Raw genomic sequence first — 1,024,780 nt, 5'->3', positions numbered from 1 at the left:
AAGCAAATGTAATTTTGCTAGATCCCCACAGTTATGTCAGCAAAGCAAGTTGCCCAATTCCAGACACCTATTGGATAGGTGATAGGTAGGTACCAATATAGCTATAATCATTTAATTTATCAGAAACAAGACTGAGAAGCCTGTGCGCGAAGGAATATAAACAATTGAACGAGGCACCAAGATCATTTCTAAGTTAGGAACCCAGAAGCACACAGCTCAAAAATCAAAAACAAACCGGTAGTCACTAAAACAAAGTGAACATTCACCACTGCCATTTCTTCTGTGGCAGAGAATGGTTCTGCACACTTGAGAGTCCTCTAGGCTTGGGTGTGGAATCTGGATTATTGCTGGTTGTTAGTTAGGGGAAGAGACACCACGACCAAGCAATTCTTATAAAGGACAGCACTTCATTGGGGATGGATTACAAGTTCTGAGATTCCATCCATTATCATCATGGCAGGAAGCATGACAGCATCCAGGCAGGCATGGCACTGGAGGAGCTGAGGGTTCTACACCTTGATCTGAAGGCCAACAGGAGAAGATTGTCCCCCAGGCAACTAGGAGAAAGGTCTCAAAGCCCATCCCCACAATGACACACTTCCTTCAACAAGACCACACCTCCTAATAGTGCCACTCCCTGGACCAAGCATATACAAAACATCACACTGGTAAAACAAGTGCACTATCTGCAAATTCAATTGAAGAAAATTTTCTTGGTCAATCGATGCTAGCAAGTAAGAGAGCGTCACTCAGGAGCTCTGTGTACACCTGATAGATTCTTGTTTGAGATTTCACTTTGAGGGTCATTGGATCTTCATTGTGGAGTTCTGTCTGGAGTTCTCAGAGAACCATGGCATGAAGGATTTAGGTGTTAAGCTAATTAAAAACAAAACAATATGCTGCCTTGTCTCTCTGATTTCCCAGAGGACCTGGGATCAGCCTCCTCTGTTCACATCCAGCATTCCAATAGACAGAATAAGAGAGTCTGGGGGCTGGGGATTTAGCTCAGTGGTAGAGCGCTTACCTAGGAAGCGCAAGGCCCTGGGTTCAGTCCCCAGCTCCGAAAAAAAGAACCAGAAAAAAAAAAAAAGAGAGAGAGAGTCTGGCAGCTACCAGAACAGTAATATACACTGGGCCCTTGGCTTAGAACTAGGCTAAATTTAAAAAAATCAGACAAAAGTCTAACTTCCCTTAAAGATCACAGCATTTAAAAATTCACCCAGAACAAGTTTAGGAATTCTGGATCTTTTGAAAGAATAGCCAAGACCAGTTCTGAAAGCCTAGACAGAAGACACAGTGCCTGGTCATGTAATGTGTGTTGCTTTAAACACACCTGGAGGTGCACAAGATCCCTGTACTGGCCTCATGAACAGATGAGCACTTGTGTATATGGCACATAAAATCCTGTGGTGCTTAACACTGTCCATGTGCTTGATGTCAAGGGCCTCTTTGATACAATGAAAATCAATCTAGTTTTGTGTGTCAACTTGACACAAGCTGGAGTTACCACAGAAAAGGAGCCTCAGTTGTGGAAATGCCTTCATGAGATCCAGCTGTAAGGCATTTTCTCAATTAGTGATCAAGGTGGGAGGACGAAGCCCATCGTGAGTGGTGCCATCCCTGGGCTGGTGGTCTTGGGTTCTATAAGAAAGCAAGCTGAGCAAGCCAGGGGAAGCAAGTCAGTAAGTAACATCCCTCCATGGCCTCTGCATCAGCTCCCGATTCCTGACCTGCCTGAGTTCCAGTCCTGACTTCCTTTGGTGATGAACAGCAATGTGGAAGTAAGCTGAATAAACCTTTTCCTCCCCAACTTGCTTCTTGGTCATGATGTTTGTGCAGGAATAGAAACCTTGAATAAGACAAATTGGTACCAGAACAGTGGGGTATTTCTGTGACAAACTGACCATGTTTTGGGGAGGACTGTGGAGGGACTTTGAAACTTTGACCTAGAAGAGCTAATGGGATGTTAAGAGATTCTGTAGGAGCTTGGAAAATAATGTTGAGTACAGTGCAGAAGATGGAGGCCTGGCTTGTGAAATTTCAGAGGGAAGATTAAAGACCATTATCAGGGCCATGTTGTTTTGATTGTGAAGATTCTGTGGTTTTGGTTGGCTGGGGCTAAAGAATCAGCTATGATTAACAAGATACCAGAACTACCAATCAAATCCTTTGCATTACTAGGACTATTGGTGCTGGTCAGCTGGAGCTAAGAAATTAATGGTGATTAAGAAGAGACCAGCATCGTTGAGGTGAAATCTTCTCGGAAGTGTTTTTGAGAGCACAGAGAGGCTGTGTTCCAGAGATGCCAAGGTTGTACCTTGTGCTGTGGCTGGATTTGGTAATGTGTAAGAGTCACCCAGGTGGTACTGGTTTTGAAGGCATGAAGGGGTCATGAAGAACAGCTGAGGCTGGGCACTGTGAGAGGCCATGGAAGGCCATTGGTGAAGGTGCACCCTCAGTTGCAATCGATGGCTCAGGACTGAAGGGATGATGCAAAGGAGTTGAGGCTTGACACCATGAAGAGAGCCTGTGAGAGGCTATTGGTGAAGCCTAGCTGCAATGGAAGACAGCAGTGTTTTGGAGATGCCAGTGCCATGAGATGACCACCAAGAACAGCAGCAGCAGTGGAGAACAGGCATCTGGAGCCCAGAAGACAAGGTGTGTGCCACAAAGGGCAGAGCTGGAGAAGTGACCAAAGCCCTTGGAGGAGCCTAGAAAATCATGGGTGGATCCCAGACATTGGACAGTTTGATTTCAATTTTGTTGTGACTGTGCCCCGATATTTTTCCCTCTACAAGAAAGTATTTTAGTGAAGTCCACAGTTAAGATACTTTGAAATTTAAAAGATATTGGATATTTTAAATGGATTGAACTTTTAATATGTAAAGACTATATGACTCTTAAAGTTATTTAGATCTTGGGGATGAATAGGAAAGTAAGGGTTGAGGCTTAATAATGATGTATTTGTGTGTCAAGTTGACAAGGGGTCAATTGTACTGAATAGAAACCTTGGGCTGCATTCAGAGCCTGCCCCACATGTGGCCCATACATATACAGCCATCCAATTAGACAAGATGGATGAAGCAAAGAAGTGCAGGCCGACAGGAGCCAGATGTAGATCTCTCCCGAGAGACACAGCCAGAATACAGCAAATACAGAGGCGAATGCCAGCAGCAAACCACTGAACTGAGAATAGGACCCCCGTTGAAGGAATCAGAGAAAGAACTGGAAGAGCTTGAAGGGGCTCGAGACCCCATATTTACAACAATGCCAAGCAACCAGAGCTTCCAGGGACTAAGCCACTACCTAAAGACTATACATGGACTGACCCTGGACTCTGACCTCATAGGTAGCAATGAATATCCTAATAAGAGCACCAGTGGAAGGGGAAGCCCTGGTTCCTGCTAAGACTGAACCCGCAGTGAACTAGAGTGTTGGGGGGAGGGCGGCAATGGGGGGAGGATGGGGAGGGGAACACCCATAGAGGAGGGGAGGGGGAGGGATTAGGGGGATGTTTGCCCGGAAACCAGGAAAGGGAATAACACTCGAAATGTAAATAAGAAATACTCAAGTTAATAAAAAAGAAAGAAAGAAAGAAAGAAAGAAAGAAAGAAAGAAAGAAAGAAAGAAAGAAAGAAAAAAAAAAAGAAACCTTGGGCTGGTGAGATGGCTCAGTGGTTAAGAGCACTGATTGCTCTTCCAGAGGTCCTAAGTTCAATTCCCAGCAATCACATGGTGGCTTGCAACCATCTATAATGAGATCTGATGCCCTCTTCTGGTGTGTCTGAAAACAGCAACAGTGTACTCATTAATAAAATTTTTAAAAAAGAAAGAAATCCTGACTAAGACACTAACATACCAACACCTAGTTGAACTCAGTAGGAATCTCAGTGCCTTTATTTGCAAGAAAAGTTCAAAACCACTTCTTTTCTAAAGGTCCTGCATTTTCAGCAGCTGCTGGACAATGCCTAGATTTTGAACAAGGTCCTCTTTTTCCCCTCCCACTGGGTACCAGAGGTTTGGCAAAGAATAACCTAGTTGTCCAAACATGCTTCGGATTCTGTGTTGATGAATGAGGGGAAAGTAAGGACCTCTGCAACTTCTAGAACTGGAAGATTCTATCAGGATGAATTATACTGTAGACATAAAGTTGGTAGGACAGTCCTTTCTTACTCAGGGGACGGATGTGGTCATTATAACCAAGTCTCTATCTGCTTCCTGATTTGTAATATAAATTTATTTTGTTACTCCTCTTCCCCTAGAGAATCCTGACTAATGCAGACTGTGCTGTCATTGGCATTTCTTCTTCTTGATTCCTGGACCTATGAATCCTGACTATGGGAGGAAAAGTACCATATATTGGATGCTGACTTGGTGTATACACAGCCTTCTAGATAATACTGCCCCCTCTGCTCTCAGGCTACTGCTATCACATAGTCACTGTAACTGTGTTTTTAAAAGGCCATTCCATCACTCTATCAAGCCAGTTGCTTCAGGACGGTGGAGTACAAGGTAACAACAGTGAATTTGATGGGTACACTGCTATACCTCTTTGTCAAGTGAAATCCTTGGTAAGAAATAATTCTAGGTGGAATACTATGGCGATGAGTGAAGAACTCTGCATGGTCATGGATGGGAGGTTTGGCAGCAGCATTGCGTCCAGAAAAGGTAAATTCATACCTAGAATAAGTATCCATTCCAATATCTTAGATTTTCATGCTTGTACCATGAACACTTTACCCACTGATCCATCTACCCATTCTCCAAGCCTTTAAAAAACTTAGTTATGGTCAAGGAGGTGTCTTTCTACTCAAGAAATATATCTACCTTTGTTATTCTATTTGTACACTTCCATTATTTATATTCCAAATACATTTGATGTTGTAGGATATAATAACCTAGCCTTAGTATGTCAATGTGAGGCCTCTAACAGGTTCATTACAACCTGTTGTGTAACAGTTTCCTCCAGGATTGAAAAAAATCCCATCCTGCAGAGAAGCTCCATAAGCAGGAAGGTAAACAACTCAACATAGCTTAAGGAAGTCCCTGAAACTGACTAGATTCACCAGGGCCTTCATTGCCAGAGGAAGGGAAAAAGCTGAGAGTTCTGCTCAGACTGAAGAATACAGAACTGCAAAGAAGACCCTTAGATGAGTCTAGCTGCCAAGAAAACTTAGACAAGCTAAGTTGCAAAGAAGACTCTCAGAGGAGAAAAGCTATAAAGAAGTGCTCCAAACCAAACCAGCTGTCTGGAAGCAGCATAAATCAACCTAGTTGCCTGGAAAAGGTTTAGATCATTGAGGCACCTAGAAAAGAATACTTTCCAACTTGTTGATCTGCCTGTAAGTTATGTAGTATGCTCTAGGTTCCCAAATTTATGAGCTATCACTCATGCACTATACACTGGAGTAGATCTTGGTGGTGCAGCTGTTGTTTCTGTTCCTGTAAGTATCCCCTTACCCCTGTTCTTTAAGTAATTCCAGTAAAATCCATTAGTTCACCAAGTTGGACTTTGGTGGTAACCATACTATGGTCTGTTGTGGGTTCTCTGTCTAGGGTGATTAGATAACATGTGTTACAGCTCCCCAGGAAAAGTTTTGTTACACAACACAACCTCAGAACTTCCAATAGGAATTTGCTGGGGATTGAAACCAGGGCTCATGTATGCACGATGAGCATTTTAAAAATTGAGTTATGGGGCTGGGGATTTAGCTCAGTGGTAGAGCGCTTACCTAGGAAGCGCAAGGCCCTGGGTTCGGTCCCCAGCTCCGAAAAAAAGAACCAAAAAAAAAATGAGTTATATTCCCAACTTCTACAAATAACTCTTTACTCAGAAAGTTGTAAGGAGTGAAATATCGACATATAGGTAGGAAAACTGGAGTTAGAATAAAGCATTTGCTTGATACCATGAAGTTAGCACCAGGACAAAGACCTTCTGTTTCTCCATCATAGAGATCTATGTGTTATTATAACAAAATAGTTAAGACTAGATACTTCATAAAGCACAGTTTGTTGATCTCATTCTGGTGATTGGAATGTCCAAACAAAATAGCATCTCAGTTGGAAAACCACACCCCATCTTCTAAATAATATTATAATACATCACAATGGCAAAAAAGGAGATGGCTTACATGCATAGGGTACCAATTACTGAGGACAAAGAACCCTGAGGAATATTTTAAGTGCTGACAACCATACTTTCCCCTATCACTGAGACCAGATATGGGCTCCCTACTACATATTTCCTTAATGCTAATCCTGTACATCAGTCTCAGTTGTACTGATATTGTAATTAAACAACCATGTAATGTGTGGTTTAATTTTATAATGTCTATTTCCTCAGGAATGAAGATTTGACAAAGCAAAAAGAGTCTCGTGGGTCTTGTTTACAACTAAACCTTGGGTTCTATGTATTTTATATATGGCAAATAGGATGCTATTTCTAATTGAAAGTCTAATAGTTAAACTCATTGGCCCCTAGAATATTGTTTATTGCCTCGGTCTCATACAGTATAAAACCAATCTTAAGTATATTGTCAACTAGAAATTCAGGATCCCCTAAGATGAAGATTTAGTGGGACTGTAGGAATTCTATAATAATTGGAAATGTCAGGTTTTCCATGTACTTGTTTTTAGGTATAGCTTGATAGATCTTGACATAATTATGAAGAGCTGATTCACATTAAACTCCTCCCTTTAAAAAAGAAACAGAGTAGTTGAAGCACAAGCCAGATTACAGTAGACAGTAGGTTAAGAATGAATCAATGGGTTGATAAAAATAGGCAATATCACTTTTACCCTGGTTATAGGCTTAAAAGCCCATCTTTAGTCATTACCAGTCCTTAATGTTTTTATAACGCCCTTGTTATTGAGATGTATAGTGATAAAGAATTAAAATCATAACTCATATTTTGGAAGAACCTGAGTCGCTTTGACGATGACTTTTAGACAATCCACACAAAAGAAACCTGAGAGGTGCACGTATAAGATGCCATTTCAGGGGGTTGGGGATTTAGCTCAGTGGTAGAGCGCTTGCCTAGCAAACGCAAGGCCCTGGGTTCAGTCCCCAGCTCCGAAAAAAAGAAAAGAAAAAAAAAAGAAAGAAAAGGAAAAAAAATATGCCATTTCAATGGATCTAAATCATTTTATAACCATCAGATTGGAAAAATATTGAAGTTGAAAGTACCAATAATATAGACCAGCAAGAATCCTTGAACCATTCTGGAGGAAGACACAACATAATTGTGGCCAGATTCTAGAACCATTGTACGTGGCATCAAGTCGTGGCTCTAACCCTTACATGCTATGCCCTTTGCCCTTTTGCAGGTTACATAATGCTTTGGTACCAACTGGAATGGTACTATCTGAAATATAATGCTTTGGTACCACCACTTGGAAAAATGGTAATAAATCCTTCTTCAATAGGAGAGACGTTAGAACTGAAAAACTAATACACAATGTTATATATTAAGTATTTGATAATAAATGGAATATCCATTGCTGTTACTAGTATACATATTACTTATATATCACAGGTACATATGCAGAAAAAAACTGGCCCAAAAGACAAAGTTTATCATAGAACTAGAATTTGCTTGCTTTCTAAATATATTGTAAAAATCAGTTGGACTAATAGTACTACTAGTCCTGGGAAACGCTCAGCGAAAGGAGCAGCTACTTCCGGAGCCACACCGGAACCACTTGCCGGAACGTGTGCAGTTCCATGGGAAGGATTTAGTGATAGGACCACTTCCTGCTTCTGGATGGGGGGGTGGGGGGCGGGTATAGGGAAAGGAAATAGCTGCGGGAGCCGCATCCTGCCTGCGCTATCGGCTCCTGAGGTGGAGGCAGAGAGGGTGGAGAAGGCAGAGAAGGGTGCCGCAGAGAAAAAAGTGTCAAAGCCAGTAAGTGAGAGCCTTAGAGCAGGGGATGGAGAACAGAGTCCCAGGTCTCGCTTTGCAGATCTATGATCTCAACTTGCCGAACTGCCCAGTGGGGTCAGTGCTTTCTAGATTGCCTGTCAGTGAGCGCCTCAGAGGGACTGTGGGGCTCCTTGGTCGGGCCTTGCAGGGCTCCAGACTGCGCTACTGCCGTCCGTCAAGGTGTCTTGAAGCCAGGGGAAGCCTGTGCCATGCTTTCTGGGGACGCTAGGGCTCCACATCCTGGACAGCTTCACTTGGAATTCCAAGGGAGCGAGCACTAAGCCTCCCATTTTACCTTTGGAAGCCAGTAGGATCCTGATGGTGAACAGTATTTCTGCGACTAAGACGAGAGCTTGTGAGAGTTGTAGTCTAGAAGTACTTTCCCCGCCCTTGTTCAAGCTGCCCGGGCTAGTCGGAAGTGGAGTTGTTTTTAAAGGCAAATGCCTTGGCCTGGCTGTCACTTCAGAATCAGTTAACAACCTTCAGATCCAGTGCTAAAACAATGCGTTTCCTATCCGAGTCATTAAATTAGTACTGCTGTGGGTGAGAAGTGATTACTCTGCAAATATACTTGATGGTGAAGTTAAACAAAAAAAAAAAAAAAAAAAAAAAAAAACCAAAAAAACTCCAAGTGCATCTTGAACAGACAACACCGACTAGCGATCATGACTACTATGATCCTGACTGCTTTTCCACTTACCCTCACATTCACATATAATCTATCACCTTAGCATCTTTAGTTAGCGATAGCCATCTTAAAGGCATTACATTATGATTGTGCATCCATGCAAAAATTATATTAGGATGTGAGATTCTTGATTACAGACGAAATGAGTGAAACAATTTATATAAGTTGCTGGAGAATTCGAACAGTTTTTAGTAAGCTACTACTTTTCTCTTGTTGAAGGTACGGCTTTAGAATACGGTGAAGGATACTTTTCATGGTGCATGGAAGGAAAGCCAATGCGCAGGTAAGCCTTTTAGGAATAAGATACATTAATGTCAGTGGTTGGAATTTAGCGTCTACCGACAGTGCGTCATTTAACGTTAGTCACAAATCCTGCTTGGAATTTATCATTCTCGTTTCAAGTAAATCAAAACTAGTGATGTCAGAAATTAGCAACTTTGGTTGGTTGGTGTTGTATCGTTTTTGTTTTGGGGGGATTGTTTGCTTGTTTGTTTTGAAACAAGAACTTATTGTGTGGTCTCAGCTGTTTTGGAGCATGCTCTGTAAACCAAGTTGTCCTCGAACTCACAGAGATCCACCTGCCTCTATCTTTCAAATGCTGAGTTAAAGGTGTACGCCACCATATTCCACAGCTTGATAATGGAATGTAGGAGTTAGATTTCTAAAGAGTTTGGGTTTTCTAGTTCTTAATATTTAAATCTAACCTTTTGCGTAGCAATTTTTGTTACACTTAACCGTCAAGTGTACTATAATACTTTGTGAGCTTACCATAAATTTAGTACCTTGTGCAATATAGAAGATTCTGTTGCCAAGTAAAAGTAAATATTGTAAGACGCTGTGCTGCATTCCTAGTTATGGTTTGATTATTTTTACTGGTGTTCAATAATATGTTTACTAAAATAGCTGCGTTACAGTGAAGATTAAGGACTAAAATAGATGTAGAAAAATAGAAGTGTGAAAAAGTATGTAGGCTCTCTTGCCTCTAGAACTTACTAACGCCTTTTCTCAATCTGTCTGAGAAATTGTACTAGAATCTTTATTGAAACAAGTCAATTCTATTCAGTCAGTGTTTAAACTTGTATTATGGTTATCAAACTCTGTTTTGTCGTATGTTACTTAACATGGGAGATAAAGAACACAGAGACCCTATAGAAAGAGGCATGCAGTCCACCATAAGGACAGGACTGAGAACTGGGAATGGAGCTGCTATGACCAGCAAACCTGCAAATCCCCAGCACCTTAAGGCAGAGGCAGCAGGATCCCAAGATCAAGGTCACAAGCGAGAATCTGAGGATCCTTTTTCAGATTTGTTATTGATACATCACCCGGCTTTGAACTCTTCCTCTCTCTCTTGTCCTGTTAACTTTGCCAGTGTATGTGTCCATGATACAGCATTAGTACGTGTTCAGTGATGCTTTAAGATGTCCACGTGAGAAGACGTCACAGAGGTGACGCATTCTGTCATCTTACTTCTGTCTTACCCCATAGCAGAAAGTATTAGACTGTAACATACTACAAGAAACTAACCACACATTTATTAAGTGCTTCACCACTTCATTCTCTAAAATGATTATAAAAGCCACGGATTTTGTCTCATCCTTGGTTGCCATAAATGCCATGTCTTATGTAATTGCTAAAATAAGAACTTAATTTTTTTAAATTAAATTTTATTTTAATTTTATAATAGAGTGATCATGTTCTTTCCTTCCACCCAACTCCTCCCAGCTCCTCCCTACTTCTCACTCATTCGAGTTCCTGTTCTTTCTTCCTCTTAAACACACCCCCACACACCCACACGACAACAAAAACATGGAGTATATTTTGTATTGGCTGGCCACTCTTGGGCCTGGGGCCTGCCCTAGACTGTGGTTGATATACTCAGTGAAACCCGAATTCTCCTCTCTCAGCAACTCTCGGTTGCAAATAAGTTCTTGGTTGGAGTGAGACTTTGTGCCTAGTTCCCCTTCTCGGTACTGGGATTTTATAAAGGAAAGTCGGATTGTGGCAGTGTTTTTATTTATTGGTAATTTCTATATAAAATATGCACTCAACCACTCAATCCAAGGAGCTTTTTTTCTTTATTTTTATTACATAATGGTGTCAGCTTTTTAAAATGATGTTGATAATTCTAATGCCATCAGTTGTTGAGTTATAGTTTCTTATTATCATACTTGGCCAGAGGTCAGCCTACCCACTGTTCTTTGGTCCTCCTTTGTCTTAATGCTGCTTACACTAATATGGTCACATTTCCCTATCCATTCCTTCTGCTGCTAAAACCCAGGAAGTAAACTCTCCAAGGCAATGCTGGATCTATCCTCAGCTGCTGCTGAAGAAACTTTGAGTGAAAGTATGTCTTTATTGTGGCTTTTTGGATGCATGCTCATTCTCTCTCACAGATGTAAGTTCACCCATAGCACCTAATGCATAGCACCATAACAGCGTAGCACCTGATGACTACTGAATAATTGTCTGAATGAGCAGCTCCTCCAGATTTTTCCCTTGGTCAGGGGTGCAGGCTCTATAGACAAGAAAAGATTGAAAGCTTTCATTAAAGGCATTCCTTTGTAATTTTAATGTTTTTGTTTTTAAAGAGAGAATTGATTGTTTATTCTTTTTTGAAATGATTTTATTTTAGTATTATTATTACTATGTGCATCAGTGTTTTGTCTGCATTTGTGTCTGGGTGAGGGTGTTATATGTGTTGGAACTAGAGTTTCAGAAGTTGTGAGCTGCCATGTGGGTCCTTCAGAAGAGCAGCCAGTGTTCTTAGCTATTGAGCCATCTCTCCAACCCTTAACATTATTTTTAATTGTATGTATTTATGCAGTAAGGTGTGATAATTCAATATATGTGTATAGTATGTAATGATCAAATCAAAGTAATTAATCTACTCACTCATCTTTTAATACAAGGGTTTCTTTTTTTAACCCATTATGGAAAATACTAAAAAATTCCTAAAAACGAAACAAAGTCTATCACTTGACTGCTAACCCATTACTGCATTGACATGTGTGTGTGTGTGTGTGTATCATCATTGTATCAGAGAGATCCTGTCCTTCCATGTTTATTGCAGCACACAGACATGATATATAATCACCTGAAGTATCCATTGAATACAGGAAGTAGAAGAATACACACACACTCCAATATTTAGCCATTCAAAAAAACTAAGATAAGTTGCAGCAACCTAGATTAAAGTATGTTATCATTATGTTAAGTGAAATAAGCCAGATTTAAAAAGACAAAGCTAGACCCTGTCCCTCACCAGCTGTTCCACTTGGAACAACAAGCCTGCACCTCACCTGGGCAACACAGCAGAGTTGATGTACTACACCTAGTAGTAGTGGTGTGTGCAGTAGAGAATGGACTCGGACTGACTCTGGGGCAGGTGAGCCAGTCCTGAGGCTGTAGTCAAAGGAGAGCTAGCTCCACCATTCATCTGCCATGAGGTAGACAGAATGGGAGCAGGGATGATGTTCTTTGCCCCCTTGTCCTTTGCCCCTGCTGCTGTAGAGAGAGCTAGACCTCAGGTCATGAGAAGAGGAGAGCTCATCCTGCCCCTCACTGGCTGCAGCACTTGGGGGAGCATCAGCTAGGCAAGGGTGAGCCAGTCCTGAGGGTGTGAGAGCAGGAGAGCTGTGTCAGCCTCTTGCCTGCTGCAGCACCTCAGGAGAGTGGACTCCTCACCGTGACTAGGTAACACAGAGCTGGGCCTGGGAGGGACTCAGGGGAGCCAGCCCTGAGGGCAGGAGAGCAGGAGAGCTGACCTGCCCCTGGCCACCTGAGGCGTTGGGTGAACTAGCAGGATATCCTGATGAGGTATTGATGATGTAGCAGAAGCTAGATGCTTCAAACCAGAGCAGTGACTCATTGCAATGAACATTTACAAATAAAGATGTATGGACAAAAGGGTGTACTGTGGGACACACCACAGCTTCCATGAAGTTTGGTTTGGGGTGGGGTAGTTTGCAAGTGCAAAGGCAGATACACAGGGACAGGGAGAGGAGTCAAATGATGTGAAAGTCACAAAGAACCAATAAAAAGTTTAAAAACAAACAAAACTACATATTCTCAGATATAGAAACGAAATGAAACTGATTTCAGATAAATAGAAAATAGAATATTGACTAGGAAAAGCAAGACGATGGTGTATAAGAAGACTGAATAATAGGTTGCCAAATATAGTTAGATAGGAAAAATAAGATCTAATGTTTTACAGCACAATAGGTTAACTAAAGTTTATACAGTTATCAAATATTTTATAAAAACCAGAAAAAAGGAATTCAAAGCTTTCCAGCACAAAGAAATGATAAATATAAATATTTAAGGTATTATAATGCATAATTCAGTTTTATAAAATCAACTGGTACTTTATTAGCAAAAGTTTTACCTGTGTGTATTTATGTGTATATGACATAACATTAAAAATAAACAATAGCATATTCAAATTTGACATAGCAGTGCATGCCTGCAATCTCAGCATGTGAGAAGTGGAGGTAGAATAATCAGAAAGTCAAGGTCCATCCTGTGCTACAGAACAAGACTAGCCTGGGCTAGACAAGATCTTGTCTCAAAACAACAAAAGCAATGAAAAATAAGTCTCCCAGGAGGGATCCCAGGCCCCAGTGGTTTTCCCAAGGCATATGTAGTTTCTTCTGCATTATTTGTAAGGCCTTGCAATTGATGTACAAGCATATGTACAGTACATTCTCTTAAAAATATATATAATATTATGTAAAATAATAGTTACATATAATACAATATTATATATGTGTGTATATATATATATATATATATATATATATATATATATAGTTACAGACATTAGGGCTGAGATATTGGCTCAGTTGGTAGAATTCTTACCTATCACGCTTGATAGGTAAGCCCTGTTTAATCCAACACACTGAATAAGCCAGTTCGGGTGGCACGTGATTATAAAGTGACTGAACTATATAGGAAATTTGAAGCCTGTGCTATATGAGATGCTGCCTCAAAAAAACAACAAACAACAACAAATATCTGAGCTTCCTCCTCCTTTAGCTGCGGAGCAAACAAACAAAATGGTAGGAATCAAGACTGTAATCATGAAATGGTTTGGCCTTTATTATCCCCTTAGGAGTACAGGGTATATGGAACAGACTCTGAGAGCTTGATGTGCAGCACTGACTAGAGATGATGTTGGATTCTGAATGGTTCTGAAAGGAAGAATTTGGTTTTAAAAAAGGTCAACATATCATGCATACTTATAATTCTTTGCCACTTTACAAATTAACCTGTGAGCCACTATGATAACAACACATTCTGTAATCCTTAAAATCAGAAGCCGAGGCAAGAAGAGTCTGAGTTTGAGGCTAACCTGGGCTATACAGCAAGACCTTGTTTCTATTTCTTTTTAGGTGAGCAGTACATATAAACCTCTCTTATTTTATATAGTTCACATACATTCATGCATACCATTTAAATAAATTCTATAGTGAACATACATGTGAGTAATCTTTGCTCAAATCTATGAGCATAACATATATTTCTTCCACTTTTACATGGGTTCCCAGGATCAAACTCAAGTTTCTGGACCTATACAAAAGAACTCTTTCCAGTGAACCAGGTTGGCTGGCACATGCTGAACCATCTGCCTGCCCCAAGAACTCTAAAGAGGGGATTGGGGACAGGCAGGATGGTCAGTGGGTAAAAGTGCTCACTCTGTACATCCTGACATCTGGATTTAATCCTCAGAACCCACAAAAAGCTAGATGCTATGACACACATCTTTAACTCCAGATTCCTACTGAGGTGGTAAGCAGATGGGAGAGTCCTGATAGCTTCTCGTGTGCAGCAAAGCAGAGACTAGAGACCCTTCCTTGAGGTGGAAGGCAAAAACAAACCCCAAAAGTTATCCTCTGACTTCTACAGATGCACTATGGCACCACAAGTACAATTTTACATTTTAAAAAGAGAGCGCTAAAACTGGAGACGTAGCTCCACTCCGCGGTGCAGCATGTGCCTTGCACATGTTGGGTCCTTGGTTCAGTCCAGCTTTGCAGACAAAGGGGTGGGGTGCAAATGGTGGCATGGAGGTGAGCAGGGGTAATTAAGGACACTAATGAGGGAGGGATGCAGAAGGAAAGGCTTGTAGGGAGGAGATAGTAAGAATTAGGGTCTGAGTTACATGCATGGTAAGTACATCTTCAACTTAAGTGTGTGGTATATGAAGAAAGACAAACAAAAACTATGGAAACTGAGACTTCATTTTGTTACTTGAGGAGCCAGCTCTAGCCTACAGATGAGATTTGTTTGTGCTGATTTTTTAGGCATGTGGTAGTTAGGCAGGAAAAAGGAGAAAATAGTAGTAAAGAAATGAACATGAAAGAGTTCTGGTAGTTTATCTGAAAGATTCACTGGGGGAGATCTATGCTGAGGAGAACCATCAGCTCCAAAGGTTTCAGCTTAGAAAGTTGAGTGCCGCCCTGATAGGAAAGAATACAGAGATAGATGAGCGGTTTCATAAGCCTCCAGCAGGGTCCTGTACACTTTAGGAGTTTGTGTCAAAGAAGGAGCCAAGTAGAGATAGCTGGCTTGTGAGTGGAGAGAAAAGAGATTTATGCTGGGACATAAACACAAGTCAGCCAGGATGCAGGAGGTTCTTCAAGCTGTGGGTACGCATGAGGAATGGAAAGGAGTATCGGCAAGGGCGGAACCCTGGGTGCCATGGGGTTAAGTGGGACTTAAAGGGAAAACACGGAAACACTCTAAAACAGATAGATCTTTAGCTGCAATTTCATGTGTATTCTAGCACGTCTGCTTAAAAGGGGGCTTATGGACAGGAAACCGGGAAAGGGAATACCATTTGAAATGTAAATAAAGAATTATATCCAATTAAAAAAAACAGATAAAATAAAATAGATCCTTGAGACCCACCCCCCAAAAAAGTTTCTGGTGGCTAAGGTGTATAGATCAGAGCGCTAAAAGTAAAATTTGCTATACTAGAAAAAACAAGCAGTAGCAGACAGATGTACTTTAATTAGACTGGTCCCGGGGTGGCATGCACGGACTGCACAGTATCGTGCTCACAGACACCTCTTCTTCCCTTTCTGGAGCACAGGAAAGGTGGATATTGTGTGTATTTCTTAGTCTTATTTCATCTGCAGATTGCTGTTTCCCAGGTTTCTTCTAATGAGGGTTAGGACAAAGGGTTGAGGGGCCCTAGAGCTGACTTACAGGGAGGGCCGTTTGCTTGCCCAGCTCCTGTCATCCAGTAAGTAGTGATAAGATGTCTTGGAGTTAAAACATTCACAACCTAGTTCTAATTTGAAAGACAGGCCGGGGCTGGAGAGGTGGCTTAGCAGTTCATTCTGCTCTGTGTGTAGAGGACTGTAGAGAGCCCAGGTGTGGGTCCCGGCACCCAGGTCAAGCAGCTCACACCCACCTGTAACTCCAGCACCAAGAGAATCAGATGGCATGGCCTCTGCAGGCACCTGCATGCATGCACATACACAACACACACCAGTAGGCCTAATTAAACATAATAAAAACAAATCTTTTTAAAACAGGAAGCCAGGCTTCCTGAAATTAGATATGAAACCTAGTGTTTAGTAAGTGTCCTGTTATGCAGAACGAGCACTGTGAGATATTATTTATGCTGCGAGAATTTGTTTATTCAAATCTCTGTTCAGATGTGTTTTTAAGTGTATTTAAAAACTGTAAGTGAGTGTTAGCTCAAATAAATCTTAAAATACAGGTTGTTTCCAAGTTTAAAAATAAAAATGAAGTCTTGGGGATTGAACTCAGGGCTTTACACTGCTAAGCAATGGCATAAAAGAAGAGGTATACATGTCTAAGAAAACATTTCACTCCACAGATCTTTGATTATAAGTGTTTTAGAATAAAAAGATATTTTTCCTAACATTTTTATTGTAATTATTTTTAAAATTAGCCATTTACAGAAAATGATTACTTAATTGATATTGTTGTTAGTGTAGTCATGTTTTTCCCAACTCTAGATTAATCCAGGAATTTGTATTCTCTGATCTAGGGTAGTGGGTATTGTCAAATAAAACCAGCCACAGAGAGCCCATGCTACTCTGTTGATGATATATAATGTCAGTTAGCTGACAGTGTTATCCAACAATAGTTCTGTAAATCCTTTGTCATTGCTTCATCATTCTACACAGCAAATATTTCACTCCTTATCTATTCCTCCCATGATCTGTTACCTCTCCTCCTGACTGCCCACAAGTGACACAAATTAATCTCCAAGGAAAGTTCTTCCCTCTGCCTAAGACCCATTTCTTCTGTATTTTAACTCTATACCTTATTACTCTCCAGTGAGCCACCTTACCTCTCAGATGTTTACAACACTTATCCCACCACACAAAGAAGCCATGGGCATAGGTGAGCAAGGTATAAACACGATCTGTTTCCAGGTCTCTTCTAATTTCTCATCACAGGTACCTAAGAAAACATTAAAATATACAGGGAAAAAGTGCTTTCTTCCATAAAACTCTTTGGAGAAAATGAAACTAAGGAAGGATATTGGATTTCTAAATACATTTACAAAAATAAATAGCAGAGACAGGAGAAACAGATCTACTATATAAAACTAAAATCAGGGGTTGGGGATTTAGCTCAGTGGTAGAGCGCTTGCCTAGCAAACGCAAGGCCGTGGGTTCGGTCCCCAGCTCCGAAAAAAAGAAAAAGAAAAAAAACAAAACAAAACAATTCAGTTTCTAGAGCTAAATACTTGTAGAGTTAAGTACAACTTTCCAGAATATTTAAACGTAATAGCTCAGCTGACCAGTGAGCCCTGTTCTTATGCTCTCCTATTCTAGAAGGGATTATCAAAGAGATAATACAGTCATGTAGCTATATGTTTGCTTCAGACAGATTTCAATGCCATCAGTCTTTATGAAGTAAGCACAGTTGTCCCATTCACATATGATGAACATAGAGATGAGACATCCACTAGCTACTTTTATGTCAACTTGATAGAAGCTACAGTCATCTGAGAGAAAGGAACCCTAGTTAACAAATTGCCTTCATAAAGTCAGGCTGTAGACAAGCCTGTAGGGCATTTTCTTAATTAGTGATTGATGGGGGTGGGGGGATATCAGCCCATTTTGGGTAATGCCATCCCTGGGCTGGTGGTCCTAGAGTCTCTAAGAAAGCAGGCTGAGGAAGCCATGGGGAGCAAACCAGTAGGCAGCACCCCTCCATGGCCTGTGCATCAGCTCCTGCCTCCAGGTTCTTGTTCTGTTTGAGTCCTGTCCTGGCTTCCTTCAATGATGGACTACAACGTTGAAGTGTGAGCCAGTTAACCCTTTCCTTCCCAAGTCACTTAGGTTATGGGGTTTCATCACAGCCACAGAAACTTTCACCAAGAAAGGACAGGTTAAGTAATTTTTCAAGCCTAGTAAGTGAAGAGCCTCGTTTTGACTAGTGTTTGCCTAATTACAAACCCGGCGTTCTTGGGTGAGAACTAGATGAGAATGTTTGGAGGATATGCTTTATTTTGACAAGAAAGGTTCATTTATTAGCAGCTCTTTAATGGACCCTTGATCAAAGAGATGGGGTGTAGCGCATGCAGATGAGAACAGGGGCACTTGCTCTCTACAAGCTTTTATCTAGTTGCAGGAGAGGGCCAATATACTATGTAGTTATGAAGAAACATTAAACAAGGTGAATGGTTCTGAGTAATAAAAATATGAATTTTTCCATATATGATGGTCTGAGAAGCTGGTGATCAAGCAAATGCATAAAAGGAGTGAGGGAATGAGCTCTACATATACTTGGGGAAAGAACTTTCAGGAAGAATGAATAATGGTCTAAAGCAAAAGAAGCCTTGACTTGTCCCCAAACCAGCAAGAAATTCTGTGGCTGGAGAACAAGGAGAAATTAGGAGATAGGTTCCAAGAATTAGTGGAGAAAGGTTCCAGAAAGCTTGCTGAACTTTGTTTCCCCTCTGTTGAACATTTCTAAAAGGATTTTGAGTGCAGGAGTGGCTCTAAAGATGTGATTTACTTTCCCAAAGGAACCTTTGATTGTTGTTTGGTAAAGGGAACATAATCCACAAAAGGAGTATCCAGGCCAGCACTCATGAGGATGTTGTAATAGTCTAGTTGAGAAGACAATGGGGAGAGCCAACCATATGGTGAAAGCCAGGCCAGGAAGAGTGAGGGAAACTGTGGGTTCCCATTTGAAGGTATGTTAGTGGGATTTGCTGATGGTTGGGTTTGAGGGTGTGACAGGAAGAGACTAGGAATTTTGGATGGAGCAACTGGAAGAATGAAAATTTTCTCTGTTAATCTGGGGAAGTTTAAAGGGGGGAATCAAGGAATTGATTTTAGTAATAGTGGGATATTACCTAGGTAGGAAATAGGAGCCCTTTAGACATTTGTTTGTGGGTGATAAGAAAGAACTATTATGTTAGATTAATTCCCCAAAAGATGTTTATCTAAAATAGAGATTTAAGGAATAGGACTTTGGAGAATGACTTCATTCAGGAGTTTCTTTCACTCAGGTATGGTGGTGCATGTCTTTGATTTTGTAGTAGAAGGCTAAAGCAAGAGGATTATAAGGTGGAGGTCAGCCTGGGCTACACAGCAAAACATGTTTCAAAAAATAAAACAAAGAATTACTTTCTAAATTTGAAAAGCATTTAAACTGTAGAAAAAAGTACTGTTATGCAGTACTCAGAACACAAAGTGTATGTGTGGATATATGACACCATTATAGACTATAACAAGTGTTATGTATTTTGTTGATTGGGCCTTGCTATGTACATCAGGCAGCAATTACAGGTGTGCACCACCACACCTTAATGCTATACTTTTAATAGAACAAAGTAGTTATGCAAAAATTAGCTTATCCACATTATGCCTAGATGAAATAAAAATATACTTACTTGTTCAACAAAACTATCTTATTTAATTAATTTAATCCTAATTTTACATAATTAAAATTGGGACAGTAACACTTCGGTTTTAACATTTAATATCAGTGGTATGGGAAATTCCAGTTAGTCTTCCTTCTTTAACGTTGATTTGGTTTTTCTTTTAGAAGCTTGCTTTGTACCAATGTAACTATGTCATTTATCCTCCCCATCACCTCCTACACACAAGACCGTTGAGGACTTGGGATACTCAGTGGTTACGAGCACTGGCTGCTCTTTCTAGGTCCAGAGTTTGCTTCTCAGTAACCACATGGCAGCTCAGAACTTCCAATTTCTTCAGTCCCAGGGGATCTGATTCCTTCTGGTCTCTGCAGGAAATAGGCATACACATGGTACACAGACATACATGTAGGCCAAACACCCATATACATTAAATAAATTAATATTTTAGAAGCTTCTTTGATGGTTTATATGGGTGATGAGATTATCCTTTTTTTTAAGTGATGCAAAAAACTAGGTCTTTATTTTCTTCATTTATTTTCCTTGGGCTTTTGACTTATACATTCTTTACTAATATTTTTGAGATTATAATATAATATTTTTCCTTCCCTTTTCTCCAAACCCTCCCATGTTGTTCTCCCTGCTTTTCTTCAGGTTCGTGGCCTTTTTTTACTAATTGTTATTGTATGCACACATGTATATGTACATGTATATGCATATGTATTCCTAAATATAATCTGTTTACTCTGTATGCTACTTGACATACAGTTTAGGTTGATCGTATTCTTTCTCTTCTCTCAACTCTTCTCTGACCCTCCCTAGTGTTTTATGATAAACAAGATTGACAAACTTTTTTTTCTTTTTTTACATTTCTACCACACTTTCCTCTCCCTTCTCTCCTCCTAGCCCCTCTCCTACCTCCCCTCTGTATCCCCCTCCATTTCACTTCAGGAAAGGGCATGCCTTTCAGGGATATCAACCAACCATGGCATATCAAGTTGGCAGTAAGACTGGGCACCTCTCCTCATATTGAGGCTGGACAGGGTGACCCAGTAGGAAGAAAAGAGTCCCCAAAGCAGGCAGAAGAGTCAGAGACAGCCCCTATTCACACTATTAGGATTCTCACAAGAAGACTAAGCTACAGAACTGTAGCATATATGTAGAGAGCCTAGGTCAGTCCCATTGAGGCTCCCTGGTTGTTGGTTCAGTCTCAGTGAGATCTGCGAGTCCTGCATAGTTGGTTCTGTGGGCATGTTCTTGTGGTATCCTTGACCCTAGACCCTTGACCTTTGTAGCTTCCCTTTTCCACAGGATTCCACAGAGCTAAGGCTCTGGCTGTTGTTTGGCTGTGAGTCTCTGCATCTGTTTCTATCAAGTGCTTTATAAAGCCTCTCTGATGACAATTGGGCTATGCATCAATCTATAGTTAGAGCAGAGTATCATTAGGAATCATTTGATATCCTAGGGAGATTGACAAACCAATCTTAATTAATAAACCAATTTAAAGAAGCAAATAGAAGACCCAAATTAGTATAATTAGAAACACAAAGGAGATACTACAACATGTAAAAATGAAATTTAAAAAAATCATAAGGACCTATTTTAAAGTCTCTGCTTATTAACCATACATTTTTGATTTTAGGGCATGGAGATGGACTATATGATGTTTCAGTCCATCTGATAAAACACATTTTCTAGATTTTAATAAAAGAAGAGTTAATACAAAATATTAATGGCATATACTATATACAGATAGAAAAGAGTTCATATATTATAATGATATAACTGCCAACTGTTTGGGATCACGAGAATCACTTGACTCAGTTCATCCTAGAATATAGCCACGTGGTATATAATGTCTGGCCTTGGAGTATCAGGGTACTATGTAATTAAAATTTGATTTGTTTTCAGGAGAACAGATTTGAAATTCTGAATCTACTGCTATGTTGCCATGTTATCCTTTTTATTATTAAATTGTTTGTTTGTTTGTTTGTTTATATCCCAAATGCTGTCCCCCTCCTGGTCCCCCCCTCACAGAGTCCCTCTCCCATTCCCTTCCTCTCTGAGAGGGCAGTCTCCTCCCAAGCCTCCCTTCCCCACCCCACCCCCACTCTGGTGCATCAAGATTCTCCTTTAACCACTCAGCTTTAAGTATCAGTTTTTAAGTTGTCAGGCATATACAATGTTGCTTCTACCGGGGGTTGGAAATTATGAAAGGTTTCTCTTTATGAACAGCTTGTATTGAATCACCTATGGACTGAGGCCAACCAAAAATATTAAGATCCAGCTGAAAAGTTACTTAATTTTAACAATCATTGCTAGTGGAGAAAGAAAGAAGCGTGTTCTATGCTCTCAGTATCTTGCCTTTGTCATGGACTGCAGCTTATGCTTCCTAGAGTGCCCTGTTTGTCTCCTCTCCTTCCTGGAGACTCTTGTGACCCTCTGCTTTATTTAACTAGAGCTGTAGCAGCACTGTAGCTTTGTGGGAAAGAAACTGATAGCTAGACTATCTTTTTCAGACCAGATAATAGACTCTCTCAGTATAGTCACAGATAATTGGTGTCTGTGACTTAAATAGGGCTGACCCAGTGAACAGAATGCTCAAGTTACTTATCCCCCTTTTTAAAATTTGTGGCCCATGAATATACAGCCATCCAATCAGACAAGATGGATGAAGCAAAGAAGTGCAGGCCGACAGGAGCCGGATGTAGATCTCTCCCGAGAGACACAGCCAGAATACAGCAAATACAGAGGCGTATGCCAGCAGCAAACCACTGAATTGAGAATAGGACCCCCGTTGAAGGAATCAGAGAAAGAACTGGAAGAGCTTGAAGGGGCTCGAGACCCCGTAGGTACAACAATGCCAAGCAACCAGAGCTTCCAGGGACTAAGCCACTACCTAAAGACTAAACATGGACTGATCCTGGACTCTGACCTCATAGGTAGCAATAAATAAATATCCTAGTAAGAGCACCAGTGGAAGGGGAAGCCCTAGGTCCTGCTAAGACTGAACCCCCAGTGAACTAGATTGTTGGGGGGAGGGCGGCAAGGGGGGGAGGATGGGGAGGGGAACACCCATAGAGGAGGGGAGGGGGAGGGATTAGGGGGATGTTTGCCCGGAAACCGGGAAAGGGAATAACACTCGAAATGTAAATAAGAAATACTCAAGTTAATAAAAAAAAAAAATTCAGTATTTGTTTGTGTCTGTATGTGGGTATGTGCACATTAATGAGGGCGCCCTCAGAAGTCAGAGGTATGAATTTCCTGGAGCTGGAGTTACTGGTAGTTGTGAACTTCATGGTATGGGTACTGTGAACATTACTCATGTCCTCTGGAAGAGTAATACATGCTCTTAACTGCTGAGCCATCTCTCTGGTTCCCATCCCCCTTTTAAGTAGCACAATACCTTTGGAATACCAAAGAATGGCTGAATGCATATAGTGTCAGAAAAGAAATGCAGTGATCTAATTCACTTAAATTATGGGAAACCCCAATGTAATATCCCTATTATGCAGCAAAACAAATCCTTAATTAGTTTATATCTATCACATCCAAACTGCTAAGGGTGATGTGAAACAAATACTTCAATATTATGCCTTTGCAAACTATAAGATTTACTGATGTATAATATACAGACATTCCACATTTATTTAATGTATACATTTTGATGGGTCTGGACATATAAACACACCCATTGTATTAGCTTCTTCACAGGTATGACAAAATCCCTGCAAACACAACTAAGGGGGTTATTTGGCTCATAGTTGAAAGTAAGTTTATCAGTCACATTGCATTCAATCAAGCATAGAGTGAAGAACGCTGACTCTCAGGTTGCTTTCTCCTTATAATTTAGCCCAGGACCCCAGCCCAGGGGCTGGCATTGCCTACCTTAGTTACCCTCTTCTAGATAATTGTTCACAGATGGGGCTGAGTCTCCTAGGTAAGTCGAGATTTTAGCCACCACACCCATGGTTACCATCAACACATTACCTATGTCCCATCACCTCCAAAAGGTACTTTGTTTTAAATGTAGTTCATGGTAGAGCATTTGCCTTATCCCCCAGAAAACAAATAATAAAATAATAGTTTATTAAGCTAAAGTGCTTTTGTGTGGGCCTCATTTTTATCTGGGTTTATTCCTTCCCTTTCCCTTCTTGCTGGGGTTATGTTTGTTTTGTTGATGGCTGTTAAATGTTTTGGGTTGGAGTTTCTGTCTGCTTGGTTTGGGTTGTTTGTTTTAAAATCAGAACTATGTCACTGAGTTGCCCTCAAACTCAGTTTGCTACCTTAGCCTTCCAAGTGCTAGGAAACAGCGCAAACCTACCAACCCCGGTTCTTTGCCCTCTTTCTGGTTATTCATGCATTTCCACCCTAAATAATTCAGTTGCTTCTTGATACACATTTGAATTTTCTTTAGTTCACACAAAAAGCTTTGTGTATTATATAACGAATAGACAGTTTCTGTTTCTCTGTGTGTTCACAGTATAATGATTGTGAAACCCAAATTTTTAATTCTATTTATTTGCTAGTTATTTAAACTACTGTTTATCTACCAGACTCATACCTCTATTTCTAGGTCATAAGATGTAATTTGCTGGGGCTGGAGAGTTGGCTCAGTGGTTAAGAGCACTGACTGCTCTTCCAGACGTCCTGAGTTCAATCCCCAGCAACCACATGGTGGCTCACAACTATGTGTAATGGGATCTGATGCCCTCTTCTGGTGTGTCTGAAGACAGCTACAGTGTACCCACATACATAAAATAAAGAAATAATTCTTCAAAAAAAAAAAGATGTAATTTGCTTCTCATATATTAACTGAAGTAACATTTTTAAAGATAATAAAACCTTAACAATGTTTCAGAAACTAAGAGATAATATTGAAATGTGGGGGCTGGCAAGATGGCTTAGCTTACCAGCATTTGACACTTAAGCCTGATGAACTAAGTTTATTCCCCAGAATCCACTGTGGAAGGAGAAAACCAGCTTCAGAAAGTTATTCCCTGATCTCCAAACATAAATGTTCAGTTCATGTGCACGTGTGCACCCAGATAACACTAATGATAAAAAAAATTTTTTTTTAAATCATCTTACATCATCTCCCTCACTTTTAGCTGGAAAGGAGGAGCTTAAGCTCAGTTTGTTAGGCAGAGTCTAAAATCCGTCTGTAGGACTCTTTCTCCAGCTTTCTTGACTCTTCCCATATTTACTAGTGCAGGTCTTCTTGACTGAATCAAAACAATCTGGCTGTGGTACAGTTTCCTGGGCTTTTAAAGAGAGTGATGCCAAACTCTGCATAACAAATAACTATTCCTTTATTTTGAATTGCAAAATAAGCCTACAGACTTTGCCCTTCAGGTGGCACTCTCTTGAACTGACTTGAGAAGGAAACTAGGCTTTATTCCAAAGTAGCAGGAGACCTGCTCTGATGGAAAGTCACCAGTAATCAAAGTGGCTTCTTTATCTGTAGAAGGAGGGTATTATTCTAGATGAGCCTGTGGTGTGTTTTATTTCAAATGGTGGAAATGTGAGCCATTCCACTTAGGTTGTAGGATTTGGGGTTGGCTTTTGTTGGTTTTGTTTTTGCTTTTTTAGATCTTAAAGAAAGTAATTTTGTAGTCTTGAGTTTGTCTTTTTGTTTTAAAGGTTTATTTATTTTATTTTCTGTGTATGGGTATTTTGCTTGTATGTACACCATGTGTGCAGTGTCCTCAAGGATAGAAGAGCATGTCAGATGTCCTTGAATTACAGCTTGGACCACATACTTAATATACAGGAAATGCCCAGCTTATAGACTTCAACAGTAGTTATTTATATACAAGTACTGTTCCCAAGTCCCAGCTGTCACCCCATCCTAACATATTTACTTGACCAGAACCAATAGCAACCAAGTTGTGGAATAACTTTTTAAAAGAGGTTTCCTTTCTCTTCTCTTTTTACACACATTCTTGAGAAACAGAATAGATATAACTCTTTACTTGTCTGTTGTTTTGTTTTTTAGCTGCTTGTGAGGCACTCTGCATTGTTCCATTAAATCTAATCCTCTGTATAACACTCCTGTTATAGAAAATTCCAGACCTCCAAATAGCTGATGTAAAATTAAACTTTCAGAAGATTATGTATAAAGTAAAGAATGCCTGCGGACCAATACATTTTCTTCTATAACCATGGTAAAGCCTGGCTGAGTCAAACTGATCTCACACATGTGGTGCTTTTAAATAAGGCTTGTTATATTTAGAATTCCTGGACCAAAGTAATCTAATGTAATGATAGTCTAGACACTTTCAAGAGAGACTCCATTCTTAGCACCCACATTTGGGCAGATCACAACCACCTGCAACTCCAGTTCCAGAGGATCTGATGCCCTCTTACAGATTTCATAAATACCCATTAATATGTGGTTCATATGCAGACACTCAGGCACACATATATACATGTAAAATAACAACAAGTAAATCGTTTTTGAAAATTTGAGTCTTTTTTTTTTTTTTTTTGAGAGAGAGAGAGAGAAGTTGGTATTTTTTGAGACAAGATCTTGAACTTCTGATCCTCTTGCTTCCATGTTCCTAGTGCTAGGATTAGCCCTGCTCATGATGCCCAACTTTTTATGTAATCTGATTACTGGGGAGGGCTTTGCTGGGAAATCGAACCCAGAACTTTGCATATCCTAGGCAAATTGTCACCATTAATCTACATGGTGACATACAGATAGACACGGTTCTGGAGAGGTAGCTGAGAGTTCTACATCTGGGTCAGCAGGCAGCAGGAAGAGACATTGCTACACTGGGCCTGGCTTGAGCATATGAGACCTCAAAGCCCATCTCCAGTGGACAAACTCTCCAACAAGGCCACACCTACTCAACAAGGCCACACCTCCTAATAGTGCCACTCCCTATTGGCGAGTGGGGACCATTTTATTCAAATCACCACAGCCAACTAGAAATTTAATTTTTAATATGAATTAGTATAACTAACTTATTTAAAAGAAACTTAGCTGGTTCTATTGCGTCCTATTTCTAATTTAAACCTGCAAGTATGTAGCATATTAGAGAAGGCTTTTGTGTGTGTCATCGCACTGTCCTTGTGAAGTGGACCCATTTTACAGTCAAAGAAGTGAGAAGCCAGGCATGCTGCCCCGTGTCCCTAAGCCCTGGACTTGGGGGGTTGGAGTAAGAGGATTACCTGGACTTTGAGGCTAGCTTGGACTATATCATCAATATATCCAGCCTGAGTTATAGAGTAACTTCCAGACCAATCCTGGATATAGAAACCCAGTTTCAATAACCCAGTTTTAAGACAGAACAGAATGGCTAAAATGATTAACTACAGCTAACACGTTTAGATAAATAAATAGGAAATTTATAGCAGAATAGCTTTAGTGCTCAAGTATTAGACATGATAAGGAGAGAAAAGAAATCTTTACTTAATTCTTCTTTTATTGGATTTTTTATTTAAATTTCAAATGTTATCCCCTTTCCCAGTTTCCTGTCCATAAACCCCCATCCCATACCCGCTTATGCCTTTATTTTGTGATTTTGGGTGTGTATGTGGTCAGATATGTGCTTATTTTTTTTTAAGTTCTTTAGAACCATTATAGTTGACTGTATATTTTAGATACATACTTTATTAGATTAAATAAAACCATCTTTGAGACAAGAGTTTGCTGTGTAGCCAAGACTGTCCTTGATCCACTTAATTCAGCCTCTTAAGAACTAGGATTACAAGCAGTCCTTGCCATGCCTGACTAATAACACTTCTTAAAATGAATGTCATCCCTTGAAAGTTAGAATCAAAGAAACTGAGTATTAAATGTCAGTTTAATTTTGGAAGTTGTTACCTATCCCTCTCTATTCATGTAGCTAAACTCTGTGTTATAGACTTTATGCCAAAATATTAAAGCAGCACCCAAATGCAAAGGAGAAATAAACACCAGGTACTTTAGGAAAGTCACAAGAATCAAGATTGGAATCAAACTGAGCTTAAGAATTAAAATTTGGGGCCAGGCAAGATGATACATGCCTCTAATCCCAGCACTCGGAGGGAGAGAAGGGCAGATCTTTGTGAGTTAAGAGACCAGCCTGGTCTACATAGTGAGTTCTAGGACAGCCAGGGCTATGTAGAGGAATTTTTGTTTTAAAAAAAGGTCGTGTGTGTGTGTGTGTGTGTGTGTGTGTGTGTGTGTGTGTGTGTGTGTGTAAATTTGGGCCCAGCAGAATTGAATGGCTCAGTGCATAAAGGCTCTTGCCCCCAAGCCTGATGTGAGTTTAATTCCCAGGACCCACATGGTGAGAGAGCCACCTCCCACAAGTTGTTCTCTGACCTCCAAACATGTGTCATGGCATATATGTGCATCTACACGTGCATGCCTACACAAATACACATGCACTGAACAAATAAATGTAAATAATTAAAAAAGAAATAAATATAATTAAAGTTTTAAAATAGTTTTATAGGTCTAATTTGTCTTGTTGGGAGGAGTGTTTGATTTTGTTTTTTTTTGTACAGAGAATAATTTTAAATGCTTTTTGTGAATTTTAAATTTTATTTATTTTATATTCAAAACTTACTTTTAAAAATTACCTGTTAGAATTTTATAAGTTTGAGAACAGTTCTCTTATTTATCATTATTATTACTTTTAATTTTTTATAGTCCAGTCATTATTACCCTCGCATTCTGCCCTCCCACAGTTCCTCATCCCACCCCCACCCCCATCTCCAACAGGATTCCCCCCCCCCCCCCCGCCAGGCCTCCCCACTCCCTGGAGCCTCAAATCTCTTGAGGGTTAGGTACATCTTCTCCCACTGAGGCCAGACCAGGTAATCCTCTGCTGTATATATGTCAGGGGCCTCAGACCAGCTTGTGTATGCTGCCTGGTTGGTGGCTCAGTGTCTCAGAGATCTCAGGGGTCCAGGTTAGTTGAGACTGCTGATCTTTCTATGAGGTCTCCTTCCTCCTCAGCTTCTTCTAGCCTTTCCCTAATTCAACCACAGGGATCCCTGACTTCAGTCCAATGGTTAGGGGTAAGTATCTGTGTCTGTCTCAGCTGCTTGATGGGCCTTTCAGATGACAACCATGCTAGGCTCCTGTCTGTAAGCACAATATAGCATTAGCAATAATGTCAGGCCTTGGAGCCTCCCATTGAGATGGATTCCAAGTAGGGCTGGTCACTGGACCTCCTTTCCCTCAGTCTTCTCCATTTTTGTCTCTGCAGTTCTTTTAGACAGGATCAATTCTGAGTCAGAATTTTTGACTGTGGAATGGCAATCCACTTGATACCCTGTCTTTCTCCTTTCTCCTTTCTTTTTTTCTTTTTTTTCTTTTTTCTTTTTTTTTCGGAACTGGGGACCGAACCCAGGGCCTTGTGCTTGCTAGGCAAGCGCTCTACCGCTGAGCTAAATCCCCAACCCCTCCTGTCTTTCTTCTTAAAGTGGACTCTTTAGTTCCCTCTCCCCACTGTTGGGCATTTCATCTAGGGTCCCTCCCTTTGAGTCCTAAGGGTCTCTTACCTCCCAGGTCTCCAGTACTTCTACAGAGTCCTCCCATCTCCTACCCCCTGAGCTTGCATATTTCCATTCATTCTGCTGGCCCTCAGGGTTTCTCTCCTGTCTCTCTCTATCCCATACCCAATCATGTTCTCTCTTTTTTTTTTTTTTTTTTTTTCGGAGCTGGGGACCAAACCCAGGGCCTAGCACTTGCTAGGCAAGCACTCTACCACTGAGCCAAATCCCCAACCCCCAATCATGTTCTCCTTTTCCTCTCCCCCTTCCCTCTCCCACTGAGGTCCCTCCCGTGATTATTTTCTTCTCCCTACCACATAGGATTGAAGCATCCTCACTTGGGCCCTTCGGCTTGTTAACTTTCTTGGTTTCTGTGGATTATATCCTAGGTATTCTGTACTTTTTTTTGGCTAATATCCATTAATTAGTGAATAGGAACCACACATGTCCTTTTTAAACACACATACAGAGTTAGTAAACAAATACAGAAGAACAAACTTATTTTAAAACATGAAAAACAGGCTGGTGGTAGTGCACACCTTTAATCTCAGTACTTGGGAGACAGAGGCAGGTAGATCTCTGCATTCAAGGCCAGACTGATCTACAGAGTGAGTTCTAGGACAGCCAGGGCTACACAGAGAAACCTTGTCTTGGGAAAATAAAGCGCATAGAAATGGTAAAAGATAGTCCCAATGGCAGCTATTCAGCTTCAGCACAGCAGTGTCATTCACCCTCATGTAGCTGGTATCAAAGTTGTTAAGGCACCCAAATTACTCAGATCTATAGCTTCATTCTTCCACTTAGGACCAAAGAAGAAACAAGTGTTCCCAGTCAACATCTCAGAAATTAGCGCTTGAGATGATATTGAGTTTTTATTGCTAGTGGTCCTCAGATTGTTTCCCACATGAACCTCTGTCATTCACTACCACTTTTGCTATAAAAGTAAATCTAAACTTTCTTCAAAAATAACACAATATTTGGAAATAAGCTCTGACATTTAAAGTCATGGGTTCTTATGAGAGAGAACTCTCTGTGAGAGTGCCCCATGGAAGAAACTGTCCTGATAACAAGAGGTAAGAGGCTAAATGAACTCAAAGTCAGACAGGACTCTGCTCACAGATGGGCTGGCTAGACACAACTCAAAACTGGGGCAGCATCTCATCCACATAAGGTCTTCCTTTGTACATGGAGCCAGAATTCCCAGCATTCTATAAAGAAATTTCCATCCCCATAAATGAGGCCACAGAGCACCAGGAGCCCTCCCAGAACCTCCAGTAATTTCGTGTGTTCTTACCTCTTAAGAGCTCTTTAGAGCAAGAAGAGAATAGTAACATTTCCATCTCTCTTCATCCTCTCATTCCTGCAGGTGTACCAACATTCGACCGGGAGAGACTGGAATGGATGTAACAAGCCGCTGTACCCTTGGAGACCCCAACAAACTCCCAGAAGGGGTTCCCCAACCTGCTCGCATGCCCTATATCTCAGACAAGCACCCTCGGCAAACCTTGGAAGTGATCAACCTCCTGAGAAAGCACCGAGAGCTATGTGATGTGGTGCTAGTTGTGGGCGCTAAGAAGATATATGCCCACCGAGTCATTCTGTCAGCCTGCAGCCCCTACTTCCGAGCAATGTTTACAGGAGAGCTAGCAGAGAGCCGGCAGACAGAAGTCGTGATCCGAGACATAGATGAGAGGGCTATGGAGCTACTGATTGACTTTGCATATACCTCCCAGATAACTGTGGAAGAGGGCAATGTTCAGACCCTCTTGCCTGCCGCTTGCCTCCTCCAGCTGGCTGAAATACAAGAAGCCTGCTGTGAATTCTTAAAGAGACAATTAGATCCTTCTAATTGTCTGGGCATTCGGGCTTTCGCTGACACACATTCTTGCCGCGAGTTGCTAAGGATTGCAGACAAGTTCACCCAACATAACTTTCAAGAGGTGAGTCGTGGGCTAGGGAGATAGCTCATTGGGTAAAATACTTGTCATTCAAACCCAGGGACCTGAGTTCAGCTCCTGACAACCAATTATAGGAGCCTGGCATAGCAGGAGGTATCTGAATCCCCAGCAAAGACAGAAAGATCCTGGGGCTTGCTGACCAGCCAGCCAGTCTACCTGAAACAGTTTCAGGCTCAATAAAAAAACTTATCTGTCTTTAAAAAAAAAAAAAAAAGATAAAGAATGATAGAAAAAGAAACTTAACATTGACCTTTGGCCTCTACACAAACATGCATGGGAAAAATGTACCACATACATGTGTGTGCATGCACACATGCACACATACATATAACACACATACACACAAGTTGTACTAAGTGGTTTGAATATATTCATGTTATTTGGTAAAAAACAGTAGGGGACTAGTGAGGGAGTTCAGTTGATTAACCTGAGTTCCGTCCCCAGAACATTTTTCTCTGACCTCCAAACTCATACTGTGCACACACACAGGAATAGTAGTAAGGAGGAGTAGAGGTAGGAGTGAGTAGTCATGTCATAAATGCTTTTTAATTTAAGAGAATCATAGGATTTATAGTCCCCTAACATTTGCCTTATACCAAATTATAAGATTGCTATAAATTCTAAATCTGTTTGTGAGTTTTAAAGGCTAGTTTTATAGCTACCAGCAAAAGTTGTTTTTTGTAATCATCTTCATGAAGAACTGATAATTAAGCCAAAACATGGTTTATTTAGGCATGATAGGATGTGTGTACCATAGAAGTGATTTCCTACATCATTTCCCTCCTGATTAGATGGATTATTTAACAGGATAAGTTATGCACTATGCATACTACTTGGTAAATTAATAGTTTTTCTTTTAAAAGACACATTTTAGAACCAAAAGAATTTTCACTAAACTCACTATTTTTCATGAGACACTAACAGTAAACAATTCCTTTATGAACTTGAAATTAAGAAGCATTTCTAAATGACTAATCTAGAAAGGCTAAACATTAAAATCTATTAATCTTATCACATACAGAATTGAGGGAAATACTTGGAATTTGTATCCCCATCAAAAGGTTAAGGTACTCACTACATCAGGAGTACCAGTAGATCCTACTCTTGAGTAGCAGAAAAGTTGACAATACACACATAGAAAAATTCAAATTGCCCTTCAATATCTGAAAGTCTGCTTTTTGTTCAAAATAAGAGATAGACAAATTAAAACTACACTAAAGTACTGTTTCCCTCCAGCTTTGTTTTTTGAGAGAGTGTCTTACTTTTTAGCCCAGGCTGGTCTTGAACTCAACACCATCGATCCGCAGCCTCTTAAGTGCCAGGATTATATGAACATGTGCACCATATCTGGTCAAAGAACTACTTTCAGGTTACAGATATGCTTAAATGTAATCATATACCCTCTTAGTGAGGCTATGGGCACATAGTACATTAAATGTAATCATATACCCTCTTAGTGAGGCTATGGGCACATAGTACATTGAATGTAATCATATACCCTCTTAGTGAGGCTATGGGCACATAGTACATTGCTGGCGTGGATAGCATGGAGAAATTTAACAGACCCAAAATTACTTGTTTTTGTTTTTTGGTGACTTCAAACTCATAAAGGTCCCCCCACCTCTTCCTCCTAAGTGCTGGGATTAAAGGCATGTGCCATCACCACCTGGCTTCAAAATTACTCCTTGCACCCACTTTTAAACTCAGCATTCTCTGGAATTTATATTACACATACTGGAGAGTAGAAGATTTTGAGAACATGTGTTGGAGTTCTGTGTTTAGTATTGAACAGGCAACTCTGGATCTCTGCCCCTTGAGGTTAGGCTGAGATTAAACTAGTCCCTTTTAAAGGAAAAAAACTAGTAGATTCATCTTCTTAAATATTTGAAACTTTTTTTTTCTTTTTTTTTTTTTTCTTTTTTTTTTTTTCGGAGCTGGGGACTGAACCCAGGGCCTTGCACGTGCTAGGCAAGCGCTCTACCACTGAGCTAAATCCCCAACCCAAATATTTGAAACTTTAATATTTAAAACAGCTTATTAAATATGGTTAAATAATCTGTACCAGTGAGAGCCCCTGCAGTGAAAAGGGAGAGAGAGCCTTGCAGCTGTCCCTGTATTGAAGGGTGGTTAGCAAAGGAATGACCAGCAAAGGGCCTTGGGTCAGAAGTACAAAGAGTTTCCTTTAACTTTCAGAGAGCTGGAGCATTGGGTCACACCTAAGAGCACCAGTTGCTCTGGTAGAAGGATTGGGTACAATTCCCAGCACCTACATGGCATCTCCCAACTATTTATAACCACCCCAGTCACCCCCTGACCTCTGTGGACCCCAGACATGCATGTGATATACACACTCATGCAGGCAAATCACATCCTACACTTCAAAAGAAGGCTTAACATACATTGCGTGTATTTCCTACCTATATGTATATCATATGACCAGGAAGTTTCTAAAAATTAATATTAAGGTCATTGGCCTTAAGTTAATAGAAGTATTTTGGAACTAGGAAAGAATCAGATTAGTAGTGCTAAGGAACCCAAGTTGAGAGTGAACGAACAGCAGTCCTGCTTCAGCCTCCAAAGTGCTGAGTTTCCTGGCAAACGCCACTATGAGCAGCTAATTTTATACTTTATAATGAAAAATATTCCATTGTGTATGCCATATTCTCTTCGCTTGTCCATGGATGGACACCTAGACTGAGTCACCAACTCGGCTGCTGTGAGCAGTGCTGCGGTGGAGATGAGTGTGTAGGCGCTGCTGTCCCTGACTGTGACCCCTTGATTATGTATCTACGTCATGCAGCACAGCGTTCTCTTTATTTCTGAGAACTTGCATACCAGTTAATGTGCATTCTTAGGAGCCATGCACAAGAGGTCTGTCCTAGCCTTGTTTTCTTCATTATAGCCATTCTGACTATGGCAAGAGAAAACCTCAGTGTAGACTTTGTGGTGGTTTGTAGTGCAAATGATAAACAGGCCCTTTACCACTGGGCTATGTCCCCCAGCCTGTTAACATTTGGTTTTTAATCAATGTGTTAGAGGGGAAAAAGTTCTCTTCTGATGAAATTTTGAAAGAATGTTAAGACCTTCTTAAAGATACACAATATCAAAATTGTACTTAGTGATGAAACTGGGAGCTTATAAGCAGACAATCAACCACTAGGCGTGAATGTTGCTTCTGGACATTGTAGAACCACAGTACCCAAATAAAATCCATTGCTCCCAGTTACATATAAACTCTACAGCACAGTTATTTGATGTGTAGATAGGTCCTGGTTTATAGGGTACCCCCTTAAATCTGGCAACTCTGCCACAGAAAGTAAAATGCAACCATGTTCATTACTAGTTATCTGGCTAACTAGTTACTAAGCTGAAGTGTAAAAGTTACCTTTTGACTATACTGGACCCTAGAAAGTTAGATAATTTAAATCTATGTTATGAAAATGTAGTAAATAACTACAGCCTCTGACTGCATAATTTTGTCATTTGTATTTTCCTAATGTTTTTAAAGAAAACATTTTAATCAAATATTAAAAATATTATTAAAGCCTATCATATCCTGCTCTTTGATGAACAAGAAATATAGCCCTCTCCCAAACCAATCCATCCTGTTCACTAAAGGCAATGCAGAGTCTAACCTTTAACAGCATCCTGCCTGTGCTATCAGACATCACATGTAGTGTAGTAGAGAAACCACCACAGTAGAGGGTAGCAGTAGCTTTTCCCTTCCTCGTGTTTCACCCTGCCTGTCATGACAAACAGACTTACAAGACCTGAACTTCCATGGCCAGCCTGTGTAAGGAAATCGCCTGGTTGCCATGTCTTCTCCATTCTGACAGTTCTCTAGACTTGGGTAAAAGTAAGCATGGATATATTTGTGATTCCTTACTAGAATATTATCCTAGTGATTTGGTCCTTAAAAGTTGCACTTGGCCTAATTCTTTCTTCATTATATTCATGCTTGCAGAATTGACGTCTCTTCATTCTTTTTGGAAGCTAAGGTCAAGATGTTTCTTCCCTTTCAGCAGCTTAACCTTCTTCTGGAATCTTTTCCTGGAATTTTCTATGTCTCTTATCATTCTGAAACTTTAATTTAGTGTGGTTACTCAACTTATTTTGAATATGAATTTTTATTTTATTCATTAATTTCTTAAAGAGAAAAACATTTAAACTAAATAACAGTTTTGGAACTGTACTTTCTATCCTTTGTTCCCCTTTGAAACTGTTCTTTTCCTCCTTGTTTTAAGTGCCAATTCCATTGTAGTGCATAATAGCATAATATTGCCCTGTGACACGTGTGTGTGTGTGTGTGTGTGTGTGTGTGTGTGTAGAGGGGGGTCAAAAATTGTACTTAATAGGCTTGTCTCCTTTTTTCTTACCTAAATCTGAGCAGGTAATGGAGAGTGAAGAATTCATGTTACTTCCAGCCAACCAACTCATCGATATAATATCTAGTGATGAGCTCAATGTTCGGAGTGAAGAACAAGTGTTTAATGCAGTGATGGCCTGGGTCAAATACAGTATTCAGGAAAGACGTCCTCAGTTACCCCAGGTAAGAGGCAAAATGCTTCTCTAAGAAATTGTTTTCTACTGGAAGAAAAATTATGCAATTGTCTTACAGAAACAAAGCAGTTCGTGACTCTCCTTATAAGCCTTTGAGTTATATGTGATTACTTATTATTGTGAATGTATTGCTCCTTTGCCTCCTGTCTGTTTTGGATTCATTCTGTTTGAAAAGCAAGAATGCCTCTGCTGCCATAGCTAAGAGGTCCTACCACACTTTGAACAGGAAGTGGATGAACTGAGGCTGAGTGGTCACTAAATGACATGTTTGAGATTCATTCTGGTCATGACTATAAACCGTCTCCTTATCCAGAGGAGAAGCATTCCAAGACACTTAAGAGATACCTAAAACCTTCAAACCCTCCATGTACTATGTTTTTTTCAGTATATATTTTCTATGATAAAGTTTTATTTACAAATTAGGTCCAGAAAAGATTAACAGTAATTAATAATAAACAGAGTATTTATGGTAGTATACTGTAGTAATTGTTACTTAAAACTTACTTGCTTTATTTCTGAAAACTTTCATTTATTATTGTCTGATTCAAGTTGATGATTAATAAGTGACAGCACAGAAAGCAAAATTGAAGATAAGGGGGAAGTATTTTGTTTATATTTATTTATTTTATTATTTCCTATGTATGAATTTTTGCCTGCATGTATGTATGTACATCACGTGTGTGACTGGTGTGCACAAAGGTCAGAATAGGGCTTTGGATTCCCTAGGATTGTACTTACAGGCAGTTGTGGGTGTCACATGGATGCTGGGAGTTATGACCAGGTCCTCTGCATGACCAACAAGTACTTTTAACTGCTAACCCATCTCTTTAGCCCTGATCTAACAGGATATACTAGTTAATGAACTTGAGTCATTATAGAAGAGCTCATAGCGTTGTAAACTAAAAGCAGCATTTTAGAGTGATAGGCCCATGCTTTAGTTTTGTAACAAGTCTCCGTTATGAATTGATAGACACATTTTACATTTACTCTTTCTGCTTTCCACCTTTCTTTACTTATTATGTCCAGTTAGATCCTAAGACATTTGGCTCCACAAGTCAGTAAGCATGAGTCGTTACTCTCCCAACACGCTGTAATGGGAGCTCATGCCATGATTGTATTTCTCCTAGGTGCTGCAGCACGTCCGCCTGCCTTTGCTTAGTCCCAAGTTCCTGGTGGGCACCGTAGGCTCTGACCCCCTCATTAAAAGTGATGAAGAATGCAGGTATGAGAGGGTGAAAACCAGCAACTAAGCGTTCCTGAGGTCCACTTCTCTGCTCACTGGTATTGCTTCTAAAATACTGTATTGCTTATGCCAAAACCAGGGCTTGTGGGCTAGGACCAGGAGGAGAGAGAGAGAACTGGATTCCTGGTGTTTTTGTTCTGTTAGTTTTCCTGGTTATTTTTTAATGTGTGGTAGTTACTGGAGTCGAAGTGGCATAAAGTAGAGTTCTAAGTTTTGATGCAAGTTCCCCTTTGCAGAGTCAATCCTCCATGATTATTTTTCCTGAAATAAATAATGCAGTGTGTCTGTCCATGAGCCTTTCTCACTGACACACGGTGTCTCACTGAGGAATAGTATAGTTTTACTTTGAAGACTGTAGATAGAGGTAAAACCCTGCCCCTCCCACAGGAGCTTTGGGAAAGTCACTGATAGGGCTAAATGAAAGCATTGCTAATAGTCTTAAGAAGAAAAGCAGGCTGATTTACTTTTTTCTTGCTGAGACTAAAGGTGAATGCACCACTGCTCAGCTAAGACTTGTTTTCAGATCTGCACCTTTCGTCATGTGAGGGACCTTCCCATCAACTAGTACATTCCAAATATACTGTAAGTAAATATGTAAGTTAGAGTCAGTCCAGTCAGTACTCAGAGCTACTCAATTACACCGTTCTTCCTGCCTCCCCTTGACATAGAAAAATCGGAATTATCCCACATTCTAGTATATAGGCAGGCAGGGGTATAAACCCACTGCATTTTCTTCTGTGACCTCAAGCTTGCCATTAATGAGAAATGCAACATTTGAGATTATGTTTGTCTTTTAAATGTGAAAAGGTATGTGTTCGGGTAGGGAGTGGTAGCAAGATGGCTCAGTGGGTGAAGTAGCTTGCCCCATGCCTGGCGTCTTGCATTCAATCCAAAAACCCACATGGTAGAAGGGAGCTGACTCCTGCAGATCCCTGCTGTGACACTCGAATCTTACACACACATAGTAAGTGTTAAATACAAAACAAACACACTTCTAAACTGCTAAGTCTAAAAGCAGGACAGAATAGACACTAGCAATCAATTCTCCTGTGTGAATACTGGAAGGGAAAACATGTAAATTATACAGGCTAAAATAAGAAGAAATAATATGTAATTAGGAGAGGCTGCCCCTCTCCTAATTAAGCATAAATCAAATTATATTGATGATTCTGACATGGAAAGTAAACTACTTATGAAGTCACTTTTGAACAAATTTGACTCCTGGTACCGTACCTCAGCCCTTGGCAAAGTGCTTCCTGCGCGCTCCCCTTCCTTCATCTGTACAGTGGAGGTAAGATCAGTACCTGTTCAGCAGGGCTACTGATGACATAAATGTATAATTAAGAACTTAAAACAGATGCCAGAGGTAGTAGTACCGTTGCTAATCTGTGTTGGGTGCTGAGTGTTACCTGTGCTACAGTCTGCCGAGGCACCCTTGATGGAGTAGAAGCTGGCTGGTGGGAAACCCGTCTGTCAAGTTTGGGGAACCAGAAAAAACCCTTGATCTTTAGTTTGCCTTTTTTTTTTTAAACTAATTTCTTTTTGTTTTCTGTTTATGTTGTTAGTAGGATAAATAAATTAGGAGAAAAATACATTTTTGGGGTTATGCTTAGCATATGAGTAAATTACTCAGTGTAGTATAGTGAGAAATTAGAACAGTCGAGTGCACATTTGCAATTGAAATGTAACAGTTATAAAAGGTACATTAATCAGGCACTGACTCACCAAAAAGACTCATATGCAAAGTACTGTACCATGTATAATCTCTAGGCTATTCTCTTAAAGGAACACTGGGACATTTTCTGTTCAAGTCAGTAGTCTAGTTACAGTAAGCCATTCATATGATACTAGGTAGTACCTTAGTATCAGCAACCTCAAGTGTTAGTCGGCCCAGTTACCTACAGCCCTTTCTGATGTGGTCCTTTTCTGACACTGTAGAACCTAACAAAATTCATTAGGAAATCGTGACTGTGCAAGCTGGTAATCACTCTGGGGGTGCGGGTTAAGATAGTGTCTGGGCTAAGATTGTTGACCTTAAAATTTGCACTCAGATATGAAGTTAGGGTGAAGTTAGGGTAGAAGTGCCAATCAACTCAGAATTCATAGTGTGATTTGTGTCATGGTTTCCGTGCTTGTGTCACTTTTTGTGCTGACTGGCATCAAGGATTTGGTTTGATTTGGGCTTGTTTCCTTTTGCCAACATTGTTTTCTTATACCATCTAGGGACTTGCAGTGTTTTTCAGCCATTTGGTATATTAAGTACAACACTTCTTTCCTGCAGAGACTTGGTAGATGAGGCTAAAAACTACCTCCTGTTGCCTCAAGAGCGACCTCTAATGCAAGGGCCTCGGACAAGGCCACGGAAACCCATCCGATGCGGAGAAGTGCTCTTTGCAGGTTCCAACCTTTCTTACTGGCTTTACTTAGGTGGTTGGTTGGTTGGTTGGTTGATTGGTTGGTTGGTTGGTTGGTTGTTGGTTTCGTTTTTTGTTTTTTAGTCGTCGTTTTGGTTTCGTTTTTTGAGATAGAATTTCATTGTGTAGCCCAAACTGCCCTGGAATTTTCTATGTAGTGTAGGCTGGCCTCAAACTCAAAAGCCTCCCACTTGAGCCTCCTAGCACTAAGTATAATATACCACATGTCCTATATAGGCTTAGATTTTAGTTATACTGGGATTAAACCAAATGTCTTCTTAATATTTAAATAATCATTTGGCTAGCTTTGATACTTGCTGTCATAAGAGTCACATAGTAACTCAACAGTGCTATTCTTCAAAATAGTATTCTGAAAATCCCATCTAAAACCATCACACAATGTGTGTTTGCAGCATGCATTAACCTATATAGTAGTCACTGCATAGGTTGTATAAACCTATGTAACTAGTCACCACATAAATTTATAAATCTATATAGCTAGTCACTGTATAGGTTATATAAAACAATGTAGCAAAGTCACTTCAGAATTACATGGAGTTGCCAAAAGCATTAAAAGACTTGGCTGGCTCTTTTGAAGTCGGTTGAGCTCAGGACAACCTGACATATTGTTTCACTGCAACTGCTGCCCTAGCCTAGGGCCATGTTAGAATTTAAGGTGTTTTCTCTGTTATTGAAATTCCTTATATATGCCCAATTATGGAATTCACACTTAAGCAAATTACTGTACACACATTTGCTGTGCTCTAGTACCACGTGACTTACGATTTAAATGAAACAATAATAAGGTGAAATTATATCACATTGAGATTGGAAATAAAGAAAGTGAATGTTTAGGTTTGTCTAGAAGATGATTAATATTAGTCTGCTTTTAATGTGGCTCAGGAACCATTTAACACCATGTAGAAACTAGTAGTTTCAATGTGTTTTAAGTTTTAAATAATCTTGGTTATTTTTTGTTGTTGTTGTTTTAAGCTTTAGAGTCACTCTTATTTATATTGAAGTGGACATGGTTGGAAAGAAAAACAAATTTAGCATTATCTGCTATTACCACATATTTTCCTCCAGTGGTCATTTAGGAAAGGACGATGGAACTTGGTTTGGCAGTTATTCTGAATCTTACTCTATTAGCCTACTTAGGCTGGCATAACAGAATACCGTAGACTGGGTAGTTCAGACAAAAGAAATGCATGTTCTCCTAGTTCTGGAGACTAGGATCCATGATCCAGGCACAGCTCAGGGACTGTTGCTGACTTTTGGTGACTATAACTTGTCCTTGGCTTGCTTCTGCATGCGCTTGGTTAGTCAGAGCAGGAAGTCATAGTGAGGCTAGCAGTCTGCCTCAGGACAGGCGTTCTCTTAACCATTTCGGTTTCTCCTAGTTGGTGGTTGGTGCAGTGGAGATGCCATTTCCAGTGTTGAACGCTATGATCCCCAGACCAATGAGTGGCGAATGGTGGCTTCAATGAGTAAAAGGCGATGTGGAGTCGGGGTCAGTGTTCTTGATGACCTGTTATATGCAGTAGGTGGCCATGATGGATCCTCATATCTCAATAGTGTTGAAAGGTAAGGTTAATTTGAAAAAATTCCTATTGTTCCTATGATTTTGTTTGAGGTATTAAGAAATGTGTGACTTACTAATTTAGTGGTACATTTGTGACACCAATTAACAGTCTAGACTCCTTAGCATGACTTATAAGACCTTTATGAGATGAGCTTTACCGATTTTTCTGGTCTCTTCCTCACTGGACACAGTCATTCTCTAAGCATGCTGCTGCAGATACAGCAAACCGCCTGCAGCTTCTCGGGCACACTGTCTTCTTTCTTCCTCCTGCCCCTGCATGTACACATACTGTTCTTCCCACCCGGATATCTGTGCCCCTTTAAGGCTACAAGATTTCAGATGTTACTTCCTGTGTAAAACCTTCTCACAGATGAGTTACTTGTTCTCTGCTCTTCCATAAGTATTTTAAGCGTGCTATAAACACTATAGGACTGTTGAGGTACCTGACACACTGGAAGTTACAGTGAGTGACTTTTTTCTTTTAAGTTTCTTGTTGCCACACAATCTCTTTCATTAAGCTGTGCTGATCTGTAGTGATTGTCATAGTTCCATAGCATATCTATGTTGTGTATCCAGTTCTGGACATTGGTTCTAGATGTGGCATAGGTGAAAAACAAAAGCAGACAAACAACAACAGAAGGGTTGGCTCTATAGATTGTGGAAGGAGGAATGGCAGGGAGAATGGCACCTAGACGTAAATCAGCATGCTAAATAAATCAGAGGACAAATGACTAAATATTTGTAGCTTAACAATGAAGTCAATATATATCAAAATATCTAAAATGTAACTAAGGTATAGGTCTTAGTTAGGGCTTTACTGCTGTGAACAGACACCATGACCAAGGCAAGTCTTATAAAGGACAACATTTGATTGGGGCTGGCTTACAGGTTCAGAGGTTCAGTCCAGTATCATCAGAGTGGGAGCATGGCAGAATCTAGGCAGGCATGGTGCAGGAGGAGCTGAGAGTTCTACATCTTCATCTGAAGGCTGCTAGTGGAAGACTGACGTCCAGGCACCTAGAAAGTGGGTCTGATAGCCCATGCCCACAGTGACACACCTACTCCAACAAGACCATACTTCCTAATAGTGCCACTCTCTCAGCGGAGCATATGTAAACCATCAGTGTACATAGAGGCAAAAGTTTGCACAAACAGCGTTAGACACATTTGAAAGTAAGAAAGGAGAAAGAAAGATGAGTAGGGTGCACACACCTATGATCCCAGCACTTGGGAGGCTGAAGTCAGAGAGCAGAGGGTCACAAGGTTAAGACTATTCCAAGCTACATAGTGAGACCATGTCTCAAAGGGGAAAAAAAAGAACATTGTGCTTTTAAATCAAGAAGTTATACAGAGCAACAAAAATCTAGGGGGGGAAAAAACAGGAAAAAACGAGGAGGAAAGAAAAGTAATGAAAATTTAAGTAAAAATGGATATAGCTACAAAGTGAGGGCGATTTGGTTGTCTTTGGATTCTTAGGGTTAAGGGGTCTTGTACATGCTAGATAAGCACTCTACTGTTGAGCTTATGCTCAGCCTTGCAATTCCTGTTTACAATTATTAAAGTACCAGAAACAACCTAAGAATATTTCCATAAGAGTGTGGTAAGGAACTGGAAAGATGTATAGCTCAGTGTTTAAGAACAAACGCTGTTGCCCTGCCAGAGGAACTGAGTTCAGTTATATACACAAATAAATGCATATATACATGCAGATATCTGTATATATACATACACATGAAAATAAATCATTAAAAAATAAGATCGAACGGTGCATGATACATTACAATTTAACAAAATAACTCAAAGGGAAAAAAAATCTACAATTTTATTAAACGAAAAGAGATCTCAAAATACATCCAAGGAGAAAACGTCATATTGTGTGGTATTATTTATATAAATAAAACATTTTGCATTCAAATGCAGATGTGAATAACATTTTATTGCAAAGGCTTAAGGGATGCATGCCAAACCAAAGGGAAAAATATATTCAAAAAGAAGGTTAAAAAATCAATGTAAAAGGATAAATCAGGCAGGGATGTAGATCTGTAGCAGCAGTTGCTAGCCTACGGCCCCTCAGTTCAATCTCCATTCAGAGGCTTTGATTGTTAATCAACCCACGATTGAGGGAAGGAACAGTCCTTCTGTAGAAATGTATGCTGATATGTTTAAATATCAGAAGCACAGCCAAGCTCTACCATGTAACATGAACTCTGCATGTGTTCTTTGCAGATATGACCCCAAAACAAACCAGTGGAGCAGTGATGTGGCCCCTACAAGCACCTGTAGGACAAGCGTTGGTGTGGCAGTCCTCGGAGGTTTTCTCTATGCTGTGGGTGGACAGGACGGTGTCTCTTGCCTCAATATAGTTGAGAGGTGATTTCTTTTTAATTAAAGTAATTTTCAGTTCTGTGTAATGGACATACATAGTTCTTTTTGCCTTTTTAGCTTTTTTGCCATTTAGGCTCTAAATGGCCTAGAACTTACAATGAGAGAGAGAGGGAGGGGTCAGAAGATGACTTTGTGGAATTGGTTCTCTCCTTCTACTATTTTATAGCCCCCCAATCTGTTCTTTGTTAAAAAATACATTTATGGTAAACATGATATATTTAACTATTTAAATCACATAGAATGGCTAAGGCAAACCAATTAGCTGATGTATTATTACCCTACATACTTCAGGAGTTTTGGTGAAAACAGTTTTCACCAAATTTTCAAATGCAAGACGTAATAACTACTCACTGAGTTGTACTTTAGATTTCCTGAACATATTTTTGACCAGCATCTCTCTGATCCTGCCAACCCCTCACCCAGTCCACTGAGAGTGGAATTCTCTACCGTTTGCTTCTGTAAATTAGACTAATTTTAGATTCCATCTTTAAGATCAAATGGTGTTTTTCTTCATGTGTCTCATTTATTTCACTTAACAAAATGTCCCCCCACATTCATCCTATTGTCTCAAATGACAAATTTGTAGCTTTTTAAAAAGCTGAATAGTAGGGTTGGGGATTTAGCTCAGTGGTAGAGCGCTTGAGGCCCTGGGTTCGGTCCCCAGCTCAAAAAAAAAAAAAAAAGAAGAAAGAAAGAAAGAAGGAAAGAAAGAAAGGGAGAAAGAAAGACAGAAAGAAAAAAATCGGAATAGTAAATGTGTATGACTGTGTGTGTTACTCTGTGTGTGTACTTTTTTTTTTAAGCATTGGCAAATGTGTGTATCCATTTGATCTCTTGTGATTTCAGAATTTAGGAACTGCTTGGGCAATAGGAGTGTGTTTCCCTCTCTGCAGGTATGATCCAAAGGAGAACAAGTGGACTCGGGTGGCTTCGATGAGCACTCGAAGGCTGGGCGTTGCTGTGGCTGTTTTGGGAGGGTTCCTGTATGCTGTAGGTGGCTCTGATGGGACATCCCCACTCAACACAGGTCAGTCCCTCAAAGGCAGTCTGAGCTCCAAACACAGCACATTTTCCTGGGGGGAATCCCTCTATAGTAAGTATTAAAAGCTCGGGTTAGTCTATAACTTTCAATATAACATCCTTATTAATTCTTGAAGAATTAATTGTATTTCATGCAGTACATTTTTATTATATTCATCCTCCCACTCCTCTCAGGTCCACTCCCAGCTTCATTTTGTCTTTTTCTTTCTTTCTTTTTTAGTAACCCACTGAATCTAATTTGTGCTGTTCATATACTCATAAGTTATTCTGTATCTTTTTAAAGAAAATGTTTTAATTTTCTCTCTAGGAAATTGTAACTCAAACTTCTAATATGTTCCCCACAGTTTTCTTTCTCTACATACTTTACAAGCTGCTAAAAACTTAAAGTGAGTTTTTAAAAATTCTGGGGCTGCAGAGAAGACTTGGTAGTTAAAAAAACTTGGTTGAGAACACTTCTTACAGAGGACCCGGGTTTAGTTCCTAGTACCCACATGGGGACTTACAACCATCTGTAACTCCAGTCCCAGGGGTTTCATTGAAGTCCTCAGGCATGCACATAGTGCATATACATACAGGAGGGCAAGACACTTAGACATAAAATAAATAGATAATAAATAGGGCCACAATTTAAAAAGCAAAACAAAATTCTACTTTCTACATAGACTGAGTTCCCTACCTCCTATAATCACCACCTCCCCTAGTAAAAGAGAATTCTTTTAATATAAGAATAAATAAAACCTTAGAACTACAAGCTTCTTTGCCTTTTTATCTAGACCAGTAGTTCTCACCCTTCCTACTGCAGCAATCATTTAATGCTCAGGTTGTGGTGACCCCAACCATTAAAGTTAATTAATTACTACATCATACCTGTTATGATTTCTACTGTCTATATCTGATAGGTGACCCCTCCCCCTCAAAAGGGGTTGTGCTCCACAGGTTGAGAGTCCCTGGTCTAGACATATTAGGTATTTTATCTAAGGATATTGTCAGCAGCACACCATGAGACTCGTTGTCACGTATTCAGTGGCTCAGAAGACACTAGGCACACTGGGCATGGGAGAGCATGCCAGTAATCCCAGCACTTGGGAGACAGGGACATAAGGATTGTGAGTTTGTGGCTGTGCTACATAATGAGTTCCAGGCTAGCACCACAGAGCAAGACTCCATCTAAAAAAAGAGCAAAACATGAATAAATAATTAAGTAAATTATATGAGGACTGTAAGAGTACAAAAGCTGTTTAATATAACAATAAATCTTAGTACTAAACTGTTAAGTCCTAATCAGGTTCCACCCTATTAGAAGACTCAGAAAGTACATGTAATTAGTTATATAGAAGTCAACACATACGCTTTCCTCAGAAGACGACTGTAAGAAGCTGGGTCCTGATCAGATTATTTATGGATAATAAGTGTCATTGCAGTTTTAGTGGCTATGAAGGAGGAAACAGGTATGCGTCACTTACTGATCTTTCTTTTCACTGCAGTGGAGCGCTACAATCCTCAGGAAAACAGGTGGCATACCATAGCGCCTATGGGGACCCGAAGGAAACACCTAGGTTGTGCAGTGTACCAGGACATGATCTATGCTGTGGGAGGGAGAGACGACACTACAGAGCTTAGCAGTGCTGAGAGATACAACCCCAGAACTAACCAGTGGTCTCCCGTGGTGGCCATGACATCCCGCAGGAGTGGAGTAAGTGCCAGCTACTGAGAGCTTTGAGCTTTGCAAGCAAGCACTGAGAGGGACCGTGTAAAAGAAGTTCTCTAAACTGTAAGCTGCGCTAGGACACTGAAGTGAGGTGCTGATGTCTGTGTATAGTATTTTCAGTGTCTCAGCTGTCAAGACGCTTTTAGAAAAAACAGGAGAAAAAAAACTCAAAAAGCTTGTATTTCTTTTGATTGCTTTTAACTCCAGGAGCTAAATATTTTCTATGCATATATATTATATATATACATACATACATATATACAACTATAAAAACTATTTGTCTTATTTATCTTTTACCAGCTATTTCTCTACATGATCTCTTTTCTATTTCGTCCCCTATTTAGTTTCTGTATAATAGTACTAACTATTCCTGTGATTTTTTTTTTTTAGCTAATTTTTTCAAGACAACTTTGTATACCAATACAAACAGTAAAGCATATCTGGCCCTTCTACAAGTCTTCCAAAGGTGGTTTGAGTCTGCCCCATCTATAACGTAGACCACCTCTGGCTGATCTGTTGTCATGGTCCCAACTACAAATAAATGACCAGTCACTAAGAGATGTCCAAAATGGAACATAAAATTGACCTTTGGGAACGTTCGTCTCAATGAACCCTAGACCATTAAGCATTGATTGTGGCAGGAGTCCATCACTGTAGGACACATACTCAACAGGAAAAGAAGCAAACTGCACCCAGAGACTCCCTAATCTGAGGATAAAAAGGAGCAAATTCTGGTTTGCGTGCATCAAGGGTCTCATTGAATGGCACCATCGAGTGGAAGAGTCGTTTGTGTGTCTCAGTTTATTACTCAGGCGTTTAGATTATTCCTGTTGTTCTCACTGTCCATTGTGATTGCATTTTCACTCTTGTAGAAGGCACAGTGTCTACAGGAGTCTTCTCAGGGAACTGCCTGTCTGGTGAAGGAGCCTGAAATGTTTGAGTGTCTAGAGTAAGGGTGTGCTGTAGCAGTGCTGTACGTGATGGAAGGACGTGGGAGAGTGGGCTTAGTGCATATGGCTTACTCAGCCCCGTATAGTGTTTCAGAGACTACAGTTACTCCAGTATTACAAGAGCATAGAATACATTAGGAGAGAAGCAGATGTAGGAGGAAGGCCAAACGTGGTGGCCAGACTTCTGAAAACCTGAGTAACATTACAGACCTAAAACCTGTCGTAGGCAGAAGGAAGCTTAGAAGTTTCTGAACAGAGTGATGTGCTACATTTGTGTTTTTAATAATATTTTAGTAGCAGTGTAGAAAGTGGATTAGAGAGGGCAAACCAGAAGTGAGAGCAGTTTGGAAATTCTTGTTCATACCAAGTGAATGGTTTTCTACATTTTACAAATGCATCTGACTCTTCTTGTGTACATATAACACATAACTTAATGGTTTCTATCATTTCCTAGATTACTGCTACTTTTTCTCCCTGAAGTCATGTAAACTAGAATATAAGAGATTTGAGCAGTCTACCTAGAAACAGTGTGAATTTCCCAATGGTTTTCTCAGTTCTCCAGCTGCACTGTGCTTTGTTCCTGCAGGTTGGCCTAGCCGTGGTCAATGGACAGCTCATGGCAGTTGGGGGTTTTGATGGTACAACATACTTGAAGACCATTGAAGTTTTTGACCCAGATGCCAATACATGGAGGTAACCTTTAGACTTTCTAAGTTTTCTAAGTCTTTTCATTCCTAACTTAAAGTGATGGGCTTGAGAAAGATCATGACCACCCAAAGTGGGATAGCCAATGTACTGACCTCTTCATGTGGTTTCCTGAAGGGAGCTGAAGTAACCCAGATATGACGATGCATTTTAAGTTGGCTGTTCTACAGTAGCTATAAAATATCCCTAAATTCTAAAAATCATTTCATTTTATATAAGTAGAGGTGAGAAAAACTGTGAAGAATATCCTTTCTGTCCCCGTCATATCCTGCCGGGAAACCAACGTACCAAGAAAGTAAAAGCATGCGTAAATAAGCTAGTGCCATTATTAGACTCAGAGCCCATACCTTCAGTTCTCAGTCTGGGCACACAGGTCTTGTTTTTTTGAGAAGCCTTTCTAGGGAGTAAAATGTAGTTAACTTTCAAAACACCATTTTGAAACCTAGTCCTCCTTTAGCTTTTAAAAGTATAATGATACAGATTCTCCAGGTTTGAAATCTGCCCTGTTTTAAAGGTCATTTTTAGATAGGAAGCTGTATCTTATTTTTGAGAGGTTAACTATGTTAAACTTCATTTTATAGGTTTAATTTGATGGTTTTTTAAAATCCTCAGGGATGGGGTTGGGCATAGTGGTAGAGCCCACGCCTATCTGGTGGGAGCAGGCTCACCCTCTAGCAATCTCCACATCCCAACCCAGTACATCGGATGCTAGTCAAGCACTCCCTACAGTTGCTCCTACAGAGACTGAGACAACTGTCGTGGTCACAGTACTGAAGTCAGTTAACGGAGTGCTTTTTGCTCCAACATTACATTTTTCATGACAATGTTTATCTGATTTACTAAGAGTTCTGAGGAAACAAAAGTAAAGGCAGATCCCCTGCAGTCCCAGTGTTGGCACTGTAGTATCATACTAAGTGCACGTGCTATGTGATTAGCAAACAAAGTCTGTCTGTCTGTAGTGTGGCCATAGAAGCCTTGCTAAATCACTAACTGGGTAAAGCACAGAGAGGAGCAGGTTTGCACAAAGAGAGCCTCCCACTCATGGAGTGTTTACTTCTTCATACAATTTGGTTTGGTTTGGTTTGGTTTGGTTTGGTTTGGTTTGGTTTGGTTTGGTTTGGTTTGGTTAGGTTTGTAGGAATGTAGAGTAAGCATAATTAAAGAAGTAGCTACAACTACTTCTATTTCATAATCACTATAATTTATATATGGACTTCTCTCAGTAACCATTATTAAAATTAGTAATGTGTGGTGAATGATGTTAATGAAGGTCTTAAAAATCATCTATAGATTATATAATGTAATCTGTGATGTATATGTACATCTATAATCTAAAAACATTTTTTTTTGTTGGTTTGGGTTTTTTTGTTTATTTTGCTTCAGTTTTTGAGACGGGGTTTATCTGTGCAGCCCTGGCTGTCTTGGAACTCACTCTGTAGATCAAGCTGGCCTCAAACTCAAGAGATCCACTGCCTCTGCCTCCTCAGTGCTGGGTTAACGGTGTGTATTCTATGCCCAGCCCAAACTTATTACTTTTGGTTTTGTTGTTGGCTTTTTGAAACAGGCTTTTACTCTAGACCAAACTAACCTTGAACTGACTGCAGCCGAGGCTGCCTTCGAACTCACAGCAGTCCTCCTCCTCAGTCTCCTGAGGGCTGGGATTATAAGCATGGGTCACCATGCTTGGTTGGTTCATTGTTGTTTTGATTCTTGTTTGGTTTTTGGTTGTTTGTTTTGGTTTTTTAAGAAAGTAGCCCTCGGGTTGGGGATTTAGCTCAGTGGTAGAGCGCTTGCCTAGCAATCGCAAAGCCCTGGGTTCGGTCCCCAGCTCCGAAAAAAAGAAAAAAAAAAAAAAAAAAAAAAAAAAGAAAGAAAGAAAGTAGTCCTCTCTAGCCCAGTTTGGCTTAGAACTCTGTAGGTCAAGGCTGGTTTTAAGCTGAGGTAATCATCTTGCCTCATCCTTCCATGTCTGGTGATTATAGTATGTATTACCATACCTGGTGCATTTCCAAAATCAGTTTTATTTCTTTGCTGAATGAGAAGTTAGTTCTTTTTCCCTGGGTCTTTAACTTTGGAGATGATCTTGTACACATATCACACACTAAATGCTACTTTATAGATGATACTGTATAAATGATATTATATAGACAAGGGAATAAAAGCAAATAACTGATGAGCTGGGAATAAAGAGCAGCTGGAAAAGTGCTTGCTGCTTTCTGCAAGCATAAGACTTGATTTTAATCCACAGACGCAACATAAAAAGCCAAGCATGATGGCTATAACAGCAAAGCTGGGGAGGCCGAGACAAAGCAGATCCCTGTGCTGCCTGACAAGTCAGCCACCAAAAGACCCTGTCTCAAAAAATAAATAAAACGGATGTCTTCTGAACAATGACATCCATCTAAGGTGACCTCTGGTCTCCAGTCATATGTACACCTGCACACAGCACATGATACACAAAGAAAGGAAAGGAAGGAGGGAGGGGAGGGGAGGGGAGGGGAAGGGAGATGAATGGAAGGCGAAATTAATTGAGCAGCTTGGCTTGGTGCTCATATCTATAATCCCAGCCCTTTGGAAGCTAAGGCAGGAGGATTGCCATGAATTTTGAAGCAACCAGAGCTGGAGTAAGAATAGCTCAAAAATCAAATAGAAAAATCAAATTAAAATAATGAAGGCAAGTACAGTGGCGCATACCTCTAACACCAGCACTTCCACAGCTGTGGGCCTAGGATGATCATAGCAAGAGAAAGAAGACATTAATTAATTAACAATAGAGAAAGTTTTACGCAAGGAGAAAGTACATCTGGGGAAAGAGTCAGGCAAAAAATTAGACACAGCAATGTGGGACACAGTGTTTTGTGTTTTGGAATCCAGTCTAGGAGCAAAGCTCTAGTGCAAGAGGCAGGCCAGCCTCACCCACCCAGGAGCTTTTCACTCATAGTCTGACTTCCCTCTGCTACTTGCCTGTGTTCAGTTTGCTTCTGACTGTGGCAGAGTTACATGAAGCTGAAAATGCTGTGACTGGTGTCTTTGTTTAGAAGGAGCAGTGCTTTTTCAGTTAGTAAGTGTGCCTTTGTCTTTCTCCTTGCAGGTTGTATGGAGGGATGAATTACCGTCGGCTAGGAGGTGGTGTAGGAGTTATTAAAATGACACATTGTGAATCCCATATATGGTGAACACAGAAAAATATCTTGCATACACTCCTTTATATTTGGAAGAGCCTTGACTTCAAAGCTTTCTACAGCTCGAGAAACAATAGAACAAATTTTATTCTTTGCCGGTGCCTCAACATTCAGAAATACCAGTCTAACGATGGAACTCACCTGCAAAATGCCACCTTTGCACAATGCCTTTCCGCTCTGTGCAGAAGAGTATTTATTTTTGGCTTTAATTTATCATGGAGTTTTGATGGGATTTTGTTTGTGTTTTGTTGGTTTGGGTCCGGTCCTTTGGGTTTTTGTTATTGTTGTTATGTTGTTTTTAAGCTTTTTTTTTTACTTATCCTTCCTACCATGAAAAAAGAAAAAGAAAAAAAAAAAGCCAAAAGTTCCAAGCTGCAAAATTTACTTTGCTTTCTAGGTTTTGTGTTGATTTTAAAAATACCGATAAGAGCAGAAGGGCTATGTGTGACCTGACGTTATTCCTAGTAGACACTGTCCATCTACTGAGATTGCCAGTGATGAAGGTAAGATCCTAGTATATGCGCTAGCTCCCATTCTGCACTAAATACTGGAGCACTCCAAATGTAAAGGGGGCTGGAGATGGTTAGTAAGAGTGCATGCTACACGCAGAGGACCCGAATTCAGTTCCCAGCACTTATATCTGGCAGCTCACAACTGTGTGTAACAGTGGTTCTCAACCGTCCTGATGCTGCAACCCTTTAATACAGTTCCTCATGTTGTGGTGACCCCCGAACCATAAAATTATTTTTGTTGCTACTTCATAACTGTAATTTTGCTACTGTTATAAATCATGAGGTGAACATCTGATTGCAGGATATCTGATGTTCGAGCTATGTGAGAGGGTCCTTCCATCACACACACAACACACACACAAAGAGGTCACAACCCACAGGTTGAAAACTACTGAGCTGGCTTATCCAGGGCTCTTTTATCCTCTGTAGGTACCTGTATTCCTGTATATTCACATACATACAAACAAACATATACCCATCAAATATAAGTAATTAAAAATGAAATTTCTTTTAAATGTAAAAGAGAAACAGAATAAGAAGACATCTCACTCAATAGGACAATTAGGAAGGAATATTAAATCTATGAAAGCAGGACTCAGATGCTACGATCTGCATTCACTGGTGGGTGTTTACATCTGTCTAGCTGAACTTTCTACCCCACTTCCCTCTTTTGTCCTGTAATATTTTCATAGTGTCTATCACATGTACCTGTACCTAGGTCTCTGCTCAGTACCTCTTATAAAAACAGTGTAAGGCTCATTGCTTGTCGCCTTGAGAATTCCAGTGAAGGCAAGTGCAGCTGTGTAGGAGTTGCGCTGACTGTCTCCACCTGCAGCTTTCTTTCCTGTCTCCTCTTTGCAACCAAGCAGCGGTGACCTTTCTCCAGCAGTGACTTCTGTTTTTCACTTTACACCGGACGTTCTGACCTGGTGACTCTGAGGTGACCCTTAGTAACAGCAAAGGAATGATTTTCATGTTAGCAGCTTGTGTGAAGGAACTCCAAGCCAGCCAAGCATGTGAGCAGAGCTGGGGTCCTAACACTATCACTTTGATCTCATACGGCCACTGCTACTTGGTCTCTTAAGTTGCACTTTCTGATGAAAGGTTGAAAATTTTAAGGAAAGAAATGAGAACTTTAGTGCCTAAGGTTCTCCCCCATAATAGTCATAGACTGATTTTTTCCTTTCAATGTATTTTGCAGGAAAACCTTTGAATGAGACTTTAGCCACAACCAAAAGGAATAACCTTTACCTTCTCCCTCTCCCCGGCACCTTCTGTGTTTACATTTAAACATCATTTGCACCTTTTTCAAGGAAAAAATAAGTATTTGGTGAACAGTTGTTTACATGTATCATTTATGCTTTTTCTAGCATGTATAACTTTTTAAAATAAAGGTAGTATTTACCATAAAAATGGTTTAATTTTTAAAGTTTTTGTGTGTTTTTTTCTACGGTGTGCGTGTGTGCGTGCGTGCGTGCGTGCATGTGCACGCATGTCCATGTTGGGGGGAGGGAGTGGAACATGCCACAGCACCAGAGGAAACTTGCAGAAGTCGGTCCTCTCCTTCCATCGTGTGGACTCAAACCCACTTCAGGCTTAGCAGCAAGTGCCTTTACCTCTAAACCATCTCTCCAGTCCTAGGTACTGCTACTTAGTACTTCTAACTCTACTGAGTATGTGGAGCTTTTTGTTGTTGTATATTACTTATATATAAAGTTAAAGTGCTTCATCCTGACAGTGATACAATTAAGACTTCTCACTATGTATCTGTAACCCAATCTGCAAACGTATTTTCTCATGTGTAAGAGTCCTAACAGTTTTGGATTGAAAGGACTAATCAAATCATCCAAACCCATTAGCACAATCACTTACGTATAAATACCAAGGAAGTCTGCCTACATATTTAATAATAGAAATGGTATTGCATATCATTTTACCAAAGCCCTACTCTGTCTGTCTTTATGCCAGACTACCACACGAGTTATCTGAAACACAGCCTACAATAAATACAGTAAGGCTGATACAATTTGAATCAGGAATATCTCTCAAAGGCCCTTCTCAAAACCAAAGGATGTTTCTGTAAGCCCGAATTCATAGGAAAAGAGGACACATTTGTGGAAGGAGTGAGATGAGGCCTTGTGCATGCTGCTATGAGTTCACATGAGCTTTGATCATGTTGATTTAGGTGGTGATCTTCAACCTTCCTGATGCTGCGACCCTTTAATACAGTTCCTCATGTTGTGGTGACCCCAACCATAAAATTATTTTTGTTGCTTCTTTGTAACTATAACCTTGCTACTGTTATGAATTGTAATATCTCTGTTTTTCTGATGGTCTTAGGCAACCCCTGTTAAAGGATCCTTCAAACCCAAAAAGGATCCAAACCCACAGGTTAAGGACCACTGATTTAGAGGGTCTTCTGTTCTTAGACCCTCCATCCCCGCTGGCTGTTACACTCTTCTCTTCAACAGCATTCCTGAGCCTTAAGGGTGGAGGTAGGAATGAACCTTGATGGAGAGAACATTTAGAGCTAAGTGTTCAAGGTCTCTCATTCTTTGTGTAATGTCTAGCTGTGGGTTTCTGTATTTGTTGTCATGTGCTACAGGAGGAAGCTTCTCCTTTGTGAACTCTCCTGATGATGACTGAGCAAAGACACTCACCTATGACTATAGCAGAATGTCATTAGGAGTCATTTTATTGCTACTTTTTTTAAAACGAACAGTCATATTTGGTTTTACCCTAGGACCCTGGGCTAGCTACTCTTAGGTTTTTGTTATCCAAGCAGTGTCAGGTATTGTTTACCATCTGGATCAGGCCTAAAGTCAAATCTGTCACTGGCCAGTTACTACCACAAGCTCTCTGCCACTATCACACTATAGCATATCTTGCAGGCAGGACACCACTGTTGCTTCAAGGATTTGTGGCTAGGTTTGGGTTTCTCTTTTAGAAGCATGCAGAGTACTGCCCTGTACCAAAACATTAGGATGTAGGGGTAAAGGCTCTTTGTTGGCACCAGACCAATTTCTCCATATTCAATGAAATTGTGTAGGTGTCATCTTCAGCAATAGGCCTTGCCATCATTTTGTGGAGAGTAACCTATAGTCTTAGCAACAGCCTGGATCTGGGATGATTCCAAGGGTCCCCTTTGGTCAACAACTCAATTAGATGTAACCCAATCCTGAGACTGGCAGCTTCATCTGGTAACAGGATGGTCAACTGGGGTTCTGTCTCCCCCATTATTTTGCAATTTCAGCTAGATTGCTGTCATGTATGTACATGTTTTAAAAAGCTTTTACTGTGTTGTTTCCATATTGTACCTTAAATGAACCTTAATTTTAGCTGTCTCTCTTTGTATTCCGTTCCTTCTCTCACCTTTTCCTCTCCATGACCACTTGGACGCCCATTCCAGGCTCCCCACAATTCAGCCTAGTCCCTTACTACTTGTCCCCCTAGTCACTTACTAACCTAACTTTTGTGGTTCTACAGATGACAGTATTGTTAAAATTGGCTTAATAGCTAATATTCGCATGCTATATTTGTCTTTCTATTTTCTAGTTCAGTCTATTGCTTACAAATTTCATTATGTCAGTTTTTAGTGGCTTGGTAATACTCTAGTGTGTAAATGTACCACATTTTCTTTATTCACTCTTCTGCTGAGAGACATCTAGGTTGTCTCCAACTTCTGGCTATTACAAATAGAGCAGCAATGAACATGGTTGATCAAGTGTCTTTGTAGTAGGATGAAGTCTCCTTTGGGTATATGCCCAAGAGTAATATACTCTTGGATCTTGAGGTAGATCAATTCCAATCTTCCTGGGGACTGCCACATTATTTTCATAGTGGCTGTGCACGTTTGTACTCCCACCAGCAATGGAGGACTGTTCCCCTTGCTCCACATCCTTGCCAGCATGATTCATCGACTTGCAGCTGTCCAGTCTGGCCAGTGCCATTTGTTGATGCAGTTTCTTCAGTGTGTGTTTCTGACGTCTTTGTAAATCATTTTGATCTTAGCCATTCTGACAGGCGTAAGGTGAAATAGTCTTACTTCGTACTTTCTTGGTGCTAAAGATGTTGAACACTTTTTAAGTGTTAGTCATTTGAGCTTCCTCTTTTGAGAATTCTCTATATAGATCTTTCCCCACTATATGGGGTTGCTTTCTTGATATGTACACTTTTGAATTCCTTAGATATTTTGGATTTTACTCCTCCATCAGATGTGTAGTTGGTAAAAGTCTTTTTCCATTCTGTAGCCTGCCACTTTGTCCAAATGTAACATGCAGCTTTTCAGTTTCATGTTTGTTGATCTTAGTGCCTGAGCTAAGGTTAATGGTATTCTGTTCAGAAAGTTATCTCCTGTGTCAATGTGCTCAAGGCTATTTCCCCTCTTCTATCCAGTTCAGTATATCTGGTCTTACGTTGAGGTTTTGGAGTTGAATTTTGTGCAGGATGATAAGGATGGATCTGTCTGATTCTTCTGCATGCAGCTGTCCAGTTTGACCAGCACCATTTGTTGAAGATGCTGTCTATTTTTAGTGTGTTATTTCTGACTTCTTTATTTAATCAGATGCCTATAGGTGTGCGGATTTATGTCTGGGTCTCCAATTTGATTCCATTGATAAACATGCCGGGTTTTGTGCCAATATTATGGTGTTCTTATTACAGTTGCTCTGTAGTACAAGTTGAAATAGAAGATGGATTTACCTCCCGCAGTTCTTTTATTATTCAGGATTATTTTAGCTGTCCTGGGCTTGCTTCCATATGAGGCTGAAATTTTTCCTTCCAAGATCTATAAAGAATTGTGTTAAAATCTTGATGGGATTGCATTGAGTCTGTTGATTGCTTTAGATAGGGCGGTCATTTTTCTGTTAGTCCTACCCATCCGTGAGCGTGGGAGAGCCTCGTCGCCATCTTACGGTATCTTCTTCAGTTTCTTTCTTCAATGTCTTAAAATTTTTATCATACAAATCTTTTACTTGCTTAGAGTTGCAGCAAGATATTTTATATTGTTTGAGGCTATTGTGAAAGCTGTTATCTCCTTGATATTTTTCAGTCCATTTGTCATTTGGATGTAAGAGGGCTATTGATTTTTGTGAGTTAATTTTATATCCAACTACTTTGCTGAAAGTGTTTATCAGGTATAGGAGTTTTCACAGTGGAACTTTAGGATTATGTATATATACTGTCATATCATCAGTCAGAGACAGCAAGGGCAGGTAGCATAAGAGATAACCAGATGGTGAGAGGCAAGCGCAAGAACATAAGCAACAGAAACCAAGGCTACTAGGCATCATCAGAACCCAGTTCTCCCACCACAGCAAGTCCTGGACACCCCATAACACTGCAAAAGCAAGATTTGGATTTAAGATTACATCTCATGATGATGATAGAGGATCTTAGGAAGGACATAGATAACTCCCTTAAAGAAGTACAAGAGAGGGCTGGAGAGATGGCTCAGTGGTTAAGAGCACTGGTTGCTCTTTCAGAGGTCCTGAGTTCAATTCCCAGCAACCACATGGTGGCTCACAACCCTCTGTAATGAGATCTGATGCCATCTTTCTAGTATGCCTAAAAATAGCTACAATATATTAATATAAAATAAATGAATCTTTAGCTTTCGAGCCTCCGCCTCGGACCTTGCAGCCACCCCGATGTTGATGCCTAAGAAGAATTGAACTCCTTTTTAAGGAAGGGGTGATGGTTGCCAAAAAAGATGTCCACATCCCCAAACACCCCAAGCTGGCAGACAAGAACATGCCCAACCTTCATATTATGAAGGCCACGCAGTCTCTCAAGTCTAGAGGATACGTGAAGGAGCAGTTTGCTTGGAGACATTTCTACTGGTACCTTACAAATGAGTGCATCCAATATCTCCCAAGAGTACCTGCACCTACCTCCAGAGATCATGCTGCAATCTTCCGAGACTGGGAGGCCTCGGCCCAAAGGTCCAGAGGGTTAGCAGCCTGCAAGATTCACAAGAGGGGAGGTAGACAGAGACACCTACAGAAGGAGTGCTGTGCCCCTTGGAGCTGACAAGAAAGCTGAGGCTAGGATTGGCTCAGCAACGGGATTCCAGTTTTGAGGGGGCTTCAGTCAGCCACCTCAGTCAAGTTGGAGATTATGTTGTATTGAATAAACTTTAAAGGAAAAAACAGATAAACAAGGTAAACAACAGGTAAACAAGTAAGACCTCTTAAAGAGAAAACAGAAAAATTCCTTAAAGATTTACAGGAAAACACAACCAAGCAGGTGATGGAATTGAACAAAACCATCCAGAATCTAAGAAACAATAAGGAAATCACACAGGAAGACAACCCTAGAGATAGAAAACCTAGGAAAGAGATCAGGAGCATCACCAACAGAATACAAGAGATAGAAGAGAGAATCTCAAGTGCAGAAGATACCTTAGAAAACATTGACACAGCAGTCAAAGAAAATGCAAAATGCAAAAAACTCCTAATCCAAAACATCCAGGATTTCCAGGACACAATGAAAAGACCAAACCTAAGGATAATAGATATAGAAGAGAGCAACAATTCCCAACCTAAAGAGCCAGTAATATCTTCAACAAAATTATAGAAGAAAACTTCCCTAACCTAAAAAAAGATGCCCATGAACATACAGGAAGCCCACAAAACTCCAAATAGACTGGACCAGAAAAGAAACTCCTTCCGTCACATAATAATCAAAACGCCAAATGCACAAAACAAAGAATATTGAAAGTTGTAAGGGAAAAAGGTCAAGTAACATATAAAGGCATAGGTCTAATTGTACCAGACATCTCAACAGAGACTGTGAAAGCCAGAAGATCCTGGACTGATGTCATACAGACCCTAAAAGAAGGCAAATGCCAGCCCAGGCTACTATATCCAGCAAAACTCTCAACATAGATGGAGAAACCAAGATATTCCATGACAAAACCAAATTTATACAATATCTTTCTACAAATCCAGCCCTACAAAGGATAATAGATGGAAAACTCCAACACAACACAAGGAGGAAACTATACCCTAGAAAATGGAAGAAAGTTGTCTTTCAACAAGCCCAAAAGAAGATAGCAACACAAACATAATTCTACTTCTAACAACAAAAATAACAGGAAGCAACAATCCCTTTTCCTTAATATCCCTTAACATCAATGGACTCAATTCCCCAATAAAAAGACATAGACTAACTGGATACATAAACAGGACCCTGCATTTTGCTGCATACAGGAAATGTGCCTTAGTGAAAAAGATACTACCTCAGAGTAAAAGGCTGGAAATTTTTCCAAGCAAATGGTCCCAAGAAACAAGCTGGAGTAGCCATTTTAATATCAAATAAAATAGAGTTTTAACCAAAAGTTATCAAAAGATAAAGAAGGACACTTTATACTCATTAAAGAAAAAAATTTACCAAGACAAACTTTCAATTCTGAACATCTATATTCCAAATGCAAGGACGCCCACATTCATAAAAGAAACTTTACTACAGCTCAAAACACACACTGCACCTCACACAATAATAGTGGGAGACTTCAACAACCCACTCTCATCAATGGACAGACCATGGAAACAAACTAAACAGACAAGAGAATCTATCAGAAGTTATGAACCAAATGAATTTAACAGATATCTATAAAACATTCCATCCTAAAAAAGAAAATACCTTCTTCTCAGCACCTCATGGTACCTTCTCCAAAACTGACCATATAATCAGTCACAAAACAAGCCTCAACAGATACAAGAAGATTGAAATCATCCCATGCATCCTATCAGATCACCATGGACTAAAACTGGTCTCCAATAACAACAAAAATGACAGAAAGCCCACATACACATGGAAGTTAACAACACTCTACTCAATGATAACTCGGTCAAGGAAGAAATAAAGAAATGAAAGACTTTTTAGAATTTAATGAAAATGAAGGCACAACATACCAAAACTTATGGAACACAATGAAAGCAGTGCTAAGAAAAACTCATAGCTTTGAGTGCCTCCAAAAAGAAACTGGAGAGAGCATACACTAGTACCTTGACAGCATACCTGAAAGCTCTAGAACAAAAAGAAGCAAATACACCCAAGGGGAGTAGATGGCAGGAAATAATCAAACTCAGGGCTGAAAACAACCAAGTAGAAACAAAAAGAACTATACAAAGAATCAACAAAACCAGGAACTGGTTCTTTGAGAAAAATTAGCAAGACAGACAAGCTCTTAGCCAGACTAACCAGAAGGCACAGAGACAGCATCCAAATGAACAAAATCAGAAATGAAAAGGGAGATATAACAACAGAAACTAGGAAAGTAAAAAAATTATCAGATCCTACTCCAAAAGCCTATACTCAAGAAAACTGGAAAATCTGGAGGAAATGGACAATTTTCTAGACAGATAGAGGCACCTAAGTTAAATCAGAATCAGATAAAGCATCTAAACAGCCCCATAATCCCTAAAGAAATAGAAGCAGTTATTAAAAGTCTCCCAACCAAACAAAGCTCAGGACCAGGTGGGTTTAGTGCAGAATTCTATCAGATCTTCAAAGAAGGCCTAATACCAATACTCTTCAAACTCTTCCACAAAATATACCTAATTCAGAGAGAATACTACACCTAATTCATTTTACGAAGCCACAATTATGCTTATACCTAAACCACACAAAGACCCAACAACAAAAAAAAGAACTTCAGACCAACTTCCCTTATGAATATCAATGTAAAAATACTGAATAAAATTCTTGCAAACTGAATCTAAGAACACATCAAAATGATCATCCATCATGACTAAGTAGGCTTCATCCCAGGAATGCAGGGATGGTTCAATATATGTAAATCCATCAACATAATCCACTATATAAACAAACTCAAAAAAAAAAACCCCACATGATTATCTAATTAAATGCTGAGAAAGCATTTGACAAAATTCAACACCCCTTCATAATAAAAGTCTTAGAAAGATCAGAAATTCAAGGCCCATACCTAAACATAGTAAAAGCAACATACAGCAAACCAGTGGCCAACATCAAACTAAATGGAGAGAAACTTGAAGCAATCCCACTAAAATCAGGGACAAGGCTGCCCACTCTCTTCAATATAGTACTCAAAGTCATAGCCAGAGCAATCAGACAACGAAAGGAAGTCAAAGGGATACAAATAGGAAGAGAAGAAATCAAAATATCACTATTTGTAGATGATATGATAGTATACTTAAGGGACCCCAAAAATTCCACCAGAGAACTCATAAACCTGACAGACAACTTCAGCAAAGTGGCTGGATATAAAATTAACTCAAACAAATCAGTAGCCTTCCTCTACTCAAAGGATAAACAAACTGAGAAAGAAATGAAGGAAACAATGCCCTTCAAAATAGTCACAAGTGACTCTAATCAAGCAAGTGAAAGAGCTGTATGACAAGAACTTCAAATCTCTGAAGAAAGAAATTGAAGATCTCAGAAGATGGAAAGATCTCCCATGCTCATGGATTGGCAGGATTAATAATGTCAAAATGGCCATCTTGCCAAAAGGAATCTACAGATTCAATGCAATCCCTATCAAACTTCCAACTCAATTATTCATAGAATTAGAGGAATTTACAAACTCATTTGGAATAACAAAAAATTCATGATGTCAAAAACTGTTCTCAACAATAAAAGAACCTCTGGGGGAATCACCATCCCTGACCTCAAGCAGTATTACAGAGCAATAGTGATAAAAACTGCATGGTATTGCTACAGAGACAGGCAGGTAGATCAATGGAATAGAACTGAAGACCCAGAAATGAATCCATGTACCTATGGTCACTTGATCTTTGACAAAGGAGCTAAAACCATCCAATGAAAAAAAGATAACATTTTAAACAAATGGTGCTGGTTCAACTGGAGGTCAGCATGTAGAAGAATGCAAAGCGATCTATTCTTATCACCCTGTACAAAGCTCAAGTCTAAGTGGATCAAGGACCTCCACATAAAACCAGATACACTGAAACTAATAGAAGAGAAAAGTGGGAAAGAGCCTCGAACACATGGGCACAGGGAGAAATTTCCTAAACAGAACACCAATGGCTTATGTTCCAAGATCAAGAATCGACAAACGGGACCTTATAAAATTGTAAAGCTTCTGTTAAGTCAAAGGGCACTGTCATTATGACAAAATGGCAACCAACAGCTTGAGAAAAGATCTTTACCAATCCTACATCTGATAGAAGGCTAATATCCAATATATACAAAGAATTCAAGAAGTTAAGACTCCAGAGAATCAAATAACCCTATTAAAAATTGGAGTACAGAGCTAAACAAAGAATTCTCAACTGAGGAATATCGAATGGCCCTGAATCACCTGAAGAAATGTTCAACATCCTTACTCATCAGGGAAATGCAAATCAAAACAACCCTGAGATTCTACCTCACACCAGTCAGAATGGCTAAGATCAAAAACTCAGCTAACAACAGATTCTGGCAAGGATGTGGAGAAAGACGAACACTCCTCCATTGTTGGTGGGATTGTAAGCTGGTACAACACTCTGGAAATCAGTCTGGAGGTTCCTCAGAAAATTGGACATAGTATTACCTGAGGACCCAGCTATACCATTCCTGGACATATACCCAAAAAGATGCTCCAACATATAACAAAGACACATGCTCCACTATGTTTATAGCAGCCTTATTTATAATAGCCAGAAACTGGAAAGAACCCAGATGTCCTTCAACAGAGGAATGGATACAGAAAATGTGGTACATCTATACAATGGAATATTACTCAGCTAATAAAAACAAAGACTTCATGAAATTCTTAGGCAAATGGATCGAACTAGGAAAATATCATCCTGAGTGAGGTAACCCGATCACAAAAGAACACCCATGGTATGCACTCAATGACAATTGGATATTAGACCAAAAGCTTGGAATACCCAAGATACAATTTACAGACTGCATGAAGCTCAAGAAGAAGGAAGATTAAAGTGTGGATGCTTCAGTACTTAGAAGGGGGAACAAAATACTCACAAGAGGATATGTGGAGACAAACTGTAAAGCAGAGACTGAAGGAAAGGCCATCCAGAGACTGCCACACATGGAGATCCATCCCACATGCAGTCACCAAACTCAGTCACTATTGGGGATGCCAAGAGGTGCATGCTGACAGGAGCCTGATATAGCTGTCTCCTGAGAGGCTCTGCCAGAACCTGACAAATACAGAGGCAGATGCTAGCAGCCAACCACTGGACTGAAAAAAGGGTCCCCTGTGGAGAAGGAGGTAGAGAAAGGACTGAGGTAGCTGAGGTGAATTGCAACCCCATAGGAAGAACAACAATATCAACCAACCAGACAACCCAGAACTCTCAGGGACTAAACCAACCACAGAGTACACATGGAGTGACCCATGACTCCAGCTGCATATGTCAGAGGGGATGGCCTTGTTGGGCATCAGTGGGAGGGTCCTTGGTCCTGTGAAAGCTTGATGCTCCAGTATTGGGGAATGCCAGGGAGGGAGGCAGGAAGGAGTAGATGGGTGGGTTAGGGAGCACCCTCATGGGGGGATGGGATGGAGAATTTCCAGAGGGGAAACCAGAAAGGGGGATAATATGAAATATAGATAGAAAAATTTTCCAATAAAAAATGAATTATGTATGTATATGAGTACCCTGTAGCTGTCTTCAGACAAATCAGAAGAGGGCATCAGATCCCATTATTGATGGTTGTGAACCACCATGTGGATGCTGGGAATTGAACTCAGGATGTCTGGTCAGCTATTAACCACTGAGCTGTCTCTCTGGCCCTGTTATAAGCCTGTTTAAATTGCTTATCTGATCTTAACTCTGGTAAGTGGTATATATCAAGAAAATTATCTGTTTCTTTTAGACTTTACAATTTGGTGAGAAAAGATTTTTAGAGTATGTCCTTTTAACTCTGGATTTTTGTTAATTTGGATGTATTTTTTTGTCTCTTTGCCTTTTAGTTAATTTGGATAGGGATTTGTCAATCTTACTGATTTTTTTCAAGAACCAGCTCTTTATTTCATTAATTATCTATGTTGTTTTGTTTCTATTTTGTTGATTTCAGCCTTGAGTTTGATTATTTCTTGCTGTCTACTTTTTTTGGGTGGAACAATACTTATTTTTCTAGAGTTTTCAGGTGTGTTAAGTTGCTAGTATGAGATCCCCCAAAACCTCTCTTTTAATATATGAACTCAGTACTATAAACTTGTCTCTTAGAACCACCTTCACTGGGTCCCATAAGTTGGGGTATGTTGTGTATTCATTACCTGGCGCTCACAGTGGCCACACCTATCAGGATTCTAGATTTTCCTACTATGCCCTACCACTCTCTCTTAAAAACCAGAGAGGGCAACAGAAACAAAGGCACAAAACATCCACCAAACAAAGACAAGACCAGCATTATGAATATCAACATCATGAATCATAATCTTCCCAAACCCAGATGCCATCATAAAAATATAATCAGTAGCAATCAGGACAGTATGTCTCCATTAGAGCCCAGCAACCTACCATAGTAGGCCCTGAAAGTTATAACACAGTTGAAGCACACGACAGAGACCTTAAAGTTGCCTTTATCAGTACAGCAGAGGTCTTTAAAAAGGGAATTAATAAATCTGTAAAGAAATCTATGAAAAGCACAAACAAACAGGAGAAGAAAATGAATAAAACATTTCAAGACATGAGAGTGGAAAGAGAATCCAAAAACCAAACTGAGGGAAATCTGGAGGTGAAAAATCCAGGAACTCAAACAGGAACCTCCGAGGCAAGGCTCACCAACAGAATACATCACCTAAATCAGAATCAGAGTTTAGATAAGTTTATTTGACTAAATTGGATCCTTTTATATTAACAATTCACCATCTTTTATAACATGACACAGCCACAGTGACATGATGGGTACACAAGCCCAGGAATGCAGCTCACCCACTACCACTACTGGGTTCCAGATCCACCTGGGCAACTCCGAAGGCATCCTGAGAAAACAAGTGCTCCATTTCTTCTACTGTCCCACTCAGCATAGCAATTCAGCAAATGATCAAAAGGGTTTACAATGCATCAATTAGTCCATACAAGAATTCATTCAATTTGAAAAATAGCCAGTTCCGTCATATATGCCAACACACCAATAAGGTATTTATGACACAGGATCTGTAAAAGAAAAAAATTGTGAATAGTATCATGATGACAAACAATTTGATATTTATGGGGTTTGCCATGTTTTTTGTTGATTTTACTTCATTTATTTTTAATTCTGTAGTTGTGTATGTACATATATACACATGCATGTAGGTACCCAAAGGGGCCAGAGACATCTGCACTTGGAGCTAGAATTACGGGGAGTTGTGAACTGCCTGATGTGGGTGCTGGGAACCCAAATCAGATCCCCTGCAAGAGCAATGCAGTTCTCAACCAACTAAGCCTGTTTAAACCAAATTGTAAAAGGCCAGAAGAGAGTGCTGATCCTCTGGAGCTGATGTCACAGTGGTTGTGACCTGCCCAGTATGGGTACTCGGAACTGGATCCTCAGGTTCTCTGCAAGAACAGTAAGTGCATTAATCACTAAGCCACTGTCTCTCTCCAGCTCTTGTTTTGTCTGAGACAGCATTTCACATAGCCCATGCTGGCTTTAAACTCCCTATGTTGCCAGAGATGACTTTGGACTATTGATCCTCTTGCTTCCACCCCGCAAGTGCCTTTTGTCTTTTAATGTTTAGTGCTTCCCATCAAAATTATGCTCCAGCCTACTGTCTCATTTTGACCTCCAGTTTGAAAACGTGTTTTAAGCAGTACTCATGGAACCTGACACGAGAAGTTCAAATACTGACTCCTCTTTTTATAAAAGAGTGATTTACTTTGTATCTTTATGCATGTATGTGCATGCCACAGCACATGTATGGAAGTCAGAGGATAACTTTCAGGAGTTAGTTCTCTTCTTGCACCATGTGGGATCCAGGGATCAAACTCAGGTCATCCTGCTTGGCAGCAAGTGCCTTTGCCCGCTGAGCCATCTTGGCAGCCCTTTAGATCCTTTTCTTCATAAGCTATCTTCAATGTATCACTTAAATTTATTCTGGCCTTGATTTTCTAAAATAAAATATAGATAAAAGTAAAGTGTTGTTCTAAAAATTAGAATTAATATCTACTAGGCCCAGAAAGGCAAATATGGCATATGCTCACTCATTTGTGAAAGCTAAAAACATCAATCTCAGTGAGTAATGGTACACACTTACGTCTCACTACTTTGGAAGGGAGGCAAGAGGGTTGGAAATGCAACATCATCTTCAGCTACATAATGAGTTCAAGGCCAGCCTGAGCTACATGAGACCCTTCCTCAAAACAAGACAAACCTCATAGAAGAAAATAAAGGTCACCAACAGCTAAGAGATAGAAAAAGTTTACATAATGGGTAATAAAAAACAACCAGGGGTTGGGGATTTAGCTCAGTGGTAGAGCGCTTGCCTAGGAAGCGCAAGGCCCTGGGTTCGATCCCCAGCTCTGAAAAAAAGAACCAAAAAAAAAAAAAAAAAAACAACCAGATAGGGGGTTGGGGATTTAGCTCAGTGGTAGAGCACTTGTCTAGCAAGAGTAAGGCCCTGGGTTTGGTCCCCAGCTCTGAAAAAAAGAAAACAAAAACCAGATAGAAGAAATTAATTCTAATGCTTTTATAGCACAATTGTGTGACTACAGTCTACAATTTATTATCTGAATCTGAAGGATTCAGGAGAATATGAAGACTCAAAAAAAGATAGATGGAAATGGAAATACTAATTACTGTAATTTTGCCTTTCTTGAGTCATACTATGCCCATAAGTATACACAAATAAGACAGAAAAAGTATAGCTCAGTGGCTGAGTACTTGTGTGTAAGAGGCCCTATGTTGAATTCCCACCACACAAACAGAAAAGGACAAATACACAGAAAATTTTAATAGAAAAAGTAAAATTAATCTCTTTAAGAGTCTTAATAATGGCAAAATAATAAGCATTTACTCAATATATATCGGGATATATATTTAAATATACCATAAGGGGACTAGAGAGATGGCTTAGTGGCTAAGAGCACTGGCTGCTCTTCCAGAGGACCCAGGTTCAATTCCCAGTACCCAAATGACATCTCACAAACAAATTCCAGTTTCAGTGGATCCAAAGTTTCCCTCTTCTGGCTTTCATGAATACCAGACATAGTACACACACGGTGCATGGATATATATGCAGACAAATACACCCATACACATAAATAAAAAATTAAAATAAATAATGTCTTAGGAGCCAACCACTTGTTTCTTCATAGAACATAAAAACCATGTCTCTGTGTCTTCTTTTCTAATGGCAACAGAAAAGTACTTATGGGCAAAAGTGACATCTTATTCTGTGGCTGGCTATAATTTTACCCCACACAAAAATGCTGTTTTTTAATAATTATTTCAAAATTTGGCAATTTTGAAAATTTCAATTGCTAGGAAGTAATTCATATTACTCAGCTCTACAGTGCACAATACATAGTGGCCTTCCACTGTAAGAGCAGCTCTAGGTGGCTAAAGACATTGTTAGGTCATTTATAAAGCATAAAATAAGTCTTTCTCTTGTCTTGGACTACTATGCATTCAAGTATGTTTCTCCATGTAAAAATATAATTACCACACATCTGGAAAACATGACAAGAAAAAAAATTTAATTAGATATATTTAAACTAACCTTTATTTTCCCATCCGTGTGTGCCGAAGCTACAGACGTTGAGACGCGAACCAATCTTGTGGCTGATAAGTGAATTCTGAAATGCCTATGGAAATGTGAATAAAGGCAGTTCATAAATAAGTCGACCTCCTCCTGGGTAACTTCCCCAGGTGTTTTGTGGACACTGTCCCATAAAGCTTTTGCATCCTCTGGATGTATGGCATAAGAAATATCTAAGCTCTGTGGGCTACAGGGCACAGACCAAAAGAATTCAGTAGTAGCCATGTAATGGTCCATTTTGCATGCAGTCCACATAGCAGCCATCCAGGAAAGATTAAATGCACTGATTGCTAAAGGACTAAAGCAACAGTCAAAAGTTTTCTGAAACCAGCCTCCGATTAGGGATGTGTTGGATTCCGCTCCATGTGCAAGGAATAAGGGTAGACAGGTGAAATCTTCTGAGACAGTCTCCTGAAGGTTCTCTCCAAATACACAACAGAACCAACCGGTCCACAACACTTTATCTTGTCTGTGTTCACGTGATGACTGGGATTCTGAACGAATCTACAAGGAAAAGTAAAAACATGTTCATTAAACTTGAAAGACCATTTACTTTTAAATTTTATCTTCTCAAAATTAATGAGTATATTAAAAGGCCGAGCATGGTGGCACATACTCAAAATCTCAGGCTGAATCAGGAAGTCAAGGAGTCCAAGGTAAGCCTTGGCTACATAGCAAGTTTGAAGCTGGGTGGTCTATGAGATACCACCTCAAATAATAAATGGATGGATGGACAGACAGACAGACAGATGGGCAGACAAATAGATGAATGTGCTACAATGGTGGCATAACCATTTTCTTATCAGATTTGAGGCTTGCTATACAGGAAGGAATTCTTGCCTAGAACTATACACCTAGGTTCTAGTGGGCAAGGTACTGACTGCTGTTTTATTGCTAAGTGGACATAAGGTCCCTTTCAAATTGCTTTCTAGAAATATCATGTTGTGCTCATGGATGAATACTGCTATCAGCTTTGGTCAGGAAAGTTCCTTTTGCTGTAGGCCACATAAACCTACAACTGGCCAGTGCTGAGAGTTAAGTGGTGGTTAAACAGATCCATACTACTCTCTCCAATGCTTGGAATTGCATTCATGGAAGAGTAGATGGGAAGAAGAGAGCCAGAGAAGAGCTGCAAGTATTATGGGATACTGTCTTCTAGCATGACCTGGCACTTGTACTCTTCAACTCTCTTCAGTTAATTCCTGCAGAAGATTGGGCTCATCAACATTCTCACTTGAAAGAGGGAGAAACTCAGCCCCATCCATCCCTAAGGATATACCAGCAGTTAATGACTACTACAGGAGAATATTTTAAGTTGCTTATATACCTGAAAATAACCCTCACCCATGCTCCTATAAACAGCACTAATTAAACTCATCGAGTCACCAAAAAAAAAAAAAAAAAAAAAAAAAAGCCAGGAAAGCATAAGGGATGAGGAGGAGATCAGCAAGAGTGGGAGGGGCATGGGAAATAATGATCAAAATGCATCATGTACAGGTATGAAATCCCCTTTTACAAGCAATTTATATATGCTTATAAAAACATTTTTAAAAAAGAACACAAAACAAAAGCCCAAAATAAAGTGCTAGCTTATGTGTGTAAGCCACCATGACCACCTTCATTTGTTTGTTTGTTTTTAAGTACTGTCCTTTTCTTACACCTCACTCTCCACTAATATCTCACTATGAACATGTAAGACAGATAAGATCTAATCGCTCTCCCACAGGAAAGCTCTGAAACCTGCTGATCCATAACACACCCCCCCACCAACCTCAGCTTCTCCAGTGTCTTCAAACCATTCCTCCTACGACAGGCACTCACAGCTTCAGAAAAAGGTTAATGACAAAGGCCTAAGAATCTAACTCAGTGGCAAAGTACAGAGTGTGCACAAGACTCTAGGTTAGAAAGAAACATCTAACTAGCTCATCTTTGACCTGGCGTGTACCATTAGTATGCTATCATATTACAGACCCTTGATTTTTAGTTAACAGCTTTATATATTTAAAAAACAAACAATCAAAAACAAAAAACCACCTGGAACTGAAAGGATGGCTCAGAGCAAAGAGCACTTGTTGCTCTTACAGAGGATGTGGGTTCAATTCCCAGCAGCCATATGATGGTTCAGAACCATCCATAATTCCAGTTCCAGATGATCTGATGTCCTCTTCTGACCTCCAAGGACACCAAGCACATATGTAGGAAGACATACATTCAGGCAAAACACACATAAAATAAAATGAACAAATCTAATTTTAAAAAAAGACAAAAAGCCTAATACATTCATCTTTGCTATTGTATGTAAGATGTAAATCTCCCCTCAACCTAGATCAAGGCAGTAAACTTACTTCTACTAAACTTTAAAGGTGTTTCAATTTGTCCCATTGTGCTCCTCTGTTCAAGATGTCTTAAAATCTTAATCATAGTCCCACAACCAACCCCTCAAATTTCCCATTGTGACTTACAAAGTAAACACACCTTCAAAACACTCAGAATAGTTTTTGTTAAAGCACTGACCAGGGTAACATTTATCATTGCCCCATATTTCTTAATAAAGGATCATTTAAACAGTTCCTTATATCATATCTTCTTACTCAAGAGATTATGGAGGACTGAAACATCTCCAAGACCAAATACTATATACATGTATCACACTGTCATGACCCAAGAGTCCTGTAAGCCTCTCAAGAAATGGCATTTTGAAACCCATTCCTTTCCAAAGTTCTGAAATTTCATGTTCCCACCAGCAATGCACAAAGGTTCCAAGTTCTTCAGACTTTCAGCCACATTTATTACTGTTATTTTGTTTTGTTTTTAAAGACAAGGTCTCCCTACCTAGCCATGGCTGTCCCAGAAGTCACTATGTAGACCATGCTGGCCTCTTAACTCACAGATTCATCAGCTTGACTCTGCCACTCAGGTGCAGGGACTGAAGGCAGCACCACCGTGTCCAGCTGTATTATTACATTTTAAACTTATATTGTGGTGGTCATGCTAGTGAAAAGCTTCGATTTGCAGTAATGGGAAAAATAATTTTTTCATGTACTCACTAGGACTTTGTGAGGATGGCTTGTGCTATGCTTATAAGCGAAATTCAGCAAAACAAATGGAGATTTGAAAACTCTCAGAAAAATGCTCTGGTTAAAATTTTGTTCTGTGTTTTCCTTCTAACTCCTTGAGCTGCATACTGCCTTGGGTAATCATTCTCTTCATCTTCATGGTACTTTAACTTTTTAAAAAAAATTCTTCTCTTGGCAGTCTCTCAGGTATTTAGGGTCAGAATCATTTGTAACTTGTCTAATAATTTGAAAAATACTTGAGCTATATGGCATTACCATCTGGAGGTAACAGTGAAGCAGCAATGTCCACCAAATTGGACATCCCTCTAGAGCCCTCTCCTGCACAAAGTGGACTTTTCATAACCAGCCAAATAGTGCCAGGTATGGTGGTGTACTGTAATCCTAGAATCTGAGAGGGGAAGAAGGATTAAGGTCAACTCAGCATGGCTTAAAACCATTGTGAGTCCAGGGTCAGCCCAAGGCTCCAGGAGACCCTATCTCAAAAGCCAAAACCGAACGAAGAGCAGGTAGAAGAGGGCAGATTTTAAATAGTTTTACTCTTGCAGGATATATGCTCTCTGTGACAACCAACAACTTAACTCCCTGTCCAACCCAAAGGTGGCCATAGGCAGTGGTGAGGCAAATGACAGGCTGTGTTCCAAGAAAAATGTTATTTCTAAAAGTAAGAACAAAAGTTGAAACAGGAATGCCCAAGTCTGAGTATCAGGTCAGCCAGGGCTATACAACACGACTGTTTTTAGGAGAAGGGGGAGAGAAAGAGATCATCAACTTACACATTAGTTTGCTGGCCTCTAAGTTATACAAATTAATCCAGTCTTTTTCTACAGCTTCAGAATTTAATTTCCTTTTTCAAAGATTAAGACTAGCTAACCTGGGGGTTGGGGATTTAGCTCAGTGGTAGAGCGCTTGCCTAGCAAGCTCAAGGCCCTGGGCTCGGTCCTCAGCTCTGGAAAAAAGAAAAAGACTAGCTAACCTGAACTGGGCACAGTCACACAAGCTTTTAATCCCAGCAACTGGAGGGCAGAGGAAGTCAGATCTCTGTGAGTTCTAGGCCATCCAGGGCTACATAGTAAGACCCTGTATCTAGAAAAGAAAAAAAGGGGCTGGAGAGATGGCTCAGTGGTTAAGAGCACTGGCTGCTCTTCCACAGGTCCTGAGCTCAATTCCCAGCACCCACATGGTGGCTCACAACCATCTGTAATGGGATCTGACGCCCTCTTCTGAAGAAAGCAACAGTGTACTCACATACATAATAATATTAAATTCTGATTTTTAAAAAATTCTATTTGTGTGTATGTGAGTGCATGCCAGAGTGGAGTGTAACGCCAGAAAATGCCTCTGTGGAATCAGTTCTTTCCTTCGACCTTTGGTTCCAGGCATCAAATTCAGACCACCAGGCTTGCCCAAGTGTCTTGACCTACTGAGCCATCTTGCCAGCACAAATTTCTTTTTTTTTTTTTTTGGTTCTTTTTTTTGGAGCTGGGGACCGAACCCAGGGCCTTGCGCTTCCTAGGCAAGCGCTCTACCACTGAGCTAAATCCCCAACCCCAGCACAAATTTCTTAAACTTCATTCATACTTCTGTATGCTTTCTAAAATCAGCAAAAGAATGTCCTACACATGTAGGAAATAAAAATTAAGTTGACCATAAACATTATAATATATTTTAATATATTTATCATTTATTATATAAAATTAACTATATTGTATAATTATATTATATTATATATTATAATATTACATTATAATATTATATGTATTATAAGAGTCGGGTGTTGGTGATGCATGCTTTTAATCACAGTACTTGGGAGGCAGAGGCAAGAAGATCTCTGTGAGTTTATGGCCTGTCTGGTCTACAGAGTAAGTTTCAGGATAGCAAGAACTACACAGAGAAATCCTGTCTTGACAAAAAACAAACAAACAAATAGTAAAAAACAAAACAAAACAAAACCCCACAAGCTTTGAGCCAGCAAGATGGGTCAGCAAATTAAAGCATTTGGTGTCATGCCTAAGAACATGACTTTGATCCCCAGGATCCTACATTAGAGAGAAGCAATTCTAGTAGGTTCTCCAAATTCCACAAGGGTACTGTGGCACGCACACACACACACACACACACACACACACACACACACACACACACACACTTAAATAAACAAATACATAAATGTAATCAAAGATGTTTTTAAGTTAAAAAAAGCAAATAAGAAAATACTACAATTTCCATTCCAAACCAACAAAACAGATTTCCCCCTGTAGGAAGCGAAGGCTGCATTTATGCTACTATACCTGGACAAGAAATGCTTCAGGGTCCCTTTGCGTCCCTTTCACTCCAAGAAGAGTAGAGAAAATCACTTTGATATTGAAGTCTTCTCCCACTTCCACAGCAAGTCCTTTTTGCTTTTCGGCAGCAATAAATGCACTTAGAAGTCTAGAATAGTCTTTGAGATTAGAATAGGAGAATTTATACAGGGGAGTTAAACTATATACAGTCCACTGTTTGTGGAGGAGAAATGCAACCTTCTGAGGATCGATATCTTCCTAAAACACACAAAAAAATCAAGACAAAGGTTTTAAAAGTAAAAAGCATATATAAGAACGTAATCATAGCAATTTATGTATTTAATATAAATCTACTACTTGGTACATGATCTTGTGTTCCTAAGTTTAACATCAAATGGAGTTTATAGGTCCTTCAAAGGTCCTCTGTTGTTGCCCTCCCTTCCCAAGTAGGAAGCTTTTCCCCTGGATGTTCATACAAGGCAGTTGTTTTATTCAGATCTGTTCTTAGTTCTTCTCTAAGAGAGTGTATCACTCCCAAGTCTGTCACTATCTCCTAAACCTTTTATGTTTCTTCACAGCACTTACTATGATCTGAATATATATGTCTTACTTTTCTTGTCTCCCTTTCCAATCAGAGTACAAGCCTGCTGGGGAAGGGTTTTGTCTATTCTGTTTACTCTACCTGTCAAAACATAAAACAATGCCATTTCACTGGATTTCAGTAAGCATTTCATAGGTGGACATCTATGTTTTACTCTCTATATATCTTGCAAATAGTGGTGCTGGCACTTAATGGCAGAGTAGTTGCCTAGCAGGGGCACAGCCCTGGGCTTACACTACACAAAGTATTTTTGAAGGATCTAGCTTGATTAGCCTTAAGTAATTTAACAAGTCCATTTTATGCAACAAAGCTGTAATGGTTTGAATATGCTTGGCCCAGAGTGTGGCACTATTTGGAGGTGTGGCCTTGTTAGAGAAAGTGTGTCACTGTGGGCATGGGCTTTAAGACCCTCATCCTAACCGTGAGAGTCTTCAGTGGCCTTCAAATGAAGTTGAAGTTGCACACCATGAACTCAGTGCGGAGGGTCCTTAGAACACTAAAAATATGACCCCACAAGACCACTCTTATCCACAGGACTCTGAAACATACCATAAAGATACAAGCTCAACTCATGTGCATATTAAATGAAGAAAATGGGCCCACTTTTAATTCTAGCACTCAGGAGGCAGAGGCTGGTGGATTTCTATGAGTTCAAGGTCAGTCTGGTCTACATAGTGAGTTCTAAGACAGCCAATGCTCTATAAAGAGACCCTGTCTCTAAAGAAGAAAGAGAGAGAGAGAGAGAAATGGAAGGAAGAAAGAAATTATGACAAGCATCCACAATAAAATTAAGCTGTAAAGAAAAATGAAACCGTGAGATTTGCAAGAAAATGGATAAGAGTCTTAGATGTTAGGTAAAGTAAGCCAGACAGGGAAAGACAAACACCTCATGTTTTCTCTAATATTCAGAATGTGGATGTGTGTATTTGTGTGTGGTCATGAGCAGAAGGAAGAGCCTGTAAGGGTAGGGACAGTAAGATGAAAGCAGAAAGGAAAACCACTTGGGAGGAGGAATAGGATCAGGTCGGAGAAGAAAACAAGGAAGTATAACATGCATGTGAACATGCCAGAGGGAAACCAGTCATTTTTATGTTCACTTAAAAAATGAACTTAAAAGACAAACGTGAGTGGGGTGGGTGGGTATGTGACTGTGACCCCAGCTCTCCTGAGGCAGGGGGAGACCGCCCACAAGTGCAAGGCCGAACTCTATGAGTAATCAGTGAACAGTCACTAAACATATAAGAAAATTATAACAATAAAAACCACTAAATTAGACATTTTCTATCTTTATATAAAATGTCTCAGAGGGCTTGGAGAAATGGCAGAGGACCAGTGTCTGGTTCTCAGCATCCACATGATGGTTCACAATCAATTCTAGGGAATCCATGCTCTCATCTGACTTCCTCAGGCACACATGTGGTACACATACATATATGCAGGCAAAGCACTATATATATATATATATATGGAAATCATATAGGTGTACATATGTCATCTCGGCTCTCAGAAAAAAGAAAGAATGACTAAGGAAATAAAGTCTCCCAGGTTGGGAGCATAGTTCAGCGGTAGATCTAAGCTTAACATATGCAAGGTATTAAACCCCCAATAGCTTTCTGGCCAAGAATATTACTTTCAGTACCAACATGAGCAATTCTTCATAAAAAGCAAACTTGTCTCCTATCCTAAAAGGCTCTAGATACACAGCACAAACAAGAGAAGGCTACATTGAAGGTACCAAAGAACACAACAGAACCTCTGTAACCTGCTAGACAATTCAAAGTTCAAGCATTGAGAAACATCATACAAATAAAAAAATGAGAAATATTCTAGCCAAACAGGGGAAAGCATGAGTCTGTATTCCTCAAAAATGCCAATGTCATAAGCCAAAAATATTGAAGAAATGATGTGGATTAAAGGAAAGTAGGAAAATAAAAGATATTGTGGTTAAAGTTAATTATTACTTAGCTATTCCTCATTTATCTATTAACTGAGAGATTAAGATACTAAAAGTATTAGTTATCTAAATTGATATATTCTTATTCATATATTCTCCAACACTGTCTAGCTCAAAGGTGTTGCAGGATATCTGATCACACTGTGAATCCTGAGATTGTGTTGTTTACTGGAAAAAACTGTTTCTAGTTGTGGTATGGGCTCAGCCCTAGCATACACCTTTGACCCAAGAGCTTTCTGGTTATTGTAAACAGGATTAAAATAAGAGTCAACCATTGGTCAAGAGGCAGAACAAACATTCAGTTGACCAGGAGTGAACATCAGAAAGAACCAGAGAATAAGAGGCAGTGAGAAGACAGACAGCAAGACACACAGGAATTAGAAGGGAGGCACATTAAGTCTGAGGAGTTTTTGAGACAGCATAGTCGAAGAGAACTTGCTTTGGGGACGCTAGCTGTGAGGGAAGGTCAACTGGGGGCTTTCTCTGCCTCTCTGAGCTAGCTGTCACCCCAGCACTGGCTCCCCCGTCTTCACTGATTAAAATCAAATGATTGAGATTTTGTTAAAAATAACACAAAGGGAGACAAATCATACCTGCAACTGTGAACACTGGGGAATTTTCCTTCGAGATGGACTGGGAAAAACTGAACTCTGTCTCCTGGCCAACTTCAGTCGTTTCTGCAGAGGGGTGGCACTCACAAAGTAGTCCTTAAGATTTGAGGTCCTTCGTCTAGAAGTTGGTCCTTGAGAATCATAAGTATCCATGGTCTGCATTTAAAAAAAAGTAGAACTCTAATCACTAAAAAGTAAAAAGTTAACCCATGCACAGTGCTCTCTTACATGCATTCTTACTCTCCTCCCTTTCCACTCCCCACCTTTTCCACATCCTCGGTTCTTGTCTTAGCCACTGTTCTATTACTGTGAAGAGAAATATCAAAACAAGAGATCTTTCAGTAGGAACTCAAGAATAAGTCAAATAACGTGATATACATGTTACAAAGGAGACGTGCAGAGCACAACAGGCTCTTCGCAATGACCCTAAAAAGCTGCCTCTAATTTGGCTCACAAATTTCAAAACCTGAGGAAAGACATGAGATGACTTTACGTGAGCACAAGGAAAGACAGACATTTACGACAACTGGCATGGTGGGTGGATGGCTCTCTTCCAAGGTCCCTGGAGGTTGGAAGACTCTATCAAGGGAGCAAAGGCACATCACAGTCTCTCTCTCTCTCTCTCTCTCTCTCTCTCTCTCACTCTCTCTCTCTCTCTCTCTCTCTCTCACACACACACACACACACACACACACACACACACACACACACACACACACGTGGAGAATGTGGAGAATGTGGAGATAAACCTGGTAGAGGAAGAAGTGGGAAGGAGAGCAAGGCACCACAAGCTCCTGCAACTCCTTGAAGAGTCCTGATCCACTGTACACAGTGTATGGTCTGACAAGGTTCCACAAAGGACCAGAGGCCAGGGCAGTGGCTGCTTCCTCTGTCTTCACAGACATCTCCCCGGGGATGTGGGGAAGGGGGAGAACTGGCCCCTCCCCTACAGACTCATGGACAGGCTCATGGACAGGGTAGTCAGACTTGGCCAAACAACACAGGTTGCACCCCAATTTGCCCTCGAATACATAAACACCCTAATTAGCTAAAAAGCGACACATAAGCTTATGTAATAAACAATAAAGTTAGGTCTGCACTCTGATGCTGGTCTCCCGAGTCTGAATCCGGAGCATCTTCGTGGGCTCCATCTCCACCTTCCTCCCACTTCCCGGTCCCTGTTCCCACACCCCCTTTCCTGAAGGAAGCTGCAAAGCAATGACCAGTCTCAGACTGGCCTCAGACCACCATTGAAAAAGAAAACCATGCTCCCAGGCTGGAGCACGCTCACTCCTGCTGGCTTTGCCATTTAACAATCCCAGGAGCCAGAAAGATATGAGATTTCTACTCTGAAAACCAGAGGGCATCTTTATAGACACAACCAGACCAACAATCTGCTGTAAGAGATACACACACACACACACACACACACACACACACACACACACACACACACGTACCTCAGGGGGCATGGCCATTTCCTCCTCCACAGAAGTGGTGTGCCAGAGGAGTGTGGTGACAACATTCTCTATGGAGGGTAAGTCACCTGGAAGAACCAGTTGTCTATATTAGGGAGCAGTGATCTCCTGCCATTAATTCTTCCTCAGTGGGCTTTGGCACCTTCTTATTCTTAGCTTTACCTGGATTCTCAAAACTCCAGAACTGGTGAGATGGCTCAGCCACTAAAGGAACTTGTAGCCAAGTTAGACAACCTGAGTTCCAATCCTGGAATCCGTACAGGAGGGAAGAACTGACTCCTGCAACTTGTCCTCTGACCACTGTACCCACCCCACAATACATGATCACACAGAGATAGAAGTATTAAAAAATAAAATAAAGGGCACCGCAGACAGGGATGCAACATTTAAAAAAGCATTTTTCATTTTCCCAAAGGCATAAAGTATTTCCATGATGTGAGCCTTGGCCACACTCCTGGTGAGTCTCCCATTAATGTGCACTTCACTGGATTTAGATTCGTGGCTCTGTCTTGTCCTTTCTCGTTGCTTTCTGCCTGCTTCCAGGACTTACAGAGAGACCTTCAGTGGGGCTCAGGAAAAGCTGCAGCTCCTTTGACTTGTGCCTGTGGAGGTCCCAGGCCAACTTTCTGGAAGGCTTCTTTATCTTTAGGGACACCTTGGCCTTCTCATCAGAGCAGTCTCGGGTTTGGTAGAAGAACTCCTAGTCGTTTTATTATTTTTGACTCTTTACATGTTCTTTTTGTCTGTAGCAGCCATGTAGGTCCACCCCACTTACCTGAACCCCTCTGTTAAAAATTGAACTTCCATCAATTGAACTTTACTTCAGAAAGCAGCATCTTCCTGCTGCCGCCACCTCTTCCCACTCTCCTCCCCACTTGTTTACTATTTAGATAGGAGTCTTCATCAGTTCTGTTTATACAGAATTTCCCTTAAAGTATGCTAACCGGGACAATAATTGCTAAGTATACATTACTTTCCAGGCGTGTTTGTCCGCACTTGACAAATATTAAGCCTTTGTTTGGGGGTGTTTTGTTTACATCGAGTGATAGTCTCTCTGTCTAGCCCAGGTTAGCCTAAAACTCACGGCAATCCTCTTGTCTCAACCTCTCTAGTGCTGGGACACATCTGATACTACTGTTCACGCCTCAAACGACCCCATTAAATAAGCTACTACGTTGCCAGCTGACTGGAGGGAAAGGTTCTAAGTATTTCTCAAGTCTGCACCTCCTTTGAATCTTATGCCTGCGGCAAACGATCCCTATCAGCAACTTTCTAGTATCCACAGAACTACATCTCTCGTCAAATTCTCTTGTACTCAGTTCCTAACACACAACTGAAACTCGGTAGTTTTCCTTGTGGTTAGTCCCTGAAGAAAGTCCCTGAGTTAATCACTGCAATATTGCCACAAAAGTCAGTCAACCCACTGCCCCCATACCAACGCTCACTGGAACGTTAACTTCCGTCTGTACCCATCTAAACACACAAAAGCATTGCAAAGACAACAGCACAAAACCTCTTACCAAAATTATGTCGTAATGACACTGTCGTCCATTCCGGATTCACGAATCATTCTTCAAGTTTGGCTCCAAGACCACGTCGAGACGAAAGGTTTTGGCTTTTTAAGAAGAAGAAAGAAAGCGGCCGAAATGACGGCTAAGAGAGAGCCGAAGCAATGCCAGGTGGGTTCAGAAGAGACATAAGGATCCCTGAAGGGAACCTAGCTTCCCTCGGGCGCGAGCAGCACCAGCAACTTCACCCTGGGAGAGACAGGTTCGCTTCCCAAGCAGCCCGGCTCTGCGACCTTCAGTCTTCGGAGGCTGGCGTCGGCCCACGAAAGACCGGGAGTCCCCAAGACCCTTCTCCGGAGCTCTCCTGAGACCATAAGTAGGCTTGAAACCTCCGTTCGCAAAGGCGCAACTCCACACTCGCCACGCCCTCCAGTTTAAAATCATTTCCCGACTTGCCCTGCGGCTGACCCGGAAAGCCTCTCCCGTAGCCCGCCGATTTCACGTAAATTAGCAACTGAAGTCGCCATTTTAACTGAGGGCAAGGCTTGGAGACTTTAACCTATAGCCTCAAATTCCCTATTGCGCCGCGTAGTTCTTCCGTTTTCCAACCGGTACGAAACTTTCTCGCAAACTTCCGCCCACAATAAACAAGGCGGAGGAACCCTCGCTCTGATTGGCCGAAATCCTTGCATAACTTTGGCGCTCGCAAGGCGTCAGAGGGACGGGCTTCTGGATGTGATTTGTGCCTGGGTTCGAACCTCAGAGTTCTTTGGATTTGCTCGCTTTCACCTTTCAGAAAAATTCAAGATGGGCCGCCAGGTTTGGGAGAGTTGAAACACGAGGCTGTACCTCCTTATGATTCTGCTTATGCCCCGGTCACCTTCGAGGAACGTGGGAATAAAGGGAGGACGTGCGCCTGGTGACTGGCCTTCCGGCTGGGGTCGCTCTGATGCTGGCGCTGCTGTTTGGGATCTTTTGGTATCTTCGGGGCGCAGCCTTGTTTAATTAAAGTGGGAACTGATGCACTGAAGGAAGGCTTGCCCTACCCACTCATCCACGGGATCTAGAGACCTTGCAGATCAATCTATTTGTAGATACTTGAACGTTGTGCGGAGGAGGGCCTGGATGCATTTGCGTGGGAAGTAGAATTTTAAGGGTTCCCTGGTATTCCAAAGCCGAGTTTTGAGCACCACCACACCTGCAGCGCGGATTCCGGGACTTCAACATGTATCTTGGTTCTTGGTTAAATCGTCTAGGCAGGGGTTTATCCAGACCCATCGGAAAGACCAAGCAGCCAATCTGGGGTTCTCTTTCCAGAAGTCTGACGTTGAGTTCACAGAGAGTTCCAGGTGAAGGCAGCTACAAGCTGTTTTTGACAGCTTGTTTTCCCCATCCTAACTGCATTTTAATAGCAAGTCATTCATTCTCTTGATTACTTATAATCAAGTTTTTCCCCCTCTTGATTATGAAAAAAGATAGATAGTCTGTTTAATGTACACTATTAATAGAAAAACTAAAATAATTTAAATAAAATCTTCCTGACATCCAAATGATTGTTATAAACTATATTTATATTGAAGCTAACTAATTACTGCACTGTCAAACAGGTAATTTCTAAAATTGTACTTCACTTAACAAAGCGGATAATTAACAATTTTATGTCCATTCAAGTGCTAGGTCATGTAAAAGGTTTATATTTCTAAACAGAATATAAAATTTTACTTTGGGGCAGTTATTTGCTTGGGCCTTGACACTTTTGCAGGTAAACACAATAGGGATATTTTATAATCTGGGCTGTTTCATAAACTTCACCAGGCCAGCAAGATGCCTCAATGGCTTCAGGCCTGAGTACCAGAGTTCACTCCCAAGACCCACATTGTGAATGGAGAACAGAATCCCACAAGTTGTCTTCTGATTTCCTGTGGGTACACACACATAAACGCACACATAATTTAAAATTTTTATTAACTTGGGTTGGGGATTTGGCTCAGTGGTAGAGCGCTTGCCTAGCAAGCACAAGGCCCTGGGTCCCCAGCTCTGAAAAAAAAGAAAAAAAAAATTTATTAACTTTACCCATTGACCCGAAACAGCTAATATTTTATGAATGAAAATTATTTTTAAAGAAACTACGAATATCCTTACGTTGACATTTAAATTGCTTTTTTCTTCTCTTTAAAGAATTCAGTAGCTTTGTTGCTCGGACCAACACATGTGGAGAACTTCGTTCTTCCCACTTAGGCCAAGAAGTCACTCTGTGTGGATGGATTCAGTACCGAAGGTAAACTGAAGAAAATAGTTTAGGAATACATGGAGGTTGTTTTCCCGAGTATTACTTGGAAAAGTTTTACTAGTTTTTATCCATTCAGAAAATTACATTTGCCACTTTTGTAGTTTCTCAAAAAAAAGTTCTGATAGTGTCATTCTCAATAAATACTAATATCATTGGTTAAAGAGTATAATGATAAAACCTGACCCACTGAAATAATCCTGACCTCACTTTAAAAAGCTCTTCTAACCAGTAAGTGGGAGTAGCTGAGAATTCTGTAAGCCAGCTGTGAAGCAGCAGTAGCATAGGAGAGCAAGCTTACTTTACTCCAAATGTAAGTAAAGAAAAAGCCTAAAATCTCGAGCAGTGGTTTGCTGTGTTTGTTGTTCCTCTCTTACGTTCTGAAGCATGTTAGCACAGTAACTCTTCCAGGAAGTTCAAAATGTGGGTAGATGTTTGTCACATAAAAGAAGTTACCTTGGCTCCTAGAGTATTCAGCATGCTCAGTACAAACATTGACTGTCTCAGCAAGAATCTTGTTCTTAGCCTGCTTGTATGTCACTGCCGTCACTGTGCTGAGTGACAGTGTAGACTCTTTTTTTTTTTTTTTTGGTCCTTTTTTTTCAGAGCTGGGGACTGAACCCAGGGCCTTGCGCTTCCTAGGCAAGCGCTCTACCACTGAGCTAAATCCCCAACCCCGACAGTGTAGACTCTTACAGCTTTGCCATAGTAACATTCTGGAAGCATTTTTTTTAAACTGTATTCTTTCCCTTGATGTCTGCAATATCCTTGTAGAGTCACATGCATGTGGCCAAGGGAATACCTCCTTGTTCCCCAGAAGGCCTAGAGAACAAACAGTGGGTGTCGCTTCTCTTTCCCCTCGTGTTTACTTGCTCTGATGAATTACTGGAAGATGGCAGTTCCATTGCCTTGCCTTCCTTTTTTTTTTTTTTTTCCTTTTTTTTTTCCGGAGCTGGGGACCAGACCCAGGGCCTTGCGCTTCCTAGGCAAGCGCTCTACCACTGAGCTAAATCCCCAACCCCCTTGCCTTCCTTTCTTTTCTGAGATTTTATTTGTTTTTATTTTATGTATATGAGTATTTTACCTGTATATATATTTGGATGTGTGCTTATCTGATGCCCATGGAGGCCTGAAAAGGGTGTGTAATTCCAAAGTTACAGACAGTTGTGAGCTGCCATCTAGGTGCTGGGGATTAAACCTGGGACCTCTGGAAGAGCAAGAAACACTCTGAGCCTCTGAGCCACGTTTCTAGCCCTTTTTTCCCCTTTATAAATAAACTATTTAAAATAAAGAAGGAAAATGCATCTTATCTCTTTCAGTTTAGGGGGGAATATGCCCAATCAAATGTTTCTAATTTTCAAAAATATTTTCTTTGGATTTTAATATATGAAGGACAAGTTTACGAAGTTAATAAAATTTTCTTGTGAGGACTTAAGCCAGTGGAAAAAAATTTATTTTCTTAAATAATAATATCTTACTAATAGAATGTATTCCATTTTTGTGATTAGAGACATAGGAAAGGATAGGCAAATAAAAGCTTGCTCCCACTCAGCCCGATACAGCTTTTGCTCTTTTTTAAGATTTATTTATTTTATGTATATGAATATAGTAGTGTCTCAGTCTTCAGACACACCAGAAGAGGGCATCAGATCCCATCACACATGGTTGTGGGCCACCATGTGGTTGCTGGGAATTGAACTCAGGACCTCTGGAAGAGCAGTCAGTGCTCTTAACCACTGAGCCGTCTCTCCAGCCCTGGATTTGTTCTTTTTTTTATGATTAACTGATTAATGTAGCTCACTGACTTGTGTTGAAACTGGTAATCTAGACTCTTCCTCCACAAGTATTCCACATACACCATATAAAGGCAGCCTTTTGTATTGTTTTGTGACAGAGTCTTACAGTGTTTGGCCTGAAACTTACTATGTAGACCAGGGTGGCCTGGAATCTACAGAAATCTACCTGCCTTTGCTGCCTGAGTGCTGGGATTAAAGACCTGTGTCTACATGCCTAGTTTCCAGCAATTTAACTGTTAATTATGATACAGAAATAAAACCATACTCCTAAGTTGACTAAAACTGTTGTGCCCAGATTCCTTCTTGGAACATTAGTTCCCTCGGAGAAAAACCTTCATAGCCAACTGTTTTCAAGAGCAGTGACCCCAGGACAGTGGAGCCAATGTCCTTTGCAGCAAAAAATTAAGAAGTGAAGGGGTTGGAGATTTAGCTCAGTGGTAGAGCGCTTGCCTAGCAAGCGCAAGGCCCTGGGTTTGGTCCCCAGCTCCAAAAAAAAAAAAAAAAAAAAAAGAAGTGAGGCAGCCCTAGCCATCATAATTAATCATTGTTTACACACAAGGTATAATTAAAGCTGATTCCAGACCATATATTACAACTGTAATCCCAAGAGTTATTTGATTCTAGCACATTGAGTTCCTGAAATATACTGTAGCAAATGAAAAAGATAGTTTATCTTCTTCTACAAATAGGAAGAAAGGCATCAGGAAGAAATAAAACTCTTCTGCAGAACCCGTCAGATCTCATGAGTGTTTCACAGCCTTGGTTGGCAGAATCCATAGTCTTCAGTTCCCTTTTCTGAGGAACTGAGGGTGGCAGACAAGATCAAGAGATGTTCTCAGGGGCTGAGAGAGATGGCTCGGGAGTTAAAGATAAGAACTCCTCTTGCAGAGGACCCAGAATTGGGTCCCCCGCATCTACAGCAAGCTCACCTGTGACTGCAGCTCCTGGGGCATTTCATGCCACCGGCCTTCCAAGAACCCTGCATTCACATGCACATACCCACACACAGACGCATACTTGGAATTAGAATGACTCTTTAAAGATAAGTAAGTAGTCTCTGGGCTTTTCTTTGTCATGACTCCAACTTCTAGTTCAATAGAGACCTTTCCTGCTTTCTCAACATGCTACTGAGTGCTTTAAGAGCCTGGAGCGTGGGTCTGAGCGGCTCCTTTAGGAATTTCTCTGCAAACAAGTGGTTGCACGCTTCCCTGGCACCTCAAAAGGATGTTGGCAACGACCACATTGAAAAACTTTAGGGGTGGAGAGACGGCTCAGTGGTTAAGAGCACTGACTGCTTTTCCAGAGGTCCTGAGTTCAAATCCCAGCAACCACATGGTGGCTCACAACCAACACTGAAACCTTGTCTCAAAAAAAGAAAGAAAAGTGTAAATCTACTTTGTCATTTATGAGTCACGTGTAACAAATCAGTAGCTATATGAATAATTAATAGAAATCCAAATGAAAAGAATTTGGCCAGGCGTGGCAACATACCTATAATCTCTATAAGCTGAACAAGGTGTCAGGTTTATGGATAACCTGGACAACAAGGCCAGACCTCGTCTCAAAGGAAAAAAAAAATGCATGAATGCAGTTTATAAAAGTACATAATCATAAAAATAGAGAAATTACATGGATTTTCTTATTACTGGTTTTGTCTTTAATTTTGAGCTGAGAGACATTATCCTAAAATATTCCTTTTTTTTCTCCCATTATCCAGGCAAAACACCTTCTTAGTCCTAAGAGATTGCCACGGTCTCGTTCAAATCCTCATTCCCCAGGATGAGGTAATGCAAGGTTTCCTCCCATTATCCAAAAGCTGCTTTGGTAAAATGGTAGTGTAAGCTAAGTAGTTTGATCAAAGTGTTTGAAGTTTTAATTTCAGGAATAGCTATTAATAAAAACTGAAAACTACTATCTACAACTTTAACACGTGATAAACCAGTGAGATGGCTAGAGCAGTTAAGAGCACTTGCTGCTCTCATTAAGGACCAGGGTTCAAGTCCCAGCACTCACATGGACGCTCACAGCCACCTGTAACTCCAGCGTTCTCACTGGCTTCCAAGGGTACCAGCCGTGTATTCCTTACACCCATATACATTCAGGCAAACGCTAATACCAAGGACAAAGAGCTAATTTATGTAATACGTAACATGTAAAGAACTACACAAAAGGGGGCTGTGGAGCCAGAGGGTTTACTAAAGGTGCAAGCCTGACAACCTGAGTTCAAAACCAACATGGTCGAAGGAGAAAGACAGCTCCCACAAGTTGTCTTCTGACCTCCACATATGCACTCAAGTTAGTTGCCTGTGTGTGCACACACATACAATATAAATGTAATAAATAAATTAGCTACTAAAGAAATCAATAAAGACGCAGAATGTGAAGATGAAATTTATAAAAAGCAACCTAAGGCTAATCTTTCAAAAGAAATAAAAGACAGGCATGGAAGCATACACCTATAATCACATCAGTGGGCAGCAAATGCAAGAATGTCAAGAATTCAGGATCAGCTCAGCATTATAGCCAAGGCCAGCCTGGACTGTGTGAGGCCTTATCACTCACATTATACCAAAGGCAGAGATATGATTAGGGCTGAGGTGCTGGCACAGTGGATAAAGGTTCTGCCACCAAGATGACAACCCTGGGACCCATGTGGTGGAAGGAGAGAACTCCACAAGTTGTCCTCTCACCTCCACATGCAGGCTACGGCATGTGCACAGATACATGTACACACACACACACACACACACACACACACACACACACAGCCAACCTGGCAATTTAGAATCTGTCTCAAAAGGTAGTAACAAGCTGGGCATAATGGCACACACCTTAAACTCAGCATTTAGGCGGAAGCAGGTGGGTCTCTGAGCTTGAGGCTAGACAGAGTGCTCTATATACTGAGTTCCAGGACAGCCAGACCTACATAGTGAAACCCTGTCTCAGTAATTAATTAATTAAAATTAAAAATGGCTGGTGGACATGGTGGTGCATACCTACAATCCCAGTACTTGGGAAGCTGAGGCAGGAAGGCTGAGTTCATGGCTGGTATGGACTCTGTAGAGAGGCCCTATCAAAAGAAAGGAGGGAGGGAGGGAGGGTTCTTGGTGGTCTTACTGGCTGTATTATGTGGAGCTAAAATGACAATAGGATTTACCAACTCTTGTAATAACATCAATACAGCTCATTCACAGCACATAAGCTGTGAATATCATTTTTATACACTGTAGACTTCCTGAAGATTTCTGTAAGTCCGTTTATTCTTTGAACTGCCCCACTCCGACCCCTTATTTTGCAGTCGGCTGCATCTGTGAGGAGGACTTTGTGTGAAGCCCCTGTGGAGTCTGTGGTGAGAGTATCTGGGACGGTCATCGCCCGACCCCTGGGACAGGAGAATCCGGTTAGTAGTCTAGGGAATAAATGTTTCCTTTGTGCATTTACAGTGTCTGCACATACACCAACAACATTATGATTGAGTCCCTTGTGGACACTTAGCATTGAAGTTCCTCAGTTCCACAAATGAACTCACAGATATCACCACACCCATTTAAGTGTGCACAAAAAGCATGTCAAGGTGTCAACCTTGACAAATATATAATGATATTTGTTGATATAAGATCTTATTATAAACAATAATGTAAAGATTATATAGATTTTTATTATTTATAATCTACAATATAGTTTGACCTATTTTACATATGTATGCAAATGCATGTGTTATACAAATGTTTATCGCATACCTGTCCTGAAAAACGACTCTCTAAAATAGATCTTTTCTTTTCTTTCTTCTAAGAAAATGCCAACAGGTGAGATTGAAATCAAAGCTAAAACAGCTGAGCTCCTGAATGCCTGCAAAAAGCTGCCCTTTGAAATTAAAGACTTTGTGAAGGTGAGAGCGTCTTGTTTACAAAATCCAGTATCTAGAAAGTGATCGAAAGTTACCAGAATGTTTAAAGTAAAAGTATATGCTCTCTAAAATGGGTATTTTCAATCAGTTATTCTATAGTGCTGACGGCTTATTATGTTCTTGAGGTGCAGACAGATTGAAATGTGAGTCTGCCTTTCAGATTTGAAGTACGCTATTGTTCAGGTTTTCCCATTGCTGTTGTTTAAACTGTTGGAAGGAAATTTATATTGAAAATAGCAAAGTTGCATAGGGTAATCTTTTTCCTATTAAGTTGAAACTTCTCACTGTAATAAAATGTGTGCTTAGTGCAATTCTTAACTTACCAACCATAGAATTATGGATTTTAGGATGATCTTAGCCACAAGTCTCAGAGCTTGATAGAAGTAGCCAGTACTGATTAAGTATAACCAGACTTAAAGATAAATAAAAGGAAAGATCTATCCCCAGATAATTTTTAGCTTTGTCACAATTACAGACTTGTATATACCTAAGTTTTTAATCTGTTTTGTTAAGATAGAGCCTCATTTCGTAGCTCTGTCTGTCCTGGAATTTACTCTGTAGACCAGGCTGACCTCAAACTCAGAGTTCTGCCAATCTCTGCCTCCCAAGTGCTGGGATTAAAGGCATGCACCACTATGCCCAGAATATACACTTAATTTTTAATCTATTAAGGTGTTTGTGTGTGCTCACGTGTGCAGGTAGAAGCAAGAGGAAAACCTTGAATGTGACCATCAGGCACTGTCCACTGTTTATTGGAACAGTGTCTCTCCCTGTTCTGGAGCCCACTAAGTAGAAAGTCTGGGCGGTCAGAAAGCCCCAGGGCTCTGCCTATCTGGTCTACCCTGTGCTAGAATTACAGTGTGCGCAACCACCCCCAGCTTTCTGCCAGGGACCTGAGGATTGAACTCAGGTGGCTGGGCTCACAGGACAAGTACTTTACTAACTGCGATGGTTGTTTTGAAGCCACCTTGGCCCAACCTGGAATCACATGGTAAAGGGGTCTCAGTGAGGGGTTGTCTAGATTAGACTGGCTTGTGGGCATACATCCAGTGACTTTTCTTGTGGGTCTGGAGTGTTTGTTTTCGGTTTGTTTGATTTGGTTTGGTTTGGTTTGGTTTGCTTGGCTTTGGTTTGGTTTGATTTCCAGACAGGATCTCTCCGTGTAGCCTTGGCTGTCCTAGAACTCGATCTGTAGACCAGGCTGACCTTGAACTCACAGAGATTCACCTGCCTCTGCCTCCCAAGTGCTGGGACTAAAGGCATGTGCTGCCACCACCTGGTGAGGGGAATTTTCTTAATTAAATTAGTTGTGAGAAAACAAACCCTGAATGTAGGAGGCAACATTTCATGGCCTGGGCTCTGGGCTAAGTGAGAAGGAGTAAGCTAAGCGCTGGCGTGCAGCATTAATTCCATGCTCTCCGCTCTCGACTGTGAGTGTAATGTTCCTGCTGCCTTCACTTCCTGCAGCGAGGGCTACAGTGGTGGGCTCTAACCTAGAATTGGGAGTCAAATTTGCCCTTTCTCCCTTAAATTGCTTTTGTCAGCGTATTTTACTAAAGCGACAGGAAGTGGAACTAAACACCAAGTGAGTGATTTCTCCAGCACTAATAGATTTTTAATTACATGACCACTATGGCCTATATCTAAGTTCATTGATTGCAAAAATCAATATAATTACAAAGTTGACCTTATTATAGAAAAGAAAATAAATTTCCTAAGGTAAACATTTCAGAAAAAGAAATAATAGACATTTCTTACTATTTCTATTTCTGCTATAAAAATGAGCAACTCACATTAAAGGACTTTTTTCTTAAGTTCTAAGCACAAAAAAGAATACAAGGATTTACAGCCTTGAAAATAACAAAGCTGGGCTGGAGAGATGGAGTTAAGAGCACTGATTACTTATTCCAGAGGTCCTGAGTTCAAATCCCAGCAACCACATGGTAGCTCACAACCACCTGTAATGGGATCTGATGCCCTCTTCTGGTGTGTCTGAAGAGAGTAACATTGGACTTCATAAAATAAATAAGTAAACCTTTTTAAAAAAGGAAATAAGCAGAACTGAGCTGGAGAGATGGCTCAGTAGTAAGAATGTGCACAGCTCTTAGGAAGGACCTGAGTTTGTTACCTGTAACATGTATGTACCAGGAGGCTCACAGTTGTCTGTAACATGTATGTACCAGGAGGCTCACAGTTGTCTGTAACATGTATGTACCAGGAGGCTCACAATTGCCTGTAACATGTATGTACCAGGAGGCCCACAGTTGCCTGTAACATGTATGTACCAGGAGGCCCACAGTTGCCTGTAACATGTATGTACCAGGAGGCCCACAGTTGCCTGTAACATGTATGTACCAGGAGGCCCACAGTTGCTTGTAACATGTATGTACCAGGAGGCTCACAATTGCCTGTAACTCTTGCTCCTGAGGACGCCTCTGGCTTCAGGGGCCCAAGGGCATCTGCACTCATGTAGACAGACACAAACGTACACATACCCCACCACTACCAAGAAATAAATGTAAATTAAGGAAAAAAAGGTAACTACCTTTTTAGTGTTCAAAATATTGAAGCATGAAAGCTTTCCTTTGTGTAGAAGACGGAAGCCCTTCGTCTGCAGTATCGGTACTTAGACCTGCGCAGCTCCCAAATGCAGCACAACCTGCGGCTCAGGTCACAGATGGTCATGAAAATGCGGGAATATCTCTGTACTCTGCACGGTAAGGGACGCCTGAGTGTTCACTGAGCTGTCACTCCCTTCTCACTGGGTCACGTGTTCCCAAGGCCCGTAATCAGTCACCGTGATGACTGCTGGCTTACGGGGCCACAGACACATTCTTTTAAAGGTAATGATGTCTATTACAGTACTTAGGATTTCTCACCACTACTGAGGACACTCTTTGGTTTCTCTCCCCTGCACCCTTGAATTCTGGGGTTACGGGAGTAGATACAATGCCTACCCAAATTTGCATAATTCTTTATCATTCCTATACAGCATTTGTTGAGAGGCCTAGAATTTCCCATGAGTCCCACAGAGCACTCCATGGTGCTTGCTTGCTCTCCTTCCACTCTTGCTATGCTGGCCGAACATTTCTAAGACCGAGCATTGCAGTAGACCGGAATCCATCAGCTATTCCGGATCAGTTCCTGTCATGAATGTCACCTTTATGAGCAGAGTTATATTTTATAAAAGTCTTAGCTTTCTTGGGTTTGTAGAAACCACGTTGCATCTGTCTTCTTACCTCTGATGTCTTCCTAATTAAAGGGAGCCTCTGATTTGTATTCACTATTGACATCATACTTGGCAAATTCCTAATTACTAACTGATTTTTCTCTCGTTTTAGGATTTGTGGATATAGAAACCCCAACATTGTTTAAGAGGACTCCTGGAGTATGTATATTACTTATCACTTTACTGTTGATAGCCTCTTCCTTATAAAAGCAATCACTTTGCTTTTAAATTCACTTGGCCCATTTTGATTTACTTTTATTAGTAAAAGGGTCTTATTTTAACAACTGAGAAAATTGTGTGAGTCAACATTTTGAATCAGAATGTTTTTATTCTGTATGAGTTTTCTTTCCCATGAGTTTTCTAGATGCAAATCATTAATGTTTTATTAAAACTTTGTTCATTAAGAACTATCTGAACTGGATGAGGTGATGGCTCAGCAGTTAAAAGCATGTACTAAAATCAGACACCTTTTTTTTTTTTTTTTGGTTCTTTTTTTCGGAGCTGGGGACCGAACCCAGGGCCTTGTGCTTCCTACCACTGAGCTAAATCCCCAGCCCCCAGACACCTTTTTCTGACCTGTAAACACTGCATTCATAAAACACATACCCATATACCGACAGAAACATATGCACACAATTAAAATAAAATCCTTGGCTGCAGAGAGAGCTCAGCCATTAAAAGCTAAGGCTCACAACCAAAGAGATGAAAATAAAATCATTAAAAAAAATGGTGTCAACTAAAAAGTATAAAAATGTTAAAGAGGCAGTTTCTGTGTGTGCTAAGAGCAACTGCCGTGTTATAATCCCTTCCATTTTAAAACCTAAACCTGCCCCAAGTTCACTTCCACCCTCTCTCTGAATGACCAGGGACACTTATGGTGTCTCATAGCCTATGCTGGCTCCATACTCCCTCACCTCATTTGTCCCTAGCCACAGCTTTCTAGCCAGCACCTGTTCCAGGAATATTGTCGCTGCAGCTATATTTATTGAGGCTAGGATTGCCATGGTTGGTGGCTGGCTCAAGGGATGGCATTGCCACTGTGGGAGCCTCATTGCTTACAACAGTTGGCTTTGGTCCCCTTGCAGCCGAAGGGCCTTTTGCCCAAGAATGGATCAGTCTCACTCTCTCCATCAGGAAAGGATCTGTCTCCACTGTGATTCTTCCCCAGATATTCTTTTTCCTGTACTTTTTCAGGAAATCAGCAAAAAATGGTTGGCTCGGGGTTTGAGACAAGGAAAACAAATGCTATATTAATAAGAAAAAAGAACCAGGTGAGGTGATGCATGCCTATAAGACCAGGAATTGGGAAACTGAGGCAGGAGGATCACAACTTTCAGAGCAACTCTGTCTACACAGTAAGATCCTGTTAAAAAGAGAACTGAGACTTTTAAAAACAAAACAGCCCTGATATTTAATAACTCTTTATTCAATCTGTAGACTTAAGAAACAAACAGTTTAAGGACTACATGTATATCTCAGTGGCAGTGTTTGTATAGCATGTTTGAGGGCATCAGATCAAAACTCCCTACAGTTTACTACAGAAGAGCAGTTAAGAGTGACCTCATAGCAAATGATGTGCAAACTTTGTCATGCTAATAATAAAGACTTTGTTTACACACACTTCTCAACTGTTACATACAACCAGGATTTAAGACGTATTTTAGAGCTACAGAGTTAGCTCAGCAGTTAACTTTCAGAGAACCGTGTTCAGTGTTCAGCACCTAAGACGCTCTCAACAGCCTCTAGCTTTAGAGGTTCTGATGGCCTCTTCTAGAATGTGTGTGTACCCCCCCACACACACACACACTTAAAAAATATAAACTGTATCGTCTTGAACATGGCACATGTCTAAATTCCAGTTCTCAAGAGATGGGGCAGGCGGATGTCTGCGTGTCAGTGCAGAGCTTCACAGTGAGACTCTGTCTCTAAATACATTTTATTGTCCGCAAATTGTTTGGGGGACTGTAAGATAAACAAGAGCTGAGAGTCATTGGGAACTTTGCTCTGTAAGTCCCTTGGTGTGCTAAAGCATTAACTAGAACTGGTCACTTACACCTTGAGTCGTTTTGTTGTTGTTCATTTTATTTCAGGATTTTTGTTTCGTTTTATGGAGACAGAGCCTTCCATGTGGGTCAGTGCACCTGAACTTACTATTCCTCCTTGTCAGCCTCCTGAGTGCTGCTGGAATTGCAGGCGTTTGCCATACCTGGCCTGGGTTTTTGTTTGTTTGTTTTTCAGTACTGTCTCTCTTTCCCCCTCTGCCACCTCTCTCTCTCTCTCTTAAAGGGTGCCAAGGAGTTTTTAGTACCGTCCAGGGAACCTGGAAGGTTTTATTCTCTCCCTCAGAGTCCTCAACAGTTTAAGCAGCTTCTGATGGTTGGTGGTTTAGACAGGTAAACAGGCTTTTTTGTTTATTGGCAATGCTATATTATTCCTCAAAAAAAGGAAGGGGAGCGACCAAGGGGGAGGGAAGGTGAACATGAGAGCTGGCATGGCACGGGGAGGCTCAGAGCATCCCTAAAGCAGTACCTGAGCCTGTAAACGTCCATATTAAAGAAACATGGACTGGTTTGCATGCCCACCTACCACCTAAGTGTCCAAAGGTGTTGTATTTGGAAAGCCATCTATAAAATACTAGCCTCTGATGGGTCAGCTGTAATTCTGATTAGACTTGAGCAAAATAAAGTTTGCGAGGCTAGGAAATGGCTTCATGGTGAGTTCTTGCCTGCACAAGGGCCTGGGTTTGAGCGTTAGCACCACAAATAAACTGAAAAATTCCAGTCTCTCTTAAGGATCATTATTAATTTGTTTCAGAGCCAACACTTGGGGAAATTGGATCATTTAAGATGAAGACTGGGTTAACTCTACTTTTTTATAACAGGTACTTTCAGGTTGCCCGGTGTTATCGAGATGAAGGCTCAAGACCGGATAGGCAGCCAGAGTTTACTCAGGTACCTGAGTGTTACATTACTCGACTCTCACAAATTCATGTTGCTGTAACCCAGAATGTTTCAATACCGGGACAGTAATTTTACACGTTTTTAGAAATGAACATAAAAGGGGGTGGGTCTCCACGTCTCATTTTCAGACACTCTTCATTTGTCTGATACCCTCACTCCTTTCCATCCCCCTGCCTCTGCACAGGTCTGCTTCCTCCCATTGCCCTCCTTCCGCTTTTATATCACATGCTTCCTACCTTGCTCTTTATTCCTTTCCCTTAAGGTCTGTTCTTTCCCCTCTTAGAGTTCCCTGACCTATACCTAAACATGTATATGCACATATAAAAATTAAAATCTAGAATCTTCCGTATGAGAGGAAGCGTGGCGTACTTGTCTCTCTGTACCTGTGATACTTCACCGAGCATAATTTCTAGTTCCATTTTTCTATAAATGTCATAATCTTATTTCTCTTCATAGCTCAATAAAATTTCATTGTGTGTATATAACACATTTTCTTTGTCCACTCGTGGATTAGTGACTATCTAGGATGTTTCTGTTCCTTAGTTGTTGTGAATGGCACAGCAATAAACATAGATGTGTGAGGATCTCTGGGCTAAGACTTGAGCTTTTGAGTATTTATCTAAAGGTGGCAAAGCCAGATCATATAATAGTTATTTTTAGCTTTTTGAAAAACCTCAGTCCTGAGCTCCATAATCGCCACCCCAGTTTAGATTCTCACCAGCAGTGAATAAGGGTCCCTTGTTCTCCTGTCTCTGCCAAGCACTGACTATCATTTGTGTTCTTTTTCATTTTTTAAGTTTTTTGTTGTTTTGGTTTGGTTTGGTTTTTTTTGTTGTTGTTGTTTTTTGTTTTTTGTTTTGTTTTGTTTTGTTTTTTGCAGGAGTGGGGCAATTAGTCAAAGTCTGGGTCTCTCTATGTAGGCCTTAAACTCCCTAAGTAGACCAGGCTGGCCTCACATTCATCAAGATCTGCCTGCCTCTGTCTCCTGAGTACTAACATTAAAGGGTGCCCCACCATGCTCAGCGAGATTTTATTTTATGCGTATGGGTATTTTGCCTGCAAGTACATGCCTGATGCTCATGGAAACTCTAGAACTGGAGTTTCAGGTGCTGTCTGTCATGTCAGTGCCTAGAAACTGAACCCAGGTCTTCTGCAAGAACAGAAAGTGCTTCTGACCACTGGACTATCTCTCCATCCCCATCCTTTGTTTCCTTGACATTCTGCCTGGGAGAGGTGAAATTTCAAAGTAGCTTTAATCTGTGCATTAGTCCTTCTCAGAAGGGTTGTGGTCATCAACTAAGATGTGCCAGATATCCCCAGTTTATGATGTGATAAAGTCCTTAAAACAAATCTTATCCATCAAAAATCAGTGTTGCAGGGGCCCCGACACAGCTCAGCGGTAAAGGCTCTTGCTGCACAAACCTGAAGCTTGAGTTTGCATCCCAGAACCCATGCAAGGTGAAGGAGAGAACTGACTCCAGTGATCTTTTGACCTCCACATGTGTGCTGTGCAACACTTGTACCCACACCTACATTAAACACATGTGACTGAATAACAAAACAAAGTTAAACCTGGGTGTGGTGGTGCATGTCTTTAATCCCAGCACTCAAAAGGCAGAGGCAGGTGGATCTCTGAGTTTAAGGTCACCTGGTCTATAAAGGACATCCAGGACTACACAGAGAAACATTGTCTCAAAAAGCAAACAAGCAACCAAAATCAACAAAAAATAAGGTTAATAGAAGACTCATTATTCCAGAAACAGGCCAGAGTGGGGCTGAAGAGATGGCTCCGCAGTTAAGAGCACAGACTGCTCTTCCAGGGGGCTGGCGTCAGTTTCCATGTTGCAGCTCACAGTCAGCTGTAACTTCAGTCCCAGGGCACCAGATTCTGTCTTCTGGCCTTCGTGAGCACCAAGTATATGTGTACATGCAGGCAAAACACTCATACATACAAAATTTTTTTTTTTTTGGTTCTTTTTTTTTTTTTTTTTTTTCGGAGCTGGGGACCGAACCCAGGGCCTTGTGCTTCCTAGGTAAGCACTCTACCACTGAGCTAAATCCCCAGCCCCCCAAAATATTTTTTTAAAAGGACAAACTAGCTTTAGAGAAAAATAAGTCTATATACTGATATATTTATTTAATTTACAGATTTATCCAAACCCTTATTTGCTTTGGTAAGGTAGGATTAATCAATGTGATTAAATGGCAAAATCACAAGTTCGGAGTCATAAAGACCAGCGTCAGATGTAGCCTAACTACAGTAGTAATTGTTAGCAAGCAATTCACTTACTCCTCTGAGCCTTCAGCCACGAGGTAGTTACAGCATACGTAAGTTGGCATATGTTAGGCAATAGCAGTCATCGACATAAAAGCCAAGTATAATAATATTTGTACTTTTAACCACGTACTGTCTTTGGGCAGAGTTATTTATATGGTAACTAAAAGCCAAGAAATCCGTAACGTGACTGTTCATGTTAGTTTCCGTGCTGTTTTGTTTCAGATTGACATAGAGATGTCCTTTGTAGACCAGACTGGCATTCAGCATTTAGTTGAGGGTTTGCTGCATTATTCCTGGCCTGAAGATAAAGACCCTCTAGTGGCTCCTTTTCCTTCCATGACTTTTGCTGAGGCATTGGCTACCTACGGAACTGATAAGCCAGATACTCGCTTTGGGATGAAGGTACTTTTTTCTTGTTCCCAGGATCACTCCCACGTCATTCAGATATCTTTTCAAGCATTCTGAAGAAATTTACAGACGTTACATACCCGTTGGATAATGTTTTCAATATTCCTTTACCTTGTTACCTTGGTTGTTTCCAAACTACAGCAGATGATGATGATGATGATGATGATGATGGTGGTGGTGGTGGTGGTGGTGGTGGTGGTGGTGGTGGGTGGTGGTGATGATGATGATAACATGTTAGCATTGCACTACTTATTCTTTCAAATTCCATTTCTAAAAGCAAGACGTGTGCACACGCGTGTGTGTGCGTGTGTGTGTGTGTGTGCGCGCGCGCATGTGTGTTTTAAGATGGGGGGAGGTCCTTGAAGCTTGCTATGCAGCAGAAGCTAACTTGAGATCCTTGTGCCTCAGCCTCACAGGCAGTGGGGTTACCAGTGTGTGCTGTCACACTCAGTACGAGCAAGATTAAGGCGTCAGGTGGTAGTGGTGGTGGTGCAGGCCTTAGTCCCAGGACTTGGGAGGCAGAGGCAGTGGATATCTGAGTTCAAGGCCAGCCTGGGTTACACAGAGAAACCGTGTCTTGAGAAAACAAAAACAAAACAAACAAAACAAAAAAGTAAAATTAAGATACTTGCTTATGTCAAGCCTAACATTATTTACTTCCCAGAACCAGTAGAGAGAAAGAACTGACTCCTGAAAGCACGCACACACACACACACACACACACACACACACACACTAAATAAGTGAATAAATAAATAATAAATGTAAAAAAATTAAGAGCAAGATTTCTACTCTAATATTTCATTACAGTACTTACCAGTTACTGATTTTATGGACATGAGTAGTTATTTGAGAGAAAAAAATAAAACTAATCTTCATTTTTAGTTTTTCTATGTCAGTGTGGCTCTCGGAAGGGAAATAATCGATTGAGTTACCAATTTTCCTTGTTCTGTAAAAAGCTTAAATACGTGAGCACATTGAGATTATCACCACTCTCTGAAATGCAGGAGTTTTACTGCCAAGTCTCCACAGTTGTCCTTACAGAGCACCATCCCCTGATCTCTGGTGCTGTGCCATTTCTCAATCTCGCTTCTCACTGCAAAGTCCTTACATGGAACTCCGCCTGGTCATAGTAATCACTCTGTTTTTGTTTTAAATCAGGCTTCTACTCTGTAGCCCGGGTGGGCCTCGAACTCACAGTGCTTCTCCTGGGTTTGCCAGCCAGGTACTGAGAATACTGCGTGAACTACCACACCCAGCTCAGGTCTTAGAAGTAAAAACTGTCCGCACAAGATCAGAAGTACATTCCTTTTGTTTTGTTTTCATTCAGCTTTTGAGTTTTGGTTTTTCAAGGGTTTTGGGGTTTGGTTTTTCTCTGTGTAGCCCTGGGTGTGCTGTAATTCACTCTGTAGACCAGGCTGGCCTCACACTCAGACCTGCCTCTGCCTCCCGAGTGCTGGGATTACAGGTGTGCACCACCATTATTCCCATTACCATAAGTACATTCTTCTTATCTACAACCATTCCTCATTTGCTTATTTATAATACAGACTATGGGTTGAGACTGCTTAGAGTCAATCCTGGGCTACCGTCGCAAAATTTTAGGCCAATGCTGAACCGGCAGTAACCCTCTATGAATACATTTTTTAAATGATAAATTACTAAATGTAGTTCTTTTTTCTTTTTAAAGCAAGCTCCAAAGATCCCCTTGTCTCTGCCTCCCAAAGGTTGGTTTACAGCGTTGCATGGGTGCTGGGGATCTAACTCTGGTCATCTTACTTGCATAGCAAGCACTTTAACCCACTGAAACACTTCTCTAGCCCTAGTTGTTTCTTTAAAATCCTATTTCTGGGATGGCAACGTGGCTGAGGAGATAAGAGGTGATTGCTGGCAAACCTGATGACCTGACTTTGATCCCAAGGTTCCAAAAGGTAGAATGAGAGAACTAACTCCCTCAAGTTGTCCTCTGGTCTGCACACACCCCCTGCCCACAACATACACACACACTTTTTCCTCTACCTCTGTGATGACCTGAGTTCAATCCCTGGAACCTATGTAAAGATGAAAGGAAAAAACTCACTTCATAACTTGTCCTCTGACCTTCACAAAGCATTATTTCACTCACCTGTATACACATAGCATACATCCCTCTCACAATAATAAGTATATAATATTATAAAAAAATCTTACCTGTAGAATAAAGAAATGTCTCATTGGGTAAGTGTTTGCCACACAAGTATAAGGACCTGATTTCAGATCCCCAGAGTCTATGTAAATACTGGGTAATCATGACACCTGCCTGTAATTCCAGTCCCTAAGGGAGAGAGAGCAAGTGGGCTAGCAAGATTAGCTATATCAAGAGCTCTGGGTTTGCTTGAGAGACCCTGTCTCAATAGATACAGTGGAAGAGCATTGGAGCCTGATCCCTAACATCAAGCTCCAGCCTCTCTATGTACATGTGTGCATGTGCACCCATACATGTACATATGTATATATAATGTGACCGTAATACAACACAACATACATGTGAAAAATATAAAGAAGCAAAAAGAATAAAATAAAAAAGGCTTATTTGTAAAATGTTTTGAAGTAAAAATGACTTTGTTTAGTCATTCCTTCTTGTTTTCCATTTTATAGATTGTGGATATCAGTGATGTGTTCAGAAACACAGAGATCAGGTTTCTTCAGGATGCACTGGCTAAGCCCCAAGGAACTGTCAAAGCAATATGTGTTCATGAAGGAGCAGTAAGTGAAGCACAATTCTGTGTTTTCTCTAGAATGTGTATTCTGGAAGAAAATATACTTAATACTGGTGCCTGAACATTTGAGAAAGGATAATATAACAATCTAACAATCATGGTGGGACACACTATGATCACAGCACTTGAGAGGCAGAGGCAGGTGAATTTTTGTGAACTTGAGGCCAGTCTGGTTTACAGAGGAGTTCCTGGCCAGCCAGAGTTACATAGTAAGACACGGTCTCCAAAAACAGTGATTTTTGTAGAAAGTCTAATTAGTGCCTCTAAACTTATTATATAAATAATGATAAAATCTTACTTGACACTGTGAACCTGTTCACAAAGCTCGGTGCCATATGAATTGATTGACTTTGATTTCCTTTCATCAGAAGTACTTAAGGAAAGAAGACATTGAGTTCATTCGAAAGTTTGCAGCTCACCATTTCAGTCAGGTAAGGAGCAGTGTCTTGTGGGAGTCTATTCCACTGTCAATTGCACGGACTCTAGTTTTGGTTTGGCTTTGGCTTTTTTAGATTTATTTTTATGTTCTATGTGTGTTTTGCCTGCATGTGTGTGTGTGGATGGATGGATGGATGGATGGATGGATGGATGGATGGATGGATGGATGGATGGATGAAGTGCATACGTGGTACATGGACCCAGAGAGGCATTGGATCCACTGGAACTGGAGTTACAGGAGGATGATTGGAACTGCAAGAGCAGTGGGTGCCCCTAACTGGTGAACTCTTAGGTTGAGGGTCAGTGTTTCAGATCCCATTTTTCTGTCCATCTATTTTTACTGAAGGACTTCAATTTAGACAGTTGAATTTACTTTCATACTGCAAGTTCAGCCATACTGTTTTTACATGAACAAAACAATTTTAATCCAATTTTAAGAATTAAATACATGAATGTATTTATTGGTGGTCAAGGTTTGGCAGTGGCATGACAAGGGTGAAAAGGCTCTCCTGGTTCTTCACCAGTACACCTTTGAACTGTGAGGACACCTTTGACCAACACATTTTTGTGCTCTGATCTTAGAGGATGGTATCACTAAAATGAGGGGCAGGATCGGGGATTCTCATGTCCCTGAATATGTAAATTGCCTTGGCCATTTTCCCAGAATCATGGCAGCAGGCATGATGTCACACTCCTGTAATCCCAGCATTTACGTGGAGGTAGGGGGATCAGGAGCTCAAGGGCAGCTTGGATATCTTGAGATTCCAGACAGTAAGATGACGAGTCTTGCTGTTAGTGTCAGCATCTTCTGTGACATGCTTTAGATGAAGCGTCCCAACATAAGGACACATTATGCTCATCACAGTTCTGTTTATACCAGGAACAGAATGAGGACAGGCAGGAATGCGCATGTTTATGGTACAAAGAAATTAATATTTAAGTTTCTTTTGAATTTTGGTTTGTTTGTTATTTGGCTTTTTTAAAGCAGGGTCTCATGTAGCCAAGGCGTCCTTGAGCTTTTGACTGTCAAGACTTCATCTTGAATTATAGGTATGCACTATAACATCCAGCTCTCAATTTTTTTAAGATTTTATTTATTTTACGTCTGTGAGTACACTGTAGCTGTCTTCAAACACACCAGAAGAGGGCATTGAATCCCATTACAGATTGTTGTGAGCCACCATGTGGTTGCTGGGGTTTGAACTCAGGACCTCTGGAAAAGCAGTCAGTGCTCTTAACCACTGAGCCATGTCTCCAGCCCTCAAGTTTCTTTTTAAATGGACTACTTGCCTCACTTGCCTCATAGCTCAGGCTCAAAGAGAGACAAAGCTATTTCAATAAGAAGGAAGCAGGATGCTGGGGCAAGGAGGTCACACAGAGACCCTGTCTCAGCTTTTTAATTTTTTTAATTGATTTTTCAAGGCAGGGTTTCTCTGGGTAGCCCTGGCTGTCCTGGAACTCCCTCTATAGACTAGACTGGACTTGAACTCAGAGATCTGCCTGCCTCTGCCTCCTACGTGCTAGGACTAATGGTACGTGCCACCACTGCCCAGCTCTGCCTCAACCCTTTAAAGAGAGACGGCGACTGACCAGGGATGATGCTCCGTGGGGAGTGCTTGCTAAGCAAGAACAAGGCCCTGGGTTCAGTCATCAGTACAGGGTGGAAAGAAAGAGGGAAGGAATTTTCAAAATGAATCAAAGCACATTTTTAGAAAATAAAAGACTGAAAAAATATTCATAAAGTTTTATTAAAGAACCATCTCGCCTACTTTTCTCTATTGCAATGTTCTTTCAGATTGGGCATAGTGGCACACACCTAGTATTCAGAAAACTAAGGCACATTATTACATTTTTAAATTTTTACTTAATATCAGTGTGTGTGTGTGTGTGTGTGTGTGTGTGTGTGTGTGTGTGTGCGCGTGCGCGTGTGTGTGTGTGTGTGCGCGCGCGCGCGTGTGTGTGTGTGTGTGTGTGTGTGTGTGTGTGTGTGTGTGTGTGTGTGTGTGTGTGTGTTGGGGACACATGCAGAGGTCACAAACCTTTACCATGGAGCCAGCTCACTGACCTCATCCCAGTCATTCTTATTCCATTTACTTGCAGTCTGCCAGAAGTAAAAACAAAGTAAAGGCCACAGACGTTTCTAGGGCCTCCCTCAAGTGGGCAAGTGCTCAGGCACTGATAATTATGTCCTCTGCCCTCCTTTTAGACAGGGTCTCATGTACATGTGGGCTAGCCTTGAACTCACTCTGCAGCTCAGGCACGTCTCAGGAAAGTGCAAGCATCCTGTCCTCCCGCTGTAGTCGTTTGAGTAGCTGGGCTTACAGACCTACACCCCAGGACTAACTTTAAAAGAATTATACTTTGTATCACTTTGAAAGGATTCGTGATGAAAAAGAGAAAGAATCATTGAACTGGTGCTTTTATGTCAACTTGACACAAGCTGGAAGTCGTCAGAGAAGAAGTAGCCTCAGTTCCTCAAGGAAATGCCTCCTTGAGATCCAGCTTTTAAGATATTTTTGCAATTAATGATCAGTGAGGGAGAGCCTAACACGTAGTGGGTAGGGATACCTCATTTCTACAAGAAAGCAGGTTGAGCAAGCCACAAGGAACAAGCCAGTAGACAACATCAGCTCCTGCCTCCAGGTTCCTGCTGTATTCGAGGTTCTGTCCTGACTTCCCTGTGATAACTAACATGGGATGTAGCAGTTAACCCTTTCCTCCCCGACTGTGTTGTGGTCATGGTGTTTCATCATAGCGATAGGAACCGAACTAAGACAATCATGTAAGTTGTCTTCTGCTTGGAACAAGAAATCTTTGTACTGTGGGAAAACAAATCTGTCTCACTTTTGAGAAAAATATCAATAAGCCTTTTTCTTTATCTAGGAAGTCCTTCCTATATTCCTGAATGCCAGGAAGAACTGGAGTTCACCATTTGCTAAATTCATAACGGAGGAGGAAAGATTGGAGTTAACCAGATTGATGGAGATACAAGAAGACGACATGGTGCTGCTGACTGCTGGGCAACATGAGAAAGCAGTGAGTGAAACTGTGCGACCTGGGCCTGTGCTGAAGGCTGCCTCTTCGCCATTTTATTTACATATTTAAGATGGACCGTTGGCTTCGTAAAGCACTGCTGTTCCGCGTCAGTTGCATCAGTCCCATCAGTCATCATGTAAAGTCTTTTTCAGTGCTTTGTAAAGCACTGTATAAGCACTAGAGCCATTCTGTGCTCAGTGGTGTGGGATGCAGCAGACCTCAAGTTCGAGACCAACCTACACTCCATAGTGAGATCCTGTCTCAGTAAAGCCAAATCAACAAACCAAAACTAGAGCCTCGGGGCAGTGAGGTGATTCAGTGGCTAATGCCTGAGTTTGATTCCTAGGAACCCTCATGACAAGAAGGAACTGACTTCTAAAAGTTGTCTCCTCTGTGTGTGTGTGTGTCTGTCTGTCTGTCTGTCTGTCTCTGTCTCTGTCTCTGTCTCTGTCTCTCTCTCTCTCTTCCCCAACTCTCCCATTTTCTCACACAAAATGAAAATTTTAAACCTGGGGTCTTTTCATTAGGTACTAACCTCACTATCCTTATTCACGTCAGAATTGACTCATTAGGAATTCAGTACAACTATGAAAACAATATTTTGAAGGTTTGCAAAGGAAAGAAATTTAGTAGTTACAAACTTTTGTACAGAATGCATTCCTAAAACTATGGAGGGACAGTTCAGAGTACTGGAGGGGAGGACTGCTGGACTGCTACCCCTCAACTGGTACAGTCAAGGCAGGACTTTTTCAGTTACAAGTGCTAAGTGCAGCTGTGAACTAACTGAGTCACTTTGTCAGGGAATAGACAGGAAAGTGGATGTAGTTTGAAAGGTCCTTGTGAAATATAGAAAACATTACAAGTGAAACACGAATATTAAATTTCATAGAACTGGGCATAGAACAGGGCTCATACCTGCAATCCCAGCATTCAAGAGGCCTAGGAAGGAGGAAAAGCTACCTAGGTCACATAGCTGAAACCATGTCTCAAGAGAGATTCAGGGAGAAGAAAGAAAATGGGTGGAGGAGGAAGGCGAAAGAAAAGTAAGGTGCAGAAGTTAAGTCTCTTTGTAGTAGCATAGCTAGTGAGTGAAGAAATAAGATCTAGGCCATTACCATTTCCTAAATTACCGTTCTGTGTGTGTGATGAGTGTGTGGTGTATGTGTGGGTGTGTGCACGTGAGTGCCCGTGTGAAGGCCAGAGGTTAATATTGAGTGGTCTTCCTCAATCTCTACCTTAAATTCTAACTGGAGTTCTGATCAGTAGACTAGCTGCTCAGCGGGCTCCAGGGATCTACTGTCTCTGCCCCACAAAGGCGTCAGTCACAGACACCTCTGCCTTTTACATGGGTGCTGAGGAGCCAGGCTTACATGCCCACGTTTCCATGACAAGCATTTTACCTCTCAGCCCTCATTCCACCATATTCGTTCCAGCCAACATTTTCTAATGCATGTCAGACATTCATCAGATCCTCGCCATAGCCCTTCAGGAATGGCGCCCCCATACTGTGTTGGGTTCTGTATCTTATGTGCTTGGTCTCACTTGCAGTTTTATTCGGGACATAGCCACATGCACCTGTGGTCCCAGCTTCTCATGAGTTTGAGGCAGGATTGAGTTCAGTAGTTGAGGAACAACCTGGGAAGTAAAGCAACATCTCATCTCAATAAATAATGAACCAGGTGGTGGTGGTGGTGGTGGTACATTGCCTTTAATCCCAGCACTTGGGAGGCAGAGGCAGGTGAACCTCTGAGTTCAAGGCCATTCTGGTCTACAGAGCAAGTTCCAGGAAGGACAGCCGGGGCTACACAGAGAAACCTTGCTTCAAGAAAAAGTTAATTAGTGAGTAAATAAATAACTACTCAGTGTTGGAGTAGGTATTTTATCTCCATTTACTTATGATGGAATGTAGGGAGATTAGTAAGTCAACAAACAGGCTCCAAGCTTGGTCTGTCAGGCTCTGGAGCTGTTTTCCTGGTCACTGGGGTATGAGGTGCTCGCACAGGTAGCTCAGGCTGATGGTCGAGTGTAGTTATCTATCTGGCAATCAGATTATCCTCGTATCTCCATCTCTGGAGAAAAGTGTCTTATCTGCTAACTGGCCAGTCTTCGGAATTTAGGTTGTGTCGTCTGACACCCACTCTGACAAGAAGCTAACAACGCCTGTGTCCTTTGTTTGCAGTGCTCTTTGTTGGGGAAGTTACGACTAGAGTGTGCAGACCTTTTGGAAACGAGAGGACTGGCGCTCAGGGACCCAGCATTGTTCTCTTTTCTCTGGGTACTTGACTTCCCACTCTTCCTCGCCAAGGAAGAGAGTCCCACAGAGCTGGAGTCAGCCCACCACCCATTTACTGCTCCTCACCCCGGCGACATTCACCTCCTCTACACTGAGCCGGAAAAGGTACTGACCTCTTCTCCCAGATAAAAGGGAAGTGACTAAAGACCTTCCAGATTTACTCAGGAGAACCAAAGATAAAGGCCAAGCCTACTGTTAATAAATTGTGTTTTAGTACAGTGTCTTGATCCTATAGAATTGAAACCCAGTAATTTTCTGTTAGATAAAAGTTCTGTGACCTTGTAGGTTCGTGGCCAACACTACGACTTGGTTTTAAATGGCAATGAGATAGGAGGAGGCTCTATCCGCATTCATGATGCACAGCTACAGAGGTACATCCTGGAAACATTGCTAAAGGTATGGGATGCCCTCGAACCTTTCCTTTTATCCACATCTTTATTTTAGGAAACATTTATTTTAAATAGAGAGTTTACTAGACACAAAATGTCAGCTTCTCTTCATGTTTTATGTGGCACTAGGGAGAGCAAATGGTAATAATAGTTGCTCATTAATGCTTACTGTGTGCCAGGGGCTATATGCTACACAGCCAAATGTAGTGGTTCACGCATATGATTCAACAGTTAGAAAGCTGAGATTTGAGGATGGCCTTGAGTTCCAGGCCATCCTGTGGTACATAGCAAGACCCTGACTCAACAAACACAAAAAAACAAGAAAAACCACACCCACAGATACACTGGCGTATTATTTAACCTTCACAGTAATTTCTGTAAGTAGGTACTCATTCTCATTTTAAAGATGAGAAACTTAGGCAGCAGGTATATGGCCAAGTCACGAAGCTCAGAGCCAGACATGGTGGCATAAGCCTGAAATCTCACCTTTCAGGAGGCTGAGGTAGTTATAGATTTGAGTCAGGCTTGGACTACCAAAACCCTGTCTCCTGTAGTACAGGAACTGAAGGACGGCTCTGGAGACCAAACTCCTAAAATGCCATTCCCAGTGAGTGATAGTATTTATTGAGAGGAAGAAATAAGTAGGCCTTTGTGTGTGTTTGGTTTTTGTGGTATTGCTTTATAACTTAGGCTAGACAGATACTCACCATCCTCCTGCCTTCTCCAGAGCACTGGAAAACAGGGGAGTGACTTGTCTTATTCTGTTGAACTTCAGCCCTCTTAAGTTTTGTTGTTCTTTTATAGAACATCTCCCCATGTGTTATCACTAGTTAGGTCCTGTCATTTTTAACCTTTCTCCTTAGTACTTACTGTTACATTATGACAGAAGACTTTCAGTTTCTGTTTAAATAAATAAAATGTGTTTTACATTTCAGGAAGATGTGAAATTGCTTTCCCATCTGCTTCAGGCTTTAGACTATGGGGCACCCCCACATGGAGGAATTGCCTTAGGTAAACAATCTGTCTTTTTGTACACTAAATTTCATTCCATGGCACTGTATCTCAAACTCAGATTCTCAGTTCTGAAGGGGAAAGGATTGGGAGGCAGAAGCAGGCAGATGTCTGTGAATTCAGGGCTAGCCTGATCAACATAGCAAATTCTCCAGGGTCAGCCAAGACTACAGTGAGAGCTACACCAGCCCCACCCTTAAGTCAAAACAACAACCAGAAAGTGCCTATTACTCCTGCAGAACCTGAATAATAATAATAATATGTTGTTGTTGTTGTTGTCATCGTTTTTTAAATTGGAAAAAAAAAAATTTAGGGACCAAAGATATGGCTCAGCAGTTAAGAGCACTGGCTGTTTTTCCAAAAAAACCCAGGTTCAATTCCCAACATCCACATGGCAGTTTATAACTGTCAATAACTCCAGTCCCAGAGTATTTGACACCCTCAGACAAATACATAATCAGGCAAAACCTAATGCACATAAAATATTAAATTGTTTTTTAAATATTTTCGAAAATAGGAAAAAAAATCATACCATTTATTCTGCAGCTTTTCCTTTCCAAACTGCTGCCAGATCCTTCCAGCCTTCCCACCCACCTACCCACTTCCACACCCTTTCTCTCTTCTTAGAATAGATAAAAAGAAAAACCTGTAAATACACACACACACACACACACACACACACACACACACACACACACACACACACAAAGAACATAAAAACACAAAATCAGAAACTATAATATACAAGCAAAAGACCAGCAAGGCAAAGAATGTTAAACAAAGCAAAAGTCTACAAAATTGGGTTTGGGGATTTAGCTCAGTGGTAGAGCGCTTGCCTAGCAAGCACAAGGCCCTGGGTTCGGTCCCCAGCTGGGGGGGGGGGGGGGGGGGAGTCTACAAAATTACCATTGTAATTTGTGTTTGCCATCTACTGCTGGGTATGGGGCCTACCATTAAGTGTAGTTAATTTACCCAGACTCAATTAGAGAAAACTAGCTTTTCCTCTGCAAGCGAGTACCAGTTACAAATAGCTTCTTGGTTTGGGGTGGAAGCTCATGTCCACTTCCCCATTGGAACCCCCATCAGATCTGAGTCTGTGTGTGCATGCTGCCATAGTCAAGAAATTTCTTATGTGCATCCGATATGACCTGAATTTAAATTCAAACATCCATAACAGGCAGCTCACAATTGTAATTCCAGTGCTGTGGGAGCTTGTGTGGGAACCTGCATAGACAGACCAGCCTAGATTACATGAAATTCTATCTCAAAAACAAAACAGATAAACAAAAATTAAAGTAAATTCTCTACAGGCCTGAGGATATAGCTCAGTGGTAGAGTACTTGTCTAGAATGCATGAAGCCAGAGCCAAACAAGGACAAAAGTCTCTGCATCTTTTAAAGACTTAGGCCAGTAGTGGCGGTGCATGTTTTAATCCCAGCCTTCAGGCATATCTCTTAAAAGTTCTAGGCCAGCCACAGCTCCATTGTCTCAAAAAAAAAAAAAATGTCCATTAGTAATGGTGGTGGTACAGGCCTTTGTCCCAGGACTCAGGAGGCAGAGGCAAGTAGATCTCTGAGTTCCAGGCCAACCTGGTCTACAGAGTGAGTTCCAGAACACTCAGGACTACACAGAGAAACCCTTTCTTGACAACTCCCTGCAAAAACACAATTTTCAGAGCTAAGTAGCTATACATTTCTCATGTTCACTTTGTATTTTGCATCACAGGGTTAGACAGACTGGTGTGTCTTGTCACGGGAGCACCCAGCATCAGAGATGTCATAGCCTTCCCTAAATCCTACCGAGGACATGACCTTATGAGCAATGCTCCAGACACTGTGTCTCCTGAAGATCTGAAGCCTTACCATATCCACGTCTCATGGCCAACAGACTCAGAAGAGAGAGCATCCGCCACACCTTCCAAATACTTGAGCTCTTGACTTGTCTTCTTTGCTTTACTAAACCTAAAAAGAAGATCCAGACTTGCCACAGACTTTAGAATCAAGTTTCTGTGTAGAAGCAATCATTACCGAGTAAGAAACAGAAGCTACACAATTGTGGTCATATGTACCATTAGGACTTTCTGTAGTTGGGAGTTCTGTGGAAGTTTTTTAATTGGAGAATTGTAAAGTGAAACAAAAAAAGCTTTTTATTGGAGTATTTAGAGTCTTCTTGTTTTCCAAGACATGTTTCTATACCAAGTTATTTAGGACGAGGATATGAATACAAGAGAATGATTGCCTCTGTAGACTGGCCAGTTAATGCAGCAAGGTTTCAGTTCATCCAGCCTCATCAGAACCATAAATTGACCTTTTTGGCAACCTTTCAGCTGTCAACATGTTCTAAAAAGTAGTATAGTAGAATCAAAAAAAAAAAAAAAATACAAGGAGCAGAATTCTATTGTGTTGCACCTCAAGCAAGTTACAAATGTCTCTTGGCTGCTCCTTATAGGTTGTGAATGACACTTGTCCTGGCTATCTCACAGTACTCTTTAACATTTGTGGGAGAGATGTGATTTGAATGACTGTAAAGCAGGACTGAAAACACAGCTGTCTAGTCACTGTCCTATTTCTGTGAGGAGGCACCATGACCAAAGCATGTAATTGGTGCTGGCTTAGTTTCAGCTGGAGCTTACATTACCAGCATGGTGGCATACACACAGACACGGTGCCGAAGTAGCTGAAGAGTTCTGTACCCTGACATGTGGGCAGCATTAAGACTAGGCCTGGTACGGGCTTGTTTATAGTTAAGAGGTTTCTCTGTAGCTGGAATGTCCTGGAACTCTACTATAGCCCAAGCTGGCCTCAAACTTTTACCAATCTATTTGTCCCTGACTCCTAAGTGCTGGGATTAAAGGCATGCACCACTAACCTAGCTAGGGCTCACCCCCCCCCCACTGACAAACATAATCAGCACCCCTCACATCTATTAACTTTTCTGAAAATTGGGCGCCCTCCCAACAGTCACTATGCATCCTGAGGCCAGAGATTGCAGCTATGGGGGCCATTCTTACTGAAACTAGTACAGCAGGTCAGTGGGGTACAACCATCATACCCACACACAAAATCTAAAGGCCTAACGGGGCGCAGTGCTCTGAGTGTTTTAAGTACTAAAGGAGGCAAACTTCCTGTTTGGAAGCTATCTCTACCCCTTTGGATCCTATAAAAGTAGGTTAGGCAGGCTGTGGTGGTACACCTCTTAAAGGCGGATGTGGTCTAGACTTGATTCTAGTTCTGCAACTGCTTTTAGCTTATCTTGTGTTCTGAAGTAAATTAAACCACGGGTGTCTTAATATGGTCCAAAATCTTGGAGGCAGAAGTGGGCAGATCTCTGGGTTTGAGATCAATAAACAGCTTGCAGGAAGCCATGACTAGACCTAGATTTGGTAGCTGGATTCTATACAGCTTGCTAGCTGTCCTGCTGTCCTGCTCTCTATACAGACATCACACAAATGAGAAAAATCTTCTGGGGATTTCATCCCAGTTTTTTTTTTTTTGGTTCTTTTTTTCGGAGCTGGGGACCGAACCCAGGGCCTTGCGCTTCCTAGGCAAGCGCTCTACCACTGAGCTAAATCCCCAACCCCTTCCATCCCAGTTTTTAAGTGTTCCAAATACCCACTACAAATCTTGCCTAGAGCCAATGCCCACATGAGGATCAGTGTTAAAGGGAGTAACTGAAATTTAAAGTGTTTCAGCTCAATTCCCTTTGGGACCACAACACCCAGTGTGGTTTCTCATGCATCCCAAACTTGCCTTGTCACAAAATTAAGTCATCTCAGGAACTGCACCCAACAGACCATAGAATGAGCAACATCCCCAAGAAACTGTAACCTTCTAAAAGGGCAAGCATACCCACCACCTTCAGCTGACAGATTTAAGCCTATGTCTCTAATGTGAAGAAGTCCCCACAATATGCTCATCAGAACAAAATGCACAAATCACACTTCAGATGCTACAATAATGCACTTTTAATGGTAAAATTCTTGACAGCACAATGTCTATTTGGCAAATCTTCTGTTCAAGCATCCATCCAGTCACCTGCAACAGAGGTAGCAGTTAGGCACATTTCTATTTAACTTAAATAGATGGTAATTGTTAATTAAAATACAGAACATCAGATCTTTTACTTTCATCAAGTAATCAGTGAGAGAGTTCAAGTTGGAGTGAGATCATCATGTATTCTGTAGTACGTCATGGTTAAAAGCAGTCTTAGTTTCTCACCTCTGGAAAAGGTGCACCCACTGCACTGTCCACTTGTCAGAGGAGCCCTAAGAAAACAAAAACTTACTCATCTGGCTTAGAATGGTTCAAGCTAACATGTTACCAGAGTAACCTCAGAAATAAAATGGAACGGTTGTAAAGGTGATATCACTTTGTATCATTTGGCAGAATCATCACATCACTGGTTACAAGCCATATTACAATCTAGAAAAACAAGATGACTTACCTTGAAATTCAGAAATGAAGGACCTGTTTGGAAATTTAAAAACTTCATTAGTGCAATCATTCACCCTCCATTACATTTAAACTATTCTTTGGGTCTTCCGTTCACTAGTCTCTATGGGGCTCATCTCAATTCCCTTGCTAAGAGGCCTAAGAAAAACTGGTTGCTCACCATACCCAGGGAACTGTATTTTTTCACTAAGTGGCACAGGACATGAAACCGTGGATTTGGCCTCAATCACTAGGACCAGCTTTCCATATGCTTCCTAATACTATACAATTCATGGAACACATAACAGCCAGATACATCAGATAGGAGCGAAAGACATGATTGTTCACCAGAGTCACGTCTGCTGAACTATGTTATCATCACAGTATCGGCTTACTGGCAAACTGTTCCAAGTACCTTCAACACATGCACACCTCAGACTCACCTTGTGTGGAGCTTGCCATGCCTTCAGTTAAAGGGACCCACATGTGGTACCTGCAGGAATATGCTGTTTAGAAACATGTATTTATAACGTGTTATTTACCCATGTTCTTAAATACTGTTTCAGCTTAACAATCAATCTCCAATGTTGTTCAGAGAGATTCCCATCTGTTTTAACTTAATTGATCATCACTAACAGTACCCTTTTTCACATCATAAACACCAAGTTTACAATGCTTACCTTTATACGAAATCATTTGTACCTGAAAAAAAATTGAAGGCACCATTTAGTACCCATGGTAGCACATGCATGTTCAAAAGTTAAATGTTATACAGGAATACTGCAAATGACTACTGGATAGAATACATCTTGAATTCAAGACCCCCAATGGCTTCTTACCCAAGCAAGCCATCCCAATGAAAGCATGCAACCACAGTAGCTAGAATTAAAAGAAAATACCTCTTACAAATATGCTGCATGTGACCCAACTATGCTTAGTAGCCTGCCACAGGGTTCTTCAGTGTTAAAAATTGTCTACAAGTTATTTTCAGCTCAGACATTTGATCAACATCATTACAAAAACCCCGTTTAAGTGTTGTCAAGAATACAACTAATTCAAGCATCAGAAGACAATACATGCTGGACTCTGAATTTAAAAATTTCTTCATGCCACTTTGTACTGACCTACAGCAACTGTTTTTCACTACTTACTTTTAGAACTGTCCACCTGATTCAAACTCCACCTGAAAGAATTACAACTGTTAGTGCAGTCAAAAAATTCAACTCTCCCCACAAAAGCCAGGTGGAGCCCAACATCAGATAGAGCTAATTAAGATCTTCACATTAGTCAGCATTTGTTTGTCATCATGTAGGCTGTGTTCACAAAGATATGGCTAGGACACTGCATGTGGCCCAAGCACTTTTCAAAAAGTGTAATGCCAAGCCATATTTGGCCTCTATTACTACAATCCTTTAGATTCACTTACCATCCCATTTTCTGGCTTCCCATTCTTGTACCTGCAACAGCAAATAAAGCTGCCCTGTTGCATCCATGGCGGACTCGGCCATGTGGGGGACATCAAATCTGGCCTAAGATCACAATCATGGCACCAGCTAAGACCTGTGGGGGATCACTAGCTCCCACGGATATAGAGAACCCACCTCCTCAGGCAGCTACAAAGCTCTTTAGTTTCACATCCCCCACCCATTCTCTGCAATTGCTTGTGAATGGCAGTGTGCATTTGCTATTTATTGGGTATTCCTTGTAATGGGACCACATGCATACCAAAAAGCCTGCTTACATGGCTTTGTTCAGTTATCCAGCTTCCTCATGAGTCCTGGGGAAGAAAGTCTTTATGTAAATACTGCTTACTCTGTAAGTGCCCCCCAATCATCTTTCTTTGTGCCTCAGTTATGATTAATGGTGGTCTATAGCTATCGTCACCCCAACTGTCAAGAGTAGCAAATGATGTCATCATTGTGGCACTATCTTTTTCATCGAACTTCTCTCACTAGGGCCATTTTCATACTAACCTTAGCTTTCATCCATCTTTGCCACAGAACTAGAAAGAAAAGATGTGAAGAGTCAGTCCCCTCCTTCACTGAACTTACTTTCCCCCAGCACTTTATATTAAAGCCTCAGAACAGTGTTTTTCAGAAATCCCTTCTGTCCACTACTCTCATACCATCATGGGCTTTTAATTCATTATGTTTCGGAGATTCATTATTGACTTACCTGCCTGTGAGATTCCACCAGATGTCCCATCACAGAGGTCCACAGGGCCATTCCTACGAATGGATTTATCACTTAATGTCTTTTTCTTAAGTTCTACCCCGGTAAAAATGTGTCATACGAGCTTCCTTCACAAAGGCACTGTAAGATGCGTTTGTCTAGCAATCACACTTAATTCTCCATACCAGGCCCTTCCCAAGTGGAAACTTATTCCCTTTTCTACTAAGGTCTACATTGTGGCAGTTTCTAGCAAACGCCTTCGACGTCACGGTTATCTAATACCGCAGGACTTTGCATTCAACCCTAGCCGTACGGTGCACCGAAAAATAGCACGTGAGTACAAAAGGCAGCTCGACCTGACTCAGCATGCTCTGCCATCAGAATTGTTGGTATTCATCAACAAGGTCAGTTGTCCCTACCAACATAACCTTCATCATTGCAAGAGTCACTTGCTGAGTCACTATTGTATTGTATTGTTTCCAGGTTAAAAATCCAATGCTATTTTATGTCACATACGCAGAAAGCAAATCTTCCAAAGCGTCCAGCTCGTGCCTTAAACTAAGCTCTCCTTTTGGCACCGGAATTCCACCAGCTTAGGGAGCTTCATTCCCACAAGGCCTAAAACCGTAACGGACAGATATCGCATACCTGCTCAGCTTCGCCTCACAGCTCCGAAAGGCCGATATGGTGGCTGAGTCGAGTATATAAGGTCTCCGTGACGTCAAGACGCACGACCGCCCATTGCGTCCATCCAAGCCCCGCCCTTTGCACGCCCTCAGACTCCTCCTCAAGACCCACCTCCTTCCCGCCCTCATATTTTTCAGCTGGCCACGCCCCTGAGAGCCTGAAGGGCGGAGTTGCCTCAGGCACGTCAGGCCCGCCCCCTGCCTCCCTGAGGAGTGAAGGCTGAGAGGAAGGGGCTCCTGCAAGGAAAGAGCTGGGGGAGGGGCGGTGTGAGGGTGACTGATTTCCTTCCGGCACGTCGCCCGCTCCGGAGGAGGGGGCGGGGGGTTTCACTTCCGGGACGGTGTTCCGGCCCATTCCGGCCCATTTCCACCCCCGGAGGTAGGTGCTGCTCCTCGACTGAGCTCGGGTCCCGCACCCCCGCCCCATTAGCCCATACCAGACGCTCCTTGGCCGCGTCTTGGTTGCAGCCAGCTCCTGGAGCGCTCAGTCGCCGCCCCACCTCCCTCCAAGCACTCGGCGACCTTCCACTCCTTTGGCTCTGGGCTGCAGAGCTCGTGGGCCCGCCCCCTTCGCGAGCCCCTCCCTCAGGACCCCGCGCGGCGGGGACACACCCAGACACACCCCCACCCCCGCAGCCTCCGCCGCCCTCTACCGAGGTCCGGGGCACCGCCCCCTTTCCCCTCCCGAGCCTCACCTGTGCGCCCGAAACTCCCTTGCCGAGGGCTCTGCTCCTCTCTCTTCCTGGCATCCGTGCCACCTCCTTGCATAGCCCCTTTTTCCCATGCTTCCTGATACTAATGGAGGCTGCCCCAGTACCTGACTGGCCAACCCCAAGCGTTCCCGATTCTCCCTTTTACAGCTCTCGCCCCTTCAGCGCCGACGCTAGAGAAAGACTTTACTCCAGGGGCTTCCTCCTCACTGGGGAATTGCTGGAAAGAGCAAACAAAAAGGTGCTGGTGTAGGCTCCAAAATAAACATCTGAATTCGTGATGGCATCGACCGAGGCTCTTAATGGATTAAAAGTTTCAAAACAAACAATAACGCTTTGGAAAAAGGTCAGATTGGTTAAAGTTGCTTCTTGAAAGCCGTGTTTGCACTTCCCTGTTTACTCAATAAGTGTGTTGTAAATGCGAGGTGATAATGTGAGCTTGTTAGAACAACTTCCTAGTGTGCTGTGTAGTCTCATAAACTTAGAGATAAATTGGGTGCACGGTGAGCCTAAATCCGTAAGTCATTGTGGTATATTCAAACTACCCTCAACTAAGATTACCTGATGCAGTTGCAGTCGGTTAGTGTGAAATTTCAGGCTTTACATTTGTCAGCTGTGGGAAACCAACTTTCCCAATCAAAATAACATCACCACTTTGGAATACCCAAGTTCGTGTTTGTTGGGGAGAAAAAGATTTAACTTAGTTTTTGCCAGCTCTGGAGACTAGGCCCCAAATTCTCACATGTTAATTGAATGCTGACAGGCCTGGGGAACGTTTCCTAACCTACAGTTTACCTCAGAGCCCATATTCAAAAAGTGGGAGCGCAAACTGGTAAAGCTTAAAAGTATGGGTCTAATCTGGCATGGTGGTCAAACACCCCTGGCACCAGCATTCTTTAACCTCGGCAGAGGCAGTCAGATCTCTGAGTTAGAAACCAGATGATCTACATAGTGAGTTTCAGGAAGAGCCAGGGATACACAGACCCCATCTCAAACAAATACCTAGTGTGGTGGCTTCATTCTTGCATTCCTAGAGGCAGAGGCAGGTAGATCTCAGTTCCAGGCTAGCCTGGTCTACAGAGCAAGTTAGAGCATCCAGAGCTACACGGAGAAACACTGTCTCGGGGAAAAAGTGATAATAGTGGCCGTTCACGTAGGATATTAATCACTTCATAAACACCTTGTGCCACATGTAAATTACAGTCAACCTGTATGTGTTTGATGCCCCTTCTTAATGAACTCCTATCTTTGTTATATAGCTTATAAATAAAGTATGGGCATAGCTTGAATTTTTCTCAGTGTAGCAATCACTTTTTTTGTGTGTGTTATTTTACTGTGAAATCTAAAACACCTTGTGCCGGGCTTAGCAGCTTACAGTAATCCTAGTACTTAGACGTAGGATCAGGAGGTTGAGGCCAGCCTTAGTCTAAGACCTTGTCATTAACAAAACACCTGCTGGCAATTCTGTTTCTACATCCAAACACGAGGGGAATTCCTTTTTTCTTCCTGAGACAAGATTTCACCTATGTAGCCCAGACTCATGATTCTCTTGCCTCAGTGTCCCATGTGCTAAAATTATGTATGTGTGTACCTAGCCCTGGTGGGAAGATGTTAAACTTTTAGGGATGTTTGCACTAGAAAGCACAAAGGGAGTCAAACTAGCACTAAGACTATGGTTTGCTCTTTCAGCAGGGTTGAACGTCTGCCTGTACTTTCAGGCATGACCATGGAGAAAAGTGGAAACATACAACTGGAGATCCCTGACTTCAGCAACTCTGTTCTGAGCCATCTCAACCAGCTACGAATGCAAGGCCGTCTCTGTGATATTGTGGTCAATGTGCAAGGACAGGCTTTCCGGGCTCACAAAGTAGTGCTGGCTGCCAGCTCCCCTTATTTCCGGGATCACATGTCCTTGAATGAAATGAGTACTGTGTCCATTTCTGTCATCAAGAACCCTACTGTTTTTGAACAGCTTCTTTCTTTCTGTTACACAGGGCGGATATGCCTGCAACTAGCAGATATCATCAGCTACCTAACAGCTGCTAGTTTTCTGCAGATGCAGCATATTATAGACAAATGCACACAGATCCTAGAGGGCATTCACTTTAAAATTAATGTGGCTGAGGTTGAAGCAGAATTAAGTCAAACAAGGACAAAGCATCCAGAGAGACCTCCAGAGTCTCACAGGGTAACACCGAATCTAACCCGCTCACTTAGTCCACGCCATAATGCCTCAAAGGGAAACTGGAGAGGACAAGTCAGTGCCGTGCTGGATATCAGAGAGCTCAGTCCTCCCGAGGAGTCCACCAGTCCTCAGATAATTGAACAGAGTTCTGATGTAGAGGGCCGGGAGCCCATTCTCCGAATTAACAGAGCAGGACAGTGGTATGTGGAAACAGGGATAGCAGACCAGGGGCCCCAGAGTGGTGATGAAGTCAGGGTTCTTGGAGCAGTGCACATCAAAACTGAAAATCTGGAGGAGTGGCTTGGGCCGGAGAACCAGCCTTCTGGAGAAGATGGCAGTAGTGCCGAGGAGGTCGCTGCCATGGTGATTGACACCACAGGCCATGGGTCTGTAGGGCAAGAAAGCTACACTTTAGGGTCTTCGGGAGCCAAGGTAGCTCGGCCAACCAGCAGTGAGGTCGACAGGTAAGGTTGGTTTCCCCTTTAAAGCTGTTGTACAGGCACCAGAGCCCTCTGTGTTACAGAGGACATCTTTCTAACCTGATGTTCTTATCAGCTTTCTTTGGGAGACTGCAAGTTTGTCAAAAGACTTGCATCATTTTCAAAGCAGGAGGCTCCTGCTTCTGAAATATTGACGATGTGAGAACTATGGTAAAATTAGCTACACCAGTGAATCGGAGTAGCATCTGCAGCCACTCTAGGATCAGTAATTGTCAGGGAGTGGATTGGCAGGGGTCTGGTGACACTGCTGTTTCTCACACAGGTAGGTGACCTTGTGGAATTTGACTTTCCTCATAGCACTGTGTATTTCTCTTTGTCCTTAGCTACCAAAGTAGAGAAAGTTTGGTAACATCAATAATTGTTCTTTTTCAAATTACAGTAATTACAGTACAGTAATTCTAGAGAAAAACTTTTTGAATGTTTTTCAAGTGTCACCTGGTGATGTGTCCTTTGCAACTGCTACTGCCCAGGCCCCAGAGTCCTCACGAGCGCTGCTATGGTCTATGGTCTACACTGTTTTCATATACTGAGTCTGTTAGAAGAGGTCTTTGTGATGGAAATAGCACTGGTTTCATCTAGTCAATTGAAAAAAAAGTTACTAGTTTAGATTGATAATATTTTGTGTGTGTATTTACTTATTTATTTATTATTTATTGAGAAAAGGTTTCTGTAGCTCAGGCCATCCTAGAACTCAGGGCAGTTCTCTTGCCTCAGCCTCCTGAGTACTAGGATTACTGGCATGAGTCACCATATTTGTATTTTTTTGTTGTTATTTTGGGGTGGTTTTGTTTTTGTTTTTCTAGACAGGTTTCTTTGTGTGACCTGGGTTGTCCTAGAACAAGCCGGCATGGAACTCAACTCACAGAGATCTAATTGCCTCTGTTTCCTGAGTGCTAGGATTAAATGGGTGTGCTACCCGCCCCCCCAGCTCACATTTGGCTTTGAATTTTTGTTGTTGTTGTTGTTGTTGTTGTTTTGAGATAGGTAATTCAAGATGGCCTATACTATGTAGCCTAGGCTAACCTCCAACTCAAACATTCTTCCTACCTCAGGCTACCAAGCACTTAAGACGATAGGCTAGCTGGTTCTTTTCCCTGCTTAAAATAGATTGAAATGAATAAAGGCACTGAAAGTCAAGTCTGACTGTCTGGGCTCACCCACGGCATGCACATGGTAGGAGGAGAGAATGAACTCTAGTAAGTTATCATCTCATCTCTACACACGTCTCTCATAAATAAATAAGCAAATAAAACTGATCTTGGGAGTAATTAAAACTAACTCATTTCTTTATAGCTGACAATGTAGACAGACAGGATTTTTTAGCCACTTAGGTGGTCTTCATTTGAAAACTTTCTATCATGTGACCTTGATAAGCTAAATAATCTTCAGCACAGAATATTCATCTCCAGGGTTGGTAGTTGTTGACCTCCTGCACTAGAACTATATTAGAATGTATCGTACATTTTAAAAAAAGCTTTAATCTATATGAACTGTAAACAAATTACCGTAAGAGAAGGAGCAGCCCAAACCCAAATAGTCAAATGAGCCAGAGTTTCCACGCTTGGGATCTTAGCCCTTGGGAGGTTGAAGCAGAAGGATTGCTGTGAGTTGAGGAACATGTACACTTGGAGCCTAGCCTGTACAGTGAGTGCCAGGCCACCCAAGGCTTCCTAGCAAGACCATAGCTCATAGAACTACAGACTTGTCAGTACTTACTAGAGTAGAAAGCTTGTCTTCTATGCTCTGCTTGCTTTGCCGCTTTGAGAATATGTGTCTGACGTAGTGCATTCTTCAGTGATAAGCTAGAACAGAAACAGTATCAAGTCTGTGACACTACTTGTCTATTGGTGCCCTTTATGCTCCTTTTCCAACAGATTTAGTCCCTCCGGCAGTGTTGTTTCCATGACAGAGAGACACAGAGCCAGAAGTGAGTCTCCTGGGAGAATGGATGAGCCTAAGCAGCTTAGCTCCCAGGTATGTAGTTGTGGACTTAAGGGTGCTGTGTTGGTTGAAGAACTTGTCACTGAATGGACGAATAAAAGAAAGATGGAGGAGAAACAACAGTGGCCCTGTTAACTACTGGACTTGATATATATTAATTTTCTCTTATCTTCCTTGGGAGCATGCTAGAATAGATTTTGAGATATAGAAAGAAAACCTTAACAATGTGAGGGTGGGACAATGGGTCAGCAGTTAGAGCTGCTCTTTGTGAAAACTCTGGTCTGGTTCCCAGTGCAAAACCATCTCTAACTCCAGGTCCAGGGCTCCAGTGCCATTCTGACCTCTGCAGACACTAGGCACTCGTGTGTTCCATATATGTACATGTAGGCAAAGCACTCTACACATAAAATTAAGGGTTTTTTTTTTATTATGGAACTTTTTCCGAATTATAGAACTATGCCTGTAAACCTGAGAGTAAAATTAACTCCTGAACATTATACCTTTGGGTCATTTAGAACCTGGATTAAAATAATTTCATTTAGGGTAGGTAGGGAGAGTGTGTGTGTGTGTGTGTGTGTGTGTGTGTGTGTGTGTGTGTGTAGTAGTAGTAGTAGTAGTAGTAGTAGCAGCAGCTTATATAATATCTAAACAAATATTAAAAACATAAGCAAATTGCTTATACATTTCTGTGTATTTTGTATGAATTTATCTTTGTGTGTATGGGTTTCATTCATATATATACACACACACACACATATATATGTATATATATATATATGATTTATTGCCTTTTTTTATGTGCATTGGTGTTTTGCCTGCATGTATGTCTGACTGTCTGTGTGAGGGTATCAGATCCCCTGGAACTGAAGCTAACAGTCATAAGCTGCCATGTAAGTACTGGAAATTAAACCCAGGTTCTCTGGAAGAGCAGCCAGTGCTCTTAACCTGAGCTATCTCTGCAGCTCTGTATTTTTTTTTTTTTAATTTGCTTCCTAAGTCATACCACATCATACTACAAAGCTCTAAAGGCTAGATGTGGTGGTGCAAATCTGTAATCCTAGCATTTGGGCAATAGAGGTAGGATTGCTACAAATCTGAAACCAGTCTGAGCTACTTAATGAATTCCAGGCCAGCCAGGGCATAGAGGAATAACCCATCTTTAGAAACAAAAACTCACAAGAATGCTACATACTTCCCAACTCTCCTTAGCTAGAGTAAGTGGATGGTTGACTTTTTTTTTTTTTTTACTTTTACAGATCTTAATCATTGGGTATTGCTTTTCAAAGCTATAAACTTATAGATCTCAATAAATTAGACACTTTAGTCCTTAAAAAGGAAATACAAGTAGTGAAGATCATTTGGCTTGCCAGACATAATAATGTGTAACTTTAATGCCTGCACTGGGGAGTGGATGCAGGTGGATGGATCTCAGTCATTTAAATCCAACTGGTCTATATAGCAAATTCCAGGCCAGCGAAGGCTACATGTTAAGATTCTGTCTTTAAAACAAAAAAAAACAAACAAAAAAAAAGATAAATTTTTTAACCTCTGTTATAATTTCTTATTATCCAAACCACTGGACATTTGTTATATGTATTGGTATACTAAAGCAGTTAAGGTATTGTTACAAAATTTTTGTTTTGGGGGTTTTTATTGTTTTGAGGCAGGGTCTCCATAGCCCAGGCTGACCTCAAACATGCTCCTTCTGACTTTACCTCCCTGGGTCTGGGATTACAGATAGCATTCCAGTACACTGCTATTTTGCTTTTTAGTTTAGTTTTGTCTTTTTGTTTATGTGGTAGAGAAAATGTTAAGAGCTAAGAGGGAAAGTAATTAAAATGTCTTTTCCCCCCATCTGTCAAATTTGGTATAATACACAAAGGCAACTAGTTATGCAAATAGAAGTGGTGATTAGGGCAGATCTTAACAGCCTTGTAGATTAATCGCACACAGGAAGAATATAAGTACTTACAGACATTTACTAGACTTAATGTCCACATAATGTAAGTACACTTAAACAGATTTCTGTACTTGTGCGTGAAGGTAATTTTTTTGTGTATATACGTGTATATATGACAGATAGAAGTAAACCTTGTGCCTGACAGTGTTGACATATGCCTTTAATCCCAGCACTTGGAAGCCAGAGGCAGGCTCTGGTCTTTGAGTTTGAGACCAGCCTGGTCTACAGAGTGAGTTCCAAGACAGCCATGGGGATTGGGGATTTAGCTCAGTAATAGAGCGCTTGCCTAACAAGCTCAAGGCCCTGGGTTCGGTCCGGTCCTCAGCTCTGGGGGAAAAAAGAAAAAAAAAAAGCTGAACACCAAGACAGCCATGGCTACACAGTGAGACCCTGTCTTGGGAAAAAGAGAAAAAGAAAAACAGGAAGGAAGAGGAGAAGTAAACCTCAGATGTTGCACTTTTTACCTTAATTTCTCTTGAGAAAGGGTCTCTAACTGGCCTCACACTCAAAGACTCAGCTAGGCTGGGCAGGATCCCTATTTGTCTCTGCCTTCATAGTGCTGGAATTAAAAACTTAGTGCAGCCACACGAAGCTGCTTTCATAGAGGTTCTGGGGATTACACATAGGCCTACCACATGCATGGCATGACGAGAGCTTTGCTGACTGAACCGTCTCCCCAGCGGTGGACTTTTTCCTTCTAACTAAGCAGATTTTAAACGCAGTTTCCATCTTCCTTCCCTTTTCTTCCTCTTCCTTAGGAAGGAAGGAAGGAGGGGGTTCAGTTTTAATTATTGATATATCTGTCATTTTGTACACATGAGTACAAGTGTCTATAGAAGCTAGAAGAGGGGCGTGGTGCCTGCAGTGCTTTGAATGAGAATGGCCCCCATAGGCTCTCTGTTTGAACTCGTGGTCCCTGGTTGTGGAATGATTAGGAGGTATGGCCTTGTTGGAGGAAGTGTGTTACTGAGGGTGGCCTTTGAAGTTTCAAAAGCCAAACCAGGCTATCTGGCTCTCTGCTTCCTGCCTGAGGATCAGATCAGATGTAAATTCTCAGCTACTACTCCAACACCATGCCTGCCTGCTTGCCTGCCTCTGCCATCCCCACCATGATGATTCTGGGCTAGCCTCTGAAATTGTAAGCAAGCCCCCAGTTCAGTGCTTTATTGTATATATTGCTTTGTCAAAACAAGTACAACCCTAAGACAGGTCCAGGAATCCCAGGAGGGTACGGGTACTGTGAACAGAACTCAGGTCCTCTAGAAGAGCAACAGATGCTTTTAACTACTGAGCCATCCCTCAAGCTCCATCGTCCCCTATGTGACATAAAAGAGTGTTATCCAGGCTGTTCTTAAACTCTTCGGGTTAAAGGTCTGCCTGCCTTAGTCTCCCAAGTAATGGGGCTTTCTGTTTTGTACCACTCTGCAAGGATTTAAAATTTTTTGTTTTTTGCTTCAAGGCTCACAAATGCTGGAATTTCAAGAATATAACACCATGCCTTGCTTAAATACAGTTTTTAGTTGTAATTAGGATAGAGATTATATTAGAAATACATAAGGGTATTTACCTTGCTAAAGGACAAGATAAAATCTATAAAGAAATAGGATATAAATAATACTGTCTAAGGCTGGTGAGATGGGTCATCCAGAAAAGGCAGCTACTGCTAAGCCTGACAACCGAGGACCACATGTCTAAAGGGCAAAACTGATTTCTGTAAGTCGTCCTCTGATTTCCATACACACCACACACATTCTTTCTTTCTCTCCTGTCTCTCACTTGTGTGTGTGTGTGTGTGTGTGTACCTGAGAAGTCTGCCTAATGTAGAACTGTACTCAGGTCCCCTGGAAGAACAGCAAATGCTGTTAACCAACCACTGAGCTATCTCTCCAGCCCTGATAAATGTAATGTTTAAAAAAAAAAAAAAAAACTTTAAAAAATACTGTCCAGAAATGATAAGAAAGAATAAGTGTGTCTAATTTATTATGGTAAATCCATTTACTAGTTACTTTCTTATGCCACAGAAGACCAAAGCAAGGCAAATTTTTATATATTTTATTACAGTTATCTGCTTCTGTGTAAGAATATGCATGTGGCCATCAGAGGACAACTTGGAGGAGTTGGTTCTCTCCCATCTTGTGGGTCACTTAGGTCGTCAGGCTTAGAGGCAGGATTTCTGTCCACAGGAATACCTCAGTGGCTAACTTACATTAGTATGACCCAAAAAAGAGGAAAGAGAGAAATCTGATAGACTGAACATACTGAAGGTGTAGCTTAGTGATAGAATACCTTGAAGACATGAAACCTTGGCTCGGTGCCCAGCACTTCAAAAAACCGTTTAAATAAAGAAACTGACTTTCTGACTATAAAGGGTGAATCTGGAACAGACTGCCAAAGTTACTTCTGAAAATCGTTTTCTTTTTTCTACCACTAGAAAGTTAAAAATACTTGGCCTAATTTTCCAAGTAAGTTGCAATCTTTCCAGCTCAGCTTCCCCGATACTCATCAGCATCCAGTGTCTGTTTTGACTTGTCGACTTCTCCGTGCGCTCTAGCTCCATCAGATTCTTTCTGAGTCTGAGATTCCTCATTCTTCTGGGTCCACTTAAACCCCCTTTTCCAAGTTTTCTCTGCCCTAACTAGTACAGTGTTCTTCAATCTTTTTTTCTTAAACCACTATTACAGCATTTTACACACTGCATTATTTTTCTTCTTTTGCGGGAGGGAGGGGAGAAATGGAAGACAAGCACTGTACACCAAAGAAAACCCCCAGCATCTTAGCTTTCTTCACGTCTACTAACTCATGGAAACTACTCCTTGCCTGTTTGTTGGATTTTGTGGTTCTTACTAAATTGAAGCCTCCTTGAGAGCAGACTGTTTCTAACCTTACGTGTATCTCTGACATTGTCTTGTCAGTTTTACTTCTAAGAATAGTAATGGTTGATTTATTTAGTAGCTTTTGAAATCTCCAGTTTAAGGGGAAAGCTAAAATTTTCAGCTTTGAAGATGTTTAAGTAACATTAGTGATTTTTTTTATTCCTGTTCAGTTCCTTGAGTATCTGGTAGCAATTACAGAGTGACGTGATGGGGAACTTTGAGGTCTATATCAGGTACATGGGATACCTGTTTTAGAAACTGTAGAAATGTTCACGTGTGGTAGTTTACCCTGTAATCCCAGCACTTGGGAAACTGAGGCAGCAGAATCACGTCAAGTCTGGAGCCAGCCTGAGCTATGTACAAGTTCTAAGCCTAGGCTGATGTGTATCAAACTGACAGAAAGTACAAGAAATCGCTTTGGTGGTGTTTGCTTTTGGTTTTGATCTTCCATTTTTTGAGGCAGCCTTTGCTGTCCTGGAATTCTCTCTGTAGACCAGACTGGCCTTGAACTCAGAAATCTGCCTGCCTGCCTCTGCCTCCCAAGTGCTGGTGAGATAAATAATTCTTAAAATGTTTTTTGAAACAAGTATTGATTGAGTTCATAGCTATTTGGCAATGCAGAATATCCATGTATGTATATATTATAGGAAATTGCCAAGTGGGATGGCAAAAACCAAGAGGCACCCATTTTATGGTCTTGTTTCATTTACTTTTTAAGATCACATTTTAAAAAGTTATGTTTGTGTGTATGCATTGTGTGTTTATATATGTGTATCATTCACGTGTGTCTATGTGTAGCATAGCCATAGTGTGTATGGAGGTCAAAGGTCAAAGGTCAACTTGTATGAATCAGTTCTCTTCGTTCACCATGGGGGTCTCAGGGATTGAACTCAGATTGTCAGACTTTTCTTTTTGGGGGACAGCAGTATGTATGTGGTGGTGCCGTTGTTTTGAGAACAGAGTGTCTCTATGCAGCCTTGGCTGTTGTAGAACCCCTCAGTGCTGGGATTTAAAGGCCATAGTTGACTTTTCAAGTGTTTTCACACACTGAGCCATCTCACCAGCCCTCTTCTGTTTTCAGAGTTCAAAACAAAAAACTATAAGAGTTCCAGTGCTTCCTTTGTTGTTTGCTCTTCAGCTGCAGCTTACCACAGTCATTTTAAATGAGATGAATCACAGTGCATGATTTTTGTAAACATAGCTCAATATTTATTAGAATGCAGCGTTTTCCGTGTGTGCACAGAACTGGTGTGGGGTGACTTTCCTCAAAGTCTCAAGATGTTTTTTAGAAAATTATACCCTCAAGATTATAAGTAAAACTGAAATTGACTTGGCACCTGAGAGCAGGAAGGAAACTGGATGCAAAATATATGTACATGTATATACATGAGTTTATAATACTTAATATATACACACACATACTTGAATTTTAATGTTTAATTATCAGGAAACAGTTACCAAACTAGAGTGCTCAACTCAGCTCTGAAGAAATGATCTCGAAAACTAAGTGGAACTCACATTTGAACCCAGGGCACTCTTAATTATTGTCTAATGATACCATGCATTCAAATTTTTTACAAAATGCCTAAGTTTGATGATACTGACTGTAGTGCTAGCCACATAGGAGACTAAGCAGGAGAATCTCTTGAGCTAGCTTGGCAATACAGTGAAGTCTGTCACTAAGAATAAGGTTTTGGTTTGACACAAGGTCTCACTGTACCCCTGGCTGACCTTGAGCTGTGGGTGCTCTCCTTCCGTCTTCTCTGCTGGAATTCCAGATTACAAATGTGAGCCATCGCGTCCGTACAGAGCCTTTCTTTTTTAAAAAGAGTTATTTATTAAATATAAGTACACCACTGTAGCTGTCTTCAGACACACCAGAAGAGGGCATCAGATCTCATTACAGATGGTTGTGAGCCACCATGTGTTGCTGGGATTTGAACTCAGGACCTCTGGAAGAGCAGTCAGTGCTCTTAACCACTGAGCCATCTGTCCAGCCTCCAGTTCAGATTCTTACCAATATATCTCAAGGTGTTATTACCAATATCTAACCTCATGAGAACCCCACAAAGCTGGATCAATGTGTGATGACATTGTTAGGAGCCTCAGGAATGTCTCTGTGTTTTGTCTTTGGTCACTTGGGATTTCTTAGTAAGGTGCTTCCTTATACTTTCTGTGAGTTCTGTTTTGATGACTTAGGGAATTGAATAAAAATTCCATAGGAGGGGGCTGGAGAGATGGCTCAGTGGTTAAGAGCACTGACTGCTCTTCCAAAGTCCTGAGTTCAAATCCCAGCAACCACATGGTGGCTCACAACCATCTGTAATGAGATCTGATGCCCTCTTCTGGTGTGTCTGAAGACAGCTACAGTGTACTCACATATAAAATAAAAAAAAACATTAAAAAAATTCCATAGGAAACAAATCAAAAGCTAGATGCTGTGGGTACTCCTCACTTGGGAAGTTGAGACAGGAGGATTGCCAAGAGTTTGAGGCTAGTCTGGGCTACATGGTGAGACCCTGTCTAAAATACCATAAACCTCAGTGTACACTTCAACTTTTGATGTCATAACCTGGTTTCTCGGTGTGCTGATGAACTGCCTCTTTTGGGAATGCTGAAGAGAGCACTGTCAGGCTTGCACATGAAAAAGAGACAAAAGATTGCTTTAGAAGCTAACACATACAGAAAGTTAACTAGGTGAATCATCAGTAAATTTTTTTTGCATTAATATCTTGACTTCCGCTAAAAATTGTAATTATTTCCCGCATGACTTTGTTTAGAAAACTGATCTCAATGACTTTAGTAGTCAACAGGCCAAAAAAGAAAAAGAAAATTAGTAATTTCTGATTTTAACTAATAGAACTTTGAGCTAAAAGTGTTAATCACTTCAAAACGTTTTTAAAGACTTTTTATTGTTCCATTTTACATTATTATATTTTTTTTTAATAAATCTGACTAAGTGATACTGGTGGCTTTATACTCACTGTGTAGACCTAGCTGGCCTGGAACTCCAGAACTCCACCTGCCTCTGCCTCTCAAGTTTTGGGATTAAAGACATGCACCACTATGCCCTGCTTAATTATTTTCCAAATCATGCATGTGTTTCTGGTGGGGAAGTATGTGCACATATGTGCAGATGCCTGTAGAAGCCAAAGGCATCGATGTGGAGCTGCAGGCACTTGTGAGCAAGTAAACATGAGTGCTAGGAACTAAACTGGTCATCTGCAAGAGCTGTGCACACACTTAATGCTGAGCCACGTGCTTATCCTTCCAGTCGTCAGCTGGAAACACTCCATGCCCTCAGCCAATTTACTATGAAGTCACTTAAAGATTTTTAGTGTTCAGGGGGTAGAGAGGTAGCCCAGTGGGTAAGAGCACTGGCTACAGGGGTTGGGGATTTAGCTCAGTGGTAGAGCGCTTGCCTAGCAAGCGCAAGGCCCTGGGTTCGGTCCCCAGCTCTGGGGGGAAAAAAAAACTGGCTGCTCTTCCAGAGGACCCAGGTTCAATTCCTAGCGTCCACATGGGCTCACAGCTGTTTGTAACTCTAGCTCTAGGTGACCTCCCACCCACTTCTGGTCTCTAAGAGCACTAAGCACACATGATGCATAGACACACATGCAGGCAAAACACCCATATACATCAAATAAAAGTTTAAAGAATTTTGTTTTAGTTTTTAGAATGATAAGGATATGCTGGTGTGTGTGTGTGTGTGTGTGTGTGTGTGTGTGTGTGTGTGTGTGTGTACCTACATACACAGGTTTATGTATTTATAAAGCTTACTACTTCTGGTTAACATGGGAACAATAGTGTCATAATGAAAGTTCGTTATATTTACCTTTATATGCTCTATACTTTCATATGTAGTACATAAACCACACTTGAATTTTTGTTTTAATTAGTTAAAAGCAATTGAAGAATTTTTCTCCAGTTATATTAGGTATATGACAAATGCTAGCCATGTCATTACTACATTAAACAGTTCAAATTATAGAACATTTTCACCACAGAAAGTTCTATATACGCTACAGTCAGTTGTCTAGAAAATAGCTGTGAGGATAGACTCAGGAATAGTGTTGTGGGCTCATGTTCTCCTGGTACTGTAAAATAGTACTAAAGCTGAGGTTTGGGCTTTTGCTTTTGGGTTTGGGCTTGGTGTTTTGAGGCATGTCTCATGTAGTCCAGGCTGGGCTTCAACTCCCTAGTAGCCAAAGGTAATCCTAAACTCCTAGTCCTGATGTTTCCACCTCCCCAAGTATAGCAGAGACTTAGTAAGTATCCAGCCAGAACTTTCTTTGCATTACACTTTTTATAGCAATGAAATAATACTCTCAGAATTCTTTTTTACATTATTATGTTAATAGCTTTACCTTTTGGTAGTATTAACTTCCCTCTCGGCTCTCCATTACAAGTAAGTGAATATGGGCAAGGATGTCACTAAGTCTCAGAGCATTTTACAAGGCCCTGTGTCTGTGTTCTATTCTTTACATCACTCAGACACAGAAACATACACTTCTTAGTAATAGGCACAAGTGCTTAACATTATGTAATATTCACTTACATTCTTCTTCTGACTCAGGTAGAAGAGTCAGCGATGATGGGAGTAAGCGCCTATGTGGAGTATCTCCGAGAACAAGAAGTATCTGAACGATGGTTCCGGTATAATCCCCGCCTCACCTGCATCTACTGTGCCAAATCTTTCAACCAAAAGGGAAGTCTGGACCGCCACATGCGCCTGCATATGGGAATCACACCATTTGTCTGCCGCATGTGTGGGAAAAAGTATACCCGGAAAGATCAGCTGGAATATCACATCCGCAAGCACACAGGCAACAAGCCCTTTCACTGTCATGTTTGTGGCAAAAGTTTCCCCTTCCAGGCCATCTTGAATCAACACTTTCGAAAAAACCACCCTGGTTGTATACCTCTGGAAGGGCCTCATAGCATTTCTCCTGAGACTACTGTCACATCTCGGCAAGCTGAAGAAGGGTCACCTTCACACGAAGAAACAGTTGCTCCTGGAGAATCTGCTCAGGGCTCAGTTTCTACTACTGGGCCAGATTGAAACATTGAGGGGGAGGGGGTAGACCCTCTTCCCCTTTGGGCTGTAACCAGCCCCTATCAGGACCATGGGTTGGTACTTAGATTCACAAAATGCCACGTCACTCAACAAGAAAATGTTCCCATGGTTTTGCCAAATTAGAAGACCAACATGTGGAAAGCACTAAAGGCTCTTCTCCTCGTTCCCACCTCACACTTTGGAAAATAATCAAGCAAATCACCTTCTAATTCAGGGATCAACAGCCTTGGTTTGTTAACTTTATAAGAAAAATGTTTTTAAACAAACTGATCAACGGATAATCATTTATCTACCAGTCATAATTGAACACCATACTTAGGTCCATATCATCTTGATGGGTGAAGTCCCAGAGCTAATAAAACAGCAGCAGGAGCTTTGGTCAACTGAAGCAGCCCATCAGAAGAGGGGAATCCCGGTAGTCACAACGGTGAGAAAGGGGAATCTTTCTTTCCTCTTCCCTGCAGAGCATGCATTTCCATGTTTAAGGGAAAAAATACAAATACTGGTGACTCTTAACAGTCTGAAAGGTTAGATTGAGTTTATCCTGGTGAGGCATCTAATACTTTGCCTAGTTGTTTCATGTGATGATGAGGGTAGCTCGAGGTAGCTAGCTACCTTGGAGCAGTGGTCCAGCAGGCAGACTCACCTGAAGCACTTGGGGCGTGGAGAAGTAAAGTGAGCCCCTAAGCGTTTACAGTGGGCACTCATATGAGAGCTTGAGAAAGAGGAGCAGGGGAGGAAGTACTTCTGTGCTTTGCAGATCTGCACAGCATGGAGCTGAACTACAACTTCCTGTTTGGTATTTGTAAACCATAGCACTTGCATACATCCTTGGGTGTTACAAAAATGTTTCTAGTTATGTGATTTAACTTGTTAGGCTGACTACCAAAAGTTCATCCTCTTGAGCTCCTAGTTTCATATAACAGCAATATTATACATCAAAAATGTCACTTTTCAGTGAAATGAGCCTGGATTGTATTTTTAAGTCCACAGACCTCCACATTTGATAACTTTTATATGAGGTTTTTAAACAGTTTTTTTCTGCAATGCTGTAGTTGAAGAGAGATTCAACACTATTGTTCTTATTGCAACCACAGTTTCATTTCCTTCGACATGTTTTATACTTCGTATTTTCAGTCCAATGAAGAACCTCACTTAAATCTGTGTCTTGGGTCTGTAAATCTATATATAATTCATAAACAATTAGCAAATTGCTGGTGACTCCAAGAGCTCTATTTTTTGTTTTTTGCTTTTTTAAATAATACACTACAGGGCACTTCACTTACAAGAAAGTATCATGCACAATCATGTTGCAATAAATGATCAAGGGATCAATTCTTATCAGGTGTGGCTACACTATCATTCCTAAGATTTTTAAAACTTCAAGGGGCTTTTTTAGTGATCTTGATTTTTTTTCTGAGATTCTTAATCCAGCTCTGAAAGAATTTATCAAATACTCAGAGCTTTATATGCCCATCTTGCATGTGGAGAGAGAGAGGAGAAATATTAAATGATACAGGCAAGTGGATACCTGCACTCTACCGTGCAAATAGAAGTCTCTAGCTTGAGTGATTTAAAGAGAATATTTAAATGTATAATTGCTTTGGTACAGGGATGTGGATGATTCTAAGACATTTGGGGGATAGGCTAGTCCTCTCTGCACTAGTGAGCCATTTCTGAGAATGTGAAGCCCACGTGCTCCTTGTGAGCACTCTGTGGTAAAGGTAGAGGAAAGCTGTTTTTCAATAAGAAACTGGAATGCAGAGGGTGGCCTTGAGCAGTCTGAGAATCGGATATACTGTATCACTAGAGAAAGATTATCTCTTCTGAAGAAGTATAGAAATTCATCCTTTAAAGGAGTATTTGGTACTTCACTTGAAGAGCCTGCCCTTAAAAGCAGCACAGCCCCGGAGAGTAGTATCTCATCTCTGATAATCACAGGCAGGCTTCTTGCTACTTAGTTGGACAGCAGTGTGATAAAGTGACTCTGCCTCCTAGAGTCACTTAGGGATGCCTGCTCAGGGGCAGAAAAACGTAGAGCTGGAGTTCTAGGGAAACTGTAGCTGTACTCAAGGCCTTCAGCGGACACATCTTGTCATTACTGATCAGGCAGGTAGCTTGGGAAGTACAGAAGATGCTGCTTCAGATGGATTTTTTTAAGCCAACCAAAAATATTTTAAGTCTGCCCTACTTTTGAAAAGTTAAGTTGTATGCTGAAAAGTTGTTTTTTTGCATTAATAGCTTTTTAGGTTATATGTGAAAAAGTTGAGCTTTTAACTATTACCAAATTATAGTGGTAAAGTGCAGTCATTTCTGTAAAAAGAAACGGGAACACTTATCAACACTCCATTCAAGGTCAGGCACAAGCAGCTTGAATGGGGTAGAGACTGTCGAATTCATGTGGAAATGTTAGGCATGCTTGGTGGGTTCCCTTCCGTTCTCACTCATTTCTAATAGGGTTTGACTGTACTGATACTGTGAACAGAGTGCTTCCCGTCCTAGGACCACATCAGCACAATCTTCTTTGCTGGTTCTCTCCTCTAATTGGCCTAGCCAGAGCCATGAAATTCATGAGACTTCTAGCCAGGCTACCTTTGAAACAAAGTTTGCAAAAGTAATCTTGTGTTTTAGTTAGAAGTGATACCAATCTAAATATCCAGGATTCTTATCCACATTCACTGTGACATTGTCCTACTTATTTGCTAACGTCACTGTAGGGTCATAAGGGTTAGTAGTATACATGTGTATTAATGAATATTGGTGTATGTATGCTCATTAAGGGTGTACTGAATGGACTTCAGCTGATGCTGAAACTTACTACCAAATCTTGGCTTGCACACGTCACCTTGTGAGGGGAACCACATTAGCAGTGAGAGCCCAGTCAGCAGTAGTAATGGAATGCCATGAGATTGCAGTGTTAGGGCTGCTTCCGTTCAGTGGCACTTAGCAGCACAGGGGCTGTCCAGTGTTCTGAGAGAGAGCAGAGAGTTGGCCACGTGTGTATGTATGTTTTCACATAGACTCTATTCTCTCTGAATTCTGACACTGGCATAAACTATGGCATTCACACGGCAGTATCACTGTATTTACACAGAAAGGCTCTTCCTAATGAATTCTTCTCTTTTTTACTCAGAACCATAATTACCTCTAAACTGAGTTGAGTTTTATTTTATATAAATTCCAAGTGACTCCATAGTTTGGGTTTGTTTTGTTTTTTGTTTTGTTTTGTTTTGGGTATTTGAGGCAGGGTCTTGCTATATATATATATATATATATATATATATATATATATATATATATATATATATATATATATATATATATATATATATATATAAAAGCCCCTTGCTATCCTGGCCCTCGATGTATAACCCAGAGGGCTTTGACCTCATAAGTACTGAGATTACAGAAATGTACCGCCACACTTGGCCCCCATTCCATTTTATTATAAAACCGAATTAGTCTGTAAAGTTCAAAGAAGGAAGAAAGCAGTTAAGAAAAGTTTTCTTGTATTTTTCCATGGGATTTTTGTTTGTTTGTTTCCAGTTCCCTTCCCATCATTGAAACAATTTTCCAAAGACAGTATGAAGTAAATGTAGACTGTCCATCATCTTCATAGTGGAAATCCAGCTTCCACTGGATTCGTCTGGTGGAAGAGTGACATTTGCAACTTCATTTTAATAGTTGAGTAGTCCTTTGTACAAGAAATAGCTTTTACATAGTCTCACTACTAACTCACACTAGTTTCTTTCTTTTTAACCTGTATAAATTACTTTTTGTTTAACAAGAAGGTCTAATTTAAAGAAACGGAAGCAGTGGCAGTGGAAAGACTTTAACTATAGTAGAAAGCACTTCATCAGAAAGACTTGAACTCCTAGCAGATATGTAAGCAGGTGTCATTTCTTCCTCTTCTGAATATGCTTTCTTATTTGTATACTTATTTATTCAAGAAATACTGACTGGGTCGTTGCTGAGCAGGCTTTGGAAGTGGAGCTGTTTACATGGGCCCCAATGAAAAGAAACTAAGATACTAGAACATTTTCATGCCTGACAGTTAGGAAAGAACAGCAAGTGGTTGCCGGGTAAACCACTGAGCTTGGGTGTAGCTCTCAGCAAAGCAGATCCCTAGGGCTTGAGTTAGAACAGGGTTCAGCAAACCATGACCTTCAAGTGAAAAACAAGGGGACCTGCTTATGTGAACAAATGTATATCAAACACTTAAGGACTTAGGCATTGTTTATGGCCTCTTTATATAATAATAAAGTTGAGTCCATGGCCAACAAAGCCTAAAAGTACTCCACATCTAGAAGGTCAGAGAAGGTCTGCCATCTTCTCGCTGCTTCCTTTCAAAGATTAACTACAAATTGTTTCTCCAGACATTTGCCCTTAGCATAGTTTGGCCGAGGCTTTAATTTCACAGTCTTACCTGCCTCTGGTACTTAAGAGTGTGCCATTCTTTTTTGGATCCCCATAAGCCCTCTTGGTATTTCTTGTGCTTGGTTGCTATTCCAAAGGGTATTAGAATGAATTATAAGCCAGAAGGAAGCAGGGTTATGATTTCTTTTCTAAAAGGTTCAAGTAGATTAAGTTAGAAGAGTTGTTTGTAACAGGATATTTCTTATTTTAAAAAATTCCCACTTACAACAGTGTGGAGCTGAACGGTTACTCTGCTCAAAGCTTTATGTTTGTATAAGTAAGCTTTGCCATTTTTTTTCTTTTTTCTTTTTTTGGAGCTGGGGACCGAACCCAGGGCCTTGCGCTTGCTAGGCAAGTGCTCTACCGCTGAGCTAAATCCCCAACCCCAGCTTTGCCATTTTTTGATCTGGCTTTAACTGATTTGCATAATAACTTAACCTCTCTAGAAGTAAAGGACAATTTCTGTTACAGATAGGTATTACTGCTTGCGGTAGCCCTTGCCTGCCATCCCAGCGCTTGGGAGGGAAGACGCAGGTGAGGATCAGGAGTTCAGAGTTACCCCCGGCTACATAGAGTTTGAGAGTAACAGGGCTATGTGAGAACTCTGTCTCAAAAAAACAAAACAAAAGATGTTTTGATCTTATCAGATGTACTGTTTTTCTAGATTAGACACCCATACTTTTTCCTTCACTTTAATTTCCGTAAGCAAATTCACTCTGTCCTCCTGTAGACTAATAAAAAAATTCAAAATCTTTATCTTTTTCTTTTGGATGTTTTAAAACATAGTAAAACATCAGATTTCAAATTTTCTTAGGCCCATTCTTCTATACCTACTATTGTCTAACTTGTTAAAATACATATTGGACCATTACGTATTTGCTTTACGAACATTCATCCTTAGTGTTATATAAGATGTGGAGAAAAGTAAAATTTTAACTGTGGCCATAGAAATTCTTGCAAGAGAATATGACTTTTTCCCATTGGAAATAAGACAAGGGCTTCAGCATTCTATGTGGGCAAAGTTTTCTAAGCTATGATAATTGAGTATGGTGAATTTGATTTGTTGTTATAAATCCTATCATTGTAGATAAAAGTGGGAGGAGTCATTAATCTCAATGCACAACATGTCTTTGGTTCTTTTAGTTTGGTTTGGTTTGGCTGTTTCATTTTGTAACAGGGTCTGACTCTTTATCTCTGACTGGCCTGGAACTTCTATGTGGTTAGACTAGCTTAGAACTCACAGAGATCCTTCTGCCTCCCAAGTGCTGGCACTAAAGGCATGTGTCACCATGGTTGGCCACTTCTTTGTTCTTAAAGTTGCCTTCTAATAAAATATTGCTCTGCGATATAGTATCCTCTGAAGAATAGATAATTCTCATTGTAAAGTTTCAGACTGTTCATCTAAGTTAAATCTATCCTATTTCAGAGCACATTACACTTAGTAATAATGGGGTTTTCTGGTTGACCTGGAACATGTTTCTTGGAAAAGAACTTGCTGTAGATAACTGAACATCCAACCATATTCTTTGAGGTCTTGCTAGTAGATGTCATTTAAATAGGAATTGATTAAAAGCATTGACATTTGCTAAGTGTTACAACTAATCCTCCATATTTTTGCTTCTTTGCTTTCCAGTATTTTCCTGGTGTTTAGATCAGGATTTTTAAATGGTGCTTTTCCCCATGCTTAGATAGTAAGTAGGCTTTCTTCCTCAGGACAGTCCAAAGTTAAATAGTGTGAGTACGTTGGAACACCTGAGCTTGTTACATTACAAAGAGAGTAATTATTGCTAGGGACAGTGACCTCAAACCCCGGATCATCTACTTTTGTTGTGTTGAAAGACCATTTTTTTTCTCAAAGACACTTAACAACAATGCTGGAAAGACAATTATTACAATTATTATCTGAAATCCACATTATCTTTATAGAAGGTACAAAAATAACTTTTTATAAATAATCCTAACCTCACAACCTTCCCCTTATATATCAAAAATATTTAACTTCTTAACACAGTTAAAAGGACCCCAGTAATAGCTCAACTAGAGGAAGCTTTAAACAGCAAGGCTAACTTATAAAGGCAGGGTGTGGTGGGGGTGAGGAGGGAACTTGTCTAATGCTTGCTACTTTGTGTTTCCTCAGTAGGTCCTGTGGAAGAATCTCAAGTGTCCCACCCAGTTAAGGTAGCCTTGCATTGAGCATCCCAGGTGACCAACACTATAATTTAATGCCCTGACTTTTAGGATGTGAATTTTCCTTAATGCTGTGGGTATCTCATGGAAACATGCAATTACTTGCCTTCACTGGTATGTAGGAAGCTATGTTCCAGTCAAGAAATGTTAAGTACTTTTTGATACCAGACAGTATGCTTAAGACAAAATGAGCTTTAACTGGTTGTGGCTTACCCATTCTTTTGTCTTGTTTTTCTCTCTAGGTAGCCCTGGTTGCCCTAGAACTCACTACATATACCAAGCTGGAACTCACAGAGTTCTGCCTTGCCTTTGTCTCCTGAGTGTTGGGATTAAAGGCAAGCTCTACCATGCCCACCAGGGCTTCCCATTCTTGAGAGTCAAGTAGGTTTTACTGATGGGAGTCTGATATATGAATTTTTAGGAAGCTTGCACTTTTTACTATAGAGAAGTTCTAAAAACAGAGTCCTTAACTGCACTGCATGCTCTACTGCATAACTGCAGTTATGTCAACATAGTCCTAAGATGATAATAGTAATACTAAAAACAGCCAACTTTTTTGAATGTTTATGTACAAGACACAGTTCTATTAATTTACCTGATCCTCGTGTCGGTCTGTTTTGATTGTTATTATCTTCATCTTAGAATGGCACACTTGGTCTTTCATAGGCAATCTAACACCTAACAGCCTCTCGTGCCTTTAGTGAGTGTGATTGTGGCACATCTTATAGAGGAAACCACTGACAACCCTGAGGGTACCTAAGTTGAAGATCTGATATTTACCAATCCAATTCCAAAGGCCAGACTACCTCCATTATAGTGCATTTACTCCCCCTACAGTACCCACTAATGTTCCTACCCTTAGTGAACTTGTAACCTGAGTATGGATCCTAGCACATGACAGCTCTCAACTGTCTTGTTATTCCTGTCCCATGGGATCCAAAGCCCTCCTCAGGTAACAGGCATTGTCACTATGCAAAGACACATTCAAGCAAAACACCCATAGATCTATAAATAAGTAAAATTTTGTATATTATTAGCAGATTCCTTCAAAGGCTGATGCAGTTGGTCTCTGCAGATTTGAATAGGAATATTGCCAACTTATTCAGAACAATGGCCCAATTTGGCAGGTCTAATCGTGAGTTAATTGAGTAAGTCACTATTTAAAAATAAAACTGTTTTCTGGTCACTTGTTGCTGTGTAACAAACTACTCTAAAGTTTAAAGGGGCTTACAAGATCTTGACTTTGTAGAAAGTTAGAAGTTAAGGAAGAGGGAGACGGTTGAACTGGTCTAAAAAGTTCAAGATTATATCGTGAGTGCCTGGTGTACGGAGACCTGAAAAGCTAGGTCTAGCCTTGTCATTGAGTTTCAGGGATTCTCCCGGATAGTTGGACTTCTTTTTGTTTGTTTGTTTTTGTTTTCTGTTTTTTTGAGGAAGAATTTCTTTATGTAGCCCTGGAACTCAATCTGTAGATTACGCTGGCCTCTCAAATTCTAGGATCAAAGGTGTGGGCCGCCCAGCAGGTAGTCGGACTTTAAAATGGCAACTCAGGCTGGGCAAGAATGCCAGTCTTCTCAGAGGCCAGGCATGGAGTCGCTGCCATGCTTTGTAAAGTGGTGAGCCCAGGTCTTAGGGGAGAGGGCCCACCCTAAACTTTATGAAAGGCATGCAGAGATTTGAGAGCATGTTTACTTGTTTACAGGTAATGTTCGGCTTTTCTTCTTTCCTAAACCTTTTGCAGTCGGTTATTAATACCAGTGAAGCTGTATATTACATCTGCCCTGTGACAGTGAAAGATCTAGAAGAATGAGACGGATACTCGAGGCTCGTTTTATTACTTATAGCCTTCTTTCAAGTCCACCCTTAAAGCAGTTGTCCTTTTCATTCTATACGTTGTTAATGGGATTCTGCTGTGGTTGCTGTGAAGCCACAATAGCTGTGCGTGCTGAGCCAAACGCTCCCTAAGAAGTAAAAGACTATTGCTGTTTGAGATTTTGATGTATTGGAGATAGCTGTATTTAAGTTTATAAATAGGCGGGAAATTCCTATGATAGGAAAATGTATGGCTACTGAGTCATTTCAGAAATTCCTCTTGTGTGGCTTGCTATCCTGTTGTTGAGACCATCAGAGGCTCTTGTTGTACTGTTGTCTCATACATGCTAGGCAAGTGCTCTAACCACTGAGTGACATCTGCTCACCACAGTCAGTTTTGCCTACTTGTCTTATCCCATCTCTATCTCTACCACTTCTCCTCTCATAATTTTATGCTTAAAGATGAATTGGCTGATCCTATTCTTACAGCTTTTCTTTCTTTCTTCCTTTCTTTCTTTCTTCCTTTCTTTTTAAAAAGATGTATTTATTATGTATGTGAGTACACTGTATCTGTTCTCAAACACACCAGAAAAGGGCATCAGATCCCCATTATAGATAGTTGTGAGCCACCATGTGGTTGCTGGGAATTGAACTCAGGACCTCTGGAAGAGCAGTCAGTGCTCTTAACCACTGAGCCATCTCTCCAGCCCCCTTACTGCTTTTCTTACAGTACAATCAGTTTCCCAATTTTGTGTATTAGCTTCTCTAATTCAGAGTCACCAATCTTTGATTTTTTTTTTTTTTGAGGCTGGAGTTGTCAGAATTATAATGCTTTACTTAAACCTCTGCTGACGTAAGATAATGAGACTGGAAAACATAACTAGTCCTGCATTGAGAGTAACTAGTCCTGCATTGAGAAGAAGATGGTAGAGAATGAGTTGTACTCTACTAAGTATCCCCAAATCAATTCACTTACAAGAGAAAAAAGGTTTGAGATACCAAGTGAGTAGCTTCCCAGAGAAGTAGCTTTTGGCCCATCATTTCTAGTTCTCATGTACTCCAGTGATCTCTGTTGCTAAATGAGGCCTGGAGAAATAGAGGAGTAGTAGGAGCCAAAGGCTTAATTTAGGACTCTATAAAATGCTAGGAACTGGGGGGGTGGGGGGGAACATAGTATAGTTAGGTGTCCAAGGATAGAGTGAAGATTAATTAGGTTTTATCGTGTAAAGAAGAGGGGACATTTTTAATGAAAAAAAAGAATAAAACTTAATTTAAAACTTTTTAAAATATTCATTTCCACCCTAATATAATCCAGTTACCTCTGTCTTTCTTTACAGAGAAGCTTTGAAATTACAGTCCTAGGAAATGACAATTTTAATGTGATAACCTATGTCTTACCTGGCATGTTGTATTCATTGAGGACTTCTCTGGAATCGCGTGGTCTCCAGTTTGTAGACCTTGGATGGTTACATAGAAAGAGAGCAAGGCAAGCAAAGGAGAGTCCTATAGACTGACAATCTTCTTTTCCTTTCAGTGGACAGTCACACCAGCTGGAGTGAGTAGCCACTACCTGAGGGTTAAGTTCTGCCTGTAGCCTCATCTTGAAGCAGATGCTAATGGCCTTTGAGAATGACGTGTTTCCTGTAAGTCATAGAAATGCAGCTGTAGTGGTTAAGAACCACTCAAAACAGAGATGCTGTGCAGGGAACAAAGCTAAAATGTGTTTCCTCTGGAAGCCAAATTACTAAAGAGGTCACAAAAAGTGTACTGAAAGTCCACCTGTGAAATGCTCTCGGGTGGCAGACATATTTAGAATTTATACGGAGTTTCTAGTATTTTTACAAAAATGACTTTAAATCTGGTAATAAGTTTTGTTGTTTTTTAATGAGCCTGTTTTCTTTTTGGAAAAATGGCTCAATAAAAATATCACTAAAGAATTCAATTGTATATGCATGTGCATTAAACACAATGATATACTGAAGATAGTTCACGCAAATAATTTTATGGGAAGGTTAGCTATTTTCTTAATGTCTTTTTCATAATGTATGTTTATAAATATATTTACTCACGCATCATGGTCTTGGTAGCATAGAAGCATTTTGTTAGCTGTGTTGTACTAAAAATTAAATACTCGGCGTAGTAAGCTATGAGAGCTTTTGTTCACTTTGCATTTGGACTGAAAAAAATTACTTCTTGCACTTTCTATTTATAAAGATGTTATAACACATCTAACAGTTAGTGCATCATTTTTTTTGTTTTGTTTTGTTTTGTTTTGTTTTTTTAAAAGCTAGCAGATGTAGGTATTAAAGTGAAATATATGCTTACAGCCCTGACAAAAGACAAGAAAAATATGCTTATAGCTGCCTGAGAAAGTCTAGGGATCAGTACACAGCAGACAGCCTGAGAGCAGCTGTTGGGATAAGCGTCCTGTGGCTGTGAATGGCAGTGTTGCTGGGAGCTGTTAGGGGGGTGTGGGTGTGTGTGTGTGTGTGTGTGTGTGTGTGTGTGTGTGTGTGTGTGTAAGGAAAGGGTGTCTAATGAAGGCAGATGAGTCTATGTAGAGCATCCTACCTCCCACTGAGTACTGAGCACATTCAAGATCTCCCTGTAGCCCTGTCACAGGAGCTTGATTCCTCAGCCCATCTACCCCGTTCTTTTCTATGTACGTTTCAGCTCCTCTACCTCTGAGCATTTGCTGAAGAAATAGGTGTAGCTTTCTATTGCAATAGAAGAAAGCTAGACTCAAATACAGAGGCTGCCATGCAGATGTTAATGTTTGATCCTTGATGTCCAAGTCTTGCACTTGTCTGGTAGGAGTATCTAGTAGATGTGGAGGCTTTGTTCTGTGTGTGTGCCCATGCACATGTGCTGTGCTTTATTATGCTGCCCAAGCTGGCCTCAAACTCTCCATCCTCCTGACTCACCCTCCGTTTTTGCTGTCTCTTTGTGATGTTCCCAAGGCAGAACCTCAGGCCTTGCTTTGTAGCTCAGGCTGGCCTTCAACTCTCACTGTCCTGCCTTGGCCCCTTGAATGCTGACACTACCAGCATGTGCCAGCACACCCTCTTTTGTGTGTTTGTTCTCACAGATGCCCCAGTTACATTGGATGACGTGAAGCAGCGCTGTTCTTTCATTGCCTGCCACTTGCAGTTCATTTGTAGGGACTGGAGTGTTAACCACATGTTCCTGATAACAAGGCTACTATCAGTATCTTACATGACAAGGATTCTTGGATGATCTCTTTGCTTTTACTTTGAAAATATATGTTTTTTAAAATGCCAATTAACTGTCATGATAGTCAAAATTTGAATTTTGTACATGGCAGAAACGTTCATTTCAATAGTAAAATGAATGCCACCTTGTCAAAATCGGTTTCTGCTTGAGATGCTAGTTCCCAGTGCAAGTCAGTACCTCCCTTTGTTAACAGCTGAGGAGCGACTGTTGGCTCCGACAGGAGAGAGGAGGTCCGCAGTGTTCTCGCCTTTTCCTCTCCTGTCCCATGTGGGCAGCGATGTCGAAAACCAGCAGTTCTCTGGTCAGAAATGGAAATTAGAGAATTACTCATTTTCAGATCTTTAGGTGTTTCCACCTTTCCTTGTGACACTAGGTAGGGCAAGTAGGGAATACAGACCATGTGAAGTTCCCAAAAGGGAGAAAAGCACTCCACATACGTGACCGTGAGCAGCTTGTGAATAAATCCAGCATGAGTCGTCCAGGGAGAAGGATGAATAAAATATGTGAGTCTGTTCACCACAACCGTTCAGTGCCACGCTGTAGAGTCGTTCTCAGTCTGCAGGCCATGCTAGCATGTCAGGCTCAGGAATTAAGTTGTGCTTAAGAAAGTTCTCCCTCCAGCTTACAATTTGTATGCAGTCTTATTCTAGGCCTACCCTGATGTCTTGTTATAAATCATTCTTTAAAACACTATTTAATTAAGTCTTACTTAATAATACTTTATTGTCAGTGTGGTTGCTTATTTGGTTAAACTAATATTTGGAGAAAAAAGTAAATACCCAGGTAATTTTTTTGAGTTACATTAAACTCATGAATGTTGGAGGAAACTGCTTCTTACGCTCTTCCTCTGTTTTAGATGAGCATTGGGCCTTTGTGACACCACTTCCAGACATTCCCATTTGCCCGGTCTGTTGTGCAACCTGGGCTTTAGAAAGATCCCTAGGGATGGAGTGGGAGTGCAGGGGCTGCTTCAGTATAGCACTCCTGTTTAGCGTGCACAGAACCCTGTATGCAGTCCCGTGAGCAACTACAGAAACCTGCCTGATGATTCTGATGTCCAGCCAGGGTTGGAATTCACTTAGTGAGTACTCATTTGTGTCTTAGACAGGATAACCTCCAACTAGAACTATCTCATTCTCTCTCCCCCACTCCCCAAGTGAAATGAAGATGTTTGGTTTTGTTTTAGAGGGCAGGGTTGGGGTTGGAGTTGGTTTGGGGGGTGTTTTGTTTTATTTGAAAGAGAAAGAATGCCTTGGAGTCAAAGGGACTCCAGTAGAGAAATGGCTAGAAGCTAGTTTTCTTGACACTGGTACCTTTATTCCTATCCCAAGTAGGGTTCTGGGCGTAAAGCTGACAGGGGGCCAGAGCGCAGGCTTGTCTACTTCTCAGAGTAGGTCTGAAGAAAACTATTAGATCTATCAAGTACCCTGTGTGCCAAATACAAAGTGTGCGTATGTACACAAAAGCAGTCTTCACGCCTGATCTCCAGAGTCCTTTTCCTCTGCATGTGTGATTTGAGTTATGATTGCCCAACTCTGACAACCAAACTAGAGTAGCACTTCGGTGTCCTGAAGCCACACTCCACCTGCCTTTGGGCCTCTATTTTTTGTGAAACAAACAGGTAGTGTTGTTACTTATGGAGAAAAGAATATCCCTGTCTTGGGTGATCAGGACACTTGTGATTATTTATCTCTTAACCTGGTAGGATTGTCAAGTGACTCTTGACTTCTTAGCTGTTTCTTTCTGAATGAAATGGACTAGCTAAGGCCTAAATATTTCTGACTGGTGTGTGGAATGAGTCACCTTAACATCTTTCAGTCTAGGATGTTAAAAGACCTGACCCAGTCATTCCCAAAGGAAATTCCACGGCTTCCATTCTCACCCTGAGTAGAAAAGCTGTGTAACAGTTGACAGCCTGCTGTGGCAATGGGGAGGCAAGAGTTGTTCCATCCACATAAAAATGAAAACCACCTTTCAGAGTAACCACTGGGCAGCTTCTCGCTGCTGAATGAAGTGTGCCTTTAAGTAATTGATCATTTCAGAAATAGGTGGTGTCAACAGGGAGAGAAGGTAGGTAAAGGAAAAGGTTGATTAGAGCAGAGGGCTAATTAGAGTCAGAATATGAACAATTCTAAGTAGCATCTAAGGCCTTGGCTACTTAGCTGTAAATGCAGCATCAGAGAGAACTGCCTCCCTGCCTTAGGATGACTTGCTGAGAACTTCTGACCCTGAGTAGGATAGGAAAGCAGTTACTATAAGGGGTTTTCATCCTGGAGAATATGGTACAATACTGTGAAACTTGATGACATTTATGCAAATTATACCACACTGGACTTTAAGCTTTTTGAAGGGACAAAAGAGGAAGGTGGGGAAGTGGTAGGAAAAGCTAAGTGTGTCAGCATTTGATATTTTGAGCAAGAGTAAAAATATTATCACAAATGTAAAGTCAGATCATCATCCACCCTAATGTGCTGTCTTAGTCACTCAGTCATTCAGTCATTCAGTCATTCCCCTCCTTTGCCCCACCTCTCTCCTTGTCCTTTTAGTACTGGGTGTGGAGCCTGAGAATCTGGGGTGTGCTCGGCAAGCACTCGCCACTGTGCTGTCATCACTGTCATTCCAGACCCAAATCTTTCTGAGACAGCCAAGCAGTGCTGGTCTGGTCACAGTGTGACTCCCTTGCTCCGTCTCCTAGTCCCAGTGAAAGCAGGTGTCATCAGAACTGTGGGCCAAGGACGTGTGCTCTCGGAGTCCGTTAGCTTTTCACTTGCTGTGGTCTGTTCACAGCTTCAGCCTAGTCACTGTTTCGTATCCTAATGGATCTATTACTCAGGACCCAGTGGCTTCCTTTTCCTTTAAGACATCTTAGGAACAGCACTCTGGACCGAGGGTTCTAGTCTACCTAAGCGAGGGAAAGTACATTGGCAGAGCACTTAGATTTCCTGGTTCCTGTCATTTAGGATGGGCTACTCAGGCTCTGCCTGTGAAGGCAGAGAAGGCGGAGGGCGAAAGAGGAACAGCAATGCAGCAGACCTTTGGTTTCCTTCAGATGGACCTACTCTGAAGGAACTGTATCCAACTCCTCTCTTATGTATGGTGCTTATCTAACGGGTGACAGCTGTCTCCCGGCTACCTGTCCCTGGCACTGTGCCTTCCCACTGGTCACTGTGAAAAATAGATCACACTGGACTCAGAGGCCAGAATCCAGGACAAGATCCCTCTTCGTATCTTGAGCCCATTGCTTCTTCTCACAGCTTATAATGTAGCATTAACTTCTCTTTGAGAACTTTGGGAGTTTTCATCCCAAGAAACCGCCGGAAAACATAAGGAAACATAATTAGATTTTGGTTATACATTTGTCACATTACGAAATGACAGAAAGATTTCACGTGAGCTGCTACTGAGTGACAGCGAGAGTCGAACTGCAACCTCTTCTTGTTCCTGAGGCTGACACAGTAGCATCTGTAAGCAGCAGGTATCTGACTAGTTCCTACTAGTTCATCAAGGAGACTTCATATTGAAACAGACAATCACTTTCTAAAGCATTGATCCTGGATGGGAATGGATAGATTATTTTTAACTACCAGTCTGTTTTCTCCCTATGAAAGGGACACTTGAGATTCGTGTCTTTCATCTACAGCAGTTATGCCGTTAACAGTAAAGATGCCTGAGAGAGCGCAGCAGTGCAACACTCCCACACCCGAGAACGCAGGGTTGCCTCTGTGCATCTTTCCTCCCAAAACTTTGTCTTTCCCTCATGACCTTAACTATAAATACCTATATTAGAAGTAGGATTTTCTCTCCCCAGTCTCCTTTAATCATCATATAAGTGTAAACCCTCCATTCCCCTTTACTAAGAAAAAACAAAAACAAGAAGTATGCACTTTAATTCCTAAGGAGTGTGGCTGTTCCTGGCCCCGAAGCCAGATCGCTCAGGAGGAGAGTTGAAGAGGGAAAACTCTTGCCAGACCCTGTAAGGTTTAACCACATTTCCTTGTCCCTTACCCCCATAGTGCTGGGGATTGAGCCCAGAGCCTTACACATGCTCGGCAACTGCTGCCCCAGTAACAAATACCTTAATGTGAACACAAATGCCACATTTTTTAAGCTGCCCCCAAGCATTCCCTGCCAAAGGGAAAAAGAACCACTAAATAAGAGTTCAAAATACTTACCCTGATTTTGGATTTTTTTTTTTCTGGGGGAAATTTTATTCTCATTGAATTATTTTTTAACTGCCAAATTATATCTTTAAAAAAATCATGTTTTGTGGTAGTTTTTTTCTGTTTTTGATTTTAAAAGATTTTTTGATTTGTTTTCAAGCGAAAACAATGGCACTAAAATATTATCCAGAACTGTGTCACAGCTAAGTACTGAGCTTGGGTCCCCTGTGTGACAGGGGACCCTGACTCTCCTCCTGTAGAATCTGTCTTTCCCTGGACAAGCCAATAGTTCTTGGAGGGGTAGCATGTCTCCTAGAGCCCCTGGAGCCCATTGTGTCGGGGAGGGGGGAGGGCACGAGGGTCAAGGGAGGGAGAGATTCAAAGAAGAGTTAAGATGTGGGTTTCTATAAACATATTTAAAGCAGTTAGCAAAAGCTTTCTCGTTGAACAGCTTTAAGAACAATGTGAATGAAATCTTAGCAACTTGGCTAGTAATCTGAGAAGTCTGTTAATGTATACTTGAAATTGTATAAAAATGCATTTTCTCTTTATTTTGACACTGTGTATAAGAACATTATGCATGTGAGTGGTTTGAGAAATAAAACGTTTAATACTCATATTTGAATCTCTGTCTTTCCTATATAGAGGTAAGTTGATTTGTGTGTGTTTGTTTTGTTTTGTTAGTTTGTAGTATGGCAGAAGAATGAGAATTTAAGGCACCTCTACCTTTTCAAGATGCCTGCTGTCCTCCAAAATGAAATAATAATATACTTACCTCTTGTTTTTACAGTTTTCTTTTCTACTTTTGGGAGGAGAAAAGACAACTTGAGACAGGGTCTTTCACCACACCCCAGCCTCAGCTCGCCTTACCTCCTGATTGCCCAGCTTCTCCCTTCAAAAGTACTAGGATATAGGTATATGCCACCATGGCTGGCTTCTTCCCTTTCATTTACCCAAAAGTGATTACTGGGTAGAGAGAAACTGAAAATTGTCATTTTCCTGAGTACCCCAGTAGCGTCTGTACTTGAGTCTCTTGTCTTCCAGTGGTCAAGTCCATTCTCGTGAGGTGGCAGTCATATTTATTTTTACTTCCATTAACAAACACCGAGATAGGAAAAGGTGCAAAGATTAAGAATATTTTAGTTCACACAAGGATTAGACACTCTCCCCATGAATATAATAGTGTTCAGTGCGACTTCCCTTATAAGAACCAGGAAGGGCCTGTTGGCCTTGAAGGTCACCCTACTGGGGTTCAGTGACCGGCCAGTAATCACGACAGAAGTACTCGCTGCTGCTTCACTGCCTTCCTCATTTACCTGCAGGTTACATAGGAAACAAACATTAGCTACCCTACAGACCATCCTAGACACAGTCACACACAGACCCAGCAGCTCACCCTAGTAACACTTGGACACAATGGTTCCCTCCAGAAACCTACTCATTCTTAACATCCAGTGTATGTAATGCACTGCGCTCATCCAGAGCCTTGCAAGAGTTCCACAAGTGTAATCTCTGAACTAGAAGTCACATTCTGGTAGTGTCTTTGAACACTATCACAGAGCATTGTTTTGAACAACTGCTAAGAGAAATTCAGACTCAAAATCAAAGATCTGCAATTTAAATAGATTCACTGTTAAAGCATAAGGAAATCCTAACTATAACTACCCAAAAAAGTCACTAAGAACCTGTGGCTTAGGAAAAGACGGTTCTCCAGTTACGTGGGGTGTTTTTCTTATGAAAAGACAGTTCTCCAGTTACGTGAAGTGTTTTTCTTATGAAAAGACAGTTCTCCAGTTACGTGAGGTGTTTTTCTTATGAAAAGACAGTTCTCCAGTTACGTGAGCTGTTTTTCTTATGAAAAGACAGTTCTCCAGTTGTGTGAGGTGTTTTTCTTGGAGTAATAACCAGAAAAAAACAGTATTTGAACAATGACACATATGAAGGGATGCCTTCAGAAAACGACAACTGTTGACATTACTGACTTCTCCGGGATGGGATCTTGCTGGGCACTCTGGGACAGGCTAGCCTGCCATTCAAGAGCCTCCTGTGTCAGGTGTCTATTCCTGGTTCCTGTGTGTGTGTCTGTGCGTACACACCTTGCTAACCTTTAACTTTCTGTATAGACCAGGCTGGCCAGGAATTGTGGCAATTCTGTCCCTGACTATAAATAAAGTACGTGGCACTCTCTGTGCTTTGAGGGGCTGGTTAATGCTTTGGGTTTTGTTTGTTTCCTTCCCTTTGGTGTCCGGTATCTATTTCATGTTTGTTCTAGGATTCAATTCTAAGTGGTGCGATCAGCAAGTTCTGACCTCCTGTCCCTCGTCTTTCTGCTTCCCTTAGTTTCCACTAAGCTTGCTTTGATCCTAGAATTAGTTCTCTCGCTCTATACTCTGAACATTTCTCTGATTGCAACCTTTCTTTGCAAACCCAAGTCCTGTAAGCTTTGGCCCATCTCCTGCTCACAATCTTCCATGAAGAACAGCCTACACCATTGGGCCTCAAACCTAATTGTGAAAATCTCCGAAGGATCTGTCTAGAGACAAGATTCTCCAACAAGTTTCGGGAGGGCCAGGGCTACAGGGAGAAACCCTGTCTCAAAAAACAAATCAACAAAAAGAAACAAGTTCTCAGGCTCCACCCTTCAGTCTCCAGGATGACTCTAAGGATCCCCATCTAAAGCTATGGGTTCACACTTCAGTACCTAAGAACTAGGACAACTACAAGCTGCCACAACTTAGCTAGCGCACGATTCTATGCACACCTCAGCTGGGGGAAGCCGGGCTGAGCAGTCAATACTCTACTCATTTCCTCCCTGGAGCTTCTCAGGCCCAGCACACCACTGTGTGTGGTTAATCCCTCAAGATCAACGTGTGCCAGCTGTCTCCTGAAATGCTATGTATTGAGATAGTTGTAGAACACATGATGCTGAGGTGACCCGTACTCATCAGTAACCCTCTTCCTTGTGTTCAGTTGCCCTTCACCCTCTTCACTTGTGAACGTCCCTCCCACTCTGTCCAGGATCCGTTTCAGTCTTACTCCATGCTTGTCACATCCCTGAAGCATCTTAGGGTTCTCTCTCTCCTTCGTGGCCTTTGCTGACTCCTTTTCCTTGGGCTACCCTCTAAATATGCCTCTCTGACAGGAGAGAAGCTTGAGGGTTCACTTGAAGTGCCATACTGAGGCAGACGTCATGGAGAAGACTGCAAGCTTCTCCGTGTGTATATGATGGACTGCAGAGGTGACTCTGCCACAGTCCTCTGCTGCGGGTAGAAGGCTGTCTCCACCAGAAGAGCAGCGGGAGACTCCCGAAGTGCAGATTGATAAAATGCAAAAAAGGCAGAGGGTGGAGGAAGCTGAACTCACCTCAAGAAACGCTTTGTGGAATGCATCGGAGACAAAGAGGTCGTCCCTGCCTTCAGCAATGATCCCTGGAAGGAAGAACAGGGAGGGGGACTGTGGTTTGAGAAGCAGATGCTGAGCTTCCCTAATAATCCCCTCACTCCTTCAGTGGATACCTTTTAAAAACAGCAAGTTATTTTGTGAATTTAATCTGATGTCAACTTTTTTGGGAAGGTGGAAGGGTGGTACCCCATTCTTTTTTTTTTTTAATTTTTTAAAATGTATTTTATGTATGTGAGTACATTGTCAGACACACCAGAAGAGGGCATTGAATCCCATCACAGAAGGTTGCGAGCCACCATGTGGTTGCTGGGAATTGAACTCAAGATCTCTGGAAGAGCAGTCAGTGCTCTTAACCACTGAGCCATCTCTCCAGCCTCGTGGGACCCCATTTTAAAGAAAAACTTTACTCTGTCTAGCAAAAATATGTCTTTCTAGTCTGATAACATTTTTTTTAAACGTTTGGCTTTCAAAGCTAAAGATAGCCCAATAAAGTTAAATCTAATTACCTGATCTAAGTCATTTTTAGATAAAATCTTTGTGTAATCTGAGCTGGCCTTTTTTAAAAATTTATTTTAAAGGATTACTTATTTATTTTATGCATATGAGTGCACTGTAGCTGTCTTCAAACACATAAGAAAGAGGACATCAGATCCCAATTACAGATGGTTGTGAGCCACCATGTGGTTGCTGGGAATTGAACTCAGGACTTCTGGAAGAACAGTCAGTGCTCCCAACCACTGAGCCATCTCTCCAGCCCTAAAATTATTTCTTTATTTACGTATTTATTTTGTTTTTTTCAGGACAGGGTTTCTCTGTGCAGCCTTAACTATCCAGGCACTCACTCTGTTGATCAGGCTGACCTCAGTCTCAGAGATCTGCCTGCCTCTGCCTCTCAAGTGCAGGTATCAAAGGCATGCACCTCTTCCAGCTAAGGTTCATTTTTAATTTTAATTTACTATCACATTTTATTTTTATCAAGATTGTGTGAGTGTGTGTGTGTGAGAGAGAGACATTGTATGAGAGTGTGTGTGAGTGTGTGTGTGTGTGTCTTGTGTGTCTGTATGTCTGTGTGTGTGTACATGAGTGCAGGAGTGAAGGTGCCTATGGAGTCAGATCCCCTGGAACTGGAGTAACAGAAAATTGTGAGCTGTCTACCATGGGTTCTGGAAACTGATCCTGGATCTTCTGCAATAATGTATTATTAAATTAGTTATTGTTATTAATATATTAATAATGTGTTAAGTTAATATTATAATACACGCTCTTAACTGCTAAGATGTCTCTCTAGGCCCTATTTTATTTACTTTTGGGACAAGATCTTGTTATATAGCCTAGGCTGGCCTGGAACACTCTAATGTTCTACCCTACCTCCCAATGCTGGAATTATAGGTCTCAACATGGCCTGGATTTTCATGCCTGTCTCTTTGAATTCCAATGCTTTTTCAAATTCTTCCCCACCTGGTTTGACTCCCATTAGATACAGAATCATGGAGTGACAGACATGCTGGTTGCACTCCTGGAAGCAAGAGCACACACTCTCTCACAGGGAGGCTAAGAAGGGCAAGGCATCACCCCAAGCTTAGCACAGAGCCACAATCAGAATCCTGATACTCTGGCTTGGCACTCTTCACTGTACTTTCCTTGATTCTCTCACTTTTGGTTAAACCACCTTGGAGTGGAAAGGAGGCAGTTCTCCCCTCTACCAACCTGGGAGTTGGGACTTCTCAGGGCTGAAGAGATCAACAAGGCCCATGTCTTGCAGCTGCTCCTTCAGACTGAAGCTGTCCTCGATGCGGAAGCGGGGCACGTGGACCACAAGCATGACCTCCGACAGCTCATCCAGCCACTCCTGCAGCAGCTCCGGGGTGAGTTCCTGCTCCACCTTAGCCAGGCTCTTCTCAGGCTTGGGCAGGATGAGCACCATGGTGATGTCGTCCCCCTTGAAGGGCATCTCTAGCACCTGGGTACCCTCTCCCACACGCCTGTATTTGAATTTGCCTTCCTGGTACATCATGGGCACCAGGCATGACTGCCCATCAACTTTGTGGAATGGTTCCTTCCTTGTGTTCTCAGGGCTGAACTTTGACTTCCACAGGCCCTGAAAGAGGTCAAGTAGGAGAATAATAAAGCAAGAACAAAAATATCCTAGCAGGATACTTACTGCTCTGGGACATAATCGTTATTATCTGATTGTATCAACATATAAATGTAGTTATTGGAAAAGAAGTAAAAATGCATTGCAAAGCTAATAACTATGCCTGCGTGATGCAGTTATTTCTGTGTTTTGTTCTGTTTTTTCTATAGTTTTTTATATTTCCACCAATATTTCCTTTTTTTTTTAAACATTTGAGAGGAGGGCCATGCCTCTGTGAGTATGTGGACATCAGAGGACAATTTATCATTGTTCAGGAAATGGTTCTTTCCTCCCACCATGTGGGCTCCATGTTGAAACTCAGGCTGCCAGATGTGGGACGAGCCCCTTTACCAACTGAGCCATCTTGCCAACCCGGCATTGCGTTTTTGTTGTTGTCTGTTTTGTTGTTGTTGTTGTTGTTGTTGTTGTTGTTGTTGTTCTTGTTCTTGTTCTTGTTCTTGTTCTTGTTCTTGTTTTGTTCTTGTTCTTGTTGTTTTTAAGTCAGGAAAGTCTAACCCCTAGAATAACCTACTGTCCCTCGCAAGTTCATTCCATCTCATGTTGTCTGCTGTCCACCAGCCTTTCCCAGTGCCGACCTCCAGAACTCTGTGCTCTGTGCCTGCTGAGTTAGAGGCCAGACTCAGACAGCAATCCCAGCGATTTGTCTGGAAGTCCCACCAGTCAGGGAATGGCCCCGGCTGGGCTTCCTGCCTTGTTCCTTATCTTTCTCTGCTCTTTGCTCTTGAAATTAGTCAATTAACTCTTCTGAGAGGTAGTTTCTCACCCACAAGTTAGGCACTAGAAAGAGTCAACGACTTTACAATGTTAACTGTGTGCTCTAAGCGTGTATAACACCCAAGTTCTTCACCTGTGTTACCTTCTCTATCCTTTTGGTAAGCCTATAAAAGAGATGAGTCCTCATTACCATAGGCCATAGGAAAGTTCCCAGTAACTCCCCAGTAACTCGCGAGAATTCATACACTTAGAAACAAGGAGTCAAGCTTTAAAACAAAGAAATAATACTGCACAAATGGTCCAGGGTCTCACTTCGGTGGTTCGAGGATCTAGAGTATCAATAAATAGCAAGTTATTCCATAAACAGTAAGGGGTAACAGCACGCTGTGGAAATGCAGTCTACTCCGTTCCTGAGGAGAGGGAAGCTCCAAGAGGCAGAGTGATTGACAGTAGCAGTGGCAGGCTAAGTCTTCAGGCCACGTGGAGAAAGAAGGACTGCCTGAGGATAAACAACACATGTCACACTTCCAGCTGCTCTGCAGGGACGGTCCCCCAGAGTGTTGGCGGTGTTCATTCCCACTGTCCTCCCCTGTTCCACATCATTGGAATCAAATAGGAGCAGTCCTCAGAACCCTGGCCTCTGTGAGGAAAACAAGCCATATACAGAACAGTCCCTCTCTTCCTCCGGTGAGCCCAACACCTGGACCGTCCAAGGAACCAGTTAAATAGGAGTTGTTCTCGGCAGTGGGGACTCCATCACTGACGATTGTCAGTAAAATCATTTTGTTTCTGATTTTAAACACAGTAAAAGAGCTGGGCTTGATAGCATGCACACCTTTAATCCCAGCACTCGGGAGACAGAAGCAGGTGGATCTCTGTGAGCTCAAGGCCAGCCTGGTCTACTTAGCAAGTTCCAGGACAACCGGAGCTACATAATGCCCTGTCTCAAAATTTAAAAAAGAAAAGAAAACATTAATTGGATGGCAGAAATTGTCACACAAGTGTGCAATTTTGTCATATCTTGAAGAGTGCTCTGTTAGTAAATTCACACAGTCTGCCCCAACCTGGGGATGCTACTAAGCCTCTGGACCTCTGAGCTCTCAGCAAATCCATATGGTTGCCTAGGCCAGGCATGGGCCACTTCAGGAGGGATTTGACTACACATGCTTAGTAGAGGAATAGTGAGAGGAAGTCCCTGGGATCTCCTCAGGAGCAGCTGAAATACCTTGAAGTAAATGGTGTTAACCAGCACCAGGGCAGTGAGCTCATCAATGGCTCCTTGGGGGATGACGTCTTTGATGCGGCCTTCAGTCTTATTAGCTACCCAGTTGTTGATGGTCACTCTGGATTGCTCCGGATTCTCCTAAGGAAAACAGGAAATAATCCTACCCACCTGTTCCACTCATTAGCTCTGTCTTTCAGTTCCCCCGCGCAGAATTTCCTTTGCCCCTCATTTCCCGCTCTTTTCCGATGATTGGTTAAGAAGCCATCACTTTAGCCCGCACCGAGGAACTCTCAGTCGTCATACAGTCACTGACTTTTTCATGGAGTTAATCATTTGTTATAACAGGGTCACACTCAGAGCCCAGCCTGTCCATAAATGTTATAAGCAGAAAAGGAAAGAGGAGGAGACACAGGATCAGGACAGACGAAAGGGAAAGTCAGGCTAAGGGCAGAAGGAGGTATGATGTCCATGTTACCTACCGTGACTCTGAAAACCCTAAACTCATAGAAGCATAATCTCCAAACAGTCTGCGGGAGGAAATGCCTAATGATACAGTTCAGAGGATGGGAGGGGAGTGTGCCCTGTAGTCAAAGGAATGTAGACAATACTGACCAGTGAGCGGTGGCTCACACCTCTAATTCCAGCACTAGGAAGGCGTATCTCTGAGAGTTCTGTAGCCTGGTCTACAGAGTGAGTTCCCAATCAGTCAGGGCTACATAGTGAAACCCTATCTGGGGGTCGGAAGGAGTAGAAAGAAAGGAAGAGAAAATGCTAACAGAAAGATGCCGTGGAGGTTAGAATGGAAATAGCCCCAGAGGCTCATAGATTCGCACGCTTAGTCCCCCGCTGATTAAGGATTTTTGAAAAGGATTAAGATGAGGAGATGCGTAACTGGGAATGGGCTTTGCCATCTCTCTCTTTCTCTGTCTTCCCTGTCAGGATGTAAGTTTTCAGCCCCATGCCTGCCTGTCTGCCACCGCGCTTTCTGCCATAAAGGAAATGGACTAACATTATGAAATTGTAAGTAAGCCCTCAACGAAATGTTTTCTTTTATGGAGTTTTGTTGGTCATGCTGTCTCTTCACAGCAATGAGACAGTAACTACAACAGAAATCAAGGCATCTCTTTGCTGAGTTACTTCCTCAAAACATTAGGCTTGTGTGCTTCAAGAATCTCTGAGGGAGCATGTAACACACATCGTGCACCAATTTCATTTACCACGACGTATTTGAACTTGGTAGATGAAATGAAAAGCTATTGCTTGTACACCTTAAGAGGAGCCTCTATAACTGAAGGCTTGAGGACCATTGCTCTGTGAAGCCTTAAGGAAGGGTTTGTTCTGTGGGTTCTGATTTGTCCTCGGGCTCCACCAGCCATTGTCAAGGACTGTGGTGTTTGTTTGGATTCTGTTTCTCTCCCTCCTCAGTCTGTGTGGCAGGGACTCTGACCTCAACAACTCACCTTGAAGTCCAGGGGCTGAAGCTTGGCTCCATAGACAATCTCACTAACGTCTTGATAGCTCTCATTGAAGGTAAGGGATTTGTCTCCAAAAAGGCGGTTGGCTGACACCAAGTTAGAGGACTTGTTGGCTTTTCGATAGAGTCGGCAGTTCAGTTTGGCAAAGAAGAAGTGGATCTGGTCGGATGTCTTCTCGGAGATGGTATCAAATTTAAAAACCTATAGATAACAAAAGAAGATGGCAGTGGTATGGTTGGGCAGTCAGTTACCATGGGTGCAGAGTACAGTGCTGGACTCAGAGCCATCTGAGCTGTTAGTTCCCTCCAGCACAGTGCCTGGCACAGCATAAACACTCACTCAGCTCTTATTTTTTTTTTTTTTTTTTTTTCGGAGCTGGGGACCGAACCCAGGGCCTTGCGCTTCCTAGGTTATTTTTTTAAACAAATAAACAAGAAAAAAATAAAGGGCAGGAAACATAATTAGGAAAGATTAAGAGACAGGAACACCACCAGGTCTTCAAGGGACTGTAGTCTAATGCATGGTGCTTTCTCACTGCTAAGGGAGATGTCCTCTTGGTAATTACGGACACCTAAAGGACCCAAGATAGTGCATCTCCTTGTAACAAGCATTCTCACAGCATTTGCTTGGGTCAGCACTCTTGAGGGCTCTGGAATACTGGTTATAGAAGGTCTGAGAGAGGAAAAGATTTGTGTCAGAAGGAAATAAATGAATCACAGTGTTAGATCTAAAAGGGACTTAAGAGCCACACATGTGTCAGTCAGAGCTGTGGAAGCTGCCATAGACCCACATGACCACCTTCTTCATTGACAGCACAAAATGGTAAGGCTGCTTCCCCACCTCTCCGTGCTCGTTCCTCAGGTGGGATATGCTGTGTGTGAGCACACAGGCGTGTATGCACATGGCCGGAGAGGTCAGATGACAACCTCGAATATTGTTACTCGGTGCCATACACCTTCTTCTCCTTTTTTGAAAAAAGTTGTGTTTATTTTGGGGGTGGTGAATATGTGCCTCATATATGTGGGTGCCTCAAGAGGCCAGGAGAAGACGCTGGGTTTTGTGTAGCTGGAGTTACAGGAGGTTACGAACTGCCAAACATGGTGCTGAACATCTAACGTGGGTCCTCTGGAAGAAAGGGAAGCTCTTTAAACCTCTGAGCTGTCTCTCCACACCTACCTTTCCCCTGATGTAAGTCAGGGTCTCTCACTGCTCTGGAGCTGGCTCATTAGGGTAAGATGGCTGGCCGGCAAGGGATCTGTCTTCTATCTCTACCTCCCTGGTGCTGGCATTAACAAGCATGTGCACCATGCCCGTGTACATGGGTTCTGTGCACCATGCCCGTGTACATGGGTTCTGTGCACCATGCCGTGTACATGGGTTCTGGAGCTCAAACTCAGGACTTGGTACATGCAAGGCAAAGCACTTTACTAATTGAGCCCTCTCCCCAGGTCCCTTTTTATCACTTGTGGACTAAAAGTGCCATAGGTTTCTAAAGAGAATCATACCCCATTTTTCTATGTTTGATAACGTACACCGTAAGATATGTAGAAGGGACTTGGAGGACATGTGTGGATTAACAGTGTTGTTCTGCCTCTGGTGGGTTTTTCTTCCTGGTTTTATTTTGCACCGATAGAGTAAGCCCTGAATTCTGCATATGACTAGCCATGTACTCCATCACTGAGCTGCATCTCCAGCTCTCGTTTATTTTTATAGGAAAGGTCTTGTTTACACTCGCATGCAGGGAACAGAGACAGAATATAAGGAAGTGCTTGAGACTGGGGCCTGAACGCCCCAAGAGGAGTTCTAATGTGCTGCCAGCCCCCATTCATTCACAAGAGCATCAGTGCTGCCAGCCCCCATTCATTCACAAGAGCATCAGTGCTGCCAGCCCCCATTCATTCACAAGAGTATCAGGAACACACAACGGGGCAAGGACAGTCTCTTGTATGCTCGGGACAGAGAAGCAGAATACGGAGCCTCTGAAAGTTAGGCCTTCTGTGGAGCGGAGGTGTGGAGAACCGCATGCCTGAGTCTGAACGCATCAGTGCTGTTCAGTGGGAAACAGCTGTCTGGGGAGAGGGAAGTAAACCCTTTTATCTCCCAGACCTCCATGTCTCGTGTTCAGAGGACAGTGTATGCCATGCTGGAGGGCCTCCCTGTCATTGAGCTTTTTTCCAGAGTGAGACCTGAAGAAAGCCAGCTGGGCACTCAAGCCAAGGGTGGAGTAGGGCTCTCATGCTTCCAGCCATGGCTTGGGGTGACACCAGGGCCTGCCTCAGTCATGACATCTCTTGTTATCTCGCTCCACTTTATCCCCCTTCTTCCCTGACCTGCCGAGAAGGGGTGGAGGAACCACTGAGCTGAAGTGCTCAGTACTGCCCCTAGCTCTAAAACAGCCTGCCTCTTTGAGTGACCTAGAGTCTCCGCCAAGAGCCACACTGCTCGAGCTCACTGCATGGCAAACTGTCTTTCCCTACCAGGGCAGGGAATGGAGTCTCCACCCAGCATATGGTCCAGCACAGAGGTAGTGCCGGATTAAAAAAAAAAACATACAAATGATCAAATGAAAGAATATACAAATAACTGGACAGAGTACACACCTGTAACCCCAGCACTTGGGAAGTAGAAGCAGGAGGACCTCCAGTTCAAGAGCAACGTGAGTGAAACATTGTGAGACACTGTCTCGAAAATGAATGGGGGAGGAGGGAGAGAAAGACAGAGGAGAAAGAGAGACTGTGACAGAGATGGAGAAGGAAAGGGGGCAGAACACACACACACACACACACACACACACACACACACACAGAGAGAGAGAGAGAGAGAGAGAGACAGACAGACAGACAGACAGACAGAGAGACAGACAGACAGACAGACAGACAGACAGAGAATGACTGAAAAGAAAAGTGATACCAATCTTCTCCTCTATGAATAGCATAGAGTATGAGCTGGCGAGATGAGTCAGCAGAAAAGCATTACCCATCAAGCTTGATGATCTGCATTTGGTCCCTAGAACCCACAAGAAGCCACCCGCAGTGACTTGCATCTAGAATCCCAGCACCCCTATAGCAGTATGGGAAGTACAGGTAACCAGGGGGCTTGCAGGGAGTAGCCTGGCCTATGTGGTGTGTGGAAATGAGAGAGCTTCCTTCAACAAGGTAGGAGGAGGGAATCAGCTCTCGGAAGTTGTCCTCTGATCTCCACACACATGCCATGGCACAGGTGTGCTCCCCTCAAACAATAATAAGTAAAATAATTTTGAGAAGGGAGAGACTAGGAAACATTTATGAGGAAAACATCCAGGTAATAACTCCTTGCCTAATTAAAATAATTAGTCACATGGTAGCTAACACTTGTAATTCTTCTACTCATGAAGCTGAGGCCAGGTGATCATCACAAGGTCACAACCAACTAGAGCTACATATAGTAAGTTTGGGGTCATGCTGGGCTACACAGAAAAAAAAAACCTTCAAAACTCTCAAAAAGGGGCTGGAGAGATGGCTCAGTGGTTAAGAGCACCGACTGCTCTTCCAGAGGTCCTGAGTTCAATTCCCAGCAACCACATGGTGGCTCACAACCATCTGTAATGAGATCTGATGCCCTCCTCTGGTGTGTCTGAAGACAGCGACAGTGTACTCATATATAATGAATAAATAAATTTTTAAAAAAAGAAAAAAAAAAGAAAAATTATCCTAACACGTGAAGTAGTGATTCAAAGAAAATGGTCGCCCACAGTGAGATCCCCTACACAACCTGCTGTGTGGTCAGACATAAGGAAGTCCAAGAGATGCTCCCTGGCAAGGAAAGAGGAAGGGGCTTTACGCTCTACCTCCATCAGCTGCTTGAGGGTGTTATTACAAGCACCCAGCTTGGTCATAGCAAACGCCGTGGAGATGCTCAAGGGTGACAGGAAAATGTTGTCGTTGTCGTTCTTGGAGTCTGCCAGGTGCTGATAGAAGTTAGTGGCAAATCGAGAATTGGCCTTGGACAGTTCCCAGACCCGCCGGTTGGTGGCTTCCGGAACCTTCTGCTCTAGGACATCCTCCTCCGTGGCCTTCTTCGCAGGGGAGCGGTAAATGCACATGGGGTTCACGGGGATGTCTCGGGGCTTCGCTATGCAGATGTCGTCCACAGGGTTTCCATGACAGACAGCACAGCCCAAGGCACCAATGAGTAGCAGAGAGAGGAGACAAAGCTTCCTACAAGGGACAGAACCGTGACTCTCCATCCCCACCGACCACCACAGTCTTATTCCTGAGAAGCGTAGGATTCTGGCCTTCTTGGCGTTTGAGCAAAGTGTGTGTGTGTGTGTGTGTGTGTGTGTGTGTGTGTGTGTGTGTGTGTGTGTGTGTCCATGCTAGGCTAAGGAAGAATGTCTCGGGGCTTCGCTATGCAGATGTCGTCCACAGGGTTTCTGTGACAGACAGCGCAGCCCAAGGCACCAAGTAGAGAGTCGAGAGAGTGAAGAGAGCACCTGAAGGGTTCAGGGAAACCCCAGACAGGGATGGACATTAGCCTGAATCTTAAAGGACAGGCTTTGGCGAAGAGGGGTAATACAACAAAAGGGCAGCTGGATAGGAAAGGCTCCAGATGCGCAGCCCCAGCCTGCACTCAGACGGCCAAACTTACTACTGGCCGGGCAGTTTGGTCTTGAAGACCCACCTACTTCCATAGTGAGGTGGGACCTGCTGGGCTGTCACCTCCAACACACACCTGCTCTTCTACCCTTCAACCCAGTGGATTCTGACACCAGTCCAGCTACCTGGAAGTCATGCAGCTCCCTCCCCTCCCCTCCCCCTCCTTGTTGAGTCAGACCCTAGAGTCAATGACTACTACAACCTTGCCCTCTGACCTTTACTGCCCCAGCCTTACTTCTGCCCTCATTATTTTCTGTCCCCTGAATTTTTTAATAGCTTCTAACTGAGTCATTAAAAGTAAAGATAATCTCATTTGAGGGTGCCGTGGATTAATAGGGTCTCAGTAGCCCAGGGTGCCTCGTTCTTAATATGTAGCTGAGGATGACCTTGAACTTCTGATTTTCCTTCCTCCAGATCTCAAACGCTGGGATTATAGGCATGCACTACCATGCCCAGCTTGATATCTCTTCCTAAAATATGAGCTAGTAGCCAGGTTGGTGATGTATATACCATTAATCTCAACATTCGGGAGGCTGAGGCAAGAGGACCATGATCATGAGGGCAGCCTGGGCTACCCAATAGCTCAATTAAAGAAAGTGAAGTAGTGAGACTGGTAGGAGAATGTGGATACTCAATAATGTAATAACCAAGAAGTAAATTCTCTACCTCTATGTGCTCTGGGGTGCCTGAGTCTAGAGGAAAGAGTCTGTATCTGAATACTGAGTCTTTCCAGTCCCTTCTGGAAGAAACAGTCAGGCACAGAGTGCCGAAGAGCCTGGCTGAGGTAGCCTGCCCACTGGGAGATGGGCTAACTGGAGGGTGAGGGCAGCCAAAGGATTTTGGTGTGGTCTGACACCAACAGGTAGAGTGACAGGAGGGGAGAGGATGAGGGAGGGGAGAGGGGTAAGGGGAGGGAGAGAAAAGGGTGAGAGGTGGGGGAGAGAGAGGGGATAGGGGGAGGAGGGAGAGGAGAGAGGGGAAGGAGGGAGAGGAGAGAGAGGGAAGAGGGAGAGGAAAGAGGGAGGAGGGAGATGAGAGAGAGGGAGGAGGGAGAGGAGAGAGAGGGAGGAGGGAGATGAGAGAGGGGAAGTGGGGAGAGGAGAGAGAGGGAGGAGGGAGAGGAGAGAGAACCATCTCTGTCATCTTGTCTTTCCCATTTTGTTCTTGGGTGCATTTGGAAATGTGAGTAGAAGCTGAGGGAGCCCTAAGCTCTGCTGGGTATAAACAGGAACCATAGTGGTCAGGCTACCTCCTCCCTTCCAGCTTCCTCCAACAACCTATATCAAGAAAGGAGTCACGAAAGGGGAATAAGGCTTTGGGAGGAAGTCAGGGGTCACAGACACAGGCTGGGGGCAGTTGACCAGGAAGAGGAGCGGAAAGCAAATTAGGACGCTGTCCTAGAGGAAGTGTCCTCTGGTTTGCCCATCTCTTCTCAAGGGAGGTGCCCCTTGCTTCTGAAGGAGCTAAGAACCTTAGGTGTGGCTTAGGTGAAGTGACATCTTCCAAAAAGGTCTTTGAGTAACTACCAGGGAGACGGCCTGGTCGTCTCAAAAATGTCATAGGCCATCCTTGTGAGTCCCTCAGAGGTCAGAAAACCAAGCAAGAGCTCACAGAGGGAAAGCCCACCACTTACCTCTCTCCAGCAACCGCACTTCCTATTCCCGGGGAATACATGGTGGACGCTTCTGCAGAGAAGCCGTGGAGACAGTGCTGAGCAATCCCTCCGGTTCTTTCCTCTGAATCTGAGAGGTCCAGAGGCCAGGTGGGGGAGGGAGCCAGTCAGGAGAGGAGGGCCGAGGTCAAAGGCTGATGACCAGTTCCCAGGGTTAAGCAAAGCACCGTGTTGTTTAATTATTAGAACGTTAAAGTTCAGTGAGGCCTAGGGAAAGTGTGGCCCCTCTTCTTGCCCACAGCCCTTCATTCCTCTCATCTCTGGGAGGTAAAGGGGTGAACATGGAGAATTCAAACCGGCTTGGGAGATTCCTGACTCAGGAGGGCTCTGTGGGAAAAGGCTCTGGTGCCTCAAGTCAGGAGAGAGCTGTGATTGGGAACAGCAGCTTCTACCGCTCCCCACCCTAGTGGGTTTGTTATGTAGCTAAAGTTGGCCTTGAACTCCTGCTCTCCCTGTCTCTACCTTCTGACGGCTGGGATTACAGATGTGAGCCTCTGCCTCTGTTTCCCCTACTGTGCGCAAGAGCAGCAACTAGTGAAATATTTTTCCTTTTCTCTTTCTTTTTCTTCTTTTCTTTTGGAGTATCACAGAAGTTTATTTAGAAACAAGTTTCTTATGAAAATGTTCACGACCCAGTTCTACACCACAGTCAGACGGGCCCCCTGGGGAGGGATGTGCACTCCCTGCTGAAGGGCCATGTTAACCTCTTTCCAAGGCTACTGAAATGATGATGCCGTTTCCTCAGACCATTGCAAGGCTGCTCTGTTGCTCTCTAGCTGCTTTCTCTCTACACTTGTCATTCCCGATTCAATCCTTTGACATGTCTGCCACCATTTTACTTCAGTGATAACTCCTTGTCCATAAACTTCTTCAGTTCAGGAGGGAGGGCCATTGTCGAGGGGACTTCTCAGTGACTCCACACGACTCAAAACACCTTTCTCTCTCTCTCTTTTTTTAAAGGTTTTTTTTTTTTTTTTTTTTTTTTTTTTTTTTTTTTTTTTTTTGAGGCAGGGTTTCTTTATAGCCCTGGCTGTCCTGACACTCACTCTGTAGTCCAGGCTGACCTTGAACTTAGAGACCTACCTGCAGGACTGCTGAGATCAAAGGTGCTTACCCCCACCTCCCAGCTCGAATTATTTCTTAAAGAGTAAACAAGCCAAATTATGTCCAGGTATATTGTTATTAATATTTTTAGTAGTTCTAGGGGGGAGATTAAGTAAATTCAAGCTTAGAATTAAAAGGCTCATTTATTTTTGTTTTCCTCTTCTAAATAGCCAAAAATACTATCACTAGGATTGCTCTGATGTGTTCAGCATTCTGTGTGACTTGAGTTTGAAATAAGAGGAATTGGGATGCTTCACTCTCCAAACGGGAACTCATTAGGACTGAAGCCATGGCGAAGGTCTTGCCAGTCTGAGCAGGACACCTGAAGGACAGATGCTAGAGTTTGCTCAAAGGCCCACCATCACCCTTGTCCAAAGATAACGGAAAAGTCCCCTGTTTAGCCAGTAGAGAATGTGACCTGTGTGTAGCATGCACTAGGAACCAGGGGAGGTTCTCCTCAGGGTGAGGGAGCAGCCGTGCACATAGTCAGCATACAGAAAGTGGGCGCTGCGGCAGCAAGGTGCTTCAGTGGGGGGCTGGAGAGATGGCTCAGTGGTTAAGAGCACTGACTGCTCTTCCAGAGGTCCTGAGTTCAGTTCCCAGCAACCACATGGCGGCTCACAACCATCTGTAATGAGATCTGATGCCCTCTTCTGGTGTGTCTGAAGACAGCTACAGTGTACTCATATACATAAAATAAACAAATAACTCTTTTTAAAAAATATGTTTGTCATTAGCGTGTGTATGATACGTGTGTGTGATTACAGATACACATGGGCAATGGCATGTATGAAGATCAGAGGACAACTGTGGAGTTGGTTCTCTTTTCACCTTTATGTGGCCACTAAGAATTAAACCCAGGTCACCAGGCTTTATCCACTGAGCCATCTCCCTCACCTTCCAGCTCTCTCTGTCTATCATGATTGGCATTTTTGAAGTGCATAGGCCAGTTAATTTGAGAAAATCTGGCCTTCATTATTAGGTTGAGACTGTTGCCAGCAAACTAGTTTTCTCCTTTTTATTAAATGACATTTTGAAAGTTTATAAGTAGCATACAAAACATTATTAGATTTCTATATACATTAATACTATTTTCATCTGATTTTCACCTGGTAATTTAAGCAACTTTCAAGGTCTCTGTCTCTCTGTCTCTCTGTCTCTGTCTCTCTGTCTGTCTCTCTGTCTCTCTGTCTCTCTGTCTCTCTCTCTCTCTCTCTCTCTCTCTCTCACACACACACACACACACACACACACACACACACACACACACACACAGAAAAGGTAGTGCCTCAGAAAACTGAAGCAGGATTTGAGGGTTGGGAGGCCTACCTGGGCTGCACAATGAATTTGTGGTCATCCTGTCTTCAAGAGAGAAAGGAAAGAGTCCAGAGAGTTGAGCTAGAGCACATGTTGTTACTAAAGCCATGGGGAAGCAGCCCCTTCTACCTTTGCTCTGGGGAATGCAAATGCCTGAACTCCCTGTTGGGAAAGTTGCTCCTTGGGCTGCCACTCCACTTCAGGAATCCAAGCTGTGGTCTGCTCGCACAAACTCACCAATAACAGCTCTGTGAAAGCATGGTCCTCTCTCTGGACTGATGGAAGGCTCCCTAGGCATCTAAGTGGGAAGAAGCTGACCGCTGAGTATTGTGGTTCTTTTGTAATAGGAGGATGTATATGGATGGGCAGAAAAGGGTGTAAGGTCCAACAGTATATAAACACCCCCTATTTTTTGAGACTGGGTCTGTCCTTTCTCAGACTGGCCTTAGTGTGTAACCAAGGCTCCTGCCTCCGCCATATCTAGTGCTGAGGATCCACACCAGGGTTTCCTGCTGCTGTGGAAGCACTCTCCCAACTAGGTCTTCTTCTCTTCTCTTCTCTTCCTTTTTTCTTTCCTTTCTTTTTTCTTTTTCTCTTTTTTAGACAGGGTTTCTCTGTGTAGTCTTGACCGTCCAGAAACTCACTTTGTAAACCAGGCTGGTCTCAAACTCAGAGATCTGCCTCCCTCTTCCTAAGTGCTGGCATTAAAGACATGTGTCACCACTGCCAAGGTTCTATTTTTGTTGATATTTATCTTAGTTAGGGTCTAGTTCTGTGATAAAATACCATAAAAACATCTTGAGGAGGAAAGGGTTAATTTCCTCTCACGTGTTCCAATTATAGTCCTTCATCCAGGGAAGTCAGGGTTAAGAACTCACAGTAGGAACCTGGACCAGAAACTAAGGCAGGGGCCATAGAGGGGTGCTGCTTATTGGCTTGTTCCTCCTGGCTTGCTCAGCCTGCTACCTTACAGCAACTGCGACCACCAGCTCAGAGGTGGCTACTTCCTGCAGTGAGGTGGGCCCTCCCACATCAACCACCAGTCAAGAAAATGTACCACAGGCTTGCCCACAGGGCAATCTAACAGGGACATCTTCTAAATTTTGATTCCCTTTTCCAAAATGGTAGTTTGTGTTGTTGATATAAAAGAGGCCCACACAATATCCATTTGTTTTCGAGACAGAATCTGTAATACGGTTCAGTCTAGGCTTGGCTTTAGCCTCTTGAGTGCTGGAATGACAGCCTACCCCACCATCCCTGACTTAGTTTTTCTAATTTTTCTTAGCCCATTAATATGTCACTTATGCAAAAGGTCGGGGAGGGGCTGACTGATCCCCTGAGAGGGAAGAGCAGAGGAAGCCCACTTCCGTGTCCGCTGGTAGAAGAGCACTGTTAGGGTTGGCTAAGAATGTTCCACTGTCTCTAATTTAACCATTATCTTGGTGTTAGCTGTTGGATTGTATCAAACTCCAAATACCCAGGTTTGAGATGCAGTTTCAAAATAGTCTACACCAGGATCTATACTGGCTGCTTTCCAGGCGTTGCCTCATCTGCCCTTCCAGGATGTTACTGTGCCATACCACGCTCACAGATGGGAAGGACAAGCGGCTGTTTACTCGGCTTGAGTACTTGCCCCCATCACAAAGTTAGGGGAGATGAGGTTCACGCCCCTTCCTCGATACCTGTTTCACAGGTCTTAACCTGAGCTCTTAACCACTGTGCTGTCTCTCCAGTTCCGTTTCCCAGCTCTTCTGTGTGTTACTAAAGAACTGTCCATGTCTTCTCTGGCTACAACTCAGTGTCCGCTTGGTTTTTTCCCTCCCGACCTGTGTTTTGAGACCAGGTGCTTCTTACTATGTAGCCCAGACTGGCATCAAGTCTCTAAATCCTTTTGCTTCAGCTGATTGTTCCCCCCATGCAAAGCTCGTAACTTTCTCCCACCGTCTGCTTCTTTTCCTCTGGAGTCACGGATTTGTTCATAATGCCCTCAAAAATCCAGGTCCCAGAAATGACCGCAGAGGCTTGTATTAGAGTGTACGTGTGTTTGAAATGCATCTCAGTTGAGCACAGCCACCACACAGCCTCTGGTCATGTGGCGGTTCCTTTTAGAAGCTCGGTTTCCATGTTACATGATGAAGTTGTAACTGCTCCAAAGGCCTGGAGGTTACCATTTCCAGCCCAAACATTTCCTGACTCTCAGCTGTTGAACCCAACGTTTTTGGGATTCGCTACTGGGATTCCATGACCTGATTCTTGGCCAAGAAGCAAACACCTGTCTTTACGTCATCCAGCATTGCTGTCAGAAAGACAACAGGGTCGAAAGACAGTCTTACTGCACTCAGCTGCATCGACCCTGGCTGCTTCCCTCAACGACTGTGCTGCAGATCCCCTTAAGAGCCCTCACCACCAGCCTGGCCCCAGCTTCTCACTCATTCAGCACCCCTTGGCTTTCACTGGTTTGGATGATCCCAAATCTCTTTTCTTTTGATTCATTTTAGATTGGTTCAAAAAAAAGGGGGGGCTATTTCCAGGCAAACTAATTTGTGACTGTACTCCCATTCTCATACTCCATTAAGTATTTTATTAATTATATAAAATATAAGAAAAGCATTCTAATTTTTTGGGAAACTTTAGTCATATCCAGAACAGGAGGCAAACTATTTATAAGGGGCCAGGATGTAGTGCAGAGGTACAGAGCATGCTCTGTAAAAGTAAGACCCAGGGGTTGATTGCCCAGCACTAAAAGTGAAGCTTTAAAAGCATTCTTTTTATTAGTGCCTGTGTGTGTGCACGCGTGCATGTGCATGCGTGATGTGATGTGTGCAGCTGTGTATAGACCACGGCACATGTTTGGCCCGAGGACAACTTTCAGAGAGTTGGTTCTCCCCTTGGTCTTCCATATCCTCCCCATGCTGTACACACCAGGCTAGCTGGCCCTCGGGGTTCTGGGTAGTTCTGTCTCTGCTCCCCATCTTGCTATTGGAGTTCTGGTGTCTCAGACAGGTGCCACTGCAGTTGACTTTTTATGAGGTTCCAGAAATGAATGCAAGTTGTCAGGTGTGCCCGGCGAGCTGACCTACTGAATCACCTCACTGCCTTCCAAAATACTTGTGTCAGGCAAAGATTTGAGGGGGATTCCCTACTTCTATGTGGAACCATTTTCTCCATTCTGAGTGGAAACAAGATTGGAAAGCACACATGGGGTCTGCCAGTGCTTTGCTCTTACGGGTTGTTGGTTTAATGAGCATTGAGAGAAAAGAACATTACATTTGATTCCCCTCTAGTTTGTGTGACCTCCTTCAGGTCAGTAATTCCTTTCTACACCAGCCTCCAGTCTACATAAATTACTATGAGCAGGTAATTTATCTGGCCTTTGCCTGTTGCCTCATGTCCTGGGCTATGGTGTTCTTGTCTTTGGACCCCAGAGTAAGACCTTGGCAAGGAGCAAACAGTAGCTCAGATCCTCCTGTGGTTACTGAGTAACTCCCTTCCACGCAGCTTTGGCAAAACACAGAACCCCAGAGCAAGGGCATGCCCAGCTCCTCTGCACTGTCAAAAAGGGATCTTAGGGTGAAGACAGCATCTTAGGATGATGACTAAGGTGGGATGAAGCTTGTGAAGAGCAAGCCGGGGACTATCATGTTGGCTGCTTTTCACAGGGTCTTGAAGCGTCTCACTGGAGTTTGCCCTGGTCCGCAGAACAGCTAGAAAGTTCAGTTTGGGTTTCAGGGAAATCAAACCACAAGAGCAAATATTTATTGAACTTGCTCAGTGCACACAGTTGTGGGCTCCGAATGGGATAGGACTCAATAAATATTTCTGTTTGAAGAGGTGCAGATTGATTTTTTCTGATTTAGCAGTTGATACTTTCTTAATGGAGAGATTCTTGAGACTTTTAAAACAGGCACCACTGCTTCTTAAGAACAGGAACTCCCCCTGGCGATGGCGAAGACACACCTGGGTAGTGCCGTTCTTATGCCAGTCAGGGACAGTGCAGATGGCGCCTGCCCATCCTACACTGAGGGCTGGCTCGATGGCCAAGGCTGTTTCATGCCTAGGGCACATAACTAACTAACTAACTAACTAACTAACTAACTAACTAATAAGAAATATCAATCAAGGTTGGGAAGTGACATAATTGCTGAATGGGGACAAAGCTCACTGCGTGCACATTAGCTCAGAAGTTGTAGGAGGTAGGAGAAAACCACAGAAGAGAAACAGCCTGGGAGAGTGGGAGAATCTCCAGACACTGGGATGACATAGTCGATGTGGAAGCATCAGGAAAAAACATGGTTAAAGCTGGGGCAAGTGTGTGCTGTGGTGACTGCAGCTCAGTGACAGGACAGACTACTGCATCTTTCGCACATCTTCCAACCCTTGCTTTAGAAAAACCTTACAAGTTCATTTAAGAGACAAGGAGAACATGAGGGCATGGGAACAAATGTATGGTGACACCCATCAGGACTCAGTTACAGATCTGAGCCTGGACTAGAGGCGGCTCCGCAGTAGAGATGTGAGCGGGACCACTGACAACTCTTCCAAAGGTTCCAGGTTCAATTCCCAGCACCCACATGGCAGCTCCCAGCTCTCTAACTTCACTTCCAGAAGATCTGATGCCTTCTTCTGGCATCACTAGGTACTGCATAAATGTGCTCCAGACACATGTATTAAAAAACGAAATCAAACCAAACCCAACAACAACAAAACAAACAACAAAAACTAATACAGATTCAAAATTAAAGAGCACAAAAGAGGCCCTCCCACCGTGGGGAAATAGGCACGCTGCCATGCCTTGAATCTAGGTGCATCCTAACTATCTATCGAGTGAAAGGTTTAGTTTAGATGTATGTCAGAGCATGTGTAGAGACAAAGAGGTACAAGAGAGCACCTTTAGGTCCTAACTGGACTTGGGAGTTTATATGTGCAAGACTAAAATAACTGTACGCGTTTTCCTTGCAACTATTTCCAAGGGCTTTGATGGCATGAAAAGGATGTCCAAAGAGATCTACTGCTGGGTAGAGGGGACTAAGGAACACTGTCATCTGCCTTCTCCTACTTCATCCCTCTGGGCTGGTTCAGGCCCTAATTTTTTGTAGGCTGATTGCAATTGGAAACCCAACCTCACTATAGATTCAGCACGTTAGTGTCCAGCTTGACATCTATCTGTATCGGTATTTAAATGCTAAAGGATAAAGCCCAAATGACTCAGGGGTTTTAGTCCACCTTCTTAGACTATGCTCAGCTCTGGACTGGAGAGCCGGTTCATTTTTCTTGCAGGGACTCCAGGTTTGATTTCTAGCACCCACATGCTGACTACAACCATTCATAACTCCATTTTCAGGAGATTCAACATTTGACTTTCACAGACACCAGGCACACACACATGGTTCATACACATACACATACAATAAATCTTCAAAAAGAAATAAAAAAGACCCAAAACAAACAGAAAGCACCCTGAACTCCTGAAAGCCTCATTGAGACTCATTACTTTTGTACCCTCTCATGCTCCACAGAGACCCTGGCCCTTCCACTGCTGCTTCTGATGTAAACCCAGCTAATAAGAGTCACTCCGCTCACCTCTCCCCTTAAAGTCTTCAGGTAGATATAATCTTCTGATTATGTCTTACGTCTCACCATTTCACTTCATTTGTCTCAGTTACAAATCGGATCTATTTCTAAAATGATCTATTATGGTGAGTCTTGCTCAAGTGTGCCTCGGCCACATTGAACACTGGCACCATCTGAGATCATGTGCCTCCTTGCCCCACCTCAGATCAGATGAAATAGACTGCACCTTTCCAAGGAACCAGAGAACACCACGCACATGTGAGAGGCATGTGTAAATTTTTCGGTAATTGTGAGTTACATATCTCACATATCTAGATTTTGTATTTCCCTGCGTGCTACTTTCTGCTTACACTTTCTTTACTATTAGGACAAGGCCATTTTTATTTCTAGTTTTCAGACAGGCCTCACGTAGCTCAGGGTCTTGAACTTGCCAGTGTAGCTGGAGCTGGCTGGCCTTGAACTTCATCTAACCTGGAATTAGAGACTCAGCCACCACACTTTGGCATGGTCTGCAGCCCTTGCTATCTGACCCTACCTCCTCTCTCTCTCTCTCTCTCTCTTTTTTTTTTTTTTTGGTTCTTTTTTTTCCGGAGCTGGGGACCGAACCCAGGGCCTTGCACTTCCTAGGCAGGCGCTCTACCACTGAGCTAAATCCCCAACCCCCCCCCCCCCTCTCTTAACCTGGGATTCCAGGGAAGCTGGGTGGCCTGTTCCTGGAGCTTTGGCAGGGTAAGGGAAGCTACTAGCAACACCTCTCTAGCTGTTTCTCTATCGTAGTTGTCATGAAGGTCCCCATCTCAATTCACTCTCTTCCCTCAGAATTCATATACCTTCTCTTACTAGGAATCTCAATCTCTAACATCCCATTCCCCTCTCCATACTTCAACATGCTCATGTCTTACCTTCATTGCAGTTTCCTCGGGAGATCTTCACCAGCCAAGCAAAGTTATATGTCACACACACACACACACACACACACACACACACACACTCACTCACACACGCAACACTCACACACACACACTCACACACACTCACGCACGCGCACACACACATGCACACACTCACACTCACACACACTCACGCACGCAACACTCACACACACACTCACACTCACACACACTCACGCACGCACACACACACGCACACACTCACGCACGCAACACTCACACACACACGCACACACTCACACACACACTCACACACACACTCACTCACACACACACTCACACACACTTACTCTCATACACACACTCACACACACACTTACTCTCACACACACACACACTTACTCTCACACACACACACACACACACACACACACACACACACACACACACACTCTCTTTTGGGATGCCGCGCTAGGGATCAGACTTAGGATCTTGTAGGATGAAGCTAAGTCTTGTTCAGTCTCACAGCTTCTTGTTCTGAAGACGATTACAATTCTCTGATAATTCTGTTTAATGTTGTCATCATCTTATTGAGCCAAAGGCTCACTATGTAACCCTGACTGGCCTGGCATTGAACTCTTTATACCAGGCTAGCCTTGAGCCTCCCCTGCCCCTTTCTCCTAACCTCTGGGAATAAAGGTGTGCTACCATACCCAACAAGATTAAGGTGTTTGAAAAGCCTGTGCCAAGTTCCACAATTAGAGCTCATGGACGGCAGAAGGCACTTTTCTTGCTTTCCGTTTTGTTAAGCATATGGAAGTTTAGTAGTTGAGACAGTTGAGTTTTGGTGTAGCCCAGCCCGGCCTGGAATTTACTATGTAAGGTGGCTTCCAACTCTTGTTCACTGGGGTCTGCAGCCCTTGCCATTGCATTAATATAAATGCTGACATTTGTGGGTGGTGCCGTCATCTCCAGCCTACTTTTTTGAGGTGCAGGGGTGTTATGTAGGTGAGACACGATCTCTCTGTGTATCTACCCTTGGCTGTCCTATCAGGCTTGACCTTGAGCTCACAGAGGTCAATTTGCCTCTGCCTCTAAGTACTGGAATTAAAGGTGTGTTATCATGCCCAACCTTTCTTTCGAATGCTTTTTTAATTAATTTACTTACATTTTGACCAAAGTTTTCTTTCCACCTCCCTCCCACCAAATCACCCCTCCCTTTCTCTTCAGAAAAGGGGAGGCTTCCCACAGATGTCAACCAGCTTTGGCAGATCAAGCTGCAGTAAACCTAGGTGCATCTTCTAGACAGCTCGGTAAGGGGAAAGGGTCCCAAAGGCAGGCAACAAGAGTCAGAGACTGTCCTTGCTGTTAGGAGCCCACATGAAGACCAAACTACACAACTGTTACATATGTGGAGAGGGTCAGTCCCCGGTGTTCTCCCTGGTTCAGTCTCTGTGAGGCCCTCTAGGCTCAGGTTAGTCCATTCTGGTTTTGGTGCTGCCCTGGACCCCTCTGGCTCCTACAACCTCCCCCCACTCCTCCACCTAGCCTTTCAAGGTTAGGTGTTCAAAGCAGAGGGAGGTAGGCTTTTCTTCTTTAATACCCAAACTGGTTAGACAGCATGATTTAACTAGCTGATCATTTCAGATTAGCTGATCCCTGGGATAAAACATTTATGCACATATAACAAATTCACTTTAGTCTACTTAAGTCTCAGCCTAACAGGTCAGATAGTTCCTTCCTGCTTATGTTCTATGCAGGGCAAGCTTAGTTTAAGTGGCAGGCAGCTTAGGTTTTGGAATCTCCTCTCTAGATTTCATCATTTTTCAAGGATGGCTACAGGCACTTAACTAACTCATACTTTCATATTACTGTGAACTGAACATCCCCTCAGTCTTACCATTTAATATCCAATATTCCTAATTATGTGAAAGTATGTTACTGTTACAACATGCTACATCTGAGTTTATTTCACGAGCGTTTTGTACTGTGTAACAACTCATCTTCCCCTTTAAGACCTTAAGTGTGTGAATGTACCTGAGGACAGAAAGCAGTGGTTGGATCCCTGGAGCTGGAGTTATTTGTGGTCCTGAGCTGTCGACAGGGTGTGGTGCTGGGAACTAAACTCTGGTCCCTTGGGAAAGAAGACAGCACTTTCAACTACTCAGCCATCTGGCCCAGCCAGTCTCCTCCCTTCATGCCACTGAACTGTTAACCAAAGCATGGTCTATAAGAGACAATATATATAAAGTTACTTTATATTATATTCAGTGACTTTATATTTAAAAGACTTTAGGATAACTGGAGCCAGTTGGTAAATAAAAAGACAAGTATTTTGTCTGAGGAAGGAAGACCATTTTGCTTGGGCAGAAAGATGCTCTTGGCTTGGTGAGAAGTCATAAAATAAAGCTGTGATGCTGACCATGGTGCTCACAGCCTCTGAACCAGGCCTGCCTCTCCACTGCAGATACTCAAGTCTACACCAATTCCGTTAGAGCGAACTGATGCCCAGTGTGCTTACTTGCATAAGTTAGCTTTTAAAATTTTCATCAACAATCCCAAGACGAGAATGAGATGACAGACTCATTTACAAGAAAAAGACTACACACTGTTCCTCCTCATTAATTTATCATTTAATATAAATGCTGACAGAAAGCAGATAAAGACCTTTAGACACTTTCATATATTTACAATCCAAAAGGTGAATCACCTCCTTCTATTTGTTAAATGAATCCTTTTATCTGCAACTTACAAGAGCCTTAAACCCTACTTAGGAGCAACGAGAGGCTGAGTCAGTTTCCAAGGTAAGAAAGGAAATAGCATTTTAACAAAATGTGCCATCTTTAATATAAACAACATGCACACAAATAATACAAAATTAAGAGAGAAGGCCTTAATCTTCTCAAGAATATGCAACAAGAGGTACATATACGCATTCAGATCCAGACTTCGGGAGCCCTAAACACACTCCTAGTTCTTTTTCCCCACCTCATTTGTTCTGAAAGCTGTTTAAACATGGAAATACTAAGCAGATTAAACAAGAAAGGGAATGTTCCATTTCAAGCAAGGTTCTTTTTCTCCTATACAAAAACAACTTTCAGAAGATAATGCCTTCAGACAAAACCTCACTGTCAAGGAGACTGTTGGCCAGAGAGTAGGGAGTTGGTCACAGGCTGGTGAAGTTCGACCCATCATTTGTTCTCAACTGGAAACATTTGGAAAATGTAAAAATCTCACAAAGTCCATTCACTTAAAAGTCAGCTCAATTTAAAAAACCTCATGGTTTAAAATTTTTCTACCCAGGTGGGTAGAAAATGTCAGAAAACAATAGGGAGCTGAGGCAATGGGAAAATACAGGAATGTAGGAAAACCTTTTAAAATGGCATTTTCCGTAGCACTGATTCTGAGAAGGGAATTCACACTACCCATAAAGCTATCTCTATTCTGACTCAAATCTCACGGCTCCTTAACTAACTTAAGATTACTCGTGTTAAGTATACCTCTGCAGGGCACAATCACATACAATCAATACGATTGGTAAATTACATAAGCTCTATCCCAAGCAAATATGAATCAATGTTAAAGTTATTTTTTAAAAACAAAACAAAAACCTAAGAAAAATCCACCCAAAAAGGTGATAATGAGTGCAGAATGTCTCAGGCGACTGGTATGAGTCGTGAGACCAATTGACCATAGGCAAGGAAGGGTTGCAGGGGTAAAGGGAAAAGACCACACACCAAGAGGAACCTCACAACTGGAAATCGTTTAGGTGGGTGAAAGGTTTGCTGAGAACCCTAGTTCATTTTTTGCATTACTCCTGAAAAGTCAGATTCAATAGAGGTACTGAGGCGTATGACTGATGAAGTTTTTTTTTTTTTTTTTCTTTTAACAGAAAGGTGGGAAGACAAAGGATAAGAGAGGATAAGTGAAAGTTAGGGGAAAAAAGTCTCTCAGGGCTGTCTCTGTATTTATGGGGTGGTTTGGATATACTGTGAAATGCCAGCCAACAAACAAAGAGAGGCTACACCAATAAATTATAAAAATGGCAACTGTTAAAAGGAGACCAAAACCAAACACAAACCCCAGAGCACTATCCACAGTCTTGCATCCTTTCCTCACCTTTCCTGCTCACTGGAGCTTCGACCACCTGACAGTTTCCAGTTATAAGATGACTCTGAGTGTACAACCCAACACAGGAGCCAAAGACTTGTGAGCTCTGTCTACATATGTAGCATTAAAGACAGAAACAAAACAAAACAAAACAAAACACCAAACAAAAACAAATGAACTAACCAGAATGAGTCTTCAATACAAAAGAAAAGTCGCTTATCTACTATATAATATACACTAGGACAACAAACTCCACAGGATTTCACTTTTCTAAATACACGTTTTTCTGACACAGTATTGTCTTAAAGTTAAGTTTTCCACCTTGGGTTACAATGCCTTACTTTCTTGTGAAAATGAAGGCTATTTTGCTCAAGGATAAGTTCAGGGAAATTCAGTGTTTGTCTGAAATCCAGAGGCTCTAAGAACAATTCCAGTGCTAAGGGAAGTCCCTTTCTCACAATGGGATTCCAAGGGTTCTTTGCCCACTTATTCAGTGTAGTACTGAAACCTACTTACTGAGAATACTTGAAGGTGTCACTTGCTCCTGGGGTGGCAGTTTCCTATTCTTTATTAATGTAACTAGAATTACTAATCAATTAAAATCTGTTACTTATAAAAACACTTTTAGCAATTACAGAAATAGAATCGTAAAATTTCAAATAATGTTACTTCTTATACCTTTTGAAAAAATAAAACCAAACCAGCTCTTTGAAGTGGCTCAGAAAAGCTGATTGAGAACACTAAAAAAATATGTTAGCACAATTTACCAAAAACTCCCAGCAAGTCATTTCAGCAGGAATATGTAAAAAGCTGAGCTATTAAAAAAAAAAAAAAAAGCCATAGCTGTCTAAGGTAGACTTCGATGTGTTTCGTCTGCAAAACAAGCATGCAGGTAAAATGGTGTCAGTAGTTGACAGCTTGTTGTCTCAGTGAGGTTGTCCAATCTGAGTTCTATTTTCAGGGATGAGATCCCTTTGCAACACTATCAGCATATATTAACAATTAAGATTTTGACACTATCCAACCTTTTATAGTGCAAGAGTGTGATCGTGAAATACTTGCAGTTAATTTGCAAGGTCATTAACTCCTCTTGAAAACTAATTAGGCATATCTTTTAATAAATCATCATAGATGGTTTTTACACAAAGATTTTACATATTGAACTCTTTACTTGATTCTTTAAAAGCCCAAGTGAAAAATATAGTGAAATTTCATTCTACCTCCATTTGTACATAAAAGTAATAGCAAATGAATCCCATGTAGTGAAACTAAGCTGTCCCTGAACATAAGCCGAGAGGGTACTAAGTAACTAGTTAATTGTTTCTCACAAGCGTCAAGCTCAGGAGGGATCCCCAGACCCAGGACTTGACATAGTGAAAGTCCATTGTCCTGTAGGCACGAGTGAAAGGACAGAAAGACACAGAAGATAGTATCACATCAAGAGATCCCCAAAGGGAGAGTGAGTTGCTTAAACAAATATTGTCAAGGATGATATTTACTGGTTTAGAGAAACTGATAAATTTTCATTCCTTTTACATTTTATAAGGCCAGCTAACCCTTAACAGCTAACTTTAGACATTTACACAGTACAATCAACTTACAAATACTACCAGATTTCATAATCAAAATGGCTACTATTTCCCCTAAAACCAAAACAGAGTAAAGCACAAGTCTTTGGCGCTCCTTAAAGAAATAGCAGGTTATCATTCTTTGCCAGACCTTTGCTTGCCTGCCAGTAGGGCAAATACCACATCTGTGCATCACTGAGTAATAACGCCATTAGAAAAGGCAACTTCACAGAAGTCATTGGCTAAGCGAATTCATTTGAATGCTCTGTTTAGAAGCAGCAAACTGTCACTGTTACAGATTGGGTAAGTCAAGGGGAAACTGCAGAATGGCAAGGGGTCAGGAAGAAAAGAAAAAAGACAATCATAAGAAATTTAGGAACTAAATTTCAAGCTCCCACACTGAAGCTCATGAGAGTCTAAGGGGACCATGTATCCAAGTAGCATGGGAGAATTGTATCCATCTTCTGCTGTTAGGCAAAATAAATACATGGGAAAAAACACAAGGGGAGGAAGATGAGAGAAGGAATGACCCACATTAATGCCGTACGTGCCAAACAAGTTCTCATACATTCTGAGTTGTTGAATATTTGTAATTACTAATAATAGTGTCTTGAACATTGATGCCATTTGAACATCACTACTAGAAACCTATGGTCCAAGTTCTGTTTAACTAGAAAAGTAGTAAGGAGTGGTTCTTTGGTCACATTCAGGCTCTGACTCTAAGCAGGAGACTGAGTCTAGATATCCCATTCTCCTTTCCTTTATCATTTTCTAGAGACTCACTGAAAACAGAATGAGCCAAAGTACCTCTTAACTCACTACAGTTAACTTACTATTCTGGCCTCGTTTCTGAACAAGATGCATGAAATGCTGTGTAGCCCTTCCAGAATTGTCCTTGTTCATCTGAGATGATTCTTATTCTTGGATACAATAAAAAGTAATCATCTTCAAAAGAAACCATTTCAGCGAAAAGCCACACATACTGCAGATGGTGGTGAGCATGGTGTCATCTGCCTGAAATCCCAGCGCTCACAAGGCTGAAGCAGAAGGATCGTGAGTTCAGAACCAGCGTGGGCTATTTGGTAAGACTGTCCTAAAAAGGGTAGGGCTGGTGGCTGTGCACAAGCTTTACTTCCTATTTGACGGGCTTCATTTTTTAAATGTCTCTACAGACACAAATAAAAACCAATGCTTTTCAGATTTTAACAGAAACAGTAATTAAGAGTCATGAAGTCAGACTTCAGTTTATTGTTGCTTCATAACACCGAGTTGTCAAAGGGACAAAAACCCTCAAACTTGTGAGTTTTTATTGAATCCCTAAACCTGCCAGTGGGCACAGACAATACTGACAATCCCCCCCCCCCCAAAAAAAACACCTAAAAATTGGTAAGGGAAAATGACCAAATAGTAAAATTGTAGGCACAGTCTTCCACTTTCTACCCAACCCAGATTGGCTATAGAGACAGGGGCTTGGGGAACTTATACTACCATTTAAGACTAATTGTCTCCCTAAATAAAAATACACCTAAAAGGATACTAGTGCACCGCAGCGGAGTGTACATTGGGGTTCCAGACACACTATGATGGAAATTTACTTTTATTCTTAACTCCAAGAAAACCAATATGCAGATTTCCCCCTAGTTATTCCAATGTCAAAACAACAACAAAAACCCATCTGCTTCTAAGACTTAGGAATTATCTGACTGTCCAAAGGAGATAAGATCTACCCAAATCTGTCTTTTGAAGGCAAGAGGCCAATAATGTGGTGTTTTATAGATATGCAGAAAAATAAAAATCCTGTCAGACATTTCTTTCCTTATCTCAATAAATAATGAGCAAAGTATAAATGTAAGAGACATTTTATCTTAAAAAAAAAAAGGCCAAAAAACCAAATGTACAAATGTGTACTTAAAATTAAAAGGAAAATGTATGCATCAACTGAGAAATGCCTCACCGTCATCGGTGCCTCTACCTCCCAATCAGTCATCTTATTGCAACAGCTGCGCTCATGCGAAGAAATCTTTAAAACATACCCGATATATATACAGATATAGCCATGTATATATGTATATATATAATATATATATAAATTTTTATTTAAATAAAAAAGAAAGCTCGAATCCCAAGCCAATATGTGTATATCAAATCCTTGACCAGCCAGGTCTGTAGGGCATAATCAAATTCAATGTGAAATAGTATATAAACACGGTGCCTTGACTGGGCAAATTAAATACTCGCTACTCAAATGAGTGTTCTGTTTGGATTTCCTACTGGTAGGCAATGGCAGGACTATTTTCCCTTCCCACCCATCCCATTCCTATCCCACCCCCACCCACTTGTTTCAGTTAACAAGATGATGGACACAGAGCTTAGACTGAGATGGCTCTGACCTCAGCAAGAGTTAAGGGTTAAGAATATGAGAAATAAGAAAAATATAAACTTTTGCTTTACCCAACCAAAGCAATGCAGTAACTTATTACATAACCAGTGCTTTCTTGTTTAGTAGAATCATCGAGAAAGGGAAACTGACATCAATAAATCAGAGGGATGGAGTGATTCTATGAAATGGTGCCCCGCTGAATTCATTTTATAGGGGCTTTGTAAATTAAGCATACAGTGGTAGCATTAGAATATGTGCAGCAGAACTAAATAAAAATTCTCACTCTTCAACATTTTCATAAATGTTTTTAGTGTCAGAAAGCCACATCTATAAAAGCCCACTTCGTTACTCAGTTATGCTAATAATTCTGAATACTGACAAGTGATCAGTGCATGAACTGCCCTGAAGACTCAGTGTCTATCTGCCAAATCTGAGCTTTTGAAAAGAAAAGAAAAATTCCATTGAAATAATGTGCCCTTGTTTACTCAAGTTGAAATCAAGTGTTAAGTTTTATTTTAAAAGTTTTCTTCATGTGTGTTTTGCCATGTGTGTCTGGTGTCCACAAGGGCCAGAAAAGAGTATCCATTCCCTTAGAAGCGGAGTTACCAGCAATTGTGAGCCACCTTGCCGGTGCTGGGAAGAACCTGGGAGAGTAGCTAGTGCTTTTCTGCTGAGCCATCTCCAAGTTTTAGAATATGGTTCATTGTCCTGGTTCTCCCATTCTAGGGTTTCAAGAGAAGTTTAATTTGTAAGCACAGCTTCAGTTTTCCAATATGAGCTCAACATAGACTAGGAATCAGGTATTTGCACTATTAACAAGTTGAAGCTCCTTTGTTTTTTTCTTATTCCAGTTTTCTCTTGCCTCAACGTCTTGAGTCCGGGGAATACAGGAATGAGCCATTATGTCCAATTTAGAGTTCATTCTTAAAATAAAATAATCTTCACTTAAAACTAAACATTGTAAACACTAAATAGGCTTTCAGATCTTATGGCGAGAATGCAAGGAATCCTTACCATGAAAATGTGTGGCCCAAACAATCAACTGCATGTTGATATCTCTGAAAAGTTGAAACTAAAACCTTACCCTACTCAAATAAAGTTTTAATGTTGTAAAAAACAAGTATCTACCCACAAAGCTAGTGACCCAGGACAGGGCTGCTGTGGGGTGGGTTAAAGAATAGCTCTAGGAAAATTAGTTTGCTGCACAGTTTCTAATAATCCAATCTATTACCACAGAATTCTTGGAAACGGTGCATTTTGCCTATTTTGGTTTACAGGGTTGTGAGAATTGGAAAGGACTGGGAAAAAGGAATTATACACTGGGTATGTAATAATACCAAAATACAAGAAAAACCTACTTCATTAAGATCATACAATTAATCAAACAGAGTGTATATATAATATCTTCTTTTGTTTTAAAGCCCCGGATCCAAGGCGTCCAAAGTTATTAAAATAAAGTTCATTCACAGAACAAAAACAAATTTAATCTGAATTGCTTGCAGATACTGCTAATTTTCTTTTTCTTAAAATTAAAAAATGCGTCAATGTGAACTATGTGCAGGTTTGCTTAGTAGTGGTGTTGGTGCACATTGCCTCCGGTGCTTTCCCTGGACCTCACTGACCACTCAGAGAAAAAGGTTAGACGTTATCCATTTTTCTATCCCTGTGCCCCACCAACTGATTAGGAGCAGAAGGTAGAAGCAGGCGCCATATTCTAGGGAGCAGAACTGGAAACCACTCCTGATCTCTGGGAGTCGCTGTCATCTCCTCCTCCCTCAGGGTCCTCTGACAGGTGCAAAGAGCTGGTCTTGTTTGACAGGAGGCTGAGATTCTCTTGTGTCAAGGCTGATCCATTTGGTACATCACTGTAAATTACATGAAAAAAGTCACATTTTTTTTAGAAAGAAAAAAAGCAGTTGTTCTAAATAAATTCCAGTCAATAGGGCTTACTCTTTAGCCTGTAGAGAAATGGGAGGCAGGAGTGGTAACACATGCCCTTAGTCCAGGCAGAGAGAGAGCAGAGACAGGCTGGCCTTTATCAGTTTCAGGTTAGCTTGGTTCCAGGCCGACCAAGGCCAGCTACACAATGAGACTGTCTCAAAAAGCCAAAACAAAAATAACTATATAACTCGCTTCCAAATATTGATTATAACTCCTCATCCACATTATGACATATAGTTGACAAACTAAAACTGACACATTCTAGTCACATAGGCTTTGTCAGCACAACCTGCATATTTGCTTATGTATCTACTGCCACTTACATATTAGAAAACTGAACTAAAAGTTACAACAAACAGGCATGGTAATGGCAAGCACTTGGGAAGCAGGGACAGGTGGTGAGCTCACCCCCCACCTCCACAACCCCCATATCCCAAAAGACCCATCCCTGAAAATATTTGCTGTCTGGCATCTAAGAAAAAGTGCTAACCTCCTATTTACCAAGTTTATTTTGAACCTAGGCCAGCATATAGATTTAAACTAGCCAAAAGCCAAGAAGACATCAACAAGACAATTAGAAATTCTTTGTTTGACTTTTTTGTTTTTGAGATAGGTTATTTCTACATAGTCCTGGTTATCCTGAAACTTACAATGTAGACCAGGCTGACTTCAAACACACAGTGAGTGCTAGGATTAGAGGCATGTGCCACCATGTCCACCTCCATTATAAATTTTTGATAGGTAATGAGGAGGTCAGCACAGGATTATAGATTCAAGTCTTCAAATATGCCAAAGAAAAATGAATTAAATACTATATTATGGGAGAGATCAAATAAAAACGTGGCTGGAGATGGCCTAATCCCACCATCTCAAAAGACCAACAAATCCTAATGTAACCCTACAACAGTAGCCAGGCTAAGTGTTTGTATATATGTGAAATAGGGGTGTGTGTGGGCCCTGGACTACAGCTCAGTGGTAAAATATGTGCTTATTTGTGAGGTCTAAGTTCAATAGACAGCATGAAAACAAAATAAAAACAGTAAATAAAATGGGGGGTGGTGGTGGTAGTAGGTTGGCTTTTAATCATTGTCTAAATTTTAATTTTTATAGTAAGCATATGTTATGTTTTATAATTCAAAAGCACCAGACTATACTTAAAGCAATGAGAAAAAGAAAATGTAACCAGGAAATATATTTACTAGGAATTAACAGATAATAGAGCCCCAATAAAGTGCTAATTTCTGTATAGATGTATTTTTTTTTTAAATTTTTTTTTTTCGGAGCTGGGGACCAAACCCAGGGCCTTGCACTTGGCGCTCTACCACTGAGCTAAATCCCCAACCCCTAGATGTATGTTTTGATAGTCTCATTTTGTAGCCCAGACTGACCTCAAATTCCTCTGTTCCTACCTCAGCCTCTCCAGTGCTCATGACTCCACCTCTAGGTTTAGTACAAACATTCTTTTCTCCTGCTCAGCAGTCATGACATATGCCTTGAGTTAAAGGCCAGTCTGGTCTACAGAGCGAGAGTTCCAAGGGCCCAGGGCCAGACAGAGAAACCCTGCCTTGAAAAACCAATGTATATATTCATATTCTCTTCTCTTTAGGAAAAATAGGTCTTTTAAGAATCAAAACATGGGCTGGAGAGATGGCTCAGCGGTTAAGAGCACTGACTGCTCTTCCAGAGGTCCTGAGTTCAAATCCCAGCAACCACATGGTGGTTCACAACCATCTGTAATGAGATCTGATGCCCTCTTCTGGTGTGTCTGAAGACAGCACCAATGTACTCATATACATAAAATAAATACATTTTAAAAGAAAAAAAAAGAATAAGAATTAAAACATTCATACTTTGCATATGGTCAGATAATAAAATTATTTCTCTCTGGTTAAACTATAGCAACTCTAGACGTGTTGCTTTCTTTACCTGAATGTCAACGTAAGATCCTCAGTAGGGACCTTGTTTTGTGGCTCTGGCTGTCCATTCTCTGCCTGTTTACTTGTACCCAGTTTGCTTTTCATGTCTACAGAACACTGGTTCTCCTTAAAAGAAGAGGAAATAAAGTTAGAAATCAGTGATGTAATGGGTTAGACCAAATTCACCCGACACGGACTGATGATAAATCATTCCTACTTCACTAAGAATTAAGAAAAAAACAGGTAGATAAGAGTATACACAAAAGGATAACATTACAACCCACCTTCTCACTACCTTTTGAAAACGCTGCAAACTAGCATCAAAAACCAGCACAGAGAAGAGTGTACAGACTATATCTTCTTTATAAAAGACCATGAAAAGTAACGTTTTATTGTTTAAACATCTTAATATTATAGAGTCCAAAAGAGTAAACACTATTCCATCTGCTTCCCTAATGAGTACATTAAACAGAAACTTAGAAATTTCCAATTAATTGCCTTGTTTTCCCCAAAATCTATGACAAAAGACAGACCAAAAAAAAAAAAAAAAAAAAGAAAGAACTAAGAGAGGAATGATACCACCAGATGATAATTTATCTTTATTAGAATTACGCTAAATATTAGTCATCCCTCAAGGTACCCAGAGCCAGTTCTGGATGATTCTAAACTCTAGAGTCAGAGTTCATTTCACCTTCCTCCCATCCCTACCATCAGCACTCACCATACTCAATTCCCGGGTCCTCTTCCCAATTTCCCTTTCCACCTGATGCAGTTCCAAGCTTAGCTGCTCACTTGAGATCATTCCAGGCCATTTTGGAGGCAGCGGAGGGGGCTGTGGCTGGCTTGCCAGGGTGTTCACCTCCCTCTGTAACACCAGCCGGTTACTAACAGCCTAGTGCACAAACCCAAGCACACACATAACTCAGCATACTCATGCCATATAGAAAACACTTACCTAAAGTATTTTAGTCACAAATTTGCAGTAAAAACAATTCAACTACAAACACATTCTGTTTTAGTAGCACATGAGAAAAAATGGTTTTATTTTTATTTTTCTTTTTTCTTTTTTTCGGAGCTGGGGACCGAACCCAGGGCCTTGCACTTGCTAGGCAAGTGCTCTACCACTGAGCTAAATCCCCAACCCCGGTTTTATTTTTAAAAGATGTATTTTATTTTTTAAGGGAGAGAAAGTTTTAAAAGATGAATTTCTTAAGAGCAAGAGAGACAGAGACAGAGAGACGGAGTGTGTATGTTGGCATGTACACATTACTCCTAAGTGCAGATGCCTATGGATGCCAGAAGAGACTGCTGGATGCCCAGGAGCTGGAGGTACAGGTAGTTGTGAAACAGGAACCAAACTTGGATCCTCTGCAAGAATAGTAGCCATATTTCCAGAACCAAAAATATTTTAATCTCTTTTCCTATTTCAAAGAGAAACTATTATAAATGTGTATCTTTCTAATTGCTATTTTCCATGATGCAAATCCTGTATTTTTTTCTATAAAAACTCAATGTTCTTCTTGAGACAGGATTTTTCCTTTTCTCCCCAGTACTATTCTCAGAGAATATTCTTTTTCTATTAGTCAAGAACTAAATCTAGTTCTGAGTTCTCTGAAGAATGGCTATCTATACTAACACATAGGCAAAGGCTTTAAAATTCTGTGCTTACTGTATTTCAAAAGTTACTATTTAAGGAGCCTGGAGAGGTTTTGATGGTTAAGATCAGACACTGCTCTTGTTAAGGCCCTGGGTTCTGTTCTTGGCACACATGCAGGAGGCTTACACTAATCACTGGAACTCCAACTCCAGGCAGATCCTCCAACACCTGTATTCATGTGCACTTACCACCCCACAAAATACATATACATGATGAAAGAAAATAAAATTCAATTTAACATCCTAGGGAACCCTTCACAGCTGGGACACAAAATAGTTGCAGTGTTGAATACCTGTAATCTCAGTGTAAGTACCAACACAGGAGGATCATGAGTTTGAAGCCAGGTGGGCTACACAGTTATCATAGTCAGGGTTTCTATTCCTGCACAAACATCATGACCAAGAAGCTAGATGGGGAGAAAAGGGCTTACTCAGCTTATTTATTTGCTGTTTATCACCAAAGGAAGTCAGGACTGGAACTCAAGCAGGTCAGGAGGCAGGAGCTGATGCAGAGGCCATGGAGGGATGTTACTGGCTTGCTTCCCCTGGCTTGCTCAGCTTACTCTCTTATAGAACCCAACACTACTAGCCCAGGGATGGCACCACCCACAGTGGGCCCTCCCCTCTTGATCACTAATTGAGAAATGCCTTACAGTTGGATCTCATAGAGGCATTTCCTCAAAGGAGACTCCTTTCTCTATGGTAACTTCAGCTTGTGTCAAATTGACTCATAAAACCAGTCTGTGCAACAGTGGTATATTCTACATCAAAATTCCTGACACAACGAAAAAGCCTGTGTTGGTCTGTACCTCTAGTCCACGTAGCTGGGTCTGCTGGCTGATCTGATGGTTCAGTTGCTGCAATTCTAGCCGTAATTGTTCTCTTTCAGCAGACAGAAGGGGTTTTCCATGACTGGCCACTTCTGCCATGCACATTTTCTCCCTAAGGTAAGAAAGAAACCATGAGGTAAACGTGGTGTAAAGTTTTATTTTGTGAACTCTCTACTGACTAGAATACAAAACAAGGAGAGCTAAATGCTTCGAATACATATAACAAGTGAAAGGACAGCTGTACCTCTCTATGAGGTGTCCCTGAGGAGGTAGGTTTGGATGAGGCGAGTATGGAGAGTCTCCCCAGCCACCATGAGCTCCATATGCACTGTAATCTGAAAAGGAACAGTTTATGTGCTTTATTATGATGTAATTTACTAGTTTGATTCACCTAAGGTACTATAATCGAAAAGGCAAAGGCACACTGTATATGTAGAAAGCTATCTGCTAAATGACAATGCTATCTGCTTCTTCCCCACTGAACCTTCAGTTTTTACATACTCTCTTTTTACTGTGTGCACATGAGTGTTAGAACGTAGAGGCGAGGGTTGGTGTCAGATTATCTTCCTAAAGCACCGGGACTTCACACACACACACACACACACACCCCTAAATTTTATATGGGTACTGGGGATCCAAATTCAGATCCTCTTCATCCAACCAGTCACCTCTTCAGACTCCAAGAATCTTATATTAAAAAAAAACAGTGAAGTCATTTAAGATAAAAGCCACAAGCAATCTTTTCTTTTCTTTTCTTTCTCTCTCTCTCTCTCTTTCTTTCTTTCTTTCTTTCTCTTTTTTTAAACACAGGATCTTTAGCCCAGGATAGCCTTGAAATCACTATGTACCCAAAGCTGGACTTGAACATTCTGATCCTCCTACTTCTATTTCTCCAGTACTAGGATTACTGGCATGTGACATGATATCTGGTTTATGTGGTTTGGGGTATTGAATCCAGAGTTTCATATATATTAGGCATACACTCTATCAACTGAACTATACCCTAGCCCCTCAAGCAATCTTAATATATAAAGACTTCATTTTAGTTTATACTCCCAAAATTGCCCAAGGTGCAATTACTTTCTTACAGGGAAAAGTTTAAAAATCATTGCCTTTAAGAGTCTTAAAAGCAGTAATAGAATTACACTGAGAATCATAATTACCACTCTAGGATTCTTACCAGAAATGTTAATAGATTTTGTGGGTGCTCCCTGAGGTGCCAGAGCTTGCATTGGGCCAGCACCCTGATACAGTGTTTTGGATGTTCGAGAGATGGCACCAAATCGAGATACCGTTGGTCGGTCGCCAAATGGGATAAGGTCATCATCACTAGTTTCCACTGCTCTTCTCTGAAGATCCAACCTCTGGTCTCTCATTCCTTTACTTTCTACATTCTGACAAAAAGCAGAAGTGACATGTTGTTTAGCATAATTTCCACTAGCTCTGTAAAGGAGTTAATAAGAGCATGATGCTCTTATTAGTAAGAATAACTCTTTAGTTATCTTTGGATGTCATATAAAACATTGGTTTTAGATCACAGTAAGAATATGACCTACTTTAAGTACAGACAGATGATAGTAGATGATAGATCAACCCATTCCTAAGTAGTATGTACCAACATTAACTTGTCAGGCAAGCACTTTACCACTGACCTCTATGTCTAGCTCAAATATCAATGCTTGAGAGGCACTGGGTTAAGGCTTCTTTCACGTATCTAGAAAAATTTTTAATGGCATGTAATTTTGTTATTTTTTTCCAATTTAAGGAAATTAATTTTACTTTGCTAATGTTACTTCAGTGTGACAACCCTTTTGAAAGCACCTTACATTACTATTCTATTTCAACTTAGTCTAGTGAAAGACTTCCTGTGTTATAGAGGCATCCTTGCTCAAGAAGGACATTGCAAGTTTTGTTTCAACTTAATTTCACCTTATTTGATGCTGGGAACTGAGCCCAGGACCTTGTTCTGTCACAGTCCCCTTGCAGGTTTGCTTTTTTATTTAACTATTCTTTCTTACTGGCCTGTCACCTACTTGAACTGGTTTTATCTTGAACAAGCTAGGTAAACATTATCTATGAAAACCTACACAAATCAGCAGGGAACCTTCTTGGGATTCACAGGGAAAATGATGTCAAGTGATCCCTGTCAAACCAGTAATACCACTGTCTGTCTTTCTTTTTACTTTCCTTCTTTTTTCTTTTCTTTTCTTCCTTCCTTTCCCTCCCTCCCTCCCTTCCTTAGGAGACAGAGCCTCACTATATCCCCCACCATCTCTGCACCCCGCCACCTCCCCACCTCCTCTCCCATCCTGAGACTAAAGGTATGCACCACTACATCCAGCTTTTTTTTTTTAAAATATATTTCAAGCTGGCTTTTGGCCAGGAATACATGTCTAAGCATAACTTTCATGGATATGCACAAAGTCTAGAAAGTGTCCATTTAATACTCTACGTAGGGGCTAGAGAGATAACTCAGCAGTTAAAAGAGCTTGTTCTTCTTGCAAAGGACCGGGTTTGAATCCCAGCACCCACATGGTAGCTCATAACCATCCCTAATTCTAATTCCAGGACATCAATCTAATGCTCTTTGGACAACAGACGCTCATGAAACACTAACATATATGTGAGCAAAACACTCATACACATAAATATAAGCAAATCTAAAAAAAAGTCTTTAAAAAAATGAAGTGAAAAATTATACATAATGTTAAAAGATCAGTAACAGTGACCTGTAACTGTAGCTACTAGCCAGGCTAAGGCAAGTCTACCACAAGCCTGAGATTAGCGTGTGCTATGCACAGTGATTTCAAAGCCAACCCAAAACTTAATGAGGTGCTTTCTCCAAAAGGAAAGAGTAGCAGCTGAGTACAGTGGCACTTGCCTAGAGCCTCAGCTACCTACCCCGTGGATGAGACAAGAGGGAGACTTTATGCAAGGTCATCCTGGACAACACAGGAAAACCCAGTAGGGTTTTTGCTAAAAAACAAAACAAAACACAACATTGTGCAGTGTGTGTGTGTGTGTGTGTGTGTGTGTGTGTGTGTGTGTGTGTGTGTGTCTAAGCAATAAAAATTAAACTCAGGGAAGAGGTTACTTATTGACAGGGAGGAGTGAGGGACAAAAATAAGATTAGGGAGATTAACTACTTTTACAAAGTTTTATTGCTATAGGGGGCAATTAATATGTAAAATACTGATACATAAATACGGAAACACACACACATATCCCCAGCTGTCCAAAACTCACTATGTAGACCAGGTTGACCTTGAACTCACAAAGCTCCAGCTGCTTCTGGCCCCAGGTGCTTGTATTAAAGTCTATTAAAGTACCACTGATGGGCAAGTTATTTTAATTATGTGACTTTGTAGTACATCTATGTGGGTATATGCACTGAGTAGGTGCCCACGGAGACCAGAAGAGCAGTGGATCATCTGGAGCCAGAGTTACGGGTGGTTGTGAACTGCCCAACATGAGAGCTGGGAACAAAACTCAGGTCCTCTGCAACAGCAATATGCTCTCTTCAACACCGAGCCATCTCTCCAATCCTCAAACCTTGGATTACATACTGAAAGTGATTTAACTTGGGTTCTGAACAACTCTTGGGAATTACTACCTAAAATAATATATAATATTCTTTGTCAAGAAAATAATATACTTTATACTTAAATGAAACAAAAGCAAAGCTTTCTTAGTTGTCCCTATAATTTAATAGATGAGAATTTATGTATCTAGGTTTTATTAATTATGCTTAGCCATTACACATACCATCATTTCCACACTCCCTGCTGCCACAACATCTTTGGGTTTTGCATCTTTGGTTCCAATGTAGGAGCCGATGGTATCACATGACCAAGGAGAATATTGGCTATAATCATTTGCTTTGTATTTTCCAGCTACCTTCAAGTCTTCATCCAAAAACTATAGATAGAGGGGGAAAAACAGGAAATGGGTCTATGAGTTAACAAAACAGAAAAAGTGGGGAATGTCTAGAACATCAAATTAAAGCAATATAGTGATAGTTACTTGATTATTAAGTGTCAGAACATATTTTTATAGACTGAAAAATGTGAAGATTATTTTAGCCTTCATATGTTATTGGCAGCTAAAAAAAAAAGAGAGAAAGAAATAACTTCAACCTCCTTTCATAATTCAAGCTAGGATCTTAAGAAGTTTGTTCACTCTTTCTTCCACTGCCTTAGGTAAAGTCAAGTCAGCACGAGAGTAAATATGCAGCACGCCGTATGTACACTGGCGGGGCTATCCTCAATAGGCTCCAGTAACTCCTCCAGTACACGAGAGCACTCTCCGTACCTCGTGCTTTATGAGGTAGGTATAATGCAACAATTCTTTGCTGGTGCTTCTTCGACAGCAGTATTTCCTGTCTTGAATACATTCTGGGCCAAGACTGATTCAATTAAGTAAAAGAACAAAATGCCTTATTTTTATCTTCTTGACTAAAGTTCTGTGTTATACAATAACAATATTCCATTCTGAGGACAATGTGTTTTAACATTTTAAAGTTCTAGCTCATGTAGAACAGCTAACTTTTAGAATATATTGATACCTAGCAAGTAAGCTCTTCCACTGAATATTATATATTATGCAGCTACAAAAAAGAATAAATTAACACCAACATAGATATCCCCAAAACAAAACTAATAAACAACTCTGCTCTACTCCAACAAACATGTTCATACACATAAAAATGTTGAAATACAACAAAACTGTTAGTTGGTATAGGAAATGGGAATTTGAAGAAAGTATTATTTCTATGTCATGGACTCCTGTAATGTATGAATTATATATGAGAATTCAGAATAGAAGCTTAAATATGGAGCTAGCCAGGTGTGGTGGTGAAAGCCGTTAACCCCAGCACTGAGAGACAGAGACACTATGATTACCTTCATACAGTAAACGAGCTACTATTTACTGTGTATAGTAATCTTCACTTCACTCTATTTTTGAAATGGTGCTCAGGGTGTCACCACCTCACCTAGCTTTCACTTTCCAGTTTTCAGTGTTTATCATATATAGTTTGTTAGTTGGCAATGTTGTTCAGGCTAATAATTTTACATATAAAGAATGTAAAACATGCCCCCGCAACTCCTACCTCAACATAGGGTTTCTCTGTATAGCCCTGGCTGTCCTAGAATTCACTCTATAGACCAGACTGGCCTTGAACTCACAGAGATTTACCTACCTGCCCTTGCCTCTCAAGTGCTGGGGTTAAAGGCATGCGCCACCACTGCCCAGCTGTTTGTTACACGTATTCTTACACCGTATTATTTGAGAAAAACAAAAACCAAAAAAGCCCAACAAAACTCTATACTCCAATTAGATTCATTATGTATAACAGATGAATAAAGTATGGCCTCAAACTTGTTACGTAGCCAAGGATGACCTAGAATTTTTGATCCTCTTGCCTCCTTGCCCAATTTACAAGACATTATGGATTGAGCCTAGAGACTTGTGCATGCCAGGCAAATACTTTACCAGCTGAGCTACGGTCTCAGCTCAGGCTGTCTAATTAAAAGACAAATATAATTGATAAATCCCTAGGAAAACTATCCAATGAAAACCATTAGTGTCAGAAATGAAAAACAAGGACAGCACACATTCACAACGGCTGTAAGCAATGCTTTGCTGGGCGCACTTGTCCACAGCTGTAATCCAAGCACATGGAAGGCTAAGGAGGAGACACGGAATTTGAGGACAGCTTGAGTGAATTCAAAGTGAACCTGTCTAGAATATGAGATTCTGTTTCACAAAACCCCAAACCAAAACAGGTCTATTAGCACTATTTTATACAAACATAAACATAATGCTCGAAATTATGGCACTATGGTACATAAACAAAACACCTCCTGTAATTTTTATCATCTATCCATATTTGTCCTACTTTTTTTAAAACTACACTATTGGTTTCTTCATTGCTAAATTAAAAATATATACAACTTAAGTTTGGATCCTTGAAACCAAAGAACTGACTCCTATCCTAGAAGCCATCCTCTCACCTCTTAGACACACAAAATGAATAACTAAATAAATGCGGTACTGGTATAAAGACAGAAATAGACTGATGAAACAAGAAATTTTATAATCATAGTTGGTTATCATTTTTCAAGACAGGGTCTCTCTGTATGTAGTGAAGGCTGGTTTCTGCTTCAGTGTCCTACTGTGCTAGAATTAGGCCATCACACCCACTCTAATGAACTAATTGTAAGAAAGCTGACTGCGGGACACTGAAAAAGGATGCTCAAATCAGTGTATAAGGTCAATGAGCTATTCCTATAGAGGAAAAAATGGACCTTGATTCTAACAGTTCATTTAATAACTCAATTTTAAATGGGCTATGAATCTAAATGTATATAAAACAATGAATCTCTGGAAGAAAACCAGAAAATGGCCTTATAACTTTGAAACTTGATAAATATCTCCTTGGGAACAGATTCTCTCTCTCTCTCTCTCTCTCTGTGTGTGTGTGTGTGTGTGTGTGTGTGTGTGTGTGTGTTTCAAAACAGGGTTTCTCTGTGGAGGCCTGGCTGTTCCGAACTCTGTAAACCAGGCAGGCCTCAAACTCAGAGATCTATATGCCTCTGCTTCCCGGGACTAAAAGGAGTGAGCTACCACTGCCTGGCTCTCACAATTTATGAAACAGGCTACAAAAAGTGATAACGGTAAACTAACAAGCAGGATTAAAAATTATATGCTTACTTCCTCTTGATGGAACGCAGGAGGCAATGTTGGTGAAGGTGCAAAAGGAGGCGGAGAGATAACCTTTCTTTCTTCTAGTTGGGCCATTATTTCCTTCCGCCTTCTATGTAGCTCATCCAGACTAGGATGGGGTTGAGGAGGAGGAAGTCGACTATAAGGAGGATCCTGGTAATTGAAAGATTATTTAGAATTGGACAAGAATTCCAAAGCACATTAATTAAAACACACACACGCACAGACAAATATTCCCATCATAACATCTAGAAATATCAACACTAAAGAGAGTAAAGAAAGACAAAAGAAAGCCAACCCAAACTCTTTCAAGATCTTCCAAATTTCCTAATTGATCTAGTCTTAGTACACAAATGAAGAATGTTTAGATTTATATTTTTGTTTTTTAAAATAATAACTTTGAGTTTCAGGACTAGGAAGATGGTGCATCAGGTACAGGCGATGTCTTGGCTCTGCAAGCCTGACATCCCAAGACTGATCTCTTGAAACCATGAGGCATACACATCATCCCAGGATGGTTATAGTGATACAGGAGGAATAAACACAAGCAAGAATCTTGCAGACAAGCTGACCTGCAGTATTCTGAGCAGCAGCAACAAGAAAAATCCCACCTAGCAACATGGAAAGTAAGAACTTATCCTCAAGAGTTACCCTCTGACCTAAGTGTACTGTGGCACACATGTACCTGTGCTCTCTCCCTCTTTCTCACACACCAATTATACATACATATACAAACGTAAATTAAGTCTATGTAAGGAAAAAACCCACAGCATACCCTGGGGTATGAAGGTCTGATCTGAGCTGGATGAGGAGCCACTGGGTAGTAGCCCTCCACCTGTTGGTATCGCTCTCTGGACTCAGGTACATAGGACGGCACTGCTGCAGATGGAATGTCGATGGGTAGAGGGCTTTCCCGGAACAGCTCTTCTCTTGTATAAGACTGAGCAGGGTATACGCGGCGGCCATCATAGTGAGGTGGGTACATAGGTGGGTACTGTTGTGGCTGTGTGCCATACTGAGAGTTTATGACACGATCTTGGAGGTAGGGTGAATAATGATCCATGTATGGAGGAGCAGATTCAGGAGCAGATGGTGGAGGTCGGACAAAGCGGGACACACATGTTGGCTGGGTATAGTACACACCTGTACAATACAAAAGAAGAACCCAAACTCATCTGTTTTTCTACATAAGCTTTTTTTTTTCCTTTTAAAACATTAAAACACAGCTGGGTGATGGTGGTATACATCTTTAATCCCAGCACTTGGGAGGCAGAGGCAGGCAGTTATCAGAGTTTGAGGCGAACCTGGTCTACAGAGCAAGTTCTAGATCAGCCAGGCTACATAAAGAAACTAAAAACCAAAACCATTAAAACATTTAAGTACTAATAGTCTATTTATTTTTGATAAACTTTCATACTACTTGTATAGTTACAGTGGCTTTATGACAATTAGGGCCAGGAGCACAGCTCAGTGGTGGAGCGTTTGCCTGGAATGGACAAGATCCTGAAATCCAATCCCAGAGAAACCTCATTTTCTTCTAAATAACAAATAATTATTGAACGTAAATGGAAAAGATCAATCTACATACAGCCTTTCTTCTAGTTTGTCTTAATACAATGCAGTTACTGAAAATTAAAAATTAAATTTCACAAGCACCCTTGAAACTCAGGTTCTATTTTAGTTTTAACTAGATTTTCATATCCAAGATGGCATGCATACTAGACAAGTACTCTACCACTGAGCTACATTCTTAGCCCCTTTTTAAATAGTTCATTTTGAGATAGGATCTTCTGAAGACTACTAGCCTTGAACTCACTCTGTAGCCTAGGCATGTCTCGAACTTGAGATCCTCCTGCTTCAGGTTCCTCAGTAGCTGGAATTATAGACGGATTTTTTTTCCAGGCTGTGCTACTATAGAGTTTCAACTTCAAAATGATTATGAACTAGAAGGTATGATATGTCAAAGATCCATTTTGCATAGTAATTATGACAGTATGCACCAGTTCCAGCCAGGAAAAACAAATCCCAGCAGAGAGGAGGAAAAGCGGACATGCAATCCTACCACTAGCTGAGGACCTATTAACATTTGACCCCTTTTGGCTGACTACTCTCAGAGCAGGTCCCACTCCCAAGATTAGCTGGGCACCATAAACTGGACTCGATGGAGAAAAAGAAACAGCAGCCCTCAGCCTCCAACTTGTGTAGAAAGGGATGGAGGTGGTAAGGGGAGGCCCTGACAGAAATGTGTTCATGTACACTGCAGAAAACACTCAGCACTTTGCCGTACACATCTAGTGGCTTCTCCGGCTCTAGAGTTCTTGAGACAAGCTCTAGGAGTCCTGGGATTCCAAATAAGGTAGGTTTTATGTCTGCTCTTTACAGCTAATAAAGTGGTGTTTTTCTAGGTCACAATTTCTAAAGACTTAAGTCTGCTTCCCTAGTACTTCCATCAACACGGAAGGAACCCATTCCTCCACTACATCTTTTTATGTTTTACATAGTTATAAAGATTTCTGCTCTCTCTAACCATACACTTCCTCATAGAGTATAAAGTAGCTATATACTGGATGCCTGAACAAAAACATATACATTATTTCAAGAGATTAAAAATCCAAGTCAGATTCTTTGATAACCATTATCAGTAATGTTATATCAATCAAAATCTATTCTTATGCTAGATGCCTGTAATCCCAGCACTCCGGGGAGGTGAGGCAGGAGGATCATCTTCATTCAAGGCCACTCTGAGCTACTCTGATATCAAGACATGCCTGGTATATATACTACAAGCAATTCTAGCTCAGAAAACCAACCAACAAATAAGCAGTATCAAAACGATAAAAATGAACTACTTTTGAATCAGAGACGACATATGTGACCTAAAGGTACTGGGGGGAAAAGTAAATTTCTTACGAGATTCAATACTTTAGTTGAAATAAATATTAGTATTCCTTTAATCTTTTGTTTTGTCTTATTTGACTGCAAGACAGAGTCTCACTAAGTAGCCCTGGCTATCCTGGAACTATGTAGACCAGGCTGGCTTCTGCCTCTGCCTCCTGAGTGCTGGGATCGAAGGCATGCACCAACATATCCACTTTACCACTAAGCTGACCCTACACTACAGAACTGCTAAAGCAGTAGTTCTCACCCTTCCCAATGCGGCAACCTTTTAATGCAGTTCCTCGTGTTGTGGTGCCCGTCAACCATGAAATTATTTTTGTTGGTACTTCATAACTATTTAATTTGCTGGTCATGAATTGTGATGTAAATATTTTGAGACAGAGCTTTGCCAAAGAGGTCACAACAAACAGGTTGAGAATCACTGCTCAAGACTTGTATGCAGTACCTTTTCAAATATTATTAAAGGCCAATATCAATTGAATGGAAATCATTCTGCAAATTTAGTTTGCATCCACTACTTTTTTTTTTTCATTCTTGAAAAAAAAAATTTGGTCAGTTTTACTCAGTATAATTGCTTAGTAAATGTTAATTCCCTCTATAAAATTTATATTTTATCATTTTTTATCTATATGATAAATTTGAGTGACTAAAATATATGAATATATTTATTGTACAACTTTAAGCAGGCAAAGAAATTTAGTTGATCATAAAAACCTCAGTTTTCCAAGTATGAAAAATACTTGGAAGTCACTATGTAAATAATCACTCATAGCAGACTGAGGAAATGTATAACATAAATGAACGATCATTACCCTGCTGATAAGGTGCTGTCTCAAAAGCTGGAGCACTTCCTCGGGGATCCTGGTAGTAAACGTCTGCTTGCTGCGCTGGATATAACTGCGAACCTCGAGGCACCATCTGAATTGGTTTGGGGACGGGCATGGGAGGCAGATCTGTCGGCGCCCTTGGAGGTACAGGATGCGGATTCACAGGTAAGGCAGGGATACTCTTAGGGGCACATTCCAGCCTAAGGGAGCAAAATTATGTAAGACAAATTCAAAGTCTCTAAAATATTTCACATAATACAAAATGTTTCACATAAAAATACTGCTAGTACTTAGAAAACTGATATATTTGAATGCTAATCTCTTCTACAAACTTAAACGAATTAATCTTTCTTTAAAAAAATGAGTGCAGAAAAAAAATAAGTAAAAGCCAATAAAAAAATAGGCAAAAATTTTATTTTCTGGGCCAGGATGTAGCTCAGTTTGTGGGTTCAATCCCTAGCACAACATAGCTGGGCACAGTGCTGCTGGCCTGCAGTTCCAGTGCCTGAAGGTCAGCAGAAGGCGCAGATGTTCAAGGCCGTCTGTGGCTATGAAGTGAGTCAAAGGACAGACTCTGACTCAGACAGAAGAATGAACAGCAGCACCAACTACTGGGGTTAGAGCCAAACTCTTCTTTTCCTTCTACTCAGTTTACAAGGAAGAAACTTGAAGACGTACAGGTCGGGAGGGGACCCTGGAGCACTGCTGCTCAGGTGGTCTAGCTTTACTGGTTTCAGAGTGGAATCAAAGCCGGGGTCTGTCCCACGAGGAATCAGCTGTGTCACTGTGTTCCCTGCCGATACAATTCCATTTGGGAGTGCAGGAGGTTTTCTGCTGGGCAAATCCACTGTGCTTTCATCGGGAAGTATGGGCGCTGAAGGCAGGCCCACCTCATTAAGTTGACCCAAAGAGGCACTCAAAGGTCTTCTGGGAACCAGACGTTTGTTCATTTTACGAAATCTGTATGAAAAGCAGATGTTTCAACTACAAATACACCACACAATTGGTAAAAATCAGTTAAAATTATTAAAAAGTACTAGTACATTGTTTTGTGTGTGGAAATGACTCATTTTGACATCTAGTTGAGAAAATATAGCTTCCCATTTATAGGAACAATAAAATGAAAAGTAAAAGAAAAATTTTAAAGAAATGTACTAATTCATAAATATTTCCTAAGTGTTGAATTCAGTTATTCTTTTTATATATTTTTTTAAAAGATTTATTTTATATATGTGAGTTCTCTGTTACTGTTGCTGTCTTCAGACACACCAGAAGAGCGCATCAAATCCCAATTCAGATGGTTGTAAGTCACTATGCGGTTGTTGGGAGTTGAACCCGATTTGTGGAAGAGCAGCCAATGCTCTTAACCACTGAGTCAACTCTCCATTTGTTAAAGCTAACAAATCATTCCTTATTCCAAAGACTGTGTTTCATGGTTTTCATACTTACTTTTCCAGTTCTTCCTGCGAATGTGCAAACGTACAGCTGGCCCCACGAGGGCATCCTCCCCTTTGCTTCATATCTCGACACATGTATGTTTTGTATTTGCTATGCTGTGGAGGCTAAGGCCAAGATCCAAACACCAGACATAAAACAAAACACATAATAACAAATGTAAATTTTGATTTCAGTTTAGGATTCTTACAGCATAGAAGAATTTAAGCTAATTTCCATATTTATCTAAACTACTTAGAACAACTATTGAGGGCAGAAATCAGAGTTAAAAATTAAATTTTAATTATTTATTTTTACGTGTGTGTGTGTGAGAGAGAGAGAGAGAGGAGGGGCTCAGAGTACAATTTTGTGGAGCTGGTTCTTTCCTTATACTTTTACCTAGGTTCTAGGTATTGAACATAGGGTGCCTTAGCTTGCATAAAGCTTCTGCCTACTGAGAGACCTTTCCAGGTCCAAAATTAAAATTTAAAGGGAGTTGTAACAGGAGCTCAAGGTTAAGAGCACTGCTGCTCTTCCAGAGAACCTGGGTTCAATTCCCAGGGCCCATATGGCAGCTCACAACCATCTAGAATTCCAGTTCTAGAAACAAGACACCCTCTGCTGGCTTCCCAGGCACCAAGCACATGTATGCACATGAAGACATGTACCCATACACACTGTGTAGCACATGTATGCACATGCAGACATGTACCCATACACACTGTATAGCGACACACTGTGTAGCTTTCAGACCACATCAGAGAAGTTTCTCAGTGCAGTGCTCAGTCACAAACTGGACATCTCTATGTCACATGCACACACACACTTTCACAAAGGCTTAGAGACCAGACCAGCATGGAGGAGAGGTCTGGCAGAAAGAATGTAGAAGCCAGACATAGGGAGGACCAGGGCACAATAATAGTGTCTTCTAGACATGACAAGACAGAACACTCATAAACTCAGCCACAGTTCAATACCCTAGACTTTGATCTCTATGAGATGTTCTTTCTGCCAAGTTCCTACATAACCAAAAATCCTTGAAAATCCCTTAGCCTTGCAATTTTGGGGCTAATATAAACCCCAAATAATAAAATTTTCTGTGTTTGATGCTATTTTCTCAAAACCTGCTTTAGAAAGCTAGCCCTGTCGGATAGAAAAATAATACATAATTTGATCAAAGAACTTGGGTACTGGTCTTTATGCTCATTCAGTGGGATTACAGTATATTATGTGAGATCTTGTCTCTCACAAAAAATAAAACCAAAAAGACTTTAAAATGTTTATGCTTCTAATATTTGGTTAGTGGTCATAGAACATAAAGCTGACTCCTATCAAAAACCACAATATCTGTTCCAACAAGATGGCTCAGTGGGTGATGCTGCCAAGCCTCCAGGACCTACAAGGCTAAACTCTCACCTCCACATATATACACAAATTAGTGGAAAACAAGACTTTTTAAAATTAGAAGATGGTTTGGCACACTAGTAAAATAAACATTATTAATGAAACTTTTTAAAATACTAACAAAAAAATCTACGAATATTTGAAAAGTACTAGTGATTCAGCATTGGTATCAAAAAGTGACATTATCAAACTGAAATGTAACATTAAATTACTTAAGAAAAATTAAAATATTAACTGTTAACTATGTTAACTTATAGTTTCTATACTCAGAATCTTTTTTTAAGCAAAGCAATTTAAAAAATTATTTTATATGAATGCGTGTTTTGCCTGCATGTATGTCTGTGCACCAGTGCATGCCTGGTACTCACAGAGGCCAGAACAGGGCATCTGATTCTTGGAACTGGCAGGAGGTTGTGAATCACTTAAGTGGGTGCTTGGACTTGAACTGAGTTCTCTCAAAAAGCAGACAGTTCTCTTAACCATGGAGCCTCTCTCCAACCCCTATAGTCAGAGTCTGAAAATATTTGTATCATTAGTTCTTGCTTTGTATCTGTACCTACAATGGTCAGTTTCTAAGTATACCCAAAGTTGCTTATCTGAAGATTTCAAATAGCACTTTACCTGTTGTTGATCTGCTCCTTTTTTGCTGTGGTTCTGGATATAATCAACCAGTCCATGGACTACTGTACGTACAGCAACCAGTCCATTTTCTAGCTGTTCCCATGTTGGAGGAGGAGCATCTATAAAATTAAAAATTAAACAAAACCTATACTGTAATGCAGTGTTTTCTCCAATATTAAGCTAGTGTAATCAAGTTAATTGTTTTGCAGCTTTCAGACACTTGTCCATCTATGACAACTTAAAAGACCCTAGAATCAGCAGAGAGACGGGTCTCTGGGTACGCCTGTGGTGGATTATCTTGATTATGTTAACTTCTACAGAAATACCAATCTTACCTGTGTTATTCATTCCTCTTTGTTTCCTGGTTGTGGGTGTGATATGTAAGCTGCTTCAAGCTCCTGCTGCCTTGACATACTGGTCTGTACTGTGAGCTGAAATAACCCTTCTCTCTTAAACTGCCTCCAAACACACACACACACACACACACACACACACACAGGGGAGGCGAGTATGACAAGAACTGTGAATTCAGCTGATAGTGGAACTAGTAACCTTGACAAAATAGGTTTGGCTGGAATGGTGGAGACAGATGACTGATCAGACTGAATTTAAAACAGTGCTATATAACTGGAGACATGACCCAGGATCAGATCGTTTGTCGACAGTCTATCTACTGTTATGTAAGAAGAGGATATAACAGACAACTGTAGGAGATACACTAATATGTGGCAAGAACTGTAGCATTTCTTTTTTAATTGGTCAGAATGCTAATTAACAAAAATGGGGAAAATAATTGCTACACACACACTCACACAAATGAAGATCTGATTTGATTAAGCCATTTTGGTACTAGATCTGTAAACAAGGGGGTGATGAAAATTTAAGAGAGTCTGAAAGCCACCAACTCATTCTACAAGCAATGGCACATTACTAAATATGTGGAGATGATTTACTCTGCATCGATAAGTAATCTGAACTGACAGCATCAGATGTAGAGAAACTTGAAAGCATTAAGTTTCAGAGGAAAGGACTAAAGCTATCATTAAGGAATAAACAGGAAGTGTGGGTCACAGGAAATTGTGAAAGAAAAACACATAAATGCCATGTCTCAAAAGGTATGTAGAACAAGTGAAAGAACATGCAAACAAGACAAAAGAAACACAGCTAGAAGAGCAGGCATCACAGATGAACTCACGTTGAAACACAGACAGATGATTATGTACTAGGAAGCACTGGCTGCTTCCTGGGTGGTCCTGCAGACACACCCAGAACCCTTGATGCCCAGGTCCCTTTATATAGAGTGAGCACTTGATGCTAAGAATCCAAAGGCACAGACAGCACTACTGTGGATGGAGTGGGGTGGAGTGATGCAAATAAAAACAAAGCAGAAGTTTCTATGTATCAAAGAAGAAACATCCAGTATTAGTAACTGGATTAGAGACACATAAAGTAGTTTACGGACCCAGAAGTCATGTCTGGAAGGAGTGACTAGGAAACTACAGTAAGCAGTATGTAGCTTTAGCTCCATAGGAGGAGTGAACTCTGGAGGACAGCAGTGGAGCACTGTTCAAGTAACAGGTCATTAGGTCATTTTCAGGTCAAGGAGGGGTAAGAAAAAAATGCCCAAGTAAAGGTTAAGAAAGCATATAATGAATAGAATAAGGCCTTATGAGAAGATGGAATATTGAAAACGCAGCCAAAGAAAAGCTGAGAAAGCTACTTTGGGAAACTTTAGAGGGAGGTAACAAAAGAAAACTGAAGAACCACCAAGCAGTACCGAGGGACACGTAAGGTCCACTGACTTCTTACCTGGACTAGGGTCAATGTTTGCTAGTAGCTCCAAATGGGGTCTTAGTCGGTTCAAATTCGCTGGATCTCCAGTTCGCTGGAGAGCAATTGTTAGCTCCTGAACACTCTGTGCAAAAGAGGCAGGGGTCTGCAACTTAAAAGAAAAAAGTAAACATTAATTTTCCAAAAGATCAGATAACCCTTTTAAAGCACAGTTTATTTACACCGTCATTTTTTCAGTTTATTAAATTTACTTTGTATCTATCTACCTAACCTATGCTGTGGTTGGACTGAAACACCTGCTGTCTAAAGATCCTTCTTTCTATCCACAGCTTGGATACTATGTACAATACCATGTTCCCTACTCTTTGACTAGGAGGCTTTCTCCCCATATCACTGTATTGGTTGGGTTAAGAAGTATAATCTAGGGGTTGGGGATTTAGCTCAGTGGTAGAGCGCTTGCCTAGCAAGTGCAAGGCCCTGGGTTCAGTCCCCAGCTCCGGAAAAAAAAAGTATAATCTAGAAATAATGTCAGATAACAGTAAGAATAATGCCACTGAGTAGTCATATTGAATGAGTTCAAATCACGACATTAAATATATAAACTGTACAAACTAAATTTCATATATTTAATAGTCTAAATAATTTCAAATGTCTAACAGCTGAAAAAACAATGTTACAATTTGACCGCAGGACATAGAGAGATCAAACTGGAAAAGACGTGAAACCTTCCTCCTTCTTGGCTAGCTTTTATAGTTCTATGCAGGGTGCTGGGGGAGATTAAGTCAATAATGGTCTCACCCACCAGCTAACCTGCCCAGGCAAGAGGTGCCCATAAATATATTCATTTTATAAGTTCTGTTATTCTAGAGAACTGTGGCTAATATGAAGGTATTCAATGAAGAGTTACAAACAGTAAAAAGCAGAAAAAAATAAAACGAATTCCTTAATTCTCAGTCAATCTGTTATTCAAAAACTGTCATGTTTTGGGATATCTACTATAGTGGTCTTTATATCAAATCAGTTGATAAAATAAAAACAGGGTTACTAAAATTTTTATCAAGCTCACCATGGGAGGTAATATTTAGTATATATAAAATTATTCTGAGTGGGAATCATAAAGTCGCAAGGCATATATCTGAAAGATCATTCACTAAAAGACTCCTATATAAAATTAAAAGGCATTTGGGAGCAGGGTTGAGGGGCTGGAGAGATGGCTCAGTGGTTCAGAGCGCTGGCTGCTCTCCCAGATATATTTGATTCCCAGCACCTATATGGTAGCTTGCAAGTATCTGTAACTCTAGTTCCAGGAAATATAAAGCTCTCTGGATTCTTTGGTCAATAAAGAAAGAAAGGTGATGACAAGGACCGAGGGAGAGCACTGGTTGAAGCACTGTAACACTACTGTCATTTTGATAGGACTAGCTATGACAGAATATCTGGACACAATGAATCTCATTTACAGAAGCCTAACATAAGCTATTTCCAATAATATTCATTTGTTAAATAAAGTAATTACAAAATAATGATTGTCAAGACTCCAGTAAGGGACAGTAAAGACACTACCTTGTCAATAATAGACTGCATATGAGATTTATGAGACTGGTCCCCATAAAGCAGAGAGGACCACTGGTCTGGTGCAATCCTTAAGCCAGCTTCCATAGCAATTTGCACTATCTGGGAGTCATGTTCTCGCCTCAGAGCTTCATAAGTCCTAAATTCTTCTTTCAGCTGCATCAAAGAAGAGTCTTCATCACGTTTGGTGACCTAAAAAGACACACAGACACACACACAAATCTAATAACAGACAAAAACCTCATACTTTATATAAACACATATAAACAAAAAAAAATTGTGATTTAAAAAAAATCCAATTTATTTTGGGTGTTTTGATGTGTACCATAAGCGGCAGGCATACACAGAGGAGAACTCCCAGGAAGCAGTTCTCTTCTTTCACCATGTGGGTTCCAAGACCACCACTGAGCCATCTCACCAGCCCAGAAAAAGGAAAAAAAAAAAAAAAAAGGAAAAAAAAAATCAAAATAACAGCTTTCTTTTAGCAGAAAATAGCCAGATAAAAATGGGATCCACCATCCTGCCTGCAACATCTCCCATTATAGATGTCAAAATCTTGCCTTTTAAAAAAAAGTTTTAGTATTAATTTATTCTTTTCTTGATCTTTAGTCACATTTTTTATTGGATATTTTTTATTTACATTTCAAAGGTTATCCCCTTTCCCGTTTCCCTTCCATAAATCCCCACCCCTATCCCATTACCCTTCCCCCTTCTTTTATAAGGATGTTCCCTCATCCTCCCTCCCCTTTCTGCCTCCCAGCTCTGACATTCCTCTACACTGGCCCAGCCTTGGCAGGATCAAGGGCTTCTCCTCCCATTGGTGCCCAACAAGGCTGTCGTCTATTACATATGCAGTCAGAGCCATAGGTCTGTTCATGTGTACTCTCTGGATGGTGGTTTAGTCCCTGGGAGATCTGGTTGGTTGGTACTGTTGTTCTTATGGGGTTGCAAGCCCCTTCATTTCCTTCAACCCTTTCTCTAACTCCTCTGATCGGGACCCCATTCTCAGATCAATGGTTTGCTGCTAACATTCGTCTCTATATTTGTCATGCTCTGGCTGAGCCTACAGGAAACAGCTATATCAGGCTCCTGTTAACATGCACTTCTTGACATCAGCAATATTGTATGGGGTTTGGTTGGCTGTATATGGGCTGGATCCACAGGTGGAGCAGTCTCTGGATGGCCTTTCCTTCAGTCTCTGATCCAAACTTTGTCTCCATATCTCCTCCTATGAAAATTTTTGTACCTTTTTTTAAAGACAGGGCTCTCATTACATAGCTCTGGCTGGCCTGGAACTCACAGAGATCTGCCTGCTTCTGCCTCCCCACCCCCACCCTCAAGTGATGGAGTTAAAGGTATGCAACATCATCATAGCTGCCATAGATGTCTGAATCTTCTTAAAGAAAGAATGACCATGTGGGTAAAATATTCACAGTATAGAATTTAAAAGATACTAGTGTATATACAAGCATTTTTAAATTTAAAATATTTAATGAGTATAATTATTTTAAAAAGCAGTATGTTTCTTCTTCATAAATACAGATCACAACTCTAGGGTTTGCCTAGCATTACGTTATCTGACACTAATAACTAAAGAGCTTCCAATATGACTAATTGGATTTATCTTAATTTTTCCATGGAGTTTTGTGAAATGGGCCATAGCAAAAAGTGTAGAGCACGAGATGCGGGACTGTAATAATAATAATGATAATATTTTAATAATAAAGCTTGCAGCTGGATGTGGTAGTACTTACTTGCAATCTTAATATTCAGGGGGTAGAGGCAGGACCACCAGAAACTCAAGGCCAGCCTTACCTATCTAACAAGTTCAAGATCTTGAGGGCTATAAAACTATTTCAAATACAAACAACAAAACCAACCCCGTGTTTTGTTTTTTTTTTAATTTTAAAAGAAGAAATGCAGGGAGGGAGATGGAGAGATGTTCAGAGAGTAAAGCACTTGCTGTACAAGCATGAGAATCTCATGAGCTCACCATCCCCAGTTCCAACCAAATGGAGGTGGGCAAGCAGGACACAACCTCAGTCCCATGTCTAGAAGGAGCATAAACAGAACTTTTTAAACTTGTACTCAGCTACCTGAATCAGGAAGCCCTCAGGCTCAGTGTGATGTCAATAAAAATTAAAAAGTGCCACTGGAGAAGACACCTGATGATGACTCCAGCTTCCATGTGTGTCTGTATGCTACATGCATATTTAAAAAAAAAACATAAAAAACCCAACTACCTTATTTAACACTTGCTCTGTGTTAACTAAACCATTGTATTACTATATAAACTCACTTTAATTTTTATAGCACATCTGATGTATGTGTTATTGTTATCTCAGTAACTTATACTTTGAGTGAGGCTGGATTTAGACTAAAGGTTTAAAAATTTAAAGTAATTCTCGCCTAGACTCACAAATTCCCTATGACATTTTAAAACACATTTGGAGGCTGGAGTTGTAGGTCATGGCAGAGTGGGTAATTCCCACATTGCCAAAAATACAATTGTATTTTGTTAACTTTTTAGTCCCATAAGGACCTATATCAATCATTATAGTAGAAAATTCCCCCCTTTTAACTTTCTTCCTAAAAATACCTCATACTATTACAGTCAGAAATTATACATCACACTTAAATTTTTTTAAATGTACTCCTTTTTATTTTTTCTAAAACAATACTGGATTTTATTAAGCAAGAAGTATACAATCTCAGAGAAAGAATCATGTATGGGTATTAAAAAGACCCTACCACTTTATCCTTATAACAAAGTAAGGTCCAACTAAACCTTTCTAGGAAATCAGATAAACACAAAAAAACTTAACTACTTTGCTATTTTCCAAAGATAAATTAAAAGTACAAATAAACATGTGTGTGTATGTATGTATGTATGTATGTATGTATGTATGTATGTATGAAATATGTATGAAAATACTTCCTCAACATAGGCTAGCCCTCTTTAAAAGGTAGAGTATGCTTTCTACACGATACATCGGCTCCCAGAATGTAGTATTAGTTTGAGTTGTGGATGCTGTGGATTGAACCCAGAGCTTTGGACACATTATAAGCACTCTGTCACTGAGCTATATCCCCAACACCTTCATTACTCTGAAAACAACACAGGAATTTTAAGAGCTATCACATCAAAAACACCAGAGCTGTAATGTATTGAAAAGGTCAAATAGGCTAGCCAGATGGCTCAGCAGGTAAAGGCACGAGCTGCAGAAGCCTGACAGGCCAAATTCAACCCCAAGAACACAAAAGTGGAAGGAGAAAAGCAAGTCTACAAAATTGTGTTGTATCTGCTGTAGCACGCACAAAACTAACTAACTCTCTCTCTCTCTCTCTCTCTCTCTCTCTCTCTCTCTCTCTCTCTCTCGGTTAGAGGCTCGAGAGATGGCTCAGAGGTTAAAAGCAGTTGCTAGTCTTTTAGAGAACCCAAGTTAGGTTCCCAGCATCCTCGTCAGGCGGCTTACGAACACCTGTAACTTCAGCTTCAGAGAATAGGACACACATATACTCGAATATATACATAAAGTAATAATTAAACAAAATGACTAGTGAATGACTTAAATAACATCAGAATTTACATTTTTTTCTAGAGCCATCAACATGGGTCAGTGGTAAAGATACCCGCTGCCAAACCTGATGACTCAAGTTCAATTCCTGGGATCTATCTGGTGAAAGGAGAGAACCAACACCCATAAGCCACCTCCTTACCTCCATATGCACAGTGACACATGCATACCCATGTATCACTGATCCCCCACATTATACAAAATAAATCAAATTTTATAGCATATTTATTGTAAAATAAAATTTAGTAAAAAAATTTATTTATGAGATATTCGACTATAACTGAGGCAGAAAGATTATTATCTAGGTCAGAAAAACTACATAGTGAGTCTGCCTCAAATAATAGCAACAACAAAGTTCCATTTCAAAACTTGCTCATGCTTTATTGGTTGACTGTGATACTAGGAACTCAGGGTATTACACACTAGGAAAAGAAAGACTCCACCTAGGAAAGCTTCTTATAATTTATATCTGTTTCTGTTAGTAGAGAGCACAAAACATAGAAAGCATACAGACATTCTGAAATATATCCTAAATTATATTCAGTGAAGAATTACTTTATTCTTTCTAACCATTACAATAAATGTGAAAAATACTATATTTAGAAAAACTCAGAACTGGAGACAGTAATTTTCGTTGTAAGTCAATACAAAAGACTGAGACCCATTTCAGTACAGTATCAGCTGAGGAGCTACAGTGACTGCAGGAACGGATGGCTTTAAAGTTAGCAGGGTCAGAAAGTTGGTTACAGGATATATCAGAAGGAAATTTTATTTTAAGGAGACAGGAAAATAAGGCAGGATGAACAGTAAGTGACACCTGATGGGTATCAATGTTTAAGGCAGTGCAGATTCAAACTGGAATGAATATGTCCAGTATTATCATCTACATTGAACCAGACAGTGAACTGGTATCTCGGACTGTACCATCGCATAAGGAACAAACTCTTAAAAACCTTATTACTGACTCTGGACTAATTTTGCTTACAGTCTTGGATGATATGCTGGCTAGTTTTGTGTGAAAATGCTTCCACTAGACTGGTGTGTAAGCAAGCCTGTGGTGCATTCTCTTGATCAGTAACTGATATGGGAGGGCCCAGCTCATTGTGGGCAGTGTCACCCCTGGGCTGGTGGTCATGGCACTAAGACAGCAGGCTGAGTAAGCAGCTCTCTTCTATGGAGTGTTTCAGTTTCTGCCTTGAATTCTGCCAATGACGGACTGTGGACATGGATGCAAAATAAACTCTTCCCCAAATTGCTTTTGGTCATGGTGTTTTTGTCACAGTAATAGAAACCCTAACTAAGTAGAAATCCCAAGACAGAAGGAATAACAAGATGATTAATCTCTTTATATAAATTTAAGAGGTGAGACTATATTTCAGCAATATAGTACTTGTCTAACATGTGCAAGTCTCTGGGTTCAATCCCTACCAGTTGTAAACAGAGAGGTCTAAAACAAAACTGAACAAGACAAACCCAGGATTTAACTAGAGCATTATATTTTCTGAAAAGTACAGGCAATTTTACTAAGGTCCAAGTTTAATGTTTAGGTTCATACCTTGAAGCAGGAGGCTCTGTAGAGGAGCTGAACAACATGTCCAATGCTGGTTTTAGAGGCTTGAGGAAAACGTGGCTCCAGTCTTTGTACCACAAAGAGAACCAACACTTTCCGTGATAATGCAGAACCATCTTCCAAGGCCAGCAAGACCAGCTTCAGAGCTTCCTCCTGCATCGCTAGAGAAAATGGTACAAACAAAATGTACTGTGAGCAAAGATGATCTAAATCCATTACCCGAAGAGCAATATAATACCATGCCATTAACAAGCAATACAGTGAGCCCAGCATGGTATTCCCAGTGCAGGTAATCCCAGTACTCTGAATTAGAAGCCAACCTGATGTACAGATTGAGTTCCAGGATAGTCAGGGCTACATGACAAAACCCTGTCTCAAAAATAGACAGACAGACAGACCAAAACCAAACCACCACCACTAACAACAAAACCCCCAAACAATAAAATATATTTACAACTACATTTTAAAGCCACATTTGTGGGCAATTCTGTCATTTTCTATTAAGTAGATAAGTGAAACAGAATTTAACAAAAGATGAGGGTCTGTAAATTTCTTAAGGGTTTTTACTCTATACTTTTAGAATACCTTAGTAAGGGTAAGTAAGCAGCCAGAGCAACAGACAATCTTTAATTACATACCTGGTCCAAGGAACTGGCAGCCCCGAGCTCTGACTGCTGCCCAAAGGTTAGAAGAGAGTTGCTGAGGATTCTGGTGCTGGAGAATGAGCTCTGTAACTGTGCGTTCACCTAAAGATCGAGCAGCCCTCATAGCACGGATCCTGCCTTCTTCTTCCACTAGCTGGCAATGGACCAGAGTTACAAGTTTTCTCTGCATTGGGCGACTCAGAACACTCTGAGTAGTGCTATTCAAGCCCACTCCTGGAGAGGAGAAGAGAAAAGCTATTTCTAGGTTTACAATGCAATTTTAAGATCTAGGAGCACTTCCTCAGGAGTGGCTCAACTGTGGGCTAGTTCTTGGTCTTATTAGCATACTTAAAGTAAACAATAAACCAACAGTTTGGGTAACCACACCTTTAGTCTTTGAGAGGCGAGGGTAATTAGATCTCTGAGTTCAAGGACAGCCTTGTCTACTGAGTGAGTTCCAGGGCAGCCAGAGCTACAAAGAAACCCTGTCTTAAAACATCGAAATAAAACAAGTAAACCAGTAATTAAGTAAATAAAACCATACAACACTAACATTTAAAAAGTAAAGCAAATATAGTAGACAGATCTCACTATGGCATTCAAAACACCATTACTCATTTTAATCATAGAAGAAAAACTGACAGAAAACAGCAATTAATCCAAGACCCAAATACTGTTGTTCTAATAGTTCTGGTATATTATTACTGGTGTATCTTACTAATAGTTAACAGCAGACCCTTTCTGGAAGGTAACGACAACTTCCATTTTCTACAAATGGAAACTAAACTAGACAACATTCAGAGTTTATCACATAAAAGCTAGGGATATAGCTGCTAGAATGCATAACCCCTGGGCTTAATTTGCAGCATCCCCCAAACAAGTTATCTTTGCCCTTGGGAGGTAGAGACAGGATGATCAGAAGTTCAAAGCCAACCTGGGCTAAATGAGACCCTGTCTTCAAAGGAAAAAACAAAACAAAACAAAACAAACAAAAAACCCCCAAAGCTGTCAAAAAATGAAAAGCTCTTCTAAATCATGCTGTATGTATTTCTACAGCCACTCGTAGTTCCAACATCATACAAACTCTGGATTTAGTACTACTTTATATGATGTGGTTTATAATACTATCTAGCATGAAGTCGGCTTGGCTTATAATGAATAAATAAGTTTTATTAGCACTCACTAGGGCTAGTTATATGGACAGTTCAATAGTAGAATGCTTGTCTAACACTGAAAACTAAGTAGGGGAAAAGTAGAAATGGAAGGAGGGGGGTTAAGAAAGGGAAGAGACAGAGAAAGAAAAGGTTTCATACATTTGTATTTTATACATTTGTGGCTCAAATTTTGTGGTAAAGAAGTATCCATAACAGATATTTGGCCAAGTGTGATAGGGAACACCTTTAATCCTAGCGCTTGAAAGAAGAGGCAGGTAGCTCTCTATGTGGCCAGCCTGGTCTACATAGCGTTCTGGGTCAACCAGGGCTACATAGTAAAACTCTGTCTCAAAAAACAAACAAATGAACAAACAGTTGTTTGTTTAAAATGGGATTTTAAAATTCCATTTACCTCTCGCACTGCTGAGTGGTTTCAGGTACAATGCTAATTCTTCTACACATTTCTTGGCTTCCTCATAATGCTTTGTATCTTCAACCCCACTACACAAAGTAATGGGTTGTTGCTCAGGGATCTGGAGATAAAAGGAAAAGTTTTGAGTGTTTTATTAATTTATATTAAATGTTTTACTGAGTACAATTTAGCCACTGATAGTCCAGGTGCTTACAACATTAAAACTACTAAATTTGCTAAATGCTTTCAAACTTCTTACCTGCATATACTCATCCACATCCCCCCCCCCCCAAAAGAGGAAAGAGAAATGTTTTAAGATAGGCTAAGTGTAGGTGCACGTAATCCTTTGACAACCCAACCTGATCTTACAGATGGCACACAGGACGAATGGGTTAGAATCAGCCATGACACAGAATACAGACACTCAAACTAAGGCATGCAGTTGGCAAAAGCAAGGCTGAAAACACTTGATATTGTAAACCATACCAAAGCTAAGTATTTTGGATTAAACTGTATGTAATTTAAACTTTTAAAGCTAAAGAACTTGCAAACAGCATTACACACTGAAATTAACAAGTTAATTTTTTAAAGACTTAAATTTTGTTTTTCCTTATGTGTGTGTGACTGCATGTGAGTATGCATGCCACATGAGGGAACTGGATCCCTTGCAGCTAGAGTTACTGGTGACTGTGAAAAGAGCTGCCTGGTGTAGGAGCTAGGAAATCAGTTCAGCAGCAAGCACTTACTCTATATTACTAAACTATTTCTCCATTCCCTAATCTGTAAAACCTAATGGATTGCCTGCAAGTCTTTGTTTTGCAAGAAGCACGTGCATGCGTGTGTGTGTGTGTATGTGTGTGTGTGTGTGTGTGCGCGCGCGCGCGCGCGTTACCAAGTAGAAGAAAGGAATTTACTAATTTAAGGGGTAGGGATTCTTTTGTACCACTAGAGGGAGCATGAACATAGAAATGGAACAGCCAACAGAACCTCAATCTGTCAACTAAATCAGGATTTTTCTAAGGAAAACCTTGTTTTCAGAGGCTAATATATTATTAAAATATAAAGGTAAACTCAAGATTCAGTAGCTTGAGTTACAGTGTTTACACCTAAAAAGATATTTTTAGAAAAGGTGGAGGCCTAGGAAATGTGCTCCTCCACAACTACAATGCCCTGTGGGAGGACGTTCTAATGAAAACACATCAGTATGAACTTACAATATTTTCATATAAAAGATTCAGCAGCTTTGGTGGAAGGATGTCATTTTGTCTATGTGGTTTTTTTTTTCTTTTTTTCTTTTTTTTGGAGCTGGGGACCAAACCCAGGACCTTGCGCTTGCCTACTGAGCTAAATCCCCAACCCCTGTCTATGTGTTTCTTGCTAAGTGGTTTCTTTTTTTTTTTTTTTTTTTGGTTCTTTTTTTCGGAGCTGGGGACGGAACCCCGGGCCTTGCGCTTCCTAGGTAAGCGCTCTACCACTGAGCTAAATCCCCAGACCCAAGCTAAGTGGTTTCTTGATGTGATACTGTGAGTTCCCCTTGATTCTTCCCATTTCCTGTATACATATTAACATTTCCTTGAATATTCAATCGTGTGTGTTAATTTACAGAAATTACTGGTACGATAGACTTTTGTCACTGGATTTTTTTTTAGTTATTTTGATTTGATTTTGAGACAAAGTTTCACTATGTAATTCTGGTTGTTTTGGAACTATGTAGACCATGCTAGCCTCAAGCAAACAGACTCTGCCTCCCAAATTGTCATTGGCTGGGATGGATGGCTCAGTTGAGAGTGTTTTCCTCATATGCACAAAGACACAGATTTAATTCTTAGCACCACATAAACCAGGTATGGTGGCACATGCCTATAACCAAGAGGTAAAAGCAAGAGGATCAGAAGTTCAGGGTCCTCCTCAGTACACGGTGAGTTTGAGACTGGCTTGAAATACATGCGATAATGTTTTCTTTGTTATTGCAATACATTTGTGCAGATTTAGGAAACTTCTGTAAATGTAACCCTGTAACTCTGTGGTATAGACTACACAGTGAATCAGTTCTGATGGCTAGGCTATTTTTAACTTGTTTTTATAGACTGTAGTGACCTCTGCAGGTCTCCTTTGTATGTATGTGTTAAAAGCACCTGGTTTGGTAATCTGTAAGTGAAGCTCATCACAGGGCTGCATTTTCCATTTTATATTTTCCACAGCCTGACAGTTTGCACTCTCCCTAGCACATGCAAGAGCTCTGCATTTCCACATGGGACCACCACCATTCAACCACTGGTTTATAGGAAGAGCTAAACAAAAACAAACCCTGCTATTAGCTAAACCTGCATTTTCCTGATTAGCAGTAAGATTAACCATTTTTTCCTGGTTAAAAACAAAATAAACAAACAAAGAAAGAAACAAAGGAAGGAAGGAAGGAAGGAAGGAAAGAAGGAAGGAAGCAGTTTTATAAAAGCACTTTAAATTTACAGAAAAATGGACAGTTCAGAGAATTCCTATCACCCCACACCTCATTCCCATAATGTTCTCTTGATAGGATACATTTACTGATATTAATATGCCAATATGACTATAATGATAATTTAGCTCCTTATGGCTAGAAATTGTGATTTTACTCAGAACTCCTTACTTTTGCCTAACAGCCTTCCTGTGTTCCAAAATCTCATCCAGAATACTTGATTTATGTATTACTTTTTGCAAGATTCTTCCTGTGTTTTGATGGTTTGCAGTTTTAAGGAAAACTGGTGATACATGTTGTATACTGACTTTTGATGGAATCTCAATTTTCTCACAAGGAGACCTGAGTTGGATATTTTTGGCAGTAAGTCCAGAGAGAAAAAAAATGCCCTTTTCATCACAGCATGCGAAAGATTCACCATCAACATGACTTATTTCTGCTTACATTAATCCAGTTCACCTGGCTAAGGTAACATTTCCTGAATTTCTCTAACATAAATATGTGTATTTGGTGTAGGGTTATCCATCAAAACCACTCTTCAATCGTATAAATGAACACATGTGGTACTTAAATGAACAAGTGATGAAGCCAGAGATTATATATTTTTTCAGACGATACTGAAAGTTCAAAGATATAATCTGAAAGGGACCAGTGGGATGGCCCAAAGGGTGAAAGTGCTTGCCACCCATCAAGTCTGAAGACCTGAGCACAATTCCCACGATCTACATGGTGGAAGGAAGAAGCCATTCTTTGCCTGTCCTCTATGTGTCCCCCTCACCCACAATCAATCAATAAACAAACAAAAATATAATAGTAAGAAGAGAGGTATAATCAGAAAGAAAACACACTCATAACAAAACAACACAACCACAAGAATCATTCCCCACAGTATCACACAGGTAAAAAACATAACTCCAGAGTTTAATTCAACAGTAGTTAATTGAAAATCTTACGGCGTGCGTGCGTGCGTGCGTGCATGTAATTTTACACTTGCAGAAAACCTGAAGAGTCTTAAATTTATTCTTCCTTCTTTTATGATTAGTTTTCTTTCCTTTTCTTTTTTATTATTTTTTTCCAGGTTTAAAATTTAATGCTTGTTCAGGCCTGGGTCCCTCATTCCCGCCGCTGTCGGGTCCACTGCTCTGGGGTCAGAGTTTTCTGCTCAAAGGCATGGATGTGCGGGAACTCTTCAGCTAAACACTCGTTCACCAGCCGGTGTCCCTGGAGCAGTGGCTTCCCCTCGAACTTAGCGGACACCACCAGGACTCGGAAGCTGGTCGTGCAAGGGTTCAGAGTCGTGTCCTCCACCTCCACATGCTCTGCTTCCAGGTCCTGCCGCAGCTTCTCTCGGAGGTAGTCGGTGCTGGGTTCCATGACCACAGCCCGGCGGGGCCACAGCCCAGCGTGCACAGAACCTTGCCTTTTTTCTTTCCTTTTCTTAATTTAAAATATATGATTTAAAATTTCTATTTTAGAATTCTATTGGTTATGGCTATTCCTTGAGGGTCTGGTTTTGAGTCTTTATCACGGCCTGAGTCTTGTGTACATGCAGTTGGGAGAAAGTTGTTGATGTTGTTCTTCTTCTTCCTCTTCTCTTCTTTTCTCTTCCTTCTCCTCCTCTTCTCTTCTTCCTTCTTTGTTCTCCTTCATCAACTATTACCATGTTTTATTTCCTGTTTCCTTCCCCTTTTTTTCAAACATCACTATACGTGTGAACATGTTATGCAGCCCTTATCTCTACATAAGGGTTACTGTAGTTATATCGAAATAGTGGTTACTTGGGCATCCACTTCCCAAATACATTAAGATGTATCTAATAACTTCTTAAAGGGTTAGGGAGATGGTTCAGCAGTTAAGAGCACTTGCTGCTCTTCTGGAAGACACAAGTTCAATTCCCCTGCACCCACATCAAGTAGCTCACAACTGCATGTAACTCTAACTTCAGATGATCCAATACCCTCTTTGGCTTCCAAGGATACCCTGACATATGGGGCACACAGTTACATTAAAAACAAATGCCCTGGGGTTGGGGATTTAGCTCAGTGATAGAGCGCTTGCCTACCAAGTGCAAGGCTCTGGGTTCAGTCCCCAGCTCCGAAAAAAAAAAAAGAAAAAAAAAAACCAAAAACCAAAAAACAAACAAAAAAACAAATGCCCTTTTTTTCTTTTCTTTCTTTTTGAGACCAAGTCTCACTATTGTAACATTGCAGGCTTCCAACTCAAGGGGTTTGCCTGCCTGTCTTCTACCCCGTGCTGTAATAAAGGCAAACAACACAACACCAGTGAAAATAAAACCTTTTAAAAGCCAGGAAAGGGAAAAAAAAATCAGTAAGTAACGACTCTCCTCAGATAAAACAAAGTGTTCTTCACCTTTCTTTTTCTATATGCTGTGCAAACTGACTCAAACTTAGAAAAGACCTGGGTTCAAAGACTAGCATAAACATCAAGTGTTCTAAGACAATGACTTTAAATTTTCTAAATTAAATAAAATCAGAGGCACAAGAAATAAAATAGAACTATGAAAACTTAAAACCTACAGCTGTATCTTTGTTATTGTTCTCCATTTCCATTTTATCTGCATAGAGCCTTTGACTTTTTCTACTGTTATAATTCAATACATACCTATTTATTTTGCTCAAACCCTCCCAGCTTTGCCCACTGGGAGCTCTTTCAAGCAGCTCTGGTATGCCTTTGACATAGTTCCACTTTGTTTGAATGCTTGCACAAGATACTCCATGCTCATTTTAAGGACTTGTTGTCCTAGCACTTGATTTGACCATCCCTCCCCAGAGTTCTGGTTCCTTTATTGGAATATTGTATTATCTAAACAAATCTAAACAATATCTAAACAAAAGGCATGTACACTCACTCCTATTGGGACTATGATGTCCTTAAGATTATCTTGGCTAATGAGGCAAGGAAATATGCAAATATAATAACCCAAGTATATACATATTTATAAATATTGCTATCTGTGCAACAACCATCTGTATCTATACTCAAATAAACATGCCCACACAAAGACACACATAACTAAAGCAGTCAATTAGAGACAATGACCAGGATTAAGTTACTGTATTACCTGAGCACCCACTAGCTGCAGTAATGCTGAGTTCACAGGAAGGAGCTCAATGTCCGTATTGATAGTGGTCTGGTCAAATGGGCAAGCCTTACGGTGGAGTTTATTCAGGCACATTTTGCAGACAGTATGGCCACAGCCCAAACTGATGGGCTTTCGAATTGTTTCGTCGAAAGTCTGAGTGCAAATTGGGCAGGAAAGGAAATCCGTCCATTGTGGAGCTTGTACAGGCATTGCTTCTGGAGTTACAATTCACTAACACGCACACACACACACAAATCTAAAGCAAAGATTCCACTGGAATCAAAATCTTGGAAAAAAGTTTATCTTTTTTTAAATATCTTCTGTAGATACAGTCAGCACATAGTGTGAAATATAACCTGAAAAACAGAGAAAGAAAAAAATTAGAATAATCTGTTTTTAATTTCAGTTAAACTGTTGAAAAGAAATTAAGTCCAATCTTGACTCTGCAATCTTTCATAGCACTTTAATGTTACAACATTCAATTTTTATACATTTTATAAAATCAAAGCTATGATAAAATAACCAGTTCCATCTTCTATTTTAAAGGGGGTCATATTTCCCAGAAGGATGAATTAGCTTGTCTAAAGGTGTGACCTTTGAAGTCTGTAGGAGGTTGGAACAGACAGACACAGACACAGACACAGACACAGACAGACAGACACAGACAGACAGACAGACACACACACACACACACACACACACACACACAAATTAAGAGATAGAGATTAAGCCATCTCTCTAGCCCCCTACCTCAAATCTTAATTCCTTACCATCTTATCTCCACCATCACAGACACAGAGAGATTAAAGGAACAGGGAGCTCCTACTTGCAACTCCATTCAAAAGCTGTGTAACAGTAAAGATGGAGATACAGCACCCCAGTCTGTAATCTCGGAAAGCTGTAAACCTCACAGCTACTTTGTGTTAACAAATTGAACTACCAGGCCTAAGTTCTGATTTAAAGAGTAGAAATTTATATTCTTTTAATCTTACCTCCTCCACCATAGTATGTAATTCAGGATGGTATTAAAGTAACTATTCTGACAGTAACGAGGCCCAACTCAAGAACAAACATCAGTTTTTCTGTGTATGGTCTGGAGAGAGAACCCAGAACCTGTGTATGCTAGGCAAGTATGCCACCAATGTGTTAACACCACCATCTCAACACTAATTTTACCTTCACTTTGGAGGGGATTAAAGGTATATACTAAGGGAATGTCTACATTCCAGGCAAAGGGATTAAACATTGTATCTTAAGAGCTGAGCCACACAACTAGAAACAGGTATTCTTAGCAAATAACACAGTCTCTGGGTTCACAGTGTGATCAAATATCCTGCAACAGCGACACAAGGGCTGGTAAGATGATTCAGTAAGTACTGGTGCTTGCCACCAAGATTTGGGAGTCTGGTTCAACCCCTCGAGCCCACACAGTGGAAGGAGAAAATTTCTAAAAGTTGTTCTCTTGCCTTTTCAGTGCATGGCATGTACTCTACATGTCAAAAGATGGGGAGGGGGGCTGCAGAAACTCCTGAGAGCACCTGCTGTTCTTCTAGAAGACCACACCCACATGGTAGCTCACAGGCTGTGATTCTAGATCCAGGGAATTCAATGACCTCTTTTGGTCTCCACCAGCACCAGGCGTGTACATGGGGCACAGCCATAAATGAAGGCAAAACACCTACAAATATAAAATTTTTTTTTTGGTCTTTTTTTTTTTTTCAGAGCTGGGGACCGAACCCTTGTGCTTCCTAGGCAAGCGCTCTACCACTGAGCTAAATCCCCAGCCCCTAAAATGTTTTTTTAATTCAAAAAAAGTGGTCACTCTAAATAATTAGAGACCAAATAACACAAGACCTAAACTCAGGGTATTTGCTCGTGTGGTGAGGAGTGGAAGGAGTTCATGAATCTACAGCCAATTGACTTTTGACAAATAACAGTTAAAAATACAACTGGAAGAAAGGACAATCTTCTCAATAAATGGTACTGAGAAAACTGAACATCCACATGAAGAATGAAAATAGATCCCTCTTCTCACCAGTTCTTGCAACCAAACAAAATGTAATGGACTTATGTAAGATCTGAAACTGCCAGAAGAAAGCAAAGAGGAAACATGTCAGGGTGTTGAAATAGGCTTGTTTCTTGTTTATGGACATACTAAAAGGCTCAGGAAACAAAAATAAAAAGATATTGGATTACATGAATTAAAAAGTTCTGAGGGTGTGCCTGGGAAGATAGCTCAATAGTTCAGAGCACTTGCTGTTCTTCCACAGGACCTGAATCTGATTCTCAGTACTCAAGAAGGGAGGCTCACAGCAAACATAATTCCAATTTCAGGGACCTGACACCCTCTTCTGGTCTCTCTGAACAACTCTACACATATGTGCTCACACACATACACACGCATAAATAAGGTGGAGACAGAGAATAGATAGTGCTTGCTGGTAACCAGCCTAGCTCCAGGCTCAACAAGAGACCCTACCTCAAAAGACCAAGTCAGCAAGTAATAGAGCAGGTTACCTTAAGTCTTCCTGTGGTCTCAAAGCTCAAATGCACATATACCCATACTCATAAGCCATTATTCACTCTCCCTGATTAAATTAAAAATTAATTTAAAAATCCTTTAAATCACTCTTAAATATTGTATTTCAAAAACTACAAAGCACACATTTCTTTGGAGACTCAAAGTTTGACTTAACCATAGAAACGGATCCAAAAATTTTTACTACTTCATTCTTTTAAGTTTCTTTCTCCAACTTCATTTTCAAATATTCAAAATTATCAAATACTGTTGTTTACATCGTGTTTAACACACACACACACACACACACACACACACACACACACACACACACACACACACACACACCAGGATATATGGTTTAATGAATGTAACATTCTTCTACTTGGGTTAAGTTAGGAGTAAACACATGAAATACAATTATTAAAATACCAACATCCTGATTCTCAGACAAAGGGATGACTCATCTCTCAGATGGCACAAGACTTCATCGTGTTACTCAGAATAGAGTATAATTTAAATTTTATGACTTATTTCTGGAATTCTTGTTCAATATATTTTGAACCACTGCTGATTTATATTGCATATGTCACCTGTTTGGCCACCTTGGTTGTCAGATCCCTAATTCAGAGAAAGATCCAATTTAAAATTTATCAAATACCTGTTCTAAATTAGTTCTTCTTCTGAGGCATCATTTTAGCTATGTATAGATGATAAACTTTAATGTTGAGACACAGGGTCTGACCTACCTAGTCCTCGCTGGCCTAGAATGTATTATATACTCATTTGTGTTGAGTACCCTTTCAATAAATGGCTCTAAGGTACAAAATCAGTTATGCAAAAGAGAGATCAGGACATGAACCACATAGGACAGACTGTGTACTCTGCTCCACCTATGATTTAAGGTATTTGCTGGAGGTCTTGAAAAGTATCCCCTAAGGATTAGGATTGTGATGAAATGCTATCAGCGCTGTAATACAGTAGGTTCAAAGTAAATGGCAGGACTATGACTCAGGCAGACCAAATGCTTAAGTTGCTACTTTTAAACCTATTATTTATGTCACTTTACAGATGGTAGTTAACAGTGGTTGATATTAGAAAATTTTTGTTAAGTGACAGGAAATCTAAAATCAGATAATTGACAGTTGAATAGGTCTATAAATTAAATTAGGCAAATTCTACACTTAAGTGAACTGTACTGTTTGTAAATTTTCCATCAGTAAAGGGGTTGGGGATTTAGCTCAGTGGTAGAGCACTTGCCTAGCATGCGCAAGGCCCTGGGTTCAGTCCCCAGCTCCGGAAAAAAAAAATTTTTTTTCCATCAGTAAACCTGCTAAAATCATTAAAGGCCTATCTTTTTATATCTTTGTTTCTCAAATGTTTATTTATAATTTTAAAATGTCCACTGGTCAGATTTTTCTATAAGCACAGCAAGAGCTGTACTGAACAGCTAAATTATACTACTGTGAGATGTTAGTTTATCACAACCATCTCTTACCATAAAATTACAGGTTTATTTTATATGTCCCTGATTCAGAGAAAAACAGAAACTAAAATTCACTGTTACTGTTATAAGCAAGTTCTTCTCCTGGCAGAAGTATACTTGTTTATAGATTATAAACCCTTGATGGCAGGAAGCGCTTTTCAGTCAAAGGCTAATTAATTGTTGAACTGGACTAAAACAAAGGTTTTAGTTAAGGTTAGGTTTAGGCTGCCTTTTAGAAAACTACTAAATCAAACAAAACATTATATGTAAGGAAAAAAATTCTTGGATCACTTCTCACTCTATCCCACATGGTACTTTTTAAGAATCATTATTCTTGACCTTAACCTAGTTTGCCACTTCTCTGGAAGATTTCTATGGCAATCAGCATGAAGGGACCACATCAGAGAAGAAAAAATTTGTAACTATCCTGAAAACGGAAGCTAAGTAAGCAATAACACAAAGAAAAAACAAAGGCTTATTATTACACTTGTGTTGTACTTCCCAGTGAGGCATCAGTAATTTACAGTTTAGTAATGACACCCCTTTGAGGAAAGACAATTTTTATTGTCTTTATAAAATACTTGGATTGAGTTCTAACCTTACAGCACACAACACACTAGATATATGTTAGTGTATATATAACTAAACCTAAGACACAAAGAGAAAGGCCACTGAGTTAGAGATTAAAAGCCCAAAACTGGAACTTCATTTATCATACCCTTTAGAGGGAAAAGATAAAGGGGCAGATTAAAATCGGTTTTGGTTTTGGTTTTGGTTTTAATGTATGAGTGCTGTCTGCATGTCAGAAGAGTGCAGCAATCCCTTTAATAGAAAGTCCTGAACTACCATGTGGTTTCTAGGAATTGAACTCAGGACCTCTGGAAAAGCAGTCAGTGTCCATGGTTAAGTGGGCCATCTTACCAGCCCCCAAGTTTTTGTCTTTGAGGCCGGGTTTCTATATGTGCCTTGGCTAGCCCAGAATTCCCTGTGTCAGCAGTTCTCAACCTGGGGTGGTGATTCCTTTGCCAGTGGTGTCAATGACCTTTTTACAGCGGTCACATATTAGATATCCTGCATTATCATATACTTACATTATGATTCCTAACAATAGCAAAATTACAATTATAAAGTAGTAACGAAAATAATTTTATGTTTGGGAGTTACCACAACATGAGGAACTAGAAGATTAAAGAGTTTCAACATTAGGAAGGCTGAGAATCACTGCCCTAAGTAAAATTGGCTAGCCTTGAACTCAGACCTGCCTATCTCTGCCTCCAGGTGACTAAGTGATTTACTTTTACTGTGTTCAGAGGCAGAGTCCTTTTGTTTCCAATATAGTGTCAAACAAGGAAGAAATGCAGTCATGAGGAGTAAAAACCTGAGAAAGATGACAAACAAGAGACTGAATAATGGTACCCAAGAAAGGGTCCACAGCAGCATCTAACTTTGTTTTCATAGGTTCAAGTCATAATACACTATGTAAAATGTGGCACAATGAAAAACATAACAGCAGACACTACAGAAAGTGATAGAATGAAACAACCAGATTCAAAAACATCATCTTAAAAGGAATTTACACTTATATCAAAACTGCAGTTTTATTATTTTTTAAGCTGTCAATGTTAATACTCTATTAAAATTTACCTATACCAGACTAACACATAAAAGCTATGTTCTCTACATTTAATGTTAAACCAGTGAGAACTAATTATTAAAATGAGTAATATTTTAATACACATTCACTATACATTTTAATGTATTCATAATCTTTTTAACCGTTTTTGAATAAAACAAATTCTTTATTAGATATTTTTATTTACGTTTCAAATGTTATCCCCTTTCAGTTTTCCATCCACAAACTCCTATACCATCCCCCTTCTTCTATGAGCATGCTACTCCACCCAACCACATACCCCTTCCCTACTCTCGGCCCTGACATTCCTCTACATTGGGGGATCCAGCCTTGGCAGGACCAAGGGCTTCTTATCCCATTGGTGCCCAACAAGGCCATCCTCTGCTACATATGGAGCTGGAGCCATGGGTTTGTCCACGTGTATTCTTTGGATGGTGGTTTAGTCCCTGGGAGCTCTGGTTGGTTGGTGGTTATTGTTCTTAAGGGATTGCAAACCCCTTCAGCTCCTTCAATCCTTTCTCTAATTCCTCCAATAAGGACCCCATTCTCAGTTGAATGGTTGACTGCAAGTACTCACATCTGTATTGATCATGCTCTGGAAGAGCCTCTCAGGAGACAGCTGTATTAGGGTTCCTGTAAAAATGTACTTCTTGGCATCAGCAATATTGTCTGGGTTTGTTGGCTATATGTATATGGGCTGGATCCCGAGGTGGGACAGACTCTGAATGGTCGTCATTCCTTCAGTCTCTGTTCTAAACTCTGACTCCGTATCTCCTTCTATGAATATTTTTATTTCCCCTTTTAATAAGACTAAAGCATCCACACTTTGGTCGTCATTCTCCTTGAGCTTCATGTGGTTTGTAGATTGTATCTTGTATAATTTGAGTTTGGGGGCTAATATACATTTGTTAGTGAGTGCATACCATGTGTGTTTTTCTGCAATTGCTTTATCTCACTCAGGATATTTTCCAGTTCCCTCCATTTGCCTATGAATTTCAGGGAGTCATTGTTTTTAATAGCTCAGTAATACTCCATTGTGTAGATGTACCACATTTTCTGTATCCATTACTCTGTTGAAGGACATCTGGGTTCTTTCAAGCTTCTGGCTATTATAAATAAGGCTGCTATGAACATTGTAGAGTATGTGTCCTTGTTATATGTTGGAGCATCTTTTGAGTATAAGTTCAGGAATGGTATAGCTGGGTCCTCAGGAGTACTATGTCCAATATTCTGAGGAACCTCCAGACTGATTTCCAGAGTAGGTTGTACCAGCTTGCAATCCCACCAATAATGGAGGAGTGTTTCTCTTTGTCCACATCCTTGCCACCATCTGTTGTTACCTGAGTTTTTGATCTTAGCCATTCTGACTGGTGTGAGGTGGAATCTCAGGGTTGTTTTGATTTCCATTTCCCTGATGACTAAGGTTGTTAAACATTTCTTTATGTGCTTCTGAGCCATTCCATATTCCGCAGTTGACAAATCTTTATTTAGTTTTTATACACCATTTTTAAAAATAGGGTTATTTGATTTTGTGGACTCTAACTTTTTCAGTTCTTTGTATATATTGGATATTAGACCTCTATTGGATATAGGATTGGTAAAGATCTTTTCCCAATCTGTTGGTTGCCGTTTTGCTCTAATAACAATGCCCTTGGCCATACAGAAGCTTTGCAATTTTATGAGGTCCCACTTGTTGATTCTTGATCTTAGAGCATAAGCCATTGGTGTTCTGTTTAAGAAATTTTCCCCAGTGCCCATGTGTTCGAGATGCTTCCCCACTTTTTCTTCTATTAGTTTGAGTATATCTAGCTTTATGTGGAGATCCTTGATCTACTTTGACTTGGGCTTTGTAAAATGGATTGATTTGCATTCTTCTACATGCTGACCTCCAGTTGACCAGCACCATTTGTTGAAAATGCTCTTTTTTCCCCATTGGATGGTTTTAGCTCCCTTGTCAAAGATCAAGTGACCATAGGTGTGTGGGTTCATTTTTGCATCTTCAATTCTATTCTATGGATCTACCTGCCTGTTTCTGTACCAATACCATACAGTTTTTTCTCTATCGCTCTGTAATACAGCTTGAGGTCAGGGATGGTGATTCCCCAGAAGTTCTTTTATTGTTGAGTTTTCACTATACTATGTTTTTTGTTTGTTTGTTTGTTATTCTAAATGAATTTGCAAATTGCTTTTTAACTCTATGAAAAATTGAGTTGGAATTTTGATGGGGATTGCATTGAATTTGTAGATCGCTTTTGGCAAAATGGTCATTTTTACTATATTAATTCTGCCAATATATGAACATGGGAGATCTTTCCATCTTCTGAGATCTTCAATTTCTTTCTTCAGAGATTTCAAGTTCTTGTCATTGAGATCTTTCATTTGCTTGGTTAGAGTCAAACCGAGGTATTTTATATTATTTGTGACTATTGTGAAGGTTATCATTTCCCTCATTTTCTTTGTCAGCCTGCTTATCCTTTGAGTAGAGGAAGGCTACTGATTTGAGTTAATTTTATATCCAGACACTTTGCTGAAGTTGTTTATCAGGCTTAGTAGTTCTCTGGTGGACCTTTTGGGTTCACTTAAGTATACTATATCATTTGCAAATAGTGATATTTTGACTTCTTCCTTTCCAATCTGTATCCCTTTAACCTCCTTTTGTTGTCTGATTGCTCTGGCTAAGACTTCAAGTACTATATTGAATAAGGGAGAGAGTGGGCATCCTTGTCTAGTCCCTGATTTTAGTGGGATTGCTTCAAGTTTCTCTCCATTTAGTTTGATGCTGGCTACTGGTTTGCTGAATATTGCTTTTACAATGTTTAGGTATGGGCCTTGAATTCTTGATCTTTCCAAGACTTTTAACATGAAGGGGTGTTGAATTTTGTAATGCTTTCTCAGCATCTAATGAGATGTCCATGTGGCTTTTTATCTTTGAGTTTGTTTATATAGTGGATTACATTGATGGATTTTCATATCTTGAAACATCCCTGCTTCCCCGGGATGAAGCCTACTTGACCATGATGAGTGATTGTTTTGATATGTTCTTGGATTCAGTTTGTGAGAAGTTTATTGACTATTTTTCCATTGATACTCATAAGGGAAATTGGTCTGAAGTTTTCTTTCTTTGTTGGGTCTTTGTGTGGTTTAGGTATAAGTGTAATTATGGCTTAATAGAAAGAATTGGGCAGTGTTCCTTCTGTTTCTATTTTGTGGAATAGTTTGGACAGTATTGGTATTAGGTCTTCTTTGAAGGTCTGATAGATTTCACCACTAAACTCAACTGGTCCTGGGCTATTTTTGATTGGTAGACTTTTCCTAAGTGCTTCTATTTCTTTAGGAGTTATGGTACTGTTTAGATGATTTATCTGATCCTGATTTAACTTTAGTACCTGGGATCTGTCTAGAACATTGCCCATTTCGTCCCGATTTTTGTTTTGTTGAATATAAGTTTTTCTAGTAGGCTCTGGTGATTTTTTAAAAATTTTCTTAGATTCTGTTATGTCTCCCTTTTCATTCCTGATTTTGTTAATTTGGATACTCTCTCTGTGCCCTCTGGTTAGTATAGCTAAGGGTTTATCTATCTTGTTCATTTTTTCAAAGAACCAGCTCCTTGTTTTGCAGATTCTTCGTATAACTCCTCTTTGGTGTATTTGCTTCTTTTTGTTCTAGAGCTTTTAGGTATGCCGTCAAGCTGCTAGTATATGCTCTCTCCAATTTCTTTTTGGAGGCACTCAAGAGTTATGAGTTGTCCTTTTAGCACTGCTTTCTTTTCTTTTTTTTCTTGGAAGTTGTGTGTGTGTGTGTGTGTGTGTGTGTGTGTGTGTGTGTGTGTGTGTGTGTAGCTTTCTGCCTGCAGGCCAGAAGAGGGCACCAGATCTTACCACAGATGGTTGTGAACCACCCACCATGTGGTTGCTGGGAATTTAACTCAGGACCTCTGGAAGAGCAGACAGTGCTCTTAACCTCTGAGCCATCTTTCCAGCTTAGCACTGCTTTCATTGTGTTCTATAAATGTTGATGTGCTGTGCCTTCATTTTCATTAAATTCTAAAAAGTCTTTATTTATTTCTTCCTTGACCAAGTTATCATTGAGTAGAGTGTTGTTCCGCTTCCATGTGTATGTGGTCTTTCTGTTGGTTTTGTTGTTATTGAAGATCAGCATTGGTCTGTGGTGATCTGATAGGATGCATGGGATTATTTTAATCTTCTTCTATCTGTTGGGGCCTGTTTTGTGACCTATTATATGTTCAATTTTGGAGAAGGTATCATGAAGTGCTGAAAAGAAGGTATATTCTTTTGTTTTAGAATGAAATGTTCTATAGATACCTGTTAAATCCATGTGGTTCATAACCTGTTAGTTTCTCCATGTCTCTCTGTAGTTTCTGTTTCTATGATCTGTGCATTGATGAGAGTGGGGTGTTGAAGTCTCCCATTATTACTGTTTGAGGTACAATGTGTGCTTTGAGCTTTAGTAAGGTTTCTTTTATGAATGTAGATGCCCTTGTATTTGAAGCATCGATATTTAAGATTGAGAGTTCATCGTAGTGGATTTTTCCTTTGATGTACATGAAGTGTCCGTCCTTATCTTTTCTGATAACTTTTGGTTGAAAGTCAATTTTATTGGATATTAGAATGGTGACTCCAGCTTGTTTCTTGGGACCATTTGCTTGGAAAATTGTTTTCCTCCCTTTTACTCTTTGGTCATGCCTGTCTTTGTCATTGAGGTTTGTGCTGGGTCCTCTTTACATATCCAATCTGTAAGTCTATATCTTTTTATTGGGGAATTGAGTCCAGTGATATTAAGAGATATTAAGGAATAGTGATTGTTGTTTCCTGTTATTTTTGTTGTTAGAGGTGGAATTATGTTTGTGCGGTTCTCTTCTTTTGGATTTGTTGCAAGAAGATTACTTTCTTGTTTTTTCTAGGGTGTAGTTTCCCTCCTCGTGTTGGAATTTTCCATTTATTATCCTTTATAGGGCTGGATTTGTGGAAAAATGTTGTGTAAATTTGGTTTTGGCATGGAATATCTTGGTTTCTCCATCTCTGTTAATTGATAGTTTTGCTGGATATAGTAGCCCGGGCTGGCATTTGTGTTCTCTTAGAGTCTGTATGACGTCTGTCCAGGTTCTTCTGGCTTTCATCATCTCTGGTGAGAAGTCTGGTGTAATTCTGATAGGTCTGCCTTTATATGTCATTTGACCTTTTACCCTTACTGCTTTTAATAGTCTTTGTTTTGTGCATTTAGTGTTTTGACTATTATGTGACAGCAGGAATTACTTCACTGGTTCAATTCATTTCAAGTTCTGTAGGCTTCATGTCTGTTTAGGGGCATCTCTTTCTTTTGGTTAGGGAAGTTTTCTTCCATAATTTTGTTGAAGATATTTACTGGCCCTTTAAGTTGGGAATCTTCGCTCTCTTCTATATTGATTATCATTAGGTTTGATCGTCTCATTGTGTCCTGGATTTCTTGGATGTTTTGGGCTAGGAGCTTTTTGTGTTTTACATTATCTTTGATGGTTGTATCAATGATTTTTATGGTATCTTCTGCACCTGAAATTCTCTCTTCTATCTCTTGTATTCTGTTGTTGATGCTTGAGTGTATGACTCCTGATCTCTTTCTTAGGTTTTTCTATCTCCAGGTTTGTCTCCCATTGTGCTTTCTTTATTGTTTCTATTTCCATTTTTAGATCCCGAATAGTTGTGTTCAATTCCTTCACCTGTTTGGTTGTGCTTTCCTGTGACTCTTTAAGGGATTTTTGTGTTTCCTCTTTAAGGGCTTCTACTTGTTTACCTCTGTTGTCCTGTATTTCTTTAAGGTTGCTATTTATGTCCTTCTAGCACCATCATGAGATGTGATTTTTAAATCCAAATTTTACTTTTCTGGTGTGTGGAATATCCAGTATTTGCTTTGGTGGGAGAACTGGGCTCTGATGATACCAAGTAGTCTTAGTTTCTGTTGCTTAAGTTCCTGGAATTTCCTCTTGTCTTGCTGTCTCTGACAGTGACTTGACCCTCCTGTAAGCCTGTGTATCAGCACTCCTGGAGACCAGCTCCCTCCCAGAGTCAGCTCCAGGCGCAGGCAGAAACCGGAAGGATCCTGTCCCAGACTGTTCCTGGGTTCCTGTGTCCTGAGGGCTCCAGGTGGGTCCCTTGGAACAGAAGTGGTGGTCTTACCTCTGCTCTCAGGTGTGTCAGAGTTCCTGGAGATTGGCTTTCAGCTCTGTGCAAGGCAGAGACTAGAAGGATCCTATCCCTGACTGCTTCTAGGTTCCTGTGTCCAGAGGGCTCCAGGTGGGTTCCTTTTGTGCCAGGAAGATGAGCAGAACTGGTGGTCTCCCCTGAGCTCTCAGGATTGTTTGAAGTTCTGAGAGAGCTGTGGGGTCAGGTCAGCTCTGGGAGCAGGCAGAAACCCAAAGGATCCTGTCCCAAAGGACTTTAGGTGGATTCCTCTTGGGCCAGGGATGCGAACAGAAATGGTGGTCTCCCCTGAGCTTTCAGGATTGCCTGTACTTCTGAGTCCAGCTCTCTACCCCACAGGATTTGGGTACAGAGAGCTGTGGGACCAGGTCAGCTAAAACATGCATTCTTAAAATTGGTTTTCTTTGTGATAGCTGTTGCCACCTTTTTAATTTTGAAAGAAATTCATTTTTAAGTTATGTTTTGTGAGTCTGTTAGGGTATGTATATGTGAGCTGCAAGTGCCCATTGAAGTCAGAAGAGGGTGCTGGAACCCCAGGTGGCCATGAACTGCCAGACACAGATGCTAGAAACTGAACTTGAGTCCTATGCAAAGCAAGATAAACTGCTTGTTTATTAATTTATTTATGGGTCTTCAAGATAAGGCTTTTCTGTGTAGCCCTGACTATCCTGGAACTCACTTTGTAGACCAGGCTGCCTAGTTAACTTTTAATAGTTAACAAATCTCTCTAGAACCTTGATACTTCTTAATTACACAACTTTTCTAAGTCATAATATTCTCAAGTAAAAGCTTTGTGAACAAAGCTTAGAGATTTAACAATCAGTTCAAGTTATCTTTTAAAATCAGCCCTTCTCTGCAAAATTTATTTTATTTTTCTTAGGCAGGGTCTCACTGTGTAGTTCAGGCTAAGGTAAGATCTTGACATTATGCCATCATGCCTGGCTGTAAAATGGTAGATTGATGGTTTGTCATCCAGTCCCCAAAGTTATTTTAATCACAATGACAAGTCTGATTGGCAAATAATAACAATGAATGGAGTGACAAATGTTCACAATGAAAAGAAAATCTAATTACACACAGTTCATTTTTCAGATTGATAAACAGTTCTTAATTCTGTAGTTTCTTCAATTTGTCCCCCTTTACTAATTCTTGTCAATAATATGTATAAAAAAGTATAACTTTCTGGTTACACTGGGAAAATGTCTCCAACCTTCGTTTCTTATTTTAAAAAAGAAAAGAAAAATCTCCTTGGGCACAGGCCTTTTGTCCCTGCCTTGGGAAGACAGAGGCAGGCAGATGCCTTTGACTTCCAGACAAACCAGCACTGCATAATGCAACTCTGCCTCAAACTAAGCGAAGCCTTCCTGCAATCTCTGCCAGCCTTCTAGGCTCTACCATTCCATTTGCCTTCTCATTGTTCATGTTCAAACTATCACTCCACCATGCTAGCCACCAATTTGTAACAACTCTTAAACATACAAAGGGCTTTTTCCTGAAAAACAATTATTACCACTCAATTCTTATTTTAACTCTTTCTATATTTCTCAAATGCTGCCCAATTTGTCTTTTATTTAAAATTCTGTCCAAGTAGTTACTAAATGTCAAACCACTGCATTCTTCTCTTCTCCTCATTGGATTAATTATTGGTGGTTCCTCAGAAATTCTTCAATTCTCTTTTCTAAGTTCTCTACAATGGTTTAGTCCATTTTTATGGTTTCTACTACCAACTAGGTCCAGCTAACTTTGAAAATAGCATTGCAGATATCTCTTTTGAATGATAGGACTGTGTGTCTAGCTAGGGCCTCAATCTCCCTATGCCTAAAACCACCTCATCTCTAATAAATCTTTCTTTTTTTGTTTGCATTTTTGTTGCTGTTATTTTGTCTTGTTTTTGTTTTTTGAGGCAGGGTTTCACTGTGTTGCCCTGGAACTCTCTCTCTCTGTAGACCAGGCTGGCCTGAACTCAGAGATCTGCCTACCTCTGCCTCCTGAGTACTGGAACTAAAGGCATCCACCATCACTGTCCATCTATCTTCTGCTTTTGTTGTCAACAGCATGCAGACTACCTGTGACAGAAGTATGAAGAATCATCTCTGACTACTTTTCCTCTTATCTCCTGATGGCAAATTACAACAAAACTACTGTATCTTACCCCTTTCCTTCCTCCTTTTTTAGTACTGGATATTGAATACAGAGCTGTAAAAATAACTTTCACACACTTGTTGTATTACACCACAGCAACAGAATAACCAAACCAAATAAATAAATAAATAACTCTACAATTGTTTTAATAAATATAGAACATATAGTTGATAAAACTCAGTGATCTTTTAATATAAAACATTCCAAAGAACTTATAAGGGAATTCCCTCTATTTTTATTTTTAAACTTCATACTTAATAGGGAAAAAGTAAAGAATCCATCCCCTTTAAGATTATGAACCAGGGACTGGAGAGATGATTCAGCTGCTGATAAGAGTACTGACTGCTTTCGTAAAGGACCTAGGTTCAAGTCCCAGAAGTCACATGATGACGAACAGTCATCTATACCTGAAGCCTTAGAACATCCGAGACCTTCCTCTTGGGCACTGCATGTACTGAAAGAGTCAGAGTTGGGGTCAATCTAAGGCCAGTGGGAAAATCCCACCACAAACCTCCTAGCACTAAGGCCCTTCCCTTCCAGGAAGAGTAGACCCAGCTTAGTTTCTGGAACAACTACGAGCCAACTATCAGACAAAGCCACCTGTGATTCCCAGCTGACCCCTGTGGAAAGTCTCAAACAGTTCACTGACCACCAGTCAGCCTGAAGGTTGCTTTGCCCCACCAATAGTACCCTGTCTAGCTACGATTGCTTGAATTCTGCCCTTATTATTTGAAATCTGCCCTTATCAAAGGTATATAACTCCCTGTTAGAGTCTGCTCAGGGTCGTCTCCCTCTCGAAGGGGGCGACCCCAACGTGCTGGAATAATAAGCCTCTTGCTTTTGCATTGATCACTGCCTTCATGAGTCTCATTCAAGGGGTTCCAGTAGAGGTCCAACTCGAACCTCACAGTACATGGTATACAGTCATACAGCCAGGCAAAACATCCAAACACATAAAAATAAACATTTTAAAAACATTAAGAACCAGATAAACATATGTATGGATAGCTCAGTTGATAGAGCATCAGATTTTTAATCTGAGGGTCCAAGGTTCAAGTCTTTGTTCAGAAGCTATTTTGAGCTCCTAAATAAATTTGAGTCCAAGCATGATAAAGGTAGAAACCTCCCACCTAAGTAAGACCCAAGGAGTTAGCAAAAAAACGAACAAAAACAAAACAAAAAAAGAAATCAGTTTCTATTCAAGCCAGGTCAAATCATCTCCTAGACAATTCCTAACATTTTCAGGGAGGGGGAAACTAACAGTAGTTAGGGGGAAGAATTGGTAATGGGTGGAGGTAAGTAGAATCAAAGTGTATTATATGAACAATAAAACAAACAAACAAACCAAAAACACCACACAGTAAAAAGAAATAAAAGGCACCAAAGAGAATAGAGAACTAAAGCTGTCTGCTCACAGATGTCCTGATATTCTAGATAGAACCAAAAAGTTAATGAAGTACAAAGTACAAGATCAATTCTCAAAAAGAATTTGCTTCTATACAACAATGAACAATCTAAAAAGTAAATACCAAAATCAAGCTGGGAGGTGGAGATGCAAGTCTTTTCTGAGTGTGAAACCAGCCTGGTCTACATAGTGAGTTCCAGGACAGACAAGTGTACACAGAGAAACTCTGCCTCAAACAGACAGACAGACAGACAGACCGACCGACCGACCGACCGACCGACCGACCGAGAGGGGGGCAGGGAGAGAGAGAGAGAGAGAGAGAGAGAGAGACAGAGAGACAGAGACAGAGAGACAGAGACAGAGAGACAGAGACAGAGACAGACTGACTCCAAATTCATTCTGGGCTGGTACACACCTTTAATTTCAGCACTGGGGAAGTAGACACAGGAAGAACTCCATGAGTAGAAGGCAAGCCAGGGCAATTTCCAATTTTTTGCTTTTGTACTACCAGGAAACTAAAACTCTTAAAACACAACAAAACAACACCCCAATATTCTAGTGACTGTGAGTATAGATTAATAGTAGACTATTTACATACATGATACCCTATGTTCAATCCCCAACATCTTCTGAAATATAATAGAAAATAAATATTCTCACCTCAATCCCCTTCTCACTGCTAGTCCACTTTCATACAAGCCACCACATTCCACAAGTTACAACATCAAACACCCTGTTTTACTTATACAAATAATCACCACCACTAAAACTTAAATTTGATAAATATAGAGGCTCTTCAACAAGAATGGTGAGACTTGCCTATAATTTAAGCAGTTGTAGTAGCTATATACTGAATTCAAGGCCAACCTGAGTTACAAGAGACCCTGTTTTGAAACAGGAATAAAAGATAGATGAGTACATTTTCTGTATAAAGAATAATTCTAAGGCTGGGTGGTAGTGCACATCTTTATTCCCAACACTCAAGAGGCAGAGGTGGCAGATCTCTTAACTTTAAGGCCAGTATGGTCTACAGATTGAGTTTCAGGACAGCCAGGGATACACAGAGAAATCATATCTTGAAAGCAAAACAAAAAACCACTACCACAACCACCAACAAAAACAAGAAAAGAGGAAGAAAGAGACTAAATGTATTATATGTACCATCTAATTTAATCCTCAAAATGATGCTAAAAGCACTATTATTTTTATAGATAAGGAAACTGGAGCAAAGGTAATATGCTGTGACACTAATATTTAAAAGCTCCATGACAATTAAACATACATTCTTTTGTTTATTTGGCTTTTTGAGACAGGGTCTCTTGCACCCCTGGCTGATCTTGAATTCCTGATCCTTCTGCCTCTGCCTCCCTGGGATCTTATCCTGCTGAGAAAACAGGCTATGCAGTCTCTTTTTTCTGAACAAGAAATTCCTTCTTTTCTGATAACACTAGACAGGCTATTATGTACACAATCTGGTAATCATTCCTCTCCTATCACTTAAAACATTCTTTTTGTTAGATAAGAGGAGATACTTTATCTTTTATATCAACATCCTTTCCCATAACAACTACTTTTTTAAATTAAACCCTAAGCGCTGTTCCCTTCTTGTGCTCCCCTCATTAAGACCCTCCTCTCATCCCTCCTCCCCTTCTCTGAGAGGGTGTCCCCCCTCCATATCCCCCCAACTGGCAGTCTCTGCCAGATTAGATACATCCTTTCACACTGAGGCCAGACAAGGCAGCCCTGTTGGGGACGGAATACTACAGTCAAGCTACAGTTGTAGAGAGAGGCTCTGCTCCAGTTGTTGGGAGATTGAGCTACACATCTGCTACATATGTGCTGGGGCCTCATTCCAGTCCCTGTGTGTCTTTGGTTGGTGGTTCAGTTTCTGGGAGCTAGATCCCAGAGGTTCAGGTTCATACTACTTTTTGATCGATACTCTTAGCCATTAAAAAAACAAAACCAAAAAAAAAACCTTGAATATTTACTATGCCCAGACATGTTCCTGGAACTGATTACATTATGGAAATTCTCTGCCCTGAATTTTGCAAACTATTAATTAACCCATCATCAACGTTAAGGAAAAAAAGCAAAATTTTCAAACAATTAAAATATAATATATATTTATAATTCCAGGCCCTCAAAAGCAATCATAGTTCAGAACAGAGCTCTGAGTCATTGACAGATGCCAACTTGAGGAGCATCTCTAGTGAGATGAAATTCAGGAACCCCACAGAGCTATGTGAAGAACACCCTCAAAGCATTACATTATTTTTCACATGCAGGAAGCAGGAAGCAGGAAGCAGGAAGCAGGAAGCAGGCTGGCATGTCCCTCTAGCACAGAGGAGTGACCTCCTCATGGTTAGGAGGGCACCTCCCCAGGGCTGCATCCCATCTTCCCTCCTATTTTCTTGGGCTGCCACCTGTTTGGCCTCCCAGGGCTATGGTCAGTACAATTCTGTCTGTTCCAAACATCTGTTCATCACTAAAAAAGAAATCAATGCAACTTGGTTTAAATATCAGTTTTTCCAAGAATCTGGTATTTCAAATACAAATCATTGAGACTTTTCAAAATTCAGCTTCTTCTCAATCAACCTTTTAATGTGAAAAAGGCATTGTTACAATGGCTCAAAACCGATCTTGAATATATGTGACCAATTCAGTCCAGCTTCTAAGGAGCTGGTCATCCTTCCCTTTGTAACTCCCCTTTCTGTGTTAATCGTGTGCATTGTTTGCCTCTCCGCTGTGATACAGAAAAGCATGATGAAGACTCAAACCTTAGCCACAAGAATGCCTTTTGTAGCTGCATGTCAAAACTTTAATTCTGGAAGCTTTCAAATGAAGGAACTAAACTCCTCATTAGTTGGTTGGTAATGAAAGGTTGCTATTTGAGTCTACCATCAAGGAAGGATATATTTTTCGAGAAAAAACATTATGAAAGGGTTTAGGTAGTAAGTTCCCAAGGAATAGGTCATAAAGTACGAATCCTGTAACAGGTAAACTCCATGTAGACAAAACTCGGGCTCAGTGTCCCAACCCACCAGATAACTGTGTAAGAGTAGAACTGCCCAGCCAGGACTGATAAATCTGTTCAAGCCATGGAAAAATCTGTCCACCATTGATGGCTTCCCGTGGGCAGAATCTCCAACACTGTCCCCTTCAAACATTGTGTAACTCACAGATGCAGCCCAGCTGTGGTCTCCCATATGACTGTAGAAGGAAAATGGTAGAACGGGTGGCCATTCATCAAGATTGTATTTAGTTATTTTTATATGTAAGAAGGTTTTGCCTATATGTACCTATGTATACCACTGTGTGCCTAGAACCAAAGAGGCCAAAATAAAGTGTAAGATCATGACGTAAGTTACAGATGGTTTGAGCCTCCAAGTGGATGCTGGGAATTGAACTCAGGTATTCTAGAACAGCCAGCCAGCCTCTTAACTGCCAATAATGCTCTAACTGCAACTCTTAGTTTTCTGAGACAGGGTCTCTCTGTAGCCTGCTACTTGCTTTGTAGACTGTGCTGGCCTCAGACTTGTGATCCTCCTACCTCTGTCCAACCTAAGCTCCAAAATGAGTCCCAGAGCCAAGCACAATGGCTCATCAAAATAAAAACACTTGTCTTCAAGTTTGACAACCTGAGTTTAACCTGGAACCCACAGGAAACAGAGAACCAACTCTTCAAGTTGTCCTATGAACTTCATGAATACTCCACAATACACATGCAAACACACATGCCAAATTTAAGTATTTGAGAATATATCTAATCAAAGAAGTGAAAGCAAAACAAACTTCAAGACAGAAAAATTACAAGAAGAGAGAAAAATTACAGAAGATTAACAGACAACAGAAAGAGTTCATTCTCCTAGTTTGGCAGAATTAATATTATGGGAAGGCTATACTACCAAAACTAATTTAAAGTTAATACAAAACCTATCAAAATTCTGTTCTATTTCACAGATTTAGCAAAAACAAAAAAACAAAAAAACAAAAATACATATAGAACCACAAAAGACCATGAATAACCAAAGAAGTAACAAGAATGCTAGAGCCATTACAACACTCAACCTCAAATTATGCTAAAGGGCTATTATAGTCAGTCATAAAGAGAACCTGGTGAGAGTATAAAATCAGGAAGATTAATGGAGTACAACGGACTACTCTGAAATAAAACAACAAAGCTATGCCCACTTAATTTTTGACAAAAGAGGAAATACATACACTGGAAAAGACAGTCTGTTCAACAAACGGTGCTGGCAAAACTGGATCCTGCCTTCAGAAGAGTGTCTTTCATCTAGTACAAAAAATTCAACTTAAAATTTGCCAGGCATCATGGTGTACACCTTTAATTCCAGCACTAGAGAGGCAGAGGCAGGAGATCAATGAACCTTGGTCTACAGAGCCAGCTCCAGAAGAGCAGAGCTTTGTTGAGAAGTTTTCTCGAAATCAAAGTTTCTATTCAGAAAAGGAAACAATTAGCAGAGCAAACCAGCCTATGGGAGAAATCTTTACCAGCTACACTTTAGACCAGGGACTAAATATGCAGCTTTACAAAGAGTTCCAGAAATTCAATACCAAGGAAACAAAATTGTCAACTAGCAAAGGGGCAAATAAACCGGGACAGACACACACACACACAAAAAAAATAAAATAAAATAAAATAAAAAAGAAAGAAAAGGAAAGAAAATATAAATAGCCAATAACTATTTTTTTAAAAATGTTCAAAATCCTTAGCCATCAGGGGAAAGGAAATTAAATTACTTTGCAATAACGACCTCACCTCAATCAGAATGGCTGTCACCAATACACTTGGCATATGTTGGAGAGGATGTGGTGAGGAAGGGTTGATTATTCACCATTGGTGGAAATACATATTAGTACAGCCATTGTGGAAATTTGCTTGGAATTTCTGAAATAATTAAAAATAGAACTACCATATGACCCTGCTATTTTGCTCTTAGGCACAAACTCAGAAAACTATATTCTACCATAGAAATATCTGCATCCCCACGTGTATTACTTTATTTACTAAAGTAAAGAATTAGAATGAACCTACTTGTCTACCAACACATGAACGGACAATAAAAATTTTATATAAATATACAATGGAATACCATTCAGCTCTAAAGAAAAATGTAATTACAAAAATTTCAGGAAAAGCCAGACAATAAAGCATACCTTTAATCCCAGCACTTGGAGGGCAGAGAGATAAGTGGGTCTCTTGTGAGTTTGAGGACAGTCTGGTCTACAGAGTGAGTTCTAAGACAGCCAGGGCTACACAGAGAAATCCTGTCTCAACCTTCCCCAAACTGAAGGAAAAATGGATAGACTTAGGATATTTAATATTAAACAAGACCACATAATCTCAGAAAGAAAAATAACTCATGTTCTCCTTCATGTAGAATCTAGCCAATAATATATGTATACTATGCATTAACATATTATTAAATTATATATGTAAATAAATATACATGTGGGTACAGTACAACATGTAGAAAAGAGAACAAGAAAGACTAAATATTAAGTAATAAGGAAGATTTAATATAGGTAATGAACATGAATTATGAAAGAAGATACAAAGTTAGTTGTTTTTCTAGTTCTCTGTCATGGATATTGTTTGTTTTGCTGGTAGATAAGCACATAAAATATATTCACTAGCTAAAGAATAAAATTCAATGTGAAGTTCCAGTTTCCTTTCTAAATGGTCACTCTGTGTAGAAATTCAGAGTTTTATAGTCTTTGGGTCTAGTCAATTTTGGTGTGTGATTTTTATTTGCTATTATAATAAAGTTTAAAATAAATAAATGTATATGCATGTGTGCATGTCTATATACACAAACAGAAAGTATAACCTATTCTAGGCTCTATTGACATTGAAAGTTGTTCTTATATGTTTTTAAGAAGATTTAAACACAGCATTATTGACTTTCATATACCAAAATGTATCAAATTTTATTTCTACCAGCAGAAAGTGATTTGGAAAGTTTTTTGGTGCTCTTATAAGCAAGTTGATTTTTTTTTCAAGATTCATTTTTATTTTTAAAAATCATCTGTGTGTATCCCATATATGTGCAGATGCTCAAGGAGGGTAGGAGGTGTATCAGAACCTCTGGAATTGTAATTACAGCAGGTAATTGGGCACCAAATTGGGGTCCTCTGAAAAAGCAGTACTCATTTTTAACCACTAAGCCATCTTTCTAGGCCCCATGAGCAGATTTTTATGAATAGGAGACCTACAAAATAAAATGACATTTCCTAAAATACTCTAAGAACCCTTAACCTTTTAGTTTTGAGGACAGTCTCACTATGTGGTCCTAGTTGGCCTGAACTTTCCATATAGACTAGACTGGTCTTGAACTCACATGTCTGCTGTGACATATGCTCTGGAGTGCTGGGACTAAAGATATGTACTAGCTATCTATGACTACTAGTATTCTGAAATATGCTGGTACAATTGAACTAAATTTTAAATTTTATTTAACCAAAACTTAATTAAATAAACATATAAAATATTTTTTAAAAATAAAATCTATTGCCAGGTGTAATGGCACACACCTTTATTCCAAGAGTAGGCAGGCAGAAGAGAAGCAGGTGGATCTCTCTGAGTTTGAGGCCAACCTGGTCTACAGAGTGAGCTCTAGGACAGCCAGAGCTACATGGTGAGATCCTGTCTCAAAAAAATTTTAATTAAAATCTACTTAAAAAGCTTAAATTCAAGGTGCTGGAGAGATGGTTTAGTGGATATGAATGAACATTTTGCTGTGACACCGAGTACTTGAGTTTAAATCCCCAGTTCCAACATTAAAAAACAACAAACAAAAAACAAAACAAAACAAAAAAACCCAAAAAAACTGAGCATTGCCTATACCTGTCTATAAGCCCAGCATTCCCAGGTACAAACTGGAGGTTCTTAGAAGCCTGCTTGTTGGCCAGCTAACCAGCACAAAAGCAGCCAGCTGGGTTCTCTGAGAGACACTCTCTCAATATCATAAAATGCCCAACATTCTCTTCTGGCTGAACATTCTGTAGGGCACATACATCACAGACATTGCATACCTTGTACCAGCACCTCCAAATTTCATATAGCTAACAGCTGATATCAAACAACAAATTCCAAAATAAAACTCAAAAGATTGGGAGGGAGCTGGAGAGATGTCACAACCTTCTATAACTCTAGCTCCAAAGAATCTAACATCTTCTTAATAGCACCCAAGGGCACTAAGCAAGTAGTTCTTACACATTAAAACAAAAAAAGAAAAGCCAGTACTGGTGGCTCATGCCTTTAATCCCAGCAAAGGATCTCAGGAGGCAGAGGCAGGTGGATCTCTGTAAGTTCAAGACCAGTATAGTCTACAGAGTGAATGCCAAGACCGCCAAGGTTACAACAGAGAAACTCTGTCTCAAAAACAAAAAACCGAACTAACCAACAAAACTGAAACAACGAACTGAAAATGGGAAAAAAATGACAATGGCAATATTAAAAATTACTTCATTTCTGATTAATTTCTGACCATCACTCACCCAGTTAATTCTAAACTGTACAAAGTTTTTTTTAATTTAATTTTTGAAGACTATGTGTATATGTGTATCTATGTGATGTGTATACATGAGTGGATGGGCCTATGGCGATCAGAAGAGGATCAGAACCCCTGGAGTTACAATTTCAGGCAGTTGTAAGTCACAGTATGAGCACTAGAGAACTCATGCTCTTTGCAACAGTATGCATTTTATTTGTTTGATTTTTGAGACAGGGCCTAAGTAGTGCCTGATGCTATTTCACCAGGCTGGCCTCATCCAGATCTGTCTCTGCCTCCCAGTATTCTTAACCACTCACTAAGCCATCTCTTTAGCCCCTTATACAATGACTTTTAAAATGCAGTTTGAGCATTAATGTTTAAAGAACTTTCTCAAATAGTCTAGATGAGTATATCTAGACTATTATTCTGTTGTCAGAATGAAGAGGGGAATATGACATTTATGGAGTGGGATTTATTATCAGGTATGTTCTAAAGACATACTTATGTCGTCTAAACTTCTAAATAATCTTAAGAAGTTGTATTACTATTTCTACTTAAGGATGAGAAATGATAAAATGTTAAGTTAAAGGATGATTAATGGAGCTAGAGTGATGATTCAGGGGTTAAGAGTATTTGCTTCTCTTGCAGAAAACCCAGGTTTAGTTCCAAGAACGCAAACCCCAGTTTTCATTAACTTCAGCTCCAGGGGATCCAATGGCTTCCTGTGGACTCCACTTGTACCCATTTAGTCTTCATTCATACACTCAGGCGCGCGCGCACATACACACACACACACACACACACACACACACACACACACACACACACGCAAATTAAAAAAATAATTGGAAAAAAAAAAGCAGTTGGGTAGTTTTTATTTGAAAGTGTATGCTCTAACAGTTTCTGTCTACTTATGCTGGGGGAATGTGGCTAATGGTAGCATGCTTCCCTACCATGCATAAAGCCTGGGACTTTAGAACTAGCATAAAAACTAGGTGTGGTAGAGCACACCCGCAATTCCAGGACTTGGGAGGTGGAGGCAGAAGGATCAGATAAAGGTAGGAGGATAAGAAGTTGGCTACAAAGCAGATTTTGAAGCCAGCCTTGACTACAGGAGACTATCTCAAACAAAACAAAGCAAACTACTATTCTCTGTTCTGCTATACATTTTATAATTTTTTATGATTTTTCAAAATTACAAAAATATTTTAATAGTTTCCACATTGAATTCATCATCAGGACTGATATATGGCATACTATAATATTTAATGATATTCTTAAGAGTCTACAGGTACTAGGCAGTGAGCTGCTGCTCTAAGATAAACATGTGTGGTTGTTGTGGGTAATTTATTTTACTACTCTCCTTGTTAAATATCTTACTTATAGTTCTTCTACTCTCACATTTAATTACCAACTTTTTCCTACTATAGAACTACACAAAAAGTAATCAAATTTCACATAATTATGAATAAGACATTTTTCAAAGAGACTCACTAAGTCCTTTGGTCCGAACTAGCCTAGCACTCTCCATGTTCCCTAGACTGACCTTGAGCTTGTCATCCTTCTGACTCATGCTCTCCAATGCTGGGATTATGGACTATACCGTCAGGTCTGGCTCCTCTGTTCACATCTCAAGATTTCTGTATGCATTAAGAAACAATGGAAGGGGCTGCAGAGATGGCTCAGTTCTTCCAGATGATCTGAGTTTAGTTCCCAGTACCCCTCCATACTGGACAACTCCAACTCCAGAGGGTCTGAAACCCTCTTCTGGACTCTGTGAGCACCTGCATTTTATACACACACACACACACACACACACACACACACACACACACACACACACACACACACGAGGGAGAGACAGAGATATACAGAGAGATGCTTTATCTTTAAAAAAAAAAGTATGTAGGCAAGCAGGCAGACAGACAGACTGATAGACTAGGGGCTTGATTTGAGGAAATGTCTCAGTGTCATGTAAGCATGAGAACCTGAGTTCAGATCTCTAGAACCTGAAGACACAGTGGCATGTGGCACATACATGTGCTGGTGGCATGAGACAGGAAGAACTATTCTTATACTCTAACCTCCAAAGAGAGCTTAGAGATTCCAGCCTTAACCAGGTATTAAATCACATCCTAGGAAGCATGCTGATTTTAAAATCCGAATCTTCTGGTGTAGGCCAATCTGAGAAGTCTTTCTGAACTCAATCCTGAAGAATACCTAACCCCTGAGCATAAATATAGTCAGAGCCAAAGCTAAACTAGGTCAGAAAACCCTGCCAAGGAACATCCTGACCTGAGACAGTCACCAAACAGGGATCAGTTAACAGTTTATCCTTCACTTTGTAAGAGACTGACCACTTTAAAGATATATGAAAAATAGACTTATTAGATCCCATCAAATTCCATAATATTAAGTCCGTAAGTTCTTGAAGACATCATAGACTTCTAAATTATCTTTGGCATTAAGGGGGTGGGGAGACTTATCAATGAAGAAGCTCAAGTATCAGATGACCTAGCTTTAACAACATTAAACATTATTAAAGTTATTTTTAATTTTTCATTAAGTAATCTAAAGGTATAATGTAGTAATTATATAGCAAGCTGTAACAATGCCAAAAATATGTCTTGCTAAAAATATGAATTTCTAGGGGTTGAAGAGATGGCTCAGAGGTTAAGAAGAGCACCTGTTGGTCTTGCAGAGAACCTGAGTCTGGCTCCTAGTATCCTTATGGCAGCTTACAACCATCCGGAGGATCTGATAGCCTTTTCTGATAGCTGAGAAACCAGAATGGTGTACATACATACACTCATTCATATACATAAAATAAAAACTGAAGATAAAAATATTAATACTCCTATTTTATAGCATTTGGACCGGCTAAAAAAATAAGCATGTCTTTAAGGGTTCAAATTTATACCTTCTTGATCATATAAGTATTGACAATGTACAAGTTAACAGAAAGTTAGGGATCAAGTACAACATTATAAAACATGCACAGTGGGAAAAGAAATCTGTCAATACAGAAGATATTTTCAGGTTTAATAATGACACATGTAATGGCTGTAAAGCAGCTACTTTGTGTCAGAAGACTTAGGTTTGAGCATACTCTTATCTATTAAGTATATGACCTTTTCGCTATTTACTTAGCTGCTTCTAACCGTGATTCTGTATGTGAAGTAAGGATAACAATGCAATCATTAATGCAACATAAGTAGGAGTAAATGGTTTTAATGAATATGCTCTCAAACATCATACATACATACATACATACATACATACATACATACATACATACATACATACATACAGGTTTTTGTTTGTTTTCTTGAGGCAGGGCCACATTCTAGTCCAGACTCAGACTCATCTGGAACTTACTCTGTATCCCATATTAGCCTCAAATTTGTAATGATCCTTCTGCTTCTACCTCTACAGTGCAAAGAGCCACTACCCACAGCTTTGTTTTGTTGTTGTTTTTTTTTTTGTTGTTGTTGTTGATAATGGTTTATGTGCTAGGGATAGAACCCAGGCCCTCATGAATGCTAGGCAAGCACTTTACCAGAGTCATATACTCCCTAACCCCGTAATTTTTTTAATGATATACAATAGTCCCCCTTTCAATCTCTTCACAGGAACCAAACATTTTAACTTTTTTTTTTTTTAGTAATTTCAGTTACTAAAAGCACTTTAAAATTCATTTATCTCATGTATATGTGATCTATCTGCACATATACCTGTGTACCAGAAAAAGGCATCAAATCTCATTGTAGATGGTTCCAAGCCACCATATGGTTGCTGGGAATTGAACTCAGGACCTCTTGAAGAACAGACAGTGGTCTTAACCACTAAGCTATCTCTCCAACCCATATTTTAACTCTTTTTTTTTTTTTTCCCGGAGCTGGGGACCGAACCCAGGGCCTTGCGCTTGCTAGGCAAGCGCTCTACCACTGAGCCAAATCCCCAACCCCTTAACTCTTATATTACTAAGAAAATGCAAATTTGAAGGCTGGACTGGGTGGCACAACCTTTAATTCCAGCAATCAGGAGGCAGAGGCAGATGGCTTTCTAAGAGTTCGAAACCAGCTTGGCCTACAGAGTAAGTTCCAGAACAACCAAGGCTACACAAAGAATCCCTATATTGGACAACCCCCTGCCCCCAAAAAGATTTTAGTGCATGTAGTTAGTGTATGTGTGTGCCCGTGTGTGTGTGTGTGTGTGTGTGTGTGTGTGCGCGCGCGCGCGCACGCGCATGTGTGTCTTACTGAAACCTGGAGCTAGGAAAGCTCCAGTGATTCTCCTGTCTCTTGCCCACCACAGTCCTGAGGTCACAGTACACACAACCACACCCCCTTTACATGAGTGCCTGAAATCTGAACTCAAATTCTCCCATCTACTGAGCAAGCACTCTTATCCCACTGACTGCACCATCTCTCCCTGGTCTCTTAGTTGAAGGCCTTTACTTTCAGAAAAGTTGTATCAAATAACATTAACAAGTCATTGATGAAACAATGAGAGTTTTTTCCATAACTGAAAACTTATAAACTCATAAACTAGCATTATGTAATTTTTCTAATATGTTTAGGCCCACAAATAAATTTAAGTATCATTACAATACACATGATACTTTGTGTCTAATAAAATTCACTATGAAAAGAAAACCTACCAGTCTAAGTTCTTCAAAAACAAAAACAAAGTGTTCTGAAATTCTTGGCCACACCTCCCCCCAATCACATTAGCAGGAGCCATATTCTACAAAAATTGTTTCTCCATGATTCAAAAGATCAAAGCATCTATGACAATATTATGCTAGGCATAAAATAAGTTTACAGATATTAATACAAGATCACTCAATTTGCGTTTTATATAATTATTCACTATCAACTCCTCAATAGAACTAGAAACCAGTACTGCTAATTAAATTTCATATTACTAAACAATACTTTTAACAGTCAGAGATAAATTTTAATTAGGAAATTACCCTAGAAATTGGCAAGCGCTGTCAACCAATATCTTCTTTGTACAAGTCAACCTTCCTTTTAAGAATATTAACTCAGTGCCACATTCAGGATGCTAGGACAGGAAGACTGTTAATTCCTGCCCAACCTGGCCTACCCCAACACTGTGTCTCCAAAACAATAAAAGGAAAGGAAGAAACACAAAGCCCCTATATAGATCCTGCAAGCTAATATTAAGCAGTCTTCTTGAATGTTTTTAAGCTTTTAAAAACAATTTTCTGCATCTGCAGGTAGACACTGGAATAAAATTTACCTCTTTCCCCCTCCATTCGAAAACGTATGTAGTAAATGCTTTGAAAAATTACATTTAGGAGAAATAGTTAACTTTTAAGTTTAAAGATATTATGCAGTATAACATACTAATATAATATAAAAGGAGGTGCCTCACCCTAAGACTAGCCACTTAAAACAGAAGCACAACTGTTTTTGTTTTCGAAAACTACCAGTAAAAGTTTCTATTGTCTGGTGTTTCGTTGGCCCACTTAGTTTTTTGATACTAGTCTTTTCAGTCTTGAAATCAGGATCCTCTGTCTCAGCCTCCCGAGTACCAGGATTCACAAGCAAGCATCATAACGCCAGGCTAAAAGTGTCTGAAATCTTAGAAAGTAGGCTTTAAATATGAAATTTCAAACAGAAAGAAAAGGATCTTCTCCAATTTTAGGACAAATTGGCAAAAAAAAAAAATTATTAGAACATGAGACAGACACAAGAAATCCTAAGGGGACAGATGAACCACTTCTCTCTCCTGAGTAAGCGCTTCCAGAAGATACACACTTTACCAAAGAGGTTAATGGTATTTCCTCTGTTGTACACGATTCAAAACGGCTAGTTGGAAAAGTTCTGCTCAAACCTTAACAATCTGTCTCCGTGTTGCCAGTAAGTGGCTTTGTTTCCAGTTTCACAGACTATTCTGGGATGTCAAGAGTTACATTATTGCTGCTTCAAAAGAGCCCTTGTTTCAGCTCGCTCCCTCTGACCAGGGATGTGAGTACAGTGGTGTTTACAGAGACCTGATGTCTAGAATGATGTTAGGAAAGGTCCACCCCTTACTACTCCATCCTTTACCAGCCACCACATTTTGTATGTTTTTGTTGTTGGTTGTTGTACACATAAGTCTTTTTGAAAAAGGCACCTGCACATGGTTTCGCCTTGGCCAATAGGGTTTATCTTCAGGAACTCCAGGGAAACCGACACCCTAAAACCCACTTGGCCAAGGGAGGAAGGGGGCTGGGGAGGGAGCAGCCACGCCTGGCAGCTAGGCAAGAGCGGCGGCTGTTTACAGGCACCTACTCCCTCCCCCACCGCACAGACAGGGGTCCAAACAACATTTCCTGCGAGCAAACTCTCCGCCCGCCGGCTGTCCTCCGAGGGACCGCGGAACCGGCCAGCCTCGGACACCCCCCTCCTCCCGCCCCAGCCTCCCCAGCCTCCCCAGCCTTCCCCGCGTCCAGGGCGGCGTCCGCACCGCCCCTCGGCCTACCTACCCCGGCAGGCCCTCCGAGAGGCACGCGGAGGCCTGAGGCCTAAAGGACGCTGGCCACTGACAAGCCCTGGGGCCGGTCCCGAGCTCAGGGCGGGTGAGGACAGCCCCATCCCCGCAGCCGCTGCCTATTGTTCTCGGCCGCGGCCGCCCCACTTCCCACACTGCCGTCCGCCACTTGCTCACCGCGCTGGTCCGAGCAGCAGCTCCTCTCAGCTCCGAGTCCCTGCGGCCGTCGCCACCGTCGCGGCAGCCGCCGCTGCCGCCGCTGCCACCATCGATTCTGAATCTGTCCCAGGCCGCCGGACCACGGCCGTAGCCGCCACCGCCAGCGCCGCCTCCAGCCCCCCACCTGCTGCTGCTGAGGCTGCTCCTGCAGCAGGGGCCATCTTGTTGGTCGGCCTCCCCTTCCTCCTCCGCGTCCTCCGCCGCCCGTCGCTCGTTGTCCTCGTCCCCTTCCTCTTCCTCAGACTCCGGCCCGCCCCGAGACTGGGGCGGAGATAAGGGCGAGGCTCCGCCTCATGGGGTGGGGCCAACGAAGTGGGGGCGTGGCTAACGAGGGTGGGGCGTGGTCGGCTCAGGGCGGGGCCCGAAAGAAAGCTCTGAGTCACCGGCCCCAACGCCCTGCCTGGAGCGGGCGACGCGCCTCGCCCTTGTCCCGAGCGCTGTCGCGCCCCGAGTGGAGAAACTTGTCCCACCTCCTCCCGGGCTACCGGGCCACAGTGTCTTTAGTCCCGGCAGGCAAGAGGCCAGGAGGTGCTTGTAAGCTCGCTCCTGTGGAGTCTCGCACTGCCTCTGAGCTTGTCACTTTGTCAGGTCTGGACTTTTCCTCTACTAGCATCTTTTTTACTTATCCGCCCAGCGGTGCGCGCTTGTGTGTGTGTGTGTGTGTGTGTGTGTGTGTGTGTGTGTGTGTGTGTGTGTGTGTGTGTGTGTGTGTGTGTGTGTGTGTGGTGCGCGCTTGTGTGTGTGTGTGTATCATTTTAATTTACATACTCCCTTTCCCCTACTGAGAGGAGAGAGAGAGAGAGAGAGAGAGAGAGAGAGAGAGAGAGAGAGAGAGAGAGAGAGATTAGTTAGGGGGTTACTCTTAAGCTCTGGACTCTTCTATTCTTGTATCTGTTTTGCATCCCATCCCTTTCCAGTACCCTGTGTTGTGGTGTGTGTGTGTGTGTACACATCTTCGACAGAATTCAGTTTAGCCAAACTCTGGAGAAACAAAAGAAATGGAATTCTAATACTATGTAGTATTAAATTTATATACTAATTTTCACATTAAAACTGTGCTCAGATCAACACCATCTAATGCTCCCCACTCTCTTTCTGCTTCCTGCTTTGGCTGTGAAAGCAGAGGATTTATTGTTCTGTCCTTTCTTTTTTGTTTTGTTTTTGAGACAGGGTCTCTCTATTATGTAGCCTTGGCATCCTGGAACTTCCTCTGTCGACCAGGCTGGCTTTGAACTCACAGAGTTCCATCTGTCTCTGCAGGAATTAAAGGTGTGAGCCCTATTCCCAGCCTGTCCTTTCTTCACTGTAAACTCACCAACATCGATAAAAAAACAAAACAAAACAACAACAACAAAAAAAACAAAACTATTTCTACCTCTCACAATAAACAATAACAGGGTGGCTGTTGGGCTTTGTTGTTGTTTGGGCTTTGTTTTGGTTTGGGATTTTTCGTATTTGTTGTTTTTGGTTTGGCTGTGTTTGTTTTATTCTTGGAACAAAGCATCCTGGAGCCTAAACTGACCTGATCCCCTGCCTCCTGAGAGTGGAGATTATAGGTATATGCCGCCTAGCCATACCTGGCTAGCTTTTGGTTCTTGAGACAGGCTCTTGTCCTGTAGCCCAGGCTGGCCTACAGCATACAACGTAACTCGTGGGGCTAGCCTCCCACCTCTTTTTTAATTTTTTTTTAAATTTTTTTATTTTTTGGTTTTTCAAGACAGGGTTTCTCTGTATAGACCTGGCTGCCCTGGAACTCACTCTGTAGACCAGGCTGGCCTTAATCTCAGAGATCTGCCTGCCTCTGCTTCCTGAGTGCTGGCATTAAAGGCCTGTGTTCCCACTGCCTGCCCCACAGGCCTTTCTACTTCTTAACTGCAGAATTATAGGTATAAGTCAGCACATCCAACTCAGGTAGTATTTCTATTATTGCTAAAATATTATACTTTTTCCTAAACTTGCCAGATTATAACTTCATGGCAGTGAGATGTCAGCTTATTTTTAGACTCACTCATGTCTTTATTGATTATGCTTACTGCTTTGAAGTAAGCTAAATCTGTAATCTTTTAAACTACTAAATAACAGCTGTCCCCACTTATCTGAAATTTCTATGATTTCAGTTACTTCTGGAGAACCGTAAACCAAAAAGTATTAACTGAAAATTTCCAGAAATAATTCATGAGTTTCCAATGAATTCCTATCATACGTTGTTATAATTGTTCTGTTGATTATTAGTTATTAATTTGCCTAACTTATAAATTAAACCTAGTTTTTCTTATGTATAAAGTGAACACACTGTACTATACTGTTCTCCTTCGGTTCAGTCATCTGCTGAACATCTGGGAACCTACCCTAGTCAGATAAGAGCCTGGCTCTTGCGGTGAACCCCAGACCTAATTTCCAGCAGCTCTTAAGTGTAGGCTGACATGAATTAATCTAAACGTTATCTCTTGGAAAGCTTTTTCCTCCTCAAACAACCAGGGCTCAGATCCCTACCAGGAAAAAACAGGCAATCTGTTCCTCCCGCTATTCCTCCCTGCTCACTCCTAGGGAACCTTCCACAACAGAAGGTTTTAGCTGCTGTTGCTAGGCACACGTGCCAACCTCCCTGTTTAGGTGAAGGCAAGTAGCTCAGCTTCCATCACAAACAACCTAATGCACGTTCCTTAAAATAGCAATAGCGATGCTGGCTATTTCAACTCGAAATAGGTTAAACACAGAGGTCCCTCTAAGTTCATTCTGACTATATAATTGAGCAAATACTTGTTGGAAAAGAAAGAGCAACTCTGTAGAAACAAGTGTTTATAATGAAACGAACCTGTGAGGAGTCATTTAGGCTTTGAATTCTGCAATTAGACTAGACAGGAGATACAGAAGACAATGTGTCCCTTGAGACCAAGTCTATTTAAAAGAGATTTGGTAATCCACCAAGGGAAAGAAGAGAAAGGGTGAATTTTATTCCAAAATTAATAACTGTACATTTTAGTCAGTGAATCGATCTCTCCCTAATTTTTCTAAGTTTTAGCATTACTAGGGACTTGAAATTAGGAATTAATGAAAAGGTTAAATTAGTATGTCGAAGTTTATATGCATATATAATTTAAATTTCAAAACTTTAGAAAGTAAAGCACCAAATGGTGGTACATACCTTCAGTCCAGCAATCAAGAGGCAGGGACAAGGGTATCTGTGAGTTAGAGACCATCTTGGTCTATACAGTGAGCTTCAGGCCAGCAAAGGCTACCTAGTAAGGCCCTGACTCATAAATGAATAATGAATCAACACAATCAATCAAAACTTTTTTTTTCAATCAAAACTTTTAAAATTAAATAAAAAAAATGTATGGATGAAGATGGTTGGCTATGGTGGCATAGGTCTTTGGTTCCAGTACTTTGGAAGCTGAAGCAAGACAACTAGAATTTCAAGTCCTCCTATGTAGAGTGCAAGGTCCTAGCCTACGTTTAAAACCTATCAAAATACACCAGTCCCTAAGCACAAAATCCCACCAGTCCCTGGGCTTCCCTTGAAACCTCCCCAATCCCCAGTCTGAAAATCCCTGGAAAACCTAGCCCCCAAGAAACCCTACAAAAAGCCTGCCTCCAGCCCAGTTACCAGCTGCCTCCTGCCAGAGCAGAGGCAGCCACCCACATGTCTTTCCCAAGAAATGTTTTGTGTGAGGTTTGTTGTTTGGTGTGACTTTGTGGTATTCACTGGCTTCCAGCTGCCAGGATACCTTTCCTTCAGATTGCAACACTTGTACTGCTTTCCCCTCAGGCAGAACTATAACACTTCCATTGGGGAAATTGTCCCTCTCAGAACTGCAACACCTGCATTAGGAAAAACTATTCCCTCAGAACTGTAACACGGCCACTGGGGAAGCCCTTCCCCTCAGAGATGCAACACTTACAGCCTGGGTTGTAGAGTGAGATTATATCAAAAGTTAGCTTTTTTTTTTTTTTTAAATCTGTTACTGCTGGGTGGAAGTAATCTTAGCACTTTAATCTTAGCACTCGGGAGCCAGAGGCAGGTGGATCTGTGAGTTTGAAAGGTCAGCCTGGTCTACAGAGCCAGTTCTGGGACAGGTAGGGATACACAGAGAAACCCTGTCTCAAAAAAAAAAGAAAATAAATAAATAAATGAATAAATAAATAAAATAAAACATATTACTAAACTGGGTATGGTGGTACATGCTTTTAAGCACAGCACTCAGGAGGCAGAGGCAGGCAGTTGGAGGCCAGCCTGGTCATGTAACAAGTTTTAGGCTACATAGTCAGACTGTGTCAACATTTACTTAAGACAATTCACATGTTTTATAGTCACATTGTGCTTAGAAATCTAAGCCATTTAGATTTATTTACTACTTTATGTAACTTTAATGTGGAACACGCAAAAATTTAGATTCTACCCTCTTCTCTACCACCACTATACTACTACTAAACAAATCACTTTGTGTAAAGCCCTTGGTTCGAAGCGTACAGTAAATGCTCAGGAAATCCCTTGGCCTCTCTTTTTCTCTGTAATTTTTGTGCTTTGAGTTTGGGTCTTTCTATGCATCCCTGGCTGGCCTGGAACTTTCTTCATAGACCCAGCTAACTGCTAATTTGCAACAATCTTACTGCGCATAGCTCCTTAATTTTAGAAATGCAGGTGTTTTCCACCATATGCAGTACAAGAAACAGTTTTAAAAACTCATCTTCTGTGTGTCGTCAAAATCATTATTTTATTGATTGAAACAGCAGCAAAGAGACTTGCCAGGCAGGATGAATAAATAACACCTTTGATTCCAGTATTTCAAAAAATTGAGGCAAGAGAATTGGCCCAAGTTTGAGGCCAGCCTAGGCTGTAGATAATGTTTCAAAAAAAAAAAAAACAAAACAAAAAAAAAAAAAAAACGCAAGTAACTAGGATAAGCTGAGTGGTAGCAATCCTACAATCCAAGGACAGAAGGCAGAGGCTGGAGGATCTCTAGTTGAAGACTGGCCCAGGAAAATAAAACGAAATATAATGGCAAGGCATCACTCACAGTTAGTTCTTATTGTTCTTGACAGGGTCTTGTATAACCAAGGCTGGCCTAAAGCTTACCATGTAGCTGAGAAGACCTTCCGCTCCTGAGTCCCCTGCAGGTGTCAGCCCTATCCTAAGGACAGTTTCATTCTTGAACTCTAAAAAGGAATCAATGCTATGTTTCGATGTATGCAAATCTGTTAATGCCTTGTGAAATTGTCAGCGAACCTGTGCTATACTGTGCTTCTTCTCTGGTTTAAAGACTAAAAAAGAGGTCAGGCAATGGTGATGTGTACCATTAATCCCAGCACTTGGAAGGCAGAGGCAGGCAGATCTGCCTGGGTTCAAGGCCAGCCTGGTCTACAGAGTGAGTTCCAGGACAGCCAGGGCTATTATATGGAGAAACTTAGTCTTCGAAAGGGAAACCCAAAAACAAAAGGAAAGAAAAAGACTAAAAGAGTAAAATTAATTTTAGGCTTCTAGTGGGGAATGTACTTTTCTGGAAGTACAGAGCTGTCATGGTTTGAATGGGAAATACCCCCATAGGGTGGTACTTCAACACTTCGCCCTCAGGTGCTCTTTGGAGAAGGGTAAATCTCAGAAGTGGGACTTTCCCGGAGCCCAAACCGGGTCATGGTGCATTAGCACAACAGCAGGATGCAAAACATTATAGAAGGTTCCAAAACAAACAAATTAGCTAACTAACTAACCAATTAAAATAGAACCATTTGTATGATCCAGTTTAATAACCTAGTTAGAGAAACACAAGATACACATTTGAAACAACCAAAGTATGAGATGTTGGGGCTGGGGCTGGGGATTTGGCTCAGTGGCAGAGCGCTTGCCTAGGAAGCGCAAGGCCCTGGGTTCAGTCCCCAGCTCCAAAAAAAAAAAAAAAAAAAAAAAAAAAAGAACCAAAGTATGAGATGTAATAGAAATATGGGTGGTCATCTAGAAGGGGTACCAAACTCACTCCCTGAAACAAGAATTGAATGTCGGGGGAGAGAGCTGGATTCTCAGAAGTGTGGACAATCCTGAGAGCTTAGGGAGACCTCCACTTCTGCTCATGTTCCTGGACCAAGACGAACCCGCCTAGAGCCCTCTGGACAAAGGAACCTAGGAGCAGTCAGGGACAGGATCCTTCTAATCTCTGACTGTGTCCAAAGCTGAAAGTCAATCTCCAGGAGCTCTGACACACCTGAGAGCAGAGGTAAGACCACCACTTCTGCTCTGAGGGACCCGCCTGGAACCCTCGGGACACAAGAATCTAGGAGTAGTCTGGGACGGGTTACCACCTGTGCCCGGAGCTGCTCTGGTCCCACAGCTCTCTGTACCCAAATCCCCTGGGGAGAGAGCAGGACTTTAAGAAATGCAGACAATCCTGAGAGCACAGGGAAGACCACTATTTCTGCTCACTTTCCTGGCCCAAGAGGAACTCGCCTAGAGCCCTCTGGACACAGGAACCAAGGCGCAGTCAGGGAAAGGATCCTTCTGGTTTCTACCTGCACCCAGAGCTGACCCTGTGATAAAGCTCTCTGTACTCAGATCACACTGGGAGAAAACTGGTCTCTAGGAGTGCTGACACACAGGCTTACAGGAGGGTCAAGTCACTGTCAGAGACAGCAAGACCAGCTAACACCAGAGACAACCAGATGGCAAGAGGAAATCCCAGGAACTTAAGCAATGGAAACCAAGACTACTTGTCATCATCAGAGCCCAGTTCCCACAACAAATCAAATACTAGATATCCCAACACACTAAAAAAGCAGGATTTGGATGTAAAATCACATCTCATGATAGAGGATTTTAAGAAGGACATAAATAACACCCTTAAAGAAATACAGGACAGCACAGGTAAACAAGTAGAAGCCCTTAAAGGGGAAACACAAAAATCCCTTAATAAATTACAGGGAAACACAAACAAACAGGTGAAGGAATTGAACACAACTATTCAGGATCAAAAAATGGAAATAGAAACAATAAAGAAAGCACAAAGGGAGACAACCCTGGAGATAGAAAACCTAGAGAAGAGATCAGGAGTCATGGATGCAAGCATAGCCAACAGAATACAAGAGATAGAAGAGAGAATCTCAGAAGCAGAAGATAACATAGAAAACATTGACACAACCATCAAAGAAAATGTAAAACACAAAAAGGTCCTAACCCAAAACATCCAAGAAATCCAGGACACAATGAGAAGATCAAACCTAAGGATAAAAGGTATAGAAGAGAGTGAAGACTCCCAACTTAAAGGGCCAGTAAATATCTTCAATAAAATCATAGAAGAAAACTTCCCTAACCTAAAGAAAGAGATGCCCATAAACATACATGAAGCCTACAGAACTCCAAATAGATTGGACCAGAAAAGAAATTCCTCCTGTCACATAATAGTCAAAACACCAAATGCACAAAACAAAGAATTTTAAAAGCAGTAAGGTAAAAAGGTCAAGTATAAAGGCAGACCTATCAGAATTACACCAGACTTCTCGCCGGAGACTATAGAAGCCAGAATATCTTGGACAGATGTCATATAGACCCTAAGAGAACACGCATGCCAGCCCGGGCTACTATATCCAGTAAACCTCTCAATTAACATAGATGGAGAAACCAAGATATTCCATGACAAAACCAAATTTACACAATATCTTTCCACAAATCCAGTCCTACAAAGGATAATAGGTGGAAAACTCTAACACAAGGAGGGAAATTACACCATAGGAAAAGTAATCTTCTTGCAACAAACCCATAAGAAGAGAGCAACACAAAAATAATTCCACCTCTAATGACAAAAATAACAAGAAATAACAATCACTATTTCTTAATATCTCTCAACATCAACGGACTCAATTCCCCAATAAAAAGACATAGACTAACAGCCTGGATATATAAAGAGGACCCAGCATTTTGCTGCATACAGGAAACACACCTCAGTGACAAAGACAGGCACTACCAAAGAGTAGGCAGGAAAACAATTTTCTAAGCAAATGATCTCAAGAAGCAAGCTGGAGTAGCCATTCTAATATCCAATAAAATCGACTTTCAACCAAAAGTTATCAAAAAAAGATAAGGACACGTCATACTCATCAAAGGAAAAATCTACCAAGATGAACTCTCAAACCTGAACATCTATCCTCCAAATGCAAGGGCACCTACATTCACAAAAGAAACCTTACTAAAGCTCAAAGCACACATTGCACCTCACACAATAATAGTGAGAGACTTCAATCAACCCACCCACAGATCATGGAAACAGAAATTAAACAGAGACATAGAGAATCTAACAGAACTTATGAGCCAAATGGACTTAACAGATATATAGAACATTTCATCCTAAAACAAAGGAATATACCTTTTTCTCAGCACCTCATGGTACCTTCTCCAAAATTGACCGTATAATTGGTGTGACGGTTTGCATATGCTTGGGCCAGGGAGTGGCACTATTAGAGGGTGTGGCCTTGTTGGAGGAAGTGTGTCACTGTGTGGGTGGGCTTGGAGACCCTCCTCCTAGCTGCCCGAGGATGCTCAGTCTGTTCCTGGCTTCCTTCGGGTGAAGATGTAGAATTCAGCTCCTCCTGCACCATGCCTGCCTGGATGCTGCCATGCTCCTGCCTTGATGATAATGGACTGAACCTCTGAACCTGTAAGCCAGCCCCAATGAAATGTTGTTCTTTGTTAAACTTACATTGGTCATGGTATCTGTTCACAGCAATAAGACCTGAACTAAGACAAATTGGTCACAAAACAGGCCTCAACAAACACAAGAAGATTGAAATAATCTCGTGCATCCTATCAGATCACCATGGACAATATACAGCAAACCAGTAACTAACATTAAACTAAATGGAGAGAAACTCAAAGCAATCCCACTAAAACCAGGGACTAGACAAGGCTGCCCACTCTCTCCCTACTTATTCAATATAGTACCCAAAATTCTAGACCGAGCAATCAAACAACAAAAGGAGGTCAAAGGGATACAAATTTTAAAGGAAGAAGTAAAAATATCATTATTTGTAGCTGATATGATAATATAATTAAGTGAGCCTAAAAGGTCCACCAGAGTACTAATAAACCTGATAAACAACTTCAGCAAAGTGGCTGGATTTAAAATTAACTCAAACAAATCAATAGCCTTCCTCTATTCGAAGGATAAGCAAGCTGAGAAACAAATGAAGGAAATAACACCCTTCACAATAGTCACAAATAATATAAAATACCTTGGTGTGACTCTAAACAAGCAAGATCTGTATGACAAGAACTTCAAGTCTCTGAAGAAAGAAATTGAAGATCTCAAAAGACAGAAAGATCTCCCATGCTCATAGATTGGCAAGATTAATATAGTAAAAATGGCAATCTTGCCAAAAGCAATCTACAAATTCAATGCAATTCCCATCAAAATTCCAACTCAATTCTTCATAGAGTTAGAAAGAGCAATTTGCAAATTCATTTGGAATAACAAAAAACCCAAGATAGCAAAAACTATCCTGCACAATAAAAAAAAAACTTTTGGGAGAAAAAGATAGCATTTTCAACAAATGGTGCTGGTTCAACTGGAGGTCAGCATGTAGAAGAATACAAATGAATCCATTCTTATCCCCCTGTACAAAGCTCAAGTCCAAGTGGATCAAGGACCTCCACATCAAACCAGATACACTTAAACTAATAGAAGAAAAAGTGGGGAAGAACCTCAAACACATGGGCACTGGGGAAAATTTCCTGAACAAAACACCAATGGCTCATGCTCTAAGATCAAGAATAGACAAATGGGATCTCATAAAACTGCAAAGCTTCTGTAAGGCAAAGGACACTGTCATTAGGACAAAATGGCAACCAACAGATTGGGAAAAGATCTTTACCAATCCTACATTTGATAGAGGGCTAATATTCAGTATATACAAAGAACTCAAGAAGTTAGACTCCACAGAATCAAATAGCCCTATTAAAAATATGGAGCTAAATAAAGGATTCTCAGCTGAAGAATATGGAATGACTGAGAAGCACCTAAAGAAATGTTCAGCATCCTTAGTCATTAGGAAAATGCAAATCAAAACAACCTTGAGATTCCACCTCACACTAGTCTCAATGGCTAAGATCAAAAACTCAGGTGACAACAGATGGTGGCAAGGATATGGAGAAAAAGGAACATTCCTCCATTGTTGGGATTGCAAGCTGGTACAACCGCTCTGGAAATCAGTCTAGAGGTTCCTCAGAAAATTAGACATTCTACTACCTGAGGACCCAGCTATACCACTCCTAGGCATAATATAAAGATGCTCCAACATATAACAAGGATACATGCTCCACTATGCTCATAGAAGTCTTATTTATAATAGCAAGAAGCTGGAAAGAACCCAGATGCCTTTCAACAGAGGAATGGATACAGAAAATGTGGTACATCTACACAATGGATTATTACTCAGCTATTAAAAACAAAGACTTCATGAAATTCATAGGCAAATAGATGAAACTAGAAAATATCATCCTGAGTGAGGTAACCCAATCACAAAAACACACACATGGTATGCACTCACTGATAAGTGGATATTAGTCCAAAAGCCCAGATTACCCAAGATACAATCCACAGACCACATGAAGTTCAAGAAGAAGGGTGACCAAAGTGTGGATGCTTCAGTCCTTCTTAAAAGGAGGAACAAAAATATTCATAGGAGGAGATATGGAGACAAAGTTTGGAGCAGAGACTGAAGGAATGGCCATTCAGAGCCTGCCCACCTGGGGATCCAGCCCATATACATACAACTACCAAACCCAGACAATACTGCTGATGCCAAGAAGTGCATGCTAACAGGAGCCTGATATAGCTGTCTCCTTAGAGGCTCTGCCAGAGCATGACAAACACAGAGGCAAATGCTCACAGGCAACCATTGACCTGAGAATGGAGTCCCCATTGGAGAAGTTTGAAAAATGATTGAAGGAGCTCAATGGGGTTTGTAACCCCATAAAACAATACTAACCAACCAGAGCTCCCAGGGACTAAACCACCATCCAAAGAGTACACATGGACAGACCCATGGCTCCAGCTGCATATGTAGCAGAGGATGGCCTTGTTGGTACCAAAGGGAGGAGAGGCCCTGGTCCTGACAAGGTTGGACCCCCCAGCGTAGGGGAATGTCAGGGTGGGAAGGTAAGAAGGGTGGGTGGGGGAAAGGGGATAACATTTGAAATGAAATTAAAAAAAAACAGTAAAAAAATTGAATGTCTGGGAAAAATTTGGAAATGGGAAGATAATCGATTTTTTTTTCACTTTTTAGTAGATAGTTTGAGTCCCTAAGGTTGGGACTCAAACTGATATTCTATATACATCCTCCTTCCTCCAGGTCCTCTCATTTTCCCTATTGGTCTAATTTAAATACTGGCCCTGTGCCTTTCCACTTTTTCTCCTCAAAATATCTTCTGGGAACAAGAGACTATCATCTCAGGAGCCCCACTTTAACTTTGTCTACTTTGTCTCCCTAACTCTCCTTTATAAAGTGTAAGGAAACCATAAAATTTTGCAGGAGTTAAAAATCTTCTCTATGATGTTTTAGAGTTTCTGACATGTGACAATACTTGGATATTGTCCTGAAGATCTGTTTGAGGCATCAATAGGATGAAAGAGGACCAAAGAAGACAAACTAGTATTCATTGAAACAGTGTTCCAGGGAGATACTCCAAGCAATACACTAGATGTATGAAGCCAATAGTGTCTGTCATGCCCTGAAGTCCAGAGCAAAACCAAGCACAAATCAAATGTGTAAGTAGGGCCTAGAGGGCTACCTTAGGTTCAGCATAGCAATCTTCAACAGATGTGGCCCAAGTGGAATTTCTAGAGTTATATTCTTATAGACATGATTTCAAAAGACCTTTTTATTTATTTTTATTTATTTTTATTTATTTATTTTTAAAAAAAGGTTTCTACTGAGCCATACATAAAACTATTCCAACACTGCTGGACCTTCCTTGAGTGCCTCCAGCCCCACACTGAGCAGTCTGACCTTCAACTGACCTCTAGGAGAGTTATTCCAGGGTGACAGTAAATAGACAGCCTTAATAAAAGAGCATTAGTCAAGGTCAGCGTTCTAGACATTTCCCCAAACAGTGTCAAAGAGAAAGCACTGCCACTTTTCCTCAGACCAAATGTACTGGAATGTCCTGGCATTTTCCTTATACTAGTTTGCTAGGGCAGCACAGACTCTATGGCTTAGAAAATGTAAGCAGTTTTCCTTTCTTTTCTTTCTTTTTTTTTATAGATTTATTTATTTATTATATGTAAATACATTGTAACTATCTTCTGACACACACCAGAAGAGGGCATCAGATCTCATTACAGATGGTTGTGAGCCCCCATGTGGTTGCTAGGAGTTGAACTCAGGAGCACTGGAAGTGCCGTCAGTGCTCTTAACCACTGAGCATCTCTCCAGCCCGTAAGCAGTTTTCTTATGTGCTGAAGGCTAGACTTCCAAAACCAAGGTCAGCAGATTGGATCTTCAGAGGACATTCTCCTTGGCTTGCAGATAGATTCTTCATGTTCCTACTCTTGGATCTGTTGAAGTCTTTTCTTTTGAAGTAAGACCCAACCACACAAACTCATTTTACCTTAATTATGTATTTTTGTATTTATTTATTTGTCTCTTTATTTTGAGGTTCCAAGACTGGGTTTCTATGCCTAGACAGGCTTTCTCTGTACAGCCCAGGGTGTCCTGGAACTTGCTCTGTAGACCGGGCTGGCCACGAACTCAGAGATCTGTCTGCCTCTGCCTCGCTGGCGCTGGGATCAAAAGTGTGTGCTGCTGCCACCACTGTCGCTGCTGCTGCTGCTGCTGCTGCCACCTGGCCCAAATGATACTCTCTAGTAGTAATGCATTTCAATATATTTTGGTCAATGTTCAGTTTAATTTGTTATAGATAGCCATTTCTTTTTAACAAATGAACAGCCATTTGGGAAACAATTTGAAAGAACCTGTGGCTTGAATATAATTTAACTGTATCTCCCCTCACTGCATTGCAAGTTTGGTGTGAGTAGAGGAGCCCCGTAAGAAGTCAGACCTGGCGTGAAGTACAGTCACCGGGTCACTGACTTGGAAAGGGGTCAGTGCTGTCGCTGCCAGAGACTGAGCTGTTGAGTTGCTATTAAGAGGTAAGCCTGGCTTTGGACCCTCAGCTTCTTATCCTGCACATGATGTCTTCCTGTGACATGTACTCACCAAGACGCCTTCCGTCATGTTGTACCTACTGAGGGCATCCTCAGGAGATCTGAATAGATATTGATACTATTCTCCCATATCTCCAAAACTATGAGATACTTTTTTTTCTTACTCAAAAATTCTTTTCTTTCTGCTTACCCAATTTCTGGTATTTTGTTATAAAGGAACGGGAAATAGATTAATCCAAAATATGTCTTCACAAATTGGAGAGAAAACTTTTCCTCGCTTAATGCCTTACTTTTTAGGTTCTGAACTTAGCGGGAGCCTTTGAGTTCTTCTTTTCCTCCTCCTCTTCTTCTAAAAGATTTTATTTTTGTTTTATGTATATATGTATATCTGTGTGAATGTATATCTGGGGGCCCATGAGGCCAGAAAAGGGAGCTAGAATTACAGGCCATGGATGGGAACCATATTTTTGTAGGGTAGTATTTTTTTTTGATCTGCTCCATGATCTCATTAGTTATTAATGTGATTAAATGTTAGCTTTAGAAAAGTTGAATTCAAGAGCTGAAGGGGCTTGAGACCCCTTATGAACAACAATGCCAACCAACCAGAGCTCCCAGGGACTAAGCCACTACCTAAAGACTATACATGGACTGACCCTGGACTCCAACTTCGTAGGTAGCAATGAATAGCTTAGTAAGAGCACCAGTGGAAGGGGAAGCCCTTGGTCCTGCCAAGGCTGGACCCCCAGTGAACAGGATCATTGGGGGGAAGGCAGTAATGGGGGGAGGATGGGGAGGGGAACACCCACATAGAAGGAGAGGGGGAGAGGTTAGGGGGGTGTTGGCCTGGAAACCGGGAAAGGGAATAACATTTGAAATGTAAATGAGAAATACCCAATTTAATAAAGATGAAGGAAAAAACAAAAGGCTACATAGCCTTTTCAACTCAAAAAAATAAAAATAAAAACATGCCATTATGTGTTTGTAAAGTAAATTTTGTATTCAGAAATATGTTGCATTAGAAATTCTCAAGTCTAGACAATGAAAAAGTGAATGCCCCATTCCTGGAGTGTACCTTCAGGAGGATAGAATCTATAGGGAAAAAGTGGCCTGTCTTTCCATCTCTTTATTAATGGAAACCAGTTCTTTGGATGAAAACCAATTATAATCCTCAGTTATAATATTGTAAAAGTTTTTCTCATAATGAACAGAAAATGTTTTGCTGGAACTTATAACCACTGTCCCTAATTCTGCCCTTTAAAGTTAAGGAAACCATCTAATCCTCTTCCACATGTTCTAATAAAAGTATTTGTTAAAAAGTAAAAGATAATATTGCTATTGGTCGGTTTTGCAGAAATTCAGTGTGTCGTCTTACAAAAAAACTCTCAGAAATTAATTACAGCATAAATTTAAAATAAAAATGTGATGCATATGTTCTGACATGTAAAATAAAACAGTATTGTTTGTTTTCTTTAAAAAAAGTTGAATTCTTTTAAATAATAAAATAAGTATTATAGGGCTGGAGAGATGTCTCAGTGATTAGGATCACTGACTGCTCTTCCAGAAATCCTGAGTTCAAATCCCAGCAACCACATGGTAGCTTGCAACCATCTGTAGTGGGATCTGATGACCTCTTCTGGTGTATCTGAAGACAGATTCAGTGTATCTATACATAATAAATAATTCTCTTAAAAAATAAATAAAATAAATATTATAATATGTGTTTTGTGGATATTAAAATTGGAACATACATGTAATACATTGCCTGACGATGTAGTACATCTTCTTACTGATGAGCCATCTCCCTGGCCCCTGGACTTCTTTATCATGGTCTATGCCTCTTCAAGGCAGGTCATTAGCTAGGTGGGAAGACATGGCCACAGTAGAAGCCTTGTTGAAATGAGTACTCGGATTCATGTTTACCGTATACATGCACTCCTTTCTGTTTCCCTTGGAGTTTGAATCAAGTTTTCATCAACTGTTCCCATCTTCTATCATCTGTGCTTTCTCTTCTGCCAACCTACTAGACCAGTCATTGTCCCACAGGCCAGAGGAGCAATGGTGACAGGTAATGTTTCTGGCACCCTCAGAGGTGCAAATCTCACAGAAGACTCAGAGTCCATTTAAATAAACCTTGTCCTCTAACCTACTAGCTATGTGGATATGTGATTTCTTCTTCTTCTTCTTCTTCTTCTTCTTCTTCTTCTTCTTCTTCTTCTTCTTCTTCTTCTTCTTCTTCTTCTTCTTCTTCTTTTTTCTTCTTTTTTCTTTTTTTCGGAGCTGGGGCCCGAACCCAGGGCCTTGCACTTGCTTGGCAAGTGCTCTACCGCTGAGCTAAACCCCCAACCCTTGTGATTTCTTTTTATTTAGGTTTCTTTTACATTTGTGTGTGCATGTAGGGGAGGAATATGTACATGTGTGTGCATGTCCTTAGAAGCCAAAAGAGAGTGTGAGATCCCCATGAATCTGCTACTGTCTCATGTAGGTGCTGAAAACAGAACCCTTTGCCTCTGCAATAGCAATAAATAATCTTTACTGCTGAGTCATCTCTCCAGCCCTGCTATGTGATCTCATTAATTATTAATGCGATTAAAAGTTAGCTTTAGAGAAGTTGAAATCTTTTATAATAAAATAAGTATTATAATGTGTTCTATGGATATTAAAGTTAGAATATAAATGCTGTTCATTGCCTGACATTTGTTAGGTATTCGATGGGGACTTATTAAGATAATAGAGTATCTTTACAGTTTTTAGATTTTTATGGGTGATTTCATCTGATTTTCTTAGATAAGAGGCACTGTCACAGTGTTCAGCAATCCTTTGTGCTAAATGACCAGAAAGTAAATATGGTCTTTATCAGAGCTACTCAATTCTCATCACAGTACTAACGAGAATGACCGTTTCCAATAAAACTTTATTGGTAAAAATAGTGGTGGGCTGTATTTGGACTTCAGATCCCTGTTTGTCCATCTTTTGTGAAGAAAGATTTTATTTGCAATAGTTGGGGAAAGTATATTTTGTTACATTTAATAACATTAAAAGTCTTACACATAATGATGAACATTGGGTGCTAAATCCAGCCAATTAAGCAGACATGACATGCCTCTTACCTTCCAAAGAATCAGTAATTTAAAACAATAATAAGGGGCTGGGGATTTAGCTCAGTGGTAGAGCGCTTGCCTAGGAAGCGCAAGGCCCTGGGTTCGGTCCCCAGCTCCGAAAAAAAGAACCAAAAATAAAATAAAATAAAATAAAATTATCATATTAATGGATGGTATATTAGTCAGGGTTCTCTAGAGTCACAGAACTTATGGAATGTCTCTACATATTAAGGGAAATTATTGGAATGTCTGCAGTCTAACTAACCCGACAATGGGCAGCTGTGAATGGGAAGACCAAGAATCTAATAGTTGTTCAGTCCCATGAGGCTAGGTATTTCAGCTGTGTTTTGTTTTGTTTTGTTTTGTTTTGTTTTGTTTTGTTTTGTTTAAGCTGGAATCCCGAAGAAATAGGTTCCAACAGATGTGCTAGCAAATGCAAGCAAAATGAGAAAGAAATACTTCCATTTTCCATTGTGTAGGCCTCCAGCAGAAGGGATAGCCCAGAACAAAGGCATGAACCACCATGCCTGGATTTGGAACTTGCTGTGTCCCAGGCTGGCCTTGAACTCAGAGAGATCTGCTTGTGAGATCTACCTTGCCTGGGCCTAAGATTTTTATATCCACTATGCCTCAAGATCTGGATCATAGATGTACCCTCTATTTCTGGATTACAGTTCATTCCAGATGTAGTCAAGTTGACAACCAGGAATAGACATCATAGATGGCTATGTAAGACTAAAGGTGAAATTGTGTTCTCAGGTAGACAGATTTTTCTAATGCTCTTGGCTTACAAATAGTACGTTATATAAAAAGAGGCTATGAAATGCCCAACAGTGGGGATATGGGACCTGAAGAGACCACTTCCAGTAGTCGGACAGGATGGAGCAAAGACTGAAGGAAAGGCCACCCAGTGACCAACCCATTTTGAGACCCATCCCATGGCCAGGCACCAATCCCTGACACTATTAATGATGCTACGTTGTGCTTGCATACAGGAGCCTAGCATAGCAGCCCTCTGAGATGCTTTACCCAGCAGCTGACTGAGACAGATGCAGATACCCACAGACAAACACTGGGGACCCCTATGGAAGAGTTAGAGGAAGGATTGAAGGCCCCCAAGGAGACGACAACCCCATAGGAAGACCAACAATATCACCTAAGCTAGACCATGGGAGCTCCCAGAGGCTGAGCTACCAACCAAAGAATAAACATAGGCGTTTCCCCTAGCACACATGTAGCAGGAGTCTGCCTATCTGGCCTCAGCAGGAGAGGATGCACCTAATCCTGTAGAGACTTGATGCCCTAGGGTAGGGAGATAGGGGGCTGCCCTCTCGGAGGCAAAGGGGAGGGAGGGAGGATGGGAGGAGGAACTCTAAGAAGGAAAGGGAGCAGCATTTGGGATATAAATAAACAAATAAGTAGATGGATAGATCAATCAATTAATCAATCAATAAAAGAGTCTGTGAGACTCCAACCATCCAGGATTGTATGTGAAGAACCAAATAAATCCTTAGCTTAAAAAAAATTTTTTTTAAGTGTCTTTAGGGAGCATCTCACAACAGCTTGATACTGAGGTTCCCTCACTTTTTGACTTTCAGAAAAAGGACTGAATTTGCCTTCTCTAAACCTTAATTCCTGCTCATACACTTAGTATTAGATTTCTCCTCTTGAGTTTAGGAACTGTGTTATGGTTGACTTCAAGGATGCCAGTAACATCGGCTTCTTTGGTCTGGAACAAAAAAGTGCTTCCGTTTTACAACAGGGATAGGAGAATTAGAAGAAAAGTTAGTGAATCTGCTAGTGTAGCTGCATGTATACACATGTACGGTTCTGTCTGAATTTCTACAAACTAGCAATTTAGTGACCTATGACCTACTGTTGTAGAAATGAAGCACCGTTTCTCCGTTGAAGAGGGCAAGATTCTCACATATTCTTGAAAGATGGGAAAATGTGGCATTAGTAAGTTAGGAACTACCTTGATTCTGGCCCTTTTCCCTCCATCCACTGAAAGCTCTTCGCTTGGGAAACACAAGGAGTAGTAAGATGTTTTCTTCTACTACACGGGTTAGAAAGTCCAGACACTTGCCTGGCTTCTCCCAGTCCTCTATTCAACACCCAATATGCTCAGCTGGCATACGGGAAAACGACCTGAGGCTGGGAAACTATAGGTCCTCGCTTTGAACTTTGGATCTGCAGTAAAACAGGAAAGCAGTAGAAGTCACCCACAGCAGATAGATACCCAGAGACTAGCAGGAAAGACGTCATAGGCCAATGGTTCCAATGCCCGGGGGTCATGCCCTGCATTGATGACACCAGACCATTTCAAGCCCAACCTTGGCTTCCTCACTTCTACACTTTCAAAACCACTAGTTGCTCAATCTTTTTCCAGTAAATTCCCCTTCTGCTTAAGTTAGACACTGGGATGGTTTAAAATATATAAGGAAAAGGGCAAAAGTCAAGGGACTACAGAAATAATGAGTTTTTTTCCATTTCTTATACAGTTACTTTTTCCTCAACTTAATGGAATTGTCTATATTTCCCTATCTGTGCTTTGATTTTTACAACCTTAGTCATCACCCTTAAAACTTAAAGCTCTGTCTGGATTCATTTCACTGTAACTGAAAGCAAGGTATTCCAAATTATGTTTCCTCCAGTAAACTTAGCTGATTGATTATCTCCAAATATAATAAGCACTTTTCTCACAACTCGATTTGAATTTTTAATTCATCAGCCAAGACTATTTAGTCTCTAACTTAAAAACCAATATTGCAGATTTCTCACAGGGAAAAGTGCCTACTCAACCTCTCTCTGCTGAAGATCATTACAAACACAATGTGCTTCTTATTCCTTTTGCCAACAAGAAATTTCTTAATCAGGCACTTCATCTAAGGCAATCAAATGTTCCTCATTAAAATTACATGAAAAAAGATTCGTTTTTAAGTTACTGCAAAAATATTTAAATTACCAAATTGAAATGTTTGTCTATAGTTCTTTTGTGCAGAGATTCTTAACCTTGTTTCTGTAGCATCTAATCAAAGTCACAGTTGTTCTCTAGTGAGTGCATTAAAAAAAAATCCTAGAAATTGATTTTAAGACATGGCCTGGCTGTGTTACCTAAGCTGGTCCAAAACTCCTACCTCAAACTCCAAAGTGCTGCGATTACAGGCTTATGTCACCATATGTCTTAGTTTTCTCCTGCCCTGACAAAGCACCATGACCAAGGCCACTTAGTAAAGAGAGCATTTGCTTTGGGGATCACAGCTCCAGACGGTGAAGGTCCATGACTATCATGACCATCAGGGCAGCAGACAGACAGGAATGGCACTAAGCAGTAGCTGATCTCATGTTTTGATCCTCAAGCACAGAGTAGAGAAAGCTTACCTTTGAAGAAGGTAGAGAAACTCCAAAGCCCACTTCTAAGGACACATCTCCTCCGACAAGGCCACACCTCCTAATCCTTCCCAAACAGCCTTGTGAGGTAGGAAAGGCAGAGGAGGGACATGCGGAGATTCGCTTGCTGAGAAAGTTACTTTGTAATTAAAGAGTGGGAAATGTACTGGAGGCAAACGAGTGTGTGAGAAGACCTTTATCACTGCGTTTCTTGGAAACCTGTCTTCCTTTGACTTGGGAAATTGAGTCTCGTTTTTCTCCTACCTCTTGGCCAACTCCTTTTCTTTAAGGGATTTATCTCAAGTAGATACTTAAATGTTGGTGTTCTAAGAATGGCCACATTGAACTTGCAGAGGTACAGGGAAACTAGCTTCCTTAGGAATTATTACTGGGGAGGTGAAATGCTTTGAAAAAGAGTATTGTAGCCGGACTTTGTTTGGTTTTGAGTTTTGACTTTGAGTTTTTGTTTCTGTTTGGAGACAGGATCTTGCTATATAGGCAAGGCTGGCTTGGAACTCTTAAGCTTTAGATTATAGCAGTGCACGGTTCCATCCAGCTCATCTGTCTGTCTCTACCCATCCATCATCCATCTATCTATCATCTATCTATCTCCTTAAAGATTTAAATTTTAAAAAATTATTTCATTTTATTTTTGTCTACAGGTGGCTTTGCCTGTATGTAAGTCTATGCACTATGCGAGTGCCTGGTGTTCTTGGAGGCTGAAAGATGGCTTCAGATCCCCTAGATCTGGAGTTACAGCTGATTGTGAGCCTTCTTGTAGGGGCCGGAAATCAAACCTGGGTCAGTGGGAAGAGCAGCCAGTGCTACTGAGGCATTTCTCCAGCCTTTATCCTAATCCCTTCTAAAGGAAATTTTTTTCAAAGTCTGCTTAAGAGTATGACTGGGACAGAGGAGTCACTGAGTGTGTCTGTACCTTCTGACTCATCGTGGCTACCAGAGAAGCACTTCTGACTCAGGAACAGACAAATATCTGCTGTCTTGTTTACCTCTGACTGAATCTGGAGTGGGAGCTTTGCTATCAGGTCCTTAGCAACAATCTATCTGATGTTTAAGCTATAGATTTAGAAGACCAATTAGATAGCAGTTTGAGCAAGGGTAGTCAGTCTGAGAGAAATTGATACAGTGAGAAGGCACCATGTCAGTATCTCAGTATTCAAGAAAATATAGGCAAATACTTAGAGAAGGGTTTATGTGTGCTGAACCCCAAAGAAACATTTAGATCAGAACCACATTACAGACTATTTGATTGGCTGCAATCACGTTTGCTTGTTTGCTTATCTGAACTGTTTTATTTTATTATTTTATGTGTATAGGTGTTTTGTCTGCCTGTATGTGTGAGCACCACATATATGTCTGGTGCCTATGGAGGCCAGATGAGGACATCAGATGTCCTGAATCTGCATGTACAGAGGGCTGTGAGCTGCCAAGTGGGTGCTGGGAATTGAACCTGGGTCCCCTGAAGAGCAGCCAGTGCTCTTAACCATTGAGTCACCTTTCCAGTCCCAGTGCTCAGGATTCTCTCCCAGGATCCCATGACCTTGCTGTTTCCTGTTTTCCTGAGGCTAAGGCTTTTTTCTTTTCTCTATGAAAATTTCCATGTAGCTAAATAACTTTCACAAAGTCACTGACTCTACGATCTGCTGGAAGTCAGAAACTGCCATGCAAATGACAACACTGAAATTGCCCACAGAGATAATGCTGTCCTCCAGAAGATATCTCAAACCAGGGCACAAAGCAATTCAATATACGTTCAAAGGGCCAGAGATTAGCATTCCTCTCCCCTCACCTAAACCTAAACAATTTGCCTCATACATAAAATTTTATAGCTTATATATATAGGAAAATATATATCCTCTCCCCACATAATACACACTGTTAGTATTTCAAAGCTTAATTGTAAAACACTGCTGAACATTTAATTATTTATTTAGGGTTTTTTTGTTTGTCTGTTTGTTTTGTTTTTGAGATAAGGTCTCTCTATGTAACCCTGTGTGTCCTAGAACTCTCTATATAGACGAAGCTGGTCTTGAACTTACAGCTCACAGACAGCTATCTACTTCTGCCTCCCTAATGCTGGGAATAAAAGTGTGTGTCAGTACCCTTGGCTTTTCTTTTTTTTTTTTTTTAAAGATTTATTTATTTTTATTATATGAGTACACTGCGGCTGTGTTCAGACACACACCAGAAGAGTGGGAATTGAACTCAGGACCTCTGGAAGACCCGTCAGTGCTGTTAACCACTGAGCCATCACTCTAACCCAGCTTTTCATTTTTTTTTAAAGATTTATTTATTTTATTTATAGATGGTTGTGAGCCACCATGTGGTTGCTGGGAATTGAACTCAGGACCTCTGGAAGAGCAGTCAGTGCTCTTAATCACTGAGCCATCTCTCCAGCCCCACTTTACATTTTTTTAATTAAATTTTTTTTCATACAATATATTTTGATCAGATTCTTTCCCCTCCCCCAACTTCTTAATTTTAAAGCCTTGTTGTAAATGACATCCTCTGAACAATCGAGTAATGTTGCATAAAAAGCCACAGAAATGTGTGTGTGTGTGCACATATGTATGTGTGTGTGTGTGTGTGTGTGTGTGTGCACATATGTGTATGTGTGTGTATATCCACTGTGGAGATACCTAAGGGTGTATGTGTGTATCTTTTGTAAAGACACCTAGGTGCACATCATTCTTTAAATGCCCAAATTTATTCCTATCTAAAATATCTCTACTTAATTAACTTGTAAGCTTTGCTTCATTCTGACTCATACTGAATTTATTTTCTTCAAGGTGGTCATGGATCTGGCTTTACCTGAATGAAGGCCCCCTAAAGGCAGAACACTCCTCAAGCTTTAGGGGGTAGTGCTAGGCTGTGTCTTCCTGTTGTTTTGACAGAACTACAGTCGGGATGTTCTGCTCTTGGTCTGTGATTCCCATGAGCATACAAGCGTATACTACCATCTGTGGTTTGTATAGTAGGAAAATAGATTTCAGTTATACTAAGTATCTGATGTTCACTATTGAGTGGTCAAATATCTTTTGAAGCCTTGGCAAATTTACATTTCTAGACATCTTTTATATAGTGACTTTCCTGTTGTTGAGCAAGAGAAAGATCAAGTTGAGGTAGATACTCTACAAGTGGACCACATGCATCTACTGAATCTATTTCAGAAATGTTAAGCGGAAAAATGCTCTGTGATAAGAATTTATTAAGTGTTGAGGATTTAGAGATGAATAAAACATCCTTGTCACAAGAATTTTTATCCTAAAACAGGACACAGAGAGAGGAAGTAAACAAATATTAGGATATCATAAAAAGGGAACAGAATCATAGACAAAGCACAGATTTACACAGACTCGATGAAGGTGTAACTCTGTGAGGACCGGTGTCAAGAAAGACTTTCTTGGGGAAATAATATTTGACATAGATTATGAGTGAAATGTAGAATGTCTCACAAAGTCTGCATCAAATGCTTGGTCACTGTGGTGCTATTTGGAAGGCTGTGGAACCCTGAGGAGGTGGGAGCCTGACTAGTGGAAGCACATAATGTCACTGGAGTCAGGCCTCTTAAGACAGTTCACTCATCATCCCCACTTATAATTCTGCTTCCTGGTTCATGCTATGTGAGCTGCTGCCTGAAGTCACTCTGTCATATTTTCTCCACTATGATAGTGTGGTGGCTTGCATGAGAATGGCCTCCAGTGGGTTCATATATTTGAATGCTTGGTCCCCAGTTGGTGGAACTGTTTACGAAGTATTAGGAAGTGTGGTTTTGTTGGAGGAGGGTTTCACTGTAGGTGGGCTTTGAGCTTCCATTCCCAGTTAGCTCTCTCTCTCTTTCTGCCTCATGCTTGTAGATCAGAGACACATAAGATCTCAACTTTGTTCCAGTACTGTGTCTGCCTGCCTGCTGCCATGGACCTGGTCTAATGGCCATAGACTCTAACCATCTGAAACTATGAGCCCCAAATTAAATGCCCTCTTTAATACATTGCCTTGGTCATGGTGTTTTGTCATGGCAATAGAAAAGTAAATAAGACAGATGGATGGAATTCCTGTGGAATCATCATCATCATCATCAATAATCCCCCTCAAATAGCAACAATAAAAAAACAAAAAACAGACAAAAAAGCAGAGAGATGATGATATACAATGAGGGGAGGTTTTTTTTTTTTTTTTTTTTTTTTTTTTTGCAAAACTAAGTAATATGTAGATATTTATTAATGCAAAATGGTAAACACTGGGACACTCAGGACAGTCCTTAAGGCTGTGGAAAAGAACTCTAAAAACATGAGTTTAAAAATATATAATTTCTCAACTATGTGAAAGAATATAAGGATACAATGTGAATTATATGAAGAGCTGCATGAATCTAAAGGAACAAAGGCAGCTGCATTAATGAGGCAGCTTGTTGGAAAGATACAGGCAGGCGGATTCCTGAGTTCAAGGTCAGCCTGAGACACATTGAATCCAGGCCCAGGTGTGGTGGAAATGGTAATTTCAGGACCGGATTCCACCAAGCTAGCTTAACATCTGGGCTAACAGAGGCAGCGAGATCTCAGAATTCGTTTCGCAATGTTGAAAGAAAATGTATGCTTGCTCTTTCCTAAGAATTAAGGGCCTGGGGTCACTGGGTTGTGATTCATAGGATAATCAAAAGGAAACATGGAGTAAATGACTGGATTGATATGTAAAATATAAGACTAGGCTTATGGTCTGCAAGAGATGAGCTACTTAAAGAATTGTTTAGAATAGGGAGAGAGAAATGCTTGGAGAACTGTCTCTAACAGAGAATCGCAAAAGAAAACTGTCCAGAAAGAGAGCTGTCTGGAAATCTCCAGAGGAAGAAAGCAGATCAGAGAGAAAGCACTCTAGAAAGCTGTCTTGAGTAGAAAGAAGTTAGGCCACCAGCTTTGACCCATGATTTAACTTAGAGTCATTTGTTTTTGCCCAGACACCCCTTTCTCAGAATCCCTCTCCAGGCTGAGGCTGGTTCTTGGCAGGCCTGGTCTACAGAGTGAGTTCCAGGACAGCCAGGGATGCACAGAGAAACTCTGTCTCAAAAAACAAAAAACAAAAAACAAAAAACAAAACAAAACAAAAAAGTTAGGACTAATTGACAGAGCAAATAGGAGATTCTTTTTTTTTTTTCTTTTTTTTCGGAGCTGGGGACCGAACCCAGGGCCTTGCGCTTGCTAGGCAAGCGCTCTACCACTGAGCTAAATCCCCAACCCCCAAATAGGAGATTCTTAATAAACTGAAAGGCATTCTCAAAACAAGGAAGGAGAACCAATAACCAAGAACACCATGGGATTCCAACTAAAGAGGACAGTATAGCAGAAGGGAACTATATGAGAACTGTGTTCCAGGAATCGCAAAAATGATGGAAATGTACCAGGACCCTTTTCTAAAGTTTGTAAGTGCTCAGAGAATGTAAAGACGTTACAGGGAGAGTGAGCGACATTTGAGAGACAAGAAACCAATGTACATGTGGTGGTTTGTATGTGCTTGGCCCAGGGAGTGGCACTGTTGGGAAGTGTGACCTTGTTGGTGTAGGTGTGGTCTTGTGGGTGTGGTTCTTTAATACTCTTTTCCTTGCTGCCTGGGAGCCAGTTTTCCACTAGCAGCCTTCAGATGAAGATGTAGAACTCTCAGTTCCTCCTGCAACATGTCTGCATGCTGCCATGTTCCTGCCTTGATGATAATGAACTGAACCTCTGAACCTGTAAGGCAGCCCCAATTAAATGTTGTCCTTATAAGACTTGCCTCAGTCATGGTGTCTGTTTACAGCAGTAAAACCCTAATGAAGATAGGACACTGGAGAACCTTTAATTGTTACTGCTTTCCAATATGCATGTTCTTTAATAGACAGGACTACATTGGCCTATTTGTCTTCTTCTTTTCCCTACCCTCAAATGAGTACACACTTAATACATGAGTGGCTTCCTATCTTATTCTTAGTGTAAACTAAGGACGGTGTATAAAAAGAGAAAATGTCTCATACAAACTGTAAAGATCTAAGGAAGTGATCTGAGGTACAAAAAATGTTTTGGGTTTCTTTCCCTTTCTGTGCCATTATTATACTAGGACTTGAAAAGTTCAGAGTTTTAACATTAATTTAAATTAATGGGGTTCTGATAAGCTATTAATCTAGCCCTGGCAAATTCCTGCTACTCTTGCCATAGTGACTGCTCCTAGGTATGGGTTGAGGAGAAGGTTTATTGCAGAAATGAGGGAGAGAACAGCCAGAGGCATCTGGAAAGGTCCAGACTGAACAGGATCCTGAGTGGAGATGGTGGAGGAGAGGAAAAGGGGAAGAGAACAAAGAAAGTCCTGGAACTCAGAGTCCAAGAGGTAGAAAACAGACCAATATGGTTGAGGTTTTGTGGGGATCAGAGGTTGGGGAAGGGCAGCCCAGGCTGCTCTCTGGACTGAACAATTTAGGGAAGGGGGTGGGATATGTCAGCCAGGATGATCCTGAAACCCTAGGGACAGAGGGTGATTGGCAGCCAGAGTCCACTTTGATATGTTATTGCTCACATCAGTTAGCCATTTTTTTCTGAGTGTTAGACCTAGCAGAGTGTAATTTCTACCACCATCTGTAACCAATGACCACTTGACAGATGGCTAGGGACAGAAAGAACAGACTTTGGATTGTGACTGTCTTGTTTCCAATCCTGTCTCCACCTGTGTGATCTTGCACAAATGACACAGCCTCAGCTTTCCACTTTCTCACCTACAGACCAAGGACAGTACAGTATCACCTACTGTTATGGTCAGTCTTCATTTTCAACCTGCTTAATTTTAGAATCACCATGGAAACACATCTTGGCGTGTGTGTGCACTGAAGTGTTTTCAAGAAAATTTAACTAAGTAAGGAAGAGCCACTCTGAATGTTGGCAGCACCATCCAATGGGCTGGAGCTTCAGACTGAATAAAAAGGAGGAAGAGACTTGAACACCAGCTCTCATCTCTCTCTGCTTCTGGACTGTAGATGCACAGTGCCCAGCGGTCTCATGCGCTAGCTGCCATGTCTTCCCCACCATGATGGGCTGTATCCCTTCTTTTTTTTTTTTTTTTTTCTTTTCTTTTTTTCGGAGCTGGGGACTGAACCCAGGGCCTTGCGCTTGCTAGGCAAGTGCTCTACCACTGAGCTAAATCCCCAACCCCGCTGTATCCCTTCTTAACCTAAACCAAAATAAACCCATTCTCTCTTGAGTTATTTAATTGGATTTTTTTTCCTATTAGATATTTGCTCACAGCAATGAAAAAAGTAATGACTGTACCCCCATTTTAGGGTTGTTATGACACTGAAGGTGCTTAAAACAGCGCCTTCCTGGCACATGATACACATGATAGTTATAAGTACGGACATTATTTCCAGGAACAGTAAAACAGCATATTTTAAATTGGAATTATATTGGGAAGTCCAGGACTAGATTTCCTTTTTTCTTGTTGTGACTGGTTTAAGTGAAAGAACGAATGTCTCAGCACATGCCGGATTAGAGGTGGAGATTGTTCTCTCTGAGGTTGATGCCATCATTTCCTTTGATAATAAAATAGAGAGGCCTAATATGCCTGTCAGTCCCAGACTTAAATGATTATAGCTCATAATTCAAGAGCAAGAGTGTCTCACCTTTCCCACCCTATCCTCAGCACAGCAAGCAAGAAAGGAAGTCATTGGCCTCAGCTGTGTCATGTGTCCATCCCGAGAGCTCGAGGAATGGGGACCTTATTAGTAATTGCACCAAGACCCCAGAAAGGCAAATGGACCAAAAACAGATAAATCTTTGATTTTTGTCACTGGGACTTTTAAAGATCATGCACTCCATAAGCTTTGTTTTTATGTAAAATGTATTAAAATGTATCTTTAGCAAGCTCTACAAAACAATAATAAATATCAAAAGTAACTAATCTTTTTTCCTTTTCTTGGTATTGTGGATTGAATCTAGAACCTGGTACATGTTAAGCAATTGCTTCACTACTGAACTATATCCCCACTTCAAAGCTGTTTTTCTCACCTTTTGTTTAGAGACAGGGTCACACTAAATTGTCCATAGTGGCCTTGAATTTGTTCTGTAGCCCGGGTGTCATTGCACTGTAAAAGTCTTGGCTCTCCACCTCCCACATAGCTGAGATTACAGGCCTACTCCAGTGTTTGCAGGACTCTTTATTGAGATGTTACTATGTATCACATATGGGTATATTTTTGTTTGTTTGGTTGGTTTTTCAAGACAGAGTTTCTCTGTGCAGCCCTGGCTGTCCTGGGATTTGTTCTGTAGACCAGGCTAGCCTAGAATTCATTGAAATGTGCCTGCCTCTGCCTCCCAAGTACTGGGACTAAAGGTATACCTCACCACTGCCCAGCCACATATAGTTCTCAATTTAAGAGAGTTAGTACTCTCTTATATTCTTTTTTCTTTTTTAAAAGGCTTATTTGTTTTTATTTTATAAGTATGAGTTTTTGCCTGCGTGTGTGTCTGGATACCATGTATTCCTTGCGTCTCCAGAGGCTAGAAGACAATTTCAGACTCCCTCTGGAGCTGGAAATTACAGACAGTTGCAGCCAGTGCTCTCCAGCCCTTAATGAAAATTTCACAACAGCATTATACATGGGGAACATAATTGTCTTAGTTTGGTTTTCTGTGGCTTCTGATAAAACTCTATGGCCAAAAGCAACTTGGGGAGGAAAGGGTTTATTTGGCTTACACTTCTAGGTCACAGCTGGTCACTGAGGGAAGTCACATCTGGAGCTTGGGCAGAACCTATAGGGGGCTGCTTGCTGGCTTGCTCTCTAGCTCACTCTCGGGTTCACTCAGATAGCTTTTCTTTTCTGTTGAAAAATAAGTTTATTAATGCTTTGAGAACTTTACATAATATATTTTGATCCTATTACCCCACTTCCCCTTAACTCTTCTCAGATCCACATCACCTCCCTATTCTAACTCCAGCCTCACATCATTGTTATTGTTATTGTTATTGTTATTGTTATTAGTAGTAGTAGTCATCTACCCCAATTTGTTCTGCCCATATACTTCTGGGTTTTGGGCCATCCACTGGAGTGTGGTTGACTTACCAGGAACTGTAGCCTTAAAACAAACAAACAAACAAACAAACAAACCAACAAACAAACCTCCCAAAATTTTCCAGTCCCCAGAAACGATAAACTGTCCATAACTTCTTCCTTCAGCATGGGGGCTTATAAACTCCTTCGCACTTTGTGCTGGAATGTTAATTGGCTTGATGTTGTGCAGGTCATACACAGGCAACTTTATCTGTGACTTCCTGAATGTGGGAGTCACTGTTTTGCTCTGATGCTCTCTGAACTCTGGCTCTTACGTTCTTTCTACTCAGGGAGGGGTTTTGATACAGATTTGTGGCTGAGCACCCTACACTCACTAATCCTCTGCACTCTGACTAGTTGTAAGTTTCAACACTAACAACACTTCTCAGATGAGGTCTGAGAGCTGCATTAATCCTGGCTCAGAACTGTCTGCCCCCTCCCTCTGTGTACAGAAATTAATGGACTGCCGGGAGATAGGGAACTTCCTGAGTGCTTACGGGTCTAAATGAGAGCCACATCCAGGCCTCACCCTGGTTGGCAACACCTACCTTTCTTTTATAGCTTGGGCCCACTTGTCTAGGGATGGTGCCACCCACAGTGGGCTGCGCCTTCCCACATCAAATCATTAATCAAAACAATCTCTGGGTGTTAGAGAGTTGGCTCAGAGGCTAACAGGACAGGTCGTTCTTCTGGAAGACCCAGGATTTATTAACAACATCCGTATGGCAACCCACAACCATTTGTAACTCTAGTTCCAGGATATTCAACGTCCTCTTCTGGCTTCAGTAGGCACCATACACTAATGGCTAGACGTACATGCAGATAAAACACCCATACATATAAGATAGTTTTTTTTCAAATGTTCTTTAAAACAAGCAAACAAAAGGTCTCCCACAGCAAGGCCACAGGCCAAATTGATGAGGGCCATTCTTCAACTGAAAGGCTTCCTCTTGCTTGGTCCCTGTAGGTTGTGTCAAGTTGACAAAACCTAGCCAGCACCATTATTATCAGCAGATTAAAAACCAGGAGGTTCAGGAAATAGAAAGGCTGTTACTTGCCCAGAGGTTATACATAAGAAAAAAAAAGTGGCAGGACTAGTAATCAAGTTTTGTTAATAGCATTCAGAATCCAGACTCTCCAGGGGTCCAAAGTGTAAGAGCAAAGTACCTAATGTTGCTGGATATGTAAACAAACAAACAAACAAATAAATAAATAAAAGAAATCAGACTTAATAGGGATTTTGAAGCTAAACCAACAGATCAATTTGATTTTGTATGTTCAGAAGATGTCAAAGACTTAGAAATGTTTGTTGTTGGTCAGAGTGCATTAGACAAACATCTACCAGAGTTCTAAATCACCCAGAGAACGCATTGGACATGATGTATTTCAACTCAGTACCTGAGGGAAGTGTTCATAAAAAGCATTCTTGGGTATTAATCAAGACTTCACAGCTGGGGTTGGGGGAGTGGTAGTGGTGATGCATGCTTCTAATCCCAGCATTTGGGAGGTAGAATCGAGTGTACCTCTGAGTTCAAGGTTAGCCTGGTTTACAGAGCGAGTTCCAGGACAGCCAGGGCTACACAAAGAAATCCAGTCTTGGGGTGGGGGAAGCTCACTTGAATTATAAATAATTTTATAAACTAAAGATTCAGAAACTCTAAACGCAGAGCTGAGAATGAGGGCAAGCTTTGGGTCCAACTTTATTTAAAATAGAAGTTCTTGTTCATAAGGATGCTGTGATGTATTTCTGAAGGTTCAGTGAGCCCTCTGGACACCTGGGTGCTTCTCTCTTCTCTGAGGTTTGTGACAGTCATCCTGTGGTCCTCATAGTTGCATTACGCCTGCCTATGCATCTCCTAGCAAGGCTAGCCGATGAACATCACTCTAACCTTCTCTAGTTGTCCTTAATGACTCAGAAAGAAAGCCCAGAGACCTTATTCTTTTAAGGAATTACTTTTAGTTCTTGGGAACACACATTTATGGTCAAAAGAGACTGTTGAAACATGAGGAAGTAATGCTTCACCCACTCTTTTTAAACAAGTTCCACAAAGCTACCCCACAGGCTGGGGCTAAGTTTTATTATCATAATCATTTTGGAGTGTGCCTTTTACACAACTGAATGGATCAGTCACTTTACATATACATGCTCGTTAGGCTCCTGTTTCACATGAGGAACAGATACAGAAGGATTGGCTACTGGCTCAGTGCGGTTGCTGATGTTTATATCTTATCACCCCCAAAAGGCCCATGCTTCTGGAAGGTATGAGTGAGATCTTGTGCAAACTTGGGTGGTGAAAGCCTTCAGGTCACCTTCAGGATTCCCTGAATGGAACTGTTGGAGTGGAGCCCCCTTCCCTCTCTCTCCCTTTGTTCCCTAGCACGGGATGACATGACTGTTTCTGTTTTGATGTGCATTCTAGCCATATGCCACTGCCTTGCCACAGGCCCTCAAAACAGTAGGACCAACCAGTCATGAACTGAAAGCTCTACAAATGGGAGCCAGAAGTAATCTTTTCTCTTCCTAAGTCATTTATCTCAGGCACTTGCTTTGATGACGGAAACCTGACTAACACCATGACCTAATAAATCATGGGATCGGTGACTCACGGTTTGTGAGGCTGCCTGGCTCTTAAAGCCTGCGGCCTATCTGGAGTAGCCCACGCCAGGACAAATGTTTTGACAAGCAGAACTGTGGGGCAGGTTTGCTCGATCGCTGTCTGTCTTGGTGGAGGTGGTTGCTGCTGTGGGAAGGGAGCTGTAAATGCTGATTGCTCTGGCAACCTCTTGGCAAGGTCACCATTGCTTTGGTGACCGCTTCTCTGCTTTAGAGATTCATAAACTGGATTTCTCAATTAACCAGAAATAATGTGTATCTCAAAGGAAGTCCACTCTGACAAGATTCACAGAGCTATAGTCTCACAAATGCATATTCTTTTTATTCTGAATGAAAAATACTTTGTATCTGGGACTCAATCTTTTTGCCAGGGAATCTGGAAAAACCTGGTCTCTCTCTCTCTCTCTCGCTCTCTCTCTCTCTCTTCCTTCCTTCCTTCCTTCCTTTCTTTTTTCTACCTATCATCCATCCATCCATCCATCTATCTATCTATCTATCTATCTATCTATCTATCTATCTATCTATCTATCTATCTATCTAAAACAGGGTTTCTCTTTGTTGCTCTGGTTGTTCTGGAACTCGCTATATAGACCAGACTGACCTCTAGCTCAGAGATTGGCCCGCGTCTGCCTCCCATCATTTGGCTGCCTGGGAGTTTATTAACGAGCGTAGAACTGGCAAGAGAAATAAAGAATATAGGGGTAATATTTCCCTTAGGCATCAGGCACAATGAATAAAATATTCCTTCTGTGACAGAAAGCACAGCCAATGGCTTATATTCTCAGGTATAAAGTCTTTCTTCAGAAGTCAGAAACTGAAGTAGACACGGCCCAATATTTGTCAAAATTTTTTGTTCAGTTTTTGAAAATAAAGGCCTTAACCACAATGATGATACTCTAAGTCAATAAATTGCAGGGCATGCTACCATGTGCATAAAGAGTGGTCACTGCATACAAGAAGTTATCGCCTCACCACTTAGGTAAAAGTAACAAACAGGAAAACCTGTGGTACAAACCCTAGGTGTCCAGAAGCCAACTAGGACAGAACAGAAAGATCATGGAGAGCTGGACTAGTCATGGGAAGCTGGAAACTGAGGAATGAGTTAAAGTTAGACTAGTGAAGGAGAAGTGTGGGTCACCATGGTGATATCAGAGTGATGAAGGAGGACATTCTTCCCAGGAGAGCAATGTCAGTGAATAGAAACTCATTGCAGATGGGTGGAATGGGCTTGCTAACAGTAGGCCTTCTAAGGCAGAAAGGGATTTAGACATGATTAGCTGGGAATGCAGGCTTCGCATTAGTTGAGGTATGTAGCCATGGAACTGCTGTAGTAATCCAGACCTGAGATGCTGAGGGACCCAACTGAGCCAGGTGGGGTTGGATGTACAGATGAGCAGATCCTCAGAAAATCTTATCACCGAGGAGTGTGGGGCTGGAGAGATGGCTCAGCAAACAGCTAAGATTGTTCTGTTTGCTGTCCTGTGGGTTCCCAGCGTCCAAACTGGGTGACTCATAGTGGCCTGTGACTCTAGCTTTAGGGAATCTACCCTTCCTCCACGTGACATACACATACTACACACAGGGATACATACACACACACAAAAATAAAAATTAAAAATAAATCTTAAAAAGGATGGGTTAAAAAAAACACAACTGCTTTCTCTCTGTATGGTGGTAGTGCACACTTTTAATCTCAGCACTTGGGAGGTGGAGGCAGGGGAATCTCTCTGAGTTGGAGGCTAGCCTGGTCTACATAGTCAGTTCCAGAATAACTAGGGCTACACAGAGAAACCCTGTCTTGAAAAACTAAACCAACCAACCAACAACAACAAAAAACAACTGATTTCTCCTGTGCTCACTGGAATTTATGTTTATCCAGAGTTCCTCCTTTCTTCCTCTCATTTCTTTAAAACCTTTCCTCATGTACATGCAAAGCTATGAGGAATAAGGATTCTGATAAATTCATCCTAGACAGCTTATAAATGTTTATCTCAATGACAAGAGTCAGCTTTTGTTTTGTTTAATTTTCTTTTTTGAGGCAAGGTTGCAAGTAGCTCAAAGGTGTCTTTGAGTCCACTCTAGCTGAGGGAGTTGTTGATCCGTCTCCATTCCCCAAGGGCTGGGATTCCAGGTGCGAGCTCTGACTCCGGGTGAAGAGCTTCATTATTGCTCATAAGCTGTCTTCCTTCATCAGCACCCATTCGCACTCCCCCTCCCCATCTAATTTCTTTTCTCTTCTTTTTTCATATTTATTATACAAAAGCTAAGGTCTATAATACCTTTTATATCAATTGTATATGCAGCTGACAAACCTCTGGAGTTTCATGGCGTTCTTTTAAATACTGTCGTATTCAATTTTAAACAATGAGAAAGAAATGTACTGAGTACCCAGTATAATCTTTTGTTCAGAAAGACTCCTCACATTCTTTACAACGTGTCCCAGTCGTATTCTTCTGTGTAGACACTCTGCATTTCATCTTGTGCCTTTCATCTGAAGATCATAAAGCATGCAGCAAACATTAATTAATTCTTACAGCAACCTTCTGAACCATAATTTGTATGCATGCACGGTACATGAATCACCCAAAAGACCAGCAAAACATAGCCTTTATGGGGAAGAATAGGCTTGGCCCAACTCATTGTATAAGCAGCCTAGTCAAATCCTTTAGGGCAATGAGGGAGACATTATTTCTTAATTTAAAATAAAAAAGCGTCCGGGTTTGGTGAGGGACTAAGGTGAGAGAATTTTGAATTCTGGGCCAGCCTGGGCTACATGATAGGGAGTAAGAGGGAAGGAACACAGGAAGGAATGGAAAAGAAAAAAGAAAAAAAAGAAAACCAATGTTTAAATAAGGAAATATCTAAATAATAAATCTCTGAAGCTTCCACAAACAACAACTGGACTTTTGCAACAAATACCATGAGTAAAACAAAGAAGTGTTAAGGCCATTAATGTCTACCCATTCGATCTTGTCATCCCCAAGACAAGCTCTTTAGAAACAAAGAAAGCCTTGTCAATAACTGAAGCTTTGACTTAGGACCACACAGAGAAGGTGCCGTGGGCTGACTCATCAACACTTGCTTCCAGCATAAATTTCTCTGGGGTGTCTCTCATATGGGTATAGCAGCAGGCACAGGCCAAAGCCAGTTTAGCTGAAGAGAGGAAAAAAATTTCTTTACTGTTTTTAGGCTACTCTCTTTAAAAAAACAAAAAAACAAAAAAACAAAAACACCGTTAATAGAAGACTGGAGAGATGACTCAGTGGTTAAAAACACTTACTGCTTTTTCTAACAACCTGAATTCAGTTTCCAGCACTCAAGTCAGGTGGCTCAAAGACGCCCAGAGCTGCAGCTCTAGGACCTGGTGTCCCTTCTGGCATCTTCCAGCATAGACACATGTGGTACAGACAAACATAAATAGAAAGAAATCTTAAAACAAAAGAAAACCGTCAATCCCTGTGTGGTGGTGCATGTCTTTAATTCTGTAACTTGAGGGAGAGAGGGCAGATCTCAGTGAGTTTGAGGCCAGCCTGACCTATACAGCAAGGACCAGGACAATCAAAGCTATATGTAGAGAGACCCCTGTGTCAAAAACAAAGACAAAAACCAACAAAAAACTAATGATATAATCTATTTTATCTTGTAAAAGATTTCTTTTTAAGTAAATGTGTGTCTGCGTCATATATGCTCATGAACATAAGTACTCCCGGAGGCCAGAGGATAAGTTACAGGCACCTGTGAACCATCTGATGTGGGTTCAGGGGACTGAACTTAGGTCTTCTGAGAGAGCACCATATAATCATAACCATTGAGCATTTTCCCAGCTCAGTAATAGAATTTATAAAGAAAACTGTTTACAAGGAAAATAGGCTCTCAGTTCCTGAGTCATTGAACAGTCGAGACAATACACTTTAGTCTGTGGGGTGGGGGGAGCTCATCTTCATTCTAGCTTTCTAATATGGAAAATCTTAAATATATTAAAATATGTAGAGAATATCACAGAACTCTGAATACTATCCCCTAAGTATAATGACTATCTCCTTGGCCCCTTAGTTAAGCATAATGGATAAGAAGTGAGCAGTTTGCAGAAACTTCCAAATCCTTGCTTTGCCAACAACTAACACCCTGAATGCTAGAGGCATGTGTCACACCATACAGAGCCTCAAGTGGGAAACTTGAAAGCCAAACTTAATTTATTGAAACTGAGTTTATAAAACAAATAAATGTACATATACATTCCATTGTTTGTTTGTTTGTTTGTTTGTTTGTTTGTTTCAAGACAGGGTTCTGTGTTCAGCCCTGGCTGCCCTGGAATTCACTCTGTAGACCTGGCTGGTCTCGAACTCAAAATCCGCCTGTCTCTGCCTCCTGAGTACTGGGAATTAAAGGTGTAGGCCAGCAACAATCTGCAGTCGTAGTCAATTTAGAAGATGAAAACATGTGCCATACACTGAGCAAAAGGCCCAACTCTAAGTAGTAAAGTTACTTTATTATTTGCCATTAGTTAAATCAGGTGTCAGATATTTTACTAGGCTTTTACTTGTATTTTATTTAGCTTTTTTCAACAATATTATATGATAAATATTAATTTCCCTGTGTAAAAGGCGAGGACTCAGAGGTTTGGAGAAATCACGTGATGTATAGTTAAAAAGCTAATAATAAGTAGAATTCACAGCCCAAGTATCTAATTCCCAAGTTTCTTCTTTGTTTTACAAACTAAAGAAGATAGATCTACTGGGCAGGATCAAAACAAAAAAAGTTACTGTTAAAAGGACAAAGTTGTTAACACTGGGGGAGGGGTGAGAAATTCATAAAAGCTGTCATAATATATCACTAAAGGTAAGGAATGAATGGAGTCTCCCTTACACCATGAAAATCAAAACTATTTAGCTTAACATGAATGCATAGGTCACTCATTAATAATTTAAAATGTCCATATCTGCACAATAAAGTACAATTTAACCTTGCACCATGCTAAGTCAGAAGTTTTGTAAAATAAATTAATGAGTTCATTCTCTAAACCCCTCTGCTTATGCCGTTCTAGCCCAGTGCTTTGGAACTTGAGTTTGATTGTCTGAGTCATTATCTTTCCTAAAGATAAACTGCCCAGGTTCCAGTAAGTAGGATTTTGTTTGCTGCGTTCCCCCCTTTTTTTTTTTCAATTTAATATTTGAGAACTTCATACATGAGAACCACATTCGTTTCAATCCTCCCTTTCCCCTCCCCCTTCCATCTCCGTCTCCACCCTTGCCTCCCAGCTCATGTCCCCTGTTTAATATTACTGCTGTATGTAAATGCATATATACACATGCACATATAACCTACTAGATACATTTAGCTTTGCTCATATGCACATGTGTCCGGGGTTGTCCACTTTGGACTGGACAACCCACGTGGCAGCTCATCCCTGGAGGAGAATGATCTTCCCTTGCTCAGCAGGCATTGTCCCCCTGTAGTTCTTTATCCAGGGGTCAGACTACGTAGAACTCCCCTTGTCCACACTGATGTGTCACGTGGTACTGTCATTTTGCTGATCTTGTTCAGACAACCATATTGTTGAGAGATTCATGGTGCAGCTTTCCTGTCATGTTTAGAAGAAGGTATCTCTCAGCAGACATTCTGGGTTTCTGGCTCTTACAATCTTTCTATTCTCTCTCTCTCTCTCTCTCTCTCTCTCTCTCTCTCTCTCTCTCTCTCTTTCTCTGAGGATACTGTGTACACGCAATGCTCTGGGCGTGTAGCTTGTGTTGCACTTCTATCAGTCGGAGTTGGATGCTGTGCTAGTTATTTATTTATTCGTTTATTTTGTCAACTTGACACAAATGAGAGTCACTTGGAAAGAGTGGCCTCAGTCAGGAAAATGCCTCCAACAGATTGGTTTACAGGAAAGTCTGTGGGAGCATATTCTCTTCTTTTTTTTTAGCCAAGGTCTTTTTTCTTTTTTTTTCTTTTTTCTTTTTTTTTTTTCGGAGCTGGGGACCGAACCCAGGACCTTGCACTTGCTAGGCAAGCGCTCTACCACTGAGCTAAATCCCCAACCCCTTCTTCTTCTTCTTCTTCTTCTTCTTCTTCTTCTTCTTCTTCTTCTTCTTCTTCTTCTTCTTCTTCTTCTTCTTCTTCTTCTTCTTCTTCTTTTTAAAATTAGTTTTGCTTGTTTTTCCAAGGCAGGACTTTTCTATGTAGCCCTGGCTGTCTTGGAACTTGCTCTGTAGACTCGGCTGGCCTCAAACCTAGAGATCTACCTGCCTCTGCCTCCCAAGTGCTGGGATTAAAAGTATGTGCCACTAGGCTGGGCTTTGGAGGTATATTCTTGATTAACGGTAGATATTGATATGGGTGGGCCAACTGCACTGTGGGCAATGTCACTCCTGCACTGGTGGTCCTGGGTTATATAATACATGAAGCTGAGGGGCAGCACAGAAGACTCAGTGATTAAGGACAGTGGCTGCTCTTCAGAGCTCTGGGTTTCATTCCTAGTGTGTATCTCCTGCCTCACAGCCACCTATAATTCCAGGCCCAGGGGACCCATGCCCTCTTCTGGACTCTACTTGGGTCCTGCACAAACATGGTGCACACACATACATACAGGCAAAACACCCATACACATAAGTAAAAATAAAGAAAGGAAGGAAGGAAGGAAGAAAAAAGAATGTTTAAGTAAAAATGAATGAATGAATGAATGAATGAATGAATGAATGAATGAATCAATCAATCAATGTAGCTGAGCCAGCAAGCCATGGGGAGCAAGTCAAAAGCAGCTTTCCTCCGTGGTCTGTTTCTGTTCCTGATTTTTTTTTTTTTTTTGGTTCTCTTTTTCGGAGCTGGGGACCGAACCCAGGGCCTTGCGCTTCCTAGGTAAGCGCTCTACCACTGAGCTAAATCTCCAGCCCCTGTTCCTGATTTCATATTCCCACCTTGAGTGCCTGCTCTGACTTTCTTTTATGATGGACTCCAAGCTGAAAGGCGGAATAAGCCCCTGCCTCCCCAAGTTGCTTTCAGTCGTGGTGTTTATCACAGCCATAGAAAGCCAGGTAATTTGTGTTTTCTGCTTTGACCAATGGTGGTTCTCTGTAATAGTCTCCATCTATTGCAAAATGAAGTTCCCTTGATGAGGGGTGAGAGCTACATTTATTTGTAGGCATAAAGGTAAGTACTTGGAATACAGTTAGAAACATGTTGGTTTACAAAATTGTAGTAGCGGGCTTAGGCTCTCCTCTTAGGACCTCACTCACATTTTTCTTAATAAAGGATCCACTACCATTTTGTGTAGTTTCTATTGCTAGGAATTTATATTGTTAGAGTGAAATGTTTTTTATTTTTAAAACGTTCTTTGCGTTTGACTTAATCTCATGTTGTTTTACTCATCATGTGGCCCTAGAACCAATAGGCACACTCATGCATATATGGCATAGCCCAGGTTTGTGTAAGTACACTAAACACAATGCTCACACAGTGACATAGTCTGATGGACCTCTCAGCATATAGCCCATGGCTATGTGGCACATTGTTGTAAAATAACTTCTAGTTAAACGTCTCATCCAACTAGACCTATATACTCATTACCCCCTACAGCATTTCAGATTATTCTATAAATTGCAGTTCTTTTTTCCTCCAACTCTTGAATTTTTTTTATTTTTTTTAATTTATTTATTTTGTAATTTTGAAGTTCTTAGGGCATTTGCGGTGTTCTGACAAAGCATGCCAGACTGAGGAGCTGTAAACAATGAAAATTTATCTTCCCACTTCTGGAGACTGGAAACTCTAAGATCGGGTCACTGATGTCGATCATCTGGTGAAGGCCTATGCCCGCTGTCTCCTCACACAGCTGAAGGAGGAGGCAGAAAGGGCTCGATTCTGTGAAGCTGTTTTCTCTTTCCCGAGAGACAGTTTTTATACTCTGTGTTCCAGGCTTGTCCAGAACTCAAACTTGGAAATCACAGACATCCCTTTGTCTCAGCCTCCTGAGTGTTCGGATGACAGTGGTGCCACTGAACTAGGCTATCTATACAGGTGATGGCTCTGTTTACCAGGGAGGTGTCATCACGACCTAACCACTCCCTACAGGCACCGCCACTTAATACTAAATACTCTCGCATTTGGGAGTTGTCTTGTTAGGGTTTCTACTGCTGTGAAAAGACATCAGGACCATGGCAACTCTTTAAAAAAATAATCGATTCACACATACATCCTAAATGCTGCCCTCTCCTGGTCCCCTCCCCATCGAGACCCTCTCTATCCCCTCTCTGTCTTCCGAGAGGGTGGGGACCCCCCTGGGTATCCCCTCAACCTGGCAATCAAGTCTCTATCTGATTAGGCACATCCTCTCCCAATGAGGCTAGAAAAGGCAGCCCCGTTGGGGAATTGATTCCACGGTTAGGCTATGCTTTAGGGAGGGCCTTGGTTCCAGTTGTTGGGTGAACCACATGGAGACCGAGCGGCCTGAACATCTGCTGCGTATGTGCTGGGGGCCTCACTCCAGTGCGTGTATGTTTTCTGGTTGGTGGTTCAGTTTCTGCTTAGTTGACTCTGTTGATTCTCCTGTGGGTGTCTCATCCCTTTCAGAGCCTTCAATCCCTCCCCATCTCTTCCATGAGAGTCTCCGACCTCTGTCTAATGTTTGGCTGGACCACAGCAACTCTTATAAAGGCAAACATTTAATTGAGTCTGGCTTACAGGTTCAGAGGTTCAGCCCATTATCATCACGGTGGGAAGCCTGGCAGTGTGCAGGTAGACATGGTGCTATAGGAGCAGAGAGTTTTACATCTTGCTCTAAAGGCAGCCAGGAGGAGACTGGATGTGTTTCTTACTGGTCAGAGCTCGAGCGTTTAAGACCTCAATGCCCTTCCTCCACAGTGGCACACTTCCTCCAACAAGGCCGCAAGTGCCACTCCCTATGGACCAAGCATTCACACACAGTTATAGGGCCCATTCCTATCTAAACCCCCCAAAGAGTAAACTCAACATGAGTCCGGGGACACATTCTGACCATAGCACGGGGTCCACTGCTCAGTGTCATTCGCAATCCCCAGCTCCTTCTGATTCCCTGTTTCCATGGAGATGCACGCGGAGCCACTGCTGTTTCTTTGGGTGCAGCTGGCTCTCTGGGCCTGCCTTTTCAGTGTTGTAATAACCCTGCTCCTTGACTTCATGTCCTCTTGTTTGTGTCCCTTTCTTGTTGGAATACATACACCCTTAGGAAAATCTAGAGAAGGGGAGACATAAAACAAGTTTCCTAAGTCCTTGAATACAAGACAAAGCCTTTATCTTTGGATTTGAGAGATATCATCTCCCCGCCCTCCCCAGATTTCCCAAGCATTATTGCCTCACTATATTTGGCATCTAGTATTGATAATATAATCCTGGTGATTTTTTTAAAAAAATTATTTCAAGTGTGACTCATTTTTTCCCCAATGGAAGTTTCTAGAACCTTCCCTTATTTTTCATGTTTTTGAGTGTTGAAAAAACACAATGATAGCTGGGGGTGGCAATGATGCCCTCTTCTGGTGTGTCTGAAGATAGCTCTGGAGGCCAAAGAAGGCAGATCTCTTTGAGTTCCAGGCCAGCCTAGTCTATGTCCAGAGTTTCAGGATAGCCATGGCACATAGTGAGATTGTGTCCCAAATAAGGGTATGAGTGGGCAGCTCAAGAGATGTCTCCCATGTTAAGAGTGTTGGCTGCTCTTCCAGAGGACTCTGATTCAATTCTATCAACTACATGGTGCCTTACGATCTTTTGTAACTCCAGTTCCAGGGTATCTGATACCTTGTTCTGGCCTCCATGGGTACAGACATACATGCAGGCAAAATACACGGATCTTTAAGAAATTCATGAGCTGGAATACTGGTTCTTTCTTTCTTTCTTTTTTCCTAGATATCTGTGAGGATAAAATGAGCCATTCAGTGGTAGAAGTGAAAAGTACATCTAAACTGAAGAGGAAAAAGAATCAGGGGGATAATGAATGGAATAAACATTATAGAGTTTGCCTATTTTATTCCATATTATCTTTATTTTGTAATTGTGGGTATTCTTAGTTTGATTAGTTCTCCCCCAATCTTTTATTCTAATATAGGGTCTTATGTAGCCTAGGCTGGCCTTGACTCACTTTGTAGATGAGGATGACTTTGAACTCCCAATGCTCCTAGCTCTAGGCTACAAAGTGCTGAAATTTCAGTGAATGCCACTATGCCTAGCTTCTAAGAACTTTTTTTAATTAATTAATTTATTTTATGTATGTGAGTACACTGTAGCTATCTTCGGACACACCAGAAGAGGGCATCAGATCCCCATTACAGATGGTTGTGAGCCACCATGTGGTTGCTGGGAATTGAACTCAGGACCTCTGGAAGAGCAGTCAGTGCTCTTAACCACTGAGCCATCTTGTCAGCCCTTCTAAGAACTTCTTAAGGTTGGTTAGGCCAATCCTATTTAAGAGTCAATAGCGAGCCAGGTATGGCGGCACGCATCTTTAACCCCAGCTCTTGAGAGGCAGAAGGAGATATATCTCTGAGTTCAAGGATAACTTGGTATACACAGCAAATTCCAGGACAGCCAGGGCTGTACAGAGGAAACCTGCTTAGGTTAGAAGAAGGCATCAGATCCCCTAGAAGTAGAGTTACAGCAAACAAACAAATAAACAACAGCAACAAACCCCCCAGAGTCAGCTGTGCTGAGATCATGTAGTCATCACTGCGACGAATTATAACACATTCAGAGTGCTTCTGTCGGAGACGAAGCATTGGTTGGGCCACCTTAGTATTCTGCCTACTGCAGAAGTGTAGAGAGCTTATAATTTGTGATCTGTGTTACACCTCCTATTTTAACCTCTGAAGCTTATAAAAATTTCCACTGCCCTCAGGTTTCTGAAATTTCATGACATGACTTTGTATGAGTCTATTTTTATCGATCTCACTGCGTACTATATGAGCCATTCCAATATGGAAATTCACATCTTTCAATTTGAAATTTTCCACTTAGTCTTTCATTTTCTCTGTTGGTCTCTGGAGCCATGAGTATTTGGTCTGTTAGTGCTCTGATTCTGGCCACCTCTTCTGTATGTTTTCTGTCTCCGTTTTTTTTTTTTTTTGTTTTTGTTTTTTTTGTTTTACTAATTTTTCCCAACATCATTTTCTGCATATTGAGCCTCTCCATGGGATCCTGAAGATGTTAATTTACAAGACTTGATTTTTTAAAAAATTATTTTGCTATTTTTGTGTACATGTGTGTTGCACCCATGCTTATCAGATCCAGAACAGGGTGTTGATACTGTGGGTGTGGAGATGGGTGCTGGGAACTGAACTCAGATCATCTGGGAGAGCAGTACAAATTCCCACCTGCCTAGCCCATAAGAATGGTTTTTCTTGGTTCTGTTTTATTGGTTTAAATCAGGAATATTTTAATGATGCAAGATCATTTTTTTAAAAAGATTTATTTTATTTATATGAGTACATTTTACCTGTCTTCAGACACACCAGTAGAGGGCACTGGATCCCATTACAGATGATGTTGAGCCACACCATATGGTTGCTAGAAAATGAACTCAGGACCTCTGAAAGAGCAGTCAGTGCTCTTAATGGGTGAGCCATCTCTCCAGCCCATGAAATCATTTTTAATGGATGGAAGGTGTAAAAGTATCTTTTATTTGACTTATGTAATTGCTGTCTCAGAGACATACTGCCTCCATCTGCAAGCCTAGGCTTAGTCCTGGGAGCTTCCAACCTCCATACAATCTAAACTAGGCCTAGAATGTTTTCAACCTCTGAGACTTAAACTCACATTTTCTAGTTCTGAGCTCTGGCTGGCTGGTTCAACTCAGCTATTTTGGATCAAACTCCTCTACAAACTGTCTGATTCAATCTCCCTTCCTCTCCCCCTCTTCCCTCCTCTTCTCCCTCTCCTCCTCTCCCTCTCCCCCATTTCTCTCTCTCTCTCTCTCTCTCTCTCTCTCTCTCTCTCTCTCTCTGTGTATGTGTGTGTGTGTGTGTGTGTGTGTGTGTGTGTGTGTGTGTTTCTCTTTCTGTCTCTGTCTCTCCTGAATTGTTGTTCTTGGCTTCATAACTTTGACAATCTATTCTAATCTTCTGTCTCCTCATTTTCTGGCTTGTTCTGTCTTCACCTGTGTCTAGCTTGTTTTCTCTTCAACTTCTCTCTGTATACAAAGGTCCTGATAAAAACTGCACTCTGCCTTTCTGCACTGCTCTCTCTTAAATAGCTTCCCCTTTCTCTCTTGGGCATAGCCTATTCTGTCAAATCTTTCTCCAATTTGTCACTTTGTCTGCTACTCAATCAGACATCACTTTCAAACATGGGTGCTTCCTTCTACAGATTAACTTTACCTTTGTTGTTTGGGCTTAAATGTGTGTCTGTATTCTAGCGAGAGGGTGTAGGCTAAAGACTGAGTCCCACAACTAGAAACAGGTATTTTCAGCAAATAACACAGTCTCTGAGTTCAATGTGATCAAATATCCTGAAACAGGAATGTTTCCTCATGTTTCTCTGAGGGCGTTAATAAAGACATTGTTTGTTTGATTCTCCCTCCTATATACTCTGCTTCCTCTCAGTTTTGTTTTTGATGCAGGGTCTCATTCTGTATCAGTGTTGTTTGGAAGACACTGTGGTTTGATTGGCATCTGACATGTGGAGATCCTTCCGCTTCAGCCTCTTAACTGCTGAGAGTACAGACATGAACCACTGCACCCAGCTTAATTTATTAAAAAAAATGTTTTTTGTTTGTTTGTTTGTTTTCTGTGGTGCCGGGGATTGAAGACACAGCCTTGTGCAGGTCAAGCTTCTTGTTGTGTAGAGGATAATATATTACAGTGCTACAAACCATATTTCTTTTTTTAAAAAATTCATTTATTATATATAAGTACACTGTAGCTGTCTTCAGACACACCAGAAGAGGGCATCGGATCTCTTTACAGATGGTTGTGAGCCACCATGTGGTTGCTGGGAATTGAACTCAGGACCTCTGGAAGAGTAGTCGGGTGTTCTTAACCGTTGAGCCATCTCTCCAGCCCACGAACAATATTTCAAGCAATTGCAAAGATGGAAAGGATTAGTTCTAAGCAGATCAAATTCAGTGAACTGTTCTGGGCGTGGTGGCACATGTCTACAATGCCCATCGCTTGGGACACTGGGGAAGGACAATTCTAAGTGTGAGTCCAATCTGGACTGCACAGCAAGACCCTGCCTCTTCCCTCCCAATAATAGTAACGAAAAGATCAGAAGACAGAAAGCATTCCAAGTTCTTTACCAGGTGTGGAAATAGAAAATCAGGGCTGGAGAGAAACTGCTCCAAACAATAGTAAAGATTTCAAATATGCAGATAATATATGCTTTTCCACTTCCATTGATAGATCACTGGTCTTTTATAATGTCAGGTATTTAATTTAAAAAATTGCTATACATATAATTTATATATGATATATAATATAATACTATAATATCTTATACATATCTGAATATATATATATATATATAATTGGGAAAAGTCTGAAGTTCAAAAGCTCTGGTTCATCAACAACATTGATATACCTTGTGGTTTTTCCTTTGTTTGTTTGTTTGTTTCTTTCTTTCTTTGTTTCTTTTGATTTTGAGATAGAGTTTCTTTATGTAGCCCTGGCTGTCCTGGAATTTGCTCTGTAGACAGACCTTGAACTCATAGCAATCCACCTGCCTCTGCCTCCCAAGTGCTACGATTAGAGGTGTACGTAACTAGTTTCCAGCTTCTTTTGTACTTTTTTGTTAAAAAATTATTTTGTTTAATGGTCTGGGGAGATGCCTCAGTGGTTAAGATCAGTTCCTGTTCTCCACATGAGTTCACTGTCTGGCACCCACTTTGGGTGGCTCACACTGCCTGAAAGTCCAGCTCCACGGGATATGACGCAGTCAGTCTTCTACCCACATACACATGACATATATTCACACACATAAATAAAAACATATAAATAAAGATTGAATAAGTTATAAATGTTCTTATGTGTGTGAGTAGCTTGTCTGCATGTATGTCTGTGTACCATGTGTGTACCTAGTGCCTGAGGAAGCCAGAGGGGGACACATAATCCCCTGGGACTGAAGTTCCAGATGACTGTGAGCCTCTATGTGGGTGCTGGGACTGGGGCTGGAGTCTCTGGAAGAGCAGCCAGCGGTCTTAACTGTTGGGCAATCTCCAGCAGCTAACTCCCCAGCTCCAGTTTTCTATTTCTACACCTGGTAAAGAACTTGGAATGCTTTCTCAGCTTCTCTCTGTCTACTCATCTTTTCATTACTGTTATCGGGAGGGTAGAGGCAGGGTCTTGCTGTACAGTCCAGATTGGGCTCACACTTAGAATCTTCCTACCCCAGTGTCCCAAGCGATGGCATTATAGACATGTGCCACCACGCCCAGAACAGTCTCTTGAATTTGATTCGCTTAGAACTAATCCTTTCCACCTTTGCAATTGCTTGAAATATGATTCCTAGCAGTATAATCATAACCTGCCTCGAATGACAGAGATTTATCTTTTTACTGGACGGACTCTTAGAGCCTCAACCGTTTCTTCATGGTGGCCTTTCCCAACGTTCTGTACTGTAACTCAGGCTATAGGAAATGCCTGTGGTAGGAATGTCAGAGCAGACAGCTATTACAAACATTACATTGATATTCTCTAAGGCATTTTTTTCTGGATTCCTATAGATTTCTGGAGAAATGCTGTCAATTTTTTCAAGTGGCCTAGTCAGGAAGAATCCATTTCAGAAAAGTGCATTATGCGATTAGAAGTGCATCAGGAAGGGAGACATACAATGGCCTACCATCTTCTTGGGCCAAGAGCTCCTCCACCCCCGATACGCAATAGTACAGCTTTCAGATGTACAGATATCATGGTATGTTTGACCATTTCCTTTTGTGCACCATTGGCAGATGACCAATCTTCCATACTGGCAGGCATTATCAATTCTCAAAATGACTGATGGTTGGTTCTGACAATGCACATGAGATAAATGCCTAGATATTTCCTTCTTCACTCTCTGTCATTTACACAGAGCCACCTAACACTTTTATTTAACAAAGAAATTCTCCAAAACTTTTTCAGTTTTAATCATAGAAATAACTTTTTCCCCCAATAATGACATTATAACAAGTGGCCAGAGTATCTGAGTGTCTGTCTGTCTGTCTGTCTGTCTGTTTCTCTGTCTCTCTGTGTCTCTGTATCTCTCTGTCTCTCTGTCTCTCTGTCTGTCTGTCTGTCTGTCTCTCTCTCTCTCTCTCTCTCTCTCTCTCTCTCTCTCTCTCTCTGTGTGTGTGTATAGTATGGCATGCATGTGCCATGACATACATGTGGATGCCAGAGGACAACTTTCTGGTGTTGGTTTCTTCCCTCCACCTTGCCAACCTAATGTCTTCTTTGTCTGCTACTGCACACTCCAGACTGGCTGTCCTGAAAACTCCCTGGAAATTTAGGAAAGAATAATAGACTGTGTTCCAAAGAGAGGAAGGAAGAGCCATGACTTCAGTGTCTAGGAGCAGGGTGCTTTGGGAAGGGATTAGAATTAGGTCGGCACCTTACGGCAGAGTCCTCCCGATAACTTTATAAAAAACGGGAAAGAGATCAGAAGAGGCGCACAGGTTCTCCTGTCTCCAACTTTGTGATGTCTTGTATCTGTATGTGTGTAAAGACTGTGCTAGCAATAAAGATTTCCCAAAATCTGGTCCCGATGACCTTACCCCTTCAGGACCGTGGAATAAAAATTAAACTGAAATAAACTGTTTGTCTGAGATGAGGGAGCAGTCAGTGTCTGAGAGGCTGAAGTCAATGTGTACCAGCCCCAGGTGGGGAGGCGGTCACGGACGTCAAGGGAGATCAGAAACACCTTAAGGTAGAGTGGCAGAAGGCTTGGCTCAGGCAGTAATGTCTACAGCGAAGAAGTATCCCTGCTCTTGGTGTTGGGGAGCTAAACTCATCACCTGAGAATAAATGTGGAGTATGACAAATTTGCTAGCTCTGAGCCTGGAGTCAGCTAGTAGATCACTTCCACAGAGACCTGTGTGCCAGGAGGCCGACCCCTGCACAGACTGAAAGGTCTGAAGGTCTAAAGGGCTCACTTCAGGTTTTTTCCTTCCTTCCTTGCTCCCTCCCTCCCTCCCTCCCTCCCTCCCTTGCTCCCTCCCTCCCTTGCTCCCTCCCTCCCTTGCTCCCTCCCTCTCTCCCTCCCTCCCTTCCTCTCTCCCTCCCCCGCCCCTGTGTGTGTGTGTGTGTGTGTGTGTGTGTGTGTGTGTGTGTGTGTGTGTGTGTTTCAGGAAGGTAAGAGAATCTGCCTGGCACCGGGACTGCAGACTGCAGCGTTGTCAGCAGAGGGAAGTCGACTCTAACTAAGGAAGCAACCCTGAAGTCCAGCCCTTACTTAGTACAGACATCCGGCGTAACCGAGGAAAGGCAAGGGCGCCAAATGGAACAAATGACCCCACCACCCCACACATCTGACCCACTCTGCTTTTACAGGGTCCAGAGGAAAATGTCTCTAACACAGTTTGCAGTTTGCCTCGCCCCTCGGATTGTAATTCCTTTTCTCTTTCTTTTCTTTACTTTTTCTTTCTTTCTACTTTTTTCCTTTTTGGTTTTTCAAGACAGGGTTTCTCTGTGTAGCTCCCCTGGCTGTCCCGGAACTCACTCTGTAGACCAAACTGGCTGTGGTGATTATTTTTCTTTTTGCTCTACATTTAACAGCATTTTTAATCTTACTGAAAATTGAACACACTTATGGTTTTTTGGGGGGTTTTGTTTTCATTTTCTATTGTTATTCCTCTTCACTCACGTAATTTTGTTTATTTATTTTTACTTATTTGTTTCATTTTGTTTATTTATATTTTGTTTATTCCTGTCATTACTGAGTAATTAACATTTTTTTCTCCTGCTTTGGTCTCCTATATTTCATCCTTTTTTTTTTCTTCTTTCTTTTCTTTTTTCTTTTCTTTTTTTTTTTTTTTTTTTTTTTGCAGTCCAGGTCCTTTCTTTCCTTTGTATACATTAGGCCGTGAATTCGTATGGCATGGGCTCCAGCAGTTAGTTAGTCCTCACAAAGTGCGCTTCTCTGGGTGGTGCAGGCTGGCGCTTCAGCTGAACCCAGGTGCCCTTCTCTTTGGCTTCCTTTTTCTTCTGATCGTTCTCCTTCACCCGCGTCAGGAAGCTGTCTCTGCTCTTTGAGTGCTTTTGTGCTCAATCCGCACATTGATCCTCTTGGCCAGAATCTTGCCTTTAACTTGCTTGTTTACAATGATGCCCACGGCATGCTGGGTGACATTGTAGACTCTTCCGGTTTTGCCGTGGTTAACACTTATGGGGCATTCCTTTTTGAACAGTGCCCATTCCCTTGATGTCTACAATATCACCCTTCTTGTAGATTCGCATGTATGTGGCCAAAGGAACGACTCCATGTTTCCTAAAAGGTCTAGAGAACATATACCGAGTACCTCTCCTCTTTCCTTTTGTGTTCGTCATTTTGGCAAGTTACTGGAAGATGGCTGCCCCGTGGAAAGCCTGTATTTCATCCTTATTCCTTCTTCTCTACATTTAGTAAGAGTTTGACTTGACTTTTTTTTTTTTCTTTTCTTTTTTTCGGAGCTGGGGACCGAACCCAGTGCCTTGCGCTTGCTAGGCAAGCGCTCTATCACTGAGCTAAATCCCCAACCCTTTTTTTTTTTTAAGAATAGTTGTTCCTTCGTGTTCCCTTACATTTGTCTAATTTCCTTTTTGGACTTTTTCATTGTTGAGTTTTCTTTCGTTCTTTCTTCTTATGAATGTGCACATGTGTGCATGCAGGTAAAGGCCATACACTGAGGCTGAGGGTCTTTCCTGGATCACTATACAGCTTTACATGTGTAGTGGCCCACTATCTTAGCTACTTTTCTATTACTGTGAAGAGACACTGTAATCAAGGCACCTTATAGAAGAAATAATTTAATTGGGGCTTGCTTACAATTTTGGCCAGTTGGTCTGTCATCATCATGGTGGGAAACTGGCAGATGTGATGCTAGAAAAGTAGCTGAGAGCTTTACATCCCGACCCAAAGGCAGGAGGCAGACAGACAGACAGTAGGCCTGGTATGCACATCTCTTTTCATAAACCCACACCTCCTCTAATAAGTCCATACCTCCTAATTTTTTGCATTGCAACGTTTTCCAATTAGGGAGTAAACATTCAAATATATGAGTCTGTGGCGGCCATTTTCATTCCAACCACCACATCTACACATGGAGCTGAAAGGACAGTTTTTTTCTTATACCATGTTGGGTTCCAGGGAGAGACCTCAGGTCATCAGGCTTGATGGCAAGTGTTCTTACCTGCTGAATCATTTCATAGACCTGAGAAATCTTTTCTTTTTTTCTTTTTTTTTCTTTTTTTTAAAGAGTAGAGGCTGGAGAGATGATTCAGGGGCTAAGAATACTTGTTACTCTTGCAGAAGACCTGGATTCAGTTCCCAGTGTCCACATGGTGGCCACTATTACCTGTGTTAACTCGAGTCCCAGGTGATCTGATGTCCTTTTCTGGCCTCTGTGAACATCAGGCATGCGTATGGTACATAAAGGCAAAACAGCCATGCACATAAAATTTTTAAAAAAAAGACTCAAAATAAAAAAAAAAGAAGTAGATAGGTTAAGACAAGAGGTATTTAGAACATTAGACGTGACCAGAGAAGACGCTCTCCCTGACTTAGTGTAGATGTTGAAAATACAAAACAAAGAAACAATGCATAAACTGTAAGAAAGGTGCATGCCTACAATCCCAACTGCAGGAAGCTGAGGCGAGAGAATTGTGTGTGCAAGGCAGGACTTGGTTACATCGTGAGTTCAAGGCCAGCTGGCCTTGGTTTCAAAATGAACGAATGAACAAACGAACGAACGAACGAATGAATGCCAACTCACCTTCAAAGCAGAAATGTCAAAATAATACCAGGCTATTCACCAGCAACTCTAAAAGATATAAGAAAAAAAATTGCCTTTGCAACAGCTTCAAAATAAAACATACAGAAATAAACCAAAGAGATGAAAAGAGCTTTACAAATTAAAACTTTAAAACCCCCAAAAGAGAAACTGGAAAGACCTCCCACACTCATGGATTTGTAGATTTGATAGTTTAGAATGACTATAGACATAGGATTGGAATCCATCTACATACTCAGTGCAACCACCATAAAAATATTACGTGTTTTCTTTCATCTGTGGAGTGCTGATTTAACTGTACACAAATACACATGGCATGGAAGTGAAAGAACTCTGAGCATGAAGGAGGGGCCAGCAAGGTGTAAGGGGGAGGGTTGGAGTAGTTGATGTTCCTCCTGATTTGTGTCTATATAACACATCCCCAAGTTCTGGGATTCCAGGCATGTGCCTTTTTTTTTTTTTTTTTTTTTGGAGCTGGGGACCGAACCCAGGGCCTTGCGCTTGCTAGGCAAGTGCTCTACTACTGAGCTAAATCCCCATCCCAGCATGTGCCTTTTTAAAGGATCTTTGTGGTCCCAGAATTAGACAGCCTTCTTGAGCTTTTGAAGAGATAGATAGAAGCAAGTCAGAAGTTCAGTGTCACCCTCACTGAGTTAAGTACCAACCTGGCTATGAGACCTTGTCCCCACAATACCTGCCACTATAGGCTACTTGTTGGTAGCCCTAATTTTTTTTAAAAGATTTATTTATTCATTTATATATATAAGTACGCTGTAGCTGTCTTCAGATACACCAGAAGAGGGCATCGGATCTCTTTACAGATGGTTGTGAGCCACCATGTGGTTGCTGGGAATTGAACTCAGGACCTCTGGAAGAGCAGTCGGGTGCTCTTAACCGCTGAGCCATCTCTCCATCCCGGTAGCCCTAATTTTTATCATATACTTTCCCCCTGTCCTTAATAAAAATTATTTTCTGCCTTACACAATTTATATTACATTAGTACACTAAAAAGTAGGTTATTTTCAAGTTGCTACTATTCAGGAAGAATTTTTTTTTCCCAAATGGGTTTGCATTTTAAAGAAGAGGGCCACTTCTCAAGTTTCAATGAAATATGACTTTACTTTTAACTATTTTTAATTACGTGTATGTGTATGTCTGTGGAGGTGTCAGATCCCCTGGAGCAGGAATCGTGGGTGATTGTGAGCGGCTGATGTGGATGCTGAGAACAGAACCCAGATCTTCTGGAAAAGCTGTGAGTGGTTCTTAACCCCTGAGCCGTCTTTCCTGCCCTCAGGTTTCATTTCTATAGACTTAGAGTGTCATTCAATTAGTCTATAATGAATTGATTAAAATGTGATTTTTATATGTATCTATTTATTTTGTGAGTGTATGTATGTTGGCAGGCACGGGTAACAGGGCATGTGTGCAGGTATGCCATGGACAGTGGACAGTTCATGAAATAAGTCTTAAAATCTGGAACGTGCATTTTCAGCAGGGGAGGCTGGGTATCCGTAGAGCATGGGAGAAGCTCTAAGGATCCAGCTGAGCTTTTATCAGGACGAAGAACACGCCAAGATCCTATACAGCCATTAATCTTCGTTTACAAGGAATCGAAGATTTTGCTTAATAGATCACCAAGAAGCACAAAAACAAAGAATGGACAAGAAATACGTGCGGATGTAAGAAGCCTTCATGTCCTAAGAGACTAGCACATTCCAGCCTCGTGAGCTGGAAAGCCACTGGGCACACTTTCCTTCTGTCCCTGGTGTGCCAAAGGTCAAAATACTCTCAAACACAGGATGCATTTCTTTCTCAGGCAAGGGTGTTGGCAACAGAGGTCAGAGGACAACTTTCAGGAGCTGGTTCTCTTTTCACCATGTGGACTCCAGGAACTGAACTTAAGTCCTCAGGCTTGCTAAGATACCCTTACCTGCTGGGCTGTAATGCGGGTCCCTTCACTTTAGCGTTGGAAAATGGGTCTCTCCTGAACCTGGACATTGGTCGTCTAGACTGGGTGACCTGAGAGCTCCAGAGATCTGAAGAACCAGCTTGCCTTCATCCTGACTTTAAAAGCCATTTTATAGTAAAGACAAACTAGGTTCATTCCTGTTTATGATTAACCTCTGCTTCTCAAGGATTGGGCTATGCCTCCCCCCTCCCCTTACCTACAAATGCTCTGTGCTACCTGTTCCACGAATGGCACTCATATCTTTGCTTCAAAAAGTTGTTTATAACCATCTTGCAACCCTACCTTAGTTTCAAAAGGACTGTTAGGACTACCTTGTTATGAACACCTTGTTATGCCTACCATGAAACTGTCTCTTTGTTTCAGGAGGGATTGACTTGCTTTGCTTATTTACTGCTCCTGTAACTCTTGCCTCTATTGCTTGCCAATTCACCCATTAGGAAACTGTCTCCTGAGAGGCTCTGCCAGAGCATTATAAATACAGAGGCAAATGCTAGCAGCCAACCATTGTGCTGAGAATGGGGTCCCCCTTGGAGGAGTTAGAGAAAGGATTGAAGGAGCTCAAGGGTTTTGCAATCCCACAAGGACAACAACACCAACCAACCAGAGCTCCCAGGGACTAAACCACCACCCAAAGAGTACATACACATGGACAGACCCATGGCTCCAGCTGCATATGTAGCAGAGGATGGCCTTGTTGGGCAACAATGGGAGGAGAGGCCCTTAGTCCTGCCAAGGCTGGACTCCCCCGGGTAGGGAAATATCAGGGCGGGGGAGGCAGGAAGGGGTAGGTGGTTGGGTGGGGGAACACCCTCATAGAAAAAGGGGAAGGGGGGGTGGGATAAGGGGTTTATGGATGGGAAACTGGTAAAGGGGATAACATTTGAAATGTAAATAAAAAATTATCCAATAAAAAAGAAAAAAAAAAGGACACCTCCTAACCATGAACTATAAAGGCCTTGCCTTCCTTATATCCAATGCTGACCACGGGGGAGACAGGGCATGCACATGAATTTTAAAAACTTGCTTTAACCAAGTGCTTGCTTTAAGTAACTCGGCCATGATGGTTTGGGTTGGTGGTCTTTCTCCTCCCACCTTTGGGGTGAACAGATGCTCTGATTTCTGCTGCATTCAGTTCCTGAGCCTGCTTTTACAAGAGCCAGATGTGGTTCTTATGCTTACTCAGGAAGCCCTTTCCCATTGACCCACAGCTCCCTGTGCTTTACACAGAATAAATTTTGAGCATTTACTGTAGCCTACAAAACCCACTTTGAAATCAGGTGTGGCAGTACAGTCCTGTAACTTCCGCCCTTGGGAGGCTAAGGCAAGAGGATTGCAAGTTCAAGACCAGCCTTGCATGAATAGTGATATGGTAGTAATACTAGTAAGCCCATCACAAACAACAGTAACACTCCACGGGGATGTGATTTCAACTGTACCACTCAACCCTGCAAGTCGTTTCAAGTCGTTCCTCTGCATGCCGTGCATGCTCTACTTTTCTTTTTCTTTTTTTTTTTTTTGCTTTTCTTTTTTTTCGGCGCTGGGGACCGAACCCAGGGCCTTGCGCTTGCTAGGTAAGCGCCCTACCACTGAGCTAAATCCCCAACCCCACACTCTACTTTTCTTTCAGTGCCCCTAAAACGCTGTATTTCTCAGGGCGGAGGAAATGACAGCATCCATTTTAGACTCCACTTCCTAAGCACCCTAAGAAAGTTTTCTTCTGTTCCTTATTATTTAGTTGCACGTTTATTTCCTTTATAAACTCACTATTCACAATTCTTTTTCCAGACATACGTAATCCGTCTGCGTCACACCCCGTATTCCCTCTACAAGCTCTGTGACAGGTTGGGGACTGTGTTTGATTTCTCTCACCGCCTCTGCCCGCCATACACAAAGTATCTCTATCGTTTCCCGTAGGTCCTGTAGTCTCTATTCAGAATAAGATTGATCTCGTTAACGGAAGAGTAGGAGAATACACGGAAAGCCCGCTTCCCAGCTTTCTGCGGTTCTACGACTATTCAAAGGCAGATTTTTCCCCGAGCGACAATAATCATTTTAGGACAATCATTTGATTGCGTTCTTTATTCTGGTGCATGTGAATAAAACAGTCATGCCCTTTGGCTTCTGGAAACATCGCTCACGAAGGCAATGTGAGTGTGCCGCTGCTGAGTGTTCCTGTGAACAGTCAGGCTTGCAAGCGATCACGGGTGTCGCTTAAGGAAGTGAAAATATGCCAACCAGATGCACTTCCTGCAGACCGCAGAATCTCTCCATGCAAACAGACGGGAACAGCCAATGGTCACGTGACCCAGGGGCTCTTCAGAAAATAGTCATCAAACTGATTTATGTTTCTTTTTTAATGTGGAGAAGGGACATGCAGAATATTACCAGGGACCTGGGCTTGGTGGCTCGTTCCTATAGTTACAACACCCAGGAAGCTGAACCAAGAGAATTCCCATGAATTTCAGCCTAGCCTGGGCTTACGTAATGAGTTCCAGACCAATCTGGGTGGTGGAGTGACACCACCGTCCCCAAGCAACATAAACAGCAGCTGTGGTGCCCAATGGCAACAACAAAGTAAGAAGGAACCGGAGAAGGCACCCTGGAATTGGTACATAGATTTTTCTGGGTCTTCCCTCAATCAGTATGATACACATGACTGCTGATGTAAACAATCAACTGCCTGGGGATTCTTTTGCTCTCTCCAGGTCAGGGCTGTGGATGGGAGACAAGGCCCTACCTAGGCCCTTGAGTGTTCAACGTCTAGGTGTCAGGCTGAAAGAACCAGAGATTTATAGTTCCAAGCTCTGAGATCCAGTGGTCTATTGTTCTAGCTTTTAGAAGCTAGAGACTTATGGCCCTAAATGCTTGGTTTGGAAGCTTATTACACTGACTTTTAATAACTAATAGGCCTAGAACTTGTTAACCTCTCAGAGTCCTCAAGTCCCAAGAACAATGCACTCGTTGCAAAAGCCGGGTGGCAGCATTGGTGGCAGGTGGTTGTGCCTTCTAATATTACAGCACTCCTGTGAGCCTTGGCTGCTAGAGTCCTCAGAGTTGCAAGAGTTACAACTCTCGCGCCTAGGATATCACAATCCCCAACTGCAGCCAGTAACCAGAGCCATAGTTCTTTATCTTTAGGTCTCACAGCCAGTATAAACACCTCTACCCCAGTAGACTGAGTTGCCCATTAACATATCAAAGATGATGCTGTCCCCAGGTTCTCCCAGCATCCCTCAGTCCCTACTAAGTACAAAATCCTTCTGGTTGGCGGTCCCCCCCACCCCCTAAACTTTTCTGGCCCAGGGACTGGGCTGAGTCCCACCCCCACCCCAATGCCCACCCCCACTTCTCTAATCACTATATAGCTGAGCCATTTTGGTTACCTGCTCCCGTTTGGTCTTTTAGCCAGTCTTTTGGCCTAGGCGTCTCCTCTTGGTCAGGGAATCATCTCTTGGTCTCCCTTCCCATCTCTCATCACTTGGCCCCCCTCATTCTGGTCATTTTCACTCTGGACTGTGCCAGATACCTAACCTTCCTCTGTCCATACCTGTGGCAATGCTGTCCCTTATATCTATAATAAACCTTACCTAGAAGCAGTTTTTCATTCAATGACCTGTCAAGCTATGCTTTTTACTTTTTATTTTTTTTGGAATTTAGAGATTTCTTTTTTATTGCTTTAAGACTATGTACTGGGGCTGGAGAGATGGCTTACCAGTTAAGAGCACTGACTGCTCTTCCAGAGGTCCTGAGTTCAATTCCCAGCAACCACGTGGTGGCTCACAACCATCTGTAATGAGATCTGATGCCCTCTTCTGGTGTGTCTGAAGACAGCTACAGTGTACTCATATAAATAAAATAAATAAATCTTAAGAAAAAAAAAGACTATACACTGGTATATGTGTCTGCAAGTGGATATGTTCACTGAGTTCAGATGCCCAAGGAAGCCAGAAGTACAGATCCCCTAGAGCTGGAGTTACAGATCGACATGACTTGCCTAATGTGGGTGCTAGGAACCCAACTCCAGGGCTTGAAGGTGCAGAAAGTCTCTCAACTGCTGAGACAGCTCTCCAGGAGCAGGCTAAGCTGTTTATTGGGTCTGGTGCTGCCATCCTGGAGGGTAGAATGGGAGAGTATCCTCTGGTTTGCTCAGAAAGCATCTGGCCAGCCTGCTTAGAGAGCCAGAGGTATGTGTGGCCAGGACATCTGCACCAATCACAACAAAGGAAGACTGTGTAAGCCTCAGCCACCACACAGTCCCTGACACTGTCAAATCACAACAGTCCCTCCCTCATATCAGTTTCAGGCCTTTCGTTGGGCCACCAAGTGAAGTCCTCCAGCTGGAGTCTGGGTGAAAACGCTCTATGGTGAGCGGGATCATCTAGAATTCACGGTGGCGTGGCATGGTAAACAGTCTGGTCTGAGCAGTTTGAAACAGTTGTGGCCGGCACAACCTTGGTGCCTTCTGAGGTTGGAGCTGGCCTTCAAGAGGAAGCAGCTCTGACTGTGATGAAGGCATCTGTCCTGAAGTCGTCTGGGCAGTGTTCAAAGCAGCTGCTGTTGGCATGACCGCAGTCCAGCTGGCTGTTGGATAACAGTGCTTTGTTCAATGCGGCCAGGAAACAAGGGGATGGGAGAAGGTTCTAACAGCTATCATTTAGAAAGCCAGATCACTCAGCTGCCAGCATCTTATCTACAATAAATACTAAGAGGGCTGTTTACAATAAAAACTTTATCACTAGCATTAGAAGTGCTTTGACAGAATGTAACAGTGTTTAGTTCCTGCCCCATATCACCAGAAGATTAGAAAATTACAAGATTCCAAAGCCAACCTCCCAGTCTGGCATCAAAAGATCCTACGTAAAATCCTCATTTTGTTTCTGGGGAATTCTCCTTTTGTTCTTTTACGTTTATTTAGTTAGCATGGGTGTGCGCATGTGTGTGCACAGTCATGTGATAGGTCATAGGACAACTTGCAGAGTTTGTTCTTTTCTTTCTACCATGGGGGTCCTGGGGATCAAACAAGGGTGTTGGGCTAAGTGTAAAGCATCTTGTCTTCCAATTCATCTTGCCCACCCTGGGATTTCTTTCTCTAAATGTATGACGTTTCATGGTTTTAATAATATCTCAAGGGCTGGAGAGGTGGCTCAGAGGTTAATAGCATTGAGTGCTCTTCCAGAGGTCCTGAGTTCAAATCCCAGCAACCTCATGGTGGCTCACAACGATCTGTAATGAGATCTGATGCCCTTCCTGGTGTGTCTGAAGACAGCTACAGTGTACTTATATATAATAAATAAATAAGTCTTTAAAAAATAATATCTTAGGGGAACAGGTATGGTAGACTATATCTGTAATCCAAGCTCTCAGGAGATAGAGGCAGGAGAATTATTAATTCAGTGCTAACCTTAACTAGAGCTTAACTAGATACTGAGTTCAAGGCCGATATGCGCTATATGAGATATTGTATCAAAGGAAACACACATGTGCACACATACACACCAAAACCAACAACAACAAACCCAGTATTATGTATACTTACCACATTTGACAATACATCTTCACACTAATAAGCAAGAGAGAAATGGGCATCCCTTTTTACTTTTGGTTTTTTGAGATAGGGTCTCCCTGTGCAGCTCTGGTTATCCTGAGCTTCATGCTCACTGTGTAGTAGAGGCTGGCCTCAAACCCATGAGGCAATGCCTGCCTCTGCCTCCAGAGTGCTGGGTGAAAGGTGTGGCACCATGCCTGGCTTGGCATTACTTTTTAGATATAGAAAAGGAGAGTAACTAACTTTCCACAGCTTTTATCACTAATAAATGGCAAAGACAAGGAGGAGAGGGGAAAGTGCTCTCAAACTCTCCTGCCTACTTTGAGCTCTAGTCCAGGGTTAACTCCAGCAGCTAAGCCATCACTTTTTTAAGTACTAGTTGCTGTCTTGACACTTTCTGTTTGTCCGAGTAGAAGCCTGCAGGAGAACAGCAAAGCATTTCATAAGTGGAGTAGCTTGAAATGCCCACATTTATGAGACATCTAGAACATTAACACGAATGATCTCGCCATTGTTCGTGTTTCAAATATCCTCTCTTTTGTTCACGGGTCATTCAAGCTTTGGAACATTTAATGTTTTTGAACCTCATGGCTGTGCAGTTTACAAAGATGATTCTCTTAACTCTGTTGCCACTCGGAGTTAGAAATGATCTAGATCACCTAGTGCCCCCTGCTGTAGCAAGCACGGAAAAGCAAATGACTAACTACTCCAGCATCTAATTTCTACTAAGAGACAGATATTACTGGTACTGCATATTGGGATGGCAAAGGAATCAATCAGTCAATTTTATAGGAATTCTTCATTTATAGGTGTCTGATATGACTAATGAAATTTTTATTATTAATAATTCAGTGGCCAATCAAGAGGACATTAAAATATATTTAACTTATTTGTGCTTTGGTTTATTCTAGTAGTACTCTTATGAAATCTATTGTATCATTCTATGGCACTTTTAGTTGGCTCTCTGTCGTAGTCTTTTTTTCTAAAGCAGTAGTTCTCAACTGTCCTAATGCTGTGACCCTTTAATACAGTTCCTCCTGTTGTGGTGATCCCTGAACCATAAAATTATTTTCATTGCCAACTCTTAACTGTAATTTTGCTTTCACCCCGAGACCGCATGGTTGAGAACCACTGCTCTGGAGCCTTTCCTCAGTATTTGGAGTACAATAATCTATCTGCTCACTCCAGATTGCTATTCAGACTCAAACTACACGGGAAAGTTTATAGGAGCTTAGATGTTTCAGTAAGATACAAGTTTAAATCCAGGCTCTGTCTGTACTCCAGTTACTTTAAAAAAAATTTTTTTTTGAGACGGGTTATCTCTATGTAGTCTGGCTGTCCTGGATTCACAGAGATCCAATGGCCTCTGCCTCCCAACACTGGGTAAGTTATTCATTCTTTAAAAGCTTTTGTCTTAGTGTTTCTATTGCTGTAATGAATGCCATCACCAAAGCAGCTTGGGAAAGAAAGGGTTTATTCAGCTTAGGCTTCCGCACCATAGTCCATCATCAAAAGAAGTCAGGACAGGAATTCAAACAGGGCAGGAACCTGGAGGCAGGGGCCATGGATGGGTGCTGCTTACTGGCTTGTTCCTCATGGCTTGCTCAGCCTGCTCTCTTTAGAACCCAGGACCACCAGGCCAGAGGTGGCACCACCCACAATGTGCTGGGCCCTCTCCCATCGCCGCTAACCAAGAAAGTGCACTACAGCTTGGCCTACAACCGGGTCTTATGGAAGCGCCTTCTCAACTGAAGCTCCTTCCTCTCTGTTGACTCCAGCCTGTATTAAGCTGACACAAAACTAGCCAGGACAAGGTTACTTATCTGTAGAATGAGGAAAAGAATGTAGCCTAATGCATAGAATCATTGTGGGGCTTTAAACGGCATAACATCAAAGGCACAGCACAGTATTTATGACGAATTGCTCTGTTGTTATTAGCTTTACTGTTTTTAGCGTATGTTGACTTAGATAGGCTCTGTCTTGAGTATTATTATTTGTCAACTGACTGAACACTTTGGAACCAATCTGATGGTTGCTGTACTTGATAGACTTTGCAAATTGTATTCTTAACATAAAAATCTGTCTCCAAAGGGCTGTGAAATCTGTGTTGTGGTTATGGCACAGTCAGTGGAATCTTGATTTTGTAGTTGCTGTGACTGCCTGCTATGAGCCTACACACACACACACACACACACACACACACACACACACGCACGCACGCACGCACGCACGCATGCACGCACACATGCACTCATGCACGCACACAATGGGTCTGTCAGCAGTCAGGCATCCATCAGGTAGGATTCCACACTCTCTGATAACATACTGGCTACTGATGGACTCTGGGGGAGGGTAGTCATTGTCTTCAACTTTGTACCAAATAAGGAACCCACCGGGCTCCAGTAGGTTTTTAAACTATGCTCATACAGAGTATCCTGGTTAAACCAGTAGTTCTAGAAACAAACCAATAAGATGTGAGTGAAGCAAAGGGCCTTCTAGGGAGGGAAGACTTAATTGCAGTGGGAGGGAGATCATTGTGGGTGTGTGTTGGGGGAGGTTATAATAAACCAGAATGGACTTTATATATGTATGAAATTGTAAAAGAATAAATTCAATGAAAGTTACTTAAAAAAGATTTGTGGATATAAAAAAAAATCTATCTTCAAGAAGGAAATTTCTGAATTAAATCCCTACATTCTATAATTCTTTTTCGTGACTCATGGCCTAATAATTTTCAGCTAAAAGCTGTGCCCCAGATCGCTCTTCGTGTCAGGACTCTCTATGTTTATCAATCATTTTTTATTAGTTCTTCCTCCTTAGTTGTGAAGATCATAAAATAATCTCCATTTAATTAAGTCTGAGGGACCTGAAACAGAGAGAGGAACTGGAACAAGACAGGAACAAACAAGTTTTACTGCTCATTTCCCTGTACTGATATGAAGGGGTTGCCTACGATTTAACTTATTCCTTTAACAAAAGGGGAAGCTTCAATTCGTTGTGGTGTTTGTTTAATTTTACAACGTTATCCAGTTGTAGTGGTACCTGCCTGAAATCCCAGCACTTGGGAGGTAGAGGCAGGAAGATCAAGAGTTCAAGGTCATCTTGGGCTAGCCAGCCTGGACTACACGAAACCCTCTCTTAAAACACCTTACCTCCAAAAATTAACATTAACGCTATGTAGTTTAAAATAGTATTATCAAATTGATTATGAAAAATATGATCTTTAATTCTGTCCATAATTCTTCCATCAAATTGCTTCTTCATTCAAGGGTGGGTACTTCATGTCTTATATATTTGGGCAAGATATCTCTATATACCCATAGTATCCGTCTATAAACACACATATGTCTATGTACAGAGGTTTGCTGTAAGGAGTTGACTCGTGTAACTACGAAAACAAAGACCCACAACAAGCGAAGCAAGATGGAGTCCCAGGATTGCTGGTAATGGTCAGCAGTCGTCAATGTTAATTCAACTCTCGCCCTCATCAGATCAGACGCTGCCCATAGGCTCGGGGTGAGGCTACATTTTATAGAGTCTACCAATACGAATACTTACTCTCTCTTACAGAGACACCATCAAAAGCACACCCGGAAGATAGGTGTAGCTAATAGCCCGACACATTGAGACCCAGTCAAGTTGATGCAAAACTGACCACTGCAGCTTTTACACTGTATTTGCAGGTAACGTGCTCACACTGCTGTTTCTCGTTATTTTTGTTTTAAATATTCCCCGTTTGCTGCCATTTAGGGACCCCACATCTGTCGTTATACATTCACTCTCGACATCTCACTAGCACGTTATTGGACAGTATTTGTTATGATTTTTTTAAAAAAAGAGATTTTTTTTAAAATTTGTATTTTACGTGTATTGGTGCTTTGTCTGCTCGTATGTCTGTGTACCATAGACATGCCTGATGTCCATGGAGGCCAAAAGGTATTGGAGTCCCCGGAGCTGGGGTGGCAGAGGTTGTGAGCTACCATGTGGGTGTTGTAAATCGAACCCAAATCCTTTAGAAGAGCAACCAGTGCTCTTAACCACCAACCCACTTCTTCAGACTCTTGTTATCATTTTTATTTCCACATTACTAGTTAAATGAAATTTGTAGACTTACTTTTTTTCCTGTCTGGTGCTAGTTTTGTTTCAACTAATAGTTTCCTTCCGCCTCAGCTCTGTTGGTGCTACCTCTATATGGTTAATTATTCTTCGAATGCTGAGAAAGAACTGTGCAATTCTTCCAGAGCGTTAAATATATCATGAACCAATTGGCTCCCTTTTACTTTTTCAAATTTTAAGTTAGTCATTACGTAACTCTGCAATGCCTTGTTCCAATTTGTATTCTACTACCCAACAGTCATCCAGGCTTCAGGTGGAGAAACGGCTTTGCTTCCGCAGATTTAGACGCCTCTGAACTAGATTCCACTCGTCCCTTTTCCATATCCTCTCTGGGTTCTTCTTCATTCTGAATATAAGTCTCCTGACAGCCTCAGGTGAACAATTTCTTTGGTCTTTCACCAGATAAGTTAGCAGAAAGAACAGTAGCGAATTTGGGGAAAAAAGAAGATAAAGATGAGAAATTGGAAGGTGTGTCTGTGTGTGTCTGTGTCTGTGTGTGTGTTTCTGTGTGTATAAATGTGATGTGTGTGTGTATCTGTGTGGTATGTGCGTTTGTGTGTATGTGTGTGTGTGTGTGTGTTGTATATATGTGCCTCTGTGTATATATGTGGTGTGTGTGTGTGTGTATGTGGTGTTTGTGTGTCTCTGTGTATATACGTGGTGTGTGTCTCTGTGTATATATGTGGTGTGTATGTGTGTGTGTGTGGTGTATGTATGTGTCTCTGTGTGCATATGTGGTGTGTGTGTCTGTGTTGTACATGTGGTGTGTTTCTGGGTGTATATATGTGGTGTGTGTATGTGTTTTTGTGGGGTATGGGTTTGTGTGTATGGTATGTGTGTGTACATGTGGTGTATGTATGTGTCTCTGTGTATATATGTGGTGTACGTGTGTGTTTGTGGTATGGGTATGTATGTATTGTTTGTATGTGTATGTGTATTGTAGTGAATGTGTGTCTGTGTGGTTTGTTTTTGAGGTGGGGTCTCACCATGTAACCCAGGCTAGCCTCAAACATAGAGATCAGCCTGTTTCTGCCTTCTGTGTGCTGGAATTTAAGGAGTGCAGCTCTATGCGTGGCTTGTTTGGCTTTTTTTTTTTCTTTTTTTTCGGAGCTGGGGACCGAACCCAGGACCTTGTGCTTGCTAGGCAAGTGCTCTACCACTGAGCTAAATCCCCAACCCCTTGTTTGGCTTTTTGAGACAAAGTTTGAATCTGAAACCCAGGCTTGCTTTCAACTCTCAGTTCCCTTTCCTAAATGCTGGGTTTAGAGATGTGTGCCACCATGCCCAGCAAGATAAGGTATTGATGCCCCCGACTGTCTCAGTTGGTGAAAGTCACGGTTCCTGTCAGCTTATTCTCCTCATGTACTGCTGTTTCAGGTTTTTAGTAACATATTCTTTCCCTTTACCCCTTCAAGCCTTGTTTGTTAATATGCCCAGAAAGCTCCCTACCTCTGGTTGCTTTTCCAAAAACCATATAATCAGTATAAATCTTTGTAAAATTCTCATTCTCAAATTCCTTTCGATTACATGGTTTGAATATGCTGTTCTCTTCAACTTTTTCCTTACAGTGATGCCCACTTTCAAGTGCTTTCTGAAGAAGAATACATAGCAAGGGCTGGAAAGATGACTTGGTGCTTAAGAGCCCTTGCCCTTGCGGAGGACCTGGGTTCAATTCCCAGCATCTACATGGTGGCGTATAGCCATCCATAGAACCAATTCCAGAGGATCCGGCACCCTCTTCTGACCTCCGTGGGCACCAAGCACACAGGTGGTAAACAGGCATGCAGGTAAAACACTTACAAACACAAAATAAAATAAAATTTAAAATACTAAAATAAAACCCATGCATAGGAAGTAATGCTTTTCTGTTTGGTTTCCTGAGGCAAAGTCCAACTCTGACGCTAGGTTGGCTTGGAATTCACTATGTGGTCTACGGTGACCCACACTCATGACGATCGACTCCTCTCAGCCTCCTACATGCTGGGACCACAGGAACGTGTCACCACACAGGTAAGTTTTTAACCATGTGACCGTGTCTCAGAAGCCTGCAACAAACACGTAGATAAACATAACAGATGTTGCGCATCTAAGGGAGCAGTGACCGTAGATCACAAGTGGAAAAGGGAATCAATGGGACAGAAAGGGTTAAGTGGGGTATGAGGGTGGCGGACAGGGTGGAAAGGGTGGGTATGCGGATGGATCAATAACTCTAAAAACGTTTGAAAAGGCCACAGAGAACCCCACTGTTCCAGAAGAATGTATATATAAAATAGAAATTACTCTCCCTAGAGGGTAGTGCCTCTTCCTGATGCTATAGGCTATTGAACAAAATCCCGGTGACAAGAACACGTTACCTCCACTCAGATTGTTGGTCAGTGAGGTCCCATAGATTTCAGAACAACACAGCTTATTGTCATTCTCTTCGTTATCCTCCAGAACTTGATGGTAAGACCCTGTTTGCTGATTTATTGATTTATAGGACACGGGAGAATTAAGGTGGTATTGACCTGGAAGCTTTATTCCTACTGGCTAACTTCCATGATGCTGTGCATGCTACAGAGGGAGAAGAGTAATCAAAGACTTACCCAGCTATGAACCGGGCAAGCTACAATAATAGCCTGGAAGACTCATCCATTGGTGCAACAGTGATGGGAATGTTTTGAGAGTCACCAAGTCTTTCCATTGGAGTAAGGCCCTCACCGTAAGACAGAACTCAGACTTAGTACTGGTAAGGGGGCCAAGAATCTGTGACTGGGTAGGTCTCAGGCCTCAGGAGAGAATATGCTACTCTTCTGCTAACTAGACGTAGTGTCAAGCTGTAACCCCACATTTGTTTTTATAACCATGGATTTGTGCGACTCTTACCTCTGATCAAAGAAGCTTCTTCTTGTAGAGCTAGTGATTAAGTCACAGACTTACAATTGCGAAAGTACACAGAATAAGAGACTGAAGTGCTCAGCCATAAATGGGATGTCTTTGTCATACCCCTCCTCCCAAGGCTCAGGAATTATTACAAAAGGAATTATTACAGAAGTGGGTGGAGGCTTGCTGTGGAAGGACCTGACTGGATTGTTTTACACATGAACAGCCACCACTACCTGGCCCTTTTTCTTATTTTGATTCTCTCATAGTTTTTGTGATGTGTGTGTGTGTGTGTGTGTGTGTGTGTGTGTGTGTGTGTGTGTGTGCACAAGACCACTCCAACCAAACTTTCCCATGGGTAGGAAAAGGGCTTGTGACTTCTACCCCAGCTAAGGAACTCTTGGCAACTGACAGCTGTTGCAGGAGGGATAAGGAATTTTCTTTAGTGGTGGCCCCTGAGAAACTGCCCATGTTCCAGTAGATGGCCCCAGTCCTGCACATATGGCAACACTAAGTGGACTCAGTGGGTTTAAAAAGAGTTCATCAAGTTGGGAGCAAAAGTGGGGTGTGGGGTTAAGAGGAGTTGATGAGAAGGGAGTGGGAGAAGACTTGATAAAAACACATCATCGTCATCACCATCACCATCACCATCGCCATCACTATCACCACCACCATCATCATCACCATCACCATCAACATCATCATCATCATCACCACCACCACCATCAACATCAACATCATCATCATCACCACCACCACCACCACCACCATCAACATCAACATCATCATCATCATCATCATTTTTTCTGAGAGGGTTTCTTTGTGTAACCCTGACTGTCTTGGAACTCACTTTTTTGACCAGGCTGGTCCCAAACTCACAGAGATCTTCCTGCTGCTGCCTACTAAGTGTGGAATTATAAAGGCGTGTACCACTACTGTCTGGTGACAAAAACACATTATTTTCAAGTATAAAATTACCAGTAATTAAGAAAACTTTAAATGTATAAAAATTAAATGTTTGACTAAACATGTCTACTTATTTCTTTTAAAATGTTTTGTGTGTATGTGCACACAAATTATCCACTGGTGACCTCACCTGTGTGTTGCTTGCGCGGAGGCCTCTTCTCTGATTACTCTGCACCTCATTTTTTGAGACGGGGTCTCTCACTGACCCCGAAGCCTGTCATTTTGGCTACACTAGCTGAACAGCACCCTTCAGGATCTGTCTGTTCCTGTCTCAGTTCTCCAGCCCTGAGTTACAGATGCATGCTTCAACCTGTGTCCAGAGAGTAGACTGGATTCAAACCATAGACAGCAACAGGGAAGGCATTCTAGGCTAGATAGTATTTCCTCCTCTGTTGGTTTTTCATTATTTTATAACTTAATTACTACTACTGAGAAGACCAAAGATATTCTGGTTATTAACCTTTCCCATGTAACTTTTCTTTTGCATGAAACTTTTTTCCCATTCTACAAGCCCTTAAAATCTTCCTAGTATCAGGTCTGAAATTAATAATAATGTGTCATTTATTGTGCTTTCTACTTGCTAGATTTTATTTGGTCTGAAAACTTGTCTTTCAGCAACCAGCAACTTACTTGCATAAGTTTTCAGTTATTTTCTCTGTGTATTTTCCCCTCCAAATTTTGGCATTGGAGTCAACTCATCCTTGATTTTTTTCCTTCCTGACTTCCTTTCTTTTCTTCTCATCTCTCTTCTCTTCTCTTCTCTTCTCTTCTCTTCTCTTCTCTTCTCTTCTCTTCTCTTCTCTTCTCTCCTCTCCTCTCCTCTCCTCTCCTCTCCTCTCCTCTTCGTTCCCTTCCCTTCCCTTCCCCTCCCCTTCTCTCCCCTCCCCTCCCTACCCCTGTCCTCCCCTCTCCTCTCCTCTCCTCTCCGGTCCCCCTCACCCCCTCTCCTGAGATAAGGTTGCTGTCCTGGAACTCTCTATGTAGTCTAAGTGGTCTACAACTCATAGGGATCTGCATGCCTCTGCCTCCCAAGTTCTTGGTGGTGCTGGTACCACCACTTGGCCCTTTTTCTTATTTTTAATCTCTCATATTTTTTGTGGTGTGTGTGTGTGTGTGTGTGTGTGTGTGTGCTTATATATGTATGTGTGTATTTATATGCATGTATTTATGTGTGTCTATGTGTGTATTTACGTGTGTGTATTTGTGTGTTTTTGTGCATGTATTTATGTGTGTTTTTGTGTGTGTGTCTATATGTGTATCTGTGTGTATTTGTGTGTGTGTTTATGTGTGTGTCTACATGTATGGGTGTTTATATGTTGCTTTCAGGGAGGTTCCTCAAACCTATCTTTTAATTCTTCTACTTGATTAAACATTTTGGCTGCCTTTTCCATTTTCAAAATAACTTTTTAATTCTCTAAATGTAACGATTTTTATGTAATTTAAAATATTTATTTATTAAAATTATTTATTTTATGTGTATGTGTTTCGAATGTCTGTGTACCACATTTGTGTTTGTACCCAAAGGGGCCAGAAGAGGGCATCATAACTCCTGGAACTAGAGTTAGAGTTGATTGTGAGCCACCACAGGGACCCTAGAAATGGACTCTAGAAGATTAGCTGGCGCTCTTCATCTTTGAGTCATTTATCTAGTCTCAAGATTTATTTTATTTTTATGGGTATAAGAAGTGTTTTGTCTGCATGTATGTACATGTACCATGTACATGCTTGGTCTTAGTGGAGGTCTGAGAGGGTGTCAGGTCCTATAGGGCTGGAGTTACACATGATTCTAAGCCACCATGTGGGTAGGAATCAAAGCCACGTCCTCTGCAAGAGCAGCTGGTGCTCTTAATGGCTGAGCCATCTCTCCAGCCCTTGTCTTTTTATTTTTAAACATTATTTATCCAGTGCTGGCATAGAACTTAGCCCAGGGCTTCAAAATCAGGGCCAGGGACTCAGCTCTTCACATATCCCTGGCAAATCGCCAGCACAGTACACCGGACTATCCCTTCAAAACCTAGTGCGTTAAGCTGTGTGTGGCTGTGTAGGCCTAGAGTTTCCTCACTCAAGAGGCTGAGGCAGACAAGTCAAAAATTCAAGAGCCTGTGCTATGTAGTGAGACCTTGCCTCCTTTTCCCTGAACCACAAATAAACTACCAAACCAGATTTCTTATTTTACCTCACAGATGCTGTTCTTTTATCTCTTAGATGGTGTTAAGTTACACACACACACACACACACACACACAGACACACACACACACACACTACCTAGATGAACAGATTCCTTAAGTCCATTTTAACTGTGTCTTTTGGCCCTCATCATGAAGAGAATTCCTTAAAGGCCTTACAGCTTTTGTTCTTTCCTTTACATTTAGGTGTTAGCAGTAGGGTTGTTCACCAGATCTTGCCCTGTGTGGAGCTGGTCAAACTGGGATGCTTCCTGGAAAGGACGTTTAGGTGACTAGTTAAGTTCCTCAGTGCTTAGTCTTCTAGTACAGTTTGACCCAAAGAACTGTCCACACTGAGATGAGATGTTCATATTCAAATGTAAACCAATGTATCATTGGGTCCATACTTGCTTCCTTTATTTAGAAGTCTTGCTATGGAAACCAAACAAACACCAAACAAAATAAAACCAAACCAAATCCAAAGCTGAACCACGCAAGCAGGACATTTTGTGGTGCTGTGGTTTGTGTGTGGAACGTTTGGGAAGGCTGTGGAACGTCTGGAAGTAGAGCCGCTGCTGGAGGATGTGGGTTACTCCGGCAAGGGCTCGAGACTGTATAAGGTAGCCTCACCTCATGCCTACACTCCGCTCCCTGAATGTGAGCTAAACTTACCACGCTGTGAAGTTGTTGTGGTGCTGGTCGTGGTGTTGTGGTGTTGTTGTTGTTTGTTTGTTTGAGACAAGGTTTCTCTTCATAACCTTGGCTATGATAGAACTCACTCTGTAGACAGGCTGGCCTCAAACTTACAGAGCTGCCTGCTTTTGCTTCCAGGGTGCTGGGATCAAAGGCATGCAGCATCCTGCCCAGCAAGAAGTTTTATTTCTACTGCTAGCGAGCTAAGGTATTTTAAAAATATGAATGGATATTAGATTCTTTCTTTACCTATTGAAGTGCACATACATGTACCCACATAAACACACTCCCATACACACATACATATACAACAAAACAAATATGGTAGAGGGATATACATTTATAAAATACTTACTTATAAATAAGTTAATATAGTTCTGTTAATATAGCATACTACATCGATTTTCAGATGTTGAACCAGTCTTACATTTCCGGGAGAAAATGCACTTGGACATTATTATTACATAATACTGTCTTTCTCATGTTTCTGGTACAGTTTTGTCTGGAATGTTTACATTTGAGATGTTGGTGTGTGTTTTTGTTAGTGTGTTGTAACAATTTTCCGGATGTGGCATGTGGGTATCGTTAGCCTCAGAATAAGTTGGTGAGTAATTCATTCTTTTAAGTTTTGGAAGGATTTGCATAATGCAAATATTATTTCTTTTGTAAATGGCATACTTTCCAAAAGAATTTATGTAGATTCTAGAGTAGTTTTATTTAAATGGAGAAACTTTTAGCTACAAATGAGATTTAATAGAAGTAGTGTTATTGAATGTCTAATTCTTTCTGTTTCTGTTTTCTTTTCTTCTTCTTTTTTTTTTGTGAACCCTTAGCCTATGCCTCTATTAGTGAACTTTTAAAAAAATTTTAAATAATTGTTTTGCTTAGTTTTTAAGTTGTTTTATTATGGCAAAAATCATGTTAATTGTTCAATTTTGGTTAAAACCAAAATTATTTCTAGTCTACATATTGTACTCTATATAACGTGATAATATATTATTTTCTATCAAATACATATTTAGCAGGCTATGAATCATATTACAGTGCCATTGTAGGTCACTATGTCTTCAACAATCTTTTATAGTGATTATATTCAGGCTGCACATGCAGCTTTATTTCCTGGTTTTGATGTTTCTCTTTCTCTCATTGGTCTAGAACACACTGAATAGGTTAGGCTCGCTGGCGAGCCAGCTCCATGGGTCCACCTATATTTCCCTCCTCCTCACTGAGATTACAATAAATACAACCATACCTGGATTTGTATTGGATATGTGGATTCTTGGAATCAAATTCAGATCCTCACACTTGTGCAGTGTATTAGTTTATTGGTGTTTGTTTCAAAGCACCCAATAAAATCAATCAATCAATCTATCTATCTATCTATCTATCTGGAAGGGTTTACTTTGGCTCACAGTTTGAGGGTATAATGCAGAGTCCAGGGCAGGGAGTCACGGCAGCAGGAGTCTGGGGTGCTGGTCACATGGACCCACAGTCAGGAAGCAGAGGGTGTTACATGCTTGTTCTCAGCTCACCATTGTTTTTCTTCAGTCCTGGATCCCAGCCCTGGGAATGGCACTGCCCACCTCTGGTGAACCTTCCCATCTCAGTTAACCCAGTCTAGATAATCCCTCACAGATATGCCCAGAGATTTGCTTTCATGGGGATTCCCAATCCCTGCAAGTTGATAATGAAAATGAATTGCAATATAAGGACACTACTTTACCAACTGAACTACTTCCCTACCTCCCATCTTTAAATATCCAAAGCAGTACAAGTTTTTAAACTAAAAATCTTTAAAATATTTAAAAATTCACGATACTATACCCAATCAATACAAGTTTGGCAAAATGTTTACAGATGCATATTTTTAAAATGATTACATAAATCGTATTCTCTCCAGACATAGACATTTTTCTATAGCAAAATTTTGATAAGTTGCCCATTAATCTAGCTCTTTGCCAGGGATCTTGTAACTGTTAATTACTACTGGAAATCTCTTGAGTGAAGACACTTGATTAACGTTGCTCAGTGAGGTTTAATGTGGTAATTGCCTCTTGTCTCTAATGATTAAACTGCCTCCATTTGGCCTCTTTTTCTTGGAGCTTATTATTCTAAAATCAAGGATGTCCAACTTCATGGCAAACTTTCCCACCATGATTACTGCCTACAAAGGAATGCTGTCACAGAGGTTTTTCAAGATCATTCCCCAATAAACAAGCCATACTGTTAGCCTTGTAGTATTTTTTCTTATTTTTAATTTAGTAATGGCTTAATGAGGGGAGCCTGTAAGGCACTAGGAAGAGTTCTTTATGTAGCTGAACACTGCTGCTCTAGCACGGCCATTCTCTCCTGTATATTTCATTCCTATACCAAAGAAGTCTTGGCATTTTAGTTTCATTAATTATAGGCCAAGATTGTAGTCAGACTCACTAACAAAAAACAAACAAACAAAAACAAACAAACGAACAAAAAACCCAAGAAATTTGTTAAAAGTCAGGCCAAAAAAAAAAAAACAAAAAAAACCCCCAAACCATTAAATCTCCATATTTGTATTGATGAAGTTTGTCATATTCAAACTCACAAGTTTTTCTCCTTGGAGTGATTCCTTTAGAACATAATATCAACGTGCTTTCTGTATCCACATTCTCTGTGTATATAGTATTTTCTCCCTTCTGTAGACCCTGCAGTTTTCTCTCCGAGCTACTTTTCTGTTGCTGTGATAAAACGCCACGATCAAAACTCACTTATGGAAGAAAGAGTTTATTGATTTGCTATTCCAGGGGTGCAAGAGTCTGTCATCTGTCAGGGTGGGAAGGTGTGACAGAGGCGGGAAGCTGAGATCACATCTTCAGCTACAAACATAAAACAGAGAAAGCAAACTGAATGTGAGTTGATGCTATGAACTCAATCCAGACATCCATACCACCCTCAGGGACATGTATACCATCTCCCCCAAACAGCACCACCAACGGGGACCAAAAGTTCGAATACCTGAGTCTGTCGGGAACATTCTACCTACTGTACCATTATCTATTTCTGCAAGGTTAAATGTTTTTTACATTCTTTTAAAACTTATTTATTTGTGTGTGTGTGTGTGTGTGTGTGTGTGTGTGTGTGTGTGTGTGTGTGTGTGTTTAGGCCCAAGGATACCTTGTGAAACTCAGTTCTTTCCTCCTGCTGTTTGGTTATTGTTGTCTTGAGACAGTATCTTAATATGCAGCCTTGGCTGGTCAGGAACTGACCTTGACTTCATAGAAATCTGCTGATCTTGCGTCCCAGTGCTGGTATTAAAGGCATATGCATTATCAGGATTCATAAGGTAGGTCTTGAAGAGATAGATATTTTTAGCATAGAGATTATATTTGAACTGGAAGGTTAAGTTGTAACCACAGGGAGAGTAAGATAAGAAAGGAGGTGCAGGAGGCAGACCCAACGTTTTAAGATCAGGTTGAGCAAGGTGACCTAGGAAGGACAAGCAGCCTCTGAGGTCAGGAGAAATCCGATTACTGGCTGCAAAAGGCAAAAAAGAGAGATCAGTGGATTGAGAGTCAGCCATTGGCTGTGGCCACAGAGAGATTATTGGTGACCTTAACTGGTAGTTTGAGATGAGTGATGGGGCGAAACCATGCCTGGAGCATATTTAAGAGAGAACATGGGTAGGGTTTGGAGAGAGAGAGAAAGAGAGAGAGAGAGAGGAGGAAGGGAAGGAGGGAGGGATGGAGGGAGGGAGGGAGGGAGAGAGAGAGAGAATATAAGTGAAATTTGTGAGGAATTCTGTCAAAAAAAAAAAAGGAAGAAATAGAGCAGAAGTTGGAGGAGGGTGTTAGCCAGCGGGAAAGAATCTGGCATCTAGAGGCACAGACAGCTTATTTTTATAAATATAAGGGAAGATGGTGTTTGGCACACACATGGGGGAAGAATAGATGTGACTAAGGGAGCCCCTCTCCTGAGTGGTTTTATTTTCCTGGTTAGTTAGTAAGGAGTTTTTATTTACGTTGTCTCAGATTTACTGTTACTCCTGTCCAGTTCCTTCTAGATTGTTCAGATGCACCCATGACTCCCAGCTTGGGTTTTGTATTGTCTTTCCTTTTGTTTCATTTCATGTCTGATTTAACTTCGTGTTTTCCTATGGAGAATGCCAACTTTAAGTAAATCTTAATGGTTTGGACTGTATTCCTCCTCCTTTTTAATACTATTTTTTATTCATTTCTTGGGATAAGAAGAGGGCTTGGTATATATTATGGTTCTAAGGAACTGTTATATGCACATAAGTGGGCTGCCCAGCAGCTACAGATCGGACACAAAGGGAATTCAACTCTCAGCACCTTGCCAAGAATCCCCGAGAGAGACGCAAACAATCATCAAAAGCAAGAAGTCTGTGTGTTGTGATCAGTTTAAGGAACGGGTCTTTGGCAAAGGTTGCCAGGCATGACTGGCCTTAGGCAGTCAGTTGGAGTTAGAGACAGCATTAGGAATGTTAACTTGAAGAGATAAACCACGACCATCTATGATCATTTTTAGTGTTAAGTATGAAGGGATTATTAAGATTTAAGGTAGTTTGGGCTATCTAGACCTCCTCCTCCTCCTCCTCCTCCTCCTCCTCCTTTTAAATCCAATTTGGAATTTTTAATTCCAATGTAGGAGATGTAAACGAGCTGTCACATATCCAAATAGGAAATGTATGTCTCCTTTGCCTCCATTTTTAGATCTCTGACGACTGGACAGATTAATATGCCCAAATCAGAAGACTCTCAGTGTCTTCTGTTTCCTAACTCTGATACCCTATTACAGGACACTGCCATTGTAATGTCGCAGTCTGAACAGGAACTAATACTCTCTAACATTAAAACCAACCACAAACTATTGTCACCCTCGAGGCACGTCATGAGCATTCAGTGTGGGGAAAGTCACAGGACCAAGTTTTGTGAGGGCAAACGGAAAACGCTATCTCTCCGTCTAGCCCATCCATCCCCACTGAAGTTTGGAAGTTCCGTCTCTAAGTATACAGAAAGATGGCCGATGTTGCTGTCTGTGCTGTACTGTCCCCATGTTTCAAAGCAGAATTTCAGGATTTGGAGTCAAAAGAGGTTTACCGTAAAGCAGGGTGGGGCTGAGCCACCAGTTTGGTTCTCTAAATCCAACTTCGTTAACGTGATGATTTACGGTAACTCGAACAATGAGCAGCTTTGTCAGCTTCGTACTCTTCATCGGCACAAATTTTCTCATTTCTTTCCAATCTTTTTATGTGTTTCAGGCAGCGTTTGAGACAGGCTGAGTCAGAGGTGTTTGCCAAAAGCCATTTCCAACTAGAAATGTCTGACTGAGTTTTACTGTGATTCTATGAGATGACTTTCATCTCTTTAGTCCTGGGATTTCCCGTGTGTAGCCTTTGGCTGGATGTTCAGTCTGCACTCTTCTTCAGAGCAGTAACTAAAATCCCACAAATTTCCAGAAATTAAAAAAAAAGATCTCTTACAAAGTAAGGATCAGAATGGCTTTGGTCTTTACAATAGCAATATCAGAATGTAGAGAGCAAGGGAGAAATGGCCTAGGACTGCTGAAGAAACATTATTTCCAACTTGTATCATGAAGTACAGGTGAGACAAGGTGTTGATGTGCCCCCTCCCAAAAAAGCCGCAGTTACACAAAGCAGACGGGATGTATTTTCAGACAAAGCATGGTCTTAGAAACAAATGTCTTATGTATCCTTTTTGAGGAAGTGATTGAAGGTCAAAAGACCATCCAAACAGGAGATCCCCACTAGACAGAAGTGAAAGAATTCTCTAAACATTTGTCAGGGAGGATCTAGGAAAACAGCTGTGCAACAAGTCAAAATTGGGACTCTGGGACAGAAATACTTAGAGATGAAATTCATAGAAGGCATAATGTATCTGGTACAGAGTTCGAATGCGTTAGGAATGATAGAAATAAATGCATAGCTATACACATTACCGACTCTACGAAAAGGGAATTATTTTGAAGGAAATGAAGTTACCCACAGTTGGCATTGCCTTGTCCTGAAAACATATATGCAATGCCTGCAACAAAGGAATATGAACTAGCAATGCGAGCTTGCTGCCTAGAGCAAGCCAGTGTGAATGAAGAGAAACATGGAGAGTTCAAAACAGTTATCTTTGGAGCCAGGAAAGTGATGGGTGAAATGACGGAGCATTATTTTTTTTCATCTTTATTAACTTGAGTATTCCTTATTTACATTTCAATTGTTATTCCCTTTCCCGGTTTCCAGGCCAACATCCCCCTAACCCCTCCCATTCCCCTTCTATATGGGTGTTCCCCTCCCCATCCTCCCCCCATTACCACCCTCCCCCCAACAACCATGTTCACTGGGGGTTCAGTCTTGACAGGACCAAGGGCTTCCCCTTCCACTAGTTGAGCATTATTTTTTATTTTAACATATTCCTTAAAAGTTACTAACCTCCATAAAAATTGCTGGCATAGAACCTGGAGAAAGTTAATTTATAATCACACTAATTCAGAGGCATTGCATAAGGTCTTGCAATTAGATAGTTATTTTTTTCTTCTTGTACCACATTTTGTACATTGCAAGGACTTAATGGCTTTGTGGATTGATTTAAAAGATGTGGCATACCTTTAATCCAAGCACTCAGGAGGGAGAGGAGGGTGGAATTTGATTCCAGCCTGGTCTACTGAGTGAGTGCTAGAATAGCCAGGACTACACAGAGAAACCCTGTTTTGAAAAACCAAAACCCAAATGAAATGAAACAAAAAACCCAAACAAATCCAAGACAAAACCTCAAAACAAATGAAACAAGATGTCGGAAGTCATGAAGTGTCACCAGTCACCAGGTCCTTGAGATCAAGGGTTATTTCATCTTTATATTTATACTTACAGAATTATATACTTTTTTTGTTCCTAAGATTGTCACTGTTACTCATGTGTCTGTGTGGGTGTATGCTGTATGAACGTGGGTGAGTAAGGATGCCAGAAGTAGGACCCCCTGGAGTTAGGGACATAGGTGCTTGTGAGCCTCTGACACGGGTGCTAGAGACTGGACTTAGGTCTTGAAGAGCAGCAAGCCTGAGCCTTCATTCCACCCCTATTATTTTTCCTAATACTGATATCTGGAATTCTGTGTGTATAGCTCTCAAGGAGAATCAAGTGAAGCTCTTTTCTTATTACTAGTTAATACATAAATAATATTGAGTGGAATGAACATTTTACCTTATTAGTGAGATCTGCTCCCTTTGGTGCCAAAAGTCCAAGCTCTGCCCCAAACCCCTATCAAAAACAAAGTAGACTAATTGGGCGAGATGGCTGGTGCAGGCCTGTAATCCCTGTCCCTGGGAGGTAGAAGCAGGAGGAGCAACAAAAGTTCAAGGTTGTCCACAAAGCAAGCTCCTGGTCATTCTGGGCCCTGTGGTAAACCTTTGTCTCAACAAACAAAAGTAATAAACAAACAAACGAGGCCAGCAGGCAACAGCTATTGAAGAAGAAAGAAGGAAAAGGATGAAAGAAAGAAAGAAAACTCAAAGAAAGGAACACATCAATTACGCTACAGTTTAAAGCAACACTTCCCAAATTCAGAGAAAGTCCAAGTGGAGCTGGGAGGGGGTGCCTGCTTTTATATGGTGATCACATCACAAAACATTTCTCTCTCTTTAGGGACTGGGTATTCCTGCAAAAGGGTTTGACAGAAGGAGGTGTTCCTTTGGCCTCCCACCTTTCACCATATGAAGATATTTTGTTCTCCCTTGGAAGAGTCAGCATTCATATAAGAGGCAGCAAAGCTACCACTTTGCAAGCAGAGACTGGATCCTTATCACACAATGAGCCTGGCAGTTCCTTGATTTGTACTTTCAGTCTTCAGTAAGAAACATTTATTGTTCATAAATTATGTAGTCTGTGCTATACTATCATAGCAGCTCAGACAGACTAAGGCAAACAAACTATTTTTGAGAACTTATTTTGGGCAAGATAGGTCACATAGTTCTTATTTACTATATTGCATAGTATTCTGTGATAACTATATGTGGTGGTTTGAATATGTTTGGCCCATGGGAAGTGACACTATTAGGAGGTGTGGCCTTGTTGGAGTATGTGTAACCTTACTGGAGGATGTGAGTCACTGGTGGGGTTGGGTTACACTTAAGCTCCACCCAGGGCAGAAGAGACCCTCCTGCTAGCTGCCTGTAGAAGCCAATCTCCTCGTGGTTGCCTTAGGATCAAGATGTAGAACTCTTGGCTCCTCCAGCACCATGTCTGCTTGCATGCTGCCATGCTTCCTGTCATGATGATAACGGACTGAACTTCTGAAACTGTAAGCCAGCCTCAATTAAATGCTTCCCTTTATAAGAGTTGCCTAGGGGGCTGGAGAGATGACTCAGTGGTTAAGAGCACTGACTGCTCTTCCAGAGGTCCTGAGTTGAAATCCCAGCAACCATATGGTAGCTCACAACCATCTGTAATGGGATCTGATGCCCTCTTCTGGTGTGTCTGAAGACAGCTACAATGTACTTATATATAAAATAATAAATAAATAAATAAATAAATAAATAAGTCTTTAAAAAAAGAGTTGGGCTGGAGAGATGGCTCAGCGGTTAAGAGCACCCGACTGCTCTTCCAGAGGTCATGAGTTCAATTCCCAGCAACCACATGGTGGCTCACAACCATCTGTAAAGAGATCCGATGCCCTCTTCTGGTGTATCTGAAGACAGCTACAGTGTACTCATATATAATAAATAATAAATAAAAAAAACATTTCATAAAAAAAAAGAGTTGCCAGGTTGGGGATTTAGCTCAGTGGTAGAGCGCTTGCCTAGGAGGCGCAAGGCCCTGGGTTCAGTCCCCAGCTCCGAAAAAAAGAAAAAGAAAAAAAAAGAGTTGCCTAGGGATGGTGCATTGGGGGGCATCTCTGGGATGTGACAGAGAACTGGGATAAGGGAGGTGCCCAAGAACCAGTGGGGGTGACCTTAGCTGTAATGCACAGCATTGGGGATATGGAACCTGAAGAGGTTACCTTCTGTAGTCAGGCGGGAACCCTCATAGAGCTATAGGGACACAACTCATCCACAGAAACAAACTTTATCCTGTCTACCACAAATGGCAGGGATGGGGGATGGAGCAGAGATTGAGGGAATGGCTAACCAATAACCGGCCCAACTTGAGACCCATCCCATGGGCAAGCACCAATCCCTGATATTATTATTATTATTATTATTATTATTATTATTATTATTATTTTCATTTATTTATTTATTATGTATATATACATCATACAGCTTTCTGCCTGCGTGTATGCGCCTGCAGGCCAGAAGAGAGCATCAGACCTGATTATAGATGGTTGTAAGCCACCATGTGGTTGCTGGGAATTGAACTCAGGACCTCTGGAAGAGCAGACAGTGCTCTTAACCGCTGAGCCATTTCTCCAGCCCCCAATCCCTGATATTATTAATGATGCTCTGTTATGCTTGCAGACAGGAGTCTAGCATGCTGTTCTCTGAGAGGCTCACCCAGCAGCTGACTCAGACAGATGCAGACACCCACAGCCAAACAGTGGATGCAGCTTGAGAATGCCTACAGAAGAGTAAGGGAAAAGAACTCCACAGAAGACCAGCAGAGTCAACTAACTTGGACCCTTGGGGCTCTCAGAGACTGAACCATAAACCAAAGAGCACACATGGGCTGGACCTAGGTCTCTCTGTACATATATAGCAGATGCGTATCTTGGTCTTCATGTGGGTTCTGAACTACTAGAACAGGGGCTGTCCCAAAAGCTGTCGTCTGTTCGTGAGATATGTTGTTCTAGCTGGGCTGCCTTGTCTGGCAGAGGATATGCCTAGCCATGCAGAGACTTGATGTGCCAGGGTGGGGTGGTACCCAGGGGGACATCTACCCTCTCAGAGGAGAAGGGGAGGGAGGATGGGAGGAAGGATTGTGGGAGGGGGTGGCCATGAGGGGGGTCAGTGAGCAGGATGTAACGTAAACTAACAAAAGGAAAGAAAGAAAGAGTTGCCTTGGTCATGCTGTCTCTTCACAGCAATGGAAACCTAACTAAGACATCATATTGCCGTGTTTATTAGCTAGATTACATCCTCTAGGGAAAGAATGCAAGAGAGTGTCAAGGTCAGCCAGAGTCAGGCGCCACCACTTGCTCAGATCATTTGCTCTAATCCCAGCTCCTGTGATACACACATAGGGAAGGGGTGTGAGGGAGTCAAGAGGCTTCATCAGCCAGCAGTGTAGTCTGTCTGCAACCAAAGTGTTCATGGATAAAAGGCAAAGACTGGTTGCTGTGTAAATTCAGCTTTCGCCTTGTTGAGGGAGGTTTAAAAAATAGAAAGGCAAATTCTATTTAGGTTTAGACAGTTAGAGTTGAGAAATAGAATTTCTGTAAAAGAGTAGGCTTGAGATTTTTATTTCCTACGCTGAGCTCATATTATGGAGCTGCCAAAATAAATACCTGCTTGTCTGATATCACGATTCATCACAAGGCTGCCCTGCATCAGCAGTTTTAAATCTATAAATTCACAGCTCCGCGGACACTAGAGCGTAGAGGGGACAATACAAGAGAACTTCTTGGTGGGCATCAGTACTTTTCTAGTCCACAGGCTTCCAGCAGGGGAAGCAGTTGTTTTAAGAAGAATGACTCTCAGGGTTGGGGATTGAGCTCAGTGGTAGAGCTCTTGCCTATGCGCTGGGTTCAGTCCTCAGTTCCGGGAAAAAAAAAAAAAAGAAAAAAGAAGAATGACTCTCTCTTGCTCTCAGTGTCTTCAGACACACCAGAAGAGGGCATTGGATCCCATTACAGATGGTTGGGAACCACCATGTGGTTGCTGAGAGTCCTGGGAACAGTTACTGCAAGAAAACATTAATAATTTCTGTGAAAAAATCATCCCAGGGACTGGAGAGAGAGCCGAGGTAGAGTGCGCATGGCTCTTGTGAGGACTAGCATTCAGTTCTCAGGACAAACTGGGTGGCAAAGTACACTGCAACTCCAGTTTAGGAGACGAGCCCTTCATCTGGTCTCTGAGGGCACTTGCACTTATACACAGACACAGACACACAGACACACACACACACACACACTCACACACTCACACTCACACACACATTCACACAAATAAAAATAAAATAAATCTTTAAGAAAATCTACCATGTGGGGGCTGGGGATTTAGCTCAGTGGTAGAGCGCTTGCCTAGCAAGCACAAGGTCCTGGGTTTGGTCCCCAGCTCCGAAAAAAAAAAGAAAAAAGAAAAAAAAAAAGAAAAAAGAAATCTACCATGTGGAGAATAACTATGAAATTAAAAGAACCTATTTATTAACTTTTATGAATTTAGACTGGTCTTTTGAGATTTATTTTCTAGATAAAAATCAAAGGAGGCAGTCTATATTTTTAATATTAAATGGTATAAGGCATCACCTAATCATATTTCTCATTTACTGTTTTATAATTTTTTAAAATTTTATTTATTTTCTGTAATGACTATGTCATTGCTGTCTTCAGACATTGCAGAAAAGAGCATCAGATCCCATTACGGATGGTTGCGAGCCGCCACGTGGGTGCTGGGAATTGAACTCAGGACCTGTGGAAAAGCAGCCAGTGTTCTTAACCCCTGAGCCCTCTCTCCAGCTCCCTGTTTTATAATTTTAAAAGCATTTGCACATACATCTTTTGAGGTACTTAGTGCAGGCATTGAAGCTATTTACAACTGAGGAAACTGAGCTGTGAGATTGTTCCGTGTCATGGCCAAGGCCTGATACTACATCCTGAAAGGGGAAACCAGAATCCTTATTTTTTTGGTTTCTTTTTTTTTTGGTTTTTTTTTTTCGGAGCTGGGGACGGAACCCAGGGCCTTGAGCTTCCTAGGTAAGCGCTCTACCACTGAGCTAAATCCCCAACCCCTCAGAATCCTTATTTCAATGGGTTTTTGTTTGTTTGTTGTTGATCCTTCATTAGAAAAAACTGTATCTTTTGTTCATTATCTGCATTCTTGTTTTAAAAATCAACGTATCATGACAAAATTAAAAAAAAACTTAACATGTTTGTCCAAGAACATTGTGCAAGAGAAAGAAGAGTGAAGAAAAATAATTGAAACCCCAACTTGACATCCTCTGCTCACAAATCACTTAACCACAACAAATGTGGGTAAGGCTGTAGATGTGGACATCCAGAGCACACTATCCATTACTGCTCCTATTAAAGTCCATCCGACTTAAAAGGTTTCCATTAAAATCCATTTCCTCTTGGCAAACACCGGAGCCTTTGTATAATTAGTCTTCTCCTCGAGAAATATTACAAGCAACCGAAAACACTCTAGGTAAAGAAAAGAAATAGAACATGTTTTAAAATGGTGACAGAGCCAGAAAGACTAAAATTGTAATGCATAGGTAGAGGAGTATTTCCATCCCAGAGTTGTGTAGTTTAGAACCATTCAGTGGCCAATCATTATGGTAACGTTATAGAGTATTTTGTTAGGGTCACACAATTCCATAGTTTTTCTGTCTCCCTTGCAGGGAGGGACTTGGACATTTCAAGCAGATATATGTTCTAGAATTTTGATTCACAGAGACAACAAATGTCCTCTGTATGTCTGTCTCTGTAGTTTCAGCTTTTTCTTTCTCTTCTGTCTCCCTTCTTGCTTCCTCTTTTTCTCCTAATAGTGGTCTTGTTGCAGCAAACTTGAGTTCCAGGTGTAGATGTGGTCAAAGGCAGCACTCTGTACTTTCCCTAGTTCCTTTCTTGGTACTTGGCATCTGTGAAGCCAGCTGTAACCAACCACTTCCCAAGACACTTTCCATGTTTTAGCCAGTAATTCTTCAAATACTCGGAAACCACTCAGACCTAGGAAAACCAGACTGGTTGCTACCATTACTCAACTTTTTTCATCACATGAGCTCTGTGGCTCTGTGGCTAGTTTATTCTTATAATTTAGCTTCAGTCCTGTGAATTGGTGATGAATCCTTTGGTACCAGTCATTTCAAGTGTTCTCAATACCTTAAAAAAAAGGTGTATTACCCAGTCTCTGCGACGGGCAGAATGCTTGTGAATTTGTCCTTTCTCCAGCCCTCAATTCCTAAGTTGAAACATAATCAACAGCATGAGGGTGTCAGGAGGTGGCATCATGAGAGGAATCGTTGCCCTTATGTAAGAGGGCCCAGACCCTTATATACCATGCTCTACCGTGTGAGGACATAGTGTTAAGACCGTCTCTATGAACCAGGTCATTTTCCTGGACTAGGTGCTAAACCACTGGTACTTTGATCTTCAAGTGAGAGATTTTTTCTAACTTATCTGCTCTATAGTACTTTGCTATAGCAGTTCAAATAACATTTTTCTTTTTTTTTCTTTTCTATTTTTCGGAGCTGGGGACCGAACCCAGGGCCTTGTGCTTGCTAGGCAAGCGCTCTACCACTGAGCTAAATCCCCAACCCCCAAATAACATTTTTCTATCTTCCCTCTCTCTTTCCCTCCATCCCTTACTCCTTTCCTCCCATCCTTTCTTTCCTTCCTCCTGCCTTCAAATTTGTACCCAAGGTTCACCCTACCTTGGCCTCCAAACGCTGGGGTGACAGCTGTAAGGTGTCGTGATTGCCTCAACAATATCCTGTATTCATCTAACGTTCTACTGAAATCGGGGAGCTGATCTCTATTCTTCCTGCCAATAACCCGGACGACAACAGACACCTTGGGTTTGGGAACCTGTGCCTCACCATGGTTCCATGAGCAGTAAGGACACAAATCAGCAAACACAGTCATTACAGACTGCCTTTTAACACAGTGGACATTTTGGCATTTTGAAAGTTCTGAGAAAACATCAATAATAGCTATTCTTGTTTTCGAGATCCTGAGATCCTGCTAAGGTTGAGGCTATTTCCGCCCATCTGTGTTACTTTGGTATGACTGTGACCTCTTCCCGCCCCCTTTTAACCTAGCCATCTCTAAACTCACAATCCTCCTGCCTCAGCCTCTTGAATGCTGGCACAACAGATACCACCACTATACTGGCTCGCTGTCACCTTTGTGACATCTGTGCTTTTAAGTTTCTGTTCTTCAGAGAGAAAGCTTTCAATAAGATGCAGTTACATCTGTAACTATATAATTTATAAACATCACAGCTCAATTTGTTATATTGTTTCAGAGTCTGCTTGAGTAGCAGCATTTCTTTTAGATACATGCCATTTTACATGACTTGCACACTTGTATAGTGCGGAGAGGCATCAGCAATAGATTTTGCTGTGTATTTTAGGTTCTTTTTCTGTTTCTCTTTTTGAGACAGGGTTTTTCTGTGAAGCCCTGGCTGCACTGGAATTCACTCTGTAGACCATGCTGTTCTCGAAGTCAGAGATCCACCTGCCTCTGCCTCTGCCTCCTGAGTGTTGGGATTAAAGGTGTGAGCCACCACTGATGGGCTTGAATATTTTAGTTTTAATAGATGTCTTAGGATCTCTATTGCTATGACGAAACACCAGGACCAAAAAGCAAGTTGGGGAGGAAAGTGTTTATTTGGTGTATACTTCCAGATCACTGTTCATCAAAGTAAGTCAGGACAGGAACTCAAAAAGGGCAAGAACCTGGAGGCAGGAGCTGATGCAGAGGCCGTGGAGGGGTTTCTTACTAGCTTTCTTTCCTTGGCTTACTCAGTCTGCTTTCTTTTTCTTTTTTCAACATAATATTTTTATTGACCCTTTGAGAATTTCACATCATGTACCTGATCACACGTATTTCCCAGTCCATTTCTTTCTCCCACTCTTAAAAAGCACTAAAATTAAAATTAAAAAAAAACAAGTCTAATTTGCATTATCCATGTACTCACTGGAGCATGGTCAAACTGTCAATGGCTTGCTTCTTAAATAGAATCGAGTCTTTCCCCTCCCACACTCTGCCTGACCGAAGGCATCAGTTGTGGAGAGCTAACTTCAGCATCCTTATCACGCTGTGTAAGAGGTCTCTTCGATGGCTTCCTGTTTGGGCTGCTACTTCTTGGGGTGGGGTGTAGGGGTTGTCACAGAAACCTGCCATAGCCCACTCTCTCAACTCTATGACTGTAACCATCAGTGTCTCTGCAAAAGTAGCTTCCTTGCTCTTCAGTCAGCGGAAGCACGGATCATGGGTTTCTACATGGTTTCTAGCAACAGCACTGACCACGAAGGCGGCCCCCAGCTGCAGCAGCACCATGGACCCAGACAAGGCCCTCGGAGGCAGCTTGGGCCAAGAACGTCACTATAGCCTCAGGTCGCAGTGCATCAGCTGGCTTTCTTATAGAAACCCAGGCCACCATCCCAGAGATGGAATTACCCACAATGGACTGGGCTCTCTCACCAATCACTAATTAAGAAAAGCCTTACAGTCAGATCTTATGGAGGTATTTTCTCAATTGATGTCCCCTCCTTTCAGCTAACGTGTTCGTGTGTCAAGTAGGCCTACGACTAGTCAGCACAATAGACAATTCTGTTTGAAAGTGAATCTTTAATCATGGAATACTTCTGATTATTTCTCAAAAGTAAATATTAGAGATGGAGTTTTTGAAACAGAAGATATGTTTATTTTCAAGCCTTTCTGATATTTCCTTCCATCTTGTTTTCCAACTGCTGCCTACGAGACCATCTACCCCTCTCCTCGAGTTCTTGTCAATCTTCGTTGGCAGCAAATGGGATATCCCTTTTATTGGCTGCTAATGAAGTTACAGGTTTTAAATTTGTCTTTGGCTCTGCGTTCTTCTTTTGTGAGTCCCTTGCTCCTGGAAGTGCTCATTTTCCTTTCCTGCGGATATGACTTTAAACACTTGCATGCTGAAATGCAAAGAAGCAAACTTAAATTCTGAAAGCAATTATCACCTCCCGCCTCCCCCACAATTGTCATCATTTGGCTTGCTGTCCTCATCGGGCTATTTGGATTTTTACAAAATACTTCCTTTCTCCAGTAGCTTTCTGGGTGATAATTAGTCCTTTATTCCATTCGCAAGAAAATTTGAGATTTTTAAGACATAGTTTGGCATTTTTCTCTTTTCTTTATTTTGCCAAGATAGACTTTACTGAGTTATTTATTTTAAATATGGAAACCTGGAAATATATACCAATACAGGAAAAATTAAGCAAGCAGTACCAAAATATAGCCTATCTTACCAGCTTTCCCCTTGGGTTAAAGATATTATACCTTTTAGAAGTTGCATTGCAGGATAGTTTCTATTTAAAGACCATGTAGCAGAACATGGAGTAAAACAGTTAAGACGCTGACTGCCACTTGTCATAAAGTAGGAATTTAGAGGAAGTAGAATTGGTGTTATTGCATGGGTGCTCACTGCCTGTCTTCTATATGCTTTGCTGCTTTCTTGTTTGTTTTGCTGTTTTCTTATTAGAAAAGGCCTCCCTACGTATCCTACCCAGACTGGAGCTTGCTATGTTGACCACTCTGGGCTCCAACTTGCCTTCATCTTCCTACTTCTGCCTTTGGAGAGCTGGGGTTACAGGCGTGTGCCACCACAGCGGTCTGGGTAGCTGTTAAGGTTGCTGTCTCACTGCTGACCGTAAAGTCTGACATTATTGCATGTCCATCACCACCCACTCCAACAGCCCACTCAGTGGGTGTTGCTGGAGACTGTTGATATCCGGCACACCGAGAAGGCACTCTTAGGGGTTTGTTGGCTCCTATCTCCCCTTTATTTTTAGGACTCTCCAGCACTGCTAAGGACGTTAGACATTCCTTTACTTGCAGTGTTTCAGTGACTCAGTCACTCCTTCCTTGGCTCTTCCCTCTAGCATCTTAGAACCTTTCACCCAGATATTACCTGTACCTCTCCTGACCATATGTTCTCTGTTTTGTTTAGACAGTCCTAATTTCGGGCATCCTGTCCAGTTGCCAAATCCAATGCCAGGCCATATGCTCCACATTTATTTAGGGGAAATGTATTCATTTACCTATTCTTCAGTTCCCCAAACTCTGCTTATTAAGATTTCCATCGGGCTTGTTAGACACTTGGCAACATTTTTCTTCTAAAATGCAGTGTCGATGCCTTCTTCCCCGGGAAGCCATCCTCCACAGCCTTCCTCTCTTAAATGCTGCTCTTACCTTGTGTGATTGACTTCCCAAGTGTATTTGGGGAAAGCAGAAAATGAAAGGGGACTATGCTACACATGGGTTTGTCCACCTCTGCTCTGTGGTTCAGGAAGGCCTTCTCTGCCTAGGTAGAAAACACTTTTATTTTTGCTGCTGAGTCAGTCCTTCTCCCTCTTAGTAGTCTGTGGATCTGAACATTCTCAACAGCACATTTCCCATCTTTCATGTCTTAATCGAGGATGCGGCAGGGAAGATGGGGTTCCAGGTGGTCTTTCCATTATTCAGTTCAGACGCACAGGTTAGGAGCTTAATGGTGCATGCATGCGCACACGAGAGTGTGTGTGTGTGTGTGTGTGTGTGTGTGTGTGTGTGTGTGTGTAACTTTGGCATTCTAAGAATCTGAGAGACAATCAGTGCATTTAGGCACATATACACACAGGAAACTTCTGCGAACGAACATCAGTTTCCAAAGTGTTACCAGTTATAAGGAAGAGAAATCTTTTCTAGACTATCTTATGTAAAATAAACCCTGGCACACAATGAACTTCAGACATTATAGTACAGGAGCCTGTGAGAAATGGTTCGGTGGTTAAGAGTTTTGATTGCTGCTGCTCTTCCAGAGGACCTGAATTGGATTCTTAGCACCTACCTGGCAGCTTGCTCTATCTGTCTCTGTCTCTGTCTCTGTCTCTGTCTCTCTCTGTCTCTCTCTCTCTCACACACACACACACAAACACACACATGCACACACACACAAACACACACACGCACACACACACAATCACATACACACAGATCAACACACACAGACACACACAGATACACACAACACCCACACGCAATTGCTTTTTAAAAAAGTTTCCTTCCCATTAATATGTTCTCTTTTTAAAAAAATTATTTAGTTTCATTTTATATGCATTAGTGTGAGGGTGTCAGGTGCCTTGGAACTGGAGTTACAGACAGTTGTGAGCTGCCATGTGGGTGCTGGGAATTGAACCCATGTTGTTTGGAATAGCAGACAGTGCTCTTAACCACTGAGATATCTCTCTAGCGTTCACTATGTTCTTTTAAAAAACTCTTTAATTCAGTGATTATGTCTGTGGGTGGGAATATGCACATCAAGCACAGGTGCCCATGCAACCCAGAAGAAGGTGCTGCAGTTACAGATAGTTGTGAGCCTTTCAGTGTGGGAGAGGAGAAACCATTCCAGTTCTCTGTCAGAGCAGTATGCTCTCCTAACCACTGAGCCAGCTACTAATTTATTATTATGCCTGGGTATTATATAACATATTTTTTCTTTGTTGAATTATTCTAAAATTACACATGTGAAACATGGACTTTCAAAGTCTTTAAGTTGGAAACAGTGCACACTGGCTACCACGGCATGGCGGATAGAGAGTATAATGTTGGGTGAGACAGTCATCTGGTGCTGTCAGAAGTGTCACTGTGGCCCAATGGCTCAGTAAGTAAAGATTCTTGTAGCCAAGTCTGATGATCCAGTTTGATCCCCAAGATGCACATGGTGGAAGGGGAAAACCAGCTACCAAAGGGTGTTCTCTGACCTCCACACTCACGCCGTAATACGTGTGTATGCACATATCAAATTGACAAAAATATTTCCATATTCCCATCTACCACGCAGCTCACATAAAACTCACTCTGGTGGCTAGTTATGGTTTAAAAGTACTATTTCAATATTTTAAATCTTTCTTTCATAGGCGTCTCAAATGTAAGAGTACAGCTTTCTTTCTGGAAGATCATTAGTTAATGAGTGTAGTACACCTCATTTGCAGGCATTTACCCAGACTCTGGAAGATTATCTTAAGCAAGTTTGAGTGGGTTTGTTTAAGATCACTTCAAAATTGCTTTTCTATCCACTTTCTTAGTACCTTAATTTCAGTAACTTCTGTGCTAACTCTATTACTGCGATTACTGCTGCTCTGTTACTTTCACAGCCTCTCATCCTCACTGTGAGTTTACACCACATCTTCCCAAATGACGATTTCTATAGTCACTTTTATTTGAATCCATGCTCTTTGTAATAAGGCGCCATGCACTGTACTGCTGGAAACAAGCACACAAGCTGGACAGTGATGGCACATGTCTTTAATCCCAGCACCCAGGAGGCAGAGGTGAGGTCAGTCTGACCTACGGAGCAAGTTCCAGGGCAGTCAGAGTTATGTAGAGAAACCCTGTTTTGAAAAACCAACAAAAAACAAAAACAAAAACAAAAACACAAAAAACCTCCAAAAAACAAAAAAACCCCAAACCAAACAAAAACAAAAAACCCTAAATCAAACCAACCAAACAAACAAAAAGACCAAACCAACCAACCAACCCAAGCCCCTCTACCTCTCCTAAAAGCATAAAAACCACATACACAACAAATATTTTTATGTAAATACAAAACAAATACATTTTATGTATACAATACAAATATGTACCATTCAGTAGGTTTTGCATATATATTTTCATATAGTGAGCTTATATGCTACAATAATAAAGAAGTCATGAATTTTAAAGGGACTAAGATATAGGAGGAGGATTTGAGGGAAAGGCTGAGGGTACAAATTATGTAAATGCATTACTCATGTATGACAGTCTCAAGAAATAAAGTTTTAAATTAAAATTCTCAAAAGAAAAATACAGATGATATTATTATCCCTAAACTAAATTATAAAATATAGTCTTATGTATAAGTCATGTATTTAAACAACATTAAACCTGGGCCTAGAATTCAGTTATTGCCGATGTCTTTTTTTTTTAATCTTTATTAACTTGAGTATTTCTTATTTACATTTCGATTGTTATTCCCTTTCCCGGTTTCCGGGCCAACATCCCTCTAACTCCTCCCCCTCCCCTTCTATATGGGCTTCCCCTCACCATCCTCCCCCCATTACCACCCTCCCCCCAACAATCACATTCACTGGGGGTTCAGTCTTGGCAGGACCCAGGGCTTCCCCTTCCACTGGTGCTCTTACTAGGATATTCATTGCTACCTATGAGGTCAGAGTCCAGGGTCAGTCCATGTATAGTCTTTGGGTAGTGGCTTAGTCCCTGGAAGCTCTGGTTGCTTGGCATTGTTGTTCATATGGGGTCTCGAGCCCCTTCAAACTCTTCCAGTCCTTTCTCTGATTCCTTCAACAGGGGTCCCGTTCTCAGTTCAGTGGTTTGCTGCTAGCATTTGTCTATGTATTTGCTGTATTCTGGCTGTGTCTCTCCGGATGTAGAGAGATCTACATCCGGTTCCTGTCGGCCTGCACTTCTTTGCTTCATCCATCTTGTCTAGTTGGGTGGCTGTATATGTATGGGCCACATGTGGGGCAGGCTCTGAATGGGTGTTCCTTCTGCCTCTGTTCTAAACTTTATTGCCGATGTTTTAAACTCAGTGTCTGCCTAGTAGGCTATGTATGTATAAAAGAATACCTATAGGAAGAATAAATTGGTAAAGTCACAAGATTTTGATAAAAATCTGATTTATAAAACAAAGAAAAACAAAAAACCCAATAAAACTTAAACCTGGTTTGCCAGATTTATACCATCTACTCCACATTTTATAAGACTATAATTTTCAGGTTTCAATTTTTAAGTGTATATTTATGTATACATACACACAAACATATACCTTTACCTATACCTTTACATATACCTATATCTATATTATATCTATATCTACATATATTGTGGGTTTTTGAGACAGGGTTTCTGTGTGTAGTCCTGACTATCCTGGAACTGGCTGGCCTTGAACTCTAAGACCTACCTGCCTCTGCCTCTTGACTACCATTGCTTGCACTTTCCAGATGAGACAATAGCATATACAAAGAGTATGGCAGCATTTCCACGGAAAGTCACACAGGAGAGCAGGGACTCGGGCTCTTACTACAACCTGAATCTGTTTTGAAAGTCTACTCTCCTTACCAGCCCTCTCTTCATCTTCTTAATGAGCTACATCACTCTCAGCTCTTCTGACACATTGAGTTAGATTTCTACAGGAATACTTATATAGTAGGTCATGCATCCTAGAAATAGTCACTTTGACTGAGTGTTAATATTACAGCCAAAATGGGCCAAACTCTACCATTCAGGTATTTTGAAATAGATCAGAGAGACTCTGATAATTTGTTAGGATCTGAGGAAGGACACCAAGATTCCATATACAACTATATGCATGTGTACACACATAACATAAGGACTTGGGGTGCTGTTCAGTGAATGGATTTTTTTGCTATTGCCACCAAACGATTTTTAAATGTTTTATTCTTGTCACCCACTTCCCCTTTTGTCTCCACTATTTTTGCTCCTGTTCCTTCTGCCAAGTATATCTTACTCTAATCTTTATCTTTCAAAAGTCTGCTGTTTTAAACGTGAATGCCTTCTATGCATAACAGAATTCCATTCTGTGTAACTATAGCATTCATTTGTATTAACAATAATTCTCCTGTATACTTCATTATAGAGCTCTTTGTATGGAGGCCTCATCCAGCCAACTGTTCAGGAAACTTACGAGGACAAAAAGTTTAGTGTACCAATGTTCATGTTTGTCCACTGAGATAACACATGGCCTTTGTTTGTGTAGTGAATATATAAAAGCCATGGTCAGCTTAGTGAATAGACTGAGACCTTAAGGACACCTAGGTGTCAAAAGTGGAGTCATCTGTGATCTGCCTGTAGCCATTCTCACAGTCTGTATTTATTCCCCCATTGACTTAGTTATACTGTGTGACAGTGAGGTCATAAAATTGATGAACTATAATGGTATCTAAGAATGGAAGAGAGAGTGAGTGGAAAAATTTAAGTTAATGGTGGTTTGAATATCCTTGGGAGTAGCACTATTAGGAGGTATGGCCTTGTTAGAGTAGGTGTGGCCTTGGAGAAAGTGTGTCACTGTGGGGTGGGCTTTGAGACCCTCCTCCTAGTTGCTTGGAAGACAGTCTTCTCCTGGCTGCATTTGAATCAAGATGTAGAACCCTCAGCTTCTTCTCCAGTACCATGTCTGCCTGGATGCTTCTATGCATCTTGCCATGATGATAATGGACTAAACATCTGAAATTGTCAGACGGCCCCAATTAAGTTAAACTCCTTATAAGAGTTGCCTTGGTCATGGTGTCTCTTCATAGCAATAAAAACCCAAACTAAGGACCCCAGATGCAAAGGGGAAAAGTTCAGTCCAGAAATTGCTAGGTTGCATTGTGTGCGGTAAGAATGGCACTCACCGGGGTTGGGGATTTAGCTCAGTGGTACAGCGCTTGCCTGGCAAGCGCAAGGCCCTGGGTTCGGTCCTCAGCTCCGGAAAAAAAAAAAAAAAGAATGGCACTCACCAGAGCCAACGATAGTATTGTATAATAACAATATTGATAGTATTGTATAATAACAATATTGATGGCGATGAAGCCCAGGCAGGCAAAGTACCCCTGAGATCACGCCAACTAGGGCCAGGAAGGCAGACTATGCCCAAGATGATCCCTAGCCTGGCACCATGTGGCAAGGGCTGTCAGGTTACGCTAAGGTGTCGTCTACCCAGTATCCACTATGCAGGTGGGCCACAGCACTCCTGAGATGACCCCAGACACCCAGAGGCCCAGGGCACCACTAAGATAAGCGGGTGTTGAAGAGATGGATGAGAAAGAGAAGCATAAGGATGTGTGCACAATGAAGACAAGCAGAACTGGAGATTTGAGGGAAGCGAGGACCAGCCTGATATGAATAGCTGGCAATACCACCTAAGGTCATTGTACTGGCTGGTTTTGTGTGTCAACTTGATGTAAGCGGGAATTATCTCAGAGAAAGGAGACTCCCTTGAGGAAATGCCTCCATGAGATCCAGCTGTAAGGCATTTTCTCTATTAATGATCAAGGGGGGAGGGCCTAGCTCATTGTGGGTGCTGCCACCCTGGACTGGTAGTTTTAGATTCTGTAAGAAAGCAAACTGAGCAAGCCAGGTTAAGCAAGCCAGTAAGAAACATCCCTCCATGGCCTCTGCATCAGCTCCTGCTTCCTGACCTGCTTGAGCTCCAGTCTTGACTTCCTTTGGTGATGAACAGCAATGTGGAAGTGTAGGCTGAATAAATCCTTTCCTCACCAACTGGCTTCTTGGTCAAGATGTTTTTCCAGGAATAGAAACTCTGACTAAGACAATCATGCTGAGGTCTTCGTCCATGTTGCCACCAAGGGTCATGTCTGGGTCTGTGATCCTGCAGCAAAGAAAGGCCAGGCATTTCTGTTCTAGGCTGCTGCCTAGGGCCATGGTGATGTTTTTGCAGAGCTGGCCCCATCACTCACCTGTGTGTCATGGGGAAAGCTGGCTTAAAAGTTGTAAGAGTATGAGAGCTGTCCCTACAGCACTTATGAGAGTGGGCCCAGCACCTCAACAAAGAAGCAAGTAGAGCTAACTCTGGTTGTGGGTAAGCTGCCCTGAGCATGGCCCTGATACTCATCTGCCGCATGGTATCATGGATAAGGGAGAGATGCCTTCCCACCACCCCTCACTATCTATGGCAGGCAGGAGAGCTGGTCCTGCCCCTCACTGGCTCTAATACTCTGGAGAGTGGGCCTTACAACTCTCTTGGGCAGCATAATAGATCTGGACCTGCTAGCATGGGTGCAGGTGAGCCTTCCCTGAGGGCAGGAGAGCTAGATCTGCCCCTTGCTGCCTGAAGCACTGGGTGAGCTAGCCAGGGAAGTGCAGAGAGCTTGCCCTGGTGGTGTGAGTTTCTGAGATCTGGTAGGTTGTAGCTCAACTACAACCTAGGCCCATATCCAGGGCTTTGAGTTGGCCCATCCCAACATCTACACTGTCTCTGAACTGTGGGAGCATGTGAAGGGGCCAATCCTGCAGATCCAAAGCAGGAGGGTCTTCAGGATACCCAACAGGATATCTGAGAGGAGTCCTGGGGAAGATCCAGTATTGATGGTGTAGCAGGAACCAGAAGCCTCAAACAAGACCAATGGCTCATTGTAATGAACATTTACAAGCAAAGATATGTGATCCAAAGGGAATACTGTGGGACACACTGTGACTTGCTCAGTTTCCACTATTAGATATTTTTTTTTCTTTTGGGAGGTAGAGGATGAGTACAAGGGGAGGAGAAGATGAGTGGGATTGGGGTGCATGATGTGAAATTCATAAATATCCAATAAAAGGTTTAAAAAGTAATAATAATATGATGATGACATTCAAAACAATTAATTCTTGTTTAACATGAACATTATTATTTAAATCTGGTTGAAAATTGTAGTTAAGAAGATATTTAACTTATGTAGTTTCCTCCTTTTCACATATCTTTATATATACACATATCATAATGATTAATCTACAATTATTCTGTTGTTTTTTGAGACCCGGTCTCATTATGCATTCCTAGCAAGCCTGAACTCACTATGTCATCCATGCTGGCCTCGAAATCACTGAGATCTCACTGCCTCTGCCATCCAAGTGCTGAGATTGCAAGTGTGTGCTACCACATCGGGCTAAATTTTTGTTTAAATGTATGAAACCTAATCTAATTAACACTTACAAACTATTTCATGAAAGTCAGACCCTGTGGTGGTTTGAACATGCTTGGCCCATAGGAAGTTAGGAGGTGTGGCCTTGTTGGATGGAGTATGTGACTGTGAGGTGGGCTTTGGAGGTCTCTGTATGCTGAGTCTCGGGTCCGGTGGGGTGAGGGGTAGGAATTTATCCTAGCTGACTGAGGATGCCAGTTTCCCCTGGTTGCCTTTGAATCAAGATGCAGAATTCCCATCTCCCTCTCCAACATCATGTCTGCACAATGACATCTTTCCTGCTATGATGATGTACTAAACCTCTGAAAATGTAAGCCAGACCCAGTTAAATGTTTGCCTTTATGAGACTTGCCTTGGTCATGGTGTCTTTTCACAGCAGTAAAACCATGACTAACAGACATCTTCAATACACTTGCTTTTTTTCTCTTTTGGTACTTGCCTGGCAAAATCCCCAGCTGGGGAAACACAGCTTCCTAAACTGTGCCTAAACTGGAGAAAACAAATTACCATGCTGACTGAACTAAATTTTAAATTACAACTTCAAGCCTCAACTGCTACTCAGCGTGGTCCAGTAATTCCTTGCATGTCCTTAGGTCCTTTGCTTCTCCCATTCCCCCAGATAGCACTGCTAAACGTTCAAGCCTCTTTGTTGGTGTTTCTTCTCAGCTGTTGACCTTGCTTCTTATTTCAATGAGAAAGAAGAGAAAAAATTCCATCCTCTCACCACTTCTGCTCCACCTACTTACGTCTTATCTGCCCTTATGTTATGAAAGCTGAACTGTTCCTGTTTCTCATGAGACATAGACAGACGTAGCTGCCTTCCTGTGCTGGGGGCCTTAGTTATTTTTCCTCTGGTTATTATCCCATATCTTTCCTTGTTCAATTTGCTTGGTGTTCTGTAGGGTGATTAATAGATAAATACAATTAATGTCTCTTATTTAATGAAGAAGTCTTTTAAACACATCCTCTATAGCTACTGCTTCATTTCTTCACTCCTTTTAATAGGAAAAGTCACAAGAATTCTCTGTATTTATCATCCCCGTGCCAGTGCCACATGGCTACCGCTACTCCAGTGAGGCCATTGATATCCATTGTTCTGCTGGTGAGGCAGCAAGCGTACTGTTAACCTGCATATCACTAAACCCAGTGCTGACCTCTGCCTTTATCTCACAGAGTAGCTAAGGCGAGTGATCTTCTTGGAACACATCGGCTTCCAAGAAACTTCTTTTGGTTTTCCCCCTATGTTTTTGGCCTCTTCACAGTTTAACTTTGCTGGTTCCTCCTTATGACTCTGAGAAATGTCAAAGCATGGAGTGTCATGAGGTTCTGAACTTGGTTCTCTTTTCTTTCTTTCTTTATCTCCCTGGAGCTCTCAGTCAACATAACACACACACACACACACACACACACACACACACACACACACACACACACACAGATGCGCACACACACACACACACATGAATTTTCTTAAATCATATGTATGTTTTGTTTGTGTGCATGTATGTGTGTGTATGCATGGAGTTTACACTCTCTTTATCTTTCTTCTGTTCCCTTAATCCCTCCTCTGGGATTTGATCTAGAAGTCATCAGGTATTCAGACCTAATGTGGGGACTGTGACAGAAGCTCAGAGTAGGGTTTTGGAGCCCATTGTGGGAAAGGACAGAATTTACAAAAGATGTCCCCTAGCACATAGCCATAGCCTGAGTGGAGAGAACCTGGCATAGCCTTCTCAGTATCCACAGGGAAAAGTTGCTGTGTATGAGACTCAAAGCTTAGGCAGGGCCAGACATAATGGCAAATGCTTGGAATCCCAGCATTTGATTTTAAGACTAGTCTGTGCTACAAAGTGAGACCTTGTTGCAGAACAAGCATACATACATATATACATACAGACAGACAGACAAGTTAAATAGACTGAAGGTGGCGTCCACACAGGAGGGGCCAGACAAACAGACAGACAAGTTAAGTAGACCAAAGAGGGCATTCACACAGGAGGGACAGGCACGACCGGTGTCAAAGGCTGAGTGGGGTGAGGAAGGCATCTGTTCAAGGAGGGGAGCAAAGGTGACAATGAATAATCCATTGCTTAAAAAGGAGTTACTTATTTGCACAATTGTATTGAAAAGTTAGAGCCAGGTTCCCCACCGTTAGATGGGAAAGAAGATAAGTAGAATAGTCCTTGTGATGCTAGATTAGAAGGTATTAGTGTGACTCCTCTTTAGTATCATAGAGATATAAACAGTGACACTGATGTATTACATGCATGTATCTTGTATTCTATCTTGATATTCCTTAGCTTCAACCACTGAGAGGCCACAGGAGCAAGGCAGCAACATCTTAGTGACAAACGAGCACATCATTTGTCGGCTTATCATGTGATCCTCCCCCAAAGCAGCATTCAGGCAGCAAAAGTGAAAGATGAGCTTAGAATAACCAAAAGAAAACTGCCTTAAGAATAGGGGGCTATGTAAAGTCAACCAACCTGTTAGCATTCTGTGTAAGCCCCACCCCCACAGTTACCTGGCAATAACCAGGTATGCCCGACACTATAAAAGGGGCTGCTTGCCCCCTGCTCACTCTCTTGCTCTTACCTTCTACCCCCTTTGTCCCTTCTCTCCCCATTCCCCTCCACACTTCTCTCCACGTGCTCTTCTACTCTTCTCTTTCTCTACTTCTCTCTCTGTGTCTCTCTCTGCCCTACTACCCTCTTAACTCCCCTCCCCATACCCCGAATAAACTCTATTCTATACTATACCATCGTGTGGCTGGTCCCTCAGTGGGAAGGGATATCTCAGCACGGGCCTGCTGAGGCACCCTTTCCCCCCAGACCTCCATAGAACATATCCCCTTCTCTTTATCCTTTTATTAACACAACATTTGTGCCGAAACCAGGACATATCTTTTCTTTATCCTTTTATCAACACATTGATGCTGAAACATGTGACATCTCCTCTCTTTATCTTTTTATAAACACATCACAACCAACCAACCAATACCCAAAAAATCACCCTGCAGGAGTTTCCAGTGGTCAAAATCTTTGGACAATTTGAGCATTAAATTAAATGACTAGAGGAGCAGAATAGAGCCAGGCATGGTGCACGTGCCCATCAAAAGGCTGAGGCTTTGAGCCAGGTTTGAGGCTAACCTGGGCTACATAGTGAGATCCTATTTAAAAGAAGAAACAACAACAACAAACAAATTTGAAGCTACTAAGTAAATAATCATTCATGAGTCAATACAGACAAAAACTTGAGTTGGAGTGTGATCATATAGAGTTTCAAAAGGCCTTTACACAAAATGCTTACCACAAAGGAGAAAATGAAAAAAGCTTCAAAGTGCAGAAGCTTGTAAGATATCACTTCAATCGAAGGATTCAAATAAATATCAGTGAGACTGAAACAATTTTTAAGGTGCACACCTACCCCCTGATAGGAGAGAATAGCATGGGAACAGAATCTGTGTGGGATATCCCCAGTAGAAGTTCTTAATATGTATCTAATTATAGTGAAATTTGCAGAAGTACAAATTGCTAGATGTATCTTAAGATAAAAGGCTTGTGAGTGTCTCAAGAGTCAAGGTAATGAGTATCTGAGACAGTGTATGAAATATTTCTTGGGTGAAGGAGACTGGAGAGATGTGATGGGTGAAGGAAGTATGTGATTCCTAACTGAATCATTTATATATAAAGGGGACTCTAAATAAACACACAAACAAACAAATGGCACTCTAACGTCAAGAAAGCCCAAGGACTGGATGGTGGTAATATATACTTTTTTTTTTCAGCCTAGTTTTGGTTGCTTGTATTTTTTTTTTTTAAAGTAGGATGTTGAAATGAGATCTCACTATACAGGGAGGGAGAAACAGAATGTAGAGAAAAAAAAAGGTCAACAGGATGTTGGGGTGGGTAATGCCATTTGAGGCTTAAAATATTCTTGGTAGAAAGTCTTGGTAGAAATCTTCAAGGCTCCAGAGGAAGGGGAGAGGTCCGCTCAGCAGGAGTGTGCAGAAGGGGAGAGGGGAGTCCTGCCTGCTCTTTCCTGATCACAGACTTCCTCGTGTAGGTGAGAGTGCTGCAGGGCTCGGAAGGTGGGTTAAAAGTCAGCACTTGTGTGCTCTAGATTCCTCTCCCTCGGTTGCTACGGTCTGCTCTGGCAGAAGTCTCTGAGGGAAAACAGTCCTGGGGGTAGTGATGAATCATCAGGCCGGTTTTTCTGTAGGCGGTCCTAGCACATAGGTTCTCCTCAAATGGTCAGCTTCAGAATTAGTTAGCTTGACTGCCCCACCTCTAATCACCAGAATGTTCGCAGGTTTCAGGTGCAGAGAACAGTGTGGTTCTCATGAAGGAGAGGTTAGGTTTTTTAGAAACAGGGGCATCAGATCCTTGATGGCCTCGGCTACTAGGGCCACCTTGATCTTTCTTTGGTTCAGAAAGTGGAACAGACAGCCTTCAGACGATATGGAGATGTTCAAATGCCTCCGGACTCCTCAGTGGGGTCACTTCGGGAGTTGGGCTGGTTGGAAGGTCCGGACTAGCTTCTCTTCCACTGGGAAGTCACAAACCCTTGAGGGTCATAAAATGGCCACTGTGTGTACAGGAGCTTTGTACACTTATCCCCTAGGCACCTACACCAATTCCAGCCACAGGCGCATTTCGATTGGCAGCTTTTCTCCAATCAGGGGGCACTTTACTGGGGGCTAAGAGCTGGGAGGACTGCTGGTTATTGCCACCCACAGCTGGTTCCTGACGTATGGCCATGTTCCCGGGCTTGGTCCCAGGCAGCTAGATTCTACAGGCCAGACAAAGCTTAGACCAGGCTAGAGAAGCCCTCTTAAACACACCCTCAGTACATGGCCATCTCTCAAGGATGCGCTTGGAATCACCCGGTGTATGCTCCATGATCCTTACACAGTATCTCTACCCAGGCACAGAGGAGCAGTCCCCCTCCCTTACCTTTGAGAACTTTTCTCCGGTATTCTAGAGAAGTTTCAAATTCTCTATAACCTTGAATTTGTGATTCTTTCTCTGCTTTTCAAGAGCTGAAATTAAAGGCCTGTATATTAGGCACGCACTCTACGGCCTGTGGTAAATCTCCAGACTCTAAAATTCTGTATTTTGACGCTATTTGAGCATGTAAAATTGTTTGTTTGTATGTGAGAGTGTGTGTGTGTGTGTGTGTGTGTGTTTATAAAGGAAAATGCTATTCTTTATTTGCATAATGACTACTACACTGGTAGGACATTGGGTCAACATTCTTATTTTGTCATTATTGTGTTTATCTTGGTTATTATTTTAATTATTATCATTAATTAATTAATTATTATTTTACTTTTGGGGAGAGTTTAGAAACAGGGTTTCTCTGTGTAACAGAGCCCTGGCTGTCCAAGACTTGACCTTGAACTCACAGAGATCTGCCTACCCCTGCCTCCCCAGTGATGGGATCAAAGTCATGCACCACCACACTGGATTATCTTCAAAAATAATTGGGCTGGAGAGATGGCTGGTCTTCCAGAGGTCTTGAGTTCAATTTCCAGCAAACACATGGTGGCTCACAACCATCTGTAATGGGATTTGATGTCCTATTCTGGTGTGTCTGAGACAGTGTACTCACATACTTTAAATAAATAAATAAATAAATAAATCAATCAATCAATCAATCTTTAGAAAAAGAATGTGTGGATGTTTCGCTTCCATGTGTGTGTACACGTGTGCATAGCTGGTACTCCCCAATGTCAGAGTGGGTGGTACATTCCCTGGAATTAGAGTTACAAATGGTTGTAAGCAGGCATGTGGATGCTGGGATTTGAACCCAGGTCCTCTAGAAGAGCAGCCAGAGCTCTTAACTGCTGAGCTACCTCCCCAGCATTTGCTCATTATTCTTCAATGACTAAGGGGGGAATTTTTGTTTTTACAACTTTCCTATAATCTTTAAGATTTATTTACTTATTTGGTTTTGATTTCTGGAGGCAGGGTTTCTCTGTATACCTGTTCTGGAACTCTGTAGAGACCAGGCTGGCCTTAAACTCAGAGATCTGCCCGTCGCTGCCTCTAGGGTGTACAGGCTCACACCACCGCGCCTTGCTGCTGTAAGTTGCCATTGTGTTTTCTCTAGTCATTTGAGCTTTCTAACTCATGTCCTTGGTTCCAGCCTTGCTTCTGCACTGTTACCCCTCAACACTGCAGAAACATTACCAAAGCACAGAACTAATCTTATTACTCCTCTACTCAATATGACCTCCCATCAACTCAGATTAAAATACGAGCTCTTTTTATGGTCTTCCAACCCTCTGTCATCTTGGCTTTCAACTATTCCCCCAAACTTGCTTCCTAGCACTTTCCGTTTCCTTCTGGTCTCCATACAGAGCTTCCCGCTGTTTTTCAAGAGCATCAACAGCTGTCACCCCAGAGTGTTTCTTTCTTTTTTTTTGGTTCTTTTTTTCGGAGCTGGGGACCGAACCCAGGGCCTTGCGCTTGCTAGGTAAGCGCTCTACCACTGAGCTAAATCCCCAACCCCCCCAGAGTGTTTCTTGTCAACCAGTCCTCACCTGATTAGGATCTGCACAGATTGCTTCCCAAGAGAGGTCTTTCCTGACGACTCTATCTTCATGACACTTTCTCTTGCCCTACTTCTTGTCATTGCATTGACTATGGCCCAGCACTATAAGCTCTGATTCTTAATTGTTTATTGATGATGTTTGCCTGAGAGCCCAGACTTTTTTCTGTCAAATTTATTGTTGCGTTCCTAATACTTAGATGATATCACTTAACTAAGAAGTACTTAATAAGTAAGTGTTTGTCGCGCGCCCAACGTCTCGCCAGCAAGAACGACGCGCGGACACCAGGATCCTTCTGTAGCAAAGCGTTTATTGCATCTTGAAGAGGAGAGAGCGAGCCCCAGAATGGCGCTGCTTATAAAACCCTAGCACGGTGCGTCCATGCCTGATTGGTCGCTTACCCATGATCTCACTGGCACGCCCCGGGGTGGGCAAAGACTTGGCGCGAACACACTCTTGCACATGCGCACACAGCTAGTTTCCTGAAAGGAAGTCGGGCTGGCGCAGCGGAAGCCAGCGCCATCTTGTAATGGCGAATGCTATCGCGGCTTTCCACAAGTGTTCAATTTAACCACTGTGACCAGATAAAAATTACATGATAGGCTTTGACCAGGAAGGGAGAGCAGGACCTTGCATAAATATCATTCAAAAGGCAGAATTTTGATGAGTAAGAAAAGAGAAGTAGAGTTGATATATATGTTTATATATAGCCTTCTAGTAGGTGCATATGTATGTGTGTGAGTCATGTATGCATGTGCTCATGTGAGTATGTGCACTCATTTTAATGTGTTTATTAGTGTGGGAAAAGACACAGGCACACTGTGCCACTTTTATGTGGGTCCCAGGAATCAAATTCATCCAGCTTCCACAGGAAACATCATCTCACCAGACCCTTCCTTCAACTTATATTTTGAGAAAAGTTCGCTCACTGAACTAGGAGGTCACTTGTTTGATTTGGTCAACAAGCCCAAAGATCTCCCTATCTCTGAACTCATGTCTTTACGTAGCAAGCTCTTTAACCACTGAGCCGTCTCCCCAGGCCCAGGGTTGCTTTACTTTGATAGGAGGGAAAGTAAGAAGAAAATCATGGCAGGGGTATGAGTGTATTACATACCTGTATTTCCTATTCTTTCCCTCTGCTTAGCTATTTTGAAGGAAACCAAAGCCTTCGGAGCCAAAGTATTCAAAAGTTGACATTCGTAGTAAGCGGCATAAAATATTTAGTGCAATTATTCAACAAAAGCAAAGGAGCTAGTCATGTATCTAGAGGGACACTTGATTTTTAACAAAATGATTTTAAAGAGGACAGTCAAATATACATTCTGAAAAAAATAGATTTTATTTTAAGACAGAATTGAGACAGAGTCTGTTAGAGGAATGTTTCGTGTAGCTGCAGCAATTTGAGGTAGAGTGGAAGAGAGAGTGTAGGAATGAGTTAAAGACACAGTTGATAACTGTAGGTCAGAGGATTTTTTTTCCCTTAAAAATCATCTTTTAATACTTAGAAAAACTTGCTTTAAATTCTGAGGAAGCCTGAAATGGAAGTCTTGGCTCAGCTCATCCAGGGCCTCTCACAGAGCAGGCAAGCATTCCCAACACTACAGTGCTCCCTAACTTAGTAAGATCCAGGATTTATGTCCCAGAACGTTAAATAGCTGTGACTGTTCCTCCAAGACTGCAATGCATTTTTGGTCACCTCATTTCCCAATGCCCTATAATGGTTAACACTGATATCTGGAAGGTTTTCTCTGGAACCACTAACCTTGTAATTGGTTCTGAGGCACTGTTGTATAGTCCAAAGTGGCACTGAACTCAGAGATCCACCCACCTCTGTAATGCAACGCTGTGACTACAGGTGAGCCATCACCATGCCTGGCACTGTCAGATATGGGACTCAGCTTCACAGCTGAGTTCTGAAGCCAAGGTTACAGGCAAGCCCAAGGGAAGCATGTGTTAAGAATGTGGACTCCTCATGTGGGTTTTAAGGAAAGACAAGCAGAAATCCTTAAGCCAAGGGTGAAGTTTAGTGGCAATTTCTTGGGTACATGTGGTTTAGGAAACAACAGTTTATCAATGCATTGGGTTTTGTCTTTAACATTTTCTCTATGTGTAGTCCTGGGTATCCTGGAACTCTGTAGGGCAGGTTTGCCTGGCCTTGAACTAAGGAGATCTGCCTGCATGTGCCTCCCAAGTGCTGTGGCTAAAGGCATGTACCACCAGGCCCAGCCAAACACTAGTTCTTAGTAGAAAACAAGTGGTTAAACTTCAGTCCCCTCCCGTAGCACAGAATGAGACTAGCTTTATAGACCAATGTGCGTAGAAAAGCAGGCTGTCCTCACAAAAGACTTCCAGGTGCCAAGAGGGGGTGTGTGTCACCATCATGGAGTTCCAAGCACAATGTATGGATGTATGTGTGTGTTTTTCTAGAATAGGGATCCCCCCCCATCCTAAATCCTGAGCTACAGGAAAGGACTGTCATTGCAGGTCAGGGTACAAATGCTGTTACACTGGCCCAGGGCAGCAAGCCTGAGAGGTCCCAACTCGGACAGTGTGGTTGCACCATGGCCTCACACCACAAGACCACACATGGTCTTTGTCACCTTTCTAGGTGCCTTTTCTGTCTGAGGAACAAGCCCACAAGCTTATACACCAGCAGCTAGGCGGGGGCAGGGCTGCTGTGGAGTTTAGGGCCAGCCAGGGCTACACATCCTGTCTTGAACAAACCAAACTAAACACAAGGCCACCTACCCTGACAAAAATAAAAAGTAAAACCAAGACCTTCTTCATCCAGATTCAAGGGTGCCCCCTGGTCTGCCCCACTGCTTTAAGAGTCTTAGAGGGGGTGGGAGGGATATTTGGGCTAGTTGCCCACCCAACATTAAACACCAAGATAGAAGGAAGGCAAGGTAATTCTTTCCTCCATAGTTTGCATTGATTTCAGAGACGTGGAGAACAATTGTTCCTTCCATGGAACTGGGCTGTGTTAAATGTCTCTGATGCTCTCACACCCTTATTATGGTTCTCCTGGCCCCCTTCCTTTAGTTTTTGAAGGTAGAAAATAATCTTCTCTGAAGACACTTGGTAATTTTAAACAACAAAAACACTTCCAATGCATGCTTTTGGAAAACCTGCTCCTGCTCTAGTTGAGCTGCCGGGTAAGCTGACTGATGCGGTCACCCCAGTAGCCAGGTGAGCCCATCTCCTTGGGGAAGCCCACCATTCTTGGTAGCATGATGGGCCACAGAGAGGTAGAAATGGCAGAAGAATGAAGAGAACTCCAGGAAATGCTTCCCAGGGAAGGCGATTTCATGGATGAAGTCTTCCAGGCAAATGACACCAAATCTCCCCAGGACCTCCCCAGGTTCCCCCCAGGTGCTCCCCAGGTCCTCCCCAGGTGCTCCCCAGGTCCTCCCCAGGACCTCCCCAGGTTCCCCCCAGGTGCTCCCCAGGTCCTCCCCAGGTGCTCCCCAATCAATGTGTTGTCTGTTGGAGGGACAATCTCATCGTTAATCTTTGCTTGTCCACATTTCCAAGATGAGTTCTCAGACAGACTTCAGATTTGGAAATCCCCAGGTCACAAAAGGCTCCACTGTGCACAGCATTTTTGCACTCTGAAGGGTGACCTTGACAAAGACGCCACTGAACAATTTCTTCAGGCCAAGATTCATGATGGTGCTCTTTACCAATAAACTCACTCCTTCAATCCTTTCTGTGCGTATAACGAAGGTCAAGGATTATTTACCAGTCACCTCCAAAGCACCTCGTCACGTTGCTGCCGCCGCCAAGAATCGTGTACAAAAGATTCTAGTCGTCTAAACCTGAATTCTTTCCCTTTTCTCTCTCTCTCTCTCTTTGCCAAAAGAACCTGCTTTGCCTGAGTGGCTTTGAGGGCTTGATAAGCCTTGCTCTTTTTCAGGAGATTTACTGGAACCAAAGGGATCCTTTTTCTTTCCCCTTCCTCCTTCATCTTCCCTGTGCTCTGGGTCAGAGGATCTTAAAGCTTTAAGAAATGTTAACAGAAGGCTGACTAGGAAATTCTGACCTAAGCAGGTTGCAGGAGGTGTGAAATTCAGAGCAAAGCGCCAGACCACCAAGCAGAAATTCAAAACAAGTTTCCTTTGGCTAGATGGTTCTTAAAAACCACAAAGGTCAATCAGGGGAAATTGTGTGTGTGTGTGTGTGTGTGTGTGTGTGTGTGTGTGTGTGTGTGTGTGTGTGTATGCGCGCGCGTGCGTATGACATATAGTCTTTAGAGAGTCTTGCTATGCATTCCTTTGCTTCTCTCAGTAGGATGAAGAACTGGCCTTTGTTCTTTCAATTGAGGCCTTCTTACTGAATCCCAGAGAACTGTAGTTGGAAGACTTCTTGTGACAATTTTGAAGGTCAGAAAGTGAATGCCTACCAACCTTCTTCTTACTGGGGAAGATCTACCCAACTATATTAGGAACAGCCATCCCCTTCAGTTGGTCAAGAGAAAGGATGCTTAATACTTGTGATGGACCAGATATAGGTTACATGGGAGAGAAAGTCAATATGGGAATCCCTTATACTTTTGCCCCAAAACACTGCCTGGCAAGTCAATTGAGTTGTAAAAAACAATATGGCGGAGATGAGAAGCAAGCAAGCAAGCATCCCCTCCAGACAAAACAAACAAGTTCTCATGGTAATAGAGAAGTAGCAGCAGGAAAAATAAAATATATAGTCCATATCACAGAAAGTAAAGGAGTTGTACTTTTCAGAGCTCAAGCACTGAGAAACCCACATAAACGCCCACAAGAGTCAGTACCAATACCTATCAATCCCAGAGAGTTCAGAGTCATGATACTGCAGTCCACTCAATTAGGATCTGTCTACTCCCTTTTCCTTTTTCCCTCTTCCTGACCTCCAATCCCGAATCCCTAACATCAGGTGCAGAGAAGGAAAGAACTAGGAAAGAAAAAAAGAAAAAGAAAGAAAACTGCTCTCACTCCTTTTCTCTAAAGCAGTGGTGCTCAACCTTCCTAACACTGCAACCTGTTAACACAGTTCCTCGTGTTGTGCTGACCCCAACCATAAAATTACTTTGTTGCTACTTCATAGCTCTAATTTCGATCCTGCTATGAACTGTTAACATGAATGTCTGATGCTCAGGATATACAATTGCTGTGGAGGTGGAGACCCACAGGTTGAGAACCACTGCTCTAACGCTTTCTTTTCTAAGCCTCAATTGAAGTCACATTTTTGTGATTTAAAGGTGAAAGTGAAGAATCAGCCTGCCTCCATTTTAGGCTCTTCTAGTAAGGCCATCTCATAATAAAGAGAAACTAGACTCACTCCTGTTTATGATTACCCTCTGTTTCTCAAGGATTGGGCGATGCCCCACTATAACCTTAACTACGAATGTTTCCGGACTTCTTGTTCCAGGAGTGGCAATCATGTCTTTGTTTCAAAAAATTGTTTATGACCATCTTGCAACCCTACCTTAGTTTCAGAAGGTGATATGACTATCCATTGTTTTGATTACCTTGCAACTATGTCCTTGTTTCCACTCCTGTAATCCTGCCTATTTTGCCTGCCAGATCTCCATTTGGAAACCCCCTACCCCTGAGCTTTAAAAGCCTTGTGTTTGTCACATACAATGCTGACCTCCTAAACCGTGCCTTACGGGGAGGCAACTCCTATGTGTGAATAAAAATTTTGCTTTAATTAATCGCTTGCTTTAATTGTTTTGGCCATGGTGATGATTTGGGTCAGTGGATTTTTCTCCTCTAATCTTTCTATTTTTCCTAAGTGGTGGGGTCACACACCTTTAATCTTAGCACTTGGGAGAGAGAGGCAGGAGGATCTTCGAGTTCCAAGGCCAGCCTGGTCTAACGAGCGAGTTCTAGTACAGGCAGGGTTGTTACACAGAGAAATTTTGTCTTGAAAAAACACCTAAAAAAAGTTTTTCTATTTTCCATAGGCAAACAGGAAAGTCATGAGATTTGCTGGAATTTATACCAGAGTGCGGGAGGACATTTCCACCCACTGAGATAATTCAAGAATACATTTATGTATGGTCTCCCAAGTCACACTGGCCCTCATGTAATAAACAGAGAGACTTCTCCACTGGAAGGTGGAGACCTCTCAGAACCTTGAACGCAGCATCCCACATTTATGAAACGAAATCTTACGGTTCTGGTACCAGTGCTATTCACCAGCACTGCTGTAGAATCCTGGAATAATGCAAAGCAGTGTCTGTAGGAGAAGCAAACCTTTGATTCCCAGTGTCGTTAAAACAAACAAACAAACAAACAAACAAACAAACACCATAAAAATAAAACAAAAAAACCCTCTCTCTAAAAAATTTACATCTTACATTTTACATGAAAAAGTCATAGCAGAACCCATTAATCTTCACGATTAGTATGTGCTGATAAAGAGAAAGATTCTGATGAGGAAGCTCAATCAAAAGGCACGGGCAATGGAAGGCAAGCACAGGTAATCAAAAGCGTATCAAGTCAGCCACTCTTTTACTTCTCGAATTTTATTTATTTAAAAAGTGTTTTTTTTTTGTTTGTTTGATGGTGTATGTGTGTGTGTGTGTGTGTGTGTGTGTGTGTGTGTGTGTGTGTGTGTGTGTGTGTGTGTGTGTGCAGGACCTGAGGAGGTGAGAAGACAGTGCTGGGTTCTCTGGGATTGGAGTTACGAATGGTGAGGTGCTATGCGGGTGCTGGGAGCTGAATGAAGTTCTCTGCAAGAGCAGTAATAGCTTTTAACTGCTGAGCCATCTCTCCAGCCTCTCATGCAAAGTTCTCACATCAGCTATTGTTCCAGAGAGGCTGGATCTAAATGGAGAATTTCAACTTTAAAGGGACTGTATTATTACGAAACTCTTTTAATAAACTCTTAGGGTGGCGCCTATGCTTTAGTTCAAGATGGCTGTTAGATAATAGCATTACATTTATTTTCTAGAAAGTAGGAGAGGAGAGAGAGGGAGAGGGAGAGGGAGAGGGAGAGGGAGAGGGAGAGGGAGAGGGAGAGAGAGAGGGAGAGGGAGAGGGAGAGGGAGAGGGAGAGGGAGAGCCCACTTCTCTTTGAAGGAAAGTTCACCCAGTTGCTCGGTTCATGGTGATAAAGGAGGCCAAACGCCATCCATAGTCTTTGTTCCTTTAGTCTTGAATAACTCTGGGGTTCTGTTACGTAAGTGGAAGGAGAACACAGATACTGAAGCAAGTGTTTAGGAACCTCTTGAAACAAAAGAAAGACAAATGTTTAGTGACATATAAGAAAGCACTTGTTTAGGCTCCATTTCACTGAGAAGAGAACCAGCTTAGAAATTTCTAGCATAGCTTTGTGGATGTCTTTAATCATTCTATCATTCACACAATAATAACTCAGGAGCACCTAGAAAAAAGACACGATCCATACTTTTGCCAGTGAGCTCATCATCTAGGGGAGAAAAACAGGCATGAGCAATGTAAAATATAGAAGGTGTCATAGGTGGACAAAACTGGATGTCTTAGTTCTTGTGGGACACAGAAGGAAAATGCCAATTATATTGGGGGGGGGAAGGGCATGTATTCAAGGTGAGGCACAAATTGGTGATGAGATTCAATTAAAAATGATTGCACAGTTTAACATATAACAAAAGGTATGAAGAGTAGGGAATGTAGGTCGGTTGGCGGAATACGTGCCTGGCATGTACAAAGCCTTGGGTTCTATTCTCAGTGCTGTAGAGAGCAGGCATGGTGGTTTATCTGTGGTGGTCAGAATTCTCAGCACTCAGGAGGTAGAGGCAGAGGGGTTGGAAGTTCACGTTCATTCTTGGCTACACAGGGAGTTTGGGGCTAGCCTGGGATACTCATAATCCTGTCTCAGAAACCAAACAATAATGTCATTGAGAATGAGCTATAAAGCTTCCATTCAGTTGTCATGAACTTGGTAGCATAATACATTTCCACTATAACTGTACCATACCGTCCTAGTAACAAGGAATCCTAAAACCTGAATTTTCATGGGAAGTTTGAAATGATTAACGAAAATGTATGTAGATATTACTATAATGGTTTTCTATAGAGGTTATTGACAATAAATCAGAGAAACATATCATAGCAGTAAGAATCATCCTAAAATGGGAGAAGTGTCAGATACAGTGTTAAGAATCTTTTAAGACATTCTAAAGCATTTGTTGTTTAATTATCACAACATTCCAATGTGGCAAAAGGTGAAAAGATTTTTTTTAAAAGATTTATTTATTTATTATATATAAGCACACTGTAGTTGTCTTCAGGCACACCAGAAGAGGTCATCCAATCTCATTACAGATGTTTGTGAGCCACCATGTGGTTGCTGGGGTTTGAACTCAGGACCAGTGGAAGAGCAGTCAGTGCTTTTAGCCACTGAACCATCTCTCCAGCCCCAAGGTGAAAAGATTTAAGAAATGTCTTGTGAGAGGGTCAGAGAGGAGTGTGGAGGAGGTATATTTCCCTTGATGTAGAAGAAAAAAGTGGTTATTTTCCTCTTTTTACTGTGAAAACATAAATTTTAAAGTTACTTTTCTTTAAAACATACATATTTAAGGAAGATATGTATACGTGCGCACGCACGCACACACACGTATTTAAATGTCATAACCCTAGAATTTACTAGGTCTGTTGCAAACACTTCAAAGGATTTTGGATTTTACTGCCAAAGCTGTGCTTGGACAAACTGATGTAGGGAAACCACCAGGGAGGAAATTACCCTGCTGAGATGGCTCGCACCACATCACACCACATCCACACAGACGCAGGCTACCTCTCTGATTATACAGCTTCTCCCTGTAATGAAGACAGAGAGCTCCTCCTTACTCAGTGCTGGTGGGAGTGTAAACTGATGCAGACGTTATGGAAATCAGTATGGAGGTTTCTTAGAAAACTAAAATTAAAACTGCCATGTGACCCAGCTACGTCACTCCTGGGCAGTTTCCCAAAGGATTCTAAGTCATACCACAGAGATGCTGTCCATCCATGCTGTGTGCTGCTCATGCTAGCCAAGGAGTAGAGATATCCATTGATGGATGAATGGTTGAAATGGGTTACATGTGAGCACACGGACCCGGACACAGACACAGACACAGACCCAGATCCAGACAGACAGACCGACCGACCAACAGACAGACAGACAGACACACAGACACACACAGCAAAGTACACAAAACTGTAAATCACTAAGTGAAGTAACCCAGACTTAAAAGATAACTACTGAATGCTTTTTTCCATATATGGATTCTAGTTTTAATTTTTTAACGTGTGTGTGCATGTGTGTGTGTATCTGTGTGTGTGTATGTGTGTCTCTGTGTGTCTGTCTGTGTGTGTATCTGTGTGTGCGTGTATCTGTGTGTGTTTTGGTATAGGGCATGAATCTAGAAAGGGGACTGTAGAGAGCAAATGAAGTCCTGAGATGGTGGCACTAAGCTTGTGGGAGTGACCGACCAATCTCTGATTTGTTTTAAGGCCCACTCCACAAGATAAAACCCCAACCCAACACTACTTAGGTGACCAAGAACCTGGGACTAGATAGCTCAGAGACCTAGGGTAAGCTGAATGATACTAGTCTTAAAAGAAAAACAAAGTCATGATAAAACGACTCCTACTGATATTCTGCTCTGCTCAGTGATCGGTGCCCTGCTCAGCCATCATCAGAGAAGCTTCCTCCTGCAGCAGGTGGGAACAAATACAGAGGCTACACCCAGACATTATACAGAGAAGGAGAACTTGGAACACAGAGGTCTACATTGAAGATCTCCATCAAATCCCTCCCCTCAGAGCTCTGGGAACCCTGTGGAAGAGGAGGCTTGAAAGAGTGTAAGAGTCAGAGGGGAGAAGAACAAGGCCCAACGGAAAAGAGCTCACACGAGCTTACACACAGCGAAGCAACAGGCACAGGGCCCAGACAGGCACGCAAAGGTCCTCTGTGTACATATTAGAGTTTTCAGCTCCATATTTTTATGGGACTCCTGAGTATGTGAACAAGTGAATCTCTGATTTCTTGTTCCTTCTCTTGGGGCTCTTTTTCTGCTGATGGTTTACCTCATCCAACTTTAATGTGATGGTTTTGTTTTATCTAATTATATTCATTTTGTTAAAAAAGATTTCTTTTCAATAGAATTTCTTTATACTGTTAAAAATTAATCTAATTCAGATAAATATGTTAAACTTGACTGGCAGGAGAAGACCCTGTACTTTTTCCAAAGATATATGAATGCCAGGTCCTTTAAAAGTTGAAACAATACTTTGCCAAACTTGAAAAAAAAAGGGGGGGGTGCTATTTCCACATCCCAGATAAGAGAAACCAGAAGAGGAACATGCCACGGAACTGAATTTAAATGTGTACTAAAGCCCAGTGGCTAACACAAAGAATTAAACACATGCTGTGAGAATGAGAGACTAAATGAAAATACATAAGAATATCATGGATGAATTTTTAAATTACAGTAAACACAATAGTCACGAGTAGAAAAAGCAACATAAATATGTTGTATAACTCCATTTATGGAAAATTATATATTTTTGAGGTAGGGTTTCATCCCAGGGTGACTTCAAATTCTCTCTGTAGCTGAAGATGATCTTGAATTTCTTGTATCATTTGCCCGTCTAGCCTTGAACTCCAGATGCCAAATATACAGGTATGGAATATACCTCTTTGGGATGGTAGCTATGCTTGCTGTCTTGATTGTGGTGATGTTCTTAGATAAGTATATATGTCAAAACATGTTCAGCTTTACATTTCAAAACTGTACAGCTAATCCTATGACAATTATACTTTATAAAACTTCTAAAAGAAATGAAAAGAATAGAAAAAGCAAAATCAATATCTAAGCAAACCTAACATCTCCTCCTTCCTACTTATCTTTATATAACTTTTTTTTTAAAGGAACTTGCTTATCTAGCCTGTAAATTGTAGGTTTTATTGATGGCAATAAAAGATCCCTTAGCTTTTAGGGCTAGACACGGAAGTGTTTGTGAGTGAAATTTGTGTGTGGGATGGGGGTAGGGAGATTAGGCATATTTTGGTGATTGTTCAAGTTAATGGGAACCATAGGACTTACACTATTTCTCTACTTTTATATACTGAAACATTTTATGATACAAAAGAAGCCCCAGGCACTATCTCAGAGATTGGTCATCTCTTAGTGACTGAGTAGACATAACTCCCTCAGACCCCCTTCCTTCCAGGATGATTCTGTTATTCACTAAAGCTGGCAGGCAGGGAAAAGCAGTCTGATAGTGAGATGAATTTCAGACATCTCTATCAGGCATTGGTAGCTATCATCTTTATTTATTAAGTTACAGAAATACTAAGTCAGATAGTCTTCAAGAAATGTTCACACTCTGCCTGACTCTCCTGAAGGAGAACACTTTCTGAGTTCCATGAACATGTTGCTTGACCGAGTCAGGTTGTCATTATTATAGTGGTGGTATTGTCTTCCTCCTCATTTTCTCTCCCTCCCTCCTTCCCTCCCTCTCCTCTCCCTCCCTCCCTCCCTCATTCCCTCCCTCATCTCTCTTTCTCCCTCCCTCCTTTCCTTTCTTCCTTTTTTGAGACAGATTCTCACATAGTAGGCCAAGGTGTCCTGGAAGTCACTTTGTATCCCAGGCTAGTCATGAACTTGTGATCTTCCTGCCACCTCTCCCCTGTAGCCAATGCGCTCTCTCTCTCTCTCTCTCTCTCTCTCTCTCTCTCTCTCTCTTTCTCTCTCTCTCTCTCTCTCTCTCTCTCTCTCGTGTGTATGTGTGTGTGTGTGTGTGTGTGTGTGTGTGTGTGTGTGTGTGTGAGAGAGAGAGAGAGAGAGAGAGAGAGAGAGAGAGAGAGAGAGAGAGAGAGATTCTCTTGTATTCCTGGCTGTCCTGGAACTCAGTAGACCAGACTGGCCTTGAACTCTGGGCCTCCTCTGCCTCTGCCTCCAAGTGCTTAAAGGCATGCACCACCACAGCCTGGGTAGCTGGGTTATTTTTCTAACCTTTCCACTGTCAGAAAAACAACAACAAAACAACTCTGAACTCTGAATAGTGGCTAGGGAGTGGCTCAGTGGGTAAGAACATTTGCTATGCAAACATGGAAACCTAAGTTCAGATCCCCAACACCCGTGTAAAAAATGTCCAGGCGAGGCCATGCATGCCTACAACCCCAGTGCTGGTTAGACATGAAGACAGGAAGTCTGTTAGAGCTTGCTGGCTGACAGCCTAGTTAAACTGGGGAGCTGTAGGTTCAGTGAGAGACTCTGTCTAAAGAGAGTAAGATAGAGAATGGTAGAAGATACCCAGCATCCTCTTTGGGTTTGTTTAGTGTGTACCTGAGTATGACACACACACACAGGCACACACACACACACACACACACACACACACACACTCATACGAATACGACAAAACAAAAATATAACCCCCCCCCACTTGTTAAACACATAATACATGGTTACTGATTAGAGTCATGAAGTGTTTTTATTAGGGCGAACTGATTTAAATAACGCACTAAATTTAAATTTATTTTTTTTTAATGCAGTGACAAGTTCTCAGACATTACATAAATAACCTAGTCTGAGAGGGATTCTGGGAGTAAACAAGTTGACTTGTTTGAGGACTTTCTAAAATCTTATCAAATATGGTATCTATCATTTCATTGAAAAACTATCCTTGGAAGGGTCATCTGATACATGACTCTTCTTTCCATAATATGTATTGAAAAATTTACACTTGACTGCAAATAATAAAAAGCTAAATTCATTTTTAAAACAGTAAATAACTAAGGAAGCATCTTGACTCAGGGAAGTGACTAAATCTATAGTAAGACTTCTGGCTCATTTTGAACTCTTTCATAATGTGTCAGCTTTGCCTTCAGGGTAGCTTTCTTCACGGTAGAAGGGTGGCTTCGGTAACTAAATCCACCCATCACAGCAGCCAGAGTGAGAAAGACTCCTTTACATTCTCCTCCAGACACAGATGTGCCTGGCCTTCTTCAGTGGTTAATATTGTCAGTTTGACAGGATATAGGATTATCTGGGAGACAGGCTTCCGGGTGTGCCTGTGAGGGATGATCTCGATTAGGTTAACTGGAGTGAGAGGACTGATTGTGAAGTAACACCCTTCTTTGGCCTGGGCTCCTGGGTTGATTAAACAGGAGAAAGTGAACTTAGAGCATTCATTAGTCCCCTTAGTCAAAGAACCTCGCTCTGTTTAGAAGATATCAGAGGGTAAAAACTATGGCCTTTTCGGGTGCTGATTTTCTCATAGAGCCTGTCTTAGTATCTACTTCTTGTAGATTTATGAAGAGATTCTGTAAGCTTGGAAGTCAACAGATGATTTGTGTTCATTAAATCATAACTTTATTAGGCATCAACACTTAAAGCATTCATTGAGTCAGGTTTGGGAATAGGAGGTCTACTTGGGGTATAGAGTTTAACAAAAATACCTTCTGGGAAGGACCCAACATGGAGGGGAAACCCAAATTAGTTGGAACACTTTTGCTATGACTCTGAATCTGTAGGCATTAACATTAAGAAAAAGGAGAAAAGAAACTTGGGTTTGAAGGTCCTTTGACAAATGTTACATTTCTCAGAGTGGCTTTTGGATCTGGGTGGGGGATAATGACAGGCCATTGAAGTATTATAAGAAAAGAGAATTTTCAGGGGCTGGGGATTTAGCTCAGTGGTAGAGCGCTTACCTAGGAAGCGCAAGGCCCTGGGTTCGGTCCCCAGCTCCGAAAAAAAAGAACCAAAAAAAAAAAAAAAAAAAAAGAATTTTCAACTCAAGAAGCCTCTGGACACATTTAACCCACACAGTAACATTTACTGAATGAATACTTCCTTTCCTATAAGCCAGGTAGGATTCATCATGAAAGACACAGAAATGAGTGAAGTAGGTAATAAAATATTTATTTCACAGATTAAGGGTGTTCTATAAACCTGAGAAAAAAGTTCTTATGAGATTCAGGGAATGTAGAGGTCACTTCTGGCTGCTAGAAAGGAAGAAATTCACAGTTCAAAGATCAGTACAATATTTGTGGCAGAAAATAGATACTTAAGTTTATCTTTCCTGCAAAATCTATTTCCCCGAAAGGGATAAAAGGTGAGACTCGGGCTGCCTTCACAGTTGGGTTAGCACTTTCCTATGTAGTCAGAGTCTGGAAGAACTTATCAAGGGGAATGCCTCGGAGCAGACACACACCTTCAAAGGACAAAGAGTCCCGGTGGAAAAGTTAGTCCCCTGAGGTGACTTACTGGCCTCACAGAATGGAAATATGTAAAACAGGTTTGTTAGGAAGGAAGCTCCTCAAAAGGGATTTAGAACTCAGTCAGTGCTGGGGATGATTGGCAGGGTCCAGCACTCGTGCAGGAGGGCCTCGCGCGCCTCCGCTCTTCTAGCTCGCACTCTGCCCTCTGCCCTCTGCTCAGGTTTGTACTCGGCGCTTTAGGGGGCCGAGCCGGGTCCGGCGGGCCTGTGGACGCGCGCGCGCGCCGCCGCCTTGGACAGAGAAGGCGCCTCCGCCCTCGGGAGCGCGCACGCCGCGCAGAGGGGCCGGGCGCGCGCGCTCCCGCCCGCCGCCTCCTCCTCAGTCCGCCCCCTCCCTCGCCTCTTCCTGCCGTGCGGTCCTCTCCCCTCCCTAGCCCGCTCCCTCCGCCCCGTTCCCTCCGCCCTCCTTGGGCTTCGGCGGCGGCAGAGTGAACGGGACGGGCCCGGCCGCAGAGCTCTGGGCGGCGGGTGGGACTCGGGCGTCTGACAGAGTTGTTGTTCCGGCACGGCCGCGGAGACGTGAGGTGAGATGAAGGCGGCCTTCGAGGGGCCCGAGGGCGGCCTGACGGCGGAGAGCCGCGGTCCAGGGGGTTTTGGGGTGGACCGGGCTGGTGCAGAGAGGGTCGGGGTGCGAGGCCCGGCCCGGGACCGGGATGCTGGAGCACCAGGGCGGAAGGCATCCGGCGGACTCAGCGCCGTCGGCCGCCTCCTGGACACCGGGCTCTTCTTGTGGCTTGCTCGTCGCGGCGGGGCCGCTGGGCGGGAGGCGGGGTTGGCGCCCCTCACCTGGGGCGGGTGGTGGCTTAGGCGGCCACCGCCTCCAACTGTGCCCTCCTGACATTGCCACCGCCCCCGCCGGCGGCGGCCGGGATGTGGCTGCTGCCCGACTCGCCGTCCCAGCAACCCGGAGTCCGGTGGGCGTGTGGACAGGGTTATTTTCTTACCCCCTTGAAAGCGTCGGTTGGATCCCGTGTCCTTTCCTCGCTCTTCCCTTTCCTCCGCCCCGCGCACTTTGCTCCGTTCCTGCTGGCGATGCTTGTGGTTTTACTGTCTGGGATAGGCTGTTTTTTGGGCAGATCTCTACCTGCAAGGAATGCCCCGCTTCAAAGTTGACCGCGTGGGCCCCGACAGACACCCATCCACACCCACGCGCGTGTTGTCCTCCGAGTCCTGATAACTGAGTCAAAGTTTCTGAGACTGAGCTGGTACTTTGCTCTGGTCGCCAACGGTGCAGGGCAGGGCAGTGCGTCAGCATGTGGAAAGGGGCCACTGGCCATTGGGGAGGTGGCCAAGAGCAAGGAGGGCTGAACTGAGAAGAGCTCATTTGTGGTCTCAAGACAGTTTCGTTCAGGTGCTTATGTATTCTCTTTGGACTTCTCAGAGTTAGTTATATCAGAAAAAGACTCGAAATTAGGCGATCGTTTTTCAGAATCCATAGTATTATGCAAATAAAATTAACTGCTAACCTTTAAGGGAAAGGGTTTGCTTGACATGCTTAGTGCAGTTTGGAAACAGATTTCAAAGTCTACTTTTCTTTTGTCACTGAAAGGTTTAGATGGTTTTAATGCATTTAAATTTTCTTGTGTATGAGAAGAGGTAGATAGTTGACTGTCACAATTCAGAGAGCACAATTTCATGAGAACCTTAAGACTTTTCTTGTAGTAGTGTTTACGTTTGGCCCGCGCTGCACTTCTGTAGTATGTCCAGTAATCGTGATCAGGAGGTACACACATGAAGTTTGTAGTCAAATTGGACAGTGGATTCTACTCGTGGAAAGTACTAGTTTATAAGCTGCCTGGGAAGGGAAATTGGCCTGTGATCATTATCTTGGTTGCATTCTCTATATGAAACTGCCATTGAAGTTGCAAAGAAGAAAGGCTAAATGAATTTAATGTAGCATATGTTATTACAAAATTGTATTTCTTGGGAAGCTAGCATAAGACTTTGAGTTAGATTGATGACCATGCTAAATTAGTTCAAGATGTACTCTAATATACTAAATCATCTGGGGAGAAATAAATGTGCTTGTGCAGGGCTTATCTGAGAGCGTGTCGTAAAGCTTAATTTGTGCTCTGGGCAGCTGTAAATAAGGTAGTAAGTTCCAGTACTATTGAGGAAAATGGTAAATACGCAAACAAGTGCAAAGGATGAGGCTGTAGGCCTATGACGTTTTTCTTTCTTTCCTTCTTTTTTAAACATTTGACGGAAAGTTCTGTTTGTGTCGTTCTGAGATCTTTTTGCTTGTTTGATCATTCCCTCATGATTTATATCATTAGGGCGTTTTTAAAAAAATACTTGAAAGATTGTACTACTTTTGTTGGGATATTTATTTATTTTTAAAGATTTATTTAACTTTATGTGTTTTATCTTCATGTATGTCTGTGCACCCCTTCTGTGCCTGGTGGCAGAGGAGGCCAGAAGAGGGCATCAGATCCTCTGGAACTGGAGTTACAGACAGTTGTTAGCAGCCACGTAGGTCCTAGAATTGAAACCAGGTCCTTTGGAGGAACATGTAGTGCTCCTAAGCCACTGAGCTGTCTCTCTAGCCTTATTTACTTATTTTTTGACACAGAGTCTTATATAGTAGCTCTGACTGTCTGAACTTACTATAAAGCCCATGCTGACCTTAAACTTGAAGCCGTTCTTCTGCCTCAGCCTCTTATGTGTTAGGATTATGGACATGAACAAGCCCAACTGTTTTTATCTTTGACTTACAAAAGTATTATTAAGCAAGGGAAACAAGGGTTTTCATTTCTGTCAGCTCATTAGTTCTGAATTTGACTTCTGAAAAACTTCACTTTGCTTTATCTGAAACTTGAAATGGTTTAATTGCTGTTACTTATTTGAACTCTCAGATACAGCAGTGAGGCTGAAAGTCTTAGGTTTGGGGGAGTAGTGAAAAGTAGAAATTCTGTAGTTCCAAATACAAATATTATGTGGGAGAGATTAACAGGTTTCTGTATACTGACTCTGAAGGGAGCTGCAGTTAGGTATATAAAATTCCTGCCTCTGAAGGTGTAGGACTGGGACTCTGTTTCAGCCTACCATTTTCTTTTTAAAAATTCCATATATTAAACTCTGTGTGTGTGTGTGTGTGTGTGTGTGTGTGTGTGTGTGTGTGTGTGTGTACCTGGTGCCCCTGGAGGTCAGAAGAGGGCATCACATCCTCTGTTGGAGTTAAAGATGGTTGTGAGCTGCCATGTGGGTGCTGGGACCGCTGCAAGAACGACATGTGCTCTACTGTTGAGCCAATTCTCCAACCTTCAGCCACCATTCTTGTTGCACGGAGATGAGGACTTTAGGAGATTGAAGTCAACCAGTACTGTAGCCTTTGGGAGCCCCAGTGCAGACCTCTTCCCCTGCCCCTGTTGTATCTTGCAGGTTTCAATCAAGTTTTTGCATATTTATAACATCTTTTAAACATTATTTTAAACTTTTTAATAAAATGTATCGCCAAAACATAGAACAAACAAAAGAGCCACAAGAAAAACATCAGACACTGAAATTAACCAGACCCACAGCATAACTCTTATTTTATATAAATGATTCAGGCCCAGGGTTTGAGGAAACAAAGACTGAACATAGCCCCCCCCCCCCAGTCTTTTTCAGACAAGGTCTTGCTGTAAAGCCCATCCTGGGTTCCAGTGGATATGTAACTTAGTCTGAAGTCATGGTCTTCAAGATGGGATTTCACCATTATGCCTGACCAACCCAGGGATTTCTTTAGTCTTATGGTATTTGTCATGACAAATGGAAACAGAAAAGACAGAGTTGAACCCCAGTAATGAAGACATACTCATTAAAAATTTATTTAAAAAGACTTAATTAAAATGTTATTTAAAAAGACTTGCTTACCTGGGTCCTGCTAAGACTGAACCCCCAGTGAACTAGACTGTTGGGGGGAGGGAAGCAATGGGGGGAGGGTTGGGAGGGGAATACCCATAAGGAAGGGGAGGGGGGAAGGGGGAGGGAGATTTTTGCCCGGAAACCGGGAAAGGGAATAACACTCGAAATGTATATAAGAAATACTCAAGTTAATAAAAATAAATAAATAAATAAATAAATAAATAAATAATATGGCAATAAAAAAAGACTTGCTTAATTTGCATGTGTGAGTATTTTGTTCACGTGTCTGTCTGTGTACTTCATGTGTTCCTGGTGTCCTTGGAGTTCAGAAGAGGGTACTGGAGTCCTTGGAATTGGAGTTAAGGGGGTTGTAAGCTACCACATGGGCCCTGGGAATAAATTGTTCTTAACCCCCAAGCCACCTCTCCAGCCTGACATACTCACTTTTTGATTTGACTGCTGTCTTTTAAGAGTAGATTGGAGGTTTGACTTTATAGTTAATATTTAAATTGGGTATATGTATGCAGACATTAGTGGATCACAGTTACTAAGAGTTAATGAAATTAAGTAGATTTATAGCAACATTTTTGTTTTTGTATTTCATTTACTTCCTATATTGCTTATTCAGCCAACAAGATTCCACAACTGTTGGAATATAGCAATTTCATGTTTATACTGATTCATTTTTGGTTATCTTTTTTTAAATACATAGGTTTGGGGATTTTCTAGGAAACGTGTAGATACATTTTTAGTTGATTTAGAGTGGGATTTGGGATAAGATTATTAGTGTGCTTGAAATTTTGAGCCTTATTTTCTAAATAGTCTTAAAAATAGAAAACACACTTTTTATAAATACTCATGAAAAATCTGGCTACAGGCAGTGTGGTTGTGATAGACATAGTACAGCCAAAAATACATTTAGGAAACTTCTTTGCTCCATATCCAGTTTAGCATGCTTAAGTAAAAAGTCAGAAAAGTATTTAAACAAAACCTGTTTTTCTCAGAGTATGAAGTCTGAACAGTAGTTTGTGAACTATGCTGTCCCTTGCCTATTTTAAGCTCAGCAAGCACTACATGTCTTTAAGAGCAAATTAAGTTAAAAAAAACCCAACTAATTCTAATGGAGAATTCTTAGTAATAGAAGTTCCATTGGAAGATGCAAGCTTGTGTTAAGAATTTGGAGAAAATTAGGAATAGACAATTTGCTTTTTTACTGCACTGTTTCTAAACCACATACGTCCTTCCCATAATTTGTCTTACAGTGATATCAGTAGGTGTGTTAGGTGTCTTGTTACTTTCTGTTTTGAAAAGAAATATAAATTGTGCTAAAGAGACTGTAGCCAAGAATAAGATTTGCATACTATAGTAAACTGTTGACTGTACTCCACAGGATGAAATACTGAAATCTTACTCCTGCATGTGTACACACACACACACACACACACACACACACACACACACACACACCCCACACACACTCACTCTTGAAATAACAGTTTGTGAAATACTCCTTATCTTTCAGGGCCGCGCTGATTGGCTGCTGACTTGGAGCAGAAATTGCACATATCTCTTTCTACCTAGCTCTGTGTTCAGCGATATCGTCATGGTGTGACTTGATTGGTCATAGCAGGGTTATTTATACCAGGGACAACCAGAAAATAGTATAATTTGAGCTTTCTGCTGTAGCTAGTTGTTAAATGTAAAGCATATTACTGGCTATAACACTGTAATATTCTTTTCATGCAATTTATGAGAAGATGTTAAGATTTAAATTTCCAATTAATTTTATACTCAGTGAAGATTACCAGTCTCTTTTAAAACATGAAACATCCACCACGAACATCTAAAACAATTGAACAGACAGACAGACAGACAGATATACAGACTAGTTGAGCAAACTTTTCTAACCTGCAGATGAATATACAAAAATCTAAAGCTCAAAATCATATGGGTAGTTATTTGTCTGCCTCATAGAGACAGACTTTCACATAGCTCCACTTACCTCTCAAGTGCTAAGATCACAGACATGCATCACTACCCTTCCTGGTCAGCCAATGGGCTTCTGTCCTTTTCTCACCCAAGCCATTTATTTAATTCCTTTCCAGTATTCTGTTAGGCAATTTGAATAGAGATGAATGAGGCATGGTCCTTGACCTTGAAGCCTTTATACTTAATGTGGAAGATTAAATATGGGAACACAGATAATGCATGGCAGAAAGTAATGAGTGGTGAAGAGATTAGAGAGGTGGGAAAGATTACCATAGTTGTAAGGATAGGGGGACAGGACTTTTTAACTATGCTTAGAAGAATAGGTAGCACTTGCACTTGTAGAAATAAGATGACTAGTTTGGAGAGAAAGGCCTTACTGGGCCATGAGCTATGGTGAGCAGAAGCTTCACGGTGTGTACAGGCAAGAGTAATGAAAGAGCTAGGTGAGGGTCCGTGACCCTCAGACGGTTAAGGGCCTAGGTGTTTTCTTTCTACTTTTCAGTTTATCTTTTATTTTATATCTAGAGTCATCTAGTACTTAGCATAAAACAAGCTTTATATGCTGTACTCCTGATTAAAACATGACCCCAAGAGAGGGTAAGTATATTCACAGTTAAAGTTGAAGAGAGAAATTCTAAGTTACAGAAAAAACACCTTGAATTTATTGATTCTTAGTGTGTTGGAAAGAGAAAATCTTTTGTTTTAAAGAAGATTTTGGTGTTTTTCTTTCATTTTGCTTAATTCAGTAGATAGCATCAAATTGACTATACCAGAGCAGGAAATAATTGTGTTTACAAAGATCTTCTAGAATGTGGTTTCTAAATGACTGGGTCTTACATTTTTTGAGGCTGTTCTGGTTCAGGCAAAAAGGTAGTTTTTGAGCTACTAGCTTTAGAACTTAGGGCAGCAAGGTAGAAATTTCATACTAAATCCAGATTCAAGGGATTGGGGGAGTGAGTAAGGGTGTGTGTGTGTGTGTGTGTGTGTGTGTGTGTGTGTGTGTGTGTTCGTGTGTTCATATGCATGGGTATATGTGTGTGGCCGTCAAAGGTTGATGGCGGGTATTTTCCCTGGTGGCTTTGCATTCCTCCATGTGTACTGAGCAGGGTTCCCTGAGTCCAGAGCTTGTTGATGGTACTAGTCTGGCTGCCCAGCTTGTCCCAAGGTGGCCTTGCCGCTGTATCTGACCTCTGGGGTTACACGCGTGACATTTACTTGGGTACCAGAGACCTCATGTTTTTGTAGCAAATATATTATCCACTGAATCATCTCTTCAGACCCGAGGAGTTGACTCTTAACCCCAAAAGCGTTCCTGGATTTCAGTATTACCTGACAGCGAGTATAATTGAGCATGTTTTGAAGTCTGCTTGGACTGTACCTTGTTCTTCAGGGACACTGGTGGCTAGAAATGAAGGTAAAGAGCATCACGTTCCATTGTTTATCAGACTGAAAGACTGTGGCAGTTCTTGAGCTTTTCTGTCTGCCGATTTCACACTTATGCTTCTAACTAAAATCCTGCACAGTTTGAAGGAGGGTTCTTTTTCTTTGACCCTCCAGTTCTGTAAAGGTAAACGTCCTCTTTAATGTTGCCTAGGTAACAGCACACACAGAGACTTTGATAGCTCAGCACTGAAGTGTGTGGAAAATTTTGGAAATCTTGGTAATGAAGTTGCTATAGTAAATAACTACTTGGTTGGTAAAACACAAGACTTTTGGGGATGAGCCTTGGTTCCAAAATAAATATGAATTGTGTCATTGCTAAACTGTTTTTCTCATTTATTTAAGCTTCTGATGTGCTAACTACTTTGTCATGTCATTTTAGACAGTTGCAGCAGTCTCGTGGACTGTTCCGCACAGTAGACAGCACACTTGAAAAATCACAGTGAGAAAACGAACCCAGGGCCTTGCGCTTGCTAGGCAAGTGCTCTACCACTGAGCTAAATCCCCAACCCCGCAAACACAATTTTTATAAAAACATTCAGATATGTGCTTTTTACTTTTAAGGTTTAAAAAACATAAAACCCCAACTTTTGATAAACCATGTTGTAGAGTGTTTATCATTTACTTTAATATGTCTTTGTTATTTTGAGACCCTCTATTAGGAACTTTTAGAAAATGTAAATGGTTCTGAGAATGGTTACTAGATGCACTCAAGCACACATTTAATATATGCATATATATATTTATATACAGTATAGTATATTGACAGGATCTTACTGTGTAGGCCAGACTGGCCTCAGACACTTTAGCCTTCTGCCTCACCTTCTTTTGTGTGGGGATTGCAGGTGTATACCATGACTCTTGGCTCTGTGTTATGTTAATCTGTTTATTTCTCTGTAATTAAGTATTTTATTTTTCTTGGTATTCTGTCATTTTATTCATGAATTAATGAAAATGAACTGTGGCTAGAACCCATTCATATATTGGCAGACAGCATGGATGCTGAGGTATGTTTAGAGTTATTTAGTGACTTAGCAACTATTTGTCAACAGACTTCATCAATCGTTTCTCATGGAAGGATGTAGCGTCTCTCATTTTAAATCCTTGTCATATTTGTCTGCCTTTCACTAATCATGCTTAGAATAGCATTTTGCTTTGCTTTTGATCGGTTGGAAAGAAACATTAAGCAGGTGTCAGTGAAGAGTGATTCAGACAATGTCTTCTTTTCTCTAACCTTTTACACTTTTATACCTTAACACTACACCTGATCTTAGCCAAAAGGATGAGAAACAATCTACCTCCATATGGAGAATCGGGATAACATTAGCTTCCTAGCAAGGCTCATGGAAAAATAGAATTGATATTGTTAATAATATTATTTAAATCTTAGTTCATGTATTTGCTATACTGGTTAGTTATTATTGTCAGCTAGACACAAGCTAGTCACCTGGGCCATGAGATTGGCCTGTGGCCATTTTCTTGATTAATGATTGATATAGGAGGGCCCAGCCCACTGTGGGCAGTACAACCCCTATGCATGTAGTCCTGGGGTTGCATAAGAAAGCTGGTTGAGTGTAAGTGAGAGAGCAAACCAGTAAGCAACTTTCCTCCATTGCCTCTGCTTTAGGATTTTCCTTTGATTTCCTGCCTGGACTTCCCTCCATGATGGGCTGTAATTTCTAGGATGAAATAAATTCTTTTCTTTCCACATTGCTTTTTTTTTTTTTAAACTTTTATTCTTCTGTCATGCATTACATCTCCATTGTGGTTTTCTCTCCTTCCACCCCTCCCAGTCCCTCCCTGAACCTCCTTTTTCCTCCAGATCAACTCCTCCATTTCCCTTAAACCACCCCCCCACCTCTTAGGGATAGCTACTGAATATGGCCTAACAAGATATAGTTAGCCTGGGCACAAACCCTTAGATCACGGCTGTTCAAGCCATCCCAGTAGGAGGAAAAGGTTCCCAAGCACAGGGAACAGACTCAGAGACACAACCCACTCCCATTGTTGGGAGTTCCACAAGAACACCAAGCTACACAACCATAAGATACATGCAGAGGACCTCGCTCAGACCTTTGCAGGGTCTGTGTTTGTCACTTGAGTTTGTCATGGAACATTTGCTAATAACCAGTGATTTTAAAGAGACTGCATGAGTTATACAGCTTGGTTTTCATTGACTCTCGGCATCTTAGTTTCTTTTCTTTTTTTATTTAATTTTTTACACTCTATATTTTATCCCCCTCCCAGTCCACCCTGTGATTGGTCCACATCCCCTACCTCCCCCCACCCCCCTAAAGTTCTGACATGTCCATTTCTTATCAACATTATCATTCGTTTTGATATATGAACATATTTCTCCTGGTGCATTTGGTATTTTGAACAATACATTTACCATTTAAAGATAAAAGCGTAATCTAACAATAGCTTATAGAAATGAGTTTGTTGATACGTTACCTGCTCTTTTTTTAATTTTTTTTTCTTTTTTTCAGAGCTGGGGACCGAACCCAAGGCCTTGCGCTTCCTAGGCAAGCGCCCTACCACTGAGCTAAATCCCCAACCCCTCTTTTTTAGTATTAATTTCATTACCTTTCTGTGCTTTGTTCTATTGAGGTTTATTTTCTTTTAACTTTAGCAGTTTTTCAGATTTTTTGTATTTTGCTTTGAAAAAGGTAAAAACAGCACCCTTTACTGATAGGTGTCAGAGCAGATGTTTCCAACCTAGCACTAGGGAGGCAGAAGCAAGAGAATTGGACAACAACGTAATCTGAGTTCAAGGCAAACTAGGACCACATTGAAAGACCATATCCTAAAAGAGCAAAGCAAACAAAACAAAAACTTTGGAAGAAAGCAGAAATTATTACCTGTTCAATGCAGAGAGAGAGGAATAGTCTTTAATGTATAAATAAGACAGAGCACTTTTGTTTTTGTGGAAAACAGTTTAAGAGTTCAGGACCATAATTCTTGGTGTAGTACTGCTGTGAGATTCAGACAGAGTAAATTTTAGATCAAAGTTTCTTATTTGTTCTTCTGTATATAAAAATAACAAGCCAGCATTCTTTTTATCAGGGTAATTATTATATAAGATAATATACATTATATATCTAATCTTTTTCCTTAGATTTATTTATTTTGTGAGTATGAATGTTTTTCCTGCATGTATGTATGCATACCATGTGTGTGCATGGTGCCAACAGAGGTCAGAAGAGGCTGTCAGATCCCCCAGATCTGGAATTATAGATGGTTGTGCCTCCAGGTGGGTGCTGGGAACCAAACCCAGGTTTTCTGCAAGAGCAGTAAGTGCTCCTAAACTCTTAGCCTTCTTATAAGTAAGCGTGTGAAGTAGTAGCTGTTATGTGTTGCTAGTTTGCAGAAGAGAAAGAAAGTGATCTTGTAGAAATCTAGCAACTTACCTAATATCATCATATAGAGCTTTCTTACTTCTAAGTTTATCCTATAGTGATTCTCAACAACTCTGTATTGGTTATTTGTGTTCATGAGAATCAAAAAAGCCAAGATTTACAAAAGAACAGACATGGTATATTCATTTTATTAGGTCATATCTGAAATCTTTCATTGTGTTGTAATTAGTAATCAATAGTACCAGAGGATAACAGATGAAAACTTGAATGACTATTATCTGAGAAGTAGAAGACATATTTTCTGTTTGTGTAGAGGATGTGTGACTAAAATATAAAGGAAGACAGAAATATAAGACTATATCAGACAAACATGCATTAGATGATTTGTAGTATTTTGAATTCCTTCTTTTCTGCAATGAAGAGGATATTAGGTGACCTATAAGACTTTTTCATCATCAGTCTCTTGTGTGTGTGTGTGTGTGTGTGTGTGTGTGTGTGTGTGTAATTACATTTTTTATTGTTCGACAACCCCATGACTTTTTTTTTAAGATTTACTTTTTGTATTTATATGAGTACAGTGTAGCTGTCTTCAGACACTCCTGAAGAGGGCATTGGATCCCATTACAGATGCTTGTTAGCTACCATGTGATAACTGGGAATTGAACTCAGGACCTCTGGAAGAACAGTAAATGCTTTTAACCACTGAGCCATCTTTCCAGTTAGACTCTTTGTTTTCTTAAAAGCAATCCCAGCACTCCCTCTCCTTCAGATAAGTAAGGTCAGAAGAGTGAAGAGCTGAAGATGACACCAGTCACATTAGTCTTAAGTTCTGATTTTGTGTGGGTTGACAAGCAGCAGCCACTTGTGATGACGAGTGATAGATTGAAAGTGGTTGTAAAATTTGTTAATATTTTTCTATTTCTAAGCAGTCCTCAAAGAAAATCTCATATGAGCTTGACTCCTGGTACCCCAGCCCAATAGCTGTGCCATTTAAATGGATTTGTGTTTGAGATTAGTAGAGATGTACTTGGTTTGTTCTGCAATCTCTGGCATAAAAGAGTTTGTTTTTTTCTTCCAGTTTGTCTTTGATTGGCTTCATGTAATCTTTGATAAATATCTCACAGTCTTCTTTTGTGAAACTGGCTCCTGATAATATCTACACCAATGATTATTGTACTGTGGGCCCCAGGGCCTTCAGTAGAGGTGTTTCTACCGATGAGAGGCATCAGTGGTGCCTTCTTCCTACAGGCACCTTCTCCACCTCCAGCCATATGCTGTTGGCAGTCTCTAGGCTATCATTTCAGAGGTTTTGTGTTTGATAAGATCTAGGTGGATAATTCTGATGGTGTCTGCAAAGACAGAGGTGACAGCAATACTAACTAACTTGGTTCAAAGCTGCCTTGTGCATCCTGAGCATGGCTTGGGGCAGGGTTGGAGTAATTGAGGAGGAAAGGGCTCCTGTTAATATTTAGTGGTGTGTGTGTTTAAAGTTTTTTCAGATTTTTTTTTAAATTTAATTGGTACTTGGGGCAGTTTCTCTCTCTCTCTCTCTGTCTCTGTGTCTCTCTGTCTCTGTCTCTGTCTCTGTCTCTGTCTCTGTCTCTCTCTCTCTCTCTCTCTCTCTCACACACACACACACACACACACACACACACATCCCACACACTGTGATTTGTGATTATCATCTCCACTACCCTCTCTTTTCTCCCCCACATTTTTTTATCATCCTCACCCCCTACCAGTCTCCTTTCCAGATTTATGACTTGGTTATTGACCCAATTAGTTTAGCCAAATCCATCTGTGTGACCGTTGAATGAGTTGACTGGAATATTGGGGTCATCAGTGGATATTCAACAGAACACAATGTCTCCCCAACTCTGTCACTAGCAGATGGTTCAGCACCAAGGATGCCCTGATCCTCTATCCATGGCTGACTGTTGACAGTCCCATTCATGTGCAGACCCAGTGTAGTGATCCATGGTTGCCCTGAATTCATAAATGTAATGGCTCTTTTGTGCTTAGAGATTATCATTTCGAAGCAGCTTCTTTTGTTTTTATTTGAAAGGACTACATTCTGATTTTCTTTCTTTTTTTCTTGTTTATTTATTTATTTATTCACTTTACATCCTGATCGCTGTGTCCCTGTTCCCCTCGCACAATTCCTCTTCCCAACTCCCTCCCCTCCTCCACTGAGAGATTGGAGGTACCCCCTGGATATCTCCCCACCTTGGCATATACCCAGTTAGGGTAACAGGATCCACAAATAGCTTTAAGCACGGCCCCCTCCAGTTATTGGGGACCCACTGAAGACTGAGCTGCACATCTGCTATATATGAGCGGGGAGGCCTAGGTCCAGACCTTGTATGTTCTTTGGTTGGTGTTTCAGTCTCTGAGAGTGCCCCCCCAAGGGTCCAGGTTAGTTGATTCTGTTGGTATTCTGTGGAGTATCTCCTTGGGGCCCTCAATCCTTCCTCCTGTTCTTCCTGTTTGCTTTTTGCAACATTTGCTTGTTGGTCTCTGCAGCTGTTTTCAGTCAGCTGCTGGGTAGAGCCTCTTAGAGGACAGTTATTGAAACAACTTCTTGCCTTTATGTTCTACTTCCTTTTGCTGATTAGTTTTTGCCACCTTGACACAAACTAGACTCAACTGAGAAGAGGGAACTTCAATTGATAGATTTTCCTTAATCAGATTGTCCTGTGTGCACATCTATGGGGCATTCTTTTGATTAATGATTGATATAGGAATACCCAGCCTACTGGTGAGTGGTCCCACCCTTTGGGCAGGTTATGTAAGAAAGCAGACTCAGCAAGCAAGAAAAACAAGCTAGTAAACAGTATTCGTGTATTCTGCTTCAACTCTTGCTTCCCAGTTCCTGCCTTCAGTACCTGCTCTGACTTACTACAGTGACAGAATGTAACCTGTGAGGTGAAATAAAATATCCTTCAGAAGTTGCTTTTGGTCACTGTTTTATTACAACAATGGAAAGCAAATTAGAACACCCCTCTTCCCAGATGTTCTTCAGATTGAGAGGGGAAAATGTAACTGTCAAGTTGATGGCTAAGTCCTCAACCTTTACGTAATCTTAGCACTTTGTACAGCTATAAGCTTATGCATTCACCACTGTTCACTAGGAAGAGGCTTCTCGGATCAAGTCTCAGAGTAGCATTTGTTTTTAGTATAAACATAAATGTGTAGAAGGAAGTTTGATGCTATGTTAATATAACTAAATGTGGTGGTTTGAATAGGCTCATATGTTTGAATGCTCAGTCACCAGGGAGTTGCATTATTTGAAAGGATTAGAAGTAGGAGGTGTGACTTTGTTGGAGGAAGTGTTTTGCTGGGGGGAGGGTGGGCTTTGAGGTTTCAAAAGCTCATGGCTTGCAGAGAGAATAGCTTTTAGTTACTTCTCCAGCACCATGCCTGCCTGCTACCATGCTCCTTACTGCCATGCTCCCTGTCATGATGGTAATGAACTAAGTCTCTGAAACTGTAAGCTTTTTTTATTTTTTTTAAGTTAAGACTTTCTGGGGTCATGCTATCATGGTATATCTTTAAAGCAATAATAGTATGGTATGATTAAGATACTAAATACAGCATTAAGTTATCTGCTAGGGTCTATGACATCCCTCATTATGGGATTTTGACTGGTGTTTACAGTTGTCAGGCATAAGTTCCCTTCTTTGGAGCAGGCCTCAACTCTGGCTAGCGAGTGGTTGGTTATCCCCATGTCTTTCATGCTGCTGTTGAAAAAGTGAGCATACTTTACCTGGCAAGTTGATACTGTAATTTATAGGGTTCATGGCTGGGGAAGACTTTGAGGGACTTTGACCTCCAGTAGCCTTCATTGGTAGGGAGTAAGTTTTCCAGCTCAGTTGAATTTCGGTATGTCATGCAGCCAGGATATGTGATGTATTTAGCAATAGTTTTATCATTTAGTTATTTTTAAATTATAATTCTTAATTTTTGAGAATTTCATGCATATATACAATGAAATATCATACTTACCCCCATCTCCCTTTTTCTGCTTCCTTCATATCCTTTCTAATATGTCCCCTCCAAACTTTATATCTCCTCCCAAAATTCAATTACTATTTCCATTATGGCCATGGGAATGAGGTCATCAGCTGGAGTATGGGAAACCTACCAATGTTAATATCCTTAAAAGGAAAGAAAGAAAGAAAGATTCTCCTGCAGCAACTAATCAGCTGCTGGTGGCACCTCGTTAAGGGTTAAGGTCTGCAGAATACACCCCCATTAATACTAGATTTAAGCTGGTTTGATTTTGTGCAGGTAATCAACAGATGTTGGAGTTTATGAGTGTGATAGTCATGGTTTCTTCGAAAGACAGCATTTCACTGCATTCTTCCTCACCCTCTGGGATTTACAGTCTTTTTAACTCCTCTTCTATGCTGCTTCTTAAGTCTTTGTGGGGTGGGGTAGAGTGAGGTGTTATACATTCCCATTTATGGCTGATCCCTCAGCCTCTTTCTTATTCTCAGCACTTTGACCGATTATGAATCTGGGTTAGTTAGGGTTTCTATTGCTGAAGTGAAGCACTGCGATAGTAACTAGGGAAGGAAAGGATCTATTTTATTCATATTTCCCTAACAGCTCATGGAAGTTATTATTGCTGTGATGAAACACCATGAGTAAAAGCAAGTTGGGGAGGAAAGGGTTCATTTGGCTTATAGATCCCCATCACTGTTCATCAGTGAATGAAGTCAGGACAGGAACTTAAACAGGGCAGGAAGTAGGAGGGAGGAGCTGATGCAGAGGCCATGGAGGAACACTGTAGGTATTGAGGTTCCCTTCTCTCAAATGACTGTATAGTTTGTGTCAAGCTGACATAAAACTAGCTAGCACACAGTTCTTCATAGAAAGCAAGTAGGTCAGGAAATCAGACAAGGTAGGGACTTGGAGGCAGGGACTAATGCAGAGGCCATGGAGGAGTGGTGCTTATTTTATTGGCTTGCTCCTCATGGCTTGCCCAGCCTGTTTTCTTATAGAACCCAGGACCACCAGCCCAGAGGTAGGCTGGGCCTTCCCACATAATCACTAAGAAAATGCCCTACTTGCTTACATATACCCAGATCTTATGGAGGTGTTTTCTTAGTTGAGGGTCCTCTTTTCGGAAGGCTGTAGCTTTGTGTCAGGTTGACATAAAAACTTGTCAGCTCAGCATCTCTGCATTGATTGCTGGTAGTTGCAGAGAAGACATTCCTCTGACCAAGGACAAGAGCAGTGTAGGTATATCTATGAGCATGAACATAAATATTAAGAAGGTCATGTGATAGCATGACTGTTTAGGATTATAACAATAGCAGGTTTTACTCTAGGGTGCGACCTCCTCAGCCATGGGCTTTTGAGTTGAATTTCAGTACAAGAGATGAAATTTACTTTTATGGATTAGACCTCAAATCCAGTCAGAAATCAGTTATGTACCCGTATCAGTCAGGCCACTGTTGTTGCAGTGGGAATTTTGCCTGGTAGGTCAATATTATGGGATATAGAGTCTGTTGCCAGCTGAGTTCCCTACTATTTTTTCTTGCTCTGCAGCCTCCATAGTACATTCTAACACCATGAAAGCTGGCTACTGGGAAGAAGTGCCCTGTCTGAGATAGATTTCTCTGTCTTATAGCCAAAGACAAACCAAACTTTCATCTATTTATCTATTGACAGATGCCTTTAGTTTGTTTCTACTTTGAGAATAATGCCGCAATGTATACGTGAATGCAGCTCTCTTTAGGACGTTCTAATTTCATTTTCCTTGATTATATACCCAAGACAGGGATTCCTGGGTAGATGGTGGTTTTGTTTTTATTTTTATGTATTGTTTTTTATATTGTCTATACCAATTTATATTCTACTCATAGTACTCAAAGGTCCATTTTCTTCTGTACCTTTACCCACGATGTTTTGATGGTACAGCTACCCTAATGGGGGTGAGGTGATACCTCATTGTGGTTTTGATTTATGTTTTCATAATGGTTAGTGATATTGAGCAACTTTATACATACCTGTTGTTTATTTTTATATGTTCTGTGAAAATGTCTGTTTAGAGTTTTTGTTTATTTTTAAATTGGCTTTTTTGGCATAAGTTAGTGCATGTTGTGAATATTTTGTATATCAATCCCTATATTTGGTTTACAGATATTCTGCAGGCTATCTCTTATTTGTTGGGGTAGAAGTGTTTTTAGTTTAATGTAGCCCCTGTTTAAGTTTGCCCTTGTTGTCTTGAGCTTTAGCTGTGACAGCCATCAACATTGTTGTCCATGCCAATAGAAGAAGCTTTTTTTTCACCCTAGGGATTTTACAGTTTTAGTTCTTTAATACATTTTAATAGTCACCATTCTGTAAATGTCAGTTTTTTTGTACTTATACTGAATAAAAGTATATAGTTGTTTAAACTAAATACAGGCCTCCCCCCACCCCCCTTTAGTTAAAAAGATGTTTTGGGAGGTGTAGAGATGGTTCAGTGGTTAAGAGTACTGGTTACTTTCTCTGATGACAAGGTGTGGTTCCTAGTACCTACATGATGACTCACAGTCATCTCTCACGCCATTCCCAGGAGAGCCAATGCTCTTTCTTGGCCTTTACAGACACCAGGTATATGGATGGTGCAGAGACATACATGTAGAGAAAACACACACACACATGTGAAATAAATAAAGCAAGATAAAATATATATTTTTGGGTGCAGGTGGGTGAAATAGCTCAATTTTGTTATATGTTTGGTAGGTAATACTCTCCTTATGAACACCCCCTGAAGCTTAGATTTCCTGAGTGTGCTTTTTTTAAAAAGAAAGTTAGTATCATTATGAATTTGAAAGGTCATTTTAATTTTATGAACTGTTAGAGCTTTATGGATTTCTATGCAGTTGATTTCATTCTCTGTCATTTTTTTGTCTATAAACATTTATTAATAAGGCAGTATATGGATTTTGTGGTACAGAAGCAGAGATTAAAGATTGATGACAAGCTGACAGTTATATGGGGGAAATTACAGTGTAGCAAGGGTGAAGTTGAAGTGTCTTTCAGTAAAACTTGTGAGGGGCATGTCCCCTTATCTGGGTGCCAGGAAAGGCTCCCTGCAGTTTTAGAGTTGGGTTTAAAGAAGGCAGGAAAGTGAGTTTGGTGGTGATATGGGAATTTGAAGTAGTCTATCTGTTCATCTAGACTTGGCAGCTGCTCGTCATCTTTCGGAACCATTGCAAAAGCCCCAAAGTGATATTTAAAAGCCGGATATACATGAAATCTTCAGGCCTTTCCTGAGAGTGTGCTTATTTTCATTTTGTCCATGATGCTCGTTGTTTTTAAGGTAGTATGCTAGAAAGAGGGATAATTTAGAAGCAGTCAGATGCTGCCATAGAGATTGCACAGAATCCAGTCTTGTGATGGGTACTAACAGCACAATCTCATTTTACTTTAGGAATAACAGAAGCAGTGAATTTTAGTCTTACATCTCAACTATTGATGATATTGATGGTGTGGACCATGGCATCTATGTTTAACAGCATCAGTACAGCAGCAGTAGTACTAACTGGGCAGGTTGAAACATGTTTGTGGGCATGTTCTTTTCTGTATGGACTTTATGATTTGGATTCCTTGCTGTTTTGGTGACTCTAAAAAGTACTTGTAGTTTTTCTGAATAACAAAGAGCTCTGGCTGAAGAACCCACTTTAGAGAGATTACTTATTTATTTATAAATTTTAATTACTTATTTTTACTTTATGTGCACTGGTGTTTTGCCTGTTTGTATGTCTGCATGAGGGTGTCAGACCTTGGAGTTACAGACAGTTGTGTACTGCTATGTATTTGCTGGCAATTGAACCTGAGTCCTCTGGAAGAGCCAGTCAGTGCTCTCCACTACTAAGCCATCTTTCCAATCCCTGAGAAATTATTTAATTTTTGTTATATTTTTAATTTATTATTATATTTTGTATCTGCGTGCACAATGTTGTACATGTGTAGGTCAGTGGACAACTTGGAGTAGTCAGTTCTCTCATTCACCATCTGGATCCTGAGTATTGAACTCACGTTGTCAGGCGTGGTGGCAGATGCTTTAAGCCATCTCACTAGCTTCTGGAGGGGTAATTTAGATCAGAAGTTGGACTCAGTGACTTTTAAGGACCTTTTAAATTTTTCAGTCATATTGGTCTATTTATTTTTCCTGTTTTGCTGAGTTATCATCATCATCATCATTTTTTCTTCTCTTCTTCCTCTTCTTCCTCCTAAATGAAAGTAGAACCTTTTCTCATAGCATCAGAATATCATCAGGAATAATTCATTCATTCATTCATTCATTCATTCATTCATTCATTCTGCCTCTCTCTCTCTCTCTTTCTCTCTCTCTCTCAAATTATCTATCTACCTACCTACCTGCCTGCCTGCCTGCCTGCCTACCTACCCATCTATCTGAGATAGTATTTCTTTGTATAGCATTGGCTGTCCTAGAACTTGCTTTATAGACCATGCTGCCTTGCCTCCTGAATGCTGAGATTAAAGGCATGCACCACTAAGCCAGGACGATTTTTTAAAACGTTTTTATTATTTTAGATCAGTAATGATTTGTTTTACCTTAGGTCTCTGGGCTATCTAGTCTTTGGTTCTTGGTTACTGAACCAGGTATGCGTTTCCTCTTGTGGAGTGAGCCTTAAGTCAGACATTGGTTGGCTACTCCCACAAGTACTTTGGTCAACACTTTGACCAATTATGAATCTGGGTTAGTTAGGGTTTCTGTTGCTGAAGTGAAGCACTGTGATCATAGCTAGGGAAGAAAGGGTCGTTTTATTCATACTTCCGTAGCAGCTTGCTGTGGTCAGGGTTATTGTTGCTGTGATGAAACACCATGAGTAAAAGCAAGTTGGGGAGGAAAGGGTTCATTTGGCTTATGGATCCCCATCACTATGCCACTATTGCCTTAGCATATTCAGTTGGCAGGACCAAGTGTAGGGCAAAGGGCTTGTGGCTGGATTGGTGTCCACATTTCTCTTTCAGTAGTGTGCAGAGTACCTTCCTGAACCAAAGAGACTAGAACGTATGAAGGCTCCATGTAGGCACTAGTCTGTTCAGTGAGTTGGTGGTTGTTGTCCTGGCAATGGACCCCTGATATCAGTTTGCAGGGAGCAACCCTTTATCTTGGCAACAGCCTGGGTTGTTTGGGAATTTCCATGGGACCCCTTGGCCATCAACTCAGTTGAATACACCCCAGTCCTGCCTGGCTACAAGAGATAGTCAGTTGAGACTGTATCTCCCATTGCTAGGACTCCTCAGTAAGATCACTTCCACAGATTCTAGGAGGTTTCCACAGACATACATTTCCAGTCCCCCAAGTACCCCCCAGTTCCAGCCAACTCGCCCTGCACTCTCTTCCTTCATCCCATCTCCTTTTCCCTCCCACGCTTTGGTCCTCATAGGCCCCTCCCAAGGGAGACCCATGCATCCCTCTTAGACTCTTCCTCTTTACCTAACCTCTCTGGGCAAATGGATTGTAGTTTGGTTATCATTTACTTAATGGCTAATGTCTACTTATAAGCAAATACATATCATATTATCTTTCTAGGTCTGTTACAATTTTTTTCTAGTTCCATCCATTTGCAAATTTTATGATACCATTTTTTAAACAGCAAATACTCCATTGTATAAATTTACCACATTTATTTTATTTATTTTTACACTCCAGATTTTATTCCCCTCCTGTCCACGCTCTGACTGTTCCACATCCCATACCTCCTCTTTCTCCAACCTCCCCAGCACCCCCAACCTCTCCTGCATCTCCATGAGGATGTCCCCACCTCACCCACCCCACTAGACCTCTAAACTCCCTGGGACCTCTAAAGTCTCTTGAGGGTTAGGTGCATTTTCTCTGACAGAACCCAGACCCAGCAGTCCTCTGCTGTATATGCTGTATATGGAGGCCTCATATCAGCCAGGTGAATGCTGCCTGGTTGGTAATCCAGTGTCTGAGAGATCTTGGGGGTCCAGGTTAATTGAGACTGCTGGTCCTCCTACAGGGTTGCCCTCCTCCTTAGCTTCCTCCAGCTTTTCCCTAATTTAACCAGAGGAGTCAGCAGCTTCTGTTCATTGGTTGGGTGCACATATCTGCATCTGACTCTTTAACTGCTTGTTGCGTCTTTTGGAGGGCAGTCATGATAGGTTACTTTTTGTGAGCACCCCATAGCCTCAATGATGGTATCAGGTCTTAGGGCCTCCTCTTGAGCTGGATTCTACTTTGGGCCTGTCACTGTACCTTCTTTTCCTCAGGCTCTTCTCCATTTACATCCCTGCATTTCTTCAGACAGGAAGAATCATAGGTCAGAGTTTTGACTGTGGGATGGCAACCCCATCCCTCACTTGATGCCCTGTCTTTCTGCTGGAGGTGGGCTCAAGAGTTCCCTCTCTCCATTGTAGGGCATTTCAACTAGGGTCTTCCCCTTTGAGTTCTAAGAGTCTCTCACTTCTTAGGTCTCTGGTACATTCTGGAGGGTCCTCCCATCCACTTTCCTCCCAAGTTTGCCAGTTTCCATTCTTTCTGCTGGGCCTCAGGGCTTCAGTCCTTTTCTTCCACCTAATACCAGAGCATGTTCCCCTCTCGCCCCCCACCCCCATCCCCTTTCCCTTCCCTGTTCCTCCCTTCCTCCCTCCCTCCCTCCCTCTCCACTTGTGGTTGCTTTTTTCTCCCTCCTAAGTGGGACTGAGGTGTCCTCACTTGGGCCCTTCAGCTTGTTGACCTTTTGGAGTTCTGTGGACTGTATCTGGGGTATTGTGTACTTTTTTTTTTTTTTTGGCTAATATCCACTTTTGGGCCTGAGTTACCTCACTCAGGATATTTTCTAGCTCCATCCATTGCCTACAAAACTCAGGATGTCCTCATACTTTTTTAAAAAATATGTATTTATTTATTATATATAAGTACACTGTTGATGTCTTCAGACACACCAGAAGAAGGCATCAGATCTCATTACAGATGGCTGTGAGCCACCATGTGGTTGCTGGGAATTGAACTCAGGACCTCTGGAAGAGCAGTCAGTACTCTTAACCACTGAGCCATGTCTCCAGCCCGATGTCCTCATTCTTAATAGCTGAGTAGTATTCCATTGTGTAAATGAACTACATTTTCTGTATCCATTCTTCTGTGGTGGGACATGGGTTGTTTCCAGCTTCTGGCTATCACAAATAAGGCCACTATGAACAGTGGAACACATGCTTCTCTTGCATGGTGGAACATCTTTTATTACAGAGTGATATTTCTGTATCTTTAGGTAGGTCTATTTCCAATTTCCTGAGGAACCTTCAAATTGATTTCCAGAGTGGTTGTACTAGTTTGCAATCCAACCAGCAATGGAGCAGTGTTCCTCTTTTTCCACATCCTTGCCAACATGTGTTGTCACCTGAGGTTTTGATGTTAGCCAGTCTGACTGGTGTTAGGTGGAATCTCAGGGTAGTTTTGATTTGCATTTCTCTAATCACTAGGGATTTTGAACATTTCTTTAGGTGCTTCTCAGCCATTCAAAATTCCTCAGCTGTGAATTCTCAGCATGGGAGGTCTATCCATTTTCTCAGCTCTTCTTCCATTTCTGTCTTGAGACTTGAAGTTCTTATCATACAGATCTTTCACTTGTTTGGTTAGTTACCCCAAGATATTTTATGTTAACTGTGGCTATTGTGAAGGAAGTTGTTTCCCTAATTTCTTTCTTAGCCTGTTTATCATCTATATAAAGGAAGGGTACTGATTTATTTGAGTTAATTCTATATCTCGCCACTTTGCTGAAGTTGTTTATCAGCTGGAGAAGTTCTCTGGTAGAATTTTTGGGGTGCTTATGTATACTGTCATATCTGCAAATAGTGATACCTTTATTTCTTCTTTGCTAATTTATATCCTCTTGATCTCTTTTTGTTGTCTTGTCATTTGAGTACTATGTTGAGTAGATATGGGGATAGTGAGCATCCTTGTCTTGTTCCTGATTTTAGTGTGATTGCTTCAAGTATCTCTCCATTTAATTTGATATTGGCTATTTGTTTGCAGTAAGTTGCTTTTATTATGTTTAGGTATGGGCCTTGACTTCCTGATCTCCAATACTTTTAACATGAAGGGGTGTTGTACTTTGTCAAATGCTTTTTCTCCATCTCAGATGATCATGTGGATTTTTTCTCTATGTTTGTTTATATGGTGGATTACATTAATGGATTTTCATATATTGAACCAACCTTGCATCCCTGGGATGAAGCCTACTTTGTCATGGTGAATGATGGTTCTGATGTGTTCTTGGATTCAAGAATTTTATTGATTATTTTTGAATCGATATTCATAAGTGAGATTGGTCTGAAGTTCTCTTTTTTGGTAGGTTCCTTGTGTGGTTTAGGTATCAGAGTAATTGTGGCTTCAAAGAATGAATTAGGTAGTGTTCCTTCTGTTTCTATTTTATGGAATAGTTTGAGGAATATTGGTATCAGGTCTTCTTTGAAGGTCTGGTAGAATTCTGAACTAAATCCATCTGGCCCTGGGCTCTTTTTGGTTGGGAGGTTTTTTAATGACTTCTATTTCCTTATGGGATATGGGCCTGTTTAGAAAGTTTACCTGCTCTTGATTTAACTTTGGTATGTGGTTTCTGTCTAGAAAATCATCCATTTCATCTAGATTTTCCTGTTTTGTTGAGTAGAGGCTTTTGTGATAGGATCTTAGTATTTTTTAAATTTCCTCCACTTCTGTTTTGTCTCCCTTTTCATTTCTGATTTTGTGAATTTGGATACTGCCTCTGGGCCCTTTAGTTAGTTTGGCTAGGGCTTTACCTATCTTGATTCTCTCAAAGAACCAGCTTTTGGTTTTGCTGATTCTTTGTATTGTTCTCTTTGTTTCTATTTGGTTGATTTCAGTCCTGAGTTTGACTATTTCTTGCCTTCTACTTCTCTTGGGTAAGTTTGCTTCTTTTTGTTCTATAGCTCTCTGGTGTGCTGTTAAGTTGCTAGTATAAGATCTCTCCAGTTTCGTTACCAGTGTACTCAGTCCTATGAATTTTCCTCTTAGCACTGCTTTCATTATGTCCCATAAGTTTGTGTATTATGTGTCAATATTTTCATTAAATTCCAGGAAGTCTTTTAATTTCTTTCTTTATTCATCCCTGACCAAATTATTGAGTAGAGAGAATAGTTCAGTTTCCACATGTATGTGGGTTTTCTGTTACTTTTGCTGTCATTGAAGACCAGCTTTATGTCATGGTGGTCTGATAGGATGCATGGGATTATTTCAATCTTCTTGTATAGGTTGAGGGTTGTTTTTTGACCAATTATGAGGTTGATTTTGGAAAAGGTACCATGAGGTGCTGAAAAGAAGGTGCATTCTTTTGTTTTAGCATGAAATGTTCTGTAGATATCTGTTAAGTCTATTTGGTTCATAACCTCTATTAGTTTCACTGTGTCTCTGTTTAGTTTGTTTCAGTGACCTGTCCATTGGTGAGAGTGGGGTGTTCAAGACTCCCACTATTATTGTGTAGGGTTCATCGTGTGTTTTGAGCTTTAGTAAAGTTTCTTTTATGAATGTGGGTGCCCTTGCATTTGGGACATAGATGTTCAGATTTGAAACTTTCTCTTGGTGGATTTTCCCTTTGATTAGTCACACTTGGTAACTTTTGGTTGAAAGTCTATTTTATTGGATATTAGGATGGCAACAAAAACTTGTTTCTTGGGACCATTTGCTCAGAACACTTTTTTTCCATCCTTTTACTCTGAGATAGTCTCTGTCTTTGTTATTGAGGTGTGTTTCTTGTATGCAGCAATATGCTGGATCTACATTTTCTTTATCTATTCTGTTGAGGAACATCTAGGTTGTTTCTAATTTCTGGGTGTTATGAATAAAGCCACAATGAACATGATTGAGTAAAGTGTCCTTGCGATAGAATGGAACATCCTTTGGATATATTCCTAAGAGGGATATTTCTGGATCTTGAGGTAGATCTATTCCCACTTTCTAAAGAACCACCATAGTGGCTGTACAAGTTTGCACCACACCTGCAGTGAGGCAGTGTTCCTCTTGCTCTACGTCCTCATCACTTGTATTATTGATCTTAGTGATTCTGACAGGTGTAAGATGGAATTTCAAAGTAGTTTTGATCTGCATTTCCCTGATGTTGAGCATTTCTTTAAGTGTTTTTAGCTTTTTAAGTATCCTCTATTGAGAATTTTCTGTTTCCAATTTTTATTTTGATTGTTTCATTCCTGAAATAATTACCCCACGAAAGGGTGTTGGATTTAGTCAAAGGCTTTCCCAGCATCTAATGAGATGATCATGTGGGTTTTTTCTTTCAGTTTATATGGTGGATTACATTGATTGATTTTCATATGTTGAACCATTCCTTCAACTGTGGGATGAAGCCTACTCTATCATGGTGGGTGATCTTTTTGAATTGCCTTTTTTTTTAAGGACTTTCATCATGGACTTCTTAGGTTGTAGTGGCCAGAATTGGATCACTTCCTAGCTTAAACTACTTATTGGTTAGCGTGATAAAAGCCACCCCTAGGACTGTGACAGAGGAAAGAAGGATCACCATTTATAAGCATGTGAAAGTAAAGGAGGTTTACTATAAGTACCTTACTTAAATTATGTAAGAACTCTGCAGATGTAAATAAAGAGATAGGTGAGAATAATTTATTACTTGTGCAGGGTGTGGGACAGGGGAGAAGAGTACTGCCTCCAACATTGTGACAATTAACCAGCATTAGGCTTTGTTGCAGTTTCCAATTTGTGAAAATATCTAAATACAATGATGAGATTAAATGAGGAATAAGTATAATTGTAATAAATATCAGGGGAGAACAAATGTCCAGCCTATAGAAATTTGACTGTAATAGTGATGAGATAGTTGTGGTGTTGATGTTGATGACTAAAGGAGTAATCTGCAAAGCCAAATTTGGATGCAGTAATATACCGATAAGTAATCCTTTGGTCTATCTTACGTATATATAACTCAATCATGCTGTTGTAGTGTCAAGGATATGGGCAGTTGAAAAGATTCAGAAAAGGACAAGGAAAGGAGAGATGCATAAAGGAAACACAGCACAATGGCTAGGGTCTCTCTCCTCAGGTTTGTAAAAAGAAAGTTAATAAATGCTCTTAATAGTGGCCCTCCAGCCTGTAAAGAATGAGTGTGAGTGATTTCCTGTCTCTTCCAGGAGCCCTAGAAAAGGAAATTGAGATTACAATATGCTTCCTGGTTAGAAGTTCAGTTTCCTGACTGTAAAGGTAATTCAGCATGATGCTCATAGAAAGATGACTGGTTTAAAGTTTTTGTCAGTAGATAAATGAAAAGGCAAGACCCTTAAGTTAAAAAAAAATATATATATGTACACACACATATATATATATACACACATATATATACACACACACATATATATACATATATATATATATACACACATATATATATATACATATACACACCCACCCACCCATCCACACACACACACATATACATATATATATACACACACACACGCACACCCACACCCACCCACCCCCACATATATATATACATATATATATATACACACACACACACACGCACACACACACACACACACACACACACACACACACATAGTATAGGTAGTAAGCACTTTTGGAAGCTTTCGAAGCTGGGATGTAGTTTTGTTCTAGTCAGGTTCTGCTCTAACACCCAGTCTCAGCTTGTCTTACCTCATTTGAATGAATCTTTGGTAACACTTTGGAGTTTTGGAGTTATTTCAAAAAAGTTAAAACAGCAAAACACGTTACCTTTATAATTGTGTCAACTTTTTTTTTTTTTTTTTTTGGTTCTTTTTTTCGGAGCTGGGGACCGAACCCCGGGCCTTGCGCTTCCTAGGTAAGCGCTCTACCACTGAGCTAAATCCCCAGCCCCAACTTTTTTTTTTTTAAAAGACAAGTCTTACTATATAGCTCTGGTTGTTTTTAGTTTTCTAACTGCCTTTCTCTATATGGCCAGATACATTTTCTTAAGAGCTTTTTTTCCCCCCGAAGAAAGAAACCCTGGGTCATGGTGGCATACACCTTTAACCTTAGTACTCAGGAGGCAGAGGCAAGCAGATCTTGATGAAGTCAAGCCCTACCTGGGATAAATAGGAAGTTTCAGGTTAGTCAGGGCAAGGTAGTGAGACCTGGTCTCAAAACAAACAGAAACTGACAGAAGTTACCTATATTTCTTAAGAACAAATTGACATGTGAACGTCTCTTGTGGCATATTCTAAGGCCCTTTATATGAGTATGTTTTAGAATTGTGTGACAGACGGCAGATGCCCAGAGCAGCATGCTTGGGTCTTCAGACCCTCACACGAAGACCTCCCTCTGATGTGGCTTGAGTGAATCTGAATATGATAGTGTGCTGTATTTAGACCAGCATTATAGTATTGCTTTCTTCACATTTTGTTAGGTATTGTATATTTTTATTTATTTTTGTGATATCAGTGATCAAACCCAGGGTCTCACACATGCTGGACAAGCACTCTACTACTAAGCTATGTTACCAGCCTTTTCACATTCTGTTCTCTAACAGTGAGCCACTACTCAGAACTAGGAGGCAGAGGCAGAGGCGAGAGGCCAGAGGGCAGAGGGCAGAGGGCAGAGGGCAGAGACAGAGGCAGGCATATCACTATGAGTTCAAAGCCAGCTAGAGACACATAGTGAGACTTCTCAAAAAAAAAAAAAAAAGACTCACTAAACCAGTCCACACTCAAGAAGATGGAAACATTGTATTTAATTTTTGAAGTGAAGTGTATCAAAGTATTTGTTGACAACTTTTAGAGTTACCCTCCAGTGTACTTAGTAGATACCAGTCAAGTTTCTGGAGAGACCAGAAGAATAGACTGAATTGTTTATGTTTAAAATAGCAGTGTTGTAAAAGCTGTTCTTGCATAGTCTCTATTACTAGAGAAACGTCGTAGAGCTGCAGGACTGCATGTTTCCACAGGATTTAGTAGGTCAAATAGCTGAACTACCACTCTTAGTTATTTTTCTCATTGCTGTGACAACCCTGACCAGAGCACCTTAAAGAAGGCAGGATCTATTTTGGCTCACGGTTCCATGACATCAAGGCATGGCGGCAGAAGTCAGAGGCAGCTTGGTCGCATTGTGCTTATAGTTAGGAAGCATAGTGTCCATTTTTCTCCCTTTTTATTCAGTCGGGTGTCACAACCTGTGGACTAGTACTCCTCATGTTTAGGGGGTGTCTTTCCACTTCATTGAACCTAATTTGGGCAAACCCAGAGGGTTGTTTTCATAATCCTCTAAATTTCATCAAGTTGATGGTTAATATTAACCACCACAAACACCCACTTTATTTATTCCTTTAGTTTGTGGTAATAGCAAACTTTTAATTTTGGCATTCAAATAGCCACATCTGAAGATTGGGGGCCAGGAATTCAGATAAGAGATGACATGCAAAGCTTGTCTTCCTTGGTCTGAGTTACTTCACTCAACATGGCCTTTTCTAACTATTCATTTATCTGCATATTACATGATTCCAGTCTTTGCTGAGCAGAATAATATTCCATGGTGTATAGGTACCAGTTGTCACTATCCATTGCTGATGAAGGACTGTCAGTTTGCTGTTTTGAGTAGAGGAGTAATGAACACTGCTGAGCAAGTGTCTGGAGTAGGGTGTTGAGTCCTTTGGGCACATGTTGAGGGTAGTATAGATGAGTCATATGGTAGATTTCTTTTAAGCTTTTTGAGGATTCTCTCTATTTATTCCCCGAGTGGCTGGACTAATTTACTATCCCACGACAATCTGATACCATGCTCTGGTCTCCATGGGCACCCCCCCCCACAAATGCACACATACAAACAACTTTAATAAAAAGTACATTTATTAATATTTGTTAATTGCATACAATATATTAAACATTTGGGGTATTAAAGTTCAAGTAAAATTAGTCACTTTATTGGCAGCCTGTGAAATATTCTAAAATAAAAATGTATACTTTCAACTACACATTATTTTGATTAAAATATGGAACATTAAGATTATATATTGCTGATATAGTACTGAATACAAATTTTATACTGAAATTAATAGAAACTTAAAATGTGTTAAATGTTTATCCTTTTATAATTTACATTTAAAAATTGATACTATGTTGAGATTTCTGATCATCTTGGGGGATGTTTTAAAAATCCCACCTTGTAGGAGGTCATAGGCAATTAATAACTATATATCCCAAAAATGTAATTAAAGTTGTTCTTATGACTATAAATGTAGTGATTCTTGTTTTCCCCAAATAGTATAATACTAGAACCAGATAATTAAAACTATACTCATATTTTATAATTTTATTTTTGTTAAGCCTTAACATCTGTTGCTATTAGTGAGATGTGTTGGAGAACAGACTCAAAGACATTTATAAAGGGTTTTCTTTTAATCAAAGTATTGTTTTTGCATGATCATATACTTTGACTTGTCAGGGTTTACATTTTATAAAGAATCGTGTGCAGTAAGAGTTTAGTGTCTCTTATTACATTAAGTCTGTGGTAATGCTTCTCTGTGGTGGGTGAAGGAATTAGCATTTTAAATCCCATTAGCTTTAAAGTGGATTTGGTATTTGTTTGTATGGGTCATACAATATAGCTCAAACCTTTTTAAGTCTTTTGCTGGAGTGATTTTACTAGACAGAAGCTAATTTTGTCTTTACAATGTACATGTTTAATCCATTCTTTCGACAAATCTCATCATGTTGGTTTATGTTCTTTATACCTTTTAATAATACCTTTTAGAGGACTGAACAAAATGAAATTGTGGGAAAAATAGTTGTGACTGACATAGACATAAATAATTATGTGGCATGCTCAGTACTAGAGTTGAAATAGAAATTAAAGAAATGTTGTATATATACTATATAGGAAATGATAGAATTTGGGGAAGTTGGAGAGTTCCAGATTTGTTAATCCAAACCTGTAATTATTGCATTTTGCAGCTTCTCAGTGTTTCTTATAACATTTTGAAAATCTCAATTTTAAGAATTTGTTTTAAGAATTTGTGTAGGGGTTAGGGATTTGGCTCAGTGGTAGAGCGCTTGCTAGGCCCTCGGTTCGGTCCCCAGCTCCGAAAAAAAGAAAAGAAAAAAAAAGAATTTGTGTGAATTTTTATATTTGTTTTGTGTTGCTTATTTAAATACAGAACTATCCCAGTCAGTGAAAAATACCCTACTTGTCTATTAATTTTAGAACTAGAATGAATGAAGGGATATGACATCAAATGACAGTTTTAGCATCCACTTTCTCTTTCTCATTGACTCCACTGTGCTTTAGTTTCTGCATGGGGATCTATATAGCTGGTTTGAGAAAAAATCAAAACTGGCCTTTCATATTGTGGGACTTTACATTCTTGTTGTCTGTAGTGTAACCACGAGTAGAATTGGTATATGCTATTATACATTGGGTTAATACTGAGTACCCACACTTATTTGGGAGGAGATCATGTAGTAGCTGCTCATTAAATGTTGATTATCCACTTTTACCATCCTCTACCATGTTCCTTTTGCTTTTTTTGACCTTGGTGTTAGCCCTGGTGTTTTGTTTGATCTTTCTATTTGGTGCATCACAGCCAGCCTGCTTTCTGCCCTCCTGGCTTTTATTAGTAGTGAACAGAATGATATTAGATATCTAGAGCATAACTATAGAAACTTATGGAAAAACAGAGACAAATTTGGAGTGGTCACTGCCCAGGGCATAATCACATTTAGCTTATCAGAATAAACAGAAGTCTAAGAAGGTTCCTTCATGAAGAAAGGGGAAGAGCTGAGTATGGTGACCAATATCTCTGATGGAACCCTGGAGGCTGAGGCAAGCTTGGAAAACAGACAAACAGGCAGACAAAGGAAAGATAGCCCAGATTGTAAACATTAGGCTGTAGCACCGGTAGACGTTTTAGTTTTTGAGAGTAACAAAACCAGATGACTTTGATTTAATCTTTTTCCTAGTATTAAAAAATTAAAGCAAGTAATTTGATGATTTCATAGTCATGTAAATATGTGGTCAAGAGTAGATTTATGAGGTTTGAGTGGTAACTCTTCCAGAGGACCCATGTTGGATTCCTAGCATTCACAAGGTGGCTCACAACCATCTTTAATTCCAGTTCTAGGGAATCTGATACACAGTGTCTATCCCCCAAAGAATATGATATGCATGTGGTGTGCACACATACATGTAGGCAAAATATCCATATTTACAAAAAATACTAAAATAAAACATTTAAAAATAATACCTTTATAGTGAAACTTTGCAAATAAACATACAATTTTTGTTACTGGCTTAATTTTAAAATGGCAATATTTATTCCTAGTTCTTTTGATGTTGACACTGTGTGAAATGGAAATTTCTGGTTTCTTTTAACAACCCAATCATGTGATGTCTTTCTGGAAGCTGTCTTGTGAGAGGGAATGTGATGTTTTGTTAAAAACAGATACTTGAGAGGACGCTTGATGTTTAGACTATAAATGAAACCACACAAACAATGAGAGGACGCTCTTGTATCGTTACACCATGCAATGTTTTGTTGGTCTTCGTTGGTCTTCACTTCATGGAGAGAAATGTGCCAAAGAACTTCTCATGGCTGATTCTGACTGCTTATCCTGACTTGGCAGAGCCTTGCTGTTTCTGCTGGATTGTGCTACTGATTTGTGTTTGTTGTTTGTTACTGAACTGGACTGCTGGTATCCTGACAACAAGAGTGGAGTTGCCCAAAGGAACTACTTCTAAACAGGCCCACAACACCTTTAACCTTTTTTCACATAACTCCAGTAGGTGGGTTAGAAGGGAGGTTGAGGCATTTAAGAACCCTAAATAAAGTGGGTTTTGAAAAAAATCTAAGTTTTCAAGCATGTGTCATTAGGGATAGCCACTTGATTTTATGCACCATATCTCTGTAATCATACTGTCAGTTTGAAGTTGGAAAGACTAAGTTACTTTTTCACTCCTTAAAGCTCTTAACTATGAACAGAAATGGGAATCTGCTATAATGTCAGACACTGATTAATTAATAAATGATATCTTTATTAGTTTTGATTCAGTTTTAGTATCTAGAATGTTCAAGATGGAGTGCTCTTATCTGGTGAGGTTGGTCCTTCTCTGTCATAATATGGCAGAAGGTATCAGGGAGAAAGCACAGGAGGATGAGGAAGAAAATGGACTTCAGTATCTCTTCCTTTATTACTCACTCACCACTCATAAGGTAACTAACCTACTCCTGAGATAGTGACATTTAACTTATTTGTGAAGGCTGAATCCTTATTACCCAATTAAGGTCTTTCCCCTTAATATCATTAAAATAGCAATTAAAATTTGAGATAAGTTTTGGAGGGGACAGTGAAGTCACAGAAGAAGCCAAATGTGGGATAAATGTGAGTAGCCAGAAGTGCAGTTCCCTAGCCAGAAGTGTGGTGAGAATGACAGAAGTGCAGTTCCCTAGACAAGTGAGAACTCCCACACAGAACAGAAAACAGAGGGTAGAGATTTTTATTGCAGGGAGTCCTGACACCCTTATTGTTGCAGTCATTTCAGCTGGCAATCTTGGACAAGAAACTGGCAGACATGTTTATGACCACTTATGCACATCTCCATAACACTTATGCACATCTCTCCCAACCAACAATTACTCTTAGATAGACTGTCCAGTGGGCAGCCATTTCAGGAGGCAGGTGACTACAAGTGAAAGTGATTTGTCTGCCTCAGCTCTGGATTCCGTATTTACTTAGGAATGTTAACCTAGAACAAAGCATTCTTTTTAATATATTCTTCCATTTATACAACCACAATAAAACTGGCTAAGGGACTGTTGGAAATGTGAGTGAAAAGATAAAATTACCAGTATCATAGGTTAGTAGAAATACTTTAGTAAATAGTAATAAAATAGTAATTAGTAAATATGAGTTTGGGAGACCTATTTTTAATAGATGCACTGAAAGTTTAAATCTTTAAAAATGTAGAGGTGCCACATCTCAGTGCATAGTTGTGGCAATTATTGTATTTCTAAATTATGCCATTAAAATGGAAAATATCATTTATTTTCTCAAAATAGATATTGTTGGGGTTGGGGATTTAGCTCAGTGGTAGAGCACTTGCCTAGCAAGCGCAAGGCCCTGGGTTTGGTCCCCAGCTCCGAAAAAAAAAATAGATATTGTTTCTTTGAACTACTCATTTAATGAAATAAAAAAGCTGTAATTGTCTTTATGGCATTTGGTTAAGCCTTTATGTTACAGATTTGGGGAAAAAAAAAGAAAATCACGCGGCGTGCTAACAGTAGGGTTTGATTTTCTTGTGAGAATGAAATCACAGGAATATTCTTCTTGTTTTTAGAGAGAAGAAGTATGTAAGACAACTGTGACTTAGTCTAGATGTTTTGTTTCTTTTGACATTTGAAATGCAAATTTTACAATTGCACATATTTGCAGTAAATACTGTGGTGTAATTTGAGCTTGTGGATGTTGTGAAAAAGGGTTATTAATAACAGGATATAGCAAAATTACAAACATTGATCTGACTAAGTATCTTGTAGAGTCTTAATGTGCAGTAAATGCTTGTTATTGGGCTTCTTGCTGTTCATTCGTTGCCCAGTGTATTAGAGAGAGCCCGTGGTGCTCCGTTAAAGCACGCTTAGGTGTAGCTAGTTTGTTTGCTGCTAGGTGGTGTAAGGGTCAGTGGTTTCTATAGTTCTGTATTGTTCTTTAGGAAAAGGCTTCTGGAACTTTTTTGGGAATAGTTACAATTTACGGATTTGGTTTTAAAAAGTACATGAAAAAAATCATTTAATGCGTGGTCTCTCAAGTTTCCTAAGATGTCTCAAAGGAGGAAATTGAAATCTGTTCTTGGTTTACAGACGTTTGACATGTTTTGACAAGAGTATGAAAAGTTTAAAAAGGCTTTATCTTTTCTTTTTACAGAACTTTATTTCTTGTTACTGATCCACTGCGTTAGGTGTTGTTAAAGTGCTGTACTTGGGTTGTAATGAGAGGTTGATAGTATCTAGCATTTCATGCACAAATTGCTAGGTGATCTGTGTGAGTAAACAGTTTGAAATGTGGAGAGAGGCATAGACTGCAAGGAGGGAAGTTACTGCTGATCTTCAAAAAGGGACGTTTATGTGTACAGTTTGCTCTGCTGGTTTCTGCTTTTTTATCTTGAGAGCAGTTTACCGTAGAAGAAAAGATAGTTATTTTGTAATATTAAAATATCTTATATTTTATATATGTATAATTTTTATGTGTTAAACAAAATTGGGGGAAAATACTTAACGAGAAAGGTAATTTTGATACAAAATGCATGAAATTTTATTCAGTTCCGTGGTTGAGCAGCAGTAGAAAGGCCTGGACATTTGACCCATGCATGGAGATATCTATGTTTCCAGTGTTTGGGAGGCTCGGGGTAAAGTTGGTGAGTGTGGAATGGAAGGGAATCTCTGCCTTATTTATTGTCTTTAAGAAAAAATAACAATAACAATAACAATAACAATAATTTTGCTGTCTATTAGGAAGATAATTAGTGGAATTTAGTGGAGAAATGCCTTTTTACTTTGTGCTTAGTTACTGATTTATCATTGTAAAATTATCAGGTATACATTTGAGGAAAGGTGTTACTTATGAAGCAGCGTTGCTGTGTTTGTGGCTATACACTTATTATCAGAATCATTAGTTTTATTTTGTATTTATAATCTGTTTTATGATTCTTATGGCAGAGATAATTACTGTGGAATTATCTCACTGTAACTATAGTAAAAGAAATGCCTTTGGTTAAACTGAATATCAAATCTTGTAAGAAGTGGTTAGAAAAAGCCAGCATTTATCTTTCTGGCATAAATAAGTGAAAATAACAGGGAATAATGTATACTAACCTTGAATTTATTAGCTGATATTTGTATATTTGTGAATTAAAGGTTTTAGACATGAGTGTTTTTAATACTTCAAGTTTAACTATTACTTTATATTTTATTTTAATTTTTACATGATGCTATAGATCAAACTTCTGATATTACAAATGCTAGGCGAGTGTGCTATCTCTTCCAGTCGTGTAACTGTGACTTTAAAGAGTGATGTAGCTACAGAGGGGCCTAATTAGTTTCTTTACTTATCTTATTTTGCATGTTTTATAATTCTTATCATGGTATTGTTTTCAAGATAACTAGATTTCCCTATGTCTTCCTTTTACCTTATATTTAAAGAATCTACTTAAGTACAGAGTAAAAATTGTTATTATGATGGTTGTTGTGTAAGCCTTGAGATAAGATAATCTTATTGTTTCCTATTTTGATCAGGTATGAAGTTCATCAGACTATAAAGGTTTTTTTTTTTTTCCTGAGAGCTTGAAATTATTTTTTTTAAGAGACAGAGCCTCCTTTTGCTCTAGTTGGCCTTAAAATTCCTCTGTAGTTTAACATGACCTAACTCCTGATCCTACTGCCTATGTCTCCCAGGTGCTAGAAGGACAGGCATGTGCCCTTATGAAAGTGGTTATAGATGAATTGGTACATAAAAATTAGTCTTGCATGTGTGTAACCTCATATAAAAGATGCATGATTTATATTCTGCAGTGCAAGTTAAGCTCTGTTAGGGAACTCTGTCCAGCTTCATACAGATGGGTGCTTTTATTTGAATACTATACTTCTAGTTCTTTTTAGAGAGACAGTCTCTTTCCTGTCTGTTTGTCTATATGTCTGTCTACCATCCGTCCATCCATCCATCCATCCATCCATCCATCCATCCATCCATCCATCCAATCATCCAATCTCTTTCTGATAGCCCTGGTTGTACTGAATGCTGTGTAGACCAGGTTAACCTTGAACTGATGTTTATTTTATATTCATGTTCAGTAACAGGCTGAGACAAAGGGTTTGTTCTATATGGGTTAACAACATTTGTGGAGTCTGAGGAGAATGTTTCGGAAGTTCCAAAATTGTTTTCTGTATTTAGAGAGTACAACCCACAAAATATATACAATGATTTGTTGTAGGTAATATGTTGTATGTACCTGAAAAGCCTATGGATTGATTCCTGTTTATATTCTCAGCTTATTGTATTATGTATAATACATGGTTGACTTACAGTAAATGTTTGAATGAATTCATGATATTCACATTAAAGATCCTTTGATAGCTTTTGGGCAAGTATTATTTTTCTTCCATTTTTGAGATCATTTAGGAATTATGATACATCATATTTATTGACTTCATTATCTCAAGGTTGGACAGATGTAATTAACCATTTATAGAATATTTTACGGTATCCACTGCCCCATATTCTTGCACTTTTTCTTTTTAAATAGTCATTTAAGGATTGCTCCGATGTTTCAATGTTGTGACTAGTTTCAAAGAGACTAGTGTCTCATTTCCAGTTCCTTCTAGCTTTTAACCTCAGTATAGCTATGCTCTGTCTCTGCCCTCACCTTCAGGTGATTCACATCTCATCATAAATTCTGTAGTTTTGAAAATAGGACATGACTGCTTCTTCGGAATAGATAGAGATTTCTGTTCTTGGGTGAGTCAATCCTTCTTTTAGTCAGTCTGTCCTTTTAGTCTATCCATCCTTCCTTCTTTCCTTCCTTCCAATTTCCTATCTTCTTCCTCTCTGCCTGCCTGCCTGCCTTGGATGTACTGGGGAGGGAACCTAGGACCTTGTGTTTGTTAGGCCAGGGCTCTCCTACTGAGCATCGTCTCTCATCCTTACTTTAACAGTTAAACTCGTGATGGAACAGGAAGCTCCTGGATGAGCAGTTGACAAATAGTAACATGGCAACTGTTGAATAATAGCAACTACAGTGGCTGACTGTTTTCTAATGGGAGAGCAGAGTTAAGACTGATGATGCATTTGTACTTGAAGATCAAGGACCATTACATAATTGTTAAGAGTGTGTAACATCATAAATTGCTATTTTAAAGATATCACAGGCTACTTGTTTTCTGTTCTTAGGCTACTTTTCTCTTACCTAAATTAAAAAGTTGTTGAAATGGCAGACAAGAAATATGCTTTAATTGGAGAATATTGTTGGTATTGATGAAAATTTTTGGAAAGAAGTTGTATTTACAAAGACTGATTCACTGATTAGAACTGTAGTGTGTGGAGAGATAGGGATGTTGTAGGTCCAGGGCTAATTACTTTATCTTTGGCTAGCTTTAGCCCCTTGAATAGCCATTCCTTGACCACCTCTGTGTTGGAACCTAGCATTCAGTGACTGATAAAAACCCTTTGAAATCTATTATCAATCTGCTAGGTTCTACCAACCCAGAAGTTAAGAATGTCATTTGAAAGCATCTGAAGCCTTTAGAAAGGCTTCCCCCATTTTGCTGTGACCACATTGTCACACAGTATTTTAAGCTTGCTTCGTCTAACACCTTGTGAGTAAATAGATAAAACCCTTATGAAATCTGTAACGTAACAGATCAGTAGCTTCCACCAACCCAAAGACCAAGAATATCATCAGATAGCATCCGAGGCCATAAAAAGAGATTCCCTATCTTGTTGTGACTGTCTCACTGATTAGATATCATTGTTGAATTCTTAAATTTACCTTGATTCATGACTGTCTTTGTTGTGTAAAAATATAAAACTTGATGTAACTGTTTCTACATCGGAACATTGGATTTGGGGTAGCCTAACTATGTGTTCCTAGGTCTTTAAGGTAGTCCCTTAAAAAGGCTCTAGAATAACTTTCTTATTCCCTTTAAGGTGAGAGCTAGGCTTTCTGTATTAACATTGGGCACAGAAAATTCTACAGTTTATCTAGTTATTCTATAGGGATTTCATGAGAAAGAAGTGTATATAGTATAGTTTCTGCTATAAGATTAACTTAGTAAATTGTAGAGTGTGTGTGTGTGTGTTGTTTGTATGGTGCTTAAAATAGGCATAGCCTGTTTCCCATTGCTCAGTCTGACTATATTTATTGTAAAAATAAATGAATCACAGGTTGTTTTATTTGGTCAGGTTGATTACCTTATTAAACATGTGATTTTGAGTATGCTATATAGGATTTTCTTGTTCATTTATTAAATAAATGTATTAATGTTAATTCTGTGATGTATTAGAGTTTTATGATAGAGAGTGTGTAAGTTTTTTTAGTACAAAATAACCACTCAGTAAATGCTAGCTGTTCCTGTTTTATAGTTTTTGAGAACCATGCTTCCATGATGAAAAAGCACCTCTTTGGAATCTGCTGGGTTGGCTTTGAGTCTTAGCTGTCTGTTTACACGTCACACTGGATATATCACTTAGCTATCACCTTCCTGTTTTCATTTTCCTAAAATGAGGATAATAGCTACCTTGCAGAGTATTCGAAATACACAGGCACTTTTTAAATGGTAATTATTATAGGTGTTTGTCTAAAGTCCAAGTCAACAGTGTTCTCTTGGTGGCAATATGAGCAGGTTGTTTAGATTTTTTTCATTCTTGACAGCCAATTGAATTGCGTATGAATTCTATAATCAAGTCTGATTTTTCCTATACAAATAAAAGCTTATGGTAGAACTGGTGACATACACTGATAATGACTGCTACTCTAGAGGCTGAGAAAATTGCAATTTCCTTTCTTTTTTTTCTTTCCCTTTCTCTCTCTCCCTTTCTCCCCCTACCCTCTTTCTCTCTCTCTCTTTCTTTCAGTTATAGACAGGGTCTTTATGTATCTCTGGCTGTCCTCAAACTTGCTATGACCAGGCTGGCCCCTAGAGCGATGGGATTAACTGCCTGTGCCATCAAGTTCAACAGGATTAGTTTTTGAGGCTAGTTTGAGCAATGTTCATTTGCATAAGAATGGTCTTCCTGAGACCCTGTGGATATCTGTGGTCTATGCTATCTCCAGAAGCCATGTGGAAGTCCATGATCCGTGCTCCCACTGACTGTAAAGGGCAAGGAAGCTACTTTTGCAGTGGTATCAATGATTGCAGACTCATAGTTGAGAAAGAGGGACATAGAAGGCTTCTGTAACAACCTCCTACTGTCACCCCCAGACAACCTAGATAGAAAACCATCAAAGAGAACTTAAAAATTGTGCTAGGGATGCTGGAGTGTAGTACTCCACAGTCGATGGCTCCTGGTGGGGGTGCAGGTGAGGAAGGTGCATTGTCTTTGAGGGGTTGGCCACTGGGAGTTTGACTATACTCCACTGAGTATATTGACAATGCAAATTGCACTTTTTTCTCCTTTTTCTTGGGGCAGGGATAACAAGGATGGACCTGGGAGGACTGGGAGGTGAGTGCTATTTGGGTGCATAATGTTAAATAACCAAATAATTAATACAAATATTATTAAGAACAGAAAAGGATGGCCTTCACGGATTGATACATTTTGTATGCTTGGTCTTCAGTTGGTGGAGCTGTTTGGAAAAGATTAGAAAGTCTGGCCTGTTGGAAGAGATATGTTAATGGGGGTGAGCTTTTGGATTTCAAAAGTTTTCATTACCAGTTTGTTCTCTCTGCCTCATGCCTGGGTTCAGATAGGAACTCTCAGAGACTCTTCTGGCTCCATGCCTGTTGTCCCTGCCTGCCGACATGCCACAGAGCCATGCAAGCTAACATTCTTACTCTTCCTTTTGTAAGTTGCCTTGTCATGGTGTTTTGTGTACAGAAATAGAAAAGTAAGATAGGCAGCTTAGGAAGAGCCTTTTAAAAACAAAACAGAACAAAACAAAACAAAACAAACCAGTCTAGACCACCACCACCACCACCACCACCACCACCACCACCACCATCACCACCACCACTACAACAACAACAAAAAAAAAAAAAAAAGAAAGAAAAGAAAGACAAGGACATTAGTTCAGAAAAAGAGAACTTGCCTATCATGCATAAGGCAAATTTAATTGGGTTTTATTGTTAGTACCTAAAAAAGAAAAAAACAAAACAGAAACCTAAAATTAACAAAATGAAACCTAGCATTTACTTAAAATATTTTAATATGAAATAAGACCTAAAAATCAGTGTGTATGTGTATGTACATATAGTCAGGCACATAGCTTATGGAGCTGAAGGACAACTCTGAGGTGATCTCTCCTGCCACCTTGTGGACCCAGGGATCCAACGCTGCCAGGCCTGCAGGGAAGTGCCTGTGGCAGCTGAGTGATCTGAGAGACCCTAAGGTAAAACTAATCGCAGAGTATACTTTCTACTGTTCTTTTATTTATTTTTGTGAAACCATGTAAAAGTAATGTTAGCTTGTTCTCAGGATAACAAAATGCTATTTTAATTTCTCTAGCTGGTTTCTTTTCTGGCTTATGGGAGGTCATCTCTAGGCCTTAGAGTATAATGTAGCAGTGATAGTCATCTGCTTTCTTGAGGTGAAGTTGCCTAGATAACACAAAACCCTAATCAAAACTGGCACGTGACTTATTTTAAAATCTGTTAGGCTGGGTCAAATACCACCATTTTCATGTATCTCCCCAGCCCCCATCAGATCTAGCCTCCTTTCCTCCCCCTTTTACCCCTCCTACTGTCTGTCAGACTCCACACAGATCCGCTTCTTTCATGACACCTGCACATACATGATTTTATGTATGTAGATATGTAGACTGTACAGGAGAGAATGTGATATGTCAGCACTATCCACTGTAGCTAAATAACATTTCACAGAGGAAATGGATAAACCTGGAGATAATCATATGAAGTGAATTATTCTTTTCATAAGTACACCGTGGACAGTCAGTGGAGATCATATTTGTTCAGCTCACAGAATAGATATGCAAAAAGGCAAGCAGTTTTCCTTCAAGAAGGGATCCATTTTTTAGAATTTACTAAACACTAGTGACTAATTAAAAAAAAAAGCCAAGCAGAACAAAAAACCAATAACAATGAAAAAACCCTACAAGATTTCTTACTAAAATATAGTAAGAAATCACAAAGTTTTCTGGTGTACTAGAGATGTGCTTATTTGTTAGCAAAGGTTTGTGTGTGCATTCAGACACTCAACTGTTGTGGTTTGCCAAAGACAAAATATGTGCTTCTGTGTTCTCCTATTTTTTTTTGAGAAACGAAAACTATACACAGCCATTTAACCTGTGTTATATATATAATTTTAATTTTTAATTTTTCTTTCATTTTTAAAGATTTATTTCCCTTGTGTATAAATGTTTTGCCTGCATGTATGTATTTGTTGCATGTGCCCACGGAAGTCAGAAGAACTGGAGTTACAGATTGTTGTGAGCTACCATGTGGGTGCTGAGAAGTAACCTCAGGTCCTCTGAAAGAGCAACCAGTGCTCCAAAGTACCTCATCATCTCCCCAACCCTGGCTACTAATATTTACGACATAATTCACATACTGTAAATGTTACCTTTGAATAGGCACAATTGTTTGGTTTTTAGTTGGCTAAGAAAATTGCTTGCCACTCTAATATGAGGTAGAAAAGTTTTTTGTTTTGCTTTTTTTTTTTTTTTTTTGGTTCTTTTTTTTTGGAGCTGGGGACCGAACCCAGGGCCTTGCGCTTCCTAGGCAAGCGCTCTACCACTGAGCTAAATCCCCAACCCCTGCTTTGTTTTTTGTTTATTTATTTTGACCCAAGTCTTGGGGCATTGTCCCAGCTGACTTCAAATTTGTAATCTTCCCGCCCCAACCTCTCAGGTCCTGAGATTGAAGTCATGGGCCACATTCCTGCTTCTGGAGTGTAGGCAGAAAGATATGTATTTTATTTAACTTATCTCTGGTTTTCTTTTCTCCTAGTTTTTGATTTTCCTTTGACTCCTAACTAGAGGTTTGCAGTTTGCATTAGTTTTGTTTTACTGTGGTTGGCCATCTAGTTACTTATTTCACTTTGGTTCCTGGTGCTTAGCACGGCTTCTGATTGCAGAGCTTGGAGGAGTTGCCTTACCAATCTCAGTACCTTCTTAAGCATATCTTTCTGTATAAATTTAACTTTTAGTCTATTTTGAAATTAGAGAAGGTAGGAAAACATGATTTTTATATGACTTTGCCTTAAGGATAGATGAATGTTGTCCAGTGAAATATTTTTCTTAACATTTTTTAATATTGTTTGAGAATTGTATTCAAACATATAATGTGTTTTGATCAAATCTTTGTGTCCTTCTTTTCAGTTCTTCTATCCCATTCACTACTTTTCTTTCCCAATTTTTTGTGCTTTTGGTTTCCCTTTTTATTGAATTTACACTCTAGTCTATTAGTGGTCTCTGTATGCGTGAATGGGAGCATCTATTGGAGTATAGGTAGCTTCTCAGTGGCTGCATCTCAGAAAAATAAAGTAAAACAACTCTAGTTCTCTTCAGTCGCCCTCAGTTTTCAGTAGCGCCTCAGCTACTTAAAATCCCTTCTCCTTCCAGGCCGTGGTCGTGTGTAGGTTTTTTGCATGCCATAACAGCCTTCGTTTGTGTGTTCATGTGTGTAACATTGTTACCATATCTGGTAAATTCTGTTTTGCAAATGTTCACTGCTGATGCCTGTGCAATCACTCCTCCCCCTCTTTGTGATGATACATGAGACCATGGAATATTTCTTTATATTGTATTGCTTACTATATTTTATTATAAAATGGTCACTTTTCTTATTAGCTCATAGTAGTGAAAGCATTTTATATACTGATGTATATTTCCTAAATAACTGTCTTCAATTGAAAAGAAATTTGACCCTGTACTCATTTAAATATTTTCTGTTATGGTTTGTAGAGGTTGTTATCATTGACTTGCTTTGGGTAGCAAGATAGAAAGATCTAACTTTATATATTCAAAGATGAATAATAAGCATAGAACTTAGCATTTTGTATATCTTAGTATTTTAAGTGTTATTTCCCAGTTTTCTATTTATTACTTGATATATACAAATATATAATTACACCATGTCTTAGTTTAGGTTTTATCACTGTGAAGAGACACCATGATCAAGGTAACTCTTATAAAGGAAAACATTTAACTGGGACAGGCTTACAGTTTGAGAGGTTCAGTCCGTTATGCATGGCAGCATGCAGGCAGACATGGTGTTGAAGGAGGCAAGAGTGATACATATTGATCTGAAGGCCACCAGGAGAAGACTCCTGCAGGCAACCACATAGGAGACTTATTATCTACACTGGGCGGGGCCTGAGCATAGGAGAAGACCTCAAAACTCACCCCCATAGTGACACACTTCCTCCTACAAGGCCATACTTCCTAATACTGCTACATCCCATGGACCAAGCATATTCAAATCACCACACCCCACTAACCATAAAATATGTCTTGTGGTTCGTTAGCAAAGTCTCTTTCTCTCTTTTTTAATCTTTTTAGAACTTTTTTTTAAAAGTTTAAATCTTTGATTTTTCCTGATAGTTTCTCCTCCAGTAGGCCTTACCTCCATCTATCGTGCTATCCAGAGGCAGTGCTGCTACATTCTCTTCTAGTTTTCTCATGAGAGGTTATTTCCCTTATTATTGCTTGACTCTTGTCAGGAAAACACTGTTACTTGGCATAAGGTTCTGTGCCTCTTTGAACAAAATCCTAAAGACTGTTAGGCTAACTGGCCTAGAGTCAAGCCAGAGACCTACCCTTCAGTCTAATCCCTACATGATTGAGGGAAGTAGACAATGCTTGTTAGAAAACAGTATGTTTGTTGGTCATTCATATTTTATATCCTTTATTTCATTTTGATTGGACTGTTGCTCTTTTTATTATCAAAAGCTTATTATATACTTAGGATACTACTAATTTGTCACATTTAAGTGTTTCAATACTTTTGTCTTTGGCTTTTGTTCCTTACACGTTGATGTGCAGAAGTTTTGCATTTTTATGGAGTTAAATTTATTAGTCTTTTTTTGGTATTTTGTTTTCCTTTGCTGTATATTTAACTCTTTCCTATGTTGCTGTTGGAAACAGTCATCATTCCTCCTAACTATTTAAGAAGGAAAATAAAAACAATAGCTAAACACTATTATTTTGGAAACAGGATTACGTATAACCTAGGCTGACCTCCAGCTTATGATCCATCCTCCTGTTTCTGCCTCCTAAGTGTTGAAGACCAGACCTGGCCAGGATTCTTTGGATATTTGAATTAAATAGGCTTTAAGTAGGGACTAATTAAATTATTTTCCCCATACAATTGATTTTATTGAACAATCCCATCATGTCCTCATATTTTGAGTAAACTGTCTGTCTTAGTACTTAATGTCACTGTACCAAACCACTTGAAGCTGGATAGTTTATAAACTAGGACTTTTTTTCCTTATTGTTCTGGTCGCTGGGAAGTCTGAAGTCAGTCTGTGGTGCCTCGTGAGGGTGATGCCTACTTCTGTGGTGGCGTGTTGTTGATGTTCTCTAGAGGGAAGAATGCTGTTTGGTCATATGGCAAAAGGAACAAAAATTGTGGAGAGTGCTAATCCCATTTATTAAAACTCATGACTTCATACCGTTGTCACCCTTAAATCCCACACTGCTTAAATACTGTTGTGTTGGAAATTAAATTTTATTTAAAAAATAATAGCATGTATTTGTGTCTGCTGTGTATGGGCATGAGTGTGTGTAGAATAGACAACAACTTTATGGAGTTTTCTTGCACTTTGACATGGGTTCTCAGATCTAGCTCGAGTTGTCAAGCTTGCATGTCAGGTACTGCGGTCCCTGTGCCTTTGCTTATTTGGATGAGTCCCTTGTCTATCATAGCTGCATGGGGGGGGTCATCATTTTAATTATCACCTGTCTTTGCCTCAGAAGGAAGTACCTGTTCAGCTTTTATTTCTTAATATTCATCCATTTATTCTAATAATTTCAGAAGGTGTTCTTTAATTGTGAAATATATTTTATCCTTTCATTGTTTATTTTATGTCAGTGCCATTTAATGTTCTAGATGCTAAAGAAATATACTTGTTACTTAGAAAAGTTTTAAATTTATTTTATGTATGTGAGTGCTTTGTCTGCATGCATGTCAGTGTACCGTGTGTTCTGATAGCAGAGAGGTTATCAAATCCCCTGAATATGCTGGGGCTGCAGTTATGGGTGCCTGTGATCTGCCTTGTGGGTACTGGGAGTCAAATCTGGTCCTCTGGAAAAGAAGCCAGTGTTCTTAACTGTTCAGCAATCTCTCTTAGTCTCACACTAGTGTGTATGTGTGTTTATTTTTTGGTGGTTAAACTAGTTTTCCATATTGTCATTACCTTGATTTTAAGTTTTTAAAACTCATATGGCAAATTTTGAAACACATTCAAAGTTAGAAGTAATGATACTTATATTCCTATGACCCATTGCTACCCTTAGCAGGGGATGGTATGATTGTACCTTTTGTTCTACTTACAAAGAAAATATAAGGCAGTAGATACTTTAGAATATATTTCTAAAAAAACCCCCAAGGATTCCTTTATAATAATACCATTCCTTTATATGCTCTCAAAAATAATTCCTTGTAAGCACAAACTATCCAGTTATCATTGTTGATTTTTTTCATAAATGGTACATTTGCCAAGAGGCAGGGAAGGAGAGAAAGGGAGAAAAAGGGAGAGAACATAGATTCTGTTTTGGGGGTGTAGCTCAGTATTGCACATGTGCCCTGGTGTCAGATGGTGATTTTTGTTCCTCTATGTTTACCTTTCCTATTCTGCAGAAGATTACAGAAAGAAAACCCAACATTTCAGATACAAAAATAAAAACAATGACATAACTTTGATGAAGTTGTGAGATTCTGGTTGGTCCTAGATTTAAAAAAACTGAACTCACTCCATCTTATGTATGTATGTATGTATGTATGTATGTATGTATGTATGTACATACTTGAGTGACATTTATGTCTCAAATATTCTCTAGGTGGCTGGCTGCACTCATGAGTAAATATCTGTGATATGTTAGTTACTTTTTTATTGCAGTGACAAAAGTGCCCCAGAAAACAACTTAACCCAGAAGTTAAGGTTTTTTAGTTTGGGTCATGTTTTAGAGATTTTAGTCCATAATTGTTTAGCCATGCACTTAGACAAAAATATCAAGACAGTGTGGATATGTGGAGTGGGAGCATCTTCTTGGCTAACAAGAGGTAGTGTGAGGACAATATATAAAAAGGACAAGACACATTCCCAATGACTTCATTCTTCCAACTAGGCCATATATATCTCTTACCCCCTTTTTTGTGGTTTGTATATTTTATAAATTTTATTTTTCTTGGATATTTTATATATTTACATTTCAAATGTTATCCCCTTCCTCCTGTCCCATTCCCCCTCCCCATGCTTCTATGAGGATGCTTCCACTCCAGCCTCAACACCCTGACATTACCCTACATTGGGGAAACGAGCCTTCACAGGACCAAGGGCTTTTCCTCCTGTTGATGCTGGACAGTGTTATCCTCTGCCACAAATGTGGCTGGAGTCATGAGTTCCTCCATGTGTACTTATTGACTGGTGGTGTAGTCCCTGGGAGCTCTGGTGGGGTCTGGTTGGTTTATCTCCTACCTTTTACTGGCTTCCAGTAATGCTATCATAATGTATATCAATTAATGGAGCCATTGTGGTCAAATTGTCTCTGGAGATATCATCACAGACATACTTAGAGGTGTGCTTTAAGAGTCTTAGGTAGCGAGGTGGGCACTCCTGAGGCTGCAGAGCGGAAGAGACCACCAACACTGCTCACCCCTGCCCATATCCCTGGCCCAAGAGGAAACTGTATAAGGCCTCTGGGCTCCCGTGGGGGAGGGCCCAGGAGCGGCAGGACCCCTGCCTGAGACACCACCGGAACCTGAAAGAAACAGACCGGAGAAACAGTTCTCTGCACCCAAATCCCGTGGGAGGGAGAGCTAAACCTTCAGAGAGGCAGACAAGCCTGGGAAACCAGAAGAGACTGCTCCCTGCACACACATCTCGGATGCCAGAGGAAAAAGCCAAAGACCATCTGGAACCCTGGTGCACTGAAGCTCCCGGAAGGGGCGGCACAGGTCTTCCTGGTTGCTGCCTCTGCAGAGAGCCCGTGGGCAGCACCCCACGAGCGAACTTGAGCCTCAGGACCACAGGTAAGACCAAATTTTCTGCTGCAAGAAAGCTGCCTGGTGAACTCAAGACACAGGCCCACAGGAACAGCTGAAGACCTGTAGAGAGGAAAAACTACACGCCGGAAAGCAGAACACTCTGTCCCCATAACTGACTGAAAGAGAGGAAAACAGGTCTACAGCACTCCTGACACACAGGCTTATAGGACAGTCTAGCCACCGTCAGAAATAGCAGAACAAAGTAACACTAGAGATAATCTGATGGCGAGAGGCAAGCGCAGGAACACAAGCAACAGAAACCAAGACTACATGGCATCATCGGAGCCCAATTCTCCCATCAAAACAAACATGGAATATCCAAACACACCAGAAAAGCAAGATCTAGTTTCAAAATCATATTTGATCATGATGCTGGAGGACTTCAAGAAAGACATGAAGAACTCCCTTAGAGAACAAGTAGAAGCCTACAGAGAGGAATCGCAAAAATGCCTGAAAGAATCGCAAAAATCCCTGAAAGAATTCCAGGAAAACATAAATAAACAAGTAGAAGCCCATAGAGAGGAGACACAAAAATCCCTGAAAGAATTCCAGGAAAACACAATCAAACAGTTGAAGGAATTAAAAATGGAAATAGAAGCAATCAAGAAAGAACACATGGAAACAACCCTGGATATAGAAAACCAAAAGAAGAGACAAGGAGCTGTAGATACAAGCTTCACCAACAGAATACAAGAGATGGAAGAGAGAATCTCAGGAGCAGAAGATTCCATAGAAATCATTGACTCAACTGTCAAAGATAATGTAAAGCGGAAAAAGCTACTGGTCCAAAACATACAGGAAATCCAGGACTCAATGAGAAGATCAAACCTAAGGATAATAGGTATAGAAGAGAGTGAAGACTCCCAGCTCAAAGGACCAGTAAATATCTTCAACAAAATCATAGAAGAAAACTTCCCTAACCTAAAAAAAGAGATACCCATAGACATACGAGAAGCCTACAGAACTCCAAATAGATTGGACCAGAAAAGAAACACCTCCCGTCACATAATTGTCAAAACACCAAACACACAAAATAAAGAAAGAATATTAAAAGCAGTAAGGGAAAAAGGTCAAGTAAGATATAAAGGGAGACCTATCAGAATCACACCAGACTTCTCGCCAGAAACTATGAAGGCCAGAAGATCCTGGACTGATGTCATACAGACCCTAAGAGAACACAAATGCCAGCCCAGGTTACTGTATCCTGCAAAACTCTCAATTAACATTGATGGAGAAACCAAGATATTCCATGACAAAACCAAATTTACACAATATCTTTCTACAAATCCAGCACTACAAAGGATAATAAATGGTAAAGCCCAACATAAGGAGGCAAGCTATACCCTAGAAGAAGCAAGAAACTAATCGTCTTGGCAACAAAACAAAGAGAAGAAAAGCACACAAACATAACCTCACATCCAAATATGAATATAAAGGGAAACAATAATCACTATTCCTTAATATCTCTCAATATCAATGGCCTCAACTCCCCAATAAAAAGACATAGATTAACAAACTGGATACGCAACGAGGACCCTGCATTCTGCTGCCTACAGGAAACACACCTCAGAGACAAAGACAGACACTACCTCAGAGTGAAAGGCTGGAAAACAACTTTCCAAGCAAATGGTCAGAAGAAGCAAGCTGGAGTAGCCATTCTAATATCAAATAAAATCAATTTCCAACTAAAAGTCATCAAAAAAGATAAGGAAGGACACTTCATATTCATCAAAGGAAAAATCCACCAAGATGAACTCTCAATCCTAAATATCTATGCCCCAAATACAAGGGAACCTACATACGTAAAAGAAACCTTACTAAAGCTCAAAACACACATTGCACCTCACACAATAATAGAGGGAGATTTCAACACCCCACTCTCATCAATGGACAGATCATGGAAACAGAAATTAAACAGTGATGTCGACAGACTAAGAGAAGTCATGAGCCAAATGGACTTAACGGATATTTATAGAACATTCTATCCTAAAGCAAAAGCATATACCTTCTTCTCAGCTACTCATGGTACTTTCTCCAAAATTGACCATATAATTGGTCAAAAAACGGGCCTCAACAGGTACAGAAAGATAGAAATAATCCCATGCGTGCTATCAGACCACCACGGCCTAAAACTGGTCTTCAATAACAATAAGGGAAGAATGCCCACATATACGTGGAAATTGAACAATGCTCTACTCAATGATAACCTGGTCAAGGAAGAAATAAAGAAAGAAATTAAAAACTTTTTAGAATTTAATGAAAATGAAGATACAACATACTCAAACTTATGGGACACAATGAAAGCTGTGCTAAGAGGAAAACTCATAGCGCTGAGTGCCTGCAGAAAGAAACAGGAAAGAGCATATGTCAGCAGCTTGACAGCACACCTAAAAGCTCTAGAACAAAAAGAAGCAAGTACACCCAGGAGGAGTAGAAGGCAGGAAATAATCAAACTCAGAGCTGAAATCAACCAAGTAGAAACAAAAAGGACCATAGAAAGAATCAACAGAACCAAAAGTTGGTTCTTTGAGAAAATCAACAAGATAGATAAACCCTTAGCCAGACTAACGAGAGGACACAGAGAGTGCATCCAAATTAACAAAATCAGAAATGAAAAGGGAGACATAACTACAGATTCAGAGGAAATTCAAAAAATCATCAGATCTTACTATAAAAACCTATATTCAACAAAATTTGAAAATCTTCAGGAAATGGACAATTTCCTAGACAGATACCAGGTATCGAAGTTAAATCAGGAACAGATAAACCAGTTAAACAACCCCATAACTCCTAAGGAAATAGAAGCAGTCATTAAAGGTCTCCCAACCAAAAAGAGCCCAGGTCCAGACGGGTTTAGTGCAGAATTCTATCAAACCTTCATAGAAGACCTCATACCAATATTATCCAAACTATTCCACAAAATTGAAACAGATGGAGCCCTACCGAATTCCTTCTATGAAGCCACAATTACTCTTATACCTAAACCACACAAAGACACAACAAAGAAAGAGAACTTCAGACCAATTTCCCTTATGAATATCGACGCAAAAATACTCAATAAAATTCTGGCAAACCGAATTCAAGAGCACATCAAAACAATCATCCACCATGATCAAGTAGGCTTCATCCCAGGCATGCAGGGATGGTTTAATATACGGAAAACCATCAACGTGATCCATTATATAAACAAACTGAAAGAACAGAACCACATGATCATTTCATTAGATGCTGAGAAAGCATTTGACAAAATTCAACACCCCTTCATGATAAAAGTCCTGGAAAGAATAGGAATTCAAGGCCCATACCTAAACATAGTAAAAGCCATATACAGCAAACCAGTTGCTAACATTAAACTAAATGGAGAGAAACTTGAAGCAATCCCACTAAAATCAGGGACTAGACAAGGCTGCCCACTCTCTCCCTACTTATTCAATATAGTTCTTGAAGTTCTAGCCAGAGCAATCAGACAACAAAAGGAGATCAAGGGGATACAGATCGGAAAAGAAGAGGTCAAAATATCACTATTTGCAGATGACATGATAGTATATTTAAGTGATCCCCAAAGTTCCACCAGAGAACTACTAAAGCTGATAAACAACTTCAGCAAAGTGGCTGGGTATAAAATTAACTCAAATAAATCAGTTGCCTTCCTCTATACAAAAGAGAAACAAGCCGAGAAAGAAATTAGGGAAACGACACCCTTCATAATAGACCCAAATAATATAAAGTACCTCGGTGTGACTTTAACCAAGCAAGTAAAAGATCTGTACAATAAGAACTTCAAGAGACTGAGGAAAGAAATTGAAGAAGACCTCAGAAGATGGAAAGATCTCCCATGCTCATGGATTGGCAGGATTAATTTAGTAAAAATGGCCATTTTACCAAAAGCAATCTACAGATTCAATGCAATCCCCATCAAAATACCAATCCAATTCTTCAAAGAGTTAGACAGAACAATTTGCAAATTCATCTGGAATAACAAAAAACCCAGGATAGCTAAAGCTATCCTCAACAATAAAAGGACTTCAGGGGGAATCACTATCCCTGAACTCAAGCAGTATTACAGAGCAATAGTGATAAAAACTGCATGGTATTGGTACAGAGACAGACAGGTAGACCAATGGAATAGAATTGAAGACCCAGAAATGAACCCACACACCTATGGTCACTTGATTTTTGACAAAGGAGCCAAAACCATCCAATGGAAAAAAGATAGCATTTTCAGCAAATGGTGCTGGTTCAACTGGAGGGCAACATGTAGAAGAATGCAGATCGATCCATGCTTATCACCCTGTACAAAGCTTAAGTCCAAGTGGATCAAGGACCTCCACATCAAACCAGACACACTCAAACTAATAGAAGAAAAACTAGGGAAGCATCTGGAACACATGGGCACTGGAAAAAATTTCCTGAACAAAACACCAATGGCTTATGCTCTAAGATCAAGAATCGACAAATGGGATCTCATAAAATTGCAAAGCTTCTGTAAGGCAAAGGACACTGTGGTTAGGACAAAACGGCAACCAACAGATTGGGAAAAGATCTTTACCAATCCTACAACAGATAGAGGCCTTATATCCAAAATATACAAAGAACTCAAGAAGTTAGACCGCAGGGAAACAAATAACCCTATTAAAAAATGGGGTTCAGAGCTAAACAAAGAATTCACAGCTGAGGAATGCCGAATGGCTGAGAAACACCTAAAGAAATGTTCAACATCTTTAGTCATAAGGGAAATGCAAATCAAAACAACCCTGAGATTTCACCTCACACCAGTGAGAATGGCTAATAGCCAGAAAATGGAAAGAACCCAGATGCCCTTCAACAGAGGAATGGATACAGAAAATGTGGTACATCTACACAATGGAATATTACTCAGCTATCAAAAACAACGAGTTTATGAAATTCGTAGGCAAATGGTTGGAACTGGAAAATATCATCCTGAGTGAGCTAACCCAATCACAGAAAGACATACATGGTATGCACTCATTGATAAGTGGCTATTAGCCCAAATGCTTGAATTACCCTAGATCCCTAGAACAAACGAAACAAGACGGATGATCAAAATGTGAATGCTTCACTCCTTCTTTAAATGAGGAAAAAGAATACCCTTGGCAGGGAAGGGAGAGGCAAAGATTAAAACAGAGACTGAAGGAACACCCATTCAGAGCCTGCCCCACATGTGGCCCATACATATACAGCCACCCAATTAGACAAGATGGATGAAGCAAAGAAGTGCAGACAGACAGGAGCTGGATGTAGATCGCTCCTGAGAGACACAGCCAGAATACAGCAAATACAGAGGCGAATGCCAGCAGCAAACCACTGAACTGAGAATAGGTTCCCTATTGAAGGAATCAGAGAAAGAACTGGAAGAGCTTGAAGGGGCTCGAGACCCCAAAAGTACAACAATGCCAAGCAACCAGAGCTTCCAGGGACTAAGCCACTACCTAAAGACTATACATGGACTGACCCTGGACTCTGACCCCATAGGTAGCAATGAATATCCTAGTAAGAGCACCAGTGGAAGGGGAAGCCCTGGGTCCTGCTAAGACTGAACCGCCAGTGAACTGGTCTATGGGGGGAGGGCGGCAATGGGGGGAGGGTTGGGAGGGGAACACCCATTAGGAAGGGGAGGCGGGAGGGGGATGTTTGCCCGGAAACCGGGAAAGGGAATAACACTCGAAATGTATTTAAGAAATACTCAAGTTAATAAAAAAAAAAAAAGAGTCTTAGGTAGCTCTTAATCTTACCAAGTTGACAAAATCAGTCATCAGCCCTTGACAATGTGGTGTACTGTGAGAGAAACAGATAATAATCAGTAAATTCAATACAGAAGTATACTAGGTTAAATATTAGGAAAAAGTATGCTGAAAAAGAAGAGTGAATAGAGCAAGATAAAGGGGGATTAGAATCCGATGCTTACGGGAAACAGTGTTAGATGATCAGAGCAGACCTCTCAAGGATGATATTTGAGCAAACAAATTAGTGGAAGGCTAATGGTAGCCAAGCAGAGAGCTAAGAAAGAATGTTTCTTGTGAGGCGACAGAACAAGTTTGTCAGCTTCATTTCAGGCTAAGGAAGGAGATCATTATAGCTGGAATTGAGGGAACAAGGGGAGAACTGTAGATGATGGGCTTCAGAAATAAGGCCGTAGAGTGGAGTAGTAATGAGGACGGATACTTTGTACAATACCAAGATGATAGAGTACTTTAAGTATATTTGGCATTTGTTCAGGGTGAAGTAGGAGAACCATCGAGAACCTTTTCTTTGCCTCTGTGTGCATGTATAGTCCAGTGTACTACCTTGGATGTCATCCTCAGGAACATGGCCCACCCACTTTGATACATGGCCTTTCATTGGCAGATTGGCTGGCTAGTGAGTTTCAGGAATCAGCCTATTTCCCTAGCATTTGGATTGTAAGTGCAACCATCATATTTGGAATTTTTATTTAGTTGTCTGTAGATCAGACGTAGGTCCTCATGCTTATGAGGCAAGCACTTAATAACTGAGCAACCTCTTCAGCCTTTATACTTACTTACTGTCTGTCTGTCTGTCTGTCTATAACTTTTTATTGGTTGTTTGTAAATTTTACATCATGCACCCTAATTCCACTCACCTCCTCCTTCCTTGTATCTATCTTCACCCTTGCAATCCCCGCCCCAGAGAAGAAAAATATGTTGTAGAAGCTGTAGTGTGTCGTGGTGTGTCCCACAGTATATCCTTTTGTCTACATTTCCTTGCTTGCAAATGTTCATTGCCGTGACCTTTGGTCTGGTACGAGGCCTCTGGCTTCTGCTACTCTATCAATACTGGAACCTGACTGGGACTTGGATATCCTGTTATTGCCCTGTGTCATGGAGAGCCCATAGTTTTGGATTTGTAGCCCCAGTTCCATCATCCACTCCTGCAGTTCATTGATGGGGTAGATGTTGGAGTGGGCCAATTGGAAACCCTGGATTTCTGGACCTGAGAGCTGGTCAGCCCATTAGCTCTCTTGTGGGCCAGCTCACCAACAACCCCTGCAACCAGCTCTACCCTGCTGCCTAGACGAAGTGCAGAGCCTGCTCTCCTGAAGTGTTGCAGCTGGTGAGGGCCTGGCTGTTTCTTTCATTCTCATGACCCAGCCAGCTCTTCTACCTGCCATAGATGGTGACGGATGAGGGAGGACACACACAGACACACGCACGCATGCACGCACGCACGCACGCACGCATGCACGCACACACGCACTCATGTATATGGTCATATGCATACCCACATACCAAATTGCCTGTAGTGCTTTCTTTTCATGTACCTTTAAGATGCCTAGAAAATAAAAATGTCCACAGTCAAGAGGCAGAGCTAGCTCTCCGGCCCTCACACTTTTGGGGCTGGCTCACCTACAGCCCCCACATCTAGGGCCAATTATACTGTGCTGAAGAGGTGTAAAGCCTGCTCTCTCAAGTTGTGCAGCAGGTGAGGGGCAGGGCCTGTTCTCCTGTTCTCATAACCCCAGGGCCAGCTCTTCTGCCTGCCATAGGTGGCAAAGGGTGAGGGTGGAGAAGGGTGTCTCTCTCTTGCCCATTCGCCTGTGTATACTCTCACACACTTGGGGCCTTCTCACCCACATCTGAGCCACCAGGATCAGCTCTACTGTGCTGCTCTGGTGAGGAGCAGGGCTTACTCTATTGAGTGCCCCAGCTGTTGAGGGGCAGGCAGCTCTCCTGCCATCATGTCCCCAGGGCCCGGTCTCCATCTGCTGCAGGTAGTGAGGAGGGAGGTGTGGGGAGGGTACCTCTCCTTTGTCCATGCCACTACATAGGAGACGAGTAGGGCTAGCTCTTCTATGCTTGTATCCGCAAGGCTGGCTCATCCGCAAATCCTGCAGTGTGGTCTTCTGCCTTCTGAGTGCTGATATTATGTATTACATGTTACAGTACTCATGGTTTTTTTTTTTTTTTGTGTGTGTGTGTGTGTGTGTGTGTGTGTGTGTGTGTGTGTGTAAAAACATACAGTTTTTTTAAAAGATTAAAAACTATGGGGTTGGGGATTTAGCTCAGTGGTAGAGCGCTTGCCTAGCAAGTGCAAGGCCCTGGGTTTGGTCCTCAGCTCCGAAAAAAAAAACAAAAAAACAAAAAAACAAAACTATGTAGTTTGATTCCAGTGAAGGATTGTCCTCAGGTAGAAGAAAGGTTTGGCTATTACTGGAAAAATTAAAAAGACATCTACTAGAGTAATATGAATTAAGATCTCCTGTCAGGGTCGGAGACATACTTGCTTGCATATTGGTTCAGCTCTTGCTTGGGCACTTCCAAAGTAGTGAGTGATGTAATTTTCTTTTGGGTGGGGGGGGGCTGGTTCAGTCTTCAAAACACAGAGGGATTTTGGTTGGCAAATGTTCCCTATTATTTATATCCACTTATTTATAAATGAAGACTATTTCATCTTCCACAAGTGTAAGGGGTGTTCTGTAGTCATTCTAGTTCTTATGCCTAATAGTCCTCCCAGTTTATGTGATTTCGATTCCCACTTAGGTTTTTCTGTTTCTGTTTTGGTTCAAGAGACACTTAAATATGAATAGGTGCAGTTCACAATTTAACAATGCAAGAATGTCAACCGCATTTGGCACAGAAGGAACTTGTGTGCACTACAATTCCATGCCTTTGACAGCATTCAGTTATTTTGGGAAGAAAATAGCTTCTGGTTAGACTTTGTTGACTGTTGTTATACTCTTTATAGTATGCATGTGAAATGTGTGTTATACTTTTTATAGTATGCATGGGAAAATAGCTTCTGGTTAGACGTTGTTGACTGTTGTCATACTCTTTATAGTATGCATGTGAAAGTTCTACAGCTTCCATGTAAGGTGCGGGTTTAGGTGTCATTGATCATTAATGAAAATAGTATTGAATTAAGATGGATGAAGCAAAGAAGTGCAGGCCGACAGGAGCCGGATGTAGATCTCTCCTGAGAGACACAGCCAGAATACAGCAAATACATAGGCTAATGCCAGCAGCAAACCACTGAACTGAGAACGGGGCCCCCGTTGAAGGAATCAGAGAAAGGACTGGAAGAGCTCGAGACCCCATATGAACAACAATGCCAAGCAACCAGAGCTTCCAGGGACTAAGCCACTACCCAAAGACTATACATGGACTGACCCTGGACTCCAACCTCATAGGTAGCAATGAATAGCCTAGTAAGATCACCAGTGGAAGGGGAAGCCCTTGGTCGTGCTAAGACTAAACCCCCAGTGAACGTGATTGTTGTGGGGAGGGCGGCAATGGGGGGAGGATGGGGAGGGGAACACCCATAAAGAAGGGGAGGGGGAGAGGTTAGGGGGATGTTGGCCCAGAAACTGGGAAAGGGAATAATACTCGAAATGTAAATAAGAAATACACAAAAGACACAAGAACCTAGAGAGACATGAAAACCCTTTGGCAGACTTTATATTCTAATTCTTGTGTTATAACATTATAAAATTTCTTCAGAAACATATATTTTTAATGTGCTACTTTTTTGGATATTCACATTGAAATTGGATATATCCAATTTAGTTTACAAAACTGTGAGCTCCATATTTAAAAGATCTCCAATAATTTCCAACTGATCTTGACCTAATATAGATTGCTGTAAATAAAGAGACAATATTTTGGTTTAACAAGCTGCCATGTAATAGTATTCAGTAAATTACATTTGGGATGCTTTATTGGAATGTAGGTCAGGAACTAACTGGTTATTACCTTTTTTTGAGACAGAGTTTCTTTTGTGTATCCTTGGCTGTCCTGGAATTCATTCAGACTGGTCTCGATCTCAGAGATCCGTCTGCTTCTGCCTCCCAAATGCTGGGATTGAAGGTGTGTGCCAGCAGTGTCCAGCTGGAGCAATTTAATTCCAACAATTAACAACTTTCTACCTGATGTAGGAGCCCATGCTTCGATATTGAAGTAATTTGATCTTCTATTAAACCTTTATTGAACCCATGCTGCTTTTACTCATTTTTTAAGCATGTGTTGGCAAAAAGGTAAAAGTAGACACAATCCTTGCTGTACTGCAGATGGTTTAGTGGTCTGTTTGTCTTATAGTTAAGTGCTCAGTGAGTATCAGTACATTATTTAGATCTTTGAATATCTTCTAGGTCTGTGAGATGGCTCAGAAGGTAAAGGCTGCCAAGCCTGACAATGAGAGTTTGATCTCCACACACATGGTGGAGAGAACCGGCGTCTATAAGTTGTACATGGTAGCATGCATGTACACACAAACACTGGTGGCCCAGTCTCATATACTTAGTATATACTTGTGTGTGTTTATTAGGCATGGTTTTCTAGTAAATTGAGGGTTTTTTGTAGAGATATTGGTCTATAATATTCTTGTAATCTAGTTTTACTATTAGTATAATGCCACAATACTACATCTCTCACAAACTTTTAAGAGATAACATTAATTCTCTGTAGTCTTCCGTAATGTTATAATTCTTACTTTTTCCTTATTATTATTTGAATGTAGGATTTCCTCAGTCCTGTCTTCCATTCCTGGTACTATTCTTTCTTATTTCTGGTTAACATGATTGATGGTGCTTTCCACTGTAGTTGTCTTTTTAAAATTTTGTTGAGTTTCTCCTTCCTTCCTTCCTTCCTTCCTTCCTTCCTTCCTTCCTTCCTTCCTTCCTTCCTTATTGGTGTGTGTGTGTGTGTGTGTGTGTGTGTGTGTGTGTGTGTGTGTGTGTGTACACATACCTCTGTGACCATGTGGAAGTCAGAGGATTCAAGAATTGAGCCTCTCTTTATACTTGAAGCCTCATTCTTTGATATCACTTTTATCAGAGAATAAAACAAACAATTATAACACCACCACCAGTGTCAAACTATGCAAGATACAGAAAGACATTTATAGCCATGTATATATACATCATTGGTGACTACAACCCCAGGGAATATTAACATAGAATAATGCTCTGGGGTATGTATGTATGTATGTATGTATGTATGTATGTATGTATGTATGTTGGTTGGTTGCAATGATTAAAAACATTCTGACCAAAACCAAGTCAAAGGAGGAAAGAATTTATTTGACTTGTATCTAGGCCGTAGTCTATCATAGAAGGAAGTCAGGCCAGGAACTCAAGTAAGAAATTGAAGGAGACACCATGGAAAAATTCTGCTTGCTGGTTTACTTGTAGATAGGTTCATGCTTAGCTAGCTAGCTTCCTCGTACAACCCAAGATCATCTTCTTAAGTATGGTCCAGCCCACTGCTCTGGGCCTTCCTACATCAGTTAATAATGAGGACAACTCTCACAGACGTGTACAGTCCATCGGGGTAACTCCTCAGTCAAGGGTTCTTCTCAGGCGATTCTAGGCTGTGTCAAGTTTATGAATAAAACTAACTAGGAAAAATGTTTCCTGATATTAAAAATCACTTAAGATTAATGAATAAAAAGAAAATGAAAAGTTAAGAAAGGAGGAAGGGAAAGAAAAATAGAGGAGAAGCAAAGTTAAATAAATGGAAACTAGAAGACAAGGAATAAAGAAAGATGTTTTAGAGTGGAAGAGAAAAGAGCAAGAGGTTAGTTAGGAAGCACAGAATGAAAAGAAACAAAGACTTTTTAAATATGAGAATGTTTAGAAACAAAATTTGATAAATTTAAAAAGGGGAGTAAAAATGAAAAAAGGTTTGCCATTTGTTTTGGAAAAACAGCAATTATTGAAAATATGGTACAGAGAAAGATAAGTATGGTGGGTTGGGGAATGAAAGGCAGAAAGGTGGCCAAATAATAAAAAATATGTAAATAAAGTGTTTTAAAAAACAATAAGGAAGCAAAACTTCTGCTAAAAATGAAAGAAAGAAAAAGGGGAAACACTAGGGCGTGGGGTAGTGGTGAACAAGAAAGGGCAGGTGAGGTGGTGAACTGGCTTCCAGTGTGCTGATGGCTGCATGCACTTGGGGCAAAGAGAGGGTTGTTGAATTTGTGGACTTCAGTGTTTCCTTTGTTTATGTGGTGTCGAACTTTCTAGAGGCTTTGTTTGTTTTTTGTCTTCCTTCCTGGTAGCTATGTTCATCTTTGTTTCTTTTTTGTGAGCACCTGTCTGTTTTTCATGTCATTGCCTTGGTGAGTTTCTGACACTCTTCTCTCTGTCTGGAATAGAGTGCCTTTTCTTCCTATGGGTCTTCTCTTTCTTTTGGTAGCATCTAATCTGACACCTGGCACAGAAGTTGGGAGATCACTTCTTGTAGCATGTGCAGTTTCTCGCAGAGACAAATTGATCACATGAAGATGATTAGGTCACACTCGCAGCATTCATTATGATGTCAGTAGAAGGTTGTTGCATAGTTGTTCAGGCTTGTGTGTGCTACAGTTCATTTATACATTTAAGATCCTGAATGTTTACATTTTTATACATTTCTCTTGTAATGGTACTGTGTATGGTCTGTTAATGATTGTGTGCCTATGTTTTGATACATTTTAACTTACTAGGTGTATTTGTATGTTATGATAGTAAAGTATAAAAACAGACTATCACCAGTTTATGCCTTATATATTCACGACAGGCCTAGTTTAGCTGTTACTGCTTAAAATTGTGATAAGATATTTATTTATATTGGGAGAAATTTTATTTTCACAGATTTAGAGATTAAAGTTCACAACCATTATGAAAACATGAAGCCATTGAAATAGCAATGAACAAAAATCTATTTTTAAAATTAATTTCAGGGCTGGAAAGATTGCTCAGTGGTTAAGAGCACTGACTGCTCTTTCAGAGGATCTGAGTTCAATTCCCAGCAACCACATGGTGACTCACAACTGTCTGTAATGGGATCTGATGCTCTCTTCTGGTGTGTCTGAAGATAGCTACACAGTGTACTCAGATACATACAATAAATAAATATAAATAAAAAATAAAAGAATTAATTTCTGATTAGCATACAAAGGCATTCTCCTGGCATTTTCATACTCTCATCATCTTTTGTAGTACTTATAGGAGGGTGTTTTCTCGATTGTTTTCTAGATTGCCTGTATCTTAAATGAGACTGATCTGTGGGAAGATAGACAGCAGTGGTTTTACTAATGAGTATAGCGCCTGGTGCATAGTAGAGACTCATGTAATATGTGCTAAATGCATGAATGAAAATGGGTGCTGGAAGGTGTAGAAAGTCGTCTGTAACCTGGGAAAGAGTTTGGTTTGAGGCTTTCTAATGAGAGCGTTGTATTGAGCCAATTATGGCATGGTATAGGCTGGTTCCATATGCACTGTAGCAAAATTTATGTTGGTCTCAAGGTTGCAACTGAATTTGATTTTTGTGTATCCTCTTCCAGCAGTTTCTTCTCCTGGAAGTATTTCCCCTGAAATAGAGGTAGGGCTTGTTTTGGAGGGGACTGACCATAACCTGCTGGTGGTGTGAAGCGAAGTGTGAAGCAGGAAGCAGTGGATGGGAAGCAAGGGTGACATCTGGTTTCTGGTTTGACTAAGTTAGTAGAAGAGGCTTAGTTACTAAAAAGAGAACTATGGACGAGAAACAGGTTGATTCATTAGAAATTGTGTTTGGTCACTTTTGACTTAAGATACCATTAAAGGTTTTCGTTGTCGATGATAGGGAGGGATATGGATTCCAAGTCAGGAAATTAGACTGAGCAGAGACACATGTGAATGCTTTTCATCAGCACAGGGAGATGATGCATACAGCAAGTGTGCAAGGGAAAAGTTAACCTTACCATTTAGAAGTCTGGTAGACAAACTTGACTGTGGGTTGGAGAAGGATTGACTACATAAGATCCTTGGATTACACGATGCTTTGGCAAGTAAGGATGCAAAGTGCAGCTTAAAAGAGAAAAAGACTCTGGGTTCTTTCCAGCTTCTGACTGTTATAAATAAGGCTGCTATGAACATAATGGAGCACGTGTCCTTGTTCTGTGTTGGAGCATCTTTTGGGTATATACCCAGGACCCAGGGACTAAACCACCAACCAAAGAGTACACAAGGAACCCATGGCTTCAGCCTCATATGTAGCAGTATATGGCACTGTCTGGCATCAATAAGAGGAGAAGCCCTTGGCCCTGTGAAGGCTCATTTTCCCAGTGTAGGGGAATGCCAGGGTGATGAGGGAGGAGTGCGTGGGTGGGAAGGGGAGCATCCTCATAGAAGCAGAGGGAGGGGGCATGGCAGGGGCGGGGACCGGGACCGGGGATAATATTTGAAATGTAAATGCATAAACTATACAGTAAAAATGCCATTATTTAAGTGCTTAAAAAAAGAGAGAAAAAGACATGACTTGCTAACTCACACTGGAGTTTCATAGACACAACATAAAGTGGTTAAAAAAAAAAAACCAGGCAGATAAATGGTCTTACAAGGTGATTTACTTACCTGACAGCAGTAGATGACAGGTACCTAAGTAGCGCGATCTTTGTTGTTTGGATATTCCTGGGAATTTTTATTTTTAACGTTCAAAAGTAATTTTTAAATGTTCAATTTGAACTTGGATTTTTCTTTTTTTCTTTTTTTAGCTAACAACAATGGTTTTAGTGCCACCTAATGGCAAAGTGGAATATTGCAATCATGTTTATCTGTGCAGTGAAAAGTGATGTCTTTGGAAAAACATTTCTGGGGACTTTGTCTTTGTTCAAGGACTGCCTGTGGATTGCAGGTCCTGTCTTCTTCAGGCCAGCCTGCCTACCCTGCCCTCCTCACATTACCCATTTATTCACAGTGCTCGTTATTGGATTTGTTTTTGCCATTTAGGTTTTCACTTGTGTATTTCCCTCTAAGAGTTCTTTTCTGCCACCTTACCTGAAGTTACCCCACACTCTGCACCATTTCTCTGCCATTTGATGTTTCACTCTCTTTAAACTTTTAGATTCTGAGAACGATCTCGCTCTCTCACTCTTCTCACTCTCCTCCTCTTCCTCTCCACCCTCCTTCTCTCTGCCTTTTTTTCCCCCTCTTTCTCACTAGTATTTAAGCTTTGGAACAATGACTACCTGTCAGCCTTCTTCAGACATGTAGCCCAGGATTAGGTCTACTGTCTGTTATGTAGTATATAATATCTTAAGTCAGAATTAGTTGTGTGAATAAATATATGAACTTCTAGAAATTTGAGTTTCTATGAGACTATAGATCTATCAAGAAAATGGAATTTCATTTAATATGATCATTGAGACCTAACTTGGTACATGGATACAAATGTATTAAATCGGAAGTCCCACACCCGCGGATCCCGGCCCGCAGCAGCTCTCTGCTCCCAGACCCGGTGAGAGAGAGACCCAACCGCCTGGTCAGGTGGGCACTCCTGAGGCTGCAGAGCGGAAGAGACCACCAACACTGCTCACCCCTGTCCACATCCCTGGCCCAAGAGGAAACTGTATAAGGCCTCTGGGCTCCCGTGGGGGAGGGCCCAGGAGCGGCAGGACCCCTGCCACAGACACCGCCGGACCCTGAAGGAAACAGACCGGATAAACAGTTCTCTGCACCCAAATCCCGTGGGAGGGAGAGCTAAACCTTCAGAGAGGCAGACAAGCCTGGGAAACCAGAAGAGACTGCTCCCTGCACACACATCTCGGACGCCAGAGGAAAAAGCCAAAGACCATCTGGAACCCTGGTGCACTGAAGCTCCCGGAAGGGGCGGCACAGGTCTTCCTGGTTGCTGCCTCTGCAGAGAGCCCCTGGACAGCACCCCACGAGCAAACCTGAGCCTCGGGACCACAGGTAAGACCAAATTTTCTGCTGCAAGAAAGCTGCCTGGTGAACTCAAGACACAGGCCCACAGGAACAGCTGAAGACCTGTAGAGAGGAAAAACTACACGCCGGAAAGCAGAACACTCTGTCCCCATAACTGACTGAAAGAGAGGAAAACAGGTCTACAGCACTCCTGACACACAGGCTTATAGGACAGTCTAGCCTATAGACTAGCAGAACAAAGAAATAGCAGAACAAAGTAACACTAGAGATAATCTGATGGCGAGAGGCAAGCGCAGGAACCCAAGCAACAGAAACCAAGACTACATGCCATCATCGGAGCCCAATTCTCCCACCAAAACAAACATGGAATATCCAAACACACCAGAAAAGCAAGATCTAGTTTCAAAATCATATTTGATCATGATGCTGGAGGACTTCAGGAAAGACCTGAACACACTTAGGGAAGCACAGGAAAACATTAATAAACAAGTAAAAGCCTACAGAGAGGAATCGCAAAAATCCCTGAAAGAATTCCAGGAAAACACAATCAAACAGTTGAAGGAATTAAAAATGGAAATAGAAGCAATCAAGAAAGAACACATGGAAACAACCCTGGATATAGAAAACCAAAAGAAGAGACAAGGAGCTGTAGATACAAGCTTCACCAACAGAATACAAGAGATGGAAGAGAGAATCTCGGGGGGAGAAGATTCCATAGAAATCATTGACTCAACTGTCAAAGATAATGTAAAGCGGAAAAAGCTACTGGTCCAAAACATACAGGAAATCCAGGACTCAATGAGAAGATCAAACCTAAGGATAATAGGTATAGAAGAGAGTGAAGACTCCCAGCTCAAAGGACCAGTAAATATCTTCAACAAAATCATAGAAGAAAACTTCCCTAACCTAAAAAAAGAGATACCCATAGACATACAGGAAGCCTACAGAACTCCAAATAGATTGGACCAGAAAAGAAACACCTCCCGTCACATAATTGTCAAAACACCAAACGCACAAAATAAAGAAAGAATATTAAAAGCAGTAAGGGAAAAAGGTCAAGTAACATATAAAGGGAGACCTATCAGAATCACACCAGACTTCTCGCCAGAAACTATGAAGGCCAGAAGATCCTGGACTGATGTTATACAGACCCTAAGAGAACACAAATGCCAGCCCAGATTACTGTATCCAGCAAAACTCTCAATTAACATTGATGGAGAAACCAAGATATTCCATGACAAAACCAAATTTACACAATATCTTTCTACAAATCCAGCACTACAAAGGATAATAAATGGTAAAGCCCAACATAAGGAGGCAAGCTATACCCTAGAAGAAGCAAGAAACTAATCGTCTTGGCAACAAAACAAAGAGAATGAAAGCACACAAACATAACCTCACATCAAATATGAATATAAAGGGAAACAATAATCACTATTCCTTAATATCTCTCAATATCAATGGCCTCAACTCCCCAATAAAAAGACATAGATTAACAAACTGGATACGCAACGAGGACCCTGCATTCTGCTGCCTACAGGAAACACACCTCAGAGACAAAGACAGACACTACCTCAGAGTGAAAGGCTGGAAAACAACTTTCCAAGCAAATGGTCAGAAGAAGCAAGCTGGAGTAGCCATTCTAATATCAAATAAAATCAATTTCCAACTAAAAGTCATCAAAAAAGATAAGGAAGGACACTTCATATTCATCAAAGGAAAAATCCACCAAGATGAACTCTCAATCCTAAATATCTATGCCCCAAATACAAGGGCACCTACATATGTAAAAGAAACCTTACTAAAGCTCAAAACACACATTGCACCTCACACAATAATAGTGGGAGATTTCAACACCCCACTCTCATCAATGGACAGATCATGGAAACAGAAATTAAACAGTGATGTAGACAGACTAAGAGAAGTCATGAGCCAAATGGACTTAACGGATATTTATAGAACATTCTATCCTAAAGCAAAAGGATATACCTTCTTCTCAGCTCCTCATGGTACTTTCTCCAAAATTGACCATATAATTGGTCAAAAAACGGGCCTCAACAGGTACAGAAAGATAGAAATAATCCCATGCGTGCTATCGGACCACCACGGCCTAAAACTGGTCTTCAATAACAATAAGGGAAGAATGCCCACATATACGTGGAAATTGAACAATGCTCTACTCAATGATAACCTGGTCAAGGAAGAAATAAAGAAAGAAATTAAAAACTTTTTAGAATTTAATGAAAATGAAGATACAACATACTCAAACTTATGGGACACAATGAAAGCTGTGCTAAGAGGAAAACTCATAGCGCTGAGTGCCTGCAGAAAGAAACAGGAAAGAGCATATGTCAGCAGCTTGACAGCACACCTAAAAGCTCTAGAACAAAAAGAAGCAAATACACCCAGGAGGAGTAGAAGGCAGGAAATAATCAAACTCAGAGCTGAAATCAACCAAGTAGAAACAAAAAGGACCATAGAAAGAATCAACAGAACCAAAAGTTGGTTCTTTGAGAAAATCAACAAGATAGATAAACCCTTAGCCAGACTAACGAGAGGACACAGAGAGTGTGTCCAGATTAACAAAATCAGAAATGAAAAGGGAGACATAACTACAGATTCGGAGGAAATTCAAAAAATCATCAGATCTTACTATAAAAACCTATATTCAACAAAATTTGAAAATCTTCAGGAAATGGACAATTTCCTAGACAGATACCAGGTATCGAAGTTAAATCAGGAACAGATAAACCAGTTAAACAACCCCATAACTCCTAAGGAAATAGAAGCAGTCATTAAAGGTCTCCCAACCAAAAAGAGCCCAGGTCCAGATGGGTTTAGTGCAGAATTCTATCAAACCTTCATAGAAGACCTCATACCAATATTATCCAAACTATTCCACAAAATTGAAACAGATGGAGCCCTACCGAATTCCTTCTATGAAGCCACAATTACTCTTATACCTAAACCACACAAAGACACAACAAAGAAAGAGAACTTCAGACCAATTTCCCTTATGAATATCGACGCAAAAATACTCAATAAAATTCTGGCAAACCGAATTCAAGAGCACATCAAAACAATCATCCACCATGATCAAGTAGGCTTCATCCCAGGCATGCAGGGATGGTTTAATATACGGAAAACCATCAACGTGATCCATTATATAAACAAACTGAAAGAACAGAACCACATCATCATTTCATTAGATGCTGAGAAAGCATTTGACAAAATTCAACACCCCTTCATGATAAAAGTCCTGGAAAGAATAGGAATTCAAGGCCCATACCTAAACATAGTAAAAGCCATATACAGCAAACCAGTTGCTAACATTAAACTAAATGGAGAGAAACTTGAAGCAATCCCACTAAAATCAGGGACTAGACAAGGCTGCCCACTCTCTCCCTACTTATTCAATATAGTTCTTGAAGTTCTAGCCAGAGCAATCAGACAACAAAAGGAGATCAAGGGGATACAGATCGGAAAAGAAGAGGTCAAAATATCACTATTTGCAGATGACATGATAGTATATTTAAGTGATCCCCAAAGTTCCACCAGAGAACTACTAAAGCTGATAAACAACTTCAGCAAAGTGGCTGGGTATAAAATTAACTCAAATAAATCAGTTGCCTTCCTCTATACAAAAGAGAAACAAGCCGAGAAAGAAATTAGGGAAACGACACCCTTCATAATAGACCCAAATAATATAAAGTACCTCGGTGTGACTTTAACCAAGCAAGTAAAAGATCTGTACAATAAGAACTTCAAGACACTGAAGAAGGAAATTGAAGAAGACCTCAGAAGATGGAAAGATCTCCCATGCTCATGGATTGGCAGGATTAATATGGTAAAAATGGCCATTTTACCAAAAGCAATCTACAGATTCAATGCAATCCCCATCAAAATACCAATCCAATTCTTCAAAGAGTTAGACAGAACAATTTGCAAATTCATCTGGAATAACAAAAAACCCAGGATAGCTAAAGCTATCCTCAACAATAAAAGGACTTCAGGGGGAATCACTATCCCTGAACTCAAGCAGTATTACAGAGCAATAGTGATAAAAACTGCATGGTATTGGTACAGAGACAGACAGATAGACCAATGGAATAGAATTGAAGACCCAGAAATGAACCCACACACCTATGGTCACTTGATTTTTGACAAAGGAGCCAAAACCATCCAATGGAAAAAAGATAGCATTTTCAGCAAATGGTGCTGGTTCAACTGGAGGGCAACATGTAGAAGAATGCAGATCGATCCATGCTTATCACCCTGTACAAAGCTTAAGTCCAAGTGGATCAAGGACCTCCACATCAAACCAGACACACTCAAACTAATAGAAGAAAAACTAGGGAAGCATCTGGAACACATGGGCACTGGAAAAAATTTCCTGAACAAAACACCAATGGCTTATGCTCTAAGATCAAGAATCGACAAATGGGATCTCATAAAACTGCAAAGCTTCTGTAAGGCAAAGGACACTGTGGTTAGGACAAAACGGCAACCAACAGATTGGGAAAAGATCTTTACCAATCCTACAACAGATAGAGGACTTATATCCAAAATATACAAAGAACTCAAGAAGTTAGACCGCAGGGAAACAAATAACCCTATTAAAAAATGGGGTTCAGAGCTAAACAAAGAATTCACAGCTGAGGAATGCCGAATGGCGGAGAAACACCTAAAGAAATGTTCAACATCTTTAGTCATAAGGGAAATGCAAATCAAAACAACCCTGAGATTTCACCTCACACCAGTGCGATTGGCTAAGATCAAAAACTCAGGTGACAGCAGATGCTGGCGAGGATGTGGAGAAAGAGGAACACTCCTCCATTGTTGGTGGGATTGCAGACTGGTAAAACCATTCTGGAAATCAGTCTGGAGGTTCCTCAGAAAATTGGACATTGAACTGCCTGAGGATCCAGCTATACCTCTCTTGGGCATATACCCAAAAGATGCCTCAACATATAAAAGAGACACGTGCTCCACTATGTTCATCGCAGCCTTATTTATAATAGCCAGAAAATGGAAAGAACCCAGATGCCCTTCAACAGAGGAATGGATACAGAAAATGTGGTACATCTACACAATGGAATATTACTCAGCTATCAAAAACAACGAGTTTATGAAATTCGTAGGCAAATGGTTGGAACTGGAAAATATCATCCTGAGTGAGCCAACCCAATCACAGAAAGACATACATGGTATGCACTCATTGATAAGTGGCTATTAGCCCAAATGCTTGAATTACCCTAGATCCCTAGAACAAACGAAACTCAAGACGGATGATCAAAATGTGAATGCTTCACTCCTTCTTTAAATGAGGAAAAAGAATACCCTTGGCAGGGAAGGGAGAGGCAAAGATTAAAACAGAGACTGAAGGAACACCCATTCAGAGCCTGCCCCACATGTGGCCCATACATATACAGCCACCCAATTAGACAAGATGGATGAAGCAAAGAAGTGCAGACTGACAGGAGCCGGATGTAGATCGCTCCTGAGAGACACAGCCAGAATACAGCAAATATAGAGGCGAATGCCAGCAGCAAACCACTGAACTGAGAATAGGTCCCCTATTGAAGGAATCAGAGAAAGAACTGGAAGAGCTTGAAGGGGCTCGAGACCCCAAAAGTACAACAATGCCAAGCAACCAGAGCTTCCAGGGACTAAGCCACTACCTAAAGACTATACATGGACTGACCCTGGACTCTGACCCCATAGGTAGCAATGAATATCCTAGTAAGAGCACCAGTGGAAGGGGAAGCCCTGGGTCCTGCTAAGACTGAACCCACAGTGAACTAGTCTATGGGGGGAGGGCGGCAATGGGGGGAGGGTTGGGAGGGGAACACCCATAAGGAAGGGGAGGGGGGAGGGGGATGTTTGCCCGGAAACCGGGAAAGGGAATAACACTCGAAATGTATATAAGAAATACTCAAGTTGGGGCTGGGGATTTAGCTCAGTGGTAGAGCGCTTACCTAGGAAGCGCAAGGCCCTGGGTTCGATCCCCAGCTCCGAAAAAAAAAAGAACCAAAAAAAAAAAAAAAAAAAAAAAAAAAAAAAAAAAGAAATACTCAAGTTAATAAAAAAAAAAACAAAAAAAAACCAAATGTATTAAATCTTTCTATTTGAGTGTTGTAAAGTATTAATATCCACAGAGAAGAAAGAGACATGTCTTAGATTATTAAATTTCATATTAATTTGCCAACTTCATTACCCCAAAATATTTATAAGTATGGTACTTTGGTCTTTAGGAAATAAGTCTTTGGATTTAATAAAGTAATTGAATATTTATATTTTATTGGACAGGGGTTTTTTTTTTTTGTCTTGCTAAACTTCCGTCTCCATCTCCGTCTCTGTCTCTCTGTCTTTCTCCCTGCCCAGCTGTGTAAATTTGTAAATTTGTTTGGTTGAGGTTGAGGCAACAGTGTTCTTTTACTCTGAAAGTTAAGAGCAGAGAGAGTGCATTTCCGCCGTGTGGCCTTGTCCAAGAAGACAGCCTCCCAAATTTGGAGACAATTTGCTTGCCAGGATTCTTTTTCATATGGACCACTTAAAAAGACTTCTTATTCATTTTTAAACTAGTTTGTTTTTAATCAAGTTCTCCTTTTTTCTTTTTGTACTCTCTTTAGCTGTGCCAGGTGGATGTGGGCAGAGAGGTTTGCAGGGCTGAAATGGAGGTCAGAGCTTCCTTACAGAAGGTCAGTGGGTCACCTGATTCTGCGGCCACACTGAACAGTGAAGAGTTTGTTTTGGTTCCTCAGCACACAGATGACACTTCTATAAAGGATGATGGGAAGCCACAGCTGAAGGTATTGTTTCTTCTTTTTTTCTAATATGGCACTACTTTTCATTAATTTTTTTCCCTTTCAACTATTTGGAGCTCATCTGAGGATGAGCACTGAAGGATTTCTTACAGTACTGACCTGGATAATAAAAAGTATTTGCTTGATTCTTTCAGGTGACCTTGATAATAATAAAAACGTTTAATGTTTTATTCGTCTAGAGGCTAATTATTTGGCTTGATTTTTTTAAATTTTTTCCCTCAATTATCTTTTGGTTATTTACCTTCTAATAAGAAATTCTTGGAGGAAGAAATAGATGGGAAATAGAGAAAAAGTAATATGTGAATCAAACTTACTGATTAATTCTTATGTAAATTTGACTTTCTGTTTCGCTTCTAGTTTTAATTGAAAGGGTTTTCTGTTACATATTTTTTGCTTTAAATTATGTGGTAAGAGTCTGGTAGATGGTTTAACAGTTGACTAATTAGTTTAAAAGTGTATATCTTATATTTTTTACAGTTGAATTTTCATTTGGATTTTTTAAAATTTCTCTTTCTCTCCTAAATTTTGAGTTCCTTTTCCTAAGTCAAAGAACAGAAAACAAGCAAGCCCTGTTACGTGTGCAAAGGAATTGGTAACTGATTTTTTTTAAATAGGAATGGAAATAATAATAAAGTGCTGTTTTATTTATGGTTCTTAATGTTAAGTATGGCATCATAATATATCAGTGAGTCAGAAATACATTATCAAAGAGGTTATTAAGTGCTTGTATTATGTCTAGTACATAATTCTATTCAAATGGTCTCAGTGCCTTGTTTTTTTTTTTGACAATTGTATTAGCATTATTGTGTTTAAGATATCATTTATTTTGCTAGGCTTGTGTTCCATTCAATTTTCAGAAAAATATAACTTCTAAGAAAATTAGTGATAGTCTGGAAGATAATGGGTTCATAAAGAAATTGAAAATATATGTATAGATGCTAAGAAATACTGTTGTTTAAGTGATATTTACAATGTACCATATTTGAACTTATCTATTTCCTCTCAAAACACATAAAATTCAGATGGTCTGATTTTGTGTGTGTGTGTGTGTGTGTGTGTGTGTGTGTGTGTGTGTGTGTGTGTAGTATGTGTGTGATACAGTATATTGTGTGGAGGTCCATGGACAGTTTTCCGTTTGGTTCTCTCCTTTGAGCACAAGGGATCTGGAGATTGAACTCAGGTAGTTGAGTTTGGCAGTGAGCACTTTCACTCACTGGGCCATCTTACTGGTCTTGCATCAAATGTAGTTTGAAAGCACTTGCAAAATTTTATGAAGAATTCTTTTGTGAAACTAATCCCTCTTTTATTTAATAGATTTTATTATTTAGGATTTCAGTGTGTTATGGCTATGTGAAATTAGGATTACTGGGAAAATTCTCAGTATTTACTGACTGTATATTTGAATATTTACATTTTAATTTTTCAAAATGAGATATTTTTAATAACTTAAACCTCATAATTAAAGAGTTAAAAAGAACTGTCATGCTCTACCTTTAGATAGCTTCCAATGGTGATGAGCAGTTGGAAAAAGCCATGGAAGAGATTTTGAGAGATTCCGAGAAAGGGCAAAGCAGTCTACCTGTTGATGGCCAAGGATCCAGTGAGATTTCAGACCATTCCTTTGGAGATGTTCCAGCCAGCCAATCAAATAAACCACCTCTCCAGTTAATTTTGGATCCATCTAATACAGGTAATGTATTGGATACTTAAAGATGATAAGGGAAATGGAATAAAATAACAACATTTAAGGTAAAAGTTAGAAAAATTTTAGTTTAACATTGTCTTTAATCTTGAAAAGACTTGTGTATATGTGTGCCTTTGTCAATTATCTGCACATTTCACTTGCCTATGTGCCCACAAGTCTCATAGTGCTGGAACCCTTGGACCTAGGTAGTATTTGTACAATGTCAGGCTGTCATGTGGGTGCTGGGATCTGAGCTTCAGTCCTCAGGGTTGGACAGCCAGTGCTCTTAACTGATGATCCAGTATTCTAGCCCAATACTTAACTAACTAACTAACTAACTCTCTCTCTCTCTCTCTCTCTCTCTCTCTCTCTCTCTCTCTCTCTCTCTCGACAGTGTCATCCACACGGGCCTTAGAGAGCACTTAGGAGGCTGAGGCAGGAGCATGACAAGTTTTGGGCCAGCCTTGCAACACTTTCCTTGCTCTCCCCCAATCCCTGACCCCCAAAGTCCATGCCTACCCTTAGGTTTGTTTAATTTAGATCAGGGCCACCATGCTTTCAGCTCTGGTTGGAGGTTTCTATTTTGGGCTTCTATGGTTTTGCCTATTTATCTTCCTAGAATAAGATCTCTATGCTTGAGCCCTCATATTACCTGTGGTATTTTGCACATATGTTCTTAGTACTTGTTGAACAAGTAAAAAATTCTTGATAGTCAAAAAGTAGTATAACAGATCTTTTATATCATGGGCCTTTTGCACAGTTTATCTCTCCTTATTTTAAATTATACCTGAGAAAAATTCCAACCAAAATAGCATATCAGTTCCATCAGTATAACTTACAAAAGCACAGCAGCATATGAGGGTAAATTATACTCTGATAACCTGTTTGTGAGTAACCATGCTTTTTAATATGTAGTAGGTGTTTCTAAAGAACATACCTGATAGAATTAATGTAAATTATATTTAATATTTAGTTATTTTTATATTTAATTATTTATATTAAATATTTTATTAAACACATGCAATTATTTTTAATATTATTTATTTTAAGGGGGACTTTATTAGGTTGGCTTATAGGATACAATTCAAGAAGTTCAACAATGGCTGTTTCATGTTAGAAAGGCTAAGAACTTGATAGTTGTTCAGTACATGAGACTGTGTGTCTTAGCAGTTCCAATCTGGAGCTGGAGTTGTAGACAATTCCTGGAGAACTGTTGGTCTTTGGTCTGCATTGGGATTCTCAAGAAGTTGGTTCTAATACTGGTGAAGAAATGCTGCAGCGTCAGGATAGATGAACTTGCCGTCAAGAGTGTGGGCGAGCAGGCAAAAAGCAGTTTCCTTCTTCTATGTTCTTCTATTTGTGTGGCCACTAGAAGGTGCCATCTAGATTTAGGCTGGGTCTTCTGTCTTAAATATCCTTATTAAGAAGATCACTCACGAGTGTCAACAGCATGAGTTTAAATTGATTCTAGATGCAGTCAAGTTTTTAATCAAGTATAGCCACCAGTGCCAAAACAAAAAAAAAAAAAAACAAAAAAAAAAAAACAGGGCTCAAATGGATTTCTGCTTCAGGTGTCTTCTTTTTTTTAAAAAAGATTTATTTATTTATGTATGTGAGTATATGTTGCTGTCTTTGGATACACCAGAAGAGGGCATTGGGTCCCATTACAGATGGTTGTGAGCCACCATGTGGTTGCTGAGAATTGAACTCAGGACCGCTGGAAGAGCAGTCAGTGCTCTTATGCACTGAGCCATGTCTCCAGCCCTGTTTCTGGTGTCCTAAACCATTGTGAAGTAATTTGATCTTGGTTTTGGTTTTCTCCATGGCATTGTTCTCTGCAACTAGCTTGCCTTATGGCCACAGAATGGCTGCCAGCAGTAAACGGTAGGTAAGGATGGGTGATAGATAATGTGCTCATATCTAGAGAGAGAAATTATTCATTTGCTGATTGAACAGAAAGCAGTTAAGTATTTTACTCTGATTTGACCAACTGGTCAGGGGAATGGCATGAATTGATTGATCAGTGTAGGTTTGTTCTATATTCAGATGTCTCAATAAATCACCTAATGAGGATGGATTATCTGGACTGGATTAGAGCTGTAAAATTTCAATTTTCAATGTTAGCTTAAGGTAAATTTGGATATTGAACAAAGTATTAAATAGCAGGATATGATAGAATATGTGTGGGGAATGTAATCACAATGCTTATGTGTGTGGTAAGGATTGTAGTGAGAATCTTGGTTTCTTTAAAACCATTGAAATGTTAGGAAAATATGTTTTTGTTTTAATCCCAGGTGTAGGATGTGGGGCTGCTTCAGATTGTCTACAGCAGCAGACTGTGATTTGCCTACTACTCTGGCAGGACCATTTAGTTTGGAATTCTGAGGACTCTGGTATAAATCCAGGAGTCCCAGGAGGGGTGTGGCAGCTGCTGCTCCTGCTGCTTTCTGGTTGCTGCTTTTGCTGGTTGCTGGTTGCAGGTTGTTGGTTGCTGGTCAGAGATTTCCTGATGACTAAGATCAAAACTGCTCCAAGTTACTTGGTGACCCTAATCAGCGCAAAGTAGTCTAATGGTATAGATGCCTCCTTTCCCCTCTAGCCTTCTTTCTCTCCTACCTAGTATTGAGGGATGAGAAGGGATAAGGGTGGAGAGGGGTGGTACAAACAGGAACCCATAAAGTAACTAAAAGATGTGTTATAGATTATTCAACATTAAAATGCATAATAGTGATTTACCATGCAAGTGGTACAATGAAGAGACATTCAGTTGTTGGGTACATACTAAAATAATCAAGGTCTGTCATATATGTGCGTGCACGCACACACACACACACACACACACACACACACACGGACAGAGAGATAGAGAAAGAAAGAAAAGAGGACAGAAAGAGAGAAAGAGAGAGAAATAACATGAGAACACTTGTCAAACTCTGAATAGGAGGGATATATTTAATAAGAGAAATGATAGCTATCAAAATTTTATATTGTATCCTTTTATTGTAGGTGCATCTAATCAAGAACAGCCAGGAAGGTGGCATCTATTGCTGTGGCACTGCGATATTCTAAAAATCTAGCCAGTGCAACATGACTGGGAAAAGAAATGGATGATTAGAGAGAAAGAAAATGACAGTTAGCTTAAGTTCTGTGGAGGAATATGGAGATTCAATGGATGGCATCAGGGCAGTTGTTGCTCATGATGAAATAAAATAAAATAAAATCAGACCCCTGATTCTTAATACAATAAATTTGTCCTAGAGATTCAATATTTGCAAGTGAAGATATCGATTTGAGTGACAGAACACTTGCATAACATGATTGATACCTTGAATTCTTGAGAAAGAGGAAGAAAGCAAACATTTAAGAAGAAAATACCAGAGAATATCTCCCTCGCCCCCTTGTGGTCAGCTAGAAAAAATCGAACTAGGAAGGGAAAAGAATTATTTTGTAATGTAATCAAGAATGAAATCACAAGAATTGTGGTTCAGTGAAAGAGAACTTAATGGAATTACTTGACCAGTTATGTAGTATTGAATGTATACGTATTTAGAGATCATTGTCTTTTAACCACTTCAGGCGAATTTGGAAGTACTGAAAACATATCAAGTCCCTTTCTTCTTTTTTTTTTTAAATTTATTTAATACTTAATAATCATTCTTTGGTTTCCGGGCAAACATCCCCCTCCCCCCTCCCCTTCCTTATGGGTGTTCCCCTCCCAACTCTCCCCCCATTGCCGCCCTCCCCCCAACAGTTTAGTTCACTGGGGGTTCAGTCTTAGCAGGACCCAGGGCTTCCCCTTCCACTGGTGCTCTTACTAGGATATTCACTGCTACCTATGAGGTCAGAGTCCAGGGTCAGTCCATGTATAGTCTTTAGGTAGTGGCTTAGTCCCTGGAAGCTCTGGTTGCTTGGCATTGTTGTACATATGGGGTCTCGAGCCCCTTCAAGCTCTTCCAGTTCTTTCTCTGATTCCTTCAACGGGGGTCCTATTCTCAGTTCAGTGGTTTGCTGCTGGCATTCGCCTCTGTATTTGCTGTATTCTGGCTGTGTCTCTCAGGAGAGATCTACATCCAGCTCCTGTCTGTCTGCACTTCTTTGCTTCATCCATCTTGTCTAATTGGGTGGCTGTATATGTATGGGCCACATGTGGGGCAGGCTCTGAATGGGTGTTCCTTCAGTCTCTGTTTTAATCTTTGCCTCTCTCTTCCCTGCCAATGGTATTCTTGTTCCCCTTTTAGAGAAGAAGTGAAGCATTCACATTTTGATCATCTGTCTTGAGTTTCATTTGTTCTAGGCATCTAGGGTAATTCAAGCATTTGGACTAATAGCCACTTATCAGTGAGTGCATACCATGTATGTCTTTCTGTGATTGGGTTAGCTCACTCAGGATGATATTTTCCAGTTCCAACCATTTGCCTACGAATTTCATAAACTCATTGTTTTTGATAGCTGAGTAATATTCCATTGTGTAGATGTACCACATTTTCTGTATTCATTCCTCTGTTGAAGGGCATCTGGGTTCTTTCCAGCTTCTGGCTATTATAAATAAGGCTGCGATGAACATAGTGGAGCACGTGTCTTTTTTATATGTTGGGGCATCTTTTGGGTATATGCCCAAGAGAGGTATAGCTGGATCCTCAGGCAGTTCAATGTCCAATTTTCTGAGGAACCTCCAGACTGATTTCCAGAATGGTTGTACCAGTCTGCAATCCCACCAACAATGGAGGAGTGTTCCTCTTTCTCCGCATCCTCGCCAGCATCTGCTGTCACCTGAGTTTTTGATCTTAGCCATTCTCACTGGTGTGAGGTGAAATCTCAGGGTTGTTTTGATTTGCATTTCCCTTATGACTAAAGATGTTGAACATTTCTTTAGGTGTTTCTCAGCCATTCGGCATTCCTCAGCTGTGAATTCTTTGTTTAGCTCTGAACCCCATTTTTTAATAGGGTTATTTGTCTCCCTGTGGTCTAACTTCTTGAGTTCTTTGTATATTTTGGATATAAGTCCTCTATCTGTTGTAGGATTGGTAAAGATCTTTTCCCAATCTGTTGGTTGCCGATTTGTCCTAACCACAGTGTCCTTTGCCTTACAGAAGCTTTGCAGTTTTATGAGATCCCATTTGTCGATTCTTGATCTTAGAGCATAAGCCATTGGTGTTTTGTTCAGGAAATTTTTTCCAGTGCCCATGTGTTCCAGATGCTTCCCTAGTTTTTCTTCTATTAGTTTGAGTGTGTCTGGTTTGATGTGGAGGTCCTTGATTCACTTGGACTTAAGCTTTGTACAGGGTGATAAGCATGGATCGATCTGCATTCTTCTACATGTTGCCCTCCAGTTGAACCAGCACCATTTGCTGAAAATGCTATCTTTTTTCCATTGGATGGTTTTGGCTCCTTTGTCAAAAATCAAGTGACCATAGGTGTGTGGGTTCATTTCTGGGTCTTCAATTCTATTCCATTGTTCTATCTGTCTGTCTCTGTACCAATACCATGCAGTTTTTATCACTATTGCTCTGTAATACTGCTTGAGTTCAGGGATAGTGATTCCCCCTGAAGTCCTTTTATTGTTGAGGATAGTTTTAGCTATCCTGGGTTTTTTGTTATTCCAGGTGAATTTGCAAATTGTTCTGTCTAACTCTTTGAAGAATTGGATTGGTATTTTGATGGGGATTGCATTGAATCTGTAGATCGCTTTTGGTAAAATGACGATTTTTACTATATTAATCCTGCCAATCCATGAGCATGGGAGATCTTTCCATCTTCTGAGGTCTTCTTCAATTTCCTTCTTCAGTGTCTTGAAGTTCTTATTGTACAGATCTTTTACTTGCTTGGTTAAAGTCATACCGAGGTACTTTATATTATTTGGGTCTATTATGAAGGGTGTCATTTCCCTAATTTCTTTCTCGGCTTGTTTCTCTTTTGCGTAGAGGAAGGCTACTGATTTATTTGAGTTAATTTTATACCCAGCCACTTTGCTGAAGTTGTTTATCAGCTTTAGTAGTTCTCTGGTGGAACTTTTGGGATCACTTAAATAAACTATCATATCATCTGCAAATAGTGATATTTTGACTTCTTCTTTTCCGATCTGTATCCCCTTGACCTCCTTTTGTTGTCTGATTGCTCTGGCTAGAACTTCAAGAACTATATTGAATAAGTAGGGAGAGAGTGGGCAGCCTTGTCTAGTCCCTGATTTTAGTGGGATTGCTTCAAGTTTCTCTCCATTTAGTTTAATGTTAGCAACTGGTTTGCTGTATATGGCTTTTACTATGTTTAGGTATGGGCCTTGAATTCCTATACTTTCCAGGACTTTTATCATGAAGGGGTGTTGAATTTTGTCAAATGCTTTCTCAGCATCTAATGATCATGTGGTTTTGTTCTTTCAGTTTGTTTATATAATGGATCACGTTGATGGTTTTCCGTATATTAAACCATCCCTGCATGCCTGGGATGAAGCCTACTTGATCATGGTGGATGATTGTTTTGATGTGCTCTTGGATTCGGTTTGCCAGAATTTTATTGAGTATTTTTGCGTCGATATTCATAAGGGAAATTGGTCTGAAGTTCTCTTTCTTTGTTGGGTCTTTGTGTGGTTTAGGTATAAGAGTAATTGTGGCTTTATAGAAGGAATTCGGGAGTGCTCCATCTGTTTCAATTTTGTGGAATAGTTTGGATAATATTGGTATGAGGTCTTCCATGAAGGTCTGATAGAATTCTGCACTAAACCCGTCTGGACCTGGGCTCTTTTTGGTTGGGAGACCTTTAATGACTGCTTCTATTTCCTTAGGAGTTATGGGGTTGTTTAAATGGTTTATCTGTTCCTGATTTAACTTCGGTACCTGGTATCTGTCTAGGAAATTGTCCATTTCCTGTAGATTTTCAAGTTTTGTTGAATATAGGCTTTTATAGTAAGATCTGATGATTTTTTGAATTTCCTCTGAATCTGTAGTTATGTCTCCCTTTTCATTTCTGATTTTGTTAATTTGGACGCACTCTCTGTGTCCTCTGGTTAGTCTGGCTAAGGGTGTATCTATCTTGTTGATTTTCTCAAAGAACCAACTTTTGGTTCTGTTGATTCTTTCTATGGTCCTTTTTGTTTCTACTTGGTTGATTTCAGCTCTGAGTTTTATTATTTCCTGCCTTCTACTCCTCCTGGGTGTACTTGCTTCTTTTTGTTCTAGAGCTTTTAGGTGTGCTGTCAAGCTGCTGACATATGCTCTTTCCTGTTTCTTTCTGCAGGCACTCAGCGTTATGAGTTTTCCTCTTAGCACAGCTTTCATTGTGTCCCATAAGTTTGGGTATGTTGTACCTTTGTTTTCATTGAATTCTAAAAAGTCTTTAATTTCTTTCTTTATTTCTTCCTTGACCAGGTTATCATTGAGTAGAGCATTGTTCAATTTCCACGTATATGTGGGCATTCTTCCATTATTGTTATTGAAGATCAGTTTTCGGCCGTGGTGGTCCGATAGCACGCATGGGATTATTTCTATCTTTCTGTACCTGTTGAGGCCCATTTTTTGACCAGTTATATGGTCAGTTTTGGAGAAAGTACCATGAGGATCTGAGAAGAAAGTATATCCTTTTGCTTTAGGATAGAATGTTCTATAAATATCCGATAAGTCCATTTGGCTCATGACTTCTCTTAGTCTGTTTACGTCTCTGTTTAATTTCTGTTTCCATGATCTGTCCATTGATGAGAGTGGGGTGTTGAAATCTCCTCCTATTATTGTGTGAGGTGCAATGTGTGTTTTGAGCTTTAGTAAGGTTTCTTTTACGTATGTAGGTGCCCTTGTATTTGGGGCATAGATATTTAGGATTGAGAGTTCATCTTGGTGGATTTTTCCTTTGATGAATATGAAGTGTCCTTCCTTATCTTTTTTGATGACTTTTAGTTGAAAATTGATTTTATCTGATATTAGAATGACTACTCCAGCTTGCTTCTTCCGACCATTTGCTTGGAAAGTTGTTTTCCAGCCTTTCACTCTGAGGTAGTGTCTGTCTTTGTCTCTGAGGTGTGTTTCCTGTAGGCAGCAGAATGCAGGGTCCTCGTTGCGTATCCATTTGTTAATCTTTGTCTTTTTATTGGGGAGTTGAGGCCATTGATGTTGAGAGATATTAAGGAATAGTGATTATTGCTTCCCTTTATATTCATATTTGGATGTGAGGTTATGTTTGTGTGCTTTTCTTCTCTTTGTTTTGTTGCCAAGACGATTAGTTTCTTGCTTCTTCTAGGGTATAGCTTGTCTCCTTATGTTGGGCTTTACCATTTATTATCCTTTGTAGTGCTGGATTTGTAGAAAGATATTGTGTAAATTTGGTTTTGTCATGGAATATCTTGGTTTCTCCATCTATGTTAATTGAGAGATTTGCAGGATACAGTAACCTGGGCTGGCATTTGTGTTCTCTTAGGGTCTGTATGACATCTGTCCAGGATCTTCTGGCCTTCATAGTATCTGGCGAAAAGTCTGGTGTGATTCTGATAGGTCTGCCTTTATATGTTACTTGACCTTTTTCCCTTACTGCTTTTAATATTCTTTCTTTATTTTGTGCGTTTGGTGTTTTGACTAATATGTGACGGGAGGTGTTTCTTTTCTGGTCCAATCTATTTGGAGTTCTGTAGGCTTCTTGTATGCCTATGGGTATCTCTTTTTTTTAGGTTAGGGAAGTTTTCTTCTATGATTTTGTTGAAGATATTTACTGGTCCTTTGAGCTGGGAGTCTTCACTCTCTTCTATACCTATTATCCTTAGGTTTGATCTTCTCATTGAGTCCTGGATTTCCTGTATGTTTTGGACCAGTAGCTTTTTCCGCTTTACATTATCTTTGACAGTTGAGTCAATGATTTCTATGGAATCTTCTGCTCCCGAGATTCTCTCTTCCATCTCTTGTATTCTGTTGGTGAAGCTTGTATCTACAGCTCCTTGTCTCTTCTTTTGCTTTTCTATATCCAGGGTTGTTTCCATGTGTTCTTTCTTGATTGCTTCTATTTCCATTTTTAATTCCTTCAACTGTTTGATTGTGTTTTCCTGTAATTCTTTCAGGGATTTTTGCGATTCCTCTCTGTAGGCTTCTACTTGTTTATTAATGTTTTCCTGTGTTTCTCTAAGGGAGTTCTTCACGTCTTTCTTGACGTCCTCCAGCATCATGATCAAATATGATTTTGAAACTAGATCTTCCTTTTCAGGTGTGTTTGGATATTCCATGTTTATTTTGGTGGGAGAATTGGGCTCCGATGATGCCATGTAGTCTTAGTTTCTGTTGCTTGGGTTCCTGCGCTTGCCTCTCGCCATCAGATTATCTCTAGTGTTACTTCGTTCTGCTATTTCTGACAGTGGCTAGACTGTCCTATAAGCCTGTGTGTCAGGAGTGCTGTAGACCTGTTTTCCTGTTTTCTTTCAGCCAGTTATGGGGACAGAGTGTTCTGCTTTTGGGCGTGTAGTTTTTCCTCTCTACAGGTCTTCAGCTGTTCCTGTGGGCCTGTGTCTTGAGTTCACCAGGCAGGTCACTTGCAGCAGAAAAGTTGGTCTCACGTGTGGTCCCGAGGCTCAAGTTTGCTCGCGGGGTGCTGCCCACGAGCTCTCTGCGGAGGCAGCAAGCAGGAAGATCTGCGCCGCCCTTTTCCGGGAGCTTCCGTGCACTAGGGTTCCAGATGGCGTTTGGTGTATTCCTCTGGCGTCCGAGATGTGTATGCAGAGTGCAGTCTCTTCTGGTTTCCCAGGCGTGTCTGCCTCTCTGAAGGTTTAGCTCTCCCTCCCACGGGATTTGGGTGCAGAGAACTGTTTATCCGGTCTGTTTTCTTCAGGTTCCTGTGGTGTTTCAGGCAGGGGTCCTGCCGCTCCTGAGCCCTCCCCTACGGGAACCCAGAGGCCTTATACAGTTTCCCCTTGGGCCAGGGATGTGGTCAGGGGTGGGCAGTGTTGGTGGTCTCCTCCGCTCTGCAGTCTCGGGAGTGCCCACCTGTCCAGGCGGTGAGGTCTCTCTCCCACGGGGTTTGGGAGCAGAGAGCTGCTCATCAAGTCCCTTTCAATTCCCTTTTTGTTATGTTGATTATGTATTACACATACATACATTGAAAAACCCAAGAGACAGTGTAATATATGTATTGTAAAGAATTTGTAAGGGGAAATATCCGTTTATTTATTTTATAGTTTTTTGAGACAGGGTTTCTCTGTGTAGGTAGCCCTGGCTGTCCTGAATTTGCTCTGAAGAATAGGCTGGCCTCAAACTCAGCCATCCTCCTGCCCAGACCTCCTGAGTGCTGAAGGCATGCACCATTACTGCCTGGCAGAATTTTTCCATATTTTTTGTTTCTGTTTTTGTTCAATTTTTTTTTTTTTTCGGAGCTGGGGGCCGAACCCAGGGCCTTGTGCTTGCTAGGCAAGCGCTCTACCACTGAGCTAAATCCCCAACCCCCTTTTGTTCACTTTTTATACTCTAGATTGCCCTATGGTATTATTTTCTTCGGGTGGACATGCTTGTGGTAGGTAGCCTTTCTTTCAGCGTGGGTTTCGAGTGTTCAGTTTTCTTTATGAGGAAATGCTGGTGGATAGTTTTGAATGGTTGGTCTTCCAGTTTGTGAAAGATGTTCACTGCCTTCTCATTTCTATAGTTTTTTTATTTTTAAAATTTATTTTTTATTTCATTTACGCTTGTTTCTCTGTGTGTGTTATGTTTGTGAAGCCTCACAAGGGTGTGCAGGTACTGCCCAGAAGCAGCAGGGGAAATTGGATCCCTAGAACTGAGGTTACAGGTGGTTGTGGGTCACCCACCATGGTTGCCAGGTCCAAAATTCAGGTCCTTTTGAAGAGCAGCAAACACTTTTAACCTCTGAGAGAGTTCTTCAGCCCCTCTACAGTTTCAGATGAGAGAATGTCTGTAGTCTACTCCCTTGCCTCCATTTTCTCTTATAGTACCTGGGAGTTGAATTTAGAGCTTTGGGTGATGCTGGGCAGCACTGATCCATCCGTATGCTCAGCTTTCCTTTCCTTTGTTACTTTGAGACTATGACTTGCCAGCTTGCCCATGCTGACTTTAACTTGCTCTGTACCCCAGGGAGGCCTTAAACTTAAACTCTTGCCTTTTCCTTCCAAAATAGCTGGGATGATAAGCCTGCACAGTTAGGTCAGCGGCTTGATTCCTGGGTGTAGTTTTCTTTGGTTCTGTTTTTTAAAGAATCATTGAGATTCTTGAATATGGACATTCATCTATTTAACCAAGTTTGGGAAAATTTTTAACCATTTATTTTTTTCCCTTGGCAGTTATAACCCTTTTCCCCACATTAAATTCTTTTGTATTCCTGGAACTTATTTAACAAATGTTCTACATTTGCATGTTATCTTGAGCCTGAACAGAGTCTTTCTTGGGAGCTTTCAGTTCCTCTTATTTCATTTTCCTGAAGTTGAAAGAATTTTCTGTAACGATTTTTCTTCTACAGAAAAACGTATCCTGTGTAATAACCTTCCAGAGAATATTTCATTTTTAGATCCTAATTTATTCTGATTTAGAATTTTAGTTATTTCTTTTTCTTTTTCTTCTTATTTTGTTAAAAATTAAAATCCTTATTCATATTTGTAATAATTTAAAGGATTTGCTTACTAACTTTATTGTCATAATTTTTAGGTCCAATTTTATCTACTATTGTTTTGTGTTTTGAATATATACTTACGAATCTTTTGTGCCCAGATTTATAGAATATTTATATTTATTTTCTCCATTAATTAATTAATTAATAGTCTCATAAAAAGTCTCCTCAGTTTTAGAAACCTTGTAATGTGAATGTCAGTGAGCTTCCCTAGTAGGTATTTTGCTTGCTAGTCACCACTGCATGGTTTTACTCCTAGACCTTGTTTATTGCTTTATATTTCTTACTAAGCTGACTGAAATGTATAACAACATATGTGCATGTAATAATAATACTAAAATAACTTAAATCTTGATATTTACCTATAGTGTATTAAATACAGTTAATGACCTAAACGATTTTTAGTCTTAAAAAATAAATTTTCAGATATTCTCTAACAATAACCAGCTTTTAAAAAATGTTGTGAATTGAATTATGTATGTACTCCCACAAACCGTTCATTATGCAGAGTGGAAAAGTTGGATGAAACAATTGTAAAAATTATTGAAGGAAAACTTCATTAGAGTACTTAATAGTTCACACAGGCTAGTGAGCCAGCAAAAGGAAAATGAAGAAATGACCCTGTGTTTATGGAATGTGTACTAGTGACTTGATTTTCTTTCTTTCTTTTTTTTTCCAGAAATTTCCACACCCAGACCATCTTCTCCAAGTGGATTTCCTGAAGAAGACAGTGTTCTCTTTAACAAGTTGACATACTTAGGATGTATGAAGGTTTCTTCCCCACGTAGTGAAGGGGAGGCTTTACGTGCAATGGCCACCATGAGAGCTTCCAGTCAATACCCCTTTGCTGTTACTCTGTATGTGCCCAATGTTCCAGAAGGATCCGTGAGGTGCGTCTTAATGTTCTTTTTCCTAATGTGTGAGTGAGTATTCTGAGTGGTGGTCAGTATATTGTTTCATAAATCAAATGTAGGTCTCAACTATGAGTTCACTTTACTCGCTAGACTCACAACACAAATTAAAAATTTCAGTTAGCTGAGAACTTGTTTTTGTTTAGAGAAGGTATTTTCAAAATTATTAGGGTAGCAAGTTAAGTACAAAGGAGTGACTAATCACAGTGCAATTTACAAAGTTTTGATAAAGATGTTTTTAGCATCTTAGGAAGACATTGAGTTAGTATATTATTTGTGTGGAGTATTGTGGGGATGCATAGATGTGTGGAGGCAGAAGACACCCACTGGTGGCATTCTTTAGGTGCTGTCTATCTTTTAAAAATTTAAATTAAAAAAATTGAGTCAAAGTCTCTTAGTGGCCTGGAATTTGCCACATTGGTTAGGCTGGCTTGCTGGCCTGCCTGTGAGAGCTTCAGGAACCCCCTGTTGACCTCCCCAGCACTACTGTTATAAGCACAGGCTACCACACCCGGGTTCTTTTCTTTTCTGTGGGTTCCAGAGGCCTTCTCTGATCCTCTAACTTGTAAAGCAAGCACTTTCCTTTGTCTCCCAAGCCTTCAAAGTGAGAGGCAGAGACAGGCAGATCCCTGGGTTTGCTGTTTGCTGCAGTCCCAGTCACAGGTTGCAGTGAGACATTTTGTCTCAAACAACAAAGTGAGCAAGAACTTTTATTGTACAAAACAGGGCCTGAGGTTGGGTCACTGCCACTGGAAAAAAAAATCACAGTGTGTCAGTATGCCTGTGACCCCAGTGTTGAGGGACAGAATCAGACAGGATTGATGGGGTTTGCTGGCTGCCACTCCAAGTGGAAAAGTCAAAACAGCAGCAAAGAAAACAAAGTGGAATGCTCTTAAGGATTGATGACTGAGGTTGACTTCTAACCTCTCCATCTACATGTTACATGTACATGAATGTGCATTTTTACTTGCACACATAAACATCTACAAATACAAACCCTCAGATAACAAATATACACCAACACACATAGAAAAAGAAAGGAATAAGAAAGAAATCAACTTTCAATGATCAGTGCTGTTTGTTTTCCCACTATCACATGTCTTTATTTCCATAGATCTGAAAAATGCTTCTTAAAAAAATTCTTTACCAGGTGTGGGGCGTGGTGGTGGCTCACATCTCAGGTAGAGGCAGTTTGTATCTCTGAGATCAACGACAGCCTGGTCTATAAAATGAGTTTCAGGGAGGCAATAACTGTGTAATAGAGAAACCTTAACTCAACAAACAAACTAACCAAACAAAAACAGGTAGAAATTCTTGGACAGTTTGATGTCTATATATGTTGAGTTCAGGGCATTTTCACCTGTCCTCTGTAATCCTTGTCTAGCCCACCCTCTCTTCTGCTGAAATCTTTTTATCTCAATAATCTTCCTCCTACTTTGATGTCCCCCCCAGCCCCCATACTGATTCTGCTTTTTATACAAGATCAAAATTGTTGGAATGAGAAATATCTGTATCTCTCTCTCTCTCTCTCTCTCTCTATATATATATATATATATATATATATATATATACATATATACATATATATATACACACACACATATATATGATATATAGTTATATAGTTGACTTTGAAGAGTATATGAGTTGGCTCCTAGGAAATACAAGAATTAAGAAATTGTTAAAGCAAAATGATTTTGAGTATATAGTGTATGTATATGTTTGTGTGTAAGATTTTCTATAACATGAAGATAATTTTTTACTTTAACTGTGATTTTAAGGTAGTTACATTATGTTATCATATATTGACATGATTTGTTCTTTGATAGTTGATATTTTATGTCTTTTTTTATTACTGCAGAATCATCGACCAGTCAAGCAATGTGGAGATAGCATCTTTTCCAATTTATAAAGTCTTGTTCTGTGCGCGTGGGCATGATGGGACAACAGAGAGCAATTGCTTTGCATTTACAGAGAGTTCTCATGGTTCAGAAGAGTTTCAGATACACGTTTTCTCCTGTGAAATTAAAGAGGCAGTAAGTATGATATGATATAGCAATTTTCTTACAGGATTGAATTGGGATAATATTTTTGAACTCTTTATTTCCCTGTCATAGAAAGAGATGATGTAAACTTGGAGACTGTAGAGACCATGTTAATATTTGCAATAGCATGGAATTGAGTATAGAAAGCTAACTAAGTCTGATTTATTGTGCATAACATGATATTGTAGGTACACCGGGTGTAATAGAAAATACCATTTGGTAAATTGTCCTTCTACCGTATGGTTACTGTAGTGAATTTGTTTATGCTCAGAAATGATGAGTACTTTTGTGCCTGTTATTATTTTGCTCAAGTTCAGTGGCTATAGTCTTTGATTCTTTGCTGGGCTTGATAGTTGTATAATGTTACTTGTGAATTATACACACAGTGTTTCTTAGATCTGTTGATTTCACTGGTGATACTTGTTACCACTTACAGCCTTGAGTTCATTCTTGAGTTGGTCCAGTTTAAAATACAAATGTTCATACAGGGAACCTTTAGTCCTTTGAAGATGTCAGTAAATTATTATTTACAATTATTATTAACTTAGTAGTTATTAGCAATTATTATTAACTAGTAGTTCATTCTTTCATTGGAGTAATAGTTCAGAATCAAATACTTGCAAATACACTATTTTCTGAGTTTATTGTTTTGCCCCTTCCCACCTCAAGTTATATTAATTTAGTCCTTGAAGCATTTCAAAGGCTTTGAAAAGGTATTTTATACTCAGGAGGCAGAGGCGATGGATCTCTGAGTTTGAGGCCAGCCTGGTCCACAGAGTGAATTCCAGGACAGCCAGGGCTATACAGAGAAACCCTGTCTCAAAACACAAAACACACACACACACACACACACACACACACACACACACACACACACACACACACACACATGCACGCATGCACACACACACACACACACACAAACAACAACAAAAAAAGAAAGTAGGTTTGTGTGGGCAAGTTTTTGGGTGTGCTTGCGTTTGAAACTTATTTTGTCAAAAAAATAAATAAAAGCAATTCTAGTCTTTAGTTACCATGCAGAATGAACACATAATTTTAATTATAGATGTTTTATGATCACAAAAGTGAGATCTTTCACTGAAATGTAGATCTTTGTGAGTTTAACCTCAGGTATGATTGGCTTGCTATTTCTTATGCTCTGGCAATTATTTTGCTTTGCACTAAAATGAACATGTGTGGCAACACATAATTTTTTTTCCCAGAGCTGGGGACTGAACCCAAGGCCTTGTGCTTGCTAGGCAAGTGCTCTACCACTGAGCTAAATCCCCAACCCCTTGGCAACACATAATTTATACTGTAACTATAGAAATTCTGTGTCAGAATTCATACCTTATACAGACTTCAAGTGGCTAGTATTGGTTTTTTAGATGAAGTCAGTCTGAACTGTGTACTGACTTCTTTCTGAAAAGCTATGATTGGCAAGAGTGAGTGGGTCCGTGTGCTGTTAGTGTACCTGGCATGTGGTAGACATGAATGGAAGCCTGTTGAGACAGTACATGGGTTTTGTGAACATAGGGCTATTTCTGGTCCTCACATGCTCCACACAGATGTGGGAAACAAATTGGTAGAGTCCTGGCATTTCATGTTGACAGCTGTCACTTAATATACCTGTATGGTACGGTGTCACTGGAGCTGAACAGTAAGGAGACAAGCTCTGAAGAATTGAAGACCCACTGCTGTGAGATGAAGTGCTGCTCCAGGAGGAAATGAAAAGGGAACCTTGCTGCAAGGACTTCTGTGACTGATGGTATGTAACTCTGCTTTGGCAGTACAGTATCTATTTATTTATGAATGGAGGAGTTGTTTATTGTTTAAGACCTTTTAACAGTGGGTGACCAAAGGGGAGGGTGGAAAATTCTTGACATAAATTTGGAGATATTACTATTTATGACATTTCTAGACTGTATTGCTGGTTGTGGGAAAGTGATTTTCATGTATAAATTTTTTCCATCTTTATTAAATTGGGTATTTCTTATTTACATTTCAAATGTTATTCCCTTTCCCAGTTCCAGGTCAACATCCCCCTAACTCCTTCCCCTCCCCTTCTCTATGGGTGTTCCCCTCCCCATCCTCCCCCCATTACCGTCCTCCCCCCAATGATCTCGTTCACTGGGGATCCAGCCTTGGCAGGGCCAAGGGCTTCCCCTTCCACTGGTGCTCTTACTAGGCTACTCATTGCTACCTATGCAGTTGGAGCCCAGGGTCAGTCCATGTATAGTTTTTGGGTAGTAGCTTAGTCCCTGGAATAAATTTTTAAAAACACAATTTTAGAGTGTTTTATTGTCAGTCATTGTTGGTCAGAATATATTGTTTGAAAAATGAGTTATACGGCCATGGCCATTAAACTTTATTAAGAGGGAACATTTCTAAATGTCAGGTAACCCAGTATATATAGAGAGCTTATGTCAGGCATTATATGAAGCATCTATTTGATTGATCCTCATAACATCCCATGGTATGGATAGGATTTATTTATTTGTGTTTCTGTTTGCCTGGAACAACCATAACTTGTGCCTACTGTCTTATATTATTAATACCCTTCATTTATTTTTAAAAAGTGTTCTGGTTTAGCTGATAGTTTGTGTGCTTACCTTTTGTTTGACCCAAAAGAAAGAAAATTGACAATAGAGCTGGGCTTCAAATTGAACTATTTAGTTCAGAAAAACTATGTATTTTAAGGAAACAACTTGTTTAAATATTGTAAAAAGCAGAGGCCAGTGAGATGGCTTGGTGGATAATGGTGCTTACTCCTAAGCTAACAACTTCAGTTTGATCCCTGGCACCTACACGGTGGATCTAAAAGGTATCTACCATCTACCCATGTGTGCAAGACAGACAGATGGACAGACAGATGGATGGACTGACACACACACACACACACACACACACACACACACACACACACACACGTGTGGGGTGGAGTGGGGGAAGGAGAGGGACAGACAGGCAAACACACTGATACATAATATGATAAAAGATTAAATTAAAATATTGTAAAAAATAAATTTAAGCTTTTGTTTTTCATTGTATTTTGTAAGTGGATTTATTAACTGCATAGCTTACATTTCAGTTATGTTTGTGGTTTACCCTAGTCTTTTCAGAATCTTTCAATATTTTTCTCACCTCATCAAAAATATACTATAAGTATACTCAGAGTTAATCTGAAACATTTTAGTTACATTTACTGGTCATTTGGTTATTTTGTTTCCCAGGAGTTTCCTGTTTTGTGGTAAAGGGATACCTTCTTGGTCGGCATGAATAGCTTAGGGACTAAAGGACAGACATTCTTATCATTTTGTACATTCTGTAGCAACGCCATAATAACTTTATCCCCTTTCCTCTTAGAGTCCCTGGATGGTACTGGAAGGCTTTTCTACTAAAGGCAAGAAGATGTTTCTTCAAGCAGTAACAGTGTGGCTACTACCAGATGGCCCATGATGCTCTTATTTCACCATGAATCGATCTCTTCAAGTAGCAGATACCAACAGTGGGAGAGGGGAAGCCCAGCCAGTGAGGGTGATGACTCTCTTGGACACTGTGCTAACAGGGACATTTAGCTTTTTGCCCTGGGCAGACTTCTGTGGTACCCTATTGGACTGGATCTTTGTAATATATTGCAAAAATAGTTGGACAGTTCAACCAGATGTATCTTAACATTTGTAATCTTTGTACAGGGAGCACGATGTAAGCCTTCTGTTTAGGTATTGCAGACAAAGTAGTAAAGAAAGATAAGGAGATACCCATGTTTCCTGTGTCTTTGTGGATAAAAGAATACTTTAAGGAACTTAGGTTATGCTAAGGTCTGTAAAAGTAACTTTTATTCTCCTGTTGTCTCCTAGGCTTACTGCTTTGCTCTGTTAACCTAGGCCTCATCCTGGAAACTTCTAGCCCTCGCACAATCTAATCTAGGCTGAATCTTTTCAACCTCTGAGACTCACTGCTGAATAAACTCACCCCTTCCTAGATCTTTCTGAACTCTGGGTGGCTGATTCAACTCAGCTGTTCTGGCTCAGACTCCTCTCCTAACTGATTGATTCAAACTGGCTTCTCTTAGCTTCTCTGAATTGCTTTGTGTGGCCTCAAACTAACTCTCGCAGTCTATTCTGATCTTCTGGCTTCTCATTTTTCTGGCTCATTCTGTCTTCGCTTATGTCTAGCTTGTTCTCGCTCTGCAACTTGTTTCTGTTCAACTCTCCCTTTAAAAACTTCTTTCTTCCTTTTTCTCTCTGCTTACACTGCTCTCTTAAATATCTTCATTTTCCTCTCTCTTTCTCTGAGAGTTGGGCATATACCTAGTCTGTCAGATCTTTCTCTCTTTCGTCACTTTGTCTGCCACTCAATTAGACGTCACTTTAATGCTTCCTTCTACAAACTAACTTTAGCTTTATTGTTTGGGATTACAGGTGTATACTAAGGACATGTGTGTATTCCAGCCAGAGGGATTAAAGGTGTGTGCTAAGGGCTGAAATAATGCTGAAATAAACAAAATAAAAGTACAACTAGAAACACAATCTTGGGATTCACAATGTGAACACAAATATCCTGAAACAAAGTTCCTTTCACCCCCGATTTGTGTGTGTGTGTATGGTACGTACATTTGTGTCTGTGTGTGTGTATGAAGGTGTGCATGTACCTATAGTCTCCTGAGTGCTAGGATTTACACACTATGCCTAACTTTTTTCATCTCTCTCCCTCTCCCTCTCCCTCCCTCCCTCCCTTTCTTTTTTTTTTTTTTTTTTTGAGACAGGGGTTCTTTGTGTATCCCTTGCTGTTTTGGAACTTGATCTCTAGAGCAAGCTGGTCTGGAACTCAGAGATCTGCCTGCCTCTGCCTCCTGAGTGTTGGGATTAAAGGCATGTACCACCACTGCCTGGCCAGTATTTTTTTTTTTTCTTTTTAAAAAACCTCTTTATGGGGCTGGAGAGATGGCTCAGTGGTTAAGAGCACTGACTGCTCTTCCAGAGGTCCTGAGTTCAATTCCCAGAAACCACATGGTGGCTCACAACCATCTGTAAAGAGATCCTATGCCCTCTTCTGGTGTGTCTGAAGACAGCTACAGTGTACTTACATATAATAAGTAAATAAGTAAACAAACAAACAAACAAACAAACAAATGAATAAATCTAAAAAAAACCTCTTTATTTTGGTTATTTTCAATGATAATACAGTCAAGTAAATTAACACACTGTTTTTCTTTTCTCATTTTTTTGATAGGGTCTAACTATAATAGCCTTTGCTGGCCTGGAATTCACTATGTAGCCCATAGAGATTTGCCTGCTTCTACCTTCCTAGTGGTAGGATTAAAGTCGAGTGCCTACCATACCCAGTTACATGCTTTTCTCATGGAGTGATATTTTAATCCACTACTTACCTTTCTTTGTTTTTAAAACATATACTTATTTATGCATATGGGTGTTTTGCTTGCATGTATGTTCGTGCAGCATGTGCATACAGTGCCTGCAGAACACAGGAGGGTATTAAATCTCCTGAAAATTGAGTACAGACAGTTGTGAGCTGCCATGTAGGTGCTGGGAGTTGAACCAAAGTCTTATGGAAGAGCAACCAGTGCTCTTAATCACTGATCCATCTCTCAAGCCCCACATTTATTTCTTGAACAAACATTTCTTGGTAATTAGTATTTCTAAAGAATAGATTGTATTAATGGATATTAATTGGAGACTGATTTTTGAAAAAGGAACTATAGGCCTGGGAGATAGCTCAGTGGTTAAGAGCACTGACTGCTTTACTAGAGGTCTGAGTTCAAATCCCAGCAACCACATGATGATTCACAACCATCTGTAATGGGATCTGATGCCCTCTTCTGGTGTGTCTGAAGACAGCTACAGTGTACTTATATATAATAAATAAATAAATCTTTTTTAAAAAAGGAGCTATAGATATATAAGTAAGTACCTTTGTCATTAAATAGCAACATTTGGATTTTTTAACTGTGTGATATCTGCCAATTTGGAAAATATTGAAGTAAAGAAAATAAAAGTACTAAAATTCTACAATTTAAGTACAATTCTATTTAAGATTGTAGTCTGTCACTTGTTCCAGAGGTCTGTGTAACCCCTATTCCCAGCAACACCAGTCAGATACCCTGTTTTGTGTCTAGTGTTTTCTGTAGATATTTGCTGTGAAAACAATTCTACTGTAGTATTTGTCAATAAACATTTGCCTTCTACAGAAAAATGCCTAATTTAGATTATTTTTGTGAGTATGTGCTTTAACAATGTGCTGTGTATTAAAGTATTTGCCATGTTATACATTTTTAATTTACTTTACATAATTGGTTGTATATACTCTAAGAACTAATGTTGATAATCAGTGTTTCCGAGCTTTATCTACTAATCGTTGTATCACCTTTTTTTCTGCTCACTGACTCTAAAATTCACACACAAAGTTAACTTTTTTTTTTTTGGTGAAATACTAATTTGTGAGACATGACATTTAAATCAATGTCATTAAAGTTAAATTTGAAGTGTAGGCTAACATTTCTGATTTTGGCTGACATGATTCTTGCTCAACCTAATCACACTTTATTTGTATTTGTTGGAAGTTTTCTAGTGTATCCATAGTGCCTAGATTGTTACTTTTTGCACAGATAAAGCTTAAACGTTTGTTTGATGAGTATGTTTATTGTTTTAATTGCGTAAGATTTGAGGTCTTCACTTCTTGTTAATATCAGTTACTGCTTTTACTATTTTTCTTTGTTTATTCAAGCCCTTAAAGGGATAACTAAAATATTTTATAGTTATAAATGTGCTATAAATATGGTTCTACTGTTAACATTAACTGTAGACACTTGCAGGGGTATTTCTGTAGAGCTCTTAGTATTAAAAATGTTAAGTAGTTGATTTAAGAATTCACTTTGTATTGGAAAAGTAGTTTAGGGTAAGCAAATAATTGGTGGAAGTGTACTATTAAGAGTTTGAGGACAACTTGTTTCACAATGTAGGATGCTTTTATTTATGTGCAAGAAAAAGTTAATTCCAGAATATATGAATAGAACAAAATTGGAAAAATGAAATGATGTATTAATTTGAAGTGACAAATTGCATTGTTTGGTAAGTGCTGAGGTCAATTGCAGCATCCTGTGTATGATCAAGGTGCCCTAAGCTGCAATTACAGACCAACAGGGCCACAGTTTTTCCCTTTGGAGTACTTTTGTTTTAAGCAAATTTAAAAAACTGTTTTGTAGATTAATATGTTCATTGAAATTGAGACATTTGTTAATATTCAGTAAAATCTTACTTGCATTTCCCAGTGTGAGTATTGAGTTAAACAGTAGAACCTTTGTTTAACTCCTCCCCCCTCACCATGTTCTTCTTCAACCAACGTGTTGATGGACTGAGAGGTTTGAAGTCTTTGCTATTTCTAGTGCATAGTTTGTAATGTTAGTTCTGACACTTACTTTGATCCAGGGGCAAGAATAGCTTTTAGAAAGTGTAGTATTTATAGTTCTTTGTCACTTTAGGGAAAAAAATTGAACCATAAATAAGTACAAGAATAGAAATATAATTTCATAGCCTCTAGAATATATGCTATTAGCATATATTCAAACATCTTCACTATTCATCCTGAAAATCTTTTATGCTCCAAAACATTGAGTGAAAGCATGGAGAGCTCTTCAGACCTTCCTAGATAAAATGCTGTGTGATGAAAGGCTGTTAACGTCAGTGTTATGGCCAAGCTCTAGCTTGTTGAAGCTGAGGGTGTTCTAAAGAGAAACCAGGGACTTCAGTTAACACCTTTTCTATGATTATCCATTGGGAAGATACAGATACTACACTCATTTTATAAGTATTTTTGGATCCTCTCATTGCAATGTTTTATAGCCTAGAGACACTTAAAAATGAATGTAGTTTCTTTTGTGAACTTAAATTAGTTTGGTCGGGTTTTTTTTTTTTTTTTTTTTTTTGACCCAGGTTTCTTTACCTAAACCTAGTCTTCAACTTGTGACAAACTGTCTCAGTGGTTTCTAATGTTGGCAGTACAGGTGTGAGCCACCATATTTGGTTTTAAAAAATATTCATTTGCTTGTCCCTGCATCTGTGCATATGCTTGTAGGAGGCTTCAGATGTCAGAAGTGGTGTTGAAGTGGGAATAATAATAAAATAGATATATTTAAGAAAAGAAGCAAGACGAGAATATTTGGAAGATGTCTATGAAGTAATTCTTAGTGAGGCTGGTGTGTTCAGTGGAGCACACTGAGCGTGTCTACGTTGTCTGGGTACTCACGTAACATCCATTCACCGAGTCTGAGTCGAGCGAGCCACCGATAACAGATAACGGATCACAACGCAGCTTCCTTTAAAAGTCCTTAGCTTAGAGCTCCAGACGACACCCAGATACGTTCCTGTTTTGCAGCAAGTGTCACACGTATCTGCTGGCCTGCTAATAAGGTTATACAGACTCTAAAGTGGGGTGGTAGGCATCAGCTGAGTCACTCACCTCCAGAGCTGCCTCTGGGGCTGTGAGAAGAGATGAGCATTGATTTATGGTAGCAAACAGTGTCTACTTTCCCTCACAGAGCAGTCCTTCATGTATATGGCGCCCAAAAGACCCCTGCTGCTTATGTTGGGAAGAAGTTGCTTCGATAAATAATGGAATAAAACAATGTGATACATTTTCCCTGACAAGTGATAATGTGTAGTACAGTTAAGCAGTTTCTTTGAAGGGAATATTGCACTGTCTTAGTCATCATCTGAGAAAACCCTTTCAAAGAAAATATTTCCTAGTAATGAAATGATCTCTGGTTCTTGAGTTTTTTTTTTTTTCATGCCTATTTACATTTTGTTAGTGAGAGGGGTTCTTAATCACAGTTAACAGCGCCAACTTACTGTCCTTCCTGAGTGGACCTGGGCCTGCTGCTGTCCTTTAGATCCTAGCCGCAGCCCTTTAATACTAGTTCTTTTCTGGTCTCTGGGGTTTATACTGGTAGTGTTTACTGTGACTCTTATCCGTGTAGGTGTGAAACCCATCAGACTTGAATTTAACCCTGTGAATTCATGCACTATTGTTGACTTCATATAGTTAATTAGTGTATATTTTGAGGAATACTTAAGGAATATTTTTCTTGGATTTCCACGCTAGTGATAGTCTTCATATATAATAATTTAGAACTAGGATGATCTGTACTAAAAATATGCAGTTAATTACCCACCACTTTTTAGTGCATAACTAATGAAACTGTTAGTATATACTGACCAATGGTCGATTGATGCTCACACTATATTTTCTTTCTCTAAACTTTTGGTATGGAAAGTTATAGACTTGAAAAATGGGAGAGAAGGCTATCATGATTCATTTAGTGCTTTGGTCTAATTTTAGTTCCCTGTTCATGTTTTAGGTCAGCAGAATTTTATATAGTTTCTGTACTGCATTCAAACGTTCTTCCAGACAAGTGTCTGATGTTAAAGACTCGATCATCCCGACTCCTGACAGTGACGTGTTTACCTTCAGTGTCTCCTTGGAGGTCAAAGAAGATGATGGAAAAGGCAACTTTAGGTGAGGATATCTGAAAAGATTGATCTGAAGAGGAAGTTAGCATTGTGCCTGGAATACAGTATTCACTAGCATGCTTTCTAGACCCTAGGTTGTATCCACATCAGGCTTAAGATAGGTCAAGACATATTTGGCTGTGAGTGACCATAGTTCACTGTTCTCCCACTCCTCAGATAGTCAAATAATTATAATGATTAAGAGAATCTGAGGATGTAGAACATTAACTAAAATTATAAAAATTGGGCATAAGGGTATAATTTCTCAGCCATAGAGAATCACATTTTAATAAAGTGCCCCCTGGGACGGTAGTTACAGACGGTTGTGAGCTGCTATGTAGAAACTGAACTCAGGTTCTCTCTCTGCAAGTGCAACAAGTACTCTTTTTCTTTTCTTTTTTTTTTTTGAGCTGGGGACCGAACCCAGGGCCTTGTGCTTCCTAGGCAAGCGCTCTACCACTGAGCTAAATCCCCAGCCCCAGCAACAATTACTCTTAACCACTAATCCAAACCTCCAGCCCCTTATTTAGAAACTCTTCAGCAAAATTATTTTGTTTTTGCTGTTAGCATATTACATGGTTTGACTGTTGTTTAGCCACTTTTCTCTAATATACATTTTTTTAAGTTCAAAGTGAGTAATTAATAGAAGTGGCTATTCTATTTAACAGTCACCCGTATACAGTAACCATGTCCTTTTTGAGGCAGGGTCTCACTACACAGCCCTTGTCTGGCCTTGAACTTGAGCTCACAGAGATCTGCTTGCCTCTTCTTCCCAAGTACTAGGATTAAAGATGTACACAGCTCTACTTAGTCTTTAGTGTTTTTCTTTTCTTTTCTTTTCTTTTTTTTTTCCTTTTTTTCGGAGCTGAGGACCGAACCCAGGGCCTTGCGCTTTCTCGGCAAGCGCTCTACCACTGAGCTAAATCCCCAACCCATGTTTTTATTTTCTAATAGTAATTGCTAGATAGTCACCAATAAAAAAAGTGAATGTCAGATTGAATAAGTTGCTGGAAGTATTTTCCTTTTTCTGAAAAGACAATTTGTATGTCTTGTCAGCATGTAAGCATGTAAGTTTTATTTGTTCATTATGGAAACAGCTATGCTATCTTTTGTTAGATTTTAATTAGCTTGCTATTTTCTATATTATTTTGTCTATCATTTATTTATATTTACTTGGATATGTAAAAGTAGTTTTACATTCTTAGTGCTTGAAAGAGTAATGTGTCTTACTGTTTTGTTCCTCGGGCTTAATTATGGTGTGGGTACTGGCGATTGCCAGCAGAAGAATTAGAATGTGACAGTCTTCAAAAATTACAGAAGCATTATCAGAACATTTGTTATATTTTAAAAGCTAAATTTGAAATTGTGCCTTGTTATAGTTTTAGATATTGCATTTAACCTTGATTGGGAGATAAAAATATAAGGCTCTTGTAATCCATGATCAAAATTTCTAGAAATCGTGTTGCTAGTTATAAAATTTATTGTTTTCTACCTGATGTGAGAGCCAATATGTTTTAAGAATACAGTGTTTTCACTGGACTGTGTGGTGTATGCCTCTAATCCCAAAAGTAAAGGAGGCAGAGGCAGGCTGGATCTCTGAATTCAAGGCCAGGCTGGTCTACAGAGTAAGTTCCATGCCATCTACACGAAGAAACCCTGTTTTGAGAAACAAAAACAAATAAAAACAAACAAACAAGCAAACAAAACCCAAAAGAATATGGTATTCTTGGTTTAATACCTTGCTATTTGGTTCTTATTTTAGAATGTTATATTATTCTGTTGCTAATTTTTCTTTTTTAATATTTCAGTCCTGTGCCTAAGGATAGAGATAAATTTTATTTCAAAATAAAGCAAGGAATAGAGAAGAAGGTTGTGATTACAGTTCAGCAACTATCTAACAAAGAATTAGCTATTGAGAGGTAAGCAGCTTGTCCTTACATCATGCCTCAGTCTGGTATTGGCCCTGCTAATGTTTTTCAGATTGAATCTCCGCTGTGCTGCTCATGTTTCTATCCACTCCGCCTCCCTCCTCTCCCTCCCTCTCACCCCTTACTGTCCCTATAGATCTCTTCCTCCTGATTCAACCCCTTGGTTCATACCACCCTTTTTTGTTTAATACTTATTTACATCTAAGGAAATCAGTTATTTAATTTTATATCATTTAAAGATTTATATATATGTATACATATGTACATACATATATATGGTGTTTATGAGTGTGTGTGTGTGTGTATGTGTGTGTGTGTGTTTGTCTCTGTGCATATGTGCATGTGTGTATGTGTGTGGAGACCCTAGTCTCAGGTGTTGTTCCTCCTCAGGTGCTGTCTACCTTTGAGGCAGGGTCTCTCATTGATCTGGGGCTAGTTGGTAAGGCTAGGATAGCTGACCTCTGACCCCTAAGGATCTGTTTCTCTCCATCTCCCCAGGCATTACCATACTTGCTTTATTATTATTTTTATTTATATTTCAAATGTCCCCCTTCCCGGTCCCCCATCCTATACCCCCTCCCTTTTGCCTCTAAGAGGGTGCTCTCCCACCCATGTACCTACTCCTGCCTTATCCCTCTAGCAATCCCCTTCTTTGGGGCAACAAGCCTTCAGAGGACCAAGCGCTTCCCCTTCCATCGATGGCAGATAAGTTAGTCCTCTTCTACATATGTAGTGGGAGCCATGGACCACCCATGTATACTTTTTGGTTGGTGGTTCAGTCCCTGGGAGCTCTGAGGGGTCTGTTTAGTTTATATTGTTGGTTTTCCTGTGGAGCTGCAATCCTCTTTGGCTCCTTCAGTTCTTCCCCTAACTCTTCCATTGGGGTCCCTGGGCTCAGTGCCATGGTTGGCTCTGAGTATCTGCATCTGTCTTAGTCAGGTGCTGGCAGAGCCTCTCAGAGAACAGCCATACCAGTCTCCTGTCTGCCAAGCACATCTTGGTATCAGCAGTAGTGTTGGGGTTTGGTGTCTACAGATGGGATGGATCCCAAGGTGGGGTGGTCTCTGAATAGCCATCCAGAGACCATCCTTGCTTTTTAACCTTGGTTTTGGGGATCAAACTCAGGTCTCATATATATGCTGTAGGCACTTCACTGATTATGCTATCTCCACAGTCCAGAGGATATGTGTATTTGTGTTTGTACATATATTTCAAATATATGTATATTTAATATATATATATATATTTTTAGTGAATTATTTTGGTTCTGGTTTTTGTTTGTATCGGTGTTTTGTCTGCCTTTAAGTCCTTGCACCACATACATACAGTACCTAAGTGAGCCAAAAGAAGGCATCAGGAGCTGAATGGAGTTATAGAAGGTTGTGAGATGCGATGTGGGTGCTGGGAGCTGAACCCAAGTCCTCTGAAAGAGCAGTAAGTACTCTAAACTGCTGAGTGCTCTTTGCAGCACACAGTACAGTACAAAGTAGTGTGTGCTGTTGCAGGTGAGCTGCAGTGGCTGTGGAGGTCAACTAGAATTGGTTCTCTTCTACCATGTGGCATCCAAGGATTGAATTCTGGGCAGTTTTTGGGCTTGGTGGTAAACACTGTTACCACTGAGCCATCTCACTTGAGCTTCTCTTTTACTATAATATTATTTATTTTGGGTTTGTCTACTCCTTCCTTCTGATCAGATTCAGATTACACATGCAGATTTCATATTCAGACTGTACAGGTTCATAAACTGTTGCATCTGTAGATGCTTGCTGCTGAGCTTGCTCTCTGCTAGTCATGGTAATTCTGATTCCAATCGAGATGTCTGACTTTGTCACTGTTAACATTTTCCCACTTATAACTAGTAGTCTGCAAAGGACATTTTAAGACTACAAAGAAAACAACAACAACAACCCAAACTAAAACCTTCAAACAGCCCAAACACTGATCCTCGTTAGATTGTCTCTTCTTACTTAGCACTCATTTGTGGTTCTCCATTTCAATTAGCTTGAATAGAGGGGCCTTGCTGAACATATGTGTGGCCGAGTGCCGTATTAATTTTCTTCACTAACTGGGTTAAACATTTACATACACAGTTTGAAAATAGAATAGGAAATAATAACAGAAATCTTATTTTGCCTATTCTTATATTTATAAAATAACTGTGTTCACCTCTTCAGTAGCATTACATTTTAGTGTCTCTGTCATCACATGGGTTACTTAGAGCACAGATTTTTTTCCAGAGCACAACTTCTTCAACTTCTACTGCTTAAATTATTTGAGAGAAACCTTTCGATTCATTATTTGTTATTATCATTAGATATTTTCCAAAGATTTATACATGTTAGGATAATTGTTTTTAAAAGTAATTCTATATTTCACCACTTACCATATTGTTTTTTGTATTATTTCTTTTCCCTCTTCCTCTTCTTTTTGTGATATAGAGTAAAGCCAAGACCTTGTAAATGTAGACAAGTACTACCCATGATCTATCAATCTATCCATCTGTCTGTCTGTCCGTCCATTCATTCATCCATCTATCTATCCACCCATCCATCATCTATCTACCATCTATCTTTGAGATGTACACTAGACATATTGAGCTGTGTGTATTTAAACATGACCTTGGACTTACTGACCTTCTTGCCTCCTCTTCATAAGTTCTGGAATTCCTGGCAGGTGGCACCGTAACAGGCAGCCTCTATTTCTCTATGTTCTGTGTATGGGTGCTTTCTCTGCATGTATGTTTGTGTAATGTGTGTGTGTGTATGGTACCACTGGAGGCTAGATGAGGGGATCAGAACACCTAAACTAGAACTTACAGATATTTTGGTCTGTCATGTGGATCTGGGAATTGAACCCAGGTCCTTGGGAAGATCATTCGGTGCTCTTAACTGCTGAGCCATCTCTCCAGATCCCCTATTTTTTACAGTTACTTATTTTTATTTTATCTGTATGGAATGTTTTGTCTTCATGTATGTCTCTGCACCATGTCTATGCTGTGTTTGAAGATGCCAAAAGAGGATGTTGGATTCCTTTGGTACTGGAGTTATATAAGGTTCTTAGCGGCTGAGTGGGCACTGGGAATTGAACCCATGTCCTCTGGAAGAAGAGTTAATTCTTATAACAATTGAGTCACCTCTCTAGCCCTCTATTTCCTCATAAATTGACAAAGAGAAATTATATATGTTTGAGACTATACATATTTTATAACAGAATGATTATTTTAATATAGCAATATTTCTTCTCTCTCCAAATAACTGTTTTGTTAGTGTGTGCTACACATATAACATGGTGGTCATGTGCACATGTACTTCTGTCATATCCACTTTATCACCATCTCTTGCTACCCTTTCATCTTGTTTTGCTGCCTTTTCCAAAAACTTCCCTTTATACTTTTGTGCTACTCCCACTCTAGGTTACAACTCCATTACGTGCAGTCTCTTTGTCCAGTCATTCAGTGCAGGCACCTAGGCTTATTCTGCAACTTGGTTATTATGAGTAGTGCTGCAGTGAGCATGGCTATGCAGGTATCCCTACTGTTTTGTGACCCTGACTCCTTCGTTTCCTTCAGAGTCTACACTAGAGAGGTGCAATAACAGTGGGTGGTAGTTCTGTTTCTAGCTTTGTGAGGAACTGGTAGTGGTTTCTATAGTGACTGCACTAATGCATCCTTCCCCAAGCGTGAGTGAATGAAGAATTTACTCCTTAACCCTCTCACCTTTGACAGCATTTACTTCTTGTCTTCTTGGTGCTAGCCATCCATTTTAGCTGGAGTACGATGGAATCTCAGTGTGGTTTTTATGCGTGTTTTCTTGACTGCTAAAGGCTGCTGCTTGTTTTTCATGGACTTATTGGCTGTTGGACTTCGTTCATTCGCTCAGTTCATTTGCTCATTCACTGATTAGGTTATTTGTTCTGGCTTTTAGGTTTTAATTTCTATATGGTTTGAAAATTAATCACTTGACAGGCGGATAACTGCTTTAACTTCTTCCTGCTCTGTGGATGTTTCTTCATGCTGGTGCTTGTCACCCTCGCAGAAGCTTCTTAATGTGTGCACTCTTGTCTGTTAATTCTTGCTGTTATATTCTAGGCTATTAGCGTTCTACTCTTGAAGTCACTGCCCATCCTTTTATCTTGAACTGTTTTCTGCTTGTTTTGCTCTAATAGCTCAAAATTATAAGGTCTTTCATCCATTTTTGAGTTGATTTTTTTCTAGTAGGTAAATTAATATAACTATCTTGATGACAATCTCATACTTTCAACTATGGGTTATAATTATTGCTGGTTAATAAATTCATGCAAATTGTTTGGTTCCTTTCACCACCACTACTACTACTACTTCTTCCTCCTCCTCCTCTTCCTCTTCATCCTCCTCCTCTCCTCCTCTTCCTCTCCTCCTCCTCTTCTTCCTCTTCCTCCTCCTCCTCCTCCTTCTCCTCCTCCTTCTCCTTCCTCACTCCTCCTTCTCCTCCTCCTTCTCCTTCCTCACTCCTCCTTCTCCTCCTCCTTCTCCTTCCTCACTCCTTCTTCTCCTCCTCCTTCTCCTTCTTCTCCTCCTACCTCTCCTCCTCCTCCTCTTCCTCCTTCCCTTCTTCTTCTATTTTTTTTTAGCTGATCTCTGTAATATACAAATGGGAATTAGCTTGTTATTGCTTCCTTTGGCAAAATTATCTGTGATATGGGAGATTTTGTAAATATTTAGTTTAATCTGTTTTCCTTTCCTTTTTTTTTTTTTTTCGGAGCTGGGGACCGAACCCAGGACCTTGCGCTTGCTAGGCAAGCACTCTACCACTGAGCTAAATCCCCAACCCCTTAATCTGTTTTCAAAAGAAACAAAACGTTGCCTTTTATTATGCCAAATGTAGGCCTTTAAATCATAAACTGTAAATGGTAGAATTTGATTAATCCAGTAGGTGGCAGTCTCATCAAGAGAATCCTTAACACTGGACTCATAGTTTGTAATAGAAAGACAGTTGATCAAGAACTAACACATAAAACCAGATACACTCAAACTATTAGTAGAAAAAGTGGGGAAGAAACTGGAACACATGGATATTGGGGAAAATTTCCGAACAGAACACAAATGGCTTATACTCTAAGATCAAGAATCAACAAATGGGGGGTTGGGGATTTAGCTCAGTGGTAGAGCGCTTGCCTAGGAAGCACAAGGCCCTGGGTTCGGTCCCCAGCTCCGAAAAAAAGAACCAAAAAAAAAATCAACAAATGGGACTTATTAAAATTGCAAAGCTTCTGTAAGGCAAAGGACACTGTCATTGGGACAAAACAGCAACCAACAGATTGGAAAAAGATCTTTATCAATCCTACAACAGATAGAGGGCTTATATCCAATATATACAAAGAACTCAAGAAGGTAGATTCCAGGGAATCAAATAACCCTATGAAAAAATGGGGTACTGAGTTAAACAAAGAATTCTCAGCTGAGGATTATTGGATGGCTGAGAAGCACCTAAAGAAATGTTCAACATTCTTAGTCATCAGTTGCAAATCAAAACAACCCTGAGAATCTACCTCACACCAGTCAGAATGGCTAAGATCAAAAACTCATGTGACAACTGATGGTGGCAAGGATGTGGAGAAAGAGGAACACTCCTCCATTGTTGGTGGGATTGCAAGCTGGTACAACGATTCTGGAAATCAGTCTGGAGGTTCCTCAGAGAATTGGACATAGTACCACCTGAGGATCCAGCTATACCTCTCTTGGGCATACACCCAAAAAGATGCCCCAACATATAACAAGGACACATGCTCCACTATGTTCATAGCAGCCTTATTTATAATAGCCAGAAGCTAGAAAGAACCCAGATGCCCTTCAACAGGGGAATGGATACAGAGAATGTACCACACTTATACAATGGAGTACTACTCAACTATTAAAAACAATGACTTCGGGGCTGGGGATTTAGGTCAGTGGTAGAGCGCTTACCTAGGAAGCGCAAGGCCCTGGGTTCGGTCCCCAGCTCCGAAAAAAAGAACCAAAAAACAAACAAAAAAACAAAAAACAAAAAAACAAACAAAAAAAACCAATGACTTCATGAAATTCATAGGCAAATAGATTGAACTAGAAAAAATCATCTTGAGTGAGGTAACTCAAACACAAAAGAAACATACATGATATGCACTGACTGATAAGTGGATATTAGCCCAAAACCTCGGATTACCCAAGATACAATCCACAGACCACATGAAGTTCAAGAGGAAGGACAACCAAAGTGTGGATGCTTCAGTCCTTCTTAGAAGGGGGAATAAGGATATTCATAGGAGGTGATATGGAGACAAAGTTTGGAGAGGAGACTGGCCATTCAGAGCCTGGGGATCCAGCCCATGTACATACAACCATCAAACCCAGTCACTATTGGGGATGCCAAGAAGCGCATGCTGACAGGAGCCTGATATAGCTGTCTCCTGAGTGGTTCTGACAGAGCATGACAAATACAGAGGCAGATGTTTGCAGCCAACCATTGAACTGAGAATGGGGTCCCCACTAGAGGAGTTAGTGGAAAGAATTGAAGGAGCTGAAAGAGTTTGCAAATCTGTAAGAACAGCAATACCAACCAGAGGTCCCAGGGACTAAATCACTACCCAAAGACTACACATGGACAGACCCATGGCTCCAGCTGTATGTATAGCAGAGGATGACCTTGTTGGGCACCAATAGGAAGGAGAAGCCCTTGGTCCTGCCAAGGCTGGATGCCCCAGTGTAGGTGAATGCAAGGGCAGAGAGGCAGGAAGGGGTGGGTGGATGGGTGGGGGAACACCCTCATAGAAGAAGGGGGAGGGGACATAGGATAGGGGGTTTATGGACAGTAAACCGGGAAAGGGGATAGCATTGAAATACTAATGAATAAAAGAATTCAATAAAAATATACTGAAAAAAAGACAGTTGATGTGAAAGAGTATAGTTCAGATTACATGAATGTGTTGTCAAAGAAAAGTAAAATTTATTTAAAAATATATCAAAGTAAAATTATGAAATCTCCATTATACTCCAAAGTAGAAAGAATAATACACTAAATCCCAGGTGCACTCAACACCCATCTGGAATTCTAATTCTTAGTTTTTTAAAAATACTTCAGATTTATAGGAAACAAGCTACTTTTTATTTTTTTGTTCTCACAGGCACCTATTTCATATACTGATATTGATAAACTGCTTTATCAGAAGATACCATTTGGTTTATCTCAGCCTCTAGCACGGTACTTGAAATAGAGTCTTGTAGTTAGGTACTTAACCCTTACTTAACCCTTCTCTCTTGGGCACTGTTGTAGGCAGTGTGACCTAGGAGGTGTAGGTGCTATCTATGATTATGTTTGTTTCACAGTTAGCAAAGGGAGGCACGGAGGTTTAATACCTTGCTGTGGTCAGACAGGTGATTCTGAGTTAAGGCTGTCCACTCCTAAAATGTTTCTACTTCCTGCTTCAATTTAAAAAGATAATGAAGTGTATAAATTTTTATTGGATAAATGTTTTGAAACATGAAATACATTATGTAACATTGTCTGTAACAGTACACTATATTTTTAAAAGAAGCGAAATGGGAACTGCTCTCTGCCTCAACACTTTCTATGGTATTTTTGTTCTTTGACCCATGTCGACCCAGAAATGTGACGTATAAAGCTGTAAGACCGTGGGAGATCACTGCACTGCTGTGTTGCTAGGGCTGTCTTGTGTGTTGCCCAGATGTTTCTTGGACAGTTTCGAATTTTATTCATAAAATTCTTGTTTTTATATGTCTCTATGACTTATGTTTAAATGTGTGTACTATAGCGCAGTCGTGGGAGTGGCTTTCTCCTCCCACCTCCGTGTGGTTCTCGGGATAGAGTGAAGGTTGTCAGTGCGGGTTTTGAGTGAGATATCCCCAATAACAGGCCTTTGAACACTTGATTCCGAGTTGTGGTGATGTTTGGAGAGTTAGGGAGGTTATGTTTGTTGGAGGAAGTGTATTACTGAAGGCTACCTTTGAGAGCCTAGACTGCTGTTGTTTCAAGTTGTCTCTGCTGGGTTATTCTGGTTCATCTGTGAGCTCGCACCTCCGCTCATCTGCTGCAGTGCCTATCTCCCCTGCACTATCACAGACTTAGCGCTCTAGAACAGTAAACCACGACAACTCTTTGTTCTTTAAGTTACTTTAGTCCTGGTGTTTCCTTATAGTGGCACAAAAGTAAATAAAGTTGTTATCAGAGTGGGCTGTGGCTGTGACAGACCTGACTATATTGTTTTTGAGGAATGTGGAAGTTTTGAAATTTTGGAGTCAGAACACAATTGAACACCATAGAGGAGCTTAAGGGGTCATTGTGATGGAAGCTATGAAACAGTATGGTTATATTTCATTCCCTGCTAGACAGATAACCTGGCAAAGACTTTCTCACAACTTGTAGGCAGTCTCTTTATGCTGGTAATCATTTTTAATTTTGATTTAATTTGTATTTAATTTTGATACAGTCTCATGTACAGTCCATGCTGGTATGTGTTGGACTGTTAGAGTCGCATTCAGGAAGTTTTATCCCTTTCCTGTTTGTGTCTTTGGAACATATTCTTTCTTTCACTTCCTACAGTGCTGCCTGGCTTGTGATGCATTATCTAGATCAGGATAGCCTTACACTTGTAGCAGTTCTCTGTCTCTGCCTTCTGAGTGCTGATAAAATATATGTGAAACAGCTATTGGATGGAATGTTTTAATATATATATTCATTAAATTTGTTTGCTTTGTTCTATGACTCAGTTTGCATGTTTAATTGTAGATTTTCTCTTGGGATGATTTGTCCACTTAGAAAAGTGCAAGTCTGACCTATTGACTATACATGAGTATCTCTCTCTCTTTATATTCAATAATGAGTGCTCTATGTATTTGGAAAGTTCCATGTTTAGAAAACATATGTTTACATTTGTAGCATTTTGTTGAATTGGCCCTTTTATTAATAAATAATAAACTTTATTATCTCTTTATATTGCCTTAATGCTTATTTTCTCTGACATGATTGCTATTGTTGCTCATTTTTTATTTTACACACACACACACACACACACACACACACACACACACACACACACACACTTTTTTCTAGCTCTTTACTCTTAGACCACGCTTACCTTTCCATACAATGTGTAGGCAGGATTTAGTTCAGTGTTTATCCTTTTTAAACATCTATTCACCTGATTAGTCTTTTGATTGGTGAATAATATGGTCTTCCTCTTTGTTACTCATAAGTATGACCTCTTTGTCATGTTGCTAACATTCTCCCTGTTTTATGTATTTTTGTTCCTTCCACTTCGTTTAGTATTTGTTTTGTTATTAGGTATTTTTCTGATAACCACTTAATTCACTTTTCTTTCATGTGTATTTTGTGCATTTGTTGGGTTGAATGAAAGTATTATCATTCCATTTCTAGTGTTGGATTCCTTAATGTATTTCTTATAATGCTGGTCTGATGGTGATAAATTCTTTCAACTTTGGCTTGTCTAAATATTTCCTGTAGTTTTAAAGATAATTTTAAAGATAATCTTCTGGAATTACCAGAACCCACAGTCATGGTCTGGCAATGTATTGCATTTCTTTTGTAGCCTTTCCTATTCTTTTCCTTGCCTCCTCTCTTCTTTCCCAACTGTCTTCAAGCACAGATATTTTTTGTTTGACCTGATCTGCTGTGGAAGCTTTCTTTTGGCTTTTGATTTCATTGCTGAGTTCTTAAATTCCAACATTTCTGATTTTTACAGGAAATTTCTGTGTAGTGAGTTTCTTATTCATATTCCTTAGTATCTTTTTAATTTCTTTGTGTTTATTTGGGTAGTGATAAGTGTCACATCCTGTAGCATGAGTGATTGACAGGTACCTTTCCTTGTGTTAGTTTCTCCACTGAAAGATTCTTAGCTACGGAGTACTAAAAACAACAACAACAACAACAACAACAACAACAACAACAACAGCAACAACAACAACCCATGGCTCTTTTCTTATAACAGAGTGCTTTTTCTAATATGGTTTGTTATTGCTAATGTCAGTGGATAGTAGAATTTGAATTATCATTTTTCTGCTTTAGCTAATTTGATGTTAGGGTGTCAGGAATGTATTTCAGTGGGAGAGGGCTTAACTACCAAGGCCCTAGGCTTGTTCTTTAGCACCATAGAAGACAAACAACAGGGTACTCTCCTTCTTACTGAGTTGGTGTTGTCTTTTTACTGAATTTTGTGAATACTTGTTTTACCTTTAACCTTTCAAGTCATTACCGTTCCATTTATAATGAAGCTCAAGTCACTGATATTAAGTTGCCTAGATTTTAGTTTTTTAGCATGTTTTATTTTCCTATGTAAATTTATATATTCATGGACATTTTTTAACAAATAAAGTGGTTTAGACATTCCAATAATTCAAAAAATTAGTGATCGCTCATACTCCACATAATATTTTTAGTGCTGTTCTGTGAACTTATTTGTCTTCTATGGTATTTATTCAAGATAGTATGGTTTAAATCTGTTGTTTTCTTTTATTCTTGGTTTTAGGAGATAGAATATTGTTTGTACAAAAATATTTTCCATGACCTTTACCAATTACTTTAACTCACAATTGGTAGAGAGCAGTTGGCATTGCGAGGTGAATTGTGGGTAGATTATTGGAGACTCTTATTATCTGTCAGCCTTTGGACTAGAACTTTCCTGTGCCTGGACCTAGATAGTGTATCCTGTTGGAGGAGATGGCCAATGGAGAAAGCATTGACTGTGTGATTGAAATAGTTAGTTACCTTTCAGGAGTTTAAGGATTACTTTTCCATATATCTTAATTAGGGTTTCTATTGCTGTTATAAACCACCATGACCAAAAGCAACTTGGAGAAGAAAGAGTTTATTTGTTTTACATATCCCAAGTTGCAGTCCATTGAGAGAAGGCAGAAACTCAAAGCAGATGCGTGGACACAGGAACTGAGGCAGAAGCATAGAGGAGTGCTGCTTACTAGCTTGCTTCCCTTTCTGCTCAGTTACTTAGACAAACCAGGACAACCTTTCCAGGGCTGACACTATCCAAGAGGGTGGGACCCTACGACATCAGCCATTACTGAATGAAATGCTCCACAGATTTGCTTACAGGGTAGTCTGATGGAGCCATTTTCTCTGTTAACGCCTAGATTTGAGTCAAATTCACAAAAATCAACCAGTGCACCGTATGAGTAACGAAGCACATATTTTCTGTAATGTCTTCTTATATGCTGATTGATGTCGGAAGAGGTCATTGTTGCTGTTGTTGATTTGTTTGTTTTGGATTGCCATTTGAAATAATACTTTTACTAACTATCCCTGGTTGGCTAGGAGCTTATAGTGTAGACTAGGTTGGCCTTGAACTAACAGAGAGTCATTTGCCTCTGCCTTATGATCACTTGAATTAAAAGTCTGTGCTCCCCTGCCTGGTGGAGTTAATTAAAAACAATTCTTAGTTTGAAAAAGTATGGGTTTAGAGGACATTGTGTCAGTATCGCAGAGGTTTCATGTTCGAGTGGTAACCCTCACATAGCTATAGTTCAGATCCACAAGTAGGAAATCGACATTAATAAAATCTACAGACCTCACACCCCTTGGCTACTCTTTTCGATTTTTTCTTTTTTGGTAAATAGCTTTTCCAGACAACACAATATTCAACAGTGACAGTAGATGGTGCTGGAGGGACACTTCAGGGAGAAGGTGTTTCCCCTTCTGATGTAGTGTGATTATTTTTCTTGCTTTTTCCATAGATCTGGGAGTGATGTTGGATGCTAGCTGCACATGCATGTGGCCTCTCCATGAGAGACCTCTCTCATACCTTTGGTTTTGGCACAGTGAGACCATGTGAACCTCTCAGTATAGACATAGTGTGCTCTAGACTCTGTACCACACTGGTTGTGTTTGGCATTTGGAATCTTGGTTTTCTCTGCTTTTTTGCTGCCACTTAGATGCCAGCTCACTGACTTTGCCTGAAGAGTACAGCAAACTTTGCTATGCAAAGGACTGCAATTAATTCTGCCTTTATAGGAAGATCTGAATGTCGGAAAGATCTTCCCACCCTTTTCAATTTTACTTTTCTTTGGAATACCTTCCCTTTATCTTCCTATTACAGTAAATGATTCTTTACACATTTTAATTTTTTCTTGTCTTAAACTTATTTGTTACAACCAGCATAGGACACTGGTCATCTGCAAATAGTGTGTAGGTAGGTGTGTCACAGCAGTCCGTCTGTCTGTCTTCACACTGGCAGGAGCCTTTTCTATGGGGCCTTCACAGGGCCTGGTGCCTTTGGGAGCCTGAGCTGGAGCTATGGTCCCTGCCTTGGTTTGAACCTTGGGCTTTGGTTGGCAGAGCCTATGACCCTTAGCCATGTAGCTTTGAATCCTCTTCCCAAGCTTGGGCTGAGCGATAAAGGCCAGATGGCTGAGTTTGCAGCTTGGGCCCTTTGGCATCTTGGGCTTGGTGGCCTGAGCCTTCACGAGGGTCTTGATGGCCTCTGCTCGAGCACTCACTGCTTTTGCATTGTTCGCCTGCATCTTCTTCAGGCCTTTCCTGTTGTGCTTCTTGGCAAAGCGCATGTTCCTCAGCCCCCTTAAGAAACTCATATCTTTGTGATCGGGGTTTCTTGATGCCATTTCTGTGCCATTTGTGGTACTGGTTGTATGTGATGTGGTTCTTAGACTTGGCCATGTCTGTGTGGTAACCTGCGGCTCCCCAAATTTTAATTTTTTAAAATAATTTTAAATTACGTCTATGTGCTTGTGTAGGGATATATGCACATAAGTGTAGGTACCCTCAGAAGCTAGAAGAGTTGGTTTCCCTGTGGCTGGAGCTGCAGATGTTTGTGGAAGCTGAGAGTCAGACTTGGATCCTCTGGAAGAACAGGATGTGCTGTTAACTTGCCAAGCCATCTCTCCAGCCCTGAAGTATTTCTTTATAGTAGACCTTTCCTGTTCAGATTATCGTGTGCTCTATTCCATATTGGGTCTCAGTTGGCAGACTAATTGGACTACTTTTTAATGATATTAGCCAGTCCCACAGATAAAGCTTCTAATACTTTTTTGGGGGAACAAAACAAATAAGCCAACAAAACCTAAGATTAAGTCATTTTTTTTTGATAGCCCTAACTGTCATGAAATTGATATGGTAACAACTACCTGGTGGTAGTTTTTACCATGTGTTTACCTCATTCCAGTCTTCTCATATATAGACTTGTTTATACCAAAGCAAGAGCTATGAAGGTTTTTTCTTTTTTCTTTTGTCAGGGTGCTACAGCATATTTACCTTGGTGAGAAATATAGCTTGCTATAAGGCAGCAGTGAATGAGAGCTGCTTGCTTTTCTTTCCAAAGCCTTTTCCCCTTTGATATCTGTGCGACTTTTTTAGGCAGATAAATTTAGGAATACATTTATATACTTAGAGAAAATTAAATTGTCTTTATTTTACTAATAAAACACTGCTTTATGTTTATTTTTAATAGAAGCTTTTGAAAAGGGTTTATGTGTATGTCCATGTGTCTGTCATGTGTGTGCCAGTACCCCTGGGAGGATGTCAGACCTCCTGGAGCTTTTAGGTGATCGTGAGCCATCTGAAGAGGGTCCTGGGAACTGAACTCAGGTCGGCTGGAAGGAGAGGCATGTGCTCTTAGCTGCTCAGATATCTCTTCAGCCACCTTAATGGAAGCATTGGAGAAGGAAAAAAGTATTTACAAAGATTGTTGGAATCTTTTGAGGGAAGAGGGAGAAAAACCTAATAATATTTTAATTTAGTATGGCAGAAAATGGAGAGGTCTCCCATGCTCATGGGTTGGTAGAATTAACATCGTAACAATGGCCATTCTACCAAAAGCAGTCTACAGATTCAATGCACACAGAGGTTCTAAGTCAGCCTGGAATACATGATAGCCCGTCTTAACAACAAACAGACAATCAAACAAACCAGTGAGCATTGGAGAGGTGGCTGGCAGTTAAGTGCATACTTCTTTTGCAGAAGCCCTGAGTTTTCTTCTCAACACCCATATCAGGTGGCACACAACCACTTGAACTGCAGCTCGAAAGGATCTACCGCCATGAGCATATAAGCCCTCAAAAATACACATACATACAATACATATAATACATACAATACACATACATACAACACACTGGCACCGTGGAACTTACCATGCCTGACAGTGATTACCTGTTTACTTATTTTTCTCTCCTGTTGGACTGTGCACTAATGGAGAATACAGGTGGGACAGCAGTCTCCTTTCCTGCCTTGCTCACGGAATTAAAGAAAGTTGAAAGCTCTGAAATCCCCAGAGAACCATAAAATGTGGACATTAGGTATTCTGTTACAAATACTACCTCTCAGATTTCCTGGCATATTTATTCCTAATAGATACTTTTATGTTATCCATAAGAAGTATTATGTGTTTTTGTGAAGTATAGTTTTGGAAATTGCTATTAGGGCTTGATAGAAAATGTGTTGTTTTATTGCTGAAGGAACTAAGTTCCTTTCTTGTTCTTCTCTTGTTCTCTAGATGAAAAAGCAGAGACCTAAGGGTAATAGTTAGGCACTTCTCAAAGGTCATACTGCTGGCTGGTGGCAGTATTTTTTATTTATAAGCCAGGGAAAGAAGAGTGCATTAGACATCACTGAACTAAGGTGATGAGTATTACTATTTACAGGAAATCTGAACTTTCAAGGTCTTTTCGTTGCAGAATGTAATATAGGAATATTATTCCAAGATGATGTAGGAATTGTAGTTCTACTATGTATGTTCAAGTGACTGAGAAGTAATAGTATGTACTTCATATTTTCCAAAACAATCAAAGAAGAGAGGATATACTAAAAACTATGGCATTGATTTAGGCAGGAGCCTTGAGAAATAGATTTAAACACTTTTCATAGTGTTTCATATTTATAACTAAATATAGTTAGTGCTTTCATATTTATAACCAAAAATAATTAAAATCCAGAAGCATGTTCTTACCCCAAAGAGATGCTGGAGAGAGTAGAACAGGCAGGAGAACATAGGTCACAAAATGAACACATGAATAACATTATATTATTTATTATTATTAACAAGAGCTAAGGCAACAGTAGAAGAACTGATATAAAATCATATAAATTTAAAGGAGATATTGTAATTTAAACATTTGAATATTAGAGCAAATTTGTTTTTTACTATTTTTTCAGTGGTCCAAGAATATGTTTGGAGAATTATTATCTGAGTTTATAAGCTTTATTGTTGGTATAGGAGGGCATTTGCCAGACACCAAAAGGAAGCCTTGTGCAGGGTACCTCCAGTCCTCACAGGAAATGTAATCACTACTTAGTGGAGTCATACCTGTGTGGAAATGTGCTGCTAGGAAAGCAAGCCTTTGCATAGCTGGAAGGAGAATGAAGGGCACACTGGTCAGCTCCAGTATAAAAATCAGAGCTTTAGTTTAAATGTTGTCACAGCTCAGACACAGGACCTCATGCATGCCACGCAGCTTCCCTACTACTGGGCCCCTTACTCAGTTCCTGACATTTTTTTTTAATTTTCAGTTTATGTTTGATTTAGTTGTATTCTTTACTCCCTATATAGAATTCTGCATGGCATATCTTTGTATTTTAGGGTTGCTATGGTTAAAGGTATGGTTCTTCTTTGGCAGAATACACTCTGGACACTCACAGTGCATACTGAGTTGTAAGACCTATTTAATAGTAATATGATACACTATAATGATAGTATATAATAGTAATAGTGTATTGTTTAAATGGTCTGGACATGGCTTTGCTTACCTTACCCATAGAGTAGAGCTAATAACAACCTAGAAATTTTTAAAAAGTAGAGCTTATGAAAACCTTCTCCAAATAAATTAGTGTTGGTAAGATTCTTGAAGCTATTTAGCACCAGGAAGCATGGGTAGTAGGAAATAATCTTAATCATGTATTGTGTAATATTGTTGACAGTATAATAGAACAGTTAGTAATGAAGTTTGTGTAACTGTTTTTTATCTTAACTGAGTATATAATGCTAACATGCTATGAAGGGGACATGATTCATGAGGACCAGGGTACTAAAAGTTTTATTTTGTTAATCTAGCTCTATACAGAGAGAGCACTGTTTTTTTTCTTATTTTAAAAATATTTTTATAAACATCATTAATTCATTCATTAATTAATGTGCTACTAGGAATTAAGTTTTGGTTAGTTAATTATGACCTATAGTCTTGGAATAATCATAAGGCAAATAAAATCTTTATTTTTCTAGGAACTAATTTATATCTTACTACCATATTAATAATTTATTATACGTTTTAGGACAATTTTTGGTCTTGGTTATTTATATGTAAAATAAAGACCTGAGAATTTTTACACCTTATCTTTATGATTTGTATATAATTTTGTTATGTATCTTGGGTTTTTATTTATTGTGTTCTTGAAAAAACAAAGTTATTTGTGAGTACAAACCTCAGATTATATAGTTATTATGTAAAGGCTTGTTGCTCACTGGACTTCTGTGTTCTTGATACCTTATTTTTCCTTTTCTTTTCCCCCAATATTTTCAGATGTTTTGGAATGTTATTAAGCCCAGGTCGAAACGTGAAGAACAGTGACATGCATTTACTGGATATGGTAATGACAACCTTAAGTGTCCTAATCAAGTACAGAAGACAGTTATTCTATAGTTTAAAGTTTTGTCGTGTTGTCAGAATTGTTTATTTTAATTTTGGGATGCAGTAATTAAATTTGGAAACTCAAACTTAAAATTATGTCTGAAGGAAAGAAAGTACACAAACGATCGTCTGTAGTGTGAAAGCGACAGTGACAGGGCCTGTCTCCTTCCGCTGGTTGGTTCCTTAGGAACCAGTCTCTCCTTTGAGCCTAAGGTAACAAGCAAATGTTTCAAAGTGCACATAACTTTCATTAATTAATGCACAGTCAACTGCAGCTCTGTGATGCTTTTTTTCTTTGAAGCATTTCCTTGAATTTGTACTTAGCAATGCATTTTGACTAGATTTCTTTAAGGAATGCAGTTAAAGAATTAATGAACCAGGCAGTGATGGCATAAGCCTTGAATCCTAGCACGTGGGAGGCAGAGGCAGGCAGGTCTCAGTGAGTTCAAAGCCGGCCCAGTCCACAGAACTAGTTCAGGACAAGGAAGACACAGAGACAATCTGTCTTGACAAACAAAAAAGCAAACTATCAAACCAACAAAAAAAGATTAATGTTACGTACTCAGGCTACTGTTTGTTGTGAAGGCAGCACTGTACCTTAACTCTCAGCCAGAAGGGCCTCTGATGCTGCCCTTAGTCAGAGATTTAGAATGTTGCAGAAATATGGTAGAGTAAGCCTACAGTTCCTTACTTTGTGAGGTTTAGGTTTTTATATTTTATGTATTTCCTTTCAACTGTGTTTCATAAATATAATTTAAATATCATTGTGAGGAGTTTTTATTTTAATTATTTCACAGTAATTATGTCAGCACTAATGTTTTAGAAATATTAGAATGCACTGTTCAAACTTTTGAGAACCTAGTTGAATGCCAAATACTATGTGAATTATGGGTTTTATATTTGTTTAAAATATAGTTCTTAGTAGCTGTGGACACTTACTCTTATGATGGAATTAGACCTTTTGAGTGTATAATTGCAGCAGTGGTTAAGTGCTTTCTCCAGTGTAGAGTGTGCCATGGACACAGAGGAAATCCTGCCTACATAGGTCACACGAGAACAGCCAGTTATGTTGAATGTGTTCGTATAGATGAGTTGTTGATCCACCTCTCTTTTACCTTTCTCTACAATACATCAGTAATGGATGCTGGCTTTCCAGAAGCAAGTCATAACATTTTTAGCCATGAGAATTCCATGAGGAGGTCTTTTTGAGAGTACTGAGGCATTATAAAAAAATTAAGATACTGGTTTCTAGTTATAGCTTTTCAGAATCTATAGAATAAAAGTGAGTCATTGCTCCAAATTTCCACATAAAACCTAAAGTCAGATCACAGAGTTCTAAAAGCAGTGTGAACCTCTGTGGCTCCTTAGTCACTCTTGAGTAGTTTGACTTCGTCTTTTGAGTCATCACTGTCAAAGGCCTAGACGGTGTTCACATTCCTGGAAACGGACACTTGGGCAGTGCTTGGCTTTGCATTTTTAACATCACTGGTTGTGATTTACTGTTATCTGGCTTGTTATATTGAACCTGAGCAGGTAGTTCTGGTTATTGATAGCTTATTCTTTGTAACAAGCAGAAGCTACACTCTTTGCAACTTTGCCTAAATAGTTTCTGTTTTGCTCTTAGAGTGAGATGCTCATACTTTTGCTCCTATAACATACCCAAATGTCATGTGAAACTGAAAACAAGTTTTCTGTCACTTCATTTACTTTAACAGACTTTGAAAAGACATGCATGTTACATTTACCAGTTTGTGAAATGTTTTTTATTTATACTGAGAAATTTGTTATGATAAAAACCATTTTTAAAATTTCATATTTGAAAACACTGTATTTACATCATTTCTACCCCTCTTTCCCCCACCCTTTCTTGGGTTCATGATCTCTTCTGTAATTGCTATTGTTGTATTCATACATGTACATGTACACACTCACAGCCACTTGTTCAGTGTTACACTTGTGTTGCTGGTATGTACATATGTTTAGGGGTAATCACTTGACATTGGATAATGTATCAGGAACTTCATCCCTGGAAATAGTGATTTTTCTCTCTCCTGACAACTGTTGCTTGCCCACTGTTGTGACTTCGGGGAGGGCCTTCTGACATTCCCTCCATGTCCAATGGCATGTGCAGTGCTGTGCTCATTATGTGACTCTTTTTAGGTCATGTCAGTGTTGCACCTTCATGGCTGTAGCATGTGTCATGCCTAGTGGTCCTCTGGCTCTTAGACTCATTTCTTTCCATTTCCATAGCGTTCTCTGAATCTCAGGTGTAGGGCTGTGCTGTAGATACTCTGTTTAGGGCTGGGCACCCCATGGTCATTTATTCTTTGCATTTTGACCAGCTATGGATCCTTGTAGTAGTCTCCATCTGCTGCCAAAAGATGTTTTGATGACGATTGAGAGTTATATTTATCTGTAGGTATAACAATAAATGTTTAGAAAATGGAAGCTATATTGATGTAGAACAGTGATAGTTGTAATTTTTTTTTATGATCTATGACTTCACCACATATAGGTGGATGGCTAGGTTTAAGGAACCAGACATGAGTTCTCTTGCATTACATGGGCCTTAAGTCCAATTCTGCAAGATGCCAGAGGAGAAAAGTAATTTATAGTCCGACCCAGCTGTTGAACTGACAGACCATAACAGTGACTCACCCAGCAAGATATTCCCAATGGTACAGTAATGGTATTTATCTCGGGTGTGTTGAACCATTTTTAAGTAGTGTTTTTCTTCCCTCTGCATATTTTCTTTTCTTTTAAAAAGATTTATTAATTTTATGTATATGAGTACACTGTAGCTGTCTTCAGACACACCAGAAGAGGGCTTCAGTTCCCATTACAAATGATTGTGAGCCACTATGTGGTTGCTGGGAGTTGAACTCAGGTCTTCTGGAACCTTAACCACTCCTCTGGCTCTTAACCACTAAGCCATCTCACCAACCCGCATATTTTCTAGTTAGATGAATTGAGACTTTTATAATTTATTAAACCTGTTATTGTGGCTTAAGGTTTTCACAAGAAGGAAAGTCATAATTATAAGTGACAATGTGTTTGATACTTTGCTCATTGCTATCACAAAAGATGAGGTTAAAAGCGGTGTAAAGGAAGAAAGATTTATTCTGGGTCATAGTGTAGGAGGGGACAGGAGGCCGAGTAAGGAGAATTAAATGACATTGAATGGGATTCTCCACATCTGGAAAGACCAGGAAGCTAAGGGCAGGATTTGCTGGCACTTTCCCACTCCTTTATCTAGTTCTTAACCCTAGAGCATAGAGAGTGTCTCACGTAGTCAGGGTGGGTGTTTCTCACCTCAGTTTCTCTGGAATCATCCTTACAGACACATCTAGAGGTTTGTCTCCTAAGCGATTCTAAATCCTGTTAAAAGAGTAATCACAAACACAGTTTCATTTATATGTGTATACTAGTACACACATAAATAAAATCACATGTAATACAACTTTATTTCTGTTGGGGGAATGAAGAAATAAGTAACAGAGGCTCAGTATTCTGCTAATGATGAGAATATTTGTGGTCTGGGGAGTTGTAGTGTACAAAGGAAGTAGGTAGTTCTGATCATAACTATTGACAATACAGGAAAAGTCTAACAGCAAAATACCACAAACGCCAGAAAACTTGGCAAATGTAGGTTTATAATGTGAAATTCCAGCCTTAGAGATCCTCCCAAATACAAGGGTCTTTCTACTCAGCAATATGTGACACCAGATTAAATCCACATTTTATATGGCAATCCAGTTCATTTGGTAAGTGTAATCTGTGGAAAACCCAGAGGTAAAAGTTCCTGGAGGAGTTTATCTGTTTGTGTATGATAAACTGCTACTTTTTCTTTTATTTGCTGCCTACCTCCATCTTCTGTCCTGAGAGTCCTACACTCTGATCCCTCCTTTATCCTTCTGTTCTGTTTTTGTCTGGATGAACATAATTTTAAAGGTTTCTGTTGTTGTTTTGAGACCATCTTGCTGCATAGCCTAAGCTTGGCTGTAACTCAGAATCAACAATAACAACCAACCAGAGCTCCCAGGGACCAAACCACTACCCAAAGACTACACATGGACAGACCCCTGGCTTCAGCTGCATGTGTAGCAGAGGATGGCCTTGTTGGGCACCAATGGGAGGAGAAGCCCTTGGTCCTGCCAAGGCTGAACTCCCCCTGCCCCCTGCCCACCCCCATGTAGAGGGGAATGTCAGGGTGGGGAGGTGGGAATGGGGGGTGGTTAGGGAGGGGAAACACCCTTACAGAAGAAGGGGAAGGGGGAGGGAACAGGGAGGTTATGGACAGGAAACTAGGAAAGGGAATAAAATTTGAAATATAAATAAAAAGTATCCAATTAAAAGAAAAGAATAGAAAGCAAACAAAAAGAATCCTTTCCTGAGTACTGGGGTTGTAGTTGTGTGCAAGTACACCCGACTTAAAGGTGGTTTTAATATTTATTTTCTTCATTTTTCTTTTTTAATTAATTAATTATCCATATCCCATACCTCCTCCCTGCCCCCACTGTCTCCACGAGGATTTCCCCACCCTATCCCACTCCACCAGACCTCTAACCTTCCTGGGGCCTCCAGTCTCTTGAGGGTTGGGTGCATCTTCTCTGAGGAACCCAGACCCAGCAGTCCCCTGCTGTGTATGTGTTGGGGGCCTCATCTCAGCTGCTGTGTGCTGCCTGGTTGGTGATCCAGTGTCTGAGAGATCTGGGGGGTCCAGGTTAGTTGAGACTGCTGGTCTTCCTATAGGGTTGCCCTCCTCTTCAGCTTCCTACAGCTTTTCCCTAATTCAACCAAAGGGATAAGCAACTTCTGTTCATTGGTTTGGTGCACATATCTGCATCTGACTCTTTCAGCTGCTTGTTTAGTTTTGGAGGGCAGTCATGATAGGTTACTTTTTGTGAGCGCACCATAGCCTCAGTAATGGTGTCAGGTCTTGGGGCTTCCCCATGAGCTGGATCCCACTTTGGGCCTGTCACTGGACCTTCTTTTCCTCAGTCTCTTCTCCATTTCCATCCCTGCCATTCTTTCAGACAGGAGCAATTATGGGTCAGAGTTTTGACTGTGGGATGGCAACCCCATCCTTCACTGGATACCCTGTCTTTCTGCTGGAGGTGGGCTCAAGAAGTTTCCTCTCCCCACTGTAGGGCATTTCATCTAACTTCCACCCGCTGAGTCCTGAGGGTCTCTCACCTCCCAGGTCTCTAATACATTCTGGAGGGTCCTCCCAACCTCCTTCCTCCCAAGGTCACCTGTTTCCATTCTTTCTGCTGGCCCTCATGGCTTCAGTCCTTTCCCCCCACCCAACACCAGATCATGTTCCCCTCTTCCCCAACCCCAGTCTCCTTTCCCTCCCCATTTGTGGTTGCTTTCTTCTCTCTCCCAAGTGGGACTAAGGCGTCCTCACTTGAGCCCTTCAGCTTGTTGACTTTTTTGAGTTCTGTGGACTGTATCTTGTGTATTCTGTACTTGTGGGTTTTTTTTTCTTTTCTTTTTTTTCGTTAGTGAGTACATATACAGTGCATGTCCTTTTGGATCTGAGTTACCTCACTCAGGATGATATGTTCCTGAGTTCAAATGGATAGTTCCATCCATTTGCTGCAAAACTCAGGATGTCCTCATTCTTAATAGCTGAGTAATATTGCATTGTGTAAATGAACCACATTTTCTGTATCCATTCTTCTGTTGTGGCACAAATAAGGCTGCTATGAACCTAGTGGAATATGTGCCCCTGTGGCATGGTGGGGCATCTTTTGGGGATATTCCCAAGAGTTGTATTTCTGCATTTTTAGGTAGATCTAGTTCCAGTTTTTTGAGGAACCTCCAAATTGATTTCTAGAGTGTTTGTACCAGTTTGCAATCCCACCAGCAATGGAGGAGTGTTCCTCTTTTTCCACATCCTTGCCAACATGTGTTGTCACCTGAGGTTTTGATCTTAGCCATTCTGATTGGTATAAGGTAGAATCTCAGGGTCATTAATTTACTCTTTCTGTGGTAATTTTGTGTCTTTACTGGTGCTAGGAATTGAACTTAGTGCAGGAAATTTTACATTATGGTCTTTTATCTATAGATATTTTGACAACAAACAAAAGTTCATGTTTAATATAACTTTACAACTCATGTTTTTGTGATTCAGCATGAATGGGTACACCTCTTTTTTTGCAAGAATATATCTTTATAGTGACCCTGTGTTTGAAGATAGCTAGAATATAACAATACTCAAAGAAATGCTTTTGCATGGGGAAATTTATAATAAAACTTAAGCCCTGTTTGAATGTAGATACATATTTTAATAAATTAAAATGACTAAGGGTATAATTTTACAGTATGATAATTCTGCATAGTATCTTATATTTCTATATGATTTTTAATAGGAGTCTATGGGAAAGAGCTATGATGGGAGAGCTTATGTCATCACCGGCATGTGGAACCCCAACGCACCAATATTTCTGGCTCTTAATGAGGAAACGCCAAAAGGTGACTTTTCTTAAAATATTTTTATTAGTTCAAAATTTTTATTATGAACAATCTTGTTTTATTACATTTTTAGAAAGTACTGATGCCCATTTAAATTGAAGATATATTTAGAATGTTTCTGAACATTTATGAAGCTTTTTTTTTATGCTTTTGTGGGGAAAACCTTATTAAAACAAATCCTTTGAAAGTCACAGTGGTTGCATGCAAGTGATACGTGAAAAGCATTTGACTGTGTGCTTTGTGTATGGCTGTAAAGTTGGTTGTTTGATTTGGGTGAGTGTGATGGAGGAGGATGATATACAAGCACACAGATTTGGAAACTTGTGTACCTTTGTTTACCATCTTAACTAAGAGATGTATATTACTTTCATTTTTATTATTTACTTAGTCTAGAATTTAGATCTTTGATCTGCTCTTAACCTAAATTTAAAGTTTTACTTGATTTATAGTTTTATTGAAAATGCTTTATGTTCATTCTGTTAAGTTGTATGTTCAGAATATAATACGTCATCTTGTTTCATCATTAAATTTATGTATGTATGTACATATCTATGTATTATGTCTGTCCTTAGTTTATGGACACAGTTGACTTTTGCTAAAGATAGGGAGCATTAATGATTACTAGTAGCAAGATATTCTCTTCTAGTGAAGAACATTGAAATGATAACATTATTATTGGCTACATCCCCAGCTGTTAATTATTTTTTGAGGATATATATGCATTATGAAGAGTGCAAGTATTGGTGATTCTTCAGAGGTTTTTCTCAGTTCATTGCACACATAGATGTTTATATCTGCAGTACTCTGCTGTACAGAGCTAACATGAGAGGGCTGAGCGTCTCCTTTAGTTTTCAGTCACCACACAGACCTATTAGTTTCTGTCAGTTCTGTTTCAGATTGAAAGAATGCGTCTTTGATTTTCTAGTGATTAGGTAAGAAACCCAATCATCTTGAGTAACATTTATCTTCGGCATTTTATTTGTTTATGTTTTTTCATTGCTAGGAATTCAACTGCAGGCTTTTTCTAGTCTGTCTACAGTCCTTGTGTTTTATATTGAGGATCTGATATGGAGAACGGAGTATGACACCTGTTAGGGGATTTAGATACTTGATTCTGATAGAACAATCAGGGCCCCAGGAGCGTTCTTGGAATACTTGATTACGTGCTTATTCAGTGGTTAGAAAGTATTTAGAGGGTTGGGGATTTAGCTCAGTGGTAGAGTGCTTGCCTAGCAAGCACAAGGCCCTGGGTTCGGTCCCCAGCTCCAAAAAAAAAAAAAAAAAAAAAAAAAGAAAAGGAGAAAGTATTTAGAAATACATATTTAGAAGGAAATATGCTTGTCTAGATATGTAATTCATGTGTAACTTAAGAGACTTTATTTTCTTCAGTAATCAAGGAATGATAAAACTCAGACATTTTCTATTGCAGATAAACGGGTGTACATGACTGTTGCAGTGGACATGGTGGTCACAGAGGTGGTAGAGCCAGTCCGCTTTCTCCTGGAGACAGTAGTGCGTGTATACCCTGCAAATGAGAGATTTTGGTATTTCAGCAGAAAGACTTTTACAGAGACTTTCTTCATGAGGTTGAAACAGGTAGGATGTTTTTGTTCTTTTGTATATAGCATTGTTTGCCCGCTTGCTCACCTCCCTCCCTCCCTCCTCCTCCTCCTTCTCTCTTTCTCCCTCCCTCCCCCCTCCCCTCCCCTCTCCCTCCCTCCTCCCTCCCTCCCTCTCTCCCTCTTTCCAGGGTCTCACATATATCAGGGTGGCTTCAGACTGATAACTGTAGCTGAGAGTGACCTTCAGCTGGTCTCACACCTCCCGAGTGCTGGGATTGTAGATATATGCCATCCCCACAGCCTATACACTGCTAGGGACCAAACCTGGGCCTTGGTCATGCCAGCCAAGCACTCTGCCTGCCAGCTGTGGTGTAGCCCCAGGCCATCTAACTTCATCTTTATATGCAAATATACCCCCTTATATTACAACCAAAGACAATGAAATTCCTCAAAAAAATCAAGTGGAATGTGAAGTCAACCAATGGATTGTTTGAAAACTGTACATTTTGGTAATTCACAAATTATTATATATCTTAATAAGCCTGAACTCATGTGCTTGTAGACTGTGGCCATACTTAATAGAAATAATTAATCAGTAAAAGACAAAGGTTTCTTCTTTTATCTACAATTACTTGAAGCACTAACCCCCTAACAAAGTAAAACAAAGAACAACAAAACCCAATATTACCTCTCCCAAATAAACAGACACAAATATTCTATGCTTATAAAGTTAAAAAGTCCTAGCTGTATCTGGTGGTGATCTCTATTTGCCATATTTAGTAACCCACTTTGGTTGACTTTTCTCACTCTGATCATCAGTCAAAAGTATTTAAGGTTGCTTTCATATTAAGTAAACAAAATTTATGTTCCCATGGCATTCTTAAATTAGTCACCTTAGAAGATAAGATGTAATTTTTAAAATTGGAAAATTTTTTTCCATCTAGTTCTGACTCTTATTTTGATCATAATCCCCCTCCCCATCTCCTTCCAGGTCCTCTTCACCTCCCTACCCATCCAACTTGAAGATGCCTTTTTTCTTTTTCTTTTCTTTTTTCTTTTTAGGAAAGAAACAGGCAAATTGAAAATAAAAAACAAAACAGAATAGGACAAAATAAGTTTGGGGCGGAGGAGGAGAGGAATGAGATGCACATGCATAAGCAGAAGCACATGCCCATACAAAACATTCATAAAAATGCAAAAGTGGAAACCACAGTATGTAAACAAAAGGCCAGTAAGGAGAAAAACGTTCACACAAAGGACTGTGAGACAAAAGATATTAAAAAATAGCATTGCGTTCATTTTGTGTTGGCCAACTATTGCTGGGCGTATGCCCAGTGAGACACCATTGGAGAAGACTGACTGTCTGTCTGCCTGTCTGTCTGTTTGCCTGCCTGCCCGCCTGCCTGCCTGCCTGCCTGCCTATTTTTCTGTCTGTCTGTCTGTCTGTCTGTCTATCTTTCTTTGTGAGCCATTGTCACTTGGAGCTAGCTCCTGGGTTAGGGATGGGAGCTTGTATACGCACTTCTTCTCTCACGTCTGAGGTCCCCTCTGGCTTAGACCTACGCAGGCCCTGTGCATGCTGCCACAGTCTTTGTGAGTTTATATGTATGCTATTCCTGTTGTGTTTGAAAGGCATTAAAACATAGAATTTTGGTTTTGTATTAAAAGGAAGAAGAGAATTGGAAAATTTATGAAATGTCCTTTTAGTGTATAAAATTCGTGTGCTTTTTTTGTTATAGTCCCAGTCTTCCAAATTCTATATTTTTGGCTTGTAACTATAATATACAAAATGTAATGTGATCATATCAGAAAATATATACAGGAGCCATTCATCGAATTTCATATTTAAAAATGTCTCATAGCTTGGTGAGGCCTCATGTATGTAGTAGGTACTTTGAAATTACCATGGTTTTATTTTTTATTATTTTAGTTGGTAGTTTTCATCAGTTTTTATTGCTGTGTGGAATAGTTTTGTAGCATATTATAAAGAACATTATATGGGCATTCTTCAAAACTTCACTCTCCTAAAAATCTCTTAATTTTTTATGAAATTTCCCCTCCTTTTTTTTTTATCTCCAATCTGCCCATCTTTCCTGCCTTCTTTTTTTCATTTGTTCTTGGTTGCTTGTTAGCCTTGTCAAAGGATTTATTATTCTCAGAGTATTAGAAATGATATTTAATGATGGAATTTTGCCTATCTTATTGCTTATTCAATATTTTGTTGAGAGTGTGCATATATGTGCATGTTCATGTATGTGGGGTGTACACGTGAGTGTAGAAGCCAAAGGTTAGACTCAGGTGTTGTCCTTAGGTGCTCTTACCTCTGTTTTTGAGACATAATTACCAGCTTAGCTTGGAGCTTGCCATTTCAGTAGGCTGGCCAGCCAGCATTCTCCAGGGAGCTTCTATTGATCACCACAACACTGGGGTTACATATGTCCCGTATCCTGCCTCCTTTTTAATATGGGTACTGAGGATCAGACCACGGCCCTTGTGATTTCATGGCAGTAGTTTACAAACTGAACTTTCCTCCCCAGCTCCTAGCACATTGCTCAACATTCTTAAAAGTAACTGTTCCCTATACAAATGATTTCTGCTTTTTCTGGTGTCAACATGTATAGGAGGTTGTCTGTCTGTCTGTCTGTCTGTCTGTCTGTCTGTCTTTCCTTCTTTTCTTTTCTTTCTTTGAGGCAAGGTCTGGAAGCTCAGGCCAGCCTCAGCCTCACTATGTAGATGAAGATGGCCTTAGACTTTTTTTATCCATCTGCCTCTAACTTACAAGTCCTGGGGTTATAGGTGTGTGGTAACATTCAGGTTTTATGTGACGATGGAGATTGATCTCAAGACTTCTGATGATAAGCAGACACTGTGAAATCCAGTAAAATCGATGGAAACAAACTTGTTTTAGGCATTAAAGAATAAGCATGTAATGTCAGGAACTTGGAAAATGCAACGTTTATTTGATTGAATACATAGTCTTGTTTCATAGTTAGGCAGCTTTGAGAATCAGATAAGTGGTAGATTTGGGGAAGTAGGTGGGTTTCTGTAAAATAGGTTAATTTTTAAAAGATCAACTGAGGCGGATCCCGGCCCGCAGCAGCTCTCTGCTCCCAGACCCTGTGGGAAAGAGACCTCACCGCCTGGTCAGGTGGGCACTCCTGAGGCTGCAGAGCGGAAGAGACCACCAACACTGTCTCCAAAATTGACCATATAATTGGTCAAAAAACGGGCCTCAACAGGAACAGAAAGATAGAAATAATCCCATGCGTGTTATCGGACCAACACAGCCTAAAACTGGTCTTCAATAACAATCAAGGAAGAATGCCCACATATACTTGGAAATTGAACAATGCTCTACTCAATGATAACCTGGTCAAGGAAGAAATAAAGAAAGAAATTAAAGACTTCTTAGAATTTAATGAAAATGAAGGTACAACATACCCAAACTTATGGGACACAATGAAAGCTGTGCTAAGAGGAAAACTCATAGCGCTGAGTGCCTGCATAAAGAAACAGGAAAGAGCATATGTCAGCAGCTTGACAGCACACCTAAAAGCTCTAGAACAAAAAGAAGCAAATACACTCAGGAGGAGTAGAAGGCAGGAAATAATCAAACTCAGAGCGGAAATCAACCAAGTAGAAACAAAAAGGACCATAGAAAGAATCAACAGAACCAAAAGTTGGTTCTTTGAGAAAATCAACAAGATAGATAAACCCTTAGCCAGACTAACGAGAGGACACAGAGAGTGTGTCCAAATTAACAAAATCAGAAATGAAAAGGGAGACATAACAACAGATTCAGAGGAAATTCAAAAAATCATCAGATCTTACTATAAAAACCTATATTCAACAAAACTTGAAAATCTTCAGGAAATGGACAATTTTCTAGACAGATACCAGGTACCGAAGTTAAATCAGGAACGGATAAACCAGTTAAACAACCCCATAACTCCTAAGGAAATAGAAGCAGTCATTAAAGGTCTCCCAACCAAAAAGAGCCCAGGTCCAGACGGGTTTAGTGCAGAATTCTATCAGACCTTCATAGAAGACCTCATACCAATATTATCCAAACTATTCCACAAAATTGAAACAGATGGATCACTACCGAATACCTTCTACGAAGCCACAATTACTCTTATACCTAAACCAGACAAAGACACAACAAAGAAAGAGAACTTCAGACCAATTTCCCTTATGAATATCGATGCAAAAATACTCAACAAAATTCTGGCAAACCGAATCCATAGCACATCAAAACAATCATCCACCATGACCAAGTAGGCTTCATCCCAGGCATGCAGGGATGGTTTAATATACGGAAAACCATCAACGTGATCCATTATATAAACAAACTGAAAGAACAAAACCACATGATCATTTCATTAGACGCTGAGAAAGCATTTGACAAAATTCAACACCCCTTCATGATAAAAGTCCTGGAAAGAATAGGAATTCAAGGCCCATACCTGAACATAGTAAAAGCCATATAGAGCAAACCAGTTGCTAACATTAAACTAAATGGAGAGAAACTTGAAGCAATCCCACTAAAATCAGGGACTAGACAAGGCTGCCCACTCTCTCCCTACTTATTCAATATAGTTCTTGAAGTTCTAGCCAGAGCAATCAGACAACAAAAGGAGGTCAAGGGGATACAGATCGGAAAAGAAGAAGTCAAAATATCACTATTTGCAGATGATATGATAGTATATTTAAGTGATCCCCAAAGTTCCACCAGAGAACTACTAAAGCTGATAAACAACTTCAGCAAAGTGGCTGGGTATAAAATTAACTCAAATAAATCAGTTGCCTTCCTCTATACAAAAGAGAAACAAGCCGAGAAAGAAATTAGGGAAACGACACCCTTCATAATAGACCCAAATAATATAAAGTACCTCAGTGTGACTTTAACCAAGCAAGTAAAAGATCTGTACAATAAGAACTTCAAGACACTGAAGAAGGAAATTGAAGAAGACCTCAGAAGATGGAAAGATCTCCCATGCTCATGGATTGGCAGGATTAATATAGTAAAAATGGCCATTTTACCAAAAGCAATCTACAGATTCAATGCAATCCCCATCAAAATACCAATCCAATTCTTCAAAGAGTTAGACAGGACAATTTGCAAATTCATCTGGAATAACAAACAACCCAGGATAGCTAAAGCTATCCTCAACAATAAAAGGACTTCAGGGGGAATCACTATCCCTGAACTCAAGCAGTATTACAGAGCAATAGTGATAAAAACTGCATGGTATTGGTACAGAGACAGACAGATAGACCAATGGAATAGAATTGAAGACCCAGAAATGAACCCACACACCTATGGTCACTTGATTTTTGACAAAGGAGCCAAAACCATCCAATGGAAAAAAGATAGCATTTTCAGCAAATGGTGCTGGTTCAACTGGAGGTCAACATGTAGAAGAATGCAGATCGATCCATGCTTATCACCCTGTAGAAAGCTTAAGTCCAAGTGGATCAAGGACCTCCACATCAAACCAGACACACTCAAACTAATAGAAGAAAAACTAGGGAAGCATCTGGAACACATGGGCACTGGAAAAAATTTCCTAAACAAAACACCAATGGCTTATGCTCTAAGATCAAGAATCGACAAATGGGATCTCATAAAATTGCAAAGCAATTGTAAGGCAAAGGACACTGTGGTTAGGACAAAACGGCAACCAACAGATTGGGAAAAGATCTTTACCAATCCTACAACAGATAGAGGCCTTATATCCAAAATATACAAAGAACTCAAGAAGTTAGACCGCAGGGAAACAAATAACCCTATTAAAAAATGGGGTTCAGAGCTAAACAAAGAATTCACAGCTGAGGAATGCCGAATGGCTGAGAAACACCTAAAGAAATGTTCAACATCTTTAGTCATAAGGGAAATGCAAATCAAAACAACCCTGAGATTTCACCTCACACCAGTGAGAATGGCTAAGATCAAAAACTCAGGGGACAACAGATGCTGGCAAGGATGTGGCGAAAGAGGAACACTCCCCCATTGTTGGTGGGATTGCAAACTGGTACAACCATTCTGGAAATCAGTCTGGAGGATCCTCAGAAAATTGGACATTGAACTGCCTGAGGATCCAGCTATACCTCTCTTGGGCATATACCCAAAAGATGCCCCAACATATAAAAAAGACACGTGCTCCACTATGTTCATTGCAGCCTTATTTATAATAGCCAGAAAATGGAAAGAACCCAGATGCCCTTCAACAGAGGAATGGATACAGAAAATGTGGTACATCTACACAATGGAATATTACTCAGCCATCAAAAACAACGACTTTATGAAATTCGTAGGCAAATGGCTGGAACTGGAAAATATCATCCTGAGTGAGCTAACCCAATCACAGAAAGACATACATGGTATGCACTCACTGATAAGTGGCTATTAGCCCAAATGCTTGAATTACCCTAGATGCCTAGAACAAATGAAACTCAAGGCAGATGATCAAAATGTGAATGGTTCACTCCTTCTTTAAAAGGGGAACAAGAATACCCTTGGCAGGGAAGAGAGAGGCAAAGATTAAAACAGAGACTGAAGGAACACCCATTCAGAGCCTGCCCCACATGTGGCCCATGCATATACAGCCATCCAATTAGACAAGATGGATGAAGCAAAGAAGTGCAGACCGACAGGAGCCGGATGTAGATCGCTCCTGAGAGACACAGCCAGAATACAGCAAATACAGAGGCGAATACCAGCAGCAAACCACTGAACTGAGAATAGGACCCCCGTTGAAGGAATCAGAGAAAGAACTGGAAGAGCTTGACGGGGCTCGAGACCCCAAAAGTACAACAATGCCAAGCAACCAGAGCTTCCAGGGACTAAGCCACTACCTAAAGACTATACATGGACTGACCCTGGACTCTGACCTCATAGGTAGCAATGAATATCCTAGTAAGAGCACCAGTGGAAGGGGAAGCCCTTGGTCCTGGTAAGACTGAACCCCCAGTGAACTAGACTATGGGGGGAGGGCGGCAATGGGGGGAGGGTTGGGAGGGGAACACCCATAAGGAAGGGGAGGGGGGGAGGGGGATGTTTGCCCGGAAACTGGGAAAGGGAATAACACTCGAAATGTATATAAGAAATACTCAAGTTAATAAAAAAAAAAAAAGATCAACTGAGTCAGCAGCACTGGACACATGGATGGCTTTGACTCCTCTTATTGTGGAGATATGTGGTAAATTACAAGGAACAATCTGAGGCAGTTACATAAAATAAAAATGAACAAAAAGAAGAAAAAACCAATGTTATAAGAAAAATGATGATGTATTAGTTTTAAAGTAATCTTAAACAAGATTACCTATGATACAGTAATTTAGGAAATAACATTGACACCAGGATAAAATATATTAAGTAAATGCTCATTTCTCGCTATCTCTACCTCCCTGTCTCTTCTTGTTTTCTGAGAGAGGAGTTTTACTCTGAGCTCCAGCTGACCTGGAATTCAGTTTGTAGCCCAGGCTGGTCTCAAACGTGATAGCAGTTTGCCTGCCTCAGCCTCCAAAATGCTGAGATTAAAGGCATGAGTACTATTTCCAGCTCTAGATTGGCATTTCACAAAACAAAATTAGTAAGGTTTGAATAATTGAAATATTATCTATTGGCACATCTGATGTCATGTTAAACAAATGTTCTGAAAAACATAATGCTGCTTATTATGGGTATTTTCAGCTCCAATAATAAATGGTGTTTATTTACTGGAACATCTGTTCTGAAATGATATTCTGGATTTTATGCTTGACTGTAAAAAGAATCACCTCTCATTTATATGTTTGTTAATCTCATGTGTTTTGGGTTTAAACAGATTAAATAAACATTTAGAGGGTACATATAAAACCAGTGTGTCAGATGGGCTGCTCTTTAATAAACAGTAAGCCCTTTCCTCTCTCTAACCCTGAGTTTTCTTACTTTAGAGTCTTACTAATATCACTGAAGGCATTTCTGACATTGGCATTATTGAGCTATTGAGGGTAATTCAATGACTGTCACAGGCAGGTCAGCTGAAGGACAGGTTACTTTTGGCATATGTGGTATAGTTTTATGGTAACAGTATACTGTTTAAACTACACTCCAAACTCCAGAGGATCTTTGTTATATAATAAGGAAGTATATGAGACGTATGGATAGCTATGATATGGTATATGCCAAATGAGAAGACTGTTCAGTACTTTGGTGGTTAGATGTAGGGAAGCAGCACAGCAGCAAAATGCCAGCGGTGATAGACAAAGCTCCATTGAGGAAACATACGTCATTTCCTAAGCCTTGTAGTACTCAGAGTAGAGCCTATGTTAACATTTAATTAATTAATTAATTAAAAGTTTTTATGTGTGTTGGTGTTTTGCCTGCATTTGTGAGGAGGATGTGAGAGTCCTTGGAGCTGGATTCACAGACACTTGTGAGCTGCCATTTGGGTGCTGGGAATTGAACCCAGGTCCTCTGGAAGAGCAGCCAGTGATTTTAACTGATGAGCCATCTCCCCAGTCCCCTTGTGCTCACATGGATGATAACATGTATATTGGTGGTTTTGTTTAATTTTTAATTTTTTAAAAGATTTTGTAAATATTCTTCCTAAGATGTCTAGGCTGGCCTCAAATACTACAGTTTGTCTGTATTGAGTGCCTCCTGAATAGCTGGGGTTGCAGGAATATTCTACTTCACGGAGCTGTGTTATTGTGACCAACCAAAGATGCTTTCTCTCCAAAATGAATAGAAGACAATACTATGGTGTTGGTTTTTTAAAATTAAAAATTTTATCAGGCAAACAGTGATTGCTGAAAAAGGCATTCTCTAGGGATAACATCCGTGGTACATTATCCAATCCCAAGTGGTCAGCCCTAAACACATGTATGTATAAGGAACTCAGTAGCTTGTATGAATATTTGTGTGTGGGTTGAAGGGAGGAGAGGCAAGTGAGGCAGTGATGTCAACATAGTACTTACGTTTGATATTCTAAAGAAAATAAAAACTTAAATTTAAAAACTTTAAAGTAGAAGTCTTATCTCATACTTAACCATCAAGGAGACCAAGGGCAGTAAGATCAAGATGGCCTACTCTCTCTGTTTGCATCTGGGGAATTATGCAAGTGGAGAGGCTTCTTACTGTTTGACTGGGAGCCCTTTATGCAGAAGGCCTGCTTCTTTTCAGGGTATACTTCTTGCTCTGGGGAGATGTTGAGCTTGCACTGTCATTGGCTGGGGAAGCTGGCTTCCTTTCCTCACATCTCTTTTTGAAAAGCCAGTTCTGAGTGGTAAGAATCATTAGCAGGAGGTTTGGGGTTTTCCTGATAGTCTTTTGTTATTGATGGACTTTGTTTGTGCACTCCCAGGGCTTAGCTGATTTCATCATCACTCTTTAGACTTTACCACGACAAAGTAAGTGGAAATACTAATGATCTGTTCCTAGCTAAGCAGCTAGTTAGCCCTCTCTTCTGTCATCTATCTGTGTTTATGAACTATTCCTTCTTTATCTGTAAAGTGGAGATAATATCTGTCTTATAGTGTTGTTTGGTTATTAACTTATGTACTCTTTCAGAAACATTAAATGCTTCTTCAGTGGCATCAGTTGATATAGACTCTGTCCTCAGTGTAGGTTTGATGTTAAAATATCATAATATTTTCTTGATATCTCTATAAAATTGCTGCCTTGTTGGCTGAGGTTTTTTTTTTCTTCTTCTTGGCTCAACTTAATTTAGAAATCATGAAAAGGAAAGGAGTAGTGTAGCTCTGACCAGCAGCTCTCAGCAGCTGGTGGGTGTCAACAGTTTCCCAAAGCTGCTCTTGGCAGGACCTCCAAGCAAACAGTAGCTGGAGTCAGTGGCTGCCAGAGCTTTTGGCAGCCCTCCATTGCTGGAGTAGTAACCTCTGGCAGTTCTGGATCTTCTCCAGCAGCTTTGCTTGAACACTCCCAGGCATCTCAGAGTGTGGTAGTCTCTGGATGCTAGGCATTCTGTAGGCCTGTAGTAATATTGTCAGATGAGCTCATTCACTTGAGGTACAGAGGATGAATGGTGGATCTGATGCAGTTTAATAGGTAGAGTGCTTGATAGCATGCAGGAAGCCATGGGTTTGAGCCATAGCATCATATAAACCAAGCACGTTGTCATATGTCCAGAATCCCAGCACTCAGATATAGGAGGAAGAACCATGAGTTCAAGGTCATTCCTGTTTATATAGCAGGTTCCAGACTATCCTGGGCTACAGGAAACCCTAGCACAAACAAACAAACAAACAAACAAACAAACAAACAAACAGTTGGCAATAGAAACACCCAAGAGCAAGACTTTATTAGGGCCTATGCTGATGGGGCAGAGCAGGATACATTTTCTAGACTGGCCTGAAAAGGATGTGAAGAGCACTGCATACATAGAGCCGAAAGGGCAGGCCCCTGCACATGTAATCTTCTCACTGGTAACACAGACCTTCTGCGCAGGCATACTGGGCTTGTCTGTGCTGACACTCATCTGTGAGAGAGACGTTCGTCAGGGACTGGAGTGGGATATCTAAAGTGGATGCAGCACTGGTGGGGAAGGAACTGGAGTAGTCATAGTAGTACTCCAGTGAAGTATTCTAATTGACCATGACAGCTGTGGCAGGGGAGCAAAGTTTTCCCAGCAACTGTTGGTGTTACATCAGTATTTAGGGAACCCGTTGATGTGGTTGCAATGGGTACATCCTCTAAACTCAGTTATTGTAATTCCCAAGGCTTCCAGTGGGGTTTTTCTGATGCTGGCAGCTAGATTTAGACCTCTGCTGGTGTCATGACAACCTGAATGGGCCACTGACTTAGCTTCTAATGATAGCCCCCCTATGGCATTTGTGGAGATTATGGTGAGTATTCTGGCTTCTAGTACCTCTGAGGGATTATGGAGAAGTGGCAATGCTGATCATAGTTCAGTCTGTATTAGAAGGCCACAGGGATGGCAGCTCCAGCCTCTAGTGTACCTCTTCAGCTTACCCAGGGTGTCTTAGTTAGGGTTTTATTGCTGTGAAGACACAACAGACCAGTGCAACTCTTACAAAGGCAAACATTTAATCGAGGCTGACTTACAGTTCCAGAGGTTTAGCCTATTTCCATCATGGTGCAAAGCTTGGCAGTGAACAAGTAGACGTGGTGCTGGAGGAGCGAGATCTCTACATCTTGGTCTGAAGGCAGCCAGGAGGAGACTGGATTTGTCAGACTGGGCAGAGCTTGAATATATATAAATGAGACCTCAAAGCCTTGCCTCCATAGTGACACACTTCCTATAATAAGGCCACACCTTCTTTAATAAGGACACATCTCGTAATAGTGCCACTCCTTGTGTCCAGGCATTCAAATACATGAAACTATGTGGGCCAAACCTATTCAAACCACCACATTTCACTTCCTGGCTCCCTTAGCCTTATAGAAATTACATAAAAAATGCATTTAGTCCAACTTCAAAAGTCCCCATAGTCTATCACAGTCTCAACAATGTTTAAAAGTCTAAAGTTCAAAGTCTCTTCTGAGATTGATTCAATCTTTTAACTATAAAATCCCTATAAAATCAAATCACATACTTCTAACATAATAAGATAAACATTACCATTCCAAATGGAAATTCGGGAACAAAGCGAGACCAAAACCAGATGGGCAAACTCCAAACTCTGCATCTCTGTTTCTGATATTAATGTGCTCTTTAGATCTCCAACTCCTTTCAGCTTTGTTGACTGCCACACACGTCTTTCTCTTGGGATAGTTCTCTCCTTGTTAGCAGCTTCCCTTGGAAGTATCCAAGGGTTCTGGGCTCTGGCATCTCTGACATCTTGGGGTCTTCAAGGCAACTTCAACTTCATAGCTTCAGAGAGGCTCTCAGGGCCTCTATGCAGGGACACCCCTGCCACACATCTGGCCTAAGCAGCTTTTCTTGGTTGTAGAGGGATATTCCATAATCCCTTCTGTTACTGAGTCCAAAGCCAGAACCACGTGGTTGAAGCTGCCAAGTTCTGCCAAGTTCTGTTCCTTGCTGGGGCTGGGACATGGCTTCTTCATGTAGTTACGTCTTCAGCAGCTTTCTGTTTATCATGATTTCCTTCACTGCCTAAGGTTGACTGTCCTAGGACTTGCTCTGTAGACCAGATGACCTTGAACTCAGAGATCTGTGTGCCTCTGTCTCCTGAATGCTGGAATTAAAGGTGTGCACCACCAAGCCTGGACCTAACATTTTCTTTAATCTTTCCACAAGATGGAAAGCCTACTGGGTAGGATCTTACCCCCGAGGTCTCCACTTCCTTAATTCTGTTTAACATCTTTAATTTGGTTATCTCATTAAACACAGAATTTAGCTCCATTCTACTTCCTGGTGCACCTTTAATACTCGAACCATACATTTTGCATTTTTTTCCTTTCTCAGCTTGCTATGTTTGATCAAAATGCTTCTCATAAGAGTATACCACAAGACAGAGTCTAGGCTGTTTTGAGAGTTCCTTAGACTTAATTTCTTCACTTTAGCCTCAGACTAATTTTTCAGACAAAGGTGAAAAGCAGCCACATTCTTCACCAAAATATCACAAGAATGATTTCTAGGCAACATATAAAAGTTTTCCTCTGAAATTTCTTGAGTCAAGCCTCCACAGTTCAAATCACTCTCAGTACCACTGTCTACCATGTTCCTACTAGCATGGCCCTTTAAGTCCCACTTAAGGCATTCAACTGCTTTTCTAATCCACACTCTCAAAGTCCACATTTCTCCAAACAAAAACAAGCCTATCACAGTGATACCCCACAGTCTCAAGGTCCGTACTCCTCCAAACAAACAATGGTCAGATCTATCATAGCAATAACCCAGTTCCTGTCTTAGTTGGGTTTTATTGCTGTGGATAGACTGGGGGATCTGCCGGGCTATATTTCAGAGCTTAGACTATCAGTTGTCAGGGCAACTATGATAGCTATCACTCTCTTTGATTCTTCTTAGGAGGCTACAGGTAGCCTTTGGTGTTGTAAGTGGTGAGGTCCTCAGCTCTCACTCTTGTTTACAGGCCTGGTATGACTTACTGTGGTGGCAGCTGTAGCTGAGCAGCTGGCCACAGGAAAGTGTTCTGGACAGCGCTCTACGGAGCATCGGAGCATTTGAGGCTTGCTCCTAATAATCTGTAACCTCTTTGGTTGTTGAAGATGAGTAAGTGGAAAAGCATTTTAAAACAAAGGCAGGGAGTGATGAACATCCTATGAAAATCTGAATGTAAAGAAGACCTTTTGATGCATATTTCCCAAGGGAATATAGTCCTTAATTCTCTGGCATTCTCTTAATTCTCTCTCAGTATAGTGCTAGCATTCTTCAGTAAATAGTACAGAATTTACTCCTGTGATGGTTAATCTTGACTGTGTGGGTGGTACCATTCTATGGGCTTGGGTATCATTCCACATGAAATGGAGAAAGTCTGCTGCACATAAGCATCCATCATTCTCGGTTTGCTGACTATGGCTGCTGTGTGATCAGAAGTCTCACTTTCCTACCACTATGCCTTCCCTACTTGATGGATGTATCCTCAAGTTGTCAGACCCCACCCTTGCTGCTTAAGTTGTGCTGGTCAAGTATTTGTAGCCACAAGGAAAATAACATATATAAATATAAAAATATAAAAAATATAAAAATATAAAAATATATAAATATATATATTCTCTAGCCAGTACCTTATAAAGAAAAATATTCTGTTGGTGTTGGGGGTGGAGTTTCAAAAGGACTTTTCCCCTTTGAGTATCTTTGACTTTTCATTATGTTGGAAACAAAATCTTTTAGAACTGCTGGTATTAAAACGGGTAACTAGAGACGAAGCACATGTGACATGAAACTGGAAGAAGACAGGACTGTTTTGTAAGAGAAAGTACCCAGCAAAAGGAGAGCAGAGGGTAGAGCAGTGCACTGTAAGGGGCACGAGCAACAAACTGTGATGGCATGTGGTAAAGTGTCACCAGGAAACACATGGCTTTCTCTGTGAACTTATGCTTAATAGAAATACATTAAAATTACCATTGAAGATGCTTTTCAATTTGTACCTTAAAAAATAAATATACTCAATCAGTAAGTAACTGAGAGAAATTGAATAATAATGGTAATAATTATTTTTTCTGCAGAAAGATGGAAATTAATATTATAGAGTTTTTATTGTGAGAAAATAAAATATAGGCTGTATTTTTGTTAGTTTTTCTGATGTGCACTTCTGCTTAGGTTGTCATTCTTGTTTATTTCATGCAGAGGCAAATAAAACCTGCCTGGAAACAAATCCTCTTGCGAGATTTATAGACAAAATTCTATTAAAAATGAAAGATCTTATATATCAGCGTTTCTTAACCTTTTCCCACCCATAATTCCTTTCTGCATGAGAAATTTGTATACTAAACTAGGTGTATAAATAGATAAAATTAATTATAGAAATAAAACATTTAACTGATAATAAATCATTCATAAATTTATTATGTAACAATTCTTTGTAATTTCTCAGTAAACCATTTATATGTTAATAAGATGCATATGCTTGCTTGCTTTTACATAATGAATAAAATATTGACTGAATATCTTGGTACTTAAGAATGTGCAACATTCTCAAAGCTAAAAAAAAAAGAATGTGCAACATCTTCAAAACTTTCAACTTGATTGGTATTTTGATTTTATGATTATTATTGAGAATACTGCTTTTTGCATTATAAAATATATGACATAATAGTTAATGCCATTTCAAAAATTGTTGGAACTTCTGATACAAAAAATTCAGTTTTTTTAAAAAATGAAAATCAATCATTAACTCAAAGACTAATTTTAAAATCAAATGTCGTAAACAATATAATCTAAAGTGTATTAACTTGCTATTCTAACACGCTGAAGAATGATGGTAGGGAAATGTGAAAAAAAAAACTTTGTTTCTTGTAAAATTTGTTTCTAAACATATGTGTAGTACAAATGCTGTTCCTAAGATTGAGCCTTCAGAAATCTGAGCCATTGTGTTTCAGGAGTGTCTGACAGTGGCGTGTGACACGAGGAGATGTGCTCTTGTTATATTTAGAGCCAGGGCTTCAGTGAAGCATATGATGCGATGGGAGGTGGTTTGTTGCCAGAAAAATGTGGTATTCATTGCATGTTTGGTTTTGAATTAAGGTTTGGTTATGGTCTATTTGAAAATCTTTCAGTATCGCCAAATTATGACTTATGCATTCAGTTACATGAGTCTGTGAAGGACAGTGGCTCACACATTAGGAAGCTGGTTTGTAGATACAATGGTTCACAGTTCAGCTCTGCACCAGATTTGTTGTTAAAAATAAATCTTACTTCCTGGATCCTACCCTAAAGATCATGACCAAAGATATTAATGTTTTAAATGTGAAGAAATCTTTGGTGTTCTTACTTATAAACAGTGTTATGATATATAGCTTCTGAAGATATATGTATTAATAGAAATATCAATATATTGTCCTTTGTAGTCTATTATACAGTAAAAGATTTTGGAATTAATTTGCATAATTGTAATGAATCTTTGTAAGTCAACCTATTCTTTTTTTTTAAATATTCATTTACTTATGTACATACTACAGTTTTCTGCCTGTATGTATGCCTGTAGGCTAGAAGGGGGCACTAAAGCTGATTTCAGATGGATACGAGCCACCCTGTGGTTGCCGGGAATTGAACTCAGGACCTCTGGAAGAGCAGACAGTGCTCTTAACCTCTGAACCATCTCTCCAGTCCAAAGTCAACCTATTCTTGACATATAAATTTTAATATGAATCTGACAGTTTATTTTATAAATACAGACTTTTAGTTGTCTAAAAATAAATATTGAGAATAAAATTATGTTACTAAATACTTTATTTGAATCTTAGTTGCTAAGTGCAATATTTAGGTTCAAGACAGTATATTTGTATAGCTAACCCAGCAAAGTTGGGCCTGGTCATTGGCAGGGACAATGTGACTTGGTTCCTGCCCCTAGAATAGAATCAGCATGGTGGAGAGGTTCCACAAGTATTGATGGTTGCTGTGGGTGTAAGGCTTATTTGTATTAAAAAATATGTATTTTACTTCATGTTCCTGCTTCAGAAAATATTTTCCCTCTTAGAAAGGACTGAAAGAGCTTGAAGGGGCTTGAGACCCCATATGAACAACAGTGCCAACTAACCAGAGCTTCCAGGGACTAAGCCACTACCCAAAGACTATACATGAACTGACCCTGGACTCTGACCTCATAGGTAGCAATGAATATCCTAGTAAGCGGACCAGTGGAAGGGAAAGCCCTTGGTCCTGCTAAGACTGAACCCCCAGTGAACGTGATTGTTTGGGGGAGGGTGGTAATGGGGGGAGGATGGGGAGGGGAACACCCATAGAGAAGGGGAAAGGGGAGGGGCTAGGGGGATGTTGGCCGGGAAACCAGGAAAGGGAATAACAATCGAAATGTAAATAAGAAATACCCAAGTTAATAAAGATGAAAAAAAATTTCCCTGCGGAGGTAATCAGGAATGTTTTCTCTGCCAAGGTTATGCCAAGGTTAATGACCGATTTCCTGATAATTTGAAGCAGCATGAATCTGGAAGTCAAGGGTATGTCTATGTCTCAGCAAAATTGTAAAGACCATTTTGACCTCTAGGACAGCGTCTAGGATATTCCAGAAAGCCCTTAACCCTGTAGGAAAGATCTATGAAAATATTGAATTCAAGAGTATATAATTTCTCAACTATGCAAACTCTAAGGATGCAATATGAATTGTATAAGGAACTTCTCAGATCTAAAAGAACGGAGGCCACTGCACTGAGAACCAGGGATCCCACCCAGCTAGCTCATTGTGCTTACAAACGCAGGCAGATCTCTGAATTCATTTGCAATTTTTAAAAAATGTACTTGCTGCCTTTTTCTAAGAATCAAGACCCTGGGGTCTTGGGATACTCATTCATGGGACAATCAAAAGGGATAATGGGGTAATGACTGAACTGATATGTAAATAAAAGACTGGGCTTTTGATCTGCAAGAGATGAGTTATCCAGAGAGTTTGTTAGAATTGCAAGAAAAGCAGATCAGAGAAAGAGCTGTCTCAAGCAGAGCATAGGCCATCAGCTTGTAATCTACAATTTGACTTCGTTTCACCACTCTCAAAAACACCGTCCTCAGAATCCCCCCTCAAATCAAGGCCTGTTCTTGGCAAACTGAGTGCAGGTGAAATAGCTCCGTTGTAATACTTCCCTTTCACAGCAGCAAAGTTCAGCAGTTGTAACTGACACCATGTCGTTTGCAAAGCCTAAAATATTTCCCGTATGTCCCTTTGTAGAAAATTTTGTTGATGACTAAGAAAGATAATTACAGTGTTTACATCTTATCTGTGTACATTTTCTTGCCTTGATGATGAAGTCCTGGCCAGGACTTTTACACCAGATTCTGACTAGGAGTGGTGAATAATGAACATTGTGGTTTTGTTCTCCAACTCATAGGAAAGCTCTCGATGACTTGCCATTAATGTTAAAGTTAGTTGTAGGCCTTTTACTGGTTCTCGTTAAAAGGATAAGAAGACTTCATTATCATCCTAGTTTGTTGATGTTTTCTTTAAAAACATGAATGACTTATGAGTTTACATGTATTGCATCAATTGATGTGATCCTGGCGTCTTTCCTTTTTAATCTTTTAATATTTTGGTCTATGTTGACTCTTTTTCCTCCTTTCAATGTTGAACTAGCTTTGCATTCCCCAGACAGTTTTCATTGGTTGTTATGTACCATTTTATCCACACAGACACAGACACACACACACACACACACACACACACACACACATTCATATATGAAATACATGTATAAGAGTGATTCGACTTTTATGTATTCAATTTATAGTATATTTAATTATAATTTATATATTTATATACGAAGAGATAAGTTTACTTAATATATTTCTGTGTATAACTATAATTTTAAACATTTAATTATCATATTAATAGTTAATAATCTTAGTGTTTGATTATTATATAATATTAATAGTATGTGTATTTACTGGCAGAAATAATAGTGAATTTCAGTATGACATTTTCATGCACGTACACAGTGCATTTTGATCATAATCCCCCATTATCCTCTTTTGTCTTCTTCCTACTTTCATTAATCTTTTTCTTCTCAGCTAGCTCTATTTCCTTTACTGGAATTTTATAGAAAGTAATTTTATAGCTACGTCTATGTCCATTTAGCAAAGGAGACACAATAGCTCTAGCACTGTGATCTGTACTGGCCTCATCTGTGAACCTTGGACCCGGTTTATGGACCAGGTTTGAGTTCCCTCCTGTGGCCCAGGCAACAGATGTAATTACAAAGTGATGGCTACGCTGATAACGGCTTTCCTGCTACTGTTGTACGAAAGGGTTCCTGTGCTCACCTGCTCACTAGCATTGCGCTACCGTCCACAGCTGTCAGATTGTTGAGGGCACTTTGTCTTTAGCAGGCTGCCAAGTTGCTGATTTGGTTTGCTAATGTAGATATATTGCTGTGTTTTGCAGCAAATTGATCTCTGGGCCTTGTGCATGATAGGCAGGTGCTGTACCATTGCAATCACATTCAAGATTTACTAATCTATAGTTGATATTTTTGTCTATTTTTATTAACTGTAGTAAATATCCCATTATACTGTGTGTACATGTTACTCACTAGTATGTCTTGCTGCATTTTCATTTTAATTACATTTGAAATGTAAGATCAGACATTCCTCTTTTTATTTTTTTTCAAAGACAGGACCCCATAATGAATTTAATGAGCTTGCTATGTAGCTGAAGATGACCTTGAACTCCTGATCCTGTCTCCATTTCCCAGGTGCTAGGTGTGCAGATGTGTACTGCCATGGTGCAGTTGGCGGTGTGCTTTCTGGGCAAGCATGCAGACCTGAGTTCAGATCCTAAGTCTAGACTCAGTTCAGGCCATTAGTTGGCAAGTCTAGCTGTTTATTTCTTTCTTACTATGAGATTACCAGTAATGAATCAAACGTCATTTGTTGTCTGTCCTAAAACTTGTGATGTCGCGAAGAATAATTGGATTGTGTCAAAATGTTTAGTAAGTTGAATTTGTTAATATAATGCTAGATGATTCCAGTGGAAAAATGGTGGAGAAATCATTCATTTAAAACATGCCAAGGACAGTGTATTAAAAAATCCCTCAAATTCAGACATGATCTAGATAAATGTTTTGCTTTTCATTTTAGCTGATTTTAATGAACTATTGCTATATAATTTTATTCTCCTTGTATTTCTAATATTCAATTATATGATTTTATTGTTTCAGTCTGAGGGAAAAGGCCATAGCAGTGCTGGAGATGCAATATATGAAGTGGTGAGTCTGCAGAGAGAATCTGACAAAGAGGAGCCGGTCACCCCTACTAGTGGAGGGGGCCCAGCCTCACCCCAGGAGGATGAAGCAGAAGAGGGTAAGTTGAGTTAGTCATTTAAACACGTGCTTTGCTTAGAGTCTTCAAGAGTGATGTGCGTGCGCATGCATTCTCACGCAGAGGGGTTGGGTGACGTTATTCCTAGTCTCGGACATACAAGTTAGATTTTTTTGACATATGAAGGGAGATTTGGTTCATTTGGTTCTTGGGTTGCCCAGTCCCCAGTGCCACTCAAGCAGCTGTTTAAATTTGGCAGTATTGCTGCTGGTTTGCGTCCTATTTGATTTCAAGTACTTCTGAGGTATTTAATGAGAAGTTTCAAATTCTCTGACGTATTTTTAGGATTTCAGTGATAGTGTTCTGCTTATCTTTAACACCTTTCACTTTTGTTGCTATATTCTTTACCATTCACCTCTGCAAGAGGACACTATCTTTTCTATTTACTACACAAGTGCTGAGGAGAAATGCCCCAAAGCCTCTTACACCATCTGGCTGTGGGCCTGACACTTTTGTCATTGTTATCTAGGGCTTGAATGACAGGTCTTAGAGGATTGCTTCCAGTATGGGGTTTGTTAACAGTAAATTTCTTTTTTTCCTTTTAAAAGATTTCTATCTTGTTTTTATTTATTTATGAATATACACACATATGTATGTCCATGGAGGCTGGGAGGTGTCAGCTCCCTGGAGCTGGAGTCTAGATGGTTGTAAGCTCTCTGAGTGGGGAGTTGGTGATCCAGTGCAGGAGCAGCAGGTAGTCTTAACAGCTGATCCATCCTTGTAGCCAACCAGGTTTCTATATTAATATCATATTTGAAAAAATCTAAAAATTTGTTTCTTTATATGTATTTATATCATTTTGAGAGCAATACAATATCGACTAGTAATTATTATTCACTGCATGTGAGGCATCCTTCTGTTTCTGGTCCATCAACTGGTTTCATCGGCTTTTAATTGCACACATGCTTTTCTTAAGTGGGCTTTAGGAGTGAATCTAAGGCACAGAGAGCACAAGCCCCTTGCCTGTGTCACTTGGCTGCAAATGGCAGTGCTGATATCTGATGCAGGCTGTTTATGTCTACTGTGTTACTCTGTCACATCTGACAAGTTACCAAAATTTATAAGCAACTTTTAAGAACTAGGGGAAATGTGCATAACGGAATTAGCTATTCAAAGGCCTCTATGTTAACACTGCTGAGGAACCATCACTCTTAAAAGCTATTCCCTAAGAAGTCACTCTTTGTTTCTCTTTACCCTAGCCCTGGCAAACACTAATTTGCCTTTTTATTCTGGGAAATTAATATAAATAAAATTATAATAATACTATCTTTTTAAAATTTTATTTAATCTTTTTTATTTTAACAAAGATACTGTCTTTCATATGTGGCTTCTTTGATTTGGCATAAAATTTTTGAAATAGTCCTGATTAATCACACATTGTAGCATGTGTTAATATTTCATATTTTTTCATGTATGGCTATTAGTAATATAGTTGTGCCTCATTATCTAGGTATCACTTGAGACATATTTGAGTTTCTGGCCCAGTTAGATATTGTAAAGAATGTGATAAATAATTATATGAAATCATTGGGCATCAAAAGACAATACAGAGAAAACATAACAGATTATAAAAGATTATATGAAAGACATAGTATCTTAAATATTTTTGTAAATCTGGCAATTCAACAAAGAAGGAGAAGAATATAATTTTTATGTTGAATATGTATTCTGGAACTTCACTAAGTTCTTCTAATCATTTTGGTGATATCTAGAATTTCTAGCTTTTAAAATCATGTAACATGTAAGTAAGAACAATTTAAACTCCAATCCCCCACCCCCTTTGTGTTATCTGGACCATTTTACCTAATTTTTTTAGCTAAGAATTCTAGTCCTGTGTTAGGTAAAATAGACAAGAGTTAGTGCAGTTCTTCCAGATCTTAGAAGTGATTTCAAGTTTTCTGTTGTAGCAGATTACCTTTGAGTTTGTCACATTTGGCCTTTATTGTGTCGGGGTGTGTTTCTTCTGTAGCTGGTGTGTTGTTTTAACAGGAGGCGTGCTGAAGTTTTCATGCGTTTCTGTGTCTGTTCTGTTAAGGTCGTGACACACAGTTGTTGTTCTGGAGATGTATGCTACTTGTTACAGTCAGCTACCCCTTCTACTGGGCGACTGAGTTGGCTTTGCTGTTAAATTTGTCATCTTTGTCCAGGGCATTTATTGGCTTCTATCTGTTTTATACTGTTTGAATGATTTTTGTGTCAAGGCAGTGGTGTCCAGGGCATTTATTGGCTTCTATCTGTTTTATACTGTTTGAATGATTTTTGTGTCAAGGCAGTGGTGTCCTCATAGCTTGAGTTTAATATACTCCTTCAATTTGGGAAGTAGTTTAAAAAGAGTTGGGGTTAATTTTTTTGTTTTCTCTGTAAAGGCTTAGTACAATTCAGTGTGAACCTTTAGGTCTTGTTTTTTCTTTCTTAGTATATGTTTTACTATTCTTTCAATTTGATTATACCTTACTATCTGGTCAGCTTTTTTTGTTTCTTAGGATCCAATCTTTCAGTCTTTTTGTTCTTGTTTTTACGTTTTTCAACCTCATTTTGTTTTTATCATCCAGCTTTACAGAAAGTAATATATATTATGTAAAATTTTCATATTTATGTGTGTAGATACATACTTATTATTTTATTTATTTACAACCCAGCTGTTGCCCCCCTTTTCACAGTTCCTCATCCCATTCTTCCTCCTCCCTGTCTCTGAGAGGATGCTCCTCTCCCACCAGGCCTCCCCTCCTCCCTGGGGCTTCAAGTCTCTCTAAAATTAGGTGTATCTTCTCCCTCTGAGGCCAGACCTGGCAGTCTTCTGCTTATGTATGTGCTGGGGCCTCAGCTCAGCTCATGTAAGCTGCCTGTTTGCTGGCTTGGTCTCTGGTCTCCCAGGGTTCCAGGTTAGTTGAGACTGTTAGTCTTCTTATGCTGTCACCCTTCTCTTCACTTTCTTCAGTCCTTCCCCTAATTCAACCATAGGGGCTCCTGACTTCAGTCTAATGGTTGGGTATAAGTATCCACATCTGTCTCAGTCAGCTGCTGGTTGGGGCTCTCAGAGGACAGCCATGCTAGGCAAGCACATCAGTCATAGTGTCAGGCTTTGGTGCTCCCTCTGACCTCCCCTCCCCCCATCAGACGGATTACAAGTTGGGCTGGTACTGGACCTCCTTTCCCTTAGTCTCTTCTCCATTTTTGTCCCTGTAGTTCTTTTAGACAAAAACAATTATGGGTCAGAAATTTTGACTGTAGGATGGCAACCCCATCCCTCCACTCGAGGCCCTGTCTATTGGAGGTGGACTCTTTGAGTTTCCTCTCCCCACTGTTGGGTCTTTTGGCTAAGGTCACCCCCATTGAGTCCCGAGAGTCTTTCATCTCCCAGGTCTCTGGGAGTTTCTAGAGGGTTCCCCATGCCCCAGGCTGCATATTTCCATTCACTCTCCTAGACCTCTGAGCTTCTCACCTGCCCCCTCCCCCATACCTGATCATGTTCCCCTTTTCCCCCTCCCCTCCCATCTCCCAACAAGGTCCCTCCCTCCCTCTGCCTCCTGTGATTAATTTCTTCCCCCTTCTAAGTGGGATTGAAACATCCTCAGTTGGTCCTTTCTGCTTATGGTCTGTGGGTTGTATCCTAGGTATTTTGTACTTTTTGACTACTATCCACTTCTATACCATGCATGTCTTTTTGAGTCTGGGTTACTTCACTTAGGATGGTATTTTCTAGTTCCATCCAATTGCCTGCAAAATTCATGATTATTAATAGTTGAATAGTACTCCATTGTGTAATTGAACCACATTTTCTGTATCCATTCTTCGGTTGAGGGACATCTGGGTTCTTTCCAGGGGTTGTTTCCAGCTTCTTGCTATTGCAAATAAGGCTGCTATGAACACAGTGGAGCACATATCCTTGTGATATGGTGAGGCATCTTTTGGGTATATGCCCAAGAGTGGTATAGATGGGTCTTCAGGTAGATCTATTCCCAATTTTCTGATGAATTGCCAGATTGATTTCCAGAATGGTTGTACTAGTTTGCAGTCCCACCAGCAATGGAGGAGTGTTCCTCTTTCTCTATATCCTTGCCAGCATGTGCTATCAAGTATGATTACCACTACAATTATGATGTGACACTATTGTTTATTATGAATAATGCCCTATAAATATTAAATATATTTTATGAATATACACATTTGGTTTTTGGGGGGTATATACCTACTAGTAGATTGACTGTATTAAATATGATTAGTTTTAACATCTTTGCAAAGTAGCTATATTAAGATCCTGTCTGCTTCACTCCTTCTTTAAAAGGGGAACAAGAATACCTTTGGGAGGGAATAGGGAGGCAAAGTTTAGAACAGAGGCTGAAGGAATGCCCATTCAGAACCTTCCCCACATGTGGCCCATACATATACAGCCACCAAAGTAGATAAGATGGATGAAGCAAAGAAGTGCAGGCCGACAGGAACCAGATGTAGATCTTTCCTGAGAGACACAGCCAGTATATGGCAAATACATAGGCGAATGCCAGCAGCAAACCACTGAACTGAGAATGGGACCCCCGTTGAAGGAATCAGAGAAAGGACTGGAAGAGCTTGAAGGGGCTCGAGACCCCATATGAACAACAATGTCAAGCAACCAGAGCTTCCAGGGACTAAGCCACTACCCAAAGACTATACATGGACTGACCCTGGACTCCAACTGCATAGGTAGCAATGAATATCCTAGTAAGATCACCAGTGGAAGGGGAAGCCCTGGGTCCTACCAAGACTGAACCCCCAGTGAACGTGATTGTTGAGGGGAGGGTGGTAATGGGGGGATGATGGGGAGGGGAACACCCATATAGAAGGGGAGGGAGAGGGGTTGGGGGATGTTGGCCTGAAAACCATGAAAGGGAATAACAATCGAAATGTAAATAAGAAATACCCAATTTAATAAAGATGGAGAAAAAAAAGATTTCATCCTATCAAAATGAGTTGTTTGTTTTCATGTTATTTTTGTTCTTTGTGTCAAATATCTATTCATATAAGTTTAGGGTTCCTCATGAAAAGTCATATATTATTTGGACATGTAGTCATATGAAAATTGGACCAGGTAGAGCTGGAAATCTGCAATGACTCCAAGGACCTAACTTACACAGTATCTAAAGTGATACTGCTTATTGGAAAAATCAATAGTTCTTCTCCACCTTTCTTTCTCCATGTAGTGCCTGCATGTCCTTTTGATAATGACTGACTTCCACTAAAGAATATGTTTCAAGTAAAATTGTAGTGTTTTTCATTTTCTGCCTGTGGTTTGTATAATACCATATGTATAATGTTCTATCAGTCACAAAGGTTACTTCCTTAGTAGTTTTCCACTATCTTCTTTAGAATACTTTCAAGAATTTAGCTTCCTGCATCCACACTGTCACAAATGGTTGAAGAACAGAAATCACAAGCAGGAAATTTTCGGGGCATTATGTGGTAGAAGGCTTACATACCCTTGGTGGCTGCTGGAAGGCTTAGAAGGCTATATCTGGGGGTTGGGGATTTAGCTCAGTGGTAGAGCGCTTGACTAGGAAGCGCAAGGCCCTGGGTCCGGTCCCCAGCTCCGAAAAAAAGATCCAAAAAAAAAGTTTTCACTGCAAATACATGGAAGATGGTTGGAAAGAGCAACTGAGTTCTGTTTTTTTGAAGCAAAATAATCATTTGCAAACAATACAGAGATCGATTGAGAAGAGAGCAAAATTAATTTTCATTAAGAATGCATTATAGTATTTTATAATTATGTTTATTTAGTAAATAAATTATTCACTTGTAATTTTGAATGATAAGTAATATGAAGTAGTGAGTTAACTAAGTATATTCAGGGAAACCTGCACCATTTCTACCCTGAAGCCCATGGGACTTTATGAAACAGGAAATGAGGCATTCTTCTCTAAACCACCAACCAGGTAGGATGCCATTTTTCATTTCTTGAAATGTAGCGTTTTTAATATTACTTTAAGGATAAGAAAGTTGCATGTTCTAGATAGTAGTCTTGTAGATTTTCTAGTTTGAACAATCCTTGGATCTGAACAATGCAAGGGGGAAAAAGGCAGTGTAGTGAATGTATAGGGTGGAAAATCTGAAGCAGATAGTCATGTCTTGGGGTAAGAACTCAAACCTAAGCGTAGTATTTGGATATTTAAAAAGTCCCTGGTCTCTGTGAGAGTGATTCAGATAAAGTGAGAATGGCCTTGTTTTGGGTTGAAAAGTAGATAGAGGTTAAGGAGAACTGTTTGAATTACCCTTTCAAGAAATACATTGAATATATTGAACACTAGGTTATTACACTGGCCACTGAGGGCATTGTTAGGATTCAAGGTATTCAATTGTCTTTGTAGTTGGGCAGGGGAAGCTGAAAATAGAAAGGAATCCACACACCAGTTCCTAAGCGTAGGCTTCCTGACTGGTGCTTTTATAAATGCTGTTTCCTCTGCTTCACAGGCTTCTTCCACTTATGTCCACCTGAGTGAGCCTTTTCAACAGAGGCATGTTAACAGATGAAACAAAAACAGTAATTTTAGTATAGCAGCAGTGCCTATACTTAAATGTTTCAAAATATTTTCTGTGACATTTTTTAGTAGGTTACCCAGACAAATGATACTTAAAACGTGCTTAGTGTAGAGAGACTAAGGAAGAGTTTTGCGAATCCATATATTATAGTGTAGTGATAAAAGTAGATAAAGTTGTCAGAGAGAGCTATTTCAGGACTTTGGAAAGTTACCAAAAGATGGTGACCAGTCTGTTCAGTAGAAAACTGTTGAACTTGGTAGAGATTTATTAAGTTGGATCATGTAGCTCCAAAGAGGACACTGCAGATCCCAGTACTGATTTATTCTTATGTTGAATGCAAACCCCAAACCAGCATTAATTTTGATACTCAAAAGGATTTATTTCATGAGACCAGAATATGGACAACATTGTTTTTGAAGCATTATTGGGAATACTGTTTATAATTTTTTATAGCAACAGAATGGGAATTCTGGTTGAAAAATCATCGATTGGCCAAAATCTCAGAAGTAAGTTGACCTTTAGAAACCTCTGTGTATAGGGGTAGTTTAGCAAGCTGTGCACATGTGTAAGACTATTTACTTCCAGGAGATAAGAGAGAGGGCTTGACCAATTACACATTCCCATGGTGAACACGAAGAATAGCGTTCTGCTTCCAGAATTCTGTCTGATGGTTTTCTTCATTCCTTTCTGTTATGCATTGAGTACCTCCCCCCCCCCCCAGGTACTGTAAATGACTGTACAGCCATCTCTCCACCCTTCCCTTATCAGAAGGGGGAAGGATCTCTTAAACTTGGAGTCTGGTAATGAAGACTCCAGTACTACTTGCTCTCTCTGAGTTATTCTTTTTACTTTTGTCTTCTTTAGTCTGGGTCCCTCACATCACCTATCTTTTTGACGTGGGTCATATAACTTCACTTAGAAGTATTGGTGTTTCTAGGCTTGGCACAGTGGTTCACACCTTTAATCCTATCCTAGCACTTGGGAGGCAGAGGCAAGTGGATTTCTGTGAGATTGAGGCCAGTCTGGTTCCAGGAAGTTCCAGGGCATCCAGGGCTACATAGATAGTGAGACTCTGTCTGAGGGTGAGCTGGAAATGTTCGTGTTTCTCACTGTTTTTTTTTTTTTTTTTAGCAAAAATTCTTTTATTATGGCTCTCAATCGTATTTTACCTTTTCGATTTAGTTTCTCACCATTTTCTACCTCAGAAAGTTTACACTTGTCCATTTGCTATTTTTCCAAACTTATTAGGTTTAATCAGTTCTTTCTCTCTCTGTCAGTTTTGTCTGTCTCTTTTCTCTCTGTCCCTCTTGTTTGTCTCTGCCTCTGTCTCCCTCTCTCTGTGTATTTGTTCATGGATACTCATATGTTGTAGACACTCTAGATGCACATGGAATCTGTAGGTAGGAGGAGTAGGAGGAGTAGGGGGAATAGGGGGACTAAGGGGAGTAGGGGGAGTAGGTTCCAGGAATCAAACTTAGATTGTTAGTTTCAAGCACAGCAGATACCTTTGCCTGTGCTCTGTGGAATGAGCCTTTGCTTAGCTTAGATTTTCTGTTAAATCCCAGATAACCATGTCTCTCTCTACCTCTTTGTCAGCCTCTCATTGGAGTGCTAGTTCCTCAATGAGATCTTGCCTGCTCAGTACTATAAGTAATAAAAATTTAAAAAAAGAATGGGTAATTAATAGCTATGTCTTCACAATGTCTCAGTGTTCAGTTCTAGGAAAGAAAAATAAAGGTAGTATTTGTAGAATTGAATTGTAAAAATCTGCAAAACATATTGAAAATTCCAATTTCTCATGATCATATACTATTAGACTGCAAGCAAAACATCATTTCTATTTTTCTTTAAATTTTTCTCTTCTGTTCTTGACAGTTTTTGACTGTTTGAGATGTTACCTTGTCTTTTGAAAAATTCATCAGCTATTACCTCTGTAAAACTACAAAAGTCACAGAGTAGGAAGTAATAGTTTCTTGTCTTTTATAGATAGGCGTTCATGCATTTTCAATACACTGTATTATTAGTTCAGTAATTGACATTCCTGTCAGCACACACATCAAAAGTTGGAGCTGGAGGTGGCATAGAGATGTCTGCCTGCTGGGGGAATTGGAGTACTCTTTTATTTAATTATTTTTAACAATTTGCCTGTCAAAGCAAAAGTGGAAGTTCAAGTCACTTGATATTGTCTTACTTTAGTCTGTAATTTAACTAAAAGGGGAATACAGATTCAGAGTGACTAAAATTGCTTTTAATTTTCTGGGGAAAATCTAAAGTTAAATGAATTAAGGTATCTTTGCATATTTATCAAATGTTGTTCAAAAAGTGTGTTAAAGGGAATTAGTTTGAATGCAGGGATTTTATCAGAAAGTTAGGACCATCGCAACAGTCTTACTGGGATCCCATATCACTGCTCTGCATCCCACAGATTCTGAATTGCCCTGCAGTGCTCTTGCCTTTCACTGTCTGAACTTTGAGCTGGCTGTTGGTTAGCTTCATAGAAGGAATTCCGTAAAGGCAATGACTGACAAGTATTAGTCTGCTGGCCTTACGACACACACCCCGGACTGACAAGATGCTCAGGCAGTTAATGCCCTTGGTGCCAAGACTCAGGCCCTGAGTTTGACTCCAGAACTCACATGGTAGAAGGAGAGAAAGAACTCAAGGGTAACAACGAAGTGTTCTCTCACCTCCACACTTGTGTTGCAGTGTGTGCACACAAAATAAGTGTAGTAAAAATTTAAAAATGATAATACATCAATTACTTTTAGTTAATCTGATTCACAATATGATAAAATAACCTTTTATATTTATTGTAACTTTTATCATATTTGGTGAGAAATATTTATTTCAGTATTTATCCCCATTTGGCTTTCAAACTTGTTGTCTTCTGTCTTTGTTTCTCAAATGCTGGGATTTTGGGTCTGTGGGACCATACCTAGATAAAGTGATTGTCTTTTTAAAAGTTGCCCTATACTAGTTGGGAAGAGAAAAGGACCAGAGGCAAGGATGAGGGTAGACAAGAGAGGAGAATGGGATGGCCATATACCTGTGATAAAAATGCATGATACACATATATGATTGTAACTTTAATTTTTTTCAAACCTTATTTTTAATAATGGTTCTTAAACACTTTAGCCACCCTTCTAGCCTACCACCTACCAGATGTAGAAAAGAAAGGATACGGGGTGGGGTGGGGGTGGGTGGGGTGGGTGGACCTGTTTAGAAAGGTTCTTTGGAGCAACTCCAATCTGTATTGTCTGGAAATCAATAGTTCAGTTCATAGGTCAGCAGGCAGCAGCAGCTCGATCCATTCACAGACACCTCATGGGTACATCTGCAGTCCAGTTTGGTAGAGTTGGGATAGCAAATGGGAATCAGCAGCAGTGGCATTAACTAGCAGAGGCAGCCAGGCCTCAGCCTCAGCTTGAGTCAGCAGGGGAACCAGCAGAAATCGCTGGGAGAAGTTCTCAGCTGTGCCTTTCTCAGGGAAGTGAAGATCAGCGAAGACTCACAAGTGTTGCACAGCTAGCTGTACCAACAAGCCAAGTTCAGCTCCGTCACAGTCTACTGAGGCCTTCTTATATACCTTCCAGACATCATGTGTCCTCCACGGGTCTTGTCTCAGCATGGGCCTTGCCTCAGCTGGCATCACTCTGCCAGTCAACCCAAGTTCACAGAAGTGGCTAGAAGCTGCAGCACACCACCAGAAGCTTTTTGGTGCTTTTCTTTCTATGAAGTCCCAACAAACAGAGCTCAATTGTGCAGTGTAAGGTGGACCAATATATGCACGTTGTTAGAGAAGAATCCTCCATCACATGTCCTTTCGTGTGCTTGCTTTAGCAGAACATCCTTTCACCTGTGTCCCCTTCAGTTCCAGCAAAACACCATCCAACCCTCTTTCCAAAGAACCCTTAAGTTTCCACTTCATATGATTGTGTCATAATGAAGTCTAGTATTTTGTTCAATGGATATATGCTAGTGAAAATTAAAAATAAATTTCCCCTGACTTTAAAGACTGTTAGCTCATCAATCTATTATTGACTCATAACCAGAGACCAAAATAGTCTCAACTGACATTCATTTTCTTGTAGCCTCTTAAGTCTTAGTCTCATTAGACAGATGGGAGTCACCAGCAGCAGTTACCATACAGCCCATTTCGGGAACAAAAGGAGCTGCAGCCACCCTGCTGTTAAGTCACCCTGCTCTTTTGAGTTACTCAGAAAAGTATAACTTTCTCTGTTTCTTTTTCTAGAACCTGGGCATGCTTCCCCTGACACTGTGGGCTTTCTCACTGTTTCCCTCTGAAGTACCCCTCCACCCCTTCCTTCTGCCATGTGGCTGCTTGTCTGCCATGTGGCTGCTTGCTGAACATGCTGGACTGTGACTTCAGAGGCATGGCTTTCTCTCTTTTCTCCATCGTCAACTTACAGCTTGCCTGTCCTATTTTTTCCTTCTTGTTTTTTTCTCTCTTAAACTTTAATAAAACTGTTCTTGAGCTTCAAACCAAAATTCCTGTATTCAAATGGAGAACATATAGAAAACATTACAAAAAAGAGCTGTTTACAAAAGTGACAGCCATACACTACTTAGCTGTGCAAACACTGTGTCTCTGAAGTGTAGAGTGTGTGGACCCTTTGCTGGAAGTTGTGGGGTTTTGTTTGTTTATTTTTTGTTTTTTTGCTTTTTTTGATGATGCCTCATTTTTAACATTGTTGACTCATTTAGTTAGTCATTATTTCAGTCACATAAGGTAGAGTAGATATGGTTGTATTGCATTATGGGTGGGGCATTTAAAATTGGTAGAAAATTCTTTAGAACCTAGTGTTTTATTTGGTAGATTGAAATCTGACTTACATGCCAGCAGAATGTGAAATATGTCTTTGAGGCAGAGTGAGATTGGAGAGGCAACTTGGCAGCAGTTTGTGGAGAGTCTGGAAGAAACCTGGACCGTGTGGGCTTCTGTCAAAGCCTCCTCAAGGCTTCGCGATAGGTCTCACCATCCTCAAAGACTAGACTGAGTTAGAGCGATCCAGCTGGAAGCAAGATATGTAAATACACTTAATTGAAGAGCCTGTGATATATAAATCTAATTTGAGTAGATAAAAGCCTAAAGTGGTATACTAGCTCGGAAAGAAACAAAGACTGAGTTTAGGGCATTAATCAGCAGGGAAAGGTGACGGAGTCGTACCTGTCTCTACCAGCCATATTAAAAGCTCAATTGGGTTAGATTGGCCTCAAAGGGGCACATTTATGTATTAACTTCATTAAGTTTCAAACATTGTATTTTACTACATTTTGATTCTAAGTTTATGTAAGAAAAATTTTTATGTTTATATTTTAGTAGGACTAAACATTTTAAACCATGGTGGAAGTTTATGAATACTTTGAAATAAGTATCTTTGTATTGCATTTGATCCAGGCATAGGTCAAGTGCCAAGTCACATTTTAAATGTGCTGAGACTAATTAAGAATGCCTTTTGGGCTTATGACCTTCTCTTCAAATTGCCAGACATATTTTTGTTTGTTTTAACAAAGCAAAAAACCCCCAACAAGAACAAGAACAAGAACAAGAACAAGAACAAGAACAAGAACAACAACAACAACAACAACAACAGAGCTGACTTAGCCAGTGGATGGTTGGTTGACTGTGATTGAATCTTGTATCAGTTGAACTCACATATAGATACTAATTTCCTACTTGTGCTTCTTAGTTTTAAATTTTTAAAATAAATATAGCAATGCTAAATTATGGAATATAAGTTGTTAAGGCCCGACCTTACTCTATTTTAAGGGATACTTTGTATACCTACTTATAAAAAAATATTTTCTGACATATACTAGACAAATATAAAATAATGTGATTCCACGACTGGAGAGATTGCTCAGCAGTTGAGAGGTCTCTGTGCTCTCCCAGAGGCCCTGAGTTCCATTCCCAGCTCTCATGTGGTGGCTCACAACCACCTGCAACTCTGGCTCCAGGGGATTAGACGTCTTCTGGCTTCCTCAAGCACTGTGCTTACATGCTCCCCCCCAATCAATAATTAAATTAGTAAGATAGCATGATTCCTTTAGGCTTTACCAAACAACCTTAGAATTATTTGTCTGTCCTTCTCCCCTCACCCCTGTCCCTTCCCTCTTCTCCCCTTCTCCCTTCCCCTTCTCCCTTCTCCCCCTGCTCCTCACTTGTTTATGGTTGGCTTTAATTTCTGTGCGTATTGATTCCCATTGAATAGTTTCTTTCATGAGCCTATAGTTTGCAATATACTGCCTTCATGTTTTTCATTCAATTTTTAATTTAAAAATTATGTATATTATTATTTTTGTCTACATGTAAGTCTGCATGTTATGTCTATGCCTGATGCCTACAAAAACAAGAAGAGGGCATTGGATCTCCTGGGATTTATTGAACCACCATGTGGGTGCTGGCAGCCCAACCCAGGTCCTGTGGAAAAGCAGCTCGTGCTCATGACTATCGAGCTGTTCTCCAGTCTTTTCAAAAATCTTTTAAAATATAAATGCACTGTATGAAGCTTAACTTAATAGTAAAATTATGAATATAATTAGTTTTTATAGTTTATATATATTTTAAAAAGAATTTAAGAAGTGAAATTTTAAGTTATTTGTCTCTGTGTGTGGGGGTGGGAGGGAGGGAGAGAAGAAAAGTGTATATATGTACATGGGCTCCATCTGCATATGCTGTGGTAAGGGAGACTTTGTAGCGTTCTCTCCTTGCACTGTGGAGGTGAAGGACCTAAGACCATCAGCTTCATGTTGCAATCATGTTTACATGTTGGTACATATTACCAACCCATAAATGTCCTTTTATTATTTAACTTATGAGTATTTGATTTTTTTAGTGTCTGCCTCCATTTTGTTTTTGTTAATTGGTGTAAATTTTATATTCTATAATTTGCATGTAGTTGCACATGTATATATATGTGTGTGGTGTGTGTATATGATGTTTGTGTACATTTTAAAAGTGAGACCAAAATCAAATTTGTCTTAGACATTATTTATGACATAATACATACATTATCTTATCAATACCTTCAATAACTATTATAGGACATGGTAGAGATAAGATTAATCAAACTATTAATCTTCCCTCTTGTAAGAGGGAAGTCAAGTTTAGTAAACCTTTGGTATGCACATTTCTATATGTGGCAGCAAGGCTGGTGCTCCAGGTTTGGACAGAGAAGATGACCACATACTTGCATTTCTTATAGCTTTATTCAGAGAGCATCCTATATAGAGTCTTTATTAGAATAATGTGAAAGGGGGAAGATATCTGTGTGCCCATTCCTAGACAAAGCATTGTGGGTAGCTATCTACTGCTGGGAGAAGGAGAATTGGCATCTTGCAGGAGCTGCTATTAGTTTTACGATGCAGAGTGTTCAGCCTTGGAACCATACATACACAAACATCAGAAACATATTGAACAGGTTCTATTTATATATATTTGGGCATGCGTGTGTGTGTGTATGTGTGTGTGTGTGTGTGTGTGTGTGTGTGTGTGTGAGCAGGGGAGGTCAAGGGATAGTAACTAGGAGGACTTCAGGAGGGAAGGAGGAAGTGATTTAATTTCATTTAAATTAAAATATCAAAAAAGAATCATCATTATGGAAAAAATAAAAATTACCACTTAGTAAGAAAAAAAAAGAGAAATCCTTGAATTTTGATCTGAAACGAAACATTTGTTAAGTAAAATGCCCTTTCTAGGACATTTATAATGGGGGAGGTGTTAAAATTTTAAGTTAATAGTACATTCCATTTGTTTCTTATTTATTTATTTATTTATTTGTTTGTTTGTTTGTTTATTTATTTGAGATAGTCTAATATAGCCAATTATCATGTCCTTTAATTGTATAGTATTCTGTGACATGAATATAGCATACATTATTTCTTTAGCTATCTTTTCAGGGTTCTCTAAACAATGTACATTCTTTCCTTCTTTGCTTTAATAAAGGATAAATATTTTTAAAATATTTAATTATTTGTGTATAATATCCGGGGGCCTACCTGGCTTTTGATAGGCATTACCAAATTTGTCTCCTAAAAGACTGCGAGCTTACGCCTCTCCCAGTAAGTAGTGTAGATAAGCATCTTTTCTCTCATACCTTAATAGTAGATTCTATCAATCTTTACACTTTTAGTGCATTGATTTATAATATATAGAATATCTTTTTGTAAATAATGTATTTATTTAATGTACATTGGTATTTTGCTTGCATGTATGTCTAGTTGCAGACAGTTTTGAGCTACCATGTGGTTGCTGGGAATTGAACTCAGGTTCTCTGAAGAGGAGTCAGTGCTCTTGACCACTGAGCCATCTCTCCAGCATCTCATTTCACTTATGTTTCCCTTCCTGCTTGTGAGGTTGATATATTTTTAAGCTACTAAATTAATTTCATAGGTATTCTTTGTAAGTGTTAAGTCTCTTAAGACCCAGTCTGTCAGAAATGTAGTATTGGACTGTATCTATAGTTGAGTTAACATGGTTTGTTTTATAGATCTACATTTAGGCTACTTTTAAAGGAAGCCGGGAAAGGGGAGTGGTGAGAAACCAGTTCTGTCCCCTCTTAAACCCACCTCATGGCTGTTTCTCTGATAAGCACACTGTCTTGGCTTCTCTCTCAGTGTAGACAGATCAAAGCTCCTAGGAAGCCCAGATAACCCATCCTTTCAGAGGGGAAGGGACTATTGTTTTCCCTCAGAAAACTTTTCCTTCTGCCAGGTGTTTGAGAGCTTATCTCACTTGCTCTGACCATTGCTCGCACAGGCCTGCTTCACGCTTTGTCAGCACCAGCCTTCCTTCACGTGGTGTAGTAAGTTAAAATGTATTTATGCTTGGCAGACAGATCTTGTATTTATTTAACTTTTGAGATTATAATTTAATTACAGGATTTTTCTCCACATTTTCTGCCCTCCAAATCCTCTCATCAATCTCCTTCAAATCCCTGGCCTCTTTTTTTCATTAATAGTTCTTGCATTCATACATGTATATGCCTATACATACACGTATACACATACACGTATATTCACAATATAACTTAATGGAGGTTTTTATCGTACTTCACCTGTAACTGTTCTGGAGAATGATTGTGTGGTTTGTCAGCATCGCTCTCTGGTGTCTGGTGACTGAATGCACACTGAACCTGTGCTTACGTCGGTGGTCCCTGCACCCTGCGTTCTTTGATGCTAACAGCAGCAACACCATTGAGCACCTCTTCATGCTTGGGACCATTTCTGTCTCTCTTTATAAGCAGCGGTGAGCCCACAGTTCTGCACAGCCTAGTTCTTCAGTGACCTGGGGTCTAGGAGTGCTTGCATGGACACCTTACCCTCTCTTGCTGCCAGTCTAGTGATTAGGATTCAGAGTAATATGCAGCGGTGATGACCTTGACCACCTACTGATTGCCTTCTCTTGAAGCAGAATCCTTTTAATATCCTATGGGTCGTCTTGCCTCTGTGGAAGCAGATTAACTGATTCACAAAGCAGTTAATTGTACTTTCTCGTTATTAATAATAATGACAAGTATGTATGAAATCCTTATTTTTGAATTATAATTTGCTTCTCACAGTACCATGAGGTTTATCCTTTTTTTTTCCAGGAAAGTAAATTGAAGCTTGTTCACATATTGTAACATTTTTCTTTTTTTTTCTGTTTTTTTGTTTTTTTTTTAATTTATTTATACTTAATAATAATTCTTTGGTTTCCGGACAAACATCCACCTCCCCCCTCCCCTTCCTTACGGGTGTTCCCCTCCCAACCCTCCCCCCATTGCTGCCCTCCCCCCAACAGTCTAGTTCACTGGGGGTTCAGTCTTAGCAGGACCCAGGGCTTCCCCTTCCGCTGGTGCTCTTACTAGGATATTCATTGCTACCTATGAGGTCAGAGTCCAGGGTCAGTCCATGCATAGTCTTTAGGTAGTGGCTTAGTCCCTGGAAGCTCTGGTTGCTTAGCATTGTTGTACATATGGGGTCTCGAGCCCCTTCAAGCTCTTCCAGTTCTTTCTCTGATTCCTTCAACGGGGGTCCTATTCTCAGTTCAGTGGTTTGCTGCTGGTATTCGCCTCTGTATTTGCTGTATTCTGGCTGTGTCTCTCAGGAGAGATCTACATCCGGCTCCTGTCAGTCTGCACTTCTTTGCTTCATCCATCTTGTCTAATTGGGTGGCTGTATATGTATGGGCCACATGTGGGGCAGGCTCTGAATGGGAGTTCCTTCAGTTTCTGTTTTAATCTTTGCCTCTCTCTTCCCTGCCAAGGGTATTCTTGTTCCCCTTTTAGAGAAGGAGTGAAGCATTCACATTTTGATCATCCGTCTTGAGTTTCATTTGTTCTAGGCATCTAGGGTAATTCAAGCATTTGGGCTAATAGCCACTTATCAGTGATTGCATACCATGTATGTCTTTCTGTGATTGGGTTAGCTCACTCAGGATGATATTTTCCAGTTCCAACCATTTGCCTACGAATTTCATAAAGTCGTTGTTTTTGATAGCTGAGTAATATTCCATTGTGTAGATGTACCACATTTTCTGTATCCATTCCTCTGTTGAAGGGCATCTGGGTTCTTTCCAGCTTCTGGCTATTATAAATAAGGCTGCGATGAACATAGTGGAGCACGTGTCTTTTTTATATGTTGGGGCATCTTTTGGGTATATGCCCAAGAGAGGTATAGCTGGATCCTCAGGCAGTTCAATGTCCAATTTTCTGAGGATCCTCCAGACTGATTTCCAGAATGGTTGTACCAGTCTGCAATCCCACCAACAATGGAGGAGTGTTCCTCTTTCTCCACATCCTCACCAGCATCTGCTGTCACCTGAGTTTTTGGTCTTAGCCATTCTCACTGGTGTGAGGTGAAATCTCAGGGTTGTTTTGATTTGCATTTCCCTTATGACTAAAGATGTTGAACATTTCTTTAGGTGTTTCTCAGCCATTCGGCATTCCTCAGCTGTGAATTCTTTGTTTAGCTCTGAACCGGATTTTTTAATAGGGTTATTTGTCTCCCTGCGGTCTAACTTCTTGAGTTCTTTGTATATTTTGGATATAAGGCCTCTATCTGTTGTAGGATTGGTAAAGATCTTTTCCCAATCTGTTGGTTGCCGATTTGTCCTAACCACAGTGTCCTTTGCCTTACAGAAGCTTTGCAGTTTTATGAGATCCCATTTGTCGATTCTTGATCTTAGAGCATAAGCCATTGGTGTTTTGTTCAGAAAAATTTTTCCAGTGCCCATGTGTTCCAGATGCTTCCCTAGTTTTTCTTCTATTAGTTTGAGTGTGTCTGGTTTGATGTGGAGGTCCTTGATCCACTTGGACTTAAGCTTTCTACAGGGTGATAAGCATGGATCGATCTGCATTCTTCTACATGTTGACCTCCAGTTGAACCAGCACCATTTGCTGAAAATGCTATCTTTTTTCCATTGGATGGTTTTGGCTCCTTTGTCAAAAATCAAGTGACCATAGGTGTGTGGGTTCATTTCTGGGTCTTCAATTCTATTCCATTGGTCTATCTGTCTGTCTCTGTACCAATACCATGCAGTTTTTATCACTATTGCTCTGTAATACTGCTTGAGTTCAGGGATAGTGATTCCCCCTGAAGTCCTTTTATTGTTGAGGATAGTTTTAGCTATCCTGGGTTTTTTGTTATTCCAGATGAATTGCAAATTGTTCTGTCTAACTCTTTGAAGAATTGGATTGGTATTTTGATGGGGATTGCATTGAATCTGTAGATCGCTTTTGGTAAAATGGCCATTTTTACTATATTAATCCTGCCAATCCATGAGCATGGGAGATCTTTCCATCTTCTGAGGTCTTCTTCAGTTTCTTTTTTCAGTGTCTTGAAGTTCTTTTTTTTTTCTTTTTTCTTTTTTTTTTTAATTAACTTGAGTATTTCTTATATACATTTCGAGTGTTATTCCCTTTCCCGGTTTCCGGGCAAACATCCCCCTCCCCCCTCCCCTTCCTTATGGGTGTTCCCCTCTCCACCCTCCTTTTAATATTCTTTCTTTATTTTGTGCATTTGGTGTTTTGACAATTATGTGACGGGAGGTGTTTCTTTTCTGGTCCAATATATTTGGAGTTCTGTAGGCTTCTTGTATGCCTATGGGTATCTCTTTTTTTAGGTTAGGGAAGTTTTCTTCTATGATTTTGTTGAAGATATTTACTGGTCCTTTGAGCTGGGAGACTTCACTCTCTTCTATACCTATTATCCTTAGGTTTGATCTTCTCATTGAGTCCTGGATTTCCTGTATGTTTTGGACCAGTAGCTTTTTCCGCTTTACATTATCTTTGACAGTTGAGTCAATGATTTCTAGGGAATCTTCTGCTCCCGAGATTCTCTCTTCCGTCTCTTGTATTCTGTTGGTGAAGCTTGTATCTACAGCTCCTTGTCTCTTCTTTTGATTTTCTATATCCAGGGTTGTTTCCATGTGTTCTTTCTTGATTGCTTCTATTTCCATTTTTAATTCCTTCAACTGTTTGATTGTGTTTTCCTGGAATTCTTTCAGGGATTTTTGCAATTCTTTCAGGGATTTTTGCGATTCCTCTCTGTAGGCTTCTACTTGTTTATTAATGTTTTTCTGTGTTTCCCTAAGGGAGTTCTTCACGTCTTTCTTGAAGTCCTCCAGCATCATGATCAAATATGATTTTGAAACTAGATCTTGCTTTTCTGGTGTGTTTGGATATTCCGTGTTTGTTTTGGTGGGAGAATTGGGCTCCGATGATGCCATGTAGTCTTGGTTTCTGTTGTTTGTGTTCCTGAGCTTGCCTCTCGCCATCAGATTATCTCTAGTGTTACTTTGTTCTGCTATTTCTGACAGTGGCTAGACTGTCCTATAAGCCTGTGTGTCAGGAGTGCTGTAGACCTGTTTTCCTCTCTTTCAGTCAGTTATGGGGACAGAGTGTTCTGCTTTCGGGCGTGTAGTTTTTCCTCTCTACAGGTCTTCAGCTGTTCCTGTGGGCCTGTGTCTTGAGTTCACCAGGCAGCTTTCTTGCAGCAGAAAATTTGGTCTTACCTGTGGTCCCGAGGCTCAAGTTCGCTCGCGGGGTGCTGCCCACGGGCTCTTTGCGGCGGCAGCAACCAGGAAGACCTGTGCCGCCCCTTCCGGGAGCTTATGCAGCCTCAGGAGTGGCCACCTGACCAGGCGGTGAGGTCTCTTTCCCACGGGGTCTGGGAGCAGAGAGCTGCTTGGGACTGGGATCCGCGGGTGTGGGACTTCCGGTAACCACAGGACGTGCCCCGTTCTAGAGGAATTCTGCCTCTGCGTGTCCCGATTTCACCAGGCAGCCTTCTTGCAACAGACAAGTTGGTCTTACCTGTGGTCCCAAGGCTCAAGTTTGCTCGCGGGGTGCTGCCCACGGGCTCTCTGCGCTGGCAGCAACCAGGAAGATATGCGCCGCCCCTTCCGGGAGCTTCAGTGCACCAGGGTTCCAGATGGCCTTTGGTGTTTTTCTCTGGCGCCCGAGATGTATGTACAGAGAGCAGTCTCTTCTGGTTTCCCAGGCTTTTCTGCCTCTCTGAACTCGATATTTTCTACTGGGGTTGATCAGAAGATGTCTCTTCCCAACACATACTGACTTCCACAGTCAGGGGAAGAAAAACAGTGTTTGATATAAACCTTACTGTTAGCTCAAACATTTCAAGTTCAGAGAACCATCCTTAGTACTTACAAAATAATGAAAATCCTCTCAAAATCCAGATTCTCTGAGATGAGTCAAAGGTCACTCTCACAGGCAGGCATCTCCAAAGCAGCCGTCTCCGGCCTGCCATGCTAACTCCTCAGTAAACGCTCACTCACTAGTGCAGTGCACACTACCAGCAGACTGACAACGCCAAAACGATGTTGTTGTTTCCCAACTCTAACTTTCAAAAATATTTGTATTCATTAAGCAAACATTTACTTAACACTTACCACGACTCAGCAATGGGAACTCAAAAAGGAATAAAATACCATCTGCCCCTAGGGACTCACGCTCCAGAGTGAGAGATGAATAAACAAAGGCCGCATTTTTAACACATTATTTTAAAAATCATTACCCTGCTATGTTTTTAAAAAATGATTAAAGCAAGATGGTGGGAGGTTGACCCTGTTTCCATGTGTAAGGGAAGACTGCTAGAAAAATAGAGGATGAGGAGGCCACTTTACTAAAGGTTTCTGAGGAAGTATCACCAGGACCTTATGCTAAGAGGAAAACCACAACTGTGCAGCTCAGGTGCCTTCGCCTTCCAGCTGAGAGAGCCACTGACAGAGTCATTAAAGGAAAAGCTCTAAGTCCGTAGGACACAGCAGGCACAGTGTACTTCATTACAAACCCCCACTCTGGCTTCAGCTGGCTCCACTTAACTCTTCACAGGTCACCATTATAAAGTAGTCATGATCTTGACACCATCATTTAATCTCAGAGTCTCAGTTTCCAGAAGCATAAATGAAATGGTTGGATATAACGAAATTCAAGTATTATATATTTATTGAATATAAATAATATCTAAGTTGTTACCAGTCTCCGAATTTTAACTATTGAATGGTTTCAGCTTACTAACATTGCCCTGAATGTGACAGAACATGTATGTATGTATGTATGTATGTATGTATGTATGTATGTGTGTGTGTATATACATATATATATACATATACATACATATATATATATATATATATATATATATATATATATATATAGAGAGAGAGAGAGAGAGAGAGAGAGAGAGAGAACATGCTCTCCTCGGTATTTTCATTAGATATTTACTTCCCCATGCCTGCACACAGACATATACTTGGGACTCAGTTGCTATCAGCAATTTCTGCCTTCAAGTCAAACCCCTGCATGAGGTTGATAATAAATGAAAATTTTGCCTTATCCAGCTTCCTCAAAAATGAGGCAAGCATATGAAAGGAAAAATTAAAGAAAGACTTAAGAAAAGGTTTTATCAAGTAAATGTTACATGCGGATCCCAGCCCGCAGCAGCTCTCTGGTCAGGTGGGCACTCCTGAGGCTGCAGAGCGGAGGAGACCACCAACACTGCCCACCCCTGCCCACATCCCTGGCCCAAGAGGAAATTGTATAAAGCCTCTGGGTTCCCGTAGGGGCGGGCCCAGGAGCGGCAGGACCCCTGCGCCTGAGACACCGCCGGACCCTGAAGGAAAGAGACCGGATAAACAGTTCTCTGCACCCAAATCCCATGGGAGGGAGAGCTAAACCTTCAGAGAGGCAGACACGCCTGGGAAACCAGAAGAGACTGCACTCTGCATACACATCTCGGACGCCAGAGGAAAACACCAAACGCCATCTGGAACCCTGGTGCACGGAGGCTCCCGGAAAGAGCGACGCAGATCTTCTCGGTTGTTGCCGCCGAGGAGAGGACTTAGGCAGTACCCCACGAGCACACTTGAGCCTCGGAACCTCAGGTAGGACCAACTTTTCTGCTGCAAGTGACCTGCCTGGTGAACTCAAGACACAGGCCCACATGAACAGCTGAAGACCTGTAGAGAGGAAAAACTACACGCCCGAAAGCAGAACACTCTGTCCCCATAACTGGCTGAAAGAAAACAGGAAAACAGGTCTACAGCACTCCTGACACACAGGCTTATAGGACAGTCTAGCCACTGTCAGAAATAGCAGAACAAAGTAACACTAGAGATAATCTGATGGCGGGAGGCAAGCGCAGGAACCCAAGCAACAGAAACCAAGACTACATGGCATCATCGGAGCCCAATCCTCCCACCAAAATAAACATGGAATATCCAAACACACCAGAAAAGCAAGATCTAGTTTCAAAATCATATTTGATCATGATGCTGGAGGACTTCAAGAAAGACGTGAAGAACTCCCTTAGAGAACAAGTAGAAGCCTACAGAGAGGAATCGCAAAAATGCCTGAAAGAATTCTAGGAAAACACAATCAAACAGTTGAAGGAATTAAAAATGGAAATAGAAGCAATCAAGAAAGAACACATGGAAACAACCCTGGATATAGAAAATCAAAAGAAGAGACAAGGAGCTGTAGATACAAGCTTCACCAACAGAATACAAGAGACGGAAGAGAGAATCTCGGGAGCAGAAGATTCCCTAGAAATCATTGACTCAACTGTCAAAGATAATGTAAAGCGGAAAAAGCTACTGGTCCAAAACATACAGGAAATCCAGGACTCAATGAGAAGATCAAACCTAAGGATAATAGGTATAGAAGAGAGTGAAGTCTCCCAGCTCAAAGGACCAGTAAATATCTTCAACAAAATCATAGAAGAAAACTTCCCTAACCTAAAAAAAGAGATACCCATAGGCATACAAGAAGCCTACAGAACTCCAAATATATTGGACCAGAAAAGAAACACCTCCCGTCACATAATTGTCAAAACACCAAACGCACAAAATAAAGAAAGAATATTAAAAGCAGTAAGGGAAAAAGGTCAAGTAACATATAAAGGCAGACCTACCAGAAGCATACCAGACTTCTCGCCAGAAACTATGAAGGCCAGAAGATCCTGGACTGATGTCATACAGACCCTAAGAGAACACAAGTGCCAGCCCAGGTTCCTCTATCCTGCAAAACTCTCAATTAACATAGATGGAGAAACCAAGATATTCCATGACAAAACCAAATTTACACAATATCTTTCTACAAATCCAGCACTACAAAGGATAATAGAGGGTAAAGCCCAAAATAAGGAGGCAAGTTATACCCTAGAAGAAGCAAGAAAATAATCGTCTTGGCAACAAAACAAAGAGAAGAAAAGCACACAAACATAACCTCACATCCAAATATGAATATAACAGGAAGCAATAATCACTATTCCTTAATATCTCTCAACATCAATGGCCTCAACTCCCCAATAAAAACACATAGATTAACAAACTGGATACACAACGAGGACCCTGCATTCTGCTGCCTACAGGAAACACACCTCAGAGAGAAAGACAGACACTACCTCAGAGTGAAAGGCTGGAAAACAACTTTCCAAGCAAATGGTCAGAAGAAGCAAGCTGGAGTAGCCATTCTAATATCAAATAAAATCAATTTTCAATTAAAAGTCATCAAAAAGATAAGGAAGGACACTTCATATTCATCAAAGGAAAAATCCACCAAGATGAACTTTCAATCCTAAATATCTATGCCCCAAATACAAGCGCACCTACATACGTAAAAGAAACCTTACTAAAGCTCAAAACACACATTGCACCTCACACAATAATAGTGGGAGATTTCAACACCCCACTCTCATCAATGGACAGATCATGGAAACAGAAATTAAACAGTGATGTCGACAGACTAAGAGAAGTCATGAGCCAAATGGACTTAACAGATATTTATAGAACATTCTATCCTAAAGCAAAAGGATATACCTTCTTCTCAGCTCCTCATGGTACTTTCTCCAAAATTGACCATATAATTGGTCAAAAAACGGGCCTCACCAGGTACAGAAAGATAGAAATAATCCCATGCGTGCTATCGGACCACCAGGGCCTAAAACTGGTCTTCAATAACAATAAGGGAAGAATGCCCAAATATACGTGGAAATTGAACAATGCTCTACTCAATGATAACCTGGTCAAGGAAGAAATAAAGAAAGAAATTAAAAACTTTTTAGAATTTAATGAAAATGAAGGTACAACATACCCAAACTTATGGGACACAATGAAAGCTGTGCTAAGAGGAAAACTCATAGCGCTGAGTGCCTGCAGAAAGAAACAGGAAAGAGCATATGTCAGCAGCTTGACAGCACACCTAAAAGCTCTAGAGCAAGAAGAAGCAAATACACCCAGGAGGAGTAGAAGGCAGGAAATAATCAAACTCAGAGCTGAAATCAACCAAGTAGAAACAAAAAGGACCATAGAAAGAATCAACAGAACCAAAAGTTGGTTCTTTGAGAAAATCAACAAGATAGATAAACCCTTAGCCAGACTAACGAGAGGACACAGAGAGCACGTCCAAATTAACAAAATCAGAAATGAAAAGGGAGACATAACTACAGATTCAGAGGAAATTCAAAAAATCATCAGATCTTACTATAAAAACCTATATTCAACAAAACTTGAAAATCTTCAGGAAATGGACAATTTCCTAGACAGATACCAGGTATCGAAGTTAAATCAGGAACAGATAAACCAGTTAAACAACCCCATAACTCCTAAGGAAATAGAAGCAGTCATTAAAGGTCTCCCAACCAAAAAGAGCCCAGGTCCAGACGGGTTTAGTGCAGAATTCTATCAGACCTTCATAGAAGACCTCATACCAATATTATCCAAACTATTCCACAAAATTGAAACAGATGGATCACTACCGAATACCTTCTACGAAGCCACAATTACTCTTATACCTAAACCACACAAAGACCCAACAAAGAAAGAGAAGTTCAGACCAATTTCCCTTATGAATATCGACGCAAAAATACTCAACAGAATTCTGGCAAACCGAATTCAAGAGCACATCAAAACAATCATCCACCATGATCAAGTAGGCTTCATCCCAGGCATGCAGGGATGGTTTAATATACGGAAAACCATCAACGTGATCCATTTTATAAACAAACTGAAAGAACAGAACCACATGATCATTTCATTAGATGCTGAGAAAGCATTTGACAAAATTCAACACCCCTTCATGATAAAAGTCCTGGAAAGAATAGGAATTCAAGGCCCATACCTAAACATAGTAAAAGCCATATAGAGCAAACCAGTTGCTAACATTAAACTAAATGGAGAGAAACTTGAAGCAATCCCACTAAAATCAGGGACTAGACAAGGCTGCCCACTCTCTCCCTAGTTATTCAATATAGTTCTTGACGTTCTAGCCAGAGCAATCAGACAACAAAAGGAGATCAAGGGGTTACATGTCGGAAAAGAAGAGGTCAAAATATCACTATTTGCAGATGATATGATAGTATATTTAAGTGATCCCAAAAGTTCCACCAGAGAACTACTAAAGCTGATAAACAACTTCAGCAAAGTGTCTGGGTATAATATTAACTCAAATAAATCAGTTGCCTTCCTCTATACAAAAGAGAAACAAGCCGAGAAAGAAATTAGGGAAACGACACCCTTCATAATAGACCCAAATAATATAAAGTACCTCGGTGTGACTTTAACCAAGCAAGTAAAAGATCTATAGAAGAAGAACTTCAAGACACTGAGGAAAGAAATTGAAGAAGACCTCAGAAGATGGAAAGATCTCCCATGCTCATGGATTGGCAGGATTAATATAGTAAAAATGGCCATTTTACCAAAAGCAATCTACAGATTCAATGCAATCCCCATCAAAATACCAATCCAATTCTTCAAAGAGTTAGACAGAACAATTTGCAAATTCATCTGGAATAACAAACAACCCAGGATAGCTAAAGCTATCCTCAACAATAAAAGGACTTCAGGGGGAATCACTATCCCTGAACTCAAGCAGTATTACAGAGCAATATTGATAAAAACTGCATGGTATTGGTACAGAGACAGACAGATAGACCAATGGAATAGAATTGAAGACCCAGAAATGAACCCACACACCTATGGTCACTTGATTTTTGGCAAAGGAGCCAAAACCATCCAATGGAAAAAAGATAGCATTTTCAGCAAATGGTGCTGGTTCAACTGGAGGTCAACATGTAGAAGAATGCAGATCGATCCATGCTTATCACCCTGTAGAAAGCTTAAGTCCAAGTGGATCAAGGACCTCCACATCAAACCAGACACACTCAAACTAATAGAAGAAAAACTAGGGAAGCATCTGGAACACATGGGCACTGGAAAAATTTTTCTGAACAAAACACCAATGGCTTATGCTCTAAGATCAAGAATCGACAAATGGGATCTCATAAAACTGCAAAGCTTCTGTAAGGCAAAGGACACTGTGGTTAGGACAAAACGGCAACCAACAGATTGGGAAAAGATCTTTACCAATCCTACAACAGATAGAGGCCTTATATCCAAAATATACAAAGAACTCAAGAAGTTAGACCGCAGGGAAACAAATAACCCTATTAAAAATGGGGTTCAGAGCTAAACAAAGAATTCACAGCTGAGGAATGCCGAATGGCTGAGAAACACCTAAAGAAATGTTCAACATCTTTAGTCATAAGGGAAATGCAAATCAAAACAACCCTGAGATTTCACCTCACACCAGTGAGAATGGCTAAGATCAAAAACTCAGGTGACAGCAGATGCTGGTGAGGATGTGGAGAAAGAGGAACACTCCTCCATTGTTGGTGGGATTGCAGACTGGTACAACCATTCTGGAAATCAGTCTGGAGGTTCCTCAGGAAATTGGACATTGATCTGCCTGAGGATCCAGCTATACCTCTCTTGGGCATATACCCAAAAGATGCCCCAACATATAAAAGAGACACGTGCTCCACTATGTTCATTGCAGCCTCATTTATAATAGTCAGAAACTGGAAGGAACCCAGATGCCCTTCAACAGAGGAATGGATACAGAAAATGTGGTACATCTACACAATGGAATATTACTCAGCTATCAAAAACAACGAGTTTATGAAATTCGTAGGCAAATGGTTGGAACTGGAAAATATCATCCTGAGTGAGCTAACCCAATCACCGAAAGACATACAAGGTATGCACTCATTGATAAGTGGCTATTAGCCCAAATGCTTGAATTACCCTAGATCCCTAGAACAAACGAAACTCAAGAAGGATGATCAAAATGTGAATGCTTCACTCTTTCTTTAAATGAGGAAGAAGAATACCCTTGGCAGGGAAGGGAGAGGCAAAGATTAAAACAGAGACTGAAGGAACAGCCATTCAGAGCCTGCCCCACATGTGGCCCATACATATACAGCCACCCAATTAGACAAGATGGATGAAGCAAAGAAGTGCAGACCGACAGGAGCCGGATGTAGATCGCTCCTGAGAGACACAGCCAGAATAGAGCAAATACAGAGGCGAATGCCAGCAGCAAACCACTGAACTGAGAATAGGTCCCCTGTTGAAGGAATCAGAGAAAGAACTGGAAGAGCTTGAAGGGGCTCGAGACCCCATATGTACAACAATGCCAAGCAACCAGAGCTTCCAGGGACTAAGCCACTACCTAAAGACTATACATGGACTGACCCTGGACTCTGACCCCATAGGTAGCAATGAATATCCTAGTAAGAGCACCAGTGGAAGGGGAAGCCCTTGGTCCTGCTAAGACTGAACCCCCAGTGAACTAGGCTATGGGGGGGAGGGCGGCAATGGGGGGAGGGTTGGGAGGGGAACACCCATAAGGAAGGGGAGGGGGGAGGGTGGAGGGGGGAGGGGGATGTTTGCCCGGAAACCGGGAAAGGGAATAACACTCGAAATGTATATAAGAAATACTCAAGTTAATAAACAAAAAAAAAAAAGAAAATATCGACACTGGTTGGAGCGATGGCTCATCAGTTCAGAGGCTGCTGTTCATTGCTCTTGGTTGTGAATACTGAGTGGGGCATGGTCATCCAGTCCCACCCTACCCAGAGCTTTCTGCACTTGATAACCAGCTAGCAAGGGAAAACCAGTGTTTCCAGTGGCACGTGTCTGGGTACACAGCCATACTCTAGGGTGTGCCCCCTGCACAGGAGTGGTTGGCCAGCAGAGAAGGAACTCAGTGGGGTTTTTGTGGGCTTTTTGTTTGATTTTGCTTTGTTTGGTCATTTGTTTTATTTTGTGTTTTGCTTGTTTTGATTTTCATATTGTGTTTTTTCATCTGTTTTGTTTTTGTTTCTTATTGTTTTGTTTTGTTTTGAAAAGTGTGTGTGTGAGAAAAACAAATTCAGTGGATAGGGAGGTAGAAAAACATCTAAGAGCAGTTGGGATATGGAAAAGTATCTTATTGTATGAATTTATTTAATTAAAACTGTTTGCTGCTCTTGGAAAAGAACAGAACTTTAGAAGTTCTCACCCCAGGCATCATACGACTGCCTCCATCTGTAGGGGTCTGACTTTCTCTTCATATATGAGCAGATAAACACACAGACACAAAAATAACTACTAAAATCAATCTTAAAAATACTATAGGTCTGGATTTATCATGAGCCTTACTAGTAACTTACAACACACTGTACATGTAAGTGACTCATCGTTTGATAATTATGTTCTGTGTGTCTGTGTCGTGAGTGGACTTTCAGATGCACATGTGAGTTTCTTCCCCCAACCCCCACATAACCTCACTTCTTAAACCTAGTACTGTGGTGGTTTTGCTTTGTATCCCTTCACTGTAGTAAATCTTGGATGTGTGTTCAGAATACTGTGAGTCCTTGCAGAAAGCCTTTGAACTCTGAGGATGATCTTGAATTTCCTGACACAAATAATTCTGCCTTTTCAGTGGGAGTATGATGATATGATGAGAAAGATCAAGAACTAATGTTCCATTCAGACAATTAAAATTGGTTCATTGGTAGTGTGTCTCAGTATTTATTTTAGCCTGGGTGTTCATCAAAAAGTTTCTCAGAGGAGGTGACTTTTAAATTGAGGTCTGAGTGACAGGAGGAAGTCATGCATAAGAGGGTTAGAGAACATTCCAGGAGAGAACAGTGCAGAGGCTCAAAGGCAGAACTGCATGATGTGTTTAAAGATGACAGAGGAAGCCGGTGACTTAAGAGTAGGGCAGCCTAGGGAGGGAAGGGGTGTTCACCAGCTTGGGACATCCTGTAGGCCCCAGCAAGGAGGCTTTTGTCTTCAGTTCACTTGTGTTTCCAAACTCTGAGAGAGGTTTAAGCTGGGGAAAGCACAGATCAGATTTGTGGTTTTAAATTCCACTCTAACTGTAGGTTTGGAGGATAATTTAACTGAGTTAGGGATGTGATATATAACTTATGAAAAGGGAGGGAATTGGGAAAATACTAGTATGAGAAGAAAATTGAGTTTTGTTTTTAAATTAGGTGTTTTCCAATGGAAATATTAAAAAGGCAGTTGATATAAATTGTTATAGCTAAAAATGATCTTTTCATTTTATCCATCAGAGCTTATTCAGAGCTTCCTAGTTGTTAAATATTTCCATGGAGTGAGAATTCCATGAGGACTGGAAGACAGTCCCTTAGATAGGGATTAGCTTGTCTGCAGAGGAAGGTAGGCAGATTTGAAGACCATTACACAGCAAACTTAAGTGTTACTTTATGTGATTTCAGGAATACTTAGCTGATCCACTAAAATGGTACTTTTCTCCTCAAATCTTTCTATTTCTGATTCAATTATTTTTCAGCTCAAATTTTGGTATTTCATTTTTTCTCTTTTTCTTTCTCTCTTTTTTTTTGGATTTTCATTTGTGAGTATTTTATTTGTATCATTTCCAATCTCACTCTTTCCCCTGTACCTTCCTCCAAGTCCCTCTTATACTGTAAAATTCATGCACTCTTCTTAAATTATTCTAACACACATGTGCACACATACAATGCATAAATAAATCAGTTTGCTGACTCTATTTAGCGTTGTTTACATATGTATCTGTTTAGGGCTGGCCACTTGGGAATCACATAATCTGTCAAGGGTTAGGGCTTATCCCCAGATAAAATTGACTCTCTCTTCCTGAGAAACTATTAATTGCCTGTACCTCTTCAAGTTGGGGTAGAGGCTTGTGAGATTTCTCCCCATCCACATTGGCCAACTATTATCACTGTGACGTTCTTGTTTAAGTAGCTATATTGTTGAGATTTCATGGATGCAGTTTCCCTGGCTTATATAGTAAACCACCTGTGGATGGCATAGTCCTCTGGCAACTAGAGTTTTTCTGCCCTTTCTTACATGATGTTCCCTGAACCTTAGGCATCAGGGTTGTGTTGTAGAACTATCACTTGGGATTGGATACCCCATTGTCAGTTGTTTTCTATAAATTTTCTGTTTGCTACAAGAAGCTTTTTCAGTGAGAGGTAAGAACTACTCTCATTGTGGGTATAAGGGATAAGTTTTTAGGATGTGGTTAGAAATTATATTGGGTTAGGTAAGTGACAAGAGTAAATTCTCCTCTAGGGTCTATGATTTTTGCAAGAATGGGTGGCTGACTAGATTTATGATGACAGACATTAGTTACTTCCTGTTGAGTGCACCTTAAGTTCAAGTAGACAGCAGTTGGTTATTCTAAAGATATGTGAGTATTGCACCCTTGGGGTCATCTTGCTATGCTGGTCGTTACTGTGGTTCATAGAGCTGAGCAAAGCTGTTGGAACCCCTTCTACCTTGGCAGGGTGCATAACTCCCTGAGAGTGGCTTATGGCTCCATGAGAGCCACTTCTCAGGAAGTCTCCTCGTCAGTTCCAGCTCAGTTGCTCACTAGTCCCTTGGCTGAAATGTATGATGCGTTCAGTATTAGGTTCTTACTTTCAAGTTCTGGGAGGCAACCAAGGACAGCAGCAATAGCTCATATTGTTTTGGGCATCTCTTTAATTCTACTCACCAACAGCTTGAAAGGAGCCCCTTGCCTGGCATTAGTGTTTCTGTTGGATTGTCTGTACCTCTTGGCAGGAGCATCATTACCCTAAATGGTATGACTTCATTTAAATTATATATGTACATGGAGACATACACATATATGCATTATATATATATTAAGTAAACATAAGGTAATATGTTTCTCTGTGGCCTTTACAAATCTCCTTACTGTTATTTCTTCTTCCTCCTTTCTTCTCCCTCTTCATTGTTAACCTTCATTCCTCAGTTAAATCCTCCCCATTTGGCTCAAATCTTAAATTTCACTCACAAAATCAGTTTTCTACTACTTTCATAGTTATAGTGGTTATTGAACTATTCGAATACTAAAGTCTTCATTATAGTAAGTATTTTATATTAAAGAATGCTCTTCTGTTTCTGTTGCCAGGCTTGTGTTGCACACCCAGCAATCTCTGTATAAGTAGAGCCCATCTCCACCAGACTTTACACTCCTCTCCTTCCTATCTCATAGAAACTTAGCAAATATTTTTTTATTAATTCTTTGAGAATTTCATAGAAAATATTTGGGTCATATCCACTCCTACTTTTTCTCCTGCTTTTCTCAGATCCACCCTCACCTCCCTAACCCCCAATGTCATGTGCTTCTCTTTTTTTTAATTTCAATAAGCTATAGAGTCCCAGGCTGTGCTTTCAGTATAATTCTGGTGTGGGCCATCCATTGGAGTGTAGTAGATCCATCAGGGGACACACCATTAAAGAAAACTAGCCTTCCCTCTCACACAAGCCATAAACTGTCCATGGCTCCTCAGTTAGAAGGAGGCTTGTGAACCCTTTCCTCATTCATGCTAGAATGTTGGCTACCTTGATCCCGTGTAAGTCATGCATAGACAACCACAGCTGCTCCGAATTGGGTACAGTTATTGGGTACAGTTACCATGCCATGTGCAGAGTATTCTGTTCCATTTCAGTTGTTTTTTCAGTCTCTGGTTCTTAAAATCTTTCTATCTCTTCTTTCATGATGGTCCCCAAGTATTTGGAGTGGTGTGACATAGAGGTCCGATTCATGACTGAACATTCCATTACACTTATTCTATGTGAATTTCCGTGTTAACCACTGACTACTGCACAATGAAATCTATGATGAAGTATGAGATGTGCACCAATCTATAGGTAGAAAGCTATGAATTTAGAGATCAGTATGATACTTTGTCCATTTGGCGAAAAAATAATAGGTTCACCCCTTGTGAATATAAGTTCCCCAACTGTAGTTTCTTGACTAGATTTACAGTATGAAGAATAAGTTTCCGCCTTTAGAGGAGATCTTAAATACAAGCAGAAATAGCTTGGTTACCCATATAATGTGTGTGTCAGTATTGCACCAGTGAGTTATCTTGCCACAGCATCATGATTGCAGTTCACAAGGTTCAGATCTGGGTAAGACTTATTGATAACCCCCACCCCATCCCCGAAATCGCCACCTTCACCTCCCCCAGCAGCCTGCCTGATACTATGGGAACATTTATACATCTCTTTCGTTCTTTTTGATCACTTTTCCTTTCCTTGTATATAAACATACAGATGGATATAGATAATTACCTTGTCTTTATCATTTTAATTATCTAATTTGCTCAGTAACTTAATATAATTTCTGTTTAATGGTGTATATTTTAGAACAGAAATGTATAAAAATCTGAATGTAGATTCTAGCCTGATCTCATTATACTCTTGATGGCCTGACTTTATATGGCTGCCTTAACTTGTTACGTAGGTACTACTTTTCTTACTGCTTTGAGTGTGTTTTCTCTTACAGAGTTCCATGTTTGATTGAAGAGCGTGATCTCTATTTTAGAAAGCTTGGGCATCTCTACCCTGTAGATGCTAGTGGTTAAATTTGAGCTGCTACTTTCTGCTCTGAAATAATTTTGCATCTTATTACCTCCAACTTCTTTTTTTCTAATTAATTGGCTGCATTAAAGAAGTCTTTCCTTGAACGATGTCTAAAATAACCTTTTCTTATAGCTATTTATATATGCTCTTTCTGTTAATCTTCCACGAGTGCCCTTCCTTTATCCTTCAACTTATTGTGAAAATAGGAATAGGCATGAATAAGAAATTCAAAGATATTTTTGAATTTTAAAAATGGCTTAAATTTACATACTAGATTTCCGATTAAGGAGAATTTACTTAATATTTGTAATTGTCCTTGAGGCAAGGTCTAGTGGCTGCTGTGGTTCTTTGTGTGTCATTGGCAGTTTTCACCAACTAATAATACATTTTTGTTAATTACTTCTGCTTAGCAACTATAGAGATTAATAATTAGAAACTTGTAACTAGACTCAAAATTAAAATGGTCATAATTTATCTGGGAATAAATTATTTAGACTTTGGTTTCCTCTGCTTTGAACATATTCTTTCTTTCTTTTTTTCTTTCTTTCTTTCTTTATTTCTTTCTTTCTTTCTTTCCTTCTTTCTTTCTTTCTTTCTTTTTTTGAAGATTAAAACAATTTTTTCTTTTTTTTCATTTTATTTTATTTTATTTTTTTATTAACTTGAGTATTTCTTATATACATTTCGAGTGTTATTCCCTTTCCCGGTTTCCGAGCAAACATCCCCCTCTCCCCTCCCCTTCCTTATGGGTGTTCCCCTCCCAACTCTCCCCCCATTGCCGCCCTCCCCCCAACAGTCTAGTTCACTGGGGGTTCAGTCTTAGCAGGACCCAGGGCTTCCCCTTCTACTGGTGGTCTTACTAGGATATTCATTGCTACCTATGAGGTCAGAGTCCAAGGTCAGTCCATGTATAGTCTTTAGATAGTGGCTTAGTCCCTGGAAGCTCTGGTTGCTTGGCATTGTTGTACATATGGGGTCTCGAGCCCCTTCAAGCTCTTCCAGTTCTTTCTCTGATTCCTTCAACGGGGGTCCTATTCTCAGTTCAGTGGTTTGCTGATGGCATTCGCCTCTGTTTTTGCTGTATTTTGGCTGTGTCTCTCAGGAGAGATCTACATCCGGCTCCTGTCAGTCTGCACTTCTTTGCTTCATCCATCTTGTCTGATTGGGTGGCTGTATATGTATGGGCCACATGTGGGGCAGGCTCTGAATGGGTGTTCCTTCTGTCTCTGTTTTAAACTTTGCCTCTCTCTTCCCTGCCAAGGGTATTCTTGTTCCCCTTCTAAAGAAGGAGTGAAGCATTCACATTTTGATCATCCGTCTTGAGTTTCATTTGTTCTAGGCATCTAGGGTAATTCAAGCATTTGGGCTAATAGCCGCTTATCAATGAGTGCATACCTTGTATGTCTTTCTGTGATTGGGTTAGCTCACTCAGGATGATATTTTCCAGTTCCAAACATTCGCTTACGAATTTCATAAAGTCGTTGTTTTTGATAGCTGAGTAATATTCCATTGTGTAGATGTACCACATTTTCTGTATCCATTCCTCTGTTGAAGGGCATCTGGGTTCTTTCCAGCTTCTGGCTATTATAAATAAGGCTGCGATGAACATAGTGGAGCACGTGTCTTTTTTATATGTTGGGGCATCTTTTGGGTATATGCCCAAGAGAGGTATAGCTGGATCCTCAGGCAGTTCAATGTCCAATTTCCTGAGGAACCTCCAGACTGATTTCCAGAATGGTTGTACCAGTCTGCAATCCCACCAACAATGGAGGAGTGTTCCTCTTTCTCCGCATCCTCACCAGCATCTGCTGTCACCTGAGTTTTTGATCTTAGCCATTCTCACTGGTGTGAGGTGAAATCTCAGGGTTGTTTTGATTTGCATTTCCCTTATGATGACTAAAGATGTTGAACATTTCTTTAGGTGTTTCTCAGCCATTCGGCATTCCTTAGCTGTGAATTGTTTGTTTAGCTCTGAACCCCATTTTTGAGTAGGGTAATTTGTCTCCCTGCGGTCTAACTTCTTGAGTTCTTTGTATATTTTGGATATAAGGCCTCTATCTGTTGTAGGATTGGTAAAGATCTTTTCCCAATCTGTTGGTTGCCGTTTTGTCCTAACCACAGTGTCCTTTGCCTTACAGAAGCTTTGCAGTTTTATGAGATCCCATTTGTCGATTCTTGATCTTAGAGCATAAGCCATCGGTGTTTTGTTCAGGAAATTTTTTCCAGTGCCCATGTGTTCCAGATGCTTCCCTAGTTTTTCTTCTATTAGTTTGAGTGTGTCTGGTTTGATGTGGAGGTCCTTGATCCACTTGGACTTAAGCTTTGTACAGGGTGATAAGCATGGATCGATCTGCATTCTTCTACATGTTGACCTCCAGTTGAACCAGCACCATTTGCTGAAAATGCTATCTTTTTTCCATTGGATGGTTTTGGCTCCTTTGTCAAAAATCAAGTGACCATAGGTGTGTGGGTTCATTTCTGGGTCTTCAATTCTATTCCATTGGTCTATCTCTCTGTCTCTGTACCAATACCATGCAGTTTTTATCACTATTGCTCTGTAATACTGCTTGAGTTCAGGGATAGTGATTCCCCCTGAAGTCCTTTTATTGTTGAGGATAGCTTTAGCTATCCTGGGTTGTTTGTTATTCCAGATGAATTTGCAAATTGTTCTGTCTAACTCTTTGAAGAATTGGATTTGTATTTTGATGGGGATTGCATTGAATCTGTAGATCACTTTTGGTAAAATGGCCATTTTTACTATATTAATCCTGCCAATCCATGAGCATGGGAGATCTTTCCATCTTCTGAGGTCTTCTTCACTTTCTTTTTTCAGTGTCTTGAAGTTCTTATTGTACAGATCTTTTATTTGGTTGGTTAAAGTCACACCGAGGTACTTTATATTATTTGGGTCTCTTATGAAGGGTGTCGTTTCCCTAATTTCTTTCTCGGCTTGTTTCTCTTTTCTGTAGAGGAAGGCTACTGATTTATTTGAGTTAATTTTATACCCAGCCACTTTGCTGAACTTGTTTATCAGCTTTAGTAGTTCTCTGGTGGAACTTTTGGGGTCACTTAAATATACTATCATATCATCTGCAAATAGTGATATTTTGAGTTCTTCTTTTCTGGTCTGTATCCCCTTGACCTCCCTTTGTTGTCTGATTGCTCTGGCTAGAACTTCAAGAACTATATTGAATAAGTAGGGAGAGAGTGGGCAGCCTTGTATAGTCCCTGATTTTAGTGGGATTGCTTCAAGTTTCTCTCCATTTAGTTTAATGTTAGCAAGTGGTTTGCTGTATATGGCTTTTACTATGTTTAGGTATGGGCCTTGATTTCCTATTCCTTCCAGGACTTTTATCATGAAGGGGTGTTGAATTTTGTCAAATGCTTTCTCAGCATCTAATGAAATGATCATGTGGTTTTGTTCTTTCAGTTTGTTTATATAATGGATCACGTTGATGGTTTTCCGTATATTAAACCATCCCTGCATGCCTTGGATGAAGCCTACTTGATCATGGTGGATGATTGTTTTGATGTGCTCTTGGATTTGGTTTGCCAGAATTTTATTGAGTATTTTTGCGTCGATATTCATAAGGGAAATTGGTCTGAAGTTCTCTTTCTTTGTTGGGTCTTTGTGTGGTTTAGGTATAAGAGTAATTGTGGCTTCGTAGAAGGAATTCGGTAGTGCTCCATCTGTTTCAATTTTGTGGAATAGTTTGGATAATATTGGTATGAGGTCTTCTATGAAGGTTTGATAGAATTCTGCACTAAACCCGTCTGGACCAGGGCCCTTTTTGGTTGGGAGACCTTTAATGACTGCTTCTATTTCCTTAGGACTTATGGGGTTGTTTAACTGGTTTATCTGTTCCTGATTTAACTTCGATACCTGGTATCTGTCTAGGAAATTGTCCATTTCCTGTAGATTTTCAAGTTTCATTGAACATAGGCTTTTATAGTAAGATCTGATGATTTTTTGAATTTCCTCTGAATCTGTAGTCATGTCTCCCTTTTCATTTCTGATTTTGTTAATTTGGACGTGCTTTCTGTGTCCTCTCGTTAGTCTGGCTAAGGGTTTATCTATCTTGTTGATTTTCTCAAAGAACCAACTTTTGGTTCTGTTGATTCTTTCTATGGTCCTTTTTGTTTCTACTTGGTTGATTTCAGCTCTGAGTTTGATTATTTCCTGCCTTCTACTCCTCCTGGGTGTATTTGCTTCTTTTTGTTCTAGAGCTTTTAGGTGTGCTGTCAAGCTGCTGACATATGCTCTTTCCTGTTTCTTTCTGCAGGCACTCAGCGCTATGAGTTTTCCTCTTAGCACAGCTTTCATTGTGTCCCATAAGTTTGGGTATGTTGTACCTTCATTTTCATTAAATTCTAAAAAGTCTTTAATTTCTTTCTTTATTTTTTCATTGACCAGGTTATCATTGAGTAGAGCATTGTTCAATTTCCACGTATATGTGGGCATTCTTCCCTTATTGTTATTGAAGATCAGTTTTAGGCCGTGGTGGTCCAATAGCAAGCATGGGATTATTTCTATCTTTCTGTACCTGGTGAGGCCCGTTTTTTGATCAATTACATGGTCAATTTTGGAGAAAGTACCATGAGGAGCTGAGAAGAAGGTATATCCTTTTGCTTTAGGATAGAATGTTCTATAAATATCTGTTAAGTCCATTTGGCTCATGACTTCTCTTAGTCTGTGTACGTCTCTGTTTAATTTCTGTTTCCATGATCTGTCCATTGATGAGAGTGGGGTGTTGAAATCTCCTACTATTATTGTGTGAGGTGCAATGTGTGTTTTGATCTTTTGTAAGGTTTCTTTTACGTATGTAGGTGCCCTTGTATTTGGGGCATAGATATTTAGGATTGAGAGTTCATGTTGGTGGATTTTTCCTTTGGTGAATATGAAGTGTCCTTCCTTATCTTTTTTGATGACTTGTAGTTGAACATTGAGTTTATCTGATATTAGAATGGCTACTCCAGCTTGCTTCTTCCGACCATTTGCTTGGAAAGTCGTTTTCCAGCCTTTCACTCTGAGGTAGTGTCTGTCTTTGTCTCTGAGGTGTGTTTCCTGTAGGCAGCAGAATGCAGGGTCCTCGTTGCGTATCCACTTCGTTAATCTTTGTCTTTTTATTGGGGAGTTGAGGCCATTGATGTTGAGAGATATTAAGGAATAGTGATTATTGCTTCCTGTTTTATTCATATTTGGATGTGAGGTTATGTTTGTGTGCTTTTCTTCTCTTTGTTTTGTTGCCAAGGTGATTAATTTCTTGCTTCTTCTAGGATATAGCTTGCCTCCTTATGTTGGGCTTTACCATTTACTATCCTTTTAATGCTGGATCTGTAGAAAGATATTGTGTAAATTTGGTTTTGTCATGGAATATCTTGGTTTCTCCATCTATGTTAATTGAGAGTTTTGCAGGATACAGTAACCTGGGCTGGCATTTGTTTTCTCTTAGGGTCTGTATGACATCAGTCCTGGATCTTCTGGCCTTCATAGTTTCTGGCGAGAAGTCTGGTGTGATTCTGATAGGTCTGTCTGCCTTTATATGTTACTTGACCTTTTTCCCTTACTGCTTTGAATATTCTTTCTTTATTTTGTGCGTTTGGTGTTTTGACTATTATGTGACGGGAGGTGTTTCTTTTCTGGTCCAATATATTTGGAGTTCTGTAGGCTTCTTGTATGTCTATGGGTATCTCTTTCTTTAGGTTAGGGAAGTTTTCTTCTATGATTTTGTTGAAGATATTTACTGGTCCTTTGAGCTGGGAGTCTTCACTCTCTTCTATACCTATTATCCTTAGGTTTGATCTTCTCATTGAGTCCTGGATTTCCTGTATATTTTGGACCAGTAGCTTTTTCCGCTTTACATTATCTTTGACAGTTGAGTCAATGATTTCTATGGAATCTTCTGCTCCCGAGATTCTCTCTTCCATCTCTTGTATTCTGTTGGTGAGGCTTGTATCTACAGCTCCTTGTCTCTTTTTTTGGTTTTCTATATCCAGAGTTGTTTCCATGTGTTCTTTCTTGATTGCTTCTATTTCCATTTTTAATTTCTTCAACTGTTTGATTGTGTTTTCCTGGAATTCTTTCAGGGATTTTTGTGTCCCCTCTCTATGGGCTTCTACTTGTTTATTTATGTTTTCCTGGAATTCTTTCAGGGATTTTTGTGTCTCCTCTCTATGGGCTTCTACTTGTTTATTTATGTTTTCTTGGAATTCTTTCAGGCATTTTTGTGATTCCTCTCTGTAGGCTTCTACTTGTTCTCTAAGGGAGTTCTTCACGTCTTTCTTGAAGTCCTCCAGCATCATGATCAATTATGATTTTGAAACTAGATCTTGCTTTTCTGGTGTGTTTGGATATTCCATGTTTATTTTGGTGGGAGGATTGGGCTCCGATGATGCCATGTAGTCTTGGTTTCTGTTGCTTGGGTTCCTGCGCTTGCCTGTCGCCATCAGATTATCTCTAGTGTTGCTTTGTTCGGCTATTTCTGACAGTGGCTAGACTGCCCTATAAGCCTGTGTGTCAGGAGTACTGTAGACCTGTTTTCCTGTTTTCTTTCAGCCTGTTATGGGGACAGAGTGTTCTGCATTCGGGCGTGTAGTTTTTCCTCTCTACAGGTCTTCAGCTGTTCCTGTGGGCCTGTGTCTTGAGTTCACCAGGCAGGTCTCTTGCAGCAGAAAAGTTGGTCTTACCTGTGGTCCCGAGGCTCAAGTTCGCTCGCGGGGTTCTGCCCATGAGCTCTCTGCTGAGGCAGCAACTAGGAAGATCTGCGCTGCCATTTCCGGGACCTTCAGTGCACCAGGGTTCCAGATGGCGTTTGGTGTTTTCCTCTGGCGTCCGAGGTGTGTGTGCAGAGTGCAGTCTCTTCTGGTTTCCCAGGCGTGTCTGCCCCTCTGAAGGTTTAGCTCTCCCTCCCACGGGATTTGGGTGCAGAGAACTGTTTATCCGGTCTGTTTCCTTCAGGTTCTGGTGGTGTCTCAGACGCAGCCTCTTTCTTTTTTTATATCTTTATTAACTTGAGTATTTCTTATTTACATTTCGATTGTTATTTCCCAGTTTCCGGGCCAACATCCCCCAGCCCCTTCCCCTCCTCTTCTCTATGGATGTTCCCCTCCCCATCCTCTCCCCATTACAGCCCTCCCCCCAACAATCACGTTCACTGGTGGTTCAGTCTTGGCAGGACCAAGGGCCTCCCCTTCCACTGGTGCTCTTAGTAGGCTATTCATTGCTACCTATGAGGTTGGAACCCAGGGTCAGTCCATGTATAGTCTTTGGGTAGTGGCTTAGTCCCTGGAAGCTCTGGGTGGTTGGCATTGTTGTTCCTATGGGGTCTCAAGCCCCTTCAAGCTCTTCCAGTCCTTTCTCTGATTCCTTCAACGGGGGTACCGTTCTCAGTTCAGTGGTTTGCTGCTGGCCTTCGCCTATGTATTTGCTGTATTCTGGCTGTGTCTCTCAGGAGAGATCTACATCCGGTTCCTGTCAGCCTGCACTTCTTTGCTTCATCCATCTTATCTAATTGGGTGGCTGTATATGTATGGGCCACATGTGGGGCAGGCTCTGAATGCGTGTTCCTTCTGCCTCTGTTTTTTTTTTTTTTTTTTTTTTTATTAACTTGAGTATTTCTTATTTACATATCGAATGTTATTCCCTTTCCCGGTTTCCAGCAAACATACCCCTAATCCCCCCTCCCCTTCTTTATGTGTGTTCCCCTTCCCCACCCTCCCCCCATTGCCGCCCTCCCCCCAACCATCACGTTCACTGGGGGTTCTTTCTTAGCAGGACGAAGGGCTTCCCCTTCCACAGGTGATCTTACTAGGATATTCTTTGCTACCTATGAGGTCAGAGTCCAGGGTCAGTCCATGTATAGTCTTTAGGTAGTGGCTTAGTCCCTGGAAACTCTAGTTGTTTGGCATTGCTGTTCATAAGGGGTCACGAGCCCCTACAAGCTCTTCCAGTTCTTTCTCTGATTCCTTCAATGGGGGTCCTGTTCTCAGTTCAGTGGTTTACTGCTGGCATTTGCCTCTGTATTTGCTGTATTCTGGCTGTGTCTCTCAGGAGAGATCTACATCCGGCTCCTGTCTGCCTGCACTTCTTTGCTTCATCCATCTTGTATAATTGGGTGGCTGTATATGTATGGGCCACATGTGGGGCAGGCTCTTAATGGGTGTTCCTTCTGTCTCTGTTTTAATCTTTGCCTCTCTATTCCCTGCCAAGGATATTCTTGTTCCCCCTTTTAAAGACAGAGTGAAACATTCACGTTTTGATCATCCCTCTTGAGTTTCATGTGTTCTGTGCATCTAGGGCAATTCAAGCATTTGGGCTAATAGCCACTTATCAATGAGTGCATACCATGTGTGTTTTTCTGTGATTGGGTTACCTCACTCAGGATGATATTTTCCAGTTCCATCCATTTGCCTGAACATATTCTTTCTAATAAGTCACCTTGCTTTTGATGGTGAGGAATGTTATAATAGTTTGAAAATTGAGGAAAATCTTTTCATGTTGACACTAATGATTTTTTCCAAGTATGTCAATTTTCATTTATATCACATATATTCTGGGTTTGTTATTTATGATGTTAGCCATACATATACAGCCTTAGTTTTGGGTTTCTCTAATAGTAATATTATGTTAAAAGTATCCAAATAAATAGCTTTGCTACTGAACCAGAGAGGTGGCTTGTTTAGGTATTTGCTGAACAGTTTCTTGCTTTCTTTATTTTCCCAAAGCAGGGTGTGGTCATAGTTAGAGAAGGACTCTTAGTTAGCTCAATTGAAGAATTGTCCTATTTCTTGTGTTTGATCTATAAATGTAACGTGATCATTATTTCTTCCCTTGGTCCTGCACACGTGGCTCCTGCACTTGCATGGGCAATAAGAGGGAAGGTGCTTGGGAAGCTCTTTCAGTTACTCTGAGGTGATAGGCAGAAACCAGTCATGAGGATGGGCAGCCAGTGCTTCAGTGCTGTGGGCACCAGGCTCTGTGCTTAGTCAATATTTCCTCTTAATTATTTTTCTATGTTTTGAGATTGAGACATTGTTTCCATTTCAGGTATGCTTAAATCTGAGAACCTAGTCTTTTGTTGCATGGATCTGAAGCTACGTGGAGTACACTAACTTACTCTGCTCTTTCAAAGTAGACAGGCACACTGCAAAGAAACTGAAATGTGTTTACAGAAAGGTGTGAAGTCAAACATGTTGTGTCCCACTCCTTATATTCAACATGTCCTCTCAGAAAACTCTTAACTGCAGAGGACTTTGAGACTGTTTTCAAATTTATTTAATCTTGTCTTAAAAAATCTTTGTAGGATCATTAAGCCACACATATAGTATTAATCCCACTGCTTGAGAATTAAACCACCACCACCACCACCACCATCACCACCACCATCATCACCACCACCACCACCACCATCATCACCACCACCACCATCACCAACAACCACCACCACCACCACCACCACCACCACCACCACCATCACCACCACCACCACAATTTAAAGCCAAATTTGAAGCAAGCTTTAATTAAATTCTGGTCAGGTGACGGACTCTGACTGGTACAGGGACTTAAAAAGACAAAACCACCCAATCACCGAATTTGCCATCAGGTTCAATTTTGGTAAGCATATATCCTGATGGACTTCCTGCCTGTGACTTCCTGCCTACATTCAGTCAGGGCAAGTGTACATCTTAATGTATTTCCTGCCCACCTACCCCTGCCCACATGTGATAAACACATCCAGTGTAGATAGGTTAAATAGGACAAACAGGAACTTAACTGCAAACAGAATCCTTAACCTGTAAGGTAAATTTTTACTGTTTTGGTCTCGTATTACCTTGAGTTGTATCCTGAGTCAAATCTTTGACTCTGTGATGGGTACTTGTTTATATTGGAATTTGATAACCATCAGCTTAACTGTACCCAGATAGGAGTTACCATCTAGTTGAGGCATTAATGATGCAAGAGCCAACAGTAATAGCAGAATCAGAAGGATCAGAGGCCCTGGATGTGTTACTATCCAGGAGGATCCTGGAAATGGAATGGGTACTAGTCATTTCTTTTATCTCAGGTTCCCTTTTTGTAATGTTTCTTGGGTATAGTTAGATTCTCTCTAATGATTCCTGAGTGGTTTGTATACAAACAACCATTTTCTTTTAAAGCCATACAATGCATCCTTGTTCCACATAAAGCAGTTTGAGTGACCTATCATATTGTAGAACTATTTCAGCTAATGAATCTACCTATTAATAAATCTAGGTCTATTTGATTTTAGTAGATACCTTTCTTGGTATATCAGTAGGCACAATAGGTAGCCATTTTTTCCCTTATGTCAGGGAGCTTCCATTTGATCTAGCATTCTAGACTGTTGTGGGATGAACTCTCTTCCGTCAACTACTTCCTGATGAAACTAGGACATTGTTGTGAGAACCCAGGGAAACTAGAATGTTAGTCCAGGTTGGGAGGGAATTCAGGCAGTGGGGCATTCACTAGAAGCATGGTTTGCTGACCCAGCTGAAGAGACAGGGAGCAGTCACATCTGCTGGACTGGTCCACGTCGGCCTCAGCACATCCAGGGCTTGCAGTCATTTGTAGTCCATGATTCTGGGAAGATTCAGCCAAGTGGGAATCTGCTGAGACAGATAAAGACTAGGTAAAGAAGGTAAAGTTCAGGAACTTAAAGGAAATTCTTACATTTGGAACTCTCATGTCCATAGTCCTAGTAATTAGGGGAGAGGAGAAGTCCCAAGACCAGGAGAGAGATCCTACCCTCAGGAATAGGCAGATGGGGAAACTTGGGCTGTTCTTATCTGGAGTCTCTTGTCCTGTGAGAGGTGGATCCAAGTCTTATGCCTCCCTTGACTTCCTGAAGCTTACATGAATTTTTAGTTTACAAAAGAGATAAAGCTGTAGCTACATTATTGATACTGCAATTTTACTGAAATTCACATTGTAGACAAAGGAGAGGCTGGACAGATGGCTCAGTGGTTAAGAGCACTGACTGCTCTTCCAGAGATCCTGAGTTCAAATCCCAGCAACCACATGGTGGCTCACAACCATCTGTAATGAAATCTGATGCCCTCTTGTGGTGTGTCTGAGGACAACAACAATATGCTCATATACATAAAATAAATAACGGATGTTTAGAAACCAGCTGGAATAGACTTATGCCTTTGAGTCATATAGCAAAAGGTATGGCTTTGGGTTAAAAAGCACGCACATTTTCTCCCACAGAGCCAGATATGCAGATTGGGCAGAGATAATTTTAGCCCAATAAGAAGCACTTTAAATCTATACTTAGAAGGCAACCAAAGGAAATTAAAATATTTTTAATTTGTGTTTAATTTTAGTTTGTGACTGATAATAGCAATTGGTGTTCTACCAGCTTATCAGAACTCCACTGATCAATATTAAAACACTGAACTTTTGAAACCATAGTGTAACAATAGCATGGAAAGGGAAAGAAATCTGAAACGTTTTCCATTTTTAGCATATCCTAGATCATTATCCTCAAAACTTAAAGATGCATCTTAGAACACTTTCTGAGACCTTTAGAACTTGCATAGATTTTAAACCTTTTTCTTTCCACCTAATCATTTACCAGCCACATGGATGGTTATTAGAGTAGTCAAGAGAACCAGTAGAGCTAGAAAAAGCAAGGCCTGGTTTTTACATAAGAAATGAACAAACAAGGTGGCTGTGGCCTTGGGAAAAACCTGGTTGCCTGCTACTGTCAAGCTGACAAAGCTAGTAGTCAGTGACATCAGAGATCTGAGAAGGATAAGTTATAACAGGAGTATAAATCAAACAGCCTATGTAGTAGAGATTTATCCATTACCTAGATGATCATCCCAGGCTCCTGTGGTCTGCCTCTTAGTTTGGGGCAGAGGTCCTGGAGCAGCATTCAGAGCCACATTCAGCAGATCTCTGGGAAGTTTGAAGACAATTATATATAAAGTATATTTGAGCTAAATAAACTTTCTTTTTTCTTTTTTATTGGATATTTTATTTATTTACATTTCAAGTGTTATCCCCTTTCCTGGTTTCCCCTCTGGAACCCCCCCTCCCATCCCTTTCCCCCTGCTTCTATGAGGATGCTACCCTCCTACCCACCCACTTCCACCTCACCGCCTGGCATTCCATTACACTTGGGAAATTGAGCCTTCACAGGACCAAGGGTGTCTCTCCTATTGATCCAAACAATGGCATCCTCTGCTACATATGTGACTGGAGCCATGGATCCCTCCATGTGCACTCTCTGGTTGGTTGTTTAGTCTGTGGGAGCTTTGGGAGGGGGTTTGGTTGGTTGGTCTTGTTTTTTTTCCAATGGGGTTGCAAATCCCTTCAGCCCCTTCAGTCCTTCCTCTAACTTCTCCATTGGGGTTCCCATGCTCAGTCCAATGGTTGGTGGTGAGCCTCCGACTCTATTTGTCATGCTCTGGCAGAGCCTCTCAAGAGACTGCTATATCAGGCTCCTGTCAGCAAGCACTTCTTGGCATCCCCAATAGTGTCTGGGTTTCGTGTTTGTATATTGGGTGGATCCTCAGGTGGGGCAGTCTCTGGATGGCCTTTCTTTCAGTCTCTGCTCCATACTTTGTTTCCATAGTTATTTTTAGACAGGAGCCCTTCTGGGTTAAGAATTTGGAGATGAGTGGGTGGTCCCATCCCCCAACCAGGGGCCTTGGTTTCTACAGGTTCTCCCTCCCCTTCTTTAGGCATTTCAGCTATCTCATCCCTGTTCGGTCCTGGGAGCCTCTTTCCTTCCTGGCCTCTGGGAATTGCTGGTAGCTACCCCAACAAACTTCCTTGTGTTAGTTATTTACTTTAGGCCTAACCTTGAAACACACACAGGAGGCTAAATGAAGCTTTTTTTCTGTAATGAAGTCTAAATAGTATTTATCATGACTATGAGTATTGTTCAGAACACATTAAAGAATTCGATCATTTATAACATGATTGACCACTAGCTTGCATGTCTTAATTATCTTTAACAGTTTATAATAAGTTTGTAGCTTTTATAAGATTAGAAATGAATAACTTTATCTGTTAGTTTTAGCCTTAAAAATAAAAGAGTTTCTGAATTGAAGCTTTTTTTAGTATCAAAAGAAAACGCATAAACACCGAGAGACTGTGTCCTGATCATTTTATAGAACACCATTACAGAATATAACAGTTTCTTATATGACTCAGTTTATCAAAATAGCTAAAGCTTAACAAAATTTGCAAATACCAGGAAACCAGATATATTCTTAGGCTTGAATAGACCTAGATATTCTCTAGGCCAGTGGTTCTCAACGACTTCACAGTGTTGTAGATCTGCAATATAGATCCCTATGTTGTGGGGACCCCTAACCATAAAATCATTCTCACTGTTATTCACAACTTCAGTTTTGCCACTGTTATGAATTGCAGCGTGAATATCTGACATGTACATCAGGTTACCCCAGTGAAAGGGTCTTTTGATACCCGAAGGATTGCAACCCATAGGTTGAGAACAGTGGCTTCAAGCCCTTTGCCAGATTTACGTCATTATCTTGTTGCATGGTAAGACAGGACTACCCTGAACAATGCCAACTAACCAGAGCTTCCAGGGACTAAGCCACTACCCAAAGACTATACATGGACTGACCCTGGGTTCCAACCCGGTCGATAGCAATGAATAGCCTAGTAAGAGCACCAGTAGAAGGGGAAGCCCTGGGTCCTGCCAAGACTGAACCCCCAGTGAATGTGATTGTTGGGGGAGGGCGGTAATGGGGAGAGGATGGGGAGTGGAACAACCATATAGAAGGGGAGGGGGAGGGGGAGGGGAGGGGAAGGGGAGGGGCAGGGGAGGGGAAGAGGGGGGGAGGGGGAGGGGAAGGGGAGGGGGATGGGGATGTTTGCCTGGAAACCAGGAAAGGGAATAACAATTGAAATGTAAATAAGAAATACCCAAGTTAATAAAAATGGAGGGAGGAAAAAAAAAACAGGACTACCCCAGCCTCTGGTGTTTAGTGTTTGATGCTCATAGCTGTGGTCCTAATTCCTTAGCCTGCTATTTATCTATTTATCAAGGTTGCATATTAATAAAAATGTCATAATAAAACATCTTGTAAATGTAAAAATCTCACAACCTTATAAATTTAAATACATTTAAAAACTCTTCTTTAAAAATATCTATTTTTTTATTTAAATTTTCTGTAAAACTTGAAAATTTCCTTTTACATATGTTTAAAATCTTTCAACTGAGTGCTCCTGCAATGTCAAAAATAAAATAACTTTTACTTCCAGAGGAAAAAAGTAGGGCATACCCACAATTTGTATAGGGCAAAACTAGGCTCCCAAAAGTGCAAACAATTCAGTGCTCAATATCTGGAAATCATTTCTAATCCTCTGGGACTTAGGCTACTTATCTGGCCCCACCCTGGGCAGTGTACACAGTGTCTTCTTGGTCCCAGCCAGTTCCATTTCATTGCAGCTGGTATTTCTGATTATCACATGGCACCAGCATCTCCAAAACTGCTAGTGTCCCCCATTGGAACTGGACCCTCTTTAGGAACTCCAGCCCTGCGACATACTAGCAAGCCTCAGCTGTCCTCTTTGATCCTTTCATATCTTGGCAGTACCACTGGGGTGACTGCCATGTTATGAAGTTTGCTAGTGTAAGGTACATTCTTGTGTATGAATGCATGGAGGTGCAGTTTTAATTAAGCAACCATTGTTTTAAAATCTTATCTTTTATAAACTTTATTTTTATAAGAAAATACAAAAATCCCTCCTAATCTTACGTATTTTGAGGAACTGTTGTTGCCTCCTTGGTTGGCCCATTCTACATTATCATAGTCAGGGTTCTATTCCTGTACAAAACATCCTGACCAAGAAGCAAGATGGGGAGGAAAAGGTTTATTCAGCTTATTTATTTGTTGTTCATCACCAAAGGAAGTCAGGACTGGAACTCAAGCAGGTTAGGAGGCAGGAGATGATGCAGAGGCCATGGAGGAATGTTACTTACTGGCTTCTTCCCCTGGCTTGCTCAGCTTGCTTTCTTATAGAACCCAAGGCTTCCAGCCCAGGGATGGCACCACCCACAGCAGGCCCTCCCACCCTTGATCACTAATTGAGAAAATGCCTTATGGATCTCATGAAGACATTTCCTCAAGAGAGGTTCCTTTCTCTGTGGTAACTTCAGCTTGTGTCAGGTTGAATGAAACTACATTAATCTGTGATAATTTTATGACTAACTAATAAAGATTTATAATAATATATTTTAATATATGTGGCAGTAGAAACTTTAAAATATAAGAATCCCTGTATCACTGGCTGTACTTTTATAAAATCTTTCATTGATTCCTTGTGAATTTCATATCATGCACCCTAATCCCATTTACCTCCATATCCCTTTGTATCCTCCCCCTTCCCACTTTTGCAACCGCTCCCCTGAAATAAAATAAAAAAATAAAATGAAAATGAAAATAAAAACAAAAATTTCAACACGGAAGCTGTAATGTGTCACAGTGCAGCCCACAGTATACCCTTTTGTCCACACATCTTAACCTGCAAATGTTCATTGCAGTAATTCATTGATCTGGTTCCAGGTATCTGGCTTCTGCTTCCTCATCAATATTGGATCCTCACTCAGACTCCTCTCAGACACCCTGTTGTTGCTCTGTGTCATGAAGATTCTGTAGCTTCAGATCTGCAAGTCTGGCCCCTTGGGCACACCAGCAGCTCACATGTGGGATAGATGTTGGGTGGGCTAATTCAGATCCCTGATCTGGGCCTGGGTGATAGCTGAGTTTGTCAGCCCAGCAGCTTTCCTGCACACCCAGGGTGAGCAGGAAATGGAGTCTCCAGCACTGTCCCACATAGCTCACTCAGTGCTGTCACTGGCAAGGAGGGCCAGCTCTTCCACCTACCAAAGGTGGCAAGGGACAAGCAGGGGTAGCAGGATGAGGGGGCTCAGGGGCAATCTCTTTGGTGCCCACACCATTTAAAGTATTAGAATATGCCAGAAACATAACACTAAAAAGTGAAAACTATATTCTGTAAATATTTACTTAGCACTTTCTTCTGGGAATACAAATAACTTTTAATGGTTTCCATTCTCGACAGTGAGTGGCTGATTTGAATGTAGGGATATATGGGTGGTTGTTTACTGGGCTGCTTCTTTAGGATACTGTAGTACTAGATTTTCAGTGGTTTGTGTGTGTTCTCTCTGTTCTGATACGGGCGAATGTTCATTTGCTTTAGCTTTAGAACAGAACCTCCCATTTCTACTTGTTGTGATGAGCTTGTTACTAACCTCACAGCCACTTATGTGAGCTGTTTTCAGAATGGTCTAGCTTTTGTCTTTATTTTCCAGAGTGATGCTTAGGTTTTAAATACTATGCCCTCTATTCTTAACTGTTATTACTCTAAAATAATTAAACATTTTCTCAGTGCGTACATGAATTTTGATTTTTCTGAATATGTGAATGGCTATGACCAAGTCTTTTAGCTTGCCAAAATAAACTTTTATTAATTAAATGAATGTTTGTTTTGTCTATCCCAGATGTGAAATTTTTTATGTTGGCTTATTGCCTTTTGTAGTGTCTTAAGTTTTGTTCTTACATGGATCCTTGTGGGAACTGCTTACCAACTTACAACAGGATTTAAGGCTTGGTACTTTGTTTTCTGATAACTTTTTAAACTCTCCCGTGTTATTTGGATAGTGCTTTGCTAGCCGTTCTTAACACCACAGCAAATGCCTTTTTATAACTCAGATCCATTGGGTCCGTTATACTCCCTTTCTCTGTCTCTGTACCCTTCCCCATCCATAATGATGTCCTGGGTTCATTTCCTGCAGGTCTCTGTAGGTAAGTGCAGCTGCACTGTGCTCACTTGCACTGCAGCCCCCCCCCCCAGTCACCTCTTGCAGCTCTTACATTCCTTCTGTCCCCCTTTCTTCACTCCTGTTTCCTTAGCCAAGGTTAGAATGTGTGTGCTATAGGTCTCCATTAGGGTTGAGCACTCATCAGTCACTTATCCTCAGCACCTTAACAGGTGTAAATTTTTGCCTGCTGTAAAAATTTTAGCTTCTTAAAATGCTTTGTGGTTTTAATTTATACTTTACATATTTATGAGGCACAGTGTCTGTTGTTGTCTCTGATGAAGGTGTCACAAATGGCAGAAACAAAAGGGACCGTCAAATCTGTGCACTGTTCATCTTCATTTCTTTGTATCAGGTCGTCAAAGCCATGCCAGGGATATGTGATCACAGAGCCTCTGGACAACTTGTAATGCTCAGGAAACCATGAATGAGTGGTTTCTTTTTCTGAGAGGAAATTATGGGGACTGGGCAGTCCTCTCCAACCCTGTGTGCCCATGTGGAGAAGGGAGAAGGGACATAGTACTTTTGGGTGAGACTCATAGCTGTTCATTAGGGTTTTGTTGAGGTTTGCTTGCTACGTGGGTATCCCAAGGGTTTTTCCCCCCAGATTTTCTTACAGCTGGATCGATAGTAGATGAACTATTTGTACGGAGGAATGAGACCTCTCACTCGGCCACCTGCTGATATCACGAAGAGCTTTCGACTATTGTCTTTGAATCTCTGTCTGTACAGTCTTATCTGTAGATAATTTTAAAAAACTTTTTATTGACTCTTTGTGAATTTCAAATCATGCACCCAAATCCCACTCATCTCTCCCTCCCCTCATACCTGTCCTCCATTCATGCAACTTCCCCCACAATAGAGAAAAAACATCTCAGTGTGGAAGTTATAGTGTGTGATAGTATGCCTCACAGTATACGCTTTCTGTTCACACCCTTTATTTGCAAATGTTCATTACAATGGGTCAGTGGTCTAATACTCGGCATCTACCTTCTGCTACTCTATCAATACTGGACCCTCACTGGGACTTGTCTATCCTGTTGGTGCCCTTTGTCATGGAGATCTGGGATCTGAGCCTGAGAGGCATCTGAGCTGGTGAGCACACCAGCTCTCCTGACCTAATGCCCCCAGGGTTAGCTGATCAGCAACCTCCCCTCACTACTAAACCCCAACCCTCAACCCTGCAACAGGGCTAGTTGTACCCTGCTTATGCCCGGCAGACAAGGGACTCCTCTAGGGCCAGCACACCTGCCAGAGCCAGCTCTACTGTGGTTGTCCAGGTTCAGGGACCCTGATCCTCTGAGGACTACAGTAGGTGAGGAGCAGAGACAATTTTTCTACCTGTTGGGTAGGGCAGCTCTTCCTCGCCTATGCTGCTGCATGGCAGACACGTTGAGGGGCCAGCTCTCACACTTTCAGGCCATCAGGGTCAGTTTTACTGTGCTGCCCAGGCGGGATATAAGGCCTGCTCTCTGAGTGCTGCAGCAGGTGAGAGGCAGAGACCGAGATACTGCCCTCATGTGCCCAGGGTCAGCTCGGCCCTGGTGAGGGGTTGGGCCAGTTCTGCACAGCCCTCAGACACTAACATGCCCCTGGGTGGCGGCCTACACCAAGGACATCCTCCTGGCCTTGGATGGTAACACACCCCTGCTGCTGCAGGGCCATGGACCCAGACCATGATTGCAAGTGGCATCACTGGCTACTCACGCCACTACTCGTGAGTCTCCAGTTCTACCTCTCTTCATTGTGCCCACATCCTTCTGTTTCTCTTTCTCTTCCATTTCTCCACCACTTACCTGCTCCTCTTAGAGAGACCCAGGGTTTCTGAGTATCTGGTGTTATCTCGGGAGTGCTGTGCCCTGCTCATGAATTATGGCTTCAGTCAGGAGTCATCTGTGGCACGGTCTTCCCTCCCCTGCCTGCCTGGTGCTGGACCAGTGTTCATCTGGAATAGCTCCCTGTCAGGGCCCCCTGGTACTGGACTGGTGGTCATTTCAGGCCGGCTTTTTCAGGGGAAAAATTTATTCAGATGTTCACTGATCAAAACACTGAGGGCAAACATCGTCTCTCTCCCTTCTGCCATTCTCTGATGTACATGTGACACAGCAGCCACACCTGCAAGGCCTCTAGGGGAGGAAGTAAAGAAAATTTAAGAATTTTATCTGGGCACTAGTTGCTTGCCTTTGGTAGATACATAGCCATGCCTTTTGTTTTATGATTTGAAAGTACTTATAACTTACATAACTTTTCTTTTTCTGTAGAGAGTGATAATGAACTCTCAAGTGGAACAGGTGATGTGTCAAAAGACTGTCCTGAGAAGATCCTCTATTCTTGGGGAGAATTGTTAGGAAGATGGTAAGAATTATTTTTATTAAAATATTTACCTATATATACTTAATGCTGATCTTTATACCAATTAAAAATGTGTCAGTAAAGAAAATTTAAAACTATAATATTAAGAGCTATCTTAATATCCTTTAAGTTAATTAATAGTTAATTAAGTTACTTATTAATAAATTTATGTATACATTTTATAAATAAGTTTATTAATGTATTTTATGCATGGTTGTGTGTATGAGGGTGTGTATGTATGGTGCCTACATGACAGCTCTGTGGATCCTGTTCTCTTCTTCCACCTTCATCGATGTTTCGGTGTCAAACTCAGCTCCCCAGACTTGCACAGAAAGGGCTTTTACTAACCAAATACACAGGTCCTTGATATACTGAAAGACATAAAAATTAAAATGTGATTCCTAGATGCCCTTCATGTTGTCTGTCTGGGTCTTCCCCCGTGTGGGTTCTGTTTGAGTTATTTTTCATAACTCAAGTTTGAAGGCCAGGTGAAATGAACAAATTCCTGGAAAGATCTGGAGTGCTAAAGTTACTAGAAATGCAATAACCTTTATTATGCTCTGGTATCTTTGAATTCACTTCTTTATTGAAGTGTTTTCCTTTCTTTTTTAAGAAAGGGTTCACTTAGCCAAGGTGGCCTTGAATGTAGCCAAGGATAACAAGAACTTCTGATTGTCCTCCCTCCGCTTCCCAAGCGGAGCATTACAGATGTGCCAGCATGAGGAGTTTATGCAGTGCTGGGCCTTGTATGCTCAGGGTAGGCATTCTCCCAACTGAGGTAAATATCCAACCCTGCTTCAAACATTTTCTCTTAACAAAGAAATCTTGAAACCTGATTAGAAAATTCTACCAAATAGTTATAAAAGTAAACTGTTAACTCTTATGCAGTGTTTCTCAGAATATAGAAGGTAATTATTTTGAATTAATTTTATGACACTACCATACACTGATCACAAAACCAAATTAAACTATTATGGCAAACTACTGTCATATATGCCTTTGAACATAAGTTTAAAAGTTCCCAGCAATAGTAAGAATGCGTCAAAATCAGTGATTTATAAGAAAAAGGAGAAGAAAGCATAATTAAATGTGGTTTATTCTGGGAAGTCAAGTGTGCGTCAGCATTTGAAAATAAATTAGTAAGTTATCATCACTTGAAGAAAAATAATTATTTTAATAGATGCACTTAAAAGCCTTTAAAATCTTTATCACTCGTTTATGATATGACTCAGCAAACTATAATAGACACCTATGAAATGTCTGCAGCTATTGGGTTTCATCTGTTTGCTTGTTTGTTTTGCATGATAGGGTTTCTCTGTGCAGCCCTGGCTGTCCAGAAACTCACTCTGTAGACCAGGATGGCCTCAAACTGAAAGATCTACCAGCCTCTGTCTCCAGAATGCTGGGGTGAAAAGAGCATGCCACCACCATGGGCCTGCACCATTCTCTTTAAAAACAAAATCTTAAGACTGGAACAATATAGGCATATTCACTCTGAGCATTCTCATTCACTTTATATAATATTGGGGATCTTTAAAAGATATTATTATATTTTTTGAAACAAGTTTTAACTTTAAATATATTTTGATCATAGTCTTTCCCTCCCTGAACTCTTTCCAGATCCTCTACCCTTCTCTACCTATCCAACTTTAAGTTCGTCAGAAAACAAACAAAATCCTAATAGAACAGAAAACGAAGAAAACAAAATAACCCCCACCCCCCCCAAAAAAAAAGAAAAAAAGAAAACATGGGCTGTAACCAAATAAAAGCACAGACAAACGTCTGTGGAGTCCTTTATATATTGGTCACCTATTCATGAATGAGGCCAGTCCTACAGTGGGTGAGATATGGAGTGTCACTCAATTGGAGAAAACTGGTTTTCCTTTAACCCTCAGGTATAAGTAACAGTTCAATTGTTAACCTTTACCCTAGTGTCTAGGTTTTCATTTGTTTGTTCATTAAAAAAAATCCTGACACTATTACTGATGCTGGTGTGCTCACGAAAAGGGGCTTATAATGACTGCCCTCTGAAAGACCCAACAAGCAGCTGAAAGAGTCAGATGCAGATATTTACACCCGACCAATGAACAGAAGCTGCAGACCCCTCCGGTTGAATTAGGGAAAAGCAGAAAGAAGCTGAGAAGTGGCCAACCCTGTAGGAGGACCAGCAGTCTCAACTAACCTGAGCCCTGAGATTGCTCAGACACTGGATCACCAACCATGCAGCATACACCAGCTGAGATGAGGACCCAGCACACACACAGCTGAGGACTGCCCGGTCTGGACTCAGTCAGAGAAGATGCACCCAACCCTCAAGAGACGGGGAGGCGCCAGGGAGTGGGGAAGTTTGCTGGGGTAGGGGAGTGGGGGTGGGGTGGGGACATCCTGGTGGAAACAGGGGGAGGAGGTAAAGGATGTGGAACAGTCAGAGGGTGGACCAGGAGGAGAATAAAATCTGGACTGTAAGAAAAGATTAAATAATTAAAAATAAATATAATAAAATAAAATAAGAACTATCACATCCAAGTTGGTCAAGACAAACTAACAGAAGGAAAAGAGCCCAAGAGAAGGCACAAGAATCAGAGACCCACTGGTTCTCATGTTCAAGTATATCACTTAAAAGCCACTGAACTGGAAGCCATAATATAAATGCAGACCCATGCTTGCTGCTTCAGGCTCTGTGAGGTCATAGGAACTTTGTTTTCTTGGTGTTGCCTGTCATCTTGTCTTACACTCCTGTGCCCTCTCTTCTGTAGGCTTTTTTGAGCTATGGGTGGTGAGGATGGGATGGGGAGGGAGTAACTGATGGAGGAATTCCACTTAGGGCTGAGTTTTTCAAGGTTTCTCTCTCTCTCTCTCTCTCTCTCTCTCTCCCTCCCTCCCTCTCTCTCTCTCTCTCTCTCTCTCTCTCTCTCTCTCTCTCTCTCTCTCTCTCTCTCTCTCTCTCTCTGTCCCTCTCTGTCTTGTTGTGGTTCTCTGTATTTGTTCCCACCTGCTGCAAGAGGAAGCCTCTCTGATGATGGCTGAGCAGGGCACCGATCTATGAGTATAGCAGAATATCAGTAGGAATCATTTCACTACTGTCTGTCTGTCTGTCTATCTATCTATCTATCTATCTATCTATCTATCTATCTATCTATCTATCTATCTATCTATCTATCCATCCATCCACCTATCCATCCACCCACCCACCCATCCATCCATCCATCCATCCATCCATCCATCCATCCATCCATCCATCCATCGTTTCGAGCAGTTTATTTGGTTTTACCCTAGATTTCTGAGCCATCCATCTACTCTCAGGTTTTTGGTCACTCCAGCCGTGTCAGGCGTGCGCTCCACTTCATGAGTGGCTGTAAATTGAATTGGCTATTGGCTGATTACTCCTATCTTATCTCATATAGTTAAAGAAGGAAGAACAAGAAAAGGCAAACTAGATTTGAATGGAAGCTATAAAATGGCATCTCATTTTCAGAGAAATAAATTTCATTTTTAAAAATAAAATCTTTGTATAAAATAAACAGACCAACAAAACAAAACAAAACAAACAAACAAAAAAAACCCAAAAAAACCCTGGCTTTCGTTTTACATACTTTTTTCCCTTCTTTTAAGACATCAAATCTCACTATATATTTTGGCTGGCCAGGAACTTGCTCTATAGACCAGGCTGGCCTAGAACTCACAGTGATCTGCCTGTTTCTGCCTTAAAGCTATGTGCCACCACGACTGGCCTCATTTTATAGTCCTGCGAAATACAAAGTCAATATGTGAGCACTAATTCTGCTTAAATATACTAGTGGTGAAAAATTAGGAATGGAAACCATAAAAGATACAAAGTATGAGCAAATGAGCCATGACATAATTATGTAGGTTTCCAGCAAACTGCTGTCTTTGTGCTGGAACACTAGGAAACAGCCGTGAAAAAACGCAAAGGAGAAGTGTGTTCTAACATGAACATGGGATCGAAAAGCCAGTTATTGAGTTTTAGGTTGTTTCCTAAGGAACTTATATTCTTAGTAAAACTTAAGTAAAATTCCCAGCAGAATATTCTGAGGTACAAAGCCCATATTAAAACTCATGTAATAAACATTGATTAAAACATCCAAAATAATTTTGAGAATAAGGAATTAAGTAGGAAGACACAGTACCTGATTTTAGGGTTTGCTACATTAATTGTGAAGACTTGCAATGTAAAGATAGATGTATAGCACCCTGGCAAAGCACGAAGAGCTAAAACATAAAGGCAGAGATTCTGAGCTGTTTCCAGAGAAGACATAGAAGTGGTCAAGTTAGTAAAAGATATTTGACCTGGCCAATAGAGAAATGAAAATTAAAAGTACATATTGATTATTGATTAAAAGCATCTATGCATGAAATATTATTCTTACAAGTCCCTGTTGCTTCAGCTCTATGAACACTTTATGTGTCTGTAGTTTTCATGTTTGTCTTGGCCTTGACTTCTCTGGCTGTTTTCTAAGCTGGAGCACTGGTTTCACTTACCTGGTGCCTTTTTCTTTTTCTTTTTTCTGTTTTTTTCTGTTTTATGTGATTAAAATGATCTTATACACAAAAGGAAACTATGAGTAGACAAACAATCTATGAAATACGACAAATCTTAAGTTTGGGCAGGTGAAGATGTATCATAATATCATATAGTTTCCCTTGAATAGCCATGTTCTTCCCTTCACAATCAAATAATATCTTTTTTTAAATTTAATTTTTTTAACACTTCAGATTTTATTCCTCTCCCAGTCCACCCTCTGACTGTCCTACATCCTGTACCTTCCCCCCTCTGACTCTGTCTCCACGAGAATGCCCCACCCCACCCCCTACCCCACCAGACCTCCCCACTCCCTGGGGCCTGCAGTCTCTTGAGGGTTGGGTGCATCTTCCCTGACTGAACCCAGACCCAGCAGTCCCCTGCTGTATATGTGTTGGGGGCCTCATCTCAGCTGATGTGTGCTGCCTGGTTGGTGGCTCAGTGTCTGAGTGACCTCAGGAGGTCCAGGTTAGTTGAGACTGCTGGTCTTCTTATAGGGTGGCCCTCCTCCTCAGCTTCCTCCAGCTTTTCCCTCATTCAACCACTGGGGTCAGCAGCTTCTGTCCATTGGTTGGGTGTAAATATCTGCATCTGACTCTTTCAGCTGCTTGTTGGGTCTTTCAGAGGGCAATCATGATAGGTCCCTTTTTGTGAATGCTCCATAACCTCAGTAATGGTGTCAATAATGAAGCCTTGGAATCTCCCCTTGAGCTGGATCCCACTTCGGGCCTGTCACTATACCTCCTTTTCCTCAGGGTCTTCTTTATTTTTGTCCTTGCAGTTCATTCAGACAGGAAGAATAATAGATCAGAGTTTTTGATTGTGGGATGGCAACCCCATCCCTCACTTGTTGTCCTGCCTTTCTGTTGGAGGTGGGCTTTACAAGTTCTCTCTTGAGTCTCTCACCTCCCAGGCCCCTGGTACATTCTGGAGTGTCCTCCCACCTCCTACCTCCCAAGGTAGCCTGTTTCTATTCTTTCTGTTGACCCTCGGGGCTTTAGACCTTTTCCCCAACCCGGTGCCTGATCATGTTCAGCTCTTCCCTTCCCTGTCCCTTTTCCCATCCAGGGCCCTCCCTCCCCCCTATTGTGGTTGCTTTCTTCTCCCTCCTTAGTGGGATTGAAGCATCCTCACTTGATCCCTTTGGCTTGTTAATCTTTTTGAGTTTTGTGGACTGTATTCTGGGTATTCTGTACTTTACTTTGGCTAATATCCAGTTACTAGTGAGTGCATACCATGCATATCCTTTTGGGTCTGAGTTACCTGACTCAGAATGGTTAATTTTCCAGTTCCATCCATTTGCCTATGAATTTCAGAGAGTCATTGTTTTTAATAGCTGAGTAGTACTCCATTGTGTAAATGTACCACATTTTCTGTATCCAATCCTCTGTTGAACGATATCTGGGTTCTTTCCAGCTTCTGGCTATTGTAAATAAGGCTGGTATAAACATAATGGCGCATGTGTCCCTGTTATATGTTAGAGCATCTTTTGGGTACATGCCCAGGAGTTGTATAGCTGGGTTCTCAGGTAGTACTATGTCCATTTTCTGAGGAGATTCCAGACTGATTTCCAGAATGGTTGTACCAGCTTGCAATCCTACCAACAGTGGAGGAGTGTTCCTCTTTCTCTATATCCTCACCAGCATCTGTTGTAACTTGAGTTTTTGATCTTAGCTATTCTGACTGCTGTGATGTGTAATGTTAGGGTTGTTTTGATTTGCATTTCCCTGATGACTAAGAATATTGACCATTTCTTTAGGTGCTTCTCAGCCATTCGATATTCCTCAGATGAGAATTGTTTGTGTAGGTGTGTATTCATTTTTTAAATAGGGTTATTTGATTCTCTGGATGCTAACTTCTTGAGTTCTTTATGTATTTTGGATATTAGCCCTTTATTGGATGTAGGATTGGTAAAAATCTTATCCTAATCCGTTGATTGTCGTTTTGTCCTAATGACAGTGTCCTTTGCCTTATAGAAACTGCAATTTCATGAGGTCCCATTTGTTGATTCTTGATCTTAGAGCATAAACCATTGGTGTTCTGTTCAGGAAATTTTCCCCAGTGCCCATGTGTTCAAGGCTCTTCCCCACTTTTCTTCTATGAGTTTGATTGTATCTGATTTTATGTGGAGGTCCTTGATCCACTTGGACTTTAGCATTTTCACTAAATCCTAAAAAGTCTTTAATTTCTTTATTTTTTCCTTGATCAAGTTATTATTGAGTAGATTGTTCTTTAGCTTCCACATGTATATGGGTCTTTTGTTGTTTGTTATTGAAGACCAGCCTTAGTCCCTAGTGGTCTGATAGGATGCAAGGGATTATTTCCATCTTTTTGTATATGTTGAAGCCTATTTTGTGACCAATTATATTGTCAATTTTGGAGACGGTACCGTGAGGTGATGAGAAGAAGGTATATTCTTTTAAGATGAAATGGTCTCTAGATATGTTAAATCCATTTGGCTCATAACTTCTGTTAGTTTCATCGTGTCTCTGTTCAGCTTCTGTTTCCATAATCTGTCCATTGATGAGAGTGGTGTGTTTAAGTCCCCCACTATTATTGTGTGAGGTGCTATGTGTGCTTTGAGCTTTAGTCAAGTTTCTTTTACGAATGTGGGTGCCCTTACAATTGGAGCATAGATGTTCAGAATTGAAACTTCATCTTGGTAGATTTTTCCTTTGATTAGTATATGTGTCCCTCCTTGTCTTTTTTGATAACTTTTGGTTGAATGTCTATTTTATTGGATATTAGAATAGCTACTCCAGCTAGTTTCTTTGGACTGTTTGCTTGTCAAGTTTTTTTTTTCCCGGGCTTTTACTTTGAGGTAGTATCTGTCACTGAGTTGTATTTTCTGTATGCAGCAAAATTCTGGGTCCTGTTTACATATCCAGTCAGTTATTCCATGTCATTTTATTGGGGAATTGAGTCCATTGATGTTAAGAGATAGTAAGGAAAAGTGATTGTTTCTTTCTGTTATTTTTGATGTTAGGGGTGGAATGATGTTTATGTGGCTCTCTTTTTTGGGCTTGTTGAAAGTAGATTATTTTCTTGCTTTTTCTGAGGTGTAGTTTTCCTCCTTGTGTTGGAGTTTTCCATCTATTATTCTTTGTAGGGCCAGATTTGTGTGACGATATTGTGAAAATTTGTTTTTATCATTGAATATCTTGGTTTCTCCATCTATGTTCATTTTCAGTTTTGCTGGGTATAATAGCCTGGGCCGGCATTTGTGTTCTGTTAGGGTCTGTGTGACATCTGACTAGGATCTTCTAGATTTCTTAATCTCTGGTGAGAAGTCAGGGGTAATTCTGATAGGTATATATTTATATGTTACTTGACCTTTTTTCCTTACTACTTTTAATATTCTTCCTTTGTTTTGTGTGTTTGGTGTTTTGACTATTATGTGATGGGAGGAATTTCTTTTCTGGTATAGTCTATTTGGAGTTCTGTAGGCTTCTTGTATGTTCATGGGCATCTCTTTCTTTAGGTTAGGGAAGTTTTCTTTTATAATCTTGTTGAAGATTTTTACTGGCCATTTAAGTTGTTAATCTTCACTCTCTTCTATACCTACTATCCTTGGTTTGATCTTCTCATTGTGTCTTGGATTTCCTGGGCCTTTTGCTTTAGGATTTTTTTGTGTTTTGCATTTTCTTTGACTGTTGTGTCAATGTTTTCTATGGTATCTTCTGCCCCTGAGATTCTCTCTTCTATTTCTTGTATTCTGTTGTGATGCTTACATCTATGACTCCTGATCTCTTTCCTAGGTTTTCTATCTCTAGGGTTGTCTCCCTTTGTGATATCTTTATAATTTCTATTTCCATTTTTAGATTCTGGATGGTTTTGTTCAATTCCTTCATCTTTTTGGTTGTGTTTTCCTGTAATGCTTTAACGGATTTTTGTGTTTCCTCTTTAAGGGTTTCTACTTGTTTATCTGTGTTGTTCTTTATTATTTTTTCTTTGTTCTCTTTTTCCCCATTTTTATTAAATTGGGTATTTCTTATTTACATTTCAATTGTTATTCCCTTTCCCAGTTTCCTATCCATCAGCCCCCTAACCCCTCCCCCCCCGTCCCTTCTATAAGAGTGTTCCCCTCCCCATCAGCCTCCCTTTACCCCCTCAACAATCCCCTACACTGGAGTCCAACCTTGGCAGGACCAAGGGGTTCCCCTTCCACTGGTGCTCCAACAAGGCTGTTCTCTGCTACCTAGGCAGTTGGAGCCCAGAGTCAGTCCATGTGTAGTCTTTGTGTAGTGGTTTAGTTCCTGGAAGCTCTGGTTGGATGCCATTGTTGTTCTTATGCAGTTCAGCTCTTTCAGTCCTTTCTCTGATTCCTCCAGCGGCGGTCCCGTTTTCAGTTCAGTGGTTTGCTGCTGGCATTCGCCTCTGTATTTGACATGTTCTGGCTGTGTCTCTCAGGAGAGATCTACATCCGGTTCCTGTCAGCCTGCACTTCTTAGCTTCATCCATCTTATCTAGTTTTGGTGGCTGCATATGTATGGGCCACATGTGGGGCAGGCTCTGAATAGCCATTCCTTCAGTCTCTGCTCTAAACGCTGCCTCCCTATCCCCTCCTTTGGATATTTTTGTTCCCCTTTTAAAGAAGGAGTGAAGAAGACACAAATTATTGTCCTTTATGAAGAATATATTTGTGTATTAAAATACTGGTTACAAGAGTTATAAGCTTTGGCTTAGTTGTATTTATTTAACATTTAAGGTCCTGGGTTTAATTCCTGGCACCACTAAAACAAAACAAAGCAAAATTTTAAAATGATTATTATACAACTACTATATGTTTGGTTTCTATGTACATTTTAAAATAATTGCATTATATATCTGTCTTGTTTCTAGGGAAGACTTGTGATTGGTTATCTCTGATCGCTGCATTTAGTGTCCATCTAAGTCATGATATATGTTGTCATATTTTACTTGAAATATTGAAAGCATTGTTTAGTTTAACAAATTGCTTTTGGATCATCGAGATAGTCCAGCAGGTAAAGGTACATGGTCTGGAAGTCTGAGAACCCAAATTTGGTCCTTGGAAAGAGAGAACCCACTCCACAAAATGGTTCTCTGACTTTTACTTGTCTACACACCACTTGCACAATAATGATAAAAATATTTTTCAAAAAATTATTCATACTTTCTCTGTCATATTATATTATCATTTGGCTTAATATCCATTAGTTATTATCTATTAAGTAAGTAGGTAAAATAGAGAGTTTTAATTCCACTTTTATTGTATGAAAGCCAGCAAAGTAAGGCTGTTAATCCATGTTAGTATAAGTTACCCAGTGTTCTAAAAGTATTAGCCTGTAAGATAGTGTATAGCTTTTTAATGGTAGGGAATGAATGATGTTCATTATACCTTATCAAACAAATGCTTGAATGTAGAATCAGGAAGAAGTAGAATATTGACTGAATTGAAGTATTTAACACAGTAAACATGTTTATTGGGATTGTTGACTATTAACTTCAATAGATATGTATATCCTTATGCATATGTGACTACATGTATGACCTCAACTTTCAAAATCTTCAGTAAATCATTATACCGACTACACAAAATCCTGATGTGATAAGTTTACTTTAACTTATTATAAATGTTCAGAACATTATGATTTTCTCCAGAGATGTCTAGATTATGACAATATGCTGGAAACAAAAAAGCCTTTGAACATATTCTCAGAGGAAGATGCCAAAACTTTGGTCTGGGCTGGTGATAGAAGGGTGTGCATAATTTGAAGAAGTATGTGGGATCCAAATTATGTAAAACAGACATATGGATTCCATGACTTTTCAATTTTAAAACTTGAAATTAGAGCCTGGCGTGCTAGTGTAAATTGGGATACATTATCAGGCTTTGGATTGGGGTGATTACATCAGGGTGGGCTCTATGACATAGTGAGGGAGAAATGAGAAATGTCTGAGCAAAAGGGCCTCAACCATAGCTCTGTGTCGGAAAGGGGTGAAGCATGGGCTTGCATTCATGAGGCTGGAACTGTAATTCAGTGTCTTGACCAGATGGCTGTTGATAGTTATAGCATAGCTACTATGCGATCATTGGCTTTAGAGAACAGATGTTTGCCTTTTCTCTGATTATAAACAGCCTTTGAGAAAATGATAAGAATGGTAAGCATAAGCTGTCGCTTTAGCACGATGTAGTTCTTTAGGTGTTTTTAGGAAAGAGTAAGGCATCACTTTAGGGAGTACTAGTAGTTCAGATAGGCCAGCAAGACCAATCTAGACAACAAAGCAGAATTCCTCCCGTAAGGTTCTGCTTGAGTGTTTTAAATCTAGAAGGTCCTTTGTGCTCAAGTTCACATGGAAACAGATTGTTCCAAATTAGGTGAACAAGACAGATCGCTTCCCAGACAGTACATGGGTCAGGGTGTGGGGACTGTAAGAAACCGAGGCCTGCATATTTCATTCAGATAATGAAATGTAGGTAATGTAGGGCTTACGTTCTCATTTGCCCAGTTCATTCTGACTATGAAGAAGTGGGTACTGTCAAGGTGTGAAAGGGTTATGATTCACTTCCAGCATCTCAAGTCATTCTCTGGCAACACACTTAAGTTGCTCTACAACTTTCTCAAGGGACTTAAATAGTTCTTTTTAAGTTGGATATAAACAAAAGCCAATTACATATGTTAATATATAATCATCATACAGAAATTAAACAATATAATTGATAGAGTGAAAAAGCTTTCCCTAAAGAAACAACAAAATAGAGGATGAAATAGAGAAAAGCTGGTTAAGCATGTCACAGTGACTTAAGCACTACTTTTGTTTAGTGCTTCCAGGCAATTTTCTTTTCCTCCAGGCTTATACTTTTACAAATAAACTAATAAATATTATTTCCATAGCAACAGCAGTTCAGGATATGGATTGTGAATGGTTTATTTTCTTTATTCCTCAGGCATAATAACCTTAATGCCCGACCAAAAGGGCTACCCACCTTGGTAAAGAGCGGTGTTCCTGAGGCATTAAGGGCAGAAGTATGGCAGCTTTTAGCAGGATGCCATGACAACCAGGCAATGCTGGATAAATACAGAATCCTTATCACAAAGGTAGGAAACTCTGGGAACATTTTAAGGAAGAAACATCAAATTCTGGTTTTTAAAGCTGTACTAACCTATCAGTGCCTTGAACTTCTTTAAAAATGTAAGTGGTATGCTGTCATGGGTTTCTTTTATTCTGAACACTTGCTGGACTCTGGTAAATGGCACCTATAATAGTTTTGAGTACTTCACACCTGGTTTCATTGTAAAATTCTGATGAAGAAAAAACTTGAAGTAATAAAATTGATGCTTTACAGGGTTTGCTAATAAACTTGCTTAGGAGACATTGTTATACGAAGCTGACATTAGCTAAAGGAGGATTGCCTCATATGCTTATAAGTTATAGGTGACTAACTGAACTTGTAGAAGCAGAACAAAGGAAAATTTTGTATCATAATTGAAACTTAGGCTTGTCGAGAAAGTTCCTGCTGAAGTTTGTTCACCAAGATTGACCTCCTGTTAGTCTCCATTCCTTTGACAGTTAACAGAAGAGACATACAACTAGCCTATCACCATATCAAACTACATGTTTCTATTGTGCAGCTCATGGGGATAGTGCAGGGTCACATTCATCATTAAGTCCTTGTCTTCCATTAAGTCTGTGGTGGTTTGAATAGGAATGACCCTGATAGACTCATGTGAGTGAGTGCTTGGCCCATAGGGACAGGCACTATTTGCAGATGATCATGGTATCTTCATAGCAATAAAACCCTAACTAAGACAAAGTACCTTGTCATTTTGTCAGGAAAAGCATAATTCTGTCAAGTGGACAAGATAAACCTGGGTAGCAACTGATGTGCTTAAGAAATAATTATGGCAATATCTTTGTTGTGTAAATCTCCCATCTGCCCGAGTGGTTAGACTTGTGGTTCCATGCCTTGTGTGAAGTAGAATCTGGGATGTGACCTGATGGAGATTTGAAGATGGCAGCCTATGCAGAGTGCATAAGTTTAAGGTGTATATGTTAGTAAGATCTACCCACAGTCACCCTCAATTAGTAGCTGGTGACATAAGTCTTATACAGCTTAGCAAAATGGAATAGTGTATCCTTTGTCTCAAGTTTAGCCAACTCAGTATCCCCCTCCCTTTTTATCTCTCCTTTCCCCTCTTTTTTGGGAGAGGGTTTCTTCGTGTAACAACTTTGGCTGTCCTGGAACTCGTTTTGTTATCCAGGCTGGCTTCAAACTCAAAGAGATTCACCTGCCTCTGTCTCACAAGTGCTGGGATTAAAGGAATGCACCATACCCTGCTTCTCTTTCTCTCTTTTGAAATATAATATCAGACAAAGAACAGAAACCATGAGAAAAGATGACAAATGATGTGTAAATCAAATGGAGTGGTGAGGAGAATTGGCATTTCAAAGTCTATTTATTGAAGGATCTGAGTTACTTGAACATTGGAAGAACTGAAAGAGCAAAGTGAGGATAAAGCTTTTACCAGACCAGGAAGCTACTGTTCCTGCCAGCGGGAAAAAACCAAAACCAAAATGAAAACACAACACAACACAACACGAGAAAAAGATCATCCCACAGTATGCAGGCACCTGATTGAGAATGACACGCCTGGGGCAAAACTAAAGCTTTATTTTTAGTGTGTAGCTCTTCCCTGCTGGAGAGAAGTCATGCGGCTTTCACCTTTCTCCAGTCTTCACTGGCTGGAAGTAACTCATAGCCAGAACTACAGGAGAAAAGCAACCTGGGAAATGTAGTTTCTCTGCTTCTAAATACCTTTCATACATCATATTCAATAATATATTTTTTTGCTACTCAGTATCTTAATCTAAAAGTCTTCCTGAAAGCTATAGAAAATCACATTTTGTCATACTTTGGACTTATAGTACATAATCAGGAATTCTTAAATAATATTGTGCTACAGTATGTCTTTCTCAAAGTTTGAAATCTTAAGAAGTATGAATTTAGAAATCTTGGTGGAAGAAAAGGTGTAGTAGTACCTACTGTCCCATGAACAGACATTAGAAGCACATAATGTGCTAGTTATATGCAAACACGAGCTAGTATCATATCACTGTGTCTAGACATGTATGATCAATAAATGCTTCCATAAGAATACATTTCTAATATATGTATACATCCTTTACTATGCATAAGTGCTACCATACTAAGATATTATGGATAATTCATAAGATGCAGAAACTTAGACTTGTTATAAAGGATAAAGATGAAAATATTTGCATCAAAATATACTATAAAGTAGTATTCAGTACTAAATATGTATCTTTTAATTTTGTATTTTTTCTACTGAGGTAACTGTCATATATGTCATTTAAAGATAAACTTTTATTATGTTCACTATGTTTATTAAATTTCAGTACCCTAGAATTTCAGAATATTTCTGAGGTTGTTGGGATCAAAGCCTGGGCCCTCTCATCCCTAAAAACATAGGCTCAGTTCAACTGGCCAATTAAAGAAACAGATAATAGTGTGATGCAGAAAAGATATAGATATGAGTGCACTGGGCAAGGAACTAAGAAGTCCACTGACCTTCAGAGTCTGTCTTCAGGGTCCTGACATGGCGTTTGGGTTCACATAGAGAAGCGTGCAAACCAAGCTGTCTGTCGAGTGACCCAGCGTTCTCTCAGCTCCTTCCTCTTGCTGGTGTTGCGACAAGTTGTTAAACAGTATGGGCTTTCCTGGAGTGCTCTCCTTGGCTTGCGTCCGTGCTTCAGTCTTTTCCTTCTCCCAGACCCTGGGCAAATTCCAGTGGATTAGATTAGATTGTCCCAATGCTCCATGGAGGGGGCATTAAGAATGGCTTCATGGTGGCCAGGAAGATGACAGGAGCATTTCTCTCATTTCCCAAATAAACAGTGTCTGTTAGGAGTATCTGATGGCTTCCTTCCTCCCCCTTCCCCCACCTACATTTTATAGCTATAGATTTCCACACTCTATTTTTTTTAAATGTGCTTCTGTATGGAGAATCATCAATATGGGTCATTATTTAAATTTTAGCATATTATGAAACAAATTTGAAATTTATTTCTAAATCAGTTTTAAAAAATAAAATACAATTTTATTATATCTGAAAAAGACCTATAGAAGCAAGTAGAGGTGTTTTCAGCCCCTACCACCAAGTATGTTGCTGAATTTAGACTAGGAAATTACTTTTCTTGTGCTTTACTTCTCTTTCTCTTTCTCTCCCTCCTTCCCTCCTTCCTTCCCTCCCTCTCTCTTTCTTTCTTTTAGGGTATGTCTGGGTAACAATGCAAGGACTTATACAGGTGTCTACCATTCGTCTGTATTTCCAGCCTTTTTAAGTATTCTTTCTTTAATGATTTATTTAATTTTCCTGTGAATTGCTGTTTCTCTTGCATGTTATGTCTGCATGAGGGTGTTGGATTTCCTGGAACTGCAGTTACAGACAGTTGTGAGCTGCTAGGTTTGTGCTGGGAATTGAACCCAGGTCCCCTAGAAGAGCAGCCAGTGCCTTTAACCATTAGCCATCTCCCCAGCCCCTTTAAGCACTCTTATGAATGAATCAGAAGTTGATGCATCCTTTACCAATTTATTCCAAAATCTCTGTAACTCTCTATACAAGTTTTAAATGTACAATTTTAGGTTACTAAGTATGGCGATGTAAGAAGTTTTCTGATTTTTTTTTGAGGTGGAAGGCTGTTAATTCATGAAAATATTTTCCTGTGTGTTGTGTAGAAGTCTGAAACTGTAATCAGGAACCTTTCTATTGATTTCCACCCTATTTTTTGAGTCAGGGTCTTCACTGTACTGGCTAGTTTTATGCCAACTTGACACAAGTTAGAGTTACCAGATAGAAGGAGGTCTCAGTTGAGAAAATGCTTCCACAATATTTGGCTATAGGCAAGCCTGTAGGGCATTTTCTTGATTGTTGCTTTATGGGGGAGGGCCCAGCCCATTCTAGGTGGTGCCATCTTTAGCTCTTGGGTTGTATAAGGAGCAGATTGAACAAGCCATGAGGAGCCAGCTAGTAAGCATTGTTCCTCCATTGCCTCCGCATCAGCTTCTCCTGCCAAATTCCTGCCCTGTTTGAGTTCCTGTCCTTACTTCCTTTGATGAACAGTTATATCATAGTTTAAGCCAAATAAACCCTTTTTCCCCCATCTTTCTTCTTGGTGGGGTGTTTCATTGTAGCAGTAGTAAGACACCAAGCATGGAGCTTGCCAATTTGTCTAGACCCGCTACCCTGGAAAGTCTCCAGCCCCTACCAACCTCCATCCCCACGTCCTGGGATCACAGGGACACATGGTTATGTTCACTCAGCATGACCCTGGGAACAAAAACTCAAGCTCTCACTTTACCAGTGAACCACCTCCCTACCCCAAGAAGTTTTATAATAATGCACACATATAAATAGTTTCCAGTGGTCAAATCATGTAGCAATGTTTACACTACCAAATGTTTCAAAATAGACTTCTTTAGGATCTTCTTTAAAATATGTGCTGTCTTTCTTAAGACATTCATAAAATTTTATGAGGGTTAAATTAAAACTAGGCAACATGTAAATCCACTTATTCTAACATATGAAAACTGCCAAAATATATTCTGAAAGTAAACACATGAAAATTACAATTATTTCACGCTGAATATGCAGATTCCACAAGTTCAGGTTGCCTCTGAACCACAATGCAATGCAAGGTGTAGCCATCACAACATAAGCCATTAAAGTCTCAGTTTCAAGTCACAGCAAGCATTAATATAATCATCATCTTTTTGTGGTTACTATTTAACAAAAACAAATGGAACATTAGTCATTTTTACATATATGCCAATAGACCATATGACATTACCTACATAAAGACTACCAGTCTTTTTAAATGGTTTGTTTCAACAATTTTAAATAAAACAAATTTACTTATTTTTATCTTTTTTGTAAGATATATTTTTATTGCTTTTAATTGTGTATGCATGTATATACCTGTATGTGGGTATGTGCATATGAGTTATGGTATCTTTATAGGCCAAATGCCATGCCTCTGGAGTTGGAGTCACAGTCACTTGTGAGCTACTCTGTGTGGATCTCTGGTCTTTTGGAGGAGAAGTATGCTGCTCTTAGCCAATGAACCCTCTCTCCTGTCTCCCAGCTTGTCTTTTAATGAGGACAAAAGAGAGAAGAGATACTGGGTAGACGTCTGCCTTGCTTAATACTGCTTGTTATTAGTGACAGTATTTGAAAGCTGTTACTGAATATTTTATTACAAATATACATAATATTTATGGCTTATTTTTAGAATAAGTATTTATAGTTGCTACTTGACACTGACTAGCAATGTATAATTAAAATCATAAATAATTTTTTATATTCCATTTATAAATATATGACAATTTTAATGTTATTCCAATTATAATAAGCACACTATGTCAAAGCCATTTTTGAAGAAACAGTATAGAAATGTGCAGCTCCGATCAGATGCCTTTATCAGGCTTTCAAATCATAAAACTTTTGTGACAAGGAGTACAAAAGTATATTTAATTTCATTGTCTTCTCTACATCATTGCCAGGGAGAATAAAAAGATGAATAATGACATATTTCTAAAAATGTCTGCCTTATTTTTCTATGCTAGGAGTAGAAATGAGACAGTAAGTTCTTGTAGCCAAGAGTTTATTTATGTACTTTGGTGGTGAGCACATCTGAGCTTACCACCACTCAGCGAGAAGACCATAAACACCCAGAGAGTTTTCATAAGAAGTGCTACATGCTTGGTGCTTGTTCATCAGGATTCAGCAGCTGTTAGTCTCTTATTTTGGTCCATTGGTTAAATTTTCCTCTCTGTTAAGGGAACAGTAAGATTTCTAAGGTCGACCAAACAAGCAATTCAGTTTGAACAGAATTTCTTTATAGAAGGTTTCAGAAACCATAGATTGTACAGGGGAGAAGAGGTATGGTGAAGATTTACTAAAGACTTGGCTTTTAAGAAAAAGTGGCCTGTCATTTAATTCTGTAAAATGACAATTTAAAGGCACAGATTCTATTTGAGGTATTCCCATGAGGGGTGGCATTCTTTTTAGGTGTTCTTTGTGAAAACATTGTACGTCAAAGCGTAAGGTCCTGTTTCTCAGCTGTTTTACCTTACATTACCTCTCGTTGCTCCACTACCTTGAAAATTATAGCCCTCAAAGCAGCTTTGTTTTGTGATGCCATTGTTTCAGAAAATGAGGCTATGGTAGTGTGCTTTTAGTTCCCCTCTAGGTGTAGGTAGGAATCAAACCCTAGAGCTTTGCATGTATAAACAAGAACTCTGCCATTGATCCATTTCTCCAACCTTTACTTTCTTAGTGTGTACTTCTCTAGCAGGTAGTAAGATCTGTGCTTACAGTGTGGGACAAACATTTTGTGGTTTTGTTGTCTTTATAATAATATAATCTAAGAACCAACATGATTTTGGGGGAGTTTGATAATAAACGTTGTGGAGCAAATATTTTTAAAAGTACTGAACTTTAGATTCAGAAGGAGTTGAGCAAGATTAAAAATTGTGAATCATTCATAGATCAACTTCCTTGTGGAGTCTAGGACCAAGAGACCAGTTCAGAATAGTTATCAGGTCTACATTCATAGAAGACTCTGTTGCATTCATGTATCCTCAGCAGGAGGTCAGGCTATGGGAAGAATGTTAGCAGCTTCACTTGACGAACACATACTCATGGTGGAGTGAGAAATGGGGTCCATATTTCAAACTCTTCCTTAATCATTTGTGACCTGGGACAGATTGCCAGCTTGTCTGCTCCACTTCTTGATTTCTAGCTTTCGAGTTCTCTATATATTTTGGATATTAGTCCTTTATTATCAGATATGGAGTTGGCAAAAATCTTTTCCCATCCTGCAAGCTGCTGCTTTGTCTGATTGATGGTGTTCTTTGCCGTACAGAAGCTTTTCAATCATGAGGTCCTACTTATTAATTGTTGACCTTAGTGCTTGTGCTATTGGTATTTTGTTCAGAAAGTTGTCTCAAATGCCAGTGCAGTCAATGCTATTTCCCACTTTCTCTTCTCTCAGGTTCAGTGTATCTGGTTTTATGTTGAGGTCTTTGATCCATTTTAGAGTAGAGTTTTGTGCAGCAGCAAGCACCAGCCGACTCCAGTCTGGACTAGCTACCCTGTGCGTGTATTACGACTTTTGGTTCAGTATTTTTATGGGACTCCTGAATGTATGACCAAGTGGGGCTGATTTTTGTGCTTCCTTATGGGCTCTTTTCCTTCTGTTGGTTTTCCTCATCCAGCGTTGATCTGCTGGCTTTTTAAAAATATTATTATAGTTTATTTTGTTATGTTTGGTTGTTATCTTAGAAGATCGACCGTTCTTTTGTAATGAGAGAAAGAAAGGGAGTGGAGCTGCATGGGAGAGGAGATAGGAAGGAGCTTGGAAAATTAGAGGGAGGGGAACTGAAATTAGGATATATTGTATGAGAAAAGAATGCTTTTAATAAAGGGGACATTTTTGAAAAAAAAAGAGAAAAATACAAAGATTTCTATAGACTTTTGTGCCCACAGAAAGAATTGTTAAACAGGAATAACAAAAAATAATCAATTATAATGAAGAAATGTTTGAAATGTACATGGCAAAAAACCCTCTTCCAGTTCAAGGATACTCATCTGAACATGCACAGAGAACAGAACCATACTTGTCCGACACCCTACTCCCTATTACGTCACTCACTTATTGTACCTTATTCTTTAGGTTATGAGTAGTAAGTACTTCTTTTGTTTCAAACATTGAATACCAAAATACGGTTACAATAAAGCCTAGGAGTATTTATATTCCACTCTTGAGGAGTTTACAGCCCAGAGGGAAGTAGTCAAGCAGAAAAAAATATTATAGTTACCTGCTGTCCCTTGGAGTGAGCCAAGTGACAGGAGAGCACAGAGACCAAGTCAGTCGCTCTTTAGGATGCTGGATGCTGAGCGACTGAGTTGGTGGTGTATGGTGGGCATTGTATGCTGTCACATGCTCTCTTTAGTGGCTCTTACGGCTTCAGCGACTTGACCCTTTTCTTTCTGAGAAGAGCACACTGTAGTCCTGGCTGACCAGCAACTGTCTGTAGGCTAGACTAGTCCTGAACTTAAGGAGATCTGCCTTTTTCTCCCCTGTCCCAGTTGCTGAGATAATGGCACACACCCCTATGCCTGGCCAGTGATGTGATTCTTCTTCTACCATTTTAGAAGTAGGAATCACATTTGAACCCATTAAGTTGAAAACTCTAAAAACATACTAGTTCATTATTCTTTATAAGTTTTTGGAATTTTATTATTACATCACTTGCCCTCTGTCTTTTCTCCTCCAACACCTCCTGTGCACCCCCATTACTCTTTCTTATGCCCCCTTTTCTTTCATTGCCGTCACACACTCCTAAATACATAAGCACACCTGCCCGGCTCTTCTGCCTCCTACAGTCTCTCTCCCCTCCATGATGATTGACATTAAGTGCAAGAATTGTGTAAAGACTCATTAGTTGTAACCGGGCACCACATGATCTCTTTTTCCTCTGCATTTTTACTGTTTGTGGTTTTCTGTAATGGTCTTCATCTATTGCAAAGGGAAGTTTCTTTATGAGGCATGAAAACTACACTTATCTCTGGATGTGTGTTAGTTATGTTATGAAGTATGTTAGTTTAATACAATGGCATTATAGGTTCTTTTCTAAGATCCATGACTTCACTAGCCCAAGGTTGATGGCTAGGGTTCAAGTTACAGGCATGGTTTGTTTCCTGTTAAGCATGCGTTACTGCCTTTTGTCTAGTGAAGAGTCTGGAAAGAATTTGAGGGGAAAAAAAGCAGTGTCCTTCTTCTTCCTACTGTATGGGGTATTCATGAAGATTTTTAATTAACCTCAGGACTATGTGAAAGCCAAAGCAACTTGTAAGCCCCACCTGCTCAAGGACCAGGAACTTCTTGGAATGCTGGGAGTTGTATTTCTTGGAAAATAATGAGAAATATAGTGGCCTTTTGGTTTGGTTCTTAAAAAACCCCTACAACACATGGTCTGTTGCCATTCACTGTGGTTTCAGACAATGACCTGACGAGTCTGTCTGGTCAGTATTTAAAGTTTGCTTCAAATTTGACTAAAAATGTTGGAGCTGGTTTTTATGTAAGGAATCTCAGGATTAACAACTATTCTGTTCATATCTGGAAGTGCATAGGCCTTCTAATTGAGCCAGCAGTAAACAGAGCACTGCTTTCATGTCTGCTGTGTGTCTCAGTTGACTTGAGTTTTCACAGTGGTCAAACGTGATTTGCTGCTCCTCCTGTGATTTCCAGCCCTGGGGTGGGGGCACCACTGTCTCTAAGAGAATCCCCGGAAGGTTTGTACATGAGTCTGACAGCATTCTTTAGACCCTCATTATCATCGAGACTTAACTAGCATTCTCACCATTTTTGAGGTGATCTTAGAGGATATCTACCCTGTTGCCAGCCTCTATAGCAATAAGCAAATAGAATTCAAAGCTTCGGGAATGGGGATGAAATCTTAATTGCTGGCAGGAGGAGCCACTGAGTAACAGTCACGTTTTCACATAGTCTGAGCCATTTGTTATGGGGGAGGCTGTGTATATTTTAGGACAATTTGAATGTTATATCTTATTGCAGAATTTTATATTCAGTTTCTGTAATTATATGACATGTATGATAAAGTTGATCAAATCTTCTAATTAGTTTTTTATAACACAAATGCTAGTGGGTTTCTGCTTTAATAGATGGGATCAGTTTTGTAACACTCATACCGTGTACTACATTAAAACCACAGCACAGCTAATCGATACTCTTTCAGAAATGAAAAGATACTCTTTTTTACCCCAAATGAATATTTTGTTCTAAAATTACATGTGCATAAATATACAAATGCCATTTCTGTTTAAAGAATTTATGTTTTATTGTTTGATAGAACTGAATTTGAGTCACACATCTCTTTGGAACACATTTTTGATCTTATGAGATTGTAGTATTTATATTAGGCATGATCGTTGCTGCTGCTGGGATAATGCAAATTAAAGTGATGAAATGTCTATCATACAGTAAGTACTCGAGTCACCTCTGCTTTCTTACTGTCCGTGTCAGTATGTTGTCTACCGTGAACAGTAAGGAGTGTGGTAGTAATGACAGCAGTAATACTGCATATCAGCAGCACCGTGTGCTCTTATGTTATTGTATGTGCTAGGTGAGTTCACGTCACATAGTGTTACCACAGCACCTGTGTGACTACCAGCTGATCAGACTGTAGTACAGAGTGTCAGATTCATCCCCATCTCTAATGATGAGTGTCATACGCAATTTGAAGGCCAAAATGTAACTTGGTAGTGATTTTATGCATTATTGCTTCAATAATCATATAAATTCAGTATATCATAAGGTCAAAAGATATTTCCTGTAAACACTCCTAAGACAAAGAGATTTTGAGCTGCTAAGTTCACTCAGCTGCCAAAGATGCTTAGTGGACAAGCCTGGCTACCTAAATTTGAACCCCAGAATCCATGTAAAGTTGCCAGGGGAAAATTCATGCCATGTAATTATTTGTTTACAGACATCCACGTGTGCTCCATGTCATGCATGATCATGGGCTCACCCATTCTCCCTCTCTGTCTTTCTCTCTCACACACAGAGAGACAGAGAGAATACTAATGAAAACAATACAATTTAAAGAAAAATGTAGCTTCATTTAGGAAAATAAGGGAAGTACTGATTGCATTCACTTTAAAAAATGTGTTTTCAAGTATTCCAAACTGAGCTTAAAGTCACTCTGTAGCCAAGGATGGCTTTGAATTCTTGATCTTCTGGCTTCTGCCTTTGCAGTGCTAGAATTATAGTTATGTGTCACCAGGCTCAATTTACATGGTACTGGGATTAAATCTAGGGCTTCATGTATCTGTGGCAAGCATTCTACCACGTCCACAACCCCTAAATTCACTAATGAATTCACTCTCTTTTTCTAGTTGGAATGAAAACTTTAAACAAAATTCATGATTTTACTTATTTAAAATATATGGTACAGTTTATTCTCTTTGTACTGTCACTTTTGTGTTAATTCTCACTGGAAATCTAGCAAACATTGTGCAATACCCATCACCTTAAGAAGAAACACATGGTCAACTCTTTTTTTCTTCTTACATTTCAGTCATGGACTCTAGCCTATACACTGGTGCAGGCTCCATTCATGGTAGGTCCTGTCTTAAATAAACTCCTCTGAAAGCATATACAGCCACACTCAGAGGCATGTTTCCATGGTGATGCTAAATCCTGTGAGTTGATAATGATGATTACCATCCATGATGCATCCTCCCTTTTGCTCTCCTGCCCCCTTCTCTTACCTTCTTTTGCTTCCTTCCTTTTTATCATTTTTTTCTTTTCCTTCCTTTTGTGATACCTAGTAGGGCTTGTAATCATGGTAATAAGCATTTTAAATTAACATCCCAGCCCATTTTTACTTTATTTTTATATATAATCTCACTTAGTTTTCCATTCTGGCCTCAGACTTGTATTGTCCTGTATTGTCCTTTTAGCATCCAAAGTAGTTGAAGTTAGAGGCAGGCTTCATTAAGCCTGGCTCCCAGTCTCTCTTCCTGTGGTTGGTGTCTTGTCTGTGCAGAATGTAGAGGCTGAAATGATTCTGTTGCTTGAGTGGACCAGGGATAACCCCATAGAGGTGGCAATGTTGGTGGTAGGAGCCTGAGTATTCTATCTGGGCAGGTTAGGAGGAAGCGTGCAGTTAAAGGGTGGCTTTTGGAATAATTCAGCTGCCTTTCAGTGATTTAATGTGGGTTATCTAGAGAACCTTAAAAAGTAAAAAACATTATGTTCTTCCTTTCCCTCGTACCCACTCAAATTGTCCAGCGACATCTTTTATTCATGGATCAGTACTTGTTCCTCCTTAAATAGGAAGAACTCAATACTAGTTGACTCGCATTAGGACTAATACATATAATGAAGACTTCAGAGTGAACATCAAGGTCATGTCACAGGGACTACTTAATAGACCACTTAGGGACAGTGTACTGGAATTTAACAGGTGATTTTCAGTGTCTGTTCAAACAGATGTTGAGTATATATTATATACCAGGTGTTGTAATAGGATAGTGATATATATTGATATTTTAAGTCACTTAACCAAAAAAGTATCATTTACTTATTGAAATAAAATCTTGCAGAGTTATAAAGGGTCATTTTAGTTTTATGAACTTGGCAGGGTTTTTTTTAATCCTGTATCATAGGGAAAAATGGGAAATAGTTGCAAAATATTACTTAAATAATTGATGCCAGAAATCCTTTTTGGAAAATTAAGTTTAAAACAAAGCAAAACAAAACCAACCAAACTAACAAAAAGCAGCAGAAGAGTGGACTTGTATATGATCCTGTTATGTACATTGCTTTCTTGATCACTGTGTGGGTGGATAAGGCCTCATTGTTTATTACTGTCAGACTATTGGTACTGTGCTGGGTAAAACCTGCTTGCTCGCTGTTCTCCTATATTCTATTTTTGTAGGTGGCTTTCATAAAGTGTCTAGCTAAAGAAAAAATTACTGTAGCAAAATATACTACAATTATAATTCTAAATTCTTAAGGAAATATTTAAACTGGTATTTTTCTTATGATTCAATAACATTTACGAAATATTGGATTGAATAGTCAAATCACAGTATTGATTATGAGAGTTTTGATTTGGCAAGTTTTACTAAAGGAAGCTTCAGATGTCGTTTTGTTAGGTACTTTTTATTTTCTTTTACTTTTTATTTTCTTTAACAGAGTTTACTTTTTAGGAATCTTGTATGGCTTGATAATCAAATAACACTGAACACTAGATTTCATTGGGAGCCAGAGTGCTGCTAAATACACACGTGCTTTGTATGGTATGAAGTCTCTATTAGAGATGTTTCAGCTGGTTTGTAGTGTCAGTCCTTATAAGGACCATGGCTGTTCATTTTACCATATTACCAACAAAGCCATAAGTTTCATTAAGCCACTTAAAAACTTTCCAGTTCTTTACAATGAATTAAATACAGAGGGAAAAATATTAATTGTGTTGTATTGTTTAATGCCTAGAACATGAAAATGCTAGAAGATTTAAAAGGAATCTAGCTCTTCTCTCTCTCGCTCTCTTTTTTTTTTTTGTAAAAATTATAAAGGTTTCTTGTTACATAATTATATACTTGCATAGTATTTATTTTCTACTGCATAATTTTCAAGAAATTTCCTTGGTCCTTATCTCCTGTGGTTTTTGCTTCTTTCTCCTCTGTAGCGGTGTCTGTATGTATAAGAACTATAAATATAAGAAATACTAGTTTCTCTGCCTACTCCAGCAGTAATTATTTATAAATTAAAACACCATTATTTTTATGTGTACAAGTGATTTTCCTTTATGCATGTCTGTGTACCACATGACTGCCTGGCACTTGTGGGTTTCAGGAGAGACATGCATATTTCCTGGAAGTGGAGACAGCTTTGAACCCTTCTGTGTGTTGCTAGGATTGGTGTCCAGATCCTCTCCATGGTCCTCAAACACTACTGACCATTGAGACCTCTTTCTAACCTCCAACCATAACTTGTAGAAGAATTGTTAGTAGATGACTCTGTCTTTGTCCTCTTCCTTCATGCACAGTTCTTTTAAACAAACAAGGAGTTGTTTAGCTGCTTTATTCTAATGAAGAGGTGCTGGTGGTTATAGACATTTGCCTTTCAGGGGAGCTGCCAATGAAATACTGCATTTATGTTTCCCTGGGAATTTTAAGATATGATTTATTTTTTAGTTTTTCAATTTTTTATTCCTTTAGTAAGACTAGGCACAAACCCTCACACTGAGTGGTGTAACCCAGGAGGAGTAGAAGGGTCCCAGGAGAAGACAAAAGAAATCATATAACATTTAAGGTGGGCCATAGAAATGCTAAGACATGTTTAGAGATGTTAACAATTTAAGACCTCTCGGTAAAAATGCTTGTTTTCTGTTTGTATATTGACATGCATATTTTTTGTTTACCTCCTTACTTAAAATTAGCTTCAGGCTTTTCAGGATGTAGGGTCAGAGATTCAGCAGAAGAGTAGAAAACCACTTTTCAGAAATTGGAATGATACCAGGAGAATATTGCTCATGTTACTGGAAATATTACTGAACAGATGTCACAACCAGTTTATATTCATTTTAAAAACACAAAGAGGTTGTAATATGATAAATACATTGTATACATGCCTGAAATTTAAAAAAAGCCCTATTAAAGAGAGGAAATGAAGAAAGAACTCTGATTTTTACGAGATGTAATAATGAAATGTTGCATTTGTGTGACCTTCTGTCCATTCTCCAGCTATGACCTCTACCATGACAGGTCTAGGAAACTAGACATTGACTATTACTTGACAATCCACTTCAGTCGACAGTGTGTACTGCTATGTAGTGTTAGGTGAGCCCCACCAGTCTGCTTCCTGTGTCTGCTCTGTTATGTCCTCAGATAAATAGGGCTGTCAGTCGTGTGGAAGACATGGGTTAAACTTTCCTATTTTCACCTGAGTCCATGACTGCGAGAAATTCCAAGTGTGGAAAATGTCTTACTTCAACTGTCATTTTCTTTCTGGTCATGTTTATTCTCCAGCAGGGTTGGTGGAGTGGGTCTTTTTCAGAACTGAGTCATCTGAAAGACAGGCAGCATCATAAAATGATCATACAATAAGTCTGTTCATGTCTTTATCTTAAAATTATTTAGTAATATGAAAATTACATTTGATGGCTTTCACATCTATGGTATTTTCTTATGAAATAAACTGAGTTGGCTAAGGCAAAAAAAAAAAGCCTTGTTATTTTGATGGCTTTAGTGATGCATTCAATTACTAGAAGTAAATACAGTTTTTAAGGTCATTTATACTTTTTTTTTAAGACAAGGTCCTGCTTTGAAGTCAACATTATCATGTGTCTTAGAGCAGACCTCTGGCCTCTGCATCCTGAGTGCTAAGGCTACAGGGTTGAGCCACTGCAGTAAGCTTCGGTTTCCTTTAAACATTGCTCTATACAAATGAGGGAGACGTCTCAGATTTTACATTAGAGTATGTATTTAGTCTTTTGAAGGAAGTCTTTGATATTCTCAAGCAGAGCTATTGCAGTCTGCATTGGTATGCAGCACGGCTGTATTTATAGACACAATGAGAGAGCAAAAGAAAATGATGGGACTCTTAAACCTCACAGATGTTCAAAAAATTTTGATCTTATTCTTGGAGCTCACTAACTCGATTGACTCTAATACATATTTCAGGGCATATTTATGCCTGTTTATACAGTGTAGTCTGATGAGGGTTTTGTGGCTGGGGTCTTGCTTTGGCTTTGTTTTTACTCAAATCAGTGTTTAGATTAACCAGCGCCCAGGTGAAAGGGGATAGGTGCAGTGACCTACGTGGTGGGCCCTGAAAATCTCCCAGGTAACCCACACATCAGCATCTCATCTCTGCTTGTGCTTTGGACTGATCGCTTTTTCAGCCTCTTTGAATATTTCAGGAAGCTCTTTCTCAGCATCTTCCTTTTATCTCTTTGTGTTTCTTTACTTTGTCCTTCTTTCTAATCTCCCACTGTCTTTATTAGATGTCCATAATGCATCATGAAAAGTGGCTTTCATTATTCATAGCCTTTGTCTTTGTATGTGTGTGAGATGTCTTCACGTGTGATATATGTTCATGCCTGTGCTCCTGCATATTTGTTCGTGTTTGTAGGAGCATGTCACACATGTGGAGGGGACAACATTGGATTGGTGTTTGCAGAAGGAACACCCATTCAGAGCCTGCCCCACATGTGGCCCACACATACACAGCCATCCAATTAGACAAGATAGATGAAGCAAAGAAGTGCAGGCAGACAGGAGCCGGATGTAGATCTCTCCTGAGAGACACAGCCAGAATACAGCAAATACAGAGGTGAATGCCAGCAGCAAACCACTGAACTGAGAATAGGACCCCCGTTGAAGGAATCAGAGAAAGAACTGGAAGAGCTTGAAGGGGCTCAAGACATATGTGGATTGGTGTTTGACTTTAACATTAGAGACGGGGTCTCTGAGGTTTGCTGCTATGTAGACTTCCTAACGATTTTCTGTTTCTGCCTGCCATGTCACGATAGGGATACTGGTATTACAGATGGAGTTTACCCAAGGCAAGCTCTGTATGGCCTCTGAGGATTCTCCCTCAGGAACTCCTTGGGCAAGTGCTTTTCCAGTGAGTCTTCTCTACAGCTCTACTTTGAGTCTAACGGTTACAGAATTTCACATTTTCTCTGAGTTTTTTTTTTCTTTTTAATTGCAGGACTTCCAGTTGGTTTTTGAATTGCCAAGATAGGTTGTGCCATTATGAATATCTGACCCCCCTTTCTACCCTGTATTCCTAGAACCTAGCATTAGTCCTTGATAAGTATGTGGAATAACAAGTTGAATTAAACTTGATAAGTTAGTTCTTCATTATTAATAAGAAAATAAGAAAGTCACAACAGAAATGAGAAGCCCAGAAACAAGAGGTATTGGATCTGAACTTATAAATTTGAGTTGTTTCATAAAAGATTTCCAAGTTATAGAACATAGTTGATTGATTGAAGTGTCCCAGACATAGAACTGGTCATTGAAAAGGTGACTTTTTCTATGAAACTGGATAGGAGACCACAAGAGGGGAACAAGTGTTGAGAAGGATGGGGAGGCAGAAGGTGATAGGTGAACATGAAGGTGAGGCAACTGAAGGGATGACACAGGCAGGGCAGAAGTACAGGGAGGAACAGCATGGGAGAAAGACAGTGATATTCAATTTGTGGGTAAATTTCATAGCCTGGTTCTTTGTACAGTATTAAAAAAAGAAAAGAGATAATTTTAATTTTCTCAATGTTTCTATTATAATTCATTTGATTGATTACATACTTTTTCATGAGTACAGAAATACTCATAATATTACTTTATTTTATAGGAAACTAATTTTCCAGGTTCTGCTTTTTTTTCCCTCTGAATAGAAAAAGAAAATAAGTGAAAAATCCAAAGGGCTAATAAATAAATCTAGTGTGATTTGAGACTTAGAAAAATGTAATTCCTCTCTGAAATGTTTTTTAGCTCCTTTAGAAAGATTATAAATGTCATATTTGGTTATGATTCACTTTACTTTTTAAAATATTTTAAACTATATTCCACAAACTGACTTTTGATTAACTAATATGTTCTTTATCTAGTTTTTTAGATTGTTTTAAATTAGATATTACAATAAATTTAATTTGTAACTTTATATAATATTTATACCATAAGATTTTGTTGGAATTCTTGGAGCAGCGAAATAGCTTAGAGGATGAAGGGACTTGCTCAAGCTTGATGACCTGTGCTCAGTACTATGGTCCTACATGGTTCAAACAGAGAACTGAATCCTGCCAGTTGCCCTTTGACCCAAGATGTGTATCCCCCTCCAAATAAAATGTAATAGTAACAGTTACTAAAAAAATGACCATAAATCTGTAGTAAACAAAGAAGGTTCTAGGGAAGGGTCTGGCGTGGGCAAAGGGAAGGGAAATGTTGTGTTTATATTATAATCTCAAAAATAGAAAAAGTAAAGAGAAAACCCCCAAAACTGCATATTAGTATTTTTGTTTTTTACATCCCCCTCTATTGACTGTTTATTATTGAGACCCACAGCTTATTTGTCAGTTATGTTTCTAATAGGCACATGGAATTCCATTTTTTTTGCAAGCATTTTTGTTTCTGAGTGATAGATAAAAAGACAAGATAGAAATTGTTCAGAACATCTTTATTCCTGAGTTAGAATGTCATGGGTATGAATACTTCTTCCCTAAGAGAGAACTTTCATTGTTACTGGTGTCAGAAGAATTCAATCACTTCTACTGGGTAAGAGGCTGATCTTTGACATGTTTATGGAAACTGCTTAATCTTTTAATAGATGAGCAATTTTTTTGAAGACAGCGCCGTGAAACTTTTATCTTGATATCTGCAAAAACCAATGTTAAAAAGGAACACTTTTCATTTGACTCTTAAAGTTATTTTCCAGTCTAATATGTAAAAGTAGAATGGAGGTTGTGGATGGAAAACTTCTACTGATTTTTCTCTTTATGTAGTTCATATTTAGGTATCCTAAATAAGATCTTATTTTAGAGTTCAGTTTTTTACTTTACAAGATCTTCAGATCCTTTTTCTTTTTTATTCTTATAAGTTATATTAAAGTTTAGCCATTTCTCCCCTCGTGGTCCTGCCTCCTACAGATCCTCATTGCATTCCTTCTCCCCCTTGTCTCCAAGAGGATGTCCTCACCCCCATTCCTGCCAGCCCCCTCCTCCCCATTCCCTGGGGCCTCAAGCTCTCCTGAGGGTTAGGCTCATTGCCTACTTGGGCAGTCCTCTGTTGTGTATGTGTGTTGGGGGTGGGGGCCTCAGACCAGCTAGTGCATGCTACCTTGTTGGTGTCTCAGTTGTTTGGGGTCTCCCTGGAGTCCTGGTCAGTTGAGACTGCTAGTCTTCTTATGGGGTCACCCTCTGCTTCAATTTTCTTCAATCTTTCCCCTAATTCAACCGCAGGGATCCCTGACTTAATTCCAATGGTTGGGTGTAAATATCTGCATCTGTCTCAGGCAGCTGCTGGTTGGACGTCTCAGAGGGCAGCCATGTTAGGCTCCTGTCTGTAAGCACATCATGGTATCCAGTAATACTGTGTCAAGCCTTGGTGCTCCCCCAACCCCCATGAGATGGATCCCAAGTTGGGCCAGTCATTGGCCCACCTTTCCCACAGTCTTCTCCACTTTTTTTTTTTCTGTGATTCTTTTAGACAGGAACAATTCTGGGTCAGAGTTTTTGACTGTGGGATGGCAGCCCCATCTCTTCAATTGATGCCCCGTCTTTCTATTTGAGGTGAACTCTCCCTCTTCCCAATGTTGGGTATTTCATCTAAAGTCCTTCCCTTTGAGTCCTAAGAGTTTCTCACCTCCCAGGTCTCTGGTACTTTCTAGATGGTCCCTCCCCTCCCACCCATCCCTGAGGTTGCATATTTCCATTCATTCTGCTGGCCCCCAGTACTTCTTTCCTGTCCACCCCCCCCCATACCTGATCATGTTGTTTCCCCTTTACCCTCCCTCTCTTCTCTTCCACCCAGGTTCCCTTCCCTCTGCCTCCCGTGAGTATTTTCTTCTTTCTCCCAAGTGGAATTGATGCATCCTCACTTGGGCCCTTCTGCCTGTTTACCTTCTTGAGTTCTGTCAATTGTATCCTGGGCATTCTGTACTTTTTTGGTCAATATCTACTTATTTGTGAGTACATACCATGCATGTCTTTTTGGGTCTGAGTTACCTCACTCAGGATGATATTTTCTAGTTCCATCCATTTGCCTGCAAATCAAATGATGCCCTCATTCTTAATAGCTGACTAGTATTCCTTTGGGTTTCAAAGCTCGATGTTTGCAGAGATTTGAGTCTTTTTGTAAAATAGGAGTTTCATTTATTTCCTTGGATCTGGCTCTTGTTCAGAGGGTGGGTGAGGGCTGAGGAGATTGCTGAAGTGCTTTTCTGGCATGTGCCTTGAAGGCTTTGCTTCAGTTCTAGTACTGCAAAGCAAAAATTTAAGCCAATCAGACAAAAATCAGAACTCCAAATCTGAAACGGGATGATTTTTACATACATAATTTTTAAAATTAAAATTCCTTGATTTCTGTGTGAACTGTACTACAACCTAATGTTAAGATTGGGAGAGTTTCCCTAGATAACACACACATCTTTTTTCTGTGGCAGCTGAAGATATACTGTTCGACTTTGGATGTGTTAAGTCAATTCGGCTTTTCCTATTTAAACAGAAATAGACTGAACTTAATCCTAGAGAATAAGTGATGTTTATTACCATGAGGAGAGTCAGAGCTGGGTCCCAGTGGCACAGAGGAGACTTGCATTAAGTATTCTGGGACTAATTAATCAGGAAATGATTCTAATTAAAAAGGAAACTGCTCATCAGCTGCCCGCTCTGGGTAGTTCACAGGCGGGAACTGTCTGCACTTCTGTTTCTAGCACCGTTCTTTTAACAGTGTCTGTCCCTTTTGAAAGAGAAAATGAACATATTTTTAGGGGACTTTAATTTATAGTAATAAACTTGGATATCAGGTTGACTTCTATGAGTTATAAATTTACATGAAAACACTTTGGAGTTAGACAAGATTGGTTGAACTGGACAATTTTTTTTTTATTTTATTTTAAACCTACTTTTTTTTTAAATCCTAGAAAAAACCCCTGCTGTTTAGGGAATTTGTTGTTGGATATGCTTGTGAATATATTTAACTGATGCAAATATATAAGTTTATTATGCAATATCAAAGTTGAATTTCTAGCAACTCGCCATGAATTTATTTATTTTAATTACCCTGACATTTCTGATTGTGTAATAGTGATGGCTTGAGGATTATTATGTGAGAGAGAATGTTTTGATCTCACAAGAGCGTATGTGCTATGTGTACTTTGTATGTTATTTCCCAGGCACAGACGTTTTATGATTACTTACATCATCCTATTCATTTACCAGATGAACATTTAGAGTAGAGCAACTCGTGAAAGATTCATAGTTGTTCTTAGTGTTGCTTTTGTCAATTTTGCCTTTTATCTTTTGAGATTTGACCTAGTAAGATGTGTGATATTTTTTCACATTTAAAAAATTATCTTTAATCATTTTTTACAGTCTAGTTGTTATCCCCTTCCCAGTCTACTCTCCCACAGTTCCTCATCCCATTCTTCCTCCCCCTCCTAAAGCATACCCCGTGTCCCCCAGTTCCCCACTTCCTCCCTCCAAATCTCCCCACTCCCTGGAGTCTCAGGTCTCGTCAGGGTTAGGTACATCTTCTCTCACAGAGGCCAGACCAGGCCATCCTCTGCTGTTTGTGTGCTGGAGGCTTCACGTCGCTGGTTTGTGCTGCCTGGTTGGTGGCTCAGTGTCTGAGAGATCTCAGAGGTCCAGGGTGGTTGAGACTGCTGGTCTTCCAACCGGGTTGCCCTAAGATATGTGATTTTTAATGAGCAGTGGTTCGATGAATTAGAAAAGGAAGAACTAGAAAGATTTCCATCCGTAGAGGCTGTAAGACTTCTTATTCTCCTCAGCTTTGCATCTCTACTCAGTTGCTCTTAAAGTATTCTAAGCATATTTTTATGAATGAAATCTGAATTATGGCCCTTTGGGGAATTTGTATTTTGTGTAATTATTTCAAATTAGTTGTCATTTGAAGAGGTAAATCTTGTGCAAATGGTTGCTATTATGACACAGTATGATGTTTACAAACGTCATAACACACTTAGTCTTTGCAGTGTTATGACTGATAAGGCAGTTGCTTTTAACAGTTGGACACATGTCTATTAAAAGTGTAGTTTGTTAAACCAAGTTGTTATTTCAGCAGTCAGCCTTTTATATATACATGTTTGATGGAAGCAAGGTGCTAAATTCAGCCAGCCACCACTTACTCCATCACGTACATCTCCAGGTTATTTTTATTTCCTTTGAACAGTAAAGCCTTGCAGATTTTTGCTAATTTGTGTACATTAACTACTCAGGTCAGTTTTATTTAAAGTTGTGGTGTACTAACAGTACACATACTAGATGTGTGACTACCTGTATGCAATCCCAGAATTTAGAAGGCTAAGAAAGGAGGATTAGGAGTGGAGGCCCACAATATTTGAAGACTTTGTCCCAAAAAGGTATTATACAAATTAATATAAACTGATAACCATAAAACAGGTCAAAGACTGTTGTCTTGTAAGGGTTAAGTTATGGTTTTTAAATTTATATTTTATGTGACCTAAGTCACCTGCTACTTGCCTTTTAGCTATGGAAAATAGAAAGAAACGTCAGATATTCAAAGCGGAAAAAGGTGGTTCTGTGGAATGATGCTTTTTTTTTTTCTCTTCTGGGTTTTGGCTGTCTGCTTTCATTTTGCTTCAGGATTCTCCTTTAGCTTTCAAAATGGATAGAGGCTTTTAGGAATCTAAGTAGCAAGGCTTTTACACAGCCCAAGGTAACCTTTACTTCCATTAATCTTCATTGGTATACTGCTTGTCGCATCACATTTAAAACCATAGTGTAAGGGTTTTTATGGGGGGGTTGTTGGTGTTTGTTTTGTTTTGTTTTGTTTTTCCCTAGGGAAATAAGTCTTCTTTCTCATTTCTCCTGTCATGGAATATTGAGAGAAAAAAACCTTTGGCAGAAGAGATAACCACATTAACTTAACACCTATGATGGCAACAGTAACTTAGCACAGTATAAGGTTTATTGGAGCCCTACCTCTTGGCCCCTGAAAACTCAAAATGGGGCCAAAAATGTACACAAAACAAAAATATGTGGTAAACAGTCCTCTAGGAGAACCCCACCAGTGCTTTTGCTGTGGAAATGAAGTATCACAGAATAAATATGTTAGCTTAAATAGTGTCTTTGTATTGCCTCTGAGAAACTACTCTCAAGAAGAAAATAGGCTCAGATTTTATGATCACTTTGATCCCTGACATGTGTAATGGTTTGAGTCTTGACCATGTTGTACACTGATCTACACTGTCGGTTTAGAGGACACTCAGGGCGTGATGTTATCTGGAGGAGGGCTCAGGAAGGCAACTTGCCCTTTGGGACATCCCTAGTGTTCCAGGTACGAAAGGGAGTGTAGAAGTTAGGTCTACATTGCCGTTCTTAAAAAGCATCTCATTATTTTATGCTATTTGGTTTTGTTTGAGTACCTAGTGAGGGTTTGGATTTGGACTTGAGCCTCAAACAGTTTTTGAGGAAGTAGTTCTTTATTGGCAAGAATCAATTTTTTCCTGTGTGGATGAATTATGCCAAAGTAATAATGTAAAAATATTTTTAGGTAATGTATTTCTTCCAGAACAAAATGTATAACAACCCAAGCTTTATCTTTTTCACTACCACACAACAAGAAAATACTTCGTGCTTTTGTGGTTTTCATTTGGAATGTGACTTAGTGTATTTGGAAAGAGCATGGGTTTTCATGGTACACCTGCCTTTCATCACAGCCTTTATTTGTCTGCCATGTCTGCTATTGCTAGAGGTCTAGACAGAGAGAGCTGTTTCCGTGATGATCTAAATAGTCGCTCAACGGCCCATGAACTCCTTTCTTAAGTACATTTCACATTGCACTAAGGGGTTCTTTAGACCTTTTTATTATTTTATTAAGACCATGATATAGACTTTATCTTTTGCTGGTTTTGATGCCCTTTATCCATTCTTGAAGATCGTGTGTGTGTGTGTGTGTGTGTGTGTGTGTGTGTGTGTACTATTATTGCCATTGAATTCGAAATACTTTTAATGCTTCTTATGATTCAGTTTACTCATGAATACCTTATGTTTGCTTTTCTTAATTTGAAAATGTTTATTCTTAAAGGACATTTCATTCTTAAAGGACAGTTTCACTTAAAGGAACTAAATGTAATGGTTTGACAGTTTTGCTTTCAGCATCGTGAAGACATTTTCTGTTGCCTTTTCAATTTTTGAGCCTTTTTTAAGGTTGTGGAAGTATTTTATCATTCCAGAACTGGTATTGTGGGTATGTAGCCTGTTCAGAAGCCTGGATTCACACTAAGAAGGATTCTACACTCGGTTAGGTCTACTGTTTCTTTCTTTCTTTTCTTTTTTTTTTTAAATTGGATAGTTTATGTATTTACATTTCAAATGTTATCCCCTTTCACAGTTCCCTCCTTTCCCATCCCCCACCCCTTGCTTCTATGAGGTGCTCCACTTTCCACCTGCCTACTCCCCACTCAACACCCTGTCATTCCCTACACTGGGGCATCAAGCCTTCACAGCACCAGGGGCCTCTCCTTCCATTGATGCCAGACAGTGCTGTCCTCTGCTACATATGCAGCTGGAGACGTGGGTCCCCCCATGTGTTTGTGGTTTAGTCCCTGGAAGCTCTGCAGTGGGGGGGGTGCTGGTTGGTTGATACTGTTGTTCTTCCTATGGGGCTGCAAACTCCTTCACTCCTTCAGTCCTTCCTCTGCCTCCTCCATTGGGGGTCCCCGTGCTCAGTCTGATGGTTGGCTGCAGGCATCTTAATCTGTACCAGGAAGGTTCTGGCAGAGTCTCTCAGGAGACATCAGATGTTCTGTTTCTGTGTTGAAACTTTTAATTGCCCTTTATCAAGAATTCTCTTTTTATTTTGCAATGTATTTTGTTTGTTTGTTTCTTTGAAAATTGGGACTTATAAGTTATAAAAGTTGCCTTTGAATCACTTACCTGTATGTGAGTTGAACGCTACAATATTAAGGACTAATAATGTCCAGACAAGTGTTTTAAGCATTTGACCAGTGCTCAGTTTTTAAAGAAAGGAGATTAAGGTAATATTAGTAATTTATATCCATAGTTTTTCATATTTTATAAGGTTATTTTCATGTTTTCTTAATAAAATTCTTTTAATTTTTTTCCTTTTATTGAAAATTGATTTCTCACCTAAATTTTGTTCTGATTTTACTTCCCTTCCCCACCTCCACTTATCTGGATTCAACCCTTTCCTGTTTCTCATTAGAAAACAAACAAGTTATATGGGGTAATAATAAAATATAATACAATAAGAGAAGACAAAATTAACATATCAAAATTGGACAAAACAAACACAAGGATGAGAAAGAGCCCAAGAGAAACAGAGATCCATTTGTTTGTACACTCAGGAATCACAGAAAAAAAAACCCAAAACATTGAATTTGAAGCCATAATGTATATGCAAAGACACTCTTTCTGCCTCCTCCTTGTGGGTTCCCTTAGCTCTGAGGGGAGGCATTTGATGGAGACATCCCATTTAGGACTGAGTATTTCAAGTTGTCTCACTCTCTACACATTTGCTGATGGACTCTATATATGTTCCCATTGACTGCTGAAGGAAGGTCCTTCAGTAGGCTGAGGAAGGAACTGATGCACGAATACAGTGAAATGTCATTAGGAGTCATTTTATTGCAAAGTGATTTCTTTTTGGATTGATTGTTTTAAAAAGCTCAATGGTGTTTTGTTTTACTTTAGGTTCTGGGATCTCTAGTCTCAGGTTCTCAGTCATCCAAGCAGTGTTGGGTGTGAATTCCATCTGGAGAGTGGGTCTTAGGTTAAACTAGATATTGATTAGCTCCCACTGGCTTTGTGTCACTGCTGCACCAGCGCATCTTTCAAGCAAGACAGCATTGTAATCAAAGGGTTTGTGGCTGGTGTTTACATTTCTCCTTTGTAGCATGCAGAGTACCTTCCTGCACCGAAGACACTAGCACACGGGTCTGAAGGCTGTCTGTAGGCAGTAGCTTGACTTGTCCATGTTTAGTGAGTTGTGTAATTGTTTTCTTCAGTAATGGGGCCTTGCTGTCTGTTGGTGGAAAACAACCTTGTCTTGGCAACAGCCCAGGTTATTTGGGTGTTCCTATGTGACCCCTTTGGCCAACAACTCAATTACATGTATCCAATTTCTGGTACTAGAAGCTTCATTTGGTGACAAGAGATGGTCAGGTGGGACTGTCTCTCTCATTATTTGATAATTTCATTTATATGTGTATATATTTTAATAAGCTTTTACTCTATTGTGGTTCTTAATTTTAGCCATTTCTCTAGTAATTTCCTCCCTCATACCTCTTTTTATCCCCTCTTTCTACCTGATCTTCCCATGCCAAACCTGCAACCCCATCAATTTATAAAGATCTGTTCATTTTCCCTTTTTAGGGAAATATGTTTGTTCTTTCCTAGAGCATTACTTTATAAGCAGCCTCTGTGGTTCTGTGGATTATTAACTTAACAGATCATATCCACATATAAGTGAATATGTATTATAGTTCTTTGTCTGGGTCTGGGTTACCTCATTCAGGATAATTTTTTTCTAGTTCTCTTCATTTACCTGTGAATTTCATGATTTCATTTTTTCATTTTTTTTATTGGATATTTTCTTTAGCTAAATTTCAAATGTTATCTTCCTTCCTGGTTTCTCCTCCAGAAATCCCCTATTCCATTCCCCCAGTCTCTGCCTCCATGAGGGTGCTCTCCCACCAACCCACCCACTCCCTCCCACTTCCCCGCCCTTGCATTCCCCACACTGGGGCATTGAGCCTTTTCAGGAACAAGGGCCTCTCCTCCCATTGATGCCTGACAAGGTCATCCTCTGCTACATCTGTGGCTGGGTTTCTCCACGTGTACTCTTTGGTTGGTGCTTTAGTCCCTGGGAGCTCTAGGGGGTCTGGTTGGTTGATATTGTTGTTCTTCCTGTGGGGTTGCAAACTCCCTCAGTTACCTCAGTCCGTTCTCTAACTCCTCCATTTGGGAAACCCATTCATAGTCCAATAGTTGGCTGCAAGCATCCACTTCTGTATTTATCATGTTCTGGCAGAGCCTTTCAGGAGGCAGCTATATCAGGCTTCTGTCAGCATGCACCCCTTGGCATCCGCAATAGTGACTGGGTTTGGTGACTGCATGTAAGATGGATCCCTATATGTGGCAGTCTCTGGATGGCCTTTCCTTCAGCCTCTGCTCCACACTTCTTTTCTGTATTTCCTCCTGTGAGTATTTTGTTCACTCTAAGAAGTACTGAAGCATCCACACTTTGGTCTTTCCTCTTCTTGAGCTTCTTGTGCTTTGTGAATTCTAATCAGTCTGGTAGTTCCTCAGAAAACTGGACATAGTACTACCTGAGGACCCAGCTATATCTCTCCTGGGCATGTACCCAAAGGATGCTTCAACATATAACAAGGATACAGGCTCCACTATGTTCATAGCAGCCTTATTTATAATAGCCAGAACTCCTGACTTGGAACAAGTGTCATGCTTCTCACATAAAAGAGAGGTGACCGCAGGCTCCAGAGTTCTTTATGCTAATGAAGTACCCAGAGGCCTGGAAGATGTAGCCAATAAGCTTCCATTCCCAGATATTTACCCTGAGAAAAGGTGTGTAATTTCAGGCTCACCCTGAGAAGTGGGGTATGGTATTATGCACCCATTTTCTGCCATGACAATAGATGGTTTAGAACCACAGACTGTTTCTTTTCGCCAAGGTCTGCCCATGGGAGCCATGAGGGCCTTTACCTATAGAGTCAAGTCATAGCCTAATCTCTCATAGAAGGTCTCCCTGCACTCCCAGCCACAACCTCCACTAATCTAGCCACCAAACTAAGGAGAATTTCACCTACTGGGACAAGCTGGAGTCCCCACCTCCTATCCCCAAGCCCCTTGCCCAGGGGTTAGACACTGTCCCCAGCCAATGGGCCTCCAACTGTGTTCTCTGCTCTTCTGTGATTCCCAGCGGCTCCTGGATGTCCAAGAGCCTGAGAATCCCATGGCCTTGGCCTTGTCACTGGGAACCCAGGGACCCCCAGCTCTAGCTCTCCCACTTTTCAGACTATGCTTTCCCATGGCCCAGAACCCAGCCCAGTGGCTGTGTGGGATAAGCACAGTCAAACTCCCTGCGTTAAGCCTCTCTAAGTGGCTGTACCCAGTGGTGGAGCAGACATGGGCCCACAACCCTACAAGGAGCCGCCACACTGAGTTTTAAACCTCACAAGTGTATACTTCCACCAGAAATGGATGAGTGCTTCCCTTACTCCAGAATCCTTGCCACAATGAACTAGTACGAGTGTTGTTTTGTACCCCTCCCCGCTTTGCCATTCTGGTGGATATAAGATGAAGTCTCAAAGTAGTTTTGAATTGTATTCTTTGATGACTAAGGATATTGAACACTTCTTTAAGTGTTTCTCAGCCATTTGCGTTTTCTCTTTTGAAAATTATCTGTTTAGCTCTGTATTGCATTTTCTAATTAGGTTCAAGGATATACAGATCAGAAAGGAAGAAGTTAAATTATCTTTATTTGCTTATGCTATGGTAGTATACATAAGTGACCCTAAAAATTCTAGGGAAAACTCTTACAGCTAATAAACACTTAACAGAGTAGCTGGATACAAATTTTACTCACAAAATCAGTAGACTTTCTATAATATAAATTACAGCCTGACAAAGAAATCAGAGAAACATCATCTATGACAATTGCCTCAAATAATATGAAATATATTGGGTAACTCTAACCAAGCAAGGGAACATCTTGTATGATAAAACCTTGAAGAAGATATCAGAAGATGGAAAGATCTGCCATGTTCTTGGATTGGTAGGTAGAATTAATGTGTAAAAAGTGGCCAGCCTAGCAAACAACCTACAGTTTCAATGCAATTCCCATCAAAATTTCAACACAAATTTTCATAGAACCTGAAAGGACAGTGTTCAGCTTCATATGGAAACACACACACACACACACACACACACACACACACACACACACACACACACACACCCCACCCCCAAAACCTGGGAAAATAAAACCAATCCTGAATAATAATAAAAGGACTTCTGAAGGTATCACCATCTTTGATTTCCCCTGTGGTACAGAGCTATAGCAATAAAAACAATATTGTTATTGGCACAAAAGCAGCCACAATGAACAATAGAACCAAAGTCAAGACCCAGATACCTGACTTTTGGTAAAGAAGCCAGAAACACACTGGGGAAAAAAACGACTGCATCTTCAGATGGTGATGGTCAGACCGGATGGCAGCATATAGAGGAATGCAAATAAAGCCATACTCATCACCCTGAGTAAACTCAATTCCAAATGGGTCAGACACATCAACATAAACCAGATACATAGTACCTGATAAAATAGAACATGAAATAACCTTGAACACATTGGCACAGGAAAAGATTTTCTGAATGGAACACTGTTAATATAAACACTAGGATTAACAGTTAGAGAATAGGAGTCCATGACACTGAAAAATCTTCTGTAAAACAAAGGGCAACATTATTTGGACAAGTGGGAAAGGATTTTTTTTAACCATTGCATATCGAATAGAGGGCTAATGTCCAAAATATATGAAAAACTCAAAAGACTAGATGTCAAGAAACCAAATAATCCATATGTCTTCTAATTATATCTTTCAGAAAGTCCCCAATTAGGTCAGGTATAATTCTGTCCTTTTTTATTGTTTTGCAGATAGAACCTCAGGGAAACTTACCTTGTTAATTTAAAGATATGCATGCATACATATGTGCTTGTGTTTTTGTGTATGCAGGAACACTTGTGTGTATCGAAGCAAACATATTTGAGCATGTGTGTATGTAGGCTAGAAGACTCAAGTGTTGTTCATCAGTGGCTATCCACCTTATTTCTTGAGACATGATCTCAGTGTCTGAGGCTTGCTGCTTCAGCTAGGCTTGTTCTCCAACAAACTTCAGGGACTCTTTTGTCTGTTTCTGCAGTGCTGGAATTGTGATCATGGGCCACCACTCCTGGCTTTGTGCCTTAAACACGGTTATCATTTTTGGGCAGCAGGCATTTTTACCTGTTGGACTCTCTATCCAGAACTGTAATAAAACTAATCTTAAATTAGATGTGTAATCATTCTTTTCTTTAATTTTTTTACTTTAATTTTTCCCTTATAATTGGTAAAAAATAGTGTTATTTTTAGCATAATTGATTATTCAAAAAGTTAAATAAGTCTTACCTTGTATTATTATTTAAGATTAATCATCTGAGAGACACGTGCTCCACTATGTTCATCGCAGCCTTATTTATAATAGCCAGAAAATGGAAAGAACCCAGATGCCCTTCAACAGAGGAATGGATACAGAAAATGTGGTACATCTACACAATGGAATATTACTCAGCTATCAAAAACAACGAGTTTATGAAATTCGTAGGCAAATGGTTGGAACTGGAAAATATCATCCTGAGTGAGCTAACCCAATCACAGAAAGACATACATGGTATGCACTCATTGATAAGTGGCTATTAGCCCAAATGCTTGAATTACCCTAGATCCCTAGAACAAAGGAAACTCAAGACGGATGATCAAAATGTGAATGCTTCACTCCTTCTTTAAATGAGGAAAAAGAATACCCTTGGCAGGGAAGGGAGAGGCAAAGATTAAAACAGACACTGAAGGAACACCCATTCAGAGCCTGCCCCACATGTGGCCCATGCATATACAGCCAGCCAATTAGACAAGATGGATGAAGCAAAGAAGTGCAGGCCAACAGGAGCCGGATGTAGATCGCTCCTGAGAGACACAGCCAGAATACAGCAAATACAGAGGCGAATGCCAGCAGCAAACCACTGAACTGAGAATAGGTCCCCCGTTGAAGGAATCAGAGAAAGAACTGAAAGATCTTGAAGGGGCTCGTGACCCCAAAAGTACAACAATGCCAAGCAACCAGAGCTTCCAGGGACTAAGCCACTACCTAAAGACTATACATGGACTGACCCTGGACTCTGACCCCATAGGTAGCAATGAATATCCTAGTAAGAGCACCAGTGGAAGGGGAAGCCCTGGGTCCTGCTAAGACTGAACCCCCAGTGAACTAGTCTATGGGGGGAGGGCGGCAATGGGGGGAGGGTTGGGAGGGGAACACCCATAAGGAAGGGGAGGGGGGAGGGGGATGTTTGCCCGGAAACCGGGAAAGGGAATAACACTCGAAATGTATATAAGAAATACTCAAGTTAATAAAAAAAAAAAATAAATAAATAAAAAGATTAATCATCTGAGATGAGCAAGGTAATTTTATACCTTAAGTTTTAGATGTATTAGTATTTTTATAGGTTATAGACTAATAATCATAGGCATTCAAGTTATAATCTCAAATTCTTGTGTTTTCTTCAATATTAACTATACTTGCTTCCCCCAACATAATATTTCTATTAATTATTTGGGTATTTCATACAGTGCACCTTAATCATACTTGCTTTCCATTCCTCCCAAGTGGACCCTCCTACTCCAGTGCTCCACCCCTGAGAAAAATATTCCAAGTCCAATTTATGTTGCCCCTATACTCATTGGACTGAGATCAAATTACCAGTGGCCAGCTCCTTAGAGAAAAACCGTGCCCTTTCCCATTTCTCTGCCAGAAGTCATCAACTATGAGGAGCTACACTTGAGCATCTTTATCACAGCTTTCTCCCCTCCCCTCCCCTCCCCTCCCCTCCCCTCCCCTCCCCTCCCCTCCCCTCCCCTCCCCTCCCCTCCCCTCCCCTTCCCTCCCCTCCCCTCCTCTTTCCTCCTCTTGTCTCTTCTCCTCTCTTCTTCTATTATTAGTCTTTAATGTGTATATATATACATAATTTCATATATATAATGTAAAATATATATATATATATATATTTACAGTCAAGTCGTTATCCCCCTCCAGGTCCACCCTCGGACAGCTCCTCATTCCATTCCTCTTCCCCATCTCCAAGAGGATGTCTCACCAGCTGCACTCCACCAAACCTCCCCACTCCCTTCTATAGCTTCCTTTTTGAACTGCTGCTTTGAGAGGGATTCAAAGGAGAGGTTGACTAAATCACTCTTTGATGCTTATTGTTGGATATATAAATAATTAATTTATATTTATGATTATCGTAACAATATTTTCCATCATATTTTTAGGCCACATTTTACATTGTAGGAAGCAAGTACCAATTTGTTGATTCAACAAATAGTGAATGTAAATGAATTTATTGACAATGTTTCTTAACATTCTTGGTAGTTTTTCCTTTTTCTTCTTGTTTGAATAATGTACCATAGGTAAAAGAGTCTTTTCTTAGTATTAAACTGAACTGGCTTATATTTTCAAATTTTATTTATGTACCTAAACTTTGAGTCAGTCTCCTTATTAAGACACATCAGTTTGAGATTAGGGGGCATTGAAAAATTTGGACTGAAGGAACAATGCAGGGGCAAGATGGAGAAAATAGAAAGTTATATCATTATATTTTCATTAAAATGTAAAAATAAGAAATGAAATGAAAGAGAACTTAAAAAATACCCTCTACCCCAACTTCCAAGTGTTTGGAGTAAAAGGGATATTTAAATACTGAATAATGTGCTTTGGGTTGGATGAAAAATGAACACATGTGAACCATGAGGACACATATGTAATAATTTCTCCATATAACCATTTTGAAGTCTTTCAAGGTTTTTAAAAAAATTATTTTCTGTACCTCTTCTTCCCTCTTCTCCTTTCCTCCTACCTACTTCACATTGCTCTCTTCTAGTATAGATTGCTATTCTGTAAACGTTACATTCTGTCTTCTGCTACACCCTTCCAACTAATTTCAGAACAATTTCTGTAGGTGATTTAAATAAAGATGATGATGAAGTGTTGCTATAACTTTTGATTCATGTGTGGCATATGCTTAGGACCCAACTTTCTTTTCGAAAAAGGAAAAAAAATATTTTTGAATATGTAGGCTAAACCCGAAGATCTAACAAATCAGCTGCCAGGTTTCTAAAAGAGAAACAACATATTTTGTCAGAAAAGCATGCATTTGTTCAGGGTGACATATCATAGGCGTTCAAGAAAGAGTTTACTGAACAATGAGTGAAAAGAATGCATGCCCACTTTTGGGGGGCCTATTTTGAATATGATATGTAATATATAGATGTACTTCTATATATATATACATACATATATATGTATAATATATTTGTCTCTGATGTGGCACTGATGAGATGAACTCACTGTTGGCTTTAGTGTTGTTCTAAATCAAAGCTTCCTACATGGTAAAATGTCTTAGTTCTAGTCTGTTCTATTGCTGTGAAGAGACACTACGACCATGGTAACTCTTACAAAAAACGCCATTTAATTGGGGGCTTGCTGGCAACTTCAGAGGTTCATTCCATTAACATCATGGCAGCGAGGATGGCGGCATGCAGGTGTGGTGCTGGGGCAGTAGCGGAGACATAGGTTGGGATTGGGGATGGGGAGAACTGAGATGGAATGGGCTTTTGAATCCTCAAAGCTCTCCCTTAGTGGCACAATTCATTTAACAAGACCATGCATCTGAATCCTTTTCATGCAGTGCCACTTCCTGATGACTCAGCATCCAAGTCTGTGTGCCTGTGGAGGCCATCTTACTCAAGTCAGCACATGAGAGTATAGTCTGTATCATAGTTGGAGATTCTGAGAGCACTCCTAGTCCATTGTCTACATGTAAATTAAATTAGTAAAATTTAAACTTTCATTTCTTTCCATGAATCAAATTCATTTTCTTATTTTCTGCTCATTAAATTGTTTTTGACAACCTGACAAAATATATTTTGTTTTTAGCACACTCTTACTTCTTTGTGTGTATATGTTTAACATGTTCATTTGTATTTTTGTGTGTGAAGCAGACAAAAGTCCAGAAGTCAACATTGGATATCCTCCTTGATGATTCTGTCAGCCTTAGCTTTTGAGTCACAGTCTCTCTCTGACTCTGCAGCTTGCCAACGAGATTCGCAGGCCAGCAAGTCCTAGTGATCTACCTATGTTTGCCTCCCCAGCACTGGGAATTATAGGAACATACTATGCTTGGCTTTTCACACTGTTTTTGGAAATATAAGGTTCACATGCTCTCATATCACCAGCTGAAATCTCTACCAGCCTCTGTCATATACATTAAAAACTTAAATGTAGGCCACTTAAACTATCTATACCCTTAAGTAATTATAGTAAAGCCAGTGCTAGGTGGCAGATGGTTTTTTGTTTCCTGTATAAAACACACAAACATTAGAAAGGTGCTGAGTAATTTTAAGAATGTGATGTGCAGTGAACATCTTGAAATCCACTGTTATGAAAGAACACAATGAATTCTGACCTTTAACATATTTTATTGACTTGTATGTAACATCACTTATGGCACATCTTCTCTTGTATCACTAACACTTTGTTGGTATTATTGTCATAAAATTATAGTACATAATTGGAATCCAAGTTTTTATAGAATTAAAATATCCAGAAATATTTTAATGTAAGCACTGGAAACTGGTCAAATCATCCTTGTGAAAAAGAAGAGGATTTTCCAGTTTTTCTTGGTATGGAGCATTATTATTTGCTGAGTATTATTTAAGATGTGGAAGTTATGAATCACTGCTTTAGGAATATTTTTTTGTCATGATGAGTTTCTTTTTTTTTGTGTGTGTGTGTGTGTGTCACTTAGTTATTCCAAATTAGCCGTTATTTTTTTTTTAATTAACTTGAGTATTTCTTATATACATTTCGAGTGTTATTCCCTTTCCCGGTTTCCGGGCAGATGAGTTTCTTTTTTAAAGTTGCACACTGATTGTTCTACATAAGATTTGACTGGCCTAACAGGTAGATAATGTGTGTTGTTCTTATTTAACAGTTCTCTGCAGCTGCTGTGTCTCTAGCCTTTGTTTCCCTGTCTCCATAGATGGCATTCACACCTCTTACTCTTGTGAGTGAAAACACACCATGGCCTTTAGGAATTGTTGTTTTTAAACTATCCATTCAAAGGGGGGTGGATATCCAAGATGGCTGGGTAGGAGGTATTTGCCATCTCAAGTGGTCTTGAGATTTCTATGCATCCCAGGCTGGCCTTAAACTTGAACTGTCCTTTTGAGAATTTCATACATGAGTACTGCATTCACAGCATTTCCACTTTTCCCTCTTGCAGATTTCTCTTGTCCCATCATATTCATGATTTCTTCTTTAATTAGTCCCCCCACTTCTCTCTGTTTTACACACACACACACACACACACACACACACACACACACACACACACACACACACAGTGCTGAGCCCATTTAGTACTGCTAGTATGTATCTATGTTCCAGGCTGACCACTGGAATTGGGTAACCTATTAGGAGTCCACTCCTGGAGAAGATTGATTTTGTTTATACCTGCTTTTACAGTTGGAAATTGTACAGGCTTAGAAAGTTGTCAGTGATAGGTCCTCCTCTAAGGTTCATGACCTTACGGGCCATGGGAGTTGATTAGATTTACAGTAGCAGGCATACATTTCTTCCTACTGAGCAGGCATTGTTCAGTTAGATATTGTTATGCCAAAATGCTAGTGCTACTATTACACCATTGGGGATGTCGTTCTTTGCTGACCATTGTTGTGGTTCGTTGGCTTTATATTTGGGTAGGACTGTTGAAAACCTTTCTCCCCATAGCTCACATAGCACATTCCAGGGCTAGGAGAATCAGTTTTCAGAAAGAGAACTTTTACTCCTCTTGCTTTAATTTCCAAAGTGTCAAGAAGTTTAAAAAGGTATATAGTGTACACTTGTGTCACTGCATCTTGTTTGAGATGGTTAGCATTTCCTTCTGAAACCTATAGGCAATGAGGACTGGGAGAAGCTGTGACTTCCTCTCTGTCATCCATTAATAACTGAACTGGAACTTTCTTCTTGTAATTCTATTGCTATTTGGCTGAGAATACTTGCTGCATATGTCTTTAGCATTCTCTGCCAATATATATTTTAAAATTTTGAAAATTATTAGGAACAAGTTGGGTAGATACAGTATTTGTCTTCTAAAGGATTTTTGTAACTATAAGCACAACAAAGCGAGAACAGACAGCTTGCCTACCACCTTTTCTTTTTTTTCTTTTTTTTTTTTTTTTTTTTTTCGGAGCTGGGGACCGAACTCAGGACCTTGCGCATGCTAGGCAAGCGCTCTACCACTGAGCTAAATCCCCAACCGACTACCACCTTTTCTTAACAGTGGGGTTTAGATAAGCATTTTCCACAAATGAAGCACATACAACTATTACCTAGTAATTTACCATTTATCTTGATTCTTTTCATGATATTTAAACCTATATTTTACAAAGTAAAACTTTAAATATATAAAGACATTCCAGGGCAACTGGGTAAATGGATTTTCCAAATATTTCTTAAAATTTTTAATACCTGTCTTACATATAGATAAAAACTTAATTGTAATACTATATATTTTAATAAACTAATTTACTAGGTTATTAAGAAGTTCTAAAGATTAGGGCTATTTTTATAATTAAATTTCACCTACCTGGAGGAAACTATTGATTGAATGTTTATTGTAATCATTATTGCTTGAATGGCCTAATTTTCCCTCATGTTGCAATCAATTAGCCAATATATTTTCATGAAACTCTCTTAAGAAATGCTGCTTGTTTAATACCTTTGCTCTTGCACAACACCAGTAATTTCCTTTTCCTTTGGGGCATACAGCTGTTCCCAGCCTGCTCAGTGCCATGTCAGGGCATACAATCATCCTGACAGAAAGCTCTAAATTATAAATAGTCACACAATGACATTCAGCTTGGGCGGCGCATTTATAAAAGGAGTTATTAAGCAAAATGTCATTCCAACCCATTACTAGAATTAGAATGCCTTATATTTTTGCTGCCATTTTTTTGGTACTGCAATAGTATTTGTGAATGTGAGCATTTAAATGGTTAGGGCTATGAAATGTCCAAAAATATAAAGTAACAGCAAAACTATCAAAGAAATGGTTTCTAGAGTTTTCTTCAGTCACTAATGTTTTTTTATTCATATTTTGTACCAAGAAGACCACTGAAAATTTAGGGTTAATATTGTCAGGCAAAAGTACAATAAATTTGCCTTTGACATCTTAATTGGCTTTTATTTGTAGTTATAGCCTCTGGCAACTCATCAGGATTTAAGTACAGCGCACGTTCTGATTTGCTGCACCCAGGAGCTTGGCCGTGTAGGCAGCAGAGATCTGAAGAGTGCAGAAACAGAGAGCAAGATGTAGCTTCTTCATATTGAAACACTTTCCTTATGAAGGAGAGAGCAGATTTCCTTACTATGTCAACTAAAGCTGGCCTGTTAAGAACTTGTCTTTTAGCCTTCTTTCTCCAGGGTTGCCTAACAACTTGGGTTTAGCACTGTTAACGTCAAGCTTTAGCATGAGAATCTCCAGTGTAGTTAGGTCTGCTAGGCCCAATGCAGAAACTTACTCTAATCAAACATCCTGCTGTAAAATTTATTTACCAACTCTGTAGTCCTAATAATTTTCCATACATATAGTGCCAAAAATACTTAATATGTGATTAAATAGAAGAACCAAAAGTTTATTTATATAATTTAGTAGAAGCAACTTGAGTATATTGGGTATTTAACATATTGTATATTCTTTCCTGTTGTAAATGTTAGTTATATGTTAGTTGAAATTAGTGTTTGACCTTTGAATACAGAATTCTGTCACCTTCTTACACATCTATTTTGTAAGTCCTATGGAAGTCATATGAAAATCTATTTTTAACCCAAGGAAGGTACTTTTCTTTGTCAAAATTATGTACCATTATAAAGATGATTTAACATTTTAGGAGCTTGTTGCTATAAACCATCTTGTATTTTATAATTCTTATAAACCTGGATGGTTTGCACACAAAAGAAAGTCTTTATGTTTACCCATGTAAACAGGGAAATCAGGGATGGTAAGATCTTGTTTACAATCATCACATGAGAAAATTAAGAGTATTGCAGATCTGAGATTGGCATGATGAAATGTTAAATAATAGTAACCTCTAACCCATGGCTATGCCTGCATATGTTCGTGTGTGTGTATGTGTGATGATTCACTTCACGTAAGCCCATAGCCCTAACCTAGTCATCCTGTCTGTTTACCTTGTTTTATTCAGTGGGGCAAAAAAGTACCCGAGTGTAGAGTCTATTTTATTCTTCTACACTGGCTTTTGATCACATTTCTCCTTTGATCACAGGCCTTCTGAACAGAGGTGGTTTCTTACCAGGCCTTTTCCAGCTTAGCAACCTTCATTTCTCCTTTAGACATGTCTTGAAATGGCATCATAAGTTTATTCTTTCCATTCTCAATTTCTGTCTCTCCAAAGTGATTTCTGTCAAAGGTTCAATGTTCTGAGTTGTTCTCTTGGCTACTTAATCACTGGAGCCACTTAGCTTTGAAAGTGCCTGGTGGGAAAGAAAGAATGTCGCTCTGGCACATGTAGGTCATTTCAGTTGATTTGTCATTTCTTATTCCTCATAGTATTGTTCAAAATGGTGGAAAAATAAAGGATTTTAGGGTTTTTCTAAATAAGCTTTAACTTAATTTTAAGCCTCTGTTGTTTCTGATACTTATTCAGATCCTTGCTTTACAAAATGTGTGTGTTTGTGCGTGCACGCACATGTTGATAATTAAGCAGAAAGGAATGCAGATCCTGTCAACCTTAACTTTTTGTCAGATATTACTATCCTCTATTATGTACCAGGCACAGTGCTTGCCACTGAGGGCATCAGTTAATAGACCGAGATACTTGCGGGAGAGATTAAGATGTTACCAGTGAAGAGATTCTCTTAAACTAAGCATGGTGTTGTGTGACTATAATCCCAGAATTCAAGAGACAGAAGCAGGAAGGTTGCAGGAAGATGGAAGCCAGCCTGGTTAGCAGAGTTTAATCCAGTCAAGTCAAGTTTATGTAATGACACCCAATGTTTCTCTCTGAACACTACTTCCTTTAGAAAAAAATACCTTTAGTGAGTTGGTATGAGAATGTATGTTTGAAGGAACATCTTATGATTTTTAAGCTATGCTTTTTCTAATAATTCTCTTTTCTGTTTTTTCATAATGATGTCATTGGGTATTTCTAAAGCTTAGTGGGGCACGGTAGACTGAACATTAGATTAGTTTCTTTAGTTACTCTGGGTGGTGCTTTCACTGTCGACTTGTATTGACTGCTGGAGTACATCATTGTCATCAGAAATCATCTTAGTAGCAATTCTATGTGACAGGGTTTCCAACATTGAATAATAATCACACTGTTGACTATTCCAGCATTGTGTAAATGCATCAAAACTAATTAAATGCAGACTCCTCTGTACATTAACTCTGATGACCACAGTGAAGCTAGTAGATGTAAATTATAAAAAGTAAAATATGTTTTTGCCATATTCATTTCATATTATGAATAGCTTCCAGAAACTAAATTTTTGAACTTAACTGTTAAAGTTGTCTGGGTAATTACTTTAGTTTGTTTACTTGTTTGTGTGTGCTTTGGCATGTTTATGAGGCTGTGTGTCTTCACATGGCTCAGTTTTCCCCAAACACCTTTTCAAAAACTCCAAAAACGTGGTATGTAATGTGACTGTGGGCAATATAACCTCACATTTATATAATATTTATTTATCTCTTTATGTTCTGTTTTCAAATGAAGAACTGTTTGTATCTAAACATAATAATTTAGCAAATGTTATCACCACCATTGCATAACAATAATTCGTTATGAGTGAGCAGCTAGATTACCAGAATGTACTTCTAGCCAGACTTTTAAACTAGCATAGAAAATACTGAAAAAAATAAATCAAGGTAATACCAAGAATACTTCTTTCTCACTTTGAGAAATACTATGAAAATTTAATGTCTGCATATAAAAGTCGGTTTATATATGACATTGACAAGTAAAAAAGACCAACAATTGTTACAGTATTAATCACTCAATCATTGTATGAATATAAATGAATATAGTGGAAAATAATGATCAAATTAATTATTGAATAATTCACTCTTACTTTTGTGAAATAACGTAAGCACTTAATAGAATTATAAAAAATCATATTAGATTCTTTCTGGTAATTTTTATGTTCTCAATTCTTTATAAGAGAAAATAAAGGCAATATTTTATTGTATGATGTAAGTACACAGGCATTAAAAACAGTACAAAGAGGACAGTAGTGAACACAGAGACTCATAACTGCTCACAGTGCTGAGAATGTGTAATATACCCCTAAATGGGACATTAACATGTTCTACCAGCTCACGGTTTAAGAAATGGTATGGAAGAGGGAATAGAATGAATGTAAGTAGGAGTAGCTGAAGAATTGTTTGAAATCCTATTCTTTTTTTAAAATTTTTTCTTTACTTTTATTGTATTTATTAATTTTCATTTCAAATGTTATCCCCTTTCCTGCTTTTCCCTCCGCAAACCCCTATCCCATCCCCCCTCTACCTGCTTCTATGAGGGTGCTCCCTTACCCACCCACCCACTCACCGACCCACCCACTCCCTCCCGCCTCCTCACCCTGGCATTCCCCTATCCTGGGGCATTGAGCTTTCACAGGACCAAGGGCCTCTCCTCCTATTCATGCCAGACAATGCCATCCTCTGCTCCACATGCAGCTGGAGCCATGGGTTCCTCCATGTGTACTCTCTGGTTGGTGGTTTAGTCCCTGGGAGCCCTGGAGGGGTTCTTGTTGATCAATATTGTTGTTCTTTCTATGGGGTTGCAACCCCTTCATCTCCTTCAGTCCTTTCTCTAACTCCTCCATTGGGGACCCCATGCTCAGTCCAATGGTTGGCTGCAAGCATCTGCCTCTGTATTTGTCAGGCTCTGGCAGAGCCTCTCAGGAGACAGCTAAATCCTATTTTCATTTCATTCATGTGTGCAAAGCAGTGGAAGTTACCTGCTCAAGGATCTGCAAAGATCAAAATCCAGTACTGCTTTGGAGGACCTCAGGTGGCCCCAGACCTAGTTGATCTGTTATTTGATCTAGCACCTAGTTGATGCTAGAAGAAAATCACTTTTTTTTGATGTATTTATTTGAGTTCTTGCAGGAAGACTGGTTTGACTGGGTGGGTTATTAAGAAGTGAAAGAAAATGTTGCTAGGAGATTGTTCAGTAGATAAGAGATTTATTGCTCTTCCAGAAGACCTGAATTTGTTTCCCCTAATCCATATGGAAACTGCCAACCATTATAAAAGTCTCCTTTCAGAGCATTTGACGTCTTCTTCTGGCTTCTGCAGGCTCCTGAATATGTGTGATACACATAAACTAACTAGCTAGCTAGTTAACAAACATACACAGTCATATGCATAAAATAGTGAACTAAAAAGAAGACTATGTGGAGTTGGAAGAGGAGTATGTTGGGTAAGGAGTTGGAAGAGGAGAGTGATATGATCAACAAACATTGTGTATATGAATGAAATTCATATAAGTAAAATATTCATATAAGTAAAAAATAAGTAAAAAATACTTTAAAATAGCAAAAGAAAATACTGTAAAGCTTTGAAATCATTGCTCTGAAGGACTATATATAGTTTATATTAGTTTATAAGGATAATAGATTTGTATTAGACTCAGGATTATAAGGATAGTGCTCAGGGCTAGTGCTGTTGATTACTGGGTAAAGTAATTGAGGGAAGTGAATTTGTCTTTTCGAAGGAATTATTATACAGAATTGCAAAGATTTGTGGTATATGCAACAATAGGATATCCCCAAGTATATCTAGCCAAGTACATCCTTCCCTGGCTAGATGTGAGGGAAAACCCGTGTGTGTTCCTCAGGTGCCCTTTACTAAGTTATAAGACAAACCTAGTCATTTGGATGGGGGCACCCAAAACAAAGCAGCAAGCAAATCTCCGACAGTGTTTAGGCGTAGACACAGCAGCAGGCTACAGAGCGATGCTGGTAGCAGTCTGCTTCTAGAGAGTCGGCATTCGTTCCAGTGCTGAGGAAATGCACTATGGTATTTGATGATGAATATTGGCTATTTGATTAGGAAGGAACAAATGAAACTAAGGTCTTTTGATTTTGTAACAGAGATGCATAAACCTGTTTTTATTCTTCAGTATGGCCATCTCTAAGAAAAGACATGAATTTCTGTGACTTCCCAGTTTAAATCCTTCAGAGACCTTACCAGTGCTTATGAAACTCTTGTGAATGTTCCCTTTGAGAGGCAAATGGGATGCCAGAACACTGAACAATGAATGTCTAGTATTTGATAGAACTTGAGTAATTTTCTAATCTAGCAGACCTCTAATTAGATGAATCTGGGCACAGCTTTGCAGTAAGTAGGTATTTTTAACCTTTGGTGTACTCTACGATGGCACTTTGAGGACTTCTGGTAGGGAACAAGTTAGAAGACCAGAAAACTCTGACTCCATACAAACAATTGTGTTCAGTTACTGGGCCTTGATCCATGATAACATCCTGCTGTTCATGGGGTTTTGTAGTGAGTAGGACCATTAAATCCACACTGATGGGTACATGATAGTATAACTAATTTAAGTCATGTAGAAATGGTACTTCAAGCTGTATCCCAGGATTTTGTTTGTTTTTTTAAAATTGAATTCCAAAAACAATTTGTAAAGAGCATGAATATTTCAGGTTTTCTTTTTCAAACCTGAGTCATAGATGCTGCATTTCAAGCCAAGTTAAGGTTTGATTATTCTAAACTTAATGGCTTTTTAAAATTCTAGTTGCTATAACAACTTTGATATTTCTTTATTATTTTTAGCACATCAGTTGCCATAACAATAAGATACCTCAAAAAATAGCAATTTTTTTTATAATGGAAGACTTCCTTTCAATTAAAAATGAGGTTAAATGAACATTTCTTTCCTTTAATGTTAATCTGTTATTTAAAATGTGATGTTCACACATCTTTGTCCATACAATTCTGTAGACTTTTTTTTCAAGAGATGTTACATGGTTAACCTTTCTCACCATGATTTTACTGTACAAAACTTGAAGGAAAATGACCATTTCATCTCCTTTCTCTGAGCTAATATTAATTTTGTTAAGATTTCATTTAAAAATTATGCTGAATAATTTAATTTTCAGATGAATTATTCCCTAACAGAAGGAAAACTCTTAGATATGAGACGTAAGGAAGCTAATGGTCCACTTCACTCATCCAGAAGTGGCCGGTGGTCTAGGACTCAGCTGTAACACTCCGAGAGGAGCACTTCTAAGTAGTCTTTGAGAAAGAGTTATCGTAAGCTTTGTCTTCAGGTATTATACCTTTAGGAAACTGCAAACAGGAGCTTAAAAGAGGAAGTAGAAGACATTGTTCTATGTTATGCATAGAAAGTCAAAATGAGGGGAGATGTGTATTAATTTTAGTACCTGGTCATTTGTAAAATTAAACAGTTCGGTTTCTATGGCCTTCCTCTATTGCCCCTGCTGTCTTTAACACACACGCCTCAGTTGCAAAGGTATGATCATGTCAGAAGACAGTGTACTGATGGATGTTAACAGTGAGGATCACACACTGTTGGGCAAATATTAAATGAGCCTTCATTGAGGGCATGTGGAATCACAGGTTCATGGGTATTTTGGATGTGATTTACACAAAGCTTAAGTGTATTATGTCATTATTTTTGCTCATGATATGCTCGTGATCTACACATTTTACATACAGTGTTGTTATGCTTCCCGAATGTCCTTTTATTTACACAGATCTTGAGTTTGCATGAATACCAGGGATACATACACTTACATACACATATTCATATGTGTGTGCATAAGCACACCATTGATCCAGCTGCCATTGTTATAATTCAGCAAAAATTAATTTTTTTATGTTTTAGGACTTTGTGTAAAGGGTACCCTTTGAGGCATGACTTTCCCCTTAGTGTTTAGGCTCTCCCGTGTTGTTTTGCTAGTTTTATTCCTTTTCGTTACTCTAAGCAGCAGACCACAGTGACCACACATCACAGTGTCTTCAAGCACATACCCGTTGACGGGTGTGTTTGCTGCTTCTAGTTTGGGCTGTGTAGTTTGAATGTGCTACCAGGAACTTTTTTGTGCAAGGCTTGATTATCTTATAGTTATTCTGTGGGTTGTTGGCATGTCTTTTGGATTTAGATAGTAGGCCATAGAGTAGCTTTATTTAATACCATGAAGATTTTTAAAGTGTTTGTCACAGGGCTGGAGAGATGGCTCAGTGGTTAAGAGCACCCGACTAGGTTGGGGATTTAGCTCAGTGGTAGAGCGCTTGCCTAGCAAGCGGAAGGTCCTGGGTTCGGTCCCCAGCTCCGAAAAAAAAGAAAAGAAAAAAAAAAGAGCACCCGACTACTCTTCCAGAGGTCCTGAGTTCAATTCCCAGCAACCACATGGTGGCTCACAACCATCTGTAAAGAGATCTGATGCCCTCTTCTGGTGTGTCTGAAGACAGCTACAGTGTACTTATATATAATAAATGAATAAATCTTTTTAAAAAAAGTGTTTGTCACAGTTTCCATGTTTTGACCATTTTATACCACCACCACCACCACCACCACCACCACCACCACCACCACTCACCACCACCACCACCACTCACCACCACCACCACCACTACCACCACCACCACCACCACCACCACCACCACCACCACCACCACCACCACCACCACCACTACCACCACCACCACCACTACCACCACCAGCCTGTAAAAATTTCCGTTGTTTTTGCAATCTTATCAAAAAAAATTTATTACCGGTTTGATAATTTTAGCCACTGTAGTAAGTACATTGGTAACTTACTATTGTTTGATTTTTGCCTTAAAAAACTAATGACTTGAAGTAAGTGCCTTTCACTCCTGTCCCTAAATGTCGTATATACTCATGTCACCATGTGGTGCTTTGAGTCATGTTGTAGTCTGATCCAATCTCTCTCTCTCTCTCTCTCTCTCTCTCTCTCTCTCTCTCTCTCTCTCTCTCTGTGTGTGTGTGTGTGTGTGTGTGTGTGTGTGTGTGTGTAAAATTGGGGAAACTCTTAGATATGAGATTTAAGAGAGCTTGGCATTTTTCTATGTTATTTTGAAATGCACTTCTAATGTTTTAGTCATACTAAAAATGGTGCCATTTCACTTACCCAGAAATAACTGGCAATCTTTGAAAAGTTGGCCTTTCCTGGTGGTGCATATATTTAAAAATGCTTTTTTTCTAATTAAAAAAATTAAGCAGCAAAATACATTTCTGTGATATGTACTCACTTTGCTGGGCAATGATAGCACATGAAAACTTAGTTCCTCTATGGTGTTATCACTTAGTACTCACTGACTGACAACTTCCCATCTCCCTATAACTGTTGCCAGTCCCTGAGAACCACAATTGAACTCAGTCTCTATTGTGATCATATTTTAGATGATTTGTATTTTTATTTTTTATTGGATATTTTATTTATTTACATTTTGAGTGTTAACCCCATTCTTAATTTCCCCTCTGTAAACCCCCATTCCATCCCTCCTCTTCCTGCTTCTGAGAGTGCTCTCCCACCCACTTCCTCTCTCCTCCCTGGCCTGGCATTCCCTAGGCTTCAGAGGACCAAGGACCTGTGATCTTATTGATGCCCTACAAGGCCATCCTCCTCTACATATGCGGCTGGAGCCATGGGTCCCCCCATGTGTACTCTTTGGCTGGTGGTTTAGTCCCTGGGAGCTTTGTGGGGTCTGGATGGTCGATATCGTTGTTCTTCCTGTGAGGTTGAAAACCCCTTTAGCTCCTTCAGTCCTTTCTCTAACTCTTCTGTTGGGAACATCATTCTCAGTCCATGGGTTGACTGTGAGCATCCACCTTTGTATTCGTCAGGATCTGGCAGAGCCTCTTAGGAGACAAGTGTCAAGTCTATTTTTGTAGCAGCAATTTTCATAAAAATGTCTTTGTTATGTGTATGTTGTGCTTATAATTTCTTTCAGTCTTTAAGCTTGCTGATTTTGTTCATGATGCCCTTTGATAACAATTTTGGAGTATTATTTAATTAAAATTTCTTATTTTTATTAACTTATAAACATTGCTTCTGGGCCATGCTTCTCTAGTGTGTTTCCTTTTGGAAGCTGTTTGTATTTTATTCATATTTGTATTAGATGTTTCATTCCTCTAAGTAAATTTTTATGTGTAGTATGAGGAGGTGACCTTAGTTCATATTTCCCAGTGGGTGTTGAGATTTTTCTAGTGCAGAACAATCTCCTTAAGCCTAGGCTTGTTTTAGAGTTCTTATTTGAATTCAGTTGACCATAACTCATCTTCCCGTGCATCGTTTCCTGTCCCACAGGTCCATAGTCCATGCTTACTAGGCCTGTCTTGCCTCTAGGTCTTGAAACTTAGGCTGCCAGTTTTCCAATTCTGTTTTTTTTTATTTTGTTTGGAAGATTGTTTAACAGTAGTTATCACAAGGTTTTTGTGTTTACATATAGGTTTTATAGTCTGCGGTTGGTTGGTTTTATAGATAAACCTGCCTAGATTTTAATATGAGTATCCAATAGATAAACTGGTGAGAACCTGTTTTTTTCTTTTTAGATGATAACAAGTCTTCAAAAACACAACAATGGTATATCCCTGAATTTACTTAAACCTTTAATTTTGTCTTGGTGAGACTCTGTAATTCTCAGAGTAGAGACATTATTCTGATTTTATTAGCTGTATCCTTGTATTCTACTATATGAGGCTAATGTAAATGGATTATTGTTTTATTATTTTAATTCTATTTTTATTACATGAATATAGCAGTGAAGAGCCTCATATGTTTACAAAGTATTCTTATTTCCTTATGTTTTAATGAGTATAGAGTAGCTATTTTAATATTTCTCACATAAACAGTTTGGCCTTTTGTGAATGACTTCATTTTCTCATTTATTATATTGACTGAGACTTGCAGTGCATGGTGCATAGAAGTAATATGGATCCACATTCTTGTCTAGCCCCATTCTGAAGGAGGAATCAATATTCTCAATATTTCATTGTGAAATACCCTACAAGTATATGTCTTTATCAGGTTGAGAAGTTCTCTCTGTGATGTCCATAAGTAAATTTTGTTAATTTTTTTCTATTTAATTAAATATTTAATATGTGATTCACAATAAAGCAATGGTAAGAAAATAAATGTGTGCTGGGCTGTTTAGCACTAATTAATCAGTAGATTATTGTGTGCATCATTTCAGAGCATTTGCTTTCCAGCACGCAGCTCGAGTTGCCACAGCGCTATCCTTTATAGTACATTACAAGGTAACTGAGCCTGCATTTAGTAGCAGTTGGCATTCTTAAAATAGTCAGCTATTATTGTTTGCTAAAACCCAGGTTTAAAAGCATTTTAACTATTTATATAGAATTGGATTTAGGTAAAGTTACAAATTTAATATTTAAATATGTATACAGATGAACTTTTTTTCGTTGCAATCTGGTCATATTTTTCTGATTTCTTATTGGATATCTTTGTTATACAAAGGATCTTCAGTAGTTTTATTTATTTTAAAATAAACTAAAGAAACTGTAATTCTTTATACTCATAGACTATACTAGTTGTTTCCAGATGTATTATATAAAGATGATGATAAAAATATACTTGTTAAATTCCTATTCTGTGCCCATTGGTATTAAATGAGCACTTTAGATATAATAGTGAACAAAGTAAGTATTTGCTCCCCCAAGAGGCTTAAACTTCTCAGAAGCCAAATGAATGAAGTAAATAATTACAAACGATGGCATGGTTTGGTATGGTGCTCTGTGGGAACTGGGAGAAGCTTTCCCTGGGGAGGAAGTCATTGGAAAGATTACCACTGAATTAATGAAAGAAAGATAGCACACTGGGCAGCCATTGTAGGTCCTGGGAGGTGGAAGGCAGCACAATGAGTTCATCAGAGCCTGGGCTACAGTGATGAGGTATGGAGAGTTCGTGTAACCTGAGCAGCCTGGGAGGACATGAGATTAGATAGTTAAACAGAGACAAGAGTTTATAGAACCTTTTATGAGATACAGAATAAAACAAGTATTTTAAGGAAGAATGTGACATGATTTGGTTTTAATTTTGGAAAAGATACTAATTTTTCTTTTCACATAAGAGACTGAGGGGAAGCCATGATCAACTGAGACCAGATTGGCAGTCTCTGCCGTCATCTAAATACAGTGTTGCTGGCTTTCCTAATGTCATGACAGCAGGGCCTGAGAAATGAGGCAGTTGAGGAACTAAATCTTTTGATTCTTTTTAAAATACCTTAAGAAAAGACATGTACTTCAGCTTCTCCAGAAATTTGCAGTGTTAGTACTACTCATATGGTTCTTTTGTGTCATCATCTCTTACTTATCCTACTTGGCATTAACAGCTAATGTTTCCCTTTACTGTTACATTTCTCTTGCTCTGAGAAGATGATATGACCAAGGAAACTTAAGGGTTTTGAGGGGACTTCAGTTTCGGAGGTTCAGCTCCTCTCCGTCATGGTAGGGAACATGGCAGCAGGTAGGCAGACGTGGTAACAGATCAGTAATGAGAGCTTACGTCTTGATCTAAAAGTACAGGGCAAGTGAGTGGGTTGGGCTTTCGAAACATCGAAGTCTGGCCCCAGTGGCACACCTTTGTCAACAAGGCCAGACCTCATAATCCTTCCTAAACTGTTCTACCAACTCTAGACCAGTGTGGAAATATGGAGCTATGGAGGAGATTCTGATCCCAACTAGGACATTGTTTGCATGTTTAAGTAATGAAATAATTATATATATATATGTATATATATGTATATATATGTATGTATATGTATATATATCCACCAATATATATTATGATATAATACCATCGGAATAGAAAATTTCATGCTTCTAATAAATTTTCGCGTGGGCTTTAAAGAAGTCATAATAAAGTGAGACTAGAGACATTTCTGAGAGATTTCCTGTTAGCACCCATCAATTGAAAGGAGGGGGAAATAGTTGCTAATGATGATCAAAAGGGTGGCAGTGACTCCCATACCCTAAGTTGAGAAGAGTGATTCTTTAACTCAAAAGAAAGCATGGTGCATGTGATGAGCTATGGCGGTGTATGCTACTGATCCTTGGTTACTGAAGCTCCAAACTTTGCCTTATTGGAACTCTGGACACCTTTTTGTTGTTGTTGTTGTTGTTGTTGTTGTTGTTGTTGTTGTTGTTGCTGTTGTTGTTGTTGTTAGTGGAAGGAAGGATGGAGACTTAAATTATGTTTCTCACTGTGACCTTATATCCTGGAAACCCATGCAGCCATGGGCTGCTTACAATACTTTTAGATTAAAATCCTCTCCAGTATTATATTTGAAAATATGTGGTACCAAAACAGTTTAGTGCTTGAGTTCCTCTACACGAGGTAGGTTTTTATATGTGTGCATTTCCTTATAATTCTCTTAATTTTAGGAATAATTAATAGCTTTTAATATATGTATATTTTAAAATGATTAAAATTTTTGTAACTTGAGCAGCAATAATGATTAATAGCACTTAATTTTTAAAAGCATTGTTTAGATTCACTTACTTAACTTTACGTGTGATTACATGTGCTTAAGTGTATGCAGTGTGTGCTGGGAGGGTAGCAGATAGCTCAGAGCTGGAGTCTGAGTTTATGCGGGTTCTGAGTCACCATGTGGGTGCTAGGAGCAGCAGTGGGTCCCCCGCAAGAGCCATAATCTACCGGGGCATTTCTCCAGCCCTAGTACCCGACTTCGAAAATTGTTTTCTAGGAAAACTTAACATTTTACTTTTCTTAGTATAGAATGGATAACATGTCTACATTCATGGATGTTTAGCAGATATAATTTTCTTTTGAATATTTATTGTAATGTCTAAGAACATTCTTATCTCACTTGATTTAAATGACTTTATCTGTTTAAGTACAATATTTCTCTGTAAAATAATATTTTGTAACTTTTATATTACACATATTTACTTTTCAAAACTAAACTTATTCATCTTAAGATTTACTATTCTAACTTGTCTAATAACTATTTCTGTTGAGATATGTACTATCTCTCTGTATTTCATTCATTCCAACATGAAGCTTTTAAAAATAACAGTCTTCTAGAACAAAAGCTTAACATGGGGGACAGAATAGACTTTCTGTACTTTATAAACCAGTTTTTGTAAATCCTGGAGAGATCTTTCTAACATATTTCCTATATGGCAGCCATTAGTAGAAAGAAGAGGATGCGGCTTAGTGGTACAGTGAAATGACAGTTTCAATCATTTCTAGTCTCAGTGTCTTAACTGTCGTTGGAGTCAAGGAGAGTTTCTAGTCTTCTCTTTCTCCATTTGTGGAGCACTCACTGTACTTGTTGCCTAGAGATTTACTCTTTTAACTGTATTATATGTGTTAATTTATTAAAAGGGGCAGAGGGAAAGAGAGAAAAGGGTGAGGGATGAAGGGAAGGGAGGGGTAAGAATAAGGAGGAAAAAAGGAAGGAAGGAGGGAGGGAGAGAAGGAAGGAGAGGGTGCCCTCGAGCTTCTATGAGCATGGTTGTCTAGGGTGCACATGTGGATGTTGGTGGAAAACCTGTGGGGGTCTGCTCTGTCCTCCCATAGTGTCATTGGTGGGCATCAGATGTGTGCTGGCAGAGTTGTTGGTGACGAGTACCTTTTACCTTCTAAGCCATCTCAGGCTTGAGATTTAAGAATTCTATTAAGACAAAAGTATAAAAGCTCATAGCAAATTTTTTTTTGTCATATAGGACGCTTTAATGCCCTCTATTAATTTTCCTGATTTGTTTTAATCCTACAGCAATTGTAAATTTTGTTTGGTAGGTTTTTTTTTAATGTATTGAACTATGAGAGATAGGTTTAAAATAAATGAATGATTGCATACAGTATGTAAACCTAGATCAAAATGTTTTAATATACAGAAAACACTTGAGCAAATATTTATTTTGCTTCTACTAACTTAAATATATGTAATTCAAGCACTGTGGGATGGATTTCTTTAGCTCTAACATGTTTAGTGTAATAAGATATACACAGACTAAGTGTTTCTGTTTATTCTGATGCTCCCTGTCCTTCTGAGATCATATTTGACCCAGGTATTTCTTCAGACAGATCTCCCTGTCATTGTCTAGTCCTGATTTTCTGTTGTTTAGGTCAGTGTGCTAAGCTCGGCACACTCGTGTGGGTGTGGCAGGTACTGAAGAGACAAGTAGCTGACTTTTAATTTCTAATAAAAATATGACTGTTTTATAGTGAAAAACAGTAGTTATATCAATTTAGTTCATGGGAGACTTGAATAAATGATTTTCAATAATTCATGTATTTTTTACCAAAGAGTTATTACATTACTGCTGACTTTTTAGTGTCATAGTACCTTGTGGTAGTTTAAAGGTATACACCAGTTTTGTTTCCTTAGTACTATTCATAAGAAATAATTTATGCAAATTTAAGGAGAATGCCTCCAGAAGTCCTGAAATACCATTTACATATCATGAGGATCGGTCAGTTTCATTGTCTTCTTTTGTCAATCTTGATCGGAGATCGCAGAGTAAGTCTATAAGCCTGCATGTGCCTGGCAACTGTTACCTAGTGACAGTTTCAGCTGCAGTAGCCATTGGCTGTGCTGTTGATTGGGGCAGGAGGACCGAGTCACCTTTCTGATGGTGAGTTCTTCTCCATCAGCTCAGGATGATGGTGAGGAGGAGCAGACACTGGCTCAGGTGGAGGCAGCAAGACTGAGAAAGTGTCAAGAATCTCCCGGCAGCATCTCGATAGCTGCACCACAGTGAATCGGACTTCTGAGTCAAGCAGCTCAGCCCCGCAGCTGATCAGCGTGAATGTACATGAGAAGCATCACCTTATTCCTGTAACGAGAGAACTGTTTTCTGATAAGTGAAACTCAGCTTGTCCAAGGAAGAATATCCCGTGGCTGACATAAAAGAACTTGCCTGAATGATGTGTCGCTGCACGAGAAAATAACTTTGAGAAGAATGCTTTCTATTAAGCTGCTACATTGTTCCTGAAGGAAATGTTTTCATTTCTAGTGCATGCTATTTCTTCAAAAGCTGTGACAACAAAGAGTGACAAGAGACTCCCTGAATTGCTTGTACTTGGGGAAAAGACTTTGGCAAATGTTAACACGGTGCCAGAATGACCTTGGAAGCCTCTCGGATGGATTCTGCTCTGCCACAATCGCAGTATGTCACAGTCCAGGATTTAAATCCATCTTGATGTTTTGAGGTATTTTAAAACAAGACTCTTTCCCAAACTACCTGATGGCCCTGCTTTAATTGTGCTTTTGCTTAAAATAGAGTATAGGAACAGACCAGGCATTTTCTTAACAGATGACTGCTAATAAGTGCAAATATAATAAACGAGGTAATTTTTTACTTTCAAATGTTGTAGTAATGATTGAATGTGTTAGTCATCTAATGGAAATAAGAAGGCTCTAACAAACTGGGGTATGAAGCCCACCAGAAAGACTTGAGTAACAGATAACAGCAGCATCTCCAGTGAAATGTACTCAGTGTGCAGGGAGGTTTCCATTATGGTATAAATGTCATCTATATTTATGAGATTTGGGCATTGTTGCAAATGTTAGGAATTACTTCAATCTATATACTTTATTATGCTTTTTATAAGGAAATATCATATCAAATAATAAAAGATATTTCCAGTTGTAGATGCTGAAGTTAATACCAAAGATTCTATTTTGAAATAGAATAGATATAAATTACAGCTGGTGTTAGCAGCACCAGCAACTGGGGTGGTATATGCTGCGTGCATATAAATGTTTAAAGAACAAATACAGAATTAGGACTAAAGAAGTTTTCCCTATTTTTTAGTTTTAGGTGTTGTTACACTAATTCATTGTGTAATATAGTTCCCACCAGAAATTACCTTTTATTCTCATAAGCGTTATATGGAAATCTGGAGCCTGACTTTTACTGCCAGTGTACCTCATTGTGTCCATACAAATGAATCTTTTGGAATTAGACTTGACAGAATTGTTGTTCTTAGCTTTTAAAAAATGAAAGAGAAATGGCTCCTAAAGTTTTCCCATCAGCATCAGATGTGAACCTCTGAGGCCAAGGACACTCTGTCATATGAACTTTTTCTTGGCCTTCTATCTAAAACTAGGATCTTAATTATTTTATTTATAAAATATGAGTGAATTTTCATCGCCCCCTCATCACAATTGAAGCAGGAGACCTCAGACAATTTAAGAGTTTCTTTCATTCTAATTGATTTCTAAGAAACTCTTAAGAGAAACATTTCTTCCCCTGATTTTTTTTTACAAATGTAATTTTTTACAGTACTTGCTAGTAAATCTATTTTCTGTAGAAGTGCCTGTATCTGCAAAAGTTTTTTTGTAAGCATGGGAGGGAGCTAACCAGAGACCTCTTTTCACCTTTCTAGCTCACCCTCCTCCCCTATCCCCCAAAGCTGAGGTGTGTCACTGGTGAACCAAGGCTGATGAAGAGACCTGAGCACACTGTGGGATGCTCAGCCCTCATAGAGGCACTGGCACTTTCTACTGAAGCAGGTTCTGAGACACTGATTTGCAGAGTTTAACAGATGCTGGCCCGGGCACCTGCTTGTTGGAGCCAAAGCTACACATTCCCTTAATTTCAAGCCATGAATGAATCCAGGTGGACTGAATGGAGGATCCTGAACGTGAGCAGTAGCATTGTGAATGTGTCCGAGCATCACTCCTGCCCTCTTGGATTTGGTCACTACAGTGTGGAGGATGTCTGCATCTTTGAGACAGTTGTCATTGTCTTGCTGACATTTCTGATCATCTCTGGGAATTTAACCGTCATCTTTGTCTTTCACTGTGCTCCGCTGTTACACCATTATACTACCAGCTACTTCATACAGACGATGGCATATGCTGACCTCCTCGTTGGAGTTACCTGCTTGGTTCCTACTCTGTCCCTTCTTCATTACTCTACAGGTGTCCACGAGTCATTGACCTGCCAGGTGTTTGGATATATTATTTCAGTTCTAAAAAGTGTTTCTATGGCATGTCTTGCTTGCATCAGTGTGGATCGATATCTTGCAATAACCAAGCCTCTTTCCTACAATCAACTGGTCACTCCTTGTCGCCTGAGAATTTGCATTATTATGATTTGGATTTACTCCTGCCTAATTTTCTTGCCTTCCTTTTTTGGCTGGGGCAAACCTGGTTACCATGGTGACATTTTTGAATGGTGTGCCACATCTTGGCTTACCAGTGCCTATTTTACTTGTTTTATTGTTTGTTTACTTTATGCTCCTGCTGCCTTGGTTGTCTGCTTCACTTACTTTCACATTTTCAAAATCTGCCGGCAGCACACCAAAGAGATAAATGACCGGAGGGCCCGATTCCCTAGCCACGAGGTAGATGCCTCTAGGGAAGCAGGACACAGCCCTGATCGTCGCTACGCCATGGTTTTATTTAGAATAACTAGCGTGTTTTACATGCTATGGCTTCCGTATATTATTTACTTTCTTCTAGAAAGTTCTCGTGTCTTGGACAATCCAACACTGTCCTTCTTAACCACCTGGCTTGCTATAAGCAATAGTTTCTGCAACTGTGTAATATACAGCCTCTCCAACAGTGTTTTCCGTCTCGGCCTCCGAAGGCTTTCTCAGACAATGTGTACATCTTGTGTGTGTGGGAAGGATCAGGAAGCACGAGATCCCAAACCTAGGAGACGGGCAAATTCCTGCTCCATTTGAAGAGAACTACATAGTGAATCAAATGTAATGTGTCAGTGGTTTTGGATTGTATTCTTGATTCATTTGGAAATTTGCCCTAGGGAAATATTTATGTGAATATTTGACCATGAAGTGAAGAATGAGATTAACGATCTTTTTTATTTCCTTTTGTACAAGGCACATAAAAGGGAAAGGGTGTGTGAAGAATAACTCATAAGAGAATGACAGCTTGTCAGTTCATGTTCAGTGGTTGACCCTCATCACTGAGCTAGAAGAGGCACTTCACATCTACAAAATAGGAGCAAACCCCTTGGTATCTCTCCTTCGGTGTCCTCTCTGCCTGTGTGTCTGTCTTTTATTTAGTCTTATTCTGTGTTCTAACTTCTTACACTTGTGGGAGTTACTATTTGCTAAGCTTCCCTTTTTGAGAAGTGCTAGGACATACGTGTGGGCCAAGTGTCGCCTTACCGTCAGAGTGTTGAGACATGCCAGTCTCCATAAGTTGTGTTGCCTTTAGAGAGGATGCACAGTGTTGCATTTTGTTATTTGTCATACAACCCCTGTGCCCACGGTCTTGTCATCTTCTCCATAGCACAGGTTTCTACTACAGGCAGAAAGGAGCAGAATCTTTTTCTTCTGTACAGAGAGCCATTTGGTTTCCTCTCCTTTTCCTCAGCTTCTGCTATTGCTTTTTCAGTTTTTCTCCTGTCCTGTGGGACACATTCTAGAAGTGTCTTAGCAGATGAAAGAATCCTCTGTATAAGGCAGTCAAGATGGTACAAAAGTTGTTTCTCAGACAAGGCAGTCCAGCAGCTAGGAGATTGTATTCAGTGGAGTTTGAAAACATTTCTACCAGCTTGCTTTGAAGTTAGTTCGTGTGCCTAAAGTAAAGTCCTCTTGGCTATAGTGAAGATTTTTTTTTAATTTTCCCTATAAAGCCCACAATAATCTAATGTAGGTGTAGATTACTCACCAGTAATGATGTAGTGTTCTGTGTTCTACCCAGAATGCCCTTTAGAAAAGCCTGACACTGCAGTGATGTCCTAGGTCTGCGGCAAGTCACTGTCACATCCACTACTCATTTGTGTTGTATGTATTTGCATAGTCTATATTTTTACAAAAATATGTTATATTACATGATCTGTGCCTAATGTTTTCTTAGCACAATTCGTATATCAATGTTGTTTAGGGTGTCAAGATTGGAAAACATATATATGGACTAACTTTAAAATGAAAATACTTTGGTGTCATTGTTATTCAGATATTTATATTAGATGAAGCTGCATTCCTAGTGTTCTGGGAATGTAGTATACTTATAAAAAGCATTTAGATATGTCAGTATTTTGTTTTTTAATGGTCTGTTTTCAAATGCAGAGAAGAACTCACTTTTTAGTGTGCTACCTAAGGGTCACAATAAGTTGGGGGTTTAGGTTCAGCCATAGTAAAGCGGATGCGAGCAGAGCAGTTTATGTTCTTACCCTAAGTTCTTGATGGGAAGAGGTTGAAAATTTCTACCACATTGCCGAGGATCTTTCTTCCTCGCACTTGAGACTTTCGTGTTCTATGAAAAGTATTTAATGAAGCGTGCCTAAGACTCTGATACCGAAGCCAACCATGTCTGCACACTGGTGTTTGACTTCAGAAGTCTGGTAAAGAAATGTTGTCACTTTATTACGGTTGTTCTGAACCCCTGTATATTTTTTAAATATGTAAGAAAGGTTTAAAATAAAGAATAAAATAGTATTCCATATATCAAACCATATTTTGTATCAGTTTACTGAAACACCAGGCATTGATTCCTGGGGAATCAGAATCAGGTTGTTCTGCACTTCATAGATGAGGGTTCTGTAGAGTCTTGTTTCCTGTTTGCCAGGGATATCGTAGATGAATTAAGGTGTACAATTTTAAACAGTATTTCTATTTCTTCAAATATAATAAATAAATTCTTCAACATTATTCATATTATAAGGAACCCACTTTTGTTTTGTTTAATTTAACCTAATTTAGAGGGGCTGAGAAGGTGGCTCGGTGATTGCGAGCACTTAGCACTCTTTCAGAGACTTGAGTTCCATTCTCAGCACCCCATGGGGAAGCCACATCTGTGACTGCAGCTCTGGAAGAGCTGATATCCTCTTCAGGCCTCTGCAGGCACCCACACTCTGTGGTACTCAACTCCATACAGACGTACATGAAACAATAAATGTTCACGGGAGTCTAAAACCTGCACAGGGACTCTGGAGCTAAGCCCTCTCCTGGATTTTCCTCAATTTTAAACGGTTTTCTGCCAGGTTTAACAGTAAGTTTTATGTGTATTATAACATTTAATCCTCTCGATAGCCCTTGCTAACATTACAGTTATTATTTCCAGTCTAGAGCTGAGGAAAAGTGATTCACTCAGGGTCACTCAACCAATTACAGAGTATTCTGCACACTTCTCTGGTGGCTTTGCCTGTGTCTGATGCCAGTGTTCCCCACAGTTGTCTATACCTGGCCTTAGCTGAGCAGCGGTCTGTCCTGCAGTTGGGACGACCCACCTGTGCGTCTCATCTGTTCTTCCTTCTTCAGAATTTTTCTGGGCATCATTTATGTTTTCAGTGCTATCTTTGCCTCAGATTTTCCCCCATGGAGTATCATTTTCTTTGATCTTGTACACTTCTTTTATTAAAACCTCAGCCTGTTAAGCCCAACCATACCAGCATATTTTGTAATCAAGTTGAAACTCTGGTATTTCCATGATTTTTTTTACCATCTATTGTAGATTTTCCTTAAATAGCTTTTCCAAAGCTCTTTGAACTTTCTTTCCTTCTTCCTTCCTTCCTTCCTTCCTTCCTTCCTTCCTTCCTTCCTCCCTCCCTCTCTCCCTCCCTCCCTCCCTCTCTCTCTCTCTCTCTCTCTTTCTTAAGAGAGAAACCCTTTGAAGGGGAAGATCTTAATAAAGAAGGTCTTGGTCCACTGGCTCCTAAAGTCTTTTTGCTGCTTCTCTGTGATGTCTCCCCAGTCTTCCTTATATGGATGGTGTTGTAGATGGATTGGTTGAAAGCACGCCACACGCTATTGTCCTGTGTTTTAACCAGTTGTGGCTCTCTCTATTGTCCATCTGCAGCAAAAAGAAACTTTCTGATGGAGTGTGAGAACTACATTTATATCTGGATATAAGGGTCTGAGAGGTTTGGGGTGGAATAGGAGTAGGAATATGATTAAAATATGTTGTAGAAAATTCTTAGTTACAAAAAATATTTATAAAGAAAAAACTCTTTATCATACTATGAAAGACACCAAGTGAAGAATATTCTGGCCTCTGGGCAATTTACTTCCTTTTGCTATATTTTAATATGTGTTTACTTAGTAAGATGATAATTGGAGACTGTTCTCTCAATCTGTAAGAATGGGTAGCATGTTTCCTATCATGTTGTTGTATTTTTTGTGCTTTACTGGTTTGGTTGTCAGTGAGAGTCAGAAATTATGCTGTATTCTATTATCCAGTAGCTATAAAGCAATGAAGGGGTTTAGACCCCACTAATGTATCCCCATTAGTATGCAGCCCTATGGTCTTGGATATATACAGAATGTTTCAAGACCTCAGTTTTCTCATTGACAAAATCAGATACTGGTCCCTTCAGTTGCAAAATGTGAGGACTAAATGGATCCTATAGACTGTTCTCAGGATGGCTTCCTCATATAGAGTATTCAGAATGTTTAAGTTGTTGTTTGAGTCACTTCTGCTACCATAGTTAGTAACACAAAACTCTAAACTAAAACAATTCTAGCTGAACGAGAGCTAATCCATTCAGAATTAGGCTTTTCTCAGATAGTGTCTTTTCCTGATCACAGGTGTTTCAAACCCAAATTTTGGATTGGACTTTGATGTTTTTAATTACTTAAAGGTCCACAACATCTGAAGACACATTTCCCAGGAATAGTTATTTGTGATTAAAGATATTTCACAAGCTGTTGTTAAGGCAGTCAGGTATGAGTCAGAGATTGCCTTTTTATTTCCATGTATTAAATAATGTTTAAAACATTCTTTTTTCAGCAAGGTTACAGTATTAAGTAGGGTTTGTCTTATTTTTCTTTGCAATATTAATTCTGTCATTTATTAAAATGGAGTATGAGCTATTTTGTCACATATTTTCAGTTATTAGTAAGCTGATTTATTCTTTATATACCTATATGTTTTAAAATAAATCAGACTGTTAGCTTAAAGGATTTTTCTCAGATCCTGCCCATTCTCTGATCATTGGGTCTGAGAAAGATGCATCTATGTAATAAGCAGGTAAAAAGAACAAGCTGTGGGGAATTGACAGTGTGACCTTCTGAGCCAGTATCACCTACATTCAAGTAACACTGTGCACCGTGCTTACACTGCTGGACCAATGAATGACTTTTAGCTCTATTCTTTTTCCTGTGATTGCTTTTCTTCTCTGTATAAAGCTATTTCAGAGCTAGGGATGTATGTAGTTCAATTGGTAGAATGCTTGCCTAGCATGCACAGAGCCCTGAATCAAATCCATAGGAGAGCATTAACCAGAGTGGTTGTATAAATACTTATAAACTTTAGTTCCAGGGGATCCATTGTCATCTTCTGGGCTCCATGGGCATTTCATGCATGTAATGCACTGAAATACATGCCTGCAGAACAGCTATACACATTACATAAAAAATTTTCAAAAAGCAATGACTTTATTTTATGATTAAGAAAAATATATAACTAATGAGGAAACAAAATAACTGTAATGGAAAATATATTCATCTTCAATATTTTCCAAAATGAATATTTTAATTCAGTGCTGATTTTGCTTCATAATTTTAAATATGAACAACCTTATTTTAAATAGTAAAAATGGTTATAAATATTAAGGTATTAGTGTGCTTGTTCTTTGCTAATCTTCTGTTGTTTTTTTTGTACAATGAGGAATTCCTTTATGAGCTATGAAAGAAAATTTTAGTTTCACTAAGATGAATACTGAGTTTTAAAAATATTTTGAGAGGTCAGCCAGATGTCTCAGTGGGTAAATGTGTTGCCACCAAGCCTAATGACCTTGGACCAGCATAGCAGGGGGAGAGAATGGCCTCCTAATCGCTGCTCTCTGAACACACGCATGTATGCACGCACACACTTGTAGTTACAATTGTTTTGATATTTTGAAACTTTTTGTAAATATTACAAGTAATTAATGTCTTAATATCTTCCTATGAAAATATTTTAAATAACTTTAAGATCTCTGAAATATTTCTGGTAGTTTTTTCCCTCCCTCCTTCTCCGATTCACTCCCTCCTTCTTCCCTCCCTCCTCCCCTCCCTCCCTCCTTCCCTCCTTCTTCCCTCCCTCTTCCCTCCTTCCCTCCTCTCCTCTCCTTCTCTCCTTCCCTCCTTCTCTCCTTCCCCTCTTTCTTCCTTCCCTTCTTCCTTAAAAAACTTGCAATACTAGATGTTACTGCTATATTTTTGCTTTAACCTAAGCAGTTTGGAGTTATCACTGAATCTAAAATGATAATCAGTCTCTTGTTTTTTTTTAGTGACACCTCTCTGCATTTTTCATATCTTTAATAACAAACACAACTCTGCACCAGGGAAGTAGCATCTATGGCTTCATTAGCTATGCTTGCTAGGTAATAGATTCTACTCTTCATTCCCCATTTCCACAAAACTCTGTTCATATTTTAATAACAATGAATTTTTATATCTCATTCCTATCAGTCAAAGTAAGGAAAGTCACTTACACTTCATCCCAGACTGATCTGAAACTCACTGTGTGCTTCGGCTGGCCTTGGACTCTTGGTGACCCTGCATCTATCCATTGTGAGTATGTGGAGTCAGACATAAGCCACCATTCCTGAATTTTAGGAGTTAGAAAAATAGGTGTATACTAGGGAGTGTGTTATTCTGGGAAACCTCTTCCATTTTTCTGAATCATAGAATGTATTTGAATAAAGAATCCATGCTTCCAAAAATAAGAGACGCATATCAACATTTTCGGTTATGAGCATTATTGACTAGAGAAAGCACAATTGGTCAGATAAATAATTGTATTATTTAGATTATCTCATAGGGGAATAGATTTTAAAAGACCTGTTGAAGAAATGATGGCTGGAAGGAGTAAAGCTACCTTTCTCTACACGTCAGATCTGCATATATCGAGGGCAAGCAAGGCGTGTGGCAGGACACTGATGGAGAGTAGTGTGTTGCCCCGTGCAGGCTTTCCCGGCAGGCTGGACTGCATCATCACTCTGCAATTACCCATTATTTTTGGGCCTTCATTTCATAAGGACAATAAAGATACTTCTTACAAAGCTGATAAATTGGAATTTCTAGGCTTAATGGGGAAGGTACACCCATAAAAGTTCAACAAGATGGTCACATAAACAAGACCAGTATTTGACAGCACTAGTTTGCATATCAGCATGAATATGGAAAATTTTGCAAGGCATCTGGATTTATTGATCGCTCTTTTTTGATTCCAGGAGAGGATGCTCACTGTAAATGAAACATGGTACTTTTCTGTTTTTCACCTTCATATACTTTAGCTGTACACACTGTGCATGTGTAAATTTATATTAGAGTAAATATTTTGCTTATGAAACTTGCTATTTCAAATATGAAATAAAAAACGAAGCCATTATAGCCTTAAACAACTGAGTTGCTTATAAACCAGCTTCTTTTCACATGATCTGGGAAAAGAATCAGAGACAGCCCCACTACCGTTGGTAGGAGTCCCATAATACCTCAGGCTAAACAACCACAGCCTTTATGCTGAGGCCCTGCCAGACCCAGCCTCTGTGACTGGCCCTCAGTCCCTTGACTCTGTGAGCGGTGTCCTGGTGTCCTCCAGCCCTCAGGCTCCTACAATCCTTCCTCTCTTCTCCAGAAATTCCCCAAATTCTGCCTAATGCTAAGCTGTGGGTTTCTGCATGTGCTCCCATCAGCTGCCTGAGGAAGCCTCTTTGGTGACAGTGGGCTAGGCATGAGCATAGCAGGTTATCACTAGGAATTATTTCATTGACTCTGTGTGTGTGTGTGTGTGTGTGTGTGTGTGTGTGTGTGTGTGTGTGTGTGTGTGTGTTGGGGTCTTGGCAGATTGAAAGTTAGAACATTAGTTTACTCTACTTGTGAATAAGATTTTGTAGAACCATCAGTTAGATGAATTCTGATGTTATTGATTAATGTGTGGAAATATAAAGCAATTTCAAATGAGTAATTAATTTTTACTCCAAATTATGCAGTTTAAAAATCTTGGAAACAGTGCTATTAGACACTTTTTGTCTCTCTGTCTCTCTCTGTCTCTCTCTCTCTGTCTCTCTGTCTCTCTCTCTCTAATTCGTTAGTAATATAGTTCTAAGCTAACCCATTGGAGATTTTTTAATTTTCTTTGTTTAGTAAATGCATGACAAAATGAATGAATGATGTGGACAATTATTTTGAGTGTACTTGGAGCATTATAAAGTGAGCAAACATTTCTATATTTTTATACATTATGTATTTTTCAAGTCACTCAGGTAGTAGATTTATTATTTGAATTGTGTTAATCTAGTTAATATGTTAATGCCTGCGCTGGCTTTTTTTTTTAATATCAACTTGACACACCTTTTAGAAGAGGGCACCTCAATTGAGAAAACGTTCCCACCACACTGTGCTGTGGGGAAGCCTTAAGCATGTTTACTGGATTGATGACTGATGGAGGACCCAGGTCCTTGTGGGTGGTGCCACCCCTGGGCTGGTGGTCCTGGAAACTATGAGAAAGCAGGCTGAGCAAGCCATGAGGAGCAATAAGAAGCATCCTCCTTGGCCTCGGCATCAATTTCTTCCCTGACTTCCCTAGATGATGGACTACAACTGGAGATTGAAATAAACCCTTCCCACGTTGCATTTTATCACACCAATAGAAAAGTAACTAAGACAATGCCTTTGTCATGTGTTTGAAATTTTTATTAATTATTTTACTTATTCATATCCCAAATATTGCCCCCTCCAATACCCCCTCCCAGAGTTCTTTCCCCCATCCCCCTCCTTCACCTCTGAGAGGGCTCCTCACCCTCACCCTCTCAATCACACCCGCCTTCCCTGGGGCATCATGTCTACAGGATTAGGCCCCTCCTTCTCCATGGAGGCCAGACAAGGCAGATGTGTTTTTTTTAAAAGTAAAAGATTGGAAAGCTGGTCATGGTGATGGATGCATGTAGTCCTAGCCGCTACAGCAGACTGGTGGGAGGAAGGCTAAGAAAAGAGCCTCCTTACAGTCCATCATTTTGGTATCATCATGGGTAATCTAAGTCATCTCAAAGGGAAGTTTTGTTTATACAGTATTAAAATGTAAGTAAAAGATAGCAAGTGGTCATTTCTAGCTTTCTTATATTCCTTCTTTTTATTTAATCTTTTTTTTTTTACACTCCAGATTTTATTCCCCTCCAGTCCACCCTCCAACTGTTCCACATCCTCCTCCCCCTCCCTGTCTTCAGGAGGATGTCCCCACCCCCAACCCCACCCCCACCCTCTACCCCACCAGACCTCCCCACTCCCTGGGTCCTGCAGTCTCTTGAGGGTTAGGTGCATCTTCTCTGACTGAACCCAGACCCAGCAGTCCCCTGCTGTATATGTGTTGGGGGCCTCATATCAGCTGATGTGTGCTGCCTGGTTGGTGATCCAGTGTCTGAGATCTCGGGGGTCCAGGTTAATTGAGACTGCTGGGTCATTTCTGTTTTTAAAAAATAATTATTCTTTATGTGCATCAGTGTTTGCCTGCATGTATGTATGTGCACTCTGGGTGCACAGTGTTCAGAAGAGATTGTCTTAACACTCTGAAACTGGGTCTGCTGCCCTCATGTTGGTGTCAGGGACATGTATACCCTTGGTCCTGCATGACTGACAAGTGTCCTCACCCCTAAGCTAGCTCCTTAGCCACCTCCTCACTAGTTTATGTTAAACCAAGGGATTCAGAGAATTTCCCATTCCTACCTTTTGATAGTAAGCAAAGAGTAATGTTTTAAGAGAAAACCAGAGATTGTTTGTAGAGATGAATTGAGTAAAGTTATATTTTTTCCTTTCCCCTGTATTTACCCAGTAGCTTGTCTGCTTGTAAGGAGCCCAGTGGTCCTGCACTGGTTATCCCTGGGAATTGACCCTTAATTCGAATTCCCATCCTTCCACCTAACTTACCTTCCTCTCCCCTTTTCATTTTTGTTTTTGATTTTTATAGAAATGTTGCTTTAAAAGGGAAATCTGGGGTATTTTTAAATAGAATGATAGAGAATAAATTATATATTGTTTCCTCACCTGATATAATTAGTTGCGAAAATTAGCTACTGATTATGGGTTTCTTTTGTTCCACTCCTATGAATTTGGAGTTTTGAAGTGTGTGGATTTTCAGATGTAGTTATTTATATCTTAAACATTTCTTCATCTTATAGCATATTCTTCATGAAAATCTTTATAAATAAAACTTTAACCATATGTAGTATTTTATAATTTTAAAAGAGGAATCCTAAGTCAGATTGTGATTGTTTTCCATTTTGCTAATTTCTTTCCAAAAAGACTGATTTTTTTTTTAATCCTCAAACCAAAGAAGCGTGAAGCTCTGAGGTTCTGCAGAAGCTCTGCCCCCTGCAGCTTCTCAGATCCACTCAATTAAGGCTCCCGAGTTTTCAGTGCATATCTTCCCAGCTCCTACAAGAAATTTCTTTGTCATATATTCTTTTTCCAACTTAAAAAATGTATCATGCTACAAATATATTTGTTGAACTGAGATCATCTTACCACTTTGGTTCCTTTTCTGTACTCAGTGCTGCTACTTAGTGATTAAAGCTGAGCTTTCTTCTGAGGCATCACAGTTGGTGAGTGCTGTTCTTCCATGGTGTTGGCTAGTTCATTGTCTCTGGTTGCAACACTTTGAGAAAGGCTTACTTAGCATTTTTCCTTTGGCATCCTGCCTCTGTTGTTGTAGTGATGATAGCTTCTAAAGATGGGGTGGGGTCACCTAAGCAAAACCAAACAAACAGCAACACAGGAAGCTTTGAGGCCTACTCAGGAGCATGGAGATGGCAGCTGGAGAGGACTGTGGACTACAGGCCTATTCTGACGCTTAGGATTTCCCTAACGTGCAGACCTTGTAAGCAGCTCTCAAAGTGGCCCTTAGAATGCTTTGTCTAAAGTGACTGCTTTATTATTTACAGCTTTATGCAAGGTACTGTGAGCTTTGTAGAAGGCAATCTGTGTATTGTAAGTAGTTTACTTGTTGAGCCAAAGTGAATTTGCTTGGAGGTATTAATCATGCCTTGAGTCTCTTCCCTACGGTGGTGCTGCCCACTCGTGAGAGTGCTGTTTGACTTCACTTCCTTTTCTCCTGTGCTTTCCGCTCACACCGTATAGATAGAAAAGCTTTTGCAAAGAGTATTTTAGGGGACTTGAAATATGACTTAATATAGCTGGCCATCTTAATTGAATCTTTCCGTCCAGAGTTCACATTCACTGGACTTGTAAATTTGCATCTTAAAGGAGGTGGGTAATCATCGGGCTGACTGTGTCCTTTCTGACTATGATCATGTGGGAAATTTTACATTTCTGTTTTACCCACGGAACTTTAATAGAATCATTGTTTTGTCAAGTATTTGCTAAGTCTTGAGCTCTTCTCACAGCATCTGATTTAGAAGTTCCTCACTAGCTTTTCTCTGAGTAAACTTTTATTATATTCTTCTTTAAATGGCCGTAGAGCTGTATTTAATGTTTTGTATGTGATATTCTCAACAATAGATGAGTATGAATCTTGGTGTATATATTTGACTACTGTTTATTCAGCCAAGAAATTAAATCAGATACACTTAAAGTTATATTATATATATATCCTATTTTAACATACTGAGTTTATTTTCAATAAATATATTTTAAACAGCTGCTTAATTTCATCTTTGTATATGTGTGACCTTTATGTTGCTCAAAAATGCAATTTTACTTTGGAAGATGGAGGCAGAAGAGCCATAAGTTTGAGACCAGCCTAGATGACAGAGTGGGACTCTGCTTCTAATAAGCAAAAGCAAACCAGAAAATGAAAATATTTAAGAGTTCAGTCTTACATTAACATGTAGTCTGGCTCATGATATTCCAAGAGGTCCATTTAGCCAAGTCCTGTTGTAAGTGTTGGAAAGTGGTGGGAATTTTGAGGAATTAGGTCTAGTAGGAGGTCTTAGGTGTATGGGAACATTCTTCTTGAAAGGAATTGCAGGACCCCGTCCCCTTTCCCTTGCTTCCTGAACATTATGAGGGGAGCAGCTTCCTTTAACCCCATACGCTGTCTGTGAAGTCTTGACTTGTCTCAGCCTCATGCAGTAAGGTTGATAGATAATATACCAAACTCCAGCCCTCCTCCCTCCTTCTCCTATCTGCTGTCGTCATGTAACACTGACTAACACGGCTTATTTAGTTTCTTTTGAACTTCACCTCAACTGTCTCAACCTTTATCAAACTACTTTGCTTTTTTAGTATGCTGATATTTTTATTTGAAAGTGTGATAAATATATCTTTAATGTATGAACCTAGATTATTTGAAAATTTAATTGCAAACCCTATCAGGAATTCCCTAGACTTTTCTCATGCTTAAAGATGTGTTGGATCCTTCATAATATTCAACATACAGTTGCACTCATGGCTGAGTTTCATTCCAGCGAAAGGATATAAAAGGACATTAGCCAAGAGAACAGGTATAAGCATTAATGTGTCCTCTGAGCGAAGTTTCACAGGGCCATTTTATTCTTCCAACAGTGAGTTGTGATAGGACATGTGGTGTTACATAGTAATGGAACTAATTGGACTCAGCACTCCAAGTCTTCACTGGGAGCTAATCACATAGGACTCCTCTTCTTGGTATCTCTGAAATTCTAGATTCCAGGAAGTAAAGCAGACTTAATCTTAATCATATATATGCACCATTAAGGCATAGTTCACCTTTTGTTTTAGGGGAAGTTTTGTTTAGGAAATCTTTGTTGGCCAAGTTTACAAAGCCAGCTGGGGGCCAGCATTGCAAGTGAGCTGCCCTAAGGACAGGTAGATGGATAGGAAGGTATTGACTTTCCTCAGCACCTTGTGTTTTATTGACACTTTCTAGAATGCATGTGTTATGTAAGCATTTTGAGATATTGGTGGAACACAGTTTCTTATGGTATATAGCATCAGGAGTCATTTAGTATGCTTTATGTTTATAGGAATTAAATGAATGAAGGAGTTTCTCAAGATTTTATATCTTATTTTTGTAACAGCAAACTTTTAATTTGTAATAGCCCTTTATCTTGCCTTCTGTTGCTGTTTTCTTCTAACGGTAGCTTCAATTATTGATACTCTCCTCCTCATTATGACTAATTGCAAAAACATTTTTAAACAGCCAACTTGCAAAGATGTTATACAACTTACAAAACCTAGTTTTCTTCTGATGCTTGATTGTTATTTTAATTTTATGATCTCTTTTAATGTTAACAGGAAATTTTACTTGGAAAAAAACACCATTTAAAAATGAAACCAGCTAAATTTTCATAATTTGATTTTCATGAATTATGTTTTAATTAATTTATAGAAAGATTGCTATTTTACATTTTACTTAATGTAATTCAAAAGGTATTTTGGGTTTGCTAGAAGACAGTATAGTCTTATTCAAACTTACAGTGTTTAATTACAGATTTTTTTCTAAAAGATAAAAACCAACTAAAGAGTATACATTGGCTCGAGCTGCATATGTATCAGAGGATGGCCTTATCTGGCATCAATGGGAGGGGATGCCCTTGTCCTGTGAAAGCTGGATGCCCCAGCATAGGACAATGCTATAGTGGTGAGGCTGGAGTGTGTGGGTGGATTGGAGGAGCACCCTCACAGAGGCCAAGGGGAGGAGGATAGGATGGGAGGTCTGCAGGAGGGAGACTGGGAAGGGGGACAACATTTGAAATATAAATAAGGTAACCAATTAATTTTTAGAAAGATAAAACCAAGTCTTTATGTTTATCTATTCAGCAAATCAAAGTATAATTTATATGATTATTCATATTCCATAAATACATTTTAAATATTGAAAGATTTTTTAATATGGATATCTTTAGTGTTTGAAACTTAGTTTGCAGGATTTCAAGAATAGCTTTCAATGGATGACTGTTAGGGTGTGTGTGCGTGTCTGTGTGTGTGTGTGTGTGTGTGTGTGTGTGTGTGTGTGTGTGTTTATGTGTGTGTGTGTGTGTAGCAGAGAGAGAGGGGTCGGGGAGAGATTGAGATTTATGTGTGTGACAATGTATACATGCATCATGGAGTATACTGGAGCAGCATGTGTGGTGGCCCAAGGTCTATGTGTTTCGTCAATGGATTTTTTCCACATTCTTTCTTTTTTAAAGTTACACTCAGTATCACCAGTTGGTTAGAGTAGCTGTCCAACAAACCCCAGGAATTCTCCTCTTTTTCACTTCCCTGGTATTGAGATATAGGCATACATTGCTCTGCTCAGCTTTTCATGTGGTACTTGGGGATATGAACTCAGCTCCTTATGTTTGTATGGCAAATACTTTACTAACTGAGCCATCTTTCCTATGCCCTAAAAGATGAGCATTTGTGTGCACAAGAGAAAGATATATTACAAATTAAAAGTTTATTGTTATAAAAATAACAGACATAATACCTTGAGAAAGTCCATTCAATAATTTCAATAAGCATAAAGCATACTGAATGACTCCTTTTGCTGTATACCATAAGAAATCGTATTCCACCAATATCTCAAAATGCTTGAAAACCTTCCGTATGGTAGGCGAGTACTCTGCCACTGGTCTATACTCCCCACTGACTTACTACATTTTTATGTAATTTTTATAACTGGAGCTTTAAGACAAGTGGTAATATTGCCTCCCGTCCTAAAACATACTTTCTTAAGTGCTAATGTAGTCTCATCAGCTATTCCACAGGTCTGTAACTTAAAGATATTTACTAATTTGAACCCAACTGTTAATTCTTAACATGTCTACTGTTTGATTGCATGTCAGATGTTTGTCTAAATAGAAATATCTCCTCTTATTATAGTCCTGACATATGAAAATTATCGTTACTCTGTGTTTTAATGAGTTTTCAACACTTTCTTCATTCCTTCCATCAGCAGCCATTTACCAACCAATTTGTAGGAAAATTGTACTAGTTGGATTGTAGTAGATCAAGAATGATAAGCTCTTTCTCATTTAGTATATGTAGAGATTTAGGTCAGCATAAAGGGTTGTAGGTTAAGTACAATTTGAGATGGCTGTAGGTGGTGGAAGTTCAGTGAAGGAAATAAACCAGTGTGAATAGAGAGCTGGGATGGACAGCTACACCATAGGATCTACTGTTGTGACTGCCCTTCATACGATATTAGAATCCTGCAAACAGTGAACTTCTGAACAGCAAATATCCTCTGTGTACACAGGGACGTAGAAGTGTCTTGTTTATATAGGGGATGAAGATATTCAGCTAGTATGTCAATAAAGTCATTACTTCTCAAAAAGAAGACACAACATTGAGACTCAGAGAGATGTGGTTGATCTCGGACACAGTCTTCTCCAGTGTGCTCTCACTGGGGCTGGTGAGAGCCCTCTGAATCATAGGACCTTAGCAGTGTTTCCTCACTGCTTGATATAGCTGCATGAACAGAATTGGGTATGCAGAATGCCCTAGTTATATGTATGAGCTCACCTGGAATCTAATTAAAATATTACTTAGATATGGAATAAAGTGCCAGAAGGTGTTATTGTGAAGTCTGGTTTGGGTTAACAAAGTTATCAGAGTGATACGGGAATGTGAAACTGAATTCAGAATTTTTATGCATTCATTAATTTTATAAAAATAGCTTTTCAACTGAATTCTTAGTCTTTTCTATATAAAAAGTATTCTAATTTTGTTCTGAGGACATAGATTTATGCCCCTTTTCTTTTGTAAACTATCAAATTGGGTTTATAGAGGTGGATCAGTGGTCAAGAGTACATGCTGCCTTTGCACAGGACCCAAGTTCAAAACCTCCCATAACTCTGATGCTCTCTTCTGACCTTTGTGAGCACAGTACTCCTGGTACACAGCATCTCACACTCACATACATACAATTAAAAAATAAAATTAAACCTTTAAAATAGTATCAAATTACTGCACTACAGTATTTAATATGCAAATTGTATGGCTTTACATAGAATAATATTTTTAAAGATTGGACTAATAATTTTCTGATCTTTAGCATTAGCTCTCAAAAATCTCTGTAGCTAATTACATCTTGAAAATAACAGCCACATTATTATGGCATATGGCAAATAGCATTGAAACCTAAAACCACACAGAATCAGTTATTGTGCACCTGTGCGTCGGGATCACCGCTTTCGTGGTCACAGGCCTGCTCTAGTGCTGACACACAATAGTAATCATTGTTTTACATATACAGCTTCTGAACAATAGCCTAGGAATTGGATTTTTATCCATTTATTATAGAAAAATAGGGAAATAACTTTTAATTTATTGTTGATTCAAAGTCTGACATAAGTAGTAACCATTTTACATGATTTCATTTTTCCCCGCTGTGGTTTTTTTCTCAAAAGTTTTACTTACAAGAGAGAGGACTAGGTACCTCATAGGTTTTTTCTGTCATTATTATTGTAAGATATAACATTTTATATTTGGAGCTGATATAGTAATCACATAATATTATAGTTAATATACAATAAGAAATTTGCATGTATAAAAATGATAAAATTATTTTTATTCAAGAGGATATTTTTCTTGTTTTATTCTTGACTTTGTAAAAATAGTTCTTCTCACTTCACATTAGTAAGATTGCCAGTAAATGGTTTGAGGTCAGTGAGGTGTACTGGAGTGCCTACACACCAGTTCTCTGAAGATATTTTTAAAAGCATTTATATCTTATGGATAGTATTCATATAGATAGGGTTCTTCTAGCCAAGGCACAATAGATTTATTAATGAGCAATAAATGATATGTTAATAAACTCCTGTCATTAAGAAGTGCCTGTAGTTTCTGAGGTATTTATGAGGCATTATAATATTGTCAGGCAGCAGATTTAGCTGTGGTATGCACATCGCTTACTATTTTCCTTGTCTGTTTTCAAGAGCATCTCTGAATTGCAGCCCCGTTTGACTCTTAACTGTCTTAGTTCCTTTTTAACTTAGTTTTATTTTTATATACTTGATTTTTTCATATATTTTGGTCATATTTCTCCTTTTCCAGCTCCTCCCAGATCCTCTTATACCCTGCTCATTCAACTTTTATCTTCTTTCTTTTTTTCTCAAAAACCCCACTAACACATGAAAAACAAACAAAAAACAGCCATCAAACCATCCAGTCTAAAAATACCAAAACAAATGAAAACAAAACAACCCACAAAAATACTTAAGAGTCCGTTTTTTGTTGACCAAGTACTTCTGTGTGTGGGGCCTCCATACCTATTTAATATGGTACTTGAAGTCTTAGCCAGAGCAATAAGACACTTGTAAGAGATCGAGGTGCTACAAGTAGAAAAGGTATCTTTCTTTGCAGATGAAAGACCACAAAGACTATCAGGAAATTTCTGTAGCCGAGAAACACTTTCATCAAAGTCGCAAGATTAAAAATATTAACACGCAAAAGTGTAGACTTCTATATACAGATGACATACTCATTGAGAAAGAAATCAAGGAAACAGAACATTTCACTGTAGCCTCAAAAAAAAAATCTTCAAATAACTCTAACCAAGCAGCTGAAAGACTTGTGTTACAAACACTCTAACCAGGTAATTGAAAATGTTGTGTAACAAATACTTTAAGACATTGAAAAGAAATTGAAGAAGATAGAAGACAGAAGGCCTCCCGTGTATATTGATTAGTAGGGTTGATGTAGAAATGGCTACCCTATCATAAGCAATCTAAAGATGCAGGCCCCATCAAGATTCCAACAGAGTTCTTGACAAAAATTGAAAACAAACAAAAAACTTTAACTTGATATGGAAACACACACACACACACACACACACACACATGCATACACACGCATGCACACACACACAAGCATGGCCCAGATAGAAAAATTTCAGTAAAGAGATGGAATTTTAAAAAATCATCCTGAATTAGGTAACCCAGACCCTTATTTTATATGTAGTTGTTAATTTTTAAGCTTAAGATATGTGTGTTTCAATTAGAATAACCAGCAAAGTCAGGTATCTAGCATGGGACTAGTGGAGAGGAGCCGTTCTTCCATGGAAAAGTAAATAGAATATAGTATTTTAAAGGGATAAAGGGAAAACTAGAATAGCTGGAATAAATGAGGAGGATGGAAGGGCATGGTAAAGTAGGGAACATGAGGGGGAACAAATGCCACTACAGGATTTAGAAAAGCCATATGGAAACCTACTACTTTAGAAACTTCCTAAGATATATACATACTTGAAAAGAAGTTAAATGGAGTCACTATATAATGAGGACACAGTGCTCCAGCTAGACAACTTATACCACCAAGTAAAACCTCAAGTACCAGCAATAGGTTACATCTTGTGGAATTGTTGGTCAAAAGGGTTCCATCAAGCCCTCCAAACATTACAGGTTATTTCCAAAGCTAGGTGCTCACTGCAACCTGATGCTAAGATCTTATTGCTGCAGACTACTTATGCATTTCATCAAACATGGAGAAATTTGAACTGGTTCCCAACTAGTGGCCAAGAACTTGAACTAAATAGGTCAGAGACATTAATGGAAAAACCTCAGGCTGCATCTTCTAATAAAGGAACAAAGCAATAAAATGACTCCAAATGGCATATCACTGTACCAGTAGATCAAAGCATTGTTCAACCCTAGTGAGAGAAGCTTCTTTGTACAGTAGAGAATTAATGTAAGCGGACAAGGTGCTAGGGGTGAGAGGCTTCGGAGCACTCACCTAAATGGGATCTTTATCCAACTCCTCCCCTCAAGACTCAGGAGTCTGTGTGGAAGTGGCTGAAAGAATATAAGAACCAGAGGTTATGGATGGCTCCAAGGAAACAGTGTCTTCCATACACAGCAGGACTGAGGACGCAGATGACCTCACACAGACTGACAGCGTGTATAAGACCTCCACATTCACAGCAGACAAAACACCAGCACAGACATGGGGAAGTGGGTTTCTTTTAGACGATGCAGAATTTATGAATGTAACCTTGGGTTTTATTTATCTTTTAAGTAAGTTTTAAATTACAAACTAACTCAAAAAAATTGCTATCTGTGAAACATCTTGGTATTACTTTGTCCATTCTTGATTTGTCCATTTTGAGTAACTTGTCTTTCATTATTAATGTAATACTCATTAGGATAAGACAGAAATTTGTTACCATAAATGTTTTTAAATGAATCAAAAGGTACTGAGAACCTTCTTTTCATCTTTCAACAAGAACTAGACTATACCTGTCTTGCTACAATGTGTTTGCCCATAATAGTCATGATAATATTTGGTCTTTGACTGATGTCAGTAAGATCATACCCTAGGAAAATCTGCCTCCCAGAGTAGCTGCTCTAGACCAGTGGATCTCACTCAAGCTTTAAGTAAAATACAAGTCATTTGAGGCACTTGTTGAAATAGAAATTTTGGTTCCCCAAGGTTGGACATTGTTCAAAGCTCTTTGTTTCTGAGAGGCTCCCTTGTGACATGGGTCTTGGGTCTTGGTGCCATGTCTTGGATAGAAGTTTGGGTCCTGTGAAAGCTTGATGCTTCATCATAGGGGAATACTAAGGTGGTGGGGCAGAAGTGGGTGGGTAGGTGGGGGAGCAGCCTCTTGGAGGAAGGGGCTGGGGGAGTGGAATGGGGAGTTTTCCAAGGGGAAACCAAGGAAAGGTGGAAACATTTGAAATGTAAATAAATAAAATGACCAATTAAAAAAAGAAGTTTGGGTTACATATATATCAAGTACTTTTTATTGAATTTACTAAGTTTTTGAAATGTAGCATTTTCAAAGGGAGGGTGACTGATAGCTTGTTCTCCCACTGGCTCAGGCTTAGCCAACTTTTGCCTGCAGCAGAATCAACAAAAGATAAGATCTGATGAAACTGAACATTGCTGGACTCTGATCCATGATTTTGGTGGGACTTAGGTGCACAGGAATCTGCACTTCAAAGCTTTAAATTTTTATATAGGTGTATGAACACTATAGGTTACAAAAAGAATACTTTTTTGAAGTTATTCTGTGAATTCATATTTCCTTTTGTACAAAAATTTTATTTAAAATCAAAGTGTGGGGTTTCTGAAAGGTGATTGCTTTGGATGGTAGTACTAGGTTAATAAGGAAGCCTTGATAGGTCTCTGCATGCTTTGATTCTCTGTACCATTGCTGTAGGCAGATTGTATAACTTACTGTAATATATCAGTGCCAAAGACCATGACTAACCCTGAAGGATCTTAACTGCCTAAGTGGTTGGAAGCAAAAATGTGTAGGTATTCGAAATTCTGATGAATGGATGCTCAATATTGATTCTTTTCTTGGTGATAACCAGATTATTTGTTCTATTTCTGGGAAACACTGAAATCTCTAATATTACTAGCAGTTATATTCACCATGTGTCCCATATAAGTTTGTTTCTCATATAAAACATCAAATTGTCTTTTGCATTTTAAAAGTAGAAATTTAGGTAACAGGTGAACTATTTGTCATTTTAGTTTGACACTATATTTTAAAATTACATCATTCAAAATTACTTTTTAAAAATTACATCTTTTGACTTTCTAATTTATTCTTCATTTGCTAATTTCTTCTGATTTATGGATGTGGGTGCTATTTACATAATACTTAATTGATCCTATATAAAATTATTTAAAATGGAATGGTTGCATGTATTAAAGCAGAGGTTGCATTTATTAGATAATCTTACCAGAAACAGCATGTGTTCCTTTGACTACAATGGTTTGGCAAAGTATAATGTCAGCCAAAGTGATTTAAAAGCTTTACTTAGGATTAATCAATCATTTGCTTACATTTATTACCTCATTTATTTGCCAATTTGCATATGATTTTGAAATTCAGAACTATTAAGCAAATAGTAATGTACCCAGAAATGGATTAAAGAATAAATTGGATTAAAGCAGTGTCCTAGTTTGTTGCTATAATAAACACTATGATCAAAAACTACTTAGGGGAAAAAGCATTTATTTGGCTTACACTGCAGTGTCAAAATTCATCAAGGTAGGTTAAGACAGGCCCGAATCAGAGTCCATAGAGCTCTACCCAGCTGTCCACTGGCTCAGGCTCAAGCTAGTTTGTAGGCCAGACCCACTCCACTGACTTAGTGATACACTGCTTCCAATGGATTGGGTCTCGTTATATCAGCAGCAATCAGAAATGCCCCACAGATAAGCCAGCAGCTCAGCGTGATTGAGACAGGTCTTCAGTGGAGTTTCTGTCATCTAGGTTATGTGAAGTTAACAATAACAACAGGGAAAACCATATTGTAACCAAGACAACCCGAACCGGAAGTATGCGTTAGTGATGTGGTGTGGCCTGACTCCTCTGCTCTACCCTGAGGCACGGTTTGGTTCCGTTGTTTCGACATGGCCTTTTTCCCTTGCTGCAGTACCATCTACACCATTACAAAGAGCATCATAACCAAGTGCAGTAAATTCTGTGTGAGAATCATTTTGTCACACAAAAGGCTTTGGGCTCAGAGAAAAGTTTCTGAAAGGGAAAGGGAAAATTCAACAGAAAAAAAAATCCAACAGACACCTAAGAAGATAGCATGGTTTTTTTCTTAGGTAGGAATCTTGATCCAGGTTACCTTTAATTACAGGTGACTGCCTAGGTTCATTAATAACCTAAGAACCATGCTTTATAATGCATAATGTTCATAATTATCATAACTCAGGTGGTCAGTATTGGGGATAGCTTCTACTAATCTTAAAAAATACACACTTGAATGATTTGCATTGTGTATTAGGAAGTAATTTTATTAAAATATGAATAACAATTTTACTTTGATGTTCTCTAGCATAACAGGTCAGGTTTTTATCTTTTTCCTTTTTTAAAATAAATTATTTTATTTATTTACATCCCAAATGTTGCACCCCTTGGATTCCCCCTCCCAAAGTTATTCACCCATCTCCCCTCTCCTTTTACTCTGAGAGGGTCCCCTATCCCTGGCATACCCCTTCTCTGGTATCAAGTCGGGGTTAGGCACATCCTCTCCCACTGAGGCCTGATAAGGCAGTCCTCTGCTACATATGTGCCAGGGGCCTCAGACCAGCCCATGTGTGCTCTTTGGTTGATGGCTTAGTCTCTGTGAGCTCCCAGATATCCAGTTTAGTTGACACCGTTGGTCTTCCTATGGGGCTGCCATCCATTTCAGTTCCTTCAGTTCTTACCCAAACTCTTCCACAGGGGTCCCCAACCTCAGACCAGTGCTTGGCTATAAGTATCTGCATCTGCCTCAGTCACCTGCTGGTACAGCCTCTCAGAGGACAGCCATGCTAGGCTCCTGTCTGCAAGCACAGCATAACATGAGTAATAGTGTCAGGGTTTGGTGCCAGTCCATGGAATGGATCCCAAGATGGGCTGGTTACTGGTTGGCCATTCCTTTAGTCCCTACTCCATTTTTGTCCCTGCCTTTCTTTTGGACAAGGACAAGTCTGGGTCAGAGATTTTGAAGGTGGGTTGGTGTCCTTATCCCTCCGCTGGGGGCCCTGTCTAACTACTGGGGGTGGTCTCTTAAGGTTCCGTCTCCCCACTATTGGGCATTTTGGCTAAAGTCATTCTCATTGAATCCTGGGAGCCTCTCACATTCCAAGTCTCTGGGACATTCTAGAGGTTACCGCCACCCCCACACCCCAACCCTGGCTGCTGCACATTTCCATTCATTTTCCTGTCTCTCTGCTTCTCTCCTGTCTTCCCCATACCTGATCCTGCCCCCTTTTCCCTCTCCCTCCTCTCGCCCTCCCAGGTTCCTTCCTCCCTCTGCCTCCCATGATCATTTTGTTCCCCCTTCTAAGTAGGATTGGAGCATCTTCACTTGGGCCTTCCTTCTTGTTTAATTTCTTAGGGTCTGTGAGGTGTATCGTGGGTTAATATCCACTTACCAGTGAGTACATACCATGCTTATCCTTTTGGGTCTGGGTTACCTCCCTCAGGATGATATTTTCTAGTCAGTATTGGTGACAGCTTCCACTAATCTTTTAAAAAAATTTGAATGATCTGAAATGCATATTATACAGTAACTTTTTAAAATATGAAGAACCATTTTACTTTGACATTTTCCAGCATAATAGGTCAGTTTTTCTCAACATAAAATTTCAGCCCATTTATCAAGATGTTTCTTTTAATATTTTAGCTGCTTTAAATGACCACCAGTTATGTCCAATAAATGACTATTTGCAAGTGAAAAATTAGTTTTCTCCAAAGGCGTCTCACTGGTAAAACAGACCACTTTTAAGGTTAGGCCCGGCTCCTAGTAGTAGATGCCCAACACAAAATGAACTAAATGGTATCTTTGGAGGGTTTTGTCTCATAATGTAAGGTCAGGATGTTTTGTTTGATTGATTGTTTTCTTTTCACTTACTGGTTCTTTGTGTAGAAGTTATGGCTTCTGACTTGTTGGATTCCTGTGTGTGCAAATGCATGCCTCTGGTTCTCTGTGTTTCTTTGGTTTCTTGTTTGATTGTATTGTCATATGCAGGGCTTTTTTGTTTGTTTGTATTCCTTAGATGCCTGTTTGTTCTCTAAGGGGACAGAAAGAGTGTGGCACTGAATGGGAGGAGTGGGAAAAGTGGGAAGGAAAAACATATTCAGAATATATTGTATGAAAAAAAATCTATTTTCATTAAAAGGAAAAGTGTTACTGTTGATTCCACAGTGTAGCCTCGATTGGCCTTGAACTTTTGGCAAGACTTCAGCCTCCTCCATGCTGGATTGCAGGTGTATTTCTTCATGGCCAGCTACTCGCTACTCTCAACTTATATAATACTTAAAAACTCTTTCTGCAGATTCCACATCTGAGTGGTACCTTTTATTGTTGCCTGTCTGTGATTGGCTTTTTGAGAAAGTTGGGACACTTGGAGGTCAGTGACGATGCTCTTGTCACTCACGTTGCACCGGCAAAGCTAGACATAATGTGTGTTCTTATAAATACTCACCGAATGATGACAGGAACATATTGGTAAAGTGTGTTGAAAGAGTATATTCCATTTGGCTAGACACAACATTCTTCTTCAGGCTTGCTTTTATTGTGAACATTCAGGACTCTAGCTAGTATTAAAGTTAATAGTTTATAGATAGAATATAATCTTTAGTAGAAGAATCTATTTTTACTTTTAAGTAAATTATTTAAAATTTATCCAGAGTTCAAAGTTGGCATTTAATTTCCAGGTTTACTGTCATACTTTAATGTTTGAACTTACATCCTCTGACAGTTTCCATTTCACAGTTAGATAATACTTTTCAAGGAAAGTCATTTTTCTTTGCCTTTCCTTCATTGGAGGCTGGTATTTTTGAAAGCATATATTTAGAACATTGACTTGTATAATTTCTTAAGAGAGAAAGTGTCATTGATCTTTTCCTTCCCTTTTGGAAACAATGCTCTGTTGGTGGCTTGGACAGGTCTCTGCAGACTTAAGAGGGCTTCTATCTGTAGATGGGCTCCTGCAGATAAGCCTCGGCCATCTTCAGCCAGGCGCTTTTGTGTTGATGTACTGTTTTCCCCTAGGGCTGGTAGATGCTGTTTTTTATAAGCAGGGAAGGAAATCTGTTCTGTTTTGTTGCTATTTTCAGTGCTGTAGAAGTGGTTGGTAGACCTAGACACTTCTCATCACAACCTCGAGTGACTGCCATTTCTCTGAGATAATTTTTTGCAAAACAGTTTTAATTTCCAAGTGGTTGCATGCTTTACATATAAAATGAAACTGTTCTCTGAGGATTCTATACTATTAATATATGGTTTTAAATCTCAATCCCTGGATTGTTTCCTCCTCCCATTTAAATGATGAAAATTTAATAAAGCTATTTTATTTCCTGTTTTAATTACTAAGTTGTTTCATACAAAGAATTCTTAACACCCAACTGTTTATCTTTTAGAATCTTAAATTACTCTTTGTTGTTTCCTTCTGACATTGCTCACTGTTGTGCCTCTGTTTACTGGTTTCCTTCTGACATTGCTCACTGTTGCGCCTCTGTTTACTGGTTTCCTTCTGACATTGCTCACTGTTGCGCCTCTGTTTACTGGTTTCCTTCTGACATTGCTCACTGTTGCGCCTCTGTTTACTGGTTTCCTTCTGACATTGCTCACTGTTGCGCCTCTGTTTACTGGTTTCCTTCTGACATTGCTCACTGTTGTGCCTCTGTTTACTGGTTTCCTTCACCCTGGGAGCTGGGCTCCTATGAGCTGCATGAGATACCTGACGCTCCCTGCCCAGGGTAGGCCAGGGTAGGATGATTTCAGGGTACGTATTGATACATTAGCTGAGGAGTCCTACCTACTAAGAATTACCCAAATCCTGCAGGACACTGTCTGGTTGGGAAGTCAACCCTGCAGCGGGTTCCATACTTTATCCACTCTGCCCTCTGATGAGAAGAGTGAATCTCTCAAAAGCTTCTCGTTGCCACGGAATACATACCCAGCAGCCTGAGTTTTAAAGGGTTTTATGGAATGTTTGTTATAATCCACGGAGTCTGTGTCCCGTGAGGGTTTGATGGAAACTGCCTCTGTCTGAGAGATGTGGATCTTGATTTCACATTGCATTTCATTAAGTACCCCACGTTTGTGGGAATGAAGAAGTGACTCAGAAAGTAAAAGGAAACTTTGTTTAGTTTTGGTGTGAGTATAGTGTCAGGAACTTTTGTTCCTGTAGTTACAGGTTGCTTTTTTCCTCACCCATGGGATTGTTGGTGTTCATTATTTCAAAACTAGGATGTGTATAGCCTCTATTATAGGAGTCATTTGTAAATCCTTATAAATCCTTGGTTCTCTATTCTCTTTTATTTTCTATAATGAATTATGATAGTATGAAATATAAGTACAGAAACAGAAGATGTGAAAGGATATAGTTATACATAAGCCTCCTCCCTTTTCTCCTCGTTATTTCCCACACTCCACAGTACTGTTTTCTAGCTCTGTGTATGGAAAACGTACATGATTGACACTTGAACACATTACACTTTCATAGGACCTTTCTATAGTTCCTATCTATAGGGTCTAAACTGCCCCATTCTTTTATCACCTCTTCAAAGCCATGTCATGTTGGTAGATACATCAATTCCTATCTTGTGACAACAAATAATAATAATAATGGTAAAGCCATGACCATATACCATTTTATGGTCATTCTGAGCTTCTTAGAGCAAATTCTTAGAAGCAGAATTGATGAGGTTGGGGATTTAGCTCAGTGGTAGAGCGCTTGCCTAGCAAGCGTAAGGCCCTGGGTTCGGTCCCCAGCTCCGAAAAAAAAGAAAAAAGAAAAAAAAAGAAGCAGAATTGATGGATCAAAGACTAGTATTTTTCACTCTAAGTTTAGATCATTGATTAGTGTCTTCCTTTCTCTGCACATGTTTCCAGGGATTGAGTCTCAAAAGTAGTACAGGTAGATGTTGGCAAGAATCATGATAGAGTGAGACACTGCTGAAGCCTACGAGGGACTCGGAATGGCAGCATTCTACAAGGGCACTGGCCTGCTTACTGTGCTTTGTCTTGCCAAGGGAGAATACCACAGGCTGTAAAATTTAGGCAATATTCTGAGTAATGTTTTTAGAAGCTGGGAAGACAGACTGAGATTCGAGAGCCAGTATTACATTGTATTGAGGGTCTCTTGTATCATGCCATGGTAGAAGCGTCTCCAGAAAGCAAGAACATGTGAGCGAAGACACCTGACTTTACCCTTTACTGAGAGCCTACTCCTCTGGTACTGGCACCGAATCATTTGTGAGTGATCTAACCAACTCTTAAAAGTTCTACTTTTTAATACCATTACTGTTCCATGACATCTCAACATGAATTTTGGGTGGCATATACCATATCACATACCTTCTTGGAGAACTAAAATTCTTAATAGCATTGGTGGGCTGGTCAAAGGCCAGGTTAGGAACAAAAGGCTGCAGAGTACCCTGCTCTCAGAAGCAGGGCTGACACTCAGATTCACCTCAGGACACTGGTGACTGCACTGAATGGCATGTGTCCCTGGTGAGGGTAACCAACAGCCTGATCTTTAGCAAATTAACAAGTACCACTTTATGACCACAAGACCACGACCATATAATTGCCCACAAATCTTCCTTCCACTTGGTTGCCAACTCATGAGAGAGATTCCTTAATCCTTAAAAACATTGTACTTGCAATTGAATCGGTTTACCCTAAAACAGAATTCTTTAAAGTGAAACAGAGTTGTCTCCACTTATTAACCTTGTGATGACTTCCAAATCTTCTCATCACTATTAGAATAAACATATGCTAAAAACAAAATGACAGAAGACATAGGAACCTTTATATTGTACATTTGCTATGCATTCCTTCATGCTTAAATTGTTCCCTCCTTCTTCAGCATAACAGAGATTTATACAGAATAGACAAGTATGTGTCTCACTGGTTACAGCTACACAAGTAAGACCACCCCAAAATCATTCATGGGGTACAAATAGACTCCAGTTTCCATATTACTTCCATTAGCATTAGTAGAGTTGTTTGGCTCTGATTACTTAAGTGTTTCCTTACTAAATATTCCATTATATTTGTCATTATCATAATTATAGACATGTGCTTTCTTTTTCTTTTATTAGGTTATAGATAGGTAACATCAAGTGTTTACTGTAACCATGAATTGTATTTTGTAATGATAATCTCATTGTTTAAGTGAAAATTTGTGTCAGAAGTTTAAGAGCTTCCAAGTGGGCTTTATACATGGTGGCGAAGACCATTCTTCCCAGCAGGCATAATTTATGAGGTGGAGGTCAGCCTGCTGTTCATAGCAAGTTCCAGGCCAGCTAAGGCTACATAGTGAGACTCTGTCTCAAAAAAACAAAAACAAACCAAAAAAGAACTGCCTCGTGGAAATTAAAGTGTTAATTCATATTCTTTCTGTATTTTAGTTAAAACTTCTTATGTGAGACATGATCTCATTGAGCTAGGCTTGCCACAATATGAAATCATTTTTTAAAGATAAAAATAAAACACAAAAACTCAACCTAGCATGTCTCCAGTTTAGAAGATGTCTTCGTTTCGTTTCTCTTCCATTGTTGTGATTAAATTGCTCTGACCCCCCCCCCAAAAAAAAAAGAAAAAGAAAAAAAGAAAAAAGCTTGGTTAAAAGCAACCAAAACAATGAAGGGTGCATTCTATGACTGAGGCCTGAGGTTGGCCCTGAAACTTGATCTTTCTCTCTGCACTTGCAAAGTGCTACAACGTCTGATTTTGTAGTTCAATTCTTTTTTAAAGTAAGACTTTTAAAAATTAGATGTGTGTGTGTGTGTGTTTTCTGTTTGTGTCATCTGCATCTTTCTGTGTCTGTGTTTGTGTCTGTGTCATTTGTGCTGTCTGTCCATGTCTGTGTCTGTGTCTGTGATATGATATGAAAATGAGTGAGGTGCCTGTGTAGACCAGAAGAGGTTGTCAGGTCTCTTGTAGCTGGAGCTATAAGCAGTTGCAAACCAGCCAGTACTGGTGCTGGTAACTGAGCTGGGGTCCTCTGAGCTGGGGTCCTCTGAGCTGGGGTCCTCTGCAAGAGCAGGAAGTGCGTGTAACTGCTGAGTCATCTCTCCAGCACCTGGAATCCATATTCTTAACAAGAAAATTACTGCTTCTCATTGCCTTGCATTTTTGCTTTTAATCTTTAAGCCTCTGAGTCCTTGTAAATCTCTGTCTTCTCTGCTTTCTGGTGTTGCTGTGTTGTATGAGTTCTATTTGCTGCCTTTTATATCCCCAGCTCTTGCTGGCACTGACTCCTGGTTCTCTGCTCCTGTTCCTTATGCTTCTCTCTCCCTCCCACTCCTTGCCCTTTTGTCATTGGCAACTACTTACAGAGTTTCTTGCTCTTTCTTTTCTCTCTGTTAGTCCAACAAAGACTGCTTAGAAAGAGCAGCAGCTTTGTCATTTGAACAAAAGATTCTGACAACCCTTTATAGATTAACTGTTGCTTTGCTTAACTAAAATATGATTAGCCTCTTCATCTCTTGTTACTATCTCTATTAATGTGAGGGGGTTACATGCTGCAGTATTGCGTCTATGACAGTGACTGCTTTTAAGTTGATTTTTTTCATATTGATTTGTATCTTAGAGGTCTTAACTATACAGAGATTACTGTAACATCATCCAGTTTAGTATTTATTTATTAATTTTACATACAGCAATTTTGGAAAGTAGGAATAGTTGTTTAACTTACGAGCGTGTGAATGCGTATCTACACCCGACTAGTAAGACTTGCATGTGCTTTTTAAAACTTCAGTTTAGTGGTGATTATATATATATATATATATATATATATATATATATATATATATATACACTACTATAATGTTAAAATACAATTTTGTTAATAGAAATGTTTTATAATCTTCCTTGTAATGATTTTCATTATTACTGGGCAGGCATCAAAAGATCTAGTCACTAAATTCATTGAGTGCACATGGGGATAGGATCCTGGAAGGTTCATATTTTAGTCCAAATGAAAGTTTAATTGGTTATTTGGCATGTTGCTGTAATAAATCACAGCCTTGGATGCATCTTCTGTTTCTTATTTTTTTTTCTAAATTCTCCCCAACAGAGAACACCTTCAAAATGTTGTTTTATACAGCGGGCTTTCATTATAGCTCATGTATACATACATACGTGTGTGTGTGTGTGTGTGTGTGTGTGTGTGTGTACATATATTTAGTAAATTTATTATATCCTTCTGTTTCAGTCTTACACCTTTTTCTAAACCAATGCAGTTCTACTATTGACTTTTCTGTTGAACCAGCGTTACTGCCTGACTTATCAATACTGTTTTTCATCATTTCTGCCATGTTTGCTTTGGAGGAATCTTAATTATTTTGTAACTAAATAATACCACAGGCTGAGAAAAGTGGTTAAGATCAAATAACATTTGATGAATTGGCATGTCGCTTGCAATTGTTATTCTGCCCAGTTCTCAAATTGAGAGTGATATTTTCCCCTGGGAGTGCTGGGAAAAAATTGTTGCAACATCATTCCTCAGAAAAGAATTATTAAATATAATAAGTCCAAGGCACATATTTAGACAAGGGTGATAGGATTGGCCTTTCTGAATGATAACTACATATTTTTATTTGGAAACGAATTTTTTTCTCACCCTGGAAATAATTATATGAACAAATCCTGTGGCTCTGAACTGCAGCCCTCATGTGGAAACAACTGTATTCCTATATAACAGTCAGTCTTGTTTAGTTGTATTCGTTTTGCTTGGAATGAAAATGCAGCACATTTGCACTTTGCATTTAATTAAATTGAAGTACTGTACTATTATACCACATTTCAGATGTCCAGAGTATTATGTAAATAGGGATGAACACAGAATTCAGGGCAAGGTAGTTAGGGCATCTTTAGCTAAAAGTCCTCTAGTAAAAATAGCTGTTCTGTGCTGTGTCAAGCTAAGGTAATTAAGGCTTAAAGAAGAATGATGACAACCTTTTGCTCAGATACCCTTTGTTTATTTTAGGTTAATGCCTCAAGTTCAAAATAGTGAATCCTAGTGTAGAATTCTCTGTGTAACCAGAGCATTGTAAAATTGTAGTCCCTCCTCTTCCTTGCTGAAGAAAGGCAATACATGTCATCTAGTAACATGACTGCTTATAAATTAAAAACATTAATCTTACCTCTCTTTTGGCTTGTTTCAGATTTGCATATATATAATGTCTTAACATTCTCCTCTTCCCCCTTTATGCAGCTTATATTCAGAAATGCATTTTGATAACTTAAATTGAGATTGCTGATTTTTTTTAATTCTGCTCTTTAGTCTGACAAATCATTAACTCCCCCTTTCTTTAAAAAAAAAGATGGTCCTACAGGTATCCTTCATTAACTGTATTTAACCCTTCTGTCCCTCCTTCTTTGCTCTTCTCCCTTCCTTTCTTTCTCCTTTCCTTCTTCCCATTCCTTGAAAATGTTGAACTTATTACCATACTATGCAATAACTCTTAAATGTGTGTTTCTGTTCTGCTTCTTAAACCCTCAAATTGCATTCTAGCTACAATCTGGATTTCTATATTTGGCCTATAGTGGCATCTTAAATGGAAAAACTTCAAAGTCCAAATACACTTTCTAGTATCTCTAACCTTCCTACTTGTCTAGCCTTTGCTATTTTCATTCATAGCAGGTTGCGCAGAAGGACTTAGTTTTGGAGACCTGGTTCATTTTGCTAATAGAGCCTAGTGATTCCTTTAGTATTTGCTTCATCATCTATAAATCAGATGAACAGGCATTCCAAGTTCCAGTGTTTTATTCAGTTGTTTGGTAACTGAGGAGATGTACCATGATCTCAATGGTAGTGCTCATTAAATAGATACAAATCCATGACTATATCCATGCTTTCGGTTCCATATAACAAGGAAGTTTCATGAGTGCTATGTATTCTTTATGTACCTTCTCATAGCTAATAAATAGATGTTTTACTCTAAAATCTTCATTTAGTTCACTAAATAGTGGACTGTCAAAGTTCTATGTTAATGTCTGTTTTCTTAATGAGTTACCAAAACTTTAAGCAAAAAAGAAAAAGAGTTGTGATGAAAACTTCATGTCAAAACTCAGAATTTTTGCCAATAGATATGTTTAATAAATAATCAGTACCCAAAATGGGGTATTCCAATTTCCTCTCCTGGTAAAGAATTTATTGTAAGGATATATAGAATACTGATAAATGGTAACCAGCCATGTGGCTTCAGGGATAAAGGACAGCTTTTCAGGCAGAGTCAACTAATAAATACTTTTATAAGATACCCAGGGATATACATTAAACAACATTAGATAGTTTTGCCCCTAACAAAACACTTAGGTAGGGATGTATATTTCCATGGAGCATTAGCTGCTGGTAAATATGTAATTTCCTTGATTTTAGAAGAATCTTGGAAGGTCCATGTAAAGTACTAGAGTTTGCACTAAAGAGCATGCTTTTAGAACACTGGAACTAAAACAAACTAAGGTATAATTTACACCTAGGATAAATTAAAATTTTATGCTTGTTATCAAGAGCTACTAGAATAGTTGTGGGTACATTGAACATGTTTCTTCCATTTTACTAAATTTCCTGACTCTCTATCAAGTCCTTTGGCTTATTTCTTTCCTAGTACTCTTTTCAATAGTAATGACTTCATGCAACTAATCCTATTGTGAATGTTTTAGATGGTTTTAATGAAAAGATAAACTAATCTAATTAGTTGGGTGAAACAAAATGTGTTCATTATATTTTCTCACAGTATAAACATGCTCATAAGGAGACACAAGACAAACCAATTCTGTTCTAGTATTTTGTACATAGTGAAGACTAATAGCTGACATATCCCAGAGACAGTGGTAGAAAGAATGAGAGCATATGTATGGTGTATGGCTTCTCCTCAAGACACTGCCTTCCACCGAACTTCTGTTCAGTGTGAATTTTCCAACTACCACTTCACATAATTTCTAAATTGTTTGGTAGCAAATGTTTTATTCACTTTTACTGTAAAATAGAGATGTTCATAGATATGTACATAAATAAAATTTGTGCTTAGCATAGCACTAGAAATTACTTCATTATCTGACACATTATGACCTTAGAAGTGCTGAAAACAAGTGGAACTCAGAAATGCTAAAATGCTTTGGTTTTAAATTCCAAAATGGGTAGGAGACCAAGAGTTTAGAATGGCTTAGATAGGAAAATCATCTTTAGATATTTAGATTTATGTGACTTAAAGGACCACATTGACAGGGGTGTCATCTCTAGAATTTTGATCCCCAAAGTCTAAAGACATTGTTCTGAACTATGTTGTTTGTGCTTAAAGAAGCACAAACATTTAAACAAATGTACATGTATAAAACACCGTGTGCCACAGCCTGAGGACTCTGTCAACTTCCTTCCCTGGGGAACTCCTCTCGGCACCATTATGCTACATGGTCACAGAGACACAGTAGGTAAAACCTCCATAAGAGTTCTTGCTTTGGAACATTTCATTTATTTTCATTGCGTTATTTATGCAAAGCCCAGTTGTTAATACCCATTGAGCACTTACATTGATTTTAATTGTTAAGTGCATTTAAAATGGCCCTTTATAACATTTCTGTTATAATTTTCAGTAAAATTTTAAGTACTTATTTTCATTTTGTTTGAAATTTGGTACATGCTATTCAATAGCTTATTTACTTGGTAAAGAACTTTGAGTATAAGAGGTGTGGTTGCTGCCGCCTTGGAGAGCTCATAAGCAACACCCCACGAGCAAACTTGAGCCTCGGGACCACAGGTAAGACAAACCTTCCTGCTCCAAGCGACCTGACTGGTAAACTCAGGACACACAGAGGCAAAATTCCTCTAGGACCGGGCACTCCCGGTGTTTAGCGGGAGTCCCAAACCCGTGGATCCCTGCCCGCAGCAGCTCTCTGCTCCCAGACCCCGTGGGAGAGAGACCTCACCGCCTGGTCAGGTGGGCACTCCTGAGGCTGCAGAGCAGAAGAGAACACCAACACTGCCCACCCATGCCCACATCCCTGGCCCAAAAGGAAACTGTATACGGCCTCTGGGCTCCTGTGGGGGAGGGCCCAGGAGCGGCAGGACCCCTGCCTGAGACACCGCTGGAACCTGAAACAGACCGGATAAACAGTTCTCTGCACCCAAATCCCGTGGAAGGGAGAGCTAAACCTTCAGAGAGGCAGACACGCCTGGGAAACCAGAAGAGACTGCACTCTGCCCACATCTCTGACTCCAGAGGAAAACACCAAATGCCATCTGGAACCCTGGTGCACGGAAGCTCCTGGAAAGGGCGGCGCAGATCTTCCAGGTTGCTGCTGCCTTGGAGAGCTCGTAGGCAGCACCCCACGAGCAAACTTGAGCCTTGAGACCACAGGTAAAACAAACCTTCCTACTCCAAGCGACCTGCCTTGTGAACTCAGGACACAAGCCCACAGGAACAGCTGAAGACCTGTAGATAGGAAAAACTACATGCCCGAAAGCAGAACACTCTGTTCCCATAACTGGCTGAAAGAAAACAGGAAAACAGGTCTACAGCACTCCTGACACACAGGCTTATAGGACGGTCTAGCCACTGTCAGAAATAGAAGAACAAAGTAACACTAGAGATAATCTGATGGCGAGAGGCAAACGCAGGAATCCAAGCAACAGAAACCAAGACTACATGGCATCATCGGAGCCCAATTCTCCCACCAAAGCAAACACTGAATATCCAAACACACCAAAAAAGCAAGATCTAGATTTAAAATCACATTTGATCAAGATGCTGGAGGACTTCAAGAAAGACGTGAAGAACTCCCTTAGAGAAACACAGGAAAACATAAACAAGTAGAAGCCTACAGAGAGGAATCACAAAAATCCCTGAAAGAATTCCAGGAAAACACAATCAAACAGTTGAAGGAATTAAAAATGGAAATAGAAGCAATCAAGAAAGAACACATGGAAACAACTCTGGATATAGAAAACCAAAAGAAGAGACAAAGAGCCGTAGATACAAGCTTCAACAACAGAATACAAGAGATAGAAGAGAGAATCTCAGGAGCAGAAGATTCCATAGAAATCATCGACTCAACTGTCAAAGATAATGTAAAGCGGAAAAAGCTACTGGTCCAAAACATACAGGAAATCCAGGACTCAATGAGGAGATCAAACCTAAGGATAATAGGTATAGAAGAGAGTGAAGACTTCCACAAAATTGAAACAGATGGAGCACTACCGAATTCCTTCTATGAAGCCACAATTACTCTTATACCTAAACCACACAAAGACCCAACAAAGAAAGAGAACTTCAGACCAATTTCCCTTATGAATATCGACGCAAAAATACTCAATAAAATTCTGGCAAACCGAATCCAAGAGCACATCAAAACAATCATTCACCATGATCAAGTAGGCTTCATCCCAGGCATGCAGGGATGGTTTAATATACGGAAAACCATCAACGTGATCCATTATATAAACAAATTGAAAGAACAAAACCACATGATCATTTCATTAGATGCGGAGAAAGCATTTGACAAAATTCAACACCCCTTCATGATAAAAGTCCTGGAAAGAATAGGAATTCAAGGCCCATACTTAAACATAGTAAAAGCCATATACAGCCAACCAGTTGCTAACATTAAACTAAATGGAGAGAAACTTGAAGCAATCCCACTAAAATCAGGGACTAGACAAGGCTGCCCACTCTCTCCCTACTTATTCAATATAGTTCTTGAAGTTCTAGCCAGAGCAATCAGACAACAAAAGGAGGTCAAGGGGATACAGATCAGAAAAGAAGAAGTCAAAATATCACTATTTGCAGATGATATGATAGTATATTTAAGTGATCCCAAAAGTTCCACCAGAGAACTTCTAAAGCTGATAAACAACTTCAGCAAAGTGTCTGGGTATAAAATTAACTCAAATAAATCAGTAGCCTTCCTCTACACAAAAGAGAAACAAGCCAAGAAAGAAATTAGGGAAACGACACCCTTCATAATAGACCCAAATAATATAAAGTACCTCGGTGTGACTTTAACCAAGCAAGTAAAAGATCTGTACAATAAGAACTTCAAGACGCTGAAGAAAGAAATTGAAGAAAACCTCAGAAGATGGAAAGATCTCCCATGCTCCTGGATTGGCAGGATTAATATAGTAAAAATGGATATTTTACCAAAAGCGATATTCAGATTCAATGCAATCCCCATCAAAATACCAATCCAGTTCTTCAAAGAGTTAGACAGAACAATTTGAAAATTCATCTGGAATAACAAAAAACCCAGGATAGCTAAAACTATCCTCAACAATAAAAGGACTTCAGGGGGAATCACTATCCCTGAACTCAAGCAGTATTACAGAGCAATAGTGATAAAAACTGCATGGTATTGGTACAGAGACAGACAGATAGACCAATGGAATAGAATTGAAGACCCAGAAATGAACCCACACACCTATGGTCACTTGATTTTTGACAAAGGAGCCAAAACCATCAAATGGAAAAAAGATAGCATTTTCAGCAAAAATGGTGCTGGTTCAACTGGAGGTCAACATGTAGAAGAATGCAGATCGATCCATGCTTATCACCCTGTACAAAGCTTAAGTCCAAGTGGATCAAGGACCTCCACATCAAACCAGATACACTCAAACTAATAGAAGAAAAACTAGGGCAGCATCTCGAACACATGGGCACTGGAAAAAATTTCCTGAACAAAACACCAATGGCTTACGCTCTAAGATCAAGAATTGACAAATGGGATCTCATAAAACTGCAAAGCTTCTGTCAGGCAAAGGACACTGTGGTTAGGACAAAACGGCAACCAACAGATTGGGAAAAGATCTTTACCAATCCTACAACAGATAGAGGCCTTATATCCAAAATATACAAAGAACTCAAGAAGTTAGACCGCAGGGAGACAAATAACCCTATTAAAAAATGGGGTTCAGAGCTAAACAAAGAATTCACAGCTGAGGAATGCCAAATGGCTGAGAAACACCAGCTTTACAGCTTTACAACATTTCTTTATAGCTTTACAAAGAAATGTTCAACATCTTGAACATTTGATGAATTTTATGAACATTGTATGAACATTGAGTCATAAGGGAAATGCAAATCAAAACAACCCTGAGATTTCACCTCACACCAGTGAGAATGGCTAAGATCAAAAACTCAGGGGACAACAGATGCTGGCGAGGATGTGGAGGAAGAGGAACACTCCTCCATTGTTGGTGGGATTGCAAACTGGTACAACCATTCTGGAAATCAGTCAGGAGGATCCTCAGAAAATTGGACATTGAACTGCCTGAGGATCCAGCTATACCTCTCTTGGGCATATACCCAAAAGATGCCCCAACATATAACAAAGACACATGCTCCACTATGTTCATAGCAGCCTTATTTCTAATAGCCAGAGCTGGAAAGAACCCAGATGCCCTTCAACAGAGGAATGGATACAGAAAATGTGGTACATCTACGCAATGGAATATTACTCAGCTATCAAAAACAATGACTTTATGAAATTCGTAGGCAAATGGTTGGAACTGGAAATTATCATCCTGAGTGAGGTAACCCAATCACAGAGAAACACACATGGTATGCACTCATTGATAAGTGGCTATTAGCTCAAATGCTTGAATTACCCTAGATGCCTTAGAACACATGAAACTCAAGACGGATGATCAAAATGTGAATGCTTCACTCCTTCTTTAAAAGGGGAACAAGAACACTCTTGGCAGGGAATAGAGAGGCAAAGATTAAAACAGAGACAGAAGGAACACCCATTCAGAGCCTGCCCCACATGTGGCCCATACATATACAGCCACCCAATTAGACAGGATGGACGAAGCAAAGAAGTGCAGGCAGACAGGAACCGCATGTAGATCTCTTCTGAGAGACACAGCAAGAATACCACAAATACAGAGGTGAATGCCAGCAGCAAACCACTGATCTGAGAACAGGACCCCTGTTGAAGGAATCAGAGAAAGAACTGGAAGAGTTTGAAGGGGCTCGAGACCCCATATGAACAACAATGCCAAGCAACCAGAGCTTCCAGGGACTAAGCCACTACCTAAAGACTATACATGGACTGACCCTGGACTCTGACCTCATAGGTAGCATTGAATATCCTAGTAAGATCATCAGTGTAAGGGGAAGCCCTGGGTCCTGCTAAGAGTGAACGTGATGGTTGGGGGGAGGGCAGCAATGGGGGGAGGATGGGGAGGGGAACACCCATAAAGAAGGGGAGGGGGAGGGATTAGGGGGATGTTGGCCTGGAAACCGGGAAAGGGAATAATACTCGAAATGTTAATAAGAAATACTCAAGTTAAAAAAAATATATATAAAAAGAAAAAATGAAAAACCTAGATATAAAGAAGGAAACTTTATAGCTTTACATAAATAATACTTTAAAATTTTAAAAAAAAGAGGTGTTTATCAATTACTGCCTTTGTAGAAAATCTTTGTGTTATGATAGTCTAAAACTTGACCAATCCAGCAAATAGTTTAAAAACTTCTTATTAATTCATAGGGTATCAGTTTTGATGTGGAATTAATATTAATGGTATCTTGAATATAATAATAATAATATAATAATATAATAATAATAATATAATAATAATACAATATTTATTCTGATAAATTTTTTCATTTTATAAAATACATTTATCTTGAAGGACAATAATAAAAGTAATAGATTTTTGTTAGCTTTGTAACTTAAGACGTATTATATTTGAAGAATCATCTTTTGTAAGAAAAATGATGAAGCCAAACTAAGAATTGCACATTTGCACACGTTGATGATTTGTTTGGGGAATGATATGTAGTAACAATAAAAGTCAAGGAGGTGAGGTATTGAGAAATAAAATGTGATAAAGTGAATGTGGTTATTCATTTAAAGCTGAACCTTGGGTCATCAGAGCAGGATTACTTCAGATGAATGTAAAAAGGATGAATCGAGCAGCAGTGGTTTCAACATGGATATTTACATGTAGTGTTAATAATTGTTAGAAAGGCATTTCTTTGTAATAGAGGAATTATGACTTTAAAGGGAGAAGTATGGGCTGTTTTGTAACATCTGAGTTTTAAGTGGCAAACAAGCTGAGTGTTGAGAATCTTTTAATAGGTGGGATTCATCTGACTTCTTTATAAAAGGCTTAGGTGAAGGGCTGAAGTAGATGGCATACCTCAAGTCTATAAGAAATGGAGAAATCTAATAAAAAGATGACCAAAGATCACACTTTAAGTCGCTTTAGCTTATAGAGTTATAAAGCAATGAAAGATCCCAGGATAGGGAGGGAAATTTGCTACATATTAAAATTAATAATTTGATTATGTATACATTACATAACTTTATTACTAATTTTCTTTGACAATTATATTTATGCATATAATATAGTCTGGCTGCTCTTAACCCTACTCTCTGCTCTTTCCCAACCCTGTCAATCCCCTTTTCTTTACAAGCAAGTCTTTTTTTCATATTCCTGTCTTTGTTTTTTGTCTTGTGACCCATTGAGTTTAAGAATGGTTATCTGTGTGGCAATGAGTTTCAAACTGTCCCTTGTGCTTGGTAAACTCACCATTGGTAAACAGTGACTGCCTTTGCCTCAGAATAAACCTGTAGCTGATAGTTCTGCAGTATGGGGTATAGTTTCCTGAGCCCCTGATCCATATTTGACTGGTGACAGGTCCAGTCTTATAACCATTGTGAGATCATGGTTTCAGTGCCTGTGTGTCTTAGTCACTTTCTATTGCTGTGAGACCCCATGATCAAGGCCACTGTAGGAAGGAAAGCATTTAATTGGGGGCTTGCTTACAGTTTGAGAGGCTTGGTTCATTATCATTATGGTGGGAGCATGGGAGCATGCATGGCACAGGAACAGGAGCTGAGTTACATCCTGCATCCACAGGCTAAGAAAAGAGGACTAGGCCTAGCATGGGTTTTTAAAGCCTCAAAGCCCATCACCAGTGATACACTTCCTCCAACAAGGTTACCTGTACTTCAAACAATGCCAGCCTCTTAATGCTTCTAATCCTTTCAAACAGCTTTACTCCTTGATGTCTAAGCATTCAAATATAGGAGCCTTTTGGGGCCCTTCTTATTCAAACTACCACACAGTGCCATGCCCTTGATCTAGTGTTTCAGTTTTTCTTGTAGCTCTTACCTTTTTGGTCCCCTTTTCCAGGATGTTTTCTGAATTTTAAAGGGTGTAGTACAGGTGTCCTGTGAAGGTGTGACCACTCAACTGCCACTTATTTACATCTCCTTGAGCAGGCATGCCTCACGGCCTTTACTTAGTCTCTGCACCTCTGGCTCCATGAACCATGGCTGATAGGAGTAATGTTTGCAGTACCTGCCAGCTTCAGTTCTCTTTATCTCACAGTGAAGGTGTGTGGTGTCTTCAGCTGTAGGATCTCACCAACCAGCTCCGGTGGTAATGAAGAGAATAGTGAGGGCCTTGGAGCCTCTGGGATCTGCCACTCACAAGGTGATACCCACACCTGTGCTGGGTCCTTTTAAGTAATGTGTTGTTTTTAGGACTAGCATCACACCACCATGTGTGCTGCTCCTTTCTAAATCTTTTTAAAGTCATTTTTTAATTGGATTATTCTCACTTGTTTAAACATTGCAGTGACATTCAACATTGGTTAAGTAACTCAACCAGGAAGGATTCTGCTTGAATATACAGAAGCAGAAACTCCAGCTCCAGGAGTCTCAGGTGCTCAGGGTGCTGCTGCTTTTCTTTCTCTTTCTTCACAAACTTTTACTTTCCCTCATCTTTTTATATTAGCTAACCTTGGTTTCTAGATCAAAATGACTTTCCCTCCATTGTTTTCAGAACACATTTCCAGTCACACCACACTCTTTAATCACAATTCTTCCTGACAGTTTTTTGATTGGATCCAAATTTGTAGTCTGGACTCTGAGAATCTAATTTATGTGTCTGTTACAGCAGTTCTCAGACATTTTCACCCCAGAACTGTTTCATACCCTGGAATTTTTTTAATATCTTTTTAAAAAGTTTATGTGAATTTTATTTATTCAAATTTCTCCAAATTAGAAACCCAAACTGAGAAGTTTTAAATTTCAATTGCTTTAAAACAACATTATTTAAAAGCATAATATTACAACATTATATTAAAAATAACATTTTCTGAATAAAGTCAGAAGAAGAGAGGCATTGTGCATCTTCTGCAGATACAGTTGCTGCTTTGGTTTTTAAGCAATTTCTGGAATACAGTATCTTTTTACCCATTGTCCTCTGTTATTCAACAGACGTACATGTAATGAGTTATACTAAAAAGAGATCTCTTAGGAAGTTTCTGATCTTCTGCTGATGGGTGGATCTAGATACAGATGTGGTTAATGTGTCACTGATGGTTTTTATCACGGCATGAAGTCAAACTTAATTTTACCCTTTATTATTTAGGACATAAATACACCTTTAAGTTAAGCGTGAGATGGGTAACATTTTCTTCTAAGCATGTTTTGTAGAAAATAATTAAGACTCAAGGTTTTATTGATTTTGAAGATACAATTTGAGAGACACACTAAGATATTTAGTGATATTTTTGACCTTAAAAATCTAGACTCTACACTTATTTCCAAGACAGGCAGGGGTGATCTCCTGGCAATTTGACTAGACAAAATAGACTTAACACTATTATAAACAGAGCAAACAAGTTACAGCACTCCAATTCTAGGGCCTTCTCATACTGTCTGTATGTTCATAGGAGGAGAGGCTATGGAAATAAGCCAAAGAAATCAATGCTGTACTTGTTAGCCTCTTCTTTTAAAATACCGTGAGAGATTAGCTATAGCTGCTGGGTGTGCTGTTTGGTCATAGTAGCTTTGTGTATAGGTTGCTACACTGAGTAGTAAGTCAACTTTTCGTACAAAGCAATGGCATTCACTCCCCGAGAAAATTTCATAATCATCGTTTGATATACATGGTCACCAATGTATTGCATTGAAATCTGTGTTTTCTATGTCTTTTCAATTTTACAAAGGTGGCATTATTTTAGGTATTTTAGATTGACCCAACTCTCCATTCTCCATATTGATGTGCTGTGCCATTTATTAGTTGAGTGTCATCTATATATTTTAATATGGTCACATAGGGGTTGGGGATTTAGCTCAGTGGTAGAGCACTTGCCTAGCAAGCGCAAGGCCCTGGGTTCGGTCCCCAGCTCCGAAAAAAAAAAACTTATAATATGGTCACATAAAATATTTTAGGTTTCAGAGGATGCAAAAGGTTAAATAATTTGTCTTTGTCTTGAAAGACTTTAAAATTAAACATTAGATTTGTGGTGATTTCAACTCTGGTTGTCTGTAAGCATTTCACAAAGAAGTTAAAAATAAACAAAAACAAAACCCATTTTACACAACCAAGACACAATAATGCCAGGACCTGAGACTGTTTAACAGTTAAGGAAATGGTGTTTCTGATACGTGGCCAGAATTGGCAGTCTCTTTTTGTGTAGAACACACTCTGTTCTCCTCTGTCCCTGACCATTAAGTGTAGCTGTAGCAACACTCCAGGAGAAGCTGGTCACACTGTGCCTGGAGTGCAAGGCATTCCTCCAGGAGTGAACAGAGCTGCCTGCAGTTGTGATCTGTTATGTAAATGAGCAGCTTCAGGGATTGCTGATATGGAAATAGACTACCATGGTAATACCCGTACATGTATTTCTCCCTGGTTCTGAAATATAAGACAGCATCGATTGTTGGTCTTCCCTGAAGAGATGAGATGTACGTCACAGCTCAACTTGGGGGAGGGGACAGGTCTGTTTGTTACAGTAGGTGAACATTCACATAGCCTCAGGAATAATGGGAATTGTATAGGACATTAAATTTTGCTTGGGGTTTTAGAACTAAAATAACATGAGGTTGGATGTAGCAGAAGGGCAATTTTTACCATTGCTGATTAAAGAAGTGTTCTAGCAAGGAAAGATTCTTAAAACAGAACAGGAAAATAAAAATGCTCATGATTATATAAAGAAATGCCTTATTAAACAGCACAGAATAAAGAACGCACGCTGTATTCCGTCTCTCACTACGTGGCCAACATATATTACTCACTGCCTAGTTTTATTACATGTTAATTAATTTTCATTGGTGGAAATCAGTGGGCTTGAACACTTTGGTTTCTAGCCTGTTTTTGAGACTCAGAGGAACTGCTGCAGGCTCTCAGTACCGTTGTGTGCGCTTTTATCGTGGTGAATATGAAAGCAGCAGTTAATTACAGTACTAGCGTCTCTGTTCTTCACCTCATTATCTCTGTCTTGCACTATTATTTTCTGTTGCTGCTGGCTATACAGCATCAGGCCTGGCACCAGTGAAGTGTGAACACAATGCCAGCACTGCATTCAGCACAAGAATAGAAAGGCAGATGGCACATTGTACTATTTATAGTTGGAGCCAATCTGCCTGAGGTGAGCCCGGCTGAAATGGTTTTTTATCAGGAATGTTTTCATATATTAAAGGGATAGGGAAATGAAGGCGAGGAAAAAACTCCAGACCTCTGGACTCTGAGAGCAAAAATTTCACTATGGATTGCTAAGCAATTACAAGTATTGGTTAAACATTGTTAAACTGGAAATTTACATATTTTTATGTAAAGATATTCTCTAAGTAAAGAGTTCAGGCCTGCAGCATTCTTCATGGAAGAACATAAGGAATTTATTGTTCAGGGATGTTATGTTGCCATAGTAACTGATGCAGTGAGAATTTTAATTATTAGGAACAAAATGAGAATATAATAACTAATTATTTAAGACCATGACTTTTATCAAATTCAGACTAGTTTTTAGTTTATTGCTAGTCACTTCTTGATTGTATCTGAAGAACATAAAATGACTCTATTTCATATTTGATTCTTCATATTTTTAAAGAATATATTATTGAAAACTATGGTATCAATTATATTATCAATTAAAACTGCATTAATTATCTAAGCTTTTTTATTCTTTAGATACCTGGTTTAAAAACTGATTCTGTCTCAAGAATTACAGTGAACTGGTAATTAAAATGCTCTAGTAAATAACTTAGGTGGGCCAGATAATCTGATATATAGTCATCAATGTGGAATAACAGTTAAGAAAACTTATATTCTATTCATAATGAAACTGTAATATAGGCTGAAGAAATTAATATGATTCAATCATAGTAATACTATAAAATATTTTGATTGGATTTATTGGAACTTAGCAGATTACTTAGTCATATTCTAAAATATGCTGCAACTTCTGTTCACTTGAAGTCATGATTAAATGTCTGTCATGTGAATTTGTTGGTTTTATTTAGGGGGTAAGCTGATTTGAATTTTCATTTTTTTATACTTTGATAGTGTAGAGAAAGTTTATGGAAGCTAGACTTAGAATAAGACAGTTACGGTCTAGGCTTCTTGCTCTATTAGCTTTATGTTCATAGCTAATGATAGCATAGACAGCTGACCAGTCCCAAAGCTTCTCCAAATGGAAAGCTAGGGGCTTTGAAGTGCGCTTATTTATAAAAATGAAGAAAAATGGGGGCTGGTCACTTATAAAAACTGAAGCTAAAAGGCAGGTGGAGAAATGTCTTTATTGAGGAAAATCGAAAAGCTATCATCACATAATACTCAAAAATTAAATACTAGCCATTCCTCCTCCCCCTCCTCTTCGTCCTCCTTCTTATTTTCCCCCATCTCCTCTTCTCATCCGTTATGTATGTGTTCTCTCTCTCTCTCTCTCTCTCTCTCTCTCTCTCTCTCTCTCTCTCTCTCACACACACACACACACACACACACACACACACACACAAAAGCGTGTATGCTCAGGTATGTGGATGCAAAAGGCTGACATCTGATGTTTTTCCCAATTGCTCCCCATATTGCTTTTTGAAACAAGTCTCTCACTGAACTTAGAACTCTCTGATTGGACTAGACAGACTGATCTACCCATCTCCTTCTCCTCAGATCAGTAATTATATGCATGTTCTGCCTAGCTCAGCTTTGTGTGTGTGCTAGTGTGTGCTCAGGTCTTCATGCTTGTGTGGCAAGCAGTTTACTGACTGAGCTGCCTCTCACAACATGCAGTGGCGATAGCTAGCACCCTCTTTAAGGGAAAGTGGAATGGCCCCACTAGGAGGAGAAGAGCATCCCCTTCTTCCCACTTGTGGTTATGTGTTTTGTAAGCCCTCTCATTGTACAGCCATTCTGTACCCTTGTTGCACACCCTTTCCCCTCAGTTATGACTTAGTGATATTCCCAATCTTTAGGGGAAAAGATTTGCTCCAACTTTGAGTTTTATGTTCTGATTGTGTTTATTCTTTCTAGACTTCATAACAGAGAATTTTAAAAAAGGACTTTTTCTTCTTGGGGGGGGAGTCACGAAGGTAGGGGCAGACTAGGGAGGACTAGGAAGTAAATGTGATTGGGGTGTACTGTGTGAAATTCCCAAATAATCAGTAAAAGTATTATGTTTAAAAAGAGAGAATGAATTATGTGGGATCATTTAGGAATGAAAATAGTTCATCCTGGTTCTATATAGGGAGCCAATGGGAAAAATTAGTTATTTTTCAGTGGATTTTAGTGAAGAAACCTGAAATTAAAATGATTAAGGTAAAAAAATAGTTCCTTAACTCTTAAGTAATTATCAGAATTATAGTTGAGATTTTTGATCAGAACTCAACAACACACAGTTGTCTTAAGAAGAAGTGTGCACGTAACCTGGAGGTGCAAAGTCAAAGTACTCGCCTGTGCCGGTGCGGAAACCGTCAGCTGGGTGTAGGTATTCTGTTGAGTGCCGTCTCCTGACATTGCCTGATAGGAAGGAAAGGAGTAATTATTTCTTTCTTGGTTATCATTTTTTTTTTTTGGTTCTTTTTTTTCGGAGCTGGGGACCGAACCCAGGGCCTTGCGCTTCCTAGGTAAGCGCTCTACCACTGAACTAAATCCCCAGCCCCTTGGTTATCATTTTTAATTGAAGTGTCTTTTACTTATAGTTTGAAAGGTATGTGAATTTGCTTTCTATTTAGAGTTTTCATTTTCATTTCACGTGAATTTAACCATTGATTAATTTTGATAGTCACAATTGTATTTCATTAAATTGTAAATCATAGAAACATACAAGGAAACATATAAATGTAGTTGGGTTTCAATTCTGCCTATAAAAGTCAGTTACATTTAACTCTGTTGGCAACCTGGATGTCTAGGGAGGGGACAACAGCCAGGCCCCCAGCCTGCAAGGAAGGCATTAAACCATCTGCTTACTCCATCCAAATGACTCTCACTGAATAAAGCCCACCCTACCAAAGGTTAAAAGAAAGTCCTTACACTGATCTGGGGGTCTTCCCCGAGCTAGGCAAGAGCGCTACCACTGCAGCACATCTACAGCCCTGGTGTGTCTTCATGGAACACATTACAGCTCTCATTTGGTGGTTTTAATGCTGTTATGATTGAAATTTTTATGGTTGCTTGGCCTTCGTGAGGTGATAAGAGTCATATTGTTTTTATACATTATGCCTTTAAAGTGTTACTTCCCTGAAAGGAATGTATATAGCATTTACTGAAAACAAAGCCCAGAAACTGACTACTGTTGTTAAGCTTATCCTATTGGAACTAGAAGTTTTAAAATTAATCTTAGAATTTCTTCTTAAGCAATATTTTATTTTCCATCCCTTTCATTGTACATGACAAAATTAAAATGAATCAAGTATAAATTTACTGAGAGCCTCATTGAATGTGAATTTATATAAATTTAGTAACATACCCTGTGGTTGTTTTGGTTTTTTTGTTTGTTCGTTTGCTTGCTTGCTTTTTGGTTTTAACTTTGTCTCTGTGTCTCAGGATACCACTGTGGTCCAGGAACTTAGCAAGGGTAGATTATTGTGTCCCCTGAGCACTATATATTCTGTACATTGTAAAGCACTGAGTCTCAGCAGAGATTACTTATGGCCAGAATTGTAGACGCTACATGGTAGGCAGCCTGTGAAGTGTCCAGTTGGGGTTGGTTTGCCAGAGGGAGCGTCTGTGCAGTCTGCAGTCCTTCATGTCCGAGGGCTGTTAGAAAGGCTGTTGGTGTGCTTTAGGTGCTCCCTAATTAATCTCTTTGTAGATTACATGTTCAATGTTTGTTCTTTTATATTGATGAATGTATAGATTTCCATTTCCCAGTGTCTTCAATCTTTCTTCTTCAGGAAAGGCTTATTTTCCTTATTTAGGGAAAGTAATTACTTTTGTGATACATTCAATGCCTAAAAGATTAAAGATTAATTCCAAAGGGAAAAATTCATTGTTGTTATGAATAGTACTTTGGTTGCAACCTTAACAGCAGCTTCAAAATTGCTTCTTATGAACCAAAACAAAGCAACTTTATTCCTGTGTGAGTTGAGGTCACAGTGCGTGCACTTGTATTCTTGTGTATATGCTTGTGTGCGCGCGTGCGTGCGTGCATGTGTGCTAAAGGATAGCTTGTGGTATTATTCTTCAGGGGTTATCCACACTAATTTTTGATACAGGATCTCTGGTATTGAGTAGACTAGGCTAGGCTGGCTGGCCAGTGAGCCCCAAGTATTTACGTCTTTGCCACATAGATACTCATAAAGCAAACCTTCTACCTGCGCTTTCCTATGTGTGTGTTTAAAATATTGAAGATGGAGAGGATAGACAAGAATGGCAAGATTATAAGAGAACAAAAACATGCTTTCTATGAAATTCTAAATGACTGAGAGTAAGTAGAAAATAGATAATTTTCTTCTATGTATATATATATTATGCCATTTCTTATGTCTAAAAATAGATTTTCATTAAAATGTAAATGTAGTGATAGTACTAACAGAAAGTTACTACATAGATGGCTGCTCTTCAGTAGCCCAAGTCACTATTTAGAGGGTAAAATCTTTTTTTTTTGAAAAAGGATGTACTATGTTGCAATAAAATCCTTTATAGTACTTTAATTTTCTAACACTTTACAAGAAAATATTCTTTTGTAAATTGTTTGTTTGTTTGTTTGTTTTTACACTCCAGATTTTAATCCTCTCCTGGTCTACCTCCCCATGACTGTTCCACATCCCATACTTCCTCCCCACGCACAAGGAGGTCCCCATCCTACCCACTCCACCAGACCTCTAAACTTCCTAGGGCCTCCGGTCTCTTGAGGGTTGGGTGCATCTTCTCTGACTGAGTCCAGACCCGGCAGTCCTCAGCTGTGTGTGTGCTGGGTCCTCATCTCAGCTGGTGTATGCTGCATGGTTGGTGATCCAGTGTCTGAGCAATCTCAGGGGTCAGGTTAGTTGAGACAGCTGCTCCTCCTACAGGGTTGGCCACTTCTCAGCTTCCTCCAGCTTTTCCCTAATTCAACCGGAGGGGTCTGCAGCTTCTGTTCATTGGTTGAGTGCACATATCTGCATCTGACTTTTTCAGCTGCTTGTTGGGTCTTTTGGAGGGGAGTCATGATAGGCCCCTTTTTGTGAATGTCCCATAGTCTTAGTAATGGTATCAAGTGAGGACACCTCAGTCCCACTTGGGAGGGAGAAGAAAGCAACCACAGGGGAGAGGGAGGGAAGGAGAGAGGGAGTGACAGCGGAGGGAAAGGGGGTGGGGGTAAGGGAGAGGGGAACATGATTTGCTATTGGGTGGGGGGAAAAGAACTGAGGACCAGCAGAAAGAATGGAAACTGTGACCTCGGGGGGAAGGAGGTTGGCAGGACTCTCTAGAATGTGCCAGAAACCTGAGAAATGAGAGATCCTCAGGACTCAAAGTGGGGGACCCTAGATGAAATGCCTTACAGTGGGGAGAGGGAACTTGTTGAGCTCACCTCCAGCAGAAAGACAGGACATCAAGTGAGGAATGGGCTTGCTATCCCACAGTCAAAGCTCTGACCCATAATTCTTCCTGTCTGAAGAACTGCAGGGATGGAAATGGAGAAGAGCCTGAGGAAAAGAAGGTCCAGTGACAGGCCCAAATTTGACCCAGCTCAAGGGGAGGCCCCAAGAAAAATATTCTTTAGGAGAATGCAAAGTCTGTTACTGATGCTGATTTTCATCACTCCTCACAGATTTCTTAATATTTTTCTTTGTTCCAGGAAACAATATATTGAGCTAATTAAAGTTTATTTTACATTCTAAAGTGATTATATTTTGAAATATATGAAACTAATTTTAAAACCTAAGAGGTTTTTAAGTTGCTCAGTGAATATAGATCTTGTTAACTTTCTATTGCAACTTCTAAGGCTTCCCATTGGCATAAGAGGCTACAAGTCCATTCATCGGTCCATTGCAATAGTGCCTCTGGCTCTCCTCAGTGACTATGGTTTCATAAATGTCTTTCCAGATGAACTTTTGTATTTTGTCAGGTTTTCAACAACTTTGAAGAGGTTTCAATTAAAAATAGATTATAAACTTACATGTGGGTGGCAGTTGAATGAGTTGGTATGACAGCTCAAATTTAGAGGTTGAATCAAGTGCAAAGAGCTTAACAAAATTTGAAAACTATAGTGCTACATTAGTCCTAATGGCTGTGGTCCTTTAATGTGGGCTGGATGCTAAGGAGAGCACCTTCCTCCTAGAGAACAAGTTCTGTCCGGGCAAAAAGGTAAAGGTTGGACTCATTAATTTACTGCTTCTAAGATCCCGCCTTCCTAAGACATATCTCCTTTGTCATTTGTGGTTATGGGCAAAAGATCTTAAGTACCCTGAGGCTTATTTGTTTCTCCCTACCTTGCCATTCCTCAGAAAAGGTATTTAACACTACAGACCACCAATCTCATTCTTAATTTTCTGCTTATAGAGAAAAATTAATAATTTTCCTTTTATAAAATTTGAAAAGCTTTACCATTTTTACATTCTGAATTTTTATGAAATTATATAACCAGATCTGTGTGTAAGCATATTAATATTCTATTATTAGTAGGCTATTCGACATTAACTTAGATGTTGAATATGAGGGAAAACATCACTTTAATTGTTTTTAGTTTTCATTTTATTTTGAGCTGACTTCTTTATATTGTGCTTAGATTGGTCTTAAATGTTTATATTCCAGCCATCCTCCTGCCTTAGCCTTTCGGGAGCTGAGACTTTAGATATGCACTACCATCTCTAGCTCAAGAGGTCTCAATTTTCAAAATGCTATCCATTTCACAACCCTAGAAACAGAAAATGGGAAAAATGAACAAAAAATGTTGCCACTCTAGCTGCTAATTTTAAATAGCACATTAAATTGTATCTGTATTCAGAGTCTTCTGGAATGTTTCAATATTTATGTGTGGTGAATAATGTTTGAATCAAAACCAGCATATCCACTTCCTTGAACAATCATCACTTTTTCCTAGTGAAAATATTCAAAATCATTTCTTCTGATTTTCAAAAATAATTAGTAAAAAGTATTGCAAGTGTCTATAGTTGTGCTACTGAACAAAAATAATAGTTGTACTCTGTTTCCTTTCTGTGTAATTAAGTATTTATTGACCAATTTTTTTCTTTTCTAACCCCTTTACTGCTCTCCATAACCTACCTCTGGGAACTTACTTTCCACTTCTATGAGATATCAGTTTGAGCACGGATGAGGCTGAACAGAACAAGGCTTTGTGGTGCTTGAATTATTTTACTTTGCTACAATACTGCGAGTGTCTTAAATATACAAGACCTACAATAAAATTTCTTTCAAGTAAGTTTTTCAGCAGATAATGCAGTAATATCTCATCTGCATAATGATACATACTGAGTATCATTAATAATTACACACCACCCAGTTGATCCATTTTATAACCAGGCTGCTAAAATTGTTCCCAGAACAATCTCTATGAAGTGAACACTGTATTATATAATTTTCTTGATTTTTTTTTTTTGGTTAGAAGAAAGTTAAAATTCCTGAAATTGTCTGATAGCCTCTGCCATCTACATTGAGCCAGCTCTCCAGTCTTTTCCTTACTGCCTCCTCCGCAGAAGTGGAGCAATCCCTGGATTGATCTTTGAGAAAACCAGTCATTTGTTTGTGGTGGCTGTTCTATTTGGAATTCACACTTCTGTTTTGAACATTATATCCATTCCTAGTGCCCAAGTCAGATGTAAAGTCTCTAAACCTTTTGCTTTTCAACCTGAAAGCAAGATTTCAGTGTTTATGGTTTCTTTGTAACTTTTCTGAAGTACCAGTTAACCTCCTTTTTCCTGTGATTCCTTTTGTGTCTACCCTTTTTCTTTCTGCCACAGACATGGGACTAAAGAGATGGATGGTACAGTGGTTAAAAGCACTTACTCCGGGTGCAGAAGACCCAGAAATAGTCCCCGCCATCCACATGGGCACCCTCAACAATCTGTAACTCCAGTTCCGGGGAATCTGGCACTGTTTTTTGGCTTCTGCAAACTCCAGGCATACATGCAGACAAATATGCACATAAAATAAAAATAATCAAACCTTTAAAAAATAAATATATAATCATGAGATTTTAACTTAACATCTTCCCTGTATTGTATCTAGTTTGTGCTCTGTAAATGTATACTGAATTGAACTTAAATTTTCAAGTGTAGCCTCACGGACACACCACTCATCCAGAGACATTTGTATTCTATTCCTAGTGCTACCATTTACTCGTACAATTTCATCTTGACATTTAATTTTTCTATGACTTAGTGGGTGTTTTTCTTACAAAGTGGGTGTAATGATATTTCACTCTATATTATAAGATTATTGTGTTATTTGCTGAAGAACTTCTTTGAACTCCTTGAGATGAAAATGATCACATTTATAGGAAAACGATGAGATTTTTGCCTCTAAAACATGAAACATTTGGGTACAATTTAAAGATAATTTTGTTTAAATGCCAAGTGGCCAGAAGTTATATTATCAGTTATGGTACACATGTGTAGTAATAGATGTGTGTATGGTGCTTGAAGCTTGTAAACATATTTTCCAATGTTGGGGTAGGTCATGGTATATATTTTTAATAAAATTGTAATGTAAAAACAGATTGCATTGGTGCAGTCACCGAGAGTCTGAGCTTTAGATACAGTTGATTAGGTTGGCTCTTGATCCAGTTTTGTGGCCATAGATGGTCTTTTAATCTTTCACTGTTTTGTCTCCATGTGTACAAATCCTAATAGTAAGATTTCTATGTACCGGGTGGTTTTTAAGAATAATGTGTTTCAGATGAGACAGAATAATGATAGATTAATTCTTATACTAACCTATCTTTGGAGTAAGTTTTGTATATTTAGGCTTAATCAAAAGTCAAATCTGGTGATTAAGAATTTAGCTTTAGGTAAACCTGAGTTTTTAAATACTTTAATTTAGTTTTATTTAAGATAAAATTTTTATACAAGGTGTTCTTATCCTGTTTCCCCTCCCCCTACTCCTCTCTCCCTCCTCCCCACTCACTCAGGTACATGCCCTTGTCTTCTTCTCTCCCTCTCTGTCCTTCAAACAAGAAAACAAACAAAAGTACAAGGAACACATGTAAATATATACACACACATGCAAAAGCCATGCAAACACAAAATTGGAAGCCATAACATATAATCAGAAGACCACTAAGACAAAATGCTAAAATAAAGCAATGAGACAAAAGTCTACAAAAACATTATTGATTTATTTTTTGTTGTCCATCTACTGCTGGGCATGAGGCCTGCCCTCGGGTGTGGTTAATATACCCACTCCACTAGAGAAAACTAATACTTTGCAAGTTGATTGAAGATAGTTTCTTGGTTAGGGATGTGAGCTCTTGTCTGCTTTGCACTTCCAGCGCTGGGATCCCATCTGGCTTGAGCCTATGAAGATCCTGTGTCTGTTGCCCATCTTTGTAAGGTTTATACGCACATCAGTCCTTTTGTGTTAGGATCACACTGTTTATTCGGTGTCATCCATCCCCTCTAATTCTTAGAATCTTTCTGCTTCCTATTCTCAATAGCTCCCTGGTCACTAAGGGGGAGAGGTTTCATAAAAACATCAATTTAGGACAGAATATCTTTTACTCTCTGCACATTGTCCAGTTGTTGGTCGCTGTGTTAATTCCCATATACTGAGAGAGGAAGCTTCTCTGATGATGACAGTGAGGCACTAATCTATGGGTATAGCAGAATGTCATCAGGGGTCGTTTTATTGATATGTTCCCTTGGCAGAACAGTAGTATTTAGTTTTCCCAGTGGCCCATGGCCTATCCAGTCTCAGGTCCTTGGGCACTAAAGCAGTATCAGGCAGAGGTTCCATATATTGGAGTGGGCTGTAAATTCAATCAGATAGTGGCTGGCTACTCCTATAATATTTATGCCATTGTTGTACTAGCAAATCATGCAGGCAGGTCACTATTGTAGATAACAGATTTTGTGGCTTATAACATTGAGTTTTAATTCCCACCATTTATAATGCTACATATAAAATTTTGTAGAAGTTATCTTATTGCTTTCAAGACTCCATTGGTTTTTTAATTTTTATTTTTAATTAAGTGATGTAGATATATAATGTCTAATCTTGGTACATGTTAATATTTAATGCATATTAGTGATTTATTATACTTAGGATGTTATGTCATTTCTTCATACAGGCTGATTCAAGTTTATGTAATATTTTAGTATCAAAGTATAATGTTGTGATAAACAGGGATTTTATTGCATAGATTTATTCGTTGAGACTTGTCTCTACACCTCTGTAGTTAAATTAGTTGTGGTTTTCTGCAGTGGTCCCTATCTGTTGCAAAGAGAAGTTCCTTGATGAGGGGTAAGAACTACACTTTTCTGTGGATATGACATGCATTTAAATCAGTGGTTCTCAACCTTCCTAATGCTGTGAATCTTTAATACTTCACGTTGTAGTGAGCCTAGTCATAAAATTATTTTCATTGCTACTTCATAACTGTAATGTTAGTTACTGCTATGAATCATACTATAAATATCTAATATGCAGGATATCTGATATGCGAACTCCATGAAAGGTTTTGGACATCCCCAGGGGGTCATGACCCACAGGTTGAGAACCACTGGTTTAACTTGCTGTTAAGGATTGTGCTGGCTTAGTAAAGTTGTGGTTGTAAATTCTCCTCCAAGACCTATGAGTTCACCAGCACTGAGGAGTTGGCTAGATTTCCTGTTCCAGATGTGGATTTTCTCTCGTTGAGCAAGTCTAGAGTCTGTTTAGAGAGTTGTTTGTACCATGGAGGTAAGCACGTGCCTACTATACCCATAGGGTAATCATGTATGGTGGGTCTTTGATTCATAGGCAGCATAGCTGGGTAGGACCACTGGTTGGTTCCCTCCTTTGGATATTTGTCTGATGTCTTCTGGTACCATGAAATCTGGTTCTCAGGAAATAGGCTTTCAGATCCAATCCAGGTCAGGTCCTTTGGGACCCAGCTTTTGGGTTTAAGCCTTTCCAGAGGTGTTGGCTATCTGTACTGAGATCTTCATATAAGAACAGTAAGCACTGTTCTCACTGAACCATCTTCCTAGACCACTTTACCTTTAGCTTTGCTACTAGTTTAAAACTCCGAGCTGTGCTTTTACCACCACCACTACCACCAATTCCTCTTCTTCCTCCTCTTTCTCTTCTTCTTCTTCCTCCTCTTCCTCCTCCTCCCCTTCTTCTTCTTCTTCCTCCCCCCTCCTCCTCCTCTTCTTCCTCCCCCTCCTCCTCTTCTTCCTCCCCCTCCTCCTCTTCTTCCTCCTCTTCCTCTTCTTCCTCTTCTTCCTCCTCCTCCTCCACTACTTAAGAAAAAACATTCTGGGTATTGTTTTTCTTATCTCTTTGATGCAATATCTAACAGAAATCTTAAGGCAAAGGGAGGAATAATTTGGTCTTGCTCACAGTTTGAAAGGCTTTATCAACCATGCCAAGCAACCAGAGCTTCCAGGGACTAAGCCACTACCTAAAGACTATACATGGACTGACCCTGGACTCTGACCCCATAGGTAGCAATGAATATCCTAGTAAGAGCACCAGTGGAAGGGGAAGCCCTGGGTCCTGCTAAGACTGAACCCCCAGTGAACTAGTCTATGGGGGGAGGGCGGCAATGGGGGGAGGGTTGGGAGGGGAACACCCATAAGGAAGGGGAGGGGGGAGGGGGATGTTTGCCCGGATACCGGGAAAGGGAATAACACTCGAAATGTATATAAGAAATACTCAAGTTAATAAAAAAAAAAAAAAAGAAAGGCTGTATCCCATCATGGAGGATAAAGAAAATTGTGGTTTAGTGCGAGGCTGGTTCCTTACATCAGGTATATAAGTCAAAGTGAATGCTGGATGTCAGTTGGCTTTCTTCTGTCTATTCATTCTGTATTCCCAGTTCACAGGGGTAGTGCTGTCCACTTCATATGGTAGATTTTCTGTCTTCAGACTATCCTCTCTGGAAACATCTTCACAGGCATATTCAAAGAATCTCCCCAGAGGACCTCAACAAAGCCTAAGATGATCAACTAAGTTGATAACATGAAATATTTTATCACAGGATTTCCTTAAGTTTTTATTTTAAAATTGAGTTTTGATATAGTGATTTAAAAGCAAATTCATTATACATCTTGTTAGAAGCGCTATTTTTTTTATCTAGTAAGTGGAAGACAGTAGTAGTTGTGTCTTCATTTTTCCTGTCATTTAGCCTTCAGTCACCCAGTGAGTACCAACTCTTATTATTTCTAGGCTAGTCAGTGAGGTGGGAAAAGTGAGTATTTCTTATAGCAGACATCTTCTCTTAACTTTTTGAGAATGTAAATTGAATTTAATCTTAAATTCTTTCAGGAATGAGGAATTTCTTTGTGGAGTTTTATGTGTATTAGTATTAATAGATAAGCTGCCTTCATATATGTAAGTTTATTGCAGTTATATTTGCAAAGAAATACAAGTAATTGATGGTGTCTTAGTCATCGGTGATTATAAGATGCAGCTACATTATGTAATGATCTCTATGTGTATCCTGTCAGCAACTGTGATTGGACATTGGACTCAGGGTTCTGTTTCCTTACACATTTTGTTCTAGTTCCTTTCATGAACCTTAAATGTACAAGTATGACCTCAAGCTCCAACTGAATTGGAAGTGAAATGCATATTAAATTTGTCACTGTATTTGCTGACTTGGCGTGGGAAGTTACTCTTTAGAAGCAACTTCAATGGATCTATTTCTAGGCAAATGCCACATAGTTTTACCATAGACTGTCCATGAAAACCCGTCAAGTTGAAGGCATTGAAGTCAAAGAATGGTCTACAGAGTGAGATGAAGTAATTTAAGATTCTTTTTATAAATTTTTGTAATATATCTTTGGTTTACCTTCTTAATTAAATCTTAAAAAACAAAAACATGGATTTATTGATTTGAGTCACTAACAACACTAGACCACCATCCCTTAGGTAGTCCAGTGCAGTGCAGTAGTGTGTAATGATGGATACATAACAAACGCCTGCCATTGCCACCACCTCACCAAACAAATACTTCACCTTAGTTTGTAAAGTGGTTCTTTTTATTACTTTTTTTTTACAGTGTGGTCATTCCCCCTCCCAGTTCACCCTCTTTTAAAAATATAACTGGATAGAAACGATTTTTAACAGCAAAGTGCTGTATTGTCTTTACTTTAAAAGTCTTCATGCATGAAAAGAAAAAAAAACATGAAGAAATTCTCTGTTTGTATGTGGCCTTATCATATTAACAGCTTAGTCTGAAGATAATACAATAATAATGTGATTTTCCCATGGAAGTTTACAAATGAAATTATTCTGTGTTTTTAGAATGTAACACACCTATTTTATTATGTTTCTGAGATCTACTTTTCATTTCTTTGTAAATTTTCAGAGGGCTTCTGCATGCCAGCTATTTTCCAGGATTCCAGTCCTTGGCTAGGTCTTGCATATTTTGTTTAACTGATTCATCTTGGTTGGAAGGTGTTACTATGCAGGAGCTTCAGATCCCTTTTCTTTGCCACATTGCAGATTTTTACATTTTACATTCAGTAATCACTTGGTGTGATTTCAGCTGTGTATATTCTAGCACCACTAAAGGTAGTTCTGAATCGCTAATCAGTGAATTCTAGTCTTGGGCAGAAGTGCTCCAAAGCACTTTCAAAACTATCATTTTTACTTAAAAGGCATTCTCATAACTCTAGATTTCTTAACTGCTATGCGAATGCCCCATGAAGATTTAATAATCCAGTGTCTTATATCTGAAGTAGTACATATAGGTAGACACACAAATATGTGATATCACCTTCCACAGATCTAAACACTCTCTTTGCGTTCAGTGTGAGCATTGAAGTGGAATCCTGAAGACAAGATCACTATTCTACAAGATCACTGTTACAGTCAACTCCAGCCCAGTAATAAGACTGAAGACTGCTCTATGGGGAGCTTATGCTGATATTTAAATGTGTGTTCTGCTCTTCTAAGGCAGGGTAGAACAGCCTCAGAGTACTAAGTAATTATCAAAATCAAATAGAAGCAGGCTTAGTGGACTATTATTTTGACTGTTCCTATTTTCTTAATAAGGAAAATTATAGAAAATAAAATCCAACAATTTTCTCAGCTTATGAAGGAGTGGAAGAGTGGTTTCTGTAGATACTTGAATGGTAGAATACAAAAGCACTAAAGGAGGTAGCTGGGTTTTAATATTGAGATGTGATCCTGCATAAGTGTATAAACAATTTGATTAATAAAGGGCACTTTGAATCTGTATGAAGGGGATTTCTATCCCAGTCTACAGTGCAGAGGTTTGCAGAGATGAAGTGAAAGCTTTTGATAATAACTCTTGAGGTCTCAAGGAGTGAAACAAGTTGAAGAACTAGAACTGTTGAAAAGCCAGGCCAACCTGTTCCTGGATTCCTCAAACTAAGAGTAATTTTAGAAGCTTAGGTTTTCCCTATAAATAGTGTAGGTGGATTAGCTTTAAATAGTTGAGAGTCATTCTAGTCTGAAACTCTGAAGATAAAAAGTTGCTGGAAGCTGGGCTCTATTTTCATTCATAATCTTTTCTTCAGCCTTAGTTTAATTATAATTTATAATTACACATTTAATTTAAATAGAATTATTGGGAGAAATCTTTTGTTGATACCATTATATTTACTATTTCCTTCATTTAGTTTATAACCATTCAGGCCACTACTCTTTTCATTTTTAAGACATTAATCTAATTGTGTTCATCAATAATTTCAAAAACTATTCATAGCTCTTAACATCTGAAGACCAAGTCAGTAATGTGACATACATATTCACTGACAATTATTATTGGTATTTGTTCACTATTCAGTGATTTCTTTGTACATCTTATATTGTCCTTTTTAGGTTCCGTTAAGTGCCTTGTAGTTACATTTTCAACAAATTACAATCACTCACCTTGAACCTGTAGTTCATTGATTGAGCAAGGCTGGCTGACCAGTGAGTGTCATACTTTGCTTACTCTGTGCTCAGATTAGAGGCATGTAATAGCATGTCTAGCTTTTATGTCTAGCTTTTATGTGGGTACTAGAGATACAAATTCAGGTCCCCATGCTTGCACAGCAAATGTTTTATGGATAGGGTTAGCATTCTTAGAGCTGTGTTCTTGCTAAACTAATTGGCATTTAAATCATTGTAATGGTAACACAAGCTAAAACCTACTCCTCTAGGCTGGAGAAATGGCTCAACTGTTAATGGTCAGACTCACAACTGAAAATAGTAAACTGTTTATCCGCAGATACACATCTGGACAGTCTCTTATATAGTCTCTTCTACAGGTTTTCTGAGGGAAAATCAAAGGGAGAACTGAGAACTAAAAGTTAATTTTAAGAAAGGAAAAAAAGTTCTCTTCCTAATGTCCCATATCTTGCATAAATGGCTACCAATAATTTGAAATAGCTTTTGACTAATGTGCATGTTATAAAAATCAGCCTACCAGAAGAGAACAGCCACATTCCACGGTCTCACTTAGAGAATGTGAGTGGTGGCAGTATTGGGTCTGAACGTTACCCAGTCGGTACCTGCTGCTCTGTGCACAGAACTCTGGCTCCTCCTTTAGTACTGAATGGAGGACAAAAGCTGAGTGGGGGGAAACATAAATTTGGTATGGCCGTGAGGGAGAGTATGCCAAAATGAAAACACATTTTCATCCTCCTAAGCAACTGACAAGAAAGAACTGAGCAGAACAATCCACACATGCTGACATTCTGTACAAGAAGCCTACAGGGAGAACATTTGTCGTCAAAGGGTCTGTCCATGAAACAAACATGGACTTGGAGCTATCCTGTTATGTTCTTTCTGGTTCTTGATTTTTGTGTGTTTGTTTTAAGAAAAAGAAACCTAGACAAGATTACACAATGGACAAAAACATAAACACCCAAAATTTGTAGGAAACAACTAAATCAAATATCGATTGGAAATCTGTAGTATAAACAGTACATTAGAAGTATGGCTTAATTCCATTTGTATAAAATTGCCCCCAGCAAAGAGGTGGGAGGGACATCCTAACTCATTTCAAAAAGTTAACATTACTATCCTGAAACCTTAAATGCTTCAGAAAAATCTCTCCACACCATATTTTTCAAGAGTTTACTTCAGAACTCAGCAACATAAGCACAAAGGCACTAGTAGCTTGCTCTCTCTTCTCCGTGCTCCTTCCCGTACCAGCCTCAGTTCAGGACTCCTTGTGTTGTTCCTGCCACAGCCCCAAGGGGAGCATTCAGTCATCACAGTCAGTAGACTTTAGCTTTGTTTGTATCACCGAGATTTCAAAACAAAGTAGTTTGCAAAAAAAAGTTTGTATCTCCCCTTTTAAAAAGAAATAGAGCACACCTTTCTTCTCGTTTTCTTAGATTATTACACATACTTAACCTGAAGTTCACTTGTTTTAAAGAAGGCATCTAGAACATTTCTTACATGTATTCAGATTAGATTAAATGTCCTTCTTTGACTAGGTGACTATAGAGGTTCCTTTAGCATTTTCACTGGGTGCCTTGAAAATTGTTTTGCTAGACTTTTACAAAACAGGACTTTTACTTCACAGTAAAATATGGCACAATGTGTTTCTTTAGAAGAATATCTCCTTTAATACGCTATAATTCCTTGCCATCTTCCTGTCTTTAAAAAGAAATTTTGTATTTGTTCAAAATAATTTAGTTTTAGGCAAAGTATATTCCTAGAAGCTTAAAGTTAACATTTTACCCTCTAAATTAAAGAGATAATTTTCTGTGAAAATGGAATATCTACAGGACACTAGAATAAGACACATCATATATGTTGCTATAGTTCATATTTCTTAAGAGGAGAAAATGAAAATCCTCCTTTAATTTTGTTAGTAGCATGTCATAATTATTTTTTGGTATTAACTACTTATGGTCATACTAAATTGTAATAGCTGTTTTGGGGGCATACGTTATACTGGAGTTTCCAAGGCCAGCATTCGGGGGATTATTTATTGCTTTATAATCAAGTTTCCAACAGTAGAATAAACAGGTATTATTGCCTGCTATATGACACTCTGGTGTGTCCTGATGGGATTCTCTAGGTTATTGTTAAAGCAAGTGAATCAGTCAATCAATCAGTCAATCAATAAATATCCCTTTACAATTATATTTTCTCTCTATATAAATATTTATATATTTTCTATATAAGTGAGAGTTCTTCATTTAAAGTTAAACATTAAAAATACTATCACGGGTTGGGGATTTAGCTCAGTGTTAGAGCACTTGCCTAGCAAGCACAAGGCCCTGGGTTCGGTCCCCAGCTCCGAAGGAAAAAAAAATACTATCACATTAACTAAATGTAGTATATAGTTTTAACCCCTTAAATACACACACACACACACACACACACACACACACACACACACACACACACACATATATATATATATTTGACATGTCAAATTAATTAACAAAATTAATGACCCCTTTGACATGTCAAAGATAGTAGGTTATTTATGACTGGCTTGCAGATATCTTGATGGAGGTTGAATTGCATTTACAGTGTCCTAGTTTTTCTAGTGTTCTAGTTTTTTCTAGAAATGAGTATGACTTCTGTCAGATTGATAGACGTGTCTGTTTCTTGCTTAAGTATGTTATAGCCTGATATGGTGTCTAATACTAAACCATCCCTGACAGATCTCCTCCTTTCTCTGACCTCACCTCTTGCTCTTCTTTTCACTTCCCCTTTGGAGACCTGAGCTGCCATCATGGTTGTTATATAGGAACAACTGCCAGCACCATACTTAGGCGTTTCTGCCCATCAAACAGTACTGAGCTACAATAGCCTACACTGCTTTATGGTCAAATGTGTGGACAGCCAGTTCATGCAAGAATCTTAGAATTTCATTATGCTTTATGACAAGCTAGTTTGAGCTGGAGATATTGCCAAGAATTCAAAGCCTGTGGGGGCTGTGCTGCCTATCTAAATCCATAAAAGAGACCTGAGCCATCGTTAGGGGTTAGAGTGTCACGTTCTTCAGGGCATACACTGCAAACAGGTGATTGCTGAATGGGTGGAGCCATTGTTTACAGAGTGAGAAAGGTGATGGCTGATACAAGAATGTGGGATCCTAGTGATGAATAAGCAGGCCTTCCAGCGCTGGGACCATAGCCCTTTCATATCTGCTGTCCCTAGTTCCAACAACTATATTGAACCCTTTTGTAGCCATTTTTAAATATTCTCCTTTTCCTGTAGTTTTTCCCAAAGGATGAAGGGAGAAATTTTTGTTGTTGTTGTTGTTTTGTTTTGTTGTTCTTCTTCTAACAAAAGCAAGAGCAATTCATCCCAGTTATTTTTGAGGCGCCAATATGTCTAAATCAAAAGCTGCATTAAGCTTTCCACAGTTCAGTTGTGTTGACCTCCTTTTTCACATAAAAGGTCTGCCCTGGAGCTGCTTGCCAGCCACCTTGGTAAACTCTACAAAGGCTGTGATGTGCTATCCCAGCCGGAGGGAGCTCCTTATGCTGCTTTATAGTTTCACTGCCAGAGTGAGTTAACATTTCCACTGTGTGTGAGCACGCGTGTATGCGTGTGCGTGTGTGTGTATGTGTGTGTGTGTGTGTGTGTGTGTGCGCGCGCGTGTGTGTGTGTTTGCTTAATACATTTCTTTTGCTTTACTCAATCCTGCCTTACTTTCAGTACTTGCCAAGTGTTAACCTAGAGAAATAGCAGTGTTTCCTGGACATCTGTTATTCTCCTGATTTCTATGTTGATTTAGCTTGTCTTTATAAACAAAACAGGATTACTTATTAAAGGTAGACACGACAAGATTTTTCTCTAAAGAACGGTCTCAAAGTTAGGTTACACACATGCATACACAAGCACACTCAATTGTGTGTGTGTGTGTGTGTGTGTGTGTGTGTGTGTGTGTGTGTGTATGAGTGGTGTATTAGTATCTCTGTGTACATGTGGAGGCTACAGCAGGATACTCAGTACCTGGTGTCCTGTTCTGTATAGTGTTACATCTCATTCCTTTGAGACGGTCTCTTACTGAACTTAGAGCTATGCTTGCAGCTGGAAGGCAGTTGCAGATCCAGCAATCCTCCTGTATTCGTTCTCCCTACGTGGTGGAAATATAGTGGTGTAAGTATTTACATAGGTGCTGGCTATTAGATGTAAGGTCCTCATCATAGGACAGCAAGCTCTCTCACCCATGCACCATCCTCCCAGAGGTGCCAGCACTGGAGAGTGTTTTAAGCTCCAGGATGCTTAAGCCTTCCCATATTTTGCTAAGTGATATGTGATATTTCATTTCCAATAATGAAATGTCCCTAAGTTGGTTGCATTAGAATTCTTCTGGGTAATGGATGAGGTTGCAAGAAAATAAGCAAAAAGCAAATGTGTTGGTATTTTCTTTGGTTTTCTGTCATTATGGATCTTAGGTTTAGAACAAATGTAAGTGTATTTCCTTCAGAAGGAATATGTTGGTAGTACTTTAGCTGTGGATAGAGAAAGAAGGAATGATGTTTCTAGACCTAGTCATCTTTCCTTCTGTGCTCCTTTTACTTGACTACTTGCTATCATATTGTTTATCATGTATTTCATACTTTGAGAGTATAATTTTATTAACTTTTTCATTATAAGAAATACTGCATTTTATGTTTACCTACTAACCTTATAAACTGCAGAACTTTGTGTATTTCAAGTAAAAAAAAAGGCTTCAATATGTTTAAATCTGATCATCAACAAAATAAAAAAATGACAGTCCCACAGAAACGTGCCCTGAACCATGACTTAATCACAAAGAGAATGGCAACAATTACAGATTTTACTCATGTAATGCTAGTTTTACAGATAAGGACCTTAAATTGTTATATTGCCATGGGACTCAGCTGTAGTTATTTGCAGTTTTGATAAGTGGCCTTCCTCTGTGCTGGAAGCCAAAGTGTCCTGGACTGATAGCATGATAGGAATATGCTTCTGCAGTTTCTGAATTGAAACCTCACCTTTGGTTTGGATCCCTCTACTTTCAAGGCCATGTAAGTAATTTTCCTTATACGGTTGCAACTGAAGAAAAGACTAGAAGATAGAATGGACTAAATTGCATTTGAGCTACTCTATTTCATGTCCTTCCTAAATGGTGAATTTTTCAAGTCTAAGTTCCTTTGAAGCCTTGATAATAAATAGGATTCGTTGAGCCCACCTCATGTCCTGAACTCTAATGGATTCTTGCATCTCCCAAAAGTACACACATGTCAGTGGCCCTGGGACTACAAAAAAGGGACTGGGTTGTGTGCTCTAATAGCCTCCTGTTTATGAGAGCTTTATTTCTGGGTTGCCAGTCATGGTCTCCTTTTGAATTTCATGGAGGAGAGACTCTGGGCTTCAGGAGAGTTTTTCCTCTGTGTTTCCTGATCCTGCAGAGTATGTAGTAAATCATATTTAATTCCATCAACAAATGTGCCTTAATATATTACTCAGAATAGCGCTATCGATCAGTCTGCTTTCATTCATGGCCACAGTATAGAGTGCTCTCTGTTTAATCCTGTGACTTAATAAAATGAGAGTGGTAAGTAAAATAGAACATAGACACTGTGGCTCATTGTACGTGAGTAGGCAAAGTGTTATTTTATAAATCGTTTGTTAATTTGTGGTGGTTATTGCCCATGATATTTTTCAAAAAGTGAATTAACATCTCTATTTCATTTTTCCTTGCTATGCTTGAATTTTATGATAAGCCAAGGCCTAAAAGATGCAGTTTACTGTTTCATATTCATGTTTTGAAAACATTTTAAAAATTCTTTTGACAGTTTCATGCATGTATATGATGAATTGTATATATTGGACTATCACCCCCCACCCCCATTCCTTCTCACATCCTTTTTCTCTCTTGCTGCAGGGATTTTCTTTTACAGCAGGTCTTCCTCCTACTTCAGTGTCCTCTTGGTGTGACTCACTGGGTTTAATTAGAGTTCTTTCATGAGCATTGGTGAGGGGTTTGTTATTAGAACATGGGCAGCTTAGCACTGTCTCTCTCATGGAGAAGAGGACCTTACCCATCTGGTAGATCCTCAGGGATGGAAGGAGCCTCAGGAGCGCCCCCTCTGTCCATGATGAAGTGCTGAGGGCTCGTTCTTGTGGATACCAGTGCTGCTGTCAGTTCACTGTTACGCTGGCTATGTCATGTTCAGAAGACATTGTTTTTATACTTACCCTTATCTGGCTCCTACACTCTTTCTGTCCCCTCTTTCATGATGCTCCCTGAGTCTTGGGAGGATAGTATAAATGTCTGACTAAGACTGGTCATTCCACCATCTCTTATTCTCAGTCTTTTGACCAATAGGGGTTTCTGCATTAATCATTGCCTGCTGCTATAAGATTTTATGATGAAGACTGAGAGTAGCATTAATATGTAGGAATAGACATGAGTCTTTATGTGCAGTTTGACATTGTGAGCATTTTACAGGACAGTTAGAGATTTCCCCTTAGAGCCCATGACCTCCTCAGGTTCAGGCCTTTGACCAGGTTTATAGACAATAATTCTTGAGAATCTGGTCTCAGATCCAGTCATAAAGAAGTGAAAATAAAATCTTAAATAAAATATAAGCATTGTAGGTATTAGGTAATAATCGTATGAAAGTTAATAGGTATTAAAGCATTAAGACCAGATTTGAGTTTTGGCTGTTTTATGGTTTGCTTTCTGAGCTTATGTGCATCTCTATACATTGTTTTGTTTTCTGTAGAAAATGAGGTGTTCTTGCCTATTTCATAGGTTTTATAGATGAGTAAGCGGAGAATGTGGGAGTTATTCTACTTCAGGATTACAAGACAAAGCTCTTCTAAGAGGGGCTGGAGAAGCCTCAGAGGATGGTAATGTAGTCTGGGGCTCCTGTTTGTAGAGCTAGACCCTGTCTCAGGTGCTTCCTCCAAAAGGAAGAGGTCAAAAGGATCCACTAAGCAAGTAGCTGATTTTTAAGTCAAGATTTCGTAGAGTTGTAATATTTGGTACTTCATGTCTATCATGCTTTTTGTGGAAGTTTATTCTGTATATTTAGTCTGTGTATAGGAGCATGCTTGGACTGTATCCACTAGATACTGTAAGTATTGCCTTTGTCAGAACAATAAAAATGTCTCTAGTACTGGTGAGATGGTTCAATGGACAAAGGCACCTGTTGTCAGGCCTGGTGACTAGAGTTCCATACCTGGAACCCACAGGGTAGAAGAAACCAACAAGTTGTCCTTTCACCTCTACACACATACTGTAGCATTTGTATGCTACCCCTAGTGCTGTGCATGTGCACATGTACACCTGTGCCAACATGCACACTAACTAAAATAAATACAAATGTCTGTCAAAATTAAACTTGCCTCCAAAAAGCTCTCTAGACATTTGTGGGTGGCAGACTAGCTTCCTGTTGAGAACCAGTGCTGTGGTGCACATAAATTATGTACAGGAACCGTAAATGATGCGGCGAGCTTTATCTCACAGCACTAGAGCTTCTGTTGTGTGAATCTGGTATTAGAGCAGGAATGAACAGACAAACCCTTGGGTAACATCCATTTGGCTTTTTCTAGTGATTCATGAATTAACATTTGCATAGTATCTGTGGCTTTTAGGGATGAAAAGTTTTTTTAAATGGTTATCAAGGGACTGGAGAAACAGCTTAGCATTTAAAAACTGCTTCTGTCCATCACAAGGACCAGAGTTTGGATCCTAGCACCTATGTCAGGCAGCTCACAAATGCCTGCATTTCCAGCTCTAAGGGATTCAAACTCTTCTCTCGCCTCCTTAAACATTCCACAAACATGTATACATACATACACAGAAACATATATGCATGCATGGATACATACACAGATAAAGAAATAAGTAAAATTCTTGAAAAGAAAAAGGCCTTAAAGTAGCTTTTCACATATTTCTATGCTAACTGCCATATGGAATAGTATAAATCATCAGTTCTAAAAGCATAAACTTGGGACCCAGACTTCCGTGTTCAAACCCCATCTCTATGCTTGAGTTTCTTCATCTCTGAGGTGAGGGTAAGCTGCTGGCTCTGAGGGTGAAGCCATCAAATAAACACTGATTGTTAACTATGCCAAAAATCAACTCACTTGGAATATAGCTCCACAATTCATTATTTATCAGAACTGTGCAGTATGTGAGTGTGCAAAAGCTGTTTTCCCAGTAAAGGGAGACAAAGCATTATGAAACACTGTTTCTTACCCCAGTATCCGCATCTCAGTGGCATTTTCTGTTTTGTTCTGATTGTGCAGGAATGGATGAAAAAGCAGAGTATTGTTCAGTTGGCTTCTGATTAAGCTTCTTGCCTAGTTCTACAGATTAGTTTTAAGAAACACACACACACACACACACACACACACACACACACACACACCCTCAGATCTTAATACAAAACTCTTTATTGAGAAGATCTAATAAAATAAACTGTGGCTTTTCCAAAATACATGCACAACTGTCATCTTCGGGATGGCAACTCCAGCTTGGGAGAACCTCTGCCATGCAGTCGTAAGGAGTCACGATCTCCTGGCTTCCTGGAGGTGTGTGTTTTCATCTTCACGTAATATCATTTTATAAAGTAAAGGTGACTCACAGCAATCATACTGCTCTCTATGTAGCAATGACCGTATGGTTCCCCGTGTTTTGTACATGTGTCTGCTGTATGAAATCAAGCACTTTGCATGGATTGCTTTGTTTAATCCTCACAGTAACCCTCGGGAGTGCACTCCTGCTAGCACCGTCTACAGATGAGGATGCAGGATAGATGAGTCATGCCCAAAGTCCCAAAGCTGGCAGAGTGGCTTGTCTGAGTGAAACTCATCTGTTTGATCTGGACATTTGGAGTCTCTCACCTGTTCTCCTTTCTCCAGGCTTTCCTGCTTGATTGACACATCTTAGAGTTTTGTAGGGGACACTCATGTAATTCAAGGACTCTGACTGAATTTCTGGCAGTTCAGATACCTTGGGAAGCTTTTTTCTGGTATCGAAATGTCAGATTATGGAGGTTAAATCGATGTGAAACTGGAAAAAAACCTCTCTTATTGAATGTTTATCCAGAACTATTTAGATTTTACTAAGAAACTTAGTAAAAAAAAAAAGTGGTAGGCGTCAAGAGGGTGGGCCTCTTGGAGCACACAACAGGAATCAGCTGCCTTACTATTTCCACAGAATACAACCCCTCTCTGCTAAGGTACTTTAGTGGCATATTATTCATTCCTTTGCACACTGCAGTCCAGTTTCCCTAGAATAGCAAATATTATCATAGCTTTGGTTTAATGATTCCCCTTCAGAAGACAGAGAGCTTTGTGTTATAGCATGTGAAGGCTGTGCTGGCAAGAGAAAGGTCACATTTGGGGAGGCACATTTGGGAAGAGATTAAAGGTTTAATTGACTACAGGGCAGATTGTGGAAAGGTAATGGGTTTGTTGAGCTTGTGACCAGTATAGTTTTTGTGAGAATTACTTATTTATGCTCAATAACACAAAAGCCACAGAAAGTATGTAAATGATCATCATATTGATTTAGAAACAAGTCACAGACCAGGTTTGATTGGAGGCCAGACTCAGGTAATCAGAGCACAAAAGATACGGGACTGTGGTGTGGTTTGAGTGTGTCATTCAAAATTCTTGTGCTGAAAGCTTGATCCTCATGGACACAATATTCAGAGGTGATAGAACCTGTAAGGGAAAGGTGGGGCCAAGTACAGGTGATCCAAAGAAGCTAATATTAAAGTTCTTTGGAGGATCCTAGTTAGTTTTTGAGAAGAGTATGTATTGTAAAAAGGTGAGGTGATCTTGGATCTCTCTGGTTTCCTGTCTTTTTGTGTGACCTTTTCCATCCACATTCCAGTCCTTTCACCGATGCTGCTATGAGATTCTCTCTAGAAACTAAACAGATGTGGTTGCAGCCACTGATTGGCGAATTTCTGTAACAGCCTCTGAAATTGTAAACTAACAGGATGGGAGTGGTGAACACCTGTAAACCAGTATTCAGGGAGTGGATGGAGGAGGGTCACGACAAATTCCAGGCCAAGCAGAGCTACCTAGTGAGACTGTCTTTAAAACAAACTGATAAATGCTGTAATTTTTGTGTGTGTGTGTTGCATTTATTTTATTTTTTAAATTGGATATTTTTTATTTGTTTACATTTCAAATATTATCCCCTTTCCTGGTTTTCTGTCAATAAACCCCCTATCCCATCCCCCTGCTTCTTCTATGAGGGTGCTCCCCCACCCATCCCCCTCCCCTTTCCATCTCCCTATCCTGACATTCCCCTACACTGGGGAGTTGAGCCTTGACGGGACTAAGGGCTTCTCCCATTGGTGCCCAACAAGACCATCCTCTGCTACATATGCAGCTGGAGCCACGGGTCTGTCCATGTGTACTCTTTGGATGGTGGTTTAGTCCCTGGGAGCTCTGGTTGGTTGGTATTGTTGTTCTTATGGCGTTGCAGACTCCTTCAGGTCCTTCAATCCTTTCTCTCACTCCTCCAGTGGGGACCCCATACTCAGTTCAATGGTCAACTGAGAGCATCTGTCTCTGTATTTGTCATGCTGTATTTTTTAAAGAACAAAAACTAAACAAATCAACCTCTTTACCCAGCCTCTGAGTCTTTATAAAAGTAGTTGAAAATAAATCAATATAAGCTGTGAACAATTTTATAAAACTTAGTTTGCATCTTTCTAATGTATTTATTTATTTATTTATCAATATTTATTTAAGTGTATGTGCTTGTGTCTCTGTGTCTGTCACATGTATGTGGGTACCACGGAGTTAGAGTTATACGAGGTTATAGGCCACTACAAAAGGGTGCCAGAGACTGAATTCAAGTTGTCTAGAAGAGCAGCACGTGTTCTGAACTGCTGGGTGTTTCCAGCCCCCTGTACCTTCAGCCCTCGAGACACACAACAAAGCATGTCTCTTCCTCACACATTCCATCTCCACTCTTCTAAATGACTGTCTCCCTACACAGTAACACATTATCTTACCTTCTTTCATTTGAGGGCTTTGTCTTCCTTAGATTTTCATTTTTTCTAACCCCACTGCAGAATTCTCTGATTTTTAGCTTATTGCCTTTACTTCCATAGATTTTCAAGTAGTTGCCTTCTCTTGTGACACCTCCAGCTGTTTTAGTTTCTTTCTCCAATATTCTTCCCTGAATTCTTGTGTGTATGTTAATATTAATCTAATTATCATGATATTTGTAAGGTGCTCATTGTCGGGACTGACAAGATCTGGAATTTCCTAGTATATCAGAAATTTAAATTTTAATACCAAACAATGCCATGTTTTTAAAGCATTTACTTCCAAGCAGAAGAAATTATGCCCATGGTTTATTTTCTTGAATGCTGTTTTCTTAGTACAAGAAACTTGGGCACAGCTTATTTTAGTAATATAGAGAAGGTGCTATGCTGTCTCTGCCATGGGGCAGTGATCATTTGGGATTAGATTGGTGTATCTTGTCACAATAAGAAAAGTATGATGAAGATTCGGTTGCTTTCTAGTGGCCTTTTTCTTTGTACATCTAAAGACTTGAGTTCCTGAGACTGTTTAATGAATGTAAAACCATAATTTGTTTTTCAGACAGACACATATTGATCTTACAGTTCACATAACATTTAACAATTCTTATTCTTAATTATTATTCCTAAATCCCTTTAGAATTAAGTTCCCCAAATCCAAAGATATGATAGTGAAATTTCCAGTCATTAAATACCCAGACAGCGAATTCCTTGTTTTTTATTGTCTGTCTTTTCTCTGGAGTCAATCAAGCTTTAGTGATTTCACTGCTATTTCTCTGTTTAGGCAAAAGCAACCAGAGAGAAAAGAGAAATGTCGTTTGTGTTTTGCTGCTTGTCTGTACCTGGAGAGGGAGAGAAAATGGGTGGGAAGGCAAGCAGTCTGGGTGGTGACAGACAGAGGTTTTTTGATCTCTTCATTAGCCAAGGCTTATGGGACTTCCATGTCACCTCACCCCTGAGAGTGATTGTTGTTTGTTTCTTCTGAGTTCCTTAACTCCCCTTTAATTGGAAGGGCATGGGAGCTACCTGATGGTGACCACTGTTTCTGCACTGCTCTAATCTCTCGCCTGATGGCTGACTGTCAGGGTCAGTGTTTGAGACTCTTTTCAAGACTGCATGAAGCAGCAGCCTAACAAATGCTAGACAGAAAAATGGTGCTTTCCCTGTCAGGTTTACAGGATGATCTGTGTGTCCTACACCGTCCATCTACAGCATGGAAACCTGAGAGCCGTCCTTGAGTGACTTGAAAGAACTGCAGCGACTGCTCGTGCTTTTGTGTCATTGTAGGATTTGATTCTCGAGGCCAATAAAGAAATAGTTATTGAGAATATTTTATATGTATTCAAGACTTTTCTGTTGACGATAGTATGGGTCATGTTGGGAAGGCAGGACATGGGTGTGGGTTATTGTTTGGGTGTATCTAGAAGTGGTGGCTTTCAGTCACTGCTAGTGCCTTGACAGGAGAATAAAGCAAGGATGTGGGAAGTATTTTAGCATCTCCCAGACCCAGGAGGATTTCATTGACCTTCAAAAATGTTAGTAAAAGGAGAGGAACATTTATTACACCTGATATTTTAATATGGCAAATTATAACATGCATGTATCATTTTAGCATTTTACTAATGTTTGCTGTTATTCACTGCATTCATTGAATAGTACAAAGATCGCCACTATGTTTATCCCCTATTGTATCATCAGCCCCAACTAGAACCCTGTACTCTTGCAATATTAACTCCCTCTGCTGTTCACAGTTCCTGGTAGCATCTGCCTTTCTGTTTGAATAAATTTTTCTATTCTAGGTATTTAATATAGGTGTCTTATTTGTCCTTTTGTATCTCTATCCTGATTATGTAATACATGTCAGAACATCATTCCTCTTCATGGGCAAATATTATTCCATTGTATGTATATACTATATTTTGCTTGTCTTTATATTCTGTATCTAATATATGAAATGACACTATTGAGTTAATATTATATAGTTCTGTTTTATTATTGTTACGATATCTCTATAAAGGACTATTTTTATAGCTTTTTAAATATTTAGGTAAGAGAAACATGAAAATTACTTAGATAAAAATGAGATGAATTATATGAATAATAGCAACATTTCCTGCTACACAGTTAAGCTCCAAATTCACCTGAATTAGAGTCCTGGGTCCAACGTTTACCAATTGTGCTAGCTTAGGCAAGCTTCATCTTCATTATAAAATGAGGGTAGTTATAGCTAAAATTGTAAAAATTGTTATAAAATAATAAAGCAAATTAGTATATATGTAGTGCTTAAATAATATAGTGTTGTTGCTACATTGAATTAAAGTTACTTCGCCATTTACTGTCAGGGTCCAGTATACTTTTGTTAAATTATAGGCTTACTGTATAGTCACTGTGTGACTTTGAATCTATTTTATAAGCTTTAGCTGTAATCTTTAATGTGAGGGTAAGTAATAATGATGATAACCTCACAGAATTATCATGAAGATTAAAAGACAGGGTTCGATGTAAGACTCTTAACACATTACCTAGCAAAAAAGAAGCCTCCAACAGTGATCTCCTTATCAACTTGGAGCTTTCAACAATGACCACTTTCATCAATGGGATTATATATGTTAGCCCATAGCTGCGCCCTGGGAAGGTGTTATCAGTGAGTGAAGAAAAGAGAGGCGCAATGATTATGACATACCTCTGAAATGTGCAGTTGAATTTATACCGTGGGATGCTGTAAGTTTTCTATGTGAGAGAGGGAATGAAATTAAGCATGTGTATGCATTTGGTGGTTATGTGTATGTGTGTGTATGTGTATGTATGTATGTATGTATGTATGTTTATAGGTGTGCATGTGTGTATGTATGTATATATGTATGTGTATGTGTATGTGTGTGTGTTTGGGAGTATTGTGGGTGGGTGTGTTGTATGTACATGTGTGTGTAGATGTCAATGAGTATCTGTGTGTATGTGTGTGTTTTCTCTGTAGTTGTGTATGTGTTTTCTCTACATGCACCTTGTGTGTGTATTGTAAAGGGATTTAGAAGAGGATGGTCAGTGATTTGATAATATAGCTCTATTTATATTGTGCAGATAATTTGGAGTTGGGAAGGAATAGATGTTAAATAGCTTCCATTATTCTTAACAGATGATAAAAATAATGCAACTTACACCTAAAGAAAATGTTTAGATTACTTATGTACTTATTGTATATCCAGGACTTTGATAACTTCTCTATTTTCGTTTTTATCAGGTCAAGTTCATAGTACCCACATTATAAGATTTTATTACAGTTGAGAAGTCACTGGCATGAAATAGTTAAGGTCATGTAGGTAGTGTGTGTGGAGACATTGGAAACCATAAATTCTTTTTTGCCTCTCTCTATGGTAATTACATTTTCATCTGGGAAGATGTGGTTTCTCAAAGTAAAATTATACTTTATCACCTTCTTTATGCTTAAGTTGTGGCAAAATAAAAAGGAAAAACTGTCTTCCTTTGGTCATGCCTTACCCCATCTTCTGCTCACCTTTCCTCCCACAGACGGACATATTAAAGATCAGTAGTGTTCCACCATAAGGCAGAAAGGAGTGGAATCTGGGTGGCTAGAAGGTTGCAGCTCCATTACCGTCCTGGATTTGAGCATTTATACTAGAAAGAAGATGAAATTCTCCTAGACTTCTCTGAACTTTGAAACTTCCCGAGTATTCACAAACAGCAGGGGTAGGTCACTGGTTCCGGAGCCCTCCATCACCTTAGTGCATGCAGAATTGCTGAACTCTACCTTAATTGTTGTTTTTATTTAAATTTTTATGAAATGTGTTTTAAAAACACCAGTAAACCTCTTCTGTTGCTGCTAACAAAGCCAGATTTGTTGAGTACAGAAATTGTTCAAAAACAAAACAATACAAAACAAAAATCTAGTGTTTATTTTCTTATCTTTCTTAAGCAAAAATCAGTTACTTAAAAAACCTTGAAAGTTCTGTGCTGCCGCCCGCCCTCTCGCTGTGTAAGGTTTCTTGCATTTATTTTCCTTTGCACGAATGTCCCTAATGCTGGGGAAGAATCGCCGTCACATAGAGGAAGAAGCCGAAAGATAATTTATCATTCAAGAGCAGGAACATATTAAAAAGTACTTATTATGAAATCACAGTAAATTCTGGAAATCCACTGATGGCATTGTATGCATCTTTATGTGCAGTGGGACTGTTTTTCTATTAGTTATTTTGATCAGAAACTAAAAGGTGTTGGAATTATATAAACCAATCAGTTACTGCCAGGCAATCTTAAAGTGTTAACCATAATGGATAAAAGCTTAGTTCTATTATATATGTACAGATACTCTCAACCAGAAGCACCTTCTGAAGCAAAGTTTTATAATCATTGCTTCTCTTGGGGGTAGCACTTTTGGTCTGCTCATCATATAAATGAAGTTTTATTTGACTTCATATTAGACCAGCTGACAACCTAGGAAACCTGGGAGCCTTACATCTCGGTGACCAGAGGGTAACACATTGTGTTTAAAAACTCATGGTATATACATGCAATACAAATTCTTATTTCTAGAGTATTTCAAGTCACGTAGCCTTTCTAAGTCACACTGTGTACCAGAGCTCTTTGGACAAAAATTCTTTTGCAATTTCAATTTTAATAGTGCAGAATTTCAAAAGGCCAATATAATTTTGAAATAATTAAACACAAATTAATTTAGAATTACATAATTCTAGTGGTGGAGACTGAATGAATTATACATTGCTTCAACATCATGGTTTCCATTTTAGCTACAAACAGGAATTCTTACCTCTCTTTACAAGAAGACAGCTGTGGTTATTTGTGCTATAGTGACTTTTTTAAAGGAACTACATACAAGTTTTTAAAAGGTACTTGGGCATAGTACTCTGGGCTTACTGTACTATGAGAGTTTACAATTAACATTTTCAAAACCCTTTTCTGCTTATCAAGCTGAGATCTTGGGAACTTTGCTTTTGCATTTGAAGTAGTATAGTTTACTGGGTAGGCCACAGACTGTCAAGTAAGACTTAACTAGACTCTCTTGGCACTTGACCTTTGTAAAGTGAGAAACAAAATAGATCCTGGCCATATGTATTGTATTAGAAGGAGAATTTTATGAGAGTGCAGGTACAGTGTGCATGGAGTAGGGCAGAGGACAACTTTGTCATTTCTCAGATGTCATCCATCCACACCTGACATATATGTATCTTATCCACCCACACCTGACATATATGTGTCTTTCATTGACTTGCAGCTTGCCAAATAGGTGAGGATGGCTGTCCCGCCGAACCTTGGGTGCATTTTATCTCTGCCTCTCCAGTATTGCAATTATAAGTGTTCTCCACTACATACGGCTGCTTTATCATTTGGGTTTGGAATAAGATTCACCTTCTATCAAGGCAAGCTCTGTATGGACTGAGCTATCTCCATGACCCTTTCTCTTCATCTTTCTGAGAAGATTAAATGAAAAGAAAAAAAAAACCCACGAAAGTTCCCCCAGGAGCATAAGTTAGATAGTATTTTTGCACCCAGCTTCTATATGACATTTTAATACTTTACTTTAAAGTCACTAAACATTGTGTTTCTTAAAGTGCTAAAGCCATAGCATGTACATGTAAAATGGTTTATTGGTTGTGAGTCTTCACTGTTGAGCCCAATATAATCTAAGAAAAGGAGGATATCAATTTGAGGGGGGACAGAAGAGACTTGGGGGAAGGCTGGGTTGGGTTGGAGGGACATAAAGAAGAGGTAACTGATATAATTCTATATTAATTAAAAACATTATCTCAAAGGTAAAATAGATAAAGATAAGGCTTTACTTTTAAAGTCAAAAATTGGAAACTCTAACACATGAGTGAAGCTGGCTGAAACCTGTGAACAGTTTGGACAGCAATTACAGCAGAAAAGTGGGTTGAAGATCTTGATGTCTGTGAGCAAAAAAGAAACAACCATTTTCCTGCCAGAATTATTAGGAAACTGGATGGTGGTGGTGATTAGTTAGTCCAGTTTCTTTATTTTTTGTTAAGTTATTGTGCTATGGCTAACTTTGGCCTCACAATAATTAAGTCATAGTTTTCTTAATTTTTTTGGCTTGGTTCTGAAATATGCAATATATGGGTAGAAATTGAAATAAACATGATCCACTTTTGGTCTCAAGCTTTTAAAAAAATCTATTATAATCTATTATACTATTATACAAAGAAAGAAGGAAGGAAGGAAGGAAGGAAGGAAGGAAGGAAGGAAGGAAGGAAGGAAAAAGTTGCTGAGAGTTTACTAATGATGAGTAGGCGAAGTTCACCAGAAGGTTGAACTGAATGCAGTAAAGATTGTATTAAAACTTTTATGAAGTAGGGGTTATGAGTACTCCAGGAACTGAAATCAGAATTGTAATTTTGATTGCATCTGAGAAATAAGGTGAGCAAGGCTACAAAGGGAAAGTTTTAAATGTTCAAACAACAAAGAACTGACTAGAGCAGCCCGCTCTCAGGAGCTGGAAATATTGATTAGTGTTCATGACACAATCATCTAGTCATTACAGCAGGTGCCCTGGGGCCTTTCTGTTTTGGGGCAGAACATGAAAGTAATGGCTTTTATTTTTTTATACTTATTTTGCTGTCAGGAACTCCTCAGATTCGAATTCTTTTCTCATGGGTTTTCCTGACTTGAGAAACTGACTTTATGTAATAACTGCATTCCCTTACATATAAAAATGAAAGGTGATCACTACTGTGTTTAGCACCATTCTGTCTGGTTTTCCACACTGTCATTTTAGAAGACCATTTAAAGTTTGTTTTATTGGTTCAAAGCTCAGATAGATTTTGTCCTTAATTTAATGAAAGCTCACAGCTGTCCTAGATTTCAAGACTGATCTTATTCTTTGGTGAAATGAGTTATAAGGAAATCTGTTTTTTTCTATTGGTGTAAAGATTGAAGTCTTAGAAGAAAGACATTAATCCCATTTTTGAAGTAATATAGTCCATATTTAACCAGCGTCATTTATTTTTTTCCATGCTTAGAGTAGCCAGTTATTAAAATACCATGGCAATTTTGTTGCTAGAGAAACTTTACTATATAATTTTTATAAGTATTGATGTGACATTTTTTTCTTAACCAATTATTGGACTACCCTCATGTGCAAATGACATACTGAGTTGAGGACGTAGGACAATAATGGACTACTTGCCTAGCGTGAGTACCCTTGGTTCCATACCCAGTATAACAAAAGGAAAAGGTAGGAGTGGGTAAAGAGAAGGGGGAAAGGGGAAGAGGGAGGGAGAGAGTACATCACAGCACAAAGAAATTTAAACAGCTGTGCTTTGGACCTCATTTTTAATACCTAAGAAACCACAGTTAGCAACTGAGAAATTGTGCAGGGGTGAGAGTGGCATGGGTTTTCTCTAAAGTGTTTCTTTTTTTAGTAATATTGTCTGGATTAGGTAACTGTCTTCATCAGTGTCCTATTGCTGTGAAGGACACCATGACTATGACGACTCTGATTTTAAAAAGCATTTAGTTGGGCCTTGCTTACAGTTTCAGAGTTTTAGTCTGTTGTTCCTGTGACAGGGAGCATGGTTGGTGGCAGGAAGGCAGACATAGTAACTGAGAGTTCTGCATCCAGACCTGCAGGCAACAGGAAGAGAGGGGGTGGGGGGAGACAGGGCCTGACTTGAGCTTTTGACACCCCATAGTCCACCCCACGTGACACACTATCTCCAACAATGCCTTTCACATAGTGCCACTCCCTGGTGAACAAGCATCTAAATGGCCTATGGGGGCCATTATTCAAGCTATCTCTATCATTTTTCTTTCCTTTCTATTCTGCCTCTGTGCTGTGTCATCAAATGTTGTCGAGGAAGTGATTTAATTTCCTTTAGTTTTCTTTATTTCTCCCTTCTTTCTTATATTTTGACTTCTTTATTTTTAAATTCGTCTTTAGTTTCTTGTTGCTTTCCATCCCATTTCTCAAAAATACAAAACAAACAAACAAAAAACAAACCAAAAATGATTAGCACTCTGGCTGTGTGATCCTACCAGTGCCGATTGGCTTTGGCTGACTTAGACCTTTGTGTGAATGGACATACACAGTATGGCCTCTATTGTGCATGGGCTTCTTTCACTGTATAGAGTTTCTCTGGACAGGTGATGGTTGTCGGTTGAATGGGAAAGTGTTCTGTTCATTGTGTATGCTTACCATTATCTCCAGCCTCCACTTCTAATTGCAAATGACAGTTCTTTCCTCCAGATTTTGACCATCAGCAGTCTCTTTAGATGTTGCCAGCTGTCCTCTTGGGGTCAAGTCACCCTGGTTAAGAACAAAGGTAGTTTTCTATTTCTAGGATTAATTGGGATTGCAGTATGCATCATTTTATGACAGACTGATGATATTCCATCATGTAGAGATCCTTCTGTTTTCCTGGACAGTCACCAAAGGGCAGTTCTTTGGACTGTTTCTAGCATGACCACAGCTGCTGTATATTTCATCATACAGACTTTGTGTGGGTGTGTGTTTATTTTTCTTTTGGTTAACTATCTAGAGTAGAATATGTTATGTTTAACACTCACCTCCAATATTTTTCTGAAGAATTTTCAAGCATACAAAAAAGACAAGATGATATTTTAATGAGAACTCATATATTTACCATATATATTCTTCTGTTAATGTTTTATTATATTTGCTTTATTGCATCTGTTCATTTCTCCATTGATTCATGTAATATTTTGATATATTTTAGAAAAAGCTAAAGTTGTCTATATTGGACTCTTTGACTATTCCTTTAGGAGAACAACTATAGGAAATCTTGAATTTTGCCTGCTCCATAGAAGGTAGACAGTAAGAGCAGCTACTAGCAGGAAATATCCTTTCATCCCAGATCTGTGGTTCCAAAAGAGCTCCAAAAAGTAATGGAACATAATATTAAGTAAGGACAGGTATATAAGCTTCATGTATTAGAAAACTCGGGCCACCAAATGTTACAGTAGATGAAGGGGCTATCATGTTGCCAAGCCTGATGACCTAAGTTCAATTCCCTGGATTCATAGGATGCAAGAACAGGCCAAAAGGTGCCCTTTGACCTCCACATGTATGCTGTGTGTATATACTCCTAAGAGATGGGGGTGGAGAGACAGATACACAGAGACACACAGAGAAATAATAAAAGTAGAATAAATGTAAAAATTTAAAAAGAAACTTTATTGAAGAAAGGAAATATAACAAAGGTCTGTTACTTGTATTTTTATTGTTGGTAACCAAGGACAATTGCAGTGTTCACTTTGTGATCTATAAACATGGATATATTTAAAAGACATTTTACTTGACTGCCAAAGTACTTATAAATGATTTCTTGGATTTATTATTTTCTCTAATTGTTTTAGTATTTAGGTTTTGGTCTCCAATAGCTCACCTGACATGCATCCTATGGCTCAGGGCCCATGAGAATTTAGTTTTATATTTTTTTCAGTACTGACATCCAATTGAGAGCCTTATTTGTGCTAGGTAACTGCTCTACCAATGAGATCTGTCCTTAGCCTATGTGAATTAATCCTAATTACTGATATTAAAGACACATAACCTTATGGATCTCTGGATGCTTTAGAAAAGTTTGGTCGTTTTATAGAAGTCCCTTCTCCAGGAGTAAAGCCTGGTGAAGAATGTTGTCTAGGTAAGAGCTTACATACAGGGCTGGGGCCCCCTAGTCCCATAGTATCCAGCACAGTTTTCTGACCTACTCGGGCACTGCATGTAAGTAGTACATAGATTTACGTGCAAGCCCACAACTTGATAGAATGACTGGATTATCTTTTAAAGTATCCTCATATAGAAAGCTCCAGAGTAGTGTGCGCCAGTTTGTTGAGTGTTCATTGTCACCAGTGCCATCAGGGATTCAGTTGAAGACCCTGTTTCCTTTATCTGGAAAACAGTATCCTCCAAGAGTGATGCCAGGGATGTATAACAGATAGTCACATCATGAGATGCTCAGTCTCTGTGAACTGTTTTGAAGTCTTTCTAAACCACTTATAATAACTGGAGCTCCATGTACTTAAAACACGATGCAAGCTGCTTCATGAGACTCAGAAACTGATTTATAAAATGAAAATGCCATGGCATCAAATATTAATATTTTGCTAGCAGCAGGCAGTCCAAATGTTAATGGCTGGTGTGCATTTGAAAGCCTACTTAACTGCGAATTTTATTAGGACCATTTCTCAGTGCTAGAGTTATAAATGGCCTTATAAATGAGAAATTAGCCACCCCTCTAGGGAGCAGCAGTTTCTTTGAAATCTTAATTAACTGATCATACTGATCTTCTCGTCCTTCATTTGCCAGCAAATTGTTAAATGCTGAAGAAAACACCATCCAGCTGGAGACGGTGTAAGCGATGGGAGACTATTCTCTTATATATTTCAATTTAGTTGTAAAAGGAGAGGAATTTTTAATTGGTTCAAACTCCTCATTTAAAGTTTTTGGGGGGTGTTATTTTGTGGTGTTTTTTTTTGTTGTTTGTTTGATTAATGCTTTGTGCCTTAAAAAAATTATGCCAGGGGTTGGGAAGATGAATCAACATTTAAGAGCCCTAGCTGCTTCTCCAGAGGCCCTGGGTTCTATTGCTAGCACTGACAGGTGTCTGCAATCCAGTTCCAGGGGATATGGCTTCCTCTTTTGGTGTCTGCAGGTACCAGGAACACACATGGTACACAGAACACATGCAGGGGAAGCACCATACACATAAAATAATATTTAAACATTTAAAGTGCAGGAAATTACAGCGCAAAACTAGGAATTTGTAAGTCATTAAACACAGGTATATGAAGTATAGAATATTAGTTACACTAGGATCTTTGAAATGAAAATAGGATAATTCTCAAAGAAGTGAATTTTAACATAATAAGGATAAACTAATCCACTGTGTGACAACCTAGAAAAGATCAGAGTGGTGCAATGGAAATAAAAAGGTGAAAGTGCAGTAGCTCTTTTCTTTCTTTCTTTCTTTATTTTATTTAAAGACAGGGTTTTTCTGTGTAGCTCTGGCTGTCCTGGAACTCTCTCTGTAGACCAGGCTGGCCTCAAACATCACAATCTGCCTGCCTCTGCCTCCTTAGTTCTGTTAATAAAGGCGTGCACCACCGCTGCCTGGCTGTAATAGCTCTTTTAGTTACACAACTTTCATAGAGGTACATTATGCATTTTGATATAAAACTTCTTCTGGGAGATGGCTTAGCACTTTGCTGTCAGATCTGATAAACTGAGTTCTATGCCTGGGAAGTAGGAAAGAATCTGCCTCCACAATTGTCCTTTGATTTCCATACTTGTGACACAAGTGTAAAAACTCTCTCTCTCTCTCTCTCTCTCTCTCTCTCTCTCTCTCTCTCTCTCTCCTACCATCATTTTTAAAAGTAACTACCATAACTAATGTAATCTTTTAAAAAGGTTTTAGATTTATCTTTTTGGGTTCTAGTGTTTTGCCTGTATATACGTGTGTGTGTGTGCGTGCGTGCGTGCGTGCGTGCGTGCGTGTGTGCGTGTGTGTGTGTGTGTGTGATGTGCAAGCCTGGTGCCCACAGAGGTCAACAGAGGGCATAAGATCCCTTAAAACTATAGCTGTGGATGGTTGTGACTACCACCTCGGTCTTCTTTAAGAACAAGTGTTCTTAACCACTGAGTCACCCCTACTGCTTCTAGTGTAGTTGTTTAAAAAACATGCAAGAAGTTTTTAAAAAGTGAAGTGGTTTTTAGGTTAGTTTGCTTTTCTCTTTAAAATTGTTGTGTTTGTGTGTGTGTGTGTGTGTGTGTGTGTGTGTGTGTGTGTGTGTGTGTGTGTGTGTGTGTGTGTGTTTTGGTTCTTTTTTTCGGAGCTGGGGACCGAACCCAGGGCCTTGCGCTTCCTCGGTAAGTGCTCTACCACTGAGCTAAATCCCCAGCCCCGTTGTGTTTGTGTTTTAATTGTCAGACATACAAATGAGTGTTTCCAATATTAGCTACTTAATAAAAAGTTTAGACCAAGTAGTTTTTATGTCACTTGATTTAATAGAAATAAACTGGAGAAATTTGACTTTCCCGATTTATTTTCTGCTTTTTTTCAGATTTAGGATAATGTCTCTTTTAAATGTCATGCAAATTTGCACAGTGATCATATTTTCGAGTTCAGAACTATCTTTCAGGCAGGAGGGATAGCATATATAAAAATATATGCATATGATTATAATGTGTGTTAGTGATGAATCTTCATGATCTTGTATTTAACAATACTCTTTATGTATATATCCATAAACCACAATGCAAAAATATTGGGCATTATTAAAACTTTAAAATTTTAAATCAGTGGATATCATCAAGAAATGGAAAATAATCGCAAAGAATAGTACAGATCTATAATCCAGAATATATAAAGAACTTTTGTGAATCAATAAAAAGCCAACCCAACTGAAAATTTTTTCTAGAGAAAAACTTACACATCTAGCTAACCTATAAAAAGATGCTTAATGACTAAAGCCATCAGAGAAGTGAAGCTCAAGTCCACAATGATGTACCACCCTTTACTTATTTATCTGCCTCTTATGTACTGCTGTTCAGGATCTGAAAATACTGCAGCTGCTTTGGATATCATAGAGTGTCTACAGAGCATAGCCATGCCATTCACATATACATACCTGTAAAAACTACAAACATATACTTATGGATAAGTATTTATAGGGACATTGTTCATAAAAACAAAAATTAAAAACTTCCCAAGTGTTCATAGTATAAACAGAATGCCTCAAGGGCTGGAGGCGATAAGGGTTTGGGGGTGAATAGTGAGCACCGAATACTATGATGCCTACTGGGGTTTAGGAGGCTGTGCCTAGTCCTGTGACAGATGCACAGCTCTGACTGCTCAAAGCCTAACACTGGGAAGAAGGAAGTATATGTGAGGAGAGTTAGCAACAATGAGGTATGCAATGACAAGAAAGAATGCTTCAAGAAGACGATGGATTTAGCTTTTAGTATACTCAGTTTGATGTACCTGCGAAGCAGTATGTGGTGAGGCTCAATAGGCAATTTAAAATGTAGGTCAGAAGCCTGGAGAAATAATTTGAGAATCATTACTGTGTGGCTTAAAGGTAAGTGATTGTGTATCTTAAAAGGACTGCTGGTTCAAAGGAAAAGGCTCATGAGAACTTTACAGAAAATGAGCCGCCAGTAAAAGAGACAAGCTACAGAGAGAAGAAAGGAAACCGAGCCAAAGGTGCTTGGGAACCCATGGAAGGAATGGTTATCTTTGACAGATGTCTTTTCACGTGATATAAATATAGAAAGCGTCCTTCATGCTTGGTAATTTGGTGGTCACTGCAGTTCTAGCCAGATGTTACAGTATTATTTCAGGATAAAATTCAACAGGGCTTCTATAGAGTTTCTTTCAAGATGGCATTAAGTTAGATTTATAACAAGAAATCTCGTTTTTGTTTTTTAAATTATTGGTGTCAGAACTTTTTCATCTGTGCATTTCTGTGCCATGGTATTTCCTTTTTAAAATTCACATGTGCTTCAATCCAGGTTAGTTTTTCTTTTCATAACCAAAAATAGCAATGCAGACTGTACTGTACTGTACTGTAGAATCTGTACTATACCCATTATTAAGATACTCAAATTATGTGACTTTAACTTCACACAAAAAGGATTTCTATGTGATTCTATTTATACAGTCAGGAAATTTTCTCTCATCAGAGCCTTCACTCTTATGTTTCCAAGTGATGTAGAGACAAAGCAAAAAGCTAGGGAATTGAGAGGAAACAATGATATTTTTCCAGTGAAGATTTCATATCGTCTGGCTAACCAGCTGAACATTCTTATATAGTCAGTTAAGGATGGTTGAACTTAGCACAACCACACTAAATGGATTTAAGATTATTCTAGCCTTATGTATTGTACTCTTGTATTCTAGCACATGCGCGCGTGCTTACACACACACACACATACACACACACACACACACACACACACACACACACACACTTCAGAGCCCATTTTAAACAAATTCATTTCACAGTTGCCTTTTAAAAGGGAAGACAGATGCTGTATTCTTTCCTTCTCTGCATTTCCTAGGAAGTAAGCTGTTTCAGGACTCTGTAATTTTAGTGTATGCTAAGGCAATGGTGCAAATTGTTACTATTCTCCCTATATGTCATAGTTTAAATATGAAGGCTATCCCCTATGAATCATGGCTTGAAGGCTTGGTTGCCAGTGCAGCCACGTTCCAAGGTAGGACAGTTACTAGGTAATTGGATCATGAAGACTCTAGCCACATGAATGATGAGTTCATGCCATTAATTGGTTCTTCAGGAGTGTGACGTAGTTGGGGGAAGCAGGTCTGTTTTGGGATGCCTTTACAGGATGTATCTTGTATCTATCCCCTTTCTCATTGCCTTTCTTTCCTGGATGCCATGAGGTGAGCACCTTTGTTTTCCTTAATACTGTGCTGCCATGTTTAGGCCAGAAATGACAGGGCAAGGTGACTGTAGACTGAAACCGTGAGCCCAAATGAACTTCTCCTGTTTAAGATGACATTGTCAGGCATTCGGTTGTTTTTCTGAGAAATGATTATATGAGATGTACTTTGGTAATAACTGTTTCCTTTTCCTTCTAGTCGTGATTATTTCCAGCAGTGTTCAGAAGTAAATCATAACTATGAAACAATGAGAAAGATTTAGAGTTTCCAGAGTTCACAAGGAAACGCCTGGGACGGCCATGTATTAGTAACCTTCAGTCCTTTCACCATGGCACACTCTCATAAGGTTAGGGAGATCTTGGCAGCACCTGAAAGCTCCAGAAGTTCCCCAACTTTTAGGTGATAGAATTATGGCCCTCATGCTATAGAATTAATGCAAAAGAGTTGCAGACTCTCTAATGTCCATCGTAAGTTTAAAGATGCTGACTGTATGTCAGGGATTCTGGCTGGCAAAGGTTATCTCCATCTTTTTACTGAGTAGCAGAGGAAACAGAAAACAAAGCATAGAAACATTAGGAACTTGTCTAAGAAAATAGTTTGGAGGTCATTGGAGTTGGGGCTTTGTTTCATTGATTGATTGATTGTTTCATTCATTCATTCATTCATTCATGTCATGGGGTTATGTAGAACAGGCTGGCCTCAAAGTTTGCTAGATAGCCAAGGTTTGCCTTGAATTCCTGTTGCTGGGATTCAGGCTTGTATAGCACATTTGCATCCATATTTGTCACTCTGGCTTCTAAAATGAGCATTCCTTTATGACATTTTCCTGCTTTTCCTCCTAGTGATGAATGCAGATTCAAAGACTTGAAGTGAACTGACTCCAGATGGTGTGGGAATACCTTAACCAGTATTCTTACTATCTTAATGGGAACTCAAAATAATAGTTCAGTTTCCTCAGTAAAGAATTAAATACAATTGCTTCTATAATATTGGCTATATCTGGATCAAAAGTTACCACTGACATCTGTATAACCACAGAGTTGTCAGAAGCCAGCATATAGAAAATATTTAAGACCATGTCCCTTTATGCTTCTAACTTCGGTTGATAGGATAAAACAGTATTTAGTCTATCTTTATGACACATGAGTGAGAAATAGCAATCTTATTTTTATTTTAAATAATTAATTGTGAGTTTGGCCATTCTAGGAGACTTGGGCATCTTGGAGTACTGGAGGAAGGAATTGGAGCTCAAGAAGTCCCTCTCTGGGGACTTTAGCTGGCTCTGAGAAACTTAAGAAAACAGGTTTTAAGAACTGCATTTCCATTCTTCTTTCCCCTTACCCAGAATTCCATACACAGAGAAAAGTTTGTAATCAAATGATAGAGGGAAGGTTATGCCATTCCTGTGTTAAGGTCTAGTCCTCCAGTGTACAGTACATCCAGCCACCTTAGCCACAGTTCTATGAAGCACTTATGCTGTGATTGGTCAGATCAAGTACAAGTGTAAAAACACTTTATATCTCATTTCATAAACTACTGTGAAGTGGGAATAAAAAATATCTTAAGAGTTTAAAGGTTTATTACAGAGTGAGGTGATATTTCAGGTGACATTGATTATATAAAATGATATTAAAATAATTTCTGTTGGGTGTGCTAGCATAGGGAGGCTGAGGCAGTAAAATACAAATTCAACAGTAACCCTACAGAGCAAATTCCAGGCCATTGTGAACTAAGTAGAGAGATTTCATCTTTTATTTACTTATGATAATGTATCAGTTACATTTTATTAGATATTTTTATTTTGATATTTTACTGTAACTTCAGTTTTCGCTTCCCTTCCCTTCCTCCAAACCCTCACACACATTCCTCCTTGCTCTCTTTCAAATGAGGAGTTGTCTTCCAAATGAAAAATAATTTTTCCTGTTCTGTTTTACTTTTTCTTTTAGCTTCAAGAACACGCTAAATTGTCTTTAATTTTATTCTTTTCACATAGCTAAATCAGTAGACACATCTACCCAGCCAGCATCCCAGTGTGACCCATTAAGACCCCTCATCTAGAATAGGACCCCCGTTGAAGGTATCAGAGAAAGAACTGGAAGAGCTTGAAGGGGCTCGAGACCCCATATGTACAACAATGCCAAGCAACCAGAGCTTCCAGGGACTAAGCCACTACCTAAGGACTATACATGGACTGCCCCTGGACTCTGACCTCATAGGTAGCAATGAATATCCTAGTAAGAGCAACAGTGGAAGGGGAAGCCCTGGGTCCTGCTAAGACTGAACCCCCAGTGAACTAGACTGTTGGGGGGAGGGCGGCAATGGGGGGAGGGTGGGGAGGGGAACACCCATAAGGAAGGGGAGGGGGAAGGGGGATGTTTGCCCGGAAACCGGGAAAGGGAATAACACTCGAAATGTATATAAGAAATACTCAAGTTGGCGGATCCCGGCCTGCAGCAGCTCTCTGCTCCCAGACCCCATGGGAGAGAGACCTCACCGCCTGGTCAGGTGGGCACTCCTGAGGCTGCAGAATGGAAGAGACCACCAACACTGCCCACCCCTGCCCACATCCCTGGCCCAAGAGGAAACTGTATAAGGCCTCTGGGCTCCCGTGGGGGAGGACCCAGGAGCGGCAGGACCCCTGCCTGAGACACCGCTGGAACCTGAAGGAAACAGACCGGATAAACACTTCTCTGCACCCAAATCCCGTGGGAGGGAGAGCTAAACCTTCAGAGAGGCAGACAAGCCTGGGAAACCAGAAGAGACTGCTCTCTGCACATACATCTCGGACGCCAAAGGAAAACACCAAAGGCCATCTGGAACCCTGATGCACTGAAGCTCCCGGAAAGGGCGGCGCAGATCTTCCTGGTTGCTGCCGCCACAGAGAGCCCGAGGGCAGCACCCCGCGAGCGAACTTGAGCCTCAGGACCACAGGTAAGACCAACTTTTCTACTGCAAGTGACCTGCCTGGTGAAGTCAAGACACAGGCCCACAGGAACAGCTGAAGACCTGTAGAGAGGAAAAACTACACGCCCGAAAGCAGAACACTCTGTCCCCATAACTGAGTGAAAGAGAGGAAAACAGGTCTACAGCACTCCTGACACACAGGCTTATAGGACAGTCTACCCACTGTCAGAAATAGCAGAACAAAGTAACACTAGAGATAATCTGATGGCGAGAGGCAAGTGCAGGAACCCAAGCAACAGAAACCAAGACTACATGGCATCATCGGAGCCCAATTCTCCCACCAAAACAAACATGGAATATCCAAACACACCAGAAAAGCAAGATCTAGTTTCAAAATCATATTTGATCAAGATGCTGGAGGACGTCAAGAAAGATGTGAAGAACTCCCTTAGAGAAACACAGGAAAACATTAATAAACAAGTAGAAGCCTACAGAAAGGAATCGCAAAAATCCCTGAAAGAATTCCGGGAAAACATAAATAAACAAGTAGAAGCCCATAGAGAGGAGACATAAAAATCCCTGAAAGAATTCCAGGAAAACACAATCAAACAGTTGAAGGAATTAAAAATGGAAATAGAAGCAATCAAGAAAGAACACATGGAAACAACCCTGGATATAGAAAACCAAAAGAAGAGACAAGGAGCTGTAGATACAAGCTTCACCAACAGAATACAAGAGATGGAAAAGAGAATCTCAGGAGCAGAAGATTCCATAGAAATCATTGACTCAACTGTCAAAGATAATGTAAAGCAGAAAAAGCTACTGGTCCAAAACATACAGGAAATCCAGGACTCAATGAGAAGATCAAACCTAAGGATAATAGGTATAGAAGAGAGTGAAGACTCGCAGCTCAAAGGACCAGTAAATATCTTCAACAAAATCATAGAAGAAAACTTCCCTAACCTAAAAAAAGAGATACCCAGAGGCATACAAGAAGCCTACAGAACTCCAAATAGATTGGACCAGAAAAGAAACGCCTCCCGTCACATAATAGTCAAAACACCAAACGCACAAAATAAAGAAAGAATATTAAAAGCAGTAAGGGAAAAAGGTCAAGTAACATATAAAGGCAGACCTATCAGAATCACACCAGACTTCTCGCTAGAAACTATGAAGGCCCGAAGATCCTGGACTGAGGTCATACAGACCCTAAGAGAACACAAATCCCAGCCCAGGTTACTGTATCCTGCAAAACTCTCAATTAACATAGATGGAGAAACCAAGATATTCCATGACAAAACCAAATTTGCACAATATCTTTCTACAAATCCAGCACTACAAAGGATAATAAATGGTAAAGCCCAACATAAGGAGGCAAGCTATACCCTAGAAGAAGCAAGAAACTAATCGTCTTGGCAACAAAACAGAGAATGAAAGCACACAAACATAACCTCACATCCAAATATGAATATAACAGAAAGCAATAATCACTATTCCTTAATATCTCTCAACATCAATGGCCTCAACTCCCCAATAAAAAGAAATAGATTAACAAACTGGATACACAACGAGGACCCTGCATTCTGCTGCCTACAGGAAACACACCTCAGAGACAAAGACAGACACTACCTCAGAGTGAAAGGCTGGAAAACAACTTTCCAAGCAAATGGTCAGAAGAAGCAAGCTGGAGTAGCCATTCTAATATCAAATAAAATCAATTTCCAACTAAAAGTCATCAAAAAGGATAAGGAAGGACACTTCATATTCATCAAAGGAAAAATCCACCAAGATGAACTCTCAATCCTAAATATCTATGCCCCAAATACAAGGGCACCTACATACGTAAAAGAAACCTTACTAAAGCTCAAAACACACATTGCACCTCACACAATAATAGTGGGAGATTTCAACACCCCACTCTCATCAATGGACAGATCATGGAAACAGAAATTAAACAGTGATGTCGACAGACTAAGAGAAGTCATGAGCCAAATGGACTTAACGGATATATATAGAACATTCTATCCTAAAGCAAAAGGATATACCTTCTTCTCAGCTCCTCATGGTAATTTCTCCAAAATTGACCATATAATTGGTCAAAAAACGGGCCTCAACAGGTACAGAAAGATAGAAATAATCCCATGCGTGCTATCGGACCACCACGGCCTAAAACTGGTCTTCAATAACAATAAGGGAAGAATGCCCACATATACGTGGAAATTGAACACTGCTCTACTCAATGATAACCTGGTCAAGGAAGAAATAAAGAAAGAAATTAAAAACTTTTTAGAATTTAATGAAAATGAAGATACAACATACCCAAACTTATGGGACACAATGAAAGCTGTGCTAAGAGGAAAATTCATAGCACTGAGTGCCTGCAGAAAGAAACAGGAAAGAGCATATGTCAGCAGCTTGACAGCACACCTAAAAGCTCTAGAACAAAAAGAAGCAAATACACCCAGGAGGAGTAGAAGGCAGGAAATAATCAAACTCAGAGCTGAAATCAACCAAGTAGAAACAAAAAGGACCATAGAAAGAATCAACAGAACCAAAAGTTGGTTCTTTGAGAAAATCAACAAGATAGATAAACCCTTAGCCAGACTAACGAGAGGACACAGAGAGTGCGTCCAAATTAACAAAATCAGAAATGAAAAGGGAGACATAACTAAAGATTCAGAGGAAATTCAAAAAATCATCAGATCTTACTATAAAAACCTATATTCAACAAAATTTGAAAATCTTCAGGAAATGGACAATTTCCTAGACAGATACCAGGTATCGAAGTTAAATCAGGAACAGATAAACCAGTTAAACAACCCCATAACTCCTAAGGAAATAGAAGCAGTCATTAAAGGTCTCCCAACCAAAAAGAGCCCAGGTCCAGACGGGTTTAGTGCAGAATTCTATCAAACCTTCATAGAAGACCTCATACCAATATTATCCAAACTATTCCACAAAATTGAAACAGATGGAGCCCTACCAAATTCCTTCTACGAAGCCACAATTACTCTTATACCTAAACCACACAAAGACCCAACAAAGAAAGAGAACTTCAGACCAATTTCCCTGATGAATATCGACGCAAAAATACTCAATAAAATTCTGGCAAACCGAATTCAAGAGCACATCAAAACAATCATCCACCATGATCAAGTAGGCTTCATCCCAGGCATGCAGGGATGGTTTAATATACGGAAAACCATCAACGTGATCCATTATATAAACAAACTGAAAGAACAGAACCACATGATCATTTCATTAGATGCTGAGAAAGCATTTGACAAAATTCAACACCCCTTCATGATAAAAGTCCTGGAAAGAATAGGAATTCAAGGCCCATACCTAAACATAGTAAAAGCCATATACAGCAAACCAGTTGCTAACATTAAACTAAATGGAGAGAAACTTGAAGCAATCCCACTAAAATCAGGGACTAGACAAGGCTGCCCACTCTCTCCCTACTTATTCAATATAGTTCTTGAAGTTCTAGCCAGAGCAATCAGACAACAAAAGGAGATCAAAGGGATACAGATCGGAAAAGAAGAGGTCAAAATATCACTATTTGCAGATGACATGATAGTATATTTAAGTGATCACAAAAGTTCCACCAGAGAACTACTAAAGCTGATAAACAACTTCAGCAAAGTGGCTGGGTATAAAATTAACTCAAATAAATCAGTTGCCTTCCTCTATACAAAAGAGATACAAGCCGAGAGAGAAATTAGGGAAACGACACCCTTCATAATAGACCCAAATAATATAAAGTACCTCGGTGTGACTTTAACCAAGCAAGTAAAAGATCTGTACAATAAGAACTTCAAGACACTGAGGAAAGAAATTGAAGAAGACCTCAGAAGATGGAAAGATCTCCCATGCTCATGGATTGGCAGGATTAATATAGTAAAAATGGCCATTTTACCAAAAGCAATCTACAGATTCAATGCAATCCCCATCAAAATACCAATCCAATTCTTCAAAGAGTTAGACAGAACAATTTGCAAATTCATCTGGAATAACAAAAAACCCAGGATAGCTAAAGCTATCCTCAACAATAAAAGGACTTCAGGGGGAATCACTATCCCTGAACTCAAGCAGTATTACAGAGCAATAGTGATAAAAACTGCATGGTATTGGTACAGAGACAGACAGATAGACCAATGGAATAGAATTGAAGACCCAGAAATGAACCCACACACCTATGGTCACTTGATTTTTGACAAAGGAGCCAAAACCATCCAGTGGAAAAAAGATAGCATTTTCAGTAAATGGTGCTGGTTCAACTGGAGGGCAACATGTAGAAGAATGCAGATCGATCCATGCTTATCACCCTGTACAAAGCTTAAGTCCAAGTGGATCAAGGACCTCCACATCAAACCAGACACACTCAAACTAATAGAAGAAAAACTAGGACAGCATCTCGAACACATGGGCACTGGAAAAAATTTCCTGAACAAAACACCAATGGCTTATGCTCTAAGATCAAGAATCGACAAATGGGATCTCATAAAACTGCAAAGCTTCTGTAAGGCAAAGGACACTGTGGTTTGGACAAAACGGCAACCAACAGATTGGGAAAAGATCTTTACCAATCCTACAACAGATAGAGGCCTTATATCCAAAATATACAAAGAACTCAAGAAGTTAGACCGCAGGGAAACAAATAACCCTATTAAAAAATGGGGTTCAGAGCTAAACAAAGAATTCACAGCTGAGGAATGCCGAATGGCTGAGAAACACCTAAAGAAATGTTCAACATCTTTAGTCATAAGGGAAATGCAAATCAAAACAACCCTGAGATTTCACCTCACACCAGTGCGATTGGCTAAGATCAAAAACTCAGGTGACAGCAGATGCTGGCGAGGATGTCGAGAAAGAGGAACACTCCTCCATTGTTGGTGGGATTGCAGACTGGTAAAACCATTCTGGAAATCAGTCTGGAGGTTCCTCAGAAAATTGGACATTGAACTGCCTGAGGATCCAGCTATACCTCTCTTGGGCATATACCCAAAAGATGCCTCAACATATAAAAGAGACACGTGCTCCACTATGTTCATCGCAGCCTTATTTATAATAGCCAGAAAATGGAAAGAACCCAGATGCCCTTCAACAGAGGAATGGATACAGAAATTGTGGTACATCTACACAATGGAATATTACTCAGCTATCAAAAACAACGAGTTTATGAAATTCGTAGGCAAATGGTTGGAACTGGAAAATATCATCCTGAGTGAGCTAACCCAATCACAGAAAGACATACATGGTATGCACTCATTGATAAGTGGCTATTAGCCCAAATGCTTGAATTACCCTAGATCCCTAGAACAAACGAAACTCAAGACGGATGATCAAAATGTGAATGCTTCACTCCTTCTTTAAATGAGGAAAAAGAATACCCTTGGCAGGGAAGGGAGAGGCAAAGATTAAAACAGAGACTGAAGGTACAGCCATTCAGAGCCTGCCCCACATGTGGCCCATACATATACAGCCACCCAATTAGACAAGATGGATGAAGCAAAGAAGTGCAGACCGACAGGAGCCGGATGTAGATCGCTCCTGAGAGACACAGCCAGAATACAGCAAATACAGAGGCGAATGCCAGCAGCAAACCACTGAACTGAGAATAGGTCCCCTATTGAAGGAATCAGAGAAAGAACTGGAAGAGCTTGAAGGGGCTCGAGACCCCAAAAGTACAACAATGCCAAGCAACCAGAGCTTCCAGGGACTAAGCCACTACCTAAAGACTATACATGGACTTACCCTGGACTCTGACCCCATAGGTAGCAATGAATATCCTAGTAAGAGCACCAGTGGAAGGGGAAGCCCTGGGTCCTGCTAAGACTGAACCCCCAGTGAACTAGTCTATGGGGGGAGGGCGGCAATGGGGGGAGGGTTGGGAGGGGAACACCCATAAGGAAGGGGAGGAGGGAGGGGGATGTTTGCCCGGAAACCGGGAAAGGGAATAACACTCGAAATGTATATAAGAAATACTCAAGTTAATAAAAAAAAAAAAGTGTTGGGTTAAAAAAAAAACAGGGCTGGAGTAACAGTTCAATTCATAAGAGCACTGGCTGCTCCTCTAAAGGACCTGGATTCAGTTCCCAGACCTACATGGGGACACTAACAACTGTCCATAACTCCAATTCCAGGGGATCCAATATCCTTTCCTGGCCTCCACTGGTACTGCGTGCATGGGGTGTACAGACATCTATGGAGGCAAAACACTGACACACATAATACACAATAACTCCTTTTTATATATACTCTTCTTATGATTTGGCTTTATTACAGAAGGATTTCTCCTCTGTTCTACTTCATAATAATTTCATCTCCTTCAAAAGAGGAAGAGTTAAAGGTCTAAAGAAACTGGAACTGACTCTCTTGAATGGGAAAATAAAAAAAATTATGAAAAGAAATGGAGTTGGAAATATACTCAGTACTTTAGAGCACTTGCTAGAATTGCTCTGCAGAAGACCCAGGTTCAATTCCCATCACCCACACTATGCCACAAAACTATCTGTAACTTGTTTCAGAGGATCTGATGCTGTCTTCTGACTTTCACTGGCACCAAACACTCATGTAGTACATACATGTACATGCAGGGCAAACACTCACACATATCAAAATAAACCTAAATTTTTTTAAAAAGCAAGCGTGAAACATTAACCAGAATTTAGTAAAGCAAAAAGGATCTCATTTTTAGATGTGGTTAGAACATTTTCCTTCTTGAGGCACAGTTTATGGTTGAGGATGAGTTTCTTAGGAACAAAACTGTTCATTCTTAGATATTCCTATTTTTTCTTGTTTTAATGTAATTTGTAATTTACATTACAAATTTCTTTGTAATGTAATTTTCTATTCTTAGATAAGTAACAACTTATGTCAATGGAAATGTATTGTTATAAAATGAAAATTAGGAATTATAGAAGTTGATTTGGTATAAAAATCAATTGCTTGTTTCAAAACCCATATTCCTGGATGCAAGATGGTTGACTGTGACCTAGTTTCCAGACATATACATATACATATACATATACATATACATATACATATACATATACATATACATATACATATACATATACAGTGCCTCATTTGCATCCTCCAGGAGCTTCCTTCTGAGCCTCCTGCCCTGGAGACACCATGCAGACTTTCCTAGACCCTCTGCTTCCCTCACACACTTCTGCAATGCTTTCTTGCTCATTAACACATTAAATCTAATTAAATACAATTGTAAATGACAAGTCTTATAGGTATATACATATCTATAGATAATTAGGAGTACGTGTAATTAGGAGTATATTATTCAAATATATAAATTGAAGCATTTGTAAAAATTATCTAGATTATATTTTAGAAGTTTTTGAGGTAATGTTAATCCAGAAAAGTGGAATTTTTTGGTTTGCTGAAGACATTTTGCAAACAAGATGGTCACAGAATGCTTTAAAACATTAAGCTATTGGAAACCTGGAAAGGTAATAACAATTGAAATGTAAATAAGAAATAACCAATTTAGTAAAGATGGAGAAAAGGAAAAAAAACCATTAAGCTGTGTCATCCCATAGACTTTAAAGGAACAATTTGATAAATCATAATTCAATAAAATAATAATATAAAGCTGAAGATGTTTTTCTTCATTCTAAAAGTATATTTTCTGCTGATAGAGGCTCAACATCACCTTGTTTCTCATTTGTGTCTTGAACTTGGAATCATGACTTCAGAGCACCCCAGAGAATGAATGCAGTGCTGAGTACCGCCTTAGCGTCTTTGACTTGTGTGTCTAGAGTCTAGAGTAATCCCAGATGTCCGTTAGCACTCTCTGTGCACTGCAGGGCTTCCACATCTGCAGTGCTCTAGTCTTAGGAGGCACTTTGTTCTAGTCCCATGCTTTGACGGGTCTGTAAGTCCACTTCCTCCACAACTTCTTGTCCTTTCTTTTTTCTATTTTATTTTATTTTATTTTTGAGACAGGTTGCAATTATGTATTTCTGGCTGTTCTAGTACTCAGTGTGTAGACCAGTCTGGCCTTCAACTCACAGAGGTCTGCCTACCTCCTGAGTGCTGGGACTAAAGGTGTATGCTGCTACACCTGTCTGGCTTTAGTTTTTATAATTGCCACATTCCCTTAAGAGATTTTTTTTTGATTTGTTGGGAGAGAAAGGGAGAGAGAGGAAGGGAGGGAGGGAAGGAGGGATGGGCAGAGAGAGAAAGAGAGAGAGAGAGAGAGAGAGAGAGAGAGAGAGAGAGCGTGAGCGCACACACATACACATCCTATGTCAGGCCTTCATTCAGAGACATTAGAAAACATGCATCTGTTGTTTGCGGCAAGCAACTTTTTCATAATATGATTGTTTAATTTTATCTATATATACCTGACTTATGTTTAGAAGCCTCTTCATATTTAAGAAATAAAATTGGCCATGATTTAGGACTTTTGCTACTGTTGTTGCTTGTGATTTTAGCAGTACATTAGAAACTAGAATACTCTTTAAACTTTCTCATTTCATCCTTGGATTTTATGTTCCAAACCTCAAGGCAGATAAATGCCACCACTGCGAACACACATCTGCTTTCAGGGACATGTGTGCATACTAGTTTGTGATGTCTTACCATGCAACAGAGAACTGAAGGAAGGTCCCTGTAGGGTAAGAATAGAAGACACATTGTAAGGTCAAAACTTTTTTAGGTCTGAACCATTTCTCTTCCTACTGGTTGTGGCTAGTGATGGTTCACACTGGCATTTTTAATAGCGCTGACAGATTGGACCGGTGCTTGTAAAGTTGGATTGAGTTTGTGGTAGATAGGAAGTGACAGCACAGCCTATGCTTTCGGGGGCACAATGGAACTAATAGGAGAAGGCCCTGTCACAGTGCTAGGAATAGGAAAAGTCAGGGTGTAGACAGCTGTTTCACACATCTGATAAGGGCATGTGTGCGAGCAGTTGTCCTCACTGTGGTGCCTTTTTAGTTCTTGGCAGCTCCAAAATTACTTTGTAAAAGATAATAGGGTGTGGTTCTTCCAAGCCCATCTCCCTAATGCTTCTTGACATTTGAGTGCTGTCTTCAAGAAGCAAGTGAGCTTTACTTTCTTTTTTTCTGGTAGGAATTATGAGAATTACAAGCATGCCAGGTAAATAGTCGGTGCTGGGTAAATATCTCATGCAATATTCTTGGTAGGAAACTCAAATTAAAGGTGATTTCAGAGTTAACAAACTCTTTATTAAATCCTGTTGGCTTGGTGTTAAAATGATATTCAACAGTCTACGTGGTACTCCTGTTGACCATTGATTTTATCTACAAGAGATTGTTTCCCCTTTGAAACAATCTTAATCTTTAATCTTAGGACTTGAAAATTTGTAAAAAAGAAAATTATTTGGAAGGCACCATATAAACATACAGTGATGCTTCAAGGGTAAGCAGTTCCTAGGGAACGTGTCTACTGATTTCCTCTAAATAGCCTGCCAAGTCCAAAGAGTTATCCTGCACGCCAGTGAGCACATGTGTAGCCCTGAAGCTGTCCACCCAAGGCAGGCAGTTTATTCATCATCTTTTCAAGTAGTTTAATAAGTAAAATCTATCTCTGTATGGAAGGAGAAACCCTTCATCAGTAAGACCCTGGGAGGTCCAAGTTTCAGTCTATGTGGTTATCAAGTTTTCATAAGCAGAATTGCACATGCTAACCAAGTGCTCCACCACTGAGATGGGATCCTTAGCTCTGCAACGGAACTTTCTATGTATCAGCAGTCTACATACCCTTTTCCAGACCTCTCTCAACTCATCAGTGTGTTAAAAATTCATTTCCTTGTCAAGTGTCAATTATTATGTATCCATTCCTTTTATTCAAACTATTTACAATATTAGAGTTCCATGTTCCTCAGCTTCAATATTCCATTCCTGTAAAGCCATCAGTATGTCCTGCACTGCCTTGTCAGATATGTGGTAGCAAATTTGGAACTTGTCATTTTGCCCTCTTTCTTTCTCTCCATGATATAAGATCTAATTACCACCCAGCAGGAAGCAGCAGCTGAAGTGAGAGAGGCAGCAGGAGCAGGTCCTGACTTACAGGCTCCTGTTGCACTTCTCAGCCACAAAGAGGAACCAGCATCATTAAAGCAACTCCCATTTAAAACATTTTCTACTTCCTGATATGAGGCGGAAAGAGGAGTTCTTCAATCTTGGAAGAAGCAAGACATTGAACAATATATTTAATGTGCAATTAGCAGCCTTTGATGCTTCTCTAAATTGTACAAAGTATTTTCATCAGTAAAATTACTCTAAGTATTCGTCCTTTTTTCTTGACATTTAAATAGAGATAACACAAATATTTCTAGGATTAAAATTAGATCAAGGTAATAATCATTTTAACACAGTTCAGAATTTTACACAATTTTCAGCTTTCATTTTCTAACATCTATAAAAACACCTCTTAAATTTATGTTTAAAACATAAACTACTATATTATAGGTTGTAGGATTCTTATTTTCAGAATAAATGAGTTTCATAATTAGCCTAGTATCTCCGTGTATGTATGAGAGGGAATGATATTCTTTAAAGGACCGTGATCAAAAGTTCATCTACCATGTTGTCCATGATTTAAAAAATAGAAAACATTATTTAGCAGATGTAAAGAAATATGTGCTTTGTTGTTATTTGAGGTATAAATTATTTGCCAGCTGTAGAAGGAGCATATCTATATCAAACCTGAAAGTACAGCTAGGCGAGGTACATGCTTCTCAGCCCAGCCCTCGGGAGATGGAGGCAGGAGAATCATGCCCAGTGCTACCATGGCTGCATGAAAGCCTGCTTGGAAAACAACCAGAGACACACCTGCTATCAGACCAGACCTAACACAAGCATATTCTGTGACCTAGCTATCAAACTTTTAGCAATTTGTCCTTGAATACGCACACACGCACGCACGCACGCACGCACGCACACACACACACACACACACACACACACACACACACACAAATTTCGAACCTGAAAAGATGCCTCGTAGTCAAAAGAGTGGCTTTTCTGGAGGATCTGAGTTCAATTCCCAACATTCATGTCTTATGGCTCTTAACTGACTCACTCTAATTCAGGGGTTCCTCTGCCTTTTACTGCCTTTGTAGACACCCTCATATGCATGACATAATTTCACAAAAACACATATATAAACACACATAAAGCACTAGTTTGGACATCTTTCTAACAACAGAAGTAGAAGTATACAAAAATATTTTTTATTAAGTGGAAAAATAGAAAAATACTAATGGAGTAATTTTTTAAATTATTATAGTATAATTGAAAACAGACATATTTCCTTTTTAAATACTGAATCTAAGAGAACAGTGTATAGTTACATGTTTTGAAAAGGATCAGTCTGTTACTGATCTTAGTAAGTGTAAGAAACATGTAATTTCTCTCTGGAAATGTGTATATACAAGTTTCTTCTCTCCCTGTCTTCTCATGCATACACATATACACATGTACACACATATACCCAGCTTTTAGATGGATGTGAGAGAACACAATTGGTGGAGGCACGGATCTAAGGAAAAACAGTGATGCTGTGTTAGAAGGAGAGAGTTTTTATTACATCATTGTGTGTGTGTGTGTGTGTGTGTGTGTGTGTGTGTGTGCGCGCGCGCGCGTGCGCTCGTGAGAGAGAGAGAGAGAGAGAGAGAGAGAGAGAGAGAGAGAGGAGAGAGAGAGAGAAAAGCATGTGAAGCTTAGAGGACTTGGGACTTGCAACAGTGGGTGTTCTCCTGCCAACATAAGGGTTTGGGGATCAAACTCAGACCATCAGATTTGGTTGCAAGTGCCTTTAGTTGCTGAGCCATCCGATGATTGATTGATTGATTGATTGATTCCTTCCTTCCTTCCTTCCCTCCCTCCCTCCCTCCCTCTTTTCCCCCTCCCTCCCTCCTTCCCCCCTCCATCATTCATTCTTTCTTTGTTTTTTTGAAAGACTATTTAGGTATACTCTTTATGTCTTTTACATTTTTATATATGTGTGTTATTTTACATAATTGAGTAGAAAGTTGTACATAAATAATCGACTGTGTTTTTTTCCTTGTAGGACTCTGCACAGGAGAGTGTTATTACTCGAGACATTCATCGTACATTTCCTGCACACGATTACTTCAAAGACACTGGAGGAGATGGTCAGGAATCTCTTTACAAGATCTGCAAGGTAGGGCTTTGCTCTCACTTTTTCTAATGCGTTGTCAGGGCTGCTTTTTAGGGACCCATCATTAGGTTGTTATATTTTGTCTCTATTTCCACGTGTCATGTGCACTGTGCTCTCTGTTTATGCACACACCGTCAGGTCCTCCACACTAAACCTAGAGGATGGCCTTCCTGTTTCCTGTTCTGAGTGAGGCACAGGACAATTTAGTTTGGCTCAACGGCTAGAAGGAAAAGAAAAGAAAGTTCTTTGAAATGAGATAATGTGAGAATTATCTCCACTTTTTGATGATAGGCAAGAATGAGAACTAGTGTAGACCGCCTGTTGAGTTCTGACAAATTCCTACATGTTTGTGTGAATCTTATTTTGAAACTCTTACCTTCCTCATCATTAGTAGACCTAGAAAAAAGCTGCCTTGTTTGTAGTTAAAAATTCTGTAGGGGAGAAGAGCCATTAACTTAGTGATTTCTCAGGTTAAGTCAGAAACAGAGTGTCACGCAATGAGCTTAAATGCTTTTCTGACTGCTGTTCCTAGAGACACATACCGTCATCTGACTATGCAGAGAAAAAAGCCAAATTTGATGACAGTACCTAAAAGATGAAGTTAGCCTTTTTAAGGAGTGCAAAGAGCCAATAGCTGTTCTCAGGTACTCACAAAGCCATTCCATTTGGTAGTTAAGAGGGTTTTTAACACTCACAGAAATGCATTGCTAACCAAGATTAGTTTTAAACTTTGGAAGTGGAAATGGCATATCTCTCAGTAAAACACTTCCTGCATGCTATGCTGTTCCTGATGTTCTTTTCTTCTTTCTCTCTTTTTATTTCCTTCCATTTTTATTAAATTGGGTATTTCTTATTTACATTTCAAATGTTATTCCCTTTCCCAGTTTCCTGTCCATCAGTCCCAAACCCCTCCCTCTCCCCTTCTCTATGGGTGTTCCCCTCCCCATCCACCCACCATGATCACCCCCACAACAATCCCCTACACTGGGGGTTCAGCCTTGGCAGGATCAAGGGCTTCCACTTCCACTGGTGCCCCAACAAGGCTGTTCTCTGCTACATGTGCAGTTGGAGCCCTGGGTCAGTCCATGTATAGTCTTTGGGTAGTGGCTTAGTCCCTGGAAGCTCTGGTTGGTTGGTATTATTGTTCTTATGGGATCCCAAGCCCCTTCAGCTCTTTCAGTCTTTTCTCTAATTCTTCCAACGGGGGTACCGTTCTCAGTTCAGTGGTTTGCTGTTGGCATTCCCATATGTATCTGACATGTTCTGGCTGTGTCTCTCAGGAGAGATCTATATCAGGCTCCTGTCAGTATGCACTTCTTTGCTTCATCCATCTTACCTAGTTTTGGTGGCGGTATGTGTATGGGCCACATGTGGGGCAGGCTCTGAATGGGCGTTCCTTCAGTCTCTGCTCTAAACTTTGCCTCCTTGTCCCCTCCTATGGATATTTTTGTTCCCCTTTTAAAGAAGGAGTAAAGCATCCACATTTTGGTCATCCTTCTTGAGTTTCATGAGGTCTGTGCATCTAGGGTAATTCGAGCATTTGGGCTAATATCCACTTATCAGTGAGTGTATACCATGTGTGTTTTTCTGTGATTGGGTTACCTCACTCAGGATGATATTTTCCAGTTCCATCCATTTGCCTCTGAATTTCATAAAGTCGTTGTTTTTGATAGCTGAGTAGTATTCCATTGTGTAGAAGTACCACATTTTCTGTATTCATTCCTCTGTTGAAGAGCATCTGGAATCTTTCCAGCTTATGGCTATTATAAATAAGGCTGCTATGACCATAGTGGAGCATGTGTCTTTGTTGTATGTTGGAGCATCTTTTGGGTACATGCCCAAGAGAGGTATAGCTGGGTCCTCAGGTTATGCAATGTCCAATTTTCTGAGGAACCTCCAGACCGATTTTCAGAGTGGTTGTACCAGCTTGCAATCCCACCAACAATGGAGGAGTCTTCCTCTTTCTCCACATCTTTGCCAGCATCTACTGTTGCCAGAGTTTTTGATCTTTGCCATTCTGACCGGTGTGATGTGGAATCTCAGAGTCATTTTGATTTGCATTTCCCTTATGACTAAAGATGTTGAACATTTCTTTAGGTGCTTCTCAGCCACTCAATATTCCTCAGCTGTGAATTCTTTGTTTAGCTCTGTACCCCATTTTTAATAGGTTTATTTGGCTCTCTGAAGTCTAACTTCATGAGTTCTTTGTATATTTTGGATATAAGCCCTCTATCAGTTGTAGAATTGGTAAAGATCTTTTCCCAATCTGTTGGTTGCTGTTTTGTCCTGATGACAGTGTCCTTTGCCTTACAGAAGCTTTGCAGTTTTATGAAATCTCATTGTCGATTCTTGATCTTTGAGCATAAGCTATTGGTGTTCTGTTCAGGAAATTTTCTCCAGTGCCCATATGTTTGAGATTCTTCCCCACCTTTTCTTCTATTAGTTTGAGTGTATCTGGTTTTATGTGATGGTCCTTGATCCACTTGGACTTTCTTTGTTTTGTGCATTTGTTGTTTTGACTATTATGCGACAGGAGGAGTTTCTTTTCTGGTCCAATCTATTTGGAGTTCTGCAGGCTTCTTGTATGTTTATGGGCATCTCTTTCTTTAGGTTAGGGAAATTTTCTTCTATGATTTTGTTGAAGATATTTACTGGTCCTTTAAGTTGGGAGTCTTCACTCTCTTCTATACCTATTATCCTTAGGTTTGAACTTCTCATTGTGTCCTGGATTTCCTGTATGTTTTGTGCTAGGAGCTTTTGCTGTTTTACATTATTTTCAACAGTTGTGTTTTTCTATGGTATCTTCTGCTCTTGAGATTCTCTCTTCCATCTCTTGTATTCTGTTGGTGATGCTCGCATCTATGACTCCTGATCTGTTCCCTAGGTTTTCTATCTCCAGGGTTGTCTCCCTTTGTGCTTTCTTTATTTTTTCTATTTCCATTTTTAACTCCTAGTTCTTTTCCTTCTCCTGATTGTTTCTTTTTTCTAGTAGTTCTTTAAGGGATTTTTGTGTTTCCTCTTTAAGGGCTTCTAGTTTTTTTTCTTGTGTTGTCCTATATTTCCTTAAGGGAGTTATTTATGACGTTATTAAAGTCCTCCATCATCATGATAAAATGTGATTTTTAAATCTAGTTCTTGCTTTTGTGGTATCTTTGCATTTCCAGTGTTAGCTTTGGTGGGCAAAGTGGGCTCTGATCATGCCCTGAGTCTTGGTTTCTGTTTCTTGGGTTCCTTCACTTGCCTCTCACCATCAGGTTGTCTCTGGTGTTAGCTTGTCTTGCTGTTTCCGATGGTGGCTTGACCCTCCTGTGAGCCTGTGTGTCAACACTCCTGTAGTCTTGTTTTCCTGTTTTCTTATGACCAGTTATGGGAACAGAGTGTTCTACTATCAGGTGTGTAGTCACTCCTGGCGACTGACTTTCAACTCTCTGTGAGGGCAGGAACCAGAAGGGCCCTGCCCCTACTACTCCTAGGTTCCTGTGCACAGAGGGCACAGAGGGCACAGATGGCACAAGGCGTTTTTCTCTTGAATCAGGAATGTGGGCACAGAGTAGTTTCCTCTGGTTTCACAGGAGTGTCTGCACCTCTGATGGTCTATCTCCTCCCCTCCTCCCACGAGATTTGGTTGCAGGGAGCTGTTGACTGGTTCAGTTCAGATCTGGGCACAGATCTGGACCTCGGGGCTCTGCAGCTGACTGCTCTTATAGTCCTGTGTCCAGAGGCACTATGCAGGTTCCTCTTGGGCCAGGGATGTGGGCAAAGGTGGGCATAAGTGGCAGTCTGTCCATCCCTGCAGTCTCAGGATTGCCCGCAGTTCTGGGTGTTCACCTCTCTCTCCCATGGGATTTGGGATCAGGGAGCTGTGGTCTGGGATCAGAGAGATTCGGGTCACAGCCAAAACCAGGAAATGCCCTGTCCCAGAGAACTTCTGCCTTTGTGTTTCCTAAGTCCTCCAAGGCAGGTCACTTGAAGCAGAAAAGTAGTCTTAGTTCTGCTCTCATGCGTGTAGTCGCTTCTGGTGGCTGGCTTTCAGCTCTCTGTGAGGGCAGCAACCAGAAGAGTCCTTGCCCCTACTACTCCTAGATCCCTGTGTGCAGGAGGCACCGGTGGTGCTAGGAGTCCGGAATGTGAGCCTCTTCTTTCTCTTGTTGTCTTCCTCTTTCCCTCTCCTTTGCTTTCTTCCATCCATCTATTTTTCTTTCCCTCCCCCTCCCCTGCTTCTCTTTCTCATTTTCCTTCCCCTCTCCATTCCCTTCTCCCCCCCTCATCCTCCCTCCTCTCTCTCCCTTCCTCCCTCCCTCCCTCCCCCCTCTCTCTTCCTCCCACCCTCCCCCCACCCCGTCCTCTAACTATTTCAGATATTTTCTATAGATTAGAGAGAAGGTTGTGGATATGTTTCAGGGGTAGGGTACCTATCTACCACAAACAGCACTCTGGCATTAATATTGAGCACTGAATTAAAACAATAAAATAAAGTAAGCAAACAAATCTATTTTAACATATCTTTCTTTTGAAATGTAAATATATATACACATAATTTAAAATATGAGGGTGTTCTAATCTTTGAAAAATCTAATTTAAAAATCTCAAATTTTAAAATCTAGTTTAAAAATTGTCAAAAATGGAGTATATTCATTATATATGTATAAAAGGGTAAAACTTTTATAATAAATTATTTGATTCAGATTCATATAAAAAGTTTAGAAAATTTTATAAAGTTTTTAAGTTGATTTAGAAGAATCTGGCTTGTGACATATGGAGTAGCAGTTCCCCCTGGCATTTAGTATATTTTCAGGCAGTCAGTGGCTTTTCCCTCACTTTTTCTCTGCTGATACTACTTTTTTCATATGACTATAACATATGGCTCTTTATTTGTTCAGTTCTGTCTTATTAGTTGGATCCATTGTAGTAAAAATAGTATTTACTTCAGTATATTATATTTAAAAGAGGAATTGATGAAAAATGGACGGGTGCAAAGATATAAGTTCACTGATGAGCACTTTTAAAATCTTGCTGTCCTTTGCTTTGTTGTGATGATAATCCAACGCTGGTCCTGTATAGAATAGTCATTAATGCATTTACATACACATTATGTAGTCGTCTTAGACATGTACATTGTACCACATAGACATGTAACCGAACTCCAGGTTCTAAGGATATTGTGTAGTATATGTTAGCAGATACACACACACACACACACACACACACACACACACACACACACACACTCACACACACACTCACACACACATTGAACCTGAAATGAATTCATGTACTCTGTGAGTATGTGTTTTCAGGAGGATATGTGTGTACGTGAAGGTCAGAAGTCTCACAGGAGTTAAATCTCTTCTTACACCATTTGAGTCCCAGGGACCAAACTCATCTGCCTAGCCTGTTGCTTACCAGAATTTGTTTTGTATTGAATTTAGTGGATGTCCTAGTCTTCTCAGTTTATAACTCTTACCCGTATCTGTATGAGCTATTCTGTGTAAACTAAAGGCTACTGGGTGTAATTTATCTGCTTTAATTTTTTTGATAGGAGAATAGTCAGCAATGTACCCTTGAGTTTTCCCTGTGTATATATCTTGTATAGAATAAACACTAATGATTCCTTGTTCTTAATGAGTTTCTTTTATAGTCTGCACAGAGTTGTTTCACTGTACCTTTACAAACCCTTCTTTTATACCAACTGTAGTTTAGTGGTAAAATGAAATAGTAATGGTACAAATCCTTGAATTGCTTCTAACTGTGAAAGAAAATGATTTACCACGTACACTGCTTTATCTTAGACATGAGCAACAGAGTTAAAGACCTTTTACAAAACACAGTGTTTCCCATAGATTAACATTTTGGGACTTTCACATTGACATGGTGTTGTGCATGTGTGAGTGCATGTGTATTACCTCGTTTCTTCGCAATAATCCTTCCTCAGTAGGTATTTCCTACAGATGGAGTATGCTCAGCCTTTAAATTGATCTGCCACTACTAGGAACAACGTTTTAATTATTGTAATCTTAGAATCCAACTCCAGACTCAAGGATATCATACTCTGACCTTGTAGTTGAAACATTTTCTGTGGCTGTAGTACATCAAGAACTGGTTTGGATCCTCACATTAGAGGAGACAGCTAAGCACTTGCCGTCAGGTTTTAATGGGCCTGTCAATTCCAGTTTCATCTCTTACATCTGTTTTCAGAGTAGGAAGAAATGGAAATGGTTCACAGCTTTCTCTGTTGTCATAAGTTTGTTTGGAGAGAGTTGTGATGATAATTTAATAGTAGAACGTAAAGATTTCTGCAAATAAAAACATATCTTTCTCCCTACCCCTGTCTTTTCTATTCAATATCATATTTTCAGAATGTCCTTCAAGAGACTGATTGTGCCTTTGAACCATGTAGCTATTTCTGATTACATACGATATAAATATGTTTTAGGTTGTGAGACAACGTGGTATGGTTTAAGCACTCAACATCAGGAGTCTCCCATAAAGTAATAACATGTCTCAGACTCGAAAAGAATAGGATAAAAACTTCAGAAAAACTTTTTTGTGAGTTAACTCCTCAGTAGTAGTAGCCTCCCAAAAGGTTCTTCTGCTTCTAATTTGCTGTGGTTCTAAAAGCTCTTTAAATTTTATTCTTTTAAATTATGGCAGATGAATGTAGGATTTAACAGTTATGCACTATGTCAGTTTCTAGCTCCAGCATTGACAGTTTACTCTAGGGTGAGGACTTTCCCTGGCTTTCTGTGTGGTGTCTGTTTTTATAGCACCACGTAAAGTTTAGATAGACTGAATTTTAGATATATGTCTCTTTCTAAGACCTAAGATCAGTCCATTGTAATAATCAGTTATAGCATTACTCACAACAGTACAGATTGACGTGACTCTGGACATTCAGCTTAGTGTGTGCATACTGCTTTTTCCGATGTTTTGATTAACACTTGTGCTTTCTGTAAAAGGAGCTACTGCTGGGAGTTTAATGAAGGAAATTGAATGTATCACAGGGAGATCAATTCTCCTGCTCATGTGTGTTAATAATTTGGTACTATAATGTATGGTGGAGAAACAAAAATAAATATAACCTATTATATTAAGTACTTTACATCAAAACACTAGTGGGCTTATTTTAAAAGCTAGAACTTTTAAGGTATTTGTTTTGATATTAACAATACGTACAGTTTTGAGAATGCAAACAATACCAATATTTGAATGAGATATGATATTGTTAATTTTGGTTTTTAGAGTCGGAGAAGGTATTTATGGTTGAAAATGAATTACTTTTCACCGAGTTAATTATATTTTAATAGAATTTTCTAGCTATTTTACGTACCACTTTTAATTAAATTCTGTTTTGGGGTGCCTGAGAGAACCTTAATTCAAATGAAAGCATTTACAACACAGGTGATAATCTGTTTGTGTAGCTTCATGTCCTAAGGGTTTCTGTGACAAGAGTTCCTAGCAGAACAAAGGGAGAGATGGTTCGGTTTTGTGTGAGAGTTTTCCACCTCTGGTCAGCTGGTTCCGTTTCCGTGAGCCTGAGCTGGGGCAGAACACTGTGGCCAAGCACAGTGAACAGAGCACAGCAGCTTGCTTTATTTCAGACTGGATAGAGAGAAGACAGGCAGGAAGTAGTCAGAGAAGGTAGGATGCAGGACATGTTTCTTGTGATCTTCTCCTTTTGTAATGCTGTACATCCTAAGGTTTACATTGCTATCAGTTCCACATGAGAAGTACTGAACATGTAAGTCTGTGGGGAACACTTCATACTCAAACTACAGTCCCACATTTGCCTAAGAGTCTCACTCTTGAAATAACCATATTTAAAGACATGGGAACCCTTTGTTTTGGAGGGAGGCACTCTTGGATCAAAGTGGACCAAAATAATTTAATTCAAAATATGTTACTGTACTTGGCTTCATAGCTTGTGCCCAAGCCAGATTCAACACACACCTTCAATAAATTAATAAACAGATAAAGGAAAATTATCCTTGTGACTATGCTGGGAAGAGGGACAAATTAGCAAACTTCCCAAGTCTGTCTTGATGGGAAGTGTTCTTGAAGTGAAATTGAAGTTTAAATAAAGAACTAAAGGTAGGAAGGATGTAACCATCTAACCAGTCCTGGCAGATGTCTCTCAATAGAGGAATGGATACAGAAAATGTGGTACATTTACCCAGTGGAGTACTACTCAGCTATCAAAAACAATGACTTCATGAAATACTTAGGCAAATAGATGGAGCTAGAAAATATCATTCTGAGTGAGGAAACCCAGTCACAAAAGAACATACATGGTATGCACTCACTGATAAGTGGATATTAGCCCCAAAACTCTGAACACCCAAGATAAAATTCACAGACCACATGAAGCTCAAGAAGAAGGATGACCAGTGTAGATGCTTTAGTCCTTATTGAAAGGGGGAACAAAATACTCAAGGGAGGAAATACGGAGACAAAGTGTGGAACAGACTGAAGGAAAGGCCATCCAAAGACTTGGGGATCCATCCCATTACAGACACCAAACCCAGACACTACTGGGGATGCCAAGAGATGCGTGCATGGTGACAGGAGCCTGATATAGCTGTCTCCTGAGAGACTCTGCCAGAGCCTGACAAAATTGGACTGTGAATGGGGTCCCTAATGGAGGAATTAGACAAAGGACTGAGGTAGCTGAGAACAACAATATCTACCAACCAGATGCCCCCAGAGCTCCCAGGGACTAAACCACCAACCAAAGAGTACACATGGAATGACCCATGGGTCTAGCCACATATGTAGAAGAGGATGGCCTTGTTGGGCATCAATGGGAGGAGAGGCCCTTGGTCCTGTGAAGGACCAATGCCCCAGTGTAGGAAATGCCAGGGCCAGGAGGTGGGAGGGAGTAGTGGGTAGGTGCAGTAGCAGCCTCATAGAAACTGGGGGACTGGGGAATGGGATAGGGGGTATCTGGAGGGGAAACCAGGAAAGGGGATAACATTTGAAATGTAAATAAAGAAAATATCCACTTAAAAAAAGTGTGGTCCTGCTCTTCACTGATCAGATAGTGTTGTTTGGGCTCTAGTTTCATCGTATAAATTGATCTGTCAGGTTGTTAGGAGTACGCGAAGTCTCTTTCCAGGAGATAAGCTCCCCCACCTGGCTGGAACCTTTTCCTTTTTCCAGTATGTGATTCCTAAGGAAATTCTCATACTGGGGGTTGGGGTGGACATTGTTTCAGTAGTCTGATTGAGAGACACAAGTGTCCCTTGAAAGTATCCGTGTTTCTGCCAGGCGAGTTAGAAGTAGAACCTTGGAGGAGTCTGCAGCCCCTTGGAGAATTAAGCAGCCTTTTAAATTCTGTGCAGATTATCTCTCTTCCTCTTGAGTTCTGGCAAGTGTCTTTGAGTTAGGACATTATTTCTGAGGTAGATCTAAATATTGGCTACTGTGGAGTCCTTTGAACCCCTGGGGCTTCCTGCTTTGCCAGCGCATCTTTAAACAGCACTCTATTAAGTATCTTCAGTAGACCCTGAGGGACAGCGGTGTATTCTCAAAGTAAATTAACTTTCCGTAGGAAAATGAATTCTTTCAAGTCGTCTTAATTTTGAGCAACACAAGCCCAATACTAGAACTCATGAAGCCTCATGGTTTAGAAAGCGCTTCTGAAATCTTATTTGACACCTACTGTTATCTATAGGGAAATAAAATTTCTAGAATTTTACAAATGATAATCAGAAAGTTGAATGAATCCTAAAAATAAATAGCCATTACATGGCCAAGATTAAAATTAATTCAGCTTAAAACTTTGTAGTGTTACTTTGATTATATATGTTTAATGAAAAATACTTATGAAAAAAGCCCCATATGTTAGGGACTGTTTCAGGCACATTTATAAACATCATATTATGCATGTCATCCACATACTAGGCTCACTTACTCAGGAAGGCTGTGTATTGGCCCTTACCATACAGATAGGAAGGACATCAACTGTCTAGCTGTTCTAGCTGATCCCAGAACCCTGTTGTTATATCCGTGAGAGTTTTCTTAGTGTTACAAGTGAATCTTAGCTTTAACGCCATAAATGAAAGTCGGAATTCTGTAAAGTAATAGTTAAATGCAAAGACAAATGCATGTATACAAATTTTGAAATCTAACAATGAAAAGGTCAACTTAGGAAAGCTGGAGTTGTGGAGAGCGAACAAGTGATTTGCAGTGCTCTTGAGAGTGCCTGATGACATTTAAGACTTTTCCAAGCGTATGGTCCTGAAACGCTTTTCTTGAAATAGCTGTCTAGTTTTTATGCAGCCCATACGTAGTCTTTCAACTGAATCGCCTGTTGAGCCATCACATTGCTACTGTAGTGCAGAAAATGTAGGGTTAAGGGAGTGACTTCAAAGGGGCGGGGCTGTGAAAGTACAACAGAGGACTTGGGTTGTGTGTATGCATGCTTTAGAAGACAGAGTTGCTGTTTGTTGAGCAAAGTAAGATTTTTTTTTTCTAAAACAGGATGGGATTAAAGAAAGTCTCCTGCAAAGATAAAGCTCACTCAGCTTCCTGTTCAGTTTTTTTTTTTTCTCTCAGTTCAGAACTGTTCCTGTGCTAGGTTGAAATGCTGTAAATGCCCTGGACAGCGAACTTAGAGTGAATTCTGTGTGGTTCAGAATCACCGGGTTTGTATCCTGGTTACTCATTGTACCCAGTTGCCAGCGTCTTTATAACTCCGCAGCCTCCTCCTTACTCAGACCTCTTCCTGCCTTCTCTCTTAGAAAGAATGAATCTGAATTGATCTCCTCCTCCTTCCCATCTGTCTGAGTCTTAGTAGCCCATGTCTTCTGCGAAAGTTGTCCTACCCACTCTCCCCAAAGGGATTCACAGATTAACCCAAAGCTGGCAAGCTTCTGTTACATGAGCACTCAAGCTAGTGAAGCTATGCTGCCTTAGGAATTTTACTGTGATATCTCATGTTCCTTCCTTAGGTTTTAAAGGAAAAACAGTTCCTGGAATACATCGAAAGAGGGTAGCTGGATGGGCATAGGGTCCTACAGCCTGTCATTTGTTTCATATAAAAGACAAGAAGTTGCTCTGTGAAATGATGCTACTGTGCTCATGGACGTCACTGTAATAATCTAGTCATGTTTACATACCCCAAGACATCATTCTGTAAAACACAAATAGACACCATGTAATTCTAGTGTGTGAATGCATCTGCATAAGTGTGTTCGTGTATATAAAAGTGTACATATATGTGTGGGTACTCAGGGTGTATGTGTGTGTACACATTTGTGCACATGCATATGAAGACCTGATGACAACCTCTGGGGTTATACTCAGGAATGCTATCCACTTCTTTCAAGATCTCACTGAGGTTATCAATTAGGCTAAACTGGTTTCCAGCAAGCCTCAGAGATCTCCCCTTGTCTGCCTCCCCAGTGTGGGGATCACAAGCATGTACTGCCAATCCTGAGATTTTTAAATGGATTCTAGAGCTTGAACTCAGGTCCTTGTGTTACAAAGCAAGCCATCTTCCAAGTTCCACAATAACATTAACCTAAAAGTTTTTTTTCAGTGAGGCCAGGGAAGATAGTAGTATATGCTTGGAATCCTTTTCCTTGGCAGGCCAAGGTAGGAGAATTGAGTTCAAGGGCCTGTTGTACATAATAAATTCCATTCCAGGCTTTCCAGAACACTTTCTCAAGATATACAAAGTAAAACAAAGCAAAAATTTATTCTTTAGACTTAAGATTATTGAAGATGATAATTTGAACACAGTATTTCTCCATTGGGGCCGGTCTTTGCAGCAAAATGTTATCTTGGGCATATTCTATTGCCTTGTTTGGTCACACTAAGTACTAATCACCTTTTGTTAATAAGGTTAATTTTACATACTTGAGCTGATGAAACAGATTGTATATTTCCTATTCTGTGGGAAGCCTGTCAGGACGACAGGGCTTAATATTTAAGAACTATATTAGGAAAGCGGGATTGTTGGGGCATATTGGAAGGGACATTAGGACACAGTGTAATTCCACCTGCACGGAAGAAGGACGGCTTGATGAAACATTGTGATTAACTAAGTACTTCTAAGGAGAGAAGATCGAAGGGATACCTAGAACTTGCCTCTGATGTCACATTTCCTCCCACAGCTTTCTTAGCATACTATGAAATGGCAGTGTGCACAAACTCCTAAAGGGCCTTAGTTCTACCGGGCCCTTCCTCCATGATGCATTTCATATTCCAAAAGTCATTGCAGGTTAAATTCCTTAAGGCCGGACTCTTGATTTTCTGTTTATAGAGAATGCCTGAGTGCTGTTCCCCTGTAGTATCCCCAAACCTTGAGTCTGAAGTCCTTACCTAGGTGCAGTGGACAATTTCCCGTAATCATGTAGCAGCTAACTTTTGTGAGGGTGGTTAAAAATGTTAAAGATGTGGTAGTCTAGGTTTTTATTTATTTTATTTTATTTCATTTTGTTTTTGAATTTACTGTTATAAATGAGTCAGTATAGTTTTAAATTATTGCCAAGGACTTCTTTTTAAATCTGTTATATAAAAAGAAGCCTACATCTAGGAATTGTGCCAGCTATGTTAGATAAGAAGTTGCTTTGTTAGTGAATATTTGTGAGTACATCTAGCCCAGTTCAGAGTATTTCATATCAGTGAACCTATTTTTAGAGTTTATGTTCATTCTCTTCTTACCAGCATATAGGACAAACTTAATAACCTTTTTAGCTAACATTTTATTACATTTGATAAATAAAATATGATGGAATTTGTATATAATTGTGCATATATTACTTAACAGTCTCAAACTTACAAGAAAGTTGCATGGGCAGAATCTTGTTTTGCTAATTATTTTGAGGGTGAATTATTAGCATGACACCTCTTTGCCCACAAATACCTTTCCTACAGGTGAGGACATTGTCCCGCAGAATCTTAACCCCACTCCCAGTCGATCACATAACACTAAAGCATAGCAACTGTTGAGCATGGTCCGTGGTTACTGGTTGTCAGGTTAGTGTGCGTGGTGCATAGAAGAGAATGAGAGTTTAAACCACACGTTTTATTTAATTCTCACTGACTGTTGGATATCTTCAGGTCTAGATCACTGTTTCCTAATTCTCTTGGTGTTACAATTTTTAAAGATTATAGGCCAGGTGCTTTTTAGATTGCCCCCAAATTCAACCTCTTCTGATGTGCTCTCGTGTTATGTTTGAGTTATAGATCTTTGACAAGAATTATACAGAAAAGATAATTTGTACCTATTTCCTCTTAAATCCTAAACAGCTTCATTTTTTTCCATTTTTTGCAATCTTCATTTTGATTATATAAATAAGGCTTGTCTATCAGGCTTATACACTATGAATTGTTTCTCTTTTATTTCTTATACTTAATAGGTATTTTGTTGAGTTGCTGTGTATATTTACTATTTTGAATCTTTTTTATATATTCACTCATTTGTTGTTATAACCATGTGTGATTAAGGATTATTTCTCTCAAAATAATATTTTTGTTAATTCTTTAATAATTCCACACATGCACTCAATATATTTCATTCATATCTTCTCTCTACTGCTCTCTCTGCCTCCTCCAAGCCCTGCCTCTACTCCTCCCTTCCCAACTTTTGTTCAACTCCCCCTTTTCAAAATAACCCACCAATTTATTGGGGTCCTTTTTACTAGGTCCAGTTTACTGGGATCCTTATTATATTCATTCTGTTTTATGTTCTGTCACTACTGTTACTCACTTTGATGCTCAGATTATCTCCAAATTGGCCAGTGAGCTATCTTCAAGCAGGCTTCTGTATTCCTTTGGTAAATTTTCTAACTTTGTGAGCATGGCCTTCCATTATTGCTCAGAAATATGTTCTATGCTTATTTCTTATCTCTTTGCTTAGCTTAAGCCTATTCAGTTCTCCAGAAGACTCTGTTCCTTTACTCAAAATGTAAGAAACCAAGATTTTGGTATGAAGGTCTTGGGTTCTATTGTGTGAAAGTCTTCTCAATGGATAAACCTACAGGACGTTTGTGTGTGTGTGTGTGTGTGTGTGTGTGTGTGTGTGTGTGTGTGTGTGTGTGTGTACATAGTTGTATATGTACAGGTATATTTGTAAGCATGCCTTTTAACCTTTATTTTTATTATTGAAAGGGCTCATATAGCAAAATTCAGTACAATTCAGTGGGTTTCAGTATAATCTCTGCTATTCAATTTGGAACAGATTCATCAGTCCAAAGAAAAAAAAGCCTTTGCTCATTAGAAATCATTTTCCATCACCTCTGGTAGTCTTTAATGTGTCTCTACTCATTCTCCTCATTGTGTTCTTTGTAGTAGGTTGTCTGACAGGGAGCTTTGGTGAACTAACCACATCAGTCTCCTATCAGATCTGGCTACTGAGATCTCTCCTTGCTGCTTGGCTGAATGAACTGAGAGTTTCTTCAATTCTTAGATATAATAATTCTGTCATTCTTTGCCAAGAGACAGATGAGTTGTGTTTCAGATTATCTTCCCTTTACTCAACCCACCAGTGGTAGACTCTGTCATCCCTTCACTCCCTGTTTCTGTAGAGTTTTACGATAATACATAAGTGAGAGCTTTGCAGCCTTCTCTGGTTTTGTCTATGCAGATGGGAATCCTTAAGTCTGTACGATGCATTACAGGAGTGCAGAGCCCTCTGGGGCACCCTAACCTTTGTGGATCTCTCATTCCCAAGACTTCCCTTTAATAAGAACTTTATGGGGGCTGGGGATTTAGCTCAGTGGTAGAGCGCTTACCTAGGAAGCGCAAGGCCCTGGGTTCGGTCCCCAGCTCCGAAAAAAAGAACCAAAAAAAAAAAAAAAGAACTTTATGGTTGGTGTGTACTTTGCCTCATTTTTATCCATCACCCCCAATAGCCAAATGTGTCAGGGAGAAGGCTTCTTACATTGAGTGAGCCTTGTAGGTAGAGTATTCCTGGGAACCAGTAGACAAAATCTGACCCTCTCTGATGGGGCTCTGGAAACAACTGTGTAGGAGCTCTCACCTGGCCTTGTCCCTGGACAGTTGGTTGTCTCTCCACATGTAGGTTGTCTATTTTTAGAGTTATTCAAGGGTTAAGGTATGACACTCTGCAGGCAATTCAAAATTCAGTTGCTTTTCTGAAATAGTTATTTTCTATGCTTCTGCAAGCCTTCACTAACTTTTTAGTGTTCTGAAAGTGTTGATTAGAATTTTCTCTAGGAAAGAGCAAACTTGGAGTTCCTTGCTGTACCTTCCAAAACCTGCCATGGCCATGCTTGTTCTAAATCTGCCTGTGTGTGTTGGAAAGCTACAGACTCAGAGCAGTGTTGTAGACTCCAGTGCACTCTCTTTCTTTCCACACAGTAGGCCGCACAGGACCTCCTTTCCCAGCTCCACATACTCAGTCCATCAAGAAGTCTTACTGACTTACCAGCTATTTCTCATCTGTTTTACTCTTGTTACACTGGTTTAAATTAACCTCATCTTTTCCCCAATCTTCTGCTTGTGGTAGTTTTTTATTTTACTCAGTATAAAAACAAAAGCACTTATAGAGATTTACCGGGCTGTAAAACTGTATCTGAATATTCTTTCAACCATTCTGGCCTGGCTACATGTTCAGACAAGCTCATACCCAGAACCCTTATGCTAAACTGACTTTTCCTTTACCAAGAACAGCACCCAACAGATTTACACACTGAATCTCTAGCCTCCCTGTGTTCTCTGCTCAAGGATACGTCTTCATGGGCAGTATGGCAAAGTTGTTTGCTATAGCCACTATTAACAATTGAATCTCTTCTGTGTCCCCTTAGTTAAGTCAAAAGCTGCATCCATAGCCTCACCAACATGACTTCTTAAGCCTTAGCTGAACAAGAAAAGCAACAATAAACATGCCAACCAGATGGGGGAAAAACCATGAGGTCTCAACCTTACACGACAACTCAGGGATGTTGAGAGTTGAGGCAATAGCTACCTCACAGATTGGCTATCTATGCCACAAGGTCAGCCCTGAAAACATAGATATAAGCAGTACATAGATTGATCAGGTTATATTTAGAAATATGTATGTATATCCATATATACATATCCTTATAGCAACAACTAATGAGATTAGAGGCCATTTTCAAGGGGAAATGGAAAGAAGGGGGAATGATATAGTTATAATCTCAAAAATAAAGACAATCTAAAAGTTAAGTGTCTTTTTAGTCAGTTTTTCTTTCATTTCTACTATTATATGTACAACTTTCCAACATCTTATAAATTATCTTGTATGAAACTAAGCTTCATTAAAGCAGTTGGTTGTCCATTTTGCTCACTGTCTACTGGTCTCCCTATCTTGCCTCAGTGAAAGGAAAGTTAAGTAACTCTGGTAAGTGGCAGAGCTACAATCTGACATGCTTTGCATTCAGAGCCAATAATGGAAAACTTCTAAGTAAACGTTGGAAGCAGAGTCTTAGATTATTGTACTAGCAAATTTCTGTTCCATGACCAGAGTGATGGAGGTTACTTTGAGGTTGTCATAACTATATTGTTTTTATTGGAAAACACATGGTGAATTTCAAAGAAAAAAATTATAATTAAACATTTTAAAAATGATATGTTCATTGTGGACTGATTGTTCTGAGTACTGAGTGGATTTGGAAACGTAATTAATTGATAATGATTCTAAAAGCTTGGGGGGGGCACTATGAGGGATATTAGGTACTGAAAATTTTTAACTAGAATATTCACGTGGAAACAAAGTTCAAGTTTGACATCATAGTCTGGAAGTAGACTTATGCTAATGTTTGTTGTACATGGGTTTTTCAGTATTTGCCATTTTCCGAAAACTAATGTTTATGATTATGATCAATAACAGTTTTGTTTTTATTTAGAAACATTTCATATTTACTTTTTTTATAGGCTAGTTGTTCAGATAAGCTATTTCAATTTAATTTTGAATATGAATTTCTACATAATAATATATACACACACATTCTCATACATTGTTATTTTTATAGGTTCTGTACTTATAGATTCATCTTAGTAAAATTTATTTGCAACCTCAGTAAGATATAAGTTTTTTCAATAATAAAGGGTCAACAGTATGTGTTGTCTGTTGCCTTAAAAAGAATCATAGTTACAACCTAGTTATGCTGTGATTGATTGCTAAAAGTGTTGTGACCAAAGGTGCATAGGAGCCTAGCCCTTCCTATCCTGAAGAAAATAATTCAGAATTACAAGATCTAATATCCTGACAACTTCATAGAACATAACTACAATGAAGACTGAGGAGTGACACACAAACACACACACACACACACACACACACACACACATACACTTGTAAATATATGTATGTATATATATTTATTAAACTCCAGTGAAAACTCCTTTTTGTTTTTTATATATTTGTATTCTGGAGATAATAACCAAGTTAAAATACAAACTTTTGAATGGTTACTGATGAGTACTTTTTAAATATTTAAGTTAAAATTTAAAATTATGAAACACATTGAACACATTTTTGTGATTTAAAAATAAGTAATATTTTATACTTAAAAATTAGGAGAAGTATTGCCAGTATCTTTCATTAATTCCCAGTCCTCCTTTAGGTCGAGTCTTTCCCTACACAGGTCAACCACTCTTTGGACTTTTGTGATTATAATTCCTCTACATTTCCTAAGTGATCATATATATGATTAGTTTTTGAATATTCTCTGAGTATGTATCAAAGAGAAAAAGTTGTACTTGAGAGTTACGTTTTATCATCATCATCTCCTGAACTTGAGCAAACACATATGCTCTGGGGCTAGGCACTTCAGTGTGAGTTGTGCTTTTCATACGCTCTTTCTTTGTAGTTAAAAGCATCCAAGAAAAGAGTTTTATTTCATATTTATACAAGGCAAGAAAGGAACATTTGAATTTTTAATTTTCAACTCTTTATTCCCATCTTCTTGGCATTTCCTTATCTTACTAAGTTGGAAGTGTTTTGATAAAATGGTGTCATAGGCTTGCTTTCATTGTCCAGCCGAGGGATCTAGGGACTTAACATCGAAGGGACAAAGAGCCAGTCCCTTATGTTTTGTTTGCAGTCATTCTCTCTTAACATAATAAATTGCTGTAATCTTCTAAAAAAAATTTTAGGTCTTAGCCAGACAATGGTGGCGCACCCTTTAATCCCAGCACTCAGAAGGCAGAGGCAGACAGATCTTTGGGTTCAAGGCCACTCTGACCTACAGAGCAACTTCCAGGACAGCCAGGCACACAGAGAAACCCTGACTCAAAAAAGAAACAAAATGTCTACCTTATGAGAAAAACAAAAAATACTGAGTTATAAAATATAACCTTGATTACATTTCATACAAACAGAATTTTAGTTACGAAACCAGGCTACTTTATTCCTTTGGGTACTAGAATGAATTGGATGCTTCTACTCATTTACCCTCCTACTTAGGAAACTTGAGTGTGCAGGTCAGTTTTAATAATTTTGCAGAAATAACAAAGATATATAGTTATAGGGATGGGAATTGTGTTAACATGGTAGACAGTGACTTCATTGTTCTTTTAGAAAGGATGAATTTCCCTAAAGCCCCTTTGTTCCTCTTTCTCTCCCTGTCCTTTTGTTCCTCCTTCCCTTTCTCCATTCCTTCCTCCATACTGGGGATGGCCCTAGGGCCTTGGGTCATGCAAGGCAAACATTCTACTATTACATGTTTGTTGACATCTGAAACACTGGACATATGATGTCAAATAATAACAGTGTCCTATACTTCTTTACTAATTAAGTTTGTACAAAATACAATGGACAGAGTGGTTTTTAAGACCAAACAACAAGAAGTTGACTAGTTTTATCCCACTCTTCTTCATCTATTAGTGAAAAGGTTGCCACATTGATCCCATTTTTGAGCCTTTTTTTTGTAATATAGCCTCATTTTTTTCTCTGAGGCTGTGAGAATTCAGACACAAGGGTATAACTGATACAATTTAACTATATGAGATTCTTTTAAAAATTACAAATATGTTGTATAATTCAGCTCAATTAATGTCTGGGATGGAGATTTTATACTACAGAGACTCAAGGAACATTCTGGAGGGATGATAGTTTCCATGCTCTGCAACGATAACAATGCATCATGCCCCAGTTCAAACACTCTGAAAATCAATGTATGTACATGCTTACCTGACTGTATTAGATACAGAGAAAGGGTTACAAGCCTTGGCAATAGGTCAGGGCATGTAGCAGGCCCTCGGGCCATCCTCAGTAATAGAAAAAAGTGCAAAAATCTTTAATAACCATCACTCTAGGTGGGAAGTCTACGTATACACAATGAACTGTATTAAGCAGTTGAGTGGAAATCCTCTCAAATAAAGCATGTGCATGGAATTGGTACCTATTTAGCTCTGGGATTCTTGGCTTTTATAAATATGGCAGCACCTGAACTTTTTTCTTCTATTTCAGAAAGCAGTAAATAAAACATGACCCACAAAGCCTGTTTTCACACTTCCCTTGACTTAAGAATGTCATTTCAACTTTCACAAATGACATGATTATCTCTCAAAATCTAAAATGTTAGCTATCTGGATTTTCACAGATAGTCTGACATCTTCCTTTTTAAATCAACACACTTTCTTTGCTGACTCAGCCTCTTAAAAACTACTGTATAGTGTCTTCAAGTGTTTAAACTACTAGTTAGAAACTACTAAGCAAGCAACTTTATTTCTTTAGTTCTGAGGACACACAGGCTTATGTCAAACTCAGTGGTACATTTGTTCCTTCTCCGGAAGTGCTGTATTTCCTGTGGGTTGGACTCTTGCCAGTTGGCATGGTTAAGACAAAGGGGATGGTGTGGAGTAGCCAAAGAGCCTGCTGCAGTGGGTGTGTGTTCACAGCCTGGTGGTCCTTTGCACATCCTGCAAAACCATGCAGGACAATTTTAAATGTGTCTGCCTTGTCCAGCAAGGTACAGAAGAAGAGCCATTTTTACTCGGCAGCATTTAGAAAACGGGAGAGTGGTTTGAAGGTCATTAAGGGCAGCAGGCAGATACAGCCTTTTACATTGCAAGGTAATGCCATGTGTAAGTTCACATTCTATGAACGCACACATGACAAATCACTGATTGTTTATAGCTTTGTGTTGGGTCATAGGGATAGTGGTTCTTGGCAATGTCAACATGTTGGATGCCCTGTTTGGAAGTTTTAGTTGTTAATTGATTTTGTTTATTAGAATGGTGAATTTGTACTACAGCTTTGAGAAGCTTTGATTGTTGTAGTGCACTGGAACTCTCATATCAGCCTTGTAATCCCCCATCATTTTACCCAGGGTTCCCATAGTTTATATACTTTGGCTTAAATGAATAATTTAGGTATTTGAATGTCTGTTTATTTCATATTCTGAGGATGAACCTGTGGTATGTAGGGCTGCATTAGAAAAGATATCTTAGAGGAGTCCCACTGCACTGGTGGCATTTGGACTGCAATGGAAAAATCAGGGCAAATGTGACAAAAAGGTCAGAGTTATGGCAAGCAGGCACCCATGGGAGCCAACATGTAAGGTAAGATTTATGAGTTGTCTTAATATGACTTTTTCATTATCTTTCTCTAGGCATACTCCGTGTATGATGAAGACATCGGGTACTGTCAAGGACAGTCTTTTCTTGCTGCTGTACTACTGTTGCATGTAAGTAATTTTCCATTTCTAAATAGCATAGTGTTGCTGAGTTTACTTTCTATAGTTTTGATATTCCTACTGATTTCCCACTTTAAGAAGCTTATACATAGGATATCTCTTTAAATTATATGTTGGGTGATAAATTAAAACATCTGTTTTCAAGACATGGTAGTCTGTCTGTCTTCTTATTAAAGTGCTGCATTTTTTCATTAATTTATTTATTTATTCACTTTACAGCCCAGTATCCAGTCCCCCTCTCTTCCCAGTCCCCTCCAGTTCCTCTCACATCCTCTCCTCTAGGAAGGGGCAGTTCTTCCTGGATATCACCCCACCCTGGCGCACCAAGTCTCTGCAGGACTAGGTTCATCCTCTCCCACTGAGGCCAGACAAGGCAGCCCAGTTAGGGGATCCACAGACAGGAAACAGATTCAGGAACAGCCCTCACTCCAGTTGTTGGTAGGTCCATATGAAGACCAAGCTACACCTCTGCTGCATATGCTTGTGGGGTCCTAGGTCCAGCCCATGCTTGCTCTTTGGTTGGTAATTCCGTCTCTGGGAGCCCCCAAGGGTCCGGGTTAGTTGACTCTGTTGGTCTTCCTGTTGAGTTCCTACCCTCTTGGGGTTCCTCAGTCCTTCCCCCAATCCTTCCATAAGACTTCCCAAAGTCCATCTAAGGTTCAGCTGTGGGTCTGCATCTGTTTCCGTCAACTGCTAGGTGGGGCCTCTCAGAGGACAATATTCTGGTTTCCTGTCTGCAAGCATAACAGAACATCATCAATAGTGTCGGGGATTGGTTCTTGCCTGTAGGATGGGTTTCAATTTGGGCCAGTCATTTATTAGCCAAGGACAGTTTTTCAATTAGTTTTGCTAACTAGAAGCAAATAAATTGCTTATTTGCAATTATTTTAGCTTAATTATCTTGAATAAAATAATCAGTATAAGCACAAGCATCAGAAATCAGACCACTACAAACTGTTATACTATAAAATCTGCTAGATTTTCTCTGACTTACTTTTATGCATTTGTTCTTCCTGTCACTTTAATTTAGCATCGATTGCCAAGTTCTGGCCTTTGAAGTGGGATTACATTTGTAGTTTATGTCCAGGATAGGGCACAGATAATGTACACCCAAACTCACTTTTATTCTCCTTTCTGTGTGTCCATTGATTTTTCTGACGAGGGAGACAATACACGTTCACTAGAGAACTGAGTGTGCTCGTCAGAGTGAAGCACTGGAAACGACAGTGGCAGGAGACTGACTTCCCAGCCCAGTTCTGACAGAACTTAGAACAGCCTTTGTGAGCTCGGTTTCTACAAATGCCTCCTGAAGTATGTCCCGAGACACACATCATTAGCGCCTCTTACACTCTAATTAACTGCATTATGTAGTTGTTGCCATGGATTTTAAAAGTAATGTGAAAGACAGAAATGATGCCTTCAGGATCCTTAAGAAAAGATTCACTGATATTCACCATCATACTAATACAAACATATTCTAATTCATAATTTATATTATTTTGTGAAATTAGTCAATATATTTTGTTTACCTATCAGCTTGTCAGCAAAGTAGCTTGTCAGCTACTTTGAATACAGAAGGATTTTTTCCTGTATTAATTTTCTCTGTTGCCTAAGCCAGTAAACCATAGGCTATTCTGAAGGATTAACCAGGTACACCACCTCAGGGTCCAGGGAGATGCTGCTGGGGTCTTGCTGGCTAATACTGTATCAGTTACCCAGCTGCTACCTAGCTGCTAGAAGCTGCCCCCGCTGCTTGTTTCTGCAGTCATCCTTGCAGCTGCATATTAATCACTGCAGGTGCCCGCTGCTTTATGGAATGCTGCCCTTCCCCCACCGACAATCCTTTGTATTTTGGATTCATTACCTAAGAAGGATGAAAAAACAAAAAATGAAAGTATATACAAAAATAAAGTTTTGAATTTTCAAGAGTTTCATATCTAAATAGTTTTTTAAAATTAGACTCTTCTGTGCTTAGAAAATTTTCAGGGGCTTTGGCAATAGCTTGTGACATTGAGTACGTTAAGCAGTGCAAGAATTCTCAAACAGATGAGAATTTAGTGAGTTATAAGAAATACATTTTTATATCTGTAGTTACAGGGTAATATAGCATGGGTAGTATATAACCACAACAATTTTAAACTACTTTAGAAATTCAATTATAATAATCTTTAACATCATGACATTTATATTAATATTTGTTCAAAGGAGGTTCAGTGAATGATTATGTATTCCATTTTCTATAAAAATCATATTCTATTTTAACCTCGTATATTTTACTACCATTTTTATTGTTAAGTACTTTTAAACTAATTTAAATTGAATGCGCACTGTTTTTTAAAAATTCGTGCTTATTTTAAGGTTAAATTACTACACTTTAAATTAGCTGGCATGTAGAGAAACTCTGCAGATACAGGAGGGAATAGGCTAAATAATCCATATACAGTAGTTCTAAGAGGCTGAGTCAGCAAAGAAAGTGTGTTCATTCAAAAATCTGTGAAAATCCAGATAGCTAACAGCTTAGATTTTGAAGGATAATCCTGTGTTAACACAGGGTTCTTTAATGCTAAAACACTATTCTCTTTCTTAGACTAGCTGGTGGTTGCATGAGGCCTGGAGGTCATTTATTTTTGCTTTATGATCAGTTATTTATTCGAGCATACACATTTGACCTTTGTGTATTTTGTATACTGTATTTCAGAATAAAATAGATTAAAAAGTTATTAGTCCTTTAGTGGAATTTCCTTCAAAGGCAGGATTAAGATATGACTTTCTCAGTGACAGTAAGAAGCAGGTTGGGTTGGAGAGATTACTCAGTGGTTAAGAGTCCTGGCCCTGAGTTAGGTACCTAGCACCCAAGTCAGGCAGCTCACAGTCATTAACTCCAGTGCCAGAGAACTCTTCAGGTCTCTGTGGACACCCACCCATGCATGTGGCATATATGTATGGACATAACACATACACATAAAGTAACAATAATAATAATAATAATAGTAATAATAATAAATGTAATAAAAATGAGAAACAAAGCTATTTCCTATTGGTCTTGGAAATCAAGATTCCATAGAGTCAAGATAGCAGCATCCAAATGTCTGTTTGTATAAATGTGTATAACCTAGTGTATTTGTAATTTATTCTTCCAGACTTTTACTGCTATGTATGATAGACCTTGGCTCAGGAGCTATTTATTGGCATAAAACTAGGAACTCTGTGACAGAGATTTTAATGAGCTTGAAATCAGGCTTTATATTGTGTTATCCTAACTGTTTGTAGCTATGCTTGCCTGCCCCTTCAAAACAGAACCCCTTCAAACAACAGTTAAAAGAGCAGCTATAAATTTGAATTATTCTTTAAACTCTTTTAGCTCAATGTGACCTTGGGTAAGATTCCTAAACTGGGGTTCAGTTTCTTCATGTTAATATGGAAATAATATCATTATCCTTATAAATGCATTGAGTACTGAGGCCCTTGTTATGACTATAAAGAGTATGACTTACTTTGTGCATATCACAAAAGAACAGTTATGATTTGAAACCCAGTCTTTTAAGACCATAATAGACTGAAAGTTATTGTTACTCAATTAATGCCCTGGAACTTCACTAGTTGTACAACTCAAATGTAAAAAGGTATCCATACTCTAAGATTTTTGTGAAAATCAAGTAGACTCATTAATCTGTCTAATAATGGTATCTGCTATTATTACTAAAATTGACAATTATATGCACAGCCACTTTTCCTTTGGTCCCGATCCTGCTCATTTAAATTGGTAACGCATAAGAAACCACTGAACAGACGTTTGGTTTAAGTGTATTCTAGCATCTATTTGATGTAAAGAGGAAGAGAACAAATAGCTAGCAGTGGTCATTTTGTTTGCTCTTCAGTATATGTGCGGAAGATGAAGCCTCACCAGCGTATGACTTTCCAAATAATCAGTATCTTTCTCTGTTGAAAAAAATGAGGAAATCAGTGTAGTCATTGCCTTCACAGGAAGAAGTAGATCATTCAGGAGCTGCAAAACATAATGAGGTGGAATAAAAACAGGTTATAGTACATACAGAGGTTATTTTTTTTAGCAGAATTCAGGTTTTATCAAAGATATATTATGTACAATGCATGGTTCTTAAAGGCTTCCTTTGTTTTACAGTTCAGAGATTCAGTGAAACTTAGAGGTGGTCTCCATCCATTAAAGGTTTCTGTCCTTTGATGGTCTTTATCAGTACAGATGACAAATCCTTGCTGACACTTGTTACCTGATCATCTGATTACATTACACGGTTCTCCAAGCATGTATGCTAGGCACATGTTTTATTTTATTTTGTATTTTAGATAACCATTGTGGACATTGTCACATCTTAAATTACAAAATTTTAATGTTTATCTTCTCTTTTTCCCAGTCTAATAACTGATTTTTGTGAGAAACACAGTAAAATGAGATTTTGGTATTAAAGATCTACCATGTTCCTACACCCACACCTTTAATATTTAATTTAAAAATACATTGTTCAATTTTTTAGACTAATTGCATATCAGTGATAAATTGAATTGTATTGTTCTGTGAAACACTAATCATTATAATCAGCTAAGGAATCATTTTAGTGGTTTTGTTTTAAGTAAGTAGCTACTGTTGGGGAAACTGTAGGAGAGATCCAAAAGTACAGGCATATCCAGGATTAGATCCTAATTGGTTTAAAATATAAAACTACTGAAGTTCAAAGTCATTAACTGACTTAGCTGAAACAAAAAACAGATAATTCAAAAGTTTCTTGGATCAAGTACAAATGTTGTTACATTTAGCTGTCTTGCTCTCTCACTTTTATGAGATAGTGTCACATGCTCGCCCCAAGCTGCGCTCTGAGGACTGCCGTGACCTCCTGTCCTTCACAGGCATGCGCCAGCACACCCAGCCAGAGCCATGTTTGTTTCCAGAGCTCACACCAATACTTTGCTTCTACTTTTTTGTTGTCTTATCTTGGGAGCTGCCACCACTGTCTTCTTCACACTGCATGCTTTCACTGTGAAAGACTAAGGAATGTAATAGGTTACTAAAGTATTGCGAACCTGTCATGCGTTACTTGATAATTATTGAAGACTGTGTTAAGATTTGTGTAAACAAAATGATGAACGAAGTTCAGTGGCTAAGACACATAAATAGCCCTAACTGGTATGTTCATTACTTTTCCTGTTGCTATGGTAATATGCTCTGCAGAAGCAACTTAAGGGAAAAAGAATTTTGGTTTTGGCTTACATAGTTTCCAGTTGATCATGAATGGGAGTTTATGTAATAGGAGCTTAAGGTGGTTGGTCACACTAAGTCCGTACTTAGGAACCAGAGTGGTGAAATTTGTCTGATTTACACAACCCAAGACCGTGGAGTGATGTCACACTGGTGAGTGGCTCTTTTCACTTCAGTTCACCTCATCTTTCCCAAACATACTGAGAGGTTTATCTTCTAGGTGATTCTAGATACTGTCAAGTTTATAAAATTGACTATCACAAGATGTAAGAAAAGCTTTGTGGATTCCGCCAACACAGATAATGCATTAAGTTAAAAGGATGGACAGTGCTTACTGGCTTGCACCTTTTGTTTACATTCAGCTACCTTTCTTTTTTGTTTGTTGTTTTTGTTGGTTTTTTTGTTGTGTTGTTTTCTAGACAGGGTTTCTCTGTGTAGCTCTGCATGAACTGGAATTCACTCTGTAGACCAAGCTGTTCTCAAACTCAGAGTTCGACCTGCCTCTGCTTCCTGAATGCTGGGATTAAATGAATGTGCCACAGGCACCCTGCTTCAGCCACCTTTCTTTCCCATCTCAGATTCACTTGTCTCAGTATGGTATCACCCACAGTAGCTTCTACATCAATCACTGATCAAGGAAATAAACCCACAGTCTTGGCTATAGACAAAGCTGCTGGGCCTTTTCTCTATTAATGTTCCTCATCCCCAAATTAACTCTAGCATGTTTCAATTAAAAACAAACAAAAACAAACAAAAAAGCAGCAGCAAGAGCCCTTACCTACTGAGCTCTTCCCTCCAGCTCTTCCACAGTCCCATACATTTCTGGGAAAGACCTATTTGAGGAGCATAATTGACTATATTTTATTGTACATTACTGTGTCACAGAAAAGATAGCAATAGATCCTTACTTAACCAGAATTTTCCTACCTTTCTTTCCCTGTAACCTACTCCTCATTGAGCACTAAAATGATCTTAGTGGAAATAAAAGTCAGATTGGCTGCTTTAAAAACTCTCTGGTGATTTCCCACTGCACTTAGAGTAGGGTTCTAACTTTGTAGTGCTGTATGTATCTGAGTTTTGCTGGAGCCAAACCATCAAAAGACCATCCAAAGAACCAAATGAAGAATCCAGACCACACAAATGCTATTAAACCTGGGACAAAGCTGACCCCTTGATACCTAGGCTAACCCCTATGGCTTGCTGATAAGAACATGTCTCCCTCAGTCTAGGTCTTATTAATCCGAGGATTAGTATGATTGGACATCCATTCCCAAGACATCTTGGTTCTGACCAAATTCTTTAAGCTCTCAGAGTCTTTTACTGTATATTGGTCCTAGACAACCAAGGAAATAGAGTTGAAATCATGTGGAGGTTGCACAGCCCACTGTCTACAATATTGTATATTTTGCTATAAATATGGTTCTCGGCAGTGAAAATAGAGAAAACTTAGGGCAATGTGGAGCAAAGGAATTCTGTAACCATTCGCTGAAACCTCATGTGGTACAAAATGCTGTGTGTGGGTCTGTTTAATGTTTTTGAATGTGTGTAATTTTATTAGGGTTTTATTTCTTAAAGGTGTAAACATTACACATTAATAGATATTTCAGGGAGACTTAAATTAGATGTTTAGCCTGCTAACTTTAATACAAATGTGTAACAATGTTGTTATTTTAGTTTAGTTTCTTACTTTTCTTGTCAATGAGTAGCATGAAATACTGTGTCCATGCTCTGTCTGTAAATATGAATATTCTTTTATATTGTAATATCAACTTATATTCTATTTATGCTAGGGGATAGAGAAATTATAGAGTAAAAAAATAAATGCATTAAAGAGGAAAAAAATTAGATGTTTAGTTATCTCTCAGACATAAAGTGGGGGACCTTTGTTTGTCTGCTTGGTGTAATTTTCAGAATTTTGAGTATTTTCCTGTTTATGTTCTTTGAGCTCTGTGATACCATAATTTTGAAATTTATTCCTCTGACTTTAGGCCTTATTCTCTATTAGACAAAAATATCTCTGAAAAAGTTCATTTTTATTTATTATAAATTTTTCTTATTCACTTTATATCACTGCCCTCTCTCAGTCATCCCCCCCACAATCCTTCCCCTGATACATTCTCCCCTTCTCCCCTGAGTGGGTGGGCCCCCCACCGGGTTTCTTCCCACCCTGGCACATCAAGTCTCTATGAGGTTAGGATTATCCTCCCTCTGAGGCCAGACAAGGCAGCCCAGCTATAAGAGCTTGGGGATCCTCTTAGAAAAACAGGAGGAAGGATTGGGGTGTCTAAAAGGATGGAACTCCACAGAAGACCAGCAGAGTCAACCAACCTGGACCCTTGGGGCTCTCAGAGACCGAACCACCAACCAAAGAACATACATGGGCTGGACCCAGGCCACCTGCACAGCTTGGTCTTCATGTGGGTCCCACTAGAGCAGGGACTATCCTAAAGGGTAACTGATTTTGTCATTTAAATCCTGTTGTTTGAAACTCCAAAGATCCTTTTCTAATGTTTTTATTGAAGGAAAAAATAACAATGTCAAGGGGATTCTGAAAGGATAACATTACATTGTCTATCAAAATTTAAAATAGGACCAAAGAGTGATAACTTATGGGAGACATTGTTTGAAAAACCAAGCAATAAACAAGAGAAGCAATAAACAAAAACCAAGCAATAAACAAAAAGGGGAAATCCATTTGTTCTTTGTCATTCTAATTCTTCTTTTGGGACTATACTTTCCCCATAGCCCATTCCTGTGTCAAAAATGATGTGTAGAGAAGTTGCTTATTGAAGCTATTGCTGATACAAATTAATAGTGACTCAGCTCCACTCATAGGAAGCTGATGAGATGAATTCTAGAATATTAACAGACTATTCTCTAGTGTTATAAAAGTAAAAATGCAACTGTTTATAGAACAAGAGCAAAACTATCGGGGCTGGGGATTTAGCTCAGTGGTAGAGCGCTTACCTAGGAAGCGCAAGGCCCTGGGTTCGGTCCCCAGCTCTGAAAAAAAAGAACCAAAAAAAAAAAAAAAAAAAGAGCAAAACTATCTCATTGGCAATGGGAGAAAAAAGACAAATATACACGTATATACAATATATGTGTATATATTCATACACACATGCCTTTTGTATAGGAAAGGAAAAAGTAAAATATGTTTAATTATTTTATACAGAAAAATTATGTTGTCTTTTTTAATGCAGAAACACAGGCAGGATTCAGAATTATTGCATAGTTAGGAGATTTTGCTGTAAGACCAGGGGGCAAGTCTCTAGGGTCACAAGAGGTGACCATTTTTGTGAAGGACTTGAAGGACCTTTACATTTAGTCTGAACAAATGACATTCATGCTTCTTATGTGTGTTTTCCTGTAGATGCCAGAGGAGCAAGCATTCTGTGTTTTGGTGAATATTATGTATAAATATAAATTGAGAGACTTATACAAAAACAATTTTGAAGATCTTCATTGCAAATTCTATCAACTTGAGAAACTAATGCAGGTAAGGAAAAATGGGAAATTCTATCACACATGAATTTGTTGGTATCAAAATCACAAACAGAGTTGATGAACAGTATTTAACCATGAAAGTTTAATGGATACAACTTAAATTTAAATATATTTTTGTTTTATTAATGCTTTTTATTTTTCAGGCATAAAAGTTAGTTTTTAAAATGATTTTTATTTATTATATATAAGTACACTGTAGCTGTCTTCAGCCACACCAGAAGAGGGCATCAGATCTCATTACAGATGGTTGTGAGCCACCATGTGGTTGCTGGGATTTGAAGTTGGGACCTCTGGAAGAGCAGTCAGTGCCCTTAACCACTGAACCACCTTTCCAGTCCCCCTGTTTTGTTTTGTTTTGTTTTGTTTTTAAAGTCAGTATTACTTGTATGACTTAAAAGTCAAATAACTATATCTAATATATCAAGTTGGGCTTGATGACCATTTAGATACCTCATTTAAACTATCAAATAGATAGATTTTAGACCTTTTCAATGTGAGCGTTTTGCACAAAAATGGTTTAGTCTTTCCCTCCTCCCTCCTTTCCTTCCTCCCCCTCTTTCTGTCCCCCTCTTTCCTTCCCCCCTTACACACACACACACACACACACACACACACACACACACACACAGAGAGAGAGAGAGAGAGAGAGAGAGAGAGAGAGAGAGAGAGAGAGAGAGAGATACCATTGCTAGGAGCTATCTATCTTGTATTGCACTCTTGGACAGTTTTATTTTGTCATTTTTTTATATGATCACGATTGGGTGTGTATATATATTTGTATTTGGGTGACCGTGGTGCCAGAGAGGGTGGTAGATCTCCTGGAGTTATTGCTGCAAGTGGATGTGAGCAACCTGATTTGGGTGCAGAGAACCAAACTCAGGTCCTCTGGCAGATCAGAAAAAGCTCTGAACTCTTTAGCCATCTGTGCAGTCCACAGATAGGTTTTTATGTCTGGTTGTGTTTTAGAGCCTTCCAAGTGCTCAGAAGTATTCTAAAACCATACTGTATACCTCAGATAATGTCGTTTGAGGATTTGCAACATTTACAACCAACAAATAATAAAATTATCTAATGTTTATTAAAATTCAAATGAAATTTTGGCCTGTGAGTATGAAGATGCATTTTGTTTCTAGGTGGGTAGGGGTGAATCCTGCCTCTTACCTGGGACTCAGAATTTTCATTAGAGTGAAGGTGTTCTGAGAGAACAAGATTTTTCCAGGAAGCAAGAACTCTGGTGTTAGCAAGGATAATCTTGTAAAAAGTCTTTGTTGTCCACACTTAGTCTGCCCTGCGTGCATGCCCATCTCCTGTCATCACGTCTGTGCACTGACTTAGCAGAACAGCAGTTCTAGGAGGCAGCTGAAGCACAGAGAGCTGGGTGGACGTTGCAGTTGTTGTGAAAGACAACACTTCTTCAGCAGTCATCCCTAACCTTCCTTTTGACTCTTAGGAACAGCTGCCAGACCTGTACAGCCACTTCTGTGATCTGAACCTGGAAGCTCATATGTACGCATCCCAGTGGTTCCTCACTCTTTTTACTGCCAAGTTCCCACTCTGCATGGTGTTCCACATCATTGACCTGCTGCTGTGCGAGGTACAGTTTCCAGTTTTCATACCTATGGCGAAGTAGGAAAGTCTGCCTAGAAACAGTTATTTTCCTTTTTCATAGTATTAACCCACACTCATGGACCAAAATTGTATTTGAATTTTTAATAAAGATTACATAATTTTATTGTTTGTCAGAAATAAAAAATATTAAGGCTTGTATAATTTCCACAAAATAGAATTATGTAGCTAAATTTGTGTAATTATATTTCTAATAAGCCTATATCTGTGACTAATATATCACCAGTGTATCTTTTTTAAAAAGTTATATAAATACAGTTAGAGTCGTATTTTTAGGCCATAAAGCATGTCAATTATCCATTTTTAAAGCGCCTCTGTTGTTTGTTTACTTTATTCTTTTTGTTCCCTAAGTTGATGCACTTATACTACAATAGGGAGTGTGAACAAGCCCTCCCCAACCCCCACCCCACCCCTGTAATAATTCCTCCCATTTGTTAGCTCCCTTTGTGTATGTGGTATTTTGGTTCCTCCAAGAAAGAAAAACGATAAACATTTTAGATCATGAGCTCTTCTGTCCTGTCCTGTCCTGTCCTGTCCTGTCCTGTCCTGTCCTGTCCTCTGCTCTCTCTCCTTCTCTTCCCCTTCCCTATGACAGATGCAAACCGATGGCTTTATGCATGCCAGACAAGTGTTCTACCACTGAATTACAGCCTCATCCCAGTGACATTTTTAGGCAGTAAAGCATGTCAGTTATTCATTTTTTAAAGCGCCTTGGTTGTCTGTATTTGTTTACTTTATTCCTTTTAGTTCCCTTAGTTGAGTGTATATATTTTATCTGTTTTCTTCTGGGGTGGTGGCGTGAGGATGGAACCTTGCCTTGTTCATGTATGTATTCTAGCACTGATGTGCACCCCGTGCCTACTTTGTTCTTTTAAATCATGCACTACACACACGCATTCCTTATCTCATACTGACTGTCAGAATGCTGACACGCATCTTGATGACTGTCTTGAAAGGTAGTTTGCTGGGCCAGGCACGATGTTGTACAGCTTTCTTCCCAGTACTTCAGAGGCAGAGGGAGGTAGTAGGATCTCCATGAGTTTCAGGACAGCTAGAACTGCATACTGAGACCCTGTCTCAAAAAAGAATAGCTGGCTTGATGAAAAGAAAAGCATATATTTAAATAAAAGTATAAATGTACACAAAAGTGAGACCACCCATTTTAATCACCCTTGACATTTAATTAAAAATAGTATTTGAAAAGTGCCTAAGCCGTACAAAGCCTGTCATTTTATGTGTAAATATTTCTGGGCTTTTGCTCTCACAGGCTCTTGTTATTAGTTGTATTGCATCTGAAATTTGAAAGCATTTTGTAGGTGAGGAAGGTTTTGAGTCATTTGTGAAGTACTTTGGTAAGGAAGATTGAGTGTTTTACTAGATTCGCAGAAGGGATTTTGAATCTTGATTATGTAACAGCAACTGATATTGATGGATAGCACATACATTCTCCTATTCATTTTACTTTTAACTTAATCTAAGACGCCATCTAAATGTAACCAGTGGAAGAAGACAAAGAAACTAAACCCTTCTTCCATATGCTGTGATCGTCACAATATCCACAAGGAGAACTTGGGCGTTTATGCAAGCATCATGCTCTGACTGATTATTCCAAGTGGGCCTGGCTCACATTCTAATACAGTACTCTTTTTTAAAGAAACCTGATTTAGATGTTTGAGTTCTATAATCCTAAAACCAATTAATACTCAAAATTAGTTTTGATAAGTCTTCGTAGGCATTATCCCACATTATGCACTAGTCAAGAATAGTATGTCCTGAAATGGGAACCATGTGGTATGCTAATGGTTTTTGCACTGTCTACTGAATGAGCTTGAAATTACTTACCATCACTAGGTATTGTTTTCTTAAAGAGATTATGTGTGTTCCTGCTAGATTAGTCTGTGGTTTCATTACAGAGTGTAGAGTGCATAGTTGTTCTGCTAAATGGATTTCTCTATTGCTTATGGCAGAGTAGTGATGCTGTAGTTTAGTTTGCTGGATGAATGACTTTCAGAAACTGTCCCCTGAGCCATGGCATCTGGCACTGTTTATGCAGCTTCCGGAACCTGAATTCACAATTTCTTGGGAAATTTAATCTTGAAGATATTTGAATTTCTAGTGTTGACTTACTCAAATTTATAGTAAAGAAATGTGAACAAAATTTATGTGTTCCTGCCCTTGTCTTTTGTGATCACAGTGGGTTAAAGATCCCAGTGTTCGCTGCAATTAGTAAAACCACCACAGATGTTGCTCTCTCTCACCTTCAGCTTATACTGTGCAGCTGGCTTTCCCTTTTTTACATTATTATACAAAGTAATGTGCTTTCATTATTGTATTTTAATACTTTTTAAATTTTTCTTTTGTCAGCCTAATTTAAAAATTCTTTCTCTCCTCTCATGGGTTCTTTTTCTTTTGAGAATAGGTTTCCTCATCTAATAGAGTAATTTCTAGATCTATTAATATTACAAAAAGTTTAATTTTTTTCTTTTGGCCAAATAAAAGTCCATTGTGTATAGATTCTGTATTTTCATCTCCTACTCATCTGTTGATGGACTTCTAGGTGGGGTACTTTCCTCTTGGCTGCTGTGAATAACAAAGCAGTGGCCTGTATCGCTGTGGTAGCCTTTAGTTTTGACGATGTACCAATAACAGGAGCGCTGGCTCATGCAGAAGTTTTGGTTTTATGTATTTGGGTATCCTCATATCCAGATTTGCTTCTCTGTTGCTGGGATAAACACTGTGACCAAAAGCAGCTTGCTGTGTGGCTTGTACTTGCTGATCACCGTCTGTCAGTGAAGACAGTCAGGTCAGGAACTCAAGCAGGAGCAAAGGCAGGAACCACAGAGGAATACTGACTGGCTCCCCTGTGGACCCAGCTTCCTTTGGCCTACAGCCCAACCCCACCTCTCCAGGGGTGGCACCAGCTGCTTCTAACAGCCATAAAAATGCCTCCACACCATCTCCCAAAGACCAGGCGTGGAGGCAGTACCTTAAGGGAGGTTCCCTCAGGCCAACTGACTCTAATTTGTGTCAACTTGACAGTAGAAGAGGACAGTAAGAAGAACAGCCCACTGGCACACTCACTCACTTCCGTGGGGCAGCACTGAGTGTGCAGTCTCACAAGCTGTGAAATAAGGGTTTGGTTTTTTTCTCCAGATCCTCAGCCAGCATTTGTTTGTTAATGGTGGCCTTTCTGACTATCGTAAGGCAGAAACTTAAGGGAGTTTAAATTTGCATTTTCCTGAAAGATAAGGATGTTGGGTATCCCTTAAAACTTTATTGGTCATTTGTGTTTTCTCTTTTAAAAGGCATCTGTTCAAGTTATTTGCCAATTTTTGATCATTTATTGATCAGCGTTTGTTTTTTGCATGTTTAATTTTTACAGTTCTTTATATAGTCTATTACATTGGATACTATTACATATCCAAGTCTGGCAGATTATTCTTCCATTCTGTGAGTAATGTTTTTACTGTATTGATCTTTCCTGACCTGTGCAGAACCATTTTGAATTCATGTAATCCATGTCAATATTTCGTACACTATTGGAATCCTTTTTTACACTGTTCCTGCCTTACCTGTCCTAAATTGCTTTCCCCTAGCAGGTTTTAAATTAAAACCTTTGATCCGTCTTGGTCTGTTTTTGTGTGTGATACAGACCTTATTTCATTCTTTTTATGTGGCTATCCAGATTTCCGACAGTTTGTTAAGTAGTGTACTTTTTCTCTAATGTATTTGGTAACAACTTTGTAGGAAACAATTAGATGATCAAAGATGTATACATTTATTCCTGAGTTTTGTATTCTTTTCCACTGGCCCACATGTGTTTGTGCCAGTGCTGTGCTGTCTTTGTCATGTCTCGAGTGTTCTGCTTAGGACTGACTGCATTTGCTATCTGTGTCTTTTGTGTTTACATATGGATTTTAGAGTTATAGTGTCTAGTTCTTTGAAGAATGTCCTTGGAATGTCGATTGGGATTGCATTTGAATCTATAAATTAATTGCTTTGATAATGCAGCCATTCTTTTTTTCTCTCTCACACACACATGCATACATATATATACATATACATATACATCATATACATATATATGTATATGTGTATACACACACACACACATACATATACACCCCAAAGTAGGGAGAGCATTTTTTTTATCTTTATTAACTTTAGTATTTCTTATTTACATTTTGATTGTTATTCCCCTTCCTGGTTTCCAGGCCAACATCCCCCTAACCCCTCCCCCTCCCCTTCTATATGGGCTCTGGCCCATCCTTCCCCCATTACCACCCTCCCCCCAACAATCACGTTCACTGGGGGTTCAGGGCTTTCCCTTCCACTGGTGCCCTTACTAGGCTATTCATTGCTACCTATGAGGTCAGAGTCCAGGGTCAGTCCATGTATAGTCTTTGGGTAGTGGCTTAGTCCCTGGAAGCTCTGGTTGGTTGGCATTGTTGTTCATATGGGGTCTCAAGCCCCTTCAAGCTCTTCCAGTCCTTTCTCTGATTCCTTCAACAGGGATCCTGTTCTCAGTTCAGTGGTTTGCTGCTGGCATTCGCCTATGTATTTGCTGTATTCTGGCTGTGTCTCTCAGGAGAGATCTACATCTGGTTCCTACTGACAGCCATTCTTACCTAATTGATTCTGCTAGTCTAGAAGCTTGGAAGGTTTTTCTGTCCTATAGTGCCTCTTTCAATTGCTTTCCTTTTTCTCTTTCTTTTTTTTTCACAGTGTTTTTTTTTAATTTTTTTTAAAATTTACATTTCAAAAGTTATCTTCTTACCCAGTTTCCCCTCTGGAAACCCCCTATCCCATCTCCCCACCCCCTGGCTCCATGAGGGTGTTCCTCTACCAACCCACCCACTCCCTCCCACCTCCTCGCCCTAACATTCCCCTACACTGGGGTATTTAGCCTTCATAGGACCAAGGGCCTCTCCTCCCATTGATGCCCAACAAAGCCATCCTCTGCTACATATGCAGCCGGAGCCGTAGGTCCATCCCTGTGTACTCCTGGGAAGGTAGTTTAGTCCCTGGGAACTCTGAGGGACCTGGTTAGTTGATATTGTTGTTCTTATGGGGTTACTAACCTCTTCAGCTCCTTCAGTCCTTTCTCTAACTCCTCCATTGGGGATCCTGTTCTCAGTTCAATGTTGACTTGAGCATCTGCCTCTGTATTTGTCAGGCTCTGGCAGAGCCTCTCAGGAGACAGCTATATCAGGCTCCTGTCAGCATGTACCTCTTGGCATCCACAGTGTAGGGGAATGTTAGGGCAGGGAGACTGGAAGAGAGGGGGAGCACCCTCATAGAAGAAGGGGGAGGGGGAATAAGATACGGGGTTTATGGACCGGAAACCGGGAAAGGGGATAATATTTGAAATGTAAATAAAAAAATATCCATTTTTTAAAAAAAGAATCTTTCTTTTAGTGTATTAATAAAATTTACTGCAGAACTCCTTTGCCTCAGTGGGCAGGATTACTTCTGGACCTCATAGCTTTCCAAAAGGTAGGGGATTACAGTCACAACATCAGGACTGCTAAGGAAGGGACCGACCCACCAACAGGGTAAAGGAGTTCTTCCAAACAAGCCTTGTGAGGAGCTCTATGTTAGTGGGCCTCGGGAAGTTCATTCTTTCCACTAACTCATCTCTGTCATCTTCGTCAAGGGTTAGTTTGCAAAAGAGCTTTGGAATAAATTCAGACTTCCTGCCTGTCTGCTTTTTCTCTTTGCCCCCTTTCTTCTTCTAGTTAATAAAATATTTATATCAAAAGCTATTTTTTCCTATGTATTAAATATTCTAGTGGAAGAAATAGTCTTAAATAAACTATATACTGGGTCTTTTTTTTATATTTTTTGTAAGAAAACGTTGCAGATCTTGATGTTTGTCAGTTAATATTTTTTGCAAATGAAAGGCTAGGGAATTCTTAGAAAATGTAGATTTTTTCATACTCATTCTAACAAAACATTATTAAACAGTAAAGTGTTTTACTCCCAGAACTTTTATAAAGTGAAAAAGAAAACACTGAGTTTGACTTTCCTCTTAAGGAACAAATCGTCATGCCCTGTGCCCACTCTTTATTCTGGTTGGGAATATAAAGTGAATTCAGCAAAAGGGGAAGAATTGTGCCATTTTGGCAGTCCCACTTGAGTTTTCAAACCTTCTGTTTATCAGTAATTGCTGTTTTCAATTCTTAAACCTGGCGGGATGGTGGCCTGTGCTAATTCCCTAACTTGGTGGAAGATATGTGGCCATAGCTATAGATCAGAGTTCTGAAATGTATGTTTTATGTGGAAAGGAAGTACTGTCTCTAAACTTGTAGGCAGCAATTGGAAGAGAAATCACCTTTACCCTGCTTAGTGTCTGGTTTTGAGAGAAGCCTATGCACATTAATACTGTAGTGCAAACTTTGTGTTCTTAACCCACCAAGAATAAAATGCTTTACGTTTTGAAATAACCTTTTCTTAATATAATGTAAACTTGATGTTTTCTCACAGAAAGAACATGTGTAAGGTAATCAGCACCAAGATCATATAAAACAGAGAATGACCTGCATTTCAGACCTGCTTCCGGCCCTCCTCCCTGGAGGGTAATCACTGGGCTGATGCTCAGGATGGGTTGTCTGGCTTGTTTTGGTTCTTCATGTAATCATACACACAATATTCCTGTGTAATTTCATTTATTCCTGGATTATCTATAAGATTTCTTCATATTTTTCCATCTAGACATGGCTTATCTTCTCCACTGTAACTACACTAAAGCTTATTTTCTTTCTGTTATGTTGTTGATAGCCTTAGAATTGTTTTCATATTAAGGCTCTTAAGTGTGCTGTGAGTGGTCCTGAATTTATCTTCTGATGAATAGCCATGCACATCTGTGGATATACACATAGAAATAAAATTGCCAGGCTTCAGTGTATGTACTCCCTCAATGTGAATAGATACTGGGGAATGTATTCCAACTACGATAGCCATGTCCTTTTGAGTTGTTTTATTCAGTATAAGTATTCCTTATTTAAAAAAATAAAAGGAAAGATTTTTATTGTTTTCTTAGATAGCTAACACTGGGTCAGATTATAATTCACCAAATGCAGTAAAATGGCACTCATTTGGTGAAGAGATTGACTTGATTGCTGAAATTACATAGAGATAGAGACCAAGGACTAGACCTTTTTTTCCTTTTATTGAAAATACATTTTTTAAAAAGAACTACTAAGCCTGATAAACAACTTCAGCAAAGTGGCTGGCTATAAAATTAACTCAAAGGGGTTGGGGATTCAGCTCAGTGGTAGAGCGCTTGCCTAGCAAGCACAAGGCCCTGGGTTCAGTCCCCAGCTCTGAAAAAAAAAAAGAAAAGAAAAGAAAAAAATTAACTCAAACAAATCAGTAGCCTTCCTCTCAAAGAATAAACAGGCTAAGAAAGAAATTAGGGAAATGACACCCTTCACAATAGTCCCAAATAATATAAAATACCTTGGTGTGATTCGAACCAAGCAAGAGAAAGAGCTGTATGACAAGAACTTCAAGTCTTTGAAGAAAGAAATCAAAGATCTCAGAAGATGGAAAGATCTCCCATGCTCATGGATTGGCAGGATTAATATAGTAAAGATGGCCATCTTGCCAAAAGCAATCTACAGATTCAATGCAATCCCCATCAAAATTCCAACTCAATTCTTCATAGAGCTACAAAGAGCAATTTGAAAATTCATTTGGAATAACAAAAAAGAAAAAAAAACTAGTATAGCGAAAACTATTCTCAACAATAAAAGAACTTCTGGGAGAATTACCATCCCTGACCTCAAAGTGTATTACAGAGCAATAGTGAAAAGAAAAACTGTATGATATTGATACAGAGACAGACAGGTAGATCAATGGAATAGAATTGAATGCCCAAAAATGAATCCACACACCTATGGTCACTTGATGTTTGACAAAGGAGCTAAAACCATCCAGTGGAAAAAAGATAGCGTTTTCAACAAATGGTGCTGGTTCAACTGGAGGTCAGCATGGAGAAGAATGCAATTCAATCCATTCTTATCACCCTGTACAAAGCTCAAGTCCAAGTAGATCAAGGACCTCCACATCAAACCAGATACACTCAAACTAATAGAAGAAAAAATGGGGAAGACCCTTGAACACATAGGCACTGGGGAAAATTTCCTGAACAAAACACCAATGGCTTATACTCTAAGATCAAGAATTGACAAATGGAATCTCTATTTGTCACAAAACTGCAAAGCTTGTGTAAGGCAAAGGACATTGTCATTAGGACAAAATGGCAAGCAACAGATTGGGAAAAGATCTTTACCAATCCTACACCCGATAGAGGGCTAATATCCAATATATACAAAGAACTCAAGAACTTAAGAGTCCAGAGAGCCAAATGGCCCTATTAAAATGGGGTGCAGAGCTAAACAAATAATTCTCAGTTGAGGAATATCAAAACGCTGAGAAGTACCTAAAGAAATGTTCTGCATCCTTAGTCATCAGGGAAATGCAAATCAAAACAACCCTGAGATTCCACCTCACACCAGTCAGAATGACTAAGATTACAAACTCAGGCGACAACAGATGTTGGCGAGGATGTGGAGAAAGAGGAACACTCCTCCATTGTTAGTGGGATTGCAAGCTGGTACAACCACTCTGGAAATCAGTCTGGAGGTTCCTCAGAAAATTGAACATAGTACTACCTGAGGACCTATCTATACCACTCCTGGGTATATACCCAAAAGATGCTCCAAAATATAAGAAGGACACATGCTCCACTCTGTTCATAGCAGCCTTATTTATAATAGCCAAAACCTGGAAAGATCCCAGATGTCCTTCAGTAGAGGAATATATACAGAAAATGTGGTACATCTACACAATGGAGTACTACTCAGCTATCAAAAACAATGACTTCATGAAATTCATAGTCAAATGTATGGAACTAGACAATACCATCCTGAGTGAGGTAACCCAGTCACAAAAAATATACATGGTATGCACTCACTGATAAGTGGATATTAGCCCAAAAGCTCGGATTACCCAAGACACAATCCACAGACCACATGAAGCTCAAGAAGAAGGATGACCAAAGTACGGATGCTTCAGAACTTCTTAAAAGAGTGAATTAAAATATTCATAGGAGCAGATATGGAGACAAAGTTTGGAGCAAAGACTGAAGGAATGGCCATTCAGAGCCTGCCCCACCTGAGGATCCAGCCCATATATATACAGCCACCAAACCCAGACAGTATTGCTGATGCTGATGCTGATGCCAAGAAATGCATGTTGACAGGAGCCTGATAGAGCTGTTTCCTGAGAGGCTCTGCCAGAGCATGACAAGCGAGTGCTAGCAGCCAACCATTGAACCTAGAACGGGGTCCCCATTTGAGGAGTTAGAGGAAGGATTGAAGGAGCTGAAGGGGTTTGCAACCCCATAAGAACAACAATACCAACCAACCAGAGCTCGCAGGGACTAAACCACCATCCAAAGAGTACACATGGACAGACCCATGGCTCCAGCTGCATATTAGCAGAGGATGGCCTTATTGGGCACGAAAGGGAGGAGAAGCCCTTGTTCCTGCCAAGGCCAGACTCCTCAGTGTAGGGGAATAACTGGGTGGGGAGGTTGGAAGGAGCGAGTGGTTGAGTTGGGGGAAGGGGATATAACATTTGAAATGTAAATTAAAAAATATCCAGTAAAATAAATTTCTGGGGGGGACAAAGAAAGTAGTTTTTTTCACATAATATAACCTGATTACAGTGTACTCTCCCTGTACTCCTCCCACTTTCTCCTCTCTGCCCTTCCCATCTGCATCCACTCCCTTTCTGTCTCTCATTAGAAAACAAACAAGCTTCTAAGGGATAGTAATAAAATGAAATAAGATTTTTTAAAAAAGCCCTAACACATCAGAATTGAATAAAACAATCAGAAGGAAAATAGCCCAAGTGTGGGCATAAGAAACAGGGACCCACTCATTTGCACACCCAGGAATACCATATAAACACTAAACTGGGAGTCAATATGCAGAGAGCCTGCTGCAGACTTGAGCAGGCCCTGTGCATGCTGCCTCAGTCCCTATGAGTTCATATGAGCTTTGCTGGTATAGATTTTAAAGGCTTTGTTTCTTGGTGTCTTTTGTCCCCTTTGTTCTTAAAACTTTCTACCTCCTCTGCGTCAGTCTTCCCTGATCCCTGAGGGAAAGGATTGGACAGACACATCCCAGTTAGGGCTGAGTGTTCCAAGCATTCTCACTCTGCATGTGTGCTGTGGGTCTTTGTAGTTGTTCATTTACTGCAGGAGGGAGCTTCCTTGATGTTGGCCAAGGAAGGTGCTGATGTATAAATATAGTAGAGTGTTAATAGTGGTCATTTTATTGCTACTTTTTTTTTAAAGAACAATAGTGTTAGGTCTTGCTACTTAGTAATTTAGGCTCTCCAGTCTCAGTTTTTTTGGTCAAGCAGTGTGAGGTATGGGTTCCATCTTGTGGAGTGGGCCTTAAGTCAAATCTTATATTGTTTGGTTGTCCCACAAGCTTAGAGCCATCATTGCCTTAGCATACTTTGCAAGCAAGACAATATTAACAGTATTTTATCAGGCAGTAAACCTCTGATCAAAGAGTTTGTGGCTGAGTTGGTCTTTATGCTTCTCTTTTGATAACATGCAGTGTACCTTCCTATACTAAAGACACTAGAGCTTCAAGGGGCAGGCTGTCTGTAGACACCCCTCAACTTCCCCATGTTCAGTGAGTTACACAGATGTTTCCCCAGTGAGACCTTGCTGTCAGTTTGTAGAAAGCAGCCAATTATTGTCTTGTCAACAGCCTGCCTGGTTGGGGGATTCCCATGGTACCCCTTCTGGCCAACAGCTCAGTTAGATGTAACCCAATCCCAGTACTGTGATCACTTTTGTGCCTGTGTGACAGAGTTAACCTGATGAGGAAGATCATGAAGGAATTCACTGTTAGAAGAGGGAACATGGAGATGGTATAAAATGAGTTAACAGTTAAGATATTCGGTGTCGACTCAAGATCTTGATTTTTCTGGATACCATCCTTATGTTAATTAACCTGTCTCTGGAGTTTTAGTTATAAAATAAGACTGTCTCTTGGGTTAAATAAGATTGTGGCAAAGTATTTATCATTAAATATCCCATTACTTATCCTATCCCTCTTGTGCAGTGCTCTGAACATCTGAGAGCCTTTTACTTCTCAGTTTCTTACAGCATCAGTCTTAATCCAAACTGGTCGAAAACGTCTTTGGTAAAGCAAGATTTTAAACAATGGCCTTAAGAGAAGTTTCTTTTCTTTCTTTTTCTATTGATGATTCAAGTAATTCTCCAAAGTTTTCTTCCCCCCTTCCTTCACTATTTAACGAAAGAAGAGGGAAAGCTGCAGAAGTTCTCTTAGTCTTTACAAGGTAACTGACAGCGAATGTTTTAAGTTGACTCTTTCCAGTTTTCGAGTATAAAATGTATTCTGCTTTATATAGTAACTTGATATTTCATGAAATTTAAGGAAATCATTGACCCTTTGAATTAGAGTGTGTCTCCAGTGCCTCCTTTCTTATAAGAATGATGAGAAAATGACAGCTCTATATTATCTGATTAAATACTATCAAGGATAATTTCCCTTTCAAGGAAGTTTTCTGACAGTTGAATAGATGCATTATATAACATTCTCCCCTTTTAGCCCCAACACCTCCCACCCAAATTAATCTCTTCAGAATAAGATGATATAAGGACACTTAAGCTCTCTGGAAAGAATAAATGTTTCTGAAAACCCTGGAGAGGTTTGTATATGTGCATAAAAATACAGAAATAAGTGCTCTGTGTAGTCATCATCAACAGGAGCGACAGAACGTGTACAGGCTATTTAAAGCTTTATTCACTTCAGAACCAGAAACGCACTCTAAAATCTCATTCCCGAATCCTGGCATCAGCTTGCTTCACAGTTAGCACCTCCAATACATACAGGCTTGAACACAACACCTTACTAATAAATTTAAATATGGAACTAAAATAACTTTACAATAAAATTATAAAACAAAAATTGCAAAGACTTTCCAATATTCACGCATTAGACAATTTAGTATTATTAAACTGACAGATTCAATCCAGTCTTCATTAAAGTATCAAGTTATGTTTTACCAAATATAAAAAAGTAATCCCAGAAGAAAATAAAATGAATAAAGCCATAGGTACCACAATCCACGATTTCAAATTGCTGCAGGAACTGTTATAACAGAAACGTAAAACCAGGCACATAGACCAATAGAACACAGTATAAAACTCAGAGCCCAATAAAGCCTTGCAACTGCAGCCCCTTAACAAAGGGGCCACAAAAAAAACAACCTCTTAAATAAATGGTTCATGACACCATTATGTCTTATCCTATCCTGTACAAAGCACATTTATTGAATTAAATAAATTAATAGAAATAAACTTAAATCTAAATGTCTTAACACTCTTCCATTTAGTTGCATGTAACAGAAAAGAAAAAAAATAGATAAAACTGTTGTCCTTATGACATTTTTGTCCTTAGAGTAGTCAAATATTTAATAACTAAGCAGACCATATAGTATATTGGTCAGAAAGTAGGATGGAGAAAAATAAAGGGAAAAAAATACAGCAGAATGGGGACTGTTTCTTTCCTGAATCACTTACATTGCAGTATTTAAAATGGTATTGTGGTGCATTCAGAGGGACGGTGGGAAACTAGTTAGGAGGCAAACATCATGGGGGAGGTGATGGACCAAGGAAGTGACAGGGAAGGGGTGAGATTGGTTGTATGGGGCGCCTTCAAAGGTTGAGGCAATAGGATGATAGGATGCGCTGGTGGATAGCGCAGGCAGGCAAGTCATTCTTTTTGGTGTAATGGAAGGGAGGAGCTGACAGGTTTGCATGCCTGTTCTTCCAGGAGCATAGGAAGCAGCCTGGCTAGGGATGGCTACTCTTCGATGACTAGGGAATGTCACTACTACACTCTCAACTCAGGTTCCAAGGTCTTTGTGGTGTTTTTGTAGAAGCTGCTGTGATATTCTTGAGTACATTTAAGGTCAGTATTGGCAGCATCAAATTGAACGTGAAGAGTGGGAAAACCATGAAAGATGAGCAGCAGGAGAGTGAGCGTTGATGGGTTACAGAGCCGCACGTTCATTGCTGAGGGAAGGAATGTTACTTGTGCTTTGGTGAAAGCCACATCAAATCATTTTGAAGATCCACAGTACTTTGAACATGTTCGGTAATTCAGTGTTGGTTGAGTATTAGCTTATATTAAGAGGCAATGATTTAAGTTATAAGATGACAGATTGTTTTTGTCATTTTCATAAAAATCTCTCAGTTCCTAGCTAAATAAAGTAAATAGAGTTACTTTTCAGGTTTTGTTTGTTTGTTTGTTTTGTTTTGCAAAAATGGGGAAAAATCTCATAGTGATTAAAGTAGGTACATATGTATTTAATAAAGTAAATAAGCCTATTTTTTAAATTTATGATTAAATATTTGAAACTAGTGTTGACTACACTAGAAAGTGGCTCTTGATAAATATATTATTTATTAAGTAAATTTCTCATGCATTCCAAAGACAAACTATATTTTTTTTCCAGCCAGGGATGCTTACTTAGAATAGGAGTGGAACAATTGAAAAACAGGATTTAATCTTTACAAATATAGTTCAGTTCTTAGAGCTAAAATGCTTACTGTGTTCTAAGTAATTACACTGTACTTTTTTTATAGGCAGCATTTTTTTAATAAAGGCAGCATGTAAGTTTGACCCATATAAGTCATTTTTATGATTACCTGCAAAGCTGTATGGAGTATTTGTGTGCTTCCCAATTCTCTGGAAGCTGGGTTGTAAAAATACTTTTTTTTAAAATTTTTTTTTATTTTATTTTTTTTTAACTTGAGTATTTCTTATTTACATTTCGAGTGTTATTCCCTTTCCCGGTTTACAGGCCAACATCCCCCTAATCCCTCCCCCTCCCCTTCTTTATGGGTGTTCCCCTCCTCATCCTCCCCCCATTGCCGCCCTCCCCCCAACAGTCTAGTTCACTGGGGGTTCAGTCTTAGCAGGACCCAGGGCTTCCCCTTCCACTGGTGCTCTTACTAGGATATGCATTGCTACCTATGAGGTCAGAGTCCAGGGTCAGTCCATGTATAGTCTTTAGGTAGTGGCTTAGTCCCTGGAAGCTCTGGTTGCTTGGCATTGTTGTTCATATGGAGTCTCGAGCCCCTTCAAGCTCTTCCAGTTCTTTCTCTGATTCCTTCAACGGGAGTCCCATTCTCAGTTCAGTGATTTGCTGCTGGCTTTCGCCTCTGTATTTGCTGTATTCTGGCTGTGTCTCTCGGGAGAGATCTACATCCGGCTCCTGTCGGTCTGCACTTCTTTGCTTCATCCATCTTGTCTAATTGGGTGGCAGTATATGTATGGGCCACATGTGGGGCAGGCTCTGAATGGGTGTTCCTTCTGTCTCTGGTAAAAATACTTTTTAACTAGTTCTTACTGAAAGACATCCACTGTAGTTAGTAGCAGTGTCTTCTCTATAGGTTGATTGTATTGTATCATAGAGGACTAATTATTTAGTAGCGACTGAAGGTAAAATGTGTAAATGAGGCTGCATGTGAGAAAAGCTACTTGCGTTTATTATTCTGTTTTATAGATAGCCAAGGTTAGCTGACAAATATCTGGACTTCCCTTTTTAAGTCTCAAGAAGAGTATGCTAAAAGGTGGGCGTTTGTGGGTGACACACCCTACCAAAAATTGCATACCTTGTTTTAATCCACACAAAATACTGCTTTATCCGTTCCTTATATAAGTTGGCCCATTTAGAAAAAAATGTAAAGAAGTTCTATTATTCTTGTATTTCAGCTCCACAGGAAATAATCAGGTTTTTATTTTCTTAAGACAAAAGTAAGTTACAAAAATAAATCAGTGTTTGCTCTCCTGTTAAGGTTGAGGTCTTGCCAATTCACAGTCCATTGGTGTCTCAATCCAATGCTATTAACCTCATAGCTCAGGGTCTCGCTGGCTCTAGTTGGACTTCTCCATGGTAAGCCAGTTTTTGGGCTGCTTTGTTTGACATTTTAACTAAACAAAGATTTGTTCTTTTTTATTATCCAGGGCCTCTTAATTATAGCTGTAGGTCTGTGCCATTACTAACATTCTGTCAGCCCACTGTGCCCAGGTGCCTTGTCGTTGCACTTGGTGAACGGAGCACAAGATCTTCTGGCTTCTGATTTTTAGGCTCTCACAGGGCATTCTAAAACTCTGCTTTTCAGATGTCCACTTGACATGTTCCCTCTTGTCCATGTTCTAGTAGAGTAACTCATTCTGTTCTTCATTTCTGAGGACTAATGCAAACATTTTTACATAATTGAATAAAACAGTTTTCTGTTTGTGCAGTGCTTCCTTGACTTAAGAATTGGAGCTGGTCTGCTTGTTGTTTCTTACTTAAGGTATCTAATTGTTTTTTATGTAAGACACTCAAAGCATTTGGACGTGTAATTAATTAAAGTGTGTCTAGTTCTTCTAGTATCCCAGTGAAGTAGGTACATCCTACTTCAGACAGGGATTTCAATTTGCTCATTAACAAAGACACACGTTTCTATTTTGCCCATAAGAATTTTTAATACAAAGAAAAGAGTGCCTCCTTAATGCACTGATCCTGTGAGTGGAGAGGCTGGGGATTGAGTCTTGGCCTTGAGCATGTTACACAAGCAGTCTCCCACTGAGCTAATTAGGGTGTAACTGACTTTTCTTTTGCTTCTCCTGTTATTTATTTATTTATTTATTTATTTATTTATTTATTTTTACTTCTTCACTTTACATCCCCTCCTGGTCACCCCCTCCCACAATCCTTCCCTCATCCCTTTCTGCTCCTTCCTCACAGCTCCCACCCTGGCACTTTAAGGCTCTGAGAGGCTAGGCACTTCCTCTCCCATTGAGGCCAGATAAGGCACCCAGCTAGAAGACCATATCCATGTACAGGCCACAGTTTTGTGGATAGCCTCCCAGTCTAGATGTTTGGGATCCACATGAAGACATCTGCTACATATGTGCAGGGAGACCTCGGTCCAGCCCATGAAGCTAGGTTCATAGAGCCTAGGTATGCTCCACGGTTGGCAATCCAGTCTCTGAGAGCTCCAAGGGTTCAGGTTGGTTGACTCTGTTGGTCTTCCTGTGGAGTTCCTATCCCCTTAGGGGCTACACTCCTTCCTCCTGTTCTTGCATAAGAGTCTCCAAGCCCCATCCACCACTTGGCTCTGGGTGTCTGCATCTGCCTGAGTCAGCTGCTGAGTGGAACCTCTCGGAGGACATCTTGCTCATTTCTGCAAGCACAACAGAGCATCATTAATAGTGTCTGAAGAATGGATAAATAAAATGTGGTTTATCTACACAATGGAATATTATTCAACTATTAAAAATAAAGACATCATGAATTTTGCAGGCAAACGGGACTTTGAGAATATCATCCTGAGTGAAGTAACCCAGTCCCAAAAGGACATGCCTGGTATGTTCTCACTTTAAAGTGGACATCAGCCATAAAATACAGGTACCACGTCATACTCCAGAGACTCAAAGAAGCTAAGCAAGAAGGAAGGCCCAAGCGAGGAAGCTTGAATCTTACTCAGAAGAGGGGATAAAAAATGATGAGGCAGATGGAAGGAGGGAACTGGGAGGAAGGGAGATGGGGAGAGGAATGGAGGGTTCAGGATTAGGTGTGGGAAAGGACAGGGGAGATGGCTAGATGGCCATGAAAATGAATGGAAATCTGCAACTGACAGAAGCACCTAGCCTCTCAGAGACTTACAGTGCCAGGGTGGGGGAAGGGAGGCTACTTGGAGCAGAAGGGGATGGGGAAAGGATTGTGGGAGGGGGTGACCGAGACGGGTGAGGAGGTGGGGGGCATCTCCAGAATGAGACAGAGACCTGGGATAAAGGAGATGCCCAAGGATCAATGGGGGTGAGCTTAGCTGTGACTCACTATAATGAGGATATGGAACCTGAAAAGGTCACCTCCTGTAGCCAGGCAGGAACCCCAGTGGAACAATAGAGACAGCAACTCACCCACAAAATTTCAACCCAAAATTTATCCTATCTACAAAAAATGCAGGCAACTGATGGAATGGCCAACCAATAACCAGCCCAAGTTGCTTCCACTTTTAAAATAGAGTGACCTCAACTCATTCCCCCATTAGGAGTTTAGTCCCGTCAGGCTTGAAACTATGGTTCTCCTGCCTCAGAATTCTATGTACTGTAGATTACAGGACTGTACCAGGGTGCCCAGCTTCTAAATCTTTTACCTGGCACATCTTCTTAAGACATTGTTTATTAGTAGTAACAAAATTTTCTGTGAAGAGATAAATGGAAGAGCCTGATACTATTAAACTGGCAGTTTATAAACCCTTCCTTTTCTTACCAAATGGAATATAAATACGTTTTATCTAACAGTTTTCAACTTGAAAATTAAATAAATTATGATGAGCTGAAACTAATATTATTATTGAGCATACTTCTGTGAGTCAGCACTCAAACACACTTAGGTTTGTGGGGTTCTGAAAACAGCCTTTAGAACCACGTTTCTCTGCCTGCTTACCTGTTCAAGGATGTGCTAACTCTTGCTCCAGCTCCCCCCAGCCCCCTTCTCTTTTCTCATAGTTTGTTTGTGTCTGGTAGCGAATTACATGGGAATTTTAGAAATGCTGCTTTTGAGACTTCCTTAATGTCAGACACAGTCCAAACTTAAGCTGGAGCACAGATCCACAGTTTCCTCATTCGTCTTAAGATCGAGTCTTTACAAAGGGGGAGTGACTCTGCTCTGAGTTCCGCTTACTGGTTAGGGTCTGCGGGGAGCCCCTCTGGGGCAGGGTGGCAGGGCGAGACTTCTCCACATGATGCTCTTCGTGAGCACTGACTCTGCTCTACCACATCTCTTGGTGCTCAGTGCATCCCTCAGAGCTTTCGTTCTCTTCCCTTCCATGGAATCTTCTCCCGTCTGTGTTCAGCCTTTTCTGCTTCAGGCTCCCTCCTCTGAGGTTGCAGCCTACTTTCCGTTATTTGATTTGACCTGATTTTACACTGGAGAGTGTTTCAGATCTGACTGGAGTTAAGGACCTGATGAAAGAAAACCTTTGCATTGGTCTCACATGCCATAAACAAGTTAGAGACACCTCAATGGCCACGATGAAGACTTTGTTTCAAGCATCTCTGCTTGCAACTATTTTTTTTAATCCTAGTTAGGGAGTGCCTAGTTCTATAAGGGGAAGGAAGAACCGAATTTTCCAAGAAGGGGTTGATAAAAGAAGAAAAGAAGCAGTCCTGACTTAACTGATATTACGGTTGGCTTTCTCTCTGCTCTTAACACCGAAGTACCTCATATATTTTTGAGACCCTTGGTAACAAACATCTCAGGACTGTTCTGCTGATAGTCAGACATTGCTTCAGGTAGATCAGGCTGAGTGTGAGGCCAGGAGGAATGCAGAGCAGTCTCCTGTCACACTCTGTGAAGTAGGAACAGCAAGAGAGAATGCTGGAACATTAGCCACAGCTAGAACAGTGGACTGGTGACAGATCCCCCAGGCCTTCTTCATAGTCACTCTGCATCTCCGAAGCTTTCTTCATAAAAGTGTTTAAAATAACTTTAATGTCATGGTGAGCTTTTAAATATTTTTGGCAAAAATAATGCATGACTTTATTTGAAGTTTACCAGCAAACTTGAATTATATTGTACCTACTACATTAACTATCTCCAGCCTTGAAATCTCCAGTAGATGTCAGATAATTCTTTGAACCAAGGGGAGTTTTGCCCATTGACTTTAATCTGGCAAGCTATAGAATTACATCAAGTCAATACACATCCATTAAGTATTCTTCAGTTCAGGAGGGGTTTTTGAACTTAATTATGCTGATAACATTATTGAAATAATTGATACATGCTTACAATGAAATCAGACATCAGCACTTTTTTTTTTCATTTTTCTTTAAGGGAACTATACTAAGGGTTTTAGAACAGACATGATCTGGGGTTGGGGATTTAGCTCAGTGGTAGAGCGCTTGCCTAGCAAGCACAAGGCCCTGGGTTCGGTCCCCAGCTCCGGAAAAAAAATTAAAAAATAAAATAAAAAAAATAGAATAGACATGGTCAATTCAAATACACAAAAGAGAATGAAATAGGCTAGGCACAGAACAATGCAGAACCCCTGGAGCTGCAGTGAACTAAATAGGAGCCCTAGCTCACATTATTTGGCCAAAGAGGCATCATCTGCCTGCAGCCTCTGGCCTCTGACTGAGAACAAGGGCATATAATTTCATGGAGGGAGATTTGGAGGTGGAAAGAGGGACTTAATCATGATAAATTGCTGTTTGTGTTTTGGAAGTCCATATTGCAAAGCCACATTTCTGGTGATTACAGAAACAAGACTCTGCTGGAAGAGTGCAATTACACTGAAAGCAGCAGATGCCGTGTCTCCAAGCACGGAACACAGACAATTTTCATCAGCATAGTTTGGGGCAGGGAGCAATCTTAAAACTTATTAGAAAGCTACAAAAATAAAAACTATGGGATAAAGAGAGGTGGTAGCACATGCCTGTAATTCAGCATTGGGAACTAGGCAAGATGACTCACCACTAGATTAAGACTAACCTGGGCTATATAGCAAGACCAAAATCATACTTAAAAATAAAGGCCCAATAAACAACAACTCTGTGAAGTTGAAAGCCAAGAAATAAAATCATGTGTTAGAAGTCAGTTGATTTTAAGCCAAGGTGCCAAGGCAATTCAATGAGGAAACATTAGACTTAAAGAATAGTTGCTGGATAACTAAATATTGACATATAAAAGAGTGAATTATATATGTACCTCACTGGGTGTGTGTTGTGTGTGTGTGTGTGTGTGTGTGTGTGAGAGAGAGAGAGAGAGAGAGAGAGAGAGAGAGAGAGAGAGAATTCAAAGTGGAGTGAGCAGAGATCCAAACATAAGAAATAAATCTATTGTAAATATTAATGGCTGTGGGTGAACCAATGACTTCGTGCATAAGGTGTTCATGCCAGCTGGAGAGATGGCCTAACAGTTAAGAGTACTTGTTTTAACTCCAGTTTCAACCGGACTTCCCACTCTTTTGGCCTCTGTGGGCACCAGGTAAGCACATAGTGCCCCAGGAAAAACTCTCACATGAGAGAGAGAGAGAGAGAGAGAGAGAGAGAGAGAGAGAGAGAGAGAGAGAGAGAGAGAGGAGGAAGAAGAAGAAGAAGAAGAAGAAGAAGAAGAAGAAGAAGAAGAAGAAGAAGAAGAAGAAGAAGAAGAAGAAGAAGAAGAAGAAAGAGGAGGAGGAGGAATAGGAGGAGGAGGAGGAGGAAGAGGAGGAGGAGGAAGAGGAGGAGGAAGAAGAGGAGGAGGAAGAGGAGGAGGAGGAAGAGGAAGAGGAGTAGGAGTGTGCCCATAGCAGTAGCAAGTAGGAGATGGGGGATAAAGTGCAGTGGGCAGAGCACCTGGCAGCATGTGTGAGGTCCCTAAGGCTCTAAGTTGGATATACACTCTCTGTGGAGGAAAGTGAAGAGCAAGAGGGAGAGGCAGGGGAATTAGAGTTCTGCAGGTATGGTCCTCTTCATGGAGGAGAGGTAAGACATTGTACTTCCTTCAGTTCTTTGAATTCATTAGCATGCAGGATTCTAAGAATTAAGATAATAGTTGAAGGTAGTGAATTCAGAGAAATGGAAACGGTACAGGAATATCTAGCAATGTTTTGTTGGTTGCTGTGTTTTCAGTGTTCATTCCAGAGTAAAAATCATGGTGTGCTGACTTTTTTCAAGGCTTTTTTGGTCAGATGTTACCATGAGCATATCAACAAAGCCAAGCTGACAGAGAACAGACACACATTTTAACAGCAGAACTTCCTTAGCAATCGTATCTTGATCTGATTTGTTTCACACCAGTGTATGACCAATTGTGACTGAAAACAGGCATGAGGATTTAGGGGAACAAACGGAAACCTTTTACAGTTGGCAGCTACCAGCCCGAGTGGTGGGGTTCATTTTCCCATTGCAAAGTATTTGGGGGTTATTAAAATGCTCACTTCCATTGAGTTAAAAAAACTTATAGTCATTAATAGTGCCTCTTTCCCAAATTAATACAAGTTCTGAAAAAAAAAAGCCTGTTCTCAGACACTTCCTTTGGGGTATTATCTCCTGGACACACTGGCTTTGAACTTGCAGTGATGCTTCATCTGTGTCCCAAGTTGCTGCAATTACAGCACTGAGCCGCCATACCTGGTCTCACACACACCATTTAAAAAGAAAACTAGTGCTGGTGCTGAGATGCCCAGGTCCAGGCCTGACGACCTAAGTTGGGGCCTCGGGATGTACATAGTAAGAGAGTGCACTTGTGCCAGTTGTCCTTTGACACTCTCACATGGGCTGTGGCACTCCACCCTTCCAAAGACACAAATGAATGCAAAACTGTAAAAGTAATGAATAATACAACTTGATATTCAGTAAGTTCCACATGACTGATACCATTCCCTCTTTCTTTGATTAAGTCTATTTATTTAACAACAAAATAGAGATAACCAAGTTTAAAAGACCCAGCGCTTTGGTGTATTGGAGTGGTTTTGTTAAACATAAGCAGACTCATAAGACAGGTACTTCATTCAATGTGGGTCAGATCGGATGGGACCTTTTCTTACTTCTCCCTACTTAAGATACACATTTTTAATTAAAATATAATCGTATCACTTTGCCCTCCCTGCCCCAAGTCCTCTCTTGGTGACCTCCCTTTTCATTATTATTGCTATGTATATATTTGGACCACTTTGTGAGGGATAATCAGTCAGGGCGCTCATCCCCACCTGAGGCTAATTCTCCCTCTCTAGCAGCCTATAGTTCTTGGATTTGTCCCTTCAGTGTTAACATGTCTCTTGCTGTTATTGTTCAGGTCACTTTTGTGTAAGATTATTTTGTGTAAGATTCTGTCCATTCAGTTTTGTGCCTCCCCCTGAAGCAGGGTGTCTCTTCCACTCTTCTTTCTGTCAGATTTCAGGACTTTGGATGCCACTTCATGCTGAGTGCAACGGAGTAGGCTCAGCTCTCGGACATCACTTTTGTGCTCTGTCTAGGCCAGTCACTTTACTTCCTCATGAAGACAGAATTAAGAGACTTTTCTAAATGACTCAGGTTGGAATACTTAGATAGGAATAAATAACTATTATTCTGGACCATAGCATTTGCATATGGCTACTTCTTGGTTTTTATGGGGCAAGTGGACTGTGCCACCAGACAGAAAACCTGGAAAGGTTGAAGCAGGTTCAAAAATTCCAGAAATCCTCATAATTGAGAATGGCAGGTGTTAGGACCAGGTCCCAGCCAGGGTCTACGTGTCCTGGAACATATATCACAGCAGCCCATTGAGGGGACCAGGACAACCAGTCAAATAGCATAAAAATCTAGCATTCGCCATGCTTTGAGGTATCTAGATAGGCCCCGAATATTTAGCCAATGAGCTTCCCTTTCTGAGTGTACCTTCCTGGGCATCCATTTCTGGGAATGGTTTTTAATCCCTGGTTCATCCGGAGTAAGACATATTATGCATTCACATCCACCATAACAGTGAAGCAGTTTGGACAAGCAGAGACCATCTCCTTCATCAAGGATCACTGTGTGGGATTGGGGGAGGACCTTCATCATAAAGAGCTGTATCTAAATCTCCCAGAGAATGCCTCTCTTGTAGCCCCTTGGTACTTTCCACACTTAGAGCCAGACCTGATTCTGTCCTGTCTTGGGATCAGCCATCCCTTTTCTGCCTGGCAAACACAGACTCTCAGACCACTTTTCTTGATTCCTCAAGATCTCCAGTGAGGTCAGCGTGCATAGTAGATTGAGAACCACAGCTTCAATCCCAGGACCCCACTTTCTCATTTGTGGAAACATGGGCTGGGACCCCATCTTGGATTGTGTTCTGCCTTCCCTGAACAACATGGTACCCCAACAACAAGGCAGGCAGGCACACAGCCCAGCAGGTTTTTGTTTGTTTTTTGAGGAAAGCTGATGTAGCTTAGGCTGGCTTGAGACTTGCTATGTAGCCCAGCCTGACCTCAAACTCATGCTTTTCTTCTCTTACATTCTGGAAGGCTGGATAAAGGATGGTATGGTGTATGTATTACCATGCCTGTCTGGGAATTTGCTGTTTTTTTAAGTCTAAAATGATTAAACATTGATCCTAAGAACCAGCAACCTCTGATCCATACTGAGGACTGTATGCCATTGAGTCCCAGCATTACTGTCTGAGGCTGTCACTGTGTATGACACATGAATAAAGTCCCTCTGATGTCCTCTTGACATGATTATTTTGTGTACATGATGTATCTGACAAGCAATGCCCCAAACTCACAACAGCTCTGAATTGCAAATCAGTCTGTTTTTAAAGCCTGCAAATTTACAGTAGTAGAGCCATAGTTGTCTTTGTGTTGTTTTTGCCACATGTTCAAGTAAAAGCTGTCTGTCCTAAGAGATTAGCACGTTAGCCTTGGCTTCCTCTCCTCACACCTAGCCCTCTCTACCAGAGGGGTGTGTTATACCTCGATAGGGAAGTATAGTTACTTAAGTGTGAAGCCATTGAGAGTTTAAATCATGGCGTTCACGTGGTCTTGCTGATTGTTTTATAAAGGTAGCTGAGACAGCCAAAATTATAGTGGTGTAGTATCAATAACCGTGTGTACTTAAGAACAAATGCTGAACTGAGCATGCCTATAATCCCATCATTCAGGGACTGAGGCAGGAGGATGGCTTACTTGAGCTACATAGCTAAATCCAAGACTAGCCAGGAGTATATAGTGAGATCCTGTCACAAAAATAAAAGAATTTACTCATTGCTTTTGTGAATTTTTCCTTTAGCTTATGTATGTGTGTGGGGGGGTGGGATGTGTAAAGGTCAGGACAACTGTTCTGCCCACCTTTATGTGGGTTCTGAGGATCAGACTTAGACTGCCAAGCTTGTGTACAAAGCAGATTTACCTAATGAGCCACCTCATTGCCCACCTCGCCCCTCCGTGGAAGATCTTAAAATGTACAAGTGATTGCAAGGTATTATTTTAATGTTTCTGAGATAAATATGTCTACAGTGAATTATTTTAATGTTTCTGAGATAAATATGTCTACAGCGAATGCAATTAACAGGATAAGGAGACAGGTGAAGGCACTATTGCTTGGGGTGAGCTAATGAAGGCTGGATTTGTGTAAGTGCAGGTGAAAACTTGAAGGTTATCCTTTTTTTTTCTTTTTTCTTTTTTTCAGAGCTGGGGACTGAACCCAGGGCCTTGGGCTTGCTAGAAAGCTTATCCTTTTAAAAATAGACTTGTGGTTGTGCTTAATGAAGTAACTTAGCGAGTCTTTAATTGAGAATGAACGAGCTCTAGAGTAGCCGTGCAGATGCCAAGCTGTGTAGGATTAGAGTAGTGCCTGGCTGCTGAAACAGTAGTTGTCCCGACATGTTAGGGATTTGTGAAAGCTTGTGGGGGAGAGCATAGGAAGAGCTGTACAGGAGACAAGATGGTGGAAGTACGGTATTCACATATAACATCCTAGAGAGTATTTTAGGTGCCGAAGGAAGAAGGGAAGAGAAGAGGAGAAAAGACTGTCCAGGTCCCTACATGGACAATCTTCGTAGATAACCTGCTGTTGCTTGGAAGTTAATAATAATCTTCATAGATAACCTGCTGTTGCTTGGAAGTCGCTTGACAGGGGCTTTACTGATTTAGGCAACTTGCCACTATATATAATGGAGCTGAGCCTGGAGGAAGATTAACTAGAGGCGGATATTAGTGCGTGAACGTAAGCGGAAGCTAGCATTCTGACGTTTGGTATTGGTGGTTCACATCTGTCATCCCAGCTCCTGGAAGTAGGATCAAGATCAATAGTCTACATCCAGCCTCAGCTGCATAGCAAGTTTCAGACCAGTCTGGGTTACATGACACCCTCCTTTAAAAAAAATTGCCCAGTTTTACCTTCAAAAAATACTTGTTTAGGACAGTGGGAAAATGTTAAGTCCCAAAATTCTGCATGTGTAGCATCTTGGGTTATTGCTTAGAGAAAGCTCGTGAAACCTGCTTATTGCTGTTACTTACTTTCTGAAACTCCGTTTCCATTTCTTATTTCTAACAACTCTCCCATATGGGAAGAAGGATTTAGTAGATTTTAGATATAACATTGGAAACAGCCAAAACATATCATCTTTTCCACACTTTGCCTTTAATTTCCATTTTAACCTTTCATTCTGTTTTAATTTATAACTTTGATAGAAGTTACATCTATGATGTCCCCTTTGTGTTTGGAGGGAAGAGGGGGTGGTGCTTTGTGTTCCCAGGAAGGATAGCATCTCCAACACCAGGTCTGCTGGTGGCTGGGCCGTGCCAGTGGGGCTCATACTCTGCTGTGTGACTTAGCATTTCTCCAAGAGTCCTGTTATGTTCTGTGATAGTTTGGGGGAGCTTCAAGATGCAGTTAGGTGATGAGAAAAACATAATTTTCCATGTGCTGTAGTGAACTGTATCATGGATTATCTTTGTTGATTGGCATGTTAGATTGTTGACATTTTATTACAGTCTAATTTTTGGTTACTTTGTATTTGTACAATAATTGAGTCCTGTAAATTAATTTAATAATTATTTTTCTAGAAATCTTTGCTGGACTGTAGGGGTTTTGTTAGGATTTTAAATGAATAACTTTACTAAAATTTTTCACTTATAAACAGATTTTTACTAGAATTTTTCAAATTTTTCTAAAAATTACTAGACTTTTAAGGGGAAGTCTTACTGATTTTTGTTTCCTCATGTAATCTGCTCAGCAGTACTGAATATAAAGTAACTTGTCTCCACTTTTAGTGAATTACCAAGAAGAAGACTTTTAAAGTATCTGTTGTTGACATAAAGGATGCTCTTTTTTGCACAGAATAAGCAAGTGAATTTTAATATGACAGTGTGTTCATGTTACAGTTTGTAATTGGGCATGGCAATGGATTTTTTTTTTGAATCGTCTTCTAAAACATACATATTGTAGCTGCTTGGCTTTCATCACTCTCCTCATTTTGTCACTTTTCTAATTCTTCACTGCTGAGTGATGCCATCTGCTGGTTGTGGAAAGTAGGTTAGTCATTTGATAATCGGTATCAGGATAGATATGATATCTATAAAAATGCAAAACAGATTAATAGAAAGGGCAGGAGCGGGGTTGGTGATGTGGCTCAGGTAAAGGTGCTGCGGACAGACTTGATGATCTGAGGAGGAGCCCCAGGACACAAACGGTAGAAGAAAGAACGGACCCCCACTGCCTGTCCTCTGACACCACATGCATGGTTGCATGTGTTTGGGTATGACCACCCCATACCCAAACACAAAATAAATAAATTCTTAAAAATTAAAAGCAAAAGAAGAATCTATTTGAAACATGTGGTTTGTGTCTTGGAATAGCAGCCCTCACCCCCGAGTAAATAATCAGTCGACATGTTTGTCTAGCTTGTCCTTGATTTTTGGGGTGTGTGTGTGTGTGCGTGTGTGCGTGCGTGTGTGTGTGTGTGTGTGTGTGTGTGTGTGCGCGTGTGTATGTTTCAATGTGTGTGTGTATGTTTCAATGTGTGTATGTTTCAATGTGTGTGTGTATGTTTCAGTGTGTGTGTGAATGTTTCAGTGTGTGTGTGTATGTTTCAATGTGTGCGTGTGTGTATGTTTCAATGTGTGTGTGTGTATGTTTCAGTGTGTGTGTATGTGTGTGTGTTGTGTGTGTGTTGTGTGTGTGTTGTGTGTGTGTTGTGTGTGTGTTGTGTGTGTGTATGTGTGTGTGTTGTGTGTGTGTATGTGTGTGTGTTGTGTGTGTGTATGTTTCAGTGTGTGTGTGTATGTTTCAGTGTGTGTGTGTATGTTTCAATGTGTGCACGCGCGTGTGTGTGTGTGTATGTTTCAGTGTGTGTGTGTGTCTGTGTGTGTGTGTGTGTGTGTGTGTGTGTGTACAGGCACCTTTTCTTCAAGTTGTTTCTCGCCGCCACAGCCTCCTGCAAATCACTTGGTTCCTCAGCACCTTTCATTCCTTTTGTGTAAGAAAAGAATGTTTAAAACCTAGGTCTTAGGCTGATGGAGAGAGTCCACAGAAAGCTCCAACTGTTCTTCCAGAGGGCCCAGGTGCAATACCCAGGATTCACATTGTCCAACATTTATAATAACCAGCATTCACAAATATCTGTAACTCCAGACTCAGGGCATTCAACGACCTCTTTGGCACATGCCTGATATACAGGCATACTTGCAGGTAAAACATCCACTCACATAAAATAAAATGATATTTAAAAATTAAATACAACAGTAAGAAGGAAACCAGTGTTGGAAGGATCAGGTGGATTAGTACCTTAGCACAGTCCTTCCCTTTCACAAATGTTGTTATTTTAGTGAAACTATTTTTATGATTTTTTTGCATTATTTCAAAGACACCATTATTTATGAATCATATTTTAGTTGTGTATGGTAGTCCATACTTCTAGTCCCAGCATTTGGGAGGCAGAGGCAGGTGGATCAATGTAAGTGGGTTCCAAGATAGCCAAGTCTACTTTAGAAAAATAAAAGGGACGAGAGGTTAGGAAGGTTGGAATCTGATGTTGCTGCTCTGAGGTTACAAACTCTCACAGCACACACTTCTGAGCAAGGCTTCAGAGAAAGCAATCAACAACCAACTGGTCCAGATCCTGGCTTCCTGTCAGGCAGTCCATCTCCTATAGCCACTGATACTGCATCCCACACTGACTTCTTAGACTTTACTACGAATGTTGTTGTGTGTGGTAGCATTTTTCTCTTGGTTACAGTGTTAATCTCCAGCAACATTGCTACCTAAATGATGTGCAAGATCCAATTTTTGATCTTTAAGAAGCACTGTAAACCCCTGCCGGTATTATAAGAACCATGGCTTATGTGAAGCTTAAAGCAGAAGTAGGCAGCACAAAGTTCTTTAGTAGCAGCCTATACCATGTACACTTAAACTACAGAATTCCCCCGAATTAAAAAACGTGTTTATTTATTTAGTTAGGTTATAATGCTCTTGATGAAAAATCACATGTGATCAAGAAACAATTTATAATAGTATGTATGAGGGCAGGTTGAAGGAGTTAAGAATATTTAACCTGAACAATACCGGATATGGTCAAAACCATCCTGGATTATGTGAAAAATTGCGACCAGATGTTTTTCATTTCCTGAGAGCAGAACAAAAGGAAGTAACTTTACATTTGAGAGAAAGACGTTGGAACATTAGATGTGAGGCCCGTGCACAGAGCGGAGCATGCATTTGGGTTTCTGGCTGCTTTCCTTGACTCTGCTTATTATCAGTATCTGTTTCTTCTAGTTGGGATTTTACATTCGAAGGCTCAGACTTGTCCCATGATCCCATCTAACTAAGGACAATGACACCTACTGATGTAAAGCTGTAGTGCCACCAGGTCATGGCAGTCACTTATCACCAACTAGAAATGAAAGAATGAACAAGGGTTAAACTCATCAGCTGCTATCATTTTCTGAAGGAAAAGCGATAAACACTTAACTCTGTCCAGTTTTCAGTGTTTTATTCTTTGATCTGTTCTTCTAAGATGCCAGCTACCTCCAGTTTTCCAGTGACCCCTGCTTGTTTGTTTTTTCAAGCCAGCCCAGAGTGGCATCAAACTCACTGCATAGCTGAGAATGGCTGTCCACTCTTGCCTTCCCACTCTGCCTCCTGAACATTAGTAATGCATGCCTCACCATACATGTGATTCTCAGGATTGAAACTGGCCTGTGCATACCAGGCCAGCATTTTACAAACTGCGCCAGTTTGTGTCCCCGTCCTAAGGTATTTAGTTTCTTAAGACTAAATTACTGACCTGCTCATATTATTTAGCTGGGAAAAGGGAATAAGTGTTCTCAAAAGGTTAACGAAGAATTACACAGATCAACTTTTTTCAAAATACATAGCAGAACCCATGGATCATTGGATACGTGAAATTCCACATAAAAATTCTGAGTTTAGTTTACGAACATTAACACAATGACTCCTAGGACTTGTGTGTTTACTTGTGTGTCAGATAGTGTTCTGCATGCTTTGCATAGAGCCCCATGTAGTCCTCACAGTGACTATGTTAGGTCTGTGCATCTTATGAGGATCCTAAAGTGTGGAGAATTTAAATCCTATAGATAGAAAGAGATAAAAAAATTAATTCAGAAATAAGAAAGGGGGTTCCTTAGCAAAACTCATAACTAGATTTTTCCCAAGAGAGAAATACAAGAAGTAAATAAGATTTACTTCTAAGGAAATATCTGTGGCATTGCCCAGTTAGCTCTAGAAGGAGTATAAACTGGGACCAAGATAAAGTAGTGAGGGCACAGGGAGCCAGTGAGAGGTGGAGCCCCTCCTTCGCAGCCTGGTCCCTCATGTGCACTCAGTTGCAGCCTTTTGGGCTCTAAGGGTGTGCAGGCTGACCCTTCTCACCTGTTAGAGTGTTGCTCTCACATACAGTGCTTCCTCTGTGTCTCAACCTTTGTCTTTGTTCCTTAGACCTTATTCAAGTTGCCACCGATCTAGAAGTATTGGACCCCCACCCCACTCTGTGTGTGTGTGTGTGTCTGTGTATGTGTCTGTGTATGTGTGTGTGTGTGTGTGTGTGTGTGAGAGAGAGAGAGAGAGAGAGAGAGAGAGAGAGAGACCATTACCAGTCTCTCCAAGGACTGACTGTTATTTCTAATATTGAGTGTCATTGTAACACTTCCCATTACCTCTGACAGGTCCATCCATCCCTTTCCTATATTTCATCCATTCATACGTGAATAATAAAATAAGTCAACTTTAGATTCTGATGATGTAATGAAGCTTATAAAATGTAGGTTAAAAACAAAAAATTAAGGACTTTGAGCAAAACAACAAAAATTGATCTGATCTTCTCTCCCTTCCTCTTTCTCTTTCTCCTGCCCTGTCCTCCTCTCATCTCAGCTTGCTGCATTTCCTACACTGTCCCAGAACTACTACGATCAAGCAAGCTTTGTGCTTCAGCCTAGCCACCTTAATGGCTGGAACTAGAAGCACGTGCCACCATATCCAGCATTTTTAAAAAGAGGCTACTCAGACTACTGCCCATACACGACTATGGAATTTCAAGAACAGAAACAAGAAGGCTAGGGGGCCTTTGTATCAGCAGGGGTAGAGTGAGGGTGGGAGCTGGACAGATGGCTCAGTGGGTATGAGTGCTGCCTACTCCATCCATCCATCAGCAACACCTGAGTTTTGATCCCAGCATTCATATAAAAAGCTGGCCTTGGCTGTGTGTATCTCTAACCCTAGCATGTGGAGAGTGGAGTCAAAACGATCACTAGGCTTGCTGGCCATAGACTTAGGTCCAGGCTCAGTAAGAGACCTCAAAGGAATAAAGCAGAGTGCTACAGAGTAGGACACCCAGGTTCTTCCTCTGACTTCTACACATACATACACAGCCATCACACCTATGTACACATGTGCATGCACACTGTTTGAGACTTGCCTGATATACAAACTGACTTCCAGAGCAGCCAAGGCTACACAGAGAAAATCTGTCTCAAAAAATGAAATATAAAATAAAATAAGCAGAAACAAGCCTGGCGCTATAGCTCAATGACAGAGTAGTTATCTAGCATTAAAAAGGCCTTGAGGTCATCTCTGGAAACACAGGCACACAGACACAAAGACACACACACACACACACACACACACACACACACACACACACACACACACAATCAGTGTTTCCTGAAGTTTGTTTTACACTGTTAGAATCTGAAGAGTGGCGTGTAATGAACTAAAACATATGAGAGATGATCACACCCATATTGGACTTCCTTAAGCAGAATATTCCAGGATGGGATTCAAGAAATAGAAGCGTTAACAAATCCTCCTGCCAGTCTTCACCAGTGCTCCTCATTTGTCTACTTAGGAACCTTAGAGAGAAGCTGAGACACTTACCAAGCTCACTAGAGGTGGAAATGAAGTGTAATAGGCACCCTCTGAAGTTTTGGCTTAAAGTGTGGTATTAATGAACTGCTACATGTAACTGCCAGACTGCTTAGTATTAAGCTTAATTTTCTATGTTTAGATAGGAATGGATTTAGCAGAACTTCTAGTGCCATTTCCTACAGTTGCAGACATTTTTCCAGCAACCAGGATAGTCTAGTTTCTCTGGTATCCTTTACTAATTAGGTCTTTGTGCTTCGTTCTATGCCACTCTTGTCACAGTTTCCTTTCCGGGTTGTTTTTTACAGCTCAGCCTAATTAAGCGGACTAATTCTTCCATCTCCTCTCTAGAAGGCACGCCTGTGATCTCCAGTGTAATTCCTGATGTGAGAACAGCATTTCTTGGAAAAGCTCTTTCAGTCTGAGTGGTTTAATGGTCCTCCCCTTTTCCATGGATGCCTTCCCTTGTTGGTTCCTATAAAATGAACAATCTCTGTCTTCCCTTCTATGGTATCAGTGTGAGTATGCTAAACGACATCAGGAAGCTATCAAATGAGCATCCATGCTTCTTGGAGCCACGAGTTATGGCTTGCCCCTTAAATTACATTGCTTAATTAAAAATATCCGGGGTTGGGGATTTAGCTCAGTGGTAGGGTGCTTGCCTAGCAAGCGCAAGGCCCTGGATTCAGTTCCCAGCTCCGATAAAAAGAAAAAAAAACCCATAAGGGGTTTTGTTTTGTTTGTTTGTTTTGCCTTCTGAAAGTGGAGTAGGTGATTATGCTTCACAGGACAGAGGCTACAGATTTCAGATATCCCTGACTTGTGTGTGGACGGATGGATGGATGGATGGATGGATGGATGGATGGATGGATGGATGGATGGATATTGGGAACATGTGGTCTTACATCATTGTGTTTACTATGATTTTGCCTGAAAAGAACATGTAAATCTGTAGCAGTAAGAACTTTGCCAATTTAGAAATATTTTCATCCAGGAAAGCCAGCGCTGCTCATCAGAGTATTGTGTTACGTTTTTAAAATTTTGTCATTTCTGCTTTTTATGTAAATAACTTTGTTTCATTAACACTTCACATTGAAGTATAATTTACTAGTTCGAAAAGCATGTGGCTGGTTTTCTCTGAAAGTCACTGATTTTGAGGTTTTGTCACACTGCTCCCACCGTGTGTATCTTACTGTACACACTCCAGTCTTCCATTTATATTTGAATTCTCTTAAGTTTCACTCGTGTTCTTATGTTACCTGTTTGCTTGTTTATTTACTTAGAGACAGGGTCTTGTCTGGCCTGGGACTTGCAGTGTAGATCTGCTGCCTGCCTCTGCCTCTGGAATGCTGGGAGAAAGCCATGTCCCATCACGCCAGGTCCATTCCTGTGGGATTTAGAGTGGCCAACTCATAGCTTCCTGTTAGAGTAGCAGATGGCCTCATTACCAGAATGTATATATGTATGCACACAGCAGTTCCCTGAACAGACACAGTTGTCAAATTTGATAGACGTTACATGTCCTCAACAGCTTTCTAAATAATCCTTACACATTTCCTTACTGCTGGCAAATCATTTAAAGCAATAGTTCTTAACCTTCCTAATGCGACCCCTAACCATAAAATTATTTTAATTGCTACTTTATAACTGTAATTTTGCCACTGTTAATTTCTATTATTTATTTTATGTGTTTGAGTGCTTTACTTTCATGTATGCCTACATATGTGCCTGGTGCCCTTGGAGGCCAAAAACGCATGTCAGATTCCCAGAAACTGGAGTTACAGATGGTTGTGAACCACCATGTGCATTCTGGGAATTGAACCCCAGTCCTCTGAGTAGCCAGTTCTTTTAACTACACAGCCATCTCTCCAGCCCAACATATCTTCATTTTTAAATGCATAAAGTTAATGTTACCTTGATATTGTAAATACTTTCAGATCACTGCATAATAAAAATAATGTACTGACTTGTTTGCTGTGAGGAGTATCAACTTCGTTCCCTTCGTGAATTTTTATGCACGTGAATGTGCATGAAAGAAACATTCATTAGGGAACTGAAGTGGTTACATTTTTTTAACATATATGATCAGAATTTACATGTTCCAGAGATTATTTAACATTAGTCATTTTTCAGTTTCTGAAACAATATCCTCCTGTGTAGAAATGGATGAATTTCAGGTTTAGCTTTAAATATCAGGTTAGATTTAAATATTTGGTGCATATTAGAAATGCCTGACAATCCCAGCCCTGCCTAGATCGGCTAACGCAGAATCTAGGGCAGTACTAAGACTTTTGGGGTCATTCTGACAAATCGGTGCCTTGGTACTTCTGGTTAATGCTCAGTTCTCATCCTGGATCCATGATATCATTGCCTGGAAGTTCTTAAAAATGCAAGTAGCTACATGGCTCCTGAGAAGTACTTTGTGGTTATTGTGGTTGTTCTCTGGTCGAGCATCTGCCCGTGTGGTGTGACGTTTCCCCAAGTGATTTAATACACGACTGTGGCTGAGCACCACTGATCTAACACATAGACAGTGGAGCCAGAACCAGAAAACTGGGGCAGTATAGTCCTGAATTCTACAAACTCGGGCAAACCACCTGGCATATCTGAGGCTTTTTGTTTTGTTTGTTTGTTTGTTTGCAAAATAGAGCAATTAATGATAGCTTTTATGCCTAATAGACTAAAGGTTCATTGAATTTATTAATTTTTAAAAATTCTAAATTTCATTATTAGTGTGTTTGAGAATACAGCCATGCATGTGGGTGTCCGATAACAACGTTCGGGTCCTCTGCCTAGTTAAAGATTGGGCAGGGGCCTCACTTGTTTATGCTGTGCAGCAGCCTGAGGCTGACTAGTCTGGAAGCTTCCAGGAGATTCTTTACTTCACTTGCTGAAAGAGTACCAGGATTGCATATGCATGCCACTACACACACACACACACACACACACACACACACACACACACACACACAAAGAGAGAGAGAGAGAGAGAGAGAGAGAGAGAGAGAGAGAGAGAGAGCGCAAGTACTAAACTGCTAAAAGTCAATGAAGCAATATTCTTATAGTTCCTTACAATAAAGATTTTAGGTTCCCGAAGCACAAGTAATTTAGGCCCCTTGACTGAGCTCAGTATATCACTATTCTTAGAGTTTTTCACTATCTTTTTTTCATTGTTATTTTGTTTTGTTTTAAGACCAGGCTGCTAGTGGCTGTAGGTGGCAGGAAATCAACAGAGGGTAGAAGTAAAAACAAAATTGCTCTAAGATGCCAATTTGCAAAAGAAAGGAAAGGGAAGGGGAGGGAGGGAAGAGAAGGAAAGGGAAGGAAAAAGAAGAATGAGGGTTGGGAATGGAAGTTGGTAGTAGAGTTGTTGCTTAGCAAAGTCCCAGGAGAGAGAGAGAGAGAGAGAGAGAGAGAGAGAGAGAGAGAGAGAGAGAGAGAGAGAGAGAGAGGGGGGGGGGAATATATAGAAGGGGACAGGTCATATAATTAGAATCACCTTTCTCAAACTGAACATCTCTGTTCTGGGTAGCATTCTGATGACATAGGCAGGCTCCATCCTCCGTAACTTAGAGGGAACTACTGATAGGTGAATGAGTGGCCAACCAATGAAGTCCTGTGTGCAGCAGGGGAAAGTGCCAGACTTACTTTATCATGCATTTCTCTTTCTTCTTTAAAAACAGTCTGTAAAATGTTTTATATGCAATATAGTGAACACTTTGTTCACTATTCATTTGGGTGGAAATAATAAAAGGATGATAGTAAATGTCAATGTATTATAAAACTGGAGGAAAGGGAGAATAAAAATCACCTGCAGTTTGTATATTTTACATCATATTAGTCGTCAGTAGTAACACAGAGAAGATGTGGTCATGAGGGTTTTTAAATAGCTCTTCTGAGGGTCTATGAAATCTGTTACAGCAGTTACTTGACTTTCATGCTCCAATACTGACCTCTAGTGGTTGCCCATGAAAAATCCCCAGAACCAAATCACCCCTTTTTTGCTGATTCCCTATCAAATTCCAGTTAATCTGTCCTAAAAGATTGGAACTTTAAAGTGTTTAAAGAGAGGCAGAGTAATGCAGTGCACTTTTTCACTAATGTGCTGCAATACTCTTGCTGAAGGGCTTATGCTTAAAAGCAGCCTCTATTTCTTTTTGTTGTCTCCTCCTCCTCCTCTTCCTCCCCCTCCCCCTCCCCTTCCCCTTCCCCTTCATCATCCTCCTCCTCCTCCTCCTTCTCCTCCTCTTCCTCTTCCTTATTCTTCTTCAGAACATGGAGAGCATTACTATACAAACTATAGAAGAGAGAAATTTATCAAAGAAAGGCAAACTAGATTCTGTTCTGTTGTGGTCCTTGTGTATTATACAAGTCACACCAGAACCAAGTGGATTAAAATGCGTGATTTTGTGGAGGGACACGGTGTCACATAGCCTCCTGGTGGTGTGTACTGGAAAGAGCACATTGTCACTTTTGTGGTATTTGGGCAGAAACATAACCAAAATTTAATCATACAGAAATGAAATTGAGGAACAGTTTTTTAAAAACTGGCTAGTATTCTTCAGAAATGCCACAGAGATGGGGGTGAAATCTGATCTAGATGAAAGACTAGATGGATGGGAAATTGAGCTTAAAGTGTGGGACTCTGTCCTAGATCAGAAAAAGTGACGTTTGCGGAGCATTTGGCCAAGGTTTCATCCTTCATGGGTTTGTTCCTTGTGTTATCTAGTTATGTAACATGCAGACATGTGGTGAAACTTTGTAAAAGGCATGCAAAGATTCTTGGAACTGGTTTTTTCCAGACATTTTCTTAGTTAAATTATTTCAATGAGTGTTTTAAAAATTAAAATCATTTATTTTGTTCATGATCTCATGAGTTAAAAGATTTGAGAAAGCTCAGCTGTATGACCAAGTTTTGGCTCACGTGGCATGAATCAGGACATCCAAATCAGTTCTTTTATGTATCTATGCATCTTGGTAATCCTTAGTCTACCAGTGACATTGTCTGGTTCACCATAAGCTACCTCATTGTTCATCTTAGAGCATGAAGGTTTAAGTGTTCTTGTGCTTCCTATGCCATAGCTGCCTTCCAAGAGTGACTGGTCTAAGAGAGAGCAGAGGATCAGTCCCTGAAAGCCAGGGTTCCGAAGCTGGCCTTGCATCATTCCCACCATATTCTGTCACCAAAGCAGTGACATAGTAACCCAATTGAGAGGAGAGTCCAGGGAAGTGTCACAGACTTGTTAGCCGTGTTTAACCACCACAGATACCTACCAGACATTTTACTAGATGAGCTTAGGATGAAATGAATGAGAACACTGAGGATCTGTGTCACTCTGACACTCCTAACTCTAACCCCGGCTTTGAGAGCTAGCAAGAACATGGTGTCTCCAAGGCTCAACTTTTCTGGCTCAAAAAGTAGTAACAACAAATATTGCACAGGTTTGTGGGGAAGTTTCTGAAGTGCTGAAGATAGGTTAATACATGTCCTAATAATACTAGCAATATTATTATCGGATATACACATCACTTGATTTGCTTTTTGTGTGCTGTTTCCTTTGGTCAGTACACCTTTCTGGGGTGCTGTGCCCTCTTTTGGATGGATCAGAGGACCAGCACCCATTCCTCCTACTGCCTGTGGCATCCTTTTATCTCAGCCTCTACAGATTGGTTGACCTTGCACTCCCCTGGTAACTTTCCACTTCCACACACTCTCCCAGGCGTTGATGTACATGTGGCCCCTTCTTGGCGGTCCCAGTGCTGCCAGCTTTCTCAGAACCCATGCTTCTCTGCTCATCACAGCAAATATTCAGTCTTTTGAGTGCATGCTCAGCTGTCTGCCTTTATTTATGTAGGATTGTGGGTGCTTAGTGGTTAGCCTACCCAGGAACACCATGATCTGCACATTAGAGCAATTACTTAATTTGGGGCAATTAGTTGTAGGTGTTCTTTAAGGCAAAGATATTGCTAGGCTGTGACTGGATTATGAAACCGCAGTGTCCAGATCAGTTAAGGAACCATTTCCTCATGCACCAGGCTGATCTCAATCTGCTATCGGTAGAGGAGAGCAGGAACCTGTTTTTCTGCAGCACATTGGGTTGTTATTGTTTCATATCCTGAAAGCAGCCAGCCACTTTTTTGTGTGTTTCAATATAGAAACAAATAATAGAGTCTTGTTTGGGTGGAATGCACCTATTTCTACTTTTTCCTCTGTGATTTTATTGTATTTAAATGTAGGACTTCTTTTAATCCTTTGAATTTAGAGGCTACATTAAATAGTACTGAGATAGGGGGAGATTCACTTAATTGCACTCTGTCTGAGCTTTTACTGCTGTAACACACGCCTGAGACAATTAATCTGTACACAGAAAGGGATTTTGGCTCACAGTTCTAGGTTTCACTGTGCGACTGGATGACCCCATTTCTTTGGACCTATAGTTAGTAGCACTTCATGGCAGCAGTTCAGAACAAACCTCTCAACCTCATAACCAGAGAGTGCAAAGGGGAAGAAGCCAGGGTTCCACAATCTCATTTAAGGACTTCCTCTTAAGGACCCAAAGACGTCTACTCAGCACCACCATACAGGACTCTGTCATCCCTCTAGTAAAGCATAGGGTCCTTTGAGATCCAAGCTGCAGTACTCACTTGTTACTGAGCCTTCTTCTCTAACTTAGTGGTTAGAGGATGACGTTCATAATTGTGCTGCTTAAATTAAGGTCCATGATCTGTAGCTTGAGCTGGGCAGCCCTAGAAAATCCACATGGATTTCTGTAAAACTGTTTTGTTTTTTTAAATTTTGAAATAAGACTTAATTGTTTTGCCCAGGGTGGTTTGGACCTTTCATCCTCCTGCCTTATCCCCTGACTTCTGGTAGATGCATTACCATTCCTAGCTCATCCTGGAAATCATAATGTCTTTCTGTGAAAGTTTATGGTTGATGTGTGAGGAATAAGGATCTGTTTTTAAGCCAGTCAGTGTTGGTGCATGCCTTTAATCCAAGCACTTGGGAGGCAGAGGCAGGTGGATCTCTGAGTTCAAGGCTAGCCTGGCCTACAGAGAGAGTTCCAGAACAGCCAGGAATACACAAAGAAATCCTGTCTCGAAAAACCCAAAATCCCCAACCAATCACCCAAACAAAAATAAGATAAAAGAAGATATACTTTTAATATAATTGACCCAGATCTTGGCAATTTAAATACTAAACACACACACACACACACACACACACACACACACACACACACACACACACACACACAGATATGCGCTCATTCTTTGTTTTGTTTTGTTTCAAGATGGTCTCACATAGCAGCTCCGGGTTGGTCTTTAACTCATAGATACTCATAGATATCCTTCTACCTCCCAAATGCTGGTATATGCCACTATACCTGGCTTATATACTCTTATTTATTCGTTATTATTTTGCTCTTATGTTAAAACACAGTAGGTAGACTTAATATTGAAAGTAACAGGTAGCCATGACAACATAGTTATTTAATTTTGCTCAATAAGTCCTTTTTCTTGTTTATTGAATATCACATACAACATAATATAAGAAAGAAATGAGGAATCTTTTGTCTCAGTTTTTCTTACCAGAGTTTTACAAAGGAAGAAATTATTTTGCTGACCCCTTCTGACCTAGAATAGTGCTTAAACCTCAAGCAGATGTTACCCACGTATCCACATGCTGCTTTTAACAGTTGCAGTGGACATTCATTTTCAAGTTTGCTTTCAAGCCAGTGCTTTCAATAAATGGTTACAATAAGTCTCACAAACTTCATTCTAAGTCAGGGGAGTGGAAGAGGCAAGGGAGGAGAGAAGGCAGCCCCTCTTCAGGAAGCAGAATTAGCATCAAAATACAATCAGCACCAGGGCAAGCCACACTACTACAGGAACTCTAGGCTACTTGGCTGTAAAATGTTGCTTCACAAATCATTACAAGATACTGTGTACCTTTTTCTAAACATCACTTCTGATTTTGGAGAAAGAAATAAGAAACCTTGTGTAGAATACACTTGATATGGTACAATTCACATCTAGAAAGCAGGCAGATTCTGTGAAAAGGGCATAGTAATTGAACCTGAGCTTATCAGAGATGTCAACTGAGAAACTGCTCTCCCATAGGAGAACTTGTATGGAAAGAAACCAGCACAGTCTTCAGAGACATTGTTTGTGACTCTGTTATCTTGAGACATAAGATTCCATATTTCTTGAATGCAATTGCTCAACAACTCTTCAGTCACCAGACTGAGCTCACAGTTCAGCTTCAGCTCCAATATGGCTTTCGTAGAACTAGTTTTTTACTGGTGTAAATTTACATGGTTTTCATGAAATTGAAGTTCCTTCAGGGACACTACAAGTTACCATCTACATCTACACAATCACAAACATCACACACACACACACACACACACACACACACACACACACACACACACACACCCTACCTGCCCGATCCCCTAAGGTATCCACTAAAGCACACAAACACTAGGCCTGCAGTGAGAGTCCCTTGTAATGAGAACAGGTTCTTCTGTGCTGTCTACCCACTCAGCAGCAGTTTCTCTCTTTGTTTTGCCTGCACTATCAAGATATCCACATTACCTAGAAACCCAGGGTAGGATTAGAAAATTCAACCAATAGTTTTAAACATCACCATTCCTTTTCCATCTCGAACAAGGAATTTCATTTTTTGCAAACCTTAGACCTAGAGAAACAATCCACAAACGGATAAAGGATAAATAAATATGTCAGAGAAGTTTTAATTACTATTTTATTGATATTTCTATGACAGAATACTTAATAGAAGCAAGCTAAGGGAGGAAGGACTTGCTTTAGCTCACTAGTTAAAGGGGTGGTGTCAACATGGTGGGAAAGGGGGAAGCATGCCTATGGCAGCGGGAGCACAAGGCTGCTTGATCATTTTCAGTAGGGGAAGAAAGAGTTCTCTGTCTGGAAGTGAAGCTGGTCTATAACATTCAGGTTTGCCCTACACCTACCAAGTAGGCCCTGTGGGCAGCAGGCCTCAGTATCTCCTAAAACACCAGTTAGGCCTTAGCACATATTTCACATTCAATCACAATGTTATTGTAAGTAAAAATGAGAAAATTTGAGAATTTTGTTAATAATGTATGACATCATGAGAAAATGCTTAATAAAATAGTGATAGGTGTCCTAGTGATGGTCACTTTATTTATTTGTTTGTTTATTTATTCATTTATTCATTTATTTCTGTTGCAGGGTTTGAATATAATCTTTCATGTAGCTTTGGCTCTTCTAAAGGTATGTCTGTTTTTATCTTAACTTACCAAATATTTTACCTCTTTTGCTTGTTACTGTAATCATTCCATGTAGAGCCTGTGACTCTTTTTAGCCTTTGTAAAATTTTTATCTGTGTGTTTGCAAGTATGTGCATGTGTGTCAGGGGTCGGCGGAGACTGCAAGCCATAGCTTGCATGTGGAAGTCAGAGGACATCCCTCAGGGCAGTTCTCTCCTCCCATTGTGGGATTCAAGGATTGAACTCAGGCCACCAGGGCTGCACAGCCGTCCTGCTAAACTAGCCTGTCTGCACAGAGAAAGATGACATTCCATTTTTTCCCCATCTCTATTAAATTGGGTATTTCTTATTTACATTTCAGTTGTTATTCCCTTTACCGGTTTCCAGGCCAACATCCCCATAACCCCTTCTCCTCCCCTTCTCTATGGGTGTTCCCCTCCCCATCCTTCTCCCATTACTGCCCTCCCCCAAGAATCCTGTTCACTGGGGATCCAGCCTTGGCAGGATCAAGGGCTTCCCCTTCCACTGGTGCCCTTACTAGGCTATTCATTGCTACCTATGAGGTTGGAGCCCAGGGTGAGTCCATGTATAGTCTTTGGATAGTGACTTAGTCCCTGGAAGCTCTGGTTGTTGGCATTGTTGTTCATATGGGGTCTCATGCCCCTTTAGCTCTTTCAGTCCTTTCTCTGATTCCTTTTTTTTTTAAACTTGAGTATTTCTTATATACTTTTCGAGTGTTATTCCCTTTCCCAGTTTCCGGGCAAACATCCCCCTCCCCCCTCCCCTTCCTTATGGGTGTTCCCCTCCCAACCCTCCCCCCATTGCCGCCCTCCCCCCATAGTCTAGTTCACTGGGGGTTCAGTCTTAGAGGACCCAGGGCTTCCCCTTCCACTGGTGCTCTTACTAGGATATTCATTGCTACCTATGAGGTCAGAGTCCAGGGTCAGTCCATGTATAGTCTTTAGGTAGTGGCTTAGTCCCTGGAAGCTCTGGTTGCTTGGCATTGTTGTACATATGGGGTCTCGAGCCCCTTCAAGCTCTTCCAGTTCTTTCTCTGATTCCTTCAACGGGGGTCCTATTCTCAGTTCAGTGGTTTGCTGCTGGCATTCGCCTCTGTATTTGCTGTACTCTGGCTGTGTCTCTCAGGAGCGATCTACATCCGGCTCCTGTCGGTCTGCACTTCTTTGCTTCATCCATCTTGTCTAATTGGGTGGCTGTATATGTATGGACCACATGTGGGGCAGGCTCTGAATGGGTTGATCATCCGTCTTGAGTTTCATTTGTTCTAGGCATCTAGGGTAATTCAAGCATTTTGGCTAATAGCCACTTATCAGTGAGTGCATACCATATATGTCTTTCTGTGATTGGGTTAGCTCACTCAGGATGATATTTTCCAGTTCCAACCATTTGCCTACGAATTTCATAAAGTCGTTGTTTTTGATAGCTGAGTAATATTCCATTGTGTAGATGTACCACATTTTCTGTATCCATTCCTCTGTTGAAGGGCATCTGGGTTCTTTCCAGCTTCTGGCTATTATAAATAAGGCTGCGATGAACATAGTGGAGCACGTGTCTTTTTTATATGTTGGGGCATCTTTTGGGTATATGCCCAAGAGAGGTATAGCTGGATCCTCAGGCAGTTCAATGTCCAATTTTCTGAGGAACCTCCAGACTGATTTCCAGAATGGTTGTACCAGTCTGCAATCCCACCAACAATGGAGGAGTGTTCCTCTTTCTCCACATCCTCGCCAGCATCTGCTGTCACCTGAGTTTTTGATCTTAGCCATTCTCACTGGTGTGAGGTGAAATCTCAGGGTTGTTTTGATTTGCATTTCCCTTATGACTAAAGATGTTGAACATTTCTTTAGGTATTTCTCAGCCATTCGGCATTCCTCAGCTGTGAATTCTTTGTTTAGCTCTGAACCCCATTTTTTAATAACGTTATTTGTCTCCCTGCGGTCTAACTTCTTGAGTTCTTTGTATATTTTGGATATAAGGCCTCTATCTGTTGTAGGATTGGTAAAGATCTTTTCCCAATCTGTTGGTTGCCGATTTGTCCTAACCACAGTGTCCTTTGCCTTACAGAAGCTTTGCAGTTTTATGAGATCCCATTTGTTGATTCTTGATCTTAGAGCATAAGCCATTGGTGTTTTGTTCAGGAAATTTTTTCCAGTGCCCATGTGTTCCAGATGCTTCCCTAGTTTTTCTTCTATTAGTTTGAGTGTGTCTGGTTTGATGTGGAGGTCCTTGATCCACTTGGACTTAAGCTTTGTACAGGGTGATAAGCATGGATCGATCTGCATTCTTCTACATGTTGACCTCCTCTCTGATTCCTTTAACGGAGGCCCTGCTCTCAGTTCAGTGGTATGCTGCTGGCATTCGTCTATGTATTTGCCGTATTCTGGCTGTGTCTCTCAGGAGATGCCCATCAACAGAGGAATGGATACAGAAAATGTGGTACATCTACACAATGGAATATTACTCAGCTATAAAAAACAATGACTTTATGAAATTCATAGGTAAATGGATGGAACTGGAAAATATCATCCTGAGTGAGGTAATCCAATCACAGAAAAACACACATGGTATGCACTCATTGATAAGTGGATATTAGCCCAAATGCTTGAATTACCCTAGATGCATAGAATACATGAAACTCAAGAAGGATGACCAAAATGCGAATGCTTCACTCCTTCTTTAAAAGGGGAAGAAGAATACCCTTAGGAGGGGATATGGAGGCAAAGTTTAGAACAGAGGCTGAAGGAACGCCCATTCAGAGCCTGCCCCACATGTGGCCCATACATATACAGTCACCAAACTAGATAAGACGATGAAGCAAAGAAGTGCAGGCTGATAGGAGCTGGATGTAGATCTCTCTTGAAAGACGACATTTCTGTGAAAGTCTGATCCTCTCCCTGGCATTCTTTTAAATTATCATTTACTTGGCAGTTGTTTTTTTTTTAAATCCATTTAATCTTGCTAACACTTATTCCATAAACATCAAAGATGCTTTAATTCATATGAGCTAGGTGATAGGAGACAAGGTTCAACCTATTTTTGGTCGAAATGAAGCCACTTTTTTTCTAAAAATTCTTATCATAATAACATCCCTGGAGGTACCTAAACATATAATTGAGTTATTTAAAAGCTTCTATAATATTCTAAAAAAGAAACTACTACATTTCAATTTCCTGTTCTTTCCATGCCCCCCTTCCTCTGGAAATAATATGACTCTTTAGAATTCAATTATAATCATCTTGCTGAGTGTTGTATCAACATATCAATGTAAGCTCTAACAGTGTAGTAACAGTAAGATTTGCTACAAAGTTGGTAAAAAATAACCTAGAGAAGACATTCTGTTACTGAAGATCAAAATTGCCTTATTTTTCCCCAATAAGACTGTGGTTCAATCACAAAGGTTGAGCCAGGACAGCTTTAGTTCTACTTTCAGCCTTGTTTTGTGGTCTTCGGTAAATTAAGTGCTTAGAACTTGAGTGTCAAGAAAATAATAAAAATAATTTATGGTATTATAAATAGTAAGGTGATATATGAAATGTCTTAATAACTGTCTAGGATAGTTACTACCTAGTTACCATTAGCTGTTCTTATTAGAGTCATGCCTTCTGGTCCTCCTGACTGGGGAGCCATCTCTGCAGGCCCCTAAAAACTGTTTTCATAAAATGATAGAGATATATTTACTTAGTGCTTTCATAAAGTTGCGAATCTCGGCTTTGGTTTTTTTTCTGATATTAAATCACAACTTTATCATATACCCTCTCAAGAAGCCTAATAAATAGAATAAAGCTTAATAATGACCAGTTAGGGAAAGCATTTGATGTGTTTGCGACCAAAAAATACCAAATCATAAGTATGTACAAGTGAGTCCAACAAAGGTCTAGCTTTTGCTATAATTTCTTTTTTCTCTTTTTTACTCTCAGGCATTATATATTTTCCAAAAGTCTTTCCTTATGTTTGCTAGCTCATTTTCTGGTGCTCAGTTTACCTTTCTACAACCCAGTGCTATTGCTCTGTGTGTAAGACCTTTACTGTGTGCTAGCTTAATACTGTAGCTATTGATATAATTGCTTTCTTGTGCAGCATTATTTGTAATGTTTTTAGTTTTTAGCATTTTAACCCAGATGTAGCCTTGGCAGAGGATGTTTTCTGGCCTCTGAGTAGAAAAGCATTTCTTATCTTCTTTAGTAATACAGGAACATCCTTAAAACACCATATTGCGGGGTTGGGGACTTAGCTCAGTGGTAGAGCGCTTACCTAGGAAGCGCAAGGCCCTGGGTTCGGTCCCCAGCTCCGAAAAAAAAAGAACCAAAAAAAAAAAAAAAAAAAACCACCATATTGCAGGGTTAGAGTAGTGAGAAGAGATAAAAAAGGAGCCACTGGTAAAGCAGGGCCCTCTGCTTGTGACTACCCTGCATGGATTCTGAAACTGACTACACGGAGATGGAATATATGTGACTACATTAAAGTGAACACCATCGATCTAATCACCCACCTGGCAGAAGGGACATTCAAACATGCACGCTCCTGACTGACTGCTCGTTTCTTATATGTCAGGAAAAAGAATGTGTTTATGTTTATATAAAAGTTCGAACCTGACACCCTTACAGTAGTTGTGAGCCTGAGTTTTGAATAGACGCTTTCTCTGTAGTGGAAGTGATTTCTCGTGCATCGTTTGTGTTGTGGACCAGCATATGCACAGGTGCAGGTGGTAACTGAAGAGGCTGAAGCCCAAGGGGGCTGAAATCCCAGTCATGACAAAGCTCAAGTTAGTGACTTTGGTTTTTATTTATTTCTTGCACATCCTAATATAACATAATCACAGGATTCTTTGTGATATTTTCTTACATCTGTGTAATGTACTTTGATTATGTTACATGGTCATGCTTCACCCAGTTCTGCTTGCTGGCCCTCCCCCACCCTGCTGTCCCCTCCCTCTCTAATAGTCCCCTTTCTTTCACGATCTTTTTGTAGCAACTATTTTTTTTGGGGGTTCTTTTTTTCGGAGCTGGGGACCGAACCCAGGGCCTTGCGCTTCCTAGGTAAGCGCTCTACCACTGAGCTAAATCCCCAGCCCCGCAACTATTTTTTATATGGAAGAAAATATGCAATATTCATCTTTCTGGCTTTGGCAGATCTTGCTTAGTGTGGTGCTCTTCAGCTCCATTTATTTTATTGAAAATGACATAAATCCATTTTTTATAGCCAACAAGTTCATCATGTGTCTTTACTACATTTTCCTTATTGTCTATTGGTGAGCACCAAGGCTGGATAATATCACTGGAAACATAAATGTGCAAGTGTCTATGGTGTGCTAGCTTGGGTTTCTTCAGGTACATAGAGCTTAACATTAGTACAGGTAGAAAGTGTTGAGTTTGTGAAAATTTTTCCTATCATTGTACAGCATGATGGTGTTAGTTGACATTCCTAACCAGTGGTGCATTAGGTGTTTCTTTACCCCGTTGTCCTCACCAGGGTTTTTTGTTTTGTTTTTATGTGTGTATGTTTGTTTGAGATAGGGTCTCACATATCTGTCTTGTAGTTAAGATCATGTAACCAGTGGTTCTCAACCTTCCTAATACTGTGACCCTTTTATAAAGTTGGTCATGGTTGTGTTAACCCCAACCATAAAATTATTTTTGTTGCTACTTCATAACTGTAATTTTGTTACTGTTATTGATCATAATGTAGATATCGGATATACAATCCCTTTTGTGAAAAGGTCATTTGACCCCATAAGGGGTTGTGACCCACATATTGAGAACCACCGATATAGACATTGGAGCCAGACTATTTAACTTCAAGTGTCATCTCCAAAACATGTATCCAAGTCTGCAAACTCTTTATTGCTTCAACATTGTTTGAAAATGCATATTCAAAGTCTCCTTAGACACATGCAAACTAAATTCTCAGCTCCGTAAAAAGAGAGAAAGTCACAACAAAAGTTAGATGCTTCCCAAATATATTGGGGACAGGCACATGCAAACATTTCTATTCCAGAGATAGGAATAGAAAAATAGTAAGAAAACAACCCTAAGTAAGACCAAAACCAAGCAAACCTGCACTAAAGTTTAACTCTCTGTCTGGTCGAGCCACACTGTGGCTTGTAAGGACCTGTGAGTAACGGCAGCACCACTCCTGCAGCGTTGCTGATGAGCCACGACAACACTGCTCTGTCAGGCTGCCTTTGCTCTGCCTGCAGTTTCCCTTAGCACACTCTGGTCTTCGCTGACTCCTCTGCCTTCCTGGAATCTCTACTGCTGCTTCAGGCTCTCTCACAGCTTCACTCTCCATCCTCTGAGGACTGCCCACAGGGATTCTCTCCCTGCAGGATACTGCCTGGACTCCCAGGCTTTCCTTTGACATCTCAGTGAAGGCCTCCATGATGCCACAGTTCTTATATGCTTAATGACTGCAAAACCAGACTTGCTTGGATACTGCCAAGGTTTTATGTCACCATAAGCTAGTCCTGGGCCCACTTAAGCCATGACCAGCCTTTCAGCTAAGAATGAAGTAAGTCCCTAGGTTCATTGGCTATACTGGTAACCCTGGATCTTATCTCAAGTCTTGGAATCGGATTTTACTTTTGAAAATACACACCAACTTTATTAGAATAACAGGAACTTCCAGTTTTTAAGAAGCACCACCTGGGAAGTATCGTGTCACATTACTGTTCTGATGGCACCTGGCCACAGTGAGCCTCACAGGACAACCCCATCATAGCTGCTGCAAGATCACATTTCTGACCTGCCAGTTTTGTCATCAAGGCCACACACAGACTGTCTTGACGCTTTCGTAGTGGAAAGGACCAGTATGGAGAGCAGAGCCTTGCTTTTCCAACTAAAAACGAAAAGGAAACTAAGGAAACTATGGACTAAGCAAGTGATGTCTCCTCCTGTCTGCTAGGGCACTACATGAGGACTCACCTCCATCTCAGCATCACAGGGAGGGAGGGAAGGGGTGGCAGGGGCCAGGGCACTAGCACTGGCAGGCCACTCTGGTGACACTCTGAGCTCAGTTCCCTTTCTGCTGGTGGTAGTAGGCGTCTTTCCTGGCAGCTGCAGCAGCTCGATGGGGGAGGAAGGAGCCACCCACCCATCACCTCTTCTTGAAGCCTCATTTTTTTGTGCTCATAGAATAGGTCTGTCTTAGAGATCCCCAAATTGACAGTCTTTGGGCAGCCATCTTTATTCTTCTCCTGAATGCTGCACTCTTTACAATAGTAGGCGTCTGAGACTCCAGGACCTCCATGGATCACACACCAGCCCTGGTAACATCCATAGTTATGTTCATCACATATGCAAACCAGGGTGCAGGGACACACATAGGAATCACACATTTGCCATCACGTTTCCCACACAGTCTTCTGATAGCAACACCAGCCTGCTTGCAGCAGAAAATCAAATCTGGATGATGTTTAACCATAACTCTTTTCCAAGGAATCAGATTTTTATATCCACATCTGTGAGCCTGTGACAGAGAGGATGGCCCTATAGAGTGTAGAGATACTCTTGGGACAGCCCTCCTCTTGTACATGAAGATGTCGCTTGGCTTTTTTTTTTTTATTATTAACTTGAGTATTTCTTATTTACATTTCGAATGTTATTCCCTTTCCCGGTTTCTGGGCCAACATCCCCCTAACCCCTCCCCCTCCCCTTCTTAATGGGTGTTCCCCTCCCCATCCTCCCCCCATTACTGCCCTCCCCCCAACAGTCACATTCACTGGGGGTTCAGTCTTAGCAGGACCAAAGGCTTCCCCTTCCACTGCTGCTCTTACTAGGATATTCATTGCTACCTATGAGGTCAGAGTCCAGGGTCAGTCCATGCATAGCCTTTGGGTAGTGGCTTAGTCCCTGGAAGCTCTGGTTGGTTGGCAGTGTTGTTCATATGGGGTCTTGAGCCCCTTCAAGCTCTTCCAGTCCTTTCCCTGAATTCTTCAACGGGGGTCCCGTTCTCAGTTCAGTGGTTTGCTGCTGGCATTCGCCTCTGTATTTGCTGTATTCTGGCTGTGTCTCTCGGGAGAGATCTACATCCGGCTCCTGTCAGCCTGCACTTCTTTGCTTCATCCATCTTGTCTAGTTGGGTGGCTGTATACGTATGGGCCACATGTGGGGTAGGCTCTGAATGGGTGTTCCTTCTGCCTCTGTTTTAATCTTTGCCTCTCTATTCCCTGCCAAGGGTATTCTTGTTCCCCCTTTAAAGAAGGAGTGAAGCATTCACATTTTGATCATCCGTCTTGAGTTTCATTTGTTCTAGGCATCTAGGGTAATTCAAGCATTTGGGCTAATATCCACTTATCAATGAGTGCATACCATGTGTGTTTTTCTGTGATTGGGTTACCTCACTCAGGATGATATTTTCCAGTTCCAACCATTTGCCTATGAATTTCATAAAGTCATTGTTTTTGATAGCTGAGTAATATTCCATTGTGTAGATGTACCACATTTTCTGTATCCATTCCTCTGTTGAAGGGCATCTGGGTTCTTTCCAGCTTCTGGCTATTATAAATAAGGCTGCTATGAACACAGTGGAGGTCACTTGGCTTTTTTATGTTATAGTAATTATACATTCCTTGCCCCAAACTACTTTACACATGTTTTATTTCTGACTGAACTTCAAATTAAAAAAGAAAATTGTACTCCTCTCCTTTTTGTTTCCTGATTATCACTGTAAATATGGCTGAATTAGCAGTCTGAGTGCCTGTGGTCTTGAAGGTCCCTCTTTAAGGACACTATTCACTACAGAGGTGATAACTGGCTTTTTGTGGTAAATATTTGAGAGGAATTACTCTTTAAAAGGCAGAATTTAGGCAGACATGACAGTTGACTGCCACCAAGCCTGATGACCTGAGTTTGATCACTGGGAACCATACAGTAGAAGGAAAGAACCAACTCTGGCAAGTTGCTCTGGGACCTCTACAAGCATACCATATCATATACAGGTGGCCCCCACAAATAAAAAGTAAAATTAAAATAACCTCTTAGAAGTTTCCTCCAAGGTTAGTTGCACAGTTGCATTGAGACTGAAGTGAATTACTTCATGGTGGCCTAAACACATGGCAAAGGTTCCTCACCAAGGAATGACCAGAGAGCAGAGAAAGACAGAGAAGAGTCCAGCCAGGGCTACAGCCCCAACCAGTCTACTTTTTCAAGCAGGCCTCACTGCTGAGAGTTTCTACCACCCTCTGAGGCAGGATAAAAAGTCTTGGTGACAGGAGAAGGGGAAGAAGCCCCACCCGCAGAGCCCAGCTGAAGCCCCCACGAGCAAACGTGGCAAGGATTCCAGCACAGTAACCGATGCTTCCGACCTTTCACCCTTCCCAGCTGTAAACCTGCCTGAGCTCCTTGAAGGTGGCTCCTGAGCCACCCTGTAACCTCACCTGTTGAAGGAGAGTAAAAGGAGGATTTCTTTGCAGGCTTTTTGAGATATACTTAAGAGCCACCAAATGGCTAATTCTAAACTGATTAATTGTGACTGTCTCTTAAGGAGCCTGTAGTCACATTTGGGTATGATTTGCATTCTGTTCCTCTCTCCAGGAAGCCCACACCCATGCTATTCACTGAATTTTCTCTGCTTTCCCCAAAGTCTCTTTTCCTCCTGACCCTCATGTATAAGACTATTTTAAAATACTTCTAATAAGTCCTCCACTTAGCTTAGTTTTAAAGTGTCTAATCTTGAAATTTTTCTCAGTGTTGATACTAAAATTCTAGTTTGGCTTGAGTTGACAGCCCTAAAAGCTTAGGGGAGCTCTAACTGCTGCAGGTGACAGTATGGATCTGTGTCTCTGTTCCATCAATGATGACAGTCCCAATAGTGCCTTCAGGTTATATATAAATCTATCATGGGTTGATCCATTAACTAGGTCAGAGCTGTTGTGGTCCAGTCTCTCTCAATGATTAGATGCACCACGTGAAATGAAGGCTTCCACATGAGCCTTTTGTGGGGGATACTTCATATTCAAACCACAATGACCTCATGGCCATCTCCCCTGAAGTCGGAGGATATGGACACAATGGAGCTAAGTGTGGTCTCTACCTAATTTACAAGAGAATCCCTTTCCTGTTTGATAAAGCCTTTGCTGCCCACATTTCTGTCAGTTTTATTGTCTTCCAAGCTTTCACTTGAATCACTCATTAAGCTCTGCTTACATCCATCTGAGCTCTCTCTAGATCCTCCAAACTTCTCCAGATTTCTCCTGCAAAGTAATCCCAAAGCTTCTCACATTGTCCATTATATAGTAATGGCAATGACCCTACTTCTTAGAAGCAGTTTTCTGTCAGCCAGCCGTCAGGCATTATAACAAATAACTCAAGATGATCGTACCTTATAAAAAGAAACTCTTCATCTTTTATCATAATGTATACTAGTCCATGACTGCTTGGCTCTGTTGCTTTTGAGTTTGTGGTGAGGCAGCACCACGTCATAGCCATAGCATCTAACAGCAAAACTTCTAGCATCAGAACCAGAGAAAGAAAGGGGGGAGTAAAGGGAGCAGGATCCCACAGTCTGCTTCAGCAGCATAGCCTTGGTGTCCTAAATATTCCAGGAGTTTCCATCTTTTAAAAGATATTGCTCTCTGAGGACCAAGCCTCTGGCATGCACTTTTTTTTAAAATAGTTCTATCCTTCTTGTTATTGTTTTTATATGGCCACAGGAGAAATAAAGAAATGGACTTACTAGAGAACTAACAATTACAGAATTGGAAAGTGTTTGTGAGAAGTGCAGGGACATATCACATATATTATCACACACACACACACACACACACACACACACACACACACACACACACACACACACACACAGAGTTGTTTAGCACCAGGATGATGAGTTCAGTGTTCCTTAGACCTTCTGAAAGATAATTCCTACTTCCCTTTCTGCTGCCCTTAAGAAGAAGGACTAGCGTGCGCAGATGCTTCTCCTGCACTGTAAGACCTTGCTTGAATACCGTATGTGTTAGAGGAGGACACGTGCTAAAAATGGCAGTGGATTTTGGTCTCCTTGGCATTTGATGCAGCACTTTAGAGTGCAGAGCTCTTGTTTCTGTGCTCAGAGATGGTGGCATAAGAACAAATGGAGGTTTGGTTGTACTTTCATCAATCGCTTTTGTAGTTGAAGGGGAAAGACCTGGGTTGGAGAGGAAGCTGCAGTGGCTTTTGCTTGTAGCTCAGTTTTGTTGATTTTGTTCTTTTGCTGATGGAATGGCTGCTCTCCTGGTGGTGGCAGCAGAGCTCTATGCCTAGATGTGGAAATGGACAGCCGCACAGCATACCTTGCCTTCCTCTGTTTTGTGTGTCGTAAAATTATTCAAAATCTTTTTATTTTTAGTGCTTTGTATTTTAATCTAATGTACGCTATGTCTTATGATAGATTCATGCTAAAAACAAACCAACAAATACATGCAGAATTTCTAGTGACTGTAGAATTCTCAGGTGATTTTGTTTCAGAAATAAGGCATTTTGTGAAGTAGGGATCTGTAGGGGGAGGGGTGCATTATCACAGTGCATTGCACACGTCAAATCTCATTTTAAATGTATTGAGGCAATCTTCCATTTTTAATCTCTTATTAGGCAGTCTAAGGTGCCCGGAATCAAGGGTAGTTTAGTAAGCATGTCCTTGTTTCAAGCATCCAGTAATTAATTTGATCTCAGTGTACCTTAAGAAATATGAGATCATTTGGCAGAGACAGAATCAAACCACCCTGCTCCATTTTTGTAAGTAAATTCTCAACATGAATCCACTCAAGCTTTCCACCCCCTTACTTGCACCATTCTGCCTTTTCCTGTGGATGTGTTCAGCATTCATTCCATGGTCAACTTCCCATGTATGTTCTAGGCCTTATCGTCCCTGCTTTACTTTCAAGAAGCCTATCTGAGTAGGTTGGCTCAGGTATTCAACAGACATTCTGAAAGGGTTTATATAGGTTCGGTGTGTATGGTAATAAGAAATAGAGATAACATCTGATGTCCTAAAGGTGTCATGGTTGTAGTGGGAGAAGGTGGTGAGTGTACAATTATAATTGTCTTTTAGGGAACTTCTGGGCTAGGCATAACAGCACATGCTTTTAATCCCAGCACTCAGGAGGCAGAGGTGGGCAGAGCTTCACTCCAACCTGATCTACATAGTGACTTACAGGCCACCAGGGCTACATAGCAAGATAGTCTCAGAGAGAAGTAACTATAGGGGAAGGGTTGGCAACCTAAAGACAGGTTGCTAGCTTTATTCTGTGAACACCATGAAAGATTTTTTTTAAAGATCATAACTAAACTAAACAAAGAATTTTAGACAGGGCTAGCAACATGCAAATATTACAAAAGAAGAAATTCAAATGGTATGTAAGTATTCAGCATCTCTAGCCATCAGAGAAATTAAAATTAAAACTACTTTGAGATTTCATTCATCTCAGTCAGATTGGCTGTCATCAAGAAAACAAATGAAGGGCTAGAGAGATGGCTCAGCAGTTAGAGCACCCGCTGCTCTTCCAGAAGATTCAGGTTTAATCCCCAGTACCTATACTGGGGTTCATAGTTATCTTTAGCCAGTTCCAGGGGATCCAACCCCAACTCCCTCTTCTGTCCCACAGGTATGTACGTTCAGCACAGACATGCATGTAAGCAAAACATTCACAAAATAATACAAAAAATTTAAAAAATAGCAACAAGTAATAAATGCTGGGGGTAGACATGGGGAAATAGTAACCTATAATGCACTGTTGCAGCCGTTATGGATATCAGTGTTAAGACATCTCAAAAAACTAGAAATGAGACTATTATATGACCCAGCTGTACCACTTGTGGGCATGTGCTCAAAGGACTCTGTGTCCAATCACAGAAATGCGCTCATCGCGTCTGTCTTCACAGCAGCAGCAGCAAGGAGATGAAGTCAGGTTTTGATGCCCATGAACAGAATCAGTTATGAAAATGCGGTATATAAATACGGTGGGGGTTTATTCTGCCTTAAAGGAAACTGGAGTTACGAAAATTTTAGAAAACTGGAAAATACTGTGTTGTCAGAGAACCCAGCCTCAGAAAGACAGATACTGTATGTAATATACTCTTATATACTCTTATATGATGGCCCAGCCTGTATCTGCTAGATATGTGTGTTCAGGACAGTGTACATAGAGCCCAGGAAATAGAAAGAGGCCCCTTAGGATGGGGAAAGTAAAAGAGAGGATTTAAGAGAGAGCATGAGGAAAACAACAGAATAAAGTGGAAGCAGGGCTGGGTGGGGGAGGCGGGAGCAAAGAGAGCAGGGAAGAGGGGAGACAGTAGAAATAGGAAATCCACAAGATGTGCAGACTGCTACTTTGTAAACTCATTTAAGTAAAATATAGGAAAATAAAGTAAGTTTTGTTAGGAAGCTGGCCAAGTTGGGTCCTTTGCTGTGAGGTTCTGAAACTCTTTATACTGCTGCTGTCAATTTGTGTATTTTCACTGGAAACTAGATTTTTAGAAAATTTTATGTGTGTACTTTGATTACACATATGTATGCGCAGTATTTATACATTGCCCATGGAAGCCAAAACATGGCACTGGATCTCCTAGAAGTAGAGTTTTGAGTGTGTGTAAGCCACTAGAAATCCCATTTAAAAGCATGTTTAAATGTAACTAGTGTGCAGTCACCTTTCTAATGCACATCTGTACTGTGCTTACTCTATCTTATTCACACACACACACACACACACACACACACACACACACAGGCACACACCTCTGTTATATGATGCTATTTGGCTTGTACTATTGTGATATCGATTGTTTCTCAAAGTGAATCAAAAGCTCGTTAGTTACATCATTTTGGTAAGCAAGAGTAGTCTATTGCCTATTGAAAAGTAACACCAGTAATCCACATGGATAAGGAGTCATGACAGCCTATTGATCACTGACAGCTTTTAACCAGTCCTGATTGTGTAATAGTGGTGTTTGTGTACAGCATTTACAGCTGGTGAGATGCACCTAAATGCCTTTTTATGCAGTTGTTATAAATAGTGGCAAGGGCCTTGCCTCCTACTAATATCCTAAGTTGTTGTTAAGCGCTTTTGAAATAATCTTCCTGGTCCTCCATTCTTCTCTTTGTCATAGTGAAATACAATCTAAGATTCACCGTTTTAGTCATTTCCAGTCAGTTCCATGTGTGCAGTTTCTGTACTTGATGTCATTCCCATTCCCATACAATCCTAGCAGTCATTCCCAGTCTTCTTCATTGTCCCCCAGCAGAGCTTGTGCTTCTCACTTCTCTGCCTTCCCAGTCAGCATTCTGTATCCAGTCTTGTGACCCTGACTGTTCTAGGTACCTGACATAAGTGATGACAGTGCCTTTCACTTAGCTTAGTGTATAGCCCTTGATTTTAGCAGTCTTATTACTGTCGTAGTGTGGTGTCATTAGGAGGGGTTTTGTCTCATTTGACTCAAGGCATCCATCCATCTAGGCAAGTTATATAACCACAGTTGGTCCTGTCGTCCTGTGGAGCTAGTGCTTGAAACCCTATGCTATGGGGGTGTGTGTGTGTGTGTGTGTGTGTGTGTGTGTGTGTGTGTGTGTGTTAAACCTTACGGATCTCTATGAAAAAGAGGCTTTATATCTCACACACTATGCACACCTAGTAACTCTCAGTCAAAATTCTCTGCCTTTTCATCTTGTTCAGCAGAAAATTCTGAGAATGTAGTAACATCAACAAGTATTGTTTGTATGTGACAGTAAAAAGAAAGCTTTTCAGTGACATTATTTAAAGGCTATGTGTTTAAGATTGTCCCAAACTAAAAACAAATTCTAGTTGAATAGGGTAGAGATAGAGAACCGCAGGAGCCATTGAATGAACAAATAACAAATTTAGACGGCTGAACTCAGTCATAAATGAACATAAAATTAAAGTATTCTCTGCTCTTGACTGGCTGGGATGATACTTGACTGCTAAGTTATGCTAAGCCAGTGTTCTTTCCCCATCTCTCAACATATGAAGTCATCCCTGAATGGCATGGTATGCAGTAGTCACACTCAGGTTACTGCACCCTGTCACTGTGTGTGAGCTCACCATCACTCTCAGAAGACTTTTGTCAGAGGCTGCCCCTGCTCCATAAGTTTTTATGACACTTTATCTGTGTGAGTTGCTAGCACTGCTTTTCAGCATGAAATAGTCTAATTGTGTTCATTAGGGTGTTGACAATTTGATGATTCACTTTGAATATCAATTACTGTCATCACAATGTTGTAACAGTTAGAGAAATGTAACTGAAACATAAATTTACCTGATACTCAGTTTGTGCATGTTGAGAAAGGGCTTAAATTTTACTTGAATTACAGCAACCAGAGTTCTGCCCTCTTGCTTTCCTTGGACTATAAGAATTTAATTTGGGGAAAGTTAAATTAATTTAGAATAAAATCCTTTAGTTATTTATATCATTTATAGTTTTGAGAGGTATATTTTAATTTCTATTTTAAAAGATAAACATACATGAAAGAGGAACTATTAAAAGTTAGTTTAGGGGGAGGGGGAATGGGACTTACGGACAGGAAACTGGGAAAGGGAATAACATTTGAAGTGTAAGTAAAGAAATATATCTAATTAAATTTTAAATAGAGAGCATGCTTCTCTCCCAGAGCCCAGTGCAAAGGACTTGCCTAAAAGGTAGGCGTACCAGTTCCCTGTTGTCATGCAGAATCCAGCCCTGTAAATGGTTTTCTTCCACAGCCCAGTGGAAGAAATGTGTCTTCATGTGCATTTAAAGCTCGACCACACCCACATTCACACCCATTCACAAGGAAGAGGAGACTACCAGAGGATAGTGGAGAACAGGCTATTTCTGTTTAAGCAAATAAATTACTTGGGCAAAAATTATGTTGATGACCACACAACTGTGGTGGAACTGGGAGATAGTCTGTACCTCCGTGTTCATATGTCCTGTTACATTCTAATCTGTACAGCAGGAAGAACACATTCTTAGAGAGTAATTTCAGTCTGTCATAGTCTGCTTTACTGACTGTTCAGTATCCGTGGTCGGCTTCATCCCCACACAGACACTTCCTCCAGTAGAGACCTTCCAAGATACCATTTAATTACTTCAAAGTCACAGAGTTTGGGCAACTTGGATGTCCATGTTAGAAACAATGGAATGGTCTAAAAGGCTTAGAGTCCTGGGGTTGAGGAGCCACCGATTACATTAAAGTAACTGCCTGGGACTTGGAGCTATGCTGTGACCAGTAATGAAAACTTCAGGATTACTCACCAAAGTGTCTTTAACCAATTTCTGATAGAACTGAATGATTAACATTAGCAGGAAATAGCATACTCCACACACATAGACAAGAGATAATGAGCATTGAGGGAAAGTTCAGAATTTACAAAAGTCAGAATCCTTTCATGAAATTCACTAAAGGGCAATTTCAGCCTGACCACTGCAGACAAGACAAATTGTGACCTTCACAACTACAGCCAGAATGTTTACCATTCAGAAGTGCCCTGCCAGGGGAATGTCCCACCTAAAGAAAAGACCGTAGACCCCAGCTCAGGGCCTGGCCTTTCAGGGACTTTAGTGAATGGAGAAAGAAATGAAGCTGGGCATAGTGGTACATTGTTTTAACCTGCACTGGAAAGCAAAGGCAGGTGGATGTCTGTGAACTTGCAGTCAGCCTCTCCACACAGTGAGTTTTAGGCCAGCCAGAGCTACATAGTGAGTTCCTGTCTCAAAAATAAAACAGAAGTTAGTTAGATAGATAGATAGATAGATAGATAGATAGATAGATAGATAGATAGATAGATAGTGATATATGTTAAGAAAAGAAAAAAATAAAAAAGTACTACATAAAAAAGTATCCCCAACCCAAATGCATGTGGCTTCAATAGAAAAAAATTGAGAAAGAAGAGAGCTTACAATCTGAGGCCAAGAGGAGCCAAGAGGAGGGGTAGCTTAGAGGTCCCTGTGATATGAGTGTTCTCTTCAGCCCCTGATACCAGGAGTAGCAGTAAATACTATGTAATAGGCCTTTCCTTTCTCTGGGTGATGCAGACATAGGCCTGATTAAACCAGATTAAAAGCATACAAGGGCAGGTTTCTTATGCAGTGCTCCCTGGCCTGCTCATCAGTTCCAGAGAAAGGGGCTGAGGAAGTCATTCATCTGGCCTTGGGGTGAGGAAGTTTTATAGACCTTAGTTGAAGGGTGATGACTTGTCGGCTAGGAGCTGGGACTGTGCTCAAGTCTGGTCAAGAGCTGAGCACTTAGGTGGGGATTTGTGTGGCTGGCAGCATCAGAGGAGGTTGGGACAGCTGGTACTGGGCTCTGAGAGCCATTCCCTTGTTCAGTTTTTCTATGTAAGTGGGGGTGGGAAAGGAGGGTGTTGGGTTTGCCCAGCTTGAGCAGGAGTGAACAGGGGTCCAGCCTAACACAGAGATGAAGAACACAGGAGAAAGGAGGAAAGAAAAAAGATGGAATTCTTGCTGGCTGGGGCCTTCTGATCACTCTGCTAAGAGAGCAGTGAGGGCAAACTGGCTAGAAATCAGAACAGATGGAGGCCAGGCGGTCTGGCCACTATGGTGTACTGTTGTTTTTGAGACAGGTTCTTATGGACCCAAGGCTAGCCTCCAACGGCACATGTAGCTGAAGATGACCTTGAATTTCTGATTCTCCACTAAACATGATGTAAGTGGTTCTGGGGATCAATTCTGTATCATGCAGGATGAATATGATATCGTTTGAGCTATGTTCCCAATCTGGACACATATCTTGGCATGTCTTTGCATTGCTAAATCTCACTTACTCATAGCGTCTTTCCCAAATGACCGTCCTAGGAGAAATGGTTTGAATATTACAGATCATAGCACTCATAAATGTCTACATTTCTTTTTAAATTCTGCCCTGCTGCCTGGGCAGTTCTGCACACTATTTACTGATTGATTGAACTGGCTGCATTTTGAAAGATCAACATTGGAAAGCAAGGCACCAACCATTTCTTCTTAATCTTTAAGTTACTTCCTTAATCATTAAGTGATGAAAGGTGATATATTTCAGATGTGACCCATTGTGTTCTCATTGTCTACAATAAGCTCTTCAGATATTTCTGTGAGTATTTTTGTTTGTGTATTTGTTTGTTTGTTTAGTATTTTGGAAGTTGAGAATCTGTGATAGTATTTCTAAGTACAGTATTTCTATCTTAGTGATTTCATCATTAAGAATTATGTCTTGCCCTTAGATAAAGGCTAGTTTATCATTCAACTACCAAAGAAAAATCAACAATTTCACTAAAGGAATTACAGTGTAATTACAGTAATTTTGACTTGGTATTTTATTATATAGGCAACTACAAGTTGGCTCTGAAGGAACATTGCTGATCCAGACTACAAACACTCTCGAGTTCATTTATTTCTCTCTTTCTTTCTTGGTCCAAGAGTTGTTTCTAAGTCTTTGTGTGGCGAATTTCCTTCTCTTTCCTAAACTTACTGACAGTTATATAGCATGAATTATCCAAAGCTCACAAAACACTTTAAACAGCAGCATTATGGTAAATTTTAAGTTAGAAACCTTTCTGTTTTGTACCAAAATCCACAGTGACTCAACTATTTCCATTTCTGAAACGGTCTTTTCATTTTTCATGGCTAGACCTTATTTCTGATGGTTATAATGTAACAATAGCCTCTTGGGAAGTGTACTATTTGGTATCAGTAATTGCATTCACAAGGAATCCCTGCACTTGATTGGGCTAGCACAGTTAACTTAGTATTTAATATGTGTAAACCTGGATTCCAGGGAGAAAGCAACATTCAAGAAGGATACATTTCAAAATGCTTCCGAGTTTTCTGGTTTTTTTTTAATATACTGCTATGACTTTTTTTACTCAGTTTGTTTATGAAGTTAAAACAAAGTAACTGCCTTGCTATAAGAACATTTAGTGATTGCAAAGGGCAGAAGCTGTAACTGAAGCATACTTACCATCTGCTACAAAGAAGTTATTCAGTTCATTCCTGAGTGAACCCACAGTTTACTGTGTTTTTTCCCTATGGGGGAGTCTCTGAGGGAGAATATAACAGTAAATACCAAATTTATGAATGTCAAGAGATCATTATAGTTGATTCTTGCTTACTAAAATAGTAAAAAAATTCAAAGGCTGTGTAAAATTATAATACTTTAAATGTAAAATAATTGAACAAATGACATCTGCTAAGGCAAGTAACTTATGTATATGTTCTTTTCTTCCATTATCTTGTAAGGAAATGTTTTAAAAACCTTATCTTTTCTCTCTACTGTGACAGCCCAGTAGTATATAGGCAGAGAGATAATATATAAAAAAGAAGCTAGGGATGGATGTCATAAACTAATACAAGAAAATACTGGATTGCTATCCTCCAGTCAGTAAGAGAAGGCCTCTGTCAACCAACCAGCATAAAAATTGAATGGTACTCTAAAGACCAAGGCAGTAATAAGTACTAAGCTGTGAGGTGGAAGAAGTTTTGTGTGTTCAAGAAGGCCATTGTGGCTGGGTTTAGGAACCTAGTAAGACTTAGGGAGGGAAGAGCTGTGGTCAGAAGCCAAGTTAATAAGAATATATAAGCAAAGGATGGTGTGTACATTGGGATTCAACAAGATACCATTATAAGTTTTAAGCAAGTAGAAGTTTAACCTAATTTTTTGGTGTTAGGACATCATTTTGATTGAGGAGTACTGGTGTATAGGATGTAGAATAAAAGAGATGACCATAGAAACATGGACTCTAGTTAAGATGTTATTTCAGCACACCATACAGAAAATAATGGTAGCTTGTGCTGAAGTAATACCTGTGAATATGGAAAAAAGGGCAGATTCAAAGATTCTTTTTGAAACTATGAATTTTTCAAGACTTGTAGATGGTTTGGAAGGCCGAGTGAAAGTGAGGAATGAATATATCCTAGTCTATCTTTGTCACTGAAACATAATATCTAAGGCTGAATAATTTGAAAATAGGATTAATTTATATTCATGATAGCTGAAGAATTCAAAGAACACAGTGAATGCATTCTGGAGAGGGTACCCTGGTTGGGTCATAACATAGTAGAAAGGGAATAAGCCAGGTAAATATGAAAGATAGATAAAAGAAAGTGAGCTGAGGCAAGTAAGTACACTTTGTAACAGCACATTTCAGCAGGAGCTAACACTCTACCGCAGTCACAACTCACTCCACAAGACTAGTTTTACTCTTCCTGAGACTGGAGTCCAGGACCCTGTTAATGTCTCACTTCTTAACAATTTCAGTGCTGGCTGGAGACTAAAGCGTCAGCACATAAACCTTCATGGTCAAGCCATAAGCAAACCATAGCAAAGGGTGCATGGAGTCTTCTGAAAAAAATGTTTAATTGACATTAACAGGATAAGAACATGAATTTGTTAGTATTCTCATGCCTGTGGGAACCCTGAACTCAAAAGAAATTTTAGGTGGTCAAGGCTTAAGTACTTCATGAACAGGCTTTTTCCTGTTCTCTACCATTGGATCATTCTCCCTCAACCTGACCTTCCTGGTTGGCCTTCAGTGGGAGAGGATGTGCCTAGTCCTGACTGGGACCAGATGTCTCAGGGTGGGGTGGTACCCAAGGGGGTTCCCCTTCTGTGAGGAGGGAGCAGTGGTGGAGGGATTTGTAAGAGTGGAACAGGGAGGAGAGTGAGCTGCAATCAGGATGTAAAGTGAATAAAAAAAGATTATTAGAAAAAAAGGAACAGGTTTTGTTTGTGCATGTGTGTGCTTATGAAGCCCACACTTCTATCCTTAAATTCCCAATCCACCTGGCTCCACCTCCCAAGTGGTGAAGCTACAGGCACGCATGTGCCACCAAGCCTAACTCTGGTACCACTATTCTGTTCTCAGATTTCTTTGAAAATAATATCTTGGCTTCTATACATACATGAGGACATGTGACATTTGCCTCTCCATGTTTGACTCCTTCACAACCTCTAGCACTTCAATCACATTGCTGTAGATGACAGAATTTTGGTTTGGGGAGTTGTTATTGTTGTTGTTTTTAGGACCAAATAATTTTCTGGTGTGTGTGTGTGTGTGTGTGTGTGTGTGTGTGTGTGTGTGTGTGTGAGAGAGAGAGAGAGAGAGAGAGAGAGAGAGATTTTCTTTATACATTCATCATTTGATAGACACATAGGTTGATGTCATCTCTTGGCTACTGTAAATAGTTCTACAAAAATCATTGTAGTGCAGATGTCCCTTATGCATGCAGATTTCTATTCTCTTGGCTGGATACCAGTAGTGGATCATATGTTACTTCTATTTTTATGATTTTTTGAGACCTCGCACAGTGTTTTCCATAATGGAGACACAGATTTACACTTCTGCCAACAGTGTATGAGAGCTCCACTTTCTCCACAGCTGCACCACCATTTGTTACATTTTTAAATGATTTATTTTTATTACTAAACTCTGTCTTGAAGTATGTGTGCGTGAGTGCAGGTGCATTTGGAGGCTAGAAGAGGGCTTCAGATCACCTAGAGCGGATATTACAGGCAGCTGTGAGCTCCTAGTATGGGTATTTAGGTGGGAACTGCAAGTAATCTTAACCCCTGTTTATATTTGTCTGTTTCATAGTTGTCACTTTAACTGGTGAGATGACATCTTACTATGACCTGATTTACCTTTCTCCAATGACTGGCAATCTTGAACTTTTCCATATTTCTTTGGTTATTTCATGTGTTCTTATGCTAAATATCTTACCCATCTTTAATTGAATTCTTCGGTTTTATTTATGTTGAGTTGTTACATTGTTTATGTTCCCTGGAGATTAACCCCTGCCAGATGAATAGTCTTACAGGTCTTTTCCATCCTGAATGTTCTCCTGTCTCTCAGTTGTGGCTGCTGTGGCTCAGAAGCGTTTTCACTTGATGGGATGCTTTTGGTCAGCCTTTGTTCTGTTGCCTATATATGAGGCCAAACTGAAAAGCATTTGTCCCGACCACTGTCTTAAAGCAGTTTTCCTTTGTTGTTTTCAGGGGATTTTAGAGTTTCTAGTGTTACATGTAAGTCTGTAATATAGTTTGAATTGACTTATTTTATATATTCTGAGACTGAGAAGTGCTGTTTTATATGTATATATACATCCATATATGTATATATACATTTGTCTCTCCATGTTTGACTTTCTTCCCAACATATATATATATATATGTATATATGTATGTATGTATGTATGTATGTATATATTTTCACCACACTGTGTGTGTGTGTGTGTGTGTGTGTGTGTGTGTGTGTGTGTGTGTGTACATTTGTGCACATGTGGAGGTTAACTTTGGAAGTCATTCCTCAGATGTCACTCACCTTGCTTCATGAGACAGAATCTGTCTCTGACTTGGAACTCACCAATCAGACTGACAATTAGGCTTAGCCATCTTTCTCCCTAGCACTGGGCTACATTCCCACTCATTCGTTTGTGCTCAGGATGACTGAGCTCAGGTCTTTGTGTTCACATGGCATGCACTTTACGTTCTTAGTTAGGGTTCTTACTGCTGTGAAGAGACACCATGACCAGGCAACTCTTATAAAAGATAACATTTAATTGGGGCTGGCTTAAGGTTCAGCGGTTTAGTCCATTATCATCATGATAGGAGCATGGTGCTGGAGAGTAGCTGAGAGTTCTACATCCCAATCCTATAAGTAGCAGGCAGAGAGAGAGAGAGAGAGAGAGAGAGAGAGAGAGAGAGAGACAGAGAGACAGAGAGAGAGACAGAGAGAGAGACAGAGAGAGAGACAGAGAGAGAGACAGAGAGAGAGACAGAGAGGAAGGACAGAGAGGAAGGACAGAGAGGAAGGACAGAGAGACAGAGAAGCAAACGGACAGACAGACACTGGACCTGGCTTGGGCATTTGAATCTTCAAGCTCACCCCTGTGATACACTTCCTGTTCTAAGACCACACCTCCTAAACCACTCTCTAAGCAGTCAAATATTAGTCCATGAGAGCTTTCTTATTCAAACTACCACACTAACTGAACTATCTCCTTAGCGTTACAGCACCATTTATCAAAGGTACTCTTTCTGAATCATGTATTCTTTCCATCTTTGTTACTGTCATTTGGCTCAGATATGGATTTATTTTGTGATATTTGAGTTCTCTTTCTTGGTCTGTTTTTTCTGCGTTTACACCAGTGTCCCATTGCTTTGCTTCTTAGCGCTGCATCATGTCTACTACAGTTAGGTGCTGTCCCTGCTTCCTGCTTCTTTAGCGCTGCATAGTGTCTATTACAGTTAGGTGCTGTCCCTGCTTCCTGCGTGGTCATTCTTGCTGAACATGCTTTGATTATTTCAGGACTTTTGTGCTCCCTCATTAATTTTGTGATTTTTTTTCCTAAATCTATGAAAACTGTCATTGGAATTTGATAGAGATTCCATTGAATGTGTGAATTTCCTGGCATAGTATGAGCATTTTAACAGTATTATTCCAGGCCATAGACATGGAATATCACCCCATTTTTTAATGCGTCCTTTTCTTAATTTATTTCATCAGTGTTTCATAGTTTGCATTGTAGAGTCCATCTACTTCAGGACTTATGTTTTTGTTAACTATCATGAATGAGATTGCCTCAACAGTTTTTATTTATCGCTACACAAAAAACTACTGGTTTCTATATGGTGAACTTTACACTCTATGACTTTTCTCAATTTGTTACATGTTCTGATAGCTTTTTGGTGGAGTCTCTAGCTTTTGTATATATAAAATCGTGTCATCTACAAACAAGAACTGTTTGAGATTCTCCTTTCCTATTTGAATGCTTCTTGTTTATTTCATTTGTCTTTTGCTATGGCTAATGCTTCTAACATTTTATTTAATTAGAGCAGTTAAGTGGACATCTGTGTCTTGTACTTGATCTTAGAAAGTCAATATCCTCTTCCAATTTAAATAATGTAAAGTGAGTTTATCATAGATAGTTCTTATTGTGTTTATGTATATTCCTTCTGTGCTGAATTTTTAGAGTTTTCCTCATGAACCATTATTAAATTTTATCAGATTTTTTTTTGTGTGTTTGGAGATCATGAAATGACTTTCTTCCTTCATTGTATTGCTGTAATGTATTGTTTCTCTGTGTATATATATATTGAAACATTTACACCCCTGGGATAAACCAACTCCCATGGTTATATAATCTCTTTTAGATGCAATAAAATCTACTGATTTTGATTTGTTAGTATTTTTTGAGAATTTTTGCATCTATGTCCAGTGATGATTGTCTATATTTTCTTTTTCTTTCCTTCTTTCTTTCTTTCTTTCTTTCTTTCTTTCTTTCTTTCCTTCTTATCACATTTTTATCTGGCTTCAGTATTGGGTATGCTGACCTTGTAGAATGAATCTTTAAGGGTTCCCTTCCTTTTTATTCTTTCTTGCACTTTGGTACCCTTTTATTGAAAATTTATATACTATTTTACTATTTACTTTGCTTGACAAATTTAAATCAAATAATTAGAAAACTTATGGGTATTATATGAGATTTTGTTATTCATCAGCTCAGTAAATGATTGCTGGGTATGAAGAGGCTCCAGTGAAAAGCACCTGGGACTTTCCTGACATTGCTCTTGAACTCGGAATCCCTTATTTATATTTCCGTCATCATTTAATGTCTGATAGGAAAGATGACATGGGCGCAGGAAAAAAACAAAACAAAACAAGTATTTAAGGCTCTGTCAAGAACATCACTGGTCCAAGATTATCTTACAGACTTTATGGCCTTTGATTGTGTGAAGGTTTGGATTGGAAAGGTGGTTCAAGAAGATATTGCTGGAAAACAAGATTATTAGCAGAGCTATAGACACTTTACAGACAAAGAGTCAAGAGCATGGTGTAGATCAGAGGGTAATTGAGGCCCCAGCACCAGAGACCAGCACAGCATGCTTGGGGCCTTCACAGGGAACCAGAGCACAGAGGCAGGGGTGGTCTCTTCTTTTACCCTTTTGATGATGGGTGCTCAGAGACTGTACAACATGATCTTACAGCCAAGTGTTCTAATTCCCAGGCAGGAGGCAGGGAAGGGGGTTCGGAATCTGGTGTGACACTCCCAGTGAGACTTTCACTTCCTGGCACCAGCAAGTCAGTTAGCTTGTGTTCTACAGACAGAGTTCCAGTAGGGTGGGTGCCTGCTGGTATATGAGACGAGGCCTGATTATTCTTCTAAAATTGGACCTTCTCAATTTAAATTTTTTTAATATATTCTTCATTGGCCATGATATTATATACCTTTAATCCCAGCACTTGGGAGTTTGAGGACAGCCTAGACTAAAGATTAAGTTCTAGGACAGCCAGGGTTACACAGAAAAACTCTTTCTCAAAAAAATTATTTTAATATATTCTTTATGCCTGCATGAAACGCCATAAGACCACATCTTGTTTTCCCTTTAAGTCAGTGGCTTTTAAGTCAAGTTGAGTCTGGCACTCAGAAATTGGAAGCAAGATAGCTCAAAATTGGGTTGGGGATTTAGCTCAGTGGTAGAGCGCTTGCCTGGCAAGCGCAAGGCTCTGGGTTCGGTCCCCAGCTCTGAAAAAAAGAAAGAAAAAAAAAGATAGCTCAAAATTATAGAACTTCAGTGGCCCTAGAAAAATTAAAAACTCCAGTGTTCCTCTATCCAGATATTGAAAAAAATCCACTCTAAAACATTATGGACTAGGGAAAGAGGTAAAAATTTTTCCCCAAGAAATTCTATTTTTAACATTTAAAGTAAGTCTTTTTGAGCTCCCTGCACCCACAATCCCATGGGGGTAGAGAGCTGGACTCTCAGAAGTGAGGACACTCCTGAGAACTCAGAGGAGATAACTACCTTCTGTTCACATTCCTGATCCAAAAGGAAATCATTTAGTGCCATATGTGCCCCCAGGGCACAGGGACCTAGGAGCAGTCAGGGGCAGGACCCTTTGGATTTCTGCCTGCTCCGAGAGCTGAAAGCCAGTCACCAGGAGTGCCTACACACCTGAGAGCAGAGGTAAGATGAACTTTTCTGCTCCAAGTGACCTGCCTGGTGGACTCAGAACACACAAAGGCAGAAGTCGTCTGGGACAGGACACTTCTGGTTTCTGGCTGTGCCCGAAACTGAACTGAACCAGGCACACAGCTCCCTGTACCCAAATCCCATGGAGGAGAGAGCTGAACTCCCAGAAGTGCAGACTATCCTGAGACCACAGGACAGACTGTCACTTCTGCCTACTTCTGTCCACTTCTGCCCACATCCCTGGCCCAAGAAGAAACTGCATAGTGCCTCTAAATACAGGAATAAAGGAGAAGTGGGCAGCAGGAACCTGCTGGTTTCTGGCTGTGCCCAGAACTGAACTGAACCTGTACCACAGCTCTCTGCACCCAAATACCGTGGGGAAGAGATCTGGACCCTCAGGAGTGCAGATACTCCTGGGAATGCAGAAGAGACAACTACTCTCTACCCACATTCGTGACCCAAGAGAAAATCACCTAATGCCATCTGTGTCCCCTGGGCACAGGGAACTAGGAGCAGTCAGGGGCAGGACCCTTCGGGTTTCTATCTGTTCCCAGAGCTGAGAGCCAGTCACCAGGAGCACCTATACACCTGAGAGCAGAGCTCTCTGTTTCCAAATCTGGGCTGAAAGAAAACAGGTCTACAGGAGTGCTGACACACAGGCCTACAGGAGGGCCAAGCCACTTTCAGAGTCAGCAAGACAAGCCAAATCAGAGACAACCTGATGGTGAGAGGCAAGCACAGGAACCTAAGCAACAGAAACCAAGACTACTTTGCATCATCAGAGCCCAATTCTCCCACCAAAGGAAATACTAGATATCCAAACACACCAGAAAAGCAAGATTTAGATTTAAAAATCACATTTTATGATGATGATGGAGGACTTTAAGAAGGACATAAATAACTCCCTTAAAGAAATACAGAACAACACAAGTAAACAAGTAGAAGTTCTTAAAGAGGAAACACAGAAATCCCTTAAAAAATTTCAGGAAAACACAAGCAAACAGGTGAAGGAATTGAATAAAACCATCCAGGATTTAAACAATGGAAATAGAAACAATAAAGAAAGCACAAAGGGAGACAACCCTGGGGATAGAAAACCTAGGAGAGAGATCAGGAGTCATAGATGCAAGCATCACCAACAGAATACAAGAGATAGAAGAGAGAATCTCAGGAGCAGAAGAAACCATAGAAAACATCGACACAACTATCAAAGATAATATAAAAGGCAAAAAGCTCCTAGCCCAAAACATCCAGGAAATCCAGGACACGACGAGAAGATCAATCCTAAGGATAATAGGTATAGAAGAAAGTGAAGACTCCCAACTTAAAGGGCCAGTAAATATCTTCAACAATATTATAGAAGAATGCCCATAAACATACAAGAAACCTACAGAACTCCAAATAGATTGGACCAGAAAAGAAATTTCTCCTGTCACACAATAGTCAAAATACCAAATGCACAAAACAAAGAAAGAATATTAAAAGCAATAAGGGGGAAAGGTCAAGTAACATATAAAGGCAGGCCTATCAGAATTACACCAGACTTCTCACCAGAGACTATGGAAGCCAGAAGATCCTGGGCAGATATCATACAGAACCTAAAAGAACAGAAATGCCAGCCCAGGCTACTATACCCAGCAAAACTCTCAATTAACATAGATGGAGAAACCAAGATATTCCATGACAAAACCAAATTTACACAATATCTTTCTACAAATCCAGCCCTACAAATAGATGGAAATAGATAATAGAGGGAAAACTCCAACACAAGAAGGAAAACTACATCTCTAGGTGAAGCAAGAACATAATCTCCTTGCAATGAAACCAAAAGGAGAGACACACAAACATAATTCCACCTCTAACAACAAAAATAGCAGAAAGAAACAATCACTATTCCTTAATATCTCTTAACATCACTGGACTCGATTCCCCAGTAAAAAGACATAGATTAATAGACTGGATACGTAAAGGGGGTCCAACATTTTGCTGGATACAGGAAACACACATCAGAGACAAAGACAGACACTACCTCAGAGTAAAAGGCTGGAAAACAACTTTCCAAGCAAATAGTCCAAAGAAACAAGCTAATATCAAATAAATGATGTTCAACCAAAAGTCATCGAAAAGATAAGGAAGGACACTTCATATTCATCAAAGGAAAGATCCACCAAGATGAACTCTCAATCCTAAATATCTATGCTCCACATGCAAGGGCACCTACATTCATAAAAGAAACTTTACTAAAGCTCAAATCACACATTGCACCTCACACAATAATAATAGGAAATTTCAACATCTCACTCTCATCAATGGACAGATCATGGAAGCAGAAATTAAACAGAGACATAGAGAAACTAACAGATGTTATGAACTAAATGGACTTAACAGATATATAGAACATTTCATTGTAAAACAAAAGGATATACCTTCTTCTCAGCACCTCGTGGTACCTTCTCCAAAATTGACCAAATAATCAGCCACAAAACAGACCTCAATAGATACAGGAAGATAGAAATAATCCCATGCATCCTATCAGATCATGAGGGATTAAGGCTGGTCTTCAATAACAACAAAAATGACAGAAAACCCACATACACATGGAAGTTGAATAATGCTCTACTCAATGATAACCTGGTGAAGGAAGAAATAAAGAAAGAAATTAAAGACTTTTTAGAATTTAGTGAAAATGAAGGTACAACATACACAAACTTATGGGGCACAATGTAAGCTGTGCTAAGAGGAAAACTCATAGCGCTGAGTGCCTGCAGAAAGAAACAGGAAAGAGCATATGTCAGCAGCTTGACAGCACATCTAAAAGCTCTAGAACAAAAAGAAGCAAATACACTCAGGAGGAGTAGAAGGCAGGAAATAATCAAACTCAGAGCTGAAATCAACCAAGTAGAAACAAAAAGGACTATACAAAGAAGCAACAAAACCAGGAGTTGGTTCTTTGAGAAAATCAACAAGAGAGAGAAAACCTTAGCCAGACTAGCGAGAGGACACAGAGAGTGTGTCTAAACTAACAAAATCAGAAATGAAAAGGGACAGATAACAGAATCAGAGGAAATTTAAAAAATCATCAGATCCTACTACAAAAGCCTATATTCAACAAAACTGGAAAATCTGGAGGAAATGAACAATTTTCTAGACAAATACCAGGTACCAAAGTTAGATAAGGAACAGATTAACTATCTAAACAACCCCATAACTCCTAAAGAAATAGAAGCAGTTATAAAAAGTCTCCCAACCAAAAAGAGCCCAGGACCAGATGGGTTTAGTGCAAAATTCTATCAGACCTTCATAGAAGATCTCATACAATACTGTCCAAACTATTCCACAAAATAGAAACAATTACACTCATACCTAAACAACAAACACAAAGACCCAACAAAGAAAGAGAACTTCAGACCAATTTTCCTTATGAATATTGATGCCAAAAAATACTCAATAAAATTCTCACAAACCAAATCCCAGAACACATCAAAACGATCATCCATCGTGATCAAGTAGGCTTCATCCCAGGGATGCAAGAATGGTTCAATATCTGGAAATCCATCGATGTAATTCCCTATATAAACAAACTCAAAGAAAAAAACACCACATGATCATTTCATTAGATGCTAAGAAAGCATTTTACGAAATTCAACAACCCTTCATGATAAAAGTCCTGGAAAGATCAGGAATTCAAGGCCCATATCTAAACATAGTAAAAACAATATACACAAACCAATAGCTAACATCAAACTAAATGGAGAGAAACTTGAAGCAATCCCCCTAAAATTAAGACTAGACAAGGCTGCCCACTCTCTCCCTACTTATTCAGTACAGTACTTGAAGTCCTAGCCAGAGCAATCAGACAATGAAATGAGGTCAAAGGGATAAAAACTGGAAAGGAAGAAGTCAAAATATCACTATTTGCAGATGATATGATAGTATACTTAAGTGACCCCAAAAGTCCACCGGAAAACTACTAAGCCTGATAAACAACTTCAGCAAACTAGCTGGGTATAAAATTATGTCAAACAAATCAGTCACCTTCCTCTCATCAAATGATAAACAGTCTGAGAAAGAAATTAGTGAAATGACACCCTTCACAATAGTCCCAAATAATATAAAATACTTGGTTTGACTCTAGCAAGTGAAAGATCTGTATGACAAGAACCTCAAGTCTCTGAAGAAAGAAATTGAAGAAGATCTCAGAAGATGGAAAGACCTCCCATGCTCATGGATTGGCAGGATTAAGTAAAACTGTCCATCTTGCCAAAAGCAATCTACAGATTCAGTTCAATCCCCATCAAAATTCCAATTCAATTCTTCATAGAGTTAGAAAAAGCAATTTGCAAATTCATTTGAAATAACAAAAATCCCATGATAGCGAAAAACTATACTCAACAATAAAACAACTTCTGTGAGTCACCACCCCTGACCTCAAGCAGTATTACAGATCAATAGTGATAAAAACTGTATGTTATTGGTACAGAGAGAGGCAGGTAAATCAGTCGAATAGAATTGAAGACCCAGAAATGAACCCACACACCTATGGCTACTGGATCTTGAACAAAGGAGCTAAAACCATCCCATGGAAAAAAGATAGCATTTTCAACAAATACTGCTGGTTAAACTGGAGGTCAGCATGTAGAAGAAAGCAAATTGACCCATTCTTATCGCCCTATACAAAGGTTAGGTCCAAGTTGATCAAGGACCTCCACATCAAACCAGATACACTCAAAGTATTGGAAGAAAAAGTGAGGAAGAGTCTCGATCACATGGGTACTGGGGGATAATTCCTGAACAAAACACCAATGGCTTATGCTCTAAGATCAAGAATCGACAAATGGCACCTCATAAAACTGCAAAGCCTCTGTAAGGCACTGGACACTGTCATTAGGACAAAACAGCAACAAACAGATTGGAAGATGTTTACCAATCCTATATCTGATAGAGGCCTAATATCCAAAATATACAAAGAACTCAGAAGCTAGACTCCAGAGAGTCAAATAACCCTAAGCACCTAAAGAAATGTTCAACATCCTTAGTCATTTTAGGGAAATGCAAATCAAAACAACCCTGAGATTTCACCTCACACCAGTCAGAATGGCTAAGATAAAAAACTCAGGTTGACAATAGATGCTGGTGAGGATGTGGAGAAAGAGGAACACTCCTCCATTGTTGGTGGGATTGCAAACTGGTACAACCATTCTGGAAATCAGTCTGGAGGTTCCTCAGAAAATTGGACATTGCACTACCTGAGGACCTAGCTAGACCACTCACAGACATATAATCAAAAGATGCCCCAACATATAACAAAGACACATGCTCCACTATGTTCATAGCAGCCTTATTTATAATAGCCAGAAGCTGAAAAGAACCCAGATGCCCTTCAACAGAGGAATGGATACAGAAAATGTGGTACATCTACACAATGGAGTGCTACTCAGCTCTCAAAAACAAGGACCTCATGAAATTCATAGGCAAATGGAATGAACTAGAAAATATCATCCTGAGTGAGGTAACCCAATCACAGAAAAACACACATGTAGTGCACTCATTGATAAGTGGATATTAGCCCAAAAGCTTAAATTATCCAAGATACAATCCACAGACCACATGAAGCTCAAAAGATGGATGACCAAAGTGTGGATGCTTCACTTCTTAAAAAGGGGAACAAAAATATTCATAGGAGGGTATATGGAGGTAACGTTTGGAGCAGTGACTGAAGGAACAGCTATTCAGAGCCTGTCCCACATGTGGCCCGTATATATACAGCCACCAAAACTAGATAAGATTGCTGATGCCAAGAAGTGGATGCTGACAGGAACCAGATATAGATGTTTCCTGAGAGACACAACCAAAGCATGTCAAATACAGAGGCGAATGCTAGTAGCAAACCATTGACCGAGAACATGACCCCTGTTGGAGGAATTAGAGAGAGGATTGAAAGAGCTGAAGAGGTTTGCATCCCCCTAAGAACAACAATGCCAACCAAGCAGAGCTCCCAGGGACTAAACCACTACCCAAAGACTATACATTGACTGACCCATGACTCCAGCTGTATATGTAGCAGAGGATGGCCTTGTTGGGCACCCATGGAAGGAGAAGCCCTTTGTCCTGCCAAGTTTGGACCCTCCCAGTGTAGGAGAATGTTGGGAGGGCAGGAAGGGGAGTGGATGAGGAGGAGAATACCCTTATAGAAAAAGGGGAGGGGAATGGGATAGGGGGCTTATGTCTGGGAAACCAGGAAAGGGAATAACATTCAAAATGTAAATAAATAAATATCCAATAAAAGAAAAAATAAGTGTTATTTTATTTTATTTTTCTTGGATATTTTATGTATTTACATTTCAAATGTTATTCCTCTTTTCTCCTCTCCCATACCCCCTCCCCCTCCCCCTGCTTCTATGAGGATGCTCCCACTGCCACCCAACCATTCCCACCTCAATGCTCTGGCATTCCCCAACATTTGGGAAATGAGCCTTCACAGGACCAAGGGCTTTTCCTCCTATTGGTGCTAGACAATGACATCCTCTGTTACATATGTGGCTATAGTCATGGGTCCCTCCATGGGCATTGGTTGATGGTTTAGTCCCTGGGAGCTCTGATGGGATCTGGTTTGTTGATATTATTGTTCTTTCTATTAGGTTGCAAATCCCTTCAGCTCCTTCAGTCCTTTCTGTAACTCTTCCACGGGGGTCCCTGTGCTCAGTTCAATGGTTAGCTGTTAGTATACTCATCTGTATCAGTAGGGCTCTGGCAGAACCTCTTAGGGGACACCCATATCTGGCTCCTGTCAGCAAGCACTTCTTGGCATCAGCAATAGTGACTGGGTTTGGTGGCTGCATATGGGATGGATCCCCAGGTGGGGCAGTCTCTGGATGACCTTTTCTTCAGTCCCCGCTCCACTCTTTGTCCCTGTATTTCCTCAGGGTGTTAAGAGCACTGACTGCTCTTCCAGAGGTCCTGAGTTCAAATCCGAGCAACCACATGGTGGCTCACAACCATCTGTAATGAGATCTGATGCCCTCTTCTGGTGTGGCTGAAGACAGCTACAGTGCACTTAACATATAATAAATAAATCTTTTAAAAAAATAAGTCTTCTTAATATAAGAGAGAAAGGAAGGAAGGAAGGAAGGAAGGAAGGAAGGAAGGAAGGAAGGAAGGAAGGAAGGAAGGAAGGAAAACAAGCAAGCCTGGATAAGATCACTTGCTGTAGACATCACTCCTGATACAGTCTTAACTTTCTTCTTTTGCATTTGTCTTTTCTACCAGAGCCAAAACACCATGGTCCTTCCGAATTCCTCAGTGTTTTTATAACTGTCTTGTCCATCAGATTACTTTCTAGGATCCAACCTGTGTAACTCCACTTTCTTCATTGTTTAAACAACTCAAAATAAGTTCCAAACATGTAGCCATTTTCTGTAGTTGTAGCTACTATTTGTTTACATGGGAGGAGCTTTCCTCTTGACATGCAGGAAAAGACCTTGTATTATAGTATATGATAGCCCAGTGTTAGCGGCCTACACCTTTCACCCCAGCACTCGAGATGCAGAGGTAGGCAGATCTCTTGAGTTCAAGACCAACCTGGTATACAGAGTGAGTTCCAGGACAGCCAGACCACAAAGAAATCCTGTTTCAAAAAACAAAAACAAGTAAACAAAACCCAAAACAAAAACCAAACATTTATATTACATAGGATCCTTTATATGGAAACAAGGACCTAGACAAATAATTCAAGCATTCTTTTTTTTTTCATCTTTATTAACTTGAGTATTTCTTATTTACATTTTGATTGTTATTCCCTTTCCCAGTTTCCAGGCCAACATCCCCTAACCCCTCTCCCTCCCCTTCTCTATGGGTGTTCCCCTCCATCCTCCTCCCATCACCGCCCTCCCCCAAACAATCACATTCACGGGGGAGGGGGGTGTTCAGTCTTGGCAGGACCAAGGGCTTCCCCTTCCACTGGTGCTCATACTAGGCTATTCATTGCTACCTATGCGGTTGGAGCTCAGGGTCAGTCCATGTATAGTCTTTAGGTAGTGGCTTAGTCCCTGGAAGCTCTGGTTGGTTGGCATTGTTGTTCATATGGGGTCTCGAGCCCCTTCAAGCTCTTTCAGTCCTTTCTAAGAATCCTTCAACGGGGGTCCCGTTCTCAGTTCAGTGGTTTAATGATGGCATTCGCCTATGTATTTGCTGTATTCTGGCTGTGTCTCTCAGGAGAGATCTACATCCAGTTCCTGTCAGCCTGCACTTTTTTGCTTCATCCATCTTATCTAGTTTGGTGGCTGTATATGTATGGGCCACATGTGGGGCAGACTCTGAAATCAAGCATTCTTATATTGTATTTGGTAAAGAGTGGAGGACTAGAGAAAAGTTTACCAGGAAAAAAGGAATGAACAAGAATGATAAATTCAAGGAAAATTTAGGAAGGCCTGTTCGGTAGGCTCTTTCTTATTTTTCCTGTATTTTTATTGGTTATTATTTTATTTATTAACACTTCAAATGTTATTCCCCCTTCTCAGTTTCCCCTCCACAAACCTCCCATCCCCTCCCCACTTCCCTCTGCCTCTATAAGGGTGTTCACCTACCCACCTGCCCACTCCTGCATCAACACCCTAGCATTCCCGTACCCTGGGTCATGGAGCCTCCGCAGGACCAAGCCCCCCACCCCCATTGATGCCCCCATCAGGCCATCCTCTGCTACATAGCCAGCTGGAGCCATGAGTCCTTCGTCCTCTTTGGTTGGTGGTTTAGTTCCTGGGAGCTTTGAGGTGGGGTTCTAGTTGGTTGATACTGTTCACCAGACCCTGACTGCACAGAGATGCGATGCTCCAGGCTTAGAAAGGACCCCTCTGATGGAAGCCAGCTTGCTTTTAGTACATGGCGGCAAAACACTTTCTCTCAAACACTTCAGTCTAAAATATCTAAGATGCCCTATTATGGGGTAACATAACCTCAGCTCGTCACTAGCTATATCATCTCACTCAAATCTCTTAATGTTTTTAAGTTCAGATGCCCCCTGAGTGAGATGGGCACTATTAATTATTCAGATTAAATATGTCAATACATACTAACATGTTCATGGTGGTTAATAATCCCCCATATGAAAAAGGAGATAAAATTTATCCATATTTTTAGTTATTTGATGTACAGGTTGCTATATTTAGCCATCCTCTTGAGGAAAAAGCCTGCCATAAGCAAAAGAACCCATCAAGTAGGGAGACCCACGTATATCCTTACTCGTGTGTCACTCTCCGCTGTGACACAGGCTATGCAATGCTGAGTGTGGACAAGCACTCTACTCCCAATGGAGAAGGACAGAGTAATCACCATAGACTAAAGTAAACTTCACCTCATTCTTGCTGTACTGGTTGTTTGTTTGTTTGTTTGTTTTTGTATTTTTTTTGCCAGCTCTGAATTCTAGTGTCTCCATTTGAAGCTATGAGTGAATGAGCGTGCGTCGGGGGAGTGAAATCTGAAGGGGCTTACACCATATTACAACTTGGACTGTACCACTTTAACAAACGAAAGTCTCCATCTTGACATGTTCATTTTACAGAAACAAATTCACTTGTGATGCAGGAGTTGACCAATATAACTCCCTACAGAAAATATTATTTCTCACTGTGACAGCTGCTAAACTAGCCCTGGCCTCCCACGCAGCCTGGAAGATGTCACAGATCGCCAGTTAGGTGGATACTTGGACATGAACCAGAAAAACAGTGAAACAATTAGCAGTTTACAAGATCAGTACAATACCCATTATTTTTCACAGCAACAAAACACATACAAAAATGCTAGTAAGAATGAAAGGCTAGTCTATCTTAGATGATCACAGTTGAGTCTAGTCTATGTCATTTTAAGCTGATCAACTTTAATTTTTAAAAGTCTATTCTAACATATGTTTGTACCTTCTGCTAAAGTATCAAATAAATATGAGCCTCATATATCAGGAAAGATGGTGAAAACCCAAGATAGTGTTCTGTTTCTAACCTACATCATGACATGGCTTCAAGAAAAAAAAAACCTGCATGTATGGACTTCCAGGATTATAGCTGCTGGAAATGTTTGCAATGGACACGGTCTATCACTTACACTTAGAAGTGCTCTATTATACGAAGTATATATTTAAGTGACTCTTCTGAGGCATGCAGTGGCTCTCCTCTACCCAGACCCTCCCAGATTTCATGGCTCTGACCAGTCACCTATTTGTTGTCTTGGTATTTACATCAATAGAATAGGATAGGATAAGATAGGATAAGATAGGATAAGATAGGATAGGATAGGATAGGATAGGATAGGATAGGATAGGATAGGATAGGATAGGATAGGATAGGATAGGCTAGGCTAGGCTAGGCTAGGCTAGGCTAGGCTAGGCTAGGCTAGGCTAGGCTAGGCTAGGCTAGGCTAGATTAGGTCTTGATATCTTCTAGAACCTAAGGTGTCATATTTTACAACTCTGTGGTGAGATCTACAATATTTTTTCGATGTGTGCAGCACTATATTGAAAGACATTATCTAAACACCTATACACCTAAGGCAGCAGAGAGAGGACGGTGAATAATGGTCATAAAACCAGCCACAGGAGACCCAGTGATTAGCAGGGAAAGTTACCTAAGAGAAAAGAAATTGAGTCTGTCTTTAAATAGTTTAACAAATGTCACATGAACTTACCCTCTCCTGTCATAAAATACCTTACTATGGTAGAACTCATATTAAAAGCTCTAACTGAAAAAGAGGGACAAGAAGGACTTTTGAGAGATGGGTAAGTCCATGATGTTGATAGTGATAATTGTTTCATGGATTATATATTTATTTCTAAATACATTGTTTTCTTTCAGGTTCCTATTGCTGTAATAGAATGTCATGATCAAAAGCATGGGGAGGAAAGGGGTTATTTCTTATACTTTCACTTCACAGTCCATTATCTTGGGAAGTCAGGGCAAGAACTCAAAACAGGGCAGGAACCTGAAGGCAGGAGCTAATGCAGAAGCCCTGAAAGTGCTGCTTACTGACTTGCTCCTTGTGGCTTGCTCAGCCTGCTTTCTTATAGCACTCAGGGTGACACTACCTATAATAGGCTAGGTCCTTCCCCACCAATTGTCTATCAAGAAAATGCATCATAGTCTTACCCACAAGTCAATCTGTGGAGAAAATTTTCAATTCGGGTTCCCTTTTCTTAAATGACTCTAACTTCTGTCAAGTTGACATAAAATTGTCCATCACATATATAAAGTTGTATATATTAACTGTGTGCCATTCATATCATAGTTTAATATTAAACTTAGTTATTTATATTTTAATGTATTTTATATATATTCAATCTATTAAGCCTATATACATATTAAAGTTATTAAACTATAGATGTGGATATATCTGAGATGACTGGCTATAAGTTTCAGATTTCTGTCTATACAGTACTCTTCAAACAAACAAACAAACAAAAATAGTAATAAAGTGGCTGTCTTCTGAGCTACCTGTCAGTGCTGATGTTGTAAGGCAGACACTGCCTTACCAAAAATCAGTAGAGCAGTTCTTCCATTAGTCAAGGCACCACAGTGATGGGATGCTGTCAAGTCCATTCAGAGGTATCCTTGCTTGGGGGACCATTATGTTCTGCATGAAACAAGCAAGAATAATAACAACATGACAGCATCCTTCATCAGGTCAGAGATTCCTGAGAACATACATGCATACATGCCACTTAGCCAAGTCTACGATGTTTCCCAGTAATCTGTTTTTCCCCAAATTCCTATATATTTATAACGTAAACCACCTACCACAGTTCCAGTTTTTTATTTTATACTCCATTTCTCTGATGATATGAGTTACAACTGTAAAATGAAACTCATTTCTTTGTGAGATGGCTTGTAAGCTCAATCTCATGACGTTTCATCTTCCCCTTTTTGTCAAGTACTTGAATAATGCATACCATTGGAAACAACATCTGACCTGTCTTCCTACACCAGAATCCTGTAGCAAGGTGTTGGGTGGAACTAAGACCTGAATGGAAAACCAGTTTGGTTGTGTGAATTTTATAATGTTGAGAGATCAGGATGTCATCTTTGATATTTGACCTGATTTTTGGATCTTGGGAAATTTTCAAATTTTAAAGAATTCATGATCTAAAAAGCAGTCAGACATGGGGCTGGAGAGATGGTTAAGAGCACTGTCTGCCTGTGTCTCTCAGGACAGATCTACATCTGGTTCCTGTCAGCCTGCACTTTTTTGCTTCATCCATCTTATCTAGTTTGGTGGCTGTATATGTATGGGCCACATGTGGGGTAGGCTCTGAATGGGTGTTCCTTCAGTCTCTGTTCTAAACTTTGCCTCCCTATTCCCTCCTAAAGGTATTCTTTTTCCCCTTTTAAAGGAGTGAAGCATTCGCATTTTGGTCACCCTTCTTGAGTTTCATGTGTTCTGTGAATCTAGGGTAATTCGAGCATGACACAGCCAGAATATGGCAAATACACAGGCGAATGCCAGCAGCAAACCACTGAACTGAGAAAGGGATCCCCGTTGAAGGAATCAGAGAAAGGACTGAAAGAGCTTGAAGGGGCTTGAGACCCCATATGAACAACAATGCCAACCAACCAGAGCTTTCAGGGACTAAGCCATTACCCAAAGCCTATACTTGGACTGACCCTGAGCTCCAACTGCATAGGTAGCAATAAATAGCCTAGTAAGAGCACCAGTGGAAGGGGAAGCCCTTGGTCCTGCCAAGACTGATCCCCCAGTGAAGGGGATTGTTGGGGGGAGGGTGGTAATGGGGGGAGAATGGGGAGGGAACACCAACATAGAAGGGGAGGGGTTAGGGGGATGTTGGCCTGGAAACTGGGAAAGAGAATAACAATTGAAATGTAAATAAGAAATACCCAAGTTAATAAAGATGGAGGGGGAAAAAAAAAAGAGCACTGTCTACTCTCCCAGAGGTCCTGAGTTCAATTCCCAGCAACCACAGGGTGGTTTACATGCATCTGTAATGGGATCTGATGCCCTCTTCTGGTGTGTCTGAAGATAGCTACAGTGTACTCATATACATAAAACAAACAAATCTCTTGAAAATAGTACTGTGGCACCTTTCCCTTCCCCTAGTGTAGAAAAGGCACGGGTACCTAATTTGTGTCTTAGAGTGAGTGAGCCAAAGGTGCAGGCAGCCTGGCAATATTTTATCAGTTTTTTGCTCAGTCTTTTTTTATTGTTAATATGCCCAGAGTTTCTTTACCTTTCTTATCATAACCCAGGTAAACACAACACTTAATGCATTTTCTCCTGTTTTACATGACTTCCAGGTAAGAATGAAGAAAACTACTCGCTATTGAGTACCCACTATGCGCTAGGCTCTTTAACAGTTTCTTTTATGTATGCATCTTAAAAAGTTTGCAGAGCATTTTGGCCATATAGATAATGTTGCCATTTTATTGAGACGAAAAGAGTGCTAAGTAACTTCTGCATGAATATAGCTCGTCAATGTGAGTAAGGGATAAAGATGTGGCTGTGCAAATAGAGGCGTGACTAGCAATTAGGGGGTTCTGGGTTTGACAGCCTCTGACACAATAAAGTGGTGCTGGTGCTGGTGTCAATGTAACTAAAAGATGATTTAATGATCAGCACCTTCCTGTGTTCTTAGAGATGTATTTAATTCTCAATACTCACGTTTCAGGGAGTAGGCCAGTTCCTCTAGTCTACTTCTGACTTCATCTATTACAGACGAAGGCATGCCTACATCCTAGTGTATCGCGTGCTTTTGCTTCCGTTAGTGTTCATAGACCCCATTGTATCTTCCTCCTTAGCTGGCCTTCCTCGTTTTGAAGTCCTGATAGTTGGAGAGCATTTGCTTTTTCATCTTTGTAATCAATAAAAGTGACAACCTAACGTTTTTTTTTAAGAACCTAATTTTTTTTAAAGTTAGTGTTCACAGTTGTAGACCTGTGAATTTAGTCAAGTATGTTTTTCATTTTACAATGTAAATCTTTTCCTGTCCTGAGCATGTCTGGCTTATACAGAGCATTCTCAAGTGTAAGCTTTTAATTAAGTCTCTTTCATCTGTCTTAGTTAGGATTCGATTGTCATGAAGAGACAACATGCCCACAGTAACTCTAATAAAGGACAACATTTAACTGGGGCTGGCTTAGAGTTCAGAGGATTGGGCCATTATCATCATGGCAGAAGCATGGCCCGGAGCCTGCACTCAGACATGGTGCTAGAGAATTAGCTGAGACTTCTACATCTGGATTGTTAGGCAGCAGGAAACAAGTGAGCCACTGGGCCTGCTCTGAACTTCTGAAACCTCAAAGCTCACCCCCAGTAACACAGTTTGTTCAGCAAGGCCACACCTACTCCAGCAAGTTCACATGCTCTAATTCTTTCAGTAATGGCACTCCCTGTGAGCCTGTATGGGCCATTTTCATTCAGACTACCACAGCACTGGCCACCTACTTTCCACAAGACCTGAGAATTACATTTCTCGTCATTGCATTATGGCTTTGGGACAATTGTTGGCCCTTTCCCATATTCCTTTCTCAGTAGAAAGGGGTCATAGGGTACCACATTCAAACATAAGATTCTGATGTACGTATTCTTCTAAACTGGATATGAGAGGCTGATGTAGGATGAACTCTTTGCCTGAAAGTAAAACATACATGTCCTTGTGAAGAGCTCCCCATTCCCCATACAGGAAGGCGCTGCTAGCAGCCTTAGGGAAGGAGATAAGGTGGCATGATGGTCTACAGTACAGAGTGCATTCTAACACCTTCTAGCTCGTCCTTACCTACATTAGTTTCTCCATTTATTTACCTTCCTGAAATTTGACGCCCTAGAAGCTCAACTTTCCCTTTGCCTTGTCATTTCTCTGAAAAATCACTGCTCTTTATTAAGATCTATACAGGCCCAGGCTCTGCCACTACTCTGAGTGCCTAAGCCCAGTGCCTCCACGTGTCTGCACCCCAGGGGTATTGAACTTGTGTTGTTGTCCCAGTTGTCCTGCCTGGGGTCAGATTTATTTGCAGAACTCCTAGCAGTGAAGCTAGATGGATAGAGAAAGGGTTTCCTCTTCTATGGATGACGTATCCATACTCCCTTGTTATCATAAGGATATTTCTTAGAATAAACACTAACTCTTTTATGGCAATGTAAGGAAATTTGAGAAGTCTAGTATTATGAACTAGTTAGCAGAAAGTTGCTATTTCAAATTTTTAAACAACTATATAAGTCAAATCTTTTTCTTAAGAAGATGTTCTATGATTTGTTACTGACTCTTTTGAACAGTAAGTAAGGTATTGTGGGCTTGGAAGACAGAAGAAAAAAAATACTGAGATGGTGTTGGCTTTTCTATTGCTATAAAATTCCCAGAATCCAATTTTCCACTTAGCTAAATGATGTTCTAGAATAGTTATTTTTCTTGATATTGACAAAGATTCTGTCAGAAAGGTCAACTGAAAATAAGACTAAGGTAAAATATAGAAACTGAAGGCATGCAGGGTGGATTCCTGAGGAACAGTGTGGTAGGGATATTTGGGAAACTGAGATCCATAACCATCTGTTAGAATGACCCTTATGTAGTCTTTATCAAATGTACCAAAACATTTTAAGTATTTTTCTTGTTGATACTGTATTTTCATTATCCCATTTACTACTTAAAATTTATTTTATAAGCATAAGAACCAAATCACTTAATTCTACAATGATTTGATTTATTTTTACTTCTTTTTACCAGAATGTTTGAAGCAAGTTTTTATCATTTCTAATTTATATGGGAAAACATACTTAAGTATTCTTTGATAACAAATCATTTGAGTTGAAATACGTCTGTTTCTTTTTAAAGAAAAATTATATGAATTGATATGGTTGCATACATACAATTCAAGCCTGAGATGGTTGCATATATCTATAACTCTAGAACATGAAGTCAGAGACAAGGGGACCAAGGCCAGCTTACATACAGAGAGGGTTCGAGACCCACCTGGGATATGTTGGAAAGACTCTCTTTCCAAGAAAAATTCCTGTAAGCTAAGAAGTCACTGAATTCTTCCTTTCCTTCCAGCCAGAATGTTGTATTTTCTGAATGGTTTATGACAATGCTTTTCACAACCACTTTCAGTAGCACAGTCTTAATGTGAAATGAGACACCCCCCCTACCGTGTGTGTGTGTGTGTGTGTGTGTGTGTGTGTGTGTGTGTGTGTGTGTAGAGTATGAAATACCTGAATTTCTTCCTTAGTTTTCTAGTTCCAACACAAGTTGTCTCATCTTAGGCAGACCAGTAAAGGTTTCTGTCGAACCTTAGGAGACTAAAATATGAGCACACAGCAAATAAACTACACACACACACACACACACACACACACACACACACACACAAAACACAGAGTATCCAATAATTTTCATGGTAAAAATTGTACTTTATGAAAGTTGTTCTGGTTTTTATTTGTACTTTTATTTTTTATATTTTGAGAGTACAGTTTAATTATATCATATCCCACTTCCCTTTCCTTTCAAACACTCTTATACACCCCTTCCTTCCTGTTTATCAAATTGATGGCTTCTTTTTTTATTAGTTGTTACTATATACATAAATGATTATGTAAAAAGGGCTTTGCTTATGTTAGGCAAGTGTTCTACCACAGAATTACATCCTCAACCCCTCCCCCTTTTTGAGTCAGGGTCTTGTTATGTAGCCCAGTCTGGCCTTGAATTTGTGGTCCTCTTGATTCTCAAGTGTGAGATTGTAGATGAGTGTCACCATACCCAGTCTGATGTTAATGTTTTGTTTCTGTTTTTGTTTTCTTTGCTAGAGTTTTGGCAACAATAAGAAGGGTGATAGCCCCTTCTTGTTTCACTAGAACCACAGTGGTTCTCTATTATTTGGACTGTAGGTACTTGTCAGAAAGTTAAGTTTCTATCTGATTACATCCAGATTTGCAGCTCTTTTGTGGTAGAATAGGAAATGCTGACTCAAGGGGAGAAAGAGCTACAGAGAAACAGAGAACACACACACACACACACACAGAGAGAGAGAGAGAGAGAGAGAGAGAGAGAGAGAGAAACATTTGGGGTGCCCTCTTAGCCTTCTTACTTCCTGTACCACGATAAACTTTATATAAAAAATGTTAGTGTCTGTTTTAAGAGATCAGCTATAAAAGCAAGGAACCAGGACACTCGGACACAGGACACATTGTTAAAATAACATTAAGCAGGTCTGGAGAGATGGCTCAGCAGTTAAGAGCACTGATTGCTCTTTCAGAGGTCCTGAGCTCAAGTCCCAGCAACCACATGGTGGGTCACAACCATCTGTAACAGGATCCGATGCCCTCTTACTGGTGTGTCCTAAGAGAGCAACAGTGTACTCACATAAAATAAATAAATAAATCTTAAAAAAAATTTAAAAAGATAACATTAAGCAGTTATCCTGAAGGTGCTGTTGTGCTTTTACCTCCAGTTTGCTCCAATTGATTATTTACTTTATCTTGGAGATTTACAAATGTGTGTGTGTGTGTGTGTGTGTGTGTGTGTGTGTGTGTGTGTGTGTATGTATGTATATACATTTGTATGTATGTATATATGTTTGTTTTTCAAGACAGGGTTTCTTTTCTCTGTGTAGGTCTGGTTGTCTGGAATTCACTTTGTAGACCAGGCTGGCCTTGAACTCAGATATCCTCAGCCTCCTGAATACTGGCATTAAAGGTGTAGACCACCATTGTCCGGTATGGAAATTTAAAAATTTTAAACTCTGCTTAATTCCTATTGTTAGCAACTCATTAGGGAAGAATTTATTTGATCAGAGATGGTCAAAACTATATTTTGTTTTGTTTAGTAAACATCAGAATTAAACTGGTGTTTAAAAATGTCGTTTAAAAGGTCTGTGGCATGTGAAAGTTACTTGGTTTTCATAATTTCAACTTTAACAGTTACTAAATAGTACTTAGCATTATGCTGTGGGTTTTTGTGTTTCAGCATTACATGTGTGTGAATGTGGCCAGCCTTCCCAGTGTGCTGTATTGCTTCTGTATACTCTGCAATTAGTACAAGTCAGTCTTTTCATAAACACTTCAGCCTGAGGGCGTGTCCAATGCTGGTGCATGTTCTGTTCACATTCTGTCATTTTACCCTAACCACCTATCTTCTTTGGAGATTTCAGTAATGTGACAAGGATTGTAGCTTCCCAGATTAAACACAGGGCATTAGATTAGATTTCTGTCTCTTTTTGCTAGAAAGCAAGAGTGAATAAGGTCAGCCTTTTAGCTGTCTGTCTGTCTGCTTTTACTGTGAGCATCACATGCTAGGAAAAGCTAGTTCATCTGTCTGTGTGTTTGGGATTCAACAGCATAAACTGTCAGACTAACACTGATTGAAGGTGGACTGGGAGGGGAAAGCCTATCTGTCCAATGGCTCGCCATTGGCTTCTTATTACAGCATTCTCCCCTGAGACTCGCTCTGCATGCTCATTCACCTACCTCCCCCCTCTGCTTGTTCCCCTTCCTTTCTTACCCCTTCATTACTGATTCACAGCTAGAGGCAGCACGGTGGCGGTGGCGGCAGCAGTAACGGGGCAGCGACAGCAACAGCAGCAGGGCTGCTTGTCAGGAATCACGATTGCAATGAGCTCATCCTTTTCTCCTTGCAGCTTCACAACTGCCCTGGCTTCCTGGCTACAGCTACTGCTGCCTGCCTGCTCGCCTGCTCGTACACAGATATTCATTCTCTCTCTCTCTCTCTCTCTCTCTCTCTCTCTCTCTCTCTCTCTCTCTCTCTCTCTCACACACACACACACACACACACACACACACACACACTCACACCTCTCAGTCACACATGCTAGAGCCCTCTGAGCTTGTCCATTTTGACACATGCATCTGAACTCTTCCTGCTCTGCTCTTGGCTATTTTTCCAGGATTCAATTGCTTTTGCCATTTTTTTTTTACATCAACCTTTGATTTCCTTCTCTAGTCTACTCCAGGGCTTGTGCATAGTTGATAATTTAGACAAAATGTTTTTCTTGTGGCGACATTAGCTGACAGTTCCCATCATAGACCATTTTGTGCATCTTCCTGGGGAGACGTAGCCTGGCTCCCCTCTATCTGCAGTTCTTAGGATTGTGGATGAGAGATCCAGCTTTCTCATTCTGGATACCTATTTACTGCTCATGGAAGAAGGGGTGCCCTGCCCAGCCCCAGCTGCTAAGCTCACACCTCCTGTCAAAAAGTCCCAGGACATGCACGACGAGAGGAGCAAGCTGGTGAATGAGTATGCATGTCGAGTGCTGGAACTTCTGGGGATGGGGCATCGGCTGTTTGTGCCACGGCTTCTGGCGGTGAGATCGTTTTTCATTGGACTTAATTTGTAGAGAGTCTGTGTATCCTCTATGAGAATGTCACTCTGGAGGCTGTGGGTTCCTGTTTCCTTCCCTTGCAGCCCTTTCTGTTGAGAAGGAGGGCTGAGTGGCCACTGCTGTGTAGCTTCCATGAAGCCTGGACCATGCCACTCCTTAACTGGCTACAAGAAATTATGGCTCTCTTCTCAGAGCCTAGGGTCACATCAGTGGCATTATCACTGTGGCAAGGAGGAAAAAGAAAAATTTTCAGGCTGTCTAGGCTCAGAAATGAACCAGAAAACCCCAAAACTTGATGTGGGTGTTCTGTTATTTATTTCTCCAAAGGGTTAAATTTTACAACAGAAATAGCCATCTATCTGGACTATGTGAGGCTGGCTTCCCAACCTTCTCACATGACTGCTGGTTAGATTTGGGGAATGGGGTTTTATTACCTAAAAGCCCTTGGGTAAGAAATTGCAGGTTTCTCTCCTGGGGTGATTGAACTATGTGTCTATAAAACTGCATATAGCTGCCAGGTCTGTTCTGTGAGTCGAAGAAGTCGGGCTTGTTTGTTATTTGATTTTCTGAATAAGAGAAAAACCAGCCTTTCTCATTTCCTACTAAGGGTTAACATTAAATACCCACAATTGCCGTGGCAGGGTTTCTCTTCAGTGGTTCCAGAGCTGGACCTAGCAACTGTTGGGTGATACAATTGGTCTACAGTAGTCCTATACCATCATTCCGTAATTGGAAGGGAAAAACAGCTTTGTCTGTGTTATAGAATAGATATTAATGAATTTTAATGCTAGTCTGGATTTATATGATTCTCTCACCTGCATATCTTTGCAATACAGTGATTATTTGACTGGATTTAATTCTTACTTTTCCTCCATTTCTTCTGGCTGACCATAACAGACATTCTGTAGCCATGTGTTAGAAATTTCCCACCATGAAAAAAGTCAGTTGGTCATTGCAAGATGAAATTAGATGTGATGGGCAGTATAAAATTATAGGGAGGTTATTTGAGAAATCTAACAATTTCTTTTCCATGTAGGGAAGAATTTTTAGAAATCTGAGTTTTATGTTTTAATGCCTAGGTGAAACCATTGCTTTCCTGATTCACAGTTTAATTTACAAGGGAGAAAACAAAAGATCCTCATGTATTAGAAATGAGTTTTATTTTTAAGTACAGAAATTTTGGCACTAGAAATTGCTAATATACATTTAAACAAATTCCTTGCATCTCTGAGTCTTGGTGTAACAAATTTCCAAGTCTTAAAGGCTACCTAACTGTGACTCAAGGGTTTCTACTGATGACTTAATAGACCTGGTGTGGCACATTTTACTTTCAAGTTTTCAGTATTTTGAAGTAAAACATGAATTGATAGCTTAAAAGATGTCTCGCAGTCATATCTATACTAGAGATAAATTTAAACTTCTAGTTAAAAACTTTTAATTAGCAACAAAGTCCACAGAGTGTTGGACTCCCAAACTTGAGGTCTTAGGGCGGTTACATATGTCCTGTGTTGCAGATGGACAAATCTGGATGTCAAATGATGTATTTAAAGTAAGTGCTTCCCTCGAGGATTTTTTGGACTCTACCTTATAGAGTCTAGGCAATAGTGCTAACATGTGACTAACATATGCTGAGCACTGTCATGGCCATTTGGAAGTCTCTGGCATTGTAGTACACAGTTGCCCTTGAAAGATTGTTGATAGAACCGTTGTTTGTATGTAGCTTATATTTTGGGAGTCTGTTAATTAACATGGTGACTGTGAATTGGGATCTGCTATCCAAGGAGTTACCACTCAAAGTTTAGCTTGTATACTGGGAGGGTGGGGGATGGGCTTAGTTGTTCAGCTCAGTGTTATTGGACTGACTAATGATTCAGGATTGATGATGGTCCTAGGAGGCATCCTGACACATGCATTATCAGTGTCTGTCCATTTCCAGCCAGGAGCCAAGTTTAAGACATGACTCTGCCTTTTTAGTCATGTTTTAAACATGACGACATACAAACATGTTCAGATCACTTATTTTAAAACGCCATTAAATTTCATTATAAATTAGTTTAAAAAAAAGTCAAGGCCAGGTATAGCTGTGCTTCCCTGTGACCCTGGCTCTCAGAAGGCTGAAGCCAAGGGTCAACTTCTGCTACACAGTGAGTTCCAGGCCAGCCTGCGCTGCAGTGCCTCATGTGAAAACAAAAGTAAACGATGATTTATCCAACCAGAGTGGTCCATTTTACCTTAAGTTTTATTTATGGTTCCTAATTAACGCAAAGAGAACTAAATGATGAGGTTTGTGTGATGGTGAGAGACCAGCGAAGACAGGATGAACATTTAGAATCTATGTGATTTACCTCTCAAAGGTACAGATAGTAAAGAACAATTCCCCCAATACATCAAGTACTTATACAAGTGCTTCATTTTAGATGTTACCACCATGCATCAACTCCATGCAGTGACTTAGCAAACATGTTTCTTTATTGGAATTAATACACAACTGGATGTAAACATCTTATACATCAGCTAAAGCCTATCCTTATCCAAATCTAGAGGTTCTATGGCCTACAACAGTTGGGGGAGGCTACACAGAAATCCTATAGGACATCATAAGTGAAAGAAGAAAGGCCATTTAGAGTACAAACAATGAAGAGGAGAAAAGAACCATGCAGCTTCCCCCGCCCCAAATACTCACCCAGAGTTTGTTGTGTCGTAGAGAGCTTGAGGAAACATTTCTCACCCAAGAGTACTTAGGAGTGTAGAATAGAAACATCTGGAACTAAAACTCAGATGTTAGGACTATTTTCACCCAATTTTCTTTTTTTAAAAAAGAAAGAAAATGTGTTATTCTTACACTGCATTTTTTAAGTGGGGAAACACATTCAGTGTGGTGTCAGCAGAAGTATATAACACATGGCTAGAGGTTATGCACTGCTAGTGAACTTTGTGGTTGAAGAAAAACTTTTACTCTCTTCACAGTCAGAATTCTTCTTTTCTCTCTAGGTTTTCTTTTTTAAATTGCAGTCATATGACATGAGAAGTTATTATCATGTCGTTAGATATTAAAATATTTTCATCACATGTATTTTCAATACTGATCCCCTGGATATTTCCACAGTAAGTTCAGAAGACTTCCAATGAAGATTGAGATGTGTGTGTGTGTGTGTGTGTGTGTGTGTGTGTGTTTGTGTGTGTGTGTACGCACATACCTGCACACATGTACACACGTTCAGGCAAATATTCTAGCTGCCCATTTATTAACCATTGAAATAATCCATTTCAATGAAAAATTTATGCTATCAAAATATACCCTAATATGTTTTTAGTTTATGGACTTTTCTGAGATAAAGTGAAGGTAAAAGCCGCCTGGAGACCGGATTATCTCCTCCTTTTACCTTTATTGTTATCATCTGTAAAGGTTGCTCACTGAGGGGAGGTTATTGCTTTTTAAAAAGTTAAGAACCCAAATACAGAAAATGTCATGTGTATACTTTTTATGCCTCTCAAAAAATCCCAAACGTCTTCATATTAAAGTAAGTACAAAATCAGTTCCCTAATTTGTACTGCGTAAATTTTGTCTTTTAACCCTGGGACTGCTGTACCTAGAGCTTATATGAATCTATAGAACAACTTAGAGTGATGTCTGTTGTGGGATTGACTATTTTATTCCTATTACTGCGGCAACCTCAAAGAATATTATAGTAAAACCACCTCTTGCAGGTATTTCTTACTACCTCCGTAAAAAAAGGAAGTAGAATTTGTGTAAATGACTTTAATCATACCGACAGGCTTCATATATAATTCTGTTCAAATGAAGAAATGAGTGATGTCCCCTCTGAAGATGTAAGGGACAAACATAGTTCCCATTATGAAAAGATTGTCGTAAAGCAAGAGACATGTATTGGTGAGCCACTGATTTATTTAGATGTTACTGTGTAGATGTTACCTCCCACCACTGTTACTTAACAGTGTTGGAGAAATACTGCCTTTTGATAGTTTACTGTTCCCTTGTAATTATTCAAAGGTACTATAGAAAAACTCAAGAATTTGCCAGCAAGATGGGAAAAATGGTTCATCTTTTATTGACTATGCTTATAAACAAAAAGTTAATAATTTTCCAGTTGAGAAATAAAAGCCTTTCCAGTGTAAATCAGGTCCAGCTTGATAGGATTCTGTGGTCAAAAGTCAGGACATCTTTTTGGGGGTACTTGGTCATGATTAAGCAAGTGTCAGTCTTCCTGTTAAAGCTTAAAACTTATCATCATGAAATCATGTGCTAAGCCTCTCTTCATTATCAGGGGATTAATATTCATATAACTCTAAGCTTAATTATAACCATTGTTATCATCTTCATAGCTAGGTAATTATTAATTTGTGTGGATTAGAGCTAGTGAACCTGGTTGAAGCCATGTGTTCTTTTCATAGGAAGCACTTACTTCTCATTGTGCCTTAGACTAACAATAACATTAATGCTTGCCTTCTCTGAAACATGCATTTAAAAAAATAAGTTCAGTGCTACACAAAATATGAATATATAAAGTCTTTCATATATGTAATATATATTTAATGAATGTAAGGAGGATAAGAAAAAGTATCAATAGGCTAGGTAAGTCTGTCTCTGAGTTGTGAGACATTATGTTAAGCTTTAAAATCCTGTCTTCTTTAGGCTAAGGAGTTACATCTGTGGGTAAAGAGCTTGCTGTGCAAGGAGGAAGAATGCCAGTTCTAATCCGTAGCACCTACATTAAAAACCAGATGCGATGGTGTGTACCTCTAACCCCGACACTAGGGAGTTGAGGGGACCCCATGAGTTCACTGGCCAGACAGGCTAGCTGAAACAACAAACTGCTGGTTCAGTGCAAACCTTACCTGAAAACATGAAGTGGAGAGGCAGCTGAAGGCCCACTGTCACCTTGGGCTCTACAAGCATTCACACATGGACAAGTTTACCACCACTGCCCCATTTTGCTTTTATGTGAGGAACCATGACTGTGTAATACAAACCTAAAACCCAAAACACACAGTGAAACTTCCAGGTAGATATACACACACATAGATAAATTATCATTTTTAAAGCATTTTTAAAAACAAACTAAAGATACATGCCTCAGGGTCAGAACATATTGTTAGGCATCCAAATCTTTGCAAAGTAGGAAGGGTCTATGCCTCAGTCTAGATACAGTTGTCACAACGTTTTCCTTATAGGCTTATAATACACTTATGGCATTGCAAAGGCGTTTGAGGTGAAACTTAATGATTATAGAGGTCTTTTAAAGATAGGAAACTGCAGTAAACCCCTTTGGGATCAAAGCAGGACTGAAGGTTCTCTTTAGAACACCAAGGAACAAGTTTTTTTTTTAATTTTGTTTTTAATTTTGTTACTTTATGTCTATGGGTGTTCTCATATCCCTGTGCCCAGTGAACGCAGTGGTAGCAGAAGCCATTGGATCCTCTGGAACTGGAGTCACTGATGGCTGTGAACCCCAGGTTCTCTTCAAGAGCAACGAGGACTCAGCCACTGAGCCATTTCCCTAGCCCCCAGAGGAGGGTTTTTATTAAGATTTATTTATTTTTATAAGGTATATGAGTAGCTGTATCTATATGTACACTTACATGCCAGAGGAAGACATCAGATCCCAGTATAGATGGTTATGGCCACCCTGTGCTTACTGGGAATTGAACTCAGGTCCTCTGGAAGAGCAGCCAGTGCTCTTAACCACTGAGCCATCTCTCCAGCCCCCAAAGGAAGGTTGTTCTATTATTGTTTGGGGTTTTTTTGTTTTGATTTTTGTTTGTTTTTAAGATTTATTCATCATGTATATAGCGTTCTGCCTGCATATGTGACTGCAGGCCAGAAGAGGGCACCAGATCTCATTATAGATGGTTATGAGCCACCATGTGGTTGCTGGGAATTGAACTTAGGACCTCTGGAAGACAATCAGTGCTTTTAAGCTGAACCATTTCTCCAGCCCCCAACGGAGGTTTTTAAGTGCCTTTTGCTTAGTGGAGTTTCTTTTTATATCACAGTGAAATCATTTTTATTGAAATCCAGAAGAAAAATATGAATTATTAGAACTTAGACTATAGAGTGCTTTATTTCTTATAACAAATAAGGGCTGTGTGCATATGTGCATATGTGCTCATACACTGGAGGAAAACACAGGGGCCTCCTCTATCATTCTCTGCCTTATTTCACCTCACTAAACCTGGAGCTAGGCTGGCTAGCCTGCAAGCCCCAGCAATCCTCTTGTCCCTATCCCATCATAGCACTGTACTTAGATTTTTACGCCCAGCTTTTTACCCAGGTGCCCAGATTCAGACTATGCCTTCATGCTGTGCTCTCAGTGCCCTGAGCATGGAGCCACCTCCCCAGCCCTAGACAATGCTCTGAGCATGGAGCCACCTCCCCAGCTCTAGACAATGCTCTGAGCATGGAGCCATCTTCTCCAGCCCTAGACAATGCTCTGAGCATGGATCCACCTCCCCAGCCCTAGACAATGCTCTGAGCATGGAGCCACCTTCTCCAGCCCTACACAATGCCCTGAGTGGAATTACAAGTATCAGTGAGGGTAGGCACTGTTTTTAACCACAAAATATTACTACCTAAGAATATTTGAGCAATGCAAAGATAACTTACCACATCATTATCTCTGTTTGTTTTGGACTTAATATTCATATACTTTATCTTACTTCATTTTCAAGATCGAAAAATGTGTGCAACATCACAAGTTAGCCAGAGATGAAACTAGAATGTATTTATTTCAACGTTTGCAATCATATTTAACTCCATTTATATCCTAAGTACCTTCCATAGATTGAGGTTCCATTTCTCTGCTTCCAGTCTTGATCCTCTGTGTTATGTGATTGTCACAGCTCTTTTACATCTTGAGTTCAACTGAGTTAGACAAGCCAACCACCACCACCACCATCATCCTGTGTGTGTGTGTGTGTGTGTGTGTGTGTGTGTGTGTGTGTGTGTGTGTGTGTTGGAAACATACTCATGCTTGAGTGGGCATTAGAGAACAATTTTGTGAAGTTGTTTCTTTCATTCCACCTTATATAGGTGCTAAGATTAAGCTCATGTTGTCAGGCTTACACAGTGTCATAGTTAGGATTGCTATTGCTATAATGAAACACTGTGACCAATAAGCAAGTTAGAGAGAAAAGGGTTTATTTGGCTTACACTTTTGTATCACCGTTCATCATCAGAGGAAGTCAGGACAGGAACTCAAAACAGAGCAGGAACCTGGAGGCAGGAGTTAATGCAGAGGCCCTGGAGAGGTGCTGTTTACTGGCTTTGTCATCATGGCTTGCTCAGCCCAGGGAAGGCACCACCCACAATGGACTGGGCCCTCTCCCCCCAGTCACTAACTGAGAAAATGCCTTATAGCCAGATCTTATGGAGGCTTCTTCTCAATTGAGGTTCCCCTTTCCAAAATGACTCTAGCTTGTAGCAAATTGACACAACACTAGCCAGTACATACAGCAAGTGAATTAGCAGGAGGACCATCTTGCCTACCTGCCAGTAGCATTTTGAAGTGGATAGCCACCAGGCGATTTGACTTCTACTGTCAGTGCAGTCCGCATGCATAGCAGTGCCTGCAAAGCACTGCCCTTGAAACTATGGCCTCCACAAGAATTACCTCAGTCTTCATTGCCATTCCAACCTGACTTAAATGTCCAGTGTGTGAGGAGGAGGCATTCTTCATTCTTGATCCTGGCCTATCTGTATTTATGTGAGCTCAGGCCTGAAATTAGGTCCTGAGCAGATTTAGAAAATCAGGTAGCCAAGCCACCAGGTCAGAACCTACTTCATTTCTCCAGCTTTTATGACTCAATTATGTGGTTCCTTCAACAATAGGATCTTGCTTTCAGGTTCTGAAGAATAACCTAGAGCAATACCCTGTAGGGTTTGTGGGACCACACTGGACAACAACTTGAAGAGGTAGCCCATTCCTGGTACTGAGGTTTTTGTCCAGTAGTGTGTGACAATACTAATACCCTGATTGTGATATTGTCCCTTCATTCTAGGGTGACTCCATTTAAACTCTTTTAATATATGCATAGATATTCATTTTAGGATGCTTCTACAGAAGCAAGTTTGCATATGGCTTTTTCAAAGGGCCTTCAGTGTTAGCTAGCTATCCCTCTTCTACCCTGCTTCCCACCCCCCACCCATTGATCCTTCCTGTTCCTCTATTTTTTTTAACCTCTTTATACTACTGTATTCTATCTGCCTTCTCCTGAAAGAGCTACTCCTCTTGCCATGGGTCTCTGTGTTTCATACGAGTTTTCTCAGCTCTGCGGGTGATGCATAAATCACACATTATCTAAAGCTTAAAAGTGAACATTCATGTATGAGAGAAAACATGTCAATTAAGTGGCATCTCTAAGACATTTCATAATATGTGCTTGTATGTTTCAGATAATTTACTGGAACTCGCTAAATAACCCCAGCTGGCCTCAAACTCAGGGTGATCTACCTACCTCAGCCTCCTTAGGATTGAAATTTGAGGCAGGTACCATTTTTCCCAATGAAAATATTTAATTTCTTTTTTACTTATTTTTATATACCTTTTTACCTAAGTCATTGGTGTGTATCAGAGATTTTGCCACCATTGTTTTTAAGTTTTTACTAGAATATTGCAGAAAATACTGCAAAATCAAAGAAAAAAGTCACCTATAGTCCTTTTATGTGAGCAAACTTTCTTTTGTGTTTCCTTTTGGTCTTTTTTCCTATGTGCAGATATTCTGATTGATTTTCACATGGTGACGTTTATAAAAAGTGAGTTTAGCAAACATGTTTTTAGTAAGAAGTCAGTAATTAAGTGGCTTGCTTTGTTTACTTTCTGTAGTGGTCGGATCTAGTCGCCCTTTTCTTCACTTGACCGACTATTGTCATTAGTGAAAAGCCATCTTCCCATTAGGTGTTTATTATGTAATGCTCATGGGCATTGATTGATGTAAATGAAATTATCATCAAGGTGAAGTCACACAATGTTGATCCAGGAGTTCACTCATTTCCTTTTCTTTATAAGAGATTTATTTTATGTGAGTACACATCACTGTCTTCAGACAAGAAGAGGGCATCGGATCCCATTACAGATGGTTGTGAGCCATCATGTGGTTGCTGGCAATTGAACTGAGGACCTCTGAAGGAGCTGTCAGTGCTCTTAGCCACTGAGCCATCTTTCCAGCCCAAAGATACAACTTGTCAGGAGTGGAATTCAAACCCACACCTCTAGGAGAGACTGCAACCTGAACACAGCACCTTAGATAGCTAGGCCATCCTGACTACTCATTTTTTTCTTTCCTCTTTCTTTCTTTCTTTCTTTCTTTCTTTCTTTCTTTCTTTCTTTCTTTCTTTCTTTCTTTCTGTGTCTCTCTTTCTCTTTCTCTCTTTTTTAACTTCTAGCTTGGTACACTTTGCTAAGATCCACTATTATAATCTCCATATAATATAAATTAAATGTTATTTGTTAGTAATTGTCTCATATTAAGATTTATAATTTCAGCATGACTCATGATATTAAATGGTATATTCATGAAAATCAACATTCTTTTTTTGTAATGCGTTTGCTAGTATAATGCTCACAGGCTGAAATGTGGTGATGTGTCTTGGTGATTGTTTTACAGACCTCAAAGGAAGACCTCCTGCAGGCTGATTTTGAAGGTGCTTTGAAGTTTTTCAGAGTTCAGCTTCCAAAGAGATACCGGGCAGAGGAGAATGCAAGAAGATTGATGGAGCAGGCTTGCAATATTAAAGTAAGATTCATGAACTCACATGACTGCAGTATAGAGGGCATGTAAACAGTATCAGCATAGCAAGGCGTGTGTACCTCCTCATGTCTGTGTTGTTGGTTTCTGGGTATGTCTTAGGGGTGCTGTCTACACACTCTTCTCTCCTAGACCTTTGTCATTCCAGGATGTGCACAGTTGTTCTACCTTAGTAGGGCTCACAAAGAAAGGTCCAGGACTCAGATTGTAATACAAGGGAGGCAAACAGTTATCTTTTAGGTGGGGCTCTGGAATGGGCTTCTATAATAGTGGTTTCCATGACAGCAGACTTGGTATTCAGCTTTTACCATCTGTTTTAAGATTATTTATGACAGAACAGGAAAAATATGCCAAGCAGGTCTTTCCTTTTCCTTAAGGCACTTAGGCAGTTTGACTCTTGATCCATCTCACGTCTACCAGATCCTTGTAGATATATTGGTCTGTGTCATGTATCTAATTAAACAAATCTTATAAATTAACTCAAAATGAAAATCTGTATCCAGACAAATAAAAATTAAGATGGGTGAGCATATTTTCTCTAAATGATTTAGAACTAGTTTCCTAATGTCAGTACATATATCTCCAGAATATATTTACTTATCCATGACGTAAATATAAATTTGTTTATTAAACCAAAAGGCAAGTCTTATGGAACTTATATTATCATAGAAGAAAACAGACAATAAATAATTAACATAATAAATTATTTATGTTGGAAGGTGATAAGTAGACGTAGAAAAAGAAGAGAGGAAATGGTCCAGTTGTGATGTTTTTACTAGTGTGTGTGATTGACTAGTGTGTAGGCCTCCATGAGGTCTGAATGAGACAGAGGGTAACTCATGAAGATATTCTGGGGAGTAATGCTCCAGGCAGGGAAGAGCCAGTTGAGAGGTCCCGAGACCAGCTCAGGGCCTGTGAGTGGAAAGGGTGACATGTTGGCCAGTCAAACTAGAGAAGGAAGAGTGTGTGGAATCAGAGTAGAAGTTACAGGGCCCACAAAGGAGCCAAGAGCTGCCAGTTGTTATATTTAGGTTTACTTTGAAGTGGCAGGGGAGAGCAGTATGTTCTTGGTTCTGAGAGCATGGCATACATCAGCTATATGATGGACAAGAATGTGTAAAAAAGAGAGAGCACACAGAATCTGAAGTTCATCCATGGGTGAGCTGAACCAAGAGAGCAACAGTGGAGAAGAAACAGATTGGAAGTGGGAAAACCTGGGTGGACCTTGAATTTCACTGTATGTGCATATAGCTGTGAGGGGGTGAGGCAAGCACATTCTAGATCCTGAACTAAGCAGATACACAAGTGTTTCCTTTACTTTAATGAGCTCATTACTTAAGATGTAATTATATGAGCCTAATAAATAATTGATTTGGGGTTCTTCCAGGTACTATTCCACCGCAACATTAAGATACAACAACAATAAATTAAAAACAAAAGGCAGGGTCTCACTATGTAACCTTAACTGGCTGTTCTATAACCCTGGCTGGCCTTCTGCTCTTCTCCTGAGTGCTAGCATTATAGGTATGCGACACCATGCCCAGCTTGTGGGCTTGAAGCACTGTTCTCAACATCGATTTTTATTTTTAATTCTAACCTATTTTAAAATAGAGTATAAATGCCCCAAAGCACCAATCAATGCTGAAAGTAAATAGCTGAATAGAAAAAAGATTTTTTTGTCTTCCAAATGAACCCCATATTTAAAAAGATCATTTTCTAAATACTGCCCCTCCCTCAAGGACCTCTCAAATCTTCATCCTGAGTGCCAAGTTGCTAAAGCCTTCAAGAGGAATTATTCCAGCTGAGCATAGTGGCGTTCCCTTATTGTCCCGGTGCTCAGGAAGTTGAGGCAGGAGGACTGATTCAATTTCAGTCTGAAGTCAGCCCAGACTAGACACCTTTATCTCAAAACGCAAACCAGAAAGACAGAAAGATAGACAAGATAGACCAACAGACACAAATACACATGCATAGACTGTTTGACTGAACCAACTGTCCTAGCCAAAACTATGTTTACTCATAGGCATCGAAGGTATATTCTGAAGGCTGGGGACTGTTAAGTGAATTTTGTGGGAAGTAAATTTGAAACAATTTTTTGCTACTGGTTGTTCCAGAGATGCCAAGAGAATTACAATTTACCTGGGTTACATTTACTTATGATTACTTTAAAAGTCTGTTAAAGTAAAACATTCAGTTCTAAAATATAAAAGTATACCAGCCCTGGTGACACATGCTTTTTTTAATTTTATTTTTCTTGGATATTTTATGTATTTACATCTCAAATGTTATCCCCTTCCTCAGTAAAAAGAAAGCCACGTCGACATTTTCAAATTGAACTGGATGGGTGAACTGTGTATGGCTTCATGAACGTGTCTGTGTGTGTGTGTGTGTGTGTGTGTGTGTGTGTGTGTGTGTGTCTTTTTTCTTTTTACAAAAATAAATAGTAAATAACAAGAATCTGTCTTGTACCCTTAAGTACAAAACCACATTGGTACTGTGTTCTCCCTGTGTGTAATTAACAAGTAAAAGGAATACTAGAATTGCTTTCTCATCTAGTAGTTTCTCTGCTTCTAGAAACTTAATTCCCCCTCCATCTTGTTCTCTCCTAGCAATCTTTGATGGTCTCAGTTAGATTAATGTTTGTACTTTGAAAGGGAATTTTCATATTTCCTCACATACTGTCCTGCAGTGCAAGCCAGTTGTTATGATTTATGTTTATCCATGTTGGAGAGTAGACCTAAATCTCCTCTGTAGTTGAGAACAGCAGATGACTTCCCCATAACTATTTTTAGGATCTACATTTCTTTGAGTTATGTATTTATTTTCCTATTTTATTTTATATTAAAATTCTATTTTAATTGTACTTAATAATTTGGTTTAGGAATCTGATTTGTACAGGAAAATAAATATAGTATTCTTCTGTCTGCTGTAGCTTGCCCATTGCAAATAATTTGATTTTGTTCTTTTAGTTAGAAATAAAAATGAAATTTAGTTTCTCGTATATTTAGACTAAGTTAGTTAGTTTAAGAAGGTAGTTTTATTCCTGGGAGTTCAGTAATGATGTTCCTCAACTTAAGATGAGATTTAATCATGTAAGTCCATCATAAGGTTTCGAATACCATTAAATTTAAAAAGGCATATCTGGTATATGTAACCAACTGAAACTAATATAACTTAGCAACACATTACAATGTAGAATATTGCTTCTTTGCCCTTTGATTTTGTGACTAGCTCAGAAGTGCATTATGAGAATTTAACATATACCACTCACCTGGGTAAAGGTCAAAATTTTTAAATCAAAATCGTAATTTTGGTTTCTACTGAACATGTATTACTTATATGCAACAGCACAATTGAAAAATCCTTTCCATTTAATCAATGTAAATCGGAGGCTCTCTATAGTCCAGACACTTAACCACCGCAGTTTCAGATGCCAGCACATCTACTTAGATACAAAGCATCGTCACGGTGTACTTAGTACACTGTTGTTTACATTCTCATCTTACCAAGCCTTCAATCCGTTTAGCATTTCACGGGCAGGCACTCAGAATCTAGTACCCTAATAGGTACTTATGTTCTATTATACCCTCTTCTCTTCCTCTTGTTCATATCTCTTCTTAAGCATTTGGTCTTATACTTGAAATGATGGAAAGAATTTATAAATGAGCACAGCATAAGAAGAAAATGAACATTTGTGTCATCCATTTATCTCAGATAGTTGCTTGTCAAGTTTTATGAAATTCCACTCAAAGACAAACTACTAAGAAAAAAGTTCTATCTTTTGCTGTACTCAAAGGGCATGATCAAATGGAGAGTCTTCGTTGGAAAGCTCCCTGGCTTGGGGACTTTCAATTACTACCCTCTGTGGGAACAGAGAGCCAGTTCTTTCATCTAGAATGTCTGTGTGACTGTGCCAGGACTTCCTGAGCTGACCAGATCATGGAGTCCTGACCTACTGAATGGATCAAGCCCACTATTGAGCCATTTAAAATGGCAGTATTGGGAGATGACAGTAAATAAGGATCTGGGCACTGAGACGATGGTTTAGTGGGTTAACGCACTTGTTGCTCTTGCAGAGACCCCGAAGGAGGCACAGAGATCCCTGTGCTCAGATAAGCACTAGGCAAACCAGGAGTGTTAATCATACAGGACTGTCTCTTCAGAAAGATGGAGAACCTGTTTTCTGCCCAGAAGGCTGGGAGCAGAGATAGTTAATAGCCTGGTAACATTTGTACTGTGTGGCCCAGACCACACCAGAGCTTCCCCCAGCATTTAGGGGAAGACCCTTATTGTGAGTGTGTTTTCCTCTGTCAGTCAATGGAAACTATCTTTATGGAAGATGTCACATGAACTTTATAAAGAGTTTCTCAATGTAGTAATATCTTAAGCTTTGTTGTGCACACGGATTGAATAAATTATGACCAGGAAATTTTTTTCACCAATTGTGCTATGCTTAAATACACCTAAAATAAACTACTTGGGGTCAGACTTTGAAGTTTGAACCAACAGCAGCTACTGAGTCATGTTGAGCTTGCCTGACTGATTGCAGAGACAACACACACACACACACACACACACACACACACACACACACACACACACACAGACAGAGACCCTCCTTCAATTCCCAGCTCCCACAGTGGTTCATGAACATCTCTGACTTCAGTTCTAGGGGATTTGACACCATCTTCTGACCGCCATAGAAATTAGGCACATGTGCTACACGGACATATATTTAGCCAAAACACTCATACACATTTTTAAAAATCTAAAATAAATAAATAAATAGACTAAGAGGAAAATAGGAGGTGGGACTCAATTGGGGGAAGTATGTAACCAGGGGCAGCCCTGAGAAAAAGATCTTATCTCTGTCCCTTTTCTCTGGCTGCTCTCTGGCTGCTGTGAGGGAAGAAGTTTTGTCCTACTATACTTCTGCTCCCATAATCTGTGCTGCAGAACTAGCCAGGAATCAGTAGAGTAAGGATTGTGGACAGGCACCTTCAAAAGTACAAACTAGACTGCCTTCCCTCTCTTGTTTTCTTTAAGTATTAAAGTACAATAGTACTTTAAGTATTAGTGTCATCGCATGAAAAAACTAAATACTGTTCAAAGGATTGCCTGCTCCAGTCATAATATGTAGCTCACTCATTCTCTTCCAGATACTTATTGGGGGTGGGTGAGGGGTTGATTATTGTACTGTGAGGGAATCTTACACTACAGACCACTCAAAGAGGTGCCACAGTTGACCAGGCAGTCTTCTGCTACTCAGTTTCCTTTAGAAACTATACTTTGGTCCTGTTTATGTGTGCTTTATGCACTGTCCAGGCACAGCATTATTCCCTGTCACCCTTACCTGAGGGTCACTGTACTCTCAATAAAAGTATCTCTTGATACTTTTCTCCTGAAAGGTTTAGGCTAAAATTTCTCACATGTATTTGTCAACTTTTATAAATTTCCACTTAAAGGCAAATAAACCACTAAAGATAAAAGTCCCCGCCTCTCTCTTCCCCTCTTCCCCCCTCCCTCTCCTCTCCTCTGAACTTTTTTCTCTCTTTTCACTTACCCCATATCTTCATTTCTCCCTCAGTGTTTGTGTCTATATGCAACCATCTACCATTTTTTGTGTCTGTATGCATTTGCTTTTATTATAATGGTCATAAGAAGAGTCTTACAAAGCCTGGGAGTCTCAAGCAACAGAAATTTATTTTCCTAAAGTCCTGAAGACTAAATGCCTAAGATCAAGGGATTTTCAGAATTTATGAGAGAACCCTCTCAATGGCACACAGTGGACACATTTTTTAATCTCCTCTTGTCTGTGTGTTCTGTGTCCTAATCTCTTTCTACAAGAACACAAGTCACTTTAGAGTAGGGAGTACCTTGCTTGACATTAATTTCACTTTAAAGGCTTTATGTTTAATACATTTAAACACACTGCTGGGGAGTTAGGGCTTCAACACACAAACTTCCCCATTTCTTTTCATAGTCTGTTGAATATAAATGCTTTCTTGGTCTCCCTGAACTATTCTCTACATCTGAGCACGAGTCTTACTTTACAGCTCTGAGCTGTACCTTCAATATCTTCTAACACATGGTGCTTTCCTATTTTTGTCAGTATATGCAAGTTCTCCAGTTTTCTCCCAAACCACCAGATTATCTGAAAGATCCTACTTTCTTCACAGCTCCACCCCCACTCCTATCAGCCTACTTGTTTGGCAAAGGAATTCAGTTGGTGTGCATGTTAGAACTCTGACTCACCTCAGTGCTCTGGACTAGTGTGACTTCCCTGAACAAACTTACTGTATAGCTCATACAAGCTCTCCCCCGCCCCCATCCCTTTCTTGGCCTAAAAGAGAAGCAGTGAGTCGTACAAGTACATGTCTAGCACAATGCCCAGTGGAAGAAGAAAGCCTATAGTGTATTTTAATTGAATGAGTATTTTAAGCAAGAACAGGGTTTGAATAAAATGTTTTACCTAATTTTACGATAGTCACTGTTTTAAAAATTTGTGGCAGATAAAATTTTCCACAAAAGGGGAGGTTTTTAAGAAGGCTGTTTGATTGAGTGGGGTTGTCTGGGAGCATTCAGAACAATCTCTCTGCCTTTACTTCCTGTCCCTTCTAGTTTTCTCTACCTACTACCTCCTGTGTGCACATTAGGCAGGTTCTCTCCCACCAAGCTGAATCCCTAGTTCAGGAGAAGATTAAACTCCTCCAATTGCTTGTTGTGCAGAGAAAACTGCAGTCCCCTGTTATCTGAAGGATGCCCTCAAACCGTTCAGGTCACATCAGGATGTCATGCATGCTCTTGTCACAATCTGTCTCATCTGCCTACAACACTTTCTTCTGTAGTGTTCTTGAAGCAGGTAGGGACTCGGGGGCTGAGCATCAAGGTTTGACTCTGTCTCTAGTTCCTACTGACTAAGGGATCCTGAGGCAGTTACTGGATCTCCTTGAACACAGTGTATTCCTATGTAAAATAAGGCCAATGCCAACCGCACAGGGGATTGTGAGAGTTAATTAAGGTAAGCAGATAGGTGAAGCACTGGCTCAGTTATTTTCCTGTCTCTTCCCATAGCCATGTGGTCAAGCAAACTCATTTACTTTTTAAGACCAGATCGTAAGTTGTTCCCTCTGGGAACCTAGACTGTTACTTATTCCGACTCTGCAGTCCCTCCATTAGATCCCATAGGGAGTAAGAATGGACTTTCCTGAAGACTTGTTAGTGGAATTCAAGTCTTGGTTTCCTCCTCACCAGCTCTGGCAGTTCTCTATGCTCAGCATTTCAGTTTTCTCTTCCATAAACGAAGCAGCTAAGGAGGATGGCCATGCAGATTACATGCAGGTTCTGTAGGAGGAAATACCCTCAGTTTTTAATTATTTAATTATTATTAATTAATTATTATTTTAATTATTTAATTATTTCTATAATGATTTTGAGTCAGCCTGCCTTGTCTCTCTTAGATGGTATGTATGATGTATTATGTAGATGTATGAAGGAAATCCACCTACTGCTCTTAGATAGTGTGTATGATGCATATATGTACATGTATGAAAGAAGTCTACCTACTACTTGTTTATACTTATTTAGTTAACAGATTGTGTTTGTAAGATAAGAAGAATCTTGAGCTTTAAGATTTCTCATAAAAAATTGATTGTTAGTCTTTTGGTAAGATCAAGGGTAATTTTTTCCTGAAAATCCTGATGGAAATAATAATATATTTTAAAAACCCTTGTAAGTAATGTGAATGGCACTCTAATCTTATCTGCTATAGAAAGTGAAATGAAAAGTGAAGTTAGGTGCTGGAGTTGTGTCTCATTTGGTAGGTGGTTTTGCCTGGTATGAATAAAGCCCTGGCTAGATCTCCTCTGCATTAACCTGGCCTGGCGGCCCGTGATCCCAGCATATGGGGGCAGCGCCAGAAGGATCAGGAAGTTAAAGCTGGTTTTTGGCTTCTTGGTGAGCTTGAGCATAGCCTGGCTACTTGATCCAATTTTAGTGACTTTTTTTTTCTTGACTGTACCTGTGGGTGGGGGGATGCTCACACATGCATGTGCTTGTATGTACATGTGGAAGCTAGAAAACAACCTTGGTTATCATTCCTCAGGAGCTAGCCACCTTGTTTTTTGAAATGGAGTCTGTCATTGGCCTGGAACTCACCAGTTATGCTATTGGCCCACAAGTCCTAATAGTCCACTTGTCTCCCCCTCCGCAGCACTTAATTACAGAGATGCACCACCTCACCAGATTTTTCACAGGGATCCTAGAGCTCAGACTCAGGCCTTCATGTGTGCATGGCAAGCACACTACCAACCGAGCTGTCTCTCTAGTCCCTAATGAGGTTTACGTTAAATAGTCCAGAACACACACACACACACACACACACACACACACACACACACACACACACACACAGAGTTTGGAGAAAATGCAGCTGGAAATGAGAAACAAGTCGTTTTTGTTGAAGAACAACATTACTTCACATTAGCTTTAATATGATAACAAAGCAGTTATATGTGCTTTTTGGAAGTTTGGTATATTTATCATTCAATCACCCCAATAATGCTATAAAGTGGGTATGTCACTGAGAGTTCTATAGGTTCAGCACAGAGTGTTAAATCTCTAGTAAGAGAGACTTGGCTAACAGTCAGTTTTAGGTCTAGGCCTTGTAGATCCTGCATCTGTGACTCTCGACCTCTCTCAGACTCTTGTTTATATTTATCTAAGGCTGCAGTGAACAGTTGTAGAAAAAAGTCAGTTTTTCAGATTTGTTTAATATTACCAATATTTATCAACCGCGTAATGTATTTAAAACTATTCTCATACAACAAGAGTATGTTGCTATTTAATTCATTCTTTATTAGTTGGTATTTAATGTTTATTATATCCCGCTACTTTAGTAGGCGTTCTGTTTGGCAGTGATCATAGTAGAAAATATTCATGTTTTCCTGAAGTTTACAGGGTAACAGAAAAGACATATAACATAAAACAATGTATACTATTAGAAATCATAATGAGAGGAATGGAAAGGGAAGGTTATTAACAGACAAAGGTAATAATGTGATCTAATTTAAATTAAGGAATGAAGGGAAAACATCTGAAAAGGTAGCATTTTAAAGTTAAGTCTCAAAAGATTAATAGGACTTTGCCAACTGAGGATGAGTTAAGAATGTCCTAGAGGCCAGGTAGATGACTCAGTGAGTAAAGGTCTTGCCTTGCCCCCAAGCAGATGGCTGAGCTTTATGCTAGGAACTCACATGATTGAAGGAGAGAACTGATGTCTGTAAGTTGTGCTCTGATCTCTAGACTATACTGTGGTTGCATGGCTGTGCACACAAAATGAATCAATAAGTGGAAAAATTAAAGTAATTATTAAAGTAATTTTTTCCTTGTAAATAAAACTAGAGTCCGCTGGATTTAGAAGGAATTCTTTTAGGCAGACCAAATTATAGAAAGAGAGAAATCTGTTACAGAGAATAGGATTTCCAGAATTTTTTAGTAGAGCATGAAATAAGTATAAAACAACCCAGGAAACATGAAATAATTTGAAAGGAACACCATAGGAATTGTCTTCTTTAGCTAGCATATGTCTGACGTACAATCTCACAGGAGACTGAAGCATGAGGATCATAACTCCAGGCTACTCTGGGCTGTAGAGAAAGACTCTGCCGGGCTGATGAGAGGGCTCAACAAGTAGAGGCACTTGCTATGGAGCCTGACAGCCCCACAGTCCCCAGGACCCACGTAATGGAAGGAGAGAGCCAACTCCTGCAAGTTGTGTTTTGATTGCCATACACACCCTCATGCACACACAGACTCACACATACACAATAAACAAAGTGTGATTTAAAATTTTCCACAAAGAGACCACTGTCCTTATTTTGGACAGTAAGAATTAGAATATGATGTTATCAAGCATATCAGCAGGGCACAGAAGAGCCTATTCTTTGGTCAAAGAGGATAATATAAGGCATAAGATTGTGAGAAGTGTCCAGACTGAAATTCTAGATTCTAATTTCTAAGTGGTAAAATTCAAGACATCATTCTTCTCCCTTCAAAATCACACAAATAGCCGAAGGTGATTCCCTCTCCAGAGCTGACCATGTGCCCTTTTCAGGAATGTAGCACCTTGGAAGAAAGCCAGGCATGCCCAAGGTCTCTGTGAACAAGGAATACTTGTTTCCTTTGCCTTCCTTTGGCTGCCTACATAAATAAAAAAATTTTTAATTTAAAAAAAATCACACCAATATGCTAGAACAAAACACAAAGAATATAGTCCTTACGTCAAAGAAAGTAGGACATGTGTGCAGCCCCAAACCACAAAATGTGTTGAAGGGCCAGAGAAATGCAGCTGATACAAGTGCCCATAGCCGTACATTTCAGACAAAGGTGACAGCATTCGCAGAGAAACAAAGCCAACAGTGTCCACAGCACATCCTGGGCCTTCAGTGTAAGGAAGCCTGGCAGGGGCTCAGGGAAGACTCCCAATAGCATTAAAAACAAAGTAAGACCAAAAGGTGGAGATTATATCTTAAATGTTAAACAAGATCAAATCCGGGGGGAAAACACTCAAAGGTGAGGATTGCTTCGAAGCAGTAGTAAAAAGTGAAGACTACAGAAAATAGGGCAATATTGACATAATAATGACAAAATGTCAGTCCACTAACCGTTTTTGTTGATAAAGTTATCTTAATGGTGTGTGCCAACACATATAAAATACCTTTATCACTGATTTAGATCCCAATATGGAAGGCAATAATTTCTATCTTATGTTAAGATTGCTGCCTGAAAGAAAGCCACCTGGTGTGTGAAGACCAGGAACCATTTTATGTGTCACATTCTACCTTGAGCTGAGCTGTGTCTTCTGTATAGGCCATGCTTTGTAGATAACGGTTTAAAAGAAATTAAACCCAATGGGCTCAGTTTCAAAAGTAGCAATGTCTCCTGGGATAGTCCTGTGAAATGAGCTCTGGAAAGCTAGCTTTGCTCCAGTGCCCAGCCCTGGCCTCTGGTAGAGTTTCCAGAAGTATCAGTTGAACTTTGCAGAGGGCAGTCGCATAGGGGGTGCTGATGACTCGCTGTGATCCTCGATATCAGCCATATTTGGGATTTTCCTCTTGAGCATTTGTCTTCAGAATAGTATTTTTCCTGGGTCAGATATAGAACCAGCTGCTGTCTGCCCCTCCGACCCCATCACAGCTGTGTTGGGCTTGCTGCTCAACGATATGCAGTGACCATAGCTAAATTCTTGGAGATAAGGTCCTGCAAAGCATAGTGACTGTCACATTGTACTTTTTTCACAGAAGCCTGTGCACTGGGGCAGTATTATAAAAAGGAGGCACATTACACATTGTATCTCTTCCTATGTGTGATATAAGTCCATGTAGTATATATGCATATGCACATGCATATTCATGAGGAAGCCAGAAGTAGGTATCAGGTGTCTTCCTCTACCATTTCACAATTTTAAGCTTTGGAATCTCTCCAGGCAGTGGTGGTGAATGACTTTAATTCCAGTACTCAGGAGGCAAAGGCAGGTGGATCTCGGAGTTTGAGGCCAGCCTGGTCTACAAAGTGAGTTCCAGGACAGCCAGGGCTACACATAGAAACTCTGTCTTGAAAACAAAACAAACACACACACACACACACACACACACACACACACACACACACACACACACACACACACACTAGATTCTCCCTGAACCTGAAGAAAGCTGTTTCAGCATAACAGAATGACCAGTAAGCCTCCAGGATTCTCCTGCCTGCCACACACACGCTGATACTCACTCAGAGATCCCTACTATGGCATGCTTTCTGCAGGGAGACTGTGGTCCAGCTCAGGTCCTCATGTCTACTTAGCCCCATTTACACACAGAGCTTTTCCCCTGCTCCCTATTTCCACGCCACAGTAATCTCAGGTTTTCTTAGGGTTTGAACATGGCCTGTATGTTAGTAACTAATTAATTTATTGATAGACTGATTGGATGAATGAATGAGTGAACTGCTTATTGGGAATGAAACTGTGTTCTTTCACATAGTGTTAAGGTTAAACAACCTCACATAAGAGAACTCTTATTGCTTAGACACTTGGTGAAGGGCACTGCCATGCTTTATTAAGCAGGGACTGTTAAAAGTGAGTTGATTCCCTCAGAAGGCATACACACTGCCAAAGGGAATTCTGACTGACAACATGGTTTGGTGAATAGATGTCAAATGCCCATCTCACCTGATGAGTACTATTCTAATATTTGCCCATTAGCTACTCTCACTCAGGAAATAGATTAGACCCTTAATGGCTTATGCAATCAGGAAATGAACAACATAGTTATAGATTCCACCAGTGAATTTGAAATAAAACTTCCTGCCTGTTAAAATGAAGGCTCCTGGCTGGAGAGTTGTCTCACTGCTTAAGCACATGTGCTGTTCTTTCAGGAAACCCCAGTTCAGTTTCCAGCACCCATGTGGGGCAACTTGCAGCCCTCTGTGACACCAGCTCTCGGGGATCCAGCACCTCTATATGCAGGAGCAGGCCCACCTACACACAGCTAAAGTAATAAAGATAAACCTTTACAATTTCAAAACAGTATAAGGTTACCCCTTAACCCAACATGTTATAAAATAATTTCTCTTCCTTTCTAAGTCCAGCCCTTTTTATCCTGGAATACTTTCCCTGCTGTATTTTCAATAAAAGGCTATAAGTATGAAATTAAGTTTTTAAAGGAAGCCCGATTTTATGTATTAATTATAAGATATCAACTTACCATTAAGCATAGACAGTCTGTTCTGTGGTAGGAGGGACAGCTCATTTCTTGGTTCATTCTGCAGTATACAGGAAGTTTGATCCAGGACAGCTATATGGACACTCTGATGGCCCCACTGGAAAAATCTTAGACTCACCTAACTTTGCCCGAGAGTTTAGCACTGTCCTATAGACAGGCCAAAACCACGCCATGCTGTGTGTGTGTGTGTGTGTGTGTGTGTGTGTGTGTGTGTGTGTGTGTACTGGTGCATGTGTGTGCATGTAGACAAATACACGTGTTTTCATTATATGTTTAAAATGTATATTACTGCTATAGTCCATTGATAAAAATGGTATAGATTGTAAGACTAAGGGCCATTCAAATCCCGCACCCACATATATGTCAGTATGTATTGCTTGATGACTCCTTTACTCTTACCCAGACAATCAGACCTTCGCAACAGAATTTGGTTTGGTCAGAGGCATTATTATTACTATTGTTACTATAAAAAAAGAAAGCACTCCAAACACCCACTATCTGATAACAAGTGCCCCATCTGAGGAGTTCAGTTTGAATAATTTGAGTGTGACTGCTGACTTACTTCTGTATGAGCAGTTGCCCAACAAGTGTGAGTGCCAAATTTGATTCCCAGTGCCATATACACAGCTTGAATAATTCTTTCATATATAGCAATTCTTACATAGCAGTGTGATTTAAAATAGTGTAAAAAAAAGTTTAAGTAGATTTGGCTTCTCTCCCATGCTGCTGTCTTAAAATAAAGTAAGATGCTCACAGGGCATATTGATTACAGAATACAAGGCCAATTACATCCCAGAAACAAAACACTTCTTTCTCTCCCATTATGATATTCTTCACTAATATATTTCCCTGTGATTATTTGTAAAAGCTGACTTCATCTAGTTTCTCCATTAAGTTTTATTCAGTTTGAGCTTTAAAGGTATTTGAGGAAAACTGGCCCCAGTTGTCCATACCTGCAACCTTAACCTGGGAAACTTAGTGATAATATGTCTTAAAATAAAACAAAAATAGAAACAAAACCAAAATTAACAACCCCCCCCCAAAAAAAAAAAACAGTTCGAGGATGAAACTCAATACTTGTCTATAAGTATCCAGGGTTCAATCTCCAATGTTTGGATAGAATCAGGGGAACACAAGGAAGAATTCATTTAGTGAAGAAGACGATTGGGAATTGTTCCCTCATTTCATTTATATGGTTCAGAATACAATGTTACAAAGGGAAATAACTAAGCATGGTGGCACGGGCTGTAATTCCAACGCCTGGGGCTGAGGCGGGAACATTATGAGCTGAAGGCCAGACAACTAGGCATAAGGAGTTTGATGGTAATTTCGTGGGGGGTGGGTCCATAGCAAGATCCTGTCTCAAATAAAAAGGGGAGAGGAAGTCTGGGGAGGTAGCTCATTGGGAGGAAGTCTGGGGAGGTAGCTCATTGGGAGGAAGTCTGGGGAGGTAACTCATTGGGAGGAAGTCTGGGGAGGTAGCTCATTGGGAGGAAGTCTGGGGAGGTAACTCATTGGGAGGAAGTCTGGGGAGGTAGCTCATTGGGAGGAAGTCTGGGGAGGTAACTCATTAGGTTATGTAAGCATGAGGGCCTGAGTTCAGATCCTCTGAATTTACTACCTAAAGCCAGACCATAGCCCTGTAATACCAGTGTGTCTATGGTGAGATGAGAGGCAAAGACAGGAGAATCTTGGAGCTCACAAGCAGCTAGGCTTGTGCACACAGCACTGAGGGGAAAGTGAAGACTGACACCCAGGGTTGTTTTTGATCTTCACATGTGCTGTGGTTATACCTGTACTCACACACAAACACACATGTGAACACACATATGCATGCATGGTGGAAACGGTATCTACTCTAACAGTTTCAGTCTACAAAGTAGCTCCAATGATAATCACCATACTGTACTTTACATCCTCAAAATTTAACCATTCAGACTGGGCATGATGGCACATACCTGCGATCTTAGAACTTGGGATGTGGTATAACTGAGAGTCTGTGCTCTTTGACCAATATCTCCCCATTACTCTCTACCCTCAAAGTCTGTCAACCAGTCTCCTATGAGATTGATTTTCTTACACTATACATATAATTGATATCAGACAATATCTTTTCGTTGTGGTAGCTTATTTCATTTAGCATAATGTCCTCCAGGGTCATCTAGTGTCTTTCAAATGGCAGAGTTTTTTTTCCTAGTGAATTAATATCCAATTTACATGTGTAAGCATATAAATATGTTATATATGTATGTATATATGTATATGAGATATATGCACACATACATACATATGTGCATTCTTGTATACCACATATCCTACATGCAGCCACCCATTAACTGGCACTTAAGTTGATTCTCGGTTATTGTGAATAATGCTTCATGAACACAGAAGTGTAGCAATCCCTTCAAGATACTGAATTCAGAGTGCATGATGGGGCATGTTTTTAACCCGTCCTAGGGAGGCAGATATCTGTGAGTTCAAGTCCAACCTAGTCAACATAGTAAGTTCTAGGCTAGTCAATGTTCAATAGTGACATCCTGTATCAAGAAAAGGAAGGGAGGGAGGGAGGGAGGGAGGGAGGGAGGGAGGGAGGGAGGGAGGGAGGAAGGAAGAAGAAAAACACTCAAAACAGCAACAAAAAACCCCACTAAATACAAATGTTGACTTCTTCAGTGATGTGATTGCAGACCAAAGAACATTTCTCTTAATAACTTTTTTGAGGAACCTTGATGCTGTTTTCTATATAGATTGTGCAGATTTACATCTGAACGTTTATAAGGTTCTATTTTCTCCACACCTTCACCAACACTTGCCCTTTTTTGTGTTTTATGAAACTCACAATGTCGCTTTGACTGGCCTGGAATCCCAGAACTTCTCCTTTTTCTGTCTGAATGTCGGGAATTGCCCTGGGCATTTTTGCCTTTTTGATAGTAGTTGTCCTAAAGCACTAGTTGTTGGTTTTGACTTCCATTTCTCTGGTGATTCACTGTTGTTTGGGAAAGTGTCTCTCTAGCTTCCCTGCCATTTCTCCAGTTGAATCATTCTGTTTGTGTGCTTGTTTGCTATTGAATTATGTGCACTTCTGATGTATTTTGATTAATAACCTCTCATTGATACTTATTCCATTCCCTTATTTCTTTTCATCTTATTATTTCTCCTGTGTGTAGAAGCTTTCTAATTGGATGTAGTCCCATTTTTATTTTTTATTTTTTTACTTTGTATTGTCTTGTTCAAAACACAGTGTAAAGAACTTTATCCTGCTGTCTCTGTCACAAACTTTGTGATTCGAAATCCTTACTATCTATCACCTTTAATCCATCTTAAACTAATTATTTTAGATTATTTTATGTTATGTGTATGGGTGTTTTGTGTATATGTAAGCATGTGTACCATGTGTATGTCTAGTGCCTGGGGACTTCACAAGAGGGTGTCAGAATCCCTGGAACTGTTACAGGCAATGGTTAGGTACCATGAGTGTGGTGGGAACTGAACCCAGTTTTGTACAAAAGCAGCAAATATTCTTGGCCAGGGAGCCATCTTTCTATCACCTCAAGCTATGCGTGCACATCCCGTTTTCCCTGAATGTATTGTGAGAGACTGTCCTCTCCCATTGTGTACTCTTTGTGTTTTTATGAAAGACTAAAACTGCAGTAGTTTCTGCACTGCATTATGGTGCTATATCTGCATCTTCATTGACAAGAAAACTATTAATTAATTAATTGATTGATCAATTGATTAATTTTACACATTGGGGTTTTTGTCTATGTATATTTCTGTGCACCATATGCATGCCTGGTTCCCAAAGAGGCCAGAGAGGATGTCACATATGCAGTGACTGGAGTTATAGACAGTTGGGAGTCACCATGGGGGTACTGGGGTCAAACCTGGGTGCCCTAAGAAGATGCCAGCGCTCTTTTCTGTTGAGCCATCTCTAAAGCCCAATATTTTTAAGAACAAACCAAGTGTGAAGCATACATTGAAACTGATAAGTTTGAGGAGAAAACTCTTAGAGAAGAGTAGTAGTAATTAGTGTCTTAGTCTGAGTTAGTGTGAGGTATTCAACCTAATCAGGCTTTTGAGAATGAAGGTGTTACCATTATTTGAATAAAATTACCGTCTTGATTTGCTGAGGAACCATCTAATTTGCTCCCAACAGAGAGCCTTACATGGAGACACTCTGGCTAACGCCGTGGAATTTGCAGCCTAATTTCTAAGTAATGCTTGTTCCTTTCTGCTGGTCCTCACTTTTTCATTCAGTTTATCTTTTTAGGAAGCCTGATAATTCCTAGTAAGTTCATGTACTTTAGCCATCCAGAAGGGAGTGTTGCTTCCTGACTACCAAAATAACCGATAGATCTGTACCATTGGTAAAATCCTGGAAGACTTCCTTATTTGAAATTTATATATTTATTAAGCATTAATCTTCAAAAGCAGGAGGAAATCATTTTGCCTTTAATTTCTTCTAATTTCTACTTTCTATTAGTAGTTAATTTATAGGTATATTATTTGTATCAAAACCAAACCAAGCCAAACAAAGGGGAGTATTTTTATTGTGACCATCTTTTCTCCCATCAACCTTGCTTTCTTTCTCTCCCTACCAGTGACTGCCAGTGACAATCTGCTGACAAAGGAAACACTGATTCTTATAAAGAGGATTCTGGAGCTTTGCTTTGAAATGCTAAGCTGCTTTGAGGTCAGAAGACATATATTAAGGCATTAGGAGAAGGAATTAGTGACTAAATTAAAGGAATGGCTGTTTCTTGTAACTTTTGGGGGGGAGGGTAGAATTTGATTCAGCAGAAGTATCTTAGTGTGTGGAGATGGGGCTGTTACTGCAGTGTTCTATCCTGCTCCGAGGAGCCAGGATGTGTTTACCTGTCCTGAGGTCAGGTCCTCCCATTGTTTCCTACAAAGCATTACCTAATCATAAGTCTACTTTTCTCATTGTGCTTCTATTCACGTGTCCTGCAGTAAAAACAAAATCTCATCAAGTCTGCTCACCGCTCCCTCTGTGTCCTATGGAGTTGAAGATGGCTAGAATAGAAACATTAAATCGATCACAGGCGATCTCTATCCATGGTACTAAGGGGGTCTCCACAAAGAAAGGGTGTGTGTTTGCCAAGAGAATTTTTGACTTGTAATGAAGCTTTTCACAAAATGGCTGCTTCACAAATTTTATTTTACAAAGCCGACTCAGGTATTTTTAGTTATTTTCTTTAATAGGAAAAGCTGCTGGGGTATCATTTTCCATGGTAGCTAATTACCCTCAACACATAGCAGAGGTGGGCTTTTCCTTTTAATGGAATGTCTTCAGTAAGTCATTATCCTAACACAAAAACTGCGTGCTTTCTAAAGCAATATTCAACTATTGGTAGCTCTCATAATTATAAAGAATAGAATTGTTTACCTACAGTTAGCTAATATTGGGCTCATTTATAAACTGCAGTCTTTAAGACCATAAAACTGTGTGCACATCTCTATATTGTCAACCTTGCATAAAAGAACAATGTAGGACACTGAGAGTTAAGTTTAAAAATTTACAGACTAATTTTCTAAAATGTTAATTGGATAGAAATGCAATTCTAGGAGTGTAGCTCTGTAATAGAATGTTACATGAAGTGTGGGTTCTGTAATAGAATGTTTACCTAGTGTGCATGAAGTTGTGGGTTTGATACCCAGCCCTGCAAAAAGAAAGAAAAGTGCATATTTACCTAGGAGTTTCAAGCAAAAATAGTCTTTTAGGGGATATTTATGTTTAAAAGGCATGGACAGAAATTTATTGGCTAAACAGTAAATAGACTCTTCAAAGAGTTTAAATTCCCCCTTTCTCATCTCTGTATCATCCCTATATCATCTATCTGTGTTCCAGCATTGGGTGTCACGGCACATGTCATAATCCCAGTACTTGGGAAGAGAAGTAAGAGAACCAAAAGTTCAAGACCAACCAACCTTGGATACATATTGAAGTGAGTTCAAGGCCAGCCTAGGCTAAATGAGACACTTTTTCAAAAAAAAAAAAAAAGAATGAAAAAAAAAAGAAAAAAATGTTTTAACTTTAACTTAAACAGGGGACTGGAGAGATTGCTCAGTGTAAGAGCACTGACTGCTGGTCACAAAGTCTTGAGTTCAATTCCTAGCAACCACATGGTGGTTCACAACCATCTACAATGGGATCAAAAGCCCTCTTATAGTGTGTCTGAAGACAGCTATACAGTGTACTCTAATAAATTAGATAAATAAATGTTTAAAAAACAAAACAAAAAATTAACTTACACGTAAGTTGTCATTCAGTGGGTAAAGTGTTCTTGCCTTTTGCATGGCCGTCATCACTGCTGTTAAAACTTGCGAATGGAAAGAGGTTTCAGCAGTTGAGAGCACTGGCTGCTCTTGCAGAGATGGAGTTCAGTTCCAGCACCTACATGGTTGCTCACAACTATCTCTAACTTCCACTCCAGGGGAATCTAATGCCTTCTGCAGGTACTGCCAGACACACACGTGGTGCACTTTCATACATGTAAGCAAAATATTCGTACACATTTTAAATGTCTTTAAAAACTATATATTGTGAACTGGAGATGGCTCAGGAGTTACCTTAGCGCTCACATGAGTGCGCACAACCATCTGTAATTCCTCTTCCTGAGGACCTAGTGCCCTCTTCTGGCTTCTTTGGACACTTGCATGCATCTAGTACACATGAACTCAGGTAGGCACAAATATATAAATAAAATCTTTAAAAATATTTTTTTCTTGGCGCATTAGGCAGTTGACTGACTCTTAAAGCAGACCACAAAGCTGTCTTTTAACTGCCATCCACTTCACTCCTACCTCTCTGCTGTAGCACAGCCTGTTGATGTGCCGTTAATCAGTAACTGGAGGGGAAATGCACGGCTTGCCTGCAGTCTTCTTTTTCTTTATATTTGGCAATACCATATAAATAATATTGGATACTTATGTTTTCAGTTAACATTTTTAAAGTATATAATGATATACTAAAGCAAAATAGTATTGACTGTTGAAAAGTGAGTTGAGGGACTGCAGAGATGGCTCAGCTGTTAAATGCACTCGCTGCTCCCGCAGAGGCCCCAGGTTCAGTTATCAGCACCCACATGGAGGTCTATAACCATTCGTAACTCCAGTTCCAGGGATCCAGTGCTAACTTCTGATCTCTGCAAGTACACATGTAATGTACATGCATTTATTCAGACAAATACATATACATAAAATAAAATGAACCAATCTTTAAACATTTTTAAATGGATTGAAAAAAGTGGGGGTGGAGAGATGGCTCTGTAGTTAAGAGCACTGGCTATTCTTCCAGTGGATCTGGTTTTGATTCCTAGCACCCACATGGCAACCCACAACTGTCTGTAATTCCAGTTTCAGGGAATCTGGCACCCTCTATGTGCTTCTGTGAGCACTAGGCATGCATGTAATTATATATGTATACATATACATACATACATATATACATAAATATATGCATGCATACATATATGTGCAGGCAACACACACATACAAATCACACTCAAAAACTGTTATTTAAGGAGATATTTAATAATAATAACCACAATAAAAAAGACAAAAAAACTTGACATGGTGATGCAGGCCTGTAATATCACACTCTGGAGGCAGTGAGAGGAAGCCTGCCAGCTGATCTGTTCTAGCAAGTTCCAGGCCAAGGCTACAGTGAGACCCTGTCTCAAAAACAAAACAAAACCAACAAATGAACAGAAAAATGCAAATACAAATTGAATGAACCTTTCTTCTGCTTGTACTTGGGATGAACCTGACAGAGACAGGGAAAACCCTGAGCTTTTCCACCCCCACCCCCGAAACTGTTTGAACTCTTAAGTCAGAGAGCCTCTTACAATGAGAATAACGAAACCACCTCACGTGTTGTGTGACCATGAGCAGAAGTCACGTCACTGAGTTCCCCAGGCCCACAGTTAGCTATATTTTACTTTTCCCTTTCATCCGGGCACCCCTAACCCAAACTTCTTGTCACCTTTGAAAAGGAGTGAGTTAGTAGTTTTGTTGTTCAATGCCAAGCTTCAGGATAAGCTGTGACTCCGAACTATCTCACAGGATCTTTCTTCTGACTCTGAGGTACAAATGAGCAGCGAAAGGCCATATTACAGTGCAATTATAAAGAAGGATGATTTATTTCCACATGAGAGCCCATAGTAATGGTGTTTTGCCGAATATCATTATTCAGCAGATGCTCTCTTTGTTCCCTGTTCTTGCCACAACTGCTCAATTTAATAAAAAGTAATTGATTAAATTCTGTTAGTAGAGAGGATAAGGAAGAGACTGATTCCCACTGCAGAGTTCCCTTGCACCACCTCTTGCCTGTCTCAGTCATTGCTGACAGGGTTCATCTGTGTCTGTCGTTAGGATGCTCTCACATGCAGTAGTGGCTACAAAGAGTAAATGTCTGAAGGAGAACTGGGGGGACTCGATATGCAATGCCTTTTCTTTGTCTTCTTGGTTGTTTTTCTTTGCTTAATTTTAAAAATTAATATCTAAAGATTACATGTACATAGGTATCATGTGATGTTTTGAATCACATATACCATGTATGACGCTTTTGTTTTGAGATGGTCTTACTATAGCTGGTCCTCCTTTGGTTCCAGATGCAGCTAGCCTGGAACTCACTACAATGTCTACATAGTGAATAGGTCTTGAACTCATGGAGATCCACCTGCCTCTGTACCCTGATTGTTGGGATTAAATATATGTTCCACCATGGCCAGCTACATGGTATAATTTTTAAGCCCGTTTAAGTATATGATCTCCTTAAATATTTAGAATTTTTTTTAAAAATTACTTTTTCATTTGTATTTACTCTGTGTTTTATTTGCCTGCATGTATATGTGTACCATCTTCATTCTGTACCCATAGAGGCCAAAAAGAGCTCTGGACCTCCAGGAACTAGAGTTACAGATAATTGTGAACGTCCATGTGGATGCTAGAAACTGAACCCAGGTTCTCTGGAGGAGCAGCCAGTGGTAACTGCTGAGCCATCCCTCCACTCATCATTTATTGCTTCTTTATGCTGTTAATATTTGAAATCTTTCTTCTAGCTATTTGAAATATGTGGTATATAGTATCTGTTGTCACTCTATTGTGTAAGCAACCAGATCCTCTGAGCTTCCCTTACTGTGGTTAGTGCCCAATGAGCAGTGCCCAGTGAGCAGTGCCCAGTGAGCAGCTTTTCCCAGCCACTCTCAAGGCACTGCATCAGCGCCCTAGTAACCACCATTCTCCTCTCAGCTTCCATGACATCGTGTTTTGTAGATGCCTTATGGTACTTTGTCTTTCTGTACCTGACTTATTTATTTAGCCTAGTTATATCTTGTCCCTGCTTTGTGCTCCCAAATAGCAGATTTATTTCTTTTTATGGCTGATTAATATTCCATTGTGCCTGTGGTCCACATTTTCTTTAGTTACATCAGTTGGTGGACACTTAGATTGATTCCATTTTTGGCTCTTGTGAATAGTGCTGCTGTAAACATCCTAGTTTTCTCTTTTTGCCCAAAATTGCTTGTGCTATTCAGTGCATGTGTATGTAGAAAAATAAAAATCAGGGGGAAAAAGCCTGTCAAAAAAAGCCTTACTCTCACCATTCAGGAGGCAGAGGCATGTGGATCTCTGAGTTCGAGGCCAGCCTGGTCTACAGATCAAGTTCAAGGATAAACAGGTCCTCACACAGAAACCCTGTCTTGAAAAATCAAAAAACAAAATAAATCTAGAATTGTTTTTGTCTAGTTTTTTTTAATAGCATGTCATTTGTTTTATGAAATTAAATCTGTAGATCTCTTTAAGTAGCATGAACATTGAACAATATTTATCCTTCAAACCTAAGAAAGCTATATGTCTTCAATTTTTTTGTCAATGTTTTAGAGTTTTCATTATAGGGCTCTTTGACTTCTTTGGTTAACTTTATTCCTGGGTATTTTATTTTGTATATTATTAACCTCGCTAAGATTTCTATTTCTGTGATAAAATACAATGACCAAAAAAAAGCAACTTGGGGAGGAAAGGGTTCATTTCAGCTCACACTAGTGGGTCATACTCCATTACAGAAGGAAGTCAAGGAAGGGATTCAGGAGGGACCCTGAACCAGGAACTGAAGCAGAGGCCATGGACGAGTGCTGCTTACATGACTCCTTAATGGCATTCTTAGCCTTCTTTCTCCTATAACCTAGTGGCATCTCTCACAATAAGCTGGATCCTCTTACATTAATCATTAATCAGGAAAATGACCAACAGGCTTTGCACTCAGGCCAATCTGGTGCTGGACATTCTGTTTTCTGCGGTTCTCTATTCTCAGATGACTCTAACTTATACCCAGTTGACAAAAAAAAAAAAAAAAAAAAAAAAGCAAAAACTAGCAAGTACACAATTGCCACGAATAAGATTGCTTTAATCTCTATTGAGCATAATTCACTATTACTATCTTTAGCAATGCTACTAATTTTTTTATGGTGTTTGTCTTGAGGGTTTGGATTTGCTTTTGGTTTAGGAAAGAAGACCTACAAGGTGGAGAGAGCCTGGGACCAGTAAGCACCTGAACAAAGCCCTATGTTCCCTAGACCAATCCTGTCAGGGTCTTGTGGGAAAACATGGCTGCCATACATAGCTTAGAATATTTGCTTTGGCTACTTAGTAAAGTATATTAAATCACTAAATATTGTAGAAATTAAGGTAAAGTCACTTGTAAGTTGAATTCGGTTGAACTCTGCTGGAAGGACTATGGTGGGTCTGAAATAGTCTTTGTTCAAAAGGAAAGCAAGTATCAGTGAATGTGTAAGGTCACTTAGCATATTTGTTGCTGATGAGGTCAAGTTTAATTTGGATATGTTTGCTCTGGATTTTAGTGTTTTAATTGAGAAGGGAAGCTGGGTTGTTGGTTAGGGACACTCTTTCCTCCTCTGGACTTTGCCTCACCCTTTCTTTGTGGTAAGATGCAAATGAGGCAGGAGGCTTTCTAGTGAGCCTGTCAAACAGGTATTTGTGTCCTCTAGTTTTCTTTTCTCACTTAATGCCTCGGGGTCGGTTTTCTATGTTTGCATTTGCTTAGCATTTGCTAACAAAGATAGGGAAGATAATGAGCTGAATGGCTGGAATTCAACACTAGAATAATGGTTTTCTTTCCTTATCTCTGTATAATGTTTAAGAGTACTAAGGTTTCTCTAACCTTTGTCCTAGCAGCTTTCCACTCTGTGAAAATGGTTAGTACTCTAGAAAGCTTTCTTGTTTCTCTCTAGGGTTTCTCATTGTTCTGTATCTTTTTGTTCTGGTCTTGCAGAGCTTGGATTTTGTAATGTGCACTCCTAAGTATAGATAGAAATACTGTTTTGGTGATTAGCAAAAGAGCTCATCATCTTACCTCATTTTGATATCAGCCCTATGACATTTCATGGTTTGGGAGATCCCTTAACATGAAGTCCTGAACACCTAAAACCAAGTATGAGGGGTAAGGGTCACAAAGTAGAAGCAGCAGTTTTCTCTGGGGCTCTGCCCTCTGCCCTCTGGGCTGTATTCTACCTGGGCTATTTTGTTCTCCTTTCCATCTGACCTGGTTTTATGGTAGTCATGATGAGCGTGTTCAACAGGTAGAACCTGAGACTGAGAAGAGTCTTTGCAGGCACACTCAGGAGGTGAGAGAATTTTCTTTGGAGGCAGGATCAGTTTCTTAATTGTTTGCTTCTTGGTGGATAACAAAGTGCTATTTTCACAATCAAATTCTTGCCGTGCTGTATCTGAGAGATCACTGCACTGGAGAAAGGTCATTGTGTTTAGGTTTTCCCTAAGTTTCATTTTGCTGTTCCTGTGTCTAACTATGGCACTTCAGAATAGATGATCTTGGAAGGCTCAAATGTGCTATTCAGCTTGGACTTATTTAGTACGAAACAAATGTGGTTTTGTTTTACAAGCATAGTTTTAGAAAGATGACTTGGGGGGGGGGGCAGCAGCCTCCAGAGCAAATTATCCCCTCAGTTCACCTTAAAACAGCATTTAAAACCACGGTTCCAGATTCAAATCTCTGTTTATACGCATGTGTGCCATGTAGAAACATCTGTACCTACATGTGGGTGAGTGATTACGAATGTAGAAGACAAACCATGGGAGAAGGAGGAAGATTTTAAGGGAGAAGGAAGGAAAGAAACAAACAAACAAACAAAAAAACCAAAACAAAAAAAACAAAAACCAGTTATGGAATAGTGTGGCATAAAATCAAGTGGGAAGAAAGCAGCAGACCCCCGGCAAGGGACCTCCGGCCTGGCAGTGCCGGAGGGTGTGATTTAAAAAGGCACGAAGGCTTTTGTACCACAGGCCATAAGGAAAACCGTTGCTTTGTGTGTTAACTTAAAAAGGTTTGGCGATTGAATTGTAAAACATTAACACTTGTGGAAAAACTCTCTCTGGCTCTGAACATGTCAGAATTGCTTTTTCATTGAATCTCTTTTTCTTGGTATTAGAAAATCTCCAGTTGTCTATCAAAGTAGACTGCATTTATTGAAACACTTAACAACTCTGGGGACTTTCTTAATACCTAGATTTCACGTTGCCCTTTGCTCTTTATTCTGATAGAGATTTAAAAGGCATGCTGTCTTTGAAATCCCCCACTTAGCCCATTTAGTGGATGGAAACCAAACACATTGCTTTTGCTTTTCCTGCATACTGGGGAAACCACTGATCTAGTCAGCCCCTCTCAATTTACACAACCAAGAGGAAACTGAAACCTAAGTTTCAATGAGTTGTCCTGCGGACAGCTCTGTATCCTGTTTGAACTGGGGACTGGTGTTTACCAGGAGAGCCTTGCATTCTGCTGCCTGTTGATACACAGCTTCTCTAAGTGGTGCTGTCCTCAGCACTTGCATCTTTGGTCACAGGTAATTCTCTACCCACCACCATTTCAGTGGCATAGTGTGAGGTTTGGAACTGCAGGAACCCTCCTGAGATAATCCAGTGGGTTTCAGTCACCCAAGTGGGCAGGGGTAAGCCTCAAGAAGGTATGTGGTGGAACTGAAGGCTAGTCATAAACAGGACAGTGAACAAAAGCTGCTCAAGTTGGGGGGCGGGGGATGTTAGCAGAACGCTCCAGAGACAGTAGAAAATGTCTTGGAAAAGAGAAAAAATGGTCCAGGAGCAAGTTTTCCGAAGAGATCATCAGTTTTCAAAGAGCATGCATTTTGTTTATGTAAAGAAAAAACTTGGTTTCCTAGCACGACCCAGAGTGTATAGTTTAAGAAATATTTAAGAACGGCAAAAATATAAAGAAGGAGGTTAGAAATCCTAGTCAGTGTTGCTCAAAATAAATAAATAAACAAATAAATAAATAAAAATTAAGCACTGTGGTGGACAGGAAAGGCATTTTTGGATTTAGAAATGAAATGTCAGTAGTACTCTAGTCTCTGTGGCTGTTAGAGGATTCTTGAAGGAAGTAAGTTATGAGTTTATAGAATTGTTTATCTGAGAAAACCACCCACCATTTATGTAAAGTTAAAACTATCTTTACAGCCTTGAGTTGTTGTCTAAATCGATTCCTGCACAGATACTCTGATCCCTAAGTCTTAAGTTGAATATGCAGCACCTTTGTGCTTGGGGCTGCTGTTTTTCCCTTGTGCTTTTTGCCCTGTGGGACTTGTGTTCTTAACGAAGAAGATTACCTATTGTTTCTCTAAATGTGTTCTCGCTGGGCACAGAGGGGACTGCTCAAATGAGGTTATAATTCTTGTTTGCCCCTGGGCGGTTGCCAGCACAAAGAAAGGCATGATGGGAAGTAGTTTGGTTACCTTTCACAACAGGTGTCTTTGTCAGAGCTATTCAGATTATCAGAGTGGAAACGCTGAGCCTCTGAGAAAGGAAAGTAGGAAAGCAGTTGGTTTGGCTCTCCGTCCAGACAGCCGCGCTGCAAGGTAAATCTCCCAGTCTGCTGCACGGATGAAGATAGGACGAGGTCCACGCTATCTTTAAATACTACTGAAAAGATAAAAAGGAGTTCAGAAGGTATGGACTGCCCGGATAGTTCATGATGTCCCGAGTCCTGACTGTCTTTTCATTTCTATTTGGCTAGTCATCTTTAAGATAAATGTGCTGGGAAATTCTTAATGAAAGTAATCCTCTACACACAAAGCTGCATTGTGGGGAAATGAAGTAAAAGTGCTTTACTGGCTCCCGGAAGGGTCACACACAGCTTGAAGTTGTTTTAATCATGAGAATTTATTTAAGATATCGCATTTTCTGTTTAAGCCTATTAGACTTGGCCATTCCCTAGCAAGAGATGTTTGCCCTTCTGAGAGCAGGTGCTTTTACCACAGAACTCATACAGGAGTTGCAGAGCTCCCACGGTCACATTTAAATGGCACAAGATGATACTCATTAAGTAGACATGCTATGGAATATGAAAAATTTTAGGAAAACCTGGGAAGATAGACACTAGATTTTATTCTGAATTTGTTTACCCATTTTCTCACAACCCAGCAAATATAGATAACATAATCCTGGTATTGGCGATAAAGCCTAAAGACCACAACACATAGCTGTATCGTCTTTTATTTTAACAGATGTCACCTAACTAATGTTTAATACTAAGAGAAAATACTTCTCAGTACTGTAGTACTGAGAATACTTAGGGCAGATACAGGCACAGCAGGTAACCTGCTTTTGGAGAAAGTTCCTACCTCCTGTTTTCTTTACCCACACTGTGCATGGAATAAGCGTGTGTCATTTATCTTGGAAATTGAGAGAACTTCCCTTCTTGAAAACTTACAGCCTGCTTACCATCTTCAGCTGTCCTCCAAAACCACTTGTGGGACTAAGGAATGGATAGTTTGTGACTATCTGCTGGTCTAAGTAATTAAAAGAAAACTTTAGATATAAAAGGACTAATCATACTTATCATCAGGGAGAAAAACATTTTGTAAATGAGATCCTCATGTTTCTCCAGAATCACATTAGATATTTGTATTTTTAGTGGGAGAAAGGAAAATTATTATCAACTAGTATTGATGTCCCAAATGAATTGTTTCATTTTTATATTTTGGTACTTTTTTTTAACAGAAATACTCAGAGGGAGAAAGGATTCTTTTTCCCCGCTTCCGACTTCAGGAGATAAACTTTAACTGCACCAAGAATTCTATAAATTCTAAGAATAAGAAAACATATGCACTGATTGCTTTAAGAAAAGTTACTTTTCTTCCAAGAAGAATCCTCATGTAAATAACAATGAAGAGATGAACTGTTCGAAACTATCTGAATTACCAAGGACATAACATAAATCAGCTTTTGTTTTGGATGAATTTCATATAGGATATTTCTAGTAAGGAAACCTTTCTTTCTGTGTTTTGAAGTGTGAAGAAGATTCCCGAACCTGAAGTTCTCATGTGCTGTGTTGAGAATGCAGGTGTTTATGGTGTACACTTCCTGAGTAGATAAGAGACCTCTTGTTTTCCATTGGGGGTGAATTACTAGGCAAGTCTGTGATAGCAGCTGCCTTTTCTTTTTCCTCCTCTTTCCCTCTGGATTTTATCACTCAGCCCCTGGCTCTCAGGTGGGTGTGTGCATTAGCACTGAGCTGCCGTAGGAGTTTTTCCCTGGATAGTCTGGTCTGGAGCTGGGGCAGCAGCTGCGGCTGTGGAGAAGCCAGCTGGCAAGATGATGGAAGAAATCTCCATTATGGTAGCCTATGATGCCCATGTTTTCAGCCAGCTGCATGATGAAGACTTCCTCACTAGCCTGGTGGCCATCAGCAAGCCCAGGTCCATGGTAGGTGGCGCCTTACACACTGCACTGGCTTCTCTTTCTGTAAAGTAATGGGCACCTTCTATAGCAAGAGAAGGGTAGGTTCTTGTAATCAGAAACGCTGCTGTTGACTGTATTACAGGCCACAGCAAGGTCTGCAGGCTTTCAGTGGGTTTGTTTAATAAATAAACATTGTTATATGTCGGTAATATGCTTTAAATACTACTGTAGTGAGGTTAAGAAGAGTTTTATAATGCCAAGTACCACTTTGCTTTGTGTCTGTGTATGACTGTTATGAAACTAGCTACAGTTTCACACATTCCGTTCAGTCTCTTTGAAGTAGAACAGTTCTTTCAGTGGGCCATGTCACTTTTGTAAATTGAATCAAATCGCTTTGTAAATAGAAACCAAATAGCTTTCCGGTCTTATATGATCTCCAGGGAGAACTAGAACAAACTAACTTCTTGGAGAATTTTAGTTTTGATTTAATATTTGTAAAAAACATTCATTTTTTATTTTTCTGCCTTCTTATAGTCTTGGCATGTGCATTCTGGCAGGATAGAAAACAATGTTGTTACAATGTTTGTTGTTCCCTCTTTGCTGGCCAGGGAGGCTCATAGAGTGATCCCTGTCTGTGACGCAGTCTCCTAAGTGCACCTGTGCTGTTGCCCTGTTTGGTAGCAGTGCTCTTTGCGGAAGGAAGGAAGGAAGGAAGGAAGGAAGGAAGGAAGGAAGGAAGGAAGGAAGGAAGGAAGGAAAGAAGGAAGGAAGGAAGGGTGGGCGGAAAGGAAGGGGAGGAAGAAAGGAAGGAAGGAAGGAAAGAAGTTTATCGTGACAGTTGAAAGCTTACCAATGTGAACCCCACTTCTCTGTTTTAAGGCACAGAACCACTAAATCACAATGTGACAGTTTTTTTTTCAAAGTAGTAAATTACTATGAAAAAGATAAAGTGACGAATTCTGGATTGATTCAGAGACTTAAAGGTTTTACCAACCAGATGTAATATTTCAACATTTAGCTGCTGATCTGAGTAAACTATTTTTTTAAAAAAAGTAAGATAATGGGGGAAGAGAAAGGAATGGGCCACTGATTAGTTCTCTAATGATATTAACGGATTTTTAAAAATTTTTGTACCACAATATGATTATATTAAAATAATAACTTAGACATACATAATCATCTAAAAACGTTCTAGAGGACCCAGAGAGGTGAGGTCATTAGCCTCTCCACTTCTGTCACAGTTCCTAAATGCAGCATAAATAACTAAATGGATAAAGCAAAAGTAAAACCATAGTATGCTTCTGGAGGTTCTTATGAGGAGAATCATCTGGCCAATGACATGCTTTAGTAAAATAAACATAATTTTTATTTTTTAATTTGCTTTAGATTTATTTTAGTGTGTGTGTGTGTGTGTGTGTGTGTGTGTGTGTGTGTGTGTGTGTGTGTGTGTGCGAGCATGCATGCTTTGTCTGCATGTATGTCTATATATCATTTATGTGCCTGGTGGTCAGGGAGGTCAGAAGAGGGCATCAGATCCCCTGCAACTGGATTTATGGATGGATGTGAGCCAACATGTGAGTGCTGGGAATCAAGCCTGGGTCCTCTTATAAAAACAAAACAAAACAAAACAAAAATGCTCTTAACCGATGAGCCATTTCCCCAGCCCCACAGTTTCAATTTATGATTAAATACATTTCATGAAGTTGATTACCTACCAACACATATATGATGAATCAGAGTAAGAAAGTCCTAAACATTTAAATTTCATTATATCCATTAATTTCATAATAGTCCATTATAAGAATTTACCCAAAGAATTCAGAAGGGTTTTTGTTTCTTTGTGATGGTTTTGCCAAGATCCTCCTGAGCAGACTCTTCTAAACTTACAGGAGCTTTCAGACCAGGCGGAGAGGAAGCAAACACAGACGCGTGTGTGGATGTAGCTCAGTGACAGAGTGCTCGCCTGTTAACCGCCCGGCTTTGGTTCCTCATAACACAAAGGCAAGCACTCAGCCAACTAGCAGAAGTAAAATGGCCGAGCATACTTAATGGAGAGGTCAGAGGAGCTGAAGAGATACAGAGCTCCCGAGTCACAGGGAACATCTCACTGCTCAATAAAAATAAGACATTGTATTCCTGTGTTTGGAGGGAGAGGAGGGCATGTTGGAGAGAGCGCATGGGAGCGTGACTGACTGGCTGCATGACTGAATAGTAATGAGTAATGCACTTCCTAAGACCCACTCCATTTGTCAGTAATTTATGAATAGTTGATGTAGAATTGCTGATACGAAAAGCTCCATGTAAAAGGCATGGAATATTTCTTTGGATACAAAACTTTTAAATAAAAATTATATTTTAGCCAGGCTTGTTGGCACATGATTAATCCCAGAACTGAGGAAGCAGAGACAGGCTTCAGTGTGAGAGACAGGCCAGCAGGGCTATAGTGAGACTCTGTCTCAAAACTAGATCCACAAAAGTTACATTTAATTTATTCATTTTGTGTGTGGGGTGGGGTGTGTGGAAAGATGAGAGGACCACTTTGGGAGCCACTTGTCTCCCTACTGCCCTGGGGGCCACTCAGGTCACCAGGCTGGGAGGCTAGAACCCTTACCCCTGAGCCATTTCCTTTTGGTTCTACATTCCATGGTGATTCTTTTTTGCTTTGTTTGAGATGAACCCTCAAAATCATGTGAAAAAATTCCTTAGACTTTCTTTAGTATGAACTGATTTGAAGCAGGTGATGATACCCTTTTTAACTTACAGGAAGGACTGTCTTCTTGGCCTTTTTGAAAGAGATTTAGATATTTAATACAGGAGTAGGTATTTTCTATAATTGGGTTTTGTTTCATAAGAGGAATATGTTAAATAGTAAAAATGTCTGATTCTAAGATATAGACACAGAACCTTATGCACACGCACGCACGTGCACACACATACACACATGGAGGTCAGAGGATAACTAGCGGGAGTTGGCTCTCTTATTATGTGGGTCCTGATAGTCAAACACAGGCTGTTGGGAGTTGGTGGCAGGCACCTTCCTTCACCTCCATGCACTGAGCCATCTTATTAGCCCTGAAGGTTTTTTCTTTTTTTTTTTTAAGGATATATTCATTTATTATATATAAGTACACTGTAGCTGTCTTCAGATACACCAGAAGAGGGCATTGGGAATCGGATCTCTTTACAGATGGTTGTGAGCCACCATGTGGTTGCTGGGAATTGAACTCAGGACCTCTGGAAGAGCAGTCGGGTGCTCTTAACTGCTGAGCCATCTCTCCAGCCCGGTTTTTTCTTTTTAATAAAAATATAAATAAATTGACATGTAGAATGAAAGTTTGGAAGTTAGCTGCCTTGTATTTAGAGATAAAACCATACCACCACTCTCCCCGTGAGTATACAAGTCTTAGATGAGATGCTCACAGGAACACTGGAGGAACTCAGAGGCTGCCCAGGCCCTCTCTCTGTGAGTAGAGTGGCCAGCCTCTTCCACCTCTGCCTTTCTTAGTCCTTTTGCAGGCTTTTCTTTTTTGGTGCAGCCTTGTTGTATTGCCAGGCCGCCCTTGAACTCTGGGGCTCAGTAGGTAGTTTCTGACTATCTGGGACTGCAGGCATGCACCACTACCGTGCCCAGCTTCAGCTGTTTATAACTGCCAACTATAAATGACAGGGAAGTCACGCCTGGCATGCTTACTGTATTCCAGGGAAGGCTTTGAATGTATGTTTAAATTCAGGATGCAAGATCTCATGTTTAAGCAGTGAGTAAGCCTAGAGCTAATGCAAACTCTAACAGGCACACATTCAGGTTAAATGTCCATTCATATTCTGCTCAGTTATGTCATTCAACTTTCTAATTTATTAAGTGGCCATGAAAGGAATATTGCTTTCAGATGTATGTTAGTAAGTGCTAATATGTAGATTGCTTTAATGTTTGTCTTAATACAGTATTCTGGGCACAAGTAGAATGTCTACCCTTCAAAGACCCCCAGCTAATCTAATAACAGAAAGGACCAAAGTCAGTATTTATGAGATTCCTGTTAGGTACTAGAGATAGAACCAGCAAGAGAATAATTGCCACTGTTGAGCAGTGACAAAGAAGCCTCCACAGTAAGGCTAGAGCAGTAACTTTGGCTTTGGAGGCTGGTCAGGTATTTGTTAGGCAAGGGGAGTGCCTTGTGAACAGGGGACAGCTCGAGAAAAGTCTGAAAGGCCGGTGACTGCTTAAGACACTTTATTTTGGAAGAAGAAGATGGTGATGAAGAAAGGGTCTTATACTTTAGCTCATAATAAGCTGGAATGCATTGTATTGTCTAGGCTGGCCTTGAACTTGCAGCAATCCTCTCACCTCAACCTCCTGAGTGCTGGAATTACAGGTATGAGCCACCATACCTGACTTTATTAGAGTCCTTTGAAGTTACATGGTCTTGCTTAGCCTGTAAAGGATCTGCTGTTAATCTGCTGTTATACAAATAAGAGGACCTGAGGTCTATCCCTAGCAAATATGTGAAAAGGCAGGTGTGGTGGTATCCACTGACAATTCCAGCACTGCGGCAGATAAGAGGATCTTGTGTAATTGAGAAGAGCCTAATTGTCAAGCCTCATGTCCCCGGGAGAGACCTTGTCTCAAAAAAACAAGAGGAACAGCACCTGAGATGGTTGATTTCTGGCCTTCATGTGCTACTCTCATACAGGAGCACAAGCACATGAAGGAGAGCACTTGTAAAGATACAGTGAGAACTCTTCCCAATCACCTCCCTACTGGGAAGGGGTCTATTCTTAGCTTCAGAAGGAAGGAGTGAGCGGAGTAGATAAGGTGTGGTGGGGATGTAGAAGAGGAGAGGGTGCATATGATAGGAGAAAGAGGCTGTTGGGTTGCCCTGCTTGATTAGGGTATTGGGTCTGTTCTACAGGAAAAGAGAAGCTTTCCTCTCTGAAGGTTTTGTAGATCTGACACTTGAACTTAGGATGGCTGGAAGGACCAGTGATGGAGAATGTTTATGAGCCCCTGTACTGAGAAGATAGGTTTGGTTTTATTAGCAGTAGCATGGCAAAAATGGGGTGGGGCAAGGACCACATGGCCCCAGGGGGAAATGCAATGGCAATAGAAAAAATGCAGGTGAAAATTGCTGACAAGTGCCTGGACAGTTGACTAAGGCAGTATTCATCGGAAGGTAGTCCACACTAATTCATTAGTTCTTATAGTCAATAGATACGGTCACACTTAGAAAGATATAATTGCTCCTTGTGAAAAGAGCAACTGATTGGAACAGGTTGAAATTACCACAAGATTTTCATGGTGTTAGAATAGGAAAGTTAGATATTGCCGTAGTGGGCTTTCTATTGGTGTGATAAACACTGTGACCGAAGAGCAACTTGGGGAGAAACAGATTTATTTCAGCATAGAGTAGCACTCTATCATACAGGAAAGTTGGGGCAGTAACTCAAGGCAGGGACCTGCAAGCAGTAATTGAAGCAGACACCTTGGGGAAACTTTACTTTCTGACTTGCTTTCAATGACTTGTTTAGCTTGTTTTCTTACACCACCTCGGCCCACCTGCCCTAAAGTGGTGGTTCCCATGGTAGCCTGGGCCCTTCCACGTCAGTCACTAACCAAGAATATGCTAAACACACTTGCCTACCAACTAACCTCATGGAGGCATTTTCTCATTCGAGGTTTCTTTTTCCCTAGAAGGTGACTTAGCTTATGTCACACACACACACACACACACACACACACACACACACACACACACACACACACACAAACCCAAAACAGATATCAAGAATAAAACAAGGAACAGATGACCCATTTTGACTTTAACCATTGCTTACATCTTGAAATTGAGTATCATTCTATCTCTGAAGGAGACTTGATCGATCAGTAGTTAACCTTGACCTTTAACAAAAGCCACTTAACCATCTAAGGTGGGCTGTTTTATGTTGGCTCTGGATAGATATTTTTAACTGACAGTTACCAAAATAGTACTGGACCCACAACAGAAGGGGCTTCTTTCAGGGAACTAAAGTTTCTCTGTTCTATAGATGGAAGATGAGGGTAAGCATTCTGCAGTCTCCCCCTTAGTGGTTTGGCACATGAAATTCCATATGCCAGAGATGAGGAAAATAATATCAGTGCAGTTTCTTATAAATCATCCCTGAATAGACATTTCAAATATTGACTAGAATCAGACATTATAAAGCTAATTAAGATTCTCTCATAGTTAAATTGTTTATTGAACAGTTTTATTCTCATTGTCATTTACCACATTCTTATCTTGGCACCTTTTATCAATTTCAAAATAGTTCAGGGAACCCAATCTTTCCATGTTTGACTTACTAATTTTGATGAGTTAAGGATCTTAGGATCCTAACAGTAGAATTCTGTATTCTATGAAGCAAGAAATGGAATTTATTGCATGGATGCCAGGGCGTGTCCTTTTTGAAATGCAAGGGCAAACTTTGAGACAGGCAGCAAGCCTGGGACTGGCCTGTGTTGGCAGGCACCCTGCATCCCTGCCATCTCATTACTTTTTTTTTGCATCTAGTTTATTTATCTCTGTCCCTGAGATCCCCAGCTTACTCATTCCTGGGCAGAACACTGCTGCTGTGCGGCATCTAGATTTATAGCTCCACCGTATGTTAAATAACATCTCTGCCTCGGACTCACAAGTCTGTGTGCTTTTGGACTGAAATTGATTCAATATCTTTAGGTAAAAGATGATGCAAAATAGAACCCATGAGCACATGACTGACATAGCAACATTATTCTCAATAGCTTCAATCTAGACACAATCCAAAGATCCAGCATGCGGTCAATTTCTAAACACACAGTGGTATACAGTGCAAATGCCAGTTCTGAAAGAATGAAATGGTAATACTCTGCAACATGGGAGAGACTGACAAACCTGCACCCAGTGAAAGACTAAATATTGGATGATTGCTGACACCGAACATGGGACTTTAAAAATGGGTGGTGAAGATATATGGTGGACTGTTCTGCATATTTTGTGTATACTTAAATTCTTCTTTATCACACTTTTAAAGTTATTAGTTACTTTTTGTTGATATTTCGAAAGCACCAAATCTATTTTAGCCTTCCTTTGCTATGAGTCATTTTGCTGAACCCCGCTCTGTTGGTTGTTTTCTCTCCTTTACCTGGCCTGGGCTGTAATATCCCTAAGCACACACACACAGTGTGCTGTGCTCCCCACCTCAGCAAAGCTTCCTAGCCTGTCACCTCACTTTCTCAACATTGCCTCCCCTCAGCTTCCTCTTTCACTGAGTTTTTCCCAAAGAGGAAGCATGTACACTTTCAGATACCATGCACTCCCCTGTAGTCCAGACAAGGCTCATTGTGGTTCAGTTGCCTGTTTAGAAGCTCTGTGGTTTTCATTTGTGTTTCTAAACAAGCATTCCACATAGCTTCTTCTACACTTCAGAGGTACTCTATTTTAGTTTCCGTATAAGCTTCCTTCTGGGGGACACCTATGAGACCAGACTTTCTATGTATATTTTCCTTCTGGGGGAGTGAGTGTGGGATAGGTCTTGTGTTTGTTTTAATTTTATTTTATTTTGAGATGGAGCCCCACTATATAGTTCTGGCTGGATAGGAACTCACTTTGTAGATCAGACTGGACTAGACTTTGTAGATCCCTGTCCTGGTTCTGCCTCCCAAGTGCTGGAATTAAAAATCCTGCCTTCCAAGTTCTGGGATAAAAGATATGCACCACCACATACTGCTCCAAAGAATTTGTACTGTAAAATATGCAAGCAATTAGTTCACTGTGCATATGCAAACTCCATAGTTTCTGTCCTTTATATGTAATCTTTAGCTCCCTGTATTCAATAACCCTAGCAATCAGTGGTAGGTGTGTTGGGGGTTGGTCTGGTATTGCTGTATGCAAATGTTAAATACTGGCGCCAAGATCTGATTGCCCCATAAGCAGATCCTCGTGTACATCAAGTGATGCCATGTAACCTTGTTCTTCAACTTAAAACTATTGGTCAAATAAAAGTGGTTACAGCCATTTACTGGGGAGAATAGAAGCAAACAGAGTTTCAGTTACTGGGCTGGGGAGACCATGAGGAAGAAGGAGAAAGGAGAGAACAGGTCTCCATTAGACATGATGAACCAAGAGCACTTGCCAGAGTGAAATGCCCCCTGAGGACAGACGATGGAGCAGAAATAACCCAGACAGCAAGTACATGGGTCATGCAGCTAGGAAATAGACAGTCTGATGTATGGGAAAATAGATTAGGGGTAATCCCCAGTAATCTTGCTAAGCTGATTAAATAAAGGACTCTGCCTTAATTATGGGGGGACAGGACACTGGCTGGATCATATTGATAACTAACAGAGCTGATTAAAACCCATTTGCGTAGGTGCTTTACATGAAAATTCTTACTGATGCTTTAACCTACCACACACAGAGCTGTCATCTCTGTCTAATGGAGACTTAGGGAAGTTAAGTAACTTTCCCCAAGATCACACTGGGGAAAGGAGGGACCTGAGGCTGGAGAGAACCAGAGCCTTGTTGAAAGCCCTTAACTAGTTTGTTTTTCCTCTTAATCCCCAGTAAGAACTTGCTTTTGACATGGGAGTTGGAAGCAGAAGCACTAGAGTTGTCATCCTCGCTTTTTCCTTGACTGTTATAACAAGTGTGTGGGGAAGGTTTCTAGAGAGTGGACTGCCAGCAACACTGAGGTTAGTGTTGGAAGGAAGATTCCATAATCCTAAAACTAGCTGTCTGATACCAAGTGAATTAAAGTGGAATGGCAGATTCCAAACTCAGAGTCAGAAGCAGGGTTGGCCGTTACTTTGTAAAGACTGCTTGCCTGCAGGGCAAGGTACTTTCCTTAGGGAGATTTTCTTAGGAATATCTTAAGTCAGTTCGGTCAGCAGCCAGAGTACCAGAGACTGGGTAAGGGTGACTTCCTCAGCTCTAGAGTCTGAAACCTGAGAGGCTGCCAGCATTGTGGGACTCTCAGTGCAGATCCTTCTCATGTTCACAGATGATTATCTTCTTGTAGCTTAGCATGGCAGAGGGCAAAGAAAGAGCCACTTCCTGTGAAAGAATAACCATCCTCTCAGGAACAACTTGCCTCCCAAAGGCCCCATGACCAAATCCTGTAAGAAGAGAGTATCAGCGTAAGGATTGGTGGGGGGCATATTTGATCCACAGTGCACAGCCTTAGGAAATTCCAGAGGAGTAAGGTCCAGAAAAGCTAGGAACATGGATGAAGGGTTACTTACAGGGCATGGATGATCTCAAAACAGTTATGGCCATAAAGTCTCACCCCATCATAGATGATGACCTCATGGCAGTTAAGTCATAGAAGCCCTAGACTATCTCCTATTACAATGAACCTATTCTAAATATGCTTTCATAGAAGTGTTTGTTACAGGAACAGTTGACGTGAAGTACACACTGCACTAATTTTTACTGATCTGTTTCATGTGTTCATACTCGTACTAGGTGAAAACACTCTTAAGATTTTTATTGTTCTGCACTAGCCATTGACATTTTTATTTAGTTTGATCACCAACCAAACATTCATTGTTCTGTTACTGTGTGCTAACTACATTATTTTCTTGGCACAGAAGATCTAGACATGCAAAACAATTCATAGTACCTATTGTGACTCTTACAGCGAGAAACGCAAAACAGCAACATGAGCTAATGATGATGTTCACCAGGCCTCACATGGAGTGGTCCGTCAGTAAGGGTCCTGCTCCTGCGGTCTGAGAGGTGAACATCTGTGGGGAAATTGGGAAAATGTATCTCAAGCAGGGGGAACCTGGAGAGCACTCTCTAAGGGTAGGACCAGAGAGTCAGTGTGGTAAGAAATGAAATTGGGGAGGAAGTTAGAGGTCAGGCTGTGAAGTAGAGCTATGTAAACTAGATGAAGTGGGAAGGCTTATTTTCTTGTATGATACATTGTGTTTATAAAATTGAATGACTCAGGTTTTAGGTGTGGTTAACAGAAGTTTAACATTGTGGGTATATTATTAGAGAAGCCAGTGTTATGTCAAAAACTCACTGCCGAGCTCAAACTCTGTATCAAACTGTAGTATTAAGTCATCGTGAGCATGATACACTGCCTTAGAAATAGGATTCTCAGCTCAACGAACACCAAAAATAACACTGATCATAATGTCTACATTCAGATTTCTAACAGGCTGAAAATAATGTAGAAGCCCTCTTTTAGTTTTTAATCCCCCCCCCCTTTTTGAAAAATTAAATGATTTGGGGGCTGGAGAGAAACCTCAGCAGCTTGAGAACTTTCTACCTTTCCAGAGAACCTAAGTTCAGTTCCCAGCAGTCAGTCATGTAGGGAGGCCCCAACTACTTGAAATTCTAGCTCCAGGACAGCTAACCTTTTCTGGCCTCTGAGGATATTGCTCATCCACTCACACAAACACTGTAGTAGTTTGAATGAGAATGGTCCCCACAGGCTCAGATATTTGAATAGTTAGCCCAAGTTGGTAGACCAGTTTAGGAAGGATTAAGAGATCTGGTCTTGTTGGAGGAGGTGTGTGACAGGTATGGGCTTTGAGGTTTCAAAAGCCAAGCCAATTCCCATTAGCTCTCTGCCTCCTGCTTGCTGATAAGTATGTAACTCTCAGCTACTGTTCTAGCTCCATGCTTGTCTGCCTGATAGTCATGGATTGTAAACCTCTGAAACTACAAGCCAGCCCCTAAAAAACTTAAGTTGCTTTAGTTATGGTGTCTCTTCATAGCAATAGAAAAGTACCCATGACAGACTATTACATACATATAAAAACACAAGTAAATATTTAAAATAAGTTATTTTAAACTGATAACTGATATTTTTAACTGATAAAATAAATTATTTTAAATGATTCTTAACTGGTAATAAAAATTACACATATTCATTGGGTATCATGTAACTTTTTTCTCTTCTTTTTTTTTTTTTTTACTTTATCTGCATTTATTTTATGCTGAATTTATTCCATGTCATGAGTTTTTGTTACTATAGTTTCTTCTGGGATATCTTTTTCTTCTATGCAACCTCCTCTTCTGGCTTTGAAACAATCTGTTCCTTCTCAGTGAGAGTCATCTCGATGTAGCAGGGGGAGCTCATGGATGGGTCAATCCGGCCATGAGCTCTGTAGGTCGGTCGGCACATCTCAAGTGCCTTGTTCCCCTGGATGTGTTCAATGACCAGAGACTCTACATCTGAACCCTTAGGTTCAGCATTACTCTCTGCATTTCTGAGCATGTGCAGCAAAACTTCAGCATTCTTTTTTGGCCACCGTCCCTGTGTTTAGCTCCATTGTTTGGCCTAGGTGCACTTACCGACTCCACCATTATACCGCCAAATGGCACACATTGCTTCTTTAAAGTGACACCCTTCAGATACTTGGTGTTCCTTGGATATTTAACCAGTACTGGGATTGATTGCTGGATCATGTAAGAGTTCTATCTTCATCTTTTGAAGAACGTTACATTGTTCTCCACAGTGCCTGTGCTAGCCTCCATTCTACCAGCAGTAAGAGTTTGGTCTACTCAGCATCTTCCCTGGTACTGGTACCCGTGAGTGCTTTTTATAATAGTCATTCTACCTGAAACAAGGTTGACAGCCCACTGTGAGTTTAATTTGAAATTCCCTGATGATTTAATGATAGTTCATGTATCTTCTTCTGTTGTATCTGTTGTAGAACAAAACCTCACATCCTATACAGTCAGGACTATAGTTGTTTGGTCTAAAGAAAATGTTAGTTAAGAAGAAGCATACAGGGACTGGAGAGATGGCTCAGTGGTTAAGAGCACTGACTGCTCTTCCAGAGGTCCTGAGTTCAATTCCCAGCAACCACATGGTGGCTCACAACCATCTGTATGGGGATCCGATGCACTCTTCTGGTGTGTCTGAAGACAGCTACAGTGTACTCATATACATTAAATAAATAATAATTATAAAAGGAAGCATAAAGTTGTATATACTATCATTTTAATTTAAAAATTTTTATGTTTTAAAACAGACCCTCCTAACCTTTTCTTCTATTGGAAATTTTATGCTTTTGTATGTTTGTTTCATATATGCAAAAACATACATGTACTCTACCAGAGATGTTAAGGGAAGGGGGAAATATTTGCAGATGCATGTATTTATATATTGTGTACATACATGCATCAGCAAATGTGTGTGTGTGTGTAAAATTACTAACTCTCAATGTGCTCATTACAGATTCATTAGCTATAAAAAACATTAATACCATGTTTTTCAATACTATACAGTTTGTATTCATAAATTAGTGTTTCCACAGATTTGTCATCAGAAAATCATCGACACACACATACACACAAACATTCACTGAAAATGTAATAAATTCTAATTGGAATTCAGATTTATCAATATATTTCTTTGGGGGTGGATGGTTATCATGATTAGGCCTAATTATGGATTCTTCAGTACTTTTTTACACTAACCACCATCATTTCAACTATGTATTTTTAAAAAATTTGTCTTGTGTATGTGTGCTTGAGTGTATATATGTTTACCATGTGCATGTAGGTTCCTACATAGGACAGAAAGGGGCATCAGATCCCTAGAAACCAGTTACAAGTTATGAGCTGACCTCTGTAGATGTTAGGAACTGAACCTGTGTCCTCTACAAGAGCAGCCAGTGTCCTTAATTGCTGAACCATCTGTCCAGTCATCACCTAGATTTGTATTAGAACACCTGTTTGAACCCATGCAAAATATTATGAGAGAATTTGTTCTAAATCCCGTGTGCTATTTGCATAATAGTAGGAAAGTCCTTTTGGTTCATGCTGTTGATGTATACTAGTGATCTTATTTTTTTTTAAAGTTGGAAATAGAGTCTCTCATGTGGGATGGCCTTGAATTCTTGTGTAGCAGAGGAAGACTTTAAACTCTGATCCTCCTGCTTTTACCTACAGCCAATGCTTAGGTTATCTATGGGAAGCCCGACACCAGGGCTATAAGGAGCTTCTTTGCAAGTACCCTACCAACAGCATTCTGTCCCCAGTCCTTGTAGTGGGTATCTTGTGAGTGCAATTCAGTTCTAAATTGCTTTCAGAATCATTTTTAAAAGCATTTTACAATGAGAGTATATATTTGTGATACAGTTCTACTAGTACTACTGATATCTGTACTAAATGTTTTTGCTTAATCTTATATATTATTATAACATATAAAATTATTATAAATATATAAACATGCCCCATTTCTTCTAGAATATGAATCTTTTTATTTTGAGATTTTCATGCACATATATGATTGTACTTTGCTCACACCCCCTCACTTGCTTTTCTTTTTTGTCCCCCTGAGTATCCCCATTTCCCTTTTTTTAAAAAATAAATCTGCATAGGGGGGAAAAAGATGTTTGCCTTCCCAAGACTGTTTTATTACACTTAGCATGATGATATCCAGTTCCATCAATTTTCCTGTCATTTTTCCTGAAACTTTTAAGCAAATTGGCACTTTTCTTTCCTGTCTCTTCCAAAAGTAATTATGAAGCGCTGTCTTGCCAATGAAGCTCTAGGAACCAATGCTGTCATTTCAACATGGCTCAGCTCTGTGGTCCAGGGATTCTCAGTAGGTGTGGAGTTACAGAGCACTTTGGCAGGCTGGTTGAGCCTGTGCACCTTGAGCAGGAAAATACTTTTAATGTAGAAAGTGCACAAAGCTACATTGTAAACTAAACTAATGATATTGGAATACACTGGTCAAAGCAAATACCAAATTTATGATATTATAGCATATGCTTCTTTATTAATATATTAATATAGTAGATAGCAAGATATGTTATTAAGTCTGGTTATCAATGTATTAATGTAGTAGAGAGTAAGAATGTACTTAATGTCTTTTTAAAATATAAACTGAACTGTGTAAGTCTGATAGCTACCTCAGTGCCAAAAATAAAGAGTATAAGCACTATTTTGGGATACATGCAATGCTTGCACAGTGACTTAAAATATTCGTAGTATTTATTGGTGACCACTTACAGTATGTTCTTACCTAACTTTATAACTGGAAGCTGAGAAATTCAATTAGAGTTTCAGAAATAGATTTTTTCTGTTTTAGCTTAAGAATAATGAATTCTTTCATTTATATTATCTGAGACAACAGTTTTAGATACTTTTCCTGTAATATTATAACTGGTTAGGAGAAATCTTAATCACACCTTCTTGATGTGATTTCTCTGTGTTTCTTTGGCAGATAAAATTTGTGTGTGAGTATGTTTATGAGAGTGTGTGTGCATGCGTGCGTGCGTGCGTGCATGTGTGTGTGTGTGTGTGTGTGTGTGTGTGTGTGTGTTTATGTCAATCTCTATATAAGAGCAAGAGTTATGTTTAGTTTTATTCTCCATTTTCCTCCATCCTAACATGGTGTGCACTGTACACACCATACACACTCAATGAGCAATACTGGATACTGGACACCAATAAAGAACTATGCAAGAATAGGTATTGTTCTACTGTGTGTTCATGACAAACACATCCATCACTATTTATGCACATAAGAAGTAGAAGATAATTAATTAATTTAGTTATGCTGAAGATTGAACCCTAGGCCTTGTACTATCTGGGCAAGCACTGTACTATTGTACCTGCAAAGTTATTTTTAAATAACTTCTATTTTTCTCTTCTTAGATCTATGTACCAAATTCTTAGAAAACCAAGTATGCACTCACATAAGTATCTGTTCTTACCTCTTAGCTTAGCTTCATCAAAAAGATAATGTCGTAGTTATTGTGTTACACATTTATTTTGTTGGTGGTTCATTTAACCTCCTCCTGTATAGCACATAGCAGTGTTTTGAGTGTTCGGAGACCTTCAAGAAGATAACAGTCTAGTTGAGGAGACAACAGTGCAAGCAACTGAGCTGATGATGTGAAGAGCATTAGAGGTGTGAGTGTCCTTGCCCACTTGTTCCCATCATTCGCTGTACCTTCAGGCCTCCCTACCAGGCAGGCATGGTATCTCCTGCCTCCCTTTCTAAGTTATGTGCTGAAATTCATTTTCCATGCGGGTTGTTTATTTCCCCGCTCTGCCTACAGCAGTTGCTGGCCCTGTCAGCAGGCAGTGAATGATGAAGAGCTGACGGTCTGCATAGTGAGACCCTGTGCCAAATAAAGAGCACCGAACAAAACCCGTTAGGCTGCACTGCTCTCTGATAAGGCTGCATTGTGACTGTATCTACCAGTAATGTTTTTCATGCCTACTTCAGTTCTGAGCATTACTTTTTATTTTTTATTTTTTGGTTTTCAAGACAGGGTTTCTCTATATAGGCCTGGCTGTCCTGGAACTTGCTCTGTAGACCATGCTGGCCTCAAACTCAGACATCTGCCTGCTTTTGTCTCCTAAATGCTGGGATGTTTCACCACCACTGACCAGCATTTCTGAACATTTCCAGCATTTCTTTTAAAGGAAAAACAAACAAAACAAATGACTTTGTCAGGATGTTGGGAATAAAGGTATTCTAGACAGAAATTCTAGTACTTGCAGGAGCATGCATGGGAGTTGTAACTTCTAACTGCAGTTGAGGAAGACTAGAAAGAAATGAGAAAGTGGGCGAGAGTCAGGAGAATTTTTTTTGGTCTAACATTGAATTAAGCTCATTTGAGACTGGCTTCAAAATCATGGTGGGCCTCTTACTTTAGCCCCCTGACAGCTGGGATTATAGACATGAGACGCAGATTAAAGATTCTTATTTGTGAAGAGATTGTTTTGATTCTCTCTAAAAAGAACTTTACAAAAAAAAAAAAAAACCTTCCATCCATATGCCTTTATAAACTGAGATGTAACTGTTCATCAAGATCTGTACAATGAGGGACTTCTTAAATATGCAGATGCCTTTCAGAGACAGGAAGGATGGTTCCATGTTAATTGTCTTTAAGAACTTACTGCAAACCCTTGGTAGGTTTCAGTGTCTGTACATTTTGTTTTGGAAACACTTCGCTAGCAAACACTTCCTAATCTGGACAACAACATGGACTACAAGGAAGGATGTGGAGTTTTATGGAGTTAGATTTTGTTGTTTAAACTCAAAAGTCCTTTTCTGGACTAATCCTGATACTGTTAACAGCCAAGTGCTTCACTTGCAGTCTGTTGGAACAGTTGGTGGCACATCCTTCATAAGGCTGTTCTCCGAGTGTAGGAGGTAAAAATATGTCCACAGCAGTAATGTCCTGTCTGAACATATGCGTCCCACTGTTAGAGAAGTGCATTGAGGTACCTGCCAATCATTCCCTCTTCCATTTTGTTCTAAGAACTGCAATGAGTGGAGGATTGTGGGAGAGCAAAGGTCTTGGGTGAACATTCTCACTTATCTGTTACTGTAGTACTTCAGTCTAATAGATGATGACAATTTAATGATCTGAAGTGTCATATATCCAAGGCAGTGTAAGAACCATATAATATGAAATAAATGTGAACAATCAGTATAGCTCTTCTAAATAATCAAAGTGTGACCCCAAACTCTGTGTAGAGTACTCTAGCCCAATAGTCACCGTTAAATTAATTCAGTCCCTTCGTGTAAAAGGATCCTTTTATTGCTCCTGCCTGAAAGGTGCAGATTGCTTTTGCTCATGACTGTGGGCTGCTCAACTTCCTCCTTTAAATACATCTCCCACTTAAAGCATTGATGTCACCGTAAATGTGTAGTACAAATCGTCATTAACTTGAACTCTTCAAAGATTTGAGCAATAGCGAATTACCTTGAGAAATAAGGTATAATCTGTCACTGAAGAATGGTACACGAGTACTAAATGTTTTAATGAACGGCTTTCACAGTGATGAGAACGGTACAGAGAAGAGACTACGAGAGTGAGCTAGAAAAGAGCTCTATATAATTTACTGATGACTGAGTTGACTGAACTCTCTGAAGTTCACTTTTCTCCTGAGAGTCACTTTACAATGAATTCACCTTCTTTCTGATCATTGTTAGATCTAAAGCTTGGGGGATGAGAGATGAGTCAGTGTGGAAAGGTGCTTGCCACCAAGCCTGATGGTCTGAATTCAGTTCCATAGTGGAAGAAGAGACCCACCTCACTCAGGTCCTGCCTTCATGCAGAGAGCAGTACTCACATGTGTGCATGTGTGTGGGCATATACATACAATAAACAAAAATGTAGTAAGATACTTTGTTCAAGAAAACAATGAAACAGTACTGCGTTTGGTACAAATGAGGGCTGTTGCCGTTAGACTTAGATCCAGGTTGTCTAACAGATCCTGCTGAAAGGCAAGGGCTTTTCCTCCATCCTTATAAGGCTAAAATGTGACAGACATCTTACTAAAATTGAGGAAATAAGTAATTGAGATACATGAGAGAAAATTATTTACTTTGTTAAGTTTCTAATAAACTGTTCTGTCAAGTCTCAGTGGGACAGCAAAATATTGAAAATATTTGGATTTCATTATTTCTTTTGGCCAAGTAGAGTTATATTATGTAAACATATATTATTTATTCATTCATCCCTTGAAAAAACTAGATAATTTCATATTTTGACTAGGGCTGTGATACATACAGGGGTATTTGTTTATTACTATAAATATTTCATCTCTCTTGGGCATATGCTAAGTAGTAGGATTGCTGTGTCATATGGTTGCTCTGTCTTAAGGTCTTTGGAAATCTCAGTACAGTTTTCCATAATGACTGCACCGATTCTTATGCCTAGCAGCAGTGTGCAAGGGTTTCCTTTTCTCTAGGCCCCCGCCTGCATTTGCCCTTTCCTGCCCTTTTCATAACAGCCGTTCTCACTGGGGCGAGGTGATGTTTCCCTGTGGTTCTCATCTGCATTGCTCTGATGTTTGGTGAGATCGAGCGTCTTGACAGCACGACCTGTACAAAATGAAAAGAGGCACACATTCTGCATATTCAGTGTGCACGGTAACTTCATGAGGAGGGAGCTCCTTTGTAAGGGCAGTTTATTAACTAACTTCAAGGTCGCAGTGCTGAAGTGGAAGCAGCATTCAAGCACAGGCTGTCAGACTGAGTCTGTGCTGTTTATTCTTACTCCAGGTGCATGGCAGTTGTGCTTTGCACTCATGCATTGGACACTATATTCAACACTCCTCTGATTATTTATCACTTTGATATTCAGAATCTGGACATTTTTACTCTTCAGTGGTCTCTCAAAAGGTGATAAGTTAGATGTCAGGCTTATAATTAGTTTTCTGGCTTATGGAAGCATGGCTCTTGGAGGGGAATGTTGTTTTAATGATTACCGTCATTGTTATCAAAATGTATCTTCTCTTTATGGTATTTGAATAGCAAAATAGCTGTGCTTGTCCAGACTCCAAAATGTCTGTGTGGCTGTGTGAGAGAAAGCAGCTTTGTTCCAGATCAAGTATATTTATTTAATAGTCTGTAGTGTGGCCTGTTTCCTTTTTAGTTTTATAAGCTTAATAAAACTGAAACTTAAGCTTTTTTTCTTTTTTTATGTTTTTACTTTTTTCTCTTTTCTTTTTTTTTTCAGAGCTGAGGACCGAACCCAGGGCCTTGCGCTTTCTAGGCAAGCGCTCTACCACTGGGCTAAATCCCCAACCCCTTTTTTTCTCTTTTTCTTCCTTCCTCTTTGTCTCCCTCTTTCTCCGTCTCTCCCTCTCTCCTTCTCACCCCCCTTTCTTTTTGTTATTATTTTGCAAGTTAGGGTTTCTCTGTGCAACCCTGGCTGTCCTGGAACTCACTCTGTAGACTAGGCTGGCCCCAGAACCATAGACCTCTGCCTGCCTCTGTCTCCCAAGTGCTAGGATTAAAGCTGTGTACCACCACTGCCTACACTTTTTAATAATAAAATATTTGTTATTTACTTTGCTCAGTGATGTGTTTATACTAAGAGTAAAGAAAATGGTGAGGTCCCTTTGGTTCCCGTCTTGATGAGGGTTATGTTTTGATCCGTGCTGACGTTGAGAACTCATGTTTTATTGTGGAACAGCCTTCCATAGTTATGCTGTGAATTTGAGTAGTCACTGATGGATGTTAGATGTATAGTGGGGCCACCAGGAAAGGAAATGTTTTTGTAGGAGGTGGAGGAAGAAATTTCTGAGCAACTGATTAGCATTATAAGATGACCATCTCTAAACTGGAACCTGAACTCCAAAATGCTCTAAAAGCTAAAACTTTCAAATAATGGCATGTTATTAATAATTAACAGTGTAAGATTCTATTCGTAGCCTACTGTGATGGGTGACAGGCAAACAGTTATATTTTTAATATACTATAAATTTACTTTCAGTCTATGTGTAAACTATTTATGAAATTTTAGTGAATATTATGTTTAGGCTTAGGTCCTATCCCCAAGATATCTTATTTTATGCACCCAAATATTCCAAAAGTAAAAGAAAAATCCAAAATATTAAATACTGGTGGTCACAAGCATTTTTTGATAAAGGATATTCAGTTACTATGTATTACTATGTAAAGCCATATAGTATTGGGTGTAGGTGGATTTAGAAAGGACCACAGTTCCTGTGCCTAAGGCCTGTGGGCTGATGTCATATTGATAGAAGTGTCTGCTCTCACAGGAGTGGTATCTGTCTGAGGATTATCGTGTCAGAGAAAGTGGTCATGCAATTTGTTGGGAAGGCAACTCTAAAATGCCTTGTTTAATGGGGTTAGTTTAAAGATTAACATTATAGGAGATTTGGTATGATAAAAAGCAAAGCAATTATATAGATCACGGTTTTAGAAGGCTCTAAAACAGGATGCAACAATATATAAAGTATTTGGTATTTCCATACAGTCGCAGTTTAGATGGATAAGGGTAAAACTGTAATACTAACTAAAGATTGGCTTGCATTGGAGAGAAATCCAGGCACAAGAGTCTATATCAAGTTAAGAAATATTACTGAATCACTTACCATATTGCTAAATGGTACTGTTACGATGTTTATGTCAGAGATGATGGGTTTTCCTTTTCTGTAAAGGGTATCTTATAGTAGATACCAAAGCCTTGTTGAGCTATGCCTTCAGCTTTTTATTTTAAATTTGCCATTCTAGGGGTGTGTAGGTACCTCCTTGTGTTTTCTTTCCTTTTTTAATTGTGATAATATATATATAACAAACGTTGCCTTTTAACCGTGTTAGTTTTTACACTTCAGTGGCATTAATTATATTCATGCTAGGTGCCTTGTCAGTGCAATAGGTATCATGTTAGTTTCCTGTATTCACAATGTTATATGTGTATCATCAAACATTTTTCAAAACTTTTTCATACTCCCAAATCAGTCTTTGTGTTCATTAGGCTTTCCCCTTAGTCCCCAAGAACCAAGCCCAAGAACCTCTAATTTATTGTCTGTCCCTTTAAATTTTTCCATTCTAAGTATTCCACATAAAGGAGTTTCATACAAAGGTCTGTCTTCAATCTGTAGTTAAGGATATCGAGATCTTTCTATAAAACCTGAGCGCATGCTAGCAGCAGCAGCATCAGTGTGTTTGATGCATACATTACCTACTCGGGAGTGGCATCTGCCTTTTGTATTTCAAGGTATGGAAAACAATAATCTTACGATGGAATTGAGTCATTATTTATTGCTATTAAAACCAGAGTCTCCTCACTTTCTACGATTCTGTTAAGCTACTGCTTAGCTCACCAGTGAGCTCTGTGAGATGCTTTATGCTCCCAGGTATGGGCTATGCTTATCTTGATAATGTAGAATGGAGATAAAGATGACTGAAGACAGTGTTTCTTAAACTCCTTCCAGACCAGGACTGATTTCATTCTAGATCCTCCAGTTTGCCCCCCGGAGCTTCTGTGATGTGCTGACAAGGCTTAAATGAGCTCATTGGTCTGTTTTCGGTCCTGCTATTCACATTAGCGCCTACTCTCTGCAGCCTGTTTTATGCAATAGTTAGATCGCGTTGGGTTTTTATTTTTTTATTTTTATTTTTTTATTTTGAATGTGCAAAGCATAAACTGAGTCAGAGCATTTCTGCTTTTGTGAACCTGTTTAGATAAAATCAAAGATTGGTCAGAGGCATTTTGTGTGTCGGGCAGGTTAATGAGATACACTACATGCTCTGTATCCAAATGAGACAGATGATTGTGTTCTGTTCTGTGGATTTTACTATTTTCTATGCCAACTGCCACTCACATTTCTCACAAAAGATACCCGGCAAGAGATATAGACAGATCACTTCACATCACAGCCCTGGAAAAGTCATTCAAAGATATATACAAGACACTTGTGTCATCCTGCATAAACTGAACTTTCACTTAGAATTCTAGTGGCCAGATCATGCATCTTATTAAAAGAAACAGAAGCAAAAGTCACGTTCTTGCTCTGTGATCTCAAGAAACTTCAGTGTTCTTGGAAGAGAGCCCTCAAATCTAGAAATATCTGTGACTTCAAAGCAGGTTAGGAGCAAGAACAGATTGTAGGGCACAGACTGAAGCAGTCTGGGATGCTGCCAGCTGTATCTAATTAGTTACATTTAGTTAATACAGAAAGTGTGTATCATCTAAGAAAGAAGGTGTGCCAGTTAGTTGAAAGTAGTTGAATTCTTATTCATCTAGATTGTCTGAAAAGGAGCTATAGGAAAATTTATTTTGGTTATATATTATAGTCTACATGTCTTAGAAGGCTTTGAATCCAGGAGCTAGTGACGATAATTGGAATATGTACTATTTTTAGAAGATTTAAAATGTTATTTTACATATGCATGCATTTATATCTTGTGTCTGTTACCTATAAAGGTCAGAGGAAGGCATTGGACCCACTGGAACTGGTATTAAGGATGGTTGTGAACCATCATGTGAGTGCCTGAAATTGAACCCAGGTTCTATGCAAGGGCAACAGATTCTCTTAACTGCTGAGTCATCTCTCTAACCACAAATTTTTTGTTTCTGTGTTTTGTTTTTTGAGCCAGGGCTTCACTATCTTCCTTAACTAGCCTGGAACTCTCTATGTAGATCAGGCTGACCTTGAACTCACAGATTCACACCTGTAATATATGACATTTTAGTAGTTTCAGAAGCTTTCATTTCTGTCCCAATTAAACAGCATTGTTATTCATATTTCAATTATTGCGTGGCACTGTGGGAAAATGTGCCGTTTTATATGACACAAACTGTCTCACTTTGTCTCAGTGGCTGCATCCAACATAGGCTACTCTCTACAGAGTTCTTTAGAAGAGCTATATAATAAAATAGTCCATCGCAAAGGATTTTGATGGATTCCCTGGAGGTTTGACTTGCACACGGTTTGTGTGATCAAGGTAACATCAGTCAAGCTGTGCTTTCAGAGGCTTGCACCTGTGGGTTTTCGGGCAGGGCCCGCTGTTAGTCTTGTTTGCCTGAAGAACAGCATGACTTTCCCTCCCCTCTTGATGGACTCCTCTTGATAAGGCAAATGCATTTAGCAAAACCATCCATTCTGCAGACTTTCTGAGACCTACCCCGCATCACCTGAGGTAGAGAAAGGGGTGCCTTAACTTCTCACTTACATTTCTCCTGGCACTGCCTGTCTGCTCTAGTACAGCTTTTGAATTTGTATTTTAGGTTTTAAAATGTTAATTTTTATTTTATTTTGTGTGCATGGGAGTGGGCACATGTGCAGATTGAAGAACAGTCTGTGAGGTCTACTCTCGGCTTCTATGATGCGGCTTCCAGAGATTGGCAGCAGGAGGCCCTCCTCCCCACAGAGTTATCGCCACAGCCAGTTCTGGTTTTAAACGGGTTGGCCAATAGTTACACTAGCTCTCTCCTGTAAGTGGGTTGCCTGAATTAAATGTTTTAAAATACCACATAGCTATCTTTTTTTTTTACACGAACCAGTATCTGAATTTTATTATTTCAAAAATTGTCAGAAGAGGGCATCAATTCAGGTGGCTATGAAATGAATGGTCAGCTGGAGAAGAGCTGATCTACTGTAGTACATACCACATAGCTATCTTAAAAGTTTGTTGGAGGGGCTGGGGATTAGCTCAGTGGTAGAGCGCTTGCCTAGGAAGCACAAGGCCCTGGGTTCGGTCCCCAGCTCCGGAAAAAAGAAGCAAAAAAAAAAAAAAAGTTTGTTGGAGTAACCACAGCAGAATAGGGCAAGTTTTCACTTACTGCTGTGTTAAAGCCAGGGTGTATACGGCATGAAAATGGCTGGCAATTCCTTGCTTCAGAAAAGTCTCAGCATCCAAGATGGAAGCAAATTTCAAAGCTTCAGTAGCTTTCTAAAGCTTTCTTTAAATGTATACACTTTAAAACACTCTAGTGTCCGGGATACATCCCCAAGCATATCTATCTACAACACATCTTAAATATTGAAAGCCAGCAGAAGTTGATGCATACATTTTTCTGTAATTGTATAAGGACATACTCATTGCTGGTTGCAAATGGTTCATAAAGACTGCCTAAGACACTGTGCAGATAACAAATTCTGTGGGATGAGCTACATTCTTTTTCCTGTTTTAAAATGTAATTATATTCTAAACTCTAGTGACTTTTCTCAGAGGCACTCCACAGTTGGAAGGGCCAAGGACAGTTGGTGCCTTTGCAGTCCGTATAACTGCTTCTGTCTCAACCATGGGTCCTGAGTGGGATGTAGCTCTTTTCCTCTTCTTGCCTAAGTGGATGGAAATGACCTTTGGGAGCACAAATATTGAAACTACACATAACACCTTCTTTCAACAGCCACTCCAAGTTGGAGAGATGGCTAAGCCAGAGTGCAGCGAAACTGGTGAGGAGCAAAAGCACAGACTGATGCTGAGTAATGACCTAGAGACCCCTCTCCCCCCTTCTCTTCCCCTCCTCCCTTCTCTTTCCCCTCCCTCCCCCTTCTCTTCCCCCCCTCCTGCCAATGCAGACAGGAGTCCGAAGACCAGGAAAGGACTGGGGAAGCTTGCTGGTCTCCATTTTCTGACTTCTGCAGAAACGGTTTTTCACTTTTTAGAGCATCTTTATAAAGAGACATAATTCTTATATCTCATGTTCACCTGCCTGCGCCTTGCAAAGACATAGAGACCTTAGTATTCATTGTCTGACTCCAAAACATTCCCTCATGCTCATCTGCAAGCACCACTTTCCAATCACTCCAGTCTGCTCTCTGTCCATACATTTACCTCCACTGAAAATATTACATACAGTAATATGTAGTATTTTTGTACCTGGCTTCTCTCATTTAGCCTACTGAGTTTTGAGATTCATCTGCAATGCTATGTATGAGTAGTTTCTTCCCTTTTATTATATAATAGTATTTCAAAATATGAGTACCTCAGTTTTGTATCTCTGTTTTCTAACTTTTGAACTTCTTTTTGTTACTTTAAAAAAATTGAGATCATAATATAATTACATTTCTCCCTTCCTTTTTGTCCCAACAAGACCTCCCATGAGAAACATTTCTTGTTCTCTTTCAAATTGTGGCCTCATTTTCATTAATTGTTATTGCATGCATATATATTTAATATACATAATATATGTAATGTATTATATATAATATTTCCAGGGGATATATATACACATATATATGTATGTATATATATACATATATATATATGTATATATACATATATACATATATAGAGAGAGGGGGGGGAAGAGAGAGAGAGAGAGAGAATCACCCTAAAACACTCCCTCATTCTCATGCCTTTTCTTTTGGGAGCACAAATTATATATATATATATTTTCCTCTATATAACATACTCTGTATAATGATACATGTAAGTATGTTTTCAGGGCTAACCATTTGGTATGGATAACCAATTGGTCTGCTCCTCTCTGAGGAAAACTATTTTTCGGACTCTCAGCATTGCTTAGATGCTTGTATGAACTTTTTGTTTCTAGTTTTGGACTACTACAAATAATGCTATAAACATTCACACCCAGATTTTCATTGGGTAGATGCCTACAGGTACATTTGCTAAGTCATGTATAAATTTAACTTCTAAGAAATTATGTTATTGTTTATCTTTGATATTTTTTAAAATTTATTTATGTACTTTATATTCTACTAACTGCCTCCATCCCCCTTCTCCTCTGAGTGGGTAGGGGGCCCCAACAGCCTCATCAAGTCTCTGCAGGGCTAGGCACATCCTCTCCTGCTAAGGCCAGACAGGGCAGCCCAGCTAGAAAAACATACCCCACAGACAGGCAACAGCTTTTGGGACAGCCCCCACTCCAGTTGCTCAAGACCCACATGAAGACCAAGCTGCACATACATCTGCTACACATGTGCAGGGAGGCCTAGGTCCAACCTGTATGTGTTCCATGGTTGGTGGTTCAGTCTCTGAGTGCTCCAAGGGTCCAGGTTAGTTGACTGTTGGTCTTCCTGTGGAGTTCCTATCCCCTTAGGGGCTGCAAGCCTTCCTCCTGTTCTCTAAGAGTCCCTAAGCTCCATCCACTGTTTCATTGTGGGTATCAGCATCTGTTTGAGTCATCTGCTGTATGGAGCGTCTCAGAGGACAGTCATACTAGGTAGACTCCTATCTACAAGCCTAACAGAGCATCATTAATAGTGACAGAGATTGGTGCTTGCCCATGCGATGGGTCTCAAGTTGGACCAGTAATTGGTTAGCCATTCCCTCAGCCTCTGCTCCATCCTCCGTGCCAGCATTTCTTGGAAACAGGATAACTTTTAGGTGGAAAGTTTTGTGGGAGGGTTAGTGTCCCTATTGCTCCCTGGGGTTCCTGCCTGGCTACAGGAGGTGGCCTCTGCAGGTTCCACATCCCTGATGCTGTGAGTTACAGCTAAGGTCGCCCCCATTGACTCTTGGGAGACTCCCTTATTCCAGGTCTCTGTCACATCTTGGAGATGCCCCACCCCCACCCCCACCCCCAAGCACACACATACTCCTGCCAATTGCGTATTTCCATTCATTCTCATGGCCATCTGGCCATTCCTCCTGTCCCTCCCACACTTTTTAAAAATCCCATTCTATATTCCCAGAAGCCTTGCAAAGTCATTTCCTTTTCCTTTCTGCATGTCTTCCCCAATGCTTGACCTTAGTCTCCTTTCTTATGGCCTAGATGCGAAGTGAGTTTATGATAAGTAGCTGTTCTTTTGAGTTTTATGTTAGCTTAAGATTTATTTACTTTTAATTATGTGTCAGGGGCATGTGCTTTGGGGGCTAGAGACTCAGGCAGTTGTGAGCCACCCAGAACCCATTCTGGGAAACAAGTTTGGGTTTTCTGTAAGAGCAGTTAGGCACTTGCAGTCTCTAAGCCATCTCTCCAGCTTTCTTTTGAAACTTGAATTTGTATTTTTAAATATTGTTGAACATTATTTTTGTTTGTTTGTTTGTGTCTTAGTTAGGGTTTTATTGCTGTGAAAAGACACCATGAACAAGGCAAGACTTATAAAAGACAACATTAATTGGGGCTGGCTTACAGATTCAGAGGTTCAGTCTGGTATCATCTAGACAGGAGCATGGAGTCATCCAGACAGACATGGTGCAGGAGGTGCTGAGAGTTCGACATCTTCATCAGAAGGCTCCTAGTGGAAGACTGACTTCCAGACAGCTGTGATTAGGGTATTATAGCCCATGCCCACTGTGATCACCTACTCCAACAAGGCCATGCCTCCTAATAGTGCCACTCCCTGGCCCAAGCATATATAAACCATTACAGTTTGTTGTTTGAAACAGGGTTTCCCTCTGTAGACCAGGGTAGCTTTGAACTCACAGATGGCCTGCCTCTGCCTCCTGAGCACTGGACTAAAGACATGTGCCACCACACCTGGCTATTGTTAAATATTTTTAAGTTAGCAATATTATATTTTCTCTAGAACAAATCTCTTTTTAAAAATATTTGCCTATTCTAAGTTGAATTACCTTGCTAGTGCATTATGAAAGTTTCTTATATACATACACTGATTTTTTTTGGACACAAGTTCTTTATCAAATTTGTAAATATTTTTCTTAGTCTTTAGCTTTTTTTGTATTATTGATGTCTTTTAAAGGAAAAAGTTTTTGTATGTTTGTTGTTTAAGATAGGGTGTCTTAGGTTAGGGTTTTATTGCTATGAAGAGACACCATGACTACAGCAACTTTCATAAAGAAAACATTTAATTGGGGCTGGCTTACAGTTTGAAAGGTTTAGTCCATTATCATCATGGTGGGAAGCATGGCAGCATGCAGGCAGACATGATGCTGGAGAAGGAACTGAGGGTTCTACACCTTGATCTGTAGGCAGCAGAAGGAGACTGAGCATATGCCACCCTGAGTGTAGCTTGAGCATAGAAAACCTCAAAGCCTGTCCCCATGATGACACACTTCTTCCAACAATGTCATGCCTTCTAATAATGCCACTCACTGTGGGTCAAACATTCAAACACATGAGTCTATGGGGGCCATACCTATTCAAACCACCTCACAGGGTTTCCTTTTGTAGCCTTGGCTGTCCTATGTGTGAGTGAGAGAAGGGCAGACAGACAGACAGACAGATAGACAGACACACACACACACACACACACACACACACACACAGCAGAGACAGAGAAGGGGGGTGAGAGGGGGCACAGAAGCTCACATGAAGCTGCCCATGGAAATCAGAGGTATCAGATCCTAGAGTTGGAGTTAGTTATAAGTGGCCTACTGTGGGTGTTGATAACTGAACTTGTATCCTCTGCAAGAGCAGTATATGCTTCTGACTGCTGAACCATCTCTCCAGGCCCTTAACGTATATTAATTGTAATTGTCTTTATTTTAGATAATTTCATACATGTATACAATGAAATACAATGATATTCATACCTCCATTTCCATCCTCCAATTCCTCGTATACCATCACCAAAATGTCTCCCTTCTAATCCCATGTCTTCAAGTGCTGCCCTTTCTTGGTTTGGTTTGGTCTTACTTTGTTTCTGATAACCCACTAAGGATCAAATGTGCTTATCACACATGTTCTAGGTCCATATTCCAGTTAGAAGGGATGGGAAAAATGGGAGGGGGTCATATCTCTTCCTTTGAAGAAAGTTTCACATCCCACTTTGTCTTAGGTTTCTGTTGCTAAGCAACTGGGGTTGGTAAGGGTTTATGTCATCTTTCATGTCCATGCAGTACTCCCCCACTGCGAGGAAGTCAGGGCAGGAACTGTAGCAGAGACCACAAGGCACATTGCCTCTCATGCTCAGCTTGTTTTCTTATATTACCCAGGACCTGGGCAGGGGTGACAACCACCCCCAGTAGCTTGTGCCCTCCCTGTCAGTTAGCAATCACAATACCTTCACACCTGCCTACAGGAAAGCTGATGGGTACAGTCCAAAACTCACCGTGTACAGTTTAAGCTGTCTTATGTCGTAATTCTTCATCTTACAGACAGGTACTTTAAGGCTGTTGTGTGCCAGGGTTACTTGGGTACTTTGTTAATATCCAGAAGTGAAATGATTTGTCTTTAAATACAAAGCAGTCCTGTCACCCTGAAATACTGCAGTTTGAATAACACCGAATCCTTTGCAGTTTAGCATTATCATTTGGAAAGGTCTCAGAACTGGGAGACAAAGAAACTTACAGCATATCCTAGCTCTCTCAGTGGCTAGGATGATCTTTACTTTAAAGTAAGGGACTGAGGGCCATGTTGTTCTTCCCAGATCACCAGATGGGAGATGGTGCTGTCCACAGTGCATCTGGCCTTCACCCCTAGTTCATCTTTCTGAAAGTGAAGTAGGCTAAGCTCTCAGATTCTTTCCAGTAGAGTCAAGCTGACAATCAAGATTGCCACAGAGATGTAGCATTTAAAAATCATTCTGTCACTGTCCTCCTTTAAGACACAGAGATAATAAGTAGTCGCCAATGGGAGGGAGCACAGGAGTGTAAGGGGGAGGCAGGAGTAGATGACTGGGTAGAACTTAGGAACTTGAACAAGGACCAACTTACAAGGAGCGTCTAAGTCTTTTCCTTCTTCCAGTAGAATTGGTTTTATTTGTAATCTGTGTAGATTCCTGCTTGTATATTTTATCAATATTAAATTGATCCTGTTATTGATCCCAATGCTGGAATTGTCGCTCATTTGCTTTCATTGTTGGAAGATAATTTAGTTTTAGACAAGCAAGGTATTGTAGCTCTGCTTTGGTTTAGAGATTTTCAAGGATTCTAAACTAATTGATAAGCTATAGATCTCTAAAGTTAAACTGATAATCCTTTACTTTAGAGTAAATAATGAAGTACTCTTTAGTCAGCCAATTTTCATTTATGACCAAAGCAATGAAAACAGTGCAGGGTAGCCTAGACAGAGGGCACTGTGTCTGCAGGGCGGCCTACACAGTGGACTAGATGGAGGGCACTGTGTCTGCATAGTCTATAGATATGGAGTGCCCTGGGTCCTTGGTAGGGAGGGTTATCAGACAGAAGGATGACTCTGTGTGGTATACCTTTTCCCATCAATCTGTTAGTAACTGCAGAGAATAAAAAGAAGGCTCCATTAATATTTAAATTTTTCTTACTTCCTGCAGTCATGTGGCAGAAATTCTATGTGAAAGAGTGTATATGTTGGCCTCTTGCTAGAAGATGCTACCTGCCTCCTGGTTTAGATCTAAGCATAGATTTTTTTTTGACCAGCTTTCTTACCATTAAAATAAGGTTTTAGGGCTAAAGCATCTTTTCTTAGACTGGTAACAGTTTTTGTTTTGCTTTGCTTTGCTTTGTTTGTGAATGGTAAAAGTTTGAACTATATTTGCTCAAACTACAGTGCAGTGCAGTGGGCTCTGGTTTATATATATGCTGACAGCAAACATGGCAGACTGGTTGAAGTGGGGAAGACCTTAAGGTAACATGAAATTTCCTTCTCTTTGTAGGATTATATCAAAATCACTCTAGAAAGTTGGTCCTTTATTACGTTTTCAAGGAGAGAAACATATTAAATAATTTATTAAAGAGCTGTGTGGCAGCACCCCTGTTCAACTCTCTTTAGAGGTCAGCATTCTGCAACAGTTTCTTGGTCTTTGGCATTTTTTTAGGTGTGTGCATATCTGTGGTATATGTACACATGTGGAGGTCAGAGAATGACACTGAGCACTCGGTCTTACTCCCTTGAGACAGAGTCTCTCACTGAACCTTGAGTTAGGGTGACAGCCTTCAAGTCCCAGCGATTCCCCCAGCTCTGCCTCCCACAGAACTGGGGTTCGTGGCTACAGCGACATGCCTGCCTGGCTTTTTATATAGGTGCTGGGGATCTAAACTCAGATCCTCATGTCCGCGTGGATAGTGCTCTTACGCATGGAACCATCTTCCAGACGCTGTTATTGTCTGACTATAACTTGGTGTTAGAACCTCAGAGAATTCAACACCTTTTTGTATTTTCCAAGTTGCGGTGACACAACTTTGAAATGACACAGAAGTAGCTAGAAAGCAAGATTTATGCAGTTAGAAGCAATATTTATTGCTTCTGGGTCAAGTTAGCAGACAGCTAAATGTCAGACACACATAGACTCTCTCTCTCTCTCTCTCTCTCTCTCTCTCTCTCCTCTTTTTCCCTCTTCCCTCTCTCTTTCTCTTCATTCCCACCCCCTCACACACTCTCTTTCAAACACTCACACTCTCACACACTCACACAAACTATTTGTCACACATAGACACTCACGTACACTTACACTCTCTCATACTCACACAGACTATTTGTCACACATAGACACTCACATACACTCACACTCTCACACACTCACACAAACTATTTGTCACACATAGACACTCACGTACACTCACACTCTCTCATACTCACACAGACTCAAATACTCAGACACATACACACTCTTATCTTACACACACACACACACACACACACACACACACACACACACACACACAGTGCACCTGTACTTTTCTAATTCCATGCCTGAACTATCAATTCTTCTTTTAACAGTACCAGTGAGCTTATTCCAGTGTTCCCTATATTATAATTCCCCTGATGGCACTAAGTCTGGATCTATAACTTACTTGCTAAGTCTCCCTGGTTGTGCCAAATTACCATTCCTCTGCTGTCACTCTGAATTGTTTGGCTGTCTTCCCCACCCTGCTGTAAGTCTTCATGCCAGATTGTGCACCCCTATGCATGCTTTCTGCGTTCTGACTGGGCTCCTGCACACCCCTGCCAGACTGCCATTCTGTGCAAACGCTCCTGTCCCGCTTGCTGTGCTCCCTCCCAGCACACTGGACCATCTGTCCGCATGTTTCCCTTTCATATCATGGACCCAGCCCCTTCATCTAGGGTATTCAGACTTAAGTATATTGTTCAATCATCTATTTGTCAACCAAATCCTTGGAAACAAAGTTTCCTAACTAATTTAGGGATTTTATACTTTTTAGTCACCCAGATTTTTTAAGCACACATGATGAAAGCAGAATTTAATTAATTCCCATGTTTTGAGCAGAGAGATAGCTCAGTTGATCAAGTGCCTACAACAAAACTGTATGAACCTGAGTTTGATTCTCAGCACCCAAGTTTTAAAAAAGAAAGAAAAATAAATCCAGGCACTGCTTGGTGTATAGTTGTAATTCTGTGGTGTTGGAGAGACAGAACTACAAGGAACCCATTGTTTTTCCAGCTCTTAGTATAGCTGAATCAGATAGCTCGAAGTTCAATTAGAGACCCTGTCTTAAAAAAAGATAAGGTAAAGAATGACTGAGAAGTGCATGCAACTTCTGGTCTGTATATGCATCTGCACACATGCAGATAGCATATGGACACGTGTACATGCACACACAAAGGTAACTGATTACTTCTGAGCTCTCACGAAAGTCCCTCAGTACAGTTTCTTTCCACAAAGTTTTTAGAATATTTTTTGGAATCTCAGTTTCTGTGTTATTATGATTAAGTTGTTTTGAGAATATCTAGGTCTAGTCTTTGGCTTTCCAGATTAGAAATAACATACAAATATATACATACACATACTTATGAAGTCAAGGTTATGAAATTAGTGGCTTAATGTGGATTTTGGCTTAACCATTTATAAATAGTCTCTTAAACCATGCCTCAGAAAATTGTTAGCATTGAAAAAGTAAATGTGGAAAATGTAGAATTCTGATAGTTTTAGAATACATTTTTTAAATTAATGAGTTTATCATGTGAAATTTCTGTGTTTTGTTAGCTTCCCATATGAGTCATGGCACTAACATTTTTAATTCTATAAAATCTTGAGTCTGGGTGAGAAACAAGTCTTGATGAGCCCAGTTAACTGCCTTTTCAGTCTTTAAATTTAAATTTATCTTTTTCTCTTAGTGGAAAATATCTCCAAAAATTAAGCCAACCAGTAGCTCTGGAAGGAGGATTGATGGGAGTCCAAGGAAATGATAGCTTTGAATGGGGAAGATTAAATTCAAGCATTCTTTAACTTGGCACATTCTGAAGCAGTTTTCACTTATGTTAATGAACCTAAATTACCATGCACTTTATAGAGACAACAAACTGCTTCTAAAAACTAACTTGGTATTACGTTAGCCAGTAACTATGTGCTCTTGGAAAGAGAAATAAAATTTTTGCTGAGAGTTAGGGAGTACAAGAATTTATCAGTTATTTCTATCCTGTGTTTATAGACCCACCCTTAGGCTCAAGAAGTTACTTGTACTCTTTTTGAGCATGACCTTGCACTTTATAGCTTAAATTGTATATTACAGAATAAGTGATATTTTTCCAAATATCACTTATAAGGACAGTTTTCATATAGATCAAGTTCTATGGTAATGAGAGATAGAGAAGGAGATATGCCATGTTTTTATATAAGATTAATTTTGAAACAACAACATTATATTTAAATGCATATATGTATATAAATACCCTGAGATAAGCATGATCATACTTCACAGACAGCAACAGGGAAATCAGACTTTTGAGGACTCCTCCATGGATTTCTTTCCATTTTTATCTTGGAAATTTCACAGTAGAGATTATGGTTAAGTGTAAGAAGCCCATTTAGACCCCAACTGTACATTGAACACTCCTTCTTCCGTTAGTGTGCTAGACGCCATTTTGTTGAGTTGTGTTAGAAAGTAAAAAGGCTTTGTATGTACCAGAGCTCCACTGAGGAGAAGCTGGTACAGAGATCAGTTCTGACTGCAGCTTTAAATAGAAAACTGAACTGTGGAAATGTAAAGCAAAATTAATTATGTGTTTTTCTTTTCATCTTTCCCACACATTTCAAATGATGGCATTTATTTCAGGTTATCACTGAGATATTTAACCTTGAGCTAAAGGTTTGTTATACAAACTTCCATCAGAAATAATTTGACATGTATTCTAAAGCCTTTGGATGTAAAGAAGGAAATGGATAATTATTAGTGATATCTGCCTTCTGCTTTTCGATGACAGTTGCTTAGGAAATACAGGTACACCTCACTGTCCAAGGAATTTGGTTAGTAATGCCATGTTCAGAGGCTTTACAAAAGTTCAAGTATACGTCTTTTGCCAAATTTGGTGGGCTTAGTGTAACTCTAGGTGTATCTGACAATCTCCACATAGTTTCTGGTAATAAATACAGTTAAGTAACATTTAAATGTTAAATCAGGGCTTTCTCTGCTCTTCTTCATCCACACTCAGTTTAACGAGCTCTTCTGTACTTTGCACACATTCTCTGTTTGGAGGAGGCTTGTGACATCACAGTGACTTGAGTGTCTTGTCATTTCACTGTTTCTTATTGCAGGCATTCCCTTGAAAATGGCATGTGATAGGTGAACTGTGAAAGAATAGACATCAGCAAACTAGGTCTCTCTATCTTAATCTTAATCTCTCTCTAAGAACATTCCATTCCCCAGGCGTGGGGCTTGCTGGAAAATGCTGCTGACCCATTGTGGGGCAGCTTCTGAGAACTGGACTTGCCAGGACTTGCCCAGTTCTTGGAAACGGAGATATTTGAAGACTGTCATGGAGTCAGTCAGTCTAGCCTTCTGACCACTTTGTATTAGCTTATATTTTCCCAATAATAGGGATCAAAAGACACTAAGGTCTCTTGCATGCTAGGCAAGTGTGCTACAGAACTACATCCTCAGTCCTACTGTTCCCTTTTAAAACATTAGTGGCTTCCTAACAAAAAGGTTTTATTTCTTCTTGGTTACTTTCCTTATTGTATGACCAAGTACTTAACAAGAAACAACTTAAGGCTGGAACATTTGCTTAGGCTCACAGGTAGAAGAAGCACAGTCCATCAAGGCAAGGCAGGCATGCTAGCAGGAGTGTGAGATCCCTGGTCACTTCACAAACAGAAAAAGATGAATTCCACTGCCTTTCCACTTCCCTCCTCAGTCAGCCTGGGATCTCAGTCTAGTTCATTGTGCAGCCCACATTCAGCGTGAGCCTCCTCTCTTCAGTCAAACCTGTCTGGGAATGCTCCCAGACATTTCTGGGAGAGGGGTGCTTCATAGAAGATTTCAAACTCCAGTAAGTTGACAGTTAACCATCACACATTTTTTTTGTGAGCTAAGGTTTCATGTAGCCCACACTGGCCTTGAACTTGCTGTATGGCTGAGGAGAAACTTGAACACTTGGGCCTCCTGCTTCCACTTCCCAAGTACTGCAATTATAGGCATTTGTTACCAAGCCTGGTTCATCAGTTACTTGAACAAATTTTAAAGGATTTCTTTAATGTTTATGACTGCTTTGCTTGTATGTATACCTGTGTGCTATATATATGCTTGGTACCTGCAAAGGTCAAAAGAGGACATTAGATATTCTGGAACTGGAATTTCAAGTGTGAGTCACCATGTATGCTGGTAACAAAACCTATTTCCTCTGCTAGAGCAGCAAGTGTTCTTAACCACTGAGGCATTTCTCCAGCCCCAGGATTATTTTTAAAGAGAGTTCTGGGAAATAGGGGTGGTGGAATAAATGCTAGGTGTGGCTGAATGGGTAACATAGTTGCTGGCATGTGTCAAGACCTGGTTTTGATCCTCAATGCCACAAAACAAATAAATGAGACTTCTAGTATTAGTTTGAGTACTAGTGAAGGAGGAAGGCAATGTCACTTCTGCCTGATAACTCCTGTAAGGCCCCTTCATGTCACAAATTGCTTCTCATATCCAGAATAGACATAAATATCTGGTAAGACTGTGCATCGCTTTTCTTCCAGAAAATGTGGTCACTGAACCACCAACTGCTAGAATAGATTCACACTTTAATCACGTGACAGCAGCATAGGTTGGCTACACTTGGGTCCCAGCTCATTCCCTTTAGCCTTCTCCACAGGTGCCCTACAGATTATCTAGCCTTTCCCACAGGCAGCTACAAGTCAGCAGAGCTGGTGGGCTCTCTCCCTTACCTTCAGAAACTGTCTTTTGTTTCATTTAAATAATAGGGAACATACATGTATTCCTTGACATAATTAATTGAGGCTCGCCACCCACGTGTATGGATAGGGGTAGCACACTAATATGGATTTAGGGATTGGTGTTGAAAAGGCCCAGTTAGAAAATTACTATGAATTTAATCCACCTGCACTTGAATCTACACCAACTTTCTAGTGAGCATAGAGGATATCAAAAATAATTTTAAATAGGATTGATTAAAACAAAAATCAAGGGTTGGGGATTTAGCTCAGTGGTAGAGCGCTTGCCTAGCAAGCACAAGGCCCTGGGTTCGGTCCCCAGCTCCGAAAAAAAAAAAAATCAAAGCATTCAGTATGGTGTAGCAACTTAAGATATTACTGCTTCTTAACTTTTGCAAAGTGAAAAAGAATTAGAATTTTAATAATTTGCTTCCAGATTGAGATAACCAATATAGTCTCAGAATTTTTATTGCTTAACTTAAAAGCAGACTAAATGCCTTCTTTCTCTCTTGGAAGTGCAAAGAATCCAAGAAAGAGATTTAAAAAACAATAAAAATCCCACAGCATCTATTGCCTTCTGGGAGTGAAGAAAAAAAACCTAGTATTATTTATATAAATTAGTGCAGTGTGGTGTAGAAACAGAAAGAAAAAGGTGTAAGAAATAAAACACAAAGAAGTACATTCTCAAGGAACGTTCAGGCTACAGAAGCTGCTGCATCTGAGAACTGAAGGGTCCCAGTCCCAGGAGGTAAGTCACTCTTGCTTTAAGCTGTAAATCATTTGCTCGTTTATGCTCTCATGCGGCTTTTTCTTTTTCTTTTTTTTTTTCTTTTTCCAGAAAGCTGTGACAGAAAGAAAATAGATTGTTTCAGCTTGCCTCCTCTTAAGACTTTATGGAATTTTAAGCAACTTTCTCCCAGAATTAAATTCCTTGCTTACCCACTTCAGAGACTATTTGACCTTCTTTTCTCTAGCTTGTCTGAAAAAATCAGAGTGAAGGTGGTCATATATATTTTTATGCCATATATTGACAAGGATCTGAGTTTCATTATCTTCTGGTCAGGAATTAAAATAACTATGCCCATCCTTGGGTTGAGTAGCTCAGTCAGTTGTATATAGATTCATTCTCTCTCTCTCTCTCTCTCTCTCTCTCTCTCTCTCTCTCTCTCTCTCTCACACACACACACACACACACACACACACACACACACACACACACACTCACACACACACTCACACAATGTTTTATAAAAGAATAAATTATGCAGTGTGGCTAGGACAGGATTGTTTGTCCCTAAATTCTTTGACTACATATCATTGTTGGTAAAAATGTTAATTTTACCTCATACTTTCAGTATATGTATTCATTTCATAATAAATTATGCTCTCCATATATAATGCTATACTATAATACTCTAATAAAATAGGCACTAATAAATCCATGTTTGAAATATGGGATAAAAACTTCACCGGACAAATTGTCATGATCACTTTTGCATTTTGCAAACTATGACATGAAGAAAGTACAGATCAGAATTCAGTGGACCACCAGACCCTGGCCACGTACTTTTGCTAAGTGCAGTGGAAATCAACTGAAAAGTATTAGGGAAAACAATAACTTATTTGCCTATGAAAAAAATTGCAATGAAAATATTTTTCCCTCCATCTTTATTAACTTGGGTATTTCTTTTTTTTTTTTTTTGGTTTTTTTTTTTTTCAGAGCTGGGGACCTAACCCAGGGCCTTGCACTTCCTAGGCAAGCGCTCTACCACTGAGCTAAATCCCCAGCCCCAACTTGGGTATTTCTTATTTACATTTCAATTGTTATTCCCTTTGCCGGTTTCCAGGCCAACATCCCCCTAACCCCTCCCCTCCCTCCCCCCATTACCACTCTCCCCCCAACAATCACAATCACTGGGGGTTCAGTCTTGGCAGGACCAAGGGCTTCCCCTTCCACTGGTGCTCTTACTAGGATATTCATTGCTACCTATGGAGTTGGAGCCCAGGGTCAGTCCATGTATAGTCTTTGGGTAGTGGCTTAGTCCCTGGAAGCTCTGGTTGCTTGGCATTGTTGTTCATATGGGATCTCGAGCCCCTTCAAGCTCTTCCAGTCCTTTCTCTGATTTCTGTATTCTCAGTTCAGTGGTTTGCTGCTGGCATTCACCTCTGTATTTGCTGTATTCTGGCTGTGTCTCTCAGGAAAGATCTACATCTGGTTCCTGTCGGCCTGCACTTCTTTGCTTCATCCATCTTATCTACTTTGGTGGCTGTATATGTATGGGCCACATGTGGGGCAGGCTCTGAATGGGCATTCCTTCAGCCTCTGTTCTAAACTTTGCCTCCGTATTCCCTCCCAAGGGTATTCTTGTTCCCCTTTTAAAGAAGGAGTGAACCATTTGCATTTTGGTCATCCTTCTTGAGTTTCATGTGTTCTATGCATCTAGGGTAATTCAAGCATTTGGGCTAATATCCACTTATCAATGAGTGCATACCATGTGTGTTTTTCTGTGATTGGGTTACCTCACTCAGGATGATATTTTCCAGTTCCACCATTTGCCTATGAATTTCATAAAGTCATTGTTTTTGATAGTGGAGTAGTATTCCATTGTGTAGATGTACCACATTCTGTATCCATTCCTCTGTCCAAGGACATCTGGCTTCTTTCCAGTTTCTGGCTATTATAAATAAGGCTGCTATGAACATAGTGGAGCATGTGTCTTTGTTCTTCGTTGGAGCATCTTTTGGGTATATGCCCAAGAGAAGTATAGCTGGGTCCTCAGGTAGTTCAATGTCCAATTTTCTGAGGAACCTCCAGACTGATTTCCAGAATGGTTGTACCAGTCTGCAATCCCACCAACAATGGAGGAGTGTTCCTCTTTCTCCACATCCTCGCCAGCATCTGCTGTCACCTGAGTTTTTGCCATTCTCACTGATGTGAGGTGGAATCTCAGTGTTGTTTTGATTTGCATTTCCCTTATGACTAAAGATGTTGAACATTTCTTTAGGTGTTTCTCATCCATTTGACATTCCTCAGCTGTGAATTCTTTGTTTAGCTCTGAACCCCATCTTTTAATAGGGAAAATATTTTTAGAAGTGTGCCAAAGCACCAAGACTAGTTTGGGGGTTATGCAGTAGTCCTGAGGAGAGAAACAAGGTGTTGAACCGGGACCCTGCCAGTGAGACTTAGAGGGAGAAGCAAGCAAAAGCTCTCACATGTTTGAGTCCTAGTGAAGGAGAAAGGCAAAGTCACTTCTGAGTGACTGACATGAGCTTCCAGAGAGAAGGTGAACAGTGGGAAAGGGCATGCTTGAGAGTAGGGGTAGGAAGTGAGTAAGGTTTAAAGTTTCTCATATGGGAACCACCCAAATGCTTTTTAGCCTTTGGATATGTGGTTCCGTACAGTAGAAGCTCTAAACCAGTCTTTTAGATAGGGTTACTACTGCTATGATCAAACACGATGACCCAATCAAGTTGGGGAGGAAAGCGTTTATTTGGCTTACACTTCCACATCACTGTTCATCACTTGAGGAAGTCAGGAAAGGAATTCAAGCAGGGTAGGAACCTGGAGGCAGGAGCTGATACAGAGGCCATGGAAGGGTACTGCTTACTGGCTTTCTCATCATGGCTTGCTCAGCCTGCCTTCTTATAGAATCCATGAATTAGCCCAGGAATGGCACCACCCACAATGAACTGGACCCTCCCCCATTAATGACTAATGAAGAGAATGTCCTACACTCTAATGGAGGCATTTTCTCAGTTGAAGTTCCCTCATTACAGATGACTCTAGTTTCTGTCAAGGTGACATCAAACTAGTCTGTGCAATCACAAACTATAAATCTGGATATTTTTAACATACAGATAATACAGAATTTCATTTACTTTCAGAATTATTTATTGATAAGAAATAATTCTCATAATAATAATAATTCAGGTAAGCAGATCTAGATGTAGCTTCAGGACTAGAAACAGGGCAAAGAAAATTGAAGTCAATATTTCAGGAGGTCTCATAGATACTTTAAGTATGTTATATTCTGTAAAGAACAATAAACACCCCAAAATGGCCCACATACAGTTAAAATAATGGGTTCAGGAATCTGTCACAGGTATGTGTCTTTGGGCATGAGTAATTAGGAAAACTGATATTTCAGGAGAGAGGGAAGCAAGTTCAGTGTCATAGGTTGGTCCTTTAATTTACAAACTGTTGAAAGCTGACGGTTATAACTCTAGTAACCAATGACCCACTTTGTATCCAGGTTGATAAATTCTTAAAGAAGTCGCTAAGACCCTATCTTAGAAACCTTCTCGGGTCCTTCAAAATATATTTTATGTCTATTCTCTTCATCCAGTGATTAATATATGAAATGAAATGGATTATTTAATCCTGGAACCCAGAATATTTGCTTTAAAAATATTGACCTGGGCCTGTGGTGGTTTGAATGAGAATGGCCCACATAAGCTCATATGTTTGACTGTTTAGTTACAGTGGAGTGCAACTCTTTGAAAGGATTAAAACAGCAGCTCTTGAGGTTGGGGATTTAGCTCAGTGGTAGAGCGCTTGCCTAGGAAGCGCAAGGCCCTGGGTTCGGTCCCCAGCTCCGAAAAAAAGAACCAAAACAAACAAACAAACAAACAAACAAAGAAAAAAAAACAGCAGCTCTCAACCTGTGGATCATTTGGGGGTTGAATGACTCTTTCACAGGGGTCACATATCAGATATCCTGTATATCAGATATTTACATCATTACTCATAATAGCAAAATTAGTTATGAAGTAGCAGTGAAAATAATCTTATAATTAGAGATCGTGACAACATGAGGAACTGTATTAAAGGGTCATAGCATTTAGGAAGGTTGAGAACCACTAGATTAGAAGGATTAGGAGGTGTGACTTTATTAGAAAAACTGTATCCACTGGGGATGAACTTTGATGATTCAAAAGCCCATGCCAGGGCCAGTGAGTCTCTCTCTGCTCTGCCTTTGGCTCAGGATATGGCTTCCAGCTACTGTTCTAGTGCCATTCTCCTGCCATTCTCCTGCCATCCTCCTCCCACGCTCCCAGTTATGATGGTATCCTCTGAAACTGTAAGCAACCCCCTAGTTAAATCCTTCTTTCATACGAACTGCCTTTGTCATGGTGTCTCTTCACCAGCAGTAGGACAGTGACTAAGAAATGGTCCTATCAGCTTTCTACTTTAATTTACTAAGCAGGGATTAATAGCACCATTTTACATACATTAATAATTTTTAAATTATTTTAATATTGGAAGGTACCCTGGCTTGAATTTAGGCCTTCATTCATTTTAGGCTAGCACTCTGCTATTGAGATGTATTAGACTTTTTATTTGAGACAGGGTCTCACTAAGTTGTTTAGGCAGACTTTCAGCTGTCTCTGTGGCTCAGGAACATCTTGGATCTGTAATTTAGGCCTGTGCCACCAAGTCTGGTTTGATATGTTTTTAAAAACTATCTTTGAATTATAAAAGAAATAGATTTCTCAAGCTTTCTATAAATAGCTTTTACAAATGATTGGCCCAATGTAACTTTTTAAACAATTTACTTTATTTTATTAATATGAATACTTTACATACATGTATGTATGTTTGTCACATGTGTTGCTTGGTACTTGTAGAGACAAGGAGAAGGCATCAGATCCCCTGGAATTAGACTTATAGATGCTTGTAAGCTACCATGGATTCTGGGAACTGAGCCCAGGTCCTGTGCAAGAGTAGCAAGTGCTCTCAATCTTCGAAGCGTCTCTGCGTCCCTCAGTGCTGCTTTTGAGCACAGAGAAATTGTATCTTCTCACCAAAGAAGGAAGTATTCCCAAAACAAGTGAATCCTCTTCACTGAGCTGCCCCTCCCTCACTGCTGTTCACAGGACCAATCCCCTCTTGCTCTGTCTTGTACCTATTGATCATCCGTTGATGTGTGGTAACTGGACACATGTGGCCTTCTGTCTAGTCCTTAAGCCTCCCAAGTAGCCCTGTCTTATGTTGTAGGTAGAAGAGGAAAGTTACAGAGGTGGGCTGCTGAGGACTTCTGTCTGTCCATTTCTGACCGTTCACTGGCTGCATAGCCTGCTGTGTGCTGCCTCTTCTCATTGTTCTCTCATGTAAATTCTGAATAACTTTCCTCAGAGTCCTGAAGAGGCTTGAGTGCTGTATTTCTAAGTTACCACTCTAAAGCTGTTAGGAAACGTTTTGGCCTGAAATAATCCCATACATTTTTTTTATTTTATTTATTTATTTATTTATTTATTTATTTATTTATTTTGGAGCTGGGAACCGAACCCAGGGCCTTGCACTTACTAGGCAAGCGCTCTAAATGCCAGTTACTACTGGTCAAAACCAACAGAACAAGTGGCTAGCATGATAGCTTAGCATTTAAAGGCACTTTTGGTACCCAGGACCCACTTGGTGGAAGGAAGGAATAAAACAGTTCCTGCAAGTTTTTCTTTATCTTAGACATGAGGCTTCCTTCCATCTCTCTCTCAAAATGAACCAGGGAAATAAAGATAACTTTTAAAAGAAAAGGAAAGAGCTCAACATGATAACATTCATGTGTCATCCCAGAATCTCACCGGTAAAGGCTGTCGTTGGTCACATCGTGAGTTTGAATATGGCCTGAAGTACATAGTGAGCCCCTATCTCTAACACACACAGCCAGCAGAGGGAACTGGGTACCAGAATGCCATACTGAAAACCTTGCAGGCATCCTTTATCGATGGCAGGTTAGCTAAGTAATCTGCAGTGCAGATCCCATGTTGATCGTAGACCACTGGGACCTGCCAGCCCCAGTTTGAAAATACCCTGCTTGTTACAATGAGAAGAGGGCATTGCTGACTTCATAAGTGAGGTCCAGGAGCCAGGGATGCCTGGGAGTTGGACAGAATATGCACACAGCCCATCCCACTTGCATGTAAGTCAGAGGTAGAGTGCTTGCCTAGCATGGGCAAGACCTTGCATCTGGCCCTCAGCATCTATGGGTGTAAACAAAAGATTGTGTCATTTACATTGTATATGCCGGGCTGATCATGTGTTATTTTTTTCTGTCTGTTAATATTTTTCTTTAAGTTAACATAGCAGATACATTTTTGTTACTAAAGAATTCTGTTGTTGGGGCTGAAGAGCATGCTGGTTGCTCTTCCAGAGGACCTGTGCTGGATTCCCAGAGTCAAGACAGAAGCTCACAACTGTAACTCTATTCCAGAAGATCAAGGCGCCTTCAGGAGTTGAGGGCACCAGACACATGTGATACATAGTTGTACATGCAGGCAAAACACCCATTACACAGAATAAAATAAATAAAATAAAAAGATTTTGGTTATCCAGTTAGTAACTAACCCAAATTTAAGATCTGTGATGTTGAGAAACAGTTGAATTCCTAAACATGCAAAGATTGATTGCATTTGCCAATGGAGAAATTTAACTAAATCATAATTGTAAGACAGATACATATTTAAACATTTTTCAACTGTGCAATGAGTGTGCTAATTGTGCATACCCACCACACTGATATGGAAGTCAGAGGACAGCATTTTAGAGTCAGTCATTTATGGGGCCTCTGGGACTTGAACTTAGGTTTCTAGGCTTACATAGCACTTTTATACACTGGGCCATCTCACTGGCTTAAAAATATTTAGTTCAAAATAATATTTGTAAAATTTAGGCCAGCTAATGATTCAGAAATTTGGACTAGTGAATAACTTGGTAGGTAAAGATGTTTGCCACTAAGGCTGACAAACTGAGTTTGATCCCTGGGACCCACACATGGTATAAGGGATGAACCAGCTCCCACATGTTGTCCTCTGTCCCCACAAACACTGTAGAACACATGTGCGCACACACACACACACACACACACACACACACTCACTCACTTTCTCTCTCTCTCTCTCTCTCTCTCTCTCTCAATAAACTGTAGTATAATCTATAAGAGCTACCATACATGTGAAATGAATATTAATAAGTATTCAAATAGATAATAAAGCAAAAAGGTAAAATAAGGTGATACCATTCATTAGTAAATTACAGCAAGTTTGTTTGGAATGAATAGAAAACAGTCAAACTATTTGACTACACCTAAAAATGAGAAATATACTCTTTTTGATGTACCTCATATATTGTGGGTACCCAACACCCATGTTTGTGCAATTGGAGCTCACAGGCTGACCTTACATGCCTCATCTGTTACTTTATTTATTTATTTATTTATTTATTTATTTATTTATTTGAAATAGCAGCTCTCACTGGACCTGGAGCTCGCTGATTGGCTAGACAGGCTGTCTTAGTACAGCTCCAGGATCCTCCTGACAGATTGTTGCCAGGTGTGGCAGGTGTGTACCTGGCCTTTATTTCTTTGTTATTCTTCTTAAGTAAGTGTTGGCCATACAGGCTCAAGTCTCATGCTTATGCAACAAGCACTTTACCTACTGATCGTCTGTACAGCCCCAGGAAATACAGTTTAAATGGGAGGGGGGGCAGAGACAGAGACAGACAGACAGAGCGTGAAGAAAGCTGAGTGTACATATTAAACATTCCTAATCTGGATTGCTCCAAAATTTGAAGTGTTTTGAATACTGACTACCAGAAGTAGAAAATTCCATACCTGGTTTCATATGAGAGGTCTCAGTGAAAACACAAGTACAGGGTTTTTGTGGAGAGAGTTTAGAGTACTAACTGTAAAATCATGAGGACCTTAGTGCCCACTTAGTGCCTCAGATCTTAGTGCCCACTTAAAAGCTGGGCATGGTTGTATACCCGCCTGTAATCTTAGCACACTAGGAGTGGACACAGGAGGATGTGCTGGTCTTCTGTCTGTCCACCAGTTTAATTCCAGGTTCAGTCAGAGACACTATCTCAAAGGAATAAGACTGAAAGTGACAGAACGAGACACCTGATAACCTCGTGCCTTCACAAGTACGTGCACAAGTGTGCGCGCACACATGCACACGCACATGCTGGCACAGAACCCTCCAAATGCACTATACGTGTTTAAATCACCTTCTAGTTGGTATATAAGGTGTATGTGAAACATAAAATGAATTCAGTGATTACATTTAAATCCTGGCTCCAAGGTACCTTCCATGTTTGCAAATCTCCAGATTTCAAAATCCCCACCATTCCTCATCCTGCACATTTCCTGTAAGGAACACATAAACTGTATTCTTGTACAGCCTTCCTCTCCAACATCTGACTGAGGCTGGCATGACTGATATGGAGGGAAAGTAAGACAGCTGTGTACTGACTACACTTCCCTCTGCCTTACACTTATTAGACTCTGTTATTTCCTGATTACGACAGAATATGACATAGTCTGAGTAGTAAGTGGCAGGTGAGGGCATTAGTACCAGCAGTGGAGGTAATAAAGGTTCCTGGCCAATTTTGAATTGATACCCACTAGGCAGCAGCATCTGGAAATAAATGAAAAGAACCCATTTGATTTAGTGCAGTGTTCTTCAAAATACTGGTCATCATAGCGCTTTAGAGCAGTGTTTCTCAACCTGTAGGTTGTGATCCCCAAAGGGGATCCGATATTATGTATATCAGGCATTTACATTATGATTGGTAAGAGTAGCAAAATCACAGTTATGAAATAATAATGAAATAATTTTATGGTTGGGGTCAACAGGGACTGTTTTAAAGTGTTGCAGCCTTTGCAAGGTTGAGAGCCACTCTTTTAGAAACTGTGAAAGACATTTTAAAAATGGAATGCAGGGAAACCATAATAAAAATGCCTGTGGATATTCCCAGTTCCTTAGCAAGACCCGGATGCAACTTTAGAAATACCATAGCTAGTGTGATGAATGATGTGAAAGAGGAAGCCCAAAGGGACCACAGCAATTTGCACTTCAGCTGGAGCCACATAACCTTTAACTGTCATTTACTCTGTCTAGTTTCATACCCTGGCATTTGTAACATGAGGTATAACCATTTCTAGTTTATTTTATAATGACGCTCTTTCAGACAATTACACAAAGAGGAGGGATGGATTTTCTTTTTCCAATTTTTAAGTAACATACACAGTAATGAGTTTAATTTTGGAATGTTCATACAATTGTGTCATTCTTGCTTTTAGCAAACATATACTCTACCAACTTGTGTTTGTAATCATTTAATGGTACAACTAATAGCACGCATTATTTATAATATACTGCTTTAGTTCCCTCTTGATACCACGGTAAATAAGTTAAGCAATTATAAGGACATGTATATTATATATTTGTAGGTTAGAAGAAAACATGGGTCTCACTGATCCAAAATGAAGGTGTTCTTGGGACTGTGTTCCTTTAGGGAGGCCATTTCCTTGCTTTTCTAGAATGTAGAGGCTGCTCACTTTCCTTTACTGGGGCGAATTCTGCTTCCCAATGCCAGACGCAGCAGTAGAGTAACCCTTTGGCAGTAGTCACATCTCAGTGAAGTTGGAAAAATTCTCCTTTAATGATTCATGTAATTACACAGGGCCTACCCAGTAATCTAATATATTTCCATCTCAGAGTCCTTATTTAGGCTTAGTCACATTTAAAAATCTCTTTGCCCTGTACTGTAAAACAACATATTTACAGATTCTAGGATGAGCCTGCAGGCGGCTTTGGGTAACAATTTTTCTACTTTGACTTCTGTTTCTAAGTTGATTGCTTTCTTATAAAATAAGTCTATTTTTTAAAGTTGATTAAGAGGAAAAGCAGTAAATAAAATGTGTATGAATGTGGCAAAAAAAAATGGTGGGGTCTGCATCAGTCATCCTGTGAAGCATTTCACCTGGGCGGGGCCGCTGTCCACACAGCACGGGAGTTGGGGGAGGGGGTCCAGAACAGGCCAGGGGATTGTTTGGCTGCATCAGAACTTTGCCACATTTGTTCAGCTTCATCATCCTAAAAGTAAGGCCGATGGGTGGCTAGACGGTCTCTAAAGGTCCCTCCAGTTCTGTTTAACTACTGTGAAAATGGATGTTATTACATGAGTTTCTGTGTCCTGCCTAAGTACTGGGAGACGTGTCTCTAACATGGATGATTCAAAACATGGATTCTGTCTACAGATGCTGTCCTCCCAGAGTGCAGCTGGCATCTGGCAGGCAGCTCTTAGCTGGATGTGTGTACACAGTTGCTGCTGTGGCCCTGCCAGAGCTGGAGTCCAGTTTTACTTTCCTATTTGTGTAATTAAAATTCTTAAAATATAGCTTGGAAAATTAAATTCGAGATCTTGATAGGCAAACCCTATGCCTCAGAGCTGTATCTCCAGCCTTTTTAGAGTGCCTTTTGAATAGAGTGCTTGCTGTCAGCTGTACTCATTCCCCGAACTCAGCCAGACAGGAAGTTCTGGAAAGGCAGTGAAGGAACACACACCACAACCATTCAGCTCCGAAAGGAGGCTGAAAGGAGGTTCTTGATAAATACAGTCTTCAAGTGAGGATCTCCATTACATCCATTTTCCTTAAGGGGAGAAACATGGTTGAGACAATAGATTCTTTTAATTTTATTTAATTGACCTTTTGTTCTTTTAATGAAAACTACATACTGAAGAGCTAAAATTTGCAAATTTCCATATTCTATTTCCTAAACAACATAATTGTATGATGTATTCTTGAAGTGTAACATGAGAATGTGAAGACTCTATTCTCTTGATTACCTCACATATTCCAAGAGCCTCACATGAGCCCTGCTGACTCTTTCCCATTCGTCCCCACCCCACTTTGCATTGTGCCAATTACAGGTGGATGTTTGGTATCGCCCTACAGCACAAGATAAATAAGCTTCAAAGGTTTCCTAGCAACACATTGCTCTGGGAACCTGTTCTGTTTCCCTGAAGAAAATGAAGCCAAACATGTTAGTGTCTCAGCCAGATGGGGAAAGGATTCACTTCCTGAGGGTGTTTAGTGCATTTTAAAAAATATATTATATTTGAAATTATATATTAAATGCCTTTTGACTTTTTTCCACATTAAAATGAAACTCTTCATATAAACAGTAAGCTTCAGTTTTCCATGTCAAATACATGTTAATAGCCTGAAGAGTTTTCAATGAATAAGCTTGCTATAAGTTATGGTTAATGGGTCAACTGTAGAACTGTATATAAAATGCGTTCACATTGGGGCTGATGCTTCACCTAGTCCCTGGTGATATAGTAGTCCAACTGCAAAACATGAAAGACTTCTGATCCACCGAGAATGCTGCTGGATTCTACTTCCTTTCATAGTTCTCTTCCTGCCTTTTCCCCCATTCCCTGTATTCTAGGTTCACTGCTGAAAACCAGATTTTTTCCCCCTGCTTTTCCGTAGCTCAGGGCAGTCTCAGCACCAGTGATATGTTACTTGGTCTTCAGAATCTGTTTTCAATTTTCTGAATGAATGATTCGCATATGGAAAACATGTTGGGGGGGCATCAAAATGAAGAAGTAATGTTTTCTATGACAGACAGATGGCACTTTGCTTTCTGTTCAGTCTAGTTGGTCACAGTGTGCTAGGGAAAGTCACTGTTGATGGGCTAATCGAGGATTAGTAAGTCTCATGACAAGATTCAGCAGTGGCTTTGCAGTTCAGTCACACCCTGGAGAATATCCTTCCTTGATTGACTGGAAGGGATTTCCCCATGAGCCAGGTGAACGTTCCTATAATGGGGTTATTGAATAGTTTGCTGTGTGTATCAGATTCGGACCATGTTTGTGGAAATTCCCAGTTGTGGTCCCAAGCAGATCTCTGCAGTGCATTGCCGTGTTCTTGCTGGTGAATGCCAGGGTAATGAGGAAGAAAGAGCAAAGTCTGCCTCTGTTTACTTAACAAACCTGGCCCGACTGTGGGAAATTGACATTATCCTCGCTCCAGAAAAGCCTATTTTCATGTGAGTTTTCTTTAGCCCTTCTATTTTCTAAATGTTGTATGGTGAACTTAATAGGAAGCACCTTGAGTCTTAGGATGAGCCCAAGCCTTTCGTAAGTATGGTGTCTACAAAGGGATAGACTTATCTGCATGCTTACAGCCTTTAAAACAACCCAGAATAACCTTTTCTTCAAGTCTCCTTAAGATTTAGAATTAGGGGTTGGGGATTTGGCTCAGTGGTAGAGCGCTTGCCTAGCAAGCGCAAGGCCCTGGGTTCGGTCCCCAGCTCCGGAAAAAAAAAAAAAAAAGAAAAGAAAAGATTTAGAATTAAGGGAATTATGATGTTTGAAGAATTCTATAAGGCTTAGATATAGGTCACTGGTGAAACACTCCTAGCACATGTAACCCAGTACCACTAAAAAAATAGGTAATCTTTACTATATAATGATGAAAATAGACTTGATCTGTCACATGGAACAGAATAGAGTCCATACATTAATTTTTACTGAGTAAGTTTTTATTAAAAATTTCTACTGACCAAGCAGTGTTTTAGATGCATTATCTATTTTATAATTTAATTCTCCTAATAACCTTTACCAGGTAGAGATTTATAAGTGGATAAACTGTACCAGACAACTAAGTGTCTAGTTGTTGAAGTATTATAATTCATAGATAGTTCAGCACTGGTTTGTTTACTGAAACATTCTGTGAGCTATATTATATGCTGATTCTTAGAATTCTAATATTGAAAGATTGTGATCTTTAGAGAAAAATGAGCAACCATCTTTTTTTGTTTTATTTTATAATAGGCTCTCACTGTAGCCCTGGCTGGCCTCAAACCTGTCAGACCAAGCTGTTCTCAGACTCTCAGAGTTCCACCTGCCTCTGCAACCACATACAGCTTAACAGCTGTCTTTTGAAGACGACATAATTTTAGCAGAAAACAGATGAATTTAATTTTACTGTTTTATTTGGTGTAATCATCTCACATCTTCAGGGTTCAGTGTCAGACTTTGTAGTCTTTTTATTTTATGATAGTGTTACTCAATTCTTTATTGTTTATAAAAAGTTTTTGTTTCTCAGCATGGTAGAATAAATTATATATAACAATAGCTAAAATGAATAATATTAAATTTATTCACAAAGTGCTGTGACATGAGCAGTGTGGTAGTACACAGATAAACTGTGACTTTTTGTAGCCCTGGGACAGAGCCACAGACCTTTGCTTATGTACTGACCTCAAGCTCCTTTTGTCACAGCAAGTGGACTGTTCTAACCTCAGCTGCACAGCTCACAAAGCTGCAGTGTGTGCTGGCCTGGCCTTCCCAGGAAAGCCCACCAGACTGTTCTAGAACCTGCTTTTCACCTTCAAGTTGGAAATGCTGCTTTAGAATACAAGAAAAATAATTGGAAGACATTTTAAAAGTGTGTTTTCAGAAAGCAAAATAAGGTTCTTATCTAACATGTTCTTTTCCAAACACTGCAGGTACCAACCAAAAAGTTGAAGAAATATGAAAAAGAATATCAGGCAATGCGGGAGAACCAGCTACAGCAGGAGGACCCAATGGATAGATACAAGGTATGGGGTACATTTGGTACTTAGTGGGGCAAAAAGGACTTTACTCATCCTAATTGAGCAGTTGTGGTGAGTTCAGCTTCCTCTGCTCGACTCTGAACTCTTCAGACATCGACAAGCTGACTGTGTGTGTCTTCGTTTTTGACTGACTCAGTCAAAAGTCAAGTATTCAACTGTAATATTTCTTTTCTTTCAGTTTGTATATTTATAGGTCACTCCAGCTGTTGAATTTATACTGGGAATCTTCATGAGAAGCTGAAAGAAAGGGAAAAAGAAAGTGGCTTTCTGCTTTCAAAAATGAGGAAAATAAACCAGAAAAATGGCAAAAGTGCTGTTTTAGCAGTGCACAATCACTTCCACAGAGACTTTTTTAGATGTGACTGTTCCAAGACCCTCTCAAGGACATCGCAAACTTGTCCCTGACTATATACAGCACATGTTAAAACACAAATTTAGAAGAAATAAAAACCAAAGGTGTGTCAAGCACAGTAATGTGTTTGTTGCAACGTTTGATTTCCACAAACATCAGTGACATTTGCATGCAGTTTTTTCATTCACTTCTTCACTAGTTGAGGTGTTTAAAAAATTGTCTCTTCACAAAGTTAAATGTTTTTAGTGGTAATGACAGCATTGGCTATGCATGTAGTATTAGGAACTGATTTGAATTTTTTCCCTTCTGAAATGTTATTGTCTCCTTTCACCTGTTTTAATTCTTTAGACTAATACAGATTGGTCAGAGTTCCTTCTCACTACATTAATATCCGACCAATGCCAAAATATCCTTCCAGGACGGCATTCTTAATGGAGCCACCCACACTGAGATGGCTTTTACTTCCATAACCAGAGTTGGCTCTGTGCTTGGAAAGGCATATGTTGGCAGTGTTCACACTGTGCATCTTGGTTTTATTGCTAAATACAATAGCAGGGAGTGCTCGTGCTCATAAAGGAAGATGGTGGACAGGATCTTGGGTTTCATAGCCAAATAAACTTGAGATAAATGCTGGCTCTCTGGAAAGGCCAGGATTTGGAGTGGTAGATGAGAACTTTGGTACGTCTGTTACTTGATCAGCATTTTGAGCTGCCATTGAACCTTTCCTTGTCTGTAAAATACATGGGCAAATATGATTTGTGATGGGTTAGTGTGAGATTGAAGGCTGTCATATGTTAAGTACTCAAAACATAATTGGTGTTTAATAAATGGCTATTAGTTTTTAAAGTCTACTACCACAAACCATTCAAGCATGACTAGAATGATATTGCCTTGCTTGACTCTGGCTCTCCAGTCCTCCACAGATCATGTTCATGTTCTCAGAACCATTACTGCCCTATGATCTTATCAATCATATATTTCTTTCCCTTCTGTAGACCTGGCTTGAGAAATGAAAATACCTCCACATATGGTTATGATCAATGACTATTTCCAGATTATGGCTCATAGAGAAGGTTGGATGCTTATCTAGTATTTTTCTTCTCAGTCAGTTTTAATGGCAGACCTATGCTGTAGAAAGATTCAAAGTAAAATCCCTTTTATTGTTTGTTCATTCTAATTTTCAGAATGCTACCACAACTATAAATAAAGTACTTTAAAATAAGAGAAGGAAACTATAGCCCAAACTTACATAATTAAATAGACAGAAGCTGTTTCTATGACATTCTCTGTGATGGGGCAGGAGGATCATTCGTATCCAGGAGTTTAAAACCAGGAGCATAGTGAGACCCCATCTGAAAACACAAGATAAAACAACAACAAATATCTCAGGGAGCCTAAAGAAGCTATAATACAACTGAACTATAACTGTCTTACATCCTTCTTCTGTTGAAGCAAGCATGTGTAAACATCACTTACAAACTGTAAGATTAAGTTCCAGGATTGCCGGGTTCGGTTCGGTTTGGTTCGGTTTGGTTTGATTTGGTTCTATATTGACAGGGTCTTGCTCTGTATTCCAGGCTGACCTTCATCCAGACTTGGGCCACCATTGCCATGCTGTTGTAGCTTTTGTCTGCACATCACACACCATTTATCACTATTTCTTTTATATGGTTATAGTTTTCTAATATATTCTGTAATTAATATTTCTGTAACTTTAAATAATGTATAGGTATCAGTTCCAGTGATCTACTTGGCAAACTCATAGTCTTCAAGTTATAATTACATTTCAGGGTAGTAATTTAGGCCATCAGCAGATTTTTGATCCTTCAGATACACGAAAATGAGGTTTAAGAAGTAAATGAAGGGCTGGAGAGACAGCTCTGACTGGTAAAGGCAGATGATGCCCTGACTTCAGTTTCCTGGACCCACAGTGGAAGGAGAAAATCTGACTTTTACACTAACACTGTGGCATATGTGTGCCCACACGTCACATCATATCACACACAAATACATGGCAGCTGGGTGTGGTGGCACACATCTTTAATCCCAGTGCTCCAGAGGCAGAGGCAGGCAGATCTCTGAGTTCAGGGCCAGCCTTGTCTTCAGGGTGAGTTCCAGGACAGCTAAGGCTGCACAGAGAAAGAAGACTGTGAAAACACTGAGAGCTCACACCTGTTCAGTAACAATTCCTTCTTCCCCATTGGAACCCATTGCATAAGTGATCATGTCAAGCCCAGATTGCCATATGGCAAGAGTTTTGGGAAGACTTTGAATATTTAACAACAAAAACAAAACCCAGAAGTGTCATACAAAAGCTGTACCAATTTGGTACTCTTATTTCTCCTGTACCTGACGTTACTGAAGAAGGGCGATTGCAGAAAAGTAAAGATTGGCACGGAAGATCTAGACGTGCATCTGTTACTCTCACCAGTCATACTTTTTGCTGTATAAATCCAAGCAAGTGGCCTAGGGGTATACCTCAGGGTAAGGCACTTGCCTAGTGTGTGTGGGATCATAGGTCAATGCACCGCAGCCTCCCACTTCATGCCCTCCCATCTGAGCATGCTCTCTGTGCCTAGTACATTGTCATTTTATGTTGCTGGACTCACATGTAACAGTTCAGTCTCAAACCATAAAGGAAGAAAAGGAATGGTGTTGGTATAAATTTAAAATTCTAAGCATGGTGAAATGTTCAGCAAGTGGGTAGTGGAGATGGCTGAATAGTTTCGTGTAATTGAATACTAAGTATGGTTTTTTCAGACATGATGATGAACACTGTAATGCTAGCACACAAGAGGCTGAGCCAGAGGGTGGAGACACACACACACGCGCGCGCGCACACACACACACACACACACACACACACACACACACACGTCTACAAGTGTATGCAAATGGGCATGGAGGCCAAATGTCAATGTCTGGTATCTTCCTCTCTATCTCAGTTTCTGAGACGGAACCAGGAGCTCACTGGTTTGCCTGGTCAGTGAACTCTCCCACCACTGCTCTGTTGTTGTTTGCTCCCTTGCTTCCTCTTAATGTAGGTGCTGGAGACTTAAATTCAGGTTTTAAGGTTACCATGGCAAGCACTTAATACCAACTGAGCCATTTCTCCAGCCCTACTTTCTTTTCTGTGAGATAATGTCTCCCATATCCTAGGCTGGGTTTGAACTCACTGTGTAGCTGAAGATTATTATGTCAGATTTCTGAACCTCTTGCCTCTACTTTCTGAGTGCCGAGACAGGCATAAACTGGCATGTCCAATTCACATGATGCTGGGAGCTGAACTTAGAATCCAGGACTTCTTGCATGCTAGGTAAGCACTCTGCCAACTGAGATACATCCCCAGTCCTCCCATCATATCTTTCGTGAGCCACAACTGACTTGTATCAAAATACACTACTCATATAGAAGTCATATTTGTGCAAGTTTTGTCAGAATTCAAGGTAATAATTAATGACTTAATTATTAATTTTCAGGTAGAATATTTGGAGTTCCTACACACGTGTACACACACACACACACACACACACACATACACACAGTATACTAAGCACATACATACACACTGCCTAATCTAGCATCAAATTTGTATTGAGATCCAGTGAACCCTTAAACAACTGCTTACAGCCTTTAATGGAGTCTCTTTCTGCTTAACTCCATAAGATTCCAAAGGGACAAGGAGACTTTCTGGAGGATAAGTATACTGTATTATTTCTAAACCTTTTTTATCCTCTCTTTAACCTGATCAAATGTATGCAACATAATTTTTATCTGAATTTTGGTTTGTAACTTTGATTGAGTTCAAATGGGGTGAACTGTGAGCTATGGATATGGCTAGTAATAGAAGCCCTCCAATATACATTTGTGAACAGGTATATCTGTTTTAGAACACTTTACACATCACTGATCAAACCTACCAAAGCATCTAACACTTACACTGTAGCTGCTGAGGAGTGTAGTTCAGGAGTAGCAGGTGGCTTCTGATGGTGCTGCCCCCGACTGAATTACACCTCACGTGTGCAGCTCTAAAAGCAGGAAGGACAAGAGAATTTTTAAGTCTGTTTAACCTTGATTTACCCCATCTTCCAATGTTTTTTTGTTTTTCTTAGAAATTTTTTATTCCTGTTATTGTTTAGAAAAACTATATGACAATAATGTTTCTATATCATCTGTAACTATTGACTCTTTTGTTTTTTACTTTATTTTTGAAGACATGGCCTCACATTAACACAGGCTGACCTGGGAATCTGTGCACTAGAATAGATAGCCACAGAAATCTGTGGGCCAAATCTGGATGGCTGGTGTATTGTGTTTGTGTTTGCCAGTGACTTCTTCTGTGCGGTGACTGTCATCTCAGCATGGAAATGTGACCTGTGGTGCTGACATGTTTACTCTCCTTTGCTGGAATATCCCCTGAGGTCGCTGGAGTTCTGTTTTCAATATGTAAAGAAATGCAGTGTGTTTTGCCACCCGTAGTTAGTTCGGTTTTGGTTTTACACTTTAAATGTCTAAATTTCCATAAGAAAGATGAAGTGAATGTGATGTGACAGGAAGAAAACATCGTGGTCCAGATGTTTCTCTCAAATTGTCATTTATAGGTGAAATCGATATCTGAGCACTTCATCTCTAGCCATTTATCTTTGTAGATCAAAAAACTGCCTTCTGAAAATCTGACGATGACGATCAGCTCTTTTTAAAAGAAGCATCCAAAAGACAGCCTGCAAAAGTTGGTGGTTTTGTTGCTAATAAAATTGTGTTGGGTCTATGAGAGAAATGTTTTCTCCTGACCCTTAAATATTTTTAAAAGCATGTGCCAAGAACTCACCATAGCAGCAGGCAACACACCCAAAACTCTGTGTGAGGTTTACAGAGCCACTGCCTCTGTGTCACTTTTTCCCTGAAAGCTGAGTTCATCTTCTTCTTGCCGGTTAGCATGTCTCTGTCTTCGCCTCGCCATCCTTTAGATGGCTTCACCAAAACTTCAGCCTCCAGAAATAAACATAGTTTTCCATTTGCCTTCCCCTGCTTAGCAGTTTCAGAAACAAACATTCTGCAAGGCTTCTGATCTCGTCCTATGAGGAAGACCCCTGACCCAGCATTAACACAAAATCAACAAGTCATCTGTAGTCGCTAATGTTTCCACACTCGGCATTTTCATTTTCATAAGTCATGCAAACTGCAAATAGGACTGTGGGAAGGGAGGAGTTTTCAAGCCTGAGTCTTCTGCGTTGAGACTTGCCCACTGGCTGCCTCAAGTATACTCTTCCACTGAATGTTGGCAGTCGCAGAGAGAACTTCACTGTGTGACATTCTGGACAAACAGCGGATTATTAACAAGTGTCTGTTTCTATGACTGCTGTTTCCTAAGTGTATTAGTAGGTGTGCGATTTCATTGGATATTCCTTTTTTTTTTTTCAATTGTCTTTGTACCTATGGTTGAAAACGGTAGTTGGTCTTTGACCTTTGAGGAGGTAAGTTGGTTCTCTTCGATCTATGTATGTCTGTATTTGTGTCTGTCTCTGAAAAAAATATGGTATCATCCTCCTAATAGTTACTAACCAAACTTCCCCAGCTATGCAAGTCCTGTGCAAGAAGGAGGGAGAGGCTGAGGAAAGTTGTATGTTTTTGTTCAAATAGTATCAGCTGTGAGAGATGGCGTGGGTTCCAGAAGTGTGATGTAACCTGTGCCTCCATCATCCTTTCTGAAGGTTAAGGGGAGACATCTGCCTGATTTGTTTCCAGGCTCTGAGATGTTGGCACATCTGCCTTCACTAACTTCCACTGTGTGGGTGTCTCCACTGGCTAAAGTCATCCAGCTGACTTCATAGTCCCTCCCTTAGGCAGAAGCGTGGTTTGAAATGAAGCAAGCCTAACAAACCCAACTTTGTCCCCCGGTGTTATGCAAAGGAAAACTTTTTTTTCAAAGTGGTCAGTTCTGAAAATAGTTTGGGCTCCTCGGGGAAGACTGGAAAGGACACCTAGGCATGATACTGTGTTTTAATCTGTGGGCACGGTCATCCCAGGAGATGTCAGCCTCAGCAGCAGAGCCTTGTAGTTGTGCTCTGGCATGGCGTGAGGAGACCTCAGCATCCAGGGTTGCCCGCTGGAGGATGATACTGCATTTTTGACCCCACAGCTTGCTTCCCCCCCATCCCTGTCTGTGAGTGCAGAGCAGGCATCTGACACTTCCCACTGCTTGCTTTGCAGACACCAAACTGGAGCTGCTTGCTAAAGCAAAAGCTAATAGGCATGCCTCGTAGGCCAGTCTGCTCATTAGGGACTCTCAGATACTTAATCCTTCACAAAGTCCTCCTGCTTCTCACCCCTTTATCTGTGTGTCTGTGACAAGGGTTCAAGTTTCACCGGTCGTGAGAAGTCTCCTGTCAGAATTTCAGCTGTGCTCACTCACAGTTTGCTTCTGTAACACATAATCCATCCGACCTGTGCTTCTAACCCGGGGTGAAGTTGCTCGCTGGTACTCCTTTAAATACTTGAATGAGTGACTTTCCCACGGACATCATATGACCACCTGCGAGTTAACTCAGCTTTACACACAGTAGCAGGAAGCTGAAAAACTGGTAGCATTTGAATATGGTGTAAGTAATAATTGAGGAGGCATTTTGTAGCTTCACGTTCTGTGAGCACAGACTCAATAGAAGCAGACGCCAGGAACCGGTGGCAAAGGAGCCTTATCTTGGCCTCTCAGGGATTGATCAAGAAATGAGAAAAATCTCTTCCCCACCCCAGCAGTCTGCCTTGCAAAATATGCGATGTTGAAATCATGCTGGCTTACTGTTGTTTCCTGGCAAGAAGGTCATTGATTGAAGAGGTTTCTGAAACGTGGTTTTTTTAAATCTAAGTTTTCTGCAAGCACAGGAGCCATTTCTATGGAGAAGTAATAGATGTCTCCCAAATACAAACTCTGCAGCCCCTGGTAGAAGTCGGGTTTCATCATCGAAGGTTCAGCCTCCGAAGGCCTTGTTTCTGTATATTACCCATGTGCTTCAGTAGAGGTTAGAGCTGTGGGAACATAGACTTTTAACAAATATAAGTTGCTCTAGCAATCCAGGGAGCACTGTCTTTTTAGGAATGTCTCAAGTGTAATGCTGTCTTCTGGTCACTATAAAAGGTCCAGTGTGGTCTGTATAGAAAATGACGTCATTTAGCAGTAGACTGAAATCAATCTTTCTTTCCATCTTACTTTCTTACTTATTTAGTTTCTTTCCTTCTTAACTTTCCTTCCTTCTTTCCTTCTTCACATTTTAGTATTTTATCCCTTCTAGTGGAATTAAAATTCTGAATTGAAGGGGTTTAACAAAAAGTTTTAAAAATCCTATTGTAACTGTATTATATTGATTGTGGAAAACCTGAGAACATTTTAAGAAGAGAAAGATAATATCAAATCTAACCCGCTGTCTATAGCTAATACCTCTTGTTCATATTGTTATAAAATGGGATTTTATATATGGAATTCTATCATGAATTTTCTTAAAAGTATTTGGGTAATTTGGAATTTTCTCTTTTGTTTATTAGTAGATCTGTTTTGCAAGAAGTTTTTTATATCCCTCAACTGTCTCACTCCATTTTTCCCATAAGAAAAGACATAGTCAGAGTGCAGGGCTCCCCTCTAACTTCTGTGCTGACCTTCACTGTTTATGGGTCCTTGGGCTCCATGGAGCCTCGAGCCTGGCTCTTAGGTCTGTTTAGAGACTTTCTTCAAAATGGAGATGACAGTGGGCTATTAGCAATTTCTGTCTCTGTCTGTGAAACTCATACCAGGCTGTTCTGCAGCAGGTAAAATCAGTCCCCACCGCCTGTATTCACTGACCTCCATCTTCCAGAACATGTATTTGTCTTGTGTGGTTTGCTAGTGCTTTGCCTGTGTTTACCACTTTTTTAGAAAACACTGTCACAAAATAGAGCTTGTTACAATGAAGCTTCTCCTGTCAGCCCCCTTTTGAGTCTCCTGCAATCAACAGTAGCAATAGAAAACACTAAACCACTGCTCCGAAAGCAGGCACACACTGGGTTCACACAGGCGAGTAAAGAGGTCCCTGCTGATTCATGAGAATCAGCCCTTGGTTCATTCATCATAACTTTTAATCTTGAGAGTTCAGAGTATGGGGCCAGGGAACAGTATTGTATTTTACCCAAAATCTTTTCATCTGAAGTTTGAATAAAACACAATAAACATTTAGAAAATACATTTCAGGGCCCATTGCTCTTGGTCACACAAAAACATATTTACAGAAGTAAATATATCTTAAAGAAAGACTGAAACGATCAGCTGTTAGCAGAATCACAAACTCACATGTCTTCTTTCTTTTTTCTTTTTGAAACCTATATAATTTGACTTTGTGTTTAGTTTTTAAACAGTTTTAATTAATTTGGTCCTTCATCTTGGAGAAACAACTTGAAAAAAATTACCAGCATCATCCCTGCTGTGTCTCTAGATCATTCTCTAGAGGTCAAACTGCATGTTTCAAAGAAGAATTGTTTGTGTCTGTGTTCTAGGTCTATGTGAAAACCTCCCGTAACTGGGAGCACATCTGGAAATTCTGCTCTCTGTGGCGCGTCTAACCTAACGACGTTCTGTCTGGAGGGTCTAGGGGATGTTTGTTAAGCTTCACTGGTAAAGAATTGCATCTGCACCGCTGGCTAAACTCACTGTTGTTTCCCAGACAGCAGCTGCTTCCCGTGCCACTGCGCCCGCCCTTCTACACCTTTGAGAGTTCACTTGTTGCTGTCGCTTGTGTCTCCCCTGCCACTTCTGCCCCTACCTTCCCTTCGGGCACTGATGCAGACTTCTGCCTCTTGCTCTTTTTCTTCAGAGGGAGAACCGAAGATTACAGGAGGCCAGCATGAGGTTGGAACAAGAAAATGATGACCTTGCCCATGAACTAGTGACAAGCAAAATTGCTCTTCGGAATGACTTGGATCAGGTAAGTTTTTCCGTCCCTGTACAGAAATGGTACCACAACAGCTTCTTCCGGGGTGGGGGCGGTGGTGCTAGCTCTGTTCTTTTGTCTTGGTTTATTGGTTTTGGTTTTGGTTTAGTTTAGTGTTTTGAGCAGGTCTCACTATGTAGTTCTGGCTGTCCTGGAACTCACTATGTAGACCAGGCTGGCCCAGAAGTCCCAGAGATCTACCTACCTCTTCCTCCCACATGCTGGAGTTGAAGGCATACCCTGCCTTCCGTGTGCTTTCTCTGTTTCTCTGAATGAGCTGCTGGAGAGGTGGCTGGGTGGGTGGCAGGTGGGAGGGGACAGCTTGTGCTAATTACACAGTGGAAAATGCAAGTCTTAAAAGAAAGGTTTGGATTGGTTCCAAACAACGTGTGTGACATACTTTTAAAAATCCGTTGTCGGTACTTTTCCTACACCAAGAGCTGCCAGCATAATTACCTAAAAAGATTAGTCAGCAAGAGCATACTAATGCCACTTTGACACTCAGAGGCACCTTCCTGTTACAGTCATAGTCCTCATCTGTGACACGAGAGCTGTGTATAAAGACAATCATGGATGAAGGGTAGGGCCGGGTATGTGGGTAGGTACCCATCTTTAATCCTAGCAATCAGGAGACTGGGGCAGGAAGATTGGGAGCTGAGCCCCAAGGTGACCCTGAGCTACCTAAGAGCCTGTCTCATTAAACAAAACAAGGAAGAAAACAGAAGGCACTGTTGAACAGTGAGAAAGCCAGACTGCCCTGGTTAAGTCTTACCAGCACACCCTGGGCAGCCCTTCATCAGTCAATAGCTATAAACACTGTCTCCCTCCTAGGGATGACACAGGAATTCAGAAACCCTTCAGTTCTGTGCTGGCTAGTTTTGTGTCAACGTGACACAAGCCAGAGTCATTTAGGAAGAGGGGACCTCAGTTAAGAAAATGCCCACCACAGATTGACTGGAGCCAAGCCTATTTCACATTTTCTTGGTGGAATGTGGGGTGGGGTGGGGTGGGTACAGCTCACTGGGCAGGTGTTCTGGAGTTGTATAAGAAAGCAGGTTTAGCAAGTCAGTAGCTCTTCCCTAATAGCTCCTGACCTGACTTTCCTCAGTGATGGACGGCTTCCTGAAAGTGTAAGCTGAAGTAAACCTTTCCTCCCTAAGCTTCATTTGGTCACTGTGTTCTATGACAGCTCCAATAGCCTAAGACAAGTAGTGTGTATTCATTACCTGGTAGCTGTCTCCAGGAAACCCTCTGCTTGTTTGGCTTTCCTTGTTCCTCACAGTCTCTGGACTTTCTGTTTTCTTTTGCAAGCATTTTCAGAGATGAGTGCTAAGCTCATGTGGAAGTGGTCATGTACAGTTTTAAATTTCCACTGCTGTCTGCTTCCTAAAGTGAAAATACTCATAATAGATAAGCCAAGGTCAGAAAAACCTGAGATGAGTCTCAGAGAGTAAATCATTGTTGCTTGTGTGCTGACTGGATTCTTATAGGTTAAATGCAAATTCATTAGTACTGTCATCTGCTTAAAATTGAAGGAGGACCTAAAATGGTCTCTGCTCCAACCTTCCCATTTCCCAATTTAAGCAGCTAATTATGGGACTTCATTTCTTTTTAATGTATTTGTAAGATTGTGCCTGGTATTTGAGGAGGCCAAAGGAGGGAGTTGGATCCCCTAAATCTGTAGTTAGGGACCTTGGTGAGCTGCCATGTGGGTGCTGGGAACTGAACGTGGATCCTTGCAAAAGCAGTATGTCCTCCAAATACATATCTCTCCAGCCCCAACTCAAAAGTTTTTAAATGGAGATAAGACGTAAATACTGTGGAAAATAATAATAATAGGGCAGGATAAAGCTGTGGGGACCAGCATTAAATCTGATTTTTTTTCTGCCCAGGGCTGGAGAGTGAGCTCCAGAACTCAGGTGTGCTAGGCAATTACTTTACCACAGAACCACATTCCCAACCCCTAAACTGACTTTGAAAATGAAAACAAACAAACAAACAAACAAAAACAGGCTGCTTGAGCACAGGGAATAGAAGGTAGAAAAAGAAGCCCATTTAGTCCCTTTTAACTATAAATTCTATTCATCATGGTCCAGTAGAAGTTGATAGAAGTCATAAAAGAAGCATGTGGCAAAGAGCGGGCACTGACGAAGGTCCCCCCTTCAGTCAGGGCTAGTTCAGCCTGGGCTACATGGAAAGTCGAGTCCTTACTTGCTTTCCAGGTGTGTGGACCCCTAATTCTACCATTTTGATCATTTATTCCCTATTAATCATCTTAAGATGATTAAGTAAGCGGGAAAAAAAAGTTGAAGGTTTGTGCTCACAGGAGATTGAGATGAGCTAAGAAGAAACTAAACATTATATGGTCATTTGTATTAAGCCTAGAGAATGTTTAAACAAATACATTTTTAGTGATTACTCTGTGTGCTAAGTAAGCAGTTGCATAAAGACTTAGAAGTGTTATCTTCTTTAATCGTATTGATAATCCCATGAAGCAGATACTTCATAATGTATCAGTAGTAGGGACATTCATTTCAAACCTCTGAGATTTTGCCATGCCTGATCACTCAGTGTAAAAGCAAAAGCTTTCCTACCGTGCCCACCAGTCAAGTAGCAAAGTAACCAGACATCCGTGGGACTCTCCCTGCTTCTAAAGCAAAGATTACCAGTTTAGTAGTAACAAAAGATGCACAAGTCAGCTGTGCTCTAATGAAACAAATGGCCAGTGAGTCCTTTCCTCTGTCCCTCAGTCTGCTGGAGCCTCTTTCTTGAGCTCCATTTGGCATCTTTTCTTTCTCTGCCTGGCCATGAACCTCTGTATTTTGCCTCCTATGTCTGTGTGCTCTTACAGTGACTGTCATTGCTTTCTCGTGGGGATAGAGAACAGTCCTGAACCTAGTCCTAGGTACATGAACTAAACCTTCCAGGCACCAGGCGCCACCGATGCCTGAAGAAAGGGCCCCAGTTCCGTCCCTTCAGTCTGACTCTGAGGCTACTGACTCAGGTTATTCACCAGCCTCACTGATTTGCACAGCTGTCCTTTTGCTGGATCTGTTCCAGCTTTTTGCGAGTGTCTTTTTCCCGATTCTCCACTCTTTTTATTGGTGTTTCATTTTCTTTTTTAATGAATTTTGGTACAAAGTTCACTATTTTTCCCTCAGAAACAGACATTTTTTAAAAATTTTATTCTTATTTTATTTCTTGAGATAAGGTTCTCCATGGAGCCCTGGCTGTCACTTTGTAGATCAAGCTGACCTCACACTCAGAGATCTGCCTGCCTCTGCCTCCCAGGTGCTGGACTTAACTGGGTGTGCCGCCATGCCGGGCTTTGCTGAGGTTTTAACTGCACACTCTTTCACCCTGGGCCTCAGGCCTTTTTAGAGTGTTCTCACTCACTGGACCACTGCGGTGGTCTTTGTGTCTGGAAACCCCATACATACCTTTAATCTTGTACAGATGTTATTTCTGCTCGTCACAATTTCAACTTTTGAGGCAAGGATTTTTTTAGAGCCCTCATTTCAGAAGTGAGACAACTGCTGTACTATAATATGGGAAGTTATTCTTTAAAAGCAGAGATTTTATTTAAAAATGAACATGAAAGTTTGTTTACTACAGTGCTACCTATAAGAAATAAAATGTAGACATGATGTGATACCTAGAATTATAGGAGAGTAATAGTTGTTGCAGGATATTTGATCACATTGTGAACCCCAAGATTGTGTACTGGGAAAACCTTGTTCTGTTGAAGCCCGGCCCTAGCACACACCTTTTACCCAAGAGCTTTCTGTTCATTGTAAACAGGTTGTTGAGGTGTGGCTCAGCCCTAGCACACACCTTTAGCCCAAGAGCTTACTGTTAACAAAAGCTAAATAAAGTCAACTATAGGTCAGGACGCAGAGCGAGCAACCATTTGAGAGAGAGTGACCGTAAGGAAACCCAGAAGAGAGAAAGAAGGGTCTCTGAGTCAAGGGTATTTAGGACAAAAGGGAGAAGGAGGAAGGCCTTTCCCTTCTGGGACATTTATGGAATAGGAAGGTCAGCTGGGTGCTTTCTCTGCCTCTCTGAGCTAGCAGTTTTCACCCCAGCATCTGGCTCCTGAGCCATCATTAGTAAAATCGAATGGCTGTGATTTTTGTTTTTAAAACAACAGTTAATACTTATGTAAAATATGTTTTTGGAATAATATTGTAGATAAGGAGGCTAGAAAACAATATGCATTCTATATAAGAACACATGACTTTATAAACAAACGAATATTACTTCAAAAGTCATCTTACCTACAAGAGAATCCCTTTTGTGGATTAGTCTGAAATGATTGCTATTATGGGTTTTCCGGAAAGAAACTGATTATTGCATACCTCTGTACTTCATGTGGATACTGTATCCTTTCCTTCAGAAAGGAGTGTAGGGGCAGGGAGATGGCTCAGTATTTATAGTGTTTGCCCAATTGGTGAGCTCTGAGGAAGAGACAAGGCATTAATTAACCTTTTGTCCTCAATACATCATACGCATGCACACATGTGCGCACATGCACACACAGCCCTTTATTTATTTACTTCCTGTTTGTTATCTCTATGCCTCCCTCTGCCTTTTAGAAATGATATCCTAGGACCTTTATTTTGTAGCTAATTATATAGAAGAAGGAATAAAAACTGTTATTTCATGCATACCTCCTAACTTCTGATTTCTCAGTTTGTGCCCCAACAGGAGGTTTTTCCTTGTCACGCAGCCTCTGGCTTGCTGGTCTTCAGGGAAGTGCATCAGCCCAGGAGTTAACAGACTGGCTGGGCTTGCTCCTCCTGTTTGCCCAGGACCTTTGCTTTCAGTATATCAGAATCTAGTCCTTTAATCCAAACAGCAAACGTTAACAAACACCATGGTGGCGTATGTGAGGCTGTGTGTGAAGTAAGTAAGTGCTGAGGAGGTAGTTTTCAGAATAAGTAATTCCCCGTCCTTGCTGGAGTGCAGCATCCTGAATGCCCTAGGCCGCAAAGGCACTTCAACATGACTCACCCTTAGACTCCTTATAGAGAGGATCTTAGCAATCAGACTGATCAAAGAAGCATCTTCCTCTCAGTGTGTCTGGGCCCTCCCCACTGTTCCCTGACCTCAAGGAACAAGAAAGAAAAGATAAAATCAGTATTTTCTCATGGAGGATATGTTTGAGTTCCTTCTGACTACAGGCCAGAAGCTACAGATCCAGAGAGGCACATTGCTTTGTTTTGTTCTAAATCAAACAACTGGCTGAATGGGTTCCATCAGAAATCATTTGTGTAGATCCTCATCCCTGTTCACTCAAACGTTTGACCTGGCTGTGATTAAGCAGGTATTGTAGTCCCCTTTTCTGTCTTGTATTTATGTCACAGAAGCCAACCGTGACCTGAACTTCAAATAGCAATGAGCATTATGACTGAGGACTTGACGATGTTCTGTTCAGACCATCAGATTATAATGACTTTTTTTTTCTTTTTTTTGGAGCTGGGGACTGAACCCAGGGCCTTGCACTTGCTAGGCAAGTGCTCTACCACTGAGCTAAATCCCCAACCCCTATAATGACGATTTTATGATTTTGGTTCAAAGGTAGAATTTGAGTAAATCTGTTTATATTATGCTTGTTGAGCATTTTAGGCAATGCTATACAAAAATCCATAAACCTCTCTTATTTGTTTGTTTGTTTGTTTGTTTGTTTTTGGTTTTTCCAGACAAGGTTTCTCTGTGTAGCTCTGGCTTTGCTGGAACTCACTCTGTCCACCAGACTGGCCTCGAGCTCTGCCTGCCTCCACACTACACCTCAGCCCCCAGTACTGGATTTAAAGGCATGCAACATTACCACCCAGCTGCAGAACCCATTTTTATAGGAGTCAGGTCATTGGAGACCTGGTCCTACTTTGTTGGGCAGGAGAGTAGCTTCTACTTCACTGTTGAACATAGAGGAGACACTTGGAATAGTCTCCTGGAAGACTGTGGAACTCTTTGCATGCAGAGCTCACAAGCTCTGTGTATGTTGACACTTTATCAGCCTCACAATGACTATTCAGTAGAAAACATGTACATAAAAATGATAGGGTCTTCAGCATGAATATTTTGTGAAGAAGGGCTTCTGTTGGTTATAGTTTCCAAAACCAGAAAATGGCTGGATGCGCTACAAGATTCCTTCAAGGAGCTTCCCACTAAAGACTGCATAGCAATAGCATTGTATTCATAGGATAGTATTCAAGGTGACTAAAAGCTAAGTTATCTCTCTTGAAGATATCAGATCTTTAGAACATTTTTTTTCATCTACTGTTCATATTGGGATTGTTCCCTTTAAATTGTAAAGTTTGCTGCATTGTGGCAAGAAGCTGTCGTTATCATTTTTTTTTTGTCAGAAGTCAATATTCTCAGGTAGGGCTGGACCCAGTGGGAGGCAAATTTGGTTTAAGAACTTGAGCATAGTTGGTTCTTCTGATACACCGTGTTGTGAACACGCATCAAGGTCTCTTGCTTGGTGAGTCACCTCAGTCATCTGGATAGCAGCTCTTGGGATTCGTGGTGAGCTCCCGAGTTCTCTGAGATCCTCACAGTTCATGACAACTTACTGGACTAACAGTTTTTGCAAATTGGATTTTTGGGTCCACCTCTAATTTTAGCATGCCCATTTGCTCTTCTGACCTTTCCCCTAATGTTTAAAATCTTCTTTGTATTAATTCATTGGTTATGTTGTTTATGAGAGTGTGCATGTTTCACAGCATACATGTAGAGGTGAGTTCTCTCCATTTGCCAGAATGGAACTTGAGTTGTCAGGCTTGGTGGCCAGTGTCTTTAGCTAATAAGCCAGTCATTGCTGCCCTCCCACCTAAAACTGAATGCATCAGAATAAAATTTAAAGTCTCTATTCTCCTGCTTCCACCTGCTCGGTGCTGCGATTGCTGGCATGCTCCCCCAAATCCCATTTATGTGGTGATAGATTGAACTGAGGGCCTTGTAGACACATGTATGGTTTAGTGAGACCCATCACTACTCCCAATCCTGCTGCCGTGAGTCTTTAAGATGCCTAAGGAACCTTTTCACTTTAAATACCTAATAGTCCTGAAGGCTCTAGAGACAGTTCTTGTCACTAAAACATGGAGCGGCAGGAACTGGAAGGCAGTGAGAATAAGACACTGGGTTGCATTTCTCTGCAGTTACCAGCAGACTGTGCTGGCCGTGCCATCTAGACATGTGGAAAAGATGCCACAAACAGAAGCCACCCAGATAACATGCATGATTACCTGGATAATGCTTGGCTACTTTTAACTATGGATGGTTTCCTCTGCCTCAGGGTCTTCTCTGCTAAACCCATCCTGTGTCCCTCTGCCACCTCCTGGCAAGCAGTCTGCTTGCCCAGTGCCTTCATCCACTAACCACTTAGAAAATTACCCCTCTCCCCAGGGTGGCTGTGGTGCCAGGGACAAGTTAAAAGCAAATGTGATTTCTCGTGGTGTTTAAAGTGTGGTGGTAAGACATGTAAGTCCCACATACAACGTACCACAAGGCAGGAGTGTAGTGGGAGGGACAAACAGCAGAGGTAGTTTAGATGGGAATGAGTGAGGCTGGCTTGTTCTCTGGGGTGAGAATGCTTGGCTGGAACCAGAGTTAAGCTAGGACCTCAGAGTACAAATAGACAAGGCTAGCTACACTAAGTATATACAGGGGAATTTTAGTTAATTTTGGTTCTATATCCAAGTTAACAAGAAGGTACTCTCTTTGAGCTGTTCTTCCTGTATCTTCTAGAAGCACAGTATTGGCTGCTTAGATTTCTGGTACAAGCTTCAGCTTCTCATAGCCTCTCGCATGGATTCTTTGTCTTAGTTTCTTCTCACTCTGCCCACAGAACTATGTGAGTGTTCTTGTGGGCCAGTGTACCCCAGCTGCCTTTCAAGTTTCCCTGCCTAATATTGTCCATGGGGGTCAATCTGTGTACTTGTCTTCTCTGGGTCCTTCCCATGTGCTTCTAACTAAGGCTTCTGTTAGAGGATGACTCTCCCCTACTTGACAGGTCCATCTATGCAGAGTATGTGCTCTTGGCACATGTGAAATATGTGCTAGAAGTGTTTAGAAAGAACACATACTTCAATATCATTCCAATCCAAATCCAAATCATGCTTGTTGTATTGGGCATTTAAGCCCAGATCTCTCCAAACCTCAGTGTTATTAGCTATAAATTATTGTTCTGTAAAGATTAGGACTAATGTGAACCAAATGGCTGCATAAAATTGGCTGGAGAAAAAAGCCACCTTGAAGGTCAGCTGAAGGAGAATAGATGACCTGAAATAATCATTTTTAAGACTGGAAACAAAAACAAACTGAGCATGTGGATTCCATCCCCTTCTTTACGGCTGTCTTGTTTCTTAACTGCAGGCGGAGGACAAGGCTGATGTGCTGAGTAAGGAGCTCCTCTTTACCAAGCAGAGGTTGGTGGAGACCGAGGAGGAGAAGAGGAAGCAAGAGGAGGAGACTGCCCAGGTAAAGGCTCAGGCAGGCTTTCCTGTGTTGATACACTGACAGGAAGGTGGTTGATATTGTGAATGAATGAATGGATGGATGAATGAATGAATGAATGAATAAATGAACTAATTAATTAATGAGAGAATTACCTCCACCCCCAAACCAAGGGGAATGTTAAGCGGTAATTCTGGCTTTTGAACGTCTTTTAGGAGATTGCTCCACTGAGATGTCTAGCAGGAAGGTTGAGCCTTGTCTAGGTTTAGTGACTTTAAATTATGATCCAAGAGCCCTGATGAATCTGGAAACTTTCTGCCATGTCTGCAAGATCATGATGTCACCTGAAGTGGCTATGCATGCTGTGGAACTGGAGACCTACAGTGGTTTCTTCCTGACACTGACAGAGGCTGTGGCCTTCATCTGTAGCTTCAGTTTCCTGAGTCACACTGCAGTTCTGGAGATGACATTTCCTGCTTAGGACACACTGACTTCCAGAGGGAGAAGTCCTCTGAAATCATGAGCGAGTTTCCTTCTAAGGAAAATTCAGTAATGCTAAATATAAACTGAATTTATTCTCAAGGATTTCAAAGGCCTTCATCCAAACAGCCAGAGAAAAGTGTCAGTGAAGTTACACATGTCATTAGCACCTTCCAAAGTCTATGAAGAAAAATTCTGTGATTCTTTTTCCATTGAAATGTGTTAAAAAGATTATTTTCATGTCTGTATCTCAAATTATGAATAGGAAGTATTCATCTTTTTTGTTTCTTTTAAAAGGTTGTTTTATCTTTATGTAGTGTGTCTTTGTGGGTATGTCATGTATGGTTGTGTACCCACAGAGGCCAGAGGACAGTGTTGGATCCCCTAGAGCTGGAGTCACAGGCAGTTGTGAGTCTCCTGACCTGAGTGCTAGGAACTAAACTCAGGTTCTCTCCAAGAACATTATGCTTTTACCTGCTGAGCCATCTCTCCAGCCCTAGTAACTCATCTTCTTACTCTGTGTATATAGTGAAGATTCACCAGAGCTGGGCTGTTTGCCTTCATTCCTGTGTGGCCAACAACTTAGCAGAGCCCCAGTACCTGCACCTTTCATGATCTAACCTTCTTCTAACCTAGAATTCTACAGCTGCTGGCAAAACTGTAATGCGGCTGCACATACAGTGCTTGTAGTTTAGCATGTCACTGACTGAAACTCATACCCTGAGCTGTGTCACTTTTTTCCTTTGGTCTGGCCCCTTGAACCTCCAGTCCTGCTCAAGACCTCTTACCTTCCATTCCTTCCTGGCCCTAAAGCCCTTACCCCTGCAATAGCAGCAGCCATGGGGGCTGTAGACAGGAAAACCAAAGTATAGCATTAAGAGTAGCACACTTAAAACACAGTATCGCCCTGGCACTTTGTTGTAGACTTACAATAAGGCCAGCTTCTGAACTGACACTCAGCAATACACTTATCAAGTACCTGGAAAGCAGAAGCCCTTTATCATAGGCCCTTGTGTGCCTTCCACTCTTTAGAATAGAAAGCCATCTTCATCTCTGTAAGTGGTAGGCTCTAAACTCTGATGACCAAGAAGACTTGAATGTAGATATTTATGGAAATTGATTAACATGTTGATGGAAGGCCCAGAGGCACGGCTCAGCAGCTAAGAGCACTTGCTGCTCTTACAGAGGACCAGCGTTCCCAGCATCCAAGGCTGACTCACACCCAGCTGTAACTCTGGATCTGGGGAAGCCAGCATCCTCTTCTGACTTTTGCTGGCACACATGCATATGTACTCACACACACATACTGAAAATCTAAAAAAATCATAAAAAATACCAAGTTTGACTGTGCTGAATTTTTTTAGCTAAAAGAAGTCTTCAGGAAACAGCTAGAAAAGGCAGAGTATGAAATAAAGAAGACGACAGCTATCATTGCTGAGTATAAACAGGTAATGTGCCACTGCGGGCTTTTCATTTTTTTTTCTACAAAAGCAATTACTTTTACTTACAATATTTTGTTTGTTGTTTCCAGAGAAGGTTTATGGAGATCAGTGTGTTACTTACTCTCTACTCTGAAGTAGGCAGTAGTCGTTGGATTTGCTGGCTGATGACTCGAGGCACTTAGTTGACCAGCACAAACTGTTGGGGTTTTTAATGTTGTGTAGCTCCTGTGAAATAGAAAACAGTCCCATGAGATTCTTCTCTAGTAGGTCACACTACTTAACATTTGCTTCTTTGCAAAGCTTAGGAACTATATTAAATGGGCAGTGGCTAGGGGAGTGTTTTGATTAGCTCTCATGGTCACCCAAGGCTGGTTATATAGACTTGCCCACTGCAAATCAGTACTGGCCAAAAAGTGTCTGTGGACTTTAGAATGCTTCTTTACTAGAGAGCTGTCTGTCCCTGAAGGTGTTCCTAGCTCCATCAGCAGGGTGGTCCTGGAGAGCTTTCACTGCAGGTTCTGCTGTATCTTCATGTGCTTGTTGGTAGCTAGATATGGCAAGGACCCCTCGTCCTAAGAAGGATTCGAGTGGAATGCTTATGTTCTAGGCTTTTAGGATTTACTGTGCCATTTACTGCTTTCTGATCAGAGGATTTCCTATCTCATATGTGCATTTTTATACAGTGTTTTTATGCATATAAATGAAATGTTTTGTAAAAAATTAGTTGCACGCAGAAAAATATAAAACAAACTTTATATTAACTAAAGATAAGAATTATAGTGTATATACATCATTATATAAACAAATGGTATATAAATAAATATTTAAAGGGGGTAAATTATGTAATTTCTATTATTTTTTTAGGAAGATCTTAGTCCATTCATACATTAGAAACATCTTTTTATAAAGCTATCTCAGGGCTGAGGTTGTAGATCCATGGTAATAAATGCATAAATGTGACATATATAAAAATATACACATTTACATAAACATGCATGTGTACATACATACACATATGTACATACAAACATACACATATATGTACATACATACATGTGTGTGTGTAAATATCCCTCCTGTTCATGTCAAAATAAGGTTTCAGAGCTGTCATCCACTTTTTTGTGATAGCAGAGTGTTTATTTGATGCTTTCTGGTGGTGAAGCTTTTTTGATACTCCACGGGAATCATAGAATGAATTAGTTTACTTTTTCTCCTCCAGAAAGTATTTTTTGTTGTGTTTTTTAAAAATATTCTTTTAAGGTGCCTGAAACCCTTAATTCTTCTGCCTCAGCTCTCTAGTGCTATTATTACAAATGTTTGCTTTCACTCTGCCCTCAAGCTTCTCTTAGAATGGCAGCGTAACATAGACATAAGGAACTTTTGCAGAATACTTGATTACACTGTGAACCCTAAGATTGTGTTACTTATTGAAAAAAATTTTTTTAGTTGTGGTATGGCTCAGCCCTTAGCACACACCTTTAATCCCTAACAGTGAAAGTAAAGTTAGTTTGTAGAAGGAAGCACCCATGTTTGAAAATGATCTCTAATTGAGTGGCAGACAAAGTGACAAATCCAAGGAAAATTTGACAGCATAGGATATGCCCAACTCTCAGAAGAGAAAGGAAAGAGAAGTTATGGAAGACAGCAGTGCAGAGAGAGAAAGGACAATAGGAGACAGTTTTACAGGGAGTGTTTCACAGAGACAGACTGAAGACACGTAGATGAAGACAGGAGGAGCTAAAAGATAGAACAGATTACTAAAGTTGGTTTGAGTCAAGCAGAGCAGTTCATTCAAGAGAGGCAGAGGGGAAGAGGGCAGGTTGAGTCAGTCAGCTTGGAGAGGAGTTTGAGCCAGAGCAGCTGAGCTGAACCAGCCAGCCAGAGTTCAGAGAGATCTAGTAAAGAGTGGCCTTATTTAGCAGTAACTCTCAGAGGCTGAAAACATTGTAACATGGAGCCTAGACGCTTCCAGGGTAGGCCCTAATTAGAAGACTGAAGCGGTACGCCTCTGAGATGATTATTTCAGGAGAATAAAATATACCCACTGTACAGAGGGAGTGAGGAAGAATGTCTTCCTGTCAGTGTATATGCTCCCCGAGCAAGTGCAGGAAACCCTCTGAACATGTTATGGTTTGACCTGCACTTCAAAGGCTGGGAGAGACTTGGAGTGTGGCTCTGGAGGAATGCTGAATGGAAAATGGTGAGAAGAGAGAGGAACAGAGGTAAATTAGTGAACAGAAAAGCATTTCATTTGGCAAGAGATTCAACTATAGATGTGAAATAAAAATCCACAGCTAGGCTGGGTCAGGCTGAAGAATTGGGGTTTGTATTTTGTTTCAAACAGGATTTTCTGAGCAAAAGTAGCTACTGGTGGATGTGCTATTGGCAGTGTTTAGATGTGGTGAGAAATACAGAGCCAGTGGGAGAGGTCCAGAGACAGAACACAGCTCAGACTAAAAATGAGAAGTAGATTCCAAAGCCAAAATAGTAATAGTTACACAGAAGAAACTCAGGGTTTGTTTTGGGTTAGTTGGTTGGTTTTGCTAGAAAGGGCAAAGCTAATTCTGAGATGTTTGTGGAGTGATTAGATGGAAATCAGCACAAGGAACATGAAGTTTGCGAGTCCTGTAATCTGTCATTACATGCAAATACATTTTAATTGACACATTTTGCTACAGGTGGCCAGTGTATTCCAGGTGCACAGTGTATTCCTAGGCTTTAAACATGGGCTATGCACTCAGGTCCTTGGAGCTTGCTCAACTGTCTCTATGATGCCCTGACCGTTTATCCAGACACTTTTAAATTTATTGGAGGGGCTAGAGATGACTCATCAGTTAGAAATACTTGTTGCTCTTACAAAAGACCTGGGTTCATTTGCCAGTGCCCACATGTGGCTCACAGCCCTCTGTAACTCCAGTTCTGTAGGATCCAGTGCCTTCTTGTGAGTTCTGTGGACACCAGGCACACACACATGCACTCAGACAAATGTATACATACATAAATAAATCTAGGTGGGTTATACATGTTACGAGTCCAGAGTATACATTGAAATTTAACATCTCTTCCTTTTCATTCATGTTTCTATTTTGTTTCATATGGTTTAAGATTTATTTTCATTCATTTTTGTAAAAGAAAAGATTCTTATTTCAGACAATAGATTTGGACACTCTACTTTTTAAAAACATTTTCACCCTGGAAAGTATTTCCTTTACTTGTTCTCAGTACTTACCAACACCTTATTTCAGAATCAATCATTAAATAGATTTTTATTAGATATGTGCTTTCTACTGGCCAAGTCCTATTCAGTTCTAGACCCTGCACACCTATTGTGTTCATTTAATTACTGTAGCATAGCACTGTTTAGTCATGAAGTGAACTGAAACATTTTATTCACTAGGATAGGTAAGGAAACTTTTATGATGGAAAAGAGATATCTATAGCCCAGTGGGAATTGTTGCTAGTCAGAATTCTTGTCACTGAATTCCTCGTATAATACCCTGTATGAAGTAGATTCTCAATAGAGATGTGATCGGCAGCTCCACAGGAGGCTCTGGATTCCTTATTGCCAGCCAGTGAAAGCTTGTGACAGCAAGAACCCATTTCTGTGCTGCCTGTCTCTCCTGATCAAGTCATGCTTCACACATGGGCCTCACAGGGCCTCTGCTCACTTCAAAAGCGACTGTTTGCAGTGCTGCTCATTTGCAAAGCATCTCCTGGGATCAGAGGGCTTTGCGAATGGATAAACTGTTAAGTCACCATTTATTCTGTTTCTGGTAAAGAAACTCTCTTCTCTGTCTTTAGATATGTTCTCAGTTAAGTACCAGGCTGGAGAAACAGCAAGCAGCCAGCAAGGAGGAGCTAGAAGCAGTAAAGGTAAGACATGGGCTACCTCTGTGATGTAATTTCTTCCAAAGCCATCCTCAGAGACCCCTCTCCACATTCTGTATAATACACTCAGACACTAGGGAGAGTGTATTGGTCCTCTTTCCTATCCCAGGTATGTCTTTCCTGATATTAATGTTCCTATAACATGAGACTTCAGAGGCAAGGTAGTAGGAAAGAAGGGACTATATGAGTCATGAGTTATGTGTCTCCTTGGGTGGTGGGAACCCATCTGACTGTTGTCCAAATTGACTGGCTTCCATTTGGCTTCTGCAGAATTATTCTGACAGTCTCTTGAATGGCAAGTACTACTGGAAAAACACTTGATTCAGCAAAAAATATTTTTATTTTAATAATAAAATATAACATAGTAAAATATAATAAGAGAAAACAAAAACTGTCACATTGGACTTAGACAAGACAAACAGAAGGAAAAGTCCAAGAGAAAGCATGAGAATTAGAACTCAAACATTCTCATACTCATGAAGCCCATAAACACTGAACTGGAAGACAATTTTTAATGTTTTTCAGGGAAAGGTATACCAGCTATTTTTATGCTGCCCCCTGGTGGGTAAAACTCCTATGTGATTTCTTTGCTTCAGAAAAGGGATTGCTTGTTTCTTAGAAATAAAGGTAATGGGAGCAGTGAATATGATTAAAACCAGCTGTGTGGTTTCCAAAGAACTAATAAAAACAATAGTACACCAAATGGATTGGTATTCTCAATAGCATCAACATACACTATATTCCCTTTTAAATGTATTTCTGTATGCATTTTTTAAATATAGGACTGTTCTGTTTGCATGTATACCTACATGTCAGAGAGGGCATCAGATCCCTCCATAGATGGTCGTGAGCCACCATGTGGTTGCTAGGAATTCAACTCAGGACCTCTGGAAGAGCAACTAATATTCTTAACTGCTGAGCCGTCTCACAAGCCTTGAATAAATTGTTACAAATACCAATACAGTGTTATTTTACCAGATATTTTGCTATCTGAACATATTCAGGTTTCATAAGGGTGTCCTAGTCAGATTAGCATTTAATGGGGTTGAAAATTTAACTCTCTAATCCTAAATTTTTCTTCAAAATAGAACACTGTCCATGTTATAACTTTAGAGAGTAAATAAGATAATGTATATAGAGTACTTAGATTAATTTGGGGGATGATACAGCAGGAACCGGTCCTTACATTTTAAGTCAGTTTTTCTTACTTCATATTACAAAACATTAATTGAGGTTATTAGAAAAGGTTTGTGGTCTTTTTTCCTAAATCTAACAAAATTTTAGGGTGACTTTTTTCTCTGTCTGGTGTACCTTTTCATTTCTTTTTCTACTTAGCATTTTCTATTTTTTTTTTTGTAAGTTCTAGATCCACTTGTACATTTGACCAAAACAAGTAATGATACGTCTTGGTTGGAGTCTTGAACTAAAATCTTTGTGGAAATTCAACTCAAGCAATAATTTCTATTAAACACATAGAAATTGTTTTAGTGAGAAACTGTTACTGCATACAGCATTTAACTATCATTTTGATATAAAACTACAATGGAAAAAGGCTTGGGATTTCCCTGTAAGACAAGTTGCACACACCAACATAAACAAACATCACTTAGGAAACAGAGGACAGTTTTGCAGTAGATCACACTGACAGTCAGAGATGTAGAAAAGACAAAACCTACAGGCCAGAGAGCTTTAGGGACTAATGCAGGACGCATAGAATTCAGTTAGAGTGAAGGATTTAAAAGAATATTAAAAAAGAAAAACAGTGCGAATGAAGAGTCAACATGTTAGTTATTCATTAGAATAAGTGCTAAGTAGTAATGGAGTAAAATAAAAAGGTAAGTTAGTTCCTGAGGGGCTGGAGAAACAGCTCAGCAGCTAAGAGACTGGCTGCTCTTCCAAGGGACCTGGGTTCAATTCCCAGTACCCACATGGCAGCTCACACCATTCTGTAACTCCAGTTACAGGGGATCTGACACCCTCACATAGACATACATGCAGGCAAAACACCAATGAACATAACATTTTTGAAAAAAAAATCAGCTAATGAACGGTAATTGCCATGCTAAAAGAGCAAGGTGAACTTGCACAATGAAGAGTGACTGCTCTTATTAATGCCTGTTGTCTGCACCATTCTGTGCTGTCCTAAAGCTTTATGGGCCTCCATCCTTGTAGCCCTACAACAACCCTAGGAAACAGACAGGAAGTATCTTCCAGTGATTGAAAGGAGGTCCCCATGGATGGCTCATTGGTTGAATTGCAATGCTGGTAAGCAGCAGAAATGGGATTTGAATCCAGAGTTAGACTCTAATCTATATTCTTGGTCAGTAGCCTCCCATGGTGCTTCAGCATCTGATCATATGGTATGATGTGCCAGATTGCTTCTTTAGTGTCTATAATGCTGTGGTGTCTCCAGTGTATCCTCTATACTGTAAGCACAACAAACATGCCCATATACAGATTTTACCACAGCATGCTGTGTGTGCTTTACTTCCAAATACATATAACTAACCCAAAAGATCATTGGCTTAAATACAAAAGAGACCATATTTTAGAGCCATAGATTCTTGGTCATTATTGAACCATGTCCACATTATCCTAGCAATAAATAACGCCATTACCTTGAAAATGTGCCCCTCTTGTTCACTCTACCCCAAGGCTTCCATCCTCAAAGTCATAAGACATAATTGTTAACTGAAGCTCATCCCATCATTCCTACATTCCAAGGCAGGGCATTTGGCCTGGGGAGGTGGGGGGATGAGAAGGGGGTGCAAGGCTTCAGCAGCCTCACTCTAGCAGAGTAGGCTCTTTCTAACCAGCCCTGAGAGGCCTTCCAAAACACACTTTTGCTTATATATCAGAAGTGAATTCACGGTCACACTTAACTACAAGGAGTCTAAGAAATATCACCATTGATCTGGACATGCTGCCAACTCAAATAAAATCAGGGTTCTATTACTAAGAAAGAAGAGGTGGATATTGGATGGGAATTACCATTATCTGCAGCTCCACAGAGTGGATCTTCAGCATATAGCATGGGCTGATGGAATGAATCCATCATGGTATATAAGGACTGACACCAGGTGGAGAACTCGGATTTCTTACTTTTAGCTGCCATGTCACTTACACTTTGTCTGCCCATTTCAGAACCCTTGAGTGTGCTTTCCTGTGACATCCATCTAGTCTGTCATTTTGTTCAACTTAACGAAACTTTATCTAAGACTCAATACCCTTGTTTAATATTAGGTAACCCTTTCCCCATCGTGAGACAGATGAAGAGAGGCTGGCAAGGCTGATTACATAGTTTGGTAATTTTTCATCATTTACAATGCAATAAGAAGTCAGTATGCGTCATTTAGGCATCACTTGTCAATAGTACAAGAATGGCAGATCTTTAGTGTGTTTTATTTTGTGCCAGGACTGGGTTAATTGTTGTCATTGGTTAGGTAAAAGACTGGAAAGTTCAGTGTTCTCAGTGTGTCCAGTGAGTATCACTCAGCATCGGTGTGAAGTGTAGCTTTGGAGAAAATGAGAGACAAGCTAATGGGAACTGAAAAGGTGAGACTTGAAGACTTGGGCCCAAGTGAGAAGTGCTTGAATATGTCAAATCAAGACTCTAGTGATCAACTGCCCACAGGCTGATGGAGTAGCTATTGAAGACATGGCATCAAAGTTACCAGACCTAACTGGTAGAGTCACACAAAAGTGTCACAAAGAAGTTACTTTTGTACCCGTGAAAGGACTGTGGTTATCATTATGGACACATTGAACTTGGTTAACAGTGGAGCATAAAATAAGAAGTGTATGATATGTTTTATCTCTAACTCATTTTTGAATATTTTAAGCAAGAGCAAGAGCAGTGCTATCTTGAAAAGCATTGCTTGTTAGGTGTGGCTTGACCAGCAATGGGAGCATGTAGTTATGTTCCTTTTATTCCCTTACACTCTAATGCTAGGACTCTTTCATAGTTTCTCATGTTGTAGTGACCCTCAGCTATAAAATTATCCCTATTGCTACTTCATAGCTGTAATTTTGCTACTGTTATGAATCATAATGTAAATACATATGTTTTAAAATGGTCTTAAGTAACCCCTGTGAAAGGGTCATTCAATCCCCAAAGGGATTTCAATCCACAGATTGAGAACTGCTACCTTAAACAATGATATTTATCTTTGCCTAAAGCAGAACAAAAGGACTTGTACAAGGAATACCTGTCCTGGGATTAGGTGGGTTTGTCCTGACTGTAAGCATTTGGTGACCACAAGTCCAACAATGCCTTCAACAGAGGAAGTTTGAAAGCCATGTGCCATCCTTGAAGTCATGTATTGTTTGGTTAAGTTGTTTCCCCTGTACAGTTCAGCTCACGTTGGCTGTGTCTCGTGTGTTTCAGGGTAAGATGATGGCATGCAAACACTGCAGTGATATCTTCAGCAAGGAGGGAGCTGGAAAGCCCGTGGCCATAAGTAGAGAAGACCAGGGACTTGAGGCAGATGATGAGAAGGACTCACTCAAGAAGCAGCTGAGGGAGATGGAGCTGGAACTGGCACAAACTAAGCTGCAGCTGGTGGAAGCCAAGTGCAAAATCCAGGTTGGTGATTTGATAAAAGAACAAAAGGACACAAGACAAGCAGCCCCATTTTACACAACCGTGGGCATGTAGAATAGATCTGAAAATCTAACATTACTGACAATGAGTCATGAAAAGTTGTATTTTTAAACAATTCTCATGTACAGATAGTAAGTTTTTACATAAAGTAAACTTGATGTTAAGATGGTATATTTATCTTCTATAACTAATAAATTTCATATTACAGGACAAAGAGTTATTCTCAATGTTACTCAGTATTGATTTATACTTTAATTTGTAATTGTCAATTCTGAGAATACCACTTCACATAAATACATAGTTCCAAAATGCAAAGTATGTTTTGGGCCATTTCAGAAACTATATATTCTGTTCTAATTTAAAGATAAAATTAATTCCATGACTTATTTTTAATGAAACTTACCAGCAACTCAAACAACTAATTTTTTAAGATTTATTTTTATTTTGTGTATGGGTATTTTGCCTAGAGAAGGGCATCAGATCCCTTGGAAATGGAATTGCAGGTGGTTATGAACTAATGTGTGTGGCCTGGGGCCTCTGGAAGAGTTGCCCGTGCTTGTACCAAGCCTTCTCACCAGCCCCCAACTTTTTGAAATTTTTTGAAAGCAAACAGTCTAAGACACTATAACCAAATACATATCACTTTGATACATATATGCTGAGGAATGTTGGAAAACAATAACATTTTCTGTAAATAAAACTATGCTTCTATATAAGATCAGAAATATTTGTATGTACAATAAAACATACCGTAACACATTAACATACACAAATTCAAAATCTGAGCCAAAGTGTGTTTGAAGTAGAATTGTTGCTTCTAGCTGGCATAACATAACGGCCTGCCCAGTTCAACATGCACAATTTGTGTTTAGAACTAAGGCTGACATACATGGTATGCACTCATTGATAAGTGGCTATTAGCCCAAATGCTTGAATTACCCTAGATGCCTAGAACAAATGAAACTCAAGACGGATGATCAAAATGTGAATGCTTCACTCCTTCTTTAAAAGGGGAACAAGAATACCCTTGGCAGGGAAGAGAGAGGCAAAGATTAAACAGAGACTGAAGGAACACCCATTCAGAGCCTGCCCCACATGTGGCCCATACATATACAGCCACCCAATTAGACAAGATGGATGAAACAAAGAAGTGCAGACCGACAGGAGCCGGATGTAGATCGCTCCTGAGAGACACAGCCAGAATACAGCAAATACAGAGGCGAATGCCAGCAGCAAACCACTGAACTGAGAATAGGACCCCCGTTGAAGGAATCAGAGAAAGAACTGGAAGAGCTTGAAGGGGCTCGAGACCCCATATGTACAACAATGCCAAGCAACCAGAGCTTCCAGGGACTAAGCCACTACCTAAAGACTATACATGGACTGACCCTGGACTCTGACCTCATAGGTAGCAATGAATATCCTAGTAAGAGCACCAATGGAAGGGGAAGCCCTGGGTCCTGCTAAGACTGAACCCCCAGTGAACTAGACTGTGGGGGGGAGGGCGGCAATGGGGGGAGGGTTGGGAGGGGAACACCCAGAAGGAAGGGGAGGGGAGAGGGGGATGTTTGCCCGGAAACCGGGAAAGGGAATAACACTCGAAATGTATATAAAAAATACTCAAGTTAATTAAAAAAAAAGAATAAAATAACAATTAAAAAAAAAAGAACTAAGGCTGAAGTGAAGTCACATGATAGAATATGGGTAAGTACAAACAGAAACACCTCAGATTCACTACGCCGTTGGTTTTGAGTTAATTTTTTAGCATTGCTGAATTTCGTCATGACCTTCCCTACCTCCTATATTGAGTTCTATGACCCCACATATTAGGGGAGTCTCAACCCATACTTTAAGAAGCTGAACTGAGACAGGCATCAAGTCATCTACCTTTAATCCAAGCACTTACGGAATGGAGGAAAGTGGATCTCTGAGAGTTTAAGGCTAGCCTGGGCTATGCAGTGAGACCTTGTCCTTTCAAAAGAATCTGTCCTTGGTTAGAGCCATGATGTTCCTGCATGGGGTACGTTTTTATACCCTGGACCATCAGATCTTATAGCATGTACCCATAGACACAAATATAACCTAAGTGAATTTTTAATAATTAAAGGTATGTTTTATGGGAACTTAACAGTATGCTCTTTGATTGTCCTTCACTTGGTCACTTTGCTTGGCAGATCTGAAAGTGACAGACCCAAGACCTCTGTTGTTTTGCCTTCACAAAAGACTAATCCCACTCTTTCCTTTGGAGTTATTTTGGGTCTCAGCTGATTTTGCCAGACTCCTTTCTCCATTCTCTTCATATTGTATAATAGCAATTAGAAAAACGGTCCTGGTGTCTTGGTGGACTGATCTGTTGATCCTTTTATCAGTAACCCCACACCCATACCCATGCCGAATTAGGAATCCTCACCACTGTGTCTTGTCAGAAACCTGAATGTTCTCAGGGCAGTATTTGAATTGGAACTCGTTTGTACTCATATTTACTTGTGGTTTTAAGCATTTAGTCTCCAATTGCAACCTAAACCTAAATTTGGACCTAAGTAGCAAGGAGATGGGAAAATAAAATGTGGTTCATTTCTCTATTCATAGAAAGCACAGATTCTCATTTTCATCAGTAACTGTTTTAGCTCTCCACTTTTCTCTTCCATTAGGAAGCCAACTAAATGTCTCCTGGGCTTTGAGAGAGGGCTGGCTGCAGAGGCCTGGTGAATCTAAACAGCATGTCTTAATTTCCTCTGGCATCTATATAACCTGTGATCTTCTTCCACTAGGAACTCGAGCATCAGAGAGGAGCGCTTATGAATGAAATACAAGCTGCAAAAAACTCTTGGTTTAGTAAAACCCTGAACTCTATCAAAACAGCCACAGGCACCCAGCCACTCCAGCCGCCACAGGCTCCCCAGCCACCCAAGGAGAGCACATAGCTCCAGCCTCCGCCAAGCACAAGAGCACAATGATCAAAACAACGGAAACCAAGAAGTTTTCCTGTTGTCCCTTTGAAGAAAGTAAAGGAGACCAGAAAGCAAGTTAGACTCTTCTCGGTAGCTCTGTCTTTCATGTATGACATTTTTCAAAGGGATGTTATTTAAACTGACCTGATTTATGTTGAATATCTATTTCCAGCTTCTTCATGGGAAGCCACATTCAGATCCGTCATAGTATTACACATTGTTTTATATGCCTGAAATTTAGTTGGAAATGGGTAATCTAGAACTAAATGCTTTTGTTTAGAATTAACTTCATAATAATTTTTAATCTTACATAAAATGGAGACATGTTATCCCAAGGCTAAAATGGTAAGATCTCTGTCACAGAATTCTGTTTTTAAAGGGAAACTAAACCTCTTTAACGTTCCAGGATTATTCATAAAAAGCACACCGTGGGGCCGCACATGAGCACTGACAGGTCTCACACTGAAGTGACGTCAACACTGAAGTGCTACCCTTTTCCAATTAAACAACAGACCAGGGGGTGGCTTGCAAGTTTCCCTCTAACTATTCTGAGTTGGCTACATTTGGAATTAGAGGGCCGATAGCTGTGGAGTAGATGGGCTACCGTGACTTTAAATAGAGGTGCAGTAGCATCATCGGACCCTGGTAGTCTCTCAGATCCCTTTAAGGACTCCATATGGGGCTTGTTCTCCTGATGTGCCTATATATGAGCAGAGGTGACTCGTGGCAAATGTAACCTCAAGGATGGGTAGTGTAGGTTACAGACTTAGAGTCCCTTCTCTGGAGAAGCATTGTACTTTGAATGGAACAGTGATGAGGCACTGGGTGATGCCAAGCTTGTTGAGGCCAACACCAGTGTTCTGTACTTTGTTAAAGGAGGACATGTTGCCAAGGAAGTTGAGGAGATCTTCCCAGCACCTTGGTGTCGGGCAACTTTCCTTACTTTTCCCTAACTCCCAAACAGTGTGTCACACCTGGGAATAAAGAGAAACAAGTGCATTTTTCATATTTTGGATTGACTAAACATTTATAGAAATTCTTATCTCATGGAATGGTAAGGTTGCTGTTTTAAAAAATGGTGCAAATATTTTTCCAATCATATTTGGCATGCTTGTATAAATACCCCTTGCAAGAAATTCTTTGGAAAGAACAAAACTAATTTTCCCATTTTCTAAGCTACTATGGAAATCTCTGCCCCCTTTATAGCAACCAGACAACTGTCAGTCATGTAGGGCAGCATTTGTTTATACTCATCTTTAGCTTCATTGTTATACATACTGTTTCCAAAGTACCTTAAAGTATGTAGTGCCACAGTGATTCTCTTCTGTGCCATACATTGTAATAACCACTCTGAGATCTCTCAACCCCTGCCTTCAAGTTGCTCACGATAGATCCTTCCTCTAAAATCAGTTCTGAGTTCTAGTAAGTGGAAATTCTTTAATCTCTAAATATCTGTGTCATCTACAGCCCATGAAACTGATGTCATTTGATGTTACACTTACCACACTATGCTTTCCATATTGAAATTTAGTTTTCTTCTGACAGCTTTCATCAGAAGATTCATTTCTTCTTACCAAAACATCAGTAACCCAGCACTCCTGATATCTCTGTTGACTTTAACATTCCCTACATAATGGTTTAGATAAGCTGTTTTTTTTTTTGTAAAATATAGTAGCTAGAACATTACATCGTTTCTGTCAATCATATAATACAGCTACTTAGCTTTATTGGTACTGTGCGCTTTGAGACCAGGGAACCTAGACACATTACTTTTTCAAATGGCCAGCTAAATTAAGGTGCACTTTTGTGGACTTCCAAATACCATCCACAGCTCTTTTTAACTTTTGAAAATAAATACATTCCACAGAATACCTAAGTTGCAAATTTTTTCATAAGTGATAAATGAGAGAAACAGAATGGCTCTAGATCAAGTCCTTATCCATTCAGGCTGCTTTCCTTTTTCTCTTTCAACAAAATCACCAGGAACATGTGCTTTAAGAGTTAAATACATCTTTTGAGTTTTCATCTAACTCTTACAAAAGACCTACTGGCAGCACATAGTCTTTTTGTTCTCCATTTGACACGGGCACCATGTGTACTGGTATCAGGTCTAAGCTGCCCAGCATTACACTGTTTTTGAGTTAATAACAGAAGTAAAGAGAATTCAGAAAGTAGTCATTGCTTATTCACTATTTTATCACAGCGGTGCCCGGCCACACATTGCTCACCATTGCTTGAGAACTCCAAAATGCCAATATAAAGCGACTAACTCATCTCAGTTTCTCTTACTATTTTATATATTGGAGAACTGAAACTTTTTTTTCTTGAGACAGGTTCTGCTATGTAGTCTAGGCTAGCCTTGAACTTAGGACCTTCCTACCTCAGCCTTCCAAGTGCTGAGATTACAGACAGGTACCACAACAGCTAAAATGATTCTTTTGAACTCCTTGTAGTAAAGAGATAAACCAGCCAAGTGTCCCAAGATATTTTCAGACATGGTAGCTTCTGTCATCCTTCCCCAAGCGTTACATGATAGCAGACATTCCTGAAATGCTGGTATCTGCAGCCGGAGAGGTGATCATTCCCCTTTTCATTGAGTTCTGTAGAATACAATGAAGATCCCACCCACTGGCTTTTGTAATTCAGAGATCTCTTTAGTGAACTCTTGAAAGACACTAAGTTGGATTTGTGCACGTGTTTAGCACACACCTGAGCCAAGTCACAGTTTGGTTGTTTTTAGTACCTGTGATTTAATGCGAAGAAACTCTTGGTTTGCTACTCTTCAGTATATGAGTGCCTATCAGAAACAGTAATGGGAGAGCCACACAGGTCACAACCTACCTTTTCATACAGTATCTGTCTTCCCCTCACCAGATATTAAGTTAGTAATTTCCTCTTCTTGGCTTTCTTGAGTTTACCTGGGAAAGTTGAGAAGACCCCTTTGTTCTAATGATGAGAGTTTGGTGTTTGTTTTATTTCCTATGCTTTTTTAAATGTTCACCTTTCCTACAGTGTGTATTCATTTGTCTTCACCCTGGTCCAGCTATTGAATTGGGCAATTAGTGGTTTTAGCTAAAGTGAGAAAACTGAAACAGTATGTAGATAAAAGGGCACAGCAGATAAAAGAGCCTTAAAGTAGTCACTTAGATCAAGTATCCATGTTGATTACAGGGATACACACCCACAATCCCAACACTCGGTAGGCTGAGGCACAGGCGTGCCTGTGAGCTCAAGGCCAGCTCAGACTACCCAGTGAGCTTCAAACTAGCTAGGATGACATAGCAAGGACCCATTTTAAAAAACAGGAACAACAAAACGCCAAACGTGTAGCTAATATCAGACTGAGCGCTCTTGTGCTCTCACTGAAACCATCTCTGCTAATGACCTCCCCAGCCCTGTGCATCAGACACGGAGGTGGCTGCCTGTACTTTACTCCTTTAAGTGGACAGAGAGATCATTTTAAAGGAAGGACCTGGTTTTATCTTCTAAGAATGACACTTAGAAAGATGATTGTATTACATAACTTATTCTTTATAATACTCTACAATAGATTATTGTTTTGCTTTAATATCTAGCAAATGAGATAATGAACAATTCTGTTGTATGATTTGAATAGTTAGGGGTGAGTGTGCATGTGTGCAGTGAGTGTGTGTGTGTGTGTGTGTGTGTGTGTGTGTGTGTGTGGTAAAATTTTATAGAGTATATAATTCTTTTGTTTACCTAGATACCATGCAACCAAATACATATTAGATTTTGAGACATAATGATCAGAACTGGAAGCCCAGGCAGCATCTCTGTGGCCTGTTTCTAATGACCGTGTGTAAAACTGTCTAGTCTTTGTGCTGGGGGTCACATTCAGCACTTCTTTTCTGATGGTGGCTTATATGTAACACATGCAAGGCACTTTACATTACCCATTTCCTTACCTTTAAAGCTCTGCAAACATGAAGACTCCCATATAGACTATACCTCAACAGATGATGCTGATCTTGAATTATAAGAAGAAAAAGTAGATGTGTATAGAACTTTAGTGATTACAGTCAGCTGTCCTGTATATCATTCTCAATTTCCTCATAATGAACTACAGCTCGAACTTACCTCCAACAATACATGTCACCTGCTATAAAACTATCTCCATCAATATGTCCCCCTATTGTGCTCTCATCTCTGGTTTATCATTAACAGTATTTGAAAAACATTTAAGAAAAATGAATCATTGAGAAGAAAATGAACATTATTTTTTAATTGACAAATGATTAATGTAAGACTCCTTCCACTAGCCAACAACTTCGAATAACCGTACTACATATGGAAATGGTCAAAGAAACTGATTTGTGAGTATAAATGAGTTAAAAGATATTGTCATAAAGCACAAGAATAAAGATGGAGATGGTCCCAGCATCCAAGATGTCCCATCAGCCCCCTGCATTGGTTTCACTATTCTTGGCATTTTTACATAATGCATGGATGCTGTGTTCAAATTAGGGAAAGGGTTTTTTGTCAGCCCCATTTCTTTCTTTCCAAGTCCTGCCTTTCCCTTACTGAGGAGGTAATATAAACCTTATGCTATTTTTATGAAATATTATTTTCCCCAGCATCTACAATAAAAACATGTTAGAATAAAGGAGTTGACTAGTCTGGAAAGTACTAATTGACCATAAAATCAACATTAGCCGTCAGCCTCTTCCTCTATAAACACTGACCAGTTACTTGTTTCCACAATGCCATGTATTATGTGCAGTACACTCTATTAAGGTAAATGTGATGCTTGTTAAGAAAGTGCAATTTATTGTACATTGTCCCAACAAATGTTTACTTTTATAACCGTTATGATCTTGTACTGGATTGGTATCTTGTTTAGATGTGTGAATGAAACCTTGTGAATAAACAAATGTGACCAAGAAGGTAACAAGGTGGCTGATTTGTGAGCCAGTGACATTTTCAATGCTTTGTGTTGCCCCTTTGGTTCCATTAAACAGTAATAAACATTTGTTTCAAAGTCCATGTGTCTATTTTTCCATGTTGACTTTGTTTTAAATCAACTTACTGATGTTAGTCAACTTAGAGAGAAATCGTATATAGAAGTATGCTCCAGGATGTACACAGGAAAATGATAGCCAGCATAGTACTAGTGCTAATAGTCTATTAAGGACAATAAGTTCCTGATTACAAGTAAGAAAAAATGTCTTGAGCTAGTTTAATAACCTTTAAAGGCAATGAATTCAAATAAAATAGGAAATCTATAGCATGGCACCCTAAGGCCGAACACTTAGATCTGAAGAGGTATTGAAACCCAAGCAGTTAGCTCCAAAAGTAACTTTTGCTTTCCAAGTAATGATTAGCTGATTTTTTTTTCTCCAAAGACATGCTTTCTAGCTTCTACATGCACATCCACCAAGTTTTCACATCCTTTGATTAGTCAGCAGATTTGGACTAGCTCTTCCAGCATCCCAAACCTAGATTCACTAAAAACATATGATTTGGCCCATCCTGGGTCAGATGGCTACTACTTCCTGTCTATATACACAAAAAGAGGGTGATGCCATGTAATGTAAATGGAATTTTGTGCAAACACTCAAGGTTTGAGTTATATGGGGTACTAGAAACAATCTGATATGTATAAGTTGTAGAGTTATTGTTGGCATTTTTATCTGTGGACACAAGGGGGGTTTGTTTGGTTTTCCTGACTTCTAAACCTAGTGTATCCAAGTCACTCGGAATAGCGATGGGGTAAAAAGTTTTATCTTCTTTTGTTTTGAAACAGTCTTACTCTGTGACTGTAGTGGTTTGAATAGGAATGGCCCCCATAGGCTCAAAGATTTGAGTGCTTGGTCACCAGGAGTGACACTATTAGGAGGTGTGGCCTTGTTGGAGGAAGTGTATCACTGAGGGTGGGCTTTGAGGTTTCAAAAACCCACCCAGTGGTTTACTCTTCCTGCTGTCTCAAGACCTGGATGCAGAGCTCTCAGAAGCTTGCCTGCGTGCTGCCATGCTCTCTGACGTGATGACAATGGACTAGACCCGAAAGAATATAAGCAAGACCCCAGTAGAACAGTAAGACAAAAACCAAGGCTGGCCTCAAGCTCACAGCAATCCTGTTCAGGGCTGATGTTGTAGATGTGAATCACCATGCCTAAGGAGTTCTCATTCTATATGGTATATACATAGGGACTTTGTAGACGGGTAAAGACACCAACTTGGGATTCCTTTGTTGACTGTCTTAAGATATGAGACTTGGATGATTTAAAATGCTTCCTAAAAGAAAATCAAGTAGGGGCTGGAAAGACAGCTTAGAGGTTGCATTTACTGCTCTTGCAAGGGACTCTGGTTGGGTTCCCAGCACCCACTTGGTGGCTTCAACAACCTGTCACTCTAGTTCAAGGACAGCGGATGCCCTTTTCTGACTTTTACAGGCACTGCATTCACTCAGTGTACATGCTTAAGTGCAGGTAGGTCACTCACACATCCATAAAATTGAAGCTTAAAAAGGAAAGAAAGCAGAGTAGAAGAGAATGGAAATAATCACCAGTCTTGTTTCAGAGAAACAAGGTTCAGATCTTGCTAGGCAGATGAAGTAACTAATCAAGGACCCAGAAACTGGCCCAGTGGTTAGGAGAATGGTAAAACTTAGGTCATAAATCCATACCTACAGACCAATACAAAAAGATGTCAAAGGACTGTGGTACTGATGTAGAAATAACTAGGGAGTTGAGGTGTTAAGAAAACAGAACTGTGTCCAGAACATGAGCTTTTAGATTATTAGAATTCAGAAATGGTTAGTTCTGTAACATGACGTCTAAAGTACAGTCATGGGTATCTGAATAAAACCCAGAACTACGACTTATGGCATACATGCAGATATGGGTTTAAAGGAAATATGCTGTTTTTATGTATTTTTACTTTCTAAGCACTGTTATCAGGTATTCCAGTCCCTGCTTAGACATGAAAGAACTCTATCCTGAGAATTTAAAACTGTCCCACGCCACGTCTCGCCAGCAAGAATGATGCAGGACACAAAGGATCCTTCTGCAGAAATAGCTTTAATGCATCTTGAGAGCGAGAGCACAAGCTTACAATACGGAGACCCCGAGTGAGGGAAAGACTATCCCTTATATAGGAAACTATCCTCGCCTCGGACGTGTCACTCTCTGGCTGGTCGCTGCCAGATGTGCCAGATGACGTACCACAGCATACGCGTGACGTACCACAGCATACGTGTCCCCCTGAGTGAGGAATTTACCAGGCGCTTGCGTATTGCCCTTTTATTAGGTGCATCCTGCCGGATATCGGCGCCATCTTACAATGGAGAATGTGAGGACGGCCCTCCACATCTCCCCCTTATCTGTTTTTAAGCAAATAGGACACCCATAAATAGAAGGGTGAAGGCAGAGGTCATATCCTCGCACAAAGTTGGCGAACCTGTACAAGAGAGATACCCTTAAGCTGTTGTTGAGACCCAGGGCACTCCCGACCCGTCGCACTGCCATTTTTTCGAGGGAGGGAAAACTGGGGCAGATACCCTCATGTAATATGATATGCCTTCCAGGGAGCATGTTTGGTAGAGCTTCCCTGTGCAATGCTAAGCTCGTCATCCCTCATGGGCTGCTCAAGCCGGACACTCTAATCCTGTGCAATGAACCGAGGTTCTAGGAGTGCAAGAGCTGTCTAGCTGGCGACCTATTGCTTAAGCATGGTTAACCAAATATCGGCTGACGCTCCTTGTTCAAGGGCTATAAGCGCCTGGGCGATCACAATTTTGTCCCTCTTTGTTTGAAATCTTAATTTGCAAAGCAACCAGAGGAGTAACACTAATCCGCAGCAGAGGACTGCTCCAAAAAGTCCCACCCCCACCCATTCCTTAAAATAAGAGACTGCTGAGGTGATCCAGGATGACAATCCTTCTGTCAAAGACATATCCAGTCGGGTAGAGTTTACTTGAATGATGGCCGCTCTCAATTCCCTGAGCGTCTGTTCAAAATCCGAGGTCCAATTCTGTAACAAATGCTGTGAAAGGGTTTTAGACAAATTGGCAGCTTTGGTAAATTGTTCATACTGTATAGACGTGACACAAAGGCCGGGGAGCTTTAGTTCACAGCCAAGCTGGGCCAGTTGCCATAGGATGTCTAGTTGCTCTTGGACCAGATCTATACGTTGGTTAACAAGCATGAGGCCTCCTTGTATCTGAGTATTAGCCGAGGCCTGTCTGTCCAGAGCCACTGAGACGGTAGCCGATAAATCATTGATAGTTTGGGTTGTCTGTACTGTGTTTGACAAGGCCAATGCCGAAGCAGTAACTGAGGCAGCAACTGCCGTTGTAGCAATAATGCCAACAATGATCGCAGAAATGCCAAAATCTCTCTTTCCTCTAAATAAGGTCAGGGTCCCCGGAGTCTCAACAGGGACCGGGATAAAGCGAGGCATACGGGTAACTACCGCTATGGGATATTGGCTAGCATCCCAACACAGGGCATAAAAACATGAACCGTCTGTACAATTCAATTTAGAAACTTTAGTGGCATTACTTATAATCCACACAAATGGCGGCCAGACACAAACTGGAGCAGGGTTAAACCCCGTGCTCCAGTAAGGTTTATATTTTACACGAGTAGCTGTCCAGACAGAGGCTGAAGGGTGGATATTCCCCGTCCAGGAAAATGATAACCGTCCCTTTTCGCCCTTTCCTCCAAGTAGCATCGCCATGGGTGTAAGATCAGTGCAGCTACCATTAACGCCACAAAGCATCCATTGATCAAAGGGATTATTATTGGACAGTCTAGGATCAATGGTGGTGAAGTTCACTCCGCCTTCCAAATCAGGGGAGAAGGAGAAAAAATTCTGGACTGCCCAGGCAGAGTCCCGGGACTGGCAACCAGTCCACGGCAAAGTAAGTTTTTCATCCTGGGTCCCTCTACAAAAGGGTGCCAACTTTGGTTGACGGAGAGGGCAGGTGGAGGAGTTAATGTAAGGCCACCAACCATAGAGAACTGTGGCGTTAGCCACAATGTCTTCCTCACCAGTTCCCCATGTGGCCTCCCTTAACCAAGCAGAAGATTGATTACTCAACATAATGCAAGGAAGATCAGAAGATATTTTGTTGAATATGCCAAAACAAAGGCTGCCCTTAAGGGGAATAATCCTATTTTCTTTTACTTGCTCTATTTGGGAATCTAGTGGTAAATAGGCTAGTCCCAATTCTTTGTTGGTAGTAAAGAAACGTGGAAACACTTGGGCATTATACATCACCGGCATCGGGAGGGGGAAGGTTGACATAATTCCCCACCGTAGTTCGCTCTGCACTTTTATTGGCACTCCCTGGATCAGCATGAGGATCACCAGAGTTGTCATCTTCTTGGTCCTCTGTCTTGATATTCCGAGTAAGTCGTCCCGGAACCCAAACTGGATTTTCATTATCCTGTGGAAAAACACAAACAGCTCCCCTGGATCTTATCAAAACAGGATCCGGGCCCTTCCATTCGTTTGTCAATACATCCTTCCATTTAACTAATTCTTTTGTCCTTTTGGGCTCTGAGCAATGTCGCTCAGCCGCTGTTTGCCCAGCTTCATCAAGATTGAAAAATTTAAGGTAAAAAGGGCCAAAGCAGTGGCCACTCGGGGTGTTGGGGGGAGTTCTATCATAATTCCCCTTCTTTGTTTTATTAAATATGATTTGAGCGTCCGATGAGCGCGCTCTATGATTCCCTGTCCTTGAGGGTTGTAGGGCAGGCCCGTCAGATGGGTAACTTGCATCTGAGTACAAAACTGACGGAATTTTTGAGATGTATAGGCAGGGCCATTGTCAGTTTTTACACATCTTGGCCTTCCCCAAGCACTCCATGCTTCAAGGCAGTGCTGAATGACATGTGTTGTTTTTTCTCCTGTAAGTGGGGTGGCATGTAGAATGCCAGAACATGTATCTATAGATACATGCACATACTGTAATTTTCCAAAAGTAGAATTATGAGTAACATCCATTTGCCAGATTTGCAATGGCTGTATTCCTCTCGGGTTGACCCCGATGTGAGGAACTGGGAGGAACTGGCAGCACTGTTGGCATTGGGTGACTATATCACGTGCCTCTTTTCTAGTTATAGAGAAGCGGCGGCGTAAAGTTTCTGAGGTAACATGGAAATTGCCATGAAAAGTTTTAGCGGCCTCTAGAGGAGAGGCCAGGGCCACAGCTATCATTTTTGTGGCTTTGTCAGCTAAATCATTCCCTGAACTCATTGGACCAGGGAGTCCAGAATGGGCCCGTATATGAGTAATATATACAGGGAATCTCCTATTTATTAAAATAATTTGGATTTTTTGGAAAATCTCTGCTACCTTGCTAGTTGTCTTAATTACGCCAGCGGTTTCAAGGATATTAACGGCATTGACCACATAGGAGGAATCTGAAACAATATTTAGAGGCATCTGGAATTTTTCAAGGACCTCCATAACCACTAGGCATTCTACCACTTGGGGTGAGGTTTCAAAATATTGTCGTGAGAACACTTGGGAACTTACCACATATGCTCCCACCCCTGTTTTTGACCCATCCGTATACACTGTTATCCCTTCTTTTAACGGTCTGTGGGATGTGACGCGAGGGAAAACAACAGGTTGTGATCTAGCAAAACATAATAGGGGGTGTTTAGGATAATGATTATCTATCTGTCCAGCAAAGGAAGTAATTAACACTGCCCAAGCATTTGAGGTAGTAGCTAATGTTTGAACCTGAATGGCTGTATATGGTACTATCAAAGTTTTGGGTTCTTTCCCAAAATGAGTAATAGCTGCCTTCAACCCGCGGAGTGCAAGCTGAGCGACCGCATCGGGATACCAGTCAATAATCTTAGCAGGAGATGCATTGGGATGGATCCATAATAAAGGCCCATTCTGCCACAAGACAGCTGTTGGTAATTGCATAGTTTTGAAAACGCACAAATCAAAAGGTTTGGTTTCATCAATGCGCTGCAATTGAGCATCCTGTAAGGCCTTTTCTACAACTTGTAAGGCCCGGTTTGCGGCTGGGGTCAATGCTCTCGGAGAGGAGATATGAGAGTCCCCTTCCAAAATATCAAATAAGGGCTTCAACTCAGCAGAGGAAATCTTTAAAAATGGTCTCAGCCAATTTATATCTCCCAATAACTTTTGGAAATCATTTAAGGTATGCAAATGATCTCTGCGAATCTCTAATTTCTGGGGAACTATTTTTTCAGGATAAATGACCGATCCCAGAAATGAGCCAATTTCTGCAATTTGAACCTTTTCTACAGCGACTTGTAGTCCCCATCGTCCCAATGTTTTGATTAAGATGGGATATGAGGTCTGTAAGGTTGTTAAATCTTTATCACATATTAAAATGTCATCCATGTAATGAGCCAGAAGCAAAGATGGAAATTGCTTCCTTATAGGTTCAAGGGCTCGTTGCACATATAGCTGACAAATAGTGGGGCTATTGGCCATGCCTTGAGGCAGGACCCTCCACTGAAATCTCTTATCAGGTTCAAGATGATTAATAGCTGGTATAGTAAATGCAAACCTCTGTCTGTCCTGTGGACACAAGGGGATGGAAAAGAAACAATCCTTAATGTCTATAATTATTATCTTCCATTGCTTAGGTAAGGCAGAGAGTAAGGGTAGGCCTCGTTGGATCGAGCCAAATAAACGCATCTGTGCATTAATGGCTCTCAAATCATGGAGAAGTCTCCATTTTCCTGATTTTTTCTTTATCACAAAAATAGGAGTATTCCATGGTGAAATGGACGGTTCTAAATGACCAAGCTGCAATTGTTCATTAACCAATTTAGTGGCAGCTTCTAATTTTTCAGAGGATAGATGCCATTGAGGAACCCATATAGCTTCCTCTGTAAGCCAGGGTATGGGCATAGAACCCTCAATGGCACCTAGGAAAAACCCAGGCCTTGTTTATGGGGGTTTGCGACTGGTTCAATGGGCATGAGACAGCCCTGTTCTAATCGCCCTAGGCCTTTCCCTTCCTTATAGCCCATCCTTGACATCATGTGGGCCACTTGTGGGGGGTATTCGTTAGATAAGGTTAGTCCCATGGTCTGCATAACATCTCTCCCCCAAAGATTAACAGGTAGGGGAAGTACATAGGGAACAAATTGTCCCTGTCGGCCATCGACAGTCGTCCAAGTTAGAGTGGCAGAGCTGATTTTAGGGCACGACTGGTAGCCTAAGCCTTGTAGCGAGTGAGAAGATCTTATGGTAGGCCATGATTGAGGCCACCATTTTGAGGAAATTATACTTTTATCAGCCCCAGTATCCAGAATGCCTTCAAATTTCTTTCCATTAATTTCTAAGCTCAATTTTGGGCGGTTGTTAAGATGAACCACCAAATATGCCAAATCATTACCAGTGGACCCCATGGGCTCCTTGGTATCCTGTATTGTGGTTTGGGAGCACGGAAGGAGTAATAACTGTGCTATTCTATCACCTTAATTATGGAAAAAACCCCATCAGGACTTGAACAAAGAATCTGAATATCAAGAGAGTGCTGAGCTTCAACAAGGCCTGGATGGACTATCAGTCCTTGTAGGGCGAGAGATCCTCTCCCAAGGACAAGGCCTATGGTTCCTGGGGGCAAAGGCCCCACAGTCTGAGCAGGAATTGGCTGAATGCCCATCTGGGGCATTAGAAAGAAGTCGGAGGCGGCACACAGGTCCAATTTTGTGTCACCTCTTGGGGAGTCTCCTCTGTCAGGGTCATGGCTTTCTGAAAGCGGTTCCCATATCTTTGAGGGCCCTGGGACCGGGGGGCCCAACGATCCGTTTTTTGACATCTCATTAGGCTGAGCTTCCAAGGGAGGGAGTAATTTTCCCTTAATATCCCTCACTGAGCGGCACTGGTCAGGCCTATGGTAGCCCTTGCCACATCGGGCACAGATAGTTGCAGGCCTCCTGTCTCCCTTGGTTATCCTACAGTCTCTTTTTAAATGGCCCATTTTTCCACATCGAAAACATGATCTTGTATCTGTCCCTTTAAGGGGGCGTTGCCGGGACTGGAGAATGGAGGCCGCCAAGCCTGCGTTAGTAAGAGGCCCACCGAGTTCTCTGCAGACTCTGAGCCAGTCCTGTAATCCTTTGTTTTTTCTGGGTGCTATAGCCGCCCGACATTCCTGGGTGGCTTGCTCGTTAAAGAGCTGTTCTATGAGCGGCGCTGCTTGCTCCGCATCACCAAATATTCGTCCAGCAGTTTCTGTCATTCTGGCTACGAAGTCTGAGAACGGTTCCTGAGGTCCTTGGATGATACGAGTAAGTTGATTATCCTAGTGAGTGCCTTCCAGGCCTTAATGGCCGAGCTGGAGACTTGAATATAAGCACCCCAATGGTAATTAGCTTGGTCCGCTGCGAAGCGACCCTGTCCTGTCAAGAGTTCAAATGTCCATTCTCGCTGCTCAGGCGTTAACGCCGTGGCATTAGCTCTGGCCTGTGTTTGAGCCGCCTCATACCAAAGCGCTTTCCATTCCATATATTGGCCCATGTTCACAAGGGTCGCTTTTGCAATCATCTGCCAATTGGCGGGTGTCAAATAATTTAGGGCCAGCCTTTCAAGAATGGTTAGGGTGAAATTGGCTGTAACTCCGTACTTTCTGACAGACTCCGCCGGCTCTTTTATTTGGTTATATTCGACTGAGGCATGAACCCGCTCACCCTCCTGCGTTTCAAAGACCGGGAACGTCAACTACAGCTTCCTTCTCACCCTATCGGGGACTAAAGAGCGCGCCTCATACGGAGGGGGTGCGGTTGGCGACTGCCGTGGCAGAAGCTTTTTATTACCTTTCTTTTGTTCCTCGGGGTGATATTTCTCTTCCTCATATCTAGCTGCTTCCTCATCTAACTCGGCCTCCTCCTCTGAATCTAAGATTCCATTCTCAGAGCTATCAGAACTGTCGAGGTTCAGCGCTTCTAGCTCTTTCACAGGGTATATGCTGGCTCCCCCTCCCGGTTGCTGTGTAGAGAGGGAAGTGCCAGAATCTGAAAGCTTTAACACTCCCTTATCTGCGGACTTAATGGGAGGGCTCTTTTTCTTTCTCAGGACGTCCTTTTTCTTACGCGCGTCTAATCCCTCACTACGTTCAGTTTCTGACATACTTTCTCGAAATATTTCAAGTGTGGTCTGCCCTCCTACAACTGCTGCCTTGCACACTTCATCTGCTAAGCAATTTTTGACTAGTTTCCATATGGCTTTAGTTCCTAGATGCAGATCTTTCTCCGCCAATTTTCTGTCTAGGTCCCTTCCAAGTTTGTCCCATGAGGCAATTGTAAACGAGCCTGAGCAGGCAAACCACGGAGCCACCCTGTCCACTTCTTTCACAAAGTTTTTAAGTGTTCTTCCTCCAATTTTAATGTCCCTCTGCTTTAGCACCGTTTCCAGAGCCGTGATCACAGACTGTGAGGATCCCATGAGGGACCAAGAACGCCCAGCGGCTTATCTACGTCCATCTGACAAGGCGTGAGTAGAAACAGACACACCGCTCTCTTATATACGGGAGTTTTACGCGCACTTCCCGGGCGGTGCTATCACGTCCCTGCTCCCCAACAGTAAAGGGGAGCTTCGCGAAGCTCACTTATTTACAAGAGACTGAGACGCGCCTCCAGCTGCTGTCCTTTTAGCAGCGGAAACGGTGAAAACAGTACATAATAATAAGAAAGAGTAGAGTGGCTCCGAGAACAAATACCATAGCCTCAACAAATCCTTCCCAAGGCGGCGACAACCCCAGACCAAAATCCAAGAAAGGCATGCCTCTCTGAACGTATTTTTTTTTTTTACCTGCAGTTCTGAATCCTCCTTGTCACCAAGGGGTCTCCGGAGGTGCTGATGAGGTCTTTTTCCCGGGTTTCGGCACCAAATATCCCACGCCACGTCTCGCCAGCAAGAATGACGCAGGACACAAAGGATCCTTCTGCAGAAATAGCTTTAATGCATCTTGAGAGCGAGAGCACAAGCTTACAATACGGAGACCCCGAGTGAGGGAAAGACCATCCCTTATATAGGAAACTATCCTCGCCTCGGACGTGTCACTCTCTGGCTGGTCGCTGCCAGATGTGCCAGATGACGTACCACAGCATACGCGTGACGTACCACAGCATACGTGTCCCCCTGAGTGAGGAATTTACCAGGCGCTTGCGTATTGCCCTTTTATTAGGTGCATCCTGCCGGATATCGGCGCCATCTTACAATGGAGAATGTGAGGACGGCCCTCCACATAAAACCTAAATGCTACTAAGACCTTGAAACTGGACTTGAAACAAGGAATATAAAAGCATTTCTCCACTGGCTAGTTTTGTGTGTCAATTTGACACAAGCTGGAGTTATCACAGAAAAGGAGCCTCAGTTGTGGAAATGCCTTCATGAGACCCAGCTATAAGGCATTTTCTCAACTAGTAGTCAAGGTGGGAGGATCCAGCCCATTGTGGGTGATGCCGTCCCTGGGCTGGTAGTCTTGGGTTGTATAAGAAAGCAAGCTGAGCAAGCCATTGGAAGCAAGCCAGTAAGAAACATCCCTCCATGGCCTCTGCATCAGCTTCTGCTTCCTGATCTGCTTGAGTTCCAGTTCTGACTTCCTTTGGTGATGAAACAGCAATGTGAAAGTAAGCTGAATAAACCCTTTTGATGACGCCTGTGTTGTCACGATATTGAGAACCGGGCGTAGGCCTGTGAGATTTAAGAAGAACCACATACTTGGGTCATCCGTGTTAAGAGAATGCCATCCCGGCTTTACTGAGATCTCCTTATATACAAGAGGCAAAAGCAGTGGAAAAGTACTAGAGCAGGTGGAAAATCCCCAACCAGGGAAACAGGAAGAATCTGCACCGTGGAAAGTCTAGGCCCCAAATCAGGGGCTGAGAGCAGTTGCCAAAGGTATAAACAACTTCTTGTCATAGCAGGCTGAAAGGCTCAGCGAGGGGGAAGAGAAACACCCCAAGGTAGGGCCCAACACCCTTTACTCCCCAACTTGCATCTTGGTCATGATGTTTGTGCAGGAATAGAAACCCTGACTAAGACAATTTCTTACATCTAGGACTTGATTCCCAAACTTCCTGGAAAAGAATGCTGTTTGTTTCCTTTCCTCTTGCTGTGAGAATATATTAAAATTTAAAGAAGAGGTTTTATTTGTCTTACAATTCCAGGTTACAGTCCTGTAGAGGTGAGTTTTGGCTACACCACTTTGTGCTCCCAGCAAGTTGTGTGCTTTCAGACACACACACACTCACACTCACACACACACACACACACACACACACACACACACACACACACACACTTAGCTTATTTTTTAAATGCCTTGGCTACTCAAAGGCTGGGCACTTCTAATCCTCTGCCTGCTACCCTAGGCCCAATTGGGGAAGTGGCCAGTGTCCACTTACCCAAAATCTCACATGTCTGTCTTTCCTGCAACTCCTGAGCTCCATCTTCCTTGAGTCATGGTGATCCTCTCCCCTGCACCCTAGCCCATGCAACTCTAAGGGTCTCACCTCGTGCCCACCCATTGACCATTGGCATCTTTATTGGTCGATCAAAAACTAATGTGGAACAAGGACCTTTAGTGTTTGGACACACAGATTCCTGATTGAATCAAAGCATTAGAACCAATCTACAACACAGTCCCATCATTCAGAGAAGCCATGGTGGCTTTCTTCTATGGGAAGAAATGAGCAAAATATCTACAACTCCCAAGGAAGTAAACTTTCTAACAGGATAAAGGCTAAGCTTTAGGTAGCAAAAAGGTACAAAGAACAGCAGAGTGACAGGGTGAGAACAGCATGAGAAGGTATGGGTAAAGTGGATTAGATAGTCAGGTGTATAGTCTTTGATACGTGAACTTGATCCACCTATAGTTATTCAATCAAACACTAAGTGTTGCCATGAAGTCATAATTAAACTTTATATAGTAGAGAGCTTGAAAAATCAAGGTAGACATAGTTCTTCCCATTGTAATGTCTTAAAAACAAGAAATGCTGATACTTGCAGGAAAACTGAATTCCAACCACTTCATATTCTGTCGTGTGTGTGGAGGGGTGGGGGTTGTCCAAGAAAGGATCTCTATGTGTAGGACAGCTGGCTGTCCTGAAAATCATTCTGTAGACCAGGCTGGCCTAGAACTCAGAAATGTCTGTCTCTGCTTCCCAAATGCTGGGATTAAAAGCATGCATATCTCCATGCCCAGCTTCAGCTCATGTTCTCCCTGGCCTCTCATGAGTAAATCATGAGGCACAGTCTATTTAGGATCTTCTAACCCAGTCTCCCCGTCCTACAGGCTTTGGATTTGCTTAGCCAATTTCTACTATGTACTTATTCTTTTATTCTCTCCTAGTTCACTTAACTAATGCATAGACAGTATCTATATGGTGACTTGGAGAGCAAGCATTCTAAGCAGTAGAAAAAGCAAGTTATAGACTTGTGAGGCAAAAAAAACAAAAACAAAAACAAAAACTACACTAAACAGTATGCTCAAGAAATAACAGAAGTGCCATTGTTTAGACCAGGGAGGAAGTAGAAGTGAAAGCAGGTAACAGTAAAGGGTATGAGAAGTGCTTGAGTTTCTACACATTTTACAGATGAAGTTGGCAGGATGTCCTATATATAACACATGATGTAGGCCTAAGATTGAAGAGTCAATGTGACTCTTGGGCCTAAGTAAGATGATTAGGTGACACTTCCATGGAGTACATTGGAGTATTTGTTCCTATTCCAGCCCTCATTTCTGTTTATTGTTTGGATACTTTAAAAATTGAGATGTAATATATATACCTGTTACTTTGTGCAGTTGGCCTACAACTACTGAGTTGGAATCTTCATACACTTCCAGTAGCCCACTAGTAACATGACAGAGCAACATAATACGAGGTTCTTTCATCTTCTATTCTTGCTGAGGTCATTTTAGGTTTAATTAGAATTTGATCTCCTTGTTGGAGAATCCTATGGGAAATTACCAACTCTATTCTAGAAACCTAAGGTCAAAATGCCCCAACTAACTTAGCTTCTGGTAAATCACCTGCTTGTATAAACCTTCCCTTCCAGCTAACACCATTTAGCTTTTGTTAAACTACTAGCTTGCACAAAACCTTCCCCCTGCAACTGCTGAGCTACCATGACTTGGTTTTTGCCCTTATAAGGTCCGTACTAGAAATATTCAGAGCTACACTAGGGTCCTGAATACCTGGGTGCAGGCCCAGCCAGCTGGACTTAAAGTAGTCATCTCTGGTGGGATGCCCTCAATAGTAACACTTGTCACTCTGAAAATTCCCTCCTAGGCCTTAGGTATAAACCACACAAATGTTATATTTATAGCTCATACCACTGTAACCTGTACCCAATTCAAGAAATAATACTGTTAGGTCTCTAAGAAATCTAGGTCTCAGTATCTGTGAATCCTCCCAGCACTTCTCACCTAACCCCCTAGCCTAAACCTCTCCCTTTCAGTCAGAGCTGGTTTCCTTTTCTCCAGTTAGATCCCTGAAGGCACTCTAGCTAGCATGGGCATGTACACATAGCTCTGGCATGCCTTACCCTTCTCCCCTACCCCCCCTGAAAACCTTTAAACTACATTCTTAAAGCCAGCCAAGGTCTGTTCCCTTTTGAACATTTCCTGAGGCTGATCACCAAGGTCCAGTTTTCAAAGTATTTAAGTCCAGTAATCAATAAAAATGAAACACCTCATCCTAACAGGGGGTTTTACCTTTATAAACTCCCATTTGGGGGCTGGAGAGATGGCTCAGCGGTTAAGAGCACTGACTGCTCTTTCAGAGGTCCTGAGTTCAATTCCCAGCAACCACATGGTGGCTCACAACCATCTGTAATGGGACCCCATGCTGTCTTCTAGTGTCTCTGAAGATAGCTACAGTGTATTCATATCTTTGAAAAAAATAAAAAATAAACTCCCATTTACCTCAGGGCCAGGTCTGTCTCCTCTCTTATCCAGAAACAGTCCTTTGTCCCTCTCTCCCTTGCTCCAATCTGCTTCTCCCTAGGCCTCTGTTGTTTGTCCCAATATGGCAAATAAATTTCTGCATTGAGAATTTTGTCATGGGGTGTCTTCTGCTGAGACCAGTCCCCCTTCAATCCCTATATAACTAGACCATTTTTGCTACATAGGTCTCTTGTCTGAGGCAGCCTCTGTTGGTCTGAGAAAGCTAGGCTGACTCTATGATAGGTTTCAAATTGGCAGTTCAGGGCTGGGAAAGTTCAGGCAAATCCAGTCCTCAGAAGCTGCCCCACCACCTGGCCTGAGGCAAGACAACGGGTCAGCAGGAGTTCCCAGACTTCCTCAGCAATAATTTCTAGCCCCCATGCCTGGCAATGGAATGTCCCTAGAGATGAGATAAGATAAAGTCTACCCTGGAATCCCTTAATGTGCTTTAAATCAAGCCTGTAAGCTCACTTGGTTATCTACCCTGGAAATGGGAGACCCCAGCAAGCTGGACTTCTGCAGAATTAAAACAGTCTGCATTTACATACTATTTCAGTCTAGGCTATCATTCTTAGGTGAATCATGGACCCTTACAGGCCTGAGGCACCTCTCTTGCTCTCTCTCTCCTCCCTTATGTTGTATTTCGTCTACCACCCATGTTCAGCCTGGATTCTTCCCTCTGCCCGATTTCTTCCTTATAGCTACAATAAAATTCTCCAGAAAAAAGATTTTTTTTCATTTTTATCACTACAGGCCATGGGACCGGTGGTTTGAGACTTTTATTTAAATTGCAACTATACAGTATACATCCGTGCCTGACTTGTCATTTAATGAACGTTTGTGTGAGAAATTTACGCATATTGCGTGTTTAATGTAATTACTTTAATTTGTGAAGTGTAATTTAGCAGCATTTTCCTTGACTTGCTGATTCTAATAGCTTCCCTAGGCATCTGTAAGCTGATAGCAGATTGCTTGACCACCCAACGGATACTGTTTGTTTTCTGTCTTGTTTTCCTGTATGTTATAGACGTCTCCATGCTGTCAGAGTTAAAGTAATTTGAAAAGCGGTTTTACACTGGGGTTTATTAATCCGGGCTCCTACAACTAGAAGAATTTCTCCACATTTTATGTGGGATCACTTAATCCAAACCCTGATGAAAATAAACAATATCTGAACTGTTTGTTAAGAGAAGGCAATGGAAAAGTCTGCTATTGAAAGACCCTCGCTCTAGTCTCGGGATGGCGCACCCCAGGAAACACGAGGGACCGGCTTGACGTAAAAGCAAGAGGCCGTTTAATAATAACGGAGCTCCGGGCCAACACGTGTCTCACGCAGGAGACAGAGGAGTCAACCCCAAAACTCAAAAGTCAGGGGTTTATATAGGGAAAGCTAGGGGGTTTTGGCGCGGTTACACACAATTGGCTCATTCAAACATAGCAGTGAGATTACAACACAGCAGAAGAGTACTTGCTAGAAGTCAGGGGCTTCTCAGGGTCTGGAGGACATCTGGTTAAAGTAGAACTCTGAGTAAGCTGGGGGAGATGTCCTCCTGCCAGATGGTTCATGAGTCAATCCTGATAACTCGGGCTGGTTCCTGCATTCCTTTTCTTTATCTTTATGGTCTGTCAGTCCTAGCAGCAGGGCGGGCCCCGTCATGCCTGGATTTGTTTCTTATAGTTTTTGGCTCTGAGTCTGTGAATTTTATAACTTATTCTTTTAATATCCTTTCACTATCAAGAGCTCTCAAAGGCAAGGGAGAATGAAGATTTCGGCCACTTGAAAATGTGCCGCCTTCCCACAACTGCGACTAGGAGACTGCCAGGTAGCCCGTGCAGCCTTCCTACAGTCCCACGAGAGGGCGCCACGTCAAAGGTGCTAGACACAGGACGTCTCCGGAGACCCAATGCCCACTTAAAAGCCAGTGTTCTCTTCAGGAGCCTTCCTCCCTTAACAAATCTGTCCCCTCCCCCCCCCCCTTTTTTTTTAATCTTAATTGTGTTTCTTTGGGAGTGCTCTTTTGTTCTCTCATAACACCTCACAGGAACCGAAGACAAAATGGCAGCCTGGCTAGCTTAGCATCCTACCCGCGGAAGCAGTCCTTCTCTAGACACTTCCTATTGGGTCCCCAAACCTTTGAAGGTTAGTTCCGGAGCTAAATCAGGCCGCGATTGCGAGCTGCGACTGCGCAGCCAGGCTATGTCGGCGCGGAATGACGTCTCAGTCACTGGGGCGGAAGAAGGATGGTTTGACGCTTCTAGAGCACACGTTCGCTCGCGAGAATTGAACGTTGCTAAGCGACCTCCCTGGGGGCGGGCCAGGACTCGGCGGGGCGGAGCTGGGCGGGGCCTCGCGGGCTGGTGGTGGAGCCTCGCGAAGGTTCCAGAGCCGTCTCGTGCGGAGGGCGGGCCGCCGAGTCCCGCCGGGTCGGTGTAGCTCGCTGCCGACGCTGCGACGCTCGTGGGTGCCGTGTTCGGCTTTTCCTGTCTACTTCAGTGCACCGCTGCAGCTCCGGCCTCGGGTCTGACGCGCCACAGCATGGCTTCCGCTTTGGAGGAGGTAGGGGTCGGCCTGGACCCACCGGCTCGCACCGCCCGGTGGCCGCTGTTTTCCCGGGGCTGGTATCCTCAGCTCTTCCCCAGTCGCGGGCCCACGGCCTCCGCGCTGCCACCTGCCTGGACCCCGAGCGTCCGGGCCACGGCAGGAAGGTCGGGGGTGTGTCTGGATCCCAGTTTTTGGCGCGGATCGTGGTAGGCTCTCGGGTGAAGGTCCCCTCTCTATTGCTTGAGCTCTTCTTGGCTCCCGGTTACCGGCTAGGGAACAGGAACCTTCCTTAAATTAAAGCTCATTGCAAAAGCTCTGAGCTCCGGGCCCGGGGCAATTGGAAGGAATCCCTTTGCCTGCACGACTAGCCACGGTGCCACATTCATTCCATATACATTCGGTGTGTTATTTCTGAACGCCTTGGGCAGTGCTTGCGGTTTTAGTTTTTATTGAGCAGCGCCAGTGGAGGAGCTGCAGGCCTTACACATGCTGGGGAAGCGCTCTACCATTGCGTTACACCCCCAATCTTTATAAAAGCATTTAAAAGAAATTATTGGTAATTTAGCTGTGGGAAATTGCGTGGCGTATGGTTTTAGGTTTGTAAAAAGTGAACGTGGATGACTTTTTGGATTCTTAAGTTTTACTCAGCTATATAACAAGAGTAATTGAATTGCCGGGTTTTGGCCTATATCGGTTTTAATGTGATTGATATATTGTGTTCACAGACACGTTGGCTATCTGTTAAGATTTGCTTTTCGGAAATTTCCCCCTCACTTTGAAAAGCAAGACATCGGCTTTAAACACATAAAAATTAGGAAGTTAATGTTAAAGTATTAACATGGGTATCTTGCAACAAGTAAGTAGACTCGGGCACCATGTGCTCTGGGAGAGTGGAGAGTGGCTTAACAGTTGTGCGCACGGAGGTGTAGTTTGTTATTGTCTCCAAAGGAAGAAACTTTAGACTTGGAGATATGAATATAGGGGCACGTTTTTCTTTTGAGATAAAGTTCATCTTATTCAATCATATTAAGGTGTATAATTCAACTTTTTCGGTCGTACACCCATCACTGTTACCTAGTCGCAGAATATTTTTATTTCCTCAAGTAGAAATCCATTGTAGGTACTCCGTCCAGCTGGATTGGAGCCTTCCGTGCTCATCCGTGGTATCAGAAGAGCATTCCTTTTTATGATTGAATAGTATTCCATTGTACAGGTACAATTCGTACTCATCTGCTGGCACACACGTGTTTCTCCATCTTGACGAATGTGAATTCGAGTAAACAAGTTTTGTTTTGTGGGCATGTTTTTAGTCCCTGTAGTTGCCAAATAATAAGAGAAAGCTTTGGAAGAAGTTACCATTCCCACAAGAATTGCACAAAGGTACCATTTCTACACATTCACTAACATTGTTATTTTCTTGGGTGGTTTTTGTTCATGTGATACCATCCAAGTGAGTGTGTAATTCCGCCTTGTGGATTGCTGTGTATCTTTGTAGATGTGTGTGTCCAGTTCCATCCATGTTTTTGTGGAGAGAAGTTGAGTTCTTACATTTTGTGCAGTTGGGTGGGAGAAGGTCTCACTAAGTACCCATGGCTTGGTCTTAAGAGACACCCACCCCTGCCTCCAGAGTGGTAGACCTAAAGGCATGTGCCACCAGACCAGACCAAGCCCCTATTTAACAACTAGGAAACAGAATCAAAGGGGGATACATGTTTATATGTAGAAAACAAATGCATGCCAAGAAGACAAGAAAAAGTGGACAGGAAACTGATCCTTGGCACCTTAAAGTTTGGATGCAGAACCTGCACTGTCCATGGTCTCAGGGCTGTGAATACAAAAGTCAAGCAATGGTTCTTCTGTAAGTCACTTCAGTTGATAGCTTACTCAAGAGTCCATTAGAGCAAAAAGGGGCCGTAAAGACGACATTCGAATTCTGCCATGAGTCAGCTAGAAAAAAGGATTCCCATTCCAGTCAAAAGCAAAAACTCTTAACCTTCTCCGTTAGTTAGGTAAGTCTATTCTAGGAATAAGTATTTGCTTTACTTTTAATATTTTTATTATGTTGATATATAGAATCCACATAAATTTTGAAACCACTGAAAAACATTGAATGAAACATCTTGATTCTAAATTCAAAAGATGAGTGTGCAGTTTTGGATCTCAGAGTCAAGTTTCCTTGGGATTGTGGACAGGGTTTCACTGCTGTGCTTTTTATAAGCTGTTATTAGTACAGCAAATGAGATCATAAAGGCCACAGAGTAATGAGCTATTATAATAACTAGCATTTAAAAGATTTTAAAATTCTTTTATTTCTTGAGAGTATAATAAACTAAATCATTTCCCCCTTTCTCACTCCAAACCCTCCTCCCATTTGCACTCTTTCAATATGAAACTACGAAAGTTTCTCTGTCCCTTTTCTTCCCTCATTGTTGCATACATAGTCTCTGTAGTGTTACTTGTAGGGAAGCTAACAGGGCTGACCATTTGGTACTAATTGTCCAATTGGTGTGCTTTTCCTTGGGGAAGACTTTCTCCTGCCCTCAGCCTGTCTTTGGGGCCAGTCCTTGTGTAGAATTGTGACTTCCTGGGCTTTCCTTGTCCACAATAGCGTGTCTATTTTTGTTCAGCTCAAGTTTAGGCATTCATGTCAAGATTTTTTGGGTGGATGTAACTTCTAATTACTAGGAGTCACAATCTCAGAACAGGCTCCTAGATCCTCTGGTTCTTAAAATCTACCATTTCCACAAGAATTGCACAAAAGGTACCATTTCTCCACATGGTAACATTTGTAATTTTCTGCAGTTATCTGAGCCTCTCAGACCTTAGGTGAAGGAGTTATGCTGCAAATACCTCCATTGGGACTGGGCTCTGCATTTTGATTGTGCTTTTCTGTAATGGACTCCTATCAGTTGTGAATGGAGCATTTAAGGGTTCTTAATATTAAACTTTTTATTTAGGATGAAGGTATAAAGTAAGGTGGTTGTTTTTGTGGTCAGGTTACCAAGGCAAAAAATTTTAAGCATTTACTCACCGTTAGGTCAGAGGATAATTGAGGAAATATTTAAGCCCATTGATTTTTGTGTCTACCTGTATACCACGTGTATGGAAGTGCATATGGAGGCAAGAAGAGATCATCAGATACGTGGGAAGTAGAATTACAAAGATTGTGAGCTGCCTGATGCTGGTGCTGGGAGCTAAACTGTCCTTTGGCATGGGCTCTCAGGCCCAGCCCAATGGTTTTCTAGCATTGTCTTCAGTGAAGTTCCACGTTGCATGTCAGTCTCTAAAAGGTAGAGGACTTACCTAATGTATTGGCATGACAAGAAAACAACAGATTTATTTGCAAAGACCAGTTTCCGAGCATGCGTTCAAATAGGATTGGATATTGAGATTTCCTTTCTGTGGTCTCAGATTCTACCAAAAGGTCAATCCAACTGAAGAACAAGTCTTTGTTAGAAGCAGAATATTTTTACATTTATTTACCATGGTACATGTGGAGATCAGGTGGTCTTGCCAGTATTGATTTTCCTCTCACCAGGATCCTGAAATTGAACTCAGGCCATCCAACTTGGCAGCAAGCACTTTACTCACTGGGCCATCCTGCTTACTCATACTTTATTTTATTTTTATTTCTTTATTTTTAGCCCTAACAATTGAAATTCTGATAGGAAAATCTATGAGAACTGGCAGTACAGCCTTCATTACCTCAGTAAAGTTTCTGTAGTGCCTCCAGTCAGATAGATTCTCATCTCTTTTACTATAATGTTTAAGTTTTTCTAGTAATTGATGCCTAGACTTGGTGTTACTTTTAAGTCTCCTAAGATTCCTTTTCATGTTCTAAAACAAAGGCAGATAACAGCCTACCAAACTGCAAGATACAGACTTAATTACTATTAAGATTGTTTTCCTTTAACAAAAAGGAAGTAAGTTATTTACAGTTCAGTGACCAAGAAGAAATAACAGTTTTCAACTCTTAAAAAATTAAAATGAACTTAATTTTTAGTTCAGTAAGTTGAATTGGGCAGCAGACCGTATTTATCTTAATCTCTACTTTCACACAGTTGCAGAAAGACCTAGAAGAGGTCAAAGTGCTGCTGGAAAAGTCCACTAGGAAAAGACTACGTGATACTCTTACAAATGAAAAATCCAAGATTGAGACGGAACTAAGGAACAAGATGCAGCAGAAGTCACAGAAGAAACCAGAATTTGATAATGAAAAGCCAGCTGCTGTGGTTGCTCCTCTTACAACAGGGTACACTGTGAAAATCAGTAATTATGGTATGACCCATTCCACTATGTCTAGTGTCTGACAAGCTGAATGATCACTCCATAATATACTCATGTTATATACTTTTTTGTGGGAAGTTTGTGGGTTTTTTTTTTAATGTTGACATTTGGTGTGGGTTAGGTACTATTATACAGTGTGACGGTATATACCAAAATGGCCTTAGGTACTGTATTGGGAGGCCAAATAACCGGTTAATGGTGAAGAATTAGGATCTTTTATCTAGCTGTTTGGGCTTTTTCCCTTTTATGTGTGAGACAGTTGACCTGTAGACCATTCTTATTCTGTCCTTGAATTCTGAGGCCCTCCTGCCTGTGTGCCTCAGACTCAGCTTTACTCTGAGGCCAGTATCTCCATGTATTGTCCAGACTGCTTTCAGAAGTCAACTTGGGCTCAAGTGATCCTCCTACTTATACCTCCCAAGTAGTCGGGAGCCTGGTTGTGTGCACCATGCTGGGCTTAGGGATTCTTATCTTAAACTTATATTCTACTTTGTCCTGAAAGACTGAGGTTGCTTGAGGGGCAAGGAAGGCACTACTTAGAGAAGTAGAAATGATTATTGAATTCCAGTGTTGATATATTCAGCTTAGTGGAGATTTGTTAATTTCCCAGAGACAGGGTATGAATATGTAGCTCCGGCTGGCCTCAAACTCATTGTGTAACTGATAATGACTTTGAACTCCTGGTTCTCCTGCTTCCACTTCACAGGTGTATAAAGTGTGCAAGTGTGTGCTGCCATAGCAGGATCCGTCAAGTTTTAGAAGAAGGACAAAATTAGCTAACAAAGCAGGCAAATAAGCTAATCTCCCTGTATTTGCTAGGCATAGTGGAGCTTGTGTAGTCTTCGGTGGTGAGGGAGATTGCAAATTTGAGGCCAGCTTTGACAGTTTAGACTCTTTCTCAAAATAGAAAAGAAAGATGAGTGCTAGAATGAAACTCAGTGGTATTCACAAGGCTAAGGGTTCAGACCCTATTAGGGAAGATAATTATTGGAGAAAGAAGAGTCACACTTAATAATTTTTTTATTCTAATGGATAAAAATATCATGGGCTTTGCACATAGAAACTGAATCTAACTGCATCTCCCACTTGCTGGATGCCTAGCTTCAGCAATGGTACTGTTTCTAAAAGTCCTGTCTTGAGACCATGAGAAATTTTATAATGTTTTTTTAGTTTTTATGTGCATTGGTGTTTTGCTTGCATGTATGTATGTGTATATGAGAGAGGGTGTCAGATCCCCTGGAACTGGAGTTACAGACAGTTGCAAGCCACCATGTGGGTGCTAGCGTTGAATCAGGGTCCTCTAGAAGAGCAGCCAGTTCTCTTAACCTCTAAGCCATCAGTACAGCTCTCCATCTTGAGAATTTTTAACCTTTAATTCTTTCCCATGTCTCTTATTACTGGATTTTCATTTTCTGGAGTTTGAGTTTTAAATTTTATTTATGTGTATGGGTGGGTGTTTTGTTTGCATGTATGTTTGAGCACCACGTGCAGCACGCCTCAGAGTCCAGAAGAGGATGTCTGTCCTCGGACTAGAGTTACAAATGGTTGTCATGGTGCTGGATTTGAACTCTGATTCTCTGGGAGAACAGCCACTGCTGACCCATCTTTCAGCTCCTGTAACTGGGCTTTCTGATAGGCCATGTCCTCTTGCTGTTCTGTGGGTAGTTTCAGACATTTCTGTTCCGTCTTTTTTTTGTTTTGCTAGGATGGGATCAGTCAGATAAGTTTGTGAAAATCTACATTACTTTAACTGGAGTTCATCAGGTTCCTGCTGAGAATGTGCAAGTACACTTCACAGAGAGGTGAGTTCTTGTTACTGAAGTACGGTGATCATTGCTGTATTCATGGGAGTCTTGTATTCTGTATGGCTTCTGAAATTTCGTTTAAATTTAGTGAAGTATAAAGAAATGCAGCAACCAAATATACACACTAGTCAGCTGTTCTTGACCTGTGGGTCATGATCCCTCTAGTGGTCAATGGTCCTTTCACAGGGGTCACTTATCAGATATTTACATTATAATCTATAACAGTAGCAAAATTTCGTTTATGAAGTAGCAACAAAATAATGTTGAGGTCTAGTGGTTACTGTAGCACAGGGAATTGTATTAAAGGGTGGAAGCATATTAGGAAGGTTGAGAACCACGGCACCAAACTGAAGCCAGTACCTGTCTGGAGAACAATAGAGTGCTTGTCATAACCAGGAAGATAATGCATTTGCTGTTATCTTGTAGGTCATTTGATCTTTTGGTAAAAAACCTCAATGGCAAGAATTACTCCATGATTGTGAACAATCTTTTGAAACCTATCTCTGTGGAAAGCAGTTCAAAAAAAGTAAGTTAGTTTTTGTTTGTTTGGTCGAAGTATTGTGAAAGCCTCATAAAACTGAATCTAACTGATTTAGGCTGGAGATGAACTAAAAATTCTCAGTAGTGTCTGGTACCAGTATAGGACAGGACAGCCCCTGCCTGATCTGTAAGTAGTATTTTACTGGGGCAGCTAGCTGTTCTTAAGTACTTGTGGTGTCTACTTCTGCACTGCAGTGAGCGTAGATCATAAAGCCCATGAAATGTAAAATAAATAATTTCATGTTTGGCCCTTTGAAGAAAGTTTGTCAATTCATTTGTAGAAAAATTATTCAAAGAAAGTTGTTTTAAAATTAAGGAGAAATGTTTTAAGTGGTTTAGAGTACATTATTAATGCGTGCTTCATCACTTAGTCGTTCTGACTCCTCTTGTTTCTTGGCCTCACTTTCCCCATTTGTACAGGGGCAATTAAAATGGGGTGCCGATACATAGATAGGAAGTACTAACATTAATAGTATAGTATTAGGTCTACTGTATATAAATTTGTTGTAGTTTTTCAGTAGGATCTTTAAGTACTCAGCTTGTTGAGTTGCAAAAGTACATTAGCTCATTAAAAACAAACTGCTGCTTATACTTTTTACAAACTCACACAGTCCAGTTTAAGAAAGCGATGTTGTAATATGTTAGATGTATGGATGTATATCATTTTTCCCTGTTAGGTATTTGCCTAAATGTAATAAAAGCAGTCTTAATTAGCCAGTGTCTCGTTGCAGATACCCACACTTGTTAGAATGGAAGGTATCTAGATTAGTTGATCATTGTCGAGTTGAGGTTGTTTCACTTGCTCTCCCTTCAGATACTTTACAGTCTATTTTTCCCTAAATCACCACAATTCAGCCAGTCCTGTACACAACATGGCTGTTTCATCCAGGAGCTGTTCCTTTTGGTACTGCAGATGTCTACGGTGTCACTCTTCTGGGGCTTAGGTTTGCTTGGTTCACATTTTGTCCCAGAGCCCTTCTAATGAAGGCCTTCCCACACTTCCCGTTAACATTCTCTTTAAATGTGTGCGTGTGTGTGCGTGTGCGTGTGTGTGTGTGTGTGTGTGTGTGCGCGCGCGTGCGTGTGTGTGTGTGTGTGTGTGTGAGAGAGAGAGCGAGCGAGCATGCTAATATGAATTCTGAGCAAGCATTCTACCAACTGAGCCGTATCCTGAACCCTATCTTTAGGTCTTGATGGCCTTAGCATTGAAGGTATTCACGTTTTGCTTGTCTTATTCTGGCCAATCCATAAAAGGGATACTAGCACCAAGAATGAGTATTAATGTATTGGGCACTTGGGTGGGTAAATTACTATTTTCTAAATATTTGTGCTTATTTCCATGTTACAAATTGCATTGTCTTCTTTTCTTCCAGGTCAAGACTGATACAGTTATTATCCTATGTAGAAAGAAAGCAGAAAACACACGATGGGACTACTTAACTCAGGTGGAAAAAGAATGCAAAGAGAAAGAGTGAGTTTAATTTGTACTTTTTTTGTCTTCAGTTATAGTTTTACTTTATAGATAACAGCTGCACAGGCAAATTGTTTATATCCTGAGGTCTTGGGCCAACCTCTGGGAGACAGTCCCTCCCTCCCTCCCTCCCTCCCTCCCTCCCTCCCTCCCTCTCTCCCTCTCTCCCTCTCTCCACCCTTCCCCTCACTCAGGTAGTTCTGACTGTCCTAGAACTTGCCAAAGTGGCTTTGAATTCATGGGGATCCACTTGCCTCTGCCTCCTGAGTGCTGCTGGGATTAAAGGCAAGCACTGCTGTGCTAAGCCTGTCAGAGCCTATTAGAGAGCAAGGGCCAGGTTAGGACAGTATAGCTTGTTCTTTGGCATTGTTTTTATTCCTGGACACATTGGGATATCTGTAGATACCATGGCCTGTTCTCAAATAGTTCTGCTCTAGGAATTCTAGAAGAGCTCACCTACCTAAATCAACTGATTCCTTAGATGGCTCTTAGTGTAGTTGGTTTCACTCTCATTGGTTTTATATGACGGGATACTTGCCTTGTTTTTATCCTCCTTGATGACCGTTTTAAAAATCTTACCAGATGACTTCCATTGTGAGTCAGTTTTAAGTTTGCTCCTGTAGTTTGGTAATATCCTGCACTGAATTAGTTACTCCGTTGGTAGCCAGCATGCATTTGGGAAATTTAGGCTATCGTTGTAGGCTAGTGTCTGTTTGATGATTTGGGACTTGATTTAAACCTATTTCAAAAAATAACTTAAAGATGATGGGCTTGTTTATAGACATTCCTTGACTAGATCTGCTTGCCACATTAATTAAGGACCTTTAACAGTAGGCCCAGATCCATGAATATCAAATTTAGTGATTTTTTTTTTTAACTAAAATGTTGTAGTTTCATTATGTATCCATACCATAATGAACACTTGCAGAGTTTTGTGAAGTAAATGTAAAGAAAAGTGCTTAAAAAAAATTAAGTTAGGAAAAGTAACTAGTCATTGCCTATTTTCTCTGGAAATCTCACTGCCTTGTGTCAGTCCTTGCCATGTGGTGTTTTCTCTTTGTGTACCATGTTCATGTGGGTCTGTAGTTTGATCAGGATAGCCTTGGCATGCTATTTTATATACTCAAATCTCTTGTATTTGCTCCTCAGCTTCCTACCAGTTACGGTCTAGGAGTGCCTTTCCAGGCTTCAATTTCCCACTGTTGCCTGTTTTCTTTTCCACAGAAAGCCTTCCTACGACACTGAGGCAGATCCTAGTGAGGGATTAATGAATGTTCTAAAGAAAATTTATGAAGATGGAGATGATGACATGAAGCGAACCATTAATAAAGCGTGGGTGGAATCCCGAGAGAAGCAAGCCAGGGAAGACACAGAATTCTGAGGCTTTAAAAGTCCTGTGGGAACCGTCATGTGGAGTGCTCGTGTTTCCAGTAGGGACTGTTGTTGAACTGCACACATGTGTTCATGTGGGTATGTAGTTTTGACAGATGACTATTTACACAGCCTTCTAAGTAAAGACAGCAGACCCTCCATTTCTCACTGGAGGATTTGATTTAAATAAATAAGCTTGTTAAACTTTTTCCTTCATTAGTACCCCAGACATTTTGTTTCAGAAAAGGCTATATGGCATTCTAACTAAAATGTAAAAAGAAAGTCTTACATAATGAAAATGTTATATTACAGATTTTTGTTCTGGCTGGGAAATAGAAAACAAGTATTTGTTTATCTGTAACTGACACTAGGTCCCAGTAATGTAAAAAATAAAAGCAAAATTTTTGCATAAAATTCAAATTTGTACACGAACCTGCAAGTTACTATAGAGCTGTTATCTGTTATTACCAGCTTAAGCAACATGTGTGCCATGTGTTACCTTGTACCACTAATTGATTTAAGTATATTTATGAATATAAAATTAAGCAAAATACAAATGACAAAAATAGACAAACATCTTGTATTGATAAGTACTGTCATGGATCAGATGGCTTAAAAATTAACCACGATGCAAAAACTTGAAAACACCATTTATTCCTTTGTTCAATAAAGTTGGAGTTTTACTTAAAAGATAAGTTTTGCAGTCTGTTTTGAGTATAACAATGTTAGGCTTTGTTACTGCACTTCAGTGGATTTCAGAACTCGGTAAGAGGGCTAGAGCAATGGCTCAGTTGTTAAGGCTAGGCTCACCATCAAAAGAAAGCAATTAGCTGCCTAGGGGAGAAAAGCCAGTAAGATCACAACTACCATTAAGAATTAGGTGAAAGTCAGAACTTTAAAAATTTAATGTACAGAAAGGGTGGTTGGAAGTATAGTGCTTCTAGAAACTATATTGAACCATGAAATAAACCGACTGGTGAGACACATTTGATTGTATGTTAGGAGATTTAGAATATAGTAAATGTGATATTTGTAGGGGAAATGAATCATTAATGATATCAGTATTACAAAAACAGCCTTATGCGCCACATTTACAGCATCAAGGATCTCAATGTACAAAATAAAGTCCAGTAAGTATTAAAAGAGATGCAATTCCATTATGACCTAGGAATGGGGAAGAAGTCTTGATTTAAAATGTACATGGCAAAAAACTACACATAACCAAAAACTGGTGACATAATGAGAGGTTTCCAATAACTAAACTGTTCACAGAAAAAGTAGGAGTTGTGGGAGATGACGTTTTTTTCAGTGGCATAGCCACTGGTAATTTCCCCAGTGCTGTGGTAACTAACCCTAATTAAAGCCATTGGGTCACTAAAACTAAAGGGCGGGAAATACAACTAAAATGTACTTACCTGTTAAACAAATATTAACAGGACTAGATTATGGTACATTGTTGCAGTAAAAATAAAAAAGCGGCAGAACCGGTTCCTGTGAGTTCTCTTTGTAGATCCTTGGGAGCCAATTACTCCAGCTGTTTCTCTGTATCTCTGTTATCTGCCTTCACACAATGTCCCCTGGGTGGGTTGTTACCACACCTGACACACACATCAAGTTCTGTGGGCCATGCTAACGTTGCAACTCGCCCCAGGAATTCTATAGCACAGCTTCCAGAACTGAGACAGATAGGTTGTCTCTCTGCCTGCTGGGAACTTTGCTCACATCCGCTGTAGCCTGATAAAATCAAAGCTCTAGAAACTTGTAGTTTAACAATTAGATTTATATGTAAAATTCTCAATCTGTAATACATCGACAGAATAAATTCACTGCCAATTAATAAAGATAGAAACTGCCCACCTAGACAAGATAAAATTGATCTAGACCACTTGGACCAGAATCATTCTCCTCCTGTCTCCATCTTCTTTTCCTCATTTCTCTTCTCTCCTTTCTAGACTTTTCCCCACCTACCCTTCCTTCTCATCCAGTGGTGGGCTTCACCTAATCCTGCACTCTGTTGCTGCATAATGACATCATCCTACAGCACACCATGGCAGAAATAGACTAGAACCCTGAAATTTTAACATAATTGAAAAAGCACTGAAATTGAAAATAAAAAGCCTAACTCACTTGGTCCATTTCTGCTGTGTAATTTACAGAAATAGTAGAAACATTTCTCATCACTCTGGAGTCTAATAAGATCAGATTAAAGGGCCAGTCTCTTTGGTGGCTAATAAGGGCTTTGGCAGAGGATACAAAAGATGGGACTTCCAGGAGCTCCCAGAATATTGATCTCATTCATGAATGTGAGGAGTGGCCTCACCCTTTAATACCATGGACTGGGCATTAAATTTAAATGTGCATTTTGGAAAGACTACTAAGCAATAACTGCTTTGTTTGCATATTTAGTACAAGTTATTTTCAAGTATCTTTAGAATATTACTTGTCTATTAGATGAATTTTAAATAATTTGTGCCACAATTAGTATATTGACAAGTTAATACAACTGAATTGCTTTTTTTAAAGGTAATTTTTTTATCTTGAGTTATGTGTACATGTGTGGGTATTTACATGCCATTGTGGTTGCTGGAGGCTGCCAGAGGTTTTTGGATTTCCTAGAGGATTGAATTAGGTTGATTATGAGCTGTCTGTCATGGGTGCTAGGAACTGAACTCTGGTCAGAACAGTAATCTCTGCTGAGCCATCCCTCCAGCCCCTAAGATTTAAGATTTTTTTGAAAGATACAAAAGTATAGAATTAATATAAAGGTACCGTTGTGTTTTACTTATAATAAAAAACACAACTCTCGGCTGAAGAGATGGCAGTGTGTATACCACTCTCACAGAGAACCCTAGCTCCATTCCCAACACCCACCCCAGGTGGCTCACAAGACTGAGTCCAGCCTAGTGATATCTGACACCTTTGGTCTCCCCGAGCACTCACCCCTACCCCATACATGCACATACAAATCATGAAAAATAAATATTGAAACAAAACAAAAATAACTAGCAAGGCAGTGACAACTTACTGGCTATGAGTTAACCTTTGTGTATCTTGTGGTCTAAACATTTCCTCCAAAGGAACCCTAAAGACAGGTGTCTGAATCAGAAAATACACAAGAACACAATGAGTAAATAACCTTACAGGACAGACGTCCAGGGACTTCCACTGGACGTAGGACAACACGGGTAAGAATGGGCAGTGAACTAAAGCACCAAATACACAAAATTTCAAAGTTCACAGAAATAAAGAATGATTGGCTTCCACTTTTGGTAGTATAGCAACTCATTTACTCTGAACATTTATTACACATTTACGCCAAATATATTTTAGTAATTGTTGATAGGGAAAGTTCTTAAAAAACAAAATGACAACAAAAACCCAAGAGATGCAGCAAAGATAGAATTATAAAATCATTACAATTCTTAACAAAAACAGATCCGTGCCACACAACAATCATTGAAATGTCTAAGCCACTAGGCAACAGGTAAGCTTTAAATGTTGGTTCCTCACAACTAACTTGGGATCCAGTGCCTTCCTCTTGCCTTCAGTACCAGGCCCAGACCACACGGAGCACAGGTTTACATGCATATAAAACACTGATAACGCATTAATGGGAAATTTTAAAGGATGAAACAACTATTTAGCAGTTCTTTAATTCACTGTCACATAAAGTTGACCCTAAATATTTAGAATATTCTGTTTAACTCTCCATCTATTGTTATCCAAAAGGTGAGTAACTGCAGACCAGGGACACTAAGCTAGCTCAGGAATATAGCATAGCCTGTCAATTAGATCTGCCTTCTAGAAGGATTTTGTGAAATCACTCTAAAAAATATATTTTGCTACTAAACATCAAACTTGAAGGAAAACACCATACTTTCACAGAAAATATTTTTAATTCCACTCTTACACCATGTATGGGAGTAATATATGCTTTAAAGTTAAAAGACAATTCAATGACAAATAACCACTTTTATTTATTTAAATCAAAAGGGTAGTTTCACTCAGAGTCAAGTAGACTAAACATACTAGACCCCTATGAACCCTAGGGTTTAGTCTTAAGTCTTTTGCCAGGACTGGCTTCCCTGGCAGCTGGGCAGGTTTGGAAACTGTCACCATATTGCTCGCTGGACTCCAGAAAGTAGCCCATGGTCAGCTAAGTGTCGGAAAACAATGCGACTAAGTCTCCAGCGACGCTTAACACCGCGGGGGCGAGATGTCATGACACACCGATTTCTGATTCTAACAGGACAGCTATCCCGTGGAAGGGCAGCAATTTCATCACCAGCCATTTCCTAGGGGAAAATTATAACATAGGTCATAACTCAGTCCCTAAAGGAAAGGAAGAATGGGCTAGAATTCTAGCCAGAGAACCATGGATATGGTAGGAAATGTTTGATGTTTTTTTCTACATGGTTTTAAAGATTAAAATAACCATAATCCACAAGTAATAACAGTTCCAAGTGTATTTTTATAAACATCATATACTGTGTAACCATCACTGAATTATAAAATAAGACCAGCACCCAAGGCTGATGCCTCCCTTCTAAGGGTACTGGCTAACAGCTAATATTCACTAATACCATAAGTGCACAGTTTTCCTGTTGCAAACTGTATGTCATGCCCATATAATACTTCTTGTCTAAGTTAATTTGTTTGGTTTTTTATTCTAGAATATGCTTGTCAGACCACCCACCCTGTTCTAAATGTCACTAATACCTCAGTCCCCTGATGCTAGTTTCATGGAGTATGCTGGGATTCCTTTACATATTCTGTACATTCCGGTGGAGAGCTGAGTGTAGGGTTCAGACCTTGGACAAGCAGCTGAGGTGACTAATGTACTAGAGCAATCTGTCCTCCGGGCTCTACCAGCATCCTTCAATCCTTACCTGAACTTTCCAGCCCAGGACCCGGGCTTCCTCTCCACCGAGGCTCTTCACTATATAATCCACACATTTTAGTTCTTGCTCTCTCTCTTCTTGTTTCTTTCTATCATTCTCTTCCCTGTCCCCTTTCTGTCACAGGCTTTAAGATTGCTTGAATTTGGCTCATTTTTGCCTATCACCAAGTAGGTTCTGTTTTGTCCATGTTTAGGTCATTTAGGAAAAAAGATATGTGAATGCATTCATTGCCCCATACAGACACACATAATTTTTGAAGTACAAAAGCATTAAACATCTGAGCTGATGATACTTAAGAAAGACCATGGGTTGATACTAGTAAAAAGTTTGATCTTCAAGATCCTCAAAGCCTTATGGTGAAAGATCCTGACTACTACAGACAAGGTTTACATGAAAGAGAAATATTTGCAATGTCCATGAATCTTGTACAAGTAATGTCTATGAAACTGGTAAGTGGTCGAGGGGAGAAAGTATGGCAAATTAGGCTCAGGTTGTCAGTAAAAACTATCAGACTCTTGATAGAATGTGGGAATCATACACAAAAAAAGTACACTAATACTTAAAAGGACAAAAATTGCAATACCTAGAAAACCCACTAGATTAATAATGATTGCGTATGCAAATCTACTGATGTCTAAAAGCTTATGCATTTGTTGATATTAGAAATAATGCAGGGAATTGTGTAAAACACAATGAGGTCAATGAACAACTACTAAATACTACAGAAGGAATGTGCAGACTTATCTATGTATACCCTTCCTTGTCCTCAAAAACTGACATTGGAACAGGAAAAAGAAAGCAGAGCAGAAAGCACTTAGTTCACAAAAGAGCACATTGAGAAAGCCTTCTGGAACTGGACATAAATTTAACCTGTAAGCATCAGATAGCCCTGATGGTTTAGATAGGTCGGTCATTAACTGCTATTGCTGGTACTAATGCTAGAGGCAGTTCTTCTGTGTGCATGGGGAGATGGTCTTCCTAACTCACTCATTTAACCCTCTGGCTTAACTGATAATTAAAATTTGTATATATTTAATTACATACTGGCACACATTATCTTTCTACTCTTAGCAAATTTCAAGTGGAGAATGTACCACTGTCCGTGACCACTACTCTAGATTTTCGCATAGCGTTTCTTCACCTTACAGCCCCAAGTGTGTGCCTGTTTGACCAACTGAGCTTGACCCCTATGGACTCCATTTTACTCTCTGCTTCCTTGATCAACATTGTCTTGAGCTGAGTGCCCAAGGCTGACTTCTCCTATTCAGTGTATGCCTCATTGTGGTAAAAGCCACAAGAGAGAGGTCCTGGGAACTCCAGTTTCTGCTCATTTAGTTAAAACCTGATGAAATTTAAAAGAAGATACAGCTGTCAGACAGTGGTGCTGTACACCTTTAATCCTAGCACTGAGGAAGCAGAGGCAGGGGGATCTTTGATTCTGAGGTATGCAGATTGAGTTCTAGGACAGCTAGAGCTTCACAGAAACCCTGTCTTGAAGAACAAAACAAAACAAAACAAAAGAATCATTCTGCCAACTTGTACAAATTTTTTATATGGACTTTTAGTAAAGTAAGTATCCTTGAGTTTAATTTAAATTTCCTTCAAGTCCCTTCTGTATAGGTATTGTCACCACTTAAATGTGAAACCTTATATCTCAGGAAGCCAAACAGGCTTGTGACCCTTTTATTCAACTGGAAGTACATGGCAAGAAAGGAGGGCTAAATGAAAGATAACCTAACCATGGAGGGGGCAAAGGGATTCAGGAAGGCAGATCCTCACTATGGCTCCCAGGTCACGTGTTTGGCACACAGCCTGTGTATCAGCAATACCTCCATGAGGGTTCCAGGAGTAGGATGACGTTGGGAGATCTTAGGTCAGAATCCTTGACAGTTTCTAGTGGTCACCACTTACCAGTACTTCCTAGGTGTGTACAATAAAGCCGCTTAAGAACCAGGAAAGACCGAATAGTTGTCTTTTATCCTAAACTTACAAAGTCAGTTTTAAGGCTATCTCTGTTGACTTGAATATTTGATCTTATTCTCTAGAAATTACATTTAAGAAGCTGCAATAAAACAGCATGAAAACATATGAGGACAGTTAATGACTCTGTGAAGGGACTCAGCCGGCTGACCTGAAGGTCTTTTGGCAAAATGGTATTCTTTCTGAGCGAATTGATCCGAAGCCGCTCATCTGCATATTCATAAGCCATTTTTCGTCTCTTCACATCACGCAACATTCTCCAGTCTACATAGTAACCTCGAGCTTGACCTGACGATGACAGAGGAACTGCCTAGAAAAGAAAGACAAGATCATGGGTGCTGGGAGTGTTTTTCTAATCATATAAACTTCTCTCAGTAACTAGTTATGATTTTCAGCAGTGAAAAAATTTTAAATTATCTTTGGTATGTATGAGCACACATGTATGTGTGCTTGTGTGTGGATGGGCATGTGTGGAGGTCAGAGGGCAACTTTAGTGAATCAGTTCTGCCTGTGTGTACATTTGTAAGGTATGTCTGTGGAGGGTGGAGGAGGACATTTCTGAGTCACTCTTCCACCACATGAGTACTTAGGATTGAACTGGACAGGCTTAGTGGCAAGCATTTTACCCACTGTGAGTGGCAAGCCATCTCACCAGGGGAAGACTTAATAATATTTAAAAAACTAACTTATTACATTTATTTTTGTGTGTGTGCATGTGCATACTACAATGCTTGTGGAAAGCAGGACAATTTGCAGGAGTGTTCCTTAAGTTATTGTCACCTGCTGCCACACACTCAGGTTTTGATGACTTCAATGTCCCTTTAGTTACAAATTTAGAAGCAATCTGAAGAGAATTTCCCAATTCCCACTACCGTACCGCCCCCTCAGCAGTATTTGTACTACTCTCTACACACCCTCCCATTGGTTATATGACACCTCTGTCCATTACAGTGGCCACAAACCATGGGTATTGCTAGTAGGCACTGGAAATGTAAGTAGTACAAGTGGGAACAGAATTCTTGATATTAACTTGCTTAAAATTTCAAATATCAAACAACTTTGTTTTTGGTACAACTACAAAAGTTAGCATCTTAACTTCGATATATTTTAAGCATCAGATACATAAGACTTTGAAACCTGCTTCCAACCGAAGACTGTAAATGTCATATAAGTCATTCTAATTTTGACTTCTTAGGATACAAATATACCTGACTAAAAATATCTATCAAAATTAACCGCACCTACTTTTTAACTTAAATGTAAATACTAGAAAAAATATAAATCACTCTTGTGGTTTACATTACATTTCTACTGGACAAAACTGCTGTGACCTAACCACATTCCTAAAATCAAACTTCATACATGAGACTCTATCAACTCCTGCAAAAAAAAAAAAAAAAAAGGCAGATTTCCGGCGAATCTTCCCTGTTCTCTATCATCAGTGTTCCCCACTCTGGTGGATCTTTCCTGCTAATATGCAGATACGATGATGCTTCTGTCAGAGTAAGGAAAAAACAACCCAGGTCTCCCTCTGGTTGACACCCCTCCTCTGCAAAACAATTCAAGACTTTTCCAACTTCCTTTGCTACTCTTCCCAGTTTCTGTCCGCATCATAACACTCCCACTCCTTAACTCTACAGTCAGTTCTCAGCCCTCCCTTTAGTTAATCCTTCAGTTTTAGCGAATAGCCTGCTCCCTACTCGAAATTCTGTCACCACCTGCTTCCAAGCCACCACTAGCTGACTGCTAGTCCCTTTCAGTCTCTTTGTACAATCGGAGCCTCGGATGCCTCAATCATCTGACTCCCTTTTCTTCACAATTTACACGCAGTTAGTTCCCAATAAACCGGAGTCAATCTCGCAGCTTTCAAACCTCGGATCCACACTTGAATACCAAACCTTCGATTGCCATTAGGGGTCTCCTAACTTAGCCGGAGCGGGAAAGCAGAAAGGAGCCTTGGGATTGGTCCTCCGTGCGCATTACAGGTGTCAGGGTTACGAGGGACACATAGGATACAGAATTCAGGGAAGAGGTTGGGGTGGCGAGAAAGGCAGAGGCCTAACCTGCCGGAAGGTCCGCAGCAGCGAGCCCAGCAAGGACGCCGCCATGTTGTCTGCCTAGCCAGCCAACCACCGCCGCGTTACAACGTGGGAAACAGGTTGCGTGGAGGCGGGGCTTGTGCTTCAAAGGGCGGGCCCGGGTCAGGATTTAGCCTATAAAGAAGGAGAGGTTAGGTACGGGATTTGCGCTATCGCGGTATTTTACAGAACTTGAGCAAACCATCCATCCCGACCGCCCACTTTGGCAGAGGTGGAACAGTGCGGCTGCGCGTTCTTCTGGCCCAGCCCCGCCCAACCTGCACCCGTATTCTGCGCTTTGGCACCACCCGGGGGAAGCTTGCCTGGGTTTGGTACTCATCCAGCAGAACTGACACGGGTCACATTTCTGCTGTAATGATGATGGAGATGATGGTGGTAGTGGCCCTGATAAGAGTTTCTGCTTGCGTGTCTAGGGTTTTAATATACATTATATTAATATCATAATATATCATATTTTTTTTTTGTCACCGAGTGTGTGTTGGATGGTGGTAGTGGTGTATACATGTGCCATTTAAAACCTGCTGTTTTCAGTCTAGTACAGGGCACTTCCCTGTCACCTTCCTAGCCTGTATCATAGATGCGTTGATGGATATAGTGAGGAACAGCCTATTGGGCTATTTACACAGGAACGTCCCAGGAAGAAGGAGAGTCTTTTCTTTAAGAGTTCCTATTTATTGGACATTTCAAATAGGCTAGGGAAGGTCTGATTGAAACCATATGGCAGGAAAAGACAACCAGGAGCCCCTGCCATTGTATTAAGATCTAAAAAGTCCTAGACTAGCAGCATCAGGTAGGCACCAGCCTCAAACCCTTGTTAAAACTCACTCCCACTCCCTCCCCCACACAAACACAATTGGGCACCGTCGACAGTCATCTCAGGATATGAGTACATAGTAAACTCTTTTATCATGGTTTCTGTTATTTTAAGATGCCTGTTTGTTTTCATCTAGGGTTAGATGGGTTGGGAGGTGGGCGGATCTAGGAGGAGATGAGGGAGGGGAAATTATCTTATGAAAAAAATATTTCTTTTCAATTAAAAAACAAGGAAGAGTTCCACTAATATGTTACTATTTCAACAAAGTCAAACTTTTGGAGGTAAAGTCAGATTTGTTTATAGGCTATAGGGTAAGAAATGAGTTTTATACAATTAAACTATTGCACAGAGTTGAATTCCTAAAAGGCTCAGAAACATCAGAAAGATTGAATTCAATGTGCCCATTTACAGTATTTCTGAAAGTTAAAGGTTTATATTTTCCACCCTCCGAGGCAGGGCTTCTCTGTGTAACAGTACTGGCTGTCCTGGAACTGGATTTCTAGAGCAGGCTGGCCTGGAACTCACAGAGATCTCTTTGCTTTTGCCTCTCGATTGCTGCTGGGATTAAAGGTGTGTGCCATTATGCCCAGCAAAAGTTAAGCTTGCTTCATTTTTTCATGATATACTTCCTAACTTTCTCACAAAGATAATGCTGTCAAACCCCTAAGAATGAAGGGCATAAGAAAACCAAAACTACGAATAAACAGATAAAAGAGTTAGACAATTAACTGGAACTTTCAAGTTTAACATGGAAAGTCAGAACTTTACAAACCAATCCTAAGATGCTGTGTACTTAACATGGTGTACATAGAGTCCATGCATCATAGTTTGTGTGGTTAAAAGTTGGCAACATACAAGGTTATTCCTGCCATATTTTTCTCTTAGGTTCTGTTTATAGCAATACTGTAGTTTTGTATCAAGCCGAGTAGGGGCATGCTTGTCTTTGATGGCCAAGAGCCCACTTACTGTGTCCGTTTACTTGTACAGTGAGCAAGCAACACCCACCACATCTTTCTAGCAACTCGAGGTAACCCCCCACACTAACAGACATCTCCAAATAGCTGGAAACTGCACTAAATACTGCTCTAATTAGCAACATGTTTAACAATAAAACAAAAGTATATGTTATATTTGTCAGTGAGCTTTCCATTTGAGAAATCAAATAGCAGAACTAAATCTTAAGTTTTGCTTGTTTTTGTTTGTTTGTTTTTAGTGATAAAACTGGCAATTCATTGAAAAACTGGGAGATTCATCAGCAAAACCACAGACAATACATCCTTCATCTGGAGAAAAGCCCTTTAGTAATTTGGGGGAAGTACCTGAGATAAAATATGACTTGAAGTCTGTCAGGGGAAGGCCTTGGAGAGAATGCACTTTCCCCCTCTGTTCTTGAATGTATTGAGAGACTTTATTTGGAGTCTTCTCATAGTGAGCTTCCATGCACAAGAAGATAAACATGCTAGCACCCTTCAAGATAAAACTGGCCCCCACGTTTCTCCGCTTCTGCATTAAAGGTTATTTAGAGACAGGTGCCTATCAATATCCCCTACCCCACCTAGAAACTTGGTCTAGAGCTGCACTTGATGGCCCTGCTGAAGCCTTACACCGAGTAAATGCCTTCCTGGACACCCGTGTGTGCTGCAGCCTTGTGAAGAGAACTTGCTGAGCTCCGCCTCTGTCTTCCGGCTGCTATCATACCCACTTTATCGGCTGAAACTAGTTTTCCCCTGGTAGGCTGCGTTTTCATCCTGCGTTACATCGTGACAAGGCACATGACCAATAAGAACCCATCTCCATGTGTGTCACAAGAACAGAAAGGAAAACTATATCTGTCTAGAGTTGGATGTAGAACCAAGGCCAGAAAGACTTAAAGCCCTAGTGAACCTGATTGTTTGCTCTGTTGAAAATGGCACATTAAGGTAATGTTAGTGCATGCCTGTAATCCCAGCATTTGGGGGGATAGCTTTGGGTACACAGCAAGTTCAAAGCCATTATGGGCTACAATGAAACTCTGTCACAAAATAACCAAAACATAAGCAACAACAGAAGACAATGGCTAATTGGTGGCAAATGGAAAAGCGTCCCAGGATCTGGTGCCCTCAGGTCTGGTAGGGTAAACATTCATGACTTACAAGCTTTTGTGACTCTTTATTACTTTATTATAAAGAATATAGATGGACAAAAAGATGAAAGACATGTATAAAACAATATAGAAGACACAGAACTTCATGCCCTTCTACTCCCCAGGAAACTCCACTGCTTCACCCAAAACTCCAGAGAGCTCCTTTAAACACCAGAGTAACTATAAAAAGTAGAGTAAAATATACACAATGTCTTACTCCATTTTGTACTTCTAATAGGATATATAAGATTGGGTAACTCATAAAGAACAAGATATGGCCTACGGATGTAGCTCAGCTGGTAGAGAGCATGCCTAGGATGCACAATCCCCAGAGAGATCCCCAACACTGCATATACTGGGCATAGTGGCTCACGCCTGTCATCCCAGACTCAGGAGATGAAGTTAGGATCAAAAGCTCAAAGTCACCCAAAGTCTGAGTCCAGCCTGGACTACATGAGGCTCTATGTCAAAAATTCAAGTGCAGTCCAGAGAAGCACGAAGGGGATGTCAGGTCCTCTGGAACTGGAAGTACAGACCCTCACAAGCTATCATGTGGGGCTAGGAATTGAGCTCAGCTTCTTTGGAAAAGCAGGCATCTTAACCACTGGGGCATCTCTTCAGCCCTGCCTGAAGAACTTCTTGCTGCACTGCCGTTTCGTTAAGATATGAGTGAAAGACAGAAGAGCCACACTCACCCCAAAGCAAACCCACTTTCACGACAACAACAAGCCTACTCCATCCTGTGACATCAATTCACTCGAACTTGATATAATCACCTCTTAAGGGCCAGCCTCTTTGTGGCTAACCTTCCACACCTAACACAGTTGTCCATCGTAGCCATTTTATGGACACATGCCAGAGGCACTAGCTACCCTCACATTATTTTGCAATTATTCCTATCATTCACTCCCCCACCATTTACTTACCCTCTCTTCTGGTCTCTATGGGCACTGCCAGCACATCATGAGCAGACATACATGCAGGCAAAATGCCCATACACATAAAGAAGAAAAAAAAAGAAGGCCTTTGTGAGAATCAGGCCCCTTTATGTTATACTTCTGAGCTTCCAGAACACTGGGGATAAATCTGGAATTTGTGTTTGTTTTTGTTTTTTTTTTTTTGAGACAGTCTTGTGTAGCCTAGACTGGCTTCAGACTTGTTAAATTTCATCCTCCATTTTCCATAAAGGAAGTTGTAGCAAACAGTAACCTCCCACTTTCCCCTTTCCCCAGCCTCTGCCAACTACCGTTTTCTTTATAATTTTGAGTACTGTACTGGCTGGTTTTGTGTGTCAACTTGACACAAGCTGGAGTTATCACAGAGAAAGTATTCTCTCTTGAGGAAATGCCTCCATGAGATCCAGCCATAAGGCACTTTCTCAATTAGTGATCAAGGGTGGGAGGGCCCATTGTGTGTGGTGCCATCCCTGGGCTGGTAGGTCCTGGGTTCTATAAGAAAGGAAACTAAGAAAGCCAGGGGAAGCAAACCAGTAAGTAACATCCCTCCATGGCCTCTGCATCAGCTCCTGCTTCCTGACCTGCTTGAGTTCCAGTCCTGACTTCCTCTGGTGATGAACAGCAATGTGGAAGTGTAAGCTGAATAAACCCTTTCCTCCTCTAGTTGTAGTTGGTCATGATGTTTGTGCAGGAATAGGAACTCTGACTAAGACAAGTACTTTAAGAACCTGATATAAATGGAGTCAGCAAATATTTGTCCTTTTGTGACTGTCTTTGTTTTGGGACAGGTTTTGCTGTGTAGCCTAAGGTGACCACCAATGTGCCACCCTCCTGTTTTAGTCTCCTGAGTGCATCTGGCTTCTTTTGTGATGCCTTCAAGTTTCATTTAGACTGCAGTGCATCTCAGCACTTCACTGATTCGTGAGGGCTGGATGCCATTCAGATATATGGTTATGCCACACTTTGTTCCCTATTAGAAACTTAACTAGCTTTTACCATTTGGCAACTGTGATTAATTCTGCTATAAACCTTTATATACACATACCTTAAATTGTATTAGTTTCATATAGGATGTTGATCATTTTGAGATGGTATTAAAGCAATGTTGCTTGAGAGATGGCAATCTCTGAGGTAATGTAACTAGACTCTAGAGGCTTCTTTAATGAAGACTGCTTTGTAAACAGCTTAAGACTACCTATCCCCTCCCAAGTGTACTTACTTTTCTGCTTAGTTTTTGAGAAATGTAAGGTGGTCTAGAGAAGGATCATTTGAGTTCTTATGATGAGAAATTTTTCTTGGCCATTTGGGAGACTGCAGAAAAATTTGTTCTCCTTACTATCTTGGTATATTATAACCAAGAGAACCATTATTAATCATTTATTTAGTCAGTCAATATTAATGGTTATTAATATTGCATATCAATATGGGAACTACGTATGTGTGTGTAGGAGATTTAAAGGCCTTCTGATGAGGTTGTACATTATCCCTTCAGATGAGTGTGGGGAATCTCCACCATTGACAATTATATGTATATTACCCATAGTCTTTCTATAATAACTACTTTTTGGGTGAACTTGTTGTATTGGCTCCTGGTTGAATAAAATTGTAAGGATGACAGTGTAGAGCAGTGGTTCTCAACCTGTGGGTTGTGACCATTTGAAAACACATGTTTCCAGTGGTCTTTAGCACCAAGACACCACCGAATAGAAATATTACAGCGATGAAGTAGCAACAAAAATAATTTCATGGTTGGGGGTCACCATAGCATAAGGAACTGAATCAGAGGGTTGCAGCCTTAGGGAGGCTGAGATGCAGAAAGTTCAGGTCACTAAGCCCACAGAACTCATTCTGGGCTGCAGCCTATGTTCTTGTCTTTATGTTGTCCTCTGGAGATGTAATGGTTCAAAGTAACCCTTTCCTCCCCAAGTTGTAGTTGGTCATGATGTAGTTGGCCTGGCTGTTGTAATGGAACACTTTGCCTATACAGTGTTATTAATTGGCTAGTACATGTAACTTCCACCATTTTAGTCAATTAACAAACAAATGACATTTGTAAATGTAACTTTCATTCACCAGATGTAATTGTTGTCTCCGAGGCTCACTGCTGAATAAGCTCAACCTTTCTAGTTCTTCCTGAACTATGGCTGGCTGGTTCAACTCAACTGTTTTGACTCAAATTCCTCTTCAAGCTGACTGATTCAAACCAGGTTCCCTTGTCTTCTCACTGAATTGCTCTGCATGGCCTCAAACTAATTCTGAAAATTTGCTCTAATCATTTGAATCCTTATTCTCTGGCTTCAACTGCCTTTGTATAAACTCATGAATGAACTCTCAACTCTACTGCACTTACTAAACTCTACTGAATTGCCTTGAACTGAACTAAACTCACTGAACTGCCCTTGACTGTTATGGATTAAAGATGTGTACTGACAAATTGCAGCCAAATTATACAGCAATCTAGAGCATGTCTGCATTTAGGCCAGATCATATAGACCTAGAAGGTCACTGGATGTGACCTCTTCCCAGAGCACCCATGTTGCTGGATTAAAATTCCCTCGACAGGGGGAATTTTTTCCACAAATTTTCCCACAAAATAATTCTAACACACACACACACACACACACACACACACACACACACACACACACACACAGAGAGAGAGAGAGAGAGAGAGAGAGAGAGACAGAGAGAGAGAGACAGAGAGACAGAGAGACAGAGAGAGACAGAGAGACAGAGAAGACAGACAGACAGAGAAGACAGACAGACAGGGAGAAGAAAAATAATGAATAATTTTTCCTTACCAGGCATCGACAAATACATATTATACAGCCATAAAATGGAGTACCTGTGATGTTCATAATAAAATCAATAGATGGAAAGTGAGTTTCAATAACTATGGAAGAATTTTAATCATGTATTAAAGAAAGTATAAGATCAATGAACAAATAGTACCTGGAAACTTGAAGTATTGTTTTCATTTCTTAACAGATATCAAAGTACACTTCAGGTAAAGTGGTTAGAAGTGAGGTAGGCATGGCTGAAACCATGGTTCAGTACTGAAGAGCATTGTGCTGTCTTACAGAGGACCTAAGTTTGATCCCCAGGACCCATGTACATACATGTACATAATTTGAAACCGATAGTAAAAATAAATCTTTTTAAAAGAAAATACAGAGGGATACAGTTTTTAAACAGTTAAATTACAGTAGATAGTTCTCAGGATGTCCAATAACATTGGAAGTATTCAGCCTCACCAAGGGAATGCAAGCTAAATTAATGATTCTGAGACAACGTGGCAAATCAGATCTTTCCTTTTAATTCAATGTGGCCATGAGTGTAGGGAAATGAGTCACTTTATACTCTGTTGTGGGATACCAAATGCTCTCGCTTCCACAGAACAGTTAGCATTCCCAAGATTTATACCTGTTGACCCAGCTATGCTACTTTGAGGAATGGATTCTGAGAAAAACCTGAAACCATGGAAAGTTATACATAATTACACTTACCACGAGATTATTTATCAGGAGAGAAAACTAATAAGCCCACAATGGAGAATGAGTTAAATGGATTAGAGCATAACATAATTCTAACTGTGAAACCCAGAAAAACAAAACAAAACAAAAAAAGCAATGGGAAGGGGCTAGAGAGGTGAGATGGCTCAGTTCTTAACCCTCTGTGCTGCCAGGGAATCTGGTTTGATTCCAGAACCTGCATGGTGGCTCTCTTCTGGACTTTATGGGCATTGGACAGGCACGTGATGTACAGACATATATGAAGGCCAATACCTGCACACATAAAATGAAATAAAATAAAAATGAAACCGGAGCACTGTGAGCTGGCAGGATAGTTCAGCAGGTAAAAGCACTTGCCATCAAGCCTGCTGACCTGACATGGTGGAAGGAGAGGGCAATTTGTTTCTACAAATTGTCCTGACAGGACACTGTGGGATGCATGAAACTCCACCCCCACAGAATAAGTGTCATAAAAATGTTTAAAAATCTGTTGCTTGCTGAGTATAGTAGTTCACACTTGCTTTCTAGCACTTGAGAAGCTGAGGCAGGAGGATCACCATGAACGTGAGTTCAGTCTTGGCTACATAGAAAGGCATACTTAAAAAAAGAAAGCCTAAGATGACTAAGGTCAAAACTCAAGTGACAGCCTATGCTGGTGAGGATGTGGAGCAAGGGGAACGTTCCTCCATTGCTGGTGGGAGTGCAAACTTGTACAACTACGTTGGAAATCAACTTGGCAGTTTCTCAGAAAACTGGGAATACTTCTACCTTATGACCCACCTACACCATTCCTGGGCATAGCCCAAAAAATGCTCCACCATCCCACAAGGACACATACTCAACTATGTTCATAGCAGCTTTATTCATAATAGCCAGAAACTGGAAACAGCCTACTGGAAACTGGAAACTGGGACATCCTCCACTGGAGAATGGATAAGGAAAACGTGGAATACTATTCAGCAATGAAAAACAAAGATGTCATGAATTTTGCAGGCAAATGGTTGGAACTTGAGAGTATCGTCCTGAATGAGGTGAAGGGGGACTGGAATGGAAGGCAGAAAGAGGGAGGTGAGAGGGGATCAGGGATGGGTGGGGGCTTAGAGGTCAGGTGTGGGGAGGGACAGGTGAGGGAAATGGCAGGATGGCCATGAGAATGAATGGAAATCTGCAACTGATGGGGGGCATCTCCAGGAAGAGATAGAGACCTGGAATAGGGGAGACGCCCAAGAAGCCATGGAGGTGTCCTTAGCTGTGACTCATGGCATTGGGAATATGGGGCCTGGGAGAGCTACCTCCTGTGGCCAGGCAAGAAACCTGCTGGAACAATAGAAACACCATCCTACCCCAAAACTTCTGACCCAAACTTATCCTGTCTACAAGAAACGCAGGGATTGGGGATAGAGCAGAGAGTGAGGGAATAGCTAACCTGCCCAACTTGAGACGCTTCAAATGGGCAAACATCAATCCTTGACACGTTAATAATGCTCTGTTATGCTTGCAGAGGAGTTTAGCATGACTGCACTCTGACAGCCTCTACCTACCAGCTGACCCAAACAGATACAGACACCCATAGCCAAACAGTGGATGCAGTTTGGGGACTGCAGGATTGGAGGAAGGATTGCAGCCCCTGAGAGGATAGGAACTCCACAAAACGACCAACAGAATTAACTAACCTGGACTCTTGGGGCTCTCAGAGGCTGAACCACTGACCAAAGAGCACACAAGAGCTGGACGTGGGCCTCCCCCCACATTTATAACACATGTGCAGCTTGATTTTTCTGTGGGCCCTGAACATCTGGAACGGGGGCTATCCCCAAAACTGTTGCCTGTCTGTGACATATATTCTCCTAGCTGGGCTGTCTTGTCCGGTTTCAGTGAGAGAGGAAATGCCAGGCCTTGCAGAGACTTGAAGTGCCAGGGTGGGGAGACACCCAGGGAGATACCTCACTCTCAGAGGAGAGAGTGAGTACTGTGGGAGAGGAAAAGTGAGAGGGATATAAAGTGAATAAGTAAAACACTTTAAAATTTTAAAAATTCTATTGAAAAACAAAAAATGTCTAGCGCTGGATGTGGTTCATGCCTTTGACCCAGCACTGGGGAAGCAAAGGCAGAGACTGTGAGTTGGTGGCAGCCTGGTCTACAAAGCAAGTGAGTCCAGGAGAGCCAGGGCTTGGAGAAAGCCTGTCTCAAAAATCCCCCCACCCCCAAAAAAGTCTAATAAATTTCAAATATAGACACACATATATATGTATATTACTGGCAATCTTACGATTTAAATTTTTCCAGATTCCTTATAATTTACATATATTCCTTTAATACATGTATACAGAGGTTAATTTACAAAAAAATCTAACCAGTTTTCATCATCGAATGACTATCATTTCCACATATATATTTTAATTATTTGATTTTTAAATTTTATGTGTATGAACGTTTTGACTGCATTTATGTCTATGTACCACTTTGTGTGACTGGTGCCCACGGCGGCCAGAGAAGCACATCGGATACCCAGGGACCAGAATTACAGATGGTTATAAACCACCGTGTGAGTGCTGGGAATCAAACCTGGTCCTCTGGAAGTGCTAAGTTCTGAGTTGTCTCTCCAGCAACCCCCTCTCTCCTCCCCACTCCCATGTTTTTAAAGTGTGTTTTTCAATGGTGAAGGAAAGGGTCTTCCCTGGTGGCAGTCAGTATCCTTTGTTTATCCCCAGGGACAAGGCTGTCAGAGCCATGACCAAAACATCAAGAGATTAAATTTCAGAAATGTCTGCTTCCCTCACGTTTATAGTGTAGAGCCATCCACCCTCTTTTGTCTTCATTCTCTGACTCCTCTTTATCCCCTATCAAAGCACTCTGCTGTCCCTATGGTTTGTAACTTACTCTAATACAGGATGGACGTTTTCCTTACTATCTCTGATTAGGGAGGATTGAGTAATTGTTCCCGTTTTAAATGAGCAATAACAGAATTAACCTGGTACTAGCCTCTTAGTCCCACAGTTAAGAGCGTTTACGTGGTTTGTCCTTAATCCATGTCTGTGGCCATAAATCTCCAGCATCCTTGGCTCTCCTGCACCCCATCTGCCCTTGTAGTGCTTCTCAGGGCCAACTCTCTCTAGGACCAGGCCTTTCACACAAGAGCTGGATGTGTCTGCATTCATAAGAACTAGAGTTCTAGGACCAACAGAAGAACAAACTTCAAACAGGAGGTAAGTGGGGTTGAAGGAGAACACGTGGAGGGAAACAGAAAGGTGTGCGCATGTGCACACATACTCTTCCCCTCCCTCCCTCCCTCCCTCCCTCCCTCCCTCCCTCCCTCCCTCCCTCCCTCCCTCCCTCCCTCCCTCCCGGCTCGAAAATGGTGTATACGGACGATAGATGAAACCACTGTTCTCATTATGTATCTGCCTTTGTTTAAACTCCACCAAATAATAATTCCATCAGTTAACTAGCATGGTGGCAGTGGTCAGGAAGGTTCTGTGCAAACTGCAGGCCACCTCTTGCCTGCTAGGCTCCACCTGGAGTTAAGTGCTGTGAGCCATTTTGGACACAGGATGGCAGTATTACTACATCTGAATTCAGCCAGGGTCTCCTGGCAGATTCTACAAGTCTCTCCTGTGTTTGTGTCCCCCACCCCCAACCCAGCTGCATTCCAAATAAAATGATAACATCTTGTCTATCATTAGATGGGACCCGTGTCTGGGATTAATTTGCCTCCTTTGCCGGCAAAAGAGGCCACATATTGTGTAGGGCCTGTGCACGATAAAAACTGCAAGGGAAGTGCTCTCAGAGGAAGTTAAACACGAAGCGTTTTCCTTTCTTTCCCAGACTTCCAACTTGTCACAGGTTTTTATTTGCTATTTAATAAAGAAAAATGAAATCATTAAATTCAATTTTAAGCCATTAGCAGGAATTGAACCACTCATTTCTAGATTATACAATGCCAGTTCACAATGCAAAGCATGAGCATTTTAATTGCATGCAGAATCACTGAGATTATACAATTCATATTTTATAATGTGCGATTGCCTATGCATCTCGTTCTTACCAGAACAGTGTGAATATTGCATGAAACCAACTCGGTGGCTTTCTTTTCTTTTCTTGATAGGCGTGCGCTCCCGATATTCTGTTGGAGGTTAGGGAGGAGTCAAATTACAAATAAATATATGTCAAGTGGAGAATGAAGCAGGAAAGAGAGAATTATGGTGGGCTTCTCTGTTAGATCATATAATAAGAGAAGGACTTTCGTTGACATTTAAGTGGAGATCTGGAGGACATGAGGGATTGAGCCCAGAGGTTTCTAAGGAAAAAACATTCTAGGCTTCAGAAAGAATAAAAGATATAAACACGTAAAGGCAGTGCAGTGGGAGATGCCTTGACAAAATAAAATAAGGTAGAGGGCAGAAGAGGTCAGAACAGTGGCTCTCCTGGCATCCCACGAGGGACTTTGAATTCCCAACATGGACTTGAGTAGAGATCAGCGCCTCCAAATTGCTCATGAGTTGGTAAATGTCATCACCAGGAACTGCTTCTTTTCTTTCCCACAATACTAGCCTCTACTGTGACTCTCTGGTCTCACCTCCTACTCCAGCTACTGTTGACGGACTAGTTCTAAGCAGACAATTTCTGGTTTAGTTCACTTGTATTAAAAGGCACTGTGTGTTTACATCAGGTACCCCTCCATTCTTGTCTCTGGATTTCTCTGACGCTGGCTTGGTCATCTAGTGAGCCAGAGGCCTGTTTGTGACTCGCTCATGCTCAGCTCCCATGTCTGGTGAGTTGACACTGGGAAAATACCATAAAACAACGGTATGGGGTACCTCAGAAGGCCTCAAAGAGATGCTGGCCTGCAGTGGCTAAGTTGATATGAATGGCACCTTGGTATGGTTTCTCCATTTTTTTCTTCCCCCTGCTATTTCTATCCCTTATTTTGTTCCCCACAAGTTACCCGCAAACAAGCGTTTATTTTGGATCTCACTTTGGGGAGTGGAGGGGGGAGTTTAGGTGAGAATTAAGAATATTCCATCCAAACGATCCTCCTCATCCCTTGATTGTGCCACAGGTCTTTCTTATCGTTTATTCCTATCTTGGTCCTGAGTTCAGAAAGTCTTCACCTCTTGTCTGTTCTACAGTGAACTGGATTTGAAACTTCTATTTTAGTCCTGCCTCCACTTTTTTTATTGTTTTGTTTTTGTTTGTGAGACAGGATCTTTGTGCTCCTGGCTGGCCTCGAACTCTCTCTGTAGACTAGACCTGCCTCAAACCTGTGGTGAGCTCCCCGCCCCCTACCCCTCCCTTCCCAAGTACTGGCATTACAGATGTGTAACCCCATACAGACCCTCCCCCCATTTTCTTGACCCATTATTTGCCCAATACTGTCCCCTACCTTCCTCTACTCTCAGAGTGAGCCTCTCCAAACACCACTTGTTTGGGGGAGGTAGCTGCTCAAAATAAAATCCGAAGCCCCTAGTGTAATATCTGTGACCACAGTAGAAAGTCCTATCACTTTCCCAAAGACCTCTGACCACACTGGGGCTTTCATTTCTCAGATCTTCTCTCTGGTGGTCTCCCTCAAAGCCATTCTCTCAACCAATGTTTGCATTCAGACCAGTGTAGTTCACACCAGATTCTGTTGACCAAGAGGGTGGAGAGCAGATGATAAGGTTGAGATGAGAGTGTGGCGTACAGGGCATGTCCTGTGTGAACACTGTTCCATAACCTCTATGTTTAGCCAGTCTGAAGTGTATGGTTCTGAAGCTTTTTCCCCGGGGTTGAACTATTTTTATGAAGAGACAGAAAATTTGCATGGGAGGGGATGGGAGTTGGGGGAGAAAAAAAAGAAAAATTTGCTTTTTCGAACTCGAGGTAGTCTTGTGGCAAAATGAAGTCCTAAGTAGAACAAATGTAGGAAAAGCCTTTTAATTGGTATTATTCATAATGGCTAATGTCTACATAAAGTCATAGCATTGCACACTGGCACCCTTTACATTGATGGTAATGGATAAGATAGTCAGTTTCCACTTAGCCTCCCCAACTGAGATAGGAAAGTGTTCACTTTTCCTCCCAGGAGCTTCCAGGAGAAGCTTGCATATTTGTTTTGATTGGTTACAGAGAACAGGCATGCAAAGAGGTTTCTCTTTCTGAGTCTCGTTTTCCTTCCATGTATTCAACACCTTCTTGACTCAGGCCCTGGAATTCTTTCCACCTTCTCTGGTTGTGCCCACAGGGCTACTGAACACAGCATGCGAGTTGGCAGTGTAGGATAGGGCCAGACTCATGGGCACATGGAGCTGAGCTGACATCCAGTCCATGGTGTTTGGCAGCTTGGCCTCCCTGGCTCACAGTTACAGTGTCTGTCTGTCTATCTGTCTGTCTGTGTGTGTGTGTGCATGCATGTGTGCATATCTATGTATGTATGCATGCTTGTATGTATGTATGTATGTATGTATGTATGTATGTATGTATGTATGTATGTATGTGTTTTTTGCAAGGGGTTTATAATTCTGCCATGATTCAGATATACCAAGTAAGTGACTGCTTGAGATAGAAATGGTTTTAGGATAACCTTGTTCAACCAATGAGGCATAGCTAAGTAACTCATTCTAAACCCTTTGTCCAACTCCTAGAGTTTGTAATCTCAGCCATGCCTGGGTGTCTCACACTGTTCTTCTCAGTGTGAACAGCTTCTTCCTCTTAGACTAATTCCCCACGATAGAAATTTTCTTCATTTCTCCTCATTGCATTACTTTCTTATAGTTCCATAAAAAGTCGTCACAGCCATAGCAACCTAAAAGGGTAGAAGTACATTCCTCTTACGGTCCTTATACCAGATGCCTGAAGTCAATTCACCTTCAACGGCTCCAGGGCAGATCACCCCTGTGTCTTCACCTCTTCTTCTGGGAACTCTCCATATTTTCCCTCATCCTCTGACCCCTTTCTCTCTGTGTGACTGTCTGTTTTGTTTTCTCCCTCTGATTAGAACTCTCTCCTTTGGATTAAGTGTCCATCCTAATCAAAACAATCTCATTTCAACCTTTACCTTGATTATACCCAAAAAGACTAATTTCACACAGCTTAACTTCTGAGGTTAGGGAAGGGAAACTAAACACAGCACGCTCACCTAGACTTCAAGGCAAGAGCGTCAACTTCTCTTGTCAGCTGCTTTTCCTCGTTTACAGCTCCCCCATTCCTCTTTTCTTAATTAACTCCCTTAGGGCTGATTCATAATTTATGTGCACAAGACCTGGCAATTTTAAAAGCATATGCAAGGTAAGCACATAAAAATTAGAGTTTTTCACAGAGGTAATGCAAAGTCAGGGAAGGAGGAACTGCCATGGTCACATAGAAATCTGACAATGTGTTTGTAATGTGTCCTTGGCTCACCGGAAAGTTCCCAAGAAAGAAAACACATTGCTTTCATGTTCCTAGCAGAGGGGATGCTCAGAAATAGCTTTGGATAGATGATTGAAATTCTCACTTGTTATCATGTTCTATCTAGATCATAGACCAGACCAGACTGATGATAAAGTCTCTCCTCGTTGTTCTTGGACTTCTCCCTCAGTTCCCACCTATATCCATTCCATCTGCTAGCCTGATATTTTAGAAATGCCCTTCTATCTCTTTGCACAATGGCAAAATTCACACAATGATCGAGGGGCAACCTGTATGTTCTGTCACTTTCAGAGAAAGAGCTGAACAAAAGTATCCTTGGGAGGTTAATAGGGGGACTGAGGCTTTTATGAGCCTTCTCCCCTGCTCCAAAACAGAGCCATCAGATATATATCTGTCCCTCTGATAAGAACACAGAGTCCAGTAGTCAGAGATGAGACTCTCGGCTTGGCGTTCCTCACATCAAGTGCTCTCTCTGTCCTACCCAGAGCTAGCACCAACAAGCCTTATGCAATGATGGCAGTGGTGAGGTTCGTGCCATTCACTAGCTGGCTGAGAGCCCAGCAGATGTCCTCGCCACCAGGAAATCCTCTAACGAAATGGTTCTCAACCTTCATAACACTGCAGCCCTTTAATACAGATTGTCATGTTGTGGTGACCCCGACCACAAAATTATTTTCAATGGTACTTCATGACTGTAAATTTGTTACTGTTTAAATTGTAATGTAAATATTTGTGTTTTCCGATGATCTTAGGTACCCCTGTGACAGTGTCAGTTGACCCCCAAAGGGATTGAGACCCACAGATTGAGAACCTCTGCTCTAGCATGCATAAGGGAGCTTAGAGAGACAGGAACATCAGGATTTCCTGGCCTTTGTAAGTTTCAGATCACCTCAGTGGCGCTCCTGAAGAGGGCCACAGTGTCCCCTCTACTGCCTCTACCTGATTGTCAGACTGGTTCCAAAACTTGCTTCTACTGCAGATGTGTGGGTGACTCTTCTTACCAGAAGAAAGTTGACATTTTGAGGTTTTGAATCTGACTCAGTGGCCTTTCAGACACTCTCCGCCAGCTGCTTGTGGCTCAGTCTGAACAGAATGTTTTGTGTGGTTTCAGTGAAGGCCACACCCATTTCCTCTTGCAGTGCCCATGATGGATTTTCACTTGAAGGAATAAACATTTGATAGGAAAGCAGATTTCCCCCCACACTTTTTTCTCCCTCCTTTTCTTTCTCTGCTTTCTATTCTTCTAATCCCAAACCTAACTAATGAAAGGGCAAATTGTTAGACTTTAATGTAAATGCATTACTTTTGGTAACTTCGAGAACAAAACTACCGAAGAGACATAAGTTGATGATACCTGAAGGTAGAAAACATGTGCAAAGCCACAGGGAGGTGTCCTCATTCCTGTACTTTAAGGTACAGCATTCACGTGACCCGTCAGTTTCAGAGCAGTAGAACAGTAGACCGTGTACATCATACCCATGGCCCACACTAGGGCCTGGAGAAGAGCAAGTTTATAGTTCATGTTTGTCAAGGGTACTCTTTCCACAGCATTCTCTCAGGGCCCGATCTAAAGATAGCTAAAGCATGTCTTGGATTTACTCTCCCCATCTCTTGGCTTGTTTCTGTTGGGCTGAGAGAGCCAGAGTTGCCAGGTCTCTCGCACTTATCAATTGTAAATAAAACCAGGTGAACCTGCATCTTGACTCATTTTAGAAAGGGAAACTCAACTGTATGTCGAGACATCTTCTTCATCATGTGCTCTGTGCTGCGGTGCGGTAGAGACCTAACCTCATCTTCTGATGTCTCTCACTGATTGTTTTCTGTCCCATCTCCAAGAACAGACCTGTTCCGACACTCTCACAGGTCACGGGCCTGTGGCACATGGAAGCCGCCCAGCCTTCTGTGGAACCCCTTTGATCAATTAAGTTACGAGACTGATCTGGGCATCTGCTTTGGGGTCTCCACTTGGGAGTTTGATTTTTCTTCTTTGAATGCAGTTCATCCTGAGTGGGCACTCTCAGCATTTCCGCTGTACGTAGGGGAAGAGAAACAGGTAACAGCAACCACGTGAGATGGTTCCCCCTTCACAGGATACAGGTTACGGGGTTCTCGCTTCTCAGTATGTTCAATAAAATTCTATATAGTGCTGAGAAAGAGACAGCATGTTCCTTAAAAGATCCACGGAGATTATGAGCAATCATTAAATCATTTAACCCTTTCATGGACGTATAAGGTAATGCTTTATGAATTTTGACTTCTTTCTGTGAGAATGAAGCTTTGGCTTTCTCTCTGGAATATGAAGTCTGTAAGTGCTGGGCTGGTGGTGGCAATGATTCTACCTTGTTCAGTTCTATACGTCCACCTCATTGATCAGTTTCTACGACATAATATGCACTCAAGGTAGCTTTGGGAACAAAGTCAGATTGTATTTGTTCTAATCTTACACATTACGCTGATCGATGAAGTAGAAACTGTCATCCCTTTATACGCTTGGAGTCTATCCTTGAGGTTTGATGTAGACTGTCTTCCAGGCTTGATTCACTTGGGATTGTGTGCAAAGCCCCACCCCCACTCTCCTCTACAAGGAAACCAAAGGGTCTGCTCTGACAGAAGAGCACTTGCCATGTGAAGCAGTGACCCAGCTGGAAAAGTTGAGGTCATGAAAATGAGAGACCAGGCCCATCCACGTGGGTTCTTCCCTGCTGATCCCACTGTCTGTGTGGGCCATCCATGGCTACCATGCAGGGATAAACTTTAGCCTCTTATAGACTGGGTTCTGACTATGGTTGCTCTGAATGCTGGGAAAATTCAAGGGAGGCTGGCATCAGTCCTTGCTAATGATCATACTGGGATAAATACATGGTAGTAGTCTTTGTTGCCTCTAAGAAAATCTAGACTGCTCAGATTACAGACGTTGGTTTGCTAATCTTTCTGTGTCTCAATGAGGCCACAATTTTATTAGCTCCATTTTCCAGATGGTGAGACCAAAGCAAACATATTAACTTAATTCGGGGAAAGCTAATCCTGACATTGCATTTTTCCTCTTACTCCCAAGGCCTGCCAACTTGTCTTTATTAACTGATGAGAAATGATGAGTTCTGTGGTTCTAGCATTCTTTTCTTTTTATTTCTTTTTTTGTTATTATTATTTTTATTTAATCTTTTTTTTACAGTCCCTTTGGTCTACCCTCTGACTGTTCTACATCTCATACCTTCTCCTTCCCCACCCCCCACCCACACCCCTGTCTCCACAAGGATGTCCCCACCCTACCCACCCCACAAGACCTCTAAACTTCCTGGGGCCTCCAGTCTCTTGAGGGTTAGGTGCATTTTCTCTGACTGAACCCATACCCAAGAGTCCTTTGCTGTATATGGGTTGGGGGCCTCATCTCAGCTGGTGTATGTTGCCTAGTTGGTGATTCAGAGTCTGAGAGATCTTGGAGGTCCAGGTTAGTTGAGACTGATGGTCCTCCAACAGGGTCATCATCCTCTTCAGCTTCCTCCAGCTTTTTCCGAATTCAACTAGAGGGGTCAGCAGCTTCTGTCCATTGGTTGGGTGCAAATATCTGCTTCTAACTTGGCTGCTTTTTGGGCCTTTCAGAGGGTAGTCATAATAGGTCCCTATTTGTAAACAAACCGTAGCCTCAGTAATAGCATCAGACCTTGGGGCCTCCCCTTGAGCTGGATCCCACTTTGGACCTGTCGCTGGACCTCCTTTTCCTCAGGCTCTTCTCCATTTTTGTCCTTGTAGTTCTTTCAAGACAGGAACAATTATGGGTCAGAGTTATTGACTGTGGGATGGAAACACTATCCCTCACTATCCTGTCTTTCTGCTGGAGGTGGGCTCTACAAGTTCCCTCTCCCCACTGTAGGGCATTTCATCTAAGGCCCCTCCCTTTGAGTCCTGAAAGTCTCTCACCTCCCAGGTCTCTGATACATTCTGGAGTCCCCCACTCTCCCTGGCCCCCCCACCCCTGATCATACCTCCCAAGATTGCCTGTTTCCATTCTTTCTGCTGGCCCTTAACATTATTTTCTTAGCAATATATATTCACTTGGGCAAGATGAGCAACAAAAAACACTTTTGCATTCAGGACCCATCCCTTTCTACTAAGAAATAGTGGGAATTTAGGGGGAAATGAGCTGGTAAAATTACAGAGCTTAAAAATGCATTTAATTTTAATACTTACTGACCTCTGCCCTGCGTACTGGGACAAAGTTTAAGTCCCCTGTGCCCTTAGTTTTGAGCTGCAAGTGTGGGATGCCTGAGTGGCAGGCTCTGAGGCTGATTATCTTAGCTCTTCTGTTTACTTTCCTTATATTGAGTTCCCATGTGACAAGCTCCCCACCATGCTGGGTTATTGTGAGGATTAAAGAATACTTAGAGCAGCTGCTGCCCACTGAGTCCCCAATAAATGATCTAGGATGATCACAACGACAAAGACTTCTCTTTTAACTGCAGGCCACAGGGATCCTTTCTTAAAAAGTTGTCTCATGTCATAAAATGGCAATCTCTATGTCTAATTGTTATCCCATTTACCAGATGTTATTCAAAAATGAAACTCTCCAGGCACTCCCAGAAAACAAGAGTGAGATTTAGGAGGAATGGCCAACAGAAAGCTATAGTAACCTGTCATTGAATTAATTAAAAAACCTTTAGTATGAGTTTGCCAGATGCAAACCATTGTTGGGAGACATATGCTATGTACCGGGGCATATACACACGTAAACAACATACACGCGCAAACAACATTATTTTCTGACCTCAAAACACATACCTATTTCTAGTTTAGCTAGGAGGCTTTGCTGGGTCCTCAGACAGAGTTAGTTTTCTTTTAGAACACTTCTGGCATTAATCCCACTCAAACATGTGTGTACATGTATGTATAGGTGTATGTTTGCATGGGTGTGTACACAGGTCTGTGGAGGCTGGAAGATACTGTCTGCCTATCTTCAGAAATGCTGTCTACTTCCTTTGTAACAAGGTTGCTCACTAGCCTAGAACTTGCCAATTTGTCTGTCTGTCTGGCTAGACAGCACAGAGACCTATCCCCCTGCCTTCTCCTCCCAGAGACGGAATCACAAGCATGTGCCACCATGCTTGGTGTTTTCACTTGGGCTTAGGGAATTGGACCCAGGTCCTCATACCAACATGGCCATTCCTCATCAACAATACCTTCCCTCCAGCCTGTATATTGTACAAGCAATTATGAGCCTGGGAGCCCAGGGTCGGTTCTTTCTCATCTGTAGCTTTACCAGCTTCACTACTAGTAGAAGCTACCTAACTAGCTTTACTAGCTAAGACAGAGCCTACCTCCATCGTGTATTTTCCATTCTCCATGGTATTGGTACCCTTAGCCATAGATCTCATATTTTGGATTCACTCTTAAACTTGACTCCTTCATGAGCCCTGTCCTTTGTGATCTTCCTATGGTTAGTTTTGCCTCTTTCACAACACTGAACACATTGATCATCACAAGCGAGCTGAGAGAAAATGGGGGGCTTTCTTCTTTAACATGGGGCATCTTGAGGAAGTCTAAAAGGCAAAGCTCAGTCTTCCTATGCTTTCAAAATCTAGAAGTGGTCTCTCTCCTCTCCAAAAGATCCCCCTGCCTATTAACACTACTTCCACTGAGAAGAATGATCCAGAACAAAGTTAAATTGGGGTCTAGAGGAAAGATTGGCCATAATTTTGATCAAAGAATTTTTGATCAACTACACTTACTTTGCCTTTTCTTTCCTCAAAGTTCCAGGGCCAGTCATTTCCTCAGGGTGGCAGATCTGCCCAGCTCATATCTCAGTGGAGTTTTGTAGCCTCGGACGTTGTCCAGGAACTTTAAGATTTTCTGAAAGTGACCATACAGTACGTGCCATCAAAGTGTCTGAGCCAGTGCATTCTCCTGAAGATGTTTGTGGACACCCAACCAGTTGCCAACCACCTGTCTGTCAGTCCGAATCGCTGTCCTTCTCCTAGACCACAGAACAGATCGTTCTGATGCCAGACACATGCCATCCACCAAGACGTCACTGCATACCTTACTGCACAGTCAGACACACATACTCACCATGGGCCCTGAGGCCTCCTGCAGAGATACAGCTCATCTCTCTCCCCTGCTGTGGTTATGCTTAACCAGGTCCTTCATGTATAATTACTTTTGAAGCACAGCTTTAAACTTCTCCCAAAACCACAGAGTCAGGGTAGAAGGTAGGGCTGCCAACATTTAAGAGTCAGGATGTCTGCCCTCTCCTTGCCTTGGGGCCATTTTCTTTGTTTGTGGGACGCTGTAACGGAAAGGTGAACAGACCTCTTTCTGCTCTGGTCTGATGGCTTCTCTGGGATATAACCCAAAAATCCCAGCATTCACTGTGGCGCCAAGACTCCATGACAGAGGCTCCTCACAGAGGCTGTGGGATAAGCTGCGATTGGTTTTGGATTTGGCTGGACCAGCAGGATTCTTGGGGAGTCTGTCATTGTCACTGGCAGCATGCTTTGCTTAAGAACTAAGCAAAAATAATGACAGCCCTTGAAGTTCTGGGTTTTCCTCTCCAGCTTCTTCAAGTCAGTGGCGCTTTGGATTAGATGATATATGTTAGAGGCAAACATATTCATTCTCTTTAAAAATTTTATTCATTTGTTTTTATGTGTATCAGTGTTTTGCCTGCATGTATGTTTGTTTACCACGTGTATGCTTGGTGCCCACAGAAGACAGAAGAGGGTGTTGGATCCCCAGAAGCTGGAATTATGGATGGTTTCTGACCTGTCACGTGGATGCTGGGAATTAACCCGAGTACTTTTGGAAGAGCTGAGAGTGTTCTGATCTGCGAAGCCCTCTTTCCAACCCCATGGTCCGGACACTTAAATGACCCATTTTGCTTCTAAATTCTCCTCCAGGGTTAGGGGGCTCAGCTCACAAAATCCAGCACATGTACAGTTACTCTTCCCACTGATCACAGAGAGGGTGGAAACAGTTGATTTCTTTGACATTTAGTGATCTCCAAAATCTGGCTCTGATTTACCATTTCCACATACTATTTCCTTCTTTGAACTCTTGCCTTAATCAAAATAACTCTTTTCTTTCCATACAATTTCCCAGCATTGTAACCTTTCTAATAGTGTGCTCCCACACTCTTCTTTCAGACGTGTCCGTCTCACGAAGACTTGGTTGTTCTGTCTGGCTTTTCTTTTCTTATTTTGTGACTGTTTTTGATTGTTCTGATAGCTTCAGCTGGCACCGCTACTGTGTCTGTCTGTCTGCATTCACACATCTCTCCTGAACTTTAACTTCTCTGCAACTTCAGACCTCAGCATCCCCTTCGGTATTTTGAGTGCATCAATGGCCCCTCAAACTGAATGACAAAGCTGAACTGACTTTTGTCCTGGAGTCTCATCTCCTGGCAGCGCACATGAATGAGTCCTAAGCAGAACCTGGGATTCACCATGCTATTAATTTCTCCCTTCGCCTTAATTAATTAATTAATTTCGCCTTTTTATCTCAGGAGCCTTCACTCCAGTTGTTTGGGACCCACATGAAGACATGTTACATATGTGTGAAGAGGCCTACATCCAGCCCTTGTATGCTCTTTGGTTGGTGGTTCAGTTTCTGAGAGCCCTAAGGAGCCAGGTTGGTCTTCCTGTCGAGTTCCTATGCCCTTAGGGGCTGCAATCCTTCCTCCTATTCTTCCATAAGAATCCCCAAGCTCCATCTACGGTTTGGCTGTGGGTGTATACCTACGTCTGGGTCAGTTGTTGAGGGGATCCTCTCAGAGGACAGCCATGGTAGACTTCTGTCTGCAAGCATAACAGAGCGTCATTAATAGTGTCAGGGATTGGTGCTTGCCCATGCGATGGGTCTCCAGTTGGGCAGGTTATTGGTTGGCTAGTCCCTTAATCTCTGCTCCATCACCAATTCCTGAATTTCTTGTAGACAGGGTAAGTTTTGGGACAAGACTTTTGTGGGTGGGATGCTGTCCATATTGCTCCACCAGTTTTCTTGCCTGGCCAAAGGAGGCAGACTTCCCAATGCTGTGAGTCACAGCTAAGGACACCCCCATTGATTCCTGGGTGCCTCCCCAATCCCAGGTCTCTGTCTCTTTCTGGAGATGCTCCCTACCTCCTTCTTAACACCCTCCACACTCATCAGTTGCAGATTTCTATTCATTCTCATTGCCATCCAGCCATCCTCCCTGCTCCTCCTCACACACACCCTGAGGCTCCCACTCTTCTCTGGATTCCCCCTCTCACTCACTTCTCTCCCCCCATCTGCCTTCCACAGGCATCCCATTCCCCTTTCAAGTGAGGCTCAAGCATCCTTGCTTGTGCCCTATTTCCTGCCCAACCTCTTTGGGTCCGTGGAGTATAACATGGGCATCCCGTATTTTATAGCTAATGTCCACTTATAGGTGAATACATACTTTGCATGTTCTTTTGGGAATGCGTTACCTTACTCAGGATGATATTCTCAAGATCCATCCATTTACCTGCAAGATTCATGATGTCTTTGTTAGGAAAACTTTTTAAAAATCATGCTTGCCTTTAGTCCATTAGCAATCTCTAGCAGTTCTTCCTAGAGAATACTCCCCCACTTCTGCTTTTTGTCAAAAGGATACAAGTAGTTACCGGGCTATATAGATTCTATACCATATCCTCTCCATGCTCTTTTCCCTCCCCCATTCTCTTCCCTGTCCCCAGTTAGGCACCCTCCCTGTCTCATACACATCTCCATAGCCAAGTCTTCACTAATATGCCTATCTCCAGATTTACATTCTTTAACTCTGTCATTAATTCATTCCAACAGTGGTTGTATGGTGGTGACAACTGTGAACATGGCAGATATGCTGCCTGCCCTTGTCCTGCCCTTGTTGGACTTTCATTCTGGTGAGACTGACAGGCTTCATGTACTTGCAAGAACGGCAACTGGGAGGAGAGGCCTGGGTGAGGGAAAAGATATGGAGTCCTGATCAGGTAACTGCCCCATCGTAAATCAGAGCATGAACTACCTACACACAGCTCTGAGTCTGATCTTTCTGCCTTCCTCCCTGAGACTTTTTTTTCCTCTGAGAAATGTAATGTACACTCACTGTGGGACATTTGAAAATACTGAGATACAAGAGAAACAAAAAACAAAACAAAACATACACTTAGAGCCTCGCCATCTCTCAACACTGAGGTGTTAACCCTTTCAGCTCTGTCTATACATTTTCAAAAGGATATTCCCCATCATGTAAGTGAAGTAAACCAGACTGAGAACGTCAAGTATTGCATGCTTTCCTTCATATGTAGAAATTATATCTCGTGTGTGTGCGTGTGTGTGTGTGTGTGTGTGTGTGTGTGTGTGTGTGATGTAAACGTAGAAAGAAGCCTATAAGAGGGGGAGGGAATGGCCTAAAGAGAGAGGAGGTGAGAAAAAGATGAAATATTACATCTTTACTCTTATAAACAGAATCTAGATTTTCATATATGACAGAATAAAAGCATAAGGAGACTTTAGACGGGGAGGGAGACTCGTGAGAGGGTTGAGGAGGGCTGGGGTGGGATAAAAATAAGCAAAGGGCAATGATGTGTCTCTCTGTGTGTGCATGTGCATGTGTGTGTGTGTGTGCATGTGTGTGTATGCATGTGTGTGTATGTGTGTGTGTGCATGTGTGTGTATGCATGTGTGTGTATGTGTCTGTGTGTGTAATGTCCTGATGAGAACTAATATTCTGTGTGCTAATTAAAAATTAATTTAAAAAACCTTCCTACATTAAAAAACATAATATGATTTGTTTTTAAAAGAATCTTCAGTAGCTTCCTGTTGTCTAAATTCCCACACTCCCAACCCAATGTATAGTAGTAGATATTAAAGAGGACACTAAAGGTTCCAACTTGTGTGACAACATCTGTATTTAAGCACAGATTGTATTACTTAAGTTCGTGTAAATATAAGCTGCTTGGAATATCGTTTTTCTATGCTTATACTTAAAGCTCTGTGGGGCTAGAATATCTGACATCATGTCATCTTCTCAATGCTAGCATTCACTTATTTAAATTACATTATTATTATTATTATTATTATTATTATTACATGTGTGTGTGTGTACATACTACTACATGTGTGTGAAGGTCAGAGAACAACCCACAGGAGTCTGGGTTCGAATTTAGAATTCAGGCACTCAGGCTTGACAGCTTTTAACCTACTGAGCCATGTCAGTCGTCCCTCTCTTAATTGGGTGGCTGAGAGACAGAGGACTGCATTTCCTGAGCCCTTTGCTGTGATGAACCAGTTTTGAAACTGGTTATGAAAAGCTGCATTTGCTGAGAAGCCTCAAATTCACACTTAGACCCTTTCCTTTGTTTCTCACATTATCAACCATTTCTTCACTTGCAAAATTAATGTATTTAATAGGAATGCGGAGTCTATGAAAGGTTTGTACTATCCACCTATAAGAAGAATGGAATTATACACTTTGACCGGTTGTAGCTTCCTGTGATGGTCTCTGCTGTAAAAAGACATTTGTTTTGTTTTGGTTTTGTTTGTTTTTTGGTTAGGGGTGGGAGCTACAATTAGTTGTGGATATAAGGATAAGCGTTTGGAAACTCTAATGGTTTAGTTAAATGGTAGTAGCTAGTTCTCTAGAATCTTCGGTCTTACCAGCCAGGTCGTGGCTATGTTTTTTTATCATGCTAGTAATGAATTCCCTCCTACTGAGTAGGCCGTAAGTCCAGCGTTACCCGCAGGGTTTGAGTGCTGCTATCGTTCCCTTTAGAATGTCTTGCTCTTCTGGTCATTGTTGATGTTCAGGTGTCACTCAATGGAGAGGACTAGTGATTGCTTTCCTCCCTTAGCAGTTTGTATGACTCCTTCCATGTCTGGTCCAGCTCAATTCCAAGTCCTCTGTCTGAAGTAAGTCGTGTCTGTAGTAATAGGGTTCTACGTAGTGACAGGATCCTATCGTCAACATCTGGGTGACAACCAAGGGTCATGGCCATAACCTGTAGTGGGTTTTCTTTTGTGGGGGGTTCTCTTGAACTCCCTGACCAACAACTTGAAAGGAGGTTGTGCCCTGTCCCAGTTGCTCTGTCTACAACACAACCTCTGTACCTAAGGCTGAGGGAATGTTGTAGAGGAGGGGACAGAAAGACTATCAGAGTCAGAAGACTGGGCTAGGACATCTGCTGAGACACGGTGTCTTCTATCTATGACAGGGCTACTATACACAGGAAAACTCAACAGTGTGGTTGTCTAAACAAGCTTAAAAACTGACCACACCAATGGACATGTCAATATTGATGGGGAATTCTCACAAGGCTTCACCTTTAGCCAAGATTATCCCAAAAGGCTATCCTTAAACACATATGAGCACCACTAAGTAATCTCAGCAGGCTGTATTTGTAAATTTTTAAACACACACACACACACACACACACACACACACACACACACACACACAGGATAAGAGATGATGAATCTGAGAAGGAGTGGAAGGGATACAGGAAGAATTAGAGGAATGAGAAAGGAAAGATGCAAATGCAGTACTCAAAAAATGAATTAAAAGAGTTTGAATTGTGGACAAAAACCTTTCCCAGGCCCAGAAGAGATAGGAAACCTACATCATCAACTCATTTACATCAATTATTTTCTTTTAGAATACAAGAACTCTTGAATGGTGTTTTTTTTTCTTCCAAGACTTTAATTTAAAAATCAACCAAATGAACGAACAAACAAAAAAAAAATAAGCCTTTTAGACACAACCTGCTGCCCAGGTCTAAACCCTGACCCTTGCTCTCCAACTCTAAAAAGGACCAATTAGTGTATTTTACTGTTTGCAGTTAATTTTACGTATGTTCTGGCCTTTGTAAGATGACCATGGATGCAATGGGGGAGGAAACTAAATAACTCCTTCTTTGGTTAAACTGAACATAAATCCACTTTCCTTTGTGTCTGTTTCTTAACCTTTTAAAACTACAAACCCACGAGTAGGTTTAATGATTCGAAAGGTCCAGTAACCCTTCTACCAATGAGGGACGCTCATGGAGAGAGGCTTTGGAGAGAGGTGGGAGGCAGAAGAGTGCCATCAGTCCTCTGGCTTTGGAGGTGCATGTGAGGCACAGTGTTCCTCTGAAGAACTTGCTGCTTTGATGCCACAGGCCACTGGGATCAACAGTGCCTGCCTGCAACTCCGGAAGCTCAGGATTTCCTGAGGTAGAGGCAGATCAGAGTGCTGGGTTTTGGACCCCGTTATCTTTGATCTGTGCCTTAGTTCTCCTGTGTCCCCCAACAGTTTTCTACATCCTGCCTGAGCTAGAGTTGAGTCTTCTGTCTTTCCTACCTTTGTACCTGGCTTAGTTTCTGGATCTATAGCTGCTAAGACAGACAGCAGTCTCCATTGCTTTGTTACTTCAGGTAAGACATCTTATTCTGTGAACAGAACTGTAATATGTAGCGATTTGACTTTCTTCTGTACAGTGGTTTATCGAGGATGAGTGCAGTTACACAAATACAAGTAAAGATTATGAGACAGGAGTTATCTGGCAGTAGCTCAGCACCACCACCATGAGAAGAACTCCAGAGTCTCTGGTGACTGTTGTGTCTGTAGCTCCATGAAGGCTTGATGGGGTCATGGTGACTATTGTGTCTGTAGCTCCATGAAGGCTTGATGGGGTCATGGTGACTGTTGTGTCTGTAGCTCCATGAAGGCTTGATGGGGTCATGGTGACTGTTGTGTCTGTAGCTCCATGAAGGCTTGGTGGGGTCATTTTTAGGTGAGGCTGTTCCCCATTCCATGTTCTGCAAAATGATAGTTTTTCAGGCTGTATCTTGCCTCAAGAGGTCCCTTTTAATGACAAGGTTTTAACATTATTTTATGTATATGAATTTTCTGTATGTCTGTATGTCTGTATGTTCATGTGGACACATGAACGCTTGGTGTCCACAGAGGTCAGAAAAGGTTGTCAGATAATACTTTGGAACTGGAGCTGCAGATGGTTGCAAGCCATCATGTAGGGAATGGGAATCAAACCCTGGTTCCCTGCAAGAGCAAAAAATACTCTTAACCACTGAGTCAACTCTCCAGCTGTACGAACAGCTTTCGACTCCATTTTGAATACAAACAGTGAGACAGGGACAGGATGACTGTATGTTGGTGGGCACACAAATAGCACAGGCACACCCTGCCAGGGCTAAATGATTAATTCCTAAAAGTAAATAGTGCAACAGTATAAATCTATCAAGGTAAAACTAGGACTACATGAGCACATGGGTATATTGAAATAATTTCAGGAAAATGGTGCCCAAGAACTTACAAATGTGCCAGACTACAGAAAGCCTCTAAGTCCCTCATCTAGACCCTGTGTAGAGGAAGGAAGGCATCTGACACTGTCAAAGCAATATCACTGGTGTACACATCAAGAGACTGGCAGTCCTGACTATCCCAAGGCCTTCAGCCCAGCTTAGGCCCTCAGTTGACACTGCCTAGTCAAATTGCCACCTGGCCATGCACCTGCTCACCTGTCTGGGCATGTCTGTTCTTCTGTCCACTCATCATCCACAGGCCCTGTCTGGGCATGTCTGTTCTGTCCACTCATCACCCGCAGGCTTCTCAGCTCTGCATCTACTTCTGCTGCTTGACTGGGGCCTCAAACACTGTGTTTGTAGATTTAAAAAGAAGAAACCAACCAACCTCAGTTCTATTGCTACATCGGCGTTTCCTGATTTCAGCTTCAGACTCGGGAGTATTTCAGATCAGAGGCTGAGAGATTAGGGAGGCTCACCCACTGATGTCTCTGGTAACATTCTGAATTTAAAGGCAATTCTGAAGCACCCCTATTCCAGGCATTTCAGGCGAGGGATACTCAGGCTGCACCACAGGCCAAAAAGCTTTCACGATAGGAGTTTGTTTTGTCACAGATTTACAGGGTTCAGGGTAAAGATCCAGGTCAATTTCCTCTGAGGCTCTTTCTGTAGTTTGCCGATGGCTGACTGCCTTCTTGCTGCGATTGTACTGCCTTCCCTATGCTTACATTTACCTTACTTTCCTTTTCTCATAAGGACACCGGTTATGTTTGATTAGAACGTACCCCAAAGACCTAGTCAAATTAGTTATCGCTTTGAAGATCTTATCTCCAAATATAGTGACATTCTGTGCTACTTAGAGTTGGACTTCAACATATAGATGTGGGGAGCACTATGCAGCCCTCGACATTTTCTGAGTTGAACCACAGAGGGAGAACTACTTCCAACGGGCCCAGTAAGGCTTTTCATAGAATTTGGCAACCTGGAGATTGAGATGGTAGGACAGACCTAATTAACATATAGATTTAATTCGGGACAGGATAATTTAGGTATTGTTGGATGTTAACCAAATAGACCAATAGATCAGAGTAGAGAGAGGCTGAGCTGTGCATGCGTGGAGCCCTGGAAAAGGAAAGGGGATGTGAAATACCAGAGGAGCAAATACATATTTTTCTTTACAGATGTCCAGTTCTTTTAGCATCATTTATGGTCTCTAGATATCCATTTGGACAAAGTACTGGCTACTTTTTTTTAACCTTGGGCAAAAATACATTTCAGACTTATAATAGACCTACGTGTGCTAAAATGCAATTTAAGAACCTCTGTAGAACAATATAAGCTGACTATCTTCATGACCTAAGGATAGGAAAATGCTTCTTAAATAAGCCTCAAACAGAACAAACCATAAAGGGAAATGATGATAAAGTTGAGCAAATTAAAATGAAAAACATCTGCATAATAAAATACCAGACAGAAAGGGACAGAGAAGTGCAAATAAGGAGAAAAAGCCAGCAGCGTGAGAATATATTACGCTCTGTGCAAACAAATCAGTGTGAGATGCCACAAAAACCACCTTAAGATAGTCATTAGTTTGCTAGCACTGGATATACGGGTTTAAATACCAGTTCGATGCGATGAGAAAAATCATTTCAAACTTGTTATTTTCAAAATTAAAATGTCGGAGTATATGAAAACAAAATGTGCGTCAGAAAAGAGGTTGTATTTAAGCTTCATATATTCATGAAATAAAAATATAAAGAAAGCCAGGCACGGCGGCTCCAGTCTGTAATCCTAGCATGCTTGAGGCTAAGGTGGGAAGTTGTCTTGAGTTCAAGGCCAGCCTGGGACACACAATGAATTCTATGCCATCTTGGGCTATGAAGTGAGACCCTGTAGTGGGGCGGGGGACCGTAAGAGAGATGCACTGGAACAGTAATCCCATTCAAAACACTGTTTATCGGAATGTTCCAATGTGCACTTGTGCAAGTGTGTGGAGGCCTGGGGTTAACTTCAGGTGTCATTCCGCAGCTGCTGTCCCACTCATTGAAAAGCAAGCAAACAGGGCTGGAGAGGTGGCTCAGTGGTTAAGAGCACTGACTGCTCTTCCAGAGGTCCTGAGTTCAATTCCCAGCAACCACATGGTGGCTCACAACCATCTGTAATGAGATCTGATGGTCTCTTCAGGTGTGTCTGAAGACAGCTACAGTGTACTCACATACGTAAAATAAATCTTTAAAAAAAAAAAAAAAGCAAGCAAACAAACCAACTAACCACAGGATCTCTCACTGGCCTAGAATTCCCTGAGTTCATTGGCTGGCTAGCCGGCCAATCCCAGGGCTCTTCTGTCTTTGCTTCTTCAACACTGGGATTACAAGCAGGTGGCACCAAACTGGACTTTTCTTTTCCCACATGGGTTCTGGGGATTGAACCAAAGTCCTTGTCCTTGCACGGTACATTCTTTATGGGACGAGCAATAAAGACGAGCTCACAATGCTTCTCTCACAGGGAAGGATGGATAAGACAGTGTATGTAGAGACTTTAATAGCGTTTGTACTTAGCTAGGCGGGGACATTAGCGTCTTCTCTATGCTGTTCCACAGGTTTGAGATATTCCACATTTTTTAAAGGGAATATCTCAACATGTTGACAATGAATATTGTCTACTTTTTGACACTTTACAAATTTATATAGTAAGAGTTTTGATATCTGAAAGCAAGGATGGATATGGGACAAGCTGGAGCTAGAGCCTGATGGGAAAAGGCAAGGGTGGCAGTGTGTCAGTCTGCAGAGGTACCTATTGGGCTCCTGTCCCTCAGTCACACATGGAACTGCTCCTGTACCACAGATGGCCTCAGATGGGTGACCTCAGCAGATCCACAGGAAAACCATGTCATTACCATGGCTTTGCCCTTATATGGAATGGAACAGTTGCTATAGTGTGGCCTCGCTGTACAGAACAAAATGACAAACACTGGCTATTAGGGAGAATTAAGGTTGTCTTTTTCAAAAGCATGAACAGCATGGCCTTGGGAGGAACATTAGAGATGGGAGCCCGGGACTTAGTGGATAAGAAAAATGATGGAATTTTCCTATTGTTCCAGCTGTTAGTCATCCTAAGGGAAGGATAGTGGAGTCTCCCATCTTTTTAATTTACATCCTTGAAGTTCGATAGGTATTGCTATACTTTGGTATAAAAGTTCTTTTTATCTCTAGAACCAACTTAGAGGGGATTTCCAGTGGTAGTCAAATAATGATAAACAGACAGCATGGCAAAGGACAAGGGCTCTTTACTGAATTCCACACTGTAAATGCTCCCTTAGTGGCCTGATTTTTATGTGACATCTCTGACTGTGGCTTTTTGAAAGCCCAGCCAGGCTGGCTTTGATACGCTACTTCATAGTTCCTTTCTAGCAGAAGGGTGAGCCCAATGTCTCAGCCTCAGAGAGGAAGGCCACCAGGGCAGAAGAGACTCCTCCCACTCCCCCTCAAAGTGTTGAGATTTCCTTGAACTACTTAGAACATCAAAGCACTTCCTTCACAGACAAGCATTTTTAGAGGATACCTAAACTCTATTTTTGTTTAGAAAAGAAGTAGAGGTTTATTATCCTTCCTGAAGTTAGCAATGACCAGAACTGGTCACAAACTCTGCCTCATACACAGCTCTTTACAAATCATGACTTGCCCAGAGGACAGGTATTTTTGCAAGGCTCCTGGAAGCTTCTAATTTGAAGAGCTTTGCTGGTTAAAGTGACCCAGGGACAGCTAACCAACGCCCTGGCTCAATCCTCTTGTGAAGCAAAGACAGAAATGACCATAGATAATGAGAAACCTCAAGGTAGGAAAACGTCAAGATTGATCAACTCAGGGGATCAAGAATGCCATAAAGAGTTCAGGTTCTCCCATATTTCTGCCAAGACCTCCTAAAGCTGGAAGATGGCAGCCATGTTTCAGGTAACCATGACAACACTATCTAGCAAAAGAATTAAAGTCACTAAAAATAAATAAATTAGACCTTACAAAATAAAAAAAAATCTTTGTGCCCCAAAGGATGTTATCAAGGAAGTAAAAAGATAACCCAGTAAATGAGAGTGGGCATTTGTAAGTTAGTTTTCTATTCAGAGTTCAGAAGCCAGGCATGGTAGGACCCAACTCTTGAAAGGCTGAGGCAGGAATGTACTGAGTTCAAGGTCAACCTGGGCTATGTAGCAAAACCGTGAAAACAAAAGACCAAAACAAAACCCCAGAATATTTAAAGAACTTTTGTAATTCATCAATGAAGATACAAATTTAAAATGGGCAAAGGATTTAAAACATAAATCCTTTCTAAAGAACATACGTTAACATCCAGTTGCACAAGTATTGTTCAGTATTACTAATCATTACGCAACGAAAATCAAAACTACAGGATTCCACTTCACATCCACTCGAGTGTCTAAAATAACAATGAAAAAGACAGAAGATAGCAAACACTGGTGGGTTTTGTAATAATTGGAATGTTGGCGTGTTGCTAGTTGAATTATTAAATGGGGCAGCTGTTTTTGAAGACATAGAATTAATATACAGCCAGGAACAATTTTATTCCAATGTAAAAAAACCAAAATAGACAAAGTACATACCCCCACAGAACTTTATACACAAATGTTCACTTACGTTATTTGTAATGGCCCAAGTATGCATTAACTAAATAATGGGCAAACAAACTGTGGTGGTATGTAATATAATATACAGTATGTAATATGGTAAATAACATAATATAATATATTCAACCATAACAAGGTTTGAAATCTCTGTATATACTACAAGAACAAAACTTGGCCACTCCGCTAAATTAAAGAATCTAGACATAAAAGAACACGTACTTCATGGTTCATTTATATGAAGCATCCAGAATAACCAAATCTATAGATAATACAGACTAACAGTTGTGGTAGGCAATGAGAATGAGACACAATGGCTAATATGTTTGGGGTTTCTTCTGGGGTCCTGGCGTGTCCTCAGATTAGCGAATAGTAATGACCGTGCAGCTCGATGAGGGCACATTGCCTCAGCACACCTTCAAGGGTAAATGTGATAGTGTATGGATTGTACCCCAGTAAAATCATTTACGTGACTGTCGCATGGCTTTGGGGGAAACAGGACAAAAATGTCAATGGGATAGCAAACATTTTGTTTTGTAAAATTTATAAAACTATTTGTGATTGTGAATCTTACTCATTTTAGTTTATCCCTTCCTGACTCTTCGTCTTATGACTTAACCGGGTCTAGTGAATTTCAACCCAAATGATATATTTTAGAACCACAAAGGGAGCTCTTACAGAGCATCGTGCCTGGCTTCCATCCATGCCCAACTAGATTAGTCTCTGGTTTGCTACCCACAATATTGCTGTCTAACTTGGTTAAAATCTCCCGGTGAGAGGGCTGGGGAGAAAGCTCAGTTGTAAAGTGCTTGCCGTGCACGTGCTTGTAATCTTAGTGTAAGGGAAGTGGAGACAGAATGATTCATGAAGCTTGCTGGCCAGCCAGCCTGGCCAAAGAGGTGGGACCTATTGAGAAACCTTGTCTCAAAAAACAAGGTGGTTGGCTCTTGAGGAATGAGGACTTCTGGCTTCCACATACATACATACATACATACATACATACATACATACATACATGAATGAATGAACACACACATACACACACACACACACACACACACACACACACTCCTTATAGTCATTCCTGTGTGTTGACAAGACTTAGATAATTACAGAGCAGCCCAGAGTATAGACAACTCTGGGGCAAATTGTATGGGGAACCTTTAATGAACTCGTCTGTTCTTAAGTCATGTGATAATTTGTATGTGTTAAATTCTATCTGTTTAAAGTATTCATTTAAAAAATACTTATTTTCATTCATGTGTTTTGTGTGCCTGCTGTGTGTGTATGTGTGTGTGTGTTTGCACGCGTGCATGCGTGCATGTACCCACAGAAACCAGGGGCCAGAGAAGGTATAAGACCCCCTAAAGCTGGAGTTACAGGTGATTGTGAACCACACAGTGTCAAGGCAGGGATTGAACCTGTGCTCCTCTGGAAGAGCAGCAATTCTTCCTCTCCATGGAGCCATCTCTCTAGCTCTTCAAGTACACATTTTGATGAATCCTGACAGATAAACAGTTCTGTGATAATTTCTCTGGCTAATACACAGCATTTCCACACCCACTCACATTTCTGTGGTTCTTGGTGGTCATCCATTTCCGCTAATGTATTAGATATGCACTTGAGAGTGCTGGACAACATTAGAAAGCAAGTCTTGAAAATGTAGGTAAGAAAACAGAAGATAAAACTGCTATATAAAGAGTAAAAGGAAGCAAAAAAATTCATATATTGCAGTGTTGATTTTCCTAGTCTTTATTGGACATAGATGTGTATAATTCTCTCTGTGTGTATTCATTTGCAGGAAAAACATTAGTAATTATCTCTGATGTTGAGAATTATAGAAAGTATTAATTTTCTTTCTATTTTCTGCATTTCCTATTTAGACTATAGCAGTAAATTGCATTTATAATGGAATAATAATATTTAGAAAATAGCAACCACTGCCTGAGTGATACACAAAGAGCTTCTGAACAAAGCTGTCATCCCCACTGGGTTCCAGACCCCTAGCTGTAAATCCAGCTTTCTGGCCTCACATGCCTCAGGCAACCGGATTGTAGCAAGCATTATTGCCAAAAGAGATTAAAAAGAAGATATTGACTTCCAGTGAGGTGGCTATCAAAATATATTGACCTTGGAGGAGAAAATATTGATGGGAAAAGAATCAAGATCTTCCATTGCCTTGAAAAGAATAAAAAAACCTTCCACTTTGTCGAATTCCACATTCTTACAGGCAATTGCACATTTCAAGTCAAAGATTGTCCATCCTGGGAAGCACTGTTAGGAGCTCAAATTTAGGGTTTACTAGGTAGGAAACAAGGGAGAAAAAGACAATCTTGTAGGAACAGAATAAGCATAATTTACAGAACGGGAGAGAGAGTGTCTGCCAAGAAATCTTGACAATAAAGTCTGTTCAGGTTTGGCTTGGGCTCTGTTGGGTTTGGTAGCACACTAGTTAAAGGCATTCCAGGTGAGCATAGCAGCCATCTCAGGCAGACCACCTCAGCTCTCCAAGTGAGACATAGTTGATTTAGTCTCTCTCAGAGCCAGTGCACCATCTACTGTGTTTATGGTGATTTCTAAGGACAAATACAGTGGGGAGATGACTATAACTGGAATGCTTTCTTTTACATATTTCTCAAATAAAAGAAGATGATATAATAACATGTTGGTCTAGTCATCTGAACCAGAGACGTTTTTCCAGGTTCCTCTAGAATGAGCTGTTTTTTAGTACTGCTAGACAAAATGAAGAGTTGAAATTCATTTCATATTAAAGTCATCACCTAGCTGTGCGGATTGTAGTAACAGTAGTAGTTTTGTGTTGTTGTTGTTGTTGTTGTGTTGTTTGTAGTTTTGTATTGTATTGTTATTGTTTGAGACAGGACACCATGTAGCCCACCATTGTGAAATCCCCTTACTTCTGCCTTCTAATTGCTGGCGTTTCTAATATGGGCCCACAAACCTAGCTCTCGGTATTAGTTCTGATGTCATTTTTCCATTGTTACATCTCTAAAATGTAGAAATTTCAAACAATCATTGGTTTTTTCACTGTTCTATGTTTGGTAGTTGGATTAAGTTGAGCTGGGATTGTCCAGGCTGAGCTTCCTCAAATGTCTGGTGTTTCAGTTGGGATGGTCAGGAGTGCCATCTCTTTTTTCCTTTCATCCTCCAGAGCCACTGTAATCCTCAGGGAACAGCTGAACCTACAGGACCAAGAAGCACGAATCTTAGAGTTATAGTATCTAGCCTTAGCTTCAGTCTATTGGGAAAGAGACGACAACAGAGCTAATAATTATGGTTCAAGCAGTGGGTAAATAGACTCAGTCTGTGTTAGGAGGAACTGTGGAGTCCATTTTCAGCCGCTTTGAACTGAATTGCAGAGAAGACCGTGGACCTATAAGAATAAATTTGGGACAGGATTTTCCTGTGTCTAAGTTACGGACTGCTACTAGAGTGACTCCATCGCCTCCTGAAGTTGCTGCTCTTTGCAGCACATCAACAAACCCAGTTGCTACTAAGAAATGTGTTTTTTCCCTAATTTTTAGAATAGTTGTGGCTCTAAGAAACAAAATCCTAAATTCAGAAAATTCTGATATAGAAAAGCACCACAAGTCATTCATTTAGTAGCTGGGCAACATCATTAAAACCCAGATCCCTGCCATTTATTCTCTTCCTACCTCCTCTCTCCCCCTTTCTCTCCTCTCTTTAACAGGGTCTCACGAGTAAAGGCTGTCCTTGAACTCCTGGTTCTCCTTCCTTTACTTCACAACTGCAGCTGTGATTCTGAGAGTTCCTTTCATTTTCTGTTCTGTCTCCCTTGAAGTTGTTTCCTCCTTTGGGCCAGTTCTCTTTCTGGTCAGTTATAAGATGTTATATATGCCACAACTTTAGGCATTCTATACAGGTGGGAGTGTGTGTGTGTGTGTGTGTGTGTGTGTGTGTGTGTGTGTGTGTGTAATTTTCATTGAAACCTTGCCAATATATTCTCCTTAATATGTAGTTTACTCTGAATGCATTTCATGTTCTTGACTGAACTGGTTGCTAGAAACTGCTATGGAATTATCCTGGTTAGCTTGGAGGAGTAAAAAACAATTTCCTATTCTGTTTCTGCCTGTATCAAGATAGGAAGAACGACAGCCACATGTACCCATTGTCAGGAACTCTGACGTTCTCCTTCCCCATAGTGCTGAACCCTACTGTATCAAACCATGAGCCAAATAAATTTCTCTTCCTCACAGTCATCTTGTCAGGTCTTTAACCACAGCAAAGAGAACTAATACTAATGTAGAAAACTGGTGCTGAGGAATGGAGATATTTATGTGACAAACATTTAGCATGTGATTCATAGGTATTCTGAACTGTTTCATGAAAGGAATGTTAAAAAGAGTTTGGGGCTGTGGGCTTGAGAAATTCTGGGATGCAATAAGCTGAACTCAATGGAGCCAATCACGGAAGTCTGAAAGACCAGAATGCCAATAGAAATGCAAATACTAAAGACTGTGTTCATGTGGTTTCAGAGAATAGCAAGAATGCACTGGGAACTGTACTGTAGACCATTTGTGTTATAGTTGGCAAAGAATTTGGCTATGCTTTGTGTTCTGAACACATGATGGAGACTAAATTAAAAGCTAATGGACTAAGTTGTTTGGTGAGAGGAACTTTAAGACAATCTAACACCCAGGCCACGGAGTGGTTGTTGCTTGCTCTGTTTGCCATAATTTACAGTGAGATGGAGAAAGAATAGAAAATGCAACAGAAAAGTATGCAAAATATGCAGCTTAGCAAGGAAAAAAGTCCAAAGTCGGTTTAAGTTGTGAATAGCATTTATTTGGACAAGTGTCTATAATTGTTGAAGAGATTCATGCTAGGAGAACTTTGGACTTTGCCCGGGAAAATAAAAAAGGTGCCTTGAAGGCAAGACACCACCCATTGAAAGGGTTTAGAATTATCCTGATGCAAGTTCATTTGAAGGAAGGCCCCAACATGGCCTTCGAGGTGCCATGCTGGTCAAAGGCATACAAAGTACCTTGGTCCAAGGTGGCTATATAACCTGGAGTCATTCATGCAGGATTGGTTTTACAGGCATGTAAAAATGGAGGTGTTATGGGGTCTCAGAGGCTTGCACCAAGGTTTCAAAAAACTGCCTAGAGTAGGCAGTATGGCTCAGGGTTAGAGTCCTCAAATGGAACCCCTGAGTAAGGCCATATGTGATGTTTTGAAGACAAGGTCTACGTTGTATTGAAGACCTCAGAA

General features: G+C 40.3%; 11 protein-coding genes, 3 long non-coding RNA genes, 11 other non-coding genes and 4 pseudogenes across 60 annotated transcripts in view; 9 read left to right on the top strand and 20 right to left on the bottom strand.

The window, feature by feature from the left end:
* The first annotated feature begins 7,736 nt into the window (after nt 1–7,736).
* Klhl20 (kelch-like family member 20) lies at nt 7,737–52,659 on the top strand. 3 transcript variants are annotated; one of them, XR_595500.4, is made up of 13 exons: nt 7,818–7,997; nt 8,830–8,893; nt 30,357–30,930; nt 35,339–35,497; nt 36,636–36,730; nt 39,033–39,148; nt 40,566–40,749; nt 42,974–43,117; nt 44,026–44,159; nt 45,658–45,866; nt 47,418–47,524; nt 50,628–51,221; nt 52,432–52,659. XR_595500.4 is itself a non-coding variant. In XM_008769649.4 (12 exons), the coding sequence occupies exons 1-12, from the start codon at nt 7,967–7,969 to the stop codon at nt 50,710–50,712; spliced, it is 1,902 nt and encodes a 633-aa protein (XP_008767871.1). In that variant the 5' UTR covers nt 7,737–7,966; the 3' UTR covers nt 50,713–52,659. The 3 variants fall into 3 exon arrangements, 2 of the variants coding, with proteins under 2 accessions (XP_008767871.1, NP_001100662.1); XM_008769649.4 differs by having other exon boundaries at nt 7,737–7,997; nt 50,628–52,659; NM_001107192.2 differs by lacking the exon at nt 52,432–52,659 and having other exon boundaries at nt 7,821–7,904; nt 50,628–51,057.
* Nucleotides 52,660–54,649: 1,990 nt separating this feature from the next.
* LOC103692115 (40S ribosomal protein S10 pseudogene) lies at nt 54,650–57,363 on the top strand (annotated as a pseudogene).
* A 6,631-nt stretch (nt 57,364–63,994) lies between these two features.
* Cenpl (centromere protein L) lies at nt 63,995–78,982 on the bottom strand. Of its 3 annotated transcripts, none has more exons than NM_001033061.2 (6): nt 78,451–78,858; nt 76,913–76,998; nt 75,435–75,608; nt 72,293–72,544; nt 66,889–67,431; nt 63,995–64,342 (listed from the first exon to the last, which is right to left on the bottom strand). In NM_001033061.2, the coding sequence occupies exons 2-6, from the start codon at nt 76,928–76,930 to the stop codon at nt 64,271–64,273; spliced, it is 1,059 nt and encodes a 352-aa protein (NP_001028233.2). In that variant the 5' UTR covers nt 76,931–76,998; nt 78,451–78,858; the 3' UTR covers nt 63,995–64,270. The 3 variants fall into 3 exon arrangements, with proteins under 3 accessions (NP_001028233.2, NP_001231690.1, XP_006250161.1); XM_006250099.5 differs by lacking the exon at nt 63,995–64,342 and adding an exon at nt 64,349–65,278 and having other exon boundaries at nt 78,451–78,982; NM_001244761.1 differs by lacking the exon at nt 76,913–76,998.
* A 159-nt stretch (nt 78,983–79,141) lies between these two features.
* Dars2 (aspartyl-tRNA synthetase 2 (mitochondrial)) lies at nt 79,142–107,383 on the top strand. Of its 2 annotated transcripts, NM_001034143.1 has the most exons (17): nt 79,557–79,787; nt 80,617–80,716; nt 84,239–84,305; nt 85,820–85,921; nt 86,315–86,410; nt 89,022–89,145; nt 89,770–89,816; nt 91,944–92,050; nt 92,539–92,608; nt 95,118–95,297; nt 97,941–98,048; nt 98,431–98,493; nt 101,384–101,536; nt 103,716–103,934; nt 104,115–104,225; nt 105,154–105,229; nt 106,955–107,383. In NM_001034143.1, exons 1-17 carry the CDS (start codon nt 79,664–79,666, stop codon nt 107,164–107,166), a joined length of 1,959 nt encoding a protein of 652 aa, NP_001029315.1. In that variant the 5' UTR covers nt 79,557–79,663; the 3' UTR covers nt 107,167–107,383. The 2 variants fall into 2 exon arrangements, with proteins under 2 accessions (XP_063128429.1, NP_001029315.1); XM_063272359.1 differs by lacking the exon at nt 97,941–98,048 and having other exon boundaries at nt 79,142–79,787.
* Nucleotides 107,384–109,176: 1,793 nt separating this feature from the next.
* Nucleotides 109,177–112,498, bottom strand: Gas5 (growth arrest specific 5). Its single transcript, NR_002704.1, has 11 exons — nt 112,480–112,498; nt 111,835–111,887; nt 111,633–111,661; nt 111,401–111,436; nt 111,086–111,116; nt 110,811–110,842; nt 110,340–110,361; nt 110,103–110,152; nt 109,673–109,695; nt 109,447–109,493; nt 109,177–109,263 (listed from the first exon to the last, which is right to left on the bottom strand). It is a non-coding gene; the product is annotated as a growth arrest specific 5 (long non-coding RNA).
* Nucleotides 109,333–109,409, bottom strand: Snord81 (Small nucleolar RNA SNORD81). The gene has a single exon (XR_005492808.1). It is a non-coding gene; the product is annotated as a small nucleolar RNA SNORD81 (small nucleolar RNA).
* On the bottom strand, nt 109,556–109,633 carry LOC120096383 (small nucleolar RNA SNORD47). Its single transcript, XR_005492814.1, has one exon. It is a non-coding gene; the product is annotated as a small nucleolar RNA SNORD47 (small nucleolar RNA).
* Nucleotides 109,969–110,049, bottom strand: LOC120096386 (small nucleolar RNA snR60/Z15/Z230/Z193/J17). The gene has a single exon (XR_005492817.1). It is a non-coding gene; the product is annotated as a small nucleolar RNA snR60/Z15/Z230/Z193/J17 (small nucleolar RNA).
* LOC120096376 (small nucleolar RNA SNORD79) lies at nt 110,215–110,299 on the bottom strand. Its single transcript, XR_005492809.1, has one exon. It is a non-coding gene; the product is annotated as a small nucleolar RNA SNORD79 (small nucleolar RNA).
* Nucleotides 110,613–110,678, bottom strand: Snord78 (small nucleolar RNA, C/D box 78). Its single transcript, XR_005492840.1, has one exon. It is a non-coding gene; the product is annotated as a small nucleolar RNA SNORD78 (small nucleolar RNA).
* LOC120096385 (small nucleolar RNA SNORD44) lies at nt 110,912–110,972 on the bottom strand. The gene has a single exon (XR_005492816.1). It is a non-coding gene; the product is annotated as a small nucleolar RNA SNORD44 (small nucleolar RNA).
* Nucleotides 111,503–111,584, bottom strand: LOC120096374 (small nucleolar RNA SNORD24). The gene has a single exon (XR_005492807.1). It is a non-coding gene; the product is annotated as a small nucleolar RNA SNORD24 (small nucleolar RNA).
* On the bottom strand, nt 111,734–111,795 carry LOC120096422 (small nucleolar RNA SNORD75). Its single transcript, XR_005492841.1, has one exon. It is a non-coding gene; the product is annotated as a small nucleolar RNA SNORD75 (small nucleolar RNA).
* Nucleotides 112,200–112,280, bottom strand: LOC120096384 (small nucleolar RNA SNORD74). The gene has a single exon (XR_005492815.1). It is a non-coding gene; the product is annotated as a small nucleolar RNA SNORD74 (small nucleolar RNA).
* A 260-nt stretch (nt 112,499–112,758) lies between the features above and the next one.
* Zbtb37 (zinc finger and BTB domain containing 37) lies at nt 112,759–144,189 on the top strand. Of its 8 annotated transcripts, XR_005492247.2 has the most exons (6): nt 112,759–112,896; nt 113,378–113,573; nt 114,920–115,876; nt 117,787–117,886; nt 127,263–128,190; nt 137,713–144,189. XR_005492247.2 is itself a non-coding variant. In XM_039090779.2 (5 exons), the coding sequence occupies exons 3-5, from the start codon at nt 114,948–114,950 to the stop codon at nt 127,746–127,748; spliced, it is 1,515 nt and encodes a 504-aa protein (XP_038946707.1). In that variant the 5' UTR covers nt 112,759–112,896; nt 113,378–113,573; nt 114,917–114,947; the 3' UTR covers nt 127,749–144,189. The 8 variants fall into 8 exon arrangements, 7 of the variants coding, with proteins under 7 accessions (XP_038946707.1, XP_038946708.1, XP_063128426.1 ...); XM_039090779.2 differs by having other exon boundaries at nt 114,917–115,876; nt 127,263–144,189; NM_001107191.1 differs by lacking the exon at nt 137,713–144,189 and having other exon boundaries at nt 112,861–112,896; nt 127,263–127,748.
* A 445-nt stretch (nt 144,190–144,634) lies between these two features.
* Serpinc1 (serpin family C member 1) lies at nt 144,635–158,903 on the bottom strand. Its single transcript, NM_001012027.1, has 7 exons — nt 158,811–158,903; nt 156,370–156,739; nt 152,529–152,744; nt 151,069–151,206; nt 148,682–149,072; nt 146,936–147,000; nt 144,635–144,888 (listed from the first exon to the last, which is right to left on the bottom strand). Exons 1-7 carry the CDS (start codon nt 158,849–158,851, stop codon nt 144,712–144,714), a joined length of 1,398 nt encoding a protein of 465 aa, NP_001012027.1. The 5' UTR covers nt 158,852–158,903; the 3' UTR covers nt 144,635–144,711.
* Nucleotides 158,904–170,346: 11,443 nt separating this feature from the next.
* On the bottom strand, nt 170,347–242,363 carry Rc3h1 (ring finger and CCCH-type domains 1). The gene is made up of 20 exons (XM_008769698.4): nt 241,901–242,363; nt 212,304–212,680; nt 206,764–206,884; nt 205,192–205,431; nt 204,539–204,714; nt 199,397–199,597; nt 197,852–197,984; nt 196,043–196,161; nt 194,033–194,145; nt 193,262–193,543; nt 192,569–192,783; nt 189,634–190,001; nt 188,847–189,011; nt 185,898–186,050; nt 183,313–183,526; nt 182,377–182,467; nt 182,112–182,244; nt 180,368–180,538; nt 179,657–179,772; nt 170,347–177,654 (listed from the first exon to the last, which is right to left on the bottom strand). Exons 2-20 carry the CDS (start codon nt 212,532–212,534, stop codon nt 177,504–177,506), a joined length of 3,393 nt encoding a protein of 1,130 aa, XP_008767920.1. The 5' UTR covers nt 212,535–212,680; nt 241,901–242,363; the 3' UTR covers nt 170,347–177,503.
* On the bottom strand, nt 210,184–210,739 carry Bola2l2 (bolA family member 2 like 2). The gene has a single exon (XM_063272751.1). The coding sequence runs from the start codon at nt 210,593–210,595 to the stop codon at nt 210,335–210,337; it is 261 nt and encodes an 86-aa protein (XP_063128821.1). The 5' UTR covers nt 210,596–210,739; the 3' UTR covers nt 210,184–210,334.
* A 47,911-nt stretch (nt 242,364–290,274) lies between the features above and the next one.
* On the bottom strand, nt 290,275–290,790 carry LOC134481628 (large ribosomal subunit protein eL21-like; annotated as a pseudogene).
* A 53,948-nt stretch (nt 290,791–344,738) lies between these two features.
* Nucleotides 344,739–345,572, bottom strand: Rpl7l1-ps1 (ribosomal protein L7-like 1, pseudogene 1; annotated as a pseudogene).
* Nucleotides 345,573–356,220: 10,648 nt separating this feature from the next.
* On the top strand, nt 356,221–951,919 carry Rabgap1l (RAB GTPase activating protein 1-like). 21 transcript variants are annotated; one of them, XM_006250106.5, is made up of 27 exons: nt 380,791–380,845; nt 381,630–381,699; nt 424,688–424,867; nt 426,380–426,572; nt 438,817–439,027; nt 440,910–441,084; nt 450,470–450,627; nt 452,429–452,539; nt 469,074–469,140; nt 475,559–475,661; nt 477,091–477,257; nt 496,494–496,635; nt 548,499–548,592; nt 560,040–560,190; nt 711,340–711,453; nt 731,997–732,071; nt 740,684–740,809; nt 742,268–742,411; nt 782,622–782,663; nt 837,553–837,681; nt 915,683–915,775; nt 924,977–925,087; nt 933,473–933,577; nt 935,398–935,481; nt 939,277–939,348; nt 943,751–943,948; nt 946,738–951,919. In XM_006250106.5, exons 3-27 carry the CDS (start codon nt 424,730–424,732, stop codon nt 946,888–946,890), a joined length of 3,156 nt encoding a protein of 1,051 aa, XP_006250168.1. In that variant the 5' UTR covers nt 380,791–380,845; nt 381,630–381,699; nt 424,688–424,729; the 3' UTR covers nt 946,891–951,919.
* LOC120096410 (small nucleolar RNA SNORA17) lies at nt 548,246–548,377 on the bottom strand. The gene has a single exon (XR_005492836.1). It is a non-coding gene; the product is annotated as a small nucleolar RNA SNORA17 (small nucleolar RNA).
* Nucleotides 611,054–615,778, top strand: Gpr52 (G protein-coupled receptor 52). The gene is made up of 2 exons (NM_001289935.1): nt 611,054–611,558; nt 612,738–615,778. Exon 2 carries the CDS (start codon nt 612,957–612,959, stop codon nt 614,040–614,042), a length of 1,086 nt encoding a protein of 361 aa, NP_001276864.1. The 5' UTR covers nt 611,054–611,558; nt 612,738–612,956; the 3' UTR covers nt 614,043–615,778.
* Nucleotides 789,773–790,099, bottom strand: LOC134481578 (PHD finger-like domain-containing protein 5A; annotated as a pseudogene).
* Nucleotides 847,762–847,901, top strand: LOC120096380 (small nucleolar RNA SNORA67). Its single transcript, XR_005492812.1, has one exon. It is a non-coding gene; the product is annotated as a small nucleolar RNA SNORA67 (small nucleolar RNA).
* A 7,989-nt stretch (nt 951,920–959,908) lies between the features above and the next one.
* LOC134481579 (uncharacterized) lies at nt 959,909–963,034 on the top strand. Of its 2 annotated transcripts, XR_010057262.1 has the most exons (3): nt 959,909–960,176; nt 961,288–961,377; nt 961,702–963,034. It is a non-coding gene; the product is annotated as an uncharacterized LOC134481579 (long non-coding RNA). The 2 variants fall into 2 exon arrangements; XR_010057261.1 differs by lacking the exon at nt 961,288–961,377 and having other exon boundaries at nt 959,911–960,176.
* Nucleotides 963,035–968,162: 5,128 nt separating this feature from the next.
* Cacybp (calcyclin binding protein) lies at nt 968,163–978,544 on the top strand. Of its 2 annotated transcripts, none has more exons than XM_017598707.2 (6): nt 968,163–968,584; nt 972,440–972,656; nt 974,371–974,467; nt 974,897–974,996; nt 976,384–976,481; nt 977,706–978,542. In XM_017598707.2, exons 2-6 carry the CDS (start codon nt 972,554–972,556, stop codon nt 977,860–977,862), a joined length of 555 nt encoding a protein of 184 aa, XP_017454196.1. In that variant the 5' UTR covers nt 968,163–968,584; nt 972,440–972,553; the 3' UTR covers nt 977,863–978,542. The 2 variants fall into 2 exon arrangements, with proteins under 2 accessions (XP_017454196.1, NP_001004208.1); NM_001004208.1 differs by having other exon boundaries at nt 968,222–968,393; nt 977,706–978,544.
* Nucleotides 978,545–981,116: 2,572 nt separating this feature from the next.
* Mrps14 (mitochondrial ribosomal protein S14) lies at nt 981,117–986,864 on the bottom strand. 2 transcript variants are annotated; one of them, NM_001105963.3, is made up of 3 exons: nt 986,797–986,864; nt 984,885–985,043; nt 981,117–982,147 (listed from the first exon to the last, which is right to left on the bottom strand). In NM_001105963.3, exons 1-3 carry the CDS (start codon nt 986,839–986,841, stop codon nt 981,965–981,967), a joined length of 387 nt encoding a protein of 128 aa, NP_001099433.1. In that variant the 5' UTR covers nt 986,842–986,864; the 3' UTR covers nt 981,117–981,964. The 2 variants fall into 2 exon arrangements, with proteins under 2 accessions (NP_001099433.1, XP_006250160.1); XM_006250098.5 differs by having other exon boundaries at nt 986,606–986,856.
* A 34,407-nt stretch (nt 986,865–1,021,271) lies between these two features.
* LOC120096295 (uncharacterized) overlaps nt 1,021,272–1,024,780 on the bottom strand; it is a 12,989-nt gene continuing 9,480 nt past the window's right edge. Inside the window, exon 4 of the long non-coding RNA XR_005492571.2 lies at nt 1,021,272–1,022,730. This is a non-coding gene — a long non-coding RNA (uncharacterized LOC120096295). The remainder of the gene's footprint in view (nt 1,022,731–1,024,780) is intronic.

The sequence above is a fragment of the Rattus norvegicus genome, chromosome 13 (genome assembly GCF_036323735.1).
Source record: "Rattus norvegicus strain BN/NHsdMcwi chromosome 13, GRCr8, whole genome shotgun sequence".
NCBI classification, from domain to species: Eukaryota; Metazoa; Chordata; class Mammalia; order Rodentia; family Muridae; genus Rattus; species Rattus norvegicus.
The sequence above is the reverse complement of the archived record's forward strand: the minus strand, read 5'-3'. Positions and strand labels throughout refer to the sequence as shown.

Coding starts and splice junctions, on each gene's coding strand:
- Klhl20 (XM_008769649.4), top strand. CDS start 7,967: ATGATCTCAACTTGCCGAACTGCCCAGTGGG. Junction 8,894..30,356: donor GAAGGAAAGCCAATGCGCAG/GTAAGCCTTTTA, acceptor TCATTCCTGCAG/GTGTACCAACATTCGACCGG. Junction 40,750..42,973: donor TATCTCAATAGTGTTGAAAG/GTAAGGTTAATT, acceptor TGTTCTTTGCAG/ATATGACCCCAAAACAAACC.
- Mrps14 (NM_001105963.3), bottom strand. CDS start 986,841: ATGGCGGCGTCCTTGCTGGGCTCGCTGCTGCGGACCTTCCGGCAG. Junction 985,044..986,796: donor TGCTGCGGACCTTCCGGCAG/GTTAGGCCTCTG, acceptor TTTCTTTTCTAG/GCAGTTCCTCTGTCATCGTC. Junction 982,148..984,884: donor TTTTGCCAAAAGACCTTCAG/GTCAGCCGGCTG, acceptor ATTTTCCCCTAG/GAAATGGCTGGTGATGAAAT.
- Serpinc1 (NM_001012027.1), bottom strand. CDS start 158,851: ATGTATTCCCCGGGAATAGGAAGTGCGGTTGCTGGAGAGAG. Junction 151,207..152,528: donor TTCAGCCCCTGGACTTCAAG/GTGAGTTGTTGA, acceptor TGTTTTCCTTAG/GAGAATCCGGAGCAATCCAG. Junction 144,889..146,935: donor TCCACAAAGCGTTTCTTGAG/GTGAGTTCAGCT, acceptor TGTAACCTGCAG/GTAAATGAGGAAGGCAGTGA.
- Cenpl (XM_006250099.5), bottom strand. Junction 72,545..75,434: donor CCCAGTGTTCACAGTTGCAG/GTATGATTTGTC, acceptor TGTGTGTTTTAG/GAAGATATCGATCCTCAGAA. Junction 65,279..66,888: donor ACACGGATGGGAAAATAAAG/GTTAGTTTAAAT, acceptor ATTTTATTTTAG/AAAATCAAGGCCAGAATAAA.
- Bola2l2 (XM_063272751.1), bottom strand. CDS start 210,595: ATGGAACCCAGCACCGACTACCTCCGAGAGAAGCTGCGGCAGGACCTG.
- Dars2 (NM_001034143.1), top strand. CDS start 79,664: ATGTATCTTGGTTCTTGGTTAAATCGTCTAGGCAGGGGTTTATCCAGA. Junction 84,306..85,819: donor TCCTCATTCCCCAGGATGAG/GTAATGCAAGGT, acceptor CTTATTTTGCAG/TCGGCTGCATCTGTGAGGAG. Junction 103,935..104,114: donor TCTACACTGAGCCGGAAAAG/GTACTGACCTCT, acceptor GTGACCTTGTAG/GTTCGTGGCCAACACTACGA.
- Cacybp (NM_001004208.1), top strand. CDS start 968,373: ATGGCTTCCGCTTTGGAGGAG. Junction 968,394..972,439: donor TGGCTTCCGCTTTGGAGGAG/GTAGGGGTCGGC, acceptor ACTTTCACACAG/TTGCAGAAAGACCTAGAAGA. Junction 976,482..977,705: donor AAAGAATGCAAAGAGAAAGA/GTGAGTTTAATT, acceptor TCTTTTCCACAG/AAAGCCTTCCTACGACACTG.
- Rabgap1l (XM_063272349.1), top strand. Junction 732,072..740,683: donor CTGCTGTACTACTGTTGCAT/GTAAGTAATTTT, acceptor GTTTTCCTGTAG/ATGCCAGAGGAGCAAGCATT. Junction 740,810..742,267: donor AACTTGAGAAACTAATGCAG/GTAAGGAAAAAT, acceptor TTTGACTCTTAG/GAACAGCTGCCAGACCTGTA.
- Rc3h1 (XM_008769698.4), bottom strand. CDS start 212,534: ATGCCTGTACAAGCTCCACAATGGACGGATTTCCTTTCCTGCCCAATT. Junction 204,715..205,191: donor CTGCCAGTTCCTTGGACCAG/GTATGTAATTAA, acceptor CATTTTCTCTAG/CGATGCAGGAGGAAGCTCTG. Junction 199,598..204,538: donor ACAGAGCCTCCTGCTTCAAG/GTATGAACCTAA, acceptor GTGTCTTTTTAG/GTCACCAAACGTGATGAAGA.
- Zbtb37 (XM_039090779.2), top strand. CDS start 114,948: ATGACCATGGAGAAAAGTGGAAACATACAACTGGAGATCCCTGACTTC. Junction 115,877..117,786: donor ACCAGCAGTGAGGTCGACAG/GTAAGGTTGGTT, acceptor CTTTTCCAACAG/ATTTAGTCCCTCCGGCAGTG. Junction 117,887..127,262: donor CTAAGCAGCTTAGCTCCCAG/GTATGTAGTTGT, acceptor CTTCTGACTCAG/GTAGAAGAGTCAGCGATGAT.
- Gpr52 (NM_001289935.1), top strand. CDS start 612,957: ATGAATGAATCCAGGTGGACTGAATGGAGGATCCTGAACGTGAGCAGT.